Here is a 1,055,260-nt window from a genome sequence, read left to right on the forward strand (position 1 = left end):
GGGACCCAGCACATATTGGATACTACGTAAATGTGAACTACTCTAACAATAGTAACTGAGACAGATGAGAAACTCAAGGAAGCGAAGTCACCATTTTGAATTTAGCTTTTTATTGATGAGCTGAGTGATTTGGGAGCGACAATGTGGCTCCAGAGCTAAAGAGCCCACAGGGATTCAGAGGGCAAAGGTTTGCATCGCTGTCACAGCAGCGGCTCTGGTCACCCCAGGCAGGCAGCTTCCTTCCCCTGGACCTCAAATTCTCCCCGTATCTCGCTGGGATGTTAAGCCAAGGATGCCGTATGTGGTTGTACAGACTGTGCACTGCACAAAGGGGCAGCTGAGGAGGTAAGTGAGGGCTGAAATGTAGCTCATGCTCTGCTCATCAGTCTGTGCCCCCTGGTGATGGACAGTTCACCTGGAGAAAGGGACATTATTTCTAATTTGTATAAAGGAAATATATGGGCTAGTAGAGGCCCTGTGTGGAACAAGGTGATAGTGACAGGGCACAGAGCTTAGCACATAGAATGAATACATGTATTTGACACACAGTTATTGGACACCTACTATGTGCCAGACCCTAATCTAGGGGCTGAGGATATAAAGATGAACGTAAACAATTTCTGCCCTTAGGTCCTCTTGCCTTCACCAGCCCATCCTCCCCTAGCATTCAGTCATCAGCAAGTCCTGCAGACTCAGTTTGCAAAATATCTGTCAAATTTTGTCTCAGTGCCAGCACTTTGTTCTATGATTTCTTACCTAGATTACTACACCAAATGGGCTCCTACTTCTAATCTGGCCCTCCAAACAAAAGCAAGAGTGACTGTATAAAAATGTCAATCAGATAACATCACCGTCTTGTTTAAACCTTTTGGTGGCTATAATTTAATCCAGGGTCCTCACCGGGTCCTCTGAGTGCCCACCCCTCCTTGTTCTACTGTGACTCTAAGTGCCGTTGGCTCTTCACTCTGTTTGATCTCCCATAATTTCCAGGCTTAGAAGCACAGGGGCAGGGTCTGTAGGCCCCCTTTAATATTAAGGCAGCTTAGGAGGTGAGGAATGAGAGCAATAGGAACTTCTGTAAGTTACTCAAGGCTGTGCACACCCGGTTCTCATCATCTCACCATGTCATCTGGACACTCAACCCACAACCTCTCCAGCTGTATTAGTTAGGGGTTCTTCACAGAAACAGGAGCCAATAGGATATATATGTATCTCCTAAATATATGTATATAAGGGAGCCAATGGTGTAAATCCCAGTCCAAGGGCAAGTCCAACAGACCAACGTCCCAGCTCAAGCAGGCAGGCAAGAAAGGAATCCTCCCTTCCCCCACTTTCTATTCTATTCACACCCAGGATGGGTGATACTCAATTAGGGAGGGCAAATTAGCTACTTTACTGAGTCCACCAATTCAACATTAATCTGATCCAGAAACATCCTCATAGAGACTCTCAGAAATACTGTTTGACCTGGTCACCCCAGTCAAGTTGACACATAAAAATTAATTTTCACACCATCCCACAAAACTGACTGTTCTGTCTTTCCAACAGTCACACTTATTCTCTGTGTAGTCTCATCCCTTTGGCTGGAAGACTTCCCCTGGTTCTCCCCTTGACTATCTCTTTCTTATCCTTCAGTGCTCAGTGGAAAGGTCACCTCCTCAGAGAGGCCTTCCTGGACCACTTTGTTAAAGCAGTGGAGCATTCTACGTCCACCACCACTCATTGCCAGGATGTCCTACAACAAAGCAAGTCAGCTCAATTTGTAAAATACAGAGTTCTTTGTTTATATTGTCATATCTGCTAGGTTGTAAGCTCCGTAACAGTAGGGACCACGTTTGTTCATTCTCCACTGTAAATCCCTACAGCATCTTGCTAGTTTTGGATGCATAATAATAAATATTAATAAATATTTGCTAAACAAAGTCATTACAGTGTCTCTCATAGGGGAGTAATCACAAAACAATGTAGAGATGTATTGTGTGACAAAGGCAGTGATATGCTGGTAAACTAAAAAAAAACAAAAACAAAACAGCCCTGAGTTGTCATTTGCTGGTTTCCATGGTAGTGTAAATACTCCTACCACAGCTGATTTCAAGTTACCAATGGCTTAAAAATAGACCTGTAAAATTCCTGAATGTTTAACAGTTAGCTCTTCAAAGCTAGTATGAGCTGGCTCTAGCCTGTCACTGGAAGAAAGGTCGGCATGGGTGCAATGAGAACCAGGAGAGACCAGTAGTTTATCCTGGGGGAGCTCAGCAAAGGCTTCCTGCAGGAGATGACACTTGATCTGTATTTTGAAGGAAGGGTATGTTGGCTCAGGCCCTGTCCCTGTAAAGTGCTAACAGAGCCCTGCTCCTGGTTGCCCACACTCAACTGTCCTGGCTCCTCTACTGAGCTCATCTCTGCTTGCCTGGGAGTTAGTTATCACTTGACTCAGCTCAATCCTCAGAAAATCCTTCCATATGGCTGGTATTCTACTGCGTTTGCTTTGAATACAGCAGGGTAGAGTAAGGCAGGGTAGAAGTTAGTCAAGGAAGAAAAGGGAGAAAGGGAAGGGTTTTCCAAACAGAGGGACAATTTAAGCAATTCAGCAGTTCGGTAAATCTAGAAGTATATGGGAGGGAGTGGGAGGAGATTAGCTCCCGATAGCCTTTGTTTGATAGGCTGAGGAGCATATGCTGATTCACGCCATGGGCTAGGGTGGGTGGCAGAGGCAAAGGGAAAGGGATTGATTACTATTCCTGCATAATAATTCCTGCATAATTCACAGCTGGTATTGTGGCGTTTTGTTATTGTTAGTTTCATTTTTTGGTATGGAGTCATTTGATTAATATCTGTCTCTTCCAAGAGATGGTGAACTCCACAAAGGCAGGAGACTGTCTTGTTCACTATTATTTTCTCAGTACACAACACAATGCCAGGTATACACTGGGCAACAAAATAATCTTGTTGAATGACAGAATTACCTGGGGGAACGTTTAAAACATGCCTTCATCCACCTACCCTGAAATAAGACCAGCTATAAATCTCTCTTCTCTGAACCTCCCAACCACAACATGGGACAGGTGGGAGAATAAGTAGTGGGGCTGGAGTCCATATTTTGTAAAAACCGCCCAAGAGATTCACTTCCATTACTCTTCCCAAATCCAGTCAAGTGGGTCCTTTAAAAGATTTAACCCTAAGTGTGACATAATGAAATCTGCTGGTTGCATAGAGGGGCCTGATGGCAGTAGGGAGTATTTCTCAGAGTGCAGAAGTGCCGAGACCAGTAAGGAAGCTCATGCAGCAATCAGGTAAGAAATGAGGAGCGGGTGGCAGCGGCTGTGAAGAGGGAACAGATTCAAGAGATCCTCAGGACATAGAATCTACACCATTTGGTGGCAATTTGGACATGAGTGGGAGAAAAAGTGAGACAGAGGGAGGAATCTAGTTGAAGGCTGGAGTGAATCTTAGTGAATAGGGAGGACGGGAGAGTTCACTTTTGAAGTTGCTACATTTGAGATGCCTGTGGGACATGAATGGACACTTAAATATTTGTGTTCTCCAAGAACTCTGGAGGACACTAATACTTAAGAGGCAGGTTAGAAAAAGAATTCTTAGGGACTGAGAATGACCTGAGAAGAAGAAAGAAGAAGAAAACTTAAAGAGTGTCAGAAAATAAGTGATAATGTCCAACAGCCTCAAATGTTACCTAAAGCTTAAGTTAAACGACCTGAAAATGCCTCCAATGAGTTTGGAAACAAGGGCAGTGATGGCAACATGGCACTTTCTGTGGGGGTAGAAGATGCCATGCAGAGGACAAAGCAGTAAGTGGAGACAGCGAGTTTACCCTTTTCAAGGAAACCTGGCTGGGTAGGGAAGGGGAAGGATGGTACGACTAAGCAGGATGTGAGGAGACTGAAGCACGTTTATAGCTGAGAGGAAAGGGGAGGGTGGAGCAGGCAGAAGTGCAAACATCTCCCCGCCCGCGCCATTTTACCAACCCCGCCCCCAGGTGACTGCCCTCGTGGGCAGGGCCTCGCCGGGACTACAGCCCCCAGAAGGCCCCGCGGCGCCGGGGGGGTGGGGCGGAGCCGAGGCCTGGCTCGCGCCCCAGCGGCGCAAGCGGAAGAGCAAGATCTTCGAGGAGGCGGCGGAAGCGGAGAGCCACGGCGCCCTCGGTAACAAGCCGCCCCGTGACCCTGTCCTTCCCTCCCTCCCTCCGCACCTCAGGCTGGTGCTCATATTCTCTATTTCTCCCCTCACACTTGGGACAAGTTTCCTTTCCGTTTTGCTTGTTACCGGTATTTTTCTCCTCACGTGACGCGCGGGGCCGGTCCCAGCCTGGGGCGGAGGTTATTGGGAAGGTGCCGCCCTTCGACCCCTGCGGGCCCTGGGTTGCGGGGGACCCTATCAAGGCCTTTTTTCCCCTCCCAGGGATGCGTGCCCGCTTTGGGCCGTCGCTCCAAAAACTCCCTGCGGAGGGGCCGTCCCTTCCCTGTGTTTCAACAGGTACTGAGCGGGGACGTGGCGACCCACTTAGCTCTCAAGGGTACGAGGACTCTGGGCCACGGGGCCCGCCAGAGGCGACTCGGGGCTGCGGGCGGTCTGGGGCGCGAGCCTCTGGAGCGAGTGCGCTCCGCTGCTTGGGAGCCCCGGGCTATGGGCTGGGAGTGAGCAGTCTATACTGGAGGGTGTATTTCCTGGTTTTATTGCGCCGTCCTCGGGAAAACTCCAAGTCCAGTTATTAAAGTTTTCTTTATCAGTAAAGACGCCTCTCAGGGTTAAATAAAGGAAGAAGCCTGGAATTTGGAATCTGATTCCCTGAGAGGAGTTTCGCGTCACTTGCTGGACCTATGAGCTTTTGTAGCCCGTTTACTGTAGCCTCAGTTTCCCTATCTGAAAGATGGAGGTGATGGGAGGGCAGGAGGTAATTTGGCCTACCTGCCCTCCAGTGTTGTGGGGTCCAGCAAAAGCGATATATGTGAGAAAGCAGATTTCAAATATAACAACCTTACTATCTTTTTGTCTCCAGCTCAGGTCAGTTGAATTTTATAACACATTCGTGTCTTTATGAACTTGATCATAAACAGGGTTGTGATCTTTATGAAGGTCAAGTGAGTTAATAAGTAAGGGGAAAGTGTCTTTGGAGACGAATGTGAGCCATGCAAATGTTCTTAGGCTACATTCAGGGTGAAGAGGTGCCATTAGGTTCCTATCACCTGTGGAGTCAGTTTTAAACTTCGTCTACGTTTTAAGGTCCACCAGAATTTGGACGCTTCCCTCCTACCAGCAAACACACATAGGCTTGCTCCCCTCTTGCTTTGTTACAACCATCCTTTCTGCAGCACTACACAGGTACAAGTACGCCAGAAAACAATGTTCTTCGGATGTGGTGCAAAGCTAATGCCTGTCTCAAGCTGATCTCGTGTCTTTTTCAAAATCCTTTTTGAATTCTACTTACGCTAAACCTAGCTCTTATTCTAACACAGTCCCGCTAAGTTTGTGTGTATACTAGCTGAAATAAGAAATACTGGGGTTACTTTCACCTGTCCTAGGTATTTGAGGTAGGAGCCTGTGTTTCCTCATAGAATTCAGAGTATAAACAGCCAATATTCCAGTCTGCTTTCTATTCTGGCATTTCAACTCTGAGACTCAAAGCAGTTGGCTTTTTGTCTTATTTTTCACCTTGTAAAGAGTGGGGATTTCACAGTCAACTTTTTATGGGTTTGGAGGTGTAGTAATTAGGCAATCTTAACATGTATTCTGAAATCATTGGTTGACAAATACTTGACTGTGATTCTTATAGAGGATGGCAGTACAGTGATTTCGTTGAATGTACAAAGCTTAAGAAATCTGAGTTTAAATCCTAATGCTGCAGCATATAGTTTATGACTTCTGACAAACTGTTTGACCTCTCTAAGCCTGTTCACGAATTTCTAAAGTGGAGATAATAGCATTTACCTCACAAGGTGTCTACAAGGATTAAATGAGATGTGACTATAAAACAGTGCCTGGAGTGAGTACCTGCTCATTATTTTTTTGCTGGTGTAGTTGATGACTGATGATGGTAAAAAAATGATGATGATAATTTTATGTAAAGTATTTTCTTGAGATTCCATTTTGTTGTTGTTGTTTGTAAAATGAGAATACTTATCCTTAACCCATAAACTTAAAAACCAAACCTGTAAATAGAAGTGCTCAGATTGCGGGTCCTTTTTTTTTTTTTTTTTAAGCTATTGCATTTTATATAAAAGATTATATTAGGCTGTTTGTCACTTTTAGAGTTTTCTAAAATGCTCTTGTGAAAAGATTGTTGTTAGGGTGTGCTATTAGACTGGTGCTTCATTTCTATAACCTTTAGTAAGAGTGCAGTTTTCTCTCTGTACATTGTAGCTTGTAGCAGAACAATTATCTATGTTTATGAGTTAGATATTGACTATTGACTAGGGCAGAGTTTTATAGAGCATTTTTGTTAGTTCATCACCCTCCCTGCCTTTTTCTCTTTTCCTTCCTTCCTTCCTGTCTTCCTTCCTTCCTTCCTTTCTTTTCTTTCTTTCTCTTTCTTTCTTTCTTTTCTCTCTCTTTCTTTCCCAGACTGTTTAACCCTAAAAATTCAGTCTCATGGGTAGAGTCCAGAAGATTAGGAAACCCGCATATTTTTGAAAGTGGAAACTCTTAGTAAGACTGGTGCTGATGGCATTGGTGTGTGTGTATGTATCTGCAAGGAGTCGGAGTTTAGAGAAACCAGGAGGAAAACCTAATACAGAAAATTGATTTGTTGGTCAAAGCAAAGTCTTAGGGTTAAGAATTACATTTTTACTTAAAATTCTGTGTTGACTACAAGATGTCTGAAGATGCAGATGTTTAGGAAATGTTTCCTTTACTCTCTTTTTTTGATATGTTATCCCCTGGCTCCACTTTGCCAATTTCATCCTTACCTTTAGTTAAGAATCAGCAAGATAACTATTTTTTCACTACTGACTTGTGTATAAACTATGACAGTAGACATTTCCATTAGAATCTACTTTGTGTGTTATAATGTGTTATTTTTTCCTTTATGTTGTAAACATTTTTTTTTTCCTTGACTTGTTTTTTACTTAAAAGGAGTTGTTGGAAGGTAGACGCATTCTCAGCTATAGCATTAGAGTGTACATAGTGGATGCTTAGTTAGTAATGACTGTGCTGAATAGTTCTGAGTAGGAACATTTTGTTGATTGTCCTGTGTCCCTCAGGCATGCTCTGGAGAGACCATATGGTATTATGGGAATAACCTAAACTTTGGAGTCAGACAAAGGTTTGAATCCAGGCTCTGCTACTTAATAGTTTTGTGACTTTGGTTCGTATAATCATTCTGAGTTCATTTTCTCATTATCTTTAAAACAGATGATAATACCAACCCTGCATTTCTGAAAAGATTAGAGATTATTTGAATGAGGCATGTACTAGCCAGACTTAGTAAAGATAGGTGGTTTTATTATTATTATATTCAATTTTTATTATTATATGTTTCTGATAGTCATGAATATAAACATATATATTCATTCTCTAATGGTTTACATGATCAGTTTGTTTTTTTGGTAGCCAAGGTTAAGTTTGTTGACTGTGACCTTGGAACCCTGAAACACAGCAAAGCTAATTGGCGAATATGTTTGAATCTGTAACTCTGTTCTCATTAGCTTTGTAAGCTAACTGTTCACAAAATACCTCACCAGAATGAATGATTCGGCACTCTTGCAGTCATTAGACATAATAGAAGTAAATGAACTAGTGCCAGAAGTAAAAGTATAGATTTTTAATTATAAACCTATATAAAGACAAGGGTAGCCCTCACACTGTGTATGAAACTGGTGACCTGTAGGATGATCTTTGACAGTCACTAACCTGAACTGTAGTTTAGATGTTTCTTTTAGTTGTTGAATTGTATTCATTGCAGATTTCCCACTCACAGAAGTGAGAAGAAATGGGACTAGGCTATTCATGTCTTGAAAGAGAACCCTACTTCTACTATGCCACCCACTAGAAAATGTGCTCTTAGCTAGTAGGGAAAACATTTATAGAGTTCTCTGCTAATGAGCCCAGCAGGGTGGATGAAGCCTGGGTAACTCCTAAGAAACTACTGAATTACAGAGAAATTCCAGTTGGCAGAGGTTTAGATAGAAGAGAAGTTACAGGGTGTTGCTTTGCAGCGATAAGCCTGCATTTGGAGAGGATTTTCTTCTCCCAGTAAAACGTGGACCAGTTGTCCCAGTCTGTGGTGTGCATTTTTCAATCTCTTGCTGGCCCTCTGTATAGTTTTTCATTCTTCAAATTCACTCCTCAATTTCATGAATATTTGTTGTCCCTCTTGTAGCTTTTTAATTTTCTTAATGTCAAACATCGCTGGTTTCTGACTAAGGATAAAACAGAAGCACTGTTGGATACAGTAGGTTTTGATGTCTAGTATTCTGAGGTTCCCAGATAGCCTGTGCATATGATAATATGGATTTCTGGAATGGGAAAATGGCTGACAGTTCATGACTCTTTAACTTGGGGCAGTGACAAAAATACGGGCAAATGGTTTGTGGCACTCCTTAATATGAGATTTACCTCTTAGAAAAAAAAATGTGTAGTGTTAATACTGGCATGCATTTGGGCTGTTTCAAGTTCTTTGCCATGGACTACCAGAAGAGTATTAAAGATAGAAGGGAAGCACTTGGCTTTAAATCTTCACCACTCAGATTTATACCAGTAGTCCTGTTTGTGTTTTCTAATCATCTGTAAAAATAGGGTTAGTAATACCAACCCCTGCTTGTTTATAAAGTTTAGAGGGAAAAGTTAACAAGAATGTCTTGGAAATGGGGTAAGTAACTGTAGGGGAGAGACTGACAGAAAGGCAGAGTCCAAGAGAGGAAAACACACACATTGGGGTAGGTAACTAGGGGAAAGACAGAAAGAGGAATACATACACGAAGGGCGGAGAGTGAGGGTCAGTCAGAGACAGGGGATGTTGGCAATGCTAAGAGGGACAGTCAGACAAAGGCAGTCAGAGTTAGAAAGAAGGGTAATCAGAGATAGAGAGAAAAGGGCTGACTTAGAAATGACCGACAGATGCAGGGAAGGAGACAGAGAAACAGAGAGGGACCAGCCAGGAGAGCATGACCAAGAGATGGGGACCTTATTGAGTTAGTTTTTGTCTGTTATTTGGGGAGATCTTGTAAATATTTGTAATTAGCTAGGAAAGGGAAGAAAAGCAGATATTAATAGTAAATGTTTATTCCAGTTTTTATTACACTAAAATTTTCCCTTAAATACTAACCTTGTTTTGCTTATTCAACATACAAACACCAAGCCAACTTTTGTGTTACAGATCTTTTTAACTTACTTGACCCCCGTCATAGTGTAGTTTAAACACATTTTAGAAAATTAAATAAAATGATTATTTTCTATTTTAGAAATATTTTCTTCTCAAAAAATCTAATATATGCTTACTGTAGAAAACTTGGAAAATACAGAAGAATTTAAAGAACAGCAGACACTCATAATCTCACAAGCTAAGCAGCACATAACGAGGCCCACATTTATCATGTTTTCTTCGTCTTTTTTTGTTTTAAGGCATTTAAGCTCTTCTACTTTCCTGAAGGAACCAAAAAGCTGTTTATAGGTCCAAAATCATTTTTAACTTAACTCTTCGTGGTGGAGTAAACTTTATACACCTATCTTGGCACTTACATATTTCCAAAAACTACAGTATTTATATACCTATTTTTATTTCCTCCCTCCCTGGATTGGCTTAATATCCAGACTATATGTTATTCATCTCTGTGTTTTAGACTAACAAAGTGTCTTACATATAGTAAGTACTTAGAATATATTTGAGGTGAATTGTTAAGTTCCCTAAGTAGAAACTGTCTTATTTAAACAGGCCTGTCCAATTTCTCACTGGCAGATGGGATCTTTCTTAAAGTTGAAAAAAGCTTGATTTTAGGCCTTGTGTATATGTGTATGCTTAATGTGAAGTTACTGAAGTAGAAAAGGAGGGCTATTTCTGGTAAGCTTTTGTCATGTAGCAAGCCACTCTGAAACTTAGTGATGTTAAACAACCATTTTATTGTGCTGTGAATTCTGTCAGAATTCAGATAGGGCAGTGTGGAGATGACCTTACCTAGAAAGAAAACTGGTGGCGAATTTGTGGCTGGGAACTAGAATCTGGAGACTCCTTCACTTGATGTACTTCATGGTTGATGTTGGCTGTCCCCCAGAACACCTGCATACAGTCTCTCCACATAGACTGATTTGGAGTTCTTCACAGTGTGGTGGTGGCTGTTTTCTAAGAGTAAGCACCCCAGGAGAACCAAGTAGGAGCTCTGTTGCCTCTTGTGACCTAGCCTTGGAAGTCACTCTATGACACAATCTTGCCAGATTCAAAGAGAGAGCAGTGGTTACACTTCTCACAGGAGGAGTGTCAGAGTCACATTTTAAGAAAAGTATTACGGGTAGAGGAAGAGGAGATAGGTGCCATCTTTGGGAAAGACAGTTGGTCACAAGCAGTTATTAGACTGGGAAATAGTTCAAAAATGAGTTAATAAAACAGTGTCACTTTTTGAATGTCAGCAAATAAGTGTCCTATTGAATATTATTAATGCTAATGGTGTTTTTATTAATTTAGTTAAAAAATTATACCAAACTTATAAAGACTTTTAAACTCAAAGCCGTTTTAAGTTATTTTCTTGACTTTAATACTCTGAACAAGATCTTATGTCTCTTTTTAACCCAGTTTGCAAGTTGGTCAGTTTCTATACTTGGGCTTTGTTCTGTCCCTTTTTAAAATTCAACAGCCTTATTTTGCAAATAATCGGTTAAATGTTAGTAGTATGAAAATTTGGAAAATCAGGAAAGAAACAAAGTTCAGTTTGATGTAGTCTCATTTGTTTATTTTTGCTTTTGTTGCCCTTGCTCAAGGAGACAGATCCAAAAAAATATTGCTAACACTGATGTCAAAGAGCATACTGCCTATGTTTTCTTGGAGTTATGGTTTCAGGTGTAACATTCGAGTCTTTAATCCATTTTGAGTTTATTTTTGTATTTGGTGTAAGAAAGTGGTTTAGTAATGTTCTTTTGCATGTAGCTGTCCAGTTTTCCCAACACCATTTATTGAAGAGACTATCTTCTCTCCATTGTATATTCTTGTCTCCAATGTCATAAATTAATTGACCATATAAGTGTGGGTTTATTTCTGGGCTCTCTATTCTGTTACATAGTCTGGTCAATCTTTGTGATTCTTTTCATTCTACTACTAGATGAACTGTATTTTGAGGAATGCAAAATATAGCAGTATCTACATGAGGTTATTAAGGCGTCATGGAAGAGGAAGTGATAGAATGACAGATTTACTGGAGAGGACAGAAGAAAATTCAATAGAGTGATGAGAAGTTAGAAGCAAAAAAGTACAATATGTGAACTGAATGAGACAAAAAGGGTATTCTAACAATATTGCACAAATGGAAGGTATGATTTTACTGATGATGAGTAGTAAAGAGATGCGATTTGTTAGGTTTACGTGTCTATAGGGATGATGAAGAATTAATGGGAAGCTTTGAAGGCTAGGCTAAAGAACTTAGATTTGATCCTATAGGTGATAATATTTTTGTTGAAAGTGATATGATGAAAACAGCGTTTGAGGAAGGCTTTCCTGGCAGCTTTGTGGGATAACCTCAAGTTAGGGAGTGGCTTTCGGGTATTTCAGTAGGACAGTCATGGAATAATGTGGAAATAGAAAACATGATAGCTTTTGTGGAGTAAGAGCAGTGAGTATGGGGTTAGAAGAGCTGAAAGAGTCAGACTACCTCAAAGTTTTGAGCCTGGCAAATCAGGTGTATTGTGGTGTCTTGATAGTGACATTCGGAAAGGATCTCAGGTAGGTCTAGGGAGAAACATAATGAGTTCAACTACTAATATAAGTTTTAGTTATTAGATAATTTCAGTGGTAATTGAAAAAATCTGGTGCTTTAAAAATAAAGAACTTAATAATATAAATGAGTGCTGTCCCTTTTAAAGTAATCCATTTTTAAGACCAGGCAGTTACTCTAGCAAATAAATAGTCTTTGGAATTTGTCTTTTGGAACTGCTTTCAGAACCAATAGAGCCATACAAGAAAACCAATCTCATCACTTTACGGTCATATCTTTTGTGCCCAAGAGTATTATCTTTCTTGATCATTCATCTTATTTACCATGCTTATTTCTAAGTGCTGTTCAACAGTTCCTAAAAATTAATCTGCAGAGGCATAAAATATATTACCATGGTGGATATTTAAATAACTATCATGGTTGCTGAGGACAAACTTAAAAAGTCTTAAGCTGTGATAGCATCCTTAGAAAATGTGCTAGTGCACACTAGTTAAGAGAGTGGGTTCTGGAGCCTAGGTTGAATAATCTTTTAGTACATTAGTTCTATATCTTGAGCAAGTTACTCAACTTGTTTGGGTCTCAATTTCCTCATTTTTGAAATGAGGGTGGTGATAGTACTTCCTACTTCATAGGATTATTGTGAGGATTAGCTCTTAGAACAATGCCTGGCAAATATTAAGAACTCAGTAAATATTAGCTATTGCTATCACAACAACTATTACTATTGCTGCCACCACCACTTTGTTTATCTATTTTATTTTAAAAATCACTAATGTTCTTATTCAGTTATGTCTTGTACAAATGGAATTATAGACAGCTGGAGATAAACTTAGAGCTCAGATAAATGATCAGACATATAGAAATGAGGGTCTTTTTATTTTTTTTTTAATGAATGTTTGACCTAGAACTTAGTAGGAGAAGAGCAGAAAAGACCAAGGATGAAATATTGGGGAATACTTATAGTAAGGGAGGAGGAGGCAGAAAAGGAGCCAGCAAAGGAGCAGTGGAAGACTGTTTAGAGAAAGAAAGGAAAAAAAGAGTGTACATTAGTATAGAGGTTATGTTAATTAGGATTAGATTTGGTTGCAACCAAATAACAGAGACTTAAGCATGATGGAAGTTCATTTCTCTTGATGTCACGAATTCCAGTAGTCTAGGACTGTTACGGTTTATCATGGTGTCATGTTGTTGCTCCACTGTGCATGGACTTCATTCTTTTCCAGAGTCGCTGAATGGTCTATGATGACTACTGGAGCTTCAGCCTCTTCATCCACATTTGAACCAACAGACAGGAGGAAGAGAAGAACACATCTCCCTCCCTTAAAGGCTACTTCCTGAAAGTTATATGTACCACTTCTGCTCATATTCCATTGGTCACATAGCCACATCTTTCTGTAGGAGATGTTGGGAAATGTAGACTCTTTTGGATGGTCAGTGCCTGGGGAAAAAGGACAGGAACAATAAAGATAATCCAAGTGTTGCTACATGAAGAATATAGGGTAGATAACAGAGTTAATTGTCTGTAGGATAGTTTAATTCATTATTGGTAATCCTTGATAGAGTTTCTGAATTTATGAAACTATGAGTATGAAACTACTCTTATCAGATTGCATCAACAGTACTTTGTTTTTAGGGTGTAATCCCTTCATGAATCCCCATTTAAGTAGGATTGTCAGTCTCTTATAAGGAAAAAGATTATGGGTATGTATGTATATGTATGCACGTGTATGATATCTATATGTATATATACATTATGTATATATATCTCCTCGTTTGACATTAGTGATCAAAATTACTTCAGATGGCAACAGTGTGCAATAAAATTGGTAATTAATAAGCCTTGGATATCTTTCTGAAGTTTTTTTTAAGCTTCTCTTTTTACCTTCTATCCACTCTCCAATCTGGTTGTTTTGGGCCAATGCTTTTAATCTGTCTCTGTCCTTTTACGTTACTGCTCTCTCTCACTGCTGTTAATCATACTTCCCAAAGTAGATAAATGAGCAAATTTAATTAAATGTGTAATTTTCACTCTCCTGATCATTAATGGATTTGTAAGTAAGGTCAGACCTACAGTCTTCCTAGTATTATAGTGACTGAATTCTCTCTGTTCACTAAATTGGTAATTATTTGCTTTATAGTTTTTTTTTTTTAATTTTTAAAGCTTCTATGTTTTATATGATTATGTGCTTTCAGTGTTGGAAATACCAATGTCTTCTAACAAAAAAGGTGAATGTTTTCTCTAGGGTTTTTGTTCTTTTCAGTTGAAAATATTTTGTTTATTTTTGCATGATGAACAATATAACAAATATATAGTGAATAGTTCTTGTCCTACTCCTCCCCACTTTCTCTAGCCCTGTCCATAAAGGTAGTCACTTTTAATTCCTTAAGCTGTTTCTTCTGTTATTTACATATCTCCATGTTTTAAAATAATATGTGTATAATGCTGTCTTTTGATTCACCAATTTATTCATTATATGTTGAGTTTCTGTTATGATAGAGGAAGTTTTACTATTCTTAAACCACCATCACTACTGCTACTTCTCCCCTAGCCTCCCAATTTATGTTACGACATTTGATTAAATCATATATTTACTGTTTACGTTATTATGCCTGTGCAAATTTTATTTGCTGACAATGTCTTAAATAGTAGTCTCTAAGTGCAGTTTTCCACAAGGCCAGTCACAGTAATCTGTCAGTTCTTTGCATTTTAGAAAAATTCTTGGAAATTTCTCTTCTGGAGACTTCCCTTGTTCTCCTGTCTGAGCCTACTACTAGGCCTGCTGCATGGCTCTTTTTCCTGGGATAATTTCCTTTGTTGTCATCCTTAGATTTTTCTTTCCTTTTGGGTATGATTCTCAATATTGTTGGAACTTTTATCTTCTTCATTCTTCATTTACCCTCTTGCTTAAGTGGCGCACATCCTCTAGTAGTTGGGTTGTGTTAAAAAGATGGTACATGGCAGAGAGACTAGGGATGACTGCCTTCAGCATGCCTGTCTCTGCTGTAAAACTTTAATCTGGATTGGTTGCCTTCTGCTTCTGGTTCACAGTTAGCATCCTGGAATTCCCATTCAGCAGTATTCCTTCACTGCTCTCTTATGTTGAATATCCTGTTTTCCATATCCTATGTCTTTGCTTTGATTTATTTCCTAGTTTGGGGTCAAAGGATGTCACTAACCCTCTAGAATATCTGATCAGGCACAGTCTAAATAAAACAGATTGTTAATCTTATGGTGTTTGAGGGGAGGGTGGAGTTCAGGGAGTTTTTAAGAGGTGGGACTGGATTAACGTTATCTGTAGAAGCATAGTTACTTGAGTGACATTGTTGATTGATTGGTACTCAGGGGGTGTGTTTATTGGAATAAATCTGTCCCTGATTGGTTGGTTTATAAAAGAATGCCTGCTGATAAACTATCCTTATCAATTAAATAGATTTAAAACTGGTTCTTCTGGTAACTTTACCAAGGCTATGAACAATCAGTCTTTTCCTAAATTTGTGAGAACTTTAAATTCTCAATCCTTTAGTAATTTTCTAAGAAAGAATATGGGAGGTAATTTTTGAACCTTTCCATGTCAAAATGTCTTTTTTTTTTTTTTTTTTTTTGGCAGTACTGGGGATTAAACCCAGGACCTCGTGCATGCTAAGCATGCGCTCTACCACTGAGCTATACCCTCCTCTCTCTTTCTCCCTCTCTTTTTTTTTTGTCTTCATACTTTATTATAGTTTGGGCGAGTGTAAAATTCTAGATTGGAAATATTTTTCTTCATAATTTTGAAAGCATGGTTACTTTCTCCTTGTCCTCTGTTGCTATTTAGAAGTCCTTTGCTAACACGAATCTTTTGTGGATCTTCTCTTTGGAAGCTTGTTGGATCTCTTCTTTGTCCCCAGTACTCTGAAATTTCATGATGATGTGCTTTGGTGTGGGTCTGTGTCTGTTTTTATGCTGTGCTGGATATTTGTAGGTACTTGGAGGGCCCTTTCAGTCTAGAACAGTTCACATATTTCTGGGAGCTGGTGTGTGGGATGGGGTTGGGAGTGGGGATAATAGAGCATAGTGTTCAGTATGTTCACTTACTTTCCCAGTTTTAAAGACGTTTGCACTTCTTGTCAGTCCCCCAGACCAGAGATCATCTGTTTTACGTTATGCAGAAATAACCTCAAGTTTTTTTCAGGGAGAAGGGGGTCAAAGGCTGTAACTGCTTCTCAAACAGCTTTCATCCAGTGCTCCTTCCCCATTTCACTTCCAGTTCCAGAGGTGGTCCCAGCAGTTCCTTACCCTTGTCTGAATTTCTGGTTGTAAATTGGGTTGAGTCTCAGCTCTCTCTACTGCTGGGTTGGAATCTGGCTCTCAAGGAGTTGGTATACAGTTAGCATTCATTTGTATATGATCCAACTTCCAAAGTTTTGTTACTTTTTTTCTCCTCTACTGCTCTTTCCATTCTTGTTGATTTATGTCTTTAAAAAAAAAACTTTATTGTTACACAGTTTAAATATTAAAAACATCTAATAGCTACAATTTATTTGATTGCAGGCTATGTGTCAGGTACTGTGCTAACATGTTTTCTGTTTGTGTTCATATTATTTCAGACTACAGAAAAATTACAAGAATGTAGAAAAAATTCACTCAGATACCCAAATGTTCACACTGTACTATATTTCCTTTCTCTCCCTCTTCCCTCCATCCTCCAGTATTTATTTCTTGAACTATTTGAGAATAAGGTATAGACCTATTCCCCTGTATACCTAAATACTTCAGAGTGCGTTTTCTAAATACAAGGACATTCCTTTATGTAAGCACAGTACAGTTGTCAAAATCTGGGAATTAACATTGATTTAATATTATTATGTAGTCTACAGACTTTTTCAAATTCCACCCATTGTCCCAGAAATGTACTTTTTTTTATAGCAAAAGAAAATTCCAGCTCGTGGAATGTATTCAGTTGTCACGTCTCTTTAGTTTCCTTTAATCTGGAGCATTTCCTCAGTTTTTGCATGACATTGGCATGCTTGAAGAATACAGGCCAGTTATTTTGTAGGATGCCTCTAAGTTGGTTTTATCTGATGTTTTCTCATGATTGGATTCAGGTTATCCATTTCTAACAGGAGTACCACAGAAGTTATATTATGCTTCCCATGGCATCATGTCAAGGGGCACAGGATGTTGAAATATTAGTAATGTGATGTTGGATCATTTCATTAAGGTAGTATCTGCCAGGTTTTCCAGGGTAAAATTATAATTTTTTTCCTTTTATAATTTTTTTGATGGTAATATATGCATAACATAAAATGTATCATGTTAACCATTTTTAAGTGTGCGGTTCAGTGGGATTAAGTACATCCACATTTCATTTGTAATTTAGAGGTATCTTTGAAAAAATACTTTCGGACTTTATAAATATCCTGTTACTCCTTGAACTTTTACTTGCTAGTTTTAGTATCCATTTGTGATTTCTGCCTGAATCATTTTCATGATGGTTCCTAATCATTATTTTGACCCTGTTCCTGACTTGGCCAGAAGGAGCCCCCTTCAGGCTGATTCCTGTCTCCTTTTGCCTTGCTCACATTTCCGCACTTTTTACCATAAGTTGTTCTAGGCTTATCTTGGACTTTCCCAGCCTGAGTCCTGAAATGAGTTATTCCTTCAAAGAGCTCTGATTCTTTTTAGTATAGAATGACTTTACAAGCCAGGATCTGGGCTCTAGACATCCACATTGCTGCTGGGTGTCAGTGTCCTTGCTTCTAGGCCCTTTCAGTAGGCATCGAGGATGAGGTTTGTTTTTTATTCAGCCAGCCAGCTATCCATTCGGCGTATTCTTATTGAACATCCACCATATGCCATCCTAAGAGTTAGAACTATAGTAATGACTAGAAGCTGAACATCTTTTTTGTTTTGATCATTTGTGTTGTTTCTTATGTCTCTCTCTTTTTTGTTGGCAGTTAATAGGTGTTTCGGCCCCCTCAGACTAGTTCTCAGAGGACTGAGAACGAGGGAAAATGACATTTCCTTATTCTACTTTGTTGTTGAGCTTCTAAAAAGTATTTTTGTTTGTGTATATTTACTTTCATTTTACTTTCTATGGTAAATCACTGTGCTAAACTCTTAGTATTCATGAAATGAGATGATGAAAGTTAAGTACACAGACAGGTGTCAAAGAAAATTTTTTATAAAAATAACTTTTATTATTATTTTCCAGGTGAGGCTGCTGTCTCTCAGAAGGGAACTTTTTTACCATTTGCCTCACAGTCTGCGTGTTATAGAGCTTTATTATTCAAAAAATAAATGTCACTTATTTGGTAAGTTGGTTAACTATACTTATGCATATTTGGAAATATTGTTTATTTACTCTATTTGTTTGCTTATATTCTGTTTCTTTTAGTGTCATTTTATTTTGCACCTCTCATATGAAACAAGTTTGAAAGTGGCAGTATCCTGAAGGACTTTCAGGGTCTTTTGAAGATTCTCTTGCATCCATTCACTATCATTGTTAATTTTCTTTTTTGTTGTGGAGAGAACAAGGATTGGTTAAGTATTGGAATTAGTTCTCAAATTTGGATTACTAGCTTTGTTCTTTTTAGTCTCTTTCAACTGTAATAATTGAGAATTAATGCCCTTCCTGTCAAACTCTATCTTCCCTGTAATTCCTGTAAGGAGCAGCAAAGATGCAGTGTTGTAGGGATTTGGTGAACTGATTTGGGAAGAATAGATGGTCAGTTAAATCCTCAGTAAAGCATTGTAAAGCAGAATGGCTAATGCTACCAAAGGACTTAGAAGTGAAAAATATTTAGATAACCAGTGAAACTGATTTTAATTTTAAAAATATTGCTCGATAGGTGATTTTTTTAAACGCTTTTTATTGAGTTATAATTATTGTACAATGTTGTGTCAAATTCCAGTGTAAAGCACAATTTTTCAGTTATACTTGAACATATATATATTCATTGTCACATTTTTTTCTCTGTGAGCTGCCATAAGATCTTGTGTATATTTCCCTGTGCTATGCAGTATAATCTTGTTTATCTATTCTACAATTTTGAAATCCCATCTATCCCTTCCCACCCTCCGCCCCCTTGGCAACCACAAGTTTGTATTCTATGTCTATGAGTCTGTTTCTGTTTTGTATTTATGCTTTGTTTGTTTGTTTGTTTTAGATTCCACATATGAGCAATCTCATATGGTATTTTTCTTTCTCTTTCTGGCTTACTTCACTTAGAATGACATTCTCCAGGAGCATCCATGTTGCTGCAAACGGTGTTATGTTGTTGGTTTTTATGGTTGAGTAGTATTCCATTGTATAAATATACCACATCTTCTTTATCCAATCATCTGTTGATGGACATTTAGGCTGTTTTCATGTCTTGGCTATTGTAAATAGTGCTGCTGTGAACACTGGGGTGGAGGTGTCATTTTGAAGTAGGGTTCTTTCTGGATATATGCCTAGGAGCAGGATTCCTGGGTCTTTTGGTAAGTCTATTCCTAGTCTTTTGAGGAATCTCCATACTGTTTTCCACAGTGGTTGCACCAAACTGCATTCCCACCAGCAGTGTAGGAGGGTTCCCTTTTCTCCACAGCCTCTCCAGCATTTGTCATTTGTGGATTTTTGAATGATGGCCATTCTGACTGGTGTGAGGTGATACCTCATTGTAGTTTTGATTTGCATTTCTCTGATAATTAGTGATACTGAGCATTTTTTTCATGTTCCTATTGATCGTTTGTATGTCTTCCTTGGAGAATTGCTTATTTAGGTCTCTTGCCCATTTTTGGATTGGATTGTTTGGTTGTTTCTTATTAAGTTGTATGAGCTGCTTATATATTATGGAGATCAAGCCTTTGTTGATTTCATTTGCAAAAATTTTCTCCCATTCCTTAGGTTGTCTTTTTGTTTTACTTCTGGTTTCGTTTGCTGTGCAGAAGCTTGTAAGTTTCATTAGGTCCCATTTGTTTATTCTTGCTTTTATTTCTATTGCTTGAGTAGACTGTTCTAGGAGAATATTTTTGAGATGTATGTCAGATAATGTTTTGCCTATATTTTCTTCTAGGAAGTTTATTGTATCTTGTCTTATGTTTAAGTCTTTGATTGATTTTGAGTTGATTTTTGTGTATGATGTAAGGGAGTGTTCTACCTTCATTGCTTTACTTGCTGCTGTCCAGTTTTCCCAACACCATTTGCTGAAGAAACTATCTTTATTCCGTTGTATATTCTTGCCTCCTTTGTTGAAGATTAGTTGACCAAAAGTTTGTGGGTTCATTTCTGGGCTCTCTATTCTGTTCCATTGGTCTGTATGTCTGTTTTTGTACCAATACCATGCTGTCTTGATGACTGTAGCTCTATAGTATTGTCTGAAGTCTGGGAGAGTTATTCCTCTAGCCTCTTTCTTTCTCTTCAGTAATGCTTTGGCAATTCTAGGTCTTTGATGGTTCCATATGAATTTTATTATGATTTGTTCTAGTTCTGTGAAATATGTCCTGGGTAATTTGATAGGGATTGCATTAAATCTGTAGATTGCCTTGGGCAGTGTGACCATTTTAACAATATTGATTCTTCTAATCCAAGAGCATGGGATATCTTTCCACTTTTTAAAGTCTTCTTTAATTTCCTTCATCAATGGTTTATAGTTTTCTGTGTATAATTCTTTCACCTCCTTGATTAGATTTATTCCTATGTATTTTATTACTTTGGGTGCTGTTTTAAAGGGAATTGTTTCTTTACTTTTTCTGTTGATTCATCTTTAGTGTAAAGGAATGCAACTGATTTTTGAATGTTAATCTTGTAACCTGCTACCTTGCTGAATTCTTTGATCAGCTCTAGTAGTTTTTGTGTGGACCTTTTAGGGTTTTCTATATATAGTAACATGTCGTCGGCATATAGTGACACTTTTACCTCTTCTTTTCCAATTTGGATCCCTTTTATTTCTCTCTCTTGCCCGATTGCTGTGGCTAGGACTTCCAAGACTATGTTGAAGAGGAGTGATGATAGTGGGCATCCTTGTCTTGTCCCAGATTTTAGTGGGAAGCTTTTGAGTTTTTCACCATTGAGTACTATGCTGGCTGTAGGGTTGTCATATATAGCTTTTATTGTATTGAGATATGTTCCCTCTATACCCACTTTGGTGAGAGTTTTTATCATAAATGGCTGTTGAATTTTATCAAATGCTTTTTCTGCATCTATTGAGATGATCACGTGCTTTTTGTCCTTTCTCTTGTTGATGTGATGTATTACAGTGATTGATTTGCGTATGCTGAACCACCCTTGTGTCCCTGGGATGAACCCCACTTGGTCATGATGTATAATCTTTTTTATGTGCTGTTGGATTCTATTTGCTAATATTTTGGTCAGGATTTTGGCGTCTATGTTCAGCAGTGATATTGGCCTATAATTCTCTTTTTTTGTAGTGTCTTTGCCTGGTTTTGGTATCAGGGTGATGATGGCTTCATAGAATGAGTTTGGGAGTATTCCCTCCTTTTCAATCCTCTGGAAGAGTTTGAGAAGGACTGGTATGAGTTCTTTGTATATTTGGTAGAATTCCCCAGTGAAGCTGTCTGGTCCTGGACTTTTATTTGTAGGGAGGTTTTTTATTACTATTTCAATTTCATTTCTAGTGATCGGTTTGTTCAAGTGGTCAGTTTCTTCTTGATTCAGTCTTGGTGGACTGTATGTTTCCAGAAACTTGTCCATCTCCTCTAGGTTATACAGTTTGGTTCCATATAGTTTTTCATAATACTCTTCGTATGATATTCCGTATTTCTATTTTATTTGTTGTACTTTCTCCATTTTCCTTTCTTATTTTGCTAATTTGTGCTCTTTTTTCTTCTTTGTGAGTTTGGCCAGAGGTTTGTCGATTTTATTTACTTTTTCAAAAAACCAGCTTTTGGTTTGATTTATTTTTTCTTTGGCTTTTTTAATCTCCATTTTATTTCCTCCCTCCCTGATCTTTATAATTTCCTTTCTTCTGCTGCCTTTAGGGGTTTTTTGTTCTTTTTCTAGTTCTCTCAGCTGGTGGGTTAAATTGTTTATCTGAGATTGTTCTTTTTTGAGGAAGGCCTGTATCGCTATAAGCGTCCCTCTTAGCACTGCCTTTGCTGTGTCCCATAAATTTTGTGTGGTTGTGCTTTCATTTTCATTTGTCTCAAGGTATTTTTTAATTTCAGCTTTGATTTCCTCATTGACCCATTGGTTTTTTAATAGCATATTGTTTAATCTCCATGCTTTCCTTTTTTTCTCCTTTGTTTCTCTGTTGTTGATTTCTGGTTTCATGGCATTGTGGTCAATAAAGATGCTTGAGATAATTTCTATCTTCTTAAAATTGTTGAGGTTTCTTTTGTGCCCAAGTACATGATCAATCCTAGAGAATGTTCTATGTGCACTTGAAAAGAATGTATATCCTATTTTTGGGGAGTGTAATGCTCTGAAAATATCCACCAAATCTAATTTTTCTATTGTATTATTTAGTTTCTCTGTTGCCTTATTTATTTTCTGTCTGGAAGATCTGTCTAGTGATAATGCGGTGTTAAAATCTCCAACTATGATTGTCTTCCCATCAATATCCCCCTTTATCTCTGTTAGTAATTGTTCTATGTATTTAGGTGCTCCTATATTGGGTGCATATATATTAACGAGTGTAATATCATCATCTTGTATCACTCCTTTAATCAGTATAAAATGTCATTCTTTATCTTTCTTTATGGCCTTTATTTTAAAGTCTATTTTGTCTGAAATCAGTACTGCAATGCCTGCTTTTTTGGATTTTCCATTTGCATGGAATATCCTTTTCCATCCTTTCACTCTCAATCTATATGTGTCCTTCGCCCTAAAGTGGGTCTCTTTTATGCAGCATATTGAAGGTTCTTGCTTTATTATCCAGTCTGCCACTCTATGTCTTTTGACTGGAGCATTTAGTCCATTAACATTTACAGTAATTAATGATAGATGTGTGTTTATTGCCATTTTGAACTTATCTTTGCAGTTTATTTGGTATTTCCTCTTTGTTCCTTTCTTCTTCCTTTTGTGGTTTGGTAATTTTCATTTGTATTATCATGGATTTTATTTAGTTTTTGTGACTCCCTTGTAAGTTCTTGGCTTGTGGTTACCCTTTTCTGTAAGTCTGTTAGCCCATTACTATATCTCGAACCCATCCTACTGAAAACAAAAAATTTTAAAAAGAAAGAAAAAAATACTCCATATTTTTTTGCTCCCCTCTCCCACTGTTAATGATTTAGATATCTTCTTTTACAATTTCCTGTTTATTTTATTTGTAATTCATGAGTTATCACCTTTCCAGTTATGAGTTTCTCATATCTGTAGCATCCTGCTGCTTTTCTATTTAGAGTAGACCTGTCAATATTTCTTTTAGCATGGGTTTAGTGTTGCTAAACTCTTGTAGTTTTTGCTTGTCTGTGAAATTCTTTATCTCTCCTTCTATCCTAAAGGATAGCCTTGCTGGATAAAGTATCCTAGGCTGCATCTTTTTTTTCATTCAGGACTTTGAATATATCTTGCCACTCCCTTCTGGCCTGTAGTGTTTGTGTAGAGAAATCAGCTGAGAGCCTTATAGGGGTTCCCTTGTAACTCACTCTTTGCTTTTCTCTTGCTGCCTTTAGGATCATTTGTTTATCCTTGACTCTGGCCATCTTGATTATGATATGTCTTGGTGTGAGTCTGTTTGGGTTCTTCCTGTTTGGGACCATTTGAACTTCCTGTACTTGGATATCTGATTCCTTCTTTAAGTTTGGGAAGTTTTCAGTCATGATTTCTTCCAATACCTTTTCAATCCCCTTTGATCTTTCTTCATCCCTATTATGCGAAGATTGGCATGCTTTATATTATCCCATAGGTCCCTTATGTTGCTTTCATTTGTTTTTATTTGTTTATCTTGCAGTTGTTCTGATTGGGTGCTTTCTGTTGTCTTGTCTTCTAGGTCACTTATTCGTTCCTCTGCATTATCTAGTCTGCTTTGCACAGCCTTTAGATCCGTTCTCATCTCAGCCAGTGAGTTTACCAATTTTACTTGGCTTTTCTTTATAGATTCAATTTCATTTTTGACATATTTTATATCTCTAAGCAATATCTCTTTTAGTTCCTTCAATACTTTGATCACTCCTTTTTTGAAATCTTGATCTAGTAGGCTATCAATGTCTATTTTGTTGATTGTTCTTTCAGGGGATTTCTCTTGTTCTTTTAATTGGGAATGGTTTCTCTGCTTCTTCATCTTCCTGATATCTCTCTGGCACTGTGGCTTATGGAGTATCAGTTATCTGTTGTGGTCCTTAAAGGAGTTTATTTGTTTATCTATCTAATGCCTATGTAGGAATAAAACTTAAAAAAAAAAAAGGAGGGAGAAAGAGAATTTTAAAAGGAGGGAGAAAAAAAGGTTTGAAAACAGTGTATAATCAATTATAGAAGAGCAGTTTGAATCAGACTAGTATTTAAGCTGAGACGTCTTTTTTAAAAACCCTTAAAAAAAAAAAAGGAAAAAAGATGAAAAAACGATATTTGAAACCTATTTATAGTCAATAACAGGAGATCAAAACCAAAAGAAATGAAAATGAAATCAGGTGGGTTTTTAAAAAAAAATAATAATGTAACTACTTTAAAAGAAAAATTTAAAAAGGAATTAAAACTAGAAGCATATGTAATTGTTTAGAAAGAAAAATTTGAAAAGGAATTAAAACTAGAAGCATATACAGTTGTTTAGAAAGTAGAAATTAAAAAGGTAATAAAAAATAGAACAGATAAAGATATGATAAAGAGAATTTTGAAAAAGGGGAGGAAAAAAGGTTTGAAAACAGTGTATATTGAATAACTGAAGATCAAGTTGAAGCAGAATAGCAATCAGGTTGAGATGTCTCTTAAAAACCTTTAAAAAAGGAGAAAAGAGGAAAAAAATATATTTGAAACCTGTGTATAATCCATAACAGGAGATCAAAACCAAGAGATAAAAATGACATGACGTGGGTTTTTTAAAATAATAATATTATTTTAAAAGAAAAATTTAAAAGGGATTAAAACTGGGAGGATATATAATTGTTTAAAAAGTGAAAATTAAAAAGGTAATAGAAAATACAATGGTAAAAACAGTAAAAAAAGAAAAAAAAGGGTGGGGAGGGAGTGTTCTCCTGAAGACTGTGTGCTCATAATGAGAAGTCTTTCTGTCTTCAGCGTGTTTTGTGAACTCAGCTTGCTGTTTCCAGAGGCCCTCCGTTGGCACCCTCATCTATGCTGCTCCCAATGCCTGTCGGCTAGCAGATCGCGCCCCCTCCCAGCACAGAGTTCCTGCTGGAAAGGCAGGGGGCCACCCGCCGTCTCCTGGTGCCGGTCGCTCCCCGGCTCTGCGCCGCAGCGTGCTCTGCCCCAGGTCGGTGGTCCGCAGGCGGCCCCTGGGAAGACCGCGGAACAGCCCCGCCCCTGCTCCATGCCCAAACTCAGCTCCTTGTTTGTCCTGGCGGCGCAAACTTTGTGAGGCACCGGGGTGGAAGGATCCTATCTGACTGGGGCTGCAAATAAGTCACTGTCTGGCCTTTGAGGTGGCTGCGGAGCCCCCAGGCGTGGACTCGTTTCGCCCCCTCCCCCACCTGGGTGTCACCCGCTGAAGGATCTGGCGGCTGCGCCTGAGCCCCACCTCTCCTCGCAGAAAACCTTCCGTGGGTTTTCAGAGATGAGGGTATGCACCCTTCCCCCCAGGGCACATCAGCCATGCTGTTTTATGGAGGGCCCAGGTTGTTCTGCCCTGTGCACCCGCTCATCCACATTGCGCAGCACCCTGCAGTCCCCCGGGCAGCCGTCTCCATCTTCCGCCCTGCTCGGGCAGCCTGTCGCGGCCCCCAGCTCCCGGCTCTGGTCTCGGGCTGGGTGACGCAGGGACCCTCTGTGCCCATTTAACTTAGTTCTGTTGGTCAAGGGCTGCTCCGTACAGATCTGAGCCTCAGAGGCTCCCCCTCCGTCCAGCTGGCCTCTCCGTTGGAGGTGGGAGACCCAGCGAAGAGCGCCAGTCCTCCTTTGCCACTCTCTCCCTGTGGGACCCATCCCGCACTGTTTTGCCTTTTTGTCTTTCTTTTTTTCCTTTCTCCTACCAGATTTTTGGCGTCTTTTGTCTTTTGTAGAGGACAGTGTTCTGCTGGAGTTCCGCAGGTGCTCTGCTTGGCTGAGTGGGTCGTGGATGTGGGTCTTGGTGTATCTGTGGGAGAGGGTGAGCCATGAGCGTCCTACTACTCCGCCATCTTGACCTGTTCCTCTGTAGGTGATTATTTTTAATTAGTTTTTTTTCCTAAGAAGTCTTAGAAAGTTGATATGACCTGTTATGTTGTGAGAGGTTTTCTTTCCCACATCCTGTGATGACATTTTCAGTCTGTTCCAGCTTCTGACACTCATGTGTAGCCAGTGGCAACTGGGAAGCTGATATTTAGGGTGAAGCCTTTAGTGGTAACAAGAGGGTCAGGTCACAGCAGCTGTCAGAAGGTAATTGTACTTGTGTGCTGCTGAAGCACATGGCAAAAAATTGGATGGAAACTATAATGAAATGATACTGGTGATTTTCAGAATTTTCTTTTAAATGGTTTTGCACAGAAAGACATAGTGAGAAGTAAATGTTGATGTTAAGAGCTGAACTTAAAGTACTATCAAATAGAATTTAAGGATGAGGAGCCATAGGCACAGAAAAAAGTAGAAGGAAGATTCTCTTTTGATATGTATTTATTTTTTGGTAGTCTCTTTGCTTTTGTTAGCATCAGAAAGCTGACTTCAGACGTTCCTAGATGATGTGCATGGCTTGTGTGAGTCAAGGCATGGGATTTCATTGTGCATGACTCTGAAACGACCCAGATCTCAGAGCACACCAAAGTGAGTTTTAATCTTGGTTATTTAAAATCTCCTTGTACCTGTCTTATTAGGAGTATTTTTTTTTTTTTAAGAAGAAACTAATTTGCAACTGGCTATAAAGAGTGACATTGTGTCCGGGAAAATGCTGTAATAACACACTGTGCTGTCCCACAGGGGTACTTCTCAAGTCCCCAAACACAATGCTGACAATCTGTGACAGCCTGTGAATTGTTGGGCAGCAGTTGGGGAAGATGGACAACAGAGTGAGGTGGTTGTGTGTAAGTTACAGAGGAGTTGGGGAGGGGAAGAAATGAGAGAAGAGCAGAGTAACTCAGGTTCTGTGGGCAGTTTGAATGGAAACTATTCTTGTTAGCTCTGCTGATATGGCTGTGAAATAAACAGCTGGAGTTGGTTTTGGTGGGGTGGAAATAGTGGGTCTCATTTTTCCTTTCGAGTGTTATTGTTTCATTCTGTCATCAGAACTGTAAGGTTAGATGTTCTATTGATGAAAGAGTAGGGATTGACCGATTTAAAATTTTTGGAAAGAGTAGAAATACCACTTTGTGCTAGGAAATGAAACTACAGAAGTCAAGGTAGTGGGGATGGGTCTTATGTTTTGCAGGAACTATTATAATGGTAGTAAGGCCAGTTACCATATCTAGATCCAAAATGACAGGGCCTTTACCTCAGACAAATGTATATCCTGTTATTTATTTATTCTATTTTATGCACATATACATAGAGTACCAGCTGTTTGTTTCAAAAAAAGCCAGCTGTAGCAGTCTTCATCAGGTATGAAGGCATGACTTTCTGGATAATATTTGGATTGTGGAGAATTTAATGTGGGGCAAGCTTTGGTTTAGTTCTTTCTCTGATTATGAGAATGGTTATACAAAGTAAGTGTATTTGATTGCCCCCCTAGCTGTAATGTTTTTTTCTAAATAAGGGATTAGACTTGGGCCACATTGTTTTGGAGTCCATCCCTCCTGTTGATCTTGTTTCTGATTTTTAAAGTAAACAGTAAATATTACTGCTTGCTCATTGATACCATTTGGTTAAGCAAACATAAGACAGGTGCCAGTGTTAAGATTGCATGCTGTCTTGTCACCTCTGCGCTGATGATACATATTAAAAAAATGCCAAGGTAAATGAAAGGGCAAATGGTGTGAGGGAAGGTATGGAGACTTAGAGACACAGTAGAAGTGCCATTTCTCAGGAATTGTGTGTAGGATCTAGACTTGACTCTCCTTTGTCTGGGGTAATGAGTGTCTAAACCTAGTGTTGAAGGCCCTCCAGGCTGAAAATACTCTTTCTGGTAGAATATTCTACACTTTCCTATATTGAACTTTTGGCTCTAGTAGTTTCTATATCTGTGTCCAAATTAATGCTTTTTGATTTATTGCCTCTTCGTATTTATTATTCAGGCTATTCCTTCTACTTGAAATATCTCCCTTCAGTTCTGAGTCTACATACCGGCTTCTAAAGGCCTAGTTCCAGTTCCCCCTGCTTTATGATATCTTCTTCAATGATTCCAGGCCCTCAGTAATAGCTTTCTCCTCTGAGTTTTTAATCATTTACAGCTTTTCTCTTTATTTGGCAATTATGTATTACCTTAAAACAACTATAAAAAAATTTCTTGTCTTCCTAGTTAGTTAGAGACAACTTAAATGGGAGGCTACATTATTCATGTGGTTTAGACCATGTTCTTACCTGTGGTCCTAGTTTATAACCTCCACTGCCCCAGCATAGATTTTGGTACAGTATGTGCACTTAAATATTTGTTTGGCTGCAAGAAAAAGCCAATACCTGTTGTTAGCTTTGTACCAATCTTTAACATTTATCTTGCTTTTTGTATCATAAGAATAATAGATTAGAATACAGTTTGGTACCTGAGTCATGTTTGTTCAGTAGATTGTTCTACTTTGAAAGTGTCTTGTTGCATTCAGTACAGGCTTTCTGGTCCTTAAAGGAGCAGTTCTCTGAAGATATTATTGTATTCCAATGTAATTATTTGTTATTCTTGAAACTCTAATCAGTAGAATTTTAATCTGCATATAAGAAAAGCTCTTATTTATTAATAATCTATTTTCTTTGCCTGCTTTAAAGTGTAACTTTGCTTCTTTTGGTGTCTTGGTTTCTTATCAGCCACATTTGGCCTTCACACTTGCTAGCATAGCTACAAAGAGGGAGGAGATAGTTACAGAGTTGTAACTATATCTGTAACATGTGGACTCCACCTCCTTTATAATTATTCTCTTTAGTTACTATTGTACTTTAGTGTTTTTTTTTTTTTTCAAGAAGGCATGTATTCTAGTCTACTGTAGTAGTTAAGTGCAGGGACTTTGAAATCCTAACCAACGCTTAGAAGCTGTGTAATCTTAAATAACTTAAGCTTCAGATTTCTCATCTGTAAAATTGAGATAACAGCTACCTCTTAGTGTGTAGTTGGGAGCAAATGAGATAATATATATAAGACACTTAGATTAAGATTAGTGGCCTCTATTTTGAAAATTTACTCAGTGGTTTATTAGCTTTAGTTTGTGAATCCTAAAGGGGAAAAAAGATCAAGTTTAATGCATGCCAGGTTTGAGGCATAGCCCTGAAAAATCTTATTTGTTTCAATTCTTTTATTATCAAACTATAGGATATCAGTGCAACCCAAGATAGACTCAGGAGAGGAACTAATTTCAAATAAGTCTAGAAACACAGGCCAACCTCCAGATGTGTGGTGAGGGAAAGAAATTTTAGGAGGGAGTTCTTCTCTTTCCTCCCTACCACCAGGTATATACAGAGTAGAAAGCCGACTTTTCTCTTTGCCTTCCTATTATATATTATACTGCTATTGTTCAGTTATATTAAAGCTTTGATCTGAGTACCTTTTGAGGTGGTCAATAATAGATGCTAACATTAAACTTGGAACAGTTAAGTTGGTGAACCATGGGGTTACCACATCAGTGGAGTGTGAAAGAGACTAAGCTGTGGACTGTTTCCCAGCCTATAAAGCGTGAAATCAGTTGGTGCCGATGCATGGCGACTATAGCCAGTGGAGTGTAAAGTAAGTTGGGAGTATGAATTGTGTTATCTTGTGAGAAAAACCTTCTCATGCCATGGTTTGTTTACGTATTTTGGGGCCCTCAAGATCCTACTGGAATCATCTACCCTGTATCTTTCATTGTCTTAATGCTCAGATTTTTCATGAAATGTTTCTTCCAGTTATGCAAGCTATATTCTTTGTTCAGTTACATGCACGGAGGCAAAGGCTATAAATGTCTGAAGCAAACTAATATTAAAATACTATAATTATTATATTGTCTTTAAGGTTACATCTGAAAATACCATCTGCAGTAGGTATTTGATGTACAAGTGTCTTTTTAGATTCAGATTTGAAAGTGCACTCTACATTCTGCTTTGAAGCTTCCTCCAGTCTTGGAACCGTGTTATCAGTTTTACTGGTCATTGTTCCCATGTTCACATGTGCCTCTAGAGACAGGGGAGTATGTAGAGAAGGATAATGTTTTTAAATGGTTGGGGGAGTTGGTAGGAAGAAGTATAGAGATTATTCTTAAGGGGAATAGAAGAAAGGGAGTTCCTCTCCTGACACCTGGTGAGGTTCTTCACCATATGGCTTTGAGGGTGACGCAAGGTGAATGAGGAAGTTTCAAAGACAATAGTGAATTATTATTGTCAGCACTTTTAAGTCTGGAAGGTTATTGGAAATAGTCATACTATGAAAGCATTAAAGTTCTTTCATTCTTATCCTAGTTGGTTTTCTTGTTTTACTGCAGCAGTTTTTGAACTCTCTTTGATTGCTTTGCATTTATACCAATTCTAAACAAATTGTGAATATTTATGACATGAATAGGTGATTGTTGGAGATCATCCTACGGAGTATCAGGCAGTCTAGTGTAGTGGTTAAATGCAGGGGCTTTCACATCCTAACCAACACTTGAAAGCTGTGTGATCTTAAGTTATGCAAGCTTCAGATTTCTCATCTGTAAAATTGAGACAATAATGGCTACCTCGTAGTATTATAGTTGGAATCAAGTGAGAAAATATACATAAAGTATTTAGCACAGTCCCTGTCATAGTGTAAGCACTCATTGAATGGTTGCTGGTTATTTTTTTCTTTCTTCTTCTCTGCTACTGCTATTGGTATTACTCTACCACTGCTTCCACTTTTGCTTGTAGTGCCTAAACCTTAATGGAACAGAAAACATAATTAGACATGGTTCATAGCAGCAGATTTTGAAAAATATGTCCTTGTTCTCTTGCTTAATCTGTTGTTTAATAGAGCTTTCTTAATCACACAGAGACTCTATAAAAAGACTTTTTTAGTGAAAGGAAGGGATCTTTGTGTTGATTTGAGATATCCTTGCAAAAAAATTGATTATTCTAAAATGTAGTTGGTTAATGCAAATAAAACAGCTTTTTAAAATGAACTTAGGGAGTATATAGAAATAAAATAAGGGTTTAAAGAATTGTCGTTCCTTATTCACCTAGCACCAGTTATTTTTTCTGAGGAGGTGCCTTTTTTGGAATTCCTAGGAGAAATGTTTTATCTAGTGCTAAGAATAGTTGTAGCAGAGTTCTTGTCTGGTGTATGAGGACATTTTTGTGGGAATGGGATGGAAAATCATAGTGATCATTTATACCAATGGAGATGCGCATTAGTATGGATGATCTATTTGGTTTTGGTATGTATTATGTGATTATTTTTGTGGCACAATTAACTTTCTGATGAAACTTTACTCAGCTAGTAAGTATATCCTGAGTATATATACTTGCTGGAAAACTGGTTAAGGCAGCTATGATGGCAATAAAACTAGTAGGTTAGTTGATGGGAGATCTGGGTTCTGGTTTGTTCCCACTCAAATAGCTGTTAAGTCTTAAATTCCTCAACCATCTTCCTCACTTTTAAAACGAGGAGGTTATACGACATGTTTTTCTAAGGTCTTTTCCAGCTAGCTGTAAGGTTATAGAGGTGTGTATGGGGGTAGTTTGGCAGTCCGGAAGTGTAGCAGTGACACATTTTGGCCACCAGAGGGTGAAGTCCAGTCAGTCAACTTGTACTCTGTATTTGACCGGAGTGTGGTGTCCTTGGAAATGAAGAGGACACATTGCTTCTCTATCCATTTAATTTAACTTATGGAGCCTCTTGCTTTCTGATTCTACTTGCATTAGATATCTTTCTGCTTTTTTCTTTTCAACCTTCTAGATAGGACTGGGACAAGTACATAGAGAAGGGTGAAGAGAGGAGTTGAGATTTCTCGCTGTCAGGGATTCACTGAATTTTGTTCTCTAGGATAGTGAGCAACTCTCAGATGACGCATTGGCAACTTTGATGAGAAGTACAATAGTCAGAGTGGTCAAACTTAAATTATTTGTGGCCACCATCCATCCCCAAAACACACAGGCACACACACACAAATGACATTCAACCTTTATTACTCTTACTCCCTCTGAAATCCTAAGGATGAAAAAGGAGTGTCTGAAAAATATAATAAAATGAGCCCAACGCTTATAATTGAAAGCTAGGTTCCAGTCTTGCTTTGCTACTTAGTATCTATCTAACTATGCACATTACAACTTCAGATCCTGTTTCCTTATTTGAAAAATTAGGATGTTAAATTCTGACCTATACAGTCTCTTTCAATAATGTAACTCTAAGATTCTATAAAAATTCTTTAATGTTTATGTGAAAGGCTGTGTTATTCTTCATAAGACATTATAATTAAGTAATATCTTGTTAAAATAATGCATGATTCCTTTTGCTTGCTTGCTTGCTTTCCTCTTTCTTTCTTTCTTTCTTTCTTTCTTTCTTTCTTTCTTTCTTTCTTTCTTTCTTTCTTTCTTTCTTTCTTTCTTTCTCTCTTCTCTTCTCTTCTCTTCTCTTCCCTTCCCTTCTCTTCTCTTCTCTTCTCTTCTCTTCTCTTTTCCTAGGAACAGAGATATAGGTATTGTTAAGACATAAATATTAAAGTATAAAGGTAAACTGCCATTACGGCAAGAACGATAGTTGCTACTCCACTGAGACATTTTTCTAACCCCACAAACAAATACAAACATCTGAACAATGGCTGAGAGTGGCAACAAGTCAGTCAAGCCAGGCCAACCTGATTTAGGGTACAGTTGATAGTGAAGCATTTAGAGGAGATGTCGTTTGGGGGTGTGTGGACTTAGAAAAAAAGGGCATGTGGGTTCTAGGAATATATCACAGAGCTGGAGTCAGAGTCCATTTTCTTCAACCACATGAGTGGAAAAAGCTTTGATACAGAGTCCAGTTGTATGTGTCTGAGAAGATAACATGGAAGGAACAAAGAGGGCATGTAGTCCGAATAAACAAGCTGAGATGAGTGTCTAGACAGATGGATGCAGAAGAGTGCTTGTAAACACAGGCAAGGATTAGTACTTACGAATGCATATGTACACAGGAGAGTAGAAGCCAGCCAGGCAAACTAGATAGAAACAGTATTTTAGGATTATGTGCAAAAGACAAAATTTTAATCTGTCTGGTTTTAATCACCCTCCCTGGTGTTGATAGGCATGTCTACTTGGTATATCCAATGCTCCACGCATTTGAGGTTAGTGATTATATCATTGACAAACTCTACGTGGTTTGTATGCTTCTAATAGCATCACACTCCACTGCATGCACATATTCACAGACCTGCTCACTACTATGGCAGAGTTCATTTCACAGAACTGGCTAGTAAAAAATTTGGCAGGCAACTAGCTTTTCAAGTGCTCCTAGGAATGGAACCCAGCTGTTCCCTTTGGGCTTTGAGCTGTTGGAATTCATTGAATTAGCAGCTAGAAAGAATGGACTGTAACATTTCCAGTCTAGTTCATGACAGCAAAGCAGAGGTGTTAGAATTTCTGTTCTAGAGGTTTACACTGCAAGTAACTTAACCTGATTGTGTGTCTTAATATTACTGGGCTTCTGACCGCTGAAATATGGCTTGGATCGATGGTGGTTTGGAGAAAGTAGAAAGAGGGCTATCCATCATTCAGAGGCTCCATAGAAGCTCCTGATAATGCTGCTTTCACCAAGCAGCCATCTGTCCATCCATCCATCAGTAGGATGAAATGAGATTTAGCGGAACAGGCAGCCGTAACTCTGAGACACTTTCTAACCAACGATTGCAGCCCTGGCCTTAGTCTGACCACAAAGCACAGCACTGGGGTTTGGCGGGATGTGGCAGCAAGTGCAGTCTCATTCCCGTCACTGCCAGCCTAGAGTGTGTTCAATACGAGGCTGAAGCACAGCTGAATCTCCAGTACAAAATTTGACTAAACTTGGGGTGATGACCAAACAGTAGTTCTCTTTCAGTTCTCTATACTGTTTTACAAGTTGAGCAGACTCTTTTGATGGAGAATTTTTTATTTGACTTGGAGAAGAAATAGAATTAAGAGTTGATTTAATTTATGAAATCCTGTCATGCAGTTTAGCCTTTAACTTTATCTTATATTGGCAAAATGCTTTATAAATGCTAATAACTCTGGAAGACCACCTTTTTCTCAATTGTAAACACTGTGGTACTGCTGGCAATTCCCAGTTTGTCATGATTGTGAAGGATGAGGCTAAATTAAATTTAAAGGTAATTCAATGATTTTATTTTATACAAATTCTTTTTTCCTTTTAAATAGAAATTTTTACCTAGGTTGTTAGGTAGCAGAAATTGCTTATTTCTCTCTACTCTATATTAATGGTGCCAATATGAAAGGAAAGAAAGTGTGGACAGGAAAATGGGTGAAAGATTAGAAGCAAGAAGCTAGATTACCCCTAAAAAAGATAATCAGACTCTGAGTGTTGAATGTTAACAGTTATCTTCCTGGTTCCCTTGCTTTTCCAGAGCATTGAACCATCTAAGAGCCTCTCGGTCAGTATAACTCTGTGCTTATGTTGCCATCCTGGTACCTTTCCTCGCCATGGCGGGGTTCCTTGACTGTTTTCTTGCAGTGGTCACTTTAGACCTCAGCTCCTGTTCTTTGTTCTGCAGCCTTGCTTTTCATTTTAGATTGGGGGAGGGGTCGAGGGAGCCTAATGTACCGGAGATGTCTCGGAAATGAGAGCCTTGGATGAATTCCTGGGCCTATTGATCCACTGGCAGTTTATGCATCCTGACGTTCATAATCTCAGTAGACTGCTGATGTTCCTGATTAATGGGCCCAGGGGCTGTCCATCCGTCACTTCACATTAATTACTGAAGAGGTGTTTTTCCAGTGATTTACCTGACAGCGGGCTGTGATAAATACCCCTAAGCAGAGTGGGCAGTGATTTATCACAGCCCTACCCCCACCCCCACTTACCCTTCCCCTTAACCACAGGCCAGCACTGGGACTTGACCAAAGAGTGCCCCCTCCCCATAAGCTATCTATCTCTATAATTGCTTGTGGATGCATATTTATTGGGGCATGGGACCTGGCAGATAGCATTCTAGAATTTGTGCCAAAGATGATGAAAAATAAATCTTCCCAGTAGGAAGAGTAAAAAAGTATTATGTTTTTACATGGGGCAGAGAAGTATATATAAGCTGCCTTTCTGTTACGTTAAAAAAATCTGATAGAAATATTGCCTATCTATTGTGCGTGTACTGAACACTGTGATAATTGCTCTGTGAGCTTTAAAGAGAGTAGAAAGCACAGTTTTGTCTTTTTGGTATTTGTAGTCTTTTCAGGGAGAATCTGAAGAAATATGAGAAAGAGAAATTAGAGAACATTTCAAGGCACTAATATAATCTTGGGAGGATTGGGATAGAACTCCAGGGTTCCGTTTCTGTGAAGATGAATGTGATATAGCAGTGGATCTCAGGGAGGAAAGTCTAGTGCCCTTAGCTTTAGTTTCTCAAGCTATAAAATAAGCTTTTCCAGAAAGTTCTGTATGTATTTTAATTGACTTAAAATTAATTTGAAATTTAAAGTGATTTTAAATTAATTTAAAATTAACTTCCACATAAATTTTTTTTCTCTAAGTATTTATTGAGTATCTTTTGTATTCCTGAGGATGCAAGAAGTGTTTGAGAAACATCTGCCCTCGAGAAACTATACTATAAAGTATGAGATGACATTCATAAGTAAAACATTTAAACAGGAGTGCAAGGTTTATAATGACAAATGAATACCATAGGTAATGAGTGTACATGAATTCACAGAAGGGTGAAATCAGCGTGTCTTCAAATAGTTAAAGATATGATAAGCCTTTTGAATGAATAGCAACTAGGAGTGTTTAAACTGAGGTAATTCAAGGATGTCATTTCAGAATTTGGAATGAACAGACCATGAGGCCATATGGTACAGAATGGAGGATTTGTGTCTATGAGTGATAGAAATATGACTGGAACAGTAGATAGACACCAAATCATGGAGAACCTTGAATGCCAGGTAAGTTTAGTGACTCTCATGAGTCACTTAAGTTTTTGAGCAAGGAATTATGATAAAACAAGTGTCTCAGAAAAAATTATTTTTTAATGAATATTACCTTTATTATTTATAGACTTGGGTGGGAGAGGTAGTTAGGCTTATTTATTTATTTTAATGGCGGTACTGGGGATTAAACCCAGGACCTTGTGCATGCTAGGCATGTACTCTACCACTGAGCCATACCCTCCCCACTTAGAAAAAATTATTATATATTTATGTGCCCAATTGGAATTGCCAGGGTATCATAGAATACTTTCAGTGGCTTTTCTAAGGTTTTCCAGAATCAGACTATCCAGATTTATATATCTCCTTAATACAATACAAAAAAGTGTGTGGTTTGGTTATATTGGAGTAAATTGTAGAGCTGACAGTCAAAGGAGATTCAAGTTTTATAATCTTTACTCATGCAAAGGTGAGTAAGACAGTAGAGATTTTAAGTAATAACTGCAGAATTAAATTAAGAAAGACTATAGCCTCAAGTTTTAAGAGAGAAATTGATCTTTAGTCATGCTAATATAACTTCATTGAGACTGCTCTAATTACTCACTATAAAAAATGGGTGTATTTTAAAGCCAGGAATCAGAAATTTAAGAGTTGGTGTGGTCAGCTATATTTTGGTAGGAATTTCTAGGGAATATGATATTTTTGTTTGAAAAATTAAGGCATTTACATAAAGTAAAATTCACCTTTCTTAGAGGACATTCTGTGAATTTTGACAAAAGCATACAGTCATCTAAGTCCCATACAGTTAAGATACAAAACAGTTCCATCAATCCAAAAAATTCCTCTGTGTCCTTTTTGTAGTCAACCCCTTATCTGAACCTGTGCTACTGATATATTTTCTGTCCTTAAAATGTTGTGTTTTCTAGAATATCATATACATGGAATTGTATTTCCCTACTGATGAATGATGTTGAGCAGTTTTTGGTCTTTGTATCTTCTTTGGTGAAGTATTGTTCGAATTGTTGTTTGTTTTCAGATACTGGGTTTTGAGAGTTCAGTATGTATTCTGGGTAAAAGTTCTTTATCATATACACAGTTTGCAAATATTTTCTCCCGGTCTATGGTTTGCCTTTTCATTCACTTTTAACAGTGTCTTTGAAGAGCAGAAGGTCTTACTTTTCCTGAAGTCCAGTTTATTGATTAATTTTTTAATGTTTTGAATCATGCATACTGATTAATTTTTTTGATGTTAATGGATCATGCTTATCCTATTGTATTTAAGAAATCTTTACCCAACCCAAAGTCACAAAGATTTTCTCCTGTGTTTTCTTCTAATAGTGTTATAGTTTTAGGTTTTATATTTAGGTCTTTGATTCATTTTGAGCTAGTTACTGTATATGGCATGAGGTATGGATATAAATTATCTTTTTGATGTTGACACATATAAATTTGTAATTATCTCCATCATTTATTATGAGCCCCATGGCAGGCTCACCAGCCCAGAGTTCTGGCATTGGGAAGAGGAGGAGGCCTCAGAACATCTGATTTTGAAGGACAGTGGGGCTTAACTCAGGAGCCCCATGGGACTAGGGTAAACAGAGACCTCATTCTCTTAGGAAGCATAAGAGTGTGCCAGGTCCAGAGGCAGAGGCAGTGATTTCATAGGAACCTGGGCCAGACCTGCCTGCTGGTTTTGGAGGGTCTCCTGGGGAGGTAGGGCATGGCTTGGCTCATTCAGGGGACAGAAAAGCTGGTGGCAGACACTCTTGGAGTGTTCATCTACATAAGCTTTCCTGGAGGCTGACATCTTGATTGGATCATTAGTGCTAAGACCTAGCCCCACCCAACAGCCTATAGGCTTAAGGGCTGGGAAGCCTCAGACCAAACAGCATACTGATTGGGAACACAGCCCCACCCATCAGCAGACTTCCTGAGCCACACAGCCCTACCCACCAGAAGTCCAGGACCAAGCTTCATCCAGCAGTGGGCAGGCACTGACTCCTTCTACCAGGAAACCTATATAAACCTCTAGTCCAGTCTCATCCACTAAGGGGAAGAAACCAGAAATAAGAAAACAACAATCCCAAAGCCTGTGGAAGGAATCCACAAACACATGCCATAGTCTGCACTGGGACTAGCTGGACCCTGGCCCTTGGGTGACAAGAGAGGATATACTGAGTCTCCCACAGAGGACCACCTCTCCAAGGTCGAGAAATGTAACTAACCAACCTAAAAATACAAATAGACAGTATGAGGTGTCAGAGGATTATCTTCCAGGCCAAGGCACAAGATAAAATCCCAGAAGAAATAATTGATGAGGAGATAGGCAATTTATCCAAGAAAGAGTTTAGAGTAATGATGGCGAAGATGTTCAGAGAACTCAAGAGGAGTATAGATGCACAGAGCAAAGTTTTTAGCAAAGAATTGGGAAATATAAAGACTACCCAAACAGAGTTGAAGAACAGAAATGAATAACACACTAGAAGGAACCAAGAATAGACTAAATGAGGCAGAAAAACGAATCAGTGAGCTAGAACAGATTAGTGGAAATCACTACTGCAGAATGGAAAAAAGAAAAAAGAATGAAAAGAAATGAAGATAGTTTAGGAGAACTCTGGGACAACATGAAGCATACTAATATTTGCATTATAAGGGTCCCAGAAAGAGAAGAGAGAGAGAAAGGACCTGAGAAAAATTTTGAAGAGATAATAACCAAAAACTTCCATAACTTGGGAAAGGAAACAGTCACCCAAGTCCAGGAAGCACAGAGAGTTCCACACAGGATCAACCCAAAGAGGAGCACACCAGGGCACATAGTAATCAAATTGTCAAAAATTAAGGATAAGGGGAAAATATTAAAATCAGCAAGAGAAAAGCAACAATAACATACAAGGGAACTCCCATAAGGTTATTAGTTGATTTTTCAGCAGAAACTCTACAAGTCAGAAGGGAGTGGCACGATATACTTATAGTGATGAAAGGGAAAAGCTTACAACCAAGAATGCTCTATCCAACAAGGCTCTCTTTCAGATTTGATGGAGATATCAGAAACTTCACAGATAAACAAAAGCTAATAGAATTCAGCACCACCAAACCAACTTTACAACAAATGTTAAAGGACCTTCTCTAGTCATCAAACCACAAGAAAAGAGAACAAAAAGAAGAAAGAGAAAAAAAGACCTACAGAAGATTGCTTTGGCAATTCGGGGTCCTTTATGGTTCCATATAAGTTTTAGAATTATTTGTTCGAGTTCTGTGAAAAATGTCATGAATATTTTGACAAGGGTTATATTGGGTCCTAGATTGTTTTGGGTAGTATGGCCATTTTGGTAGTGTTGATTCTTCCAATCCTAGAGCACAAGATACCTTTCCCTTTCTTTGTATCATCTTCAATTTCCTTCATCAATGTTTTACAGTTTTCGGAGTATAGGTAACCTCCTTAGTTAAGTTTATTTCTAGGTATTTTGTTGTTTTTTATGCAATGGAAATGTTTATGCCGGTTATAAAATTCTGGTTTTTGAAATGCAAAAAAAAAAAAAAAGTGGGGGGGATGAAGGGCCACAAATGGCAAAATATCCTTTTTTTGTGGGTGAGTTGTGTTATATTGCATGAATGCACTATATCATCTTTGTCCTTTCATCTGTTGATGTGCACTTGGGATGCTTCCATATCTTGGCAACTATAAATAATGCTACTGTTAATAGTAGGGTGTGTGTATCTTTTTGAATTAATGTTTTTGTTTTTCTCGGATATATGCCCAGGGGTAGAATTGCTGGGTCATACAGTGGTTCTGTTTCTGGGTTTTTGAGAAACTTCCATATTGTTTTCCATGGTGGCTGCACCAGTTTGCATTCCCACCAACGGTGGACAGGGGTTCCCTTTTCTCCATATCCTTGCCAACATTTGTTATTTGTGTCCATGCTGGCAGGTGTGACATGATATCTCTTTGTGATTTTGATTTGCGCTTCTCTGATGCTGGCAATGTTGAGCAAATTTTCATGTTCCTGCTGGCCATCTGTATTTCCTTTTTTGGAGAGATGTCTATTCAGTTCCTCTGCCCATATTTTAAATGTGTTGTTTGTTTGCTTTTTAATTGAAGTACAGTTGATTTAAAATGTTGTATTAGTTTCTGGTGTACAGCATGGTTGGACTTGGAGGGCATTATGCTAAGTGAAATAAGACAGAGAAAGACAAATACTGTAAGATATCACTTAAACACGTGGAATCTAAAAAAAATACAAAAACTGGTGAATATAATAGAAAAGAAACAGACTCACAGATGTAGAGAAGGAACTAGTGGTTACCAGAGGGGAGTGGGGAGGGGGGAGGAGCGAGATGGAGGTGGAGGATTAAGAGGTACAAACTGTCAGGTATAAAATAAGCTACAAAGATGTATTATACATCATGGGGAATATAGCCAATATTTTATAATAACTACAAATGGAGTATAACCTTTAAAAATTGTGATTCATTATATTGTATACCTGTGACATATAATACTGTACATCAACTATACTTCAATTTAAATTAAAAACTCATTAAAAAAACCCATAGTGTTAAATAATTCATAATTCTTATGAAGAATGCACATACCGTTCATCTATAGTTAAGAAGAAATACACGTATTGATATTACTTCATGTTAGGAACTTTTTTTAACGTTTTTTTATTGAGCTATAGTCATTTTACAATGTTGTGTCAAATTCCAGTGTAGAGCACAATTTTTCAGTTATACATGAACATACATACATTCATTGTCACATTCTTTTTTTGCTGTGAGCTACCACAAGACCTTGTATATATTTCCCTGTGTTATACAATATAATCTTGTTTATCTATGCTGCATATGCCTGTCAGTATCTACAGATTTTGAAATCCCAGTCTATCCCTTCCCACTCCCCACCCCCTTGGCAGCCACAAGTTTGTATTCTATGTCTGTGAGTCTGTTTCTGTTTTGTATTTATGTTCTTTTTTTTTTTAGATTCCACATATGAGCGATCTCATGTGGTATTTTTCTTTCTCTTTTTGGCTTACTTCACTTAGAATGACAGTCTCCAGGAACATCCATGTTGCCGCAAATGGCGTTTTCATTTTTTATGGCTGAATAGTATTCCATTGTATAAATATAGTATTCCATTGTATAAATATACCACATCTTCTTTATCCAGTCATCTGTCGATGGACATTTAGGCTGTTTCCATGTCTTGGCTATTTATTGTAAATAGTGCTGCTATGAACATTGGGGTGCAGGTGTCTTTCTGAAGTAGGGTTCCTTCTGGATATATGCCCAGGAGTGGGATTCCTGAATCATATGGTAAGTCTATTCGTAGTCTTTTGAGGAATCTCCATACTGTTTTCCACAGTGGCTGCACCAAACAGGAACATTTACTTTTAATCCTCATTTTTTACCAAATATTTATTGATTGCCATCCATATGCCAGGAGTGGTGCTGGGCATTAGGATGTAACAATGATAAGGCATTTCTTGCTTTCAAGGAGCTCAAGGTATAATTGAAAGACAAGCTAACAGTTTGGTATGGCAGCAGGGAGTGGAAAATACCTAATTCACTTTTACTCAAAGAATATATACACACACACACACACACACACACACACACATATTATATATATATATATATATATATTTTGAAATCTATAACATGCAGCAGGCATTCAGAGATCATTTAAGGCTACATCTCAGAAGGAATAGTCCTAAACTGTCCTTGGCAAGTAGGTCTTCTAATGGCAATGGAGAGTCTTCGGTTTGGATTCATTATAGAACAGGCATAGTGTAATCCTAGACAAGGCTAGATCCCTGAAAACTTCTTGATCGGTTTTGTTGACCCACTAGTGTTCCTCTGTCTTTTCACTCCTTCCATGGCTCAACTATGTCTTTTGGAGAAGCTTTTGAAGAGAACAGAGTGTAGTTAGGACTTCTCACCTCCAAAACATCAGCTGATTGATGAAGTTATTCCTAATATTTGTCTTTCCTAGAGGATTGTCAAATATGTTAACACAGAGAGCATTAAACACTGGTATATTCATATTGCCATAAGGCAGTTATGAGCACAAACAGTGGAGTTAAATTATTAATTAGATTAGAATCAGGCATATTCTGGATCTTTGGCCTTCAACATACTATTTAACACCCCGTACCTCATTTTCTCATCTAGAATTAGACTGGCAATGATCCCACTTTGTAGCATTGTTGGAAGGCTTGAATGAAGGTGTTACTATTTTGAATGTCATCAAGTAAGCATCATAAGATCTGGTAAGTGGCCAAAATAGTATCATAAAGTTCAAATATTAAAGTTCATATGCTTTGCTCAAATAAGAAGCATCTCAGATCCTTACTTAGAAGCCCTTTTTATTCTTATTTTGTATAAATTTGCACACACTGGAATTTATAGTACCCATTAGATGCAAAGAAATAAAAATGCTTAGAGTGGCAAGAAGTGACCAGTGGTGAAGAGACAAACAATAAAAATCATGTACTTTGCCTAAAACTAGTTAAACTGAGGTTGTAATATAGTTGTGTTGTGTGTGGGGTGAGAGCAGCCTTTCACAATGTGTCACTTAATACATGGCCAGCTTAGCGGTTTGAATAGTATTCCATTGTATAAATATACCACATCTTCCTTATCCAGTCATCTGCTGATGGACATTTAGGCTGTTTCCATGTCTTGGCTATTGTAATAGTGCTACTATGAACATTGGGGTGCAGGTGTCTTATCTTTAATGAATCTGTTTCCTGCATACAAACCTTTGAGTAAGGGCCTCTAAATGAAAGTCTACCTAGTTTAAAACCTTTTCTCTCTTCAGTCCAGGAATGTTAAAGAGAAGGCTTACTCTCTTTGACTATAGATACTAATGTCACAAATTATTGTCTTTATTCTCTTAATTTAAATTACAGTGTATATTTTGTAAACCTGGTTTGAATAGAAGTAAGAATAAACCTCCAAGTGGATGTAGAAATTATGTTGTATTTTCAGGTGTGAAATATGTCATTGTATTAACTATTGCGAGTGCATTTACGGAAGGATGCATTAAGAAAACTACAGCAGAATCAGTTGTGGTTCATTAGCAGATTTTATAGTTTTTAAAATATGAAACCATTTCTCTGCTGTCCAAGTATTATTTTTCATGTTACATTATATCACACAGAAGTGCCTTTTTGTTGTATTTGGGTCAAGTTTGTTGCCATTTTTTTTTTTTAACTGAAGCTCTTTTGTAGAGGGAGGACATTTGTTAGTTTCATATTTGCAGAAATGTGCTTGATTGACACTGGGAGGAACTTGAAAGTATGGAAAGATTGAGTATATTCCTAATTTTATTGTTTTGCTAAAGAGTTTGGTCAGGTGTTACAGTCTTCTGATTTTTTACTCATGTTTTACTTATCCTTTTATCTTGTTCTACAACCAAAATTCCAAATCATTTGAAATAGAGATTATTTGCTATCCCTGCTGTGAAAATTTCTAACATTGAATATGCTTTTTTAGAACATTTTTTCAGTCAAGCAAGTAAAGCAACTTAGTGAATAAATTGACTTTAAATTATAAGAATCATAATTTTTTAATTAAAAAGAAATAGAATAGATTTTAAAAAATAAAAGTGCAGATAGTACGGGTAAGTAGGTATTTTATAGAACTTTTTTGAATCACATATATGTGTGTGGATCTATATGTACTGTGTCATGATGTGAAATGTTTTTAACTGTAGTGCAGAAAAAAATTTGAAAAGACTGTCTTAGAATGTCTTAATAGCAGTAATCTGTGCTTATAGCAGCTCAGTCTCATTCACAAAGCTTTTTAAAAAATATAAAAAGACCTAGAAGCATATACAGCAAAATGTTTATAGTGCTTGTCTCTGTAAGGTAAGAACACAGATTTTTTTTTTCATTTTTTAGGTTTATTGTATAATGCTTTTGTATTAAGGAAAAAAAAACCTTCCTTTTTTCAGTTAGTTTTATACCTCATTAAATTTTTTCCTAAAACTAGATTTCCCTTCAAATATAGGCCTTTGAGCCATCTATTATCCCATTTTTTTCTACTTGGAGACTTCAGCCTATAGTGACTAAGAAAAAGAACTTTGTAATCTAGTTTTGTCATCAGAACACTGCATATTCTCTAAAAGTTTATAAATGAATATTTCCTGCTACATTCACAAGATTTCCCAGTACTCCAAAATCTATGTATATATATACTTGGCTGTTGCTAAAGAAGCAAAATTTATTTGTTTGTGTTCCTTAGACTGAATTCAAATGACTGAAGAACTGGTTTTGTATAGGCTTGAAAGAATCCTGAACTTTGCTAAGGCAGAAATAACTTTAAAGAAAGATGTTGAATATGTGAACTCGATTTATATATAAAATATTGAGGCTGAAGGTGCATTAAATGCCCTGAGGTGAATAATTGAGCAATTCAGAATATCATATTCTAGGGGGGAGGGTATAGCTCAAGTGGTAGAGAGCACACTCAGCACACAAGAGGTCCTGGATTCAAGCCCTAGTACCTCCTCCAAACAGAAATTACCTAATTACCTCCCCTTCATTAGAAAAAAAAAAAACAGAATATCATATTCTATTTAATACTTTCTTTGTGTTTCTAATATGACAAAGCAGGTATTGATAGAATTTCTAATCTTATAATTGCTAACTTTTTGTTATAGGATTTAAAAACTATTGTAAATATGCTTTTTTTTTTTACAGTTAACCCCCCCATCCTCTAGTGCGTCATCAGTTTCTCCCTTCCTATTGGATCATTCTTCCTTACCTCATTCCAGTGAGGTATTTATCTCCCCAACTCCACTGAAAACATTCCAGTGTCACTAACAACCTCTATCCTGCCAAATCCAGTAGAAAATTTTCAGTTCTTACTACTTGACTTTTCAACATTTAATGCAAATGATTATGTTTGCCTTTTAAAAATATTTCCTCCACTTGGCTTCTGGGATACAGCATGCTTCTGTTTTCTTCCTATTTTCTTCCTCCATCTCCTTTGCTTGGCCACATCTCTTCTTGACCTCTAAAGTTGTAGTTCCCCCATGGCCCCAATTCCCCTGGCCTTCTCTGTCACTCCCTAAGTAGTGGTATTCCTGCTCCTTGGCTTGAATCTTTATGGTGATGACTTCAGATTTTTATCTCCGCTTCGTACACCTCCCCTGAGCTTCAGGCTTACATTTCCAGTTGCTTCTTTAACCACTGTACAATGTCCAACAGGCATTCAAATTTAAAATGTCCAAGTCACAACTCTTAATTCCTCTTTTCTTATTTCCTTCCCCAGTCTTTCCTACCTTAGTAAATTTAACTGTCATCAGCCAGGTTGATCAGACCAAAACTCTTAAAATGACTCCTCTCTTTCTGTCATATCCCATGGAACCACACCACCACATTTTTGTTAGCTATACCTTCACAGTATATCATTAATCCAACAATTTCTTGTAACCTCCTCTGTTACTACCCTACACATGCTGCATGTCTATTTTTAGACTTAAAACTTGTAGATTTTCCTCCTATTCTTACCACTTATTGTCAGTTCCTCACATTTTTACTAGAATGATCTTTAGCAAAGGTAAGTCAGATTATGTCATTCTCTTGATGAAACCTTCCAGTGATTTCCCAACACATTCAGAGACCTTGTCTTGGCCTGCAAGTCCCTATTTGTTCTGGCCCTTAGCTGTCTTGCTGACTTCTGTGCCCCTTTTTACTCTACTGCTACTACACTTGTTACTACTGGAACATTTCAAGCTTGTTTTGCCTCAGCTTTTGCACTTGCTCTTCTTTTTTCCCCTAGAATTCTGTTTTCTTCAGATGATTTATGTGACACACTGACTCAACTCAGGTTCATTGCTGTGTTCCCAGTGCCTAAGACGGACTTGGCACATACTGGGCATTCAATAAATGTGGAATGAATGGGGCCTCATATCTCAACTGGGGGTTGGGAGAGCTTCACCTATTGAGAAGTCTCACTAGAGATGATTTAATATTTATTTAGAGTCAAATGTAGTGCTATGAGACAAAAAGACACTACCCTAAACTGAGGGAACTTAACTGTTTAGCAGAGAGCTAGACATGCAAACACATAATGTAAAACAGTATGATAATGGTTTTAATAAAGATATTTTAAAGGTATATATAGTAGGAACTTATGGATAAGACCATATCGGGAAGTCAGGGATGAAGTTATAGAGGAGGTAACCTTTAAGGTGAGATTTGAAGGACAGATAGGAGACTGTCAGGCAGGCATCTGACTGAGAAAATAATATGTCTTAAATCACAGAGGTGTGAGAAGGCAGCTGGGCATGTTTCTAATACCAACAGAAGTTGGAATTGATGGACTGTAAGTCTGATATTAGGAGTGGCTAGAGATGAGACTGGGCAGATAGGCAGTTTTAGGGTGGCAGTAGAGCTAGATCATGTAGGGCCAAATCAGCTATGTAAGATACTTTAAAGTTTGTATGTGATTAAAGAGCCACTGAAGAATTTTGAACAAGGAAATGACCAAATCTGATTTGTATTTTAGAAAAATCAGTAGAAGCAGTGTAGAAGTAGAATGAAACAGAGCTTGGTAATTGATTGACATGTCAGAGATAATGACTAAGGTTTCTGGCTTGAACAACTGGGTTTAATTTTAAATTCACTAGTAGCCACTTTTAAAAATATAAAAATAAATGAGGTTAATTTTAATGTGTTTTATTTAACCCATTATATCCAAAATAGTATCACTTAACATGTGATCAATATAAAAATATTAATGAGACTTCTGCTTTTTATTTTCTATACCAAGTCCTTGAAATTCAGGGATATTTTCCAGACACAGCACATCTTAATTTAGACTGGCCACTTTTCAAGTGATCAGTAGCTACATGTGGTTAGTGACTAGTATATTGGACAACGTAGTTCTGGATTATTCTTAGGCCACAAAGTAGAGGTTACTCAGCATTCTGCACCATTTGTGAGGATATCTGTCCAACATCAAGTGATTTCTCTGCTGTTTTATTATCTTGTGAAATACATTAAAGCGGTTGCCTTTTTCTCAATTCATCATTTTCCTGCTTGTAGTAATTTTGCCCAATAAAGTTCTGTTTGTCAGTTTTCATTGCCTTTACTTTCTCCTACACCTGTTTACAGTAATGGCCTCTTAAACTAAAGCAATAGCATATCTTTAAATTTTAGTGATTTTGTTTTTAATTACAAATATAACTACATTTATTGTAACAAATTTAAAAAATACTGAGGTATATGTATAAAAAGATAGTAATTGTTAATTCTTTTCCCTCTTATTTTCTGCTCTCCCAGATGTAACCACTGTTAACAGTTTAGATAATAGCCTTTCTCCCCTTAAGAATATATATTTATGAGAAATTTTTATTAAGTGAGAAAATTGGTACTTTGAAAATATGTCTTAAAGTGGATCTATTTAAAATGGAGACTAAAGTTTCATAGTTATTAATGAAAAAAATTGTTAGGGACAATTTTCTAACATGAAAATGTTTATTTTTACCACATATTTAATAAAATTTGGGTTGTAATTACAGTTGTGCTAATTCTTAGAATTAACTAAGAATGATATAAGTACTTTCTTGGTATAATTTTTTCGCTAGAATTGTGTGATAATCTGATAGCGTTCTTTACTTTGTTTCATTTTCTTAGTATTTATCAAGTAGACAAGACTAAAGCTTCAATTTTACCAATACTCTTGAGAGCTTTAGCAATTTCTCAAGAGACTTTTCTTAATCCATTGACATTTTTTTTCTTGGTTCCTGTTCTGTCATCATCCTTGTTGGATTTTCCATTCTTCACTTGTTCACTGGTTTGATTCTGCCAGATCTTCATTCTCTAAGGGTTTTGCTGTAAGATGAGTACTTCCTTCAATATTATTTTCATAGACTTCATGAAATCCTGTATTCTTTTCAGGATTTGTATTTTCACTTTACAATTGAGCTGCATTGTGTTTATTAGATGTTTACAAAAATAGATTGTTGTGAGAGATTGATGGGCAAAGCCAGGGTACACAGTTGCAGTACATGTTAGTGACAAGAAGAAATGGATTTTCTAGGTGATCAAGGCACATTTTGAATATTGTTGTATCATAAGGACTTTTGATTCTCTGTGTAAACTTGTAACTTAAGGAAGTAAACTGCCTATTTAAATAATAACTGACTTTTATTGAGACTTTTAATATGACTGGCAAGTTTCTATCCATGCATCATTTAATTCATCTGTTCAGTGTGTCTATGAAATGTGTCTTTTGTCACCTTCATTTTATAATTTGAGTAATCTAAGGCTTAGAGTGGCAACTTTTGCCACGATAAAGTTAAGTAACTTGTCTAAGATAAGGGCTAGTCAAGTGTGGGACTGAGATTCTAACCTAGGAGCCACAGCCCATATTTGGTTGCAGACTTGTGCATACACGCGCACGCACACACACACACACACACACACTTTTGTGCAAAAAAAATGGATTGAATTCCAATTTTCTTTTTTCACTTAGTATTATGTTTTGGCTATCAACCCATTGTATGGGTAGACCATAATTTTAAGAAAGTTCCCCTATTTAGATTCTTTTTAGTTTTTGTTAATTTTTTGTTTTACTAATGTTGATGTTCTTGGTAACCAAGAGGCTTAGACTTTAATAGCCATGTGGAAAATAAGAGCAGAGGCATTGTACCTGAGAGAAATGAGTCAGAACTGAGTTCACCTCCTAATGCCCTACCTAAATCTTAAGGTGTTACACACTCATTCAAAGGGCAGATTAGGGAAAAAAAATTACTCAGTTACAGAAAGAAAATAAGGAAGGTTATCTGTTTCCACCTGGGTTCTTAGTGAAGGTGGAAAGTTTCCTGAGATTGTGTAGCTGCTGTTGCATTCTCATTTGCATTTGTGTTTTCATATTTATACTTACTGCATGGTTCAGAAAACTTCAAACTTAAAAATTAACATTCATACAGAACCACTCCATGAGGAACACTTGTATAGTCTGGCTGTGTGGAATTCCCATTGGTAAAGCCCCAACTGATGTTGAGAGCTCACTACCCAAAATTTTAAAAAAAAAAAAAAAAAAAAAAAGATTAACAAAAGTCAGCGACACAAGAGAATAAAATCCTCAGGAACTTCAGAAAGTAGAACTGTTAAATAATAAATATTTAATATGAATGGTAATAAAAATTAAAACTAATTATAAAATTAATTTAAAAGTAAATGCCACTATTGTAATTATAAGCAGTAAATAATAAAATAGAAATGTTAAAAATGGTTAAAGATAAAAGAAGATAACAAAATAAGAACAACAACAAAACTATTAAAAAACATAAGACCATGGACTTGAGAGGTAGGGTGGGGGATAAATAGGACTTCTATAATAAAACTTTAGTCATTAAAATTAAGAAACTGATTGGATAGGATAAAATGTAGAATACGCAAATGTGACGAGAAAGGTAATAATGTAGAAGATAGTTCTGAAGATACTGCCCTGAATAAATAGAACCAGTAAAATACTCATTCAAAAGCACAGTGTTGTCCTAGTAGAAATATAATACTAAATGCAAACTTAAACACTTAGTAGACACTTGAGAACAATGAAAGAGACAAAAACTAAGAGTATGGAAGGGATTGTGAAATAAAAGCTTTGTATAGTTGTCTAGGAGACAGATACAAATAATGATTAACTTAGATATTTAGACAAGTATTCATGTTAAGATGCTAAAAATAGGAATAGAATATAACTCTTTCTGAGCAGTAGGAAAATAACCAGGAAGAAATAAATCAACTTGGAAGAAAGCAGGAAAAGAAGAAAATTTCAAAAAGTAGGATAAATGGAAAGGAAGCACAAAATAAAAAAGGTAGAAATACTACTAGATGTATCCATAATCACAATAAATGTGAATGGACTAAACTTGACAGTTAAAAGACTGACATCGAAAGAATGAGGAAAGAATTCACAGTTTGGTTGTATACTGTTTGCAAGAGACACATTTGAAACACAATGACACAGAAAGGCTGAAAGTAAGAGGATAAGAAAAGATAACCTAACCAAATGAAAGTTGCTATAGCTATATTACTTGTAGACAAAATAGATTTTAGGGTCCTTCCCAAAAAAACTCATCAGTAAATGGGATCACCACACAATGGTAAAAGTAAGTTTACCAGGAAGATAGAACAGTCTTAAGTATAAGTATCTGATAACATTTCTTTGAAAAATTAATATATAAAATTGGAGAAATCAAGAAATCCACAAACACAGAAGGCATTTTACTGATACTTTTCAGTGATTAATTAAGCAGACAGTAAGTAGTATGATTTGAGCAAAATAAACTTGATTTAATGCATATATACACAGAACCTGAAAATTTAACTGCTATACATTGTTTTTAGGCACAGATGAGAGAGTTACTAAAATTGACCATTTATTAGACCATAAAACAAAATCGACAAATTTTGAAGAGTTCATCTCACTCAAACCACAGTGTAATTAAGTTGGAAATCAATTTAAAAATGAATTTAAAAATATGTATACATTTGGCAGACACGTCTAAATAACTTAGAGGTGAAAAAAGCAGGAAATAGAATTTATTACAGGAAAAACTTGTGAGATCTGAAAGGGATTAGACAGTGACCAACCAAGTAGCAGTGAATTCTTGTAGTGCCCATATTAAAATACTATTTTTCACTAAAATGAACTGGGGCTTCTTGAAAAAAGTGGCTGATTTTCCAGCTCTGGGTAAGTTCTAGTATGACAAGTTATCATACTAGAAAGCAGGAAACTATCAAAGACATCTTTGGCTTGTGTGAAAAGGACCTTGAAGGGACTGCCATTGGCTAACAGTAGTGTGAGCTTCAAGAATAATAATTATTGCAATGGATTGAAACAAAATAAGTGAAAATCTAGGAAGTTTTTTTGTTTTGTTAAAATCAGCAACGACAGAATGTTGGTCATAGAACCACTTCATTCAGAAACTGGTAAATGAATAATCAAATAATCCATCTTTTTGATATAAACTGAACCTCAGAATCACAGAATAGTTGATGGAAAGTTCACTATAAAAGAATTCCAGCTAATAGATGCACAGTGAATGCCTTAATTAGAATGTCATCATTGCAAACCCTGGTGAAGTAGTATATCTTGACAGTATTCATCAAAGGCCATCAAAGGCTACTAAAACCATTGGGTGAAAGACTGATAGGGAGCTTTCTAGTGGATGGTTCAGGCTGATAGACAATACCTGAACTGAACTGATCAATGTGTAACATTACAAAAAGGAGATAATTAGACATTATTGCTCTCTAATGTGATGTGGTAGGAAGTTCACAGCACCATATATGACATATTCTTGCTATAAAAAAATTAAACCCCAATTCTATCAAGTCTCTAGGACTACCACCACTTTTTAGGAAGTACAGAGATTATATATAAGAACTTATTAAAGCTACGAGAATACAATCAGCAAACTCCAGAATGTGAGAAATTCTATAGGACATATAATCCAGTCTCTTTAACAAATGATTGGCGAGATAGGAAAACAAAAACAAAAACAGTGTGACAGGCACCTTAATGGACCAATGCAGTGTGCTGATCTTTTTTTGGATCCTGATTTTAACAAAACAATGTTCAAAACAAAAATATAAGACAGTTGGCAAAATTTGAGCACTGGCTATGTGATGATATAAGGAATTATTTCCTTTTTTTTTTTTTTAAGGTATGTATTGGTGTTACAATTTTGTTAAAAAAAAAAAGTCTTAATCTTTTAAAGATATATACTGAGGTATTTAAGGATGAAATGAAATATATTTGAGACTTGCTTAAAAATAATCCAGTGCAGGGGTGGGGGGGGGGATGATTTGAAGCTGACTGATGGATATTGGGGAGTTCATTATAATCTTTTCTCTTTTTATAAAGGTTTGAAAAATTTTTAATACAGAAGTAAAGATGGCAACAACAAAAAACTTTGGAATATAGCTAATTCAGTCATCAAGTCAAGAAATTAATCAAAGAAAAATAGAATAATCCTGAAGAAAATTGAAGGAAGATAATAATAAAAAGATGAGAGCAGAAATTAATGAGACAGAAAAATAAAAAGTAGAGAAGATCTATAAAACCAAAATCTGGTCTTTTGAAGGATTCATAGGTATCTGGCAGGACCGATAAAGCTCAAAAAGAAAGCAAGCAGAAATAAACAATATTAATAACCAAGAAAGAAGAAAGACGTAATGACAACTGTAGCCAAGATGTTTAATAACAGGAAAGTACTGTGAACAACTTTTATCAAATACATTAAAGAAGTTGGATCAAAAGGCAAATTTTCTAGAGAAATATATTTGCCCAACTGACTCAAGAGAAAAGAAGAACTTCAATAGATCTTTAACATTGAAGAAACTCACTTTAAAAACACCCTCACCAAAAATTAGCCATTCCCAGGCAATGCTACAGATGATTTCAACCAAACATTGAGGAATCTTATATATAAATCTTTATGTATACCAGCCTTAAACATGAATCTTTAGCTTATATAATGTGTCTTATAGTAATTTTGGTAACCCAGTTTTGTAATTCTCAATACTAGAAAGGAATATCGTAGGCTGATCTTGCTCTAATATACATGCAAAACCCTCAGTAAAGTATTGGCAAGCCAGACAGTTGTACTGACATTGTATGTTCCATATTTTTCCATTGATTTGGAGGGCTACATTTGTTATATAGACATGGGTCCTTTTGGTGGTTGGGGTGACAATGTACTTGTGTGCTTTGACTGTCACGTTGAATTGAAAATCTAACTGTTGAATCTTGCATTCAGGATATTTACACTGGGCCTTTAATATATGCTTTACATAAATGTTTTCCTATTGCACAGTGTTTGGAAAGTGCTTGAAGGGGAATGTCAGGATCAGACCTCAAGATATACTTCATTTGAGACATTTCATTATTCTAAGGAATACTGCATAGTTCAGACAAATCTAAGTGGAAAATAGATATGAAATAAATACATTGTCTAAATATTTTCTTCAAAAAATGTTTTTGTCCTGTGCCTTCACATTTGTGTTTATTAACATATGTAAATTGATTGTGCCTTGCCTCTTTCCCAAAGGAATTTGAGATGGCTTTAAAAGGGTGAAGTAAATATTACCAGATATCTAGGATGAATTAATCATTGTGTTTGAACACTAAACTTAATTCTATGTTTTCTGGAAAAGAGAGGAAAGGGACTCATTATTCTATGTCTATTACAGGGACCATATAACTTTGAGAGAAGTGCTTTTTTCCCCTTCTTTTTATAAATGGGACATTGGATAAGATGATAGTTGCTTTCAACTTTGATTTGCAAAAGTTAGAAAGTGTTTTTCAGGTAGATGTTTCCTGTATCGACCAACTATGAAAGCTGAGATTTTAACATTGAATCTTAACATAGGGAATCTTAGCTTCTGTGGTGAGCTATCACACAGTTTAATTTTGCTCTCAGAAAATGCCAAAGATTGACTGAAAATGCCAAGGATTGACAGTAAATGTGAAAGGACTTGCAGAGCTGGAAAATCATCAGGTTTTGCAGCCAGCATAATACAGATTGCATCAGATTAGAATCATTAGTGGATGCAATCTAGGAGGAAATTTTGATGAGGAGCAGAATATTTGTGTGCTCTTAAAGTGTTGCTGCACAGATTGCTTAGTCGTTGCAAGGGAGAGAATACACAGTAACTACACAGCAGAGAAATTAGATAATACCTTGACCTGATGATCAAAGTTAAGATCACCATGGAAGGACAGATAAAAATCATGTGCCCTGAGAAGGACACATGACCACCTATGTACTGTTCTTACTGAAAATTTATCACCTCAGTCCAATCATGAGGAAACATCAGATTAACTCTTAAGTGAGGAATGTTCTGTTAAAAAATGGGTGGGAGGGAGAGTTAGTCTTTCAAAATGTCATTGTTATAAAAGACAATGAAAGGCTGTGGAAACGTTCTAGAATATAGGAGGCTAAAGAGTCATGATAAAACAAATGTATGACCTGTTTCTAAACTAGATCCAGTATTGGAGAGGGAAATGTGTTGTGAAGTACATTACTGGGTCAGCTGACAAATCTGGAATACTTATGTTAGATTTGATAAAAGTGTCAATGTTAAATTTACTGACATTGGTAACTGTTATAATTATGTAAGAGAATATGCCTATTTCCTGGATGTATGCTGTAAAGTATTTAGGGATTAAGGGCCGTGATGTCTGTAATTTGCCCTCAAGAGGTTCAGAAAAAGAATTGTGTGTGTGGAGAGAAAGAGAGGAGAGAGGGAACACACACATGATTGCAAAGGATACAGCAAATGGGGTGAAATGTTAACATAGTAGTTAAATGTAGGTCAAGGATTGTAAATTACTTTTAAATTTGAAATTATTTCCAAATAAAAAGTTAGGACAAAATGTATGGTTTGTTTATGATATTAAAGAGCTAACAAAGTGATAAAGCTTAGAGAATTTGTTTTTAGAAGAATGAGTAGTTACCATATCCGTTCAGCAGTTCCTCTATATCTGATGTCTCACGTGAACCTTTGGTAAATACTGGATTGGATTAATTCATGGTTGAATTATCCAGTGAGTACCTTAAGTGCCAGTATGCTGAATTGTTGATTGAACAAGGATCCATATGTTTTAGATACCAAATGTAGACAAACAGCATTGACACTGTTATGAAAATCTAAAAGCTTGATTTGTTTTGTGCTGTTCATTCACTCATGAAGATAGGTCAGAGAGATACTTCAAGGAAGTTATTAATATTTTCACTCAAATTTGAATTTGAAATTGTAGAAGCAGTTGGACAGGTGCTCATTTATGATCACAGTGTTAGTATAGAAAAAAATGATTTGGCCTAAAATATTTTAAGGGAGTATATTTGCAGTTAACTGCCCACTGTTGTAAAGGAAATTGAATTTTTATCCCCATTAGAAAAATGTAATTTTGAATAGAATTGCATTCTGATGGCCATTCCAGGATAAATTAGCTGCAAAATATACCCCAAATAACTGAATCTCTCTTCTACTTAAAATTGGACTGATTAAAGCACTTAGAACATTGTGAAAAAGTTAAAACTGTATTGAAAGAGAAAGAAAATATCAAGTGCTATTAGTAACTCCTGGGAGGGAAATTTTTAATCCAAGATACATTTTAAAAATTGCCTATGATAGGCATCCTTTTTCCAGTGTTAAAGGCCTTTCGTGCCTATAGTTGCAAAAGAAATTCATTAGAACACAAGGCTTTAAATTAAATTATCATTGTCTTGAAAGTCCACAGGATAGGGATGCTCCTCTTTTGTGTGTCCCTATGAGTTATGAAAGAACTGTCACAGTGGGTTGTAGTGTATTGGAGCATTTCCTACTAGTGTAAGAGCTGACTTAAGAGTTTAGGAATTTTGCAAACTGATTATTAAACATATCCATTACTAAAAATTAAATTATATAGCTCATTATTAAATAAATGATACTTATAAAAATAAATATTTTAAATTCATCACTTCCTAATTATTTTACTACATTTTACTATGATCTGTGCTCTTGAAGTTATTTATGTATAGTGTCCTTTATGGTTAAAACACTGTATCACTAGTATACTACTGTGTATCTTTTCTCAATCCTGTTCAGTGATAACTCACTGGTAGCTTGAAATTAACCACGGTAGGAATATTTACATCACAGAGATCAGCAAATGCCATAAATCAGGGTTTGATTTGTTGCTTACTGATTGTTAAGACTTAAAGTGATGGAGAAACACTAATGCAGACTTTAAAAAGTGCCATGTCTTTCGCTATTACATTGTGAAAAGCTAAAAAATATTTGAGGATATAGGATATATTCTTTCATTCAAAAATGATTATCCACTTGAGCAAAGAAGTTACTCACATTGGTGACATCATTGATGTAAATAAAAATACTAACCAGTACTACAAACTACACTTGGGAAGCTGGTTGCTAAACATTTACCAGCACAGTGCTGGTCATGACATAATTGAATTCACTGTTTTGATAGGAAATATATGGTAATATAAATTTATTTTACTGTTATTCAGCTTTTGAAATCACATCATGATAACATGTGGATATTAACTAAGGAAAAAAGAAAGGTTGAGTTTTAAAAATCATTGTAGCACAAAATAATTTTAAATTTGAACCCTTTGATATATGTCTATTGTGGATGACAAACAGAATCAGAATTAGAGTTTGAAGAACACTTAAAATTAATACAGACCAATCTACATTACAAATGGAAGTCATTTCTCCAGTGTATCAGTCCGTCATCTAGACTGTATTTAAATTATTCTAGAGACAGAGCTCATTTACCTGATAAGAACATTGGAGAACTCTAGAAGTAGAGTTGTTTTTTATATTGAGCTAAACTTTGTTTTCCTTTAGTTTCTACCAGTTGGTTCTGGTAACTGACTTCTGGAGAGATACAGAAGTAACCCACCCTGTAGAGCAACCAGCCCTTCAGGTATAAAGGTATCTGGGATGTTTCCATTTAGACCTTTTTGGGCAAGTTCCTTTAGTTCCTTTAACCATACCTTGTGTGGTATATTTTGTAGACTCTGTAATCTAAGATTGTGTTGCCTTTGTTAACATCCACATCATCAGCTTTTGGCTTTTATTGACTTTGTAGATGAAATAAAAGCCTTTAGATCTTTTTTTTTGGAGTGTGTGCAGATTATATGTTTTCATCTATGTTGTTTGTCTTTTTTAACCCAAAGCGGATCTTTGTATTTATTCATTCTTGATCTTCATATTGCTTTCAGCACAGCATTCCAGATTATAGAAATGAATTACATTGTAATTTCATCATTTTTGGTATTTAATCCTTTCAATTTTGTGTCAGATGCAGATTTGATAAATGCTCAATGTTTATTGTTTACATCCAAATTATTGTTTAAAATGTTGAATTTTAAAGGGCTGTGGGGACACAGTTCTCCTTTAAATAACCCTCTCTAAATTCACTTCTACCCAATATCATTACTTTTGGTAAGTCCACCTACCAGTTCTTAGTAGCCATATTTTACCATCTTAGAGTGCATCATGATGTATTGTGTCAGATGCTAACTGAGATCAAGATACACTATGTCTGTGACTCCCCCTCCAATGAAATATGCTTTACTAAAGTTCTATCTTTGAAAAGTAGGCATTTTTAAAGGATCCTGGCATGGCTAAATGTGAAGTCATATTCTTCCACAAATAGAAAGATAGAAAGAAAATCCATGAAGAATGGTATGCTCGATAATAATTAAGGCTTCCAAAGAGAAAAGGGACAAGTGCATCACTGGGGACACTTGATGATCAGGGCTATGGTATATACCTGGGCTGAAAAGAAAAATAGCCTATGCCATGAAAGTGGAGCTTCTTCACTGAGGAAGTATTCTGGTCAGCTGAAATTTTAGAGATCTGGAGAGTAGAATGAACAGAATTTGTTAGCCTTTCCCTCTTATTATCTTTTTCATTTGAAAGGTGTGTGGTGTAATATTAACAGTGGATGCGTCTGAGCATATATGGGTGTTTCTTTGCTATGTGTAGGACCTCCTTATTCTCTTTGCCCTGGGCAAACTAGTATCTACTTCACAGTATTATTCCGAAGATTTAAAGAATAACTCAGTGTGAAATTGTCTAGTACATTTCCCCGTATTTTGTAGACAGTAGATAAGGTTTTTTATCTTTGTTAGCTTTTTTCCCCTTTTTAAATTCCATTGACCAGCCATCGTAGAGCTTGTCAGAAAGTTACCAGCAAGTTGTCTCATCCTATTCCTTGGCTTCCACCTTCCTCTATCCTAACCTACCCAGACTAATTTTATTGCTACCAGAAGGAAGACAAATTTATAGTAGGTCACTTGATTAAATAGTGTTTGTAGAATGATGACTTTCTCTTTCCCACTACCTATTTCTTTCCTAAAAAATCGTAGTTCACAAGTAATGTCTTCTAGAAAGCAGTCCCTGACTAGTTGTCTCATTTTCTAGCCTACATTCAAGTTACTTCCATTCATACGTTACTTTAAAAAATCTTATTTATGTATATATATTTATGTTGAACAAATGTACTTCTGGAGGTCCTCCTTGAATATATTCTTCAATATAAAATCTGAGCTCCTGTGTTTTATGAGTACCTGATCGCTTGCAGTCACTTTTCTAATAATTGGTTTTATTTTAGTTGAAGAAAAGGCTAGTTGTTAAAAAAGTAGAGAGGACTTGGGAGGTAGAGGAAAGTAGCTATATGGATAAAATTCATGGGCTCTTGAGTTATTTTGGAATTTACTTTCCTTAGCTCCTTACCTAATTGCATTAATTATTTTATGGCAGGCTTTACTTTCTTTTAACTTGAGGGTTTTTATAGATGGATTAGTAGGCCCTCTACCTAGTCTTTAAAAAATCTCTTGGTTCAATACACTGTAATTAGTATTTGGTAATTGAATCACTCTCTTTTCTTGCAGATTGAGGTGGTGCCATGCAGCAAGAAGCAGAGAGATGCAGAGCTCGAGTCAGAAGACCTGACATGGCGCTTTATGTACCCAAAGCTCGAAGGGGTGTAGTACTGCTCAAATCAGGTGATGAGGGAAAAAGCTGTGGTCCACATAAGTCCGTGGTGAAAGAACAAAAAGAATCTGTCTCCCAAAAGGAGATCTTTAGAGACAAACCTGGTGCTCAAAGACTAAGTATTAATCCTGATAAAAAGGAGCACAATCGTAGGGAAGGAAAGAAATCTTCAACAAAATTGAAAAAAGACACATGCCTTCAAGAAAGAAATAAAGATGGAGTTTGCCCATCTAAGAGAACCACAGAATCCAAAGGAGTATTATCCCAAGGACATCAGCAAAGAGTTCCAAATCCTGGGATTATACCCAGTGTACCTTTACAAAGACATTTTAAACCAAAGAAGGTAGAGTGTTTGGAGATTGAAACCACAGACGTGACCGGACATGAGGGGTTGCTTTTATCTCAGTCTTGTTCAGAAATCAGCAAGGCTCAGGTTCTAAACAAACCATTCCAAAACATGGAATTCTGTGATTTCAGTAGGCATGAACTAAGTGGGGAAACATCTGAAGACAGAGATTTGGAAAGCAGAATTGGAACTGATGCTAAGGTTGTGGAGATACTATCCCAGTTTCCTGGAGTTTTTAGTACTGTGTTGAAACCTCAGAGTATGACTGCACCAGTAAAACTAAGCTCTGATTCTGGAATTGCACATGGCATCCAAACATCAGGTGGTATATTGAAGCTCAGCAATGGAGGCATCCCCACTGATTCTGTTCCTGGAAGTTCAGATGGTATCACTGATCAAACTTGTATAGACTTTGAAGCTGAGAATGTTGCTGATAGAGGCAACAATTCAGATTTCATCTTGGGTCAGAAAGGTATAGATTCCATTCCTGAGACTCTGGGTCACATTTCTCATCAGATGACTATAGTCAGCAAATCAGGGAGCGCAGATGGCAGTTTTGATCCAACAGTGATTAGAGAGTATGAGGAGAATGACAGCACTGCTGATGAGTTATTTGTGAAGCATGAACCTTCTGATACAGCTGTCCTTGCTCATGAAACATATTCAGATGATGGGTCTAAGAGTGTAGATGACATTACCAGTAAGGTATGTATGATGGACATTACACATACCATATCTGATCAAGTAACTGTAGGCAGCCCTTGTGTAGTTGCAGTTAGAGTAGCTGATGAGGCCTGTAGCGACACAAGTGTTTTTTCAAACTATTTAGAAATGAGTGCAGATACAGCCCCTCTTCATGTAGTTAAAAGTGAAAATGACACTGAAGATTCTAGCAACCTGACTGCTTGCTCAGATATTTATGCTGAGAGTATTTCATCTGGTTTCACAGAGTCAACAGGAAAGTCGATAGAGAGCTTGTCAGATTGTGCTTCCTCCTTACCTTTAAAGAAGATTGCTGGTAGTTATTGTAACACTTTTTTGGACTCTGAACAAAGTATGTTAAATGGGACAAAAGTACTCTCAGACGGTGCCTTGGGCAGTGATCTAGATAGTACTGGTGATATATTGGAGGCATTGCGTGAACTAAAAACTGCTGAAGAGTTCAAAACAGAAGAGGAAGATGACTCAGAGAATATAGAATTTGGTGTATCCTTTCCTGATATAGAATCAGTATCTATGGAAACATCCCTGGAACCAAAAACAGTTGAAACTTCTCACGAAGAGGGAAGTACCACTACTGAGGAGAGCTGGGAGTCTATGTTTAATGATGATGGTGACTGCCTGGATCCACGTCTTCTACAGGAGGTATGTTTACTAGGAATTGCTTGATGCTTAGATAATTTATAGATTCATAGAACCTGGGGTTTTGGGGAGTAATTTTGATAGACATTTACGTATATTCACTCATACTATATTCAAGGTAAGAGATTGCAACAAACTAATAGGATTATAGATTGAGAAAAGACTATCTGATAGATCTTTAAAAAATAAAACATAGCATTGATCTATATCTATAACAGCCAAATCCTGAGAGAGCTTAGTGAATTTAATAGATTTTGGCTATCTATAGAGAAAATACAGAGGGAAACTTCTTCCAAAGGGCTTTTCTGTGTTGACAAGATGTATTTTATACCAGCCTACTTGAGGGAAGGAAAATAAATTATTATTATTCATATTTATCTTATTTTTCCAGCAGATGTTGGAATGTTATATATTATAGAGGGAAGGAAATAAGGGGGGAAGGTAGAATAAAGGAAGGTATGATTATTTAAGGAGTATATGCTGAGTTGAAGAATAAATTATTGTTAAGTACAGAAGTATGCTGGCCAGTTAGAGTTCATAAATACAAAGTGTTGGGTTTGAAGGCATCTTAGAACTTAGTTTACTTTTTAGATTTTCTTAATTTAGACATTCTCTCTCTATCCAGCATTTAAATTCCATACCATAAATAAGAATCGTTGGTTTTAAATAGTAGAATCATTCCCCCTTTTATTCTTTATAATAAGTGAATTCATATAATCTTTGCCTAAAAGGGGAAAAAATGATTTCCTGTAAAATCTCCAGTTTTGTAAATGAGGAAATTGAAAGTTAATAGTTATATCTTTAGGAAAGGTACAACCAGAATTTCAGTCTACTTTTGTCTCAATCCAATGTTTATGTTCTTTCTACCAGACCACTTCCTCACTTATGAAGTAGTTTTGTTTGAGTGATTCTAAAGAGCCTTTAAATGATGAGTCTTGTTTCTGAGAATTGAACCGGAAGTACAGAAAAATGATCACAAGCATGTATAGAAGAGACACGTGAGACCGAAGAGGGCAGACCATTTGGACAGAACTGACTTTCCAGTGCCAAGCAATTAATTCCTCCTTACTCTTAGGAGGTGTTTGCACACACGTTTGTACCACAGTTAGTACTTCTTATGATCAAATCAGGAAATAATAGGTCTTAAACATTCCTTAGAAAGAAATACAGAGCAAGAAAGTATCTCCAAATTAACATCCACAAACCCCTTGAGATTGCAAAATTTTATACATATATGCAATTTTTAATAACTTTCATCAGATTCTCAAAGGTGATGATTTCCGAAGTATGGTCCCTGGGCCAGCAGCATGAGCATCACCTGGGAACTTGCTGGAAATACAAACTCTTTAGCCCAGCAGTCTGTATGTTTACAAGTTTTTCAAGTGGTTCTGATGCACATAAAGTGAGAACCACTGTTCAAAGGCAATACACAAACTTAAATGTGTATCAGAATGTGAGTATGGTAACTAGAGATGGCTGTCAGTCTATAGTTGGGGAGAAAAACACCATTCAGCAGAGGTTTTAGACCCAAATAAGTTAAGACATACTAATAATATGGGAGGTTAGGTGAATATAGAGAAGTTATTAAGAATCCAAGCATTGGGAGAAGGCCTTAGTCTAAGGAAGAAAACGGTGTTTGCAGGAGTTGGCAGAGGGACTGCCTGCGGGGGTCGGAGAGCACAGGTGTGTTCATGAGAGAACGAACTGCTTCCTACGAAAGAAGGGCATGGGATACAGAGCCTTTTATACAGGATAGAACTCAATAAATATTTATTGAATGGATGTAGGCAGTAGGGCAGGGTTGCTCTCTGCCTTTTTAGGGTAGCCTCCAGGGGCTTTCAGAACATCATTGCTGCTGGAACTTGGATTCTGTGTGGTAGCTTATGGGCTATGGCTTCTATATTCAGGGAAGGGAGGTTCAGGTGTGCAACTCTGTTTTTCAGATCTTAACATTGTTTAGAATAGGTGCAAAAGAATTTAGGCAACTAAGTCTTTTGAGGAGCATAGTAATATAGCCAAAGAGGACAGTAGCATGACCTAAAGCTGGGAACGGCAGGAAAACGGAGTAGGTAGTGTTTTAAGCTGAAGACAGCCAGTGCCTGGATGTTGTGTTTCATTATCTTTGGAGGTGCTTGGTAAGGTGTGGGGTCTATGTTGAGGCATGAGGACGGATGAGAGCAAGAAAGAAGGAGTTGAACTGAGAGTGAAGGTAGTGAATCCAACTCCAAAGTATGGTCTCCTGTGCTTTGGGTTTTTGAAAATGTAATAATGATAGTATTATTAAAAGATGTCATAAATCCAATAACATTAATAGCTCTTTGGTGACTATTACTCCTAATTTATTATTTATATTGTTTCAAACGTATTTTATTAAAGGCTCAACCAGAGTGTCTGCCTACCTTGAAAACTTTCCAACCAAAGATTTTTGGCTCTTTTCCCAGCTGGGCTGTTTCTTTGTTGACAATGCCTAGCCATGGAGGTATGCCTAATACTTCTGATAGGCAGGGAGGCATGCTGTAGAGGAAGGTGTGGTAGCCACTGGCATGTGAAGCAGTTTCCTGCAACATTTGAACATCTGAAACTGCTGGAGAGAGGAGTAGAGAACATAGGTAGGTCATTGTTGAGCTCCCAGAACTGCAACTCTTGATGAGTTTCCAAAGATCACACAATCTCCTAAAGCTGTGGTATGGGGTCCCCAAAGATTGAAGTTGATAATTGATAAAGAAAAGGATGTTGACGTGACTTCTTTTAACCCTGTGAGATCTTGGTATAAGAACAGGAATTACTGTTGTCTAGATAAAACTTCTCTTGCTGCCTCCTGTACTGATCAGCAAATCTATTGGTACAAGAGTTAGGAAGATACCAGCAACATAATACTGATGTTGATAGGCCCTTGCATCTGGTCCCTTCACTGGCCATTTCTGGCCTTGATTAGTGTTTTTGGATAGGGGTAAATATTTAGGTAGGAGTTTCTTTCTGTTCTAGAAGGTACTAACAATGTAGAACTATGGAAAAGAGAAAAAGGAATGCCGTTCATTCCCAGATCATCTTCCTTCTGTGTGTTCCTATTCACATTTGTACAATGTTATCTCTCCACCTAGTCTTTCTAGTTGTGCTGGGAAAAGGAGGAAATCCAGATATGTCTCCCTGCTTTCTCAGTCTTCCTCTTGACTATAATTTTAATATACTACACTGTTTGCACTGTTTAGTGGATGGGTTTAGCATCTTCCCAAAAATGCCAGCATCAGTCTGCCATATTAACCTTTCTGTACTGTCTGAATAGGAGCCACCTCCATGTTGGTTCAGGAAATTCGCTGTACCATTCATTACTAGGAAACTCAAGCTCTCAAATTTGTTGTCTGGCACTGGGGTCAGTAGGGGATCATCTGACCAATTGGTGGGGCACTGTACATGCCTCGTTATTATAGCTTTCTTTTTGTCTTATTTTCTTTTGTCCTTTTCCTTTTCTGCTTTCTTGTTCAGTTTCACACTTTCTACTCTTACTATGCCTTAATCCAAAGCTGTGGCCATGGATTTTTCTCACTGATGATAATCAGAGATATTGAGATGTTGTTGATACCTGTCTTAGAGAAGTCTTTAGATGGCACCTTGAATACCATTCTACACATTTCGTGTTATACATTTTATGAAGTCAAAAGTTGCATTCCTGGCCTTGGTTTCTTCATAAGGTCAGTGGAGCCATAGCCTAGATACATTAGATAATTTTACTTGCAGGTAGGGAACACCACTGAAGACATTATCTACTTGTACACTTAATGTATAAAATGTTAGAATTTAAAAGTCGGAATTTATCCTTCTACTGGTTTAAAGGACTTATGCCCAAAGCAGAATAGAAGAGGGTTGAAAGTTATAGAACATGCTGTATGTTATATACACTATAGTTTTATAATCTTTTTAGGGAACTCTTTTTGGATATATTTGAACTTAGATCATGAGAAATTTGAAAAGACTTGAAATACTTAAAAAAAAAAAGTGTTATTTCCCTATTTGCCAAAAATGGGAAGTTAAATGGGTAAAACATCTTTTTGTTGTTTATAGCTTAAGCCTGTTCTCCAAATCTTTTAATTTATCAAGGTTTATAGTTAATAATAAATTTTTGAATTTGTTTTCTTCAATAGAAGGTGAGTTAAGCAGTTACGTAGTGGAAGAGAAAAAAGAAACAAAGGGCTTGAATAACCTAACCTACATAATTGAGAATTGACTACATGGGTTAATTCTTTAAATAAGTATGTAAATAGACATGGTGACATTTGAAGCAACTGCAGTAACATCATACCACCAACTACTGGGCCAGTCTCTGTTGTCCACGTCCCTGTAACCTCCTGATGCCCCCAATACTTTAATTTGTTATAGCCACAACTATAGTCTAAAGTGGTTCATTATATTTAATTGTGTTACCTACAGAATTGTTCTTATTCCTACCTTCCAGGATCAGAGCCAAGATTATAACATAGCCCTTGAACAATAAGGACTAGAAACTAGAACTTTAACCTGTCTAAGAGTTAGAACTGTACACATCTTTTTTAAAAAGTGGAATGTTAGCATTGGAAAGGACCTGTAACATCATATAGTCTAGCCCTCTTGCTTTATAGGTAAGGTAATTAAGGCCCAGAAAGGATATTACTGACCTAGCTAAGGTTAGTGTTAGAGTTGTCACCAGAATCCAAGTCTCCTGGTTTCTGACCCTGGGCTCTTTCCATGACAGTAAGCCTTTGCCTCTACCTAAATGTCTTAGCCAGTCAACAGACTGTATAGCTATTCTGGCCCAGCTCTGATATTGGTGATGTGAGGTATAAAAAGAGAAGGATAATAATTAAGGAGTTCATAGTCTTCTGGAGCCAATGAGACTTACACTCAGAAATGAATAGAAAAAAAAATAAAGAAATATTTTATTTCATTGAATTGAAAATGCCACTGATTGTGAAATATATCATTACGTATCACTAAGAAAGAAATTAAGGGAGAGAGTGTAGCTCAATTGGTAAAGTGCATGCTTAGCATGCATGAGGTACTGTGTTCAATCCCTAGTACCTCCTCCAAAAATAAATAAACCTGATTACCTCCCCCACCCCTCAGCCAAAATAAAAAATAAATAATATGATGATAAATAAACAAAAAAAAGAAATTAAACATTCACACAATGCTTACCCTTTGGAATTTTTATTTTACACATATTGAATGAGTTCTTTTAGACTTAATTAGACATAAATTTTTATCACACATCATTTCTTACATAAAGAAAATGTAGGTGAAATAAATTGGTTAAGGTTTCCTAAAACTTCATGTTTATAGTCCAACTCTTTCTAATGATTTCTTGACTCAGTCGTTGATGACTTTCTATCTTGTTGTCATCAAGAACTTTGATGATACAGCATTTCTTAAGAATACATAAAAGAAGCAAAAATCATTGTTGCTGGATTCTTAAACCATCTTTGCACATATGTAGAGAGCTATTCTTATACCCAGATTTTCTTCCACACTACTGACCACCCTTTCTGTAGATTTAGATACTGGTGCTTTTGGTGCTTAGGCATGTGCAGGCAAGCAGTGACAATATGCATGGTTATAAGATGCATACTGATATTGGAGATGTTAACATGTGAAAATGTTCATCTTAGAATTGATGAAATATGGTATATATCCAACTGCCAAGTGTTATGATACAGTAGTATAGGGAAAGGAGAAACCATCAAAATAGAGTCAACAGGGAAAGCTTCAAGAGGAGATAAAGATTGAAGCTGGGTCTTAGAAGAAAGATCAGGAGCAGACAAGGCATCCCAGGCTGTGAGAGCAGCTTGTAAAAAATTATGAAATGTTCCCAGATTTAGGTCCTGAATTTGTCCTTATGAGAAGTTTAGATGATCTATTTTGAAATTTTGTTGTTGTTGTTTTCCTTTTATAATGTATTAAATTGGATTTTCTGCATGATTTATATATCCAGAGCAATTAAAGCTTATTGGGAAAGAAAAAGTGTCATTTTCCCCTCAAATTTCAGAATGCCATCCAGAATCATTTAAAAATTACATGTTACATAAATCAAATTCTTACTGAAGAGTTCTCTGTGTAGAATCAGTCCTGATAAGCATGCATTTGGACAAAGTAATTAACTTGAGGCATGTGCATTTTATTAATTCCACAAGTGTTTTTTGAATGCCTAGTTTATGCAAGCTAATGCGTGCAGCGGGGGGATTCAGGGATAAAGATGACATGTCCCTTGTAATTGCATTATAGAATCAGAATGTTGATGAAGAAACTGAAACTCCAGCCTCTTTCCAGTCTTACTCCCTGTATTAGTTTGCTAAGGCTTCCAGAGCACAGTACCACAGAAATTTGTTTTCTCAATTCTGGAGGCTAGAAGTCCAAGATCAAGGTGTCAGCAAGGGTCGGTTTCTTCTGAGGCATCTCTCCTTGGTTTGTAGATGGCCATCTTCTCCCTGTGTCTTCACATGGTCTTCCCTCTGTGTCTGTGTCCAGATTTCCTCTTATAAAAAGACATCACTCAGATGTCTACCCTATTTTAACTTAATTACTTCTTTAAAGACTTTATCTCTGAACAGTCATGTTCTAAGGTACTGGGGTTTATGGCTTTAACTCATGAATTTTGGGAGGATACAATTAAGCCCGTAGCACTCTCTGAAGTCCTCACATTGTTCAGTGTTCCCACACTGTACTGTTCAGTACACTCCTTGTGTGCCTTCGCAAACTTCTGCCTATGGTACTTTTTTTGTGTCTGTATAATTTCTTTACTTGAGACATGAAGAAGAGCAGTGAAGTAAGAGTTTACTCACGGGTAACACCTTCCTCATATGAGTTTATTACTTACTAAAATTCTTTGTTCAAATTCTTTTTCTTATGTGCGTTAAACATACATTAAATGTTTATTGGATGGGTGGTTAGGTAGTCAGGTTAAGGTTTGAGAAAGAGCCAGGTCTAACTGTAATATAAGGTGTTATGTAGCGAGTACTATAAAAGTAGTGCAGATGAGGTAAATGCTGTGAAAGTATAGAGGCGGAGTCAGATTATACCTGTGACCAAAAATAATGTGACCAAAAACAGTAGGCAGGAAGAAGCAAGATGTGTTTAGGATTAGTATTACTCTTTGGTTGGAATATAGTGTATTTTAACAGATGACATGACATAAAGCTATAAAGGTAGTATATATATTAGTATAATGTTACTGCTGTAATAAGTTACTACAAACTGGTGTCTTAAAACAACATAAATTTATTATCTTACAGTTCTGGAGGTCAGAAGTAAAAAATGGGTCCAGGGCTATGTTCCTTTCTGGGGACTCTGAGGAAGAATCTGTTTTCTTGCCTTTTTCAGCTTCTTTTAGAGGCTGCCCATATTCCTTGCCTCCTCTCCCACTTCTTCTGCCTTCAAAGCCAGCAATGACCAGTCGGGTCTTTCTCATGTTTTATCACTCTGACACACTGACTCTTCTGCTTCTGAAACAATTCTGCTTTTAAGGACCCTTATAGATATATATATTGGACACACCTAGATAATCCAGGATAATCTTTTTAAAGTCATCTGATTAGCAACTTTAATTCCACCTGCTACCTTAATTCTCCTTTGCCATGTATTATATTCCTTGGTTGAGAGAATTAGGACATGGACATCTTTGAGAGGCTGTCATTCTGCCTACTGTAGGTAGGGTATAGGAGCTTTAAATACAGCCATTGAAGATTTTGAAAAAGAAGAGCAAAGTAGGAAGACTCAAACTTCCTGATATGAAAACTTATTTTAAAACTACATTAATCAATGCAGTATAGCATTGGCGTAAGGATGGACTTGCAGGTGGTTGCAGACTCCCCTCCTCCCTGGGCCTCTGAATTATTCTAAACAGATACACCAGTACACTCTATGATTTTAACAATTTTTTAGATGTTTTAGCTGGTATCTTTTTGCCTGCTTGTGTGGTGGCCACTTCTTCCCCTGATCTACCAGAAGCAAAACAGTTTATGTGTTCTGTTTCTCTCAGGAGGCACCTGTCATCCTGTGGATTTCAGTTTCCTTGCATACTCAGTCTTGCATGCTCAGCTATCTGGTAAACTCAAGAAACATAATTTTATAGATCAGTCGGTCTTTTCTCATTGTTATGATATGAGAAATATTCTCTTCTTTTTTTCTATATCCTAAGCAGAGTGGAAATAATGTGGTGCTTGGCCTGTAATAGATTCGGCACCCAGTTAAAATTCGTTTTAAGTGGGTTGAATTTATTGAATAGTTAGGAACCAGTAGTGTGCTAAGTACTTACTGCATCACCTCATTTAATTCACACACCTATCTGTAAGATGTAGGTACTATTATTGTTATTCCCATTTTTTAAAAGATGTAGAACTGAAGCTTAGTGGAGAAAAGGAACTAGAGGCACAACAATAAATATATTTTTGTTGATTTTACCTAAATCACCTTCCTCCTTCCCTCCCTACCAAATAAAATTCTTAAATTTTCCGCTTCTCCAAGGAAGGGAGATACATCCTTGGGATTGCAAGTTCTCATTTCCTCATTGATGGGAAAAAGAGGCACAGGATATAAGAGAGAAGCTTGAAGGGCTCTGGTTGGGCTTGTGATTAAAAGAGAGAAGACACTTTTGAGTCTGAAGGCTTTAGGTGGTCATCACAAGCTTCTAGGTTTTATAACAGGTGAATGACCAAATGACTGTCATGCCTTTGTTGCCATTTTCCATTTTTCCCTTTTATTCTCTTACCTCTAATGTGAAATAGTTAATAGCTTTCAGTTTTTTTTTTCACCAAATAGTAGAATTTTAAGTACTTTTCATTGTTATTAATTTATTTATTAACCTGCTATGTGAGAATTCCTTTAGGTAGCTCTCATGCTAGGGAACTTAAGTATAATTACTTGTGCCACTTACATTTGTCTTAACAAATTTCTTTATAAGCTACAGTCAACAAAAGGTAAACCAACAAAGTGTTTTTTAATTTAAAAAAAATTTATTTGATTTTTGTTCACTTTCAGAGAAGAAACTGTGAGTCTGATCAGTAAGCTCAAATAAAACAAATGCTATTAATTCATCTCTTCAGCTGTTTTCTGAAATGCATTTTCTAAGATGTACCATTTGTAACTCACCACAGTAATCATTCTATGTTTTCTCACACACTGGTTGATAGATGCAAGTTAAGTTTCATGCATTGCCTGTCTTTGCTGGAATTTCAACACCTTTTCAAGTATTCCACAGGTATAATATAAACTGGGTGATAGACCCCTGATCGTTATTGTATTCATGAGCAGTATTAATAGACAATGCTAAAGGTTAAGGAATAGGAACATGGAGACAAAGAGGAGGACTGTTTATATAGGGGAGGATATTTTATACTGCTCTGGCTTGATGTAACAGTCATATGTATGTTTCCTCCTCCCTAGTTATCAGGGAGTATGAAGAATAGAGAAAGCATCCAGGAACCTAGATTTGATTATTACAACCATGAAGTTCCTGATACTGACCTCAGTGATTGTGAATTCCCACATGTCATTGAAATTTATGACTTCCCCCAAGAATTTCGTACTGAAGACCTGCTACGGGTTTTCTGCAATTATCAGTAAGTATTTGCAAACTATTGGAGATGTTAGGGAAGGTGGGATGAAGTTTTCTTAAAACGTTGTCTGAAAAATCATCTCTTGTTTTCCTATTCCCTGTCATGTTGACATCATGTTTGTTTACTGTCTTTTCTAAGCCCATTAGAAATCTCCTGTATCAAACAACTTTTCTTCTAAGTTCCTTAAAAATGCCAAATAGTCTTTCTAGACCCCATTTTAGCATTTAATAAGAATATCATCAGTAATGACTTATTCGTGGCGCATTTAGTCCATTTATATTTATTGTAATTATCGATATATCTGGATGTATGCCTGCCATCTTTTTTTGTGTGTTTACTTGTTCCATTTTTTTCTCTTCTTTCTTGCCTTCTTTTGGATTGATGAGGTATTTTTTCTCATTCCATATTTTTGGGAAATGATACAGTTTCTATTATTCGATGGTTACTTTAGAAATTACAAAATGCACGCTTAACTTATCAGTAGCTAAAGTTAATATTTTTACAGTCTTTACAATCTTAAGGATTTTTATTTCCATTCCCCAGTTCCATTCCAGTGTCTCCCAGACCCTCAACTAATATATGCGATTGTGATTTTAGTGTTTTCTTTTTTCTTTTTAAACTCCATTTGATGTTATTATTGTTTTATATATTCAGCATTCAGATTTATCCACTTTCTGTATTCTTCATTTATACCTCCTTGCATCTCATATCTTTCATCTGAAATCTTTTTGCATGGAACATATTCTTTAGTATTTAATTTAGTAACAATCTGCTGATAACACACTTAATTGGGTTTTGTTGGTGTTGTTTCTTAATGGCTTTATTTCAGCTTCATTCTTGAAAGACATTTTTGCTGAGTATAGAATTCTAGGTTGGCAGTTATTTTTCTCTCAGAAACTTGAAGATTTTATTCTGCTTTCTCCTTTCTTTATATAGAATGAGAATAAGCCAGTTGAAAGCCTACTGTTGCTTCTGAATGTAATCTGTCTTTTCTCTTTGGATGCTCTTAAGCTTCTCTGTCTTTGATATTGTGCATTTTCAGTATGATGTGGCTTTGTTGTTTCTTTTCTCTTTTTTTTTTATTCTTGAGATTATTTGGGATTCCTAAATCAGTGAATAAGTATTTTTCATTGGTTTTGGAGAACACTGGACATTACTTCAAATATTAGCTCAGTACCAGTCTCTCTTTCACATTCTCTAAGATGTCAGTTAAATATGTATTAGACCTTCTCACCTAATCCTCATATTGCCTTTCAGATTTTTCATTTCTTTGTCTCTGTTACATTCTGAGTAATTTCTTTAGTTCTATGTCCAAGTTCACTATTTTTTCTCTCAACTGTGTTTAATTTGTTGTTAAATCTGTTCATTGAATTTTTAAATTCCATTTTTTGTGTCTCATTTTTCGAAGTTCTCTATTTTTCAAATCTGCATGGCCATTTTTTAGTGTGCTTTTTTTTCTCCAAGTATTTTCAAGATTTTAAGTCTCTTTAAGTAGATTAAATACAGACCTTCTGTAGTCTGTTTGGTAATTACTTTACCTGAAGTCGTTTTAATTCTGTTTCTGTACAGATTCTCACTCATAGTGCCTTACTTTTTTTTTTGAAGTTTAGTTTTTTTGTGTGTGTGGTTTTTTGTTTATTTGTTTGTTTGTTTTTAACTGTAAAAAAAAAAGCTGACCATTTCTTTGGAATTTTAATTATGGGAATTGAGGCTTACAATAAAAGAGGATTTCTCCTGAGAGGATATATTTTCTTCTGCCAAGCACCAAGGGCCCTAATAAGTCCAAAAGGCACTGTAAGGTAAATATATTGATTTGGGGTTATTCTGACTACCGAGATAGAAATATTCAAGTGGAGAATGATTAAAAAATGAATGTTCTCTGTCTTAACCAACTTATTTTAACAATACATATAAATGTCCATTTACTTGCCAGGCTTTGATGTGATGCTAAGGCCTTTTTTTTTTTTAAGTTACTAGTCTACTGATTGAAGAGTTCTTATATGTCACCTTGATAACACCTATGACTTGCAGCAAGATCTTTTATGTACCTTTAGAATCGTCTGAGTGTAAATTCCTTATAGGTTAACTTGTTTTCTCTCTTTTTTAAAACTCTTTTTCACACTTACATTTCTTTCTTTTATTTTATTTAATTAAATTATGTAGTGAAAATATAAACTAAAACTGATATAAGTGGGTTTGAGAATAATTGCACTACCTCTTGTTATGTATGAATATAGTTTATATGTATATTGGGACGATAAAAGAGTCAGAAGTATATGACTGTATCTTTAGCTTATAAGAAAAAATAAGCTTTGAGAATAAAGAAATAATCTAGAAAGAAAGTTAAGAAAAAGAGTTTTAGGGTCTGGAAGAAAATAATACCAAGAAGGGATTATACTTCAATGCTCCAGTCCTGATATTAACAATGAACCAGGTCTGTTGTCTGATATTACAGATTTAAATCTAAAATTCAATTCATGTTTATCTTGAATTAGGTTTAGCTCCCAAATTTTTCTTATGGGTCAGATAGTAAATATTTTAGTCAACTCTGCCATCATTGCACAAAAGCAGCTATAGACAATACATAAACAGATGAGCATGGCTATATTCATTGAAACTTTATGTACAAAAATAAGCACTCTATTTTTCTGTAAAGTTCTAGAACAGATAAAACTAGTTAGCAGCCAGGTATTTTATTTTGTTGTGTGGTGGGTATACACTTAGAGTTATGTTAAGTTATCAGGGCCTGTTCCAGATAAAATGCATAACAGATTTTAAAAAGCAGCTAACGAGATTAAACCCCAAATTAGAACTACCTTGGATTGTCACTAATAATGATTATTTTTAAAACCAAGGGTCAGTTTTGTTGATGTCTGGAATTTACTGAAGGTTAACTAATTTTTAAGAATTATTAACTTCCCTTTATTTTGTTTCTTCCTAATCTTACCTGCAAGACCATTTTTCTATCTCTGAAAACATTTTCAAGAGAGGAGAAACATTTTAAAGGATTATGAAATTCCAAAGTCTAAAAGGCCCTCCAGAGCCCATGTAAGATTTTTTCTATCTTTTATCAACTATCTTATAATATAGACTTCTACAGTTGAACTTTTTCAGTCTCCAACCCCTGTGGTTACTTTATGCCATGATCAAACTTACCCTTACATTCAGGAAATTCTCTTACTAACCTTCAATGCCTCTTTATTCCTTTTTCCCTCAAAGGAAATTTTTTCTTGACTAGTTCTTAAAGAGAGAAATATTTTAGTGGTTGTCTGTTTTCTTTATGGTGCTTTATGAAAAAAGAGAACAGGTCATGGTGCAAACGCCTATAGTAACTAACACCTGTGAGTCAAATACCAGAGTCAACTTCTTCATCAATATTAATCATCTTCCTGATGAATGCTGCTATTAATAATAAAAAATAGTGGCCCCATTCATTTATTAAATGTCCACTAAGTGCTCAACACCATGCTCTTTGCCTTGTCATGGATGATCTCATTTCTATTTTCACAAGTCTGTTAGGAAGGAACTATGCCCATTTCTACAGATGAGCAGACCTAGCTTAAAGAGGGGTTAAAAATCTACCCATAGTCGCAAAGTGGCAGAACCTGAGTCCATTTATATCTGACCCACAAACCCCATCCTCTTTCCACAGAACTATACTGAGTCCATGAGCGGTTTTAAACTCCTAGCTGAAAAAATAATAACTGTCATGCTATCATCCTGATAGCCCTTATGCTCTCTATATAGCTCTGCTCTAAAATAAAGGGTTGTTTTTTTTTAAATACTTAATTTTTTTTATTCCTTCTAATCTGATCTGATATTTCTCTCATCTTAATTTCCTTTATTCTGAATTTTTCTGACTTGGCCATAATTCTTGCCCATATTCTCTTGTTTACTTCTCTTCTACAACTGGAAAGAGTAAGTCAGCCTTTCTGATTATAGTTGTCCTTTGTCTTCCTTTTATTATTATTGTTATTGTTGATGTTGTTGTTGTTGTTATTATTATTATTACTGCTTTGAATGAGTTGTCTCTCTCTCCCTCTCCACATGTCTCTATCCTTGAGCATTAAGTAGGTGACCTTCCTTGTCTACCTCCTCCTCTAATATTCTTCTGTCCTCCTTTGCTTCCTCTTTCCACATCTTCTTGTTCCATTCCCCCAAGAAAATCTCCTGTAAATAGTGTGATAAATATTTACTTCCCCAGGGAAAATGTGAAGATTAATTAGTTGATGCATATAAAATGGCTAGGAACGTAAAATACTCCCAGGTAGTTCTTTATGATGGTATTATTGCTTTTAAAATTCAGTGGCTTCTTCTGTCCTCCAAGTCATTTTGTGTGTCATTATCCCCATTCCACCTGTGCACTCATTGAGTATTCCTAGCTCATCATGAAATGCTTTATGAGACTCTATTTGAAACAGACTTCATAAAAGTAAATTTTACTTAATAAAATTGTCTTCTTTTTGCAGAAAGAAAGGATTTGATATTAAATGGGTGGATGATACACATGCCCTAGGAGTATTCTCCAGTCCAATTACAGGTATTCACCTAGTGGATTCATTGTTCTTATTGTCCATTTTTTCCTGCTACTTATCTTTATTTCCCTTTTATTCCAGTCACCTGGCATTCAGCCAATATAGATAATTGGAAGTTACATGTTTTTGAGGCATGTCACTTTGGTACCCACATACTCCCCCTCTCCCTTTTTACCCTAATCCAGTGGTATTTGGAGAGATAGCTCCTTCCAAGGTTAATTGCCTCATAATTGTCAGTTATGATTGTGCATAAACAGATTATAGATAGAGACTTAAGAGACCAGTGTGACTAAATCTTAAAATATTTGTGATTCCACTCCCCCTCTACCCAGACAAATGAATTTGAAGTGAGAATTGTAACACTTTCTGAATACATGATTTGACCTTTTCACTTATATCATTGGCCTCATGACAGATCTGATGCAGAGGCATTCAGAGAAATTAGAGATGTTGATTCTTGTCTGAATCACCTAAAATAGGGGTCTGCAAACTTATTCTGTAAAGGGCCAGATAGTAAATATTTTAGGGTATAAGGTTTCTGTCACATTTTAACTCTGCTGTTGTGGCAACATAATATATAAATGAACGAGCTTGGCTCTGCTTCAGTAAAATTTACAAAAACAGGTGGTTGACTGGGTTTGGTCACAAAGCCATAGTTTGCTGATCCCTGATCTAAAATAATCACTGCCAAGTTGTTCCTTACGGATTTTCTAGAGCTTACCATTTCTTTTGCTTACCATGAAAAATAAAGCATAACATCTAGGAAATACTTCCTAAGAACTAGCCTTAAGTTTTTTTTTTGCATCACTCTTCTACATGTCTTCTACTTCTTTATATTTATTCTTCTTTACAGCTCGTGATGCTCTGGGTAGTAAACATACCATGGTGAAGATCCGGCCCTTGTCACAGGCCACAAGAGCAGCCAAGGCCAAAGCTAGAGCTTATGCTGGTAAGCCTGTAGTCTCAGGAGCTTTTTCTTGTTGATAGTGGTGTTTTTTTCCAGCTCTTGTATAGCATCCAGAGTTCTAAAGAAATACCACTTTTTAGTGTTAAAGGAAAAAAATTTTTAAGGAAGAAAAGAAAAGAGAAAAGGGCTATGTTGGAAAAATTGCATCTGAGCAGCCACTTGGATAGAGTGGGAGATACTAACTGCAAGCAATGCAGCAGCCATTTTCTGATGACATCCTTATCTAGTCTACCTCTGTGTTTAGCTGTTTGATAGAGTCCCTGTAAGAAATTGTGTTAATACAGATAATGAAGGCAGGGTTGTTTGTGCTTTGCCATGTTAATTTCCTCTGATCTTCATCTATCAGGCTTGTGTTCATTTCTGCTGATGCAGCCCTTGTTAGTCTATTTTGTATGTTAATTACGGAGTTAAATCACTTGGAGCTAGAGTGCTTTCTCTTCCTTACTCCCTCCTACTCCCTCCCTTTCTCCCATTCAGAGTTCCTCCAGCCAGCAAAGGAGCGTCCTGAGACTTCAGCAGCCCTAGCCAGAAGGTTAGTCATCAGTGCCCTTGGGGTTCGAAGTAAGCAGAGCAAAATGGAACGGGAAGCAGAGCTCAAGAAACTGCAAGAAGCCCGAGGTAAGTTGAAGTGGTGGCATTCTTCTCTAGGGTCTTAAGAGATCACTATAAGGCATGTATTTAAAAAAAAAAATGAAGCCCATTCCATTTTGTTATTTCCATTTCCTAGAAGCTTTCCAAGTGTATTGAAATTGTTTTCATGCCTTATATTTAGGAAGTAGGCATTTCAGGATTTGTCTGCCTGTTTCACACACAAGGCATCCTAATCCGTGCTCCTGCTGTTGTTTTCCAAGAGACAGGTTCTGTCTTTGTGGCTCATCTATGGCTTTTTCTATAGTTCTTGCTCTGACTCTCAGAAAAATTTTCCTGTGAAGGCATAATAGTCTCCCAGGTGGAAAACATTATTTGCTGTGGTTTTACTGGGCCATGATGGCCATGATATTATCAAATGGTTTAGATCTTAGGTAGAAGACAGATTAAGGAAAAGCCAGCAAGTGACATTGATGATAATAACTGTAGGAGGGATTTTTTTCTCTAAAGACAGTCCTAAGTGGTTCCATTAGAGCACATCTAGATTAACCTAATCTTCTGATTATTTTCCAGTACTCAAGAGTTCTTAGAAAATCTTTTATCCAGGGTTTTTCTTTCCCTGTAGTTTGGAGTTGAGGTTAAATGCCTCTCTTCCCTTTATAGATTGAGTAGTATGTAAAGACCTGGGACTCCGGTTTTGCGCTTAAGTACTTTTTATCAACCTTCAGGCTTTAGACAGTCTCATTGCCTTAGCCCATGATCTGTGGAATCTCTGAAGGCAATTTATTCTGAAAATTCCACTTACCGAAAAGTAACTTCATTTTTCCATTAAACGAATTGAAGTTTCAAACACCTTGTTTATTGCTGGTCTAACAAGGCCATTAATACTTCCTGTCCACTTTGCTTTGGTGATAGCTGGCAGCTTACGGACTCTCAGCTGCATTGGCCAGATAACCAGTGACAGAGTGTGTCAATGGCAGGTGCTAGAGTTTCAGAGTTGAACCCAGCTAATTCTTGAAACCTTAATGATTGTAATGAGGTAGTTTTGATTTTTCCTAAGCATTGTTGACTCAAAGGCCTTTTATAGACTGTAGAAACAGGGGAGGATTCCTCTGATTTTTAAAGATGGCTCTAACAGCACTAAAGTAGACTAAAGGAAAATGTACAATGTCCTTAACCCTGTATTAATTGGTTATCTCTGAGGAAAATGATTTCTCTGTAATAACTGCAGTTATCTCAAAAGATCAGTAGAAGGTAGTAACAGTGGTATCTATAAAAGGAGATGTGGTTCTTTTTGCAGTGCAGCATGCAGCTCCACTTGAAGTACTTGTTTTAAATGCCCAGGTATACAAAGGACATTTCAGTGATACAATTAAAAATGAGACTGTTGGCTAAGTGGGTACCCTGTTACTTTTTAAAAGAAGGCCTGTATGTTGTGAATGGGGACCCATTATAAGTTCCTCCTAGCCATTGGTGCTGAGGCTGTACAGATTATAGAGAACTCTTCCTTCTTTATGCTTCAGAGTTCTCCCATTCTTCTTATCTGAGAAAATGTGTATGGAAAATTCCTGATATATCTCTTTCTGGTTTTATGCATTGAGCACATACTCTTACAATTGCCTGCATGGATCCTAAGACTTCTCACATAAAGATTTTTTTCTGTGGAAATTGAAAGTACTGTTTAGGTGTTAAACAGACCAGATATTTTTGTTCCAGATCTTCTTCCACTGTAGAGGAAGGGATCAGTACAACATAGGAAATAACATCATAGACTCTGGAATCAGACTGCCTGAGTCTTCATTTAAACTCTGCCATTGACTGGCTATGTCACCTTGGGCAAGTTACCTACTCTCTGGAGGCCTCTGTTTCCTCATCCATAAAATGGAAATCAAGCGAGATAATTCACAAAGATACTTAGTCATCTTTAAAACCCATAGGAATGCTTTCTCTCCAGTTTCTATAGGCCTGTCATAAGTATGTGATAAATGTTAGCTGCTGCTATTTTTAGTAATAGCAGCAATATTATTATATGGTGAGTCCAGCACAGATTCCAGTGCATATTTTTATTTGATTCTCTATCAACTACATTTGGCATTCACTGAGTACCTGCCGTGTGCAAAGCACTGTGCTCCCTAATTAGGAGAATTAGAGAAATGGCAAAATTTTGTTCCTCTCCTTAAGACTGGCAATCTAGTCAGGATATCTGCCTTCAGTAAGAAAGAAAATGTGAACCTGATAATTTAAGCAGTTGTTTCTTCCCTCCAATTCTGAAGATTTTATGATTAAAAGCCATGAAAAAGTTTTTGTGATTAAAAGGATTGGAAGGAAATTCCTGGCAATATAACATATTATGATAACTCTGTCATGAGGATGGTGTTATCTTCAGTTTAGAGCTGGCCCAGAAAAGTTAAGTAACTGACTTAAGATCACCCAGGTGGTAAATTGGGAGGAGGCACTTGAATCTAGGCCTCTTTAATTAAAACCCATGCTTCTTCTACAATTCTGTAATCCCTTTTGAAGGACTTTTGGGGTAATATTTTTTTCACAGAAAAAAATACATAAAAATTTATAAGGTCTTCAGAAAATGAAATATGACAAACTTCTTTTTAGTTATCTGTTCCAACAGTTAGAGCTTTCACTATCAGAAAATTCCTACTTAGGTCTAACTGAAGCCTGTATAGTATTTAAAACAGTTTCCTCTTCTCTTTTATTTAATAGAAATAGAGAACATCTGTTCTGACAGCCTTTAACTATAAAGATCAAGGGCAGAGCATTTAGGAAAGAGGGAATCTGGGCTGTAATGAAGTTTTTGTCGTTAACTAGCTGTGTGGCTGTGGGCAAGTCTCTCATACCTCTCTGTGCCCCAGTTTCCAACAAAGTGAGTGCCTGACTTACCTAACCATAGAGAATTTTTTGAGCAACATAAATTAACATGTATAAAAATGTTTAGAAAAGTGCTTTTATATAGAGTGCTATTATTTATGTAACTCTTGGGAAATTAGAATTCATTACAGTAATATAAGCCATTAATGACAAATGTGTACTGATTACTGTTGCTCCCCATTCATTATCCATGACAGACGGTACTATTCAGTCATGACACTCTTTCATGGTGAGTTTTGACTTGACCATTGCCAGCTGATCAGAATTAGCACAGAAATTGAAATCTGTGTGCCAGCCTGATATAGGTAGTTTTATTAATAAAACTATATAATAATCTCCTAGCCTTTCTTTAAGAGTCCTGCTGTCCAGCACAGTGTCTAGTTCATAAAAAGATACTCAAGTGTACATATTCATTGACTGAATATGTGAATGACATTAATTTTTCTTCACAAATCTAATTTTATTCATGATTCTACTCTGAATCCTTTCAAGTCCTCCGTGATTTCCTTTATAAAACACAAGAGTTGAACACTGTATATGGAACCCTTCTGATGGGTGAATTTGGGATTTGTGATTTTGAGGTTTAAATACTTTCTTGCCAAGTTCCACCCTACTTTGGTCTTCTTACCCTTTTATTGAGAAGTCTTTGTCTTAGTCCTTAAAAAGGAAATTCAAAATGTAAAGTTACTCTGGGAGGAATCGAGAAAAAGGAAGTACCCAAATCATTGTAAGCAAGTCATATTGTATATATCTGGAGGATAAGAGCTTCAAGTCTTTGAATGTGAGGAACAGATCTTTTAGTCTAACAGAATACATGACAGATCAGAACTGTACTAACAGTGGGAAATGAAAGCATAGATCATCCTTGAGTACTTTGTATTTGACTTAATCACATGTTTTAAACCAAGGATTTATATTAAATGATAAAACTACATTTTAAAGACCAGACTCAGGAATACATGTAAAATTTCCCTATGTTCTACTTACCAAAAGACTTGATTCCCACCTAAAGTTGGAGATAGACATTATTCTCAGAATAAGCTACCCTCTCATTTTCAAAGCCTGCCATAATTTTATTTCATAACTTCATTCCATTTTACTCTTGGGAGTAGGTGATTAATTGCCTGGTTCTAAAAGGCCATCTTTGGGGTCACAGGCCTGAGAGACAGAGTAAGTAAACAGTCATTTGATCCCCAGTTTGATTAATGAAATTGCTAAGATCTTTAAAGTAAAATCATCTCTATAGGATACTTAGTCAACTGTAATAAAAATGTAATCACAGTTGCTGTCTTCTGAAATCCTTATTAGGAATTCCCTGCCTTCGAGGACAGTGCTGCCCTGATGACTCATAATCCAGGTCTTATGGCATTTTCCTGGCGTCTTTTCTCCCCCAATGAGTATTTACCCATATTTTGGGTGTCACCTGCTTTTTAATAAACTTATGTCCTTGACCTAGATCAGAGATGAAGATGTTAACCCTGGGACTGACTGACCAGTTCACCAATTACTGCTAAGTAAATAGCACGTTATACTTAATATATTGATAACCAACTCTCCATAGTTAATGCTCCCTCAATACTTATGTGATCCAGACTCCATTTTCCCAGTATATTAATGATTATATACATACTTGGTAAACCTGAAATCTAAAACTTGCTAAAATTAAGAGGTTATTTATATTGCCTCTTCTTGATCTACAAGGTCTGTCAATCTATAAAAGAAGGCAATTAGATTAGTTTGACCAGACTTGTACGTCAAGTCTTCATGTTGATTATTACTCTGTAGGCGGCTACAAGTGGACTTTGTGATGATTTTTCTTCGTTATTTTCTTAGGTGTAGAAGTAAATTTTGAAGGTTTTAATTTACATCCCCTTTTCTTTATTTTTTTAAAGATGACACCAAACTGGCCTCTTTCTATCTTCAACACTTTTCATTCCCTTAGTGAGAACTCAACTCATTTAATATAATCATTTCTGCCAATTTATTTATTATACTGAGAAATGAAAGTCTTCAGGGTCAGCTTATGTGAGTGCTTTAGGTTAATCATTTCATATTGATTCTTCTGTTCTTCTTTAGTTCCTTGCCCTTATGGCTGCTGTTGGGCTTTCTCTTTACTTAGTTTACTTTTTTTAATTGGTGGAAGTAAAGTTAATCAGAGCCTTTTTAAAATACAGTCCATCAGTTATTATCTACTTTCTCTTCTCTTTAATGAAGGGACAACATAGTTTATTCTTTATCTTTCTGATGATACATTTTTTTCCTTTTCTGTGTACATATTTTTAGATCTTCTTTTCAGATGTCAGGATAGTGGAGAGTATGCTGGTTTAAGAATTGAAGATCTGGGTTCCAGCTTCAGGTTTTCACTGATTGTGTACTCTTAGGCAAAGGTACTTAACCCCCTCCAAGCTTCCATTTCTTTTTTAAAATGAAGAAAATTTTATTTTTTAGTTCTCATCTTAACCTAAATTCCTGTATTCTATTCATGTTCTGTATTTCTAAATTTAAGCTTCACATTTTCACTATTTCTTTGTGCTTCTCAGTTTGTCTCCCTACTCTTGCTGGTTTTATCATGGTTTATCACCAGAATTTCCTCTTATATTTATGTATATTTGGTAACAGATCTACAGTCTTCTATTAGAAAGTATTAGGTAGGAAATGTCTCAGAATTCTAAACTATTTCAGTTTTAGAATGATAATATGTTTATCTTAATACATGTTTCATACACCAAAACTGAACACATTAACATTAATATTTCTGTAGCAGAGTGTATGACTGACTATTCACACTAAATGGACTATATAAGACTATAAGCAGCCTCATGTCCTTTCAGGTTATATTTACCACCAAATGAGTTTTCACCTCAGACTTTTTAAAAAACGAAATTTTATTTTCAGAGCTACTTTGGGTTTGAAATGATGGATTGGGGGCCAGTCATTCTGTTTTTCTACCGCTCCTAGATTTCTCTTATCACTTCCACTTTGCCTTTCTGATACAAGTTTCTGAGCTTACTGAAAATATTGAGTTCTAATAACTGAGTTTTCTGATTTATTCACTTTTTCTTGGAATCCAGAGCCAGTTTTTGGTTGCTTTCATCCAAGGTTGCCTTTGCCTTTTGATCTCCTCCTATTTCCCTGTTTGTAAGAATCAGAATCACAGTCGGCCTTCCTAAGAAATTCCGGAATCCTTTAGACAAGCCTCTTATCCTTAGTGCTGACTCTCTGGAGAATCCCACCCCAATTCAAGCCCACCTTAAAACTGAGTCACAGGACACTAAATTAACTAGCCTTCAGTTTGGAATTTGCTGACCCCCATTTTTGGCCTCTTGTAACTTTGCTGCTATATTCAGATAATGCCACAAGATGGTGCCCAAATAGCAGCAGATTTCTCTTTCTCACATTTCCAAGTGCCAGTCAGCTTCCTGATCAAGTTCTTTGCCCTTAAAGTTGAGTCAAATATAATACAGGGATTTTGTAAGGGATTTTACTGATTTGGAAAGATATGTCAAAATAGCAAGTATTAACTCTAAACTCACCTTGATTTCTGTAATCCCCCTGGTTCATGACTTGAAAAATCTCTTGCGGACATTATCTGAAATAATTGTCCTTGGAAGGAAGCACTTGGGTTAATCACCTGCATTTTGTGGTGTCCAGATCAATGACTGACTGGCCATGAAATTAGAACTGGTATTGTGGCACCTAGTAAAGTGCTTGGGTCACCAAACCATGTATGGTCTGTATTGTGTCAGAAGTGTTACATGGAAACCAGGCTTCTGGGTTAAAATCTGAAGATGGATTGTCCAGATTTGTGCGTGTTTTTGTTTTTATTTAGAATGTTTAGCTTTTCTTCATTATATGTGGTCATTTTTCCATGTCAGAATTGGTATTCCACAAGATTTCTGGCTCCTGAAAGTGCTCTGAAATTATTGAAATTCGATTTTCTTGTGAAATATTCTTTTGGTAAGATTGTAGTAAGGAGATATGACTAAAGCCCAGTGGCTACTATTTCCATTTGAGCAAGAGGATGGAAGAAGAATACTGAAACATGTTCTTGATCCCTATTGAAATATTTGCAAAGACTGGGAATAACGGGCAGTCATGTTGAAGCACTAACACAGTTGAGAAATAGAACTAAAATAAGTACATTATCAGCAAGACTAGAATCTGGATCCTGGTAAGTTCAGACTTATTCCATATGCTTTTTATTTCTATTAGCCCCAGATCTTTCTCTTTTTATTATATAGTAATAGTAATGTTGGTTCCACTTACAAGCACTTGGAAAGTGAAAAATACTAACTCTTGGAATCAGGTAAGAGGAAAACCAGGGAATCCACCTATCTCGTGATGAAAATTTGTCTTCTAATTCATGTTAAGGGAAAGTCACTGATTATGTAAAGTATACTACCGTTTTTAACACTGCCCTTGTTTACAGAGAGAAAACGATTGGAAGCCAAGCAACGGGAAGATATCTGGGAAGGCAGAGACCAGTCTGCAGTTTGAACATCACTCATTGAAAGGGATAATTCCATGAATTCAGAAATATTTCCATAGTCTTCAGATACGAGGATTTTTCCAGAGCTCTGTATACATGCAAATGTGCATGTTAATGAAAGAAAGAGATAAAGTGATCAAGACAAGGGTTGACTGAGTATAGGAAGAAGATAGACTTCTGTCTGTCTTCACTCCTAAATGCAGTTCCTTGGAATTGCCTTACTGTGTTGGGCATGGAAAGGCGCCATCAGCTAGGAAGAAACTTGGAAGATGTGACTTCCAAGAGTCCCCTGGACAGGTCACGTCATGTTAGCACGGGTCACACTTCCAGGATGTTTTAACCAAATACAGAACAGAGGATTCAAACCTGCAATGATGGGAGATTTAGGCCCAGCAAAGGCAAAGTGTTCCTTAGTACCTCACAAGGCTGAGAACAGCAATATTGCCAGGAGCAGGAGTGGGTGGGAAGGGGAGGGAGCAGTTAACACAGAGAGATGGAAGGCTGTCTGCTGAACTTGGTATTCACAGACTCTACACTGCCAGTTCTAGAGCCCCAGAGTTGGTGGACTGCAGCAGATACAGGTGTCTGGACTCCAGGGTTTATACTGAGCTGAGTGCCTGGGGCTGCTCCAGCTGCAAGGCAGCCAGGGGCATGCCAGTCTCGTTCCTCATAGGAAGCCGGTCTTGGGAGCTGTGCACCAGTTCCAGTTTAAGCAGTACTGTCATGTTGTAAGAGGGAGACATTAAAGCCCATTTTATGACATATATCACTCTGCTGTTTGTCAGTTTTGTCATTCCCACAAAGAAATTGGGGAACAGCTCACCCCTATAATGCTCTGCATGGGTTCAGTGGATCCATTGGTTTTATTGAACCCCACTGAGAAGACTGCTGGTCATCTCTGTGCTCCAGAGTATCCTACAAAAATAGTTTCCAGGGATGGTATATGGCAGCTCCTCTCCCCTTCTTGTCATCCTTGCACATCCCCACCCCATCTTCTCGCCTTTTGCTATTTCTGTCAAATCTGACATCCTGCAGAAGGCATCTGGCACACAGCATGTTCTTAATATGATCTTCTCAGCCTGTGCCAGAGGCATTTGGCAAGCAGTACCACACGTCCATTACAGTGAAGAGTGTACAGAATAAAACAAACACCTCTGAGCAGTGAGAGATGTCCTAAAAGGCCCTGACGAGTCAGAGCCGTCAACTCAGATTTTATCCATCTCATATGTGCATTCTCAGTGTTTTGGGAAAGTAGGTCCTTCCTGAGGAAATAGTATGCTAGACCTTAGGATGCTGAGGTAACAAGAAATAGTGTCTCATCGTGCTTTCAACGAGGGCAGTAGCCTCATTTTTGTATGATTTAGAGCCTGTGACAATGATGGATTATTAGCATTGCCTAGAACATGGTGGAGTGAGGCTCTGTCCAGATGTTCCTCAAATGACACTGGCATTGGGTCTTAGTCCTGACCCAGCTGTCCCTGCTGCTGTTCTGGTCTCAGAGCCCTCATACAGTTCCTCAGCATTGTTTTTCCTCACTCTTGGTCTGTCCCTTGTTCGTGTTCAGTACCTCCATTCCAAGTCGGGGGGTTCATCACGTCCCGCTCTTGACCCTCTGCCTGTGCTGCTCTCTCTGACTGTGGTTGTGGCTGCACAACTCGTGCTCTTCACAGGACAGAGGCAGGTTTGTTTGAACAGTATGGCTGCATTTGAAAGGCAGTGCAGGGAACTGTAGCCAGGTTTCACACTGAGCAGTGCACCTCTGAGGTATATCTTCGCTCTGTTTTGATTCTTCAAGGCTGAGAATGGTCTTGGGCAGTAAAAAAAGATGATTGTTCCTGTCATTTGCCTTTGAGGGTGCTCTCCCTTTCTGGTGACAATTTTGGCTTTTAAGAGTGTTGTTAATGGTAACATAGCCCCGTGTTTATTACCCAGTTTTCTTGTAGTACTCATGATTTCAAGAAGTTACTTTTGTTCTCATCCTGTGAGAGATGCTGTGTAATGCTGTGTACTAGGTGGCTAGTAACTTAACACTTTTTTCAGGTAACAGTCAGCCACCTCTAACTTTCAGATTTATCTTGTAAGTAGACCCAGGGAAATAATTTTTTTAATCGGTACTGAACACTGTGGAGTCCTGCTGCTTCTACCATTAGTAGAGAATGTGCTTTTTAAGTTGTATTTTTCCAGTATTGCAATTGATGTATACTGGCTGGAGGTAAGAGGACATGCCCTGGCCCAGCACAGACTACACTGACTTTGTCCAGACGGGAACCAAATCCTTGGCTGTATCTAAACTGTGCCTTCACAAGCTGAGCTAGCTGGAGAGCTAGCTGTAGCTGCCACTGGCTCCTTTCTTAGATATTCGAGGAGACAGCTAATGCACTCTGCTGTGTATATATGTTGCTTCCTGTATGTCGGATATCTGAATCCCAGTATCACCTGGAATTTATAGTAGAAAGATACAATCCCCTTGAATTCCAGTATGCTCCTCATGGAGTGGAAGTCTGTGTGGAATAGAAATAAATAAGGCTTCTGCAAGGGAGACTGAGGTTCCCAGCACTTCAGTCTCTCTCAGACTACAGAACGCCAAGGTGAAAATCTTCTGACATTTTTGGTTCTGTCTGGAATTTGGTGGTTGGTATTCTGTTAACATTACTCATCTAGTTACAGGTCATGCCAGTCACATCTTTCCGTGTCCTTCCCTTTCAACTCAGAGGTATAACAGCACAGCCCTTGTAGAGCTTTTTCCAAGAATTAGAACTGGCTGCGCCTATCAAATGTGTGATGTGGGCAGCCAGACTGAGAACAGAGCCGGTGGCTGGCTGCCTGGCCTGCTTTTTCTGGCCCTCTTGGAAACTGGATCCCGCAAGAAGCTGTGGGTAACCTCCTCGCCTGAATCTAGTCATCAGTCACCACATGCTCCCCCACTAGCTACACATTCTTTCACAGACCATTAGCTGCATGTGCGAGTATAATGTTGTTACTGTTTGGGAGACATTTGCTGAATCCAACAGGAAATCAGTCCTTCCCTTGTTTACCTAAACCGCCATGCCAAAAGAGTATGTGCCCTCTGCCTAATGAGGGAGATGAGGGAGCCCAAAGGAGGGAAGGGAGAGGAGAAGGAGGAAGAAAGCACTTCTTTGTATTCACAGAGGATACCCCAGAACGGGTCCCTTTTTACTCCCTAAGGAAGGGTAGCTCTCATGATGGGGGGAGGGGAGTACTGTTGTAATTCTGCCCCATCCACCACCATTTACTTTGGCCGTTTAGCCTTGGTTATAAAAGTTTACAATCTTTGGACTTTTTCTTCTCTCCTCCTACTTTTTATACCTTAACCTTTCCAATCCATGTTTCACCATGGAGTCTGGGGAGGGAATTGGGAAGCAGGCTGTAAGCTACTATCAGAGAAATGTAGTGGGGCTGTTGTGGGTAGAATGTGTGCCCCGCACATCTTGATCACCAGGTCACCAGGGGTAAAAAGGGGTAGAGTTAGTGTGCTGGGAACTACAAAGAATCAGAGCCAGTCTTGTCTCTCTAGCAGTCCATAGTGAGCAACGTTTATTGGCATCAGGGTGTCAGACCTGTAAGGATCATCTCTCAAGTGTGTCTAAGTGGAGAAAGGATTAAGAATCATGTCCAAGAAGACCGTGGAATTTTGTATCACCTGAGCAAGGGCATTTCACAGCCACATCAAGTAGGGGTGGTGGCCTTTCCTAGGTTTAGTCCTTAACCAAATTAAATGTTCTCCCTTCTGACTTCTCTATGGTCTGCTCTCCCTCACCCTACCAGACCTGTCTTCTTTTTCCTGCAGAGATGAGTGGCTTGTTTGACCCATGTTCTTTCCATTGCAAAATTTTATTCAATGCAACATTCACTCCAGAAACTTGGGAGACCTGACATTTAGGCCAGTCCTGAGAAGCACAGTGATCTTGCCTGCCAGGTTTATGGCAAGTGTTTTTCCCTTTGCAGAGGCTGAGACAGTGGCTGGGGTCCATGTTACCCCAGCAGTCTTTCTGCCTGGCCTTCTCTTGCTGCTCTGCATGAAGGCCCTATCTGGCTACTTCTGTGACTCTAGCCCCTTCTCAAGCACTCAGTGACTGGTGGGTTTGGCCCATCAGGAGATAAGGGGATGCCTGAGGCCTAAGCTTCCAGGGATATCAGAAATACCCATACGTGCAGTAGGATAAAGGGAAGGACACTGAAGAACAGACTCTTAGAGAGTATGACAGCTGAGTTCTGAATGGGGACAGATCGAGCAAGGGACTGAATTCACCAGCTTCCCTGCCAGTTGTGACTTGGACACAAGTTGTGTCGCTTTGAGCTCCTAGCAGAGAGCTGACCCCTCCTGTGTATTTTGGTCCTCCTCCAAGAGATTCGCAAAGCACCATTTAGATGGGAAACTGGGCCGTAGTCCATCCCTAAGGAACTGATTGCTCCTGAAGCAGGAGCTCTGAGGCAAGACTAGGTCTCCTTATGGAAGAGGAGCTCAGCTAAATAAAACCTGGAAGCCATAGTCCAGAGACCAGGCCCTTAGGGGACAGGCCCAGGGCCATCCTGAGGGAGCAGTGCCATCCTGGTTTGGTGATCTTGCCATCAAAAGGCTTCCTGAGCGTGTTGCTGGTGCCCCTTGGCACCGGCCCCTTTCCCTCTGAGTTAGGGCTCTGTGAAGGGCATGGCTCCAATAAGCTGAGGTATCTGGTGTGTGGGCAGCAGCTAGGAGTGTGCGGTGACGGCTTCAGATGAGGTTGTTCCTGAGACGCTGCTCCTGCTCCAGGGAGAGCTCTGAGTTAGCCCGGTACGAATCCCCTGTGGAGCAAAGGAGGACAGGTAAGAGGCCAACCGGACCAGTCTCATCCTTCCCTGACAACTTCACAAACACACCAGTACATTCTGCCCCAGCCTGGCCTTTACATCAGGTTACTCATGGGCACAAACCACCCATTTTCTAGAAGTAGGTGCTGACAGATGTGTAGCTGCAGGGACACCAGGAAGAATAGGTGTACTGAGTGGGAAGGGTGGTGCTGGTTACTCTCCTTTGCCCCCCCCCCCATTCATTCTCCACCCTGCTCTGCTCTCCTGGAGACCTGGCCCCTAGACACTGCCTTGCCCTGACTCCCTCATCTTCTGGCTTCTGGTTGATTTAGGTCCATGGGAAGCAACAGCAGGAGATTAGAGGGTGGGAGGAGAGAGAGGTCGGGGTGTTTCTTCCCGTGTCTGCAGTGATGGTCTCCTGTGACTCTGTCTGGCCAGGCTCTCCCTGCCCCACAGCTCTAGCTGTCGCCTGGCTCCAGGACACCCTTTGCCTCTTCCAGCCTAAAGTGATAACATTCCACTCTTGCTTGTCTTGCTCGTCTCAACACCCCTCATCTTAGTCCTACTCACACCTCTGTATAGTCCTTTCATTCAATAACTTCACACTCTCACCTGAGTGTGCCCTCTGTGTTCTGCAAGGACCCTGGCAGGGGTCAGAGCTGCATGCTGCTGCTTCCCTTCTCACTGCCCTGGGCCCCGTGCCGCCGGCCCCCAGCATTGTGGGGGTTCTGCTTCCACACAGGCAGCCTTACGTTTCAACTCCTGTTATTTCTCTCCCGTTCCTGTCTCAATAGCAGCAGAATCTACTCAGTCACACAATTTCCAGTCCTTCAACTATTTCTTCTTCCTCTTCTCACTGTCTTCCATCTGTTGTCAGAGTTGTCTTTTGAAAACACAAATCTGATCTTTTTGCCTCCTTGACTGTCAGTGGTTCCCAGAAGGCCACAGGATGAAGTCCATCCTCTTAGAACCATCGTAAACCTCCCTGCAAAGGTCTCTAGTGGGTTTGAGTACATGGCCCTATTTTACAAAAGAGAAGACTTCTGAGCTGGAGATTTCCTCACTTATACTGCTAGAAGGTGGTGGGACTGGCTTTGGTACCCAGTGAAGCCCCTCTGAAGCCAAATCCTATGCTCTTTCTCCTACTCCTCCCTTCTCTGACTTGTGCCTCTCCTTTGAAACCCAGCTCAAATATCACTCCCTCTGGGAAACCTTGGCTAGCTTCCAGTCTGTTGCTTAGGGAGAATGCTGCTTGCTCAGCATTAGTTAATTGTGGTTTGGGGTACTCAGTAGGCTTGGGGTTATCCATTTTCATGTCTGCTTACCCTACTTGACTCGTAGCTCCACATTTTACTCCTATTTGTGTTCCTAGTACCTGGCACGGTGTTCAACACAGAAGGTCTTAATAAATGTTCATTGACTGAATGGTGGACAATCCTGCTCCACCCCATGTATGCAACGTGTGGGTGTGAACACATACACCCCACAGCAAATGCAAGCATTTGAAGCTTGAAGACAGAGGGATTGCGACCTTTCTTTACAGACAAGTGGGGCAACCACTTCCTTATTCTGTCCCCCACTGGATCGTTGCTTCTTTGATACTACCAATCCTGCAAGTGTCCTGTTCTCCACGGTCCCCTTCTTGTAAGCAGTAATCACAGCTGGAAATTGCAACACAGATCTGGGGGACTTCTACATTTTGAGGCAGTCAGCCTAGGATGTAGGCAACTAAGAAAGACCATATGAAAAGAAGGGGAGAAATAACACTGGGAAAGGGAAATCTGGACATAGCCTAAAGTAACAGGAAAGATTCCAGGACAGATGGGAGATGAGTTTACAATCCACACAGCCTTAAGGACAATGCGGGATATAGAAGAGGTGGTTACTCTTCTACAGAAGGCCATGAGGCTGATGGCAGTTTGCTCCAGAAATCTACCCGCTGTGAAGCTGTCAAAGGAAATTCATCTCTGTCCCATCCCTAGCCTTGTACGCACACACTGAAGTCACACACAGGTGCGTTTAGGGGCTTCCAGCTCTCCAAGCCCACACATGGCTGGTCTCACAGTGGCCCACAGTTACCTGTGTGGCAGTTGTGCAGCCAGACCCGTTGCCCGTCATACTTGCAGCGGCACCGCATCATGTTGTTAGAGAAATCTGACTCTGCCACCTCGTACTTGGGGTTCACAACCACCTGGAGTGAGAGCAGAGGACGGCTGAAAACAGGTGATCTGGCCTCTGGGTTGACTGTGGCTGTGGTAATCCCCTGCATTTCATGTAGCCTTACAAAGCGTGTTCGTATTCTTTGCTTCATTAATCCTTACAATCACCCCAGAAAGTGGGCATTAATGTCCTTATTTTATAGATGGGGACTGAACTGTGACTTGTCCATTGTTCAGTGAATCAGGACTCAAACCTAAGTCCTCTGGATCCTGATTCTTTCCCTAACAGTATAGCTCATTCAACTGCCAGACCTGCCAGAGACCTATTTATGAAGCTCTCTTTCTTCACTGGACCTCAGGGAAAATTTTGGAACATCTGAAAGAAATGGAGCTCCTGTGGGGAATCCCCAAGCCCACTTACCTGGAAGATATAATCCCCAGGGCTCACGTCTGTGATATCCACCCACTGGCAATCGATGTCGTGTCGGTAGGTGTCCCAGCATCCAACGGTCACTCCCTGTTCCCCAAAATTAGCACACGCATAGCGCCTCTGCATTCCTGCAAGGGAGCGTACTGACAGTTATTGAGGCACTGAATAGGTGCTCGGGACCAAGACTCTGCTAGGTCTTTCACATCCTTTATCGTTTAATCCTCACACCATCCTTGCCAGTTGAACGCCATCAGACTAGGGACCTGAGCTTCAACTAAATATCCTGCCAATTGGTGCTAGAATTCCTGCTAACCAGGAATCCAGCACTGTAGCAAAGCCCCTCTGTGACAGGTTATTTCTTTGGATGCTCTAGTGGAGATTCCTGTTGGCCTAGGAAATGTGGTTGCAAGGTTCCAGCCCTACTCTGTTAATTCACTTGTCCATCCATCCATCCAACCCTCTGAAGAGCCAGTGTTTTACCATGCCATTCCTAAGGGCTGGGGACTGTGGGTTTGCAAATAGGAATCACATTCCATGCCCTCAGAGAACTCAGTAGAAGTGAAACAGTTCTGCAACTATTATCCAAGAAAAAAAGTGTTAAGCATCTTAAAAGTGGTACAAGGTGTGCTGGGAATGCAGAGGAAGTAGAGAAGTTAAGAAATTGATCTGTTTGAATGGCCTCCAAAGCTTACTGTTGCCAGGCCAGTCTCCAGATGCCTGAGGCTGTTGAGCAGGACAGAGGCCATCCTGAACCCAAAGGGGCCAAGGAATATAACAAAGGAGGATAATGCTAACAGGAAACCACATACCTGTGGGGCAATTTGTGTCCTCTAGACAGAAGCTGGCCTTGTGCCCCTCAGCCACCTTGGAGCCATTGAGAGTGAGGAGGTCATAGTGGGTGAAGACCTCAATGCTGTGGTAGTGCCTGTAGAGGGGGCAGAGCTGTCAGCCTGCAGCAACAGGAGACGATCCTCACGGAGGAGCTGGCAGGGAAGACTGAGGCACTGGGCCCCATCATTACCCAGAGAGGAACATTATAATAGGGCAATGCCCTTCTCCCTCCCAAACCCAAGATTAGTGTGACCCATGCCCTACTTTGCTGGTACCCCTGCCAGGCAGCAAGACACAGATGCCCCATCACCTAGGGTCTCACCCCAGGTGAGGAGAGGTAAAAGCTCCAGGAGACTGTGCCCGGTGACAAGGCATGAACCCTGGGGGTGGAAGGAAGGGACACTTCTAGGGACCAGCCTCAGAGCAGAGCTGCTGAGAAGGGATGCTTACTCCGCTCCTTGCCAGCCTGGGTCCAAATTGCTACCATTGTCTCCAATCCAGTTCTAATGACAACTCTGTTCATGCTACAGGGAAAGGTGCTTATTAGCTCAGCAAGGCCAAGTCATGAAGTCACTGACCGTTCCTCTCAGCTTTCCCCACCCACGCCTGTGTCCTCAAGCAAAAACATCATTTTTCCATTCTGCCTTTGTTGCAGACATCGTCTCTCCTTCTGTCTGGGCTGGAGACTCCTGGTAGGAAAGAATGCTCATTGTCTCCTTTCAACGCCAGTGTCTGTGCTCCTCTTCAGGGGCCTGGCTTTGCTGCTGCAAAACCCAGCAAGCTTTTCCTGCAGAGCCAGCATCCTGGATGGGGTGGCTATTTTGGGTCTCGAGGTTTCTAGGAGTCTCCACTTCACCCGGCTTTTAAAGACGAGGCCTAAGCCCAACAAAGAAATTGTCCAATATCATTTTAACAGACCAGCTCTGCTGGCAGTGACTGCTCTGCTGGACACTGCTGTAGGAAACGGATAGTGGGCGTATCCAGGGCAGGCAAGAAAGTGATGGAGAGGGCAGACTGATGCCCCGGGATTCCTCACTGCCTCCTGGAGGCGAGGCCAGTAGGGCAACTAGGAAGGCTCTTTCCCAGAGCGCACACTCCTCCCAGGAAAGTTTGCCTGGGGCCAGGGAAAGACCAGACTGGCTTGGTCCCTGGATCATGCTTTTTGTCTCTCTAGAGCCAAGGCATGAGCAGGCACTAACCTGTGGCACTGGTGCCAAATCCAGCTGTGGCGTCCCGTCTTGGGACGGAAGTCGGCCCGGCCCAGGTTGTGGATCTGTGAGGAGAAGCGCAGAAGGCGCCGGTGTCCGTAGGGCCAGTTCATGTGGTCCGCAGACTGGGACAGGCAGTTCTCTTCGTGGGCACAGTACAGCTGGCTGAGCGGCCGGTCCTCCAGGTAGGCCGTCTCCTGCACCAGCTGGGCGTTCATCACGAGGTCCGGAGCACCTGGGCAGTGGAGGCGCAGAGGCTAGGCAGGCAGCCTTTTCTGCTCCCTGGCACAGGGGACAGGCCGCCCCCGGAATAAGCTCTTGGAGGGTCCCGGAAGAGTATGGTGGTTTAGGAGTCGGGAGATGCGAGTTCTAATAACAAAGGAAAGATCTAGCGCCTTGACCTGGGAGGCAGCTACAGTGTCACGGTGAAGCTTGCTGGCTTTGGAGCCAGGCCACCTGGGTTCCTGTCTTGGCTTAATTTCCGACTACACCATTAACTAGTTCTGTGACTTGCTTAAACTTTTTGTCTATTATTTTCCTCAACTGTAAGATGGAGATAATAATATTAATGTGATAATACCTACAACATGCTTAGATCGGCGTGTGGCCCATGGTCAGCACACAGCTGATGTAAGCTAGTATTTCTTCTGCAGGATACTGCCCAGCCTGTAAGTGCCTTTGTAGCCACGCTCATCTCACCCCTCAGGGAGCTCTGCTGATATCTGACCTGGTTACCTCAGCTCAGTCACTCTTTCTCTGGGCCTCAGCTCCTTCAGTGTCAGGCACAGAGGGGAGAGGGCTGGGAGCGAGAATTGGAAGAGATCGCCTCCGAGCCTGCTCCTGAGTTCTGCCTTTCTTTTCCATTCTGCTGCCGTTCCTAAGCCTGTGCTTCCTCCAAGGTTCCTGTTGTACCCTGACTGCTGTCATGGTGTTCACACCAGACTGTTCATCCTGTGCATCCTCCTTTGAGGCATTGTGGACATTCTGGTGCTTCTCTGTGCATGAAAGTCTAATGTGCTGGAGGCTGTGTCTCCCTCGGCTGCTCAGTGCCTCTCCCTTTCCCTTCTGTCACGGGGCTCTTACCCTCCTCGGAAGCCCCTGCCTCCTCTACCGCTGCTGTCCCTCACATGTGTCAGTCTAGAAATGTGGAGATCCACAGCATTAACCATGTGAAATCAAGAGAGAAAAGTTGCCTATTCTCAATGCTTATTCGTGCAAAAGCAGGGTTATAGTTGAGATCTGGGGCAGAGCCATCCTGTGGGTGAACCCGTGCGCCGACGATGCTGAGATGGGAACACGGGTTTACTGCAGTGGACAGGCACCGAGGGTGGGACTGAGGGTGTGGCTGGTTTGCTGTCTGATGTCTGTACTGTCACTAAATGTTACTGAAACTCCTTTGGTATATTTTGGAAAGAGCCAGGGTATGCCAAACCCTAGAGTTCTGACAAACCCTAGAGTTCCTGAGGGAAAGGTGTGCTTTTTCAGAGAGAATGAGAAGAGAGTAAAGACAAGAAAGAAGTGAGGAAAGTCACAGAGGAGAAATGGGGACGGCCATGGAGGTGGCAGGTCAGCTGTCTGTGCTCAGCCACTTTGAAGCATCAAATGCATTCAGGAGAGCTGCCACTCCAGGCAGTAGAACAGAGGGGAACAAGGTTCCCAGGAGAGGAGAGGGTGGGGAGCAGGCCCCCAGTGTGCTGGGAGTCTTGGTGCCGGGAAGGCCCTCTCTGAAGCCCCATCACCCTGCAGGCTGGTGTTCTTCCAGTGTGCGCTAGACAGAGAGGTGGCCCTAAAGCTCGCTGACAGAGGTTAAAGATGTCTTGGCTTTGAAGCTTCGCTGGGAAGAAGATCAAGTAACCACTCCGGCTGGTGGCAACCTGCAGCCTTTGGAATGGATATAGTTATCTGGGCCCAGACCTGGTTGGCAGATGTCAAGCAGATGCTGCTACCCCAAGAACCTGGGGGCGTGGGGCAGACCGATGCCTCAAAATGGTCTTGTCCTAAAGCCTTTTGGTTAAATCCCACAGCCCACTGTAGGCCCACGTTTCCTCACATTTCCATACCCTCTACAACAGCTTTTAAACTCTTTTCCTACTATACACCACAGTAAGAAATGTATTTTATGTTGTGACCTAGTACACATGTACATAATTCCAGGAGAAAAATACTACCCTTACTAAATATAACACATTCTGTTGTTTTTCTGTCCCGTTTCGGTTTAATTTATTGGTCATGACATGAAAGTTGAAAAACACTGTTGTGTATCCTTACGTTTTCACGTATTTTCTGTTTTAATTCTCATAGTAACTCCATGAGATGGGCAGGGCAGGGTCTGTATCCCATGTGGCAGGTGCCTTGGCCACACACAGCTGGTAAATGGCAGAGCTGATGCTCCACATCCAGCCCTCCTTCCACACCCCAACCCTGCCTGCGGTGGAGCTGGGACCAGCACTCGGGCCCTCCCTGAGATCAGGAGGTGCAGGCTTGCCAAATTGGGGAGCCCAGGCCTGACTGTCCCACTGGCCCCTCCTGTTACTCACTGTCTGTGCAGGAGACTCCGGCTGAAAAACGCCCGGTGCCATGGGAGCAGTGCACTGGCCCATGCCTTTGACACTGCTGCAGGGCCATCTCTGTGCCTGAGCAGCGCACCCCGCTCATCACCACTTCTCCAGCCCCTGGCGTCCCCTGCCAGTACCAGGTGTCCTAAGAAAACAGCCAGTGTCACCCAGTTAGGCCTGAGATGTGCTCTTGGAGTCATTTCCACAAACTCCCATCTGAGGCATGGACCCTGTCCGACCATCCCCACCGGGCGGGCTGTGCCCAGCCTTGGTCTGAAAATCTTTAGTTCCTCTTTGGACCCCTCTGGTATTAGAAATTTCTTCCATGTATTGAGACAAATATCCACCACTGGCCCTGCTCCCACCCCTCTCCCCGACTGCAGGCCTCAGCTATTTGAAGAGGGTAGCCCTGTTCCCTTCCTGCCCACTCAGGCCTGTCCCATTTCCCCAGCTGTTCTTTATACAGCCCCAGATGGTCGAGCCCAGTTCTCCAGGGCAAGATGTGCCTGCATTGCCCGGCAGGCAGCACGAGTGAAGGTGAAGAGGTTTCTCCATCACAGCAATGCCCCAAGCCTCTTGATTTTGTCTCCCTGATATCTTTTGAATCTATCCACTTGTTTCCCCCATGACTGCCACTAGCTCAGTCCAAGCCAGCATCACTTCTCAGCTGGGCTACTGCTACAGTGTGTTTCCCTGCATTCACGTGAATCTCCACCCCAATGGTTTGTCACACAGCAAGGAAGAAGCCTTTTACAAATCTGCGCTGCAGGCTTTGAATGGTCTTGCCCTTGCCTCCTCCCCAACCCTCGCACGTCACACCACTCGCTCTTGCCTCCACCCAGTCAAGCTGTCTCTGGCCACAAGGTCTTTGCTTGGGCTGTTTACTCCTCCTCCACCTCGTCTGGCTAACTTCTATTCATCTTCCCTGCAGACACAATTATGTGCCTGTTGTGTGAACATTTTATGAATGACTGCCTCCCTCACTTGACTGTACGGGATGACTGACTGCTCTGTGAGGCAGGACGCCTGTCTTGTTCACAGTATCCCCAGCACCCAGTTTCACCCAATAATTAATTGTTGAATGAATGAATGGAGGGTGAGCAGCTTTAGCACAGGAAGTTTTGGAGCACAATAGGGACCTACCTTGATGGCATGGTTGGCAAAACCCAGGCCAAGCTGTCGGCAGGCCACCATGGCTTCATTGAGGCCCCAATGGTCGCTGCACACAGCCCCCCAGCGTTGGACCCCGTTCACCTCCACCTGCACCTCCACCACACCTTCCTCAGGGCTGCGCCCGCCAGCCAAGCGCACCTGCAATGGTCAGGGTGTGTGAGGAGCAGGGCCACCTCAGGAGGGGAGAGCTTGGGGCTGCCAGCCTGGAGACCTGCCCAGGCCAGCTGCCGCGTGGCCCTGGACCCAAGGACATTTTATCAGATAGTCCCTAATGTCCCTGCCCACTTGAGGAATCTGACTTAAAGCGCCTGCACCTGGGCTCCTGCTCTGGTCCTTGCCTTCCTGCTACTTGAAATCCTACCATTAATGATGACCTGACAACTGCCAAGGGCTTCATATCTATATTGTCCCACTCACAATGACCCTATGAGACAGAAAACCCCATTTTACAGAAGAGAACCAAGATCAGAGACTCGTTCACAGTCCACATTAGCGTGACACTTGAACTCTGACCATCCCACGAAGCCTCTCAGTGCCACTCCCCAGCAGGATACCTGTGGCCCTCTGCCCTAGGCACCTTCTCTTGACTTCACAGGGACCTGAGAGGGTGTGGTGGGAGACCCATCCCCCCGAGGAGTCTGCATTGATATTCTGATATCTTGAGGCCAGAGCCTGGCCCTGAGGGAAAGTAGGCCAAGCCAGGGGAGACTCAGAGGAGAGGGCGTTCCAGGCAGGCTCCAAGGGCAGAAGGACTAGCTGCCTCCCGTGACCCCTCCCCACTGGCTCCATGTTGTGTCCTGGGGCTATGTCAGGGCTTCCCAGCACCGACCGGAGGCCAGGCCCAGACCCGAGCTCACCTGATTCTGGAAGCCCATGTTAGGGATGTTGCATCTCACTGCAGCATCGTTCTCATGTTGGCAGCCATTCTGGGACCCTTCCAGGGATGGGCACTCACTGAGGGTCTGCTCATATCCCCTGCAGCGCACCTCACTCAGGTGGATGGGCCCCAGCGCTGCAGAAGGGAGGGACAAGGTCTGTGGGGGACTCCATCTCTGCAGCCCCACACCTGTGGCCTCCCCTCCACAGAAGGGGAGCACTTATGGGCCCTGGCACCCTAGGGCCACCAAAGGGTGGACCAGTGGCCCATCCAGGCTCCCACCCCAACCCACCCCACCCCAGGCCTTCTTACTCACCTTGGCCCAGCTGGGCCCCAAAGAGGGCCTCCCGAGCAGAGCCAAAGCCGAGCTGACGGCACACGACGCTGGCGGAGATGAGGTTCCACCCGTGGTCACAGACCGTGCCCCACTGGCGGTTCATGAGCACCTCCACCCGGCCCTCGCCCACCTGGGCCCCGGAGCGGAGCCGAACCTTCATCTCCTGCTGGGAGAAACCCCGGCTTCAGGGAGGGCGGAGGAGGAGGCAGGGTAGGGGCTGCGCCACCACGGGAGCCCCTTCAGGCCAGGCAGAGCCAGAGACCTGAGTCCAGCCCCACCTCTGACTTCTGTGGCTGTTACCTTAAATAAGTCATTTTTCTCAACCCCCTTTTCTTCAGTGACAAAGAACCACCACACAAATACCAGCAAAAACAACTCCTAGCTCTCACAAAAGAGCCTTAGGAGCCGGGTCCCTGGGCGTCACAGCCTGCCCCCTGATCACGAGGCAAGCCCCTCCTCTCGCCCAGCTGCGGCTGTCCTTCGGGTTAAACTAGAGCAACGCCTCCCAGACAGATCTGCGAAGTGATTTTGGAGAGCTGCAGGGATGTGGTATTAATTAAACGCACTGTGGGGAGGTTGTTTCCGCTTTAATCCTCTCCCACCCCTTCCTAGTTCATCGAGGAGACCATCTCACACGGTGCTGCCGTGTCTGCAAGGCCTCTCCGGCACCTCTTCACTGCTTTTCGGAGCAAAGGGCCAGGCTCAGGTTCGATACCTTCGGCCCTCAGTGGGATGCAGCTACAAGGTAGTTACTGTTTTTACGGTTACCTTCTATTCATGGCCAGTGATGTTAGCTTTCCACTTACGGTAGGGTTATAAACGGTCCTTTTAAAATAAATCCCAAGGTTCTACCATTCTGTTATTTGCTCTCCTCCTGGTGGAAATCGATGCCTCCTTGATAGGGGTGGTTCGCCCCTTCTCCCCTTCCTGTCCTGGAGAGGCCCTCCCCATCAGGCAGGGTCCAGCGAGAGGGGGCTGTGCCTCCAGGCCTGCGTGTGAGCCTCTAGGGACTCACCTCTGCCCGGGACTCCTTGTGCCCGGGCTTCGCCTTCGGAGGGCGGAAGCGGGGCCCTGCCACACAGCTGACCACAGTGTGCATGCCACCTGGGCAGGCCGGCCGCAGCTTGCCCTGTGCTGGTGCCACCTGCACTTGGCAGTTGGCCATGTGGGGCTCTGTTCCCAGGCAGTTGACCCGGTGGATCCAGAAGGAATTCTTCTTCGTCAGGCTCTTCAGCCTGGAAGACAGGGGAGACTGAGGGTGAGGAAGGGGTTGAGGGACGGGCTCAGGACTCCAGGAGGCCTAGGCATGGGGGCGGGGAGGGGGGATTGGCGGGGAAGGGAGAGGAAAAAGGCCCTTGGTGCCACACCCCTTTCCATCCTCCCCCGAGGGTGCTGCTCCTCACCTCGACTTAGGATCCTCCATCTTCGAATTCCAGACTTTCCTGGGGGAGAGCAAACAGGCAGGGAGTGGAGTGTGTGCAGAAGTCCTACCCCCATTACCCTGGCTCCTCATGGTTGTTGCTGAGCTTGCACCAGACTTCACGGTTTGTAAACTCATCCACGAACCTTATTTCAATGCTTCACCACAGCCCTGAGGGGGTGGCCAGCCCACAGGTAATGACGTCTCTATTTTACAGGGAGGGAAAGCAGGGCCTAGCAAGGTCCCCCGACTAACCCCAAAGTGAGGTATCTCTGCACTGGGCTGCCCCTGGGGCAGGCAGCTCCAAGCACACCCTTTCTCCAGTCCAGACAAAGGGCAGCCTTTAGGAAGCAACCCAAGGGAAGGGGCCCAGGGGAAAGGCCCTCTTGGGGACAGGTGAAAGGCCTTTCTGGTAGGGACTGCCCACCCAGAGACACTGAGGCTATAATCAGGGCTGCCCTCCTCATGGGTGGTAGGCGCGTCAGCCAGGCGCAGATGTGCAATTACCAGTAGGGAGTCAGAGGCCCATATCCCAGTCATCCGCAAGGATAGAGCCACGTGGCTGGTCTTGGAGACCAGGGTCATCTAAGTCGGAGACACAGGACAGAGCAACTAAGTCTGACTGGGGATGGGCAAGGGTGGAAGACTTAAGACAGACTGTGGGAGATCCATCCCTTGATGAGAAACGTAAATAGTTTGCCCTGACAGAGCTGGTGGGGTGGTGACTGAGCATCGTTTACAGGCTGATGCAATCTCGTGACAGTGGTGTCACGTTTTTGACAGAATATTTTTGTCTCCTCTCCCAAGTGCCACGCCACCCTACGCCTGACTTACACGCAGCTCAGTCAAAGCCTGGCTTGGATCAGAGTTGAGGAAATTCACTAGGACAAAGTTGAGATAATTCCCTGCAGATTAGATGACTGAGGCCCAGATGCCTCACCGAGGCCCCACAGCTCGCTATCGGCAGAGCTCAGAGGCCAGGACTCAGGTCGTCTGCACTTGTGGGCAGCGCCGTATCTTTACTAGTTAAGTCTAAGTTTTAAATCAGGGACACAATTTTACATTTATTTACATTTCCTTTTGGGAGGATTCTGTGCTATACTCAATTCTTTTTATCTGATTGGCAAGTACAATGTTTATTTTCTGACTGTTTCTAGGAATTCCCCGGGGTCTGGAAGTTTATCTGCAATCTTGTCTTAATTATTCCAAAGGATCCCTAACCCAGGAAGTCCAGACACATTCCTCACTTGGGCCTGCTTCCCTCCCAATCCCAACACCCACTGAGTGTCCTCCCATAGACACCCACTCCTGCCAGCCTCATTGGACCCTGCAAGGTCCCACACGTGTCACACACATGCACACAGCCACTGCCCCACAGCCCTGCACGCCCACTCCCCGTGGCCCTCCGCCCAGCTGTCCTCCTACCTGTAGTAGTGGCTGTCGACAGGCGCCTCGCTGGGGAAGCCCAGCATCCCACACACCACCCTGCTGTTGTTCCTGGTCCAGCCCTGGTCACACACCTGCCGCCAGTGGCCCTCGTACTTCACCTCCACTGCTCCCTCAGTTACCGGGCTACGCCGCTTGGCACTGGCAAGGATGGGCTTGAGCCGCACCTCCTCCAGCCGCCGGCCCTGCGGGATGAGTGGTCACCATGAGCCCCAGGATTCCTGCCCCTGCCGAGGCTGCTGCAGGTCTTCACATGGGAAAGCTGGGGTTCACTGCACAGGCCAGGAAACGGAGGCCCAGAGATGGGGAGGCATTCACCAAAGGCCACACAGTGAGTGCAGGCAGAAGCTCGGTTTGTTTAGGGTCCTCTTCTCAACCCCAGGGAGAAGCAGGCAGATCTGTGCCCTCCCTGGGATCAGGATGGGAGCCCTTGGAGTCTGGGAAGCTTCCACTGGGTACCGGGGGACCTTCTTCCTGCCACCCTGGGGAGAGCTGGCGATTGGGCACAGGCCAGCTGCTTGAGACTGCCAGCGGGATCCTTTGGCCCACGAGACTCCCCCACCCAACCCTAGCCCTGGATGACTTAGATCAGTGTGGAGCCCCCACATTCAGTGGGCCAGGGCCAACTGTCCTCAGACTGAGGCTGCTTGGCAGCAAAGGGTAAGAGCCAGAGACCTGCCCTGCCTGCTCCTGTTGTTTGGTTTGGGCTGTTTTTAGCTCGGGGTTGTTTGTGCCAGGAAGAGGCAGCAATTGTGGCCAGGCCTTGTGGGTAAGGCAACCCCCTACCCCCTACTGCCTCTCTCATGGGTAGCAGCTTCAGTGATTCCCGGCAGGCCCAGCCTCTGATTCTCTGTCCGCCCTGCCTCAAGCTGTGGGCCTCTATCCATGCACCTGCTCCAGGCCACAAGCAAGCACTGGGTGCCAGGGATGCTTGTTAGCCCTCAGTCTGCTCCCTTCCCCTCCCTCCTCCTCCACGCTCGTCACCTGGAGGCCCTCTGTCCCCTGACCCAACCCTCAGCTCAGGCCAGGGCCTGAACAGCCTCCTCACCTGGGGCCCGAGGGCATTGGAGACCCTCTCAGAAAGATAGCCACGCTGGCGCTGGGGTTGGCACACCACCCCAACGTCCTCCGAGTGGCTGCAGTCACTGACGCCCCAGCCATTAGACCCGCACTGGTCCAGGGAGCTCTCTGTGCCCGCACAGCGCACATTGTCCAGCCAGATGGGTCCTGTGGGGGAGGGGATGGGGGGATGCTCAGGGACAAGCACAGAGAGGCAAGTCACGGGCTCTACCTCCTGGATAGGACCCAACAGTTATCAACTTTCTTCTTCCAATGGCTGAATACAAAATGGGGGTGGGGGAGAGGAGTTGGTTCTCCTGGGATCTTGGTATCTACAACCCAGCCTACTGCCTCCTCTTGGTATCAGGTCCTATAGAATCTGCTTTTGGAAAATGCCATGTAGGTCCAGTATTTAGATCTACGTGTTCACGCATTCATCCATCTAGCCATTCACTCAACAGCGTTTGCTGAGCACCTACTGTGTGTTGATTGCTATGTTCAGGGAATTTGAGTTGAGTGGCCGTAATGGCGGTGATGGTGGTGGCCTCACTGCCAGTGAGAATGGGAGGGTTGGACAGGGTCATCTGCAGCAGGAGCACTCAGGAAACATCTCACAGAAGAGGTCATTTGAGTTGGGTATTAAAGGACAGGTGGGAGTCTGACACATTCTGTTGGAGCCTCAGGGAGCCCAGCCCTGGGGAGGAGCCCACTACCATCTCCTTGTCATCCTGCCGGGTGGCACCTGTCACTCACCCTCCCCTGGGCCATACTTGGCGCTGTGGGCCCAGGTCAAGGCAGCCTCAAAGCCCAGCTGGCGGCAGGCCACCGTGGCCTCCTGAAGCGCGAAGTCATCATCACACACGGTGCCCCACTGGCCCTGGTGCAGCACCTCCAGGCGGCCCTCCTCCGGCTTGCTCTCTGGGCCCACCAGCCGTAGCTTCATGGTGCCCAGTGACTGCGGCCTGCTGGGAGGGGCCTGGCCCAGCAGCAGGAGCAGCAGGAGCAGCAGGAAGCTGGCTGGTAGGGACCACATTATGGTGACTTCGGGGGCAGCTGAGGTCAAGGCACCTGGGGAATGAGTAAACATGACAGTGATCACCAGCTCTACCCTGACCTCAGGCCTCTTCTGCTGCCAGAGACAAAGGATAGCACAGGTCCTTCCGTGTGTGTGTGTGTGTGTGTGTGTGTGTGTGTGTGTGTGTGTGTGTGTATGGTGGCACAGACTGAGTCTGGGCTCTGAGGTTAGTCGATCTGGTTCAAACCCACCATTCATTGGCCATGTGACCTTGAGGAAGTTGAAGCTTAGCCTTCCTGAGTCTCAGTCTCCTCATCTGCAAAGTGGGGACAGTAATCCTTATCTCCCAGTGTTGTGAGTGCTGAATAAAACGCTGTAAGTAAGTGCTTATCACAAGCCTACCACGTGGGAAGTGCTCAATTAACAGCTTTTCATGCAGTCTTATATGTAGAGGGGCTGGCCTTCCCTTTGAGTCATGGGGAGCCCCCAGGGGCTAGATGTCTGAGCTGGAGGAGATATTAATGATATCTGGTTCAATCTCCTCAATCTAGAAGTAAGGAATTAGGACCTAGAGAGCTTAAGAGACTTGCCCAAGCCACACAGCAGGTTCTAGATCTATGTCCATCTGCATGCATGATTCAAACATTGCTTCAACAAATGTTTTTGGAATACTTGCTTCAGGCCAATTATATTAGGCCAGGTGCTGGGACACAGAAATGAACACATCGTACACTACTCCCTGCTCTCAGGAAGCTCAGGGAAAACTTTCAAAGAAGGGACACTTAACCTGAGCCTTAGGTGAATGAGTTCTCCTGGGTGGGAAAGGAGGACTTCCAGGTAGAGAGAACAGGATGAGGAAAAGAGGAAAGAGGGAAGGAGGGAAGTATGTGCAAGAGCAGGAAATGCCCTCTCTTAACCTTGTACTGCAGTACTGGGGGCTTGGAGGGGACAGAGGTGGAGGGACAGGCTGGGACCAGATGGTCAAGGGCCATGTGCACCATGCAGAGGGTTTGCCCTTCATCCTGTAGGAAGTGAGGGGCACGGGAGGGTTTTAGGAAGTGACCATACACAGGGGAGGGCTCCCATCTCCAGGAGGCTGTCATCAGATTTAGGTCCTTACAGCAGATGAGCTGGGGGCTGGTCCTCCCCCTCATTCATTAGCAGCCTTGGTCCTGAGAGCAGGGTTGGGAAGAGCACAGAGGACAGTCATTGCCGGTTAGAGCTGTCAGAGTGGCCATAGCCATCAATACAGAAGCTCCTCCACGGCCAGCTCTACTGCTGATGGGGAGCTGAGCCCGGCCCGGAAGAGCGGATGGAGAAAGTTTGGGTCCTTGGCTCCCTGTTCAATGCTTGAGTCTTAAAAGGACTCATTCTAGGGAGACCCCTGCTTCCATGGCCACTGCTATTCTTGGGGGATCCCATAGCTGGTCAGTCTCAGTAGGGAGGGTCTTACAAGACCCCCTGCCACTCCATTCCCCATAGGCTGGTTTCTAGTTTGGAATTAGTCCTTATTTCTTCCCGCACCCAGGCCTATGCCCTTTAGCCACCAATCCTCCTGCTTTGGCGAGCCTGGGACTAGGGGAGTAGGCTCCTAGGAGTGCACCGAGATGGGCTCAGGAACGGAGCTCCATGGGAGCGGGGACTTTGTGTTGTGCCCCTGGTGCCCAGGAAAGTGCCAGGCATGTAGCTGGGTGGACATGAGGTGGCAAAACACAGTGCCTAAGCCTGCAGACTGGGAGTCAGGCTGCCTGAGTTCATGGCTCAGCTCCACCAGTTGGTTTCTGGGTGGTCTTAGGCAAGTGATTTAGTTTCTCAATGCAATAGTTACCCCTCTGTAAAATGGGGGTGGGATTCTTGTAAAGATTAAATGAATGAATACATGTTAAGCCCTTAGAAGAGCAAGCTCTCAGTTGACAGCTATTATTAACAGCAACTGAAACAGCTACTAGAGAACCATTGGTCCAGGGTGGTCCCAGCCCCCCTGGATAAGAAGGAATGGAGGCTGCATCCTAACTCAACAGCAAGTCCCTAGTACTGATACCCTTCTTTGCAACACTTCCTTCCCAGACTTAAGCACTGTTTTCCTCATGTCACTACCCAGTCGGGAGCCTGTGGGGGCTCCCTGCGGCTGTCACCACTTGCAGAGTGCTCTCTGCTTCTTGGGAGTTCCCCAGTCCCTCCCTCCTCCACGCACCCCTAAGGAGGAGGTGGACAGCTAGGGACTGAGCCAAACCGAAGTCACTGTGCGTAGGACCTTCCCCAGATGACCGGAGAGGATGGTAGGACTGGCCTCAGGGCCCTCCAACTGTTAGGACCCAGTGGTCATATTGGGTCTGGTCTGATGACCTAGTTCCCCGTCCCCAGGAGTCTGGGTGCTCCTCACTCTGCCACCAAATTATGTGACTCAAGTCAGGTGCTTTCCTCTCTCTGAGATGCAAGTGCAACATCTCTAAAATGATAGGGTGGCACTGGGAGTCCCCCATCTGTGACATGTTTTGATGAGCCAGGGGTGGGCTGAGCAAGTCTGTTGAGTGGCTGACGTCCCCAGAGTACTGTGGAGGTCTTATTAAAAGCTGTGGACAGTCCTGGGCCAGTAGGCTCCCTTCCTTCCAAGGGGCCGAGTCCTGTATAGGGAAAGCCCCTCTTCCCTGCCTTCCTGCCCACTGCAGGCCCCTCCACAGCTTCCGCTCCCATCAAATTTGTCTTCTTACATTCCCCAAACATTTCCTTCAATTCCCAGCCTCCAAGCCTTTGCTCTCATTCTTCCTTCTACTTGGAGTACCCTTTCCCTCTGTCTCAGACTATCACATTCCCACACACCTTTCCACACCTAGCTCAAATGCTATGCCCTCCACGAAGTCCCCCACCCAGACCACCCCCCCTTCCTAGCACTTGATGTCTTTACTTTCTGTGTCCACAATCCAGTGGAGTGTCTCCCCATAAATGTTCCCCCAGTGCTGAACACAGAGAAGAGAACCAGGCTGAGAAGCCTCCCTTAGAGAAGAAAATAGCCTCAAAAGCAGCAGTTCTTTTCCCAAATGAAGGAGAAAGGGACAGGGTAACGGGAAGGAAGGTTGAGGAGGAGGAGAGGTTAATAGTACATTTTAAAATATTTGTTGAATACTTATCTCCACTTTACAGATAAGAAGATGAAGTCCAGAGAAGATTAAGTAACTTGCGCAGCCAGGATTCACACCCAGGCAGAGGGAGTTGGACGTGGGAGGAGGAGGGGAAGAAGGAAGGGAAGCAGGGAGATGAATGAAATTCCACCCTGTTGCTGGTTGATTTATGACCCAGCCATGGTGTGAGGGCACTGGGGTGGGTGCCAGAGCTGAGTGCAACCAACTGACAGATTCAGGATCCTTCCAGCTTGAAGTAGACCGGCACCTGATCCAGGTGCTGCCAGGGGACTCTGGCACCTGGCCTGATCTGGTCCTGCTAGGGAGGCTGGAAATGCCCAAGGGTATTCAGGAGAGAGCTGGGGGTGCTGTCCTGGTGGGCACCAGCCTCAGGAATCCCTCGAAGCCTCTTCTCTCTGGGTTTTTGGGGAGGAAGTGGGGCTTCCCCTCTTAGCCCTGATATCCTGCCTGGGACCACTGATTGGGGTGACCTGAAACAGTGCCAGCCAGCAGCTGGGCCCTGAGCTCCACCTGTCCAGGCAGAAGACATGTAGAGGTTGGAGCCCTCTGGCCGTCCTCCATCCTCTGTCCCCCAATACCTCCCACCCCAGCATAATCAGTTCTGGTCTGATTCCTTGGAGTGCCTGACTCCACCCTGCCTCTTTGTCCCCCAAGTCACAGGAATGACATCTGATCCCACCTGCTGTTTCCCTTCTCCGCCCTCACCGCCCCTTCTCCCCCCACCCTCCGTGAGACGGCAAGAGAAACAGCTACACGCAACATGTTCACAAACAAGACACGCAGGCACCCCGAGGCCGAGACGCACCACCCTGAGCTGGCCTTAGGCCAAGCTCCCCAAGTTGGTCACTTTCATTAGAAGCAGATTGGTGCGCGACTAGGGGCTGGTCTAACTATTCTTGGGACCCCCATTCCTCCCATACCCAGCCTTCAGGAACCCTCAGAAACTTGCAGACCCTCAGAGAGACAGACGTCGGACTGACAGGACAGCAAAAGACAGACCTGGCCAGGGGCCAGGCAGGAGCTCACCAGCTGGAGCGCGACGGTGCGGGGCTGGGGCCGGGACTGGGCGGCGGAGCGGCGCTAACGGGCCTCCTGGGGCGCCCTGGGGCCTTTTTATCCGCCTGCGGCCCGCTGGCGGCCCCCCACCCCACCCCGCCCGCCGCGGAGGAGGCCCGCAGGCCCCGCCCCCGGGCGGACCTGGACTCGGCGGGCGCCCCGCCCGCCGGCTCCTCCGACGGCCGAGCGCCCCCACCCCACCCCCGACGCGGGCCAGGAGGCCCCCGGGGCCCACCCGCAGCCCTCCGGCCCGGGAAGTCCTGGGGTCGCTCAGTCGCGGGACTCCAGGGGGCAGCTGTTTTCCGTGGAGGGAACTGGCGCGCTGCAGCAGGAGGGACTGTGGGAGGATCGGAGTTCCCGGGAAAGGCTCAGCGCCAGCGGGCTGCGTTTGCCCAGAGTGCAGCTGTGGCCTCGTGAATTCCCGTTGCGGCGCAGTTTCCTTCTCTGCAAAACCGGGTGATCCACCTATCCCCAGAATTGACCCGGGGATTACATTCAGTGAGTCTCGAAGGTTCTCAGCGCCCTTCACGTGGGAGAGCCTCATTGACTTAGGGTCCGGATCCCATCAGCTTGGTTACTTAGGTCAACACAGACTCCCTTCTGCGGGGACGACGGCGGGCAGGGGCGGGCAGGGGGCCCAGAGGGCTTTGTTCAAATGAGGTTAGGATGGTGTGCTGTCTATAGAGTAACAGGCAGCCCTCTCCATTGCCCCTGTCCCTCGAAGTTTCTTGAGTACTGCGGGGGCGTGAGGCCTCTTTTCTGCCCATTGTACAGTTGGGAACACTGAGCCCCAAGATACATGACTGACTTGCTCTCCAACACAATAAACCATAACTGAGAACTTAAATCCTCCACTATAACCCCTTACAAAGTTGGATGGGGCAGTTCTGGTCCTTGACAGGCTAGTGGCGGGAGGGTGTAGAGGGTGGTGTGGGGGAAGACTGTGGAATAAGACAAAAGTAGGAGAGGCTGAGAGAGGGGAGCCACATCAGCTTCGTTGGGCACCCAGGCCTGGAGCCCAACCCCTTTCCGCTAAATTCTTTCCCCTAGTCCTGGTTCCTCCCAGTGACTCAGTGTCCCCGTCTGTACAATGGGAAGATATTCAGCCTCCCAGCTTCCTCCCTAGGCCCAGATAAGTACAGCCTGACCCCACCCTTCCCCCACCTTGCCTGAGTGTCGTTCCAAAGGCTCATTCATTCAGCAAACCTTTATTGATTTTCTCCGACTTGCTAGACAGGGGGCCAGGGTGCTAGACATTGCAGCAGAGTGGATGGGAGGGGCCTACCCGTCTGGTGGGGGAGGCAGACATGTAAACAAACACTACAGGGCAGAATGTGATAAGGGGTAGGATGGCAAGGTGGACCTTTTTTATTCCTGGGTGACAGCCAGGTCACACTGACCGGGCCACTGGAGGACTACTGTTCACCCCTGGCCGCCCATGTCCCAGATGTCCCCCCAGTGCCCCTGCCCCACCCCAGCTGGGCCCAAAGCATTCCCTGTGATGAATCAACAGGAAAGAATGCTCCCAGTCTTGGGTCAGTGGCAGCAGCAGTAGCGGCCCAGCCCCTCCCCTGGGGACAATGAGGCAGCTGTGGGCTGGGGTGCCAGGTATGATTTGGCCCCCTCCCCATGCCCAGCCACCTCTCATGCTGAGCCAGGAACAACACGGAAAGCTCAGAAAACATGTGCTCCATCTGCTGCCAATCACCCTCCCAGGCCTGGCCGCCCACGACTAAAAATACCCTGGAGGCCAGGGGCTGGCCTGGGCTAGAGCCCAGGGAATGAATGGATGTTGCCCGGAAGTCCTTTACCATGCAAGGCTCTGGGCAGAGGCTGAGGCTGAGGAGCAGTGGAAGGAGGGACTTCGAGGTGGGGGGGCATGGGGTAGGGGGGTACTGTGAGCCCCCTCCTTGAGAAGTGAGGGGCTCGGGTCCCCTGCCCAGCCCCTGACTTAATAGTGGTGAGATTTTCTCTGCTGAGCCATCATCTCCTCATCCTTAAATGCTATTGCTCTGGGGGTCAAATGGGACAGTTCAGTTCATCTCATTAAGCTCTGACTTGATGGAGACTGCCTGCTTCCTCCTTCACGCCTGACTGTGCTAACAGCCCCAGCCAGCGCCGAGACCCTCTGCTGCACTCTTGATCTACAAGTCTGTGTCCAGCTCGACTCTGGAGGCCCCTTGAGCTGCTTATTTGTCTCTAAACCCAGTTTCTATCGCAGGACTTAGCACCCAGAGCAAGTGCTCAGTAAGTGCTGGTGGATTGTCAGGCGCAGGACTTCTGGGCCTGCTTGTGTGAGTCCTTGAGCCAGAGATGGGGGAGAAGCAGACACCCGGATGTGATCCCTGTCCTCAAGAAATTTGCAGACTGTTGGGGAGACAGACCCATAGTCAACCAAAAGACAAGGCATCATCGTCATCATCATCACAGCTAGCAGGTGTGGAGCAGGTGTTTTAGGTGTCATCTCATTTAATCTTAAAATTAATTCCTATGAACAATACTTTCTTTCATCATCCTCCTTTGACAAATGACAAATTGGGGCCCAGAGAGGTTAAGTGAGTTGGCCAAAGACACACAGCTATTACTGGCAGAGGGTAGCAAGTGGTAGACTGGAGCCTAAGCACAGGCCTGTGAGGTTATAGAGGAGGAAGTCTGAGGATTGAAAGATTCATGGAAGAGCCTTGAAGGATGGATATGATTCACTAGGTAGAGAGGTGAGAAAGTGAGGTGGTTGACACCCCAGGGCCCCAGGTGTCAACATCACCATCTGCTCACCCGTCCCGGAGTGAGGAGCTGAGAAGTTAAACGGTACCTAACACAAATCCTTTCCCCATGGGGTGTTCCCAACCTGCCCAAATCAGAGCCTGTGCTTTCCTCCCAGGTGGGGAGGCCAACACCTCCTGCAGAAAGCCGTGACCTCGGACGAAAGCACCTGGGGAGGACCCGGCTAGAGTCCCCAGTGCCGTCCCTGCTGGGCAAACCTTCCTCCTCAGTGGTCTTCGAGACGGAGTCCAGCCCCACCTCTTTGGAGACTCAGTATGGAGGAAATTGTACGGCTTGGGAATGGGGGACCTGAGTTCTAGTTCTGCCTGACTGAACTGTCAGGCAAGCCATTTTGCTGAGCCCAATGTATGGCCTCCTGCATCCGTCTGTCCTGCCTTTGCCCTCTTGCCCTTCTGACATCCCAGGATCAAACTGCTCTCCCCTCCTCCCTACATCTCAGCGATCTCTGACTTCAGGAAATCCTGTGAGGACTGATCTTCCTAATGCCTTGCCATGCTCCAGCTCAAGAATCTTCAGTGGCTCCCTGTGGCCCACAGGATACGGAGACCACTGTTGCCACTCCCTCTACTGCTTTCCTCTCCTGATTTCATTTTCACCTTCCACCTGCCCTTAAGGCCCAAAGGATACGGAGACCACTGTTGCCACTCCCTCTACTGCTTTCCTCTCCTGATTTCATTTTCACCCTCCACCTGCCCTTCAGGCCCAACTCAGATTCCAACTCCTCTACGAATCCATCCGTGATACTTTGCATGGATGCTTTCAAAATATAAGGTGCTGGAAGAGTCATGGAGCTGAACCAGACACAATCTCTGCCCTCAAGTTGCTCACCGCCCAGTGGGAGAGATGACTCAAAGACACAGCCGTGATGGAGACTGATAACGCAAAGCAGAACAAATCGGGGGAAGAGACCATTCTGACCTAAGACAGGCTTTTCCTTTGCTGAGAGCTGTTTGTCAGGCACAGGACTTCTGTTCAGAGGCGGGATGGGAACTGAGGAGACCTTGAGAAGCCTTGAGGGTGGGGGAGCAAGGAGGTGGATCTAGCAAAGCTGGAGAGGCTGGCCAAGGAGATGGACCCAGGGGAGAAAGGGGAGATGAGCTGGCTGAGTAAGGAGAGGACATGTGAGGGAAGAGCTGGTTAAACGGATGTTTTATAGCAAGTTTTGCTTTGTGATATGTGATGTCATCTCCCCACCCCCTGCCTCCCTCCCTTTCCCCTTCAGAAAAATCTCTATTGCTCAATCACATTTGGAATTGGACAGGCCCACCCCACCAGGTGCAAAGCCTGGGATGAGTCAAAGGGCGCCTCATATCCAGGAGTTAAAAATCAAACTCTTTGTCAAATAAAACATGGTCTGTCCTCCTGCAAGGTGTATTGACAAATATACCTTCAGAAAGACCTGGAAGGCCAAGTTTGAATCCAGAACTTTCTGCTTCTTGGAGTTCTGTGTTGGACATGTTATTACAAGGAGTATCTACCCCTGGCCCTGAGCCCCAATGCAGCCCACCCGCCTCCTTCTCCCACCCTCTGCGCCACCCTACACAGCAAGGGGCCTTCCACTGTGACAGAAACACACACACCAGGGCCCTGTCCAGACCTCCACAACAGCGGCCCTTTGGCCACCTGAGCCTGGGTGGACAGCCTGGAGGTGTCATCTGTACTTAGAAGATAGAGCTGGGAGCAGACTTGGGCCTCTTGGGCCAGAATTCCTGGAGCCCGGGTATGGAAATGGGATGGGGGCTCCAGTGGGCACGTTCCCTTGGCCTTGTGAACTCCATGCCCTGTGGGGAGGGCGAGATTGGACAAGGTCACAGTGATGCCCCCTAAAGCAGGGAATCCTTGTGCAGTCTAAGGATGGGGATGGGGGTGGTGGGTGTGACATGGAGGTGGGAATGGGGCTTAGAGGTAAGCCCTGGGGGTGGGGTGGGGTATCATGTCTCTCAAGTTCTGTTTAGAGAACTGTGGGCTATCCAGTCCGAGACAGGTGGGCACTCCCCTCCACCTTACCTTGGCAGGTAGTGGGGGGCCACGGAAGCTTTCTGAGGAGGGCCGTGGGTGGGGGGTGGGTTTGATTAGAGCTGGGCTGCAGGAACCTTAATCTCTCCTGGTACCGTCTTGAGCTGTTATTTAACTCTTCACAGATTCATACCTTTTGCTGGGAGGGCGCAGGTCTGGGAAAGAGGGTGATCTGGTGGGGTAGGACAGAGAGGATCTTAATGACCTGTAAGCTGCCGAAAGGCAGAGAACCTGACAGAGACTCCCTGTTTCCACCTTCACCTCTGGGATCCCCAGCACAAAGGCCTTGAGTTCCCACAGATGTCTGGATGTTCAGTTTGATTTGATACCAATAGCTTTACCTCGTCTCTGCCCCGCAGACTTCTTTCTGCCACACCCCTCTCCAGGAGGAGACGTGCTCTTGCCTCATTAGCCCATTTCTCATATTTAAGTCCTCGCCCGAGGAAGGTTGTCTTCGTCTTCATCCTCCTCCTCCCCCCCATCATCATTCCCTCCTTCTCCCTCTAGACCATTCCCCACTCCCTGCTCCCCACTTTCCTTTTCTCTCACTGCCTCTTCCTTTAAGCCTCACACCCCTCTCTAAACTCTCCCCCAATTCTTCTCCAGTTCCGTTAAGAATATGTCCCCCTCCCATTCTCTTTCTTCCCCCCAGTTTCCCCTGTAAACCCTAGATCTCCCTTTCTCAGCAGCTAAGCATAGACACAGCGCCTGGACATGTTTCTACTCAGATAAATTAAAGTCATAAGTTCTGGGGGAAATAAGATGCAATGAAGACTCAGTGTCCCAGACCTGGAGCCCCCGAGGTCCCTTCAGAATCTCACATGTCTACACTGGCCTCACCCGCCAGTAATTGAACCCCTTTTTCCTCAAGTGACACCAGACAAGTTAAATTAAAAAACATTTCTTATTCCGTGCTGTTTTCCTGGATCTCTTAAAATGACTAATATAGTAACCACATTGCTTCTCCAGGTTTCCTGTGGCAGATGAGGTGAACGGGTCTTAGCGGGCGGGCTACCCGAGGAACCTTACACAGCCTGCACAACACCTCCCCGAGCCTAGGGTCTTGCCTCTTCTTGGCCCCTTTGGGAAGCTCATTAACTACTTGAGGGCAGAGCAAAACTGAGTGTGAAAGTATTAGGAGTTATTCACAGCCCCAGATCAACCATTTGTGAATTATCTTCGGAATTAATTGAGGCAGTCAGTGGGAAATCTGAGTTCAGGAACAGAGCTATTGATTAAAGAGAGGTCCAGGCGACCTAAACACAGTTTTGTATTCTCTTGAATTTGAGCCTGTTAATCTAGAGCTTTGCAAACATTTTTAAGGTTCTTTGTCAAGAACTGGTTTTATCTACCCAGCTATAATTCAGATCAAGGCTGGGACTGACAGATGCCAAAGGGTTAATTTTCCCTGCAGCTAGTCAGTGTCCTGCTTCCAGGAGCCAGGAGAGGGCAGCAAGGAGCTGTCCCAGTGGGGAAGTCCCCTGAGGCCAGCCACAGCGGGGAGGGTGGGACCTGCCACCGGAGAGGTCACGGGAAATCCCTGGATGCAGCAGGAACTGAGCCAAGACCAGAGCCCGAGAGCCAGAGGTGAGACGGAGAGCTGCTGGCATCAGGGCCATCAAAGGCCAAACCAGGAGTGAGGGTAGGGGTGCGGGGGTGAGAGATGAGCCTCACCAGAAGGCGGGCTAATCTGATGGGCCTGTTCAGACAACACCAGACATGACGAAAGGCAGGCTGGCAGTCTCAAGCCCCAGCCCAGCAGTTCTCTGAGTGTGGTCCCAGAACGACAGCATCAGCGTCACCTGGGTGCCTGTTAGCGATGCCAGTGGTCAGGCCCCACCCTAGACCCACTCAATCAGAACTTCCTGGATGGGACCCAAAATCTGGGTTTTAACAAGTCCTTCAGGTAATTCAAAGATCTGCTGACATTTGAGAACCACCTCTCTGGACCACACCCTTGGAAAATGTTTGCTCTGACAGAGTCTGGAGCCCTAGGAATCCACTTTCCTTGGAGTCTCAGGCCCATCTGGCAGGCTGAGCCCTCCCAGTGGCCCTCTTGCCTTATAAGGGGCCTCCTCCACGTATGATGGGCTGAGTCTCGGGGATCACAGTCTTCTATATCACAGTTATTCCCAAAAGGATTTCAGTCCCTTCCTTGTGGGGTGGGAGGGCCATATCATCTGTCCTACCTAGAGTTCTACAAGGACCTCCATGTCCCCAAGGAGTGCATCATTGGGGTGGTGGTGGGGTCCCTCAGGGGTCCCTACTTATGCTGGATTAGAAGTGGGAGGTCAGGCCAACATCTAGATCCCGGCAGAATCTTCCTCCACAACAGAAATTTCAGCACCTATCCACCACCACAAAAATCTATGCCACTGTGAACATCGGACTGAATGTCTGATGTTGGCCAACAGGGGTCATTGATGCCTACCAGATCCTTCCCCTCATTGCTGGTCCCGGCCTTCATATTCCACAGTGAATCCTGAGTTGCAGGAATCATTCTTAGTCTTGGACCATTGTGGATACACCAGTAGCCAAAGAAGAGTTAAATAGTTGCAAGGTTGTTGATTTGTTCACAAAGGAAACTGCCCAGAAAGGACAAGAAAAGCTTCATTTCCTAGCCATTAACTGAAAACCACTTTTCTTAGGACAGCTTGACCTCTAAGGGTTTGACTGAACTATCCACAAAAAATGTAGATAAATTTTGTCCCCTTTTAGCATCGAGTGCTAGTAAACAAGGTGGGAGAGAAGGAATTCTACCAAGGTACTGGCAGAAACTTAACTTCTCAGGGGAAATAATTTCCTCTCCTCATTACCAATTAATGAGCATAAGCTTCTGCCCAGCAGCACGCTTTGAATTACTGTCACTGTGGTGAGATGGTGTGACAGGAATCTCATGTTAATGCCTTATGTTTGTGGCGAGGCTTTGTAAACCGGGGCTGGTAGGTGAATGTTTCTCATTCAAGTTGGGGCATTATCCTGCACTAAACACTGGGCGTGGATCTGTCATATTTGTACAAAGAACACTTGGCTAGGTGCGGGCATGGTGTGGATATAAACGTGTAAAGACCCAGTCCCTGCCCTCAGTATAAGTCACATAAGTCATGAATTATATTTATATCCTTATATGAATTAAAGGAATTACGTCAGCTGGTGCAACCTGCTCGGATGGATTGTTCATTTACCTTATTTGTTCAGTGATGTTTACCTCTTTATGTAGCCACTTGGGGAAATCTAGGAAAGTAAATTTAACCCAAGTTTCCCAGGCTCCAGGGTACTGCTAGGGGCACATGACAGTAAAGGCCATATTTTCCAGGCTCTTCTCTCTATTATTCAGGTAGCACATCCAGCACCATCCCACGCCCTGCTCCGCACCCCCAATCAATCTCACTCAGCTTCTGTTTAGGAGTTTTCAGGGTGTGGTCAACATGTGCTCATAAATCAGGCTGAGAGGGTTAGAGTGCAGCATCTCCCATCATCTTCCAGCCAACTTTGCACCCCTCCCCCACCATTGATGTCCATTACCTGAGAAGCTTCTTGGAAATTTTGCAAATATTTGTGGCCAGTGCTCACAAGCCAAAAATGCTGAGATCCAAGCCAGAGGGGCTACCTGTTGATGCTTCTAAAGCTGCCATTTCTCAAGGCACAGAATGATGCTACTTGCCCTTAGACTGAGGAAGATGCATCTCCCTGACGGTGTCATGCTGCTTCCCCTGATCTTTTACCGTTTCACTGACCTGTGGTCTGTTTTTCACCAATACCGCACTGTGTTGATTATTACAGCTTTAGAGTCCTACATCAGACAGTGAGTCTTCCAACTTTGTTCTTTTTCAAAATTGTTTTGGTTGCTCTAATCCCTTTGTCTTTCCATATACATTTTAGCATCCATTTGTTAATTTCTACCCAAAAAAGCCTGCCAGAATTTTGATTGGTGTTCTGCTGGATTTATAAATCAGTAAAGAGAAGTGATAATTTAAGAAGACTGGGCCTTCTGATTCATGAACACAGTACAGTTCTCCATTTATCTTTCTTCTTTGATTTATTTAATCAGTGATTTGTAGTTTGGGGTATAAAGATCCCATATATAACATATATTTGTTAGATTTCTGCCTAAGCATTCCGTATTTTGGTAATACTGTAAATGGCACTTAAAATTTTTGAGATTTCCCATTGATCCTCGCTGGTATATAAAACTTTTTATATGCCTGTGAAATTGCTAAATTTCGTATAGCAGCTTATGTAGTTCTTGGAATTTTTTTTGTATAGAAAAGCATGTCATCTGTGAAGAAACAATTTTATTTCATCCTTTCTGATCTGTATGACTTTCTTTTATTTTTCTTGGTGGGATCTCCAGCATGAAGATGAAGAGAAAAGATAAGCGTGGACATTCTTGCCTTGTTTCCAATCTTAAGAGAAAAGTAGTCAGCCTTTCACCATTAAATATAATGTTACCTGTAGGTGCATTTCAACTAAGAGGTCAAATCTCTCTGTGCAGAGTTTTCTTATAGAGATTCTCTTATTATCCGTTTGATGTCTGTGGAGGATTTTTTTTTTTTTTTTTTTTTTTTGCTTGCTAGAGGATTATTTTTTTGCTAGAAGATTATCAGTTTTATTGATCTTTTCAAAGAATCAGCTTTTTGTTTCATTGATTTTCTCTATTATTTTTTGTTTTCAATTTCTACTCCTGTCTTTATTATTTCCTTGTTCTGATTTATGTTTATTTGTTCTTTTCCTATTCTTCAAGTGGGAAATTTAGATGACTGATTTGAGAATTTTCCTCTTTTCTGGTATAAGCATTTAGTGCTGTAAGATTTTCTCTTAGTATTGCTTTATCCTGTCCCACGAGTTTTGATATGTTGTACTTTCATTGTCATTCATTCAACATATGTTTTAATTGCCCTTGAGACTTCCTGCATGACCTATGTGTTAGAAGTATGTTGTTTAATTTCCAGCTGTTTGGAGATTTCCCAGTTATATTTCTGCTATGGATCTCTGTTCAATCTGTTGCGGTCAGATAACACACTCTGTATGATTTAAATTATTTTTAATTTGCTGAGGTCTGTTTTATGGTCCAGGATATGGTCTACCTTGGCCTACGTTGCAGGGATACTTGAAAAGAACATGTATTCTGCTGTTATTGCATGGAGTGTTCTACAAATGTCAATTAGACTCTGTTGGTTGATAGTGTTGTCAAATTCTTCTTTATCCTGCTGATTTTCTGTCTATCAATTGTTGAAAGAGGAATGTTGAAGTCTCCAACTATAATTGCAGGTTTTTTCCATTTTTCCTTTCAATTCTGTCAGTTTTTCCTTCCCATATTTGCAGCTCTGTTGTTTGTGAATACACAGTTAAGCTTGCTATGTCTTTTTAGTGGTCTGACCCTTTTGTTATAAGGTAATGCCCCTCTCTGTTTCTGGTTCTTATCTTTACTCTGATGTATACTTTATCTGATATTAATATGGCTACTCCTGATTTCTTTTGATTAATTCTTGAATGATATCTCTTTTTCTATCCTTTACTATCCAGCCTGCCTATATTGTCATATTTGAACTGAGTTTCTTGTAGAGAGAGTATAGTTGGGTCATCTTTTTTAATCCACTCTGCCAATCTCTGCCCTTTAATTGGTGTATTTAGACCATTTACATTGAATGCAATAATTGATCTATCATTGCTTAAATCTGTCATTCTATTTTCATTTGTTTCATTTTTGTTTCTCCCTTTTCTTTTTCCTGCCTTCTTGTGGATTACTTGATCATTTTTAAGAATTTCATTTTGATTAATCTATAGTGTTTTTGAGTGTGTCTCTTTGTGTAGTTTTTTTTGTTTTGTTTTGTTTTGTTTTTTGTTTTTGGTTTTGGTTTTGGTTTGTTTTTACAGTTGCCTTGGGTATTATATTTACCTAATTTTTCAGTCTACTGATATTGTCATTTCCCCATTTAGAGTGAACTGTAGAAACCATATCTCCCTTTATGTCTCTTTATCTGCTGTTATTTATAATATAGTTGTCTTAAACATTTCTTTTACATAAATTTATAACCACATCAGGCAGTGTTATAATTTTTTGCTTCAACTGCCAAACCTAATTTGATAACTCCAGAACAGAGGAATATGGGTATTTACCCATATTTATACTTCTCTCTTTTTCTATCCTTCCTCATGTTCAAAAATGCCTTCTTGTTATTGTTTCCTTCTGTTTAGAGAATTTCTGCTAGCCATTCTTTTATGGTAGATCTCCTTGCAACGAATTCTCTTAGTTTTCCTTCATCTCTGAATACCTTGATTACTCACTTCATTCCTGAAGGATGTGTGTGTGTGTGTGTGTGTGTGTGTGTGTGTGTGTGTGTGTGCGCGCTGGATATAGAATTTTAGCTTGACAGTTCTTTTCTTTCATTTGTTTTCTTTCTTGAAAATGTTATGCCATTTATTTCTGGCCTCCTTGGTTTCTGGTGATAAATTTACTCCCATTCAAATTATTTTTCCCTACAGGTAAGGTCATTTTTCTCTCTCTACTTTCAAAATTGTTCTTTGACTTTGGTTTTCAGAACTTTAACTATGTTGTGCCTTAGTATAGATTTGTTTGGATTCTCTTTTTGGGGTTGGCTTGTCTTCTTAAATTCATAGGTTTATGTATTTTACCAAATTTGGAAAAATTTCAGCATTATTTCTTTAAATGTTTTCTCAGTTCTGGCCTATTTCTTCTCTGCTTCCAGGACTCTAATGACATGTGTTATGACTATTACATCTCTTGTTATAGTCCCACAGTTCCCGGGAGCCTTGTTAATTCTTCTCTTCCCTCTCCTTCTCCTCTTCCTTTTTCTTCTTTGCTGTCATCTATTTTCTTTATGTTATTCATATTAGGTTATTTCTGTTTTTCTGTTTCTGAATCCACTGTTTCTTGCCTCTGGCCTCCCCATTCTGTTTTTGAGCTCATCCAATGAGATTTTAAATTTTGAGTATTGTATTTTTCTGTTCTAAAATTTCCTCTGGCTCTTCTTTATATATATATATATATTTTGAGAATTTCTATTTCTTTACTGAAACTCTTTATTTTTCCATTTCTTTCAACTGTGTTTGTACTTGTTTGTTAAAGTGTTTTTTATAATGACTGCTTTAAAATCTTTGTTAGATAATTCTAGTATTTCTGTCATGTTGATGTTGGTATTGTTTGATGGTCTTTTTCATTCAGTTCTAAAAGTTTATTATTCTCAGCCTGAGGAGTAATTTTTGACCAAAATCTGGGCATTTGGGGTATTATGACTCTGAATTTTGTTTGAAACTTTTGTTTTAACTGGCTTTTCCTGATACTACTCCAGCAGGGGACAAACAGACACCACCTATTACTGCTTGGTGGGGTGTAAGTCCAGGTTCCCCATCCATCTTCCCTTGATGCATGAGGGAGCTCTTAATTACAGCTGGGTGGGTGTGATTGATTGGCTCCCTGTGAGGCCTCCAGTGACACTTCCCTAGCTGACAGGAGTAAACGTGTCTTGTCATTGCCTCTCACATGGCCTGCACTCATACCACAGGGAGAGGGGTGACCTTGTTACCACTGGGTGGTGGTGGAAGTCCTGTCCACTGGGCCTCCCCTGGCACCATCTCAGTGGGGAGAGGAGCAGTGCCTTGTTTTTGTTGGGTAGTAATGGAAGTTCAGGCTCCACTGGCACTGTGGGCGGAGGGGTGTGGGGGGGCAGATGCTCATTGCCACGTGGTGGGGATGCAAACCTCAGCTCCCTACTCAACCCTTTATGATACCACCCTACATGGGGGCGGGGATTAGGTGTCTTTTTATAGGCTGGTAAGGGTGGAAATCCAGGCTGTCCACTCAGCTTTTGCTGGGGTGTGTGTGTATTTGTGTGTGTGTGTGTGTGTGAGAGTGTGTGTGTGTGAGTGTGTGTGGTGTGTGTGTGGTGTGTGTGTGTGTCTGTGTGAGTGTGTGTGTATGTGTGGTGTGTGTGTGGTGTGTGTGTGTGTGTGTGTATTCATCATGTTGGGGTGGGATGCTACTATGGTTTTTTTCCGTGGTGTTTGCTAGAGTAGAGCAGTTATTGTCCACAGTTTTCTGTCTCCATAGGCTTCCTGATCCTTTGGCTAGAGAGAGGAGGCTTTTGCTGGGCTTTTGTGGCCTGTGCCCATTGGTGCTGCCAGGTTACCAGCTTCTTCAGCAAGAAGTTGGACTACATGAGGCAAAAAAGAAAACCCAGGGAACTCACCAGCGTGTCCTTCCTTGGGTCCCTGGGCCCCTAGCTGTTCTGCCTTCTTCTCTCTACCTTTCAGAGTCTTCTCATGTTTGCTTCATACGCAATGCCCACGGTTCTCAGTTGTCCTTAAACTCCCACTTAGTGGGAGGGATAGGGAAAAATGTTTCTGTTTCATCTTCTCAGGAACAAAAGTCCATATTGCTCCCCTTTTATTTCTAAAGAATTTGTGTAGAATTGGTGTTATTTCTTCCTAAATATTTAGTCAAATTTTCCAGTGAAGCCATCTAAGCCTGAGGTTTTCTTTGTTGGAAGAGTTTTAAACTGTGTCTTTAGTATATCTAAGATAATTTGGATTATCCACTTCTCATTGAGTGAGTTTGACAGTTTGTGATTTTCAAGGAATTTGTTCATTGGATCTAAGTTGTCAAATTTATAGGCATATATATATATACACACACACACATATATACACACACACATATATGTATTTTAACATTCCCTCATTTCATTTCTAACATCTTCGGGTCTGTAGTGATATCTCTGCTTTCATTCATACTATTGGTAGTTTGTGTCTTCTTTCTTTTTCTCTTGGTCAGTCAGATCCTGAGCAGGACCAGCATCACCTTGTGAAGCATCCGCCTCAGCTGAGGTTCTGCCCGTCATCCCTTCAACGGGCTGAATTTCTCAATGAGGGTCTCTCTTCTCTAGTAAGGAGGGGGGGTGCTTCTGCCCACCCAGAGGGTTCAGGTAAGTCTGAGGGCTCATGGTTCTCATACACGTCCACCTGTACATCCCATCCTAGATCTCAGGGCCCTTTCTTCCCCTATCAGAGTCCTCACTTTAGCATGAGAAAGTGTTAAAACTGCATCCGCATCCTTTGCACTTTTGCGATTTTGTGATGAAATCCTGGGCCCGGCTTTCAGTGGCCTGCCTGCCGCAGGGCTGCTGCACACGAGGGCCCTTGAATGCTGCCCGGGGGACCTCCGGCTTCCACAGCACGTTCGGAGCTGTCAGTTGACTCAGCCTATTGCTCTCTTTCTTTAAGATTTCTAGGACAATAAAAAAAAAAGTCATCCAGTTCCATGATCTCCATTATTACCACTGCTCCCACAACATTCAAGTGCTGGAGTTCCTGCACCCATGTGTTATCCCAGCACACCACTGGCAAGCTACAGCACACCAAGGGGTCTTACCATCCCACCTACCATCACCATGTGGACCTTTTGCTCTGTAAGCTGATAAATGATCCAGTTCCAGAATCTCATCCTAAGGGTGTGCCGTCTAGGAGCACTTTTACCATCAAGGGAATTAGCTTGGGTTCCCCTAAAAGCAGTTGCTGAGAAAGGACTAGGGTGCATGTTGTTTGCCTGAGAGGTGATCGCAGAATGTAGAAGTAAAGGACAGGGAAGAATGACGTAAGCAAGGAAGAAAAACCAATTAGAGATGGCTTACTGAGCTGGTTACCATAATGAGTAGTTAAGACTGTCTGTTGGGACCCTTTTCGGAGGGATGTGTCTCAGAATTCCCTCCCAAAGGATGGAAGCCTGAGGCATTTATTTACCAACTCTTTCTCCAATTGTGTCCTCTGTTTTGGAGGTTGCCTCTGGGGCATTAACTACCCTGAGGTGGAGGTGGGTGTGGAATGGTGCATAAGAAGCATCTGCTACACCACCACGCAGTGAGCATTGACTTCAGATGCACTGACAGCCAGACCCATAGTCTTAGAGCTACAGTATATTTGACCTTGTGGCTAGCCCCTGACCATTGTATCTAGGTTTCTCCTAACCTGATTCTAACTCTGCTGGCTTCTTAGTCAACCAGGCTTTCTCTAGTGCTGGCTCCCTCCCAAGAGATGCAGCCTGCTTTTCTGGGGGTGGTGATGCTCTGATGGAGGGTGGGGATAAGCAGTGGTAGGGAGGGGCTGGATTCCATTCCTAGATATCAATTGCGGTGGGTTGAATAGTGGTCCCAAATAAGGTATGTCCCTGAATCCATAAAAGCAAACTTATTTGGAAAAAGGATCTTTGCAGATGCAATTAAGTTAAAGATCTAGAGATGAGCTCATCCTGGATTTAGGGTGGGCCCTAAATCCAATGACTGGTATCTTTACAAGAGAAAAGAGGGAGATTTGAGACACATAGGCACAGAGAAAATGGCCATGTGAAAATGAAATCAAAGATTGGAGTTACGCTTCCACAAGCCAGGGAAGGAGAACTACCAGAAGCCGGAAGAGGCAAGGAAGGGTTCCCCCCTGGAGCCTTTGGAGAGCGTGTAGCCCTGCCGACACCTCGATTCCAAATCTCTAGCCTCTAGACTGTGAGAGAATACATTTCTGTTGTTACAACCACCTAGTTTATAGTAATTTGTTATGGCAACCACAGGAAGCTAGCACACCAGCCACAGACTGGAACTTCTGCTTTAAGAACTAAGTACCCCAAAGAGGTAGCAGCTGCCCCATTGCTGGGTCACCTCTGGTTGCCAGGAAGCGGCCACTCCATGGTTTGCTGGCCTCATGGACCTCATTCCTGATATGGCTGAACTTGGCCATATCTGTGGTCTTTGTACCCACTCAGTATGGCCTTGACCTGCATGGTGCCTCCTCTTACGGTAACCCTGAAGTGGTTTAGTCGCCCAGGTCCTGCCCTGACAGAGACGTGGGATATAGACTCTTACCTGTCATCCCTCAGACCTTTCCTGGTAGGGTCTTTGAAACCATGGACACCAACTTTGGCTAATTTAAACAAAAATGGGACTCATTGGAAGGATACAGGAAAAGCTAAAACATGCAGGCTGGTAAAAAGCAGCCTAACAGCTCCGGGGAGCCTGGCTATCAGTGCAACTAAAGGGCAGTTGATTCAGGTTGCTGCACGTGGAATGGCCTCAGATCATCTCACTCAAGTTTAAATTCACCCAGAGAAGGTCTGTCTGGGGCGATGATGCTCAGCCAGAGCTCAGGGACAAGGGGATGGGGGTGGAGAGTGGGCACTTTGACAATGAAACCAAGACATCATGAAATCAGGGAGGCGGTTGTTCCTCTAAGGAAAAATTAAGTGCTGGTGCCACAAAGGGGAAAGGATGCTGGGCAGACGGAAACCCCAGCTGCCCAGGCAAGAGGTGAGAGCCAGCTTCCTGTTCCTTTTCCTGCCCTGTTTCCCCACCCCTGATCTCTACTTCTTCCTGCTCAGTTCCTCAGAAGGAGGAGGGAGAAGCCACAGGATATTTTTTTTATAACTTTAGTGGATACCTCAAGTCAGCGATAAGCGATAATTAGACTGTGATCGTTCTATTTAAGCACCTCACTTAATCAATGACAATTGCCTATGCTGTCTCCAGGTATTGATTATAGAGTCCTGCCTTCTGGAAATCTTAGAGCATCCTCCTGGGATGCTACCAACACTGGGGTTTCTTGTAGGCATGCCAACACCCAGTGCTGAAGCCGACCTTTTCATGTGGTTGCTTGAGACACTTTTTCATCTTAATTGTTTCTGATGACAGGACAGAATAGCAGCTCCTTCTCCTGCTAATCTGAATCTAAGTGGGAAGGAGCGGCCCAGTTAATGGGGCATACAGCTCTTCCCAGGTGGGAAGGATGGGGTTGGCTGCTCCAGACCCCCTCACAGGGAAGATACAGGACGCAGCCTAGAGATTGGCCGTGAACTCTTGTGAGGATGATAATTGAGAAGAGGTGACCCTGGACAGACACCAAGCCACCCCATCTCCCATAATCATCATGGCAGCAACAGAGGCTGAGGACTGTCCAGGGGCCTCACTGAGCAGAGGGCTTGGAGATGCCTCAGATGCAGACAGTGTATAAAGGGGAGGAAGGGCTAGGTCAAAGCAAGGAGGCAAGTGGCAGTGTTTCCACCTGGATGCACATTAAAAAAGACCTATGTCTCAGTCCTACCCCAGACTCATTGCATCAGAATCTCTATGGGGGTGGGGGTGGGGGTGGAGGGTGTTTCTGGGCATCTATATTTTTTAAATTCCCAGGTGACATTTTGTTGCACAGTGAGGGCTGAGAATCATTGAATTATTAGGTTCCTCAACCTGAGATGCGTGTGGGCTTTGGGGGCATCTGTGACGTCCCCTGAAAATGTATGCAAAATTGTCTGTATATAATCTTTTCTTGGAAGAGGAAGTCACTGCTTTCATCTGATTGTCAAAGTGGCCTGTGACCTTCCAAAGGACAAAAGCTCTTTAAAATAAAGGGAAGAGGGCTTGAGCCAGGGAAGAGGAGGGGGGATTCAAGCTATGGTGTTTCTGATGCCAGTGGTTCCTTGAAGCACTTCTGTCACCGTCCCACAAAACTGCCCTTCTGCCCTTAGCTCAACAGCCAGGTGGCCTGGCCCCCATCCCTGCTGGCTAACTTTTTCATCAACTGCTTGAAACCAGCTGCAAAAAGATAAGGACAAGATTTGGAGGCAGATGTGAAGTAACTAGGGATCTGCCCCAGGCTCCTCTGACCCAAAGTTAGGGCAGCTGGAATCAGTTCCAAACCCTGTAAGACAGCGGTTCTCAAAGTGTGGTCCCCAGACCGGCAGCTTCGGCATCACCTGGGCACTCAGTGAAAAGGTCAGTTATCAGGCCCCACCCTAGACCGTCTGAATCAGAGACTCTGGTGGGGGGCCCAGCAGTCTGTGTTGTGACAAACCCCAGGATGCATCCTGTGCACCTACAGTTGGGCACTACTGCCGTGGGGGAGTGAGCGTCTCCTCGATTGTTGATGGGTGAGCTGAGTGCCTGGGTAAGGCTGATCCAGCAGGTGGAGAGCCTTCCTTCCCCTCAGTGGAGACAGGCTGAGTGAAGACTGTGAGTGTTAATGCTTCAGAGGCCCGTCCTGGGTGGCAGGAGGGTGGGCAGCCATGCTCACTGGCTGAATCAGAGACCCCGGAGGCTGGGGCGCAGCGCAGGTTCTATGTCCTGTTTCAGGCACATGGAGACCTCTGTGTGGACAGGTCTAGCAGCCAGCTACACCATATGTCATCCTGACGTTGGGAGATGTAGGGCCGGAGATGCATTTACTCATCAGCAGGTAGGTTTAGGTCCCATGGGGGATGTAAGAAGGGGTGAAGGAGCTGAGTGCAGAATCTGAGTCCTTCAGAACCCACTCACCAGTTCCAGAGAAACTGCATTGCACTGAATTAGCCCTGATGTCCGCAGCACCAGCACAGTTCTCTCCCTCGAGGAGCTGCGTCCCTCCGGCTAGGAGGAGGAGACCTGCACACAGGGAGGACCCCTGCTTGGAGAGAAGGACGTCAGTGGAGGAGGGGACAGAGGAGTGTCTGGGGAACATGAAGGTTGGAGGGAAGGCTTGTACCAGAGACAGTGCTGGAGGGATTCCCATGGGGAATCCATGTGTGGGAGCTGAGGAGCGGGCTGGTACCCACAGGAAGACAAACTGGGTGGAAAGACATCCCCACAGCCTCCCATGAGGGCCTGAGAGCATAGAGCCTCCTGCCTATTGGAGCATCAGATCAGAGCAGGGGACCAAAGGGAGGAAAGGCTGGGAAGGAGGGTCCAGTGCTGGGCTGAGGGAGCGCTAGCAGCCCGGGGGTGGAGTCGGGCCCCTGCCTCCTGCTGCAGGTTTAGTGGGGGATGAAACAACCAAAGAAGAGCAATTTGGCAGCACAAGCTGGAGACACCTGGGTGGACAAATGGCTGGGATGTTACCCCAGGCAGGAAATGATGAGGACCCTCAGTGAAGGCGGGCGAGTCAGTGAGAGAAGCTAATGTTCCCCTAAGGGCCTGGTGATTGTTTGAAGGCTTTTCACTGAAGTGTGGAGCATCAACAATGGGGGCCATTGCGCCCTCCTCCCGGCCCCCAGCCCAGGGCTCAGGCCTGGGAAGTGACGCACTGTGAACAAACCCAAGGACCTGAGCAGAGAAATAGGGTTAGTAAAAGGAAAAGGCGGGCGGGTAGGAGGGGAGATGAAATAACCCACAGCGTAACCCAGGTGTGGAATATGGTGCAAGAGAAAAAGAACGAGGCGGATCTCCACACACTCCACAGTGGTTTCCCAGCACTTTGAAGAGTGAAACAGGCAAGGTCCACCCCACTGCCTGTGGAACGATACCATTGGTGCACATGGTAAGAACCTCACGTGGTATGTGAGGATGCAGGTGAACTTTAAAAAGGTCCGGAAAGATGCACAGCCCATGATTGACACGGTTGCCCCCAGGGAAGGGGGGATAGTGACAGCACAGTGTGAGGAGGGCCCTGGCGCTCCGTTTTGTTGTGGAGGCGAGGAACAGTGGTGACCCATCATACATGGCCAGCAGCGGGGTGAGATGAGAATGACCCTGCCTCAGAGATCCTCAAACCCTGGTGTGCACCAGAGTTGCCAGGGGGCAGGTTAAAATGCAGGTTCTTAGGTCCCATCCCAGCCATATTGAAGTAGGATGTCAGGGTGAGGCCTAGACATCTGCATTTTAACCAGTTTCCATTCATTCTGATGCCAGTGGTTCCTGGCAGCCCTCCCGGGGTAAGTCCATGAAACCGCCCTCCCTCCTGTAGCTCAGGTACTTGGCCACCACCCTTGCTGGGGAACTGGGCAAGGTGGCTTCCCCCTCAGAGGTGGAGAGGCTGCCGGAGGGCACCCGTTCCTTTGGGGACCTCATATATACTGAGGGACAAAGGTAACCACTCAAACTCCCCTGGGCAGTTTTTAAAAGCGATCTGAGCTACCCAAATCATCCCTCCCAATTCATTTGGAATTCAAAGCAAGTGGGGAAAACTTGCATTAATTAAATATTTAATTGATGTCCATTAAGGCTGGAATATGGGATTTAGTTCAAATTTATGACATAGTTGTATTTTTTATGGCTGCACATATATTGCATATAGGCCGTTGGTTCCCCTCATGTAATAAAGCGTTGGGTATATTTATGCCCATTTTATAGGATGTGGAGCATAAATGGAGTATTGCGAGTGATTATGGAGATGCACAGTATTTGCTTTTATGACGTTGGCAGTGGTATAAATTTGCTGTTCAGTCACTATTGATCAGACCAGTAACCACCCATTACCACCCTGGGCCTCTGGGAAAATGTGGGCTGCTTTACAACAATCCATTTTATTATGCAGTTTGGGGTACCTGTTGAGGCAAAATGTACTCCATTTACAATGTCGGGGGTGGTGGAATGTCCCCTCACCTCATGTGGCTGAAGCAAAACTCAGAAGTGAACTCTGTGACTTAAAACATGAGTTTTTGTTTTGTAAGGGGGGGAGATAATTAGGTTTCTTTATGTATTTTTTAATTAATTTTTTAATTTAATTTTACTTTTTAGTGGAGATACTGGGATTGAACCCAGGACCTTGTGCATGCTAAGCACACACTCTACCACTGAGCTATACCCTCCCCCTCCAAAACATGAGTTTGGAGACTGACAACAGAGGGGTTGTGAGTGATAGATGTATGTGGGGTGGTGGTGGGTGATAGGGACACACAGGTCCCCTTTTGCTCTTTTCTTCACCCTTCAGAAGCCCTTGACCTCTCTTTCCAGGAGGAGGAGGAACTGGAGAATTCCTGGTCTTCTACAGTCAACAAAACTGACGCTGAGTCAGTTTGGGTTCAGTGGTGAAAACTGGGTCAGAACTGGCCTGTCTCCTGGAACAACTCTTGTTTCCAGTAAATCGATTTTGCATAACTTGAAATTTCTAGGATGGCTGTAGTAGGTGCCAGTCTGTTTTAATTAACACAAGAGCTGGGAGAGAGTTTGGAGATCTGAGGTCCAACATCCTTCTTTGAAGTTTAAAAAACAACTATAACAAAACCAGGCAACAAACAAAACTGCCCTTTCCTGAGAACACACTGTGTGCCAGGCCCACCCTGACAGCGGCCCGGCCGTTGCCTCACTCGACTCTCGGAACAGCCCAAGACCTCATTTATAGCTGATAAAAATGAGGCCAGTGAAGCTGAGTGATTTGTCCACGGTCACCCAGCCAGAGAGAGGCTCAGCTTCGAACGAGGTCCCCCGGTTCAGAGCCCAAGCTCCTAGCCCTCTGCTTGGGGGACTCATTGTTGAGTGGAGGATGGAGGCTTAGGTTCTCAAGATCCAGACTTAGACAGACGAGGAAGGGCAGAGGCATGGGGTGGTCCAGAGAGAAAGTCCAGACTCAATCACCAGTGTACTCACCACTTGTGCCCAGTGGGTCTCCATCCTCTGCATCACGTTTGCTCCCTGGCCCCTGAGTCAGAAAAGTTCCCCCAGCACCAGAGACTTGTCAGTTGTGCAACACAGATTTTGCGTGGCTACAAGGTGACTTTTCCTCCTTATTTCAGGTGACGTCCTTTGCCCCAGCATGGCTTGAAGGCTGGCCACAGGTTGGGCTTAAGCCTTTATTTAGACTTTCTTCTGAAACTCAGCACAAAGCCTGGCCATGTCAAAATCGAAGCATCCTTATCAAACCTGCAAGAGTCAATCCCAGTAAACTGAGGTTCAGGAAGCCAAGAACAGGCCCAATCTCTCCCAATGTTCACGTCCCCCTGCATCCACCTGAAAGCTTCAACTTGAGGTATTTTCAGCCTTAAGCACACCTGGTGTTTAGGGAATCCAGATGGCTCACAATCACTCCGGCCGACCAAGTAATTCATTCTTAGACTTCGTTTTCATCTTGGTTTATTGGTTCCCCTCTCCCTACCCCGACCTTGGCAGGAGGTCAGTCGTTGCCGGGGCTTGTGGTGGGGAGAGTGTGATTACAAGGGCAGCACAGGTCTGGGGGATGGAACTGCCCTGTATTCCGATAGCAGTGGAGGGTGTGTGCATCTCCACATGTGCTAAAATTCATGGAACTCTACACCCAAAATACAATAAAATTAAAATGAAAATGGAAGGGATCCACTTCTGCTGGGAACGCATCCAGCTCTGAAGGTACTGGGAACTTGGACTGCACATGGAGGAGGGTGGTTCTGGGGCACTCCTCCTGGACCCTGCCTCTCTGCTTCCAAACCAGCACGACAGAGCCCTGCTTCCAGCTCCAACCCACACCGTGGCCCACCGGGCAGCACTTCCCTCAACTCTTGGAGAGGTGTCCACACTGCCGACTGCCCACCTCCTCCTCCACCACTCACGGAGTTGGGGTGCAGTGGGAGCGGCAGGCTCCAAGGCTTTCTCTGGATTGGCTGTGAGGCTTCAAGGCCCTTTATCCTTTGGGTGTTGGGGAGCAGCTGGGTGGCTGTGGGGGACAGAGGTGTAACCTACACATTGTGGTTCCTCTGAGTTCTGCTAGAGTTCTGCTGGAGTCCCGGAGAAAAGAAACCCCTGTACACCCCAAATCACATACATGCCCAGAGAGACCAACTTGCAGTCACTCTGCTCTGCTAATGGCAAAAGTCTTGCAGAATCAGATTAGCCTGAATTGGCCAGTCGAGCCAGGAGCCTGGGGCCTGCAGGCACGGATGTCCCGGGGATGCAGGGAAGGGCTCCTTGGGTGGTGACAGCTGAAATTGGCAGGGCCTCCAGTCCTGTCTGAGCTGGAGCTGGAGCTCTGTGAGTGACCCAGATACTGCAGGGCCATCTCAGGAGACACGAGGAGAAAGGCCAAGGTGCTAGCTTTAACCAGTTGTGGTACCCAGAGGGGGTTCTCCGAGTGGCAGCTTGTGGCCTGAGTGACAGGCGAGGCCTTGGCACAGAGCCGAGCGATCCCAGGAGGGACTGGGCTGCCAGCCTCAGCTGCCAGTACTTTTCCTCGCTTACTCATCAGACTCAAAAACAACTCCACCCACTTGTGGTGAACGCTGCCCTGCATTTTTTACCTTTGGGCTACCATTCTGTGGAAGAAATATCAGTCTGGGAGGAAAGTTCTGGCTAAGTTCAAAGGGAAGGGCTTGGGGGATGGACAGCCCTTTGAAACTTCACTTGGATTGACTGCCTGACCCAGATTTTCCCGTTTCAAAAGTATGCTCAGCGCTCAGAGGCCCAGGTGTCATGTAGATAGGGGCGTGACAGAGGCCCAGGGAAAACCCACCAACCGAGCACAGCTGCAGCCTCGCTCAGAGAAACCTCGAGCCTGAGGGTCAGGCCGGACTCGAAGGGGCAGCCTGGCTGTGGGCACTTCCTGTGGGGGCCTCTGGGGCCTCCTGCGGACGGGGAGGCTTCAGCCACAGCACTGTCTCTGGCTGGGTCCTTACCTGGGGCCACCTTCTGTCTGAACATGAGGCCCCTCTCCCTTCTCCCCATTTCCTGGTGTTTTAGATCCCCTGGCCCAGGATGCTGAGACCCTTGGAGGTGATCCCAGGAAACACTGCTACCGGAGTGGGAAGGGGACGTGGGAGGAAGGAGAGGATGGCCAAGTGGGTTACTACTGTGGGCATCTGGAGTTGGATTCTGCTGGGAAATAGCACAGACAGACAACTCCGGGTCAGCCCACCTGGGAGCAAGGGAACTGGGGTATTTATACCCATTGATTAGGTGCCACTAATTCTGTCACTGGGCAGGCTGTGGTGCCACGGTGGGGGATTGGGATGCCGGCTCAGAGCCGGTAGACCCTGAGGGACAGTGGCCCGGCATAGCACGGCTGCTCCACTGGGCTGCATTCCTGCACCTGGGCTACTCAGGCAGCTGCTTCCTAGACACACGACGCTTCTACAGGGACGCAGCTGGGGAAGATGGGCCATGGCTCCCTGACAGGTTGCCGACATCTCCAAGGCAAGAAAGAGAGCCCCTGTCCTCTCTCCTTCCAGCGCGGCCAAGGGGGTTGGCCCGGCAAGGACACTGCTGGCAGAGGCAGGCGATGCTGCCCTGGGGGTGCGGTGCAGGGGGAGATTTTCCTGGGGGTGGAGGTTGCTCTTCTCTCCTTGCATCTGCAAAGAGGAGTTAGCTCCTTACAGTTTGTTCCCCTTCCCCCATAGGAAGCAGGGAGAGGACCTGCTGAGAGTGAAAGCCATGAGCCTGGAAGCCAGCCTTCCCTTGGTTTCCTGTCTCCAGAGTGAGGTTGTCAGCCCTGAATTCTGGGGCGCCGGCTAGCCACCCGCTGCCATGTCTAGAGTCTCACCTCAAACCCACCTCTGGGGCCTTACTGGTCCACGGGTTCCCCCAGCATCCCCTCAAATCAGGCTTTAGCTTCATTTTCACACTGCACCCCTGGCTGCCTTAATTCTCCCCACCTGCCTTGGACCCCACGGCTGCCAAACAGACTGCCAGACGTGGTGGCTCAGCCTAACCCCGCTTTTCTAGGCTAGGCCCCTGCAAACCACACATTCCCTTTACCAAAGGGTCCCTGGTGGGTTCGGGGGATGGGGAGGCCAGAGGAGACAAGAGGCGGGAGGAGGAGGGAGCTGGGACTTGCCCCTCCTGGATTGGATTTGCTTCTTGTTCCTGTCACCCTCACCCTATCGGTGGTTCCTCAGCCAGACAACAGAAGTCAGTTCCAGTTTCCAGCTTTTCTGGCTCACTTCTAGAATCAGCCTTCTTGTACCCACTTGATGGCTGGGCAGCACCCCTCTGCACCCCACCTCAGAGGCTTCGGGCCCAGCTCCGCCCCCCGGCCCCTCTTCTGAGCTTCCACATCCTGACAGCCTGGACCCTTGTTCCTGCCCTGGGGGTAGTGGCTGCTTTTGCATTTATTCACTCTGTTCTCTCATGTGTCTCCCCTCCTTTTCCCCCTCCTTTTCAGCCATCCAATACCTGTTTACCCAATTCTCTAGATCAAGTTCTCTCTGTTAAAGTCGCTGCTATGGTCTCTGTTTTCCGGACCAGTCACTGACTGATGCAGACCCCATGACTGCCAACAGACTACACGAGGAAGTTGTAACTCACCATCTGTTTTTCATCCATCAGAGGCGTAGGTGGCCGCCAGCTTCCACAGTTACCACACAGCGATGAGGCTGTTCCAGCCCAAAGCAAAAAAAAAAAAAAAAAAAAATCCATTGCCTTGGTGAGCCTGTGTAACCAGGTCATAAGCAGAGTTCTGGTTTCCCCTCTGTCTTTAGGAGTAGTGAGGCTTCTTTGCAGGGTCCCTTGGGATCCTTGGGGTAGGAGGTTGTATGGGGGGAAGGAAGATCATGATGGGAGCGTTGATCTGGCCTTAGGTCTCCTAATTCTTGCAAACCTTTCTGCTCCCCAGATAGCGGTGACACCCTTTCAGGTTCCCGACATCCATGGCTCCCTCTCAGGTTGCCGCCCTCCCTCCCCCTAGCCAGTCATTAGGGATGGTCCCCTCAGGTCGGTAGAAGGGGCCCCACAGGGCCTGACTGGGGCTGATGGGGAGATTCCAGCACACACGGCAGCCTGGGTTGAGTTTTCCCCACCTGAGTGGTAGCATCAGCCACAGTCTCAGAGCTGGAAGAGACGCTAGAGATCAATCGCTCCCATCCTGCCCCTCTACTGATGGAGAAACCGTGACCCAGAGAGGTTAGGCAGCTTGCCCAAGGTCACACAGCTTGTTAGAGGCCCATCCATGGCTGAGGACAAATTCTCTGTCTCTGGGGAGTTCCCAGCTCTTCCCATGAGCTGCACTGAAATTACTCAGCCTGCAAATCTCTGCAGGCCAGCTGAGGTCAGCTTGTTTCTGCGCAGTATCCTTCTCTCCTGGGCTTCCTGAGAAGTTAGCATTTTCTATCTTGTTCTTTGCTTCCCCTGATTTAGCCTTCTGTTTCCTCTGAGCTCTCCTGTCCTCTCTAGCTCTTTCTTAGTCTCTACTTCTGGTCCAGCTTCCCTGATTCTCTGTTAGTCCTAAATTCCCTCCCCTCCCCCAGCCCCAGGCATCCCTGTTCCTCTTAAGTGGACTGGGGGCTCCCACTTTCCCATCCCCAATTAAACCTTAGCAATTAGTCTTGGCTGCTGGATTACGTAAATAGTGGCTCAACGTAGTGTTTAACCTTGTAATCATAGCAAGTCCCTGCCCCGCTGCCCCATAGGCATTGATTTAGCTGTCTTTCCTTAAAACACTGTTTTTCTCAAATTGCAGGCTTGTGGGTACCATTCTTCTGAAGGTTCTTGGGAAGATGGGGAGACATCCTTAAGAGGACAGATGCCATCATCCTGTGGATCAGCCTGTAGCGCTCCCCAAGGCCTTGTTTTCTGGCGAGCTTGCCAGTGCAGAATAAAGGAAAGTCATCATTTCCTTTGAGGACTGAAGCAGAGGCAGTTCTTAGAAATCACATCTAAAGCCTTTCCCCGCCGGGCACAGCACAATGGAGCCTCAACATATGTTTGTGCTGTGAGACGGTTTGTCCTTGTTCAGGGCTCTCAAGTCAGATGTAAATCCAAATCACTGGGGAAGCTATTTAAAAATAAGTTTCTGCACCACCCCCTTCCACTGCCACCATTGAGTTTTCAAAACAGTCCTTGGGAGGGGGCTTGGTCTAAGGATCTCTATATTTTAAAGACTCTCTAAATGATTCTGATGTTCAGCCAAGTTGAGAAGCATTGCCTAGACAGAGAACAGAGGCTGCTGCAAGGCTGTTAGGACACATGGGTAGGAAAAAGGAATGCTGAGAAGGGTTTGAAGAAGCTGGGGGATGAGGCTGTGCAGTTAGATCCTTTGAGGCTGAACATTTCTCCTAGAATAGGCTGGATGGGGTCCAACCCTGGCTCGGCTCTCCAGGCACGGCCAGCCCTTCTTGGTCAGAAGTGTCTCCTTTGGGGTCACACTGCCTCTGGTACACAGACTGAGAAAACAATCACTCTGACATTCTCCCTGCCAGGAACACAGGGTGACTCTGAAACTGCACACACCTCTGGGGACTTCTGTGAAGATAAAAGGTTGCAATGTTTCCCACCACGGTTATCAGACGGCATTGGTAAGTCCCACTTTGAGAAGACCATTAGTTTTTTATTCTGCATGAGTCTGAGGACAAGAAAATCACATTTCAAAAATACATGATTGAAGTACCTTTGCATCTATCACTTCTAAATTCCTATCTATCTATCTATCTATCTATCTATCTATCTATCTATCTATCATCATTATCTCTTTATCTATGGTGCTACAATTTAACAGCTTTATGCATCAGCTGGCATCTGAAAGTAGTTTGCATTGGAAATCCAAGTGATGCTATTGGGTGTGTGTTTGCCTCATCTCCCTTGGGAATGGCTTTCCCTGCCCAGTAGTCATCTTCCTATTGGGTGAACTGCCCCTACTCCAGCTTGTTTAGGTCAGGGTTCATTCCAAACTGACCCAATCAATTTTTTTCCCTCTAATAAACTGGAATTGGGACTGAGGAAATGGAGCCAGTCTGGTACAGTCTCTATTCTGGACCTATAAAGTGAATACTCATGAACAATGGGGGTGTATTCTGCCAAGTGGTTGGAAGAGCAGAGACAACCACCTACAGATGGAGTAAGGAGACACTGGAGAGGAGCAGAGATGGGAGATGATGGCGGGTCCTGGTGAGGCTGACATGTCAGGCTCTTGGCTTCTATCAGACACCACCATGTCCTTGTAATGGAACCCCCCCCCTTCTTTATTTTTACATAAGCCCATGCTTATTTTCTGTTCTTTGCCACCACTGAGTCCTAACTCATGAACAAGGAAAGGGGCCATCAGTCCAGGGACTGACAGTTTCCTAAGGCAGCCTAAGAACAGCATTGAAGCTAACTGGATAATAATGGTAGGCATTTGTTATCGAGCACCTACTGCATGCCAGACACAAGGTAAGTATTTTATATTCACCAACTTTTTAAAACAACCTGACTAAAAGGCAAATGTTATTATTTCATTTTACAAAAAAAGGAGGAGCTGGGGCTCAAGAAGAAGCGATAACATTCCCAACTCACACAATGAATGTAGAACTGAGATCCAAACCCATGTCTATCTGACTTGAAAATCTAGCCTCTTTTGACTACACCTCACTGCTATTTCATGTGGTGTAAGACCAAGGAAGATGCAGACACTGTCAAACTGTTCGTATTAGGTGTAGCTGGTATCTGGAGGGCAAAGCCAGGAAGGCAGAGGCAGTGAACCCAGCTCACGGTCTGAGGGTCCTCCAGGTCAGAGTTTTAGCAGAGACTGTCCAGGACCCTGGAGAGCTCTCAAGAAGCAACAGAGCCTAAACCCTCCTGCCTGGTAGCTCAGCCCCTGTCAGGGGCTGCTGAAGGCTGCTTACTGGCGTACACAGGGACGTTTTATTCCTTGAGACCCCAGGGCTTATCCTCAGCCATCCCCTGCTCTCCCCTTACCCACTTAAGTTTCTCTGCAACAGCTTTTGGGAGAGAATGCTGAATTAGGCTGCCCAAGTCTCCATGTTTAAAGGGTTGAAAATAACTTAAATAATCTCTTTCAAACTAACCCACCTTTTCATAGATGAAGTGACTGGCAAATGTGATCTGTTAATCACGCCAAGCCTCCTTTGGCAATGTAAAACCAAACTGGCTGCTTTGCATAATAAAAGGTTAAAATTATGAGCCGTACAGGGAACAAATAAAGCTTGATCACTCAGGCTCGAAATTTGTGACTGAATATCCTTGCACTTGCCTTTCACATTTGCTCTATCGTCACATGTCTGCCCTCAGCTATAGCTGTTTATTTTTAATCCACATTTTCCCAAAATAGATATTAACAATTTTCCTGCAGCTTTCTGGCAGCACCCTCTGCATCAACAATATTTCTTTGACCATATGCACTGGGGGTTTTCTTTGACACCGTAAATGGAGCCTTTACTTGGTATTTAAGTTGACTCTTTGTGGGAAGCATTGGCCAGTTCAAACTTCCTTAATAAGTTCTTCATGACTGCATCTGCGATGACGTTAATGAAGTCATTCTGAATATCAGTGGGCAGATAATGAGCCCAGAGGCAGTGACCAGGGTGAGGGCCCAGATGGAGGGAGGGGGGCTGGGGTGAGTGAGGGGGAGTGGGAGTGGGAGCAAAGCTGTCTTTCTGGCTCCTAGATGAAGGTGAAAATGAATTAACCCCCCTCCCAGGGTCTGATTTTTCTCTTCTCCTCCCAATTGGAGAGATTTGGTGGAGAGTATCCAAGAGTTTAATGCTCTGTCCTCAGCCTGTGTAGGAGAATGGGACCAAGGAGTCAGCTGTCCCAACCCTCCCCTCCCATGTTCTCCCTCTGCAGGGGAAGTCAGCTAGGGTTTTCCTTCCCCAGCTTAGGGAGAAGCCCTGGAGGCGGGGTCTCAATGCTGTCTGAGTGCATTTGGCTTTGTTCCTCTGTTTGTTGCACAGTTGCTCTTTCACGCTGTGCTGCCTCTCTATACCTACCACCCCTCTGGCACCCCCCAGCTACGCTGTCAGGGACAGCTCCTAGCCTCCTGCCCAGCTCTTCCCAGTCCAAGCAGATGTTGGTCTGGACTCCTGTCTCTGCCCTGCCTCTGGGCATTTCCTTCTGTTGGGGGGTGAGGTGGTTAGGGCCCCATCGATCTGCTCTCTGAATTTATGGGTCACCACAGACTGTCCACTCCAGGTTAAGGGAGTGGAAGGCGAGAACCAAAGATCTCAATGGGGCCATTTTGGAAGGATCTGAGATAAGAAGCAGAGCAGCACCATCAGCCCAGACCACCCCACTCCATTGTGCAGGGGATGCGTCACGCAACCGTGGAGGCCCCATTCATGTTGTATATATTGCAGATTTGTAGATGAATTATGATGGTTTCCTGGCAATCAGGTGTTTTGTACTGGCAAAATCAATATATTACAACAATTTCTCAACAGGTTGTAGAAGAGGAACCATTTTCTACTTTGCATAAAGATATTATGTAGGCTGGAATGGTCTCTATTTGGAAGCCCCATAAATTTTGAAAGACTTGCTGCATCAGACATAGAGTAAGTCTCACCCAACCAACTGTGCCTGGCCCTAGGAATGTGGCACTAAACTAGCTTCCAAACCTTCAATTCAGTGTAGGAAGTATGGGAGCCGTAGACAGGCTGCTCACTTGACTGGGCAAAACTCAGCTGCTCATCTTTAGACCGAGGTGGCTATGAAGCTCATTTACCACCCAGGGGCTTTGGGAGGTGCAGGCATGAAAATGATGCACTTACGCTTTGGAATCCGGGGTTTGGCGTTGTTTAAAAACTCTGATCCTGTAATACACAGAGCTGGAGCAGGGACCAGGTCACTCACCACCTCTGCAAACAGCAGTCCCATTTCATCCTTCTAGACATTCCACAGCTGCTGGAATAACAGTCTGCTCTTCAGAAGAGCCATTCAATAGCTGTGGCCCTGCCTGACCCCTCTGGCTCTTCCTATAGGAAGACAAACAGGAAGGCGACGCTGGCAGTAAGCAGAGTGGGACCAGGGGCCAACCAGGTGGTTGGAAAGGGGCGCCGGTCAAGCCAGGTGTGGAGCTGTTGCTCTAGGCAACAGACGACCTTGCTGAACAGCCCATCCAACTAATCCCCAGGGAGGTCACTACGAGGCCAGAAGCTGTGGCTGTGCCTCACTGAGGATGCAGAGAGGGGCTTTCCCCTCTGGGCCACAGGTCCCGAGCCGTTCAGTGGAGGGACTGGAAGAGATGACCTCTGAGGTCCCTGCCAACTCTAATAGGTGTGGTTCTGGGCAGCTCACTTCCCGACACAGAGTGTAGATGCCGGGTAAGGGGATGGCTCACATGTGGGTTTGTGTCCATCTTGGCCCAGTTCCTGGAGCCTGGAGCCCTCAGGCCACCCCCAGCCAGTTGGGTTGGAAGGAAACACATTCCTTTCCCATCTGAGGCCAGACATGTCTCAGCATAGCTGGGCGGCCCCAGCTCCTAGACAGCTGGTCCCCCAGCTGGAGCACAGAAAGGTGCCAGAGCAGCACTCATGCAATTGATTTTAGAGAGAGGCTTGGAGGTTATGTGTTTTTCTTACCCCTGGAAACACTGTTCCCTGCAGCCAAACATCTCAGCTCAGGGGAGCACAAAGCTGATAAAAATACACTTTAGCCAGAGCAGCACAAATGGGAGGAGGGGACATAGGCTCAGGGCCTCTCCTTCCTGGAAGTTCAGCACAGGGCATGTGCCTCCCCCGGGGGAAGGGACAGCTGGTTCCTGAAGCAGTAACTTCCTGCCATCTCCCATTTCCAGAGCAGTACGACAGTTCGTGGACCAGCGTCCTCACTCCGGGAGGGACAGCAGGGAGAAGGCGCTCATGTCAGGAAGAGGGCTCTTACCATCATTTAAAGGAATGGGAACTTGGTTGTCGAGCAAATCACCTCTGGCCGGGAATAATAACAGTAACCACGGTAATGGTAGCAATAGTAGCTACCATTTATTGAGGGCTGGCGATATGCTGGGAATTCTTAAATGTACCATTTCACTTAATCTTCATAGCAGAAGTATAGAATGTTATTATTAGCTCCATTTCCCAGGCAAGAAATGGAAGCTCAAAGAGAGTAACTTGCCTGCAGCTGCCCAGCTGGTCTGTCGTGATGCCAGGATTCTCAGTCAGGTCTGTTCAGCCATAAAGCCCACGTTTTCAGCCACAGGGCAGTGAGGGGAGCAGGCCTGCCTGTGGGGCTTGTGGATCCCAGGCTGCAGAGAAGGGAAGCTGAGCAACCAGGGACCATGGTGGGGAGGACACAGTGATGACAGGTGCTGGTGGCTCAGATGTCCAGCACTTGGAGGGATGTCCTGCAAGAAATAACTTGGGGGTATGGGTCTGGCAGGTTGGCCTCAGTTACTTGGAGTCTGGAGAGTTGGGGGAAGCCTGGGCAGGTGGTCCATGTTTGGCTGTCCAGCAAGGAGGGGTCAGCCCTGGGAGGGATGCCCGAAGAAGGAGCCCTTTCCTTTCAGCCAGGCACAAGTCACTATTGTTGGCAGGCTCACTAGAATCACATGACTAGAGAGGAGGAGGAGTTTGCCAAAGAAAGGAACAAGGTAAAGGGGTGCTGGGCAGATAAAAGAAGTTTACTAAAATACCTTATAATGGCTTCTATTTCTCTAGTGTCTATGCATTAGACTTGGCAGAAGATCTTTTTTAATAGACTATTTCTCATCCTTTTAACAGCCAGTCAAGGTGGGTATGGTGCACCCTATTTTTAAAGATGAAGAAAGTAAGTTCATTTTTATTTATTTTTTGGGGGGTAGGAAATTAATTTTATTTACTTATTTTTTAGTGGAGGTATGAGGCATTGAACTCAGGACCTCCTACGTGCTAAGCATGTGCTCTGTAACTTGAGCTACACCCTCCCTCCTGAGGAAAGTAAGTTCAGAGAAGTTAAATAACTTACCCAAGCCACAGAGCTGGTGAGCAGCTAGTCGAGGATTCAGACATAGGTGTTTTTCCCCACGGCCCAAGCTTGACCCATTGCATTATTTCTAGAGATAGAGATTATCTACTGAGGACTATCACTAGGAATAAAGTGATATGTAATTCCACATATTCCTACTTGGGAGTTGTATCAGTCAGGATAGGCTTGGTTAAGATACAATAACAAAAAAGCCCCAAATCTCAGTGGCTTAAAACAGTTTTTCTTTCTTGCTTGGTTAACATGTTCATTATGGGTCAACAGGATGCTGTGCTCATCCTGGTGGCTCAGGGAGCTGGACTGATGAAACAGCCACCAACTCAAATGTTGCCAGAGGGAAAAGGAGCTTTGGAAGTTCTAGAACCTTTCACTCTCAACTCATTGGCCAGACGTAGGCACATAACCTCATCTAATCACAGGAGGCCCGAAAAATGCAAATCTCCTGTGGGACCCAGGAAGAGAAAAACCAGAAAGATTTAGAGAGCAACACTAATGAATTTTTAAAAATATTTTGTGATTTTTCTGTGGTATGTAAGAGAGTGATTTTTAAATGTAATAATGTAATTTTAGATCAATGTATTATTCAAAGTTGTCTTATCGGGTTTATTTTAATCACTCTTTAATTATATCCATTATATTTAAAGCTGAATTTGGGTACTTTCTCCATTGAATAAGTGATAAATGCTGTTTTAATTTACTTCTGGTAAAAAGGTGATTTGTTGGCAAATTTTAATTTGATATATTATATGTTTCATTTGGAGACCAAATCTGTTTTCAAATGCAGGTTGTAATTATAAAGTTGCAGCATAAAAAATGTTTTTAGGCCCTCTTGTTTGGATTTATGGAAATTTTCGTGTTTTGAAAAATCAGCTAGTTTTTTTTTTAATGTAAAGAGTTTTCTTCCATTCGATATTGAGGGTAAAGAGAAAGTTTGAAAGTGCTGTTTGTAAGCGCTTTTCAAAACCACGTTACAGAAGTGGATCATCTTTATTCTTAATAAATAAAAAAGCCAAATTGACTATAATCACCACTGAATGTTTTCCATTTTTAGCACTGGTTTATGGAGTCCTAAGAAAATTTTGAGAATTATTCTGTTTTTTATGTTCCTCATTAACTTGATATTGTTTTTCCATCTCAGGGTTCCTTATGCTTCTTGTCTTAAACCAGTAGTCCATAGTGAGTATATTAAACTTAAGTATGACTAAACATAAAAAGAGTTTAATACCACGTGACGGTGAAAACTACGGGGATGATTCTCGGTGATCGGCTGAGCGATGAGCTAGAGACTGAGTCGTGGGCAGACCTACCTGATCTCAGCGTACCCTGGGGTATGCTGTCGTGGCACCCTTCAGAGCACTCACACCATCCCATTAAAAAAGCGAATATTTTATATTGATTTAGAAAAGAAAGGGGAACATTGTGTCATTGACTTTAAGCTCTTGGATCCCTTGCACCATCTCCACAAGCCCTTGGGATCACAACCAACCACTGGGAGGTGCTTCGTGCCATCTTCCACCAGACCGGAGGGCCTGGGGCACATCCTGGAACTCTGTCGTCTTTGCATGTTGCAGAAGACCCTCGTGATGTCAGCCCAGTGTATTTCTTGTAGGCTTAGATGCTTGATATTTATAGATTGGAGGGAGCAATGATAAAAAAGACAGAAAGATGAACGACCCCTCTATGAGTATATTCTGTTTCCCTGTTTGCAAGGGGGCCATCAGCATTGCCCATCCACACCTCCAGGGAATGAGAAGCAGCAGTTGGGTCAGAGAGATACTGGCGGGGCTGGAAAGAGAGGCAGACTTCCCCAATAACTAACGTGTGAACTCCCGGCCGTGCCCTCCCTGCCGTGAACAGTGGAGATAATGAAGATAGAACAAGTTCAGAGAAGGGCAGTAGAAGCAATCCAGGAGACATGACTTATGGGAGGAGAGTTTAATTGGTTTAGCCTAAAAAGCCCATTACGCTCTCCTGTGGACACGGTAATGCTATAAATATTGGCAAGGTGACAACAAGGGAGAGAGGATGGAATCTGTCTGGCTGGGCACTAATGTTAAGATGGGAGGCTTGGAGGGAGGGCAGAACCTGCTGAGGCGCTTGGATGCTTTCTTACTGTCAGAAAGAATCCTTTGTTCAAACAAAGGCATACATGGAATTCTACCTTGTGAACAGATTCTCTGCTGAGACTCTTGAGTGATGTGGAGGAGGGGCCCAGGGCCCCTCTCTGCCCCCACCCCTGCAGGCACCTCCCTAGACCCCCAGGGCTTAATTGGAAAACCTCCATCCCATGCTCAGGAGTGACAGTTTCCAGGCAGGAGCCAGGGAGTGGTTGCACAAAAAGATAAGGGTTGGGGTGCAGCACAAAACAGGGCCACTTGGGGGAGAGGGGTTTGGGATGAGATCTTGGTGAAACAGTCCCAAGCAACCCTTCTGAAGAGCTGAGCTCATTACATGGTGAGCTGTAGGTCATGGACAGTGGCAGTCTTGGGGGCAGGAATTGGGGATGGTGTGCACAGCCTTGTGCACATCCGTGGGCTTGTGGGATCTCACAGGGTCCGGAGAGGAGAGTAGGTTTCAGAGAGCCCCTCAGGGTGTGCAGGTGGTAGGGGGTTAGGAAGAAGGAGATGACTGGCATCCTCTGGGCTTTGGGGCTGCCCAGAGGAGGCAGAGTGGTGAGGGTTCCAGAGTGTGGACGTCTGAGCTGCAATCCCAGATCTCTGTAAATTGGCTGTGTGGCCTTGCAGTAGTTGGCTCTGTTTCCTTACCTGAAACATAAGATTGGGTAAGAACAGGGAGTGTCATAGAGGGATAAGCACTGGGCTCTCAGATCAGACAGCCAGGCTGTGGGTGCCAGCTGGGTGTTCCTGGAAAACCCGTTTCCTTCTCCACACCTTGGCTTCTTAATCTGTAAAATGGGACAGCAGCCTGATAGAACTATTGTTGAGGATTAAACAGAGTGGCCCCCTGTGAAGAGCTCAGTTGAGCACTGAGGGCATGGAAATGTTAGCTCTGGTTATTTTTATTACAGCCGTCAATTGGGTTCCAAGATTCTATGCAGCACAGTGCTGGGATAAGGATTCTCTAAGGAATGTGCTGCAGAAAAGAGCAGGGACTGGGACAGGGACAGGGACAGGGAAGACCTGCACTGTCCTTGGGCATTCCAGGGTGGAGGGTAGTCCTAGAAAGCCATGGCTTCTGTTTCATGTACCTCCTCTCACTTCATGTATACATTTGTTCATTCGTTCATTCAGCACATTTTTCTGGAGCATCTGGGGACCACAGGCCAGGTACTACTAAGGATTGTGGCTGCCACGATGCCGGCTTGGGTCCTGCTCTTGTGGAGCTTGTGACTGAGTTGGGGGATAGGTCACTAAAACCAGAGTGGTTGGTGCTTCGGTAGGGGGACAGAAGAAGCAGAGGCACAGGGTAGGGGCTCCTAACCAGGCCCTGAGGAGAGGGGAGAGGAGGGCTTCCCAGAGCATGTGGGGTTTAAGAAGAGAGGTGATGGATACCTAGGATCTAGCTTAAGAAAGTCAGGAGGAGTTGGGAAAAGGAGGGCTGGGGCTGAGAATTCTAAGAAAAGCAGCAGCATGTGCAAGGGTCCAGGGGCCAGAGAGAGAAGCAAACATTCATGAGCCTCAAGTCCTTAGGGAATACGGAAATGAGGCTGGCCAGTTGGAATAGATCTCAGGGGCCATGAGTAAGTAGTGTGGTTTTTATTCGGAGTAATGGGGAGCCACTGATGAGTACTAAGCAGAGGACTGACATGATCATACTGGTCTTTTTGAAAAACTTTCTGATATTCTTTTGAGAATGGATTGGAGGGGCAAAGTTGTGGACAGGGGACTGTTGGTTATCCAGACAAGAGAATGAGAGAGAACAAGACATATTTAAGAGGTATCTAAGGGGTAAAAAAGGCATGGCTGTGGTGGGGAGGCTTCAAGGGGCTGGGGAGAGAGGAGCCCAAGCTTCCAGCCTAGGTGGTCTTTGGCATTCCTGGAGACAGAGAACTCAAGGGAGGAGGGAATTGGGACCAAAGATACAGTCCTTCCTTTTAAGTCCTAGATGAGAAGCCTGGACTTCTAACAATAGGTCTGCAAGGGTTGAGGTTGTGTGGCCCCTTTAGAGCCCAGAAGGGAGGCTGCCCCCAAAGGAAAAGCCATTATGCTTCTGATCTGCACACGAGCACATCTGGTCCTTAAACAACGTCATAAAGCCATCACTCAAGTTATCATCACCACCATTTTACAGATGAGGAAACTGAGGCCACACTGATTTGCTTAAGGTTGCAGAGTCAGTTCTAGACCTGATCGGATTCCCAGGATGAGGGGAGCTAGCCTAGGAGCTGGTGAAGGGAACCTTGTCCAGGAGGGCTTGTGAGTGGCTGGCTGCTTCTGTTTATAAGATCTGGGGCGAGGGCAGGGGAGGACAGAGCCGCTGGTGCATATGCACGAGGCTCTGGGGAGCTAGTGGTCAGCAGTTGTCACCAGGTAATAGGAACATAATCCGATGACCTCTGCCCACAAATACATATTAAATGTGAACTGAGAGATGAGTCTCCTGTTAGGGGCTGGAAACCCAGTGGAGGGCGACGCAGGGTGGTCCCTGGGGAAGTCAGTGAGGGGGCTCCAGCACCCCTCTCCCTAACCCTGTAGTTTGTGGAACAAAATCCTAAAAGAACAAAGTAGGGAAGGGTAAGGGGCAGAGGAGGATAAAGCTGGGGCCTTGATTATCTCAGGCAGCTCCCTGGAGAGGCCTCCTTCTGGGGTCTGCGCTCAGAGACTGTGTGTGTGTGTGTGTGTGTGTGTGCACACGCATGTGCACATGTGCATATCCCATAGATTCTGGACTTACTCTTTTTGGAGAAGTGACACATGCAGGTTCTAGGTCACAGGTGGGGGCCTAAAGCTGAAGGGAACTCCTGGAGGGAACCCCACACCTGATGGCACATTCCAGCAGGTTGGAGGCTGGGTTCCCTGCAGCCAGGGGGTTAGGCGGGCAGATTGTTTCCTGGTGTTGCTTGGAAAAGTGATGGGGGTGGGAGTGAGAGAAGGAGTGAGAGGAGTATGGTTCAGCCGCAAAGAAAGTCTCCGGAGAGGCTGCAGGTGCCGGCGAGCGGCCCCCAGTGGGCTTTCTTTGGACTTTCTTCCAGTAAAGGTGAGAGAAGCTTCTGTCCCTGATACACTCGAACTGTAGCCCCTGCACATATATGTGGGACAGGCATTGGCCAGTGCACCATTAACAAAGGCTGTCTGACTTCCTTGTGTGTGAACATCTCACTACTAGCATCTCCCAATTTGCCAAAGAGGAAATGAGGCACAGAGAGGTCAGTTAACTCATCCAGTCTCACACAGCCAGGAAGCGGTTTAGCTGGGAACCCAGCCCAGGTCGGCCTGACATAGTCCAGTTCTCCTCATGGCGTTTGTCCCCAAAGGGCAGTGTTAGCCTTGCTCCTCCTCCCGTCCCTTCTCGTCCCCCACCCCAGCCCCATTCCAGTCCAGTGCTGGCTCCCAGGACCTCCTGCTGCAGGCCAGGCCAGGACACTAGCAGGGGCTGCGCCAGCCCATTACCAGCCCTCTCCTGCCCTCTTATGGCCGCCCCTGAACCAGCCTCGGCTACAGGGCTCCCTGGGGCTCACCAGTGACCCTGGCAAGTCTGTCGGGGCCCTGGCTCCTAGACAGAACAGAGGGCTCAAATCCACCCTCAGAGAGAGGAGCTGGGAGAGCTCTTTCCCCAAGGAACCATGTCAGGGACAATTGTACCCTCTTTCCACCAGGGAATAGAGGCAGCTCCAAGCGCCCCCTCCCCCACAACCCTAACACAGCTCTCTGCTGCCTGGAAATGAAAGACGACACCCAATGATGGGGGAGCCCTGCTGCATTCTGGCTCCCCCCCTACCCCGTCTCATTCCTCGCAATTTCCCTCCGCACACTCTGTGCTCCATTTAACCTTGCAGACTTGACAGTCCCCAGATCTCTGCTCAGTTGGTCCCTTTACTTGCAAATGATGATTCCTGCCCCAGAGCTGGTTCCCACCTCCAGTCCTGCCTGGGAAATGCCACTTCTACCGCACACCCTCCCCCTGAACAGTGGAGGTGTGCTGCCTGTCTCCCCTTTGACAAGACACAGCGAATTAAAGTTAAAATCAACCTGAAACCTCACTACTCACACCCAGATGTGTAACCTCTTAGCAGGAGCCACGGTGCACCCGGCATCTTGTTCTTGGTTTTTCATCATTATATAGCCGTTTTCTCCTGTAGCTACCTATCCCCTCTAACAATGGCTGCATGACTTGTCATTATATGGGCCTGGAATTCTCCGTCTGGGTCTAGGGGTGTCTAATGGGTGACCGCCCATTCAACCCTGGGAACTCTGCTTTTATCTTTCTACAGTCTCTTTATCATTCTTACTGTCATCGTAATACATTGGCACTCTGGGAAAGATTTTATTTAGGAAAAAATTTTGTGCTTTTAAATGCTTAAAAGCCACAGAGGTAAATTCAGAACTCTGTATATGACCAAATGCGTCATTTCAAAGAATGGCTTTGTGCCTGGAGGCTTTTCTCCTTTTAAAATTGTTCTGTCGGCATTTTTCTTCTCCTGCCTGGCATCGCGGCCCTCAGGCGAGTGCATGGGCCTTGTCCCTGCCTTCGGAACAGGGCTCCTGAGAGTCCGAGGCTGGGTCCTGGCCATCCCCAAGCCTGGCACACAGTAGGTGCTCACGTAACTTTTGTGGAACTGAAGGTGAAAGGGAAGGTTTCTTTGCGGGGGAACTGGGGATGTGCCCAGGTTGGATGGGCAAGAAGTTCATGTTCAGAATTTCTCTGCAAGTTGGGGAAAAACAGAGGTTCACCATGAGAGTCTTTGTTGACAGAGCAGAAAGCTACCTCTTTCTCTGTGGCTGAACTCTATGCAGTTTATAAAGTCCTTTCTTTCTGCTCTTGCTGATTTAACTTTATAAGAACACTCTCAGGAGGCAGACATGAAGATTCCTATTTAATAGATGAAGTGAGGACATCAGCTTGTCCCAAATCACACAGCTATTAGGTGGCCGAGTGGGGACCTGGGCTGGATGTGTCCCCCCCCCCCTTTTGCTTGGCCGTGAGCTGCGGACCACACCGTGTAAGCGGAAGTGCCCTGAATGGGAAGCCAAGTTTGGTGATGAAGGTTATGAATTATTTGCTAAAACCTCAGGGCAAGTACTAGGCATTCTGTGGCTTTGACAAAGTGTAAATGCCTTCCCTCGAATGGAGGGGAGCAGAGGGCCTCAGGAAGCCAGAGCTTCCTCTGCCAGGAATCCACGTCTGGGATTCAGAGACATGCATAACTGCTGTTTGTGGAGTCAACATTCCTGAGATCTTACTTGGCTGGTAATAATTGCCAGGTAAAGGTTTGCATTTTCCTCTCCACGAGGGTCCTCCCCAGACTTCGGGCTGAACTTGTCTCTGTAATTTACTCAGGCTTTTGGCGGTGTGACAAGGAAGGGCATCACTATTGAGGGAGGGCCCGCTCTGCGCACGGTACGTCACTTCCATTCTCTTGTTAAATCCTGCACGTGAACCTGGGAGATAATCAAGAGTGTGTTTCAGATGAGAAGTGAGTCTGAGACTTGCCCAGGCCACACACCAGGGGAGGGAGGAGCTGGGTCTTGAACTCGTGTGGGGCTGATTGCTTTTCTCTTGCCTCTCAGGGTGAGGGCTGGGTATCCCAGGGAAGAGTTCTCTGAAACCAGTAACATCCTGGGCAGGAATCTAAGCTGTATTTAATACAGGCAAAAGTGAAAATTCTTCCAAGAAATCAGGGACATTTGAGAGCATTAATATCTGTTTCTAGAATTCCAAGGACAGAGTCCTTAGAAAGCTGCTGACAAACAGGTTTAGAATTAAGGGGCTTTTGAATTCACTTTAATTCAGCAAGCTTTTATTACTGCTTCTACAGGCCAGGTGCTGGGCCGGGTGCTTTGGGGAAGCAAAGGTGAGTGAGGCAGGTCTCTGCCTTTAAGGAGTTCCTGAGGGTATGGGGCGCTTCTGGCACCACCGCATTGAATGGATCAGTCCTGCAGGGGTGGGAGAACAGGGTCCTTGGGTGACGGTCTTCAAACATGTTTAGAGGCCTCTTCTGGGCCCTTCTCTTGTAACTCATCCACATCAGCATTTTCAAAGACTTGAGAAGGAAGGACATTGGGGTTTAACCTTCAGTCCAGAGTTTCCCAAACTTACTTGACAATGGCCTCTTGTCTCTGGTGAATAATTTATTAAATTATTTATTAAAATCCTCGGAATACCATGAAACACATTTTTGGAATGCGGTGGGTGGCCTGGGGCAGCTCCATGGTGGGGCTGCGAGGCTGACGAACACATGCTCTTCTTTTAAAACAAACTAGACGTTTCTACTGTTCGGGGCTATTGGTGTTTCTCACTCTTTGCCCTCTTGGCAGAAGATGTATCTGCAGATGCCTGGGTGTAGCTTGGGCTGCTTTCTTAAAAGGGTATCTTTTGAAATTGAGGGGTTACTCAGGCCTTTGAGCCTTTTAGCTAAAGGGACCTCTCAGGTCAGCAAACAAGGGTTTGGGGAACATCAGTGCGGTCACAGGCTTCATAACGTATGCAAGAGTGCAGTTTCCAACAGGGGATGGACACAGCCTGCATTTTAATAGGGAGAACGTACTGGAAAACAGCCGAGGAGGGGGGTTCGTCAACAGGGCTCCGCTTTCATCTATCCTGAGGGCACTCTGCCCCTGGCCAGAATCCAGGCATTTATTTGCAGGGTGAAAATAGGTGGGCAAATGTTTCCGCAGGTCAACACCTTGTAACAGTGGCCTCTTCTCTGGGGTGACACATAGCAGAGCTGTTTACCCAGCAGAGTCAGTGCAAAGAAGTGACCTAGATGCCTAGGGCTGTAACAAAATGTAAATGCCTTCGTGGGTGTGGTGCCTTTTTTCCTTGGTTAGGAAATAGCCTGACACCGTGATTAAGAGAATGGTCTCTGGTGTCATCCAGGCTTGGCCCTGCCTGGGCCCTGCTGTGTGGTCTTTCTCAGCCTTGCGTTCTTCTGTCAAACAAGGATTTCTGCCTTGGAAAGTCTAGTGCTTAATGAGTTTGAAGCCCCCTCTTCCCAGATCTGCCATTATGATTGGATTTTCAAGAAGAGAGAATGTATGTGAAAATGTTCTATAAACTGTAAAGCACGGTACAGTAGAAAGAGTTACAGGTAAATACTGCCCAGTGCTCACTATTTGCCAGAGCCTGCTCTAAATGAGTTACATGCATTATCTAATTTAAGTCTCACCACAGCCCTATGAGATAGGACCCTATGTTTCTCTCCATTTTACAGATGAGGAAACTGAGACCCAGAGAGGTTATGTCACTAGCTTAAGGTTACAAGCAACAGAACTGGGATTCCCACTCAGGCCCCGGTTCCTGAATCTTTGCTGGGGCATTGCCTTTTGGGGGTTGGGGGCAGGAATCTGAATGTTCTCTTGAGGGGTGGGGCACAGGGTTCTAAGGGCTTCATATTCTTCCCTGTTTTTTGTTTTGGTCAGGTGCCCCAGAACGAGGAGTGGAGAAGGAGGTGGGGCCTTCTCACCCTGGCCCTGCAGGTGACAATACTTCCCTGTCTCCTGGTGACGAAGTGGGGTCATAATAAAGGCATTGCCACTTACACTGCTGGGAGGTTACTGGTTACAGGAACATTGACTACGCCCTTTGCCTCACTTCATCCTCACAACAGCTGTGAGGAAGGACGACTGAACTCCTTGTTTTATAGCTGGGAAGACTGAGGCACAGAGGAAAACTGTGCAAAGTGATGGAGCTCCGGAGCTTCAGAGCTGAGTCCAGGCCGCGATGCCCGCGCCAGGGCCTGTGCGCCTCCCACAGCTGTGTGGAAGGCTGCTGTTCCAGACCCACTGAAGGGCCAAAGGGGAAAACTCAGCCTGTTCCTAGCCAGGCCTGGAGAGAACCAGGTGGGCCCTTTACATATGGACATTTTATTAATCCACACGATTAAGATAGGTCTTACTGTCCTGCTCTTATAGATGACAAGAGTTGAAAGACTTGTCCAAGGCCATCCAGCTAGGAGGGAGCACCAGGTCAGTGTGTCTCCAAGGCTCCCTTTTCCCTCTACACCTTGGTCACACTCAGGAGCCCTCGGCTCTTTGAGGCTCTGAGTCCTCAAAATATCCAGGCACACTTCTCAGTGGGATGCCCAGGGGACCAGGTCTCTGCTCACATCTACTTTATGCCTCTTTCCCAGACCCAATAGCAGGTGATTAAAAAAATAATAACCATGAAAAGGAGAAATGTGTTGATGGGGTGAACCAAGTCACCTGCCTTCCACCTGTGAAGGCCACACCCACACGAGGGTCAGCAGAGAATTTAGGTTTCTTTTTCCTGTGTCCTCAGACATTTCACTGTGTGGAGCCATGGCCAGCTCTTCTTCCCCAGAATCACATGCTCTCGCTGGTACCTTGTAGCAGTACAGAAGGAGCCAGGCCCAGGTCTTTGCAGCAGAGATCAGGGTGCAGTTCTGAGGCATGGTTGGAAGAGCCAGGTGGCAGACCCTCCCTGCCCCGCTGGGCAGAGCTGATGATGTGGGAAAGGGGGATGCTTGCATAGGCTGATTCCTAGCAAACCAGTGGAAGCCAGGAGCAGACATTCATTCATTCATTTATTCACCCACTTGCTCCTTTCATCACACTGTATGACAGGCACGGTGGTTGGTGCTGCGGTAAAGAAACAGAGGCCCTGGAGCGCGTTGGGCTGAATTCAGATTCCAGCCCTGTTCCTGGGCCAGCCACTTAACCTCTTTGCATGTCAGCATCTTCATCTCCAAAATGGAGGCAGTGGCAGCGCCCAGCTCAGCGAGCTGCAGTGTGGATGAGATGAGGTTAGGTACATTGCATTCTTAGAACAGTGCGTGGCTCATAGGTAAGGGCTGAATAAATGGTGGCTATTAGTGCTATTATTAGCCCTGTCCTTGGGAGTTCACAGCCTGGAGAGACACGGACATTAAAAGAAACAGATAATTTCCTAATGACTCAGGTCAGGAAGTGATGCTGAGTTACACCAAGTAGTGGTGTCAGAATTTCCTGCCTCCCTACTCTCTTCAAAATGCACTGAGGTCATATTCTGTGCTTTGCTCTGGAGGTGGTTCTGTCTGCAAGCACCCTGAGCCCGTGGGGTGTGGGGGGATTCAAGACAGGGGCCCATACCCCTTTATTCTCGCTCAGTTTCACCTTCTAAAGGGAGAGAAAAACCACGTTGGAATTAGAAAGAGTTGTGGAGCCTCCTTTACAATTCTGCACTGCAGACAAGAGACAATGAGATGGAAAATCCAAATGGCCAAAATGAATATGCAAGAGCAAGAAGTTTAACAGCCTGGTGACAAGCAGCACACGAAATGAGAATCCTGTGGCAGAAGATAAGCATTTCGGAAGCTATAAAGCAGAAAGGGATTAGCGGGGTGAAGTTGGGGACCCTCACTGCTGGGTCCAGTGGAATTCCTCCAGGAAGGGGGGTCTGCTCAGCCACTACACTCGGCAGGGGGTTCGTCCTTCATTTTGCTCCGGCTGGAGGCATCACCCAGAGGTGGAACTCTGTTCTCAAGCATCACCTGCTTTATTATATTCATGATCTTAAGGGCAATATTTCCCCCAGGGCAGAGGGGACAAGACTTTCCAGTGGTCCCCAGAAATTCTCAGCTTTAATTCAACTTGTGAGAATCTCATTCTCTGATCCTAATTGTAGAAAGTAAACAATTTCAATTTTTCTCTTGAGTATTTGTCAACTTTGTACCCAAAAGATGGTCTCCAGAAGCTAGCTTTAAAAATTAACTTTTTAAAAATTATTATTTTGGAATAAATCACCATCTGTATGGAAAATCAACTTTCTTTTAGGAGGTCAGATGTGCTGGTCTTAGGATGAGCTGGGACTGAAGCTAAATGTGGTTCTTTGGTTTACCCACTGGTGGGACCGTTCTTTCCCTGAGGCAGCTACTGTAGTGTCCAGGCACCAGCTAGACCCTACGATATGGTTAAGCCGAGACCGTGGGCAAGCGTGGGCTGATGAAGCCAACTAGAGGGAAGGGAATCCTGGGGGTGAACCAGCATCGTGCCTGGCGATGAGATGTCCCACTAGGGTGATCTTGTCTCGGTGGGTGTGGGTTGAATGGTGTCCCCCAGATATATCCATGTCTTAAGCCCCAGAACCTATGAATGTGACCTTATTTGGAAAAAGGGTCTTTCAGGTGTGATCAAATTAAGGATCTTGAGGCGAAATCACCCTGGACTATCTGGGTGGGTCCGAAATCCTTATAAGAGACAGAGGCCACGTGAGGCAGAGGCTAGAGTCCCGTGACCACAAGCCGGGGAGCAGCGGGAACCACTAGCAGCTGGAAGGGGCCAGGATTCTCCCCTAGAGCCTTTGGAGGGAGGGCGGCCCTGCTGACACTTTGATTTTGACTGAAGGATGTTGATTTTGGAATTCTGGCCTCCAGAACTGTGATTCTGTTGTGGTTGTTTTAATTTCTGTTTTGTTTAATTTCTGTTTTGTTTTAAGATTCTGAGTGTGTAGTAATCCCGAGTGTGTGGTAATTTGTTACAGCAGTGGGTACAGAAGGGAGTGGTGAAATGCTGGTTGACGACTGGAACACAGGACAGCTGCGGCCCTCAAATAGGGAGCACCTTTAGAGGCAGGAGGCCCGGGCAGGTTGTTGAGGGAAAGAAGGCTCAGGCCAGGGGTGAGCTCTCCTGCATTTCTGGGCTGGGGCCTCCCCAGGGTCACATGCTTCTCTATCATTTCAGAAACATCTTCTTGGCTTGTCCTGGTCACAAGGACGAGATTTGCCCAGGTGACTTAGGTGACTTAGGATGCTGAGAGCATGAGGCAGCAGGATGTCATCTCAGCCGTAGCCGAGGACTCACGCTGGAATCTACTGCTTCAACCAGAGGCCTCAGCAGCTGTAGGGCTTAGGGATGGGCCTGGGGGCCACCTGGGCACTCCTGAGGTCAGAGCCCCATATCCAGGCAGCTAGGGTATTCCCATTCTGGTCCTTGATTCTTTCTGGTGGGAGTTTGGGGTGGGAGAGTAATGGAGGTACTGGGGATTGAACCCAGGACCTTGTGCATGCTAAGCATGTGCTTTGCCACTGAGCTATACCCTCCCCCCCCCTCGCCTTGATTGCTTTTTTTTCTTAAAGCTTTCATACTCACTGCTCAATTGCTGGGCAGCCTCAGGAAAAAACAGCATGAATGAACAAACAGGAAACAGATACAAAAGAGAAATCGCACACACAACCAATCTCCTGGAAGCTTATTGTATTTTTTTCTTCTAGGACACGTGTGTTTGTGGTTGTGTATTGCAATGCACACATTAATACAGTCATATTTTCTGCCAGTAAAATTGTTGCTGGCTCATATAATGGGATTAAATATGTCAGTATTTCATGGTGTTCCGCAAAGAGCCCCATAACTTCCAGGTGCTCAGCCACATGGGCAAGTTTGAGAACCACTGATCTATAATAAAGGGTAAAATCATTGAACACACAAGTGAGCAGGATGTTTGAAAGAAGCCATTTGTCACTAATCTATCAGCCTTCAGGGAGGTGGAACTGAGCACGGGTACAGGCAAACTGATAAATGTAAGTTATTTAAATTTTTCAAAGAGGATTTGATTAGACTTCATGTCTAATAGAATTGATATGAAAGCCTCTTGAAGACCTCTTTTGGCCTTCAGAGTCAAACCAGAAAGTCAGTCTCATTACTTCATGAGCCAAACGTAGCCTCATTACTTCCTGACCACACTTTGATTTGTTTCTCCCAGCCCGTCCATGCAAATAGAAGCTGTATGTCTAAAATCCACATCACAGAGGCTGGTCCCCAGGCCCCCGAGTCTATACACTGTACCTCTCAATCTGCTGATTTGGGAAGCCCCTCCGGAGAAGGGAATATCCTGGGATCAGGGGCATTATCTCCCTGACCTGAATTGTGTTCTACTGAGCTATCAGATAAAACCCAGAAAAGGGACCTGAGGCCAAGAAGCCTGGACTTTGGCTGACCTCCCACCAGAGAACAGTGTTCTCCCTCTGAACCCAGCAGTGGGCTGGCCACAGTGGGGTGTGCAACATGGTCACTGGATACCCCCACATCAGTCAGTTCAGGGGAGTTTCCAGAAGACCAATGGGGTGGTGATTTGGGATGAGAAGGCATAAGAATCAAAAGAATAATTAGATCATACAAATAGTAAAATTCTTTTAATAAATATTGTAATATCTTCAGGTGAGGAAGAAAAAGAAGAAAACGATTTGGAAAAATCAAGTAAACAAGGGATATGCTTTTGACCTAGAAAGGGTAACTTGAAATCAAATGAACAAAAAAAACTCCTTTGTAACCTGGAGTAGATAACAAGAAAGCATACACAGAAAACAGCTAAAGAAAACCAACAATAACCAAAACAGATTCAGCAAAATCCCACTTCAATGGATTCACAACTGGCTCTTAAAGAAAATGATGAGTTTAGGGGCATTTTGTTCAGTCGGTAATAATGTATTCAGTCCCTACCATGTGCCAGGTCCTGTGTGGGACCCTGGGGAAATAGCCGTGCAGAAGGCAGACACTGTCTTCCCTTTAAGGAATTGACTCCTTGGTGGGAATCCAGGAAGAAAGGTGATAATTACATCAGGTATAATGATGGGAAGGATCATGATGGGAAACTCAGCATCTGAACAAAGGAGGGGCCCTCCCCGGGCTGGGGGTAGGGCAGGGTGGATATCTCCGAGGTCACTGGTAGAGACAGAACCCGGCCTTACGCAGTCCTGGTTGGCGTTTCTCACACATCACACCCCTCGGAGAGGAGCTACCAGAAGCACAAATGGGTTTGAAAGCATTTTAATGATTGGGCCCATTCATAATGCAGCTGCTGGAGCCCCAGAAGCTCAGACAACGGGTAGCATGATGGAGTCTACTCTATTATAAATATTTGATCTTCTAAAACGGTATTACCATAAATATTATTTGCTGTCCTGAAAAGCTTCAAACTCACAGTTTTAATTTCCCACATTAGGAGTCTAATGAAGAGGATTTCAAAGCCCATTCTCCAGGGATAGAGTTTACTGGCAGGTCCAGGCTAGGCTCTAGGGGGAGATTAAATTCGGGAACAGGTGATGCCTGCTCTGGGCGAGAAAGACAGGCAGGCCAGGAGTGCTGAGGGCCCAAGGAGACAGACTCATCCTTGGTGTCCCGGGAAAGTAGGGGAGGCTGCATTTCACCCAGCCTCCCAGAGAGGAGGCAAAGCATCTCAGCAGAGCCAGCAGATACACTGAGTGGCCTCAGGCAAGGTACAACGTCACGTCCTGGGCACAATGCAGATAATAACCGCCCTACCTTCCAGGTTAACTTGCTGGAGATGGTGTGCCCGGAGCACAGTATCCTGCATATAATGAGTACTCAGGCGAGGCGGGCCGCCAATGTGTCTGCTCTCTCCTGGAGCACAAGTTAGCTCTGACAAGACAGGAGAGGCTGCTGATGGACACCTGTGAACTTCAGGTTAGACTCCAGCCCCCTGGGGCATGGCCCACGAGGTCCTCTGTGAGTGCACTCTCTCCTTTCCCACCCTGGCCTCCTTACTGCCAATGAGGCCCCCGCCAGACAGCTTGCAGCTGCTCCCCACCTTCCTGCCTTTCCTTCCCCGCTGCTCTCTAATTCACCTCCCGGAATCTTTGGCCTGGCTGAGCCCTTTGGGTCATCATGCTTTTACTGCTCTCGCCTCCTCCATGAAGCCTGCCTGACATGCAGGTGCTCCTGCTGCCTCTCCTCTGGCTCCCCTAGACCGTGTGCCTGTGAGCTTGTTGACTGCTTGCTTCTCCACATGGCTGTGAGCATCAGGCCAGGATGCAGGCTCACTCATCTTTCCATCTCTAGGGCCTGGCAGAGTGCTTGGTTTGTGATGTTCAGTAAATGTTTGTTGAACAAATGAATAAATTTTACAGAGATTTACAATTGCTAAAGGATTTTCATTTCTGATGCACCATTTGTTTCACCAAAGCCCCAAGGAGCATTATGATACCTCTTAGAGGTTCAGAGAGGTTAAGTGACTTGTCCAGAGTTACCCAGCAAGTTAGTAGCATGAAGCAGCCCGTCAGTGCTCTGAGCCGCAGGGCAACTCTGAGTGACTATAGAGTATTCCAAGGTCTGAGTCGTCTAAGATTGGAGCAGGACACCGCTTTCTGACTCTGGCCCCTTAAGAGTTGAGAGCTTTTACAGAAACTTGAATCCCAGGCCTCTGGTAATTCCATGTCATTCCAGGGTGAGATGGGAGTTGAGGGGCTCTGCCTGGCACTGGAAACCACCAAGAGCCCCCTGAGTCCCTGGATCCTCTAACAGCATACTTGAACTTCCTAAGGCATTCCCTTTGAAGTGCTTACAGCCCCATTTACAGAAGAGGAAACTGAGGCACAGAGAAGTTTTGTCACCTGCTCAAGGTCGCAGAGCTAATAAGTGGCAGAACTTGGCAAGCAACCCAAGCTCTTAACCACTGCACATTTCCTTCGGTCTTGGACACAGAGATCATGCCAGGGTCTAAAACAAATCTAGCCCCCAGGATGGCTGGTGCTGATGATTTAAAGGGCCCAGCAGTGCTTAATCTTCCTGCCGAACTCCCTCATTTTAGTAAATGTAGAGATTTAAGAGCTCATAAAACTGAGCTATAACAGTGCCCTGGCAACAGCTCTGCGCGGGGCTCTCTATCCTGGGCGGCACTCAGCCCGGCAGTCCCAGCCTTGTCCCAAGTCACCCTGGGAGAGCTCTGTGGCCGATGAAAGCTGCCAGCCATCCTGAGTCCTCAAGAGGCCCGTCAGGTTGTTTATGTCCTCGCCAGAGCTGGATTGACATGCGGTGTGGCAGAGTGCACATTGACGGACTGAATTCGTAAATTGTTCAGGATTCTGGCAGCAGCAGCAGCAAGGCTGGGTGGACATCAGGGTTCAGCCTGGTCACAAAAGCAAATGCAAATAGATGAATCAGCTGCACAGGGACCATCTTGCTGTGGCCACAGCAAGACAGAGGCAACTCATGCCTGCGGAAGCAACTCTGTGGCTACTGGTAGCCCTCCTCCCAATCTGCCTCTGTGGTGGTTTTCTTCCAAAGTCTAGGGTTCATGTTACCAAGATATGCATTCTCCAGCTGCACCTCCAATACCTGGGATGGTCCTGTCCTGTAGTCGGTGTCCAGTTAGTGGGTATTGGATGGATGGAGGGATGGATGGATGGAAGCAGGTAAGCCAGTAAGGATGGGATACACTGATGATTAAAATGTCCCCAGCTCTTCATGCTCCACTATATACACACTTGCAATGTGACTTTTTCCTCCCTGATCCCTTGAATCTGAGATGGCTTTTGGCTTTGGCCGATGGAATGCACTGGAAGTGACAAGCCAAGGACCAAAATATCTTCTGCACATCTGCTTTTTTCTCCTGGAACTCTGTTGAACCTCCAAGTGAATAAGCATGACTGGCTTTCTGGATGATGAGAGACACATGGCCCAGTTACCCCATCACCTCCGCCTATGGCCAGCCAACTGCTAGCACGTGTATGAGGGGCCTCCAGCTGACCCACCAGCTGATTGCAGATCCAAGATTGAGCCTAGTTGAGGTCAGCCAAACCTGGGTTAGATTTGCCCTGCTGACCCATGGTCTCACGAGCAGTAGTAAGTTCTTGTTGCTTTTAAGCCGATTAGTCACAGAGTGGCTAGTTATGTGTGCACAGCTGAGCCAGTGTGGACCCCTAGGGAAATGATGCCTTAAGATTCAGCATAGCTTCCACCACTCATCTTTCTTTCCCCCTTTTGTGCTACGCCCTCATCTCCTATCATGCCCTAGCCAGAGTCTTTTATCCCACATTTGGACTTTCTAAGTCTGTGTCTGAGGTGCAGGGCAAGACCTTCCTTTCAACTCAGCAGCCAACAGCTTCCGTGGAGCACCCACAGTGTAAAAGAGATCATTCTGGCTGCTACGGAGATGGAGAAAAACAGCCTCTGACTCTTGCCTTTGACAAGCTTCTAGCAGCCGTAAGAATAGCGATATTCACAATGACTGATGTCGGCACGGTACCCGAGGATATTCAGAGAGCTTTCACAAGCAGCACATATGTGAGCTTACACTCTGAGGGGTGACACGGCATGCTGGAGGCAGATTCAGCCATTACTGAGCGCCTACTGTGTACACAGTGCCAGGATAGATGCTGGTGAAAGAGAAACAGGTAGCACAGGGCCACTGCAATGATTCAGACTTCTCGAGGTGCTGGAGTGTTGAATCCACCCCATTTTCACATGCATCTCTGCTCTATTGAGGAAATGGAGATGCTGAGCTTAAGATCTCAAGGAACAAAGGTAAAATTCCACTTTTAGATTCAAAAGACCAGTGTTGCAAGCATAGATTATGGGAGTTATGGCTTAGCTTCAAGTCCTGGTGAGGAAGCTCTGAAGAGGCTTTGGTTATCAAAGCTACAACTGAAAAGCCAGTTCAAGTTTTAGATTTACAGAAGGAATCTAAATTCATTATGGTATTGTGGTTGGGGAGGAGAGAGCCACTGGACTGGTCCGACCACATGTAGAAGAAGGCGTCCCAGACCAGACGGTACCTTCCGAGGAGCACATTAACACGCCAAGGTGTGGTCAGAGGGAAATGGCCAGGGTGGAGAAGAGTCAGGACACTGTATCTGAGGGAATGTGAGCTATTTAGCCTGGAGAAGAAAAGGCTCAGGAAAGATGGGAGGGCAGATTCAAATGTTTGAAAAGCCTGTTGTGTTGAAAAGGTCTGGTCTTTTCCAATGTTGTCCAAGAGGTGCAGGGTGAGGAATTGTAAAGGGACAAATTTCAGTTCAACTTAAAAAACAACTATCATTGTGATCTGCCCTCCCATCAATAAAACAGGCTTTTCCTCTGTGGATCTGCAGTGTCCATGGACTAATGATTGCTGGAAAAGTGCTCCTGGCTGTGGTAGGAGTTTGGGTTTGATGACCACTAAGGCTCCCTCTACCTTGGAGTTCCCAGGAAGGGCTCTGCAAGTGGACACTTCTAAGCCCCCAAGATTCTGCAAAGCTCTTTTGTAAAGCTAGCTAAGAGAAAGGTCAGTATGGAGCAATGCTTCCATCAACATGCTGGCCATTGGTGGCTGCTGAGGACGTTTGAGGAACAATCTGTGCCAGGAGAATGTACATTAGCCTTTCTATATGGACCCACATAAATACTTCATCTATATAAAGGTTCATATATATATATACTATAAAAACATTGCCTATAATTTATATAACTATATGGCATCTATAGAAACGTGATGTGTAATTTACAATTCTGCTCTGAAGAGATGGCACTAAAAGCCTGGGCTCCTCTTTTGGTTATGACGAGTGGGCTTGCCTCTCCCAATTAAAGAGTGCAAGAAAATATGAAACCAGTGTGTTAACCAGAGGGAGCTGGAGAGGAAGACAGGCAACGGAGGGAACTAACAAGAAACACCAAGGCAAAGGAGTGGTCAGACTAACAACAGCGCGGAGACAGATCAGCTGGGTGAAGGGCTGTGAAGGGTGCAGCGTTCACTGGCTTTGGGCATGCTGCTTTGGGATGAGGATGTTGTTGATGATAATAGTAATAATAGTTAACATTAATTGAGCACTTACTATATGCCAGGGACTACACTTTACAAATATTTAAACCTGGCAACAATCCAATGTAATAGATGCTTTTGTTACTTTTATTTAAGAGAAAAACAATTATAGCACAGAGAGTTTCCGTAACTTATCCAAGGTCACACAACCAGGAAGTGGCAGAGCTTGCATTTGAACCTAGATTTTCTGACTAGAGCCTGCGCTTTTCACCTCTTCCCAGTCACATCTTATCTGTCTGTCTTGGTAGTGCTGAAGGAGGGCTGCCTGTCTGTCTTTCAATCACCTGCAGTCCCCAGGGTGTGATGGGGTGGTGTCTAGAATCATTTCAAGAGCACTGAGCAATCCCACCACCTCAATATATTGATTCTTCCTCCTGAATGAGACAGGCAAGAAAGATGAGTTCTGCCTAGTGGCATAAATTAGCTCTGTGCCCTTGGGGTTTTGTCCACTATGCCGCCTCCTTGCCGTGCAGGTAGGAGACCTGCCTGCAGCAGAGCCATGGCTTTAGAGAGATTCACGACTGGCACATGGCAAATGCCGGGACAACAGCTTCCACGTTGAGCCTGGACGAATGGCAGAGCAGAGCAGAGGGCAACGCAATTTACAAGGAATCTTAGCAACCAGGCAACCGGCAATAAACCAGAAAATCGCCGAGGAAACTCACTGGAGCAAGAGCTAAACGAATTGCAGGATTTGTGAACCAATTTACACCCATCGGAGGAGGGGTGAGAGAGGCACTGGGTGGCTCCGAAAGCCAGAGGACTTCGAGGCTGTCACCTCCCCAGATCTGTCGAAAGGCAGTGAGGTGTACACATGTCCCTGCTGAGGGACAGCTGGGGTGGTGACCTCTGGGGACTTTCCTGAGCAAATCTCGGCCTCCCTCTCTGAGAGGGATCTGGGGTAAGTCAGCAGCCCACTGTGAAGGGATGGATGGAGGTGCTGGGGGTAAAGAAGTGAATGGAGGAATTCTGTCTTCTCTTTGCTCCCAGGCAATCAACAAAGATAGATGAAGCATTCTCAACCAGCAACAGAGCCTACCTTTGGTCTCCATTGTGAGGAGTAAGTCTCTTAGGCAGCGACACCATCTCTCAGGTAAGACACCTCATCACCAGGTGGGAAGCAGACTCATGAAGATGTGGGAAATGAGCAAAAGTGGGGGGACCCCTTCCCTTCAGGATGACCTTGGCCCATGTCTGCTCAGAAACACAGTCCTGTGCTGAGAGACCTCTGGGAGGAGCAATCACCTGGCCCCCGGGTTTTCACGGTACAGTTATACCCACCTAGCTAAACAAAAGCTCTGCAAAACGTCTAAAGGAATGTACGCCACCTTCAGTGGTGCAGGGCTCGGAGAGTGTCTGGCATGTTCAGTCTCAGCTGAGTGAATCAGCATATTGATCGTACCAAGTGCACAAAATGCAGAATTAGGATTAAGGGATATAATCTTAAATTAAAGACAAAGGCTGTAATAAGCCTTAATAAGGGGCCCAGTGTGCTGCCCCTGCAGTGTAACTTTTGCTGCTGCTGCTGGAAAGTGAGGCATGGATGCTACATTGTAAAGAAATGGGCCTCAGCTTCCCCACCTGTAACCAAAGTTCTTGAGGGCCATACCCAGCTCTGCCCTGCTGTAGTTCAGTGGTTTTTGGCAGCAGTTGGTGGAGGGTGGGGGGGCCGGGCAGTGCTCAGGCATTGCCTTTGAAGAGCAAGAGTGATCCAAATTTCCTGCAAGTCACATGGAACTCCTCCCTGAAGCTTCTGGAAGGCCTCCCTGACTATCCATCATTCCCTTGCCTCTGAGTTCTCCAGCCTCCACTGGCCACAGAATGGCTCTCCAAGGCCTTGCTACCGCATGGCAGGACATGGCACAGGGGGGCTTATATGGGACTGTACAGGCTCCTGTCACAGTTCCTGTCTAGGAGGCCACCTGCTGTGGGGGGTGGGGTTGGTATGGGGGAAAGGAGCAACGGCAAAGGTGGCTACTTCTCAGAGCCAGGACCTGGCTCCTCCCCAGGCTTTCTGGCTCTGAGAACAGAGATGAGGGGAGAGCCCAGCATGACTGAGGCTTCTCTGTCTGCCAACCTAGTTGGTGGGGCACAGAGTGATTCACACAACTTAGGTAAATAAAAGGGCAACAGCATGGTGTGGACTCTGGAGTTGGACATCAGTTTAAGTTCTTTTTCTATGTGACTATGAGACGTTGGCAAGTTGTCTCTGAGCTCATCAGTTTCTTCACAAATACAGCAAAGACGATAACAAACCTGGTGGTATTGGAAATAACACCTTAGGTACTTAATGCAGGGCCTGGCAGGTTGTTAGCGTATGTTCAGCAAATGTTAACTGTTAACTGTTAAATATTTTTGGTGTCAAGAACTCAAATTCAAAATACTAAAATGCACACATTCAATGCCTACTCATTATTAGGACATCCTAGAGATTCCAGGCCTGGGGAAGAAGCAGGAGGCCCAAAACTCTTACCTGAGCTGGGATCCTAGGGACAGGCTGGGACACCACACAAAGAGATGAAGTCTAGTTTCCAGGAGACTTATGAATCAGTGGAACCATCTTAAGAATCAAGGCCAAAAGGATAAGGACAAGAGCAAGATCTAGATCTTCTGGGAAAGATCCATCACAGAGTGTATCAGTCAGCTTTTGCTGCATAACAAACAACCACAACAACTCAGTGGCATACAATAATAAGCATTTATTTTGCGCACAGATCTATGAGTCATCTGGGGAAACTCTGCTTCATATGGACCCCAGGCTGAAGGAGCAGCAGTTTCCAAGAAGATCTCGTGGCTGTGACAAAAGCACAGGGAACAAGTGGCAGCTCACCAAGTCTCTTGAGGCTTGCAACTGTCACTTCTGCCCCATTCTATTGACCAAAGAAAGTCACTGAGCCAAGCCTAAAGTCAAAGAGTGGGGATGTTCACTCCGCCTATGTTGAGTCCTTGGCAAGGGCGTAGTTGCAGAGAGGAATGAAGAACTGTGGTCTCTAACTTAATCTACCCCGTAAAGAATGGGTCCTGATGGTGGGGAGGAGTGGATTTGAGAGATAGAGATATTATCAAGGTGACATACACGACAGTGGGGAGACACACACCAAAGAAAGTCCATGATGGGGCTTCTGGGGGAAAGAAATGTAAATTACAGAACTGGCTCAGGCAGAAACAATATTGTCCCCTTCCTTGGGTCCCAGGACACTGCCAAGAAGCCCATCTCTCCATTCCACTTCATCAACTGCCAAATGGGCTGGGTAGAAGTGTTGTGGCTATCATCCTTGTGGGGCAATAATCTACTGTTATATCAGCTAGAGGCCATGCTCAATCAGAGACGATTACCAGGACTTTAGTTATATAGGGAGAGGACTAAGTGACACCAACATATAGCAATTCATTCCTAAAAAAATCCCATTCCTCTCAGCCAGGTCTGATATACCCAAGTGCATCTTATAATAGCTTTGGGTGCAGTTGCCTAGAAATACCAGGAAGGAACTTGGAATTAATGAAGGGAAATGATTAATTACTAAGGCAGATATGGCTTTAAAGAGATGGCTAAGGTGTCAAGATTACTGTTTATTTACTTATGATTTGTGTTGCTGCTAACTCCCAACCAAATTTGAGATCTCTGACACTTAAAAACTGAGGCCCCAGGACAGTGAAATTAAAAGTGAAATCTCCAAAGTCATCCGGATAAAGGGAGGAAATGATTAAACCAGAAACCTAGCAGAAGATAGTTACCACAATTGTACATTAAATTGAGCTAAAGCGAAAGGAGAAATGTGATGAGTTATTGGATAAAAAGAAGCAGAGCCATTTGTCAGGAGAGGCCAACTTTTCCCTGACATTCACTGTGAGCACAAATTTATCGCAAGATTCTCAATGTAAGGATGGTGAGGCACATGATAGGCGCTCCCTCCAAAGACTTCTGCAGATGATGCAGAAACATTCTTCAGATGGTCGTTTATTATATCGTCCCTGGATAATAAAAGCTGAGGTCTTAGGGGTGAACTCTTCTGGATTTAATATAGCCCCAGCTAATGGCTTATAGATTCTTGTAGAGGCAGGTCCAGTTAGGAGTGTTGAGAAGGCTGGAGCCAGAGAGATGTGTGGCTTCCCTCCTGGAGGCCAGGCTGAGAAAGCCCTCTCCTTGCCAGGCAAGCCACCTTGCCTGCGTCCCTCTGAAGGAGTTAGAGATGAGCAAGGCAGGGGAAGGTTGGGAAAGCCCTTGATATAGGACAAAACAAGACAAATAGGACTACAAAAATGGAAGGTATTATTCATTGACACATGTGTAAAGACAAAGGACTGAAAGTAAAAATCTCCCCAAATATTCCTAGTGCTAACTAGGCTTGTAGTCATTTGGAGGGTGTTTAGTGATCTTCTTTATTTTTCAAATCTTATAGATTGAGCTTGTGTAACTTTTATAAACAGAAAAAAGAAAGATAAAGAAAAAGTTTTCTTTTGTAAATCCTGATTTCTGAGGGTCTCTAAGTGGTGGAGAGAATCACCAGCAACAGCCCATGTTTTCTTGAACAGGTGCTTAAAGCACTCTCTTATTCCTGTTTCTGCTTCTCCAAAAGCTACTAAGCCTAACCCACCTTTCCAGACTGGGTAAATAAATCACATGTGTTAGTTTCACAATGAGGTAAAGAAAATAATGGAAGAAACTGGCTATGAACTCCTGAAAATAGGAATGTGTTATTTCATTGGTACAACTTCTCTGGCAGGAAAAGTGGATACGTGGCAAAAGTCTCAAAAATGTGCACAATATTGTTTACCTGTGGGAACTTATTTTAAGGCAATAATCATGGCAACATGTGAAGACTGCTCTAAAAATATTCCATATAACATTATCAAAATTGTAAAACGTGGGGAACAACCCAAATATTTACCATTAGAGATTTAGTTAAATAAACTGTGGTCCTAAGGAACACAATAGAACCATCATGAAGAGTAGTTTGGAAGGATTCTTAATGGCAAGTGACGATGTTTTGTGATTTTCTGTTAGATGAAAAATGCAGATTGCAGAAGATTACGTGTAGGATCATTCTAGTTTGGGAAAAAGGAAAAATGTATATATCGGTAGGATTATAGATGATTTTCCTTTCTCTTCCCTCCCCCTGTTTTTGGCTTATCTGTATTTACTAAGATTTCCAGTATGACTATGTATTTCTTTGGTAAGAAGCTAAAAGGAGAAGAAGGCTTTTTTTCCCCAAAGCAATACTATTTCATAGTTCTGTTTTTCTGGAGGAAAACTAGAGGAACATCCCCCATGTTGGGATGCTCTGTAAAAAGCACATTTGGAACAGGCTTCAGGACACGAAGTTGGAGCTGAAATAGAATCAGAGCATCTCTAGGCCGTTTATCTCCCCTGCTTTTTCCTTTTTGTCCTGCCAGGGCTTGAAGCTATTCATGTGAGAGCCTGAAAGCCCGGCGGGTCCATCCTTCTCTCCTCCCTCTCCCATCCCAACCAGCGTGATGGTGAAGGATTAGGTAAGAGATGATTATGAAGCTTGTCCTGAACCAGCAGCTTATGGGTGATGCACCCTACCGTACTGTACGTGAGAAATGATGGGAGGAAAGACCAGGAACAACTGCTGACTCTGGCATCAGGCTGCCTTTTAAAAGATGACATGTTCTTCTCAGGATAAACCAGCTTCTAAGAGCACTGCCCCTGTGTCTTGTGTATAGACTCCTTGAGATTTATTTGGCTTTTTGCTATTAAGTTCAGCCCTTCGAAAATTCATCTCAGTCCAATTTCTTGCCGTGTTGCTCCTCTTTGCAGACAGGCTAAGACAGACAAACATTTTTCCTCTTGGTTTCCTTAGCTTATTCGCCATGAGGAGTGAAGGGAAATGTCTTCAAGGGAAAAGAATAAGTTTGGTCATGTCAGAAGTGTTGTCTGAACTTTGTACCATGAGATGAAGGGCTATCGGGCTGAAATAAAGACAAGCAGAAAACATGTCATTAGAGTGAAGGTAAGAGATCACAGATTACAGCAGCCCTGGGCTTGGAAAGACACAAATGAAATGGGCCAAGTGCCTCATTGTCTGTTGGGATGATTTTTAAAGTATGGCCCAGGGATCTGGGTGGGCCTTGAAGGTTCCCCATGTCTTTCACAGAAAGCAAGGAAACAGGTATTTATTGAGGGTCTCCCAAGTGCAGGATGCTTTGCACACGGTATCTCATCAAGCCTCCCCACAGCCAGAGGAAGGAGCTGTTGTTACCCACACCCTGTAGGTGCAGAGACCAAGGTTCAGAAGGGTTGAGTAATTTGCCTAAAAACACACAGCTAGAAAGTGGAGGAGCTGAATTTGAACCCACGTGTGTCTGGCTCTCAAGCATGAGCTCTTTGTGCTCTGCCATGCAATTGCCTTTGGTGTCAATACTTATAATATGACAAAAGTAGATGAAAATACTGAGGAAAATGCTTTTGTCTTGTCCCCAATCAGCTCCAACCGTTTGCCAGAGGCACCTATTTTTGAAACTTTAAAGGCTTTCTACATCTGGCATGAATCAGTTGTTTGCTTTTGAGATTGTAAACAAAGGGTCATTTCATCGTATCTTACCAAAGCAGGACTGGCTTCCTATTTACTCTCGTGAGAGATGTAAAAATTAATTTTATTTTGCTTTGGCATTTTGCACTGGTCAGCAGAAGAGGGGGCTGGACTTGCTTCACTGGAGTGGATAATGGCTAGAGCTTTTTAAGAGGCTCTGTTCATTGCAGCGAAGACCTTCCTTCCCTTTGTCAAGGGTCTGGAGGGCATGGATAGCAATTGCAGGACCTGTTGTTTCATAGACAAATTTTTAGAATTGATTTTGAAGTATGTTAGAATGTACAGGGACGCTGCAGGAAGAGTACCAAAAATTCCCATCACCCTCTTACCCCGACTCCGCATTTGTTAACATGATACCTCATTATCTCCATTCCTTTCTCTGTGTGTGTGTGTGTGTGTGTGTGTGTGTGTTTGTGTTTGTGTGTGTATCCACCCACGGGTGGGTGGGTGGCAGGGGAGGCCGGTCTGCAGAGGGAGCTCAGGAGCACAGGAAACAGCTCCAGCTTGTTTGGAGCCTGAAGCTCGTACAACTTGGGGTCCTGTTTAAGGAGAAGAATATGGATGTGAGTAGATAAACTTGTGACCTCTAGATATTCCTTGCTCTTTCCATTACTATTTTAATTAAATGAGCCCAAATGGCTTTCTGCTTCTTGCACTAAGGAGCCAGAGCTCTGAGTATTGAAGCCTTGACGACGTGCAAACGTTAGCTATTTTTTCCTTCTTTTAATTTTGAAGGCAAGCTCAGCTCAACGTTTTTGTCCCTGAAACATGTTCCTCTTTAATGGGACCACTGAATTGCCAGTTTAGGTTTGGGATTTTGCAGCAGTAAATAAAGAAGAATCAGAAGTTATAGTTTTGGCATCGCTACCCCAGATTTTTAGTCGGGTTCAAGAAGATGCCTTCTAAATCAAGTGTCTGAGTGTCCTTCAGGATTACTGTTGATTCAGGGTTACTGGATGCTTTACATCCAATGCCAAGCAACACCAGAGTTCACATCAGAAGAAGTTTGCAGACTCACTAGCAGAAGATACTTGTAGAAGTAAAAATGAACTCCCTCTGCAGGAGGCAGTGGACACAGGCGAGCAGCCGCCGGCTGATTAGGGAAGCTCCTCACGTTGAGCTGACTTGCCAACAGGGGGCGGAGTACTACAGTGGGAGGGGTCCCTCCTGCCCACCCCCACCTTCAGTTCTTTGCCAACAGGGGGCAATGTAGCAGAGGAGGGGGATCCCTGCTGCCCACTCTCCTCTTCCTCCACCCCACCCCTCCCCCATACAATCCAAGAATTGTTAGTGATTTAAGGGACAATTTAGGAAGGATATTGCAAAGTTAACCTGGTTGGTGTCAAAAAGAAGAAAAAACCACCCAGTGCTAGAGCAGGAGGGGGCTTTTTCATCATCTAGGCAATTCCTGGCTCAAATTCTAGTGTACTCACTCACTGACCTTCCTGAACATTGGGGTCCCTCTTCTGTAAAATGAGTGTAAAATCAACACCCAAAGCTCTTTGCAAAGGGCAAAGTGAACAACAGCAACCCAACCACAGCTAACAGTTATGTACCATGTATGTGCCAAGGCTCTGTTCTGAGCACTTACATTATTTCATTTAGTCCTTACGACAAGCACACGACTAACCATATGAGATACAACAATTATTTTTATCCCCATTTTCCAGATGAGGCAAATAAGTTACAGAGAGGTTAGACGATTTGCCCAAGGTCATTTAAGTAATTAGTTGTTATTTTCATGACCTCTGAAGACACTGGTGCAGGGAAGACTGAAGTGACTTGCTCAGGACCATGGCATTGTTCTTATGAAGGGATTTTTTTTTTTTTAAATTTCAAGGGGAAATTAGCAGCAGGCTTTTTTCCCCACTAAGTGGGGAAGGCTGAGACTTGGAGACCACTGGGGACTTAGGAGGTATGGGCACAACAAGGCCGAGATCCAGTAGGAGAGAAAGAAAAGTTTCTAATCCCTTCTGCAGCTGTTTGGATCCACTGGGGTGTGGAGGAAGGCGGCAGGGCTCTAAGATTCTGGTACTTTCTTCTCTGGTGAGGAGAGGGGCAGCCCTTCTGTCTGTTGCCAGCATCAGCAGTGTCAACCTGTGGACAGCCTGTTACCTTGGCTGCCCCAGAGGGGCTCCCACTGAGCGGCTGGGCTGCCCAGGCACAAGGTCCCCACTGTCCTTAAAAACTGTAGGTAAGATGCACTTTTACATTTCAAGCATTCTGTCTTCTATATTCAACTTATAATCAAATGGCATCAGCTAATTTTTTATTAAAGAACCACAGGTTTTGACTAATTTGGGAGACAATTTGGTGACCCCCCCCCCCCCGCAAAGAAGAAAATCTTGTTATCAAGAGATATTGCTTGGAGGGTATTCAGGCCCCCAAAATGGTATTTGCCAAGGACCCTCCCAACTCAGTCCCATGGCTGTTTAGTGGCAGAGCCAGGACTAAATTCTTCACTGGACTTCAGAGCTGGGGCTGTGGAGTTGTTTTGATGTGGGTTCATTCCCAGCTCTACCACTTGCTCACTGGGGGAATCTGAGCAAACTGCTCGCTGTTTTGATACCTCCCTTCCCTCCTAGGCCTGTTGTGAGGATTAAATGAGAAAATTAGCACGGGTCTGGAGTGCTGTTGAAGATGAACTGTTAGTGTATATTCTATTTTTTTGTATGTTATTGTATTCTAATACTCTTCCTACGGCTCATGAATAATACTGTCATTCTCATTCTTTTGGAGAAGTCTTTTGTTCTCCTTCAATTTTTTTGGAGAATAACTGGCATACAATTAACTGCACAAACTTAAAGTGTATAATTTGATGAGTTCTGACATATGTATATGCCCATGAAACCATCACTGCAATCAAGATAATGAACATAGCTATTACCCCAAAAAGTTTCCTTGTACCCTTTGATGATCCGCCCTCCCCCTCCCTCCTTGTCTGTCCCTCAGTGAACACTGATCTGTCACTACAGATTAGCTTCCAGTTTCTAGAATTTTTATAAATGGAATCTTACCGTATACACTTGCTTTTTTGTCTGGCTCCTTTTACTCAGCATAATTATTTTGAGATTCATCCATCCTATCTATTATTGACTTGTTTTCGGGGGTTGTCCTTTTCTCCCGAGTGTGATGGACAAAGTATTTCCAAGTGAGAGACACAGACCAGCGGAGTGCTTCCTCAAGGTCCCGACTGGGGTTTCTAGGCGGACACTTGCAGCTGCCTGGGGTTCCTAATACTTGCATTCTTAGCACTCAGATGCCCCCTGTGTCCCAGCAGCATTCAAGTCCAGATGGCTCAAGAGCAGTAGGACTTCAAGGGCACAAACCAGGCAGCCTTTCCACATGACATGTACCTAGACCCCACCTCCAGGGGTTCACAGGTCTGAGGTGTGGCATGGTTAAAGACCGCTGTGCTCAAGTAATGCCACTAATTTCCAAAAGGCATCTGGGCAGTGAACACTAAAGCAAAAGGAAAGGCATTCAGGCAGCACCAAGAATCACATGTCATAGGGAAAAATGGAATGCTCTGTGGTGTCTGAAATACATTGTTAAGACATCCATGGGGCATCATGAGTGTGGTATCTACAGGTTTTATGACCACAAGTGAAGATGGGTCTGCTCCCTGGGCTCATTTCAGTATTGTAAACGTAAGCGACCAGTGAGCCACCGCGTGTTGTGTGGACCAGGAAATAAACAAGGGCGGTGCTGTCACCTGCTTCCACATGGGTTTCCAGAAAACCACGCTCAGGAGGGCATGGAAATCAATATCGAAAATGAGACACTCATGTTACCACAAAGAGCTATTTTTGCTCATTCTAAATTGCTCTGTTTCTCTAAGCAGCTATTTTCATGGCAATGCCAGCCTCTTCCTTGGCTATGTATAGAGACGACTCAGCAACTTAAAAACAAGTGGGAAGAGAAAAGAAATCTGCAAATAGGCTCACACGTCAGGGATAAACCTAGCGGCGACTCAAACCTAGGGGCGTGTGAGTTGGTTATTTTCCCAAATATCCGGCCTCTTCAAATTCCACCCTTGGGTTGGAAACCGTCGTGAACTAAATATACGTCCACGTTGGAGGGTCACTTTCTAGTAAGCGCTCAGTGTTAAAAATAGGAATTTAGAAGACTTCTCCTCCGCGTCTAGCGGTGGCGGTTCCCCGAGCTCTTGTTTGCTCCGTTATCCAGGGACCGGGTTTAGATGACAGGTGAGGGGAAGTGTGGGACTATTTTTAAAGGTGTCTGGTTTTCTGACTGTTGCCAGGGAGAAGGTGGACAAGAGAGGAGCACAGCAAAGAAAGGTCACCTCAAACATTGGTTCAGTGAGTCACTCAACCATTATTTACTGGGTCTACCACCCCAAACACGTTGGACCTGCCCACTTGGCTCCATCTCCTTTGCTGCCGTATTTGTCCAGGCGCCATTGTTTTTCACCTCAACTAAGAGGCTTCCTGTTTTGGCTGGTGGTTTGTCCAGTAGTCCATCCTCCACCCTGAGCCAGAAATTGCTTTTCAAACCTAGAAACTGGACCAAATCACACCCTTGATCAGTGGAAATTCAGAATAAGAGATCTGGAAGTGTACCTCCCAGTACTTACCAAACTGTTTGTAATAGGTGTCCCCAGGGAAGGGGTGCAGGGAGTCGTGAATGTTTTTGCTGTGTGGTTGGAGTTCTCTACCGTGAGCTGTATTTCTTTCATAGATTTAAAAGGATCTTGAATGTTTAATTTAGTCCCAATGTGCTAGGAGTTCTTAATCTTGCATTAGATTCCCAGACACTGAAAATTCCAGGAATTATGCTTGTTGCTTATGGTCCTGAGGGGCAGAAGCTATGATCACAGAGTGGAAGTGACTGGGGAAGTGAGCATTGAGAGCGTGCTAATACACAGAGCTGCCTGGAGATTGGTTGGGCAGCATGGGAGGTGATGCCCAGGGCAGGTGTTCGGGCTGAGGCTGGGTGCCCTTGCTCTGCTGGAAGTGGGGTCAGGGATTTGAGTATCACATGCCCTTAGGGTCCCTGTGGTTTTGTGAGTCTATGACTCTATGTGATGCCCCAGGAGGAAGTTTTTTTTTTGTTTTTTGTTTTTTATTTTTCAGCCTGACTGCTAAGGGGATATTCCCCAGGGGGCTTAGTCACTGTTTGCTTTCTTTCATTTCTACCTCCAATTTCTGTCCATCAAATACATTCCTAGAAGCCTTCAATTAATCTCTTAGTTTCATGGTCCAAGGAGATATGGATGATGGTTATCTCTGGGAGAAAAAAGGATGCATAAGATGCACATGGAGCCAAACTGGGCACAGAGAGTGGAAAGAAGAAGGGATCCTGGAAAAGCAGAGAAGGGGAAGCAGACAGCATCAGCCTTCCCAGTGAGCCTCTGCCTTCGACCCCGGAAGCCACTCCACTGTAGCCCATTCCTGGTGTCCAGGCCTTCCCTCGGGCACAGCACCACTGCTTGATGTAGCTCCTCGTTTGGCTTCTGGAACAGAAGTCATACTGCCGTCCAAAGGGCTGACATATCCTTCGACATGTCATTGTTCTTATTCTGGAGTAAACAGAGATATTAGTCTGATTGAACAAGCGCTCTGTGAAGCCTCACCTGTTCCCTGTACTCTCCCAGGTGTTTACAAATGGGTTGAACCATGTTTTTCTTTTCTTCACCACCCCAAGGCCATCCCATTTTTCTTTTTAATATACAGACCATGCCTTGCACAGAGTAGTGCTCAATAAATATTTGTTGAATTGATTTTCCTGTTTGGAGACTGGCACAAAGACCCTCTTGCTTTATGCGTGTAACCAGGGTGAGCCTCGGGGTCTGAGCTGAGGATTGCCTGGATCAACAAAGACAAATGCACCCTGAGGCTGAGGACGGATTGTGGTGGGGAAGGGAGCTCAGAGGTGGTAGAAAGAGAACAATCCCAGTCACATGTGGACGGGGACCCGAATAGGAGCCGTAGGCAGGAGTCAGGGTAAGAAGTTGAGAGCATGTGAGATGAGGAAGAGATGGAGGCATGGATGGAATGGGTTCAAGAGCCAGACAGTGAACGAGGGCGGCCAGGTCAGACACCCCGGCCTCGTGTACTGGTTCTGTGATGAGCATCCCTTAGAGAACTCATTCAGTTCCACCCACCGAGCCACACCATCATCAATGAAATGAGGTGGCCACAGTCTGTGTGAGGATTTAATACGGGAGCCAATACATGGGAAAACACTGTGCGCTGTAAAATGTGATGCAGAGAGAATGCAGATTAACAAGATTTGAAAGCATCTGGTGTCCTTGAAGACTTCTTTACAAGTATTCTTCCGCCTCCTCATCTCTCCTGCAGTTTGACTCCCAGGAACCCAGTATCTCAGGTGGAGGGATCTTGGCGTTCTCTGACCCATTCCTGTCCTGTTCTAGACTAGGAAACGGACTCAGAGAGATTCAGTTGTACGTAGCTAATTTAACAAATGAATCAAATTCCATCAAACTGATCAAAGGTTGTCAGCATTGGGCTTTTCTAATTTAAACATTTTCTTTGGTCTTTACTCCCCTACTTTACGTTTTACTTTCATTCCACATCATTTTTTTTAGAGGTTTGCTAGTTTTTAAAAAAATTTTTTTATTTTTATTTTTTTCTTTTTTGGAGGGGAGGTAATTAGGTCTATTTATTTAATTGCTTTTTAAATGGAGGTACTGAGATTGAACCCAGGACCTTGTGCATGCTAAGCATGCACTCTACCACTTGAGCTATACCCTCCCCATCTCCACACATCATTTTAGGGATATGCTGATCGCTACAGAAAAATGGGGTCTAACAATTGAATCCACAGCAGAGAAGCTCACTCAGCAGCTCCCGAGACCTCGTACCTTCCTAATATTAATTACCTCAGTGCAGACCCCTTGAGTCTTTGCTGCCCTGACTGGGCTATTTTGGAAAGGATGACCTTCTGCAGGGTCTGCACCCGACTGGTCAAGGCAGGAGGGAAAAATAAAAAGCCCCTCTGCCCTCGTGTCTGCAGCATCCCCACACTCCCTCTTGACCAAGTGCAAGTCTCCTCGGGCTCTACCTGGTTTCCTGGGTGGAGCCTGCTTCCCGACACCCCTCCATTTTATCTGATGTCTTTGACAGAGCTCGGCTCCCTCATGGCAAATCCACTTGAGCTTCCCTGTTCGGGCCCTGGTTCAGCTAATGGAACGTACCTGCAGACAGGAGGGAATGATCTGTAGCCGTGTGTGTGTATATCAGACAGATTTCATAGCAGAATGATTATAGAACCAATCAGGGAATGAATAAAACATGTCTTGTGTAGGTTTTTTTTTTTTTTAAGACTCATAATGAAAAACCTGAAGAAGATGAGCACGTTCTGTTTTCAGGTTGTCCTTTCTTGCGTGAGCAGAAGGAGGAAGTGCTGAGAGTCCTAGGAAGGCAGAGTGCGCAAGGAGGGAGCCAGAGCACTTTTTGCCACCTCATTTAGCAGCCTTCCAAATGCAGCCGCCTCCTTGATTGTTGGCAGGCATTGCTTTCTGCTCATCCCCGAGATCCCAACAACCTGCTGGACCAGCTCAGTGGTCCCTCTGCAGTTGTGTCCTGGGACCCACTTGCATGGGGCTCCTCACCAGCCCCTGAGTCCCGGCTGTCGAATGAGTGACCGCTTGACCTCCCCAGATGTCTCACCCTGCACTTCCTGACTCGGAAACCAGCATTCCTGCTCTGTGGTGATGTCTCTTAATCTGGCAAGCCTCTTCCTGGCTCCCCACATTGAAGCCCTCCTTACAAAGGCTGATTATGAAAGTGAGAGGCAAGATAGTTTTGCAAACCACCAAAGGCACTGCATTGCATAAATATATGAATGCATACATTTGTCAAAAAAAAATCTGGCATATGTTACTGCTAATGACTGAATCAGAGCTGGCTTGGAAGACACAGAGAAGCTATCAGCAAACTCATTAATTTAGTGGCAGTTAGACACTCTGAAGAGAGTGCTGGTGGCGGAGGGCTGCAAGTTCTCACACACTCGCTGGCTGTGTTGCTGATGGAGTAAGTCTCAGTTTCCTCATTTGCAAAATGGTCTTAATAATTAAAAAAAAAAAAACAATGACCATCCTATTTACTTTACAAGGTTCTTACGAGGCGCAAAGACCATATAGCTCTATGAAACCTATATATATAAAAAAGCTCTACTTGCATACAAAATTATTAGTTCTGTGATTAACAAAGTGCCTTGTTCAAAATAAGCCCTCACTAGGCTTTAGAACTGTAGTCTGATTGTGAAAGAAAATGCTATTACTTCGTGGCATTTCCTATCTGACATTCTTATTTGTTTGCCTGTTTATTACCTGTCTCCTCCATTAGACTCAAAGCTCTATGAGAGTAGAAATTCTGAGCATCTTAACTCAGAGCTGTAGTCCTCATGCCTTGGGTGGCCTTGGTGCATCGATAATGCTCATTAAGTAGTTTTTGAGGGGATAAATGGCAGCTTTCCGGCTCAGAGAAAAGCAACGGAGGGAGTAGTTAAAATGGGCTTAATTCTTATGAATGTTTACTCATTTAACTAGGGCTTGCTGCTGGTGTAGAAACAAAATATATCTTAGAAAGTGACCAGGTTATCTTAGAGTTGGAAACATGGATGGAAACACTGAGCATAAAGAACAGGTAAGGGAACTGTGAATTTTGAGTACAGAGGGAAGATTTGTTCTAAATGTCTTCTAAAGGGTTGACCAGAAGTTAGACTGGGACTTGCAGAGAGGTTTGTTTTAATTAAAGGTATCTGAAAATGGATTGGTCCAGGAGGTGGTAAGTTTCTTGTCAGGGGAGGTATTCAAGAAGAGGCTGGATGAATCTGTGGCACCACTGTTGTAGATAGATGAGTTCCTATGAAACTAGATGAGATATAAGATGGCATCCGTGGCTCCATTTAATCCTGCCTGTAAGGCTCTGGAGACAAAGTCCAAAATAAATAAGTAATATAAAGTAACAAGGAAAAGAGAAAGAAAGAGAAAGGGAGCAGGGAAAGGAGGGGAAGACACGGACATCTCTGCCGTTTTGCTGCTTTGAGAACCCTTCCCAGCTTCAACCCCAGGTCCCCCTTGGGGCCCCTCGGACACCACCCACACCCATCTCAGAACGACCTGTGGTTCATGTGCTCCTTCCCTCACCAGACCTGCGCCTCTCGCTGGGTCACAAGGCCTGGGTCTAGCCCTCAGCTCCAGTCACCCCAGTCCTCAGCCACCCTTCCCATCAGACCTTCCTAGGAGCTGCTGTCCCCCTGGGCTCCTCTAGTGTAAGCAGGACAGCTCCTCACTTCATAAGACGGGCTTTTCATGAATAACCTCAAAATATTGATACCAAGTGGGATCTGGTAGCCCTCTGGCATGGATTGTATATTTGTGTGCCCTGCCATGCCACTCCCCCAAATCCATATGTTGAAGCCCTAACCCCCAGTGTGGTTATGCTTAGAGATGGGGCCTCTAAAACCACAGGGGCTAATATTAAATGAGATCATAAGGGTGGAACCCTGATCCGGTAGGATTAGTGTTCCCATGGGAAGGAACACTGGAGTGCCCTCCCTCTGTCTCTCTGCCACGTGAGGACACAGCAAAAAAAAAAAAAGGTGGCCCTCTGCAAGCCAGGAAGAGGCCCCGCCGGACACTGAATCAGCCAGCACCTTGATCTTGTGCTTCCCACCTTCCAGAGCTGTGAGAAAATACATTCCTTTTGTTTAATCCGCCCAGTCTATGATATTTTGTTATAGCAGACCAGGCAGATTAATACACCCTCCTAGAGGTAGAGGAACCTCAAGTAAGAGGCATGATTTGAGCCTCAGTTCTGCCACCTCTAACTGAGGGGCTTTGGGGGCACTGTCTTTTCTCTCTGAGCCTCAGTGTATCATTGGTTAAATGTGGATCCCCACACCTGTCGCAGCAGCTATTGTGAGAATTAAGGGAGAAGTCTCATGTAGGGTGTATGGGACACAGTACAACTTCGTGTTAGAAAATATTAGCTTTAAAGGAAGATACCCTCATCTTAAGACAAGAACATCTCTTGGTATGATCGCTTGGAAGAAAAAAACAACAGCTGTAACATTAACCACCTGTCCCCAGTAAGGTTGCCTCCTCTGGACTTTGAACTTGAAGTTCCCACCTGTTTATCAGTTACCCTTCAGGTTGGTAGAAGAGCATGCATGTATCACCTGCCAACACCAGCCTCTCTGAGGTCTCTGACGTTCACACGCAAGAACTCCTTCATGTGTTCCTCTCCATAGAATTTTGGAATCACAGCTAAGTGAATCAACCGAGCTGCTGGAACATTTAAGTTCTCCTTCCCTCCTGAGACCTGCAGACCTAGGTAATTATTCCACATGCACAATTTCCAAGTAACGATCACAGCCCTGGGGCTGTAATTCATCCCCGAGGCCACCCTTTGAAGGACAGCTGGAGATACCCCACTGAGGAGCCAACCTACCCGCTCGTCCCATGAGCGTTGGCAGCTTGTTAGATCAAATCAGAGGCAGGGGGAGATTTATAGTTTATCTCAAAACACTCCGAATGGCAATGTCAATTCCAGACAAACGGCAGGGGAGGGTACTCGGTGCTAAATTACAGACCTCGCTTCTGAAAAGCAGCTGCCCTGAGTGTTCGCCTTGAACACTTCTCAGCATGCTGTCTCTTCAGAGTGCACACATCTGGACTCGCAACTCAGAGCAAGAGCTATACATTTTTCTTGCTGCTGAAGTATGGCTCCCTGGGGACCCAGCAGGTCTGGCCGACACAGACACTTCCCGCATCCTGACCTTAAACAAGCCCACATTCTCCAGGATAACAGAGGGAACACTTCCAAGTCTGCAAGCAGCTGTCAACCAAGAATTCAGGCATCCTTGCTTCGTGCTGAGAGGAAGCTCTTAAACAGATCACTGCCTGGGCTTAGTTGGAGAAGGAAGTAGAAAATGTGATTAACATGTAACTATCAAATGTTGCAGCCATAAAAAAAAAAAAAAAGAAGGGAAAGAAGTTACGCTTAAGTCATGGCTGTGTGACGGGCCACATCAAGTCACTTCCAAAAGCTCCATCTCACCAAAGAGCAGTCATCTTGCTTGACCAGTGGAAACCACCTTAAGGCATTTCAAAATCAGTGAGCCACACTCACTGCACAGAGATTCTGACCACAGTCAACTTGCTAGATTCTCCAACATCTTTGCATTCGACTTTAAAAAATATGATGCCTCCCAAACTGTATTGTCATAATCAGGTGTGTGTGTTACAACTCATTTGTTCCAAAGGAGAAGTAAAGAATTCATGCTGAGAAGAAAAAGAGAGAAAGCACATCTTAGATTCCTCTGTAATAAACATCATCGTCTCACTTGTATTTTGAACCTAAAATTCATATGTTGAAATCTAATCCCCAGTGTGATGGTGTTTGAAGGTGGGGCCTCTGGGAGGTAATTGAGTTAGGAGGGTGAAGCCCTCATGGATGGGATTCATGCCTTTGTAAGAGAGACCCCACAGAGCTCATTTAGCCCTTCTACCCTGTGATGATACAGTGAGAAGACGGCCGTCTTGAACCGGGAATTGTGCTCTCACCAAATCTAAACCTTGATCTCAGGTTACCCAGCCTCCAGAACTGGGAGATATAAGCTCCCTGGTCTATGGTAATTCCCTTATAGCAGCTGGAGAGGACCAAGAGCTGTTGTTGGTAGCCACCAGCTGTGGATTATGGGGACGGGCTGAGTACAGTTGAGCACAAGCCCAGATAGAGTCCGATCTCTGAAAGATGTGCTAGCTCCAACCACGGGATTCTGTTCCAGGGAGGATGAGAAAATGTCCTGTGTCTGTCACAATCAAGAAGGAATGTATCGACTACAAAGAATTTGAATCATCAACAAGTTCTATATTCAGTGACAAGGATTAGGTCTAGGGCCCAGAGAGTGAGGCAATCAGGAGAAATATACAAGCTCAGGACGGAGAGGGGAGGCGGACAGGCAGGGTAAGGGTACAGTTAGATCATGTCCAAAAACTCCATGGGAACCTGGTATAAAGTGTTTTAAAATGTTCAGAAAGGAAAAGGTAGACTCTGTGGCAGCTTGTAAAATGCAGGGGCTGATGCAGTCTGCGGAGAAGATGCCTCTGAATGTTGACAGGGTTGGAGGGATGGGGGAGAGCTGGCTGGACTGGAGAGGGGAGCTTTGGTTGCAGATGAGATATGAAGGGTCTCTAGCTTCCATTTTCTTCTCTGGTTTGTCTCCTACAAAGCAGAGAAGGCCTGGAGCCCAGGAACTTAAGACAAAGATGGGCAGGTACCACCCTGCTTTTACAGGAGTAACAAGCAGGCAGCCCAAAATCTACCCTTTCAAGGATGCCGAGCACGTGCAGAAGAGACACTGTCACACCTGGTGGTGGGGGTAGACGTGGAACAACATTTTTAGAATTCAGTTTGACAAATCCACACGTGCCCACAACATGGTCCTCATGGAGTAAGAGGGTATCTTACATTCCTGGGCTTTTGCTGGTGATAAGTAATGCAGGGAAAGGGGTGAACACTTCCACATTGCAGGCTCCTGCTTTGTGCTTGCTACAAAGCCTCCTTCCACCAGCAGTGCAACCTCCGATAGCCTCTGAACCTCAGTTTCCCCTGCTGTGAAATAGGCATAGGGTTGCTGGGAGGATTACCAGGGACAGCAAACAGGCTTTGAAAATTTTAACACAACCTCTCAAGTGTCAGGTTGATATCGCTATTACAACACATGAAGAAACAGAGTTTCTGGAGTTTAGGACCATTTTCCTGGGAGAAGGAACAGGTACAGAGGCTAGGAAGGTGGGTTCTGCACCAGATGCTGGAATTGCTGTATAGGAATTAACATTACAATAAAGGAACTAACTGAAAATACACACAGGACAAGCTCTGGACAGAGTAAGTTCAGAAGCCCCAGGGAGTGCTGCGAAAGTCTTCAAAGAGCGGAGAAAACAATGCAAGTGTGCCTGTCAAGCTACGGAGATCTGTGATTAAAGAAGAAACGCAAGAATGAAAACGAGAATTAAAGTTCTGCAGACAAGAAAAGGAGGAGGAGGAAACACTTCCAACCCTCTCGGGGAGGACATCCTTCATCGCCCCTGGGAAGGAGGATGGGGGCGGCGCAGAGCTTTGAAGGACAAAACGGGGCAAGTCAAAACCACGTCGTTCATGGGATAATGAGAGGTTAGTAAGAGCAATTTCCAGATCTGTCAGAGATTGTGGGCGTGACTAAGCCTGGAACACGATTTAGGGGTCCCCTCTAAGATGCTCCTGACAGAAGGGGAAGTGGGGGATTTTAGAATCAGAAACTTTGCCTGGGGACTCAGAAGCCCTGGAGGGGAAGGACCACTTCCTGAACAGGTAATAAAGAACTTTCTCCTAGCAATTCTCGCCTCATTGTTCAGAGAGGAGGGGAGATGGAGAGAGAGCACACACTGGCCAAGCCTGCAGTGGTAGGCATGACCCCACACTCAGCTCCTGGGGTCAACTTCCCTGCCTGCTCCCCTTCCAGCCTGTATGTCCGGTTCCCTGTCCATAGCATGTTATATTTGCAAGGATTTGTATTTAATGCCTGCTGGCATTTGAGCAGCATTACTATTAGTGGTGAGAGCTGAGGGAGTAATTAGAGGCATAGAATGTTCCCCGAAGAGGGCTGGAATCACATCACATGAAAGGCCATGACCACACATGGAAAATGATGGTATGACAGGCCCTGGGCTCTTAAGCAAGTCAGACCTGGCTTCTTATCCTAGTGCCCCTACCTGCTAACCTTGCCTCCTTGGAAAGGGACTTAACTACCCAGTTTACTTGCTGAGATTCAGTTTTCTCTGCCATAAAATGGGAATGACATTACATCCCCCAGAGGGTGACCATGAAGATCCCCTAAGATGACAGGGGCAGTGCCCAGGGCTACATCTCCCCCTCCTACTGTGCTCGAAGCGTTTCCTTTCCTGTGCATCCAGGGAAACCAAGGGGACTGAATGGGCGAATAGAATCATAGTTTGCAGCTGCCCGGACAATACCGAACACTGTCATTTAGCCATCGAGGCAAGCTCTCCTTTGTCCTGCTCCCATCTTTTCAAGCCCTGGGTTCCTTTCAAGAAACAGGAAAGGCTAAAATCTTTAAAAGAAATACCAAGTGCCAGGCAAATGCCGTGGCAGGCGGGTGGGAGGTCTTTTTAGTCTCTGGGATCCATCTTCTGGCCTCCTCTTTGGCCCTGTCTGTTCTCGATCGAGTCCTGGGATCACTCCTCTGGGGCCTGGGGACTCCTCTCCTAGTTTCAGCCACACTGTCTGCCCTAGACTGAACATTCTGCCATTGCTCCTGAATTTTCTCTGTCATTCTGCTTTTGCAGCCCTGAAAGCCTTGGGTCTAGGGCTGTCTCCTGAATGTGCAAAGTACCCCTTCTCACCTCGGCCTTGTAGATTGCACTCATTTACGCTGAGGGGTGAATGAGGCTGAACTCCGGAATATATTTGCAGCTCAGGAGTACAGGAGGTGTGAGGGAGGAGGGCTGCAAGTGGGGTGCAGAGAGGATGTGCAGTCACCAGCTCTGCAGGCTGGCAAACACCTTCAGGAGCAGTGTGATGGCCCTGGCCCCTTGCCCAAGAGGACCCCCTCCCCACTCCACAGACACATTCTCCCCAGGCTGTCAGGGGAGAGGAGGAAGCACCCAGTGTGGGACTCAGATTGGCTGCATCTTTGGGGGCCTTCACCTTTTAGCTGAGATCAAGGGCAGAGTCCCCACAGGCTGAGGCTGCCCCAGCCACTGGACCCAGCCAACCTCCCCACTTCCCCCCCCCCGCCCCCCTGGGGCACAGACACCTCGCCTGACAAATGTGACCAAGACTGGCCAGCGGTGAGATCAGCGTTTTATTCCCCTGCTCTGACAGGTCATATTTGAGCTGTAAGATCCCATTAGCTCTCCCCTGACCCTGGGGCTTTAAATTTTCCATTGAATTCATTTTAACCAACATTTATTGGCTATGTGCAAATCTCTAGGCTCAGCATAGAAAAGAGAACGGGGAATTGGCCCTGGGGAAGCTCGTGGTGTAACAGGAACAAACCTGTAAGCCCAGGCTTCTATTCCAGGCAGGGCAGGGCTTGGGGAACGGGCAGCCTGCTGGAAGGGAGGGCAGGGTGGACCGAGATTTCCTCCCTCAGGGTCAGGCTGGGCGGTGGGTGTGCTGCTGGTTAGGGACAGCTATAGAAGGGAGGGGAGACGATGTGGGCCTTCTCAGGAGAGAGCCTTCAGACAGAGGGGACCGCCTGAGCAGAGGCATGGAGGAGCGGGTGCTGCAGCTCCTGTGGCCGGTGGTGGAGAGAAGCTGGAGAGGTAGTGGGACCAGCCCACAAAGGGCACTGGTTAGTATTCAGACCTGACGGCCAGTGTGATCTCCCAAGTGTATGGAAATATCTGAGTGTGCATCCACTTTTTAAAAGGAGACTCTCTAAATTTTATCAGGGTTTTAATGAGATGTCTCACTGCTGGTCTAGACCATGGCAGACCCATCAGAATATTTTTTAAAAATTATTTATTATAGAGATTTCCCAAACATAACAAAAGTAGAGGGAATAATACAATGGATTCAAAATACCCCATATCCAGTGATGACCAACACACGGCCAGTCTTTTTTCACTATACCTTCACCTCTTCCCACCCTCCTGAATTCATCTGACGCTAATTCCAGACATCGTATTGTTTCGACTGTAAACATTCAGTGTGTGTCTTTTAAAAAAAAAAACCACACACACAATATTAAGTCATCTAAAATGTTTAACAGTATTTCCTTCATATCATCAAATATCCAGCCAGCTCTTCACATTCCCCTACCTTTTTTTTTAGCAGTTTGATCATTTGATTCAGTATCCATATAAAGCTCGTAAATTGCTATTTATTTATTTGCTTTTTTTATTCTTTTTTTTTTATTGAAGTGTAGTCAATTTACAATGTTTCAGGTGTACAGCAAAGTGATTCAGTTATACATATACATACATACATATGTACATATATATATACATACATACATATGTACATATATATATATATATATATGTATTTTCAGATTCTTTCCCATTACAGCTCATTTAAGAAACTGAATATAATCCCTGTGCTATATGGTAGGTCCTTGTTGTTTATCTATTTTATATATAATAATGTGTATCTATTAATCCCAAACTCCTAATCTATCCCTTCCCCTTTCCTGCATGGTAACCACAGTTTGTTTTCTATGTCTGTGAGTCTATTTCTGATTTGTAAGTAAATTTGTATCTTTTTTTTTAGATTCCAGATATAAGCAGCAAATACGGTATTTGTCTTTCTCTGTCTGACTTCACTTAATATGATAATCTCTAGGTCCATCCATGTTACTGCAAGTGGCATTATTTCATTCCTTTTTATGGTTGAGTAATATTCCATTATATATCTATACATAGTATCCATATAAATCTCATAAATTGCTCTTTAAAGTCTCTTTTTATTCATAGGTTCCCTTTTCATCACTTTCTCTTTTTTTCTTCCTCTTGCAATTATTTTGTTGAAGAAACCTGGTCATTTGTCCTGTAGAGTTTTTCACAGCCTGTATTTTGCAGGCTACATGCCCACAGCGTCATTTAACAGGTGCCTCTATCTGTGTACCTCCTGTAAATTTGGAGTTAGAGCTAGAGATGTCATCAGATTCAGGTTTGATTCTTTTTTCTTTCCCTGAGACTACTTCAGGAGGTTCATAAGGCTTGGTCTTCTCCCTTCCTGCCATCAGTGCGATTTTGAGCCAGGAAGAGGAACGCTGGGCATTACAGAAAGGGCTCTCTGAGGAGCAGAGTCTGGGCAGAGTTAGGGAGACCTGGAGGCAGGAAGGCCAGTTGGGAAGCTCCTGCAGTGGTCTCAGCCAGCTGCTGCCTCCCAGCCTCACAGACAAGGGATGCCTTCGTGTTTGCATCTCAGAAGGCCCACTGGAGCCACAGGCATCCCTCTGAAGCGACAGGCTTGTTTTTGTGAACTGGAAGAACTTGAGAGCCACCTGAGGGCCATGAAGCAACTAAATACAGCAAAATAAATGAGCCACTTTTCTGGATGTCTTTGCTTTTTCTGTGTTCACCTGAAGCTTTGCTGGGTGAATTAGATCGCCAATGTGCTGCTCCTCCCTAGGAACATAAAATCCCCAGGGGTTAGGAGGGGGATGGAAATGACTGGGGCACAAGGAGAACCACCGCCTGTGTGGTTTGCTGTGTGTGTTTTAAAGGAGAAAAACAGCAGCTTTTTTTTTTTTTAAACTGGAAAATGCTTAAACAGTGAAAAAGCCCCAAATTGCAATATCTCATCCTCCCAAAAAGGTTCAAGGAACTTAATGTTTGAAAATGGTTTTAAATTTCTTTAGGGGCCCCAAATATTCCTGTTGTCTGCATGCCTATCAGCTGGTCTCTAAAATGCTCCTTGAAATTCAGGAAAGAGAGAGAGAGAGAGAATGAGAGAAAGTCATATCGTTCCTTCTGCACATAAAAATACCCAGTAATGTAATTTTTGAATGTATAACTAGGCTTATTTTCTGATAGTCTTGAGTCATAAAATCAGGCATTAATTTTAGAAAACACTTTGATTCCAAGATGTAATAAAATCATGTTGGAGGCTGTGAAACATTTTAAAGGGTGCTTTGAAAGGAAAATAATACACTTTGGATAACGATTAAGGAGCTCAGTTATTCAAAATAAACTATCAAGTGCAAATAAAAATGTACTAAGATTACGTTTTGAATTTTGGCATGATACCCAGTACCTCTGCGATCTGCTGTCGTAACAAGAATGGCAGCTGAACTGAACAGAGCCCAAAGTGCCGAGCCCCACCGTAGCACCCCCTCCCCGAATCCTGCAGCTTGAGCAAATACAAACTAATGCTGAGGGCTTCTCAGTGACCGTGTCTGAGTGTTTCAAGGAGGCTGATTTTAAGATTGGCCAGGTTGGTGTGGTGTGGAGAAAGTAGAGAAGTGGGGGGCCCAGCCCCAGTGTGCACACCCAGGAGCCATTGGACAACAGTTGGAGGGGGTAAGGAAGGACTCTGAAGTCTGATGAGCCAAGGTTTTAGAACTTGACTGCCACTTCCCGGCTGGGTGACCTTGGACGTGTCATTTAACCTCTCCTTTGTTTCCTTCATCAATAAATGGGCAAACGAATCCCTTTTTTCTAATCCTGGTAATACGTGGGGACTAGAAATAACGTGGAAGAAACTTGGCTGTTCCAGGAACCAAGCAGTTGCTCAAGAAATGATAGATTTTATTATTACCAGGACACCCAGAGAATAAATTAATAATAGAGGAATAAATTAGCTATCATGCATAATATAACTTTGTTTTGTTATTCAGTAAAGTTAATATCAGAAGATTTCTCTGATTTAGAAATATTGAGAGTCTGTGTTAATGGTAACCAGATTCCAAGATCTGCCCAGTGACTCCTGGTCTTCATGACCAGAGAGGGACATGTAGTCTCTTTCCACATTGTAATAGGATTGGCCTGTGTGGTCAATAGAATATGGCAGAAATAACTGTAAGTCATTTCTGAGATTAGCTCATAAAATACATTTATCCCCATGCCAATGAATGAAGTTGGATCCTTATGTCACATCATATGCAAAGAATTTACTCAAAATGGATCAAAGACCTGAATGTAAGAGCTAGCACTATAAAACTTTTAGAAGAAAACTTAGGGAAAATCTGTATCTCCTTGGATTAAGCAATGGCTTCTTAGATATGACACCAAAAGCACAAAAGAACAAAAGAAAAAATAAACTGGACACTATCAAAATTAAAAACTTTTGTGCTTCCAGACCAAAGTCTTGATCAAGAAAGTGAAAAGAAAACCCACAGAATAGGAGAAAATTTTTGCAAATTATATTTGATAAGGGTTTTATATCTAGAACATACAAAGAACACTTGCGACTCAACAATAAAAAGATACATAACCCAACTAAACCAACAATAGACAAAGGATCTGAATAAACATTTCTCCAAAGAAGATATACACATGGTCAGTAAGCACACGAAAAGATGTTTGACATCACTGGCCATGAGGGAAATGTGGATCAAAACTGCAATGAAACACCACTTCACAACCCCTAGGATGGCTATAAGAAAAAAAAAAAAAAACAATAACAAGTGTTGGCGTGGACGTGAAGGAGTTGAAACACTTATATACTGCTGGTGGGAATGTAAAATGGTGCAGTTACTCTGAGAAACAGTCTGGCAGTTTCTCAAAATGTTAAAGAAAGAGTTACCATATGATCAAGCAATTCTACTCTGAGGTACATACCCAAGAGAAATAAAAAACATATGTTGACACAAAAACCTGTACATGAATATTCATAGCAGTATTATTCTAATAGTCAAAAAGTGGAAACAACCCAGATGTCTATCATTTGATAAATGGGAAAATAAAATGTGGTCAATTCATACAGTGGAATATTATTAAACACTGAAAAAAGAATGAAATACTGAAATATGCTACCATAGGATGATCTTTGAAAACATCATGCTAGGTGAAAGAAGCCAATCACAGAAGACCACATATTGCATGATTGCACTCACATGAAATGTCCTGAATAGGCAAATCCATACAGACAGAAAGTAGATTACTTATTGTCTAGGACCGGGAAGGCTTGGGGAGAAATGTGGGGTGACTGCTAATAGTTTATGGAGTTTCTCTAGGGGATGATGAAGATGTTCTAAAATTGATGGTGGTGATGGTTGCACAACTCTGAACATACTAAAAATATTCACATACCATACACCCAAGTTCTTACCAGCCAGATTAAAAAATAGAATCTTACCAAGAATATTACTCTTGTATGCACACCCTAGAGGAATTTACCCCCCACCAAAGGAAATTCTGAATTTTATGTTAATCGGCCCTTTACTTTTCTTTCCATCTATTGTTCTCTAAGGTTTCTGGTTGTTTGTTTGTTTGTTTGCCCAGCATGTTTGCAGTAGGGAGGATTCTAGACCAGACTAACCAATTCCTCAGGTTTCTGGGTGAAAAGTCCAGACAAGAAAAAATATAACACCCATCTTCTCTCTCCCATGACCACCCTAAGTAACATGGGCTCTGAGTGGCAGGGCTGTGTCTTAAAGCAAATGCCATTAGTCATGCCCATTAAAGATCAAAGGGACTTTAAATATCACCAAGGCCAAAGATAGTAAATAGACAGGATGCTGCCATGCTTGTGCTTGTGCAGACATCACTAATCAATCATGACATTCTTTCATACTGACCTGTCTTGATCCCAGGCCAAAAGGTTTCTTTGTTGTTACAGCCATTCCTCATGGTCTGATTCAAGGCTTTCTCCTCCAGAAATCTGTACAGAACAATGCAGTTCCACTTATTTCTCCATTATGGCTCTGAACTTACTTTTCTGGATCTGACTGGCATGGCTTCCAGGAGGTAGCTTGTAAGCCACTGGAGGGCAGAGGTCTTAGCCTGCTCTGGTATCCCTTAGCATGCCTAGTCCAACCTTGGGTATATAGTTGGTGCTTCATTGTTCACTGCTAATTGACTGCTCTGCTGAGATCACATTCAGTCAAGCCTTAGGGGGTCTCAAGTGATGTGAAAGTTAGAGATCAGCTGTTCCAGGCCCATGCAGCTGGAGAAGGCTCAGGCTTACTCACAGTATCTATTTTTCTTTTCCTAAAATCATTCACTATGATATTCTTGGCTCTTTACTTCCTAAGTGTTCCTGATTTTCCCAGCTGTGACTTTCTGGCGCCTCCTTCTGCTTCTGGCAGGCCTTGCCCTCTCAGCCCTGGCATAGCTGCTGGGATTGGACAACTGCCCCACTCAGCCCAGTCTAACCCGTGGGTTGGACCCCCACCGAGCCTGCCTGACATCAGGGCATTTTTCTCTCCATGGCCCATTTATTTGTTCTAGAGAGGAAATTTAGCTTAATTTCCAGAAAGTTTCCCTTCAAAACTTAAATTTTTCCATGATTTTTCAGACATCTGAGAAGCAAATCTACAGGATGCAAGACAAGTGAATAAAAGTTCAGATGTTAAGTCCATCATCTTGTTGGTTCAAAGGATTCTATCCTGAGACAAAGCTTTGGGACCAATAAGAGACTGGCCCTAAAATACTGCCCACTTGAGAGATCAATGACAATTTAAAGAAATTTGGCTAATATTTTGTCGATGTCAGCCGAGGTTGGCCGGCTGTCGACTGGATCACCTCAGTCTCCTCCTCATGGTCTCTAATCTTCCACCAGGCTAGCCCAGGCTTCCTCATGTAATGACAGGGTTCCAGGGGCAGCAAGAGGGCAAGCCCCCAAAGCAAGCACTTGTCAAGTCTCTGTGTCCAATTGGCCAAAGAAAGTCACAGGGCCAAACCCAGAGCCTGTGTGGGAAGACATTTCCAGAGGGAGTGGAGACAGGGAGTGAATGGTGGTGGTTACTACCATCAGCCAACCACAGGAAGGGAATTAACACTTATTAGACACCTACTATATGCCAGGGACTGTGCCAAATGCTTTCCTTTAATCATCACAAATCTCTAAGCACTATATCTCCTTTTAGGGATGAGGAAGCACCACTCAGAGATGGTGAGTCCCTTGTCCATGAAGTTGGCAGATTTCGTGAGCACAGATTCAAACTCGTGCAGCTGGGGAGCTGGGTGGAACCTGCCCCCTGAGAGAAATACATGTTAATCCTTGTGGAAAGATGCCACAAGGTCACACAGGAGTCCACTTCAATCAAACACCTGAATGGAGCTGCCAGGTAGCTCTTCTCCTTACCTACGAGGGCACAGCCGCTTTCTGTGGACATCAGTCAGCAGCAATGAGATCCATGGGTGCCCATGATTCTCTGTCCTTCATCACTGCAGATGGAGAGACAAAGCAGGGAGAAAGGAAGCAATGTGTCCTTTGGGACCAGCATCTCCGAGCAGACGGCCTCAGTGATGGGGTCATCCAAAGGAGACCTCTGCTTTCTCGCCCCTTCTAATGTCAGGCTTTGCTCTCTGAGGTCACACTGGTCACCCAAACTCTCTTCCACTCTTTCAGACACAGGTTTTTCACCATTTTGAAAGTGCTGGGTTAAAGACTCAACCCTATGGGGTGGGCTCAGTCAGCTCTCATCTGATAGAAAATCTTGGGAAGCCTACGGATGTGCCCACACTGTGGTGCTCACTTGGGTGCAGGCATCTGAACAGGACACAGATCACTTGATGGAAGAGCGATCAGACTGAATTCTGGTTCAGAACAAACGAGGGGCTGGTCGGGACACCCCGGTGGGACTTCATCATTCCGGCAGAAGAGGCTCCTGCCTGGAAGGCTGTTGGAAGCTATGCAGAGCTAAGTAAATGGTTAATTATCATCTAAGACTGAAAAAAAATTTTAATGCTGCTTTCAAGTTCAACAGAAAGGTGCTCAGATGAAAGGAGGCAGAGTGACAAGCATAGAGCAGGAACTGGCCACTGGCCACAGAAATGAGCATGACCGGACCCAACGCAGCCTTGGGCTTTGCCTCCACATTTCAGAAGCCTGAGTCAGGCCCTGATGTTTTAGCTGCCTGTTGACTTCCTGAAGCCTAATTACAGCCCGGGGCCCAACATGTCCCTCAGGGTAACGCATGGAGGCCTGCACACAGCTCTGATGACCCTTCTTTCCACGTGGGGCTTGAAACGGGAGACAGACGCACAACAGAAAAGGGCTGTCCGGCCCCAGACACACCTCCTGCCTTGGGGCCAGCTTGATGTCGCCGGAATTTCTGACTTCACCCTCAGTGAGCTCACCAACTCAGTGCCCTCTTTATCCCGAGTGAAAAGGGATGGTTGTCTCACTCGGTGCCCAGGGTCCCCAGCATGTTTACTCTTCTTTGTAGAGAACCTTTCTGAGCCTGTCCTCTTTTTTCCCAAAGCCTCCAGGACAAAGCTCCCCTTATGGATAGAGGAAGGGCTGTGGATCCTGACCCAGTTCCATCGTCTTTCCCCGGATAAACAGCTTTATCTTTGGCTTTATGAATTCCTTCCTTATTCTTACTTATCTTAAGAGCTAGTTTTAATTGACCCTGATGTTTCATGATCTGTCGATTAAAACACCACTAAAAGTGTCCCGTGCGCACGTAACTCACTGCTAATTTGCTGTTAAGTCGAGGCCTTGGCAGAGATGAGATTCAAGCTCAGATTTTTTACTTTCATTCTGTGGCTCCTTCCTTTATGCTATTCTGGCTTCTCTGAAGAGTGAGGTAGAGGAGAAAGAGGACATGAGAAATAGAAGGAAGGTGGAGTTGATCTCTGGTTGAAAGCAGCAGAAACTGATTCCAGCTAGCTTAGATGGAAAAGAGTTTTATTGGAGGGGCACCAGCTGGCTTTCAGAATCTAGTGGAAGGTAGGCAAACAGGGCTTCGAAAAGGACATAAACTGTAGTGTTCTAGGGTCTGGGCACGAGAAACTAATTAATAGCTGCCTTGGGTCTCTGCCTCTGGAATAAATTTGCTCCAACAATTTCCCTCTCACTCTGTGCGATTATCAAAATCCCGGGAGAGAGCCTGACTGGTTGTATGGGGACCACTTGTGTTCCCCAAGCCAGGAGAGAGAAGAGCCCTAAGATGGCACACGATGAGGAGAGAGATCGGACTCTCCACATGCTGTTAGCAAGTAAAGGAGAAATGGATGCTGAGTGCCCAAAAGACAAACGACTACTATGGCAGAACTTTCCAGGTGTCAGGACCTAAGATTCTGGCCACCCCAAACTGGATTAGGGTTGGGGAAGGGCCCTGCAGGTTGAGTCTTATTCATGCTTGGGATGGCCACCATCATTACCACCATCTTCTGTCTAGGAGAGATGGACTGGGTCCCCATCTCTTCCAAACCTGGATGCTGGGAGGGAACATTTCTTCTCTCAGGAATTAGTCCTCATCTGAAAACATAAGGTTCAACTGTAAAGCTGAAGACTGTGTAGACACACTGTCTTATAAGGACTACTCATAATGCAGTGGTCATTATAGTCAAATAACTGGAGTTGGAAGTCTAGCACCTCATCTACCAGCTATGAGACTCTGAGAAAATACCCAGCTACTCTCTGAGCCTCAGTCTGTCCTGCTGTAAAATGGGGAGATAATAACATGTACTCTGCCTCCTTCTCCCTGTTGTTCCATCAAATGAAATAAAGTTGGAAGTTTGTGAGCTGTGAGCTATATACAGATGCAAAGAGGGATTACTGTAATTTTCATTGTTGTCAAGTGACACTGCTTGGATAAGTGGCTGGAGGCAGGAAACACAGCTGGAAACCACAGTAATGGAGGGGAGGTTTGAGGAGTAGAGGATGGGGCTCTGGAAGACAATCATCTGGACCTTCAGATTCTTCTCAACTTCAAGCCTTGTGAGTGGATGAGGCTCCATTAGAGCCAGTGACACATCCCAAGGCCAAATGGCCTGAGGGTAGAGTTATAAATTCCACCAGTAATTTTGAAAGCTCTGATTTAAGCTTTATCTCCTTTACTGAGAACCCAACTGTTAAACCCTTCCTGGCAATTAAGCTCCTTGAGGCTGAGCATGAAAAAAGCTGGGTTGCCTCCAAAGCCCCTTCCTTGCCACCTTTCACAGGTTGGCACCGGGCAAGGATAGAAGCTGATGAAACGCTCCCTCCTCCATCGCCTGCCTCTGTCTCGCTGGCCGTCCTTCCTGCAGCTGTGCTCCAAGATGAGCATCTCAGTCATCATTCCCTAATAGCTTCGACTTCCCCGACTCCCGGGGGAAGCGAGTTCCTCCCCTCGCTCACATGCCCCACTTCAAGCCATCTGCATGCACTACAGGACACTTGCCACCTGACATCTTGATGTTTAAAACCATTCAGATCCTCTGGAATCTCACTACTTGTGCTATTTATGCCCCCAGAGCATGAAACAGAAAGACCAACCCTCTCATCTTTTTATTCTAAATGTTCTGTACAGGTTCCACGGACCTGGAGTGACACAAGGTGGGCTTGATCTTGATTCCTCGTTGTCTTCCGTATCATTGTCTCTTTGTGATTATTCTAGACTGTCTCTTCCTAAAACCCCATTCCCACTCACATCTTTATTGCCTATTTACTTTCTGGAGGCTTCCTGAGGTTATGGACTCTGTTTTATTTTCTGCGGTATCCCTAACACCCAGCGCAGTGGCTACCCTGTCTTAAGGGCTAAATATACGCTTGTGAAATGAAGGCATGCCTACATGGATAAGTCCTCTGATGTTGCTATAACATGTAATGCCCTGGTCAAAACTAAGGTTTATTAAAGCAGCATCTGGAAAGGGTTCTGTTAACCTGCTCATCTCACTTTGGGAATTGGAATCTCATTTAGACAGTCACTTGGATGGTGGGCGGAACCCCCCATTACAGATCTATAATTATAGTAATATCCAGTAAGGTTTTTAATGTAGGACTTCTAAAGGCAACAAAGGAATTGTTTGAGATGGTCTGAGTCTACACACTGGAATGAGAATCACAGACAGCTTACTGCAAAGTAAACTTAAGCATAATTACATACTGTGATCTACAGATACACAATGGGATTCTGATATTAATTTCCAATCACACCTCACCAAGGATCGGCGAAAGCCTTTAGCCGAGTGCGGTTAAGGAAATATCTCTGTTTTCACCTGGTTTGGATTTACAGTCTGTGTGCCACACACAGGTCCTCTTATTTCAGCTTCTAGGTTCCCACCCCACACCGTGGGGTCCTGGGAGGCTCCAGTCCGCCTACCAGGGTCCCTCACGTCAAGAATTGTGTCATTGCACAGACTTCTTATGTTCTGTTTCCAACCCTCCACAATTCAGATTTTAAACTAAAAATTAGGTCAAAGTGGAAAGATTTGGCCAGAAGTTCACAGAATATCAGTGTCAGAAGAGACCTGAAGCATTACTAAGTCCAAGCTTTCTGGTGCCATGCCAGCCAATGCTGGGTCCAGCCTTCACTGGAACAAATGTAGTGAGCATTTGGTGATTTGGCCACAGGCAAGGGATGAGGAGTGGCATATGTCATGTGCCTGTCTCCTTGCAAAGAGGCAGAGAGGTCATATGAGTGGAAGGAGGGCAAGATTCAAGTCAAAAATAGCCCTGGCATTTCAGGTAAATGAAATACCAGTATCTTTTCCTCATCTCCATTTATATTCAAAATCACTTTTATTCCAGCCAGACTAGTACCAAAGTGAAAAATAGTGGCATGAGTGTCTTGTCATGACCCCTCTGGTTTGGGGCAAAACAAGCTCTCATCCAAACTTCCGTCAGACAACCCAGGCTGCAGCTTGGCTGATTTCCATCCCGTGAGTGCGGCCGGGAGCACAGGGAGGTGGCAGACCAGCAAAGCCCCGCCTCCCTTGGTCCAGAGGCAGCCAGCTTCAGGGACCGGACATGTTAGGAAGATCTTGGCTGTAAACTGACTTTTGCAAAACCTCTCAACTTTAGCAGAAGGGAAGTTAGGTTGCCATCCCGTGAGGGAGGGCAAATCAAAGTTTACCCTAGGACATAAAATGCTAGAGATGTTTAAAAAGTAATTTACAGGAAAGGAGATAACACTCTGCTCTGATGAGACTTAAATAAACACATGCGTGTGGACCACAGAGAGTGACGAAGGAAATTACTGCTCATTGATAGGAACAAACCAATGGGATGAAAAGAGATAATACAACCTGTAAGGTCCCTGGCCCTCCGAAGTTTTGATGCTAGAAGTGAAATACAGAATTCCTAGTTTTAAAATTCCAAACCTAAAACTAAAATGTCCAATTATAGGGACTAAGTAAATGAAGGTTTATATAGTCAATGAACTATTATGTACCTATTAAATATTATGATGATTATGAATGAAGGGTTTAGAACAACACGGGGAGACCCTTGGGATGACTTGAAGTGGAACCACAGTTTTGTAAACATGGGATAATGTGTTTACAACTAGGAAAAATAGTGCTTCACTGGAAGAAGCCCTCTTTATTCCTTTCTAGATCAAGAAACGGTTAAGGTGACGTATTGTGCGTAGTTCGAGCGCTCTAGCTCTCTCCTGTTTTCACCTGTCCACCAGGCATCACAGTATTAGTGCTCAAGAGCTGGAACCATGGGTGGGCGTTTCCTTTTGTTAGTTTTATTATGTCATTCCTTCTAGTTTGTTGTAGCAATACTAGAAAAGGGATAAAAGCAAAATAAAAACATTCATAATTCTACCCTGGATAGATAACATTTTGGTGTTCTCTTTCCAGATATTTTCATACGCAGATAGATATGTAAGTACATTTATTTTTATAAAATTAGGATCATACTCTGGGTCTGATGAATATTTAGAACCACCGACCTTGCACTGGCTGGTGTCATCCTGGCCCTGGGGGCGCTTCCTCTCTCCTCTGGGTGGAAGTTCACGGGCAGTCAGATCACAGAGTAGTTTGTAACCCAACCATGTCCCTATGTTGCTTTATAAGATGTGAAACCTGAAAATGAAATAATGGGCAGCATTCTCAGTTTCCACAGAGGTAGCCCCTCCCCTGGTCATCTGATGAGCAATTTGCTTTTGTCCTAGAAAAAACCAGCAAAGGGCAGGACGGCCCATCAAATCTCACGCCCTTGCCAAATGGTGTGCGGACAGGACAATGTCAAGTGGCCCTGCTGGGAGCACGAGGCCAACAGCAGCACCCTCAGGAAGCAGGGGAGGGTGCCTCCCCACCCTCCTGGTGCCCAGACATCATGACAGCCTCTCCATGGCCTGAGCTTTTGCCCCCCACCCCCCAACAGAGGAGGGAGGCCCCAAAGCGTCCCGAGGCCGCTCTCACAGAGGCAGGAAAGACGCTGGTGAGGAACAGCCCCTTCCTCTGCTTCCCACAACATCCTGCTCTGGGGGCTCTGAGCCACTCAGAGGGCCTGTCGTTGTTTCCTGGAGCAGCCATGACCAAGTGCCACAAACTAGGTGGCTTAAAACAACAGACATTTATTCTCACAGTTCTGGAAGCCAGAAGTCTGAAATCAAGGTGTGAACAGGGCTGTACCCACTCTGAATCCTCTAGGGGAGAGTCCTTCCTTGCCTCTTCTGGCTTCTGGTACCCTAGGTGTTCTCTGGCTTGTGGTAGCATTACTTGGATGTCTGCCTCCATCCTCACATGGCCCTGTGTCTGTCTTCACATGGTGTTCTCGTGTGTGTGTGTGTGTGTGTGTGTGTGTGTGTGTGTGTGTCCCTCTACCTATAAGGACACCTGTCACACTGGGTTAGCACCCACCCTGATGGCTGCGTCTTAACTTGATTACATCTGCAAAGACCCTACTGTCCAATAAGACGGCATCCACAGACACTGGGGGTTAGAACTACAACATGTCTTTTGAGGGGCCAACTGAATCAGTCCTCTTTCACTATTTCAGATATATCTGGAGGCACTGACAAAATAGGACAGATTAAAAATCTGAAAATCCTACAACTCTGCTTCCTAACACCCCTGTAACACACAGGAAATCTTTTGGGGGGAATGTCCATGACAATTATATTTGGAAAAGTCATTTAATTTCTCTGGGCCTTAGTTTTCTCATTTATTAAATGAGCTAATGCAGTGATTTTGAAGGCATTGACCTTGACACTGGTGGGAGCTAGGTGTCATTTTGATGACTATGAATGACCCAAGAATGCCAGTCTTTCCCCTAGTTCTTGCAGGTAACTCACACACAAGCTCCTTCTCAGGTACAGTTAAAGGCTACTTGCCAATGACCTTCAAAGATGTGGAATTTATATGCTAAAATTAGAGTCTGCAGGGTTCACCAGGGACTCAAGTTTGTTATTCAACACTATGCTTAACGCAGGTGGCATTTCTCCAGTTTTTGGAAGGATGCTTTTTAGTTAGTTCTTTGGCACTTGTTTTGAGTTGTTGTGGTTTCAATAGCTCTTAGTCATACTTTTTATTTATAAATCACTATTGGTTTTGTGCCCTCATTATCCATTGTAGTCTGATGAGAGATTTGTGGTTTGTCCTAGGGTGGGTATTTGGGGGCTATAAAATAGTCCACTATTCAGATGTTATATATAAATGAATTACAGTTCAATAAGGAGTCCCACATATGTCCTGACTGCTAAAGAAGATAGACTCACGACCTCTCACAGTCTGCTGGTATGGTAGTGTGCCCAGCCTCCCAGGCTGCCCAGGACTGAGGGTTTTGCCAGGACGTGGAACACTCAGTGCTAAAACTGGGAAAATCTGGGAAACCTGGTGCTACTGGTCACCCTGTAGTGTAGGGACGCTTCCTTGGTTGCTGGCTTGCCTGTGGATTTATGCTATTCTCACAATTGAGGTTAGTGTAATAAAAGTATTAGGGTTATTTTTGAGACCGGAGGACATTGACTTAGATGATGTAAAATCCAATGTATGTCAGGCTCTTTCAACATAAACAGAAAGTGAATGTGATGTCACGTGTTCAGCAAGTTCAGGGCGACAAAACCACTGGGTTCCTTTGCAATTCTTACCTCCTTCCCAGAGAGGCATGGCATAGCTGGGACGTTGGTGTTCTTTGGAGCCACCCAACTGGGTATAGTTGAAAAAGTTTAGGAAGCCCTGGTTAAAGGACTCAGAAGACTGTTCCTCCCCACCCCCCAACCCCTGCAGCCGCAGGTTCTAAATCCACCTTGACCGAGCTCAAGGTTCTATACAAACGTGGGAGTGAGGATCACAGCCTGTGAAGCATCCCTGGAGGTCCTGACTGAGAATCACCTGACCTTCGGAAGATTTTGGTATTGACATACAGCCTCCTGGGAGAGTGTCCAGTGCGGATCCTCTTATTTGGCTCCACTGTTTTGGAGGAAGCCGGAAGCGGGGGGTGGGGAGGCGAGCTGCTGTTTATTTCTGTGTTCACCTTCAGCATGGCGGAACTCCGATTAGGGGCTCTTGGCTTCTGGCTGAATTTACTTGAGTCTTCACAACAATTCTGCGAAGTGTGACTGACCCTGCTTTGCAGATGAGGAATCTACCTGCCTGGCCTGATGTACCTCCAACCCTGGACAAGTCACGCCCTGCAGCCCCTGAGGTCCCAAGGAACCCAGCACTCCATTGGCCCAAGCAGAGATCGCTCTCAAACTGGGGAAGCAGCAGAAGCCTTAAAAAGCCCAAAGAAACAAACAAGAGGTTGACAATTTAAAAATAAAACCAACACATACTCAGCCTGGAATGGAAGCTTCTGATGAGTCCATTCTTAGAACTCACTGCCCCCGATTTACCTGAAGCCCTGGGCGACCCCTTCCTCACCATTTGGGCTGCATTTAAGGCTCCATTGGCTCGTGGGGTGTCACCGCCACTGTGAAAGGTGGCTGAACCACTGATGGGAGGCTGCTTCCCCCCATACACATTTTCTCTTCCCAATGTGGAATGTCTTTTCAAACACAAACATTTTTCTGCCTCGTTTTTCCAGAAGAGTTGTCCTTAAGAGTGAGCAAGCGACCGTGTTCTGACCTGATTCCTGCTTAGCCATGGGTTTTCCTTTCTCCTGGCAGGGGACAGACACTCAGCATTCCAGATGGGGTCAGTGGTGGGACTGCTATTTATTTAACTGCTAATCCCACTTATGTGAAATTAATTTACTCTGCTATTATAACTCACCTTGCTTCCTGCCCTGAAGGGCTCCTATAATTGACACCTGACTGCTCCACGGTGCTCCTGCTTCCTGGGCTAAGGGTGGGGAGCTGGGTCTTGGGGTGACTCATGTTAGAAGGTCGTTTACACGGAAGAGAGGTTTTCTCATTATAGACTGAGAAGGGTTACGGTAACAGCAGTGGTGGTGGTTTTTTCCTTCCTAATAATCGGTTTCCTTTTAGGCCACCCCTTTCCAAGGAAGTTTGTTTACTATTATTAAACTTCTTTCCAACTCCAAATCCGGGCTGCTCCAGTTTAGACAGCGTGCAGATGACTCTGCCTTCTCTGGTGGGAACCCAGCCCCTGGGTCCTCACTGCCTCCACTCTAGACAAAGTGGAGGTTGGCTGCACAGTCCCAAAGCAGGTGCTCATGGCCAAGGCATTTGCGCTGCTCTTGAGATAAAAATCTTGTGGGGTCATTACTTACCAGGTTTTACAAACATCTCTAAAAATCAGGGGCTGCTCACTAAAGCTTCCCAAATTCAGGTCCCCTGACCATGGTATCTCCTGTGGTGAGGGTGAGCAAGGAGCTGTTGGCACTGAGGCTGCTGGTGACAGGGTTCTTCTGCAGAGACCAGAAGGAGCTGTGCTGCCTTCCTGTGGACACCCCCACATCGAGCTTCTGGCCTGGGCAGGTGGTGGGAGTGATGGTCTGAATATTTGGTTCTAGCCTTCTGGAGACACTGTCCTATTTCTAATTCACTTCCATTTCTGAATAGCTTACTCGGGTGCCTTGGGAGAAATCAAGAGAGGGGGTGAGAGCAGCCCAAAAGCTAGCTTTGGAGGGTCTATGCCAACACTGTGAATGTGGCCACTTAAACAAGTGGAGGGACTGGTCCCCCTCCAACTTGGTACAATGCCCAATGTCTTCTCAGACTCCATGCTGGCTGTAGAACGAAGCCGCCTTCAGCCAGGCGCGTGTCCTTTGTTTTCCTTATTTCCCATCACTGCTTTTCACAAACCCTCTTCCCATCTAGTGATGTGCTCCTGAGCTCACTGCCTGTTCCCACCTCCCTGCCTTTGCCAAATGCTGCCCTGGAGGAACTAGAACGACCTCTTCCTCCTTTTCACTCTTCGAGTCTTTTCACCCAGCTGGTCTAGAGTGATGTCAACTCTAGCTCAGGTCCCTTCTGCTGAAAGAAATACTGCTTGACCCTACCTGCTCACAGGCAGCGCATCTCTCCATCAAATTCCACTAGTGCGCTCTGTACAGATTCATGTGGAGCTGGGGACGTACTAATCCTTACGTGCATGTCTCCTGCCTACGCCCACTAGACTGTAGGTGCTGTGAGAATAGGGGCCGTTGCTTCACATATGCATCATCTTACACGTTAGTAGGCCAACAATTAGTGGATTTGATGATACAACCAGTTATCTACTAACAAGTTGGATCCAGAGTGTAGCTTCTTGCTTTGAACTTGACTTTTGGTGTCAGAAAGACTTGATTTCTAAGCTTGACTGTGTCAACTCGCAGCTTTGTGACCTTAGGCAGGCTATTTAACTTCATTGGGCTTGTTTCCTCACCTGTGAAAACAGACACCCAGCGTAATTGGCTCCTGGGTCTGTTGTGGATCTAAGAGAAGTAGCACATATGAAATGTGTGGCTGGTGCATTGCCTGGCACCAAATCAGGTCTCAATAAACAGCAGCTGTTATTATTATCTGATTCTTTTTTGGGCTGGTGCCCAGGTATCTCTGCTACAGCAAGACTCAACAACTAGCAAATTAATAGAGATGTTGGTTTAGGGGAGGCATTGTAGAGAGAATGTTGAAATGAGGTTTGGATGTCCAACAAGGTAAGAAATCAGGGGTTAACTCAATTCTGTTCTCTCCCAACTTTTCAACAGCCTGCAGACAGACTAGTTCTTAGCTGATTCTCCAGATATTGCAGAGTTTTTCCCAGTGGGGGGTGAAGAGTGACTGTGTATGGCTCTAAAGACCTGTACTTGTCACCTGACCTTGAACATAACAAACAGCCCCTAAGGAAGGTAGCTCCAGTTACCGTCATAGAGTTGGATGAGTTCTTCCAAGGCAGATTGATTTATTGGACCAGAAATACAGCTCAACAGCCCACACACGGATTCTGCTTTTGGCAAACTGCCTGGCTTGCCTCCTTCTCTCTTGCCCTGTTATATCGATCTGTGTGTGAGAGTTGGTGCAGTTTACTGTAGAGGTAGCCGTGTATGCTGCTAATGGAAGCTCCCAGCTCAAGGGCTGTCTGTCTGAGGTATCTCCAACCCTGAAACTAAAAGGACTCTTGTTCCATTTCTTCGTGTGGTGGCTTGAATTTCATTCCTCTGCTGCAGGTGGGTCCAGAATGTTCCAGAGTACCTCTCATTCTGTCTAAAGCTTCTGTTTCTAAATGCAATAGCATGTCATTTTTTTTAAGGGAAGAAGAAAACTAACCTTCATGTGTGCCTTGTGCCAAGGGAAAAAAAAATCACTATCCGTGTTGATCAAAAGATATTGAGACTAAAAGGGTTAAGGAACTGTCCCAAGGTCAAACGCAGTAGAGCCAAGATCCATACCTGGGTGTGTCTGACTGATGACCTCAGTGACGGCTGACTCCAAGTTTAGCCCTGCTAAGGGACAGCTGGCCAGCCACTACAGGAAAGACATCCAGATTATAGGGTCACTAAAATGGAAATACTTTGAAATGTAGAGGCACAGCTTCCATTCATATTATCAGATATATTTTGTCACCATGTGCATGGCTTTTTGGCCTCCCTTGTGTTATCTTTTGCCTTGTAACAAATTACCACAAACTTAGCAGCTTAAAACAACACACATTTATTATCCTATAGTTCTTGTAGGTTAGGATTCCAGGCAGATTTAGCTGACTCCTCTGCTTAGGGTCTCAAGAGGCTGAAATGAAGGTGTCGCCCAGGGCTGCACTCTCATCTGGAGGCTCAGCTGGGGAAGGATCTGTTTCCCTGTTCACATGGCTGTTGGCAGCTTTCAGCTTCTTGAGGTTTAGGACTGAGAGCTTCAGTTGTTTGCTGTCAGTTGGTTGGAAGCTCCTCTCAGGTCCTAGAGGCCACTGTAGTTATTTGCCATGTGGGGATTCCCAGTGTGGCCACCTGCTTCCTCACAGCCACCAGGGAAAGAGAGAGACTCCTGCAAGCTGGGCACTACCATCTTCTGTGACATAATCACATAGATCCCATAACCTTTATCATATCCTGTGGGTAGGAAGCAAATCACAGGTCCTGTCCATCCTCAAAGGGAGAGAGTCACAAAAAGGCATGAACCTAGGAACTGGAAGACAAATTCAATGGCAGTGGGTGAGGGGGCGCCTTGGGGGCCTGGCTACCACATCCCTCTCATCCTTTCTCCTGTTCTTCTTTCTTTCCCTCTTCCTTCATTTCACCATCCTATCTAGACTCAGACCTAGGGCTTTGCCAGTAAATAAGAGTTTTACAGATATGATATTGACAAGGAATATCACTTTGTGCCAGGTACCAAGCTAGTTTTCTTTTCAATTTTTTATTAAAGTACAATATACATACAGAAATCTGCAACATCCAAAGTATAGATTTTGATGAATTTTTTGGAGACTGAACATATCCATGTAACCACCCCGCAGATCAGACAGCAGGCTATTACCAGCACCCCAAAGCCCTTTACGGCCCCCTTCCAGTCCCTATAGCCTCAAAGTGAGTCTCTGGCAGACAGGTCACTTTTGTGTGTTTTTGTACTTTGTATAAATGGAACCCACAGCCTGCATTGTTTTGTGTCTGGATTTCCTGACTGTACACAGTGCTGTGGCATGTGGTTCCAGGTTGTTCATTCTCATTGCTGAGCTGGGTTCCCATGTGTGAATAAACCCCAATCTGCTTATCTGTTCTCTTGTTGGTGGGTGCTGGGTAATCTCCAGTGTGGAGGTGTCACAGACCGTGCTGCTGTGAGCTGTCTAGTCTGCGTGTTTTGGTGAACACGTGTAAACACTTCTGTTGGCTACATACCTGGGAGTGGAGCCGCTGGGTCGCTGGGTGTGCCTGTTTCAGTGGGCCGTGTTTATGTGTATAATCCTCATGTCCTCACCATGAGGAAGGCGTCACCATCTCTTCATGCATGACAGCATTTGAGCCAGACCCTCACTTCCTCCAGAGCTCCTGAAAGACCAAACAGGAGGCAAGGCCAACAGGCACAGTGGAGAAAGTGTAGGTCTGGCTCTAATGCTTTCTCATTATTGACAACCCTTTTTATTACCTTTTCTTAAGAGACATGTTTTGGAAGATTTCTGCACACCAAGCTACCAAGAAAACGTCGTCTGCTCAATGCTATTGAATTCGTATACCAATTCTCTTAGTCAAAGGTGTATGTAACCAGCTGTGGCGTGGCTGACCCAGCCACATGCAGAATAGAACTGACGTAAATTCAGAAAAAATAAGTCCAGTTTTGGGTTCACCTCTGTGGCCTTCTTACAAGAACATGGGGTTTCTGCAAGGCTGTGGAACGCTGATAATCTGCTGTCCCTCCCCTTGTGATGTTAGGGAACTTTAGGTGATGGAGATCTCCACCCCCCCCCCCCAAGACCTAGACCCTGTCTGAAATCCTTCGATTTATGATCAATAAATATAATGAATGCATAAGTAATTCACAAATCATTTGGAACAGACCTAGATAATCATTTTAAACAAAGCTTCAAAGTCCTATCCATTGACTGTGGGCTTGTTCTTAAACGAAGATCAGTTACATGAAGGTAGTAAGGAACACTTTCCAAATGGCCACCAGGTGGCCAGAAAGCCTTCAGCCTGTTGCTCAAATTTGGGTGTACTTGTTCTTTCCCATCTGTCTGTTTCTGCTCTTCTCCATATCTGACACACGCGCGTGCACTCTCTCGTTTTCTGACTCTCTCTCTGTGTCTCTCTATATGAATATGTGTGATATATATACCATACGTGTATCTCCTATATTAGAGAGAGAGAGACATCTTTCTATCTCTATAAGCAAAATTAGGATCCCACTGTATCTTACTTTCTTATTAGCATTTTTTATGAAATTAAAAAAAAGTCATTTCAATGACATGATTTAAAAAACTGCTGTTTGATATTCCATCACATGCATTCGCCATGATTAATTTGACTAATTCTGTATGTGGGGATGTTTATTGTTTATGTTTATGTTTAAGCTGTTTCCAATATTTTGCCATTGCTAATGACACTGCAAGAATATGCTTGTACCCAAATCCTTGGGGACATCTTTAATTTTTTTGTTTTTTAGGCTAAGTGACAAGATGTTAAATAACCCACTAGATGAGTTGGCTTTTGAATCTCATTATCAAATTCAAATTTATGCTGCTGCCAATGGTGTACCAGAGTGTCTTTTCTGCCTACCTTGGTGATTTTCTATTACAATGATTTTTCTCTGTTTTATAGGTAAAACATGGTTGTTTGACTTTAATTGCATTTAATTGATTCCTGTCCAGATTTGCTGTCCATTTACGTTTCTCCTTATTTTGCATTTTGTGTTCCTTTTTATCTCATGTGCTTTCCCACTCCCCCACAGAATGCCACCCCATTCTTGGGCAAGCCTCTTTCCCTGCGGCATCTCTGCCTTTACCACGGGAGTAATACCAGTGTCCCACAGAAGAGTGCTTTGCAAAGAGAACATGGTCAAATGCTTTGCAAACAGAACGTGTCAGAAAAGTGCACACTCAGAAGGCCCGCAGGTGGCTTGGCCAGCCACATGTGTCATTCCTCTAGCTGGGATGCCCGAACTCCCTCTAGAGCTGTAAACCTCACATCTCACCCAGATTCCGGACCCCATCACCCAGGGGCCAGCAGAGCAGGAGGGGCCGGCCACGGTACCTAATGACTTAACCAGGTGAGGTTCACTTGCACGTCGGGTTTTTGCACGATTGTGCCTCAGAGGAAGTGTTCCCTACTGCTCTGGGAAACAGGGCAACCGTAAATCAGGTAACAATATGGCACTGACATTTATCCTTCTAAGAGTTTTACATTCTGAAGTCAGCAAGGGACCCATTGCCCAATCCACGGCCAATTTGCAGTCATCACTTTGGGAAAGCTAGACGCCCTTGCTCAGCTGGAAGGCATGCTGGGGGTGGGCACGAGCCCAGGCACCCCACAGGGCGGGGCCCGATCGTGTATCTCAGCCTGAACCAAATGTTATCTTCCAGGGTCGTGAGACAGAGACAGGAAGTCAGCAAACAGTGGGAAATTCTTCCTCTCACTGCTCATACTGCTCTTCGGCCTCCCCTGGCCTCCTCCTTCAGCGGGAACATTTGCCTGGACAGCGGCTGCACCCCCTGGGGGGGCGTGACAGTGAGTCATTCCAACAGAAGTGGACGTGAGAAAAGAGTAGCCCTCCGGCCTTCAGCTGGTGCTAATTAGCAATCAAGGCCAAGGCTGAAGTCAATGTCCCATAAAGTCATGGTATAGCTTATGAGAGAATATTAGGCAGGCATTAAAAATAATGTTTTCAAAGAATTTTTATGAGACTGAAAAATGCTCATGACATGAAATAAAAGGAAGGAAAGAAAGGTGTAAAACCCACAGATAGAACACAGACTAGGATTCCAATTATGTAAAGGACTAGCTGGAAATATTGTAAAATGGTGACTGTGATTAGCTTTGCAGGTGAGATTAGGTTTGAGTTTTATGTTCTTTCTCATTATATGTTAAAAATTTCCTACACTATGCATTTGTGACTTTGATTTACTCCCCAAAATTAATATTTTATAAGACCAAGTCTGACATGTGCTGCCCCGGCCCCTGGGGATTTCACAAGTGCTTATTTGGTGTTAATTTCTCTCTTTAGCAGAGTTAGGACTGGCTGTGCCTGCCCTCACCCCACATACTTGCTTTCTTGCCTGCTTCCTCCTTCTTCCCTCCCTCACTTCCTTCCTTCCTGACAAACATTTTCCCACCCTGAGCCCTGGGAAGTCTTTTGAGAAAAGCAAATCTTAAACCCAGACCAAGACCAAATTTGCAACAAGCTCAATGGGATAGGGGAGAGGGGACTGGTTTGGCAGCCCTCCTGGTGCAAAAAGGCTCGTGAACCCAAAAATGGCTCTGCATGCCCTAGTCACACTGCTCCTAGCAGGCTGCCTTCAGTTCTGGTGCCACGATCAAAAAAGAATGTTGAAATGCCTTCTGCTGATTCCAAAAATGCCAGTAACATCCCCACCAATAATATTAGCAGCAAGACCACCACCACGTACCGCATGCTTATCGTGTGCCAGACAGTGGATTAAACCATGATCTATTGTCTCATTTGATTTTTAAAACATCTCCTTTACAGATGAGAAATCTGAGTTTATCGAGGTGAAGTAATGAGGCGGGTACATGTTAATCTGTATAAATTTCCCTGGGGAAGGAGGGAGGCGAGTCTCAGGAAACCTCTGCCGTCTCTGCTGCTGGGGCCTCCCGCCCGCAGCCTTGGCTTCTGGGATTGGAGAAGCCGGCAGGAGAAGCGCATTTCCCCAGGGACAATTGTGTGACTCTTCCTGACCAAGAGTGACAACTCAACTCGTTTTAGAATAACATAGGTTTAAGTGGAAAGATTTTAGTGATGAGACAGGTATGGCTTGCTCATGGGAAGTAAGACGTTGAAGCTCCAGAATCAGGAAGATGGTTGCCCAGGTGTCCCTCAGCTGCATCCACCGTGCTCTCACCCCTGACTACTGTTTGCCTGACTTTGGCCATTTTGATGGCTTGAGAGGCCAAGCACTGCTCAGGCCCGTGGCTCCACTGGGTGACTTTGTGGGTCCCTGGGGAATCAGGTCCTTTCTCATACAGTTTGCCAGAAATGTGACAGCAGTAGACTGGGCCTCCTCAGGGCAGTCCCTCAGTCAGCTGGTAGGGGGCGCCCAGCAGTGAAAGGAGGATGCTCATTGGTCAAATGGACTGTTTGGAGCTGATGGGAGATTACTGAGTATCCCAGACAAGTATATCCCGCATGTAATCACCTAGTTATTGCATATTACCTACTCTACTAATGTATAGAAAAAAATGCAAACTGTCCATGTAAAACACGGCTTTAATAAAGCCAGTTTATTCATGAGGTCATGGGCACAAAGTTAACTTGGACCAAATGTAAATTGCATGTTTCTTCTAGAATAGCAGCTTGCTCCTTGAGGACTGACTGGCCTGCCTCAAGCCATTTCCTGGGAAGCTGATCCAATGGGGACTTAAAATCTCAATGGTGACCTCTTCCTGGGTCAGAGTTGGTTCGTGTTACATGCTCCTGAGGTCCCTGAAGACCACGTGCGCTGCATTGCGTCCAGCGGCTCCCATGACACCTCCTCCTGGAAGAGAGTTTCCCATGAACCAAAGTTGTGCTCATCCCCACTCCCCCTCTTCCTCCCACCCACCCACCCACACACACAGAGGCTGGGGCTTGCAGAGGCACCAGCAGAGCAGAGTGGGGATGCCTGAAGTGTGGTGCTGGGGCCGTGGCATCAGAAGCACCTGGGACGACTCTGAAGCCACAGCCTGGGCTCCCCTGCAGGCTGCCTGCCTCAGCGCTCCACAGAGGGGCCGGTGCACAGTCCAAGCAAGTGTCCTCCCCCACCCCAAGTCTGAGAGCTGATGGGCCAGATGGTGAGACTCTCTTCCCATGAAACTAGATTGAGGGGCTCGCTAAGGGCTTGGGGGGAAGACGTGGAAGTTCGGACCCTGTCTGGGAGACCAGGGCCCACATAGCTCAGAGGAAGCATCAATATGAAATGAGCATCTGTAGGGTTGGTTAGGCCTGGGATGGGGCAGGGAAATTTTTTTAAATTGAGAAACTGAACTTTGCTGATCATCCTCACTGGCCTAAAATATGGATGGGGAATTTAGGGACATGGGTCTCTCACAACCCATAATGGGAATTTGGAGAGATGGCTCCACTGGGACGTATCCCCAGACCTCACGAGGAGGAGGTATGAGCTAGCCTGTTTATCTCGGGGCACTGAGAATTCTCAGCTAGGGAAATGGCTTGTTCTCGTGGGAGCTCCTTGCCTCCCTCCTGCTCCCCTGCTCCCCTGTCTGCAAGCCTCTGACATCCCGCCAGCCCTCGCCACCCACACAGGTAGTAAGACCGAGGGTCACTCACCAGGATGGGCCCCACTTCCGCAGAGATACAGACCCTGGAGAGGGCTGCGGTAGCTGGAGTGCAGTGGCACAGGGCGGGCAAAGTACAGCTGGTCCAGGGCCATGGCACAGTGGAATACATTCTGCGGGAGGCAGGGCCACAGCCGTTAACACAGGAGTATTACAGTCCCCACCGCCTTCCCCTCCCCTGCTCTCCAAGGAAGGTTCTTCTTCTTCCAGGATGTTTTCTCGGGGTCTTATGACACAGAATGAGGAGGGGGAGAGACAGAGTAGGCACACGTCCTAGGGCTGGGGGTGAAGTTTCCTAGAGGCATTTTTCAAGAAGAAAGAAGGGTAGGGAGCATCTTCAGAGTGTGAGGAAACTGAATGGGGAAGAAAAGGGAGATTTTAAAGATTCTGCTGTGGACTATGAATCCCCCTCTCTCTGTTAGAAAACAGAGGAATTTGATTTATTTTGGCTGCTAGCAACATGCTTCTTTGGCCAAAATATCAATCTGAGCCTGGGCCCTGGGGGTCCAACCTCCTGCACGGTCACAGTAAATGGCAGACAAGGACACTGGGACTCGAGCTCAGTTCTGCTCCACTGGCCAGGGTCAGACCAGCCGAGGAGGGAGGCAGTGTGGGGTCAGGGGAAGGATGCACCTGAAGGGCAGGTCTGGACAAGGAGACCAACATCTGCTGGATGTCACCATGGGGATGGCCACTGGCTGCCCCTCATCATGTCCCAAACTGAGCTCGCCCTCTTCCCTCAAGTCTGCTCCTCTCCCGTCTTCCCTGCGTCTCCTCCCCATCCTCTGCCTCCAGGCAGTTGCTTTACATCACCTCCACCCGACCTCTGCACTCAGAGCATTACTGGGACCTCTCAGTCTGCTGCCCCAAGCTTCCTCCTCCATCCTTTCCCTTCACTTCCCACTGCCTGGCCTCCTCCCTCTCTATCTGGCCCAGTGGCTGCCCAATACAAATAAAACAGGAGCCACATAGTAATTTTAGATTTCCTAGTAACCACATTCAAACTTAAAAAGAAACTGGTGACATTAATGTCAATAATCTGTTGAATTTAACCCAGTAGATCCAAAATATTATCACTTCAACATGTGATCGGTATAAAAATTATTGGTGAGGCATGTTACATTTTTTTCATAGTCAGTCTTTGCCATCTGGGGTGCATTTTATACCTGAAGCACATCTCATCCCGGCCTGGCCGCAGTGAAACCATCAATAATCACACGAAGCTAGAGGCTGCTGTACTGGACTTGGCCCCCTCTCCTGTCCCCCTGCCTCCAGGCTCAGTGAGTTTTTGACAAGTCAGAGAGAAGTCGGAGGCCATGCTGCCTTAGGGAACAGGTCCCTCTGAAGAAAGCCAGATGGGAGAGGCTGACATGGACATTCAGGCAGAAGGGCCACAGTCCTGGCGGCCTGCTCAGCAGCGCTCCCTCTCCTGTCCGCGCCTCCTCACTCCCTTCCCCATTCCCTAGATCTGACCACTCCTCCACCCTCCCTGCTGTGGTCTCTGCCACTGTCCTCTCTTCCCCAGGAGGCTGGGTGTGACTAGATAAAGCCAAAGGGGTCTGCCAGGGAAGTGGTGCAGGGAAAAGGTAATGAGAGGCCCCCCCAGTCCTATACTCACCCCTCCAGGAAGCCCAAAGATTCTCTCCAAATCAGGGGGTGTGAGGACGTCTCTGCCCACCACGGAGCCCTTGAAGCCAGGGGCGTAGGCCTCGATGCAATCAAACACTGGGTGCCAAACACAGTGAAATGAGAGGATGTTCAGAGGAAGAAGAGGAGGCATTACAATTGTGCAGGTTGGCAAATTTATGAAAATTCATTAAACTCTACATTTAAAAGGGTTTTTTTCACATGCAAATTAATTCTCAATAAGCAAAACCCAGAAACAGTCCATAGCAAATTATTTATTTGCTACAAAGGCCTATGGATCTCAGGCTAGTCCAGCGTCCCACTCTTTCCCACCTTTTTACTCCAGCCCTAAACACAGACTTACCCTTGAATATGCAAAGATTTCTTCACCTCATTGCTCTGATCAAGTTATTTCTTTTGCTTGGAATGCCCTTTGCTGCCTGGCTGACTCCTATTCATCCTTTAAAACCCATCTTAAATTGTCCCCTCCTTTGGAAAGCTCTCCTTGTCTCTCTGGCTTCCTCCTTTGGTTCGCACAGTCCGTTGAACTGGAAGACTGGCTTATTAGTCTCCCCTATGGGACCTTGAGTAACTTGAGGGTAAGAATTGTGTCTTTTTGGCTTTCTTAGCCCAGTGCCTGATCCCCACAGGCACTCGTTACATTGACTGAGGTTTCCCGGGCATGCCTCTCCCCCTGGCACAGGTGTGAATCCTGAGTGGGGCAGTCAGGAGGAGAGGGGTCCACCTGGGCTGCACGGCCAGCTGTCACTGTGGAGACAGGACGGTTCAGCCCTCTTTACCTCTGTCTGCGTAAGCATTTCTCTCCAGCTCGTCCCAGGCCTTGCCTCCAGACAGTGTGTAGGGAGTGTATTGAGTGAAGAGGGAGATGACGTGGCAGCCGGGGGGAGCCAGGGTGGGGTCCAGCGAGGAAGGGATGCAGAGCTCAATTATAGGTCTGCATGCAACACGGGAGGGGAGAGGGTTGGGCCTGCTGGAGGAAGGGGCTAGGGAGCTGCTCCGAGATGAGAGGGCACCAGGGCTGGGCTGCTGATCTCTGTGAGGTGGCCTTTGCCTGCAAGGACTCAGGAACCACCAGGACCACCAGGACCATCCAGACCACCATGGGGTGTCCCTCATCCCTAGGCCCTCATCCCTGCCAGACCTCCAGGACCCGGCTCTCTCATCCCACCCCAGCCCCCCTGTGAATGTGCAGCTTGTCCCTGTTGCCCCCACCATACACCCTATGCTCCAACCAGGGGCTCCAATGTCTCCAGGGACCCCCACCTGTGTGAAGGCAGGCCATCCATGGCGTCTTCATAGGCCCGATGGAGAAGGAGGGTGTCCTCACAGTTGAGGTGGATGGTACACTGGTGATGGGGCAGTGGCTGGCCCCCGGGAGTATTGGGGGCTGCCAGGAAGTCAGGCAGCCTGTTAACAGCCACTGAGGGACCAAAGAGGAGGGTCAGGGCCCAAAGGCCTGTGTCCTCAGCCCCCCAGGATCCTCCTTCTCTACCTACCACCTGCTTACCCACGTGGTCGACTTGGAAGAAAAAGTACGAGAAAGTGTTTCACCTTCAAACTAGGGGGCAGGCTGGCGGTCAGGGACTAGAGCTGACGACGTAGGTGAGTCTTTCCCAGACCGGGAGATTTCTTACTCAGATAACACAGGGAGAGACTGCTCTGACATCTGTGAGTCTCCTACCGTTGATCTTGGTAACAGGTGACTGGATGTCCAGCTGGGAGATTCTCTGCACAAACTCCTCAGGAAGCCACTCCTAGAAGGAGAAGTTTCCATTCTGGGGTGGCCGAGGCCCCAAAGGAGCTGCCTTCCGCCTTTGCTGAGGCTGGTCCCTCTACTGCTGAAGATCCTCTCCCTCCCTCAGAGCTCAGCTAAACCACCTCCTCTGGGAAGCCCTCCTGGACCATTCCCACTCAGCGCTAACCATTCTATCCTTTACTCTCTGCCCGCAGTCCTGACTGTAAACAGCCCACTCCAGCTCCTGCTATGGATATGGCCAGTGGGCTGCAGCCCTTCTCCTCTGGTCTGCAAGCTCTTGGAAGTCTTGATGGTCTCAAAATTGTCTAAAGATTCTTTGAATTGATGTTTACTGAATTTTATTAATGGAATCACTTGGAAAAAGTGGTGCCTTGTCTCCAAGAATGACTGGGAGCTACTTGCCCATACACATATTGTCATATCTTTGGGGGACAGGGAAGGTGTGCTCAATTGCGAAATTGCCCCCAACCCCCGGCCCTCCCTGTATGCACACCCCTTTTTAATGTCCTTGCACTGTGACTCTGAGCTTGGCCATGAGACAGGGCTACTGCTGGCAAATGGGTTTCAAAGAGAAGCCTGGAAAGCACTTGCACGATTCAGTTTGCTCACTGTTGCCCTCCGCCAGACCCTGAGAACACGCTTGGACTAATGTGCTGGAGGACGAGAGACACAGGGAGCAGAGCTGTCAGCTTTAGACAGAGGTCCCCATCGTCCTGAGACCACCCTGGGCTCGTCATGGCCAGCAGAGCCCCAGGCACACACGCTAGGTCAGCCAAGGTCAGCAAGGCCCACTAGTGACCCACAGCTGACAGAAGATGCAGGTGAGTGAGCCCAGATCCCAGATCGGCCGAACTCAGCCAAGATCAACTAATTTACCCTACTTCGTGTGCTAACTCAGTATTTTTTGTTAGATGCCCAGAAGCTGTGTGGTTGTTATGCAACATTCATATGGCGATGGCTAATGGACACAAACGGTGAGAGTAGAGCTGGTTAGGAGGGAGAAGTCAGGGTGGTAGGAAAGTTGTAGAAATAACTCCGGTTGAAAGTCAGACTGGGGTTCTAGCTCTGGTTCTGCCAATCGCCAGCTGCCTGGCCTAAGTCACCTCACTTCCCTGGATCTTTCCCTTCACTTGTGAGGCGTCTTCCCTGTGGGCTACCTGCCTGTTAGGTAAGGAGAGAAGGACGGGCTTCTCACGTGCAGAGACCTGGCACCTGCACCTCCTACCCTGAAGCAGCCCCAGTTCCCTTGATCCCCCGAGTTCCAAGCCCCGCGTTGCAGACATTTTTCCCCCTCCCCAGGTCTCACCTGTGGCGTCAGCTTCAGGAAGGTGGTCTGCGGCGATGCGTTGGACAGCACCACTCTGCTCCTCACCTCCGAGCCGTCCTGCAGCACGACTCCTTGAACGCGCCCTCCATGGCTCACCTGCACCTTGGCCACTGTCTAGAGCCCATGGGAAAGAGGCCAGGACCACAGGAAGGGAAGTGCAGGTTGGTCTTGGAGGACTTCCGCTGTCTGTGTTTCTCCGACTCACAGCTTCCTCATCCCGAATCCCCCCAGCCGAGCTCTGCTGCCCTTTGGTGAAGCTTCAGCCCAGGTGTCAGGGGGTGACCACGAATTCAAAGGGGGTGGGCAGAAGAACTGGGAACTGGTTGACAGCTGCTTGGCCACTAACAGGCTGCAAAGCCAGAGACCTTTGATTCTAAGCCTGCCTTGACCATCAGTAAAACAAAGGACCCTCTGAATCCAAGATTCTGTTCTATTGTAGGATCATTGCCAAAAACAGGGTGAGGGTAGAGGGGCCATTCACCTTTTCGGTGAAGATACTCGCTCCATGCGCAGCGGCTGAGCTTGCGATGGCATCAGAGAGGGCACCCATGCCACCGTGGACATAGCCCCAGGCTCCCTGCATCCCCTCCAGACCCCCCATCACGTGATGGAGCAGCACATACCTGAGGACGAATCATCAGAATCAGTGGCTGCAGGATGGATTTACTCTCCCCTGAGTTCTAGGAGCAAATGTTCCCTCCCATCTGGTACCTTCAGTCTCTCCTTGCCCCACTCCGGCTATGTCCCACTAGCCTTTAAGTGAGCCCAAGACTCCTGTAAGAGCCCTTCACCTCCCATTCTACATCCTCTCCCCACGTAAACATCTAGGGGTTGGTTAGAGCTTTGGTTCCAACAATGTGGCGGCGACGCCTGAACTGGCATCTCCAGCTCTCTCCTGGCTTGAGCCTGTATGCCAGCTACCCACAGATATCTCCACTGGCATGGTTTTTGGCGGGCATCTTAAACCCATCCCGTTTCCCCGATTCCCTAACCTGTTTCTCCGTCAGTCTTCTCCACCCCAGTGAATGACACCTTCAGTTTCCAACAGAAACCTGGTGTCAGTCTTGCCTCCTGCTAGCCCCTCACTGCCTACATCCAATCAAGTGCCTCCCAAAGAACGTTCCCAGGCTCAGGTCCCTGCTGCCTCCTCCTTGGCCCAGGCCACTCTGTTCTCCTCCTTAAACTTCTATAGCAACATCCTCCTAACTGGACCACCTTCTCCCACTCTTTCTTCCCTGCCGACCTTTCTCCACATAGAACCCGGAGACCAGTCTCAAAACCCAGCTGTGCTCCTGTCACTTGGCTCCTTTCAAGCCTTCACTGGCTCTCCGATGCTCTGAGGGTGATGGCCAGTCTCCACAAATGGCCCCCAGGGCTCCTGCCAGCTCATCAGCCCCATCCCTCACCACGGCCCCCAGCCCCAGCACTCCTACCAAACCACACCTCTCTCCGTGCCTTGAATGGACCACACGGTCCACCCACAGCTCCTACATTTGCGCCGGCTGCTCCAGCAGCCTAGAAGCCCCTTCCTCCTTCACCCTTTGTTTAGCTAATTCTTCCTGTCCTTAGAATCTCAGATTACACATCTCTTCCTCATGGAAGCCTTCTCTGAGCCTGGACCACATGGTCCCCCTGCCTTATTTTCCCATCCTCACACTCACAGCCCTCCACTCCCACCGCTCGCTCTGTGCCTGCCTCTCCCAGCAGGACTTCAGCTCCATTCTCGACCGTCTCCCTAGCACCTGGCACAGATGAGTGCTCCACTAGTATTTATTGAAAGAATTAATGAAAAAACAAATGACTTAGAGGCCCATCTCACAAACTGGGCAGTAGCTAAGCCTTCCGGACACCCACAGAGAAAGGGACAGGAGGCCCCAGCTGGAAGATCCAGATTGGCTGTTTGATCACAAGAGCTTGGCCAAGGTGTCACAACGGCTGCCAACACCCCCTTTCCCTTTGCCCTGGGGAATCTGGGGCTGCTTAGTGTGGTTGAAAAACCACTTCCCAGGGTGTTCTTATCCCTTGAGAGTAAAGCCACACTGGCAGCTCCTAGATGCATCTTCCGGTGCACTGGAAACGGCCCAAGACCTGGCAGCATATTCTGTCCCCACAAACACACACACACACACACACACACACCCTCCATTTCTGCTCCTACAGGGGCTCATTAAATAGTCCCACAACGACAGCCTTCACTGTGTCTGACTGCCCCCTCTCGGATGAGGCTGTCAGCACACCCCCCACTCACAACAGGAAGGGCAGCTTCCCACCCACAAGAAGGTGTCTGTGTGTGCGGGTCCTGGAACTCGGGAAAGGATCTATGCAAGAGGGAGGGGCAACAGGGCCCCTGTGGGAAGGGAAGAGAAAGATAGATAGATAGATGATAGATAGATAGATAGATAGATAGATAGATAGAGTTGAGATGTCACAGTGGGAGGCAGGAGAGAGGCTCCTCTACTGAAGCACCAGGGAGGAGCGGCTAAGAAGGGAGAATATGGGGTGTCAGACAGCTCAGGCTGCAAATCAGCTCTGCCACTTACTAGCTGTGGGACTTCGGGGAGATAACTTCCCTTCTCCAAACCGCAACTCTCCGTGTTGCTTTGAGGCTTCAAGGAATCCTGGGTGAAGTGCCTGGCTCCTGCCTGACTCACTGGGTGAGCTCAATGGATGACAGCCATCGCTCTCGGCGGGGGATCTGCCCCACCTTGCCACCCACACTCACCCACTCCCCGGAATGCGGGGACTTGTCATGGCTCCAATCACGCCATCTGTTGCCAGAGTGGCTTTTAGCGGCTCGGACTCAAACCACTGATCCAGCACCTGGAGAGCAAAACGTCAAGGAGAAGGGCTTACCTTGGGAGGAGAGGCTGCCACACTGTGAGGTCCTGCCTGTGTCCGGGGAGCCCCTCACCTTGGCAATGGGAGCTGTGAGGACCTGGTAATACTGGGGCAGCCGGGCTCCCACTATGCGGCCTAAAAGAGGAGATCCACAAAACATAAACTGAGACAGGCAAGAAGGGAACACGCTGATCTGTAATGTATCTGCATCAGTTTCTTTATCTATAAAATGGGAATAATATTTTGTACCCTCAAGGGCTATTGTGAGGATTAAACAAGTTATATAAAACATTTGCAAGTCCACAGGCACTTTATACATTTTAGCTGTTAGAATTATTTGGGGGAAATTTTAAATTTGTATCTTGATCCCTTACTTTGAATTTTGTGAGGCCCCCTACCCTGGGATGCCATGGCTTGGCTAATCCATTCCTCTGATATAGATTCAAACTATCTCAGAGAGTAACTAGGCACTAGGACCTTGAAGGCAGGGATCGTGATCTCTAGGCATTGTAGCCCCAGTGCCTAGCTTAGTGTCCGGCACATAGCAGTTGCTCAATAAATGTTTACTACATGAATGTTTATTGCATGAAGCTCCTTGGACCGGTAATCTGAGAGGCAGTGCCTACTTTGGGCATTTGTGATAGATTCTACTGGCTCTGATCCTTCACCCATCCCCGTGTCTACACCCTTTGCCATGTAACTCTGCACTGCCTCCCACCCTAGCTGAGTTGACCTGCCCTGCTCCTTGATTCTGGGCTCATCCGTGTGATTTGCTTGGCCAGTAGAACATTTGCAACTGTGAAAAAGCTTGAAACTGGTCAGAAACTTGATACAGGCTGGCACCTTGGGTCTTGCCCTCTGTGCTTCTGCCACTGACGTAAGAAGGCCAGGGCAGGGGTAGCCTGCAGCTTCTGAGAAGAGGACGAGAGGCACCTGGAGAAGAGCTGCTCCAGCCACAAATACACGTGTGAGACCAGACCACATCAGCTGAGCCCAGCTGAACCATGCAGACACATGAGAAACAAATGGGTATTTTTAAGCCACTGGAGTTTTGTAGTTCGTTATGGAGCAATTTTGTGACCACAGCTAACTGATTCAGTATTTTTCTAGAATATAGAAGCTAAACTGGTCTTTGTCCCCTATAGGAGTGCTAGAAAATAATAGCAAGCTTGGTGAGGCTTTCCTTCTCATGCCAAGGGCAGACATCACTAATTCATCACAGATTTTTTTTTTCTTGCTGAGCCTAAATCTAGCATCCTTCTTGTATGGGGGCATCTCTCTAAACTCTCTGGCCACTATCTCTTATTCCAGCCATAGCTATGGTGACGAGCCCCATGCAGGCTTGGGTCAGTGTCACACAGCACAACCTGACAGCAGCTCACCTCCGACCTGGAAGATGCACCCCTTCATTTCTTCCCTGGGGCTTCTCTGGCACCATGACAGGACACCCACGGGAACCCATCTGGCCCCAGAGATGCACAACCCAGAAGTTAACGCCCATGCAGGAATTACTACCCTACAGGACAACCTCTGACCACTGGGGCACAGAACCCAATGGGTAAATGTTGCCTCTGTCTTCTATTGGGACCGCTTCTCACAGGCATTTTGTAAGTGGTGCCCTGCTTAGTAACACACCCTGGTGTTGACTTTCCCTCTTTCCAGATTCTCCTCCTTTCCCTGGGATCCCTCTTCAGAATGAACCACTTGTACAGAAGCCCTGGTCCCAGGCTCTATTCTTAGAGCACGCCAGGCTAAGACCTTCTCGCTTAAAGTGCTCCAGGCGGCCCCTATTAATTGATGGCAGTGGGCAGGCTGCCGTGAAGTCTCAGGCTTAGTCCAGCCATTGAGAAAATGGGCACAGCCACGTGAAGGCCCTCACATGCCCCAGTGCCTTCCCTGGGACTTACCCGCCTGCAACAGGGGCTTAAGGGTGGAGAGCGACTTGAGCCTCTGGAGCAGGGAGCCCCGCCAGAAGGCTTCCACATCCGCCGGGGCTGCATCCAGCAGAGGGTCAATGGCTAATGCCAAGCGACTCATGAATGCTTCATATTTGGGAAAGGCCTGGAAGAGAGCTCTGAGTCAGGGCCCTTCTGTCCCTGTGCTCTGCCCCCCATGCCGCCCCGTGTGGCCTGCTGCCTCTCAGCTGAGCCTTGATGGTTCCTCCGGCTTCAGGCTCACACGTGGCTCAGCCTGGCTGTGCTGAGTTACTCCCAGGTCTAGGTCCGTGCATGGATGTCCACCCTCAGGGAGGTCAGAGAGAGCGCGGGTGGGAGGGGAGCCACCAGGTGGTAGCAGGGACGAGGAGTTAATGCTGGTTGAGACTAGTCACCACGGAAAACCAGCTCGTATCCTAGGATGGGGCTGCCATAGTAAAACAAAAACCACTGAAAAGTTTCTTCTCTCTGTCTTGTCTTTCTATACATTCCTGGTAGAAGTAAGATCTCTTTCCCTGTATTCTAATACGTTGATGGTCCTTTCCTGGTCTGCAAGTCTCCCATGTCCTCCCGTCATCAGCAGAATCAGAAACTTGCCTACCTTCGCCCCTCAATCTCCCTCTAGAGAATCCATTTCAACACCCTGGTTACCACCCCACCCCCACCCCCACCCCTGGATGGCGACTAAGGACTAAGGAGCAGCGATGGACGCCTCTGCTACCTGAGGTCCTCCCTTAATTCTCAGCCCCAAGTTTTTAATGTTTGATTCATCTAGACTCATGGATATACTTGTGGAATTTTACCTGTTACATAAAGAAAAGTTCTGTATTAAGGTACACTGGAGAAGCCTTGATAAAAATGAAGTTAAACAGCTTTCTCTGCAGCAGGCCTTTAATGTGACACTGTGCAAAGATAAAACCAGAATTCAGGTTCCTTACTTTCCATGGGACATGGCCTCTGCCTCCTGTTCCTGTGGTCACAGCACGCATGGCCATAGCCACTGTCCTATAGGCCCAGGGACCTGACCTTGACCTAAATCCTCTCTGGTATGTCTGAGATGAATAGGATTGGGAGGAGAGGGTGTAGGCAGTGAACCCCAACCTACTGCAGGAAAGAATCACTTGAGAGGCACTTAAGAAAAAAACAAAGGCAAAGCTCCCCAAGTGGTCTGATCATCAGAGATGATGATCAGAGAGATGCTGTGTGCCTGGGGGTCTCTGGTTTTACCCAACACTAGATTAACACAACAAAAAGCAAAGCACGTGGATTGTATTAACCCAGGTTCTTCCTGTAAAATTGTCTCCATGAAGATATGAGTTAATGCTATGCCTTTAGCTTGTATCTAAGCTGGGTACAAAAATTGGCAACTCAAAAAATCTTTTTATATCTGCAAAACCAATCACATCAGCCCTGTTACATTCAATGACTCATCTAGACAATGCTACCCAACACATTCCTTCCAATGCGATTCCAAGAAAAAAAATGTGCCTTCTCCATCAGATGTGTGCACTTCCTTTCATGAGACCTGCACGCCTTTTTGGACACACTCTTGCCTTGGGCTGCCAGGGGATGATGCCAAAGGGAATGAGTATTATTACAACTCTCTTGCCCTAAATTCCTGATCCAGTCTATTTTATCCTTAATTGTCTCTGATCCTCCCTTCATCCTTTTTTGGCTTTCATGTGCTTTAATATTGATAACCACCTGGAATTCTGTCTGAAAGCAGGAGAGGTAGAAAGCACAGACAGTATAAGGACATGTCGGTGGATTCCCCCTTTGAAATTCAGCAGGTGGAGGCCACCGGAACAGTGGCCTCATATTGAACACACCCATGTTTGAAAGTCTCCAGTGCCCACTGGTCTCCATCACTGTCCTCCATCCCTTCCTGTTGGCAGTGCCCAAGATCAAAGGCTTGCACTGGCTGGGCCCTCCTAGGGTAAGTCGGGTGGCCTGTCCAAGCTCCTGTGGCCTCTGGACAACCGGCTCCAGGACAACTCCAACCAAAACCACCTCCTTTCCAGAGTGGCCTCCAGGCTGAGACAGAGGAGGAAATCAGTCTCCGGTCACTTTCCCTACCTCGGCATCCTTTCGGGAGAACTGGGCGATCTGCTTCTGGTTTTCTGCCATGTCTGTGCCCAGCAGAAGGGACCTGGGCACCTTGCTCCCGGCACTCTCTTCCAGCATTGGGGTGAAGGAGTGGGGGTTTCGAAGATGAAGCCTCAGCCCATGTTTCTGCAGAACAGACAGCACAGGTAACATTCGAAGGGATCTGCCCTTGACCCTTCTCTGCCTGTTTGTGTGAGCACTCAGGTACTGCAGACAGGTTCCCAAGGCATGTGGTCCTGGCTCCTATTTTTGACATAAGAGTATAACCCAGGCCCCCTACAGCAGAGCTTACCACACCGTGCGGTGCTACCCAGTGCTGGGACTGTACCAAGGTTTACAATGGTTACATCACAGCGGCTCTGTAAATACATCATCCTCATTGTGCAGATGCAACAACAGAAGCTCTGAGAAGTGAAATAATTTGTCCAAAGTCACATGGGGAAGTGGATCCTGGTTTCAAAGCCACATCCCTGCAACTCCAAAGCCCTGACCCTCAGTGCTAGTCTGTAACTGCCCTCATTTCAGAAGTAAATCATTAAAATTTAGAAAGACACAACAAAACCACAGTTATGTGAAAATCCAAACCTACAAGGCAGATGAATTATTCACCTCAAAAAAGTTTTATTTACTTTGCAGACTCATTTACTCCAGGGTCACTTTAAGTGGAAGTTCCGCTGAGGCATTTAAAACATGATTTGATTCACAAATACTTGACGAGGGCACCGCCTGTTCCAAGAGCACATCCACTTTGTCAAAGAAGGTGGAGATAAAACAAGAGGGGCCTGTGCTGCCCCCCAAGTAAGACTGGCTGTTCCCACTGGAGACTTTCTTTTTCTTAAACCACTTTATCAAGGCCTGACTGACATACAAAGTGCTGTGCGTGTTTAATGCATGCAACTTGATGTATTTGGCCTCTAAAGACTTCTTTCCCCAGACACCTGGCCCACTTCCTCACCTCTTTGAGGTCTTTGCTCAAATGTCGCCTGAGTAGCAAACGCCCTCCACACCCTCAGCTGCCTGTCCCCTCTCAAAAGCACTTTATTTCTGCTTTATTTCTCTCAAAAGCTCTTATCACCACCTGGCTCATTGCGAGCTTCGTTTTTCTCCATCTCCCCAGGTGGAATGTAAGCTCTACGCGCTCAGAAGCACAGTCTCCTTACTCAGCGCTGTATCCCCAACATCTAGAAATGGTACCCTCAGTGCCTAGTCTGTTGACTGCATAAATGAATGCCACGTCATAGACAAGATACCATCCCAGAGGACAGAAGTGAGATCTGTGAGCGGAAGTTTTAGGAAAACCTGAGAAAACCAAAAAAGACTTGTCCAGTAATTACAACAGAAGCTTCCCTGAACCACAGAAGTTCCTGATGGCAGGACCACCACGGCTGACTAGTCTGCGGAGGTGAGTCTGAATGCTGGTGGGGGCCGGGGCCAGGTCACCTGCAGGAGCGTCTCTAGCACTGAAAGGGGAAGTTTCTTTGATTCCAAATTAGAGGAATGTCAGCTCAGTTCCTCTTGACACAGTGAACTCTTTATCACCCGGGAGACATCCTCAGTTCCTCTTTGTCTCTCACCCTTGGCATCCCAACTGTCACCAAGCCTCAAAACTCAGCCTCCAGACCTTGTCCATGTCCCCTAATCTCCACTGCCCTGACTCAGCCCAAGCCACCATCTTGTCAACCACCCTGCGACCACAGCTGCTTCCACCACAGTCCACACCACCCAGCAGGTGGATTGACCTTATTAATTTCAAACTTTCAATTTAGGGCAACACTGGCGCTGAAGTGCCATCAGCTTTGTGTACAGCCAGCACAGAGGACCCTTTTCTCCGAGGGGTGGTGACAGAGGCCCCGAGCAGGTAAGCTGAGTGGGCTTCAGGAATGCGTGACTGCGTTGGCTGGTCAGAGAGGCAGTGAGGGGTGAAAGGGGACAGAGCAGGCAAGACTGGAGACCAAGGTGGAGCTAAGAGGAGTAGATGAGGGCAGACTGTGAGTTCACGGGATGCCCTCAAAGTGAACCAGGAGCCTGAAGACATGAAAGTCCCCGAGTCCGATTCCTGTTCAAGCTGCCAAGGACGGTGACAGGCTCTCAAGGGTAATGAGGGCAGAAATTGGGTTCTGGGTCCTGAGGCAGCTTTGTAAACCCAGATGCCTTAGGGTCCTGGCAGGTTTCCTATGGGGCCCAAAGAGGACCCCGGAAGTGATGGGGCAAGACAGAACTAGGACCCCGCCAACCCATATAAGGTGCCAGCCCGTGCAGGTGTGTGGGAACATGGGCCTGATGTTGACAACGCTTGTTCTTGGAGAAGTCTGATTTGTATGTGAAATTTCCCCATTTTTAAGACACTGGGTGCAGACAAAGGCAGTCTGTGAGCAGGCACCAAGGAGACCATGGGGAATAGACAAACCCTCCAAGGGGAGAACAGCAGCTGTCCGCCCTCCCAAGCCCCCAGACAATGGAGCAGGCGGACACACACACACACACACACACACACACACACACACACACTGAACCTTCAGCTCCAGCTCAGTGTAAATCTGCGGCCGCAGCAGGCTGAGGAGGTAGGATGCTCGGGAAAACTTAAATCCTGAAAACAAATGGAACAAAGACACTCAGCAGTGGTCACCAGTGGTCATCCCCCACGCCCCTCACCCCACCTCTCAGGCTCACCTGGGATTATCTCCTCGGTGACAGCCGCACCTCCGATCACGTGGCGTCTCTCGAACACAGCCGTGTTCACCCCCAGTCTCTGCAGGTAGGCCGCCTGGGGTGGGGGGCAGACAGGGCCCTCCCTTTATCCCTGGAGGCCGACCCGCCGCTCAGAGTCCTCACCACCGGGCTGGCACAGGCTGTTTCTGCCTCTGAGATGCTGTTCCCCTCCCTGCCCCATCAATTCCCACTGCCCCAGACCTCATCTAAGACCTGCATGACTGCTCCTGCCCCGCACCTCCCAGCTGAGGGTGACCTTCCCTCTTGCAAGGCCTGGTGCCTCTGTGAAGTCATGCCAAAGCCGTCTCCAGGGTTCGCCCTCCACACACGCCCGAGGCGGCCCCAGGAGCCAGCCTTGTGAGTGCTGAGCCCCACCTCCCGATTCTGCTCCCCTTCTCTCTTTCTGCTGGGGCGGCCCCAGGACCTAATCCATCCGGCCTCAGTTCCCGCATGTGTAAAAATGGTGCTGCCGCTGATAACCCTCACTATGCCTGCTTCTTGGGGCTGTTGTGGGGATGCTCTGAGCTGGTCCCTAGAAGGGGCTTACACAGGGCCCTTGGCACAGAGGACGTGCTCCATCAGTGGAGCTATGATTATAACACAGCTTTATTTGGGGGAACAAATGATGCAGGGGTTTTTATTCATTTTTCTCTAGCACTAGTGGGAAATCAATAAATACTTGTTGAACTGAAATCGTCCTGAGTCTACAGACCTAAAATGCTGGTCGTCCCACCACCATCACCAAGGTGACAGGTGGGATGGTGTAACTCAGAAGGAAGATTTTTTAAAAAGCTCATTTGGCGACTACTGTGTGCCAGACACTGTGCAGGCATCATCTCATACAGTCCACCCATCACCCTAGAGGAAGGCACAGTGAGTCTCCCCATTTCCTAGATGATGAAACCAAGGCTCAGTGAGGCTAACAGCTCAGGATCCCAGAGCTGATGAGTAGAGGTGTCAGGAACTGAACCCAGGCAGTCTGGGCCCAGAACCTACACTCCTGACACATCCTAGTAAGAAAGGAAAAAGAGCAGCCCTGACATGACATTTGGAAGCTGGCCTGGCCTTCAGAGGCAAGTCGTGTTTTTCCTATTAGATGTGAACAATCTCAGAATGACGACCTCAGACAAGGGCAGTCTGAGACCACGGCAAAATGAGGCACAGCAAGCCCACGTGCAATTTTGTCTAGACACAAATGAAGACACGGTCTCTGGGCTGCCACAAAATACCAAACGCCCCCTCTCTGGGCCGAGATGAGTGATGGCCACTCTGCACGGTGACCGCTGTCCTCGCGCACGGTTTACAGAGACGCCCAGTCACAGGGCTGCCCCCTCGGAGCGTATCCAATCTAGAGCAAAGCCCGACTTCCTCAGGCTCTCCCCGAACCGCCCAACCAGAGAGCACGTCCTAGAACGGGCTCTTCCTGACACCTTCCTATCCTGGGAGGCCCCGCAGTTCCCCATGGTGCGCACTCTCCCCACCCAGCTGGAGGAACGGCAGGGCTGTGCCTGGGTGTGCCCAGGACCTGGGACAACAGGTCACCCACTGTGTAAGGCTTTAGGAGCCAGGCCCTTGGGGCACATCACCTATCGACTCCCTTCACCACAGTTCTGTGAAGTGTGCAGTTTTATTCTCACTTTACTGTGGCTCAGAAAGATTAAATGAGTCGCCTTAACCTTCACAGAAGGAAAGCGGCAGAGCTGGGAGACAAACTCAGGTTTGTATTAATATAAAATCAATGTTTTAAATCATTGATCAGTTAAATAGTGTCCCCTGTGAAAGGTTCAAGTAACACTGATATGACAGGGAAGGTATTAAGACCCGACACAAGGCAGGGAGGGTATAGCTCAAGTGGTAGAGCGCGTGCTCAGCATCATGAGGTCCCGGGTTCAATCTCCAGTACCTCCTCTTAGTAAGTAAATAAGTAAACCTAATCACCTCCCCTCCCAAAAAGGAAAAAAGACCCAGCACAAGTCTCATGGCTCCCCCACAATGCTAAGTCACTGCACTCCTGTTCTAGAGCCACCCCTGCTTCAGGAAGATGTTCCCTGCTTGTCCTGTGGCCTGAACACCCTCTAGCACACACTACGGCCTCCTTCCTAGGAGTACGCGGACTCAGGTTTGAGAAGCACAGCCTGCGGGTAACCCTGGCCCAGCTCAGCTGTGCGGTCAGAGCACCCCCAGCTCCAGTTACCTGATCCCCAGGCTCCAACCTGCCTCCCAGGCTATGCCCATTACACGCTTTCCAAGCTATTTATCATCTCGCTTTTGAACGCTCCCTGACTCTCCCAAGGTCATGGGGGAAATCCATGAGCATTAAGGAGGAAAGGCCGGGGGCCCCTGTTTTCCCCCTTAATGACTGCAGAGTCCATTCGAGCCAGCACCAGGGTGAGAGGACTAGCTGGCTTTTCTTTCTCCCCTGTGGTCCTCATCCTGCTGGCTTCCTTACACTGCTGAGAGCCACACACCCAGGGGCCAGTGAAGTGGGTGGGAGGGGGAGGGACTCACAGCCACCAGCCCGTTGTGTCCTGCAACGAGACAGAGGGGAGGGGAGGAAAGCAACAGGGGTCAGTGGGCAGACACATTCCTTGAGGAGGGTGGCCATCCACCCCTGTCTCCATGCCCGTGAGGTCCTAGAGAGCAGGCAGAACTTGGGAACCCTCTTGCCTGTACCTGGATGTTGGAACAGAATCTAGCTCGATGCTGCAAGACACCCAATTTGTCGGGAATCAGAAAACACTGATTCTTGCCCTGGATTGAAAACAGCCCTGTCACCTTGGCTTGCCCAGTGGCTGGTGCTGGAGTAGGGACAAGGAGAAATCCACAGTCATCAGATGGAAGGTATCCCACGAAGCCTCCCATTGCTGGGCTTCCATCACTTCCCTTGGGGATGAGCAGGTGACTGTCAGAGGGCGGGTGACAGGGACGGGAAGGAGCATGGCCGGTATCTGGATGCTGGGCATTCCTGGCTGGCATGGAATTACCAGCTGTCTAGTGAGTGCTGGTCACGTGGACGGAGCTGCCGAGCATGGCTTGTTTTGCCCAAGTGTGGCTCCCATCAGTGCCCCAGAAAGCTTTAGTCACATGGGGCATCTCTGTCAGTTCCCAGTGTTCCCCAAATAAAACAGGAACAGTTCAAAGTGAATTAAACACACCCGGCTTCAGTGGGCACTAGAGTAGCCAGGTGTGCTTCAGAGGTGCCAGCTTATTGGGCAGATTTGTCTGTATTACAAAGTTTCTTTCCAAAAATTTTAGGTGGGCTGCCCGTGGGGTAGGAGCCCTGAACTTGGCTTGGGATCCGGTTTCACACCAAGCCCTCTGCTAGCAAGTGCCTCTCCAGCTCTGAGAAGCTTCAGGACCACCTGAGAACTCATGTAAATGCTGATTCTCAGACCCCGCCCCAGAATCTACTTAGCAGGTTCTGGGCAGGGACCTGGAACCGACTTCTCACAAGCTCCAGGTCATCCTGATGCAGGTGGTCTCAGACTCACAGGCCGAGCACATGGGCCCTTGGGTTGGGGCCGCCCCCCTTCCTTACTCTCAGGGTAAAAAGCAGCGGCTGGAGAAGCCCTTGTTTTCAGGGAGGGGGCCAGGCCTCGCCTGGGACACTTGGCACACGTTTCTCCTCGGTGACAGAGGGTCACTCTGAGTCGTCAAAGATGTCACAAGATATGTTTTCTGAGCGCCAACCTGAACCCAAATTGCCTTAAATAGAAGACTCAACCATTAATTTGACAAACATCCACAAACGAGAGGCGGCAATGACCCACGGGATGGATTTCTCATGGCTGAGCTGATTTTGTTTTCCGTTTTCCACATAGACTCCCAGAATTTTCGAGGTCATTGAGCCATTTTCTCATTCGTTAAAGGAATCTCTGAAATGGAGTGTTAAAAACCTCTTTGACCGTGATTGATCCACAGGAAGAAATGCATTTCACTCTGTAACCTGGCACCCAACCCCCCACCCCACCCCATATAAATGTGTTTCACAGAACAAAAGTTTCAAGAGCTAATATTAAGTTATCATGTGATAAACATGTGATAATCTATTTGATTACATACTTCACTGAAAATACTGGTTGCCACAGTACTATTTTTAGGTGCTTTTGAAAATTTTCTTAAGAAAGTTTTAAAAATAAGCGGGACAGGACTTATGAATGGACTGCAGCCTGAAGTTTGAAAAGCCCTGCTCCCAAACACATATGATAGATTAAAGGCAGATGGTCCTGGGCTCATCCTGGCTTCTGCATATGTAAAACACAGGGGCCGCTGGACCTGCACCGTTGCAGGGGGAGTAACCAGTAATACACGTAAAGTACCAATCCCTCAGCAGACCACAATACATGGCAGCTATTTGTCTTTTAATCAATGCTGATCATAAATCTTGGAAAACTAATAAAGGCTTCCAGGCAACGGGGTCCAGTTCAACGATCAGATATGAGCCCACAAATGAGCAAACAGACCTCAAATGACAAAGGGTGAGGATCCAACAGCCCAGGACACTTGACCATTTCCCACCCCCGGTCCCGGCTGAGCCCTCCTGTGGCCTCTGGTGACCTCTCCTTTCCCCCCCAAAAGAGTCCTAAACTGCGGGCTCGGCTAACTTCCGGGCCTGACTGCAGGGTTCCTTAGGCAGCAGGCACGTGGGGCTCTGGAAAGAAGCTGCTTTGTATGTGGGTTCCTGAATGTGTGGCCTGCTGCTCAAAGTGTTGGTTAGGTGTGCTGACCTCCTCTGAATCCCAGTCACCAGGGACGGGGCCCAGGAACTGTGTTTTAACAGGCTCCTTGGGTCATTCTTAGGCATATTCAAATGGCGAAATCACTGTCCTTTTCAAGGTGGCTTCCAGGTTACTGGTGTGACCTTAGGGAGTAGAGATAATTATTATCTTAGAAGATGCCAGCTGTCCTTCACGCAGGCCAGAAAAACCTTCAAACCAGGCTTCCTGTTATGGTTAGCAATTTGAGAAGCAATGTCGAGGAAGAACTCATGCCCGAGACACCTACTTGTGGGAAATTCACCCGGACGTGAAGCTTGTCACGTCCTGACTGTTTTACTGTGTTTCCCCGCAGTCTATGCTGTCGCGGTTATTTATGGCTATGTACCCTTATGGGGTCCGTGCTGTGTGTTTCTCTCCCAAATTCACGTTCAGTGACGTCATGTTGGTAACTTGAAAATGGCCACAGTTTCAAGTGGTAACTTGAAAATACATACGATGGAAATTCGCAAACATTACACACCAGGGCTTGATTTATTATTTTTTTTGGTTGTTACCCGTAAGGAAGTGATGGAGAAAATGCTAACAATGCAGATTAAGCTTAACAGCAGTTATGTCTTAGCTGCCAAATTGTGAAATAGTGCAAAAAGTTGAGGAACGTTTCTCCCAGCATTCTAAAAATATTTGATTGAGCGAAGCTTCCTGTCATTTAAGAAGTTCGGACATTAATCTTCGTTGTCTCACTTGCATTCTGCTCTTCAAAGTAAATGAAAATATCAAACAACATTCCTTTCGGAACTGTTCTCATTTGTCAATTGCAACCATAGGTTGGTTACTGAGTTTGGCAAAAATCACAGGAATTTGATAATGGATTGGCTAACTGGAATTCAGAGTATTGTATATTTTATCTGTAAATTTGTGTGCCACACTTATTTCAGTATTTACAATAACCTTATGCATGGATACATATGCACACATTTTACCCTGGAGAGGTGACTGGTAAACATTTACCAGCACACAACTGTTCTTGGTATGTGTAAAGATGAGGAAATGCCCAAACAGGGACGCAGCTTTAAAGTTGTGTGACGAGCATGTTCTTCCAGTCCTGTCATTGTCTCTCCATAAAAACCCAGTTGGAAAAAATGTCACAAGTTGGAATTTGGGGCCCTTGGGTGTGAATGCAAGGCCCCGAGGAAAGGCAGCCCGATCCCAGTCTGCAGCCTCACACGCTCGCGGGAGAGTCCGGGCCGCGCAGCCTGGCGCTCAGTAGTGGGTAGCGGCTCCCTGCAGCAGGTCCCCCATGCCCAGGTGTGCAGGACAATGGGGGGCTGTCACCCTCGGCGGACAAGCAGTAGGATCTCTGGGACTCATTTCTACTTTTTCCTAACTCCCTTTTATGTAACGACTGCAGAGTCTGTAGGGGCAGTCTCAGTGGTCAGGTGGTGGTGACCGGAACACAGGGCACCCGGGGCAGCTGGATTTCCCAGATCTGTTGTCCCAGGGCTCTTTCTTTCCAACCTTTCTGGACCATATGCTTTCCAAGAAAGTGGCGGCAACCAGCTAATTTCACAGGAGATACATGGAAACCCGAGCTCATCTAGTCCTTCCTGATCAATCTAGATGGGAAAATTCGAGCCCAGAGAGGGCAAAAATCTGCCCCAGGCCACACAGCAAGTCCACGGCAGAGCCAGCCCCAGAATGCCGGTGCCTGCTCACAAACACAGTGGGCTTTTCACATCAGCACCTGCTCTTGCCCCAACTCCTGGTCAGCTTGTGCCCAGAGCAGAGGAAGGGGAGGGGTGGGGGATGGGGCCCCTCCAGGCTTCTGAACAGGGCTGCCCTCCTGCCCCTCAGCCCTGGCCCAGCCTGCTTTACCTGCTCCTATCACCACTGCATCGTACTCAGGCTTCAGGCGTCCCCTGGTGTACGAGTGAGCTTGTCTCCAAGCCGAGAAGGGAGAGGCACCCATGGCCCTGCTGAGCCCTCGGCCACAGGCAGCCATTTCTGCCCCGGACCAGGCCTGGAATTTGTGCCTCTCCAGGCAGGGGGAGGAGCAGGGAGAAAGCAGGAAGTTACGGCCCAGCTGCCGTACTTGGCCTCCGGCCACGACTGAACAGAGGACACTGAGCTGCTGCCGTGCTGCCGCCTGGCCCAGTTTGCACCGGGCAGAGTCGTGGGACGTCGCCTGTTAACTGGGCAGAAATCATGCCGCCTCCAGGCCTCCGGAGAGTAATCACTGTGCTGGTGATTCTCCAGGGAGCCATGCTGCCCCTCACGAAGGCACTGAGGCTTGGAGAAGAGTGAGTGAGTGAGTGAGTGAGTGAGTGAGTGAGAGAGTGAGTGAGTGAGTGAGTGAGTGAGTGAGTGAGTGAGTGTGTGTGTGTGTGTGTGTGTGTGTGTGTGTTTTCGCGCGTGCATGCACACAGAGTGAGTGTTCCGAATTAAATGTCCAGGATGAGCTGGGGGTAGGAATCCAAGCAAAGAAGAGACAGAGTCAGACTCAGCTCCAACTCCCTGTCCTTCTGGTCTGGAGAGGGTAACTGCTCTAAACCCACAGCAGGCTCAGGGACCCACTGCCTGGAGGCCTGTGGGGCAACCCCTCAGCCCGGCTGTGCCGGAGCCTCAACAAAACTGCAGGGGTCCACACCTGCTGCTGGGGCCCCTTGAGCATCTCGCGTCCTCACCCAAAGGCTTTAAACACTGTCCACTTCACAGGCTGCTGCAAAGCCTGAAGGGTCTGGGGGCCAGTCCAGTCGCCTGTGACTCTTGGGGTTCACCATTTTCTTTTGAAGGCCCAAATATCTCTCTTCTGTCTTTTGGCATTTTTTCCATTTTCCAAGAATCCTCAAGGATTAAAGACAACATCTGTAAATACCCTCAGCTACGTGCTCACCGTCCTTGGCCTGTCCTGAATTAGAAGCTTCTTAGCTCCCTGCCCATTAGTTAGGCTGTTCGCCTTGTGGGAACAGAGCACCGTAGGGGTTGGGAATTCCTGTACTGCTCTGACATCTGTCAGTGTTCTAGAAACCTGCTATTAGAAATGCATCTCGAAATTAGCAGAATTTGTGGAAAAGTGCCCCTGGGTAAGAGGGATTCCTGGGGACCTTATTCTCGACTCAGACACCCCTCCACATGCCACAGAAGGTTTACGATGCGTGTGCCTCTGCTAAAATCCGATTCATGATCTTTCCCCAGTGTTATTTATAACACTGAAAAACTAGAGGGGTTGGTTAAACTAGATGTCATATCATGCAGCTGCTAAAAATTAGGGGAAAATATCAGGTGACAGAAGAGAGGACCCTGAACAGCGCTGGGCTCCTAGACTTAGATATTCCCCTTGGCTCTTCTGTATTTCCATTTCCATCTGTAAAGTCACCATATTAAGGGGGAAGGCAGTCCCGGTCACTATGACTGTCCCTCACTGCCACCGCCTGAGAACTTTAGCCCAAGTTGTGGTTCTAGCTCCTTTGGTACCTCTGTGCTCCAAGATGTTTACGTAACAGGAAAGAACAATCGTCTTTGCATGAATTTTAGCTCAAAACTGAAGGCCCTGCGGCCCAGCCTCTGTCTGTGCGTCACACGTGACCCAAGCGTTGCTGCACCGTGCTTACTTCTGCCACCGTCATCGCTTCTCTGTCCCCGCCGCGGCCCTTTGGAGTCCAGTGCTCTCGTGGGCACTTGTCCTTGTGTCTGTTCTGGTGGGCGTACTCCTAGGTTAGAGGAGGAGCTGTACCCGTTGGGTAGTGTTCTCAATCCAGGACTGTCTGGGAAGCTTTGAAAAACCTCAAAGCCTGGGATCCACTGGACTGAGTGACATGAACTTGTGGCAGAGCTGGGGCAGGACCCGACAACAGAGAAGGACACAGAGAGGCCAGGATTTGCCAGAGCTTATCAGCACCAAGGATGGCATGTGTGGCTTCAACAGTAACAGTAACAGTAACCAGCATTTATTGAGCACCTGCCCCATGTCTGGCAGCCCCATGACCACCCTGAGAGGGGGGTGCTGTCACTCTGAATGTGGGGAGACAGGTTTAGAGGTGAGGAAACCTGCCCAGAGCTGCAGAGAGGAAGTGGCAGCTGGATCAACCCAGCCAGGGGAGCACCTTCCATTTGGGGAGGGAACCGGCTTCTGGACGGAGCTTCTGCACTCCAAGAACAGTGGACACATGCAGGCACAGGGACCTCCTCTGCTGTTCTAAGGAGACCAAAGGAACCCTCTGGCCTCCCTCCTCCTCCAGAGCGAAGGATTTGGGGGTTTGCTTGTTACCCAGAATGGAGGCTGGTCTAAGTGGAGTTTCTTTAAGAAACCCTGGGGCTGTCATGGGGGCTGGTCCATCCTCAGAAGGCTGCTGTGGACAAGAGGAGGCTCCTGCCATGGGGATGTCTGCCAGCAGGGTGGGCCTGGAGCACCGGGGTGTGCAGGCAGACCGCACGGGGGACGCTCCGCCCTGGCCTAGAGCAGGGGGACATGGGAAGCCTCCCCCAGGCGTCGGGCCAGCTCGCCGGCCTGCTGCACCAGCATGTCCACGGGGATGACGGACAGGTGGAGGGCCAGCAGCTCGTGACACCTGACAGCCTCGGCCGGGTGGCCTTTGCTGTAGTAACGCAGGAGCTTCCTGGGGGAGGAGGGGGGGACAGGATTCAGGAGGGAGACACGGCGCTCCTCCCAAGGCCAGGGGTCTCTCCCAGCCCCACGCACGGGCCCTAGGTCACCTCATTAGGCCTTCCCTGCCCCTCCTGACCGGACCTTACGAGGCTCAGCCCCAGGCCGACACAACCACCCCTTTGGGTTCTCGGTCCTGGAGTGGGGTCTGCTGGACAGCAGTACCCAGCTTGGGGGCACCACAGAGCCGCAGGGAAGGTCTTCAGGAGGCCAGCACAGGCATTTGCAAACACTGCTGGCACGAGCCTGCCAGGAGGAAGCAGGGCAGGAGACCCGGGGACCCACCACTCTCTTCCTCTCACTAAATGCCCTCGCGAGTGGGGCCGGGGTGGAGGGCATTCCCGGGGGAGGAGCGCTCCCTCAGTGGGAACTGGCCCTTATCACCCACCACCCAGCCCCGGCCCCGGCACCACCTGTAGTAGTCTCCTCCCAGCATGCCCACGGGAGCCGCGTCGTCAGACAGGACAGGCACATCAATTATCTGGAGTTTGTAGCCCTGGGGGAGGAGGAGGAGCATCGTGAGTGGGGAGGCGGTGGGAGTGGCAGGAAGAACATGGACCCGAGTCAGAGGCGCCAGGTCCGAGCCCCACTTGGCGTGCGCTTGGTGCTGGGAAATACGTGCACCTCTTTTTAACTTGTCTCTCTCCTGTGAAGTGGAAGCAGCAATGATCTCCCAACGGACATCAGAAGTCTCGGATACAGCATTCCGAGCATAGTGCCTGGCACACGCTAGCTCTCATTCCCATCAACCAGTGGACCTGGGTCAGCAACGGGCCTGTGGGTGGGAGGGCAACCCGGGGAGGTGCCGTAAAGAGCAAAGGGTTACCAAGAGGCCATGTCTCTCTCTGAAAGCAACGGATTCCGAGGGTAGGATATGGCGGGGAAAGGACTCAAGCTCCGTGGGGCTCCCACCAGGCGCCAGGCCAGTCACGGGGCTCCTCGGCGCTGTGCTCACCGGGCACGGCGAGGCGCGCCCTGGCGGGGAGAGGAGGACTCGGCAGTGTCCAGTGGCTGCTCACGATGGCACAGGTGCAGCCAGACTTCATGCCTCATCTCCCTGCCCCACGGCTCTATTTCTATTACCTTTTACCCCATGGGGCCAACCACACACACGTAGCCCTGTTTCTCCCTAGAAACTAATGTGATGGTCACCCCCATATCCTGGGCGCCTCTGAGGAAGGCAGAGCCAGGAAGGGAGCCTGCAGGTCAGCAGAGCTGAGCCTGTGCTCTGACATCATCACTCAGGACCTCGGGGGCCCTGGCCACGGTATTTGAGCTCTAGGGCATCAGTGACTCCGGCTATGAGATGGGGTCAGTGACACAGGCTGCGTGGGCATGAGGCTGAGAGAATGGTGGTGAGAGACTGAACTGGCTACACGGCACCATGGAAAGGGACAGGCTGTGACCTCGGGCTGAGGGGAAGGAGGGCTCGCTGCCCAGAGCACAGAGGGGGCAGGGCATGAGCCGGGGAGGTGACAAGACAGGGACCAAGGGAATGTGACAGGGAGAAGTAATGGCCCTCAGAGAGCAGGAATAGGGGAAAACAAAGAGACACAGATAAGGAAAGCAGAGGAGAGAGGAGAGAGACAGAGAGAGTCATCGAGACAGAGGGACAGCGGGAAGGGCCGGGAGGATGCACACACACTCCCAGGACCTGTGCTCAGACTGTAGTGACAGGGTGGGAGGCAAGAGACCCAGGCCGTCCTGCCAGCTTCATGTTGGGCAGGTTGGCTAAGTGCTCTGAGCCTCGGTTTGTCCACCTCCAACATGGGAATAGGGAGCCTGGCTTTGTGAGCGAGGCTGATGATGCCGAAGCACCAGCAGGGAAAGTGGGCGGAGCAGCCCTCTCATATGGGGCCTGTGTCTGTCTGTTCACATGTTACCTGGACACCACTGGGAACCTGGGCATGAGGTGTTCACACAGCTGGGCGGAGGGGTCACAAAGCCCACATGCAAAAGGGACCTCTGAGCTCTGGGTCCCAACCAGCAGGGCTTACCTGTCAGCTCCACCAGAGACGAGAAGAGATGGAGAGACAGACTGAACAGAATCCAGGAGAAAGGGATCCAAGAGTTACAGGAAAGGAAAGCATTTCAGGGCCGTCCTGCAGGGGCCTGGCCACACGCACCATCTCATTCTCGAACCACAGGAAGTAGGAGCAGTAGAAGTCGCCCTCCCGGAACAGCAGCGTGGTGTAGCCCTTCTGCAGGTATCTGCGCGCCAGCCGGATCAGAGCCCAGACCTGGGGAGAGGGGGGAGTGCTCGTGTCCGGGGCCTGCAGGTCGGCCCGCTCAGAAACGGCAGGGTGGGCTCAGGCTCTCAAATCCAGAGGGAAGAAAAGCACTCAGAGGAGGGGCTCCTTGAAGGCAGGGGCCTCTCCTGCTCATCTTCCTTAACGCCTAAGCATGGCCTTGCTCAGAGCAGGAGCCTAATAGTAAGTAGATGTTGGATGGGTGGATGGCTGGATGGACGACCTACCCCTCCAGTTACCACGACAACAAAATATATGTAAAAACACCTTATGTACCTTTACTACACACACAAGCAGTGAAGCAGTAAATTCATCATTCAGGCCAGAAGACAGTCAGGGACACAAGAGGAGATGAGGGTGTGACCACCTGGAATCCCTCTAGCCACTTACGTGGCCCCCCAGGGCTGGGGAATCTCTGGCCCAGGCTCTAGGCCAGGAAAGTGCTGGGAAAGCGTTTCAATGTGCAGAGTACCCTGATCCAGGCACGTCCTCTGCTCTGGGCTGAGGTCTGATCTAGGGCTCACCAAGGGGAAGGACGGGCACACAGTGACCGAGGGACAACATGCCTCAGATCCCCTGTGTGATGTCCTCCTGCTTAATTCAAGGCCTTCTGTTGCTGCCATGAATGGCCCAAGGGAAGCTGGAGCTGGGATGGATCTGCTCCCCACCTCTCAGGGCTGGGAAAGGCCTGGTGAGCTCGCACCAAAACGCTTAGTGGAAGGCGTACACAGGCCATTCCAAACCTGACCACACGTAATGTCCAGTTAAAACTGCAAACAAATATGTAGGTTTGCTCTATTTTTCAGGAGAGCCATTTGACAACATGTATCAATAACCTTAAAAACATTCCTCCCACTGGACTTCGTAATTCCATTTCTGGGAATTCATATTGAGAAAAGAACCAGAGATGAGGACAAGGATGTATGTCCAAAGGTGTGTGCTGCAGAATTATTTATAACAGTGAAAGCTTGGCAACAATCTAAATGTTCAATGCAGGGAAAATGGCTGAGCAAATAACGCTACATTTGCATGATGGACTATCGTGGACCTGGTGAAAATTACGCTGATAAAGAATTAATGACATGAGGAAATGCACCCGATATAAGGTGAAGGGAAAATGTGATGAACACAACTGCATACACAGAATGATCTCAACCACAACCAACTGCACAGAAAAACAATGAACAGAAAGGTACCCAGGTGAACCTCAGCTGTCTCCGGAAAGAAGCGATGCTGGTGCGGGTGGTACCAGGCAATGCTCAACCAGCTGCAGCTGTATGCTGTGCCACACGCTGGGCTAAGGGTTTTACTTGTATCACACATGCACCTGGAACCTGTGCAATAATTCTGTGACGTCGGTAGTGTTCCTATCGTCTTTCATAGATGGGGAAACTGCAGCTTAGACTCAGCAATACCCTAGCCACAGAGTCAGTGAGGGGCAGAGCTGGGCCTCCAACACGGGCCTCTGTACATACAAAAATTACACTGCATGTATTACATGTGCAATATAACAACCCATAATTATATAACATAACATATATTATATATACAATAGAAGAGTATATATTTTAAACGTATATAAAATGTGCAGTTTTTTAGAAAGTGGCAGAGGTCCTCCCTCCTTCCCCTACAAAATTCTAGTTTGCCATGAAGAACCAAGCAGGATAAAAGAAACTTCAGACTGTTTCCTTGTAGAAACGACCTAGTTTTACATTCTACTACTCAAATCGATCAACCCGTGCTGCTTCTTTCTCGTTTAGTTAACAAATACTTATTGAGCATTCATTTACGCCAGGCACTGTGTTAGGCCCTGGCCACTCCCCGCCGACCTGCTGACCCAGGAAGGGGCCCGACATGGACTGAGGCCTGAGTGGCCCTGCATGCTGGCTGGGGCCCCAGGGTGACAAAGATGAGACACTATTCTTAGGAGCCTACATTGCAGGGCGCAGACATCAGGAAGAGTGTGCTAAGACTAAGGTGGGGGGTGCTCAGAGCCTCCTGGGAGCCCCGAAGGCAGGGGTCAGCACACCCCGTCTGATGCTCAGGGAGAGTGTCCCGCCGGGCAGAGGTTACCTTGGTTCTGACGAAGGTGGCCAGGGGCCCCCTGCCCAGCTCCGATGAGGTCCTCTCACTGCTGCTGAGGGAAGGGGCCACCATCTGGCCAGTTGTGCGGTCCACGTAGATGAAATGCACCAGGCCTGGGAAGTCTTCCAGGTAGGTGGGGGTCTGAGTTAAGGTGCTTGTAAAGCCAGAACCAGGGAGGGAGCTTCTCTGTCCTCAACCTAGGCTGCCGGTGAGGCTAAGCAGTGAGTCGGAGGCCAGGCCTGCCACACCTGCCCCTCCTCACAGGTTTCTATTTCAACCAACCCTCCAGGACCCCCTCTTTCCCAGATTTCTTTACCTCTGAATCCCCAACCCCGAGAAGATCTAAGATGCAAGTACAATGGATCCTTGGCACTGGCACATTTAATGCAGGGACTTGTGGTCCCAACAGGAACATTGTATGTTCATATTTTACCATTTTCACGAGGGATGAATTTAAGCTACATACACGGTGAGGCTAGTGTGAGAGGAGGGTTACAGAGCTCGTGAGTGAGCCTAGCTGACAGCCCAACTCACACACGTCACCTGCCTGGTGCACTGCTACCCTTCATCTTGAGAGGCTGGAAGGTTCCCACTTGAGACAGGACACACAGCCGTGGAAGGGCAGTGGCTGGTGGCTAATAAGGCCCTCTGCCATCCCTTTCACCTGCGCACTGGCAACTGAAGTTTTAGGAGACTGGAGGCCAGACCCTTTAGAGATTTTAATACAGAAAAAGCAACTTTATATAAAGTTCCAGGGAAAATCAGTATTTGATAAAACTAGCGGTCTGTAATAAAAGCTCTAAGTCTTAGAGACAGTTTTTTAAACAGAGGAAAATAAACCTATTTACTGCAGGCCTTCTCAGAGCCTTCACACTCCACCATATACTGTGACCCCTACAAAGGAGGACGTGGCCCCTCAAACCTACCCGACCTCAGGGCCCCGCCCCTTGTGGGATACCCGCTGCCACTTTGCTGGCTGGATGACACCGACATCAACGATGTCTGTGGCTTCTGGAAGTAACCTTGGGACAGCTGGAATTTCCAAAATTTCAGCCATGGAGGGTTCCTACTGATAAGACACCTTGGACACTATTTGCTATCATTTTTCTTCAGAGAAAGGAAACAGATGGTGAAATGCATGTTCTCTTTTCTCAAATCCACAGTCCTTCAAAGGAGTGGGTACAGGAGACAGGCAGCCTGAGGGGCTTTCCTGTGCCGGCTCCAGGCTGGGGAATCAGGATATGACACCATGGTGACGTTCCTCCTGCTCTTCACCAGCAAGAAGTCCTTCCAGTCGGTCAGCTTTTCTCTGCCAAGGAAGCAAGGGGAGCAGGTGAAGTGGGCCCCACACTCCTGCCCCGGCCACTGAGGAGCCACACCTGCACTTACTGCATGAGGGTCTGGACCCGGTCCTGCAGGTGCTGGGGCAGGTGGGGGCCTCCCCGGCCAGGAGCCGCGGCCAGGAAGCTCAGGCGGTAGATGGTGCAGAGCTGCCGCTTCACCCTCCTGCAAGCCTGGAGCAGCCTGGGCACAGGAGGTGCGATGTCACCGCAGGAAGGGCCCTAGGAGGGCGCTTATCCTGTGCAGTTGCCCCGCTCCTGGACTGAGGACACGCTGATGAAGCATACCCTCGCCCTCACTGAGCTGGGAGGCAGCTTCCCAGCTCTCCCTTAGCATAATGCTCTGAGTACCTGGAAGCTCGTCCAACCTTATGGTTTATTTTTCAGAGAAACGAGGGGCAGTGCCTTGCTCGGTTCTGTGCTGAAGCCGGCCCGGAAGCCAGGCCTCTGCCTGACATGGGGTCCTCAGGTCCCTGCTCCTCAACCTCCGTCCTCTCTGCCCAGCCTCCCCCCAGCATCCATGGGCTGGGCACACCCTCCGGGACCCCTCTGCCCTCAGAAGCTCCTTCCTGAGCATCCTCTCCCTCTGGGCCTGGAGGAAACTCACCCCCGTCCAATGATGCCCCCACCTCATCCTCAGAGCCCACCACTCACTCCCAGGACGATCCGGGCTCACTTCTGGAGAAGGCCTTGGTCTTGAACTCCAGCCAGGTGCTCTGTGAGGAGGACAGGTGACAGGCAGCTTCCCAACAACATTCCTACAGTGAGGTCTGGGAAGACCCCATGTCAGACCCTGAAAGGCCCCCTGCCTCCACGGCTTATTTAGGCCCAGCATTGCTCTGCTGTCCCTGGCCAAGCTGGGTCTCCGGCAGGTCCCCCCGCACCCTGTGCCCCGCCGCACACCACAGTCTATTCACTCAGCAGGTACTTATTGAAAGAGCGGTCTCTGTGTGCCAAGTTCTGGGCTCACTGCCGGGCTGGCAGACACCGCAGACCAGTGCTGTCAGAGGGACAGGTATGTGCCTCCCAGAAGGGGCGGGGCCGGCAAGGGCTGGAGTGCTGAGGAGGAGCCCCACGTGGTTCCCTTAAGGGGAACTCTGCATCCTAACGTGCTCACGGGGGCGCCCAGGCACCGCAGGTGCTGAGCGGCTGTGGACTGATCGGTCTGTCTGGGTCTGGCCTTCAGTCGCTTGGTCTGCCTTTTCTAATCCCTCTGCTCGTTTCCAGACCAACTCCAGCCGCGGTGAGTCTCAGTTCTTCAAACAGACCCATGCCCCGCCAGCTATGCGAGCGGCCCCAGATCTCAGCCCAGTTCTATCCTCCCGAGCTCCCTTCCAGACTCCCGCCCAGAGTGAGCCCTGTTTCCTACTGCTTATGTGCGCCCTTGTGTCTTGGCCTCTCTAAGCCCCCTCGGGTAGAGTGGCCTCGCTGTGTGCTGCACTTCTGTGAGACCAGCCATGTGGCAACGGGCCCCACAGGAAGGCTGCTGGCGGCCACTGAGTCCTAGGGTTGGGCTCTGGCTCCACTGCTCACCAGCCAAGCAAACTTGGCCGAGTCACCGTCTAGCTGAGCCCTGGTTTCCTCACCTACAACATGGAAGCCATAACTTATGCTCTGCCAAAGTTATGTAAGAATGCTTTAGAAACGTCAAGTGTCACCGTGGTAAGTTTTTGTTATGGTTTCCTAGTGGGGGAAACAAGGACCACAAACCTACGGTGGGGTGGGGGTAGGCAGCTCCCAGAGCCTTGGCCAGATCTGGTGCAGACAGAACAGGCCCTGCCTCCTCTCCCCCAGGTGGGGTGTCCAGGGCCCGCATCTCACCTGAAGCTCTTGTCCACCTCGACTCTTGATGAACTTGTCCATCCTCTGGCGCAGGTCCCCCATGAGGGGATGGGACCGCAGGGTGCTCCCCACCTCCTGCCCCTCCTTCAGCTTCTTCTCCAGGAGGGAAAATCCATCCAGCAGCTGGTACAGGACCAGGGCCAGGGGCGTGTTGGGACCCTAAGGGAAGGAGAGTGAGGCAAGGTGAACAGAGGCAGCCGTGGAGAAGGCATCAAGGCCCGGGTGTCGCTGGGGCAGGTGCAGGGCGCTCATACCTTTGTCAGGACCACCATGTTGATGCCCGGCCAAAGAGGCAGGCAGTACATGGTGTGGGGTACCATGGGGCAGTAGTTCTCCTTCACACTGGTGTCTAGGAAAATCCTTCTGGGGCTGGAAGGTCCTGGGGAGCGAGGGACCAGCGTCTGGAGGGTGTCCTCAGCCACCTGCAGACGAAGAGGAGCTGTCGCCGGGAGGGGGTAGGGCCGCTGTTGGCCTCCTCCTCATGCCTGGTCCACCCACGGCTGCCCGCTGGCTCCCCATGAACGAGGAATGAACTTTCCCAGCTCCAAGAATTCTCAGTTCCTAAGTTCCCACACTCCGCTGAGGCTGCCCTGGCAGCTCCCATTCTGCTGTCTGTCTCTCTCCAACATCTTCAGGGCCCCTCTGCCTGGAGTCAGGACTGGAGGGCACTCAGGTGGTGGTGGGTAAGAAGGGTCAGGAAAGGTGGGAAGAGCAGATGGGGCGGCTCCCCAACGACGTCACATACCTGAAGGCATTTAAAGTTGCTCAACATTCTGTCATTTCACCACCCTCAGGACATCCCCACAGCCATCCCAGGGGGTAAGTGAGGCACCATGTGACTAACTGAGCAAGACTCCGGCCTGATGAGGGCTCTGAGTAAGGAAAGTCTCAGCAGGCAAGAGTAGGGAATTAAGGAACTCGTTGGAGATGCCACAGAAACGCCTCTGTGAGGATGTCCTGGCAGTCATGATGACGGCAGAGACTGGACACAGTGCACTTAGTTGTTCCAGGAATTTGCTAAATAAATAATAGCATAGGCACAGGATGCACTCTGAACAGTTATTAAAAACCACACTCTTTAAGAATGCTGAGCCAATGGGAAAATGCTCAGAAAAAAAAGAATAATGAAGTACATTAGGATTTATATTTGGCAAGAAAAAAAATACATATGTTGTGTGTGTGTGTACACATAATGTACATAAAATCATAGGAAAGACTAGAAGGAAATACCCACCAAATCTTAATATTAGTTAATATCTGGGGTTGGGATTGAGAGTGATTTTTATTTCTTTTCTCGGGAGGGAAGGCTGGTGTCTGGGAGAGGAGGTCACCCTCACCCACCACTCTGCCAGCTCCTGCCTCTGGCTGAGCTCTGTGCCCTGCACTGGCCAGCGCTGAGATGGCACGAGGAAGGCCAGCGCTGGTGGAGAGAGCCCAGGAAAGCCCCTCAGAGTCCCCGGTGCTCACTGCAGCATCTCAGACCAGCTGGTGCGCTGGCAGAACACCCCAACCCCCAGGAGAAACTCACCTGGACCTGGGAAGCATCAGTGGGTGGGGTGCCCTCCTCCAGCCAGACGGTGCTACCTGCAGGCCACAGGTAATAACACAGCATAAATAATGGGGAAATGTAAACAGTGGCCCAACAGCCTGTGAGCAGGGGAGGGCGGAGCAGAGACAGCCTCGCCCCATCCGTGGCTCACAGCACCTGGTGGGGCAAGGGTGTTCCTGTGGGCTAGAGATCCCTCCCCTTCTCATCCTGCCCCAAGCTGGCAAGCACAGGGCCAGCTGTGCAGAACCAGAGCTCCAGCAGCCTGGGCTGGGGAGGAGGAGCGAGCCCTGAGGATGCACCTGGCAGCGGCGGGGTGCGTCCCTCAGCCCGCTCCTTAGCAACCCCGAACCCCTCCTTGTTCCTGCCTCGACTAGCCCTTGGGGCCCCTCCCTGACTAGAACGGTGCCTCTTCACTGGGAGGCAGCACACGTGGTGGGTCTACAGTTCTCTACTCATTGCGTCAATCAGCAAATTTGTACTGAGCACCTACTACGTGCTGGGAACTGAACTAGATTTCCGTTCTACGTACAGCTCACAAAACCCACCGAACCAACTGCATATTTGAAGTATTATAGGTTTGTGATAACACTGTTCTCTCATGTATTTCATTGCAAATAACTATCATTTATAATCATGTTTTTTCTGGGGATGCCTCTATGTTTCAAGCACCTGATTTACAAATGCATGAATGCAACACAAGCCATTTATAAGTGGTGAGTTCCGTGCCCTACGGAACAGTGTTACTCACAGCTCTGAGGCATAAAAAAACTAACCACTGAGAGAGAGGAGCCAAGAGGAGGAATGAGGAAGGAAGCAGTAAGCAGAAAAAGGAACTTCAGCCATTACCCCAAAGCAGTGCTTTCCAATGTGTTCTGGGCTCATGGAGCGCTCAGAGAACAGAGGCCCCAGAGAAATGTACAAGATGGAGGAGCCGGCACATGGTCTCGGGGCCCCAGGCTCCTCTTCTGTTAATAACAGTTTGAATATTTTTAGTTTCTCTTTATTGTTCACCCATACACTTAGGAAAAACAGATAAGGTATTAACTAGAGATTATTATTTATATTTTAAATCACTGCACTTGAAGTGATTATTACTTATTAGCTGATTACCCATTAGTTACAAAAAGAAAGAGGCAGAGGGTACACACACAAGAGATAAATTTTTAAATGAAATCAATTTGTCATAAAATGTTGTAGGGATCATTTAAGTGGCCTTAATAGTCCTTGAATTCAAGCTGGAGATGGCGGGGTAGACAGAGGGGCTGCTGCAGGCAGCGTCCTGGGTCTAGGAATCTAGGTGTCTGTGCCTGGGCCCGTACAAGGCATGAGGATCCCCTGAACCCTAAGACAGGTTCCAGGGGCTGCCAACTGGCACCTGCCTCCTCCCCTCCCCCCACTCCCCTCCAGGTCTCACCTGAACTCTGCTCCCCGGGGGAAGGAGCTGGTGTGAAGTACTCCTCAGCGGGGGAGAAGCTGTCTGTCTCCTGTGAGGGAGAAGGGGCAGCTGGACTGAGGACTCAGAGAGGCAACCCTAGCAGGCTCAACCCTGCTCCCTGCTCTCCCAGGAGAGGCCAAGCATCCCCTCTCCTCCATGTGGTACGCAGCACATACGGTCCCTGCAGAGCTCCTCCCGGTCGGGTCTGCAGAACAAGAGCTCCAGGCCTGCTGCACGGGGATGCTCTGGCTGCTCTGGGGCCTGCGTGGGGAGGGCTGTGACAGGCACAGAGATGCTAGTTAAAGCATTACTCCCCGCAGGTCCTCCGCCTCCCAGCACTTCACAGCACAGCCCTCAGAGCAGAGGACCACGTAGGGCCCTCCGACCCCTGCGCCCCGCTCCCTCACGCAGCCCTGGGCGTGTGTCCTCACTTTCCAGGGATGTTTCAGTTCTAGTCTTTCTCTGGAACCACTGAAATTCTACAAATTTCAACACTGGTATCCAGACCACTGCTACTCCACCACTGATGATGATGAGGACGGCGCGGTGACCGTGGCGGGAGCACTTACTGAGCGTCTGCTACGCCCCAGGCACTGCTGGGCTCTAGGTAAACTGTCTCCGCTTTTCCTCACAACCACCTTGAGAGGCAGATGCCATCACTGTCCCATTGCACAGATGAGGGAATTGGGGCTCCGATGGGGCAAATACTTGCATAGCAAACACAGCTAAGTGCTGAAGCTGGGACTATCTGACTCCAAAAATCTGCACTTTTAACCCTTATACCATGTGCCTTCTAGAATTCCCCTTACATTGAAAAGCAGCTGGAAAAAAGTAATGCCCAACCACACGCCCAGAATCGTGACTTGGAAACCACACAGTCCCCAGGCAGCCTGCCCAGCCCTCTTCAGACTGGTTTTCTGAGCCACCTTCCTGATGGCCTCCCGCTGCCCAGAGAGTTGCCCTGAGACCTGGGTGTCGTTGTCCTCAGCTGTGCTCTCGCTGGGGTATAGGTCCTGAACCAGAAGGATGAGGGCGAGGAGGTCGGCTGGGCGCAGGGAGCTAGCGCTGTGGCTGCAGAGAGAATAGGCAGCTTGTCAGCATGTCCCCGGGGCCCCCAGCCCACAGGTGGCAGTGCATGGGGGCAGGTAGGTTAAGGGAGCCTGGAGCACAGTCCCTGACCTCAAGGAGTTAAAAACATGCCAGCTGACTTCATCCTTTTTGGAGGAACACAAGGTGTACATAAAATTAGTTAACTCATCCATTTTTAAAATAAAAATTTGGTTGTGCTGAAAAAAAATTACCAGTGGGAAACCACCAGGGACCAGCAACAAGCCTATCAGGAAACTCTACATTCTGACTTTGACACAGCATTCTGGGAAGAAATAATTCAGAGAAGTGAGCAGAGACAGGATGAAGAGCTGAAGAATCTAAGAAGGCTTCACGGAAGAGGTGGGTCTGGAAGGTTTCCCTGGCTGGGGAGGTGATGCTTTCAGGTAAAGGAGTTTCAGAATGGGTGAGGGTGTGGGGCTGGGGGTCTCGGGCTCACCTGGAGTAGAAGGCCAGCAGCTTGGAGTGCACGAGCAGGAAGGCATGCAGGGCCTCCTCGCCGGCCCGCTTGGGGCTAGCGTTGATGGCTTGGATGACATGCCGCTCCAGAGCCTCTATGCACAGCTTGCAGAGCTGAGGGTGGATCAGCCGTTCCACAGCCTGGGCGTGACGGGCAGGGAGAGGAAGTCACGTCACCCCCACCATTCCTGCTCCAGCCCCGCGCTGGCTGGTACCTTCACTCAGGCCACACTGAGCACACACCATGTGCCAGATGCTTGGGAGTAGGGAGGCTCTGACCAGCACCATCCCTGCCTTCCTGGGGCCTACAGTCTGGCCACTAGACTCTAGTGGATGAGACAGACAACATGCAAGGAAGTAAAGGATGTGCTAATAAATGTGATGCGGGGAATACACAGTACTGGACTAGAGATAAAGAGCAGAGACCCATGTGGGTAGCGTGTTCAAAGAAAATGTCCCTGAGTAGGTGACCTGTAAGCTGATATTTAGAGAACAAGAAACACTGTCAGAGAAAGGTGGGGGGTGAACGCTGGAAGCCAAAGGAAAGAGCATGTGCAAGGGCCCTGAGGTGGAGAGAGTTTGGAGCAGTGGTGTCCAACTAATTAAATCCCTAAGCATAGTTTAAAATTCTCTAGTAACTACATTAAAAGAGTAAAAAGAAACAACAGAAATTAATTTTAATAACTTATTTTACCCGATGTATCTAAAATTGTATCATTTCAACATAAGGTGTAAAAGCATTATTAGTGGGATGTTTGGCATTCTTTTTGTGTACTAAGTCATCAAAATCCAGTGTGTATTTTACATGTATAGCATAACTGAATTTGAACTAACCACACTCCAAAGGTTCAATAGACACATGTAGCTAATGACGACAACGCTGGACAGAGTTAAGCGTAGGGTGCTCTTGAAATGGAAAGAAGTCCTAGGTGGCCAGTGCATGGTGAGTGAGGAGAGAGAGGCATCAGATGAGGCTGGGGCAAGACAGGCAGCGACAGATTAACACGGGGCCTGGTAGGCTTGGGAGGGACTTTGGATTGTATCTTAACTGCGGTAGGCCACCTCCTGTTTCAGGAAGCCTTTGCTGATACCTCAGAAAGAGCTGACCATGCCATCCTTTGTGCCACCGTGGATTCTGGTGAGAAACCCAACATGGCAGCACCCAGGATAGTTTATTGTATTTTTTAGTGTATGTGGATGCTGATTTCCCCTCAAGGGCAGGGACTGTGTCTTTATTCACCTCTGTATTCCCAGGGCCCAGCACATCTCTCAGCATATGGCAGGTACTATATGTTTATCAGAAGAGTGAGTGGGTGGGAGTGTGAAAATGAATTTCTTCAGACCCGTTTTCCAGTTCACTAATTCTCTTTCTAGCTATGTCTCACCTACTATTTAACCCATCCCTTGAGGTTTTCATTTTAACAATTATGTTTTCATTTCTCAAATATCCATATGGGCCTTTTCCTAGCTTCTTTGTCTTCAAATATTTCCTAGTTATTTTATGCTCTGTACCTAATAATTCCAGTATATCAAGCTCCTTGGGACCTATATCTCCTGGTGATTGACTCCTCTGACTCTCACTCATGGCAGATTATTTTCTTGTGCATCTGACTGTTAACTGTGAGCTCACATTTGTTTGCTCTTCATCTGTCCTTTAAATCAGTGGCTTTGGCTTTCAACATGTAGTTCCCAGACCAGCATCATCAGCATCACCTGGAAACTTGTTAGAAATGCAAGTTCTAGAGCCTCCAACCCCTGACCTCCCCACTGAATGAGAAAAGTGAGGCCCAGAAACCTGTACCTAACAAGTCCTCCAGGTGATCCTGGTGCACTCGGAGTGTAAGAACCAGTGACCTAGAGAGAATCCATGTGTCTCTACTGGGAGCTAGGGAGTGCTACTGATGACAGCCACCGCCTTAACTCCTCAGGTCTGGGCTCAGCTCCCCTGTGTCGCTGCTGGCCTCAGGCTTCGTTTTTTGGCTGCAGTGTTGGTACCATCACCTGCTCTCAGGCAATCTTGCCTTTAGTGCTGCTTATTTTTCCTCTACTTTCTACTCTAGTTATAGTAGCAATGAGATTCAATATAATTTGGGGTGGAGGGGATCAGAGTGGGAGGGAGCTATGTTTAGAAATTTCCGTAATTTACTATGAGCCCAAAAACTGCATTAAGAAGTCTGCTTTATCCAGGATCTAGCTATTTCACTGCAGGGAAGCCCATCAGAGTGCCTGTCTCACCCCGTGGCCAGAAAGAGCAGCTCTCTGAAATGTACGAGCTTGAGAGGCACTCCTTGGGTAGGGGAGTGTGAAAACGTGGTCTTAAGGCTGCTGGCCTCTCTGACCTGACACTTCTGTGGCCCGAGGACTCCCACACCCAGCAGTCACCTCCACAGCGAAACACTGCTCCTGCTCCCGCAGGCGGCCGTAGGTCCACAGCAGGCTCTGGAAGTGCTCCCAAACCTGCACCCGCTGCTCCAGGTCCGGGGGCCGCAGCCTGGGGGCAGAGCGGGAGGGGCCGTGAAAAAGCTGGCTGTCCTGGCTTCAGTCAAAGGAGCTCAGTCTGAGATCACTGTAAGAGCCAGGCGAGCTCACATGACAGGACCAAATACCGGAAGGGAGCCCACACAGTGCAGAGGGGGCGTGTCAGGCTGTGGCCCCCCCGGCGGAGTGGAGTGGGATGGGATGGGCACGGAACCAGGACGTGGGCACCTGAGCAAATCACTTCACTTCCCAGCCGCTTTCTTTCACACATACACAACAAAAGCCAGCTAGAGAGACCCAGGAAGGTGCCAGGCAGGAGTCAGGGCAGAGCGTGTCAGGCAGCATCACAGAGGCTGGGCACATGCTGCTGGGCCTCGAGACAGGGCTCAGCAGAGTTACCCAGAGACTCACTCTTTTCGAATGAGCTGGCCATCCACGGTAACCAGCCCGAAGTGCACCTCAAACAGGTACTTGAGCACACATAGCTTCTGCCGCAGGTCCCCCTCGCCCTCTGTGTGGTCTCCGTTGATGGCGATAAACAGGCATTCTCCAAACTGCAGGCACAGCGGGCTGACATCAGCCAACCCAGGGGATCCTCTGACCTGCCCTCATGGCTGAGGACAGAGAGAGGGGCTCAGGTCCCAGCTGTTAAGATGCAGCTCCTGCCTTCTGAAGTTCAAGTTGAGGGAGAGGCGTGCGGACTGTCCATGTTGCTGAGGGGATAGGAACACGGGCCCAGGGCTGCACACTCACCAGGTGGAGGACATACAGGTAGTTGCCATTTTCCGTTGAGAAGCAGGTGTATGTGTCTGAGAGCTTCTCCAGCATCGTCATGGAAGAGATGATGACGGGGGCCAGGAGGGTGCTGAGCTGGTCCTCCAGGGTGGGAAGCTGCTCGAGGGGATAGAAAATAACATTAGTTAGTGTGCCAGACACGGGACGAAGGAATGGACGAGGCTCAGGCCCTGCCATCAAGGGACTCCACAGTTTTGGATCCACCTGAGAGGCTCTCATTGTCCAGAAAGGGAGTGGGGCAAAAAGACAGTGCTCCAAACCTTGGGTGGAATCAGGAGGGCTGGGGAGCATCAGCCAGCTAATTGTGCTGTTCAGACTCTGATTCTAGAAGGAAACGTTGGGGAATTAGGCTGCACAGATGAATGTTCGGAACATTTAATGGAGACTGGCCAACTCTAAGAAAGAATGCAACGTGCACCCAAGTCCATGCCCCTGGCTGCAGTAAGTCTCCTTTGGGGAGCGTATCCTAAGGAGAATAATCAGATGGGGCAGATATGTGGGCACAGAAATGTTCACTAGAGCAGAATTTATAGGAGAAGCAACTGGAAAGAATGTAAATGTCCAGTACCAGGGAAAGAGTTAAATAAACAACAGTACATCTAAATGACAGAAGAATATACAGCACCTAAAATACTAGAGTGTTTCAGTGACATGGAAAATTCCTCTGATACAACGTAATGTTAAATAAAAATGGCTGTGAATGCTCTGTATTTTCAAATGCACAGAATAAACAAAGTATTTTTAAAAAGTTAAGAAAGTCAGCACTGTTACAGAACAGAAGGACCAGGAATGATTTCTCCCCCCACTTTTTACATCTTTCTGTACTTTCCCTTTTCAGTGACATAAGCTTTCATAAGCTCTTCCCCCATCCATTCTCTCAGCCTGCTAAATTAGGAACAAAGCAAATGGACAAAACCAAAAAGAAAGCGGACAAATTTGCTGAAGATCTGTGAATAAAAATTGGATAAAGCCAGGGGAATATTCACAACTCAAGTTCTCCACTGGAATGAAAAGACAGGAGGAAAACAGCTGACCTACCCGCCCCCCATGCTGATTTCAGGAATCTCAACTGAAATAAGGAAAAAGCAGAGTCCTAGTTTTAACTACCAGGAGCTGAGTGAGACCTGGCCTTGAAAAGAAAAATGGGCCCCACATGGCATTTAAAATATGTGGTGGCCATGGCATCGAGGAGCGTAGTTTCCTCCAACAGACTGGACAGTCAGGAACCAAGGTCTGTGTCCCGCTGCTGCAGGGGCTGGCAGTCACCATCCATGGGTCCCAGCTCAGACAGCTCCTCTCCTGACCACCCCGCCCAGGCACCCCCCATCCCCTACCCACCACTTTTAACTTTCCACCGCTCATCCCTTCCTGACTTGTGGTGTTTATTTGCTACCCGGGTCACTGTGGATTCAACCTCTTTCCACTCTTGGTTCCACGGGAGCCCCACCATGTTGCCGTGCTCACTGCTTTGCACACACTGGGCTCTCAAGTAATATTTGTTGAATGAATATCCCTCCATGTAGGCAAACGTTTGATGAATTACTCACATACCACAATTTTCTAGAACTGTCATGAACTGATTATATTAATAAAAAAGTCACTTGAAAATCTAGATTGTGTATAGCAACTCATTTTAAAAGCAGTATGTTATTCTGTAGGTGCACAGGTGTAGCAATAATGTTTTTAGTGGGGGGAAATGATGATAATATTTGGTGCAGGTAGAGTGTAAAGGGGCAGCCTTGTATATTGCTTGCTGGGATTATAAAGTGGTATAATATCTTTGAACGGCTTTTGCATTGATATTTCTATTTTTAGGAGTTTATCATAAAGAAATAATAAAATGTGGGATAAAATTCAAGGACAAATGTTACTCACGGCAATAGTTACAGCAAACTAGAAGTAATATACATGTCCAATACTGGGAAATGGTTAAATAAATGATGATACATTTATTCATACACTGGAATATAATGTTTCCATTAAGATTTATGCTTTTGAAAATATTTAACAAAACGGAATAATGCTTTTGATATAACAGCAAGTGAAAAAAACCAGGAAATAAAATTGTAAATGTGGTATAATCCCAACTAGATATAAAAGATAAAGACCCCAAGAAAATACCCTGAAGAGTTGCTAGCTTGGGGTTGTAGAATTATGGGTCATTTAAAAACTATTTCTCTGTTAATTCTTGTTATTTACAGGATCAGGCAAACAAGTGCAGTATACAAACTCTGAAGACTCTTTTCCTTTACATTAGCCATTTAGGAACTGAAAAATCAGGAGTTCGTTCCTTTATGAGGGTTTTAATAAAGAGGAATAGAACACTGTCAAATAGTTTGCTTCTTGAATTAACCAAGCTGATGCAGTGACTTAAGAATTAAAACACTCAAAAATTCTTAATTAAAAAAAGTTATACATAGACTGCTAAAAAATAAAAGAGCCTAACAGACCCGCTTTTTAGCGTAAATAAAGCCACTGAAACATCTATGCTCTCCGATACGCTGTTTTACTGCTACAGACTGTAACAGAGCGTCCGGGATGCTGAGGCGAATGAACTCGCCGAAGTGGAGCTGGTCCAACTGATGCTGAGGCCACGGTAGCAGGAAGGCACCACAAGGCAACCAGTCTGCGCTGCTGCGGAAATGCGAGGACTCTCTCCACAGCATCCCCGATAAAAAAGGTTTTAATCCAAAATTAATCTGGAAAAAATTTCAAAATAAATTACTTCCTTATAATGTAGAGTAGAAATTATCTAAGCAAAAATGACAACTCTCTCTGAGTGGTAACACTGAAGTGTTAAACTGGATATCCACTGGGAAACATAAATAAACCTTTAATCTATACTTTATACCATATACCAAAATTCCAAATGGATTATTAGACCTCCTATAAAACCTGAAACTATAAAACTTCCAAAAGAAAATATAGGGAAAACCCTTTGTGACCTTGGTTTGGGCAAAGATTTCTTAGATGTGACACCAAAAACATAATTCATAAAAGCAAAAAGTGGATAAAACAGAGATATCAAAATTAAAAACTTCTGTTCTTTGAAAGATTCTGTGAAGTGGATGTAAAGACAAGACACAGACTGGAAGAAAATATTTGCAAAACTTATATCTACTAAAGGAATTATATCCAAAATATGTAAGAAACTCTCAAACCTCAGTAAGAATAAGAAACAATCAACCCAATAAAAAATGGGCAAAAAATATGAATGGACACTTCTTTAAAGAAGATGTAAGAATGGCAAATAAGCATGTGAAAAGATGCTCAGAACCATTAGTCATTAAGGAAATGAAAATTAAACCAGAGAGTCTAGTACACACCTACTAGAATAGCTAAAATTAAAAAGACCAACTGTAGCAAGTGTTGGTGAGAACATGGAGGAAAAGTACACACACACGTACACTATTGGTGGAACAGGAAACGATACAACTTTTTTGGAAGAAGTCTGGCAGTTTCTTAGAAAGTTTACTGTATAACTATATGATTCAGCCTTGCTACCATGAGTATTTACCCATGAAGCGGGAAAGTCATGGTCACCCAAAGATCTGTATGTGAAAGTTCACAAGTGCTTTATTTGTTAGAGTGAAAACTAGAAACAACCCAGGTATGGTTACCAGGGATGACCCAACTGTGGTGCATGGACACTTGGATTACTTCTCAGCAATGACAAGGACCAAGCTAGCGACACAAATGCCACAACACAGATGAGTCTCAAAATGATGCTGAGTGAAAGAAGCTAGACCAAAACCACACTGAGCACACACTGCATGGTTTCACTTACATACAAGTCTGTAGAACACAGCTCACCTGTCGTGACAGAGAGCAGGCTGCTTGCAAGAGGGAGGTGAAGGAGGAGCACAAACTTTTGGGACAGTGGACACGTTCACTGTAGTGCTTGTGATGGAATCACAGGTATGTATACATGTTAAATTACATCAAATTGTACACTCTGAGTATTTCAGTTTACAACATGTCAGTTGTATCTTAATAAAGCTGTTATAAAAATGAATGGGTTAAGCTTATGCTAAATTTTTTAGGTAGGGAAACTGATGACATCAAATTTCTCTGTTGTGTGATTAAAATTCTACTTCCTCCTCCGGCCCCCATTTAGCCCAGTGAGCCCTGGGGGTGGGAGGTGGGGAGGTCACTGTGCTTGTGACCATCAAGGGCCGACTTTTGAGGATGCACAACTGGGTGTAAAGGACGCCGGCCACACACGCTGCTTTGTTAATCCCTCGAGCTGGGCCAGGAGGGGTGGACAGGCTCCCCTGCCTCCTGGTAGTTCTGCGCTGTCCCCTCCCGTCCATAGTCCGTCCCTCCAACCCCGCACTCACCCCTGCTCCCTCACACTCGGACTGCCCAAACTTCAGCCGCAGACTCTCTTCAAACTCCTTGTCCATCCAGTAGAAAAGGACTTCCGCGCCCTCCGTGGCCACCAAGACGCACTTCATCTGCCAGAGAGAAGCAAGTTCAAGGTCACCTCCAGTACCACATCCATACCCTCGGCCTGAGAAATGAGAAGGGTCATAATCCCAGCAAACACCTACTGGCCCTTACTGCGCGCCAGGCACCACCATGAGGGCCTTCCTGGTGTCACCTGCTGGCACTCTCGCAGCAACTGGATCAAGTAGGAATCTTCAGTTACTCCCTCTTCCAATTGGCAGAGCTCGGATCAAAACCCAAACCCAAACCTAATGCCAGGGCTCGGGCTCCTTCCTGTGTTATCCGGCCCCTCTCCCCACAGCATCGGCCCCGCCACCAGCCTACTGGACCCAAACATAAGAAAGGACCCAGCTCCTGATCTAGGCTCGAAGTTAACTGCACAAGGGCCAACAGGGCCCAGTCAGGGATGCAGAGGGGCTAGTGCCCCTCCCTCCAGGCACTGCAGAAAAAATGTGCTCCTCCTCAAGCCAGAAACAGCCCCAGGAGACAAGCTTCAAAGCCAACAGAGAGTGGGTTCAGCATTCCAGAAGTTTCCTCCACGAGCTGCTCCTGCTCTGGGGGAAACAGGCTGCACAACCTTGTCCATGGTTCACTCTCACCCTTGCTTAGCTGCTGCTTCCTCAGTCACATCCACATACATACATACCCTCTGTGCTACACATTACAATGTGCAGTTACACAAAACGTGTTTCATTATTCACCAACTGGTAGAATCTTAATCCAGAGCTCCCCATACTGGACCTTGGCCCCCTGAGGTGCAGCAAGACACGGATCTTCTCAACTCTCAGGGCAGCCTGAACACGCCTGGCGAGGCCAGGGCTCTCAGGCCAGCTCCCTGCCCCAGGCAGGGGCTTCAAAGCTTCTCCTTTACCTCCATGTACCACAGACAGGACCACTTGCACACATGCTAAGACATGACAGGGATGAGGAAGCTCTGCTCTGACTCTTCCACAGGTGGACGTCCACTTCCTCAACAGGATCATAGCATCTCAAGGTCTCTGACACAGTTACACTCTCCAGGATCCCCATGTGACCAGCTTAGTGGTACTTACTGAATTCCTCCCAAATCTCCAGTTGGTTTGTCAACTCTAACTCAGAGCACCTCACCTCACGGTGTTGCCAGCACAGGGGAAAACAAAGGATGTAGCCTATTCCCATGGAATTGCTCAACACAAGGCAGACACTGGGAGAACAATGGAGTGCGAAGAAAAGGTTGCTGGATGAGGGTAGGTGGGCCTGGAAGGGGCTGCTCTGGGACTCCCAGTGGAGTGTGGTGAAGCTGGGGACTCGAGGGGCTGGCCTGATGGGAAGGAACGGTATGGGTTGGAGAATGGTGGGCAGCAGAATGGAGGCTGAGAACAGCAGGGCCCCTGTAGGCTGGAAACGGGGTGTGGGTCATGGATGGGGGAGGTCAAGGTTATGGAGGCCCGCTGTCCTGGTGGGGGTAATGCGGGCCCACTCTTTGGCTGAGGTCAGGAGGGGAAGGGGCTGATTCGAGAAGTGCAGCTTAGAGACTTAGCAGGCCTTGATGACCACCTGGATGCAAGGGAAGAAGGAGAGAACAGGAAAACGTGACATCAGGATGCAGAGCTGGGGCAGCGGGTGGGGATGAGAGGGCTCTGCACAGCCCGCGAGAGCCCAGTCCACTGCCTGCCTCACTCTGTCCACCTCCCACGGCCCGAGCAGCCCCAGAAGGGGTGCTGCCTGCCTCCACCTGCCCCAGGTCAGGCAGGATCATCTACCTTGGCAAGGAGCACAGCAGAGCTTCCAGACAGCCAAAGGTTCAGGAAGGCCTGCAGCAGACAGACTCGGTGACTGGCTCATGGAGAGCAGCACAGCATCCGCGGTCCTGCAAATGCTTAAAACAGGGGGATCATGAGGGCAAGCAGAGGCTCTCGTTCCAACAGGTGCCGGTTCCCGGGGATGGACAAGTTGGTGAAGGGCTGAGTGGTCAAAGGTCTCTCTCTGGCCCTTAGGCAGTCTGCTCAGAACATACTATACTACCTGTGGCCAGGAAGTGTCCCAGTGCCATGTATGCCGACAACCCCACCTTCCCACAATGAATACGAAACTGGCCAACACAGTCCCTGGACATAGCAGGTGTCCACTAACATTAACCTCCACCTACTGTTTCCTTCTGAGCACTGTCATTTCCCCACGGGTCATTCCCAGACAAGGTATGGCAAGCAAACCCACCCTGAGCAGCCCCAGGGAGCTTGCTATGACTGTCAAGAGACAGAACAGCACATCCCAGGGAGACAGAGAAGCAGTCCCAGGGGAAGAGAGGAGGTATCCTAGGACGATGCAATGAATGGCAGTAAACCAACACAAAAGACACAGGGGATCTGGCTTTTAGTTCTGGTTTTGCCAAGGCACATAAACCTCTCTGGGCCTCAACCTCCTGCTTCACCCCCCACCAGTGCTGTAATGAGTCACGGATTCACCAGGCAGGTGCACCCTTAGCAAGGTGCTTTCTTACCTAGAGTTTGGGGGTAGTTATTCTATTTCCCAGCTCCCCTTCTTAAATAACAGGGTGAACTAAACAGGTTCCAGAATCACTCACATTTTGATGATAAAAGGCAGGAACAATAATAAAGCTTGAGCTTAATTAGGAAAACCAAACACTGTAAGCAAGTCAGAGGCAAGAAAGGGCTGTCAGGGGCTCAGCATCTCGTGCAGGGTAAAGGAGACTTTCTACATCACCCGTATGATTGACCTCAATGCCATGTTCCCAGAAAAATGGAATGCTTTTCAGTGGACATTAGGTTCTATGTTTTTTATTCCAAAAGTGTGCTGGAAAGAGAACCTCGCCAGTGTCATTTTGTGATTTCCCTGTTCTTCTCTCTATCCTACTCTAAAGAGGGAACACGGGACTCACTGGAGCTCCAGATGGCACTGGGTCAAACTGGGGAACTGCTCCCCCCGCCCCCCCCCCCATTTCACCACCCTCCCAGCAAACTGCTCCTACGGTCCCGGCTCCTGCCCGCCAGCAGCCCCGTGGGGGGGGGGGGGTGGCCCACTCCCTCACAGCTTGCCCCTGCTGGGCTGCAGGACCCAGGAGAGAGGCCCCGAAGGTTGCTCCGCCCAATGGCAGCCTTCCCGTCTGCCCCGCATTTTACACAGTTTATGCAACAGTTTCAACCCCAAGTCCCCCGAACCTCACAGCTACCGGGGGAAGAAGGCCCGGCTTGTGGCACTTCGCAGTTGTGCCCCACTTCGTAGATGCAGAAACTATGGCTCGGAGAAGTGAGGTGAATGACCCAAGGCCCCACGGCGCGTGAGTGAGGCTGGGGGCGGGACCGCTCCCCCGCTTCCGGGAAGGCGGCGCGGCGGTCCCGGAGGAAGCCCCGCCGCCCTCGGAGCGGGCAGCCCACGGCTGCACACAGACAGTGCTGGAGGCCCACGTACCGTATCGCGGCCAAACACCGCCCAGCCTGCCGGGACCCAACCGGCCCGCTTCCGGGTGGGGACACGTGACCGCCCACGTGACCGCCAGGGGCGGGGCTGGAGAGCTCGCCGCGCTCCTCAGGGTGGAGCCGCGCTCCTCAGGGTGGAGCCCCGCCCCTGCCTGGCTGCGCCTCCGCCCGCGGTGCGGTTTTCTCCCCCTGGGCATCCTGGCCCAGCCGGCCCTCATTGCCTGTGGGCCTTGGCCACATTTCTCCCGTCAAAAGGGGGCGCCGAGGCTCACAGGTCGCGGGCCTCGCCCGCAGCCGTCAAGGTCACCTGCTGCGTCCGGCACTGCTCTCGGCCCTGCCACTTACCTGAGCTCGCGGCACTCTCCGCTGGCATACTAGGAACGTCCGCGTTTTACAAAAGAGGAAACTGAGGCCCAGAGAAGAAAGAACTTGTGAGGGACCGAGTTAGGATCACAACGCAGGTCTTCTGGCTGGACTCTTTACAACCCTCTGGCTTTTCTTGCCAAACTGCAGTTCTGGGGCAAGAGCTGCCCATATGTGACTGTTTCTCTGGGCTCCTTGGAAGAAGACAGCCTGCAGAAGGACCCAGTTATCCCCGGAGTGCAAAGGCTGGAATTTCTTTATAAGGGATCTCAATTCATTTTGGTGGTGGGGGTGCACATTAGGGCCTTTGTTTTGAACGTGTGTTTGCTAAGTTCTCTTAAATTGTGTGTGTGTGTGTGTGTGTGTGTGTGTGTGTGTGTGTGTGTGTGTAGTGGCTGAAGGTTGGGAGAGTTGATGAAGACCGTGGAAAGGACTAAATTCCCACCCAAGCTACCCCTTAGTGCCCTGGTACCACCTGGGAGCTTTGAGCTGCAGCCCAGCAGAGGATGAGTTGGGGGGAACTGGCTGGGGTACAGCAGATTGAGCGTCCCCTGGGGTAAGGCAGGGGCCAAGAATTAATGCCTCCACCACTTGCAGACAAAGGGAGCATCACTCCCCTCCCCATTCACTGCCCACCCCCCCAGCGTCTCTTAAGCCCAAGACCTTCCAGTCCCCCATCTACAGCACAGATCCCCACCATACGCATTTCTCTCTGCAGCCCACAGGTGAGATCTTCTGGCTGAGCACTCTGTCCTGCTATTTTCACTCACCACAGTTCTGTGTCAACCCTTCATCAACATGAATTTCAGTGGTTGAATAAATTCTGTCAAATGGATATGCTACTGTTTACTTATTCATTCCCACTACTAGTAGTTTTCATTTCCCACCAACAACATATGAAGGTCCCAGTTTCTCCACATCTTCATCAACATTTGTTACTGTCTATTTAGCCATCCTAGTGGGTGAGAAGTGATATCTCATTGTGATTTTGATTTGATGCTGAGACTAGTGATGTTCAACGTCTTGTGTGCTTGTTTGGTCATTTGTATATCTTCTTTGAAGAAATGTTTATTCAAATCCCTTTGTCTGTTTTATAATTATTTTATTAGCATTGAGTTGTAAGTATTCTTTATATATTCTGCCCACAAGCCCCTTATTAGGTATATGATTTGCAAAACTTTTCTCCTATTACATGGTTTGTCTTTTCACTTTCTTAATGGTATCACTTGTGGCACAGAAGTTTTCAACTTTTATGTAATTCAGTTTATCTGTTTGTAATTATGTCCAGATTTTTGTGTCAACATAAATTTTTGTTTCACTTGGGTAAATACATAGGAGTGGGGTGGCTAGGCTGTATGGCAAGTGTATGTTTAAGTTTACATTAAACTGCTAAACTGTTTTCCAACGTGCATACACCATTTTACATCCCTTCCAGCAATACTGAGAGTTTTAGTTGCTTTGTAGCCTCCTTGGCACTTGATATTGGCCTTTGCTAACGTTAGCCATTCTAGTAGGTATACAGTGGTAGCTCACTGCAGTTTTAATTTCCATTTTCCTGGAAAATGGACTAATGATGTGGAACTTTTTTTTCATGTGCTTATATGCCATCTGTATCTCTTCTCTGGTAAAGCATTCAAATCATTTGTCCATTTTAAAGTTGGATTTTTTTCTTACTGTTATTTATATGACTTCTTTATATATTTAGATACAAAACCTTTATTAGATATCTGTGTTGCATGATTATCATTATTATTTTATTTACTTATTTTTGCCAGTCTGTGGCTTTGTCTTTTCATTTTCTTTACAGTGACTTTCGAAGAACAGAAATCTTTTTGCTTTTTTTGTGTGTTATCTAAAAAGTCTTTGCCTAAGCCAAGATCACAAAGATTTTTTCCTGTGTTTTCTTCTAGAAGTTTTATAGTTTTAGGTTTTGCCATTTAGGTCTGTGAGTCATTCATGAGGGCTCCACCCTTACGACCTAATCACTCCCCAGAGGCCCCACCCCCAAATACTATCACATTGGGGATTAGGTTTCAGCATATGAATTTGGGAGGGACATAGACATTCAATCTAATTTTTTTAATGTTTATTTTAAAAAATTGTTTTTGATTTTTTTGGGGGGAGGAGGTAATTAGGTTTACATATTTATTTATATTTAGAGGAGGTACTGGGGATTGAACCCAGGACCTCTTGCATGGTAAGCTTGCACTCTACCACTTGAGCTATACCCTCCCCAGATATTCTATCTACAGTAATGAAATATAATTTTTGTTGGGAAGTAGCTGTCCAGCCAGAGACTTCATTTCCTGGGCCCCCAACATTTGATGGGACCAAGTGACTGACTTATGGCCTAAGGAATTAAGTGGAAGGAATTTATGCCAGTTCCAGGTTAGGCCCCTAAAATACTCCCATATGACTTTGCATACTGTCTCTCCTTGTCTGCCAGCTGCAGGTTGTTGCCATAGCGTCCTTGGAAGCCAAGTACTGGAGATGGCAGAGAGCCTACATCAGTCTGGATCCCTAAAGGACTCCAGGGAGCAGAACCCCTGCCCACCTTAGCCCATTACCACCAACTTGCCTTTACATGATCTATTAGCAAGAAATAAACTTTGTGTTAAGGTTTTTACCTGTTATTGCAGCTAACAGTTACTTTAACATAGTCAATGACGTCTAATTTGAATAATACAATTTTATTTCCACGTGGAGTACTTGAAGCAATGCTTGTGGAGGAGTGGGTGGAGGGAGAGGGTAGCACACCACGAAATCAAAGATCCCCAGCATACGTTAGTTCATCAGGCAGTTGGTCTTAAGGTCGAGGTGTAGTATGAACGATAGTGGCCTCCCTCCCACCACAGAACACCCTGAGAACAGACAGTTAGAGTATCCACATTTTATTACTTACAAAACATTACCTCAAAATATAGCTACCTCAAGGACCCAAACTCTCTGCCATCACCAGGCTCATATAAACCTTAATATAATCTGTTCCCTGGAAGAAAATATTAACACCTGTTAAAATCCCCTGCACAGAGAACATTTCCCTGGGAGGTGTTCCTGCACTCATTTTGCCAACTTCCAGATGAATAAAACTAAGGTTTCTTTTTGCTTCTTCCAAAAATATAACTTATTACATAACATTTACAGCTTGAAAAAGAATCCTAGAATATTTTCATGACTAATAATTAGAAGAGTAATATGCACGATGTGGGCTGTAAAGAAGGGCCCCCTTTTCTCTGCTGGGTGCACAGGACAGGAGGATTTATTCTTGAATAGGTCAGGTGGAACTTGGTCAGCCCCTCCCACATGTTCCCTGGGCTCCGGGGGCTGCCCTGGTGTTTGGAAGGAAGTGGGTGCCAAAGCAGCTGCTTTGCTGTATTTTGGCTTTCTTGTTTTACAGTGATATTTACAAACACTACCCTAGGGCAATAGGTAATGGATTTATTATTTAGTCTAGGAAGGTGAAGAGAAACTTCCACACCTCTGGGTGTGGAGGGAGGGAGAGCAGTGCTCAGAGGCAGTGCCTGTTGGGGTGCCCACTGACTCTGCCACTTACCTCCGGGACTTAGAAACGTCAAGAACCATCAGCTGTGGTGCATGGGAGTGGAGGGAGTGGCCCTTTAAACTGTTCTCCAGAAAAACAGGGGAGAGGAGGGCCGCTGGTAGGCTGAGGTGAGCCCGAATGCAAAATTCTACGCCACAGCTGGCCACAGCTTGACTCACTACTCGCAGTTGCTCCGAGGCACTCCTCCAGGAGTAATGACACTGACCAAGCCTGTGTCATCAGAGCGGCTGGGCGGCACCCCCAAACCCCAAGATCAACTCTCCTGGGCGAGCGCACTGCTAGTACTCTCTGTAGACACAAGCAGGACTTAAGAAAGTTAGCTGTAGGCAACACAGAGGTGGGAAAATGTTGGCCACAGCCAATCAACAAGAGTGAGCACAGTGCAATGAGAGCAGGCTTTGGACACCTACAGATCTGGGTTCAAGTCCCAGTTATGCCGCTCTGGTCCTTCCAAGCACTCCAGCTAGTCACCACCCGAGACGGGCTTAGGAAAGCAGTTATAGAAACTGGAACTCAGAGCCAGGGACTCTTATGCTCTTGGGCCTTTTAATAGCTATTTCTCTTTGAGTACTCCTCACTATCTTATTTGCAATTCTGGTACATCCTTAGAAAAGATCGCAAACTTTTCAATCAAAACTTAACTCCCTTTCAGTGCAGCAGATTTCCCCGGGCTCTGGGCTGGGGACAGCATGGCTGGCAGAGGCGAGGCTGTGGAACTGCAGAGAAGTGAGTGGAAAAGAGCACTGGGCAGCGCTAAGGCTGGGGCAGAGGTGCTGAGGTTGGAGAGGGGGGCGTGTTTATGCCCCTCTTCCCTTGACTTCTCCAGGCCATATCTCTATTATTTTTGTTTGCTTTATTGATATTTCAAAATTTTAAAGTCCTTCTCTGTCCCAGTGTTTTATTGTCTGAGCCATCCACCTGGTTCACCTTGGCTTCTGCAGAGCTTAAACACTTCCCGTTTTGTTTTCAGAAGTAAAGCTGCTCTCACTGGATTTCCAAGGTGAATCCAGCAGCTGCCTCCATCCCAAACACAGGAACCCTGAGTGCACACCTGCAGATGCTGGGCCTGGCCCGGACCACGTGGCTGCTCAGCAGTTCCCAGTCCTGCTGGGTCCTCCCCACTGCAGAGGCTCCCCGGTGCTGAGAGCTAGGCGCCTCTCAGGCAGAATCTGCCATCGACCTCTGCCCTGTGGGAGAGAACAGGCCTGCGGCCCATCTGCCTCTGCCTCGGGGACTGCCCAACTGCTGGGGAGGGGCTGGGGCTACAGATGGCGAGTGGCCTTTGGGAATTGCTTTTCTGGGAATCCCAGGCCTTAGTCTCACTGTAGCCCAGGTCTGGTGTTTTCAAGCTTTTCACCAGTTGCAGATAATGCTAATATCCCCCAGTTGCAGCTTTTTCAGGGCACTAGAAGAATTGAGACTTACTCTTCAAATAACAATGAGAATTTGTTCTGAGTCTTCGCGATAGGAAAGGAGAAAGAAAATTATTCTTAGAGGCAGGAGGAGCAGAAAATTATCTCAACAAAAGGCACAAACTTCTCATCATACATTATTGTGCGTCCAGAGAAGCATTTCTGCAAGGTCATTCTTTCGTCTAAAATAAAGTGGCTCTTAAGTCTTTAGACTATCTTGGCCATATCTTGTTTTCAGAGGAAAAATCTGATCGGGGGAAGCTGACAGATAAGCTCTTTTGTCCTGGGGCCCAGCCTGGCGAGCTGCTCCCCTGACGTGCATCGTGATGCCGAGATTTGCCACAAGCTGTTTTTTGGGGGAGTGTGATATGTGAATTCCTTATAAGGAGCGATCTCTGCTGACTTAGTAATTACCCCTCACCCCAAAATGAGAAAGCCAGGACAGATGGCCTGTACTAAAATCCCTACAGAATGTGCAGTTATAGTGAGTTTCTTGGTGTCCTTTGAACAATACAAATACTTCTTCCATGAGGCAGTTGCAGTTAGAATCGCAGGACTCCAAAGACAAATTTCATTGATTCCTTTCTCCCTTTTTATTAACTAAAAAAGGAAAACCCCAAACCCAAAAGCCAAAAACCAAAACTTAAACCTCTTAGGAGCAGCATTTAATATACAAAAGACAAAAGAAGCAGGGACGGCCTGTATTCTGCAAGTTTCGAGATTTGGTGAAGAGTCAACCCTTATTCACAGAGCATGTGTCTGAACGGAGCGCTGGAGGTCCTGGCTGCACTGAATTAGCAGAACCTACGAAGCAGGGAAGGGGTGAGTCTGTGAGCTGGGCAGTCACTGAGCTGGGCAGTTAAATGAACTGGCTCTGGACTATTCCTAGCTCAGTAACCCACTCCCCTGGGGGACTCTGAGCGAATTTCAGACCCTCTCCACGCCTCAGAGGAAAAAAGAGGGTAAGAATAGTAACTCCCTGGGGGCTGCTGTGTATGTAAAGCAAACCAGCCCGGAGGCCACCCGGGGACCCCTGGTTACTCTTGTTAACGTGAGGGGCCCACAACCTGCACAGTATGTAGAAGAGACTTCGATATCCGCACAAAGCTTTAAAAGTGAGGGGAAACAACCTCATCGTCTCTCATTTCTCTTTTCCTTTCTCTTCTTCACTTTCCTTCACTGCTTCTTCCCTGTCTTTCCACCCGCAGTCTGGGCACTTCCCTTTCTCCCTCCTAGAGCTGAAGCTTTGGTGGAGGTGCCAGCTTCCGGGGAAGAGGGGCACCCCTGGGCAGCCTCGTGGGGAGGGGGACGTGCCAGGCTCTGCTCCTCTCTCTCCAGCTGACTCAGGCTGCGCCACTGCTGATGGGTCCAGCCAGGTCCTCGGTCTGCCCCTTCCCGCTCTGCAGGGCACACACCTCCTCTGTGCTGTGCCTCCTCTACCTCATAATAAGCTTGTCAAAACCGAGTCCGCTCTCCTCCCGACATGTAAAATGAGCTTATCAGCTCCCCGCTCCCAAGACCCCAGTTCTTCACGCTGAGAGTCTGCTCCCTCCTCTCTTGTCTAATCTTCCTAATCTTCCTTATCACTCACTCTGCAGACTTCGCCCTGCTTCTCAGCTCCTCCACAGGCAGTCTCCCTGGCCTCTGGCCTCGGCCGCCTTGCCGCCTGCCCCATTTCCATCCTTTCACATCACAGACGTTGTATCACTCTGCTGGAACCCTATGACACTGTCTAATAGCTCTTCCTGAAAAAAAAGCACCAGTCGTGTCATTTATCCTGCAAAAGAAAATCACGTCCACCGAAAAGAGTCACTTCAGTTGCCGCTTGTTTGCAAAGACCCACACAAATCTCCTGAGTCATACAGAAGGCCCTCATCGTGAACTTTAAACCACTCCATACCCCCTGCCCAATCTGGGGGCCTCCCACCTACCATTCCACACTTTCCCCATCAAACCTCAGTCTCCAGATCCCCCTGATCCCCCTCCTCCAACGTGGTGAACTGAACGCTTTGTTCTGTGCTCAAATTAGCTGGCCTGGGAGAGCCCGGACCTGGCCATCTTTCATGACTGCATTAGATTTCTGCTTAGTACAAGCCGTTCAGAGCACTCAGCTACTTGGGAAGAGGCAGAAAGGTTAGCTTCAGTTGTGTCTTACAGCTGTGATGACCTTTGATTTACACCCATTTAAAAAAATGGTTTTGGTCAACCAGACCATTAAGGGCCTACTAACAAGCTCTTAATATTCTCTCAAATTTGAGGCAGGTCTGATTGTTTGCTTTGTTCAGTTGTGGGGAGGGTGTGTTGTGTGTGTTTGGTGGTGGGTGAACTTTCTCTTTGTGCTGAAATTCTCTCCCTTGCAGCCACATGACAGATGATGATTGCTTTTTGTGGTGCCTAATACATTGCTCTCCACTCAAGGAATATTGTTACCTGACTCCCATTCCAACCCTGGGGGAATCTGGATTCACAGAGGAATAGAACCTTCTTACAAAACCTGGAGTATGATTGCAATTTTACTTTTGAAGCACCCGCTTCCCAGAGGAATAGCCAGTGATGGATGCCACTGTCAGAAACCCAGATGCACACACTCATACATCAGCCAGGAAATTACATAAACAGCTCGCCCAGCAGGCTAGCACTGACTCACCCACTTGCTCCCCTGTGGGAGGAGAGGTGATAGGAAACCCAGGGCAACAGCAGGGAACAGAAAAAGGAAAGGAGTCAGAAGAGGACTGGGCTTTTGAAGGGCCACTGGGTTTTTCCTCCCTCATCTGCTGAGAGCAGCCGCCACGGGCTAGGTCTGCAGGTACACTGCTGTGTGACCGGGGTCACGGGGAGCTGTTTCATTTGTCCTGGGCGTGCGCTGCCGGCTTGTTCCTCTGGTGCACGTCTGGGGGCACGTACAGCCCCACACTCGTACCTTTGTGCTCACGTAGGTACAGATGATGTCTACATTTCCCTTTGGGGTGAATATGACCTACCTAGACTAAGCTCACACTGGGATATTTGTCTCTTTGGAGAGCAAGTCAATGTTGATTCCAGCAGGATGGGGCAGCAGAGGCTGGTTTGTTGCTAAGAAGACGTCTGAAAAAAACTGATACCATTAAGGCGGAAGAGTGGAAAGCAGTCCAGCGGGCCCGCTGGGGACTTGGGAGTGTAAGGGGGTTTATCGGTAGCGGCAGGCCAAAGCGTTGACATTCTTGACCACATAGAAGCCCATGGTGACTGGAGGGATGACCAACGTCCGGCCGGCCCGCAGGGGGCGGGGCTTCAGTTCTGGGAGGGTCCCGTCGTCCACCATCACTAAGGGCTGGCCATTCAGCTGCACTGACCTGCAGGGAGGAACAACAGCACGGGGCTCCTTATTGCAGCAAAGGAAGCCACTGCAGCAAAGCCTGAGCAGCCCCAGGTCGGCCCGCTCTGTCTGGTACGTGCCCGGCTATCATTTACGGCACGTACTCTGCCCAGGCTCTCAGCTGGATGCTTTACTCTGTCAACACCCGCAAACACCCCAGCAACGCTCTGAGGAAGACACTGTCCTTATCCCATGCTATCGAGCGTGGTTAAATGACCTGCCCAAGGCTGTACAGCTTGGAGTTCTGGGAGCCTGGATCTGCACACCGGTAGTGTAGTTTCAGAAACACATCATTTATTTATTTAGACAAGTGAAACGTCTCTGGGATGCAGAAGCTGAAAAGTGTCCTTGCCTATTTTTTTTTTTTTTAATCATAAGAGCAGTTCAGTTTGACTCCTCTACCTAAAGAGTTTTTACCTGTGGAATGATGCATAGGCTTATGATGATTTCAGAAATCTCCTAATTAACATCTTGCATTAATTTTTTTTGCGAGATGAGAGAACTGACATCATGTCACTCGTCTGGGCTGTTCTGGAGGAGGACAGAGACACACAACAGCCCTCCTTCCTCTAATCTGAGGATGAGTTTTCATATCTAATATTTAATGGATGTTTCCACGTTAGGGGCACAATGCAGTAGGTGATAAAGCAGGCATCTGTGACCCCAGTTCACCTGTCCTGCTTGCTTTTATTCTTCCTGTGGCTCAGCCATTTTCGGCCAGAGAAGGACTTAGAGAGCAAAGGGAAACGGCTCATCGCCCATCCTTGGCCTGTGGTAAAAAATCCAGACAACCTCCCAGCTGCTCCTGATGGAGAGTGACTCCAACAGCTGTGTGTGGTGCCCAGACCAAAGCTCAGTTTTATGGGTCAGTAGAAAAGGCCAGAACCAGGCCACCAGCTGGAAATAAGGCTGTAAGTCACCTTCAGAAAATCAACATTATAGTGACGACGGTTTCTAGGCCCTGCCCCACCTCCAGCGTGATAATATTGCAGTGATGTATGTACAGAGAATGAACTGTCAGAACTAGATGCAGAGGTCTTGGTTCAGCGTTCCTTCTGTGCTGTGAATGACAGGCAGGTTCAGAGAGAGATCATCAGACCCCTTGCTCGACAGAGCCATGAACTTCCAGAGATAAGTGTGTGGAAATTGCTCCCAGGGGAGAGGTGGGCAGAGAGGGCAGCTCCAGGCCCGGCCCCACACAGATCAGTTTGGGCCGGGTCCAGATCTGACAGGCCAGGAGCAGCCCCACTCCTGTTGTAGGACTGAGGAGTGATGAGTGAGCGGGGCTCCTGTATGGAGAGTCAGGCCTGCCTCTGGAAGGTGCGGGTGTGAGACTGGAGATCTGAAGGTCAGTGCTGACCTCGTCAAATATGCAAGGACCTTCTGCTCCAAATGTAAGCCACCCTCTCTGATGAAGACAGCCTACTCACTGTAGTGAAAGGCAGGGTAAGGGGAGGGGGTTCGGTTGCCAAAGAAGCCAGGATAGGTCTTCACAGTATTTTTACAATTTGGCTCCAAGAAGTGTGAGTATCCAACAATCAGACATATGCACCATCAAATACAAGTTCAGAAATACGAATTAATCTTTCCAAAGCATGCTAAATTGACATCATTCCTCTCCTTGAAAACCTTCAGTGGTCCCTCCTATATGTGGAGTTAGGTGCCAGCCCTCCCCCGAGGAGTTAGGTGACAGCCTGTTAGATTCGGATGATCCTAGGGTATCACCATCTTTATGTTCTGGGAAGTCAAAACAACGTGTGAGAAGCAAGTCTTCATTTCCGTACTAATAACAAGTGGGTATCCTGGAACAGGCCCCACTCTGATTTCCTTATTGGTTGGTTAAAAAGCTGACTCAGGTGTGGGTGGAACCAGGGAGCATGATCACAATTCTGGACTGGGGTCTAATTCCGGGAGCCTGCCGCTAACTTCCTAGCCGGTTCTGGCACACCTCTTCACCTCACTTCCTGCCGTTTTTGTGTGTGTGGAAATATAGGTTATGTAGGCCGCAGTGCGAATGAAATGAAATAAAGGATGTGAAAGTGCTTTGAAAGCGTAATGAGCCATGTAAGTGGGAGACAGCATTTTGTTGCTATTGCTATTTTCATTGTCATTCTGGGTAGGAAAACTTTTTGGTCCTTGTACTGTGGCACTGACGAGTTTCACGGCTGCTTTCCGAAAGCTCTCTCTTCCAGGGCTCCCACGGTAGCAGTCTTTCCCTCTCTGTTTTCCTCCTTCAGTTCTGTGTGTTGTTTCCTTTTCAGAGGCACTGTTCCCTCTACCTGCTTCTCAGATGCTGAGGAGCCGGGTGCTTGGTCCTGGACCTCTTCTCTTCCCACACCACGTACTCCCCCTGGGTGCTATTACCCACACCCAGGGCTTTGCACATTGATGCTTCCCAAACCTGTATCCCAAGCCTGCATCCTTCTTCTATCTCTTCCTCCACCCTTCTTCTTCTGCATCCTTCTGCATCTTGTCTCCACTTAGCTGTCCCACAGGAACTTCGAAGTCACTGTGTCCAGAGTCAAAATCTCCTCCTCAAACCCTGTTGTTTCCTCTCCCTCTTTATCGTCACATTGGTACCACCATCTATCGGATTACCCACGCCAGGAAGCTGCGAGTCAAGGACTTCTCCCTCAGGTCCCACCCAGGTCTGGTCGCTAAATCCCGCCAATTCCACCTGGGAATATTTTTCACATCTGCTCATTTCTCTCCACTCACTGCTATTATTTTAGCCCAGAACATGCCTGTTGACCTGCCTCCTCGGCCCTGGCCTGGCCTCCCTCCCCCGTGCCTGCCGTGTTACTGACAGAGCCATCTGTTGCCGTGACCGCCTCAGACTCTCCACCAACGCCCATGCAGACAATTCATCCACTTTAACCTGGACGGTCTGGCCGAGCTCCAGCCACCTCCCCAGCCTCCAGTGCTAACGGTGCATCAGACCTCTAGGGGTGGGCTTGGGCTGGGTTGGCAGTTATTGTGAGGACGTCATCAGTATATGCATGAACAAAGATTGTTTCCAGTGAAAACTAGCTAAGTTTTGCACATAAATGAGGTAGATACTTCTCAAATGAAAATGTAAGTGGATACTGTTGGGAATAAAATACCCAAGTTCATTTAAAAGCATAGTAAATGTTTTTCAAATGTAAATGCCTGTAGAGACTGTTGGTATTAATAAGACACAAATTCATTTAGAACTGTTATAAAATTCTCCACAGAACTTTTGGGGGGAGGGGAGCATCACATGCTCTGTTCAAGCAAGAGATTTTAAAGGCACACTTCTATAAGGTGGGAGGGCCTGACATTTGTTGATATTACAAAGGAATCTTTGAACTTGAAGAGGCCAGCACACTCGCCCCTGCGGGACCAGATTAAATGACCTGCAGGTCTGCTTCTGGGTTCCTGTCTCTGGTGCTCCCTCCACCTGGGACACAGCCCGTCCTCCTCCTCCTCCTCCGTGGGACTAACAGCCTTGGGTCCCTGACGAGCCTGCTCGCGTGCGTGTTGCCCCACGGGGGATCCTTCTCTGATCTCCTGGGTTAGGAGCCCCCAAACTCACTTGTAACCACCCCACTGAATTGTACAGGCTTCCCCATCTTACCCGTCACTGGGCTGTGAGCTTGGTGCGGAAAGGGACCGTGCCTTTCACGTCTACATACTCGGTGCCTAACAAGGTGCTTGTACAGAGTTGGGACGGAATATCTTCTGAACAAGTGCGTGGACTTTTCAGGCTCTTTTGCATTATTTCTGATATTCTTGGACTGAGTTTCTCCGACTCTAAAGAGGCTCCCTGGAGGTTCGCTGAGTGTCTTTACAGATTTCATTAATGTACCAAGTACTCTTGCTCTCAGTGGCTCTGGAGATGTTAGATAAGGCTTGAATTATCGCTGACTCGCACAGTCACTCACTAGATACCTTATCCAGCCAGACAAGAGCCATTGATCATCGCTAGTGTTTTTCATCCCTTAAAAAGATCTATATGACCATCTCTTAGCTGAGCCAACAGGAGTTAATTTTGTGAAACCCTGAGCCCTCATATATCCTTATCTACAAAGTTCCTTCCTTATAATGAAGGACTGTGTGCTTTACCACCTCTATTCTAATTTTCCTGCTTACATTTTCTTTTAACATTTGTCTGTTACCCAGTTAAGTCATATCACACTAAATATTACAATAATCTTTCATTTTTATGCATTGAACAGCTTGTAAGTTTGCAAACATGTCATGTTAATGATAAAAATTACTGATTACTGCGCTGTCTATGCAAAAGGCACGATGCTATGATTTACTCCATCACCTTTAGTCCTTACAACTACCAACTAAGGCAGGTGTTAGCATTCCTACAGAGGAAGGTATCAAAGTTTAGGGGGGGGTCTAAGACTCACCTAAGTCACACCACCAGTCAGTGGAAGATTTGCACTGCAGCCCTTACCGTGGTCCTATCTGCCTCACTTGTGATTGCTAAAGAGCTCTGTGAGGTACATAGGCAAGTATTATCATTATTGTAACTTTACTATGGAGAAGAGCTCAGAGAGGTTAGGTATTCTGGGCAAGGGCACCCAGCTAATAGGCGGCTAAGCTAGGTCTTGGATTCAGGCCTCCTGACACCTCTTTCTACTGTTTGGAGTTGTTCTCCAGTTCCAGATGGCACTTGCCAGGATCATATTTCTTTCCTTGAAATCCTTTCCTATCACATTTTCATCACATTCTGGGACCTCCTTACTGGCCCATGACTTTTCAAATCAAATGCTAAATGACTCAGCCTATGTTGAACTATTTCTCTTAATTCCCTAGCTTCTGAGGGCTTTTAAATTATCCAAATATTAGGACAACTGTATTTTTATCGCCATCTGTTTTTTCAAAGTCTGAGTTGCTCTGCAATTCCTAAACTTATTTTCTTTACTTTGCATGCTATTTGAAATGGGATTCAATGTCTCAATTTAGAGTCAAGCCCTCTGCTCCCGAGGTCTCTGTGGGAGCCCCTCGCCCCCCACCCCCACCTGTCTACAATCTCTGGTCTTCATGTCTGATTATGGTTCTTGCTAAGCATGGATGTTAAAGCAAGCTTTCAGCTGTTCTGAGGTGTCAGGGAAGCAAGTCTAGTGAGCACACCCATTGCCAGTCTTGAAGATAATTTGCTGGTTTCTGGCTTGGCCCTGGGTGGACTTGTGTGGGGGTAGAGACAGAGGAAGCCTGTGCATTATGGGGAGCAGCCTGGGAAGCTGGTGACTGGTTTCTGCAGGTGTATCTTGAGCCTTGAGTGGGAGGTGAAGGGACTTAGAGATAACTGGTTCTGCCCTCAGCCACTTTGAGAAAGTGATTTGCTTTCTTTGAGCTTGGGCTTTTCCATCTGTAAGACAGACTAGACAAACCCTAGGATACCTTCTGGCTCCCACATTTTTCAGGAAGGTTGCCCACAGCCTAACAGCTAGCCTGAAGCAGAGTGGAATGTCAAATTCAGAGTGATCCTGCACAGACGGAAATCTGATCATGACATTCACCTGTCTAAATGTTAGGTAGTTCCCTGGTGATCTTAGAACGTTCTCCAAAGTCCTTACAAGACCCATTTACCTACTTCTCCAGCCCTTTAGAGGCTCCTCACCACCCCCCACCTCCTTCCATTCTGTGCTGCAGCTGCTCTACCCTTTGTCTACTCTCAGGGTTTTCCTACATGTCACTCTGCCTGGAACCTTCTCTGTACTCCCTCCCTCCTTCCAGCTTCCTTTCCCCAGTTAACTCCTGCCTGTCCTTCTGGTCAGGTGCCCCTCAAGATGCCCCCTTTCGCCTAGTACTTCTCTGGGCTCTGCACTCGTCACACGTATTGGGATTGCAGACTCCTGGTCAGTCTCTCCCCTAGACAGGAAGCCCAAGACCCTGTGCCTGCCCTGCTCATACTGCACTCTCCTGTCCAACTCCCACGGCAGATGCTCGGTAAAGAAGCCTTGGATATTTGTCTGTGGGTAGATGAACTATAGTCTGGAAGGGAAAGACACTGGGGTGGGAGACCTGAAACTCAAGTCCACACTCTAAGTATGACGTGAGCAGGCCTAGAAAATGTCACAGTTGGCTCTAGTCTGGGTTTCTGGATCGTTAAATGAGGAGAGAGAGGGAGGGAAAAAAGAAGCGGGGAGCAGGAGAGAGGGAGGAAGTGGGAGAGAAAGGAGAACGTACAAAACCTGAGCGGTGGGGAGCAGAGAGCATCTGCTTCCTTTGCTGCTCCAACAACCAGCACAACCTCCGGGTTCCGACTCTAGTTCCAGCGTGCTTCCCCAAGCGCCACCAGAGGGCACTGTTGCTCTACACAACCGCGGCGAGAGTCCCGTTCCGCGGCTGCCGGGAAGCGGGGCTCCTGCCTCTGCCCCTACAGCCCGCTCTACATTCCCGGGAAGGCCCGGAGACGTGCCCTGCGCTTGGCCTCCCGGAGGAACAAACCGCAGGATCAGTCCAATCCCGACAAAAACTTCGTTGCGGTCCGCTTGGCGCCTCCCACCCACGTCCCCGAATGTGGCTAATATTAAGGAACCATGCGAAGCCGGGTTGCGATTCCCGCCGGGGGTGCGGCTTCCCGGCTGGCGTGCAGGGAGGGGGTCCACGCAGGTGCCGGGCTGGCGGCGCCCGTGTGACCCGGCGCCTGGCTCTCCCGCCCGGGTCCCGGCGCCCCCGCCCTCCCGCCGTCCGCACCTGTGTGCGCTTTACAGGCCCTCGAGGCCGAGCTGCCCCCCGGAGGCCCCCTCGCTGAGTTAGGAAGCTGGTGTGTGCAGCTGCCCTGCCCTTCTCCAGGTCAGGGGCAGGTTAGAGCCCGGAGGGAGTGGCCGGGTTTGAGGACAGAGGGGCCTCGCTCCGTTCCCCTGCTCCGGGAGAGACTGTGCATCTGGGGTAGCTTAGGGAGGAGGTTCCTTTGAAATGGCTGGGAGTGATGCTACCCGCTGAGGAGGGCTGCTCAGGAGTGTCTCCTGGTCCCCACCGACTCAGCTGGAATAAAGGCCATAGGATGCTCATGACCCTCAGGGACGCTCCTACTCCTCAGGGGTCATGGAGAGGATTATTTCCTCCCAGGTGTGTCCTGAAGCTTTCTCCTCTGTGCTTTTTCTCTGCCTGGAATCTGATAGACTGTCAAAAAGCCTGCTCTTCCCGCCAGGCCCCTTTGGATGTGGCCTCCACTACCAGGACCTTTTTCTGAGAGCCGCATTTGGAAGAGAGGCACATTCTCCGCAGCTCCCTTTTAGTATGCAGCCTTCTCAGCTTTATCTGTGTGCTGGAGTCATTTTGCCTGTTCGACTAATTGTTTTCATTTCTAAATTTTTAGTTGCAATGGTTCAGTGCCTTCTCTCCAGTGATAGTAGTTCAAATGAACACTTGAGTTCCACTCAGTCAACCTCTCTAGGAGTTCTCATGTGGCTGGTTGGACACTCCAATCTTTTCTCTGCTGTTTTTAAAGATATAAGACTAAGAAAACACAGAGGTGAAAGCTTCCTGTTCCCCTTACCCCTCCAAAAGCCTGCATCACATATGAAGTTCCTGGTCACTGAGGCACTTTAAGGCTGATATCATCTGCCCTACATCCTACTCTTTGAGAGCATACTGAAATAATGAGGAGTTTCGGTCTAGCTTCTGTATCACTGACCAGAGAAAACACTAGGACTCCTTTATGCAAGTGGAGCTGGAGGTTTTATAGGCAAGTTGCTAGGGCTATAAGCCTTTCCTGCTTGCAGTTAGGTTTGGGGGTCATAATTTGGTCTGTGTTCTATCCAAGTCTGCATAATAATGGTATAAGCCACAATGGGATCCTACCATGTGCTTCTAATGGTTTAAAATAACTTCGCACACTTGGCAGACAAGATGAGAGCCCAGCTAAGGAACCTGGATTTATACTGATATTGTTAACTCCCAACAGATGAGGGAATCATCTGGGGGCACTTTGGGAAGACAGTTTGATTCTACAGCCATCTCAGAGCTCCTTGTCATACGCATATCACACTCAAACCACAGGATACAATAGGGACCAGCTATAAAAACCATGGAGATTTTACCATGTGGTTAAGTCTGTCCCTCCCGTTGGAAAGACCTGGTGCCGGGATCACTGACATTCACAAGTGGGGTGAAAGGGGCATCACTCATATTTCTACTGTTCTTTGTGTTGTACAGATTCAGTTATAACAGATGGAGTCCTTATCCACTGCAGCAGAAACCACAGAAATATGCAAATGTGGTCAGACACACTATAATTAACACATTACAATCAAACTTCTCGGCCTAGATTTCAAGGCCTTCTGTATTCTGGCCCTAATATATTTTTGTGGCCCTTCCCCTCACTCCATGAAGTATCCTATATTCCATTCATATGAGATGATGTGACATGCCCCCAAACAAAATGGCCCTTGAACTTTTGTACTTCCAAACCTTTAGTAAGCTCACCCCATTGCCTGGAATCACCTTCCCTCCAGCATTTCTTGATGTATGGCTCATCCTTACAGCTTCTGCTCGGTGGCCCTCAGCCCTGAGGATTTCCCAGACTCCCAGGTCAGAATTTCTCTCTCCCTTCCTTACACTCCTATTGTCCTGTATTTACCCTCTGTAGTCTGTCTGGTCTTAGAGATAAAGCATCCTTTGTGGGAAGGGACCAGGAGAGGGTCAGAAGCATTCCCTATATTACAGGCAGTCTGCAGGTGAGATAAAGAGAGTCAGGTAAGAGGGCAGGGGTGTGTGTGCGTGTGTGTGTGCGCACAGACAGGTTTTCTATATATAAGAGTAGGAGACAGAGTCTAAAAGCCATGTCCAAAATTAGTTCCATTACTATAAGTTCACAGCTTCCTGTATACCTATTCAAATATGTTAAACCAAAGGGATAAATATCTCAGTTTTATCAGATTTCGACAGTGTTCCCTAGAATATCACCAGTGTAGCCTCAGAAAGGCAAAATAAGACGTCCCAGGTGCACAGGTTCTGCTCCAGGGGCCACAGATGTCAGAGTGCAGAGTGCGGGGACTCTGTATCACTCTTGAGAAGGTGCGTGGGGAAGAGGTAGGCTGCCAAGTGATTGCTGGTGTTTGGCAGCTGGTCCACAGTTTGGTGCTCCAGCCCCTCGTCTGGAGTGAACCCTGTTCTGTTGTGGGCTCCTGATGCTTGAAAGCCAAAGAAATACAGGTTCAAGACCCAGGACCTGCTGCAGAGATGGGCTGGATAAGGACTTTCCAGTTCCCCGGGGCTTGTGTTTACCCACCACCTAAATCGCAGCCCCTGGAGGATGTGGAGAGAGAAGACGACAAGGGCCAATTCCTCTCTGCCCACCAGAACTGCCCAAACATTCTGCTTCTCTGCCCCTCAGTTTAGAAACAACTGCCTGGAAACATGTTAGCTTTACTCTAAAGTGCCCATTTACCGGGATTTCGTCTGGGTCCTCTGGAACAGAATGTAAATCTCTGCTTGCAACAAGGGTCCCCCAGTGAGTGGAAGCTGGGTGGGGAGACCACTGCCTTGATGGACAGCTATGTATAGAGATTCCAGCTGCTCGGAATGAGCTGGAAGAAATTGTTTTCTGGGGTCAAGAACAAACGAAAAACTCTTAGAAAATAACACTGAAAATGCTGGATTCCTAAACATTTTGGTTTAAGATGTCAAGTCACGGTAAAATATAAAAGCATTTTATAATCCTGTAATCTGCACAGCGATCTGTACATTACTAATCTGGGAGTTAAAACAAAACAAACAGTAAAACCCTTGGGAGCCGTACACATCCTTCCACTTAGTCATAGAGAACTCCCAGGGGCTCCTGGCATGGTCACACCTTTGGCAAAATGGCTTAGTGCCTGAATGAAGAATAGAATCTGGGTGAAATCAAAGATGCAAATCAGCTGGGATGCTGTTCCAGTGTTTTCAGAAGGACAATGGTTCTCAACTTTGGCCACATATTTGAATCACCTGGGGAGCTTTAAAAAATACTAGTGTCTGGGTCCCAGCCCAGAGACTTTGGTTTAATTGGTCTGGGGTGCAGCTTGGGCATTGGGGTTTTTAAAGCTCCCCAGGTAATTCAAAGCACAGCCATAGTTGAGCAGCAAAGGTTGAAGAAAGAGTGGGAGTATGTTTGCAGCTGGGAATGGAGGCAAATCAAATAGCTTCCTAACCATTACATTCTGAATTTATTTTGAATAAACAGATCTTTTCTTACTCTTACTGGAGCACCAGGTTAAGAGGCCACACTTTTTAATCTAAAAGAAAGATGTGAACTTTTCAAAGGCAAATTTTTTGTTGAATAGTCTGAAGTGAGCACTTCTGCTATTTATGCGGAGCTGCCGCATTTAATATTTCTCCTTGTCGTGTGTACTCTGGTGAGAGGAACGTAGTCCTCAGTACGTACCAGGAAAGTGTGTGTGAAGCACTTTACAGCAGGAATTCAGAACCAAAGCTGATGGAACATTTGCATGGATAACAAGTCCACATTTCTTTAGCACTGAAAAGCAAAACTTTGTGCTTTTTTGAAGGGCAAGGTCTCTAGCGTCATTTCGATTTCTCTTAGGTCCTGGGTGGTGTCACAGAGAGCTCCCCACAAAGACTGGTCAAGCTCTTTTCGGGCACAAGGAACTAAGGGGTTAAATATGTCATTCAGTACCCTTACTGTATTTTCTAGATATGTATATAATTATTTACTTAGATAATACTGTATATATTGCTTATAGCTACTATCTCGGTGAGCCTCCAAACACCCGCAGGTGAGCACAAGGGTTAAAAGAATCCAAACTCCTCTAAGTTTCAGTGAGTAAACTTACATTAAGTAAAATTTGAAAAGCTCATTTCCCTATATATTTATTTCTCTTTATTTTTTCTACAGACTGACTCTGAGCCTTAAGTATGAGTGGTCTTATAAGTACACAATACTCATATATATTTATATATATACTTTTGCAGTGTCTATTTCAGACCTTCTGAACTGGAACACTAATTTCAATGTCGCTGGTTGGAGTAAATACCACCTTCCTGTTCACTTGGACCGGCTCGTAAATCTCCTGGTCCAGGCACCTCTCTCACCATGCACTCTGCCCTCCCAGCCTCTGCGGCTCCTCTGTCTGCCTGAGGGGCTCTGAGTGGCCTTTCAAAAGGGCTGCAGGTGATGTGGTAGCATCTGCACCAGCAGGGCCGTTTCCTCCAGGTAAAAGAGGTCTCCATCCTAACACTTGCTTTTTATAAAAGGATCCTCTGTTTTTTCCTGACATTTTTAAACCAGCACCTGAAGCCCTGAAGAGGGGAACAGGTTTCCTCACACTCTCTCAGCTTAAACAGCACTAGTGATGCTTCTTACCTCTTACAGAACATCAAGGCAAATTCCAAACGTATTACAGAAATGAATATAAAAAGTGAAATAAAAAAGAAACAAGAAGAAAATAAAGGTATATTTATCTTATTTGAGGAATATGAATAGATACACATATAAATGGAATGGAGGAGACCACAAAGCAAAAGACAGATTTAACTGTATAAAAGGCAACACTTCTGTATGTCAAGATAATACACTAAGAATGAAATAGTTGGAAAAATAGCGAATAGAATACTGAAGAAAATATTTCAGTACATATGATAGGTAGCAAAGGGGAAACTGGCTTACATTAGAAAAAAACTTACAAATGATTAATAAAACGGATAACAGCCTAATAGAAAAATAAGCAAAGGATGTAGAAAATCCATAAAACCAATACAATACTAATAGACACATGAAAAATTTTCAACCTCACTAATACTCAAAGCATACAAATTAAAATAATATTATTATTCATTATGAAGTTGGAAAAGATTTTAAAATATTACCATTCTGTGATTCTGAGGTAAACTGTAAGCACAAAGTCTTCACATTGCCTACTCCTTCCCAGACCTCCATGACTAAGTTTGTCTGAGGTACGAAAATTGAACAGTTAATCACATGAGATAAGGTTCTATAACACAGTGGATTCCAAGGTGAACAGACAGTGAGCAATCAGGAAACCTGCTACCTGAGGAATAGGTGAAGAAGCTGAGACGGTTTAGCTTGGAGACTCGAACTCTAAGGGGAGATAGATTGGAAAATTGTTATAAAGATGGTACAGATTTACTCTGCTTAGTTTTTCTAAAGATAGGGTAGAAATGGGAAGAAAATGCCCTTTGGCCACAAGTAAGGAGGATCTTTCCTACAATCAGACCTGTCTAGTCCTTAAGTGGGCCAACTCACGAGACGAACAGTCTCATCAAACTGAAGCTGACAGGCTTTTTGTCAAGGATGTTATAGAAGAAACTTCTTGATCTCCAAGAGTACTTCCAAAATTTTCCTCTACAAAGCCATCTTTGAATAACTGCAGAACTTTTATAGGCTGCTTTGTTTTAAGAAGAAACTAATTTAAATGATCCCAGACAAATGAAGATAATGGAAACCTGCAGGGAATACATCTGGTCAATCAGAGTTCAGAAACTCCAGGTACCAACTAATACCAGCAGTATAGAACTTAAAAACTTAAAGATGTCTTGAGTCTGCTGAGATATGGAGTAATGGCCCTTTGGTTCCAGAAAACAAGTCTTCGGGTTTTGTTTCTGGGTGAGAAGTCTTGGTATTAAATTCTTAAGGTTAAGGTCTTCACACAGATCCTTCTGCCAGATCTGTCCATCTTCCAAAATAAATGTCATGCTTCCAGTCATCTGTGTTAGGTCAGGTGGTGGCCAGTTCAGCCCTCAGGACTTTTCGTACTGGCCAAGCTCTGAATCTGGAGATGAAATATCATAATGTGGTCTGTTCCAACAGGGACACAAAGATATTTTTAAAGTCTTAGCACCTGGGAGTTACTTGAGTATTTTCAGAACCACTCTGTTTGGCTAACATCAAATGACACCTCTCTAAAGGCATGCAGTTAGATGCCAATGTTTTCCTTTGATAGAGGATTTAATGAGGATGAAATCAAAGCAAAAGTTATATCCCAGAGAGATGGAAAAAATAAGCAGTATGTAGAAAAATAAAAAAAAAAAAGATGCTCATTTCTTTACAGAATAGGCAGTAAGATTTTTGGTTCATAGGAGCCTTGAAATTCTTTCAGCTAAAATCATGGCAGCTGAAGAAGAGGCTCATGCAGATATGAAATTTAACCATTTAATATGGAACCTATTAGCCCCAAAGCAGAAATATTCTGCACTTCTCTCATGGCACCACCCACAGTCTGCTTCCTGTTAGTTTTTTGTTTCTAATAATAAAGAGGAACTTTTTGAGGGCAGAGATCCTAGAATCCCCTCCCCTGACAAATATTCCTATTAAATAGCTCTTGAAGATCAGGTGATGATGTGGCCTGGCATTAAGATGATCAGGACATTCTGAGCTGAAACATCACATTAAACTTTACATTCAGATTTTTTCCATAATTTGTCTACCTGGGATTCTTGAGTTATTATTAGTTATGGGAACACAACTTATTAAGAATTTAGCCAGATTAAGTGCTGAAGAGGAACAGTTATGTTTGGCACAAAGTAGGATCTCAATCAAAGCTGATGAGTGGAAGAAGAAATACACTCTCCAATTTCCCTGGGAAGCCTCCCCGATAGCATCTTTCCCTCTGAGAGTGGGCTGCATTAGGTTTAGGGGAGCTGGCAGTGTCTGTGTGCATGGCGTCAGAATATAATATGCTGAGATTATTGGAGAATTTACATTAAACCAATTTACAGTCACTCCTGGGATTTAATAATACTTTTATTTGAGAAGAACATAGAAGAAACAGGGAATTCCTCTTTTCTTGAGGAAAAAAATTGTTTTCACTAAAATTCTGTGACTGGGAAATGAAATCTTAGAAGCAGCTCAGAGAAGAACTTTTAGGAAAGATCTGAAATTAAGACATGTGAAGAAAAGTTAATGGAAATGGGATGAGTTAGCCTAAAGGAGAGAACACTGCTCCGTCATCTAATACTTTTCAAATATATTCATAATGTATCATGAATACATAATACGTTATACTCATAAGCCCAAGCTGAAATTCACCCAGACAGGGTCACAACAGAGCTCAGTTATCTATTCTGTGTATTTGTCAATATCATTATAATTTTATATTATTGGACTCGGTGTAGCAGTGCTGAAGAAAGTGCAGTGGATTCAGGGCCAGGAGAACTGGATGCTTGGTACTTTCTAGCTCCATCACTTAATAGTTGTGTGACTCTTGAATAAGTCACTTAGGGTCCTAAGATTCAGTTTCTTCAACTCTAAAATGGGAGGAGGCAAGAAGTGTTCTACTTGCTTCATGGTGCTGCTCAGGAGGTTAAGTGAGATAATGGCTATTAAAGCTCTTTATCATCTGTGAAGTCCCAGCCACAGGCGCAGCGGGCCCCAGTGTTCTCATAAAGTTAAGTGTTCAGACAGGATTGAAACTGGGCACTCCTTCCCAGAGGTCTTTAAACACAGAACATCTTCTGGTCCAGATATCTTAGCCACAGACTGTCTGAGGGCAGGAGAATGAACCAGACCACCTGAAAATGTCGTTCCGCCCCAGGATTCCTAGCGTCTGCTGATTCCCCATCAGCTGTCAGGACAGAATAGCTAGTGTGATGAAAGTTGTTTCCTTCTTTTCCAGTTTTTGGATAGTTTTCCCTCCAAATGGAATTGAATGTGACACATAGGGAAGAATGCTGGGATCTGACCAAACACCTGCTCCTGGTTTGACTTTCCTCCTCCTGTTTTTTTTGTTTTTTTTTTTGTTTTTTTTTTTTTGATGTAGATTGACTTGTTTGGCCCAACTTTATTTTGCTTCTCTGTTTGCTGAAAGACATTGGAGCTATTTATGTCTTGAGTAGAATTGATTCCCTAGAGGACAATGTTTATTGATTTGTGATTGCATGAGGCACTGGGCAAATTCTCTTGGAGATGGCAGAGCTGCCCTTCTTGACTTATCTAGAAGGGGAACTGTTACTGTCTTGGGTGTGCATGGTTATTCTTTCCCCCAGAAAGATGAGAAGCCAGGGAATATGACAGGGGAGGGACCTGCAGCCAGAGATTTCTGGGAGAAATGTCTGGGTATTACCACCACTTTCTCTTGTAGCACCAGTTTCTTTGTGTGGCCTTTTAGTGGCTTGAAGAAGCTACTTTTCTTGTGACCAGAGAGACAACAGGCTCCCAAAGTGAAGTGAGAGTGGTGGACAGGAATGGAAGAGAATAATAGAACTTTAGAATTTGATAGGAAGCAGTAATCAACCTCCCACTGACTGAGGACTCTCCGAGCATCTCCGAGATGGCCGGCGTGGCTGCTCACTCTTTGATTAATAGGCTGCCTCCTAAGAAAGCCTGTCCTGTCCTCAGTCAAACCAAACAAGGCTTTGGAAAATGAGCTCGTTTTGTGGTGAACTCTTTCCCTTTTAAACTGCACTCCTGGTTTTGTATCATTTTAGAGGATTCTAGGCCAAATCTGTTTTCTTTAATTTAGCAGTCCTTTGAATATCTGAAGAAAGTCCTTATAATTTACCCTTTTCCTTCCTTAAATTAAATCTCCCCATTCCCTTCAGCCATCCTTGAAGAATATGTATTCCAGACACAGAATACCCTTCCCTGGTACACACTGCAGTTTTCTAAAAGTTTCCATTTTTCTATCCCACAGGGTACAGGGCACCCACCTTCTGTCTGGTTCCTTGACTGAGAACTGTCTCTTACATAAAGAGTCAAGACTTGAGTAGTGGGTCTTATGACTGGTTCTCTCACTGAGATAAGAAACAGGAACCTTCACTGTGGACCTGGACTGTGCCTGGTTAGTGGCCCCAGGGGTGCTTCCTGTGTGATACCTGATAGCCCTGAGTTCACTGAGTCCTGAGTTCACACGGAGCTACCCTTCAGAAATCTAAAATCTTTCCTTCCCTGATGGCAATTCTCAGAGAAGGCGAATTACCCTATGTTCTTCACCATTCAAAAAAGTTTTGCCGGCCTCTCCCTACTCCTGAAACTCTAAGCCAAAGTGCCCACTTGGTGGCTTGAATGGCACACTGACTCACTCTATATACTCTTCCTGGTTCCCCTAGACAGGAGCAATTACAGGTTCCCAGAGCTTTCCATCCTCTTCTGAACTAATATGGCTTCAGGCTATAGCAAGGAATTAGCAGACACAGAATACAGAATCTGGCTCTAGAGGCTTATAAAAGAGAGAAGGAGACACCAAAGGCTGAAATCACTTCCTAGCATTTCCTTTCATCCTTTCCTGCAGAGTCTGCCACACCAAAACCACACCCTTCCTGTGAGACCTCATCCCAGAACCACTGAGCGCTCTGGCTCTCGTTAGCAGTTACAGGAGTGCTGGCTGTGGCACTGACCATGCACCCGGCAGCCCCTATCTGGCAGCTTACAGTCCAAGATGGTGCAGCACCTTCTTTAGAACGACAGAGGTGTTAAGTTAGCAGTGGTTCATAGGAAGAGGAACAGGCTCAGAGGAGTGAATGGAGGGCCCAAAGTTCCACAGTGAAGTAGTGGCAAGATAAGGGCTGGAATCCAGTTCTGTTGACTTCTGATCTCAAACTGTCTTTAATACAATATATGTAGAGTCCTATGTGTATGTCTGCTATTCATATCTATGTATGTGTATGCGTGAGCGTGTCAAACTTTCATTTCTAGGAGGCATCGTTTCATCCATAAGGTTCTGAGTTGATTCTCACAATAACCCCATCTGGCAGGTAAGGGAGCTGAGATTTGACCACACAGGTAAATGGTAGCAACTGGATTCATATCCAGGCTTTCCGGTTCCAGCTCCTTCTTCTTCCAAATGCACAACATTGCTATTTGATCTTACTGGGTGTTACCACATTCCTCTTCAGGACTCCTGTGGAATGAAATTCTCTATTTCCTTGTCCCTCTCTGACATTCTCAACAAAGCCATAACATAGCTCCTCACCAATCTGGTGACAGGGTGAGGTGCAAGACCACAGAATTGAAAATACAGTGTGTTGGCAGCCAGTGAGAGTCACTTCAGTCACCTTTAAGGACAGGTATAGGCAGGACACGGGCCAAGGTGTGGCCAGCTTCCAACATCAGAGGAGCAATCCTGGAGGCCGGGACGTGGAGCAGGGTAAATAGGGTTAGATGCCTGTACCCTTGGTTGATGGAGAAACAAGCTCTTAAGTGATGCCGCTCTCGGACCATCATTTCCTCACATTTCATGGTTTTGCATTTATGCAGTTCTTATCATAATCTTAACAAATGTTTTAGCCACACATTATTTTAAAAGTCTGAGAAGACTACTTTTGAAGAGTGTTCTCAGAGCAGTTGTTTCCCTTTTCTTCCCCAGCCGGCTAGAGTTCTGAGTTGAGGAAAAGGCAGGCCGTGGGCATTTACTGAGCATTTACCATGTCAGGAACTTTACGTGGATAACTTCACTTACTCCTCTCCACATGCAAGGTTTTACAGATGAGGAGACAGAGGCTCACAGAGATTGTGTAACTTGCCTCAGGACCCACAGCCAGCAAGTGGCAGAGCAGGGGCTGACGCCTCAGCCTGATGGACCTGGCCTTTGGTGGTACGCCTGGTCTTCCTGACACTGGGCGGGCTCAGCTCCTAATCTCTTGGGTTCTGGAGGACCCTGAAATGTCACAGTCACTGCTGAGGAGTCAGCCCCTCTGCCAGACTTGACTTTGAGGGTCATTACTGAACGGCAGTGAGAGATTTACCCATAGTCATAGTCCTCAAAAAATTAGACCAGGATGAGAATTTTAGAGCTGGAAGGGGCCTTACCATATATATAGCAAGTCTTGAATTTTGCAGACGAGGAAACTGAGGCCTAGGGATTAGGACTTGCCCAGGTCGTCTGATTATTTAGTAAACCAGAACCCAGTCTCCTGCCTAGATTGAAGACCCAGAACTCAGCACACAAGTCGTGAACTACTGGGAAATGGAGAGAGGGATAAAATGCTGACGGGAGTCCTGCTGGTATAGCAAGACTGAGAGGAAAGAAAAGTGAGAGCAATGCACGTGTAGCCAGAATAAAGAGCCAGTATGTGAACCAAGACTGAAAGTACAGATCTAGGGTGGGCTAAAGAGACTCAGTAAGTGACTTTCCAGATTTTGTTTTGTTCCCATTGAACATACAGTTGGAAGCCAAATGCAAGCCACCAAGGTTGCAGTGAAATAGCGAACAATTACAGCGTAATAGTTGTGGGCAGCTGTGGGAGTATAGCCACCTGCTCCAAGTTTACAGCTTTGTTAAACTTGGTAAACATTAAAATGGAATGGGAATGCTCCCAGTCTGTACAGTGCCATCCCCTTCCTGGGAGGCCTTCCTCTGGGATCTGGGGTGGCCTTGCCCTTGACTAGGCCTTTCTCCCCGTGGCCTAGAGCTGCTTTCTGGTGGTAGTGGTCAGTGCTGACCATAGTCTCTAGATGAGACTGAGGGAGGTAGGGAGTATCACAGAATCGTGCATTTATAGAGTCTGAAGGAACCACAGAGTCCCCAAAATATAATTTCTCTCCTAATGTTCAGATAGAAAACTGAGTTCCAGAGAGATGATGTGCTCAAAGTTATAAATTTAGGGGCAGAACTGACTGTCTCTTATTTTTTTCTTACAGTGACTTGATTTGATTTGATTTGATTTTCTTCCCAAGTTTTTATTCACATTTCTTTTTTATTAAATTAAAAAATACTCCAAATTAACCCCAAATTAAATCTTTTAATTATATCCGAATTTTTAACTCAGTAGAACTGACTCCTGATCTCTGAACTTCTGATCCTTTGTCTAGTGCTCCTTGCTTTAAGCCCCATGAGGTTTGTAGATGACGACAAACAGGAGGTACAGCATTACAGAATGTTATAGCTGGAAGGAACGAGGTTCTTAACTACCAGTGGTTTTGGTTGTCACATGAGTGGGGGCGCTATTGGCATTTAGTGGGTAGAGACCAAGGATACTAAATAGCTTGAAATGTGATCATCCTGAAGAATGAAGAATCATCTAGTCAAGATAGATACCAAGAGCGCCCTTGTTGAGATATACTTTGTCCATCATTTGACTTTACTGTTGGCTGGGGACTCTAAACCCAGAGACAGGGAAGGGCTTGACCAGGGTCCTAAAGGGAGTAAGCAGTCCCTGAGTGAATTAGCAGCAACCTTGACCATCAGCAAAGGGGGACTCCAGCTCCCTCCACACCCAGGTCCGGCTCTTAAGCTATTTCCGGTCGGCACTTACTTGGACTTGAGGCCCTCCTGTCCATAGGGCTGCAGCAGGTACTGGTGCACGAGCTTGTCCCTGAGAGTCCCAGCCAGTTTGATTTTCTTTCTTGATCGGTGCAAGTTGATGATGAACAGTGTAATGGACCCACGAACATAGTTGTGGCTGGTATCCAGAGAGAGAGAGGGAAAGATGGAAACACACTAGTCTGTTAGAGGCTTCTAAATCATTTATAGGCTGCACAAAACAGGACTTCCCCAGGAAAGGGCATTAACTTTATGGCTCTCGGCCATCCTAGACCTTCAAAGATAGGAAGGCCTTGTTACTATGGTTTTGTGCAAAGAAGATGCTCACTTCCCACTATGCTTCTTTTATTTTTGTTTAAATATACTGCAGTGATTTTAGAAAACAAAATATCTTTCTCTGAGGAAGTAAAGCATGCTGATTGGGGAAGAAAGGGGAAAATACAGAGAAACACAAAGAAGAAAAAGAAAAATTCCCCATAATCCAACTATCTTAAGATATGATAACATTTTGGTAGACAGCCTTCCACTATTTTTTAGTTTATTAATTTGACAAATATCTACTGAGTACTTTGACACATTCAGACACATTTCTCAGTTTTTACATAATTGGGATCACATTATTCACACAGTTTTTTTCAGGTTTTTTTTTTTCTCATCAACAGCTTAAATGTGCTTCCATGTTACTGCTATTATATATTCTACTTATAAAAGAACACTAAATTCTTCAATGATAGAAATGTAATATTATTTAACTAATCCCCTCCTTTTGGAGCATGTTGTTTTTAATTTTTTGCCATTATAAATTATGTGATGAAGGGCTTCATTTACATAAACTTTTTGTACCTCATGATTATTTTTGATGGACAAAGTCCTGGAAGTTGGAAACATTAGGTCCAAGGGAAGGCAGTGAATGATTCCTCATGAAATCTTCTGGTTCATTCCCAAGTGGTGCCCCTTCCTGTGGGAAGATTTTTCTGTCCCTGCTCTGTTGAACCTTAGAGTGATCCCATGATTGGCTTTGGTCAATGTGATGTGGGTGGACATGTTAAAACCTCTGGGCAGTGGCTTTACTAGGCAGCCCACATTTTGCCATGTGTCTTTTACCCTCTGCTGTGAGGCTGACCGTGTTCTTGATAGAGGGTGCTCTACTGATCTGCATCCTGGAATGAGGATTATGAGGAGCAGAGCGATAGCCAAACCATGACAGACAAGTAGTGTGCAAGAGAAATACATCTTCTTTTTGGAAGCCATGGGGGGTTGGAGGTCCTTCACTATCAGAGCAGAACCTCGCCTATCCTGACTAATATACACATTTTGATAATATTGATATTAATTCTCTAGAAAGCGTGTATGAATTTGCTCTCATCACCTATGTATGAGAGTACCCATTTCCTCATACCCTTAAGAACATGGGATACTAATCTTAAAATATCTTTCTCAACCTGAGAGGTAATATTGAGACTTCAATGTTGTATTAATTTGTACTTTAAAAAAATTCACACTGAGGTGCAATATTTTTTTATTTGCCTGTTTGCTATTTCTTCTTTTGTAAACTGACTATTCACGTCCTTTGTGTATTTTTCTATTGATTTATAAAAACTATTTACTTATTAAAGATGATCCTTTGTCTGTATGTATATTGCAGTTTCCCTCAGCTTTCTTTGACTGCTTCAGTTTGTTTACATTGTTGTGTTCTGATGCATAAAAGTTACAAACTATTAAGTAGTCGAATTTCTTGACCTTTTTAATTTCTACTGTTTTTGCTTTACCTACCCCATGATTATAAAACTATTCACTGTTTTGGAATCCTTTTAAACAGCACAGGACGTTCAGAAGCCTGAGAGAACTACATGCCTACATGCAAGAGCCTTTTAGCATGTATCAACAAAACCATAATGATTTCCTTCTCTCTTGTAGGAAAAAAGGCTTTGCTTCTAAAGGGTCCCTTAGGGCCCCATCTGGATGGGTTAATGAGAAGAAACAGAAAAAATGACCTGGTCCTGCCTTCAAAGGAGGAGTTCAGAGAAACTCTAAGTCAACTGTGCCCAGAGGAAAATATCATTCTTTGCAGAAACAGCACCCCTCAGCCTCTGGGTCACTCATCTTTGCTTCTAAAAGTGCTAATTAAGAAGTGAGTGATGAAGGGCATGTCAATATGATCACTTGGATTTTTTAAAATACAGTTTCCAGGGCTCATCCTTGGAGATTTTTATTCAGTCCATTTGTGACTGGGGTCTGGGAATCGGTATTTAAAAAAAAAATCTTTCAGGATATTTGGCAGATGAGCTTGGTTTGGGAACCACTTGCCTAGAGCAATCCATGAAGGTTATGAGAAAAATTCCCCAAGTATATCCTTTTGGTATTGTGTCCCATGATTTTTCTTGCATCCGTAGGAGGGTACATTATTGCACTCAAGGCTTTTTGGATGCCTACGTTGATATTCTGGTAAATTATTAAATGATTCTTCTATCTAGTCGCTCTTCCTCTGGTCCATCTTCTCAATCTCCTGACACATGTGAACTAGCTTTTGGAGTCAGGAGGGAATGCCAATTTATTTGAGCAGATTTGTGTCACCAGAACTCTGAAAAAGATGCTGCTAGCCAATGTCAGTGTTTATCATCATCAAAGAACACCAACTATATGCCATTGGTGGGTTTTAAGTTTAGCTTAGCTGTGTGCCAAACTGAGGAAGACACCATTAACTCCAAGTTCTCTGGGCTTCAGAGTGTGAGCAAAAGTAGGCACGCATGGGTACCAATTTCCCAGGCTGCAGTAAACCCTTCTGCTAACTACCCTCAGACCACCTTCTCAAAGGCAGTGGAGGAGGAGAGAGCTTGCACTTAGGATTTTCTCCTCTGCAGAGCTGGGCAGGATGAGCCCTTGGAGTCTGCAGAGGGGAAGAGCGGGAGGTGGGGAAATGGTGGGTGGGAGGGAGACCTGAAACCACAGCATTGCTTCAGGAAAAGCTATCTTTTCAAGCTGCTTTCCAATGGTCTGATTTCCATTTACATAGTTCCCCTGGGGGAGACAAACCGGAGCTAAACGCCAGCCCGGAGACCAACTTGCCGAGGCTCTCACAGAACCCAGGGAGCCTCCTTAGGTAGGAACTGGCATTGGAGACTGCCTTGGCCTTCCCTCTCCCTTCTTGGCTGGTGGGCAGGGACATTAAGCAGAGGCCTTTTGGCTGTGAAGACACATTCTTGGCCGGGGACTGCAGCACCAACCTGAAAGTACTGTGTTGAGAATCCAGAGTTCTGAACAATGTACATTCTCTGCCCACAGAAAAAATAATCTTGGAGGAGTATCTGTTCCCTAAGAAAATGGAGTCTGGCTGAAGGTATGGCCTACAGGCAATTGCTGATCTTCTGATGCCGGCAAGTCCAGGTGGCTTTTGGTTCTCGTATTAATGCCCCTTTCTGTCTGGTAGGACACTTATCTTGCTCCATGTCTCAGTTATGGTGAGACTTTTTCACCAGCAGAGAATGCATGTATCTGGAGTTCATCTTTCTGGCTGTTCTTCTGCAGCCTGACATCTCTGTGTTGCCATGGGAGGAGGAGGAGGAAGTGAGTCAAGAGGAGGAAGTGAGTCAAGAGGGGGCTGGAATTGGAATATCGTGGATTCATGGTGCGGGTGTCATGTGGGGAGGTGCATCTTGACTTACAGATAAAAAACTTCTGTTCTAGAAATGTCTCCAATGAAGATGGGAGACTAGGGAAGGGAAGGGGGCTGATGCTGTGAAATCCACGGTCATTTCCAGTGAAAGTCAATGTGTTTGAGAACTGGGTTGGTCCATCGTCTCCAAATCTAATTCAACGTTTTTGGGTTCGGTAAAAGTCAGGCCATGTTTTGCCAAACATCTTTTCCCCTAATTTCAAAGCCCCTGTGTATTTTAAGGGAAATTTAATCCACATGTTTCTGATTCATTTACACTTAACTCATCAAAATATTGTTTTGTAAGAGCCATTTGATGTCCAAGAAGCCTCAGGAACCTTTTTTATGAGTCTTTTAAAAAAACTTCTTCTGAAAAACAGGAAGTCGTGTTTTGCCAATAATAAACGAACTTGAACCCCAAAAGGCTCAATTTTGCTTCAGTATCCACCAGACAATTCCAATTGGTTCTGAACTTGGCTAAAGACTTCAGCTCCTCCTCAGAAACATACATTGTGTTAGCAGAATAGTTTATAAAAAGAAGGTTCCTAGTCAAAACTTATTTGTTCTCTGAACAAGAGGACTTAGGGTGCGAACTGTCGTGCCGCCGGTGTCCTGATTTGCTGAATCTAGAACACAAAGCAGAAAAGCACCTGCTGGTTTGACCTTTTACCCTCAGTCAGTCAAAGAAGACAATGCTCTACGAGGTCAGAAATGGCCCACAATGCAAGAGATGCCATGAGAGGAGTGAGGTATTCACGTAGAGGTTCATGACTGCCAGAGAGATGTAAATGGAATTTCTGTGTTATACAGGACACTAGGCAAAAGACAGCTAAGGGTTCTTTCTAAATGTAAAATTCTTTGCATTATTAACGTTATTATTTGCATTTAGGCATGATACCACAGAACCTTCAGAATTCAATTTGACAATGTAAATGCAAATATCTGGCAAGATTCTTGGCACATAGCAAGGGGTCAATACACGCTGGATTGTAGGAGTTCTTTTAAGACACTTTCTTTGGGTTGTCCTACTGGTAAATTTATACTTTGTCACCCAATCCTTGTTTTGACCAAGGATATATATTTTCAGAGTACTGGTCAAGATTGAACAGCATGAAGTTAACATGCTCACTCTGGGACATTTCTGTGACCTTGGCCTCATTGGCTGCAAATAAACTGAGGGAATCAGGGAGGCTTCGTCATGACTATTGTGGAGGATGAGGGGGCACAGGGCACGTGTCTTCCCAAAGAGAAGGAGCAGAGGTACTTCTTCTCTCCTCGTGCCTACCTGTCTACCCACTGACATGGAGGACTCCAGCCCGCTCATCCTCAGCCAGCCCACTGACGTGGGCTTTCTTCTCTAATAGGAACAAAAAAGACTTCACCCCAACTATTATTAATGTCATCCGTGAAGTAGATTAGTAGAGCCTGCTCTTCCTTTTTTCAGTAAGGAGAAGGAGGGGTGGTGCTGACAGAGCACAGTGGCACTATTTCCCCAGAGAGGCTCTGGAGTGACTTCCCACAGAAAGTGGAGGACAGCGGGTGATGAGAGAGAGTACTGGATCCAGTGAATGAGTTCACGCTAGTAAATGGTAGCATTCTTGACCGCACCACACCCCATCCTTGTGGCTGATGTGCTGATGGCAAAGGGGAAGGGAGCTAGAACTGTAAATCACCAGTGATGTCTTGAAGCCTTCTTTCTGCCTTCATTCATTCACTCATTCATCACTCACTGAGACCTTCTTCAGGCCAGTCACTTTACTAGACACCAAGAAAACAAAGCTGAATGAGGCACTGGCCCTGAGTGCACATTATACTTAAAATATTAGTTACAACCTCCCACAAGAATGTCAAAGAATGGCAGGATGACCACTGGGATGAAGCTACATGAGGAGACCTCTGTGAGGAACCCCAAATCCTGCTAAGTCTGTGGCTTGGCAACTGACATTTTTCCCCTGGGTCCTCAGACCCCGAGTCCAAAGGGCACATACTGATGTGCTTCCCAATACAGACAAAAGGTGCCAAGAGTAATTTTTCTCTCTTGAAGCTGGGGGTCCACCTTTTGGGTGGTTACCTCAGGGACAGGGTGGAGACAAGGAATACAATGTGTCCTTGTGTGGTGATCAGATAACTCCAGCCAAGGCCATAAAGCAGTCACTCTCTGTCAGGTATTGGACTGAGCTTCCTGTTGAGCAAAAGGGACGTTGACAGCGTCTGGCCTCTGCCCAAAGCAGCCTCCTCTCATCCACAATAGGCACTTGTATCTACAGACAAGACAACTGGCCCCTGGCCCCTCTATGCTCAGAGCGATTCTTTGAAAAATCTTATCATGATAAGTTAACTGGCTTGGCTCCTCTCTCATCAAGGAAGGGGAAGGAGCGTCTGTGGTAACCTGACCACTCGGGCTCTTTGTGCTCTCCACCGCCCCGATCAGCCATGATCAGCTCTGATGAAGGTCTGGCTGGAGGCACTTGCTTCCTTCTCCCTCACTCCCACTCTCCTCAAGGCCTCTCTGCATTAAGAGAAAGAGTTCCTATTTCCAGAGCTGCCTATCCTGCTCCTTAAATAGGAAGTGATGTACGAAAGCTTATTTAGTCAGATGGGTTTCACTTTAGGTTCAGTTTTAAGTTTTTACCTTACGATCCTCACGTTTTAACATATTTTATCTGCCAAACTTTATTGATTGATTGATAATGGTTATGCCTATGTTTAAAGACAACTCTGACAACCAGAGCTTTAGATGAAAACCCCACATTACCATGCTGATTATTCAAAGTCTGGTCCCCTAAAAAAGGAAGCCTAGATTTTATTTAACCTCTTAATGTTTAGAATAGCTGAAAAGGTTTTTGAAATACTGAAAATGGCTCTCAAGCTGGCATGACTACATCTAGGCACCCCCAGCTTGGGACGCACTGGCATATGCCTAGGTTTCTGGTGTTACAGCTCTCCAACACGGGGAGACTTATTTCCGCAGGCTCGGCTGGTGTAACATAAGAGCAGATTTTATATCCCTAGTCTTGGTTCAGGCATAGGCACACAAATAAGCCTTCCGGGCATTACATCAGCTGGCTGAGGGAAAACGCTCAACAGAAATTTGTTGGATGAAGAAATAAATGAACAAATGGCAAGTATTTTTATGAACCCTTTATGAATAATTCCTCTAAGTGTGAGAAAGGGGGTTTCCTTGGAGAAAAAGCTGTTTATCAGTGATCATTTGAAACCTGCAAAGAGCAGGTATCGTGATTCCAGAAGCGGCTTTCAAAAGTCTTAAAGGGGTCCCACCTGGTATGAAATTCTCACAGGGGCCTGAAGCCCCTCGGGGTAGTTTTTTGTGCCATCTCTCTGAAGACTTACTTGTGGTGGTTTGTGCAGTGAGCATAAATCCTTAGTTTGTCCCGGATCACTCGGCCTGGCCGAGGCTTCCGCTGGAGCCCAGCCACATGCACGGCCAAGACTTTGGGGCCGATCAGGCGCTTGTAAAGGAGAGAGAGCCAGTAGTCCTGAGGGGAAGAGAGGCGGAGAGTCAGAGGAGGACACGCATTCAGGTGTTCTGCGTAAATGTACAAACACACAGGCCACTTCTTATCAGGAGTACAGTGAAACATGACCAGCGAGACATAACCGTGTAAGCATGGTCACCCCAGTGAAGCACTCATCTTCAGTTTACAATGAAGTGGCACTTCTAAAGTGGCCTTTTCAACTGATCAAATGAGGAATGTCAGTGGGGCGGGCCCAGAGTGGCACACAAAACAAATGAATCAAAGGTTTTCACATATAAAATAACTTCTTTTCTATGACTTTACTTTCATTCTAGTTTATGACTTCTGTTTAATTATAAAATGGAAGATTTTCAATCTTTAGGATTGTCACCAATATGAGAACCCAAAATGTCATCCTCCAAACCCTGTCATTGAAGACTATTAATGTGGTGGGAAGGAGAGAAGTGCCTCCAGGCAGGAGACCAGAGTCAAAAATGCAAACAAGAGTGTCTGCAAACCGTGGTGCTAATTTTTGGTCATTCTCAATAATTCTAAACTAAAAAGAGTAATTCTAAACTAGAAGGAATGTGATGCTGCTAACCATTCCAGGGTCTATTTGTAACTGATTAATAAATATCCAATCTGTATCCACACATGTACTTGAACTTACAAAAGTCTATTCCCCATCACCTTAATTTCTACTGTATTTTCTATTATCATGTTTTATTTTTATGTTTGATACAAAACATTTGGTACTTGTGTTGTATTTGCTCTTCTCTCCTTTGATGGGGTAATGAATTCAGTGTTTCTAACTTGCCATGTAAAACAGGGCCGCCTAATTCATTTAGGGGCTTCCCCCTCTCCACCAGTTCTAGTTTTCAGTGAACATCCCATTCATTGCATGCATGCTATTCAAGGTCTTAAAGACATCAACCGTATTTTCTCAGCCTTCATCTTTCTAGGCAGAAGCCTCTTAATGATCTGTGTTTTTCCCATGTGTGGTCATCTATATAACAGTAGCTGGTTTAAAATGTCCGGTGAATTGAATAAATCAGAACAAAGTCTCCAGCCACAAGAATAGCTCCACATCTGCCCTGAACTGTGAGCTCTAAGCTTTGCCCAAACATTCACTTTAATTAACTTTAGACTTAGGATGGCTGTTAAATATGGTTTCCTTACATTTAAAATGGCAAATATTTTGCCATTGTCAATCATATAAATGAAAAAACCCCTCAGTGGTTCAATTTTCTCTTATTTGACCACAATTTCTGTGTTTCTGATTTGAAGTAATCTTTGTGAAGTGATTACCACAGTCACCCATATTTCCAATGGGGCATACACCTTTTTCTTATTGATTTGTAACATATTAGTGATAGAAATATTTGGGATGTTTATGGAACAAATATTTTGGCCGTTTGTAGTCTGCTTTTTATCACTTTTTATGACATTTTTTGACATGGAAAATTTAAAAACTTTACAGAAAAATGTATCAGTCTTTTCCTTTTAATTTCTTTCTTTTTTTCATTCTTAGAAAGTCCTTCCTCACACAAGAATCAGAATAATCTACTAATTTTTAAAATATTATTTTTATTTTATCATTAAACAATTTAAGCTCTTAATATATTCATTCAAAAATATCTTGGTGTACGGTACTGACTTTATCATTGTCTAAATAATGTGCTAGTTGTTGTAGCATCGCATAGCATCATATCCTTAAATCCATCTCTATCACATACTAAATTATATACGTGTGAAATATAAATATTATATTGTATAATGTCATATATTGTAATGTATAGTATTATATACTATATTATACTGTGTATATAATATTGTATTATAATGTATATTGTATATCATTATATATTTTATAATGTATATTATATTGTGTATTATAATTCATATATACAACACGTATACATACATGTATATAATATATATATACACAATATTATACATTATAATATAAATAATATATAATTATACATAATATGTGTATTATATGATATATAATATCATGTTATATATATTTAAATATATTTAAATATATGCATATATAATATATAATATTTTATGATATATATCATGATACATATACTGATAAGAAATGTTATATATAATCCTGTGTCTGGATTTCCTATTTCTCCCACTGAGCTCTCCATTTAAAAAAATCAGTTTCATAAAATTTTCATTATTATAATTTACATTTTAATATCTAGAGATTCAAGTTCATTTCATTATAATTTTTCTTTCTTTGTTCAAACTTTCTTCAATTAGTCATATTCACTTATTTTTCCAAATAAACTCTGGAATCATTTTTTGTAGTGGTGGTTGTTGCAGAGAAGTTTTTGAAGGTAGCATGAATTTTACACTATGTTTGGCTAGCCTTTTTGTGTTCTGCCAGGATGCTTATAGGAGTCATGTTTTGTCCTCAATATTTGAACTTTTACCAGGAATGTGTTAATGTGAGTTTCTGCATTAATTTACCTGTATTTGGGGAAATACTTTTAATCAGAAAGACTAAGGCCCTTCTTCAACCTATGACAATTTTCTTTAAATGTACCTTCAAATTCTTTTCTGGTCTCTCCAATCTGTTTCAGGAGTCTGTCTGTTAAATCTTCATCCTTAGTTCTGCACATTCATCATCTCTTTTCTCATTGTTTGAAAATCTTTTTGTTTCCCTCTGCAAAGGGTAAGTTGTCCTCCACATTACATATCCACTTTCTACAGAATCACTGCTGTCATTTACTAAATCCAATGAGTACTACAATTTCAGTTTCTTTGTAACCTTTTCTTGCCAATTTAGCTTATCTGATTGACACTCATTTAAAAAATTTTGTTTCCATTTTCTGTGTGCTATGTATATGTTTTTCATATACAGGAGAATATATGTAACTTACATGACAGTTCTGAAGCATGAGGATCCACCATCCATTTTAAAAGCTACCAAAATACCACACTGTTGCGTCTAGTTATGTGATTCTTCCTTTTCCTGTTTTTGTGTTTTTCATTCCCTTGCTTCATAGTTTAGTTTTATCCATACATTTGCTTCTAAGCAATATATTATTTAATTTGTTAGCTTTATAAAAGTGGCATCATGCTGTATGTATTTTCTGTGACTTACTTCTTTCACTTAACATTATGCTTCGATGCTTCATCCAGGTAGTTACACGTACTTACAGTTCATTCATTTTTAATATTGTATGATACTGTATTGTGTGAACATACTACAATTTACTTACCCATTCTTCTGCTGAGAGATATTTGGATTGTGTTCAGATTTTTGCTATTATGAACAATGTGGCTGTGAATATTCTTGTTCCTGTTTCCTAAGACCCAGGTGAAGAAATCTGGAGAAGTATTACTCCAACTGTGATTGGAAACCAGCCGCAGCCTCATCACCTGGGTGCTTCTTAGAAATGCAAATTCATGGACTTCATCCCAGATGTACTGAATCAGAATCTCCAGGGATGAGGCCCCCAAATTATGTGGCACTCCAGGTGATTCAGATGCTTGCTAAAGTCAGAGAAGCACCGTTCTAGAATACATACCTAAGAGTGGAACTGCTGGGTCACACACAGGTATGCAAATATTCAAGTTTACAGGATAATGCCAAATTGTTTTCCAAAGTGATTCTAATTATTCCAACTTACACTTCCTCCAGTGATGTCTGTATGAGTTCCCTTTGATCCACATCCTTGCTAACACTTTTTATTTTTAGACTTAATTTTTGCCAATCTCATGGGCATAAAATGTGTATTTCTTTTTGTGTGTTGTTTAAGAAGTCCTTCCTAATATTTAGTTCATAAAGATATTTTATACTTTCTTTAAAACTTTTAAAGTTTTTTTTTTCATAGTTAAGTCTTTAATCAATGTAGAATATAGTTTCCCTTCAGGGGAATCTAGGATTTTAGTTGGTAAGTCAGTTTTGATGGTGGGTTAAAAGCCAAAGTCAATGTGAAATTTACACCTTTACTTAGCTCCATGTGCTGTTTTCAGACTCCTCCCTTATCCTAACTCTTCTATTAGTTCCCTATTTATCCTCTCTCTCTCTATTTTTTAGGACTACATCTTCCCTCCCTCACTGTCTTTATCTCTCCCTCATGTAAACCAGCTCTCAGCAGAATCAGATTTTATTTCCTTCCCTCCTCCCTTCTTTTATCCCTCCCTTTCTTCCTTTTCTTTTATTTTGCTATGAATATGTGTCATTTATATAATCACAAATAAAATTAAACAAATGGAATGCTTCCTGACTATCTCTTAAGGAAATGACATGAAAAGGCAGAAAAAAATTATCTTTATGAATAGAGCAGATAGAAAAAAAAGAATGTACATGTATATCGAGCAACAACAGACATTGTATGAAAGATGGAATATGAAGAGAAGTTTTCAAACAATAAGAATCATAAAGAAGGAAGGCAAATACCAAGGCTTTTCATGTCAATTAAAAAAAAAACCCCAAAGCAAGGAAGGCATTGCAATTTTCAAGATACAAAGAGAGACACAGACAGACATTCTTTAAGTATATCAGACAAGAGAAGAGGTTGAAGAAAAATAGTGTCCATTTATTAGCTGGAGAGGGAAAACTAATAACAGATGACACTAAAGAGACAGAGGTTTTAAATCTTTTCTTTTTCTTTAGTATTTGTCAAAAAGTCAATTGTGGTATGAAAGCTAGAAAATGCAGTATATAGAGTAAGTTGAACCAAAATAAATGGGAAAAAAGAAGGAAACTGACAGAGGGTTGCAGAGTTTACTGGATTAATCACTGAACCATGTGTTCTTCGAGGTCTAAGACTACTTATGCCTTCTTAAAGCCCATGCCTAGTAGAGTGCCTGGCTTATAGGAGGTGCTAGAATTAAGTTATGGAACGTGTACTATGTTTAAGGCTCTGTGCTAGGCATTAGATATAGTGGTGAATACAGCAAATATAGTTCTTGCCATCATGAAGTTTATAATTTAGCAAGGAAAAGAGTCCTTAAGCCAATGAGTTAGGCAATTAATTAATTTCAATAGCGCTAATGGTCATGGAGAAATCAGTAAGACCGTACTGTATCATAGCAGACGTGACTCAGGCTGGACAGGGGGTCCTGGTCAGGGAAGGAGTTTTGTTGCCAGAACCTGCACGGACCTCAGCCTGGCGTCTGGCTTCCAGGAGAGGAGTGTAGCTTTGGAGTGTGTACCATGAGGCTGGAAAGCTGGCAAAGGGCAGCTGCTGACGGAGGTGTGATCAGGGCTTGGGCTCGCAGCTTGGATTGTCTACACTGCACGACCCTGAAGCCTTTGATGATACGCTACAAAACGAGGAGTGGGAAGGGGGTGCTGGCCTGTGACCCTAGGCTCTGACCAACCAGGTGAGACCTATGGATACGTTCTTCCTCTGCAAGCATTTTCTGAGCACATGTTAGTGGCACATGTGTACTCTCTTCAACTCGAGGGATACCAGGATGAACAAGACATCTTCCTGTCCTCAAGGAACTTAGGGGCCAAGATACATGTAAACAATTCTCTGTAAAACAACTAAAGTAAACACCACATGAGCAGGAGGTGCTTGCAGTGCTTTGGGAATTCAGAAGAGGAAACAATTACTTATGACTGGGGGATTCTGGGAAGGCTTCACAAAAGACCAAAGGTGAAGTAATTTACTTGGAGTTGAAAGGTCTATATCAAATCCTGGGAAGTTATTTATTATCTCCAAAACTCAGTTTCCTCATAGGGGTTTAATGAGATCTGGAAACATTTATCATTAGTGTCTGAAATATCAAAGTACTTAATAAACCTTGCTAATTCTTCTCTATATTCCTTGAAAAAGTTTTTAGGCTCATGAAAATAGTTATATTCTAATATGTACACAGTTATGTTCCAAGTTGCCTTGAAAATATAAACATAAGTGAGGTGTGTGTGTGTGTGTGTGAGTGTGTGTGTGTGCCTGTGTGCATGTGCTGGGAAGGTTAAGGATGGTTGGAAGGAAGCTCCTTTAGATCAGGGCTTAACTCTGCATCCTCAGTGCCTGTGAATATAGACATCAGCACTCAATAAATACTTGGTTGAATGAATGACCAAATCAAGTTTACCTCCTGAAGCTGATAGAAGGTTTTTCCAGGGCCGAATGGGTGTGAAATGATAACTTTACAAGGGTCATAGGTCATGATTTTCTTAAGCACTTATAGGCTTTGCTGCAGGTGCCTAAACTCGTTTAATCTCAATATTTCCTACTTCCGGGACGTATACATGTGCTGAAGTGTGACAGCTAAATGACAAATACTTTTTCCATCACGGAGCCTCTTGTCTGACTTCCAAAGTCACAAAAACCTAGTTAGCTCTGGTGGGCACAAATGCTACTATCCCAGTAGCCACTTTTAATCTAGATATCTGACTCTAGGGAGCCAAGAAGAAGGGAAGTGGAATATCCCCATGGATCTGCACTCTAGATGTGGTGGTGGGTCAGAGCTCACATGTAAGGGAAAGAACCCTGCTGCTCAGACTTACTCCACAGAGAAGGAGCTGCCGGACAGATCCAGAAAGTTTCCATGTGACTAAAGCATCCTTAGAAATACTAAAAGCTATCACTTTCCCTGCTGCCCTCTTTAGAGGGAACAAAATCCCCTCCAATCTATTTTTTGACAACCTTACTTAAAACTGTCAAATGGTTCCCTGTTGCTTGCAGGCTCAAGACCAGTGACTAAAACCAGAGGTTTTACCCTGAATTGATCCCTTACCACCCTGCCTTTCTCTACCTGGCCTTTTATGCTCAAGGACATTGATTTTTTTTTTCTCCCTCCCACTACAGACAGGGCCTTCCTGTTTCTTTAATCATCTCCCACTCCCAACCCACACACCCCTCCCCAACATGCCAGCGCGCGCACACACACACACACACACACAATTTGTTAACTCTTAGCTCAGACGTTAACTCTAGGGCCACTTTTCCAGGGAAACCTTTCTGGACCACCCCCATCCCCTGCCTGAGTGAAGTCACCTTTCTATGTTATGTGTTCTTGTAGAACCATTTCTTTCTCTAAGGACACTTGATTCAGTTTGTATTTACACATTTATTGGTAGGATTTTCTGATTCATATGTCTCTTCCTTTCTAGACTATGAATTCAGTGATGATGGACTGCGTTTTCTCACAGCTGTACCCTCAGAGCCTAGCAGCATCTAGAACATAAAGGTGCTCAATAAATAGTTGGCAGTAGAAGGGCCTGGGGGGCGCCCATTTCCCCTTGGTCTGGCCCCCTGCCCCTTGCCTCTCTTACCCAGTCTTATCTACAACTGGACTTCAGGTAAGGTACCCCTAAACAAATACAGAGTTTTTCTGTACTCAGCCCCATCAATCTCAGACCTGAGGAAGGGTGGGAGGAAGCACTGGCTCAGCTGGGGCTCTGTGGTGCAGCCAGTGGCAGCAGTGAGGAATTTCTAGCCCAGTACAATGAGGATGATGCCCAAACCAGAGAACAGAGAACTGAGTGGAAGCGAGACCCAGGAATCCTCCAACCTAGAAATGCAGCCCAGAGGGTCATCACACAAGGGGCACCAGAAATACTGGGTATGAAATCAGAATTCCAGGCATGCTGCAAGTGAAGGCGATCATAAGCATGCACAAAGAATTATAAAGGCCTGCCTTCATCTGCTCATTGAGACAAGGTGGGTGACATTGCCTGCATTCAAAATGCCAGGGGCAAAACTGATAAGTTTGCTATAAAAATGCCAAGTTACAATGCTTTTAATGAGAGTCGCTTTTGGCAAAAAATGCATCTGAACTATTTTTGTTTCTCTTGGATAGTCAGATCATGAGGGTTTAGAATATCAATGAAACATTTTCTAGAGTTTATTATTGAGAATTATTGCCAAATGGTACAGCCATTGTGGAAACCAGTTTGACAGTTCCTCAAAAAGTTAAACACAGAATTACCCTAACACAGCAATTCCGCTCCTAGGTATACAGATATATATCCCAAAGAATTTAAAACAGGTACTCAAATAGATACTTGTATGTGAATGTTCATTACAGTGTTATTCAAAATAGCCAAAAGGTAGAAACAACCCAGGTGTTCCTCAGCAGATGAATGGATAAACAAAATACATATCCATATAATGGAATATTATTCAGTCATAAAAAGAATGAAGTTCTGACATGCTACAACATGGATGAACCTTGAAAACATTATGCTAAGTGAAACAAGCGAGATACAAAAGCACAAGTACTGTATGAGTCTACATATATGAAGTATCTAGAATACATAAATTCATATATACAAAAAGTAGAACAGAGGCTACCAGAATCTGGGGGGAAGTGAGATTGAAGAGCTATTGCTTACTGGGTTCAGAGTGATGAAAAATTTTGGAAATAGACATGAGAGATGGTTGTACCACATTGTAAATGTATTTAATGCAGCTGAATTGTATTCTTTAAAATGGTTAAGTGAGCAAATTTTATGTTATATATATTTTAGCACAACAAAAAAAGAAAAAAATTGTCAGAAATAATCTTTCTTGAGAATAACCTGGTAATATATATCAAAAGCCTCAATTACTGTATACTCTTTGACCCAACAATTCCACTTCTCATAATTTATTCCAAAGAAATAATCCTAGAAATGTGCAAAGACTTATCTGTAAGATGGTTGTAGTAGCCATTGTTGATTTTGTGCCCTAATATCAATTCTTCCTCCTTCTAATTACAGCATCTGGATTTTCTTTTGGGAAATGGTTTAGCTATGATTGTATACTGTTTATCAAGGTTCCTTCATCTCCCTTGAGGAGAGTAAGTGATCATATTAGGCCAGCTGGACATTCTCTCCAGGGAATCTAGAAACAATGGTTTGACAGCATATTGAGAGTGGCTGGAGCGAATTTATTCTATGCAGTGGCAACTTGAGGGGACTGACTGCTGCCCTGGATCCTATCCTTTCCAAGCTGGGTGCTTCGGCTTTTCAACCACCTCATTTCTTCTCTGCTTAAGTTCTCTAGATTCCCTCCCTTCCCTTTTTTCTTATGAGCAAAGAATTTTAATTGGTACAATGATCATCACAGCATTATTTTTAATAGGGGAAAAACCTGAAAACAAGTGTTCAATAAATAAATTACTAGATAAGCAAACTGTGGGAAATCTAACTGGATATTTTTTAAGCCACTAGAAATTCTATTTTAGAAGAATATTTAATGATGTCAATTATATATATATAAAATGATGTTCATTATGGTGCATAGAAAAAGAGCAGACTTTAAAAGAGGGTAATCCTATTTTTGAATGGAAATAAGTGTCTCTGTGCAATTTAACTTGGATATACACCTAAATGAAAATGGTAGTTATCTCTGAGTAGTACTACTTCTCCTTCTTTCAGTTCCTTGAAAGGCCCATTCTCCCACACCTCTGGGCCTTTAGAAAAGCCATTCCCTTTAGAGTTCTTCTCCCAGTGCCCTGCTGGCTATCTCCTTCTCAGTCTTTGGGTTTCTGCCTAAGTGGAACTTCCTCTTGGAAGCCTCTCTGAAGTCCCATGTCCAGGTTAGGGTTTCTCTTGTATATGATCCTGTGAACCCTGTGGTCTCCACCTCATAGCAGTCTTCACCGTGTATGCTAATTGCCTATTTACTTGTATGTATTCTTCACTAGACCCTGCAGTGACTTCAGGGTCCATGTTTGTGCTAACAATGTCAACGAACATTTGAGTGCTTAATATGTGCTTCATGTGTATTATCTCATTGAATCCACTACTAAATCCTATGAGGAAGCACAGTTCCTATTCCTCTTTATAGGTGAGGATACTGAGGCTTAGAGACAGATAAAAAGCAATGTACAGAATTGTAGCTCCATCACCCAGCATGGGGCCTAGGTGCATAGTAAGTGTCTTAGAAATATTTGTTGAATTAATGGATGAAAGTACTAAAGTTATGTAGATAAACCTCACTATTGCAGTTCTCTGAATTTATGATTAAAAAGTGTTGCTAGAGTTAAAAGTATGGACCTGATCAAATGAGTAAGATGTCAGTGCGCAGCCAAAGGGCAAAACATCTTATCTCATTGATTAGTGAATTCAGGCTGAAGCTTCCTTAAAAATTCAGAGCTAGTGTTGCCTGGAGATAAAAATCAGCCCCCATCCTCTCTCCTCTGAATTAGTAAAATAGAGGCCATACTTCACTGGCTGAATTAGGTACAGGTAAAGGCTGGAGGTAAACGCACTTGTCCTTGCTGAACTGCCACCCACAAGATGCCCTGTACTCCTATTTGCTGTACTTTGAGGACCAGAGCAGAGCCTGAGCAGACCCAGAAAGGGCCTGAAATGTCAAGAACTAACCTGGGACAAATGTGACCATCAGCTGAGCACTGCAGTGAAGAGAAAAGGGGCAGGCTGCCAAAATCTCAATTTAAGTTAGGATTCAGCAAACAGAAAAGTAAGTGATAAGAAATCTCTTGCTTTTCACTAGGATTGTCAAATTTCCTAAGTTCACTGAGTTCTTCCTGAGTCTCTGAGGATTCTCTGAAATAATAAGACATATATTATTGTTATTATCTACTCTCAGTCTCTACTCTCAGTTCCTGCTAATATCTGGTCTTTGACCCTGGTTCCCGACACACAGCTCCTAAGCCCCTTGGAATTTCCTGGGTGATTGGAGCATGATTTGTTCTAATGAGGCTACTCTTGTTGGGCTCCTGGATGGGGGCTGGTCACCAGAAAACCCAAGCGTAATAAAAGCTGGCAACTTTCAGCCATACTCCCCCATTCTCTGGAGAGGGGAGAGGAACTGGAAATTTAGTTAATAATTGATAGTATACATGATGTAGCCTTCATAAAATCCCCCAAAGAATGAGGTTCAGAGAGCTTCTGGATTGTTGAACACATCCCAATTCTACAGGGTCACAAGATCCCATGCACAGGACTCTTCTGGACCTTGCCCTATGTGTCTCTTCATCTGTATCCTTTGTCATATAATAAACCAGTAAACAGAAGGTATGTGTTTCCCTGGGTTCTGTGAGCTGTTCTAGCAAATTATCGACCCTGAGGAAGGAGTCATGGGAACCCTGATTTATAGCACTTGCTGAGCACCTGTGATGCACTGGACAAACAGAAATAACTAAGACACAGTTTCACACCTTGAAGAGCTCAGAGTTTAGTTGGCCAAAGCCACTGTGGTCTCTAAGCAGAGATTCTGAGCAAGCTCTGAGGTCTCATCTCTTCCTCTTTAATTGACTCATCCTCTGAGCATTGGTAGGCAGAGGGGCGCAAGCACCCATGCCTTGAGCAGATCTTTTCTTTCCCCAAACTTGTTCTCTTTTACACCAAAACTTTTCTGTCCCCAAAGTATTTGTATAAATTAGGAAAGTTAAGTGCATGTGACATGCTGAGAGAAGAGGCTTTATAATAACACACTGCCTTCTAGGTGGGCTACAGACGCTGAGCCAGTGGAGAGATTCCTGGTTCACTCCTTTGTCCAGGGTGGCAGGATGCTAGCACCTTTTTGACCACAAAGACTAGACTTAAGTTTGTGAAGTCAGCCACCACTCCCAACAGGCCAACGAAAAGGTCACCCTGCCCCAGAGGAGACATTTCTTGACAGCCACTCTGACAAGCTCAGGGGCCTCAGAACCCTAAAGTGAAGGTTGTCTCCACCCAGACAGCTCCAGGAAAGCCTGTGGAACATTGCATTGTCCACAATCTATTTTGCAGCTGCTTCAATTAAAGAATTAAACTGTGTCTGAGTAGCAGCAATATCCACGAGAGCCAAATTGGATTTCTCCTTGGAAAACAGGCTACAGACCACATCTTTATTGTGCAGACACTCATTAACAAATATGTACAAAAAATACCAGTCAGAGAAAGATGTTTTCCTGCTTTGGGGACTTATAAAAAAGCATTTAATTCAATCTGGCACGCATGGCTGAATCCGAAATGGCTACAGTGTGTAACTGGTGGGAAAGCATGACCAAAGCAGTTCTGTCCATCAGTGCACCCTCTGTAGGACAAATATACCCGCACATCGCTGGGGTTAGCAGAAGGCACTAGCTCCCTTCACTTTTTCTGAAAACTGGAGAAGGGTTTTCTATGCTTCAGGTGTGTCTGAGGGCAGGATCTTTCCTGAGGGAAAGAAATGCTGGCTGCAGGTAACTAGGGTAGCTCTCTGTCTCTCCCCTTGCTCCTGGGCAGAAGTTAAATTGCCAGGTGGGCCACAACTTATAGACCCTAGGACCATCTACAGAGGGATTTTAAAAATCACTTTTTAGGGAAGAGTTCCAAATAACCTCACATTTTACTGTTTCAAGTGTAGAATATGCTGTCTGTGCTTTTATGTGGTCCATTAAGGTTGTCTGGACTCCAGACCCTGCTCTACAAGGCTTGTACTCAAGTGGACCCAGGCCTCTCAGTGCAGTGGACTTCGAGGTACAAGGTAAGAGCCACCCTGCTAGGAGAAGCTATACCTGCTGGCTCATAGGGTATTTTCACTGATATCAGACTCCATGCGATTTGAAAAGAAGAGTTAGCTTTGCAATCACCAAAGTGTATTTTCTACCCTAAAACCAGGGCGTGAGTGTGGAAATATGAAACAGATAAAGAATCAAGTTGGGAAGGGACAGAGAGTCTTTGTTCCCCACCACTTCCTATGACAGAAGCTGGCAGGTACTTTGTTCTGTTTTTATGAAAAGCAAAGAGGTGTGTAAGGTGTTGAGGCTGTTCCAGGATGTGAGTAAATAGGTCCTGTGGGAATCTCGAGAGGAGGGGACCGAGGCAGTGGAGAGAGAAGGCATCTATGCTGTGCCTTGAGTATAATTCTCATTATGGTGACCATTTTTGTTGACATGAAGTGAAGAGGAGGACTGACAATTAACTGGCAAACCCATATTGTTAAACTGGATCATTCCCAACAGAAAATACACTAGAAACAAAATGAACCAAAGTGATTAATTCATACAGCAGAATTTTTCTGGATTGGGCTCTTTAAAAAAAAATTTAATACGGATGCCACCTTCTGACCAGGGACAACAAGCAGTCCTCCTGGTTGGGATGGCACAGAACCACTGGGGAAGGTTTTTATTTCCAGCCATTACCTCATCCTTAATATTCAGGGAGTGATTGAGGGTTAGTGACAGGAACACTCCGGAACAGGTACTTTGCCAATATGTATTCTTAATAAGTGCAAATGGGAAGCCATGGTACCAACTTTGATATTTCCCCACATATTGGAAATCAATCATTACAAACCTGACCAGCCTCATTTACAGTGTTTTGCAGACTTTGCATAAAGAAATATTAGTTGACGGAGAAGCTGGAAAGAACAGTGACCTTGGCACCGAAAGCCAGTATGAAATAGAATATGGACTCTTTGAAATGTGCAGAATTTTCAAAGTTCAAAAGAAAGTCCAATTCCAGAAAATTGCCAGCTGGAAAACAGCTTATTGAACCCTGAATGAAGACATTATTATAAATCTCATTACATAATTTGATAATTTTGACATTTGCAAAAGCACACTGACTTAAGTCTTGAATTGCACAAAGTCAAATTCGCCACATTAAAGAAGCTGGATGGAAAATTTTATTCTAATTTTGCTCTGGTCATCATTTCTTGGTTTTAAGTGATGGCAGTTGTTTAAAAGCATAAGTGGGACACTGAAATGCATTTAAAATTTCTCTTATAATTAAGAATTAAAGTCTGTGCTATCTCTCACTTTTACCTCAGTGAAGTTTCCTTGTCAACTTGGAATGAAAAAATTGGCAGAGTTCCCTCCTATCTTCTCTACCCACTTTGCCAAAGATATAAACAAATTTTCAGATGCTCTTGCGGAAACTGGACCAGAATATCCAATAGATTAGGAGCTTTTCGTAATAAGAGATTTCCTATGGCAGAGTCAAGGTCCTGTTCCACCTGCTCTCCCAACTACCTAATCCTAAACCCCTCTCTCAGTCCCCATGCTCAGAAAGGCCCTGGGTTCAAAAGAGCCCCACAGTTGGCTTAATGCTTTACAGATGCTCTACTGTTGCTGTTTTGAAATTCTTAATAATTCTGTCTTTCAATTTGTTTTGTAAATGAACCTAATGAGACAAGGGAGCATGCGCGTGAGCAGAGGAGATATGCCCAGTACATGTGTCTGTAGTCCTTTGCTATCCAATTAACGCATAGTGTCTGCAATGCCCCAGAAGCACGGTGGATCCACGATGGGTGGGAACTTGGTGAGACTTAAAGTGAGTGCAATGTGAGTGGTGTAAGTGGGGAGTGGAGGGGCTGACAGCTTTGAGAGGCCACACTTTCTGTTCACATCAGAACTTGTTTCAAACACAGGAAGAAGGCAACAGTATTCTATGAAACATAAAAGAACACTATCATATCTTTTCTTACTCTTATTACTTCCCTGTATTAGACAACAACTTCTGCTGGAAAAGAAAACAGAGGGAAAGGGAAAGGTTGGGCAACCCACTGTTCCTTTTCCTTTCAGTCCTTCCTTCCTTATCAATAATTTGAAGGTAGGGAATATCAATAGAATGTCTATATATCACAAAGTGAAATAAAAAATAGTTGAGTTGGTTTTGTGCAGTGTTTTCATTGTTCTTGTAAGAGCAAAGTACATATGCAGGTACAAGCTATGAAATACAAATTGTATAATTTTGGTAATTCACACACAACTTAAATGTTCTTATATTAGTATTTAAGTCTCACATGCACAATATAAAGATGAATGGCAAAATTCATGCTAGTTATTTAAACTTTTAGTATTTTTTTACTTAGAAAAACACTAAATATCAAATAAAAAAATACCATAAATTAAGAGAGAGACTGGCAGAAAGGAAAAAAAGCTTTGCATTTTAGTACCTTTAATGGCACTTAAGGAGGTGCCCCATTTTCATTTTGCATGGGGTCCTGCAAATATGTATGTGTCATGATGAGACCTCACTTTTCTTCACAATTCTTGGGCAGCATGAGGAAAGTAGCGTTTGGTCACTTCTAACACTCACTATCAATGTTTCAACTTAACATTTTTGATGTAACTCTCCAGTAAGAGTACCTATCTTGTAGGTTAATGCTCCCCAAGTGCAAGGCAAAATTACATGAAGAGTTGTCTAAGAATGCATTGTCTAAGATGTAATTTTCCAACATTAAATAGTCTGAACAAGGGTATCATGACTGCCTCAGGCGAAAAAGTCCACAGACTCAGAGGCTAGAGTTTCTGAGATTTCTAGCCTTCTAGCATGGTTAGATGTGGAAACAGTTATGTGTGCTACTTAAGGACCTGGAGGTAGGAGGAAGGTATAGGAAAGGACTAGGTTGAGCAAGGGAAATCCCAGCCTTGTGAGTAGAATGCTTAGAAGTAAGGTCTAGAGAGAATTTTGTCTTTTACTATGGGTTTGTGTTCACATGGGTGATAGAGAAAATTATTGACATTTTTTATGAGAAAGCTACAGCTTTACAGCTGTGGTGTGGCTGTGAAATAGAAATGGGTATAAGTCATTTACACAAACGTCATTTCTCGTAGTAACAATCACATTATTAGATGTATCAGATAAACTCTGATGTAAGTTTTATTTTGGTTTCAACACTAACTCCAGTATTAAATTAAACTCTATAGTATAAAGTTTAGCACTACGCATGGGGAACCAGTCTCATTCCAAAACCACATTTCCTTGCCTCATATTTCAGCGTCTGTGCTCCTACAGCAGGCCATCTGCTCATGACTTCAAACATAAATACAGAGAACATTGTTTCTAAAGGACCTGGAGGCTACAACACAGAACATGGTCGTCATTAAGTTTACAGATGACACTAATGGGAAGAAGGCTGGGTTAGGAATTCTAATAGGAATAAATGTAGGGTAGAGCCCTGGAGAGAAAATCTTAGCCATAAAACTGAATGATGGTGAAGGGCTGCCTTTGTGTGGCCATGACTAGATTAGGATCAGGGCTCATGGGGTTGGGAGATGGGGCTGGTATAAATTTCTGAGGCCTACCACTCGGGAAGAGGGGCCATCGTCCAACCGTGCTAATATCAGTTCAAGTCCCTTGCAAAGATTTCCAGCCAGTCCACCCTTGCTTGGGGAGGGGTGGAAACATGTTTCCAGGAGAGCTCAGACCCATTCTGGAGTTTGTACAGCATCAATGTGATTTAGGGTAATACTATCCTGGGGTTTGTATAAAGGAGGCAGAATGTGTAAAATGGTTCCTTACTCATTCCCATCCAATCCATCCGCGTGTCCTTTCATTTCTACCTCCTCCTCTCTCGTCTGTCCATTTCTGCCCTCTTCATTGCTGTAGCCCTGGTCTGAGTCATCACAGTTTCCATCTGGTCTGCAACAGCCCTCTATCTAGGCTCTCTGCCTCCACTCTTGACTGTTTACAATCCATTCTCCACAGAGCAGTTAAAGTCATCCTCCTAAAACGTACATCAGATCATATCAGTTCCTCGTTAACTCCCGCCTGTGTCTGCTCATTGCACTTAGACTAAAATCCACGCTCCTCATGGGGATCTTCACGCTCTTATCAGCTGCCTCCTGCTTCACTCTCCGACCATCTCCTATCTCACCGCATCCAGCTGCCTCTGTTCTATGAATCCCCGGACTTGCGGACTTGCTCCCTTCCATGGCCTGCACAAAAGTGCTTCTCCCAGCTCTTTTTGAAACCACCTCATTTCCATCCTTTATGTCTCTGCTTCAGTGTCCCTCTTCAGTGACCTATCTTTACCACCTTATCCAAAATAGTTCCTTCACCAAACCTTTATGGCATTTCTCACAATTTGTAGTAATTATCTTACTATGTCTCTCCCCTAGATAAACTCTGAGCTTTTTGAGAGCAGAAGGCCATGTCTGTTTCCTTCATAGGTATATTCCCAGAACCTAGCACAGTGTTAGCACAAAACTGGTATTTAATAAATATGTGTTGAATAACTAAACTTATCTTCTGTTACAAGGCCACTACAGTGCCCAGCATATTTTAAAACTGGATCTCTGAATCCTATGGTCATTTCTGGGGAAGGTATCTGCAGCCACAGAGCTGATGAACACACCTAGGCAGTAAAATTAACCTTATTTTCAGGCTCCCAAATGCTTATCTGAGGCCCTTCAAGGATGGGACAGGTGGTCTCTGAACCATGGTCTCAGGAAGCATGGTTAGGTGGTCAAGTGGTGGCAGCTTTGACTTTTTCTTTCTATACTTTCCACCAACACTTTCTATGCCTTGGAGACTACTTCTGAATTTAGTATCACCTACATACTCATTAAGGTGGCTTTAACATCTGCCTCCTACATTGCGAATGGTGACAAGAGAGGCAACAATTAAATGGTTCCTCATCCCTGACAGCCTCACAGCAGGCATCCCTCTGTTCAGCTCAGAGTCACTCATCACTCTCCAGTATTTGTCTTCCCCTAGCCAGCTTTTAGTTCATTTGACTGGCTTCGATTCAACACTCTTAAGTTTTGAAAGCTGAGCTTTATATAATTCTAGATGCTTGCATTCTCTAAGTCATGTCATTTTATCAAAAAAGCATATGATGCGGGTTTTAGAGGGCATTTCTGGCAGCAGAACTGGAATTAAAAAAAAAAGAGTCAGAGAGCAAGAGGATGGATAGTACTTTGATCAAGGTTCATTCCCCAGGCCACATGGTGATTCCATCAGTGGAGCAAAGTGTATGCAGATCAAACCATGAGAGCCAGTGGAACACAAACACCCAATTAGTTCTAATAACCTTTGACTGGTAAGTGAAAGGAGAGAACTATGAAACTATGGACACCCAGACAGAATTTTGGGACCAAATCACTGAGTTTCCCATCTGATGTGTCAGCTGGAAGTGCAGTTCCTCTGAGCACCGTACTGTGTATTCATTAGAACATGGGGAGCTAAGTGATTGGGAAGCAACGGCCCCAAATGAGCTTTACAGTTACTGGGAATGAAAAAGAAAGGCCCTATATTTTTAAGAGAAAAAGCTATATATATATATCTGACAGCTCCACCCTACTCATAGCAAATCCCAATCATCTTTAGCAAAACCACTCTATTATCCTGACACAGACGTGCACAGTGGGAAGGTGCTGTGAAAAATCAGTGATAATGACCACAACCCTTTATAGTACAGTCTGGGCTCAATTGTGATGTCTTTGAGTCCATTCAGGACAAGGTAGGTCACCTTCCATCTTCAAACACACACACACACGCACACACGCACACACACACACTCCCCAAACCCTTACTCAAGCAACAAACATACAGCAACAATCTTACACACATAAGATACACACAAGATGAATTATGCAAGGAAATTATTTTCTTCTTAAATTGCATTAAACTTTTCTGTCTTGAAACTTCTGAGTTATTAGTCTTTATAATACTATTATCTAGTTAGTGCTTTTGTTTTTGTTGTGTTGAGAGACTAATAGAGATGAAAATAATGTTTTTAAAAAATATTTCCAGTTAAGTCTGCAAATATACTGATTGATAGTGATATCTACCAATATTTAAAATGCACCCACCCTTTGATTAAGTAATTTTATTTCCAGGTGTTTCTACTACAAAATTATAGCAATACAGAAAGACATCCTTAACCACCCATCTTCTCCACTTTTGTACCCAAGCAGCTAAACATAGCTGGAGAAAAGCATATGATCAGACAGACAGGTTTCATCTTAAATGTGATCCCACGCCTCAAATGTGTTCCTTAGTGCTATCAGTAATCTTAGGATGTTTCTTTAGTTTTTTCAAGTTTGCTTTTCTAATCTCAGCGATGACTATTTTGTACATTTCCTCTCTATTCAAATCCCCTTCTCCACTCACTTTCCTTCCTCTCAGCCCATGACATTGCCTTATCTTCAAACAATACAAGAAATCATGATCTGGGGGCTCCTTCCTTCCCAACACCCAATCTATGCATGGTTGTCTCTGTACCCTACTCTTTCTTCCCATACAAGTCAGAAGTGCTGTTTCTCCTAGAGAAGGTTAGTCTCTATCTATTCTCTCTTCCTGTTTCTCTCCTGCACTGTCAATCCCCATACTTTCACCTGGCTTTAAATACACTGACAAATTTATACTTTTAGTCCAAACATCTTTGAGCTCCAGACAGGATTAATCTGCATACTCAACACTATATTGGATGTCTCCCAAGCATCTCAGACTTAACATGTTCAAAGTGGACCCTTGATTCATCCTTCCCCCACAAACTTACTCTCCCTCTAATCTTTCCCATGTAGTGAATGGCTCCACCACTCATTAGTTGTCCAGGTCTCTCTTCTTCAATCCCCACATCCATTCCTGCTATTCATGTCAGTTCTACCTTTTAAATATATCTTGAAAATGTCTATCTCTATTGCCACTAGCCTGGCCCAACCATCCATCACCATCTTGCCCATACTACTAAAAGAATTTCCTTCCTGGCTTCATCCTTGTCCCATTACAATCTGTTCACCACAGAATATCTAAGTAGTATTTTATATACTTATATCTTATATCCATCTCTATCTGATCACATTACTCCCCTGAATAAAATTCCCTATTGGCTTGCTACAACATTTCTGATAAAATCCATACTTCTTACCATGGCTTACAAGATACTTTGTGATTGATCTTTGTCTACCTTTCCAATGTTATTTCATGCCGCTCTCTCTCATCCATTATCTTTTAGCCACATTGGCCTCTTTTCAGTTCCTTGAAAATGCTAAGTTCCTTTCCATCTAGGGCTTTGCGAATAATGTTCCCTATGCCTGGAATGCTCTACCATCTTTGGGTCCCAATTTAAATATCAACTTCTCAAAAAGTCCTTCTCTGTCTCTGTGTTCAGGTAATTGTCCTAGCTAGTTCTACATTAGCACGCTTCATTTCTCTCATCGCACTTTTCATACTTTGTAATTACATATTTATACCTTCATTTATTCTATATATTTCTGCTGCTAGGTTATAAGATCCACAGGCAGGGAATATTATTCAGATCTGTAAACCTAGCTCTTCCCACAGTATGTCACACTCAAAGAGATCAATACCTATTGATGAATATTTGAGTAAATGAATTAATAAATACAGGAATCTTAGTTATAGCATTGGGATAATAGCAAAAATGTAAACAACTTAAATGTCTCTTAATAAGTGAAAGGTTATATAATTGATGGCATATCCTTATAATACTAAGAGGTGGAACTATTTGCACAGAGATAGAAAGATGTCAAGGATAAATTGGGTGAAAAAAGCAAACTGCAGAACATGGTATTTTAAAAGATTTAGGTCACACAAAAATATATTATTGCATAGCATGCAAAGTTCCTGAAACTAACATGAGAAACTGTTAACAGTGGATACTTCTGTTTACAAGGAGTCCTTAATGTCCTCACATACAGCTTGAATTTCTTACATAATTATGTGTTACATTTATAATTTGAAAAACCTCTTAAAATTAAAATATAAACATATATTAATGAACAAAAGCTTAGCCATGTATTGTGTTCTTGCTCCAAGGGGTACTAGGCCCTATTTGCTAGACGCTACTGTGGTAAAGGACACATTGTAAGTAATCATTTTTATTAATTAATGGAGATCTGCTCTGCCTTGTTCCAAAAAATTAACTCAAGGTGGCTACAAATAACTGTGTCAATGTGACAGAAAAAGTGGAGTAGTAGCCAGATCAGGGAGGACCCTGTATGCAGAGCAAGTGGTCTGCATTTAACTGGATAGGAACTAGGGGATCACGGAAGATTCTGAGCTTTAAAAAGTTCAATCTGGGCAGCCAGGAAGTAAATTTAACCTCTTTATAATGTTTTATGATTTAAAAACCACAAACCAGGTAACACTCCCTGCTAACAGTAATAATGTGAGGTTGCTTTTAGTTATAAATTGCTTAGATGATTAAATCATCCCTGATGCCTCTGGCACAGATCTCTGTGATCCTCACCAACTGCCAGCACTTTGTCTGATGTGAAAACTTGCAGACCACTTCAGTGCCCATTGGCTTCTTTTGGTTTCCTTCTGGCTGTACTCATAGACAGACTTAAAGGAGGGGTGTATGTATGTGGGGTTGGGGTAGGGTAAGGTACGTGGTCTCTCCCACTCAAGTTATTAAGCCTAGCCAGACTTACTTTGGTTTACTTGTGTGATCCATCTCTCAGTTGGAGGACTTTAAATCCTCTAGTGATTCTCAAACTTTAGGGTACATAAAGAATCACCTGGAGGACGTGTTAAAACTCAGATTCCTGGGCCCCACCCCCAGAGATTCTGATGCAGTAAGACTGGGGTAGGCCCAAGAATTTGTGTTTCTAATAAACTCTCAGGTGATGCTGATGGTCAGGTCCCCACTCTCAAACAGATTATACCCTGGTAGATGAGACAGACATCTAAGTAGTTACCACAGAAGATCAAAAGCAGTTAAGTGTTAAAATGCAAATCCGTGGAAGAACAGGGAGCACAGAAGTAGGAACAACTGCTTCTAACTGGAGAAATAAGACTTCAAAAAGAGGTTTGCATTTCAGCTGGCCACAGGAGGAGTATGGGAAGAGCAAGGAGTCTGTGCCTTGGGGAACAGAAGATGGGGAAACTGTATTTCCAAGCTCTTACTTAGTGCCCTCAAAAGCATCAGATCTTTCCAACTGCAGCTCTGCCCTCCAGGGGTGTCAGCTTCCTAAGTTTGCAGCTGCTGCTGTGATCTGTTTTACTCTGGGTCTAACAACTTCAGCGCACATGAAGATAAAAATGAGGTGGGGGAGCCCATGACTAATAGTCATAGTTTAAAACCCCAAAGAGGGTCTTTTCAGGGAAAGATGTCCAGTTTTGTAAATGTAGGACAAGCCCGGTATTACACATCTCATTTTCAAACATGTACCCACACTTCAGACATGTAGCCTTATTAGGCATGTGGGCTTTCTTTACCTAGAGCCTCAGTGACACAGGAAATAGTGTAGCTATTTTTCTGGATATCTAACTGAAAATGCAACACAGAAAACCTTCTGGGGTCTTTGAACATCTACTCTACTATCTAATTCCTAATCATGTAACCCTTAGCAAGTTATTTTATCTCTCTGTGCCTCAATTTTCCTCATCCATAAATGGGGATCATAATAACACCTAAACTCATAGGGATGTTACGAGAATTAAATGAATTAATAAGTATAAGCACTCAATAACTATTAGGTTTTTTTCTTTCTATTGACACTTGAGCCAAGCAAATGTATCTTTAGGTGAATTGGCCCTAGAAGTCCCTTAAAAAACTATAATTTCCACTTTTTTCAAATCTTTAATTCAGAACTCTATCTGGATTTCATAAGGGCCCTTCCTAAGACATGCCATGTGCAATATTTGCCTTTTCAACATGGAAGGCCCCTAATTCAGTTCTATGGCTGAGCAGTTCTTCATATATTTGAAAGCTTGGGAAAGAAAACTCTCCTCTTTTCTATATGTTGTCAGTCCCTATTACATTTTTAATACTTCCTCCAAATTATTTACAAGGTACAAAGTTAGAAGAAAATGGAGAAGGTACATCAGATCCTAAGAGATAACTTACAACACAATGATCAGCACAGAAGTCTTGAACTGCCTCTTTCTCCAAAGGGAGTATGGAATGGTAAGTTCACTGACTCTTGAGTCAGCATGGGTCTGGATCCTGCCTCGCTTTGTGATCCTGGACATGCACCTTAACTTCCCTTTGCCCAACTTTACTTATCTGAAAAAAAAAGATGATGAAAGTACCTACCCTCAAGAGGTTGTTGAGATGATTAAATAATATATTTTCGGTAAAGCATTATTGGCATAGTGCTTGGCACATAATAAGCACTCGATAGTATTATTTCTTGTAGCATAAAGGAAAGATTATACTGGAAGTTGAAGTAATAGATTTTTAGTCTGAGTGTGCCACTAATAATTTTTATGATATTGGACAATCTCTTGGGGCCTCACCTGTTTTTTTTTTTTTTAAATAAAATAAAGATCAGGAGAAGGTGGTCTCAAAGGATGTCTTCTCAAGTCTAATCAGCTGATTTTGGCCCATCATCTTACCTTTCAGAGGGCAGAACAATAGCCTTTTGGGATTTAGAGAACAGACTGCAGACCTTGGAAAAACCTCCCTTTGTTTGCCTATTTTGACCTTTGTTGCTTCTGACCTTACCGATTCTCAGGGATGAGGGCTGACCTGGCTCTTTGTCTTTCATGGGTCTGAGTCTGTTTCCATTTCTGCAGATGCTCTGAACTTACTCTGATCCCTCAGAATCTGATAATCACTGAGGACCTAGGTATGCCCCTTCGTGGAGCCTCAGTATTCTCAGTTGTAGGGACTGGATGATCTCTAAGATCCCTTCTAATTTCAATGTTTTATGAGTTTTCAGATCTTAACTGGTACCCTTTTCCAGTGGACATTTGGCTGTGACTGCTACAAAACTGGATGCATTCAAGGGTAGTATGGGTAACAAAGATTTCAGCCAATGGGCTAGATTGCAAATGAAGCAGCTGTGATGTCAAGAAGCATCATTGTAATTTGAGGCTCAAGTAGTGTAAAGCAGAATTTTATAGAAGAAGATAGATTTGGGGAAGTATTTATGGGAGTCACAGTGGGACATTCTGAAGATATAACAATGCCTTAATACAAAATTTCCTGGCTTTCTTTTGAATCACTGGAACACAGTGTTTATGTTTCGTAATGTTAATCACATGCAATTCTTCTAAATCTGGGACCTAATGAATGCAAAAATTGGTCCAAACGTCAATTTTAAACATATGTTTTTTATATTGCATAGACCTGTATGGTTCCAAACACCAGTTAACTCTTTGATGAAATTAGGGTCTGATTTTTTTCATAAGTGGTTCTGATTGGTGTTCAAGATGGGGAGAACTCCTCAGATCACTCCAGCAACAGGGTCAGCAGAGGAATTGGAAAGGTACTCCCTGGAGCAGAGCATGAAGGCCTGGGATAGCTCAGGGAATACTGCTCATTCTGAGGAATGGAGGGAGTTAGGAAGTTGTCCGACAGACTTTGGTAGGATCTGGAAATTTCAAAATTGGACAGAACAATGAAAGCCAATGTGTGAACCTTTTCATGGGGACTTTAAAAGCAGATGGAGAACATACTGATTTTGTTGGTCATTAATAGTCATTCTGAATTTCAAAATGACCATTTTCATTTTTTTCTAATGATGTGAAACAGTTTCACTCAGTCCTTAGAGAGCAATTAACCAGACTTTTCGTTGGTGTCCAACAACTGTGCTTGTTGTTTTGTCTAAAGAAAAGGAGGCTGGGAGATGACTTAGTTTTTCAGGACAAGAAGAAATTTATAGTTTAAAAAGTAACAGAAATAAGGGTTAGACATAAAGCTTTAAATGCCAGGACATCACAACTAGAAGAACTGGCAAAAACCATGATACTAAGGGATGGGTGGTATCTGCTCTGAAGGTCTGACGACTACCACCTGTTCTGTCCTACCAAGAGCCTGAGAACAATCTGATTCTTAAAGTTGGACACCAACTTGGTCACTTGGTGCTTCAAATAGCACTGCCATGACTCACAACCATTTGGATATTTAAATTGGAATTGCCTTTTGAGCCAGTAAAAGTCATGGAAGAAATCCACTTCATAGTCATAACCTGGGATTTTTTTTCAGCCCAAGTGAAATTTCTCAGCTAAATTATCAACTGTAGTCATTAGTTTGGCTTCAAATAACACTTAGCTATTTCAAAAAAAATCCAACCTACCACTATAGGCTAAAGATTATCCGTGGGTAAGATACTAAAGAATGTGCCATAACCTCAGGAAGCAATTCATAAAGAGATGTTCCACAGATATTTTGAGCAAAGGCAATGTCAGTAAAAGAACTGCAGAGCCTTCTAAAGTGACTCCTTTGGAAGAGAAATTCCTTCATTTGGGAATTTTATATTAGTTCTGGCCTTTTTGATAAAAAGTTAGCATGTTATCTGCTAAGCTTACTTCATACGTGAGGCACTTCCCTGCTCCCTCTCCCGCCCCATTAGACATCAGGAGAGCCAGTGGAATGGTGTACTGAAAGGGCTCAACTTGGTGGGTACCCACAGCAAGCAACTTTATGCTTTTTTTTTTAGCACTGCCTTTCAAACCCACTTTCCTATCCCTGAATGTCATCTCAAAGCTGATTTCTTAGCTTTTGGATAATAATAATTTCATTTTTCAGGAATTAAAAATACTAGCCTAATCTTATCTCACAACTTTAGTTTTTCATCCAACTCAATGTATAGCTTACCAGTTTAGGCTTGACATAAATAAGAAACTGTAGGGGAAGAAGGGGATACATATTTTTGTTTGTTTGTTTGTTTTTGATCTTCTTCTCCACCAATTCCTGGAGCAGAGGGAATGAAGAAAGGTCAAATGGGGGCAAAAATGCCTTGTAGTCCAGTATTATAGTAATGGGGCTTTGAGGGAGATGCCCAAGTCATGGATCCTCCTCTTGTGGGATATTTTTGAGGTTCTTCCAATACTTTCCTGCTGGGACCCTCCATGTCATACTGTTTTCTTATACAAGCAATAGGCTTTATGATTGACCCCTTAAAACTCCTTTAAGCTTCTACCCTGATGATATATTTTTCATAGCTTCTTTCTGCTGGACTGTGATTCTTTAAAGACAACTGAAGCTTGGCTATCTTCTGTGGTGTCCACTCTAGCCCAGACTCTCTCACTTCATTACATTGTTAAGGGTATCTCCAGCCAGTCTCTTCAATAGACCTTTCCAGGTGAGTTCCAGGACTGGACTCTGTGCCTAAGCTCCAGAGAACACATGTCAAGTCCTCCTAAGAATTCTCCTAGAACACGTCTGGGACCGAGGAGCCCTCTTTCTTGGCTTAGGGTAGAAAGGAAGAACCTTCCTGTTCCTACTCCCAAGCTGATAAAACTCTCTTCGGACACAAACACAGCCTTCTCTTTCATCAACCTCCCAGGCCCCTCTTCGATGCAGACAGGATCAGGAAATGAATCTCATCTAGTTCGGGTCTAGGGCGGGTCTGGGGCTACCCCGTAGGAGAACCTACGTGGGTGGTCTGCCTCTTGCCTCTCTTTAAGGTGTGGGCACTTTACACCCATTGACCTCAGCTCTGGGGCCTCATCTGAAAACAGAAACAGAAAAGTCCCATTTGTTACAAAAACAAAGGCTCAGTGAGAATCTGAGCCAAAGCAAACCTGAAAGGATATTTTCAGTTTATGATTAGGAAAATTACTTAAGACATAACTAATTCTTTATTGCTTTATTTTGGGTTAGTAGAGAACCCAAACAGAACTTCTAAAGAAGCAGGCCTGGAAACCTTTGAGGTGATCTTAGAAAGAGAGTACTTCTGATGTAAACAGTGAATACTAATGTCTTTCCTATTGAACTATTAAGGAAGAATTAAGTGGAGATGGATCTGGTTATCAGAGAGGGGGAAGAGAGAGAAAGGTCAGGGTTGGTGGTAAAACATGAGGAAGTGAGGTCAATAGCATAAGAGGCCGGAGTCAGGTTTGCTAAGCTGAGGCCAAGAAAAACAGAAATCAGAATCAGGTAGGGTAAGAGGAGCATTATATTCTGAAGCAATAGATTAGCACTGGTGAATTAGCCCATTATCAGGGAGGAGAACATTCTAAGGCTTTAAGTGCATGGAAACATATTCAGTTTCTCATACACACAAACCACAAATGCTCCTTGGGTGTTTGCTCTGTACCAGGTACTATGGGAGGCACTAGGATTGCAGCAGTGAACACAATAGGAAGTTTACCCAGAGATGAGAAAGAAATACCACGTTCAAGGAACTAAAAGAAATCCAGTTTGGTTGGAGCATACAGTGCAAGAAGAAGAATGGCACGAGATGGGGCTAAAGGTGTGGGCAGAGACCAAATCACATAGATTCCTGTGCGTCATTTTAATGAATCTAAATTTTATTCATAAGCAAGAGTTAACAGACATGTTTAGAGGATAGCTTTGGCTGCAGTATGGAAAATAGACTGAAGAGAGGCACAGCAAAAGGACAGAGACAAATTAACAAGACTTGGGGAGTAAGGTGAAGGGATAAGTCAAGGTTTCTAGCTCAGGCACTTGGGTGAATGGTGGTACCATTCCTTTAGACAGGGTACAGGAGGACACTCAAACTTATGGCAAAGAAGTGGAAGGGTAGGGGAATTGAGGTCTTGAGTTTACATTCAAAAATGCCTGCAAAGCATCCAATCAGATATAGCCAGTTGGAAGCTCAAGTCAGGAGAGAGAAAAGAATTAGATGTATGCATTTGTGAAGGACCAAAGAATAGATGATAACTGGAGCTATGTGAGTGGATGAGTCTACATAGGGTATATATATGTAGATAAGAAAAGAAGTAACACTAGGAAATGAACCCTAAAGAATACTGATATTTATAGGCTGAGCAGAAGAAGAGCTTGCAAAGGGAAATGAAGTGTTGCCAGAGAGGTAGGTGAGAAGCCGGGAAAGGATGGTGTCTAAAATCAGGCATCTACCATCAGCCTTTTCCTCCATTGGTCTTTCTTCGTCTTCCTGCAGGTCCTGACAGTCATGAACCTTCCTGAAACTTGGTTTACCTAATATGACTAGTAAACTTGGAAATGTATTTATTATTATTTTACATTCGTTTCTTCGGGCAGCTGGGAGCAAACAAGGCAGGTTATTTATTCTCTAGGTCTCTGTAACATCCTCCAGTATATCTCATTAGGAAAGCCCAGGTCAATGGTTCTGAATCTTGGCTGTACACTAGAATCATCTGGGGAGCTTTAAAAAAATACTGATAAATGGATCTTACTCCCCCAAACCCTAATTTAATTGGTCTAGAATGTTGCCTGGGAATTGGAATTTTTAAAAGCTCCCCAGGTGATTCTAAATGTGTAGCCAAGATTGAGAATAACTGACCTTAATTAAGATGGCTTCTAATCTTGCATCAGTGTTTCCTAATAAAGGACAGACATTTATCTCTAGAGAACTGCTTGATTTAGTTTAATGAAAGAAGTGAAAATTTTCAAAACAAGCTCTTGAAGAGTGCAAATGAAGGGAGTGAGCATGCCCATTTGTGGGGATAGTGAAGACATCGTGGGACCAAGCAGATGGTTTCTTATGCGTTCCCAAGTATCTTGAGATATCTTGTCTAAATTGTCCCTGTATGGGCAGTGGCTTAGGCTGGCTCTCTATTAGTAGCACCAAGGAGAGAATCAGAATTACTGACTCATTATGTAGGGAAAACAAAAGGCGATTACTTAATAGCCCTCTTTTGTCAAACCATTTTATCAACAAATCAACTCCACAGGATTTAACAGTCTGCTAAATGCAAGGTGTGATGCTTACCCATCCTTAAAAGGCTTGTTAAGAACGCCGTTTGTGTGATCCTATTTTAACATTGCGTGATGATATTATTAGAGAGTGTGGGTGACATTCTACTTCAGCAACATTTCCACCTACCTCTTTCTTGTCACCGCTGTATCTCCTTTCTTTGTTCCCAACTCTCACTGACCCATACCTCCCTTCTTCACTCTTCCCTCCACCTCCTTCTCTTTATTCCTCTGTCTCCCACACATCTGCTTCTTTCAGTTTCTTGGCCCTTTGCCCTAAGCTCTTTGCCTCTTCTTTCTCTTTGAACCTTCATATTCATTCCAGGTTTTACCTACGGTTAAGCACACATTTCCTAGCTCTGTCTTCCACAATTCTCTCTGGATCTTTGAACAGCCTTGCTACATCTTTAAGAGGAGGTGTTATGGCAGAAAAGCCCCTGAGTGAAGGAGTATGAAATCTGGATTTCAGGCTCCACCCTGACAGTTGTAATAACTGGAATAAGCTATGTTTTTAAACACTGATAAGCCTCAGTTTCCTCATCTGTAAATAAACCTTTTTTCTCAACTCTGACAGCATAGGGTAGAATCATCTGGAAAGCTTTTAAAAAAATTCCAATGTCAGAGTCCCATTCCAGATCAGTGAAATCAGAGTATGTGCTGACAGAACAATTGCCAGGTCTGCCTAGAGAGATACAAGGAAATTGCTCTCAGAATCTCCAAAATTCTGTCCCATCTTCTTTTGCCTATATCAATTCTGGCTCTGCTTTGGAGAAATTTTCCAATTTCATAGTTCCAAGGTTCTAGGTTTTTAAAACTCAGTGAAAATAAATGGGAATGAGCAAATAGCACTATGGAAGAAGTTAAAAAGGAGTCTGAAAGGATTGGCTGGAAGACACATTTAATTTAACCACATGACTTGTGGGAAGCAAAAGTCACACAAGGACTATAGAGACGTGCATGGAGAATTTCAATGAGAAGGCAAAGCACTAATCTAAGTGCCAATCAGAAATGTTAACAAGAATAAAAAGGCTTATATGTTAAATAAGAACGAAGAATTTCAATTTTATAGAACTACTGATACAGAGGCACTGGAAGAACTGTTGGGAATTTTCTAACTCAGTAGATTTCAAAGGGTGATCTGCAAATCCCAGGGGATCCCCGAAGCCCTTTCATGGAGTCAGTCTGTGAAGTTAAAACTGTTTTTCCCATACAAAGACATTATTTTCCTCATTCACTATGTTGCATTTGGATTAATGTGGGAAAAGCAATAGAGGGTAAAACTACTACAACCAGAGCTACTAGATAAAGGCAGTGCCACCAAACTGTACTAGCAGTCTTCACTCTCACACACTTGCAGTGAACAACAACAAAATCAATTTCACTTAAGGAATTTCTTGACGAAGAAGTAAAAAAAAAAAAAAAAAAAAAACTATTATTAAGTTTTGACCCTTGAGTGCGTATCTTTTTAATATTCCATGTGACAAATGAGAAGTATGCATAAAATTCTTTTACTGTGTACCAAAATGCAAGTTATCTCAAGGAGAAGCACTTATGTGATGGAGTTGTGAGCCAAACTGTCTTCTTCATGGAACATAATTTTTGCTTGAATGAATAACAAACTATTATTATTCAGACTTGGGTGTTCTAACAGGCGTTTTCTCCCAAATGAATGAAGTGAGTCTGCTACTTCAAGGAAAATGACTGACACTATTTGTTGCCAATAATAAAAATTTGAGCTTTCAAGGGAAAATCAGAATTTTAGAAAACTTGGATTTACCTCTGTGAGTGTGACAGCTTCCCACTAATTAAAGACTTTTCTGATGAGACTGGTAGAGATATCAACAGTGATTTTTTGACATTGTTTAATGAAATTATAAAATATTTGGAAGATCCATATATATAGCTCAGTGAACCATATTTTCACAAATGTCACAAAATCATGCATGACTAAAAGATCCATTTGAATGATAAGGCAGACCAATGGGTTTTAATGCAATGGAGTAGGAAAAGTTCATTAGGAGGGGTCTGGATTCCACATGCAATTAACCTTTGAAAATTCACTACTAATGAATGTAGTATGAAACAAGAATATCTGAATTATCTGAAAGGCCTATTAAATACCCCTCCTTTTCCATCTATATGTCTGTATAAGTACAGATTTTCTTCATATGGTTCAACCAAAAGGACATACTGCAAAAAAATTGAATGTAAAAGCAGATGAAAATTCAGCTATCTTCTGTTAAACTAGACATGAAAGGGATTTGTAAAAATGTAAAACAATGCCACTCCTCTCGATTACTTTTCTGTTTTGGAAAATAGAGCTATTTTTCATAAGATGTGTTATTGTGTTAATATATAATGAAGTTCATTATTATTTTTGAATGAAGTAATACATAAATATTTAAAAATTTTTCTCAGTTTTAATTTCTATAAGGTAAATATTGATAGATAGATATAACCCACATATCTTTGGATTCCTCAATTATTTTTAAGTGTATACAGGGAACCTGAGATCCACTAGTCTAATATGACAAGCTATTGGAGGACAGGGATGTGTCTGTTCTACTTCACATGTCACATCCAGCCTTATGGGCCTAGGACAGTATTATATATGAGCTTTATGATAGAGTGGGGATAAAACCCAGCACTGACAAACCAATCAGGCAACTCACTCATTCTTTGATTCAATAACGTGTTCACTGTTCTAGGCTCTAGGAATATAGCAGTGAAGAAAACAGTTGAAAATCCCTCTTCTGTGAAGCTTTTGTTCTGAGGGTGTTGGGTTTCAATCCTAATCCGGCCCCTAACTCATTGTGTAACTTAGGTGAATCTTCCTAGGGCTTAGTCTTCCCATATGTGAGATGAACAATTTGGAAAGAGCGAAATCTAAGGGCCCCCTGAATTCTATGATTCTACTGCTTTGACTTGGCTTTTCAAGGTGACCCTACTCATTCGCCTGGAATGGTGCTCTTCCTTGTCACCTAGCTAACTCCTCATCCATTAGGTCTTGTTTTAATATTTGCCCTGACCCTCAGGTTGGCATCCCTTATAATACCTGTTTGTACTCTCCCCTTTTATGATACTCACTGGACTGTAATAGCTTGTCCAACACCTACTGGTCTTACCTACTGGACTGTGAGCTCCCTGAAGGCAGGAACTGTGTCTGCTTTTTCACCATATGCATGGAACAGAGACGGTGCCCAATAGGTATTGGCAAAGATGCCACTCTATGTAAAATTTTACCTTTCTCACTAATACTTTCTAAACACCTTACTTGCTTAAAAAAATCCCTGGCATTTATCTCTATGTAACATGTTATGTATCTTACTTAGTTATCATGTTTATTATGGTGGGTGTGGGGGTCTACAGAAATTCCATGAGAGCTAGAATAGTCTCTTTTGTTCCCCTTGTATCTCCAGTAGCTAAAAGACTCCATGGAATATAGAAAGAAGTAAATAATTTTTGTTGAATAAATGAATAAATTTGTTGCTTGAATAGGCCATCAATAGTAGAGCAAATAATTCAGCCGTTTTTTTAGCAGTGGGTTAGATTTGGATTTATTCATACATATGTTTTCCCCTAGTTTCTCTTGTGCTTAAAAATATACATTTGTGTGAATTTTGAACGAGGTCAGGAGCAAGGTCTGTGATCTGTAAATGGTGCGACATAAACTGGCCCATGTGGTAAAGGGCTTGTGACCTTGAACATCACTGGACCATGAAGAGGACAAAGTACGCCAAATGCAATTATGGCTGGCTTGACCATTCTCTAAAACCATTTACAAGTGTGTCTTAAATACATTTTTGAGGAAATCAAGAGCATATGAAGAAAGCAAAAGATTTAAAAAAAATAGACTACATGAATAGAGAACAGAGTCCAAAGGATCTTGGAGCACTAAACCAACGATATATAAAACATAAACTCCTTTAAAAACACATAAATCACTTAAGTAGATAATGTTTGCTCTCTGAAAATATAGTTCACAAGATGGAGTGAAAGTTAAACAGCAAGAAAATTAAGTAAACAAAAGCAACTAAACCATAGCACATTAAGTCTTATAATCCAGTTAGGAAACGGCAGGTCTGAAATGCACAGCCATTTCAAACGCATCCACCATGATATAATTGGATTCTAGATGTAAAAAGGAAATATCAGGATAATTAAATTTAAGGTTGCATAGACTTAAGGACTGTAATATAAACTGTATCAAATTATACAGGAGAAGCAAGAACAACGTGAAGAAGAGGAATAGCTATTCTTTTAGAAACAATCCTTATTTACTATCAGATGACTCATTAGGTAGAGAACTTTTAATTTATTACCTTCATATAATTTAAAAATTGAGTTTTAATGTAATAATTTATTACGGCAGTTTAGAGTCACTATAGTTGGAAAATAGTTTTCTACTTTTTGGTTATAATTTTAAAAGCTTTAACATTAGGATATCCTTATACTGCTATATCAAGGTTTAACTGTTAAAATTTAATTTTTCAAAGTTGAACTTTACTCCCCTAAAATGTGCTGCATATGTCAAATTCTGAACCATATAGAAGCATTATATTTATTGAAACATTGCAACTGTCTCCACAGATTATTTAAATAAAAACTAAAGCCAGGATATTGAAATTGACTTGTCCGTGTCCAAGAATTCATTTAAACTCAGAATTATTGGAACTAGACACAATTTCCAATAAATTGGGAAGGAGGCCCTTCTCCCCTTCAATAATTCAATTTAAAGACTTATAATGCACTTATGGGAATCTAAGCACTGGAAATAGCTAGATATGGTAATCCCTGCCTTCCAAAGCTAATGATATCACACGGGGACAAAAAATTCCTACAAAAAAGTGTAATATAATGAAAGCTATATATTCCATAAGAGGACAAAGCATTAAGGCCACAGAGAAGGATATATTACTCACACCTAATAGCACTTACAAAACTTTCACCATCATGTTGATTCTCTGACTTAGTGAATGGTGTCAACAAAAAATATATTGTTGACAATGGGTGGACAAATCCCCTTTCCCTCTATCTTCCTGCATAAATTCAGAGATTTAGAGATGGATACTTACTATTTTCAACCTGCAGGTGAGAGGGTGTAAGAGCTCCTTTGCACACTGATATAGGCCTACCATTGTTTAGCACAGGGAAAAGCTGAGACATTAGGCCCATTCCCCCAACCTTAATTCTACAATCAAGTACTTTAGCATCTGGATACATCTTGGAAGGGTCAAGAAAAATAAGCACATTGATCTTCTTGTGATAATGATTCTCTCACTATGGTGGGTAAGAAGGATATGTGGCTTTCACCTCTTGATAGCCCCTCATTGAATTTCTTACAGCAGATTTCCAAATTATCCCTGTTCTCATAGAGGCCCCTAACCTTACCTTCTTTTGCTCACCTGCAGCAGGTAACCTAAAATTCTATTTGACTACAAAGTTTTAGGTTACCTGACACAAGTATCCTAAACTTCCATTCTAGCAACTTTAAAATCTTTATTATCATCCAGTGTACTGGTTTAGACTGGAGATTCTGGAATCAAGTTACCTGGAATTAAATCTTGTGTATACCACTTATTGGCTTTGAAACCTCAGAAAAGTGGTTTGAAACTCTGAGCCTCATTTCTTCATCTGTAAAATGAGGAAAATAATAGTGCTTACTCATAGAATTTTTGATAAGATTAAACACTCACAAACTACTTAGAATAGTTCTTGATACTTTGTGAAGTTCAAAATAATAAGACTGTTGTTGTTGTTGTTGTTGTTGTTGTTATTATTATTATTATTCCTCCATTACAGAGAATGAAGTGTCCAATTTGTTAAGGACCCCCCTTTCCTCTGTCCTCCTTCATAAGTCAACTCCTCTAGTTACCTGCATCTTACATCTTATTTCCGTCAAGTGAATTCTCTCACTACATCAAAATTCCATTTTAAAAACCTGTTTCCTCATTCCTGCTGCGGGACTGTGACTGTCCCTGGCAGCATGGACAAACTTCTTGAAAAAATATTTGCAACTCCTGTTTTCTTTTAAAATCACCTACCCACTACTTTCCATCTAAAGCAAGTGTTCTTTCTCTTCACCAGTGAGAGTCTCATTACCAATTTTGAGGGCTTTGCTTATTCATTCTTCTTCTCCACCACTGCATTTAACATTGTCAATTTAACACTGACCAACAACCTCCTCCTTCCTGAAATGCTCTTCTTTGCCTTCTGTGACCCTGCATGGTTTGAGTTCTCTTCCCACTTCAGATGAACCTCCTCTCCTATTTCTCTTAGATGTAGGCTTTTCTCAAGTTGTCCTTAGCAGTATCTATCCCCACAGTTCAGCTCTGCATCTGACTCTCAAGTCAATATCCCTGGCCCAGTATCTGCCAAAATCTTCACATTAGTGTTTCCAACTGAGTAGAGGATATTTGCACCTGCATTTCTTGTAGCACTTAAAAACTCAACTTGTCTAAGTTTAAATATTTTCCTTCCAAGGGAAATTTTATTTGACTTTCTTACCCCTGTTGCAGATTGTTGTGGACTGAATGTTTATGTCCCCCTCAAAAAATATGTTGAAGCCCCAACCCCCAAATGTGATGCTATTTGGAGGTGGAAGGTAATTAGGCTTAGATGAGATGGGGCCCCATGATGAGATTACTGTTCTTGTAAGAAGAGGAAGGGAGACCAAAGCTCTCTCTCTCTATGTGAGGACACAGGGCGAAGGCATCCATCTACAAGTCCAGAGGAGGGCTCTCAGCAGAAACTGATTCTGCTGGTTTCTGGATACTGGACTTCTCAGTCCCTAGAATTGTGAGAAATAAATATCTGTTGTTTAAGCCACCCAGTCTGTGGCATTCTTTTATAGCAGCCTGAGCTGACTAAGACAGTGATTTTTCCTGTCACCCCCTTTAAAACCTTCCTTCTCCCCTCAGCTTCCATCCCCACTCAGCTGACAAGTATTGTATATTCAAGTCCTATGGGTTTGCAACGTCTCTCATGTCCATCTCTTCTAGTTCTGCCACTTGCTAGCTGTATGATAAAATATAAAATATTTACAATGCTGCTCGGCACATGATAGGTCCCTCTACGTAAGTGTTAAATGAATAAAATAAAGTTGAAGATAAGGATCTCCATTTAGGGGGAGAAATTCTGGCAGGAGATGAAGATTTGTGAGTTATGGTCCTAGTGGGAGTGATTGAAGTCATGTGAATGATCAAAGAAAGTATGTAGTATATAAAAACCAGAAGAACCCCTGCTTAGTGGGCTGCTTCTCTTATTTCAACCTGTCAAAATTCTTCAATTACCACATTTCATCAATTCTAAAATTACCCTTTTCACATTTTTAATATCTCCTGAAAAGGAATGCCTCTTAAAATCAATGACATGTCATAGTTTAACTATCAAAGTTCTTTTTTTCTTAGTGGTACATAAAATAATGGTGCGTCTTTTAATTGACAGCATCTAGATTTGATGAGATATGAGAAGTGTGATCTCTCTTTGTTGAACCTTCAAGGTACCTTAAACAAGCATCCCCTATACCATTTATTTCAGTCTGCCTACATTAGAGATGTCTGTCAACTACTGGACTGTAAGATCCCCAAGGGTCAGAAAGCCCCCGATTCTCCTTTTTGTTTCTCCAGGACACACTAAAGAGTTCTGCCTGCAGAGGACAATAATAAAAAATTGCTTGAATTAAACTGGATTTCAAAGCAGGATACCAATTATTTTTAGAATTTCTGATATTTTGCAATTAGTCTCACACTGTTCCCTTAGTTCATTTGCCATGGATAAACACACTTGTTTGCAGATTACTAACATTACACCTGATTCATAGGTGAATGCCATCATAGGTAGTTATTACATGAACTATTTCAAGAAAATGTATTCCTGGAACACCTAGGAATTTAAAAGATAGGACCACAAAGTTATATTGAGAACAGAGAATAATATTCACACACATATTAATTATTAATTATGTAATTGCAGTTGATGCTTATTCTTTCTGAGTGAGCTCAATTTTCATTGTCTATTCTACCTGTTAATGAAGCTTTATTTCTTTCCTTTCTGGTATGTGGGACTTTGAGTGGCCCTCACCTGTGTGTTCAGTCTCCCAGGATCCTTAGGAGTTAACTACATGCTCAAACACACAATCTTATTGAAGTAAAGGGCTCACCTTTTCCCTAAGCCTACCCTTTGCACAGGGCATACTTCAAGCTTTGGCAATGGCCAGGTAAATTCTCATGGTGTATCCCAGCTGATCTTTCTACCAGCCTTCTCTCCACCACTTCTAGCCCTACTATCCCATTGCTCAAGCCCTGATTTCATCTTTTACCTTCTGGATCCTCAGATCACATGAAGTCATCAGCCTTCCTTGTTTTCCAAAGCTCTAGGTGAAGCCTCTCCAGTGTCACAATAGGAAAGAGGAACTTACTTGTCCTCACCAATGGTTGCTTTGTTTCTCTCTGTAGCTCTTCCTGTGCTGGTTGAGAAGTTGCTTTTCATCCCCACTGGGGCTCCTTTTGTCCAGGTGGACAGTCAACTGTGTTTCTGTCTAGTTGGTCTTCTAACTCCTGTTTCTTTTTATAGTGTAATCCAGCATCATGATCTTGTTCATAAATGCTCTCTCCTTCTCAGAACTCACCAAAAGTAACTTGGTTACTCTTAGTGTTAAGTCAATGAGGATATTTGTAATGGTCCCTATGAGAATATGTGACTCCTCAGTCCCACTGACCTTTTCTCATCATCTGGAAAGTAGAATTCAAATTTTTTGGCACTGCACCCAGAGCCCATCAAGACTGACTCATCCTGTCCTTCAAGCCGTACCTCTAGAACATCCCACACACTGACTCCTCTACACAGGCCTCCAGCCAGATCAGACTATTCACCATTATCCAAACTTACCATGTACTCTGGCACCTCTCAGCCTTTGTTCCTGCTGCTTACTTAAGACTGGAATTTTCTTCCTTCCTTTTTTCCCCTCTAATTCTTTTTTAATTCTAGGAGAATATATATAACATAAAATTTATTATCTTAACCATTTTTAGGTGTACAAATCAGTGGTACTAAATGCATTTAATTTGTGCAATCATCACCACAACCCATCTGCAGAAATTTTTGTTTTGTAAATGGAAATGTTATACCCATTAAAAAATAATTCCCCATTTAGCCATTCCTCCAGCCCCTGGCAACCACCATCTACTTTCTGTCTCTATGATTTTGATTTCTTGAAGTACCTCATATGAATGGATTCATACAGTATTTGTCTTTTTATGACTGGCTTATTTCACTTAGCATAATGTCCTGAACATCCATGTTGTAGCGTGTGTCAGAATTTCCTTTCTTCTTAAGGCTGGATAATAGTCCATAGTAGGCATACACCACATTTTGTTTATCTATTCATTTGTCAATGTACACTTGGGTTGCCTCCACTTTTTAGCTGTTATGAATAAGGCTGCTATGAATGTGGATGGGTATACAAACATATCTTTGAGATTCTCTCTGTCCCTTTTGCCCATGGAGATCCTACTCATTCACCCAAGCCTAACTTCAGCAGCACCTACTTAAGAAGTTTCTCAGTCTCCACTTGGAAATAATTGCCTCTTCTTCGGTTCTTCCACAATTCTTATGTTGCTGTGTCTATACTTACTTTACTGTGTCTTGAAAAATTATTTTTACTTAAACATCTAATTCCCCATAAAATTATACATTCTTTGTGGTCAGGAAACCCATCTTCTTATCCCAGTATTCCTTACATTATGCTTTGTAATGTTTATTCAGTGGATGACTACATAAAGGCAGAGAGTTTATTTGTAAGTATCATAAAGGTAAGTAGTAGACAGAAGGGTAAGTTGAATACCTAGAAACTTTTCCAATTTCGAATTCTCTTAACTAGGCAATCTTGTCAATTGCAAAAGAAAGCACACTGGTCTGGGAACTAAGAAACTTGGGTATTTGTCTAGGTTCTGCCTTGGGTGGGTCATGTCTCTTCTCCGGCTGAGTTTCTGCACAGTTGAGATGAGAGGAGTGCTCTAGATCAGTACTTCCTAAGCCTTCTTGATTTCTGCAATATTTCCACAATACCTGTGGTTTATTTGCTTAACAGTTTTCTTGAAATCAATCCTGGCCTAGCATTACCACCAACTTTAGCCTCATCCTAAATAAGAATATCTGAAATTGTGGTTTCATTTCATTAGCTATAATTTTTTTCTAAAACAAATTAAAATAAATACAAATATAAAAGTAAAAAAAAAAAAAAAACAAAAAACCTGTGTACCATTAAATAACTTCTTACGCCAGTAGTGGCACATGGATCATGCTTTGGGAGGTACTGGCCTCAACTCTCCCTGAGGTCCCTCCCAGCAATAACAGCTCTCCCTTCACTGGGGAAGTCATGCCCCTCTTGAACCATTTAGCAAAATGCATTAAATGAATCTTTTGGAAAGATTCGGCATTAGCCCCAGGGAATGGAATGTAATTTAATAAGCCTTCTAGCACCTCTAATGCCTGGGATTCCACCCTCTTTATGCCTCCCCTCTGAGCGGTGTTGTTTGCACATTCTGCCTTTTTGCAGCCTCCCCTTTCCTGCAAGGCCCTTGTCTGTGTTTGCCTGCCCAGATCTCCCTTCTGAGGGCTGTTTATGTTTGCACACTCGGCCTGTTCTGTGGACTTGTCTAACTAAACCCCCCTTTGAGGGCTGTGTATTTTGGCACAGTCTGGCTCTCTAGGGGGTTCTTTTGTCCATTAACACCTCCTGTCTTGCAGTTATACCGAAGTCTTTGCTGCTCTTGCCTCAGGCAGAGAAGTCCTCAGTATTCTATTCTTAATGATTCTTCTGTGTATTTCCATTTATTTTCTATCCTTTCCACAATGAGCTTGTATAAAGTCTATGATAAAAAACTATAAATTTTAGTTTTTAAAAATATGGAGGGGGAAAAATGTGAAGAGGACATCTGGTTGCAGATGATGTAATAAAGGCATTTAAATTCCATTCCCCTCCTTCAAAACCCATTGACAAAACAGAAAGAATGAAAAGCAACATTAAGAAGAAGGTCCACAATCAGTGTAACAAGGAAACAACCACAGTATACCACCATTTGCACCACACACCATAACTAGCTTCCTTACAAGTGTTAGGTTGGTTTGCTTGAGATAGAATAAAGAGTCACAGTTTTGAAAGTGTACTCTTGTTGGCACTAAGAAATCTAGGGGCACAGGTGGGCCACCAGAGAAGTGGAGACTGTTCTATTAGACTTAGCACCCTACCTAGAAAAGACTGAGTGAAGAATAAAGCATGCTATCTTCTCACTTTTATTGTTTACCTCATGCACTTCTAGTCAGAGGCTGATGATAATAATGGGAAGGTGAGCTCACTAGATAGTAACAGATTCTAGCTCTAAGGGACTTTACTGTGAGCTACACTCACCCTTGGATTCAGAGAACAGAAGGAAGGAAATATGAACTTGGCAGGAGGAGATATGAACAACACATCCCGATAAGAATAAGATCACCCCCATAACCATACTTCTTCAGCAAAAAGATGGCCCCAATCAAAGATGAGTAATGATTAGAATAAGAGAAATAAACTGTCATTATTTGCTGACAATTATTATCGTGTATGTAGAAAATCCAAAAGAATCTACAGACTATTGGAATTCAGTAAATTTATCAAGATTACTAGATACAAGATCAACATACAAAAATTAATTTGATTGCTATATACTAGCAACAACTACAGAGAAAATAATACTTTATAAAAGATATAACTTCAACAAATGTCAAATATCTAGGAATATATCTATGAAAAGTCAGTAAAATCTCTACCCTGAAAACCACAAAATATTATTGACGAGAACTGAGAAATCTAAATAAATGAAGAGATTTACCATATTCATGGAATGGAAGACACACCATAGAAAATATGTTAGTTCTTTCTAAATTAAACTATAGATTTAATGCAACTTCAAAATTTCAGCAGGTTCTTTTGCAGAAATTAACAAGCTGGTTTCAAAATTCATATGCAAAAAGGCAAATGCAAAAGGCCAAAAAAAATCCAATGTAATCTTGAAGAAGAAAAACAAAGCTGGAAAAGACTGATACCATCAGATATGAAGATTTACTATAAAGCTATAGTAATTAAGACCCTGAGGTTTTGGTGCAACAACAGACAAAGTAACAAATGAAATGTAATACAGAGTCCAGAAACAGACCCTCACATATACGATAACCAGATTTACGACAAAGGTGACATTACAGAGCATTGGGGAAAGAATGATCTTTTTCAGAAAATGGTGTTGAGATAATTGGATATCCATATGGAAAAATGTTTACTGACCCTACTTTATATCATACGATAAAACAATTCCAGATGGACTGCAGAGCTAAATTTGAAAGTTAAAACAATAAAGCTTTTAGAGGAAACATAGGGTAACATCTTTGTGAAAGTGTAGTTTGCTAGTATTTCTTAAACAAGACACAAACAATTCTGATCATAAAGAGAAAACTGATGAATTAGATGATAAAGTTAAGAACTTGTGTTTATCAAAAGACACAATTAAAGGAGTGAAAAGGGAGGCTATTGAGTGGGAAAGGATACTCATAGCACATGTATTTTGCAAAGGATTCACATCCAGAATATGTAAAGAAAAGGATAGACAACTCAATAGGAAAATGAGAAAATAACTTGGATAGTCACCTCATAAAAGAGGGTATCTAAATGGCCAATGAATGTAGGAAAAAGTGTTCAACTTCAATATTCATCAGGGCGATTAAATCAAAACCACAATGCAATACCACTACACATTTATGAGAATGGCTAAAATGAAAAAAAAAAATCACTGTTGACATGGTTGTGGAGAAACTGGAACTGTCATACATTGCTGGTGGGAATGAAAATCTATGTACTCTGGCAGTATCTATTAAAGTTTAACATATACCTATTTTATGACCTTGTTAATTCATTCCTAGGTATATACTCAGTAGAAATGTGAACATATGTTCACTGAAAGACATCTACTAGATGTTCCTAGCAGCACTGTGTGTAATAGTTAAAACACTGAAACTAAATGTCTTTCAGCAGCAGAATGGACATATGAATTGTGGTACACTCACATGATGGGGTATTATACAGCAATGAGAAAGAGCAATCCACAACTATATCCACAAACATAATGTTGAGTGAAAGAACTCAAACACACACACAAAAATGAAATACAACGTGATTCCATTTATATAGAGTATAAAACTGGCAAAATTATTCTGTGATATTAGAAGTCAAGATAGTGGTTACTACAGAGACAGTAAGGACTGTAAGGAAGTATATGAGGGGTGCTTCTGAATTGCTGCTAATATTCTGATACTTGATCAGGGTACTGGTTACATGGATATGTTTGGTTTGTGAAAATTCACATAGAGTACATTTCCGTATACATATACATATACTATATTTCAATAAAAAGTTTTAAAAACTCTACTTAGTTTCTAATATTTCACAAGTGGGAGATTTCATCAAAACATATGTATTTCCAGCTTCTCCTGAAAACATTTCAAGATCTATCCATGGTGGCTCACCTGCAAGAACCCACTGTGGCTGAGCAGAGGCTGTGCCCATCAGAGAAGGTTTGCATTGCTCCCCGCTCATCTCACTTATCCATGTTCTGTAGGACTCCTGTCTAGCCTCTGTAGGCATCAGAGTTAGTCCCTGAGAATAAAAGCTGATCCATTGATTCATTAGCTCAAGTCTGGTCCCTAGGATAGAGCCCCCTCTTAATGCCACATACTCCCTTCTCCTCTGCTCACTCCTGCTCCCCACCACCAGTCTCCACTCCCAGCTGATCGTACCTCAGCAAACCTCTAGTCTTGCCTTGAAGCCTCATCTTTTGGTCTGCACCTGCACTTATCTGATTATGCCCAGCCTCCCATGTCCCAACCCCCTTCTCACTCCCTTTATCCACAACTTTATTCCATTAACTGATTCAACAAATACTGACTGAATACCTATTATGTGCCAAACTCTATATTGGTGCCGGTGAATTAAGGGACAGTCTTTGCCCTTAAGAGGCCTACCCTCTGATGAGAAGTAAAGACAATCTGTGGTGTCATATGCAGGGAAAGCATTGTAAGTATCCCAGAAAGTCTGAGATTAATTTTGTCTGGGAAGGAGGATGTGGGGGTTCTGGAGAGTTCTTGTAGAAGAGATGGTTTGTAAGCTGGGCTTTGAAGAACTGGCAGTTATTTTGGCTACACAGAAACTAAAAGATAATTCCAGACAAAGGCTAGACTCTGGTTTCACTTGGGAGAGAATAAATACTTCAGTGTGGCTGGGTGAACTGAAGGGGATCAATGAGAAATGAGGTTGGGAAATTAAGCTGGGATCAGACCTTGGAGGGCATGGTTGCCTCACTAAGGACTTCATTTTATAGGTAGTACAGACTATTGAAAGGTTTTGAAAAATGGAGTGCAGAGCTGGGGTTATAAAGAATCTGTTTCATCCATGTTCATATCTCCCACTCTCTCTAAATATCTTGGCCACCTGCTGAAGCTCTATGCATCATCACTGCTATCGTATCCCCAAATCTCCTTGAAAATCTCCTCCCGCAACCATCACAGCAGTCCTAGGTATTGGGAATGATGGTCACAACTTGCTTCTTTCTCCCTAGTCCTTTGCTAGTGAAACTGCAGTCTCCTTAAAGTGTGGCTTCTTCTCCCAACAATAATTTGCTGAGATAATGGTGGAGGGAGGGGCGAAGTCATGCAGGACCTGTCTCTGCCCTGAGATGCACTTCAGGGGTGGTCCTGGGCCCTGCTTCATTCTTTGGGGTCTCCTGATAAACCCTGAGCAGCCTGAGACCAAAGCCTAGTCCTGTCCCCATGTAGGCTCCACCTTCCTCTTTGCTTCCCAGGCCTTTTCTTCTCCACTGAGTATTTTCTCGGTCGACCTCAGAAGGATTTTACCTCCCTGAGATCACTCCTACTACAACTCCTTCACAATAGAACAGCCATTCACAGTATACTAAACACTTGATCCTGTTGGAGCCTCACAGACACCTTTCAAGAGAGCTGGGAAAGACAGTGATTAGATCTTCTGACTTCAAATCCATTGGTCTTTTCTTTTTCTTTTTTTTTTTTTAACATTTTTTATTGATTTATAATCATTTTACAATGTTGTGTCAAATTCCAGTGTTCAGCACAATTTTTGTTATTCATGGACATATACACACTCATTGTCACATTTTTTTCTCTGTGAGTTATCATAACATTTTGTGTATATTTCCCTGTGCTATACAGTGTAGTCTATTCTACAATTTTGAAATCCCAGTCTATCCCTTCCCACCCTCCACCCCCCTGGTAACCACAAGTCTGTATTCTCTGTCTGTGAGTCTATTTCTGTCCTTTATTTACGCTTTGTTTTTGTTTGTTTGTTTGTTTTTGTTTTTGTTTTTTAGATTCCACATATGAGCGATCTCATATGGTATTTTTCTTTCTCTTTCTGGCTTACTTCACTTAGAATGACATTCTCCAGGAGCATCCATGTTGCTGCAAATGGCATTATGTTGTCGGTTTTTATGGCTAAGTAGTATTCCATTGTATAAATATACCACTTCTTTATCCAGTCACCTGTTGATGGACATTTAGGCTGTTTCCATGTCTTGGCTATTGTAAATAGTGCTGCTATGAACATTGGGGTGCAGGTGTCATCCTGAAGTAGATTTCCTTCTGGATACAAGCCCAGGAGTGGGATTCCTGGGTCACATGGTAAGTCTATTCCTAGTCTTTTGAGGAGTCTCCACACTGTTTTCCATAGTGGCTGCACCAAACTGCATTCCCACCAGCAGTGTAGGAGGGTTCCCCTTTCTCCACAGCCTCTCCAGCATTTGTCATTTGTGGATTTTTGAATGACGGCCATTCTGACTGGTGTGAGGTGATACCTCACTGTAGTTTTGATTTGCATTTCTCTGATAATTAGTGATATTGAGCATTTTTTCATGTGCTTTTTGATCATTTGTATGTCTTCCTTGGAGAATTGCTTGTTTAGGTCTTCTGCCCATTTTTGGATTGGGTTGTTTATTTTTTTCTTATTGAGTCGTATGAGCTGCTTATATATTCTGGAGATCAAGCCTTTGTCGGTTTCACTTGCAAAAATTTTCTCCCATTCCGTAGGTTTTCTTCTTGTTTTATTTCTGGTTTCCTTTGCTGTGCAGAAGCTTGTAAGTTTCATTAGGTCCCATTTGTTTATTCTTGCTTTTATTTCCTCTAGGAGAAAATTTTTGAGATGTATGTCAGATAATGTTTTGCCTATGTTTTCCTCTAGGAGGTTTATTGTATCTTGTCTTATGTTTAAGTCTTTAATCCATTTTGAGTTGATTTTTGTATATGGTGTAAGGGAGTGTTCTAGCTTCATTGTTTTACATGCTGCTGTCCAGTTTTCCCAACACCATTTGCTGAAGAGACTGTCTTTATTCCAATGTATATTCTTGCCTCCTTTGTCAAAGATGAGTTGACCAAAAGTTTGTGGGTTCATTTCTGGGCTCTCTATTCTGTTCCATTGGTCTATATGTCTGTTTTGGTACCAATACCATGCTGTCTTGATGACTGTAGCTCTATAGTATTGTCTGAAGTCTGGGAGAGTTATTCCTCCAGCCTCTTTCTTTTTCTTCAGTAATGCTTTGGCAATTCTAGGTCTTTGATGGTTCCATATGAATTTTATTATGATTTTTTCTAGTTCTGTGAAATATGTCCTGAGTAATTGGATAGGGATTGCATTAAATCTGTAGATTGCCTTGGGCAGTGTGACCATTTTAACAATATTGATTCTTCCAATCCAAGAGCATGGAATATCTTTCCATTTTTTAAAGTCTTCTTTAATTTCCTTCATCAATGGTTTATAGATTTCTGTGTATAATTCTTTCACCTCCTTGGTTAGATTTATTCCCAGATATTTTATTACTTTGGGTGCTATTTTAAAGGGGATTGTTTCTTTACTTTCTTCTTCTGTTGATTTATCGTTAGTGTAAAGAAATGCAGCTGATTTTTGAACGTTAATTTTGTAACCTGCTACCTTGCTGAATTCTTCAATCAGCTCTAGTAGCTTTTGTGTGGACCTTTTAGGGTTTTCTATATATAGTAACATGTCATCAGCATATAATGACACTTTTACCTCTTCTTTTCCAATTTGGATCCCATTTATTTCTTTCTCTTGCCTGACTGCTGTGGCTAGGACTTCCAGGACTATGTTGAATAGGAGTGGTGATAGTGGGCATCCTTGTCTTGTCCCAGATTTTAGTGGGAAGCTTTTGAGTTTTTCACCGTTGAGTACTATGCTGGCTGTAGGTTTGTCATATATAGCTTTTATTATGTTGAGATATGTTCCCTCTATACCCACTTTGGCGAGAGTTTTTATCATAAATGGGTGTTGAATTTTATCAAATGCTTTTTCTGCATCAATTGAGATGATCATGTGGTTTTTGTCCTTTCTCTTGTTGATGTGATGTATTACACTGATTGATTTGCGTATGTTGAACCAGCCTTGTGTCCCTGGGATGAACCCCACTTGGTCATGATGTATAATCTTTTTTATGTGTTGTTGGATTCTCATTGGTCTTTTCTTGCATATAAAAATCCTCAAAAATTATTTGTAATACGAACAAATTATTTAACGTACATTTCAATCTCTTGAGAATTAGTTTCTGATTTTTTATTCTATTTTTCTTTTTGTTATTTGATTTTATAAGACACTTGACATAGAACATCTAATTTTAAGATAATCTTCCATTATCCAACTCTCATATAAGTGGTTCCAGGGGTCTTGCCTTAAAAAATTACTTTTAAAAGGATACATGTGTTCCTCAAAAGTTTTATACATAGAGTTATACATATGACCCAGCAATTCCACCACTGGGTTTATACCTAAGAGAAGTGAAAACATATGTGCCCACAAAAACTTGTACATGAATGTTCACAATAGAAAAAATGGACACAACTCAAATATTCATCAACTAATGGGTGGATAAATACAATACAGTATATATAATGGAATACTATTTGGCAATAAAAGAAATAAGGTACAAATACATGTTACAAATTGATGAAACTTGAAAACATTATGCTAAATGAAAGAAGCAAACAACAAAAGGCCATACATTGTATGATTAAATCCATATAAAATGTCCAGAATAGGTACTTCTAAGAGATAAAGGAGATTAGTGGTTACTGGGGCTGAAAGGGTTGGAGTTGGGGGCAGCAGAGATTGACTGTTAATGATTATGAGGTTTCTTTTTTGGGTGATGAAAACTTTCTAGAAGTGTGTGGTGATGGGTGATAACCCTGTGAAAATACTAAAAACCATTGAGTTGTACACTTTAAATGGGTGAAGTATATGGCACAAAAATAATATCTCAAGCTAGTATTAAAAAGGGTGCATGTTCATTAAGCAAAACTTAGAAAATAAATATATACAGAAGAAACAAATTATCCATTATTCTACCCACAGATAACACTGTTGACATTTTGCTATACTTCCTTCTCACCCTTTTTCTGTGTATACACACACACACACAAACATACACACACACAGAGGGTTAGGGTCATTTTCTACGTTCAGGTTTGCAGCCTGTGTGTTTGGCTTAACAGTGATCAAAGGCACTTTCCACAGATACTCAGAGCAGGGGTTCTGGGCTCAGACAGGATTCCTGAGTCAGAGTCTTGCTTCTGCCCCTGACTTGCTAGACGCCTGGGCAAGCTCCTTAACCTGTCTAAGCCCTCACTTTCCTTAACTGTGAAATGTAAATGCTGATGCCTACTTTCCATGGATGTCACAAGGATGAAAGGTCTTGAGAATTAAATACAATTTTTCTTCATTTATTTCTCAGAGAGGACCAGTTTGTTTCCCTCTGTTGCAAGGCAGTCTGCTCTCACCAGTAACCAGCTCAGATACCAGAAAGTAACTGGTGCTATTGTTCCCACTTCATTTAAATGGAAGTGTTCTCTCTGAGGAGCGCGCAGCACAGTGGTGGAGAGCAGAGGCTCTGGATCCAAACCGCCTGGGATGAATCGTCACTCTGCCATTAACTTGAGCAAGTTCCTTATCTCTCTGTGACTCAGGTTTTTCATCTGTTACTATGTATAATAGTAGTACTAAATTCATGGGGTTTTTTGAGGATGAAATCTGTGAATATCTGTACAGTACCTGGCACACTGTTAACTATTATTACAATATTCTTACCCAAGTAGTAGTCTACATCCTTATTTCAAACATTCAGTTGTCCAAGAATTTGTTAACTTCCAAACCTACGGATATCTCTTTTCTACAATCTGAGGCAGACTCGAAGCTCATAATGGTTGCTCATTCTCATCCACTAGCCCACAGCACAAAGCAATTTTTGTTTGGCAAATTGAGTAGTTAAGAGTGTTGTTTCCATTAATTTTACTACCTGTGTATCTCCTGGAGGCAGGGTAAGGCAGTTTAGTTAAACCAAACCAAACAAAGCATTTTAGGGGTTTATAAATGAGTACTTATTTGCAGTTGTTCTAAATCATCCCAGCCAGATGGGCATGTTTTAAATATTTCCAAGGAAGAGATTTCACAAGCTCTGTTAGTAACCTGTCTTAATGTTTCCAACACACATTGAATGTCTTTTGAAAATCTAATGTCTGGGGCGACTCAACAATTATCATCCAAGCTGAGACATTCTAAAGGATATTAATAATTACCACAGGAACAATGTGGGGCAATCTAGGCAAACTGCTGGGACATTCAGTCACCTCACTAATGACAGTCCCTTCTGTTATGAGAACTGCCCACATCATTTTACTTAATACTCAGAGAAGAAGAACAACTGGTTCTCATGGTCTATGTAACAATCTTATATTCTTCAGCTTTTACTTTTTTGTCAATTTGTGGAATGGGAAAAAAGGAAGCAGAAACCCAAGTTGGCAAAACTTGAAGAATTTTTTTTCCTTGTCCTCTTCCCACTCGATGATGATGATGATGATACTTACAGAGCACTCAGTATACACCAGGCACTCTTGTGAGTGCTTCATATATATTATTTTATTTAATCTTCACAAAAACTTCTAATATCATCATCATCATTATCATCCTTGTTTTTGCAGGTGAAGAAATGGGCCACAGAGAGAGGGAATGTCTTGTCTAAGGGTATTAAGCAGGATCTGTCCCTAATAGGAGTCCAGAGGCTGGACTTTTAACCAAGATGCTCAGCTCCAGGCCTCCTGCTCCAGGCCTCCACCCCTGGCAGGTCAAAACCTTTTGCTTCAGTGTTCTATCCTGACTTGTTGTCTCAGTCCAGTGGGTGGACTCAGTTCTTTGCTTCTAAGGTGGGACTCAGAAGGGTCTAAGCTAGAGGCTCTCCCATGGAAGCAAGGAGACTTAGTCCCTGTGGCTCAAGAGAGAAGAGGAAAAATAGGAAGAAAAGTGGATGAGAATTAAAGGAGGTCAAATTCAGCCCAATGAAAGGGATCTTTCCCTTTAGTATAATCATCTTAGACTGGACTCAGCTGCCCAAGGAAGTGGTATATTCTTTCTACACGACAAAGTGTACTCAAATAGGTCACAAAAGAGGCTGCCATTCACAAACATCTCTTGGGGAGCTCATAAAATGCAGATTCTTAGGTCATGACCCTCCAATGATGATTCTCAGGAATCTGCATTTTTAAGAAGTTTCTCTCGCTGACTCTGACACAGGTAGCCAAGCAACACTGCTATAAAGAGATTCCTGTTTGGAGTGTGAGACGAGATGAGGTGGAAAGCAGGGGTGAGGGGGGAGAGTAGGGCTGATACACATCCCTTCTGAGCTGAACCATATGGTTTGGGTGAACTTTACTCTTCTAGTCTCTCTAATATTAATCTTCTTTTTGGATGTTTATTCCTTGGTTTCCTGACAGAGAATGCTTGAGTGACATATGAGGTGAGAGATCTGGGGTGTAATAATACCATGTCATGGAAACACTCATAAAGTCATGACCCCATGGCATATGAATTCTACGTGGGGTTTGCACAGGTATTAAATGTTCTGTGGTTGGCTTTTGGAAGGCTGTTCTATCCTGACACCAGGATTTCTAAGCTGGCCTGGAGGGAAGCAGGCCTGCAGCTTCCTGGTGTTCGGAGCAGATGGGAAAAGAGTCTGAAATATTCCTTGTCATCACCTCCAGCTGACAGACCACAGGCAAAGGAGGCAACAGGGAGAAGTCAGACCAGTTGATCTGGGAGAAAAGAGAAATCAATGGTGATGCCTTTTGAATGTTTCCTTCTTCGTGTTCCTCTCCAAATGGATGGTGTGTGTGTGTGTGTGTGTACATCCACGCGTTATGTATGTGTACAAAATTGTGTCGCACTTATCTCTGGCTGGAGACAGTAATAAATCAGGGGCTACACAACCACTGGCCACCTCCTGTAGGCCTTGTCAAAGAAACAAGCTTTCTAGAGCACAGCTGAAGTGGTAGAATCCCCAGTACTGTGGCCCCACCACATGGGATGAAAATCACACATCTGGGATCTAGCATGCCAGATGTGCAAAGGGCTAACACAGAAAAGATACTGCTGGGAAGACCACATCGCTCTCAAAAGCGTTAGTGAGGGGTTCAAAGATTTTTCTAACCTTAGTCAGCACAGTGCTTTTATCAGGCATGGGTAACAGACTTTTTCTTATGCCTTGGTTCTCTGCCCTGGGGAGTCAAGAGGGATGCAGAAGGATGTTGACCCCCCTGAAGCAGCAACAATAAAGATCTAGAAGCTAAAGGAGTCCTGGTTGGAGTCCTGGGTTTGAAATAAATTCTGGCACTTATCAGAGGGATGATCCTGAGCAAGTTACTTTAACTCTATGAGCTTTAGTTTGTTAAAGAGGGATGTCTTTATCTTACCATATCTACCTCCTAGGGCTGTCGGGGGGACAATGACCTCTGGGAGATAACACAGAGACAGTCCCTAGCTGGGGCCTGGAACTTAGCAGTACCATGGCAGAAAGGTGGAAATGAGCACATTCCACTCCTCCAGGGAGGAAGTGAGAGCCCTGCTCAGGTGAGACCTGGAGGGTTTGTGGGGAGAAAGCAGTTGCATGGTTGTCCGGTAAGATTCCTGCATTACTGGGGCTGCTGGGGAAGTGCTGCCTTGCTCTCTGCTCCACAACACTGACCCTGGTTGGTTTCTCCTTACCTCAGGCCCAACAGTTCCCTTTCTCTCCCCTGAGGTTGTCTTATGTGTCCCTTCTTTCCAGGCTGCAGTTCTCCAGGCCCTTGCTCCTCCATCCCTGCAGCCTGGTCATATCAGGCTGTTTTTCCCAAGAGCAGCAGTGACATGGGACTCAAAGATTAATGAGAGTCACTCAAGGTTTCTATTCAGCTAAGAAAGACAGAGAGTTCCTGGCAATCGGAGTTTCCATTCTTACTGTGTTTGTGAGTTTTAAATTAAAGTAGGTCAAACTACTGCTCATGGGTATGGCGTTTCTTTTTAGGGTGATGAAAATGTCCTAAAGTTAAAGAGTGATGATGGTTACACAACTCTGTGAATATACTAAAAACTACTGACTTGTACACTTTAAAAGGGTGAATTTTATGCTATGCAAATTATATCTCAATAAAACTGTTATACATAAAATAGGTCAGACTATCTGGTTAGCCTTCCATTCTTCTGTCCTTTTCTAGCTTTAAATGAAATCTAAATTATAATCTAATTATAAACTTAATTAGCAAATTTAAATAATAAAATATAAACTTATTTAAACTATAAAGAGACACAACATACCATATAGCATTTTGAACCAAAATTAAATACCACTTCTACTCTTGCAAATCCATATTCTTTCTCACCCTCCCTCTCTCTCCTCATCAAGTCCCACTGTACCCATCAAAATCCACTTCATCTTTCCCGATTTATCCCATGAAGCGTTTCCTGGTCTCCACCAGCAAGTCTCCTCTCTCTACTCACGTATCAAATCTGTGCTTAGTTACTCCTGTCTTTCCGCATGGGACCAGGCTCTGGGATGCAGAGATTAGGAGGTGAAGGAGGATATTAGCAGGACCACTCTTGGGAACGCCTCCACCCAGAACTCTTTCCCATTTACCTCTGCAACAATAGCTCCAGTCTTCAAATCAGACCAGGGCTGATGCCCAGAAGACTTTCCTGCCTCCTGGGTTCTCCTCCTCCACTGACTCCCAAAGAGCTGCCACAAAAGAAACTTCTTTACACGCCACTTCCATTTACTTTCCTCTCTAAATTAAGAACCCAACATGGTCCCGATTGCTACCTGAGTCGATCTAAGTGCTAAGAGGCCCACCCTCTCCGGACCAGCTGTTTGATACCTCCTGCCACTTCCCAACACACCCACTTGACTCTCAGAGGGATTCTCCTTGCAGGTGAGATCCTCTCTCCAAGCTGCCCCTTCCTTGTTCTTCACCTCTTTCCAAAGCCAGATCTGAGCGTTCCTTCTACTTGAAAGAAGTCTTCTCCTCAGGAGCCTTATTCAACACTTAGCTGATCTTTCTTTGTTCAGTTTGTGGTCCATTATTTCGCCCTCATTGGTCACGTCTACGTGGCACCCTTTTACACCCTCACTGCACAGTACAACATACGTGCCCAGCAATTACTCAAATGAATGCTTGCTGACTCGAATTTTCTTCTTTAAGAAATAAACCCTGATTGCTTTAGAGCTCGCTCTCTCTGGACTATGAGACTTTGTTTTGCTTTTAAAAATAAACTCTTAATTAATTAATTAACTCTTAATTGTCTGTGTGCTAGGAACAGGAAAACCAGCAGTTAGTGGTGACCTGGTAGTTGGGTTCATTGTTTTGTCTGCTCAGTCCCCATCTACCAATTCCCTTAACTTTTTCACTAAAGCAGAGTCATCAGATGGTTACCACATGAGCACACAGTGTGACCCTGTGGCCACAGATGAGGGGTACAGGGGTGCACAACTAACCAGTATAGGTCATCTGGAGTCCCTTCTTTCAAACCATACCTGTATCTTCTGATTCAAAGTTTGAGGCTTGAAATAATCTATCCTGCCCAATTTTAAAAATACTATTCCTTCCCAGATTCTGTTTTCAACTGTATAGCGTTAATTATTGTATGTTTAAAGTTCTTGGTACTGTACAGTGTAAAATCTCAAATGTATAAATCTAATGAAATATGCTTGTTGTGGCCTCACTGAGGGCAGCGGGACTATACAACTCTCTTTTTAAAATATAATTCAGGCAAATAAAGGTATTAAGTTATACTAGTGCAACGGAAGATTTATTATCTAAACTTGGAAAAGTCAGGAAATACCAGAGTCAGATTCCAGGAGAGATATGTCTAGAAAAGAAAGTAGAGGAGACCTAATGCATGTCAGTGCTTGGTCCATTTGCTGCCTGGTACAATAATCCTGTGGATTAAGCACGGGATCATGTTGCAGAGACTCGAGTCCTGTACCTTGCACAAAGGAGACCAATATTTAATGAATGATGGCTGAATGGGTTTCAAAGGAGTAAAATATTTTTACATTTTTAAAAAGTATTTATCCTGAAGTAACTGACCAATAAAACTACATTATCTCTCTTACAAAAGGAGACACTGAGGAACAATTAAGGAACTGACTCATGTCTCCTAACATGTCCATAGTAGACCTAGGACTGAATGCCAGAGTTACTTACTCCAGAAATTAGATTCCAATTTTGAAGCTACAATATTCATGGATCACTAATTTATCTCATGAGATGAAGAAATTGCCAGCAGAATAGACGGCATTCAAAAATGCCTTGAAAACAAAGTTCCATAAAAACCTCACACAAAATAATTGCTAGGCAAGGGAGGGTCTTCAAGCCCAGCCTGATTTATTCCAGCACTGGCAGTTAGGCTAGGTTTATTTTCATAACTGTCTGTCTCATGAGGACTTTTATCTATCTACTCTGGGCTCCAAGTCCTGGGGTTCTAATCCAGAGGAAGAGGATTCCTTTAATCCTTTTCCGTTCTTATCTGGCCTTACTTCTAATTTCAAAACAAAACTACTTTCCAAATATAGTATCTCCCTTCCATTGAGGCAAGATGCTATAGTTGATGATTTATTTTTTGTCTGGAGATAGCATCTGCATGCTCCAGAGGTCAGTTTTGTTTCTATGAACATGTAACCATATCTTAATGTTCATCATTCAGCTTTGGCCATGCTCTAATTTTCTCTCCTTCCTAATCTGATCCAAACATGCTCATGTGCATTAGGGATGACTGGGTTTGGTTTCTTTCTTCTGAAGGTATTTTGTTAACTCCTATACCTGTCATTTGTATCCTGCCAACTGCATCCTCCCCATCTCTCTACTTTTCTGCTTTCTCAAGAGTGAATTCACCTTCCATGACTAATGCAATCCGTAAGCAGCCTTCATGCTGATTCCACAGATTTTAATTTCCTAACATTTCCCTTTAGACTCTTCCTAACATCCTCTTTTTAAAAAGAAAATCCCCTTCTCGGAGTCAGTGAGAGGTTCCTCCTAGCCTCCTGTGTGAACCCGACAGAGAGCTCAGATGCCTCAGGTGATACATGGTCACACTCAGGCAAGACTTGCACAGACTAAGTAAAGCAGAAGGTTCTAAGACCGCATTTCCACCAACATGCATCAGGAACCAACTGTGTGCTGAGCACTCTGCAAAGGGTGGTGAATGAGACAGGGATTAATTGAATGAGGCCTCTGACTTCAAGTGTCCTCAGGCCCTTAGCATGATATAGTCAAGGCTAAAATACATACAAGTACCTAGAAGACAGTGTAATGTAATAGAAAGCGCAGACTTAGGGGCAGTAGATCTGCATGACCTCCAGCCGGTTATGTAACCGTATTTCCCCTTCTGGTGAAAGGTGATGATACCTTTGTCATAGATGTTCTTGTGAGAATTTACTAGTGTGAGTGGTGTATACTAGGCATTCAACAAATGGTGATTACTTATTCATTGTTTTCTAATATAATAACAGCATTTAGTATTAGGGTCCTAGAGTCAGCAATACAAAATCTGAAACCCACCCCTATTGTAAAAAAGCGTTCAGACAGAGGCCTTTAGTACAGAGAAGAAAGAAATTGCTCCAGCCTCCTTGCTGAGGCTGAGACTTGAGCCTGGCACTTAAAACATCTTGGTACTCCTAAGAAAAAGGCCCATTTTTACCATGAAGCAGTGAAGAAGAACTCTTTGGAGAGCCCACTCTGGGAACTGTTGTCTGTTGCTCAGACCCACAGCATGAAGAGGCAGACGTTGAGTCTGCTGCCTTCCATTCTAGACTCACAAGTGAGATGGGGTGAGAGCAAGTTTCCAGCTTGACTCCTGCGCTTAGGATAAATGATGGAAACCACCAGGAGCTCTGCATGGCCTGTGTCTACCTCTCCCCTCACTTCTTCACAAAGGTCACAGGTCACAAAGGTCATGGTTCAAATCTAAGAAAATTTTAACTACTAAGTAGACTAGACTTATCACAGAACATGCTACCTGTGTAGATGATGAGCTGAGGTTAAAAACCACCAGCACCAGTAAGCAGTCCCTAGAGATGGCCTCTGATTTAATCAGTCCTGATGAAGCACATCTGATGAGATTATTACTATATTTCTTTTTCTTTTGTTGAGATAGAATGCACACAATATACAGTTCATTCATTAACATGTACAATTTCATGGCTTTTACTACATTTACAGAGCTGTGCATCCATCACCACAATCAATTTTAGAATATTTTCATTACCCTAAAAAGAAACCTTGTACCCCTCAGCTATCACTCCCCAGCAGTGCTCTTCCTCTCACCCCCAGCCCAGGAAATCACTAATTTACTTTCTGTCTCTATAGATGTGCCTATTCTGGATATTTCATATAAATGGAATCATAATAATATGTGGTCCTTTGTGAATGGCTTCTTTCATTTAGCACTACTTGATTTCTTAAAGATACAGGTATCGTCATTGTCAAAAGGGGAAAATGCTAAATAAAGCACAGTGAAGCCATACTGTGGATTATTGTGGACTTAAATAATTAGCTGGAAGTACATATATTAATCAAGGTCTCCAATACATGCACATAAATATGAAATCTGGAAGGATACACAGCAAACTGTTAAAGGTGGAGACCTCCAAGGAAAAAGAGAGGGAGAAAAGACTGGGGATAGAATACAAGAATATTCTTCTTAATTGGAATATATTAACTTTTTCAAGGGTAGTTTATTCATGCATTACTTTTATAATTAAGAATTAATTAAAAAGAGAACATTAGATTTCCAGTTTTTGGTTCTACATGTAAGGAGCTTAGGGGTCACCACTCTATTGTAACAATAAGTAAAAAGCTGAACAAGCTGAAAAATCAGCTCTTCTTGGATCTATAAGAGAGGGGAGGACACAGTGCAAACTGCTGCTCCCAAGACTGGCCAGTCAGACAGGCAAACACAAGTCATGGCCGTTAACTGGAGCAGAGATTTGGGAGTTGGAACTGCCTTGGGAACCAGTGTCCTGGCAGGGAAACCTGAGCTGTGATTGGCTCTGAGAGTTAGATCCTCCAGGGGGACTCAGTCACGATGGCCCCACACAGTATTTACCTCCAGGAGCTTGACCAGGTTCTCACCATAAATATCAGAGAAAAATCCCCTCAGGCTTCTGGCAGGGGGAGGAGAAAAGGACCATGTGGAAATACGCCAGAGCACTCTGTTCCTCTTAACAAGGCTTACCCTCAGGGGAAACTAGTTAACCAGAGCCTCATCTACTCAGGTATTGTCAGAGCCTAAATGACCAGGGGAAGGGAAGTACCCAATTGGAACCCACTCTAGCCAACCTGTCCCGCCTAAGGAGAGGAGAAAAGAAGTTGAGAAACATTGTGGAGTTCACAGTCCAGAAGTACACATTCACTGCAAGACAGACCTAATCATGGGCCTGTAGAAAGTTTCCCTCCACCTGTTTCTTTTACCCAATACATCATGTTCAGCTATCAAGAAAAAAAATTACAAGGCATATCAAAAAGCAAAACAAAACAAAAACACACAATTTGAAGAGACCGCACAAGCATCAGAATCATACACGGCAGGGATGTTGGAAATTATTAGACTAGGAATTTAAAACAACTATGATCAACATACTAAGGGTTCTAACTGATAAAGTAGACAGTATGCAAGAAGTTAGACAATGTAAACAGAGAGATGGAAATCCTAAGAAAGTACCAAAAAGAAATGCTAGAGATCAAAAACATTGTAACAGAAATGAAGAACAACACTGATGGGCTTACTAGCAGACTGGACACAGCTGAGGAGAGAATCTCTGAGCTAGAGGATATCTCAATAGAATCCTTAACAATTGAAAAGCAAAGAGAACAAAAAACTGAAAAAGAGAATATTAGAAATGAGAGAGAGAGAAGCAGAAGCATTCCTTGGAAAGACCCAGAAGGAAGCTGGACAGGAAGTCCTAGGTGCCCTGACACCTCCTGAAGAACTTGGAACCATTCTGATATCACAGACCTGTCCAATTGACCTGATGTGCAGACAAACTCCTCGGATAGGATTCAGACCTAGAGCAAAGCTCAGGGAGGGATGCTCCCCTTTGAGCATGCGAGTCAGGAACAAGATCTACTTCAACCACAGGACAATCCCAAGTTGTCTTCAGTTTTCTACTAATTTAAAGGGAAGTGGGAGACTGGGGACTGAGAAATCCAGAAAATATAAGGGTGGCAGGAACTACATTGCCCAGCATGATTACACAGAGACCAGGATCCAATTTCTAGAACTTTGGGAACTATCTTGACCTCAGGAGTCCCCACAGAGATTAGTGGGGGTGGGGGTGGGAGTGGCTTTTAAAACAGAAAGAGAAAGGGGACTTTTCTCTTTCCTTCCTTCCTTCCTCTCTCTCTCTCTTTTTCTGTCTTTTTTTTTTTTTTTCCTGTTTTCTGGGATAGCAGGAAAGCAGATGGGCAGGCCAATTCTGCAGCCAGTAGGGGAGAACCCCTAAGAAAATAGGCTAAGCAGCCTTGACAAGGAAAAGACATCAGACAGGACTGGGTTTAAGCAGCTAATTATGGATTATAAGAATTTAGGCTCATTGTCAACAGATTTTGACGTTGCTTAAGACCTAAGCATAATGAATTTGCTTATGTAATAACATTAGAAGGGAGTCTGCTATCTCCCTACCCACGAGTAGAATACAAGTCACCACACAACTGTGGTGGTCCATAGTGGGTCTTAGGTAGAAGAGGGCCAAACTGCAGTGTCACATAAAAACAGAGATGAGAGAACTCATCCATTCTGACAGACATCCAAATAGGTAACGTCACTTGCCTGAAGCAGAACGGTGAACTTGTAGCAGCAGCGGTCACAGAAACATTGATGATGAATTATTAATTATATTTACATAAAATAATTTTAGTATTTAATAAATTTATTAAATGTAATATATAATACGGTTGACCCCAGAACAATGTGGGGGCTAGGGGCACCAACCCTCCGTGCAGTCAAAAATCCACGTATAACTTATGGCTGGCCCTTCCTATATGCAGTTTCTCAGCATCTGCGAGTCTGCATCTGCAGAGTCAACCAACTGCACGGTTAGCACTGCAGTACCTACTATTGAAAAACTCCAGTGAGTGGAACCACGCAGTTTACACTTGTGTTGTTCAAAGGTCACTGTGTATACAAATATATAATATAAATATCATTCATAATACATTATAAATATTATCCACATATAATAACATATACATATAGGTTAATATTTATCAGCCTTATGTGCCAAGCCCTATGCCAGCATTTCATATTCATTATTTCAATAGCTTTATGATGTAGATGTTATCATTATCCTCATTTCATGGATAAAGAAATAGATGCTCAGAGAGAGTAAGTAATTTGCTTAAAATAACACAGCCACTAAGAGCCTAGAACTACGCCTCATGACTTCGGATTCCAGTCTACTATTACTGCCTTGCCATGATGCCAATTCTTGACTTTCTTGTCCTGGGCCTCCTACAACCACTGAAATCTGTAATTCTTTATAAGCTTTCAAGGATGGCTACTTAGTCTTTTTTTTGTCATTTCTAATTGTATATTTGAGCTAATTTCATCTGATAAAGACAAAAGGTTATTTTAGTAAATAACTGCCTATTAGAATTTTGCTCATCCTATGTGAACCTCCAGTTAGTATTTTCATATGCTGACACTTATAATTCAGGTGATTATTATCACTATTTAACTAAAACTTGAAATTGACTTCTAAGTTTCTAAGTGAAATGAAACCTTGCTTCACTTTTTCCTGGAAAAATATATGTAAAGGTAAAAAATGAGTTTAGAAATAATTTGAATATTATATACTGTTACAAAGTGACCAACTTATGATCTCACAGATAAAACCTAGAGTAGATTAAAATAATCAAAGGTGTCATAGAAGAGTACAAATCATCAGGGAAACAATAAAAATTCTGGCATATGAGAAGGTGGATTACATTTACCAAAGGGAATAGTGCAGGCTGGGGGGCGGGGGAGGGGCGGGTCTTTGCCGACTACTCACCCACATAATGAAGTCAACTGAAGACCACGGAGAAATAAAAAGCAACTCAATTTGGTTTATTTTTTTTCGTGAGAAACAGAAAATGTTTAACTCATCTGCTTTTTCAATTATGAACAGGAAACATAAAACTATAGTCAATAAATACACCAAAAATTGTAATAAAAACTACTCCAGGCCCATGTTACAGTGAAAGAGGAAAAGAGAAGCAGAGAGGGAGGGGGTGCAGGGGAAAGAAAAGAGGACGGGAGCTGGGTCCAGCCACCTCTGCGTCTGTCACTGGCAGACCTCCTTCCCTCTCACAGTGCTGGCCTCAGGACTATCCTATTTCTTTGTTTCCTTGCTGCCTAAACTTCACAATCGCTTCCTTTGCTTCTGCTTTCTCTCCCTCCGCCTTGTTCCCCCAACACTTCCCCTTCACCACTCTAAGCAAACTTGGAAAAGATTATCAATGACCCCTTCTCTAACCAAAGTTCTTATTCCCTAGAGTCTTTCTACGAAACAATCAATTGCTAATTAGCCTTTCCTTCGTTATTATTGTTTTTTAATGACCAAAGTAATATATATACATGGTTAAAAAAACCCAAAGACTCATAATGAAGAGTACTGCCTCTCCCACCAAATATACCATGCTTTCTTAATGATCAATTTTGGAAAATCCCTGATTTTCTTGTACAAAAGATAATGATTTAGCTCTTTAAAAGCCTCCCTCCCCATTCCTCCTTTCTTTCTCCCAGTCAGATCAAATTTTATTTTCGTTTCCTCTACTGCTCATCTTTGTAACTTCAAACAACACATTTAAACAGATAATTCTTTTGTTAGCAACCACACACAGTTATACCTCACTGAGAAAGGAAACAAGCCACTGTTTTCATTATTTCACTGTCTTCATCAACAGGACCTGACTATTCCAGGAAGCTCTTGCCCAGGAAGATACAACCTGAAAATAAGTTTATCGTTTGTTTCAGGAACTTTCTGAAAACCCATTTAAAGGAACATCAGACTGCTCAAGTTTTCAACAGATACTATCAAATGCTTGTTTACTCTCCAAGACATTATGAAACCCTCACCTCAAAACCCTTGCTTTGCTGTATTCACCAATCCAAAAATAATGTCATGATACTTATCTGATCTTTAGCAAGCCCATGCATTGAAACACCTACTTTAAACCAGACTTCAAAGAACTCTTAAATGTCCTGACTTTATCCTCGCTCTTCTGAGATGCTACTAAGACTTGGTAAAGGTATTTTCTCTTATCATAGTAATCAATAAACTCAGTTTTGCCTTACCAACAGATTAATTTGGTGGTATTTTGGAGCCAGCATTGAATAATTTTGGCACTCTCACTGAAATTCAATTGAGACCTCTTCATCATCAGGACCCAAGGCTCTCAACTGAAAAATAGGGCTCCTTATAGCCCCTCAGCTTCCTGCTGGGGTCTCTCTGACATTGGCACTGAAGTTTATAAGTCCTGCAGTGGGCCTGGCTCTGATTTCTTTTTTATTTCATTTCTTTGATTTCCTCAAATGTTCAGTTTATTTTGTGTCCCAGGATTAAGAGACTCATTTTAGGAATCCTTTCATTATCTGATCAGACTGGGAAAACTTTTATCCTTGATGGAAATCTGTCTTATTAATAAAAACACTGCTATTTGTTTCTGACTGTCCTTCCAATTTCTTATTGTGCATCTTTAAGATGAAAATTCAAAAAGGACAAGACAAAGAATCAGAGTCTGTTCCTTAAGCTTGCCCCAAGGACTAAGAAGTTCAGATTTTGTTAAGGAGGAAACAATTATCCTCAACCCTCTTAAGATCCCTGGTTGGGTCTAAAAATTAAACTGGCAAAAGAGAGATTAACAGGAAAAAAGCAAACGAATATATTAATGTAAGATTTTGCATGACACAGGAACCTTCATAAAGATATGAAGACCCAAAGAAACATTTAAACTGAGTACTTTTATGCTAGGTCTGATGAAGAGCGATACTCATGGAGAAATGTGATCAATCAAAGAGTATGAGATAAGTGCAGAAAAGTGGGGAAATTTAGCAAGTCCTGTTTGGATTCTTCTTGGCATCCCCGCTTCAGTAAAGAAGGAGAGAAGGGGAAAGGTCAGAGTAACCTTTATGCTTCTGCTGTTTTCTCAAACTCCTTCAGCTTAAAATATTCAATATACGAAGGTGCCATACTTTCAATGTGTCCTGAACTCCAGCAGTTTCTTCTTGACCAGCATCCTTTGGGTAAACGCTGCTTCAAGTCAGTTTTCAAAACCTTATAAAACTTTTTTTCTCTCTCCTGCTATTTTGTGTATGAGACTCTGATTCTGGAAGAGATCTCTTCAAACTCTCTTTCCCATGGCAACTGGAAATTCAAGTTTCCCAATGGTGATGGCCCAGCCATTTGGATGGGGACCTAGGTCATGAGGTTCAATGACACTTATAACCAGCTGTTTCCAGCCTCTCATGGGGTTGTCTCAGTCTAAATCTAATGATTCAACCTTCCAGGCTCTACTACTGCTTCTTACATGTAGTTCTACAAAGTCCAAATTCATGAACTTTCTTTCTAAGTGGCATAATTTCAGCATGGATAACTTAGAATCATAGAATTTTTGATATGAACAAAAATGTGTTCTTTTGAGAAACACCTTAGAATGAAAAGGGAGTAAATATCCACCGGTCTGCATTTATTTATGAGTATGAAGAAGCATCCAGAAGAAATTCAAATTCCAAAATTGTTTCCGTAAGAGATTCCCTGGCCAAGACAAAGGAAAAAATGTGAAACACTTAAAACTATCTTTCTTTTAGAGCCCCCACAACTCACAACTTGAAACAAATGGCCTGCACCTTACTATTCCTCTTTGCCAATCCCATGTTCTTCCATTTCCCTCTGCTCCTATCTCTTCTTCACCCACTCTACTTCTCTCCTGGTTGGTCAGAAACCCTCAAAGCTCAGTTACCCTTGAAGTTAAACCCTTTTCTGAAGAGGGAAAATCCCTGTCTTTTAGTTCCTGGTCTCAACCTGAGCTGAGAGCCATTGAAAAAAGACTTTCCAAAGCCTGGACAAGACATAGTGAAATTTGCAGAGGAATTTAGAGTAGTTTTGCTTGTGCATAATCCATGGCTCCCAAATCCACATGCATTATTTAATTCATTTGTGGGAACCTCAGTTGTAAATGATCAGATGGAGAAGGCAGAATGGGAAGACCTTGAGGATGATTTAAAAGATCTAGAACAGCATCAGAAGCTCTGATTCAGCCCTATAGGTAAAGATAGGATAAGTCCGTCTGAGACTTCAGTGATAAGATTTTAACACCTTTAGACAGCATTCAGAAGTAGATCCCGAAGCAGAGGTGACTCTAGCTCTCTCCTCATTTTTTGTGAATGGCCTTAAGCCAGAAATAAGGGATTTAACATACAAGGAAAACCTAGAATGGAAAGGAGTCCTACTGAGAGACCATCAATATCTACTGTATATAAAAAGAGTCTGAGAACAAAAATAGAAATAGATTTGCCAAGGTAGTATTCTCCATTACTGCAGTAAGCAATACACTCATCTTTGCCACATCAACAGGTTATTTGGGTAGTATTTTTAGGACGCTCAACTTCATTTTGTAAAAGAAGGTCATTAGTTCTCCCATCTTTCCTTCTACCTCTCCTGTCACCTTCCACCTCCCAGCTTCTGTCAACTGTGCCTTTGCTTTTATATTTTTCCAAGGCTGACAATATTTATGGTCTTTTTTAATAATCATTGTTATCTTTCATTGCTTGTCTAATGGTGTATTCTAAACATTGAAAATCACCTGCTGAAAATGGTATCAACTTTTAGTTTGCTCGTATTTGAATCATGACTTTCTTACTTATTTCTCTCCTCTCTCCTCACTCATCCCCTCTAACTCAGAGTTTCCAAAAGGTCTTTCTTTAGTTTTTCCTAAAATCTTCAACATACTGCCTGTTTCATCAAATTGCAATTTTTTCCCCCTGAAACCTTCCTCCTGGGCCTCCATCTTCCTGCTCCAAACTGGACCATCTGTTCTGTAAATCTGCTACCCAGCTGGTGCTTTTTGGATTTTCATGTCTGAAAATTCCTGTATTTTATCCTCACATTTGACTGAAAGTTAGATGAGGTATAAATTTCTGAATTAAAAGCTAAGTTTACTTAGAATTTTGAAGGCATTGCTCCATTGTATTTTAGCCTCCCCATGTTGTAGTTTTTGAGAAACCTCCACACTGTTTTCCAAAGTGACTGTACCAATTTGTATTCCCACCAACAGTGCGTGAGGCTTCCCTTTCTCCACATCATTGCCAATACTTGTTATTTGTTGTCTTTTTGGTAATAGCCATTCTGACAAGTGTGAGGTGATACATCATTGTGGTTTTGATCTGCATTTCCCTGATGATTAGTGATGTTGAGCATCTTTTCATGTGCCTGTTGGCCATCTGTATGTCTTCTTTGCAAAGATGTCTATCAGGTCCTCTGTCCACTTCTTAATTGGAATGTTTGCTTTTTGATATTGAGCTGTATGAGTTCTTAATATATTTTGGATATTAACCCCTTATCAGATACAGCATTTGCAAATATTTTCTCCCTTTCAGTAGGTTGCCTTTTTATTTTGTTGATGGTTTCCTTCACTGTGCAAAAGCTTTTTAGTTTGATATAGTCCCACTTGTTTATTTTTACTTTTGTTGCCCTTGCCTGAGGAGACAGATCTAGAAATAAACCCACAAACTTTTGGTCAATTAATCTTTGACAAAGGAGGCAAGAACATACAATGGAGTAAAGACAGTGTCTTCAGCAAATGGTCTTGGGAAAATTGAACAGCTGCATGTAAATCAGTGAAGTCAGACTACTCCCTCACACCATACACAACAATAAACGCAAAATGGCTTTAAGACTTAAACATAAGACAAGATATTATAAACCTCTTGGAAGAAAACATAGGCAAAACATTATCTGACATAAATCTCAGCAATGTTCTCCTAGGGCAGTCTACACAGGCAACAGAAATAAAAGCAAAAATAAACAAATGGCACCTAATTAAACTTACAAGCTTTTGCATAGCAGAAGAAACCATAAGCAAAACAAAAAGATTACCTACAGAATGGGAGAAAATGTTTGCAAAAGATGAGACTGACAAGGGCTTAATTTCCAAAATATACAAACAGCTCATACAACTTAATAACAACAACAACAACAACAACAACAACAACAAAAAACCCAATCCAAAAATGGGCAGAAGACCTAAATAAGCAATTCTCCAGTGAAGACATACAAATGGCCAATAGGCGTATGAAAAAATGCTCAATATCACTAATTATCTGAGAAATGCAAATCAAAACTACAATGAGGTATCACTTCACACTAGTCAGAATGGCCATCATTAAAAAAGTCCACAAATGATAAATGCTGGAGAGGGTATGGAGAAAAGGGAACCCTCCTACACTGTTAGTGGGAATGTAGTTTGGTGCAGCCATTATGGAAAACAGCATAGAGATTCCTCAAAAGACTAAAAATAGACTTACCATATGATCCAGCAATCCCACTCCTGGGCATATATCAGGAGGAAACTCTAATTTGAAAAGATACATGCACCCCAATGTTCACAGCAGCACTATATACAATAGCTAATACACAGAAACAATCTAAATGTCTACCAACAGATGACTAGATAAAGAAGTTGTAGTATATTTACACAATGGAATACTTCTCAGCCATAAAAAAGAATAAAATATTGTCATTTGCAGCAACATGGATGGAACTGGAGATCATCATTCTAAGTGAAGTAAGCCAGAAAGATAAAGACAAATACCATATGATATCACTCATATGTGGAATCTAAAAAAAAAAAAAAAAAAAAGACAATGAACTTATTTACAAAACAGAGACAGACTTCTAGACATAGAAAACAAACTTATGGTTACCAGGGGGTCGGAAAGGATAAATTGGGAGTTGGAGATTTGAGGATACTAACTACTATATATAAAATAGATAAACAAGTTTATACTGTATAGCACAGGGGACTATATTCAATAACTTGTAGTAACCTATAGTGAAAAAGAATATGAAAAGGAATATGTGCATGTATATGCATGACTGAAACTTTATGCTGTACACCAGAAATTGACACAACACTGTCAAATGACTATACTTCAATTAAAAAAAAAAAAAGAATGCCTCAAGCAGAGAAGACAGGAGGGGCAGACAGGAAAAAGAGAAAAAAAGAAAAAAAAAGAGCACTGGAAATGGAATCAGAAGATCCAGTCCCGGAATCATCTTAATATGTGGCTTTAGGCAAGTCAAACTCTTTCTGAGACTCAGTTTCTTCACTTGTAAAATTCCTACTTGTCTGAAACGATTTTTAAGAGAGTGAGACAATAACTCAGTTAAAAGTATTTTATTTTGAAATTATTAGAGATCATTAGGAAATTGCAAAGACAGTACAGCTCAGTCTCATGTACCTTTCACCAAGTTTCCCCTAATGGTTACATCTTAATCCAATGACAATACAATATTAAAACTAGGAATATGACATGGGTATAATGTGTACAGCTATATGCCATTTTATCCCATGTGTACATGAGTGCAGACACCACCACAATCAAGAGACAGAAGTGATCCACCACAAAGATCTCCCTAATGCAACACCTTCATAGTCACACCCACCCCACAACCCCCCACCATCTCTAATCTCTGACAGCCATGAATCTGGTTTTCATTTCTAGAATTTTGTTATTTCAAGAATGTTATATAAATAGAATCATATATTATTTGATCCGTTGATATTGGCTTTTTTCACTCAGCATATCACCCTTGAAATCCATCCAAGTTGTTGGATGTGTCAGTAGATCATTTCTTTTTAACTGATGAGTAGTATTCCATTGTATGGCTGTACTATAGTTTAACCATTCACCTATTGGGAGATATTTTGGTTAACTATTTACTAATGAAGCTGCTATGATCAACAGTGTATATGTTTTTATGTGGACATAAGGTATCATTTCTCTGGTATAAATGCTTAGCAGTATAATTGCTGGGTTGCATGCAAAGTGCATATTTAGTTTTCAAGAAATTGTCAAGCTTTCTTTCCAGAGTGGCTGTACAATTTCATGGCAGTTTGTGAAAGATCCAGTTTCTCTGCATTCTCAGCCGTAGTATAAAGGATTTGAAACTGTAAAAGGTAAATAATTCTGAGGTAGGTTGTTAATATTCACAGAATTGCAGAAATGCCAATTTTCTCTCTCTTTGAAGCTTCTGAAAGTTCTACATATTGGTCCATTCTCTTAGGCTGACCAACAGGAAAAACAGAATGACAGGAGACTATCTGGTTATGTTGAAGCCAAGTGGATAATGGGATGACATGTCCTGCTGAGTAGAGCCAGGAAGTGGGAAGTAGAGAAGAGTGTCCAATTCAAATCCTGGGCTGATAGTTTGGCAGGCGGGGTGACCTTAAACCATTCACATTAAATTCCATTTGCAGCTTTCAGACTCCCAGCCACGATGAAAGCATCATAATCTCAGGAGGGGGTAGAATAGCTATACTCTTTTTTTTTTTTTTTTCCCCTTTCAGATGTGAACAGGGAAGGCATAAAGAAAAGAATTTAGGTGACATTTCCCATTATAGTGTGTCCTACTTAAATTAACCCAACACAAATCTGGAAGTATAAGGTTTGTCAGGGTAGATTTACACACTAGGCCATTTTAGCATATGGATTTATACGTTATTAGTATCTGGTTAATTTAGAAAATAAAATGTTAATAAAATAATAACAGGGACTCAAGCTGGGGACTAAAACTGTCTGGAGGCATTTCTGATCCCTTATCTGGTGGCTGCTGTTGACTGTTGGCTGGGACTTCAGATGGGTACTGCTTGGAACCCTTACTTGTGGCTTCTCCATGTGGTCTATCTATGTAGGCTAGTTTGGGCTTCCTCACAGCCTGGAGGCTGGGATACAAGAGTAAGTGTCTTCAGAGAACAAGGCAGGGTGCCAGGTATTTTAGTGATCTGGTCTTGTTAGTCACATAGCGTACCTTCTACGTAACTCTATTAGTCGAGGCAGTCACAGCGCATGCTCAAGGAGACGGAACACAGTGTCCTCTACTCTATGGGCAGACTGTCAAGGTCATAGTACAAGAAGAACATGTGGGATGGAAGATTTTGTGGTAGTCTGGAAGGCAATAAGGTGCAAGCTTACATCCCTTAGATGGGCCTAATGGTACTTCTTCTAACAAGGCTGAGCAGGCCCCTCACTCTAAAACAGCTTTCTGAGTAAAGGAATTCTCAGGGTCAAGTGTATTGGTTTCCTTAACCCTGCTCCCAAGGGAATCAACCAGGGTAAGCAGGTTTTGTACATCAGGTTATGGACTATTAGAATTAATAGAACCTCTGAAACCTGAAAGATGGAGATGGGGAAAAATTATAAAACAGGGCTTATCCCAAATTCACTTTTATGTATAGAGCTAAGTAGAAAGAAAAAGATTTTAGGGTAAGAATTGAAATTTGCGACGGTCCAATTCAAATGAGACTGACAACCTGTTCTACAAAATTAGTTAATGTCTTGCAAGCTGTCAATAATCCAGGAATTTCCCATTAATTGAGTGTTGCTCATATGAGGTGCTCAGTAAAATATTAATGATGAATTTGTTTTTAAATTACTTCAGTTTATAATTGAGAAACATGAGAAGAAAAAAGCAAAATAAGTCTTGAACTCTCTGTCGAATGTCTTCCTTCTGCTCCACCACCACCTCCAGCCCCACACGTGTACTCCACCACCTGGGGAACTCCTAAAGCCCTTAATGCTCAGTGTGATGTCACCTGCTATAAAGTTCCTCTCTGCCAACACAGAATTGGTTACCCCTTCCTTGGGGCTCCTGCAGCTCTCTCTGTACATTCTTACATTGCAGCACTAACCATACAGAATTATAACAAGCTTCTTATATGCCCATCTTTGCCCCCAGACTGAGAGATTTTTGAAGGCAGAAATGATAACATTCATCTTTGTGATTCCGTACTTAGCACAGTGCCTGGAAAATAAAAGGAACTGAATGAATCAAGAATTAATTTAAAAAAGGGGGGGGGGAGCAGAAAGGCAGGCAGGTAGGAAGGAAAGAGAACTGATGGATAGATTGATATTTTAGTTCTCCTAACAAACTTTAGACCTCTAACATATGAGTAAACTATATAAGAAGTCTCTAGAATTCTTAATGACTCAAATTATAGGGTCAACTGGCTTTGTTTTCCATATATATATATTTACCTTATATTTTATACCACCTTTCCATTTAAAAAGAGGTAAACCTAGACAATATGCCATTACTATGTCAAATGCTTTTATATAGTATAGTTATAATTAGTTGCTTATTATTTTCCTCTTTCCATATGCCAGCTATTTTTTATATTAAACATTTAAAAACAAAATGGGAGTTGGGTGCCTCAAGAGTTCGACATCTGCTTATAAGTAGTTTGTGAAAGTCAGTCTTCTTAATGAGCAAAACCAATTTTTACCTTGGGAAATCCATTTTAACTTACTACAACTTAGTGTGGGCCTTAGAACCACCATGAGCTCAGAGGTTTGATAAAATTTAACCATTTAGTTCCAGTGCTAGGCTTGTATAACAGGGGGCAAATTTAGATTTAAAGGATATAATTTTTTAGTCTTAGGTTTATATATTTTATTCACAGGAACTGAAGTTGTTAGAATATATAAACCATCTCTTTCCATGGGTACTATTATATCTACATAGACTTCTGCAACTTAACATCAGTGGTGTTCCACATGTAGTGTAGTCGGTGGGGGGCACTCTGCCCTGATACAGGCATCGAGGGGGTGCATTATGTGTAGAGATTTCAAAAACAGTAATAAAACCGACTAAAAGTCAGTCTGCTTTTTATTATCACCATGTGCCAACAATTCTAAACATTGCCAGTGATAAAATACTCCTCCCTGAATAAGTCTTTTGTTGGCCTAACTTTGAGACAACCACAACGGTTACTGTTGAGTTTTAATAACATATGTGCAAGCTTCAAATTAGCACATTTTAATAAGTTAACTGTTAGTAAACATTGTATTCTACATGGAAGTTAGTCTGAGAGCTCTGTTATTCAGCGGGTCCCCTACACACATGGAGTTGGCTACACATGTTCCTTTTGAATCAGTTTGTAACAGGCAAGCTGTTGGACTTGCACAAGCTCTCTTTCAGCCAGCACCTCACATCTCCAACCCTTGTGGTACTACATATTCCTAACATTTAAACCAGAGATTTTAAATAAACAGCGATTGCTTAGTGATCTTAAAGATGAAAACACAGAATTAGAGTTATTTCAATTCTGTTATTTATGTGACTACTTGAAGATTTTGTGTTTAAAATTTAAAATAAAACAGAATACAAGCTGCAAGGTATACTATTCCTCTTTGACAAATGCAAATTTTAATTTATACTAAAATCTTCTCTGAATTTGAAAAATCTCTTTAAATAGAAATATCTTTAAAATAGAAATATATTCACTCTTTTACATTGTCAACAGTTTAATATTAAAAAAGAATCAAGAAAATATTATTTCTGATTGTTACTATAAACAGCTGTCATATTGAACAATGAGGATTTGAAAAAATGATCCTCCTCTGGGTGCCAAAGCACACTGAGCACGCCCTGTCTGATTTAGCCGGCCTCTAGGGCAAGTCCAGGCTGTGTTTGAACCAGGAGAGGGCCACAGTGCTGGTTCATCAGCTCCACAAGCATTTCCTCTTTCATGCCCTGTTCCTTCCCAGTCCCCATCCCATTCTTCACCAAATCCAAGATTCTTTTTCTGAAATTTCACTCTCAGCACTCAGTTAATGTATTCTCTTATGTTATAACATGACTCTCACTAAAGAGCATTTACATCTTATGGAAATCTTTTTATTTAACAGTTTTACTGAGATATAAATCATATACGATACAATTCACCCATTTAAAATGTACAATCCAATGGTCCTTAGTATGTTCACAGGTTTGTGCAATCATCATCACAATTTTAATACATTTTCATCACCCAAAAAGGAAACCCCATGACCATTAGTAGTCAGTCCTCATTTCCCCCACTCATCCTCTCTCTCCCACCTGCCAGCCCCAGGCAATCACTACTCTGCTTTCTGTGTCTATACATTTACCCTTTCCGGACATTTCATATAAATGCAATCATACAATATGCAGTCTTTTGTGACGGGCTTCTTTCACTTAGCATAATATTTTCAAGTTTCATCCATGTTGTAGCATGTATAATAACTTGTTCCTTTTATTGCCAAATAATATTCCATTGCATGGACATATCACATTTTATGTACCTATTCATCAGCTGATGGGCATTTGAGTTGTTTCCACTTTTTTGCTATTGCGAATAATATTGCTATGGACTTTCACGTACAAGCTTTTGTATGGACATGCATTTTTAATTCTCTTCAGTAGATTCCTAGGAGTAGATTTGTTGGGTTGTACAGTAAATTTATTTTTATCTTTTTAAGGGACTACAAAAGTGTTTCCCAAAGTGGCTGCACCATTTTCCATTCCCATGAACAATATATGAACATTCCAGTTTCTCCACATCTTGACAGAAACCGTTGAAAGCAGGGAAACGGAAGAGAGGGTGAAGGAAACGAACACTTGCTGAGCGCTGGGCTATACAAAATACAGTAACTCCAAATCCTGAGCAATTTTCAGTGTGTTACCCTGAGGACAAAAAAGCCTTCACTGGAAAGAATCTTTAGCTGTGTAAGCCCAGAAATAAGCAATTGGTGGTTGAGTGGTAAGAATTGAAACTACCCTACACAGCTTACTGTCCACAGTAACGTGACTTCACCGTTCCACTGTCTTCATCAGTATAACTTTACAACATCAGGAAATTCTTGCTCAGGAATGATAGAAGTTGGAAATAATTTAATTGTGAATTCCAGGAACTTCCTGGAAGACCCATTGATCCTTCAACAGAAAGCAAACAACAGTTTATACCCCAAGACTTCTTTGAACTCCTCACCTGAAAATCTTCACCTGGCTATCCACCAATTCTGAACTGTATCACGATTCTTACTCAGTCCTAACCAAGCTCCCACATTGAAAGACCCACCCTAAGCCAGACTTTGGAAATCTCATAAATATCCTGACTTTGCCCTTCCCACTCTGAGATGCAGCCAAGATTCTCTTTAGGTAATGTTCTCCTTACTAGTATACCAAGACTCAGTTTGGGTAGTGTTTTCCTTACCAGCCAAAAAAACCTCAATTTTGTCTATTAACAGGATGCTCTGGAGATATTCTGGAAAGCTAGCATCCAACAGCAGATATTTGTGAAAGGAAGCCAGCAACCCCAAGTACATATATAGATATCGTCTTGCCTTCCTAGTGGAAAGGCCAGACCTACCTAGCAAAAGACTCCCGTATTACCAAGGAGAATATTAAAAATGTCACAAAATACTGCAGTAATAAAATGAGAATAGCAAACAGAGGAGACAAAATTTAAGTTAAATTATATTAAATCTAATACAAATTCTGATAGAAATGTCCAATAATTTAATGACTTAGTCACTCAAACCCCCTACCTTGCAGTTTGGTCTGTTGCATCGTGACAAAGCCATGACTAGAATGCCTTTAGGAACAGTTTGCCCTGTAATCTTGGGTTAGTTGCCACATGGAAAGTTATCATCAGTCAGAAAGATGTCAAATTATACCATAAGCACTTCTTTGCTTTAAAAGTTGCTCTTAAGATTTGACACAACATTGTAAAATGATTATAAATCAATAAAAAGTGTTAAAAAATAAAGATAAGGTCAAAAAAAGTTGCTCTGAAGTAGTGTTTTTAAAAAGGAATAATCACCTTCTTTTAGGAAAGAAGTGAAGATCCAGAGAAGCCGTTAGACTCAGAGGTTATATACCATTTATACCATCAGAGGTTATATACCATCTTAACAAAAGGTAATAGATTTATGGGGGAGGGGTAAGACTAAAGAAAAGAATATCGGGCTTCTAGGAGTGGTAAACTGTGGGGAGGTAAATACATAGGGGAAACCATATCCAACAGAAGATAAGGGTTATTTTAGTAAGGTTTCTTTGTGCTGACAAGGACTCAGTGCTGACTTTCTGTCTCCAGTGATAACCATTGTTTTCCCTCCTGGTATGGGAGGCGGGAGGGGGAAGATCTTCACAATGGAAAATTTTTGTCCTGCTTTTAGGCCAATAGAGGGAGGCAGACAGCTCTTTCTGCATGTGCTGTTTCTCAACTGCCTTTAGTCCAAAACAATTCTTATGCTAAAGTGGCATATTTTGGGGTGGCATATTCCGATTCCCTTCATCTCTTACCTACTGACATAGAATGAAGCTCTTCTAATTTTTAATCAGAGTTATGGCACCTTCTTATAAAAAAAGGAAAGAAGATTTTATAATAGACAACAAAAAAGACAAGGACACTATTTTGTATCAGTCACATCTCAATTGTGAAACTGTAAGGTAAAGGATTCATATGTAATAATAACATTGCCAGTTTCATGCCTCAATATCCACCATGTATATTTTAGCTTCCTGAATTGTTCACTGTTTCCAAATACATCATATTTTGATATACTTCTTATTTTATGAGTCATTACCTGTCCTTGGAGTGCTCTCGTCTTTTCACCACTAGCAGCTATTTCCCATAATCACTGCTTACCTAGCGAAATCCCATTCCATAAGGCACAGTGCCTTAGTGTCCCAAATGTCACTCCCATAGGCCACTATCACATAGTTGTCATCCATCTCCACTAGCATTTTCTCAATATTTAAAAACACGACTTGCTTTTTAATTTAAATAAGTGTATAAATTGGTAACTTCATATCAAATTATGTAAATTTTTAAAGCATCATTTTCCATAATTAGAAAGTAACCATAAAAATAAGTACTATGAAAAAATGCATTATTAAATTCTAATAGAAAGCTACCAAATGCTCTGAGCCTGAGGCTCTTTGTAAAATGAGAGGTTGGCAAGGTTAAAGAGCTACAAGGACATATTCTGTCAAACTGAAACTTCCTTCCAGACTTTAACAGAACAATGCAATGGGAATAATTCCCCTGCTGTGGGATTCAATGTTATGCAATGCTATGCCTTGTCTCTCCTAGTCTGGGTCACAGCACATCTAGATTTATCTCCCTTATCATCACTGGTGCCTGTGCCCCACTTTGGGAACACTGGTGCATTGAAAACAATGCTGGACTTTGGAGCCAGAGCATCCTGGGCTTGAATCTGAGCTCTGTCATAAATAAATTTGGCTTTACTGTTTTTAAGTCAGGTCACTAAACCTATGTAAGCTTCACTTTTCACTCCTTCTTAAGTATATAAGATCTATCTCAGTGGGTGCTATAGGGTGAATGTTTGTGTTCCCCCTCAAAATTCATGTGTTGAAATCCTAATCCTCAAACGTGATAGTATTTGGAGGTGGGGCATTTGGGAGGTTCAACCCTCATGAATGGGATCACTGTCCTTATAAAAGAGACCCCAGAGACACTCTCGTTCCTTCCTCTATGTGAGGACACAGCAAAAAGGGTATGAACCAGGAAGCAGGCCTCATCAGACATGGAATCTTCTGGTACCTTGATCTAGACTTCCCACCCTCTAGAACTGTAAGAAATTAATTTATGTTGCTTATATGATAGCTAGGTTATGGAATTTTTGTTATAGCAGCCCAAATGGATGAAGACAATGGAGTATTTTAAAGATCTGAGATAAAGCATATATAGAGTGACTAATACGTGAATGATCTAAATGAACAGTAGTTTATATTAATATTATTGTCTTTTTCATCATTATCACTACCATCCTTCAAGGTGTAAATCAAATGTCATTCCCTTTGTAAAAATGCCACTTTCTTCCTTGAAGTTCACAACACTTTGAATATTCATTCATTTTGATAGAATCATTTATTTATATCTGTCTCACTTGTTTGATGAGTTCCTCAGAGGCAGGGCCTCTTCTCAGCCCAGCAAAGCAAACACCGATTGAAAGCCTACTGTGTTCAAAGCTTTTTGAGCTATAGCAGTATTTGGAAAACTTATGCAAATTTGGTTATCAAAAGACAGAGTACTCAAGGTGGGTTATGGTCACATCGTTAGAACAGTTGCTCAGAAAACAGCCTTTTACATGCTAAACAGAGCAACTGGTATATTTTTCCATTTTGTAAATTGAGACAAATTTTAAGTCTTAAGTCCAGAGAATTTTCCACTATGGCTCTAGCGTGTCCTTGTCTCCCACAGCTGTTCCTCTCTACTCTTAATAAAATTCAAATTGCCCAAACAATGGCTGCTAACTCACAAGTGCAATTCCTCCCTCTTCTGAGAACTGTCTTTCTCCACCTATTCCCGAAACTAGCTGAACTTCGGCTAACCCCTCTTGCTAAGGCCCTATTGAAAACTTCTGCTCTTCTTCCCTAAGTTAGAAAGCTCCTTCAGAACACTTTCTGGCCTGGCATTTTCCAAAAGAACCTTATGCTAACGTGCTGTGGTTGATTTTCTTTACTACAGAAGGCAGTGAAGTCTAATGAGAATATTTTAAGATTAAATCAACATATTTAAATTTTTTATTATAAAATATTTCTTGAAACAGAAGAATACATAAAATAACCAATTTAGTTTTTATTCTCATTAATCAATTTTATCTTTCATTCTTTGTAAATCTTTATATACTGATTCAGTTCTTTACACAGTCAATCAAGGACATTCATGTTTATTGAGAAGGTCAGAAACCACTTAGAACAGCATGGTTAGTGCTCAACTTTGAGTTTCAGATTAGCCTAAAAAACTTCGTGAGGTAAAGTCTTGAAAAAAAGATTTAAAAATTTTTTTTCTCCCCTAAATTCTTAAAGCGTTTCTTAACAAGCAAAGCTCAGAGGTCTGAACATAAAGTTTCACCGGAGCTCTTCCTGTAAAGAGGATTGAGACTATGACATAGGGACAGTTCGGAGGCAATAAGACCAGGGGTAGAAGTTTCCTGGATCACAGAAAAGAGAGCCAGGGTTCATCCCCTATTTCTCAGGCCAAGAAAGAGAAACTGAAAGAAGAGCGTACACATGTTCCACTTCCCATATGGAGCTCTGGAGGGAGGCTTCACATATCAACATAGGTCAGCTACAGCAAAACAGAAATGTTGGCTTAGTGAGATTCTGCAAAGGGAAAGCCTGAGTCAGTTCCTCCTGCTGCCTCAGCCTCCAGTTGGCTGCAGGAGACGCACAAGTTCCCTTGTGCTCTGTGAGGCGACAGAGAACTGCTGAGGGGACTGGTGTCTGGAAGAATCTTAGTGACAGGACCAGGAAGTCCCAGAGTACGGGTAGCTCAGCATGGAGCAATGGTGATGCCCATGCTCAATAGCAGGTGCCAACATGAAGCCAACAAGACTTCACCCCTACACCTCAGTAAACACCAGTGTGTCATGTAATCCGGGGGAGTGATTAAGTAACCGGATGAACCATGTGGCCCCTCCCCATTACCAGCACAAGATTTCTGCATCCCTTGGTACCCAGAAGTCATCTAGAAGGAAGAAAAGAAGGAGTAAGAGATCGAAACTCTGAAAAATCTGCGAAATTATCAGGAAGAAAAGACTGAGCCACCTTTAACTGTCATGCATACGCTGTGGAGTATGAATTCAAGCCCTTCTGTTAAAATAATACAGTGATTAACACAGTGGTTAAGATGAAGTGCTCTGGGGTGAGACTTGGGCTTCAAATCCTGGCTCATCACTTCTAACAGGAGTTGAAATCTTCCTCCTTTTAGTTTCCACCTAGGGGTGCAGTTCTGTGCCTTATGAGAAATCTATGCCTTATTGAAGAAACCTAAACTCTCCTACATGACAGCCTTTCCGATGTTGGAAGACAACCTTCACATCACCTCTGTGTTTACCCTTGTCTCGCCTACTTTCCACAGGACCTTCCCTTCGCCCTCCAGATGGCTCTCCCTAGAAGCCTTTGCAAGTCGTCTGTATTCCCTTCACACTCATCCCACACTGCCACACGTCACTGCTTCCTAAGACTTTACTTTTATCCTCAGCCTTGATTGGAATGGTTCTTTTCATTCCCCCTGAATCCTCACCTTTGACTCAAACTCCTTATGGAATTGTTGCAGAATTTAGTCTGCCTATCAGGAAAAGGCCTCTGGCGGCTGGGACTCAAGTATCCAGATGTTCACAATTTTCCCTCCCCATCCCCATTAAGCTGGTAGATTTAAGCAAAGAGGAGCTGAACTGGAAGGTCAGCTGTTGGGTCCAAGTTCCCTGGTCACTACTTCACACAGCAAGAAGAGAAAAATAAGAGAGTAAGGCAGGGAGTCTGCACATCCCAACACCAACCCCGAAGGCTGTTCTCCTTTCTGCTAAACAAAAAAGAGAACTCAATTCTCTCCATTCCTCATTAAGAAGAAAGAGGGAACGATCCTACCAGTGGGAATCTCTGATTATGCTTCTAGGAGTCATATCTTTTAAATATTGTGCTATTTAAATATCACTCCTTCTTCTTACACTTTGGAATTCTCTTCAGCAGGATTCTACAGTCACAATACTGGCTGAGACTAGAGTTACATGTCTAGGTTGGAGTCATAATTTGTCATCTGATGATAGGCATGTCACATTAGCTTTTCTCCAGCACAGAAGAAACATGCAGTTAATTGAAATCTGTAGCTCAGGATTAGATACACCCAGAACTAGATGCCAACTTCATACTGATATGGCTTTCCCCTAACCAGGGAAATTGATACTTACAGTAAAGTGTTTCTAAATCCAGCACACTGTATTGCTTAGAGAGTGAGTCCTGGAGCCAGACTGCTTGTATTTGAATTCTAGCCCCTCCACTTACTAATCAGTGGGCATGTTACTTACTCCCTCTGTACCTGTTTCTTTATCTTTAAAATGAGGGTAATAATAAAGTCTACCTCACAGTATTATTGTGAGCATTAAATGAGTTAATAGTAAAATGCTTAGATCATTCAATTAATCTAATCAACAAAGGATTTGAATTACATAAAGAAAATTTCAACACACAATAGTAATCTTCTTCCCCATAGAGTTATACTGATAAGCTATGAAGTTATTTAGATACAGGAATAATGAATTAGGGGTCAGAAGAACCAGCTTTGAGTCTGTGACACTGCCACTAGCTAGCAAACTGTCATTTCTGTGCTTCAGTTTCTTGTCTGTAAAAATGAGATAGTAACATAGTCCGATAGTTACCAAGAAGATTATGGGACAGTTTGTAAGGAGCGCCACATAAACGGCAAAGCAGTGTACAAATGTGAAAGACTGCTCTTATCACTGATTGTTATTATTTTCTCACACTTCATTGGGTATCCAGAGACTTTTAAAAGATCAAGATATCCTGCCTCCCAGAAAGTAATATATTATTTTCTTCAACTCTCTTTTCTAGACTTGAAGAAAACCTCAACCTCTTCGCATTTCCTTGTCATTTGAACACTTGGTCTTCACGTCAATGTACCTGTATAACACTGCATGGCCTAGTTTCCAAAGGTCAGAACTTGCCTATAAAGACTGTACTTTAGTTTGGCCTATTCAGGTGTCTGATCTCTTCAAAAAATGTTTTCAGGCGCTTCTAGGAAGGTCTCCTGTTGATGGTCCACAATGTGTTTATGGCTTCAAACAGATTGTTCTTTCCTAGCAAACGTATCCTGTTTGAACTTGAACTTCAGTTTCTCTTGCTTTGGATCTCAGACTGCATCTTGCCTCTGGACTCTGCGCTCAAAGACTACAGTCTTGACTTTGGTCACTTATTTCCTTGAATTATCTGGAAAAGTCAGTCCAATTTTAGCCAAAACTTTCATCTTTCTTCCCCAGGTAAATCTTGATATAAGCAAAAGCAAAGGTTTGGTTTTTTTTTTTTCTTTTTCTTTTTCTTAACATTCTGTGGGCAATGAATACTGTTTCATATCCCGTAGTCCAAGGCCTTTTCTCTTGGATCCTCAGGAATAAGAATGACCTGCCTTCTATCACATAGGCCATGCCAACTAGAAATTACCCTGAATGTCTTTTAGTCGCCATAACTTTATTGGGTTCTCCCTCAAACAAAATTTCTCTGTTTCTGATTATTTTGCCCCAGATGTACCTGGAGCATACTTTCAAGCTGAATCTCATTTTCTTATTTCCTGTCCATATTTCTAACTTCCCCAGACCCCCTGGATAATTTATCTTTTTGCACTAATATTCACAGCTAAAGAAGTATAGACCTGTTCTTTCTTCATCTTTGGGCTCAGGAAATATCTCCAATCATTTTTCAATCATCTGTGGTCCACAGAGAGCCAAAACATGCCTTTTCTGGGGAAATTTAATCCACATGCTTATGATTAACTTACATGTAAGTCATTAAATTGGTGTTTCTCAGACATTTCATTTTGCAAGTTACCTTTCTCTTGCCCTTCAAACTCCCTCTCAAGTCTTATTTGAGCTGGTATAGAGTCACTGCACCCAGGTGCTTTTCAGAGCCAGCAAAACACTTAGAAAAGTAGTCCTAAATATATCTGAAATGCCATTCTGCCCATATTGTAGTTGATATACAACTGCCTGAATGGTTGGTGTCTTACAGTATAGAGAGTGAGTAAAGAATTTATAATCAGTGTCCCTTTAGATAGCAGCTGTAATTATTCCTCAAAATGAAGTGTGGTTTCTAATGGCTTAGTCATCCAAAATTCAAGCTCATTTCAATTTAATTCAGCCAATTTAGTAATCTTTCTATATGCACCTATTATGTGCTAGGCACAATAAATCATAATATTCCATGCCTTCAATTTGTCCATTGTCTAAAAGGAGAGACTGGCCTGTGTATTTATAACTATGATAGACAGCATTGGAGAACCAAATGTAACATAATCAAAGTGCTACTAGAGAACCAGAGTGAGAGATTCCTACTGGGGAGATTAGAGAAGGTGGCAGTGGGGATAGGCTTTGAAGCAAGGTATTGCGTATGCTGAAGGTAATAATAATTCCAGTGTGTGATATGTAATCTGGGGAGTAACTGGTTCAAAATAGGACTAGAAAGGCAGGGCAAGTCCTTGAATGCCATGCTTGAGAGTTGAGGGTCTTATGTATGCAATGGGACTCTAACAAAGATTTTTGAAGAATGTGGGTAACATGACTGTCTCTGACTGATACTGTGGAAGACACATTGGAAGCAGGAGAAATTACAGGCAGGGGAGCCATGAGAAGGCCACTGTAATGATCTAGACAAGAGCTAAACAGCGACCAAACAGTGACTGAGAGACTGGAGTAATGATAGTGGATGGCTTGACTTTGAGAAACATTGCTGAGATAGACTTCAATGGGCTTAGATATGAGCAAGATATGAAAATTATGTAGGCTGTGGATGATCTCTGGGTAAATTACCTAAAGTCTTTAGGGCTCCATTTCCTCATGTCATGTGGGTAATTAGCACGTTTGCAACAGTGACTCCCTACCCTGGTTTGAGCTCAATTCAGCATACAATTTTTGACTATTTACTAGAGGAGATGTAAGAATCAGTGTACCAAGTCCCTACTCTCAAGGAACTTACATTCTAGGGAGGGAAATATGACAAGTTTGTAAAAGACTATGAATATTTATAGACAATATCATATCTACTAAGTGCATAAAAAGATGCAGATAAAATGTTAATGAAGCTTAGAAGTAGGACAGATAACATTCACTTGGAAGAATTCAAGGAAAACTCTGAGAAAGAGTTGACCTGTGATATGGACCTTGAAAGATAGCTAGGCATTTCTGCTGGATGGAGATGATGGACAAGGCAACCACAGGCAGTAGAAGAACTCCAATCATGCACTCACACACTCAGTCCCTCACTCATTCAACAAACGTTTATAGAGTGCCTACTATGTTTAAGGAACACAGATTACACACATTATGGAGGACAATCTGCTTTACTCAAAGTCTACTCTAGAATAATGTTTGGCTAAATATTTAGGTACCATGGCCTAGCCAACATGACACATAAAATTAACCATCATACTGTAACAAATTGAAAAAATTTGGTCCCAGCCTCCATCAGTCACTTTAATCAGAGCGGCTGACAGAGTGGCACACTCAAATAAAAATTTGAATTCAGTCAAGAACACACAGGGCCAAGGAGGGGATTGTTAGGAGAGGGAGCCGGCCACCAGCCCTGATGGTCCCTGCATGCTCTTGGTGAGTGTGCCAGACTAAAAGGCTTATCTGTCTCCTGTTAAAGAGCAGTTTATGCAGCTACTTACACAGGTGACAAAATGGGTCAAAGTGACCACAGTATAACTACCATGCTTGCCTCCAGAGAGGGGGGAGACTGGCTTGTTAACTGCTTGCCACAGTGTTTGCTGGGCCCTTGATTCTGAATTCCTCAGCTGCAACTCCAAGCTGCTGTATTTGGGCCCACTGCATTCCCCCTTGGGACTTGGTGGCCAGCAGAACCAGTGTAATTATGGTAATGTTCATGATGCTTGCTGTGCATTAGTATTTAGGTCTTTTGTCCCCAACCCAGGAATCTTGTGTCTTCTGCTTATATTTATGAATCTGCAAAGGCTAACATATTAGATTGCAAGTAGGGTAAAATCTCAGGCCCTTCCCGGTTCTTAACAGCTAAGATGATGAGGATGGGGTGCTGACAGTGGCATGTCTTTCTGTAAGAGGAAGGACTAGGGCTTTGCAGGCCAGTTTCAGGGATATAAGAAGCTTTCCCAGGACCTAGTGGGGAATGCTCATATCCAAATAGTGGGTAAGGCTGGAGAGTAAGGGTCCCCCAGTGTCCTGCCTGTTAACGAACAAAAGTTGAGCTAATATTGAGAGGCTGAGCAGTGAGGGATATGATTGCAACAAGCCACCAAAATGGTAACTTGACTGTTGTCAACTCTCCCCAGATTGGTGAGGGAAAGGATATTATCATGACAATGGGGCAGTGAACCCTGTGACCCCAACCTAAAGTCAATGTGGCTGAGGTTACTGAGGCAAGGGGTTCCTAAAGCTGAAACAGATGATGTCAGTAATGATGATTTTGTCACCCAATATGGGGTTTTAGGCTGACTGAACATTGGAAGTTCATTTGGTTGAGCTATGCGCAACTGACACAACACTCAAAACTTAAAGTAGTTACTAAAACAATTTTGAAACTGAAGAACATTTTCTTTATGGGACTCATATTTCTCAATTTCAAAATTTACTACAAAGCTACAGTAATCAAGACAGTATGGTGCTGGCATAAACACAGACATTTAGATCAGTGGAACAGAATTGAGAGTACAGAAATAAACCCTTAGATTTACAGTCAACTGATTTTCAACAAGGGTGCCAACACCATGTAAAGAGGAAAAAAAAATAGTCTTCTCAACAGATGTAGCTGAAACAACTGTATCCACATGCAAAAGAGTGAAAGTGGATCCCTATCTCACATCATGTGCAAAAATTAGCTCAAAATGGATCACAGATCTACATGTAAGAGCTAACTATAAAACTCTCAGAAGAAAACATAGGAGTAAATTTTTGGCCTTGAATTAGACACTAAAAGCATAATGACAAAAGGAAAAACAAGTAAGTTGGATTTTATCAGAATTATAAACGCTTGTGCTTAAAAGACACTATCAAGAGAAGAAAAGGAGAATATATTTGAAAATCACATATCCAGTAAGGGATTAGTATTATAAAGACCTCTTACAACTCAACAATTAAAAATAAACAGACCTTCCCTTAAAGAATGGCAAAGAATTTGAACAGACGTTTCTCCAAGAAGATTCATAAATGGCCAGTAAGCACATTTTGAAAAGATGCTCAACATTATTAGTCATTAGGGAAGCACAAATTAAAACCATAATGAAACACCACTTCACATTCCCTGGAATGGCTATAATCAAAAGACAGACAATAACAAGTGTTGGTGAGGATGTGGAGAAATTGGAACCCTCATATAGAGCTATTGGGAATAAAAAATGGTGAAGTCACTTTGGAAAACAGCTTAGCAGTTCCTCAAAAAGTTAAACACATGACCCGGCAATTTCACTGCAAGGTTTATATCAAAGTAAAATGAAAAAATATGCTGCATAAAAACTAGTACACTAATGTTTAAAAGCAGCATTTTTCATAGTAGCCAAAATGTAGAAACAGTTCTAATGTCTATCAACTAGTAGATAAACAGAATGTGGTATATCCACACAACAGAATATTATTCAGCATTAGAGGGGAATGAAGTATTGATATGTATTACAACATGGATGAACCTTGAAAACATTATGCTAAGTGAAAGAAGCCAGTCACAAAAGGACACATATTGTATGATCCCATTTACATGAAATATCTAGAATAGGCAAATCTGCAGAGATAGAAAGTGGAAGAGTGGTTGCCAGAGGCTGGAAGAAAAGGAGAATGGGGAGTAGCTGCTAATAAGTATGGGGCTTCCTTTTTGAGCGATATTCTAAAGTAGATTTCCTTTTTGGGTGATATTTGGGTGGTTGCACAACTCTATGAATACACTAAAAACAACTGAACTGAACACTTTTAAAGGGTGAATTTTCTGGTAGATGAATTTTATCTCAATAAAGCTGTTATTTTTTAAAAGCATAAATTAATATAAATTCAAAGCCTTATTTACTGGTGTGGAGCTGCTTTCTTCCTCAGCACCTCTGATCCTTCCCTTCCTCTCTATCCCAGCTCTAGCTGTTTTAAGGAGAAAGATGACTAGAGGTAGGACTGAGGTCTCCCTTTCTCCATGTGGACCAAAGACCATATGCATCCATTCAAGTATGTTGGGAAACTCTGGGGAGGAAGGAACTCAAACTCTTATGGCTCTGTTACCCAAGTTACTATCCTACCCATTTTGTTGGGTAGAGGGCTCTGAATTCAATTAATTACGTTTGCGCAAGGTTCCTAATAGGGAAAATAAACCTCAAGTGACCTTGTGTGTGAAGCCCTTTGGACGGATTCAATATCTTATTGACGCGTTGATTTTTTACATGTTTGGGTTGTGAATGCTCATAATATCCAGAGGGGATTCTCCTGACCTAAAAGAGTCCCATATAAAGAAATAGTGAGACATGTAATGGGATGTTTACATGAAGTAGAAATATTCACATATAGTGGGAAAGGTAAATCACTCCCTAGTCCATCTTCCTACTCCATTTCAAGATGGTCCCAGGAGGAGAAAGGGAAATCATAGCCTTGATTAAGATCTAAAGGACTGACAGGTATATATAGAATAGATAAACAAGTTTATACTGTATAGCACAGGGAAATATATACAAGATCTTGTAGTAGCTCACGGTGAAAAAAAATGTGAAAATGAATATATGTATATTCATGTATGACTGAAAAATTGAAAGAAAAAAAAAGATCGAAAGGGCAGCAGGGATATCAAGAAATGTAGTATCTCAATACCACAGCCCCGTATGTCCAGAGAAATGGAAACTGGAGACTTAAGGTAGATTATCACCAACTAAATTAAGTTGTTACTCCTACAGCCCCTGCTATTCCAGACACTATAGCTGCAGCTGACTCCACTGCACAGACTGATGGCAGTTGGTATGCTGTCCCTGACACTAACAACACCTTTCCTTCATTTCCCCCCAAGGGGAAGGGTCCAGACCAGTTCGCATTCATGGCAAATCTTCAAATATATGTTTGCAGTACTTCCCAGGAGGTAAGGTTAATGAAGAGGCATTAATTATCTTTCATCTTTCAGAGCCAACCTGGAAATTTTCTCAGAAAAATGCACTGCTGTGGATCTCCCAATTTAACTGACTTCTGGAAGTGGATCTGCCATCCATCATCAGATGGCTAAACATTAGGGGATGGCTCAGCTCCTGCACTGGTGGAAAGGTTTTAAAGTAGTCCTACTTTCAAGGAGTAGACACATACATATACAATAATGAGGCAAAATGAGCTGTCGTAAGAGAGGAAGACTCTCCATAGTGCTCTGTGAATAGTCAATATAAGCAGTGAAACTAACCTGCTGCTGCATGAAATTGAAAATTTGTTCCTTTTTCCTTTTGTTCTTTCATTATTCAGTAAGAATGTAAATCTACAAGAGTCAGCCACAGTTAAATCCCAGGTTTTATTTCCTGAATCATTTTATTTTACCTTGAAGCCAGCTTTTTTACTTCCTCACTGCTGTTTCTATCTGCCTTGGCCGCTAGTGGATACGATTAACCTGAATTCTTGAATTGACAAAGCTGTGGCAATCAGAGTTGGGTAACCAATCAGAGTCGGGAGATGAAGGAGTAATGAAGAATCATAGAACTCAGAACCACTGGCTCTGTTCCTTTGCTGTGTTCCTTTGAGTAAGTTGCTGGACCTCTCTGGGCCTCAGTTTTCTTCTCTGCCAAACAGAATGGGTTTATCTATCCTATCTACCTGCCTTGTCAAGAAGCCTGAAAAGCCAGATGACTCAGTGAGTGGAAATAAGCTGTGGAAACTTATGATGGTACATAAAGAGTAAAGTCAAAGAAGATAAAATAGGAAAGTATTATTATATAGGTTTCTAAAGTATGAAATGAGATGTAGAAGATTTTGGAAATCCTAAACAATCTATATGTGCCAACTATCATTACTGTAATAACTAAAATGTTTCCTGTTGCTGAGCATCTGTATGTAAAACCTGCCTATGGTGACGACTGTTTCCAAGGTATTCCAATCTTTCCCAATATGTTAGAGTTTCATCCACTTCCAAGGAATAATTTTCTATACTTAGAAAATATTTATTGTTTAAGAACAGATAATAATGGTCACATTATTATATACTTACTAAATGTCAAGCATTGTCTTAAGCATTCACAAGAACCCTGTGATGTGTAGACTATTAGCATCCTTATTATACAGATGTTTGAAGATGAGGGAATCTGGCAAATGTCGTACAGCAAGTAGACAGTGGGGCTGGAATTCACATCCAGATCTGACTCTAGAGCCCAGCCTCTTAAGGACCATGTTAACTACCTCCCTGTTCACAGAGTGCATGCAACACCTAACAATGAAGCCTGCCTTCCATATTTCCATTACTGAGCAGTGCACTGCAGCCTCCAGATTCCCAGTCACTGAGCACCTTAGAATTCAGTAAGGATTGACTCTGAGCAGCGCACTGTGGGAAATATAAAGATATGAGAGATGGCTTCTGTTTTCAAGGCGCTTACAGGGAGAGGAAATTAGATGTATCCAAACAACTCTAATAACAAAAGAAAGTGATAACTGCTGTAAAAGGGCTAAAAGAGTCTTGAGAAAAGTAGAATTACCCCTGAATGATTTAAAAGTGAAATGATGAGGTTTAGTTTTATTTTAAAAGGTTTTATTAGTGTCAGTTCAGCTGGGAGGTTTGTCTGAAAATACTGGTATAGAAAGCTTGACAATAAAGCAGAAAACATCAGAGCTGAAGGGAACCTCAGATGGCCAAGTTCAACACTCACATTTAGGTTGCACCTAGGGCGCCCAGTGCCCCAGGATCAGTGAGTTGGTGGCCAAACTTGGAATCAGATCTAGAACTCCTGGTCTTCCTTCTGTCCTAAGGAACTCCTTCTTTCCTGCTGTCTTAGTAGAAGGTACTCTGAGGGCAAGAAGCTCTCTCAGGAACAGGTATTCTTTAGGTAATGAATATTGCAAATGCCCACTAATGGCATCTTGTTGCACAAGCCTTCCCTCCAGCCAGCAGTAACATCTCCTACTCAGAAGTCTGGCTCTGGAGATACTGAGTGAACAAGACAGACCTTAGTGCATCATCTATTAGCTCTCTCTCCAAGGCTCTATGTCACCCCCAAACAGTTTGTAAACATGGAGAGAAGGAATCTGACTTTATTTTTTATGTCCCAGAGCAATGAAAACAGCGCTTTGCTTCATTGTATGTCACAACACTCTAGCACAAGGACATTAAAAACAATCACTGAAATTTTAAAACATACACAAAAACAGAATAGTATGACAATCTCCCAAATGTTCATCACCAGCTTCCACAATATTGTTATTTTGCCATCCTTGTTTCAAAGCCTGCTGAGAGGTGACAGAGGGTGTACGTGGAGATGACCAGGTCAGTGACAGGGAAACACAGAAGGCTCAGTCAAGGACCCCAGACATAGGGGCCGGCAGTGGGATACACCACAAAGAGAGAGGAAGCCAAGCGGTTTGCCAAATGTTAGTGGCACAGGTAGGGCAGGGAATCAGGGGTGGAGAGCCTGAGATAAACTGTACTGAGCAGTTTGCTGGCTGACTCTGTGCCAGGCCATGGGTGGCCCACGCCCCACGGTAGTTGTATAGGCACTGCGCCACGTCTGATGTGCGACCGAGCCTCTCACCACTGCAGCCTTTGCAGATGCTGCTCCCTCTGAGAGAATCCTCTGCTCCTCCATCAGCTTCTCCAAAGGCTGCTTTCTCAGCAAAGACTTCCTTGGCCACACTTTCTAAAGAGGTATCCTCTCCTTATTATTTTTCAACTTCACAGCCTGTTTGCTTCCTACACACCATTTTGAATTTTATAGTTAATTATGTATTAGTTTACTTGTTCACTTTTAGTCTCCTCTGCTGGACTGTAATCTCTAATGTGGGCAGGGATTTTATCTTTCTCCTTCACCTCTATTTCCTCAGAAACTAGAACAATGTCTGGCACATAATAGATACTCAATAAATATTTGTCAGATGAGTTAATGATAGGTAGTATTAAAATTTAGTTAATACCTTGGTAGTTGAAGCAAAAGTTGGGTACAAAAGAGTACAGGAAAAGGAAAGGCTAACTCCCAGTTTAATCAGGGTAAATGGAACCCTGTAACTCAGTGGTTCTTAATTTGGGTTGCACATTAAAATAACTTGGAGAGATTTAAAAAATACAAACACCTAGGCTCCTCTACAGAGCAACTAAATCAGAATCCCTGAGGGTCGTTTCTAAGCATAGGTATTTTCTTAAAAGCCCTCTAGGTGACTATAATGTGCACAGGCTTGAGAATCACTGTTCTAATGAAGAAAGGCTGCAAGGATTTTGACATGAAGATGAGGGCAGTGAATTCTGGAGTAGAAGGCAAGTCTGCTCAAGTCAAGTTTAGATACAGTGAGTCAAAATGATGTGGTCTGTTCAATCCTTTCAATGCTGAAAACCACATCAGAGATGAAATACACAGTGTAAAAAAGTGAGGTATCTAAAGACTGATAGTTTTTTTTAAATTTGTAAATAGCATAGTGCATTTTAAAAAGAATGAAAATCTGTATTCTATTTCTATCTTTAAAGACTTCCGCTTTTATTTGAACAAACAAAAAACACTGAGTTATAAAAAATATAAGAAACATATTATGTTTGGCTCTCATGGTTCCTTCTATCAGAGGCCTATTTTGGTTCCTAAATGTCATAACCAGGCATCATTGTGCCCTTAGTGTTTGCAAATATAGTGTTTAAGATGAATTAACCTTAGGTTCGTCATATTGTGCCACTCACAAAAGATCATTCCAACCCACCAAAGGGCATTCCATTTTATCTCTTTTCTTTTTTCTTCCTCCCTCCCCACTGCTTCTAGTCAGATTATTTTTAGGTAATGTTCTAGTGCATTAGGTGAACTGATGAGGTTAGGTGAGGTGCAGCTTTTCTCACTTCCAGAGCTGGCCTTGCTCCTCCGTCATCTGGAGGGTGCTGTGAGCATGCCACACTATGCTCCTAAGCTCAAACACAGAGAGGCTGTAACTGCTGCTTCTCCCTCTCCCTAATTTATTTAGGTTGCCGCACAATTTGCTGTAGCTGTAATCCCTCAGTATTGCATCTGGGAACAATATAAATGGTTGATGGCAGAGTGAGATTTTCAATTGTTGCTTCTCAGTGATTCACATAATGTGCTGTCATTAGCACTTTGATGTGACACATCATGGTTTCCAGGGCTTACTGGGCCATTTATAAATATCAGATGAAGGTGTTAGAGCTAGTATTGCAGTGTGGTTACTGCCTTAATTGCCTTTCCCCAAGAAAGGCTGGCAGCATCTTCTCTGGAGGAAAATAAAATGTAATTTTTAGTTTGTTTTTAACCACTTGCAGTCAGTTCTTTTCAAGTATAGGAAGCAAAGCTTTCCTCTTTTGTTCTATTTTTCTAGTTACTTAATTTTACAAAAAAAATTTTCATTCTTTAGTTATCATTACTTGATTGATTTCCAGATATCTGTACCAATATTCAAATGTATATTATCTTGCCACAGTTATATTCAGGTTATTAATGATAATTATTACTGACTTACAGAATTTTACATTTTACAAAGTGACTTTATGAATAATAATAGCAGCTGACATTTGTTGAGTACTTACTATGACGTAAAAGATACATACGCACTGGCTCGTTCAAACCTTTCCGACTAAGCTCTGAGGTAGACACTATTAATGTCTCCATTTTATGATGGGAAACGGATGGTTGCTGAGGATGAGTAATCTGCCCAGGGATACTGTAGTAAATGGCAGAACTGGGTTTGAAACTCAGGTCAGTCTGATTCCAAAGCCAATACTTGTAAGCACTACATTCAAATACTCCCTACTCCCCAACCCCAGCACAGCTAGCCCCGTTTTACAAAGCAGGAAATGCAGACTCAGCAGCTGGAACATTGTGGTGCCGTACCGCCCCAGGGCCAACATCTTCTGATTCCAGGTGCAGAGCTCTTTCTACCGCCCGAGGCAGCTTCCACCAGGGCGAGCTCTTAAACTGCTGACATGTATCACTGACATCCCATGAGAACCACTCAGGTTGGTAAATAAGCAAAGGATGAGGGCCGGTAGTTAAAAATCAGAGGGGCTTCTCTTTAAAGCATTAGGGGCAAAAGAGCTACCTGCCTAGTCAGATAGTTCAGGTACAGACTCTGATTGGAGAGGCCAGTGTTTAAAGGCACAGAGGAGGAAAGAAGCAAGTCATGCCCACCGGGCATGCAGCCCAGGCCTTCAGCCACCGACACGGAGCCCAGTGATTGATCCTGCAGCTGAGGATGCCCTTCTCTCAGCAGCCGCGGGCTCCCACAAAGGAAGGCTGCACATGGAGAAGTCTTTGTCAGGGCCTCTAATGAGGGGATTGGGTTTCACATCACAGCTACCCCTAAACAGGTACTCTCTGCTTCTTTTATCTTCCTGATGGCTCCCACGGGAAAGAAAAGAAAGAGAAAGGAAGCTACACCAAGATACAGGTCACAGGCCGGTTTGGCGAGGTTTTGTACCACCCCTGCCCCACCACCTCCAGATTTGTAGCTCTGAAATTCCTTAACTTTCACACACCCTGTGTGGCCAACGGACAGCGATGGGAAAAGCTTTCCTAAGTCAGTTTTCATAATCCATCCACCATAACTGCCTGGAAAATTAATGTCTCTGACCCTTTGTACATGTTATTGCCTCCGTTTGGAAAATTCTCCCCAGACCCCAAACTCTTCTTCCTATGGCTAACCTGCCCTTCACCTTCAAGAGCCAGCTCAGGTACTGAATCCTCCAGAAAGCCTTCTTTGATGCCCCATGCCTGCCCTCCACCAGGCTGGCTTTGTTCCTCTCTGCCCTGTTAAAGCACTTCTGCTATGGCCCCTGCTGACTTATCTGTCTCCCATCCGACTGTAAGCTCCATGAAGCCAGGGACAGTGTCTCCAGTGTTCAGCACAGTATCTAGCACATAGCACAAGTGTAATAAAGCACTTAATTCTTTCAAAACATTCTACTTTAAAAAAAGCCTAAATTTTTTCAGGTTATGAAGGCAATAATACTGATTAAAACAATTTTGTATACAAAAAAATCCACAAAGAAGAAAATAAAAATTATCTGTAACCTCACCACCCAAAGAAAACCACTTTGAACACTTAGATGTAGTTCCCTCCAGTAATCTTCTACGTGTACGTGTATACATAAAATGATTCTTACTGTCATATTTAGTTTTCTAAAGGATTTAAACAATATCTTTTAGAGGCAGATAGAGGAGACATTTTTATTACAATTTTAGTGATGATAAAATTGGAACCCAAAGGTACACATCTAATTAATGGTAGGGCTAGGACTAGAACCTATGAATCTTGTCATAGCACCAAACTCCTGTCGCTCCCCAAGAGGTTTCCTAATTAGACAGTGCTCCTCTTGCAAGAAGAAACTGCAACGGCCAGCATCAATGGGACATGGGCTTATAACTGGATGTTCATCCTCAGGAAAGGGACAGATTTAAACTGATCCTCTGTCCACGTCATGGCTGTTCAGCAAAAAGGCACTGCCTAACATTTCAAAGGGAGATAAGGATGGAGTACCTAGGGTTTCACTCCTGTGATAGGCTAACAAATGAAGCTAGGCAGCCACCATTAAGACGCAGAGTTTCTTTGCAATAGCCAAACAACATTTGAACAGTGGTGGATTGGCTCTGAGTGTGTTTCTATGGGAACCACAGCCACAAGTTTGATCCCACTATAGACTAGTGAGTTGCATGCCAATCCATGACCACTGACTGTATTCGAGAACAATGTACACAACAAGTGTTCAGTAAGTGTGCATTGAGCTGAATTGAATGTTTATTATTATTCATCAGGGACAGTCAGCAAGAAAGAACGTTGACAGCAAATATAAATATCCCTACCACTATGCCCAGTGTAGAAAAGGCTATCCAATGTGAACTAGCTTTCTATTTGATTCTAAGTAGAGGACTACATTGTAATCCCTCAAACACAAACACACACCAGATTGTTAGCTCTACAGATGAGGGAACCAAATCTTATTTATCTGCATGTCCCCAATACCTAGCCTAGAGCCAGACACATTTGAAGTGTCAATGTTTTTTGAATTGAATTATATTTGCTAGACTGGTGTGGGAGTTAAGAAGATGTTGACTAGTAATTCACCATTCCTTTCCCTGAAAGCTCTGTAAATCAAGCTCTTAAAGAAAGCAGCAAGCTAAATTCCAAAACCCTCTCTTAGGAGAAATGCCCATGGCTGGTGGGGTCTGGACTATGTCCACTGAATGTGCAGACCTCTTCTGCACAAACATCCCTTATTCCCAAGGGAGACCACGACTGGCTGACAGGCTGTGGAGACTCACACGTTCCCACTTTCCCAATGGCAGGAGGTGGGGGTCAGGGGAAAGGGGTGGGAGTCAAGTAATGAAGAACTGCTGAACTCAATGTTCTCCTCTTCTCAGGAAAAGGAAAATCTCGCAATAGGAGGAGAGTTGGCACTTTTCTAGAGGAAAAGCCATAAAGAACATGGGATGTAGTTGAAAATGACCTTTTCTGAAGGCAAGTATCTTTTTTAAAGGGCTACCTTCATATTCTCTCTTGCCTTAGATTGGAGTGGCACTGCTGGAATGGCCTTGGCAGAGCTGGGCTGGAATCCTACAAACTGGGATCAAAGTTGACTGGGTGGGTAGAGGGCAAATGTGAGATATGGGTTGAGGAGCCATTAGGCTAAGACCCTCATAACAACATCAACAGGAAAAAAACAGTATTTGCCAATAAGATCCTTTCCTGAAATGCACTGAGCTGAATTTGAAGGAACAGGAATAGAAAATGGTGATTTTTCTGGGAAGCAGAAACACAATTCACTAATCCCCTAAACTCTTAATGAACGCTCTTAAAGATTTAATCACAAAGTAAAACCCACAGTTTTTTATTGGCAGTGGTTGGGTATCAACTGTATAACTCTCTGAGGTAGCAATCAGTATGATTCCAGGTCTGTCTCCATCACACATCCCAGCGTCTAGTGGTAAGGTCTGGAAGACTGGTGCCCTGATCTAGCCTAGTAAATTCTTTCCAGGAGACTTAGGACACACTCCCTCAGCTGCCAAGTTCTCTACTTATCAGGTGCAGAATTTATTAGCACAAAGAAAGATAAAAAGACAGCCTGCTATCTTTTTAAGTGTTTTTACATACAGTTTCTTTATTAGAGCTTGGTGTTTTTGGAGATACACCTGCCCACATCATTTGAGCCTTTGTGCTAAATCAGTAGGACTTGTTAGCTTCCCATGAACCTCGGTGTTGCTACCACCTACCCACCAAGGTGTCTTGTGCTACGCTTATGTTACATGCATTAACTGTCATTTGGGGAGAACAAAGCCATGAGAACTTGCATCTTTAACCCACACACAGCTGTGCAAAGGTACACAGAGAGTTGATACGGAATCCAGGTTTGTGCAGCTCTGGAAATCAAATCTTAGTCACCCAAAGACCATCTTTTTCTAGCCTAGGTTTCTTCTCTGCAGTTCCTCAAGATGCCTGCTTCCAACTCCACATCCAATTCTGAAACAAACAGTGGCCTCAGATCACAGCACAGATACCAAGGAGAGTACTGCAAGAAACAGTGTGGCACAATGAAAAGAAAATGACAGTTAGAACTGAAAACCTCTGAGAGTGCCAGCTCTTACCACTTGTCTGACCTTGGATAGGTCACTTCAAAGAACACTAGTTTCTCTTCAGCAAAGTAAGTATAAACAGTCATGCCTATCTCTCCAGGCTCTCCTCAGAGCAATTATGACAAAGTGCATTTATCTTATTTATGTGTTTATATACTTCCCATTTCTCAGTATGCTTCAACAGACTATAAGCTCCAGGAGTTCAAGGACCTTGTCTTTTTGGTTCGGCACAGTGGTTCACTGCCAGGAAGTGATCAGCACGTAGTGCATGAGCAAGAGGAGTGAATGAGATCTGAATGTGTGAAGGAAGGAACAAAGGAAGGAAGGAAAGACGGGAAAAAGGAAGGGCCGAGAGAAGAAAGGAGTGTTTGGAGTATTATTGATGTGTGGAAAATGAAAGTGGTCTGTAAATTATTATCCATATTATTAAAATATATATAACTAATATTTAATGCATTAATTATACCAGGGTGAGCTTTAAAAAATGTAAGGTAGATCATGTTACTTCGCTGCAGGAAACCTTCCAACGGCTTTTCATACTACTTACAATAAAAGTAAACTCTTTTCAGCGTTCAAAGCCCTGTGAGCTGACCCGGGCTGTCTCTTGTCCAAGCAGCCGCCCTCTTCCCTGCCAGGCCCCCAGCACTCTTGTGTTCTTGTGTTTCCTCAAACATGCCAAGTCTGTTCCTGCCTCGGAGCCTTTGTGCTAGCCCCTTCCCCTGCCTGAAAGCTCTTCTGCAAAATCTGCATGTCTGGTTTCTTCCTGTTACTGGGCTCTTGGCTCAAATATCACCTTCTCAGAGAAGCCTTCCCTGTACATGAGCTCTAAAGGAGCCCTGCTGACCCCCTCTTACAGTACTCCATTATCTGTGTATCCACTTAGCCACTACTTGTCTCCTCCCCAGTGCCTGGTGCTCAGTAAATATTTATATTGGTGTGACATTATATTTGTTCAGTGCTTACATTTCATAGATGCTTTTCTAATTATTATTTTGTTTTATCTCTACGAGTTTATGAGTTCAAATCAAACAACGAACAAACAAACAAAAACTCCTGTGGTTCCAAACTGAAAACCCCCTCTCCATCCCTCTGTACCCAAGCCCCACACACACGTGGAGAGAGAGGTCTCCTGGCCCTGTGAATAAAAGCAACTGTGCCAGTCAGCTTTAGTATTTGTGATTTAACTAGAGTCATGTATGATCGGGGATAAAATAATTGCTTAGTACTCTGAACTAGAGGGATTCTTTTGAGACATGGAAATGATGCTGTTGGGTGCCAAGCTGCTCTCTGTTCTGGGCTTGGAGGCCTCCTGGCTCAGGTCTGGGCTGGGGTGGGATGGTGAGAAGAACGGGGAGTGTGGTAGAAATGGGCAAAGGGAAGCAAATGGCAGGAACATCACTGGTTCCAGTTGGGTTTGTTTACTGTGGACCTCAGGGCAGCAGTAACTCTGTAGGAAGTGCACTGGACCAGGGCACAGGGACAGGTTCTAGTGCTGGCTCTACATGCTCCCTCCTCCCACCCCGGGCCATCAACCCCTCTGCCACATGAGGTGGAACTGAATCATCTCTAGCTCTGATACTATGAGTTAATGAGAGGACTCTGACCTTTTATCATGACCAAGAAAGACGTCTGTGAGAAGGATAAACTATTTCTGATAAGCACAGCTTTTCTGGACTAAGTGGGATTTCTTTGACTGGTTAGTAAAGTCACTGGACAAACCCAGATCTCTGCCTTTGCCATTCTTCTTTAGCCTTCCCTTCCCTTTGCTCTCCCAGAGAAGGGGATGCCCTGGGAAAATCCCCTCGTTGTCACAGAGGGATCAGCATCCACTTCAGCCACTCTCCAAGGGATGCGTTCCTACTGTATCCGATCTTGGCCAACACTCTCCCATCTGTTTTCAACATGTTGCATCTGACATTAACTAATGTCTCCTATTAGCATTAAAAGAAAACAATGCGGAAAAATTCTCTCTCAAGCAGAGTTCAAACAGGCCACAAGTAGATGTGGAATCTCAACTGCACAAGGTTAAAATAATAGAGGTAAATAAATATGTAAATATATAAATGTATATATGTGTATATGCATAAATGCATATGTTCATATGTGTGTGTATATACTGCGGTGTGTGTGGGAAGTGAAGCCAAAAGTCTGTAAAATGGGCCAAGAATGCTTCTGTTCAATTTATGAAATTAACTGGTAACAGAAGGAGAAGAAAACTTCTCCCAATGTGGAACAAGGCACAATCAAAAGAACTGAAGGACATGGAAAAGGAGTTGGGAATCTTTATCTTACACTTACTGGTAATGGGTTAAAATTCTGGTCCACGAGGTGATTATATCCATGGTCAAAAAATGAGTGTCGTATCACAACATCAATGCCCTGATTGGCCAGCATTCCTAAAGTGTTCAACCACCTAAAAAGCAGGGAAAGAAAGCTACATCAATACATTTTTTTAAATGGCATATAATGAGCTCTATAGAAATTGGCTCACATACACACCAACCCCCTACACCCACCAAATTTACCTAGTAATTTAAAGGAGAAGATCATTTTAAGCAATGAATGCACAGACAGAAGAGACTTTAGAGATGATCAAATCCAATGTCTTCATTTTATAAGAAAAGCAACAGATTCAGGGGAGTAAAATGAATTGTCTTTGGTCATTAGCTTGTTGTTAGTGACTTGTCTTTTATTCTTATAATACTAACACATAAATAAACACCCTAGCCATTTGTAAGCCTAAAGTCATCCCCTCTGACCACAAGACACAGAATCACAGAAGCACACACACTATATTTTCCATCACTCAAACACCCCTGCTTCACCTATTCACTGTACCTGTACCTTTCATGTGACTCTAACCCACATACTCCCATGACCAATGCAAGAGTGGTCCAGTCACTTGTATCCCTCACATATCACTGTCAGTATTCAGCGCAATAATAATTTCCTTGGCACTATAACTAACTGTACAGGGATCGGAGTATGCTACTCTCATACACATGCTGCACTGGAGGACCTGCATTGCTCACACACTTATCACATACCCCATCATGCCAAACACCCATTCTCCAGGGCATGCTAGCTTCAAAAATACTGCCCTTGTGATTCTTCCGACACCCACTGCTAACTCTGCCTTCATCATTTACACATTTAATTCAGTCATTCATTCATGAATTGATTTCCTTTCCTTTCTTTCTTTGTATTCTTCTGAAACTTAAGGAAACTTCTAATTGTAAAAATATATGTGTCAGAAATGTGACTTAGAGCTTCAATCATCTCAGTATAAAAGATAAGGCATTTCATAATCTTTCCTGAGCATATATTATCTAGCTTCACCTGTCACCTCTTCTCTCACCCTAAGTTTTATTCCCCAGGCTCTAAGCCACACAGAACTACTTTTGGCTGCCTAAACACACCATGCTTTCTCATACTTGCCTGAGTCTTTAGACATGTTTTAACTTCTCCTTAGGATTCCCTTCCTCTCTTCCACTAACCCACTTTACCTGGCAAATTTCTTCCCATCTGTTAACTTCCAACTCAAATGCCATCTCCTTCTAAACAATGCTGCCCCAGCCAACAGTAGTGCCTTCCCCTCTCTGTATTTCCCAGAACTCTTAGTCATACCCTCTACTGGCCCACTGAATGCTGATTACTTACTTCTCTGCCTTGCCCCAGTTGGTATGAGCTCAACAAAAACAGTCACATGTTTTAGCTTTGTACCCAAAACACCCGTCACAGTTCCTGGCACGCTGTAGGTGCTCATACTCTTTGTTAGGTTGAAATTGATCTGGATAAAACTAAATTCTAGGAACTCTGAGAATCACCATTCAGCATATGAGGGACAAATCCTGCATAGTTATGATTTCCCAAATCTGAAACCATATGGAGCTTCAAACCAGTGACCTCTCTGAAATACAAAGCGTTGCTAATTTTTATATTATGAATAAATATGATTAATATTTTCAAATCTTTTTCACATTAACAATTATATTTTATTCCCATAAAACTAACCAATATTTACTAATAATTAGGGTTACAAAAACAAAACAAAACAAAACACAGCAAAATATGAAAACAAAAGTTTTAAATCAAAAAGAAAATCTGACAATAATATAGTAGAACCATTTTGTTGTTGTTGTTCAGATTGGGACATTGTGATCCAGGGAACTGAAATTGCTTTTGGAATATCCCATGGCTAAGCTACTTGTCTTTATTATTTTTGTTCACTTAGCAACCCTGTGAAATCAGGAGAACAGGTTTGGCTTTTCCTTTAGCCACCGAGACACAGCATTAACTGACCTATGGTAGAAGTGTAACATGAATTCTGCCCGATGCCACCTAAGTCAGGGCTCTCTCCACTGCAATAGCACAAACACAGTAGGGTCTATCGTGTAACAAGTATTTAAGTGTACAAACAAGTTTGTCTTACTCACCCTTCTATCCATGCTTATTGCATGAATGAAGAAACAAAATGACGAGTAAATGTGTAATCACATACATGTGGACCCCTGCCTCTAGTGGCATCTGGATATCAATATATGGACTGTATTTTGATATTTAATATGTGGAAAGATCCCATTTGTTCATTCATTCATTATTCATTCAATAAAATTAATTAATCAAGCGTAAACGCCAGACCTCCTCCTCAGCATTGAGGAGAGGTACAAAGAAGCCCGTGTGACCGTGTAAGTCATTTGTAAAGCACTGGGCATGCAGATAACTCTGTTCTCATCTACAAAAACGGTATCAAATTCCTACTTGTGACCTCTAGAGTGCCTAGCACAGCGACCTGTAAAGAATATAAACTCAACAAGTAAATATTAATTAGTAAATCTGGTGGGCTGTTTGGCTAGTATATGGGAAGCTTTCAAAAGAACTCTAAAGTGAGAGGGAAGAATATGCATCCTCCTCTTCAAACCCACATACCATCTGCGTATCTGGGGTCTGGGGCATTCAAAAATGACCGTGACCAGAGCCCCTGCTTCCCCATGGCTTTTGAGAGTGAAATGGTTAGTTCTGGAGTTATTGCCATCTTCCTCCTGTAATAATAAACCTCCTGAGAAGGGGAAATAAATGGTGTTCCAGGCCTCCCCTTTATGCTCAAGTAGATAAAAGTGGCAAGATGACTGGTATGTCTCACCAAGGATGCCTCTGCAGCCATTATTTTCCACTGCACAAAAATTTATTGAATATCTACTATGTGGCAGACACTACAAGGTGCTGGGACATATCAGTATGTCAAGGGGTGTCTTTAGTGCATCAAAGAATCTCAAAGCCCTGACTGGGAAAACTACCCTTGAATACTTGGCAGTAGAGAATTCTAATTCGCACATGCATGTATTTGTGTCCTGGTAAGTTTAGAGTTAAGCCATATATTTCAAAAAGGGCTGAAAAATGCCTTCTTTCCAATTTCTTGTTAGCCTTAGGGAGTTTCCTAGAATGCTTTACCTTTTTTTCTCCCAGGAAGCAATTTATGCTTTTTGGAGAACTGGACTCATAGGGCATGTATCTGGGTACTGCCGGTGGAGTTAGGAGCAAATGAGTGACAAAGCAGTAAGAGAGGAGACCAGGAGCAGCAGGAGCTGGTTTTCACTGGATCTGTGTCAGTCAAGCATTGGATATCTGCACTACAACCGAAACCTAAACAACTGTGTTAATCTAGGTTGTAAAGTGACTGCAGAGACCTATGGATATTTGGCTGATGAGCTCAAGAAAAGGCAGGTCTCTCTCTAGCTCCCTTCATGAAAGTCTGTGGTATTTCTCACTTCACATCACTCCCTAAAGGGAAGCATGTTCACAAAAGCACTCAGCACAAGCAGGCTGTTTGCTGGGCCCTGCAGCAGAGTCCTGTCGCAGCTGAGCAAAGGCCTCTGCTGATCCAAGGGGCCCCCCCGGCAGTACTGACTGCCAATTTGGCATCTCGCAGTGAAACCCTGTGAGGAGTGTATTTTTGAAAGGAGACCCTTAGCAACACTGTATCGACTGCTGATCACTCCATTTCCTTCATTTGAACCAGTCTCTTTGAGCAACCTGTCTGTGCTGCTCCACGTGAGGACCCAGGGCTGGAAGACCCCAGGTATCACCATGTAGCACACTGACTCATTCTCTTCATCTGCGTTTGCCAGGATTCCACCTGTAAAGACAAGCTGCTTCACGGGCCTGATTTGTCCTTCGCAACTGTACTGAAGAAGCTGCCTTAATGAAGGGGAACTGCAGCCGTATAATTAGGAGCAGCCATTCGTAGTAAAACATGCAGCTGAGGGCAGAGCTTCAGTTCTTAGGAAGAACTTGCTCAGCCATAAAGCCAGGACCACAGACTACACTGAACCAGGTACAGGCCACCTGGCTAGTCTGTGGTCCTCAGGGGTCTGTCCCTGTCACATCACACTGGCAGGCCAGCCAGAGGCCCTTATGCTTCTGGCTTAAGTTGTTCTCCAGACTACTGCAGTAGCCTTCAAATAATTTTCCTACCTCTTGCCTCTCCAAACTCTTGCACATACTACCGCCAAAGCCAACGTTTTAAAACAGGTCAGATGGTATCTCTCTTCTGCTCCCTTCAATGACGTGCCGTTGAATATAGAACAAGGCCTAATTTCCCCTGCCTGGTTTTCAAGGCCTTCCAAGATTTGGTGGTAAAACCCATCCCTAATCTTAGCCCTCACTACGTCCCTGCAGATACAAGGCTTTCGTCACACCAGTCATTTTCCCTCCTCTGTGCCTTTGCCCATAAATGTTCCTTCAGCCTAGAATGCCCCCTAGTACTGTCAGCAGCACTCTCCACCTATAGAAATTAGAGAAATCTCTCTATGTCCCATTCAAATGCCTCTTCCTCCATAAAGCCCTTCCTGATCTTCCCTTACCTGATATCTTAGTATCTAGACAAGTCGCTAATCACTGTTTGTTGAATGGTTAAACACATTTACAAAGAAATAGATGAAGAATTTTTGATGGGAAACAAATCCCCACCCTCTTTCCTCAAAGCCCTTGGGGGTGAAACTGCAAGTGTTACTCACAAGAATCCTGCAGCATAGGAATCTGATAGATTGTTTGTGCCTCCAGCTGAAGTGGTCACCACACCTTCCAGCCAAATCTTCTTTCCTGGGGTGTATGTGTTAACCACCTGTTCACACAACAAAAGCAGACGGAGTTAATGAGATTTTAAAGAGCTGTTCCCAAATAAGAAGGGAACTTCCCTTTAGTAAGTTCCTCTGATCCCCAGCTCCCAGGTGGTCATGATCTGTGCTTTTGTTCATGTTGGTACACCATATACAGTGAGCTGGCATACACACACAAAAGCATTAACATTGGTACATGTCTACTCAAAGAAATGATCTTTTTTTACCCCCTAAGTAAACCCAAGTAACAATGTGACAGGAGAACAAGTACATATTTTAGGACATAAGTTGGCTACAACACCCTTCACTGGAAGATGTAGATCATACGATGCTTCCATACTAACAAGTATTGAGAAGCAAATTTTCTTAATTCTCTGTAGGGCACACCCATGGACGAGTGCACTGTCCATGCATCAGCAGTTGCGAATCTTAAGAGAGGGCAGAGATCAACGTTTGGGAGAGGTATTTTATAATTACCAAGGCATGTATGTATATTGCAACCACATTCTGAAAATAACTGCATTAAGTGTAAAAAGAAAAGTTACTGACACACAGGTGATAGATCCTCCACAGGGAGCAACCTTCCACGCAGAGACAAAGCCTCTTGTCAAAAGGTGACCCTCTGAAGTTTTGAAACGACCCAGTCTCTGATCCACAAGTTAAAAACTGGCCAGACTATCCATATCTGGGCTCAGATCCTCTGGAAAGCAATCTGGCAGTACTTAGGGATAATGTTGTGTGCTGGGTAACCTCTGAAAGCAGAGCCTGAGACAAAGGCTTGTCTATAGGTAGGTCATTTGGGAAGTAATAACAGGGAGAAGGAATGAGGAACTGGGAGACTGAAAAAGGGAAGAAGAGAAAAACAGTACAAGAATGAGTTTTCAAGTTGGCAACCACTGCTGGCAACTTGAACGCAATTCAACAAGGATCTTGGTAAGAGCCTTAAGAATTTGTCTCAGAACTGTCCCCACCGGGGGAAACCAGGGAAAGCATTTATCCCTTGGCTCCTATCCTCCAAAAGTCAAGGATAATCTTGTGACTGTCATCACTCTTTCATTGTGCAGGCACGAGTGCTGAGCAGGGTCCCTTCATTCCACACTTGCCTTAGAGAAGTCCCAGGGCAGGAAATGAGAGGTCCTACGGCACCACACCAGCACCAAGCTGGTTGCTGCCTGTGCCCCTGCCTAGCTCTGGTCTCAGAAGTGATGGCTAGAATAGGAGGTGGGACTGAGAGGGTGCCAGTTATGCAAAAGAGGATAAGAGGATAGTGTATTTTGGCCCTATGGCCCTTCCTCTCCTAGACATAAAGACCAAAGCAATTTCACCTTTGGTCTCTAAGGATACAAGGACAAGGATGTTCACTATGTCACTGTTTGTGGCAGGTGTCCATTGCTGCAGGAATGAAAAAGCAAAATGTGGTAGATACATACCATAAAATATTATGCAGCAGCTACAGCAAAACATTCCATGTAAATCCAGCAACATGAATAGGCTTTAGAGATTTAGTGGTAAGTTTTAAAAAATAGAAACAGAATGAGATTTATGGCACAATATTACTTATATAATTACTCATTCATACCTAATAACACAAAATAGTATATAAAGATACATCTCTCTTAGGGGCATGTAAATAAAGACACAAGAGAGGCATGCGTAAGAAGGAGATGAATGCAAGTGGGGATTAGAGACGAAGGTGAAAATTAAAACAAAAGGATGAACTGATGATAATAGTTTGCTGTAGCTGAGGAACATGATTTTAATTTAATTTTCTGCACCTCAGGTGCAAAAAAAGAGAAAACATACATGGGATGTAACACATATGCCAGAACTTTCCTTTTCCCAAACCTATGGACAGACGTCGGCAAGCAACCATATTCCTCTTTTCATGTCTCCTTAGGTATATCTCCCTGCCCTTTCTCCTCCATCTTCTAGAGACTGTGCATTATTTGAGACTTATTTTAAAATCAGGGTTGGAAAAGCATTTGACCCTTTCAGGAATAAAGTTGTATATATTTTTAAAATTTGAGATGTAAGAAAGAACTGTGATCAAGAAAGACCCTGAAAATTAATAGTGGAGGTCAAACTGGAATGTTGTTAAAGATTAAATTAGGATTCCTCCTTTCACCCAGAAAGAGTCACTGAGGACACCACAAGGTGATCCTCTCCCACTTCTTGTCACTGCTCAGAGTGCCCAACCCAAGGGGAGCTGGAAACAGTATAAATGAGAAAGCAAGAAAAACACCTTGAGTGATCAGAAGACAGAGCCATGTAGTGAAATTAAAGGATTACACTGATGATTTCCCTTAAAATATAGTACTAGAAAAATGTCTGTGCTTTTGATAGACTTTGTGCTTCTTTTAACACTGACTAGAACTGAGTAATATATTAGTGTTTTTCTTTTTTGCCTTTGGCTTCCAGGATATTCACAATTTAATTTCTGCTCAAAGACAGATATTGAAATGAGGCAATTAGAGAAAGCAGGTTTGGTTAAACATAACAGAATAAAACAAAACAAAAAGGTATGTACTATAAGATGATGAACATTGAAATAATTAAGCTAAGTGAAAGAAGCCAGACACAGAAGGTCATATATTATTCCATTTACATAAAATGTCTAGAATAGACAAATCCACTGGGACAGAAAGTAGATTAATGGTTTTCTAGGGTTGGAGAAAAGGAAGGAGAATGGGGGGAGGATAGGGAGTGACTACAAATAGGTATGGGGTTTCTTTGATGGGCAATGAACATGTTCTAAATTAAATAGTGGTGATGGTTTCACAATTCTGTGATTATACTTAAAATCACTGAATTTCACACTTTTAAAGGGTGAATCTTATGATACGTGAATTATATCTCATAGCTGTGTGTGTGTGTGTATAGCATTAGCAAAAAGAGAGGTGGACTCTAATAGGCAGGTAACTAATGTGGAAAGAGGAATGTGCCCTGGAAATCTGGGGTTCTACAGCATAATAGCTTGAGACTTTGGAATCATCATTATCTTGGATTTCAATTTCTTCACCAACACGTAAAGCCATAAATTTGGAGTAGATGAAATGTAAATCCTTTCCAAATACAAAATGTTAAAATGTATTAATTTTTTATAGTGTTTATGAAGGTCCTGTTAGCTCCTATCCCCCAAAGGTCAAGAGTCTCTTTGATTATGGAGCTTAAAATTACATAAACAACAAATATGGGAGGCAAAAAAAGTGAGAGCTAGTCAGAGCTGGTCATCTCAGAAACAAGATCTGGCCTAGAGGTAAACAGTGAGCGTGGTGGAAAAAGCCACAGGAGGAGGTGAAATTACCTAAGGGGAATGTATAAAAACAAGACTAACAAAGGGCTAAGGATGTCCATCCCAAAACATGAAGGCATTATCAAATGGATTTATTCATTCACTCTACAAATATTTATTGAGCACCTGCTATATGCCAAGCAGAGTTCTAGGGGCAGACAGTGAATGAAACAGAGGTCTCTACTCTCATTGGCTTATATTTTAGTCAAGGGGGGAGACTGATTATAAACATGTAAACATAATAAATGGTAAGTGCTAGGAGGAAAATGAAACAGAGTAATCTGACAGAAAGTGCCTTGGCAGGAGGGTAGGGTTGAGATTTTAGATAGTGGTCAAGGGAGGCCCCTCTAGCTCCTTTAAATGAGGACTTGATCCCAGAAAGCGGTTGGATTTATAAATTACTGTGTACACAGGCCTCTGCAAGGACACACATATGGTGTAAATAAAGTTCATCTGAATTCTCTTCTGACTTGCTGGAAGATTTGGAAGGAAACAATCTAAGACTTCTTGTTACTGGTGAAGGAGCATTGATCAGTGGTTAGGGGCATAGACTCTGCCCACAGATTGCCTGTGTTGGAGTCTTGGTTTTATCCTTGACTCACTGTGTGACTTCTCTGTGCCTTAATTCCCTGAACTGTAAAATTAGAATAATAATAAATCTATCTCAGAGCATTTTCTGATATTAAGTGACCTAATACTTGTAAAACACTTGGAAAGGTGTCTGGCAGATGGTAAGCTCTCAAAGTAAATAAAATGTTACCTAGACCATTCTCCTTGTCCAAAGCCCATGAGACTGCATTTGGAGCCATCTAACATTAGAGTTGGTTGCTTTCTTTTGAATGTTTATGGTGGTAGGTAATAGACCAGATGCATGCTAAGTAGAGGGTAAGGTCCATTTAGAATTTAAAATGCACATGGATAATTCATATTGACATAATTAGCATTCAGAGTAGTTCATTTATCCACTCAGCATAGGCGCAAGTCCTGTCCTTTTCTAGAGAAGCCACATGGACAAAAAACATAGGGAGGTAGCACTTTGATACAAAACCAAGCCAGTTATATGAAATGTTCGGTGAGGGAGAGAGTCCTACAAAGTATCAATGTTAAAGGTTCTGGGAGTAGTTGGCATGAATCAATAAGGATTTTCTGAACATTTACCACTTGAGACATGGAGAGAGGTTTGATGTACTGTGTGTCTACCATGAGCAGAGAAGACCATCACGGTGACGTGTTGGGGAGGTTCTGAAGCTGGGTGCTGGTTGGGACTGGACAGGAAAGCAGTATGGGCAGAAGAGAACAAAAAAAAATCAGGAAAAGCAGATGGAACCAGCTGCAAAATTCCCTTAGAAAGTGAAACTCTAAGAAACTAAGGGGTATGTAGTTCAACACTGTGGTTTTATGAATAAATATGATTCCCCCTGTGCTGGAAGACAGAAAATTGGAAGACTGGAGAGGTCAAGGGTACAGTTCTTGGTGAGAAATGATGTGCCAATGAAGGTTATTTTAGGAACATATTGTCCGGGGAGGGAGAAGTACAAGTGCTGAGATTACTGAAGTGAGGGGAGAGGCGAGGTGAGTGGTTGGCTCCCTTTCAGCAGTTCATTTGTCCCCAGTAGACTTCAGCCCTTGGACCTATGTGGACAAGGGAGCTTTGAGGCACCCCCAGAAGAGCTCAGCAAGTTGCCAGTGGCTGCTCAGAATCCTTCGGCCTGCTGGGGGCAGGGTAGTATGAAGGGAATCCCTCCAGCTCCCTTCTCTCATATTTCAGGGGTTGAGGACATCAGGATTGTTTCGTGTGGCTATATCAAGAGAGAGGAGGGCCAAAGAGAAAAACAGTACTGATTTGTTTTTTTGTTTTTTTTTCTTATTTTCCCTACCACTTTGAATTTTTTTAAAAAAAGAAAAACAGTAAAAATAGAGAAATAACCATTCTTGTGGCACATTTTCAGACCTGGGCTTCCTTTTCCTGTTTCTCCAAAACTGTGATCTCAGTCTTTAAAAAAGACTCCTGAGAGCCCGCTTTCAGCCACTGGCTGTGCAAGTGATGGTAGCCTTGTAGCAGCAGACATGTTGTTTATGGTTATCCAAACCCAACACCTTCCTTAATGAGAAAGGAAGCAATAAAACAGGAATAGTGGACAGGCCAGCTGGGCTAATCAGCCCTGGCAGGAGGCCCGCCCTCCCAAAGAAGCTGGAGTCCATTAATTCCAGCATCTCATCTACTTGGAAATCAACCATCCCCAGGACTTCAGGAAGAGCAGTAGCTCTTAAAGCAACCAGAACTGGTCTCCTATATTGCAGGTTAGAAGGAGCTAAAGGGCTTCAAGGAGTTTCTTAAACCTTACCTATGCACATAGTTCTCCTTGGGGGTGCCCTTGCCTCTTTGTTCTTTATTGTATTTATAAGACGTCCAATTTTTCTTTCCATTCTTTTTGTGTGTTTTTGACTCGAAGCTACCTACTATATTAAAAGAGAAGGGGATCATTTGGTTCTGCCCTTTCCTTTCTCATTGCCCCTTCTGGAGTTCTGAATCTTATCATTTCTCCCTTGGTCTTCTTGCCAAGTCCATCCTTCTCAAGACCACCCTCTACACTGCTGCCATTTGTTAACATGACAGTTTTCTCCCCAGCTTCATAACCTCAATGGCTCTCCATTACAGCATCAGAACTCAATCATGTGCTCAAAGAGGTTTATGTGATTAGTTGGCAGATGGGCTACAAGTGACTTCTTTCTGATAATACTGAAAGTAGTGATCTGGGGAATTTACTTTAAAAAAGTGGATTCAAAGTTATTACAATAGCATTCTTTTCATTCACCAGAATTATGAAATGTTTCCTTACCCTGGGGAAAAAAAGGTAAGGAGTCAGTAAATTACACACAGCCCATAGTCTATTTTATCCACTTGTCCATGGGAGTATGTTAAACATAGTGAAATGGTGGTGAGAACCACTGATCCATAGGATATGATGCCAACTGCTTTACTTAACTAGGCATCTAAGACCCTTCATAACCACCCCTTAGCTACCTCTCCTGCCCTCCCTCCCCACAAGACCTATGGTTCACCACACAAAATGAACTCACCCATGTTGTCTGATTTTTTTTTTCCTATGACTTATTTCAAATGTTACCTCCTCTATGATACTCTTCTCAAACCTTCAGAAAATTAATTCCCTTTCTGGCTTCCAAAGTTCTTTGAATCTATCTCTAACCTTGACCTTATACTGAGTTGTAATTTTCTGTTTGCTTATCCCTCCTACACTATAAGCAGCTTGACAAAGCCACATTTCTCTCCTTTTTGCATGCCCTACAGAATGCTTGACAGTTACTTTGCTTATTAAATATCTGTTAAATAATGACACAATGAAATAGTTTACTTGTTAATAAGTGAGAGAGGTAATATTTTACCAAAGGCTGAGTATCAGAGAAGGTTAACTAATAACTAATAATAACTAATAACCTCAGAACCAAGAGTAAACACCAAATCCTCATGGTTCTAGTTCTGTGCTCTGTTCAATTTTAATTGAATTTTTCTGTTTGAGGAGACCTAGAAGCTCTGGTTCACTAAACTGCCTCCATATTTAATACGTCCTTCTTAGGTTAGACAAGCCAGGCTATTCTGAGCTCAGCCATTCCAATATCTCATCACATTCTTCCCGATTTATTTCTTCTGTCTAATGTACTTCCTGTCAGTTTCATTAATTTTTTCTGTATAATTTCTTTTTATCATCTCCCTGTTCCAGAGTGCCATATTTGCTCATTTTCTTTTGGTATCAGATCAATTTTTAATTTGTGGCTTCTGTTTCTGTGTCATTTTTAGGATTTAAAATTGTATTCTCTGCTCTTTTTATCTCAAACCACAGAAAAGCAATTGAGTATAATTGCAACAAAACATAATATTAAAATAGGAACATACACAATAAAGAAAGTCACTAGGGAGGCAAGGAAATTACGAGCATATGCAAGAAAATGAGGAAGAAAGTTTCATAAAGTCCCAAAGCAATGACTACGCTCAAGGATAAGTGCTGGTGGAGGGAGAGATTGGACAGCAGCTACTTGCACATAAATCACTCCTCCTCCCTTCCACAGTCTTTTTCTATTACTAACACACGCCAGGCTTACTAGATGGTCTGCCTACTGACAAGTCATAGGTTCCACCAGGCTCAGAGGTAATTTCCTCTCACTCAGGACAAACCCTATGATCCCCGCATTTCCATGTAGAAATATTAGAAGGTCACCCCAAGCTGCCTTTTCCTCCTGAAGAAGACCTTTTCCCCAAGTAGCAATTTGTTCCCAGGGCCGTTCCCCCCATATGTCCTTCATGTTATCACTGCCTGCCACACAACAAGACCTCACTATACATTGGCTAAAAAGCCTGTGCACATGAAACATATGAATTGAGTCTGGTGAATGAATGCAAATCACTCCCTGAAAATCCTTGTCCTCTTCCTCTATATAATACTGTGGAAATATTAGATATTACCTAATATTATGGTACCCAGCTTTAACTTAGCCCTCACTTTTAGGATATCCACCCCAGGTTATATCAACTGATTGGGGGGATTAATTTAATGTTCTTCCATCAAGAACATTCAGTATTCTTCTTTTAAAAAAGGTTTCCTAATCCTGGGTGGTCAGGAATATAAATATCACACGGGTTACAAAATTAATGGTTAACAAGCATGGGAGATGCACAGCGGTGTACTGGATAGAGCATGGGCCCTGGAGTTAGGAGTTCTAATTTCACTACTTAGCAAGTGTGGTTTCTTCAAAGGGTTAGTAATATATGATGCATTCAATAAATGGCATCTGTAACCAGAAGGTAATACAATTACTCTATTTCTATAAGTTGATGAAGTATTTTTCACTTTTTAATGGTTTTGAAATCAGAATGTTTTTCATAATCAATATCAAAAGAAACTTGCCAGCTGTTTATTTCCCCCATCAGCTGTTATTAATCTGATGGTACATTTTATAGTTGTTTGTATTTAAGAATCAAGGAAATATGGTTCATGTAATGACAATGCCTTTTATGGTAAACATACCTTTCCAGCTAGATTCCCCTGTTTATCATCAGTGTCTTATATCTGAAAGAGAAGAGTCAAAGTTCCCTTGGGTCATATTCTCCCAGTTGCAGATGCACAGCCAAGTGGAGTCACAGAGGCTAATTTACTCAGGGAAACTCTTGAAGCTTAGAACTTCCAGCTCCCCACTTTCACAAGCCTCTACTTGTATCCTGGGAAGGGCCCTAGTAATGTATTCATATGGCCAGCTATATTTCTAAATCATGCAAATTTGTTTTGTTTTCTTTTTTCTTAAAGAGGTCCTCATTGTATTAAATTCCAGCCCCACACAACTTAGAATCATCTGGATGTCACCTAAGGTATTAGTGTGGCACAATTTGTATTTAGGGTCCTCTGCCTTTCTTGAGTACTCCTTGGCTCGTGTTTCTCTTCCCCTCCGTCAAAACCTGCTCTTGGGAAAGAACCATCTATTTGAATAGTAACACCTTAGTGTGACTTTAAACCAGTGTAGTTTACCTCTTCTCAGGTTATCTACATTCTGCATCCTCCTCCTAGTGTAAAATGAAAATTATTTTTCTAAAATGAAATATCTGGCATTAGCAAACTGACTGAAATGTTACTTTGAACCATAAATAGACCTTTTCCTTCGCCCCTAACCACATACCTAGAGGATATCTCCTACTATGTCTAGATGTAGGCATCAACTGTTTACGGTTGTCTAAATCAATTTCTGTTTATTCAACACTATACTGCAAAGTTAGTAGCAGATTAGATTCTTCTTCATGTGAACAGTGGAGATAGCATATCTAAATGTGAATGAGATGAAGATATTTCTTTGCTTCTTTTACACTTCTTCCACTATTTTACTCTGCTCATTCACCTTCCCCTCCCTAACTTCCTCCCTCTAACATTGACTGAGCACCTGCCAAGTGATAGGCACTATGGTAGGCACTGGCACACTGAAATAAGCATTCAACATTATTGAATAAATTAGTGAATGAATGAATGTATGAATCAATCAAAACCTGATTTTTTTCAGTGGTGATACTGTTCTTACCCTAGTAATGTGTTTTTATTTCCCAGTTTTCTTCATTAGAGAAAGTTAACATGATTATTATCCTCATTTTCCTTTAGTTGTATGTCCAGTTATTCTATTATCCTCAGGAGTAACTGTTATTCTTTTACCCTCTTCCCCTTTGATATACTTTGCTATAAGAAGTAGGTAAACCAAAAGGTTGGTTGAGAACATTTCTTTTTTAATCTATTAATTACTTCGAAAGAATTAAATATTCCTCTGCCTTACCTACTTCCATGATCCTGCAACTAAGATGTATTGGAAAAAGTGACATGATGTTAGTGAGTGTATTGAGATTTCAAAAGAGTTAATCTTTATTCAGTATTACAAGCAATCATAAGCAATGATGATATTAATAAAAGATCATGGTCATATTATAAACCACATAAATCATTCACCCCATCATACATATTTACAACCAAGAGTCCTCTGATCACATCCTAAGAAGAACTATGTAAATTAAAAGGTGTCTATCTTTTAGGTGTTATCCTAAATGTCATTTCCTCTGGGAAGGACTTCCCTGATTTCCTTTCCTTTACAAACCAAGGTAGATACATCCCACCATGGGCTCCCATAGCATCCTATATGTCCTGTTATAGGAGTCATCCCATCTTACTACCACTGCTTGCTTTGTTAACTGTTTTCCCACTAAACTATAAGGTCTATGAGGACAACCATCACATCCATTTTATCCCCAGGGATCTGGAAGATACTAAGAATGTTACAAACAGTTGATAAATGAAGGAAGAAAGGGAAGAAAGAAGGAGGGAGGAAGGAAGGAAAATTTCAACTATTAGGGAAGCCAATTGTTCAGTTTATTTAGTATTTAAAATGCAATCAAGAGGATAGTACTTTTGAAAATACTTTCCTTATGATTGGGATTTCACCAACTCCTTCCTGTGCTTATTGAGTTGCTGAAAATAATATCAACAAGTGTTATTTCCTCCTCTGACTCCTCTAGGAGATGAGACGCAAATCATAGGGTCTAAGTAACTTAAGCCAAAGTGGTTCTTCTTGGTTCTTATGTCATTGTTTTGGAGTCAGCCCAGCAATATACCATCTGCACTGTATCCTCAACATCTCTCACTTTCCCATCTGACTCTTGCCTGCATTGTGAGATTCTCAACTCTTTCCCTTGACTCATCTCCCAAAGTATAGACGATTATCCTCATTCTATGGAAGGAAGATTCTGTGTGGATCATCCAAAGGAGTGGGTTGCTCAAATAGTATCTCTGGCTTTCAAATGCATCATGCAGATTTTCATATAACCAGAATTCACCCACTGCTCAGAAAACTGAGAATTCCTCTTTAAGTGGCAGTCCAAATTTGGAAACCACAGCTGTTTTTAACAATTGAGTCATTGCCTTTCAGGTGCCAAGAATATCACCTATCATATTCTCCAGGGTTCAAAGAAAGAGGAAGGAGAAAAAAGCAAACAGCAAGTTGAGGGAAAGGTAACATGAAGCTTCTCGAGTCATATAAATTATTATTAAAAAACTGTAATAACTGAAACAACAATAATAATAGCAATTAACTAGTATTCACTAGCAATTAAAAAAACAGGACCTCATGTGACCTTCTTGATCTCCCTAAGGGAAAGAGGATCGTATAGGGCCCCTATCTGTTGAGTACTGGTTCCAAGAAGCGCTGTGGATATCAAAATCTGCAGATGCTTATACAAAATGGTGTGGTGTTTGTATATAACCTAGGTACATCCTTTCATGTACTTTAAATCATCTAGATTACTTATAATTCCTACTAATACAATGTAAATGCTATGTAAATAGTTGGAAATATAATGTAAATAGTTGCCAGTACATGGCAGATGCAAGTTTTGCTTTTTGGAACCTTCTGGAAGTTTTTTCTCGACTATTTTTGATCCTTTGTTGGTTGAATCCACAGATGCAGAACACATGGATGTGGATCCGGATGACTGACCATATTCTTAGCATCCTCATTTTACAGATGAAGAAACAAAATCAGAGAAGTTAAGTGAATGGCCCAAGGTCACACAACCCAAGTCACCAGACTTCAAATCCTCTATTCTATCTCTTGTTCAAACAGCCTCATCACTGATTTATCTAAACAATCTCACACAAATCTGTTTTTGTGGAAAATGTACCTTTTCCCATCACTGTGGACCTAAGGAGAGGTCATTAGGACTTCTCTGAACTCAGAAAAGAAATAAAGACTCCATTTCTAAGTTTTGGATGAGGGTTCCAGGTATATACATATTAAAATTTTACTTGGCCCTTCTCTGAACTGGTTTTGGGGGTTTGCAAGAAAGAAGTTTGATCTTTCTGCCCCAGTACAAATCTTGGAATCTAATTTCCCAAATTCCCTTCCCACCCTCAGGGGACATCAGGAACAGCCAAAGCAACTTTCAACTGGCAAAGCTCGGTGACCCCTCTCAGGTCTCCCAGGCTTCATCTCCCTAGGACAGGCCAGTACCTAGCATATCCTGGGCTGTGATGAGAGACCCTCATCCAGTAGACCTTAACAACTGGGTCTAGGCTGCTGCAGCCAATAGAAACTCTAGCCCATGAATCAAATCTCAAGGAATCTGTGATCCAGCAACACCTCCAGCAGATACCCATTTAAGGCAATATCTGGCAAGAGCTTTGTAAAAAGAGAGTTGGAAAAGAAAAACCAGTCAGAGAAAAGAAACAAGGAGGATGAAACTTTGGCAGACAGTATTTCCCAAAAATGACTGAAAAAATATTTCTGGTCTTATATGCCCTTCCAGAACCTTGTCACTCCCCCATCAAGAGGAGTTTATTTCTTCTCTCCTTGAATCTCTATGTGTCTTGGTGACTGTCTTGGTGAATAGACTATGGTTGAAGTGATGCCCTATGACTTCTGAGGGTAGGTAGAAAAGGTGACCCAGCTTCCACCTGGCTCTCTTGGACATCTGACTGTAGGACCCTGGGAGGAAGCCCAGGCTGCATGAAGAGTTCATATGTAGGTATTCCAGTTGTCAGCTCCACAAAGGTGCCAGTTGACAACTGACATCAACTAACCGCCAGACACGAGTGAATGAGCCTTCTGAGGATTCCAGTACCAGCCTTTGAATCACCCTAGACTTTGTGTCTTCCAGCTGAAGCTAATGGAACAAAGACAAGCCATCCCTATGGGAATTTCTGACCCATAGAATCCACAGTCATAATAAATGGTTGTTTCAAGCCACTACATTTGGGGGTAATTTGTTGAACAGAAAGTCATAACCAGAGCAGGAACCTAGGCCTAAGGAGACATGTGGGCTTGTTCTATTTGCAGTCATTGAAAGGTGACTCCAGGCCCTACTGCTAATTCTAGTCATCCCCTGCCAGGTGCCTTCTGCACATAGGTCATTTCTCCTGAAGGCTCAACTGTTCCGCCCTACAATTGCACTTGGCTATCCCCTTCCAAGTTCATCAGAAATGTTTTTAAAGGTCTGAATCTCAATTGTGTATAGGGTTTCGGCCCTTCTCCTTCAGTTTCTTTGGCCTTGCCTGGACAAATCATAAGTTTAGGCACTTACTTCAGATGGTGAAGGAGTATGCAGTGGTGGAGGGTGAGAGGTACTGGGGAGAAAGGGAAGAGTCTAACTCCCAATACCTTTGTCTTAGTTTTGATCTAGAGCTACCTATTCTACTTGAAGAATTACATGAGCAGAGTTAGAACCTTCACTCTCAGTGCCATGATACAATTGAATCATTTTACTTCAAATGATAACACTTTCATCAGGTCATTAGACTCAAAACCAGGAAAGCCAAAAATATAAGGACTTGTCTATCTTGTACACTGTTATAATGCAGACACTTAGAATAGTGCCTGGAACATAGTAAGTTCTCAATAAATATCTATCGAATGAACAAATGAATGAATGAATGAAATTTCTCCCCCTCTTTTTAGAGAGCAATAACTGATGTTGGATTAGCATAATATGTTTAGAAAACTGACAGGTATATATAGAATAGATAAACAAGTTTATATTGTATAGCACAGGGAAATATAGACAAGATCTTATAGTAGCTCATGGTGAAAAAGAATATGAAAATGAATGTATGTATATTCATGTATGACTGAAAAATTATGCTGTACACCAGAAATTGACACATGGTAAACTGACTGTAATTCAATAAAAATTTTTTTTAAAGTATGATATTGTAAAAAAAAAAAAAAGAAAATTATAGTGTTCAAAAGGTTGACGTTCTACTACATTAGGTAACGTTTTTCAACCTGTTCAAAGTATTAAACCTTGAAACTGTGAGTTCCTTGAGGGCAGAGACTGTGTCTTACTCCATTTTGAATCCTCAACACCTAACACTTGGCCTGGTACTTGCTAAGAGCTTGGTAAATATTAAACATTTAAATATTAAAAACTAAATGAATGTCAAACAAAGACTGGCAGATTTTTTAAAATTAAATTATAGACAGTTTACAATGTTGTGCTATTTCTGGTATACAGCAGAGTGATTTAGTTATACATTATGTATTCATTTTTATATTCTTTTTCATTATAGGCTATTATAAGGTATTGAATATAGTTCCCTATGCTATATAGTAGGACCTTGCTGTTTATCTATTTTATATATAGTAGTTAGTATCTGCAAATCCTGAACTCCTAGTTTATCCCTCCACACTCCCTCTTCCCCACTGGTAACCATAAGTTTGTTTTCTGTGTCTGTGTCTGCTTCTATTTTGTAAATAAGTTCATTTGTGTTTTTTTTTTTTTTTTAGATTGCACTGATAAGTGATATTATATGGTATTTTTCTTTCTCTTGCTTACTTCACTTAGTACGATGATCTCCAAGTCCATCCAGGTTGTTGCAAATGGCATTGGCATTATTTTACTCTTTTGTTATGGTTGAATAGTATTCCATTGTGTGTATGTATGTATATATTCACACATAATTTCTTTATCCAGTCATCTGTTGGTGGACATTTAGGTTGCTTTCATGGCTTGGCTATTGTAAATACTGCTGCTATGAACATTGGGGTGCATATATCTTTTTGAATTAGAGTTTCCTCCAGATATATGCCCAGGAGTGGGATTGCTGGATCATATAGTAAGTCTATTTTTAGTTTTTTGAGGAATCTCCATACTGTTTTCCATAATGGCTACATCAAACTACATTCCCGTCAACAGTGTAGGAGGGTTCCCTTTTCTCCATACTCTCTCCAGCATTTACTGTTTGTGGACTTTTTAATGATGTCTGTTCTGACTGGTGATACCTCACTGTAGTTTTGATTTGTATTTCTCTGTTAATTAGTGATATCAAACATTTTTTCATGTGCCTATTGGCCATTTGTATGTCTTCCTTGGAGAAATGTTTGTTTAGGTTTTCTGCCCATTTTTTGATTGGGTTGTTTATTTTTTTATTATTGAGTTGTATGAGCTGTTTGTATATTCTGGAATTTAAGTCCTTGCCAATCACATCATTTGTAAATATTTTCTCCTATTCTGTAGGTTGTCTTTTCATTCTGTTTATGGTTTCCTTTGCTGTGCAAAGCTTGTAAGTTTAATTTGGTCCCATTTGTTTATTTTTGCTTTTATTTCTATCACCCTGGTAGACTGCCCTAGAAGAACATTGCTAAGATTTATGTCAGAAAATGTTTTGCCTATGTTTTTTTCTAGGAGATTTATAGTGTCTTGTCTTATGTTTAAATATTTAAGCCACTTTAAGTTTATTTTTGTGTATGGTGTGAGGGAGTGTTCTAACTTCATTGATTTACATGTTGCTGTCCAACTTTTCCAACACCACTTGATCAAGAAGCTGTCTTTCCGCCATTGTACATTCTTGCCTACATCAAAGATTAATTGACCATAGGTATGTGGGTTTATTTCTGGGCTCTCTGTTCTGTTTCACTGGTCCATATGTTTGTTTTTTGTGCCAATACCAAGCTGTTTTGATTACTATAGGTCTCTAGTATTGTCTGAAGTCTGGGGGAGTTATTCCTCCAGCTTCATTCTTTTTCTTCAGTATTGCTTGTCAATTCTGGGTCTTTTGTGATTCCATATAAATATTAGGATCATTTGTTCTAGTTCTGTGAAAAATGTCCTAGGCAATTTGATAGGTATCTCATTAAATCAGTAGATTGCTCTGGGTAGTATGGCCATTTTAACAATATTGATTCTTCCAAACCAAGAGCATGGGATATCTTTCTGTTTCCTTACATCATCTTTAATTTCCTTAATCAGTGTTTTGTAATTCTCTGTGTATAAGTCTTTTACCTCCTTGGTCAGGTTTATTCCTAAGTATTTTATTTTTTTGATGTGATTTTAAAAAGGATTGTTTTTGTTTTTATTTTACTTTCCTTTTCTGATTTCATTGTTAGTGTAAAGAAATGCAACTGATTTCTGTATGTTAATTTTGTATCTTGTTACCTTGCTGAATTCATTTATCAGCTCTTGTAGTTTTTGTGTGGAGGCTTTAGGGTTTTCTATATACAGTATCATGTCATCTGCATATAGTGATAATTTTACCTCTTCTCTTCCAATTTGGATACCTTTTATTTCTTTTTCTTGCCTGATTGCTATGGTTAGGACTTCCAAAACTATGTTGAATAGAAGTGGTGAGAGTGGGTCCTTGTCTTGTTCCAAATTCTAGTGTGAAGGCTTTCAACTTTTCATTGTTGAGTATTATGTTGGCTGTGGGTTTATCATAAATAGCTTTTATTATGTCAAGTTATTTCCCTCTATACCCATCTTAGTAAAAGTTTTTATCATGAATGGATGTTGAATTTTATCAAATGCTTTTTCTGCATCTATTGGGGTGATCATGTGATTTTTCTCCTTTCTTTTGTTGATATAGTGTATCACATTGATTGATTTGCATATGTTGAACCATCCTTGTGTCCCTAGGATGAATCCAACTTGATCATAGTGTATAATCTTCTTTATGTATTGTTTAATTCAGTTTGCTAGTATTTTGCTGAGAATTTTTACATGGCAGAGATATTTCAAAAATCATTTAGTTCTCTTAGGCTTTGCCTAGTAGGAAATAATGACAGATAAGGGTGTGGTCAATGCACCTGATCCCTAGAGGGATCAGACTGGGATGCAGAAATGCAGAAGTCCTGAGGCCTCCCAGTCTCTAAAGACTCAAAAGGCTATTTGTAATCTGAGTATGATGTTGGTATGGATGCAAAAAGTGTACAGACCTCCACTTTAGCAATCAAAAGTGCTTTTCTCTGAGTGCTTCAGATAGGATTTTGTTTCACAGCTAATTTTATGATGAGACATTCATTTATTCATTCATCCCATACTGATGGGGGCTTACCTGTTTCTATTTTTCTTCAAAGGTTTGTTTAAACTGTTCAAGAGAAAGTTGAGTGTTCAAAAGGTTGTCATTCCTTGGAAAAGGACCTAACCAGGCAACTAAAGATGTGATATCACCATTTTGTAAAGGCAGATGGGAACTGTAGACATAAGATCCTCACAACTTAGATCAATTAAAAATGTGATCTGCATGGGGTGGAATCACTTGAAAAATGACTGTTAAGAATAGAGATGTCTGGGATCTACTCCAGACAAACTAAATCAGAATATCAGAAGTAAGACTGGAGACTTTAGGAGCAGCTTCTGGTGACTTTGTACTCAAGTTTGAATTATTACCACAGGTGTCATGCTAATAGGACCTACCTGTAATCACCTAATTTAATCTGGTTTTCCCCATATCTCTACAAAAATAAGATGTTACTTGGCTGATTTAAGATGCTGAGGCATAGTGCAAATGTGGCTCAGAATTGCCAATTCCTCAGACTAGAATGCCACTGAATGAATGTAATCATTTTATCCTTCAACGAACCCAAAATAAACCCCTGCAAAAAGAAAGTAACCTATTCTTTCCTTAAGAAACTCGCAATTTAGAAGCCAATTATTACAAAATATGTTTTTAAAATAGAGATGTTTTTATGGTTGGATATGGCATATTCAAACTCTTCTCAGTCTATAAAACAATAAACAACAACCATCAGCTGTGAGAGGTGGCTCTCAGCCATGCACATCTAGACTGTACTACTTTCTACTAACAATACCAACATCCAGCTGGAAGTCTGTGACCTTTTCCTTGCCTTAACCCCAAACTCCTCTTTTTCCCAGGAGACTTCTTACTCACTTTCTGAATTTTCCTAATCTGGTCAGAGAGTGTGTCTAACAGACGAGTTTTCAGGAAGTCCATCACCTTGACCACCCGGCCATCAATGTAGCAACTGGAATAAAAATAAAATAAGAATCAGATAAAATCTGGAGCAGGAGACTACAAGTACACTTCTTGAGCCAGAGGTCTCTGTTGCCTGAGGAAACAGCCCAGGGTTCACTTCGGCTTTTATATCCTAAAAAGATTTTACTCTGGGTACTTTTCAAACAAGTAATGTATTTTTTTACCTTCTTCATTTTCACCTACATTTGTGGGCTAATAGTGTGATTTTTTTTCAACCTTCTCACATGAAACTGCATTTACTGCTCTTTAGGGACTGAAAGGAACTGTATAACACAAATTGGGTAATGGGGAAAAGTTTACTTTCTTTCCCTCCTAGGGAAAGTCATTTAGCATCCCTCTCATACCATCCCTACTCCCACCTTAAAGTAATAAAGGTATGTGAGAAGTTTGAAAGAATACACAAAAATTTTGACAGGTTTCCACACCTTTAAATAAGAAAACAGCAATCACAAAAATCTGATTTAATGCAGTGAGTGGGTCTCAAAGGTTTCATCTCCAGCTCACTTCCCTGGGCAAAATACCTTATAGTCAACCTCCCTCCACCTCCAGAATAAATGAGTAAACCAATAATTAAGTTAGACAGATTCAAGTCCAGGTGTCCTCTCCAAAAAAGGCAACAAATTTGGCATTCATTAGTGTGGTGGTATTCCAGGTTTTGCTAGGTAGCTTAAGTGAAACATCAAATTATTGTTGTTAACATTTAACCAAAACAGGTCCATCCAGACTTGCAGGGACACTCTGCGTGAATCCTTTCTCTGAAGACTAAGCCCAGTGTGAGGTGACCTTCATTATCTCAAAACTCCCAGATCCCATCTTTGTAAAATTCTGAATTGAATCAGTTTAATTTAAATCAATGCTTATGACTCCTGGGTGCCTTCTCCAACCCATTCAGGTCTCCTTGGCTGATGGATAATGATAGATTATGTCATTTTTAGTAAGATGCAAACCTATCAGTATATATTATAGCTCTATGTGAAAATTCTTTTTAAATTCCCATACCAGTAGTGATAGATGTGGTGAAATAGATATAGTGAAATGGTTAAAATTCTTGTAAAATTGTAAAGCAGGTTCTCTGGTTGAAGTGAGGGTGGGAGATGAGTTCCTCCCACACAGCCTTCCCCTTGGCCTCCCATCACCACCTAACACGTTTCCATAGAATCCAATGTTTAAATCATTGCTATACTGGAAAGAGTTTGGGTTTTGGAGCTAGAGATACTTGAGTTCAAATTCCAAATCAGGCATTTACTACCTATATGATCTTGGGCAAGATGTTTGGCCTTTATGGGCCTCAGTTTTCTTATGCTTAAAAGAGAGGTAACATATCTACATCTTAGGGTTGATTGAAGATTAAGCAGATAAACCTAAAGTGTCTGGCACACGGTAGCCATTCAACAACTCTTAGTTCTTTTCTGATTTCTCTAATTTTCAGCTCACAAAGATGGGGTCATAAATGATAGGGAACTGACTAATGTGTGTGCACAAAATCCTAAAAGTGAAATTGTTGAGTCAAAGGGTACATGCTTTTGAAAATACTGGTAGTTAGTTATATTAGGGAATAAAATAAACCAATGATATGACTTTCACCTCATTTCTGGTACAGATGCTAGACTCAGATCCAATAAACATCTATCATGTGCAACACACACAGTTGGGCATGTCTGTGTCCATTACCTCACAATCTCTTCCTATTAGTGCTTCACTATTAGTAACTTTGATTTTTTTAAAGTTGTGATTAGACTGCATACTACCTGAAAGCTAGGAATATGAAAACACTGCAGTATTAAAATTAAAAATAATTCATGCAATGTTAATCAAATACACATTGAAGGACATGAATATTTGTTACTATATTGCAAGATATATGATAAAAATGTACTGTAATTAGTGGTTTTTTATATTTTAATCAAATATACTATAGTTTCTTCTTTTTTCTTTGTTAGCTCCTAGTAGCTATTTTAAACATCAGAGTTTATAAGTTTTGCTGGCAACACATATAGTTTAATGTTCATTGAGATAAAAATGCCACATATACTTTTTCAACATATAGGCTTCTCTGTGAACACGTTTCCTATCCCACACAATCCATAGCCCAGGCTTAAGGGGACTTCACTCTTCTCCTCTCTTTTGTCTCTTTTCTCAAGCACACAAAACTTGTAGTTAGAAAACCTTGGTTCAATCCCATCTCTGCCACTCATGACCTATATGATACTGGGTTTCCCCTTCTTTAAAACTTGTTAAAAAAGAACCTCCAAACTGATTGATACTATTTTCACAGCGTTACTGTACTAATAAAATCAGGAAAAATACTGGACATGGAACTCAGCACATAAAAGGTATTCAATAACCAAATCTACCCTCCAGGTGACTTAAGCACCCAAAGTGGCAGCAACCTAGACTAAAAAGCCATGGTATGGGGTAAGCAGGGGAACATCTGTCTGGAGGACAGTATGTTCATCTGCTGTAGGATTTGGAATGAGGGAAGCATGAAGCAGAAAGAACAGGCTCGATTCCCAGTAGGTGAGAGGCAGAGGGAGAGATGGAGAAGGCTGTGATTAAGCTGTAAAAGTTTAGAGTTTGAAAAGACCTCATGGTCACGTGATCTAAAGCATGTAAGCTTGCTACTACATCTCTGAGAGGTGATTATCTAGGACAGGGAACCCACTCTCATACATTCCTGATACTTTTCCATCATACCACAGCTCGAATCCAGGAAAGGCTCTTCTACTATGGGTCTAAAATTGGCTCCCTCTTACTGTCCACTCAGTGGCTGTTTTCTAGGACCCAGGAATAGTCCAATTCCTCCTTCATGTGATACATGGGAGAAGAATTCCAGTAAAAACTTTGGCTTAAGCTTTTTAAAGCCTATTCCTGGCCCCACTTTTAACCTAACAAGCTGGATTCAATCATTCTCAGTTGGTCTCAGGCTATTCCTGTGGGCTGTGAATTAGACTGGAAGGGGGAGAGCTCCAGGCAGGAAACCAGTGTGACAAGGTTATCTTATCTCAACAGTGCAGGCAAGAAGGAGTCTGGCTCTAAGTAAGGGAGGTCACGGAAAAAGTAAAAGTGAGACCTTGTGAAGAAAGAACTATTAAAATAAAGCTTCTGTAGAGTGTAAGAGAGATGGGAAGGGAGTCAATGATGACTATGAATTTATGAGAAAGAATGTCTCAGAGAACGTTGGTGTCAAGGACATGTAGGCTAGTCAGACTTGGTTTTAGGTTTGTCAAAGGAGAGAAAAGATTCTGTCCGAGGTATCAAAGACACATAGAATATCAAAGAGAGAATATATAATAGATAGTTGGAGATGTGAGAAGTAGGTACAGAGAAAAGTTGAGACAGAAAACGCTGACCTGGATATTTTCTTCAGTTTGTAAGTAATGGATGAAGCTATGGCTGTAGATGAGCTCTCTAAGAGGGTAAGAGAAGTTATCAAAGATACAAGATCCTCTAAAATGTTTCTCAGACATGGCTGTAGGCATTGTCTCTATCTTTGACCCTTCCTTCTCGAGGCTGACCATCACAGTGTCTTCTCAAAAATTTCAGTCTAAGTGAGACTCACATTTGGAGTCAGAGGAATCGTCATATTATACTGAGAAGTTTCAGCAACTTTCATTTGCAAACATAAACCCACATTTATATTGTACTATGGAAATAAGAACTTTGGCCCTCTACAATTTAGTATTCTTTTTAAGAGAGGGAATAATTTAACCATAGGTATGAGTTGATAGATACCTGAGCCTTTTTCTTGCATATCCCTGGACAATTAGTTTGCTGCACTTACCCTTCATAAAAGTGGAGCTTCTAAGAAAACATTCAATGTCAACAATCTGTGGTTATTTGACAAACTCCTGCCTGTTATAGAGCCTCAGTTCTCTGATAGTGGCTGTCCTTGTAAAAGGCTCAATATATCATTTAGATCTGGACATGATAGCCTGTGATGACCACTTTGTAAGACTGAATTGTTAAAAATGATAAAGATGGTGATTCTAACCAAGACTGGGTAAAAGAAGGTAGGACTGGATTCCAGCTGACAGTCCAGTGACTTGGGGGCAACTCTCTCTGCTTTCCTCCGTTATTCTCACTGGGAAGATGATTCTTTGCTACCATCCAATCTCCCCTCAAGAGTTAACTAGTTTAGTAATGGCTATAAAGGCATCAGAAGACCAAATGAATCAGAGGAAGGAAGGAAAAAGAAAAGAAGGAAATTCACCAATTAAAGGTACTTCTCAGCAACTTCCAAATAAATCCCGGCAGAATGGTTGGTTCTAGAAATACTTGGACTGATACTTTTAGGTAAATCATAGTCCTCCTCCAAGCTTTCTTGAATTTCAGCTTCTTTAGGATCACAGCATAAGTAGCTGAGTTCAACTAAAAGGTGAAGCCAGGAGAGGCTGTGCAGAAATAACCTCTCTGGGAACCCTTACTACAAATGCAATGAGCTTGAAACCTTTGTGTGTGGACAAACAGCCTGTCTGGCTCAGCACCAGCAACCATCATTCCTTCCTCTGCTGGCCTCTAGACTGCCAGGCCGTCTCACACGCACATCTGGGGAAGTGGCAAAGATGGCAGAACATACAAAGTAAGTGGAAATACTTACCAATTCATTCACCAACTCTTGCTCTCCTTAGTTTTAAATTTGACTTCTAGTTTAACATCTTTCATCTTATTTAAAATTTTGCCCTTTATCTGTTTATTATAAAAGGAATAAGTGCTCATTATAGGCAATTAGAAAATGCACATGAACAAAATTAAATTATGAAAATGAAAAATCACTGATAAACCCAATACCTAGGGAGATGCACTGCTAAAAGTTTGCCGTAGTCCCTTTCAGACTTTTCCATGGTAATTCCACATAAAATCTCCCATAATTAGTTATTTTAAAAACTTATTCCAGATCCTAGTCCACTAGAATATAAACTTAAAACTGTCCTAGCTGAGATTTTCAAGCCCATATCACAGCTACTGACAGAAATATTAGAGACCCCCAATGAAATCATCTTACTCTTATTTTAATTCTGGCCAGTTAGAAGCAGGTCCCATCTCCTTTCAGTCTCTGCCAGTCAGGTTTTAATCCTGATCCCCCTTCCCCTTTTCTCCAGACTAGATTTTGTACTACAATTAGCCACTTATGCCCATTAGCCTCTTAAAAAATTTAATGAGGAGAGTTTGTTGGCTCCAGAGGCAGCTGGTTTTGTTTACCTGGCTCTTTGCTTTAAAAGGAAAAACCTTTGCCCCTTATTATCTGACCCCTTCTTTTATTTCAGGTAATTGCATTAGTGCTGGCTTCCCAATGCTCAGGAATTTCCGGACCTATTTTGCTGCCTGCTGCTTCCAGGGAGGAGGGGCAGTCGGCTCAGAATTCTAACACCCACCCTGCTGACTGGGCAGGTAATTCCATAAAACTCGGGGCCTTCCCCACGGAATGGGGGAGAAGCCTGGATAATCATTAGAACAACCCTGTTGACCTATAAAACCTATTCTGACACCTTGAAGCCAAACACTGGAGCGGCTGACTGGAGTCTCTCCAAAGCTTTATAAATTGTATTTGCCGCCTCCCCTCCCTGCCCCCATCAAAAGGCCTCACTCTGGGTTCCCACTGAGCACATTCTTCTTCACACTTGACTTTAGGTTTTCTTTCTGCAGCTACATTAATCTTGATCTTTTTTGCTATGAATCAAACTTCCAATCTTGCGTTCAGAACTACTTTGAGCAGGTAAAGTTTGGATGAAATGAACACTGCTAGAAAAAAAAAAGGTCCTACAAAAAAATAGATGTTTCTTTGGCTTTCTTAAACCAGTTCCTGTATAATCCATACAGGAATCACCCAGCTGACTAAAGGGTTGTGGTTCAAGAATTTCAAAGAGTTTGTACTCTGAAAAAATGTTATCACTAAAAAATTATACAAGTAAAGGTCAGGGTTGTGGGCAATCCCTCAGGCACATAATGGGTGCTCAAAAAATATATTTAATGAAAGCATGAGTGCCTGTATAATCTAACCCACAATGAGCCAAAAGGGTGGCCAGAGGCTCAAGTAGTGTCCCAAGAGCCCCATTTTCTTGAACTTTTCTTTCTCCTAATTTCTTGCACACTTTGGGTCCTGAGCCTTCATTCTCCCCAGTGAAACAGAGTATGTGGAGAGACACTGTGTCTTGGCAGGAGCTCAAACAGCTGGTCCTTGATTCTAGCAGTGCTGAGGAGAGCTCTAGGGGAACAGGGAAGGAGAGGGATAGGAAATCCATCTGCAGCTCCAGTTATCAGAGTGAGCTCTGGGGAGGGCACCTCTGTGAATTTTCAGAGTAGCAGCAGTTGATGGCACCAAAAGTGTGGGCAGGAGTGGATCTGTGTGTTTAAGTTTGAAATGTTAACAGTTTGTGGGATCTTCTTTAAGAAAAAGAAATCAAAAGTACAAAATACAAAATCAGATACAAAAGTAAATATTTAGAATTATGAAATAAATCACAAGAAACTCCCAGAAACTTTTTCCAAGTCCCTTTTTTTCTGAGAGCTCTTTAGGCATTTACCAGAACTGTGTACACAGCAATGCTTCCCCTTCACCACTTAGAACATCCTACAATTCTCAGCAGTGCCCAGCACTCCTAGGAACCAATGCAAGTGAAGAGGTTGAAGCTAAGCCATTAGTTTCATGGTCAATCTAATTGTGGGTCATCAATAATAGGAATGGCAAGGTCTAAGTTACTGGAATCTAACCATCTATGTGTAATATTTATTTAAATTCAGTGTTTGCATCCTTTCCCTGACCTCTTTTCACATAATTGTCATTGTAGCAGAATAGCACAACTAACTTAACTATAATTACTAGGAGAACACAGAAAGGAGAAAGGGGAAGGGAAGAGCCATATATGTATTAAGTTTCTTCTTATTTGCTAGCTATTTTACATATGGTGTCTCATTTAACCCTCATGGACACTCCCTATTTTGCAGACTATAAACTGTGGCCCAAAGAGATATAGTAACTAGGAAACCAGAGACCAAGAAGGTACTAGGAGACAGACACCAAAAACTTCCCTCTGTACTCCACTTTGCCGAGTGTGAGAGCTACACAGACCACTGTGCTTATTTCATTTGTCCTATCATCAAGTACAACTGCTTTTCAACTTCCTTTAGTCTTGCCTACTTCAACTATCCTGACCACATAAACAATACTGAGCTAAACTCAAACTTCTCAAGAAAACAAAACTACAACAAAATAAAAACAAAACGAAAATAATAATAAAAGCAAAAACTTGGGGAGATAACTAAAGGAATGGAGGTGGTATAACTTAACCCTTTTTCTTGCAAAAATGTCTTTCAAAGTATTTTATCAGTAATTGTTATATGAAGAAAAGGGGCTACATGGTCAAATAGGTTTCAGAAATTCTGGGATAAAGTCAAGTGAAGTAGTACTTCCTATTCCAGCCATCATGGAATAGATCAGAATTACCTTCCTGTCATAGACGACTCAAAATCCAAGACATAAATATATATAAAAACTACTATTTGACGGAATCAACAACAGCCAATCTAGACTGCAATCCTTGATGGGGGTAGGTACATGAGGTATGCCCCATGTTCACCTGGGCTTGCTCCTCTGGACAGGGCAGAGACAGTTTACTGACCACCAAAATTTTGTGCTTGCTTTCCATAATGCAGAGATGTTGCCAAGAAGCAGCTGTCCAGCCGGAACCTATTATAATTCTGCCCCTGTCACATGGGGGGGGGGGCACGGATATTACTAAACAGGTCAAATCAATGTGAGCAGAAGTAACGTGTCCCCTTAGGGACACATTACTGGAGTATGTGTTGGAGATATGTATCACTTCCGAGCAGAAATTAGGAAGTCATATTTTTCCTTATAATCTCTTTCTCCATTGTTAAATGAATGAAAGAATCTCCAAGGAGAAGCCATAGGATGGAAAAACTAGTTTCCAGAATGCCTCATATAAGGTCAAGAGTACCAGAAACTAGCAAGACATTGTAAAGCAACTATACTTCAGTAAAAAATATTAAAAGTGATGATGGATACAGTTGGGGTTAATATTTACTATGTAAGTATTTTCTATTTCATGCATTTGTTCTTTGCTTTCTTTTTTTGTCTTCTTTTTTCCTTTTTCTCTGGTTTTAACTGAACATTATACATACATTTTATTTCCTTTCTTAGCAAGCAATTATATTTCCTCAGGATTTTTTTTTTTTTTTTTGGTCTGAGAAAATCTTTATTTCCCCTTCACATTTCAAGCATAATTTTGCTGGATATAAAACTCTACTTTGGTGAGTTTTTTTCTTTCAACTTTGTTTCACTTAATGCTCTTCATGCTTGCATGGTTTCTTATGAGATATCATATCTTTGTTTATTTTGCTTCGTATTACTGTACTTCATATCCTCATCCCCTATAAGTAGTGTTGTTTTCCCCTGGCTTCTTTCAAGGTTTTCTCTTTTTCTTTGGTTTTCTCTAGTTTGAATAAAATATTCCTAGGTGTAGTTTTCTTGGTATTTACCCTGCTTGGTATTCTCTGAGTTTCCGGGACCTTTGGTTTTGTGTGCATCACTAATTTTGGAAAGTTTTCAGCCAATATTACTTCAATACTTGAATTATTTCAAGCCATTATTATTTCATTATTCTTGTGCTCTATTCTCTCGTTCTCCTCCTTCAGGTGTATAATGATCGTGTGTATGTTACACACTTTGAAACTGTCCCACAGTTCTCACATATTCTGTTATTTTCATTCTTCCTTTCAGTTGGGGAATTTCTATTGACTTATCCATAAGCTCATTAATTCCTTTGATGTGTCCAGTATATTTGTGAGCCTGCCAAAGGCATTATTCACTTTTGTTATAGTATTTTTGGTTTTTAGTATTTCCTTTTGATTCTTTGGTAGAGTCCATCTCTCTGATTATTACTCACCTATTCTTGCATGTTGTATACTTTTTACATTAGAGCCCTTAACATATTAATCATAGTTTTAAAATCCCTATCTAATAATTCCAACATCTGTGTCATATCTGAATCTAATTTTGATGCTTGCTTTGTTTTTTCAGACTGTATTAACTGTATTTTTTCTTGCCTTTTGGTAAACTAATTTTGTTTTTTTGGGGGGGTGTAATTTGGGTTTTGGGGACTTTTTTTTTTTTTTTTTAATTTAACTAAGGCACTGGGGATTGAACCCAGGACCTTGTGCATGCTAAGCATGCACTCTACCACTGAGCTATACCCACCACTCTTTGTAAACTTTGTAATTTTTGCTGAAAACCAATATGCTGAATTGGGTGATGAAACTAAGATAAATATAACTTTGGTGTGAAGATTTGGGCTAGAAGTTGGGGTATGTTTCATGTTTGCTGTAGCTGTAGGTACCAGAGGCTTCATACTTCTCTAATGCCTTTGTTTTTGTGTCATCTCTTGACTTTAGGCTTCCCGAGTTACTCTTCTTCAGAGAGAGTCCATTGTCTTTTACCTCTTTCAGCTGCAATTCACCCTGTTGATGTGGTTCTTGGTTATAGAGGAAAGGAAGTGTTCCTTAACTTTATGATTAAATTTCAGTCTTTTAGTGGATCTGTATCTCTGGGTTATAAACTTCATAATTTTTCCTAGTGGTATAGCTTTTAACCCCCCAGGTGAGATAGGAAGGCTGAAGCAGGTCAGAGAGAGAGGAATGGCCTTCCCCAGATGGGATAAGACTCTGGTTATGTCTTTTCCCCTGGAGAGTTGGCCTTTGTTACAGAGAAGGCTCTAGTTGTATTTCACAATGATTACTCTAACCCTCTCCCTTCAAGAGCTACTAGGGGATTTTTCTTGAATTCTACAAAAGTGTATTGGTGGGGAGGGCCTAAGACTGTAGCCTCTAAGAGTTTCTCACTCTCAAGCTGGTCCACACTAAGTCTCTAGTAATTCAACAAAATTACAACTTAAATGTTCCTATCAGTTTATAGGTTCAATATTTTCTGTTCCAGATAAGCAAATTTTGGTTGTGACTCTCTGGATTCACCTATTTTTCCAGATTTCTAGATGGTGATTTGCCCTGAAATTTTAATTCTCTGATGAGTTCAAGAAAGGTCATTCATTTTCAAATTGTTTGGCTTTTTCTTGTAGAGTGAATGAGAGTAACAACTTCTAAGCTCTTTATATGTTGGGCCTAAAACCAGAAATCCAATAAGAGCTTTCTTATTGAGCATGCCAGCACTGATCTTTTGGTAGTACTTGCATTAAGGGCTATGTTGAGAAATGGCCTTATCTCTGATTTGTATTGTCAATCCATGTGTTAATGTGATCAATTAGTAATGTCTGCAATGATAATGAGAGTAAGAAGTGAAGGCACAAGTGCTAAACATTTGCCATTTTTGACCTTTGATTTTAAGGCCCTTTCCAGATCCAAGGCTCAAGGTCTCCTGTTTGACACAGAGTAGAATGATATCATTGGGTGTCCCCTCAATGTATAAGACTCCTATATTTCAGTTGGTATTAAAGAAATTGCATTTGCATACAATCTTGTCCAACAGAAACACACAGGAATATATTCAACATGTGAGGAAAGCAAAATAAAATGACTTGCCCAAAGGTCTCATGTAAGTTTCCTATTTCACTTTGTCCAAACTTTCATTTATTTACAAGATGGGAAATTACTGCTGTTTTGCTCTACTGCAGACCCTATAATGTGCCTTTCCTTTAATATGGGGTTTGTATCCACACTTTTCAAAGAATAGGCAGGTAAAAAGTGTCTGTACTACACATGTATGTATGTGTGTGTGTATATGTGAAACAGCATCCCTATTATCACATAAAAAGTCTTTTTATGAGGACCTACCAGAAACATTTATCTCAAAGTTTAGTATCAGGAAAATGATGTTTCTCGTGAAAAATTAGTTTAGTTTTTGACTTATGGACACTAAATTTTGTTTTTCACTCTGCTTCGGGTACTTGGAAGTGGAGAATCAAATTTGTAGCCTCTCTTTAGCAAGAGAATAAAACCAGCTGATATACATTTTAGAATACTTTCTTTCTCACTTTGTTATTCTTCTAACCCTATTTTCCATTTACTCTTACTTTCTCATTTATTTATTTTTATCATTTTGCTATTGGACAGAAAGGTGACCAGAGGAAAGCTGAGAGAAGCTGTGAAAAAAAAGTCACTCAATAATTCACAGACAATATATTTAGCCCTCCATATACACAAAGCAAAGACCCTTAGTCTTATTTCCTGATTTATTTTCTTTTCTTGAAAATCTATCTTTTATGTTATCAAATGTTTGGGAAAGCTTCAGGAAGCCTTATTCTCTTATCAGTTTTAAAAACACTCTTTTCTGGATACATGCATCCCAATGTTCATAGCAGCACTATTTACAATAGCCAAGACATGGAAACAACCTAAATGTCCATTGACAGATGACTGGATAAAGCAGTTGTGGTATATTTATACAATGGAATACTACTCAGCCATAAAAATAAGAAAATAATGCCATTTTCAGCAACATAGATGGACCTGGAGAATGTCATTCTAAGTGAAGTAGGCCAGAAAGAAAGAAAAATACCATATGATATTATTAATATGTGGAATCTAAAAAAAAAAAAAAAGACAAACTTATTTACAAAACAGAAACAGACTCACAGACATAGAAAACAAACTTATGGTTATGGTTGAGGGGCAGGGAGTGGGAGGGGATAAATTGGGAGTTCGAGATTTGCAGATACTAACTACTATATATAAAATAGATAAACAACAAGTTTACACGGTATAGCACAGGGAACTATATTTAATATCTTGTAGTAACTTATGGTTAAAAAGAATATGAAAACAAATATATGAATGTTCCTGTATGACTGTAGTGCTGTACACCAGAAATTGACACAACATTGTAAACTGACTATACGTCAATAAAAATATATTTTTTTAAAAAACACTCTTTTCTTTGTTATATGAAATGATTTATTTGATACAGTACCGTCTGAGGTTGAATCATGAATCTATTAACCTTTAGTTTGTTGTAAATGGACTTCCCCTTTTAAGACTTTTTAGACATTTTTATGTTTTCCTGGGACCAGAAGTGGCTCTTCTAAGTGGCACCAATAGTTGGTAAGGATTGAATTAATATAATGAGAGTTACCTGATATTTCCAGAACAGATTTTCCAAAGATCACAGAATACTTCACAGGTAAACTTAAAAGAATCTTTCTGAATAAGAATAGGGCAGTTTTACTTTCTTCTTCCACAATGAAGAAGATAGTCCAAGGCTCTACTGTGGACATTCAGTCAGGGTGTATATGTGTGTGCGCAAGTATGTATGTGTATGTATCTGGGTGTGTAGGGGTACTTGGGGTGGGGGAGGTAGAAAAGTGGAGGCAGCCTTGGGGTTATGGGGAGATTGACATGCCTCTACAGAATGGTTAAAGCCTATAGCTTTGCCCAGGGATCTGCACACTTCTTCAGCAAAGACACAGCTAAAAAGTAATTTAGGCCTTGGGGGCTATATGGTCTCTGCTGGAATTTCTTAACTCTGCATTTGCGATGCAAAAGCAGCCACAGACAATTCGTAAATTGATAAACATAGATATGTTCCAATAAAACTTTATTTATGGACACTAAAATTTGAATTTCATAGAATTTTCACATGTCACGAAGTATTATTCTTCTTTTGATTTTTTTTCAACCGTTTACAAATGCAAATAGCATTTTGTAAAACTTGGTGGCCAAACAAAAACTCATGACAGGCTGGATTTGGCCTGCAGGCCATATGTTACCAGTCCCTAATGCCCTAGACAATTAAAATTCTCCTCAGTTAGAAAACTGCCAATTATCCTCATGGATTAAAGCATTATCTGGCAGATTTCCCACAGCTGATATACAACCACCACTGGTTGGGTTAATGTACATATCTCTGGTACCTATCTGTAATGATTTTCACACTTGAATAAATGAATCACCATCATAAAAAGTACGTTAAATGTAGATTCCTTGGCCCTCGGTGGAGCTCTTGAATCTACACTTTTAATCAGCAACCCAGGTGATATGAACTGTGAATAGATCCAAAGTTTGAGAATCATTGGATCACTATAAATTATTAGATACTCTGTTTATATAAAGCAAACAAAACCCACCAGGTCCCTAGTGACAGAGGACAAGTGCTCAAAGTAAGGTCAACCAGAAAGGAAAGTGCTAAAAGTACACTGACTTGCCAACATCAGTTTCCAACGGTTGTATAAACCTTCAGATCCCTCTATTTCACTCTTACTACTCTAAATAGTTTCCTTCTCTGTGAAGTCTTTTAACTTACTGTGCCCACAATGATTTATAGTATTATAGTTATGAATCCAGAAACAATCCAGGCCATATTCTAATACCCACTCTAACTTAAACTGACTTCATAAAAATGGAATTTAGACTTCTAAGTAAACACACATGACTAAGTGGATGCTAGGATACCCCTTCAATCTTAAACATGTAGAAATGCTGCACAAATAAAACAAAGAATATTAGTTAAAGTTTCTGAGGTCAAGAAAAAAATCTCTAAATAGTAGAAATAAACAGAGATTCAAAATCAGAATGGTAACTGAGGAGAGTCAAGAGAAACTGGATCAAGCATAGACTGCAAGAGTGGGAAGAGGGGCTACAACTTATACCAGAAATCTCAGAGAGCTGTTCCATACACAAAACAGTACACTTTGTGAAGTGCCTGTTTGTGTCTTTTGCCCTTAAGATCAAATTCTCTGTCTTTTCTTATTGACTAGCAGGAATATTTTATATATCCTGGATGGAAACTTTTTGCTGTATACATATGGCCAATATCTTCTCTCAGTTTGTGACTTGCCTTTCCACTTTTGTATGGTGTCTTTTTCTTAATTTAATGAACAGACATTGTTCATTAAAAAAAGTTCAGTTAATCAATCTTTTTTTTTTTTTTTTCAGACTTAGTGATTTTTATGTCCTCTTTAAGAAATCTTTGCCTACTTCTAGGTCAAGGAGAATATGCTATGTTTTCTCTTGAAAATTTTTCATCTTTCTGTGATCTCTTTAATTACCATTTTTGTTTATGGTGTGAGATATGGATCAAGCAAAAATCTTAAAAGAAGCCCAAAACAAGACTTTACCTTCAAAAGACTTACATCTTATTCACATAATTACTTGCATACTTACATACATAAAATATTATTTACATCTGACTTAACACAAACTATGAAAGTTAGAAGATAATGGCTAATTTTGTTTTCTAGCAGTATGACTATGATTTATCTAGGTGTGGTTTTCTTTGTATGTATTCTTATTATAATTTGCTGAGCTGCTTCTATACATGTTCTGATATTTCAATTCTTAGTAAAAGTTGACTGTATCCCATGTGTTCTATGTACTCATTTTTCACCATTCTTTTTTTTTTTTTTCCTGTGCTTCATTTTGGATATTTCCTATCCCTGTCCACAAGTTAATTAATCCTATTTTCTTTCTTTTGCTATATCCTGTCTGTTGTTAAACATATCCAGAGTTCTTAATTTCAGATATTTTTTGCATTTATAGACTGTCCGCTTGATTTTTGTAAAATAGATTCCAATTCTCTGTTAAAATTCTCTATTTTTGAACTTTTATTCATATTTTCCTCTGCTTTCCTGAACATACGGATTAGAGTTATTTAAAATTCCTTGTCTGATAATTCCAACGCCAGAATCACATGAGTATGCTCATGCACACATGTGCATTTGTGTTTCTCCTCTCTTAGCCTCTGGCAACTTAGTTCTATTTTTTGTCATGCTTCATAATCTGTGACTGGATCCTGGACACTGTAAAAGAAAAATATAAAAGCTATGGATGATTTGCCATTCTCCAAAGACAGTTAATATTTTCTTCTAGAAAGAACAGAGAATACCAGCAGATCACCTTGATCCTATTAAAGTTTGGTTTAAGGCTTTGGTAAGTTTGGTCTTAGGCTTTGGTAAGTTTGGTCTTTTTCAGATTTGTGTTTACTCCTAAGACACTGTCCTTACTTCTAGTGCATGATCATTACTCCAAGGATATAAACCTCGAAGAGTCTCAACTGAACAGCAGGGGAGTTTATCACAGTCCCCACCATTGGCATGACTTGAGCTCAGATCTCTGTTTCTCTATTAACACATGGTTGCTGAAATCCATGTGCAGCACACCAGCCTCTCAGCTGCTGTTTTTTGCTTCATTTCTAAAGGTCTCATTACTTGCACATGTAGCTGAAGAGTTAGGCAGTTACTTGTGGGGAATTTGTATTTATATTTTTGGTCTCCTTCTCTGTGCTTTGGTTTCTTCTGAGATTTTGCCTTTTAATACACAGCCACTTTGGCAGCCCTGAATTCTGACTCTGCCTCCCTAGCCCAATAAGAATGCTGTTTCTGTTTAAATTCTATTCCCCTAGGCTATAACCAAAAAATGCCCTTAGGAAAAAATCCAGGGAAGATGATGATATGGGGTTTACTTCATAGATTTCCCTTCTTTCAAAGATCCTAGCCTCTCAAGTCTTGCTGTTTTAATTATACTCTGGCACCTTCAAAAAGTTATTTTATTATCTGACCAGCTTCTAGAGTTTTTTTTTTTTGGTGGGAGAGTCTGTCCAATACAAACTATTCCATCATGGCCAGATGAGAAGCTCTCTACAAAAGATTTAACAAAATCCTTAAAGAACAAATAATCCCTATATTAAATACATTGTTGCAAAGAATAAAGAACAAAAACTACTTAAATCATTTTATGATGAAGGTAGAACCCTGATTCCAAAGGCAGTATAGTATAAGAAAATAAAATAAATAGAATCATCTCCCTGATGAATATGGAAACTAAAATCTTAAAGTATTAGCAAATAGAATCCAGCAATGTATCAAAAATATTCCAATCTAGATAAGGTTTATCCTATAAATAAAATAATAGTCCAACGTCAAAAACTCTGTCCATGTAATATGCTATCTTAACATTCTAAAGGAGAAAAATCACACAATCATCTCAATAGATACAGAAACACTTTTCATTACATAAAAAAATAATAATAAAACAACTCTTTAATTGAACAGAAAGATACGAAGATCTTCTTAACTGGATAAAGGCTATCTACCAAAAACCCAGAGAAAATATCATACTTTATGGTGAAAATTCTCATTCATGTCAAGAACAAACAAGGATGCCTTCCATCATCCTTTCCTTTTAACACTGTACTCAAGGTCCTAACTATTTTTTTTAAAAAAGCACGTAAGTATTAGAAAGAATGAAACATTCTCGTTATTATCAAGCAATATGATGGTCTATAAAAAAGTTAAACTATAGAAGAATTTTGAAAACTTAAGAGAAAATTTATCGTGATAGTTACTTAAAAGATAAAAATACGAAATCTATAGTGTCCCCAGATACTAAAAACAACTAATTAGAAAACATATTCAAAATATGACATTCACAACAGTAGCAAATCTGTAAGATCTTTGGGAATAAATCTATCCAAACAGGAACTATATGAAGAAAACTACAAAATCAGATTTCTAATTTACATTCACAAGTAAAAATATATTCCAGATGGAATTAAGCCTAAGTATTAAAAAAAAAAAAACTTTAAAACTAAGAAAAAGGAGAATATCTTTATGATCTTAGGATAGGAAATGTTTTTTATGATACTGTATAGCAGAGAAAATAAAAGAAGTAAATTTTTTATATATAATGATATACATAGATCTCAAAAACATGTTGAGCAAAAAAAGCAATTTACAGAATATGTAGTGTTATCACTCTATATGTAATTTTATGCAATTTTCAATTATGTAATTTATGTAAATGTTTAAAGTATACAAAGCAGTACAATAGATAGTTTAAAGATTCTCATGGCCTTAGGAAAACTATAAAAATAAATAGACTGGAAGTATGCAACATAAAGTTACAAAAGTGATTATGATATCGAGCAGGACCCTATGGGGTCCTCCCTGTTACAAATCCTTTCTGTGTCCCCTATTTCTTATTTGAAGGAAATAGGCTTCATTCAGCTTCCTTGACCTTCCCTGAGTTCCAAAGGGCAGATTCAAACAGTTGCTAATTCAGGAAGGGAGGGAATGCAGAAAGAAGAGAGGAACAGTCAAGAAACAATAGTGCAGCCTTAGGGCAGGGTCCTGGTTCCTTTTCAAGGAATATACATAATAATACCTTTAAGTTCTACAGGAATTAAGGTCCCCTCAACCCCTGTCTCTTGTTTATAGAAAAGCTGAAGTCTCCCAGGCCTTAGATTTTTTGAGGGGTAGGGGGCAGGGGACACTGGGTCCACCAGATTGCTGGCATTCTGATTAAAAGCAACTTCCCTTTTTGTAACCAAGGCTGTTGCCCCAAGCATCATACCCCTGCCCCTCTCTTGAATAGAAACCAATTACTCTTATCAGAGTCTCAGGAGGCAGCTGCAAAGAGAAGAAACAAATTCTGGTTAGGACCTGTGAAGCCCAAGACCGCGGAGGATTTGACTTCCAGTGAAGTTGATCATTATATGCTCATTGTAATGTATTAGCATGCTAAAGGACACATCTGTCAGCGCCCTGACAGTTGATGATTGTCATGACAACAACCAGAAAAGCCTGTACAAGTATGGAAAAGAAAGGCAATTGGCTCCAACACACCCAGAATGAGGGCTTGATGGCAGAAGCCTCCCTTAAAGTCCACGTGGCCTGACCAGGCCAGAGCTGTCTCTACCAGGCAGCTTGGCTGTTAGCTCCCCGCTCAAGTGCGTTTCTTCCCATCTCCCTGCTTGAGCACTTTCTTTTCTTTTCCTCTTTTGAGAAATAAAGCAGCTTTTTTCACTTTGTCCCTCTGCCTTTGCTGTGAATTCTTTCACAGCTAGAGGCAAAGACCCACATTTTGGGGGGGCCTCCTAATTTAGGGGTCTCACTATCTGCTAACAGTTATCTCTGGGAAGTAATGGGACAAGGTAGGGGAACAGGTAGACTTCAATTTTATATCTGTGATACTTTGTTTTATATAAAAATATCATGTACAAAAACTTTAAAAATTTAAGACTTATTAATTATGAATGTGGATACTTGAATGTTTTCATATAATTCTTTCTGCCGCCATTTCTGATTTCTTCTAAAGTAAGTCAGAAAGAAGGTTCTGTGGATGGTTCTTTTGAAATCACTCTCCCTCAGGGAAAGAGTAAAGAGTTTCCTCTGAAAAAACTTCTACACAAAAAATTTTTAAAGATAAACAAAATTCAGGCCAAAGAGAAATTGAAACTTTACAGGGAAACAGATCCATTTCTAGAGGTGAAAAGGAGAACTGACAATAGATGGCAAGTGTTACCATCTTCCTCTCTGGGAGCTAGGTGTGGCCAACTTCATTGAGTACTTGTGAGGCTTTAATGGACTAAATACAGGAAAGTTGTGAGCCTTTGTTCAATTAAAATTTGGTTGCAGCATCATTAAAACTAAGCTGTTCTGCCTGCTACTAATTTCATTCTTGACTACTAGGCTGGTTATTTATTTGTTTGTCTGAATGAAGAGAGGAAGTGCTGCTGGTGTGGCAGATCAAATTAAAGTACACATGAGAGGGAAAGAATGGTCACGTGTTAATAAACAAGCGAGAGCTGACCCTGGAGCAATTCTCAAAACAACCTTCTCATTGCAAATTTATTTTCTAAATTTTATGACAATTTCAGCACAGAATTACACAAATGCCTGGGATTTCTGTTTTCCTTTTTCCAGCTGTACTGAGTAGTTTTCTTACTTTAGAATTGGAAGGGGCTACATGGTCCCAAGGATCTCCTCTTTTACAGACTTGGAAACTGAGACCCAGAAGGTCTTTGAAATCTTGGTCTTTGAAATCTTTGGTCCAAGATCATACAACTCATTACTGGGTCTCCTTCCAATGCCTCTGAAAATAATCCCATGTTCTACTTCTAAAATTATTCCATCTTTATTAAAAAAAAGGCAGCTTTTAAAAGGCAACCTTGACGCATCATAGCCTCTATTGGGCATAGGAAAGACCTATGGCAAAGGGCTAGCCAGTGAGCCTATTTGAACAGGAGAGGGAATTCCTGGTATCAGCTGGGTCCCTGGACTCCAGCTTCCCCATAACATCCCTTATATACTCAGGGTGAGGTTCCAGAGCTTGAAGAAGATATGGCTGCTTTCTGTTTTGTTTGTGACAGCTGGTGGTACAGCACCAGGAACAATACTGCTTTATGGTCATGTTAGTGGAAGCATCTGGAGCAATTTATTCTCCACAACAAATTCATCTTTTCCATATATATGGAACCCTTTGTGTTTTCCAAACACATTTTCATCTATAGTTTCATTTGAGCCTCAAAACACCCTGGGACACAAGTAAGTCAGGCCCCATATGCTGAATTGGCACCACAGGCCAAGGCTCACCCCAGGATTCCTACTCTGAATCTGGGCTGCTAGTCATTCCTTGGCCCCTCTTGCCCTACACAGCCTTTCTTCTGGGTTGTATTGAGCCTGGCAGATACAGAATCTGCACTGGTGCTCCCCTGAGAATCACAAGCCTGCATGAGAGCTGAGAATTTGTGGAGGCTTGAGAAAGGAGAGGGGCATGATTATCTTTTTCAAAAAGAATGCATAAGGAAAGTCACTGGAGATAGCATGATAAAACTTGAACCAATGAAATCTCGAAGGATTCTGATATAGGAGTCCAGTGGTTTCCAAATCCCTGCTTCATCAGAATCACCTGAGATTGCTTTTTATTTATTTAATTTTTGTTTTTGAATGGGTAATAGATTTGCAAGATTCAAAAATCCAAAGGAAAAAAGAGTAGTCAAAGTTTGCCTTTTCACCTCTATGTCCTAGTGACCCTATTCCCCTTGGAGGCAAAAAATGTTATTGATGACTTTAAGCATGTATAAGTAAAGCATATATTCCCCCTCCCCCAACATGCCATACACACACATTTTTACACAAAAGATAATATTCTATACACATTGTTCTTGATTTTCCCTGTTTCACCTAGATAATATATTTTAGAGATTGTGTTATATTAGTACACAAAGAGCTTCCTCTTTCTTTTTAAGCTGCATAGTATTCTTTCATGTGCATATAACAGGATTTTTATTTAACCAATTCCCTCTTAATAAAGCATTAAGTTGTTTTCAATCTTTTGCTATTACAAACAAAGCTGCAATAAATAATCTTGTGCAATGGATATCTAAGAAAACTGAGTTTTAGTCTAAACTCTAATACTTTGCAGCCTTGTGGCCTTGGGCAATTCAGTTAGGATTTTGACCTTTTAGAAGTGGAAAGAATCTTAATGACCATTTGGTCTAGCATTTACCCAAAGCATTATTTGAGGATTGGTCATTCTCAATCAGTTGATAAACACTGGATGATATATAGGGGTATTAGACAAGCTCTCAGCTCCCAAGAAATTTATAGTGTAGTTCTTATATCAAACTATAGTGAATGATATAAGAGGCACAAGATTAACCAATTGAATTCTAGTCCCAAAGGGTGCACACCCTGAAAATTAGTAGTTAGTACACATTCAAGTCTGAGAAGACCACAGTGAACAAACATTAATTATCCAGGGTTTCACAAAATTTATTTCAAACTAGGGCTTTTTTTTCAGAGACTGTGATAGTTAATTTTATGTATCCATGGAGAATAAGTTTGGATAAGATTAACATTTAAATCAGTGAACTTTGAAAAAGCAGACTGCCCTCTATAATGTGGGTGAGCCTCATCCAATCAGTTAAAGACTTGATAGAACAAAAAAGGCTAGCTTCTCCAAGTGAGAGGGACCAAGAGGCGGTCTAGAAAATGCCTTTGGACTTCATCTGCACCATCAGCTCTCCAGGGCCTGCCCACATTGCAGATTTGGACTTGCCAATCTCTATAATAACATAAACCAGTTCCTTATAATAAATCTCTTTTTGTATCTATACACATCCTGTTGGTTTTGTTTCTCTGAATAGCCCTGATTAATACAGGACCAACTGTTAACATGCTGTGGAATTAATAATATTCCTTAAAATACACTTTGAGAAAAGAGAATCTAGTCCAACTTCCTCTTAATTTATAGCTTCGAAATCAGAGAGGTTCAAGCTATACTGTTCAAGGCATCTACTTGAACACCTGCTTGAACAGTATAGCTCAGTAAATATTATTTGATTTATTTTAAACAGTGATCTGGCTAGGAAGATAATACAAACTTGTAAAATAAATTTTAAAAGATTTAAAGAACAGTAAAGAAGAACTTGAAGTGACTAAGAAGGGGTATAATAAGTTATCAAAAACTTGCCTCATGTTGAACATAGGAGTTTAGAAGTAGATGAATGTCACTTAAAATTTCTAGAGAAAGTGAGATTTAATATGGGTCACAAAGAATGAATAGATTCAATGGCAGAGGTGTGAGGGTTAGACATTCCAAGAATCAAGAAAACAGAGGCATGTTCTGGGCCTCCAGTCTTCACTAAGATGCCTGTAGTTCTTTCATTCAACAATTCATTATTGAGTACCTACTATGTACCAGGCACCATTCTAGATACTGGGGATATAACAGTAAATAAGACAATGCCTCTGCTCTCATGGAAATTACATTCTAGAAGGGGGAAAAAATAAATAAATAAACTAATAAATGTATCAGATTGGGGATAAATGCTACAAAGGAAAAAATAAAGCAGGAGAAAGGCGTTACAAGAGAAGGCCACTTTGGTTAGGGGACCCTGAAACAGAGTCCTGAAATGAGAGACTCATGCAGATTTCTGAGGAAAAGTATTCTAGGCAAAAGCAAAAGCAAATGAAAAGACCAAAGATGGGCATATGACTGTCATGTTCAAGAAACAGTGAGCAGGTGGGAGTAGAGTTGGATAGGGCGTAGGAGGAAGACAGCAGGAGATGAATTCAGGGACTCAGTTAATGGAGATCTTTATAGGCCAATGTCAGGGCTTTGGTTGAGCAGAGGAATGATAGTATCACTCTAGTTGCTTGTTGAAATAGGCTACAGGTAGGAGCAAAGAGATCAGTTAGGAGGCTATTACTGCAATAATCTGGGTAAGAAATAAAAATTGTTTTGAATTTTGATGGAAGTAGTTAAAATGGTTAGAAGGGTTTGGAATCTGAATATATTTTGAAGGTAGAACTAACAAAATTTGTTCCTGGATTGTCTGATAGTAGTGTAGGGCAAATAGTTATGCACAAGGAGGGAAAAATCCTGGGTTCTGGTCTCTCCTGCTACTATTTGGTCATGCAACTTTGAGCAAGCTACATAATCTCTTTGGTTCTTACTTACCTACCTGTAAAATGGGGTCATTAACTTCTTGCTTGGAGTTAGGGGGCCAAGTCAAATGGCTTCATAAAGTGAAAGATCTATAAATTTGGTTAATCTGTGCCTCAAAATTAGCACCTAATTATCTACTCTCATATCATTCACTATAGTTTGATATAAGAACTACACTATAAATTTCTTGGGAGCTGAGACCTTGTCTAATACCCCTATATATTATCCAGTGTTTATCAACTGATTGAGAATAACCGATCCTCAAATAATAAACCTAGGTGAATTGTAACCTGCATTCAGTTTGCTGATGGATTTTGTAATTCTTCATTCTCCACTTCTTTTACTTTTCTTGTGAATCTTTAAATTTAGTGTATAAGAACAAGTCCCATTTTCAAAGATCAAGAAAGGAAAAGCAATGAGGAAGGAAATTCCAATTCATTGCTTGCTATTTTGAGGTAGGTAGACTAGTTAAGAAAGTCTTAGTAAAGAAGTTGAAAGTTTGACATGGGAGATCAACTCTAAAGGAGAGGTAAGATTTTGTAAGACAGAAAAGGGAAAGAAAGGCATTCCAGGGTGAAGCAATAGCACTGACGTGAAAGTGCATGCTGTGGAAAAGAGCCATTGCCCCAGCTGGAACACAGCATGCCCAGGGGGGAGGAAGGTAGAAGAAAAGAGAAGAATACAGCTTAAACAATGAGTGGAATCCAGATTATGATAAACCCAGCGTGTTGTTCTAAAGTGTTGATATCACCAAGGAGAAAATGGGAAGTTATCCTTAGAATGTAGTCACCATGATGGCAAGTCCTATGCCTGTTTTGTTTTCCTTTGTATTCCTAGTGGCCGTTACATGCCTAGCACATAGGAGTTAAATAAATAGCACTGAATGAATAACTGTTTTTAAACAGGAGAATAATATAATTCAATGTGTGCTTTGGAAAAATAAGTGGTGACAGTGATGAGAAGGGATTGGGAAGTGAGATAGACAAGAGGCAGCGAGATCAGTTAATTAGCTGATTATTGACAGTCTAAGTGAGACTAAATAGGCCAGTATACAATGGTTTTTATTCTAATCAAGAGGCACCTTGTTGAATATAATTTAAATAACTGAATGCTAATAACAGCTATATTTTCTTTAAAAATATTAGCATACAGGGGTGTTCAATAAATATTTGTAAAATTAATGTAGAAAAGGCATTAATTAATTCCACAGTATCTAATCTGCTTTGTTTGCTGAGAGATCAATCAATATGCAATGATAATGATACTAAAATTGCTGTAACTGATCAGTTTACTTTAGAGAAGAATATTTTGTATGATGTACACAAAAATAGTTATTGGTTTCCTACAGTGATGGTTGGTTTACATAATTTTAAATTTTATTTTACAAGATAATATCAAAGTCATAAAATTGTAAAAGGCAAGAAGGCAAAGGGGTTATTTGTGAAAAGGTTAAAGATGGGAGGAATTTCTTTACAATGAAAGAGAATTTTCAATGAGACTAGAGAACAAGTGAGAAAGGGGAATCTAAGTCTGGAAGGAGTAAGAACCAAGGGAAAAAAGGAAGGAGAATATGTGAGCAGGTAGGAGAGGAGACAAAAAGAAATGCAAGAGATCAGGACTGAGAGATATTTAGAAAGGACTCAGATGGAACTAAACATTGGTCTTCAAGAAAAAAGGATCTTTGTGTAACTGGGGAACAGATGCTGGTGATGCAAATAAACAACTGAAAATTATACAGACCTAGCTTTAAATCCTAAGCAAATTAGTGAAGCCCTCTGAGCCCTGCCTTCCTCATCAATATACCTCAATGTATAACATCAGCCTTCCAGCTGTTGTGAGAATTAAATGAGATGATATGTACAAAGTATAAGGCACACACTTAGTGTGTGACACATATAGCTATTAGTTCCATCAGGGAGAAGGCAAAGGGCTAGTTCTCTAATAAAAAGGACTTAGGAAAGGTTAACCTGAGGTCATAGTCAAAAGGGGAATTTTAGTATTTGACATTTTGGAAGCAGAGCAGAATCACACTGAATAACGCTATTCATTTCTTCAGCCTTCATGCCCCTTACTGAACCAGGTTAGGTAGATATTTGATGATCTTCCCAACAAGGTTAAGCATTTTCATGAAAATTTTAATACAGAGCAAAAAAGCCTAGAAGTGTTTATGAGGAATCAGGACTAGCCACATAATTTGCAGGGTCCAGTGCTAAATAAAAATGCAAGTCCCCTTGTTAAAAAATAATTAAGAATCTCAAGACAGTGACAAAGAGCATTAAACCAAGTGCAATGTCCTTATGAGCCTGGAGCCCTATGTGACTGTACTTGTCACACAGCCATGAAGCCAGCCCTGTAAGGAATAAACCATGTTAGCATTCAGGTGGTAAAGGCTCTTAAAAGTACAAGCATGGGGTCCTTGGCAATGAGTATTCTAAGAACATGTCAGTCCACTGCGGAAGTTCTCAGGTCTTGAGACACATGGCACAGAGGAGCTAGTCACGGTGCCACCTGGCCCTGAAATGCTAGTTGATGGCCTACTGACATCAGAAGGGTTGGCACTGGCTGTTTTTCTGCCCCTTGATTTTTCATATTTTAGTTAATTAACTTATCACTTGAAGACAGAAAGTAACACATTGATTCCATTTTTTAAAAATCCTTCTAGGATATGTAAAACTTTAATTCTGAACCACCTGAGACAGGTGCATTTCCAACTAATTTGAGGTGGCAATTTCTCCCCAAATCCAACATCTCCTAATGTGAATACTAAAGGCAGGCACACCCCTGAGAGAACTGGCTACTTTGAAGGGATAAGTCTGTTTTCAGGATTTCCAGTTTTCTTCTCCCTTTAACAGTTCTCCTAGGGAATGTTGAAAAAAAGAAAAGCATCTTCTAAAAGGGAAAGCATCATAAATGGTCACTTTCCTATCTTTTTTTCTTCTTCCTGTTTCTCTTCTCCTTTATCTTCTTCCACTTTATCTCCTTATAGGCTTATATCCAATGTAAGTGTAATATCTGTTTGTTTGTTTGTTTGTTTTGAGGGGGGAGGTAATTAGGCTTATTTATTTTTTTAGAGGAGGTACTGGGGATTGAACCCAGGACCTTGTGTTGGCTAGGCATGTGCTCTAGTACTTGAGCTATACCCTCCCCCACTAATGTAAGTGTAGTATCTGATTACAAAGTACCACAATATGGATTAGACACTGGATCTTGTCTTCAATCTACTTATACATACTTAATTCACCTCTTTGGGCAGAAAATAAAAAAAGCAGCATCAGCATCATTAGTACAGAAGTATTTGACAATTATTTGTCTTGTTTCTATTAAGAACAGAACTGTATGTAGAAATAAAACTGAACCTTGAGATGATTCCACTGAAACACCTAATTTTATAGATTAGAAACAATGTAAGAGAGATAGACCTGCCAAGGGTGAATTCAGAGGCAGGTAGGGAGTAGGATTGGCAGTTCCAACCAATAAACCATACCATGGGACTCAACAGAAGGAGCACATAGTAGGTACTTAATAAATATGTGCCAGTTGAGTAAAAAAATGAAGCAAGACATGCGATTCTAGAAATCTAGGTTCTAGTAAAGGTTCTGCTATTAACTAAATATATTAATTATTTAATTATTATATTATAATAAAGATAGATTATTTAGCCTTTCTCAACCTCTTTTTCATCATCTACAAAATAGAATAATAATATTATTTTGACCAAAACCATAGTTTCAGGAACAATACTCTTAGTACATGTGCTATAACATAATTTTTATTAATTAAATTACAATATAACTTTGGCAAGACTGTTGAAAAGTTAAAAAGTACTGTATTTTAGATTATTCTATTTCCAGAGGACCTGAAAACTCTCCTGTTAATCTAACACTGTGGCCCTGAAACTTTTTGAATTTTATCCCCAGGGGAAAGTTGTGTTATACAATAGAGCTGCATTGCCTCCCCACAGCACTGTTAAGGGTGTTCTTCAGGAATCTTCACACGTGTTTTATGGCATGATCATGGAAGTTACCTGAAAAGCAACCTTGCAATCATTGTTCCACTTTCCCCAATTGAGACAGATTCAGATTCAACATTTATTGACTGTTTCCCATTTATAATGGTCTATGTTTGATACTAGTTGAACAACATGAAATTGTTTTTCTTGTGGGACAAAAAAAGTTGAATACTGGCGATTTCAAGTGGTTCAACCTGATACTTTAACATATATTATCTCTCTTTTCTCATTAAATTACTCTATGAGATAAATGATATTACCTTTATTTTACAGATGAAGAAATCAAGGCTCAGAAAGTAAAACTGACTTGCCTAAGGCCCTACAACTTGTCAATAGCAGATTATAGATGGAAGCTTAAGGTCTCTGGATTCCAAGTAGAATGGTGTTCCTTCCATACTACAAAACAATACATAAATTTAAAAGACACTGTTTAGTAATAAAAGTGAGTAGGCATTGAAAAGACTGAGTGAGTTGAAAAGGCTTAAGAAGCTCCAAAGAAGTTGAAAAGTAAGGAAGTGAAATAAAATGACAAAATTGCCTACAAAAATTACCTACAAAACTACCTACAAAAATATATCCGTTCCCTTCCTCCTGGAGACAGTAGAATTATAGCTTCAATTATGTGTGTGTCTTGGGCATGGAGCACGGAGGCAAGCACCAGCTGTCATGTGACTTGAGGGTTCCCAGGCAGCAGTAAGTGATCATAGTCCGAGTAAATGGAGGTAGAGAGCGCTGAATGGTGAGGAGAGGAAACAGTGAGACTGGGGCAGAGTCAAGAAGATTTTCCTGTCTATCTGCTAAATTCACACACAGTGTAGCTCTTGGAAAGCTGAAGCTGAACACAGAAGCAAGAGAGCAGAAAGCAATTGTTAATTATAGATTCTGCAAAATGATGCTGTGCCAGAATAATCAGGAGCTTTTTGCAGATTGTCCACTAAATGTCTGATACATAGGTTGTGCATTACTTTTTGTTAATTAAAATTCTTAGTACAATTGCAGTAAAAACGCTTCTCCTTACAGTTGTTCCCAGAAGTTCCAGGCAGGAAAATAAGCCACTCAGCAACATTCCGTGAATATAGAAACTGTATGGATCATGGTATTATACAAACATTTCACTGCCTTTTTTTCTCTCACACCCAAACTCTGGTAATTATCAATCCTGGGGAAAAAAAAAAACAAGATGAAATAAAATGTCTTCAGACATTCATGTGTGTCTTTTCTGCGTATCATCTCCATTTCTCTGTACAGTGATTTAATGAACACTAATCATACATCAAGTGAAGTACTGGAGGGGAGATTGAGAAAGATTTCTTTCTTCTGGTATCCACAACCCATTTCTGTCTCTTGTTACACAAGAATAAATTAATTTACATTAAGATTGTGCTACTTCAAAGGCATTTTAAAAGAGGTTTTGGGGGCATGGGAGTTAGTGTGGTGTGAGGGCTGTCTAATACCTAGTTCTTAACACAGGGTCTTTGAATTCTTTATGAGGTCCATGGATGGGCTTCAGAGGATCCATAGAAATCTTGAAATCACATGTAAAATCGTGCATGCATGTGTGTATTTTTGCATATATACATGCATTTTTCTAAGAAAATCAACAGTTTTCTTCAGAATTGTAAAATGATTGGTTACCTTAAAAAGTACCTTAAATCCAAAGAAATAGCATTGGAGATTTGGCTTCTATTGTAAAAGTGGATAAGGATCTGGGAAATCTCTTAACACCTGGTGGTCTTTTCTGGGATTTTGAGCCCTGCCAGCCCATAGTCTGCCCACTCAAGAGGCTGGTTTTCTCAAGCACTGAAAGATTGCTGCTGGTGGTGACACTACTGATTTTGCCCTGTCTGGAACAGAGGCTTGAAGCTCTCCTTATGGCAAAACTCAGCTTTTCATGAACTAAAAAAATCCCCCATGCCACAGGGAAATCACCATCTCTTTATGCAGCACTTGCCAAATACCCAGTAAGGAACGACATTTTCCAAACCCGGCTGGTCACCTTCCTCCTTGCCCTCCTCTCAGTCTGTTAGGCTAACCTCAAATCTACAAAATTACCCACACAGAACAGGAAATGCAAATGTTACAGTTCTCATAACGCTTGGCCACATTTTTCATGTGATTCACATTAAAGCATCTTATGTAAAAGTTGGACAAGTACTGAAAAAAATCATACTAATTACACACAATGTAAATGAATTTTTTCAAATGATAGAAAATCTGAATTCCTTGACACTTATAGGCCAAGTTTAGAACTTTACCAGAACTGTTTGTTGGTGGTGGTTCTTTTGTTACTCTCAACTTTGTTTCCTTTTATTTATATGAAATAAAGCAGGAAGAGAGGAAAAAAAAGGTGGGGGTTTGGGGGAAATGACAGGAAACAGCCATCCACCTCCACACTAAAATACCAGCAGAAAACCACAGTTATGCTGCCATCTAACAACAATATATTCTGTTTAGGAAACTCCCTGATCCCAGAAACAGCCATGTAACTCTAGACAATAATGAAATTAAATCCTGCACATGCTCAAAACCATCCTCCCTAGCTTCTGACAACATAAATTTTTTTTTTTTTGCTCTTTGCTTTCTTAAACTCTGTGAGATTTTTGTTCCTTAGAAAGGAGCCTAACTATAACTTTCAGAGAATTTGGTGACAGTGGTGATGGTGAGCACAGGCCTGGTAGTATAAGTTTATCAGAACCTCCTGTTTCAGCTGCCATAAGTTTGGGAGCTGGGATAAGAGTGCTTGACCATTTTTTATCAGAAAGGAGAAAGCAGCCACTTTTCTCAAGGAGAACAAACGTCTGTCAGGGTAAATGATCCACGCAAAAGAGCACTCAGCCCTTTCTTGTGTAGCAGTAGCTATGCTCACTCTCAATTTGCCATCGAGAGACTAGTTATTTCTAAACTTCTTAAGAGGAAAGATTTAAGCTGCTCTTGAAATCATACAAATGCATTCAATTTTACTTTGCAGACCTTCAAAGGGTGTCTCTTGCTTAATTTTTCAAAGAGTAAGTAAATACTAAAGTAACAGTAATAACAATAACTTTTGTACTGAGATCAAGTTTGCAAAGTGTTGCTCACAAGATCACTTGAGAGGAGAAAAGTAGAATTATTTATATTACCCAAAACTGAAGTTTGGAGATGACTGAATATTTGTATGATTTTCCCAGATGCTATCAGGTAGGTTTACCCCTGGAAATCAGAGTTCTGATGATGGTAAATATAACAATGGTTCTATGAGATCTTGGGATCCAGTCACCTGTGAGGTTGCCATGTTCTGTAATCCTAGAATCCAAACTCCCAAATGAATATAATTAACACTCTATGTAATCTGAGGAACACAATCAAACAGACGTGCTCGCTGCACAAAGTAAGTCTGAAAGTCAAACATCCACACTGAGGTAATACAGTTCTCAAAGGGATCAAATGACACCAGAGACAAATGTATCAAGTTGTTGTGGCAACTGATCCAAAGTGTGGTCCAGCTGTTCCCAGTCTGTTTTCCCAACATCAGAGGCGATTCACTCAAGGCAAACCATATAAATACCTCCTTACTCATAAAAAAAAGACATTCTCTGACTTGTACGCCAGATTGTTCATCTCCTCAGGCCATGGTCTGCCTTTCTCCATTTGCTCTTGTCTTCTGCTCATCACAGTAGGATTTGGGGAGAATCCTGCCAACAATTACACTTGGATTCCCTAATTCAACAGAAAGGCAGGTTACCTCAGAAGGGAGCATGTGATTCATCCACCACAGCCACACACAAACTCAAATTATCATCTTCTAGGCCTGCTTCTTTGGACCAGTTATTTATATTCAAACTGCCTGGGCAAATGCTTGCAAAGTAGGTTCAAATAGAAGCTGATCTATTTATTTTCTTTCTCTATAAAATAGATTATGAAATATACCCATTAAAAAGAACTCATGTGGGAAAAAGTGTAGTGGAAAGAGTCTGGACTCTGAACAGACCTCAGTTAAATCCTGGATCACCATTTACTTGCTGTGGGTATTTAGACAAGTGACCTGCTTTCTCTGATGCTTACTTTATTCATCTGAGGAAAACAGTGTTAAGATATCTGTCTTGTCAAGGCAGTCTTCTCTGACTTTAATATGCATGTGAAACACCTGGGGACCTTATTAGAACACAGATTCTGACTCAGCAACTGGTGTGGGGTGAGGCCCATAAGTCTGCATTTCTTTTTTTTTTACATTTTTTAATTGAGTAATAGTCATTCTACAATGTTGTGTCAAATTCCAATGTAGAGCACAATTTTTCAGTTATACATAAACATACATATATTCATTGTCACATTTTTTTTCGCTGTGAGCTACCACAAGATCTTATATGTATTTCCCTGTGCTATACAGTATAATCTTGTTTATCTATTCTACATTTTAAAATCCCAGTCTGTCCCTTCCCACCCCCTGCCCCATTGGCAACCACAAGTTCATATTCTATGTCTATGTCTATGAGGCTGTTTCTGTTTTGTATTTATGGTTTTTTGTTTGTTTGTTTGTTTTTTAGATTCCACATATGAGTGATCTCATATGGTATATTTCTTTCTCTTTCTGGCTTACTTCACTTAGAATGACATTCTCCAGGAACATCCATGTTGCTGCAAATGGCATTATGTTGTCGGATTTTGTGGCTGAATAGTATTCCATTGTATAAATACAGCACATCTTCTTTATCCAGTCATCTGTTGCTGGACATTTAGGCTGTTTCCATGTCTTGGCTATTGTAAATAGTGCTGCTATGAACATTGGGGTGCAGGTGTCATTTTGAAGTAGGGATCCTTCTGGATATATGCCCAGGAGTGGGATTCCTGGGTCATACGGTAAGTCTATTCCTAGTCTTTTGAGGAATCTCCATGCTGTTTTCCACAGTGGCTTTCCTTGCTTCCCTCTCCCATTCTTAATGATTTAGATGTCTTCATTTACAATTTTGTGTTTATTCTATTTGTGATTCATGGTAGTTATCACCTTTCCAGTTATGAGTTTCTCATTTTTGTAGCATCCTGCTTCTTTTCTACTTAGAGTAGACCTGTCGATATTTCTTTTAGCATTGGTTAAGTGTTGCTGAACTCTTTTAGCTTTTGCTTGTTTGTGAAGGTCTTTATCTCTCCTTCTATTTTAAAGGATAGCCTTGCTGGATAAAGTATCCTAGGCTGCATCTTTTTTTCATTCAGGTCTTTGAATATATCTTGCCACTCCCTTCTGGTCTGTAGTGTTTGTGTAGAGAAGTCAGCTTAGAGCCTTATGGGGGTTCCCTTGTAACTCACTCTTTGTTTTTCTCTTGCTGCCTTTAGGATCATTTCTTTATCCTTGACTCTGGCCATCTTGATTATGATATGTCTTGGTGTGAGTCTGTTTGGGTTCTTCCTGTTTGGGACCCTCTGAGCCTCCTGTACTTTGATATCTGATTCCTTCTTTAGGTTTGGGAAGTTTTCAGTCATGATTTCTTCCAATACCTTTTCAATCCCCTTTGATCTTTCTTCCTCTTCTGGAACCCCTATTATGTGTAGATTGGTACACCTTATATTATCCTATAAGTCCCTTATATTGTTTTCATTGTTTTTTATTTGTTTTTCTCTCAGCTGTTCTGATTGGGTGCTTTCTGTTGTTCTATCTTCTAGGTCACTTATTCGTTCCTCTGCATTATCTAGCCTGCTTTGTACAGCCTTTAGGTCAGCTCTCATCTCAGCAAATGAGTTTACTAATTCTACTTGGTTCTTCTTTATAGCCTCTACTTCACTTTTGACATATTTTATATCTCTAAACACTATTTCTTTTAGTTCCTTCAGTACTTTGATCAGTCCTTTTTTGAAATCTTGATCTAGTAGGCCTTCAATGTCTATTTCCTTGATCGTACTTTCAGGGGATTTCTCTTGCTATTTTAATTGGGAGTGGTTCCTCTGCTTCTTCATCTTGCTCATATCTCTCTGGCACTGTGGCTGGTGGGTGGGCGGGTCACTCCCCTTCCCTCTGCCACAGTCAGATGCTTCGCTCAGGCGAGTAGGTGGGTGGCTCGCGCCCCCTCCAGCACTGCAATCAGATGCTGCGTTCCTGCCAGGAAGGTGTGCAGTCACCCACCCTCTCCCAGTGCCAGTTGCTCCGCTGCTCTGTGCAGCTGCCCGCTCTGCCTCGGGTCGGTGCTCTGTAGGTCGGCTCGGGGAAGACCGCAGAACGGTCCCGCCCCTGCTCCATGCCGAATCTCACCTCCTTGTTTCTCTTGGCGGTGCGAGTTCTCTGAGGCGCCAGGGCAGAAAGATCCTATCTCCCTCAGGCTGTAAACAAGTCTCAGTCCTGCCTAGGAAGTTGCAGAGCCCCCAGGTGCGGATTCAGGTCTCCGCCCTGCCCCCGTCCGGACGCTGTGCACAGGAGGAGATGGCGGCTGTGGCTGCACCCTGCCTCTCTTCTCTTGAGAAGCACCAGTAATGGCACCATGGTCTGAGGACACAAAGGCTACGGCGCCCCTCCCCTCAGGGCACACCAGCCGTGTTGCTTTGCTTTTTTCCGCAATTTATGGGGGACTGAGGTTGTTCTGCTCCATATCCCCTCCCAGCCACTGCGCACAGCCCCCTGCAGTCCCTCGGGGCTGCCTCAGTGCAGCTGCCCCAGTCCTCTGCCCAGCTCAGGTGGCCTGTCTTGGCCCCATCTGCCATCTCGCCCTGTCTTGGGCTGGGTGTCGTGGGAACTCTTTATGCCCGTTTAACTTAGTTCTGTCGATCAAGGACTGCTGGGGGCAGATCTGAGCCTCCGAGTCCCCCATCCATCCCACTGGCCTCTCCGTTGAAGGGGGGAGACCCAGTGAACGAGCACCAGTCCTCCTTTGCTGCTCCCTCCCCGAAGGACCATCCCGCACTGTTTTGCTTTTTCTTCTTTCTTTTTTCCTTTTTTCCTACCAGATTTTTGGCGTCTTTGTCTTTCGAAGAGGGCAATGTTCTGTCAGAGTTCGGCAGCTGCTCTGGTTGGCTAAGTGGGTCCATAGATGTGAGTTTTGGTGTATTTGTGGGAGAGGGTGAGCTACAAGCGTCCTTCTACTCCACCATCTTGCTTCTCTCCCACAAAAGTCTGCATTTCTAACAACTCCCAGGTGATGCTGTTGCTGCTGGTCTGCACCACAGCTTGAGTAGCAAGGTAGTCAGGTCTTTCAAGGATTTAATTTTCTATAAAGCAGCTACAACATATCTGGCAGATGGAAGGCTTTCAGTTAGTGCTCTCCCCTTTTATTTTCATCACCCTCATCCCACACAATATATTACATAAAACACTATGTATACAGAGTTCCAATTCCTCTGAGGATTTTCAGTTTGAGACAGCCAAAATGGAATTCTAATAACATAAAATCTCCATTCTTTTCTTCTAAAATGAAAAGAAACATGGAAAGGAAAAATGGTTAAATTGGCTGGGACTATTGGAAAGTCCTCACTAGAAGATGCTTGTGCTTTTGACCATAGCAACCTTTCAAATAACAACCACTGAGAGATTGATAAAGCAACTGAATACATGCGAACAGTGATCACAGCTCCCATTTAGCTTCAAAATATTTTTAATATGATACAGCTTACACCTTTTCATGACTCTTGCCGTGGAAGTAAATTATTCAGGGATAATAAATATATTTTTTCATCTCAAAGTAGTATATATAAAAGTCAAGAATATGTACAGAGGAAAACAGCAATTTCAAAAAGGCACCATTCTATTCATATGCTATGTGGATCATTTTGAAAGATTCTACAACATAGTGAATGTTTAGAAATGTGACCTTCATAAAAATGATAAATAATAATCATAAACAAAACTTACTAAACACTCATGATTTTAAGTACTAAATAAAGGCTTTACATGCATCTTTCCATTTATCTTCAAAACAATCCTACGTGTAGGAACTAATATGACATCTAAGACCCACTCCCACCTTGGAGCCTTTGATTTAGCTGCTCCCTCTGCCTGGAACACACTTCTTCAGGGTATCAGCTTAGCTAACTCCCTCAACTCATTCACATCTTTGCTCAAATCTCACCTTCTCAAAGATTATTCTGTTTAACCCTGCAGTCTGCCCTCCTCCTTGCAGTACTTTCCTTATTCCAACTTTTGACCTTCTAACACACCATATAATTTGCTTGTTATATTCATTGTTTATTGTCTTTCTAACTACTCACCTCTTTCCCAACAACCCCCACTTTCTCTCCAGAATGTAAGCTCTATAAGGGCAGGGATTTTTGTCTGTTTCGATTACAAATCTATCGCAGATACTCGGAAGAGTGCTTAGTGCAGAGTAAACACTCTGTAAATATTGTTTTGAATGAATGGTTATTTTACAGATGCAAAAACTGAGACAGTGCAGTTAAATGACTTGTACAATATAAGTAAGCATTAGAGCCAGAATGCAAAACCAGACAGTCTTACTCCATACTAGTGCAACACTTGTTTAACAAAAGAATAAAGAAAGTGAAAACTGGTAACTTCTAAGACTAAGCTGGCATCCAGACCTTTTGAATTCCCATGCAGTTATAGAATGGATAGATATAACCAGCTGGCACCTCTCCAGGGTAAGCTCTAGGATGACTGAGACAAGGACAATTGGGACCTGGCACAAAGATAGAATGGTGATCTTAGAATTTCAAGCCTAGTAAGTCTCCAAAAGCAGCCCATTTAATATCTATACAGTTAGCAGATGCCCTTGATGTAATGCATAAAATGTGCTTGGGTAGCGATAATGAATGGCAGATGTTATTAGCCACGTGCAAGGCTGTGGACCAGCACTTCTCAAACTTTCCCTCCTTAGGCAGAGGAGACACACGTGGGAACCTGGAGATAATGCTAGCCTTCTTTGGAATTGTGTGTATATGTGTACACTCTGAAATGGAAAGGGAGCCCATTCTCTATTGCCCAAATCAACAGTAGACACTTGAGAGAGCTTCCCTAGGAGTGACTGAGGTAAAGGGAGCCACTAATGGAGACTATGCAGCTTTCAGAATTAGACTGAGAAGAAAGCTATAAGAAGCCCTTGGGCCAATGATAAGGAGACCACCACCTGGGTCACAGGTATTATTATGCCTCATTTACAAAATTGGGGCTCAATGAGGTGCTGAGCAACTTGTCCAAGGTCACGCAGACAGTAGGTGCTAAGGACCTGAACTCAAGTCTGTTAGACAGCAAAACCTATGCTCTGGATCACTTCTGTAAAGAACTTAGCACAGAGCTTGACTACAGAAGATGCTCAATTAAAATAAAATACACCCTTAGAGGTGTGTGTGTATAATCTTTACTTTCTCAGAACAAAGAACTCTTTGATTCTTCAATACTCTTTTAGAAAGTTCTTTTTCTCTCTTCCTTTTTCTCTAATTCTTTTGCAGCCAAGCTCCATATGTCATTTATGGCTTCCTTCCCTCCTTATCCATTTCTTTTTAAATCCTCTGCAGCAGATATTTGTCTAGGCATAGCTCTCTGTGGGGCCCACAAAGATTTTCTTCAATTGTCATCCTTACTTCCTCCACCATGAGCAACTCTCTCTTTCCACCTTCTCTCTCAGAAAAAGAATAGGCATGGCTTACAGAAGTGATCACTAGAAGGATAAACCCTTTGGTTAACTAGAAGTCCACTAAACAACCCGGGGAAAGAATCTTGTCTCTTTTTTCCCCCTCATGTATCTTTAACATCTAGCACAGTGCCTAATTTAGTAGGTGCTCAATAAATATCTCTTGAATGAATTAACAAATAAAACATAACAGGGTTACCCCACAGAAACACCCAGTTTCCTCCTTTGGCTGAAAATACCATAAGCAAAAGACATGAAGCATCTATGGAGTGCTATAAAAATGCTCAGTAATAGAATATGTGCTAAAATCTGTATTTTCTATAGTGAGACACTTTCATAAACAGAGAGATTGAGAGGGATCACAGAAATACAGACAGGGAAGGAAGACGGTAACTCATATTTTGTGAGGACTCAGTATGTTGTGTACACCATGCAAGTGCTTTTCATGCATTACTTCATTTAGTCTTCAGAATAGTTTTGTGAAGTAGACATTAACCTTACTTCATTGATGGGAAAACTGAGCTCTGAAGGATTTACTTTCTCCTCAAGGCCACAAACCTACTAAGGGTCAGAGAGATTCTGTCCAGGCCTGTTTGACTTCAAAGCCCTGGTTCTTTCTACCAAACCATAATGTGTACCTCTATCGGTTCTTCACTTCCAAAACAGTGTTTTAAATGTTTCAGTACTCTTGTGAATCACATTTTTAAGTCTTTTTTCAATTTTTTTTCTAAATAGGGTCCACATTTTGTTAGCACCCTTTTCTCTGAAATTGAGTATCTACGTGATGAATTCTTTCAGCTTTTTCTTTGAAGCAGAATCTTAGCTTAACAAGTTATTCTAATGTCCTATTACCCTGGGAATGTTCATGAATTTTCAATAGATGCCATTCTCAGAGTCATTTTTGCTCACATTTACTTATACTGTGGGCATATCCATAGTTGCTCTGGCAATGACTTTTTTAAAATGTTCATTTTTATGCTTTTAAATATAGCTAAAAATTTAAATTATAAAATTGATCTATGTACTAAGCTACAGCTGTAGTATACCCATCATATATCATTTTCCTGCAACAGCAGATGTGAGGAATAATGTACATAAGTGCAGACTAAGACCAAAGAGAGAAAAAATGCTGACTTTTATATAAGAGAAAAACTTATTGAAAATTAGATGACTTGAAGTTCTGACTCTGACTATAAGGGGCAGGAATTTTCTAAAGGCTAATTCCCAGGACAATTTTTCTTTCATCTTTTCTCCTATCCGTATGTCAGAAGAGAAGCTACTGAAGAAAGTTTTATGCCAAAAAATTCAGGATGAATGTATTCTTAGAAATCAGGAAGTTATCTTTTGTGGCTGTGGTTCTCAAACTTTAGAGCACATCAGATTGCCTGGAGAGCATATTAGAACACAGATTGTTGGGTCCTGGTTGGTGGGTCTGAGATGGGGCTTGAGAATTTGCATTTCCAGCAAGCTTCAGGGTGATGCTGCTGCTCCTGCTGCTGGTCTAAAAGCCATATGCTGAGTGTGCTCTCCAGAATTTAAGTGCCCAGAGGCTACTGATGCTCAGTCAGAAGGCTCCAGGGCAGTAGTTCCTAACCCTCACTAAATGGCAGAATCACCTAATGAACTTCTTCAAAATACTAATGTCTGGGGCACAGCCAGAGATTTTTTATTCTGTTCATCTCTTGTGAGGCCCAGGCATTGGGAACTTCTGGGTTTGCCTAACTTGATAAATATTAAAATCGATTTCATATTTTTAAAATTCATTTTTAAATTCTGCCTTATTAAAAATAATCCTAGAGGAACAAAAAAGCAGACAGCAGGATTACAGGTTAAACATGGTGGTTTAAAAACAAGCATTTACTAAGCTCCCTCTCAAAACCCCACTAAAACAATGGTAATGGGAAAAAAGAAAGAAAGAAAGAGAGAAATAAAGAAACAAAGAAAGAAAGAAAAACAAAGAAAGAAGCAAAAGAAGAAAAAAGGCATTAACCCAGAAGTCTAAGAGAATAGGACAGAAAAACACGATAAAAATGTTAATACGGGGAAACAGCAGGTAAAGTGATAACTGACCCAGCTGACCAGAGGAGGCTGAATTCTATACCTGTGAATCCTTTTAGGGAAACCTAAAAGCTGGCTGCTTCTTGCTGTGGAACCCCAGAAAGCCTCAGGAGATGGAAGCACCGGGTACCTTTGAGAGTGGGGGAGGTAGGAGGGTTGAAACAAGAGAATTGAGAAGCATCTAGGCCCCCTAGTAGAACCCTACCCTCACTCTATATCAGTGGTTATTAGAGTGTGGTCCAGGGACTCCTGGGAGTCCCCAAGACTGTTTCAGGAGTCCATGAGATCAAAGCTATTTTATTAATAACATTGAGATAATTACTTGCTATTTTCACTCTCATTTTCTCACAAATATACAGTTGGCTTTTCCAGAGTCTACATAACATGTAACAATGTCATTGCTCTGACAACTAATGGAATATATGCTTGTTTTCTAGACTGTTCTAAGGTATGAGTTTGGGGTATAAATATGGATGTTTTCAAAGGTTAACTCAGTTTGTTCTCAATACTTCTACTCTGTGCTACAAGTTATTTTCTATTATACCTGCAATGATCTGCGTAACCATATCCAATAAGTTATTTTGACATTCTAATTTTTTTCTTACACCTGTGTAAAAGTAAGAACATTTTGTTGTCTTATTTTGCAATACTATTTTAAAAGTATTTTGAAGACTTTCCTAGATTTAGAAGTCTTCAAAATAATTTTAAATTTAGAAAAGCACCTTAGCCTGCATTGGGTAGAAAGGTACACAAGGTAGCCGGTAGGTAGATAGATAGAGGGTTGTACAGCTGACATTGCTGAATGCCTGCTGGATGAAAAGTCAGTAAAAGTTATTAGTCAAAGAAATCACCCTAGTGCCACTTCCCAACAATACGGTAACTTGTTAAATTAAAGAGGTTTAGCTGCAAATACAAAGAGAAAGTTGATATCTCAGGATATTACTGTCTGGATAAATCAACTGACATAGCTTTTTTCTTTTATCTATCCAACATCAACACCAACTAATCACTGATAATGATCTTATGTGAATGGCACTAAAATACACTTGGTGTATTGGCACTAAACAGAAATGTTTGGCACTAAATACAAATGGTGATGAAATATATAAAGTGTTAAATAATTTATTTGACTCTCATGGTTTGTATTGGAAAAACTATTTGACATTTGGACCAATGGTACAAAAGTGGGCAAAAGAGCTGGCAGCTTAGCACAAATCAAGGCAGGAACGTAAAACTGTTCTAGAGGTCATTGTCATATACTTGAAATAAAACTAAATGTCAGTTTCACTTAATACTTTTCTTGATAAAGTAATAAAATTATAAATCTTATTGAATTTTAACTCCTAAGTATACGTTTTAAAAACATTCTATATGACTAAATGAGAAATATACATAAAAAAGATTTCCCCTCCACAGCAAAGTATGATGATGGTAGTCTTGAGGATAAACACTTATATGATTGTTAGAGTTGCAAATTGAATTGGTTATTTTTTTCATGGAACAACATTTTTACTTGAAAGAGTGACTGACAGACAAATTATGGTTATTCAGACTTGGGTACTTGGAAGATATTTTTCTCAAAAGTGAACCAAAAAAGCCTGTCACTTCAAGGCAAACAACTGATAGAACTTGTTGCTGATTATAAATTTTGAACTGTTAAATGAAAATTAAAATTTTAGGATATTTGTATCTCCCATCATGAGCTTGTCAACTTTCCAAAACTTAAGACTTTCTGATTAGGTCAGGGGTGATAATAAATGAGCTTTTTTGATGTTTCATAATAAAATGTGTCAACATTTGGAAGATCTGAATAACTCACAACTCAATAAAACAATATTTTTCAAATGATCAATGCATGATGTTAAAATGATGCATGGGTAAAAGAAACATTCAAAATGCAAGACCAATAGAATTTAATTCATCAGAGTATGAAAAGTTCATTGATAAGGCTCATATTCCACACTGCAACTAACCTTTAAGAAACTATCACTTACTGAATTTTGCTGTAGTATCTGAGAAGAATAGCCACGATAATCTGAATAAGGTTATTCAAATACTCCTCCCCTTTTTTAGCTGCGTATCTCTGTGAGGGCAAATTTTCTTTATATTCTTAAACTAAAACAATAATTGCCACAAAACATGGAAGAAGATATAGAATCCACATATCTTCAGTTAAGCTAGATATTAAAGAGATTTCCAAGAACACAAAATAATGCCACTCTTCTTGCTAACTTTCTTGGTTTTTTGGAAAACATAGTTATTTTATAAAAATACATTATTTGTGGTAAAACACAATGAATTCATTATTTTAAAATAAATATTTTTAAAATTTCTGTTTTAATTCTAATATAGTAATATCTATAAATATGACCTATTACCCTACATAGATGAGAAACTGCCCCACTTCCAAGACAGCAGAATACTCGAGGTTGAGCTTGAGTCAAGTCCACCAAACATAGTTGTGGAGGCAACTACAGTGAAAACAAAAAGATTAAGTGAAAGGCTACATACTAAACAATGAGATATCCAGTTCCTTTCTTAGATGTAAGGATGCTAGTAGATTTACACTTCCAAGCTGGCAGAAGAGAGAATTCTTCTCTGGAAAAACTAAATTGTGCAAGAGAAAAGACCAATAGATATGGATAGCTAGAGCCCTCTAATGTAATAACCTAGGCATATTATCCTACAAACACTCCCCACTAGTTGAGAAGAAATGTCCATGAACAAAAAGCATCCAATCAGCTTTTCATGCCTCTCTCTTAAATAGGAATAGAGACCTAAGAATCAATTGACATTTGAGGAAAATCTTTAATGTGAAGGTTATAAAACAAAATAAAGAAATGGGGGAAGGAGGGAAGAACAGAGAGGGAAAAGTTTAATGGAGAAACCATAAGAAAACCTTTGGAGAAAGAGTGAGGAAGGGATGGAAGAAGGAAGGAAGGGAGGAAGAAAAAAAGAGGGAGGGAAGAAAAAAAAGAAGAAATAAAATAAATAAATACAACTATAATTGATACCTTCAAAGAGAAAAAAGAAGATATTACATCCAGAAACATGAAAAGAAGCTATAAGAAGCCATGAAAAGGAAGTTTTGAGGAATAAAAGGAGTTTTTGGAAATTAGAAATATGATAACAGAAAAGAAAATTTCAACAGAAAATTTATATGATTAACGAGATTCATCAGAAAACAGAAGAAAAAAGGGAGAAAAATATGGAAAAATTAGACTACTATTTGAAGAGTTCTAATGTCTGACTAGTGGAAGTTCCAGAGAAAGAGAGAGAGAGAGAAAGAGAGAGCACACACGAAAATAAAAAGAAGAAAATCATCAAAGAAAAAGTTCGGAAAAATTTCCTTAAACGCAGGGCATGAACTTCAGATTGAGAGAATCCACCACATATTTAGTACACAGAATAACGAGTCATGTAAAGGATCACTGAGGACAAAAAGAAGATCTTAAAAGTACCAAGAGAGAAAAAACAGGGCAAATAAAAGGACCAGAAATTTAAAAAGCATTACATTTCTCAACAGTTACAAGGAAAGTTAGAAAAAAATGGAGCCAAAGCATCAAAATCCGAGGGAAATATGTATTCATCCAAAATATAAATCAAACTCTAATACAAGGTCTCAACATGTTTACCTCTCATTTATCTTTTCTCAGGAAGTTCTTGGGAAAAAATGTTCCACCAAAATGAGGGAGTAAACCTCAAAAAAAGGCATGGATCCAACAAATAAGAGAGTCAAAAAGAATCCCTAGGATGATGGTGAAGAGAAATCCCAGGACAACAGCTGTGCAGGAAGCACGGAGATCAACCAATCCAGATGGGACCCGAGGAGAGACTGCTCCAGGAGAGCATCTCCAAGGACAGGATGAAACTGATGGCTACCTGGGGTGTTTGCACAGAGAGAGAGATTTACTCTTCTGGTACAGCATTTGGGGATGAATTAGGGAAAGATTAATAGGAAACTAGACAAATGAAAAAGAGATAGGTATTAACTGCAGGAAAACAAAAAGTTGTGAAAGAAAGAAAATATAAACATTGTACACATTTTCTTCTCTGAATCATATTTACATAGTAATAAAAATGTGGAGTACTGAATTCTAATCTGGCCAATAGTTAAGATATAAAATATTGGAGAATGGGGAAAGATAAGTATGTTTCAGTGTGTGAAGAGTTACGGAGATATGAAAGGTAAATTCTCATCTTCCGTAGTAGGAAATAAATTGATAGTATTTGAATCGGAAAAAAAATTTAAAATAGCAACAGACTGTTATTTAGAAACAAATAAAAGAAACAACTAAAATTGTGATTATTGCTTCTGGAGAGGGGGAGTTAGGGGTGGGAAAGGTGGAGTTGGGTACTGATGGTTTCTATTACAAACAAAAATGCTTATTACAGAAAAATTGGAAACTACAGAAAAGTAAAAATGAGCACAAAAGCATCCCTATACTCCCTATAACTACATATTACACTATTAATGTATTAGTGCCTTTTCTTTGCATTTACATGCATTTTTATATTATTGAGGTATGAATTACATATTTTATTTTATTCACTTAACAAAAGCATCTTCCTCTTTATTAATATTTTATTATGAAAAATTTCAGAGACAAATGGAAAGAATTGTATAGTGAAAACCATAAATCCACCACCTAGGTTCTACAATTAACATTTTACTATATTTGCTCTATCACACATTTATCAATCTATCTATTGCCCTAACCATCCATTGATCCATTTTATGTTTTGAGGCGTTTCAAAGTAAGTTGCAGATTTTGGTACACTTCATCCTAAACACTTCATCAGTCATACCATTAACTAGGGTTCTATATCTGTTTGCTGTTCTTTTTCTTAAGTAAATTTTATATATAATGATATGCACAAAGCATGTGTATCATTTGATGAATTTTGACAAATGAATACATACCCCTGTGTAAGCGAAATGCCCATCAAAATGCAGAACATTACAATTACCCCAAAAAATTCCCTCTTGCGTCTTTCCCTCTCAATCCATATCTTTACTTTCTACACGCACAGAGGCAGTCAATTATCTAATTTTAAAAAACTATTCCAGAATGTCATATAATTAGAATAACACAAATGTGCTGTTTTATATAAGGGTTTTTTTCACTTAGCATAATGATTTTGAGATTCATCCATGCTGTGGAGTGTATAATTAGGTTGTTTTTTGATTGTGCTGAGTGTCATTCGTTTACATGAATATACAACAGTTTGTTTAAACTATTCTCTTGTTGATGGACACCTGGGCTGTTTCTAGTTTTTGACGATTATTAATAAAACTGCCATGAACATTCTCATAAAGTTTTTCTTGTGGCATACTTTCATTTCCTTTGGGTAAATACCTAGCAATGGAATTGCTTTGTCATAGAATAGGTATATATTTAGTTATATAAGAAATTGCCAGATTTTCCAAAATGAACCAGATATACCAAAAGGATATTAAGAATTTTTAACGTGTCATTTTTTGGTAAGTTGTGTTTTTCAAGGACTTTGTCTATTTCAATGTCAAATTTGTTGATAGAAAGTTGTTCATAATATTCCCTTACGATACTTCTAGTGTCTGCGTGATCTATAATGAGAATCCATCTTTCTTTTTTTAATTTTAATTTTTTTATTCAGGTATAGTCAATTTACAATATTGTGTTAATTTCAAGAATCCCTCTTTCATTCCTGATGCTAGCAATTTATGTTCTTTCTTTCACATTCTCTTTTAATTACTCTTAATTACTGAAAGAGATGCTTTTAAATCTCCAACTAGACAGCAGATTTGTCTATATTTCCCCCTTTGGTTCTGTTAGTTTTTTCTTTGTATATTTGGAATCTCTTTATTGGGTATTGTAGTAGTTTTCTATTGCTTCTATAAACAAATTATCACAAACAGTGGCTTAAAACAATCCAAGCTTATTATCTCATAGTTCTGTAGCTTAGCAATTAACATGGGTCTCATTGGGTTAAAATCAAAGTATTGGGAGGGCTGTCTTCCTTCTGGAAGTGCTAGGGAAGGACCCATTCCCTTGACTTTTCCAGCTTCTAAAGCTGCCCACATTCCTTGGTTTATGGCCTCCTTCTTACATCTTCAAATCCAATAATAGTGGGTCAAGTCCTACTCATTACCATACCACTCTGACTTCCTCTTCTGTGGTTAAATCTTTATATGCCTCCTCTTTTCTGACTCAGTCTTCCACTCTAATGGTAGGTTTGGTCCTTCTGGATAATCCATGATAACTTCCCTACTCTAGGTAAGCACTCTGAGTTCTACTTCCAATCTTAATTCTAGTAATACAATTTGTACCCTTACTTTTCACAGTCTTCTTAGAGTAAATATTGTATTATTTCACATAAAAAACAACAACAACAGTTTAATTCTATTTACAGCCTCTCCCTTCATCATCCTTTGTGGTACTATTGTCATATATTTTTGCATCTATATATGTTATAAACCCAAAATACAGTGTTATGTTTTTTGCATTAGAGTCAGGTTTTTAAAAGAAATTAAGAGAAAAAATATTCATCTATAAATTTACAGTTTCCAAAGCACTTCATTATTTTTTGAAATCCAATTTTCTTTCTGATGTTATTTCTATCTGAAGAACTTCCTTTAGTATTTCTTGTGGCATAGGTTTGCTGGCTTTCACTCATCAAAAAAATCTTTTTTTTCAAACTTTCATTTTAAAAGAATATTTTTCTATATAGAAAATTTTGAATTGACCTTTTTTTTTAGTACTTTAAAGATGCTGTTTCATTGTCTTCTGTCCTCCATTGTTTCTGATGTCAAGTTAGCCATCATTTGTATATTTGTTCTCTATGTGAAATGTCATTTTTATCTGAATACTTTTGAAGATTTTCTCCATGCTTTTTATTCTCAACAATTTCATTATTATGTCCAGGTATGATTTTCCTTGTATTTATCCTTCTTAGGGCTTGCCTGACTTCTTGGTTCTGTAAGTGACTTTTTCACCAAATTTGGGAGAATTTCAGCTTCAGTTTCTTCAAAAAAGCCTTTTGTTCCCTTTTCTCTCTCTTGTCCACTGGATTCTAACTGTACAGATATTACTTGATATCGGCAATGAGGTTGCTGAAACTGATAATTTTCTTCCCAATATTTTTTTTCTGTTCTTTAATTGTACAATTTCAAATGATCTGTATACAAGTTCACTAATCCTTTCTTCTGTAGTTTCCAGTTTATTACTAAGCCTATCCAGTGAGACTTTCAATTTAGTTATTCTTTTTTTTTTCACTTTATTTGGTTCTAATTCTAAGGAATTAGAATTTCATTTGGTTCTTTTAAAATGTAGATTGTTTCCATGTCACTGCTGATATTTCCCTATGTATTCACTGAATATGGACATTTCCCCTTAATTGTTTGAATATTTGCAATAGCTTCTTTAAAATCCTGGTCAGCTAATTTTATTATCTGAGTCATTTCAGGGTTTCTAGTTATTGCTCATTCTCTTGGCCAAGGGCCACACTTTCCTATTTATTTGTATGTCTAGTAATTTTTAAATTCTATACTGGAAAGTGTGGATGCTATGTTGTAGAGACAGAATAGTGTTGGTTTTGAATCTAGCTGGGAGTTGTGAATTATGAGTGGCTGACCTTGTTCTTGTGACAGCTGCAGTTTAGACTTTGTTAGGGTGAGTCTGTTTTGGTTACACATTAGACTTAAGGCAAATCTTCAGTCCTGGGATGTAGACTTTACTCCTGAGGCATAACTCTAAGTTTTTACTGGAAAGCACAAGATGTTTATCAAGCCCCTCTAAATTTGTGAGATTCAAATTCCAGTCTCTGTCCCTTATGTGGCAGAGAGCAGCTGAAATCTCTGTTCAAACTTTTCAGGCTTCCAGCTGTTGTTTCCTACCAGACTTCTTAGAGTCTCCCTTAAATATGCACATTTTAGGAATCACACAAAGACTTGAAAGGAAGTTTATATGCATATTTGAGGTTTTGCCCCATAACTCCTTCTTTCTGAGCTTTCCACCTTCTGACTCCTTTTTCCGATACCTCAAACCAGTATGACCATGTATTTCTTTTGAGTTTAAAGCCATCTCATACTGCATGGATTCTTATGTAACCACAAATATCACCAGTGTTAGTCACTTCTTTCAGATTGAAGAAGTTCCTCCAACTTTTGCTGCCTTTTGATCACTGTCGTGTGTGTGTGTGTGTATTTATTTATTGTCCAGATTTATCACTGATATCTGACACAAGCTACTCCATCATTCCTGCAATTGGACCTTCATATCACTGACTCTTTCCAGGTTTTCTGTACGGGTTGGTGAGCAGTACCAATCATCAAGTCATGTATCTCGGTCCTGAAAATCCAAGAGCATGAAAGTCCAAATCAAAATAGTCTAACTATGTAGATTTATTTATTTATGACTTCAGACTTGGAATTCTGGTTGTTCAAGCTTCAAGCTCAACATCCCAGTATTGAATCAATTCTTTTGGCTACCTACAGATAGACATATGTTGACAAATTCTATGCTCCTTTTTCTTCCTGACAATGACTCTTAATATCCTTTATATTATTAAGAAATTTTCACCTCAGCATTTCACAGGGTTAGAGAAACATGGCATTTGGCTTTAATTTTCACTGAGTCCTCCTGGCCAGGATTTCTTGGAATTGTTCCATGATTATTCCAAGTCTTGACTGAAAACTATGGCTTTAAGGAATAAATGGTAAATTCCAGGTGCTACTTGTTGTCCCCAAATGAATGCTGATCCTGGAGCCAAAGGAAACACAGCCCCCTGCCTGTTTTGGGGGTATTTTTAGAATAGTTACAAACACATGATATTTATCTTGAGAGATGGCCAATATTTTTAAAATAGCTATTAAACAAACTATTTACAAAAAAACCCTGTATTTCTCTCTTATAAAAAAAAATACTGTACTCATTTCATAGCATTTGTACTATGGCGAGTGCTTGAATAGAGGAGAAGAACTTTCTCTGATCCCTCCCTGTCAGCCATGATAATTGAGCAAGCCTTACATTCTTACCCATTAATTTTTGTACACTGATCTCATTATTTCTCCCTATAACCACTACAAATTCTTCACTCTTTAGTCTTTATGCTACATCATCCAGATAGCCTTTGGTGAGGGCACTGAAGAGGATTTGAATTTCCTCACTAGAATGTAATATTTTCAGTAAAGGATCACTGCCTTGTTACCAAAGCAGTAACAGTTAAGAGAAGCCCTTGGAATGAGACAGATCCAAGTTCAAGTCCAAAGTCTGCCACTTATTGTGTAATCTTTGGCTTTTATACAGCTTTCTCTAAGTTGCAGAAAAATAGAGATAAAAACAGTCCTGACCTAATTTGATTATTCTGAGGATCAGATAAGGTAACTCACATAAAGGTTCTTGCTACACTGTTATTATTATTGTTGTTGTTGTTATTTTCCCCCATAGTAAATGCCCAGTTGCCTAAATATGCACTTGTTGAACTAAATAAGTGCTGTTCTGGCAAAAGAGAAAACACACACAAATTACAAAAACAAGTGTGAAAAAAACAGTAATTGTAAGTTATGATAAAAATACTATGGAAAAATGAGCTAAGAAAGAAATTAAAAAGGGAATCTATTTTAGATAAGATAATTAGGGAAGGCCTCTTGAAGGAGGTAACATATAAGCTGAGTCTTAAGAGATGAGAAGGAGTCAAGTATACAAAAAATGAAGACAACAGCATTTCAGGCAGAGGAAATGGCAGGTACAAAGTTCCTGAGGCAGATATGCCTGTGAACTGTCTACAGACTGAAGGACCTCACCAGTGTGCTGTGATAGAGTAAGGGCAGGGTGTCACTAGATGCAATCACAAGGTAGCAGAGGCCAAACACAAAGGGCCTTATAAGCCAGAGCAGACAGTTTGGCTTTTGATCTATGTGCAAAGGGAAGGCATTGAGGGGTTTTAAGCAAGGGAATGACGAGATCCTTAGGCCCACGCAATCCATGACTCACAGAAACAAACTGAAGGAGGATAAGAATTTTTGGAAATATTTGGAACTTGTTTACAGAAACTAAAAGTATAAATGCAGAATAAAATATTTTCCACTAGGTTAAAGTTATTGATTGCCAACAACCAAAAATTCATTAGGAAAACTTAATAAAGATTTCATCCATTTCTCTTTCTTTCATAACTGTCATGAATCCCAAGGGAGTCTGAGAATCACTAAAAAATGAAAGATAGACAAGAGCAGTAAACGTGGTAGGCAGGCAGGGTGAGAATAATTGAGAAAGCTGGTCACAGTAGGTGGCTCTGAGGGCCCAAAGTGGAAGCGCATGTCTGAGCTGTTAATATCACATTAGATGAGAGCTGATTTGGAAGATGCTGTGGAATAGATTTCTAACAAAAAGGATGGGCAAGATAAGGTTGGTGAAATACTGTGAGATGCTGGGCATTTCAGCACAAATGCCACAAGGAGACAAAGAAAATTCAAATTTATATACTTGATGATTATTTCATAAGTCAAGCTACCATTAGAGTGGCAAGTCTTTGCCATTGTAAGACTTTTTTTCCTGGCAATTATTAGGGTTTTTATCCTCTCTTGAAACTTCTCTCTCTCTTTCTCTCTTTATCTCTATATGTGTGTGTGTGTGTATGTGTGTGTTTGTGTGCAGTTTTTTTACTTGCTTTGTATTAGTGACTCTCTTGGCACTAATTAAGACCACTGCCATAAATATAATGAAGTGTTTCTATTCCTGAATGATAGTAATTACAGCTATTTACTCTTTTAAGGAATGTTATTCCCAAAGAAAAGCTCAGGGGGAAGTGGAGGCATGCTCAAGTTCCCCTTACCTGTTCATTGATGACAGATTAGTTAAAAAGTATACATAATAGCTGAGCTTTCCAAAATGTGCCACTAGGTTGGTTTGTTTGTTTATTTGTTTCTGAAAAAGTAAAAGAAAATTTTATTATTATGAGGTAGCATGTATCATAAGGACAGCTTTGGAGTTAGTTTTAACTTTTTTCTTAGAGGATGAAGGATAGCTTATTAAATGTCAGCTGTAAACAGGACTACCTATCTTTCATTTCATAGCAACTGATAATAAGTAAGAGCAAAAATGGTGAATACCTACTGTTGCCAGGTAACTGCATCCACTGTGCTTCCTGCCACCTTCATGAATCTGTAAGAAATAGAAAATACAAAGATATTGCAACTCTAATTAAACCATATCCCCAGGGTTAAAATAAAATAAGCTGAACCATAGATCAGGCCAATCCCTGGGCATCAATCCTTTCTGAGAGGGTCCACAATGATGGCCTATCCATAGCTACTGGAAGTTAAAAGGTACAGAAGGTGAAGTGTAATCACACTTTCAGTTCTCCACACATCATTTGCCACTTGGAAATCAAGACCTCAAGATGGCATTATACCTATGTCTGTCTTTCCAATCCCATGCCTGATGGTGCCCACATTGCTTTCCCTGTAATCAAAACTTATCTGTTCCATTTCCTATTCTCTAAGGACTCTGAGATCCACTAGGGAACAAATGATAACATTTCCCAAGGATGACAGCACAACAGATGCCTTTGAAAAATCTCAGGTCTCCTTCTACAGAAAGCATATGAAAATCCAGTTTATTTATACACATATAAAACACTATCTAATGTGCCCCAATGATGGGCTGCCATATCTATCTGAGCGTAGAAACCTGAGCACCACATAGAGAAATCTAACCATTTCTGGAGCAGCTGACTAGAGAACTCCATGTCATCCGACAAGCATGCTCAGCTCAAAAGGGAAATTAGACATGTTTCCCTGCAAAGCACTCAGCAAAGCCTTGCTAGCAATTCTCCACCCTCTTGTGGCCCTGAGGGCTCCACCAGAAACTCAGGGCCAGAAGGCAGCATCTGAGGCCATACAGATGCCACAGGGCATCATAAATTGCAAGCCTGTGAATAACACAGTTACTTACCTGCCTCCTTCTCCTAGCCATCCATATATTCTGAGGCCATGTGCTGTCATGGCTATTGTTACTACTTGAGAGAGTTATCACTCAGACACAAGAAATCAAAAGGAATATCTCAGTTCTTTCTGGTAGTACTTTCAATTCTCTTTCCTGAGACCCTGGAAGGGAACTTTTCCTCAGACAGAAACAATCTTCAATCAGTACTTCATAAACAAAGAACTCTTCCACTGGAAAGGGGGGTGGTATTTTGTCAGGAAGACCCTATCCCTGCCCTACCCCAGCCTAGTCTTGCCAGGCGGATATGTGGGCAAAGGGCGTGCTTGTGCTGCCCAGACAGAGGCTCTGTCTTGCCCTGATGGTAAAAGAGGACTGAGTCCTTGCAGGACTGGGTGAGAGACAGAGGGAGGATACCAGGACTACCACTTAGCAGCAGAACGATGCTCATGAAGGAAGACAAAGAGGAAGGAGAGGAGGAAGACACTGGGGATGGAGGGGAGGACGAGGAAAAGGGAGAGGAACAGAATGAGGTGAAGGAGAGGAGAAAAGGAGATGAGGATGGGGAGGCAGCTTGGTTCTTGTATGTATAGTTTTGTCTTTTTTTTTTTTTTTCTCCAGTACTGCTCAGCAGTGCAGGAGCAAGAACATGGGAAATGGAGCATGGGGGTGATCACAGAATGGAATTGGTTTGCTGGGCAGAACCAAAACATAAATGGGGATTGGAGGGAATGTAACATTTACTGAGTACCTACTTAGTAGTACCAGCCATTCTTATGCATTTATTTTATATAATTCTCAAAATTGCTTTGCTTGGTGAGGTGAATATTATTGATCCCATTATACAGATTACTAACTTCCTTATTGGCTAGGGAAGCAGTATTTCTAGACAGCCCCAAAAGCCCATTTTTAATGGGGTCATGCCACGTCTCCCAGCAGCACTCCCTCTAATTTTGGAGTCCACGGATTTCTCTATCTTTTCTCCTCTCCTTTCTCCAGTCCAGGAAAATCTCTTGAATCTAGGGGGGTAGCTCCACTCTCCTCACTATTTCTAGCCCTGCCCAGGATTCCCCCTTTAAAATTCAACAGCCAGAAAGGCTTGTGCATTCTCCTCTCCATCCTGCCATGAGCTACCCCTAAGTCAATAAATATGCAACCAGCTACCTGCTTGAATGGAGAGGTGGAAAATAGAAAAGTCCAGGGAGAATGAAAACATATTAGTATCCAAAATACTATCCCTGCCACATATGCATTCTAAGCTGTGGAGCCCTGATGGTAAATTTAGAAGAAAGATGACCCAAAAATTAAGAGAGGGAGATGAAATTTTGCCCTCCTCCCCCAGGATATTTTAAAAATTAGAAAATGTAGTCAAACTTAGATACAAGTGTTATACACACACACATCTGTATATATATAAATTTACACAGGCTTTATACCTTCAAAATGATTTCTAAAAGCTCTGAAGTGTAAAACTGTCTTTATTTGCATATAAAAATAACCATATGAAAATAACACAACATTTACAGTGCTTTTTCATTAAAATGTTTTTTCAGCCTCCTGTGTGTATAATTTCACATAATCCTCAAAATAGCTCTGGTAGGTAGATATTCCTAATTCATAGTGAAGGTGGCTAAGTCTCATAAAGGTTATACGACTTGTTCAAATTCATGGAGATAGTGCAGACTAAACTCAGGTTCTCTGATTCCAAACCCTATGCTGCCTCCAAGCTGTTTCCAGTGAGGCCAAGAAGTACAGTACAACTCTTAAGATGCAGAAAATAAGCTGAATTTTCCCCTTGAGAAAATACTACTACCCTGTTTTTCAGAAAAAGCAAAAAGGCCCGAGCACCTTCTTTGCTTGTTGGCATCACAGACTTCAGCATTTCAGTGCTATTTGTAAAACAATGTGCTGGAGTAGATGTCCAAAGTTGACTGACTTAGGGCTTCTGTTACAAGACAACCAAGAAGACAGACAAAGACAATTAGCTATCAGAGTCTGTGTGTTACACTACTGGCACAAACTGCTGTGGGAAAGAAGTCAAGGAAATAGCTAGCTCTACCTTCCATGATATTAGAAGAGGATAAACACTGAGTAAAGATTCATATTGCACTTGATGTTGAAACTGGCATTGAAAGAAGAGTAGGATTTTGCCATGAAGAGCAGGTCAGGCATAGGAATAGCTTAAGTCAAGCAAGGAAGAGGCAAGGTGAATGTTTTCTCATGCATCCATGATATCTGGATATAAGGGGACAAGTAAGGGAGTGGTAGGAAGTCAGACTGGTCAGGTGCTAGCCTGTGATGCTAACATATCTGGCTTTTATCCCTTAACACCTTAGTACAAGTCCAGGTCTTATTTATCCTTGTATGACTAGTACTCAACGCAGTATTATAAAATACATCTAGCTCCTCCTGCATGTTGGATTTATTGTGTTTAAGCAAGGGAGGAAGTGTCAAGATCAGACTTCAGTATTAGGAAGATCACTCTTGCTACAGTAAAGGTGAAAGGTACTAGTGTGGAGAAACTGGCAGGAGATGACTGCAGAATGATGGGAGGCTTTGAAATGTCAGAATGAAAAAAAGCCACAACTGAAAAAACACTGTTGGAGAGCTCAAGAGGACTGGTGGATGACTTTAAGTGGGGAAAGGGTGTAAGAGAGAACCCCGAAGCTTTAATTGCAGTAATGCAATTGCCCAAGATGGGTAATCCAGGGATAGACTTTTGATGCTGATGTTGGTGAATGTATTCCAATCCTGAAAAATGTCTCGAAGAAATTGAAGTAAATTTTCATTGATGATAACAACTATGCAGTCACAAGAAAATTCAGAGAAAAAAAATCAATCAACAACTTGCTTGGCTAAAAGGCTCTGGACAGGCAATTAAAAACACATCTAATTTGGTGTCTTAGAAGTTGGGAACTTGTCCTTCATGAAACTGTAATCTGGAGATCTGGTGAAATGGATATCCTCATATGCATTGGATGGTTTGTTCTGCTACAGATTGATAATTAAAACTTTAAATAACCTTCCATTATCAAGAGTTACCTTATAAAAAGAATGAGAAAACTAGAGTTAGGAATATGTAAAGTAATGCTAATGTTAACTTCCCACACCTCTGCCCCACCCTCAAAGAAAATCTATAATTAAATATGAAATATACTGAACCCACATATATAGAATATTCTGTAGTTTACAGAGAAATATTTTTAATTGAATATAGGAAAAGACCTACCATGATCCTGGATAAGAAAATCAGCTATTCTTCCTAAACTAATTTACAGTTTAATGAAATTCTAATTAAAAAAAAATGTCAGCAGACATTTTTGAAACTTTACAAAATCACTCTAACATTCTGACAGAAGCCAAGAATGTTCTGAAAAAATTGGAATAATGAAGGGACATTTATTTGATCTACATACATTAAAACATACCATAAAACGTGCAGTTATTAAAACATTCCCTAGGAATTAGTAAGGAGATTTTAGGAACTAGTAAAGAAATAAAGAATTAGTAAAGAGATCTATGGAACAAAAGAGATTTTTAAAACTTATATATAAGAATTTATTACATGGAAAAGAATTTAGTATATGAAAAACTGAAGCATGTTTTTAAGGGTGCTATGTGATTTGTGGCTATCTGGGAAAAAAATTAAAGTCAGATCCTTACCTAAGATTTATTTTATATAAGAAATCAAAACAGTAAAATGTAATTTAGTTTCACTATAATATTTAAAAATATTTCAATCAATTTAATGTGTTTAGACAAATGATATTATTATCTTAACTTTAGAAGTATATTTAAGCAGTAGAAAAGTTGTTTTAGCTAACTGAGGAAGAAACATTATCAAATATGTGTTCACATAAAAGATGCTGTGCACTACATTCTTCCTTTTTCCCTCAGCAAAATGATAAGAACAACTTCAAGCATATGGAAGCATTTCTACACTTATCCTGAGGAGGAAAAATCTAATTCACAAATAATGTCAAACAAAATATGCACTTCCAAATACTAGCAGGATGACTTAATATACCCCTGTTTTTTGAGAAGTATATAAAACTCACCTAAAATGGGGCAAATGTTCTGTTTTCAGAAGTCTTTAAATGATTTAAAAAACCAGAAAAATAAAAAAAACAAGGACAAAAATAACACTTAAAGGAAACTTATTAAACAAAACTTCAAGGAATAGATATTATAGCCAATGAATTTGGTGAATTCTCCCCACCTGCATGCTCTCTCCCTGAAAATTAGGGCTCTCTGAATCTATCATGTATCTATATAATTTCCTTACTCTGTTTTTATATCTATATTGGCACTGGGGAGAAAAATAAGTTCAAAAAGAGCATAATTTTCTTTGTTCGAATCTAACATTGACAGATTCTTCTGCTCTCTGCTCCCTAGTTCTGCCTGTTTCTCAGAAACTGGCCCAAACCACATAAATGAGTAACTTCAACACAGCTGCAGAATGCTCAGCAACAGTAATATTAGAGGTGGAATAACATGCACACAGACTAGTGCTGTCAGAAGTGAAATACCATTGGGAAAGTGAAAAATTCTGTTTAGGGTCCGGTATTATCCAAGGATTTTCAACCATCTACTTCCATTCTAATCCCTAGATTTAGCTCTGTGAACTAACAAGTAAAAGATGACCCAGGATGTGAATAACAACAAGAAGGGAAGATCTTGGTTTTCCAAGATTGGATGTCTCCATACCTGACTCATGAAGACAGAAATCCTGGATGATTATTTCAGAGAGTAGGAGGTGTCTACCCTCATGCTGACATCCAGTCATGCAAAAAAGAATAAGAGAGGGAAGGGGCAGAGACTGGTACCTAAGGAAATTGGCTGGTGCCAGGAAGACCCTTCAGCATTGGGGGATCTTTCCCATTGGAGCAAATCTGCTGCTATGGAAAAGAACAAAATATCCCCTTTCATTGTGAGAGTTCCTTTCCTCCCTCAAGGGACCCCAAATCTGGGAGAATTTCTTTCCTTTGTTATCCACCTGCACGTATGACGTATCTGAAATATTGTTGAGCCTTCTCTCCCAGGGCATATCACAGCTCTCTCTCATAATAAGGCACATCTTTATTCATGGTCTTTGGGGTTTGATTTCTACTTCTGGACGGCAGAGTGCAACCCTAAAAACTGGTTTCCAAATTTTGCTCCCAGGAAAGAGGATAAATTCTTCATGAGGAAATGGATGTCTAAATGACTGTAAACTTCAGTAAGGGTGGGGTAGCCTGATTCTTCTTCACTTTGCCCACAAAGAGAATCGTCAGTTATGTAACTGACATGATTAAGATATGACAGCCATTTTACGCAAAAGCTAGGTAAAACTTGTGAAGAAACTATTCACTTTGAGTTATAGCAAACCAGGCATCTTCTACTTGGTCCAAAGCCACTTACATTTCCATGGCTAATTCTATATTAAGCCACAGAACAAATGAAATATTGATTTCTTTCTCTCCCTACCATCTCTCTTCTCTTTTTCTGTTTCTCTTTCCATCCCTCCAAGCCTTCCTCCCTCTCTTCCTCCCTCCTTTCCTTTCCTCCCCCCACCCCTATTTTCATATATAATATTACATTGGCAGTAGGCTGATAAACAGCATTGCTATATAGTCATTGACTTTAGTGGCTAGTGCAGCTCTCTATTTAGGTTTCCCTTCTAGTTTACAATTCCCTTAATTTGGTAGATTTATAGAGCTTTTAATATACGGGGACTTGAGATGGATGAGACTCTCCAATGAATCCCTCTTGCCAATAAAAGTTAAATCCATGAGGTTTAATTTACAGATGATTTTAATAAAGAAAGGAAAAAATAAGTTAGCTACCATTTACTGATTGACAGGCACTTGATAATCAGTTTATATAATGTACAACCCTATAAGGTTTGTATTATCACTTTCATTTTATAGACGAAGAAAACTGTGCTTAAGATCATCCAAGTAATAAGTTGCAGATCTGAGATTCAAGTCCAGTTCTGACTTTAAAGCCCTCAAGTTAATCATGCAGAGATGGCAAAGTTGTGATATGTATAGTGCTGCACCGTTTTTCTAAGACTATTGTAGACATTGGTAATATATCTCAATACCCTCTCACTAACCTCATAATTGGCCTAAGAATCTTCTCAAGACAAGGTGCCAGGCACTATTACCTGGAATTGGCCCCTGAGTTAAAGCCTATTTACTGCGAATGGAGGGGTGTGGTTGGGAGGAGGAAAGCTATAGGAAAATGTCTGGAATAAAATGGAGGCAGATGTGAGACAGTAATAGGAAGAATAGGTTTGCTTGCTTAGAATAAAGACAAATGGCAGGGGGATGAGCGATGATGAAAGATGTTGAAACAGGTCGGAAGGCTATGGCTGGAGTTGGAAGGTGCTGTTTAGGGGAATATTATGATAGACATATCTTGACAGTCTAAAATGCTGCTGAGGAAGTCATAAAGACTTCGACTGAGGCAAAGAAGGCTATAACTGACCTGATGTGATTTGCACTGGCTGTGGGGACTGGTGGGAAGAAAGGAAAATGCATCAAGATGTCACGATAAATTTCACATACGAAAACAAACTTTCCAAAAGCTCAAGACCTGGTATGAAGCTGAATCTATGAGAGTGAATACTGTGGAACTAAGATGGAGAGGATTATATGTCTTTTCCAGTATTCTAGACTATGTGGCTTCATTCCAAGATGAATATTCAGGAAAACAGCACCATACAGTAGAAAAAGCATGGACCTAGGAATCAGACAGATACATGATTTAAGACCTGGCTCCACAACATATTAGCCATGTGAACTTGAGTAAGTTGTTTAACCTCCCTGAACCATTTCAAATGGAGACAGTCTACTTCCCAAAGGCATTGTGAAGATGAACAAAATAACATACACGAAGGAACAAAGGTACTGCCAGGCACACTGCTGGCACTCAATAAATGTGAGCTTGGTAAATAATTTAGCATTTATGCACTTCTATTCCTTAATCTGTAAAATGAGATAATAACACCTGCTCTGCATATATTACAGGGCAGTAGTTCTCACACTTTGGGGTGCAAAGAAACCCTACAGTCCCTGCTCAAAATGCCAATTTTTAGGTTCCATCTTCACACATTCTGGTTCTGTAGGTCTGAGCTACAGCCTAAGAATCATGCTGCATTTTTAAGAAGCTCACCAGGTGTTTCCAATGCAGGGGACCATGGACCATACCTTTCACAGATTTTGATCTTGGTAGCACCTGTTAGCATTCTTGGAGAAAAAAGGAGGGGTCTAAGTGAAAGCAGAATAGGGAAGGGAGAAAAGCAATGGAAAAAAAGAAAGTGAGGAAGAATATTTCCAAAGACCATATGTGTCAAGTCTAAATCTATGTCCCAGGACTCCAGCCTCCTTCTCCAGTATTCTTTCTAACCCTCATCTGTCTTCTCTGACCATAGAAGAAGAGAGAAATATCCTTTATCATAATGGCAATAACTGATAACCTGGGGCTTGGGTCAGGAATTAGGCTGTTTCTTTAATCAGAAAAGAATTCAAGGGAAAAAAATAAAAATAAAAGAAAGTGAGTTTAGAAGTAAGTAGTTGTTAACACAACTCAGCCAGGGAGCAGACCATTGCAGTAGCCAGTACTTCCTTGTTAATGAGCACTGAACAGCTGCTGGGGAGGCTTTGTCTGTCTCTAGAGGTAGAGATGGAAACTTCCTTCTAGTGAACTAAGAGGAATAAATTGTTCTCTCCTCCTATAGTTTGATTAAGTCACATAATTCTTTCACAGTTGAAATAACACAGAACAATTATTAGGGGTAACATTGTAATAATTTCTCTGTGCACCAAATTGTCCCCAGCTGTGCATCTTCCCTCTCCAAACAAGAACGTAGTGTAAGCAGGTTTGTAGGCAGGAACTGTGATCACCCTCATTGTAATGACATGTTACTCTAGCTAATCTTTCTAGTTCTCATCTTCATTCAATTCTCTGAACTGCTTAGAAGGCTACATTGAGTCATATGCAAAAAATTAATTAGAAAATAACACTTTTCATCTTTTGAAATACACTTGTTCTTCTCAACAATAGTGGCTGGCATTTCTTTACGTGTCAACTGTGCCAGGAACTATGCTAAGCAGTTTAAATTCATTACCTCATTTAACTTCACAACAAGCCTAAGAAGTAGATAATATCATTAGCTGCATTTTACCAATGGGGAGACCTGGGTTTTAGAGAGATTCAATAATTCCTCGAGTGACGTAGCTAGAAGCTGATCTGTGTCTAATCTAGTTCCAAATGCATGCTCTTTACCATCCTCCTATTTTCCCCTCAGTTCTACTATATTGACTCACGACAGTAGAAAACAGAAAGCTATTGTTTTAATATGTCTTTATGAAAGAAAGGACCCATGAAGTCAAAAATGCCCAGGGCCCACAAAAGCCATAATGGGAGCCTGTGTATACACTGAACTTTCCACTCTTACCCACCCATACTGCCTTCACTGCTATCTATACTTTGAGTACAAGTGGGGTCTATAAATCAGCATTAGGCACTTAGCTAAGTACTGGTAATTAGACACAACTAAAGATAAAAATTCTGGATATAAAAAAGCAATTTTTCTGTTTCTGGTTTGTAGACCATTGAGCATACATCATGTGGTCTGCTGTGATGGAACAGACCATCATTTGCTTCCTAATTCTCTTCTGGTTTTATCTTCTTTACTCAAATTAGAATGCTTTCCATAGCTCTCTGGGCCACCATGGAGCTAAAGGCCCTGTCTCACTTTCTGTTCTAACACAGGTTCAGGTTAGAATATTCCACTAGTAACTCTGTAGAATTTTAGGATAACTTTCATTCTGCATTCAACAAATCTGAGCACCCACTATGTACTAGGCTGTTTGCCAGCCCTGCATATACATTAGTAAATAAAAAAGACATACTTCCTGCTCTTATGGAGTTTATAATCTATAGCCAATAAATAAACAATAAATGTGCAGTTATAAATTGTGATAAATGCCGCAAAGAGAACTAACAGAATGTGTTGCTAGGCTAACAGAATCACTTAGCTAGGCTTTTCAAGAAAGGACTCTGATGGATGAGGAGAAACCAGCCATGTGGCAAGCTGAGAGAATACTCTCGGTAGAAAGAAGAACATATGTGTAACCACCTCCCCTTTACCTCCACAAAAAGAGAAACTTAGAACATATCAGGCTAGTGAGGCCTGAGTGAAGTAAGAAAAGGGGAAATCTGGAGAAGATAAGAATGAAGAGTCGGGGAAAAAAAAAAAAAAAGAATGAAGAGTCGGGCAGCAGCCAGATTGTAGATTGTTCATTGTAGAGCCTTGTCAGGTGTGGTAAGAAGATTAAATTTTATTGTCAGAACAATGCAAGGTCACTAAACAGTCTTTAGCAAGTGACTGACATCATGTGAATTATGTTTGTAAAAGATTTTCTGGCAACTGAGTGGCGAATAAATTGGAGAGGACAAGAATGGAAGCAAATAGACCAGCAGTGGGGCTACTAAAGTGGTCCAGGTTCTGAGTTCTCCAAATTGTAATCCTTTTGTTAATGTCTGCTCTATGGCCATCCCTCATCTAGAGCAGGGCTCATATTCCAAGTCAGTGTGGTCCAAACATGTTAGAGGAACACCAGTTCCTCAAGACAGTCTCTGAAAGTAAGACTTGTCAAATTTTTAAAACTGTGTGCTAAGACACCTGCACCCCAATGTTCATAGCAGCACAATTTACAATAGCCAAGACATGGAAACAACCTAAGTGTCCATTGACAGATGACTGGATAAAGAAGTTGTGGTATATGTATACAATGGAATACTACTCAGCCATAAAAAATAATAAAATAATGCCATTTGCAGCAACATGGATGGCCCTGGAGGATGTCATTCTAAGTGAAGTAAGCCAGAAAGAAAGAAAAATACCATATGATATCACTCATGTGGAATGTAAAAAGAAAAAGACAAATGAACTTATTTATAAAACAGAAACAGACTCACAGACATAGAAGACAAACTTATGGTTACCAGAGGGGGAAGGGGGTCAGAAGGGATAAATTGGGAGTTCAAGATTTGCAAATACTGACTGGTATATATAAAATACAGAACAAGTTTATACCGTATAGCACAGGGAACTATATTTAATATCTTGTAGCTTATGGTGAAAAAATATGAATGAATATATGTATATTCATGTATGACTGAAGCATTGTGCTGTACACCAGAAACTGACACAACATTGTAAACTGACTATACTTCAATTTAAAAAAAGTTAAAAAAAAAGGAAAATTGTGTGCTAAATCCCCTTCTTGAAGACTCAGAATGTAAACTAATGTAATAAAGATGCTGAGAAGTGTCTTAGTACATTTGTTATCCCAGTATTTCTCAAACTTACTTGAAAATGGAAACTTTTATTTTTCCCCTAACCACATAATGTTAATATCCTGCAGAACTGATATTTTCCAAAATACTTTTAAGGAAATGCCTCCATAAGTCATTCTAACCAAGGGTTAACTCCATATGCATGGTATAAGGGGCTCCTCTTCTCAACATCTCAATTTATTACTTCAACGGCTTAGACTAGACAGTATTTTCTAACTCCATACATATTATATGAGGATATAAACTTTTCTAAGTCATATTTCTTCTTTTCATTTCTACAACCTATTTTCTGTCAAGTGTCTCCTTACTTGTACACTGTAAAGGTTGACAAGTTTTCATTCTTTTCTGTAAACATAATTTTCTTCCTTGCTTCTGGATCTGGATCTCCTATGAGACAGCTATTGGGGATCCTGAACTGATCCTTTGTATCAGTAAGATTTCATCTCAGTTTTTTTGTCTCTGTCTAAAGCTCTGTGTAGAGCTTTTCTTGATTTCCAAGAGATTTCCTTGATTTTATCTTCCAGCTTTTTATTGGACTCTTTCCTTTAACAGCTTTTTGGAGGTAAAATTTAATACCATATAATCCACCCATTTAAGTGTACCATTCAATAGTTTTTATTATATTTACAAAGTTGTGCAACCATCAACATAATCTAATTCTAGATATATTTAATTTCAAAAAGAAACCTTATACCCATGAGCAGTCACATTCCATTTCTTACAATCTCCACCAGTCTAGGCAACCCAATCTACTTTTTGTTTCTATACATTTGCCTATATTTCATAAAAAGAAAATCATACAATGTTTGCTCTTTTGTGACTGGCTTTTTTCAGTTAGCATAATGTTTTCAAGGTTCATCCATGGTGTGACATGAATTGGTACTTCATTTCTTTTTATTTTCAAGTAATATTCCATTGTATGGATATACCACATTTTATTTATCCATTCATCAGTTGATGGACATTTGGATTGTTTCTACTTTTTGGCTGTTATGAGTGATGTCATTATAAATAATTGTGTACAAGTTTTTGCATGGACATATGTTTTCATTTCTCTTGGGTATATACCTAGAAGCTGTCACATGGTAACAACTTTTTGAGTAATTACCAGGCTGTTTTCCAAAGTAGTTGCACCATATTACATTCCCACTCACATATTATATTCCCACATTCTCTCCAATATTTGTTTTTGTATGTCTTTTTGACTGTAGCCATACTAGTGGATGTGAAGTGGTATTGCACTGTGATTTTGATTTGCATATTCCTAAGGACTAATGATTTGAACATCTCTTCATGTACTTATCAGTCATTTGTATATCTTCTTTGGAGAAATGTCTATTCAGATACCTTCTGCTCATCTTTAAACAGGTTGTCATATTATTGTTGAGTTGTAAGATTTTTTTTCTACATATATTCTAGATATAAATCCCTTATCAGTTATATGATTTGCAAATATTTTCTCCTATTCTGTGTTCTGTTCACATTCTTTTTTATTTTTTATTTTTAAAATTTTTTGTGGGGGGAGGTAATTGGGGATTGTTTTTATTTTAATGGAAGTACCAGGGATTGAACCCAGGACTTGCATGCTAAGCACGCATGCTACCACTGAGCTATCCCTTCCTGCTTTGTTCACATTCTTGATGATGTCATTTGATGCACAGTTCTTAATTTTGGTGAGGTCCAATAAAGCAGTTTTCTTTTATCACTTACGCTTTTAGTGTTGCATCTAAGAGATCATTGCCTAACATTTATCAGACTTAATTTCAGCAATTATATGTTTAGTTTCAAAAAATATCTTTTTATTCTAATTGTAACTTTTTCTCACAGAAATGTGTTTTTACTGTATGAGTACAATATTTTACTGTATCTTTATAAGGATACTAATTACAGCATTTTATTTTGCAAGTTCTGATCCTGAATTATAATTCTTGGGTCAATTTTAAAATTTATTTGTCTTTAATATTACTGGTTTCCTTCTTATGTCTTGTGATCTCTGGCTATCTATACATATTTAAAAATTGGGGACTAAATAGATTTTTCTAGGTAGTTCTCAACTGTTGAATACATGAGCTTTTTAGATAAGTCTCTCCTTTTCCTGGGATCTCTACTTTGTGGGCAGAGCTTGTTGACCAACACAGGTCACTTAGAGAAGGGAGGGCACAGACAGACTTTGGGCTACAGTATCCCCTCCAGAGATACTATTTCCTGAGTATGAATATGTGTTGATTTTGGTGTAACTTCCTTTTGAAAACTTCCCTTTTCTATACGTGGATGGCTCTTGAAAGAGAGATGCTAACTGTTTAAAAGGTGGAAGTCATCCTTTATTAATTCTTCCTGTCTCTCACCCTCACCTTGCTGAAATATCCATCAACAAATCATGTCTACTCTAATTTCTCTCCATATCCTCTGCCATTACCTTAACCCAATTCAGCACACCTCGTAATCAAAAAGCCTCTTTTCTGAGCTCTTTGGATTCCTTACTTTTGCACCTTGAGATCTATTTGGCACACAATATGGAGTAGACTCTGGTACATATTGCTGCTCCCTATTTAAAAAATCCTGTAATGGCTTTCCATTGCTCATAGAATAAAATACACACACTTCTTTACCATAGTATACATGGTCCAGTAATGATACGGTCCTTTCCTGTCTATGTGTTCTCATCTGATACCATTCTCATTTTGCTCACTACACTGCCTATCCTTCTATTCGCCAAATATCTTAACCTTGTTTCTGATTCAGGACATTGACAAACATGACCTAGAATCTCTGTCTAGAAGTTTTTTCACTTCACCCTTTGAGCAATTGGCTCCTTCTCATTCTTTTGTCCTTAGCTAAAATAAATTGTTCCTCAGATAAGTCTTCTCCGATCTTCTTGTCCAAACAGATCCCCCCAACTCCAGGCATCCTGATCATTTCCTCACAAAATTGCACACAATTTATAATAATTTTTTAAAAATTTACTGTGGCTCTCTCTTGCTAAGCTCCAAAAGGGTAAGAATTACTTTGGCTTTATTCATCAATGTATACCTCCTATATACATCAGTATATACACTTAAGCTAGTATCAAACACAAAATAGGTGTTCAATACATATTTATTGAGAGAGAATTTGGTGCTCATCTCACTATGGTTTAAAAGCCTCAGTAAAGATGCTTTCAATGAATACCTGCTCTTCTTGACACTGCCACATCACCCAAAAATAGATTAGGTCCTTACTTTACAGTAGAAATAGCAATAAACTACAAATAAGTTAAAAGAGACTGACATTAAAACATTTTTAAAAGGCTAGATGAAAATGAAATAGTAACTTTATCCTAACTGTGTAAGGAAAGAAATAGAAAAGACTAGTAACAATAAAGTAGATAAGGACAATTACAATGAAAATTAGCTTCTGAAACAATAAAAACAGGCTTCAAAGTAATAAGAAAAGCAATAGGTTAAGATAAAATTGTCATTACATAGATAATGCATAAAAGTTTACAGAAGAAAAACAGGGAACTGATAAAACCCTAAAGAACAGTTCTTCATGCCTTTAGATAAAAATCAATGACTGGGAATAGTCAGTTCCTGAACGAGGAAATGAAAGTAATAAAACAAGCATTTTATTAACTACTTCCCATATTCCCGGCAATAGGCTAGTCCCTGAAGATTCAAAAATGAAGATTCTATCTCTGTTAGTTCATATCCTAACTGGAAAGATAGTTCTGTTTAATTCTGTAACTACCTAAGTAGTTTTAAGCTTTTTTAAGCTTGAAAATTAGTTTGGCTCCATAAAACTAAAGCTACTCGTTTTGATTTATATAAATCACAATAATTTATTTTAAATCACTATTTATACAATGATTTACATTGCTTCACAATCACATTTATGCATACCATTTCAGGTCAGATGAATTTACAGCCAATTGTTGAATAAGATAGTATTCATTCAATAAGCATTTATAACACATCTACAGTACTCCTAGATTCTGAAGGCTCCAGGATCAATAGAACATAGACTCGGTCCTGATCCTTGTCTGCAGTCTATTAGGGGAGGTAGATATGTAAGTGAATAAGTTATCAATTTGTTAAGTGCTAAAGCAGAAAAACAAGCGAAGTACTATATAAGGTCAGAGAAGGTGATAAGAAATCCTGCCAGAAGATGTCAGAGATGATCTACTGGAAACAAGGAAAATGAGGGGAGAGGGTAGTATTCCAAAAAAAGGACACAAAATAAAAAGTCACAAAGGTTAAAAAATATATGGCATCTTCTAAAATGGACATATACTCTGATGTACTAAGGGCAAGTTGTACAAGGGATTGTAGCTGCTGACTAGCTGAAAAGCAGTCAGGCACTGGACCCTAAAAACCTGAGGTGCAGGTGAAAGGGTTAGATTTCCAGCAAGAATAACTTGACCACATGTTGCATTTTTAAAAAACTACTCAGAAATCTATATGGAGAAATTAGAGTCTAAGACTAGATACAGAGAAATCGTTTAGGAGGAAAAACGATAAGGTTTAAAACAAAAATGAAAGGAAGATGGGATATGAGTGATAATAAGAGGTCAGAAATAACAGAATTTAGTAACTAACTAATGGAGTTTGTGAACAAAGGAGAGGAATGAATCTAAAATGGCCTCCTGGTCTGTGACTCAGGCAAAATGCTTATTGTATCATTAACCAAATATGAGATAAAGGAGACAGTATAAGGATTTGGAAAATGTTTGGTTCTTTTCACAGTTAACAGGATTCAGATATAAACACTCATGAATCACAATCAATCTTGCATTAATTAAAATATAGTACATTAATAAAAATAATACTCATTGCTGTGGGATATCGGGGAAGAAGATACACAATAATACATTGCTGCCCTGCAACCCTTGAAACTGTTCTGAAAAGAAATTTGGCAACAAATACAAGAGCCATAAAAATTATCATATACTTTGACCCAGAAACCTAACTTTTTGGAATATAGCCCAAGGATGTAATTCAAAAGAAATAAAAAACCTATTTGTATAAAGATGTTTATAGCTGTGCTATATTTTACAGACAAAAACTGGAAACAGTCCAAATGCCCAACAGTGGGGAAATGCTCAGGCAGACTTTGGTACACTAATGCAATAGAATATTTTATTGCTATTAAGAATGACAAATATGAGAACTATGTAGAAATAAGGAAAACACAACATAAGAGCAATGAGCAAAAAATGCAGAAATCAAAATGATGCATATACAATGATTATAACCATGTAAAATTATATATGTATAACCAGGAGGATTGGAAAAACTACAGAGATGATTATTTAGAGCGCTGACATTTTTGTTAGTGGTGGTTGAGTCGCTGGGAATGTTTATGTGTTTCAAGTTATATTTCACAGTGCATTTAGTACATATACATTAAGAAAGACAAATCTATTTTTTTTCTGGCACATTAAGAAAAAAATGTTCATCAGTACCTTTCCTTGCCTTATGTTATTTTCTCCAGCCTCTTGAATCCTATTAGTTTTTGGATGTATGAGGAAGTGGACCCCACCACTTGCCACCATGCCACTCAGTCACATGCTCATTTCTTTTGCCTGTATCTTACTATTGTGTCCAAGTTCTTGACTTATTCATAACAAACCAGCAACTATGTACTCACCACGTACAAAACCTGGGATGCCCTAACTACACCTTATGTTCTGGGTAGAAGTGTCTCCTCAGTATGATCTTTTAACCTCTGACAGAAAAATATTTGTTTCTTACTTTCTGTTACACTGGTGGAATTGTCCCTCCATTTAATGAAGACCAATTCCTCTGGATTCCACTTCATCTAGCCTTAAAGGACTTCTCACTTTGGTTATATCCTTCATCTCCTGTATCATCTAGTTCTTCTCCTGGATAAGTCTCATCAACATATAAACCTGTTCTGCTGTCTCCCACATTAAATTAAAGGGGGAAAATGACATCACCTTCCTTGACCCCACATCTCCCTTCAATTTTCTACTCTCCTTGATAGTAAAAATTCTCCTAAGAGTTGTTCTTCACTTTATTGTTTCTGATTTCTCACCTCCTCATTCACTCTTCAAACTATTGTGATCTGACTTCTGCTCCCATCACTCCCCTGAATTGTATTTCTTAAGGTCACCAACAACCTGCGTGTCGCCAAATTCAATGGTACTTTTCTGTCTTCCTGTTACTTGACCTTCTGGTCTCTTAGCAGCATTCTCTCTGTTCTTGGTCTCTATACCTTTCCTCTTACCTCCCTTTCCTCTTACCTCTGTAGCCATCAGTCTTTTCTCACATTTCTAAATGTGAGAGTTCCTCTGGGCTCTCTCCTAAGCCTCTGTTTCTTCTCTTTCCATGTTCTAACTGATCTCCTCCATGTTTGGCCTTATATCCCATTTGCCTGCTAATGACCACCAAAATTAATATCTCTACCAGAGACCTTGAACCCATGACTCATACTTAATGGTATACTTGACATCTCCTCTTAAACTCAAGCAGAATAAACATAACACGAAAACTAAAGTCATGATTTTTTTCCCCAGAACCAGTTATTTCCCCGGTGTTCCCTTCTTTGTAAATGACAATTCCATCCACCCAGTTATTTACGCATCTCTGTGTCACATCACCACAGATTTACCCAATATATTAAGTCCTATGATTTCTACCTCAAACAGTTTATTCCACTGCCACAACCCTAGTCATCCTTTGTACAAGTACAGCAGCCTTCTCACTGACTTCCCTGCCTCTTCTCCCAATCCATTTTCCACAGAGCAGACATAGCATACTTTTTGTATAACAAGTCAAATTATTTCTCTCCCAAGCTTAAAAACATTCAATGTCTTTCCCACTACACTTAGAAGAAATTCTAAGCCCTTCACTATACCTGTAAGCACCTATATAATATGACTCCAAATTATTTCTCCAGCTATACATTTCTTTAGCCAACCTGGCCCTCTTTTCATTCTAAGGGCCTTTGCACATTTTATTTCTTAGAAGAACACTGTTCCTGTTCACTTCTCATTTTGTCTAGTTGACACCTGCTCATCGTTTAAATTATACTTTATTTACTTATTTATTTTTAATGAATCTTTTTAAAATTGAAGTATAGGTAATTTAATATATTAGTTTCAGGTGTAAAACAGTGATTCAATATTTTTATAGATTATACTCCATTTAAATTTATTATTGACTATGGGCCCTGTGATATACAATATATCCTTGTTTTGTTTAGCTTATTTATTTTATACTTAGTAGTTTGTACCTGTTAATCTCAGACTTCTGTCTTGCCTCTCCCCTACTTCCTTCTCCCCATTGGTAACCACTATTTGTCCTCTATATCTGTGAGTCTGTTTCTGTTTTGTTCTATTTATTTGTGTGTTTATTTTTTAGATTCAGCATATAAGTAATAACATACAGTATTTGTCTCTCTCTGTCTGGTTTATTTTCCTAAGCATAATACCCTCCAGTTCTACCCATGTTGTTGCAAATGGCAAAATTTCATTCTTTTTAATGGATGATTAATGTTCAACTCCACATCTTTATCCATTCACCTGTTGATAGACACTTAGGTTGCTTCCATATCTTGGCTATCATAAATAATGCTGCTATGCTAAATGTCCATCAACAGATTAATGAATATATATTTTATATATATACATATATATAGTGTATAATCTTAAAATAATGAGACAAATGAACTTATTTATAAAACAAAAACAGACTCACAGACATAGAAAACAAACTTATGGTTACAGTGGGGGGCGGGGAAGGAAGGAGGATAAACTGGGAGTTTGTAGATACTAACTACTATATATAAAATAGATAAACAATAAGGTCCTACTGTATAGCACAGGGAATTATATTCAATACACTGTAATAGACTATAATGAAAAAGAATATGAAAAGGAATAGATATATGTATAACTGAATCACTATGCTGTGCACCAGAAATTAACACAACATTGTAAACCAACTATACTCCAACTAAAAAAGAAAGATAATGTAAAAAAAAGAATGTTGCTATGAATACTGGGGTGCATGTATCTTTTCGAATTAGTCTTTTCATTTTCTTTGGATATATGCCCATGAGTGGGATGGTAGTTTTATTTTTGGTTTTTTGAGGAACTTCTTTTTGGGGGGGGGGTAAATTAGGGTTTTGTTTTTTTTTAATTTACTTTTAGTGGAGGTACTGGGGATTAAAGCCAGGACCTCATGCATGCTAGGCAGGCACTCTACCACTGAGCTATACCCTCCTCCCAAGGAACTTCTATACTGTTTTCCAAAGTGGCTGCATTAATTTACATTCCCACCACCAGTCTACTAAGGTTCTTTTTTCTCTACATCCTCACCAATATTTGTTATTTGTGGTCTTTTGATGATAACCATTCTGACAGGTGTGAGGTGATATCTCATTATGGTTTTGAGTTGCATTTCTCTGATGATCAGCAATACTGATCATCTTTGCATGTGCTTGACCCTCTTATGTTTTTCTTTAGGGAACACTTCCATGACATCCTAACTTAGTCAAATCCCAGCCCTTATAGTCATTCACAACACCATATACCTCTTCTTGGTATTGTGTTAATTTTAAGATAAGTTGATTAATGTCTGTGTCTCCCCTACCATATTATATACTCCATGAAGGCAGAGACAGTTCTATTTTTGTTTATTACTATATTCTCGGTTCCTAACATAGTACCTGAAATATAGCAACTACTCAAGAAATATTTACAGAATGAATGTATGATTGATATAAGGTCATGCTACTAAGAAGACATTTGTCAGTCCCATGAAAATACATTAACCAAATCATTAAAGGAAAGGTATAATCTAAAAGAATAACTACATGGACTTAAGTGATAGTTATTGGCTTTGCTTGATTATGTATTATGAACTATGAAAATGTTCTACACATGTAATTGTTTCGTCTTGTTTTGTGGGGGGAGGTAATTAGGTTTATTTATTTATTTATTTAATGGAGGTACTAGGCATGCACTCTACTACTGAGCTATACCCTCCCTCCTACACATGTGATTCTTATTTCCTAATTGTAACATGTAAAATAAAACCAACCTTTCCGCCACCACCACCCCCCACCCCACCCTGCCAACAGTAATTTTGAAGTTCAGGAAATGTATGCAAAGGGAAGCCCAGAGCTACATTTGTGGGTAAGGGTCAAGGTCAGAAAATTGTTCTGCAGGAAAAAAGGGATGCTCCCACTGAGAGAGGACAGAAAAAAGAAGGGTGGGAAAAGGATAGGAGTTAAAGTGGGGCTTGGAGATTCTTTGTAAAGAGGAAAATGCCTAAAATTAAATTTCAAGTTGTTAATGTTGTTACAATGTAAGTCATTCCACCTTCCTAAACCTTCAATAATTTATGCTATATTAGCTCAAGACTAAGCTAAAAAAGGAAAGAGAGAGTGTTAAAAGAGCCAGTAAGTCACAAGGGCCATCTAGGAGGTTGGTCAGAGGTTTCTTTTTCCTAGAATATATCTGTTTATACTCGTATGGCATTGATCTAACCTCACTCGGGCTATATACTTCACTGGAAAACATCTTACTTGTCTTTGAAAGTATAGGAATAACCATACTCATCCCAAAATATGATAAGATGCTGCATAAAAGGTGTGCTTTAGTGCATTCTCTATGTGCTAGATGAATTCCTGACTATCACATCTTCCTTGTTCCCACCCTTCCTGCTCTAGTTGTATCTCCATTTTGTGCCTTGGATTCAATATATATCTTCATCCTTCCTCATGCTATTCCCTCAGACATTCCCTTCAACCCTGCATAAATGGACCCAACCTGCATAGATGTTCCACTTATTTAATCTGGGACTGGCCCACCAGCAGGACTGGGGCAAAGAGCATTTAACATAGTGCCCCAACCACAACCAATGCTTAAAAATGATTATTAGATTCAGTCAAAATTAAATATATCACTGATAGCAATTCTCTAGAATACCTACTAATAAATTTATCTATTAAGTTGTGCTTTAATGTACAAGTATTTTTAGCATTTCTCAATTTTTTAACCCAGCTCCACTGGACAGGATTTTGTCAAGCTTTACTTTCCGTAAGAAGTCACAAGAATAAGTAGATAATATTTTGCCTTTTTAAAAATATTAAATGATGCTATTCAATGCTGGAATATTTAATGTGCTTTTTAAAACACATTTAAATCATCCCTTCCAACCTGTTCTGGAGATTGTGATATCCCTCCTGAATCCCACCAACTTCTGCTGACTGTGAAAGGCCCAGAGAGATAAGAAGTTCTTCCACTGTTTGATGGAGAACCCCTGATTTACGATGGGAAATGTCACTATGAAAAAATTTCTCTGTCCCTCTTAAGACCAGAATTAACAAGGAAGAATACAAATACATTAATTCATTCCATTTAATGAACAGTGTTATAAAAACTGCTAAATAATCTGACCTACCCATCTAGGAGGGCGATGACGTTCTTCCTGGGCCGCCCAATATTGGGGCCATACAAACTGGCTCTGGAGTAAATCCGGATGGGCTGCAACAGGCTCTTCAGCTGGATGTAATCCTTTCCCAACTGGCTGCCATTTACTGCCCGGCCATGCATGGTCCGATAGTTATTTGGCTCTAGATTAAAAACAGATATGCAAGTCAGAGTTGAGAAGGGTGAGGTTCTGTCAACCCCTTCCTGTCCACAGATCTCTCTGCCTTTTTCTTAGCAATGTGAATAAAATAAAAAAAGGATGCAAAGTAGCTTAACTTGAGAAACCATCCCAACAAAAAAAAGTCAAGTACCATTCTACCATTGTTTTTATTTTCAAACTAACCTTCACAAAAAAATCACCTAATCAACAGTAGAGAGACCATACTGATTTTCAGGTCATACTTTATAATAAATATAAAGTACTGGGTTGAATAGTGTCCCCCAAAATTCTTGTCAAGATGGAACTTCAGAATGTGACCTTATTTGGAAACAGGGTCTTTGAAGATGTAATTATTTAAGATGAGGTCATATTGGACTTAGTGCTCTAAATCCAATGACTGGTGTTTTTATAGAGAAAGAAGAGGGAGATTCAAGTACATAGACACACAGAGAGAAAGGCCATGTGTTGATGGAGGCAAAGACGGAAAAGATGCTTCTATGCCAAGGCTTTATGGCAGCTATTAGAAGCTAGAGAGAGGCATGGAATAGATTCTCTCTTAGAGCCTCCAGAAGAAATCAACCCTGGCAATGCTTTGATTTCAGACTTCCTGAACTATGAGGGAACAAATTTCTGTTGTTTTATACCATGAAGCTTGTGGTAATTTATCATGACAGGCCTATGAAATTAATACAAACATTAAGAAAGGAAAGCTTCCTAAAGATGGTCATTGTACCAAAAAGTCAGAAAATCAATGAAAGCAAAAATTGGTTCTTTGAAAATATCAACAAAATTGACATAACCTTTGGCTAGACTGACCAAGAAAAAAAGAGAGAAGTCACAGATTACCAAAATTAGGAATGAAAGAGGAAACACCACTAAGAACTTCACAATGATTAAAAGGATAAGGGACTACTATGAATATCTTTATGCCAATACTTCACACAATTTAGGTGAAATGAAAAAAATTTTCAAGAAAGACACAAATTACTAAAACCAACTCAAAAAGAAATAGAAAATCTGACGAGGCCTATCATAACAAAAACACTTAATGAGTCATTAAAATTGTTTCAACAAAGAAAGCCCAGACTCATAAGGATTAACTGATGGATTCTATCAAGTATTTAAGGAAGAAATAATACATGATTTTTCACAAAATCTTCCAGAAAATGAAGGAAGAGTGAACAATTCCCAACTTATTTTATAAAGCCAATATTCCCCTGATACAAAGTCATAGACATCACAAGAAAACTACAGATAAATACCCCTCATAAAAATAGATTAAAAAATATCCAACAAAATACAAATTGAATCCAGCAATATGTAAAAACTATTATAATACGATAACTAAGTGGGATTTATACCAGGAATGCAAGGCTGATTTAGTATCAAAAGCCAACTAATGCAAAATACCATACTAATAGATTAAAAGACCAAAACCACATTATCACCTCAATAGATGAAAAAAACCCAAAAAACAGACTCTTTGACAAACATTCAACACTCACTCCTGATACATACTCAACAAACTATGAGTAGAAGGGAAATTCCTCAATCTGATAAATAGTATCTGAGGAAAACCTACATACTTACTGGTGAAAGAATGAACGCTGAAGGGTAAAGCATACTTAATTGAAATACAGAATGTTTCTCCCCTAAGATTAGGAACAAGGCAAAGATGTGTGCTCTCACCCTTATATTTAACATTTGCATTAGAGGTTCTAACTTGCGCAACCAGGCAAGGAAAAGAAACAAAAGGCATCTGAATTGGAAGGGGAAAAAAGTAAAATTGTCTTTATTCTCAGGCAATATATTCTGTATACAGAAAATCCTAAAGAATTCACACACATAGGGAAAAATATATAAGATCTAAAAGTCAAATTCAGCAAGATAAAAGATCAATATATAAAATCAATTATATTTCTAAATACTAGCAATGCACAATACAAAAATGAAATTAAGAAAATAATTCCATTCACAATTATATCAAAAAGAATAAAATACTTAAAGTTAACAAAATAAGTGTTAAACTTGTACACTGAAAACTATAGAACATTGCTGAGAGAAATTAAAAATTAAGTAAATGGGGACATAATCTATGTTCATGGATAGGAAGATGCAGTATTATTGGGATGGCAATTCTCCCTAACTGTTCTATAGAGTCATGCTCTCTATTAAAATTCCATCAGGCTTTACTGAGGAAATTAATAAGCTGACCCTAAAGCTTACATGGAAATGCAAACACCTAGAATAGCCAAAATAATTTTGAAAAGAAGAACAGAGTTGAAGGACTTACACTTCCCAATTTTCATTATAAAACTACTGTGAGCAAGACACTGTAGTCCTAGTACAGTAGTCCAAGGACAGACATTCAGAACAGTGGGAGAGAATTGAGCCCACAAATAAACCTATTTATGGTCGACTGATTTTTGACAAAAGTGTCAAAAGAATTCAGTAGGGAAAAGATGGGCTTTTAAATAAACAGTGCTAGGACAACTTGATAGCCACATGCAATAAGATGAATTTAGATTCTTGCTTCACGTCATACTCAAAAATTAACTCCTAATGGATCTTATCCCAAATGTAAGAGCAAAAACTATAAAGCTTTTAGAATAAAATATAGGAAGAACACTTCACGATCTTGGGTTAGGCAAAGATATGATACCCAAAGAACAATACACAAAATAAAAAATTGATAAATTGAACTTTATCAAAATTCAAAATCTCTACATCTCAAAAGATGCCATAAAGAAAACGATAAAATAAGCTATACACTGGGAGAAAATATTTGCAAATCATATGTTTGGTAAAGATCTTGCATCCAGAATATATTTAAAACTCTTACTACTGAATAATATGGTAACCGAATTAAAAGGACAAAAGATTTGAGGAAACATTTCACCAAAGAAGATGTAATGGCTGATAAGCACATGAAAAGATGCTCAATATCACTTGTCATTAGGGAAGTGCTAATTAAAACCATATTAAGATACTACTTCAAACCCAATAAAATGGCTGTAATCAAAAAGATAGACATTAACAAGTATTTCCAAAGATGCAGAAAAACTGTAGTCTTCATACATTGCTGGGGAAAATATTAATTGGTAAAGCGACTTTGGAAAATAGTTTGGTAGTTTGTTAAAAAAAAAAAAACATGAATTTATCTTACAAACTAGCAACTCCACTCCCCTCCCAGGTATCTTCCTAAGAGAAATGAAAGCATATATCTACACAAAGACTTGATGTGAATATTTATAGCAGCATTATTTATCATAGCCAAAAAAGTAGAAACAATCCAAATTGTTTCTGTCATCTGGTGAATGGAAAAGCAAAATGTGGTATACACACACACACACACACACACACACACACACACACACACACACACACACACGTATCATACATTGGAATACTATTCAGCAATCAAAAGGAATTTACTTTTACATGCTACAACATGGATACACCTCAAAAAGATGCTAAATGAAAGAAGTTAGATGCAAAAGACAACATATTGTGTGATTCCAGTTATATGAAATATCCATAAAAGATGAATCCATAAAGACAAAAAGCAGATTAATGTTCCCTGAGACTGGGAATGGTTACAGAGACCGACTGAAAACTAGCATGACGGATCTTTTTGGAGTTATGGAAATGTTCTAAAATTGAACTGTGGAGGTGGTTGTGCAAGTCTATAAATTTACTAAAAGCACAAGGGTATGTATGTAGGTGGAAGTCTGTGCAGAAAGAATAGAGATAAAGGTGATGAAGGTGAGAAGCAGGCAAGGAGAAGGAAAGGAGAAAAGTTACCAGGTAAAGAAACTCTGTATGTTTTCTCATCTTCCCTTCTCCTCCTCTTTTCCCCTCTTCTTCCTTAATCATCAAACTCTATTCTATGAAAATACAGTTCTCTACAGCTCTTGGCTATGATCTAGCCACATAAACAATTGGCAATGTGTTTGAAGAGGGTTGCTCAGTCCTGTGTTGGCCTTCACAAGGCTAGAACTGTTCTATATACAAAATATACACAATGAAAATGTATAAATGGCTATACATAAATACATCATGCATTTATCCACAAAAACAGACTAAAAACTTAATAAATATTGAGTTAATGAATGAATAAATAAAGCTGGGCTGCCAGAATCATCATCGCTAAGGGACTAAATTATGTAATTGTCAGAAATTTGATTTTATGAAATTTCTCAGTAGATATCAGGTTCCAGGGAACTGAGTCATATAACTAATATCATAAAGAGTAATTGGTGAATGTATGGGTCAAGTGTAGGTATGAATGTATGACACTGATTCAGTAATTAATTACAACCACTTTTATTTGTTCACAGAAGTGAGCAGATCTATTTGGGGAAACAATTTGGGGAGCCATTCATAATGTAGTGTTCAATTAGAGATGCTGCATTATCTTCAGAAAATTTCTGTTAAGGATAGCCATCTAAAGAATAAACACCATCTCCTTGGAACAGAATTGGACTAGAGTCAATTTACATTTCCAAGATTTGACTCCCATCTTCAAAATTCTCCCAGTTATTCCTTACTTTAGATTCATCAATGACTAATAGAATGCAAATAATTACAATCATCATCTAGCATTAATCAAATATAGTTTATAATTTATGACATTTAAGGAAACATTTTATATCTATAGAACATAGTTGTTAAAAATCTTGTATCAAGAAAGTCATTCTTTCATGAACTTTGACATCCTAAATTTTCTGAATCTTCTCCTCTTGCACTGGGTATACCTTGCTTTTGTACTCTGTAGCCCACATTATTCACTGATATCAAAGGAGGAAAATAAGTAAGTTAGTCACTTGAAGTTTAGCCACCCTAGGAGAAACAATCAAAGAAATGTCTATTTTAGTTTTTCCAATGCTAGATTTGCTCTAGAGATAAAGTACTTATTAACAGGATGTTGGTACATGAGAGGATGAGTGATGAGAGGACAAGTGATAAGAGAACTGACTCCCTGAATCTGGATAATGATCAAACTATTACATCTGTCCAAAAAGATAAGGTTACAAAGAAGAAAATGGATAAAAGATTAGAGAGACCCGTCCAGGCGAGGAGGATGACCAGATAATTTTTGAGGGGGAAGGGCCTGAATACCCAATACAGAATAGTTGTGAACAGAATACACCAGATATTTTAGGGGATATGATGCTAGGATGAGAAAACTATCAGTAGTTGTAAAATGAATTAGAAGAAGCAGCAAAATAAATCTTCTTCAAACCCTAAATGATGTGTTGAGTTGGGTAGACTATTAAGTCATATCAAAAAACAGAAACGCAGTTTTTAAAATAAAAGGAAGCGGGGAGGGAACAGATCAACTCTAATCTTCTTGACTACAGACTCAAAAATCATCTACCTCTACCTAGATAGAAATGCTCACAAGAACATTCCAGATACTTTTCATTTTAATGAATTTTTAAATTCATAGATTTGGCTATTTCCCTATAGATTCTTATCTATATCCCTACCTATTTTCTTATCTATGACTGTGCCTTTTCACCTCCTCAGAAATGATTCTTTGTTTTTGTTAAGCCCTGAAGAGACACTTAAAAAGATGAGAATCAAGTGCTATGTGGCTACGGTAACTAAACAACATTTAAAAATGTAATTAATTCCACCTCTAAACTGTTTAGCATAATTTGGGGGAAGGATGGAAAGTGGCAAACTCTCAGTTATTTGGAACAGACAGATGTAAACAGAAAGAAACAGAAACTCTATCCACCCACCCCCACCAACAAATCATTTCCATTATACCAATAAAAGATTTACCTAGTTGAATAAGCTCCCAAATTCAGAGATGACAAAAACCCTGGAGGAAGTATTCGCATCAACCACTTATAAGAAAGTTTTAATTGCTTTGAGCTTATCTACAATCAGCAGAGTGTTTTGTTTGTTTGTTTGTTTTCCAAATGAGTTTTATTTAGAAACATTTTAGGCAGAGCATACATTCTCCAGCTCACCAGAGGCTCTACCACCCATTCTCAACATAATACCTAATTGGTCCCTCATGACAGGCATAATGCCATTTGGGGAATGCATTGTTTGAAGAATATTTTGCTATGTTTGGGGAAGAGAGCTAAGCTGGGTGGAGTCTGATATTGTAGCAGAGTAAGGTTACATGAGGTGGCTATGGGTAGACAACATAAAATATCAAAGAATGTCAAGGAGCATGAAATAGAAACTGGGAGAGGGAGGGATCAGTAAAGGGCTTTGCCTACTACACAATAATTTTGCCTAGTTCCAAGCTGATTACACCACTCTTGCTTTTGTTCTAGAATGTATGACACCTAGGCTGGTTGGGAAGATGAAAATCTTAGGCTACCATACTTATGCCCACTATAGCCAAATTATCTTCTGTTCACTTTAGGTCTCCATTTGGTCCCTAACTTTCCCCCAATTTCCCCTACTCTAGGAAAAGAAAAGAGAGCTACATTCTGGTTAATGGCTATTGATAGAAAAAAGAACACTTGTTCTTATAAAATCCACATTCCTTGCTACCTTATGAGAACTTCAAATTCTAAACTGCATAAATACATACACACATACACTTCAATGATTAAACAGGACTGGCTACATAATTTGCAGGACCTCATGCAAAATGAATATCTGGGTCCCCTTGTTAAAAAATTAAGATGGTGATAGCCGAGCATTAAGCCAAGTATGAGTCTCTTCTAAGCATGGGATCCTATGTGACTGACTTCACAGACTGCACACCCCTGGAACGAACCCTGGTTAAATGATTTAAGAAATGCTGTGTTAAAAAATGTTATACAGATTTCATTGCAGCAGGACTTCTCAGAGCCTTTTATATGCTAATGTGCATTGTGAACCTTCAAGAGGTACATGCAGACCAGTCCCCAAATACACTTGACCAAACTCTTCTGAATTATTATAAAGGTAACTTTGTAGGACCACTGTTCCATAGAACATACATTGTAAAATGCAGCTCAGGCTATGAGGATAGGTTGTATCTGGTTTAACATCAATTTGTTAATCATAATCAATTTGGCATTTCCTCTATATTTGGAATGAAGTAACTAGAGATAACTACAGATCAAATGATGTGGATTGACTAAATCTATTGTTCAACTATTTGGTCTTTTACTATTTGGAAGGTAAACTCAGAAGTCAAACAATCCAGACGTTTTCTGGGCCACTGTATTAAAGATGTCTGAGACTATATCCTAGGCCAACTTATTTTTTACCCTTTATCTTGTCAGTTCAGAAGAAATAGCATCTTTACTTACCATTACCTAGTTCCCAAGAAATGTTGTACTTTTTGCTGGCACTGTACTTCAGCAGACTCAGGGCACTAGAACTGTTCCAGGAGTTATTGGGATTGCGACGTAGTGCATTTAGAGCAAATATCAGGTGGAGTCCAGAGCAATCAGCAAAGTTATAAAGTTTGTCTAGAGACCTGGCTGGGAAGAAGGAGAGAAAGGCTTGTAACTTTCAAATCAACATCCTCAAAAAGGAAAATATTAGCTACTACAAAAAGCATTTCTATGAGCTTCCTGCTAATAGGAATTGAACAGAGAGGCTTCCAAAAGGACTATTACCTTTTGGTTCAGAGTATATTTCAAGGTGATTTCAGAAAGCAGCACACACAATTTGAGATAAAGGTGGTAAACTGGCAACTAAGTCTAGTCCACAGAATATTTTGTTAACAACAACAAAAAAAACTGAAATGCTAACATTGAAAAATGAGAAGATATTACAAAAGTAGCTAGATTTCTAGCTTTTCTTGAAAAATCACACAATCTGGCACTGTTGGATCTGTATTTATGAAATGATAGGAACAGTGTCAGGAGATAAGGCCAGGAAAGATGACTGGCTGGGGAGTCTTAGAAAATAACTCAGTCTAACAGCACTCCCAAAAAAAATTTCACTCAATTCCACACTTCTATTATTTCTGAGAATGGAAATACCATAACCAATGATAGAAATATGTTCATTGTTAGGTTGATCCCAGGTACCATGAATGCTGTTCACCAAGTTCCATTCTACTCCTTCACGTTTATTTGCCACCATTCTGGCTCTGGCTCTCATCTCCACTTGCATAAATTATCACAACAATGTAATTGCCTCTCTATTTCTAGATTCTTCCCATCCTGCCAGATTCATCTTTCCCCAATCACTTCCATCAGTTTCATTTACCCCTCAAAACCTTAGTGGATTTTCAAGACCTTTACTTTCTTTATTTCAAGGCCTCTACAACTCAACTATAATTTTTCAGCCTATTCTATTATTGTCAATGAATTCTTTGTAGGTGTATCCAATTCTATTTGTTACAGAATCCCCTGCCCCACTGGGCCTTTGCTCTGATTATCCTCATTTGTCATGACTTTTTCTTCTCTTTTAAACATAACCAGATCTTACTTGTTTTTTTTAGACAGTGTTTCCCAAAGTACGGATGACATGACTTTAAGTGGTACACATATTGAAAAAAGTTTTAGGTTAATAATTATGTATAGGGGTTCACATTATCCTAGTATTCATTATCCAGGTTCGTAGAGCAGGATTTCTCAAAGGGAATATAGAACACCAGGTGGGGTTCCACAAGATGTCATTAGGGGGTTCTGCAAAAGATGATGCAAAGTGACAAAGGTACCCCATCAGCAGTAGGTCTTTTAGAACTATAAGGTAGGACTGTAATCATTTAATTGAATCCATTATCAGTTTTTGAAGTGGGATATAGGGTTTCTGCCATTTTCATCTTTGTATGTGCATAAGGAAGTGCTTTTTAAGCAGCATCAAGAAAAAGGACAGAAATTGTCTCATTTCAGTTGAAAAGAAAATCCATAGGAACTTATCTCATATTGAACCCAGAATCAAGTAACTAAGCAACAGAAAGAAAAGGCATAGGTTTCACATTAAAGAAATCAACTTATTTATTTTAGTTTCAAAATAGCAATTAAAATTAAAATGCATTTATAGGCCAATTAAAGTGATCATGAAACCAACACATGTGTATATTAATTTTGTAATTATCTACCTAAGCCTGACTATGCCACTCAGTCAGAAAATGGTTTTTTATAAACTCTTATAGAAAATGTCTTAGGCTACAATTTTATTCATATTGCTTTGATATATAATTTTAGTAAGCTTACTATTCAACACTGTTCATTTATTTCCATGTTGAAAACCACATTAAATTCATAAACTTTTAAAAAATAAACCTGACAAGCCTATCTTTAGAAGAATTATATCCCATTTTGGCTTAAACCAGTTACTTTAAAAAAACATATGTTTGCCTTGTAAGTTTCAAATTCATGAAAAGAAAAAAAAAAAGGATTAATCTCAAGAAAGAAAGTTAACTATGTGTTTTTTCCCCCCTTTTCTAGAAAGGCTGTCTAAAAAGTCATTTTTAGTTTTAAATAGGAGGGAAAAAAACCTGTTGCAACTTACCTTGTACTACATACCATACCTCAACAGCATTTATACGATAAAAATTTGTGATAATGCTTTTAGACCTACTTGGGTAAGGTACAAAAAAAATCTAGTAGGAAATTTTTCACAGGAAAAAGCGAAGTTTCTTCTATCTATACCACTGATCTACATTGAAGTTGGTATCCTTTGTGGGGAGGGGGAACCTACAAAAGAATAGGCTAAGATGTTGTCCAAACTAAACAGATTCTCAGGAAAATATCATGCTATTTGAAAGACATTGGATTATAATACTTACAACTAAATGATCACACTAACATACTATGAGCTTTAGATGTAAATTTTATCTAGAAGTTCCCTGAGATTTGAGAATATTTCAAATCTTTCTCTGATATAAAAAGTTTGAGAGGGCTGTCCTAGAGTTAAAGGATGCTTAGGAAAATAAAAGTAATCTTTACACCAAAATATTCACTGTTGAACCAAGACCTGACATAAAAATTCCTTCCTCTTGGCAATATCCTCACCAATCAATTCAATGATTCAATTTCTCCAATATAATGCAAACCCAGTATAAATCTTTTGGAAAGCTATGTTGCAAATCTGAGCAAAAGAGGCAGGGTTTAATGAGATCAATGAAAATAATGTATGATAATTGCTCAAATCACATGCAAATCCACTAACAAATAAGAATGTAGAATAATTAGATCAGTTACCTGAACAAAAGAAAACTCACAAGGGTGATAACAAAATAGGTTGCTCAGAAAATAATTTGAATATTAAAAGATCAAATGAGGTCTATTTTGATGTCTTTAATATTTATGATTGTGCTATAAAAGTTAAATTATTTTATCAGAAAAATACTCAGTATCCAATTAAATATCATTCTGTTCAATTTGTTCATAATTGTAGTAACAGTTTATAATTTGTTAAGTTTATAATGAAATATACTTACTTTCATAATTTTTAATTTTACTTATGAATCAAAACCCTAATCAAACTTTTGCATCAAAACTTCATACAAATGATATTCTCTTTAGGTAGATTGAGTCCCTTTAAAGTGGCCTTTTTCTAGATCTGATTATTTTCATATAGTGAGGATATCCTGTGTTTGCTTCATGTATATTGGAAAAACAAATATATATCAAACACAAAAGCAATCAAATCTGTGATTTCATGGATTTACTGGTTTAAGACAAGGCAAAAGGCATTTACAAAAGAAATGTCAGTATAATGAAAATGTGGAGAAATAACAATATAGATGGTTTGTTAACACAGCAGAAACTGAGAACTAGAGTGCTAGAAGTTTGAGAAATACTTTGTTAAGGATAAGTTTAAGAACTGCCTTCTCTGTGAAGCCATTCTTCTGTGAATACACCAATTTCCCTACAGTGACCTCAAATTAACCTTCTTTAAACTCAACATCTCTATCATTTGTTGGCATCTGAGTGCCTTGTGACATCTCCTGTGACATTGCCTTACCTTGGGATTTACCTCTTGATTTAGTCACTTGTCCAGAGTGAATGGTTTACTTCCCCAGTTAAACTGTCAACTTCCTTAAGGCAGGTACTGTATCTCATTATGTCTTTCAGAGCATCTATCAAGAACAATTTCCTGCCTCAAAATCATGCTGAGGAATTCTCACAGCCCAAATTCTGTTTGTTGTATTAAAATGGTCTAGTAAGAAACTGAAAGGTCCTAATGAGAGATCTGTGCAATAGCTATTATTGCTAGTTCAAGAAATGTACTCAGAGTTACCTGAAAATTATGTATATTTGAATACAGAGCATTTAGTAGATGCTCAACAAATGTAATCTTCCTCAGAATATCTGTAGTCAGGTGCCATCCAAGCAAGCAGATATTAAAAGACAACTTTCTACTCTCTCCACCAGAGGGTGCCAATGCCTCTATATCCTCTATTCAGGTTGCCTTGGCATCTCAGGAATATAATGCTAAGGAGCCTTGCCTAGCAGGCCGTTGAAAATGAGGAGCTGGGCCTGAGAGAGATGGAAGAGATAGGTTTTGGAGTCATCTATAAAGTGCTGATAGTAGATGCCATGAAAGTTCTTGAGAGTTCTAAAGTACAAAATGACTGAGGACAAAATCTTCAGAAATGTCCACATATAAAGATTGGGAAGGAGGGAAAAAAGGACAGAGAAGGAGAAGAGTCAGAAATGTATTCTTAAGGAACCCAAAATAAGACAGTTTCAAGGAGGTACTGGTCAATGCCAGTAGGTGTTGGTGAGAAATTGAGGAGAAAGGGAGAAAGAAGAAGAAAAGTATTATGGTTAATCAGAAAAATGAGGTTAGAGACTAGATTTAGGTTGAGGTGTGAAGTTAAAGAATGAGTGGTAGAGAAAAAATAATCAAATTTGGTACATTGAACTAACTTCTTGAAGTTCTGTGACAACAAAAGGAAGACAGAAACAAAAGAGAAACTAGAGTAGTACCAGAGTTAGGTTAAATTAAAAAAAAAAAAAATCAAGATCCAAGACCATGATCTGTCAAAAGTCATTTCTTCAACAAGGCTAATCTCAGCTTTATATTTCAAAAGGAGAAGATCAATGAATTCACTCTAAGATATAAATGATAGTCATTTTCTTTAGTTTCCTCAGGACATGACACTTTAAAAACAAAATAGATAAACAATCCAACATACAAAAAATAGGCCTCCTGCTAATCTAAGCAACTAGGTGGCTAGAATTTTGAGTAGGATTCATTCACTTATTCAACAAATATTTATTGAGTACCTGCTGTATGCCAGGCAACATCATAGTCTCTAGGGTTAAAGCCATGAACAAATCAGAAAATAGGTCCTTGCCCCATGAAGTTTACCTTTAATGTAGCTGCAGTGGGGGTCAGTGGGGTCCCTAAAACAGGGTAGGGGATAGTAGAACCAATGAAGGTGGTATGGTATTTTAAATAAGGCTCACTGATAATGTAACATTTGAACAGAGACCCCAGTGGAAGATAGGAAGCAAGTCAGAGGGTTATCTATGGAAAGAATTCCAGGCAGAGGGTATAGTAAAGGCAAAGGCCTGAGACAGGTATGACACTGATGATTGTAAAAAACAGCAGTGGGGCCGGTGTGGCTGCCTCAGGATGAATGAAAGGGAGAGCAGTAGAAGATGAGGTCAGAGAGACAGCAGGGCTGGATTGTGTAGGGCCTTACTGGTCTTTGTAAAGACTTTGGCTTTTATCTTGAATGACACAGGAAACCACTGAATGGTTTTGAAAGTGACCAGATTCATATTCTAAAATCATCACCCTGGATGAGCTAAAAAGAGACTGCAGGGGGAACAGAGGGCAAAGGTGAAAGCAAAGAAACTAGCAAGCTGCTATAATAGTAATTCAGGCTAAAGCTCATAGAGGCTTGGACCAGGGTGGTAGCAGTAGAGTGGTGGATGTGGTTGGGTTCCTGGGATGTTTAAATAATAGAACTGATTAAGATTTGCAAAGACTAGATATGGGGTATTAGGGGAAAAGAGTGAAGGAAAACTCAAGCTTTTGACTTGAGCAACAGAAAGATGAACTTGACATTTAAGAAGGAAATGTAGAAGATGGGGGGGGTGGAAGGCATAGCTCAGAATTTTGGTTTTGGATACATTAAGTTTGAGATACCTAATTGACATATAAGTAAAGACTTTGAGTGGTCAGACTATACAGACCAAGAATTAAGGGGAGAGATTTTGACTGAAGATATAAATCTTAACTAAACAAAATATTTTGAAAGGTTAAGAGAAGTACAAAGCTATAAAGGAGGGAGAATGGAAATGTCATAGGGATTTTCTGATTTACAGATAACCACTGTCTTCAAAGCAGCCTATACCAGCCCTTCCCCCTGCTCCCTTTTCTTTTGAGCACCCAAAGGTTTCTTGTTTCTCACCCTCCTTGTCTCCCTCTCTAGGATTAGCTTCTCTCTTTTTCATCCTGTTTTTATTTCCCAAAGTAACAGCTACCCTACCCCACCTCCAACTCTTTGACAGAAATAACTAATATTTATATAATAATTTATTTATATAATAATAAGATAATTTACATAATCTTATGTAAAGTGCTGTATAAATAAAACTCTTAGTTGGGGCCTCATCCCTCACCTTCCAAACTGATAGCCACCTCTAAACTCCTCTTCTGTAGAAATTATGGAGCCATAAGTGTCACCTGGGAATTAAATAGTGATTTGCTAAGTAATTTCGGCTTCCAATTGTGCTTCCCCAGAATTCTGTCAAGATGAGGCATTAACTCAATTCCTAGGAAGTCATCCCAGTATTAACCCTACCCCAAACAGGCCCCTGTCCATTAAGTGCTTTTTTTCTAGGGGGTGGGGAAGCAGGAGGCAGTTGCCTCAGAGGACATCAAAGTATCAACTGAGCTGTGTTCAAGTATGTCCCATAGTAGGTCAATCATACCTTAATACAGTTATTTAAAAATGTCTCCAGCTAATGTCATGCTTAATGTCAGAAACTAAACACTTTCTCCCTCCAGATAAGCTTTTTCAGAAGTGTATAAGGATCAAGAACAAGAATTTTGACTGAAATGTTGTTTACAGTAACAATAAATTAGAAACAACCCAAATGTCCATCAATGAGAACTGATAAGTAGTTTAAAGAAGATGAACCAGACGTACATGTATTAGAAGAGGAACATCTCAAAAAACATAATGTGGAGTAAAAAAAGTGAGATGCAGTATGATACTCTTTACACAAATTGTTAAAACACACAAAAAATATTATACATTCATTATGGAAATACACTATATGTTTATACAATATACTATAGAGACACATATGTGTCCTACGCATATAGTACAAAAGAAAAATGAGGAGAAATGTAAATTAAAAATACAGTGGTTAGTGGCTACCTCTATGTTGAGACGGAGGGCAATGGGATTAGAGAACATTCAGATGGGCTTTAATGATACCTGAAAAGTTGGCTTTCTTAAAAAAAAAAAAGGATTTGAAGCACGTATGTCCATATATACTCATTAATCTTAAAAAGTTATTAGTGGGTAGATGAGCATTTTTTCAGTATTCTCTATACTTTTTTGTCTAGTTTTTTGTTTTCTTCTTAATAAACGTACTAAAAAGAAAAAGGCTGTAACACATTTTAATGAGGAAGGTTGCCCCTGGGAAGAGGGGCTAGGATAGGCGGTGATGAGAGGAGAAGGAGCAGGAGACTACTGCTTCTCATCATAAGCTCCTCTGTACTATTTGATTTGTTACCTTGTCTATTTACAACTATAATAAAAAATATTATTTTTAATGATATTGATCTTATACTAGATAAGTTTGAGGACCACTTCACAGATTTTAAATTCTTTGATGTCTTGCTCTTATTTGTCCTGGTGTCCTTGAGTCTAGGTGCAGTGCCCAGCACACCATGCGGCTACGTATATATTTATTGTTTGCAGTATTTTACTTCCTGAAGATTATAGTTCATCCTGTTATCTCAGTTTTCTAATTATTGGTCACAAATTTACTTCTTAGACACATCATTTAACTCTATGGTACTTCAGATTCCTTAATTTTCAGGTATCAATAATAATACCTCTTTTGCCTACCTTCCAAGGCTATTTTAAATTTCAAATAAGAAAATGGATATAAATTTTCTTGAAAAGTATAAAGCATATATGAATTGAAGAAATGTAGATCACTGAAAGACTGGGAAGCATTCTCAAGAGATCATGTCATCACCTTAATGTCCACAGTCCATCTTTTTCCAGAACATGTCAGTAATAATAAAAAAACAAAAAGCTTACTTTCATACATGTGTGTTGAAGCCTCTGAATATGGCTTGTTGTTCTGGTGGGATGAAGGCAGAAGCGGCGATTGTCATATTTTGGTTTAGGGACAATGTGGAAACTGGCTTCTTTAGTCATAAAAACATTTTCTTAGGAAGATATTTCTTAAAATATCATGGTGACATACTAACTAGTTTTTTGGCAAAGGTCCCACTGAGCCAGTGATAAATCTTACTGTATGGCACTAAGAAGTAGAACACTTCCTGTTTTACTTAAAAACATTTTGGCTCTAGGATAGACCCAGCTCTCCCATGAGTGAGGGGATTGGGAGCTTAATAATGCAGAGAAGAGAAATGTTTACACACAGATATGGCACGTCTCTCCAAAGACTGTGATTCTAATGGGGAACAATAAAGAGCTGGACTGGGAAAGGAGGGACAGAGTTATGGAAAAAGGTCACCAAATACTTGTTGGTACTGAATTAATCATTTGGGTATTGAGCGTACCCAAAGATGAGGCATGGATCTTGCTTTCAAAGGAATTTATAGGCTGAGATACAGTAACTCAGATACAACCACATTATCAACACAGGATAGAAAAATGAGACAGGAACATATGCACTAGTCATGTTGATCACATAGAAAAGCCACACTTTTATACTATATTATTTCTCTTTTGGATGTGAAGGTGGAATGTAGTTGCCAAGCCTGAAGAGTCTTTGTCCAGAAAGGGCATAGAGAGAGAAGTCTCTTTGCTTAAGCCACTGAAACAGTGATTAGAGCACATACTTGCTGATTTCTATCTCAAAGTGCCCACGAGGCCAAGGGGCCTCTCATGGTTACAGGAGTTCTCAGTTTATAATGTTCTTGTGTCCCAAAGACTCATTTGTCAGTCAGTTACGGGAAACTTGGTACGTATTTCCACAAATAAAAACAAAGGCACAAATGGGAGTCACTTCTTTAGACTGGACAAGAATGGCTGTACAAACCCATTCTGAATAAAAAGCTATAATACTAATGGTATAACAAAGTCTGATCCCTATGTGTACTATCTGTATGTGTGTTTTGAATTTGAATTATAGATTCTAGAATCCCCTTTCCTGAATACATCCCTTCAGACACTCTCATCTGCTAGTATTGAACATGAATATTTACTGACTTTAAGCAATGACTCGGTGTGTATGTGAACCATGAAACATGCCACTCAGAAATCCTGCTACAGGAGGTATAACTGGTTATTGACTCCAGTTGCTCCCCTTTCTCATTCACCACTGTGTTCATGCTGAGGCCACACTTCCCATGAGCTGTTCCCAGTAACTGACTGAACATGATGGCCAAAGAGATTAAGGCAAGTCTATTCTAGCAGGTTGCAGGACTCCTGCAGACAAATTTGGCTTGAGGACTCTCCATCAGCCTGACAGAACCTTTTTCAGAACTGTGCTATATAGCTCAAGTCTCCTAACTTATTCTTCGTTTCTTCTCCCCACAAACATTAGACTAGCCTGGAAACTTTCTTTTCTTTGGCCAACTCCCCCAGCCCCCAATCAATTTCTGGCACATCTAATCCTATCTTTGTATCTGCTTCTTGGCATACTTGAACTACTGGAAATGACAGAATGGTCAAAGAAAGCAGGCAGTAATATGGGGATTTGGGACTAGCTCGCTAACTACCCATCTTGAGTGGTAGTAAAGATTTCAGTGGTGGTGAGTTAAGAAAACAATAGGTAGAGGGAGGCAGCTGCAATAATTTAACAGATGTGGGGGGTGGGGGGTGTCTACAAAGACTGCATAGTTATAGATTACTGCAAAATTGTACTGAGGCGCTGAAGAAAAATAATGAGAAACTGAGGGCTGTTAACAAGCAACAAATAGCTAAGTGTGAGAGCCAGAAAACTTCTGTGATAGAAGAACAGACATAGCTAAGCGGAAGACTGAAGATGTGATAGAGTTACAGAGCTTCAGAGACATTTGAACGCTCAGTCAAGACAGGTTTGTTGTGGTAATATCAGGGCTCTGGTTGGAAAACCCAAGCATCATGAAATTTGAGACGGGGGCATATGGATGGATGCCCCAGATGTTGGAGCTGAAAACCCCTCTGAACCCCCCAGAGCTTACAAGGTGGCCCACCCTAGTAATAGGTAGCACTTGCCCTGTGTTGGAAAATGCTTCAGAAGCCTCTCCTTGCAAGATATCAGGTGCCCCCTCAGGACCCGCCCTGCCCTCTCTTCTAGCTGCAAGGCTGATGACTAGGACTAAAGCCCAGCATTACCCAGTTAATGAAATGAGGAAACTATGCAGCCAAGGAATTGTGAGAATTCGCTAGTATGTATCAACAGGAGCTGAGGATGTACTTCTGAGACTGGATTTTGAAGATGCCTGATCAAGGGCCTTATTAATATATCCATTATAGCATGGTCACTTCCTTCTGTCTTTTGTTTCTCCCTGTACCAACAGCCAGGATAACTCAGGCATTTCTACTTTTTTCAACATGGCCATTACTTTTTTCTAGGCTTCTGAAGACATCTTGGCAGCAAGTTTGCCCCATCCCCTTGTATCCTTGCTGGGTGTTAAATCCCATGTCCCAGGAAAGAACCCCCCCAAGTCAATGAATTCTTGATTATTCAGCCTTACATCCTGGGCCCTTGCATCGTCTTTAATGACAACTGTCCCAATTATTCTGGTCTAGACACCTTTAGGATATACACTAATGAACTCTCTTGTAGTTTGTAATCCTCTGCTCTAAACCCCAATTTGTTTATACAAATTTCAGATCAGATAATCCTCATAAGACTTTAAAACCTCCTCTGGAAAGACACATTTTGGCAATATATATTAAAAGCTTTAAAAAAGTATATACCCTTTGAATCAAAAATGACTTCTAAACATTTCCTCTGAGGAAATACACAGAACTGCATACAAACTACGTAAGAATGTTCATCACAGCTTTGTTTAATGGCAGAGAAAGAGAGACAGAGAGAATCTGACTGTGACTTAGCTACATTTCCAACAAAAGGAGAGTGAATAAACAAGGTAAAATTCAAAAAAATGCATCACAGAAAAATATTTTTGACATGGGAAAAATATACTGCTAAGTGAAAAACAGCAGGCTGCAAAACAATAAATATAATACTGTTGTTGTTAAAAAAAAATCACCACAACAAACATTTCTGTGCTTTAAAAGTTTTCTGCATTGGCTGCAATTTGGGCTTTTGTCTTATTATAACCTTAATGGAGATCTTTTAGATTAAAATTAACATCAGGGAATTTGAATCATCTTTTGGGTAAACATACATATACCTATACATACATAAATGCATTTATTCTATTCTGGCCCTTAATTGTTCTCAGCTTTCACTGTAAATATTTGTGTGCACACATATGTATATGTGTATATGTGTACATAAAGGCAGAGAAGGCATTAAAGACCACAATAGAAAATAACAAAATATTTGAACATTGGTTTCCTGATCAACTTTTACAGTTCTCCTTGGAAAGGCCAATATATTTAAGAGAAAAAAATCCTGTCTTGCTCACATATAAAGCAGTGTTGTTGATTCAAGAAAGCAGAAGCTAGAGAGTCACAGCTATTAAATCAACACCACCAACAATCACCAAAACAAAATATAGAACGATGTGTAAATGACTGTGTCGGCTATCTCTCTCTCTTCTTGGCACTTGTCTATATTATTAGTGTGTGTTAGCGTGTGGGAGAAACCTCCTAGGTCAGCTGCACAATCAAATCAAGACTCTGATGGAGGCTCTCAAGAGGTTCCCACTCATCCCAACCCCCACTCACCCGATAACTGCATCCTCCTTTCTTTTAGCCCTGGTGAGGCGTGGGCCCCGGTCAGGGGAAAGCAGCAGGGCAGATGCTACAGTTTTAAGTGAAATCAGGTGTTGCCTTGCCTGAAGTGAGATCTGGAAAATGTCAGTCCTTAAGTAACAGTTATTGGCAGCTGGATGCTCAGCCTTCCCCACTGGGCTCAGCCTTCCCTTTCCCTGCAAGAATTATTTAGGCTTTTCCTTTTCCTCCCACATTGCCCCGATCGCCTTCATCTCCTCTTTAGAGATCACTGAATGAGAATTCCCATTTTGTAGATATTCACCTGACATGATTCTAAGTGTGCTGGGAATGGGAAGGTTTTTGGTAATAGAACATACAAGTGTCAATAAAACACTCTATGGTATTGTTGATGACTTAGACTTCTACCTGTGGAGGAAAGATAAAAGATTTCTTGGAGGAGTGGGGAGGAATGATTGAGTCCTGACTTTCTTTTCTCCATATGTTGAGAGCTACAGGCAGAAACATAGCACACAAGTTTGATAAAGTCAAAGCATCAAATGGAGCGGACAGAACATTCTTTGGGTTTCTTTTCTTTTTCTTCTGCTAGGTCAGTCTGGAACTACTCCATCAAAGAATTGCAATCCACACTGCAGAAACACACATGTGCACATGCACAGACAATATATGATCATCTTTATTTTATTTGGTTGATTTGCATAATACGTCTCAGCACTTTCTGGGGTTGAATCAAGTAACAATAGAGGAGGTCTGGCAATCTCATCTTAACTAGAGTGTGGCTCCTTTTGGGGAGACAGCCCGACACTTACTCAAGAGGACCTGGATTAAATGTGATCACTATGTGTACAGGGTCAGCACCAGTGATTCTCTAGCTGGGACAAATGCAGTCTGTGATGAGACTCAACAATTCTGAGTTTAGTTGGTGAGTTAAGACCAAATCAGAGGAATAGCCCCAGAACTTAAAATTCTGAAAAACTAAGCAACAATTCTACAAAAAGACTCCCTGGACTATGAGCCATGGATAAAACCAAAAAATGCTTTATCACCCCATCTCTCTTCACCTAATACTCTTTCAAGGTAATCTGATCCATCCCAATGGCTTTACATACCTATATGCTAATAATTCAGGCCCAAATTTAAATCTCCAATCCAGGGTTCATCTAAACTCCAGACTGTCATCTCTAATCTGAATGATCCACAGGCATTTCAAATGATACTTAAACTCATCAGCTACCCTGATAGACATTTCTTTTTTTATATTCCCTGAATTGATGAATGAATGAATGTCATAGTCATTTGTTAGTAATCCTGGAAATTATCCTAGGCTCCTCCTTTTCTATGATCAAGATGATCAAATTCATCTTCTAAACTTTCCCAGATTTTCCCTATCTCAGTCCAAATCACCTCTATCCTAATTCAGGCCACTGTATCATGTACACAAATAACTACCACAGCTACCCATTTAGCACCCTTGAACTCCATCTCCATACTACAGCCCAGAGAACTTTCTAAAGAGGAGATCTACACATCACCTATTCTTGTAGTAATATTCTTGCTGAACATATTTAAACAGAATCTAATCATAAGGAAACAATAAGACAAATTCAGATTTAAGTTCATTGTACAAGAAAACTGTCTGGACTCTTAAAAATGTAAATGTCACAAAAGACAAAACATAATTGGGAAACTAGTTCTGGATTAAAGAAGACTAAAGAGACAGGATAACTAAATATAAGCATGATTCTTGTTTAGATGCAGGATTGAGGGAGAGGGAGTGCTAATAGCTACTACCATGGACATTATTGGGAAAATTAGGAAAAATTAGGATATGAAATTATACATTAGATTATACTGAATCAATAAAATCAAGTTTCTTTGGTATTGTAATGGTATTGTGGTTATGCAGGAGAAAGCTCTTGTTCCTAGGAGATCTATGCTAAGGTATTTAGGGGGAAAATGTCATGATGTTTGCAACTCACTTTCAAACAATTCAGCAAAAGCTTACATAGACAGATGGATAGATGACAGAGAGAAAGAAAGCAAATGTGGCAAAATGTAAACAATTAATGAATCTAGTCTTTCAATTTTCCTTCAAATTTTAAATTTTTCAAAATAAAAAGTTATGGAGGGGAAAAAAAAAGAGTATTTCTAGTCACCACTGCCAAACTATTCTTCCAGTAATTATTTTCCATGTTTCTCAAATCCTTGAATTTCTTGGATATTAAAAAAAAAAATGGTATGGAGGTCATTAAGGTTGAGCTATCAAAGCCATTTACTCTCATCACCTGCACGTTGGGCAGGCTTAATTCCCAAGTACACTAATGCAAGTTAATAATTCAAGACTTAAAAGCTATACATAGAAGTGGTTAGGTAGTTCAACAGACAAAATGAATTCTAGCCAGCCATTTTTTTTTCACATCAAAGAATATAAGCAATACAGACAATTACAAGCAGACTCTCATTGAATACCCATAATAATCAAATGAGATACTTAGCTTCATTTTAGAGATGAGAAAACCAAGAGAAAACCAAACTGAAGTATATCCTTGACGTTTGTAACTGTTCAACATATGAAGTACATTATTATGTTTTATAAGAAGTTTTCAAAGAGTAAACATGTTAACCTTTTAAAACAAGATGTTTGAATCTTTTTTTATAGCATTATTAATTTCTATTTGTCATTTATATTATAGCTTTATTCTGCCTCACAACAAAAAACCCTGTTACAATCCTTGTTGCATTTAGGATAGCAGCCTGAAGGTTCTTTATGAAGGAGTCCCTGTCTCCCTATCCTTCCTCTTCCCTTGCACATCCCCTTTTTACTCTCTTTGCTACAGTCATACTTAAGTATTTGTACTTTCTTGAAACATAGGTTCTCTCATGCCACCAGATTTCCTGGTGGTGGTGGTTTAAATCAGGGGGAATACGATGTGGCTCTTCATACCACAGGTAAGCCTAATGTAAGCATATCAGGCACAAGAACACCCAAGACCAAATCTACACAAAGAGGGGGTCAGGAGATAAGGATTCTGCTTCCAGTATGAATCCTGAAACTCAACTCAACTTCCTTATCTTCACTGAGCTTCAATTTATTCATCTATAAAAGGAGGTGGTTAAACAAGATGATTGCCAATGTCCATATGCTCTTTGCTCTCAGTATCCATGAATCTATGAAGCTGCTCTAGAGAAAATACAAGGAAACAAGAAGTTGTGAAAGTCAAATAGAAGATAAAGTTCTAAATCACAGTCAGATTTAATGGACTGCACTGATGATATAACAGAAATCCAAAGGGTGTCATCTTTGAGATTATATCAAGTTACATATGAAAATCTAAATAATATGGTGAAACATATGTGAAGTGAGAGATTAATTTTAAGATTCAGTATGAGATTTAGCTCTACTTTGGTTACCAGGGTTCATCCTAGAAAGATAAAGATGGTTCAACATATATGCAAATCAATCAATGTGATACACCACATCAACATAAGAAAGGACAAAAATCACATGATCATCTCAGTAGATGCAGAAAAAGCATTCAACAAAATTCAACACACATTTATGATAAAAACTCTTACCAAAGTAGGTTGAGAGGGAACATATCTCAACATAAAAAAAGCTATTTATGACAAACCCACAGCCAAAATGATACTCAACAGTGAAGAGTTGAAAGCCTTCCCACTAAAATCTGGAAAAAGACAAGGATGCTCACTCTCACCATTTATATTCCGTATAGTATTGGAAGTCCCAGCTATAACAATTAGACAAGAAAAAGAAATAAAAGAGATCCAAATTGGAAAAGAAGAGGTAAAATTGTCACAATATGCAGATGACATGATATTATACACATAGAAAACCCTAAAGACTCCACACAAAAACTACTAGAGCAGATAAAAGAATTTGGCAAGGTAGTGGGATACAAGATTAACATACAGAAGTCTCCTTTCTTTACACTAACAATGAAATATCAGAAAAGAAAAGAAGCAATCCCTTTTAAAATTGCATCAAAAAAAGAAAATACCTAGGAATAAATCTGACCAAGGATTGAAAGGCTTATACACAGAGAACTACAAAGTATTAATTAAGGAAACTAGAGATGACTTAAAGAAATGGAAAGATATCCAATTCTCTTGGATTAGAAGAATCAATATTGTTATAATGGCCATACTACCCAAAGCAATGTACAGATTTAATGCAATCCATATCAAATTACCCAGAACATTTTCACAGAACGTTTATTAGATTATTAGAACAAATAATCCTGAAATTTACATAGAATCACAGAAGACCCAGAATTGCCAAAGCAATACTGAAGAAAAAGAATGAACCTGGAAGAACAACCTCCCAGACTTTAGATTATCCTACAGAACTACAGTAATCAAAACAGCATGGTATTGGTACAAAAACAGACATATGGATCAGAGGAACAGAACTGAGAACCCAAAAATAAACCCACACACCTAAGATCAATTAATCTTCAACAAAGGAGGCAAGAATATACAATGGAGAAAAGACAGTCTCTTCAACAAGTGGTGCTGGGAAAACTGGACAGCAGCATATTAATCAATGAAATTAGAACACTCCCTCACACCACACACAAAAAGTAAACTTAAAGTGGCTTAAAGGCTTAAACATAAGATGACACTATAAACTTCCTAGAAGAAAACATAGACAGAACATTTTCTGACATCAATGTTAGCAATGTTCTCTTAGGGCAGTCTACCCAGGCCATAGAAATAAAAGCAAAAACAACAACAACAACAACAACAACAACAACAACAACAAATGGGTCCTAGTTAAACTTATAAGCTTTTGCACATCAAAGGAAACCATAAGCATAACAAAAAGACAACGTACAGAATGGGAGAAAATATTTGCAAGTAATAGGACTGACAAGAACTTAATATTTCCAGAATATAGAAACAGCTCATACAACTTAATAACAAAAACACAAACAACCCAATCCAAAATGAGCAGAAGACGTAAACAAGCAATTCTCCAGTGAAGACATACAAATGGCCAATAGGCACATGAAAAAATGCTCAATATTGCTAATTATCAGAGAAATGCAAATCAAAACTACAGTGAGGTATTGTTACTTCACACCAGTCAGAATGTCCATCATTCAAAAGTCCACAAACAATAAATACTGGAGACGGTGTGGAGAAAAGGAAACCCTCCTACACTGTTGATGGGAATGTACTTTGGTGCAGCCATTATGGAAAACAGTATGGAGATTCCTCAAAAAATTAAAAATAGACTTACCATATGATCCAGCAATCCCATTCCTGGGCATATATCAGGAGGGAACTCTAATTCGAAAGGATATATGCACCCCAGTGCTCACAGCAGCGCTATTTATAATAGCCAAGACATGAAAGCAACCTAAATATCTATCAGATGCATGGATACAAATTGGCTTATATCAGTAAAAATAATTAAGGAAAGGCAGAAATTAACAGGCTTTTTTACTTTAGAACTTTCACTCTGAGTGTGGCAGGGAAGATGGATTTGGGGGCTGGAAAGCAGAGTAGGGCTAGAGAGAGAAATAGAATATATGAAATTATTGCAATACTATAGACAACAGTTAGACTTTTGATTGGTTAGATAGAGAAGATGGAAGAATAGAAGATGTTTCCAAGTTTTCAGTGAGAAAGGGGTTGTGACTGATAATACATTTGAAACAAACAAAATTTTTAAACTTCTCAGAAAATTCCTTCAGGTTATTCAAATGTCTCTTTTTCAGCGAAGCCATCTTTCGCAGGAATTAAAAATGGCATGATCAGTGCACCATTTTCTTTTCCTGGGCATACATGAGGACATTTGCTGGATTCCCTCGCAGCTAAGGGTGGGAGCATGTGACTTGATTTTGGCAAAAGTGAATATGAGCAAGAGTGATGTGTCACTTCCAAAACAAGTTACTTATTGGCTACTGATCCACCCTCCATCTCTCTCTGCCCCTAGACATTATATATCAATGTGGCAGCATCACAATGTGGAGGAAGCCTGGAATCCTGATCCCTGGATGGAGTGATGAATCACCTATATTAGACTCCCTCTGAACAAAAAGTAAACTTTTGTTGGGCTAAACCACTGATATCTGAACTTATTATCACAGCATATCATAAACTATCTTGATTAATACACCTTCCCTGACCACCATTTCTAAAATTTTCTCTGCTTCCCCATACACATACAAAAAATCCCTGAACACACACACACATACACTGACACACTTCCTATCTTGCTCTTTCTTCTCATTGGCAACTTGTCACTCTATAACCTACAATGCATTTTAAATATTTATCTTATTATCTGACTTCTTCAGTAGAATGTAAACTCTATGAGGGAAGGGATTGGTGTGTGTTTGGTTCATTATTATAACCTCAGTGATACAGTGTTTGGAATACGGTGGGCACTCAATAGATATTTGTTGAATGAATAACTAAAAAGATGGTAAGTTTAATTCTGTCTGGAAAACAGACCTTCAAGTGGAGAGGTAAGAAATCAAACTACAGTGTAGGCTAAAAATGCCTTGGCCAACTGATGGGGAACTCTGAAGCTGCCTGTCAGAGTTGCCTTGCATCAGACCGAAATGGTTCGGCCTTTATACTCCAACTCCATTTAGTCACTAATGTGAGCTGCCCTGAGAAGAGCTGACCTTGGGAGAGGCAGAGCCTGAAGGAACTGACAGCTGGAGGTTGCTGTTTGCTGACTTCATTCCCCACATCTGGGCAGCAAGTAATTCTTTGAAGGGAAATCTGAGCAATACATCTCTATATCTACTACAAATGAGGAAAGAAGAGAAGGCTAACAGCTAAGATCGTCAGATTTAGCAAATACAAATAATGCTATTGCATTAATGTAAGCATGTTCCATTAACATTTGGGACATATTTATGCTAAAATTGTTCAGTATTTATTTGAAATTCAAATTTAAATGAGGATCCTGTATTTTATCTGGCAGCTCTACTAAGGGCTGAGTCTCAAAGTAAAGCCACAGTTGTCAGGTGAGACGTAAGTGGAATTTTCAAGAAGATATAAGAGGAAGTCATAGAATGATCCAAGAACCAAGATGAAATAATTGCAGTAAGATCCAAGGAAGAAGGTGATTTTCAAAATAAGGTGATATAATATCAAAACTTGAAAAGTAAAGAAGATAGATAAGGGAAGATAAAGACTGAGAATTACTGCAGTGACTCAGAGGCTAGAGATATAAAAGCTTAAAAAAGGAATGGATTCTAATGTCAAATGACTGGCAGAGCATAGCTGAAATATTTGGAGGATGGGGGAAGAGGGGCGGTGAGGTATGTCGAATTAGCTGTGGTAGGGCATACCTTGCCACAAGATGGCACTCATAGTTCCTCTTTTTCTCAGTTTCTATCAATAAACATTTTGAATAAAATTTTATTGTCATAGAACAAAGAGAATACCTTATGTTAGACAACTTACATATAACCTTGTGTTTCATGTTCTATCATTTTCTCTCAGCTTATCATTGTTTTTCCCTTTAGAATATGAAGACACAACGAATGCTAGAATTGAGGAGAGGGGTGGAGGAAGGCATTAGAACCTGGAAGAAAGAGTAAATGTAATGCTACTGCAGACACTGAGTACAAAGCCTTAACAAAATGCATCTGGATTGGCCATCAGATGAAGATAGATAAGCTTCAAGAAAATTAATACAGGTGGAAATAGAAGCAGACTACTTAGTGTCAAGGACTCATAATGTACTGAGAAAGTATATAAACTGTGTGTTTAGCCCATCAGCTATGAAAGATAGGAAAGAAGATAGGTGGACTTTTTCCTTATAAGTAATTCCTTCCCAAAACATTTTGTTTGCTTTATTTGTAAATTTAAAATACTTTACCAAAAATATCTGTTAAATGGCAGCTGACTTCACATAACAAATATCTCTACAAAGCGAATATATTTGTGTTGCAGAGATACTTTTGCTTATCTAAACAATCCTGTTAGTTCCCCAATATTGTAGCATTTATTTCTTTTCATAATAATTTCATGTCTATTTGTCATATTATACTGCCCCTAGAGTGAATGTTTGAATGGAGATCGAGAGAGATCACAAGATTTGCCTAACATTACACGGCTAGACAGAAACAGAGCCAGGGACGTTTCTGATGCCTAATTCCATACTCCCTTCTACTGAAATTATTCTTCCTGTCACTTGATTTCTACTTCAAGTTTTCCACTTATCTACCTTTATTTTTCTGGCACACATAGAATGACAATGGTTCTTTGAAATTACCTTGTTTTGAATATTTTCCATGCTATATCAGATACGTAACAGTTAAAGATTACCTGTCTCCAGAACACTATGGGAAAAAATGCTCATTATCATCTCTGCTTTTTACAAAACTGAGTGTAACCTTGAGCTGAACTCAAAAGAAGAACTTACAGATTAATGTACCATTGAAGAGGTAAAATTCTGTGCCTGTTGTTTCAGGTGTAGAGATACTTCTGCTAGAGTACAGATTCACTAAACAATCCAAAACAGTTTTCCTTTCAGCCAATAAATCCAATCATTAGCTATTTGTTTTTATCTTTTTTCATTATCAAAGTGAAAACATTATTCGTATCTATGCCAATAATGATATTTGTGTGTGTGTGTGAGTCAATACGCTTGCACTTTATTTACATGGGGAGCACTTAAAATCCGTGATGCTTCCAAGGTTACATTTTCCACACCAAGCATTAAACCCTGTCCACTCTTCCCGAGTCCACCTCCTGCCACCACCTGGCCTTTGAACACACGGCACGCTCATTCCTGGCTTCCAAGCCCACGGTGCTGCCACGAGGACCGTGCCCCAGGTGTCCAGTTCCAACACTGCTAGGTTAAAGCTGCCGGCATTTAAAACCCCATGGTGCCCTCAGTGCCCAAGAGCAAAAGAAGGGGGACCCCGGGGGCCTGACTGGGAGCCCAGTCCTCAGCAATGGCTGTGGTGTTGCTCAGCATGCACACAGCTTGCTGTACTTTGGCCAGGTCTCCACCAGGTACCACGATGGGAGGCTGGTAATTAATGCCAACTTTAAAGCCAGTGGGGTACCAGTCTGCAAACTTGATGCTGCCCTTGGTCTTGATGGTGGCAATGGCAGCATTGACATCTTTGGGAACCACATCACCATGGTACAACAGGCAGCAAGCCATGCATTTACCTTGGCGAGGGTCACATATCACCACCTGGTTGGCTGGCTCAAAGCAAGCATTGGTGATCTCTGCTACAGAAAGCTGTTCATGGTAGGCTTTCTCAGCAGAGATGACAGGGGCATATGTGCCAGAGGGAAGTGGATGGGAGTATAGGGCACCAGGTTGGTGGAATTCTGTCAGATCAACATTCAGGGCTCCATCAAACCTCAGGGAAGCAGTGATGGAGGACATAATCTGGCAAATAAGGTGGTTAAGATTAGTGTAGGTTGGGCACTCATGTATGTGAGGATCCAGGTGGGTACCTTATATTCACATAAAAATCTGTTTGATCTCTTTAAGACATAAAGAAGAGTGAATGAAGACAATTTTTGCTTTGTTTCTCCCATTCACCTCCCCCACCTCAAACAGAAAAAAAATGAGTGGAGGGGATTCTATAGCTAGTTCACCAATAACTCCATATAAGCCAAACAAACAAACAAAAACTTCAAACTTGCTTTGTGGCTAGGCCTCCATGGGGGAACAGCCTTCTTACTGAGTTGGAAAGAATAAAGGGTATTTTTGAACTCACAAGTGTCTGAAAACATCATGTCTGAAAAGTGTGGTTGGCATTTTTATGCATTTAAAAGAGTCTAATGAAGCCCAGCTCCTTACAAATTCCTACAAAAAATGAAGAATAGGAAATGGTTCCTGCCACCCAGGGGTCAGAGTAGTGGTATTGCTCTAACCAACTGTACAAAGGGGACCTGTCATTTACAGATAGCTCTAAAGTCATGCATTAGCAAGAACACCATGAAGACTGGCCCTTGCCCAAAAAATTTACTCAGAGAGACATTTAATATGGATTAAGTACAGCCTCAAAGAGAATAGCTTTGAAGAAGGGCTTTGAAAAGGTCGTAAGAAGATGAAATGAGGAATGCTGTTACTTAGTGCCTTTATTAAACAAATGCTTGCCTTAGCTTTTCTCCAGCACGTCTCCAAATGTGGCAAAGTAATCATGACATGCTCACTACACAGATAAAAAACAACTTGGAATGTGAAATTTTTCATTAGGATGAGCCCTCAGGCCAATGGTTTACTCTCAAAGTGTGTGAACACTGTATTTCCATCGGCCTGGAGACCCTTCCTCTCTCATGGGCATACCTACTGTTTCATGAACAGCTCAGGATAGTTTGGATTTCAGATGGTCTCCCCTAACTGTCAAACCAGTTAAGTTCGGAAACCCCGTTTTCCCTAACCCTTATACCATGTCTCATCCCTTCAGGGCTTTGCTTTAGGAAGAAAGTAACCAATCACTGCTACCATTACAGCAGACAGCACTCAAGGTGTAAACTCTTTTGGAGTCACAGGCACTTTCTGTTATAAAATCAACTGGCTAGCGGTGTTCAATAATTTTTTTTTGTTATACATAACATCACTCCCTACAGTTGATTCTTTTCTGCTGCTATTCTTCTCTAATCTCTGTACATACAAATGCATTTTTCCATTTGACAAATATTTCTGAGTAACTGTTCTAGACAGTAGGTTTATGGCAATCATCAAGACAGACAAAATCCCTGCTTTCAGGGTACTATAAATAGGTAGGAAAGGAAGAGTGGCAGTGAGGGAGCTGATAGACAATAATAAATATGATCTATTCAGATAACGGTAAGTCTTAATGAAGACAAGAAATCAGGTTAGTGTCATAGAGACTGGGTGGAAAACTATTTTTGTTTGAGTAGTCAGAGACTGCTGCCCTGAGATGAAGTGCTGTGTCACATTTGAACCAGGGCCCGATAATGACGAGAAGCCAGCCATGCACAGATCTGGGAGGAGAGTGCTGTGAGCAGAGAAAAAAGCAAGTGAAAGGGTTTTGAGGGGGAACAAGCTTGGAATGCTTGAGGAACAAAAGAGAACAAGGTTGTTGAATCCTAGTGAGAGGGAGTGGGAGGTAGGACGTGAGTTCTGAGAGATTCAAGAGGCAGGCTGGGATTGTTAAATCATGAAATTATACATGAGGGATCTCAAGAATTATGAATTTTTAACTCCTAAATATTTTTGTGTGTTTTTCCCCAGATCATGGACAATTCTGAAGGTACAATTATTAAAATCTGGAAATTTTCACTAGCATAACCAGTATTTATCAAAATCAAAGAATAACATTAGTTAATAAGAAGTACATAATAACATTATTTTCTAATATACAGATCTTACTTAAATATTGCTAATGGCCTCAAACATATCCTTTACAGAAGTTTTATTGGTCTAACCCCGAATCATACATTTTATTTACTTTTCACACCTCTTTAGTTTCCTTTAATCTGGAACACTTCCTCATCAATGTCTTTCATGACATTGACTTTTTTTTAAAGTACTGTTCATTTGTTTTGTAGTATTAAATCTGAGTTTGTCTGATGTTTCCTTGAGATAAGATTTAGGTTATGCAGGTTATGAAAAGTTTGCCTTTTCAATGTAGAATATTAGTTGTTCCATTACTAATATGTAAGGAGAATGGGATGAAAAAAATTATCTATTGCTAGGGAGAGATCAATGTATGTTTATGCTTTAGATGACAACAAAAATATAATATCAATTCTAAAAATAAAAATATAATGTGGACAAATTCCTAAGAATTAAATGCAAATACAGGAATGCTTTCCTTACATGTTCAAAACCCTGAATAAAGGGGCTTTAGGAAAATCTCAAGAGTCACTAAAAAATTAAGGAAGAGATGGAAAACAGAAAGCGAGTTCTTTATAAGAACAAAGATATGTTTACAAACTTCCAACAAATAAAATAACTATGATTTTGAGTATAAATCTATACAATTTAAATAAAATAGACAAAATACTTAGTTAAACAAATAAGTGCTTGTACATAGGCAATGTGAAAAGGAATTGTTAAGCATTTATGAAATTGAAATCTGTGTGGATACCCAGTGGCAACTGCAAGGTCATCACTGTAGTGTGGGGTACAATTTCCCTCAGCTGTAGTGTAGTGTAGCTTATTTTGCCACAAATATTAGCTAAAAGCAAACAAACAAGAAACATGTGGTTGGATACTCCATCACTAGGAATAATGGAGAAGGAAAAGACTAGAAAATCCAAAGTTTGTACAGAAAATATAAGGAATGAGAGTGGTAGAGACTGAGTAAGAAGTTCCACAATATGAATTTAGGCAGAACACTGGATCATAAGGGTCTTGATGGCATGGACTATGGTTGTTCTCCAGTTACAGTTTTCTTTATCAATGTCTATCATAAAATATGGTATCCAGAAATCAAATTAAAAGTCTATATATGCCCTAGTACATACAATAGGACTGCTGCTTCCCTTTTTGTTTCTACTCCTCTACTAGTGCCTAAGTTACAATCAAACCTAATCTGCAGAATTCTAGAGATAAGAAGAACCAAGACTGTTATTTGTCTCCTCAGTTTTCAAATGAGAATGATGTGATTAAAGTTAACTGACTTGCCCAAAGCTACCCAACAGTAATACTACTAGTGAGCAGACCATTCAGGCTTGGAATTGCAGAAGACGTCATTAAGATGTCACCATCAAAATAACACCACCCAGGGAGCACGAGGGACAGAGCACTGGTCTTGGGGTCAGAAAAGTTTTATTTGAATCTTGCTCTGCCACTTACTTTCTATGAGACCATGGGCAATCACTGCAACTCTCTAAAAAGGGAACGATAAGACCTGCCACATAAAAATGTCATATATACTCAGTGCAAAAGTGCTTTGTAAAAAATATTAAATATTAAAACTATTAGGATGTATTATTACAATGATGACCTTATAGTCACAATTTGGTTAAATAATGTTTAATGTAATGTTTTTTAAGTCAGTAGATAATTACGTAGATGTTATATAACAGGTAGTTCATGTCTCTAATTCCTGTGCTTCAGAAAAGATGTTGCATACATTTAAATGTGACTTTAAAGAATCTTAATTTTTTAAACTTTTGATCATGGTAAACTTCAAACATATACAAAATGAATAGAATATAATGAATCCCCATGAATCTATTACCCAGCATCAATATCTTCAAAATTATGCCATTCCTTTTTTTTTTACTGTGGTAATATACACATGATACCAAATATACCATTTTAGCCAATTTTAAGTGTACAGTTCAGTGGCATTAAGTACATTCATGTTGTGTCTGTCATTCTTATGTCACCTAAACATTTGCCTATGCCCCACCTCCATGATTATGAGAATCTTACTTTTTAAATCAGACGTCTAACATCTCATTTTCTATCCTAATTCACATAAACTTTTTTGCTCTAATCCTCAGTTCCCTTTCATGAGTATCATAACACCTCTCTCTCTCAAAGTTCCTGTGAAGTTTAAAGAATGCACTGTAAAAATCACATAGTGGGCATTCAATAACTTAGTTCACTTGCCCACACTATTCACTCGGTATGACTGATAACTAGCAATGCTGTGCTGATAACAAAATGGATTCCATTTCACTGATGTGGTGACTCTTAAGTTTTATTTGGAATATTTTCTTGACATTTCTCCATTGTTCCCTCATACCCCATCTAGGTAGGACATATAAACCTAATTAAGTTTCCAATATGATAATGGTCTTTGTAGGAAATTAATGAAGAAGTGCTTTATATCTCAGTGATAGTATTTAATTATAAAAGTAATAAAATAAGCTCCAGTAGCCTAAGTAAGGAGTTTCTCAACTCCTTGCAGCCACTTATTCAAGTGTGTTGATGGGTAAATCAAAAACACCTTTGATTTCCCTTTAATGTTGAGTCACTTTGGAAGACACAGGAGAGCACTGACTCCCCTCTTATGGGTCACTGCTCTGACTAGGCACCCTCATCCCTGGCAGGCTCTTCTCAGCCTCACTTTATTTTTCTGCACACTAAATGGGGAGATATTCTAAGACCTACTCTTCCGTCTTGAGTTCTTTTACAAGCTTCATTCTTCCATTTTTTTAACCCCTATTTCCTATGCCCAATTCAATTCCAAAGAAGAGTAATTCTTCCTTAGAAATATCTTTTATTTGCTCCACACTTTCCCCAACACCACTAACTGGGGACATTACAAATTCATAACCTAATTAATGCAATAGCTCATGTGCTCAAATACAATTTCTGGCATATAATGCTTAATCAAGAAACCAGAATTCTGAACTCTTCTAGGAATTAAGTGAGTCATGCCTCAGCATCCCTTCAACTAACACTTAGGAGAGTTTAAAAAGACATAAATCCTTTTTTCTGAGCCAGATAAAACAAAGTTCTCTTTATTGGTAAAGCATGTTATTTTATAACTAGGTCTGAATAATGCAAACATCTGATAATCTTCAGAGAAATCACACTAAGAGAATCTGAGTGCAGTCTGGGCCCTCTCAAATATAGCTCAAATTTCCCTAATTTTACAGTCTCTATATAAAAACTTATATTCTCATTATTACACTTAGCCCTTCAAAGGTGCCATAAAGTTCCAGTCTTGATAATCTCCAATTAGTGTCCTAGCTACATAGCTCTGAAGTTCCAGTTTACTAGCTTAACATGCAAGCTAGAGCTTATCTTAACTGAAAACATTTATCTCTAATGACTGGTTTCCATTCCAAGCCCCAAGCTATACCAAACAGCTAACTTCCAGATTTTCGTTTTCTGCTTAGTTTTTCTCTTGCACTTTAGTATAGTCCAAACATCTACCTTCACAGGTGACTCTTCCATCAGAGAATATCCCAACTGACATTCACTTGCTGCAGTGCTCTGGGGAGCAAAGGTTTGATAATATGCATGCACAGATACATTTACAAATATATCCTCTATAGTCACATTAGTTTAGCAAAATTTTAGACATAACCTTAATGTGTACTCATAAGTGGGTAGGAGAGTGGGTGAATGTATAAATGAAACAAAATTGCTATGAATTGTTAACTGCTGAAGTTGAGATAGTGTCATTATACAATTCTCTCTGCTTTTTTGCATATGTTTAAATTTTTTTCCATAATTTTTTTTAATTTAGGTAGAAAACTACTATGAATATAATGTAACACTAGACAGAATATTAGTCAATCTTTACTCACAGAAATAGAATGAGTTGATAAACAATAAGTATAGTATGGCTCCTTTTATGGGTTTTGAAAGTTCTCTGTGTGTTTATGAGTATATATATTTGCATACCTGTAGACAAAGGTCTAATCAGAGACCTACCAAACTGAGAGCTAACTCTGGGAATTAGGAGGGATGAGACTGGATGATCATGTTTACTCTATATACTGCAATAAAGTTTAATTTTTAGTGGCATCTGTAAATTTGAAAAATAAAGAAAATAATAATATTAATGATTATATTAACAGTTAAAATCTTTAGTGCTACAGGGACCTAGAGGCTTATATTTTTGGGAGTATTAAATACTGAAGAATACTAAAGGTATACGTCTATACTTCAAAGTATGCTACATATTGAAGGTAAATTCATTTATCTGACCTACTGTCTCAAGGCATTGACTTTAATTAAGCACTTTCCCTATCAACCTTATCTGGGACTCCCTTCTGTTACTTCCTGGCAAGGTTTCACTTAATTCTTTGATCTTTCCTTGTTATAGGCAGAACAGATGGAGGAAAGCCGTAAAAGATTTTTTTGCCCGTTAGTCTGGTCCAAATTCATAATTTTCTTCAAAATCATGATCAGAGTTGATTTGTGTTCCCATGGCAACCAGTGGCTACCAACTTTCTGCTAGGCCTAAAGACCCTACTCCTCCTCCTGTATTTTTACTCGGGGATCTGCGCCTCTCTTTGCTTTTGTACCCACTAATTCTTATAAACTTCAAATCCTAGTCCCCCTGCCTTTCACTACCTATCCACCCATGTCCAGGTCTAGGGCATTCCTCCATCTATAGCACTTCTAATATTTATACTGAAATTGTTTACTTAACTGCATCCACTGTGGGACTGTAAGAGAGATGCAGCCAGGGGTGGATCCGGGTTTAGTGGGAACTGAAACTAATACAACTTAGGGAGCCTTCTTTAAGAGAAGAATACAAATTATAAATACAAAATTATGTATATTATTTAGAATGAAGAAAAGAAATCACAACACATTAAAGAGGCTTTAGGGTTTAAGATCCCTCTCTTCTGAGACTTTTTTATAGACAATTTACTAGAAATGCTTACATAGAAATGCATCCTGATTATAATCAGGCTTTCCTATCCCATTACTAGCATTCATACACTAGCAGGTGATGGGTCTTAAAAACTAAGCTTCTGCAGCTTCATCATAAATTTGTCTGGCTTCTTCATTGCTGAATTCTCAGCAATCAGCTTAGTTCCCTATACACAGTAGGTCTTCAAAATATAGCTGTGATGCATGAAAGCAGGGATAGATGGATTAATCCTCCTTTTACCAAAACCCTTTTCAAACCCTTTAATAGCTTCCCATTACTTTTTTTCTCTTTGATTTTCTTTTAATTGAAGTATAGTCAGTTTACAATGTTGTGTCAATTTCTGGTGTAGAGCATAATGTTTCAGTCATACATGTAGATACATATATTCCTTTTCATATTCTTTTTCATTATAGGTTACTATGAGATATTGAATATAATTCCCTGTGCTATATAGTATAAGCGTTTATCTAGTTTATATGTAGTAGTTAGCATCTGCAAATCTAGAACTCCCTATTTATCCTTTCCCATCTCCTTCCCTCCCTGGTAAATTTGTTTTCCGTCTGCGAGTCTGCTTCTGTTCTGTAAATAAGTTCATTTGTGTCTTTTTTTTTTTTTAAGATTCCACATATAAGTGATATCATATAGTATTTTTTTTTCTCTTTCTGGCTTACTTCACTTAGAATGATGATCTCCAGGTCCAACCATGTTTCTGCAATGACATTATTTTATTCTATTTTGCAGCTGAGTAGTATTCCATTGTATATATACACCACAACTTCTTTATCTGGTCATCTTTTGATGGACATTTAGGTTGTTTCCATGTCTTGGCTAGTGCTGCTATGAACATTGGGGTGCATGTATCTTTTTGAATTAGAGTCTCCTCCAGATATGTGCTCAGGAGTGGAATTGCTGGATCATATGTTAAGTCTATTTTTAGTTTTTTAAGGAATCTCCATACTGTTTTCCATAATGGCTTCATCAAACTACATTCCCACCAACAGTGTAGGAGTGTTCCCTTTGGGCTACTGTATAACCTAGCCCTTGCCTTCCTCTCCAATAGCCTCTTGAACCCCTCTCTTTACTTTATATACCCAGCTACACTGGCCTTCTCTTGCAGGCTCAGGATCTGTCCATTGGTGGTTCCCTCTGTGTAGGTCCTTCTTCCTATTCTTCTACCTCAGTTCAAATGATACTTTGTCGAGGAAGACTTCTAGCCTAGGCTAAATCTCCCAGTCATCTCACTTATAATACTCCTTCACTTCTTTAAAACACCGTTTAATTGCAGTTGTGTAAAAAGTAGTTTAATATCTATTTTGCTACTGGGATGAAAATTTCATGAGGGTAGGGGTTACAGTTTGCCTCTTTGTTGTTTCCCCAGATTACCACAATGCTGTGTACAGAGTAGGTGCTCAATAAATATTTGTAGAATGAATGAAGAAATGAATGAATGAAGATCAGTGTCTAAGAGAATACAACTCTCAGTATATATTAAAGGAAAAGTAGTGCCTAAGATCAAAGACATCCACTGGCCAAAGGGAGCAATGAAAAGATTTTTAATAATGGCTAATAATTATTGCTTTCTATATGCTAGACTTTGTAATAGACTCTTTATATGTAGTTATTTTATTGGATCCTCAGAACAACCTTATAAGCAAGTAAATATTAGATTCAGTTTGTTAATTTCTACAAAAAATCCTGCAGGATTTTGATTGGTATTGCATTGACTCTACAGATCACTCTAAAGACCAGACTGACATCTTAGCAATAATAAGTATTGCAAACCAGGAACACAGCAAATATCTCTATTTATTCAGGTATTCTTTGATTTATTTTAGCAGTGTTTTGTATTTTTCAGCATGCAAATCTTAAAACATATTTTACTAGAGTAATACCTAATAGTTACATTGTTTGGAGTGTCACTGTAAACCTTTTTTTTATTTTTAAAATTTTAAAAAATTTTTTAAATTTTAAAATTTTAATTTTTAAAATTTAAATTTCTGAATGTTCATTTTTAGAATATAGAAATACAAAAATTTTTACATCAACCTCGTATCCTGCTACCTTGCTAAACATACTTATCAGTTCCAGTGATGTTTTTGTAGAATCTTTGAAAGTTTCTATATAATCATGTTGTCTGTGAAGAGAGACAATTTTACTTATTCCTTTCCAATCTGGATGCCCTCTATTCCTTTTTCTTGCTTGCTGTACTGATGAATAGGAGTGGTTAAAATGATATCCTTGCTTTGTTTTTTATTCAAAGGAGAACCATTTAGTCTTCCACCATTAAGCATTATTAAAGCATTAAGCATTATAGTGAGTTTTGCAAAACTCTTTATCAGGGTGAGGAAATTTCCTTGTATTCCTAGTTTGTTAATAAAATTCATCATTAATGGATGTTGAATTTTGTCAAATGCTTTTTCTGCATCTATTGATGCATCTATTGGTTTTTCTTATTTAGTCTGAAGAATACTGATTTCTTTAAGATGTAGAACCAACAGGCATTCTCAGGATAAATGCCACTGGGTCTTTTTTACAGATTGTTGGATTCAACTTACTAATATTTTGTTAAGGATTTCTGATTCTATGTTCTTGAGGGACATTAATCTATAGTCTTCTTGTAATAACTTTGTCTGATTTGGGTAGCAGGGTAATACTAGTCTCATAAAATGAGTTAGGAAGTGTTTCCTCTTTTTCTATTTTCTTGAAGTGTTGGTATATAATTAATATTTTTTTTTCTTATATGCTTGATAGAATTTACCAATGCAGCAATACAGGCCCCAAGTTTTCTTGGTTGAAAGATTTTAGCCATTAATTGAATTTCTTTCTTTAGTAAACATAGTACTATTCAGATTACACCTATTTCTTCTTGAGTGAATTTTGGTAGTTCAGGTCTTCCACGAAATTTGTCTAATCTAAGTTCTCAAATTTGGGGGCATATAATTTGTGTCTTATCTCTTTTTTCCCTTGGTCAGTCTGGCTAGAGATTTGTCAACTTTATTGATTTCAAAGAACAGACTTTTGTTTCATTGATTTCCTCTGTTGTTATTCTGTTTTCATTTTCAATGATGTCTGTTCTTATCTTCACTATTTCCTTCCTCCCCATGCTTTAGGTTTAATTTTTTTTCTTTTTAATCAATATTGTTAAAATGGCCATACTGCCAAAGGCAATCTACAGATTTAATGTGATCCCTATCAAATTACCCATGACATTTTTCACAGAACTAGAACAAATAATCCTAAAATTTATATGGAACCACAGAAGACCCAGAATTGCCAAACCAAAACTGAAGAAAAAGAATGAAGCTGGAGGAATAACTCCCCCAGACTTCAGACAATACTATAGAGCTACAGTAATCAAAACAACATGGTACTGGCACAAAAACAAAACATACGGATCAATGGAACAGAATAGAGCCCAGAAATGAATGCGCACACCTACGGTCAATTAATCTTCAACAAAGGAGGCAAGCATATACAATGGAGAAAAGACAATCTCTTCAACAAGTGATGTTGGGAAAACAGGACAGCAGCATGTAAATCAATGAAGTTAGAACACTCCCTCACACCATACACAAAAATAAACTCAAAGTGGCTTAAAGACTTAACCATAAGACAAGACACTATAAATCTCCTATAAAAAAACATAGGCAAAACATTTTCTGAAACAAATCTTAGCGATGTTCTTCTAGGGCAGTCTACCAGGGTGATAGAAATAAAAGCAAAAGTAAACAAATGGGACCTAATTAAACTTATAAGTGTTTGCACAGCAAAGGAAACCATAAGCATAACAAAACAACAATCTACCGAATAAGGGAAAATATTTGCAAATGATGCGACTGACAACAGTTTAATTTTCAGAATATATAAACACCTCATACAACTTAATAACCAGAAAACAAACAACCTAACCCCAAAATGGGCAGAAGACCTAAATAAGCAATTCTCCAGTGAAGACATACAAATGGCCAATAGGCACATGAAAAAATTCTCAATACTGCTAATTATCAGAGGAATGCAAATCAAAACTACAATGCAGTATATTACCTTACACCAGTCAGAATGGCCATCTTTAAAAAGTTCACAAACGATAAATGCTGGAGAGGGTGTGGAGAAAAGGAAACCTTCCTACACTGTTGGTGGGAATGTAGTTTGGTGCAGCCAATATGGAAAACAGTATGGAGATTCCTCAAAGAACTAAAAATAGACTTACCATATGATCCAGTAATCCCACTCCTGGGCATATATCTGGGGGGAATTCTAATTTGAAAAGATATATGCACCCCAATATTCACAGCAGCACTATATACAATAGCCAAGACATGGAAGCAACCCAAATGTCCATTGACAGATGACTGGATAAAGAAGTTGTGATACATTTATACAATGGAACACTACACAGCTATAAAAAAGAATAAAATAATGCCTTTTGCAGCAACATGGATGAATTTGGAGATTGTCATTCTAAGTGAAGTAAGCCAGAAAGAGAAAGAAAAATACCATATGGTATCACTCATATGTGGAATCTGAAAAAAGGAAAAAGAAGACACCAAGGAACTCATCTACAAAACAGAAATAGACATAGTAAATAATCTTATGATTACCAAGGGAAAGGGGATGGGAAGGGACAAATTGGGAGTTCAAGATTTGCAAATATTAACTACTATATATGAAAATGTATAAAAAAATTTCTTCTGTATACCACAGGGACCTATATTCAATACCTTGTAATAATCTTTAATGGAAAAGACTATAAAAATGAATATACATATATATGTATGGCTAGGACATTATGCTGTACACCAGAAATTGACATGTAACTGACTATATGTCAATTAAAAAAATAAATTTAAAAAATAAACTTTTCTTCTTTTTGTAGTTCTGTAATATTGAAACTTAGACCATTAGTGCTTACATAAGCATTTAATGCTACAAATTTCCCTTAAAGCACTGCTTTAATTGCATCTCACAAATTTTAATGTAGTGCATCTTCAGACTTATTCTATTTAAGTATTTAAAAATTTCCTTTGTGACTTCCTCTTTGACCTGTGGGTTGTTTACATTTGTGTGGTTTAATTTACAAATATTTGAGGAATTTCAAAATATTTTGGGGAATTTTCCAGATATCTTACTCTTATTGGTTTCTTGTTTAATTCTGTTGTAGTCAGAGAATATACTTTGATTTCAGTCCTTTTAAATTTATTAAGATTTGGCCTAGGTTTATGGCCAAAATTTGGTCTATCTTGGTGAATGTTCTCTGTGCACTAGAAGAGAGTGTATTTTGCTGTTTGTGGATTGAGTCCTCTATAAATGTCAATCCATAAAGTTGGATGATAGTGTCAGGTTTCTATACACTTATTGATTTTCTGTCTATGTATCCTATCATATTGTAAAAAGTGCACTGAAGTCGCCAAGAGGAGATGTAAATTTGCCTATTTCCCCTTTCAATTCTATCCAGTTTTGCTTCATATGCTTTGAATATTTGTTGTTAAACATATACATATTTAGGATTGTTATGCCTTTTTGATGATTCAACTTCTTTACATCATGTAGTGTTCCTCTTGACCCCAGCAATATTCTTTATTCTGAAGTCTACTTTGTCTCATTTTAATAAAGATACTCTAGTTTTCATTTGATTGTTGTGATTCTTTCTCATAAACCTATTTAGCACTAGCCAAGGAAAATGCTACACTACTATCAGACAGGTTTCAACGACAGGACAATCTTCTTATGGGTAACTCTTGCTCGAACATCAATCCTCAAGGAATATTGTTCAGGGAGGATTATCCATGGATCAAGAATTACCCAATTGAGACTATCTGATGTTAATCCTGAATTGATTTGAATTTTTCTGACTCCTATGATTTGGAAACGGGAAAATCAGAAATAAAGGACTTCTCCAGGAGTTCTCAAACTTACTGTGCACAGGAATCAACTGTGAACACTTGTTAAAAATACAGATTTCTGAGGCCAACACTCAAAGATTCCTGTGCTAGTACCCAGGACTCTGCCGTTTTAACAAGCTGCCCCAGGTGAGTCTGATGCAGGTAGTCTATGACTATACTCAAGACCATACTTGTGCTCTTTAAAGCAACACTGTCCAAAAAACAAATGTCATACAAGTCACATGTGTAATTTAAAATTTTTTTAGGCTGGTTAAAAAACAGATTAAATTAATTTTAATAACACATCTTCTTTAGCCCAATATATCCAAAACATTATCATTTGACATGTGGTACTGGCCACATTTCAAGCACTCAATAGCCACATGTGGCCAGTAGCAAATGAATGCAATAGCACAGATGTAAAACACTTTTTCTCAACTTCTTTGAAGAGGACAGTCACCTAGAATTTTCCCTCCTTTTTTTGTCTTTGAATGGTTATTACATATGTATATAATGAAAAGCTTCTTCTCTGAAAATTCTACTTCAGTAGGTTTGGGTGCGTAACACCCCAAATTTGTGTCACTTAAGTTAATTCTTATTTTCAGAGGAGGTTGGGACTTAACAGCGCCAGAGCTTGGACCGCAGCTCATGTAGGCTCTTAGGCAAACATTCTCTTTGGGCTAGATGGAGCCAAACACATGATAAAGAGATTGCAGAACATGAAAGAATTGGTGGTCAGTCCTGGCTTTCTCCAGTCTCTCAATTCTGTTTACTTCTCCTTACGTAAAGGATATTTCTGTTACCTCAATGACCTTGCTTTTTTCCTGCAAGGAAAACTGCTTTCTGATCTATCATTCCTATCAGGAGATAAACAACTAATAATAAATGTCATTCATCATGAGACTTGAGCCATCTAAGCACAAACCTGGATCAAAGACTCATGAGCAGAATTTTAAAAGTTCTCTTCCTACACAAATCATAAAAAGGCCCATAAATTCCAGCATTTTCATCTCTAAATTGTATCATGCCCTAGATAGAGGCAGGGTATCTCTTTTTTAGGCAGTGTCCCAGTCATTAGCTCGAGTATGGTCACCTTTGAATATGGACCATATTCAAAGCTTTAATTCATCAGCTCCAAAGCACTGTGAAGTTGAAGAGGAGGAATTATTGATCTCAGAATCCTTAAAATCACTTCCTTCTCCATCTAGGTATAAATGTGGCCCTTCCCCCAAAGTGTCTAATAGTACTCGATGAATTAAATGAATGCTAAGCAAGAGTAACATATAATGGTCAAAGACACTGATTCTGGAATCAATCAGCATGGGACTGGGTCCCAACTCCACTGCTGACCAGCTAACATCCTAGGCTAGTTGCTTTATCGCTCTAAGCCTCATTTATACCAACTGGAAAATGCTTTGCAGGATTGTTGAGAGGTAAATTATACATGTATTTATATATAAATGTATTAATATGTATTTTACATAATTATACTCCTTAATATATCCTTTATATATATATATATAGAACTTGTTATATATTACATAATTATGTTATATAGCATATATATTTATATATAAAATATGTTATATATCATATATCATACACGTTACTGTATAGTATTATATAAATTACTTAAAATATATAAATCTATTTAAATAATGTATAAAATATAAAATATATGTTTATATAGTTATATAGTACATAATGATATAAATTATAGAGAGAATTATTAACTACTTAATTTATGATAAATTTAGTGAATTATTTACGTATTTATATAAATTATATATACACATACATAAATAAAACATATAATTATAGCTACTATGTTTTAAGGCTTTCACATGATCACTAGTCTAAAACAAATCAAATGATCTATTGGATGCAATGACCTACTGCAAGCTACCTTATTTCTGGTTATGTGCCCATGTTGAATTTCACAATCAGCTTTCCTGGCAATCAACTGCTAACTAAAAATATGTTGGGTAGTTTGGGACATATGCTTTTGCACTGAGCTGATACTCTATGGGTTTGACAGAGTTAACATTTATAAAAAACTATTATTTCTTTGAAGGAGTAATAGTTACCCTAAGATAATTAAGTAAATTTTATTAGATATTGTTATTAAAATAGAAAATCTTTACTTTATCTTGCGGGTTCCAAATCATTATCTCTTCATAAATAACCTTTGTCACTATCAGCATTTATAAGGCAGTGTTTTCTACGTGACAGTTTCCTGGCCTTTGTTTTGTGAATTAATTCATAAACAAGTGGTTATGTTCATTATATTTTCTAATGGTATTCTTTCTTCCAGTACGTTTTTGTTTTAATAAACCAACCAGCATCTGAAAGAGTTAAGATCACTAATTTGGCCACATTTGAAATAAAACATTTTAAATTCAGAGGTAGGGCACAGTTCCTATATTATTATGCAGAGAATACAGAGAACACTAACATTTACTAAGCACCTGCGATGTGCCATATATGCTGACTCATTTCAATCCCTTAAGGTAATTTTTACTATCCTAAATTCAAAAAAGGGGAAACTGAGGTCTAGAGAGGCTAAATACCTGTCTAATGATGCCTTGCTAGTAATTGGTGGAGGCAGTATTCGAATTTGTTTAATCTAAAAGGCCTTGTACATGTTAATGAAAATGTTTTATGTAAATTTACACCGATCTAATTTATCAAATTTATTACTAAGTACATTTTGTTTTGATGCTATTGAAAATGGTATTTTTAATTTTATTTTCCAGTTGTTTGTGGCCAGTACGTAGAAATATAATTGATTTTTGTATACTGACCGTATGGTCTACAATCTTGCTAAATTCACTTATAAGTCCTGCCAGTATTTTTGCAGATTATAGAGATTCAATCCATATAAACATAATTGTCTGTTTATCTCTCTGTGCCATGTCAAGTAAAAACGACCTCATGGATTTTCATCAAATTTGAAGGCCATGACTTGTGATTAGGCTAACAGTCTATCCAAGAATGACCAAAGGGAAAGGCCACACTTGTTAAAATACCAGGGACAGAGAAAACAGCCAGTTAAGGAACACATTAAGGGCAGACATGCTAAACTGCAATTTATGACCTGCTTTTCATTTGGGCAACTCTGTGGATTATGATGCTCTACAGTGAGAAGCAGCAGAGATTTATTTATTTAACTATTGTAAATAATTATCTTTGGCAATTGGGAAGTCAGCCAGTAAAATTACCATTATTTATTGTTTCTTAATGTTATCTCTGCCCCTTCCTATTTATAACCAAATACAACTTATCACATTATATACTTCTGGCCAATAAATTTAAAAATAACTCTGAGACTTCCATTCTTGATTCTGAAAAGTCATGCTGTATCAGACTATCCTTTCTGTTGCTAGAAAACTGGATTTTAAAAAATCAATTTGAAGGCATTGGAGAGTTACCAAGAAAGGACCTAGGAGGTAAATCTATGAAAAAAGGGCATCTTACTGATGTTAGCTGAATATTCTCTCATGGTATTCTTCTCAAAGCATTTGCTGATTCACATGAAAGCAGAGCCAAGAAACTGTATAGTCAAGGAGAAAGCAGCAGCTAGAGGTCTGAGACACTGAGCACAGTTTCAGCAGTCTCACAGTGCTGGGATATAACAGTTATTCCCAGATTTCCACTGGAATCCTGAAAGAATACATCCTAGTTGTAATAAGAAATAGAAATCTTCACAAAGACTGAAACAAGTTTCAAGTCAGTTCAGTCCCCAAATGGATTAAGGTAATTGGCTCCTACTCGGTCCAATAACAACAAAAGTAAATACTTTCTGGAGGAAAATGACAATCTGAGTGTGATGTTTATTTTGTGTTAACTTGGTTAAGTTGGGAACATTTCCCCAAATCTCCTTCGCCATATAGTTCTAGGTCAGAGTTGGCTACAAATGAATTAATGGAAGATTTGAAAGGCAGAAGGTAAGCAGTAGTCATTATACTCTAAAGGAATTTTTTATGGTCAAAAGTGGTTATTGACAGATGTAAAGGTGCCCATTGGGTTCCAACTTATGCCTACTCCCTTCTGGAAATGTGAGGCTCAAAATATACAAAGTAGTAAAGCACATGACAACAAGAGCACAAAAGATGGGACATATTTGAATGTATTTAAAGCATTTTGTAATCCTTGCATTGTCCAGAAAGTTACAAAAGTACTAATTTATATCATAAGTCAAGAATGTATGCTATAATTTTAGGGATAATTACCAAAAAGTTATAAAATAATGTTTATAAAACTAGCTAGCTGAGGGGAAATGAAAGAACAAAAGTTATGAATTTCAAAATTCGAGGAAAGAAAGGAGCATAGAAGAGACAAGATGATTAGAAAATGAATAGTAAAGTGTAGATGTAAACCCAAATATATAAGAAGCAACATATAAAGGAAATGGATTAAAAACTCCAATTAAAAGACAAACACCGTCAGCTGAGTAGGGAAAAAAAACCTCACTATACATTACTAAAAAGAGACAAGCTTTAAATATAAGAACAGGGAAAAGTTAAAAGTAATAGGATGAAAAGGAAATACCATGCAAACATTAACTAAAAGAAAGAAGGGGGGCAAATAAGTGAAGGGAATTAAAAGGTAAAAACCTCTAGTAATATAATAAACATCACAAGGGTATAATATACAGCATAAGGAATATGGTCAATAACATTGTAATAACTTTGTATGGAAACAGATGGTTACTACACTCATTATGGTGATCATTTCAAAACATATGCAAATGTCAAACCATTATGTAGTACAACTGAAACTAACATAATATTGCATATCAACTATATTTTTAAAAAAAAGTAATTAAAAAAGAAAGTTGTGTGTACCTGTGTATTTCTATCAGATAATGAAAACTTAAAAGTGATGTAGTAGGATGAATAATGGCTTCCCTTCCCTTGCTGAGATGGCCACATCCAATCCCAGGAACCTGTGAATGTTAGTTTATATGGCAAAAGGGATTCGGAAGATGTGATCAAGATGTGGATCCTGAAATGGGAAGATTATCCTGGTTTGTCCAGATAGGCCCGATTTAATCACAGGACTCGTGTAAAAGGGATGCAAGAGAAGTAAAACAGGAGGCAATGTGACAGTAGCAACAGAGGGACAGAAAGATTTGAATATGCTGTTGCTAGCTTTGAAGATAGAAGAAGGGAAGCACAAGGCAAAGGATGTAGGCAGCCTCTGAAAGCTGGAGAGGGCAAGGAAATAGATTCTCCCCTGGAGCGTCTAAAAAGAATGAGGGACCCATTTTAGACTTGGGGGACCCATTTTAGACTTCTCATTTCCAGAACTGCAAGATAATAACTTTGTGTTGCTTAAAGGTATTAAATTTGTGGTAATGTGTTACAGCAGCAATAGAAACTACTACGGATGGATTACTATAAATAAGAGAAATAATGATTAAGGGGTAAATCCACCAAGAAGATATAATAATTCTAATTTTGCATGCCTTTAGTAACATAGCCTCAATGTATAAAGCAAAAGTTAACAGACCTAACAACATACATAATCAAGTCCACAATCATAGTGGGAGATTTTAATAAATCTCTAATAGTAATCTTCAGAAGCAGATGAAAACTACTGACAAAGATATATAATATTTAAAAAGCAAAATCAACAGACTTTACATAGTAAATATTTATAGAACCCCAAGACAGAAAGCACATGCTTTTCAATGAATATTTACCAAAATAAAACATGCTGGGTCACAAAGTAAGTCTTAATAAATTTCAAAGGATTTAAGAATGTGTTCTCTAAAATAAAATAAAATAAAATAAAATAAAATAAAATAAAATAAAATAAAATAAAATAAAATAAAATAATATTTTACAAGATAACTAAAATAACATTGTTTTAATTAACCAGAGCAAATCAAGAAAGAGGTCAAAAGACAAGTCAGAAAACATTTTGATAAAACAAATAAACAACAAGTTTATACTGTATAGCACAGGGAACTATATTGAATATCTTGTAGTAACTTATGGTGAAAAGGAATATGAAAATGAATGTATGTATTTTCATGTACAACTGAAGCATTGTGCTATACACCAGAAATTGACACAATATTATAAACTGACTATACTTCAATAAATATATATAGATATGCAGAAAATAAAAAAGAAAACATTTTGAAGGATAATAAAAATAAAATATACAAAAACTCTAGGGATGTAGCTAAAGCAGTATACAGAGGGAATGGAAAAATTTTAGTCTGAAATATACACATGTATTAGAGAAGAAGACAGTCTAAAAGAAATTATTTAAGCATCCATCTCAAGAAGTTAGAAAAGGAATAGCAAATAGGACCCAAGGAAGTACAATGAAAGAAATAATAAATATAAAAGCAGAAAATAATGAATACAAAATAGAAAAAAATAGAATAAAATAAAAAATCAACAAGGTCAAAATTAATTTCTTTCAGAACATTAATAACATTGATGAACTCTTGGCAGGTTTGAACAATAAAAAAGAGAGAACAATCAACAAGAGAAAGGACAAAAACCACATGATCATCTCAATAGATGCCGAAAAAGTTTTTGATAAAATTCAACACCCATTTATGATAAAAACTCTCACCAAAGTGGGTATAGAAGGAACATATCTCAACATAATAAAAGCTATATATGACAAACCTATACCCAGCATAGTACTCAACAGTGAAACACTCTATAGCTTCCCACTAAAATCTGGGACAAGGCAAGGCTACCCACTATCATCACTCCTCTTCAACATAGTCTTGGAAGTCCTAGCCACAGCAATCAGGCAAGAGAGAGAAATAAAAGGGATCCAAATTGGAAAAGAAGAGGTAGAAGTGTCACTATATGCTGATGACATGTTACTATATATAGAAAACCCTAAAAGGTCCACACAAAAACTACTAGAGCTGATCAAAGAATTCAGCAAGGTAGCAGGTTACAAGATTAGTGTTCAAAAGTCAGTTGCATTTCTTTACACTAATGATGAATCAACAGAAAAAGAAAGTAAAGAAACAATCCCCTTTAAAATAGCACCCAAAGTAATAAAATACTTAGGTATAAATCTAACCAAGGAGGTGAAAGAATTATACACAGAAAACTATAAACCACTGATGAAGGAAGTTAAAGAAGACTTAAAAAAATGGAAAGATATCCCATGCTCCTGGATTGGAAGAATCAATATTGTTAAAATGGTCACACTGCCCAAGGAAATCTACAGATTTAATGCAATCCCAATCCAATTACCCAGGACATGTTTCACAGAACTAGAACAAATCATAATAAAATTTATATGGAACCACAAAAGACCTAGAATTGCCAAAGCATTACTGAAGAAAAAGAAAGAGGTTGGAGGAATAACTCTCCCAGACTTCAGACAATACTATAGAGCTACAGTCATCAAGACAGCATGGTATTGGCACAAAAACAGACATATGGACCAATGGAACAGAATAGAGAGCCCAGAAATGAACTCACAAACTTTTGGTCAACTAGTCTTCGACAAAGGAGGCAAGAATATACAATGGAATAAAGACAGTCTCTTCAGCAAATGGTGTTGGGACAGCAGCATGTAAAACAATGAAGCTAGAATACTCCCTTACACCATACACAAAAATAAACTCAAAATGGTCAAAGACCTAAACATAAGGCAAGATACAATAAATCTCCTAGAAGAAAATTAGGCAAAACATTATCTCACATACATCTCAAAAATGTTCTCTTAGAACAGTTTACCCAAGCAATAGGAATAAAAGCAAGAATAAACAAATGGGACCTAATGAAACTTACAAGCTTCTGCACAGCAAAGGAAACCAGAAGTAAAACAAAAAGACAACCTACAGAATGGGAGAAAATTTTTGCAAATGAAATCGGCAAAGGCTTGATCTCCAGAATATATAAGCAGCTCATACGACTTAATAAGAAAAAAACAAACAATCCAATCCAAAAATGGGCAGAAGACCTAAACAAGCAATTCTCCAAGGAAGACATACAAATGATCAATAGGTACATGAAAAAATGCTCAATATCACTCATTATCAGAGAAATGCAAATCAAAACTACAATGAGGTATCACCTCACACCAGTCAGAATGGCCATCATTCAAAATTCCACAAATGACAAATGCTGGAGAGGCTGTGGAGAAAGGGGAACCCTCCTACACTGCTGGTGGGAATGCAGTTTGGTGCAGCCACTGTGGAAAACAGTATGGAGATTCCTCAAAAGACTAGGAATAGACTTACCATAGGACCCGGGAATCCCACTCCTGGGCATATATCCAGAAGGAACCCTACTTCAAACAGACACCTGCACCCCAATGTTCATAGCAGCACTATTTACAATAGCCAAGACATGGAAACAGCCTAAATGTCCATCAACAGATGACTGGATAAAGAAGTAGCGGTATATTTCTACAATGGAATATTATTCAGCCAAAAAACCGACAACATAATACCATTTGCAGCAACATGGATGTTCCTGGAGAATGTCATTCTAAGTGAAGTAAGCCAGAAAGAGAAAGAAAAATACCATATGAGATCGCTTGTATGTGGAATCTAAAATAAATAATAAATAAATAAATACAAATCAGAAATAGACTCGTAGATTCAGAATACAAACATGTGGTTGCTAAGGGGGCGGGGGATGGGAAGGGACAGACTGGGATTTTAAAATGTAGAATAGATAAACAAAATTATACTGTATAGCACAGGGAAATATATACAAGATCTTGAGGTAGCTCACAGCGAAAAAATAAATGTGACAATGAATATATGTATGTTCATGTATAACTGAAAAATTGTGCTCTACACTGGAATTTGACACAACATTGTAAAATGACTATAACTCAATAAAAAAAAAGTTAAAAAAAAGAAAAGCTGAGAACTTAAAAAAAAGAGAGAACAGCCAAATAAAAACAATATCAGTAATAAATTTAGCACATCACTGTAGATACTCTATACATTAGTGACATATGAGGATAAAATAATAGGCAAACTTTTCCCAATGGATTTGAAACTATAGATGAAAAGGACAAATTCCTACAAAAATCAAATTACCAAAATTGACATAAAAGTAAACAGAATCAATGGAACAGTGCAGAGAGTCTAAGAGTAAACCCACACATATATGGTCAATTAATATATGACAAAGGAGCCAAGAATATATTATGGGGAAAGGAATGTCTCTTCAATAAATGGTGTTGGGATAAAGATTTGAACAAAAGACCCAAAACCATAAGATTCCTAGAAGAAAACAGGCAGTAAGCCCCTTCACATAGGTCTTGGCAATGATTTGTTTGAATCTAGCACCAAAAGCAGAAGCAACAAAATCAAAAAAAAAAAAAAAAAAAAAGCAAAAAGCAAAAACAAAAGCAGTGGGACTACATCAAACTAAAAAGCTTCTGCACAGCAAAGGAAACCACCAACAAAATGAAAAGACAACTACCGAATGGAAGAAATTATCTGCAAATCACATATCTCACTGTAAGAAAAAAATTTTTCTAACTATGTAAGGTCACAGATGTTAACTAGACTTATTGTTATGATCATTTCAGAATGATACAATACAAATATCAAATCATTATACACCTGAAACTAGTATAATGTTATATGTAAATTAAAATAGAGCTTCCAGCAATTCCACTTCTGGGTATTCATCTGCTAAGGAGTTAATATCCAAAATATATAAAGAACCCATACAACTCAATAGGAAAAAACTGAACAATCCAATTTAAAAACGGGCAGAAGGTAGGAATAGATTTTTTCCAAAGAAGACAGACAGATGGCCAACAGATACATGAAGAGATAGATGCTCAACATGACTAGTCACCTGAGAAATGCACATCAAAACACAATGAGATATCATGTCACGCTTGTCACAATGGCTATTATCAAAAAGACAAGAAATAAGAAGTGATGGTGATGATGTGGAGGAAAGGGAACCCTTGTGCATTCTTTGGTGGGAATGTAAATTGGTGCAGCCACTATGGAAAACAGTGTGAAGGTTCCTCTAAAACTTAAAAATAGAGCTACCAGCAATTCCACTTCTGGGTATTTATCTGAAGAAAACAAAAACCCTAACTTAAAAAGGTCTATGCCCCAAATGCTTATTGCAGCCCTATTTACAATAGCCAAGAAATGGAAAACAACCTAAGTATCCATCAATAGATGAATGGATAAAGAAGATGTGCATACATATAAAACAGAATATTATCCAGCCATAAAAAAGAATGAAATCTTGCCATTTGCGACAACATGGATAGGCCTCCAGGGCAGTGAAACAAGGCAGACAGAGAAGGACAAATACCATGTGATCTCACTTAAATGTGAGCCACAAGAGTAACAGATTAGTACTATCTCTGTTCCACCAATGTATGTATATAGTTTCCAAAGGACAAAAGTGGAACTATAAATCTGCCACATAGAAGTATCACCAAACTCCCAGTTCCTCAGAAGATACAGAAAAAGGACTGACACACATTCCTAAGTTGTTTTTACAGAAGGCAGATCCCCACCAGATGAAAACTGCTGACTTCAAGCACATAGACCACTGACCAGTTGATCCCAGAAGGTTGATGACATTTGAAAATGTTCACATCGATATCAACCAATCTGAGAATTGAGCACAAGCTGATTAGGCACCCTTCAGACCCCTCCCTCACATAGCCTTTAAAACCCCTTCCCTGAAAGTCCTCAGGGAGCTGGCACTTTTTTCGCACCTTCTCCCTTGTGCACAAGCTACTTCTTTTAATAAAAAGCTTTGCTTGCCTAAGAGTCTTGTGGAAGTAATATTCATTTCCATGGTATTGCTATGTAAGTGGGCCCAGGCACATTGGTAACCAGTCATCATTTCATGAGAAAGATAAGCAGCCCATGGAGAGATCCATGTGGAGAGGAATGAGGCCCCTAGCCCTCAGCACCAGCAGGCATTGTGCTAGCTCCATCTTACTGGCCATGTGAGTTAGCCACAGTGGAAGTGGATCCACCAGCCCCCAGGTTAAGGTGTCCAGTCCAGTTAAGCTAATACCAACTGGAGCAGAGATGAGCCCTCCCTGCCAAACACTGAATAAACTGAAAACCTGTGAGCTAAATAATTATTGTAAACCACTAGGTTTGGGAGTGGTTTGCTATGCAGCAACAGATAATTGCAACAGCCTTAAACAGAAAAGAGCAGAAAGATGTTTAGAGAAGAGCAGCTTAAATTTGGTTACAAAGGGGAAATAATGGTAGTTACGTATGGTTGTGAAGTACTGGGAAATGAAAGGGTGAATCAATTATATATTTTATCATGTGGCAAAAGTTCATAGTTAAAAGCTACTTTGAGATTGTTGGAGCAGAGATTCCACCAAGGAATTTACCTGCCCACTGTAACACCATGTGATGTTTAACTTCGTGTCAACTTTGCTGTGCCATAGTACCCAGATATTAGGCCAAACATTATTCTAGATGTTTCTGTGAAGGTATTTTCTTTACATGACATTAACATTTAAGTCAGTAGACTTTGAGTAAAACACTTTACCTTTCCATAATGTGGGTGGGCCTCATCCAATCAGTTGAAGGTCTTAATGGGAAAAAAGACTGACCTCCAAAGAGCAAAAGGGATCGTGCCAGTAGACTGCTTTGGATTTAAACAGCAACTCTTCCCTGGATCTCCAGCTTGCCACACAACCCTGAAGATTTTGGACTTGCCAGCCTCTACATTGTGAGAGCCTCTCTCTTTCTCATACGTGGGTGTACACACACACACACACACACACCCCATTGATTCTATTTTTCTGAAAACCCCTAACTAATATATGCTGCTTCTTCTTTGCATAAAGCTTTGTAGTTTTCAAAGACTATTCATGTATATTTTCTTATTGGATGCCCACAATCTTGGATGGTAGCAGGGTGAAAGTTTCAAGGATGCTGAAGCTTAGAAAGAATAAAGAATTCTTCCAAAGTCACAAGGCTGCTAAGTGGTACAGCCTGGGCTAGAACTCATGATCATCTGATTCTTGGTACAGATTGTTGGTGCTATATCATCCTGCCTTCTGTATGAATTTTGACATATTTTCAAGAAGAAAATTTCATATAACCCTAAAACTCAACCACAATAAAAAACAAACAACCCAATCCAAGAAAGGGCAAAAGACTTAAATAGACATTTCTCCAAAGAAGATAAACAAATGGTTAATAAGCACATGAAAAGATATTCAACATCACTAACATTAGGGAAATGCAACTCAAAATCACAATGAGATACCATTCCATACCCATTAGGATGACTATTATTAAAAAAAAAAAAAAGATAAGCAAGTGTTGGCAAGGAGTAGAGAAATCAGAATTTTTGTACATTGCTGGTGGGAATTTCAAACAGTACAGCCATTATGGAAAACAGTATGAAGGTTCCTCAAAAACTTAAAAATAGAATTATCATGTGATTCAGCAATTATACTTCTGGATATACACCCAAAAGAACTGAAGCAGGGTCATTAACAGATATTTGTATGCCCACATTAACAGCAGCATTATTCACAAGAGCTAAAAAGGTTGAAGCACCAATGTGTCCATTGACAGATTTATGGGTAAACAAAATGTGGTATACACATACAATGGAATATTATTCAGCCTGAAAAAGGAAGGGGATTCTGATGAATGCAACAACATGAATAAACTTTGAGGACATTATGCTAAGTGAAATAAGCCAGTCGCAAAGGACAAATACTGTCTGTGAGATACTTAAAGTAGTCAAATTCATAGAGACAGAAAGTAGAAAGGTGGTTGCCAGGGGCTAGGAGAAATGGAGGATGGAGTGTTATTTTCTAACAGGTACAGAGTTTCATTTTTGTAAGATGAAAAATTATCTGGAGACAGATGGTGGTAATGGTTGCACAACAATGTAAAGGTCAGTGCAATTGAACTGTACACTTAAAATGATTAAAATGATAAATTTTATGTTATGCATATTTACCACAATTAAAATAATTTTTAAAAAACATGAATGCCAAAAATCCTTAAAACAGAAAACCTCGAAAATCCCATCTAGCTTTTACTATAAGGGCTTAGACGGAATTTTCAAAGTGATTCTTCAATACCACCTTGACTTATGAAAATGTTACCTCTCACTATTCTCCAATACCACTGGGAATTTTTAAAGTCACTTGTTTCTTTTCTGGATGTTCTTATTCATTAATTTATTTAATCAGTCAGTCCTTCAGTTAGTCAATAAATATTATTGTCTGTTCTGTGCCAGGCACTGAGGAAACTGCAGTGAATGAGGCAGCTGCAGTCCCTGTCCTAATGGAGATTACATTCTAGTGAGGAAGACAGAAAACAATAATAAGAAGTTTAATGGTGAAGTAAGAGGAGGAAGAGGAGAAGGGGAATAAAGAGGAGGAGGGGAAGGTGAAAGAAAAGAAACAAGCAGGACAAGGAATAGGACTTAATGTGGAGGAAGGGACTATTTTAGATTAGCATCTAATCTTCCTCCAGTTCATAGGTAAAAGACACCTACGATTCAGAAAGGAAAGGCTTCAGTCTGAAAATAGTAGGTTCAATGACAGAACCCTGAGCCTCAGTGGTTACACCCTCCTGGGAAGAAGAAGAATTTGCAAGAATTATGCTTGACTCTCCCTGAATCTGATCCCATAGTAAAAGTGTTCATGTAGACACAAGAAAGGCTTATTAACAAAACTTTTAACCTTATGATAATTTTGCTTCACTTTAACCATGAAGATTAAAAAATAAACAGCCATCTTGTATGTGGGGAAAAGACTTAATGGTTTAGAAAGGTCTTTAACTTAATATTCCTTGGTTAAAAGCAAACACACACACATCAGCCCTAGAAAGCATGATTCTCCCCTCAGAATCAATGGGAAAGCAGGGCCATGCATTTTCAATAGTAGACATGAAATTCAATTTGATTCACAACAGTCCTTGCAGATTTTTCCCAAGTTATTTTTATATTAAGGCATGCTTAAAAAATTTCAACCCAGATTTAGGTTTAAGTTTCCCAGACTTAGTAAGTAACTGCTGCAGTAATGAGTTCTTATGTCTTAATTTGGTCTGCTCCAGATGTTAACATGTAGATTGTTTGTTTTTCATTCTTCACCCTTCTGCATTTCCTTACAAAATGGTACGTTTGTAAATGTTCTGTTTTTTTATATTGGGGGGAGTACAAGAAAGAGGGAAGAAGTAGGACAGGCAAGAACTAGGGTCTCACCTGCTATGCCAATTTGACCAGCTTACCTGCTAGAGAGAAGCTGGGGGAGGACCAGTTTTCACTTTCACAGAAGTTACACTGGCCTTTCTATATTTGCAGGATGGTGTGATCCTACGGAAATGCATTCAGGGCTGCTGGTGTGCTTCCCCCAAGGCAGGATACTCTATTGGTGGTCTGCTTTGAGTAAGAAATAAAATCCCTGTAGTGAAGTCGGCTGTGCTGTACCACAACTCAACTTACTTCCCTTCCCCCATATTTATTGAACCAGGGGAATGAGTCCCATCCTATAAACTAGCACAACTGAATAATAGGAAAAACTTGGCTTAGATATCCAAGCTAATAATGTACTGATAGAGTATATTAATAAGAACCTACATTTTAGAGCCAGCTGGTAAGCAGCTGGATGGCAGCTGGGAGATCTGGGATTGTTCTCCAAAAGATAAGGGAGACTTAGCTCAAAGGCAATGGTTCTCAAATTTTTGCATGGGAATCAGCTAGAGTGCTTGCTAAAAATGCAGATTCCATGGTCACAGTCTAAGAATTCTGAGCCAGAAGAACTTGGAGAGAACCCAGAAATCTGCCTTTTTATTAAGTAGTCTCAGGTGATTCTGATGCAGGTGGTGGGAAACCACATTTTGAGAAGTCCTGCTCCTCAGAGCTACTAATATCATCATTCAAAATCTTTAGCAGCTGAAAAAGATAAATAGGTTTTCAACCAATCTTTCTGCTTGGTTTTTGACAGCCGAGTCCAATCCACAGCTGGTAAAGAGGTTGGATAATGATCACAGATAGGTTTGATCCTTTGGGATAGAATGCTTAAAGTGGTTTGGGGACCTCTGTTTCTCCCCCATCAATAAGGGGGCTGGAAGGCAACCACAGACTGGGCTCGAAATCCAGCTGGCACAAAAGTTGGAAGAAAATCTTCAGTGAGGTCTGGGTTCAATATCCAACTGCTAAAGAGCTTGGCTGTCCACCTTCTGGTGTGCAGTCAATCTCCAATTGATATAATGCTTTAATAACATATGAATAGCAAGGGTTAAATCTAGAAACAGTAAAGAACTTTGGTAAAGGTCTCAAGACCTAAAGTTTGATCCCCAAATGGCATGGAGTATGAACAATATTTGAGAATGAATTTAATCCTCAAATGGTAAGAGTTTTGGACGTCAGGAATGAAGTCTGGGTTCAATCTCTTGTCATTAAAAAGCTTGGAAGACCAGCTTGGGGTCTGGTTTCAATCGTCAGATGGTAAAGAGTTCAAATGACAACAATAGTTTCTAGGTTCAAGTGAAAGCTGACAAACAGCTTGAAATAAACTGCAAGCTCTGGGTTCAATCTCAAAATGTTGAGGGTTTAGATAATTGTCATGAGAAATGAGTTCAGCTTGGAGGATTCTAAAAGTCTAGGTGAGTTAGCTAAGAATCTGCACCAGATGATTAGAGATAACTTGTGGTCATGGTCCATGTGGGAAAGCATTTAGATAGTGGCTACTCTTCAGATTATGAGAGAGAGAGGATCCCCAGATACCACAGATCTAGGGCTACATATTTAGCTAATGTAGAAAGAAGCTTGAATTCCAGTGATGGGGTAAGAAAATGTGTATACAAGTACTAGGTCATGGGCTAATTTTGCAAGAGAATATTATGGGACTTCTCTATGTCCATAACTATGGAGACATAGGCACCAGGCCTGGGAATGTGATTCCTGAAATAATGGTGCTCTTGTGCCAGGATTTTTGCTGACAGAATGACTGTTTTATATGGCTAAGAGAGCAGATGTCTGAAAAGCACTGAAATCTATGATGTGTATTCCTAAGTGGGATGACAGCTGGCACCACTGCAAAAAGTCTTGTTCCTACTTTTACAGTTTCACTAATACTCTTCTTACTGATTATTCCAATTTATCAACAAACAACAGTTTCTGGAAACTTTTTAAAGCATACTCAAATAGTCGAGAGGCAAACAGCTCTCCAAACACCTAACAATCCTTGAGGCTCTTAGAGAGACAAAAATGAAACCAGATCCTTTAGTTAGGGAAGAAGTAAGAATCAAGCCAAGACTACCAACTAGCTTTCTTCCTGGGGATCCTTATTCCTTGACCTGACAATTCAAGGTGAATTCAAAAAAGATGGCTTCATTAGGGGACTGGTTTAGAGCATAGATACACTGCCAAAACCGTCTGTACTTCTTGAATCTGAGCACAGAATTCTTGTTCTGAAGAATACCTTTTAAGGAATAACCATGCTCAGACTTCTGGAACATATTAGGCATTTAAGACATTGCTATTGAAATAATCGTTATTAATATGTAACTTTTACTGACACTTATTATATGTCAGATACTGAATGAAAATTTTCTGTACTAACCTATTTAATTGTTAACATAACCCTATAAAGTGAGTCTTGTTATCATCCTCATTTTATAGATAAGGAAACTGAGACACAGATGTTAAGCAAGTTACCTAACGTTACAGAGGCATTGCTGTATGCATCATAGCACTCTTTCCTAGGCACAGTGGAAGACCACGTTTCCCAGTATCCCTCACAATTAAGTTGCAACCATGTGACTACATTCAGCCAATGAGGAATGTGGGTAGAAGTGATATAGACTGCTTTTGAGCCTAGACCTTTAAAGCATCTGGTACAATTCTCACATATTGTATAACCCTGTCACAGTAAACTTAGAGGCTAGTGCTTCAGATGATATAAAAAGATGGATGTGCACTGCTTAACATGACTCAATCAGACTTTAAGTAAAAAATAAACTTAATTGTGTTAAGTGTTTCAACAATCTGAGATGCTGCTGATTGTATTATCCACTATTATTTTATATAACACAGAAAGAAAAAAACAATGTTGCCAAATAATCAATGACACCCAGCTAATTGTAAGAAATACCCTAATTTCAGAGATGTTGATTGTGAAAAAATGACAGAGCTTAGCTTCCTCACTATCAGGACTCAGGAGGTAATTTCAAGAGGCTCCAACTAGTTAAGATGGAGTAATATGAGCTTCAAAAAGGATAATAATTGCAATTGATTGGAACATACGCAATGTATCTAAGTCCACTAATCCACAGTGATGTTTTAAAAGCCAATTGGTCACTTTTGGAGGATGATAGAGAACCAATTAATTATCCTGAAAATTGGTAAATAAGGGAAAAGAATAATTTATTCTATCTTTCCTGTATTAACTGTACTACTAAATACCAGTAGATGTGGGAAACAGATTTTTATAAAAGTATTCCAACCAATAAATTTAAAATAAATGATAGAATATCATAATTTTGCAACCTCCAATGATTTAATGCACTTAGGCACTGAGTATAAGTAGCTGCTATCACCATAAAAGAGAGGGGAATCATGTCCCCTTTGATGAAAAAACTCAAAACCACCTACAGTCTTGCCCAGAGAGTCTCTAAAGACCCTGGAACACTTTCAGGGGATATGTGAGGTCCTTACTTTTCCAACAAATCTGTGTGAGGCCAGGTTTTCTTCATACACTTCAAATAAAACAATGTAATGCACAGATTTATTACAAAAGCAGATATGATAATCCAACTGTCTTCTATTAAGCCAGATATTAAAGAGATTTGCAAAAACTTAAAACAATGTCATTTTTCTCACTAGACATTTTTTTCATTTTGTAAAATGTAGTTATTTATGACTTAAAGTGTTATTTATGTTAACAGGTAATGGGTTTATTATTGTTATTTTTAAATGAAATATTACATACATATTTTAAAATCTCTCAGTTTTAATTTCTAATATAACAAATATTGATAAACACGACTCATACAAGCAAAAGCTTTTGGGGGGATCTTCAAATTTTTTAAGAAATAAAGGAATACTGAAATTCAAATGTTTGAATACTGAAATTTAAATGTCTTGCCAAAGAAATCTGACCAAGCCTATGGACCCAGTTGTCAAGTTGCAGGCAGTACAAAGGACAGAAGAACATACTGAACAGCAACATAAGTATGTAATCAGCACAAATCAGACTGTGGGGAACTCTACAGGTCAAATGCTCTGGATTCTTCCACAGACAAACTGTAAGGAACAGAGAAGGATGAAGGGAGAACTTATTTTAAAAGACTTCAAAAACATGAATTTTTTTTAATGGGCAAGGCTAAACTACAGTATTTAGGGATACATGCTTAGATGATAAAACATTTTTAAAATATAAGAAATGTTTTCTATAGTGGTTATTTTGGAGGGTGAGGAGGGGGTTAATTGTGATAGGGTATACAGAAGGGATTCCAAGTGACTGAAAAAGTTTTACTTCTTTACCTCAGTGGTGGTTTTATAAAGGTGTTCACATTACAATAACTTATCAAGCCCTAAAGAGTCCATCTTAGAATCAATAAGCTATGGCAAGTTCCTGTGCCATTCAGTCCTTTTCGGTGCAGGAATGAGTACAAAGCCTCTCAGCTTAATCATTATGCTATACTGATGGATGTGTAACAACTTGAAAAGACTACTCTTCAACTACATATTTAAAAGAAAATGGGATATTAGCTACATGCCTCTCAAGGTCTTTTGTCTGTAACTGTCTAACCATGGGTTCTCACACCTTGTCTTTGAAATCTAAAACCACCTTTGAAAATGAAATAATGTTTCACATGTTAAGTCAGTAACTCCTTCAGTCAGTTTAGTCAGTAACTCCTTAGTCAGCCTCCTTCAGGCCCTTAAAGTATCCCATGCAAATCTCTAGCACAGAACCTAGCATGCTTTGCTGTCTTTATCCATTTATGATCTATCTGCCTCCTTTTCAATAGATTGGCACAGTGAAGGTTCTCAGGAAACCAATTTCATAACAATCTGACAAATCTTAAAGCAGCTTTTGTTAAGAATTCACAGATTTCTGAGACAGATGCACAGAAATCCATGCCACCTATTCTGTTGCTCCAACTTTCATTTGGAGCCTATCTATTCTTTCTTGATGCATTTTTTTTTAAATACTTGCTTGTCTGGTTTATAAGCTTATAATATATTAGAACTGACATATTGGAAATGGAGAGGCATGGCTATAGGCCATTAACTCAGCAAACGTGTATTTTGTACCTGTTAAGTGCAATACACTATTAAATGATGGAAGATAAAAATAACAGTCTCAAAGTGAGAAGAGAGAGAAACAATTTTTGAATGATTTAATGATAATAACAATATATCTAATATTAAAAAAGTAAGGGAGGGTGGAAGGGAGGAAGGAAGGGAGGGAGAAAGGGAGGAAGGAAGGGAGGGAGGAAGAGAGGTAGGAAGAAAGAAAAGGGGCAAAGAAACAAAGAAATAGACACCTTACCAGAATTTTTTTCAATATAGTATACGTATCCAATCAGTTCAACCAGAGAAGTAGAACCAGTAGGAGATACATTAAGAGGTTTATTACAAGGTTTACGCTATTGTGGGGTCTGGCTAGCAAGTTTAATATGCATAGATAGGACAGGCCATCAGTAACGGCATGCTGAAACTCACAGGCACAGACTGAAGCTGATGTCTACAGGCAGAATTTCTGCTTCCCTGAGAAGTCCTAACCCTGATTTAAGGCCTTTCAACTGACTGAATCAGGCCCACCAGATTATCTCCCTTATATAAAGTCAACTGATTATGAACTTTAATCATGTCTACAAAATACCTTCACAGAAATACCTAGATTAGCATCTGATTAAATATCTGGAAACTTCAGCCTTGTCAAGTTGACACATCAAATATTACCACAGTGTAAGACAGCATCATCATCAATACTCATAATTTGACTCAGCAACATGAAGAAATGTCTGCATTATTTTCAGTCAGGGGTGATAAGAATTTTGGACTTGGAGTGGCTTAGAGGAAATAATTGGTTAGAATGGGAGGTTAAACAGCATCTGCACTGTACTTTACATAAGGTAGAGAAATGACAATTGTCCACCTCAAAGAATGGGGCAGGGACCAGAAAATGATGGGGGATGCTAAGGCTGCCATTCAACGTCACCCCTTGGCACTACTGTTTCTTATTTTTTATGCGTGAAAATAAAAAGGTTAAATTCAAATACCAAAATCAGGATAGTCATTACTTATGAGAGAGAAGAAATTGGATCTAGGAAGCATACAAAGACCTTTAAGTATATGTAAGATTTTAATTTAAAAAAAGATTCAAAGGAAATTTGATAAAATACTAATATATGACAAACATGGGTAGCAGATACATGGATATTCATTGTTATAATTCTGTACATAATTCTGTATGCTTGAACTATTTCATAATTTTAAAAAGACATCAGGAAATTATATTGTATATTTCAAACAAATTCCTATCAGAAATAGTTAAAATTGTCCTTAAAGCAGCAAGTTGGAAATATTTTTTCTTTCTAATCTCCTATATTAGTTAGCACCTATCACCTATGGTTCAAATCCTGCTGTAATTGACTTTCAAGTCAGACAGATACACTTCCTAAATCCCAGCTTCATAGCTTACTAGTTTGATGACTGTAGACTAATTACTTTATCCATCTGAGCCTCAGTTTTCTAACCTGTGAAGTGTAGACAATAGTGTGCATCCAACCCATTTATTAAAATGTAGCAATAATGTACATATAGCCTGGCACATAAGAGCTGAATGCATTGTATTCTTTTTGTCTACCTTGTAATATAATTATCTTTTTACATTTTTATCTTCTCTTTTAGAGAAGGATCCAGATCTGATTCATTTTTATATTCCTCAAAGCACTTAGCACATTGCTAGATGTTCAAATAATTATAAAAAATGTGGGAAAGTGTTCATTCCCCTTTTTATCCATGCTACTGGCCTCCTAATCCCTCAGCTGACCTCCTGTGAGGCAGAGCTCTCCTGACAATGCACACAGGGGCACATCTATGAATCCCATATATAGTTTTATCCAGCTACAGGAGTTTAGAAATTTATTATCTAGTCTATATTTAAAATTCGTAAACTGTCTAGAGAAGTTACTATAAAACTGTAATAGATCAGTTCTAGAAATAGGCCAGCGAAAAATATGTGATTCACATTTTACCACATTGTCTTTACCAATGTAGGTAATGACCCGTATAAAGAACATTCACTTCATTCATCTAGACATAATTAAAATACAGAAACTTTATAAATTAAAAGTCAAAACCAAAGCCATGCAACATTAAGACTAAAAATTTGAATGTAGAATTTAAGAGAGGTAGCTTTCTCTTATAACTGACATCTGGTAACTCAATTCACATAGCACTGCTATTACATTTGATATCAGTTATGAGGCTCTAAACTCTTACCAGATTCAAACCCTTCTTAAAACCTCACCAGTATTCTGTTCTTGAAAGATGGAGAAAAAAGAAACAGATTACAAAAAGGTGAAAAAAAATTTTGTAACCATAAATTCAAATTTATCATTCATCCATTAAGTATAGCAGAATATTTACAATGTTCAAGACATTATACTAAGTTCTAGGAGATAGACATAAAGATGAAACGATCTGGAACCCAGATCTCCAGATCCATAATGTATTAGGATAGTTAGGACACAAACATAAATCATTATAATGAAAGATATGCTGGTTAAGTGACCCAAGTAAAGTATAGTAAAAGTGCTACTGGGGTTCAAGAAAGGCAGGACTTACTTTTAGTTGGAGGAAGAAATGATGATGGTAAATGAAAATTTCCAAGACAGGCATTAATCATCTTTGAGGAGCAGAAATAGGAGGAAATGAATCACATTTTAAAATATTTCACAAAGCATTTAAAATATATGCATTTGCATTTTAAAATATATTCTTATTAAACCTTATGACAACCTTCAGTTGGATTTTATTTTTTGCAGATAAGGACATTGAGGCATGGAGAAATTCAGTGAGTTGTTCAAGATTCTACAGCTGGTGAACTTAAACTCAAGTTGTCAATATTTCATGTTCATTGTTCATTCCAGTAGACAAATGATCCTTTAATTAAGAAAACCTCCTAGTAGGATGGGCAGGAAATCATTTAGAAAGAAAAGTGAATTATTAGTTCAGCTGAGCTGGATTATACAATGGGTAAAAGGAGAAAAGTTAAAAAGATGGTTCAAAATAGGCAGGGGTAGTTGGTAGATCTGGAACAGCAAGCTATTGTGTTTGGATTTTATCCTTAAATGCTAAAAAGTTCTGAGCAGAGGCATGTCATGAAGTCTGAGAGTATGAAGGGAGAATAAATCTGACAGCAGCATGACAATGGATAGGAGAGGTGATAGGTTAGAGGCAGAGACAGCAACTGACAGTTATTTCAATATTTTAAGAGAGCAATACTAAAGGTTTGGGTGAGGATGAAGACAGTGGGAATAGAGAAGAGGAGGTCAGAAAAGACTGCACAGGGCTTGAAAACTGATTGGATTTGGGAGGAAACAAAAGAAAACATAGGATTCAGGGATGACTCCAAATTTTCAAGCCTGAATGGCTCACAGAAGGATAGTGAAATGCAGAAATAAGAAATGCAGAAGGAAAAACATGTTTGGAAAAAAGATGGTAAGTTGACTTTTAGTCATATTGAAATAAGTGAGAACAGTTGAAGAAATTAGCATGTTCAGCCTGGAACTAAGAAAATAAAAGGAAGTCAAGATAGACATGTTTAAGGGTCTGTCACTTAACTTTAAGAGGGGAAAAATTTTTTTAATCTACTGTATACAATATTGAATTAATCATAATTCTTGGTTCATGACACACCCTAATTGTTGTTTAGTCTACTAATTAACACTTATGAACTCAACACTCAACACAAGAAGTGTAATAATGATAATAACATGCACTTACCTATACATCCCTTTCCTACCCTTCCCTCTGCCTCGCTGACAGTATCTCTGTGTAGTTACTCAGAGGTAACTACTACCCCAAACTTTTGTTTACGATTCCCTTGGCCTTTTAAAATATATGGGTTGATAATACATATAATCTTACAAAGTGTATTTCTTAGTTTTGGTTGTAATTTAGCTTTATAAAAAGATATCATGACTTTTTATACTCATGCTTTAAGAAATCTTCTGGAACTTACTTTTTCACTCATGTTGCTAAGATTCTCCCTCACTTCTATGTAGCTACAATGCATCTGTGGAATCCTATTCAGTCTCGCCCTCAGAACTGTAGCTGTGAGTGAAATAGGGGCAGCAATTCCTCCCCTGAGCATATTCTCCATAAAGATTCCTTTTTCAGTAATTCTCATGTAATATGCTAACATCAGAGTTGTTAAGGATATGACAAAAAGTACACTGCCTTCCCCCAGTAGAATGTAAATTCCATGATTTTTGGCAGGGATTAGTCTTCTTTATTCCATGCTGTATTTTCTTGCCTGGTTCATAACAGATAACCAAGGAATATTTATTTATAGAGAGAGAGAGAGACAGTGGGAACTAGTATACAGAAACATTAGTGGTCTAAAGACAGAGTAGGTCATCAGAAGATACTGTCTTTTTATGCGCTTACCTAGGAGCAACAACCCAGTGTAGACTCCAAGTTTGTCATGGCTATGGTCTCTGCCTCCACAAGTCCACTCTTGTGAGGGACAGTGTCCAGTTGGATGAACTGATCCTGGCTGAGTCTGTCAAAAATTTGCCTCAGTATTTTATATACATGTCAATGTTGTGAGGTTGGGTTTATTGAGATTTAAATCCCTTCTAACTTAAAATTCTATATTGGGATATAAAAGAAATGGTTGATAATAGAAAGAAGAATCTAATACAGAATGTAGTACATTCTCAATTATGACAAAACTGGAGTGAAACTGGAGTTATGTAGCTAATTCAAAAGTTGTTTGTATTTGGCTTTAGGATTTGGGCACTTATGTTTGAATTTGGAGAGGTATTGGAACTATATAAAATTTCAATAATTAAATTAAACCATAAACATAAAGATCAATAAAAAGAAATGAAAAGTTCTTCAAATTCCCTAACCTACTCTCTGCTAACAGCTATTCCCATCCTCATTCTCACTGCGAAAGTAAACATAACATCACCTCTCATGAAAAACTAGCATTCTACAACAAATCTACAAATAATAAATATTCCCTGCTCTCTAAATATTTATATTTGTGTGTTACTCCTTCCCTGGGTTGGGGGGAAAGACATTCAAATGTTTTGTTTCTAAAGCTTCTCAGTGATGAGTTTACTGCCTGGTGCGCAAAGGTAAATAAAATCCTGAGTCTTCTGACTTAACTTTATATACACATATTTCTTCAATTTTTAGAAAATATCATTACCTCAATTGTAATTCTGGCTAAAGGCAGATTCTCTTTCACTCCTACGATGATAGTTTCATTAGAAGACAGAAATTCCTTAGTGCTTCTAAGGAGTTACCAGTTGCAAGGGCTCATTTAAATTAGGCATTAATTGACCTGGTTCTATTTTTGTTATGTGACCATAAGCAAGTCACTTTCCTTCTCTGGGCCTAAGTTTCTTAGTCTATAAACTGAAGATGTGGACTAGATGATTTCCGAGGTCTTTTCCAGCCCTGATACTCTCTGAGTTAGTAAGTACAAAAGGGAGAAGAGCTTCTTGGGACAGTATCTGCAAAGGTAAAGCTTCCAGTAAGAACAACTGTATAGAATGGTCAGTCTCTCAACTTCATTTAGAACTGTTTACATTTGGGACTGTGGGCTATTCTTGAATTTATGATATTAAGTTATTCATATTCTTATGTGAATTTGATAATTATTTAAATGATCGCAGTATATCCAAAAATAACTTCCTTAGAACTAGACAGTAGAGTGAATAATTTAGACCTCTGTCAGTTTTTGACCTGTGCACAGTAAAGTTTCAGAGACAAAGACAGATAAATATTAATGAAATGAAAAGCTCAGCACCTAGATTAGCAGTAAGCACAGATCTAACACACTCGAATCAGACTATACCAGGATACCAATCAGCCATGTGACCTTGGGAAAGTAACTTAGCCTCTGAGAACTTCAGCATCTACTTTTAATAATAGCTACCACATATTAAACATATACTACATTCTAGGCATTATGCAGATATATATTTACATTAAATATATATTCCTAATACTTAATTTTTACAACAAATTCTGAAAAGTCAGTACTACTATTCCCATGGTACAGATACAGAATCTGAAACTCAGAGTGGTGACATTACTTGAGGACACCAAGATTCTAACTCTCGCCTTCTGATAAAAAATTCCAACCTCCTTCTAGCAGCAAATTAGATCAAATCAGAACATTTATTTCTATTATGTGCAAGGTAAGGCAGTTGTTAAATGCCATTAATTTTTTTAACTTCCTGGCTGAAGGCATTAACAAGTGTGACCCAAATGAAATGGTGGTAACTCCTAAAGTTGTAACTGACAGTAGAAAGGTGGTAAGGTATTACTAAGAACAAGGGAGCTGACTCAGAGCTAGTCAGGGGTGAGGAAGACTTAGAGACCGGGAAATAAAAAGCAATCTGCCAAACTAAGTTGGGAGCATTGGGTCAGGGCAGGAGGGCTCATTACTTTATTCCTCTCAAATGAATGCTTCAGTGCTGAAGACTGGGTGAGTAGCCTAAAGATGATTTTCAACATCAGTTTCCCATCTCCTTTCACTGTTCCTAACAGTGGTAATAAAGGTATCTCTGGTGGTGTATATCTCCTGTGTAGACCTCTTTTCTGAGCACCAGATCTATATCACAAATCACAAAGTTTTTGGTTAAAAGACTGAGACGTTAATATTAAAGAAATGTACAAATTTTCTTGAGAAGATCATTATCTCAAAGGCTATTCTCAAGGAGACATTCTAAAAGTATTATAAATAATGGCAGAATTTTTTATTTTCCACGGTGACCACTTTGAGGAACAATCCTCAACTGAATGCACAAATCCTGTTCCTGGTCCAGCTGTTTTGTTTCTCAGTGAACCTCATTACTTTCTGCTCACACCTGGTGTGTGTCTGTGATGTGGCTGCTAGCAGCCTGGACAAGGGACTTCCCGTCTACTCTCCAGTGCGTCCTGGCCAGTGCACAGTGTGTCATGGACTAACGTAAAGTGGGGAACTGAGTCACTATTTGCAGGCTTAAGGCACCTGGAGTCCTTAGAGCACAAGCTTCTGCTGATTGCCTTGGGACTGTTCAGTAAAAGAATCAGAACTTTTAATTACCAGTAGCTGTGCTTCCCAACCAATAGGAATTCTTTTCCATTCCAAGTATTTCCCTCTTGAACAGATGCAGAATAAGGGGCCATGGGCCTAGCATGTGGTGTGGGATTTCTGTTTCCTATTAAGCAAGGTAACTTTATAGATTCTCCTTATAGCTAGAGTTTATTCACCATCAGATAGATGGGTTTTGTCATAGCTGATTTTCTGCAGAGAAATATATTATTATAGACTTACTGATAGAAAATTTTAATTTTGTTTCAAGACTTTAGAAGTGAAAGTCAGGACAGCCATTAGGCTCTTCCAAAGGGAAAGGAAAGAGGAGAACCAGAAAAGTTGACTCATTCTTCTTTCTCAATATATGGACAGATATAAAGAAGTGATAATTAGCAATAACTTAGCCCTATTTTAAAAGTAAAAACAAGGAAATATAAATTCAAAAATACTTGTTTTATGTTTGATATATATGAAGAAGTGAATTCAAATATACCAATATACCACTTTTGTATGAAGACTAGTTTTATACAAGCTAATGATAGAGAAGTTTTCTGATAGAAAAGGCCTCTCAGTAACATACAAATCAACCCACATGGAGTAGATGGCACATTCCATGTCTATTTGACATTGTTTAAAAACGTCCCAAACCCTTTTATAAATGAGAACTACAGCTTACAAGTCATGAGGAAGGATTAATAAAAATAGTTTCTATCTACTTTACAAGTAGCTATCTGAAAAAATTGGTAGTCCTTACTGGAATCTAGGTATTATGCTAAGAGTTAGAATTGTTACTTCAATCCTCCCAACAAGCTTACAAAGTGGATATAATTATTGTCATTTTATAGATAAAAAATCTCAGAGAGGTTGCATAACTGCCCTAGCCAAAACCAGGCTGATGCTGCTTTTCCCTTATCTTGTCTTCTAAGAGAGCTGGGAGAAACAGATGTTTAAGTAGCAGGTGAACCAGAAAGAGAACCTAGAAATGACTCTAAAAGTTAAGATTTATTATGAATCCTTGTCAAATTGAGTTGGCAATGTGACAAACTAAGTATCTGAAACTAACATAGTCTGTTTTTTGAGACTGTTCTGTGTGGTAATAACATGACTTAAACAGTCAATCACAGATGTCGAGTAGAGGTAAACTGGGAAGAGAAGAGGGACCTCAGGAGAGATATCCACATGATCCGGACCTTATAAAATCTTTGAAAGTGAAATCACAAAAAGTCTTGATGACAGAGGCAGGACGTTACCTGAAACTTAGGGAGCCTGGCTGAACAGAGGAAATATTGAATTTTAGTGATGCTGGGGTTGCTGCTATTTCTCTGGAATGCCTCAGTGAACCCCCACCTCCCCTCCCACCTGCCACATTCCCACTTGTCCTTAAACTCAGTGCTATACAGATTTTTACAAAGTGGAAAAGCTTTGTATTTTTGTTTGGCAGAAAGCCAGGAAGGTATTCCTCAAGAAAATATGTCCCATAACTAACTCATGTCTCTCTTGTAGCCTCTTCCAGGATCCCTCTGCTCTTCCTCTTTCTGAAAAGAGCAAGTGTTTCCCATACAGAACATCACTTTCTCTGTAGTTTCTCCCTGGCTTTTCACCACTTGGGTCTTATTTATCAGATTCCTTCACATTTTGAGGCATTCTTTCTTTAAAAAGTTCTCTAACCATACACTCATCCCCCTTAAAACCTTGCTAGAATGCTGGCTTCCTGAGGTCATTAAGATAAAGAGTAAACTAGTTTTGATTTTTATTGTGCTGCAAATAAGCTCACTTCTACCTCCAAGAAAGTTTCTATATTGGATAAGAACAATTATTTCTAGAATCCTTTTCTCTACAACCAAGTGTCCTAAGAAAACAGAATCACCTAGAATCACCTAGACAAAGACAGGCTGGTGATGCTTGTTCCTTACCTTGACTCCTAAGAGAGTTGGGAGATGCTGTAATTAGGAGGTAAACCAGAAAGGGATACTAAAAATGACTCTGAAAATGTAGGGTTTATCATGAATCTACCATGTCAGCAAGACTGTCCAGCTATGGTAGCCCCGCTTTCATTTACATTAAAAAAACTAATTCCCTTTAGATGAAGATTTCACAAATCTTATAACTTGCATCTTTTCTAACAAAGTACAAACTGAAGGAAGAAACTGAAGAAAGAAATTGGGAAATGCAAGATGAGCTTTTCTACCCATCTACCACTAGAGAGCTGCTGACTTCCTTGAACAAGAGCTGAATAGTTTCCTACATGCATATAACATTCATTGGCTCACTTATTTATTTGTTTGCACAGCTTCAAAGCCCTCTGCCATGCTATGTATTGTCTGGATGAGCTCCAAAACAAAAGTTTTACAATGTAAATTAAATACAAATAGCAAAAGCCACATATCCGAATAGTTACAAATGAAATTCACAGAGACATTTTCATAAATATCATTGTCATTAATCTTCTTTGAAAAACCTTATGAAATAGGCAATTTATGGAAGGTCAAGCCATTTTATTCTCACAGCTAAATGAGGAAGAGCAGAAAAACTTCCTCTAAAAGGTCTAAGCATTTGTGGAGGGCTTTTAAAGAAAACAAAGACAAAGGGGAGATGCTTTCCCTCTTATGTTTGCCATAAAGGCAAATGAGGCATGAGGCAATTTGTTCCTGCCCTCTCTAGAGAAGGCAGGTGCTTCAGCAAGCAAAGTTCCCCAAGATCTGAGTTCCAATCCAAGCTCTCCCACGCAGTGTTATTGCCTTTGATACTGACAGTAGATAGAAAGAAAAACAGAGCTCCCTATATTTATCTTTTTCTCATTCTCTTTGTCTCATTTCTGTATCACCTTTCCTTTCTTTTCATCTCCTTTCCTTTCCACATATATCATTAGGAAAAATGTCTTGGTATGGTGAGGTGGCATGGTTTAGAGTAAAATGGCTAAGAAAACCTGAAAGTGCTGTCTCCCCCAGGAGCCCCCCCTACCGACAGTAATCTCTTCCTTAGCACCAACTATCCCATACATTTGGAACTTTAACAAAGATATAAGAGAATCCTAACAAGAAAACAGCAGTTAGAAAGAGGCAATTTCTGATGCTAAACCAGAGGAGATGGTCCAACTCTACTGCTTACCAACTGCATGACTTTGGGCCACTCATGTATCTGCTCTGAGCTTCCGTTACTTTATCTGTAAAGTGGAACTAAAAGTCCTACCTCACACATAAGGTATTTGAAATTGCTTTGTAAAGTGTAAAGTGCTAGAAGAGTGAAAAGGACTACTATCAACTTCATCTTCTCTCTGGTCTTTTCTATAAGTAGGCTTATCAGAAAAATCAAGACAATAAGCAAAATGTATCTCAATAATTTTAAATTATATTAAGAAAAGCAATATGGAATAATATAACAAGAAAGTTTCCCCTTTTCCCCTTTCCTTTACTCTGGAAATTGAATATGTTAAAGGCAAGAATGAGACTTTAAAAGTGAAGTTTTCTTGAATGTTCTCTGCTCTTTCTCTTAATTTCCTCTAGACTGCTTTCCTTATATTGCACATTTCATGCACACTTCGTATTATAATGACTATTTTATGAGTTGATGATTCTTTTATGAGAAATGGTTTACTATGTAATCAAGCAGAGAGGGAATTGTCTCAAGGTTCACTTACAAGAAATTCAATTATGAAATGCTAAATGTACTGCTCACAAAGACAAAATTGAAACCTGTTTTTTGGGTTTTTTAAATGTATCATTAGGCATTAATGTCAGCATTTCTTTGCTTGTTGAGGCCAACTCATGACATTTCAACTTTCCATTCAGGGAATGAAATATCTCTAAAGACCCAGTAGTTGAGTGATCTACAATTGAGGGTAAATTTCATTACCTGGAATTTAGCAAACATGAATGAATCTAACCTTATACATAGGCAGCATGCTAGGGGGAGGTGGGGCAGGATAAATATGAATAGTAGATATAACTGCTGCCCTCAAGGAGCAGAAATTCTAGTAGGGAAAAAAGAGAAGGATATACAACATGTAAGGAGCATACTGAGAAATACACGAAAAGCAGGATCCATGGGCACTAAAGAGGGTGGGACACTTACTACTAGTGAGGGGCAAGAAAACCAAGATTCTGTACTTACACATTTAGTTTTATAGAAAGTTATTCTAAACCACTGAGGCTCATTAGATGTACCATTCACCTATAATAACCAATAAAGCTAATAAAAGGAGATAAATTAATCTATTCCACATCTTTAAAAATTCTGGTGTCAACTCACTGGACTTTTGATGACTTCTTAGAATATGGGAATCTTTGCTCCCACCCTAACGACAAGAGAAAGTCAGATAATCTACAAAATTATTTCTTGCAACAGTCAGAGACAGTTCAAAAATCTCAGGTAACCAACTATCTTGAAATCTAAGGAAAGACAGACACTTCCAAGGAGAGACAGGATGCCTGCACTTGTATACCTACGGCAGAGCATGGGAGCAGGAGATGCCAGACACCATTCAAGGTAGTAAGAAGAATGCAATTAAAAAGGTCAACAAATTGCAAAAGGCACAGTGTGAGCTAACACAAGAGTGTGTAATCCCTGGGGTCTGAGATACAAAGGGTTTTGCAACAACTTGCAGGGTCTTCTCTCTAGATCTCACTGAATAGCACAGTTGAAAACTCATTATAATTGAGGAACAGTAACAGAAAAAACTCATTACTCCTATGAATGAGGCAAGAAAACAGTCCTGGACTCAGACTGTTATAAATTCTCTATCACCCAGGATAAGGCAGAAACACTGATAAGAAAGCCCCACCTCTGAGACCCAGGGACACAGTGCCTATCTAAGAGTAAGACTGAACCAGGACAACACAGAATGAACCCCCTGCCCCTTGCCTTTCCCAACTAAGCTAGCAAGCATATAGTCATCCCAATGTAGCTATCCACTGTCTCCAGTAAAAATCAGAAACACGGTAATAGGTACTACTTTAGTATTATTCTGGGAGAACCCTAGTTATTCAAGGAAGCTCGTGATCAGCTGCATTCTGGCCAAAACTCAGTGACCTATTGGGTAGTCTAGCTTTTCCACAATGTAGATACTGCCTCCCTTCCTTCTCTATCACTTGCTCACACTCAGCTTCTCCTCAGCTAACCCTTAACCTCCAGGTCCAAGTCCTGATCACAAAATACAATTAGCAGAGTCACTCAGAGATATCATTTCTTAGGAGATATCAGACCAAATATGTGCCATTAGTTACCTTTTGGGGAATATGGGCTAATTTAAGGACCCTTACTCTTGGACCTTCTATTCCCCTAATTATGTTGATCAGTCCTTCCTATTTATTCCAGGATCATCTGTTGTACTTCCAGTCCCCTTTGAGTACCTTACTTACAAAGGTAGAGACGACCTCATACTGTGTTCTGTAGCCAGACATATATGTACTAAAAGAAATAAAACATGTTCATATGTCTGTGTAAGCTAGAAAATAGTTGATCACAATGTGAAGGCAATTCAGCTAATTACAAGGTGGAGTAAGAACACTGTGATCTTTTTGGAGCAAAAAATAACTCTTTATTGGCTGAGAACACTGAACATTGTTCATTCCCCAAAGAATATTAATGTAAATTTTTAGATCATTCTGCAAAGTATATTAATACAAGTACAACATTTACAACATAAACATTAGGTTTTGAAATACAGACTAGTAAACACACACACATTCATACTGCCAAACCTAGTTTCAAAGACATAAATCAATGTACAGTATGGATCTCAATGGAGTTGTGTCTTACTCCAGAAAGAGAATTATATTAATGATCAGAAGCAAAAATGAAAGTTTAATGTATATGACTTTTGATTAAAAAGTATTAATAATGGAGTTACCCAGGGATTTAAGACAGTTTTATTTATCAATTTTATGCATTACCTGAAACAGGGAATGCAGATAGAAAACTGCATTTGTGGAGTACAGAAACTTTACTAGGTTCTTAGATGTCAGAGATGAGCAGAAAATGTAATGTGACCTCACAAAACATTGTGAGTAGAAAAGAAATGTGAAGACTGAACTATCTGAGAAAAAGATAGTTTTATAAAGTGAAAACACTGGTCTTGGAGGCAAATAATAATAGCTATCAAATAATAATCATAGCTATCAATAACTATCAGTTACCACACATCATCTTATTGAATCCTTAACAATCCTTCACAATAACTATTTTTCCCCACCATCACCCTGATACCAAAACCAGGCAAACACTACCAAAAAAAGAGAATTACAGATCAATATCACTGATGAACATAGATGCAAAAATCCTTACCAAAATATTAGCAAATAGAATCCAACAGCACACAAAACAGATTATACATCATGACCAAGTGGGGCTCATCCCAGGGACACAAGGGTGGTTCAACATACGCAAATCAATCAATGTAATATATCACATCAACAAGAGAAAGGACAAAAACCACATGATCATCTCAATAGATGCCGAAAAAGTTTTTGATAAAATTCAACACCCATTTATGATAAAAACTCTCACCAAAGTGGGTATAGAAGGAACATATCTCAACATAATAAAAGCTATATATGACAAACCTATACCCAGCATAGTACTCAACAGTGAAACACTCTATAGCTTCCCACTAAAATCTGGGACAAGGCAAGGCTACCCACTATCATCACTCCTCTTCAACATAGTCTTGGAAGTCCTAGCCACAGCAATCAGGCAAGAGAGAGAAATAAAAGGGATCCAAATTGGAAAAGAAGAGGTAGAAGTGTCACTATATGCTGATGACATGTTACTATATATAGAAAACCCTAAAAGGTCCACACAAAAACTACTAGAGCTGATCAAAGAATTCAGCAAGGTAGCAGGTTACAAGATTAGTGTTCAAAAGTCAGTTGCATTTCTTTACACTAATGATGAATCAACAGAAAAAGAAAGTAAAGAAACAATCCCCTTTAAAATAGCACCCAAAGTAATAAAATACTTAGGTATAAATCTAACCAAGGAGGTGAAAGAATTATACACAGAAAACTATAAACCACTGATGAAGGAAGTTAAAGAAGACTTAAAAAAATGGAAAGATATCCCATGCTCCTGGATTGGAAGAATCAATATTGTTAAAATGGTCACACTGCCCAAGGAAATCTACAGATTTAATGCAATCCCAATCCAATTACCCAGGACATGTTTCACAGAACTAGAACAAATCATAATAAAATTTATATGGAACCACAAAAGACCTAGAATTGCCAAAGCATTACTGAAGAAAAAGAAAGAGGTTGGAGGAATAACTCTCCCAGACTTCAGACAATACTATAGAGCTACAGTCATCAAGACAGCATGGTATTGGCACAAAAACAGACATATGGACCAATGGAACAGAATAGAGAGCCCAGAAATGAACTCACAAACTTTTGGTCAACTAGTCTTCGACAAAGGAGGCAAGAATATACAATGGAATAAAGACAGTCTCTTCAGCAAATGGTGTTGGGACAGCAGCATGTAAAACAATGAAGCTAGAATACTCCCTTACACCATACACAAAAATAAACTCAAAATGGTCAAAGACCTAAACATAAGGCAAGATACAATAAATCTCCTAGAAGAAAATTAGGCAAAACATTATCTCACATACATCTCAAAAATGTTCTCTTAGAACAGTTTACCCAAGCAATAGGAATAAAAGCAAGAATAAACAAATGGGACCTAATGAAACTTACAAGCTTCTGCACAGCAAAGGAAACCAGAAGTAAAACAAAAAGACAACCTACAGAATGGGAGAAAATTTTTGCAAATGAAATCGGCAAAGGCTTGATCTCCAGAATATATAAGCAGCTCATACGACTTAATAAGAAAAAAACAAACAATCCAATCCAAAAATGGGCAGAAGACCTAAACAAGCAATTCTCCAAGGAAGACATACAAATGATCAATAGGTACACGAAAAAATGCTCAATATCACTCATTATCAGAGAAATGCAAATCAAAACTACAATGAGGTATCACCTCACACCAGCCAGAATGGCTGTCATTCAAAAGTCCACAAATGACAAATGCTGGAGAGGCTGTGGAGAAAAGGGAACCCTCCTACACTGCTGGTGGGAATGCAGTTTGGTGCAGCCACTGTGGAAAACAGTATGGAGATTCCTCAAAAGACTAGGAACAGACTTACCATAGGACCCAGGAATCCCACTCCTGGGCTTGTATCCAGAAGGAAATCTACTTCAGGATGACACCTGCACCCCAATGTTCACAGCAGCACTATTTACAATAGCCAAAACATGGAAACAGCCTAAATGTCCATTAACAGGTGACTGGATAAAGAAGCTGTGGTACATTTATACAATGGAATACTACTCAGCCATAAAAACCGACAACATAATGCCATTTGCAGCAACATGGATGTTCCTGGAGAATGTCATTCTAAGTGAAGTAAGCCAGAAAGAGAAAGAAAAATACCATATGAGATCGCTCATATGTGAAATCTAAAAAACAAAAACAAAAACAAACAAACAAACAAAAACAAAGCGTAAATACAGGACAGAAATAAGACTCACAGACAGAGAATACAGACTTGTGGTTACCAGGGGGGTGGAGGGTGGGAATGGATAGACTGGGATTTCAAAATTGTAGAATAGATAAACAAGATTACACTGTATAGCACAGGGAAATATTCACAAAATGTTATGATAACTCACAGAGAAAAAAATGTGACAATGAGTGTGTATATGTCCATGAATGACTGAAAAATTGTGCTGAACACTGGAATTTGACACAACATTGTAAAATGATTATAAATCAATAAAAAATGTTAAAAAAAAAGGAAGTAGTGGTATATTTATACAGTGGAATACTATTCAGCCATAAAAACCGACAACATAACGCCATTTGCAGCAATATGGATGTTCCTGGAGAATGTCATTCTAAGTGAAGTAAGCCAGAAAGAGAAAGAAAAATACCGTATGAGATCGCTCATATGTGGAAACTAAAAAAAACCAAAAAAACAAAAAAACACCATAAATACAAATCAGAAACAGACTCACAGACATAGAATACAAACTTGTCGTTCCCAAGGGGGCGGGGGTGGGAAGGGACAGATTGGGATTTCAAAATGTAGAATAGATAAACAAAATTATACTGTATAGCACAGGGAAATATATACAGGATCTTGTGGTAGCTCACAGAGAAAAAAATGTGACAATGAATATATGTATGTTCATGTATAACTGAAAAAGTGTGCTCTACACTGGAATTTGATACAATATTGTAAAATGATTATAACTCAATAAAAAATGTTTTTTAAAAAACCCTATTTTTCCTATTTTACAGACAAGCTGAGACTCAAAAAGCTTATGTAGCTTGCCCAATGCTACAACAATGGTTGTTGAATGCCTACATGTATGAATCTGTCTTAATCATCAAAATCCCTAGTTCTGGAGGCTGAAATTTAGTTTACACAAGGGTTGACTTAGAAATTGTAAATTCTGTCACTCTTGATCTGGATTGTCTGGAATAGAGTAAGTGCTGACAATTATCAACTTGTTAAAAACAAACAACCAACCAGAAAACTGAGGCATATTAAATTTTGATTTGTTGATAAGTTTAAAGATCTGTGATATTTGTCAGACTACTAATAGAAAAATCAAATTTGACAATAAAAATTTCACTCTTGTTCTTGGCAGGTTGACTTCTATGGTCTTAAAGCTACAACTTTTAGTAACAAATCAGCAGGAAGTTAGAAAAAAGTAATTTTGGAGAAGGAACAGTGGTCCATACCAGAGACTCAAAGCTGGATTAGAAAGTTGGTGAAAAATTCTTTGGAAATTGTGTGAAAGGATGCCAAAATCAATACTACTAATAAATGTGAGTTGGTATTATAAATTATTTGTAAGGAGAATTAATTCTTGAGAAATCTGTGTTCATGATGTTTGTGAATAAAATCAACCAACAGAGGGGGCTGTTAAAAGAACATAGAGGTTACCTAGCTCCATCTCACCAACAAGTTGTATTACAAAAATCTTGTTTCAAAGTCAGTTGTTCAGAATGCAGAATTCATTTCACCAAGGGAACAATGTTACAAATTGGGTGTTATTACTATGGTCTGCAGGCCAAATCCAGCCCACCACCGGTTTTTATATATGGCCCACGAGCTAAGAATGATTTTTACATTTTTAAATGGTTGAAAAAAATTAAAAGTTAACTAATATTTCATGACACATGAAAATTACATGAAATTCAAATTTCAGTGTTCATAAAGTTTTATTGGAATACAGCCACACTTATTTGTTTATGTATTGTCTATGGCAGCTTTCACATATAACAGCAGAGTTGTGACAAAGACCATATGGCTCACAAAGCCTCTAACACATGGACTCACACACTATCTGACCCTTTACAGTAAAACTTTGCTGGTCTTCATTATAAATGATAAGTACATTCCAAGATTGACTGGCAAAAAGTGGTATTTAAAGTCTGGTTGTACTGTGGTGTTAATAGCATCCCCAAGTTTATGCCTTGATCTCTTTTGAGAACTCTGACGGCATTCCAGCTGTGGAAGCACTGAATATTAGAACAAACTTTCAGAATCATATTTTGCTACCTTTATTTATGCTGTTCAGTCAACTTGAAATACCTCACCTCCCAAAATAAAATAGCTAACATTTATGATTTCATGAAACTGAGCATTTTCTATATGTTGAGTATTTTACATGCATTGCTTTATTTAATCCTCACAACAAATCAATAAAATATTTACTATTAATATTCCCACTTACAGATTATGAAATTGAGACCAAGAGAAGTTAAATAACTTGCTCTAAGTAACACTTTATTAAGTGCTAGATCCAGGATATAAACCCTGGCAATCCAGCACAATCTCAGATATTGTGCTATTATCCACTAACGATGAGGTTATACCGCCTTCTTCAACTTTTGAAAACTCTTTCAACTTTTAATACTTAATTCAAAAGTCAGCTTCTTCCTGAAGCCTTTCTCCCAAATTCCCTATGCCTACAAGTTCAAAATAATTGCATTAATTGCTTTATTAGCCCTCTTCATGTCTCTAAAAGCATGCAGTTCATTTTACTCTATCTTCTAATTTTTATGTCCGCACCTCACCCCAACAGGCATATACACTAACAAAGTATGGATTTTAGGCTCATTGAGGGCAGGGACCACACAGTCCACTATATCATACATAACAGGAGCTTCATAAATGCATTCTGATTGAGTGGATGACTGCAGAAGCAGCTGGCTTCTGATATTAAACAAAACATTCTAATAAGAAAATTCCTCAACTGGTAGAGATATTAAAATATTCTCATTATGAAAGGTAGGAGGCTTGTTTTCATTTGCTGTTCAAAGTGAGTCATAATCGAGACACTCTTCTCTAACCCACATAAACCATCTGAAGCAAGCCTTAAGCATAGCCAAATACAAGGCTCAAAGAAGCTCTTTTCTGCATATATTATCTAGTCAGAGAAATAGAAGCCCCAACAAGCATCCTCCTTTGGGGTTTAGGCAGTGCTCTTCTAGTATTTTTTATTCACTAAACAATTATTTAATGAAATCCTTCATGGAAGTCCAAATTACAAAATAGATGAAACTAAACCTCTTGTGACTGAAGCAGTGGAAGTTAGAGAGGTGCAGAAGGGAAGAATCTAGAATCCCTCCACCTCCAAGGGACCCCTGGAACACCACTATAGACCATCTAGGACACAGAGCACAATTTAGGTATTGAAAGAAATGTTAACTCACTCATGCATTTCCATCCATTATTACTTCATTACTTACTAGATCATCAGTTATCCCTAGAACAAGATGGGGCCTTGAAATAATCAGCATTCAATATATACCTGTTGACATAATGTGAAAGTAGATTTCAACAGATATGAGGTCAAGAAAAGATCTTGAGGAATCAAGAGAGAACAGACATAAGAGGGCAGCCATATCAGATGGCCTCAGACAAGCAAAAGATAATGACCTTGGAACCAAGAGGTGGATGCAGGAAAAAGGATTTAGAGGGTCACATCTCAACACTATGGCAGGCTGACCCTTGTGCCACCAGTGGTAAGGAATGTGCCCATAGTTACTTATGACTCAAAGATGTTTCATGATTTAAGTATCACTTGAAAGAGTTGAACCTTTAAAATACAGGCTTTTTAGTGTTCACAGGAATAACAAGTTGTCCAGTGTGATATCAAGGTGAAAATCCATGTCTCAACTGAAAGAAATTTAATTACATGTTCCAATTAAATATTGGTTAGCAGACAGCTCTAGAAATGAATCCATAACAGGAATACTGGCTGGGCTGGAGCCAAAGCTCAAATAGCTATACCACTGTGTGAAGCTAGGTGACATATTTAGTGCTGAGGAACCAGAGCCCCAAGAGTCCCGGAGATCAGGCCTTTATAAGCATGAGAGCCCAAGAAAAGAGGTAGCAAGCTGGCTTCCAAAGAGAGAAAAATAGAGAGAGAGAGGGAATTTAAGTGCTTTATCCATGATCTTCAAATTGGTAAGACCTGAAGGTCTCATGCACGCTAAACGTCAACTCTTAGAAATTTAGAGAGACCTCTGGTTTTGGGTTCAGAAAATCTGCTTTAATGTCTTGGCGCTGCCACTTACTAGACCTATGACTTATTATTTAACCTATCTGATCCGTCCAGTGGAACCAACAATATTTGTTCTATCTCATGGTATTGCTAACTTCACATTAAAATGTGGATGATAAATTTCAAAATATTCAGCCAACTTTAATGATACTATCAGATCATCCATTTAGAATCTACAGTTATTCTTTCCTATGCCTATGGGAGAATGAGAATAGGAGAATATAGTGGGGTTCAGAAAACAGAGCAGAGTCCCTATAAAAATTTTTGAAATAAAGCACTGCTTTGTGCATGAGTCCCAAAAGAGTAAAGCAGGCAAGAGGCAATTATCAAGGAAGCCTGATTAGCATTCCTGGGACCAAAGGTGGAAACAGTGCTATTTATAAGTAGGAAGGAAAAATCCTTGATTCCCTCGGGAATAAAACATGTGACAGCAGATGAAAAGAGAAGGAACAGAGGGAATCTTCTTTTTCCAAAAAAAGTCACAGGCAATGAGACCCAAGACTTGGAAAAAATATGAGAAAGGAAATAACAAAGTGGTTAATAGGGTCTAGGAAATTCCAGTGCCTCAAATCACTGACATAACTTCTGGGAGATCTTGTCTGTAACTCTAATGGCTAAGAAACAGGAATAAACCTGGCAAAAAAATAAACTATAAAAAAAATACTATAGAGATATATGTTTTTCCCCAATTTAGGAACACTTGCCCTGTCAACTACCTATATGCACACAGTTACTGCTTCTTAGCTTCTCCTACTCACTCTGTCCAGTACCACTAAAAGGTAGTCAGTAGAGGAAACCTACAGCCAGCCTCCACTTCTTCCATACCTTCCTACTTCAAGCTTAGAAGGTGCTTGTCTCAGGGTACTTGAGTCTACAATTGGTAAGACAGTTCGGTTACCCTATGGGTTAAAGAGTTCTTCAATTTTGGCCTAAAAAAACTGTTTATAAGTATGTTTACCAACCTTATACTAAGTATCAGGAGCATCTTCTAATAGAAAATATCTTTTTTCTATGGGCTCTCAAATGATGGTGGCTGGATTTTTAAACAATTTATTAGTTCAAAAACACATAATGAAGAAAGCTACTATGAAGTCAAAACTTTCAAATAAATTTCAGTTTTTATTAATCACCATAATGAATATGTATTTAAGAAGTCATATACATCATAACAATATGGACAGATATAGTATATGTATAAAATTGAGAAGTTATATGTACTATACAAAATATAAAATTTATCTATGGGTAATAATTGGTATGTAAATAGATTCAAAGACCCCTTCTAATTCTGAGGCTCCCAGAAATCTACAGTCCACATGTTGGGAACCATTGATTTATAATACTATTCTTGCACAGAAAATGCATTCTGGGTTCTAATCAATCAACCAAACTAATAAACTAATGATAATGGCTAAACAATGGTCTAAGGCAGTTATTCTCAACCTTTTCTATTGTCATCTCCCCCAAGAGCCCTTTTAGACATTTATTTTTCTTAATCACCCTTTCTCCCCCATGAAATTTTAATACCATACATATACTGTATATCTGTTTTATTACTGTAGCCCTTCAGAGGGGCATAAACCATTGTAATATCTAAGTTTTCTTCACACTTACTCCCCTAAGAATTTTTTTACCAACTTGAGTACTATACTGCACTACTAAGAATGCATACACTAAGGAATTATCTTATTTAATTCTTACATTAAGATGGTATTACTATTATTCCCATTTTTAGATGAAGATAGTGAGGCTGTGAGAAGTGAAACTAACTTACCCAGTTTGCCAGACTCACTAAGCCCACACGAGGACTATATGAAAACACTATACATGGCACATTTCCCAGGCCAGCCAATAAGATACTCACAAATACAAGAATGACAGTGTCAAAGCCATGCATTCTGCATCAGAAGTTTCTGTATAAATAGCCAGGTTTTTTCCCTCTGACATTCATTATTTAACTAAGCCTAGAAAGTCTTTGCTGGGCTGGTATTAGAATAATTTTTGAGCACTACTGATCAAATGTACATTACTTAACACCATTTTTAAATGTTTTGAAATTTTCATTTTCTAATCATCCAAAGAATTTAAAGAATTATGATCCTCAAACCATTTCCTTCTTCAACACCTTAGCAGATATATGACAGCAGGTTTTACCACTGGGTAATATTAGCAGGCAGTAATGATATCTAATTAGATCAAATTAAACATTTTTGTTAGCAAAACAATTTGTGACTATTGTCACAGGAGAATATATGCACAAAATGCTGGCATTAAAAAGATTCATAGAAGATAATCTCAGCTGAAGCCAAACAATCATACCTCTAGTTAGGAGAATAATTAAGATTTGAATTATAGTTGAGAACTTTCTCTGAAGAATTAATTTAATCTTAAGTGGTCATAAAAAGAAAATAAAACTACAGATTTAAGAAATAGAGGGTAAGTTGACTGATTCCTAAGATATTTTCAAGTTGGTAAGTCGCTAAATTTAGTTTAAAGGATAATGTGGGAGACTTCTGCTCCCAGCCAAAATGAAGTAACAAGGACCAAACTCAAAATGATGAATTTCAAGGCACTGAATATAAACAATAAAGGACAGTGAACTTTGAGAGATGTGAGACAAAAAGATGGGCACAATAATTACCCATCTTTCTGGCTTGAGAGGGTTTATAAGCCACAGCACAGGGAGGAAGTGAGAGAGGGCCTGGTAGACTCTTTGATTTGAGACGATGAAGATGAAAATCTGGGAGACCAAAGCACCTGGTTCAGAGTACCAGAGAGGAGAGAGATGCAAAGAGACATAACCCTTATATCCGTGGAAACTCATCCTCAGAGACTTTCAGCAGAGTACAGTTCAGCACATGGGTATAAAGAAACTATCTGAGGTCATGCAAGGAACCATCTGAAAGAATTCTAGGGAACAGTGCCTTAGTGATGCTGACCAAAACTGAGAATAGTATTAATTTCCACCAGCCAGACTGGGAATATTAACAATTCATGGTACATTGGATAAAGTACTCAGAAAGGCCTGAGTTGCCTCAGTTATGGAAAATATTAGCCTTAGACTGAACACTGTTCCAGATTTACCTATCAAATTATAAAAGCAAGCCAAAAGGATCAAACTACTTTCAAGTAACTTAGCTCTATCTCTAAACAAATCTCAAAACAAAGAATGAGAATGCAAAAATATACAGATCCTGACAAGGTAAAATTCATATCTGGCATTCAATCAAATATCATTTCATATGCAAAGAGGCAAGAAAACATGACCCATAACAATGAAAATAATCAGTTAATCAAAACCAAGCCAAACTGACAGGTGTGTTAGAAGTAGCAAAGAAGGACTTTAAAACAATTACTGTAATGGTATTCAATATGTTTAGAAAGTTAACTAGAGACATAAACGAAATTAAAAAAAGACCCAAAACAAAATTTTAGAGATAAAATATATAATGTGTGAGGTGAAAAATACACCAAATGGGATTAACCATTGATTAGACAATGCAAGAAATAATATTAGTGAATTTGAAAGATTCACATTAGAAGCTATCTAAAATGAAACACATACAGAAAAAAATTCAAAAAAAAATCAACAAGAGTGAGCTGTGGGACAACTTCAAATGGCCTATTATATAGATAATTAGACTCTCAGAAAAAAACAGAGAGAGAGTAGGATATAGAAAATATTTGAACAGAAACAGACTCACAGACATAAAAAACAAATGTATGGTTACTGGGGGGAAAGGGGAGATGGAAGGATAAATTGGGAGTTCAGGATTTGCAGATACTAACTACTATATAAAAATAGATAAACAACAAGGTTCTATTGTATAGCGCAGGAAACTATATTCAATATCTTGTAATAGATTATAATGAAAAAGAATATGAAAAGGGAGATATAGATATAGATATAGATATCTATATACATATGTCTGAATCACTATGCTGTACACCAGAAGTTAATACAACATCGTAAACTGGCAACACTTGAATTAAAAAAAAAAATAGTTGAAGAAACTATGGATGAAACTTCCAAATTTCAAATTTGATGAAAAACGAAAAAGCACAGATTGAAAAATGTCAAAGAATTCTAGGCACAAGAAATAAAAGAAACTACATCAAGTCACCTTATAATCAAATTGCTCAAACCAATGATAAAGAAAAAATATTAAAAGTAGTCAGAGGAAAAAATTATATGTTACACACAGAGGCGCAGTAAGTAAGACTTCTTATTTCTCATTGGAAACAATGAAGTGAGAAGACTGGAGTGGTATCTTTAAAGTAGTTAAAAATAATTTTGAAAACCTTGTCAAACTAGAATTCTATAGCTGGCAAAAATAGCTTTCAAAAAATAAAGGTAAAATAAAGTAATTTTCAGATATATAAAAAGCAAAATAATTAGTCATCACAAGACCTAAAATACAAGAAATGTTAAATAATACCCTTAAAGCAGAAGTAAACTATTAACAGAAGGAAATCTGGATCTACACAAAAGAATAAAGAGCACCAGAAATGGAAAATATAGGGATAAATACATTGTAAAAATTTCTGATGATTTAAATATCTTTAAAAGATAATTAGGTATCAAACAAAAATAACAGGAGCATATTGTGGAGCGTATAGCATATATAAAAGTAAAATATATAACAATGATACAAAGTCTGGGAGAAAACAAGTGAATGTATAATATTGTAAGCTCTTATACTATACATGAAGTGGTATAATATCACTTGGAGATATTCTGTGAGAAGTTACAGATGTATACTTTAAACCTGAAAGCAATCGCTAAAGTAATAAAACAAAGTTAAAGCTAATGAGTCAATGAAGGCAACAAAATGGAATCACAGAAAAGACAATTAATCCAAAAAAAGGCAGGAAAAGAGGGTAAAGCAAACAAAGATGTGACACACAGAAAACAAATAACATGAGAGATTCAAATCTAAACATACCAATAATCAATATAAATTTTCTAAATATTCTGATTAAAAAGCAAAAATTGTCAGACTGAGTGGAAAATGCAGTATCAACCATATGCTACCTACAAAAATTGCACTTTAAACATTAAGAAACAATAGGTTAAAAGCAAAAGGATGGGCAAAGTTTCACCATGCTAACACTAGTCAAAGAAAGAGTGATTATGTTTATATCACAAAAAGTAGACTTTAAAGCAAAGAATATTAACAGAGATAAAGGTCATTTCATAGTGATAAGGAGGTCAATAAATCAAAAGGAAATAATAATCCTAAACATTTATGCACCTAAAACAGAGCTTCAAAATACACAAAGCAAAAACTTACAGAAGGTCAAGGAGAAATAGACAAACCCACAATTATAGTTAGAGATTTCAATAACACTCTCTCAATACTTTATAGAAGAGCTAGCAGAAAATTAGCAAGCATAGAATAGACTTGAACAACGTTGTCAAATAATTTGAACTGATTGACATTGATAGAACATTCTATTCAACAGCAGAATAATCATTCTACTCAAGTACTCACAAAACATTTTACCAAAATAGATCATGTCTGACATTTGATAACGTATTTTATAGCAACAAATTCAAAAAATTCAAGTGATACAACTATGTTCTCTGACCACATGGAAATTAAATCAGAAATCAATAACAGAAAGACCTTTAGAAAAATCTTAAAAATTTGGAAACAAAATTAAACATTTCTTAGTAACATGCAACCCAGCAATTGCACGCCTTGGTATTTACCCAAATTAATTGAAAATTTAATTCCACACACAAATCTGCACATGGATGTTTATAGCAGCTTTACTAATAACTGCCTAAACTTGGATGCAACCAAGATGTCCTTCAATGGGTGAAGGGATAAATACACTGTGGTACACCCAGACAATGGAATATTATTTATCACTAAAGAGAAATGAGTTATCAAGTCACTTAAGACATGGAGGAACTTTAAATACATGTTACTAAGTGAAAGACAATCTGAAAAGATTATATACTGTATTATTCAAACCATATGACATCCTGGGAAAGGCAAAACTATGGGGACTGTAAAAAAAAAAATCAGTGATTGACAAGAGTTGGTGGGGGAGGGATGAATAGGTGGAAGCACAGCAGATTTTTAGGGTAGTGAAATGATTCTGTATGATATTATAATGGTGAATCCATGTCCTTATTCATTTGTCAAAACCCATAGAACGTTAAAAAGTGTTAACATTTGTATGGAAACACAAAAGACCTCGAATAACGAAAACTCGAAAAAGAATAACAGACCTGGGGGAAATTACACTCCCTGACTTCAGACTGTACTATAAAGCTATAGTAATCAAAACAGTATGGTACTGGCACAAAAACAGACACATAGATCAATGGAATTAGATAGAAAGTCCAGAAATAAACCCATGCACTTATGGTCAATTAATCTATGACAAAAGAGGCAGTAATATACAATGGAGAAAAGACAGTCTTTTCAATAAATGGTGCTGGGAAAATTGGACAGCTACATGTGAAAGAATTAAATTAGAACATTCTCTAACACCATATACAAAAATAAACTCAAATGGATCAAATACTTAAATGTAAGATCAGACACTATAAAACTCCTAGAGGAAAACATAGGCAGAACACTCTTAGACATAAAACACAGCAATATATTTTTTAAACCAGTTCCTGGGGTAATGGAAATAAAAACAAAAATAAACAAATGGAATCTAATTAAAATTAAAAGCTTTCACACAGCTAAGGATACCATCAACAAAACGAAAAAATCAACCTACAGAGTGAGAGAAAATATTTGCAAATGATGCGATTGACAAGGTACTAATTTCCAAAATATACAAACAGCTCATACACCTTACTATAAAAAAAACAAGCAACCCCCCCCCCAAAAAAAATGGACAGAAGACCTAAACAGACATCTCTCCAAAGAAGAAAGACAGATGGCCAACAAGCACACGAAAAGATGCTCAATATCACGAATTGTTAGAGAAATGCAAATCAAAACTACAGTGAGGTATCACCTCACACCAGCCAGAACGGTTGTCATTTAAAAGTGCACAAATGACAAATGCTGGAGAGGGAGTGGAGAAAAAGGAACCCTCTTACACTGTTAGTGGGAATGTAAACTGGTGCAGCCACTATGGAGGACAGTATGGAGGTTCCTTAAAAAACTAAAAACAGACTTACCATATGATCCAGAAATCCCACTCCTGGGCATTTACCAGGAGAAAAATATAATTCAAAAAAACACATGCACTTCAGTGTTCACAGCAGCACTGCTTACAATAGCCAAGACATGGAAACAACCCAAATGCCCATCAACAGATGACTGGATAAAGAAAATGCGGGGTGTGATACACATACATACACACACACACACACACACACACACACACACACACACACACACACACACACACACACACAGTGCAATTCTCTACTCAGCCATAAAAAAGAATAAAATAATGCCATTTGCAGAAATATGGATGGACCTGGAGATCATGATTTTAAGAGAAGTAAGCCAGAAAGAGAAAGAAAAATGCTTATATGTAGAATCTAAAAAAAAAGACACAAATGAACTACTTATTCTTTATAACTTAGATGATTGATTTCTTGAATATGTGTAAGCACATTTGACTGTCCTTTATGATTGGATTACTGCATTCTGTTGTTTCTTATTTTGTGGTTGGCTTTTTTCCTCTGATAACTATGTAAGTTTAAAAAGCTAAAGCTCTGAACTGTTCTTAGAAACAATGAACAGTAAATAAATGTAAATTTTAAAACGGGTTTATCTCTCAATGAGTTGCTCTTCCTAGAATAAACTTTGTTTACCCCACCAAAATAAAATCTGCTTCATTGCAAAAAAATAAAGTAAGTTTAAAAAAAACCCACAGAAATACAACACTAAGAGTGAACCCTAATGTAAATTACTGACTTCAGTTTAATAATGATCTGTCGATGTTGATTTACTTATTGTAACAAATGTACCACTCTGGTGTGAGAGTGATAATAGAGGACCCTGTGCTTGGGGGTAGTGGGGACAATATGGAAACTCTGTATTTTCCATTCAATTTTGCTGTGAACCAAGAAGTGCTCTAAAAAATAGTCAATGGTTGATAGGTAGATAGATAGATAGATAGATAGATAGATAGATAGATAGATAGGGAAATTAGAAAGTATTTTAAACTTAATGAAAATAACAACATAACATATCAGAATTTATGGGATACCACTAAAGCAGTACTTAGGAAGAAACTTATAGCATTAAATGCTAATATTAGATCTCATCTTCTCCCTTAAAAAACTAGAAAAAGCAAAGGAAATTAAAGAAAAAGAATCAGAAGAAAGAAAATAATAAAGATCACAGCAGAAATCAATGAAATGGAAAAATAATAGAAAATCAATGGAACTAAATGTTGGTTTTTTGAGAAGATCAGTAAAACATAAATTTCAAGCCACGCTAATCAGAAGAAAAAGAGAGAAAGACACAAATTGCTAGTAATAGGAATGAGAGAGAAATGTCACTGCAAATTCTATAGATAACATAATTAGGTAACATAAATAGCCTTATATCTATTAAATAAATTAAAACTGTAGTTAAAAAAATCCTGCCCCTAGAAAACTCCTGGTCTAGATAGCTTCACTGGCAAAAACTACCTACATTTAAAGAAGAAACAGTGCCAAATTATTCAAGAAAATAGAAAGGAGTGAGTACTTTCCAATTCTTTCTATGATGCCACCATTACCCTGATATCAAAATAAAGTCATCACAAGGAAAGTATGGACAATTATCTTTCATGAACATGATGCAAAAATTCTAAACACATTTTCAGCAAATTGAATTTAACAATATTTGAAATGGATAACATCATGTCCAGTAGGATTTATCCTAGGAATGCAGAGCTGGTTTAACATCTGAAGATCAATCAGTAACATTTACCATATTAGCAAACTTAAAAAAAAAAAATGATATTATTATCTCAATAGAAAAAGCATTTAACAGAATCCAACATTTATTCCAGATAAAAACTCTCAACAAACTAGAGCCTCAACCTGATAAAAGGCATCCCTGAAAAACCTAGCTAACAATACACTTAATGATGAAGGAATGAATGTATTTCTATCCCTACTGATCGTGAACAACTGGAAATTGAAATTTTAAAAATCATATTTAAAATGTTTTCAAAATATGAAATATTTAGGGATATATATTAGTCTGCTTTGGTTATCATAACAGAATACCATAGACTGGGTGGTTTAAACAATAGAAATTTATTTTCTCATCGTTCCGGAGGCTGAAGTCCAAGATCAAGGTACTAGTAGTGTTGGTTTTCGGTGAGAACTCTTTCTGGCTTGCAGACAGCCACCTTCTCACTATGTCCTCACATGATCTTTCCTCTGTGCATGCGCACATCTGGTGTCTCTTCCTCTGCTTATTAAGAACACCAGACCCTTTGGAGTAGGGCCCCACTCTTATGACCTCATTTAACCTTAATTACCACCTTAAATGCCGTCTCTCCAAATATAGTCACATTGGGAGTTAGAGCTTCAATATAGGGAGGATAATTCAGTCTATAACAGGATAAATCTCACAAAATATATGAATGAATTGTACACTGAAAACTATAATATATTGCTGAGAGAAATTATGGAAGACCTAAATAAAGGGAGAGACAATTCTCAAGCCAGAAAACTCACTATTATTAAGCTATCTAGATTCCACGAATTAATCTATATAACTCAACACAATCCCAATCGAAATCACAAGTTTTTTGTAGAAATAGATAAGCTGAATCTAAAATTCATATGGACCTAAATTAGCCAAAACAACTTTGAAAGAGGAGTACAAAGTTGGAGGGCTAACACAATCTGATCTCTTTCAGTGGTGATGAATATATTCTATATCTTGATTGTGGTGATGATTTTATGAGTGCATACATATGTCAAAAGTTATCAAATCAAACAGTTTACATATGTACAGTTTACTATATGCCAATTATACCTCAATAAAGCTGTTTTTAAAGAAGATCGTTCAGGATGAGATTTGTGTTTTCTTGAACAGGAATTGTCATTGACAGGAAGGTTTTTGTTTGCTTGCTATTATTTTTCAGCCTGGCTTCTATTCTAGAAAATGGGTCCCAAAAGGAGTCATTTTTAGGAATTATTTCACAAAGGTAAACATATGGCAGAGTTCACCCTATTTTAATTGGAATTCTATATAAATTGAATTTTGTATAGTAAAGTGTAACCAATTGGAATTTTAACCTGAAAAGCACAAAAAGGATAAATGTGGAACACATTTGTTACCTGTGCCATATTATAATATTTTGTTAAAAAGCAGGTCAATGTTTTATAAAAATAATTGCATAAAGCAATACTGCAAAACATTCTTAGTGAATAGCCACAGGCCACTGCAAAGGTTCATTAGGTCCATGGTTTCCAACAGGAAATCAGTAGTATAAGTTAAATGCCAATAAACAGAACTATGGGTACCACTGGGTGTTTACTGAGGATTAATTATGTGATTAAAAACAAGAATAGCTGACATGTTTGAAAATTTACTATAAATTGGGCTCTGTGATTAATATTTTGCACCTATTTTGTCACTCATAATCTGTCAGTGAGGCCATGAGGTAATATTATTCTCCTCATTTTACTGATAAGATATCTGAAGCTTAGGAAAGTTACAGAACTTAGCCAAGATCATGCAACTAGCAAATGGCAGAGCTAGGATCTAAACCTACTAAGACTTTAAATTCTGTCTCAGAGAAAACATCCTTCTTGCCGTTCTCTGAGACACTGACCAACCCATCCACAGCTGGCCATTCAGAGAAGCTTGTCTTAGCCTTGTCACTGGAGAACCCATGAGTTTTTAAGTGTTTGGCTACCTCCAGATAGTTGTCTAAGAGACCTAGGCACTTTTCAGCCCCCAAACCCAACTGTTGATTGAGAAACTGTGTAATAGTAAAAAGCCTCTCAGAATTCAGAATGCTCACAGCAATACATATATTCAAAACTTAATTCTCACATTTATATGAGAAGAATATTGTTTATTTAGTGCACAGACAATACTTAATGGCAATATGGATTTGAGGGTTCTTTGCAATCATGAGACTCAGGTCTCAAAAGAAAAATAACACTTGTAACACCCATTTCATGGAGATTCTGAGAGACCTGAATGAGGAAAGTATGAGAAGTGGGCTTTGCAAAGTGAAAAACTCTACATAAATGTAAGAACTCACAACTGAATTGCATTATTTCCTAGTAGTCTGCTGTGTCCCTAGGAAACAAGATTAAGGAAGTAAATGAATAAAGCCAACAGCCAGCAAAAGAAAACAGGTACCTAATGAATGAACTTAAGAAAGGAAATGGATTAAATCTAGAAAGAGATGCTGAATATTAAGAGTTGATGAGCAATGGTTACAATATATTAAGTGGGTATGATTACACTAAAATGGATATAAAGCAGAGATTCTGAGAAGACTACTGTACATGGCAAGATTGATTCATTGCTGGGAAACCTAGACCTTCTGTAAATGCATTCTAGGAAAGATAAATATGGAACCATGGAAGAGAAAAATATAATGTAAAAATGTGAAATAGTTATCAACAAGTTGTAGATAAGATGAAAAATATTTGATAAACTCAGATTTTTTTATTTTAAAAAATAACAGAGAACTGATAGAAGGTCCTATATGTCACATTGTTCTTAGTACACAATATTTAAAAGAAAAGGCTATCACAAAATGAATTTATTTATTCATTAAAAGAAAGCAGTATTGAGTCTCCTCAAAATCCGGCTCTACCCTCCAAGATCAGTGAATAAACGGAGTATGACTGCCTTTCTACAGTTAAAGAAGGGGGACAACAGTGTAAGGTAGTACTTACAAACATATACAAAGCTACAAAATAACAGTTAATAATATGTGTCAGACACTCTAGTGGGTGCTTTACAAACATTACTTCATTTAAGCTACCTATGAGCTTAAGCTCCATGAGAGCTGGGGCTTTATCTATTTTCCCAGTATGTAAGAGGTGCTCAGAAAGTCTTTTCTGAATGAATGAGAGCTATGTGGGAGATATCAAGCAACCAGGTTCTCTTCTTTGGATCCCAGCCTCCTCATCTAGGAAATGACAGCACAAATTAGCTGATCTCTGAGGTCCCTTGCAGCCCTCTGATGACATCTATATATGCTGGGGTCCACTACAATAAATTGCACAAGCTAGTTAAAAGTATTCTTTGGATTCTTTCTTTTTCTATCAAATCAAGAACAAATTTCTTAACGTAACATTCAAGACACTGTACATTATAGGCCCCAATAACTGTATAGCGTTCTTAATGGCATTCTCCTTGAGGAAAGCATATCCTAAGTCTGCCCAGCATTCAATCACTAAACAAGATCTGTACTTTCCCACTGCCATCTTTTGGCTCATGGTATTCCCTCCAAACCAATCCCCTTATCTGTCTAAATCTTATGGTATGCTTGTCAAAGATCATCTGAAATGTCACCTCCTTCAAATGTCACATCCTTAAGTGTTCTCATCTTAAATATTAGCTCCTTTATGTGATCTTTCATATGCCCACTAATTATTTGGTATCTCTCTTTCAAATCTTGCATGACATTTTGCACAAGATGGGAAGTATGATAAAATGAATAAAAGAGGAAGCTCTGAAATTCAACTGTTTGGATCCAAATCCTGGCCCTACACTAGCTGTGTAACTCAGGAAAAATAATTTAAACCTCTTTTGTTTAATTCCTCCACTGCAAAATGGAAATATCTGCCCCCAAAAGTTATAACTAAAAAAATTTAAAAAATAATTTAACATAAAATGCTTAGCCAAGTGCCTGGTACAGAGTGTGCATTCAGTAAGTGGAATAGATTATGATTTCGCTTGTAGCACTTAAAGAGAAAAGAGATAGACTTATAATGCTCTATCCCTCCTAATAGATTATATACTTTTTTGTGGGTAGAACCTGGGGCTTATTCATCTTTGAATTTTCAGTCATGATATATGTAAGTATATATAATAAGGGTTCCATTTTTAAGTTACCAAGTTAAACATTTCCATTTTTAAAAAATCTGAAAAAAATAACCTAACTCCAAGATGTAAATTAATATGTAACAGCACAATTGAGAAAGTGTTTGGAACCTAAACTAAACAGCATTCACGTTAGACCGAGCAGTAACTCCTCCCCACAATTTCTTTCTCATCTCTTTGCTATCCTTGCCATCCTTGCAAACATCCCCTACAAACATCCAAAAAGTGGCTAGGGCTAAAATTGCTATAGCAATTTATGGTTCCAGTGCCCTTTCTCTCTCAATGCAGTGTCTTCCTTGAAATGGAACATCTTCGTTGCCTTCGAAAGTACAGAATACTCTCAGCCACTACAAATATTTCTTCTGTTTTCCCCCTCTTCTCAGGCCAAATTTAGTTATACATATGTTAGATTGTTTGGTATATCCCACAGCTCTCAGAGGCTCTGTTCCATTTTTATTAACTTTTTTTTTCTCTTTGTGTTTCAGTTTGGGTAATTTCTATCAACATATCTTCAAGTTCACTGATTCTTTCCTTGGTGGTGTGGAATCTTCTGATGAGTCCATCAGAGGCATTCTTTACTTCTGTGGCATGTTTGTCTGTTTTTTAATTTCTAGAATTTAAAAAAAAATTCTAGAGTTTCCACTTAACTCTTATGGTTTCCATCTCTGCTAAAATTCCCCATACTATCTACCATTTCCAACCAAGACTTAGATATAATAGCTATAGTTATTTTAAATTTTCTGTCTGATAGTTGAAACATCTAAGTCATCTCTGCATCTGGTTCTGTTGATTGATTTGTCTTTTCACAGAGAGCTATTTGGTCCTTGCTTATGTGTGTATGCCTCATAATGTTTGACTGAATTCCAGACATTGTATGCAGAACTGCAGAGATTGAGGTAAACAGTATTTAGGCTTGCAAATGAGTGTTCCATTCTTTGCTAGGATATGGGTGGGTGGGGGGTGAGTCAATTTAGTAAGGAATTGAGTTGGAGCTGGGGTTTTGCTGTTGTTGTGCTGGTTCTCACAGGATGACACCAGCTTCAAATTACTCTAGCTTTACCCTGTGTTTAGGGTGGGACTGATCTGCTGGAGAATTTTTCTCATTGTTCCTGCTACACCCATGCCTTTAGGCTTTCTTTGTGCTCCTGTTCCTCAGAAAGAGTCTCTGGAAAGTTTCTAAAGTCAGTTTTAGAGATGTCCATTCCCACCCCCAATATATTGATATTGTCTTATTATTCAGTGCTTGTGGCCTTGGTGATGAGAGGCTGGGAGTAGGTTTCTTTGTTGTCCTTGTCCAGCTTCAGTCTTAGGCAAGCCCTGGATTCCTGAGTCTTGGAGGCAAAGATTTCTCAGTGATCCTTCCCGTCTCCCAGTGGTAGAAGACCTCTAGCAGTCTGGGCTGAACATAGTTTCTTTCCTACATCAGAAAGTAAAAATCTTTTTTCCTCTTCTCATTTCCAGCTACAATTAGCCTGTGTCCTGTGGCAATAAAGTGTGCTGCCCTTTCCCCTTAAGGCTCCTGTTCCTTAGGGGAAAAGGGTCCAACTGGGAATTTGTACCTTTCCTGCAGCATCTGCCACTCCCCTCCTTCATTCCATGTCATCACATGCCCAGTTTTTCTTGTGAGCACTCACTAGAGGTCCATGGAGAAGAGCCAGCAAGTGAGTCTGAACTCTCCTTATGTCTGAAGCTCCCAGAAATTCCATGCTCTCATCCTATCCCACATTCAGCACTTAACAATTTGCTAAGACTTTTACCTGAATTCATCTTATCCATGTCATGCTGGCTTCATCTTCTTCCTGTGCTCTACTGCACGTAGGCCAGTGCTCTCTTGGAGGCACCTTCCTTTCCTCAGATTTCAAGATAGATGGTTTCCTTGCAACCTCAACTCACTGATGGGTTCAAGAAAAGTCATCATTTTTAATATTATCTGCCCTTTTCTTGTTAGGGTAGAAGGAACCCTCTTTCCAGCTTTCTACATCATAGGTGGAAGATGCCCACATCACTGCCTCTATATCTTCATTTGAAAGATGGTGTTTATCAATATTTCATTTTATTTCAACAAAAAGTAACCAGTATGTTACAGGTAAGAGCTGTCCTTCATCTGAGTACAGTGATCAACTGAATCCACTTGTTGGTTGTAAAAACATAATTTCTGGGCTAGTCTCTCTGCAGGTATAAATGTGCTTACCTTCTACCTTAGATTGGAGTCTATCATGTGAAACATAGGGTAGAAAAGCTCTCTGATCCTGAAGCTCCCACAAGAAAGCTCATATCCCTTTTCTGCCTCTTAAGATCTTCCAGCAAAGAATCCCAACCTGACTACTGGATACATCCATTTAGGAGCAGCATGTGGGTGCAGTGCCATTGCATTTTAAATTATTTAAATCTGAAAAAGTTTGATATAGAAATAAAGCTTCAGTTTATTTGCAAACTTTGAAAAAAATTGTCAAGAAACACAATTTCAAAGCTGGCAGAGCAAGTGAATTATAAATAGTTCATAATTTGCTTCATAGTAGTGCCATGTAAGCTGGTAAACAGACCAGATGATGATGTCAGTAAGGTAAGAACTACACTGTTCATGTGCATTAAAACTTGGGTAAGATCTTTTGGTAACTATTGTGCTATTACTTTAACAGTGGCCATCTTTGCAATTTAAAATAATTTTTATTTATAATAAGACTATCCTATCACTTACTCAGTAGTGAAACTCATGTTAAAAAGATGTTCAAGAAAATTAAATCTGATAAAATGCCTTGAAGAATGTCAGACAACCAGAACAGGATGGCATGCTGCTAATTTAGGGGAGTGCAGTTTCTCCTGAGTTACTTCCATTGTGTTGAGATAAGGTGAAGAGGACACAAAGCATCATCAAAGCAAAAAATTTTCTGCAATGGTTACAAAGCTTTACCATATATTTCTATGGGAAATTATATCATTAATTTGTCATTTTAAATATATAGAGACTTCAGGAAGCTATCCCTCTTATAATTTGTTGTAACAAGTACATTTTTGTGATGGACCATGCCACTTAAGCACAGCAAGACACACCTGTTCAAAGAAATTGATATTTCTACTCTAACCAACACACTCAGCAGAAACAGAAGGTTCAAAATCATTACACAGTCTGGTCCCTTGACCTCTCTTCTGAAAAATATAAAGTGTAGGGCAGTGGCTTTTGTTGCCACCAAGCATTATTTTGTCTTGTGACATCCTCTGACTTTCAGCAGACAGCCTCTGTGACATGTATATGTAGAGAAGGCAATAGTTACATGGCATCAACCCAAAAGGACTTAGTACGTGACCTTGTCAACAAACTACATTGTATCACATCACAGAACATACTCCTGGGCAAGAATCCCATGAGAATTTGGATTTGCTATCAGTCACATATTTTAGCGTATTTTCTTGTTAAAAAGATGTTTTTTAAAACTTGAAGCAGTTAGTGAAACCATTAGATGCTATCTTTATTATGAGTTTTTAATCATCAACTTTAAAATTTTGAGTTTGTCACGAATCCAATGGAGAAGGAAAATAAGCTGAGGAAAAGAAAATGAGGAGAAAAGATAGATTTCTGTGTATTATCTAGAAAGACAGACAATCACATTTTGTTTTGCACACTTGAGGCCTGAGTATAGATGGTATTATTTTTTAAAAATAATAGTAATAGCGTAAATTTTGGGTGCATCAAATTACTTCTATTTTTAAAATAAGCAAACAATAAATCCTTAAATTCTTCATGTTTAATATATAGAATCAAGACTATCAGAAACAAGTTTAAAGTCTTAAAGAGTATCTAGCCTAATACCAACCATTTTACATAAGAGGAAACTGAGACACAGAGAAGGAAAAGGAAGTTAGTTCATGACTTCAAAGAATTGCCTTTATACCTCACTGTTATAAATAACCCACACCTAAGTTATCTGTTGCACACATCTGTAATATAATAGAATGGGGATAGCTGACTCAGACCATGCCATAAGATTCTGAATTATTAGCTAGATCTAAAAAATTTCTAGCCATTTTAAGCACTGGAAAACTCTGCTTTATTAGTACTGCTTTATTACAGTCTCAGTTTCTATTAACTGAGAATGAATACCTAATTTTAGAACAATTTACATTTTAATAGAATTACAGAATTTTTTTTTTTTTTGCTGGAAGGATCCTTAAAGTTTCAAGCCTCTCTCAAGTTAACCTGATTCTCCATATGACATTGAAATCCTCTTTATAACATCCATACCTAGTGGTCATCTAGGTATCTGCTTGAATACATTCCATCTTTGAGAACTTTTAACTGTTTAAAAGTTTTCTTTAATTGTGCCAAAATTTATATCCCTTTGATCTCTCTACCCCACTACCCCTACCAAGGGCACTACATTTTGATGACACATAAAACGTATCTTATCTCTCTCTTACATATGATAGCCCTTCAGAGCTAGGAGGATGGTGAACACATGGCTCATCTTCTCCAAGCAAAATAGCTCTGATTGCTTTAAACATTACTCACATGACATGTTTGGGAAGAGGTGAATTATAGTGGTAAAAAGTACAGTCTTTGGCATCACACTCCAAAGGTTCAAATCCCTAACCACAATCTATTGACTGTGTGATATTTGGATACTTAATAACCTCTCTGTATCTCAGTTTAACCCATGAGGAAAAGAGAAATAGTAACGGTATTGATACCATAGTTGTACCATAGTTACCACAGTTGTAAAGGTTAAAATAAATTACATGCAGAGCACTGGGATAGATTGGTCGATCACTGCTCCCAACTTTTCATACCCTCCCTGTGCTAGAAGTATATATACACATTCATCCTTTTTGCCATGCATGTAGGGCCTGCACTGTGGATGAAGCATGCTTACCTGTACCAGTGATTTTGGGTTTAGCCAAATGACTTGCTTTAGCCAATGTAATGTTAGCAAAAGTGACTTAATCAGAAACTTAAACATGCTAGCATGGTTTGCTTGCTTTCTTATGTTGTGATGATCTTCCATAAGAAAGTGGCCTGAGAGAGTCACTAGTCTGAGAAAAGCAAGAAAACACACAAGCAAACTTGAACTTAATCTGCAGAATGAAGATAAACCTAACCTATCTCAGCCAAGTCCAGTAGAGCCACAACTGATTCACGAACTTTCGAGAAAAAGTTTTTTGTTGTAAGCCACTGAGACTTTGAGGTTGCCTGTTATAATGTTGATCAACTAATGCCACAATAATGCTGCATAACAAACTACCTCCAAACTCAATAGCATACAACAACAAGCATTTATTTCTAGCTTTCTGTATATAGGTTGACTGGGGTTCAGATGACCTACATAGGTCTCGACTGTGATTTTCTCCAAAAGCTGCTGATTTGGTCTGGGTCACTCCAAATATGTCCCATCCTCCCTGGACCAGCAGCTACCCAAGGCATGTTCATATCATGAAAAAAGCAGGAGTGTAAGAGGGAAAAGTGAACTAAGAAAACACACAAAAAGCTGGGCTTTTGCCTGTCATATCTAATAGCTTACCACTGAACAAAGAAAGTCATGTGCCCAAGTCCAAAGTCAAGTAGAGAAAAAGTAAACTCTGCAGACCATGAGTCCAATGCAAGTCACATAGCCATGCTCAACATCACTAGAGTGGGAAAGTTTACTCTTCTAATGGATTTGGGGAGACGGAGTGAATATTTACTAAACAATAATCTAATCTATGACAGTTACGCAACAAAAACTAATACAAGCTCTTAAAAGAATGTTTGGTACATAGCAACTAGTAAACAAATGCTAAGTATCATAATTAAACATCATTACAATGACTCAGGTTCTTTTCCATTTTTGTTACTCTCCTATAAATGCAGTTTGTTACTATCCCCCTCAAAAGTAAGATGTTGGTATAGAAAGTAACAGTTTATTTATGATTTGAGTGGATGGGATTCTCATTGTTCTCATTCTAGGTATTCTTCTTATTTTAAAACAGCCTAAGCATTAACATTTTTGGTAGCCCATCACTTCATCTAAAATCATAATTCTCTTTCATACACACTGATGCTCAAACATCTCTTCCCATTAAGTGATAGAATATTTGGCTGTATGCATATTTAAGTCCATCTTACTATATCTAATTTAATTGCAGCCTCTTCATACACATACTCTCTGTCTTCACCCAAGTCAGTGAGAGAAATGTTATATTGACAACATAGGAGGGTAGGACTCAACTGGACCACATCCATCCAGGGAAGCTGTGGAATCCCTACCCATAAAAAAAGAGCTGACAGCTTCCTGCAAGAGTAGACCTCCTGACAACACTGGTGATTCTATGAGTTCATCATTCTTTCTGTGTTCTTCCTGAGCAGCTGCTTGCAGCCTGTGCTGAGGCCATGAGACTGTGGGGAGAAGAGGGTGGAGGCCCAAATCTGGAAGAAAACAAAGCAATGCTTCTGGGCAGAACTAGTGGGTCCTACAAGCTGTTCTCAAATAAAGGAGCAACACTATGGAACAGAGAGAGCAGCAACAGCAGTGGGTACAAGTCCTTTGCTGACACAGCAGACTTTCCTATTGACAGTGAAGAGGACTGACCAATCAGAACTGGGAAGGCAATCTTAGGAATATCTGAAAAGACTAATTTCAAGGATAGAAAATATTTCTCACAAATCACAAAATAGAGATTTTTATTCATATTGATTTTGCTCTGCTGTTTTTTAAAAAGTAATACTTGACCACGGAAAAGATTCAGTGATACAAAAGGATGTACATATAGTGAAAAACAAGTTTCCCTCTTACCTCTGGCCAACCTTTCGAGGCAATGATTGTCACTCAGATTTTGTAACAGCTAGGCAGTTGTTTTCATGTAATTATAAGAATATTCAGATAGACAGATTTAATAATCAAAAGGAAGCAGGGCATATAGTTATTTAATTTTGAATGTTCATTTTGTAGCTGGTAAAAGCATAACATCTCAGTTACACATATGATGCTTCTGAGGTTCACAAAGGCTGACTGGCTTGTCAAGATCATATACCTATAAGAAGAAAAGCCAGTATCTGATCTGAAAAGCTAGGCCTGGAGTAAGACCTAAACCTAAGACATGAGCAGACATAAAGGGAAAACACCCACCATATTATTTACGGAAGACTTTCCATATCTGTAAATAGCTTATAGTCATTTAAAGGGGCAAAATAGAGTTACTTAGTTGTGACCATGACCCAAATCCATGCCCTTAAAGGACTGACTGATGATTTTTTTTTTTTAACACTTTGTGAGTTGGGGATCTGGTATTTCTCAAAACCCCTAAAATATTCTAACTAAAAACTGTCCTAAGAAAAGGAAATGTTTCAATTTGAAATCCTTAATTAAAACCACATTCATAATTCTAAGTATTTAAAGAGAAAGTTAAAGAAGAAATTTACTTTTGCACATCACAGAGATCATAATAAACATAGAACCTTGCCAAAAGACATGCCTCCAGCTGCACTGAAGGAACATCAGAGTCGACCAACACTGCAGCTTCAGCAAGAGAAGGACTGAAGGCAAAGTAATGTACAGAAAGGCAAACAACCATAATGTAAAACTCATGTTCCTTGATGGAAGAGAATTCTGCAGAAATGCATCTTACCCCCCTCCCACACACACACATAGAGCCACAGTTGTTCCCCAGTATTAACTCAAAAATTTTCAGCTCTAAGTCTATTTTCTTGAGGTCCATCAAGGCCACAGATATTTGCTCCATAAAACCATTGCCAATTTGGGGGCAAGCTCAATCAACTTGTGCCTGAAAATGATTCACATGGGTCTTTACATTGCAGAGCTCATTACTTCAGGGATTTCCCAGAGCTCTACATTCCTGGCTGCCTGATCTAGTAAGAGAATGCATATTTATTCTGCCAGGATATACATCATGGTAAAAGAAACAAATCCTTCAAAATTCCTGTAATTCCTAAGATATCTGTTGCCTCAAATGTGGAATGATATACCTGTTAGACAGAAAAGTGGATCCTTACCAGTCACCAGTGAGAACAGCATTAATGCTTCCTGGTTTCTCTATCAAAAAATGTTTATGATGCATGAACTATGTATAGAAGTTTATATAAGAAGCTAGGAAGAAGTAGGAAGTACTCTAAAGGAAATCAAGCACTGAGAGCATCTCTTAACAACTAAGCATACAGAGAAGTAAAAAAACAAAACAAAACAGACACCCAATAGACGCTTAGGCATATTATTGGGAACAGGGCTACTTTTACCAGCATCCATGACTTCTATTACTGTCTAGGTACTGAAGTCTCCCATATCTTGCTGGTACTCTCATCTGAGCTCTAGACCTCTGTATTCATTATCTTGACAAGTCCACATGGATATTTCATAGGCATCTCAAATGCAATATGTGCAAAGTTGAACTTAATACTCCCCAAATGTATTCCTTCTTCAGAGTTTTCTCTTCCATAAAAAACATCATTCTCCCAATTGCTGAAGACAGAAACAGGGATGTCATCTCTCATCTCTCTCCCTCCCATTCCTCTCTCTCCAGACATTTAATCTAGCATCTAATCTATCCCACTCATCTACTTCTTTCCATTCTGCTGTCATACTGTAATATCGTCTCTATAACCACTCACTAGAGCATGTGCATTAGCCTGCTTCGTACATTCCAATTCACTCTTAACTTGGAGCCAGAGTGGTCTTTTAATAATTTTCAATTGACTCAATTTCCTCTTTGCTTAAAAAAAAAAATCAGTAGTTTCCTGGGCCTAGAACCCTTTGCAAGCTCTGATTTCTGCATCATTCTTTAGCTTCCGTGTAGCTCCTCACCTGACATCTATTTCCATTCTAATCAAACTAAACATTTAATTGCTTGTACATACTAGGACCTCTCTCACTTCTAGGTCATTGAAACTTCTTTCTTCAGTCTGAAACATTAGGTGGTTAGGTCACCACCAACCTCTTATTCATCAGCAAGAAATCAAGACTATGACAGTAAGTTACCTACCTTGTCTGTCTTGTTCAGCTCTGCCACTCTAGCACCTAGAACAATGCATACACATGACAGATGCTCAATAAATATTTGTTGAATGGATAATGAATCTTTTAGGTCTCCACATAAAATACCACTTCCTCAAGGAAGCCTTCTGTGACTCTCAGAAAAAAAATTATATCCCTTTACTATACATTCCTATAGCATCCTATACATGGGCTATGACCTAGAAACCACTTGCAGGCAATAAGTTGGAGATGTTTGTTTCTCTTTTCTCAGTGATAATCCTATGCTACCTGTTGTCTAAAATCTGAAACCTATCTATATTTTATCCAGCTTTTTAATTATTTAAGTCAAGAGCATAATTCTAGTTTCTGTTATTCCATCTTGGCTGGAAGTGGACATTCCAGGTCAGTTTTAAAGACTAGAACTCACATAGTTTCCTTTGAAATTACTATATATTAGCATTCTCTGTGATTTAAATTCTATTTCTGTCCCCTCCTGCCAACCCTCCCACCCTCAGAAGCTATCTTTCTTCCCTTGATATGCTCTTAAACCTAGATGCTAATTCCATTGGGCTAGGATTTTTTTTTTTTTAATTTCTAAATCCCCAGAGCCCAGAGCAACATGTGGAACATGGTAGACATTGAATAAACTAAAGTTGAATGTAAACTGCCCCAAAATATCTTCACTCATTGCCTATCTGCTACCCAACCTAAAGAAGGGCATAGGCTTTGGCAAATCACAATACTACAGATAACTGGTACATTGGTTTTGGAGTGAAAAAAATGTACATTTGATTTTTAACTATTTAAATTCTTTATCAGTTTACTCTTCATCATTAAATCCTACTTATTTATTTCATTGCATTTCCTACTTTTGAAAAACAGCATTTATTTTTTCTATTTTTTTGAATTGAAGGATAGTCAGTTTACAATGTGTTAATTTCTGGTGTACAGCATAATGATTCAGTTATACACACACACACACACACACACACACATACCTATATATTCCTTTTCATACTCTGTCTCATTACAGGCTATTACAAGGCATTGAATATAGTTCCCTATGCTATACAGTAGGATCTTCTTGTTTATCTATTTTAAATACAGTCATTAGTATCTGCAAATCCTGAACTCCTAATTTATCCCTCCACCTCTTGCCTTTCTTCCCTGGTACCACAATTTTGTTTTCTATGTCTGTGAGTCCGTTTCTGTTTTGTAAATAAGTTCATTTGTCTAATTTTTTTAGATTCTACATATAAGTGATATCATATGGTATTTTGGGGGATCTAACAATCACACCCCTGGGCATATATTTGCAGGAAACTCTAATTTGAGAAGATACATGCACCCAAATGTTTCTAGCAGCACTATTTACAATAGCCAAGACATGGAAGCAAACTAAATGTCTATTGACAGATGACTGGATAAAGAAGTTGTGCATATAGTTGTGCATATATATATAATGGGATAATACTCAGGTATAAAAAAGAATAAAATAATGCCATTTGCAGCAACATGGATGGACCTGGAGATTGTCATACTAATGAAGTAAGTCAGAAAGAGAAAGAAAAATAGATAGCATTTATTTTCAGTTATGATTTGCTAGGCACCATAATAAGCACTAACTGATTTAATCCTCTCAACAAACTTATGAGATAATGTCTATTATTATTCCCATTCAATTGGTGAGAAACTGAGCTACAGACCTGTTAGGTGAAACGTCAAGATAACACAGCTGGGACACAATATAGCCAAAATCTGGACACAGTTTAAGAATGCACAGTTTATCACTACCTAAACTGTCCCCTAGTACTTCCAACTCCCAAACAGGATTGTAGCTGGCTTACAGTAAAAGACATCTACAAAATATTTTATTAATACAGAAATTTAAAATAAAAGTCATAGTGACAGGAAGTATGTATTTCCTTTAAAATCTAGGCTAATGTATGTTACTGTAAAAAAAACCATTAATTTTAGTTTCAAGCTTCTCATCACTTAAGAGTAAAAGGGAAACTCAATGAGCCCAACAAATAAATTTTATTTTATAATAAAATGAACAATGCTAATTCATCTTCTAAAAGGAATTTTTACAGTAAGTTCTTATATAATAGATATTTCATAACAAAATAAACAATGTTTTTGAGGATGGTTTTATAAAATATTCAATAGCATTCCTGATAATAAAGCCATGTTCAATTAACTCCAGAGGCACAGTATTGAAACACTTAATGAACGCATATATGCAGGATAATAATAAGATTCAGTAAAATCTGTTAGTTTTGTCTGGTCTGAGAGAAGAACTTAAAATTTATAGAAAGGTAGACAGAACATATTCTTTAGCCCATTTTCTTCAACTCTTAATGATCTTAGCTAAGATTGTGGCAACAACTGTGTAAGTGACATTTCAGGACAAAGCTCTCTAGTAAGAGCCTGCAGTAAAGATATTCTGTTGTTGCTGCTGCTGCTGCTGCTGCTGCTGCAGCCTGCAAGAAAATCCATATGCTTTGAGTATTAATGTACAGCTGGCAAAGTTGTCATTTGATTATGAAAATAACTAGAAAAATCCACCCTAAGTTTGCTTAGATGAGTTACAAGATGGCTGAACAGACTTGACATATTCCTCATAAAGTAAAATAAAAAAGATGAGGTTTAGCCAAGGAAATTCTATTAGTCTATGTACCAGTTATCTGGATTCATTCATTACTCAACAAATATTTATAGTTCTTGCTTTCTATATGCCTGACTATGTGCTAAGTCCACTGATCACAAATAAACTTTGGCATAGTTCCATGGAACATTTGTCCCCACTGGGAGGCAACACCTCTTGATGGTTCTATCAGAACTGGTTAATTCACTTGTAATTAACCATCTAGCATACTACTTTCCAAAGTTTAGCCATCTACCTTCATGATTATAGCTATAACTTTCTACTGCCAATGCTAATATTTACTTAATATTTGTCTCTATGTTGACCATTTTTAAATTTTATTTTAAAATAAATTTAATTTCCTATTCTAATAGAAAACTATTATCATTTGCCAGAAATAAATACAACAGCTAACACTTACTGAGTATTTTCTAGTGCTTGGTACTATTTTAAGGGATTTATATGTATTAGCTCTTTTGATATTCACATGAACCCCATGAAGTGGGGTGACTGTTGGATCCATATACAGTTGAAAGTTTAGAAACATAGACAATTTAAGTAACCCACCCAAGACCTCACAGCAAGTAAATAGCATACCCTAATATTTTTAGTCCAGGATGAGAAACTTCAAAGCCAGTCTACCTAACCAATATAATTATATTGCCCTATAAACAAAGATACAAATGGAAAAAAATTCTATTAAATCTAGTTATATATCATTGCCTGCCTTTTGAAGTATTTGAGAGCTAATCAGCTAGTGCCAAACTAAGAAAATGAACTTGATGTAAACAGAATTAAAGGTGGCCTGAAACTAGAATAACTTCCTCACTGTGTGATTCAAATGTTATTTAATGTCATGTCCATGAACCATGTGAAATCAATTCATATACAACTTAAAATTTTATGTCCTATACTTTGGGGAAAAAATTCCAGCATTAAATGAGGTTAAATAGGGGGCCCTTTGACCATGGTGGCACTAAGAAAACTAAATGTGGTTGAGTTTAATGTTCTCTGATTAAGCTTAACAAAACAAGCAGATGCTGCATAGTATCCCTTCAATGAAAGCCACGTTCTGAAGTTCTCTGGGTAAAAGGAAAAGGAAGGATTTGTGTCTTCAATTATCTCTAAGCTCATCCATAAGAGTTTACTGGAAATCTATCGTGTACCAAAAACTGTTCTAGGAACTGAGTAATGATGAATGAGACAACTTCATATTCTAACATGGTAAGAAATAATATCTAAAACTTACTATAGTTTTCTTGGTGTATTTCAGATATCATTTTCTTAGATATTCCAGTAAGTAACGTCAAGGGACAGTAATGAGTTGAAATTACCACTGCTCAAAATGTTGGATGTGTGCCATGATGCTCACGAGATGATTCTGGGTGGTAAATAGGCAAACTTTTAAATTTTACTATAAATTTTAAAATATAACTAGCATATCAAACCTGAGATTTTACAGATATATTTACCTTAAGTGAGGTAAATATAGGTAAAAAGTGTAAGTTGATTTGAAGAAAAATGTTAAGCCAACAACTGAACAAATGGTGAGTAGATATGGCAAAAATCATGAAGGTGGTCTAAATGACTGAAGTTTGGGAAACTCTGGCTCAAGCTAATGCTGGGATTATATATCTCATGTTGACCACCAGAACTAAACCTAGTAATCTGTCCTGTACAGGAAGGAAAAGAGAACATTCATTCTATCCACAGGGCTAGAGACAGAGTGGAGAAAATTGTCCTCGTATGTCAGTACATTTAGAGGAACTTGATTATATTCCATCTCTTGGTGGGAGAAAAACAATTCTTCCTTGTCATCCAAGCTACATACTTTCTTCCTAACTAGTCGTTAATCCTAGTCCATAAGAAGGAACCTAAACAAAATGTCTAAATAGTTGATATAATGGTAGATAGAAAAGAAAAGGGTTCACTCTAGATTTTTTATTTTTATCTCCAGATATAGGTAGGGAAATAAACAAAGAAAGGGAAGCAGATTGATATATTTTTATTGTTTGGGCCACAAACATCTTTATTTTTTGTTTTTATTATTTTACATTTTCAATGAGTTCCTAATTTTTTCAGGTTTTCAACTTCTAAAGCTGAGACTATTTTCAAAATGGAATCCCCACAGTGAATCCTCACAAAGTTGTCAACTCTACCAAACATAGGCAACATTTTGCCTGCTTGTGTACAGTAGCCAGGTTTCTGGAATCCTTTGCTCAGGCTGTTTTTCTGTTTGGAATGACCTGCCCTATTAAATTTGTATGTCTAAATCCTTCCTTCAAGGTACCAATTAAATGCTACAGTATCAAGTTTTCAGCATGAATTCAGCAAATATTTGTTTAAGCAAGCAATAAATAATCTTTAATAAGAGTCCAATTATATAACATAATCAATTTTAAAATATTTGCTATTAAATGCCATTAAATTATAAATGACATTATATGCTATTAAATGATTCCAACATGCCTAAGAATCTAAGTTATTTTAGCTAAAAGGTACACAGGATTTTTTTAAAGACTAAGACCCAGGAATAACAACACTTTTGTGAATGTGGGAAACAAAAGTACCTAGTTGTGTCTGATACAAGAGGGTAAGGAATTTATTTGGGTGTTGCCCCTAACTGTGTTTTCCATATCAACAATGCTAGGATGTGGCCAAGAGGGCTAGATTTTACCTGTCTTTAAGCACTAGTGAGGATGCATAGGTCAGAATTACATTTTCATGAGTCATAAAGAATAATCAGGTACATAATCAAAACCCTATTTATTGAGCATCTGTGCTCTGCATACACTTTCTCATGACAACACCACTGCAAAGTAGGTAAAATTATTCCCAACAGGCAGATATAGAAGGTGAATTGAAAGAAGTGAGGTAACTTTCCTGAGGTCACTGAACTTAAGTGGCAAGGCCAGGATGTAAACCTAGATCATATCAAACTCTGAAGCCTGTACTTTTTCCGCTACTATACCCTGCTTCTGAGAGGTTCTCAGGGATGCTGTGGCTTCAACCCTGGCTGCTGCTAAACTGATATTCTAAGAGCCAGCTCCTATTTTTGTGTCTAAATACCCTTCTGACCTTCAGGCCATCTCAGGTGCCTTGGTTGCCAATCTAATTATATACTCATGAGTTTGGGTTCTGATCACTGAAAGGTAACGTAACAAAAAAAGGACAACATTGGATTCCTGAGTTCTACTTGAGTTTCACATTCACAATTAACAATTTATTCACTGGGTAGTTCATTCCTTTCTGACAGCCTTTTACATAATACAACACCAATTCTTAGCTATATACTTCAGATCTGCCTCTCAACAAAATGGCAATTGCAAGAACTATTTTTTCCATATTCAAAGAGCTAAAATTTAAATTATAGCATTAAAAAACAAGGAAGAGTATATAATAAAGTCATATTCCTGATAAACATTCATCTCTTCCCTGTCTTGAAGCTCTAACAAGTTACCAAAGTTATTGCTTTTCTATACTACTGATTCCCTACTGTGACCATTAAATGGTAGAGTCTGTCAGTACCCTCTCAATAAACTAAAAAAGAAAACTGAGGCCCAGAGGAAAAGAGAAATCATTTGTCCAAGATCACACAAGTATTTAGGAAATGATATATTTATTCCAAATTTGCCACCATTGGTACTCCTTGGACATTGCCTTCTGAGCTTGAGGCACATTATTTTAAACACTCTCACTGGTAATAAATCAAAAGCAATTTGGAGCCAAGTTAGTAAAGAAAGTTTGTGACTAAATGACCTAATTACATATGGAGTAAAAAAAAAAATCTTAATTACATTATAGTGAAATTGACTTTCTTCTGATGAAACGTTAACATAACTGCCTGAAGCTAATTCCCCTGGACAAAAATGCTCAGCATGGTAACAGTATTATTTTAGCATGTGTCTGACCTCTAATAAGAACTCCTTTAAAGGGATTAAAATTCATTTAGACATTAGAGTTCTAATATATTTGTTTTTAAAAGATTCTTGCATATTTTAGTTTGTATCTAATAAAATTTACAACAATTAAACAATGAACAAAAATAATAAGTAACAATAAGAATAACCAAACACTGCACTTAATACACGTCTTACCTAACATTCCTAATCAGAATTCCTCCACAACAGCTAGTACTTTGAACAAAATTCTACTATAGGCAGATTTTATATATCTTTCCTTTTCCAATGAATATGTTCCAAAATATTAATTTTAAGCCCCTCCAATGATATATTAGATGTAATAGTAATATAGAGCATTGTTCATTCTTTTAGCAAATGATAAAACAGCTTCTTTTGGGGAGTGCACAGAACTTTTTTTTTTTATTGAAGTATAGTCAATTTACAATGTGTCAACAGAAATGAATTGAAATAAATATTTTATATGCTTAAAGTTTGGAGCAAGAAGCCCTTAAGATTAAAAGATTATGCCTAAGAAACACAGATCCTACTACTAAGGGTCCCTTTTTTTTTTAGACTTGTGATGGATTTAGATATATAAATTGGCAGGTAGGAGCTAGAATGGACCTCAATAACTTTGCATAATAAAGTGATGAGGAACTGGGAATTCTTATGGAGATTCTGGTAGAGAAAGGCACCAAGAAAACTAAGTACTGTATGGAGAAAAATAAAGGAAGAAAATCCTTGATGGTAGCAAGGCTAAGGAGAGATTTTAAAGATTAGGAATATCTCATAGGGATTTTGAAGGTGTTGCCTGTGGAATGAATGATACAAACTCTCCCCTCTGCTCCTTTAGGAAATCTTCAATAAAGTCTATATTGTTTGCTGGTGCTCTAGAGTAAGTGAATTTAGGGAAGGTGGTGAGGAGGTTCCAATAGGTGCTAAATTCCATATCTATAACTATTCAAAGATATGCAAAGGAGGATAGTATTAGGAATTTAAAAAATAGTAAAATGTTGGCAAAGCAGTTGCAGAAATATATGTCCTGCTGCTTTGAAGTGCATAAAGGAAACTACAGAAAGCAAATCCAGGATTTACAACTATAGGCTCAATCTGTTAGAAGAAAAGACATTAAAATACATAGGATAGAGGACGAAAAAATATACTTTGGTATTGACAGCACTGAGGTCTAAGAGAATTGTGAACTGCCTACTCAGTTCTGCAGAGTATACTAAATTAAGGCTATCTGTAGTTTTTCATTATTGTTTTTGTGTCTCTATTCAAAGTATTTAAATTATTTTTAAACTTCTGGGACCAATGGTGATACTTGGAGACAGAGCATACAACCTGAAAGGTGTTAGATGAAAGACCAGCTATAGAACAATAAACTTCCTCATTTAAATATTCACATTATCTACTAAAAAAAGCGTAACCAATTTATGAGTATCTTGCTAAAACTTTAGGATGAAAAGAATATGAAAATTTTCTTTTGAGGTATTAATATTAAAATACACAAAATAAAGAATTCTATAACGATGCTTTTAGATGAGTTCTTAGTCTTCTTAAGACTTTTTTTGCCATAAGTTCTTATATTTCTCAATCATAAATCTCCTGCCATATGTTTTTTCACAAACAAGACTGGAGAAGAAACATTGTAAATATTCATATATTCTATATATATTCTACACATGAATTATATACATAGATACAGCCAAAACATATAAGGTAAAACCACATTCGTTTGGACTAAATAAAAGGTATGTCAATCTATTCTAGTAGAATATATTTAATAAAGATCTACTATTTTCACATTGCCCAACTCCACATAATTTTACAGAGCATCTATTATGTTTAATGCCTTAACACTAAAGCAACACATAATTTTAGTCAGAAGGAATTAAAAGTCTACTACAGGACAGAAGATGTGCATGCTAGTGACTCAAACACAAAGCTTACAAAGAGAACAGCACCATAGAGAAGTTCCTTCAGAGTTAAGAAGGTTCAGAGGAGAGGGATCAAAGGATTCATTAGAAGGAATAGTCAGAACATGAGTTTGTAATATGTTCCAGGCTTAGTGCTAAGTACTGGAATGGCTTGATGAATAAACATATCAGGACTGGAGATTAGGGAAGAGAAAAGAGTTGAGAGGATCAGAAAAGCACAAGAAAAGAAATGTGTATTTATGCACAGCCAGCAAGGTACGGCTCCTGGAGTACTCCCTTAGTTCAGCAGGGAATGGAGAGCCAGAATGCTATTTTTAAGGAGGCAAGTGATAGGATGAAATCATGAATTTTGAAGATGTAATAGTATAATTAACTGCCTAAAAAGAGTTTCCCAAATGGGTCTCATATGCAATTAGTCATATTCATATAAAGACAAATGATACGGTCAGATCCTTCTCAATCTTTTGCTTTCTAAAGAAGGTGAAGCAGAGACTTAAGTGTTTTGGTTCCTCTGTAAATTTATAGAGATAGCACAAAGGAATACCTCAGTGCTGGTTGTTAAAAAAAAGTCACAAATTTCAAATGATTAAGATCATAAGTTTTCAATGAGTTTTCCTGTATCACAAAATCTATATAATTACCTCTGATTAATGCTTTATAATATATAATATATAATAATATAATGCTATATAATCATACAGTATAAGTTTTGTTTTGTTTTTTTTTTTCAGGTCAAGGATAGGAATCGTAACATCAGCTTTAATCCTGCATGATTTCCAGGACTGGATCTCAGTTTACCTCAGTTTCCTCAAGTCATTAGCCCTCTCTGTTTCTGCAGTGGGAAAAAAATTGATAACTACCTACTCACTCTGTTGTGTGTAAAAGAACTAAATAACATTGATAAAGAGGTCTAAGGCATGGAAAGTGCTAAATTTAATTATTTATTATTAGCATCTCCTCCCCACGCAGATGTTTCTAGTTTAAGAAATGTGAACCATGTGGGACAACACAGGATCAGCGAGTCTTGTAAATGGGGAACAAGAAGGATAGACAGAGAGGCATTGTCACGGCCATTGGGTCGGGAAAGAAAGAGCATCTGAGGTGTGGCAAGAGTTCAAAAGTAAAATAAGATTAATCCAAGAAATATTCATAAGTTTTGAAGAAAAACAATTCAGCAGACCACAAACAGGAAAAGCAAAACGGGAGGAGGGGTAGAAATGATGCAATCTTGAAGATGTAAAGGGAGGACCTACCAAAGGGAAAGGAATAGAAGCTGCATGGGAAAGAGATGAAAAACAAGCACTTGCCAAACTTGGTGCAAATGTATCCTTTAGAAAACAGGAAATGTAAGCTCTGGTGAAAACAATATGACACAAGGAAATATAATAAAAGTAATTTTAAATCAGAGTGCGAACACACAAAAAGACCCATTGCAGAAATTAATGAATAGAGGCAGACCTTTAAACACTCATGCGTATTTAATTAAATTTGATACTTCTTTGAATCTGGAATTTCTTAAAAGATATGTGAAAACTACTCATTAGAGCCACATCCTCAGAATTAGTTATTTCATCAGTGATATCAGTGTTAGATCTATCATTTTCTCTTCTAAAACAACATGGATTTTTGTTTTAATTTTTTTCCTTCTCCAATAAAAATGAATTGGAAATGGAGTTGATTCAGTTACAGACTGGATTTGTTTTGGTTATTAAACTTTTATTCTTGGGCTTGCTCTGAACATTTATAGTTGGTAACTGTGGGCAAGTAAGTATCAAGTAAGCTTAAGAAACAGAACACAGAAGGAAGACACGAACAGCTGGATGGCAGCAAAGTACAATGCAAAAGGCACTAACCCAGGGAATCAAGGATCCCACGTTGGTCTTGGACAAGTTACTTCACTCTTCTGAACTTCAATTTATTAATCAGTAAGTTGCTAGTCCAGGTGTTCTCTTCCAGTCCCAAAATTCTAGATTAACTATGGGGTACCTTTTGCTTTTATTAAATAGCAAGACTAAGTGGAGAGTAGGATAGAGGGGACAGGAATGCACAAACTTTTCAAAGGTTCATTTTGGGTGGGCAGGTCAGGGTGAAGAATTACTACAAATAAATATAACTTTTTAGAAGACTAATGTGGTAAAATACATCTAGAACATGAGACTCTCATACTGGTTGCAAGTTGCAGTTTTGTAGTTTTCAAAGCGGCAGGATTTCAATGCCTATTTAGTTAAGTTGTTCAACATAGTTATCTCATCTGTAAAATAAAGGTAATAATGTGGCTATCTGAAGGGGGTTATTGTGAAGATTAAATTCAGGTAGAGGCTGGCTTCACTCACAAGCCAGCACATGGAAAGTACTAAAGACATATAAGTACTATTTTTTCATTATGTTTTGATCCAATAACCTCACTCCTTGGGATTTATACTTAAGAAATAATTGCAAGAAGAAATAAGGTAGTTGATGAGATAATCTATGGTATTATTGACTGTCAAAGGGAAAAAAACTGCAAAATATATAAATGTTCAACTATTGAAAAGTAGTAAAAAGCCTGACAGAGAATTAAGAAGCCACTGAAACTATTATTATAAGGGGTAGATATCATTGGAAAATATATATGATATAATGCTAAGTGATGAAAGCATAATCTGAATATTTATACATTATGATTTCAACTAAATAAAAATGTGCATACATGTATATAATGTGCATACGTGTAGAAAAGAACACAGAAAAATGAAATAAGTTGATATATTTGGATAAATTGAGGTATCCTGTTTTTTTTTCTAAAGTCTTTTTTCTATATTAGTGTGTATTATTATATAATGCACTTTAAAAATTAACTCAGTAGATAAAAACAAACAAATGAAATAAAACAAAAGAAAAAACTTTCCAGATAAAGGAAATTAATAAATGACAGTTTGGGCTCATCTGGGATTGTAAAAGGAGCACCAAGCCTAGGGCTTCGCAATACCTTACACATCTCTACACCGTGTGCATAGGGTGATTCAAGAGTATGCTTTTTTCACAGCTATTTTACTGACAGGAATAGATTTTAAACTCTTTTGGTCACTCCATTTACTCCAAATATCAACTGAACTTAGAAACAAACAAAAAAGAGGACCATGTTCAAATTAGCAATAGCCAATAAAAACCATTTGAGTAGCAGGTCATCAAAATTTCAAAGTGATCCAATAAGCATGGAAGGTTTAAGAATAAACTGAATAAATAATGCAAACCATACAGAATTAGTGTAGCTGAAACCCCACAGATGTGGAACATTCATTTCTAACTGATTCATGGAACGTAAGTAGTGGAATTAACAGTACATTCTTAAATGAAGAGTGTGGGAGAATTATTTATACATCCAGCATTTCATCACAAATCTTTCAGACACAAAACTAGGGATGCAGAACATTAAAAAAAAAATGAAGAAGTTGAAAGATATTCTTCTCAAAATTAAATAAAAGAAAAACTTAAAATAAATGTTATCACAAAATAATAGTGCCCTTTGGGTTAGTTGCCCTATATCCCTGTTGCATTATCCAAATCCTCAACTGTGCAAGGTCACAATCTAATATGACAACCAAGTCCCCATCACATTCCCAAATATCCTAACTGAGCTTTGGAATGGATATGGAATAAAAATTTTTCAATATCCTGACACTTCTAAGTCAATCTTTTACTTAATTCAACAAATATTATTAAGGGCTTATTATGTACAAGGAATGGGAGTAAGTACAGAAAATCTTCCAGAAATGAACAAATATGAACCCTTTTCCTCTGATCTCCCAATTTATGAACTTTCAGGCCTTTATTGACCAGAACTCTCTACTATCCTTTACAGATCAATTTAGGAAAAAGAAAGATACTCACAACTGGGCCAGTGCCTTTTCTGCTGAGTGGAGTTTAGTCCCAACTTCCAAATACCATAAACTAATTCATCAACCAGTTAACTGTCTGACATTGAAAATAAATTGCTTTATGGCAAGTCTCTTGTTTCCCTTGAATGATTTTAATTTTCCCTGTAGCCAAGAATTGTGACTAACTTCTGTCACAGAAGTGAGAAGTATATTGTTGAAAAAACCATTAACACTTTTATTTTTGGTGTTAAACCTTTGTAGAGCCATCCTCTCTACAGGTGCAGAGAGGAGTGGGTAGCTAACTTGAGTACTTACCAAATGCCATATACTGGTCTAAGTGTCTTTATGTACATTATCTCATATAATTCCTGTAAGTAATACTATGACATAGGTATCATTATCACCCTTATTTTTAGGATGAAGCTTAAAAAGGTTAAGTAACTGCTATACAGTCACAAAGCTAGCAATGATATCCTTTTTTCCTGAAAATGAAAAGTTAAGATTTCCCTGTAAATTTCTATTCATAGAGTCAAATTACAACAAGAAAGTCATGAGCAAGGATTCCAAAAAATTAAAAGAAAATACCTAAATTGCATTTCTGGTCAGACAGCAGTACATTGAAGTTACTTGACCTGCATAAAAAATAAACTTTGATAAAATATTAAAATATCTTATAAAATGAATTAACTGCTGAGTTGGCAAGAAGGTAAGAAAAATCAGAGAGTAGAAATTAGGGAATCCACAGGTTTGGAATCATACAGTATACAGTCTTTTCAGAATGGCTTCTTTCACTTAGCAATATGCATTTAAGAAACATCCATGTCTTTTGTGGCTTGATAACATTTCTTTTTATTGCTGAATAATATTCCATTATATGGATGTACCACTTTTATTTATACACCTATAGAAGGACATCTTTTATAGAAATATCCATATCCGTTCAGAAAATATCTGAGTGTGATTGCTGTACTTTATAATAAGACTATGTTTAGCTTTATAAGACAGTCTTTTAAAATGGCAGTACCATTTGCATTCCAGTTGCAAAATCCTAATAACAAATAATGTTGAGCATTTTGTTGTTGTTGTTTTTGGTTTTTGATCTTTATTATTTTGTGACCACTGCCCGATTTCCTTGGTGACAAAGCCTGATTTATTCAAGGGCTTGGAACTACGTCCCCCCCCCTTTTTTTTTAACATTTTTTATTGATTTATAATCATTTTACTATGTTGTGCCAAATTCCACTGTAGAGCACAATTTTTCAGTTATACTTGAACATATATATATTCATTGTCATAATTTTTTCTCTGTGAGCTACCATAAGATCTTGTGTATATTTCCCTGTGCTATACAGTATAATCCTGTTTATCTATTCTACAATTTTGAAATCCTGTCTATCCCTTCCCACCCTCCGCCCCCTTGGCAACCACAAGTTTGTATTCTATGTCTGTGAGTCTATTTCTGTTTTGTATTTATGCTTTGTTTTTATGCTTTGTTTTTGTGGGGTTTTTTTAGATTCCACGTATGAGAGATCTCATATGGTATTTTTCTTTCTCTTTCTGGCTTACTTCACTTAGAATGACATTCTCCAGGAGCATCCATGTTGCTGCAAATGGTGTTAAGTTGTCGGTTTTTATGGCTGAGTAGTATTCCACTGTATAAATATACCACTGCTTCTTTATCCAGTCATCTGTTGATGGACATTTAGGCTGTTTCCATATCCTGTCTATTGTAAATAATGCTGCTATAAACATTGGGGTGCAGGTGTCATTGTGAAGTAGGGTTCCTTCTGGATATATGCCCAGGAGTGGGATTCCTGGTCATATGGTAAGTCTATTCCTAGTCTTTTGAGGAATCTCCATACTGTTTTCCACAGTGGCTGCACCAAACTGCATTCACACCAGCAGTGTAGGAGGGTTCCCCATTCTCCACAGCCACTCCAGCATTTGTCATTTGTGGACTTTTGAATGATGGCCATTCTGACTGGTGTGAGGTGATACCTCATTGTAGTTTTGATTTGCATTTCTCTTATAATTAGTGATATTGAGCAGTTTTTCATGTGTCTATTGATCATTTGTGTGTCTTCCTTGGAGAATTGCTTGTTTAGGTCTTCTGCCCATTTTTGGATTGGGTTGTTGGTTTTTTTTCTTATTGAGTCATATGAGCTGCTTATATATTCTGCAGATCAAGCCTTTGTCAGTTTCACTACAAAAATTTTCTCCCATTCCTTAGGTTGCCTTTTTGTTTCACTTATGGTTTCCTTTGCTGTGCAGAAGCTTGTAAGTTTCATTAGGTCCCATTTGTTTATTCTTGCTTTTATTTCCTCTAGGAGAAAATTTTTGAGGTGTATGTCAGATAATGTTTTGCCTATATTTTCCTTTAGGAGGTTTATTGTATTTTGTCTTATGTTTAAGTCTTTTACCCATCTTGAGTTGATTTTTGTGTATGGTGTAAGGGAGTGTTCTAACTTCATTGATTTACATGCTGCTGTCCAGTTTTCCCAACACCATTTGCTGAAGAGACTGTCTTTATTCCATTGTATATTCTTGCCTCCTTAGTTGAAGATTAGTTGACCAAAAGTTTGTGGGTTCATTTCTGGGCTCTCTATTCTGTTCCATTGGTCTATATGTCTGTTTTTGTACCAATACCATGCTGTCTTGATGACTGTAGCTCTATAGTATTGTCTGAAGTCTGGGAGAGTTATTCCTCCAACCTCTTTCTTTTTCTTCAGTAATGCTTTGGCAATTCTAGGTCTTTTGTGGTTCCATATAAATTTTATTATAATTTGTTCTAGTTCCGTGAAATATGTCCTGGATAATTTGATAGGGATTGCGTTAAATCTATAGATTTCCTTGGGCAGTGTGACCATTTTAACAATATTGATTCTTCCAATCCAGGAGCATGGGATATCTTTCCATTTTTTTAAGTCTTCTTTAACTTCCTTCATCAGTGGTTTATAGTTTTCTGTGTATAATTGTTTCACCTCCTTGGTTAGATTTATTCCTATGTATTTTATTACTTTGGGTGCTATTTTAAAGGGGATTGTTTCTTTACTTTCTTTTTCTGTTGTTTCTTCATTAGTGTAAAGAAATGCCACTGATTTTTGAATGTTAACTCTTGTAACCTGCTACCTTGCTGAATTCTTCGATCAGCTGTAGTAGTTTTTGTGTGGACCTTTTTAGGGTTTTCTATATATAGTAACATGTCGTCAGCATATACTGACACTTCTACCTCTTCTTTTCCAATTTGGATCCCTTTTATTTCTCTCTCTTGCCTGATTGCTGTGGCTAGGAATTCCAAGACTGTGTTGAATAGAAGTGGTGATAGTGGGCATCCTTGTCTTGTCCCAGATTTTAGTGGGAAGCTTTTGAGTTATTCACCATTAAGTATTATGCTGGCTGTAGGTTTGTCATATATAGATTTTATTATGTTAAGATATGTTCCCTCTATACTCACTTTGGTGAGAGTTTTTATCATAAATGGGTGTTGAATTTTATCAAATGCTTTTTCTGCATCTATTGAGATGATCATGTGGTTTTTGTCCTTTCTCTTGTTGATGTGATGTGTTACATTGATTGATTTGCATATGTTGAACCACCCTTGTGTCCCTAGGTTGAATCCCACTTGGTCATGATGTATAATCTTTTTTATGTGCTGTTGGATTCTATTTGCTAATATTTAGGTGAGGATTTTGGCATCTATGTTCATCAGTGATATTGGCCTATAATTCTCTTTTTTGGTAGTGTCTTTGCCTGGTTTTGGTATCAGCGTGATGGTGGCTTCATAGAATGAGTTTGGGAGTATTCCCTTCTTTTCAATCTTCTGGAAGAATCTGAGAAGGACTGGTATGAGTTCTTCTTTGTATGTATCAGTGGAAATACTGGCTTAATTTGAATTGTACACATGTTAATTTCTTCATTTTAATCATTGTACTATGGTCATGTAAGATGTTAATATAAAAGGAAGCTAGGTGAGGGGTATTCAGCATTTTCTGTGTGATTTTTGTAGCTTTATTTGTGAGTCTAAAATTTGTTCAAAATTAAAAGTTAAAAAAAGGAAAATTAGTTGAGCATATTTATGTGAATCTACTTCTGAGTTATCTATTAATTCCCTTTGATCTATGTTATGTGTCTATCCCTCTGTAAAGAATACACATTCTTGATTACTGTAGTAATATAATTAATCTTGAAGTTAGGTACACTGATTTCCCTCAGCTTATTTTTCTTTTAAAAATTGTTTAGCTATTCTAGATTCTTTGCCTCCCCACAGAATTTAAAAAAAAAACTTGTCTATACCTACAAAAAAAATCTTGCTGGAATTTTGATAGTAATTGTGTTAAAACTGTATATCAGCAGTAACATAACATCTGGGAATTCCCCAAATACATGAAAATTAAGCAAAATATTTCTAAATAATACATAAGTAAAAGAAGAAAAAACAAAGGAAATCAGAAAATATTTTATATTGAATGGAAAAAAAACTAGAACATATCAAAATTTGTGGAATGCAGATAAGAAAGTCTTTAAGGGAAATTTATAGCCTTAAATGTTTTTATCAGAAAAAGAAGAAAGGTATAAAATCAATATATAATAATCTATCATAAGATGCTAAAAAGTAAAGAGCAAATAAAATCGTGAGTAGATAGATGGATAGATATCAAAATAAGAGTAGAGACAAATGAAATTTTTCAAAAGAGAGGAAAAAAGAAAAATATTAATTAAGTGAAAATCTGGTTCATTGAAAATATAGATAAATACAATTCTTAAATTAGACTGAATGTAAAAAAGAAAGAAGACACATGTTACCAATATCAGGAATAAAAGAGATTTAGATATATAGATTTAGATATATAGATATGTAGATTTAGATATATCAAAAGGGTAATAAAAGAATATTATGAATAATTTTATGTCAATCAATTTGAGAATTTAGATTAAATGAAAAATTCTTGGGAAACACAAACTGTCAAAAGCAACATAAGAAGTTGAAAATCTGAATAGCTGTATGTCTATCAAAGAAATTTATTTGTAATTTAAAACTTTCCCACAAGGAAAAATCCAGCAATAAAGCAATACATCCTGACCAGAAGAGGTATATCCCAGGAGTACAACGTTGTTTCAACACTTGAAAACCCAATCAATGTAACTAACCATTTTGACAGATCAAAAAGAAAAACCATAAAATCATCTCAATAAATGCAGAAAAACTTGACAAAATTCAACACCCATTCATGATAACATTCCTGCAAAATAGGAACAGAAGAAAACATTCTCAATTTAATAAGGGAATCTATAAATAATCTACAGCTAATGTCATGCAGAATGGTAAAAATATGAATGTCTTCCCCCAGGATTCAGAACAAGAAAACACTGCCCCATTCTTACAACTTCATTTAATATTGGACTGGAGGTCTCAGTGTAATATGCCAAGAAAAGAAGGTATCTAGATTGGAAAAAAAGGAACAAAACTCTTTTTTCTCAGATGACATAATTGTTTACATAGAAAATCCAACAAAATTTATCAAAAAGCTACTAGGTTGCAAGATATAAGATAAACATACAAACAATCAAATATTTCCACATATAAGCAATGTAAAATCAGAAATTAAAAATTTTAATACCATTTACAATGCCATCAAAATACTGAAGCACTAATAAATATGATAAAAGAAAAAGATTTGTATACTGAAAATTATAAAACATTACTGAGAATTACTAAAGGCCTAAATAGCTAGAGAATATAGCATGTTTATAGATTGGAAAACAATGTTGTAAAGATGTCAATAACCCCAATTCTGATCAATGAATTCAATTCTATTCCAATAAAAATTTCAACCAGCTTTTTTAAAAAAATAGAAATGAGTAAATGCAAAGGACCTACTATAGTTAAACATTTTTTAAAAGGAAGAACAAAGTGGAGGACTAATACTATGTGATTTCTATACTTATTATAAAGCTATTGGTGTAAAGATTGACAAATGCATAAGTGAAACATAATAGAGATTCCAGAAACAAATTTTAAAATATATGGAAAACTCATTTTGACAAAAGTATAAAAACAATTCAGTGGAGAAAAGATAGTCTTCTCAACAAATGTTTCTGGAACACATGTCCATGTACCAGATAACAAACTTTGATCCTTATCTCTACTCATTAAAAGCATCAATTCAAAATGTCTCACACACTTAAATGTAAAATCTAAAACTATAAAACTTGTACAAGAGAACACAGAAATAACTGTGTGCTGTAGGTTAGACAAATTTTTTGTGTGTAAAGGGCAAGAGAGTAAATATTTTAGACTTTTTGGACCATATGGTCATTGTTCCAACTATTCAACCCTGCTGTTATAACTAGCAGTCATAGACAGTATGTAAACAAGCAGTCATGTCTATGTGCATAAAGAATTTTATTGCCAAAAAAATAGGCAGCAGGCCAGATTTGGCCCATGGTCCTAGAAAACAACACCATCTGTTCAAAAAAAATAGACAAATTGGACTTCATCAAAATTAAAAACTTCCGCTTATTGAAAGATGCCATCAAGATAATGAAATACAAGTAACACATAGGGAGAAAAATACCTGCAAACCTGATAAAGGACTTATACCCAGGATATATAAAAAATAACTCTTAAAAACTCAGTAATAAGAAAACAAACAACTAAATTTTAAAGCAGGCAAAATATTTGAACAAACACTTCACCAAAGAAGATACATGAATGGCTAATTAGCATATAAAATGTTGAACATGATTAGTCACTAGGAAAATAAAATGGAAACCATAATGAAGTACCACTATACACCTATTAGAAAGGTTCAAAATAAAACACGGACTATACCAAATTTTGGTCAAGATGTAAAGGAACGGGAACTCTCCTACACAGGTGGTGGGAATGTAAAATGGTTCAATCATTTGGAAAACATTTTGGTAGTTTCTTAAAAAGTTAAGCATATGTTTACCATGTGATCCAGCCATTCTATTTCTAGGTATTTACCCCAAAGAAATAAAAGTGTATTTCCAAAGACTTTGTACAGGAATGTTTATAGTAGCTTTATTTATAATAGTCAGAAAGTAGGAAAAATCCAATGTCCACCAATAGATGAATGAATAAACAAACTGTGGTATAGCCATTCGATGGAATACCAGTAGCAATAAAAAGGAATACTACAACATGGATGAATTATCAAAATATTATACTGAGTGATTTAACATTCGTTACCTGATACAAACAGTAAATGGAAAAGGATTGGAAAAGAGATTTGGAATAAAGTTTTAGCAGAAGTAGTATTTGAATATGATTTTGTAGACTAGGAAGTATATAAATAAAAGCATGTTTGACTGAACAAAGAAGTGAGAATGTAACTTGTGATCTTGGTTAGACTTTCCAGAGTCTTACCTTTTTTTTTTTTTCATAAAGTGCTCTAAAAAGGAACTTTATTACTTGACATAGAAAGTCCTGCTTCATTTAAGCCTATACGATAAGCATGAGATTAAAGTCTAAGATTACTGCCATGTTACGGGGCTGTCTATGAATCATAGGAACCTCAATACCTGGATGACAGTGAGTCAAAGCATGCTAGACTGATGTTCTATTCCTCCCTTGATTTTGAACAAGTTATTTCCCTTCTCTGGACATCAGTTTTCTTACATGTAAAGTAGGAGGGGAGAGTCTAATGACCTCCAAGTTCCTTCTCAACTTGCAACTCTATAACCTGGTTTACAAATGTGTATGCATATGTTAAAACTCAGTGACTATCTCGTTATTTGTGCATTTCATTAGATGCAAATATTGTGAAAAATCTATATACAAATAATAAATTTTAGTTAATGATATGCATCCTAAAACATTTAGGAATAAAGTATCCTGATTTCTGCAATTTATGTTAAAGTGCAGCAAAAATAAGATGGATAAATGGATGGATACATGGATAGAAAGCTGATGAAGCAAGTATACAAAAATGTTAATGGTAGAATATATGTGATCAATATACAAGGATTCACTGTAAAATTCTGTCAACCTAGCTCTATGCTTGAATTTTTCATAATAAAATGTTCAAAACAGTTAAATCTTTTAAATAGCAGAAAAATCCTCTATAATCCTGATTTCTTCTTACATATTCAAGTAACATTGGTAATCCTTTATATTCCTAGCATATGGCAAGGTTCTCTTCCCTAATCTTTTCAGCACAATTCCTTACCCTGTTAAAAAAAATTAACAAAAAGACGACAATAACAAGTTTTGGCAAGGATATGAAGAAATTAGAATTCACATGCACTGCTGGTAGAAACATAAAATAGTGTAGTCACTGTGGAAAATAGCCTCACAATTCCTCAAATGGTTAAACACAGACTATGTGATCTGACAATTTCACTCTTAAGATACATACCCAAGAGAAATAAAAACACATGCTCATACAAAAACTTGAACATCATGTTCATAATAGTATTGTTCATAACAGCCAAAAGCCAACAACAGAGTATTATTCAGCCATAAAAGGGAATGAAGTATTAATACACACTATAACATGGATGAAACTTAAATGAATTATGCTAAGTGAATAAATACAGTCACAAAAGACCATTTATTGTATGATTCCATTTATATGAGATGTCCAGAATTAGTAAATCTATAGAGACAGAAAGCAGGTTAGTGATTCCCCAGGACTAGAGGAGATTGAGTATTTGACAGGTGATGGCTAATGAGTACAGGGTTTTGGTTGGGAGACAGTGACAGTGTTCTAAAATTGATGGTGGTGAGATGCATGCATCTGCAATCTTACTAAAAAGTCATTGAATTGTACAGTTTAAATAAGTGAATTCTATGGTATATAACTTATACCTCAACTAAGCTGTTAAAAAAATTAAAAATCATGATCATGCCCCAAAATTTATCTCGTCTCTCTCTAGTCTCTTCTTCATCCTTTGCCTCTTTAGCTGTATGATCAAGAAGTAGTCTCACCAACTCTTTCTCTTATTTTTTTGTCTTAGAGGCAATTAAATTTTTCTTATATATTCCTGGGAAACTGCTCCTCAGATTTTTCTTGGGGTTTTTATTTCACCTTTGTTCTTGGACTACAATAATTCATGAGGCCTTCCTGATTCTATTCATTCAACAAATTCATACAGTGATTATGTCATGTCAGACACTATATCAAGTGCCTAAGGTATACAATTAAACAAGACCTGGTGCCTGCCCTCAAAATGTTTGCAGTCTAGTAAGGGGTCATATATGTAAACACATAATTAAGATGTAAGTCAACATGCACCATAATTGAAGCAGGTAAAAGTACTAAGGGAGAACAGATTTTGCCATTAGACTTAAAAGCCAGAAAACTTGGGTTATAAGAAGTAGGCTTAATAGCTTTGTAATCTTAAACAAGTCACTTAATTACCCTGAGTCCTAGTTTTTTAATTGTAAAATGGAGAATATGCCATCCACCTCACCAGGTTATTGTAATAATTAAATGCAAACATGATATAAAAATATTCTGTAAACTATGTATCATAGTACACTGTGAATAACAATGTTTTAGAAATAATTGTTGCTTCATCTACTTTTTTTGTAAATTAGTGAAGATAAAGTTAGAAATATGCTCTAAGATCTGAGAAAAATTAATAAATACAATATTTTTCTTGTAACAGAGTAACAGTTGGAATTTTAATAGGTTCTGGAAGAAAAGGAAACAGCTTGAAATGTAACGATTTCAAGACTGACTGAGGAGATGAAGAATAACATGGACAAAAGGGTTACATCATAGTTGGAAGAGGCCAACTGGATTCCAAGCTTGAACTGAACCATAGGTGTAGAAAACATGGTATTGAAGGCAGAGCTTTTAAAGTGAGAAGGAATTCCAGTGAGAGATACCCTTATCAATCACATGCGTTTTCTTTTAAAATGTGAAAATGAGTTTATCTCAGTGAGGACAATGTCCTCTCCCAGAATAACTTTAGCACAAAGTTCTACTGTATTTCAAATCTCCCACAAAGATCTAAGCACAGGCATAAGAACAGTATGTTTTCTAGTTGATTTAATCTTTTTTATCTCTACAGTGTTGGCTTCGGGTAAAAAGTGTAGATTCTCTGCATATCTTCTACACCTCCCTTATCTTTAAAAAAACATTGAGGAAATTATAAGCTAAAGGACAAGTTAAACAATAAATCCATATAAAGTCAAGAAATTAAAAAAATAATGGTAAAAGTAAGATGGCTCTACAGATTGTCTATATTAAAGACAGACAAATAATTTAAATTATAATCTCAAATAATACTCAGAGTAATATAGCAGAGTTGATAGTACTGTTTGACATTTAATATTTCAATGTCCTGACTCTTATGTATGTATATTTTAATCTTAATGACATAAAAATGTAAGATACTTTCAAAAAAGTCTTCAACATTTAATACATTATTGCCAGTTCTCACTTATCTAGATATAATAAGAGAACAGGATAAAAAAAGAGACTACAAATTACATCAGTCATATATATGGACTAGATGTTTGCATTTATTCCTATATAAACATCATGATTACTAACAGGCACTTTTAATTAGAGCCCAGCAGCTGATAGATGAAAGGGTGTCGGGGGGAGGAACCTAAACTAAACTTACGAAAAGAAAAGTATTTTATTTACATAACCTAGATGTTATGTAAATGTTCAGGCCCCAATGATTCCTATTCATCTAGCCTATAGACATGGCGGTACAACTATCACCCATGACATTTTGGTGGCGCTCCCTCATAGATCAGCATTAGAAAACTAGTTAAAATATTTTTTTTAACCAGTGGCTATAAATAGCACCAACATGGTATTATTACTCAACAAAGACTGGAAAGGAGTAAGTTGAGAGTTACTGGCTCCAGATTTTTAGCCCTTTGTTATGTTCAGGTGCACTGTATAATTCCTGAGCCAAGACCAGAGGACACAACTGAAGAAAGAATTGGAAACTAAAAAATTGATATTCAGTAGAGACAACAGAAGATAATACCCTTCAGGGTTACAGGAAACAACTGCACAAAACTAGACAACGGAAGATAATACCCTTCAGGGTTACAGGAAAAAACTGCACAAAAGAACGCTATGTTTCACCTACCAAATCCTTCACCTGGATTAAAGGACTTATTTCCTTGGCTACTGGAAGTGCAGCCAGCTGATAACCCTCAGCTGACTGCCCTCTCCAGAAATTGGCCTTGGCTGAGAAGAGCTGTTTTCTTCCAAGGTCATACAGCCTGCATTCAATGATTGGTTGATGTGAGGATCTGAACGTCTGCCCCCTCACCTCGATTCTGAAAGACCATCCCAGCTCCAGAGCTTTTGCGGAGTTTGCTGATTCCTTGGTTGGTATGTATCACAGACCAACCTATCCCTCTGCCCAATTCTGCTTCCTTCCCTTCCCTCAAAAACATTGATCCTGACAGCACCTCTCAGAAAACTCCATAAATGCTAATCTCTATCTCTGAATCTGCTTTCTGGGAAACCCAACCAGCAAGCCAAGGAGATAATGAACCACTGCCATGCAATTTCACTGTGAATAAACTATGATATCAGAAATAAACTATAGTATTAGGAATATTAGGTAACTCAGCACACCAAGCAGTTGATCAAGCTCTTGCTCGTTTATGGTCTTCAGTTCAGAACTTGACAACTGAATATCAAGCTATGGAAAATCTGGAAAGGAGTCAGAGGTACCAAAGGAACATTAGTCAAAAAGTGAGAAGAACTGGAATTACTTGTTTCAAGACAACTGAAAGGGAGAAAACCGATAGTATAAGAATAGAAAATAGAATTTTAGTATAAGTTACATAGATTAGGCATAAGAACACTTTGCCAATAATCAATCAGAAGTGCTGGAATATTAGAACAACTTGGTAATGAAGTTAGTTTATTCACTTAATATCATTTAGAATAACAACAATTTGAATTTACTCTGTTAGGAGCTATGTTAAGCATGTCATATAGTGTGTTTAAATATTTAATCCTTAAAACAATGCTATGAGGAAGAACTTGTCTAAAGTTACATGGCTAGAAAATGATGAAGTAAGGATTCAAACCCAGGTCTTTCTGACTCAAACTCATGCTCTAAATTACTGCCACTATGTGTACATATACATACATATATGTATGGGAACACATATGTGCTGTGTTAGAATCTGAGAAGATGAAAAGACCTGCAAAATTTTCTCTAATCCGAGGGGAAAATGGCTAGTTGACATAGATTTTTGACAAATCATAGAATCTTTTGGAGCCTCTGTTGCTATTTGTGTCAAATAGAGATAACGATGCCTTTTTTGTTTAAAGGCATTCAGAAAAACAAATGATTGCTTGAGGCGCCTCTTATCAATAGAATCTAGAATTTTATCATTTTTCTTAAATAGAATAAAAATTTTCAGAATGTTATATGCCTTTAGGAAAATAAACAGTATTATTCACTCATAGGAAGCTGCTCTGAGTGAGTCATTTGGGAGAAATTGGTAGCAGAAATAATGCCTTTATATTCAGTCCCTTTAAAAGGCAAGTCTTACACTTCTGGAGAATAGAGAAGACCAAAAGAGTAGAAATTCTGGAAACAGAGTAAATTAGGATTAAGCAATGGGATACGAAAGTTCCCAAAAAGAAAGGTACTTTGAAGTAAACATGAAGGGCTGGTAGAATACGGCAGGTCATTCAAGCAAGACAGAAAAACATGAACAAGTATCAAGAATAAGCATGGCATGTGTGAGGAAATAAGACTTTGAAAAGAAGAATAACTCTCATCCGTATGGAATAACTTAACATCATCTTTTGATGAAGGCTGGGGAATAGCCTAGATCAGTGCTTCACAAAGCTTTTCATTTCAAGGCACAACTGCAAAGTTTCCATTTGTCATGGCACACACCTGGATGGTTAATAGACTATAGTGCTGCCATTATTAGAAATGAAATATGTTATGCACCAACAGGTTAGGATATCCACAATGTATTGTTGGGTTGGAAAAAACTGTAGATATTATATGTATATGCATGTGTATACATGTGTGTGCAAAAGGCTCGACAAGTTTAACCTAGATTTTTAAAGATACACATAAATACATCTATGTTCTATATTAATTTAAACATTTCTCTCACACACGGATTATTCATGTAATTTTAAAAGTTAAAAAAATACAAATGTTAGAATGTTAAAATAAAAGAAGAAGAAGAGGAACTTAAAGATCATATTAATTCACTTCCCTTTCTAAATCAGGAAACAGAAGAAGATTAGCCTGGGACTGGAAGCCAAGAGTCCACAGCCCAGGGCTAATGTTCACCCCATTGTCATATACCTCATTGTCTCTGTGAGGGTTTTTTTCATAGATTGATCTGCCAGAAATCAACTAGATCAAGGGTCAGAAAATCTTTTTTCTGTAAAAGGCTATGTAGTAAATATCTTTCATTGTCAAGATCTGTCTCTTCTTCCTTCTTTCTTCTCCTTCTCACTCCGTTTTTCTTCATCACTTTAAAATGTAAAAACTATTTGTAGCTCTTAGGACAGTGCAAAAACTGGCCACAGACCAGTTGATGCACAGACTGATAGAGATGAAGCAGAAGGAAAGAAGACCAGAGGCAAAAGAACAGAGGCCTGTTATAGGGCAATTACAGCAGTCCATTAGTGAAGTTACAGAGAGGAGAAAGAAACTTAAATGATAATTGTGCTCAAAATTCCCCAAATTTCTGTATTAATCCAGACTGAGTTTTAAATGGCCAGCAAGGTACCTAATTAAGATACAAAATTTTATTTTGTTTTTTATTGAAGTATAGTTGATTTACAGTGTTGTGTTAGTTTCTGGTGCACAGCATAGTAATTCAGTTGTGTATATATATATAATATATACATATATTATATATATACATATATATATTCTTTTTCATATTCTTTTTCATTATAGGTTATTACAAGCTAATGAATATAGTTCCCTGTGCTATATAGGAAGACCTTGTTGTTTATCTATTTCACATATAGCAGTTTTTATCTGCTAATCCCAAACTCCTAATATATCACACCCCACCTTTCCCCTTTTGTAAACTTAAGTTTATTTTCTATGTCTGTGAGTCTGTTTCTGTTTTGGAAATAAGTTCATCTGTGTCATTTTTTAGATTACAAATATAAGTGATATCATGTATTTGTCTTTCTCTGTCTGACTTACTTCACTTGGCATGATAATCTCTAGGTCCATCCAGACTACTGCAAATGGCATTATTTCATTCTTTTTTAATGGCTGAGTATTATTCCATTGTGTGTATGTATACACACACACACACACACACACACACACACACACACCTTCTTTATCCAATTATCTGTTGATGGACATTTAGGTTGCTTCCATATTTTGGCTATTGTAAATAGTGCTGCTATGAATAGGGTGCATGTATCTTTTCAAAATAGAGTTTCCTCCAAATATATGCCCAAAAGTGGGACTGCTGGGTCATATGGTAAGTCTATTTTTAGTTTTCAAGGGAATCTCCATACTGTTTTCCATAGTGACTACACCAAACAGTATTAAGAGGGGGTTCCCCTTTCTCCACACCCTCTGCATCATTTATCGTTTGTAGACTTTTAAATGATGTCATTCTAACTGGTATGAGGTGATACCTCATTGTAGTTTTGGTTTGCATTTCTCTAATAATAAGCAATGTTGAGCACCTTTTCATGTGCCTATTAGCCAACTGTTGTCTTCACTGGAAAAATGTCTGTTTAGGTCTCCTGCAAATTTTTTGATTGGGTTTTTTTTGTTGTTGTTGTTATTGAGTTATATAAGCTGTTTATATTCTGGAAGTTAAGCCCCTATCAGTCGCATCATTTGCAAATATTTTCTCCCAGTCCATAGGTTGTCATTTTCTTTTGTTTATGATTTCCGTTGCTCTGCAAAAGCTTAAAAGTTTAATTAGGTCACATTTGTTTATTTTTACTTTTATTTCTATAGGTTTGGTAGGCCAACCTAGGAAAACATTTCTACAATTTACGTCAGAGAATGTTTTGCCTATGTTCTCTTCTAGGAGATTTATGGTGTCCAGTTTTATGTTCAAGTCTTTAAGCCATTTTGAGTTTATTTTTGTGTATGGTGTGAGAGAATGTTCATTGATTTACATGCTGCTGTTCAACTTTCCCAGCACCACTTGTTGAAGAGACTGTCTTTTCTCCATTGTATATTCTTGCTTCTTTCGCCGAAGATTAATTGACCATAGGTGTGTGGGTTTATTTATGGACTCTCTATTCTGTTCCACTGATCCATATGTCTGTTTCTGTACCAATACCATGCTGTTTTTATTACTGTAGCTGTGTAGTATTGTCTGAAGTCTGGGAACGTTATTCCTCCACTTTTGTTCTTTTTCTTCAATATTGCTTTAGCAATTCTGGGTCTTTTGTGATTCCATATAAATGTTAGCATTATTTGTTCTATTTCTGTGAAAAATGTCCCGGGCAGTTTGATCTCTATCACATTAAATCTGTAGATTGATTTGGGTAGTATGGTCATTTTAACAATATTAATTCTTCCCATCTAAGAGTGTGTAATATCTTTACATTTCTTTAAGTCATCTTTAATTTCCTTTATCAACGTTTTATAGTTCTCAGCAGATAAATCTTTTACTTCCCTGGTCAGGATTGTTCCTAAGTATTTTATTTTTTTGATGTGATTTTAAAAGGTTGTTTTTTAAACTTCCCTTTTCTGATATTTCATTGTTAGTGTAAAGAAATGGAATAGATTTCTGTATGTTAATCTTGTAACCAGCTACCTTGCTGGATTCTTTATCAGCTTTAGTAGTTTTGGTGTGGAGTCTTTAGTTTTCTATATATGTCATGTCCTCTGCATATAGTGAGTTTTATCTCTTCCCTTCCAATTTGGATCCATTTTATTTCTTTTTATTGTCTTATTCCTGTGGCTAGGCTTCTAATACTATGTTGAATAGAAGTGGTGAGAGTGGGCATCCTTGTCTTTTTCCAGATGTTATAAGGAAGACTTTCCATTTTTCACCATTAAGCATTCTGTTGGCTCTGGGTTTGAAATAAATAGCTTTTATAATGTTAAGACATGTTCCCTCTATATCCATAACATATAACTCTTTGGTATGCATTTTTACTATGAATGGATGTTGAATTTTATCAAATGCCTTTTCTGCATCTATTGAGATGATTATGTGACTTTTGTCCTTTCTTTTTTGATATGGTATATCACAATGATTGATTTGCCTATGTTGAACTATCCTTGTGACTCTGGAATGAAACCGACTTGATCACAGTGTACAATCTTTTTTATGTGTTGTTGGATGAGTAGGAGACTTTAATACCCCACTGACATCAATGGACAGATCTTCCAGAGAGAAAATCAATAAGATAACAGAGAGCCTAAATGATACAATAGAACAGTTAGGCTTAATATTTTCAGGACATTACATCCCCCCCCAAACAGAATATACATTCTTTTCAAGTGCACATGGAACATTCTCTAGGATAGACCACATACTCAGACACAAAACAAGCCTTAGCAAATTTAAGAGGACAGAATTATTTCAACTATCTTTTCTGACCACAACAGCATGAAACTAGAAATCAACCACAGAAGATAAACTAGAAAAAACTATTACATGGAGACTAAACAACAAGCTATGAAAAAACAATTGTTCAATGATGAAATCAAAGAGAAAATTAAAAAATACCTTGAGACAAATGTCAATGAAAACACAACCATGTAAAATCTATGGGATGCAGCAAAAGCAATCCCAATCGTTCATAGGCCACCCTCAAAAAAACCAAGAAAAATCTCAAATAAACAACCTAACCTACCACCTAAAAGAATTAGAAAAAGAAGAACAAACAAAACCTAAAGTCAGCAGAAGGAAATAAATAATAAAGATCAGGGAGGAAATAAATAAAACAGAGATTAAAAAACAATAGAAAAAACTCAATAAAACCAAGAGTTGTTTTTTTTGAAAGAGTAGACAAAATCAGGAAATCTCTGGCCAGGCTCACCAAGAAGAAAAGAGAAAGGACTCAAATAAATAAAACAAGAAATGAAAGAGGAAGAATTACAAATGATACCACAGAAATACAAAAAAAAAACCACAAGAGAATACTATGAACAATTATATGCCAACAACTGGACAACCTAGAAGAAATGGACAAGTTTCTAGAAACATACAACCCACCAAAACTAAATCAAGAAGAAATAGATCATTTGAACAGGCCAATTACTAGAAGTGAAATAGAATATCTGTAATAAAAGAAAAAACTCCCTGCATTCAAAAGCTCAGGACCAGATGGCTTCCCTGGGGAATTCTAGAAAATATACAAAGAACTTACGCCGATCTTTTTCAAACTCTTCCAAAAGATTGAAGAGTAACACTCCCAGACTCATTCTATGAAACCACCATTACCCTGATACCAAAACCAGACAAAGACAGTATCAAAAAAAGAAAATTACAGGCCAATATCTTTGATGAATATAAATGCAAAAATTTTCAACATATAAAATTTTGAAGGGGAGTTGGATTTGTGTTTTGATATATATTCATAATTGAGGTCTCAGGGAAATATGGCCAAAACACCCAGAGTAAGGAGGTAAAATGTTCTACATTGTTTTTAATACTGGTATATTGTTTGGGTGTTTGTACACTAAAGTTAAAAGCTCTTTCTGGTTCTCAGTTGAAGAACTGTAAAGAAAAAAAAGAGGATAGAGAAGTAAAGAAGTAGCTCTCAACCTTAACGAACTTTCAGACACATTTCAGGTTTCTTTTTCAGGTCATTAACAATAGTCAGTGGAATTTCTCTGACACTGCCTGACCTAAAAATTGTACATTATTCCATAATAACATACCACAAGTACAACAGGAATCCTGGTGTAAATAGGAGGTATCCTGGAATAGTAAAGAGACTTTGATGTGAGACAGATCTGGTTTAAATTCTGATACTACTACTTACAAGTATTTGTGATCTTGAATTAACTACCTGAACATCACTTTCCTTATCTAATTAGTCTGGATAATAATACCTGCTTTACAGGGTTGTTGGGAGAATTACATCAGATATGGTATAAAAGTACATAACAGTGTCTGACATATGGTAGGTGTTCAACAAACTGTAATTTCCTTTCCCTCCCTGTATCCCCAACAACCATTCAGTATTAATTGAAAATCCCTTTCACCATTGTAGTTAAGCTTATTTGATTGAGATCACCCTATTTTGTGAATAAAAAATTACTTAAAAAGTGCTTAGAACACTCAATATCTAACACAGAAAGATGCAAAACATATCTAAGAAATTAAAGTAAAAGCCAAAGACTGATAGTTGACTTGGGGAGTTCTAGTCTCTTCATACATAATAATAATAGATAAAATTTACTGAGTAGTTACTCTATGCTTGGCAGTATTTTAAGCTCTTTACCTGCACTTAGTTGTTAAACAATCACAATAACCAGATAAGGTAGATAGGTGAAGAAACCAAGGCCCAAAGAGGCTAAGCAAGACATGAAACAATAAAGAACCACACCAGGCACTTTCACACAGTGCTGGTGCCACATTTTTTAAAAAACTATTTTTCATTACACATCAAGAGCTTAAAAAATATGCAAAGCTAGAATACTTAATAACATAAAAGTATTCCTAAGATATTAGGCAATAAATACTGGATATAAGATATATATGCAAAGTAATTGCTACTTTATTTAATATTTAGTATATTTATATAAAGATATTAAAAGGAAATATGTCAGCATGCTATCCTAGTCAATTTGGGCAGCTATAACAAAAAACCATAAACTGGATTGTTTATAAACAAAAGAAATTTATTTCTCACAATTCTGGAGGCTGATAGTCCAGAGTCAAGGTGTCAGTATGGTTGGGTTCTGGTGAAGGCTCTCTTCCAGGTTGCAGACTGCTGACTTCTTTTTGTATCCTTGCATGGTAGAAGGGGCAAGGGAACCCTCCAGGGTCTCTTTTATAAAAGCACTAATCCCATTCATGACCTATCACGTCACAAAGGCCCCACTTCCTAATGCTATCACGTTCGGCATTAGGTTTTCAACACATGAATTTTGGAGTGACATAATCAGACCATAGCACAGACTAACAGGGATTATTTCTAGGGGACAGGATTGTGAGTGATATGCTAAAAACAGTGCTGCATATTCTCCAAGGCATTTCATTTTCCTCCTGGCACAAAAAAGATGAATGCTTTTCCCTAAAAATCCTAAATACTGAAAGGTTACTTAAAATAAAAATAAAAATAAAAAAGAAAACCAACTTAAATGCCATTCATAAAGGAAGAGTTTAGTAAACTATATCCATATGACAATATTAGGCAACTGTTAATAGTATCTTAATGAAGAATTTTAATGACATGAGCAAACACTTATAATATCACATTAAATGAAAAAAAAAGCAAGATTAGAAGTTGTTCAGATATGGAAAAAAGTCAAGAAAAATGTAAGCTATCTCTGCATGATTATTTAATACTCTTATTTATACTTTATAGTATTTTCCAAGTTTCCTAAAAAGATACCACAATGTTTTTATAAGAAGAAAAATGTTTTTTTAAAAAATATCTAACTATGCTGGAAGAGAGAAAAACACCAGCAAGATCCTTTATTGCAACAGGGCTACTGGGAGGGGCACTTAGGGACTATCTGCTTACCCTCCCAAGGGTAGAGGAAAGAAGCCAACAGTTGTGAGGGAGGGAAGTAGTAGTCTGGTGCCCAAGGAAATCAGGAAAACACATGGGGTAGTGGGAAAGGAGAGGGCTTCTGAGAATGCCAGAAATATTCTGTTTCTTCTGTGACTACTTTGGGGTGACACAATGACGTTTCATGTATGACTACTTGTTAAACTCTACATATATGCTTTCTGTACTTTATAGTTTGCATACTATATTTAATAACAAAATGTAAAAGAAAAATAATACAGCAGAATTATCTTTCTAAATGAGAAGAAGGCTTTAGAGGAAGGAAGAGACAGTGTTCAATGTAGGCCTGAGGACATGCCCAGAGAAACAGTAATCACTCAATGTCAGCGTATTGCTTTGTAGCTTGCAAAGTGCTGCTACATCACATACCATATTTAAGACTCAGAATGACCCAAAACAGAGACCTTGAACCCAGATCAGCTGATCATACACAGTGATGTTTCCACTAGACCAAATTCAATGCAAAAATACATTTGTAGATTGAAAACTGTTAAAAGCCTTCAGGCATGAGTGTTCAGAGTCTTCCTTTAAGACCTCGCTTAACCAAAAGGTATTAAGGTTTTGCCGGCTCGACTTCATGTGGCTGCCCTCTAGGAACATAAATGCTCCAGTTGATACTAAATTATGTGGGATTAAGAAATTCACAGTATTTTTTGTTTTGTTTTACCTCTTATTTTTGTTGAAGGAATATAACCAGGTCTCTCATTTTCACCTACTATAATTTCATTTCCCTCAATGATTATATGGGAAAGAGAAAAATATTTATTAGTTGTTTGTCTCAATTTTTTGTGCATAAGTGTTTCCACCAGTCATTCTGAAGAAATTTCTATCTCCATGAGAAAATACTTTTCTAGTCTTTGTGATGCAGAATAAGAAGAATCAGAAAAGGAAGATAGAATTAAATCAGAAGAAAAGCAAGAATAGCTTAGCCAAGAAAGAGGAGAGGGAAACAAAGGAGAGTATCAGACAACAATGAGAAACAGTAAGTCTATTGGGTTTAGAAGAAGTGGTCTGGAAAGAGAGGAGTACCTCACCAAATGTTGCTCTAGTCTTGACCTGTATTTCATTGAGCAAGACATGATGTGGTTCCCAGGCAGCACATTAATTGATGCCCATTGCCAAATTGTTTGCTAGGAGCTACAGGAGACAGTACAAAGAATAAGACTTGGCTTCTGCTCTGAAGGAGTTCCCAGGCTTGTGAGGGAGTAAGAGACACATAAAGACACATTTAAGTCTCTTTCTTTAGTGCACAGTGAAAGAAAACCAGGGCCCAGTAATACTTGGAAAAAGAACTAGCCTCAGAAAAGACTGAACTATTCCTGGCTTTCGGTTTCCTTCTAAAATATCATAAAATATCTCTCTAAAGACATTTTATTTGTGAGAAAAATCAGTCTAAAACTTTCCAAAATGAGCAGTCCAAATGTCACTGACAAAGCCAGGGATATGGACAACTGACTGCTCACCATGGCTTGGAAATGCCTGAATCTGAACAAATAAAATGATATTAAAGCTCTCATTGGGGGAATCTGAGATGCATCTTCAAAATTTTTTAAACAGATTTCTTAAAAGGGAAGTATTTAAGAACTTAAAAAGAAGGGGATGATTTCTTAATAAAAGCCAGCAAAGTACCACACTGAATGACTGGTAGAGCCTCAAATCCACTAATAATTGAGGGGAATAAAGTAAACAGCTAATTTTTTTCCTCTTTCTCATAAGATCAGTGAGGGAAATGAAATTTTAGTAGGTGAAAATGGAGGACTTAAGTATTGTGAGATGTAGTGCTGTTTCTTCAACAAAAATAAGAAGAAAAGCAAACAAAACAAAAACACTATGATCTTCTCAAACCCACACAATTTAGTATCAGTTGGAGCGCTTATCTTCCGGGAAGGAATCATAAAATAAAAATTAAAATTGTTCCAATATGTTGCCTAAAGGCCAAATAGCAAACATTTCTTAATTCAGGGCAGCCACACTTAGTAACTTGCTGTAACATCAGATGTATGTCTGATCTAGTATCTTCTTACGTACAGAATGAATGTTTAATAACCAGGTCCTAAGAAAAAGCACCTTAGTGGAAGCTGAGAAATCTGAACTGTGGCAGCACTAAGATACCTGCCCCCTACACTCAAGGGTGAAGGAAGTAGAGCTTAGAAAATGGACATCCATCTGCTGCCAAACTAAAGCCAATTTTTATCACATTCCAGATGCCCTGCTAGCTAAACATTCAAAGAATAATGGAAGGGAGGTATGTGGTAGACTTCACCTCTTCATCAAAGATCAATTTAAGGAAAAACGATTATAAAACTTTCCAAGGTTAAAGCAATATCCAAAAGTGTATACACAATATAATTTCAACAGCATAGAAAATATTATATACTAATAAAGCAAACAAAAACATTGGAAGGAAATATTACAAAGCATTCATTGTTTTTACCTTTAATGATAAGATTATTTTTCTTCTATATACTTCTATATGCCTCAAAATAAACTTTGATAAAATTTTATACTTTTCTGAATTTTCCATATTTTCTACAATGAGAAAGCATTAGTTTTATAGTAAGAGAATAAATGTTAAAAGTTAAAAAAGAAAAAGAAAGAAAAAGAAAGAAAGAAAGAAAGAAAGAAAGAAAGAAAGAAAGAAAGAAAGAAAGAAAGAAAGAAAGAAAGAAAGAAAAAGAAAGAAAGAAAGAGGAAGGAAGATAGGGAAAGAAAGAAAGGAAGGAAGAAAGGAAGAAATATGAGAGGGAGTGAAAAACTTAGTTCCAAGGGGATAATTCTAGAATCTTCTTTAGAATGTCATCATCAGCTCTGGAAGTTAGCATCATCAAAGTCTGTGATTATGCTTTTCGTAATCAACAGCCTAATATTTCACAAACTCCAGTCACTAGTCTTTCTATGTTTGCTTTTTCTCTGTGCAAACTCGATAAAATGCTAACAATAATCGCAGTCCACAAAGAGTGTTTGAGTGAGAAGACAAAGAAAGGAAGCAATTTGCACTTAAGGAGAAGAAGAGTGTTTGGAAAGGGTGAGAAGAAAGACTGAAACTTTCAGAGAAATCTAAATGCATATAAAATTCCAAATGAGATACAATTGAGTGTGGCCTTACTGACAGGGAGGACAGTATAGAAAGACTATTAATGGACAGGAGAGAACAGAGAACAAAAGAAAGGATAGCAGGAAACATACAAACTTTGTATATGTGGGGTTTTTTTTCACATAGGATTCACAACATTCCTCAGAAAATTCAATTTAGTTGCCCTGTTCTAGCTTGCTAACCAGAACCAATTTAATTTTAAATCTACACACAGAGCCAAGGGGGACGAAATATTTTGCAATTACTTTTAGCTCCCTGTTGGAAGGCAAAATAAAATTTAACCAGTTCTGCTCTGGCTACAGAAACCATCCAGGTTTGTCAGAGGCCTAGATGGTATCCTTCGGTTGAAGATTAAAGAATAGAAAATTCTGTACTGCAATTACTTGCTTTGTTTAACAACTTAATGGGAGTGAATTTTTAAGAATGTGACAAACTGCTTTTGATTTATCTGCACAGGGCACGAAATACCAGTGCAGGAGAACAATTTGTTACACAGACAATGTCTACCCTTTGCTATAAATCTGCCCACTGTCACACTCTATTTGACATCCAGCTAGGTGATTTTTGAAGAACTAGTTTATTACTGCATTTAACAAAGAGCAGAAAACTGATATATGACTCTCTTGTTGCTTCTCAGCTACCAGGAACATGCTGCTCAGATATCAGTCTATACAAGCGTTTCTTGGTTTTATGTTCTATTGTGACAGATAGGTAAACAAGCTGATAAAATCAAGTGCATTCAAAAAGAAAAAGTTATCATATTCATGTATGCCCCTGGCTTGTCATGAACTTCAAACAGTTCTGGTTCTGCTTACCATCTGTACAGATTTATTTCAAATACCGTAACAAAGTTTGTTTCTTGATTTCTTTCAACATAAATACAACCATTAAGTTTTGGGAGTGTTTATATTCTAGGAGATCATCAGATCATCTATTCCAATTAGCCTTAACACATAGGCCTGGCCTCTGCCTCTACACAGAGCTCCACCCTTGCTCCCCTCCTCAGTTAGCACTTTCCACATTAGCCTTGCTATATCTCTGGGGCATCTATCCTCAGAACCATTCCTAGCCATGCCTCCTACTGGGAGGATATGAGGCTGCTATAGGTCTGACTGGAGGTCCCCTTGGGCTATATTGTGGTCTATCTTTATTAAAAGCAAAATAAAGGCCTCCCATGGGGACTTGGCAACCATCCCAGATTGTGCCAGGTTTCTCAATTCTTACTTTTTGGTGGGGGAAGTAGGGAAAGGGGAAATCATTTATAAATGTTACACACATACAGATCTACCCAAGAGTATTTTATCATTTTCAATTTAAATGCAGACACCTTCCCCACCACCCCAGTTTACCATTAGCTGGATGAAAACTGGGGGAAGTTGAGGGAGAATCACTAGCATTTTCAATAGAAACAATTCTTACAGGTAAAATAAGTGCTAAACTAAAAATGTTCTAATTATATACATTAGCTATTCAATAAATACAATGATTCAGAATTTAATTTTGTGTATTATCTAATTTAGAAGTTGGTATCATCAGATTACTGGATTGAGTAGGAAAAAACTCAGCAATATAAATTATGTAAGCAATCTCCAGATGAGTAGGTGGAAATGATTCTGAAATACATGATTCTGAAATCAGTCCTGGAATAGGGCTATTTCAAAGCACTATCCCCTGTCTTCAAATCCTAGCTCCACCACTTAACTTCTTTGAGCATCCAATTCTTCATCTTTAAAATGAAAATAATATTTTCTATCTCATAAAGCTGTTCTGGGGATTAAGTCACCTAGTTTGGTACCTGAATGAGCACTCAATAACCAGCAACTCTTCTCATTATTACTATTGTTTTTCCTCATGAATTGTTTTTACTTACTACTGTAGGCTGAAATATGAATGAATGAAATGAATAAAGGAAGGAACAAATATACATATATCAACACTTGTAAAAGAGAGACTCTGGTAAGCACCTAGCAAGGAAGTTTCATTCCCTTTTTGTTAGTTTTTCTGATAGCAACGCCCATAAATAATTTTAATGAAGAGCAGTCACACATTACTAGTGACATTTTGCTGCAGATACAACCCAATATTCAGGTACAGATTACATGAAAATGAAAACGATACTATGGCCATGACTGCCAGAAAACTCAGGCCCTAAATTCTTGCCTATTGCATCATCATATTTATATACACATATGTAATGCATTTATGAATGGTGTTGACCCCATAGTAGGGCAAGTTAGGCAACTACTCTCAAGTAATGAAAATGATGAAATGTAAAAATAATCAACAAGTCCAATTAATGAATACTGAAATTGAGGTTTCTTACGGTTCCTTAAGTACATTTTCATTTTATTCATTTACATCGCATTACACAAATATTTGTTCAAAGAGACTCTGTGGTAGACACTGTGGGCAATACAAAGAATGTAACTCAGTTTTGGTTCAGTTCACCAATATTTAATAAGCACTTCTTATGGTCTAAGTACTGTGCTAGGTGGAAGGGTTTTAAAGAAAAATAAGACACAACCTGTAACCTTGAGGAAAGGGTACAAATAATCATAATACAAAACATGGAGACTGGTAGGAGATTCAGCAGGAATACAAAAGATCAATTCTTGAAAGGAATCAGGAAAAGCTTCAAACAGACTGTGATACCTGACCAGATTTTTAGTAGCAGTGTGTCAAGTGAACACAAAAGAGTACAGTATAGACAAAGAAAAGAGTATATACACAGGCATGCGGTGTGCAGAAGTACACTGGAATAAAAAGCACATGGGGGAGAACAGAAAGTAATAAGGCTAGCAAGGTGAGCAGGGTTAACATGAAATGCCACACTAGTGAGCTTGGATTTTTTCCTCTTAATGCTGTTGAGCCATTTAAGTTTTCTAAAAGGGTCAAATTTGTGTTTTGTAGCTGTAGAGAAGGTGAACCAAACATGACAAGAGAGAGGCAGAGAGAATAGATGGAAAGCTACTAAAATAATCTAAGGAAATGAGGATGAGGGAGTGGAGCTAATCTAATAGCACACTGAATGGAGAGAAAGAAAAAATAAGTATATTCAAGGAGCAAAATTAGCATTGTATGTTAATCAATTTTATAGAAATGTGAAAATTGAAAGTATGTATATGAGTGTTCTTTCTACTTACATCAGAACATAAATTTGAAGAATTTAGAAAAATTATTAAATATCAAAATGGCATAGCTTTAATAGATTACAGAAAAAAATAAAACTAAAAGGCCAGATAATTCTATATGATATATAGAAAGAAAGAGAGTAAGAGATTTTTATAAACAACATACTCTTATGCCAGAGGATTTACTTTTAGGGGAAAATACCACTGAAATGGAAAGTCTACTTCTTGATTCACTTGACAGTTAGCAGTTAACTTCAGGAAAGTACTCCAGATTGGCAATGCAATATGTAGTTGTAGCAAACATGAAGATGCCCCATCAGCTCCCCATTGAAGAGAAACTGCTGCTAGAAGCATAGCTGTCTGACAGCCTCCAGCTGCCATATCTTTAAATCCAGGACAGCATTCACTCTGAGGTCACACTCTCCACCTTGCCCCCCAACCTTCTACTCCCAAGCAATGACTAAGCATAGAAGATGCAGCAGAGGTAGGCCCTCCCCTCAACAGAGATTTCTCTAACAGGGAACATTTGCCTAAAGACTCGCTTGGCCAAGACTCTCTCAGAAGTGCACTGGCGTCTGAAGCTCTTCCTGCCTTATTTTCTTTCCTTCTCCTGCTCCTTTCACAAGTGTCAGAGCTGCATCACTATCTAAAGGCTCTTCCAGCCTACTCCTGGTCCTTTCCCTTTACTCTTCATGGGTGTTTCTCCAAATAAAACTCTTATCTAATCTCTCTCTCGGTGTCTGCTTCTCAGAGGGCCTGAACTGAGATTGTTGTTTAAGTAAGTTTATTAAGAATAAGAACTATACCTGGGATTAACACAGTGTTGTAAGTCAATTATACTTCAATTCTTTTAAATTAGGAAACATGAGCATCTTTATGCCAATATATGTGAAAACTTAGATCAATGAACAATTTTCAAGAAAAATTTAAATTACCAAAATTAACTCAAGAAGAAATATAAAACCCCCAAAATCAATTACCATTAAAGAAATTGAACTACTAATGAAATTTCTACCTCCAAAAAGACACTAGACTCAAATGTTTTACAGAAACAGTCAAACTCTATCAAATGGTTTCAGAGCTCAGAAAGACAGAGAAAATAACACAATTCATTTATGAGGTTAAAATATCTTTGCTATAAAAACCAAATAAAGACACTATAAGAACAAAGAATAGGAATCACAAGAAAACATGAGGCCCTTCACAGAGAATCTCACACCTAAGATACCTCTGGGAGACAGAAATGTAGTTGGTTGTTAGGACTTTCCAGAGATGATACAACAGCCCAGTGTTTAACAGCCCTCACAGACACTTTATTCCTAATGACTTGCCCACCTCCCTTGGGTCATATGTTCCATTCTAACTTCCAGAACATCTTTTACTAACATTTCATATAATTGAATTAAATTAGATTAAACTTCCTATAAAAACCAGATTGAACTAAAAATAGTGAAAACTCTATCCATAAGAATTTTGTTTTGAACTGAGTAAATTCTCAACTTAAATAATCATAGTCTCTTATTTGAGCCCCAGGGGCATAAGCAATTCAGGCAGACAACAAAGCCTTCTCTGGAGTATAACATTCATTATACTTCTCAGGAGGATTTGCCTTTCCTGCTACAAGCAGCTTCATCCAGCTGCCAGGAGAATATTTGGATGACATTGCCTCAAAGTCAACACACAAGAATTCTGGTCAAGGGAGATAGTCTGGAATGATAGTTAAGTGTACAGGCTCTGTACTCCTACACACTTGACTCTAAATTCTGGCTTCACTAGGTGCTCAGACTGGATGACCTTAAGCAACATTTCCTTTTCCTCTCTGATCCTCAGTTCCCTTGTTTGTAAACTGTAATAATAGTCACTATCTTGTGTGTTTGTCGTGAGGATTAAATGAGCCAAGGCAGATACAGCATTTAGCATAGTTCCTAGCACATACTGAGTAATCAGTAACTGGAAATTACTATTATTTATGTCACTGTCGTCAGTGGGAACATCTGCTCTGGGAGTGGACAGCGTTGCTCTCACATTGGAGAGGCCATTGACCATATAAAGTGATCTGGCCTCATTTTTCACTGGAAAGCTGAGACGCTATGTAAGTGGCCACACATTAAGGCTCAGCCTTCACTTACAGCAGCAAAAGGGAAGCTGGCCTCTCTCTCAATAAGGGGCAGACAGCTGGAGAGGGCCAAAAGAGGGATTACCAGAAGATTACGATGGCCAGGGGAAAGCTGAAATAACTGTTTTAACAGACAATTTGTGTTCCAATTACCATCTAAATGTTCATGGTAAATAAGGATCCATAAAAACACATCTGTAAAACTCCAACTTTAGTGACTGGGGCTTTTCATGGTTCATTAGCACATACTCCTTTGCCCAACTGTGACATCACTTATCAGCACAGACCTTCTCTTTTCAAAGTCTATTCTCTAGTAGTTGGAGCTAGTGTCCTGCAAGGAAATTTTCTGAAATCAGTGCAGTCACACAGCTCCTCTCATAGGCACAGAAGAACATTATTAAGGAAATATTTTCCATGATGTTCTGTCACCTACCCTCGTGTTCCTCTTTTAAGGTAAGGGTTGGTAACTATAAGTCAGTAGGTGGATATTTGTGAGGAAAGACTTAATGCTAGATGCAAGTGATCAGTTGTAAGAAAAGGGCTAAATCTAGGACCTCTCTGGCATTCCCAGAGATTCTGTGGGCTACTTAATATCTTTAATAGATTCCCTTGATGCTTAAACTAGCCAGAAGTAGTTTCAACTATGAAATTTGATAAAGAAATCTGGAGAATGTCCTATCCAGATTTTAAACAATGATATTTGTTCAAGTTCCAGGTCTGCCATTACTGACCCTGTTACCCTGAACCAGCCACTCAGTCTCCCTGGATCTCCATTTCCTCATCAGTATATACAGGAACAATAACAATATCTTTCTTGTAGGGTAGTTGAAGATTAATAGAGATAATATGTGTCATGTTCTTACAATAGTGCTTGGTATATTTTTCCTGCTCATATAAAGTACACTCAACCATTATGATTATCAAAAATTATGGGATAGGGTTCTCTATCTACTTTGTAACCCACCCTCACTCTTTAGTGAAAGGTAGGGTGTCTCAGAGCCTAACAAATTGAAGTTAAGCTACAGAAGGCCATCAGGCTAAGCAAAAGAGTGTGTTGGCCTTTGCCTCAGATGTTCTGCTCTGAAACACAGGATGAATGGACACACAGGGAGATGATTCCCACAATCATCGTGCACAAACGTGGCAGCAACATGAAACAGACACCCATGAGAAGGAGTCAGAAAGAACAGAAGGGAAGACAGAAAACAAATGAGAGACTCCTGAGCACCTATCTGCATCTTATTCTATGAACTGAAACAAAAAATAAACGGAACAGAAATGGTTTGCACCCTCCTTACGGCTGTTAGTGCATCAGTGATTGATTGACAAAGAATAAGATTATTTGTGGTGATGAAATACGCCTGCACAACAACAAAGTTATATTGTAATCCTACTTGTTATATTATAAGCAAAATTCTAGGAAGAATACGAGAGTTGGATCTAAATAATGAAAAATAAAGTTAAGTTTAAGAACAGAATTAAGGAATTTATTCTATGTCTATGTGCCAGGCTAGGCATTGGAAACATTGATGCAAATAAGACAGACTTAGTCTTCAGGAAACTCAGATTCTAGGGGAAGACAATATATAAGAAGTTAATCATAAGTCCTCACAATCATGCTACTGATTACACTGGCTTTTCCTTCAGCTAAATGGTTTTTCTCCTAGATAGGCATATGATTAACGCCCCCAACTTACTCAATTCTTTGCTCCAATGTCATTCTCATTTAAGCATACACTGACTGCTCTAAAATGATACCTCCTCCCTGTAAATCTAGAATTCCCAGTCCCCCATACCCTACTCTACTTTGTTTTTCTATAGCATTAATTATTTTTATCGTCCAGTTTTATTGAGATATAATTGACATATAGCACTACCTTCATTTAAGGTGTACAGCATGATCTGATGTACATGAACATAACATCATGAATGATTATCACAAGAGATTTAGTAAATATCCATCATCTCATATAGACACAAAATTAAAGTAATAGAAAAAATATTTTTTATTGCGATGAGAACTTTTAGAATTTACTCTTAACAATTTTCACATATAACATATGAGAGTGTTAATTGTATCTATCATGTTGTAAATTGCACCCCTAGTACTTACTTATCTTATAACTGAAAGTTTGCATCCTTTGACTGCCTTCATCCAATTCCCCTTCCCCAACCTCTGCTTCTGGTAACCACAAATATAATCTCTTTTTTATGGGTTGGTTTGTTTGTTGTTTTTAAGGTATAATAAACCTATAACACTATGTTAGTTCCTGTTACACAATATAGTGATTCAATATTTCTATAAATTTCAAAATAATCACTATGATAAGTCTAGTTATGATCTGTCACCATACAATAATTATTACATAATTATTGACTTTATTCCTACTGTACTGTGACTTATTTATTTTATTTTTCAGCTGGGAATTTGTACCTCTTCATCTCCCTTACCCATTTCCCTCCTCCTCTAAACCTCCTCCCCTATGGTAACCACCTATTTGTTCTCTGTATCTATAACTATGTTCTCTGTTTTGTTATGTTTCTTCATTTGTTTTGTTTTCTTTGATTCCACATATATTAGTGAAATATGTCTTTGTCTTTCTCTGTCTGATTTACTTCACTTGCATAAAATCCTCTAGATCCACCCAGGTTGTGGCAAATAGCAAGATTTTATTCTTTCTATGTTAGTAATATTCCACTGTGTATATACTACATCTTCTTTACCCATTCACCTACTGATGAACACTTAATTTTCTTCCATATATTGGCTATTGTAAATAACACTGCAATGAACATGATGTACATAGATCTTTTGTAATTAGTGGGGTTTTTCTTCAGATGAATACCCAAGAGTGAAATTGCTGGATCATATGGTAATTCTGTTTTTAGTTTTTTGAGAATCTCCCAAACCATTTTCCATAGTGGTTGTATCAATTTACATTCCCACCAACAGTGCACAGAGGTTTCCTTTTTTCCATATCCCTGCCAGCATTTGTTATCTCTTGATAACACCTCACTGAGATATCACCTCTCTGAGATATCACCTCATTGTGATTTTAATTTGTACTTCCTTGAAGATTAATGATGTTGAGCATCTTTTCATGTGCCTGTTGGCCATCTGTATGTCTTCTGTGGAAAAATGTCTGTTCAAATGCTACACCCATATTTTAATCAGGTTGCTTGTTTTGTTTTGTTTTTGATGTGGAATTGTATGAGTTATTTGTATATTTTGGATATTAACCCCTTATCAGATATATTATTTGCAAACATCTTCTTCCACTCAGTAGGCAGCCTTTTCATTGCTATGCATGCTTTTTGTTTGATGTAGTCCCATTTACTTATTTTTGCTTTTGTTTCTTTTGCTTGAGGAAACATATCCAAAACAACACTGCCAAGACCCATGTCAAAAGGCATACTGCCTATGTTTTCTTCTAGAAGTTTTATGGTTTCAGGTCTTATATTTAGGACTCTAATCCATTTTAAATTTATTTTTGTGCATGGTGTGAGAGAGTAGTACAGTTTGATTCTTTTGCAAGTAGCTGTCCAGTTTTCCCAACACCATTCATTGAAGAGGCTGTCTTTTCCTCACTGTATATTCTTGCCCCTTTTGTTGTAGATTAATTCCCATATAAATGTGAGTTCATTCCTGCACTCTCTATTCTGTTGCATTCAAATTTTAGAATTATTTGTTCTAGTTCTGTGAAAAGTGACACTGGTATTCTGACAGGATTACATTGAATCTGTTGATTGCCTTGGGTAATACAGTCACTTTAACAATATTAATTCTTCCAATCCATGAGCACTATATATTTTTCCATCTGTTTATGCCATCTTCAAACACTTTCACCAGTGTCTTATAGTTTTCCAAGTATATCTTTTACCTCCTTAGATTTATTCCTAAGTATTTTATTCTTTTTGATGTAATTGTACAGTAATTGTTTTCTTAATTTCTATTTCTGATATTTTGTTGTTAGTGTATAAAAATGCAACAGATTTCTGTATATTAATCTTGTATCCTGCAACTTTACCACATTCATTGATGAGCTCTAGTAGTTTTTTGGTGGTGTTTTTTAGGACCTTCTATGTTTAGTATCATATCATCTGCAAACAGTAATAGTTTTACTTCTTCTTTTCCATTTGGATTCCTTTTATTTCTTTTTTGTGTCTAATTGACGTGGCTAGGACTTCCAATAATATGTTGAATAAAAATGGTGAGAGTGGGTATCCCTGTCTTGTTCCTGATCTTAGAGGAAATATTTTCAGCTTCTGACCACTGAGTATGATATTAGCTGTGTGCTTGTAATATATGGCCTTTATTATGTTGAGGTATTTTCCCTCTATACCCACCCTGTAAAGAGTTTTTATGATAAACTGAAGCTTTTTGTCAAAAGCTTTTTCCACATATATTGAGATGATCATATGAGTTTTATTTTTCAATTTGTTATTGTGGTGTATCACACTGTTGGATTTGTAGGTATTGAACTGTCCTTGCATCCCTGGGAAAATCCCACTTGATCATGGTAAATAATCCTTTTAATGTAGTGTTGAATTCAGTTTGCTGATATTTTGTTGAGGATTTTTGCATCTATGAAAAATTCATCAGTGATATTGACCTATAATTTTCTTTTTTGTGGTGTATTTTTGTCTGGGTTTGGTATTAGGGTGATGCTGGCCTTGCAGATTTCTTGCCTATAAAATGGATAAGGAGTAGGAACGTGGACAAGATGATATCCAAGGTCTCCTCTAGCCTTACTGATCCAAGTACTACAGTCTAAAAGTTTCCTCATTCTGAACAAAGGTCGGAGAGGCCTAGCTTTGTGAAGAAGTATGCATGTTGAATGACTGCTGAAGACCTAGGGTAGTTGCCAGAAAAATTTTCAACAACCAAAAACTGAGAGACTACAGATAAGAGGCTTGCTCCAGAGTGACCCAGAAGTATTTACTGTCTGTCCCTAATGAAGAAAAAAATAACACTATATATTCATATTTGCTTGTATTTGGATAAAGAAGGTGTAGAACACAGGTTGGCAAACTACTGCTAATAGTCCACATCAGCCTGTTTTAATACAACTCACAAGCTAAGAATTTTTTTTCATTTTTAATGACTGAAAGATATCTAAAGAAAAGTATTTTATAACACAGAAAAAAAAGTTTAAATTCAAATTTCAGTGTCCAAAAATAAATTTTTATTGGCACACAGCCATGAACTCTTATTTACTATTGTCTATTGGTGCTTTCATCTTACAATAGCAGTTTTACTAGTTACAACAGAGACTCTTTGGCCCATAAAGCCCAAAATATTTACTATCTGGCCCTTTATACAATTTTTCCCAACATATTTTCTAAATTAATATACAAGAAACTTTTAAAAAAATGTTTACCTATGGGAAGGGGCAAGGATAAGGGCAAGAATAGGAGACTTGTATTGAATATCTTTTTATATTATTTTGACTTTTGGACTACATGAATGTATTCTCATAAAAAATAGCTTTTAAAATAAATTTTAATTGCTTCTGGACTTTCTTACTAAGAGCACGCCTGTACTCTTGTGGTTGCCAGCTTCCAAGATAGACCTCAAAGATCCCTACCTATTGATATACACACTCTTGTGTAGTCCCCCTCCCCTTGCTGTGCCAGGAATGTCTGTATGACAAATAACATGTAGCAGATGGTATTTTACGTCCAATACTGGGTTATAAAAGACAATAGCTTTTCTCTCCATCTCTCTCTGTTTCTCTTTCTCTCTCTTTTAGCTCACCAGCTCTGGGTGAAACCAGTTGCCATGTCATGAGGACACTCAGGCAACTTATGAAAAGGTCCATGTGGAATGGAATTGAAGCCTGTGACCAACAGCCAATGAGGAACTTAGGTCTGTCAACACCATGTGAATAATTCTGTAATTGAGTTCTCCCCATGTCAAGCCTTTAGATGAGACTACAGCCTCAGCCAATATCTTGACTGAAACATCATGTGAGACCTTAAACGAGACCCACCCAGCTAATAAGCATCTCCAAGATTCCTTCCCCATAAAAACTGAGATAATAAATGTTTGTAGTTTAAGGCACTTAATTTGGGGGTAGTCTGTTATACAGCAATAGATAACTAATAAAATGACCATCTTTGGTTTTCTAAGAGAAAAATTAAGAATTAGAATAGTGTTGAGGACCAGAATTCAAGACTGGGAGCAGTGAGGGGTCCAGGGAAGGCCTCTCAGCAGGCCTCTACTAAGAGGTCAAATAGGCACAAGAATAAGAATGCAGACCAGTTTAGCAGGCAAAGGTTGGAGGTAGGGAATGAACTCAGGAGTGATGAACAAGAGTCCATTTATATCAAGTGCTCAGGTGGAAATGTTTTAGAAGATTTGCCTATGAAGCAGCTGAGGCAAATCAGCAGGGCAGGAAGGAGGCAGGGAAAGTTTTGCTAGACTAGGACCCAAGAGACAAGCTAATTAATTCCTAAATCAATTGTGTTTCTAATTACCTATGGAATCTTGGACAAGCCTCTTGGTCTCTTTGGGGATTTCGTTTCCCTATCTAAAAAGGAGAAATGGATAGGATGCCTATAATCTCTATCATTGGAGTATTCTCTTTGTACAATGCTAGAGGCAGTAGCACTGCCTTGGACAAATTATAATTTATGCTGTTTCAGTGGCCTTAAGAGACAGAGGTATTGGCAGGGCATTTTCCCAGCTTGGAAGGCAACCCTATCCATGTGTTTGCATTTATCACTTATTCAATAATTGTTTACTATTTCCTCTGTTCTAAGTATAGAGTGCTAGGCTTTAGGGGCAAGACTGGATTAAAATATTAACTACAATATTAAAATTAACTACAATATCACTCCTTAGGAAACCCATAATATATTCATTCTGCCTGGTCTGACACTATCATAATACATGCCTTTTGGCTTAAGTAGAAAGGTTCCTCTTCCCTTCATCCATCTCTAAAATTGTTAGTTAGTTTCCCATTTCTTCATTCCTGACCTTTTTAACCTTGCACATCTATTCTTTTATCTTCTCCACAGTGCTGACTTTGGAAGGAAAGGGCACCTGAAGAGGCAGGGACCTTCCTGAGCACTGTTCATTTTAATAACCAGGGGACTATTATTTCCATTTGTATGGACATTACATGTCTATTAATGGAGCCTAAGACTGCTTAGATGTTTTGCTGTCATACTATAATGATTGCTCAAATCAATTGAAAATTCACATAGGTGTAAATTCATCATTTAACTACAAGATGTATGACATGGAAGCCTTTGTAAACTGATTTTCTGAAATCAATATATACTTTGTGTATGGAATTATCCAATATATCAAGCCCCTAACTCCACCCAATAAGGAAGCAAATTTACTTTGGCAGTGTTTCTTCTTAACACAAGTTGGCTATTACTGACCACTAGTTTTCCTTCTAAATGTTCACAAAATACAAGTTTTATAATTTCTACATTGTTTTTACACATATTGGAACATATAAACCACTCTATTATTTCCAGAATTCACTCCTTTCCCTTAAAAAAATGACATGTTGCTCACATTTGATCTTCTGATAGCTTTCTTTACTTATCACATTTGTAGATGACTCAGAAAGATTCTCTTATTGCTTTCTTTCTTTACTCTCTTAGATATAAAACTCTATCGAACAAGCAAAGAACTCACAAAATGTCCTGCCTTAGGTAGACACTAGCTTCCAACAGCCATCAGGATAGTTAAATTGCTCACAATTACTATAGTTTGATCTTTGTAATCTGTTTTAGAAAAGCATTATCCATATCCACTCTTTAGTCAGACTGGCTATAAACAATCAACATCAGACAGTCAAATAATTTTTTATTTGAAAGTAATTTTAGAAATCCTCTAGAAACTGAGCCTCAGGAGAATAAAGGGTTTGCCCAAGGTCACATATCAGGTAGATGTAGAAGTCAAAGTTCTTGATACAGAAACCATCTTAATTGCAACACAAAATCTCTCCCTTACCACAATTTTGAAGAGCAAGTGTACATCACTTTCTCCTCAGCCAAATACTCTTTCCATGTTTAAGTCTACTTACTCCCATGAAATCCATTTTTTGACACATTCATTCATTCAATATTTACTTATTAAACAATTAGCCAGTATTATTATTGTCTATTTGTTAACAATGTTATGCTCATACAACCTATCTTTAATCCAGTACGCTACTAAGAATGTATAATGTGACGTTATCTATAACCGTCAAAATTAAATTAAATTGTAAAACTCAACCAGTAAAGAGATGTAAGAAGTGGGAGCTTCTGGTAGCCAAGTTTCCAGTCTTGTGAAAGAAGCCAGTATGAGGAGAAAATGAAGGTGACCAGAAAGTAGTAGAGTTTACAGGTGGAAAGGGACAGTTCGTAGGACTCTGTAGTCCTGGTTTCAGTAATCTCTGAGCCTCAACTGAACCTCTTTCTGAATTTACCTCAATCAATAATTTCTAAATTTCTACTGCTATTGTTTGCCTAAGTTAGTCTGAGTTAGGTTTCTATCACTTGAAATAAAAAGGTCATGCCTAATATAGCACACATTATTACTCCCAGTTTGCACACAGGAAATCTAAGTTTCAGAAAAATTAAGTAAGATTACAAAGTCAGTAAGCTTTGGCCTTGAAGCAGATTATCTTTTCTATAAAGATAAGTTGCACCCCACGGAACAAAAGAAAGCAGCTAAAAAAAAAAGCCATAAAAAGTGAAAACATAAAACAGAAAGGTAGAGGAGTATGGCAAATGGAGAAATATGCTGTAAAAATAACAGTTTAAAAATATATACGTATAAAACAGCATTTATGTCTACTTGAAACTGAAAAAAGATCAATTGTTTCTATATTAAGTTAGAAAGCAGAACTCTTGAGAATCTTTAGTAACAGCTGATTCCATCTTAGTGTTTCCTTTTTTCCTTTTCTATGTATATTTTATCCAGGAGGATCTTAACTGGATCTTCCGCCTCAAGGCTCTCTGGTGGGCCTCTCCATAGAGCGTACCACAACATGGCAGATTGCTTTACCAGAACAAACAAGCACAAAGGCAAAGAAAAAATGCCAGAAAGAGAGTCTCAGCAAGATTAAAGACATGGTCTTTTGTAACCTAGTCATGAAGTGACATCCCATATGTTCTCTTTCTATTCTTTAGAAGCAAGTCACTAGGTCTAGCCCACACTCAAGGATTACCCAAAGGCATGGATATTAGGAGGTGGGGGTCATTGAAAGCCAAACTGGATGCTACCTGCCACTCTAGTGGTACCTGAAATGATGATGTATCTTTTTCTTTTTTTTGAAGTATGACTTTATTCATTGTAATCATTGGGTTTTAGTTTATATCTTTCACAGATACCTAGAAATACACTATTTGTGTGAAATACTGATGATGCATCTTATAATAAAGTCTCTGATTCACTGAAGTATAGTGGGAGGAATTCAGTAAGTATTTATCAAATGGTTAAAAAGAATGAAGTAAAATGATACTGTCCTTTTTTTCATAGAATCAATTATAATTTTCCTGTGTGTTATCAATATTTCCAAATGCTTCTGACCTTCTCTGTGGCTTTACTGACTTCCCTAAAATTGATTTTCTAAAATCACAAAATCCAAGAAACAATATAATTAACCTGGCATTTTATTATGATGTCATATGATAATAGACTCTATCATCGCCCTTTTTTTTCAGTGCAGTATTGGCATGTGCTCAGTCAATAAATAAATCAACATTTCCATTTCAAATAACTCATTCAAGAGGATAAGCAATACAAATAAGTCATGAGCTGACAACATGCTCCCTCTTCCAAAAACTACATAGTATCATTGTGATTTTAGCCCATTGAGAAGTGGGTTAGCCTTTTTCCCCTTTACTTGCTCAAAGTACTGGCATCACTGTTTATACATGCACTGACCTCTGTCTAGCTTTTTGTGCCACCTTATGTCAGAGACTTGTAATGAAGGAAATTTCACATAAAGGCTATTTAAGCCAAGCCTCTAAGTACAAGTGACAATAATTGGTGGTTAGCCCCTTTCACATCCTACAAGGTTAAATATAGAAGGTAAAGGGGTGCAAAGTAAGCTAAAAGGTAAAAGAGCCATTTTATAAGCATGAGGAGATAAACACTGGGTCCTTTTCTTTTTCAAACCAAAAGCACACTGCAATAAGCCTGTCTGGACAACAACAGGGTGACTGCAGAAATACTGCAGCGTTTGCTCTAACATAGAAGAGAAGCAAAGTACTTTTATCCTAATTGGTACCAATAAGGTATGCTGATCATTCCTACAGAGCTGTTTTGTTTTGTTTATTTATTTTAAGATAATATACTATCTTTGTGAAGAAATGACAAAGTCAGCATATGTGATACGTGGAGCCTTTGGACTAGATGTTCTTCCAAGGAAGTCTCCCTTCTTTGCATGCAAGAAAAAGGTCTACTTTGGAGCAGCACCAGAGAAGTGACAAAAAATAATACATGAGGTATAATATTTGGCCACACTGTACATAGGGCTAGGAGTAAAGATGCAAAAAAGGCTAGTGTAACTGACTTCAAGAGGCTTTAGAAGGCATAAACTGAGTGTGCAGGAAAACATGACATTAGCTTTACTGGAAAACAGGAATTTTAAAGATGTTTTAAAAGGCTTGATGTCTTTGAGAGTCCCTTAATCTCGTGGGAATCCCACACATTGTTATCCACACTTGTAAGTTCCCTGCAGGCAGGAACAGAGCATTATTTCTCTGTGCATTTCCAAGCATAGTGTCCTTTACAGAAAGTGCTTAGTAAATAATAATAAAGCTAACATTTACTGACTACTAAGATAACCCGGTTCTCTGCTACAAGCTTAACTTTGACTATTCAACTAAATCCCCACAACCCTTTGAATAGTTGTTATAAACCCCATGTTATATAGATGAGGCAATGAAGGCTTGGAGAGGTAAAGTCTTATCCAAGTTCATATAGCTATAATCTGTGGAGCCAAGATTCAAACCGGAGTAACTGATTCCAAAGCCTAACCACTCTTAACCCTACATCAAATGATTGCTGACTTGAATTGCTGTTCTTAGTTATAGAGGGGGATGACGAGTGACCTCTTCCAGATTAGGTTTTACAGGATTTTGTTTTATATACGTCATGGACATAAAAGAACAATCTACTGTCAGAGGTGGACTCCCTTTCACAAGTGAGGTTCTAAGCAGATCATATCTTTTTCCAGTGTCCCACCACACCCATCTGTGTGAAAAGAGGATGGTCAAGAAGGCCAGGGACATTGAGGAAGGATTCTTCACTCAAAAGCATTAATGTGTGCGAGTGTGCGTGTGTGCGTGCGTGTGTGCATGTGTGTGTGTGTGTGTGTGTGTAGTTGGGCAAAATGGGCCAGGATTGGGGGTAAAGGGTGGAGAAGGAGTGAGAAAGGGGTTGAAACAAATCTTACTTTAAAATGGCAAATCCCTCCTCCCTCAGGTTAAACTTGTCAGTCACAACTCAGCGTGAATTATGTTGATCAATTTGCTTTCTGTTTACTGACTGAAAGAATTCCTGCTGCTCTGGCCAAACAAAATAACCAGCTTCTGAGAACAAAGGCTCTGATGACGAAGTAGTTGCATTCATCAGTTAGGGCTGCCATAACAAAATACCCATAGACTGAGTGGCTTACATAACAAATTAATTTTCTCTGGAGTTTGGAAGTCCAAGATCAGGGTGCCAGCTCTTTTCCTGGGTTGCAGACTGCCTCCTTCTCTCTGTTCTCACACGGTCTTTCCTCAGTGGGTATTCAGAGAGAAAGAGAGAGAGAGAGCTCTTCTCTCTTCCTTCTCTTATAAGGCCACCAATTCTATAGGATCCCACCTTTATGATTCCATTTAATCTTAATTATCTCTTAAAGACCTAACTTCAAATACAGTCACATTGGGGTTTGAGCTTCAACATATTACTGGGGAGGACACAATTCAGTCCTTAGCAGTGGTGGTAGTAACCTCTGACAAAGAATAAAGACTCATGATGCCTAACCCACACTTTCTCTCCCCTCACTTGTGCCAGAGCTTCACATAAGTTCAAGGGACTGATACGTAGTTGAAAAAAGATGCCAAAGGTTCCTGGTGGACAAGGGAATATTTCTTACACAAGGGAGTGGGGCTTCCTTCTGGTAGCAGGGTTGACTTGGCAGTTCTGGGATGCCCAGAAAAAGACTTCAGTTGTAAGATCTCAGTGGAAGCTAGAATTCATTTGGGGTCCTCCTTAGTGTAGGGACCTTGGGATAGGAGTCTTCCCGCATGACTGGAACCTTGCTGGCTTGGCCTTATCCCACATAGACATGTCTAATCCAGTTCTGCTACTGTAACTTATCGATACCGGTTTGGCCTTATCAATAGTGGTTACTTCTCCAGGCTTCTGTCGAATATAGCAGAGACCTGGTAGACTCAGCCATCTCACTGCACCAAACTTGCTCACATTGCCTTCTTCCTTCAACCTAGTTCTGTGCACTGTTGTATCCTGTATTATCCACCCAGCCCTGCTTGAAGTATGTGGGCCCATTTGGTTAAGAGCAAAAGGACACAGCTCCACTTTGAGGGAGTGGGAAGGATAGACCATTTTGAAGCTTAAGGGTAAGGCTTATCTGGATGACACATATCTGGATCATAGCTAGGGTGTGAAACAACAGACATCATGGAGGTAGTATAACATGGCCATATGATAGGGCAGCTGGTTAAGAACATAGGCTTTGAAGCCCAGTGGATCTGGGTCTTCATCTCAGCTCTGCCAGTTGGTGAAAACTTTACTTAATGCCTCTAAACGTCAGGTTTTCATCTGTAAACTGGGAATAAAATTCCCAAATTCATATGGCTTTTGCTAGGATTAAAAAGGTAATGTAAGCAAAGTGCTGAGTATAGTGTCAAATCTATAATTAACTCTCAATCAACAGTAGTTACTATCATTAAGAAGGGACATGGAGTGGAAAGTAAAAATCACTGAGTTTGGAAAGGACTTAGGCAGTGAAGTGAAAAGGCCCAAAAATCTTCTTTCCCTTTTCCCTTCTATTGCCCTAATGGTACCATATATGTAATTAAAATCTTAGGTGGGAAGGGATAAACTGGGAGTTCGAGATTTGCAGATACTGACTGGTATATATAAAATAGATAAACAAGTATATGCTGTATAGCCCAGGGAAATATATTCAATATCTTGTAGCAGCTCATGGTAAAAAAGAATATGAAAATGAATGTATATATATTCATGTATGACTGAAGAATTGTGCTGTACACCAGAAATTGACACAACATTATAAATTGCCTATACCCCAATCTTAAAAAAAGTTAAAAAAAAATAGGAAAAAAAAAGCATTATCACAGATTGGTTAGAAAATTGATCCTCCAAAAATATAAAGAAGTCAAGTAATGGTTCAAAACAACAACAACAAAATTTTATTAACTAAACTCTTGTGATAGTAAGGTATCAAGGTTTCCCAAAAAGTGACAACACTAACCTGTTAGGAAGAACACAATAAGCTCTAAGCTTTAGAAGTCATCAATTGGTTGAAATTAATTTCCAACATTTCTGAAGTTTCTTTACTTCCTATGCTTTTACTTTTCTGTAATAGAAAGAACATCTACAGATTGATTTTAATATAGATTATTTTTCTATGGCTTTTGTATGTAACTTTGGTGTAGAAATCCTACTGATTCATATGAAGGAATATGATGAAAGAGACTGCTTCTTTCATTTTGAAATGTGAGATAAGGTGTAACATTGATGGTGCCCACACAGAGGCGACAGGTTACACTTTCTATTCAATTCACCATTTGCTGAATGCCCCAAGTGGTAGCCCTGTGTGAATGCTCAGGGCACTGAAATAAAGGAGTCTTCTGGGGGAAACCTGTGCTCTTCAGCTCTGTACTTGAGGTAATATCCTCTTGCATTCTCTCTGCCTTTCCTTCTACTCTCATAATCCTCCTTGCCACCCCCTTCTCTCCAACAAAACCATGAAACCTCATCTTTCAAAATCTATCCTTACCATAATGTGTACAGAGGTCTCATTCTCACTTCTATGAGTATAGGGCATCATATTTTATCACCTCTTCTGAGAGGTTCCCTGTACACATTAATACCATTGGTCCTGGGTAATTTCTCATTTTCCTCCCTTAAAACATTGGAAATATTTCAAAGTTAACAAGTGTCCCTTGGTTTCCCACTACTTGCAAAGTATTCTAAACATTTTCTCATATCACCATTCGTTACTTTTGACTCATTTTTAGGGATGTATAGTGTGTTTTATGCATGAAGTCAAAAGAGACAGTAAGCAGAACACAAGTCAGCAACATGCAGCTGCTGGGATCCCAGGAGCACAATTATACAAAATACCAACCTTGTCCCATTTAGCCCAATAGTGAGAAATAAATGAAATAAAAACCCTTCATTCTCTTTGAGGCAACAGTTATAAGTATGAGGCAGATATAACATAAACTCATTTTTTTCTACCCTGTTTCTTCCTAATGTATGTATAGTTTAGGTTATATGGTAGTGAAACTAAGAATAACTCAAATTTGATCTTTTTTAAGTACTTCGAGATGAAAATGGATGCCCCCCCATCAAAAAAAGCTAGCAATGAATACTGAATTAAATAAATATTAAATACTTAATGGGGCAAAGCATCAATGATACACAGACATACCTGGAAGATATTGTGGGTTTGGTTCCAGACCACCACAATAAAGAGAATTACTGTAATAAAACAAGTCACATAAATCTTTTAGTTTCCCAGTGCATCTAAAAGTTATGTTTATACTATACTGTAGTCTATTAAGTGCATAATAGCAATATGTCTAAAAAAGTACATACATTAATTTAAAATACTTTATTCTTAAAAATGCTATCATCTGACAATGGAGGGTTGCCACAAATATTCAATGTGTAAAAACACAGTATCTGTGAAGCACAATAAAGTGAAGGACAATAAAATGAGGTATGACTGTATAGAACTCCAAGGCTAGAAAGAGCTATTTAGATATATTACTATATCCAAAGAAAGAAGGTGTGATTCACAAGACAGGTCAACCACAGAAACAGAACCGAAAAGACAAATGCAGATCTGAGCAGGAGGAATTTCAGCCTACAAATTTCATCCACTCAACAATTTTTTTGGAGCACCACTAGACATTTTTTAGCTCTGAGGACACCATGAATAAGAAAGATAAGGTCCCTCCCCCCAGACCGTACATTCTAGATGAGAGGGACAAACAATAAAGAAAAAAGAAATGAGAATTATCAGTTGTTAAAAAGTGCCAAGAAGAAGACAGGCCAGAGAATAATGGTTTATAGAGCATGGCATGTGCGGGCAGGAGAGGGATACTTTAAATTGGTTTTGTGTAGGTTTGACTGAATATGGAAAAGAACCAAAACCAGTAGTGGCTTAAATGAGATAAAGTTTATTTCTCTCTTACTTAAAAGAAAGCTGGAAGTAGACAACCCAGGGCTACTTTAGAGACTCACAAATTCAACAGGGACTTAAGCTTTCCAGATCTCTTCTCCAGCATACCTAGTGAATGTCCTCTTCCTCATGACCAAAGATGGCTGCTAGAGCCCAGTCACCACACCTGGTGTTTCAGGGAACAGAACTGAGATGGGAAGAAAGAAGGATGAATCTCCTTCTTTTTAAGTATTGTTTTCAAAGCACCACATTGCATTTTGGCTCATATTTCATTGGCCATAACAGAGCAACATCTAGCTGCAAGGGAGCATGGGTAATATAATTGGCTGTATGCCAATGTGCTTCACAAGGGAAGAAAGGGAGAAGGGATATTGGGTAGCAAAAAGCATTCTTGTCAAAGGTGGCCAGGGAAGGCCTTTCTGAGGAGCTAACACATAGCTCAAAGCCTCAGTGATGAGAAGAAGGCAGCTGTGAAAAGATTCAGAAGTAGAACATTTCAATAAGAGGGGAGGACAAGTGTAAAATCCCTGAAGCAGGAATCGACTGTGTATCTTTGAAATCAAAAGAAAGCTAGGGCACTGGTAAAAACTGAATAAGGGAAAGGGTGCTATAGCATGAAGTTAAAAGATTGGCATGTCAGACCTTATAAAAGTTCAAAGTAATAAGTTAAGACTAGAGTATTATCAGTCCTCTTGAAAGGGCCATCCTCACTGGGATAAGGATGAACAAGGTCATCTTAGTCTGAGGCCATTAATTATCTGATTTATCTAAGTTCCCTTGTCATGAGTAGTCTTCTAACTCTACACCCTCTATCAATAAAGTGACTTCTGATTCTTGAGTCTCATTCTTCCTCCCCCCATTTCCTTAGGAGCTTTTCCCAACATTGCATTGGAGTGCTTGGGCTTTAAGAAGGTCATGTAGGCATGTCATAAACAGAGATACAATTCGAGGTAGCTAAATCTTAAATTCCCTCAAAATAAAAATATCGGTCTAGTAAGCTTCATTCTTGGTTCCCAAGAAAAATATTCAGAAAAGACTATCTCAACCTTTATTTGCAATAAAATAAACAGCTCAACAGTTTCCCTTCTGCTTCTCCCACATTTCATACAGGGGTTTGTGGGAAGTGTTCACATCTGCAGAGAGGGGAAAGGGAGCAGCTGGAGAGGCTGTCTCTTCTTCCAGCATTTGCTCTCTGTAAGCTGTTTAAAGATGGATCCGGATTCCCAAGAGATCAGTAAGGTTGTTAACAAAATAATGTCCTAGAAGGTTCGTGTCTCAAAGGTCATGCATTATGTCTATACATATCACTCACAAATACACACACAGATATCCATATATATTTATATACATATACAATAGCTAAACCAGGGCAAGTAATTTACATATGACTTTTTTAACACATTTGTAGAATGTAGCTGAACATTGCAGAGAAAAAGTTTAAGTCAAGGATTAGTCAATCAGATAATAGAATTTTTATAAATATACATGTGAAAGGAAGTCACGCAAAGAACTATGGAACAAAACAGAAGCTGATGCAATAGAAAAAGTCAAACTTTGATTAAATAAATGAATAATGATCATGATTATTATTCATGCAATTACTGAGCATTTACTACATGCTAGGAAATGTGCTAAGCATTTAAATTATCTTATCTCATTTAATAATAATAACCTCAAGAGACAGGCACTATTATTACACCTGATTTATATTTAAAGAAACTGAGTACTAGAAAGATTAAATCTCTTGCCAAGTCTGAGAACTAGTAAGTGATAGTGCTGGACTCAAACCAGATCTGTCTCACTCTAAACCCTGTACTCTAACAGCTTCTTATACTTACATGATGCTTATATGCCAGAGGGGGTAAAAGGAGGAGAGAGAAAAATGTAAACTTAAGCTACATTAACATTAAAAGTTTATAATATTTTTACTGGATTATATTCCTATCACACCTCATCTGGAGTATCACGTCAAATTTAGGAGCCAAATTTAATGACACAGACTTATACAATTAGGAGGTACCAGCTCACACCACCTCTAGCTATATGACCTTGACCAGTTCCACAGGAACCTAAATTTCTCCATCTGAAAGTGGGAAAAATACCTACTTTACAGGGTTGACATAAAGATTAAAGATAATGGTGTGAAAACACAGTGTCTGGCATAGACTAAGCAGAAAAAGCACTAAAAATATGGCACCCAAATAAATTTACTATTATTATTCTGAAAGGAGAGTGACTAGGATATTCATCATATTTTCTGAACATTAGTGTGAGATGTGAATTCATATTTTCTAAGGAAGTGGCTTCATTATTACTTTGCATTCTGCTACAAATTATAATTCTTACCAAGCCTAAAGTTGGGCTTTTCTGATGCAAACAAGATAAATCTTATAAATCTAGTAATTTCACATTCTCCAGAGAACTGAGAGGAATTCTCTCCAGTCTCTTGTCAAAATTATCTCTGAAAAAAAAATGGCCAGTGGGAAAGAAGTCTCAGTGGCTGCTGATATGCTGCCAAGTCCAACACTCATATCTCTTCAAAGGTCTAGCCCATAAAGAAATACCACTTTCTGTCTTGACTGACAGCATTTATCTTGGATTTCAAAGAATCAGAACACTGTTGGTCCCCAAAATGTTTTGTAAAGTGATACCAATGTGTTCAATGATCTACATTTGAGAGGTTGTATTTCTGAAGCTGATAAGCTCCAGCAAACCCCACTAATGAAGTCCACTTTCAGTATATAAATGTCATCTGCATTTGAAAAGGCACCCATTATTCACATCTGCAAAGGCATTTACAGTCCAGAGCAGACTCAGAAAATTGGAAGTGGAGGTCTTCATCTAAATGAAGACACCTAAGAAGAAGGCACTAGAAATATAGGAAAGCTGGCATTCACCTCATCCTTACTTCTAGACCCAGATTGAATTCTAGTGGCTGAAAAATAAGACTGTAAAATAGAAGAAAATAGAAGTCTTCCTCCTCCTCCTTCTAGTGCCCCCATAGAAACCATTATGCTTCTGTGCAGTTTCCTCATGGGACTATCCTTGTCAACCAAAAGCCTCAAACACCATTTTTTCCATGAAATCCTCCTCTCTTCTACTAAGATCATATCCATCAGACCTAAAATCTGGACTGTTGATTCATCAAAGTACTTTTTGGAAGAGACTGGTAATGAATGGTAAGAGAAGCATTATATAGCATTGAATCATATACTGAGAAAGCCATTACACTTTCAATTATTTTTCTGATTTTCTGATTTGTTAAGAAGCAAGTCTCAGTGCCATGCTAATAGTCATTAGCATCTCTCCAACACTTGCTAAGCTTTCTTTTTTTAAGGACTTAGTCTCAGAGCCAAGGAACAGGCAACCCTATCTAGATAGAACTTAACAACACTATTTTGTTTATACCATTTTCATTTTTAGTTACTGTCTTTTCATGGCAAGTGAACTGGTTTTCCATTTATAGTACTAAGATGAAGTTTACTTTCTTAATTCATTTATTTGAATTTTTAAAGTTACAAAATGAATCAACTGTAAAAATGGTATGCAGATAAAAAGGAAATTAAGAAGGTGGGTTGAAAATGATGAAATTTGAGAGATACTAGTTATTATATAATCTTAAAACAGAACATTTAAAAATATATCCCTCCACTACCCCAAGGCAGAGACAATCTCTCCCTCACCTATATTTCCACAGATCTATTTATACCTCTAATGCAACATGAATCCATCTTCTTTGAATCGTAGTTAGTTATGGAGATTTCCCATTTTCTCTAAATGGAGTTAGGTCCTGGAAGTCTTACTCATCTTTGCAAATCTCTTCTATGTTATACAGAATACATTGTCTGTGAATGTTTGTTGAATTGGGAACCTGATCCCACCTACAGAATACTAGTAGTTACTTTAAGGATCCTCAGGGCTCATACAGCATAAAGTTTCTCTACACCACATGATTTTCATTACTTCACTTAAATATCAGCCAAGACAGAGTAAAGGTAGACTTACTAAACTTTTATCATGGACAGTGATGTCACGAAAATGGCGAATAGATTGTTTCTGATTTTGCTCCCCCTCACAAGAAGAACAACTAGCAACTAATCAAGAACAAGACACCACTGAAAGAATCCTAGGACACTGGAGTGAGACTAAAGCACCCTCCTGGACCACAGAGACCGAAACAGACTGTATTGGAAGGGTAGAAGAAGCGGCTACAGGTTGACTGCATTGCCCTTCCTCCAGACCAGTGCAGCACCACTGAGCCTCCAGTTCCTCCAGTGGGAAAAGAGAACCCCAGGATACAAGCCCTGCCCCCCGTACTATGGGTCACTTTGTGGGAGTACCTATTCCGATCTTGTGCCACAGGAATTGCAGGAGAATCTGTGGGGCTCAACCACTGGGAATATGGCTGTGATGATGAAGAGGGGAGAGGGGTGCAACAACCAGCACACAGATCTTGGCAGACCAAGTAATCCCAACCAGTTGCTTTGCTCATCTGCAGAACCAAGTCAGAGGTGCACTGTAACCTGGGAACTTGGTGGAATGCAGATGTGCCTGATTTGGATTCTCAAACAAGGAGTTTTGCCAGCCCTAGAGTTCAGTTTGCCCATGCACAGACATGGAGCTGAATCACAGCTCCATCCACTATGAAGAGTATCTTCCAGCCGCATATGACCAGGAAGGCTGGAGATGACTCCTGGAAGCAATGTAGCCCAGTGGCACTCAAGCCAAGAGGTGAGTGGGCAGAGCTGATTGCCCCCAGAGTGAAGCCAGTCTGGGCATGGAGTGTTCTCATGCTATGCACAGGCAGGGGGATTAATGCACAGCCAAGGCTGAGGATAGCTCCTAAGCTCCTTCCAACCAGAGAGCCTGTTGGTAAACTGAGAGTGCCTGGAACAGCCCCTCCCCCTCCTTCCCAAGCAAGGGAACTGACACAAAGCCACAACCACGGTGGAGAGTGTGGAGACATAGCTCCATCTGACCAGAAGGGTTAGAGACAACTGCTCAAAGCTGTGCAGTCTGGGGTACTCAAGCTGAGAGGCAGGCAGGCAACACTGACAATTTGCAGAGCAAAGTCAGTGGTGCTATCAGGAAACTTGGGCTGCAAGTCAGCTTGAGTTAAGACAACAAAGAGATTTACTGGCTTTAGCGCTGCTTCTCCCACTGTACTCGAACAGGGAATCTAATTTGTAGCCCCAGTCATTGCTGAATACAGCCTTCAGCTTGTCTGATCAGGGAACCTAACCAGATCACACAGAAAGCTGCACAGCCCATTCAATAGCCCGTGTACACTGGCACTTGAACAGAAAGCACTGCCCATGGATTCTTTCTGTCTGCTGAACACAATCAATGGCCTCACCTAACCAGGAAATTCAGTGCACACTTTGGCCTAATTTGAGTCCCCAAACAATAAGTGGTATAGGACCTGGGCCCCATCTTACTGCCCTGCCAGGGCAGGGAAGATAATCCACAGCCTCATCAACTACTGCAATATCTACTAGTACTGTCCTTACAATCTAGTAAACCTGGCCAGAGAATCCATGCAAATGCACAGCCCATTCTAGAGCCTGACTTGAGTAGAAGACTAAGCTAGCAGTCCTAACCAACTGTTCTCAGCCAGTAACAAACACCCCTATCTCCATCCTCAGAACTCAAACAGTTCACTCACCTCAAAACAGACCATAATGGCAGGCCCCATCTGCCAAGGACGTTACCAGAAAACACATTTGTAACCTCAAATGGAATTGACTGGTGAAGAACTGTCTCTGCCAAAGCAAACCTGTAAAATCTGGAAGAGGAGCCTGATTCCTCAAACATGCAGATACGAACACAAGGAATCAAGGATTATGAAAAAATCAGGTACGTATGACACCACCAAAGCAAACTAATAAAGATCCAATAACCAACCCTAAAAAAATGGAGATTTAGAAACTGTCAAAGAATTTCAAATAATCCTCTTAAAAAAGTTGAGTTATAAAAATCTCAATGCAGGTTGTTAATTTTCCTTTATTATGATAACTAACAAGTGAATATGTCTTGCGATTTGTGTTCCAAATAAAGTAAAATGTACAATTCAATTTTAAAAAGTTAACTACAAGAAAATACAGACAAACAACTAAACAACAGTAGGAAAACAATACATGAATGAAATGAGAAGTCTGACAAGGAAAGAGCAACCATCAAAAAAAAAAAAAAAGAGTCCTAGAATTGAAAAATACAGTAACAACTAAATAATTCAATAGAGAGTCACAAAAGTGATCTGAACCATGCAAAAGAAAGAATGAACAATCTGGAGATTAGGACATTGGAAATTACTCAGTCAGAGGAGCACAGAAAAAATGCAAAAGAGTAAAGAAAGGCTACAGGAATTAAAGAATTGAATAAAAAGAAACAATATTTGCATTATGGGAATTCCAGAAGAAAAGAAAGAGAAAGGGACAGCAAATATACTTAAAGCGATAATGACTGAAAACTTCCTGAACCTGGGGAAAGAAATGGGTATCCAGACCTATGTCCCCAAAAGATACCAAATAGGTGAAACCCAACAGGGGTACACCAAGATACATCATAATTAAACTGTCAAAAGTTAAAGACAGTTTTAAAAGCAGCAAAAGAATAGAGAAGTTACATACACGGGTACGTCATAAGACTATCAGCAGATTTCTCAACAAAAACATTCAGGCCAGGGGAGAATAGGATGACATATTAAAAATATAGAAAGAAAATAACTGTCAACCAAGAATTCTATACCACTCTCCCAAACATCCAATGGACCAAAGAAGAAATTAAAGGGGCAATAAAAAGTTTGCTTTAGACAAACAAAACTGGAAACACAATATACCAGAACTTGTGGGATACAGCAAAAGCTGTCCTAAAAGGAAAGTTCATAGCAATAAACTCATATATTAAGAAGTAAAAAAGATCCCAGATAAACAACCTAAATGTATACCTTAAGGAACTAGAAAAAGAACAAAATGAGCCTAAAGATAGCAGAAGAAGGAAATAAAGATTAGAGCAGAAATAAATGAAATAAAGGACAGAAAAAAAAACAATAGAAAAGATTAATCAAATTAGGAAATAGTTCTCTGTTGGGGAGGGGAGCATAGCTTGGTCCTGGCTTCAATCCTCAGTACCTCTATTAAATAAATAAATAAACCTAATTATCTCCCCTGCCCCTCCAAAAAAACCCCAAAGAAATAGTTCTCTGGAAAGATAAACAAAGTTGACAACCCTTAGCTATAGTAACCAAGGAAAAAAAGAGAAAGAACCCAAATTAACTAAAATATAAATGAAAAGGAGACATTACAACTGATGTCATAGAAATTCAAAGGATCATAAGAAGCTACTATGATTGACTATATGCCAAACTGGACAACCTAGAAGAAATGGAAAAATTCTGTGAAACATATGACTTGTCAAGACTGAATCAGGAATAAATAGTAAATCTGAATAGATCAATTACTACTAAGAAGAGTGTGAATCCATATCAAAAATCTCCCAATGAAAAAAAAATCCAGGGCCAGATGACTTCACCGGTGAATTATACCAAACATTTAAATACAAATTAACACCAATCCTTCTGAAACTCTTCCAAAAAAATCAAAGAGGAGGGAATACTTCCAAACTCATTTTACAAGGCCAGCATTATCCTACTACCAAACCCAGAAAAGGATACTACGAGAAAACTACAAGCCAACAGCCCTGATGAATATAGACACAAAAATTCTCAATAAAATACTAGCAGACAGAACTCAGCAGAACATTGAAAGCATCATTCACAAAGATTAAGCATATGCAACAAAATAAAAAATAAACAAGTGGGACTACATCAAATTTAAAAGCTTCTGCACAGCAAAAGAAACCATCAGCAAAGTGAAAAGACAACCTACAGAACAGGGACAAGTATTTAGCAAACCATATATTTGATAAGGGGCTAATATTCAAAATATATAATGAACTCCTATAACCCAACAGCAAAAAACCAAATAACCCAATTGAAAAATGGGCAAAGGACCTGAATAGATGTTTCTCCAAAGAAGATATAACAAGTATCAGCAGACATAAAGGAAGAAATTGCCAGGAATACAATAATTGTAGGAGACTAACACCCCACTGACATCAATGGACAGATCTTCCAGAGAGAAAATCAGTAAGGCAACAGAGTGCTTAAATGACACCATAGAACAGTTAGACTTAATTGATATTTTCAGGACATTACATCCAAAAAAAAAAAAAAAAAGAAGACACATTCTTTTCAAGATCACATGGAACATGCTCTATAATAGATCACAAACTAGGACACAAAATAAGCATAAACAAATTATTTCAAGTATCTTTTCTAATCACAATGGCATAAAATTTGAAATCAATCATAGAAAGATAAATGAGAAAACAATAATTACATGGAGACTAAATGGCATGATACTAATAAATCAATGACTCAAAGATGAAATCAAAGAGAAAAGTTAAAAATACCTTGAGACAAAAGATAATGAAAACACAACGATACAAAATCTATAGGATGCAGCAAAAGCAATCCTAAGAAGGAAGTTCATACAGCTATACAGGTCTTCCTCAGAAAACAAGAAAAATTTCAAATAAACAACCTAACACAACACCTAAAAGAATCAGAAAAAGAAGAACAAACAAAACCCAAAGTCAATGAAGGAAAAAAATAATAAAGATCAGAAAATAAATAAATAAAACATAGATTAAAAAATAGAAAAATCAATAAAACCAAGAGTTGGTTTTTTGAAAGGATAAACAAAATCAAAGAACCTCTGGCCAGCTTCACCAAGAAGAAAAGAGAAAGCATGCAAATAGACACAATAAGAAATGAAAGAGGAGACATAACAACCAATACTGCAGAAATACAAAAATATTAACAATTTATTTTGAATTTATTATGAACAATTATATGCCAACAAATTGGACAATCTAGAAGAAATGGACATATTTCTAGAAACATACAGCCCACAGAAACTGAATCAAGAAGAACTGAATTATTTGAATAGACCAATCACTACATATAGTCCATAAAAGAAAAATTCCCTGCAAACAAAAGTCCAAGACTGGATGGCCTCACTGGGAAATTCTACCAAACATATGAAGAACCTGTACAGATCATTCTCAAACTCTTCCAAAAGATTGAAAAGGAAGGAATGCTCCCAAAGTCATTCATAAAGCCACTATCAGCATGATACAAAAAGCAGACAAAGACATCAAAAAAACAAAACAAACAAAACAAAAAAACTGCAGGCCAGTATCTTTCATGAAGATAGATGCAAAAATCCTCAACAAAATACCAGCAACAAAAAACCAAATCCAACAACACATAAAAAGGATCATATACGATGATCAGGTTGGATTCATCTCTGGGTCACAAGGATGGTTCAACACATGCAAATAAATCAATGTTTTGATTGATTAAACAAATTAACATGATACACCGCATTCTCAGCAACAGAAAAGATGAAAACTACATGATCATCTCAATAGATGCAGAAAAAGCATTTGATAAAATTCAACATCCATTCATGATAAAAATTCTCATCAAAGTGGGTATACAGGGAACATATTTCAGCATAATAAAAGCTATTTGTGACAAATGCACAGCCAATATAATACTCAATGATGAAAAGCTGAAAGCCTTCCTGCTAAAATCTGGTAGAAGACAAGAAAGACCACTCCCACCACTGCTATTCAACATAGTATTGGAAGTCCTAGTCACAACAATCAGACAAAAAGAAATAAAAGGAATCCAAATTGGAAGGGAAGAGGTAAAATTCTCACTGTATGCAGATGACATGACACCCTATATAGAAAACCTTAAAGATTCCACACAAAAACTACTAGAACTGATAAATGAATTCAGCATGGTAGCCAGGAAACACGATTAACATACAGAAGTGAGCTGCATTTCTTTACATTAACAATAAAATGTCAGAAAGGTAGGTTTAAAAAAAAATCCCTTTTAAAATTGCACCCCCCCAAAAAAAAATTAAATACTTAGAAATAAACCTGACCAAAAAGGTGAGAGACTTATATGCTGAGAAATATAAAACAATGGTAAAGGAAATTAAAGATAACTTAAAGAAATGGAAAGATATCCCATGCTCTTGGATTGGAAGAACTAATTGTTAAAATGGCAATATAACCCAAAACAACCTATAGATTTAAAGTGATCCCTATCAAATTACCCAGGACATTTTTCACAGAACTAGAACACATAAATCCTAAAATTTATATAGAACCATGAAAGACCCAGGATTGCCAAAGGAATCCTAAGGAAAAAGAACAAAGCTAGAAGCATAACCTCCCAGACTTCAGACAATATTACAAAACTATAGTAATCAAAACAGCATGGTACTGGCACAAAAACAGACATATGGATCAATGCAACAGAACTCAGAGCCCAGAAATAAACCCACACACCTACAGTCAATTAATCTTCAACAAAAGAAGCAAGAATATACAATGGAGAAAAGACAGTCTTTTCAGTAAGTGGTGTGGGGAGAGCTGGACAGTCACATGTAAATCAATAAAGTCAGAACATCCCCTCACACCATACACAAAAATAAACTAAAAATGGCTTAAATATAAGACAGGACACCATAAAACTCCTAGAAGAGAACATAGGCAAATCATTCTCTGACATAAATCATAGCAGTGTTCTAGGGCATGTCCCAAAGCAAAAGAAATAAAAGCAAAAATAAGCAAATGAGATCTAATCAAATTTACAAGTTTTGCACAGCAAAGAAAACCATAAGCAAAATAAAAAGGCAACCTCTTTATTGGGAGGAAATATTCATAAATAATGCAACCAACAAGGGCTTAATTTCCAAAGTATACAAACAGTCCATAATAATGAGGTATCACTTCACACCAGTCAGAATGGTCATCATCAAAAAGTCTACAAATAATAAATGCTGGAGAGAGTGTGGAGAAAAGTGAACCCCCCTACACTGTTGGTGGGAATGTACTTTGGTGCAACCATTATGGAAAACGGTATGAAGGTTCCTTTAAAAACTAAAATAGAGTTACCATTTGATCCAGCAACCTCCCTTCTGGGCATACATCTGGAAAATATGAAAACTCTAATTCAAAAAGATACATGCACCCCAATGTCCACAGCAGCACTATTTACAACAGCCAGGACTAAATGTCCATTGACAGATGAATGGATAAAGAAAATATTGTGTGTGTGTGTGTGTGTGTGTGTGTGTGTGTGTGTGTGTAGTGGAATACTACTCAGTCATAAAAATAAATAATGCCATTTGCAGCAACATGGATGAGCCTAGAGTTTATCATACTAAGTAAAGTAAGTCAGAGAAAGACAAATGTCATATGATATCACTTATATGTGGAATCTAAAAAGTGACACAAATGAACTTACAAAACAGAAACAGACTCACATAGAAAACAATCGTGTGGTTATCAAAGAGGAAAGGGTGGGGAAGACAAATTAGGAGTTTGGGATTAACAGATACACACAACCATTATAAAGTAAACAACAAAGACCTACTGTATAGCACAGGGAACTATATTCAATATCTTATACTAACCTATAATGAAAAAGAATATATATAAAAAACTGAGTCACTTTGCTGTATATGTGAAATACAACATTGTAAATCAACATAAGTCAATTTAAGATTTTTTTAAAGCATTAAAGATCTTTTAGATACTATTGTCTAAAAAATAATGTCACATGAAGATCCTCTGCAATCTATTTCCAACTCAAGATTATTATTTTGGGACTGTCTGTAAGAAGCAGCAAAGGAAAGTAGAAAGAGAACTAAACTCTAAGTAAGGTGATAAAGAGTTAAATTCCAATTTCTGCCACTTGTTAATTGTATGATCTTGGACAAGTCACTTAACCCTTATGAATCTCAATTTCCTTATCTAGAATATAATGATAAGTAACAATGTCTTCATATAGCTGGGGTAATTACAAATTAAGTAAAACAAATATTAATATGCTTGACACATGGCAGGTTTTCAAAGTCATTTGAATCTGAATATGTCTTTTCTGTCTCTGAAGTTTAATGAGCTTCTTCCCCAATCAGTCTCTCCACTCCAGTCCAACTCTCATATTCACTTCTCCCAAACAGGAGTTCTTTCATTTTCTTGTGCCCCTCTTTTACACTTACACAAATATTAGCATCCTTTAAGTTCTTTTCAAAACCTACCTACTCTGTAAGGTCCGTAACAAAAGCCTCAGCTGAAAATGGTCACTGTCTCTTTTAAGCACTCAGGACTCAACTTATTAGCTGTCTTGTATCATAAAATTGTCATGTATTCAGAATGTACCATCCTAGCAATCTTACATGCTCCTTGAGAGAGTCTACTCTTCATTGTTCATTGTTTATCTCTCAGTAATTTTCAGTCATTCATGGAAAGTCCTCTTTGATGAGGACTGAACTACACTGAGTTCTAAAGAATGAGTAGAAGTTGACCAAAGAGAGGGAGAGGGAGCTTCAGGTAGAAGGAATAGCTTGTGTGAAGGTTCTGAGGCAGAAACAGCTTGATAAATTAAAGAAACTGAAAATAAGAAATGAACTGGAGAAACAGAAAGAGACCAGAATGAAACATAATAAAGTGGGAGAGAAGGGGTGCTTCACCTGAGCATATTTTATCAAAGTACATTTTAAAAAGTACTAGTAACACACAGAATTACAGCTGTTAATACTACAATGAAAAGACTTCAAAGGTTGCAATATGAAAGCAACCAGGGTGACAAAAAGAGAAGATAGTTAAATGGTGGTGCTTTTTTAAACTGTAGCTTTTCTACCAACCAACGGCCAGGCTCCCTTGGTCCACTCCCTCTCTAAGCCATTCCCAACCTCAGCCAAAATTTAAATCCTTCTAGGCTGGGGTTCCGATCATGTTGGGCTCTCCCAGGCTATGGAAAAAAGTTAAGGTTTTATGCAAGGGAGTGTATGATCTTGCTTGCATTCTAAGATCATCCTCTGCCATGTGAATCACGCTTTAGAGGAGAGAGCAATTATAAGAAAGTGGTAGATTCTAAACTGTTTTCTTCTGAATTTTAGCCAAGAATTTCCATGGAGGTTTAAGCTCAAAAAGATATGGATACTGGAGCTGTAATAGAAAAGAACAAACTGATTCAATATTAGATCTCTTCCTTTGTCTTTAACGCTGTGCTTCGGTTTCCTGTTTCCTACGCCTAGTCTTGCTGGTTCTGCACCTTTTGTAAAACAACATTGCCTATAACCTAAAATATACAGGAAGCCTATTCTCAAAGTTGTAACCTTTAAGAATATTAACACTTTTCCATTCATATAAAGATAACAGGTAGCAAAATAGAAAATAACGCTCATTTTGTTGAAGGTTTCAGGGACACCATGATCTGACCCACGTGGACAGCTACAAGAACAAAGGATTCCAAGAACAAAGAATCCATACACCAAGAAGTTTGCAACAACCAAGCTTACCTCCTCCCCTTTTTAGTATTAAAGAAGCCTGAATTCTGACTTGGGGAAGATGGTTCTCCAGGACATTAGTCTGCCATCTTCTTGGTCTGCTGGCTTTCCAAATAAAGTCACTATTCCTTGCCCCAACAACTCGTCTCCTGATTTATTGACCTGTTACGCAGCGAACAGGACAAGTCTGGACCTGGTAACAGAGCTGGTTGTAAACTAAAAGGCAACAGAATATCCCAGACTGCTTAGCACATACGACCATATTAGCTCCACCCCAGCCATGTCCCAAATGTGGTTCTATATTGGAATTTATAGACTACTATAACTACTATGAAGAAGGCATATTTTCTTCTCTCCACTTAAACCAGTGGAAGTCTTCTTTCTACAGGTTTCCCCTTATTCAACCCTTCAGCTATTGCAATATAAACTGTCTCCCAACCATCTGAGGTTGTAACTTCCCTGTGCTCTGTCTCAGAACAAATACAGACTCTTTCTGGGAAAGACTGAAGAAAGCTCACGAGATATTTGTATGTTTTATTTAGTTTTTCAAGTGGAAAAAATAATAGACATTTCCCTGTTTAAAAAGAAAAAGCAAATCTGTTGACTCTTACAAATAAATAACTCAAACCAGCTGACCTTTAAAATGTCAAACTTCACATATGGTCAAGCCTCAGACAGACTCTAAGCTAAGTTTGGGAAAAAATAATTTAAATAATGAACTGGTAAAGCAAACAAAGTAAAATATTTAGATGATGATTCAGTTGAGTAACCACTAGTGACCCCAAACCACCACTTGTTACGGATAGATGCCTCATAAGATTTTAACTTGGGAGAGTTCAGAAACAACCCAATTATGGTGGCTGACTTTCCAAATTGACCGGAGGCTAGAAGTAAGAGAAGAGGGGGTGTCCAACCAACTCAAGATAGAAATTCTGAGGCCTAAGGGAATATTAAAAGCAAGTCTATTATACACATGACTCATTCACTCCTGGCTTGAATAATGAATTTTTCAGATTAGGGACTAAGACCTTTATAGGACCAAAAAATTATGGACCTCCTCATTATATATCTCCCACCATGTAATTCAAAGTAAAAACAATGCTAACTTGTAAAAGAAAAAATAGTATAAGAAAGCCCAACATATTTCCGATTTTCCCCATGGTAGCCACTTTTACACTTATATATATATATATATATATATATATATATATATATATATATATATATATATATATATATATATATTAATTAATTTATTTATTTAATCTGGTGCACTTATTTTCACTAGCACCTTAAGTACATGTTTAATTTGCCTTTTGGGTAACCAGAACTGTCTGGTTCCCCACAACTACATTATTTACGTTTCTTACCATTAAAATTCCCTGACTTTCATAAATTTACTATTGGAAAACTCTTTGGCAAGTACTTTTTTGCATAAATCAGTCACTTTACATTACTAGACAACTGACTATCTGTAATTAAAAGGTGAGGGGAGAATATGACTTCCCAATGAGACTCCTGTAGGATCTTTTCATCACACAACAAACTACTCAAAGCTAAGCATGACATATATGTTTATGCACCATGAAAAATTTATCTTGGCTTGTGGAAAACTATAGAAAGCCAAGTTTACATCAGTCTTAGCAACCCAAGGACGTTCTATTCTAACCTTTCCTTTTTCCACCTGCTCTTCGGCATTAGCAAGAAAATATCTATTGTTCATTCTTAGTTCAGATAGTTAATAGTCTGAAGCCCAATGCCAACTTTATTTTTTCTTTTTTTGCCCAGACTTCTATCCATAGAAAGGAAAAATCTCATAAGTCTCAAGGTAGCAAATAGACAAGTCTGCACTTAAACTTTTTTTATGTTCGTTGCTTTATCTTTCTAGGTAAGTAAGTGTTCATGTTTAGTACTTACTTGAGGTTACTAAAAAGCAACATCATGTGGTGTCTAGAAAGTACCCTTGACTGAAGACAGAATACACTGTGACATTATGAAGACAGAATAATGTCCCCCTATTACCTTCAGTCTCTGACCAGTGATACGAGGTTTTGTATTAGAATGATCTCAAAGGCCCCTTGCAACTCTGACATTTTATAATCTTCTCTGGATCAATGAAGTCAAGGATAGGGTTGGATTAGTGTAAAATTAATGATTTGGTAACCCTGAACAAGAAGAAATCATGTGTATGATTAAGTTTTAAAAAGTCATTTTGGCCCTAAAAGCTTATATGGAGCCAATAAGGCATTTAATCATGGAAGTAATCAAAATTGTATCTTATAAAGAAGTCTCTGACTTAGTTAAACCAGTTTGTGATATGATGCACACAGCCACTGAAACAGAGAGGCTATATTTACTTCCCTGATACAGAGCACTTTAAAGCATGAAGGTAACAACTGTAAGGAACATAGGATCACTGAAAAATAGTTGTATTCACTCATCCATCCATTTTACTCATTTAATTAACAAAAATTTACTTAGTAATTACTATGTGCCAGGCACCAGAGTTATAAATACTAACAACAGCAACAAAATTCATTCTTTTAAACAATATAGAATTTGTAGAGAAATTACAGATAATTTTTTTTTTATTTTTAACTTCTATTATTGTTTTCATTCTTGTTTGTTTTATTTGTTATCTCAAGTTCAGAGGGTAGAATTAATTATACTCAGTTCAGGGTACATTACCATCATGGATATCTTATTGCATCAAGCCCCTCTCTTATTGCATTTATTTTTTTTTTATTTCTCTTTATAGGTATATAACATTCAGGTCCCCCTATCCTGAAGACAGACAACTATTTTAATGTATTTTATATATTTTTGCATGTGCTTTTATAACTGTAATTATCTTGTGAGCATGTATTTTTAATTCACGTAAGAGGTATTTTATTATATACCACTATTTCTTTCACATATTTTTATGGTCCATCCATGTTGCTATGTATAACAAATTAGTTGTTTTTAATTGTTGCATAATACTCTTTGTACTCATTTTCTCTGTACAATCTCCCAGTAATGAACACCCAGATTGCTCCAACTCTCTCCACCACAAATAAAGCTGCAATGAATATACCCTTGTACATGTCCCTTTATGGATCCATATGAGAATTTCAATGGGAATAACTACAGGACTGGACTTCCAAAATAAAAGAGTAAGGATACTCTTCCTTTGCTCTCCAGAATAGCTATCCCAGTCTAGATTTTCCACCAGCAGTACATGAGGGTTCCTGTAGCCCTATGCATCAACACTTCGTCAAACTTTCTAATGTTGCCAGTCTAACAGGTAGAAAGTAATATCTCATTGTTTTAAAAATGTGTCTTCAAAATTACAAATGATTTTGAGCCCATCATTGTTAGCTTTCAGGGTTTTCTCCCAAGCAAATTTTCTGTACCTTAAACTATTTTTCTCTTGTTGATTCCAGGAGTGTATCTCAAATATTGGTCCCTCGTTGATTATAGACATTGCCAATATATTTTCTCCTTCTGTTATCTGTCTTTCAATTTTACCCCTGGAGGGTTCACCGCACAAAATCCTAATTTTAGTTTATTAGTGTTTCCTTTTTGGATCATTTATTGAGCTCTTAAGTCACAAAGATACTCACTAATACTTTTTCTACTAACCTAATAATAGACTTATCTTTCATATACAGGCCCACTGATTTGAGATGCCACCTTGTCACATATAAGTAACACATACATTGATCTTTCTTTGAGATTTCTATTCTGCTCCATTATCTGACATAGCATCATTATTTATGCAATTAAAAAAAACAACTTTGCTACCATCGTTCCTTCTACCTCTCTTCTATTACTTAGCTCAAAGAATCCCCTAAACCCCCATTCCCAAAAGCCTAAGATTTCCAACAGAAGGAATACAACCATCCTAGTTCTATTTAATCAAGTCCTACCCCTAATCAGCAACACAGAAAATATTTTAGTTCCCAGAAATATAGTCCCATTTGATGCAGTTATCTCTTAATGTATTTATAAGATATGTATTTTGGGGAACAGCTCTGTGTGGGCATGTTCTTTGTTTAGAGGTGAAAAACACTTCTTTTTTACTTTTTTTATTGAGTTATAGTCATTTTACAATGTTGTGTCAAATTCCAGTGTAGAGCACAATTTTTCAGTTATACATGAACATACATATATTCATTATCACATTTTTTTTCACTGTGAGCTACCACAAGATCTTGTATATATTTCTCTGTGCTATACAGTATAATCATGTTTATCTATTCTACATTTTGAAATCCCAATCTGTCCCTTCCCAACACCCACCCCCTTGGCAACCACAAGTTTGTATTCTATGTTTATGAGTCTGTTTCTGTTTTGTCTTTATGTTCTTTTTTTTTTTTTTTTTTTAGATTCCACATATAAGCGATCTCATATGGTACTTTTCTTTCTCTTTCTGGCTTACTTCACTTAGAATGAGTCTCCAGGAACATCCATGTGCTGCAAATGGCATTATGTTGTCGGTTTTTATGGCTGAATAGTATTCCATTGTAGAAATATACTGCTACTTCTTTATCCAGTCATCTGTTGATGGACATTTAGGCTGTTTCCATGTCTTGGCTATTATAAATAGTGCTGCTATGAATGTTGGGGTGCAGGTATCTGTTTGAAGTAGCATTCCTTCTGGATATATACCCAGAAGCGGGATTCCTGGGTCACATGGTAAGTCTATTCCTAGTCTTTCGAGGAATCTCCATACTGTATTCCATAGTGGCTGTACCAAACTGCATTCCCACCAGCAGTGTAGGAGCATTCCCCGTTCTCCACAGCCTCTCCAGCATTTGTCATTTGTGGAATTTTGAATGATGGCCATTCTGACTGGTGTTAAGTGATACCTCATTGTAGTTTTGATTTGCATTTCTCTGATAATTAGTGATATTGAGCATTTTTTCATGTACCTATTGATCATTTGTATTTCTTCCTTGGAGAATTGCTTGTTTAGGGAAAAACACTTTTGATACAAATGATCATTTTTCTAAGATATTAAATTTATATATTAACTCCTAGGCCATGTAATAGCCACCATCATATTGTATATTCTAGATTTCACTAAGCAACCAAAATAAAAATATGAATTTTTTTCTTACAAGGACTACAGTGGCTTCCACTATTCAATATAATTTTGCAATGATTTGTACAAATCAAGTGAGAATAATAATAAACTACATTAATGAACTATAAATTTAAGAAAGCTTATTGTGCCTCCCATCAATCAGAGGCTGTAGTAATAACCCTTGCCAAGAACGACCTCAACAAAGTAGTAACACAAAATTGAGTATCTGTAATTTTCTACATTTGAGCTATATAATCATGATTACATGTCAAAATTACCTGAATAAGTAAGCAATCTTTCTTCTAGATCAACTGCAAGTCACAACTTTGATACAAAGAAAGAAATGTCTTTCAGAATAAAGCTGCCATCCAAGCTGATTCACTAATTTCAGAAAATCCCTCCAATGTTCAAAAAATTTCCTGCTCACAAATGTCTTTGTTTCTGAAGGTAGATTCTTCTGTATAGACACTGCCTCCAAAACACCCAGCCAAAACTTTAAAAAGTATCTGCTGTGTAAATAGTACATCTGTACTAGATGGTCTTGATGACCACATCTTAGTAATAACAAAAGGTAAATTTCAAAATTTGCCTTACCCAATGTGGACAATTTCTAAAAACAAGAATATACCATTTTTGCCAAGGGCAAAAAATAAGGGGCTTGTGCTTTTCCTTGGAATTTCCCAGAAGAATATTTGGGTCATGTCTTTAACCTTCCTTTCTATGTGTCTGTATTTTCAAATTACCTATAATAAGCAAATGGACAAAAATGAAATAATTTCTCAAAAAAACAAAAACAAAAACTGTACCCATCCTCATCTTCTTCCACATCCCCACTACCAACACTACCAAACATATACATAGTGACAAAAGAGAGGTTTAAAGTCCAGGGGAGCTTGAGTGAGCAAAGAGAATAATTTGAAATGCCAAATAAAATATCTTTAATGTGAGATTTTGAAAGCCTGCAACAAATTTATGGAGAAAAAAATTACCTAGTGATCACAGGAAGAGATCATGAAAAATTCTGAATTATGTAATTCATAGTAATTCAACTTTAGGCACCAATATATTCATTATAAAGTAAATAAAAGTCTTAATACCCTGTTCCCATTTACTATTAATAAATAGCTCTCCAGCTACAACCACTAACTAAAGATTGATTGCAAATGTACTATTTTAGAAGCAGGGAACTGATGCTGAATAAAGATAACATCAAACCTTTATTAATGGGAAAACTTTATGGTATTAGTTTTGTTATTCTGGTGTTCAGTATAGCAGATGAAATGTTAGATTTATCTTATTTGAATGAATAACAACTATATGAAGGCTGAACTATGAAAATAAAGTAAGAATGTTCTAATTTTGTTTTAATTTTATCTTCAACTTTATTTCCTAAGTGGATTCCACTTTCACTTTTGTTTGGGTTACTAATTTTAATAACATTTTATTAGATTTATCAGAGAAACTAGAACAGTTGCTAAGATAATAATGTTGATGTATCTGGCTGAATAAGTGTGTACTTTGCTGCATACTTACAAAGTAGAAAACTACTGTGAGATCACACTGTTTAAAGAAAAGAAACAACAGACACCTCTTTTCTCAAGACTTTTGCTCTTTCTTCTTGGCTATTTCCCTGTTTTCATCAGAGAAAGGGATTGGAAAGAGAATAAGTATTTACAGAAAAATGTAAGTGTGTATAATTTATTCAAGAAGTCCTCTCTCATATAGAGAGATTTAAGACCCAGCTCATGTGTTTCAAGAGCTTATGGGCAGAAGGGAGTGGGTGTATGGGTAGATTATTCAGCAAAGAATAATTCAGACGACAATAGAGGTTGGTACTAGGTTAGGTTTCTGGCACTCGGTTCACCCAAACAAATTGTTGGACCTGGAGGATTTCTTCAAAAATCAGAAGAGTCCAGATTGAGAAAACTTGAGATCTGGATGGAATCTTATAATTAATTCACCTTAGAGAAAAAGGCTAACCAAAGCTGGTTTTAGAAATAGAGTGGAACTAAGAAAGATAGTTTTTCCCTCTATAACAAGGTAAAGTTAAGTTGCTAAATCTTGGTCTATTTTACCATCAAAATTCTTCACATATCCTACCCTTCTACTCCATTCCCTATCACAGCACTGGTTCAGGCATCCTCATCTCACATGAGATTTACTATAACAACCTCTAATACAGACTCCTTAATTTTTGTCTCTCACCCTACAACTAGAAGTCAGCTATATTAGCCCTGTATTTTCCACAGGATTTTAGAGACATCAAGGAAAGTGACAATGTCTTACATTTCTCCTGTATCTCTAACAAAGGTATGTACAACAGTAGCTAACAATAGTTAATATTCATTAACTAAGTGCTTACTCTGTGTCAGGCACTATACTAAGTAATTTACATGTATTAACTCATTCAATCCTTTCAACAACCCAATGAGATAACTAATTATTATAATCCTCATTTCACAGGCAGGATTTACCAAAGGCCACATGACTAGTAAATGATGGGGGTAAGGCCAGGGATTTATAGCCAAGCAATCTGGTATCAGAGCCTGTATTCCACTATCCTTCCTAGGGGGGGTTGGGGATGGGGGAGCGCTTGTGAGGAAGGGAACAGCATATTAAATTTCTCAAAAAGAACTTAGCATGGGTGGCTGGGAAGATATTCAAAACTTAATATACTTTAAAAAGACAATTTTTAAGCATGACTGAGCTGTGTTTTGTACATACTGCCATCTCCCTGGTTGTAGTTGGCAACATAATCATTTCTCACACCTGAAGTAAGGAACTGTTTGTACCCTCATAAAAACAGACTTGACAGCTGTTGCTTGCTGTGGTAGGCTAAAAAATAGCCCCTCAAAATATCCATCTCAAAGCCCTGGAACCTGTGAACGTTACCTTATTTGAAAAAGGGGTTTTTGCAGATGTAATTAAGTTAAGGATTTGAGATGACATCATCCTGGAGTGTCTGGGTGGGCCCGAAGTCCAATGACAAGTGGATAAGAGACATGCAGAGAACAGACAGAAGAGGAGGAAGCAATTTTACCACAGAAACAAAGACTGGAGTGAAGCAGCCACAAACCAAGGAACACGTGGAGCCACCAGAAGCTGGAAGAGGCAAGAGACAGAATCTTCCCAAGGGCTTTCAAATGGAGCCTCCTTGATGTCACTTTGATTTTGGACTTCTGGCCTCCAGAACTGTGAAGGAATAAATTTCTATTGTTTTATGCCACTATGTTTGTGGTAGTTTGTTACTGCAACCACAGGAAAGTAATACACTATTCATCTGCTATCTGTAACATACTGCACTGCTCCTTGAATAGGAGCTGTGTTTGTGTATCTTTCTATTCTTTACTTTTTTAATCTAGGTTAATGCTTAAGAAGCATGGGTATAATGGCAGTAATATTGGGAAATAAGAATGTAAATGGAAAATAGGAGGTTGATTTACTCCTCCACAAATAAAAAATTGTGACCTTGACATGTAATCTATTCATTCAGTAGTCATACACTGGGGACATACTATGTGCCAGTCAATGGATTGGGCAACCAGGAAATCAACCATGAAGGCAACAAACATAATCCTTGCTCACATTTCATTTTGAGTGACTTACCACATTATCTTGTAACTAATACTCTAGCAGTGGAAAAACAGTGTTCACTATAATTTTATAGGAGGGACAACTACATAATGGTGGAGTCTAGAAAGCAAATTCCTTAACTTCTCTGAGACTTCATTATAAAACAAACAAATAACAAATAACAAAGGTGATACAAACACTGTGTTCTCATTTAAAATAGGTTCTTTGACAAGAGAGGGTCTAGCTCAGTAGTAGAGTGTGTGCTGAGCATTCACTAGGTCCTGGGTTCAACCCCCAGTACTTCCACTAAAAAAAAAAAAGTTCTTTGTAATAATAACGCATATTTCTTATAAAATGTTTTTATGTGTCTAGCAATGTGCTGTGCATTTTATACAAATTATCTCATTTACCTCTCATGGCAACCTAATGATTATTTATATATATGAATTATACATTAATTACTTATAGTATATATAAAACAACATATTATTTTTTGTTTGTTTTATTTTTTTACATTTTTTATTGATTTATAATCATTTTACAATGTTGTGTCAAATTCCAGTGTAGAGTACAATTTTTCAGTTATACATGAGCATATATATATTTATTGTCACATTTTTTTCTCTGTGAGCTACCATAAGATCTTGTATATATTTCCCTGTGCTATACAGTATAAACTTGTTTATCTATTCTACATTTTGAAATCCCATTCTATCCCTTCCCACCCCCCACCCTCTTGGCAACCACAAGTTTGTATTCTATAAAACAATATATTATTATTTCACCAGTTTTAGAAATGGAGAAATAGATTTAAGGATGATAGATATCATGCCCAAATCCATATAGCTAATAAAGGTAGAGCCAGCACTTGAACTAGACTTAGTTCCATAGCCTGAGATTTTAACCACCACATCATACTTTTTACACAAATGTTAAAAACTGTAAATATTGTTAGGTAAAGCCTTCAATAAACATTTGTTAAATAAACACATACCTTTGAGCAGGCATAAGAAATAAAGAAAAAAGACTATAGTCTCAAAGAAATCATTTTCCATCAGCAAGCTCTCAAAAAAAGAAAAAAAAAGTAAGAGGTGTTGGGTAGTACTAACAGAAGTAGGAGGGGAAAAAAACCCTGCCAGTTTGGTGCTGTTTTGCCACAGTTACTTTTTGACTAACCAGTAGCTTGTTTTGTGATTTTAAAACAATTGCTTTACTTCGGCTTCTGTTTGTCTAACAGTAACCTGATAATAAATTCAGCTCTTTTCTTTACAGGGCTACTCTGAGAAATACACAGTTAAAGCATGTGATAACTTTAAGATGTTACCTTATTTTTCCTAATTCATTAAAAACAGTATAAAAGTCTGAAAATTGTAATGCATAAATAACTGGTTTATAATAATCCAATTACAGTTTTGATGCTATTTTTGCTGATTCTGTATTTGCAAATTTGTCTACTTGCTAAAATGTATTTATAACCCTAAAGTCAGTACTCATGATGCTTTCGTGCTCATTTGCAGACATATGCAGAACAGCAAAAATTCAGACATCCCACTCTCATGTTCCCAACTGAGGTCAGACAAGGTGACAATCTGTCTTCTTGTTTCCGCTCTCAAACTGCAAACAAGCATGCTTTTCTCAGTCTATTTTTGTGCCACATTTTCTCATTTTTGTACTTTTTGTTAGTGATATCACTAACATGGCCTCCAAGCATAGTGCTAAAGTGCTCTCTATGATACCTAAGTGCAAGAAAGCTGTGACGTGTCTTCCAGAAGGACTGCATGTAGCGGATAAGCTTCCATCAGGCAGTAAGTTCTGGTTCTGTTGGCCTTAGAGTTCGATGTTAATGAATCAGTAACATAGTACCTCCAGAGAAAAGAGTCCACTCCAGATAGTGCTAAAATAACATCTATAGCGTGTGGTGAAGCTATGGAAAAGATGAAAAAGTGGGCAAATTTGTAGATTCATGAGATGATGACCAATTTTTTTAAAAAGTGTAGTGGTGAGGCTGAAAGCCAAAAAAAGTTAGTCACACTACCCAGGGTCAAGAGAATGTTACATTTTTCTTACCTAGTGTTTTATTATAAAAAACATAATACATACAATTGAAACTGAGCAGGACCCTTCAGAGACTTCCTAGATACAAAAGCTCTTCTGTGCCCCTCATTTCTTGTTTGTAGGAAAAAAAAGCTCTAGTCTCCTCAGCCTTCCCTGAGTTCCAAAGAGCAGGCACAAGTAGTTAACAATTTGAAACATGAGAGAATGCAGAAACTAAAAAATGTAGTCAATCAAGAAAAGTAATGATAGCTTAAACAATAGTCAGCAATAATACAGAGTCTAAGTTCTTCCTCAAGGGATATACAAAACAATATGATGCATATTTTTTAGCTGTTCTGCAGAAACTAAGACTAGACCCCCCCTCCCATCCAGGTGGAGGATGGTGACCACATGCTGACCACAAGCACGTAGACTCCCAACTGGTTGGAACCAGAAGGTTGACGATTAAAATTCTGGAAACACTGCCCTGTTACTGCACTGCCAACCAATCAGAAGAAAGTCTCTGCTAACCCTAACTAATCACACACCCTAAACACTCACCCTAAAGTTGCCTTTAAAAGTCCTTCCCTGAAAGCCATCAGGGTGTTCAGGTCTTTTGAGTGTTAGCTTCCCATTCTCCTTGTTTGATGCCCTGCAATAAATGCTGTACTTTCCTTCACTACAACTGGGTGTCAGGAGATTGGCTTTGTTGTACAGAGGAAAGCAGATCTGAGTTTAGTTTGGTAACATAATTATTTGTAGGAATTATTTGACGAAGTACTTATTAAATAAGATGTCTGTAAACAGCAACACATATAAAACAAGGTTATGTATTGATTGAAAATATGAGAAGAAACTCACAGGAGCTTGTATTTCCCCTAGGGGCAATTAGTATTCCCTAATTCCAGTGTTTCTGGCAACTTATTTAAATAGCAACTTCAGTAGCTTACTTTAAAAGAAACAATGAAAAGAAAAGAAAGAAATCTTTTCTTATTGATATATTCTTTTAAACAGCCTTCCTATTTTCCAAAAGGATATTTAAGCAACAAAAGCAAAAGTGTCTAGAGAAGGGGTTTGTAAGGCAAAGAAAGAGGGAATACTACATTAGATTGACCTCAGAATAAAGTTATTCTAAACTAACAGCCACATTAGGAAGGTACCTGCAGCAACAGAGGCAAGATATCCATTTCTGCATGGCTTAATTAAAATGTAAATAACATATTCCACATGAGATGAATACTGCAGGCAGGTAATTATTACTACAAATGTCTTCACTGTTAGAGTTCTCCACAAGGAATAAAACTAGTATACTGAAAGGCAGGGCATTTTCAGTCAGAGAGATCTCAATTACAATATGAACTCTGCTACTGTTCAACCTATATGCCCATGGACAACACTTAGCATTTCTTAGCCTCATCTCTAAAAGGAGGAAATAGCATCCATAGCACAGTTTACTCTGAAAATTAAATGAAATAGTCATGGTAAGCATTACTAAATCACAAGGATAAGTCCTTGTGATTTAGTAATGAGAATAAATTATTGCTCTTATTATTTTGTTATTCTTGTTAAAGATGGTGGAATATTGGCAATTCCATATGCTAAACCTAATATTGCACAGCCGACTTTTAATGTTAAACAGTTGAGATGATATCTTTGTGTAGTAGCTATATATTCTGGCTGACAAGTCAAAATGTTCTTCCTCTATGGTTCAAACTCTGCTGTGATCTGACTGCTAATTTGGAGTGTGATGGGATATTATAATTAGAACCCTTCCAAATTCTGACAATTTCAGTAGCTATCCCTCATGGAATCTTTAGCCAAAGGTGGGAATATGTTTATATTATGTATTGAGTATATGAAATACTGAAAGAAAATCTCAACCATACCAGCCACCAGACAATTGCAAAAAGATCTCAAATAGAATCAATTTCACATTGATATATCCTGGTTTGGGATAAATATTACTAGTCAAATAATCAGATTCTCACAGTGCCAAAGCAACTCCCTGTTTTCTTTCTTGGACAACTTAACTCTTTCATGCTCTCCAACCACCCCTCTCATCCCCAAATTGTTATCCTTGTATATTTTTTAATCCCTATCCCCAAAGTTCCTTTCCAGTTTTCCCCTCCCTAGGTGTCAGAATCAATGTTATATAAATGGGAAATGAGTGGACTTTGGAAACAAAATACTGACTTTAACCCCGGCTCTACCATGTGCTAACAAGTCCCTTCATGTCCTCATGTGGAAAAAGAGATTCATACATTCACAGGGTTCGTGTAAGAGTCACTGAACTAGCGTTTATGAAAGGTTAACATAGTAACTAACTTACTGATGGGCTAAAGAAATGTTCATTCCTCCTGTTTCTTCTCACTCTGGCTCCAGCAGGAGATCCAAACAGTCCTTAGGTAAAAGAACACTAGAGTACTGAAAGTTCAAAATTCTATTTCCAATATTGGCATCTCTTCTAATTCCTTGTCTAATATTATCACCAACTTGGTGGCTATTTCTACCTCTATGCTTGTCTCCCCCCCCCCCCAACACATCTAAAACCAGTTTGTCTTCCTAAATACCTTATGTCTACCGCTATTTTTATTTCTCCCTTACTACTCTTCAAAAACTCAATCCTACCCTTACAATTGCATAGTCTTTACTATTTCTCTGAAATCTCCTTAACACTAACACTTGAGCCCTGGATTAAACAACATCTTCCTTACTGGCCTTCTTCCCTCCAAATGTTCACGTAACTAGTCACTAACTCCATGCTAATCTTAAAAAGCCACTTCCAAATTATCACGGTGAGAAAATACCTCTTCTATTCCCCCTTTCCCCCCCCCCAGATTAGGTTTTGTTTCATCTTGGTCATGTATGTTTTAAAATATTTTAAAGGAAAAAAATTTTTTTAAATATACTTTAAAGGAAAAAAATTCACATAAAGAGACAAAAGGTCACCTGTCATAAAAAATGAAAATGTCTGCTGATCTGAATAGCATGTAAACCTCCCTTTCAACTGCTACAGGATACTCCCTCAGAAACATTGTCTTGTAAAGAATCTGGGGCAGTGAGAAGAGATATGGATGTCAAGCTGCTAATTTATAAGATATTTAAGTTAATCACAAAATAACAACAATAAAAACAGATGAAAGGGCTAGCGGTGGGTGGGGGGGACATCCTATGGAGTAAGTTTTCTCTATGAAATCAATAGATTTCCTAACACCTATAAGACTTTTCATACAGACAAATGGATTCCTGTCTCAGTTTTTAGGGTAAAGTCACTGAATGTGTGATATCTTAAAGCAAAGGAAATAAATTTCATTTCTTCTTGATAAAAAGAAATATAAGAAAATTAAGAATCAGAAGAAAAAAATTGTCAAGCACCTAGAAACAGATGTGGCATTCTAATGTACCCCCCAAGCAGAGGCCAAGATAAAATTATGGTAAAGAAAATTCACTCTGCATTCTACATAAGATTATAATCCTAATAAACAATCAACTAGAGATAAATAACTTGTGCTTAAAGTTCTATTCCATTCCATTTTAATTCAAGTATATTTCATTTAATTGTTTACCTCTAATACAATAAATATTGTTGTATTTTAATAGTTAATTATGTAAGGGGGAAAAAATCTAAGTCTAAAGTCTGGATTATGTGGTTAATCCCTTGAATCACTTACTGTAAAGAAACCATGAAGAACAGTTGCCAAAAGACTAGAGCTGGGAGCTACTCTGTTGGGCAACCTTAAGGTAAGTCACTCAGATTCTTTGGAATTTGATTCCACTCAACAACAGTGTTCATAAAATATTTACTGGCTCCTACTAAATAGCAGACAATGTGCTAAACAATGGTTCTTACCATGAAAGTATTTACAGCACCATGGTAGGAGTTTGAACAGTATGTCAAATGTATCTTCCAGCTCAAAAATGAAAATTAATTAAAATATGTTCATCTATATTCCAAAATAAGGCAAGCTTCTGGGACTCTGACAATGGGACACTGGACAGATCAAAGGGATGTGCCTAATGGATTCTGTCCCTGTGGCAGGGAAGACATTTCATATTTCTAAAACCTGTAATCACTTCACATTATATTTATATTCACATACAAATAAAACACCTTAGTTTGTTCTTTAGAACTTTTCACAATATACTCCACCATAACTTTCTAAACCTTGCCCTGCCATCTCCCAACTCAAACCCAATGCCCCAGCCATACTGGTCTACTCACTATCTCTACTATAGATCATGCATATTCCCACCTCTACTTTTTCCTGATACCATTTTCCTAACATGAAATGGCTTTCCTAGAATTCATCTTTCAAATGTCTACCCATCTTTCAAATATCTACTAGTTTATTCATCCATTCATTCAAAATTTAGTGTCTACAACATGCAGGCTCTGAGAATATAACACAAAATAAAACAAAGTCCTTTACATTTAAACAAGAAGTGACAGACACTAAATGGATAAAGAAATATATATATATATTGAACAAAGAATTATATATATATACATATATACATTATATTTATATATATAAATATATATATAAATGTGTGTGTGTGTGTGTGTATATATATATATATATATATATATATATATATATATATATATATATATATATAATAAAACATGGAAAGAAATAAAGCAGAGTAAGGAAGCCAGAGAGTACTGTGGTCAGAGTGGGGATAGTTATTCTATATAGGCAGTTGGAGAAAGCCTCTCTAACATTTGAACAGAGACTTGAAAAAAGTGAGAGACAAGCCACACAGGCATCTGAGGGAAGAAATTTCTAAGCAAAAGAATAGTTAATGCAAAAGTCCCTCTATAAGAGCATGCTCTGCATTTTCAAGGAAAAGAAAGGAGGCCAGTGATGGTAACAAATGAGAGAGGAATAGGAGAAAGTCATACAGTAAGCAGGCAGAAGTGGGTAGGGTGGAGAGTGGATGGTAGACCACAGAGCCTTGGAGCCCACTTTAAGAACTGCAGCACTACTCTGAGAAACAAGGAGAGCCACTGGGAGATTTTAGGCAGAAGAATCACATGGTCTGACTTAGGTTTAAAGGATCCATGTTTGTTACACCAATGAAAATTAGGTTTTAAGGAAAGAGAAAGTGAGAATAGGAGAGTGAATGGACAAGAAAAACACTAAGATTGCTGGGCATTACCAAGACTTATTTCAATTTAATAACTATGAAATTAAAGTAAGACTAGTTAGCAAGGTGGTGTGTTTTTCTCCAGCCATATAAAACTGTTTGGGAGCAGTTGTGAAACAGGTTATACCCAGATAACTCTACTCTCTCCAAAATCCTCTCTAACCATTCCAGGTTTCAATCACCTCTTCCATTTCATCAGTTACACAAATATTTTTCTAAAGACATATAGTACTGACTGCTTCCCACTCATGTAGAAATAAATCAATTGCATCTTTAATCAGTTGCATCTTTTAACTTTATCTAGTCCTCCCAATCAGATTTTAATTTCTTTAAAAAACAAAACAATATATTACTACATTATTCCTAAATATAGGATAAACTCATATGTAAGGCAAGGTTATTTTTTAAAAAATGTTAAAAGTGACAAAAATATAATTTACTGTATAAAATTTATTGTTCCCTGGGGCTTCAGAGGACTAGAATAGCCCATTTCCTTTTAACTTTCTGCCTTCTTTAGGACCAATTCTATAATTTAAATTGCTGTTTTTTCATAGTAACTATTTTTAATAGAACTTCTTTAGTAATAACTCTCTAAAAGAGCCAAAATAAGACATATTAAAATAGCAAATGCTAATGTATTCCAGAACACAGGCATGAGATTATGTTGTTGCCAATCACTTACTGGAGAGAGCTATAAGGAAGCTGAGGCAATGAGAGTTTTATTTTTAAGCTACAGCCCAGCCTCTATGTTCGATCACTGGAGCACAGCAAGATTTAATTCAATTCAATAAATTTTTCATTGAGCACCTATTACGTGCAAGGGACTATGCTAGATCTATGGACTAAGTAATAAAGATAAGGAAACTCTTGCACTCAAAGGCCTTATTAAACTAGAAAGTATATACAAGAAAGAGTAAAATGATGCCTGTCAAGGAGGCACAAAGCACTTAAGGAAAGGAGTAACATCCTTGTTCCCTACAATTATTCTTAATGGTAGCCAGGTGTGGAGTAAAGTAAACTGATACAGGAGTCAAAAAGTCTTCATGTTGTACTAATTAAAAGCATGGGATTTGAAGTTAGACAGCAATGAGTTCCAATCCTGGCTATACTTCTATGCAGCTGTTTGACCATGGACAAATATTTAACTTCTCCGAGCCTTAGTTCACAATGGGGATAGTAGTTGAGATGGGAATCACTACAATTAACCAATATCTAGTTTTCTAGTTCTGGATACATAGAAGGATTATACCTTTTTGCTCCTTCTTTGATCTCTTTGACCTCAAAACTTACCATCCAGTCATTTATCAGTAAAAATTTAGGTTGTAAGACTGCCTGAACACTGTAATTGGTGCTAAACAAATGAAATTACAAGAAGCACAGAGCAGGGAGTAACTAACTTCCTGGAAATGTTGGGCAAGACTTCACAAAAGAGGTGTCTTTAGAGCTGAGTCTTAAAGGATGAAGAGGGCTAGGGCATTTGAGTCAGAGTGTGCATATACAATAACAAAAATATAATGCTGTATTCTGGAAAAGACAGATTGTTCAGGCATACAGAATGTCGTAAAGTTTTACATTGAGATTTGTTAAATGTGAACACAGTTGTCCTCTGAGACATCAGCTTTAAAATCCTGTCACTTCTCTATCACAGCCTAGCTCCCCTAAATAATCCACGGAACTGCCATTCAATAAACCTTTCAATCCTTCCTCTGAATGTATTTTCACCCTTCACTATCTCTTCAGTTAACAAGTTCCATAAGTTGTGTAAAAGAGTTCTTACTTTTATTAAGATTTCATTCATGGAAGAAGCTTATGCGATAGTCCTGGGATCCAGTGCCTAAGGCCACGCTAATTTTATTGATACTCTGGATGCTTTTACATGTTGGTTATATTCCCCCTCAACCTCATATATCAGTTCCAATCTGCATAATTTGTTCTTGAACATCTCTATCACTACATTCTTCCTCTTCCTCTCGCTATTAATTTTAGTTGACCTTTCTGATTTCATCACTGAAGTTTTGAGTCCTAAAAAAATCATACATGGTGCTCTACGTAGAAGGGCACCTATTTTATCCAAGGATAAAATAGCGTTTTCCAAAAAATGATCAATATTCACCTTTTGTCACAGTAATAATATCAGGAAACAGTACACTTTCATTTCCATGTTCATAGTCACATACACTGAAGTTCAATGATTTTATTTCCTCCTGTCAGAATGGTACAGCACTTAAGCCTACAGATTCTAGAATCAGACTGCCTGAATTCATCATTTTCTAGCCTTAATTTACTATTATTATTTATTATTTAACTTCTTTAAGCTTTGGTATCCTTGCTTTAAATATGGATAATCATAAAATGAAATGTCTATAAAGCAATAAGCAAAAGGTCTACTACATAGTAAGTACCCAGTAGTTATTAGCAATTACTATTGCCATTGATCCCTATTATTATTATGAGACCCATTCCTGATATATCCCTGATATATCCCCCTACAGGATTACATCTCAGTGTGCAGACAAGCTTAGTTTAACCTACATCTTTGAAGAAGTCATTATAAGTTCTTCTCTCCAGATTAATTTTTAAAATATTAAATCTGAGTCTTTTTTCTGATCAATAAGAACTCTTATATTCTCCCTTCTTAAGATAAATACTCACTTCTACTCATCAAAAGACACAGACTGGAAAAAAACATTCGCAGCACATGTATCTGACAACAGACCCACATCCAGAACAAATAAAGAGTTATTTAAAATTCATGATAAAAAGGCAAATAATCACCCCTAATTTTTTTTTTTAAAATAAGACATCTGGTCAGGCCCTTTACAAAAAAAAATTTTACAAATGGACAATGAACACATAAAAAAAATGATCAACATTAGTCACCAGAAAAATTCAAATTAAAACCATAATGAAATTAAATGCAGTATAGTACCCTAGACTGGATCCTAGGACAACAACAAAATAACAATAACAGTGGAAAAACTGAGGAAATCCAAATAAAATCTGCAAGTTAGTTGACAGTATTGTAACAATGCTGACCTCTTTATTTTTACTGAAATGTAATTGATATAACATTATATTTTAATCTCTTAGTTTTGATCAAAGTACCAGAGAGATGCAAGATGTTAATGTTAAGGGAAGCTAGGTGAAGGGTTTATAGGAACTTTCAAATCCAAACTTACAGAAGTTTCAAAACTCCTGTAAATCCAAACTTATTTGAAAATAAAAAGTTTAAAAAAATAAGGTACCACTCTGCATCCACTAGAATTGGTAAATTAAAAAGAATTAATATTGGAGCAGATGTGGAATAACCAGAACTCTTGTACATTGTTGGTGGGAATGTAAAATGGTAGAACCTCTTTGGAAAACAGTTCAGCAGTTTCTTAAAGCGTGAAATAAACATCTATGCTATGACTACAGCTACCCTATGATTCAGCAATTCCACTCCTAGATATTTATATGAGAAAAATTAAAATGTATGTCTAAAAAAAGCCTTCCACAAGAACATTCATGGAAACTATTTAAAATAGCCAAAGACTGGAAATAATCCAGATATCCATCAACAGGATAATGGATAAACAAACTATTGTATATTCATATAATGGAACAGTACTCAGCAACAAAAGAAAGGGACAAATTACTAATACAAATAACAACATGGGTGAGTCTCAAAAACATTAGGCGGAGTGAAACAAGCCAGACACAAAAAAGTACATGCTGCTTAAGTCTATTTATATGGAGTCCTAGAAGAGTCAAACTCAATCTATGATGAGAGAAATCAGACCAATGGTTGTTCGAGGGTGGAAAAAGGTGAGCACTGACTGGAAAAGGGCATACAGAAACTGTGATGGGGTGATGGAAATTGCTGGGTGCTGACAGGGATGGGGTTACACAAGGGTATGCATTTGTGAAAACTGATCAAACGTCTCTCTTAAGACCTTTTCCTTCACTTCATGCTAATTATACCTCAATTAAACAATTTAAAATAAAATTAAGTATGCTTATTCCTTCCTTTTGTTTCCTGTTCCTAAATAAAGTCCCTACTTCAGTCAAAACAGACCCTTCCCACTCCCAAAATCCATGCAATGACTACATTTTAAAGGCCTTTGATTAGAAATCTTGTTACAGATTTTTGAACGTCTAATTGGATTATATCCACTTGTTTCCCTCAAAATAGCTGTCAACTTACCTTCACAATCAGGAGACTGAGGGACTACATTATTTTCACTCTTTGTATTTAATACTTCGGCACATTTTTCACACATAATTTAAGAGTATACAAATAGCCCTCTCATCTGAAGGAATTCTAAGTGTTTTACAAACCTTCAAAACAGATTTTTAAACAATTTAATATTTTATAGGAGGAACATTTCATACACACTAAAGTGCAGCGACATCTGGCCTGCAATATGGCAGCTGTTTAACAGCCATGACACCTCACAAAAGTTTAGGACAGGAAGTGAAGAATTCTACAGCCAACTGAGGTGAAGACGAAGAAGGCTGCAGAAGCAGAAGGCTGCAATGGCGTGGGCTGGAGCACAGCCAGCATGATGTGGTTAACACCTCTGTCATAATGAAAAGCACAAGTGTCATTAGTGGTCAGAGCCTCATCTCACAGAAGGCATGTCCCACAGCACAGTAACCTTTTCCTGCCATCAGGAGCACTGGTTTATTTCTAATACAACAAGGGAAAATGCTCCCACTAGCCATGTTCAAATCATTTCTATCTGAGTTCTCCTTTCCATGGTTGCCCACAAAGTTAACCATGTTGAAATGTGACAAAGTCTTTTATCCTGATGTCAGAAGGTCAAGCCAACACTTAGTTGGATATATTTCACCACAGGCAAATAGAACAGAGAAAGCTACAATTTGAGTTGAGGGAGTACAGACAAACACATTGCCATCCAAAGACTCTCTTTTTAGGAACTTTTTGAAAACTTTTTTTTTGTTTAGTTTTTGCCAAATTAAATGAGAAAAATTTGAGTGCTTTCCCCCTCCCTGTGATAGCATTCAAATATCTTCCTGATGGAAAGCTCAGCTAGTTTTTGTTGAACCAGGTAATTCTAGATGTAGAAGAGATGAAAGAAGACCACAGATTTCTTCATGAGCTTTTGGTCAGTACTATCTGCTTATGAAAGCTTCTTGTGAGGGCATGAACATGCCTGTAAATAATCATCACACCTTGGCCTCAGCTCCCTAGAAGCATAGATCCTCCTTCATTTAGGTCCAAACCCTCCAGGATGCTAGACTTCAAATCATTTTTTCCATACACAACAAGTGAACCAGATCACTCAGCAATTCCTCATCACTTCTGAGATATATATATACAGATTTGTGCTTTGAATTTCAGTGTGTTCCCCTTGATAGTCATGCATGCACTATTTGAAAGGCCTGATAAAGGTAACCCATTATCCAGAGTTCCATACTACAGTAAGAGGTCCACTCATATAAAAGATACGCTCTACCCTTTCACAATGCATATAAGGCTGCAGTGACAGCTCCTGGATACCAGAGGATAATAAAGAGACTCCAACCTTGTCAATTAATTCATCATTATTAAAGGATAAGTTCTTTCTCTCCTTCTAATATGCCCAAAGGGCAAGGCAAGTCAAAGACATAATTCTAATTGAGGCTGGAATTAGATTTATCCATTACTGCTTGGATCCAAGAACATGGGTTTATGTATATGGAGGTGGGATGTGGTGTTTGGTGGTGACTTAAGTTGGGGGAAAAGGAGAGAGATGGTTACAGTGAAATCCTGTGCCACCAGGTGAATTCAAATATAAGTCAATATTCACTATAACAATGGTCAATAGGCATGTGAAAAGATGCTCAATATTGCTAATTATCAGAGAAATGCAAATCAAGACTACAATGAAGTATCACCTAACGCCAATCAGAATGGCCAATAAAAAGTCCACAAACAATAAATGCTGGAGAGGGTGTGAAGAATAGGCAACCCTCCTACACTGTTGGTGGGAATGTAATTTGGTGCAATCACTGTGGAAATCAGTAAAGAGATGCCTTTAAGAAGCTAAAAATAGACTTACCCTATGATCCAGCAATCCCACTCCTGGGCATATAACCAGAGAAAAAACTAGTTTGAAAAGATACATGCACCCCAATGTTCACAGCAGCACTATTTACAATAGCCAAGACATGGAAGCAATCTAAATGTCCATCAACAGATGATTGGATAAAGAAGTGGATATATACAAGGAATACTACTCAGTCATAAAAAATAAAATAATGCTATTTGCAGCATTGATAGACCTAGAGATTATACTAAGTGAAGCAAGTCAGACAGAGAAAGACAACTATTACATGATATCACTTATATGTGGGATCTAAAAAAATGACACAAATGAACTTATTTACAAAATAGAAACAGACTCATAGACACAGGAAACAAACTTATGGTTACTAGAGGGGAAAGTGGGTGGGGAGGGATAAATTAGGCATTTGGTATTATATGATACAAACTACTATATACAAAATGGATAAAGAACAAGGTCCTACTGTATAGCACAGGGAACTATATTCAATATCTTGTAATAACCTATAGTGAAAAAGAATATGAGAAAGTATATATATGTATAACTGAATTGCTCTGCTACCAGAAACTAACACAACATTGTAAATCAAATACACTTCAATAAAAAAAAATTCACTGTACCAATGCTATGTCCCAGTATTCTGCTAGGTGGTGGGGTAGGGGGACTCTGTGTTTTGTGTGTGTGTGTGTACGTGTGTGTGTGTGTGTGTGTGTGTGTGTGTGTGTGTGTGTGTGTGTGTAGAGGAGAGAAAGAGACTACAAAGAGATAACTCACCATAGTAGGCAGCAAATATACAGATATCTTTTGAAAAACATGGGTTTGAACTATGCATGTCCACTTTTATGTTTATTTTTTTCAACAGTAAATTTTATAGTACTACACAATCTGAAGTTGTTGAATCTGTGCATACAGAGGGTCAACTATAAATTATACTCAGATTTTCAACTGTGCAGTGGATTGGCCCCCGTAACTCCTGCATTGTTCAATGGCCAACTGTATAGAGGAGAAAATGAGCTGTGCAAACAATGCTATTGCAATATGGCCTTGGGGACACAGATACAACAAACATTTGTGGGCCATTACTAGGAGCCAGATACCATGCCTGGAGAATTTACATACATCTTTTTCTTTAATCCTCTCAACATTCTTGTAAAGGTAACAGTATACTCTAACTTTTACAGATGAGGAAACAAAGGTTGGACTGGCAAAGCAATGTGTCCAAAGTTACCAAGATGGTGACAGGCAGAGATAAGTCTTCTATGTTCAAATCTCTTGTTTCTCCTTCTATATACCACACTGCCTTTTCATGCTGCCACTTTGTACTGACATAATCTTACTGGTAGTGAGACATGATTTGGCACTTGAAGGATGTGCAGATTTTGCTGTGAAATGGAATATGGAAGGCATATGAGCAGACTGTGACTACCATGATTTTCAAGAGGAAAAGCCGAAACAAAAGGTGAGTTTAGTGAATTATGAGGAAGCTTGCTTTGGAGGAAAGAGGATTTTATTTAGAATAGGGATATGACATTCCAAGGACAAGCCTGGATCAAATTGTGGAAGGATTCTACCATTAATCTTAGGAGTTTTACCTCATTCTGTTTACAGTGGGAAGCCACTATAGTTCTTTGAGTGACATCATGGAATTCACTTTTAAGAAATGTCATCTGGCATGGGGTGTCATAAATGGATTATGGAGAAAGAATAAACCAGAGAAGCCAATCTGAGGTGGTCATTGTAATAGTGCAGATGTGGAGTGGTAAACTAGAATAGGATGAAGAAAAAGAGAAAAATGAAAACAGACCCTGGCACATGGTGGACAGTACTCTTTAAATATTTACAGAAAGGAAGAGCTGGGGGAAAAGAAGAAAAAAAAAATAGGCAGTGCAAACAGAAAGTCATTAGAACTTGTTAACTCACTGACTATGGAGAACAAGAGAAAAGGTGTATCAAATGTCACTCTAATGTCAGGCCCAGACAATCCTGAGAATAGTGGGATTATTAACAGAAATAAGAAAATTAGGAGAAAGGAACCAAATTTTTAAAAGACACAACTGGAAACAAATCAAGATACCACATGAAAATGTTTGACGGGGATGATTACCCCAGAGAAAGATCAGGCTGGAGATTTAGATTTAACCATCATCTACCATAGACATAGAGCCAAAGAAGGGGAAAAAAATAACTGAGGAAAATTGCATAGAGTGACAAAAGCTAATGGCTAAGAACTAGACTTCAAAAACAAAACAAAACAAAGCAAAAACACCTATACACATACTCAGAGGTGCAAAATATTATCAAATGTCACATGCAAATCAAGGAAATTAAGGCTGGGAAAAGACAACTGGCACTGGCAATTAGGAAGTCATAGTCATCTTCAAGTGTTCTCATTCAGGCAAGTGATCAGAGAAAAAGGCAGATTCCAGAGAACTAATGTGAGTGTGGATTAAAAGTGAAGGCTACAAGACAGACCACATATTTGAAAAGATTGGAAGTGAAAGAAGAAAGAAATAGGACTTTACATTATGTGCTAAACTTAACGTGCCTGGGAGAACTGTAACTTTCTCAGTCTATTATTTTAATTTTTATTTTTATAGTAAAATTCTTTTATAAAGCACCACTATGCTATAATCTGAATCAGGTCATACCATGGGTAAATCCTGTCCCGTGTGCACGGCATTATATAGGATATCAGTCTCAAGACACCAGAGAAAGCATGTGAGTATTGACCACCTCACTCCTATCTGTGCTATTACAGAGTTGAAAAGTAGTCTGAATTTATAACACTAATGTTGTTTCATTGGGACTTTAATACACTTATTATTTGAAATAAATCACCTCATTTCTCTAATCATCTTTATTGACAATTTTACTAATTTTGTAAGATGATGATATTAGAGTGTGAAAACCATTTTGAAATAAGATTTATGTCTAAATCTGGATTTTTAGACATATCACACAACTATGAAGCCTGGTGATTTATTTTCTCTCACTATAGGTCAGAGCATATGACTTAGAGAACACTTAAGAGAAGTGAGCTAATGTACTCACATTTCACTATTGAAACCTTTGGTTCTAATTTGAGTAAATTTACCAATGAAATAAGCTTGATGGACTTGTACAAAACTCAACATTCTTCAATTCACATCAAATTCTCCACCTATATGCTAGTGCTATCAACAAGGAATTTCTCAAAGACACAGCCATTTAAACAACTCAGACTTTGGTTATATGAATTATTTTAGTCCAAGTTAGTGAAAGAAATAAAGACACAATAGACCTGATTTCAAATTTTTCCTTTCAATGAAAAAACTGCTGACAGAAAGGTACTTTGCAGCTAGTCAAGTACTTGGGTAAGGAAGCAATCACAGCCAAAGGAACATAGCTACCCAATCCCATGAGTGTTTAGTGAAGGCTTGTTGATGATACCATTAATGATTATACTTCAGGGTAAAGATCATGTTCTGAGTGGGAAAAAAATGGCATAAAGTTAAATCTGAAAATGTTGGAAATCATACTCCATCAAGTTACAGCTATAATGCATCACTGGAAGACAGAGAATGCTCTAAATCAGAGTCGGCAAACTTTTTTCTGTAAAGGGTCAGACAGTAAGTACTTCAGACTTTGCAAGCATAGGATCTTTGTTACAATGGCGTAACTGTGCCTTTTTTGTGCAAATGCAGCCATAGAGAATACGTCAAAGAAAAGCGTGGCTGTGCTCCATTAAAACTGTTTATAAAACAGGTGGCAAAAGGAAGTGCTCGACAACAACAATAACGACAACAAAAACTCAGTGATGGAATATGTCAAAGGAATATGGGAGTCAACTAACTGAAAGAGCTCCCAATGGCCAAAGCTGGAACAATTTGAGCAATGAAGTAAAGTAATACTGTATTATAACCAAAAGAATAAACTAATACCCATGAGCCCATACTGATATTAATAAATGACTGAATAAATAAATAAATGAGGAAGGAAAGATGAATCTCTTATTTAAAAGAATACAAATAATTTATGTAGATATTCCATCCTCAAGGAGATGGATTATAACTCCCTACTCCTTAGGTGTAGGCTGCACATAAGGACTTCCCTCCAAAAGGTACAATATGGAAAAGGGAGGAAAAAGAGTAACTTTATAGTGAAGAAACCTGACAAACACTGCTTCAGCTCGGTGACCAAGGTCCACATCAACAGTAATAAGTCATATGGACAAAATGTACTCTTGATATGCTGCAATGAGAATGGCATTTCATCTCTGTGGCTTTCTTCCCCAAACCTGTGGTCCCGGTCTAATCATAAGAAAAACATTAGCAAAGCCCAACAGAGAGGCATTCTACAAAATATCTGACAGTTCTCAAAATTGTCAAGGTCACCAAAACAAAGGGAAGTCTGAGAAACTGTCACAATCAAAGGACCCTAAAAGAGGCGTGATAACTAAATGTAATATGGTATCCTGGGTGAGATCCTGAACAGAAAAAGGACATATGTAAAAACTAAGGAAATCTGAATAAGGTATGGATTTTTTTAGTTAATTTTAAAAAATCATAATAATTGATGGAGATGGCACACCAGATCTGGTCTGGGCCAGCCTGGGTTAATTGCTGCTCTCACTATAGGTCATGGTGGTCTCCCAAAGCACAAAACAATACACAGAAATAGATGACAGAATGAGTGCAAGGTCTTTAAAGACAATCCAGTCTAGCCCTTTATTTTACAGCTGAGAAAACAGGAGCAGAGAGGTCAAGTATCTTACCCAAGGCCAGCCTGTAAATGGTGGACCTAAAACCGGGATTTGGGTGTCTACCATCCTGGCTAATGCTCTTTATGCTACACTGTGCTGCTGCCCTCTTCCCTTTCCCTACTTACATAATTGAAAATCACTGCAGAAACAAAGGAGCACTCTGGCAATTAGTCTGGTTTATGCTCCCCAATAAAGAAAATCCTACTATGCCTTCCTATTTTCTTCCCAGATAAAGATTTTTTTCCCCTAAGTTCCTGTAATTGAAAGCTAGAACTCACAAGCATCAGAGCCCAGAAAGACTGACTCCTCACCGTTTTCCATATCCTGATCTTGTTTACATGTGTTTGTCTGCAAAAGTTTTAATGGAATAAGAGAAGACGAGTGCTTTAATTTCCCAGTAAAATCTGTGCCACAGTATGAGTCATTGTTTTCTTTTTTTACACTAGCCAGGGTAAAGCCTTCTGGTTTTAATAACTAATACTGCTGAGTTCAATAAAAAGCACTTAATTTAATTTAATCCAAACCTTGATCAATGCCAGCTTCCCCTGGAATTTTATCTTTGTTTTAATTTGAGTCTCTATGTTCAGAAAATGAGAGGCCAGAAGGAAAGGAACAGAAGTCAATTAGCTTGTAGACTTGTTTATAGGCAAGGGACCTGAAAATACAAGATTGACAGGTAAACTCCAAGATTCAAATATTTCTGCCCTGCTGGACAAACTTTTCCTGGCAGAATTAATGTTTTCTTTTGTCCTGAGTAAAGAAACTGAACAATTCAAAGCCCCATTTGGAAAATGTTTTTTAAATAAAACATCCAAAAGCCAATTAGTATCAGATTTCTGAGCTAGAAATATATTGCCTTTAATGTGTTAATAATCAAGAGATATGCTACTGTAAAATTAGACACAGAAAGCCTCTTGAGTCACTCTGCTTAAAAACTAAAGCAGCCAGACTCAATGCTTTGGGGACTGGAATGGATATTAAGACTGAAATGGAAATAAAATGAAGCAATCCTGAAGACAGTTTGATAAGCTTTTCTTAAATGGTCCTTTTATTACTGCTATAGAATTCAGTCCTGTATCTGAAAACACATATCATTTTAGAAAAATCGCTACTTACTATTAACTGACACCACTCCCTTAACTTATGCCTATAAGTTGCCTGGTCAAGTGTGAACCAAAAACTTTTTGAGGTTATGGGGGGGGGGGCAGGATTATTGATATCTACATTTTGGTTCAATTATGTAGTTTTTCAGTGCAAAGCTTTCAGAGCTGTTCTGAGGGATCTTAAAAGAGGTCTGAGCATTAGGGCAAGCTTTCCATCTCCCTCCAGAGCAAGGTTACTGGCAGCCACATGTCCTTGCCACCATCCTTAAGTACTGATTCAACAGTAGACCACAGAGACAAAGGCAGCTAGTCTTTTGTAGAATTCCAAACTTCAGTTCCTGTAGCACTTGGGTTCTCCATAGGGGTTTCGTGTCCAAACCTGATCCAACTACAATTCACAGACTATAGAATGTTAACCCTGGGAGGAAACTTGGAGAGTATATGAGCCAGTGATTCATGTACATACAAATTTAATGGACCAAAAATATTTCAAAAAATAAATATTGAGGGCACCAAAATAGGATTGCCCATTTTTTGTAATCATTTGCTTTAACAAAATAAAGACATTAAAAACAGCAACTACCACTAATTATCAACACCATTTCATCATGTTATAAACATTTTAATACCAAAAATATGGGAAGAACATAAAATTGGAACTTAAAAATTAAATAACTTTAGCCTCATTAAAAACTAATCACATTTTTCTTTTTTTTTTTCTCATTTCATACTAAATTGCTGAAAACTTCATCACAGACTGACTGATACTCATCTATAGACCTTTGTTTGGGAAAGAACCAGCTAGTCCAACCCTTTTACTTTACTGATGAGAACACTGACTTCCTGAGAGATGAAGACTTGCTCAAAGAAATCAAATTGACCAATGGAAGAGATTAGACCAGAACCCAAATCTCTAATTTCTAAGTATGTTGCTTTTCCACTGATAGAAGATTATTTCATTTGCTCAATATATACTCCCTGATCCCTGACTACATTCTTATGGAGAAGTTAAAAAAAGATCTCTCCTTAAAAATTTACGTTCAGGGTAGAATAGGAAGGTAAGTGGAGGTTTAAAGAAAAGATAAGTAACAACTCTAATTTAGAGAAAATGTAATGTGTGAAGAGATGCAAATTGCTATGACAGTTTCAGAAAATGGAGGAACCACTCATAGTTGGGAACTTCCTGATGTCTTTATAGAAGAGGCCACATTTGAACTGGGCCTTAAGAAGAAAAAGTCAGTGAGGGAATTCATAGCCAAGTAAACGGTGTGAGCAAAAATTAGTAGAAAAATAAGTTAAGGATCTATGATGGACTACCAACTATTTGAATTTGGACAAAGCTTAAGAGTAGATAATAAGAAAAGAGCAAGAAAGGTTGTTTGGGTATTTCAGTAGATGTTGAATATCAATCTAAGAAGTTTACATCAATGTATCTCAACCTTTAGTGTGCATAAGAATCCCCTGAAAAGTTACCAGAACACAGATTTGGGGGACCAGAGATTCTGATCAATAAGTCTGGGTGAAACCTGGGAATTCATTTCCTATAAGCTGAGAGGTAATGTTAATGATGCACATCTGTGGATCACACTGTAACACTATGAACATTCAGTAAAATTGGGCTGTATATGGAAGGCATTCAAGACCAAGTGATACTTTTTGAGCAGAGAAGTGATATACTCTATCGTTATCTATTTAGTCACTTATTTTGGACTGAAAAATGGAATCACTCAAAGACTAAGTATTAATGGCAGACTTTTAGAATCTTCTCCTTTGTGACCATTGTTGTTCTCCCTAAAGAAATAATCCAAACCTCAGTTTTTGGGGGGGCTTGATTTTCAGGGGAATGAGATTTTAGAAAGCCAAAAGATTAGAACGGAAACTAAATGTGTTTATTAGCTACCACTTTGAAAATCTTTTAAGTACAAAATATTATAAAAGGTAAATAAAACATATCTCGGAAAGAAAATTACCATAGAGTCAGCCTGATTAGGACTCTTCATCTTCCCTTAAGAAGCATGACTAACACTGACAACACACCCTTCAAGCTTGGGGAAAAACAGACTCATGAATTACAGTCTCGTGGAAGAGGCATTAGACTTGTATCCTATGATTCTAGAGGTCAGAATCACCATCAATGGATAGAAATTTTATGGGATGCACAATATTGTTAAAGATAAGATCTTGTATTTAAAGGTTTAACTTTCTAATAAGTCTGTTCAAGGATGACTGGACCACCTCATGATATGAGGAGACACCCTATCTTGGAAATGCTTTAAGCAAAATCTGGCTAACAATTTGGCAGATTTATTGCTAAGGGAAATCAATAAAGGTTTTAGTAACAGATTGGCCTAGATGACCTCTAGGTTGACCCTTAGTGTTGGATGACTAAGAAGTCATCCAACACTAAGAATATAGGATTTCTTTCTCATCTCAACCCCTACCAACCAAGAATCAGCAAAAGATTAGTCAAATACTTCAGAATAGACACAAAACACTCATGAAGATAATGTTAACTGCTTAATTTCAGAATATTGACAACTCAGCAATCATCAGTCACACTTGGATGAGCTATTATTATGGTTGGAAATCTAGACTAATTAAAATGTTCTTTATTCAGCAGAATTATGCTTTTCTTTATATTAGAATCTTTGAAACCACTTTGATATATGCTTTCATATTTTTAAGTACCTACTTCATGCCAGGCACTGTGCTTAAGTGTCCTGAAATAAACACACTTAGATTTTATTGGCATAAAGCCTCTTTAATTTTAAAGAGTTGTACTCCCTAGCAGAGGAGGAGTTAGTGCTAATAAAGAGAAAAGTAGAAGGAATAGGCAGCTACTTGAAGAGCTTCCCTGTCCCCATCTGACAGTTCATGAAACTCCATTAATAAAAATAATTTCCCTTGGTTCTTGAAGATTTTGTATTAGAAGATTTCCATTAAAAACAAATACCTCCTGGGAAGAGAAATAACTTAAGACTCTAGCAGCTTAATAACTTACCCTCTTTGGACTTCAGTTTTCCTACCTGTAAAATAAGTAGTTTTGACCAGATGATGATCTCTGTGGTTTCCTCCAGCTATGAAAATCTAAGACTTATTAGGCCTACAGGCGAGAGAATGGGAGAAACTTATGGCTGGGTTTTCAAGGCTACCTAGAAATAAAGGCTAGAATCATAAGCAGCCCAAAGTACTTAAAATGATCAAAACTTCTCCTAAACCTGAAGTTATAGGAAAAGATTTAAACATGCCTCCAAAGCCTCATGGGCAACTCACTCCCTTAGAGCCGCTGGACAACCTTTGGCTAATAAAGATTAAACAAATAAATATAAAAAATGGTTCTATCCAGTATCCTGAGAGGCCAATTTGCTGTTAATGGTGGTGTTTAGGCCCTAAAAGGGTATTAACTTACAGAGTAGTTAAGTCTCCAAACACAGACCAGAGCTTTAAAAGATGTACAGGTGCCAAAATTAAGGGCCAAATTACCAATCTGTTTTAAATGATGGTCTGGGAATACTCAGTATGACAAGGAAAAATGTATGACAAATAATATCTTCAATACAAAGAAAAAGCTGCTTGAATTTATTAGAGGAAATGTGCTGCCTCTTGGGACTTCTTTTTTGCCCATTCCCCAAGAGGTGATTTTTCAAAATTGACTTGAAGACACAGCTAATGCAAAATGATCCTTTAAGCACAAAATAAGGCTCATTTTAAACTAAAAGTTTCCATGTCAGCATTTGCCAAAACCTTAGAGAACGTAGAAATCTCAAGGAAATGCATATTCAGTTAGTATCAAAACTAGGTGCTTCCATGATATGCTAAATGCCTATGCTACTCAACATGCACAAAAAGCTTTAGACCAGAGTAAAGACTGCTGCCTCTCTACTCACTAACAAGTTTAAACAATTGCATTGGCAGCCCTGCTGGATGACAGCAGAATGACTTCCTGTCAAGTAACCTCTATCCTCCAAGGTGACAGGAAATGGGTTTAAACACTGGTAATATCACTAATCAATTTGAGGGAGCACATGTTCCCAGCCAGCAATTGGAAGTTTGGTTGCAATGTGTTAGCTGCTTGCTAGGCATGTGATTCAGCATAATGACAGATGAAAGGAAAGGTCAGATTTACTAAGTGTTGAAGAAGTGTCATCAGAGTTGCATATTACTTCAAGATGTCCTTAGCATCAGAGGCATCTCACATATAAGGAGTCAATTTCTCCTACAAAATTCTTCAGTTTCACAATTATTCTTATGGTATCTCCCAAATTTATTTCAATACGTGAAGAATTGGACTTTCTCTTATTCCTGATTTAGACCAAACAGTCCAAGGTAATAACAGTCTAACGTTTATATGATCCTACCTTGGTCTTTAACATAAGTACATGCATGCATACACTTTCTAGCTTTGCCAAACTCACTCTTGTCAAGTTAAAATAGTCATATTCTCCTCAAACATTCTAATGCCCCCAGTTATCTTGATTCTTCAGGGACTGAGATGGTTCCCCCCCCCCCAAATAAAATGGCATTTATATTCTTTCTCAAAGAAGCACTATTCAGTTTTACACTAAGGAGGGCATCAGAAAATATAATTTTTCCTTTATTTATAGAACAGAAGGGAACTTAGGGATCCTCTTCCAGAGCCTATTCATATTATAGATTCATTTCTTCAGTCATAATTATTTTTTGACCATTTGTTCTAAGTCAGGAATTGTGCTAAGAGTTAAAATAATGACTGAATAATGATTGGAACCAGACATGGACCCTGATCTCCCGGAGGCACTTAATTAAATAATAAAACATTAATTAATTATTCAAATGAATACAGAATTCATATATTAAATATTCATAATTATTAAATAAGTTAATTCACTTAATGTATAGTTATTAACTGAGGACAAGTAAACAGACATCAAAAGGTAAAGTGACTTCCAAATGTCCCATAATAAGTCTTTTACAGAACACTGATCTCCTGGCTCCCAGCCTAGTTCTCTCTCAGACTGTACCCCAGTACCTGTCACTGTGCTTCTCCTGGACTGAAAGATGATCTGACATTCTATTTTCAACACAGTCTCACAGCAGCTTCTCTAGAGCAGGACTTTCCAAGCTTTTTATCTCTTACTACAACTATAAAATGTTTTGCTCTTTGCTGAGGCATATCCAGGGGCAAGGTGGGTGTATGTTTGTGTGTTGGGAGGCATGGCTGAGGGCATGGTACCCTAGAGATGACATCATGATAGAGGTCTCCTAAGCTGTTGTGAAGAACACCCAAGACTACACTAGTGAAAGAAGAAGACAGCAGTCTCTACATAGCTTTTTGGAGGGGACCCAGCTGACCTGCCCCAAGGAAAAAGAGGTATACTTGGGGATAGGTGAAGGGAGGCATTCTGAGTGATTTTCTAGAATAACCAAAAGCTTCGGTCTTAAATACTGGCTGAAAATGGTGACTCAGCTCAGATTAAAGGGCCAGGGAACAGAGGCCATGGATATGACTTGGCCAACTAGAATAACCAACTATGGCACAGAAGGATGCTTCCTGGCTAGGAGAATAGAGTAAGGACCCTCTGAAGCATTACCTCAAAAGTCAAGTTAGCAGAATCAGGTAGTCCAATTCCTCCTTCCCAGAGGAGGAGGAAAGGGCATGGAAGTGAAGAACTCTCAGCTATCTGATCCCTCCATTAGGAGCTTTAAAGTTTCCTATAAACTTTAAAACTTTCTCCCATAAATAAAACTCCTCTCACAGCTTAAACTTTTGTCTCCACAGGAGAGAAGCAAGCTGTCCTCAGCACTCAGCCTACAAACTGTGTGCCTAATCAGTATCTGCTGAATGCACAAATTCCATGGACAGTGGCATCAATCTGCATTTATAAACATTAATAAATAACAAAAATTTACTAAGCACTTAGTTTGTGATATATACTGTGTTAAGACTGGGAATGCATTATTTAATATAATCCTAATAACCCTGTAAGATAGCTAATAGTATTATCCCCATTTCATAGATGAGAAAACAAAGGAAGCTTAGAGAGGTTAGATTACTTACCCAAGGTTACTCACCTAATAATAGGCAAGATCCAGGATTTAAATGTGTCTAATACACTTGAAAGCCCATGCTCCTGGTCACCATATTATTACCTCCTTGAGTCAAGCCCAAGACAGGACAAGATCTCACTACAGGGTCCTACTTTCAATTAATTAGGACACTCTCATCAGCAAACAACAAGAGCAAAATAGTGTAACAATACACAAGTATAATACTACATAAAAAGAAGAGTCTTGAAGTGTGTTAGGGTTGATTAATTCAGGGGCTCAGTGATATCGTTAATCATGTAAATTAATTCAAAATTCATGCTCTGCAGTCCTTAGAGTGTTGGTTTTTGTCTTCAGGTATGTCCCTTGAAGGTAGCAAGATGGCTGCAGCAGCTACAGGCATTATCTCCTCACACAGTTGTGTCTGGAGGCAGAAAAGGGACTGTTTTTTTCAGGGCATGTCTTTTAAAAGTGAAGAAACCTTTCCCAGAAGTCTCCCAATAGACTTCAACTTTTATTTCATTGGCCATTTCCAAACCAATCACTGGTAAAGAGACAGAACTACCATGATTGACTTAAAGTAATTAAGATCCATCTACCTAAAGTTGAGAAGGAATCAGCTTCCCCTAAACATACAGCTTCCTAAACATAAGTGAGGTCCTTTTAGACAGGAAGAAGGGCAGGAATGGTTGTTGGGTAGGAAACTAATAGTAACAGCCACATACCCAAACTAAATGCTAAGTGAAACTAGAAGCTACATCAACTGAGGCATTTTCTAACCACTGCCAAATACTAGTTGACAAATGCTTTCAAATCGAGTTATGTTCAAAGGCCAAGTGTAATCAATTCCAACCTTCTAGGCTTTTGGAATGAGAGGAAACTGCAGAAGCAACCAAAATAATCAGTTTCCTACCCACCTGATGTCAAAGAAAGAAAACCATGGTCTCTCTCTAAGTCTAAAGTCCAGACTCCAGGCAAAGAGAAAGAAATATGTAGAAGCCATTCTTCCAATCTCCCTGCCCCTGACCAGAAGACAAAGGACTATTTGCTGCATCAAGGGCCCAATATGGCCCCTGAGTATATAATGACACATGTTTCAGAATTTCTTGTGTACTAAATCAGGTGGAAACTATTCCTGTCTATTCATTCCTAAACACTGTGAACCTGGGATTGCCATTTCATGCTTTGGATCCTTAATTTAGGGATGATAATCTCTACTTACATTAATAAGCAGTTCTGAAATAATACATGTAAAAGTTCTATGTGAATTTTAATTTGCTATGAAAGAGGCCTATTCAAAGTTCCAATTTTACCCAGGGGCATGATTTAATGGTGGAAATCAATGTAATGGGCCCCAAACTATTTGGCTTTTTGAAGAGCCTGTGCCAATGTTCTCAAAGCTTGTGGTTGACAGATTAGATAAATGTTGATAAATTTTCACTCACTCTCCTCTGCTTCCATGAGTCAAGTGTACTCCCCTACCTCTCCGTCCTAGGTTTGGTTGGACATGTGACTTTCTGTGGCCAACAGAATGAGGCCCATATGACAGTGACCTATTTCTGAATCTAGGCCTAAAAAAGTCTTGCATGTTTCCATCTGCTGTCTTGCACTCTACCATCACCATAAGAACATACTCAAATTATTTCACTAGTCTGAAGAGCAGAGACATTTGAGCCAAGCCAAGTCTAGATCAGCTAATCCCCAGGCAGCTGACCTTCAGACTTACGAACAATAATAAATGTTTGTTATTTAAAGCCACTGAATTTTGGAGCAGTTTTTTATATAATAGCAAATCAATACAGTGCTCAAAGTGTAGCTTTATCCGGCACACAAAGCATATGAATAAACAAATTGGGCAATCCCCCACAACAAAGGCCCCATGCACTTTGTCCTATTGCCTTCTATTACCAGTAAAAGTCAAGAGGGATTTCAGCTATTTTTCTTCTTTAGACCATGCTGCTGGGAGAACTTGTTCTCTCCCTGTCAGTTCTCAGTACTCCCCATCCAAAACTGATCACCTGCATTGCATTCTCATCTGCTCATTTAAGTAAGCTCCTGAAAAACATGGTTTTTGTGCTATATTGAGCATATCAAGATTAACAAAGTTACACAAAACATTACTTTACATGTAAGAAGTGCTCGATAAATGCCTGTTTAATTAAATTCTGATTCTATTTAATTACAGTGTCTTATAATCTAGAATAAATAATTTTCAAGTACAGAATCTCACTACCTAGGAGCTGGAGATCAAGATAGCAGAATAGAAGATCATGGAACTCATTTCCTCCCACAAATACCTCTAAAATACATCTATGTATGGAACAATTCTCACAGAACACCTACAGAATCTCACTACCTAAATCAGCCTGACAAAGATACAAGCACTAAGACATCATCTGTTGCTTCCTTTCCTAATTCCACCCTTGCTTCTACTGTCATCCCCAAGCCCAGGGAATACTCTACCTCATTGCTTTCATGACTGCTTAGGAATAGAGATCTTTTCTCTCTTATTCTTCTAAGATATATCTTTTAGTTTAGATCAGCTTGCACTGCTAGTGGTCTTAATTTCCATTCATGGAAACTTCTCTGGGTGAGTCTCTCTTCCAAGTCCTTTTTGTCTGTCTAAAGGTGTTCTTTATTTTTATCTTCCTTCCATTTTCAAGTGTTAAACAGATTTCCTACTACTAGAGTATATAATCTTTGTCTTCATCATGAAAATTTATTAATATTATTAGTTAATATGTCAATTGCTTACTCCACATCAGGTCTGACTTTAAATGATTTGTGTGTATGGTATCTTTTCATCCTCCAGAGAAGCCCTTTGAGGCAGACACTATTATCAACTCTATTTTATAGATGAGAAAACATCAACTTAGAATGACATATCGAAAGCTTACACGGAGAGTGTTTTCTAGCAAACCATCCATAGTAATGAGTTCACATTTCCCAGCAGTGTTTTCTCTCTAAATCTCTATACCTGACATAGTGCACATCAGAATGGACACACACAATGGCCTGTCCATTAACTCTACACATCCTGTCCTAAAGAGCTCTCTCACTGAGACCCAAGGTGTCTGGTTCAGTATTGTTTTCTCCCTGAATAATATTCTTAACACCAATATTGATTTTACAATTGCTTCTTCATCCCAAAGGAATTTGGGGAGTAGGGACAAGTGTTTGCCTTGAACTGAAAAAGCTCTGGGAAACTTGGAAGGGACCTCACCCTTCAAGGAAGAATGGAAACTTGGAAGGGACCTCATCCTTCAAGAGGAAAAGGATCATCTCTTGTTGATGTTGGTAGCATTAAGTTATCTTTAACCCAGCCAAAAAATTAAAAAAAAAAAAAAAAGCATTAGGTTAGCATTACATGCACTGAAATGTAAGTAGTTTTCTCCTTCATGAAATAAGGATAATGCCACTTACATCACTGAAATATTATATAGGAATCAATGAGATTATGTATGATAAAATGGTTTTCAAATTTCAGAATATTCATACAACTCTTAATTAGTTGTTAATATTCTATGACTACACAATTACTCTTTCCATAAATTATAATCTTCTGAATTGAAGACTTTTTCCTTTCTGCAGTGCTGGGAGGGGGCGCAATCCACAATCCTTTCTAGGACTCTTCTACAGTCCTAACGCTGGTCTGGGCCCCCTGTTTTACATTACTTTCTAATTTACAATGCCCTAAAGACAGCACCTATTACAAAGCCCTTTTACAAGTATTTAATGAACACAAATACAAGCACATATGACACCAACTCAAACTACAGATCATATCCCAGAGATATCATATCACACATTCAGACCATGAGCATACAACTACCAGCAATGTATGAAAATTCTAATTTCTTCATATCCTTGCCAACACTTATTTTCCATTTACAAATTATGACTATTATTAAGGCAATTCTAGGGAAGTAGTATTTCAATGGAATTTTTATTTGCATTTCCCTCCTGACTAATGATATTGAGCATCTTTTAATGTGCTTATGTTTTGGGCTTTTGTGAGGTTTTTTTTGTTCCTTCCAATAGGCCAAGCTTATAAATAACTGAAAGTTTTGTGACTTCAAGTTCCAAGACCTTAAAACAAAAAAATAATTTTTTAATCTGTCCTTCCCATACCTCTCCCCTTAGATTAGGTTCTCTTTTCTCAGCAGGAATGGTAAGATCAGATATTCCAAAACTTCCCTTAGTCCCTTAACTTTCTTTGATGTATGCCAAGAAAGGGTCTATGCAAAAGCGAAAGAGCTTGAAGTGATCAATACACTAAAGATCCAAAAAAGATAAATGGTAGATTTGGTAGATAAGAAGAGTAGGAATAGGGAGAAATATAGTCTATAAACTATGACTAACATGGAAGATTGGATCTGTTCCAGTCTATCTCTTTTAAGTGTCTGTAGAGCTTTATTGAGGCATAATCAATATATAATAAACAATATGTATTTAAAGTATGCAATTTCATAAATTTAAAATAGGTATATACACAAGAAACCATTACTACAATCAAGATAATGAACATATTCATCATCCCTGAAAGTTTCCTTGTGCCCCTTGGTAATCCAACTCTCTGTACCCAGGCAACCATTGAACTGATTTTTGTTGCTGTCAATTAGTCTACATTTTGTACAATTTTACATAAATAGAATCATGCTGAATGTAACTTATCTAAATAACAAGTTTACCCTAGTAATTTTTGCTCCATGTATGTTGAAGTTATTAGGTGCATGCAAATTTAGGATGGTCATATTTTCTCTGACCCTTTTATCATTATGTAATATCCTTCTTTATCCTTGGTAATTTTCTTTTGTCTTAAATCTACATTCTCTGATATTAATGTACCTCTGAAACTTTCTTTTTATTAGTGTTTTTACACTATACAGTCAGCCTTCTGTATCCAAGAGTTCTGCATCCACAGATTCAACCAACTGCATGCTGAAAACACTACACAATCGGCAGTTGGTTGAATTCACCAAATACAAAACCCACAGATTCAGAGGGCTAACTGTAAATGATTTGAGCATCTTTGGATTTTGATATCCATGTGCAGGTGGCCCTGGAACCAATCAGATACTAAAAATGACGATAACTTTTTCCATCAGTTTAAAGTTGTTTTTATTGTAGTAAAAAATGTATAACATAAAATTTATCATTTCCGTTGTTCTTCCCTCATTTCTAATCTTCTAAGTTTCCTTCTGGTGCCATTTCTCTTCTGTCTAAAGAAATCACTTCAGCAATTTTTAAAGACATTTCCTAGAAAGGAATTATTTTCATTAGTTTGAGACTGTCTTTATTTCACCTTTTTTCTGAAGGCTTTTTTCACCTGATACAGAGTTTGGAGTAGAGAATTCTTTTCTTTCAGCACTTTAAAAATGTTGTTCTATTTCTTCCTGGCCACCATGGTTTCTGATAAGAAATCTGCAATTATTTGAACTATAGTTCTTCTATAAATAATACATCATTTTTCCCTGTTTTTTTTTTTTGATACTTTTTTCTTTTTTTAAGTTTTCAGCAGATTGATTATGATATGTCCAGTGTAATTTCTTTGTGTTTATACTGTTCGGAGTTTTCTGAACTTCTTGAATCTGCAGGATTATGTCTATCATCAAATTTAATAAGTTTCAGACATTATTTATTTAAATATTTTTTCTGCACTGCACTTCTCCTCTCTGAGACTCTGATGACACAAATGTTAAACATTTTGGTACTGACTCTCAGATCCTTGAGGGTTAAATTATTTTTCAATCCTTTCATCTCTTTTATTCAGTTTGGATAGTTTCTGTTGATCCATTTTCACATTCACTGACACATTCATCTGTCATCTCCACTCTGCTATTAAGCCTCTGCAATGAGTTTTTTATTTCAGTTATTATATTTTTCAGTTCTAAATTTTCCATTTGCTTCTGCTTTATATTTTCCATCTCTTTACTGAGATAGTCTATATTTCCATTATTTTAAGAGTGTTCACCTTTCCTTCTTGGAGAATTATTACAATAGCTACCTTAGAGTCTTTCTAAAATGATTCCAACATCTGTGTCATCTTGTCATTTGCATCTGTTGATTTTTTTTAATGCAAGTTGAGATTTTTCTGGTTATCTGTATACCATATAATTTTGGATATACCTTGGAAATTTTGAACAGTGTGATATAAGACTCTGGGTCTTGTTCAGCTCTACAGAGAATGCTGGTATTTTTGTTTTAGTAGTCAGTAAACACAGGTGAGTTCAGGCCAGAAGTCCAAACCAGTCCTCCATGGGTTATGGTTTCAGAGAGAGTTCTGTTTTCAAAGCCTTCACAGTGCTATTAAATATATTCTGCATGTGTGCCTCCTCCACCCCCAACCTCTATGGCCAGTACAGTACTGGATCAGTGGTCTAGCTCTTAATTAAATTTGAATGTTTTTAATATGGTGTTCAGGATCAGATTCACGAATGCCCAGCTCAGCAACGAGCCTCTGAGCACATAAATAACTCATTTACTCTCCTGAACTCCTCCCTCCTGGAACCAGCTTAATTCTTTTGATGCCTGCTTTTTAGTTTTGTTAAGCAGGACCAGAGTAACCTTTAATCTAATACTGATTTTACCCCACCAATGAGGGAATATCCTTATGAGTAATTTATCTAATACCCCATTAATTATGAGGCTTTCACTAAGGCTGCTAAGAATAGTAACTATTCCCAAACCTGTGTAAACCCCACATATTGTTCCTTCTGCTTCTCTTGGGTAGACAGTCTCTGGCTTCTGACAGTTTCAACATATATTTGCTGGTCAGTAATAAGATGAAAACTTAATGGGGACCCTCTGCAGCTCTCTGTGTATAGATGTGAACTCTAGCCATCTTGGCCTTCCTGGACTCCCAGTTCAATCGTCTCATCTCAGGGAAACCAGGGAAAGAGGTTTCTTGCTCCTTCCACTGAAGACTGGAAACTCTCTGCAGGCAGTAAACTGGTGCAACTATAGAACTTATCTCATTTGTTTCCTTTTCTCAGAGATCACTGTCCTAAGCTATCTGATGTGTTATGTCCTCAAGGTTTTATTTCATATATTTTGCCAAGTACTGTAGATGTATCAGGTGAGGAAGTCCTGCCTCTATTACTCCCTCTTGTTCAGAAGCATAAGTCCCTAGTCTCTTTAGACAGCAAGCTCCAAGTTCTAACCATGAAAAACAGTGTTATGTAGATGAAGATCAAGAATGACAGTGAATTGAGGCCAAAGGGTTGGGCATCCAGATAACATCAGTTCTAAAGTGCAATATAATGGCAACAATATGGTGAAGTTACAAGGGAAGGCAGAAGTCCAATATGGTAACTGAAGTCAGCAAAGATTTGGAAAGAATAGGAAGATAAGAGAACATGTACTTTCAATGAGAAAATGTTGAATTCATGATCTAGAAAAGGTTCCCACAAAATTATTGCTCTATGAGGGCAAGGACTTTGTCTTAGTTACTGATATATGGGCTAAACACTGTTCTAGGTGCTCACTAAACATTTATGCTGAATGAATATTAGTTGAATGAATACAGTTGAGGCTAACCCTCCATTCTTTCCCCTTGAATAAATGGAAATGCGGGAATGAGAATTATGTGCAGAAGACCTATCCAGTTTCACTTGAAAGCTAGTTTTTATTTAATTTGGGAAGCTTAAGGGAGAAATAAGAATGTGTTTAGCAAGAAGGAATTTGCCCATAATAGGACAAGAATCATTGGAAGAATCTTCATTTTTCACCCCTCTTAGCCTCCTAAGCCTTAAGAGAGAATAATAATTTCTTGGGCATTCTTAGATTATAAGATAAGCTCAGAAATAATATAGTCAAATATTTCCCTTCTTTGTTCTAAATAAACATTACCAAGGAAACTAATATACTACTTACTCTTAAATAGTCTATTTCTTTGAAATTTCTTTATCAAATGCATGAAACCAGTGTGTTAGGAGTAAAAATACATTAATACAAAATAAAAGGCACACATATAAACACTGAAAATAAATTGCCAAAAGCTGGTTTTCAAGTGTGAAGAATTTTCTGTGTGCCTGTGCCCCTGTCAATTGTCCTAGTTTTCCTACGCCAACAGTTATTTCATATAATCTTAAGCAATATCTCCTAAAAACCTAAAATTTATTCTAGGGCCTAAAGAAATGGAAAAAAAAAACCAGAAAGTCCCTACCTTAATGAGTTTATAAATACTCAAATTTCAGTAATACATAGCACAATATTTTAACTTCTCTGTGACAAAATCCTTTCAAAAAGAAGAGGACACTTCATGTAAGTAGTACATGTAACTTCATGTAAATTCACTTCAAGAATTTCAGGTGGGACTTGAAAAATGCTTGAAACTTCTGTAGGCTAAGATGGAGGAAAGATGGGAGAGAATTCTCAGTAGAGGGAGGCTTAGAAAGGAAAAGATTCAACTAGCTGTAGGGACCAGAAAACAGTTTTGATAATACTTGGATTATTTATAGGGTACTACTGGGAGGACTGGGAGTCCTCAATTATAAGGATAAACAATTTGTAGTTAAGTCTGTATCCATCTCTAGGGTAAATGTGACATTGGTAATGAAATAGGAACAGGCTCAGTGCTTTTTAGGATTACATGGAGAATGCTAGAAGTTCAAATATGGCAAACTATTAGTCAGTGATTTTTGTTCCTGGGATTTCCACTACCTTATTAAGTATGAGAGCAATCACAACATTCACAAAATATGCATGAATCAACCTAGGCTTTTAGCCTTAGTTTGAATGTCTGCATCAATCACACCACATATATCTGGCTCAAGTATAAGCATGATAATCTTAATCTCCACTTGCCACATCATAAATAAGACATTTTAAAGGTGTTTTTCATAGATACTGCTGAATGTTTGGAGCACATCATAAGAAAGTGAGAAACAGCTGTTGTATCTAGATTCAACAGACACATATTTGCACATAGGGCAATGTTTAGAAAATGTCTTCAACCTGTTCCATTACTTCTTGAGATCATGAGGTCCCCCTTCCGTTCACCCACTGCTTGAAAAAAAGAGATCGAGAGGAAAAAACCATCAGCACATAAGAAACTTAGGGTCTACAAAAGCAGAAAAACATACCACTATTTAATCATTAAAAATCAATCTTCAAAGTGAATACTAAGAAATCCTAACACTGAAGTACTTCAGGATCTCCACATATTCTCCCTCCCGTTTATTTCAAATTCATGTTTGCCTATTATAACATTTATTCATGCCTTTGATTTTCTAAAGTTTTTAAAAATCCTATAGTGGATGAACACCTATTGATGTAGAATTATTTTGACAGTTAAATTAATTTTCTATTTCTGCTGTAACAAATTACCACAAATTAAGTGGCTTAAACAATGCAACTTATTATCTTATATTACTAGCAGTAAGAAGTATGAAATAGGTCTCAGTGGGCTAAAATTAAGGTGTTAGCAGAGCTGCATTCCTTTCTGGAAGCACTATGGAAGAATCCATTTCTTTTTTTTTTTTTTTTTTTCTAGCTTCTAGAGGCCACTCACATTCTGTGGTTCATAATCCCTTTCAAAACAAACAACAAGAGGTCACATCTAATCTCTCTAATTTACACTTCCACTTTGGTCTTCCATTTTTAAAGATCTTTATGACTACATTGAATCCACCCAGACAACTCAGAATAATTACCTTATCTTAAGGTCAACTGATTAGCAACCTTAATTCCATATACAACTTAAATTCCCCCTTGCCATATAAGATGACATATTCACAGTTGCAAGGGAACTCAACAATAAAATAAACAAACCATCCAATTAGAAAATGAACAAAAGACATGAAAGATCTATAGATGACAAACAAGAACATGAAAAGATATTCAACATCATTAGCCATTAGAAAAGTGAAAATTAAGACTGCATACCTTAGAATAGCTAAAATAAAAATAGTAACATTACTATAAGCTGGCAAGAATACAAAAAAAAATTGCTGGTAAGAGTATAAAATGGTACACTTTGAAAAACAGTTAGCAGTTTCTTTAAAAATTAAATGTAGGGGAATGATTAATCAAATCATTGTATATCCATGGTGGGGCAATGGAGTAGGTGTGGCTATAAAGGGTAACACCAGGGGATCTTTGTGGTGATAGAATAGTTATGTACTTTGATTGTGGTGTCAGTGACACAAATCTGCCCATGTGATAAGATGACATTGAACTATACACACACTTCACATCAATGTCCTTTTCCTACTTTTAATATTGTACTATAGTTATGCAAGATATAGCTAAGGGGGAAACTAAATGATGGGCACTCAGGACTTCTCTGTACTATCTTTGCAATTTCCTGTATATCATTAATCACCAAAATTTTCCCAAATAAAAAGTTTTTAAAAATCAAGTCACATTATAAATTCAATACCCTCTACCAACTGCTCCCATTTATTCAATCCCTTTTCTATGCTACAAGAAGATATTAGACTTGAAAATAAATCAACTAATCTAGGAGTTGCAAACTCCTAGCCCATGGTTTGGACTGCCAACAAATTTTAATTGGTGTTAACAGCATTACTTTTTTTTTTAATTACAAAGTCTTTGGAGGGAGCATATGAGCTCTAGTTCACTCGTTTCCACTCCTTTATAATCTTATACCCTGTGCTCCATTCTTTTAAATTCCTGTCTAATCCTTAAAGGGATTTAAGTTTTCACTCTAACTAATCTTCTAAAATAGTGTGAGGCAGAGGTCTGAAGTAGTAAAATGAAATGTTCAAAGCCATAGGCTTATGATTCCAGGCAATGTTCTACTCACTCTTCAGAGTTATTTCACCTCCTGAATTGGTCATGCTCTCATTCTAACAGAGTAACATCTAGGTCTCTGTTTCATTCCTTTACTCGCTGTCTCAAGTAAGACACCAATCATGTCAAGCCTCTTAAAATGGGAATACCTGTCTCTCCCAATTTATAGGACTATTGCAATAATCAAGTCAGATAGTGTATGTAAAATCAATATAAATGAACGACAGTAAAAATATATATATTTGCTACTTCCTCTCTGAAATGGTAGGTACTCTGGGCCATGATTCTGTGTTTGGCCTCTCCAAGTAGAGCATAGCTTCAGCAAGATTATCACATTGTAATGGGTTATAGAAGGTCCAAGCTAGGGATGGTAGCACAGAAATTACCAAATTTTTCTAAAGTGACTATTATTTCACATTCCCACTAGCAATATACAAGAGTTGCAGTTTTTCCTCTTGGTGTTGTAAATCTTTTAAATTATAGGCAGACCTTATTTTACTGCACTTTATTTTGCTTCACAGATATTGTGTTTTTCACAAATTGAAGGTTTATAGCAAATTTGTGTCAAGCAAGTTTACTGAAGCCATTTTACCAACAGCATTTACTCACTCTGTGTCTCTATGTCACATTTTAGTAATTCTTGCAATATTTCAAACTTTTTCATTATTATTATATTTGTTGTGGTGGTCTGTGATCAGTGATCTTTAATGTTACTATTGTAATTGTTTTGGGGTGCCATGAACTGCACCCATATAAGATGGCAAACCTAAATGATAAACATTTTGTGTGTTCTGACTGCTCCACTGACCAACTGTTTCCCCTCTCTTTCTCCTTCTTCTTGGGCCTCTCTGTTCTCTGAGACATACCTCATAGGAGTAATCAGGTAGCATAGCTACTTTTGTCTCCCACTTTCCCTTTAAAATATATTTTGTGGAGAAAGCATTTCTTATGCCCCTGAATGGAAACTCGTGCAGTTCTATGGTTTTTAATTCTCACTCAGGTAGCAAATGCTCTATGGTCACTTTAAGATATAATCACAGTCTCAAAATTTACAAAATATTTAATACCAGGTTATAATAAAAACTTTATACTATTTAACTCAAAATTACATCTACCTCCTCTCAAGGGTTCACACAAGGGTAAGGGAAAAGTAAGGGAAGCAAAAAAAAAACCTCTTATTTAATCAGCACTTTTACAATTTGCTTTCACGCTCTCTGAGTCTGGCAGAAGCTTAAAGCTACTCTTTCTCTTATAGGTACTTTCACAGTTTTTTCAAAACACCACACACACCCCCAAATGCTGGCAGTCTGTCACATTTATTTCCCTCAACTTGGAGGAATATACTCTATGTTGGCCATCATTTATCCTTTCCACAGGCTCTAGGGACACAGTAGTACACTTCTGCTTAGGACTGCTTGCCCTTCTATGAGGCCCATACTGGCCTTTGTTCATATGACCCCACATCTGACCCACTAGAAACACTCATGGATCCTTTCCCCCAAACACTTGAGAAGAGCAGTCCATTTCTAATACAGTAGCAATTCTTCTTTATCCCACCACAAAAGTAGTTAGGCAATCTATCTATCTTTTATTCCCTGAATTTCCTAAAAAGAAGTCAATTGACTGCATTCTTCCACACTCAGTGGTAGGAAATTCATATCACATGCCTCAGGCAGCCCTTATCTCTTATCCTTAGGTGAAGAAGAAAGTACTCTCACCCTATTCCTGGAAGAAATATAATTCCAAGAGTCCACTGGACAGGGTCTCTACTTAACCATCAGAATATGAAGCAACTATAAAAAAGAAGTTGGGAGCTCTAGTTCCCAGACTATTTGGATCTTCCTTTAACTATCTTCACTCATTCCCCCAAAAGCCAGTTGACCAGAGATAACCTGGTAATTAATTTAGTCATGAGGCAGTATTCTAGAGTTGGAATCTAGAGGTAATATGCCACATGCCTTTGTTGGTAGCAGTCTATGTTCTCCTTACCATTTCTGATGAAAGTCTTCCAGAACACCAAGCTCTTTAAGAACTCTTTACCCTAGCTCTACTTCTGATTTGAAAGAAAATATTTCATTGTTCTTAATCCCTGATGAGCCAAAATAATAATTTTGAAACTATATAACCTTATATCACCAGTTATCTGGCCAATTTTTTAAAAGTAATAAATTTTCTTCAATTCATTGAATTTAGAATTTCATGGAAATGATTCTTCTGAAAACACCAACTGCTTGTTTATTTTTAAATGGTAATTTTATACATTTCTTATTTAATGACACACATTGCAGTGGAGGAATTAGGAAAGTATGTGCAGCATCATGCTTAGTGAAAACTGGGAAGGGCTGCTTACAAACAGGTGCATCCAATTATCATGATGTAGACTTTATCTAAAAACAAATAAACGAATAAAACTTCCATATTCTTCACAAATTTTAAGACCTTGAAAACTCTCAAATAATGGGACGTCCCAGAGCTCTCTAGAAAGCGTTTTCTTATGCTCTGTTCCTGCTCAAACAGCTGCTCCTTTGCAGTGACAGGCAGTTGTGATTTCATTTGTAAAAATTAAAGTAAAATCTATCATTTTTGAAGAGAGGGAGAGGGCAAATCCTAGACTGCTCAAATGCTTTTACAGGCTGAATAATTTAGAAAGGTCAGAACACCAACCAATGTTAGAATATAGGGAATTATTTGACTTTCTACCAAACAATATGTAAAATAAGCTTTTTCTCAGCTTGATGATTGTTTCAGTTCTGTCTAATAAAGAATTGTTGCAAACATTTCTGGGATTACCCAAGGAGTGCATTTTTTAAACTTAAATTAGTAGCAATTTTCTTCAAGAATCATGCTTTGAAGATTCATAAAGAGCACTAACAAAGTCTCATTTGAGAAATCGATGTCAAGTTGACCCTAACACAATCTAGGTAGGATTTTAAAGTAAGATGGAAAACAGAGGGTGATGAGAGCTTTTTATTCCATTGGGAGTCTAGCGAGCCATTTCCAAAAGAAAGGGCTCTGAATCTTACATAGAGATAAGAACATTAGTGAATTTTGAGTTTTATCTTCCTAGAGTCACTGAAATTTTGATGGTGAATAGGCTAATTAAGTTACTTACTGTTCTTCTGGTATTTGTTAAAAGGTTTGTCTTAGGTGTCTTCTGAGGAAACAGCTTTCACATTGTTACTCATTTTTTGGATATCACATTTCTTTGGGTTAGACTTGAGTGTGTATTCCAAATTAGATGATCCATAAGGCATAAGGGCAACAATTCGCCCTGTGACTTCACTTCTCTGACAGATCTATGAAGAGTTGATTTTTCAGCTTGTTCAGCTTTTTATTTCCTGTTAGGTGAGAGGAAACATCCAAGATCCTTACATGCAGGATAGGAAACCAAAAGTCAAACTGTTCATTTTTAATTTTAATTGTTTGTCAAATTCTTCTCTATAAAACAAGGATGAATAACATCCCTTCCCACACATATGGGTTTTTATGATGATTATGCCAGATGACATATATAAAAGCCCCTTGCATAGTAGCTACTTTATATAGGCACTTAACCATTTGTTGAGTCTAAATTTGTTGACATGAACTTCTCCAATTTACAAACAGGTTGTTTTACAAATGTTCATAAATAGGCTGAATGTTTAGAACTTAACAAATTTACAATGAAACAATACATGTGATAGTTAAATTTCCAGATTTTCAAAAAAAAAGTATTCTTATTTAACCCATAGTACAGTAACACTATTTTGCCAAAAATCCCTACCAAGAGAGCCATGATTCTGAGATCACCAGCAATTGAGAATCTGAGAAAAGGAGGAAGAACAGGAAAATGGAGATAGATGTCAGAGTAACAAATACATCTTAACCAGGTGCCATCATTTCTCTTTCCTAAATCATTCTCCCCCAACCAGTCTGTGATACCCTCCAGGTCTCCTAATTTACAAACGTTATTTCAATAACACTAATGACATTTCCCCAAAGGTCAAGATATAGAACTGATATATCTGAAATAGGTATTGCTAGAGAAGGAACTTCCTGAGTCTCTTAATGTCCTGGGAGCAAAGTTGGAGACAAAGACTTGAACATATCTAAGAAAAGCAATGAACTTCCTGGCCAACTTTCAGTGTACACATATATGCATGCATGTGTGCAAACATATGAGTGCACACACACATACGCACACACCTGTTTCAAAGATCAAAACTATATTGCTGTAGGAAAATGAGGGTCTAGCCTCAAACTTACCTCCCCTAGGACTTTCTTCTCTAACAGCCATGCTTCGAATGATATATTAATAAAGTCCATTTGATGAAGAGTTTGGCCAATTTCTAACTGATATTTCTTAAAGATGCTACCAGGTTAAAAAACAAGCACCCAGTCTTGGGAAGCCAAAGTCATTATCATTTCATGATTCTGCCAAGGGCCACTCACTCTATTCAACATTCATTCAGTTTTCCAAGCCTGTGCAGAGGGTGCATGGTGAGCAAAACATCTTTCTTGCCTTAGGAGCTACTGGTCTAAGCTAAATAGAAATACCCTAAGGAGAATTCTATTTGGTCTTATTTATATCCTGGCCATACTCGAACCAATCACTATGGTAATTTTGGTAATTTTTCACCCATAAGGTGAGAAAGATGGGGTGTGGATCAGGAATACAGGCAAGGAGCTGAGCACAAGTTTGAAGCCTGAGTGTCTCACATAAATGACTTGAAGGTTCTCCAAAGGAGAAGTAGAATAGTAGGGAAAATGCTATAATCAGAAGGAAGAAAATAAAATATGTTGGGAAAACATATCAGAAACCCTTTCCCATTAATGATACAAATCGAAAGAAGATACATGTGAGGTTTCACAAAGTCATTTATCTCACCAGGTAAAGTATTTTTCCGCATTTATTACAACCAAACAGGAAGGGGAAATGCACATACTCTTCAGCAGAATTCTGTTAAAAACAAAAATAACCTGGTGATACAGGTTGTTCAATGACCCATAGCGACAAGATATTCCTAATTTGGCTACTAGTGAGATAGAGTGTGCCATTCTATCATTGCCAATCATTTCCCAGGCCAGCCACAGAAGAACCATATAAGCTCATCACCATGACAAAGCATCTATTGGCACAACAGTTCTTTTAATAAAACATTTTCCTTTTGTTCCATGCAACACTGATTCAGTCCATAAACAGAAAATGAAAGAGCATATACAGTAATTTACCCAATAATCTATTCAGGGCCTACTCTAGTCTGTGCACAATGGTGCAGAAACCCCCAGGGCACAGAGTTTAGGACTGGCAGAATCTGAATATTGAGATAGGAAGTGCAAGAGAAGAAAAGTCTACAGAAGAGGGAGCCCTCTAAACTAAGAATAGAATTCTAAGACTAAAATTGCAATCTAAGTATAAGATCTAAGTATAAACTGATCACTGAACTTTAAGACTCCAAAAAGTCTGTTAGAAAGCAACAGCTGGAAACCTGAAAAGGCTAGGCAGAGATTTCTGCTGCTGTCCACTGTAGGGAGAGTGTTTTGAGTCTAAATTCTGCCAAGATAGAGTCTAAATTCTGCCAAGAGAGAGGCTTGATAATCATCAGGATGCTCCAGTAAAACTGCAGAAAGGAGTAATGTCATAGGAGCAAAGACTAATGTCTTACCCAAAGATTAGAAGAAAAAGCAAAACAGAACTGCTCTATCAAAGTGTAAAACAGAGTCTACACTAATTCAAGGTAATGAGCCAGTAACTGTTCTATCTGCTTGAATTTAAAAAAAAAAAAAAAAAAGAACTCTTTAGAGAAAGAGAAAAAAATCCATATTCTATACAATGGTATCAAACATAATGTCCAGATACAATTCTAAAATTACTAAACATACAAATAGAAAAATGTGACTTGCAGTTAACAGAAAAAGCAGTCAACAGAAACCTCAAAATAATGCAGACGTTGGATTTAGCAGCCAAGTGTTTTAAAGCTGCTATTATTATATTATAAATTATATTATAAATATGAACAAGGACTAGAGGAAAAGATGATCACAATGAATGAAAAGATGAAACATCTAAGCAGGAAAATAGAGACTATAAAAAAGAACCAAATGAAAACTCTAAAAATGTAAAGTACAATATCTGAAATTTAAAAACTCATGAGATGGGCTTACCAAAAAATTGAAAGTATCCCCCCAAAAAGATAACAAACTTGAAAAACAGATTAATAGAAAACATTCTCTCCAAAGAACCAGAGAAGAAAAGATCAGACAAAATTAACAGAGTTTTCAGGGCTCTACATAGATCGAATAGTTGAATATATGTGTAGTAAGAATCTCAGAAGAAGAGCACAAAATTGTTGGGGGAAATTATGAAAATATAATGGATGAAAAAAATCCCCAAATCTGATGAAAAAACATTGACTTTTAAATCCAAGAAGTTCACCAAACCCAAATCATGAAAAATATAAAGAGAGCCACATTAGGTGCATCTTAGTAAAAGAGCAGAAAAACAGAGGTAGATTAAAAAATCTTGGGAGCAGCTACATTAAAAGGAAACAGTACATATAAATGAAGAGTAATACAAATGAAAGCTGGCCTTTAAACATAAAGAATGAAGGCCAGAAGAAAGTAGAAAAGCAGTTTTTAAAACCAAAATAACCAACAAAAACAAAAAAAAAAAAAATTTAATTTAAAAATTTAAAACTATCAACCCAGAATTCTATAGCTAGGTAAAGTATCCTTTAAATATGAAGGAGAACTAAAACTTTTTTCATATGATCAAAATTTGAGAGGATTAGTCTTCAACAGACATATACTTCAGAGTAATAGAAGTTCTCTGGCTAAAGAGAAATGCCAGATGAAAATTTAAACATACAAGGAGATATAAAACTTACTGGAAATGGTAAATATGTGAATAACTTTAACAGATAATTTCCATCTTCTACTAATTTTGTGAAAAACAAACTGTATATATGTAACACTACTGAACTATATATGCTTAACACTTAAAAATAGTTAAGACGATAAATTTTATATGTGTGTTTTTACCATAATAAAAAGAAAAATGACTACTTAATGGAAAATTATAATATTATATTGTGGAGATTATAATATACACACTTGTAAAATAAATAAGAACAATATTGCAAAGGATGAGGGTGTACATGGAATTGTATGTTACAGAACATATATTTTATTGGAAATAATACTATATTAATTCTAGGATATGACAAGTTAAAGATCTATATTGTAATCTCTAGTAAAACCATTTAAAAATAATACAGATTTATAGCTAGAGAATCATTTGAAGAATTAAAATGAAACATTTAAAACTTTGATTTACCTAAAAGAAAACAGGGAAGAAGAAAAAATGGAAGAGGAAAAAAGGGAGGACAAATAAGAAGCAAACAGCAAAATGGTGGACCTAAAATTCCACTTCCAACTACGTTGGATGGAGTAACTGGTACTAGATCAGCCCTCCTGACAAAACTGAAAAAACTGTTTGAGGCAACCTTTTTTAGGCAGTGGACAACAGATAGCACATGACTGCGACCCTTGAGAAAAAGGAAATTCATGAGGTGAGCCCCATGATCACCCTGCTCTCAAATTAGATATGATTTCCCAACTGCAATGCAGAGAGGTGAAGTCTGTACAGGTCAAGGTGATTGATTCCAATGACCTGAGAAGGCAGAAATCAGAGTTCAGGCTGGTAGAGAAAGCTGTAATCAGAAGGCAGAAATCAGAGTTCAGGCTGGTAGAGAAAGCTGTAATCTGTGAGGCAAGGTAACAGAGAAAAGGAGGCTCTGCAGAGAAGGAGACCCCAGGAGTCCATGTGGGAGATCCTATGTAAATCCCTGACTGAGAGTGAGACTGTACATGTTCAGAGTGAGACCATGCAAGTCTTACCAGGTAGAAATCACTATGGAGTTGAGAGGGAATAGAGATATTAGAGGACAAGCAATTCTGGAAGAAAGGCAGAGTTCCTGACCCCTTCAGAGTGGACAGATCCTGTTAATACTATGATAACATCCTTGGTATTCAGTTAAGACACCAGAAGGCCACTCCATAGGAGTAAGGACTAAACTTCAGTGTAAGACCTACTCTAGATCCGCCCTAATATAGCCTGAAACAAAGTCCTAATGAGATCCGCAAGGGAGACAGAGTCTGAAAGTCAAGTCCTGCCAAGCTAGAGGGACTTGAGAAATATCCTGGACTTTCCACAGATATGAATAAAGCATAAACAAAGTCTATAAAAGTTTAAGGTGACCAGCAAGTAACTGAACTTCCTGTTACAATAAGATCAATACTCTTCAGAAAACGGTAACAGAATCCAGATACTGCACTATTTTTTTTCGCAATATCAGTATTCAGTTAAAAATCACCAGATAAATAAAAGATTAAAAAAGTCATCCATAGTCAAAACAAATAAACAACAACAACAACAAGTAAAATGAGTCAATAGAAACCAGATCAGAAATAGCAGAAATGGTTGGACTTAGCAGACTAAAACTTTAAATCACCTATTATAAATATGTAAAGAGAATACAGTTTTAATAAGTTAACAGGTAAGGAACCTCAGCAGAGACATGGAAACTGCAAAAAAAAAAAAAATAACAAATAAATGAGAAATAAATAAAAAAAAATTTTAGAACTGAAATTTAAAATTCAGTAGATGAGCTTAAGAGCAGATTGTAGAAGAAAGGGCAGTGAACTTGAAAGCAGAGCAATAAAAATAATACAATTTAAAGAAGAGAGAAAAGAAATTATTGAAAAAATTTAATGGAGCCTTATGAATCTTTGGGACAATATGAAATTATCTAACATACATATAATTGAATCCTGGAGACTGAAGCAGATTAAATATCTAAAGAACAGCCCAAAATTTGACAATTTTAATGAAAAACACCAACTGTAAATCTAAAACCCAAAAAATTGAAAACTTACACAAAGTGTTATCTGACCAAAAAATTAAGGTAAACTAGAAATCAATAATAATGAGATATCTAGAAAATCTTCTAGTATTTAGGCATTAAATAACATATTCCTAAATAACCTATTAGTCAAGGAAGAAATCACTAGAAAAATTACAAAATACTTGAAACTGAAAAATAATGACATGTCAAAATTTGTGGAATGCAAGCAAAACAATGCTTGAAGGAGAATTTTACAGTTTTAAATTCATAAATTAGAATAAAGAGAAAGATTTAGTATCGATTATTTAAGCTTTCACCTTAAGGATCTAGAGAAAGAAGAGCAAATTAAATCCAAAGTAAGTAACGGGAAAAGAATAAAAAAGATTAGAGTAAAAATTGCAAACGATAGAGACAATTGGCAAAGCCAGAAGTTTTTTCTTTTAAGTGATAAACAAAGATAATAAATACCTAGTAACAATAACTAAGAAAAAAAAGAGGGAAAAAAACAAATTAACAATACAGGAAATGAAAAAGAAGCATCACTATAGGTCCTACAGATATTAAAAGGATAATAAGGTAATATTATGAACAACTTTATGCCAATAAATTTGGCAATTCAAATAAAATGAGCAAATTCCGTTAAAAAAAAAAACACACAACTTAACAAAAATGACTGAATGAGAAATAAAGAATTTGAATAGCCCTCTATGTATTAAACTAAATTTATAATAAAAATTTCACACAAAGAAAACTCCAGGACAAGCTGGGTTCACTGATAAATTCTACCCATTTTCAAGTAAGACTTAAATACCAATATTACACAAACTCAATAGAAGAGAAAAGACTGCTTCTGCCTTGTTTAAAAGTCAGTTTAACTCTGATATGAAAATCTGACAAGGACATTACAAAAAAAGAAATTAGCAGAACAACAGTCCAAATTCTTAAACGTATAATTAAGTGGGGAAAGGAAAGTGTTTTCAACAAATGCCACTGAAATAACTAGATAAATATATGGAAAAAATAAACATTAATCTCTCCCTGACACAATTAATTAATGTGAAATGGATTACAGACTCAGAGTAAAAGCTAAAGCTATAAAATGTCTGGAAGAAAACACGGGAGAAAAATCTGGTGGCCTTAGGAATAGACAAAGATTCTTGGATGGCTCACAGAGAACACCAACAATAAAAGGAAGTTTTCATAAATTGAACTTATCATAATTAAACTTTCTGCTCTATAAAGCTGAAAACAAGTTAGAAGTTCATTAACAGAATAAAACATAAATTGTGGGATATTCATACAATGGAAAACAACTCAGAAATTTTTTAAATGAACTAGTGATGCACACAATGTGGATGAATATTGGAAACATTATATTAAGCTTAAAAAGCTGAACACAAAAGAGTACTTATGAAGTTCAAGAACAAGCAAAACAATCTGTTGTGATAGAAATCAGAGAAGTGGTTGCCTTTGGGAGATAGGGACTGTCAGGAAATGGACAATAGGGAACTTTCTGGATGATGAAAATGTTCCAGATCTTGTTTGAGGTGGTGATTACACATATGTATACTTTTATCCAAATTAAGCAAATGGTACACTTAAGATCTTTGCAATCTGAGATATCATCTCACACTGGTCAGAATGGCCATCATTAAAAAGTCTACAAATAACAAATGCAGGAGAGAGTGTGGAGAAAAGGGAACCCTCCTACTTCACTGGTTGGAATATAAATTTGGTGCAGCCACTATAGAAAACAGTATGAAGGTTCCTTAAAAATCTAAAAATAGAGTTGCCTTATGATCCAGCAATCCCACTCTGGGGAATGTATCTGGAGAAAACTCTAATTTGAAAAGATATATGCACCACAATGTTCACAGCAGAACTATTTACAATAGCCAAGACATGGAAGCAACCTAAGTGTCCATCAACAGATGAATGAATAAAGAAGGTATGGGGTGTGTGTGTGTGTGTGTGTGTATTTATATTTATATTTATATATACAGTGGAATATTACTCAGCCACAAAACAGAAATAATGCCATTTTCAGCAACATGGGTGGACCTAGAGATTATCATACTAAATGAAGTAAGTCCAAAAGAGAAAGACAAATACCATATGATATCACTTATACGTAGAACCTAAAATATGATACAAATGAACTTATTTAGAAAACAGAAGCAGACTCACAGAGAAAATAAACTTATGGTTACCAAAGATAAAAGGGGGTGGGAGAGGGATAAATTAGGAGTTTGGGATTAGCAGATACAAACTACTATATATAAAATTAATAAACAACAAGGTCCTACTGTATAGCACAGGGAGCTATATTCAGTATCCTAAAATAAACCACAATGAAAAGAATATATATATATGTATATGTATTATATATATATGTGTGTATGTATAACTGAATCACTTTGTTGTACACCAGAAATTAACAGAACATTTTAAATCAACTATACTTCAATAAATAAATATATAAATCTTTGCATTTTGTGATATATAAACTTTACTTCAATTTTTAATGTGACAATATTAGAAAAGAAATTTCAGTTCTTGTTAATTTATGTAATCTTCCATCTAAATTTGAAAAGGTACCAAGCACCAAGTAAAATAAAACTCAAGTGACCCACGTACTTTACCTGAACTCAATTATCAACTATAACATGGCTAAAATAGAGGTTCCAAAATTTATTAATTTAATATTTTACAGATTAGGAAAGGCATATTCACTATAGAAAGACACAACAAGGGCAGCAGGTAGCCAAGAACATAGGGTTTCATTCGCTATCTGTTTCTTCCCTTTACCTCTCCACAGTGTTCAACTTCCAAGGAAAGCCCACCTAAAACCTCTGAAGCCCAAAAGATGCCCATAAGCTTTCAGTTCTTGTCACCATAAACCAGGAATAACTCCAGACAAAGCTTATCATCAGGACAATAGCCAGGGAACAATCCAGAAACAATCACTTCTTTGGTAGCCCCATCAAGGTCATTCAAGTCAGTGGGACTGACACCTCCCAACATTAACCCAGGATTCTAATCAAGCTGACGCGGAGATTAACTTATGTTGCCCAGCTAGCTACAAAAACACATGCATGAATTCTTTCTTGCTCACCCTCATGCTAGCCTTTCCCTCTGCTCTTCCTGTTTCTTTCTTTTTCACACATGCACAGTCATGTCATCATATGAGACAAGTGAACACTGAATCTTATGGGTAGAAAAAACAGATGTTTTCCAATTTTCCTCCACAAAACCATATTTTATATCAGGTTCTTCTATGGATTTATAGCCAATGAAGAGATGTTACTATATTAGCTCATGGAGGGGGATGACAAAAACTGGAAAGGGAGAGTCAGACAAAGCAAAGAGAAGCTATCCAGAAGGCTGCAATAGGAGAAGCATGACAAATGGGCAGCACAGTTTTAGAGGGTTCCGGCAGAAAGGCAGATTGCCTGACTGGGAGAGATTCTCCACAGCTGGAGCATCGCACACACCATCTGGAATTTTTTAAATCTGCTCTCCCCAGGTGATGTGATTCTCAGAGTGCCAGTGAAGATGAGAAAAGGAGTAATTGTATAGCTCAGAACAGTTCCAAATGCTCCCCAAATTAGTTAATGAAATCTTATTTGAATCAGTTTCAACTTTTCCTCTAAACTGAGCCCCTAGTTTTGTGATGTTGTTTCCCCACAAAGAATTAAATATAGGCATTTAACCCCTAAAGGTTTTCTGTACAGTGGAACAAAACAGGATTCCCAGCACGGTGATCAAAAATGGTGCTCCAACTATCGGATCTGGTCCAAATTTCCCAGTACAGGCCAACAAAGCTTCATTTTCAGTCTCACTCCTCTTGACTAGTCTTAGCACTACTTTCAGCTGTTGCCAAATGGAGAGCCTACACACTGAGGTCCCCAGTTGTCTTTCCCAGATGGTCCAAACTCCAGATGTATTTAGTAAAGGAAAATATAATTTAAAAAATTAAGAGCAACCGCAAACCCTTGTAATAACGAAGTACTTTGGTTTTCCTTCTTTTGTGAATACAGTGGTGGGGTGCATGGAGGAAGGGAAGATGAAAGAGAAAGAGAGATAGAGCTTGTGAAGGAACAGGAGGGGCAAGGGAAGGAATAAAAGGTAGAGGAAAGGGATTCTGCCTCTATCTTCTATCCTCATTCTGCCCCAACCAACTTTTGTTTTTAGTCTCCTATTCTATCTTGCTTTAAACCAGGACTATAAACTTTTTCTGTAAAAGGCCAGATAGAAATTATTGCAGGCTTTGTGGGCTGTGCGGGTTCTGTCACAACTATCCAACTCTGCCATTGTAAGAATAAAAACAGCCAAAGACAATACGTAAATGAATGAGTATGGTTTTGTTTCAATTTATGGATTCTGAAATTTGGATTTCATATACCTTTCACATGTCACAAAATATTATTCTTTTGATTTTTTTCCAACCATTTAAAAATATAAAAACTATTCTTAGCTTACAAACCATACAAAAACAGTGAGCCAAATTTGGCCCATAGACTATAGTTTGCCAATCCCTGTTTAATACCAATTAAGACCATTATTCCAGGTTCAGTTCCAGAACTGCACAATGATTACAGCAAAAGTCTCACATGATTCCTTACTCAGAGTAGTTTTTTTTTTTTGTTAATTGAAGTGTTCCATCTTACCATCAGGAACTACGGTGAAATTTTCATTCTCAGGATCAACATGCCAGAGGTCTAAATAAATGTATATCTAAAACAAATTCTTTCCCCATTTTTAAACTTTCAAGAATTTTTACTTTGCCTATTCTTCTTATGTATCTTCTTTCATTCTTGTTGGCATCAAGAAACAGTAGTCTCTTGATGATCAGAAACATTTTAAAGTATCTATTAGTGATTTTTTATGATAATAAAGGTTAATATAGATACCAGTACATTTCTTCTCTCTTCTCTCTCTCTCTTTTTTTTTAATGAAAACATTAACACATCCACCCAAATAAATTAGCATCTCTACTACTGACAGACTTATTTGCTGAGAATAACAAATTCATTTTGTAAGAGGAAAAATTGCTGGGTACAAAAAATAGGCAAGAAGAACAATTTATAATTTGTAACTGTAAGTTCTGGTAAAGCACTTTTCACAAAGTTTTCACTGAAGGGACCATTCCTAGATAAAGGTACCATGTCAGGCTTTGGAACTACAGATATGGTCCTGTGCTCAAAAAACTTTAAATTTTGTTGTGGAAGCATAAGAGCCACATAGAAAAGACATATAATAGCCATCATACTTCACAGAATTCAGTATATATGAAAATGTATAACAATATGGAATCCCACAAGATACAATAAAATGAAAGGTTAGAGAAATTACATGAGAAAAATACCACTCTCAAAATATATTGACAAATATTTCCTATCTAACAAGAATAAAATTTTTTAAGTGCCAGGAAAGGCAATAATGAAATGTAAACGCCGCTACACACCCACTCCAAAAAAAAGAAAAAAGAAAAACCACATTTAAAATGGAAGGATCATCCCAAAAGAAAAAGAGAACACATTACAAATATAGTAATTCATAAGAAATAAATCACAAAAGATAATAAAATAATAATATGGACAAAAATGAATGCCTTTACAGCATATATTGCTGGACATATTTTTATGTCTAAATTCAACCATGAATTTAAGTTTAAAGCTTGTGCTGTTTAAAATTCTAGAGAAAATACAAACATGGGTAATAATAAATACTTCAAGACAACTAAGTATCTGGTGACAGGAAGAGAGTACAGATGCCAAATAATCCAGGAACTCAGAGAAGGCTGAGGAGTCTAGTCTTACACATAGTGCCTGCAGAAAAGAAACCCAGATGTTGACAGGAAGGGTGGTGCATCAAAGAAAGGGTGATAATGGAAGGGAGCTTGGATAGGAAAGAAATTTGCCTGCCCGTGGCAAAGGTAGCCCTTCAGTTGGAAAATAACCCAAAGAAGATCCAGGCAGTATAACATCCAACTGGACAGTCAGGCAAAACCAAACTCTAAGGCAGTCTAATATCTCATCTTTACAATCTCTGTGTGGTAAAAATCAATGAATATTATAAAGATCCTTTGAGATTATCTAATCCTATGCATTAATTTTATAGATAAGTCTTCAAACCAGAGAGGTAAACTAACTTACATAAAGTCACATAATGAGTTGGTGGAGGGTCTAAGACTCCAACCCTAGTACCCTATCTCCCAGATGGTCCAGCATGCTGTCCATTGCACCACACTGCCTCCACACCAAGTCCTCAAGTGACAAGTTTCCATTCCTGTTACTGTCTCAGAAATTTCTGAGAGTTCTCTTTCGGTGTCTAAACTTATAATTGTAGGTTTGTAAGTTCAATACTTAGAAGACTAAATGTACCTGGAGTTTTTGATTTGTTTTTTATCAGTATAGAGAATAGTTAATATCATAGGTCCCAGCATCACACAGATCTAGGCTCAAATTCTGGCATTGACATTACTGATTGTATAGCCTTGAACAAGTTACTTTACCTCTCTAACTCAAGTTTTATATCTATATAACAGAGAAAATAATAGTGCCTCCCACAAAGGACTGTTGTGAAGATTAACATTTTACATGGTTTGCAGTATGTAGTAACATGCCCTAAAATATAATAAGCACTTCATAAGTTTAGCTATAATAAATGTTAGCTATTATTAAAGAAAACATTCACCCCTTCCCATATTTTCACCCATTACAGGCATGACAGCCTAGCAGTTAAGATGGTAAAGAGCACAGACTCTAGAGCTCCTGCTATACCACTTACTAGGTGTGAGCTTGGACAAATTTTCTTAAGCTCTCTGTGTGTCACACTCCTTATCTGTAAATAGGGTTGTTGTAAAACTTAAATAAGATATTGCATGTAAACAACATCTAAACAAATAGAAATATTTGTTACTAAAAATTAACTTACAAGATAGAAACTTTCACCAGCTGAAAAGTATTAGAAAGAAAATTTTGACTTTTCTCCACTGAAGGGTATGAGAGAGAGAGAGAGAGAGTGTATATGCTTATAGTAAGCTCATGGTAGTAGGGGGATGAAGAGAAGAAAAGGGAAGAAACTGCTCCAAGGCTTCTATAAATTTGCCACCAAGTTACCTATCAAGAAGTTTTTCTGCTTCAATGAGCCAGAGTTAGATTTTACTGCTTATGAGTTAGAATCCTAACTGATATTAATATTCTGAGGTGAGGTTTCATTTTATAATAGGGTTATACTATACACAATGTTCCATACTTTGCTTTTCTATTTGATAATAACTCACTTTACTTTATAGATTTCATATTGGCTAGGAGGTGCATGCCAGTTTCTTCTAGTCCCCCTGAGCCTCTCAAACACCAGGTGACAAAATAATTAAGGAGAATTTATATGACTTCAATCCATGCTGAGAGAGTAAACTGCCCATAACTAGTCCTTTACAGTCATAAAGAAGAATGAGATATACCACACTTCCAACCTACCCCCCCCACCTCCTCACTAATATTTAGTATCCAGTAGCTGAATTTTCTCATTAAGCATTTTTGAGGCCATTTTTAAACTAAGTATTTTCTGTTGCATTTCCCCCAACTCTCCATCTCTCTGTCATCCACTAATACAAAGATCTAAGAGCCCCATTATCACCACCATGGCCTGTAACCAGGGCCAAAATCCCAGATCTGGAACCAGGGGATCCACTGAGATTGCGGCCAGTAATCTGTCCATAGGCACAGCCAATGGTCAGAGCTAGAAGTTATGAAATAAGCAAAGTTAATATCCAAGATCTGAGCCAAGAGCCATAAAACAAAGTTGGCAGGGAAAGGTGAGCAAGGGAAATGGGTGTCAAATCTAAGCCAAAAGAGTTACAAACACCTCATATCACCATAACCACCTAAAGGCCATTGCAAAACTACTACTGCTGCTTTGGGCATAGTCTCCTTAAAGACTGCTGACCAATGGCTGGGTCCTGAAGAGCCATCAGTTCGTTCTGTGGCTCCTTCTTTGCCTTCCTTATTCAGTGGCTCCTTAGCCTATTCACCTGTTCTCCACAGTTTTCTTTGTAGTGTGCATTTCTAGCAGTACAGGCTTAGATATGTCCCTTCCTCATTAGGCCTGTCATCTAAGCTCTAGGAATCTTAGCTACCTCATGTGTACAGTGATGACCATACTTCTTACCTTCACAGACTTGTTTTAAGGAATGTATGAGAATACAGATGAATATCTTGAAGAACTGACAAATAAAAATGAATTATTTGTAAGACACACTATAAACAAAGTTAAAAGATCAATGTTAAAGTGAGAGAAAATATTCATTACATTTAACAAAAATTTAATGTCCTAATAATTTGGAAACTTCTACAAATCAATATTTTAAAAAATGACACATAAATAGAGAGAATGGCAAGGCATACATAGGCAATTCACAAAAGAAATACAAGATGTTCAACCTCACTAGGGATCAAAAAACTGCAAACAAAACAAAGCAACACCACTTTTCAGCTTGAAAAAAAGCAAAAGATTGATAATACCCACATCGGCAAGGGTGTGGGGAAAAGGATACTCACATACACAGCTGAAGGGAGTACAAAACTTTTAGGTAGGCCATTTGCCTGTAATATTTAAAATGTGAATAACCTTTACTCTGTCAATTGTACTGCCAATAAACCATCAATAAAAAATACTATCATAAATATATAAAAGTACATGTCCAAGATGTTCATTAAAATTACCAAATCAATTGTGAATAAATGTGTACCTATATGTAGATATTTTATTTTTATACCTTTGCTATATATGTTATATACACACACATACATATGTTTACAATGAATAGAAAAGGGTCTAGAAGTTTACACTGTTGATGGTATCAACTCCAGGGAAGTAAGATTGGAGAATATGGGGAGAAGACCCTACACTTCACATATATTTATACATAGGAGACCATACACTTCATATATATGCATACACATATTTACACACACACACACATATATATACATATATTCTATAATTTTCTCTAGCCAAATAAACTTCTTTCATAATTTGTAAAGGAAAAAATTAATTCTTTTGCAGCTTATAAAGCAAAGGCCATGTCTTACTGCTCTTGTTATTCTTTATCAACCAAAAAGAATTTAAGGTGACACATAAACACGTAGTGTTATTATTACTTACCAGAATTTCTTACTTAAAATTATTTTTGAGTCTAGAAAACAAAAGTTGTGTTAAGCCTTCCATATGTTTATACATGTGGTAATTCTAGGTTTAAAGTACAGAATTACAGTTCTCTTTAAAACGATATGATCAGAGAAAATGTCCTTGTAAATTTTAGCAATTCTTACCTTTTTTTAATATTATTCTCATACTTAAAGCATATTACAGACATTAATACTATTCCTAGAACATGACGCCATCTCTGACCTACTTGTCTCCTAAAGTAATTACCTCAAATTGAAATTTCCTTTTTTTTTAATATCTTCTCTTTTTCTCAGTTTGTCAGATCATTTTAAATTTGAACATATTTCTCTCAGGTACAACAAGATCACTAGGTCAATTTTGATAGATATGCAAATTAAACATATATACTTTCCATTTCATCATTGAAGGTAATATAAAAATGTTGTAATTGTATCACAAAATAAGAATTCCAGTAAACCATGTTAAGCTCAGAGGAAGGCAAATGGAGCCTTCAGTGTGCCACTTTATCCCCTTTTGTGCCCAGTTCTCCTTCCACGCTGCCTCCCTAGGCACCCTGAGCTCCCTCCCAACAAAGCTTGCTCTCAGGAAAGGATGTGAAAAACAAATTTACATTTGACGAGTAAAAAATATACAAAAGAATAAAGCTATAATTTAAAAATCAATTTTTAAAATTCAATATGAGTACCCAGTATTGCCAGGTACTGTACACAATGTGAACCAAGTTGATGGGCCCTGTTCTCAGAAAACATGAAGAACAAATAAACAAGTTGCTACACTAAAGTGTTGTAATTGCGATGACAGAATTAAAACACAGCGTTACAAAAGAGGTCTGATCAGGGAATTCTATAAGAAATATCTAACCCAAGGACTGAAAAGTGAATGGACATCAAACAGACAAAAATGGGTGGGAAGAAGAAATGAATGTATGAAGAACGCTTTCCCAACAACTCTGAAATCACATTACTCCATTCATCCAAAATAGATGTCTGATCCTGATGAGTAGTGAAGTTAGATAACAAAATCCAAGCCTTCTAATTTCAAGTTCCTTTCATCATTCAGAACACTATATCCCTCACTTCCTCTCCTCTCTTCAGCTTCAAATGATCATGGCAAACAACTGAACTAGTAAAATAAGAAGTTACAGAAAATCACAAATGCAGGGAATAAAATGAACAGGTATAGACAGACAGCTGAGGAAATGGTTTTGTAAGACTTCCTCTGGAGGACAAATGTTTAGGACAAAACAGAATTCCCAGCAACACTGTATATATATGCCCCTAAAGATTGTAGCTTTGGCAGAGCAGTAAATATGCATCCCCAATGTCCAAAGAGAACAAATATCTGGATAATCTTTGCCAAACCAAGATTAAAAACTCCTACTAAATCTTCTAAAATAAAAAATAGCCAGCAATAAATTTATCCATTTTCAGCTAAGCAATACTTAGTGGGAATTTATAACTTTAAATGCCTCTACTAAAAAAAAAAAATCTAAAATCAATAACATAAGCATCTACCTCAAGAAAATGTAAACTTAACCCAAAGCAAAGAAAGGAAGGGAAATAATAAAGTCTAGACGGCAAATCAGTAAGAAAATAGAAAAGCAACAGAGAAAATAAATAAAACCAAAAAAAATAAAAAATAAAACCGAAAATGCTTCTCATAAAAGATAAAAACTTTCAAACTTTTAGCAGGACCCATTATGAAAAAAAAATCAGGAATGAAAAAGGATACATCACCAATGATCCTACAGAAATCAAAAAGAATTATACAAGAGTATTATGAACAATTTTATGTCAACAAATCAGACAACTTAGACAAGGTGAACAAATTCCTTGAAATACACAAATTACCAAAGTTGACTCAAGAAGGAACAGAAAATCTGAATAGACCTATAAATAAGTAAGAATCCTAAATTAGTAATTAAATATTTTTGCTCAAAGAAAAGACCAGATCAAAATGGCTTTACTGGTAAATTCTATTACAGATTTAGGAAGAAATGATACCAATTCTTCACAAACTCTTCCAGAAAATGGAGGGGGCAGGAACATTTGCCAACTCATTTTATGAGGCCAGTCTTCCCCTGAGAGCACTCTCTAAACCTGGTCTGAACAAAACCCAGGATCACAAAACTCTGTTCATTCTGATACCTCTGGGTTTCAGATGGATCCTTAAGGACAGCTGAGAAGCTAAAAATTTCATCCAAGTACATCTTAAGAAAACTCTACAACCAACAAGTATCTCAAAAGTCTTTCAAATATTTAAGGCTATCTCATGGGGAAATTGAGAATAGCTACATAAAAAGGACAAAAGGGAACTTTTTTTCCTATATACCCCCTGAAAAATTAGTAACTGAAATATTTTGGCTGGTAGGGCAATACTGGGATCAAGGCACAAGGGCTAGACCTCCAGTTCTCAATCACCTTATAGATTTTAGACACCCTTGATGGTTTAGGTGACGCCTCATTTTTACTACATCTATGGAAAACAAGTTATTCTCCAGTTAAAAAAAAACTTATATTTAACAGCTTAAAAAAGAGCTTTTTCTTTCCTCTAACCCTCTTTCTTACACACTTACACTTATCACATGTACCAATACTTATTAACTTCACAGTTGTGAGACTGAAAAGTGTTTAGCTAAATCAGCATAAAATGGGTATGATAATGAGAGCCTTATGAATCATTTACTTAGTACTCAGGGCTATTATGTATTATCTCATCTAATGCTCACATTGTTCATGTTTGTTCTCATCTAAAGAGGCTTGTGTATACACTGCAACTACCATAAATGTAGCAGCTTCTTATTTAGTAAACTAGAAAAAGAAATCTATGTTTACTTGGACAAATAAGATTGGGATATTTCATCCATATCTAAGACAGGAAAAGTTGGGTAGAAGCAGAGAAACAAAAGAATCTAGAAGAATACAATCATTGTCGGAGATTTTAACACAACATTAACATCACTAGACGGAACTTCCAGACAGAAAATAGATAAGACAACAGAGAAACTAAAAGATACAATAGAAAAATCAGAGTTGGTGGATATTTTCAGAGCATTACACCCCCAAAAAATAGAACATACATTCTTTTCAAGTGCACATGGAAACATTTTCTAGGATTGATCATGTACTTGGGCACAAAATAAGCCTCAACAACTTTAAAAAGACAGAAATTATCTCAAGCATCTTTACTGACCACAATGCCATGAAACTAGAAATCAACTACAGAAAAACAAAGGAGAAAAAAATGAAAGCAAATGAAAAAAATTAAGAAGAAAATGACCACTTGAACAAACTGATCACTAGAAATGAAATCAAATTAGCAGTAAAAAAAAAAAAAAAAAAAACCTCCCTACAAATAAAAGCCCAGGACCAGATGGCTTCACCAGGGAATTCTAACAAACATACAAAGAAGAACTCATACCAGTCCTTCTCAAATTCTTCCAGAAGATTGAAAATAAGGGAATACTCCCAAACTCATTCTATGAAGCCACCATCACCCTGATACCAAAACCAGGCAAAGACACTACCAAAAAAGAGAATTACAGATCAGTATCACTGATGAACATAGATGCAAAAATCCTGACCGAAATATTAGCAAATAGAATCCAACAGCACATAAAAAAGATTATACATCATGACCAAGTGGGGTTCATCCCAGGGATACAAGGGTGGTTCAACATATGTAAATCAATGCAATACATCACATCAACAAGAGAAAGGACAAAAACCATATGATCACCTCAATAGATGCAGAAAAAGCATTTGATAAAATTCAACACCCATTTATGATAAAAACTCTAACCAAAGTGGGTATAGAGGAAACATATCTCAATATAATAAAAGCTATATATGACAAACCTACAGCCAGCATAGTACTCAACAGTAAAAAAAATTCTAAAGCTTCCCACTAAAATTTGGGACAAGACAAGGATGCCCACTATCACCGCTCTTATTCCACATAGTCTTGGAAGTCCTAGCCACAGCAATCAGGCAAGACAGAGAAATAAAAGGGATCCAAACTGGAAAAGAAGAGGTAGAAGTGTCACTATATGCAGATGTCATGATGCTATATATAGAAAACCCTAAAAGGTCCACACAAAAACTACTAGAACTAATCGAAGAATTCAGCAAGGTAGCAGGTTATAAGATTAATGTACAAAAATCAGTTGCATTTCTTTACACTAATGATGAATCAACAGAAAAAGAAAGTAAAGAAACAATCCCCTTTAAAATAGCACCCAAAGTAATAAAATACATAAATCTAACCAAGGAGGTGAAAGACTTACACATGGAGAACTATACAATATTGATGAAGGAAATTAAAGAAGACTTAAAAAAAATGGAAAGCTAGCCCATGCTCCTGGATTGGAAGAATCAATATTGTTAAAATGGTCACACTGCCCAAGGCAATCTACAGATTTAATGCAATCCCTACCAAATTACCCAGGACATATTTTACAGAACTAGAACAAATCATAATAAAATGCATATGGGACCACAAAAGACCTAGAATTGCCAAAGAATTACTGAAGAAAAAGAAAGAGGCTGGAGGAATAACTCTCCCAGACTTCAGACAATACTATAGAGCTACAGTAATCAAGACAGCATGGTATTGGTACAAAAACAGACATGTGGACCAATGGAACAGATAGAGAGCCCAGAAATGAACCCACAAACTTTTGGTCAACTAATCTTCAACTAAGGAGGCAAGAATGTACAATAGAATAAAGATAGTCTCTTCAGCAAATGGTGTTGGGAAAACTGGACAGCAGCATGTAAATCAGTGAAGCTAGAACACTCCCTTACACCATACACAAAAATAAACTCAAAATAGATCAAAGACTTACACATAAGACAAGATACAATAAACCTCCTAGAAGAAAACATAGGCAAAACATTATCTCACATACATCTCAAAAATGTTCTCCTAGGACAGTATACCCAAGCAATAGAAATAAAAGCAAGAATAAACAAATGGGACCTAATGAAACTTACAAGCTTCTGCACAGCAAAGGAAACCATAAGCAAAACAAAACGACAACCTACAGAATGGGAAAAAACTTTTGCAAAAGATGAAACTGACAAAGGCTTGATCTCCAGAATATATAAGCAGCTCATGACTTAATAAGAAAAACACAAACAACTCAATCCAAAAATGGGCAGAATACCTAAACAAGCAATTCTCCAAGGAAGAAATACAAATGATCAATAGACACATGAAAAAATGCTCAATATCACTCATTATCAGAGAAATGCAAATCAAAACTACAATGAGGTATCACCTCACACCAGTCAGAATGGCCATCATTCAAAAGTCCACAAACGACAAATGCTGGAGACGCTGTGGAGAAAAGGGAACCCTCCTACACTGCTGGTGGGAATGTACTTGAGTGCAGCCACTGTGGAAAACAGTACAGAGATTCCTCAAAAGACTAGGACTAGACTTACCATATGACCCAGTCATCCACCTTCTGGGCATATATCCAGAAGATATATGCCTACTTCAAACAGACACCTGCACCCCAATGTTCATAGCAGCACTATTTACAATAGCTAAGACATGGAAACAGCCTAAATGTCCATTGACAGATGACTGGATAAAGAAGAAGTGGTATATTTATACAATGGAATATTATTCAGCCTTAAAAAGGACAACATAACGCCATTTGCAACAACATCGATGTCCCTGGAGAATGTCATTCTAAGTGAAGTAAGCCAGAAAGAGAAAGAAAAATACCATATGAGATTGCTCATATGTGGAATCTAAAAAAAAAAAAAAAAAAAAAGAACATAAATACAAATCAGAAATAGATTCATACACATAAACAAACTTGTGGTTGTCATGGGGGAGGAGGGAGAAGGGAGGACAGACTGGGAGTACGAAATTTGTAAATACTTACAGGCATATGTAGAATAGATAAACAAGATTATACTGTATAGCACAGGGAAATATATACAAGATCTTGTGGTAGCTCACAGCAAAAAAGAATGTGACAATGAATATATGTATGTTCATGTATAACTGAAAACTTGTGCTCTACACTGGAATTTGACACAGCATTGTAAACTGACTATAACTCAATAAAAAAAAAAGTTAAAAAAAAGTTTGCCAAATATTGGTAGTGGTAATTTCTTCTGAAAAAATGATAAAATTGGAAAAAAATTAAATGTATGATTATAATATGAATTTATGTCTGAAACATTGGCTCTCTACTTCCCTACATTTTAAAAATTCATTTTAACTTTGTAATTTTCTTCATAATTAATCTGTGTTCTGGGATTAACTTTAATGTTTTATGTAAAATATAGACTTCTATCATAGTATTTAGAACCTTATTAAATTAGGAATAATATAAAGTGAAAAAAAAGAATCAACATATCCAGGTACTGGGGAGATTTGGGGAAAGCATAAGGGAAGGTTTTTCAGTACTTTTGTCAAGAGCAATTTAGAGAGAGATGTCTAAAGACTTTTTTTAAATGTTTTTCTGTGCATTAAGCATGTAACAAACACCAAAAGCATGACTCATGAAAGAAAAAAATGATAAATTGGACTTCATCAAAATCAAGAGTTTTTGCTCTTTGGATGACACCGTCTGCAAAATAAAAAGACAAGTCATAGACTGGGAGAATATACCTGCAAATCACATATCTGATAACAGACTTTTTATCTAGAATATATGAAAAACTATCAAAACTCAGCAATGAATAAACAATCCAATTTTTTTAAATGGGAAAAATATTTGAACACATATCTCTCCAAAGATATGTTGATGGCAAACAAGCATGTGAAATGAGGCTAAACACCATTTTTCATTAGGAAAATGCAAATTAAAACCACAGTAAAATACCACTACCTATCTATTAGAATGGCTAAAATTACAAGATTGATCAGACCAACTACTGACAAGGATTTGGGGCAGTTAGAACTTCCACACAATAATACTAGTGGAAAGTAATATGGATGAATCTCAAAATAATTATGTTGAGTGAAAGAAGCCAACAAAAAAACAGTACATGCTGTATGATTCCATTTATACAACAATTTTAAAACCACAATCTGATATATAATGACAGAAATCAAATTAGTGGTTGCCTAAGGATAGGGGAGCCAGAGTTGGGTGAAAAAAAAGTATTACAAACCAGTATGAGGAAACTTAGGGGAAACATAGATGTATTCATTATTTTGATTGTGGTGATGACTTCATGGGTGAATATAAATGTTAAAATTTATTAAATTTTATGCTTTAAATATGTGCAGTTAATTGTATATTAATTGTTTATTTATATCAATAAACCATTAAATTTTTTATTTTGTAAAATTTTTATTTTTATTTTAAAGACTAAGTATCTTAATTGCTTTCAGTTACAGTTTTCTGCTAAATTGCTGTGTCTTTGAATGAAACACTACACAGAGATTAGTCATGTGGGACTCGAGTTATATTTGGGTGTCAGTGTCATCCTCATTTTATAGATAAACAAACGGAAGACCAAAGTGGATAAGCAATTTGATTAAACCCATAGAGACTATAGACAGATGACAGAGAGCCAAGACTTGAATCCAGATCTGTCTGGCTCCAAAGCCCATGTTCTTCACCCTGATATAATCCGTGGGAAAAGTAAAACACAAAATAGTATGCATATGATATTATAATTATCTAAAAACAGCAAAAATGAAAATACTTGTCTTAGGTTGTTGAAATTAAAGATAATTTCTTATTGTAAAAAGATTTCATTTGGGGTTTTAAGTTGTTAGCCTAATGTTCCTTCTGTAACACAACCTTTAAGCACCTAGTTTGAACTATCTTGGCCAAAAAACAATAATCCAATATGAAATGCTTTTGTTGCTTCTTACTTATCTAGTAAACAATATAAATTTTGCCTATGGCATATAGAAAACAATGGCTTTAGGGACAAATACCATAATACATTTTCTTCTTAAAGCGATAAATTCTGTCAGAGGGAGGGTATCTTTGGCATTGACTTTGGAGAGCCTGGAACCAAGTACTCTTAGGTATGTGAGAAAATAATGTTTAGAGTTCATCACATTGTTTTACTTGGCATTATCCTGACACTGCTCAATCATTTCGTAAATCTGAGTGATGCCAAGTCTACATGTTTCTGATTTAGTTCCACTTAGCAAATCAAAGTGCTGTTTTATGAGTGCTGTTAGAGATTTAAGGCAATACCCAAGTAGTATCCTTTGAAATAAGGAGACTGAGTCAGAAGCCATCATTCAAGTGGCAGATGGGTTAAAGATGCTTTATACAAACCAGCTCTATCAGTTTCCACTGAAGTCCATGTTCTTGCCAAATGCATTCTCTTGGAATATACAATGAGATTTTTTTCACATTTATGGGCCAAAATTCCTCTTGCAGCCACATCTTGCTTCAGCTTACTTAGAATAAGTTTCTATCTCTTTCATATAATGCTGGTTATAGAATATTTGAAGCCATGTTGCTTGAATTCTAGAAGAGTCAAGAAATATAGTAGAGTTGATAGAGAAGTGAAGTACAGAGAACGAAAGACCAGGGATAGTACAAGTATTTATATTCAATGGCAAATAGATAAAAAATAAATGGTAAGAAATGGAAATGTGTATCATCACAGATTTTTCTCGAAATGAAGGTGGGACTGAAATGGAGTGAATGGAGATAACCCATGTGTCTGGAATTTTAAAATACTGTCAAATTCACATAGCTAAATAAAGAGATAAATGCTAATCCTACTTTCTCTCTTCCTCTCTCTTAGTTTCTCACCCACTTTATGCTTCTCTCCAACTTCCTAAATTTTTTCTTCTATTCAACAATGAGAGAAAATATGGTGCAATGTAAGTAAAAGAAAAAAAAGAAGTAAGAAGAGGAGAAATGAAGAGAAGATGGGAAGAAATGGAAACAGAGAGGAGAGAAAAAGAGAATATGAAAACACCTGAGCACCTGATAAATTTTAAGCACTGAAACAGTTTTAAAACATGATTCCAAATTTTTTGATACTCTTCCCATCAATTAGTGGACCCTGTGTCCCTCCCCCTTAAATCAGAGTAGTCTTTTGACTGCTTCTACCAATACAGTAAGAAGTAATATGTGATACCCAAGATTAGGTTATTAAAGGCCTAAAAATTTCCACCTGGTTCTTTTGGAATGTTTTTCTTTTGAAAGGTCCCTTTAATGACTCTACCACTTGGTACCCAACCACCATGTTGAGATAAACCCAATTCACATTGAGAAGACACATATGGGTGCTTCTAGACAACAGGCCCAGCTGAGTTCAACCTTTGAGTCATCTCATCCCAGGCATTAGAAATGTGAGTGAAGAAGCAAGGACCTGCTCCACAGGCATGCAACCTGTACAGTCACACAAGGGCCCACACTCAGAAGGGACTTATGGCTGGCTTAGTCTCTATTGTTGCCACCTTAAAATTCTTAATAATGTTATCTTTGAACTTGCATTTTGTAAGTGAAGTCCATGGGACAATGCAGCATGTGCATGAATAGAGGCAATATGTGCAATATGTGTATCCTCCCACCACGCTCACAACCTTCGCCATCCCTTGCCAACTCACGTATAGCCTTCATGTTGCTCTACAAGTATAGAACCCCAATGGACCCACAATATGTAAGAGTCCAGGGAGACTCAAAGTGAATACAGAATAAGAATGTTGCAAATACGATTAAGTAGAGGCACTAACAGCCTTGAGAAGCCACACTTTTCATTCAAACCAGAACCTACTTTAATGCACAAAGAAAGCAGTGGAATTTTTAAAAACTAGAACAAAGGAGTCTACCAAATCCTCTCTTACTCATATACCTTTCCGTATTAAACAACCACTTATAATGAAAATGATGACATGGAAAGAAAGGGAAAGAAGACAACATTTTCCTTTTCCTTTTGATTCTTCCTCATTCACCAGTAAGCCAAAGGTAGAAAATGCTGGTAGAATGTACGCATTATCAAAAAGTAAAGGAAAAACTGTTGAGATGGACTGCACAGCATTTCCACTGTTGCAGTAAGATCAAAATACATGTGCATGTAAGAGCTTTGGAATACAAATCATGTAATTTCTGTGGTTTTGCATATAAGTTAAGTGCTCTTGTATTTGCATTTAAAACTCATATTGTACAACATAAATATGAATAGTGGTCCACCTCTTCCTGCTGCTTCAATCTCTCTCTCTACAACATCACCATCTGCTATGTAGCCTAGATGCAGAATGGGGAACTCACAAACTCTCAAGTTCCTTATCTGTAAAAAAAAAAAAAAAAAAAAAAAAAAAGGACAATAATACTTCACCAGACAGTTTGAAGATTTAAAATAATGTCCTTAAAGCCCTTAGTACACTACTTGTACACATTAGTCACTCAATAAGTAGCTATTAGAGTACTATTCTACTTTAAAAAATAATGATGATGGTACTGCTGATGATGATACAATCTCCCAATGCTATCCATTCATTTTCAGACAGCTTTATTTCAAAGCCCTTCCATACAGTGAACTAAAACATCCTTGTAAATTATTCCATTTTTCATGAGACCTTAGACCCTGAAGGCCATGGTTAACCCTTCTCCCACAGTCCTTCAGATGACAGAAAACAGTAACAGGGCCTGTCAATATTGCAAACTAAAGAGTTACTACACAGCCCATTTGATGTCTTTGCTAAGACTGAACACTCCAGTTAAGTTCCTGAATATTGGGCAGTTGGTCAGATCACATTGCTTCCTCAAAAATTCACAGCTTTTCTGTCCTATATTCTATGTCATAGCTGAGTAGGTAATTTTGCTATCACCCACCTTACATATCTACTCTAAGCTACATTCCTAGCGTATATAAACTTCAACCAAAAAAGTTGGGAGTGAGAAATTACTAACTAGAATGTTGGTTTCAGGAGGGCAGAGAATTTTTCATCTTTGTTTACTGCTAAATTTCTAGTGTCTGGCACATACTAAATACACATTATTTGCTGAATAAATTTAAAAATGAATTCACAGGGAGCATTAACACCATTAGTTATGCCATTACTTCCACCCTATTTCTTAGAAACCTTGAAGTTCATTATTTACCCAGATCCTAAATTAAGGCCTTAACATGCAAAACAGAAAAATATCTGAATGTCAAAAACTACATTATGTCATTTGGTAGCAAAAAAAACAAATGTGATTGTTATACATAGAAACATAGAAAAGGAATAGCAGATAGACAAATTCATCTTCTAGCACCGATCATGCCTTTAATTAAAGATCTTTACTTTGTCGCTCTGCAATTAAAATAAGATTTGGGGAACTGAGAAGATTTCTGGAACAATAATTTTTTAAAAGAGTCACAATACAGAAAATCTAAAGAAACCAGATAATATGTCATCCAGAGAAAGTGGGCCTTCAAGAATTTAAAAGAATATTACATTAATAATGGTTAGTGGTTGTCTTGTTTCCACTGTAAGGGGACAAAAGGAACAGCTTTCAATCAGAGCAGAAGCTCCTCAGATTGAAGATAAGAATTCACATCTCAAGGGATGTGATGCACTGGCAATGGCTGCCAAAAGAGATAAAGATTTTCTACTCTACAGGCTTTGATGAAAGAGGATTCATCTTCCTAAGATTATTTAAGTGGATTTCTGGCCAAAGAAAAGTGTGAATCAGATAACTTCAAGGTCACTATTAGAATTTCTGAACCAAGCAACTGTGAAATATAGGGCATCTCCAAGTACCTAAAGTGAATCACGTAATAGGTCTAGGAGATTTTTTTAAATCCTCCACTTCATTTTTAATAAAATCTTACATTTAAATAGTATTTCACTTTCATTTATTTCACCTCTTTATTTGTATTATATTTGTATTATGACCTGGTATCTGAGATTTCCTGCCTAAGCTTGAAGAATAAAGAGGGGGAGGGGAACAGATCAGAAGTCTTAGTTTTAAGTAAGCCTAGATTTAGGAACTCGCAAAGGCCTCATACATGTTGGACAATGTAGTTTCACAGAGTATGAGGAGAACAAAGGAGAAGACTACAGAGATGCCTAGACCCAAGGCACAGAGAACACTAACCAGCCGTGAAGATCTTTTCTTCCTCAATCTAGACAACACTATTCCTGGGTGCACTGCGAGGAATCCAGAGGGCAGTGAAAAGTCCTCCATCCTTCCTCAACACTCTTGTCATTCATTTTTCTTGGAAAGAAATGTGTGTTGAGAGGGACCCAGAGTTTCTTTTTCTCCAACAAATATGTTTTTGAGGTCAATAATAATTTTTTTTCTTTTTCTTGAAGGAAAAAAAAATGAAAAGAAGGCAATGAGAATATTGCTAAAGGCTGAATATGCCTATGGTCCAGAAGGCATTGTTCATCTTCAAGTCTGAACCAAAGGTCTACAAAGCTGTATGGGATTGTAAAAAGGCTTTTTTTTTTTTTTTTTTTTTTTTTCAAATAACCGTTCAAGGCTTTCTTCCAACAGTCATTTCAGGCCTGGTCACTTCCTTTTCAGTCCAAAATAGAAGGTACAGCTATTGGGAAAAGGCTGCCATTCACAGCCAGGTCAGGAGTCAGAGTTGTCTGGCTTGTGCCCTTTGCAGAAAGAACCATAAAACTCAGTTCCTCCTCATCCTGAAATAAATGCCAAGCAGAGTAATGTTCCCAGAATGTCAACAGAATGACATGGAGAAGCATTTGTTTTTCTTGGTAACCAGTGCATTTAAGGGCACTTAAGTCCGTATTTTCAATTCCAGAGAACTAAGGACAATGACAATGATTTCCAGCTTTTTCCCTCCTATGGAAAATAATGGAGGAAATTAAGATACAAAGTGGCCTTTTTTTCTATGCACATATGTACTGTCCCCTTTCACTAGCAAATCATTTGGTGCCCATTAGTTCCCAGGTAGGTCAAAGTTCCTCACAGAAGAAGGATTCAAATGTTCTCAGGGCATGGGTTTTCCCTTATACTCAGGGGGTTAAAGTCAAATATTTCTGCAAACAAGCCAACACAGAGCCTCCCCTGGGAACCACTTTTGCTGGGCAGGTTGGCCCCATTGATTAGAAACTGATTTGAATGAAGCCAACCATCTGAATTTTATCTCTCAAGGACCAAAATTCTAAAAAGCAGAAACAAAAACAAAAACAACCCCAGAGATGGCACCTCTTTTAAATGCATGCCTTTGGTTGCCTGCAGAGTATATCTGAAGAAGTTAACAGAGTAGAACATGAAAAAACAAGCCAATGGGCCAACTCCCCCTACCCGTCTCCCGCCCCTTTCAATATTGCCTAACACACAGAAGGTACATAAAAAAGTAACATACTCAGCAGTGAGAAAAGTCAGCTTTGCCTATTTTGTAGTTTTCCCTCTCCTGGTCTAAATCCTTCATATCTCCAGCTCAAAGTACACTTTTACTACCAGCCTTCCTCTCTACCACTAGCAACTCTCATTCCCATCTCCTCCACCACCCTTAAAGGCCAGTAAGTATGAGGCAAGGGGAGGGAGCAGAGCAAGCCACAAGCCAGATTCAGGGATCTGTGAGTGCATCCAGAGTGAGATGCTAATGTGCCTCAGCATTGCCCAACAGCAGCAAAGAAAATTCCAAGAGGGGGTTCTCTCTTGCTAAGTGCAGCCTTGACTGCTCAACCATGGAAGAGGAAGGGATCCTGCAGCTTATTTATACCAACTCCTCATTTTCAAAATAAGAAACCTGAGGTCCATAGAAGTGGAGTAATTTCCCCAAGTATGTGTACTGGGGCTAACACAAAGGCCCAATATTATTTCCCTGCACTACAGTTTGCCAGGCTGGGGCTAGTCACATGCCTGTTCTAGAGAACCTGGACAGCTGTTTCTACTTCATGTGTCTCTTTTTCTCAACCAAAGATCTTCACATCACCATTTTTTAGTTTGAATCCCTTTTATGACATCAATTATCCTGGTTCATAAGCCTATTTATTCAATATTGAAACTTTCCTGAAAGGGTAGAGAATCACATTTATTAAAAGTCCTGAAAGAGAAAGTATAAACTGGACATGAGTTAAAGAGGCTTAGAGATAATACCTGAAACTATTTTATTAAGAGAATAACTGGAATTTTATCCTGATATGGACTGAGATTGGACTAAACATTAAGAAATGTGAAGTGCTTTCATAGCAAAATGCAAATTCCTCAACTTGGCATTCAGGGGCTGAATGTTGGTCCCAATTATTTTCTCTCCACTATAACTACTCAATACACCTATGTTCTAACCACACAAGATGCCTCACTGTTCCCCAATACCCATATCAAGCACTCATCTAATCCTTTTCTCAGGTTTATCATTCCACCTGGAACACTGTTCTCAATTTCCTACCCATACCTCTATCATTAGTCAAAACCACACTTATTTTCAAAGTGCATCACAGATGATCAGGGCTACTTGAGACCCTTCCAAAACAACAAATTTGAACTTTCCCCCTCTCACTTTACTCTCCCCCAGAATTTTGTTTCTATATCTATTATAGAACTTAACACATTTGTCTTCCATGCAGAGTATATTATGTCTGCCCCATCAACAGATGCTAAGTAGCTGGACAGCTGGGAACTGGGTTTTCAGTCCAGAGTTCCAGCCCTGAGACTAGACTAAAGGAGTCACACAATAAATGTTTCTTTAATTGAATTGAAGGCTTGGGGGAAAGGAATATTACTGATCAGCATTAAAAAGCCTAAATATGGTAATACTCAAGAGTACTTTCATCTGAAAAGTTTAAATGATGACTTCTGTACATATTTGAATTGGATTTCTTACAGAAAACAGATTATCCTAATCTCATCTTTCATTCAAAGAAAAAATGCATTTCCCACTTTTTGTGTCTATGTCACAAAATGAAGACTCTCTTCTATTTACTACTATGCAAAAAAAGAACGAACAATTTCTCTCCTTCTGAGAATTGACAAGAGCTCAACCTCCAACCAGCCCCCATATCAGAAGATCATGCAGAGTACCATTTTCCCATTTGTTGAATCCAAAAGACTCCTAGCAATTCTCAAACTTTAGACATCTTCATTATGGAAGATACATACACCAACAGATAAAATGTAGCACTAGTTTAGAGACCATTTAGTTTTCTCTGTATTAATCCAACTCTAAAATTATAGAATAAGAATGATTTTGGAATGTTTGGGTTTAGAATTTTAATTTCACTGCATTTAAAAGCATATAACAGGCAAAGGATGAAAACGTCACTAGAGCCATCTCTTGCATGTTTGAAAAACCATGTGTACTCTTGAAAACACAGCTGAATATCATAAATATTTGTAAACTTGAACAGTAATGGACTGGGCCCATATTTTGTATCCCTGGGCCATCTTAATCCATCAATGTTGACATTACCACAGAAAAACTTCCCTTTCATGATTTGTAGCTTGTCCCTCTCAGATCTGTGATACTTTCTGGCGTCCCACACAGGGAACTATTTAATTTAATTTCTAAAAGCCAGATCCTGCCCTTGAATACGTGTGAGCAATAATCACTGATGTCAATGGAAATTCTGGGTATGCATCTGAGAGCAGATTAGGGTCCTCTGCATATTCCTAACGTGACTACTGAAATTCTCTTTGTTAATAGTGGTTTGATTTTGGCTCCCTTTCTCTTAAATGTCACACAATACCAGAAGTGATGCATGAAAACTGTGATCAAATGAAGAGCTTCAGAGCCAGGTGGATTCCTCGGTGGCCTTTTGACCTAAGAAAAGAACTAGATTTTAAGTCTTCTATGTTCCCTGATGTGCTATTCCCCTGATGACCAGCCCAGAGCAAGATTTTTCATTTCCAGACCCATGTCTCAATTAAAGAGAAAAAAATTAAGATTCCAATTAATGTTGGTAATTTAAAAAACCGTTTTTTAAGTGTTTTAGAATGAAAGCTGCAGTCAATTCCAAAACTTGTCTTTAGCCACTGAATTGTTATTTTTTTCTTGTTTTTAATTTGTTGTTTTCCACAAACTCCACTGACTTTCACTGTAAACAGTAATAATTTCAGAATTTTTATGAATTTGGATACAAATAAAGACAAACTGGTACAGTGGCAATCTGGAACTACCTAGAAACCCAAGATTCATCCTATACTCCTTACTCTTTCTAGCCTGATCTCCACCCACCTTCCCCTGCACACACACACACAAACACAAATACATTCAGTCACCAAGACCTCTCAATTCTATCTCCTTAATAACTCTTGAGTCTCCCTTCTTCTTCAGGTCCACTATCTTTAGCCTGTTCATTCTTCCCCAGACAACTGCAATAGTCTCATTGTTCTGGTCTCCTGTCCCCCTATCTTAAATACTATCCATTCTCCCCACAGGTGCAGAATGATACTTTTAAACTCCAGATCTAAGAATGATACTGTCATTAATACAATCCAATGGCTTTCTACTAGCAATATGTACCAGTCCATCATTTGAAGTATCTCAAAATTACAAATTCAGTAAAATTACCTAGATCCCTCTACCAACCCATCTATCAAGTTCACAAGATTAAGGAACTCAGAATTAAGCTCTGATTTCTTTATAATTTTTTAAGTTCCAGACTTTAAAAAAAAAATGAGTGATCATAAGCATGCTATTTGGCAGGATGGGTACAATACATAATTGAAAAAACTAAAATATACACAACGTATTTCAGTTTAAAAAATTACTAAGGGAAAGACATCTTTTATCCAAAAGGCATGTTTTCATGGTTGTGTAGTCCTTAAATTAACTCAACTGAGGACACAAGAGTTCACATCAAGAATTGATTATCAAAACTTGACTGACCTGTAGCATTTATTATCAAAATCAACTTGTAAATAATTTCTTCTATAAATTTTTAACATGAGGATCTCAATCTCAAACACCATTTCTGACAAAATACTTCAGAAATGCAGCTCAACAAAATATTTATTAAATGCTTACTTTGAAGGCACTGGATTTTCAAAGAGAACTAAGATATTTTCCCTGCCCTTGAAAATTATTTTATCACAGTAATAATCTCATAGGACAAACCATATTTTTAAAACTCACTCAGAATGATGCTATGCTTTCTGATTATTTTAGGACCATCATTCTAACTTGAAAAATTCCCAAGACCATAAATTATCTGTCCCTTTCCATATCTTAATTCCCTAGCCTCCCTTCTCATTAATTCTCTGGATGGATCTCCCTGTTACTACACTCACTCCCCTTGCTCACACCTTTCCAACCACATGGGGTTCCTGGCTGTCCCCATGAGCAGATGCGCTCATGGCTCAGGGTCTTCGCCCATGATGCTGCATCAGCCTGGAACACTCTTCCCCTATTACCTATATGACTTGCTCTCCAATTATTTTAGGTCTTCCTCAAATGTCAGTTTCCCAGTGAGCTTTTCCCTCAACATTCTACTTAAAATGGAATACTTATCTCAGCACTCCTAGCTCCCTTTCTGCTTTAACTTTTCTCCATAGCACTTATCACTATCTAATAGATTAAGTTTATTTTCTCTTCCTTTCTAAAATGGTCATTATTACATTCTGCAGTAATAAAAGCAGTGCCTGGCACATACTGAATCCCTAATAAATATGTTATGAATAAGTGAAGGAACTTGCTCAAGGACCAGGAGAATTTGGGAAGTTTTACTGCAACAAGACTTCCCCAAAGCAGTAAATCATTATCAGAATAATCTCCTTTCATAAGTATAAATTTAAATATCTATAAATGCTAAACAAAATTTAAGTATACATGCTTAAATGAGAAATGCATAAACCAATAAATAAATGAGTAGCATAAGAAAAATATTTCAAAGAATTTAACATGGTGATCAAATATGTAAAAATATTAATAAAAATTTTAAAAACCATTCTTTCATCTGTACATCATTATTGTATATTTTTCCACTACTATTATGATAGTTTTATAAGAGTTGTAGCTCATTTTTTTCAGTGCAATCAAAGATCTACGTGCATAAAAAAATTTTAGGTGCTTATTGGTGAAAATAGAGTTTCCTTCCTCCACTCAAGAGTTCTGGGGCTGTGGTCTACAGATTTGCATTTATGTAGCAAGTTCCCCAACAGATTCTTAAGCTTACTTAAGTTTGAGAACTACTGCTTTAGTCTATCAGTCCTCAAAACCCACTGCAGCCATCTGTGTCTCAGCCTGCCTCCCAGAGGACTTTCCCTCAGCCCAGATAATCTTTTAATTTAAACACTTGGATTTCACCTTAACTAGGGATTAAAAAAAACTATATTTGATTCTTTTGATGATAATAATCCTTCAGAGATGTTATTTACAGATCAATATTTCTACCAGTGATAAAAATGCTCCTTTTAAACAATTAGTCTTTGGCCGCTTCTTATAATATCCCATAAAATAAAAAAAAATGAAACTGAAGTTGTAAAATATCCCAACCTTTCATGTACTCAAAGAGACACAGAGCTACAATTAAACTTATTAAGCTCCTGCTATGTAGCACAGAGAATCATATTCACTACATTGTTTAACCTGAACCTTGTGAAAGAAGGGTAAATAACATTATGTTATTTGTCCAAGAACCACTGAGCTGGTATCTGCAGAACAAAAACTGAACCCCAGACTCCACTATTATTTTATTTATCTATAAATAAAGAGTTCTTTAAAGGCACAGCCACTACTTGCTTATGATTTTGGCCCAATTCTCTGTTTCCTTAAAAACTGGAGTTGCTCTGATTTAAAATTTAAAAATGAAGGGTACAAAGTCTTCTACACATGTTCCTTTTGGTATTCTGTGCTCCATTCCCTATTGTGGTGTTTCTTGATAGGTTTGCCAGCATATTCTTCTGCCCTAGCTGCTTTTAATTTACCCTATTATGGGGGCATGAATGTCATTATTATGTCCCCTAATTCAAATGTTCTCTGTGTCGCAGTTCTGCCATTATCGTCTTTTCTTTCTAGTCCTTTTACCATATTTGTTTTCAATAAAGGACATGTTACTTTGTTCATTAACTTAAACAAAATTCACTATGGGTTTTTAATTCTCTATTAGCTTTCATTTTAGAGGTTCTTTAGCTCAAAAGTTGCTTTCGTATGTGTTACATGCATGAACTCAAATGCTAAGAATCCCGAGGTTTCCAAACAAATCCTTTGATATATTTTTGAAAGTATAGTCTTCACATCATCCATATCTCAAGACATGCAGAGGAAAGTGGGAAGGAAAGGAAGAGAATGGGTTATTGGTTAAATAAGGTTAGGGAAAACCATATTGTATTTCCCCTCATTGAAATTCATACGCATATAAGCATATCAAAGTCTCTGATAAGTTCTTCAGTTGCAAAATGATTTTAACTCAGTATTTCCCAAACCTGCTTGACCATGCAACCATTCCCCTGATTCAACACCTAAAATATCCCACAGAATTTTCTATATGGTAAACATTAGAAGATCCAATAAATACATAATTTCTACTAAGTAGTTAATGTTCAGTAAGTGATAACTATTATTATTGTTATCATTAATAAGCTGGTCAATAAATATCATGATTCAGCTAATCCATTACCCTAAATATGGTAAGTTGTGGTCCTAATATGCTCAAGTCCAAAGCACATCCATTGACCCTTAGGAATTAGGTCAGTTTACTATTTCCAATGGATAAGTCATATGGGTAAAATATTCACAAAACTCTCAGAAACCTAAGCATCATTAGTTCCAAATGCTACTACTTCAGAATATCTGAAAGCATAATCAACTAAAGTTGGGAGACAGCATGGTGTTAAGTGAAGGAGTCCATCTGACTTTTGTAGTCAAACATTCAAAGCCTGCTTGGGTCCTTTAGCCTTTCTGTGCCAGTTTCTTAAGATGTAAACTGAGGGTATCACCATCAATTTTTACAAGATTGCAATAGGAATTAGAATAACACACCTAGGATGTAGCAGGCACTCAAAAGATAAATTAACTGGTTTCATGGTTCCAGTGAGACTTGCTGACTTCTAAGAATCTTAAATTATATAATATAGATTTGGCATGCAAGCTAAATTACTCCATTCTCCAAAAAGGACATTTCTTTAAAAGTACAGCCCTTTCCCCTCCTCAAGAATTCTTCTCCCAGATCTATTAATTGGCTATTCATCATAGTTGTCTTCTTAAGAATTTTTACATAACAGTATTTTCCCAAAAAAACTAGTAACACCAACTTTTTAAATTTCTTTAGACTTTTGAATATATTCACATAGTTTAAGACACAAAACATAAAATGGCATATGAAAGTTTCCTTCTCAATCTTTTAGTCATCTCATGCCCCAAGATAATCACTTTTGTTTATGCTTCCTATTTGAATTTGAATTTCTTTATGCAAATACTATTATTTTTATTGTTATTACTTTATTGTGGTAAATACATACTATTATTAACGTGTACAAATATATTTTCATGTTTTGAATTTTCTAGAGTTAAGTATTTAGTACATTTATTTTCATTTTTTCTTTACTGATATATTTACTTAAGGCTCCAAATTTTCCTACAAGCACTGCTTTAGCTATATCCCATAGTTTTGGACACCTAGTATTTTCATTGCCATTGTTTTACAGAAATTTTATAACTTTATTTTGTTTCTATTTTCTGTTTGATTGAGAGATTGTTTATAAGAGATTTCTTGGTTTTTTATTTTTGTTTTTTAATTTCCACATTGGGGCAAGGGTTTTGTTGTTCTTACTAATCTCCATACACATTTCTATATCCATAAATTTTTTTGGTGTCTACATGATATATGTTGAGCTGGAAGTTGGTCATGAATGTTAATGTTTCTATTTTTTGTCTATCTCTTAAATCTCTTTTAACTCTTAAATTTCTGCTTTAGGAAACTGTTTTGGGTTATTTGGTACATAAATATTCACAACTGTCATTGCATTTTGTATTTATTAGCATGATAAAGTTTGTTTTGTCTCATTTAATGCTTTCTAGCCTAACATTCACTTTTTCTGATATTTCTATTGTGACTCCTACTTTTTGGATATTTGCCTAGTATACATTTTTAAACAGCTTTATTGAGATATATATAATAATTCACAAACAATATAATTCACACATTTAAACTGTATCATTCAGTGGCTTTTTAATATATTCATAGAACTGTGCAACCATGACCACACTCAAATTTAGAACATTTTCATTACCCCAAAAAGAAACTCTGTACTCATGAATAGTCACTCCACATTTTCTCCCAGGCCTCCAGCCCTAGTTGATCACTAATTTACTTTTTATTTCTATTGACTTGTCTATTCTGGACATTTCATATAAAGAGACTCACATAACAATGTAGCCATTTGCTACTAGCTTAGCATGATGTTTTCAAGGTCTATGATAACATTTTTTTAAATTGTCAAATAATATTCCATTATATGTATATACCACATTTTGTTTATCCATTCATCACTTGATGGACATTTGGGTTGTTTCTATTTTTTGACTATTATGACTAATGCTGCTATGAATATTTGTGTACAAGTTTCGTGTGGATATTCAAGTATACTTTTTGCACGCTTTTACTTTCAATCTTTCTGAATCACATTTTTAAGAACTTTTCTTATATACAACAGTGTAGTTTTGCCTTCTGGTGCAATGTGAAAATTTTTCCTTCATGGATGAGTAAAGTTCATAAGCAAAACCATAACGAAGAAAATTAAAATCACCCATAATGTACCACACATATATAAACAGTATTTTTATTTATCATCTTCAAATCTTTATAAAATTACACACATTCCTTTCTGAAACAAAATTAAGATCATTCAACAGTTGGTTTTATATGTAGTGTTTTTTTCCTTAGTATCATACCATAAATATTTTTTTCATAAAAACAAGCCCATGAATTTAATAACTGGGAAACAGTCCACTGAATAATTATACAGTAATATGTAATTTTAAATTTTAATTGTTCTTTTACCCAGCACTTTATTATATTTTCTCAACAATGAAAATAATACTATAAATAAAATTTAATGAGAATTTACCATGTATCAGGCATTCTTCTAAATGCTTTACTTGTTTATTTCTCACAACAATCCTATGGAATAGATAATATTTTGTTGCCTATTTTAGAAATGAGAAAATGAGGTCCAGGGCTGTTAAATAACTTTCCTGTTAAAACTAAGAATTTCTATAATATGTGGTCCCTTTCTACTTTATGAATTCATCCTTCTGTATAATCTAGATTTTTTTTTAGACTTCTTAGTGTATCTCTTCTGGGTTAACTGATCAAACTTTTGCATTTGGGGACAATCCATACTGTGACATTGACATATTTTGTAGGACTTGTTTTTTTCAAAATTGTGGAAATTGAGATAAAAGCCTTTTACCATAGGAAAGAAAAGCATCCTTCTTTTGATTAAAGAACTTTTATATCTCCTGAATCCCTACAAAGCAAATAAGCAAAGCCTACTTTACATTTTAAGAAGCATTTGGTTATTACAGTAATATTAGAAAATTTCATGTCTTTAATATGATTTTAGGTTTCTCTAAAAATTCTGGAAAATTACTGATCCATTCCAATTAGTTCTGTAGATTTCTTTTTGTAGTAAACTCTAGCATTCTTTTCTCACAATCTAATTATCTCCAAAAATATTTTTAAAGGTCAAAAAACTTTTATTTTGCTAAAAGTTTACAAACTTCTTTTTAATGTGGTAAGTAATTTGCGATAATAATTCCTGTAAACAATTCGATTTGCTTTAAAACACAACATAGTAACACTTACGAATATCTCTATATTATAATGCTGCCTCATAATTAAGGTTTTATAACTTGCAAAATAATTTCATGTACATTATCTCATTTAATCTTGAAAACAATCCTATGACAGAAATTAGTATCCTTATTTTACAGATAAGAAAATGGGTTCACAGGATTTAATTGACATCAAAATACTGGTAACTGGAAGAACTAGGACTGAACTCCAGGTCTTCTGCTTTCTAAAAACGCACATAGGAAAATTCACTGTCTCCTCATGAACTTGTCAAGATTCTGAAGTGGACAGGAAGTGGATGCATATAACTTATTCTTGGAGACTCTATTCCTAACACTGAGTCTGTCTTTCTTAGAGATCTATCTTTTCCATTTCCAAATTTAATCTATTCTTAGCCCTTTGTCATTAAATTCTGACACAAGACACTAGTGAGTAAAAACACACAAATTATATTTGAAGAGGACCTATATATTTTGTAAATATGCTGAATTTCAATTCCAATGATCTTTATCTTTCCTTTCACAGAGCTTGAATCTCTCCTATTATAATTTCTTTAAAATGATATAATAAATACTAAATGAGTGTTTCTTATGTGCCTCTTTTATTCTTAATTCCACCTTATTACCTGAATCATTAAAAAACGCAAAAATTATCTGCTGTACTGGTATTTATCTTTGTAAAAAACCTTAGTTCTTAAAAAGCTCTTAAAATAGTTAATCACTGCATTTATCAAATTTTAAAAATCTATTCTGAAATAATTATAAGAAAAAAACTCAAAAATCAGCTCCTTTTATAATAATTTTATTGATGTAGATTTTAACAGGATTTGGAGACAATCTGCAGACATGTTAATAACATTTTATCAATAATATTTCACCAATCATTTTTTATTGAAATATAGTTGACTCACAATATTATATTAGTTTGAGGTTTACAACATAATAACTTAATAATATTTTTATAGATTATACTCCATTTAAAGTTACCATAAAATATTGGCTATATTTCCTGTGCTGTATAATAAATATATCCTTGTGGCTTACTGATTTTATACATAGTAGTTTGTAGCTCTTAATCCCCATCCCTATCTTGTCCCTCACTGCTTCCCTCTCCCCACTGGTAATCACTAGTTTCTTATCTATATCTGTGAGTCTGTTTCTATTTTGTTATATTCGTTTCTTTGTTTCACTTTTTAAGATTTCACATATTAGTGATAATATACAGTGTTTGTCTTTCTCTGACATATTTCACTAAGCACACTACCCTCCAGGTCCATCCACCTTGTTGCAAATGGCAAGATTTCAGTTTTTATGACTGAGATAGATCGATCGATCTATCTCCAAATCCTGTTAGAATCTACATCAATAAAATGATTATTATAAGAGAAGCTGATTCTTAGGTGTGTATGTATATATATATCATCTTCTTTATCCATCTGTTGATGGACACTTAAGTTGTTCCCATATCTTGGCTACTGTAAACAATGCTGCTATGAACACTGAGGTGCATGTATCTTTTTGAATTAATGTTTTTGTTTCCTTTGGATATCTACCCAGGAGGAGAACTGCTAGATCACAGGTAGTTCTATATTTAGTTCTTTTTAGGATCCCCCATACTGTTTCCCATAGTGACTCAACAATTTACATTCCTACCAACAGTGTACCAGGTTTCCATTTTCTCAACATCCTCACCAACATTTGTTATTTGTGGTCTTTTTGATGACAGCCATTCTAAGTCTGAGGTGGTATCTCATTGTGATTTTCATTTGCATTTCTCTGAAGATTAGAGATGGTGAGCATCTTTCATGTGCCTGTTAGCTATATGTATGTCTCCTTGGAAAAATGTCTAGTCAGGGCTTCCACCCATTTTTTAATCATTTAATTTTTTTTTGATATAGAGTTGTATGAACTATTTATTTATTTTGAATATTAACCTCTTATCTGTCATATTATTTGCAAATATCTTCTCCCATTGAGTAGGTTGTCTTTTCATTTTGTCAATGTTTTCTTTTGTTGTGCAAAAGCTTTTAAGTATAATTAGGTCTCATGTGTTTATTTTTGCTTTCATTTCCTTTGCCTTAGAAGACAGATCCAAAAAAAAAAAAAAAACTGCTAAGAAAAAAACTGCTATGATTTATGTCAGAGTGTTCTGACTATGTTTTCTACTAGAAGTTCTGTGGTTTCTGCTTTTAAATTTAGGTCTTCAATCCATTTTGAGTTTACTTTTGTATATAATATGAAAAAAATGTTTTAATTTCATTCTATCACATCCAGCTGCCCACTTTTCCCAGCACCACTTATTGAAGAGACTGTCTTTTACCTATTGTATATTCTTGCCTTCTTTGTCATAGATTAATTGACCATAAGTGCATGGGTTTATTTCTGGGCTCTCCATTCTGTTCCATTGATCTACGTGTCTGTTTTTCTGCCAGTACCATGCTGTTTTGATTATTATAGCCTTGTACTATAGTCTGAAGTCAGGGAGCATGATACCTCCAGCTTTGTTCTTTTTTCTCAACATTGATTTGGTTATTCAGGGTCTTTTGAGGTTTCATATAAATTTTAGAATTACTTTTTCTAGTTCTGTGAAAAATGTCATGGGGATTAAAAATTAGACATTGGATTAAATTTGCAGATTGCTTGGGTAGTATAAACATTTTAACAATATAAATTCTTCTAATCCATGAACAAAGAATATCTATCCATCTGTTTGTGTTATCTTCAGTTTCCTTCATCACTGTCTTACAGTTTTCAGAGTAGGACTTTCACCTCCTTGGTTAAGTCTATCCCTAGGTATTTTAGTCCCTTTGATGTGATTTTAAATGGGATTGTTTTCCTGTTTCTGCTTTCTGATAATTCATTATTAATATATAGAAAAGTAACAGATTTCTGTATATTAATCTCATATCCAGCAACTTTACTGAATTTCTTTATTAGTTCTAAGTTTTTTGGTGGAGAATTTAGGGTTTTTTATACATAGTATCATGTCATCTGCAAATAGTGACAATATTACTTCTCCCCTTCTAATTTGGATATCTCTTATTTCTGTTCCTTGTCTGATTGCTGTGGCAAGGAGTTCCAATACTATGATAAATAGAAGTGGTGGGAGTGGGCATCCTTGTCTGTTGCATATGATGTTAGCTGTGGGTTTGTCATAAATGGCCTTTATTATGTTGCAATGTTTCCCTCTATATCAATTTTGATGAGAGTTATCATGAATGGATATTGAATTTTGTCAAATGCTTTTTCTGAATCTATAGATGTGATAATCTGATTTTTATCCTTCCTTTTGTTAATGTTTGCATCCCAGTAATAAATCCCACTTGATCATGTTGTATGATACTTTTGATACATTGTTGAATTCAGTTTGCTAACATTTTGTTGAGGATTTTTGCATATATATTCATCATAGATATTGGCCTGTAATGTTTTTTGTAGTATCTTTGTCTGGTTTTGGTATCAGGATAATAGTAGCCTCATACAGTGAACTAGGGAGTGTTCCCTCCTCTTCAATTTTTTAGAATAGTTTGAGAAGAATATGTATTAGCTCTTCTTTATATGTTTGGTAGAATTCTTCTGTGAGGCTATCTACTCCTGAACCTTTCTTTGCTGGGAGTTTTTTTATTACTAATTCAATTTCACTACTAGTGATTGATCTGTTCAGATGATCTGTTTCTTCCTGATTCAGTCTTGGAAGAATGTATGTTTTTAGAAACCTCCATTTCCTCTAAGCTATCCATTTTTAGCATATAACTGTATTCTCTTCTTCACTTTCTTATTTATTTGAGTCCTCTTTCTTTTTTTCTTGATGAGCCTGGTTAAAGGCTTATCAATTTTGTCTTTTCAAAAAATCCAGCTCTTGGTTTCATTGATCTTTTCTGTTGGTTTTTTGTTGTTGTTGTTCTATACTTTCTATATTTCCTCTCTGATCTGTATTATTTCCTTCCTTCTGCTGACTTTGAATTTTCTTTGTTCATCTTTTTCTAATTCCTTTAGATGGCAGGCTGGGTCATTTATTTGAGACTTTTCTTTTTCTTGAGGTTAGCCTATATTGCTAAAATTTCCCTCTTAGAACTGCTTTTGCAGCATCACATAGATTTTGGAAAGTGTGTTTTTATTTTCACTTGTCTTTGAGGTATTTTCTAATTTCCTCTTTGATTTCTTCATTGACCTATTGGTTTTTTAGTAGCATGTTATTTAGTCTCCACGTGTTTGTATTTTTCCCATTTTTATTTCTGTAATTGATTTCTAGTTTCACACCTTTGTGGTTGAGAAAAATGCTTGATATAATGTTTATCCTCTTTAATTTGTTAAGATTTGTTTTGTGGCCTAGTATGTGATCTATCCTGAAAAATGCTCCATATACACTTGAAAGGATGTGTATTCTGCTGTTTGTGGATGGATATCTATAAAGTCCAAGTGGTCTAATGTGTCATTTAACACCATTATTGGCTTTCTGTCTGGATGATCTGTCCATTGATGTAAGTGGGGTGTTAAAGTTCCCTATTATTATTGAATTATTGTCAATTTCTCTCTTTACATCTGTTAATATCTGCTTTATATATTTAGGTGCTCCCATATTGGGTACATATATGTTAACCAGGGTAGTATCCTCTTCGTGTATTGATCTCATTATTATTATACTGCCCTTCTTTGTCTTTTGTTATAGACTTTGTTTTAGAGTCTACTTTGTCTGATTTAAGTGTTGCATCCTCACTTTCTTGTCACTTCTATTTGCATGAAATATCTTTTTCGATCCCCTCACTTTCAACCTATGTGTGCCTTTAGCTCTGAAGTGAGTCTCTTATAAGCAACATATAGATGGGCTTTTTTTTTTAATCAGCCACTCTGTCTTTTGATTGGAGTATCATTAACATTTAAAGTGATTATTGATATATTCTGTGTTTTGTTGATATTCTTTAGTGTTATGCTTGTGCTCCTTTCCCTCTAGTTTTTGTGTATCGTAGGTTTTTGATTTGTGGATACTATGGGGTTCATATATGTGGACCTATATCTATATCTACTTGTTTTAAACTGATAGTCACTTAAGTACAGAAACCTGTTCCACTTCTTTACATTAATAATGAAATACCAGAAAAGGAAAGCAAAAAAAAAAAAAAAAAAAGTCTCTTTTAAAATTCTATTAAAAAGATAAAATACTTAGGAATAAATGTGACCAAGGAGGTGAAAGACTTATAAGCTGAGAACTATAAAACAGTGATAAAGGAAAATAAAGATGATTCAAAGAAATAAATACCCCATGCTCTTGGATTGGAAGAATTAATATTGTTAAAATGGCTATAGTACCCAAAGCAATCTACAGGTTTAATGAGATCCTTATCAAATTACCCAAATGCATTTTTGACCCTTTTCTCTCTCTCTTCTTCTGGGACCCTTAAAATGTAAATTTTACTACACATGATGTCTTAGAGGTCCCTTAAACTGTTCTTGTTTTTTTTTTTTTAATTTGTTTTTCTTTTTGTTGATATAATTGGGTGATTTCCATTATTCTGTCTTTCAGATCACATATATGTTCTTTGGTATCATATAGTCTGCTGTTAATTTCCTCAAGTCTGTTTTCCATTTCAGTTACTGTATTGTATTCAGTTACTGTATTGAACCAGCCCTAATTGGCTCTTTTTTATATTTTCTAATTCCTTGTGAAAACTCCCACTATCCTTTTCCCTAGTTCACTTAGCATTCTTATTACTTTGAACTCTTTATCCAGTAAATTATTTGTCTCTGCCTCATTAGCTCTTTTCTCAGGGTTTGTTTTTTTTTTTTTTTTTTCTTATTCTTTCATTTGAAACAAATTCCTATCTTGTAAGTTTGCTTAACTTTCTCTTCCTCTAATAAATTAGGTGAGACAGTTACCTATCCTGGTCTTACAGGCATGTCCTTGTGGAAGCATCCCTAATCAGTCTACATGTGCTCAGTGGCTTCTGAGGGAGAGCTAGATCTGAAGTGAGGATGGGTCATGTCTTCCTCCAAGGATGATGGCAGTTATCACTTTGATGGGAGGTGAGGCTGAAGATGGAGGGACTAGAGCCAAATCCAGGCATGAGCTGGGCTTGTCTTATGCCCCCTGGCCATTAAAATCATATCAGGGGTGGGGCCGGGTCCCAAGGTGCTGAAGCAGAGACATGAAGATGGAGCCTGAGCTGATTCTGTATCCTCTAAGTTGTACTATTCCCCCTCCCAGCAATGTATCTTCATCCCAGAGTGGAGCAGCACTGGAGCAAAAGAACCTGGCATGGGCATCTGGTGCAGGCTGGAGCACATGCTGTGGCAGTCCCAGCACAATAGTCAGAGCTCCAGATCACTCCCAATCTGCTGCCTCCATAAACAGCAGTAAGGAACACCCTCACCTGCTCAATTGCAGGGCTGGGTCAGAGCTGGCTCCATACCCCTCAATGGCACACTCTCCTCAGCAACAGTAGCCTTCACCCTAATGGGGAGCTGGGCTGGAGCTAGAGGGACCAGAGCAGGCATTTAGCATAGGCTGGAGCATGCCCTAGGGCAGTGGTGGGAAACCTTCCAGAATCCTGGACTGTTTCAATCTGCTTCCTCCACCTCGTTCCCAGAAGGCAAGCAAGTGCATGCTCTTTACCAGTCTAGGCTTCTTACAGCCTTCCTGTTAGTCCTACTGGCCTCCAACCTCATCTTCCCAGTGTCAGACCACATGGCTGCTGTGTTCAATATAGGGTTCAAACCATTCACTCCCCAGGGAGTTCTCCAAGCCCATGTAATCCCCTCATTTTCCATGTCCCCTCCTAGGGGTGCATGTCTCAATGTGACTGCTTCCCATTCCTGCCTACCCAACTCTGTGTGGATCTTTCTTTATAGCTTTGGTTATATAAGAGTTTGTCTACCAGTCTCCAGTTTGTTTAAAGCGAGAATCTCTCCACATGTAGATGTATTTTTGATGCATTTGTTGGGGGTGGTAAACTCAGCATCCTCCTACTCTACCACCTTGATTTCCTCTCTCACCAACCATTTTTTTTAACCTGTACCAGTTAACTAAAGTACTAAGGTTCTCATGAACTTGTATAAGAAGAGCAATTGTGATTTTAGTATAAGAGAAAACAGTGCAAAAGTTTTAAAATAATATTATTATATTTTAAACCCCCTCTATTTTTTCTAAGCTTTGGTTATATAATATTTATAATGGTTGCCATTTGCGTGAGAGCTTTACTATGAACTAGGCACTGTGCTAAGTCCTAAGTATATTTATTACTTAATCCTCAAAATACCCTCTGAAAGAAATACTATTATTATCCCCAATTATAGCTGAGGAAGCTGAGGCTTAAAGAATTTACTTTCCAAAGCCCCATTGTTGATGTTAATGCCAGAATTCTAGTCCTCTGGCCTTTCTGACTCCTACATATTAAGAATATGCTACTCTTCATTAATTGTTCTAGAACATGTCCTTTTCTCTGACATTAATCTGATAGTAGTCTAGGCATCTTCCAAAACAGAATATTTAAACTTTCCTTTAAACAGACCCACTAGTTCTGAAAGGTTAACTTTTATCTTTATATACTAATCAGTTTCTATACTGACATCGTAATTTTTAAAAATTTTTCTGCCAATGGTTTTCTAGCCCCTATCATTTCTCAGCTAAGTTAGAAAATGAGTTAATGCTCTCCCCATAAACTCCTTTCCCAAAAGAACCATGTCCTCCTGTACCTCAACAAATGCTAAGCATAAATTGTAACAATTTAATTTCACATTTCCTATTAACTTTGTCATTTTTAATGATATTTTTATATTGGCATTTATTCTTAGATCTATATTTGACATTTTGAATTAGCTACCCTGGAAATCAAGAATATATATTTAACTTCTTTTTCTCCATAGCTCCTAGAATTGCACCTTTTATACATTTGATTTTCAGTTAATAAATGACTGATAAAAAACTACTCAGAATCCCAACAGCATATTATTGGCATTGTAATGGAACTTCTGAATGAAAATTCAACATGTATCTCCCAGAGACTTGCATACTGAGCTTGTCTGGTTTTCTTGGAATCAGAAAGGGTAACAAAGTGAACACTAAGTATTTACTGGACTCATCTTAAGAGGGCATCTCACTAACCTTCAATAAATATTAATATTCCATCAAAGCAAGATAGAACTAACGATAAGGAGACCTCTTAGCAGCTTAAATTTATTTTGCTTTTTCAAAGAAGACATAAAATATAGATCTTACTCGTGTAAAATGAAAACAGGCTATATTCCTCTCTAGATGAATGATTAATTAATAGCTGAACTAGACAATAACATTCTATATCTCCTCTTTAAGAGACAGTTGAGAGCTACTGAAAAGTTAAAAGAAGATACTGTCATTTTGAGCTACAAGACAGGAAACACCTGAGAACAAGGAAATACAGTTAACACAAAACTAGGCAGTTGGAAAACAGACTTGTGCTAAGAGGATTGAGAGTCTGTTAAAAGTTTATTGTGTTCAGATTGATTAGCAAAAAAGTATTAACCACAGATTTTGTAACTTCAGACTAAAAGAGAGGGTATACTGAAAGTGATTTGTAGCAAGCTACAAGAAAAAGAGGAGACACTGTTTAAAGGGGAAAAAAAAGTTTATTTTAGTAACACAGTATGCCCCTATTTAGAAACCTCTTCTAATTTCTCTCTATATAATATTTCATGGCTAATTTATATTAGCACCTAGATAAACAATTATAATTTTTTTAAAAATACAAACATAAAACAGATTTTTTTCCTCCATTATCTATGACTAAAATCTAATCATTACATATTGGCAACTACCACCCAGCCACCAAAAATAAATGACCTAAAGAGAATTTGAAAGTCCCTCTTGGATTTATCCTGTAGCTTTAATCCTCTTAGTGTGAAGTGATTTCTTAAACTGGATGCTCTTGTAAGTGATGCCTTTACTACAGGGTCTTGGAAGCCTAAGTACACCACAAATGGCTAAATGGTGTCACATTTTCAATAAAATTAAACTGCACCCTCTCATGCATTTTCAATTCATATTATTCCTTCAAGACTCAGGTAAAATGAAGTATTTCCCTATTTCCCAGGCAATGGTACTCTGGATCACTCTGAGAGTGGAACACTTAACACTTAACCTCCTTGTGTTGCCACAGATTTCCCAATTGCACTAACAGACAGTTGGCTCATCTGTGGCTGAAACACTGACATATTTACCTCCATATTGCAAGTACCTGCCTCTACATTAGAGCAGCACCTCAGTAAAAATTTTGTATTACATATGTGAAACATTCTTTAATTGTGTCTTTTCCAATTAGACAGCATTTATTTAATTTCTGAGAGAGAAAGCATTTGAAGTGTAGTGGCAAGAGAAATGAACCTAAAAATCCAAAGCCTGGATTTTAGTCCCACCTAGGCAACTATGTAACCTTAATCAAGTAGCCTCAGTTTATCCACCTATAACATGCCAGGGTTGGATCTGATTCCTAATAATACTCCCAGCTGTAAACTTATATTTCATTTGGAAAAAATGCTTATCTGGATAGCTTTTTATGAGTTTCTTGGAATTCTTGCCTAGAGGACTAAATGCTGAAATGATGACTATAGCCAGGCAAACAAAAGAGTCATTCCCAACTGGCACAGGGTATAATGGATTATTTCACAGCTGAAAATGCAATGACTCCAACAATGGAATGATAAGGTTAAACAGGAAGTTCTTATGCCAGGGCCTGACTTTTATTGCCTCTTCTTCTCAAAAGAAAAATAAAAGTGGCAGCATTCAATATCCCCCAAATACTCCAGAATGTGTTTTGCCTCCATAACAAGTATGGGCTCTATTCTTCTCTTCCATTCACTTAATCTACAAAAAAGTCTGAAGATGACGTAAAAAAAATGTTTCCATACACTAGGCTGAGTATTGCCAGCACACGAAAAAGAAATGGAGTCATCACAGATAAGACAATTAAGTTAGAAAAAATAGAAGTAAACATCAGTACTGGATGAGACTGGTTGTGTATGGTCCTATGAAAATCAGGTTCTGTTAACATACTCACATGGAGGAAAAAGAATTCTGGAGAGAGTGATATGACAAGTACAGGGGGAAATGTAGATAAAAAATCTTTAATATAATCCAGCAATCCCACCCTTGGGTATTTATCTGAAGAAAAGAAAAACACTAATTTGAAAAGATATATATGCACCCTGATGTTCATAACAGCATTACTTACCATAGCTAAGATATGGAAGCAACCTAAGTGCCTATCAACAGATAAATGGATAAAGAAAGTGTGATATACCTACACAATGGAATATTATTCAGTCATTAAAAAAAAGAAATCTTGTCATTTTCAACAACATGGATGGACCTGGAGAGTATTATGCTTAGTGAAATAAGTCAGACAGAAAAGGCAAGTACTATATGTTATCACTTATATGTGGAATCTAAAAACAAAACCAAAAGAACAAATGCAACAAAACAGAAACAGACTCACAGATACAGAGAACAAACTAGTGGTTACTATAGGGCAGAGGGGCAGAGGGATGGGTGACATAGGTGAAGGAGATTAAGAGGTACAAACTAGTAGTTATAAAATGAGTAAGTCACAGGGATGTATTGTACAGTGCAGGGAGTACAGCCAATATTTTATAACAACTTTATATGATGTGTAACCTATAAAAATATAGAATCACTATGTTGTGAACTCTGACACTAATATAATATTGTAAGTCAACTATAATTCAATAAATAGTTTTAAAAATCTTTAAGAAAGGTAGACCAATTTGTTCTCCAGAAATCATATGGTAGCAAATGAGTTTGTGTCATAAGCAAACATCTCTTAAACATCATAAATAGAATTATCCAACTCAAAGACACAAGGATGTTAGTTTGGGGATTTTTCTCCTAAGAGAACATAATCTTGAAGATATTTTAAAAGAAAAAGGCATAGCATTAGCTTCCTGTACTGTTTTCTGTTTAGCACATATACTTTGAACTAGGACCACCTGAAAAGGAGATCGCATTCTCAGCTCCTGGTCAGCTCTTTAGTGCAAATTCCTCTCTGAAGAGAAGAGAGCAGCAGCCTCAGCACAAATGTGGTAATTGCTCCTCAGGGTGTGTACCTTTGACAGGTATACCATGTCCTCTTTGCTTTAGGAGCATGTAATAATTAGCATCCTCCCTCCTTCCAACATAAAGTATGACTTCAATGCATTGGAAAGGGGAAGATTTATGGAGGAGTAAGACTCATCTATACAAGAATGTATACAGTCCTATTTTCACAAAATGAATTGACAAAATAGTAATCTTGAGAAAATATGTTCAGGGCAAATAGAAATTGGCGATTGAAAATAAAGCTTTTACTGGATAAAATAAACATTTTACTTAAATTCTGATGACAAGAAAAGTTACATTTTTATTCCATTTTTCCTTTATTAATGGATTAGGAAGCCCAAAAATAATCTATTAAAATTACCAAAAAGATTCATAAAGCTTCATTCAAATCTTCACTATTAGTCATTTTCCCTTTCATAAAACAGAATTTTCTAATAATATCTTTGGAGGATCAGCAATTTCACTTTTGAAATACATACCACAGTGTATGCATAGAGAATGGGAAGGATAATTTTTTGACAAATCAAAAATAACATTTTATATTAGTCCTAATTAAAAATTAAGAATTCAGTGTATTTCTGAACTAATGTAGTCATTATCTTAACAGTATTTTTCAAAGAGAAGAAGTTTTTAATAAAGTACGACTTCCAATTTTTCATTTCATGGATCATGCTTTTAATGTTATAGCTGAAAACTCATCATCAAACCCAAGGTCACCTAGATTTTTTTTCTATGTTATCTTCTAGAAGTTTCATAGTTTAGTGTTTTAAGTTAGGTCTATGATTCACTTTGAGTTAACTTTTGTGAAAGGTGAAAGATCTGTTTCTATTTCTTTCTCTCTCTCTTTTTTTTTTTTTTATGGATGTCCAGTTTTTCCAGCACAACATGTTGAAAAGAACTGAAATGGAATTCAATTATCCATTGAATTGACTTTCCTCTTTGTCAATGATCAGCTGACTATATTTACATGGGTCTGTTTCTGGGCTGTCTATTCCATCTCATTATCTAATTCGTCTATTCTTTCACCAATACTACATTATCTTGATTACTGTAGCTTTACCGTACATCTTGAAGTTAGGTAATATCTATCCTCCAACTTTGTTCTTCCTCAGTATTATGTTGGTTATTCTGGGTCTCCTGCCTTTCCATATAAACTTTTGTGGGTGATTTGGAGTTTAAAATTTTGTATTATTTGCCTTTATAAGGCAAATTCTATAATTCTATAAGCTATAGATTCCACAAAATCAGTCTCACCTCTATTGACAGTTCAAGCCAGAAGGGTGGATTAAAACCTAAAGGAAGAAATCAGAGGGTGAGGCCTTAATGTATATCCTCATACAAGCAAAAGAAAGAGATGAGAAAAAACAAGGAATAAAAATTGAGATCTTCCAGGTTGCTCAACAATTCTAATTCCAAATGACCTCTGCAGGTACCTATCTATAATATCTCTAATCTTAGTGTACAAAAAAGGTAGGACTTATATGTAATTTTTTTTATTTGAAAGCATCAGAAGCTACCAACAAATCTGAAGAAAACTCCTCCTATATCTACCCTTTTTAGTTTGCCAAACAGTCCTTAATTTCTGAAACACATGCTAATCAGAATTTTAATGTAAGAATAGGAAACTTAAGAGATCATTAGCACCATTTACTTCATAAAGGCCTCTCTGATTCCCTTAAGTCAACTCAGACTCATTCTCCTAATATAGCCCTAAATACAGTGAGCTATAATTGTTTGCATTTTTATCTCCTTACTGGACTGTATTTTCATGGAAGGCAGGGATCAAATCAAGTCTTATCATCTACATATCCCTAGTGGTTAGCATAGTGCTATAGCATATGACAGGTTCTCAGATGTGAGCTGAAAGAATATTGACAAAAGGCAGATACTGTGATTCCAAATTTATGAATGAGGAAGCTGAAGCTTGCCCCAAGCAAATGGTAAAACTGAAATCCGGATCTCTCAACTCCAAACATTTCTCCCTAATATGTTAACCATCAATCACTGTAACACTGATATATTTTACATCATAAGCCACAGGAGAATCAAACGTCTTTTCAAATGAACAAAATTATTTTTCCCCACTGCATAGTAAAATTTATCACTTCCTACCATACTTTCCCACACTTACCAGATTATGTGTGAAGCTTTATCTGCAAATCTGAAACTTTTCTTCATACTAAGAAAAGGAACAGGTAACCTGTAACAGCTAAACCATTAAATTCAAAGGAAATGGGCCAAAGACTAAGGAAATTGTAGGACAGTCACATTTCTCCTCTTCAGAACCCTAACAGAGACAAGAGTTGCTCTGAGGGAGAAGTGTGGCAAGTGAGCAAGTGTGTTCATGTGCTCTTGCCCCTATAATCTCTACAATAAACTCTGCACTTTCTCCAAAGCCTAGACCCTTACACACACACATACACTCCCAAAACAGATGCATAGAATACTTTACTTCTGACAACAATCACGAAGTTTAAGGACTTAACTTCTTTAGTAATATAATTAGTTCTTTCTCACTTTGCATTGTGATAGTACCTGACACATGAGCTTATCTATGGAAGACTGCCAAGAGGACAATCTCTTTATTACTAATAATATAATAATTAAAACAATAACAACAAAAATAGCCAACATTCATTGAGTGTATATATGACTTTGTATTAAGCACTTCATAACATTAGTTAATCTAGTCCTCACAAACCATGCAATATATCCTCTATTTTACCAATGGGAATGAAATTAAGTAATTTGCTCTAGTCCACACAACTAGTACATGGTAAGTACAGGATCAAAACCTAGGTGTGTTAAACCCTAAAGTTCCTGCTCATATCTACTCTCCTATGCTGCTTTGAGGAACACAGGACTTCACAGGTTGCTGGTCTCTAAATTTTTTTGATTGCATATCAGTAAAATATTTTTAATTATAATTCATCCATATATAATATAAAATTAAATATATGTAACATATATTACACATGCATCTATTGCAGTAACATTTTAGTTACATTGTAAAACATAGGTCAAAGAAATTTTAAATTAATCAGCAATATTTTTAAATTGTATTTATTTTTTATAATAGTTCAAAAAACCTTTTGCTCCTATTTTAAAAATAGTATTAATAAGAATGTTTGGGTATTACAGAAACTTTCAAGAAGACACATTGCTAAAAATAACATATGTAAATTCAATTTTCAAATAGTCTTGATAATTCAGACTTTTTTGGACATCTTGTCGTATTATTTTTACTGCATTATGTAGCTGACAAAGATTGCATACTGAAAGATGAACTGTCAGTTTTTAAATCTTCTTGCTGGTCCTTTGTGCTGGCATTATTAGAACTATATTTAATCCAGTTTCTTTTCAAAAATCCCTTTAAATCCACTTAGCTGTGCACATGTGAACTGCAATATGTTAAAATACACTAAAACAATCTAACAGATGATGGTACACTGTCAGTTCCTCCCAATTATGAAAACACCCACCCTATTCTCAGATTAAATAAAAAATATACAAAACTAATCATCTTCTGACAAGATGACTGTGTAATTAATTACCAGCAAAACTCCTCCACTCAATGGATTTCCTTCCACATCTCCTAGAGTGCTTATATACCCTCTCCCACACCCACCTGGACCTTAGAGACCACTGACCTAAATACTCTAAAATCCACAGTTGGGTTCAACCAGACTTGCAGAGGGCTGTCTACACTCAATTCACTGCCTTTCATTGAGTTATGCTTTTATTCAGTTATGTTTTTATCTGATGCCATCAGCTTAAATGAAGAAACCTCTGAGAAACTGCATCTCATAGTGAGAAAACAAGAGAGCTAAGTTGAAATGAATTCAAAGAACTCCTTCCTATATCATCTTTTACAGAGTCTGGATGAAAAGCAAGACCCAATAATCATCTCCCCAGGTCTCCTAACACAAAGATTTCTAAAAACAAAGAAATTCATTCTGTGATTCATAAAGAGAAAAAGATTCCATCAACTTGGTACAGAAATCAATCAATCAACGCTCCCAAGTTTAATTTTGAGAGAAGCAGAACATGAGCACTATACTATTGCCAATGTAAGTGTTTAATGTACAAAATGAACAGCTTTTGCATTTATATCCTTTTCTCCTATGTTACTTTTTTCTGATCATATTTATCAAAATGTAATTTTATATCTGTTGAATATAATAATAAGAATTGAGTTTGTAAAAAATTTTTTCACTATGTGATGATGGCTCATAAAGGACTTACAGTTAACAGAGTGTGTATCTTTGTAGTTAAAACCATAAAGCAGTTGGAGAAAAGGGGAACAAAGGGAACTTCTAGACATGGGCTTTTAACCTCATGACTGTGCACTTGTGAATGGACACTGACTTTCATGCAGGCATTTCATTATTTTGATAATAGCATTGGAAGATACCTCTAATTTATGTTCTATTCAGCTTCAGAGCTTCATTTTAGGGTATTCAGGAAGAATTCTAATACCAACTAACATTCATCTACTAGGTATCACTCCTTCAAGGAACTCAAAATGCTTGAAAAAATTTTTTGAATAGTACTTCCCACATGACTTATTATCAGACCATTATTTTCCAGGGGACTTAGTGACTTGTACTTTATTTTACTAATTCTTACACACATCCTAGATAATTGCAAAATCTAAGGTTCAAAGTGATACGGAGATATATTATGAAATTAACACAAGTTAACAGCAGAGTTCAAAACTGTTTCTGATTGTTTTTATCTTACCACACTGGGTCAATTAAGGTTCTAAAGCAGAGAGATTTCAGTACCAAAAAAGAAACTGAGCTACCCAAGAGTAATATTTGCATTTGAAAGTAAGTAGGATTAATCACAATAATAAAATCTAATATTTATTGAATATTTACTGTGTGCCAGGCAGTGTGCTAAAGCATTACATACAAAACCTCATTTAAACCTCAAACAATTCTCTGACGTATGTAAGATATGATCACCTTAGGAAATTAAAGTTAGAGAGGAAAAAAACTTCCCAAGGTAAGAGAGCTAGTTAAGTGGCTGTTCTAGAGTCAAACTCAGACTGACTCCGAAACTCACATGTTGAATCAACACACTGGGTAGAATTAAAAGCTGACCAACCACTTGTACATTTCTGCATCAAGGATCCACTATGATTTTTTCATTTATAAAGAGATGAAACAAATCTCTTACAATGAAGTATTTTCACACCATTCTCTTATTATTCAAATACAAGAACATTATTCTTCTAGTTGTGACACACTCTGAGACAAGGATTCCCAAAAATAAACCAAGAGAAAAGCAATGCATATATTACTGCTCACCTATTGATGATGGGGACACTGAGGCTTAGAACATACTAATGCTTGATTACAAAGCTATAAAGTCTTAGCTAAGAGAGGTCTTCCCTGATTGTCATATCTAAAGGACCACGCACGAGGTCCTGGGTTCAATCCCCAGGACTTCCATTAAGAAGTAAAAATAAATAAACCTAATTATCTCCCTCCAAAAAACAAAACGAACAAAAACAAAAACACAGTTAAAAAATAAAAATAAATAAATAAATTTTTTAATTAAAAACTACAAATAAAGGAGTCTCCTGCTCCAAACCTGCCACCCTCATCACTGTCACAGTGGCAGCCAGTAGTTTGACTGGTAAGAGACAATGAAAAGTGCTCTGGGAGAGATGGAGGACCAGAGCCAGATTCACTAAATGGGGGGGAAAGAAAGACACAGTTGTCCTACTGCCAGAAGCAATAGTTGATGGGAAGTGGCAGGGAGAAGGGGTGAAAGGGATTACAAGACACTCAGAACTCAGGCAGGTTTTGTGCCCAGGGACTTGGATGTACAGCATCCTAAATATAAACATACAGCCGAATCAAACACCACTATAAAACCTGGTTCTGGAGTAGGGCAGGGTAGAGACAATCCCAGAGAGAGAGAAAAAAAAAACTTGAAAAATTACTAAACTACACATACAACAAAGACAAATTTTGAAAGCCCAAGAATATATTTTTTGGCAATATACATGACAAAAGATTACTATCCTTACTATATAAAATGACCTTATATTTCAATTAAAGATTGACTAATAACTCAATAAAATATAGGCTAAAGAAATGTACAATTCACAAAACAAACAAAAATGGCTAAGAATGTAAAAAAAATCATTAATCTCACTAGTAATCAAAGAAATATAATTAAAAACAATGCCATACCAATAACTACACTAACACAGATAAAAGAACAGAAAATAATTAGCATGAGCAAATGCTAAACGCATCAAAATTTTAAATGTGCATTCCTTTGACATAGCACTAACTTAAAGGAATTGCACAAAGATATATATGCAATGATATTCATCACAAAATTATTTATAATCATTAAAAATTAGAGACAACCATGATGCCTATCAGTAGATCAGTTAAACAATTATGATATATCCATACAATAACAGAATTCTAATGGAGCCATCAAAGAATATGAACCCATATTCTTTGATATAGAAAGGTGTCTACAAAATATTTTTTTAAAGGATGCTATGAAATAATAGGCATGTATACTGTATAAAATTTGTATAAAATTATGTGTTTCCTATACATTTATGACATGTATATGTGTATATGGATAGATGTCTAGAAGAATGTTGATAAAAATATTTTCCTCTATTATAATCATAAATAATAATAAAGTCACTTGCATTTTGCAAAAATATATTTTGACTTTCAAGGGATTAATTTTAGTGGATAATTAGATATTTATGCACGTGAAACAGCGAAGTCATTTTCATTAAAATCATGTGATAAGCAGCTATCACCACTGTTTTTCAATATTCTGGGGAGGTTTTTAGAAATTAAAAGGAAAATAATTGGAAAAAGTTTAGGAAAAGGACAAATCTACCTTTGTCTTTGATCAACAGCTTCTTTCTACACTGGAAATAAGTTCATAAAGAGAAAGAAATTCACTCTCAACATCAACAAAACATAACATATTAAAGAATAAATTTAAAAAGAAAGTATATAAAAATTATAAAATATTATCAAACAACATAAAACAAGAACTGAACAAGGAGAAAGATATACCATGTTCTTAAGTGGAAAACAACATCAGAAAAATATCAATCCTTCCCAAATTAGGATATAGAATGAATGTAATTCCAATCAAAATCCAATGATGAATTTTCTTTAATTAGAGAAAATGAAAGACCATTTCAAAAAGTAATTATATGAGAACAGCTGTAAAACCCCTGGAAAAGCAAAACGAAGATTAATAAGCCTTTTCATACAGGAAAACAGTATAGCATTGGCACAGAAATAAATAGAAAAATGACAGAAAGAAGAGTTCAGAAACAGGTACAAATATATGTGGGAGTATAATATGTAACATATATGATGTCTCAATTCAGTGGCAAAAGAATGTTTTATTTTTAAAAAACAGTGTACACAAAGCTGGCTAGCTACTTGGAAGAAAACAACGTTATACGCTTACATCACACTATATATAAATATAAATTCCAGTCATAGTAAAGGATTAAAGCTCTAAATTAAAAACAGAGTCAAAAAATAAATGACATCCAGGGAGGCAAACGGTTTGCAATACATATGACGAAGGATTAATGCTCCTGATTTCACAAAGAGCACTTACAAACTGATAAGAAACAGATTAACATCCAATTTTTTAAGGCAAAGAATATGAACAGGTTATTCACAAAACATAAAATGCAAATCACTAATAAATATGTGAAAGTATACTTGCCCTGATATGGTCAGAAAATTCCAACGAGATAATATTTTTCACCTGTTAAACTGGAAAAGCTTGAAAAGAGCACTAATACCCAGTGCTAATGAGAATGCTAGCAAATAACTGCTCTCAGACACAGCTAGTAGGAATGGAAATTTCCATAATCTTTTCTAAAAATTATCTGGCAAGATGCATTAAAATTTTAAATGCAAACCATAAAAGAAAAATTCATAAAGTGGACTTCATCAAAATTAAGTTTGGGGGTACTGTCTCTTTCTAAAAAAGAGTTAAAAAATAAAAAGACAAGTCAGAGAGGAAAAAATGTTTGCAAATCACATATCTAATAAAGGACTTATAGCCCAAAACATATACAAAACTCTCAAAACTTAACATCAAGAAAACAAAACTCATTAATTTTTTTTAAAATGGGCAAAAGTCTTGAACAGACACTTCACCAAAGAAGATATACAGATGGCAAATAAGCACATGAAGAGATGATCAGTGTCATTAGCCATGAGGTAAATTGCAAATATAAAAACCACAAGATACTACTACATATTCATTAGAAGAGCTAAAATTTAAAAGACAGACAACAGTAATTGGTGGCAAGAACACGGAGTATCTAGAACTCATATCCACTGTTGGTGGAATGCAAGATAGTACAATCACTTTGGAAAACAGTCTGACAGTTTCTTATAAAAGTTAAATGGGCACCATAAAATCAAGCAATCCCACTTCCAGGTACCTCCCTAACAGACATGAAAACATGTGTCAACACAAAGATCTGAAAACAAATGTTTACAGTGGCTTTATTCATAATCACCAAAAACTAGAAATAGACCAAACATCCAACAACAGATGAATGTATAAATAAATTGTAGGATATTCGTAACATGAAATATTACTCACCAATAAAAAGAAATCAACTGCTAATATACACAACAAGATGAAATCTCAAAAAAAAAGCTAAGTGAAAGAAATCAGACACACACAACCACTTTATTATTCCACTGATAAGACATTTAGGTACAAAAATCAGATCAGACACAGCTAAGGACTGGAGGTTTGGAAAGGAACTGCAAAGGGAGATGAGAATTTTTAGAGTGACAGAAATGTTCTGTATCTTGATGGCAATGATAGTTATATGACTCTATAGTATATTAATTTGTCAAAATTTATTTATATTATAATGTAAATCATACTTCAATAAACCTGAATTTATAAAATTTAAAAATACATACCTTTTGATCTAGACATCCCCTTTCAGAAATCTCTACTCTACAGAAATAAATGCATCAACATGTACATAAATTAATATACATTAATAGGTAAATGGTAAAATAAAGTATGTTACAGTCAATACTATAGAATAGAATGCAAATAATTAAACAGACCTGGATATAGTCCTCTGAGCATTAAGGTTTGTGAGAACTGAGAGAGCAGTTCTCATCCCACTGATTTGAGCCCTTTGCCCAACTGACGTTAGAAGAATTGGCCACAACAGGGAAATGAGCCTCTTTTGTTCAATTTATTTGCCACAGTAATAAAGTAAGCCAACCACAGGAATTCCAGTCTACTTTGGAATCCAATGACTGAAATAAGAGGTACAAAACCAAAAGTAACAGCCAATAAAATGACAAGAGTCCTCATGAAGGAATTTTGGAAAGCATCTTGAGTAATGCTGTCCATTTATAATGACCACAGTTCAGGTTGCCTGGAAATACAGAGTTGACTAGATGACTTCACAGCACAAATAAATTTTTTAAAAGTTGACTTCACTTCAGAATCATTCACTATGTTCTACGTACTGTGCAGAATGCTGCACAAATATGATATTCCTTGCCCTCCAGGAGTTTATGTTCTAAACAAAATCCTAGAAAATGTATTGTCCCTTAAGGCTAACTTTTAACTTTTTATTTTCTGTTTTTCATTTGATTATAGTACACGTATTTGCCACAAAACTTCAATATGTAATACCTCAAGGGGTGGAGGAGGTTTCATCAGGGGAGCAGAGAAAAATAAATTCGAAACTATAAAAAGTTATTTAATAGATGTCAAAATTAACCCTTAAAAAGTAGTCTTTGAGTGAATCCATTCATTGTGTACTCAGCAGAACATTTTCAACAAACGTATAGAGCATTATCACATTAAGACTCATGAGAGCACAAACATTTGGAAGACATGATCCCTGTTCTTTTTTTAAAGGCTCCTATCCAACTCCCTCTCATTTATCACTCCTTGAGCAACATGCACAGTGACATTTAACAGTCTCATAGTCAAGAAGCTACAGGACAGGATTACATGCACAGGCTGGTGAGTCAGTGTGGAAAAGTACAACATATTCAAAATAGTTCTATCATTGATGTTCTCCTGGAATTACTCCATCACCTTCCCATAACCTTAGACTTAACGTCAAAAACCAACTAGATTAGGTGAGGCTAACATTATTTCCAATATCACGTAAATCATTCACTTTAAAATATTAAGACATGTTTAATACCATGCAAAAATACAATCCACTTTTTTAAAAACTATGATATAATGAGGACTACTTCAATAAGATATATGCATTAAAGAATTATTAGTTTCCATTAACTGGGTTGTCATTAAGACTATAGAATTGGCTTCTTTTTTTATTAAATATTCAAACGACCCTCAAAGCTACAATTATCATTTGCCCTCATCTGAGGGATGGCTGTTTAAAGAGAGATCGTGAGCTGGACTGCAGAATATGCAGGCATGCCTCTCACCTCAATACTGACAGTCATATCACTAAAGATCTAAGAATGAGGGCTTGCTTGTGAGGTGGAGGGCAACAACCATCATTTTTAACATGCTTTTAATAGTTGCCATTTCAATCACTTTATTAATTTCTTACTATACTGACATTTCAATCACTTTTTAAATGTTTTCCTTTACTTGACCTTAGTTGTCTGATTTTAAAATAAAGACTATACCACTAACTGATCAGGAAACAATTATGATTCACTGCTACCCGTATATATGAAATTCTGTAAATAACTGGGGAGAAGGGTGAGAGGAGAGCAGAAGCATGAAAAAGTTATCTTTCTGAGATTTTGGAGACCCAGTTTCCTCCTCCTATTCCCACATAAATACTTTCATCGCAGATACTTCAAACATTATGCCAGAGTTACAAGAAATAAGTGGAACACCACCAAGCAGAAATCTGAGGGTAGGTGTTCTGAACATGTTGGTAAAGAAAGTCACTTCATTTGAGAGGTCTCTGCCCCTTCAACCTCACCCTCCTTACCAACATACATTCATCACTGAAAAGGGAAATATTTACAAAAGTTAGTTTAGTTATGTTTAAATATTATGTTTAGCTGTCTGGAGACCATGTTCTCAAAATTTATATAAGAAATCAAGGATTAAACTTCATAACAATTAGAAAACCACACTGTGTAAAATCAAAGACTTAGTTAAAGGATATTAAAATAGTTTTACTATTGGTGCTAAAATGAAATGACTCCTTCTCTTCCCAACACCTGGAACCAAAACCTTTTGAACTTTCATGTAAACAAACCAGGGCACACCAAATGCTCTGTCTGCAGTAAGGTACCACCTCTGCACAGGCATTTGGGTGAAAAATGTGGAAAATGCCTGAGGACTCTTTGAAGCAGTTTGGGAGAAGTGAGAGCAGGAAAGAGGCTCTTCTCTAGGGTAAGTTTGTTTAGTAGAAAGTAAGCAAGTTGTCAGGGTAAAAGTTGACAATGTTGATTCCAACAGTTTGAACTGCGAATAAACATCCAAAGGGATTATGTTACTGAGAATTAGAAAAGATTCCATTGAACTCAATAGAGCACTTGTGTTTTCAAAGATAATATGCCTTCAAGCCATACTCTGGATGCACAGTTTAGGGTTAGAATTACCCTAAGCCCTTTCTATGCCACATTAGAGAACACAGGTTCTGACCTTTCTATTACATGCCTTAAAATACTAGAATAAAAATAGTTTAAAATATTTCATTTCCAATAACTGAATTGTAAAATACCAAATACACATACATTTGTACATTTGAGACTTAAGAAATTTGGAGAAAAATTTGTTCTTCCCAAACATCTAAACTTCAACACAGTTTCACTAATCAATTTGGGATTTACTAGACATAAATCACTTTTAAGTTTTCCCTCCTTAATGACCTACCAGAGAACAAAAAATAGGGCCTATAAGGGGCCTATACTTATGAAATCCATAATCCTCTTCTCTGTTCACCAAAGCCACATTTAAATCTGGCTTTCATCTTATGCTGTTGGATCTTCTACCAGGTATGAGATGAAAAGTTGGAAGATTTGTGTTTTTTCAAAAGCAAAACAATCTGATTGCCACTCAGCAATTCCTGGTGAAATACCAGGAAGCCTGTAGAAAAAGTTAAAATTTTCCTAACTTGGAGTTTACAAAAATAAGTGTGAGATGTTCAAAACCTGTCAAACATTCCATCTCTTTTATTTTTTTAATATTCATAAACAAGGGTAAGTGCACACTTTTGATTTGTTAAGGTTTATTTGAATCAATATAATGCAGATCTGCCTTGCATGCCCTTAAGAAAATAGTTAACTTGGACTGTTCTTAGTTCATCTCAAGTTCTTCATGAGTCTTACATTAGAGTCTGCTATGAGACTCTTTTCCAAAACTTGACAAAAGCACACAACTTGCATGCCCTTTACCAGCAAAGTCTGCAGCAGCCCTGCAAAAAGTTGTTTCTCCTTTGAGCTCTCACATATATTCACTTCCCTTCTAAAACCAACAATGTCAGGGCATGTGGTTCAGTCTCATAGCCTCTTTGCTCTTAAAAAGAAAATCAAATTCCCTAGATATTTTCAAACTCCACCAAGAATAGAACATTCTCAGCTCTGCCTGTGGATCATTATCTCTTTTACATTTCATCTTTATATTCACTGGGTTCATAGAAAGGGCATACACAGAAAGAGGAAAATAGCTGCTTCTTAGACACCAAATTTAGTAATTCTCTCAACTCTACTGGCACACATCTAAAAAGTCATATTTTTACAAGGCTTCAATAGGTTTTCATTGGTTCTCTCTTATGAGAACACACATGCTGAATTGCCCATAACCTCAAGCCAAAATACATCTACAAAATATAATACATTTTTATATGAATACGAGTCATCACAATTTAAAAAGGGATATAGTGGGTAGAGACAGATAGATGTAGGCTCGTCTGAATCCCACTTTAGTGCCTCCTAAGCATCAAGTTGCTAACTGATGGAGACCATCAATCTACAGTGCTCTAAGATTCCAGCTGACTCCAACAGCCTTACCTGTTAATATGAGATTACTGTAAGTATTGGAGAATTGCTCCTTTAAAAGAACCAGATGCATCTGAGCTGCCTTCTCCCGTTGGAGTTCCAGCATAACATCAGGGTGCTGGGCAATCTTGCAGCCTTTCTGTTTATCCAAGGCAACATCACTTCGAACAATGTCTACAAAAAGAAAGAAAGAAGACAGGCAGCAAAAACAGAAACAAAACAAAAACCATATACACATCAAAGTCCTGTTTTACCGAATATGACAGTATTTTATAAACTACCAGCATTTTCATCAGAATAAAGAGATTGAGAAGTAATAAACCTGAAGGTGATACATCCTACACGTTTTTCTGGTCATTTCCAAATTCTCTGGAGACTTCTGTTTCTTAAGCTTTCTCTGACCTCATTTAAAATTCTCACTCCTCCACTCCCCTTCTCAGCTCACCTTCAGGACTTATTTACTTCCTGGTGCCTTTTCTTAACATCTTTTACCACGGGGGAAAATAATACAACTTTGCCTAATAACAGTGACTATGAAGGTCATTTCCTGTACTTCAGGCTGTAGGACTCGGTGATAGCTCCAGTGTGTGTATTCAGGACACTTGGCCAGGAAGTAAGCGGTAGATTTTCTGATTCTTAAATTAAAAATTGGAATGAAGTCAAGAATATATTCAAGTTTTTAAGAGCATCAATAGAAGGCAAGAGGACTAATAAGTCATTTACATTTATTTAAATTACACTCTATAAAATCTTTTCACACTGTATCATTGAATCCTTCCAATAATCTATGAAAGTTATGTGGCAGACATTATTAACTAGCTGACCCAAATCCTAAACACAATCTTTTCTACTTTGCCTTCTTCTACTATAGAGACTGAAAAGCTAAAATATACAATTCCTGAGTTTTTCTTGAAGTAAGAGGTGGCCATGTAACATAGTTCTGGTCAATACGCTGCAGACACACATCACTAGGGGTACTTCCCTGGCCAAATTAAAAGACAAAACTTCAGTAAGAGAAAAATTTCTTCCTTCAGCCTTTCAGTCCTTTCTATTCTTTATGCCTGAAACATAAACAACAACAACAAAAATCCAGCAAGAAATGGGCAGAAGACCTAAACAAACAATTCTCCATTGAAGACATACAAACGGCCAATAGGCACATGAAAAAATGCTCAATATCACTAATTACCAGAGAAATGCAAATCAAAACTACGATGAGGTATCACCTCACATCAGTCAGAATGGCCATCATTAAAAAGTCCACAAATGATAAATGCTGAAGAGGTTGTGGAGAAAAGGGAACCCTCCTTCACTTGGTGGGAATGTAGTCTGGTGTAGCCATTATGGAAAACAGAATGGGAGATTCCTCAAAAAACTAAAAATAGACTTACTATATGATCCAAAAATCCCACTCCTGGGCATATATCCAGAGGGGATCTTAATTCAGAAAGACACACACACCCCAATGTTCATAGCAGCACTATTTATAATAGCCAAGACATGGAAACAACCTAAATGTCCAATGACAGATGACTGGATAAAGAAATTGTGGTATAGTTATACAATGGAATACTACTCAGCCATAAAAAATAATCAAATAATGCCCTTTGCAGCAACATGGATGAACCTGGAGAATGGGAAGTAAGCCAGAAAGAGAAAGAAAAATACCATATTATATCACTTATACGTGGAATCTAAAAAAAAAAAAAAAAAAAAGACAAACAACCTTAGTTACAAAACAGAAATCGATTCATAGACATAGAAAACAAACTTATGGTTACCAGGGTGGGGGAAGAGGGTGGGAAGGGATAAATTAGGAGTTTGAGATTTGCAGATACTAATTAATATATATAAAATAGATAAACAATAAGTTTTACTGTATAACACGGGGAACCATATTCAATATCTTACACTAACCTATGGTGAAGAAGAATATGGGAACGAATGTGTGTATGTTCTTATGTGACTGAAGTATTGTGCTATACACTAGAAATTGATACAACATTGTAAACTGACTATAATAAAAATATATTTCAAAAAAATAATGAAAGGAAAAAGGAAAAGATGGGAGAGCACCCTGAAAGATACTATAATACTGAAAGGATCCAGGCTATACAGGTTTTAGCTAAAGCCTATCCATATGAAATAAGCACATGATGAAGTCATCTACTTCCATGGCACAGGCCAGTAAAATATCCTAAGATTCTAAAAACAAAACAAAACAAAACAAAACAAAAAACCTAGGTTCAAATTCTGGCACAGAGGTCACTTATTAGTTACAGAGGTGACAGACAAAAGCACCCCTGTAAGCCTTAATTTCTTCCTCTACTGTTATTGTAGAGATGTAAAAGACTTAGCACTCTATATGTCACATAAGACCTCTATAAAGGGTAGGTATTATTATTGTTATTAGTATACTACTTGTGGTATTATTTACTTCTAGCTGTAATAGTCTCAGCAGTATACTAATCATCTAGAGTGCAACCAAAGAAAACTACCAAGATGGTAAATAATTTTATTTTTTTAACAGCTGAAAAAAACTGAGAGTGTTGAACCTGGCAAAGAAAAAACTAACAAATACTCATTTTCATACATAGGAGACTTATTTCATACATGAGACATCTATAAGAAAGCCAAACATTATGGGAGTAACCAAAAGACATACAATCCAGTTACACATGAGTAAACTGTAACAATAGAAACTGTCCTATAAGGAAAAGAGCTTCTTGAGTATGGAGTGAGTTTCTTGTCTCTGGAAATATTCAAGAAGAGGCTGGATAATATATGCACAATAAAATGATTTCAGTATAGTCATTAAAGCCTGCCAAGTACAGGGTTAAGTATTTTCAGTGACATCACATGAGGCAATATAACAGATAGTTAAAGGCACAGACTTTGAATTAAAATAGATAAAATTTTGGATTCCTGCTCTACTACTTACTACCTGAGAGCTCTTGGACAAATCACTAAATCTCTCCTTTCTTAATTTTTAAAAATGAAAATACTAATAACATTTTTGTAGTGTGCTTATACTGCAATAGGGACATACTAGAAGTTCAACAAGTTCTGGTTGTTTTAGTGATTGTTAATAATTATAATAATATCAGAGAGTTAATATTGGAGGATAGTATTATTCTTTTAGGTCATTTTTAACTCAAGGATTTTATAGCTCTACAAAGATTATGCTTTTGTAGGTTCTTTGCCAGACATAATAGAAAGAAGTAAGATTCAAAGTCAGAAGACTTAAGTATGAATTTCAACTAATTTACCAAATAATCATGAAACTAGAGACTAAAAACTTTATATACTTGTGCACCAGTTTTTTTTTCAGGTCTACCAAACTGAGAAGTTAATAGAGCAGATGATCTCTAAATCTGTACTTTTCCTCTACTAGTTCTCCTCTTCTTATTGATATTCCTAGTTGTTATAAGCCTAATATCAAGATATTTATATGTCATCTCATCTCCCCCTATGATATTTACCATGACACAACATTCAAGAATGTCAAAAGACCCAATACATGCCCTCCCTGAAGGAGGAAACAAGGGAGAGAGCATCCTGCATGAAAGTTGATACACTAACATCAAGTTATTGCCCACCATTACTTCTGGATATACAAGAGTATGGCAGTGTTTGTATTTTTGTCCCTGCTTCTTTCTGCCATATGTATTTCTCCATCCTTCAACAAATTATAACCCACAATTCTGCTAGCCAAAGGTTATAGTTCCAACTGGGGCAAGTAGCAGACTGGCAAACCAGTCAAAAATTTTAAAGAGATCTTAGAACTTTGAAAGAAATAAAAATGAGCTCTTTATAAGCTTTCCACAAATCCTTGGCTAACTAGGAGGTTGTGTGCACATGCACAGGAGACTCAGCGTAAGGTTTTTCACACAAAACTGGCTGAGCAGAACCCCCAAGAGGCTGTGAGTAAAGTAAAAGGCGAGGCAGACTAAAATTTACCACAAAACTGAACATTTTTACCAATTTACACAGAAATTCATCAGCAGAGAGAGAAAATAGCCTTAAGGATTCATAGTGTCTTCCGATGAGGGATGTTGAGGTTAGGGAAGTATATATGTGTGGGTGGGAGGGCTATGTGAGAACTCTCTGTTGTATTTTCTGCTCAGTTCTATTGTGAACCTGAAACTGCTCTAAAAGAATAAAGTCTATCAAATTTTTTTAATTTTAAAAAAATAAAAATAAAAAAATTTTTATAAAGGATTCAAAGTGTTTTAAACACAACTTCTGAACAATCACTGGCTGATCACTAAGCTATAATACTCAGAGGCAAACCCTAGGAGGTCAATGTGAAAAAAATTAATTTTTAAAACTGAGAAGAAGCATCAGTACCATTATGAGATAGAAAGACTAAATCTAAATAACTTACTTTATAAAAAGGCAAAACAAAAGTAATTCTCATGGGAAAAAAAAAAGACTGCAGATTGGCTGTGATATATCTAAAATGTTCAATTTCCAACAAGAAATTACAAGTCATGCAAAAAACAGAAAAGTGTGACCAAGACTCAAGAACAAAAGCAGTCAATAGAATTAACTCTATATGTGCCCAGCAAAGACTTCAAAGAATAGATTATAAACATGTTTATAAAAATTAAAAGAAATCATGTTTAAATAATTTTTTAAAAACCTGATGACTCAATAAATAGCAGACTGAAATAAAGAAATATAAACTTTGAAAAAGAACCACATGGATATTCCAGAGTTTAAAAGTATAGGAACTGAAATGAAAAATGCACTAGATGAGCTTAACAGCAGATTTTGAGAAGGTAAGAGAAAGAATCAGAGTATGTGAATACAGATGAATAGAAACGACCCAACATGAAAAGTAGAGAGAAAAAATCAAGGAAAAATGAACAGAAACTCAGAGAACTATGGGACAAAATGAAGGAATCCAACAGATGGATGATGGGAGTGTAGTAACAAGAGGAGAAAGAGCAGAAAATTACTGGGAAAAAAACATCAAAAATTCTGAATTTGATGAAAATTATTAATCTACAGATTACAAGAACTACAACAAACAAAAAGGATCATTACAAAGGGATCTATACCTAGACATATCACAGTAAAGTTGCAGAAAGCCTGAGATAAAAAGAAAATTTTAAAAGCAGGAAAGAAAACTCAGCTCAAAAGGGGAGTCAGCAATACAAGTAATGGTTAACTTCTAATCTGAAACAATGGAAGACAGAAAGCAGTAGAATGACATAGTCAAACTGCTCAAAGAAAAAATTTCTGAACTGCTGGTGGGAATGTAGTCTGCTGCGGCCATTACAGAAAATAGTATCAAGATTCCACAAAAAACTAAAAATACACTTACCATATGATCCAACAATCCCACTCTTGGGCATATATCCAGAAGGAACACTAATTTAAAAAGATACATGCACCCCAATGTTCATAGCAGCACTATATACAATACCCAAGACATAGAAGCAATCTAAACGTTCATCAACAGATGACTAAATAAAGAAGTTGTGGTGTATATATATACAATGGAATACTACTCAGAGATAAAAAAGAATAAAATTATGCCATTTGCAGCAACATAGAAGGACCTGGAGACTGTCATTCTAACTGAAGTAAGCAAAAAATACCATATGATATCACTCATATGCAGAATCTTAAAAGAAAAAAGCGGACACTAATGAACTCATCTATAAAACAGAAACATAGTAAACAATTTTATGGTTACCAGGGAAAGGGGGTGGGAAGGGATAAATTTAGGAGTTTGAGATTTGCAAAGGTTAACCACTATATATAAAAATAGATAAAACAACAAATTTCTTCTGTACAGCACAGGGAACTATATTCAATATCTTGTAATAACCTTTAATGAAAAAGAATATGAAAACAAATATATGTGTATATATGCGTGACTGGGACATTATGCTGTATACCAGAAATTGACACACTGTAACTGAGAATACTTCAATTAAAAAATTTTTTTAATTTTTAAAAAAAGAAAAAAATTTCTGAAAACCAAGAATTCTGTATCAGAGTCAAAACTAACAAAACTATTCAAAAATAAAGGTAAAATAGAGATTTTTCATATAAAAGACAGTCTGAATTTGTTACCAGCAGAACTGCACCACCAGAAATATTAAAGGAAGTCCGTCTTTTGAAAGGATCTGAGTGAAAGAAAGGAAATGATACCAGGTAAGTGAAATACTCAAAAAGAAATGAAATACATTAGAAATGGTATATATGTAAGTAACTATAAAAGACCCTTTACGCTTTTAATTTCTTTAAAATGCATAAGATTATATAAAGAAGAAAATATGCTATAGTTACAACATCTATAGATGTAATTTAGAAAAATTAACACAAAACAAGAGATAGGAATATGAGTTGTATCAGAACAAAGGTGCTATAATTTATCAAAATTAAGTTAGTATTAACTTGATTCTGACTGTAATAAGTTAAGATGTATAGTGTAATCCCTGGAGCAACCACTGAAAAAATAACTGAACATAATACAATGTAAAAATCAACAGAGCAATTAAAATGAGTAATCTAAAAAATTAATTTTTAAAAATCTAGAAAATTTATTTAACAAAAAGAAGGCAGTAAGTGTAAAAAAACACAGAAAATCTCAAAATGGAAGACATAAATTTAATTATATCAATGTCTGCATTAAATGTAAATGGGCTAAACATGCTAATTAAAAACAAATAAATGGTCACATTGAGTTTAAAAGGCAAGATCTAAACAAATGCTGTTGAAAAGAGATACATTTTAGATTTAGAGAAAAACTGGTTGAAAATAATGGAAAAAAGATGTATCATGCAAACAACAAACAGAAGAAAATGAATTGATTATATTCATGACAAACCAAAAAAATTTTATGGGGGTTTGGAGTGGCATCCATTGTGTTACTACTTAATCATGCTTTTTTGGAGGGAGAGGATGAAAGAAAAAAATTTTCCTTTTTCTATCAACAATCATTCTCATTTCTACATTAAGGTGGTGGAAACTTGGTTCCTCCCTCACTCCCTTTGATCAAAGAGTCCATGGCTCTGATTAACAAAAGTAATTGATTTTATACTGTATAGCACAGGAAAATATATTCAAGATCTTGTAGTAGTTCACAGTGAAAAAGAATATGAAAATGAATATACGTATACTCATGTATGACTAAAAAACTGCTGTACACCAGAAATTGACACAAAATTGTAAACTGACTATAACTCAACAATAAATAAATAAATGTAATTGATTTTGACTTTGGGTTGCTCTTGTCTGTTTGTCCCTTCTTTCACACTACCTAACATATAGGTAGCTCTTTTGAGCCAACACTCTTTAGGGTGGGGGTAAGAAAGACAGCCCATTTAAGTTTTATTTTTCTTAAGCTTTGGTTAATCTGATTTTTTACTGAGGTATAATTGACATAACATTATATTTTCAGGGGTACAACACAATGAATTGATGTTTGTATATATGGTGAAATAATCACCACAATAAGTCTAGTTAACATATGCCACCATAGACAGTTACAAATCTTTCATCCTATAGTAAGAACTTTTAAGATTTACTCGTTTAGCAAACTTTCAAGTATGCAATACAGTACTGAGTATAGTCACCACGCTGTACATCATATTCCATGAGTTATTTATTTTATAAATGCAGGTTTATAGCTTCTTCACTCATTTTGTCCACTCCCTGTTTCTGGTAAACACTAATCTGTTCTCTGTATCTGTGAGTTTGGGATTTTTTTAAATTTATACTCCACATATAAGTGAGATCATACAGTATTTGTCTTTCTTTGTCTAACATAGTTCATTTGACATAATGTCCTCAAGGTCAATCCGTGTTGTCACAAATGGCAAGATTTCATTCTTTTCTATTGCTAAGTACTATTCCATTATATATGTATAGCACACCTTAACTATTCATCCATCAATAGACACACAGGTTGTTTCTATATCTCGACTAGTATAAATAATACTGCAATAACATGGAGTGCATGCATCTTTCCAAGTTCAAGTTTTCATTTTATTTGGATAAACACCCAGGAGTGAAATTGCTGGACTGTATAGTAGTTCTATTCTTTATTTCTTGAGGAAGCTCCATACTGTTTTCTACAGTGGCTGCACTAATTTACATTCCCATCAAAGTGCAGAGGTTCCCTTTTCTCCACTGTGCAGTATAAAGGTTCCCTTTTCTCCACACTCTCACCAACAGTGTTATTTCTTGTCTTTTTGATTACAGCTGTTCTGACAGACATGAGGTGATAACTCCTTGTGGTTTTGATCTGCAATTTCCTGATGATTAGTGATGTTGAGCATTTTTTCATGTACCTGTTGGCAATCTGTATGTTTTCTCTGGAAAAATGTCTATTCAGATATTCTGCCCATTTTCAATCAGTATTTTTTTTTTTTTTGCTTTTTGCTATTGAGGTATAAGAGTTCTTTATATATTTGGGATATTAACCCCCTTACAAATATTGTGTCCCATTCTATACATTACCTTTTCATTTTATTGATGATTTCCTTTAATGCACAAACAAAATTATTTTTAAGACAAGAAATATTATTGGAGACAAACAGGGACAGATCATGATGATAAAAGGGTCAATACATCAGAAAGATATAATAACCATAAACCATATGTATGTAATAAGTGAGTTCCAAATTATATGAAGTAAAGTCTGACTAAATTGAAAGTGGAATTTAACAATTATAGTTGAAGATTTCAGAATCGCACTCAGTATTTGATAGAACTAGAGAGAAAAGCAGTAAGAGTATTATCAAGAGTGTGAAAAATACTATCTACCAATATAACCTATTGACATCTATAGAACATAACAACATAACAAACAAAAGCAAAAGACACACATTTTCTAAGCACACAGGAAACAACCAGTATATTCCTGTGCAGGGACATAAAATAAGTCTCATAAATTTAAAAGGACGAAAGTCATACAAAGTATTTTCTCTGATAACACTGTAATTAAAATAGGAAACCATAACAGAAAGATCTCTAGAAAATCACAAAATATTTAGAAATTAAACAACATACTTCTAAATAATGTGTGGGTCAAAGAAGTCACAAGGGAAATTAGAAAATACTTTGAACTGAATGAAAATGGAAAGACAAAATATCAAAGTTTATAAACAGAGCTTAAATAATGCTGAGAGAAAAAATTACAGTTTTATACACCTATATTAGAAACAAAGAAAAATCTCAAATCAATAATCTAAGTTCCCACTTAGAAACTATAAAACTAAAAAAATTTTTTAAAGTAAGCAAAAGGAAGAAAATAATAAATACTTCTACTGATTTCTATTCTGATATAAATTGATGAAATAGAAAACAGAAACAACAGGAAACCACTCAGTCCTGGACTTTTCTGTGTAGGGAGTTTTTTTATTATTATTATTATTGATTCTATTTCACTTCTACTAATCAGTTTTATATACAGTAGTTCAACATCACTAAACATTAAAGACATGCAACTGAAAACGTCAGTGAGATATCATCTCACACCTGTCAGAATGTCAATCAACAAAAAGACTACAAATAACAAATGTCAGTGAGGATGTGGAGAAAATGGAACTCTAGTACACTGTTGGTAGGAATGTAAACTGTTGCAGCCACTATGGAAAACAGTATGGAGGCTTCTCAAAAAAACTAAAACTAGAACTACCATATGTTCAGCAATTCCAATTCTAGGTATATATCTGAAGAAAACAAAAACACTAATTTGAAAAGACACCTGAACTCAAATGTTCATAGCAGTGTTATTTACAATAGCCAAGACAGATAAGTAATCTAACTGTTCACCAACAGATGAATGGAAAAGAACATGTGCTATATATATATACAGTGAAATATTATTCAGCCATAAAAAATGAAATTTTGCCATTTGCAACAACAGGGATGGACCTGGAAGATATTATGCTCAGTGAAATAAGTAAGACAGAGAAAGACAAATATTCTATGTTATCACACATATGTGGAATAATCTAAAAAAATGAAACGAATGACTAAAACAAAACAGAAATAGACTTACAGAGATAGAAAACAAACTAGTGGTTACCAGTGTGTAGAGGGAAGAGGAGAAGGGTAAAATAAAATTAGGGGATTGAGAGGTACAAACTACTGTATATAAAATACAAAGCTACAAGGATATATTGTACAGCAAAGAAAATATAACCAATATTTTATAATAACTTAATATGGAGTATCATCTATAAAATACTGAAACCTCTGTGGTATACCTGAAACTAATATAATATTGTGAATCAACTATATTTCAATTGCAAAACTTTTTAAGAAAATAAAAGAAGACACAGTTGAGAGAAAAGAATTACATCTACAAACCAACTGAACTGCACAGAACACCTACTGAATTATGGCAGAGAGTCTCACATTTCGAAATACAAGAGGATTCTCACAAAATCCAATAAACAACAAGATAATACTGTATAGCACAAGGAACTATATTCAATATCTTGTAGTAACTTATGGTTAAAAAGAATATGAAAACAAATATATGTATGTTCCTATATGACTGAAGTATTGCACTGTACACCAGAAACTGACACACTGTAATCTAACTATACTTCAATAAAAATATTTTTTAAAAAATATTAGCAAACCAAATCCAATAACACATAAAAAACATCATACACCACCAAGTGGATTCATTCCAAGGACACAAGGATGGTTCAATATAAGCAAATCAATCAATTTGATAACCCACATCAAAAAAAAGAGACAAGACAAAAACCACATGGTCATCTCAATAGATGCAGAAAAAGCATTTGATAAAATTCAAAATACATGATAAAAACAAATACCAAAGTGAGTATTGAGAGAACATATCTCAACATCATAAAAGCTACTTATGACAAACCCACAGCCAACATAATACTCAATGGTGAGAAGTTGAAATCTTTCCCCCTAAAATCTGGAATAAGACAAGGATGACCACTCTCACCACTTCTATTCAACATCGTATTGGAAGTCCTAGCCATAGCAGTCAGACAAGAAAAAGAAATAAAAGGGGCCCAAATTGGAAGGGAAGAGGTAAAACTGTCACTATAGGCAGATGACATGATACTATATATGGAAAACCCTAAAGATTCCACACAAAAACTACTAGAAACGATAAATGAATTCAGCAAGGTAGCAGGATATAAGATTAACATACAGAAATCTGTTGCATTTCTTTACACTAACAATGAAATATTAGAAAAGGAAAGCAAAAAAAATCCCTTTTAAAATTGCATCAAAAAATAAAATAATTAGGAATAAACCTGACCAAAGAAATGAAACACTTATACACTGAAACTATAAAACATTGATAAAGGAAATGGAGGATGATTCAAAGAAATGGAAAGATATCCCATGGTCTTGGCTTGGAAGAATTAATACTGTTAGAATGATTATACTACCCAAAGGAATCTACAGATTTAATGTGATCCCTATCAAATTACCCAGGACATTTTTCACAGAACTAGAGCACATAATCCTAAAAGTTATATGGAATCACAAAAGAACCAGAATTGCCAAAGCAATCCTGATGAAAAAGAATGAAATTGGAGGCATAACCCTCCTAGTCTTCAGACTATACTAACAAAGCTACTGTAATCAAAACAGCATAGAATTGGCACAAAAAGAGACATATGGATCTATGGAACAGAATAGACAGCCCAGAAATAAACCCACACACCAATGGTCAATTAACCTTTGACAAAGGAGGTACAACTGTACAGTGGAGAAAGGACAGTCTCTTTGGCAAATGGTGTTGGGAAAGCTTGACAGAAGCATGTAAATCAGTGAAGTTAGAATACTCCCTCACACCATACACAAAAATAAACTCAAAATGGCTTAAAGACTTACATATAAGGCAGGACACCATAAACTCCTAGAAGAGAACATAGGCAAAATATTCTCTGACATACATCGCAGCAATGTTTTTTTAGGTCAGTATCCCAAGGCAACAGAAATAAAAGTAAAAATAAACAAATGGGACCTAATCAAACTTATAAGCTTAAAAAACAAAACCTATGGACTGGGAGAAAATATCTGCAAATGATGCAACCAAAAAGGGCTTAATTTCCAGAATGTACAAGCAGCTCATACAACTCAGTAACAACAACAAAAACTCAATTCAAAAAATGAGCAAAAGACCTGAATAGACATTTCTCCAAAGAAGGCATACAGATGGGCAATGCACACATGAAAAGATGCTCAGCATCACTAAATATCCTAGAAATGCAAATCAAAACTACAATGAGGTATCACTTCACACAGGTCAGATGGCTATCATTAAAAAGTCCACTAAAAAGTGACACAAATGAACTTATTCACAAAACAGAAACAGACTCACAAAGAAAACAAATGTATGGTTACCATGGAGGACAAGGGGAGTGGAGGAATAAATTGCGAGTATCAGTTTTGCAGATACTAACTACTATATACAAAATAGTTAAACAAGGTCCTACTGTATAGCACAGGGAACTATATTCAATACCTTGTAATAGCCTATAATGAAAAAGAATATGAAAAGGAATATATACATGTGTATAACTGAATCACTATGCTGTACACCAGAAATTAAGAAAACACTGTAAACCGACTACACTTCAATTAAAAATAAATAAATAAAAATTAAAAGTCCACAAACAATAAATGTGGAGAGGGTGCAGAGAAAAGTTCATCCTCCTACATTATTGGTGGAAATGTAAATTAGTGCAGCCACTGTGGAAAACAGTATGGATATTCCTTAAAAAATTAAAAATAGAATTACCATATTATCCAGCAATCCCACTCCTGGGCATAAATCCAGAGGAAAATATAATTCAAAAAGACACATGTACCCCAATGTTCACAGCAGCACTATTTATGATAACCAAAACATGGAAACAACCTAAATGTCCTTCAACAGATGACTGGATAAAGAAGATGTGGGAATATATATATATATATATATATATATATATATATATATATATATATATATATATATACACACACATGCAATGGAATACTACTCAGCCATATAAAAGAATAAAATAATGCCATTTGCAGCAATATGGATGGACCTGGGTATTGTCATTCTGACTGAAGTAAGTCAGAAAGAGAAATAAAAATACCATGTGATATCGTTTATATGTGGCATCTAAAAAAATGGACACAAATGACCTTATCTACAAAACAGAAACAGACTCATAAACATAGACAACAAACTTACGGTTACCAGGGGGGTAAAGGGGGTGGGAAGGGATAAATTGGGAATTTGAAATTTGCACCTCTTGGGGAGTGATGGAAATGTTAGCTATCTTGATCGCAGTGCTGGTTTCATTGGTGTATACATCTATCAATATTCATCAAATTGTACATCTGAAATATGTGTAGTTACTGTACAGGAATCATACCATAATAAAGGTGCTTTTAAAAAAACAAGATCTGGGCACAACATGTGTTCACTGCTATTGAGGTGTCACTACTTCTAGGTCCTCTCAGTAGACAGACAAAGGAAATGTATGTGTATACACTGATATATGTCTATCTGTGTCTATCTGTATAACCATTAAAAGCTGAAAAAGGAATAGTTCATACTGATGCCTCCAAATCCAGTCCAGTACTAAAGGGTTCATGCTAGCTTTCCCACGTGCTTGTCATTTCTTTCTCTAACAGTGAGAACCTGCTTGTCATCAACTATAATATATTTACTTATTTGTTCAACAGTAATAAAAATGCAATTCCAGAACTGCTATTGCATATCCCTATGAGAAACAAATTTACCAACTATAGTACAGTGTTTTTTGTTCAGTTCTTTTTTCATTAGTCTTGCAGAATCCAGTCAAAATAAAGTTAGTTAGGTCAGCTCTGCCTCTCCAAGCCTTCAGTGGGTGGTGTCATTCACTGTAATAGAGTTAGATTCACTTGTATATCTACATTCCATCTTCAGTTTCCTCACCATCCTGGTTGATTTTTTAACATGTAAGGATAGTAAAATTCCCTCTTGTGGTATAACATTTCTGTGAGTTGAAAATTGCATAGAATCGAGTATCCACTAGCACATCACCGAACAAAAGAGTTTTATTACACAAGAATCTCCCTCAGAGAGATCGTTCTCACCCCTGGCAAACTAATTTGTTGTTTTTCGGTTTTAGGTTTTTGTCCCCATAGCTTTGTTTTTTTCAGAATGTCATGTCAATGTAATCCTACAATATTTAGGCTTTGGGATATGGTTTCATTCACTTAGCAAAATGCATTTAGTATTCATCCATGTTTTTGTTCATTCTTCTTTATTGCTAAATAGCATTCCATTAAACTGATGTACCATTGTTTGTTTACCCATTCACTCACATACAGCTTTTTCTGTGAACATAAGTTTTCAACTAACTTGGGTAAATTTTTAAGAGCAAGACTAGAGAGTCATATGGTAAGTGTATTTTTAGCTTTATAGGAAACCACCAAACTCTTTTCCAGAGTGGCTGTACTAATTTGAATTCTCCAGCAATGTATGAGAGTTCTGATTGTTTCACATCCTCAACAGCATTTGGTATTGTCAGTTTTGTTTGTTAGATACTCTAATAGATTTGTAGTGATATCTCATTGTGGTTTTAATTTCCATCCCCTAATGATAATGATGTTGAACATTTCTTCATATACTTATTTTCCACCCAAATATCTTCTTTGGTGAGATAGATCTGATATCTTTTGTCTATTTTTAATTGTTTCTAATTTTTTTTAATTTTAAGAGTTCTATATAAGTTCTGGATACAAATCTTTTATCAGATTTATGATTTTTTTAAATATTTGCTTCCAGTCTGTGGCTTCATTTGTTCATTCACTTTATAGTCTTTCATTGAGCGAGTTTTTAATTTTGATAATGTCTAACTTAATCAATTTTTTCTTTTATGGATCATACTTTTAATATTGTATTTTAAAACTTTTCACTAATTCCTAGGTCACACAGATTTCTCCTACCTTTTCATCTAGAAGTTGTATAAGTTTTGTGTTTTATATTTAGGAATATGAAAAATCTTTAGTTAAATTTTTGTATACAGTATGAGGTATGAATCAAGGTTCTCCATGATAAATCTTTAGTTAACTTTTGTATAAAGTATGAGGTATGAATCAAGGTTCTCCTTTTCACATAAGAACTTCCTTCCAATTGTTCCAGTGTCATTTGTTGAAAAGACTTCCTTTCTCCTGAATTGTCTTTTGCATCTTGTCAAAAATCAGTTGACAATATTTGTGTGCATCTATTTATAAGCTCCCTATTCTGTTCCACAGATCTATGTGTTTTTTTCTTTATCAATACCACACTCCCTTGATTACTGTAGCTTTATAAAAAGTCTTGAAATCAGGTAATGTGAGTCTTTCAACTTTGTTCTTCTTCTTCAGAATTTCTTTTGCCTATTCTATTTTCTATGTGTATGTGTAGAATATATGTATGTGTGTGTGTGTATACTAAAACACACACACATACCTGTAGAAAAGTTTTCTTTGGTTTTGATTGGGATCGAGTTAAAAATATAGATCGCATATTAGTGAGAATTGGTATCTTAACAATATTGAGTCCCCTAATCCATGAACATGTTATATCTCTCTCTATTTGATTTCTCTCATCACTGTTTCATAATTTTCAGTGTCAATATTCTGCATACTTTTTGTCACATTTATACCTGTATGGTGCTATTATAAATGGTATTTTTAGAAATTTCATATTCCAATGTTCATTTTAAGTACACATATAGAAATAAGATTCACTTTTGTACACTAACATGCTATCCTGCAGCCTTGGTTAAAACATTGTTAGCTCTAGGAACTTTTTTATAGATTCTTTGAGTTGTTCTAATGTAGACTATCATGTTTCTGTAAATAGATTTTATGTCTACCCTTCCAAACTACATGGCTTTTACTTCTTTGTCTTGCCTTACTGCGCTATATGCAAGTATGATGTTGAATAGAAGCTGTGAGAGTGAAATCCTGCTTCTTAATCTTAGATGGATAATATTCAGTCTTTCACCATTAAGAATGATGTCACAGTAACATTTTTATAGATTTTTTTTATCAGATTAGGGAAGTTCCTTACTTTTCATAGTTTACCAAGAGCTTTTATCATGAATGAATGTTAAATTTTATTAAATGTTTTCTCTACATATATTGAGATGACCAATCTGTTAAGTAAGTTAGACACCACACATATGCACACACACACAAAGCTTGCAGAATTTTGAACTGCACTGAATTTATAAATTAATTTGGAGACAATTTCAACATATTTATTCTTCCTATCCATGACATTATGCATCTCCATGTAAACCTTCTCTTATATTTTTCAATAAAGTTTTACAATGTCTTCTATTAAAATGTGGTGCAACATTTCTTAGATATATTCAAAGGTATTATGATTTTTGCTGATTTTATAAATGTTATCATTTTTATAATACGTTCTAAATTTTGTCCCTATTTTATAAAAATGCTAATGGTTTTGTTAGATAGAGCTTGAATCTTGGTGAGCTCTCTTACTATTTCTTGCCATTTGTAACTAGAAGTTTATGAACTCACTAGGTAAATGATTACACATCAGCTAATAAAAACAAGCTTGTTTCTCCCTTCTTAATTCTTATGTATTTTATTTATTTATTTTTCTTGTTTGTTGAAAAACACAAATAAGACATTTCTGCCTACCATACAATCAGAGACACTGATTGCCTTTGTTCCAAGTTATCTTTTCAAAGATGTTTGTATATTGAACAATCTCAAAAGACAGATATATCAGAGACCAAGATGGCGGAGTAGAAGGACACTCGTAGCTCACACTCTCCCACAAATACACCAAAACTCACATCCACGGACCCACTCAGCCAACCAGACAACCTGCAGAACTCCGACATAACATTGCCCTCTTCAAAAGACAAAGACGCCAAAAATCTGGTAGGAGAAAAGGAAAAAAGAAAGAAGAAAAGGCAAAACAGTGCGGGACTGGTCCCACGTGGAGGGAGCGGCAAAGGAGGACTAGCCCTTGTTCGCTGGGTCTTCCCCTCTCCAATGCAAAGGCCAGCGGGACAGAGGGGGAGCCTCTGAGGCTCAGATCTGTACAGAGCACCCCTTGACCAACAGAACTAAGTTAAACGGGCACAGAGGGTCCCTGCGACAGGCTGCCCCAGCCAGGCAGAGGACTGGGGTGACTGCACTGAGGCAGCCCTGGGGGACTGCACGGTGCTGTGTGCAGTGGTTGAGTGGGTACACAGGGCAGAACAATCTGGGCCCCCCATAAAACAACATGGCTGATGTGCCCTGGGGGAAAGGGTGCATACCCCATCTCTGAAAACCCCCGGAAGGTTCCTCAGGGGAAGAGAGGCAGGGCTTAGGCACAGCCGCCATATCCTCCGGCGCTTAGCACCCAGGCGGGGGAGGGTTCCAAACCTGAATCCATACCTAAGGGCTTAGCAGCCTCAAAGGCCAGACAGAGACTTGTTTACAGCCAGAGGTAGAAAGGATCTTTCTGCCCTAGTACCTCAGACAACTCGTGCAACCAAGACAAACAAGGAGCTGAGTTTTGGCACAGAGCAGGGGCGGGGCTGTTCCACAGTCTTCCCGAAGCCTGCCTACAGAGCACGGACCCGAGGCGGAGCGGGCAGCGTCACAGAGCAGTGGAGCAACCGGCACCGGGAGAGGGCAGGTTACCACCCAGCTTCCTGGCAGGAACGCAGCACCTGACCACAGTGCTGGGAGGGGGCGCAATCCACCAGCCTACCTGGCCACTCTGCAACATCTGACTGCGACATCCGGACGGGGAGTGACCCGCCCGCCCACAGCTTAAGGAGAGCAGCACCTGACCCAGTGTCTGGAGACGGCACAATCTCCTTGCTGACAGGCACTAGGAACAGCACAGACAAGGGGGCCAAAGGAGGGCCTATGGAAACAGCAAGCTGAGTTTGCGAAACACAGTGAAGACAGAAAGGCTTCTCATTAAGAGTACAGTCTCCAGGAGTACACCTCCCTCTTTAATTATTAATCTATTTTTATCTTTTTTATTTTTACTTTTTAAACAATTATAAATGCTTCCACTTTTAATCCCGTTTAAATTTTTCTTTTAAAATTTTTTATTATTATTTTTAAAAATCCACCTCATTTCATTTTTATTTCTCTTGGTTTTGATCTCCTGTTATTGCTTTACACAGGTTTCAAATATTTTTCCTCTTTTCTCATTTTTTAAAGCTTTTTAAAAGACATCTGAACCCAACTGCTATTCTGTTTCAACTTGCTCTTCTATAATTCATTATATACTATTTTCAAACCTTTTTTTCTCCCTTCTTTTAAAATTCTCACTTTATTTTATCTGTTCTATTTTCTATTACCTTTTTAATTTCTACTTTCTAAACAATTGTATATGCTTCTAGTTTTAAACCCTTTTAAATTTTTCTTTTAAAGTATTTTTATTATTATTATTTTTAAAAATCCACCTGATTTCCTTTTGGTTTTGACCTCCTGTTATTGATTATACACAGGTTTCAAATATTGTTTTTGCTCTTTTTTCCTTTTTATAAGGGTTTTTAAAAAGATTTCTCAACTGGATTGCTAGTCTGATTCAAATTGCTCTTCTATTATACATTGTACACTGTTTTCAAACCTTTTTTTCTCCCTTCTTTTAAAATTCTCTTTATCTCGCTCTCTCCTTTTTTTAAAAGTTTTATTCCTGCATAGGCATTAGACAGATAAATAAATAAACTCCTTAAGGACCACAATAGATAACCGATACTCCAAAAGCCACAGTGCAAGAGAGATATTAGCAAGATGAAGAAGCAGAGGACCCATTCCCAATTAAAAGAGCAAAAGAAATCCCCTGAAAGAATGATCAGTGAAATAGACATCGATAGCCTACTATATCAAGATTTCAAAAAAGGAGTGATCAAAGTACTGAAGGAACTAAAAGAGATAATGTTTAGAGATATAAAATATGTCAAAAATGAAATCGAAGCTATAAAGAGCCAAGTAGACTTGGTAAACTCATTGGCTGAGATGAGAACGAATCTAAAGACTGTACAAAGGAGACAAGATAACGCAGAGGAATGAATAAGTGACCTAGAAGACAGGACAACAAAAAGCACACAATCAGAACAGCTAAGAGAAAAATAAATAAACACTAATGAAAACAACATAAGGGACCTATGGGGTAATATAAAGTGTGCCAATCTTCACATAATAGGGGTTCCAGAAGGGGAAGAAAGATCAAAGGGGATTGAAAAGGTATTGGAAGAATTCATGACTGAAAACTTCCCACACCTAAAGAAGGAATCAGATATCCAAGTACAGGAAGCTCAGAGGGCCCCAAACAAGAAGAACCCAAACAGACCCACACCAAGACATATCTTAATCGAGATGGCCAGAGTCAAGGATAAAGAAATGATCCTAAAGGCATTAGGAGAAGAACAAAGAGTGAGTTACAAGGGAACCCCCATAAGGCTCTCAGCTGACTTCTCTACACAAATACTACAGGCCAGAAGGGAGTGGCAAGATATATTCAAAGTCCTGAATGAAAAAAAGATGCAGCCTAGGATACTTTATCCAGCAAGGCTATCCTTTAGGACAGAAGGAGAGATAAAGAATTTCACGACAAGCATAAACTAAAAGAGTTTAGCAACACTAAACCCATGCTAAAAGAAATATTGAAAGCTCTACTCTAAATAGAAAAGAAGCAGGATGCTACAGAAATGAGAAACTTATAACTGGAAAAGTGATAACTCGTGAATAACAAATAAAATAAACATGAAATTGTAAAAGAAGACATCTAAATCATTAAGAGTGGGAGAGGGAAGCAAGAAAATACAGAATATTTTTTTCTTTCTTTTTTAAATTTTTTGTTCTCGGTAGGATGGGTTTGTGATTATTTTACTGTTTAATAAAAACAGTTATAGTAATGGGCTAATACACTTAAAAAAGGGTAACCATAAGCCAAAAACTTACAAGGGAGTCACAAAAATTAAATAAAATCCATGATAATACAAAGGAAGATTAACAAACCACAAAAGGAAGAAGAAAGGAACAAAGAGGAAATACCAAATCAACTGCAAAAATAAGTTCAAAATGGCAATAAACACACATCTATCATTAATTACTGTAAATGTTAATGGACTAAATGCTCCAGTCAAAAGACAGAGAGTGGCAGACTGGATAATAAAGCAAGAACCTTCAATATGCTGCATACAAGAGACCCACTTTAAGGAGAAGGACACATATAGATTGAGAGTGAAAGGATGGAAAAGGATATTCCATGCAAATGGAATAGCCAAAAAAGCAGGTGTTGCAGTACTTATTTCAGACAAAATAGACTTTAAAACAAAGGCCATAAAGAAAGATAAAGAAGGACATTTTATAATGATTAAAGGAGTAATACAAGGTGAGGATATTACACTTGTTAATAAATATGCACCCAATATAGGAGCACCTAAGTATATACAAGAATTACTAACAGAGATAAAGGAGGATATTGATGGGAATACAATTGTTGTCAGAGATTTTAACACCGCATTAACATCACTAGACAGATCTTCTAGACAGAAAATAAATAAGGCAACAGAGAAATTAAATAATACAATAGAAAAATTAGATTTGGTGGATATTTTCAGAGCATTACACCCCCCAAAAATAGGATATACATTCTTTTCAAGTGCACATGGAATATATTTTCCAGGATTGATCATGTACTTGGGCACAAAAGGAGCCTCAACAATTTTAAGAAGATAGAAATTATCTCAAGCATCTTTACTGACCACAATGCCGTGAAACTATAAATCAACTACAGAGAAACAAAGGAGAAAAAAAGGAAAGCATGGAGATTAAACACCATGCTATTAAAAAACCAGTGGGTCAATGATGAAATCAAAGTTGAAATTAAAAAATACCTTGAGACAAATGAAAACGAAAACACAACCACACAAAATTTATGTGACACAGCAAAGGCAGTGCTAACAGGGTAGTTTATAGATATCCAGGCTTTCCTCAAAACAGGAGAACAATCTCAAATAAACAATCTAACCCACCAGCTAAAAGAATTACAGAAAGAAGAGCAAAAAAACCCAAAAGGCAGCAGAAGGAGGGAAATAATAAAGATCAGGGAGGAAATAAATAAAACAGAAATTTTTAAAACCTTAGAAAAAAGTCAATCAAACCAAAAGCTGGTTTTTTGAAAAAGTAAATAAAATTCACAAACCTCTAGCCAAACTCACAAAGAAGAAAAAAGAGTGAGCACAAATAAGCAAAATAAGAAAGGAAAATGGAGAAATTATGACAAATAACATAGAAACAGAGAATATCACATGAGAATATTATTAAAAACTATATGGAACCAAACTGGATAACCTAGAGGAGATGGACAAAATTCTAGGAACATACAGTCCGCAAAGACTGAATCAAGAAGATACTGACCACTTGAACAAACCGATCACTAGAAATGAAACTGAATTAGCAATAAAAAACCGCCCTACAAATAAAAGCCCAGGACCGGACGGCTTCACCAGGGAATTCTAACAAAGATACAAAGAACTCATACCAGTCCTTCTCAAACTCTTCCAGAAGATAGAAAAGGAGGGAAAACTCTCAAACTCATTCTATGAAACCACCATCACCCTGATACCAAAACCAGGCAAAGACACTACCAAAAAAGAGAATTACAGATCAATATCACTGATGAACATAGATGCAAAAATCCTGACCAAAATATTAACAAATAGAATCCAACAGCACATAAAAAAGATTATACATCATGACCAAGTGGGGCTCATCACAGGGATACAAGGGTGGTTCAACATATGTAAATCAATCAATGTAATACATCACATCAACAAGAGAAAGAACAAAAACCACATGATCATCTCAATAGATGCAGAAAAAGTTTTTGATAAAATTCAACACCCATTTATGATAAAAACTCTCACCAAAGTGGGTATAGAGGAAACATATCTCAACATAATAAAAGCTATATATGACAAACCTACAGCCAGCATAGTACTTGATGGTGAAAAACTCTATAGCTTCCCACTAAAACCTGGGACAAGGCAAGGCTGCCCACTATCATCACTCCTATTCAACATAGTCTTGGAAGTCCTAGCCACAGCAATCAGGCAAGAGAGAGAAATAAAAGGGATCCAAATTGGAAAAGAAGAGGTAAATGTGTCAATATATGCTGATGACGTGTTACTATATATAGAAAACCCTAAAAGGTCCACACAAAAACTACTAGAGCTGATCGAAGAATTCAGCAAGGTAGCTGGTTACAAGAGTAACGTTCAAAGATCAGTTGCATTTCTTTACACTAATGATGAATCAACAGAAAAAGAAAGTAAAGAAACAATCCCCTTTAAAATAGCACCCAAAGTAATAAAATACATAAATCTAACCAAGGAGGTGAAAGACTTACACATGGAGAACTATACAATATTGATGAAGGAAATTAAAGAAGACTTTAAAATATGGAAAGATATCCCACGCTCCTGGATTGGAAGAATCAATATTGTTAAAATGGTCACACTGCCCAAGGCAATCTACAGATTTAATGCAATCCCTATCAAATTACCCAGGACATGTTTCACAGAACTAGAACAAATTATAATAAAATTTATATGGAACCACAAAAGACCTAGAATTGCCAAAGAATTACTGAAGAAAAAGAAAGAGGCTGGAAGAATAACTCTCCCAGACTTCAGACAATACTATAGAGCTACAGTCATCAAGACAGCATGGTATTGGTACAAAAACAGACATATAGACCAATGGAACAGAATAGAGAGCCCAGAAATGAATCCACGAACTTTTGGTCAACTAATCTTCGACAAAGGAGGCAAGAATATACAATGGAATAAAGACAGTCTCTTCAGCAAATGGTGTTGGGAAAACTGGACAGCAGCATGTAAAACAATGAAGCTAGAACACTCCGTTACACCATACACAAAAATAAACTCAAAATGGATCAAAGACTTACACATAAGACAAGATACAATAAACCTCCTAGAAGAAAACACAGGCAAAACATCATCTGACATACATCTCAAAAATGTTCTTCTAGGACAGTCCACCCAAGCAATAGAAATAAAAGTAAGAATACACAAATGGGACCTAAGTAAACTTACAAGCTTCTGCCCAGCAAAGGAAACCATAAGTAAAACAAAAAGACAACCTACAGAATGGGAAAAAATTTTTGCAAATGAAACCGACAAAGGCTTGATCTCCAGAATATATAAGCAGCTCATACAACTCGATAAGAAAAAAATAAACAACCCAATCCAAAAATGGGCAGAAGACCTCAACAAGCAATTCTCCAAGGAAGAAATACAAGTGATCAATAGACACATGAAAAAATGTTCAATATCACTAATTATCAGAGAAATGCAAATCAAACTACAATTAGGTATCACCTCACACGAGTCAGCATGGCCATCATTCAAAAATCCACATATGACAAATGCTGGAGAGGCTGTGGAGAAAAGGGAACCCTCCTACACTGCTGGTGGAAATGCAGTTTGGTGCAGTCACTGTGGAAAACAGTATGGAGATTCCTCAAAAGACTAGGAATAGACTTACCATATGACCCAGGAATCCTGCTCCTGGGCATATATCCAGAAGGAACCCTACTGCACGATGACACCTGCACCCCAATGTTCAGAGCAGCACTATTTACAATAGCCAAGACATGGAAACAGCCTAAATGTGCATTGACAGATCACTGGATAAAGAAGATGTGGCATATTTCTACAATGGAACACTATTCAGCCATAAAAAATGACAACATAATCCCATTTGCAACACATGGATGTTCCTGGAGAATGTTATTCTAAGTGAAGTAAGCCAGAAAGAGAAAGAAAAATACCATATGAGATCGCTCATACATGGAATCTAAAAAAAAAACATAAATACAAAACAGAAACAGACTCATCGACATAGAATACAAACTTGTGGTTGCCAAGGGGGCGGGGGTTGGGAAGGGACAGACTGGGATTTCAAAATGTAGAATAGATAAACAAGATTATACTGTATAGCATAGGGAAATATATACAAGATCTTATAGTAGCTCACAGAGAAAAAAATGTGACAATGAATATATATATGTTCATGTATAACTGAAAAATTGTACTCTACACTGGAATTTGACACAACATTGTAAAATGATTATAACTCAATAAAAAATGTTTAAAAAAAAAAAAAAGACAGAGACAGTGCCTCCCTCCAGAGCAAAGGGCAGGCATGCTTAATGTCCAATATAATAAAGATAGTATTTGCTCTGGAATAAAGGGCAGGCATATTTATTTCTCATTATAAACAATTCAGGTTCCCTAATCTCAGGGTTCTCCTACTGTTATACAACCTGTTGCATGTTCGAGTTAACACCTAGCACTGTTCCTGTTGCCCTAAGGGAAGTGGGTCTCAGGAAAACAATGCAAAACCTTTGCTGATATTCTGGCCACTGCTATTGCTATAAAAAGTAAATTTCTTTTGTCTGACACAGGAGTCTCATATCTTCTGCCAGCATCCATGAAGCTGGCAGGCCACCTTGTTAGCTTGCAAGTAAGGTAAAACCTCAGACCCTTCATGGTTCTTGATATTTTTCGGCTGGTTAGAACATTCAGTACAAAGGTGATCTGTGGGTATTGTTGTCTTCTTCCTGATTTTAAAGAGAATGCTTCTATCATTTTACCATTAAGCATAATAATTGATTTAGATTCTTGGTGGACACTCCTTTTTAGGTTATGGGAAGTGGTTTAAAAAATTCCTAACCCATTTAACACAGGAAGCTGTTGCTTTAGTGGCCTAATAGAGTTGATACAGATTTCAAAAGTAGGTCTCCTTAGAATCAAAGAGAAAAAGAATCCCTGGAAGGGAGCTACTGGAATTTCAGGTCAGACAGTTCTTCATTATGTCCTGCCCTGAAGGATATTTGACATTCTTGGCCCAACCAACCAGATACTAGTAGCATCCCTAGTCTCGATGACTAAACCACCTCCCTCCCAAAAAATTTTTTTTCAAATTTTCTCTACAGCAGAGGTTGGCAAACTTTTTCTATAACGAGCCAGACAACAAATATTTTAGGTTTTTTGGGCCATACAGCCTCTTTTGCAACTACTCAACTCTGCTATTGCAATGCAAAAGCAGCCACAGACAACACATAAATAAACTGGCATAACTGTGTTTCAAAAAAACTTAACAAAAACAAGTGGTGGGAAGATTTGGCCTGTAGGCTGTACTTTGCTGACTCCTGCTCTAGAGGGATGAGTAGAGAGTAGAATACCCTCAAATTTCACAGATAAGGAAAATGGGGCGAGGGATGAAGAGATTTGTCCAGCATTTTAATTGCATAGCACTTTGTACCAAGCAAAGATTAGAACCCAGGCCTCCTAACTGCTAGCGCTCTTCCCACTAGGTCACCCAGCAGAATAAATGAAACCCTGGCAGAACTTGCTTCAGTAAGTATTTTTATCCATATCTACTAAATGTATGCAAATATATATGGATACTTGGCAGATGTCCATGAACATTTAAGTCTCCATTCCAGCTCCCTCCTCTGCAGTCTGCAGTATTTCTCTAGTTCTGCATCATTCCCAGATGAAGACACCATTGTTCCATCTCAAGAATGTCCATGAAAACATGCAACAGTTAGGTTGGAGGCTGAACTCAAAATCAGAGACTTCCCACAATCAGCATAAATCATTCATCTGCTAAATATTTCTAAGGCCATCCTCACAGTATTGAACACAGCCATCAACCTGAAGCTTATTTTCAAGTGAGAGGTCCTGCAGAACTGGATCTAATACTAATTTATACAAAGTATAAGAATATATAACATCTACTTTTCTTTCATCTGCAATTGCTAAGATTCCATCGAGAAAGGTATTTTATTTGGCCTAATTCTTCACAAAAGTCCTAAATAAACTGCCTCATGGAAGAACTGTGTAATAATAAATAGCTGTTAGCAGTGATACACACAACTTGAAGAAAAACAGTAGTTCTTAGAAAAGGATTGGGCTCAGACAGGAAGAGCAGCATAATCAGCCTTGGCCAAAACCAAGACATTTGCTGGTTTATTCAATGTATCTGGGGCCATTTTTACCCACATTTGGTGAGACTCACACATTGGGTAGAAGACTGGACTATGTGAACTAAAGTTCTTCCGATTCTAAGGTTTAGTTAGTCTAAATTTAGGGGGGAAAATAGAGAATGTTACAGCCTAGAGAAAGCCTCACAGAAGATAAATTCAGCCATGAAAAACAGAATTTTTTTTTGATTAAAGTATAGTTGATATACAATGCTGTGTTAGTTTCTGGTGTACAGCATAGAGATTCAGTTATACATATATATTCTTTTTCATATTCTTTTTTTATTACAGGTTATTACAAGTTATTGAATATAGTTCCCTGTGCTATCCAGTAGGACCTTGTTGTTTATCTATTTTATATATAGTAGTTTGTATCTGTTAATCCCAAACTCCTAATTTATCCCTCCCCTCTGTTTCCCCTTTGGTAATCATAATTTTGTTTTCTATGTCTGTGAGTCTGTTTCTGTTTCATAGATAAGTTCATTTATGTCATTCTTTTAGATTCCACATATAAGTGATAATCATGTGATATTTGTCTTTCTCTGTCTGACTTACTTCACTTAGTATGATCACCTCTAGGTCCATCCATGTTGCTACAAATGGCATTATTTCATTCTTTTTATGGCTGAGTAGTATTTAATTGTGTGTGTGTATATATACACACACACACATCTTCTTTATCCGTTCATCTGTCAATGGACGTTTAGGTTGCTTCCATGTCTGACTATTGTAAACAGTGCTGCTACAAACATAGTGGTGCACATATCTTTTCAAATTAGAATTTCCTCCAAATATATGCCTAGGGATGGGGTTGCTGGATCATAAGGTAATTCTATTTTTAGTTTTTTAAGGAATCTGCATACTGTTTTCCATAGTTGGCTGTACCAAATTCCCACCAACAGTGTAGGAGGGTTCCCTTTTCTCCACACCCTCTCTAGCATTTATTGTTTGTGGACTTTTTAATGATAGCTCTTTTGACTGGTGTGAGGTGATACCTCCTTGTAGTTTTGATTTGCACTTCTCTGGTAATTAGTGATATTGAGCATCTTTTCATGAGCCTATTGGCCATCAAAAAGACAGGATTTAGATGTACAGGTACATGAAGAAATCAATGCAGTACTATATTAGTGGGCTCCTCTCTTCCTCCTCACATACAAACAATAAAACCCACTCAGAAGCTCTAGGGTTATCCCAATATCAAGAAGCTTCTAAAGAGATGACCTTCAAAGAAATGATATAGAATATACTTGCACCAAAGCAGCAGTCATGATGCTGATTAGAGCCAATGGCCTGGCATATCGGGTCACGAAGCAGTAATAATCTTAGATGGCAACTTCTGTTGGACTCTGACATATTCAAAACTTTTGGAGATAAATAAATGACAGGCAAGGACAGGAGCCAACAATTACACTTCATGCATGCTTTTTGATGAAGAAAAAAAGAAATATTTAGGCACTAGATTAGAGTCAGTAGCACTTTCCTTCACTCTGTGCCTGGAAAAACTAACTTAGCTTCTTTGAAAGCTGACTTCCCCCATGGTATGGATAGACTGGCTAGGATTAGAATGTTTATATCCTTGGCTTACATCATTTAGGTTCTCTAAGGGGTAATGTGTAATCCAAAGCTACTAAATACCAAAGCCAATCAGGAAACAAAACAGAATTCTAAAGAAATTAAGATAAAGGTTTAGACATCAGAACTTTTGATAAGGATTCATCAAGCATCATCAGTTCCTTACCTAACTTGGAAGCAAACCAAATTTCCTCATGTGGATGGTTTTGGAGCCTCCTAGTGGCAGCCTCAGGGGACCTACAGAACTAGGACCAGGCTTTCAAGAAAGAGTGTTAGGTATGCTGGTAATCAATTCAAACAACACATAAGCTCCTACAATATGCTCAACACATTATACTGAACACCAGGAATGCAAAGATAAATAAACGTCCCTACCCTCATTGAGCTCACAGCCTACTATACAAATAAGAACAGAAATAACTCTGAAACAACATAGTAAACACTTAAAATCTGCATAAATAGAGAAAGAGAATGAAGTCAGGAGTATGTGATAAAGGGGGTTGACTTACTTAGCCAAATCTTCACTAAAGGATAAGAAGTCTATCTGATGGAGAATCCAAGTATATATTTATTTTCATGCCTTTGCTAATTCTGCTTCCTGTTTGGAATAGTCCCCCCTTTTCCACGTATAATACTTAAAATACTAAGACCAGAGTACAGTAGGGTGGAAAGATACCTGGAGAAACAGGCTGGAATCAAACTTACAAGGACCTTTATGGTTCAAGCTTTATCTTCCAGGCTCTGAAGAGATGTCAGAAGCTCTGAATCAGAGAAGTGACCTATTGAAGGCTATTAATGAGAATAAATCCGACAGCAGTATGAAAAATGTATTAGGATTGCTAAAGAGCAGAGAGACCATTAATCTGTCATAATACTCCAAGGGAGGGGTGAGAAGTGCTAGTAGCACAGCAGGAGCAAGAAAAAGGATTCCAGAGTTAAAGACTACTATACCTAGTGGCCAAATGAGTATGGGAGGTTAGACACAAAATAATCAAAAATAGTTAAAGATTTTCCTTAAAGGACAAGGCAAACAGTGATGCCTTTAAACAAGGAGAAAACAGAAGTCAAGGGGATGAATAATAATGAGGAACTTTAGTAAATTTTATTTGGGGTACAAATTAGATCTAGGATTTGTTTCAGAAACTAGAAAGCATCTGCAAAACTCCTAACTCTAAACAAACTGTAAACAACTCAGAATAACCACAAGAGTTATAACCACTATTAAAACAGTAATTGTTTTTATCTCTTATTGATAAAGGAAAAGGAACAATCACTTCCATTTTCATAATAACATCCTGAAATTGATCTCTAGTCTCAGAAGGTTAAACTCTCATTAGACAATGAAAATTTTCTAACAAAGGTAAACATCTTATTCCCCCTACTTTTGTCCCCTTTGGCTTATCCAAAAATATCCATCCTTAAGGAACAACTTGAGTTCCATCTTTGCCACAAAGCCTTATTTTATTCCTTCAGACCTTATACGTTAATCTATTAGGTTAACATATCTGAACTCTCATAGCACTTAGCATAGATAATATTCTACTACATTGTTCTTTATGATTTTCTGGAGTTTTTAAGGAAATTTAGATGTATTTCTCTGACTATATTTAAGTTCCTCAAGGAGTAATGCACTGGCCTACTTCTGCTCTCAGCCAGAGGCCAACTAATCCCTTCCAACTAATCACCTAATCTACCTCCCTTATATTTAACAAATAAAAAACTGGGCCAGACAAGTTAAATAACTTGGCCAGGATTCACAAATAGTTCATGGCAGATCTCAGGACAGGTACCCGGAGTTCTATTTCCACGACATTTGTATGCTTTCAGATGCCACATAAATATTTAGTGAGCTACTTGTGCTGTTATGCTTCCTTTCCTATGGAGAATGTTTGCATCTTAATAAGATATTCAAAAACCAAAAGATCCAAATTAATGATTATTTAACGGTGGAATTATAAGCCTCCTAAAAGGCAGTAAGAAGACATCTGGGTACAAGGAGACATTATGGGAAACTCAAATTTATATCACAAACTTCAGCATCCAGTCATGCTGGAATAACAGAAACCATATTAACCCTTCTACCCTAAACAACTTTTTAAAAGGACCAAAATACATGAAAAAATGGCTTCAGAGATAAAAACAGAAAGCACAGGAAAGTGATTCCTGAAGAAGGAAAAAAAACAGTGAGCCCTATGATGCCCCATCTCACTACCTGGAGAGAGTTTTCAGACTGTAGTACAGAAGGGGGAACCCAAACAGAACTCCCACATTCTTACTGAGTTGAAGGGGCAGACTTCAGAGTTAGGCAAGGCTAAGACAACTAAAATTTACAGAACAGAGTACAGAATAGGGAGCTACACAAAGAGCATGAGCTCCAGATATCTGCAGCAGTCTCCTGACATCCCAGAGTATGTAAGAAAACTACCAAGGCAAGGAAGAAAACCACCAGGAAGAATTAAGTAAAACAATCACCACAGTACACAGAGGACCAAGAATAATTCATGTTCTAGTCAGCCAGACTAAAAAGACCCTCATAACACACATGGCATCAAGAAAAAAAGGGTATGGATGTAGAAAGGTACTGCCTCAGAAAGATATTGCCTCAATAGAGAAGTCAAATTAGCACAGACTACCCTAACAAAGCTTAAAGCCTTGAAAAAAATCAAATTGATTCCAAGGATCTTAACTCATCCCCCCAAAAGACAAAAAATATTTAAAGGAATATCAAAGCATCCAACATCCAACATCCAACAATGTAAAATTCAAAATGTCTGACATCCAGCTAAAAATTACCAGGCAAACAAAGAAACAAGAAAATATGACCCATAACAGGAGAAAAATAAATAAATATAAACAGACACAGAAATGACACACATGATGAAAATAGTAATCAAAGAGATGAAAAAACTATTAAAAATATATTCTGTATGTTCAAGATTAAAGAAAGCACAAGAGTGAAAATGAGAAATACAAAAGATATAAAAACAAATGTAAAATCTAGAAATAAAAAATATAATAACTGAAATAGAAGTTATTGTATTGTGTAATTCAACTGTATTGAATTATCAGCAACTTAGGCAGTGCAAAAAAAAGATCAATAAAGACACAGCAGTAGAAACTACCCAAAATGACATATATGAGGAAAGAAAAAGACTGAAAAAATTTTAATAGAGCATCACAGAACTATCAGACAATATTAAGCAGCCTAACATATGAGTAATTGATGCCAAAACAGGACAGGAGAAGAAAAGAAAAAATATTTGAAAAAATTATAGTCAAAACTTCTAAATTAAATGAAAACTATAAACCCAGAGAAACCCAAGAACAAGAAACAGGAAGAATACAACACCAAAGCATATCATAATCAACTGCTGAAACAATAGAGCAAAAAGATACTCTAGGTCCAGTAGACAATTTGTCAGAAACAATGCAAGCCAGCAAGAAAAGAAAAGTCAAGTAAAAATTATGAAAACGAAATGCAGAGAGAGAAAAAAGGTTAAAGAAAAAAGAACAATAGAGAATCCAAGAGCAAAGGAACAATATCAAATGGTATATTATACACATAATTGGAGTCCTAGAAGGCAAAAGAAAGGGCTGAAGAAAAATGGTTAAGAATTGTCCAAGCTTAGTGACAGACAATAACCAAGGCTTAGATACAACAAACTCAGGTAAACACTAAACAAGATAAATACCAATAACCAAACACACACACACAGACAGACACCTCTAGGCATATCAAAGTTAAAATGCTAAAAACCAAAGACAAAGAGAAAATCTTGAAAGCAGTCAGAGGAAAAAAAGATACACTGCCTACAGAGGACTAGAATAAGATTTATAGCAAACTTCTCATCAGAAATCATGGAAGAAAATGTAGCCAAATTTTTAAAGTGTTAAAAGAAAAAAAAATCAACCCGGAACTCTATGCTATGCAAAAATATCCTTCAAAAGTAAAGGAGAGATACTTTTCTCAGATAAACTCATTGTTGGCATACCTACTCTTTAAGAAATGTTAAAGTATTCAGGGAAAAGGAAAAAGAGAAAAATGGATGTAAAAAAACAGTTGAAGAGTATCAGAAAAGGAATAAATGAAGGTTAAAATTTTTTTTTATTTTTAAGAGATAGTTGAATGATTCAAGCAAAAATAGGAACAATGAATGTTGTGTATGGCATATGTTAAAATGAAATTATAATATTGATAGCATGAGGGATGGCAGGGAGAATATGGTACTTACACCATGCATGAAACTGTGTAGTATTAATTAAAAGTAGATTATGATCATTTAGAATGCATTTTGTAAACCGTATAACACAAAAAGCACAAATTAGCTTTTAAATGAGTGGGACTTCATCAAAATTAAAAACTTTTTTAATGCTTAGCACACTGTCTATCATGTAGTAAGCACTTAATAAATGTTACTATTATTACCAGGTGCAGTACAAGGCATGCTGAAAATACATACACAAACACAATCCAGCTCTTGCCCTCACAAAGCACATGGATCATACTAGAAAGTTAAGGAAAGGGTGGTGTACTAGATTTAGCAGTGAATTTGGCTCTGAGCTTCCTCTTGTCCGCAAGGCAAACATGGAACATTTAGTGATGCATAACTGTCCTCATCTAATTGAAGGATGCACAGGGTTGTTTTTTTTTTTACTATTATTTAATTAATTTATTTATTTTTACCCTTTGATCCCCCTTTTACCCTTTTTATTTTTCAAAAATGAAAAGGTAAACCAGATACAGGGGGAAAATATTTACAAAACAAATGTCTGACAAAGATTTGTGTCCAGAATTTATTAAAACTCTTACAACTTAATAATAAGGAAAACAACCCACTTAAAGATAAAAGAATTGAACAGAAATTTCACCAAAGAAAATATATAAGGCATATAAGCATATAAAACAATGTTCAATATCATTAGTCATTAGGGAAACACAAATAAAATCACAATGAGTTACCACTGTACATTACTAAACTAGTTCAAATTAAAAAATACTGACCATATCAAGCTTTGAGGAGGATATGGAGCAATTGGAACTGTTATACATTGGTGGTGGGAATGCAAAATGGTCCAATTGCTTTGGGGGAAGTTTGTCAATTTCCTAAAAAGTTAAACATACACTTAGCACACAATCCAACAATTCCACTCCCAGGTATTTATCCCAAAGAAATGAAACATATGTTCAAGCAAAGATATGAATTTTCATTGCCCTTTTATTCATATAGCCAAAAACTGGAAAGAGAGAATCAAAATTTCCATCAGGTGGTAAATGGATAAGCAAATAATACCATATCTGTTCAATGGAAACTTAACAATAAAAAGGAACAAACTATTGATATGCAGAACAGCATTGATGAAACTCCAAAAAAAGGGATAGGGTGGAGGTGGAGGAAGAGATTTTTTTTTTACAAAATCATTTGTAAAGGCTGTCACTTTTTCTACCCACTTACAAAGTAATTCCTCACCTAAATGTAATTAAGAGACTTGAAACATCAGCAAATAGCAAATACAATGGAAAAGACCATGGTTATTATCTCCTACTGCTTTAGAACTTCAGACAAGAAAAGGCTTATCAAAGCCACTGCAGCAAGAGAAAGTTTAGGAGTAAAGGTATAATTCAAATAGGACTTGGAAGGCAGAGCAAATTTGGGATAGAAAAAGAGCCTTTGAACAAGTGAAATAATTTGTTTAAGTATTTTTGGAGTATCAAAATGGAAATTCATTTGCAGAGATGAAAAGCTATTCTTGGAAAAAAGCCCCTGAATTCCTTACAGATTAATATGGACTAGTCTCTCCTCATGGCTTCCCAATCCTGAGAACTGGAAACTCCACACTTCTTTCTCTCTGCAAGAGTCCTGCTCCCCCACATGACTTTTCCTCCTTTTAACACAACAAGAAACATCTAATTAACTCTTCTGCCACATGCAACTGGCACCAAAGCAAACCAAGCTGTGGGGTGGCTGACCTAGAATTACTGATGAATGTTCAAAGTAAACATGTTTTCAGCCAATCTGGAATGGTGTATTTCTAAGAGGACAGAGAACTCAAAATTAATTAACTCATCTGGACAAACTGTCCATTCAATGGAAGTTTTTCAGTAATGAGTATCAGGCCAGATCTTCCTGCAGCTAAGATTGTTTATCATTCAAGGAGGCTGCTTCTGCATGTCTCATGGATAGCTTCACGATTTTTATTTTCACTGGCTTCTGGCTTCTTATATTTATATAAACAGGCCAAGAAAGCAAAACACACATGAGAGCAAGTTTAAATGGAAGATCCCACATTTCCCCAAAAGGCAGAGACACCTATCTTTCTCTCCTTTTCTGTATGTCAGAGAGACAATTGAGGAGAAAAAGACCCATGTTTGGGAGGAGAGGAGAGGTCCTTGTTTAAAAAGTATAACTCACTTAAGTTGTTTTGTCATTGTGTGAAAATTCTAATAAAGTGCTCTCTGCTGGAAACTCTGATGATTGCCTAATGGGGCTATACACAAAATGGTATCAGACCCACATGAATAGTGCAGCTTAACCCTAAGTTAATTAGTACCAAAGTTAGTGTCCTTAAAGAACTCACTTGTTTGATGGTATAGATAACCAATTCCATATCAAAAATGATTTTTTCTGTTGTTTTGATTGCCTGTTTATTTTTGTTTATGCAGAAAAATCTTCTGAAGGGGCTCTGACTGCAGCTCTAAAGGGAGGAGCATGTGGGTCCTTTTTGAGATAGAGAGAAACCCTTGAAATATCCTAAAATGTCTTGTCTTTCTCTTAATTAATCGACCACACTGCCTGCTGGGGAGTCCTTGCTGTTCTCTCAGTCACAAGAGGTCCAAGAGATGCTCTGGCCAGCTTAGGAACCCAAGAGAGTGCTTCCAACTCTCTGGGAACTAGCCTAGGTAGATGCTTCTGTTACCCCACATGAATCCCCCCCACTGCTTGCCTCTCTATGGATTTTTGTCTAAATTCATTTGGTACAGAGTCCTTCCTGACACAGATCACTTTACTTTATGGGGCAATCATGTAATGACTCACGTAAAAGAAGAAAGTAATCACCCTTTACTAATATCTACTATGCATTGGGCACTCTGTTAATATTTTACATATCATGCCATTTAATGTCATGACACATAATATCATGTCATTCTAAATTACATAATGTAGCAATACAGAGTAACAATTAAGATCACAGGTTCTAGAGTTAGACTATGTGAGTTAGACTTTTTTTACTTCACCATTCATAAACTGAGTAACCTTGGAGAACTTACATAATATCTTTATTTCATAGTTTTCATATCTATAAGTAGAGATAATGAGAGAATTTCTGTGAAGATTAAATGAAGTGCTCAATAAATGTTAGCCATTTATTATTCTTATTTTACAGATACACAAATTAAGACCTAGATAGATCAAATAACTTGCTCAAGATCACATAGCTAGAGTTCAAATATGGGTCTGACTCTAAAGTCAATGTCCTTAACTGCTATACCACATCTACTCCAAAAAAAAATTCTCAGACCCATGGTTTCTCAAAGCATGTTCTGTGGAACACTACTCTCAGGAAATACATACTTTATCCTTCTCTCAGAGATTTACACTGCATATTAGTATATTAAAAACTCTTTTAAAATATATTTAACTTGTTTTAACCTGATGTTTAACAAACATATTTGACAATTAAACTATATTTCCTAGATATTCAGGATCATGGGAACATCCTTTGCTAAAAAAAAAAAAAATGCAAGGAATTAACCCATCACAAATAAAAATGTGGGTACTGTTGACTAGAATTACGTTGAAATGTCCTGACTTCCACAATTAGTATATATAATAGTTATTACCTATATTCCTAGACTAACTCTATGGTACGAAAAAGCAAAGTTTAAACTTGTTTATAGGAAAAAAACAGCCTGTGAAATTCAAATTTTAAGAATAAATAGGGGTCCAGAAATAAATTACTCAGCAGCTCCACAGGAAATGGAGCCAGGAATAAAACCGAGTTTCTTCTGAATCTTTGTCTGTCTTCTATACCAGTAATCTCCAAATGGACTATGTGTGCACTGGGAATATGAGAAGAAAATAAAGTAACATCTATTTATTCATTTTAATAAGTTTTAATTTCTGTTTGTTGATATGCTATATTAGTATAGCATATATCTAACACAATGATTCAAATATATAATGTATAAATAAATAAACACACAAACAGAACATGTTGGTGTGCTCAAAAGTTTTTACTAACTGAACTACACCATCAAAAAAAGTTGGAAGTCCACTGTTCCAATCTCCAGACCCAGAGAGTGGCATGCTGCTTTAACAGAAAATAGAGTAGAATATCTACGGTGTTCCCTGGTAGCATCTTTCAGATACAGCCCTCCTCTTACAGATAAAGGGGGGGGGGGGGGAATTCTCATGGACCACTCCCCAAATTAAATTATTTTCATCATCATGCTTTTAAATATTCAAAAACATAAAAATCAGCTTTTGCCTACAGTTCTTAATAATTAATAAAAACAAATTAACAAAGAACAAATTTATAACAAAAATAGAAACAAACTCCCAAAAATCCATAAAACTTAAACTATCATGTCAATTTAACGTGATGGTGTCATTTTATTTAAATACCAAATCACCACTCATAACCTGACTATAGCTGACTTATGGCACAAGTTAAGCCTCAATTTCCCCATACAGAAAATGAGGAAGTAAAACTGCTTAGCCCATTGAGTTATTATAAGTTAATGAGCAAATACTTGTAAAGTGCACAGTACTTGGTACATAGTAAGCACCCCAAAATGTTAACTGTCACCAGAATCAGTATCATCATCCTTGTTACTGTCATTGTCATCATCATCATAGTCATCGTCTTAAATCTGATGTAGGCCCTAGGGATCATCCAATTGCCCCATGACCTTTCTCTATTTGAACTAGTTCTAAATTTTTAATCCCAGAGCCCTCTTTGACATGATTTTGCTTTCATTTGAGCTAATTACATCATTTATGTATTAAGTTTGCTCCTGATCTTTCCCTATAAACCTGAGACAATTGAAATAGTATATCCTGATACCAACACAATCCGAAAGATCAATAAATACAGAAAATAAAATCCTGCGACAGAAGTGTTCATCTAGGTGACTTATAATGTACCCGATCCTCATATATATTAGATTATTATTAAGATGAAACTTAAACTTTTTAATCCTGGTTAAGAATTCCTGAACATCTGAGAAGCTATTGACATACTCACACAACCCTCCAGAAGCTGTCAGATTCCACTTACAGAAATACTTTCCTACAGATATATAAGCAGAGAGAAGAATTTGTATACTGGCTGAAGATGACTTAGTTCTTTTTTTTTTTTTTTTAACTTTTTTTATTGAGTAATAGTCATTTTACAATGTGTCAAATTTCAGTGTAGAGCACAATTTTTCAGTTATACATGAACATACATATATTCATTGTCACATTTTTTTTCACTGCGAACTACCACAAGATCTTGTATATATTTCCCTGTGCTATACAGTATAATCTTGTTTATCTATTCTACATTTTGAAATCCCAGTCTGTCCCGAGATGACTTAGTTCTTAAATCCCAGTCTGTCCCGAGATGACTTAGTTCTTAACGTCTCTTTGCTAACACCAGACTTTGTATGTGTCTCCAGGTTAGCATTAACATTTTATTTCATATGCATTATGTGCATGTCTGTCTTTCCTACAGGAGGAGCTCCTTAAAAACAAGCATGTTATTTATCACCAAATAACCATCATTAGCAAGTCGCCTTTCCTCCAACTCCTACTGATTTTAATAGGCCACAGTAGGAAGAATACTAAACATGGAGTTCAAACTACAAAGTTAAAGTTCCAGTTCTGACCCATCAAATAGCTGTGTATACTTGGACAAGTCACCTAGTTTCCAAATCTATTTCTTTTTCATTGAAAAATAAGAGTACCCACCTAACAGAGTTCTTTAAAGATTAAATGACACCTATATGCCTAAGTGCTTAGTAAATAATAATATACCATGTAAATATAACACAGAAATACTAATGTAAAATATGAATCTGACAAAGGTGAAGACAGAGAGAATGTATTCTTTTCACAGATTCAAAACTACCTGGGCATAACACTAGTGAACTGTACACTTAAAAATGGTTAAGATGATAAATTCTTTCCAGTCACAGTAATTTATTACTAGCTAAACAGATACATTTCTGGAGTAAGAAAAAAACAATCAAAAACAACAATAACAAATATCAGGTTTCAAATCTTATTAACCATATCATCTCACACAAATCTCTATTTTTGAATCTCAGATGCCTCATCATTAAAAAGTGAGTAGTAATAACTCTCTCTCAAGATTCTGTAAATATTTAAATGAAACAAACTATATTAAACATTTAGCACAGTGCCTGACACACAGTAAATGTTCGAAAATACCAGTTTCCAACAGTTTGAATGTCTTTCATTTTCTTGTAATTAATAAATCTATCCATCAATCAAACTATTAACTATCTACTGTGTGGTTCTGCACCATTTTAAAAGCATGGGGTATGGAAGAAACAAAAGACATGGACTCCACTTTCACAGATCTTACAATTGAGTTAGCATGCCAAAAATAGTCACAGAGACACACTTTAAAACCCTAATATATTCATATAATAAACTTTAGGGTTTTATAATATTTTTACAATGGAAATATTTTTATTGTGGTAAGAACACTTAAAATAAAAGATAAAACTCCTTAAAATTTTAAGTGTACAATCTAGTGTTGTTACAGCAGGTATTACACAATGTTGTAAAGCAGACCTCTAGAACTTAATCACCTGTCAATAACTGAAACTTAAAACCCATTGAATAGCAACTCCTCATGTCCCTTCCCCAGTCCCTGACAATCACCATTCTATTCTGCTTCTACCTGTTTCATTATTTTAGATACCTCATATAAGTGGAATCATATAGTATTTGACATTCTGTGACTGGCTTATTTCACTTAGCATAATGTCCTCAACATTCATACATGCTGCTGCACATGGCCAGATTTCTTTCCTTTTTAAGGCTGAATAATATTCCACTGTATGTATACACCACATTTGCTTTATCCATTCATCTATCGATGGACATTTAGGTTGTTTCTATATCTAGGCTATCATGAATAATGCTGCAATGAACATGGGAGTGCAAGTATCTTTGAGATCCTGATTTCAATTCTTTTGGATAAATATCCAGAAATGGAATTGCTGGATTGTGTGGTAGTCCTATTTTTAATTTTTTTAGGAGACTCTATGTTGTTTTCCCGTGTGTAGTAGCTGGAGCATTTTACATTCCAAATCAACAGCACACAAGGTTCTAGTTCTTCTACATCCTCACCAACACTTTTTATCCTTTTTCTTTGAATAATAACAATCCTAATAGGTGTCACATGATATCTTATTGAGTTTTGATCTGCATTTCCCTAGTGATTAAAAATGTTGAGCATCTTTTCATATACCTATTAGCCATTTGTATATATTCTGCAGATTTGCATGTCTTCTGTGGAGAAATGTCTTCCCAAATCCTTTGCACAGTATTTAATCGGGTTATTTGGGTTTTTGGTATTGGGTAAAGGAGTTTATTGATATATTTTGAATACACCCCCTTATCAGACATATGTGGTTTGCAAATATCTTCATCCATTCTGTAGGTTACCTCTTTATTTTTTTTCCGGGCAGGGGATTCTTTTTCTTTTTTTTTTTCTTTTTTTTAATTGAAGTACTGTCGATTTCAATGTTGTGTTAGTTTCTGGTGTACAGCACAGGGATTCTGATGGAAAGGAAAGGAAAGGAAAGGAAAGGAAAGGAAAGGAAAGGAAAGGAAAGGAAAGGAAAGGAAAGGAAAGGAAAGGAAAGGAAAGGAAAGGAAAGGAAAGGAAAGGAAAGGAAAGGAAAGGAAAGGAAAGGGGAAGGAAGGAGAAGGAAAGGAAAGGAAAGGGGAAGGAAGGAGAAGGAAAGGAAAGGAAAGGGGAAGGAAGGAGAAGGAAGTAGAAGGAAGGAAGGAAGGAAGGAAGGAAGGAAGGAAGGAAGGAAGGAAGGAAGGAAGGAAGAAAGAAAGAAAGAAAGAAAGAAAGAAAGAAAGAAAGAAAGAAAGAAAGAAAGAAAGAAAGAAAGAAAGAAAGAAAGAAAGAAAATTGTTGTTTATCTATTTCAAATATAGTAGTTAGTATCTGCAAATACTGAAACTGCATCTTATCCCTCCCCATCCCCTTTCCCCCTGGGTAACCATAAGTTTGTTTTCTTTCTGTAAGTCTGTTTCTGTATTGTAAATACGATCATTTGTGTCATTCTTTTTTTCAGATTCCACATGTAAATGATATCATAAGGTATTTGTCTTTCTCTTTCTTACTTCACTTAGTATGATCATCTCTAGGTCCATCCATGTTGCTGCAAACGGCATTATTTCACTCTTTTTATGGCTGAGCAGTCTTCCATTGTATATATACATACCACCACTTCTTTATCCAGTCATCTGTCGACAGACATTTAGGTTGCTCCCATGTCTTTGCTATTGTAAATAGTGCTGCTATGAACACTGGGGTGCACGTATCTTTTAAAAACAGGGTTTCCTCAGATACATGCCCAGGAGTAGGATTGCTGGGTCTTATGGTAAGTCTATTTTTAGTTTTTTAAGGAATCTCCATGCTGTTTTTCATACTGGCGGCACCAAACTACATTCCTACCAACAGGGCAGGAGGTTTCCCTTTTCTCCATATCCTCTCCAGCATGTAGCTTTGTGGACTTTCTAATGATGGCCAGTCTGACTGGTGTGAGGTGATACCTCATTGTAGTTTTGATTTGCTTTTCTCAGATAATTAGTGATACTGAGCATTTTTTCATGTGCCTACTGGCTGTTTGTATGTCTTCATTGGAGGATTGTTTCTTTAGGTCTTCTACTCATTTTTGGCTGGGTATTTGTTGTTGTTCTTGAGTTGTATGAGCTGTTTGTATATTCTGGAAATTAAGCCCTTGTGGGTCACACTGCTTGCAAATAATTTTTCCCATTCCATTAAGTTGTCTTTTCATTTTGTTTATGGTTTCCTTTGCTGTGCAAAAACTTACAAGTTTAATTAGGTTCCATTTGCTTATCTTTGCTTTTATTTCTATTGCATTGGTAGACTGCTCAAGGAGAACATTGCTACAATTTATGTCAGAGTATGTCCTGCCTATGTTCTCTTCTAGGAGTTTATGGTGTCCTGCCTTATATGTAAGTCTTTAAGCCATTTTGAGTTTATTTTTGTGTATGGTGTGAGGGAGTGTTCTAACTTCATTGATTTACATGCTTCTGTCAAGCTTTCCCAACACCATTTGCCAAAGAGACTGTCCTTTCTCCACTGTACAGTCGTGCCTCCTTTGTCAAAGGTTAATTGACCATTGGTGTGTGGGTTTATTTCTGGGCTGTCTATTCTGTTTCATAGATCCATACGTCTCTTTTTGTGCCAATTCTATGCTGTTTTGATTAAAGTAGCTTTGTAGTATAGTCTGAAGACTAGGAGGGTTATGCCTCCAATTTCATTCTTTTTCATCAGGATTGCTTTGGCAATTCTGGTTCTTCTGTGATTCTAGTTCTATGAAAAATGTCCTGGGTAATTTAATAGGGATCACATTAAATCTGTAGATTCCTTTGGGTAGTATAATCATTCTAACAGTATTAATTCTTCCAAGCCAAGACCATGGGATATCTTTCCATTTCTTTGAATCATCCTCCATTTCCTTTATCAATGTTTTATAGTTTCAGTGTATAAGTGTTTCATTTCTTTGGTCAGGTTTATTCCTAATTATTTTATTTTTTGATGCAATTTTAAAAGGGATTTTTTTTTTGCTTTCCTTTTCTAATATTTCATTGTTAGTGTAAAGAAATGCAACAGATTTCTGTATGTTAATCTTATATCCTGCTACCTTGCTGAATTCATTTATCGTTTCTAGTAGTTTTTGTGTGGAATCTTTAGGGTTTTCCATATATAGTATCATGTCATCTGCATATAGTGACAGTTTTACATCTTCCCTTCCAATTTGGGCCCCTTTTATTTCTTTTTCTTGTCTGACTGCTATGGCTAGGACTTCCAATACGATGTTGAATAGAAGTGATGAGAGTGGTCATCCTTGTCTTATTCCAGATTTTAGGGGGAAAGATTTCAACTTCTCACCATTGAGTATTATGTTGGCTGTGGGTTTGTCATAAGTAGCTTTTATGATGTTGAGATATGTTCTCTCAATACTCACTTTGGTATTTGTTTTTATCATGTATTTTGAATTTTATCAAATGCTTTTTCTGCATCTATTGAGAAGATCATGTGATTTTTGTTCTTTTGTTGATGTGGTGTATCACATTGATTGATTTGTGTACATTGAACCATCTTTGTGTCCCTGGAATGGATCCAAGTTGATCGTGGTATATGATGTTTTTTATGTGTTGTTGGATTTGGTTTCCTAATATTTTGTTGAGAATTTTTGCATTTATATTCATCAGAGATAACTGGCCTGTAATTATTTTGGTAGTGTCTTTGTCTGGTTTTGGTATCAGGGTGATGGTGGCTTCATAGAATGAGTTTGGGAGTGTTTCCTCCTCTTCAATCTTTTGGAAGAGTTTGACAAGAATCGGTATAAGTTCTCTGTATGTTTAGTGAAGCTATCCAGTTCCAGACTTTTGTTTGTAGGGAGTATTTTTTATTTCTGATTCTATTTCATGTCTAGTGATCAGTCTACTCAAATTATCTATTTCTTCTTGATTCAGTTTTTGTGGCCTGTATGTTTCTAGAAACTTGTCTATTTTTTCTAGATTGTCTAGTTTGTTGCCATATAGTTGTCCATAGTATTCTCTTATGGTCTTTTGTATTACTGTGGTATTGGTTGCAATTTCCCCTCTTTCATTTCTTATTTTATTTATTTGAGTCCAGTGTCTGTTCTTCTTGGTGATCCTGGCCAGAGGCTTGTCAATTTTGTTTACTCTTTCAAAAAATCAGCTCTTTGTTTTATTTATTTTTACTACTGTTTTCTCAATCTCTATTTTATCTATTTTCTCTCAATTTTTATTATTTTCTTCCTTCCACTGACTTTTGGTTTTATTTGTTCTTCTTTTTCTAATTCTTTTAGGTGGTAGGTTAGGTTGTTTATTTGAGATTGCTCTTGTTTTTTTTGAGGAAGGTCTTTATCTGTATGAATTTCCCTATTAGAACTGCTTTTAGGGGAGAAGGTATGGCTCAAGCAGTAGAGTGTATGCTTAGCATGCACAAGGTCCTGGGTTCAATCACCAGTGCTTCTTCTAAAACATAAATAAATAAATAAACAAACCTAATTACCTCCACCCACATAAATAAATGCATTGATTGACTGAATTAATTAATTAATTAAAAAAATAAAGAACTGATTTTGCCACATCCCATAGATTTTTTGTAGTTGTGTTTTCATCATCATTTGTCTCAAGGTATTTTTTAATTTCCTCCTTGATTTCATTGTTGACTCATTGGTTTATTAGTAGCATGTTGTTTAGTCTCCATGCAATCATTTTTTTCTCATTTGTCTTTCTGTGGTGATTCCTAGTTTCATGCCATTGTGGTCAGAAAAGATGCTTGAAATAATTTCTTTCCTCTTAAATTTGTTGAGGCTTCTTTTGTGTCTGAGTGTGTGGTCTATCCCAGAGAATGTTCCATCTACACATGAAAAGAATGTATATTCTGTTTTGGGAGGATGTAATGTCCTGAAAATGTCAATTAAGTCTAACTGTTCTATTGTGTCATTTAGAATCTCTGTTGCCTTATTGATTTTCTGTTGGGACTATCTGTCCAATGATGAGATGTTAATGTCTCCTACTATTATTATGTTCCCATTAATTTCTTCCTTTATGTCTGTTAGTATTTGTTTTATATATTTAGGTGCTCCTATATTGGGAGCATATATGTTAATGAGTATAATATCCTCTTCTTTATTATTTATATAGTGTCCTTCTTATCTTACTTTATGGCCTTTATTTTAAAGTCTATTTTGTGTGATATGAGTAATGCTACCCCCACTTTCTTGTTATTTCCATTTGCAAGAAATATTTTTCCATCCCCTCACTTTCAATCTATGTGTGCACCTTTATCCTAATGTGGGTCTCTTACAGGTAGCATATTGTCGGCTCCTGTTTTACTATGCAATCTGCCACTCTGTGTCTTTTGATTGGGGCATTTAATCCATTGATATTAATGTAAATTATTAATAGATGTGTGTTTATTGCCATTTTAAACCTTGTTTTCCAGTTGATTTTGTATTTCTTCTTTGTTCTTCTCTTTTTGTTATTTTGTTTTTTGGGGAGGTTTTTTGTGTGTGTAGTTTGATGCTTTTCTTTTTCATTAGGCTTAATTCCTTTTCTTTTTTGGTTTTTGTGACTCTATTGTATGTTTTTCATTGGTGGTTACTATTTTCCAAGTATGTAACCCATTACTGTAATTACTTGCTTTAGATTAGTAACCATATACTAATCATATTCTAAAAAGACACATTTTCAAAAGAAAAACTTTACATGCCTCTTTACTGGGTTGTTTCCTTTGCTCTGCAGAAACATTTTAGTTTGATGTATTCTCACTTGTCTTTTTGTGTTTTTGTTGCCTGTGCTTTTGGTGTATATCCACAAAATCACTGCCAAGACCAATTTCTTGATGTTTTTCCCCCAGGTTTTCTTCTATAAGTTTTAGTGTTTTAGGTCTTACTTTGAAGTCTCTAACCCATTTTGAGTTTCTTTTACTCATGGTGTAAGTTAAGGATCCAATTTCATTCTTTTGCATTTGGACAGTGGATATTCCATTTTTCCCAACGCCATTTGCTGAAGAGACTATGCTTTCCTCATTGTGTATTCTTGGCACCCTTCTTGAGAATCAGTTGACTGTATATGCATGGATTTATTTTTGGGCTGTCTATTCTATGTCTGACTTTTTTCCAGTACCATACTGTTTTAATTACTGTAGCTCTGTAATATGTTTTGAAATCAGAAAGTGTGATGCTTCTACTTTGTTTTTCTTTCTCAAAATGGCTTTAGCTATACGGGGTCCCTTGTTGTTCCAAATGAATCTTAGGGCTGTTTTTTATACCTCTCTATAGAAATAGATGCCAAAGTGCCATTCGGATTGCATTCAATCTATAGATCACTTTGGGTAGTATGCACATTTCAACAATATCAAGTCTTCCAATTTATAAACACAGAATATGTTTCCATTTATGCGTGTCTTCTTTAATTTCTTTCATCAGTGTTTTGTACTTTTCAATGTACACATCTTTCACCTTTCCAGTTAAGTTTATTCCTAAGCTTTTTATTCTTTTTGATACTATTGTAAATGGGGTTGTTTTCTTAATTTTCTTTTTGGGTAGTTCAGTGTTAGTGTACAGAAATGCAACTGATTTTTATGTTTGCTTAGTATTCGGCAACTTTACTGAATTCATACACTAGTTCTAAGATGGTAAATAGTATATTACGTATTTTTTAACCACAATTAAAGAAAAAAATCCTACCTGGGCAGATAGTGACTCATTACTATTAGTCACTGACTTAATGAAATGTGTTCAGTATGCAGCAAAGTGATAGGCACTAAAAAAAAAAATGGTCTTAAGCATTCTGTAAATAATTTCTTGCCCCTATAACCAGATTTCTCTTTAGGAGATACAATAATTTTATGATGATGATTTTTAGGTCTAAAACTTGTTTCCCACATGTCTGCTGGAGATGTACTTGGAAATGTTTTACCATATATAATAGATCTTTGGGGTCAAAGCGATCTGTATTCCTATCCTAGCTCTCTGCCACTTACTAGCTCTGTTATTTAACATCTCTGAGCCTGAGTTTCCTCATCTGTGCCATAATAAAAATGTACCTACCTCATAAGATGGTTATGAAAATTAAATAAAATAGCAGGTATTATGTGGTTATAATGTCTGATTCATATTAAATATTCAACAAAAGTCATAAATGTAGTAATAAATCAAAATTTGTATAATATGTTAAAATTTAGTAATAAATTAGTAGTAAAGGTAGCTATCTCATGACAACAATAATGATAATAATGGTGATTAACTAGGCCATCCACTTACTCAGTCCCTATTTATAAGCAAGAACACATAACTATAAAACAAGGCACATTTAAGAGTATAGATTAGCTACAGGAAAGATTTTTTCCCCCTACATGTTAACTAAATTCATATATAAAGGTCACACAGATATATCAAAAATACCTGTAGAAGTTTGAAATACAAAAGTGTTTTCTGCCCATATACTGATACTAAGAAAATATTTTAAAACCCATCCTCAACTATCCAATTGTCTGGCCCTATTTGCCTTTTGGGAGAAAAATCAGCCAAAAAAAAAGGAAAAAACGAAGAAGAAGAAGAAAAAAGGGGCATTGTTTCCAGTTGAACTGACATAGTCAAAAATCTGCTCTGCACTGATTAACTTCTAAAAATTAAGTTTGGCTCATGCCAGTGCTACTAATCCCTCAGTTTATAAGTGTTGTTTGATCCCAGTGAATCTCTTTTAAAAAAAAAAAAAAAAGTGTCTCCCTTTCATGTTAGAACTGGAGCACGAAATATTTGCAAAGGATACTGTCCATATCAAATCAATTACCATGCCCTGTTGATTTTTCCTTTGTAATGACTCCCTAACTACTCCTTTCTTTCCCACTGCCACTTCACTATTGTAATCTGTCCTCATCTCACCCTGGTTATTTTCATTAGCTTCTCCTTGGTCCCGCTGCAGCTAGGAATCTATCATTGTTCTATTCTGTTCTGCGAGGAGCTATGAAATAAATCTGCCTAAAATATCACATATAATTTTCTTAGTCACAATCTCTCCTTGATTCTCTGTTATCTAAAGGATAAAATCCAAACCTCTTAACTCTCAAGTTAACCCTCAGACTATTTTCCAAAATCTGATCCCAAACTCCAATCTGAATTCATCTGTCAAGGAATGCCTTATGATTTGGAAATAGTATTGGCCCAATGGCACATAATCATTATCTTTAGTTCATGAATATCCAAACATTAAGCAGTTACAAACAAACTAACCAAAAAGATAAAAGAACAGCATCCATTCATTTCCAAATATTCTTGACCATGACTAAACACACCAGAAAAAGGATCAAAGGTTAATATAAATAAAACAAAAACCCACCCTATATTCCCTTATTCTCAAGAAAATTTTACTTCTCAGGACTATGCTCACAGTTATTTCCAGAATCCTTTCAACTTCCAATAAACCAAGACTGCCAGAAGATGAGCATGACAATGGTCTCTATGGTGATAATTCGTCAGCCTACCAATGTCATCAACGTTTCACAATGTTCACTTTCATGCCCTCACCACAGCCATCTCTTATACTAGAGTGAAGCAAATGAGACTACTAGGGGAGTAAGCCAAGGGCTGGAAGTAGCTAAGTAAATGAGCTGCCAGGCTGGGAACAGAATCCAGGAATTCTACTCCTTCCTCACATCCAATTACTAAGAGTTGTCCTTCACCTTTTGTCTGTTTTTAGTTTTTCCTTCTATTTTCTTTTCCTTCTGAATAAACAATCTTGTTCTAAGACAGCAAGACCCTCAAGGTGCGAGCACTCCTTCACATGCCAAGCTGAAACTCCTCAAGATCTCTATTTTCTGCATGTGAATATTTTACTACACTAGATTCATAGATTCTCTGTAGACTCTGGGGCTCTTTTGATTAGTGGTGATTGCAAACACACTTCCAGAAACAACCACTGGGAAGACAAATACCCTCAAGTTATGTGAATTAAAGACCTTTGTTTTCCATTTTGATGGATTCCAGACCATCACAACCTAACCCATTCATTATTCTTTCAACAAATATTGATGAAGCACCTACTATGTGCCAGGCTCTGTTCTTGGCAAGAGATATACAGTGATTCTGAAAAACACCACTACACATTCAAGGCCAGAGATACCAAGGACACAAGTATACTCTAAGATGAAGTGTGAAGTCAATCCTTAGGCATCATTATTTTATAATAACAGGATCATTAGCACCTCTCTGGCTTCTAAATGCTGTAAGGGTGTGTTAAAACAGGAATTCAATACAAGTAAGTAAGCATTTTTGACCACCCACTATGTACTCATCACTGAACTAGATATAATAAAATTCTAAAATGGACTGGAAGTAACCATGTATTGTTGAAAAAAAACAGATTTTAGAATCATGAGCTCTGACTCTGCCAAGTCCTAGTTATAAAGTAGGGACAAGTTACTTAACCTTCACGAATTTCAGTTTCCTCAACTTGAAGTGGTGGTATTTAGAAAATTTGCCTGGTAAGGTTGTTGTCAGGATTAAATACAATATAATATAAAGTGCCTTGCAGAGGTTAGGTGCTCAAGAACTGTTTACTGTTTTCCTCTCAAAGAAATTAGGGTACTGATACCAATTAGGAGATTACCATTTTAATAGATGGCCTAGAATAGGAGAGCAACAGTAAGACCAAAGGAAAAGTAAGAAATACCAACGGTAGTTAAACAAGCAGGAAGGAGATTTAGCATTGCATCAAAAAGGTTTCATTAAACTCATTAGCTAAAAGAAACATTCTCTTAGGAATAAACAAAATATAGTATATCCACATAGTGGAACATTACTTAGCAATAAAAAGAAATGAAGTACTGATACATGTTACAACAAGGATGAACCTTGAAAACATTGTGCTACGTTAAAGAAATCAATCCCAAAGAACCACTTACTATATAATTTCACTTACATGAAATACCCAAAATAGGCAAACCTATAGAGACAAAAGGTATAGTAACTGTTGCGGGAGATAACTAAGGGAAACAAGGTTTCCTTTTGGAGTGATGAAAATGTTCTAAAATTGTGGAACATACCTCAACATAATAAAGGCCATATATGACAAACCTACAGCTAACATCATACTTAAAGGGGAAAAGCTGAAAGCATTCCCTCTAAGATCAGGAACAAGACAAGGATGCCCACTCTTACCACTTTTATTCAACATAGTTTTGGAAGTCTTAGCCATAGTAATCAGAGAAGAAAAAGAAATAAAAGGAATCCAAATTGGAAACAAAGAAGTAAAACTGTCACTGTTTGCAGATGACATGATACTACACATAGAAAACCCTAAAGAAGCAACCAGAAAACTACTAGAACTCATCAATGAATATGGTAAAGTTGGAGGATACAAAATTAATATACAGAAATCAGCTGCATTTCTATACACTAACAGTGAAATAGCAGAAAGGGAAATTAAGGAAACGACACCATTTACCATCATGCCAAAAATAATAAAATACCTCGGAATAAACTTACCAAAGGAGGCAAAAGACCTGTATGCCGAAAACTGTAAGACACTGATGAAGCAAACTGAAGACGACATAAACAAGTGGAAAGATATACCATTTTCTCGGATTGGAAGAATCAATATTGTTAAAATGGCCATACCACCCAAGGCAATTTACAGATTCAATGCAATCCCTATCAAGTTACCAATGACATTCTTCACAGAGCTGAAACAAAAAATGTTAAAATTTGTAGGGAAACACAAAAGACCTCCAATAGGCAAAACAATCTTAAAAAGAAGAACGGAGCTGGGGGAATCATGCTCCTGGGCTTCAGACTATACTACAAAGCTACAGTAATCAAAACAATATGGTACTGGCACAAAAACAGACACATAGATCAATGGAACAGGATAGAAAGTCCAGAAATAAACCCATGCACGTATGCTCAATTAATCAATGACAAAGGAGGCAAGAATATACAATGGAGAAAAGACAGTCTCTTCAATAAGTGGTGCTGGGAAAACTGAGCAGCTACCTGTAAAAGACTAAAATTAGAACATTCCCTAACACCATGTACAAAAATAAACTCAAAATGGATTAAAGACCTAAATGTAAGACTACATACTATAAAATTCCTAGAGGAAAACATAGGCAGAACACTCATGGCCATACATTACAGCAATATATTTTTTGAACCAGCTCCTGGAGTATTCGAAATAAAAGCAGAAATAAACAAATGGGACCTAATTAAACTTAAAAGCTTTTGCACAGCTAAGGATATCATCAAAAAGATGAAAAGACAACCTACAGAATGGAAGAAAATATTTTCAAATGATTTGACTGACAAAGGACTAATTTCCAAAATATATAAACAGCTCATACACCTAAATATGAAAGAATCAACCCAATCCAAAAGTGGGAAGAAGACCTAAACAAGCAATTCTCCAATGAAGACATACAAATGGCTGAGAGCCACATGAAAAAATGCTCAGCATTGCTAATTGTAAGAGAAATGCAGATCAAAACTACAATGAGATATCACCTCACATCAGTCAGAATGGCCATCATTGAAAAGTCTACAAATGATAGATGCTGGAAAGGGTGTGGAGAAAAGGGAATCCTCTTACACTGTTGGTGGGAGTGTAGATTGGTGCAGTCACTATGGAGGACAACATGGAGGTTCCTTAAAAATCTGAAAATACACTTACCACATGATCCAGCAATCCCACTCCTGGGCATATATCTGGAGAAAAATAAAATTCAAAAAGACACATGCACCCCAGTGTTCATAGCAGCACTACTTACAATAGCCAAGACGTGGAAACAAGCCAAATGTCCATCAACAGATGACTGGATAAAGAAGATGTGGTAAATATATACAATGGAACACTACTCAGCCATGAAAAAAGAATAAAATAATGCCATTTGCAGCAATATGGACGGACCTGAAGATTATCATTCTAAGTGAAGTGCACCAGAAAGAGGAAGAAAAATGCCATGTGACATCATTTATATGAGGAATCGAAAAAATAATAACAATACTAATAAGGACACAAATGAACTAATTATTATTTTGATTTCCTGAATATGTATAAGCACATTTAACTGTCCTTTATGATTGGAATACCGCATTCTGTTGATTCTTATTTTGTAGTTGGCTTTATTCCTTTGATAACTATGTAAGTTTAAAAAGCTAAAGATCTAATCTGTTCTTAGAAACAATAATTAGTACATATATGTAAACAAAAAAATTTGCAGTATACTGTATATATGTATTTACATGCAATATAATGAGTATGTGCAAACTGTACTAATTCCAACTAATAAAACTGAAAAAGGAAAAAAAAGAAAAAAATGTTCTAAAATTGATTACAATGGTTACGTAACTCTGTGAATATACTAAAAGCCAATGGAGTGTATACTTTAAGTGGTATGTGAATTGTACTGAATGTGAATTATATATTAATAAAGCTATTGTTAAAGGTTAAATAATGCTTATAGGACCTTGGAAGTGCTCAATAAATGTAGGCTGACGATGTTACTGTTATTTTTGTTTCCAGAAGTAAATACATTTAACCTCAATTTTTTTATGCATGTAATTGATGAGAATCATCTGCACCCTTAATCTCGAAATTAAAAAACCATTCTGTAATACAGAGCAAACATTAAGAAACTTCAGCAATGGTCTAATAAGCTAAACTCCTATAAACATTTATACCAATCAGAAACAATAACAGTAATACCTATGAAGTTTTCCTCAACTACTTCAGGTAAAGTTTACTGCTTCTTCCTCTATAATTTGTCTATTCATATTTCTACCATATCATTATCTGTTGTACATTTCATTTTTTCCCACCAAAGTGTGAGTTCTATCAGAGCAAGTACTATGTCCCATTCATTTCTGTATCCTCTGGGAGAGCATATTGCAATGCTGATACATAGTAGGTGCTTAATACACATTTACTGAATAAGCATCTAACTGAAAATTTGCAGATTTTGTGTAACTCCTCATTTATCTGAAGTCTGTTTCAGTCTCCCTACAGAAGAGGAGGAGAGGATTTTAAAAGCTGATCAATTTAACAATTACAACTCACATCTCTACCTGACTAACAAATGAAAACACCTCAACGAGTGAAGTTTTAGTAGATTTGCCACAGTCTTGAATTTCCAAGGATCTCAGGAACAGGGAAATAATCTGAAACAGGTTATTCAGCCCTGGGAAAACCCTAGAAAGTTTATAATCAGCCGTGATCCCTGCCATCATCACTAAAGTACAATAGATGCGAAGCTCCTCCCAGTTCCCCAACTTGCTGCTGCCTTTCAATGAACATTTGCCCACTTCTGGCTACCATAGGTACAAATATTAGTAACCAGTAGCAAAGTCTTGCTCCTCCAAGTATGGTCCCTAGACCAGCAACATGGGTAAGACCTGAGAGGTTGTCAGAAATGTAGAATCTCATTTTTAACTAGAATCCCAGGTGATTCACATACACATTAAAGTTTAGGCTTTACTTCAGTAGAGTTGGCTGTGCCTTACCTCTAGATTCAGACTGTTTACACTTGAATTCTACAACAGATCCACTGGAGTACCTTGGGCAGAACACTTCACCCAGAGATTCTCACTCTGATGTACACTTTATAACCACCTGGAGAAATTCTTAAAAATCACAATGCCTTGGTTTCACCAGAGAATGATTTAATTAGCTTAGGACCCAATATTCTTTTAAAGTTCCCCTAGCTAGGAGAATGCAGCCAGAATTGAGAACCACTGACTAACCTCTCTGAGCTTCTATCAAATGGGACAGTTAATACTTGACTCGTAGTGTTGTGAGGAAAAAAATCTGATCACCTTTGAAGAGCTTTTGGCCCAGTACTTGGAATGTATAAGTGCTCAATAATGGGTAGTTATTATTATCAGACCTAGAAACACGGAAATGAATTGCCCTACAGCAGGGATAAAAAGAACATGCTCAAATGTACTAGCCTGGCCTCATCCTACAGGTAAGTACCTGCTAAACTCATGAGGTACAAAAGAAAGGACGAAATCAAAGAACACATTATCCCCAGGATGAGCTCTCCTAGAAGGCAACTTTTGATTGACGCTTCAAGGAAGCTTCAATGTGTCAGGTAAGGGGCACACCATCTTTGCAAGGTCAGAAAAGGCCACCATCTTGATTTGGAATGTACTGTCACGGAGCACTATTTCAGCAGTTTTGTAACACAGGAAATCCCCCTTACCGCACTTTCCTGATTTACACTGATTGTTGATACACACCACATGTGTCTTCAACACTCTTTTCCCCTCCCCCTAAATTTTCAATCATTCTGTTCCACACTTAGGCGATGAAAACTTAAAACCTGTGGTTATAACTTCTATGAGAAATTTCATTTTGAAAGCTTGCTAAATTTCAACTTTATTGCCACGAGGAAAACAGAAGAAACAAAAGACCTCAGTCATCCACTAACACAAAAACCTCTAGTGAAGACATTTAATAAGTGTAAGTTTTCTGCTGCAAGTTGTTGAAAATCCTGACCTTTGGATTGGGGTGCCATTCATTTGCTTCTACAAATGTTCTATGAAACAGCATTTATTTTTCTAATGGTTTCAGGTTACATGTTTACTTTCGTCTATGGATTTTAACTTGGCTAAGCCTGGCCTGTACTTCCTTTTGAATCTGCAGCTCACTGAATTTCACCTGAGTCTACTATTCCAAAGGGATTCATAATGGTCAGGAAAATAATTCCATAATCTAGTTTTTCAATAATTGCAAGGAAATAAACACCCCAATGAAAACAGTGTACCCATTTGGACACTGAGAGATATACAAAGATTTATTTCAATGGTGATTACAAACATTTTTTTAACTGTGCATGATTTAGTGACTATGTCACCAAAAGCTCATGTTCTATCTGCAGCTCCTCTGCTTACCCACTATGGGCCTCCTCTGTGGTTAAATGAAACAAACTCCTCCTCCCTTTCACAGGGTGCACTGTGATAGTTAATGAATGTCTATACTTAAAAGGCTTCTAAATTCTTTGGGAAGTCTCCTCAGTGATACTGGCATCCAAAGAGTGCTCTCAAAAGTCCCCTCTGTGCCAGTCTCTGGGTTGGTTCTAGTATCACCCTGGGGTTGGATCCCAGTCTCCAAGAAGTCTGAAATTCAAGGGTTAGATCTCAAAAAAAATGGCATCCTGAGGCTTGTTCAGAAGTTTGTCAATGAAGAACATTTCAAAAAGAATCTGGGACTAAACTAGACCTCTGCAAACCTGCAAGTAAGCACAGCCTCTCACAAAAACAATAAACTAATTCTAGTCTTCCTATTTCAGATTGGCCCAACTACCACAGAACACAAGTATTCAACCTAGTTCACCGAAGCTGAGTCACGGGATTATCATTAACTGTGTATACCTCATTTAAGGGCCTTAGGTTTGAAAATAGAGGTACTGAGTTCTAATCCCAGTTCTGCCACTTAAAAGTTATGTTACTTTGAGCAACTTCCTTGAGTCTGTTTTCTCATGTATAATATGTAAATGCAAAATTTTTAAATAAATTTAATATATACTGTGAGGATCAGAGGAGTTTTTATAATCTTTGAAGAACATTACAAATGTAAAGTAATTATTTTTCTCCTGCAGACAACTGATTAGGGAGCTATTCAAAAATTGCTATCTTCTGCCTTCTTTAGTCTGCTTCTAACAAAACATTATGCCAGGTCTTTATAAATATGTCTTCTTTGGCAGACCAGTATTCGTATTCACAGAGCAGCTTTAACAAGATGAATGACATTCAAAGAGAATCAAGAAATCCTCAGCTAGGATTTCTTTCAAATCACACAGCGATACATTACTTGAACAAAAAGTCAAAATATTTTCAGTGTCACTTTCCATCTGTATCCAAAACTTTACAAAGCACTTGTTTTACTAAAGAAAACCGCACTTTGATGCACAGGGTTAGTTTTGCTCTGGCTGTTTTCTTGACATTTGCTCAAAGAATATATTATAGCTAAAAGGATTAAAAAGGATAAGAGTGTTTAAAAAGATGTTAGGGGAAAATAAATAATTTGGATCAAGTTCTAATTTGTAGAAAGAAATATGATACTATAGCACTGCTTTGTTAGAAACTATAGACAAATAGCAAACAGAGAAGTTCTTGCAGAAAAGTACCAATGAAGAGTTAGAAACACTAGTTAAATTACAGCTCATCCACATATGGATTATTCTTTAGCCACTGAAAAACAGACCATAATTACTGACTACGAGGTTCTCAATGAGCAAGTTGTATAATATAATTCCACTTATATATTTAAAATTTTATATACATCTGTATGCATAGAAAAAGGTCTGAAAAAACATATGCCAGACTGTTATAATTGTTATATCTATGGAGTAGGATTAGGAGTTATTTGACACATGTATTATTAAATTTATATTAAAGAGCATGCATTTCATTGGTAATTAATAAAATAAAGAACATAAAACTGTATGCGTAAAAACATGAATAAACAAGTTAAGCTTTTATAGCACAGGGAAATATATACAAGATCTTATGGTAGCTCACAGAGAAAAAAGTGTGACAATAAATATATATATGTTCATGTATAACTGAAAAATTGTGCTCTACACTGGAATTTGACACATTGTAAAATGATTATAAATCAATAAAAAATGTTTTTAAAAAAGATACATACTTTAAAAAATTTAAAAATTAAAAAAAAGAAGTTAAGCTTTAACCAGAAATACCCTATAAGTTTTGTAAAAAGCCGAAACAATGAATGGAAGATACTCTCTCTTTTAGCATACTAAGCTACCAAGTAAATGGCAAATAATTGGTCAACAAGTATTTACTGAAGAACTACTAGGGAAAGGCATGCTACTAGAGGTTGTAGAAACAACAGAAATAATATGATCACTACTCTCACAGTAACCTACAATCTAGGGGTAGAGTCAACTCTACATGAACATACACAAAAAGATACCTGAGAACATAAGGCAGAATATGAAAAAAACCAATGTACTGATTTTATACAATAAATGCCTTAGAAATTAAGGCTCAACAAATATTTCATGAATGAATAAATGAGGAGGCAGTAAAGAATTCATAAAGAAGGAGGACAAATTTGATCAAGGTTTTGAAATGCAGGAAAAATTCTGAAGTGGGTACAAAATGGGCAGACAGATGATGGAGTGAGGGATCCAGAGGGCTAGAAATTAAGAGAACAGCAGACAGTAGGACCTCTATGACAAGAAGCTACACTATCTGCTTCTGAATAAAGTCAGGTAAAGGGGAGGGGGAGAAGCTAGCCAAGGAGGGTAGGCTGACTCTATAGGGCCTTGGAAAAGTGAAGGAGAATGAGGAGGACTTGAGTTAGCAGACAGAGGTTATCCCTGAAGGTTTTTAGCTAGGCAGTGATAGGAGAACATGGAGCTTCAAAAAATTAATCAGGCAGGAGGATAAAGACAGGCTAGAGAAAAGGAACCCTTAGAGAGAGGTGACAGAATAGATGGGAGGTGATGACTGCCCAAATCAGATGGAAACAGCCACAAGGTAAACAATAATAATTTTCATTTAGCCCCATTCTGAAACTTTCAAATCAGACTCAAGCTAATATAAACCCCTAGAAGAAAGGCCTTTGAAGTCGTCTGGGTAAAACAATGAAGAGCATTGTGCTATTATGCTATAATAGGGATGGTGAAAATCACCAACTTCAGAGTGAAACTGTCTTGTATCCAACCACAGCTTGGCCACTTACCAGTAAATATAACCTCTGAGACTTTGTACAGAATATATAGCCTCCTTGCTCCATAGTTTCTTCATTTTAAGTGGTTATGAAAGTGTTCTCTACTTGAGTTTAACAAACTCTCAGTTCAAAGAGAAAGATAACAGAGGGAGGTACAAAGGAAGGGTTTTCTTGAAACTTCAACCTTATCAGTTCCCTTTATCCTTCACAAAGGTTCTCTGGGCTTAGAATGTGAAAGAAAAATAATGTACAGTATGGTTCCAGTTTATAAATTAAAACAAAGTCATTCTAAAATCACCTAACAATATGATGGGAACTTTCCAACAACTTTTTCAAATATTATTTTTCTGCTTTTTTCCCTGCCATTTCCCTTACATCAATGACATTGTTGATTCATTTATAGTATTCTCTTCAATGTATCTGCTTCCAAAATAGACCTCCTCCCCAGATAAACTAATAAGCTCTATCCCATATTGGATCAGTTGTTCCATTCCTTCAACATGTCATAAAGTGTGACGATCATCTCTTTCAACTGTTCATGTGTCTCTCTGTGATTATTCTTTTCTTGTTTTCCCTAAGAACTATTTTATTTCCTAACCCACTAGACCTTTGAATACCCTCATAGGAGGGTCTATGGCACAATTTTTTTTTTTTTACTGCTCTACAATGCTTATTAGCACAGGGCTTTTGAGTGCCAGACAGATGAATGGATAAATAAATAAAATAGTAAATGAACTAAAGACTGGGTCCCTCTTATCTAAGTATGGTGAAGAGAGGACAAGACTGGGTTCTAATTCTGGTCATACTAACTTCACATCTTAGGACCCTGAACCAGTCACGTGATTTTTCTGAGTCTCTGTTCCTTCATACACACACATACACACATATACACACGTTTCTCATCAGACTAAGAATTAAATGAGATAACATATGTAAAACACAGTAAGAAGTCAACAAAAAGTAACTATTATTGGCATTATTATTATCTACTCTTAAGGCCAGGTCAAAATCCCTCCTCCTAGGCACCTGTCCTGACCACTCCAGCTCTTAACTTACCCCCCTTCTCTGAGCTCCTATGGCCCTCCTAACAGCCTGAGTATATCCTATCTTCTTCTCATTGCTATTATTTCCTGCATGCCTTGTGTGTGGGATCTTTAACTCACAGAATCTTAGAATTAGATGCTATAAGTAGAAAATGTAGTTGATTTTCTTCATTTTATGGATAGAAAAACAGACTAGTACCAAAGTCTTCTTGGGAAGTTCATAAACAGAGGCTCCACTTAAGCCTCCAGGTTTAATGAGTGATGTCATTGAGTCTCTGCTCCACAACTCATTAGCTGGGTGGTGTGGTCTTAGGCAAGTTATTTAACTACTCCACGCCTCAGTTTCCCCATTTGTCAGATGAAGAAAATACTACTTTCCTCATAGGTTTGATAAGAGGATTAAATGTTAATCTATGTAAATTGCTGAAAATAGTACTTGACACATAATAAGCACCCAACAATACTAGGTAATATTATTAAATTATTACTATTATTAAGCTGTAGGGGAAACCACCGTTATCCCACAGTATTTCAAAGATAACACGACAAATTAAGCTATTTATTTTTCCCAGCTTTCCAATCTCATCTTCCATCTTTCAAGGTGTTTTTGCAAGTGAAGACAAGGTACTGGTTAAATCCCCAAGTCACTCAATACAAACATATAGATACAAATATGTACTCCATCGTTTCCAAATATGCAGCATATATTTTTTTCACTCTTCATTCCTCACCACACAAAAAGCAAAACACATGAATTAAGATTTGTAAATAATGTAAGTACTTTGACTGACTTAATGTGTCTGTTCCACGCAGTGTGATGATGGTTATCTCTACATAGATTTTTATGTGTATGCCAATCCCAGTGTGTTTTGAGTATAAATTCCTAGAGACAAATATGATGTCTGCTTAAGTCAATCAAACATAAACTCTCGGGCACTTGGACTAAATTAGATCAAGTATTTAGAGCAGAATTTTAGAAAAATGTTGAGAATGAGGAAGGATTAATGAAAGAAGGGACTTGGGTGGAGCATTAAAGGACAAAAAAGTTTTAAATCCAGACAGAAAATGAGTGCTCAAGGTAAAGGGTATAGTATGAGCACAGTGTGGAGATTCAGCAAAGATTAGTCTGACTACAGTAGAGAGATGATACTGGAGACCATTGAGAGAGATGATACTGGAGACCAGAACACTAGAGAGAAGAGTTGACTTCATATTTTATTCCTCTTGGGTAGCCCTAAGCTAGCACTAAGCTTGATATATGGTTGATAATAACTATTTATTGAATTAAGCAAAATAACTGTTTTCTCTATACCAAAGTGAAGAAGACTGAACAGAACTGAACCCAACTCAATCAGATCATAAAACCAAAGAACAAAGGAGTTCAGCAAAGTATCTATACCTTCTACGGCACTAGCTACAAGTCTATGAACGTGTATTTAGTTTGCCTACATGACCATCCATGGACAAGTGCAAGAAATTAAACACACCAAACTTTCTCATGCTCACATATTCATATTCTCTCTCCCTCGACCCCCATCTCTTTCTGTCACACACACACACACACACACACACACTGCTCAGAGTTCCAATCCATTGCCTCATAGACAGACACAACTGAAAACTTAAGGTACTAAGAAGCACTGAAATTAAGAGTCTTAACATGTAATTCATTCTGATGAAGGATTCTCAGAAGAGGCTCCTGACTCTAGGAGGCCAGAGCATGTGACTGTAAGGCTGAACAGCCCAGGAAGTTTTAAAAGAAACTTCTTTTCTTCTATGAGGTACCCATCCCACCAGGAGGCCTTGGGAGAACAGGAGAGAGAATATAAATAAATATAGCAAGAGAAATAGTGATATTTTGTATGACAATAGCAGCACAATATGTATTGTACAGGAACACAAAACTCTTCATGGATTATCCTTGACCCCAAGAACCAGGTGATAAATTATACAAATGAGGTTATGACTGAAAGATCTATTTACTTCCTGATTCACTAAAATTAATTATGCCACCTCTACAAGGAGTAGACCACAGTTTCCCGATCTCTACCACTTCCAGCACTATATAGATCCACAATGACTAAACCGTGGCTAAATGACATGATAACTGTATCTTTGTGAGATATCACAAATTCACAGGGGTACAGTGATCTGCACCTAGCACTCAGGACCTGGGCACCAAATTTCAAATATTACAGAAAATGCATCTATTTTATTTTCAAAAAGGCAGAATAAAACATACACAAAACCTCAGGGGATTTCTGACACCCTTTAATACAATATTAAATTGTATAAAATCCTTCTAAAGTTGCTGGAAGACAAATCATGAAATGCCAAACAATGACCTTAGATTGGAGGCTTTTCTTGACGTAAAAAATCTCTAAAAATTGCCTTTGGTTGATGCTGTTGAAGTGATAAGAGGTCAGGAGTATGTAATTTGACAGCTGTACCTGGGCCTCATTCATCTTCCCAGCCTCAGTATCAAACAGGGGCCTGGAACTAGATGCCTTCTCAATAAGTAAATTCACAAGTGAATGAATATGATAAAATAGTAGCCTGTTTTTACTGTATAAAAGAAAGAAGAGTAACATAAAAATTATCAAGCAAATTCTAAAACCTTTATCTTATATATCCTATAATAACCAAATTAATACTTTAATTTTAAGTTACCTGTCCCTGAAACATACTTCATAACTCAAACCTCATCAAGTGCAGTTATAACACACTTTAGCTAGAGTATGTGAATATGTGCAATGATTTGGAAAATGAAAATGGGAGAGGGCAAGGGTCACTGTCCATGTTGAAAACATGTCCTTCCCCTCTCCACTGCAGTAAAAGAATTTATAATGGCCTCTATTTTCTAATAGGCCCAGTTCCATTTTACTATGACTAAAATTCAACATTCTCATCTTCTTATCTGGATTTACCCAACCCACCTTTACTCTCATACATGTCCTTTCTTCTTCTTCTTTTTTCATTACATAATTTGGAGCCAACAAAAATGCACTATAACTTCTTAAAACCCAAATTAGACATTCTAGAAATACAAGCTTTTCTTAAAATAATTTCTAACATGTACTTTTTATATATTTTTAAATTATAAACATTTCTGAATTAACAAAAAATGTGCAAATAGGCTTCTATAAAAAAGAATTTGATATGGTTCTAGCAACATGAACGAAAAGAATTTCTAATACGTACCTTCTATGTAGCCAGGGTGGTCTCCTTACTGCCAAACACATACTTAGGCTTTGCCTCATGCTCTTTCCCTTGAGTTAAATGTCCTCTCAACTTGCCTCTATGTCTCCAAAATCTACACATCTTTCACAAGGCCCAACATAACTCTCACCTATGCCTGGTCAGTATTCATATCTACTTTTCCTGTTACACCCTGGCAAACTATTATGTTCCATTTAGCACTTCATTCTATATTTTCTGTTATTCTGTGTTATTCTTCAGATTTAGCAGTATAAATGTTATCTCACTAACAAGCTATACGTTCACTGACAGCAGGGACAGTGTCTTTTGAAGGGGAAAGGTCAAGTGTTTTGTAGAGTATCCTTCAATTTGGGTTTGACTAGTGTCTTCTCATATTTACAAAGAGTTATGGATTTGGGGGAAGAATATCACAAGGGTGAAGTACCCTTCCCACCACGGGGAATACATGATATGAACATGACTTATCTGCTGATGTTAACCTTGATCACTTGGTTGAAATGATGGCTGACAGTTTCTCCACTGTAAAGTTACATTTTCCCCCTTCACAGACTCTCTTCTTTAGAAATGAGTTGTTAAATCCAGCCCATACTCAAGAGGAGAAAAGAAGCTCCATATCCTAGAAGTATCAAAGAATTGGTGGGAATATGCTAAAACTGTCATAATTAATTAATTACTATTATGGGAAAGATGCTTTGAGGCTATGCAAATATCTTGTTTGCCTTAAATTTCATCAACTTATTTTAACACTGATTAGTGGATCTTGCCGACAACAATAATTACTATTGTGTTCTAATGTTAATATGGAACCATATCTTTTATTTTTTGGAGAATCTGCCATTATTTGTCTGGCATGAAACTAAACACAGAGTAGGTAACAACAAATATTTGTTAAATGTAACTGAATTTTAAGAAACATTTATGTACAATAAAGTGAGACAGTGAAAGGTGGATGAGTTCAAGGCAAATATGTATTTTGGCAATGTGCTGTTCTTATGTCATATGTCTTGGTTAATGGAATGGGAATAGAAAGATAAAGAATTAACTACCTCACCTCTGCTAAAACTAGGAAAACTTCCTGGGGAAAGGAGAACAATAATAATAGTTGCATAGTGCCTTAGAGTTTACAAAGTGTACTCCACATTCATTATTTAGAATTTCAAAAGCTCTCAGAAGAGAAAAATTTTAAGAGATAGAGATTGAAAAAGTATTTAAATTTGTGAAAAGGTACTATTAAACTGGGAATTGGAAAATTAGGCATAGAAACTACATAAGGCTAACCAAGAAAAGCAAAAAGTAAAGACAAAGAAGACACAGATACAATAAAAAAATTCTATGGGTCCAGTCCAAGGCTTTAGATCAGGTGGTAAAGTTGACTTAATGCATGGTATAAAACCATACACTCAGACTACCAAAGATAGAGTCATGGTTAAAATAATGAAGTACGTCATTAAAATAAGTATTAAGAATGGACTTCAAGAGAATATTCATTGAAGGTGAAAAATGAATAGAAACTTCATGTATGTGTTTACTCATTTCTGCATTCATTACTTCTATTTTTAAAGTGCCTTTAAGAGGTTCTTAACCTAGTATGTACCCAAAAATATTTGCTGAAGTTCTACTATGTGTCATATATAATGCTAGACATTTTGGGATACACAATAATTAGATGTGGTCCCTTCCTGCAAAGAATTTGCATCCTAATTGGAAAGGTAAAATAAACAAGTATATATATGTGAAAAGTAAGAAAGCAAAACAAGGCAGAAGGGGCCAAAAGAATAACACAAAGGGAAAGAGCTTCAATACTCCAGAGAACGAAGAGATCACTATGGAATTACCTGTTCAGGAAAGACTTTGTGAAAACAAGGGGCATTTGCCATGGGTCTCCAAGAATTGGGTGGAGTGGAGGGTGAGATTTGAACAGAGCCAAGAAAAAGGCATTCAAAGCAGAGATAGGCTGGCTGAACAAAGGTATGGGGTTGAGATAAAGGTGTTTTAAGTGAAAATCAAGCACGGCTAGAATAAAAGGTATATGAAAACATAGGGTACAAAAGGTAAGCTGAGACTGAAAAAGGCTTTGAATGCCAAGTTGAGGAATTTGAACATTTTCTATAAGCAATACAAAAATAATCAAAGTTTTCCAGCAAAAGAGTGACATGATGAATAGGAAATTTTAGAAATATTAAGCTGGCTTTTGATGTGCATAATAAATAGCGTATATCTTGATTAAAGATATGGTTATGGCAGTAAAGAGACAGAAATACAAAGAAAGCACTCTGAATATAACAAAAAGGGGCAGACTGGAGCAAAATAAACTTGAGAACAAAAGATTAACCCAAGATTTCTTTGTTAGGAGCAAGAAAAGCATAACATCACATAGAACAGAGAGGAAGTTAGGCAAAGTGTAAGATTCTTAAGTATGAGGAACAATGTTATTTTTTAAATGTATTCCATCATCACCCTGTTTGTATGAAATTCAAGTTGCCTAAGCAAAGAGCGGAATAGGTAACTGTATTAAAGGACTAACTGGAGAAGTTCCCAAAGTGATACATAAATAGTGGCTTTAGAAAGAGAAACACAACTGCATTAGAATGCTTTAAAAGTATTTGGAAAATGGAAGCCACATGACTTGTTAATTACAGTATTAATTCAGGGGAAGAAGAAAAAAACTCACATCAAGGTCACAATATGAATGAATTAACCAAAAAAGTGTACTTTACCCAAGCTAGAACTATCAGTTCATTTTAATGTTGGTATATAACAAAACTAAAGATGTCTCTTCTCCCATTACCATACACACACATACAAAAAAAACAGCCACTCTATGTTCTCTACCTCTGTTCCTTAAAGACAATTATCCCTATAAATTCTCCCTACATTCTCTTAATCCTCTAAAACAATTCCCTAATTCTCCTTTCTTCTGTATAAAGTTCGGTATCACTGCATCTTAGTCACTCTTTATTTCCACCTTAAAATATTAAATGTATATATTAGAAATTTTCTGAAACTGCCTTTAATAAAAGAAATAATACTTAGCCTTCATATAATGCTTGCAGTTGACAAAATATTTTATACATATTACCGCTCAGAATCCTCACAGAAGCAATGCACAGCAAGTATTATCATATCTATCTATTACAGAGAATCAGCAAGCCCAGGGCCACATATTCATAAGTGATAGAGCCAGGTCTGAATACAGGCTTTCTGGATCCAAATTCCATATTCTCTTCCCTACATCACTCAGCTTCATAATGTGCCAGTAGATGTATCTTATTATTCAAAATGTATGTTATTATTCTGTATTATGTTTAAGTGAATACATCTTTTAAAAAAATAAGGTATTTACACCCAAGTGCCTATTACAGGGCCATTTACTAAGAAGATTTAATTATTTTAAGAAGCTCATTATGATGACAGTTATCACTGGATGAAAAGTTACAATTGAAGTATAATGTTTGCAAAATGGCTGAGACTATAGCAAAACCAGTTTTGCCTTTAATTCTGCAATGCAACATGCAACAACAAAGACAATATGGGTGATTTAAGGATATGTGAGCATCAAAGGGCAGAAACAGGGCATTCCTACTCTCTTTAACTCTGCTAAGGCCTCAAATACTGATATAGTTCAGAGCATCTTATTACCAGGGAGACATAAATCAAAAGGAGTTCAGCTAGGAGCAATAAAACAGATTAGTGTCTGGAAGGACTGACTTTAAAGAAAGTTTTAAAAGAATTAAATCCAGGTAGTCTAGATAAAACACAGCTACAGAGAAACCTTTTTTTAAGCTGACACTCACACCAAAGACAGAAATTATTTTAAAGGTAAGTGCCTAAAAAATATAAAGAGAAATAATCAAATATTTGGAGAATACAAAGGGAAAATTTTAGAGAAATTTACGGGCAAAAACCTATGGGATGGAATAACTCTCTCCCACAGGAGTGGTGAAAACTACTTCCTAGAGATATTTAATACCATGTTGGACAAAACAAGAAAAGGACTACATATGGAATGATCCTGGCTGGACTCGCCCCTGAGGTGGTGGGAGGATTAAAGATGACCTCTTAGATCTTTTCCATTTCTGATTTTTTTTTAATTCTATGAAGTATTATGGGGCACAGCCTTCTGCCTATTTCCCTTCTCCCCATGATGCCCACTTTCTCCTTTTACAAAGGGAAACAAATTGTACACTTCATTTTAAGCAGATCTTGTGTGTTCAATGAACAGGTAATATAATCCTAGGTACAGGAGAAAACAGCTAATTCCTAAACTTACAATAGTCTTTTTTTCCCCACAGTGGTTTCTGGGGCTCTTACAAGTTTTTCCACAAACTAAAGAGGAAGTAGTTCAAATAAGTTTGAAGAAGAGCTGCTTCATAAGGAAAACTATTAATGTTCTCCCTTCTTGTATCTGATCACAGAGTTGACAGTGACCCTGGGAGCTATAAAGCCCTGGGTCAAATTACCATCAGAGCTGCTGTTCAGGATTATCTTTTACCTTTCAGCATTTTATGCTGAGTGACAGCAAAATCTATTTGCAATCCATGTTTTTATGGCAATGACATTTACCTCTGAAAAGATGTAGCCTTAAACACCTATACACTTGGGCAAATGCTGTAAAAGATTCAAACCTAAGAAGCCTCAGTCTTACTCTCTTTCTCCAGTCTGAAACTTAAAAATAAAAAGTTTCTCAGCCAGCCTTGAAATAGATTCCAACTCTCCAGAATTCTCATTCAGTGAAAGCCCCAGAAAATATAACAGCATTTCTTCATTTTGCTGATTTATAAGGACAAGATATAGCAAAACCCAGGGAGCTCTGAGAACCTGTCCCTGTGCCCTTTAAAAGTAAAACTGTAGCTCTTTTATGAGAAGGGACAGCAGGGCAGAGATAGTCCTCCAATAATGAACCCTGATGCCACTTCTATCCAATCTAAACAACCTCAGTAGCTGAAGACCCATCAATTGCCACCTTGCCTATTTGAAAGACTCTTCGTCTACCCACACAGAAAGTTCAGAGATACTAACACCAAACTTTCCAAACAATTTTTAAATACCATTTTCACTTTTCCCTAGTAAAAATGAGACTGTTCAAACCTAAAAAGACTGGCCTCTTAAACTGGAATAGGATTTGGAGTTTTTAAAGCCCTTCCAACCCAACTCATCTGAACCTAGAAAGAAAGGCTGGCATTTATAATCTGATTTTTAAAGTGAGGAAAAAATGTGACTGAGATTAGGTAGTCTGAAGGAGAACCCACTGTGAAGATTTTCAAACCTTCCCCCAAAAGGGACCAATATAAAAGGGGTTATTCCAGAAAACTTTAGAGTGGGTTTCAAAAAAGGCTGAATTCCTACGTAGCCTCATCTCAGGACAGAAAGAAGAAAAACAAAAAGGCACTTTTTCTATAATCTGAGGAAGGAAATGTGACCCTGACCCTTTAGCAGCCTATGAACCTGACTAAATTTTCTCAAGAAACCCATTACATCTTCTCCCCACAGGTAGCCTGCCAAAAAGTTTTTGGCTACCACTTCTCAGCCTCCAAGCCTCAGCAGCCACGGGAAAGGCCGGCAGCCTGGACAAGGACAACCTGGCAGCCCCCTTTGCCTAATCATGTCAGGAGTCCCACACTCCAGTGTCCCTTCGCCGGAAGCTACCAGTTTTTCAGGTGAATCAGATTCTCCTCCAAATCTGCACTCCCCCCACCCTACATACACCGAGTACTCACTCCCACCCCCCACACTCCCCCACCTCGCAAGAGTGGGAAGCAAGTTTCTCACCATCCTCATAGTTTTTGAGATAGTAATCCGGGCCGGGACCCCCGCGGCTTTTCGCCGGATTCCTCAGGTTCTGGAACTGCAAGAAGTCGGTCCTTTTGCCCCCGAAGCGCAGAAAGGCGGGCGAAAGTCCCCGGGCCAGGGTCACCAGACGCTTGGAGCTGCAAGGGTAGAGAAGGAGAGAGGAAAGGATCCGGGGGACAGGCAAGGGCGTCGGGCACGAGCAAGGCCCTCTTCCCACTCTGCGGCGTTGCTCCAGGCGCCCCAGCCCGCCCAGCCTTGGGCCGTGGGGGTCCGGGGGCTGTCTCCTGCACCCAGTTGGCCGCAGCCCCCTCCCTTAGGCACCCGAACGACGCTTGCCAAAGGTAGTGCTTATTTGCAAAGGATTAGATTGTGTTTGTTTCAGTGTGTACATGGAGTGGGGGTGGGACACTTCCGCTGATAACAAGGGGCTAAGGCGCAGTTGCCGGGCCTCTGCCCCTGCCCGGAAAGCGCTCCTGGAGGAGATGCGCAGCGCACGGACTCTGGGCTCCGACTTTTGCCAAACTTCTCAGATGAAAGCCGGAATCTGCCTTCTTGGCTCCAGGAGCAGCGCAACCTCTGTGGAGAAGGTAAAACCTGCCTTCTTTCTCTCAGCCCAAGCACCTGAAGTCAAGTTGATTCTGACTTTTTTTTTTTTTTAATACCTGAGTTGGTTTTCCTTTTCCACTACCATATAACCACAGCGTGCATCTCACAAATTCCTGAGCAAGAGAGATTCCAGGGGTAAATCCTTGCCTTTCTGAGAACACTCCCCATCTCCGCTTTGCACAGTAAAAGCAATGTCTTTTTGGCCCCTGGAATTCAGCGGATCTCAGGAAAGGTAACATCCTCCTCTCCACGCTCCGAGTTGTGCTCCATCTTTTTCCCTTCCCACTTGGGCCCGTCTGGTAGCTCTGGGGAAAGTGAAGTTTGCCGAAAAGTGAAACCTGCGCGTTGTAAGAGATTCAGGGAGCTTCAGAACAATGACATTTACATCTACTTAGGTTCAGGATTTCCAAAAAATAGGTGTTTTAAAAAGTCAAACGCTGCTAATTTGGAAAGGAGTAAAAAAGGGGCAGCGCAGATGCTCTTAATGGGCATCAGCTGTTGAGTTCCGGATCTCTAAGTTATTTTTAACGCTTTGCTGGTTCAGATTCTGAAAATCAAAATCCAAATGGTACTAAAGAGTATCATAAAGGCGGTGGATAGAACAGGGGGAAAAAACCCGGAGACTCCAGTTTCGGAGTTTCTAATTAAGAGTTGTGGCCGCCGGGAGAAGTCCGGTGGCCGGCGGGAAGGGTCGTTTGGCCGAGAACTCCAGGACTGCGTTCCTGGGCGGGAGCAGACAGGCGTCGTGTGGGTCGGCGGCGGGCAGAAACGTTGGTGCGAGTCCGGCCCCATGGAAACGGCATTTCCAACAACTGTCCAGCCAGAAACCTGAACAGCCAATGCAAATACGCCCTGCTACAGCTTCTTATCCGAAAAGCCGCCTTCCACAATCTTTTCTACGGCAAGCAGCGCGAACATGAAGGGTTTTTTTTAAGGTCATGAAAAAAAAAACCCTGAAGGAGTGCGCGCAGGTGAAGAAATGCAATGCAAGTGGGGCGTGCAGTCGCCCCCCACCTTCGGACGAGCTCAAAGGCGCGCGCTGTTGCATGGAACAGCTTCCAAGGAGGAACCCGGACGGCGCAGGGGCTGCTTCTGCCCTCCCAGCGGAGGCAAGGGCAGGAACCGAAACGGCCTCGGAGGCAACAGCAACCACTCACTCCGCCCGCAACGCTCGTTCCACGTGGAAGGAGCACTCTACCCGGCGCCTCCGGCTACCTGCCGCGTCCCCTGACCCGGCCGAGGCCAGGGTAGACCCGGAGAGCTGAGGAGCGGACGCGTGCGAGAAGCAAACTCGAATTTCGCAACGAGTGAAAGATACTCACGAAAGACGCGCGGCGGACGCGGCCTCACGGTAGAGAAGTGAGACTGGGAGCGCTTGGGGCTCTTGGAGCCCACAGCTGAGGCTCCAATTTGGAGGGAATTTTTTAAAATTCAACACTTCGGTTCGACATTGCAGACAATTTTTTTTTTTTACAATGCAACTCTGTCCCTTTGGGGAAAGGATCGTGGTTGCCTAACTGCTGAACAGTGACAACCCCGGGAAAGGGTGAGCCCAATTAGACTCCAATCCCTAGGATGGAGAGTTCTTATTCTCAAACCTCCGGGTTTGCTAATCCTTCGGTGCGGGGTTTAGACCTTCGAGACATCCCCGGAGTATTTCTAGGACCCTTTCCGCTCTCCTTATATACGCTATGACTGGAGCGAGGATTTTTTTTTTTTCTTTAAAGAAAAACTGAACTATGCAGTTATCGCAGGAGATTTAAGGAGGAGGGACTGGGGGGCCATTCAGTCTATAAAAAGCGTTCTACAAAATCCTGAAGTCTGGAGACGACAGTGGAGGATATAAAATTAAAAATTAAAAATCCTATCCAACTTGCCCACTGCTCAAGCTTCTGCATAGATTCGTTTTCTGTCTGGGAGTGGGAGAGAACTAACGAAACGATCTTTCCGTGGAAAATTCCAGTTTCGTGCGATCCCCGCTTAAACATTCACACAGACACACGCAGACACGCACTCTAACACACACACAGCCATTCCTCTCGGGTCTTTGTTGCTGGAGACCTTTTCTTCGCTTTTGCAACTGCCCTGAACCTCTTGTTTCTTTTCAGAAGGAGACGGGGAGGCTAATTGTGGATATATGTAAGCCCAACATTTTTTCAGTCATAACTGATAAGTTTCTGAAATGCCTTCTGCATTGCAAACATGTGCATCTTAATAGAAAACATTGCTTTTCTCAATCACCAGTTACAGCCTACAGCAAATATTCCAGGAGGAAAACCTTTCTTCTCTTTGAGAGATCCACTTGACTTAGTTTCTTTTTCTTCTTCTTCTTCCCCCTTTGAAATGGGGGATAGGAAGGGGTGGGGGTTGTTACTTTAAAAAAAAAAAATGATCCATTGAAGCCCCTGCCTTACCTTAAGAAATCGAGCCAGCCATCATGAATGATGGACGGATCCAGCTGCAGAGAGAGGAAGTTTTCATTGACTGTCCTGACTGGGTTCTTGGTGCTCACATCAAGCAGAATCAGGGTCTTTTCCTTCAAACCTGGAGCTCTGTCTACAGGCAAGGGTCTCCTGTCTCCAGCTTGGGAGGAAAGGGAGAGATGGAGCAACAGAGCCAAGAAGAGAGCCACCGGGGCTAGGCACGCGGGGGGGCGGGAGTTGCTGGAGGGCATGGCTTCAGGGAAAGCACAGAGCACCCTCATTAAATCCCTCTGATTTAAACCTCTTTCCTACAGGGTCTCACTGGTGACTAATTGTCCTTATCTAAAGTGTGTGTCTGTCTGCCTCCCCCCCCCCTTTTTTTTTGGCCTTCCTCCCCCCCCCCCACCTCTCTCGCTCGCTTTTTTTTTTTTTCCTTCAGTGTTTTGGTGCTGGTGGAGCGAACTCACGCCCCTAGCCAGCCTTCTCAGCGACTCGTGCCAAGAGTACTCGTTCACCAGCACCGCCCCTTTAAGAGATTTCGACTGCAGACATTTTTTAACTTTTTAAAGGTAAGGGGGGGGGGAGGCGGGAAGGAGGAGGAAGGGTGGCGTTGTACCCTCCTGATTTAACCCTCTAGGATCGGGAAGCGGAGGGAGGGATCGAAACAGTACAGTTGTAACATTTCGGGTACGCGGCGGGACGTCTTGTTTTTACTTCCCTCCCAGCAAGACTTTGGGGAGGGCGGTTCTAGCTCCGATCTCGACGCGAAAGCCCCTGCGCCCAGTACCGGGAGCGCTGGAAGAGTCCGCACCAGTCACGCGCCTGTTTGTCCTGACAGTGTCAGGCATTTTGTCCACTCCAGGGCCCTTTTTTGCATTGAAGCAGTAAGAGCGAGGGTGGTTACGTTGCAAGAGGGGTCCTGCGGAGGAGTGTGATTGCTGCCAAAGCACAAAGAGCAGAGGGAGACTCCATGGACCCAAGTATGGACCTCTGCGACGCGCTAGGCTGCCACACAGAAGCCTCCTCTGACCTCGACAGGGCAAAGAAGAGTAGCCAAAAGGAATACACAGAGTGACCAGGTCAAAAGGCTTACCCGCCCGGAGGGGCAAAGGGCCCAGGCTGCGCGTGGCTCCGTTCTGCCCGCAAGTGTCTTGAGAGATTCAATATACGCTGACGTAGGCCAAGTCAAAGCAACCCGGTCTGCACTTGGCTAGGCTGGGTGGCGCTATGCCCATATGGCCACTGCTTGGCCACTCTACTCCACTGCAGCGACAGAGCTGCTCCTCCAGCATCGCCTCTAGGTCAACTTGGGCTTATCCCTCCCGTGGGGAAGTGCGCCTTTCTGGTGCCAGAGAGCAACAGAGTGACAGATGGGTTTTCAAATTTGGCCAGGAGTCAAGGCCAGAGTCGGCCTGCAGGTAGCTCCTGCATACGGGAGAAAGCCAGGAGCCACGCGGTGCCCCATACGCCCTAGCTCATAGAGTCCCGACCACAGCACCTCTCAGATCCATTCCTGGGTCCCCAACTAAAGGGCGGGAAAGAAGTCATGCCTAGTCTGCTGCAGTCACACCACTGAGCCTCACTTTCAGCTTCTTTCTGGAACAATATGGGCCTTCTACTTGGCAGATGCAGAGAACTATATGCAGTGAGTCCGAGGGCTTCCTGATATCAAACAGGCAAAACTCTCAAAATGCAGAGCAAAGGTTTTCCCTGAGGGTGCATGAGCAAAGGGCAGTATCACAGTCAACAAACACTGAAATGGCAACCTGTGTCCCTGTCCCTCCTCCCAGACAGGATTAAAGAATCTGAAAAGGGCTGGAGTAAATGACCTTAAACTAAGGTTCCCTGAGGAGCTTCTACCAAACTAAGCAACCAGGAGATACAGAGCTTAGGTTGGGTTAGACTGGGAAGTGCCATGAAGACCTTCTAGAAGTAGGACTACATAAAATGAGGCCAAAGGAGAAAGAAAACCCAAGGTATATTATTTAAAGATGATTTTTAAAACCAAGATGTTAATATATTGAAGAATTAGATGTGGGTTCTGGCCGTAAGGCCTGCTTCCTTCAGTTCCTGAAAATTTCTAACATACCTAGATCTTTTAAAATATGTGTATGTTTCTGTGTGTGGGTATGTGGTATGATATAAGTTCCAACAGAAATTATTGTAATTTTTAAATGTGAACTAAGCACTTCCTAGAGATGGTGACAGCCTGGTGAGCAAAGATTTTTATTTATCTTTGTATCTCCAGACCCAAGCACTTAGTAGGCACTCAATAAATGCCTGTGAGCTAAATTATGGTAAGTTAAATCACACTCAACACACTAAAATCATATACTGCTCTCAAGAAGAATGTGAAAATACATACTTTTATTTGTCACAGTAAACTTTGTTTTAGGTTTCTGTTTTAGTAATTTCTTCCCCAGTTACTAGCATTTTTCTCGTCACCCCCTTTAGAAAATACCTATTTTGCAAATTCAGAAACCATTAGTTCATTGCCGATATTCAGAATTAAAACTAATTGCATATTTTTAACACAGAGCCAGATTTTTCCAAAGACCTAAGCACCCCCCTGGATTACAAGTGAATGTACTCTTAAGAAGCCACATTAATTGGGACCAGAGAAGGACCACCTGAGTGAAATAAAGAAATCACTCACCTAATAGATATCTATAATTAATGTAACTTTCAAAAACACCTACTCAGGTGACTAAGGATGAACTTGGGTATAATGAGAATCTGTTTAATTATTAATCTTGTCCACAGTTTTTGCTTACTAACCGAACTATTCTGTAATTGTTTGGTGGCCTGGTTACTTTAACCAGTATTTAATGTTTTCATCAGAAACTATACGTAGTATAAAAATCAGACCCAGCAAAACAGTGCTCTTTCTTAATTCCTGATGAAAACCATGTCTCTAGTCTGGCCATTGAAATTCTATAGTCATGTCCAGCCGCAGGACGTTGAGGCAAAAAAAGCAATTCGATTAACATTTAAGGAGTTCCAGATAGCCTGGCTGACTCTGAGATGACCTGATTGGTACTTTGGTCTAGTTTGGGTATAGTTCTCCATAGGGCTACTCTTTCAAAATAGCACCCACTTCCAAATCATGATTTTTATGTTACCTCTCATCTAATCCTAAATTATATTATGTAAGTAGCTCATTATTAATCCATATATTAGACTGATGTTTCTATCCTATCTTCTGTGTGCCTAGTGACAACAATCTGTATCTCTGTTCTGCCTTAGTCTGTTATCTCCTAGGGGACAAGAATCAGGCCTCTGTATAAAATATGAATTCTTGGGAACCAGATGCATTGAAGTATCTTTGGAAATGCTCTGCCTGGTGTTACTAAATGGTCCTTATAGATAAATTCTTTTGCTATCTAGGAGTCCAGCTTCCCAGATTTGTAAGAAATCTTGAAGATTAACTGGCTCAGTGATTTCTAGACAATAGGGTTTCAAAAATAATATTAGTGTGGAAGAACATATATTTGCCAAATTTTTATTTTGTCTAGTAAGGACCTTAAAAAAAATCTATCAACTACTTATCACTATTTCTTCCCCAAAGAAAAGAACATTCTAATAGTCAAAAAAAGCTGAAATGATATGTCAAAATAAACAGTGAGTGTTTAAACTGAATAAATTTAGCTTCATGAAAAATCACTATGTTTTATCATTTCATCTCAGATCCATGGAAATATGCCAGTGACCAACATAGGTGCCATGACTGGTGACTGGGACTAATAAATAATATATCCCATGTTTATAAATAATATATTCCAGGTTCTATTTTGTAGCATATAGTGTGCATGCTTTTTAATGATGGCCATCTTGACTACAATAATTTCTTTACACTTTTCCTATGCTTTCTTCTCATTTTTAGCTTGTCACAAACTCGCTGACTCCCTTTGCTTCTATTAAACATTCAAAGCCATGGTTATTTCTATGCCCATTTTCCCCTTCTAAGAGAACTATACCTAAATCTCTAATAGCTAGAAAAAAAATCCTTCCACCACAACTGGGACTGGGAAGCATGAAGTTGTAACAGCCAGTCCACTGTGTCATCACTGCCTGTGTATCTGTCCATGATGACTACTATTTATTGAGATCTTATGGTCCAGGCATGGTGCTCAGGACCATTATCTTACTGATACTGGATAACTCTGAGAGGTAGATATAATTCATTATTATATCTAGTTTACATATGAGAAAATTGAAAGTCAAACTTGTTAAGCAACTTTCTCATGGTACACAGCTAATAAATGGCAGCAAGGATTGAAACCCAGGACCTCCTGACTCCCAAGCCTGTATCTGTGTTCTTAACCATTGCACTTTACTGCAAGTAGCTAAAATACTGCATTCCCTCTAACAACCTGTCAATGTATCATGGGAAAAACCTTGGAATAGGAATTAGAAGACCTGGGTTTAAGTCCTGACTTTGCAGATCCTATCTTTATGATCTTAGGTAATTTTTAACTATTCTAAGATATAACTGCCTACTCTGTAAAATTAATAACCTAAAGTAGAATAAGAATCAGCTAAATTTATGTATGAAGAAAGTGATTTCTCCCAAAATATTTATACAATTTGCTATTTCTTTCTTGTTATTTCTTATTCCCTCTCCCACACTTGCCACAAATATATTCCCTTAATTGACCACTGGGGCTAGAATAAAGTTATATGTAAATAACTTAGTCATAAACTTGAAACAAAAGGTCAACTCTATCTAATAAGATGCAGTAGTAAAATGAGTATGTACTGCATTTTAACCACACAGGCTCTTCTGCCTGTGATTAGCATCTGAAAAAGGAAGAAAAGTTAAGTAGGTTTTACATACCTCCTTCAATTTTCCACTGGGAGAGGGGAGACAGGAGTGGAAAATGGATAGTGCTGGGGAATAACAGAGACCGTGTCTCTGAGCTGCTTAAGGATAGCAACACTTTTTCCATATGGAAAGTTGAAAGGGAAAGGACTTTTTAACTCTATGATTATTCTTCCTATTATATAAGAAACTCTGGCCAGATGAGTTTTGTTCCCATTGTTGCCATTAAGCAGTAAACTTTTGTGGGGAAGATCATAACCATAATAGATACAGTTGACTTTAATGAGTTCAGTCTGAAATCCCTTAACATTCTTGGGGGTAGGGATGACTGATATTTGAGGAACTGCTATAGATGGGAAACCAAGTAATGGAAAAATAGATTAAAATTATTCAGAGTCCTTAGCACATTCATTGAAGAGATGTCCTGGCCCATTCTGCCTTTTGTACATTCAAAAGGCCCTGAAAAGCATTGTGTGATACTAGAAATGATATGGACTCTATAGAGTTCAAGACTTTGATTAAAACCCAACTCAATTTACAGTCTGCTCATGTGACCTTTGTTGAACAAGTTATATATTCTTGCTGTGCTCCAATTTACCCATCCATAAAATAGGCATAAGTATACTTCCCTCCATGCGTGTTGTGAGAATTAAATGAGGTATTAGTTCCTGGCACACAGTTACTACTCAACTATCATTGTCACTGGTTGGGTTTCATGGTGGAAATAAATGTAATTTGCATGGAGAAGGTAAGAAGAAATTTATATACCTACACCTGAAACCTAAGGTTTCAAAATAGTATAATAATAACTTACTTGTATCCTGTTCCATTTTATGACTATAGCATAGATAGGACAAGCTTTATCCTCATAATCCAGGTAAAGAAATCAAAGGTCAAAAAGTTCAAAATGCTATCTCTTGAAGAATCTTAAACTAAAGCCAGCTCTGGTGACTGAAAACTAGACTATCCTTTTGATATGTCTGTTACTGAAAATACTTGAGAACTTTTACATATAATGTCCCAGGACAAAAATTCAAATTGTCTTTCACATTATAGCTTCATTAACTACAAGTTTATATATAGCTTCAAACAACTGTAAGTTGTTTATAGTTTCCACTATACCACTTTCTCAGTGAGATAATTCTAAGTATTAATTAATGCTAAAGGTAATTTCTTAAAAAATATAAATATCATACATATTTATCTCAATATCTCCTATTTTTATCTCAACATTGAGAAAGCTGGATCCTATTTTTATCTCAACATTGAGAAAGTGATAAAACATTTGCCTGGATCACAACTGTGTCACAAAAGTGACTAGCTGTGACTATCTTTTGTTCCCTAGGCTGATGGCACAGTTTGACCTTTTTAAATACCTTAGTTCAAATAAGCTTAGTTCATAATAATGGGAGTTAAACAAATATTGACAATTTAAAAAGTCTACCACAGGTTCAATCCACTCCTCAATAATCAAAATCAGCTGATAGACTCTACTTGTACATACTTACTCAACTGAATGTTTTGCCTCTGCCTGAATTAACATCTAGATCCCTAATTCTTTGCAGTAGTTTTGTCCCCACATAAGCAGATCCAAGTCCTTCCTAGCTCAATGCCAGTTACTAAAATGTACCTACCTTAATGCTCAATGAATTTTCCAATTCTTCTTACTCCTTTTGGTCACCTATAGACACGGACATGCTGTGACTTTTAGAAACCATATTTCATTTCCATCAGACACTTAAATTTTAACTTCCTCTTTTGATTTTCTGAAGCCTAGCCATAATACTGTGTTTAAATACTTAAAAATGTTTTTCTATTTCAGGAAGAAACAAAACTCAGTTTGAGAGTCTAGGTCAGTGATTCTCAGCCGCAGCCACACATTAAAATCACCTGAGGAGCTTTTTAAAAATAACTATGGCCTGGGCCCACCCCAAGATATTCTGGTAATTGATTTGGAGTGGGGCCTCAGCATATCCTGATCCCTTGCTATACAACTCTAGTTTGTGTCTAGTTTCAGTGAGCAAATTTAAATGACAAGGGATACCACATTATTTGAATCTATTTGATTTCTAGTTTTTTCAGGTAATGAGGCAAAAGACTTCAAACACTAAGGGATAACTCAAAAAAACTTTTTGAGTCTATTCTGTTCCTAAGTTTAAACAATGAAAGTTCAGATATTGAGGGACCATCCTCAAAGGGGAAAATTATGCTGGTAAATACCATATATCCTAATAGCTTAGTGGATTCTGAACTGATTATTCCTTCATTCAATAACTGTTTTCACTTTACACTGTCGGATTCACCAAATGTGAATATTGGATAATTAATTGTGGATGTAAGGAGACGGGAGATTTCCTGCATGCTGATGAGAGTGTAAACTGGTTGAGCCATTCTGGAGAATGGTCTGGCAATATTTAGTGAAATTACATATGTGTATTCCCTAAAACCTACCAATCCCACTATGGGCGTACATCCGCAAGCAACTCACAAAAAGCTCATAAAAGGACTTGAATGAAGTTGGTAGTAAAGCACTGATTTTTAATACTAAGGAATTATAGGCACCCAGATGTCCAGCACAAGGGAAATGGACAGGTAAAATGAGGAAGGCAGCAGTTAGAAGCAATGAACTAAATGTACATACAACAACATGGATGGGTTTTAAATAGAATGATATATTAGAAATTTTAAAAAAAAAGGATAGCTATAGCATTATTACATTAGTGCAAATTAAACACACCCATATGAAATAATATATTTTACAAGGATACAAAAATATCAAAGGACAAAGATCAAACACAGTAGAGTTGATGCCTATAAGGTAATCACTCAAAGAGGGAAAAAAATTAAACAAAAGGCTTTGCATGGTCCAATGTTCATAAACATTATCTTGCATTCAAGCAATACTTATATTTTCTGAGGAATGAAAGTGAGAAATATTTATTGAATGCTGACTATAAGCTAGGTAGTGTGTCTGCCTCCCCACCTTGGGATCCAAAGAATATCCTTGCCCTTGGAAACCCCACAGTTCATCTGAGAAAATGAAGACGTTAACAAAAATTCATTTGACAAGTGCTATAATAGTTTGGTGAAAAGTGCTGCAGAGCACTGTAAGGGATTATGACTTAATATTGACTTGTGTTTATATAGGAGTCTATTACTTGATACATACATAATTTTCCATCACAATAATGACCGAAATACAACATACTTTAATGAGCTGGGTGTTCTGGGGTTTTGTTTTTTTTTTTTTTTTTCCCTTTCTTATTTGTTCCTAGTTTTGCCTAGTTTCTACTTTGGGTAATGGCTAAGACTTGCCTGCTGTAGAAATGTTGGAGTGCCATCTGCTGGTGGAAATGTTTTAAATTCCTCCAGCTATTTCACAATCCATTTTCAAAAACAAAAATATTATGTATATTGTATGATATTTGGCCTTGAAGGAATCTTAGAGATCATCTATTTCAGTCCCTTGGTTTAGAGATGAGGAAATATCTCCTTACAAGTGTGCATCTCATTTAAGGGAAATGTGTATGTGCATTTTCACACTTTCAACACAACTGTGAGCTTCACAGAACTGTATACAATAAAGACTCGCGAAGTTAAACTATCTTAATTTTCCCATATAGATAAATACATAAACTCCTTTAGAGAGGTCCATAAGACATGTTTAAATAGTTATATAAAGCCCATTTCCCAGGAAAACAATCTAAGGAAGGCAGCTTATTGCAGTGCCAAATGAGCTTTGAGGTCAGACCTAAGTTCATCTCAGCTTTACTAGTTACTAATAAGCCTTAGGGAAGTTATCCAACTTCCCTGGATCTCAATTTCTTTATATGTGAAATGAGAACAGTAATGTAATTTACAGGGATGTTGTAATAATAAATTGTGGGGGTACATGTAAAAATAAAATGTATAGCAATGTCAGAAAAATATTCAACAGCTAAACTAAACCTCTAATACTAATTTAAATGAGCTACTTAATCCACCCCTTAATAAAGCTAAAACCTGTACATGGCTCTTCCTCCAATTTATATTTTATATTTATATTTAATATAAATAATTTGCTGACCCTAAGATACTTCATATCATTAATTCTCATAAAAATGTAAACGGAAGGCAAAACGTGTTTTAATAGTTCACTGAATATCTGGGCAGATCATACTTCTGATTTAAGGCCTTGCTATTCAAAGTATGGTCCACAGATCCAGCAGCATTAGCATAACCTGGAAGCAGTTAAAAATGCAGAGTCTCAGGCTCTACTCCAAACCTACCAAATTACAATCTACATTTTAACAAGTTCCCCAAGTGATTAAAATTAATATTTAAAGTCTGAGAAGCATTATTTAAGAGGACAACAAATAGCACCTGAGCTCCATTATTTTACCAAGAGGAACTAGCTCTGCACTGTTCCTCTTGGCTAAATTTATCTATTTATTTAATATTTAAAACATGGATACTGATGGTGAATAAACAATTATAAAATATAGAATAGATCCATCAAAAACATCATGAAAATTATCCACAAAGATATGTCTATGCATCTTTGTGAGACTAATGATAGATGAAGCAGAAATTTCAAACTTAGCAACAGCCAGCACCAGCTACAGAAACAACCTCCAGTTGCTCAGAAGTCTGAACGTCCAGGTGGTGAAAAAGCATGAACTTTATGAAGAAAAAATTAGGCATGGCACACCTGAGCTTTAACCAAATTATCAAAATACAAGTAATATGCTACTCATTCTGTGATAACAAAAAAAGTTAAAGTTATAAAATATCTACCTAGTATTCACTATGTACAAGACATAATGGAATCGAAACAAAGTCATACAATTAAAGAGGAAGAGTAAGCACACAATACCATGCAGGCAGACAAGCAGGCAAAAACTGTTCTCGCCAAAGGAAGATTCAATATGAAAATAAAGTTGGTATCACTATAAGCCACTTCATCATCTCAGGTAAGAAATCCATCTACCCACTCATGCAGACAAATAGTAACACATAAAATAAGCAACTTTCTTGAGCACTTACCAAGTACGAGGCACTTGCAAAGTATTCTAACGCATTATCTTATTTAATCTTTACAATAACTGAGAATTGGGGAGATTAAGTAACTTGCTGGAAGTCAATACCAAGGAAGAAGTAGCTTGGGGATTCAAACCAAGCACAAAAGAATTACAACTATTTACAAAGCAACTACCTATGAGACTGACTTGAAGACTAGCAGAAAAGATTTTCCACAACTAAAGATATAAAGAAGGAACCATAATGAGATAGGTAGGAGGAGCAGAAACACAGTATAGTCAAAACCCACAACCCTGGGTAGACAAACCACAAATGGGAGAATTGAGGCAAAACTACTAGGTACAAAATTAATAAGATACAAGGATGTAATGTACAGCACAGAGAGTATAAGCAATATTTTATAATAATTTTAAATGAAGTATAATCTATAAAAATATGGAATCACCATGTAATACACCTGAAACTAAACACTGTAAATCAACTATACTTCAAATATGTATATATAAACCAGTCACAACATGATTCAGATAAAATGAAAGAAATCCAGAGTATATTTATAAGGGTAATTGAAAATCTGGTTATTTGATGATACTAATAACTTACTGTTAATTCTTTTATGTGATGTGGTTCTATAGGTGATATAACTATACAATTATAGTTATTTTTTAAAGACCTTATCTTTTAGGGATACACAATGAAATATTTACTTAAATATCCTCAATCTTTGGACCTGTGTTGGGAAGCCTTAGAAGAGCATCTGCTTACAAGTGAGATTAAATAATAATTGTGAAAAATCATGATATCAGGGGTAACCAGTTAGGGTTTGATTCACCTGATCACTTGTATCTAATTTTAAAAGAGTAATTTAAATTCACTTCAACAACAACTCTGACTTCACTGCTAGCCTCCTATGCCCCATATATACACCCCAAATTCCCCTTCATTCCTCCTTTATCATCTTCCCATTATGAAAGTTCCCTTTAAGCAAAAATTGGAACATCAAAGATGGAACAAAATTCAGGCTGTCATAGTAATGTTTAAAAAAAGAAAAAGTCCTTAGATTTAATGATGCATCCGAAGTATTTATTAGGAAAATTTCATGTTGGGATTTGCTTTAAAATACTCTAGGAAAAGAAGAGAAAGGGAAGATAATTGAAAATATTCTCAAAATGTTGTAATTATTGAATCTAAGTGATAGATACATAAAGTTCACTATATAATTCTATTCTGGGGGTCTTTGGGAACTCTCCTAAGGCTTTTTTAAGTAAAAATTTTAAAATGAAAATATGGCCTATTAAAATATGCAATGACCACAAGCAGGTTAAAGGTAAATGCTTAACCAATTACAGACAAAGAAAATAGAATCTAAGAAAATAGAATCCAAATCTAGGCATTAAAACCTGGGAAAATCAGGTCCAGTAGTTTCCAAGAGAAACAAAGGATACACATCTTCTCTCCCAGAGTTACTTGATACAGATCTTTAGGCAGGGAATATACAAAATGGGCAAATGAACAGGCGGTAAACGGATGGATGGATGGATGGATGGATGGATGGATGGACAAATGGATGGGGTGACAGATAAATGATCTAGTAACTGACAGACCCTCTAAAAAAAGAATGCTACAGAGAAAGGGAGTGACCATTAACAACAGCAGAGACAAAAAGGAAGCCACGATACTCTGGCCAGTGAGGATATATGAACTGTATCTAATGCCACGGACATGACTTCTAAGATCCAATCTGAAGCAAAGCCATATAGAAGCTAAAAGCAAAAAGATCATTAACCAATCTGAAGTCATATAACTTCTCCAATACCATTTGTATAAATAAAGTACAGCTAAATGCCTATTAACAGTATGAGGCAAGAAGTCCAAGGTGACAGGAACAGAAATTGCACTTGGAACTCCTGAGCTATTAATTTATCAACTAATGGACATGGAAACAGAAAGGAGGCTTTCAGCTCTTGCATCAGAACTGCCTTGGCAAGAGATAACATCTCTGGAGCAGCTGGATGTTTTCAGAGCTTCCCATTCTGTCTGAGATCACTTCTTAGGAGGCTAAAAGCAGGTAATGAAATTCTCTAACAAGGACAGCCCTTCAGCTGTCTGGAAAACATTTTTTTCTCAGTTTCCACAGCGCAAACTGGAGCAAGTCTTCATGTATCATAAAGTCAAACCACACAACACTGAGCTAGGAAATATTCTTTACCAACAGCAGACTTAGTGATATCACTTATGTGGATATAACTTTTTAAATTAGAACAAAATTGTGCAAGAAGAGGATTTTCCAGTTCACTTCTTGTGAAAAAATAATCATTTAATATTAGAACTTCAAGGGACCTAAGAAATAATTTAATTCAGTCCTTCATTTTACAGATGTGGAAACATAGGCTCTTGCAGGACCAAAAAGGAAAAGTCATATAGCAAGTTATTCACTGAGTTAGATCCACAATCAGTTCCTCCAAAACCCAGTATTATGGTTCTTAAAGAATTGGAGCACTTTTGCGTTCAGCTAATTTTTCCTATTGAGATGAAAACACACTGAAGTGAAATCTTTAAGTTTACCTTACTGTTTACTGTTTGCAGTTAACTTTTTTGGTTATCATTTCTCCTCAGTACATCCCTTTTCTATCTGTAGATGGTCATGTAGATGGCATGAGCCATGGGAACTTTCTTGACACCTACACCTTGGTGTCCTAAAGTTAGAATTACCATAATACAATTTATCATCCAATTTGGGACACTTCTGAGACCTAAGGGAATACTACTAATAAGTACAAAAGTACCAAGTTATAAACTGGTCTCTTCTGGACAAACTGGAATATATTATGGTCAACCTACTTAAGTTTTTAAAAAGACTGTTCTAGGCACATATTTTCTCTTTAAAAAAAAATGCCTGTTTAGATTCTAGACTTCAAAATGCCAAAGAGAACTGATTAAGTCGTCAAAATCACAAATTACAAAAACCATTATTTCTCTCCTAGGCATTGGGCTCATATAAATTCCCTGGATCTTCATTATTCATCATAAAAAAAATCTCATTTCAGAATAACAGAGTTGCAACTGTGGTTCTTTTTGACAAAGGACAGAACCAATTAGAAAGGAAAAGGTGACAGTACATTAATGAGCTATCTCAGAGAAATGCTATAAGCAAATTACATATTGAGAAGTAGGATGATGCTGGATTTTTGGACCAAGAACATCCATTCTGCTAAAGAACATGCTGGTACTGGAAAAACAGAAGTTAAAGAATTCATAGTTCTCAATAAGAATCAAGGCTTTTATTCTTTTAACTAAGGGAGTACACTTAGGAGAGATTCCTAAACTGTAAATAAAACCCAGGTTCCAATTTCTTACACTGTAACTAAAAGGCCAACTTTCCTTTGTCAAATACTGTGGTTCATCAGAATACGCAAGAAACCAATTTTTGAGTAGTATATTTTGGCAAGTTCTAAATTCAATACATGGAGGAACTTCATTATAAGTAAATATGAATGCCCAGCATACATAAGACAGAAGCATTTAATAGTCTCCAGCTTTGCCCCATATGGGGTTACCCAGGACTCTTTTCATTATGGGAAATCAGGCTATGACAAACAAAACCCATGGGAAACATGAAATGTGTTCTTCCCCTCTCAGAGACTGGCAAGTCACCAGAGGAGGCAGACTAAATAAATTCTATATTTGCATATTGCTGTCAGGGACTACACTGAGTAAATAAAACAGACGTGACTTTCTTGAAAAATCCCATACTCTGTATATGAAAATTCACACTGGCACATATTTTAAAGTTGATGTCAGAGGAGACCAAGAGGCCTCTCAGCATATCCTTTAGAGATTGCTCCTAGCAGCCCAAAAGTGAGGCAGAGTGGGGCTGTGCATAGAGCCTGTGACTGCAAGTGCAGGAGAACTGGGTCCTTGACTAGCTTTGCCATTAACTGTTGTATGATCCTGGCTGGACAAGTCTTTTCAGCTTTCTGGATCAGCTCTTCAAAGTCCTTTCCAACTCTAAAATGGTTAGTTTGCAAATATTCCAAATTTACCATAAGAGAGATTATAGTCTCCATTATGCAAGAGCTCACGGAAGGGAGAGTACAAGGTCTAATAGAGGGGCAGTGAATGAACCAGATCATCTGAAGAATGATTCAGTATGGGTAATTCATGGGAGAAAAGGTCAAAAAAAGTTTGGCAAAATCACGAAGGGCATTGAATTCCATCACATCTTTTAAAACACACCTGTATTTATTTAACATGTACAGTAGAGCCTCAAATGTCCCCAGTTACAGAGAAAAGGAACAAAATGGACATTTGAGATTCATACACTTTCCCAAAATCTCAACTATCTAGTAATTACTTCAACCTCTCTCTCACACCTTTCATCAGCAGTTAAACAATGACAAAACTTCCCTTTAACTTTTCCCATACTCTGAGGAACAGTGAAACAGCCATAATTTGAAGCATAAAAGCAAAGAACCCCTGACCAAATTTAGGTACCACTCCCATCATCACTGCTTAACACAGCCCTCTTTTCCTACCACCCTGTGTTATGGTTAACTGTGAGTATGCCAGTCTTATGTTGTAAACTAGGCAGTTGTTAAAATTCCAGCTATGGATTCAAATCCAGACTCCTATACTTAATAGCTCCATGACCTTGAACAAGACACTTAAATTCCGTGAGCCTCAATTCATCTGTTAAATAAGATTTCATTCACTCGTTCAACAAGTATTGATTAAATGCCTATATATGTGAGGTGTAATTCTAGATGCTGAGGGTGTTATAGTAAAAAAAATATACAAAGCCTTTGTGCTCATGGAGCTTTTATTACAATGGAGAGACAGGCAATAAAAAGATAAACAAATCCAGTGTTTTAGAGAAAATAAAACAGGGCAATGTGATACAGAGTAGGGAGAGAGCAACATTAGATAGGATGATGAGAGAAGGCACATTTTAAGGAAGTGACTTCTGAACCAAGACCTAAAATGTCAGGAAGTCAACAATTTTAAGTTAGGAGAAATGCATCTCAGGCAAAAATCACAGCAAGTGCAAAAGTTCCAAGGCAGTTCAAGCTTGGTGTGTTGAAAAGATGCAAAAGAAGGCCACTGTGCCAGAGGCTTAGTAAACCAGAGAGAGCTGTAAGAGATTAGGTTGGAGAATATTAAGGCAAAAAACTGCATGCCTCATATTCCATTTGTTCAATCCTACTCTTTTCTGTACCAACAGTTTTAAGATTCTCAATTATAAAAGGAATTTCAGTGCTTAGCCTTGAAGCTATGGTCCCTCAAAACTACTTGAGAAGTAAGTCTCAAAAAGACAGTAGTGTTCTCTCTTACCATACAGATACAAAAAAAGAACGCTATATAGTATAACAAAAAGCTATATAATTAACCTTTCTGTACCTCAATTCATCCTCTGTAAAATGATAAAAATAATAGTACCTCATGATTGTTGGAAGGATTAAGAGTTAATAAATATAAAGAAGTTAGAACAGTGCCTAGCATACGCTATAAGTAATACATGTTACTTATTGTTATTTCTATAATTACTATATTTAACAAGATTCTATAATGAGAACAGTCACAAAAATATCCAACTTACTTTGCTATCTACTGTGAGAACATAAGAAAATACATAGTATCATTTGTTTTCTGTTATTATAACAGTATCACTCATGAAAACGTAAGGAATCAGTCAATTGTTGCTTTGTTCTGTGAAAGTAATCTGTTTAAGTTCTAAAATTCTCCATTTCTGAGTCTTTCATTTAATAATTTATTGCCCTTGTAATAATATTTGAATTATTATTTGTTTTCAAAAAAGTATACTACTTGGGAAGTTATTCTTAAGTAAAAAACAAAAGCTTTCGAATTTTCTTTTTCTTTCCTTTATCATTAAAGGTTGTAAAAAATCTTGTGATTATGTTTGATTCCCAGTTAAAAAAGTCTGTCTCATTTAAACTAAGATTGATAAGCAAATTGTGTAAGATCCTGTAGATCATGGTGAAGAGTTTGGACTTTATTCTACATGTACCAGAAAGTCATTGAAGGGTTTTAAGTATAAGAATGGCATAACCTTATAGGCACTTATTAGAAGTTCATGATGGCTGCTGTGTGGTAAGAGGATCATAGGAAGGAGATAAGAATGCATGTAGGGAGATCAACAGATCACATGAGAAATTACTGAGCTTGGACTAGAGTAGCAGGAGCAAAGATGCCAAGAAGTGGACTGAAATGGAGCATATTTTGGAAGCAGAGCCAAGAAGACTGGTTGATGTACTGAGGGAACAAGAGAATAATAACACTACTAATGCCAAAGGGTTGTTGTAAGGATCAAATAAACTCACATTTTAAATGGCTTAACAATGGGCTTATCTTTGCTCAACAAATAGAAGTTGCCATTATTATTTTGTTTTATATCTCTACAGAGCCAAGCACTGTATTTTGTAAATATTAAGTGTTTAATAAATGGTTGTTTTGAAATGAACTCCTAAATAATTTCATCTCTTTCAAGAATGTTCTATTTCACTTAAAGACTATTTAACATTTGATAACTAGTTTCTCTCACCTTGGTACTGAATCATATAACGTATATACATTCAAAAGTACTTTTAAGTATAAAACCATGTTTCAGTTAGTGACAAAAAGAAAAAATAAATAAAGCTTGAGAAAGGAGCTGTAACAATATCTAGATGGAAGATAGGATTAATTAGGAGGCAAAACTAGAGAGAAGAGAAAAGGAAAAGAAAAAGAAAACCATGTGAAATATTTAAATGGGTGCTGAAAAATATGATTCTTTTGGTCAGATCATTTTTTACTAATTTTCTCATGTATTTATCAATGGTTGAATGTGCACATAAACAACAATTTTTTATCATATAATAAAATAATTTTTTACAATTAAAAAAATGATTCTTTCATTTCCTCCACAATTTGAGGCCTATGGAAAAATCAAGGAATGTAAAGTACATATGACACATAGAAAACACATAGCTAAATGGCAGAAGTAGGCTCTTCCTTATCAGTAATTACTTTAAATGTAAATGGATTAAACTCTTCAATTGAAAGACAGAAATTGGAAGAATGGATTTAAAAATACATGATCCATCTTTATATTGTCCATAAAACACTTACTTTAGATACAAGGACACAAAAGGTTTAAAGTAAAAGGATGGAAAAACTATATTCCATGCAAATAGTAACCAAAAGAGATCAAGAATGGCTATACTAAAATCAGCAAAAGAGGCTTTAAGTCAATAAAGGTTACAAGACACAAACAATATTATATATTAATAAAAGGTCCAATTCAGCAAGAAGATAAAACAATCATAAACATTTACACACCTAATGACAGACCATCAAAATATGTAAAGCAAAACTGACAGAATTGAAGGTAGAAATGGACAATTCTACAACAATAGCTGAAGACTTCAATACCCTACTCATAATAATGGGCTGAACAAACAAAAATAAGACAAGTAAGGAAACAGAGAATTAAATAACACAATAAACCACCAAATCTAACAGACATATACAGACTACTCTACTCAACAACAACAACAACATACGTATTCTTCTCAAGTACAGATGAGATATTTTCCAGTATAAACCATGTATTAGGCCACAAATTAAGTATCAATAGATTTAAAAATATAAATGTCATACAAAGTTTCTTCTCTGAAAACAACAGGATGAAGTTGGAAATCAATAACATAGAGAACACTGGAAAATACACAAAATTTTAAAAATTAAACATCACACTTTAAAACAATGGATCAAAGAAGAAATCACAAGGTAAATTAGAAAATATTTAAAGATGAATGAAATGAAAACACAATACACTAAAACTTACAAGACATAGCAAAAGGAGTGTTAAGAGGGAAATTTACAGCTACAAATCTTTTTAAAAAAGAAAGATTTCAAATCAATAACCTAACTTCACAACTTAAGGAACTAGTAAAAGAAGAAAAATCTAAACCCAAAGCTAGCAGAAAGAGGGAAATTATAAAAATTAGAGTAGAGATAAATGAAACAGAGAACAGAAAAACAAGAGAGGAAATCAATAAAACAAAAAGTTGATACTTTGAAAATATCAACAAAACTGACAAATCTTTATACTAAGAAAAAAGAGAAAAGATTGTATCTACTAAAATCAAAGTGGGGACACAGTATTAATTCTATAGAAATAAAAAGGATTATAAGAGAGTACTATGAACAACCATCTGCCAAAAAATTGGATAACCTAGATAAAATGGAAGAATTCTAGAAACACAAAACCTACAAAGACTAAATTATAAAGAAACAGATGATCTGAATAGACGTATAACTAGTAAGGAGAATGAATCAGTAATCAAAAATCTCCCAGCCACGTGATAGCTCAGTGGTAGAGTGAGTGCTTAGCATGCACGATGTCCTGGGTTCAATCCCAGTACCTCCACTTTAAATAAAAAGATAAACCTAATTACCTCCCATCCAAAAAAAAAAAAAAGAAATAATTTTTTAAAATCTCCCAACAAAGAAAAGTCCTGGAGCTGCTGGCTTCCATGGTGAATTCTACCAAACATTTAAAGAACTAATTACCAGTGGGGAGAATATAGCTCAATAGTAGAGTGCATACTTGGCATGCACAAGGTTCTGGGTTCAATCGCCAGTACCTCCATTAAAATAAATAAGTAAATAAAGAAGCCTAATTACCTCCCTCCCAAACAAAAATAAGTAAATAAAATACATTTTTTAAAAAGAAAGAAAGAACTAATACCAATCATTATCAAATTTTTCCAAAAAATTAAAAAGGAGAAAACACTTCCTAACTCATTCTATGAGGCCAACATAACCCTGATATCAAAGGCAGACAAAGACACTATAAGAAAAGAAAACTACAGACCCATTCAACTACAAACACAATTCAGCAACATATTTAAAGGATTATATACCATGACAATGTGGGATTAATTCCTGGCATGCAAGGATGATTCAATATATGAAAATCAATCAATGTCAACGAAATAAAAGGAAAAAAGACATAATCATCTCAATTAATGCAAAAAGAGCATCTGACAAAATTCAACACTTTTTCACAATAAAAACACTAAACAAAATAGGAATAGAAGGAAACTACTTCCACACAATAAAAGCCATATATGAAAAACCCACAGCAAACATAATACTCAGTAGTGAAAGACTGAAAGCTTTTCCTCTAAAGTCAGGAACAACAAAAAAAAAATGCCTACTTTAACCACTTCTAGTCAACAAAGTACTGGAAGCTCTAGTCAAAACAATTAAGCAAGAAAAAACAGGACAAAAGACAACCAAATTGGAAAGGAAGAAGTAAAAGTATCTATTTGCAGATAATACGATCTTATATGTAGAAAATTCTACAAACACCACAGAAAAGCTGTTAGAATAAATGAATTCAGTAAAGCAGCAGGATATAGAGTCAACAAACAAAAAACAGTTGCCCTTCCATACACAAACAATGAATAATCTGAAAAGGAAATTTAAAAAAACAATTCCATTTACAATAGCATCAAAAAGAATAAAATACTTAAGAATTAACTTAACCAAGGAAGTGAAAGTCTTGTACAATGTTTTGTAGTCAAAACATTGCTGAAAGAAATTAAAGAAGACATAAATAAATGGAAACACATCCCATGTTAATGGATTGGAAGACTGAATATTATTAAAACGTCAATATGGCCCAAAGCAATCTACAGATTCAATGCAATCCCTATCAAAATCCTAATGACATTTTTGCAAAACTTTAGGATAGAAAACTCCATCCTAAAATTCACCTGGAACTTCAAGGGACCCCAAATAGCCAAGACAATCTTGAAAAAGAAGAACAAAACTGGAGGACTCATACTTCCTGATTTCAAAACCTACTACAAAACAAGAATAATCAAAAAAGTGTGGTATTGGCATAAAGACCATATAGACCAATGGAATAGAATAGAGAGACTAGAAATAAACCCTTCCACATATTGTTGAATTATTTTTATAAGGGTGCCAAATCCATTCAATAGGAAAAGGACAGTCTTTTCAACAAATGGTGCTGGGAAAATTGAATATCCACAACCAAAATAATGAAGTTGGACCCTTTCTTAACACCATATACAAAAATTAACTCAAAATGGATCAAGGACCTAAATGTAAGACCTAAAACAATAAAACTCTTTGAAGAAAACACAGGATAAGACCTTCACAACATTGGATTTGGCAATGATTTCTTGGATATGACATAAAAGGCACAATCTACCAATGAAAATACAGACAAACTGGACTTCATAAAAATTTTAAAATGTTTTACATCAAGAGATACTAGCCACGGTAGTAGGATCACGAGCTCACTTCTCGCAACTACAACAAAATCACAACTGACTGCTATCAACCATCAAAAAGAAAAAAAAAAAACACTGGAACGTAGACTGGAAAAAAAAGATCTCCAACTGGAAACATAAAGAGGGAACCACAGAAAGATCATAGGAGGGGCATGCTCTTGATATAATAGGGCCCCACACTCCCCAGGTGGGCAACCCACAAGCTGAAGAATAATTAAGTCACAGAGGGCCTCCCACAAGAGTTAGAGTTCTAAAATCCATGTCAGTCTCCCAGCCTGGGGTTCTGGCATTGGGAGGAGGAGGAGACCCCAGGACATCTGGTTTTGAAGGCCAGTGGGGCTTAACTCCAGAAGCCCCATGGGACTGGGTAAATAGCAACTTCATTCTCTTGGGAAGTGTACACAGAATCTCATGTGTGACAGGTCCAAGGGCAGAAGCAGTGATTTCATAGGAACCTGGGCCAGACCTGTCTGCTGGTTTTGGAGGGTCTCCTGGGGAGGTAGGGGAAGGCTTCAGCTCACCCAGGGGACATAAAAGCTGGTGGTGGACACTCTTGGAATGTTCATCTACATGAGCCTTCCTGGAGGCTGACATCTAGATTGGATCATTAGCACCAAGATCTAGCCGCACCCAAAAGCCTGTAGGCTTTAAGGGCTGGGAAGCCTCAGACCAAACAATATACTGGGTGGGAACACAGCCCCACCCATCAGCAGACTTCCTGAGCCACAAATACCTCTAGACACAGCCCTATCCACGAGAGGTTGAGGACCAAGCTTCACTCAGCAGTGGGCGGGCACCAACTCCTCCTGCCAGGAAGCCTGCACAAGCCTCTAGTCCAACCTCATTCACTATGGGACAGATACTAGAAATAAGAAAACAACAATCCTAAAGCCTGTGGAAGGAATCCACAAACACAGGCCAGACTCTACACTGGAATCAGCTGGACCCTAGCCCTTTGGTGACAAGAGAGGAGCATACTGCTGGGGCACAGGATCTTGCCCACAAGAGGGCCACTTGTCCAAGGTCAAGAAATGTAACTAACCAACCTAAAAATACAAATAGAAAGATAGACAATATGAGATGGCAGAGGAATATCTTCCAGGCCAAGGCACAAGATAAAATCCCAGAAGAAGAAATAAGTGACGAGGAGATAGGCAATTTATCTGAGGAAGAGTTTAGAGTAATGATGGTGAAGATGTTCCGAGAACTCAAGAGAAGTACAGATGCACAAAGTGAAGTTTTTAGCAAAGAGTTGGAAAATATAAAGAATACCCAGAGTTGAAGAACAAAATCACTGAAATGAATAACACACTAGAAGGAAACAAGAATAGACTAAATAAGGCAGGAAAACGGATCAATGAGCTAGAAGGCAGATTAGTGGAAATCACTACTGCAGAACAGAAAAAAGAAAAAAGAATGAGAAGAAATGAGGGTAGTTTAAGAGAACTCTGGGACAACATGAAGCACACTAATACTCTCATTATAGGGGTACTAGAAAGAGAAGAGAGAGAGAAAGGACCTGAGAAAAATTTTAAAGAGATAATAACCGAAAACTTCCTCAACTTGGGAAAGGAAACAGTCACCCAAGTCCAAGAAGCACAGAGAGTTTCACACAGGATCAACCCAAAGAGGAACACACTAAGGCACATAGTCATCAAATTGATAAAAAATTAAGGATAAAGAGAAAATATTAAAATCAGCAAGAGAAAAGCAACAAATAACATACAAGGGAATTCCCATAAGGTTATCAGCTGATTTTTCAGCAGAAAATGAAAGGGGAAAACTTACAATCAAGAATACTCTATCCAGCAAGGCTCTCATTCAGATTTGATGGAAAAATCAAAAGCTTCACAGCTAAACAAAAGCTAAAAGAATTCAGCACCACCAAACTAGCTTTACAACAAATGTTAAAGGAACTTCTCTAGTCATCAAACCATAAGAAAAGAGAAGAAAAAGAAAAAAAAAAAAAAAGGACACTGAATTCATCTACAAAACAGAAACAGACTTGCAAACTTAGTAAACAGTCTTATGGGTACTAGGGTAAAGGGGTGGGAGGGGATAAATTTGGGAGTTTGAGATTTACAAATGTTAGCCACTATATATAAAAACAGATTTTTTTTTTAAAGTTTCTTTTGTATAGCACAGGAAACTATGTTCAGTATCTTGTAATAACCTTTAATGGAAAAAATATGAAAATGAATATATGTATGTATATGCATGACTGGGACATTGTGCTGTACACCAAAGATTGACACATTGTAATTGACTGTACTTTAAATAAATAAATAAATAAATAAATAAATAAATAAATAAATAAATAAATAAATAACCTACAAAGATTGCTTTGGCAATTCACGGTCTTTTATGGTTCCATACAAATTTTGGAATTGTTTGTTCTAGTTCTGCAAAATATGTCTTAAGTATTTTGGCAGGGGTTGCACTGGATCTGTAGATTGCTTTGGGTAGTATGGCCATCTTGATAATGTTGATTCTTTCAATCTAAGATCACAAGATATCTTTCCATTTCTTTGTATCATATTCAATTTCCTTCATCAATGTTTTACAGTTCTCAGAGTATAGGTAACTTCCTTGGTTAAGTTTATTTCTAGGTATTTTGTTGTTTTTGATGCAATCGAAATGTTTATGCCAGTTATAAAATTCTGGTTTTTGAAGTGAAAAAAAAAAAAGGTGAATGAAGGGCCACAAATGGCAAAATATCCATCCTTTTTTATGGGTGAGTTGTATTCCATTACATATATATGCTACATCTCCTATATCCATTCATCTATTGATGTGCACTTAGGATGCTTCCATATCTTGGCAATTATAAATAATGTTGTTATTAAGAGCAGGTTGTATCTATCTTTCTTACATAACAATATATGCCCAGGAGTGGAATTGCTGGGCAATATGGTGGTTCTATTTTTAGGTTTTTGATATACTTCCATATTGTTTTCCATAGTGGCTGCACCACTTTACATTCCCATCAACAGTGTACAAGGGTTCTCTTTTCTCCACATCCTTGCCAACATTTGTTATTTGTGTTCTTTTTGCTGATGGCCATTCTGACAGGTTTGAGATGATATCTCATTGTGATTTTGATTTTCATTTCCCTGATATTAGTGATGTTGAGCAACTTTTCATGTTCCTGTTGGCCATCTGCATTTCCTCTTTTGGAAAAATGTCTGTTCAATTCTTCTGCCCATATTTTAAATGGATTGTTTGGTTGGTTGCTTTCTAATTGAAGTACAGTTGATTTAAAATGTGGTACTAGTTTCTGGTATACAGTACGGATGGACTTGGAGGGCATTATGCTAAGTGAAATAAGTCAGAGAAAGACAAATACTGTAATATATCACTTACATGTGGAATCTAAAAATATACAACAAACTAGTGAATATAACGGAAAAGAAACAGACTCACAGATGTAGAGTAGAAACTAGTGGTTCTCGGTGGGGAGAGGGAAGGGGGAGGGGCAAGACAGAGGTGGAGGATTACGAGGTACAAACTATCAGGTATAAAATAAGCTACAAGGATGTATTGCACAACTTGGAGAATACAGCCAATATTTTATAACAACTATAAATGGAGTATAACCTTTAAAAATCCGTGAACCACTATATTGTACAACTGTAACATACAATATTATACATCAACTGTACCTCAATTTTAAAAATATATTGTAAAATAAATATATATATAATTTACATAACATAAAATTGACCATTTTAACCATTTTAACCATATGGTTCTGTAACACTCATACAATCACAATGCTGGCAACCATCACCACCATTCATCTCCAGCTAGAACTCTGTACCCATTAAACAGGGACTTTCAACTTTCCTCCTCGCCCTGCCACAGCACCTGGCAACCACCATTCTATTTTCTGTCTCTATGAATTTGACCATTCTAGGTATCTCATGTAAGTGGAATAATACAGTATTTGGGTTTTGTTTGGTTGGGGGGGGGGGTTGTAAGCTGGCTTATCTCACTTAGAATACTATCTTCAAAATTCATCCATGTCGTTGCATGTGTCAGAATTTCCTTCCTTTTTAAGACTGAATAATACTCCATTGTATGTGTATACTATCTTTTGTTTATTTGTTCATCTGTGGATGAACACTGGGTTGCTTTTACATTTTGACAATTGTGAATAATACTACAAACATGGGTGTAGAAATATCTTTAAAAAAAAAAAAGCGAGAGAGACACTAGCCACAGAGTAAAAAGGCAACACACAGAATGGGAGAAATATTTGCAATTCATGCATCTGAGAAGGGATTAATATCTAGAATATTTAGAGAACCTCTAAAATTCAGTAATGCAAAAAAGCAAACAATCTGATTCAAAAATGGGAAAAGGACTCGAACAGACATTTCTCCAAAGAAGTCATACAAACAGCCAATAAGCACATGAAAAGATACTCAGGATTAGGGAAATGCAAATCAAAACTACAATGAGATACTACCTCATACTAATTAGGATGGCAAATATTAAAAAACAAAACAAAACAGAAAATAGGTGTTGCTGAGGATGTGGAGAAATTGGAACCCTTGTTCACTGTAGTTGGGAATGTAACATGGTACAGCCACTATGGAAAACATTAAAACTGAAAAAACTAAAAATAAAATTACCATATGACTCAACAATCTCACTTCTGGGTATATACCCAAAAGAATTGAAAGCAGAGTCTCAAAGATACATTTGTACATCCATGTTCATAGTAACTCTATTCACAATAGCTAAAACATGGAAGCAATCCAAGAGTCCATCAACAAATAGATAAGCAAAATGTGTATAAAATGAAAATTATTCAGCCTTAAAAAAGGAAATTCTGCACTATACTTCAACATGAATAAACCTTGAAGACATTGTGCTAAGTAAAATAAGCTAGTCACAAAAAGACAAACACTGTATGATACCATTTATATGGGGGTACTTAATCAAAATCATCCAGACAGAAAGTATACTGATGGTTTCCAGGGGCTTGGGGGAGGGGATAATGGGGAGTTTATGAGATGGGAAGAACTATGGAATAGGATGGTGATGATGGCTGCACAACAATGTGAATATATTTAACACCACTGAACTATACACTTAAAATGGTTAATACAGAAAAACAATTATGTGTATTTTAACACAATTTTTAAAGAGAAAAAAAGCCATTGTTGAACAACCGTAAGTGATTAGAGCAAAAATGAATCCTAGAGAAGCTCCCGTCTTATGGGCATTCTATTTCGAGAAGTAATACTAGGGAGGAAAGAATAACAAGTAGATTACAGAGTAAGAGAGCTTACAACATTGATGTTAGAATAATATAGCACACAAGGTCACAAAAGGAAGGTCAATCAATGGAATTTCCAATCTGAATTCACAATGGTCTGATCTTCATTTGTTTCTCTTTCTGCTCTCTCTGGTTAGTAGTTAGAGCATCACTGAGTGTTAGTGTCAGAAGGGACCACAGAAATAATCCTATTTCCTTATTTTTTTCTAATGAAGATCTGAGACTCCAGGAGATTTCCCCAAAATTACATCCCTGGTAAGGATCAGGGCTGGCACCACCACCCAGATCTTCAGACTGTGTGTTTGTGCACTTTTTCTTCCTTGGCTCATATTCTCCCTTTTTCCCTCTCTTGTTCTCAGTCCCATTTAGTTATTTACTTATAAAAAATAATGGCCTATAGAGGGTTCCAGGCTGCCAAGTAAATCACACTGTAGTGAGCCCCACTGAGAAAGGCCTGTGCAGGATTCTGGGCAGGGAAAGAGGAAAGCTAAGATCTTCCTCTCAGCTCTTGGCAAGCTCCAGTGAACTCTAATTGAAATTTGCAAGGATGAACAAAATCTAGAAAGAGGAGAGGGCTGACTAAATGGGTTTTGAAGGAATAAACAAAAGGTAGTCAGGATCTACACACCATGTTGGTTTGAAGACATCCAAAAAAGAAGAGTTTACAGGGACAGGGAGAGGGGAAAGGAGAAGGAAGGGGAAAGGAGAGGAATGCAACGTGGCAAATAGCCAGATGTATCACATTGGAAATTTTGTAAAACCAACTGGGAACTAGCTAATAACAGAGGAAGTGAACATTTGGGAAGTTTCCATCAGAAAGCATTATTTTATTCATTCATCAATAATAAATATGTTCTGAATGCCTACTATGTGTATAATACTCTACTAGACCTATGGGGAGGAATTCAAAACATTAAAGTGCAGTCCTGAGTTGTCAGAAGCTTATAATACAGTTGGAGTGGAAGATAAATGATCAAACAAGCATTCAAGAAGTGCTTACCATGTGCTTGGTACTGTACTAGGTGCTAGGTATTACAGAGATGAATGAGACAGCCCCTGTACTCACAGAACTTGCATTCTAGAGCAGTGCTGCTCGATAAAAATATAATGAGAAGCACAAACATGAGTCACTTATATAATTTTCAGTTCTCCAGCAGTCATATTAAAAAAGGTAAAAAGAAACAGGTAAAATTAATTCTAATATTATATTTATCCCAACACATATAAAATATCACTTCAACATGTAATTAATATAAAAATTATTGATATTTTACATTTGACATTCTTTTATCATACTGCCTGAAATCCAGCGTTTACTTTAAACTTAACAGTACACCTCAATTCATACTAGCCCCATTTCAAAAACATTTCAAATGCTCAAAAGCCACATGTGGTTAGGAGCCACCTTATTGGAGGGTACAGTTCTAGAGCGATACTTCTTTTGTTAAACCTAAATATCTCACATACCTTTGAAGTTTCTGATATGCATCTTCGCTGCTCCTACCTCCCTCCAACCCTTGTTCAAGGAGGGATTCCCTCTCCATTTTCACTTCTCCCTTTCTATCTATCCCCACCCACTTGGTAATCTCTACTTTACTGGCTAAAGCAGGAGGCCAGAAGTTCTAAGCTTTTCTAAGATGTGATCCTCTTCATCTGTAAAGTCTGATAAGTACTACCATCCCCCACCACCACACACACATACAACAATACAACACCTATCTGAGAACCACCATTGAATCTAAAGGGCCGCAAATATAAAACAGTGCTACTATTATAGGAAGTAAATAGCCAAAAAAAAAAAAAAAAAAGAGGCAAACTGTGTAAACTATTTCACAAAGCAGTGCATGATTATATAGCAAATGTTGAGCTGGAACTGAGAAACACTGATTAGGCCAGAGCAGACAGGCAAGGCTTTATTGAAGGAATAGGACTTGAACTTCGTCTTGAAAACTGAATAATGCAAATTGAAATCAAATTTACAATACTTTGGCTTAGTCGTGTAAAACCAGGAACTTGAAAACTTAGCAAGCCATGACTTAAAATGTATTTCAAAAAAATTCTGAGGAAGTTGTGTACCCAGTTCTAGAATATGTTTTAGAGAAAGGGGTAGGAACATTTTGTTCTTCCTATAAAAACAGAGGCGAAGGTGGGTGCAGTCAATTAAGGGTCATATACAAGTGAAAAACAACTTTTGTTTTTTACAGCTGCCAGTTTTAAAATAAAACACAGATATTGGAAAAGTAATTTTTAATCTTTAAACAATTTGAAACCATATATAGCCAGAGAAGAATAATTTTAAAATTGATCAAGAAAACAGAACATTAGATTTTAATTAATAATATAATTATTATGATTTTTTTAAACCTCAGCTCAAGATTATAGCCAATTAGAGAAGAACAAAAGAAGAGGAAAATGTCGTCAGAGAAAGGTAAAAATGTCTCAATCTCTCAGTCCAAACGCTGGCTATCCCTGTGATTTTTCAAGTTCGCCAGCCAAAATGCTTGCCAATATGACTGGATAAATACTTGTCCAGGTCCACTGCCAATGGGCAAGGCTAACACCTTAAACTCCAAATGAGGTTCCAGGTTTCCTCTTTAATCTTCACCTCCCGGCAAAACTTTTTAGGGCAAGACTACCCCTAGGGATGTATCTCTCAGCTGAATGCAACAGTACTGTCTGATCAATGGATTATGTATTTAAAATTATATCCAATAAGAGTATACCTTGACTAACAACTTTCAATATTCAAAATGGAGTAGTGGTAAAGAATACAGACATAGGTACTACACTTGCAGTGTTTGAATCTCCACTCTGATGATTTTATTAGTTACTTAGCCTCTCAGAGATTCAGGCATGTATGTGTAAAACAATAATATTACCTTATAAATTGTTGTAGGCCTTGTGGAATTAAAGAAATCTCAACTAAAATTAAAGAAATCTCAACTAAAATTAAAGTCTGAACAGGCCTTAGGGGAAGCTCTCATGATCCTCATCAATTACTCTAAACAGGAGGAGAGGTACACTTAATCTCTGACAGAAGTTGTTGCTTACTTTACCATCCAGGAGGAAAAAGAAAACTACTTTCCACCAGAAGACAATTCAGCCAGAGATTGTAGCAGTCCAACCAATGAGAAGCCTCCATACTTTAGACTTCTAGCTTCTTCCAACGGATTCTTTGGTTATTACAGCTCCCCCCAAAACCCCCACTTTCCTACAAAAGCAAATTCCTCTTCCTTGTTCTCTGGATCTGCCAGTGGTCCACCATAGTTTACATATCCTGAAATGTAATCTGGCTATTCCCAAATAAACTCACTTTGGCTAGTAAAATAACTAGCTAGTATATTATTAAAGTTGACAGCCTTAAATAATACAATAGGTATAAATGGAGAAGTTGACATACCTAAATTAAATTGTCCAAGGTCATACAAACAGCTAAAAGGTGGTAGAACCAGGATTAAAACACAAATAATCCACAGTTTGTGTTCTTAACCATTATACTTATTGCCCCTAAGCAAAATGGAATTATGGTATATCTGCCCATTGGACTATCAGATAGCCATTAAAATCAAGTTATGAATGGTTTATTAAAATTTTGAAAATCCTTATGTTATAATTTTATCTTGCTTTTTCCATTTACTTCTTCCTCTATGTAAGCCCATTTTTACTTCTCTGGCTCAGTGGTCTCAAGGCCCAGGAAATATATCTCTCCCATATTCAGATAATCCACACCACATGGACCCTGAGAAGTGACCTGCACATCAGCCAAGCTGAGGTCGTATGGGTGTATTAGACACTACGGTTCCTCTGCTTCCTCCTTTTCAACCCTAACATAGTGTTGAGAGTACCATAATTCCCTTAGCCTTCTCTGTATCCAAGCTGACTTAGACAAAAGGTTGTTTTATCCCCATTAGAAATCAAGATATTTACCAAAAAAAAACCTTAATTACGGTTACTTTAAAATTTACAAACTCATTAGTTTGTTTTAAAGTCAAATACATTCTCCTACAGAAACAAATGGACAGTTAACACCTAGTTGATCCACACTGCTAAAATTGTATACAATTGCAATAGAAAGGTCAACAAATATAGGATGGTTTAAATCTATAGACAGTCTTCTCACCAAGTAGTTTCTGGGAACAGATCTCTGATAGTCCTGGTTGAGCCAGCCTATTCAATTTCATAAACTGAGAGCAGATCAAATTTTGATCTAAAGCAGTGAGAGATGCATTATAAACACTGAGCTGTGGAATAACAGAATAAGAGAAACTACAATGAAAGTACATCTGTTCCAAATGGGGTCTAAAATATTCTGGACTCCAACAGATCACTTTGAGCCTACTAAGGATACAAAGAAAAAGCCACCATTGTCCCTTAAGGAGTCCACTACCTTCTATGAACTGTTTTGCACTAGAAAAAATGCCAGGCTTTTACCTCACAAGATGAGTATAAAGTAAAAAAGTATACATGAAAATGCTTTATCAGTGTTGTGAGGTGACATGATTGTAAATACAGCTATTGTTCCTCTCTTTGATCTCTATGATGAAAGAGTAAAACTGAAAAGAGAAAGGAGTATAGAAGGGAGATTTGCAGCATCAAAGTTTCCAATGACTTAATAGTTTTACTTATGGCCATCCCAGTTAACTTGTAAGGATGGGAAGCTGAACGTAAGTACCTGAAGATACAGAAAAATGGACTAACAATCAAAACTTCCCAGGTACCATGTTCTACTTCATAGCTTCAAGGACTGTGAGAACACTTTTCACCCTCTTAGACTTCTGAAAGAAGCTGCATCCTCTCTGACACAGCAAAAGTCAGGTAAAGGACCTTAGCAAACCTTTCCTCTCCTCATCCCAGTGTCCTACAAAAGGGAACTACTCCACTGGGAAGTAAATTTCCTTTAGAATTATGCTACACTAGGCTGGTGGAATTAGAACCCAAAGTTGAATCCACTGGCATATCCAATTTGAAATGCACTATTTCCAATATAATATGCTGCCTACAAGAGACCCACTTTAGGGCGAAAGAAACATATAGATTTAAAGTGAGGGGATGGAAAAGATATTTCCTGCAAATGGAAATGACAAGAAAACAGGGGTAGCAATACACATATCAGGAAAAATAGACTTTAAAACAAAGGCTGTAAAGAAAGATAAGCAGGACACTATATAATAATAAACGGATAAATACAGGAAGAGGATATTACATTTGTTAACATATATATATACCCAATATAGGAGCACCTAAATATATAAAACAAATACTAACAGACAAGGGAGAAACTGCTAGGAATACAATAATAGTAGGGGACTTTAACACACCACTAACATCAATGGACAGATCTTCCAGACAGAAAATCAATAAGCCAAGAGAGATCCTAAATGATGCAAAAGAGTAGACTTAGTTGACATTTTTAGGACATTACATCCCCCCAAAACACAATATACATTCTTTTCATGTGCACACAGAGCCATCCTCTAGGGAAGACCACATACTCAGATACAAAAGAAGTCTCAACAAATTTAAGAGAATAGAAATTATTTCAAGCATCTTCTCTGACCACACAGCATGAAACCTGAAATCAACCACAGAAAGAGAAATAAGAAAAAAATGATTACATGGAGACTAAACAACATGCTACTAATAAACCAATAGGTCAACAATGAAATCAAAGAGGAAATTTTAAAATACCTTGAGACAAATGACAATGAAAATACAACCATACAAAATCTATAGGAGGCAGCAAAAGCAGTCCTGAGGGAAGTTCACAGCAATACACGCCTTACTCAGAAACACAAGAAAAACTGAAAATAAATAACATAACCTACTACCTAAAAGAATTAGAAAAAGAAGAACAAACAAAACCCAAAGTCAGTGGAAGGAAGGAAATAATAAAGATCAGAGGGGAAATAATAAAATAGAGATTAAGAAAAAAACAATAGAAAAAAATAAGTGAAACCAACAGCTGGTTTTTTAAAAAGATAAACAAAATTGACAAACTTCTGGCCAGGCTCACCAAGAAGAAAGGAGAAACAACCCAAAAAAATAAAACAAGAAATGAAAGATGAGAAATTACAATGAATAGCACAGAAATACAAAAACCATAACAGAATACTATGAACAATTATATGCCACCAAATTGGACAAATACACAAGTATATACACAAGAAGAAATACACAAGTTTCTAGAAACATACAGCCCACCAAAACTGAATTAAGAAGAAACAGATAATTTGAACAGATCGAACACTAAAAGTAAAATAGAATCTTAGTTAAAACAAAAAACTCCCTATAAACAAAAGTCAAGGACCAGATGGCTTCACTGGGGAATCCTATCAAATCCTTCTTTGTATGGATTTGATAGGATACAAAGAAGAACTTACAACAATCCTTCTCAAACTCTTCCAAAAGACTGAAGATGAAGAAACGCTCCCAAAGTCATTCTGTGAAGCCACCATCACCCTGATACCAAAATCAAACACACTACCAAAAAAGAAAATAACAGGCCAATTTTATCTTTGATGAATATAGATGCAAAAATCCTCAACAGAATATTAGTAAATTGAATCCAACAACATAAAAAGGATCATATACCATGGCCAACTTGGATTCATCCCAGTGACACAAGGACGGTTCAACATACACAAATCAATCAATGTAATACACCACATCAACAACAACAAAAAAAGACAAAAACCATATGATTACCTCAATAGATGCAGAAAAAGCATTTGATAAAATTCAACATCCATTCATGATAAAAACTCTCACCAAAGTGTGTAGAGAGGAAACATATCTTAGCATAATAAAAGCTATTCATGACAAACTCAAAGCCAACATAATACTCAACAGTGAAAATTTCAAAGCCTTCCTGTTAAAAACTGGAACATGACAAGGAGACCCATTCTCACCACTTCTATTCAACATAGTATTGGAAGTCTTAGCCACAGCAATCAGACAAGAAAGAGAAATAAAAGATATCCAAATTAGAAGAGAAGAGATAAAAGTGTCATTATACTCAGATGAGATTCCACACAAAAACTACTGAACTAATAAATGAACTCAGCAAGGTAGCAGGATACGAGATTAACATACAGAAATCAGCTGCACTTTTTTACATTAACAATGAAGTATCAGAAAAGGAAAGGAAAAAAATCCTTTTAAAATCTCATTAAAAAATTAAATACTTAGGAATAAACCTGACCATGCTGAGAATATAAAACATCGATAAAGAAAACTGAAGATGATTCAAAGAAATGGAAGGATATCCTGCACTCTTGGATTGGAAGAATTAATATTGTTTAAATGGGCACACTATCCAAAGCAATTTACAGATTTAAGGTGACCCCTATCAAATTACCCAGGACTTTTTCACAGAACTAAGAACAATAATCCTAAAATTTACAAAAGCTACAAAAGACCCAGAATTGCCAAAGGAATCCTGAGGAAAAAGAATAAAGCTGGAGGTATAACCCTCCTAGACTTCAGACAATACCACAAAAACTACAGTAATCAAAACAATGTGGTATTGGCACAAAAACAGATATATTGATCAATGTAACAGAACAGAGAGCCTAGAAATAAACCCACATACCTATGGTGAATTAATCTTCAACAAAGGAGGCAAGAATACAAAATGGAGAAGAGACAGTCTCTTCAGCAAGTAGTGCTGAGAAAGCTGGACAGCCACATGTAAATCAATGAAGTTAGAACACTCACACTATACACAAAAATAAACTCAAAAAATGTAAGACATGGCATCATAAAACTCCTAGAAGAGAACATAAGCAAAATATTCTCTGACATAAATCACAGCAATGTGTTTGTAGGTCAATCTCCCAAGGCAAAAGAAATAAAAGCAAAAATAAACAAGTGGGACCTAATCAAATTTAAAAGCTTTTACACAACAAAGGAAACCATAAACAAAATGAAATGACAACCTACGCACTAGGAGAAAATATTTGCAAATAATGCAACTGACAAGGGCTTAATTTCCAAAATATACAACAATTCATATAGCTCAATATCAAAAAAAAACCACAATCAAAAAATGGGCAAAAGATCTAAATAGACATTTCTCCAAAGAAGATATACAGATGGCCAACAGGCACATGAAAAGACGTTCAACATCAGTAATTATTAGAGAAATGCAAATCAAAACTACAATGAGGTATCACCTCACCAGTCAGAATGACTATCATCAAAAAGTCTACAAATAATACATGCTGGAGAGGGTATGGAGAAAGGGAACGTATACTGGTGCAGCCACTATGGAGCACAGTATGGAGGTTCCTTAAAAATCTAAAATAGCATTACCATAATCCTACTGAGTATATAATCCCACTCCTGAGTATATATCCAGGAAAGATGAAAGCTCTAATTCTAAAAGACACCTGCACCCCAATGTTCACAGCAGCACTATTTACAATAGCCAAGACATGGAAGCAACCAACCTAAGAGTCCTTCGACAGATGAATGGATAAAGATGTAGTGTGTGAGTGTGAGTGTGTGTGTGTGTGTGTGTGTGTACACAATGAAATACTACTCAGCCATAATAATGCTATTTGCAACAACATGGATGGACTAGAGATTATCATACTAAGTGAAGTATAAGTCAGACAAAGACTAATATCATATGATATCACTTACATATGGAATCTAAAAAAATGACACAAATGAACTTACTTTCAAAACAGAAACAGATTCACAGCCATAGAAGACAAACTTATGGTTATGGGGAGAAAGGGATATATTAGGAGTTTGGCATTAACAGATATACACCACTATATATAAAATAGATAAACAACAAGGACCTACTGTATAGCACAGGCAACTATATTTAATATCTTATAATAACTTATAACGGAAAAGAATCTGAAAAAGAATATATATGTACATATCCATATATTCTAAATCACTTTGCTGAACCCCAGAAACTAACACAATATTATAAATCAACAATACTTCAACGTAAAAATGGTGTACTATAAAATAAAAAAATAGTAAATATACTGTTTCCAAGAATCTAGCAACTAAATTTATGTGGGATAATAAAGATTTTAGGAAAGGTGAGTCAACTGTGAAGGGCAGATAGGAAGTGTGAAATGGGCACATCCAGACCTCAGAATGCCAGAAAGCATGGTATACAGTTTCCAAGTGCTCAGGACTGACTATCAGGAAAGTCTGAGGTATAGGCCAGATGCAGTCTGCTAACTAAGGTAAGAGATTATAAATATTTTCAAAAAATCTACCCTCAACTATGCCTGACTAACTCCTGCTCAACCTTTAGGTTATCATCCTAGACAACACTGCCTCCAGAAAGTGTCCCCTGACTCCCCAAATCTAGTTTATTTAACCCCAGTTTAGGTAGCACTTTCTTTCTTAAACATGCCAGAACACTTACCTCACTGCAGTATTGTCTGTTTAATAACTTTCTAGTTTAATGGTCTTCAAAAGTTTGTTCCATAGCCCTCCAAAAAACTTCATCTTTTAATATGGGCCTCTGAACACTTATGTTTCCATGCAGGATGAAACAGTCTGAAGCAGGTAAACATCACCCTTTAATAACAACTAAAATTTGGATAAATTATGAAAAGCATATATTTAAAGGCATCAAAAAGCTGCAAAGGCAATAAGGAATATCAGGAACAAAATTCCAGAAAGCAGAGAACCATTCATTTTAAATTAAAGTATAGTTGACTTACAAGGTTACCATTCTACCTTCTAAGAATCTTGCTTCTCTGGTAAAAGATTCCATTATCTGAAGCCTCTACAGTTGTTGTTGAGGGAGGGGGGTGCGCACACATGTGTGTATGTGTGTGTGTGTGTTTGTGTGTGTGTGTTTATATAAAACATCTGACATTAAATAAAAATTACTAGGTATATGAAGACAGAACCACTTGACTGATAACCAATAAAAGCAGACCCATAGGTGATTCAGATATTGGAGTTAGCAGACAAGGACTTTAAATGATTCATATATTAAATGAAAGAAAGAAAAAGATGGGCAATGAGATGAAAAGATACAAAATTTCAACACATAAGTGAAATTTATATAAAGAATCAAATAGATATTCTAAAACTGAAAGTAAAATATATGAAATTAAGAACTCAATGGATGTGTCTAAAATAGACTGACCTAGCCAAAGACAGGAAGTAAACTCAAAAAGATATCAATAGAAAATATCCAAACTGAAGCACAAAAAGAAAAAAGACTGCTGGGGAGTAGAGAGAACATGAAGACAAAGGGAGAGAATAAACGGAACACAGAAACATATGGGACACAGTCAAAAGATCTAACATATATGTAATCAGAGTTCTAGAAGAATAGGAGAGAGAAAATGGGGCAGTAGCAATATTTGAAGAGATAATGATGGAGGATTTTCTAAAACTGATCAAAGAGCCACTGGAAAAATAGTCTGACTCCATTTTTTGGCAGCTTAAACCTTACCCCTCCTGCTAACTTTCTTGCCCCACAAATGGGCAAGCCAATAAGAAAATCTGCATGCTCTCCACTTAGGCACTGGTAGGAAATTCCAAACCACACAAGCCCTGGCCTGTGTATAGCTACTCTCACCCCATCCACAACCTCTTTCCATAATAGAGCTAAAGCCAGTATCTCCTCCTCGCTCTCTCAATCTATTCTTGGACATGCTTGGGACCCTGCCCTGTTCTCTTCCAGAAAGCCTCATTACATGAATAATGAATCCTTTGTTATACTCTTGGTTCATGTGTGGTAAAATCAATCGCAACATCTGAATGAAATGTGTGGTGAAGGGGGTTGATCCTCCCTCCCACAGGGCAACTATAACACAATTGGTGCTATAAGTAGAATGTTCAGATGAAGATCACTGCCACTGAGGGAGTCTTTCTTCCCTTGCTAACTAGACCTGCTGACTGCTAATGTGCATGCACTTTAAACTGCTGTCTGCTAGCTAACAAACTCTTTGAGCTGTGCTGCTGCCTGCTTGAGAGCTTAGACTTGAAGCTATGTTGTTTTGTGTTGCATTTGCTGATTTCTATTAAGCTTCCATTAGAGATCTAACCTAAGTTGGGAGCTTCAATAACTGGCATTTAGAGACAGGACTATGAGAGCAGGTTTCTCCTTAAAGTGGCCCTGGGTCATATACCTTGACCAGAACCTATTTGTGTGTCTCCTATTGGATTGTGTCTCAACTCCAGCATAAGCCACGACTATCATTAGACTCAAGGAAATTACCCTGTAACCAATGCTTGTGTGTCTCAACCAGGTGTCAGTCCCTGTTCTATAGAACACTCAGGGAAAAGACTGATATATTATGCAATACAATGCCCAAGTCATCATTTGTGTGAAGGAAGACTAATCATTGTATAGTATGCTGAGGTCCACCCTCCTAAAAACATGGTTAACTAGGCTCTACGCCTTAAATACCACTTCTGTTGCCACTGCCAGTTAGGCCTTTGTTTCAAAAATAAAAAAGATCTTAATCCTTGGGTTTACAGGGGCACTCTGGCACAGTCATGGCACTCTGTGGCACAGTCAAGGAGTTATTTCAAACTTGAGTTAAACCCCAGATTCTTAAACCCAGTGAAACTACCATTGTCATGGAATAGGTCCATAATTCTGGTGATACAGATTTAAGAATCTCTAGAAGAAGAAAGTTCTAAATAGGAGCAGAGTGGAGAGCCACCAATCTGACCCCAAAATATATCTAGGAAACACACCCATTCACCGTTACAAAGGGAAGAAACAAAAATCTGGAACAGAGGTTCACAATCTAATCCAATGGGGAATTGAAAATTTACTAAAAGAATTTATACAACAAAAAGTTTTTCTTTTTGTTCTATGAATTGAGGTGCCAATTGGGTTTTGTGTCTCTACAACATAGATTCTGAATTAACATTAACATCTACTGAAATACACCAATTGGCAAATCTCCATGGCCTTAACTGAAACTGAGGCTCAAATTATAGTGATACATAGCAATCCCACTAAATTTAAACAAGATACTCCCTATAATCCTAGGGGATTTTAGAAATAATAAAATAGAGGACAAAGAGCAAATAGGTATGCCTCCTTCCCTACACTGTCAAGAAATAGCTATTAATCCTCTAAGCACTCACAATGTTAAACAAACCCAACATCTTTTAGGCCTTTTGGGGTTCTGGAAGCAACGTATTTCTCACTGACAAATTTGACTCAAGCTTATTTATGCTGTTGATCACAAATTGGCTTGTTTAGAATAAAACTCCCTACAACAAAAGGCTCTAAAATCTGTCCAAATTACAATATGATAGAGACGAATTCACTGTAGAGGTGTATTAGTGTTCTATTATGTTACTCTTGTAACAAAAGATCACAAATTTGGTGGCTTAAAACAACATAAATTTATTATCTTACAATTCTGCAAGTCAGAAGCCCAACATAGTTCTTACTAGGCTAAAATCAAGCAGTCAGTGGGGCTAAATTTCTTTCTGGAGGCTCTAGGGAAGTATCCATTTACTTGACTTTTACAGCTTCTGGAAACTGCCTACATTCCTTAGCCCATGGCCCTTTTCTCCAGCTTCAAAGCTAGCAACACTGCACCTCTCTGACCACTCTTTCACAATTAAATCGCCCTCTGATTACAGTCAGGAAAGTTCTCCTAGTCTTAAGGACGCCTATGATTAGGCTGGACCCAGCCAGATAATCCAGGATAATCTCCCCATACCAATTAAGTCTTCAACTTAATTACATCTGCAAAATCCCTTTGCCATGTAAGGTAACATATTCACAGGTTCCAGGGGTTTGAACATGGATATTTTGGGGGCCATTATTCTGTCTACCATAAGAGGATTTAATAACCTACCCTTAAAGATCCTAGAGCTCTGGACCACCCATAATGGCCATAAAATGTCCATGGGTTTTTTACACAAGAAACTGTTCTCAACCCCACATTTCATGGTATTAGGCAACTATTGGCTCATTGCTTGGCTTTCTTAGAAACAAAGCATCTTACAGACCCTGACCCAGTGATGCTCCAAACCTAGCTGCCCATTATCCATCAGGTCATGGAAGCAGCACCTACAAACTCAGCCTGGCCACTGGGGCCTTCATGCTTAAAAAGAAATAGTACCAACAAGATAGAACCAAACCTGGGCCCCCTGGCATACCCCATTTTCAGGAGGGGTGGCCTCACCTGTCTTCAGCCCCTTGACAGATGCCACAGCACTAGAGAAGTTCACTTATCTCTCAGTCAACAGCAAAGGGAATACAAATACTTCACAGACAGTAGTACCAGCATCACACATGATAGAATTCGTTGGAAAACTGCTGCTTTTCATCCCTTGATAGGACATTCTGATGAGGGATGGAACCCACAGGTCAGCAAAACTGGCCAAACTTTAGGAATTCAACTACAATTTAGCACTGGATGCCTCAGTCAACAAGTTTCCCATTTACAAATTTTTATAGACCCTTAGGTCATCGCAAATAGTAGAAATAATTATCATTGAAGGTTGCCCATTTAGAGGTAAAGAACGCTCAGAATCTTGTGCCTTACTGATAGCCAATATATATGACATGTTCACACACATCTCTGCACACACTAAAGATACACTACAAGGCACTTTTTACCACATTTGGTATTCCAAATATTATTTATAGTGCTCAAAGACACTCATTTCAATTATCAAAGTGTACAATAACGGGCTCTTGAACAAGGCATTCAATAGAACTTTAACTCCCTTAAAGCTCCAGGCCCCAGGCTGCAGGCCTCAAAAAAAGCTATATGGCTTAAAGAAGTTAAAATTCAACAGTATGAAACACTAAACATTTCAGTTGTCAAATATCAAAGTTGAATTGTAACAGTCTCACTCCCATCTTTGATATTCAAACACCATTAAGAAAGCTGATAACAATGCAGTGAGCTTCCTCCTTTGGTATAGGTGGGAATTAAAATACACAAGCCCTGGCCCACACAAGAGATCCCTCACTTCAGTCCAACCCCCTAACTGCAGTAAAAGCCAAAGAACAGTCACTTTTCCTCTCCTTGTTCTCACAAGTCATTTTTGGACCTAGTGGCAGTTTGCCCTGCTCTCCCTAGAAAGCTTTATTATGTAAATAATAATTCCTTTTATACCCTCTGGATCTTGTGTGCCATCATCAGTCTCAGCATCTGTGTTGTGGGTCCCTAAGACCACTTCCAAGTTGAAAGATTTGCATGAAGGACCAAACGACTGAACTTACAGTCATAATCATGGCAATAATTTATTACAGAAAAAGGATTCAAAACAAAATAAGCAAAGGGAAATGGTATCTGAGGCAAGTCCAGAGGAAACCAGGTGCAAGCTCCCAAGAGTCCCTTCTCCATGGAGTCACAAAAGACACACCTAATTCTTCCAGCAACAAGTTATGCCAACACATATGAAATGTTATTTACCAGAGATTCGAGCATTAGAAAAATGATAAAAGCAATAATTTGTTATACTATATTAAGTGAATATGTATGTTGTAATCTCTAGAATAACTGAAATTATAAAAAAAAATACAATCAACAAATTCAGACAGGAGAAAAATGAAATAAAAATACTTGGTTAGAGATTATTCATGTTTTTCAAGAAAGTTGTTTATTTTATCCAGATTTTCAGATTAATTGGAATCAAATTGTTTGTAATACGTATTTTCTTTTTAGTGTGTATAGATAGGATCCCAAAAACTTAAATACAGAATTATAATATGAACCAGCAATTCTACTCCTAGGTATATATCCAGAATAAACAAAAATATATTTCCACACAGAAACATGTACATGAGTGTTTTTAGAAGCATTATTTACAATAGCCAAAAAGTGAAACCCAAATGTCTATCAATAGATGACTGGATAAACAAAATGTGATATATCCATATAATGGAATTCAATTTTAAGAAAAAAAGTACTTATACATGCTACAACTTGGATGAACCTCAAAAACATAGTAAGTGAAGGAAGCCAGACACAAAAGGTCACATTTTGTATGATTCCTTTTATATGACACGTGCAGAATAGGAAAATCCATAGAGATAGAAAGTAGATTAGAGGTTATCAAGGGTTGGAACAAGAGAGGAAAATGGAGAATAATTATTTTAATGTGGACAGGGTATTTGTATGGAGTCATGAAAAGATTTTAAAACTGGAGAGAGTTGATGGTTGCACAACATTATGAATACACTAAGTATTACTGAATTGTACACTTTAAAATGATTAATTAGATGCTATGTGACTTTTACCACAAAAAATAAAATAAAATAAAAGTAAGCAAGACTCAATCAAGGTAATTTATGACATTAGTCAAATAAAATAAAGTCATATGATCACCTTGATAGTTGAAGAAAAAGATGTTGATAAAAAATGTAATACACATCCATAAGTAAAATCTGTTAGCAAATTACTAATAGAAAATAATTACCTTAATCTGATAAGAAGAATATACAAAAAAATTCATTATAGACATCATAGCTGATAGAAGCATGGAGAAAGAATCCCTTCTGAGATCAGGAATGAATAAGCATACCAGCTAGAAATATTCAACAGTGCCAATGCAATAAACTAAATTAATTAATTAGTTTTAAAAAGCAAAAGAATTGAAATTAATTAATTTGTTTTTAAGAGCAAAAGGATTGAAAAGCAAAAGCATTTAAATGATTAAGTTGTAATAGTCACCAAATGATTGTGATATACCAAATCTAAAGAAATTTGCAAGTAAAGTATTAGAATTAAAAACTAAATATAGCAAGGTGGCTGGGTACAAGTCAATTACCTTAAAAGTCAATTCTACCTCTATATGCCAGCAACAGCAAATAAAATATGAAATTCAAGAAACGATGCTATTTATAACAGCATCAAAAATGTCAAATACCTAGCAATAAGTTTTTTATAGACACACAAGTTTTTTTAAACATACATGCACCCCAGTGTTCACAGCAGCACTATTTACAATAGCCGAAACATGGAAGCAACACAAATGTCCACAGACAGATGAATGGATAAAGTTATAGACACACACACACACACACACACACACACACACACACACACACACAATGGAATATTACTCAGCCATAAAAAAGAATGGGATGGCTGGACCTAGAGATTTACCATATTAAGTGAAGTAATTCAGACAGAGAAAGACAAATATCTTATGATATCATTTTTATATGGAATTTTAAAAAATGATACAAATGAACTTATTTACAAAACACAAATAGACTCACAGACATAGAAAACAAAATTATGGTTATCAAAGAGGAAACAAGGTGGAGGGATAGATTAGGAGTTTGGGACTAACAGATTCACACAACTATATATAAAATAGATAAACAACAAGGACCTACTGTATAGCACAGGGAACTATATTCAATGTCTTGTAATAACCTATAATGGAAAAAAACCTGAAAAAGAATATATATATGTATATAACTGAATCACTTTGCTGTACACCTGAAACTAACACAATATTGTAAACCAACTACACTTCAATTAAAAAATTAAACAAGTGAAAAAAAGAAAAAATATGAAAGTGTTCTCTGTAGAATACTGTATAATAGAGAAACAGTGGAAATATCTGCCAATATATCTGTCAATATATCTGTAAATAGGAGAATAATTAAGTAAATTACATTATAAACATTCTATGAAACACTGTGAAGCTATTTAAGAAGCATGAGTTTGAGCTATATTTACTGGTAAAGAAAGATATTTATGATATACCAATAAGCAAAGAAAATCAAATTAGAAAAAAAAAAAACATGCAAGACTCTTACACCAAAATAGAGGGATATACCATATTCATAAATTGGAATTGTTAAAAATGTGAAATTGTCATTTCTCCCCAACCAGGTCTATAAATTCTATGCAATCCCAGTTAAAATTTGGCCAGGTGTTTTTGTTTGTTTTTTTGTTTTTTTTTTAACATTTTTTATTGATTTATAATAATTTTACAATGTTGTGTCAAATTCCAGTGTAGAGGCCAATTTTTCAATTATACATGAACATATATATATTCACTGTCACATTTTTTTCTCTGTGAGCTAACATAAGATCTTGTATGTATTTCCCTGTGTTTGTTTGGGGTTTTTTGCTTGTTTGTTTGTATAATAGACAAGCTGATTCTAAAATTTGTAGGAAAACACAAAGGACAAAATACAAATATAAAATAATAGTCAAGGCAATCTTGAAAAAGAATAAAATTAGAGAACTAGCAGATAACAAAGCCTATTATAAAACTCTGCGAATTAAGGCAGTGTAATATTTGTACAAGCATAAACAAAAACTAATATAATGATACATGCTACAATGCAGATAAAAGTACAAAACACTGAGCTACATGAAAGAAGCCAGACACAAAAAGTAACACTTTCTATAATTCAATTTATATGAAATATCCACAATGAATCCATAGAGTAAATCCATGGAGACAGAAATCATACTGATAGTTGTCAGAAGCAGAGGGTAAAGGAAAAATAGGGAGTATCTACTTAAAGGGTATTGACTTTTGTTTTCAAGTGATGAAAATGTTTTGGAAGGGGTAGTTGTTGCATAACACTGTAAATGCACTAAATGCCACTGGATCATTCACTTTAAAATGATTAATTTTATATTATGTCAGTTTCACCTTAATTTTTTAAATTATGACACACAGTTTTAAGCTGGGAAGGGTAGCCATGAAATAATACAGAAAGTGAACTCAACGTATAAAAAGTTAAAAAAATTTTTTTCAGTACTACTGGAACAAAACAGAGAGCCCAGAAACACACCCACATATGTGTGGCCACCTAATTCATGAATAAAAGATGACAGTCCAGTAAGGAAAAATCAAGTGGATATCCATATGGAACTAAAAGTAATTATGTCCTCACTCTGACACCTAAAAATCAATTCCAGGTGGATAACAGATCTAAATGTCAAAAGTAAAACAGTAAACCTTTCAGAAAAAAAACAACAGAGGATAATATCTTCATAACATTGGAGTAGACAAAGATTTCTTAAATAAGACAGAAAATGTGTTAACAATAAAGAAAAAAGGTTAACTGGGTTATATTAAAATTAGGAACTTTTGCTCATTAAAGGACATCATTAAGAGTGAAATAACACCAAGAGAAGATATAAAGAAATCCTACACACTATAAAGTTCTTAGAAGAAAATATAGGCAAAACATTATTTGACATAAATCTTTAGCAATTATCTCTTAGGGCAGTCTACCCAGGCAACAGAAATAAAAGCAAAAATAAACAAATGGGACCTAATTAAACTTAAAAGCTTTTGCACAGTAAAGGAAACCATAAGCAAAACAAAATGACAACCTACGAAATGGGAGAAAATATTTGCAAAAAAGATGAGATAGACAAGGTCTTAATTTCCAGAATATATAAACAGCTCATACAAATTAACAAGAAAAAAACAAACAACCCAATCCATAAATGGGCAGAAGACCTAAAGAAGCAATTCTCCAATGAAGACATACAAATGGCCAATAGGCACATGAAAAAATGCTCAATAGCACTAATTATCAGAGAAATGCAAATCAAAACTACAATGAAGTATCACCTCACACTAGTCAGAACGGCCATCATTTGAAATTCCACCAACGATAAATGCTGGAGAGGCTGTGGAGAAAAGGGAAGAGGAGGTGAAAGGTGAGAATGTAGTTTGGTAGACATTATAGAAAACAGTATGGAGAGTCATCAAAAGACTAAAAATAGACTTATCATATGATCAGCAATTCCATTCCTGGGCATATACCCAGAGGGAACCTTAATTCAAAAAGGTACATGCACCCAATTTCATAGCAGCACTATTAACCATAGCCAAGACACAGAAACAATCAAATGTCCAACAACAGATGACTGTATAAAGAAGCTATGGTATATTTATACAATGGAATACTACTCAGTCATAAAAATAATAAAATAATGTCATTTGCAGCAATATGGATGGACCTGGGGAATGTAATTCTAAGTGAAGTAAGCCAGAAAGAGAAAGAAAAATACCATATGATATCACTTTTATGTGGAATCTAAAAAAAAAAGACAAACTTATTTACAAAACAAGAAACAGACTCAGAGATATAGAAAGCAAACTTACGGTTATCGGTGGAAAAGGGGGTGGGAAGGGATAAATTGGGAATTTGAGATTTGCAGATAATAACTACTACCTATAAAATAGATAAACAAGTTTATACTGTATAGAACAGGGAACTGTATTCGATATCTTGTTGTAACTTATGGTTAAAAAGAATACGAACAAGGAATACATGTATGTTCCTATATGACTGAAATATTGTGCTGTACACCAGAAATTGACACAACATTACAAACTGACTATACGTCAATAAATATATATATATGTGTGTGTGTATGTGTATATATATATATATACACATACACACACACACACACGTACATAAGAAGACATGGAAAAAATAGGTTAAAAATTACAGTCAACAGGTATCATTATGTGACAGCCAACAGCAAAAACAGCAATACAAAACAATGTTTTTAAAACACCAGCAAAGATTAAAGAGCTCTAAAAGTTATTTTTAAAAATGGATCTTCTACTTCCTTTTACAATTTATTTTTATTAATTTTATGCAGTTTGGATAAGACTTATGAAAGCCATCACTTGTTGGAATTATGATACAGGTGTTTTAGATGTTCCTGACAAGTTGCATATAGTAATTCTCTATAATTTAGCTCTTTTTACTGTTTGGAGCAAATTCTTAAATAAAGCAAAGAATTTTTTTTCTTTTTATGACTCAAATAAAAAAAAAAAAGAAAATAAATCCAGCAAATATAAAAAAAACAAAATCCACAGAGAAACTCAATTTTTTTTGTTGTTGGCGTCTTTTTTTTTTTAAAGACTATTCTTTTAGAGCAGTTTCAGGTTCACAACAGAATTGAACAGAAAATACAGAGAGTTCACACACAGCCCTCCCCACCCACAGGTATATACTCCTCTACCCTCAACATCCCTCATCAGTGTGGTATATTTGGTACAATCGATGAACCAACATGGGCACATTATTATCAACCAAAGTCCACAGTTTACATTAGGGTTCACTCTTGATGTACATTCTATGGGTTTTAACAAATGCATAATGACATAGAGCCCCCACTATAGTATCATACAGAATAATTTCATTGCCTTAAAAATTGTGCTCCATCTATTCATTCTTCCCTCCCTGCCTCTCCCCAGAACCCTGGAAACCACGATCTTTTCATTGTTTCTGTAGTTGTGCCTTTTCCAGAATGTCATTTGGTTGGAATTGTATAGTTTGTAGCCTTTTCAGACTGGCTTCTTCCATTTAGTAATATATCTTTTAAGTGAGAAACTCAATTTTAAAATGAACAAAAAGTAACATATAAAAAAGATTACCAACATACGAAAATCAATTAAATAAAGCATATATAGAGAGAGAATAAAGGACAATGACCTTATGACCATCTCACTAGAAAACATCTGACAAATTCCAACACCCTTTCAAAATAAAAGAACTGAATAAACTAGGAATAGAAGGGAACTTCCTCAACATGATAGAGGGTATCTACATAAAACCCATAGCCAATATAATATTTAATGGTGATAGTCTGAAAAGTTTTTCCCTAACAAGATGTCTGCTCTCACCACTTCTATTCAACATTTTACTGGAGGTTTTAACCTAACCAGGACAATTAGGCAAGAAAAAGAATTAAAAAGCATCCAGGTTAGAAAGGACAAACTAAACCGATCTCTATACAGAGATGACATAATCTTATACATACAGAAAGTCTGAAGAAATTCATTAAAAAATTTGAACTAATAAACAAGTTCAGTAACATTGTAGGATACAAAATCAACACACAAAAATAGATTGTATTTGTATACACTTGGAATAAACACCTAAAAATGAAATTAAAACAACTCAATCCACAATAGCATTAACAAGAATAAAATACTGAGTAATATATTTAACAAAGTTCAAGAGTAATACACCGAAAACTACAAAACATTGTTAAAGGATAGTGTAAAAGTCCTAAATAAATGAAATGACATCCCCTGTTCTGATATTCATGGATTGAAAAACCTCATATTGTTGAGTTGGCGGTACTCTCCCTACTGATCTACAGATTCAATACAATCCCTATCAAAATCCCACCTGTCTTTTTTGCATTACCTGACAAGCAAGGGACCCAGAATAGCCAAAACAATCTTGAAAAAGAACAAAGTTGGAAGGACTGACACTTCCAGACATTAAAACTTACTACAATGCCACAATAATCAAGAGATGGTGGGTGCTGGCATAAGGACAGACGTATAAACCAATAGGACAGAATTGAGAATTCAAACACAAACCCTTACAAGTACAGTCAATGGATTTTCGAAGTGGTGCCAAGACCATTCAATGGGGAAACTTTTCAACAAATGTTGGGACAACTGGATATCCACATTCAGAAGAGTGAAGTTGGGCCATTACCTGACATCATATACAAAAAATAACTCAAAATGGATCAAACACCTAAATGTAAAAGCTGAAACTACAAATCTCTTAGAAGAAAACAGGTGGGAATCTTTGTAACTTTGGATTAGGCAATGGTTCTTAGACATAACACTAAAAGCCTATGTGACAAAAGAAAAAAAACAGATAAATCAGATTTCATCAAAATAAAAAAATTCTGTACTTCAAAGGACACCATCAAGATAAGTAAAAAAAAACCCACAGAACTGAAGAAAATACTGCAAATCACTTATAAGGTAAGGGACTTGTAGCTAAGTTCTTGTATAAGAAATCTGCCAACTCAACAATAAAATGATAGACAACTCAATTAAAAAGTGGTCAGAGAATATGAAAAGACCTTTCTCCAATATATACAACTGGCCAATAAACTCTGAAAAGAAACTCAACATCGTCAGTCATCAACAAAGCACAAATTAAAATCCCAATGAGATACCACTTCACACCCACTAAAATGGCTATAATAAAAAAAAGACAGACAAGAACAAGTGATGGTGAGGATATGAAGAAACTGAAACCCTTGGACACTGCTGGTGGAATTCTAAAATGATTCACCTATTTTGGAAAACTGTTGACCAGTTCCTCAAATGTTAAATAAAAAGTTATAATATGACCCAGCAATTCCACTCCTAGGATATACTCAAGAGAATTAAAAATATATGTCCAGGTTAATGAAAAAACTAAAAATAGAGTTTCCATATGACCCAGCAATTCTTGTCCTGGCCATAAACCCAGAAAAAAAAACTCTAATTTGGAAAGACTGTACATGCATCCCAATGTTCACAGCAGCACTATTTACAATAGGAACCTAAACACCCACAGACAGATGAATGGAAAAAGAAGATGTTGTATACATACACAATGGAATACTACTCAGAAATTAAAAAGAATAAGATAATGCCATTTGCAGCAACATGGATGGACCTAGAGATTTACCATATTAAGTGAAGTAAGTCACACAGAGAAAGACAAATATCATATGATATCACTTATATGTGGAATCTTAAAAAATGATACAAATGAACTTATTTACAAAACAGAGATAGACTCACAGACATAGAAAACAAAATTATAGTTACCAAAGGGGAAACGGAGGGAAGGGATAAATTAGGAATTGGGACTAACAGATTCACACAACTATATATAAAATAGGTAAACAACAAGGACCTACTGTATAGCACAGGAAACCACATTCAATATCTTATAACCTATAATGGAAAAAATTTTTAAAAGGATATATATATTTATATATGTATATAACTAAATCACTTTGCTGTACACCTGAAACTAATACAACATTGTAAAGCAACTATACTTCAATAAAATTAAATTTTAAAAAATGTCCACACAAAAACTTGTACATGAATGTTCACAGCAGCATTACTCATAATAGCCCAAACTGGAAACAATCCAAATGTCCACCAACTGATGGAATGGATAACAAAATGTGGTGAATCCACTACAATGGAATATTATCTGGACATAAAAAAGAATGAAGTACTGATACATGTTACAACATAGATGAACTTTGAAAATATTACGCTAAGTGAAAGAAGCTAGACACAAAAGATCGTATATTATATGACTCAACTTATATGAAATGTGCAGGATAAGAAAATCCACAGAGACAGAAAATAGATTAGTGGTTGCCAGGGGCTAGGAGTAGAAGGAATGGAAAGTAATTGTTTATGGGTATGGAGGGGTTTTTTTACCAGAGGATGATGAATATGCTGTGAAATTAGGTAGCAGTGATGGGAATACAACTTTGAATATACTAATGACCACTGAATTGTATATTTTTTAAAGGATTAATTTTATGGTATGTGGATTATACCTCAAACTCGCATTTTAAAAATGAGCAAAACACTTGGAACAGGCATTTCACAAAAGAGTACATCTAAATGGTCAACAACTGAAAAGATGATCAACTTCATTAGTCACCAGAGATGTGACTTAAAACCATAATGATATACCCCTACACACTACCAGAATGGCTAAAATGAAAAGGACAGAAAATACAAGTGATGGTAAAAATACAGAGCAAGGGTCATCAAGCTAAGAACCCCCACCACTTTATTTGTAAATACAATTATATTGAAAGACAGTCATGTTCATTCATTTATGTATTGTCTATAGCTTCTTTCATGTTACAGTGGCAGAGCTGAGTATCTGCTAAGTCCATATAGCCTATAAAACCTAAAATATTTATTATCCAGTTCTTCAATATCTAATGCCCAATCCTTGATGTAGAGCATCCAGAACTCTCACACACTGTTACAGGGAGTATAAATGGGTACAACCACTAGGGAAAACAATTTGGCAGTATCTACTAAAACTGAACAATTGCATACACTATAAATCCTGCTCTTAATTTCCCATGGCTTAAAACAAAACAAATGTATCCTCTCATAGTTCTGGAGACTCAAGAGTATTTAAAATTTTCTTCTGAATTACATTGTCATTACAATCAGTATTAGCACCCAATTGAGCAAAACAGCATAAACTTAATAAAATTTATATAAACTTTAACATTAGAAAAATTTTATTGACATCGTATCTCTTAGTGAGATGAATGTGGCTTTTGTGAATCTATGCTTTTACTGATAGTAATAGTCAATGTACAAAATCAATCCCTTTCCTATATTTATTTATTTTAAAATATAAATTCTTAGAAAGCTTGTTTACATAAGTAAGTAGCTAAGAATAATAACATTTCATTATGGCAACAATACATAATTCCTTCATCCTCCTCCAGAGTTACATGCCAAAAATCCTTCTGTGATCTATCTAAAAATTACTTTTAATTATCTATCATTTAACAACTACATCAGGCCCTCCTTCAATTTTGTTGAAGGAGAGAAGTAGAAACTACCTAAACTGGGAAAAGACTCAGAACTTGGGTCATTCATTCACTTTCTCAAAATCAGCACCACTTTTTCTTCTATACACCACAGCAAGACCAGGAATGGATAAGAAGTATGCAAAGGAAATGAATTATACTGCACTACAGTTGTCAAAATATTTTAAGTTAGTGATAAAGTATTAAATATGTTTCACCGTTAATGCATTGAATAAAAGATTAGGCGGCAAGTCAAATAAATCATAATTTAATAATAGGGGCAAATACCACCATGTGAATGACAACATCTGTGATTTCTCTGGAGCAAAGGTACATATTGTTAATACCACTTGATTTCTAAATGACAGTCATGGGTACTGCTAATACTACTGTGGTTTACGATTACTCTCCTAACCGGTGAAGATGCAAAAATATACTTAAATGTTAAATAAAAGGTGTGATTTTCTTTCCATCGTAGTTAACGGACCACAAGAATTCTAGGGTTAAGAACTCCTGTTTTAACGCAAGGACAGAGATAGTAACGAGGAGGAAACCAAGCAAGGGGAGGAGTGAAAAGTGAGGAAGGGAAGAAAGGAAGGAGGACAGGTAGGAGGAATGGAATGAGGGCGAGCAAGAAATAAATGCATCTACATCTCTGGACTCAGGCTAAGCAAATAAGCTTGGAGACTCGCTGCCAGTGCTGGAGTTACTTCTATGGCGATTCTATATCAGTATTTTATAACTAGTTTCATCAGCTGAGTTCTAACTGCTAATCTCTTCCTCAGTCCCATAAAGGGTCAACTGATTGTGTCGAGAGTAAATTCAAATATAACCAGTGTTTTCCGCGGCCTTCCAGAATGGTGAGAATAACTGATACCCTCAGGGCCATACCCCAAATCTTGTACTCTCAGTCCCCACCTCCTTAATCGGCAGAGAGTCCACACTTTCTCAGGATACCCCCTCCTCCGTTAGTCCCTCCAGGAGTCCTCAAAAGGGGGTGCTGCTCACCTGTCTGCTGAGCCGCCACCTGCTGCTCTCCGACCTCAGCTGAAGGTCCCTCAGTCCAGCGCAGGGCGTCGGGGCTCGCCGGCCTCCTCTGTCCGCCGACCCTGGGGCTCTTCACCATTGCTGGCCGGGAAAAATAATTGCCTTCTGGGTCCCTCTTGTTCGCTCCCCGACACTGGCTTTCCCTTTTGCCCGCCAGAGGGCACAGGTCCCAGCCTGGCCTGAGAGCGGCTGCTCGTGACCACTCCCGCGGGCTCAGGTGGCTCTTCCTCGCCCCAGGGATTCTTCCCCTCAGGGGCTCCAGACAGGCGACCACCATTCTTCCGCTGGCTCTGTCTGTTCCTGTCCGGTGTTCTGAGTCCCAGAGAAAGTCAAGCAGAGGCGAAACACGTGTTGGAAGGTCACGGCACATTCAACGACGCATGGAAAGATCCTGAACTTTCGACGACTCCTGGGAAGCTCCCAAACGCTACTGTTGGCCGCTGTGAGGTGGCTAGGTGCCGCTCTCAGGGGTGACGAGACACCGCGATATTTCCGGCTGTGAGGCGGATCCGGCTGATAGCCCCCTTCCCAGGGCTCACAGACGCCCTCTAGGGGCGGTGTGACGCCACCCCGCCAAAATACACATGCGCCAACAAGGAAGGGCCAAAGACGGAAAACCCTAGGAGCAAAGTGGCACCAACCTCAGTCATCCCAGATCTTTTTCTCTGTCTCCCCTGCCTCTGAGTTCTTTTTAGGTTGTGCTTTGAATTGCCCCCTCCCAAGAGATCCAAATAGGAAAACAATTATAGTATTCCCTTCCCAACCCCTAGTATTAGTTTCTAAAAACGTTGGAAATAGGAAGGTACACTAGCAAGGAATTTGAAATCTTCTGTACTTTTATACAACAAATACGTTCCCAGTGTCTGCTATATGGTAGGCACTGAGGATAAAATGATGTATAAGATAATCACTCCCTGAAATCACAGGATTCAAATACTTGTCAAAGAGGTAAATAAGTAAACGAGCAATTACAATATAATGACTAAGTTATATGTCAGGGCAAGAAAAAGGATTTGTAGGAATGTAGAACAGAGGCTTCTGACTCAGGCTTGGGGAATCATGTAAAGCTTCTTGGAGAAACTTTGAAGCTGAGATCTGAAAGATAAATAGGGGTTTTCCAAGCCAAGAGAGTGGACAGAAAATTTCAGGCAGAAGGAAAAGCTCGTAGTAAAGCCTAGAGACAAGAAAAAGCATAGATAGTTCATAGGAGACAATTAAATGAATTCAACATGGCTGACTGCTGGGACAATGCAGAGAAGCAATTAAGAATATTGCCTCTGAAAATCGATAATCTGGTTCAAATCCGAGCTCTGCCGCTTAACACCATTGAGAAGCAGAGTGCTGAAGCAGGGAGAAAGCAGTTTATGAAGGACTCTGACAAGCGGTGTCATGAGCAATAGGGAGCCACCAAAGCAGAGGATTGATGTAATCAGATTTCTGTTTTATAATATCGACTCTTCCCAAATAGAAGTGGAGAGAATTCATCACCACAGACCTTCTTTACTAGAACTGCTAAAGGGAGTTCTTTAAACTGAAATGAAAAGATACTAAGTAACCAGAAAACACATAAAAGTGTAAAATTAATTTGTAAAAGTAAATCTATAGTCAAATTTACAGTACTCTAATACTGTAATGATGGTGTATGTCACTTTTTGGGTTATGACACCCGAAGCACAAGCTACAAAAGCTGAAATAAACAAATGAGACTATATCAAACTAAAAGACTTCTACATAACAAAAGAAATAATCAATAAAATGAAAAGGCAATCTACATAATGGGAGAAAATAGTTGCAAACCATATATCTGATAAGAGGCTAACACCCAAAATATATAAGGAACTCATACGATCAATAGCAGAAAAACAATCCAATTTCAAAATGGGCAAAGAACCTGATAGACATTTTTCCAAAGAAGACATATAAATGTCCGATAATGACATGAGAAGGTGCTCAACATCACTAATCATCAAGAAAATGCAATCAAAACCAAAGCTATAACCTCATACCTGCTAGGACGGCTGTTAACAAAAAGACAAGTGATAAAAAATGTTGATGAGGATGTGGAGATAAGGGAAACCTTATACATTGTTGGTAAGTTTGTACAGCCATTATGGAAAACAGTATGAAGTTTTCTGAAAAAAGATAATAAAAATAGAACTATCATAAGATCAAGCAATCCCACTCCTGGCTATATATCCAAAGGAAACAAGATCAGTATCTTGAAGAGATATCTGCATTCTCATGCTCATTCCAACGTTATTCACAATAGCCAAGATATGGAAGCAACGTAAATGCCCATCAACAGATAAACAGAAAGAAAATATGGTATGTATATAATACAAAGGAATGTTATTCCACCTTAAAAAAAAGAAAAGAAAAGAACAAGGAAATCCTGCCATTTGCAACAGCATGGATGAACCTGGAGCACATTATGTTAAGTGAAATAAGCCAGATGGAGACAGACAAATGCTGTATGACCTCACTTAGATGTGGAATTTTTTTTTAAGTCAATCTCAAAGAAATAAAGAGTAGAATTGCGGTTGCCAGGAGCTGGGGGTAAGGGGAAATGGGGAGATGTAGATCAAAGGATACAGACTTTGAGTTATAAGATGGACAAGTTCTGAGGATCTAATGTATGATATGGTGACTATACTTAATAATATAGTATGGTATACTTGAAATTCGCTGACAGTAAATCTTAACTGTTCTCATGACCCATATGCAAAAAGAGTTAACTATTAGATGATGGACATATTAATTAACTTATTTCTGGTCATCATTTCACAATGCATATGAATATCAAATCATCACACTGTACAGTTTAAATATATTTAAAAATTGACAATTTTATTTGTCAGTTATCCCTCAGTAAAGCTGAAAAAATATATAAAGAACTCTTAAAACTTAAGAATAAGAAAGCAACCAGATTTTTACATATCAAAGACCTTAATGGATCCCTCATCAGAGAAAATACACCATTGCCACGTAAGCATATGAAAAGATGCTCCATATCATTTGTCATCAAAGAAATACAAATTAAAACAACAATGAGATACCACTACACACCTATCAGAATCTCCAAAATGCGGAAGGCTGACGACACCAAATGCTGGTGAGGATGTGGAGCAATAGGAAATCTCATTTATGGCGGGTGGGAATGCAACTTGGTATAGCCACTTTGAAAGACAGTTTGATGGTTTCTTACAAAACTAACTATACTCTTACCATACAGTCCAGCAATTGTATTCCTTGGTATTTATTCCTTGGTATGGAGCTGAAAACATGTCCACACAAAAACCTGCACATAGGTCTCCATAGCAGCTTTCTTTTTAATTACTAAAATTTGAAAGTAACAAAGATATCCTTCAGTAGGTGAATGGATAAGTAAACTGTATTACATCCAGGCAATGAATTGTTACTCTACGTTAAAAAGAAAAGAGCTACTTTCCACACTACCCAGACAAGGGTTCATAAGGCATTGTTCTGAGTTCCCATTGTAATTAAAATGGAAACTCTCACAATGTCTGGAGCCCTTGATGTCCTGCAAGTGAAGGAGGAGGATGTTGTCAAATTCCTTGCAGCAGGAACCCACTTAGGTGGCACCAAGCTTGACTTTAAATGGAACGATAAACCTACCAAAGGAAAAGTGATGGCATCTACATCATAGATTGGAAGAGAACCTGGGAGAAGCTTCTGTTGGCAGATCTGCCATTGCTGCCATTAAAAGCCCAGCTGATGTCAGTGTCATATCCTCCAGAAATACTGGTCAGCAAGCTTGCTGAAGTTTGCTGCTGCCACTGGAACCACACCTGTTGCTGGCCATTTCACTCCTGGAAACTTCACTAACTAGATCCAGGCAGCCTTTCAGGAGCCAAGACTTCTGGTGGTTACTAATCCCAGGCGTGACCACTAACGTCTCACAGAGGCATTTTATGTTAACCTGCCTACCATTGCTCTGTATAACAGACTCTCCTTTGTGCTATGTAGACATTGCCAGCCTGGGCAACAACAAGGGAACTCACTCAGTGGGTCTGATGTAGTAGATGCTCACCCAGGAAGTTCTGAGCATGCGTGGCACCATCTCCCGTGAACACCCATGGAGGGTCATGCCTGATTTCTACTTCAATGGAGATCCTGAAGAGATTGAAAAGGAAGAGCATGCTGCACCTGAAAAGGCTGTGACCAAAGAGGAATTTCAGGATGAATGGACCACTCCAGCTCCTGAGTTCACTGCTACTCAACCTGAGGTCACAAACTGGTCTGAAGGTATGCAGGTGCCCTCTGTGCTTATGCAGAAGTTTCCCATTGAAGATGGGAGTGCTCAGCCAGCCACTGAAATCTGGTCTGCAGCTCCTAGTGTCAGGTCACTGAGTGGGTCGGAACTACCACTGAATGATCTTAAGCTGTTCTTCCACAAACTCTTAAACTGGAAATAGGTTGATGGAAAATAAACAGTTGAAAGAAATGAGAGAGAGAGAGAGAAAAGAAAAGAAAAGAAAAGAAAGAAAGAAAGAAAGAAAGAAAGAAAGAAAGAAAGAAAGAAAGAAAGAAAGAAAGAAAGAAAGGAAGAAAAAGAAGGAAAAGAAGGAAAAGAAAAGAAAAGGAAGGAAAAGAAGGAAAAGAAAAGAAAAGGAAGGAAGAAGGAAGAAAGAAGGAAACTATCAAGACATGAAAAGACATGGAAGAACTTAAATGCATATCACTAAGTAAAAGAAGTCCATCTGAAAAGATAACAAACTATATTATTCCAACTCTATGACATTCTGAAAAAGACAAAATTATGAAGATGTTAAAAAAGATCAGTGGTCTCCAGGAGGTGGCAGGGAGGGATGACTAGTTAAAGCACAGAGGATTTTTAGGGCAGTGAAAATACTCTATCTGATACCATAATGATGATACATATCATTGTATCTTTCTAAACCCATAGAATGTACACTACCAATAGTGGACTATACCCTAAGCTATGGACTTTGGGTGATTATGTTGTATCAGTGTAGATTCAACAACTGTAACAAATGGACCACTCTGGTGGGGGAGGGTTGATAATAAAGGAGTTTATATATATGAGGAATGGGGACATATGGGAAATCTCTGTACCTTCCTCTTGACTTTGCTGTGAACCTAAAACTGCTCTCAAAAATAAAGCCCATTTTAAAAAGAAAGTTTTTAAAAGATCAGTCTCTACTTTGTGAAGAATGAATGAACAAAACAAGACGAGTGGAGTCAGGGAAAATAGAGTTGAAAAAACTAAGGCCATCATGAGTGAACCAATGAAAGCCATCATAGATATATTTTAATCCTTACTAATAAAACAGTTAAGGCAGTTAATGTTAACATTCACCTATGTGAATAATAGTAATATGTCCAAATAATCTCAATATATTACCCTATGCTTCTTAAAAACCTTTCAGTTTTGACAAGGTGCTTGGAAATTTTTTTTTTTTTTTTTTTTTTGGTTGCAGATAATCTGCAAATTAAGAAGATGTTGTCCCCATCGGCTCTTCTATACAAATCTGTCTTTCTGGTTTTATAACAAGGTTGTCACTGACTCCCCCATCCTTGGTCCCACAGGTTCACAGAGACTGAGTCACTTGGATGCTCAATACAAAAGTCCTTAGACACATTTTGTTTGGCCTGTTTGGCCTAGCTGAACAGGTATTTCTCAATCCTCTGTCTAAAATATGGGGTTATATAGGTCTTGTGTTAGCTCATAAAAAATAAGCTCATACCAAGGTACATACCCTCAATTCCTCTGATACCAGCCAATTCCCTGCCTCCTAATGGTCCAGAAAACATGTCCTTACTTTACTTCTTCTTAGCTTCCTTTGCCTTTCCCAAGACTGTATCACAAAAAAAGCTCAAATCTTGTTCCACCATATATTTAACCTCCTGTTTTTGCTCCTGTCCCCCTTCCTGAATTGTCTCTTTCCCTCATTATCCCCAGAAGAAATGACTCAAGATCACACATTCTCAAATATGGAGGCAAGTTCTCATTTACTAGAATTTCTTACAGGGGAAAAGATAATAATGTATAACCATCCAAGTAATTAATCCATTGCCTGTTCTCCAGGCAGATGAGCACCAGGCAGCCAAAAGCCCTAGGCTTGCTTTGAACATTCCATTAACTTCTCAGACCCTGGGCAAGTCATACTGCCAAGAATTCAAATCCTGGCCCTACCTATTACTTGCTGTAAAACCTTGGGCAAATTAGACTTAGCGTCTTTACCCTTCAATTTCCCCATTTGTAAGGTGGAGAGAATCATACTCCTGTCTCATAGGGTTGCTGTGAGGTTTAAATAAGCTGGTACATGCAAAACACTAAATGGGGTCAGAAATATAGTAAGAACTCAATGTATATTAGCTATTACTTCATGCAAGGCACTGAAAACACAGGAATGGGTGAGATAGAAAAAGTCCTTGCTCTCCTGGACTTTACATCCTAATGGGGTAAAAGATAGTAAACAAGTAAGTAAATTAAGATGATTACTGATTGTGATAACACTATAAACAGGAAGCTGGAGTGAGGATGGAGACTTTACATAACATGGCTATAGAAGAAAGAAAAGTGAGAAAGAATCAGTAATGCAAGGAGCTGGAGGAAAAAAATAGCAAATGCAATGACTAAGAGGCTGGAAAGATCGTGGAGAGATCTAGATTGGTGAGGTCAGGATAGAATGGGAAAAGCCAAGATTTAGGCAAAGGTCAGATCAGTAGAACAATGTGGACCCTGATAACAGGCTGTATTTCTTCCAAATGCCATGAGACTCCATTGGAGGGTTTTAATCAGAGTAACTTCAGATCTATGTGTTAAGATGACCCTTTCTAGATTTCTGTAGAATGCATAATCCAAGAGCAACCTGCTCAGCTAAAAATTTTACCACTGCCCAGGAATATGAAGCTCATCAAAATTCATCTCCAAAGTCCTTTCCTGAAACTGAAACAAAGATACTTTATTTCTTTGATTTAACAGCAACACAATCTAAGTATGGAGTTTCATTATTCTCCTTTCCCTCTGTGCCATTAGTTTTAAATGGTTGAGTCATGTCAAAGAAGTGCTTTTAATTGTTCTTGTTTCTTGCCTCCCAATTCCCAAATGCTGATCAACAATTCTCCACTAATGAGGTGTCCAAAACTAAAAACAGTATCCCAGGTGCTATCTCACTAGACCAAACACAAAGAGCTATTATCTCCCTGCTTTGTGACAAGAGGCCAGTGTCATATTTTTCTCACAATACTGTATAACAGACATGTATCTAATTTGCCATTTAGCATCACCCTTGGGCCTTTTACAGACATTACTATTTTCCAGGTGTTGCCCTCCCCACAAAAAATTTTCTTTCCAATTACTTTTCCCCAGATACTTCAACTTGAATTTTTTCCAAGTTGAGTGTCATTCTCTTTGCCATATTGCTAATGCTTTATATAACTTCTTTGGCTTTCCTGGTGTTTGGAGCATATACTCTTTTGGAATCATCTGCAAATTTCATTAGCATGCTTGTGGACAGGATGTAGCTGGAAGGGAATTGTTGAGGGATCCATCTTCTGTTCCTTTATTAGTTAGGAACTGGTTCTAGTAATGGAAAAGGAACGCCTTCATCAAAGTAGAAATCGCCTCTGCTCTTTTCTTGCACACACACATGCACATGCTTAAAAATCTTCTCAATTCTATGAGTCTCTCTCTTTAAAAAAATTTCCTTGCCATAATATAGAACAAAACCTCTATATCAGAGGTCCCTAACATAAGGATCACACATGACAGGAAGTCACTGGGGTGGCATGAAAGCCTGCACTTGTATTTACAACATATTCACATTATTGTGTCCTTGAGTACATGTGCAATTTTCTAGGGAAAATGCCCATAGCTTTCATTAGGTATTCACAGGTGTGTAAATTCGAAAAAAGATTATAACCCACTCTTTTGTATTATTGTTTCTCAGAAAGTGAACCAACAGTTAGCTGTATTGGAGCCACAAGAGATGCTTGTTAAAATGCAGATTCTTGGGTCCTATTCCATATCCACAGAATCAAAATGGAGATAGGAATGCGCACTTTAAAATTAAATGTAAATTGTTTTTGAATAGGGAATGTATGTTAATTGTACAAAATTTAAAAGATCAAAAGGGAAAAGTCTCTCTCCTATCCCTGTTTCCCAGCTACCAGTTTCTCTTCGTAGAGGCAACCAGTGTTAGCAGTTTCCTGTGTATCCTTCTAGAATCTGTTTAAAAACAAACAACCCTCCCAAGTGACTTTTATGATTTTTATGCATAAAAAATTTGAGAGTCATTACTCTACAAAGAAAAAAATGAATGTTTGTCTGCATTAAAGTCTGTCCTAATGAGACTGACTTTCTCTCCTGCCCATCTGAGAACCGGATTATCCAAGAAAACAATGCTCAAGCCAGTCGCATATGAATAACTTTCAATTCCCATCTCCTCTCAGTAAAGAAAACATCTTCAATTTTTTTTTTCAGTTTGACTGGAAGTTATTGTCTCTGCTTCCAGCTTTTTGGGACCCAGGCTGGTACCCACAACTGGAACACCTGATTCAGGTGTTGAATGATCTGGTTAGCTGGTGATCAAATTCAGACTGAACTTCTGACTGCCAAGATGCTGGGGATTAATCATTCTCAAAAAAAACTCTTGACCTTTTTTGGAAAAAAAAAATTCTCCCTGTCAGAGGCAGGAGCGTCTCTAACTAACTGATAGAAATACCTGTATCTGAGAAATGCTGTGCACACAATTAACTGCCTATTGTAGACATTAACAAGTCCAGCCTGCTTTACCCCTACTCTCAGGAAGCTCCATCTCCATGCTTCTGTCTGAGTTGGTCCAGGGCTTCAAGCCAAGTAAAGCATGGGTTAGTGTTTTCAGATATGAAGCACTGTTGAATGCACATCCCGTGAAAGAGCAGATGTACTTTAAATGCCATCCCCAAACTTTAGCCCCATTTCACTGAATTTCACACCTGAAAGGCTAAAAAATGCATGAGAGATGCTCAAAGTTGTTAAGAATCAGAGACATTCAAATTTTTAAAATGAGAAAACACTTCATGCTCATTGGCTTGGACAAATTAGGAAAGTGAATATACTAAGTATAGGCCAAGAAAACAGGAAACTTTAGGCACTACTGGTGGAGAGTAACCTGGCTGTACTGAGTGAAATTAAGTATATGTATACACTGTGACCCAGCAGTCCCACAGTGGGTCCATCCCAGAGGAAACCCCCAGTGGTCCAGTAAGGAATGATAAGAATGTCACTGTGGCTTTGTTGATAGCAGTGGGAAGGTGATGGTAATCTGTGTCCATCTCTAAGGGGATGGATAAAAACAGCGTTGTGGCCTTCCGCTATGGAAGCCCACCCAGCATTTAGAGGCATCAAGCCAGAATTACATTCAGCAACATGGACAAATTTTACAAATGTGGTATTGAGTGAAAATTTGATAAACAGAACAAGTTCTATAGCACTTCTAATGAAAATTCAAAGCACAGACAGAAGTAGATCAGTGGTTCCCAAAGGCTGGGTCGGGGAAGAGAAGTGTGCTAGTGGGTAAGGGTCTATTTTCGTGGTGCTGAAAATATTTTAGAATTAGATAGTGATATTGGTTGCACAACTTTATGAATATACTAAAAACCATTGAATTGCATTGTTTAAAACGGTGAATTTTATGATACGTGAATCATCGCAATAAAAGAAAAAATACACACAAACCAATACTGTGTATTTTACAAGGATACATACTTGTTTTAAGGACATCAAAATGTTGGAATGGCTGCCTGCTGGGGGAGGGGATTGGGATCGAGATTAGTTAGGGGGTGAAGGTGGCTTTTTCAAAGCCTGGGAATTGAGGAAATGATTAACATAATCCTCTATGCCTGTGATAAAACCAACAAATAAACAACAATAACAACAGAGTGGGGAGTGGGGAGGAAAAAAATGTTTATAAATAGTTTTAATGAGGGAAAATATGCTACAATGATGAATGAAAAGTAATAGGATACTACAATTGTTGGAACATTACATGTGCAACTATGTAAGATGATGTATGTAAGTGGGCAAAAATATGACAGTATTGAGTAAAATAGTGTGGTGTAGTGGCAGTGCTCCTGCCTCTGGTTACATAATCTTGGCCACCAAGGTACTTAATTTCTCTATAGCTAAGCTTCCTCATGTAAAGTTGATTTGATAATAGTAATACCTACTTCCAAAAGTTCTTATGAGAATTAAATGAGACAATTTATGCCTGATAAATAATAAACCTTATGTAAGGGTTAGCTGGTGTTATTATTTTCTCAACTTTTAAAACTATAGACTCTGGTCTCAGATTGTGTATCCAACTGGTCTCCACTACCCACAGATGACGTGACTTTTGCAAAGTTACCCAATTTAAGCCTCAGTTTTCTCATCTGTTCTGAGGATTAAAAGGCATAATGTACTTGGCACACAGTAAGTACTCAATAAATGTTAACAGGTTATATTATTAGGGATATTATTAATACATTGTCATAGTTTAAAAAGTATTACAAAAAAAGAATAGAAGATACAAAACATTCTTTCTGATGTATAAATTCTTCCATTTTCATTCCATTTCATTTTTGGATATAGTCTGCCCAGACCTTCCCTCGCTAGATGGGTCCCCAGATTACATACTTGCATGGCACTTTGAACATCTCTTTCATAGGAGTAATTAATCAATTAGGTAGGTAAGCAATTTCTGGTTCATGTCTGTCATCCTCAGTGTCATCTAAACTCCATGATGGCAAAGATGACATCCGTCTCTGCACGACATCCGTCTCTGCACATCTGGCACAGAGCCTGGCTCTTTGTTTACTAACAAATATTTATTGAATAATGAATGAGGAATGAAAGAAGCAAAAGCATTTTAATATGTACATTATGAAATAGCATAGTCATGAGATTAAAGGCAAGTATGGTTTCCTCCATCTCTATGGGAGGTGAGGAAATGCCCATTTTGTAAGCTAGGAAGCTAGTCAACATTCAGATTCTGGGGAGCTATTTTTGGCAACTCTTCCTCACTAGAATAACAGTGTCTGAACCTGTCCCCAGGAATCCTTTCAGCCTCCTTAAAGCTCTGGAAACCCAGTACTTTTCCAGAACTTCCTGGTCAGTAAAGGAAAAGTACTCAATCTCACTAGATTACCTTCACCCAGTGTACATTAGCCCTTACTCACTGACTTATGAAAGGACAGGGACCTTAAAACTGTTTTCATTTAACAGGTGAGGAAATGGGCCCAGAAATGTAGACTGACTTTCCTAAGCCTAACACTTGTTAATAATAGAGCTGGTGCAACTAGAAATAGTATCATTCTTACAATTCTCTCTCTCTCCATGCTATATATATATATATATATACACACACACACACACACATACAATAGTGTAATAATATTATTCATTAAAAACTATGTTTATAAAAGAATTTTAATTAAATTAGGGAAAATGTTCTTGATATGTTAAGTGACAGAAACAGACTAGAATTGTATGCATAATATGTATTTAATTATAAAATACACACATATATGAGGGTATATATGTGTGTGTGTGTATTTCTCAGTTATCTATGTAGAAAATTAAAAAGGAAATGTGTCAAAATATTAACAGTGTTTAACTCTGGTTGGTGGGGTTATAGGTTCTTTTTATTTAAGCTTCTCTGCATTAAAGCTTTATTTTCAATGGTAATGTAATACTTTATATAAGAAATTTAGGTTTTTAAATTCCTAATCAAATATTTTTGAAAGCTTCTATTTTAGTACAGGTCAGCACCGTGGAGTGAGGGAGCAGCAACCTAGAGTCGAAAGAAGTTTTGCCAGTCATTTCACCTGATCTGTAAAAAGGGTATCATTATGTATGCTTCACAGGGCTGTATGTGTGTGTATGAAATAATAGATATAAAACCCCTTCGTAACTCTAAAGCTTGATAAAGGTGTTAGGTGGTATTATAATGATGATAAAGTCCTGAGACCTAAAAGAGGTGAGAGAACCTTTAGGATAAGAGGTACCTAAGCTGAGGAGCTTAGGTAAGGAGAAGAGAGAGATCTAAATGTCAGGAGAAAAGTGAAAACATTTTTTGCTAACACTTAAGAGAAAAAAATCACACGCCTGACACTTCTTCACCCTTTCCCCTATATTTCCAATAAATGCCTCAATGTCCCCACTTCAGATTAAATCTTCCTTTGGTCTCTTAAGCAGTCCATGCAAGAGGCAACTTGTAGTGGACAGGATCTAGTGCATTTTAAGGCAATGGCAGGTTTGTTTCTCACTCCTTGCAGAATATGAAAGGCAGCCTATGTAGGAATGTGACCAGCAGCCTACTGAGGCCTATCTAGTCCCAAACTAGAAGCAGGCTATTTCCACTCTGGATGATTGATAAGAGTTTGTTATGAAAAGAAGGTAACTTTTAGCTGGGAAACATTTGTATTGAGCTTTATCTTTTACAAGGCTTTCTCAATCAATATCTTTAGAATTCTATGGAAAATAAGATTTTACATATGATTTTTAAAAATTAGTCAGAGCTGCCAAAGATAGAATGCCAAATTATTGCTGCTTTTATACTTTAAAAAGTAATACAGGTCTATGGTACATTTACCCAAGAGAAATGAAAACATATGTTCATACAAAAATCTGCACATATTGCCAAAAACTGGAAATAACTCAAATCTTCTTTAGCTAGTAAATGGCTAAACAAATTGTGATACATCCAGGTAATAGAATATTACCCAGCCATAAAAAGGAATGAACTATTGATAAACACAACAACATAGATGACTCTCAAAAGCATAATGCTAAGTAAGGGAAGCTAGATCCAAAAGTCTACATATTGTATTATACTGTTAATATTACATTCTGGAAAAGAAAAACTATAGGGGAAAACAAATCAGTAGCTGCCAGAGGATGAAATGGGAGGAGGGTTAACCACAAAAATACAGAGGGAATATTAGAGGATGCTGGCACTATTCTTGATTTGACAGTCACATGAATACACATTTGTCAAAATTCATAGAATGCTACACCAAAAAGTGAATGTTACTATATAAAAATTTTAAGTAAATGCATAAAAGTAAAAAAGTAACAGGCCCATGGTAAATTCAAACAATACAAGGAATTCAATTAAAAGTCTCCCTCCTAGATCTTTATGGTGATGATAGAATAGTTCTGCATTTTGATTGCAGCAATGGTTACAGAAATCTATATATGTGATAAAATATACACACACATTATACCACATCAATTTCCTGCTTTTGGTATTGTACTATAGGCCTGCTCCCTAGAGGTGAACACAATTACAAATTTCTTGTGTATCCTCTGCATATTAAACCAAGTATTTTATATACGTACATATAATCTTTTAATACAAACAGTAGCATATTATACACAGTGTTCTACACCTTGTTATTTTTCAACTATTACTTTGGAGATATTTCCATATCACAAACACATGGATCCACATCATTACTTTTTCCTTCTGTGTAGTATTCCATGGTACGGTAGTATCATAATTTATTTCAACAGTTCCTTATTAACGGACATTTGGATCTTAATAAGGAATTCAACCTCAGTAATTTGGAAATTTTTAAAACATGAAAGGTCAGCTGGAGTTGAGATCAAACACATAGATTCAAGACTTGTCTCCAGGGTATTTTTCTGACCAGAAGGGGGAACGCAAGAGGCAGGAGAGGCGAAATGCTGGGAAATTTCCCTGGCCAATGGTGAAACGGTAGGGCCGGCAGGGAATTATTGCCGGGTAGGAGTTCGCCGAGGGCGCCTTTCTGCTGGAGCTGGAGGCCGTGCTCCAAAACAAGCCTTCCCTAGGCTGCAAGTTTGATGCACCGAAGTGTGTCGGGGTTTCGCACAGTGCAGTGATGCGTGACTATCTCCAGCCTCCCGCCGGGACCCACGGCCCAGGCAGGGTCTGAGCCCCTACTTCCTACAGCTCACGCGCGCCGGGGGCGTACACGTGGTGACCTGCCTGGGGCCGGGTTCCCGGCTCCGGCTCCTCCTCCCTCTAGCTCTCGCTCCGCTTTCTGCAGTATCACGTGCAGCCGCGCCGGGAGCAGGATGGCGGCGGCAGCAGCAGCGGTGGGTGTCAGGCTCCGAGACTGCTGCAGCCGGGGCGCTGTACTCCTGCTCTTCTTCTCCCTGTCCCCTCAGCCCCCGGCTGCCGCCGCCTGGCTGCTAGGCCTGCGGCCCGAGGACACTGCTGGAGGCCGCGTGTCCCTGGAGGGGGGCACCCTGCGCGCCGCCGAAGGCACCAGCTTCCTCCTGCGCGTCTATTTCCAGCCCGGGCCCGAGGCACCCGCGGCGCCAGTGCCCGCACCCACCCTTTCCCCGGGGGAGAATGGCACCGTCGACTGGGCTCCGCGGCTCGTGTTTATCGAGGAGCCCCCGGGCGGGAGCAGCGTGGCGCCCAGCGCCGTCCCCACGCGCCCCCCGGGGCCGCAGCGCTGCCGCGAACAGAGTGACTGGGCATCGGACGTGGAGGTCCTGGGGCCCCTGCGCCCCGGAGGCGTGGCGGGCTCGGCTCTAGTCCAGGTGCGGGTGCGGGAGCTACGCAAGGGCGAGGCAGAGCGGGGCGGCGCGGGCGGTGGCGGGAAGCTCTTCTCGCTGTGCGCCTGGGACGGGCGCGCCTGGCACCACCACGGCGCCGCCGGTGGCTTCCTGCTGCGCGTCCGCCCGCGGCTGTATGGCCCGGGCGGGGACCTGCTGCCCCCCGCGTGGTTGCGGGCGCTCGGGGCGCTCCTGCTGCTCGCCCTGTCTGCCCTGTTCAGCGGCCTGCGCCTGAGCCTGCTCTCGCTGGACCCGGTGGAGTTAAGGGTGCTGCGGAACAGCGGCTCGGCCGCCGAGCAGGAGCAGGCGCGCCGAGTGCAGGCCGTGCGCGGCAGGGGGACCCATCTGCTCTGCACCCTGCTCCTGGGCCAAGCCGGAGCCAATGCGGCCCTGGCCGGCTGGCTGTACGCCTCCCTGCCGCCGGGCGTCGGGGGCACGGGGGAAGACTACAGCGAGGCGGGGATTCATTTCCCATGGCTGCCGGCGCTCGTGTGCACAGGCGCGGTTTTCCTGGGCGCCGAAATCTGCCCCTACTCGGTGTGTTCGCGGCACGGGCTGGCCATCGCCTCACACAGCGTGTGCCTGACCCGGCTTCTGATGGCGGCCGCCTTCCCCGTGTGCTACCCGCTGGGCCGCCTGCTGGACTGGGCGCTGCGCCAGGAGATCAGCACCTTCTACACGCGGGAGAAGTTGCTGGAGACGCTGCGGGCCGCGGACCCTTACAGTGACCTGGTGAAGGAGGAGCTCAACATCATCCAGGGCGCCCTGGAGCTGCGCACCAAGGTGGTGGAGGAGGTGCTGACCCCTCTCGGGGACTGCTTCATGCTGCGCTCCGACGCTGTGCTGGATTTCGCCACGGTCTCCGAGATCTTGCGCAGCGGCTACACTCGCATCCCCGTGTACGAGGGCGACCAGCGGCACAACATTGTGGACATTCTGTTTGTCAAGGACTTGGCCTTCGTGGACCCCGACGACTGCACGCCCCTTCTCACCGTCACCCGCTTCTACAACCGGCCCCTGCACTGCGTCTTCAATGATACCCGGCTGGACACAGTGCTGGAGGAGTTTAAGAAGGGTGAGCATGTGGTATATCTCCTCCCTCAACTCCTACCCCCTTCAAAAGTATTACCCTTTCATAAACATGTGAGGCTTCAGATACCCAAAGCAGCTTCTCTCCTATGGCACCAAAAACTCAAGGAAAGCCCTATCTCATGTCTCCCTGACTCTTTTCCTTTCACTTGTCCCTACATTTCTTGAAGCTGAGTCCCTGTCTCTTTCCCTTTACTTGGCTCACAAGATGCGCTGTATTCTTAATTCATATCGTTCCAGTATTTTTTCAGGGCCTACCAATTGCCAGGTATTGTGCAGATAGGACTCAGAGGATAGCCCTTGGAGGGCACTGCATGGCTTCCCATTACAGGAGAGAACTCTACGGGTTTCCATAACAAGCAGCCTTTGCTTTAGATTCCTCCCTGGGTGGGAAGCTCACCATTTCCATTTCCAAGGCAAACTAATTCCATTGCTGGACAGCTCCAGCTTCTGACAGTGTCTTTCTTACAAGGGGCAGAAATTTATGTCTCCAGAGCTTCTCTCTGGGTCCTAGTTCTAACCTTTGAATCATTACATAAACTAAGCCCCATACACCTTAGACGTTCTTCCCCTATGTTGAACTTTCCATCAGCTATGTCTCGGACACACATCAAGTACCCAGGTTGGAAATTTTAAAAAGTTGACTCAGGCATGAGGTCCTTGTACTTCTGGAAACTGTGGTCTCATGAAGTAATGTAGATCTAGACCTAAGGAAATATTCTGGTAAAGGGAACCACTAGAAAATTTGCATACACAAATGAATGAGGCTTCCTTCAAAGCAGTCACATACCCTGCCCTCGATGTCATGCCTATGACATGTTTACTACATACCTGGGGTTTGCCTTTGGAAACTGTCTTCTGAGGTTGAGTACGATTCACTCCAGAAAAATCAGCCTGGACACTTCAGGGTCAATCCTCTTGAAATTATAGTTTGACTAGTCCCCTGGTTAACCAGAGTTGACCCAGAAGGACCCTTGGTTGTTTTTGAAAATGAAATCTACCTTCAAGAGTTACCTTCAAGAGACCTTTCAGAAGACTATCTCACAGACCCTGAAGGCAATTCCAGAATTTGAGAACAGTGACATGGTTAGAATAAGTGTAGAACCTTCCAGAATGACTACTTTGAAGGAGGCATTCATCTGTACATATGAGTTGGCATGTTTATTCAAAACAAAACAAAGCAAAAAATTAATCCCCCCTGACTTTAGAGTTGGGTTTCAAATGTCATTTCCCTGTGGCTAGCAGGAATCTCATTTGATTGTGTGTTTTTGATACATATTTTTTGTTTGTCAGAATTTCAATCTCATTATCTTATTGGTATAGGTACTGTTTGTATATAAAGACTTTGCATACAAAGAGAAATCTGGGGTCTTCCTGCTACAATATTTTTAGACAAATGAAATCATGTTAAATATCAAAATGTAACCTGAGAAGGGGGGAAAAGTCAAAAAGCTACTTTCAGTCTCAAGATTTGTAGAGAGAACAGCCTTACACTTTATGTTGATATCATGAGAAGGGGAGGCAAATGTGTGTGTGTATATATATAGAGAGAGACAGACAGACAGACAGAGACAGAGAGGGAAAGGGCAGCTGTTTTAGCCCAATATGGGCTCTCTCACCCCCTTCTATTTGTCTCCCCTCAGTCCTTCCATGATTCATTCCCATTGCACCCTAAGGTTCATCCATCCACCCTAAGAATTTTTCTTACATTTTGTGTACCCTATAGAAGGGAGTCTTGGATCTGGGCATAAAAGCTATGAAAATCTGTATTAGTTTGCTAGGGCTGCCGTAACAAAATACAATAGACTGAGTGGCATAAATAACAAAAATTTAGTTTCTCACAGTTTTGGAAGCTGGAATTCCTCCATAGATCAAGATCAAGGTGTCAGCAGGTTTGGTTTCTTCTGAGGCCACTCTCCTTGGCTTACAGATGGCTGCCTTCTCAGTGTGTCCTTACATGGTTGTCCCTCAGTCTGTGTGTGTTCATCCCTGTAGTCTCCCTGTGTATTCTGATCTCTTCTTATACAGACACCATTCGGATTGGATTAGGGCTGACCCTATCAGCCCCTTTTTAGCTTAACCACCTTTTAGATGTGGTAGCTAAGATAATGTTTCATTGTCCTGCATTGCTAGATGATCTTTTTTTTTTTTCAACTGAGGTATACTTGATGTATAATATTATGTAAGTTTCAGGTGTACAACATAGTGATTCACAATTTTTAAAGGTTATATTCCATTTATAGTTATTGTAAAATATTGGCTGTATTCCCTGTGTTGTTGTAACTTATTTATTTTATACATAGGGGTTTGTACCTCTTAATACCTTACCCTTCTCTTACCCTTCTACCCTTCCATCTCCCTGCTGGTAAACACCAGTTTATTCTCTATATCTGTGAGTCCATTCACTAGTTTGTTCTATTTTTTAGATTCTACACGTAAGTGGTGTCAAACAGTGTCTTTCTCTGCCAGATGACATGTTTAATGAAACTCCTGGGAACTCATTCATTCATTCTTTCAGTATTTACTGAGCATCTATATAGATCTAGGCAACAGAGGAGACAATAAGACTGCCCTCAGAAAGTTAACAGTCTATAAGGTCAGACGGTGTTAGAATAAAGGCAGTCTTCTGAAGCATAAATTGTGTCTTAGTAACCTCTGTATCCCCAGCACCTTGCACAGTGTCTTGTACATAGTAGACTGCTCAAAAAAGTCAATATTGATTGGACATGAGTTCTGTTGCAGAATTTCTAACTCTGGTCTGAAAAAGGCTTGTTAGCATTCTATCACTAGTTAGTTTGTAACTGGGTAGGCTTGTTCAACTTTCCATAGCTAATAAGTGACTGAATTGTGATTTGAACCAGATCTGTAGGACCCCAAAACCTGTTCTTTTTTCCACCACACAGTCTTATTCCGTCCTCCATCCCCAAACTCCTGCCATCCAAAGGGTTCAAAGCTGGCCTTTCACCTCTGACTTGTGGCCCGTGACTGATTCGCCTTTAGTTTCTGCAGGTTGGAAATGTAGCTTTTATAATTACAATAATTGCTAACATGCATATTGAGTTTTACAAACATTTCTACCAACCTCGCTTATCTGATCCTTAAAACAACTATGCAGGTATAGGTGAGGACCCTAAGAACCAGAAGGATTACTTGTCCTACCTAAGATCATCACTCACCTGGTATATTCAGGTTCAAATCCAGGTCTTGTGACTCCAAATCTCTTATCCATATGGGATTTTCTCTGTATATTTCTTATAAACTCCAGATTTTTTGAAGTGAGGGGAAAAGAAAAATGGTCTTTCCAGCGAGCTTTAAAAAGAGGAACAATTTTTCTCTCCACCAGCTGTGAGCTCCTTGAGGGCAGAGAATGAGTCATTTATTTTGTACACTCAGGACAAATACAATAGCCATAATGGCTAGAGGATAAATAAACATTTATTGAATAAATGGTCTTAAAAACTAACTTCAATTATATTTCTGTGTTTGAGTGAGGTGAACCTTAAGTACAGAATAATTCGTGGTGTTCCACTGACCATAACCAATCTTTCCTCTTCTTCTTGCATTCTCTATCCCAATTAGTGGTACCACTGCCCTCCCCTGCTAAGTCTATCAAGCTAGAAACTTCTCCTTCACCTCCACCCTCATCCTAAGTAACCACCGTCTTTGTCTGCTCAGGCTGCCACAGCAAAATGCCATAGACTGGGGGGCTTAAACAACAGAAATTTATTTTCTCACAATTCCTGAGGCTGGAAGTCTAAGATCAAGGTTCTAGCCGATTTGGTTTCTGGTGAAAGCTCTCTTCCTGGCTTGCAGACAGCCACCTTCTCACTGTGTCCTCACGTGGCCTTTCTTAGTGCACATGCACAGAGTGACAGCTCTGGTCTCCTTATAAAAACACCAATCCTTTCGGATTAAGGCCCCATCTTTGTGATCTCATTTAACCTTAATTACTTCCTTAAAGGCTCCACTCCGGAGTTAGGCTTTAACATGAATTTGAGGAGGGGAAGGGACACAGACATTCAGTCCATAATAATCTCCAAAGTCTGCAAAAAATTTGCAATAGTGCATCCAAAATATTTCTTGTACCTGTACAAAACTTAGTGCCCTATTTCTTCCACTTAGGTTATTCGTTAATTTTATTCAACAACTAGTTATTGTATACTTGTTGCACAGGCACAGCGGAGAACACCACCAACATAGTCCCTGTCTGCATGGAGCTTTCATTCTAATGCAGGAGACAGAAATTAGACAAATGAGACAGGAATTAAGAGTATAAGCTTTGGTACCAGATTGCTCTGGTTGCATCCTGGCCTTGGGCAAGTTACTTAACGGTTTGTTTCATTAGCTGTAAAATAAGGATAATAATAGTATTTACTCATAGAGTTGTTTGAAATATTAAGACATTATTTGCATAATACTGCTTATTTAGTAACTGTCATATAATAAATGCTAAATAAATGTTAGCTCAGATTATTAGATGTAAACACAAATCTGTTACGTACTCATTTGTGCAACTACCTCCTAAGAAGTTGCACTTCCTCCAGTTTCTGCCACCCTCAGATCTGTCCTCTTCAGTGCTAGTAAATAATCTCTGTTGCCGTCATCCATGCTTCCAACCTTTCTGCACTCCCTACTCATGCAGGACAAAGTCTAAGCTGTGCCCCCATGACCTGCTCCCTGCCCTTGCCGCCAGACTCACAACTCACTACACCCGCAGCTTTATGCTCCAGCAACACCAAACTCTGTGGCCACACTGTGCTATTTCTCGCCTTCATCCCTTTTCTGATACGGTACTCTTTGTCAGGACTATGCATTGGGGAACTAATCCTTACTCCAGCACCTCCTTTAATACTCAGCACAAGGGCTCCCTCCTCTAGGAAGCTTCTCCTGTAAACCCATTTTAGCCAGCTTAATTATTCAATATGTCTATTATTGAACTAACAGGCTATTTTATTAGTATCTGTTTACAAATGCCGCTCACGCATATTATGAACATCAGGAAGGCAATGTCTGTCTTTGTAGCCATAGCACCTAGCAATGGCTATGACACATAGTAAGTTTTCAGTAAATCTTTGTTGAATGACTAAATGAATGTCTGAAGGAGTTAACTTTAATATAATGGAAGGGATCTGCAGAGCTCTGGTGAATGAATCATTATCTCCAGCCCAATCATTTTGGACCATGCAGCAGGACAAGGTCAAATTTTAAATGTTAGAAGAAAAGTGTTATGTATCACTGTTTCTTTGTTCTTTAGACAATTATTTAGTCCTTTTCAAAGCACTGTGCTAAGAGTTGGGTGTGTAAGATACAGTCCCTGCTCCCAAAGAGACTTCAGCCCAATGGGAGAGTAGCATTCCCCTTTGTAAAACTAGAAGGCAGGTTGAACTCACCTTTCCCCCCAATTTCCAACAACATTACAATTCACAAGTCATGGCTTTGCGTGTAAGTAGGTAGATAAGACAGACCTGCACATAAATCATTAAAACAAATGTGCAATAATAGAAATAATAAAATGCAGTCAGAACATAGGGAAGGGAATAATTATGATTGGATTATTTTGCTTTTATAACATTTTTACTGAAGTTTATAAGTTTCTATACTACATGTTCATTATAGAAAATTTAAAAATAGAATAGACAAAATATGAACATCACCTGAAAATAATCCTCCCACTGTCCTGAAATAATAACTTTTAGCATTTTGTCATATTAAAAATATATTGCAGGTAATAACAACCTTAATCAAATTCTTAAACAGAAAAAAAAAAAAGTGGAGTAACCCTATGGTCTTGCCTTCTTCCAGAAATCAAATATCCCAATCTAATCCCAAGAGTGATTTTTTGATGTGATGGTATTCTTTTCACAGTAAGTCTCCTTGAGATTGAGTTCTATAATTTGGGAAGACTGATTTATAAAATGCACCCTTAGAGATTTATTGAACTTACTTTCTTAAGTTTACCATTCTACTTATTGGGTTGTTTTTAGGAGAAAACCAACCTTGTATAGACAACAGGGAGAAGGAATAAAGTGTTGTGAAATCAAAGGCCTCTGGGCACTAAAGCTCTGGTATTCAATTTAGTTAAGCAGTTTAGCTTGCTGAGTTAGTAACACCATCTTCCTAAACAAAAGACAGTATAATCCATACAATGTTGGGTTACTCTATCCGTAGGCTGAAATAGCCATCTTAAATTATGTAAAATGGTCTGTTGCAGTTTTCATACTCAGCCTTTGCTCATTGATTCGTTCATTCATTTAGTAAATATTTACTGAATTCCTGCTTTAGGCCAGGCATTGAGGTGGGACCTGGGAATACAGCCGTGAACAAGAAAGACACTGAGCAGGCATTATGGAGCTGAAAGATACCCACTTCAATTTTGCTTCTAATGCATGTGGTTTGTTCCCTAAAGTACATCCAACCAGCCAGCAAGTGCTTCTGGCATAGACACACAGTATAACATTTTCTGAGGAATAATCTGGTTGAAAAGTCAGTGTTTTGCTTTATCACTCCAAATTCTGGCGTGAGCTATTTTAGCAAGAAGAATAATTATCCCATTGCTTAATTCTATAAAAAGCTGCCAAAACGTTCTTTGTCTTCCATGAAAGAAAATAAAAACTTGTTTTCACTCAAAGTTATGTTTGACAGGTATACTTGGATGTAATATGCTTTAAAATGTGTTAAACATTGTTAAATAATAATTCATAAATTTTAGAATAAGATGTTTATCTTCTAAACGGTAATTAGAGTAAACAGTAAACAAAGCATAGTCCCTCACGTACAGGAAAGAAGAACAAAAGGAAACAAGAAAAAGTGAAAATAATTAATTATATGAAGTGTTAAAATTGCTTGTTTATATTTTTTTTTACAATTTTTCATTATGATTGTTGGAATATTGTTATGCAGTAATTTTTTTTCTCAGCCTGGCAATGGAAATACCAGGTAGCAATAGAATCCAAGCTGGAAGGGACACTGAAAACCTGAGACAGAATCTAATTCACACTTTTCTTTTAGATTTAATTATCCTTTACAGAGCATAACAGCCTTCGTTGTCAGACTATCTTTAACCTAAATCCCACAGACTGCAATCAAATTCTGTTTCCGCTTTTTACCATGCTTTGTGAGCCCTCTTTCATTTGAAGAATATAGGAGCTCAACTAAATTCCATTTTTTAACAGACAAGTACATCTGGTTGTGTTTCTTGCTCCCTTAAAGCATCTGAGTATCTCAGAGCAGGGGGTCTGTGGAATGTCCTCGCAATCTCGTAAACTGGTTTGCCTCTAAGCGCACATCTGGCAACTGCTCGACCTTCAGTAATAACTCTCAATCCTCTCTTTATTTTCTAATGTCTGTTCTTTTCCAAATTGAGATTCTTGTTAATTCCTACTTCCCTCCCTCCTTCCCTTCATCCCCTCCTTCCTTCCAGTTGACAGTCAAGTAGAGACATATACACTAACCAATAAATAACTACACACGATTACAAGTGATTTGAAGAAAAAGTACAGGGAGCTAGGAGAGCATATAATAGGGGGCCCTGACCTAGTCTTGTAGGTTAGGATAGGCTCCCCTCTCCCCAAGTGGTCTTTGAGCTAAAGGTGGTAAGAAGGAATTCACCAGAAGAAGAGCTTTTCAGGAGAAGGGAACAGACGTGCCAAGGCTCTGAGGAAAGAAAGCTGTGTGGCTGGGTTCCTGAGCCACTTCGCACCCATTAGGGAAAGCGCCACGTCTGCCGCCTAACCTTCCCTCCACCCCCAGCGACTGTTGGCGATGTTATCTGAGCAACTGAGTTCAGTAACATTCGCTGAGTGCTGTGCTCCCAGGACTCTGGGAGCTGGATATGGATATAAATATGGGAAAGACCCTGCCCTCCAAAAGCATGAAAGGAGGAAGGGCCCTGATGGAAATGATGCAGAGCAGACTGGGGTACAGTCAAGGGCATCCAGAAAAAAATCTGTGGATGAAGGAGGAAGGGAGAAATAATTCCCTGGAAGGATCTGGGAAAACTTCTCTGAGAATGTGAATGGAGAGACTCTGATAAGCAGTTACGAAGGGAAAGGGCATTCCCGCTGAGGCAGGAGCTTGAGCTAGAAAAATAAAGGCAGAAAGGGAGCCAAGACCACATTCAAAAGCTGGTAACGCCATGATTATAATGTTGCTTCTCTTCCAGCCAAATGGGGAACTAGGCAGAATGAGGCATTTGTCAAACATAATTTATGTTCCTTCCAAGTGCCAACACTGTATATTTTAACCATTTTGGGGGACAATATTTCTAAAATGTTTTATACCCATTCCTCCCTTCCTTAACAAAGGATCCTAAATATAACTTAATCTTTTCTTGATGACGCAGGATCGTGGTCATGAGAATGTAGTTATTTTATGCTGTATTATAAAGCAGTTCTCTGTCTACTTTTTCATTTTTCTCTGTCCTCTGGCTGTCAGCTGCTAGTTCTCCTTGAGTCGGCCTGAAGCAAATCCCTGCCCCCACCTCAGTGATCACAAAACCTCTCTTTCTATGTCGATTTCAGAGCTTCTATTTAACTGAGAAACCAAGTAAATACACGTATTGGGAATCGTGTGCCTTATGTACAATAGGCTTCAATAAATATTTGTTGAATAAACTATTAATTAGGCTTTGCCTGGGAGCATAAGGTATGAGGTTGGTGTGCAGACCTGGGATAGTTCCTTCTGGGACCAGGTTCAAAGCCCTGCAAAGTCAGACCTCCAGATAATGGGTTGTGACTTTGCTATTTTTACAGTGTTGCTTAGCAAGCCAAACTGCCAACCAGCATAGAGTAGTGACTAACAGCTATTTTTTCATGCCTTGGTGATGCTGGTTACCATGGTGTTCTGGGTGACACGGCTGGCTGTTTTAATAATTGCCTTTTAGTGTCTCAAGAAATTTTTTGTGATAAATGCATTGATTACTTTTGATGAAGTAGAGCAGGATTACTACAAAGTACAGCCTTTTTTTTTTAAACTAGAGAAAGGGACTGTTTTTTCCAAAGCAGGGTGGTTGCTGCAGGACTGGTAGGGTAACATCTTTTGTGTTTCTCCTCCTGATTTGATAGAAAGTGATTTGATTTGATTGTGTAGTTAAAAAAAAAAACTAACATGTATAAAGGCAACTTTTCTCATCAATATTAAAATACAAACATTAGCGGGGAAGGGTATAAAGCTTAGCATACACAAGGTCCTGAGTTCAATCCCCAGTACTACCTCCAAAAATAAATAAATAAATAAACAAACCTAATTACCCCTCCACCCAAAAACTAATCAATCAATCAATCACCTAGAAAATGTAAAGAAAAAAATATTAAAATACAAACATTAGGAGTTCAAGCTCCTTTGTAAACTCAAGAGGCTGTAACTGATGATTCTGTTAAAATTCTAGTATGTCATAGATATCACCAAGAAACAGCCTGTCAAGCCAGACTGTTTTTTGTAGCACAGGACTTTTTAGCCCTAAAAAGTATAGAATTTTAGAGCCAGAGAAAACACCTTGGAGATCACATGATTCCCATCCTTTAATTTTAAGGTAGAGAAAACTGAGGCCCAGAAAAGACAAATTACAAAAATAGCGATGATAATCCCTTACAGTTTGCAAAGATCTTTCCAAAACAGTAACTCATTTTGTGCTCACGGTGCATGTGAAGCCATTTTGTATCTGAGGCACCTGGGATCTGGAGACACAAGTGTCGTGTTCCATGTTATTGACTGAGGCAGAGCCAGAAGCCACATCTGTGATCTGCCGCCTCAGGCTGTGGAGCCACAGACAGAGATAGTCAGAGATACCTATGCTCAGATCCCAGCTCCTCCGTTTATTCACTAGCTCTGTGACTGGGACAGGCTGGACCACTGTGAATGAGGCTTACCCTCCTTCTTCTTAAGATGGGAATATTGGTGCTACATTGTAAGTTTACTTCAAAGGCTAAACAATGATGCTCGTACAGCACTTAAGATACTCCACCATTTGCCTCTCACCTCACTGATCTAGTTAAATGAATTATATCTAGTTAGTCATTTTGTGTGAGAAGTGCTTTCTCTGATCCAGCCCACATAGAAGTCATTGCATTTAATAAGAAAACAAAAGTGAGAGCCGTTTACTTTGGATAGGGCCCAGGAAACCAAAATTGTGGAAATTTCTTACATTTCTTTTATCCTGTCATCAGTTAGGTTTCCTCCCACACAACTCTGCCCTTCCTCAGACATCCCAGGCAAATTAAAAAAAATTAAAAACATACAAATATCATAGCCCAATCAGTGAAACCCCTTAAAGCTGGATGCAGTCCACCAAGATGAAATATCAATCTAGACATGGGAAGAGTTGACCCTGAAGGCAGAAGTAGGGTGAGGTGCTGAGCATTCACTCTGCATACTTTCCTTCAGGCCTTGGCCATTTATAAAATAGGTTCCCATCACTCTTAACACATCTGAGACAGGAAACCTGAGATTTGGCTTGAAATGTGGAGTCTGTAAGGTGTGTTGGGGAAAGCCCAGACTGTGGGGGCAGATGGACCTCGGTTGTTTCCTGGCTTCATTGCGTACTAACTCTTGGCCTTGAGAAAGTCACTTTCTTTTTTTGAGTCTCAGTTTCCTCATCTTCATATTGGTAATAACAATCCCCATTTTGCAGAGAGTTGATGAAGACCAGAGGTGGCATGTGAACCCAGTCAATAATCAATACAGTAATCAACACTAGGGCAAAAACTGGAAAATGTTGACCTGTGCTCTGGGGAGTCAGCTTGGTTTAGATCAGAAACAGTGGAGAACACTGGAGTAGCTGCAGGCTGTCTTCTCCTGGAAGGAGAACCTTCACAATTGAGAGTCTTCAGGTTACGTCCGGTGTCTGGCTTACTTCAGATAGAGCTCTCTCCATCCCCCCAGCCACATCTCTCTCTTCTCCCAGAGACTAGCCAAGTGTGACCACAGCCCCTGGGCTGGCTGACTCAGAACTAATTGATCCGCCAGATGCCTAAGGCCAGTCATACTTGCCTTTCAGTGTACCATCCTCAGATATGAGGATGGTTTGTAGCCTGAGAATGACAGCACCTGCCAAAGCTCAGCCAAGTCACTCTGGGTGGTCATGGTGATTTTGAAGCAGGGGATTCTGATTATGTTTAGCCTGAACCTGGAGACAGTCAAGCTGGCCCCATGGGCCGCCTCCAAGACCAGTTCTGTGTCTAAGAGGACTGAGGTTAAAGTATCCAGTCTTGTTTAATTTATCTTGAAGGTTTCCACAAACCCTAGCTAGGGTAGGTCCTCTTCAGTTCCCTGAGTTCAAATTTTGGATGCACCATTTATTGACTGAGCGTCCTCGGACCAGTTATTTGTTGAATGGGGCATAAGCACAATACATTTTGATAGAATAATGGGAAAGAAGGCAAAGTATATACCAAAAACCATGGAAGCCTCTAGTGACAGGAAGAAAAGTTCAGAAATGATCCCCCCTGGTAATTGGTCCATGTTATTGAGATGGGGAATAATCTCATAAATTGTGTGTTTGGGGACAATCAATCTAATTTTAGTGGATAGAATGGATTAGAACTGGAAAAGCCAAAAGAAGGATTGGTTAAGATACTAGTACAATTGCCCAGGATACGATGAGCACATGGAAATTAAGGACCATACACTTGCAATTGGAAAGGGGAAAATCTGAGATTTTGTTACCTTCTGGATGCTCCTTCTCAGTCTCCTTTAACAATTCCTCCTATTTATATTCACTGATAAATCCTCAGCGCTTGGAACAGGACCTACCCATATCAGATGGTCAAATACTTGTTGCACAAATGTTGCATTTCTGTGCAAAATAGGGATTATTATTACTAATATGGTCCAGGCACTGGAATGATTAAAACCTCTTTAGGTGACTCTAAGGTGGGCAGTTGCAATTAGAACCTCTACTCTAGTCCTTGATCCTCTGCTCTTCTCTCTCCTCTCAATTAAAGATCCCAGTAGAGCCCATCACTTTAAATATCACCATCACCTGTTTCCTGAGAACTAAACTTATTTTTTTCTTAAATATACTTTATTTATAGAGCAGTTTGAGGTGAGGATAAAGCAAAGGTCTTCACAGTGGAAACAAAAATCAATCATAAGGGTGGAAAGAAAACGAGAGTAGTCTTGACCAGTTCTTCTGATACTCAAATGTGCATAAGAACCATGTGGAGATCTTGAGGAAATGCAGGTCCCGACTGAACTGCTAGGATGGTGAACAAACTTCTGCATCTCTCACAAGCTCCCAGATGATGCCAATTCTTCTGGTCCAAGGGCCACACTTTGAATAACAACTGTTTAGAGTAGTGCTTCTCAAACTCTAGTGTGCATAAGAATCACCTAGGATATCACTAATATGCCTGGACTCCACCTTAACCACCCAAGAATCTGATTCTGTAATGCAGGGGTAGGACCCAAGAACCTACATTTTGAACAAGTGCCCAGGTGATGTTCAATGCTGCTGGTCCAAGGGACATACTTCAAGTGGTAGAGGGTCACCATGACCAAGGGAAGAAAGAATAGGCACTCAACACTGCCTACCAAATGAATAAAAGATGCTGTAGGGACACCAGGGATAATAAGAATGTAGCAAAAGCCACTATACTTTACAAGTTGAAGGTCGTAAGTGAGGCAGACACCATAAAACCATAAAATGACTTGTGCTTTCCTAAATTCTCTATTTCCAAGCAACATGCTTTCGCCTTAGTGTCTATATTTTATCTTGGGAACAATTACCTTACCAAAGAACTGTAGCTATTTTTGAAAGAGAGAGAAAGAAATCAATTGTTTGTTCTTTTTTTTTTTTCAAAGCGTAGGAGGTATGCTAACAGGGTCCCTAGGAGCTCTTCTCTGTGGATGTGCCTAAACCATCTAAAGGCTGTATTTATTAAAGATCTTTGGAGAATATTTCAGCTTCTTCAAATGCCAAAATGCAATTGTGATGTTGCTGCCACTTCCTATCGTTCTGTCTCTTTAAAGCAAATGTCTCAGCACTATTGACATTCCTTGTTGTGGGGCTGTCCTGTAGGATGTTTTGCTGCATCCCTGACCTCTACCCACTAGATGCCAATAGCATTTTCTGCCCCAAGTTGTGACAACCCAGATTGTCTCCAGACATTGCCAAATGTTTCCTGGGGGGTAAATTGGGGCCCCAGTTGAGAACCACTGCTTCAAAAGCAATGTCTGAAAACCTAGTCACCTTCAAAGAAATTTGACTTACAGTTTGGCATGTTGATGCCAGATAGTGATGAGGTAGAGCACTACCAGTAACCAGTACTAGTAGTGTGCCCTTTGAATTCTTGGGGTAACAGAAAGACTAGTTGCACTTTCAGTCGTGGGAAATGTTATTGACCTCAGACACACCAGGAGTCTAACAGCTAGTGCAGTACCTCAAACTTGTCTCAGAGGTGGTTGGTACAAAAGCTATAAGAAACCCCTTTCCAAACTCAGCACTAACCAGTCAACAACTACTCTCTCCCTGTAACAAAATATCGTTATGGTGTACCACATCGTATGAGAGAAAGCATTCATCAGCTTGCCATACAAATACCCTTTGTTCTAGGAGGTTCTTCCCTGTCTTTTCACGAGCATCTTGTGACTTAAGCCACATCCATCAAAGGGACCAGGACTTTACTAGACACCTCAGTGCTTGTTTCTCTTCCTTTCTCTTCCTCATTAATAGGTCATCAGACAAATAGCCACAGTGCCATAGAGCTTACCCATCAGTGGTTTTCAAACTTTAACCTGCATCAGAACCAGCCATAAAGCTTATTAAACCACATTGGGCCATACCCCCTGAGATTCTGACTTGCTAAGTCTGGGATGGGGCCTAAGAATTTGCATTTCTAAGTAAGTTCCCCAGTGATGCTGATGCTGCTGGTTCAGGGACCTCACTATGAGAAGCACTACTTACTGTAAAACAAGTGATAGTTCTCAGACTTGGCTGAATGTTAGCATCATCTGGGGGAACATTTTTGACCATCGATGCCATGGCCTCATCCCAAACTGTTGAAATCAGAATCTCTGGGTGTGGGATCCAGTCTTTAGAGTGTATTTAGTTTCTTAGATGATTCTAATGTATGGCCAACGTTGAAAACCATTTAACAAGGGAAATGCATTCCAAAGCACTGGGGTGGAGGGTCTCGCTGGGTGGCCCTATTTAATGCAGGACTGTAATATGACTTTGTCCCAGAAAGGTATGACTCTGACCCCTTATGGTTTATTGAGGATTACTTCTCCATTTGGAACCAAAACCATCCTAACACCATCCAAATAAGGCTCAGATCATTGGTGCATATTCTCTACTTAGTGTCTCATCAGGGTGCAGGCAGCACTGGAGCTGGATTGTAAATCAGAGACTAGGAGAAACTAGTCCAGGCTGAAGAGAAGCAAATCAAGGCTTAAGGAATCCACAACTGCTAGAAGACAGGAAAGGCGTGTCGGCAGCCAAGCCATCAGACAGGGCTGGGGCTTCCGCTGAGGCTGGATACCAGGAACAAGGCAGGGATTCAAGCCAGAGGCCAGAGAGTCTGTAGTTACCAGTTCAGAAGTAGACACCAATGAACCCAGAATAAAATGTACTGTTTTCAACAGGGACAGATGTAGCCTTAATTCTTAGAAAGGTTATGGCCATAAAATCCACTGTTTCTTTATGTTCAGCTCAGCCCAGAAGATTCCCGTGTGTTGGTGTTTAGTGTGACGATAGTATGGTCAAAGGACATGTAAAAATACCTCATAAAGTAGTAGCATTCACGAGTTTTCTATTTAAAGAATTACCTTTTGCCTCATTATATCTTAATGAGATCCAATAGGCTTTTGGAATTAGCAAGCTTAACGTTTGTCACTTTGACTGTTGGAAGGGTGATTTTTCCAGGGACCCAATTGCTTTAGACTTGCCTGTGGGCTGAGAGTGTGCAGAGCAAAGCACTTAGCCGCCCCTCAACATCAGCGGTTCAGCTCAGCTTTGCTCTTCTTCATGTGCCATCTTGTTCAGAACACAAGGCTGAAACATTTTCTGGTGTCTATAAGAAGCTCACAGGCAAGGATGTTAATTTGGCGGGGAGAGGGGTATAGCTCAAGTGGTAGAGTGCATGCTTAACGTGCATAAGGTTCTGGGTTTATTCCCAGTATCTCCTCTAAAATAAACAAACAGATAAACAAACAAACCAAATTACCTGCCCCAAAGATGTTAATTTTAGATTCCCAGAGTTTCAGTTGTAAATGAAAATGACTAAGTAAAATATTATTCACCCCCCAAAAATGTAATGATCCTAAAGAAATAATCTTTTAAAATTCTTGCTTCATTTGGGGCTATGCCCAACACTTCAGGGGCCTAGGAAAAGGAGGGGTACCAGCAGATAGGTCTCTTAAAGGCCAGCCTTTTTGAGGGAAGGACCTTAGGCATGTGTGTCATGGGAACAGCTGGTTTTCTTGTCCCCTTGACTGTCAGCTCAGAACAGGGTTATGTGATTGCGGATTCCTGTTCCAGGCTATACCCAAGAAAGGGCGACTTCCTTCATTTGTTTGTAGATCTCTACAGGCACTTGTGGGAATCATAAAGGCTGACTGTGAATTATAAGATGCTTCTAAATAGATTACATAAGTACACTGTCTTGAACATTATATCATTAGGACTTAAAATCTCTATTCCCTAGTGATCATATAGTTTGTTCTCAAACTGACCTTATCAGGTGTAGACCAATGGTGGGTTTTCACTTAGAAGTCACTGTACTTTTTGTGAAACAACATAAAATGTTAATTCATTTAATCCCATTATATGAACTAATCTCTCAGTGGCAGGAAGTATGGCTGTATTATACATATTCTGGGCTCCATATAACAAAAATTATCCAATTATAGAAAATAATTTTAAGAAATCACTTTCCTAATTTTTTCCATTATGTAGTCATTTGTTTTGTCATCTGCTAGCACATGTTAGCAGAAAAGTGAGAACAGGTGCCAGAAGTTTAAGAACATGTGTTGAAAAAAACAACTTTAAATTGAGCACATTTTAACAATTAACATAATCTAATTTAAACTACAAAATACTTCAGTCCAGTTGGGCAGGATGTAGTTGTTTCAAAGGATAGTTTTAGAACCACTGATGTAGGGTTTAAATTTTAACTTAAACACATTGTATTTTTTTAAAAGGCTTTAGTGTCTGGTTTTAATATCATCTATTGTATCAGCTATGGATTTTTCTTCAATCTTAGTTCAGTTCATCAGGCACTTACTGACTACCTGTTATGGAAAGAATCCTAAGTATATGAGCCTTTGTCCTGAGGAAGCTTACGATCTTAGGAGAAAACATGATCCCATAAAGAACAAGCACATTACTAGTTACAAGAAACAGCAAATTGTGATGAATGCTCTGATGGAGTTATCAAGGGCCTAGAAACAGGCAAGGAGAGGTTGGTTCAGATTCAGGATGGCGCAAATACAGAGGGCTTTTCTGAGGAGTTGGCACCTGAGCTGGAACTTGAAGGGCCAAGGGAGACAGGGTGGGAGAAGGAAGCAGTGTGAGCGAAGACTTAGAAAGTGGACATGGACGAAGTTGAGGAGCTGGGGGCAACCTGGTGCACCTGGAGTCCGGGATGATTAGGGGACGTAGCAGAGTGCTCACTCAGAAAGCCAGGGAAGAGCCACATTTTACAGTCTTGATAATATCAAACTAATGAGTCTAGATTTGATTTGGTGCAAGCTAGGGAGCCATCGAGGATGTTTGAGCGGGGTAGTGGCATGATCAGATCACTTTGAGAGTAGGCTGAAGGATAGGTTGAAGGTGGAGAAGAAATTAGAGACCATTCTTGAGTGATACAAATGCTGTCTTTCCCATTAGAAATCCCAATAAGTAGCTATCTTTCGATTTGAGGTATTTGATACAGAAGTTCATGTGTTTAAATTTTAATGGTTAATTATGCCTCCAGCAAACTGACTGTTCCTCTTATCTGATATTTTTAGCAATGACCAAGCAAAAGCTTATAAAAGGCAACACTGATAAGGAATGAACTTCCTTTTTTTTTTTTTTTGGCAAGAATAACATCTGAGTCAGTATCCTAGATATTCTCCTTAAATGTCTCTTAGCCAAGAAGAAGTTTTGCATTTTAGAAAGAGGTCTGGGAAATATATCTATCAGCAGATAGAAACAAACCAAGGTGAAGCAGGACTGTTAAGTAAGACTCAGTCCCTAGGCTAGGACCGAATCCAGTTACCTAGGTTCACAATCCAGCTCTGTGTCTTACATGCTGTGTGACTTTAGGTATGTTACTTAACCAGTCTGTGCCTCAGTTGTTTCATCTGTAAAATGAGGGTAATAAAAGTACTTGTCTCAGGGGTCGTTATGAGGATTAAATGAATCTATATATGTGAAGTGCTCCAAGTAGTACCTGGCATATAGTTAGAGCTCAAGAAATGTTAACTATTGTTTTCAGTTGTCGGGCAATAAAAACTAACTAACTGCCTATGACATTTTATAGTTTACAAAGTGCTTTCGCACACCTGCTAGGTCATTTGAGCTCCACAGTCACCTTATGGATCCTGGTTGTCCTAGTTCCCTTTGCTGCTAACAAGCCACCCAAAACTTGGAAGCATGAAACAGCAGCCATTTTATTATGCTCACAAATTCTGAGTCAGGAATTCCTTATCCCTGCTTTGCTCTGAGTGTGCCCACAGTTGGAGAGGAGCTATGTGGCTGGGGAGGATGGCAGAGGGTGGGGCTGGATCCACCACTAAGGTGGCTTCCTCACTAACCTGTCTGGCACTTTGGGGGGATCGCTCAGAGGCCAGGCTCAGCTGGGGCTGTCACCTCAGCACCTACTTGGGTCTCTGGGTACCACGGTGGCCTCAGGGTAGTCATCAGACTTCTTAGAGTGTCTCTACGTGCCTTTTATGACCCAGCCTCAGAAGTCTCAGAGCAGATGCTTCCCTATTCTCTATTGGTTGAAGCAGTCACAAGCCTGCCCACACCCAAGGGAAGAGGAGTAGACAGTGGGAGGTGGGAGGTGTATCAAAGAATTGGGGGGCCATGTTTTAAAATTACCAGACTGGTATTACTCCCTAATTCTAGGTGAAGAGTTTGAGACTCAGTACAGGTTAAATAATTTGTCCAGGGTCAGTTGCACAGATATAACTGGACTAGATGGAGTAAGGGGGTCGGGGGGACAGGAAAGTTTGCAGGAGGGAAAAAGGCTTCTAACCTAATACTTCTGACTCCAAATTCTTATTCTTCCAATTTGATTATTCATCCTCCTTCAGCTTAGGTATACTTGCTAATATATGAAAATTAAAGAAAACAATTTTAATGGCTTTGTGTATATTGGGTAACTTTCCTAAAAAGAGACAGATTGAAAAGTATAAAGTTTGCATTTATAAGAGCTTGTACACAAACTTGATATTTTAAAGAGGTCCTGGGATAGGTTCAGTTCCAACATTGGTCAGAGAGCAACTTAGTATAATTTTCTCACAAGGAATTCTCTGAAAATGTCCCAGATTCTTAACTGTGACTTCCTTTGTCTCTAGGAAAATCTCACCTGGCCATTGTCCAGCGGGTGAATAATGAGGGAGAAGGGGACCCCTTCTATGAGGTGATGGGCATTGTCACACTGGAGGACATCATAGAGGAGATCATTAAGTCGGAGATCCTGGACGAAACTGATCTCTACAGTAAGTGCATGGCCTTGGCTGTTGTCCAAGATTCTCAGAGCGGGCTTAGTTTGGTAGACAGTGTGCAAGGGGGTCCAGATAAGCCCCAGGCGTTGCTGTGTGTCAGCCTCATCATGCCAGGGGCTGGCATGGCAAGATGCCCTGGCTTGAATCACCCTGAATCACTGACAGCATGCTTGCTAAATGTTTTATCAGGAGAGAACCTTCAGGAACGGAGCCAAGACTGTGAAAAGGAGACCTCCTGGTCTTTGGATGGGAAAGGAACTAAAGGAAACAAAGTGTGCCTTGGATGGCCTTTCTGCCGTTGTGTCTGTACCCTGTGTTGTTCTTGGTTTGTCTTTTCGTCCATCTAGATGCAGACCCCAGGAGCACGTGGGGTTCCACTCACAACGCATTCACCCAAAATGTCAGTGTGCAGTGGAAATTCATGAGTTCGCGCACCACAGCCTAAGCCAAACGTTCGGTAGCCCTTTTAGACGCTGCTCTTGTCCCTTGTGCGTTTTCAGCCCTACTGACTGATTTCTCCGTCTCCTTCCTTCCCAGCCCTGGCTCTGGTCCCTGCTCCCTCCTTTTGGGCCTCCTCACCCTCCTGCTCACTCCCTCCTCAGGAACAACACAGACTTCTCTGTGCAGAGAGTGACTCCTTTTGGTTACTGAGTCTTATCAAAACTTTGCTTGCAAATGTTACAAAGGCCTGCTTTTCTCTGGGATGGGAGTGTTATCTAAATCCATGGGAGTCCCTAGGCCAGGAAGGGTTTCCTCCTCCCAGTTTCATCGCCTGGGATAGCAGTCTCTTTTCCTCCCCTCAGATAACCCATTCCAGGCCCCTTAGTTTGCCAGAGGCAGCTGTTCAGAAACTAGCTCAGCAGAAAAAGCTTTGAGACTCTAAGGCAGCCAGTGGTGTAGAAAGAGTGTTTGTGCCCTTTGGAGTAAGAAGAGATGAGACCCGAAGTGTGGGCCAGGCCTTGACAAAACATAGTGAGTGTCACAGTGTCTGTTATTACTTGGTGCCCTGGCCCAGCCTGTCTTCTTGAAATAGGGGTTGACCTCTCTCTCCTGTTCTCTTCGCCCTTCTCCACCTCTGCCCCCTAACCTTGATTTAGAATTCTCAAGTATCTCAATAGATCTACTGGTGAAGACATTCACACTGAAGTGTTAGTGGCTGATAGTAGTGATGGTGGTCTAAATGGGTCAGCTCCTCCTAGGGCATCTGTTTGAACAGCCTTAATACTCTAAATACTCACTATTAAAATAGAAGGAATAAAGAGGGACTGATTCGCTCATGATGAAATAAATATTCAGTGGCTTCTGATGGAGGAGGGGGAAGGGATATTTAGACAAACATATCATGCAAATCAGAAGGTTGCTCATTAGTGGCAGCAAAAGAATTGGAGGAAACCCAAATCCCATTCCCTGTTCCCCGTAACCTGTGCTCAGGGCTGTCCCCACAGCTGACAAGGTTAAGATAGGCTAAAGTTTCAAAATTTTACTCAAAACTAAGGGAAAGCAAAAGAAACATGATCAAAGAAAACATTCTCCTAAACCCCCAAACATATTTTATTAAGACAAGCTTTTAAAAAGCAGGAAGAAAAAATTAATTGGAAAAAGCAAATTTTCTCAATCAATAATCACTATAATCCTGCCTGTGGCCCCCATGAAGGAACCAGGGATTATGGATTATAGAGCTATTCCCATTTTTTTCTCCTCTCTTCTTTCCTTTATTTCTCCCAATTCTCTCCCCATGGAGGGGCCAGAGTTGAAGCAGGAGAACTGTGAGTGGGAAAAGGGGGTGACTGTCCTCCTCCCTTGGGTGGCATGCCTCAGGGAGGGCCCAGAGTGTGATTTGAATAAGCAGGAAGAGACCAGGTGAGCCCATCTCTGGGGCCAGGAGAAGGGCAGAGGCAGAACCCCCCGGGCCCTGCCAAAGTCGTTGACGCTTAGAATGCAAGTCCCTTGTATTTGAACACCTTTTTGTAAGCATTTCACAGATAGGTTCTGGTTGGAGTCTCATAATAACTGCCCGAGAGGAGCAGAAGAGTTAGGATTAATCACTAACCTCATTCTATAGATTAAAACACACAAACACTCTGATGCTTAGAGAGGTTGCACAGTCCATAAGCAGGGGAGCCAGCCCTAGAAGCCTGAGCTTAGGAGCTCCAGGCTGGGCTTTCCCGTTTTCCACCGTCCACCACCTCAGTGCAGATAACACTGAGACATGGCAGTGTCTCCAACCTTCTGTCCCTTATCAACATCCTTCCCCTCCCTGGGAAGGAGATGCTGTGATGTCACCTACAGTTGACACTTTGCAGAAATCCCTGTGGTCCCAGAGGACCTATCTGTCTCAGATGACTCTGGAAAAACCTCCAAAAATCAACGGTGATTCTTTGATAGCTGCAATCTGGCCCCTGTCCCCACAGCTGACAATCGGAAAAAGCAGAGGGTCCCGCACCGAGAGAGGAAGCGGCATGATTTCTCCTTGTTTAAGCTTTCCGACTCAGAGATGAGGGTGAAGATCTCTCCACAGCTTCTGCTGGCCACGCACCGCTTCATGGCCACAGGTATGAATCTGCCCACTCGTGTCTCTGCCCCAGGCCAACAGAGCAGATCTAGGGGGTGGGACCCAGGCACCAAATCATTTTTGATACCTTGCAACCTAATTTCAATGCCGGGACTGAGAACTACTGTTCCAGGAGGGGAGGTTAGGTGGGGTGATAGGACTCCACATACTGTCATTTTCAGCCCCACGCCTGATCTTCTAGGGAGGAAGTGAGTACAACACAACTCCGCTTTTCTTTCTTCTTCTCCAGAAAAGAGCTGAGGAATCCACTGCTGCGCTTTTCCCTTCCTCAGCTTGCTTCCTGGCAGGAGTTGGGGTACCCCAGAGGGTTCATTGGGAGGGAAAGGCAATGTCCTGCCCAGCCACAAAGGCCCTGGGCCCCAGGACCCTCCAGGGGCCATGTAGGCCTATGAGCTATGAGTTCTTAAAATACAGATGTGGATTGTGAATCCTGGAATCTTTGGAAAGAAAAAAAAGTGAAAGGATCTAAAAATAAATTTCTCCTTGTAAAGAAGGTAGAATTTGTCTTTGAGCCCTCTAACCTTCTCATCCATGCCTAATTAACGTGCTGATCTAGAATCATCACGCATATTACTAAGTTCAATACTTAATTAATCCAACATATATTTATTGAGTATATAATGAGCGCTAATACTATTTCAGGTACTAAAAAATAGAAAATTTTAAATTGGAGCTTCTTTAGAGTTCTCAACATGTAACCTAGTTCTGAACACAGATTTCTTTTAACTACGGGCTATCTGATTTCCTAGAACAAATAAGCTGTATCTGTCCAATATAATGATATACTATAATACAATATAATAGTATATATAGTATAACATAACACAACAAAATAATATATAATTACATCTATTAACATGTGAATATGATGCAATGATGCTTCTCATTATTGAGAACTCACCACTTAAAAAATTAACTGTTTCTGTTAACTTTCATTTCATTCAATAGATATATATCATACAAATAAGTCAGATTAAATTCTCTGTATTTCATTTGATTATAGAATCAAAGCCTTCGTTGTTCACATGGCTTACTTATCCATCACCAACTTTTTTTTTTAAACTACTGTATTGAGGTATGATTGACACACGAAGAAATGGTACACGTTTAATGTATACAACTTGATGAGTTTGAAGATAAACATACACCCATGAAAATGTCATCACAATCTGTGCCATAAACAGAGCCATCACCTCCAAGAGTTTCCTCCCACCATCTTTATTATTATTATTATTATTATTATTATTATTATTATTATGTGGTTAACATAAGATCTACTGTCTTAACAAATTTTTAAGTATACAGTCTAGTATTGTTAACTGTAAGCACTATGCTGTGCAGTAGATCTCTGGAATTTATTCATCTGGTGTAACTGAAACTCTGTACCTTTTAACTAATACCTGCCCACCCCCTCCTCCCCGTAGCCCTGGGCAGTTCCACTCTCTGCTTCATGAGTTTGACTATTTTAGGTTTATCCTATAAGTGATGTCATGTGGTACTTGTCCCGCTGTGTCTGGCTATGTCAGTTAGCATAATATCCTCCGGGTTCATCCACGTTGTTACAAATGGCAAGACTGCCTTCTTTTTTAAGTGTATGCTCAACTTTCAATACAATCAAAGAGAAAATAACAAAACTGACATTGCCAAAATGATGACCAGTTTCTCCTGAGATGCCCATGCAGGGACACACATCCCCAGAGGGCATGGGGAAGGCCTTAGGCTTTAAGACCCCTCCCCTGCCAGACACATACATTGCGAGAAAATTGCAGGAACTCTGCTAGCTTTGTGCCTGGGAGTATGAATGGCCCTGGTTGTGCCCACCCTGAGTCCTCCCAGCTGCTGACTCCTCCTGCCTCTCACTCTCCCCTAGAAGTGGAGCCCTTCAAGTCTCTGTACCTCTCGGAGAAGATCCTGCTCCGGCTCCTGAAACATCCCAATGTGATCCAGGAGCTGAAGTTTGATGAGAAGAACAAGAAGGCCGCAGAACACTACCTCTACCAGCGCAACCGCCCTGTGGACTACTTTGTGCTGCTTCTGCAGGTGAGTGGGAAAGCCAGGGACCCTCTAAGGACAAGATAAGGGCATCTCTAGGCTGGAGAGGAATGGCCATGCCTCCTCCATGCCAGGTTCCAAGGCTTGGCTGGCTGCCTTGGAAACAAGGCCAGCTGGGGTGGGCATTTGTCCATGACCTGCAGAAAGGGACAGATGTAACTGGCTTGCATCCTGGAGTGGTGGATTCTTGTTGACTTTTATTCTGGTATCAGCGATGTTTGTGGTGGGGTGTGGTGAGTACCTCCCTGCAGAGGAGTTCTGCTTCTGATCTTCCAGAGCTGCTGCCCTACAAAATCCCTAACACCTCCTTGTCTCTGCTTGGCCACACCCAGGAGTGGAACTGTGCACTGCCTCCAAACTTCAGACATTTCTTATTTCAAACCCTTCTCTCTGTCAAGCTGAAATCTCACCACCTCTGATTTCCCACACTCGTCCTCACTCTGCTTTCTGGAGGCTCACAGAACACATCCACTCTCTGCCAGTGCTTCAGCCTTTGCAGTCCCTTGAATATTCTCCTCCTTAAAAGGGATCGGGAAGGGAATAAATGACCAAATGAAAGAGGTGCGGCATCTTCCCATACTCACATAAGTATGGTCACCACCTGCCCTGGGTGCCTGGATAGGCCTGTAAATAAGAGTCAGCAGGTTCCAGCTCTGGATAGTGCTAGTGTTCTGGCCTGGCTCACCATTAGCTCTGTCACTATTCCTCATCTCTTCCCAGCAGAATCTCATGAACCGTAGATACAGTGATTGTCTTAAAATCTTAATTAAACTCTCTTTGACTTAGAAGTGGCCACTCTTTGTGACAGTCCACCTGCAGCCTGTCTGCTCTCACCCAGCTTGCACACCTATCCTTCTAAGTAGCCTCAATAAAATGCCCTCTCTTCTCCAAACATGGAGTCGCAGTCTTTACTGTTTTTACTACAACTGTTGGAAATCAAGAAGGGTCCTGTTATATTGTTTATGTAACAAGATGAACACATAGAGTCTTACAGTTAATATAAACATAACTATTTTCAAATAAAACTTGGAGGATGTAAAATATAGTGGCAAGAGTGTAGGTTCAGAAATTGGAAAGATCTAGCTTTAAAATTCCAATGTTGCTACTTCCTAACTAACCTTGACCAAGTTATTTGGCCTCTCTCAGCTTCAGAATTGATTCATCTGTAAACTGGGGATAAAAATAGTACAGGCCTGGTAGGGTGTAGGACAGATTGACTGAGAATCCATGAAGTGCACATACAGTTCAGGCCCAAAGATGCACTCCCTGTGCTGCACATTAGCGATCATTATTAATGGCGATGAATTAAACAAGCTTCTCACAGAATCAGGCTTTATCTCAACCAGACTTAAGAGATGGTCTAATCTCGGACTAAACCAGTGGGGCAGTTGACGGGGTCCTTGGCTAGCTTGGTGCCTGGCCCTGCATCATGGAAGAGCTGTTACAGCGTGCAAGGAGAGCCTGGATGTTCATGACTGGATGCTGCTTTATTAAGCAGCAGTTAATTTACTGCAAAGGGCTCCTGAAGTTGGAGCTTCTGTTTCTGAAGCTCATCTGGACAGAATTCACATTCCCCTGTGATTTTAAGCCCACTTACTAACCAAGCAGAAGTGGATCGTAATCACTAATAAAGCTGGCAGTGCTCGTCCACACCCTTAGTACACTTCCTTCTTTCTCCAGGGTAAAGTGGAGGTGGAGGTTGGTAAGGAAGGCCTTCGCTTCGAGAACGGAGCCTTCACCTACTATGGTGTCCCAGCCATCATGACCAGTGCTTGCTCAGGTATTCCAGTTTCCAAGCCATAGCTTATTGGGGAAGCAGTGGGACTGTGTAGAAAATGCATCTGGGTTCAAGTCTTGACTCCTTTTATGGACCCTGGACAAACCTTTTAACTTCCGGGGCTTTAGAAGTAGAAGTATGTGGTAGACTGTGACATTATCAAGTGTTAGGGATAGATAGTGGTAATTTTCAATATGAAAAGGCAAGTTTATTTTACTTTTTGCACTTCTACCTGATTCCACCTATTTTTAAAGGGTTGATTAGTGCCATGGGTGGGGAGGAAGAGGGAGAATTCCTTTAAGAAGGTGTGTTTTCTGCATTGCCTCTGAAACACACTGCATCATTCTGTCCTTAGATAACGATGTGCGGAAGGTTGGAAGTCTGGCTGGATCCTCTGTCTTTCGTATGTATCTCTCAACCCCCTCCCTCGTCTCCCCTGCCATAGTCCTGCCTCAGCCCACTCTGGGGACCTAGACCCAGCACTATCAGCCTAGGCTGGGGCTAACACAAATGCTGGCAGCCTTTTTGTAAAGCTCTGCCAGGAACACTGCTTTCTGCCAGGTACCCACGGACCACGGGGGGCTTAGTTTCTGTGTGTCTGGAGTGTTTTCTGCTACTTCTCTGCTCATATGCAAGTGATGAATGGTGGGGTGGGGGGAGTTTGTGAGGGGAGGCACCATTTACTGTCACCTGCCAGGGAATGCAGGCAGGTGGTCTGTGTGCTCTGGTGAAGGTTCAGCTTTCCTCCTCTGCTGTGATAGTTCACCCACTGTCCTTTACTTGCAAGCCGTAATGTGTTATTACTGCGTCTGTTGGGGTTAGTAAGAAATGACTGCAGAATCTTAGGACATAAGTCCCAGGCTGTTGCATATGCTGCTTGCCTGCTTCTCTTTCCTCATTCACCACATCTCGGCTGGTGAAGAGTTTGCAGCTGGCCGTGCATGCTGATGGTGGGGACTGGCACAGGGCTGCTGGCGGGCGTGCCCTGCCCCTCTGTGCTCTACCTTCTCTCTGTTTCCTGCATAGTCATTGCACTTGTGTGTAGAGGGCATGGCATTTATTGTGATACACGTGTGATCCAGAAAGCCTTACTCCTCTAGATTTCTTTTTAGTTCACTGGTCTGAATTTTGCATTGCTTTCAGGTCTTAGTGTTTATAGTGGCTATTTCAATGCCAAATGGGTGTTTTTTTCCTCATCATAAAAAAAGATTTTACATAGTGCTTTATATTGGGATTTATCACAGGGTCCCACAGCTTGGTCTTATAATCCCTGGCACATGACAGATAGATACCGTTTTAATGCAGAGACACTAAAGAGATGACTTGCTCCAAATCACCTAGCAAGTTGGTGATTTACCTCGATGCATTCTGGTGTTCTGACTAGTTCACACAGCACAGTAAAATACAGATTTTTAGATCTATCATGTTCCAGAATGCACTTCCTAGGTGAGAATATTGGACCAATTTACAGTGCAACTTTACATCCTAGCCCAGCAGAGGCTGAAATGAAATTGAAGTTGCTGTCCATACCCAAGGGGTGGCCCAACATGAGTTGAAGGAGATCTGGAAAATAAAGAGCCCTGGTACATTAGGATACTTATAAAAGCCAACAAATCTCAGTTAAGGTTGATGAAGGAAGCATCGTTACCCAGAACAGGAAGTCTAGATGGGAGGGGATGGTCCACAGGACCAGGTAAACCTCAGTTTTCTAAAGGAGATTTCCACCATCCATCACATTGGGGATTGCTCAAGGCAGAGTAACACCTCGGATTCTAAATGTTACCTAGACAGGCTGGCCATGTTCAGGCTCTTCCACAAAGTCAAAAGAGGTGGGAGCTCTGGGGGGCTATCCCCCCTAATTTAGATGACTTTCTTTTAAAATTTAGATGACTTTTCTTTCTAAGTAGTAGGAAGATGTTATCTGGCTTCCTCTTTTCCTTCCTTCCTGACTCTAATTCTTTCTATAAGAATTCTTCCATTTTATCAGTGAGACAGTAAACTTGCAACACTAATCTCTCCTTCAAAACTGATTAAAAGAAAATATTAACTCTCTTTCCTTCCTCACACTTCTGAGCATCTTTACCAATCTTCAGGAGGAAAAAGAACTCATATTAGCCTGTAGGGGTATAGAGAATTTTCCTTTCTCCCCGCAAGGCCTCCCCACTTAGTGGAGTGGGTGTGAACTAACTGCAAAGACCACCACACCCCACACTTGTCCCAGGTGCACTCTCAGCCCAGGGCCAGCCACTCAGCATCTTTCACTGGCCAACAACCTCACCTGTAGATTGAGAGAGAGATTAAGGCTGAGCCACGAGGCAGTAAACTCTTGTAGGGTCTCAGGCTACCAAACTACCCCTGTCCTTGATGCCAGCCTATAGCTTTGTCCCCTTGAGGGTGATAAATGAGATGATGAATTTGCCAGAACAGTGGCCCTGTGATGCCTCAGAGTTGAACTTGAGGTTACAAGTGAGTCCTTCTGGTGTTCCTGTGCAATGTGAGGGGAACCCAGCTGGCTGTCTCCTTTATCTTGGTTCTGATTGCCAGGGAACCCAGGAGGACCATGGTGAGCCCGACATTCTGGAGGAATGGGGCCTGAGCTCAATGTGGCCAGAACAGATGCCCACAGGGGTATGCAGGCAGGAAGAGAACAAATCTCCTATCTGCTTAGCAGGGTGTACATTTAATTTGTGGTCCAGAAGTGCTAGGATTCTTCTTGAGACAATGGGGTTTCTTACTCCAGTGTGTCTTGCAACACTAGGAACCATTCAAATATTCTTTGACATCTCATGTCGAAGTGTATGATTAGCAGGTAGGTATAAAGCTCCCCCTCCCCACTCCCTTGCTCTAATGGGTAACTGCAGGACAATCGTTGGGTGCAGCAGCTAGGACTGCGGAAGCTGCTTATTTTGGTGCGCTGTCACTTGCAGACTGACTTCATTTAGCTCCTTGGAAGGGACCCTGGGAATGATCAGATAAGAGAGATAAAGACAGATACCAATACGGAAGCACTCGGTAATCAGGGTCAAGATTGGAGAAGGACTGGAGTATTGCTACACACTCCACCCCACCCCACCTAGGTTCCAAGTGATAGCCAGCACCATTTCATACTCTGTGGGGAAAGAGAAGGAAAGGGGAATAGGAAGAGAGGTGCTTTGGAGCACTTGTACTTGCTAAGAAGTGACTATGACTTAATTCATCAAGTTGATTCACAATAAGATTGTTAGAGATGCTGCCCTGCCCGTGTCCCAAGTCTCTAGCCATACCCAGTTCCTCCCCAGCACTGTGACCACAGAGGGAGCTCCTAAGAGTCTGAGACAGGAGACAGCTTCCTCGAAGATGGATGCCCCTAGCGGGAGTATGCACTTCTCTTTCAATCCTCCTGCAGGTGAGCAGGAGACCTGTGCAACTGGGAGACCCTGGTGGAGATGCAGTCCTGGGCTCCCAGTGTATTTGCTGGCTCAAAAAGGCAGCCACAGAGAGAACGCTACGTCCCTGCTGGGGCACTGCCTGTTCTTGTCATTGGCAGGTCTGATTCCCTCTAAGGTTATTGTGCATCTTTTTGGAAGATGTTCAGCAAAGTCTATTTTATTTTCTTCTTTCTGGAGAGTGGCTTTGTAAGAGGGTGTGATTTCCATGATTTCAGAGACAAGATTGCCTTTGTCAGAGAAATGTGATGTTGTGAAAATCAGGGAACAGACTGTCTCACCCACTTTGCTCTTTGTCTCTCTCCTTTTGTGTTTGTCTTCCCCTTTGCAACTCAAATCCTTGGCCCTTGACTCTTTAGTGCCTGTCTCTGTGTCTCGTACCTTCGCCTTCAGCAGAGGGGACTCTCTGGCAGGCTCCCCAGGTAAACATGCATGAGTGTCTCGGTCTCCGTAGATCTACGGGGTTTGCAAGAGGCCTTTGGTCTCTGTCACTGTCCCGCATGAAAACTAGTCTCTCCCAACAGGCACTCCCATGACTGAGGCATAGCATGTTGCACTGGTAACAGTCACTCGTACTCACTGCCCAGGTATTGCTGGTTCAATGGTCTCACTTGTGAACTTAGCTCCCAGGGATGTGTCTGTGTGCATAGATGGAGAAATGGTGGGGTGAGGGATGGTGTGAGTTTTTCCTTGTCATTTGTCTGACTGCAGAATGGAGGGATGAGTGCAACAGGAGAAAAACAGGAAGAAACAATATTTCTTTTCCTATTTTTTTCCCACCTTTTCTTCTCATCCTCATTTTCCTAGTAATGTTACTGTGTAGTGACCGTATTCTCTCTGGCTCTGCTCAAAGGATGCAATATGTAAAAATTTCAAAACAACTTTTCATTAGGTTTGACCTTTCTTGTTAATTAAATGAAAGTTATTGGGTTTCTTTTTAATTGAGTAAAGCAGCTCCTCATACAGCCACACAGTAATTCAAGCATTGAGTAGAATATAATAAATCTGAACAATCAATCAAGTGTTTGTTTTGTTTTCATCTCTAGAAGTTGATCTCTTAGGGTCACAAAGCAAGTAAGGACCAAACTAAGAATTTATTTGTTAAGTTACGCTGAAATTAGAACACAGACTAATTTCCCATACCTTCTACATTTTTCTTCCTTATCCCAAAGCTGTGGTAATGGTTCTGAGGCCTCACCATGTCTTGTCATCAAGAATCTAGTTTTGTTTTGCTATCTGTACAGTAGACCCTCAGCATTCAAAAAGGCTGTGTCCTGAGACCCCAAACCCCCGAATCTGCACCATCAGAAGTACTAATGTTGACTTCTCCTGTCTCCCAAATTGCATTTTTCCATCAAAAGCCATCTGGTTCCCATGTTTATCTGTACAAGATGAATTAACCACCTTCTCAAATTTCACCAAAGTTTTTTTGTCTTATTTGATAGTGATTTTCCAAGAAGAAATAAAAATTTTCCCCTCTTTGTGAGAGCTCATGCCTTCGTGATGACTACAGGAGCATGGTCAATGTGAGGTGCCAGTCTGGTGCCCTCACCAGCTAAGTGCATGCCAACAGAATTAGAAATGACCACATCATGGACCTTCAAGATCCTTCACATGTGGAATCTTGGTGAATGAAGAATGTGCTATGAAGTTTCGGCAGAAAGGGAAGATACACATTTTTTAAAGATTTCCAACCAAAAAGAGCAAAGCATTTTTTTTTTTTAAAAAAGGGATGAAAGCATGAGAGCAGGGCCATATTTTTCTTTTTAGTTAACCCTCAGTTAACGAGACAACCTAGTTAATTGTGACTTTCTAGTTAAAGGAAGATTACTTCTAGTTCATAGTAACCCTGTGTTAGGCAGAAATTAAGGTGACTACTTCTGCTGTGCAGTCCTCCTAGGAGGTACTGAGACTTCTGGCCCAACCCTGGCTGGTGCCATGTGCTCCTGAGAGCTCTTTTAACCCTCCCCCCAGTTTCCGTGACTGGGTGTTCAACCCAACAGGAAACAGGTGAGCAGGAGAGAGGGGAGAGCAAGGCCAGCTTCTCCCCACCCCTGGTTTAACTCTGCAGAGCTGGGCAGTGGCGGGTGCAGCAGGAGAAAATGAGAGGTGGGAGCACCTTGCTCCTCCTGAGGCCCTCTTCGCCCCACCTGCTGTTATCTGGTCTCTATAGCCCACCGTGATTGAGTGACATCCCCAGGACCTATATTTTGGTATTTCCACTGTCACTTTTACTTCCGTTCCATATCAGCAGAAGAAGAAGCTACAGTCATCACATTTTTGTAGAAAGCAGTCCTGGGCACATTCTGGCCCCATACTTAATTTATGACCTAGAAATATTTATTCATGTATATGATGTCTTAACTCCATCTTACATGGGGAAAAAGATAAACCCTGGAAATTAATAGGGCCTTTAAGTTTAAAAAGACCTTTGTTACTGTAGTTGATCCCTGCAACCACCTTAGGAGATGGGCAGGAATCATTGTCGGGAAACAACAGGTAAGGAAACAGCTCTGAGAAATTAAGCCATTGGGTCAGTGTTAGAGGTGTAGTAAGAAGGTGGAGGGCTGAGGACTGGAATCTAAGTCTCTTAGGCCCTGTTCTACTGCCCAGAACCTTGCTGCCCTCTGAATGTGGGCACGTTGCGCCCTCTAGAGGGCTGTGACTTGTTTGCATTTTGAAAGCAGCGGTGCTAATGAATTATGGTGCTCACATTGGATTGAGGCCAGTGGTCTCTGCGTCAAATATTGCCACCATTACCCACAGGGAGTTTCCTTCTATGTGTTAGTTTGAAATAAGAATAACGGAGTGGTCTGTGGATTACCTCCAGAGTGTGGTGTAATTAGTCAGCTTTGCAGGTGCTTTCATTTAAAAACCAAACTTCTGATCAACCCACTGAGAGTACATGGTCCCAGTACAGTTATCATTCCCTTTCCCCACATTCATTCTTTTCTTTCTTCTCCTGATGATGGAGATGATTTCAAGTTCCCCATGACAATCCTTCCAAATCCACAAAAGCACAGAGACAGGAGAGAGGTCTCGAGCAAGGGTCTTTTTTCAACGCTTGATTGTCCATCTGTAATATACTTTGAGATCAATGAGGACAGTTTTTTCCCAGAATATAAAGGGAGTACCTAAAAATAATCTTTTTACTTTGTGAAATGTGGTAAGTGGAAATATTCCTTTGGGCTGGCTCTTGCGTAGTAAACATTTGGGAACCATTAAAGCTCTGTGTAACGTGAGCAAGTTCATCTGGGCTCCTAACTTGGGCTGATTTGTGGAGTTCGCATTGCAGCTTTGACAGAGAGCTTTTGACATTTGGTTGTCTGATGTTGACTATTACCCCAGAACGATGAATTTTAATAATCCTAGTTTGTACTCGTATAAGCCTATGTAATTAAATTCCTCCATCCAGTTGGAGACCACAGATGGCCTGGGGCACAGTGACGATGACTGAAGTGAGCTGTTCCCCCTTGCCCCTCACTGATGCTCCAAAAGATGTAAGCGAGCAGCCCCTGAACCCTGCTTCCCCTCAACTCCCCAGGCTGAAAAGAGGAGGGGAGTGTTCTTCTGTATCCTGGGTCCCACTCCTGGGATAGGTTTGCAAAGGCTCTCCAGACATGGGTGTTACGAGGAAAGCAGCAGAGCTGCACAGAGGTTTTCAGGGCTCCTGTCTGTCAGTGCAGAATGAGGGGAGATTCCATCCAGCCCCAACTGCAGTGTGAAGTCCTCTTCCACCCCCTCTCCCACCCTGACCCAATTTTACCCCAGTGTCTTCTCCACCCAGTCTCAGTAACTCCAGCTTGCCATCCTGGGCAGATATCTCTTGCAGACTGACCACGCAGTCTGCAGGAATGAAGTCTGCCACACTTCCCCACAGTACCTGGGTGTCTAGAGCAGAAAACCCTTCCCTCTGCCACCCAGTCTCTCCAGGGCCAGCTTGAGGATATGAGGTATCCCTTGCCCAGGAGTGGGCAAGGGAAGTGTTGATGGCCTGGCCTGCCCCCTGTTGAGCGGTCCTTTGGTCAGTTTTAGGTGTCACTGATCTGTCCCCTCTTAGACCTCTTTGCACTGAGCTTGGGGTTTTCCTTCTCGCTTCACTTCCCCAAGCCGTGCCTCTGTGCTCTTAGGAAATGCCAAGGGGAATTAGACAACTTGAACTAGTTTGCCATGCTTCTGGGACACTCGTCTGTTACTGATTTCTCCTCTTTTTTTTTTTTTTTTTATTAAAAGCATTTCCATTTCCCTTGCTAGAAACCTATGAGTGTATGTGCACAATTACCAAAATGCCGAGTCATCAGCATCCCACCTATTGAGGAATGTCAGGCTCTGGGACACGAAAACATTGATCTCACACAACACTCAGAGAAGCTGGGACTTTCTTTGTCATGAAGTGAGGGTTCCTTTTTCACTTAAAAATTGCTTTTATAGACCCGACATTTGTAAGACTGTTGCATCTTTTGGTGTTGGGAAACCTTTGGGATTTTATGAATAACCTTCAATAGCATTATTTTTACTTAAAAAAAAAAGATGTCTTTCCTCCAAACACAACAGTGATGTCGCTTATGTTTGATGGGCTGTCCCTGTGAGTGACGACAGGTTGATAGGCCTGTGCTGGGTGCCAGTGAGGATGAGAGCTTTGTGGAGAAGAGGGATGAAGCTGTTGGAAGTGATTCAGGCAGAAGTTGTCTAGTGGATAAGATGGAGTTGTGTGTCCCTGTTGTCCTCTCTGAGCCTGTCTGGAATTGTGATGTAAGGGATGAGGGTGTAGAACAGCCGATGTGAGGTGTGTGAAGCACATGTCTCACCAGGCAAAGTGGAAGGTTATCAAGGTGCAGTGGTTATTTCTCAGGGTAACTGAGCCACAAGGCTCTGCTCACACTCTCTCCTTGTTCCAAACGAATTGAGGACAAGACCCACCAGGGCAAGGTGCAGTTTTCCAGACTCTCCTCACACCACAGAAGCTGCACTCCTGCAGGACTGCCTCCCCACCTTTTCCACAACAACCAGCCCCCAGGAAGCACCACCGACTTACTTAGTCCGCCACCACCTTAGAGCAGCCACAGGGGGGCTAGACAAGCCAGAACTCATCGGTTTGTTTTCAGAGGACCAAGGCTAGAAATGAAATGAGGATTTTTCTGCCTAATACCTTGGTGCTTCACTCTCTTCTCCGTGGCACCATCACTATCCCTTGTGGTTCCTGGTCACTCTGGTGTCACCCAGTGGATTAGTAGGGCCTTAGAGACCTGACTGTAGGACCCCCTTTTAACATTCTTTTATTAAACAGACAGACAGACAAACAGAAGGTCCTGATGCTCCTGCAGCCTCTTCCTCAAGTTACGGAGCCGAGTCCTGAGGCTTCTTGGTGCCCTTGGACTCTCACTGTATACTGTGTACTTTCTCCACTGCATTTCTGGAGTGTCCCTCTACCCACCCCTTACTTAGAGAAGTCAGCTTCCCCCGAGTGACTTAGGTTACAGGGGTAAGGCCTTCTGATTCCATGATGATTTGAGAGCCCTAAAACCTTTTTTAAAACAAAATTTAGATTCTAAGTAAAAACCCCTTCAGGGACTCTAAGGTGCTGATTTGTTCATTCTGTACTTTTTTTTTTTTTTAATAGAGTGCCTACTCTGGGCCAGGCAGTGTGCTAGGTCCTAGATGTACAGCAACGACCAGAAAAGACAGGTCTTTTGACCTAATGACTGAAAAGGAGGAGCAGGGGTGGGGGGATGAGATGAGAGGAGGTGGGGGGAGCAGGGGAAACGGCATCTGCTGAGGTGGGGGACGCTAGCATGATTGAGGATCCCCAAGGTGGCCAGTAGTTCAGAGCAGAAAAAGCAGGGAGGGAAAGGGAGCCCCACGATGAGATCAGACAGGAAAGCAGGGGTCAGGTCACCGGGGTGAGGAGGTAGGTTTTAGGGGTCACAGCAAGGAGTGTGGATTTTATTCAGATTTAACAGGAAGCTGATTTGTGTTTTTAAAATGTGCTTTTGACAGCTGAGGTGAGAACAGATTATAAGATTTTAAGTGGGGAGACCAGATTGTGGTCCAGGCGAAGGTGGTGGTAACTGGGACTTGAATGGAGACAGAGACAGAGGCAGATGAGTTTATGATGTCAGAAGTGGACTTGCTGTGGGGCTGACAGTTGGCAGCAGTCACGGTAGCTCCCAGGTTTCTGTTGTCAGTAACAGCATATATGTGAATGACACTCTCTGGGAAGGGGAGGGCTGGAAGTGGAACCCTTAATTCTATAATCCTATCAAGGCCGCGATTACTATGCTCTAATGAGAAAATGATTCAACCCATTGTCATTTTAATCTTTCTGATACATGGCTTGCCAGACAACAATAACATCTTGCCAGCTAAACTGATCGTCAGACCTCCAGAAATCACTCCAAAGAGATGCTAATCAAACATTTTGATTGATGGCAGCATTATCTTAAGAGGCAGAATTAAATTCCTAAGATTCTTCCCTGAAAGAACAAAGGAGCAGAATCTCTGAGGAATCAGACTCTTCATTTGCTCCCCTGAACTGAATCTGTGTTAGGAGAGGCTGAGAGCCTCGCATTTCTCTTTTTTGGGGAAGAAATGCAGAGCAGCATCAGTTGGGAAGCAGCGGGTGGGAGGGGCTCCACAGTCTCTCACTCAGGGGTTGTTCCGTGGTTGAGCCAATGCTGGGTCACCTGAAGCACTTCCCTTCTGTGGGCCCTGAGCGGGTAGCTCGCCTGGCCCACTCTGAAACCGAGTGATGTGGTCTTAATTGAACTTTCCCAAGAAGTGGTTCTTGAAAATGGAGAAAGAGGCAGACTCTGAACATTTAGGAGGCCTTTGACAAAAGGCCGGGAGGGTTACTCTAGTCTCCCGTCTTTGGGCTTCGAGAGAGCCTTGCCCTGGACCCACACTTCAGGGGGCCCACTTTGGTCCTCCTCAGTCCCAGCCCTCTCTGTGGGGTGAGGTGTTCACAGAGCCAAAGGGACATATCGCCCAGAGCTGAGTTCTTCTTTCTAGACCCCGCTTCAGGTACGGGAACCCTGAATTCCCCACCCCAACAGCTCTGGGAGACGGGGCCACGAAGCCCTACGACAAGGCTGCTTCTCCCAGTACAGCCCATTTTCTGGCACAAAACTCTTTAGGTCTGACCTGGCTTTCCAGGTTAAGGAGGTATATTTGTCAAGGACAAGGGAGACTACAATGTATTTTAACAGTTTATTGATGTGACTCAGGTACCTATCTATGTGGTTTGTGGGCCTCCAAGGGTCCCCGGCCCTGCCAGTGTTGGGGCGGGCCTGAGTTACCCCACAGTGAGGGCTGGTATCTGTGCTGTGACAGGTGGTTTTTAGGGCAAACCTAAGGCCTCCGCCTATCTAAAAGACGGTGTGTGAATGGAGTTTATATAAAATAACACCCTAGTAGAAGGTCTCATGGTCTGGGGTAGCAACCTTGACGCACGGCAGGGTCCTCATCTCCTGCGCTTATCCCAGAGCCAAGAGAGCCAGTGGGCCACCTCTGCCCTGCTCCTCGCTGATGGAGGTCGTGGGGAGCAGGAGGAGCCTGAGGTGAGTGGAGCCCTGAGGTCCTTAGGTATTTGCTGCTCGTAAATGATGCAGCCGAGCATCTTCCTGGGCTCTGATGGGAAGGGTGAGGGCCCGGTTCCACCACCCAGTGTTGCCATCACCTAAACGTTCTGTAGGACTTCTGTAAACACCACCTCTCTGTCTCTCTCTCCCTCTTTCTGTTCCCCTCTCTTTTCTCTCCACATTCCCTCTTTGCCTTTTCTCTCTCTCCTCTCTCTCACTGTCTGCAGTAAACCGGTCGCCTTCCCGCTGCAGTGGGTTGAACCGCTCTGAGTCTCCGAACCGTGAGCGCAGTGACTTTGGCGGGAGCAACACTCAGCTGTGCAGCAGCAGCAACAACCTCTACACGCCCGACTACTCCGTCCACATCCTCAGCGACGTGCAGTTTGTAAAGGTAACTCGCTGGCGGAGTTGGCTGGGGATGCGGACTCGGATGTGCATCCCGTTCCCCCTGTTCCAAGATAATGCCGCGTGGTAATTGTTCCCCGGCTTTCTCAAGGCCCTGGTCTCAGTTAGCTTTATTCTATTCACAGTTTGTCACCATTATTGTTCATTTGTTGGTTTGAACCATAATTTTTCATTAAGATTTCCTGATGCCCATTTTTCATGTGGGGAAACTGAGGCACAAAGCAATAGGGAATTAGCTTACCTGAGACAAGTTGCTGGCAGGACTGTTGCCTTTGGGTCCCCTGCCATTGACACCAGGTTGATTTTGTTTTTTCAAGATTACTAAACCAAATGTGTAAAAGAAATCATGCTATGATTTTACATATGTGTAAGATTTTACACCTTAATATTTAAAGTCTAAAACACAATCCAGCCTGTATTTTAGCTGAAAATCGTCTGTAGTAATTATTACACCCCCTTGACGTCACTGAGCTGTTTGAAGAGAACTGCCTTGCAAGTGTGGTGGAGAGAAGTAGCGATGCTTACTGGCCTGTAATTAAAGAGGAGAGCTGTTTCTTCATACCCTTCATGCGATTGGTATTGGACAGAAACACCCTAAGATTTCCTCCTTTGTCTTGCTTTGATAGGTTTTATTTTGTTTGTTTTGTTTACTAGCATTCTGCAAACCATTACACACTTGAGATCAGGAGGGAATCCCATTTACCCAAGTCTAACCAAACACACAACGAGTTCACTTGGTAACTGTTGTCCCTATTGCAGGCTGGACCCTCTGTGAGAGGCATATTGAAATCACAAAGGTGGAAAAAGGTCCTCTTCTTCTGCTGAGAACACTCACCCTGATTATTTGGGGGTGGTGTGTGCTGGCTGGCTTTCTGTATTCCAGAACTCTGCAGACACCTTGAGCTAAGACACATCGTTGATAAAAGTAACCATGGAAAGTTACCAGAGGGAGGGGCCGAACCTGGGGGGGGTGGGCTGGGATAATGACTGGTGGCGGAGGTGTGGGGGTTGCCACACACTCTAAGTCCTTGGTCTGCATTATTCACTCAGTCCCACAGCCACCGTAAAACATGGGTACTGTGTCATCCCCGATTTATCCTTGAGGAGTATAAGGTCACATGGCTGGTATGTGGCAGAACTAACCTCCAGACTGAGTCTGTCTGTCTGTCTCCAAAGTCCCAGCCCTCAAGTCTTTAGGACTTTAGGGAGAGTTTAGGGAAATCAGAGCTGACGGAGCCAGAGTGAAGTGACTTTAGGAACTAACCCAGCTTACACTCACAGTGTGTATGATTGCGGACACTTAACAAGTGACAATGAGGTTAAACCTCAGAAAACCGAAGCCCATGATTCTTCTCCCTCTTCTAGCCCTGAAGCCCTCTCCTTGCAGACCTTCCTCAGAAGTGGAGGTAGGAAAAAAATGGGAGAAACCCCATCTCCTCTTTTTTTTTTTAAACATGGAGATAGTTTTTGAGGAAACTAAAGGAGTGGTTTTTCTGGCAAAAGTCCCTGTGACTGGTGGCAAGGGCTTTTCCTGCCCAACTGACTGAAGTTCCAGAACTTTAAGTCCAGGAGTAATTTGCCTTCAGGAGAAGTGACAAAATTAGATGGAAAGGTGTATCTTAATGATTATCTGGGAAAGGTATTAAAGCTGTGATTAATAGGTAATAAGTTATAAAGGTACTAAAAAACCCTTATGAATTTTTTTGAAATGTGTTCTGTAAATGTCATTATTAAACTCAGAATATTTGACAGATGTCTTATAGCCTGGATTGTGTAACTGGCTAAGATGCCCCACCACCATCTGGTGGCAGAATCTCTAAATTACAGAATCGTGTTTTGAGGGATGAATAAACCACCTGAAAATTTAAAATGTAAGCAGAACATCATAAAATGATTGGAGACATAGCACTGGCTGAAAGATTAACTTCTGGACACATTGGCTGCTAAGTCAAAATGTCCCAAAGAGTACCCTTAACTTCTGTCAGTTTCAAAGTAAACAGATATCCATTTCCTTTGTAATTTAGAGGATGCTTGAATTCTTAGCTGGTCAGAGTATAAAGGAAGAAACAACCTGAACTCAAGCTATTGCGAAGAAATAGTTGTATGTACAGTAATGAACAGAGCATAAGAACATGTCTTTTGAACAGTGGTTTGATTCCCTCAGTGCCAATCAGTGTTTGTTGAGCAGTAATGATGGTTCTAGGCACCATGAGCCATCCTCAAGAAATATAACTGGGAAGAAGAAACGTAAATCAAATGAGTGACCGATGCAGGGTTGTATATAATTGATTACAAAATTGTATGGCACTTTGTTTTTAAGCACTATATTGGCTGGAGAACGTACTGGACCTTTAAGAATTAAGAAAGAATAAGAGAAGGGTACAGGTAATGGCATGAGGGGAGGATGATGATAAATAGGGCTATGGAGGGCAAGTAAATGTGATACATTCAAGGAACATGGCGGAGGAGCTGAGCTGGACCAGTGTTTCTTTGTTGGCAAGCAGTGGGCACACTATGGCCATGCAAGGCTGGATTATCAAAACTGGGCAGAGCCATTTATGTAATCTCCCAGACTGTTGCTGTTCGATACAGTAGCCAGTATGTTTTTCTTGGACAGTAGTTGCTGCGTAGAAAAGTCTTCCTAGGTGAACACGGGGAGGGAGCTGACAAAAAGTGATGCTTGAATCTGGAAATGCAGTTGGGGAGAGGTTGCTTCCCTGAATACATTTTCCAGAGTGGTGACTTCTCAGCAATTTCTTTTAAGGTGACACATTGACAGGTATTAGTTTGTGATTTTTTTTTAACTTGAAAAGAGGAGGCAGTAGGAATGCAAGGCTGTGAGACACATGGAGAAGCTATGCAATCACAAAGGCGGGAAAAGTAAAACACAACCACGCACCAGTGGTGCAGACCCTCCTCCAACATCTGCCCCACCCCTGTCCCTGGGCCAGCACCCCCCCTACACACACACACATGCACACACATACACACTACCATACTTCTTCCCTTTAATGCATGATCCTGACTGTAGCCATCCAAATCTTCTCTTTAGAGAACCACCATTGACAAGCAGTTGTTTACCATCTGTGTGCATGTCTCCAGTGACAGGGAGCTCAGTACCTTACAGAGAAGGAATACGTTTACTAGATATTGTTACCAGAGGTAGTACTTTACTCCCAGCTCATCCTTTCCTCCATAACAACACTTAAGGAGAGAGTTAGAGTTCCTGAATCCCTGATTCCAGGTTAGTGGAGGGGCAGATCACTGTTTCTTAAGAACAAAGAGAGAGTGGTACAGTCACTGAAGGTACAACCTGAACAGAACCTTTCCAGAAATAAATCAATTCATTGAATAAAGTAGAGCACTTGGCAACACTTCCAAGAGGCTTCTAGCTTGGGGACCACAGCAACTGATCAGAGCCCAAAGCTTACAGATCCATTCAAGGTCAAATCAGAACACAGCCCCTTCCTTCTCCCTTCCTCCTCTCTTTCCTTCACTCACTGTTTCTTTTCTTCTTCATCTTCCTTTTTCCTTGGTCCCTACTTAGAATCACCTTTCTTCCCCTACTTTCTCGTTGCTTTATTTTCTCGGTTAAGGGTTTACTCTCCCAAGACTTAGGCTTGCCTTCACTGCGTCTCCAGTCACACCTCTGAGCAGCGGGGACACTGCTTCTTCCGCCACCCCCACCTCCTGGTGTGCGTGGACCATTTATAGACAGAATGAGATGGTAAGGTTGACTCGGTTCTTTGAAATGTACGCCCATTATAGAGTCAAATTGTAAGAGATGGATATAGATGTGTTTAAAACAATCATTCCTAACACTTGTATAACACATTCACTCATATAATCTCCTTATTTCTGGGCCTGTTTTATAGGTTCAGAGAGGTAAATGATTTGGCCAAGGTCGGCCAGCTTGAAAGTGGCAAAACTGGGACTTGAACCTTTGTCTTGAGTAGGCAGTGTGTTCACATTGTGTTTTCTAAGCGAAGGGTCATTTGGTGTTCTTTAGCCAAAATGGAAGCCAAATCTAAACTAATTAGTTAAAAGAACCCAAACAGAGTAATATCAAGGCTGAGGTTGGTCTTATCAAGTGTCATGTAGGAAATTTTCCTGTCCTTTAAGCCAGGAGAACCCGCAAGACTCCAGAGAAAGCTTCACCTTCAGAAAACCCATGGGCACATTAGAAAATTGGGTTTTGGTGATGACCTTGGTTCAGATATGTGTCAGCTACTCTTTAGTCATCTGATGCCTATCGACCCCAAAATGACAGCAGCTATTGAAGAACCTCCCCAAAAGTTTTGTGAAAGGCAACCTCCCTTGGGCATGTGAAAGGCAATCTAATGCAGCCAGGGACGTTTGCAGAGCCAAGCTCAGACGATTTCCCCTGGAGAGCAAGAGTAAAGGCCCTTTAAACCAAAATGTCTAGATTACAAGGGGTGCCATTATTTATCTGTGGAGCTTCCCCGCTCAGAACTTGGACTTTCACATTCTCACCTCACCTTCCATCTCCCTGGCCCCAAATAATGAATAGCTCTTTCCAGGCAAAACACACACCACATGAGACAGTGCCCTGGCTAGGACTCTGAAGGCTTGCTAACTGTCAAACCTTAGGCAAGTCCCTCACCTTTCTGGACCTCACTTTCTTGTTTGTTAAATGGACATCAAAAGACTTCTCATGCCTACCCCATGTAGACACTGTGACCAGCAAAGGAGGTAACACATTTCTAAATGCTCCGTAAGCCATAATGCTCTGTGTGGCTGGAAGGTGCCATCCTCATATTCCAACCTCCATCTGCAAAAACAGGCTCTTCTGGGTAACACTAGCACCAGAGTTTTCACCAACATCTGAAAACCTAATGGTCAGTTCCGTCTCCTCAGGAATATGTGTAGCACTTCCAGGACTATGTGTGATTTCCAAAAGCAAATAAATAATCCAACGATGTTTTCAATAAAAAATGGAAATGGAATTGCAAATCAGTTTGGTGAAAAGGCTATCAGAAATGAGTTTTACTGCAAGTAAGTGGTAAATTTGTGACCTTCCTGATCATAAAAGCAAAAAAGGGAAACCTAGTGGATATTTGATTTCTCATCTGACGTAAGGAAGTATATAATTCACCTAGAGAAAGACGCTTCTTCCTGGCAGTAATTTCTTAAAGGACTTATCAAATGGATTCCTACGTGACTATGGAGGGCATCAGAAAAAAAGTAATACCTGCTGGCTTCATCTGTGGCTTTGCCAGAGTTTGTGATCTTCATATGTTTGTTTCTTCTTTCAGCCCTCTACACAAGCAGGGGGTCTTGTTCTTGCTGAGTCTCCACTGACTCTTAGGAAGAGGGCCCTTGACAATAGTATAAGCCTGTGTTTTCAATTTCCCCTTGGGCAGCCACCTATAATGGAAGATGCCCTCCATCCTCTCCTGAGTCTCAGAAGGTGCACTGATAAAAATGAACAGAGTGAACTCTGGTGGCAAATAAGCAAAGGGTTCCCTCATTGTCCCTTAACTGCTGGGCTGGTACAGCTTGGGGAAGGCCCAGATCGTGGATCCCGGGCCACAGAGACCAGGGGTTCCAAAGCACCCCAGTGGGGCTGCTTCTGAACTCAGAAAGCCAGGCCACATCCAGGGAGGGCTCTGCCCAGCTCCTCCTGAGCTTCCGCCCCCCTCTGCCTCTTCCTTCCAGATCACGCGGCAGCAGTACCAGAACGCGCTCACTGCCTGCCACATGGACAGCTCCCCCCAGTCCCCCGACATGGAGGCCTTCGCTGACGGGGACTCCACCAAGGCCCCCATGACCCGGGGCACACCTCAGACCCCCAAGGATGACCCTGCTGTCACCCTCCTGCACAACAGGAACAGCCTACCGTGTAAGTCAGTTGGGCAGGTGATGGGCTGGATTGCTGTTGGTAGGGATGGTCCTACCTTCCTCCTCAGCCCTGCCCAGAGCTGCCTTCTTGCCCTCATGGAGCCCCAGGTTTCCTCCAATGCAGAGAGATGATGCACTCACTGTCCTCCCCAGGCAGCCGCTCAGATGGGCTGAGAAGCCCCGGCGAAGTCGTGTACCTGAGGATGGAGGAGATGGCCTTCACCCAGGAGGAAATGACAGACCTCGAGGAGCAGAGCACACAGCAGCTCTCACTGTCTCCTGCAGCTGTTCCTATGAAAGCAGGTCAGGGAGGGAAACTGGGCCCCACAGGAGCAAGGTGGAGGTCAAGGCCACTGGGTGCTGGGTTGGCCCAGGGCGAGCTGGGTGAGGGAAATCTGGGACCCCAGCCCCCATGTAAAACTTCCACCTCCTTATGCCACCAGGAAAGGGAAACTAACACTGTGCACCTACCATGCATCAAATCCACCTTAACTCATTCCCCCAGGAAGACAGTGTGTGAGAACCATGTCAACTAGGTTTCCACCTGGATTCAGACCTGGCCTCTCCATTTAAGAACTGTGCAACTTGAGGCAGGTCACTTTAACCTAAGTCTTGGTTTCTTTATCTTAATAGATACGTTTCCTTATGCTAGTGGATATAAGTCATGGTGGCTAGCTCATGAGGTAGCTTTGAGCATAAATGAGCTAACATCTATAGGAGGGCACATCACAGTGCTCGGTACTATGCTCTCTAAACATTAGGTCCTTATTATTAGGCCTAATGTAAAGACTAGAAAACTGAGGTCAGCCATCACTCTTACTGACAGGGCTCCTTCCTTTGGGCCTAGAGACTAGCAGTGATCTGTAAGATCTGTCCTGAGGTCCGAGATCATATCACCTCCCTCGGAGACATTGACTGCTTGTCTTGAGAGTGGTGTTGCTCCGAGTTCCCAGTGTCCCACTGGTCCTGAGAGCCTTCTGTGCTTGCCTCACTGAGCTAGACTTCCCCAGGCACTCAGCTGCCCCCTACATCCACCCCCATGCCAGCACTCACCCTACCTGACCTTCCGGACCTGCCCCAGTCCATAATCTGAGACCCCTCAAGTCCAGAGCAATGACCTGACAAGTGTGTGTAGATTTTTGAAGTCAGTGGGACATGTTTGAACTTGTGGCTAACTCAGAAAATCTGGGACATGCATAATCACCATTTCAGGACTCAGATTTAGAACTGATGCTTTTTATCCTGCACATACTGATTTTTGTAGCTAAAGCATGTAGCAAGAAGTTGTATCAAATGAATGAAAATGGAGGAGATCATCTAGTCCATCCTCCCGTCTGACACGTGAGGACCCCAGGCCTGGAGAAGGAAAGTGACTTGCCAGGGTCACAGACCGCATTACAGGCGGGCTCAGCCTCATGGCTTCAGGTGCGGTGCAGTGTCCACCACCTGCTTTGCCTCCCTCCCCGGTGAGCTTCACAAGCACTGGCAATAAAAGCCCGGGTCCCTTCCCGGCTCTGAAACTTGGTGGCTCCCTAAATCCCCCCTGGATCTTGTGGGATAAGAGAGGACATGTGTGTAATTGTTACTGAGATCTGAGCCCTGTGATTTTCCAGGATCTCTGCATGTCGAGGAAGGAGACACCAGCCAACTGTCCCCAAAGATGCTTTTTGTCTGGCAGATACTGAGTGGAGATCTTCTTGTCCTCTCCTGCCAGTGTTTGGAGAGTTGGATTCCCACTCTTATTCTCTGTCTCTTTGTTCCTTTTGTGGCGCTAAGATGCCTCTTGTAACTAATTAGAGCCTTTGGCTTTGGCATCCCTCCCGTGTCACAGCCATCACTGCCTTGGCTCTGGTTTTGATCTTTCACCTGCTAAGGAACATCATCCAAAAACAGCCTACCTAGATCTCTGGGTGTGTAGGTGGAAAGGCTTGTCTTCTTTCTTTTCTCTCAGCATCAGATAGTGAATGTTGTCATATCAACCTGGACACAGAGACCAGCCCCTGCAGTAGTGACTTCGAGGAAACCATGGGCAAGAAGTTGCTGAGAACCTTGAGTGAGTAGCTTTTCACCCAGACGAAAGCCACCCACCAGCTGGTTAGTAAGAGAAACCATTGACTCCTTTGGGGAACGCTAATGAGGTACAGTCGTGGAAGTCTATAATAGGGCTTTGGCCGGAGCTGCACCCTTGATAGTCTGGGGATCTGTCCCATTCAGTTGGTGGTCATCTAGGACAAGAGTCTGCAAACCATGGCCATAGTCCAAATTCTGGCCACCCTCCCCTGCGTGTTCTTAGAAATAAAGACTCATTGGGTCATCGACCCCCTTGTTATCTGCAGCCACAACGGCAGTTGATTAGTTGCAACAGGGACCAAATGGCCTGCAAAACCTATAATATTTAGTCTCCAGGCCTTTAAAGAAGTAAGTTGTGTTCAGGAGACTCCATAAAAAAGAAATCAGTATCCTCCGTAGAAGGAAGTCAATGGCAGAGAGAAAAAAGTGGAAAATACTCCTCCCTAAAAACAACAGAGTCAGGAAGAGAGTGTGTTTCCATCCTTGAGAACAGTTATGTAATTACTTCCACGTGCCCCGATGCAGAAGGGAAGTTGCTTCCGATCTAGAGAATGTAGGTCCCTGGGGATGGCTCCCAGCTACTCCTAGCACCCCGGCTCAGGGACATCAAAGGCTGTGAGACCAGTACTCTCTCAGAGGGTGTCTGGCAGTCATTCCAGCCGGGCCTACAGGGGATGGGGAGGGATTATCCTGAGGCGTTAAGTGGGCCCCACGCATTCCTCTCAGGAAACTGCCACTCCATTGGCATTAGCCTGGGTGTGTGGCATTTTTGGAGATGTCATCTCAGGTAGAAGGTGCATTGTAATCTTTCAAGATGCAAATATGCTGATGTCAGCACCAGGAGACAACGCAGATTACTTCCTGCCAAACTATCAAGGGGTTTGTCCCCGTTTCTGCTTCTATTTTGAAGAGCACTTGGACCACTAAGAGTATGAATGTCCTCCCAGGCTTACAGAGTGATCCCTGCAAACTGTTTTTCAGGTGGTCGAAAAAGGAAGAGGTCACCAGATGGAGAGAGAACCTCTGAGGAAAACTCCAACTTAACGCCTCTCATCACATGACAGGCCGGGGTGCGTGAGATTCCAGCACTTTGGGGAGAACCCATCCTCCCATCATCTTCTTCTCCCCAAGGCCTGCCACAGGTGACAGAGTGTTCTGCTTTCCTCTTCACCCTTAGCTGTCAGTTTGGCAGGATTTTCCCCTCATTGCCTCCAGTTTGACGCAGAGCCTTGCCATGGCCGTAACGGAAGGAGGTGCCTCCAGTGGAACGTTGCTAGAAATGGTCTTGTCCACAGCACGGACAAATGACTGCCAGCTGATAAAACCACTCTGGGCCCCCTGATGTTCTTTTTGTTCTTTGGTGTCCCCTGGTGCCATAATTCATGCTTAGCTTATGTCAAAAGGTGCCACTGGCAGACAGGCACATAGGCGGCTGGAGCAGCAGATGGGAAGGTTAGTTCAGGAGAAGCACCAAAAATTCCTCCAGAACTTCCGAGCAGTGGGACTCAGCCATGCTGGCATGTGAAGCTACAGTACAGAAAACTGTCAGTGACCAGTTTCCTGTTAGATAAGGCTTCCAGCAGCCTGGGGGGTGTGTCTCAGCTGGAACAGAGAGAGCGTGAGGTGGAACCTCAGGTCACTGTATTTCCCAGGGACGTATCTGTTTTGGCTCCCAATCAGCAGTTATCAATCCATCAATAAATCTGCTCCGGAAGAGGAGGAACAGGGGGCAGAGAGACCCAAATGGGAGCCAGAGATGGAACTTCAGGTTCTAAGTTGAAAAGAAAAATTATGTGGAAAAGTTTTTAGCCATGACAAGCCAAAGAGTGCCCAAGTTGGCCAGGAGGATGCAAGCTCTCACGGGACTTCAGTGTGTGTTACACAGGAACGTTGAAGAATCACTCTTCTTTTTCATCTATTCCCCGCATCCCAACCCCACTCCTTACTCCATTCCAGCAAGTCAGCTAAGTGTACTTTATTCCAAAATCTTAGCAGATCTCTGGCTTTTCACCTGGATATTGGGGCAGATGCAATTCCAAGCGTAGCCACCAGATGGCAGGATGATTGCACATACTTACTTGAGTAAACTTTCTGATCTGGAACCACACAGCTAGCCTTAGGGAAAATGTGGAAGTAGGTAAAGGTTGTCTTTGGGACACCTGTCTCCCTTTCTGATGTATCTCCCATCCCTTGGGTTCCCTGGATCAGGAATCCAGTGATCCAGAGATGCCTGCTGAATCTCCAAACCATTCCCTCACTTTTCTCTGGGCATACCATCCAGGCTTCCCTCTCCTTCCTCCAAAATCATTACCTGTAAGTCCCCACATCCAGTCAATCAATAATCACATGGGGATCGGGGAGGCTGCTAATTCCTCTGGGTTGGTTGCGGCTCAAAGGAAAATGCTTACCCATGGGAACCTTTAACTCAGGGGTTCTTAATTTGGGGTCCATCGCTCCAGGGGGTCCATTGTTGGACTTCAGAGGGTCTAGGAAACCCCTAACTCTGTCAGAATTTAGTGTCTGTGTTCTTATGTGTGTTTTCCAGAGGGCTAAATCTTTCATGCGATTCTCAAAGGTCTCTGACCCACAAAGTGTTAAAACCCACTAATTTAACTAGTGGAACATTCAGCCCAAAGTTTCTGCAATGCAGAGTGAAGTGAATACTGGGTAGTTCAAGACAGATTTTATAAGTGGTCTTCTCAAGTGTCCATCAAATCGATGGGGGAAGGTGGCACCCACCAAGTGGAAGTTATCAGAAATTCATGGCACACCCTAGAGTACTGTACAACCTACACCCCATGTAACTTGGCCCCCCTTCCCCACCAAAACAGAGCAGGTGTTGCAGACAGGAGGGGCACAGCATGTGGAAATAGACTTTCTCGCTGGAGATGCCTTTTTTAGCAGTGTATTATTGACTTCACATCCCTTGCCTGGCTCTGCCTGAGGCTCAGCAGTGCATGACTTCTCTTAGACAACTCACAGCTACCACCCACCCCCAACACCTACTCTTGCCTGCTTAGAAACAGGCGAAGTGTCAGCCCTCGGTGCTGGGTGCCTCAGACTCAAACTGGTGGACGGTGAGTTTCAAGCAAGGACTGCCATCATGCAGTCTTCTTGCCCAGCTGGCCACTGGCCCAAGGGGGCCGGCCTGGCTCACCTTCCTTTAGGGGCTCACCTACCCCTTAGGCCATTGGACTCAGGCCACTGCTGTTGCGTTACATCCATCCCTTCACAAAATCCCTAAGGAGCTTTTCACCACTCCCCTCCCTATTCCCCTTCCCAACCTAAGATTTTCTTCAGGTTAAAAAAAGAGAGAAATTTAAAGCATTTATGAAGGCTCAAAAAATTGTAAATAATTTTTAAATAAAATAAAAATGCTTTTCCTGGAACATGGCTGTTTTCCTTGCCCTAGCATCTCAGAGTTCCGAAGTGGTTTCATTTAAGATGCAGGGCAGGTGGTGTACACGTTAACTGTCCCACCCAAGGCCCAGCTGCCTGAAGCGGCACACCTCTCGGGCCCAGGTGTGAGGTTGCAGGGAATGTTACAGGAAAGCCCTGGTGCTCTGCTTTGGATGTGAGGTAGGTAAGATTTTGCAGGTACGAATGCCAGAAATGGAAAGTAAAACCCAGATGAGAAGCCAGAGTGTGAATGAAGACAAGGAAGGAGCATGAGGATGACGTTGGACCCCTGTGATGTGCGAGGGCACCTTCCAAGTTCAAGGTCAGGGGTGCCAGACCCAGAACAGCCCCTGAGATAATGTGCTGGTCACACTGGCTCGCTTCTGCAGGCCCTCTGGAGAGGAGCCAAAGTGGCCCAATTCCAGTGATCTCCAACTAAAGGCTGGAAAAGGAATACAGGAGCAGGCAGGGTTTGTTTGTCAGTTTCAAACCAACGCAGGAGCGAGAGGCCAGCCAGATGGGTGGAAAGGGGTGTTGGGGCCTTTAATGTCTCTGTGGAAGGTTGGACTCTGACACCTACCAGTTTCTCTAACTAGCACACAGGACAGTTAGTGGCCTGCACCGAACGACTTAGAATTCTTCCCAGGAGCCTCCAGAGAGGCTGTTAACTTCATTAACAGTAATAATAAATGACAGTAACAAGTATTTTGCTGAGGGTTTTATGTGCCAAGTCTTGTGCTAATATCTATTAGTTCATTTCTTTCTCAAAACCACTCGGGGAAGGCGGCTTTACAGCCTGTCTTTGTTTTCCAGACTGTGAAATGGGCTGTGAACAGGGAGATGAACTGCCCAAGGTTCCTCAGCCAGGAAGTGGCTGTGAAGTTCACAGTGTGCGCCAGCCTCTGAGACGCACTGAGAAGTCCTGCAGTAAAGAAACCTTCGTAACTTGCTAGGCCCAGCTTTTCCCAGACTTGCCCAGATGCCCCTTTGCATGTGAACAGTCGTGGGAAAGTAGAAAACGCTGCGGGGAACACTGGCCAAAATATACGCAAGAAAGCCAGGTTCCCATTGAGATTGGGGCTTTTTTAAATTACTAAAAACATTTTAGCACTTTGGTAGGGATACTTTGGTCTAAGCAAGTGTTTTTGACCAGTTTTAATTAGCAATCCCCCTGAAGAGAAAAATTAAATTCAAATTCTGTCCAACAAGAGAAATTAAATACCCAGAAATAAGATTTTGTCAGGTAGGACTGTGCTTTGGAAGACAAGCCATTTTAATATTTTAATATCTGAGACCTTCTTTGCCCCCAAGAACCAACTGTTGCCCCTTGGAGGAACCATCACCCTTGCTGAGAATCCATGGTGTAAAGCTGTGCCTGGGGAGGACAGAAGGCGGAATCATTCGACGGCTGTTTTGCCTGTCTTCCCTTAGGAACGGCAAGCATCTTTAAATAGGAAGGAGAACAAATACTGGTAGAAAACTAGAGTGGAAGGTAAAGAAGCGATGAGTGTGAGGCCATCACATCACTTCACCTCCGCTCCCATCCACCAGGCTGTCACACACCTGCGCAGTGTTATCTGAAGGACTGCTGGGGATCCGGCTGGGAGAAGGATCTGGAAACCAAATCTGTGAGGAGACCCTGAAGGATGGGAGGAGGGAGGGGCTTCACATGGAAAAGCAAAAACAAGGAATAACAACTGCTGCTCTCAAATATTTGAAAGGCCATCAGTTAAAAGCGCCAGTAGACTTAGTGTCTGTGATTTAAAGGGAGGGGGGCGGGGGAGCAGGACAGATGGTGACTGAATTCTGGATCAAGGTAGAGGGTCTCTTTAAGGAAGGTGCTCCATCTGTAGAATGGGGTGCTTCACCAAGTATTGAAAGAACCACCCCCCACCCCCACCCCAGGTGAAAGTGATGAGTCAGGGACAACACAGAAGAGACTAGTCACTGGGGGAGAGAGGCTGGAGTTGCTGACTTCTAAGACCCCATCGTCCCTCAACTCTGTAGGATTTTATGACAACTCAGATCAGAGGCATCCTAGAATGGGGCAGATAAAAGGAATTATTTTTCACTATTTTAAAACTCCAAGTAGTAGCCCTCTTGTTTTAAGTAAGATTCAAGTTCTACAAAACTGTTATTTGGAAAATCCCTTGGACTCCTTGGAAAATGTGATCTATGTTTAAGTGGCTCTAATTATTTCAACAGACTAGGAGGTACTCCGACTGCAGCAGGAGGGGCTGTGTTCTAGAATCACCCTGAGTGATGTCAACCCTTCCATGAATCTGTGAAGTCCAGTTTCTTAAGCAGTGTAAGAAGACGGCTGGTCTCCGAAGGACAAGCCCACAAAGCTGACAAAGGGCTGTGGTACAGTGAGTTCACCAAAGGGAGGCGTGCTGCAAGAATACATTTTAGTTTTTCTTTGGCAACTGGTAAATCCCATTATAGCATTCGTTTTAAACCATGGGGCTACAACCCATTAGTGGATCACAAAATCAAGTCCATGGGTCTCAATCAGCACTTTTATTTCTTTAGTGAAATATAACATAACAGAATAGAATAGAAAGTGTCAGAATGCACTACACACAGCAAGGAGAAATACTGTTTTGTGAAACTCTCAGTTCAGTTAAATGTGTGGGTGAGATATAAATATATTTCTTACCTTGGTTGCCCTAAAGAATTAAGCTTAGGGCTAGGGACACAACCATGCGGAAAGAGGAAGACAGATGCGCTGGGTCAAGATGACGAGTTTTAATGACACAGCCAATACCCACAATCACACTTGGCTCTTTAGACAACTTGACCTTTGGGACTAGACTTTGTACAGAGTAAAGGCACACACAGAAGCACATGAGTGACATGGGCAAGACTCCAGCTTCTAGCGAGGGGGCAAGACATCTACATCTCATGATCAAAGTACCTCTTTATTCTTCTCAAATAAAAGCCTTAATTTGCTCTGGCCTCCAAAAGGGCTCTCATCCCAGGCCCCCATTTCTTTTTAAGAGATGTTCTCTTCCTGCAGGGCCAACTGAAACAGAAGCCATCTCACCAGAGCAGCCTTCTTCTGCCCCTCAGTTGTCTCTCATCTAGTTGTGATGTCTACAACCAGGTTTGTGCAGGCAGGGAACACATGAGACAGGGCCGCTTTGGTGGTGCTGGTTTGGGTGTTGTTTCTTCACTGGATTTTGGTGACTGCTTCATGGATGGAGGTGGCCACATAATCTAGATTTTTGGTGGTTAAGCCACACATGTTGATCCGACCACTTGGCAGAAGGTAGATGTGCTTTTCATTGACCAGATATTCAACCTGCTTGGCTGTTGAAAACCAAAAGAGATACATAATCAGGGCCATAGGAATCCTTTAAGCAATGGAGATTCAGAGATTCCATGACCATTACAGTTTCCTTCTTCCTCCAAGCACAGAGAGAAGCAAAAGAAAAGGGGCTATTTTGTCCAGTCGACACAATGGGAAATACATTCAATAGATTCTGGAAACTACTCTTTTGAGTTAACTCTCTAATCCCCAGAGCGTTAACACGCACGTCTCCTCTTGACGGGAATTTTCATCTGGGACTACCGCCCAACAACACCTTGCACGTTACATTCACCAGGACACCCTATCAACTCAACCAAAACAACCCATAGACTTACGCACATTCCCTCCATAGGAAAACCTGGTTACAAAGCGCTTCCTTTATCTCTTCCCGTCTTTGCTTAACCCTGAGCACCGAGAGCAACTTCCCTTTGACATCTCCTTTTCACAATACATTCTACGAGGCCCCAAGATGAGAGGTGCTGGATAAATGCTGTGTGTGTGAACCAACAGGGACCTCTCAGACCAGGCCCGCCTAAGGTCTCATCCACACGCTTGCAGGAGGGCTTTCCCGTGAGTCTGCAGAAACACTCATGTATGAAATGGGAAGGGCCTGCCTTCCTTTATGCCACAATCTCTAGAGCTTTTTTGCTCTATTGCAAAGCTGTGAGAGAACTTTCGCTGATATTTTTTTCTTTTTGGCCAAAGTAGTTAACACCCTTAAGACACCATCAATTTGAGGAAATGGCATAATAATAATTGTAATAGATTGAATGTCTGTGTCCCTCCAAAATTAATATGTTGAAACCCTAACCCTGACTGCGATAGTATCAGAAGGTGGAGCCTTTGGCAGGTAATTAGGTTTAGATGAGGTCATGAGGGTAAGCACGCACGACGGGAGTAGTGCCCTTTTTAGAGGAGAAAAGAGAGCTTGCATGAGCCCACACGTTCTGTCTGTCTCTCTTCCCCCCACCCTCCACCATGGAAAGATACAGCAAGAAGACAGCCATTTGCAAGCTAAGAAGAGAGCTTCCACCAGAACCTGATGATGCTGGTACCTTGATCTCAGACTTCCCAGCCTCTAGAACTGTGAGAAGTAAATTTGTGTTATTTAAGCCACCCAGTCTGTGGCATTTTGTTATAGCAGCGCAAGCAGACTAAGACGGTAATAAAATTATAATCATCAGAGGAGCAAACACTATGTGCTAGGCAGTGTTCTAAGCACTTTGTATTAGCTCAGTTAATCTTGACAATAATCTGATCATCCCTATTTTACAGATGTCAGTGGCCCTCCTAAGGTCGCACAGCTGGTCAGTGGTGGACCTGGGATTTTAAGGCAGGCAGAGGAACTCCTGAGTCTGAGCTCTTAGCCAGGGCTCTATGTTGCCTCTGTACGGAGGTGAAAAAAAACTCAGTGCTACCAGTGGCCCCTCCAAACAAAGCCACCTTCAGAAGCAGCCTTGACCAGCTTTAACTGTGTGAATTACAGCCATCGTGGAGCTAGCGCCTAACCTCGCACACCAACAAAGGCATGGGCACAGCACACTTGTAAATCCTGTGGCCCAGAGGCAGATGATGTGGTTACAGGACTCCCACGCTGTTTTTTTAAATAGAAATGAAACTTTTCTACTTTTCTCGGGAGGGGAGAATCACCATTGAGAAGCTAGTAAAAGTTAGGGACTTTTTCCCTAGGAAAAGGCCAATATACACACCCATAATTTCCAAAATATCATTTCAGGATGAAAGCCCCTGTTTTTATAGATAAAATGTAATAAAAGAAGTACTGTAACATGAGAATTGTAGAAACTAGGTGAGCACGTGGGGTTCACTGTACGATTCCTCCAACTTTTCTGTGCGTTTAAAATTTTTCCTAAATGTTGGGATGAAAAAAAATCTATTTTTAAAAAGGTAAACGGTGCCAAGTTCTAAAAATATAACTTTATGTTATAAACCCAGATCTATTCTCACCACTTTTCAATTCATAATAAAACTAATTTCCTACTCTGGAGAGGGGGACGATATGACTATTTTATGGGAAGATAGTCCCACCTTGTGAACTTTCAGAATATTACTACTAAACACCATTTCTATTATGTTTAATATCTTAAAAATTGTATAAGGTTGGCTTTCCTTAATCAAGTGACTAATTCCCTCTTCCAGAATCGGAGGACACCTATGGCTAACTGAGCTATCCCTTTCCTTTCTTGGGTAGCCTCATTTTACCCCACAGTATTTCAGTGGGTCTACAATACACAATCTCTACCACTTTTCTTATTTATATTTATTTCTTTTGGCTTTTTCTGAGCCCACTTCAGACAGGCACTCTGATAGCCCCGGTTTTAGTACCTCACAGCGCCTCTGATGTTCTACTTACTACCAAAAGGCACGCATTTGTCCCCAGAGCCACTCGGACACAAGCTCCACACACAAGCGAGTGGCCACATCTGCACCATGCGACCAGTGGCTTGGCTTGAGATGCTCAAGATTTACTTATTAAATAAATGAACCCCTATCAACAGAAGGGATAGCCAGTCACTGGTGCGCCTGGCCAAGATCATGCATGGCTGGCTGCCCGCTAGACTTTCATTCGGCTTTTAATTCCAACTACCAATCTAAGTTCTTATTTAGGAAATGAAGAGAGAATTTTGTAACCCCTTTTTGAAGGCAATGCTTGGAGACTAGGAAAGACTTATTAAGAAATAAGGTCCCTAGATAATAATCATATGTAGTATTTATACTTAAGATTAAAGAAAAGCCAAAAGGTACATTTATAAAAATGTTTCATAAATCAAGGCTCCAAGCTACAAATCCTGTTAACTTTCCAACTGGCTCAGTCAATTCCCAGCCCACAAAACTGAAAATATCTGAGTTATGGGTCAGGAGGGGAGACCACAACAAAGCTCTTCTGAGATTCACGGGGTCCAGGAGATGGATGGGACACACAGAGAACACCTAACTTGTTCTGTTCCTAAGTAAGAGCTGACCAACTGGGCGACAAGAACACTATCTGAGAGCAGTGCTGTGTCCGACGGTGAGCGTTTGAGGTGGTGGGGCCACTTACGGTTCAACCCGGTGAAGCTGAACATTCCAATCTGATCCGTGATGTGGTTCCAGGTTCCAGGGGTCCTGAGGGCTTCTAACCGTGCCCTGAGCTCAGATCTCATGGTCAGAATGCGTTCAGCCATTGTCTTCACATTACCTGTCCTGAGTGTGCAGCAATATGAATACCAATCCAGACAGGAGAAATGGTACATGAAAACATACAAAGTTTTAAAATGCAATTTAATCTATAAGCTGAAAACAGGATCACAACCTGCCTGTTATGGTATATGGATGGGTGGATAAGGAGACCAGAAGAGACAGACTTACCAGGCAGAAGGAAAGGGCTCTACGTACTGATGGAGTTTATAGCTAGTCTTAGGTATACTGGCTGTAATACCATTTATGTGTGTTGTTTGTTTTTAAGATTTTTTTTGGAGGGGGGTAGATAATTTAGGTTTATTTATTTTTTAACAGGGGTACTGGTGATTGAATCCAGGACCGTGTGCATGCTAAGTACATGCTCTACCACTGAGCTATACTCTGCCCCCTCCACTTATGTTTTAACTCAGACTTTACCTAGGTGCTGATCGAGAAAGGGTAATATATTTTATCAGGCCTAATTAAGTACAGAGTACAGATTTAGCTACTACACAAAAATTACTCTGCTTAAAAATAAGATATATATAAATTAGATAAGAATGAAGAGCCCCAAAATTGCTGCACTAACTTGAAGCTGGACAGTCTATTCTATGAGAAATTCCTCCCTGTATTTCCCAACTTTAAGGGGAGGAAGTCTGCGTGGCAGGAGAGTGGGGGAAACTCCCCTTCACTGATTCACTGAGTGCCTCCCTCCTATGTTCCCAGTGTCGTGTTACACACAGGTGAGTAGGTGGCAGCCCTATTTGACAGAAATATCTGACACAGAGATTCAAGCAATTTTGTCCTGCCTCCACCAAAATAAAGGAAGAGACAGTTCAATGTAGTGGGACAATCGCTGTTCTGCCTCCCCACCCGTCGTCCATTGGGCGTTGGGCCCCTTACCATTCCTTAAAGAGCTCAGGGTCAGAGAGGGTGCAGGCCACGATTCGCGCTCCCTGAGCGGGGGGATTGGACCACGTAACTCGCACGATCTTCTCCATCTGGGAAAGGATCCGCAGGATGCTATCCGGTTCTTTTGCAACCACGGTCAGATTCCCCACTCGTTCATCTAAAAAGAGGGATGAGAAATCAGCCTTGAGGCCGTGGTGGGGGCAGGGCTGGGGCGGCTGGGCTGTAACTCAGGAGAGCACTCACTGTAGAGCCCGAAGTTCTTGGAGAAGGACTGGGCACAGAAGAGCTCGAACCCTTCAGACACAAAATAGCGAATGGCCCAGGCGTCTTTCTCCAGGTTGCCAGATGCGAAGCCCTGATAGGCTGAGTCAAAGAAGGGGAACAGAAACCGGCGCTGCGAGGAAGGAGAGCGAGTCAGGGCAGGAAATCCTCCTGGAACCGACCTCAGACACCGGCCTTCCTTCCCCAACTGGCACCTGGAAGGAACTTCTCACACAGTTTATTCCTCCTACTTCTTTCCTTCCTGCATCCGTCTCCACTTTACACCTGCTTCTCGGTTCAACTAAATACCAACCAACAAATGTAACAACTTCAGTAAGCCTCTTTTTTTTTTAAGTATATTGTTCTAGAGTGTCACGATGCTGCTTCGCCAACAGGGCACATCTGATCACATCACTCATGACATCAGATTTCCAGGGGCTCCCCACTGCCCTCATAATAAAGTCGGATGCCTCGGCACAGGACCTGGCCCCCATTTACCTCTCCAGCCTCATCACTCACACTCCCCTCCTCCCCTGGAACTCTGGCCCATACCAAGAACTACCTTCACTTCCTTAAATGGACCGTGACCTCTGCTGTCGGCTTTTGACCATACTCTTCCCTCTGCAGCGAACATTCCTTCCCTGCCAGCTCCAGCCTGTCCTCATCCTTCAAGTCTCAATGTGGAAGCCACCTCTTTCAGGAGCAGAAGGCTTCATCTACTACCATACACACACACATATACACACACACACACACACACACACACACACACACTCCCCAAAGTCTGGGCTATGTGCCTCCCTATGACCCCATCAACACAGCTGTCTCACAGTACGTGGCTGTGTCCCCAAACAGGCTGTATGCTCTTTAAGGGCCAGACCACCTCTGCTCTGTTCACTATTGTATCACCGTGGCACCTGGCACATAATAGTTTCTTAAGAAGCATTCTTTAAACACGTTCATGAAGAACATACACACTTTGAGCTAGAAATTCCAAAGTAGAAAGTTATCCCAAAGAAATAATTAAAAGGATGTTTATTATATCATTGTTCACAGGAGTAAGAAATCTGAGCTCTAAATGGCCATCAATTGATTTAACCAAATTCCTAATGTGATATAATCCATGCACAGAAAACAACGAAACATTTAATGATACGTAAAGGAGTTCAAATCAAAGACAAAATATGTTACAAAACAGTATAGACAAAAAGATCCCATCTTTGTAAAATAAATATATGTGTATGTATAACTACGCTGAAAAAAAAAAGAAAGGAAAAAAAGGAGAGAAACCAACATTCTGTATGCTGAAATATTAATAGTGGCTTTCTTTGGGTAACAGAATTTACAGTTAGTATTTATTTTCTTCTTTGGGCTTTTCTCCATTTTCCAGATTCTTCAGTAAACAGATATTATTTCTGAATACATCAAACATTAATACACACTATGTTTAGGAGATGTGCTGAAAAGGCAGTTGTTACCTTCATGACGGAGGCGATCTGCTTCCACTGCTCTGGAGTTGGATCTGTCCCAGTTGGGTTGTGTGCACAGGCATGGAGGACAAAGATGGAGAACTCTGGAGCTTTCTGAGGAGGAGGAAGCTATGTCAGCTCTGCCAGCAGCAAGAATGGGGGACAGAGTCTGGGGTACACAGGGCAGGCATTCCCTCCTATGTGCCATTTCAGAAACCACCATCGATTTGGGTAGGATGTCCCAGACTTTCTCATTTATCAACTGATCCAAAGACCTTTCCCTGCTCCTCCTGACACCATAGCATTTCTTCTACTTTTTCTTCTAATCACCCACCTCCAGATCATTCAGGAAACCCTGGAGGTCGAGTCCTCTCTTCGCTGCATCCCAGTAGTGATAGGACCGAATGTCTTTAAATCCAGCGGCAGTAAAGACACCGTTATGATTCTCTGCAAGCAAAGGGATAAAACATTACATGTTGCACAAACACAAGGAGGCTTAATTAGAAAGGATGCAAATCACCTTCCAGGGTCCTCGCAGGCTCAAAGTCTACTGGGCGACACTGAGGTGAGGGGTTAAGGCTGAGAGGAAGGACTGTAACCAGGAACAAGTTCGATGAGTCACAGTCATGCTGCCTTACAGAGGGCCCTCCCTCCTCTGGGAAGGTTCAATATACACTAACATACACGTTCACCAAGAGTCCTGGGACAAAGGATCCCTAATCTGAAGGTAAGTGTCAGGTTACTCGTGTACTGCCATAATCCACTGCTCAAGCCATTCCCAAATGTCAGGTGATCCAGGGCTGGGTTACATTTTCAGTGTATGCAGTGAGAATCATGAGGATAATTCTCCCCGGCTTCTCTGTTTCTTCTCTTGCTACAGCTACAGGACTCACCCCAGGTTGGTGAGGATACGTAGACGGGCGTGTCCTTGTTGTTCGTTCCGTTGTACCATCGAGCTAAGAACTCGGCTCCGATTCGAAGTGCACCTGTTCCCCCCAAAGACTGCACACCTCCTACCTGCAAGAGAAGAAGCAGTGTCACTGCTTAATTAACGGTGAGGTCAGATATTAGGGGAAATACAGTAAGGATAAGCATTTCCTTCTTGTCTGCTCTGTGCTAAACCCTTTAAATGTATTATCCCAACAAAGTCTCAGAACTATACAAAGTATTATTTGCCCATGTTTACAAATGAGGAAGTGAAACACACTTCTCAAAGCTACCAGCTACTGAGCAGTAAGGCCAGGTCTTTCCCTAGGACATCTGGAAGTCCAACTTTTGAGGGAGCATCCCTTTGAAAACGGAGGTAGAGGACACCCCTAGACCACATGGCAGTGTGCCCTGCAGGGCAAACCCATCCGCTTGGCACCCATCCCTAGATGAAAACTGCCCTCCAACAGAAGCCCGTAATCTTGCTAGCTTGCCATCAACATCTGCGATGCCCCTTCTCATTGCTGTAACGCAGGCTTATTAATCCTTAGAAAAGTTCTAACAAAGGTGATATGCAAATACTTTCCTCTCCTGAAGCTTCTGCTTATCTTAAAATGGCCTCACCTGGGCAATAATAAAAGTCCTATGTTTTATCATTTACAAAATACCCCCGCACATTTTCTTATTTGACCCTCACACAGCCCTGTAAAGTCAGTTCTAGATCTGCAATTTATACATGAGGAAGTTGATTCAGAGAAGTGATTTCCCAAAGGATTCATAGCTGGTAAGCAGCAGAGCTGGGCATAAACCCGCATCTTCTCACTCTCAATGTGGTCACTAGGCTCTGCATCCGTCATTCTGCCTACATATCTTTGATTCTGCCCTTTCACAATCTAATTAGGTTTCAGCGTAACTCCTTCAGTAGAGAAATGTCAGAAATTACATGTTGCTTAATATGCCAAAAGGAGAAAGAAAGAAAAAGATCACATGAGAAAGTCTAAAAGGAAGTTCACATACCCATCTGATAACAGTGAGAACCTCTGGGGAGGGGCCTAGCAAGTGGGAATAGTGGTCAAAGGGACTTTGGCCTAATCTACAAGTTGTTTTATAAAAATATGAAGAATAAATTCAGGTATTATCTGAGATTTGCTGTAAAATAATTTAGCTTTGGCTACAGGATGGGGGAATATACAAGACTGACCAAATACAGATCAGTGCTGAAACTAAGTGATGGATACATGGGGTTTGTTCATTATACTGTTTTATCTTCTTTTGTACATATTTGACATTTTCCACAATAAAAAGGTTAAAAAAAAAAAAAACTTCCTAGATAAAGAAGAAAAGCTTCCAAAATCTCAAAAAAAAAAAACCAAAACCTAACATCAATGCTAAAAGATGACAAAGGAAAAAAAGGAAAGAGAGAGACCTCTTTCATGAATATTGATACTAACTTCCCAAATAAACATAAATGAACAGTACAAGTCCAACAGTACATTTAAAAATAACTCCTTGAGCGAGTGAGTCATCCAACAAATGAGTGATAAGAAATATGTAAGTGAATCAGTTCTCCTGGGTCTTCCCCATATACAAAGTGTTACTACACTTTGTTTGAGTTTCTCCTACTGAAAAAAAAAAAAAAAAAAAAAAAAAAAAATATATATATATATATATATATATATATATATATATATATATATAAAACTTGTCGTGTTGCTAGATAAAGAAAACAATCACCCAAATGCCAAATGATCATCATAACAGGTGAGAAAAGTATAGCCATTTCTGATATAAATGCTCAGTAAATGGAGACATCCTGAAAATAACTAAAAACAAAAACAAAAAAATTATTCATCCATGATGAATAAGTCAGCTTCTAGGTAAAAACTAAATCATGAGCAGAAATCCCCTTTAAGCTAGGAACAAGGCAATCATACCAACAATCACCACTTTTATTCCCCATTGTTCTATTTATATTCAGAGATCTAGGCATCTGTGAAAGAATGCCATCTGAAACGTGAATCAGAAACAAAGCTGACAGTCGGGGAGTGAGGAACTGAGCACGGCTGTCCACTGCAGAGGAGCCAAGGCAGGGGGTACTGGGGTGGAAAGGGTCGGTGGGTGTCAGATGTGGTTCTTCAGTGGTCAAAAGTTTTAAAGGTTTGGCCTTCACATTGTGATCTCCCTGGATTCTTTATGCAAATTGCTACCAAGGTGCTGTAACCCAAATGTGCATTTACCCTTCATGGATTTGTCCATGAACAAGGGGAATCCAGCAAGACTTGGCATGAAGCTATGCCAATAGACAAGCTGTACTCTCAACTTAGCCACACTGCCTGAAGGAATCCTTCCTGGGCTTTAAAGCACCTATCCGAGAACACAATTTGCTGATGTGGTGACTTCGGCGTGAGGAGGAGAGCTGGCTAGAAGCTGCTTGTAGCCAAGGCTATGACGCATTGATCTCAGTGCACCTTTCAATTTACATGGTATCTGGCACATGGTACTAAATAAACATGGGCTGAACTAAACAAAGAAAAAGACGTTTTAAAGGTGAGAGCCACAGAGAAAGCCCAAAATTCCCAGAGGCAACGGTCCAAGCAAGAAACTGGGACGCCATCTCATGGCCCACAAGCCCTCCTAGCTGCAATGGCTCAGTAATTTCAGAAGCTGAAATGTTACCAGGCAGAAGATGAAAATTGGACATTTGGTCTGGATCCTAAGGTCTGAAAATGCAAAAGCAATATGAGGCAATGATAAGTCTAGAAAATAGATCTCTTCAGAATGGTTGATGGTCCTGGCAATGTTAAATCTTGAGAAGAAAAAATCTAAGGGAAGACATGATTACTGTTCGTTTTCTTTTATTCATGCCTCACCCCTTCAAGTTTTGGCTCAAATGTCATTTCTATTTCTACAATGACCACCCTTGTTAAAACTGTATCCATGTTCACTCCCGCCCTCAGCACTCCTAACAGGCCTTCCCCAGCTCTATTTTTGTAGCATTTATCATCTTTTAATATATCATATCACGTTTCTGTTTATTATGTGTATAGTCAGTTTCTCCCCACAAAACTGTAAGCTGGGCAGAGGATTTGGGGTGTTTTGGTCACTGCTGTGCTCCAGCAACTAAAACAGTACCTACCCCTAGTGGTGAGCACTCATGTGTTGATTGAACGAGTAAGTGAATTCAAACATCTGAGAATCTCCCTGGTGCCAGGCTAGGAGCTAAATGCTTAAAAGTTTTGCAAGATAAATAAGGAAGCCATCATCCCTGCCCTGGAGGAAGCTATGGTCTTGTGGGAGACACGGGCTTAGGAAATTGGCCACTAGAGTAAACACAGTAAGCACTGCTATTTCAAAGCTATGCACAGTCCTGTGATGACTCAGAGGACTCGAATGACTAGCTCTGCCTGAGACAGCTCAGGATTCAGCATGGTAGTGACCCTCAGTCGGGCCTTGAAGGACTTGCAGTCGGGGAGTCACAGAAGTGAAGGAGGCATTCTGAGCAGAGGAAACAGCTGAGGCAAAGGTGCCACATCACGACAGGGTCTGGTGGGTCTAGAAAACAGCAGGTTCTTAGGATGGTAGGACCCGGGGGGATGGGGACAAGAGTAACTGAAGAACAGCATAAAGCGGGAAGACAGAGAAGATGGCGGAGTAGAAGGACGCTCGCAGGTCACCCTCTCCCACAAATACACCAAGACCCACATCTACAGACCCACTCAGCCAACCAGAGCACCTGTGGAACTCCGACAGAACATCGCCCTCTTCAAAAGATAAAGATGCCAAAAATCTGGTAGGAGAAAAGGAAAAAAGAAAGAACAAAAGGCAAAGCAGTGCGGGGCGGGTCCCGCGGGGAGGGAGCGGCAAAGGAGGACTGGAGCTCGCTCGCTGGGTCTCCCCTCTCCAACTGAGAGGCCAGCGGGACGGAGGGGGAGCCTCCGAGGCTCGGATCTGTACAGAGCAGCCCTTGACTAACAGAACTAAGTTAAACGGGCACAGAGCGTCCCCCCGACACCCAGCCTGAGACGCGGGCCGGCAGCGGTGGGCAGGGCCAGGCTGCACAAGCCGGGCGGAGGACGGAAGTGGCTGCACGGAGGCAGCCCCGGGCGAACGCAAGGGGCTGCGCGCCATGGCTGTGGGTGCACAGGGCAGAACAACCTCGGCCCTCCATAAAACAGCAAGGTTGATGTGCTCTCGGGGGAAGGGTGCACACCCCCATCTCTGAAAACCCGCGGAAAGTTTTCGGGGGAAGAGAGGCGGGGCTCAGGCAAAGTCTCCATATCCTCCGCGCTTAGCACCCAGGTGGGGGCGGGGGCGAAACCTGCATCCGCACCGAAGGGCTTAGCAGCCTCAAAGGCCAGACTGAGACGGGCCTGCAGCCCCGGGCAGATAGGATCCTTCCATCCTGGTCCCTCAGAGAACTTGCTCCACAAAGACAAACAAGGAGCTGGGTTTTGGCTCGGAGCAGGGACAGGGCTGTCCCTCGGTCTTCCCCGAGCCCACCCGCGGAGCGCCGACCAGGGCGGAGCGCGCAGCTGCACAGACAGCGGAACTACCAGCGGTGCAGGTAGAGGGAGAGCGGCCCCCCCCCCCCCCCGCCTTTCGGGCAGGAACACAGCCCCTGACCAAGGTGCTGGGAGGGGGCACGACCCGCCCTCCTACCTGGCCAGTCTGCAACATCTGACTGCGGCATCCGGAGGGGCAGCGACCCGCCTGCCCACAGCAGAGAGCTGCACCTGACCCAGTGTTAGGAGGAGGCATGATCTGCTTGCCGACAGGTGCTGAGAGCAGCACAGAAGAGGGCGCCAACAGAGGGCCTCTGAAAACAGCAAGCTGAGCTTCCAAAACAGGACGAAGACAGAAAGACTTCACAGTAAAAGCACACAGACTCCAGGAGAACACCGACAACCCCCCTCTTTTTTTTTTAAATCTGTTTTTACCTGTTCTATTTTCTATTACTCTCTTAATCTTTACTTCTTAATTCATTTCTATTTCTCTTGGGTTTTGATGTCCTGCTATTGATTAGACACAGGTTTCAAATACATCTATTCATCTCCCCCCCCCCTTTTTTTGTAAAGGTTTTAAAAGGACGTCTCAACCCGATTAATACTCTGCTTCAACTCACTCTTCTATTATTCATTATACACTGTTTTCAAACCCTCTTTCTCCCTTCTTTTAAAATTCTTTCTCTCTCTCTCTTATTTTTTTTTCTTTTTTTCCTAAGTTCTATTCCTAAATAGGCATCAGATAGATAAAATCCTTAAGGACCAAAATAAACAACTGATACTCCATAAACCACAGTGCCAAAGAGGTATGAGCAAGATGAAGAAGCAGAAAAACCTTTCCCAATTAAAAGAACAAGAGAAATCCCCTGAAAGAAAGATCAACGAAATAGACATCGATAGCCTACTAGATCAAGATTTCAAAAAAGGAGTGATCGAATTGCTGAAGGAATTAAAAGAGATAGTGTTTAGAGATATAAAATATGTTAAAAATGAAATTGAAGCTATAAAGAAGAGCCAAGTAGAATGGGTAAACTCATTGACAGAGATGAGGAATGATCTAATAGCTGTGCAAAGCCGACTAGATAATGCAGAGGAACGAATTAGTGATCTAGAAGACAGGGCAATAGAAAGCACCCATTCAGAAGAACTACAAGAGAAGCAAATAAAAAATAAAGAAAATAGCATAAGGGACCTATGGGATAATATAAAGCGTCCCAATCTTCGCATAATAGGGGTCCCAGAAGGAGAAGAAAGATCAAAGGGGATTGAAAAGGTTTTTGAAGAAATCATGACTGAAAACTTCCCAAACTTAAAGAAGGAATCAGATATCCAAGTACAGGAAGCTCAGAGGGTCCCAAACAGGAAGAACCCAAATAGACCCACACCAAGACATATCATAATCAAGATGGCCAGAGTCAAGGATAAAGAAATGATTCTAAAGGCAGCAAGAGAAAAGCAAAGAGTAAGTTACAAGGGAACCCCTATAAGGCTCTCAGCTGATTTCTCTACACAAACACTACAGGCCAGAAGGGAGTGGCAAGATATATTCAAAGCCCTGAATGAAAAAAGGATGCAGCCTAGGATCCTTTATCCAGCAAGGCTATCCTTGAGGATAGAAGGAGAAATAAAAAGTTTCACAGACAAAAAAAAGCTGCAGGAGTTTAGCAACACTAAACCCATGCTAAAAGAAATATTGAAAGGGCTATTCTAAATAGAAAAGCAGCAGGATGCTACAGAAATGAGAAACACACAACTGGAAAGGTGATAACTCATGAATTACAAATAAAGTAAACATGAAATTATAAAAGAAGACATACAAATCACTGAGAGTGGGAGAGGGAGGCAGGGAAATATAGAATTTTTTTTCTTTCTTTTTTAAATTTTTTTAACAGTAGGATGGGTTTGAGATCATGTTACTATCAGTTTAATAAAAACAGTTATAGTAATGGGTTGACAGATTTACAAAAAAGGGTAACCACAAGCCAAAAATTTACAAAGGAGTCACAAAAATTAAATAAAATCCATGATAATACAAAGGAAAATTACCAAACCACAAAAGGAAGAAGAAAGGAACAAAGAGGATATACCAATTCAACTGCAAAGATAAGTTCAAAATGGCAATAAACACACATCTATCATTAATTACTGTAAATGTTAATGGACTAAATGCTCCAGTCAAAAGACAGAGAGTGGCAGACTGGATAATAAAGCAAGAACCTTCAATATGCTGCATACAAGAGACCCACTTTAGGGAGAAGGACACATATAGATTGAGAGTGAAAGGATGGAAAAGGATATTCCATGCAAATGGAAAAGCCAAAAAAGCAGGTGTTGCAGTACTGATTTCAGACAAAATAGACTTTAAAACAAAGGCCATAAAGAAAGATAAAGAAGGACATTTTATAATGATTAAAGGAGTGATACAAGATGAGGATATTACACTCGTTAATATATATGCACCCAATATAGGAGCACCTAAGTACACACAAGAATTACTAACAGAGATAAAGGGGGATATTGATGGGCATACAATCATAGTTGGAGATTTTAACACTGCATTAACATCACTAGACAGATCTTCCAGACAGAAAATAAACAAGGCAACAGAGAAATTAAATACTACAATAGAAAAACTAGATTTGGTGGATATTTTCAGAGCATTACACCCCCAAAAAATAGGATATACATTCTTTTCAAGTGCACATGGAACATTTTCCAGGATCGATCATGTACTTGGGCACAAAAGAAACCTCAACAATTTTAAGAAGATAGAAATTATCTCAAGCGTCTTTACTGACCACAATGCCATGAAACTGGAAATCAACAACAGAGAAACAAAGGAGGAAAAAAGGAAAGCATGGAGATTAAACAATATGTTATTGAAAAAACAATGGATCAATGAGGAAATCAAAGCTGAAATTAAAAAATACCTTGAGACAAATGATAATGAAAGCACAACCACTCAAAACCTATGGGACACAGCAAAGGCAGTGCTAAGAGGGAAGTTTATAGCGATACAGGCCTTCCTCAAAAAAGAAGAACAATCTCAAATAAACAATTTAACCCACCACCTGAATGAATTAGAAAAAGAAGAACAAAAAGCCCCAAAAAGCAGCAGAAGGAAGGAAATAATAAAGATCAGAGGGGAATTAAATACAATAGAGATTAACAAGACCATAGAAAAAAATCAACAAAACCAAAAGCTGGTTTTTTGAAAAAGTAAATAAAATCGACAAACCTCTGGCCAAACTCACAAAGAAGAAAAAAGAGATAGCGCAAATTAGCAAAATAAGAAAGGAAAATGGAGAAATTACAACAAACAAAATAGAAATACAGAATACCATACGAGAATATTATGAAAAACTATATGGAACCAAACCGGATAACCTAGAGGAGATGGACAAGTTTCTGGAAACATACTGTCCACCAAAACTGAATCAAGAAGAATCTGAACACTTGAACAATCCGATCACTAGAAAGGAAATAGAAATAGCAATTAAAAACCTCCCTACAAATAAAAGTCCAGGCCCGGATGGCTTCACCGGGGAATTCTACCAAACATACAAAGAAGAACTCATACCAGTCCTTCTCAAACTCTTCCAGACGATTGAAAAGGAGGGAATACTCCCAAACTCATTCTATGAAGCCACCATCACCCTGATACCAAAACCAGGCAAAGACACTACAAAAAAAGAGAATTATAGGCCAATATCACTGATGAACATAGACGCCAAAATCCTCACCAAAATTTTAGCAAATAGAATCCAACAACACATAAAAAAGATTATACATCATGACCAAGTGGGGTTCATCCCAGGGACACAAGGCTGGTTCAACATGTGCAAATCAATCAGTGTAATACATCACATCAACAAGAGAAAGGACAAAAACCACATGATCATCTCAATCGACGCAGAAAAAGCATTTGATAAAATTCAACACCCATTTATGATAAAAACTCTCGCCAAAGTGGGTATAGAGGGAACATATCTCAACATAATAAAAGCTATATATGACAAACCTACAGCCAGCATAGTACTCAATGGTGAAAAACTCAAAAGCTTCCCACTAAAATCTGGGACAAGACAAGGATGCCCACTATCACCACTCCTATTCAACATAGTCCTGGAAGTCCTAGCCACAGCAGTCAGGCAAGAGAAAGAAATAAAAGGGATCCAAATTGGAAAAGAAGAGGTAAAAGTGTCATTATATGCTGATGACATGTTACTATATATAGAAAACCCTAAAAGGTCCACACAAAAGCTACTAGAGCTGATTGAAGAATTCAGCAAGGTAGCAGGTTACAAAATTAACGTTCAAAAATCAGCTGCATTTCTTTACACTAACGATAAATCAACAGAAGAAGAAAGTAAAGAAACAATCCCCTTTAAAATAGCACCCAAAGTAATAAAATATCTGGGAATAAATCTAACCAAGGAGGTGAAAGAATTATACACAGAAAACTATAAACCATTGATGAAGGAAATTAAAGAAGGCTTTAAAAAATGGAAAGATATTCCATGCTCTTGGATTGGAAGAATCAATATTGTTAAAATGGTCACACTGCCCAAGGCAATCTACAGATTTAATGCAATCCCTATCCAATTACCCAGGACATATTTCACAGAACTAGAAAAAATCATAATAAAATTCATATGGAACCATCAAAGACCTAGAATTGCCAAAGCATTACTGAAGAGAAAGAAAGAGGCTGGAGGAATAACTCTCCCAGACTTCAGACAATACTATAGAGCTACAGTCATCAAGACAGCATGGTATTGGTACCAAAACAGACATATAGACCAATGGAACAGAATAGAGAACCCAGAAATGAACCCACAAACTTTTGGTCAACTCATCTTTGACAAAGGAGGCAAGAATATACATTGGAATAAAGACAGTCTCTTCAGCAAATGGTGTTGGGAAAACTGGACAGCAGCATGTAAAACAATGAAGCTAGAACACTCCCTTACACCATATACAAAAATCAACTCAAAATGGATTAAAGACTTAAACATAAGACAAGATACAATAAACCTCCTAGAGGAAAACATAGGCAAAACATTATCTGACATACATCTCAAAAATTTTCTCCTAGAGGAAATAAAAGCAAGAATAAACAAATGGGACCTAATGAAACTTACAAGCTTCTGCACAGCAAAGGAAACCAGAAATAAAACAAGAAGAAAACCTACGGAATGGGAGAAAATTTTTGCAAGTGAAACCGACAAAGGCTTGATCTCCAGAATATATAAGCAGCTCATACGACTCAATAAGAAAAAAATAAACAACCCAATCCAAAAATGGGCAGAAGACCTAAACAAGCAATTCTCCAAGGAAGACATACAAATGATCAAAAAGCACATGAAAAACTGCTCAATATCACTAATTATAAGAGAAATACAAATCAAAACTACAGTGAGGTATCACCTCACACCAGTCAGAATGGCCGTCATTCAAAAATCCACAAATGACAAATGCTGGAGAGGCTGTGGAGAAAGGGGAACCCTCCTACACTGCTGGTGGGAATGCAGTTTGGTGCAGCCACTATGGAAAACAGTGTGGAGACTCCTCAAAAGACTAGGAATAGACTTACCATGTGACCCAGGAATCCCACTCCTGGGCTTGTATCCAGAAGGAAATCTACTTCAGGATGACACCTGCACCCCAATGTTCATAGCAGCACTATTTACAATAGCCAAGACATGGAAACAGCCTAAATGTCCATCAACAGGTGACTGGATAAAGAAGAAGTGGTATATTTATACAATGGAATACTACTCAGCCATAAAAACCGACAACATAATGCCATTTGCAGCAACATGGATGCTCCTGGAGAATGTCATTCTAAGTGAAGTAAGCCAGAAAGAGAAAGAAAAATACCATATGAGATCGCTCATATGTGGAATCTAAAAAACAAAAACAAACAAACAAACAAAAACAAAGCGTAAATAAAGGACAGAAATAGACTCACAGACAGAGAATACAGACTTGTGGTTACCAGGGGGGTGGAGGGTGGGAAGGGATAGACTGGGATTTCAAAATTGTAGAATAGACTACACTGTATAGCACAGGGAAATATACACAAAATGTTATGATAATTCACAGAGAAAAAAATGTGACAATGAGTGTGTATATGTCCATGAATGACTGAAAAATTGTGCTGAACACTGGAATTTGACACAACATTGTAAAATGATTATAAATCAATAAAAAATGTTAAAAAAAAAAAAAAAAAAAAAAGAACAGCATAAAGCCTGGCTACAAAATATGCTGCATGCCCAGGTCAAAGTCTGGATTTTACCCTGTAGATAATGGAGGAGCTACTGTGTGTGTGTGAGAGGGGAAGCAGGTGACATGATCAGCTTTTTTTTCCCTGAGGAAGATCATTCTAGCTGCACAGTGCAGAATGTACTAGAACGGGGAAGAGACTACAGGCAAGAGGCTGTTGTAAGAATTCAAATGAGATGATGGTGGGCTGAAATAAGACAGTAGCCTAGGGATGGTGAAGACATCCAGGGAGAGAAAAAGGGCTCAGAGCTCAGTATCAACTGGTACCTAAGGTGACGCAGATGCCAGGATAGTATCCATATAAACCACTACCAAAAAAAAAAAGTCTTCAAATATTTACGGACTGCCATGAAGACTGTCATTTAAATTTGTTCTATGATCAAAAACACAACACAGGATGAACTAGACTTAGAAGGAGGGCTCTGTTCCACAAGCAACAGCCCCACGTCTCAGTATTAAGTGATCAAAACAGGGACCACTGGGCAGAAGCACAAGAACCTACCTGCCCAACATAGTTAATAAGCACATAAGAAATGTACAGCCTTAAAGGAAGAAGCTCCCCAACACAGAATCTCTGTTTTCATTTGTCAACAATGGAATGCCAACTAATTTATCAACAGTGTCTCACATGATCACCCCTAGTCGCCAAAGTTTCCCACTTTCAAACTTCATCAGGACTCTCCTCTCCCTCTGTGGAAACACTGGATTTTCAGAGCAACTTCCCAATGCCCCCTATAATCTCTAAAGTCTACCACTTCTACCCACATTCCTTCAGTTCCTTGAGGCAAGTAAGTCACAGTCTCTCATATGAATCCAGACAAAACCCTAATCAAGTTAATTACTTACCTAATCATTGATCTGAGTTCCAAGACCTTTACCCAGAGCCTCCCTGTCTCCAGTCTCCTGATATACATTAAGAACGTGCCTGTGTGCAACCTCCAACTTACCCTGCCGTTCTGTTCATGAAGGCATCTGGGTAACAGCAAGTGGGGAACAAATCAATGATTCCAAGATGTGGTCCCTTCCATGCATGAAGGCTGCACTACGACTCTGGCCCAGGGAAGCAATCAGGGCAGTTGGATTAAGTTGCACAATACCTAACTGGACTATTGCAAAAACCTGAGCTCTTCCCCTTCCTGTTCATCCAGCCAGGTTTATCTTCTACACTCTTATTGGGTAACTCCTCTGCTCAAGCCATCAGGGGCCTTCCCCTGCCCTGGCTGCCAAAATCCGCCTGCCTGATCTATCCAGCATGTCCCCAGCTCTAATCAGGTATGTCTCTTTACAACCAAGACTTGCTCACTTCCTACCTCCGTCCCTGGACTCCTACAACTCCAGACAAACACCCCTCCTTTTCCTTCCTCTGTACTTTGTCCTTCTCAACCCTGGCTGTACTTTGGAATCACATGGGGAACTTTTAAAAATATACCCATTAAAGGAAGGGAACTGGGAAGGAAAGGTAGTGAAAGGGCAGGGAAGGGCGGTACCCTCTAAGATTCTGATTTAACAGGTCTGGCATGGGGTCCAGCCATCAGTATGTTTTCAAAAACTCCTGGGTGATACTAAAGTACAGCCAGAGTTGAGAACCAGTGTCCTGGCCTCATTCCCCAAGGTTCAGCTCAAGGCCCATGTTCAGTCTTTCCAGTCTCTCTGAATTCCTACAACACTAATGATCTGTTATCACACCACTTCCTGCCACACACAGCCTCTCCAAATGCGTTCTTCTTCCATGTGTCTCTAGTTATACATAGACTATGTACTAGGAAGCACTTAAATGAGAGAAGTTGAGATTAAGACTCGAAGAACCAAATATTAGAACTGGTAGGATCTTCAGAGAACCTCTAGTGGCTCTTGAACTTTTAGGGGTCACAAACTCCTTCAGAACTTCTGATAAAAGCTATAAACCTTCTCTCCAGAAATACGCATACACACAGAATTCTGCATTAAAATTTCAGGGGTTTCAGAGGCCCCTTAAATGATCCCCTACGCAAGTGCTTCTTATGGGACCATAAACCATAAACTAGTCTTTTCCTAACACGTAGATGAGATGTAGGGGTGAGAGGGGGCAAATGACTCGCCTTTGATCAAAAGCAGTGGCAGAGCTGGGTACAGACCCGGATCTCTTTATCATTCCATTAAATTCCCTTGGCTTGGCATTTCCACTGACTGCTTCACACCCAGCAGCTATATCTGATCATCTCTTGGGCAAAAGCGAACAACCAAAGAAGCCATGCTTTTGACTGGGACATTGTGCTATACACCAGAAATTGACACATTATAATTGACTGTACTTCAATCAATTAATTAATTAACTAATCAAGTTTTTATAAAAGAAGCCATGCTTTATACAAAAGCATGTTATTTGCACTATCAGGCTCCTGATGTCACACTACTCAAACCTTTCTTCACTGACCTTTGAATAAACATAATACCTAATACTTTAAAACAAAATTTTAACCTCTTTTTACCTTTGTAGTTTCTAAAGAGAAAATCGATTCTCACCCAAAACTCACCCGTTTCTCCTGTAGAGCCGGGCTGTCGTCCCCAAGGGCAAGGCGGGAAGCACAGGACCGGAACTCTGCCAGGCCCAGGATGGGCAGATACTCGTGATTTAGGCTGCTGTCATGAGCAATCTTCTGTTCCACCTTCCTCACGACTGGCAAAACCCAGGGCTGGCAATCATCCGTGCGATAAGCTGGGACACGGGAAAGACACGTACAACAGAGGAGTCTTAGGCTTTGTCCAAGGAAGAGTTTGGAACTTAGAACAGAGAGAGTTTTACCATCTTCCAATCAAAACAGAATTGCGAGGGAAATTAAAGTTCATTCACTTACTGACCCCTGCCTTGGTCCAGGCACTGGGCTAGATGTGAGGTGGACAGAAGGACAGACATGGTTCTCATCCTTATGGAAATTATAGCTCTTGTATATGTGACCTCCAAAAAATAGACTGCTAAAATAAAACTGGGACATCACAGAGACTGATCGAGTGAGAGAGTGCATGCAAAAGCACTCTGCAAATTAAAAATACCTTACAAATGCTATGTCAGTGTTACTAGGGCACTGATGTCTCTATAGCCACTGGCCCGGCCATCTCCTTCCTTCTGCATCTCCCCAGGAAAAAAGCGTGGTGCTGCTTCAGGTGAGCGCTCCGCCTTCAAACATAAACACGGAGAGAGAGGCAGGTGGAAGGAGGCCCACCTCCTCCTCCCGTTCTATAAGAACAGAACTGCGACAAATGGCGAGCAAACACGCTGTGACTGAAGATTCCAAAAACTGGTTACACAATCACCCAACAACCAATTTAAACACATCTTTGTCCTCTGTTGTTTTTTGACATCAGCCAGTGTTTACCATTTTGACCCTTACCACTCACTTCCTCTGCTTCACACTTTTATTGATCTAAGTTTACCTATTTCATAATAATTAATCTTGATTACAGCAAATTTCTAAGCATTTTTTCTATACTATAAGGATTTTTAGTACTCTGACTTGTCCTAGCACTGATCTTTTTTTCCTATACTACCCTATAATCATTTTGAGGATTATAGCTCAAGAGGGCAGCTGCTCTGGCTTGCCTCCAAGCCAATGACTTCTCTGAGTAGGATTCCTAACAGGGGTCATGTGCTCCTGCTGGAATGCTATACTTTGGCAAGTGATTGTGAAACTGAAAATTTTTAAGTCATTCTTTATCTTGTTGATTTCTAGCCAACATTAATCCTTGACTTTTTTTTAATCATTTTTTAGGGTAGTTGATATTGTTTACTGAACAACACATGTTGACTGTAGAAAATTTAGAAAAGCCCAGAAAGAAAATAATAAACATTATGATTAACATGTAATCCCAGCACTCAGAAATAAGGAATATGAAAATTTTGGTGTACAACCTTTGAGCTTTATTTTACATGAATACACTCTTTTATAAAATATGTATCATTTTGTATATAGAATTTTCAACATGCTTTTTCCCCCTTCTTAAATATATATTAGATAGCTAATGATGATGAAAGATACTCATATCTGTGCATAAGATCTTTGTTCTTTTTTTGGAGCTGCATAACTGATAAATGTAACCATAATTTTGCCAGTCTCCTGTTGATGGACATTTGAGTTGGTTCCAATCTTCAGCTATTAGAAAACAATACTTCAGTGAATCTTGTATATATATCATCTTACATGTACATAAATACAGCTGCAAGATGCAGAGTTGAAAATGAAGAGTGGGCTGAGAAGTGTGTGTATTTGTAGTATGTTGTTATTTTTGAGGGTATACATTAGTTTATCACTTAAAAAATTTTTTTTTCTTATTTTTTGCTTTTTATTTTCGGGGGAAGATAATTAGGTTTACTTATTTATTTATTCTTAGAGGAAGTACTGGGGATGGAACTCAGGACCTTGTGTATGCTAAGCATGCGCTCTACCACTGAGCTATACCCTCCCTCCTTAGTTTATTACTTTTAACTGATTTTCATTTAACAACATGTGGTTGTTCCACAAATATGGTTAAAACAACTGACTAGAAGAGTACTGGTGGCAATTAAGGAAAAGTTTAAAGAATGTGTTCCCTTTAAATGCAAATATATTATTTTTAAGCATACTTAGTGTATTTGTAGTTTTGACAGATATATCCACATTGGCTTTTTTTTAAACAGAGATTTTATCAGTTGACGTTCGTACCATCAATGTATAAGAGTGTCTGCTTCCCCACAGGCTCATCCACTGAGCAAATTTTTGCCAACTTGAGAGTGCAAATGCTATCTCAGGGTAGTATAAATTTACATTTCTCTTATGGTGGATGCAAATGGGTATTTTTCATATATATGAGCCATTTACAATATAATTTTAGTGGCTAGACACTATTCCTTTCTCTGCATAATTTATTAACTATTTGTGTTGCTTTTGATTATTTGCTAATATAAGCATTGTAATGAATGTTCTTATACCTTTACACATATTCACGAGTGCTTCCGTAGGAAAAACTTCTAGATGTAAAATTACTAAGTCAAAAGTTAGACAACAAATAAGGCTCTAAGATCATTTTGCATCTGTCTTCTATCAATTAACCACCCCTCAGGAATGTGTCATCTGCAAATCTGATAAGCATATCAAACTAGTAATAAAAATGTGGACAGACCTCCAGACTGACACAGCCACTAACCAACTACCAGTCTCTAGGTAGGTGAATCTGACTCACAAAACTGTGACACCATCAATTAGACCCCCTGGTCCACCAAACTAACTCCTATTTGGTGGTATTTGGTCTGGTTTTTCAAAGAGATACCAAAATAACTACTTTCAAGTAATCACTGTCGCTGAAGTAGATCACCCCATCTATGATCACAATGCTACCACTGTTCAAGACATTCTTGGAATTCTTCTCTTGGAATTGTTTTTAGAGGCAACATCTCATTATTTTTAATATCCTCAATGGTGCCAAATATCTGTCCTTTGAAAGTAAATTTAATTTTTGGAAATGGTACTTGCATCATGTCCATCAAAGTAGGTGGGTGAATGGACTGGATAATATTAATGCAGAACAATTATAAAAGGATGGTCTCCGGTGTGGGTCTAATATGCTTTGAAGGCCATTTCAAAAGAGGGTTTCCAGAAAGCTTTGAGCAATAGCAGTATATATATGTATACATATCAAACTACATGGAGGGGATACCATTTAGATGTACAAGAATATGCGCGTTCATAGAGAAACCAGTTCTTATGCTTCACATCTGTGTTTGGATATTGTACATATTATACAACTATGCTGTATATATTATATTTATATGTCATTTGTAAATCATGTACTATAAATAGAATATGCAAGATAAAGAAAAAGCCATAGTACCACTATTCTTACTAGTAATGTATACTCCATGCAACTCCAAAAAACCCTGTAATACAACTGGCAGCAGGGAAGCATTGTGTCTACACTGTGACAAAAGAGAAACTGGCGAATTTATGCCTTTGCTTCCTTCTTCACTGCCCAGTTTCCCTCACGTTCAGTTCTAGATTTACTCCCAATGCCTTGTCTAACTGCCCTGACGATGCAGAACTGTGGGCTCCTCTTGGGTGACTGAAGCACTGAGGTCAAGCATTATCAACAAGCACTATGCCTGCTCTCCTAGGGGATTTTATTCCTGTTTGTTGGACCCATGAGTTTCTCATTCATTCTTTCATTTTCTCACTCATTTGATAGTGACTTACTGAATCCACCACAAACCAGACACTGGCCAGAAGTAGCTACTCAGAGATGGATAAGATAAAACCAGATACCGTCTGCCTTCTCTCCAGGAAACACAGAGACATAGAGCCCTTCATTCTCCTGTGAGGTATCCATGAAGATTTTACAGAGGATGCAAGTATGAAACATAAAGATGAATTTAAAAGACAGACAAGGAAAGAAGGACATTCTAGGCAGAAGGAACACTTGTGCAAGGTCCCAGAGGTTTGGAGAGATGAGGTTTTTGAGGATCTGCATTTTCATGGCTCAGATGTAAAATCCAAGGAGGAACAGGAAGGAGTGGCCAGGGAGTCTTGGAGTCTCTTCTAAGAAACTTTGTTTCAATGGGGAAACCACTGAAAGCATTTAAGCAGGAGAGTGACGTGGACAGCTATGCAGGAGTGACAAGATGGAAAATAAACTGGAAGGAGGAGAAAGGCAGGCGATTAAGTAGGGAGGCTACTGCAGAAATCCACAAAGGAAATGACAAGGTCTTGAATTAAGGCAGCAACAGCAGCAATAAACAAAAGGGCAGATATTCAAAATAAATTTATGAGGTAAAACAGACAGAACCCAATGACCAATTAAATAGACGTGGGATCGATGAAAGAGTCACCAATGACTCCAAAGTCTCTCTCTAGTCTGTATGCAGATAACCAAGGTATAGAACATAAATGTCAGAAAAAAGAAAAGATTGAGGGGAGGGTGGAAATGGTGAGTTGTTTTAAACATGTTGAATTTGAGGTGATTGTACAATGTGTCCAACAAACTGTATCGTATGGGTCTGGTGTACAGGGAAGAAGTCCAGGACGGAAAGAAAGAGTTCATAATTATAGATACTGATGTAGCTGAAGTCAAGGGAATAACAAGGATTTACCGAATACTAAGTACATACAGGGCACTGTGCTAAATACTTTACATTTTCTTTTAACTCTCATTTAACTCTTAGAACAACTCAGAAAATAGATATTATGATCACTATTTTAGAGATCTGGAAACTGAAGACCAGAAAAATTTGCCCAAGATCACAAGGACCGTTAAGAGCTAGGCTGTCATACTGTTAAGTGTATGGACCCCTGAGCTTTTTCTAAAGAGCAAGGGATGTCTAGGGAAAGCCTGAAGCCAGTAGGCCGCAGAGGACTGGCTGTGTGAGAGGCCTTTCTGTCAGCACCCTCCCCAGCTCCATTCCCCACCACCCTTCTCCCTGAGGATGAGCTCTTTTAGAGGAGCCACACAGGTGTCAGGTAAGCCCAGCAGTCTTGATTTCCAGAAGAAAAGAAACAAAGAACATGGAGAATTAGATGATCAAACCATCACCCTCCTCCTCTTCCTCCTAAGATTTCTACTTCTCTCATCCCTTCTCACCCAAGAGCCAATGCAGGTATGCCTCAAGACCATTCTCCAACTTGGGCCCTGCGGAGGGGGCTGGGGGCACTCAGGAACACCTGACATGGCACATCTCTCCCACAATTTTATTTGAAGATGCTAGAAACCCAAATTAAAAACAACGAATATCAAAGCAAGTAATTTATCTGGAACAAAAGCAAGCTAAGTTTACATGATAAACAGACTGGAGTCCACAAAGAGATGTCTTGCTTCAGGCTTCATCAGGCTGCGCCCATGTCTCCCCTGCCCTTAGAGCCACTTGTCTGAAACTATGAGAAGCACTAAGTCAACTTGGAGAGTGTCATATTTAACAGTGGAAAATGTGATGCTCTGCTCTGTTTAACTATATGGAAATTACGCAAATAGTAACAGCAAGAAGAAACTCTCTGGGGAAACTATCTGCAAGTAGGAACTAGCTAACAAGATTATAGTTGCAGTTTATTCTAAATGTCCAGTATCATCAGAACTTGAGCTGGATAACTTCCATTAGGTTTTATCTTAACTGGGAAAAAGAAAAGAAGTATCTTTCTCAAAGTCAGAGACTAATTACATTTCCTTCACAAAGGATATAACCTAGGATGCGTATAAATAGAGCTAGGACATAGAAAAGCTGGAAAGAGACCTCTTATTCTATTATTCTTTTATGAGACCCTTAACGGAGCACCTGCCATCCACAAAAAAGATGGGTCACAGTGATCATCAAAAATAACATTTATATACAGAAAATAAATAAACAACAAGTTTCTACTGTATAGCACAGGGAACTATAATACTCAATATCTTGTAGTAACCTATAATGGAAAAGAATATGAAAAGGAATATATGTATGTATACATATGATTGAAACATTATGCTGTACACCAGAAATTGACACAACATTGTAAACTGACTACTTAAATAAAATAAATAACATATAACACTTTTCGTTTATAAGTTACACTTTACACATAATTTTTCATTTAATTCTCAGTCAATTGATGAGGCTAATAACATTATTATCCTATACCACAGTCATGTAATATGCTAGTGAATCTTAGAGTAGAATTACAGAGAGAGGTCATTCAGTCCCGGCTCCTCATTTAACAGACTAAGTCCAGGGATGTTAAATAACACTCCCAAGGTCACATCACTGAACCGCAGGCCTGGGCCTGTACTCCGGTCTCCTGGCTGTTCCCACTACAGTGCACTAGCTCCCTATGAGTACCTGAAGGTGCCCCAAATAGAGGAAGGGCAGAGACCCAGGGACGTGAGAGACATAGCCTGAATCCCAATCCCAACTCCACACACAGCCATATGACCTGGGCCAAAATGCTTCATCAATTTGGGCTTCAGCTTCCTTACCTCAAAAACAGTAATAGTAATAAACAACTCCATTTAATGCTTACAACGTTGTAAGCATTAAATGCAATTATATGCATAAATAATTTGCTCTTAGTAATGAGAGGGAGTTCCTAGGTTCCTGGATAACATCACAAAGGCACTGAGCTGCAGACTATGCTTCTGAGCCAATCACCTCTGGCCTGAGATGGCAGAGTGCTTTTTCTCTGCATGAGCAATTTACTTCTAACCAATGTCAGAAATTATTTCATCTTGTAGCTCTTGAGCTGAAAAATTTTATCCAACATCTTTTATGCAACATACCCAAAGAAATGCCAAAGCAACAACAGTAATGGCTGATACTTACATAACTCCTACTTATGTACCAGACATTGTTCTAAGCACTTTAAATACATTTAATCCTCATTAAAACCCTGTAAAATAGTTCAAAGGTAGCTGAGCCAATAAAGTATGAGGTTTTAAAAAGATGTATTTAGATTAAGATCAATATTAGTTCTTCATGATATATTGGCTCTAAAGAAATACTTCAGAGGTTTTGGATTGGATTTAAATTAAGAGCTTGAATAGTGCCCATTCCAATTCAATTTAGGGCACTCTTTCAATATTACTCCCACTCTGCTGCCTACTAAAAACATCACTTTTCCTCTGTGGGTGAAACTATATAAAATTGACTTTTTTAAAGATTTATTATGGGAAATTTCAAACAAAAGATATGAGAATAATATAACGGGTGTCCATGTACCCATGAATCTGCTTCAATAAACCATCACTTTTTAAATGGCTTTTTCTCACCCCTCCCCCATATTCCTTGGTGAAGACTTTTTTGAACAGGTCCTACGTACAGACACTGTCCTTGTGGGACACCTGATTCTCCTTCTCACCACTGCTTCTCCGCTACAAAACAGTTCAATTTTCTCTTTCCGGAATTTCTAGTCCTTTTGCTGGGAAATCTGTTCCCAGCAAAATCTGAACATCATCCTTATTCTCTTCTCCTTGGCTGGTCTTTGTATGTTGTCAAGTGTGTGTGGGGCTTCAAACATCCAAATGGCATTGATAGAAATAAAAAATTCACCGGGGAAGATTAAGATTAGAGTTAAAGTAAGTTCAGAGGCACTTCAGTCTAAATATATTTCTTGGCAGTAGAGGAAACTGAGGCCCATGCTCTGAACTGTCCAAGGTCCAAGAAACACAAGCAAGAAATGAAGACAAGGACGTGTGGAAAGTAAGCTTCTACTGTCCATATTCTTCCACTCTTTCACCATCTGTACGCATTCCCACATCTGAGGCCAGAGCATTCTTCCCAAATCCCTCCTGAGCATTAACCTGTCTCAGAAGCATTTTAGATCTCTATTATATAACACCAGCTGATTTTAATCTCCTTGGGGGCCAAAGCCACACCTCAGTCTTCCCCTCCAAGGCTTAGTAAAGTACCTGATTGAAACCTTTTAGTCACTCAAATATTTACTGACGCAGTCCAGAGCTCCCTAGGGCTAAGAGTTCTCCTTTATCCATTCTCCAGCAACCAGGACTCCAAGCCTGTCAGGCTTCCTATTTTCCTCCCTCTCCTTTCAATCCGTGGCCGCCCCATTTCTTAAGACGCGAAAGGATGCAGCATATAGAACACACAGTCAATCAGAAAAACTGAGTCTGTGTCTTTACTGCTACACCTATTCTGTGAGTACACAAATACATCTCCCTTTTCCAGGGACTGCATAAGCCCATCTGTAAAATGGGCAGGCTGAAAGTCCCGTAGATCTTGCCTCCTCTCCGCCAGAGCCAAGATGGGCCATGGGCCGCTCGTACAGTCCCCACAGCCCAGTGAGGTACGCTCCACTCCCAGACTGCTCACACTCTTGGGCACTGCATCCTTACCTCCCACTCCCAGGTTGACCTTGCGGGGGTCTGGATCCTCCCGGAAGTCAGCAGTGAGCTTAAAGACAAGGACGGGCTGGGCCTGAGGAACCTCAGCAAAGACTGATGGAGGCGCCATAGCGAGAGAGCAGGAGCCAGTCAAGAGCCTCCACCCTGTGCCTGAAGCCACTCGGTCCGGTCCAACCGCGGCGACTGGAGGAGACTCTCACCTTCACCTAGCCGGCGGGGCGGGCCGCGGCCTCCAATGGCCGAGCCGCGTCCGGAGCTTGGCAACGTGATTAACCAATCGCGAGCTTCTGACGCACAAAGGCCAGGAGGGAGGGGATGGTACTAGCCAATCAAAGAAGAGAATCTTATCTGAGGCCAGAAATGATGCAACCAATGCAATGTACGCCGGCTGAGATGGGGCGGGGCTACGGTTGATTGGCAGAACATGCTCCTATCGCTGAGGCCGTTGTTCTTTGGCCCTCCCGACGCTGAGGGGAGGAGCCGAGCGGCCGGCGTTCGCGAGAGGAAGCCTCCTCGACCTTCAAAGGCCGAGAGACCAGCGGGAGGTGAGTGGCGGGAATTCCGGAGGCCCGCCTTCCGATACCTGCGGAGCTTGCGTTCTCGCTGCCAGGCCCGGGAGTGCGCACGTGCCTGACCCAGCCTGGCCTGGCTCTGGCTGGCAGCCAGACCCGGCGTGTGCGCTCGGGACGTTAGTCCTTGGTCAGGACATGCAGCTCCGGAGCCCGCGCGCGTCCTTGACCATCTTGGCCGGCTGTTTTCCTCAGAAATGTGGGTGGGCCGCCCGCCTTGGTCTCAGACAGGGGTATCCTACTGAAAGAAGGAGCGTGCCGGAATCCCTTTCTGCCGCTTACAATTGGAAATTTTTGCTCGCCTTTCCTTACCGAGAGGGCTTGGTCCTCAAGGACCTTCCAGATCTGGGCGCCGCCTCCCCCTCCAGCTTTTCTCCCACACAGTCAGCCAGATCTTGCTGTCGTCAGCTGGCCGGTACCCAAACTATCTCTTCTTTTAGTCAGGCTGTTCCTTCCCCCTGATTATTCCTTCCTCCCCGGCCCCCCTCTTCACCTGTTGACCTTCAATATCCAGAGCAAGTGCCTCCTCCATAGAGCTTTGCTTTAACCCTCACTGTGGTCAAAATCCATCTTATTCCTGTGCTTCTGTACCTTGTTAGCAATGTCACAATTTTAGAAAATACCCAGTTGGGGAGGGGGTGATTTAAAAAAAAAAGAAAATACCCAGTTAAGAACCTAGCTCTGGGGCCAGACTGCCTAGGTTAGATTCTAGTTCTGCCACTTACTAACTTGGGTGGGTGTCAGCAAGTTGCTTAACCTCTGTTCCTGCTCCATTAAGTGGAGATAATACTACTTTCCTTCGGGTGGTTGTGGGGATTATGTGAGTTAATGCATACACAGTGTTAAGTTGCATACGGTAGGCACTCCCTAAATGTTAGCTATTGTCATCATTGCACATCTGCCACACCTCTTGTAGATGGTAAGCTGCTTTTGGCTAGAAATCTCACCCTGTATTAGTCTCCCTCAGTTTCTTGCACTTAGTATTCAGTAAATGGTAGAAGGAGGAGTCAATTCTCTTGGTTTTGCAGGAAAACAACAACAAAACAACAACACTACTTCAGCCTCTATTCATTGGATAATACAGCAAATCTCAAAATGAATTTTTCATTTGAAGTAATAAACATAAGCCAGAAGACCTTTGTGCAACACCTACCAACCTTTGTATCATCTGCTGCTTTTCAGAAACAGCCTCTGGTTTTAAAGATAACTGTCCACAGTGTTTCATTAACAACCCTTTCCTCTAAGATTGCCAGTTCAACACTGAAGGTGAAATGACAATGAACTTCCCATAAGCAGAGGCCAAGGGCAACTGCTGAGTGGGATGTTCTATAGTCCAGTCTTCCCAGAGTTTGATTATAAGTATGATTTTCACAGCGTTGGCCAACAATATCATGGTCACTCCTTACGTCATTCCCTGGAGGAAAAACAACCCTCGGTTACCTAAACATTATCAACTTAGCTAGGTCTAAATAAATATTTATTGGCAACCTAAGCAGCAACCAAGTGCTGACAGGGGCAAAAAAGTACCATATGCGGTTTTTCTTCATGTTTCCGTAATATCTTCTGAATTTTAGAAAAGAGTAAACATTTACTGGGTATTAAGAGAGGGGACTCTCTATTATGTGGGATCCAGGCCTCAAACTTTTTTCCTCTGGAATATAAGTTTCTCGGAGATTACTAAGTTCAGTCAGTGCCCTTTTGTCTTGAGCCCTGCAGGCCGCCCCTCTAAGCAAGTGCCTGTCTTGAAGTAAACAAAATGCTTTCCAGGCCACCGCTAATTTTAACGCTTTGACTTAGAGTGGACACAACACTGCCTCCTGTGCAATGGATGATTCAAGCAAAAGATTCTTGAGAGGCAAACATTACCCCCAAGTACTGCCCAGACAAGTAGGCAGCCAGTTAAAGTGAGTGTCCAGGGAAGGGCAGTGATGGTCAAAAGAAAGGGGCAAGTATTCCCCCTGCCTCCTGACTTCATCATGACTGTTCAAAGGACTTCTGTCCCTACCATCTCCCTTCTGCCTTTTTTTTCTTCTTTTTTCTTCAAGAGAATTGGAAGAGGGAAACTGGGAACCAAGCAGCAACAGCTTGACTGGGAATGAATTCCTTTAGAATAAACTCTTGGAAATCTGAAGCCTTCAGGGCTAGGCAGCCCTGCCCCACAGCATAAGAGGCAGACCAGGGCAGCAGTGGGGACTGTGTGAATCTCTAAGCAAATCCACACCTGCTTATTGTATTTAATCTTGCCCATGATACCCAGAAGGTCTACACTTAGCAACTAGTTAAGGGAAGGAGGAGTTTATCACCCTTTAAACTCAAGCGCAAAGTGCTTTGGAATGGTTGTATTTGAGCATATGCTATCACTAAGGGTAGGTTATTATTTGGAAGCTGAGTTGTGTGCTGAACAAATGTTTCTTTAAAAACCAAAGCTGTAAGAGGAAATCTATCAGGAGTCACTGTGTGGCTAAACAGTGGGCAGTAAGATAAGCGTAAAGCCCCTAAGATGGTGCTGTTCTCTCATTGTATTGAATTTACTCTTGCTAATCTGATCACTTACCAACCTCTCCCTTCAAATTTACTAGCTTGTTTCCTGGGTGTGCCTTGGTGGAACCATCTCCCCTTGCATCTCTGCCCTCACTTCTCTCCTATCTCCCTTATGTATGACTCCTCTCCACACCCACACACATGGACTGGACCAACTGAGGGTCTCTTGCTGTCTCCTATTTCATAGAAGGGCACGTCCAGTGAGGCCTCAGGCAGATAGGGTCTAATGTTTGTTCCAAACTGGGGACCCACAATGGGCAGAACTTTTTTTAAAGCTGCTAATACCTTTGTATAACAGAGATATCAACAGGACTGACAACTATTGATGGTTTCATCTACTTGTTAATGTAATTAAATTCCAGGGCACCATTTAGAAATTCTTGTGCTATATAATTTTTGTACTTCACTTAAGAAGCAGTAGGGGGAGGCTATAGCTCAGTGATAGAGTGCATGCCTAGCATACAGAAAGTCCTGGGTTCAATTCCCAGTACCTCTGTTTAAAAATAATTAATAAACCTAAAAATTGCCTCCTCCCATTTAAAAAAAGTATAGTATAATGATTAAAAGCATGGCCTCTGTATACCTCAGTTCCCTCACCTGTAACATGGAGATAATAATATTTCTACCTCGTCGGGTTGCTGCGAGGATTAAATGATTTAATGTAATTACATGATTGAATCTGAAATGTTTTGAATTACACTGGTTAGTAAGTACTCAGTATGTTAACTGTCATCACCAGTAGAACAAGGCATTGGTTTTCAATCAAATTCTAGTTTTGCCTCTTACTAGTTTTGAAAGTAAATTACTTAATATATCTGAGTTTTAGTATTCTTATCTGTAAATTGGGGAGAAGAGGTTTTTTTCTTTTTGGTGTTAATACGCACACGTGCATTTAACATAGCTTCAGAAATTATTACTCTTATCACAGAAATTACAATTTAGTCCTGGGTAGCTATAGGGTAATTGTTAGGCTAACTCTCTTTAAAGTCTGTCTGCTGTGTGGTCTTTTAGGGATGTGCATTCTGAAATTTTTTTGAATGGAAAAGAAAGCAGAGAACACAGTTCTTAATATCACCAGCCCTCCAAGAGGTCTTTGTAGAGATCTATAAAATCTCAAAGCAACTTCAAGGTAATAAGACAAGATATTTAATAATTAATTAAAATGTAACTATAGCAATAATAGCCCTTTGTATTTCTACATTATCTTTTTCTGAAGAATAGAAAGTGTTTTAGAGACACTATTCCACTCCTGTCTCAACATTCCCAGGTGACTGTCCTCCCCAGTCAAAGAAACATGGAGAAGGAAATGGATCACCTTAGCCAAAAGCAAATGAGGACACTCTAAATGACAGAAGACAGAAGCCTACAGACCTTAAAGTCAGAAGAAAATTTCCTCTCCTTGCCCTGTTTCTCCCTCAGTACATCACAAACACAGCCTCTTAACCTCTAAAGCAATGTCTTAAGCTTTTTGTCCCCAAGTTGTGATGTCCTTTTTTTGTTGGGTCATGTCCTAAAGTCCTACACTTTGGTACAAGATGAATGTAGATGAAGAGATAATGAAAGAAATAAATTTAATGTATTTGCCAAGAACAGGTTTCTTTTAAACAACTCCTAAAGGGACAGTCTAAAGCATTGTACTAGATTGTCTTACTCCATCCCAAGTGGCTAGCAGGGAGAGAAGTGTATTGTGACCATTTCAGCATCCTGCAGTAGAGGGCAGCACGGCCCTTCTTTTGCAAAATGTTGCGCACGCAGGAGAAGGAAAATCTAAAGCAAGTCTTGACCACTGTGTCTGTGTGTTTACTTTCACCTAATACTTCAAAAACGAAAAAATTAGAGTTATTTTCTTGTTTAGGTGATTATGTAGAAAGAACGTCAGAGCCTGTATTGCCTTGAAGTAATTGGTGAAAAACACAGGTTTTAGGATGTGGGTTCTGCTCAGGATATGGGTTGTGTCTGGCAAAGATAAACAGCAGCTTGACCCTGGGCAATCAGATAGGGTTATTGTATGAACAGACTTAATGCTCCTGCACTTTCTGGGTAGAAATCAATCCACTGAACTAGCAGGATGTGGTTTTAAAAATGTGTGTAACTCTTATGGTCTTAGCCTTGATAACTGCTTTTAAATTTGAATTCACAGACTTTATTTTACTGTCTGTGTTAGTTTTACTTTCTGTCGCACCTGGGTCAGATCAGACCTGTCTTAACTGTACCATATGTATTATGACTTTAAAGAGTGATGTCAGACGTGATGGGTAAGGAAAGCCTGTCATGGGACTGCAGTTGGCTAAATGGCTGTGTTAGCAGAGAAATTAAAGCCTTGCATGTTAGTCCTCCTGTTGAGTTTGATTTGAGTTTCCCTATCCAGTAAGTAACAAGAAAAAAATAATCTGTTATTTTGTGCTAAAAGTTACTTGATGCTCTTTGGCCAGATGACAGCAAGGAGAGGATAATCCTAATTCTAGCAAATACACAACCACAGTGTCCCTAGCACATTTGGATTCTGCTCCAACCCTCGTAACATTCTAGCAGCAAATCTTCAGTGCCAACTTAAATAAATGCCAGCAGGAGTAAGAGCTGGAAGACACTGAGTCTTGTTCCCAGCCCTGCCATGTGAACTTGGGCAAAGTTACAACCTCTGAGCTTTTGTTTCCTCATCTGTTAAACAGAGATAATGCCTCCTAGATCTAGTAAAACGGTCCATGTGGAAAATATATATTAAAGTGGGTTGAAAGCCATTTAAATACCTAACAAATATTTGTATCACTGTAGTCAGATTCCTGCTTTTTCTAAACTCCTATAAGAATTTGTCTCTTCTCCTTATATGGTATCATTATATTGCCCAAAATTATACATTTTCATGTCTTCTTAACTTTTTCCTCCAACTTGATTAGTTCCTTGAGAACTGACACCAGCAATTATATTTCCCAGTATCTCTGCCTCAACAAGATATTTGGTACCTAATAGGTACACAAATATTTGTTGATTGAGTAAAAACATACACTATAATGAAGAATTAACTTTTTATTTAATTATGGTGCGAACATATACAATTGATCATCTTAACTGTTTTAAAATGTGTAGTACAGTAGAGTTAGCTACATGCACATTGTTGTGCCACAGATCTTTTTCATCTGGAATTAATTCTTAATAACTTATCTTTTACATCACCTGCTTTCCAAGACACTTCTTTGTTGATTGGGCAAAAACAGGAAAAAAAATACAGGACTTTCACTCCATGGCTAGGGATGTGTAGAACAAGGTAATCAGAAGATTTCTACTCTGTTTTAAATTCTTGCTTCCCTCATAGAGATTCTGCCCTATTCTGTCACTCACCATTTTTCCAGTCATTTTCTATAAACACTGAAATATATTCCAGAAAAGAGAGGCACCTCTATAAAATGCTTTCGTGAGTCATTTATGTCTAGCATATAATTAGACATTTATATGAAGGAAATTATCACATTAACACATAAACTCATTTGCCAATTATTTGATTTTCAGAATGTCTAACCTGTTAATAACTGAAAATGAAACACTATTTTTAAATCATTACTGCTGTCACAGTAGCCTTTATTTTTTTTAGATTTAAGTATTTTTAAACTACAAACAAAATAGGGAACATAGTGGAGATTTTTGATACAGTATTGGGGTAGAATAGACTTTCCCAATCATGACACAATATCAAAAGCCATAAAGAAAAAAATTGATGTTAGACACCATAAATAAAAATATAATGACTTGGAAAAATATTTGCACCCTCCTTATCAGTCACATCTATTAGATACTTAGAGCGTCATTGTATTGATAGAAAAATGAATTAAGGATATAAAAATATCAATCAAGAAAGAATAAATACAAATGGCCAATAAACAACCCCAAAATCATCATCTTCATAAATTGAAACCATACCAATTTATCCATTTTTGCCCATCAGACTGATAAAAATATTTATAAATATTGATAAAATAGTACTGAGAATACGGGGGAAAGGCACTTTCATGCACTGTTGGTGAGAGTGTCAATTGATAAAATCTTTTCTTAGAGTGCATTTTGGTAATATCAGTCAAATTTAAAATGCACATATCATTTCACCAAGCAATTTCTCCTCTTAGGAATCTATTCTAAAGAAATTTATACAAGTTTACAAAGATAGACAGGTAAAGAGGTTTACAATTAGGCATCACAGTATTGCTTTAATAGAAAAATAATAATGATATTTTTCCAACAAATGTGGTATTTTATAACCTAAAAAATCAAGTTTTTATTGAAAAAAATAACAGATTTGAAAGAGACTTCCCAAGAATACAAAATTAAGATTGTCTCTAACAATGATAATTAAGTAGAACAGAGAGGGGGAAATAATTTTCTACAAAGCACTAGAAATGTAGTCATTTAAAACTTCAGAAGATATGAGAATCTATTTGTTAATAAAGATGAATGTATGTAGTATACTGCATTAGAGCTGATCTGGAAATCACGGGAACTAATGAAAATCACTTCTTAGTAAAGTCGTGATTTTTTTTTTTTAAACATAAATCCCAAGATGCTGTGTATCAGGACCTAAAACAGCTCCTGACATTTAGTGGACACTCAGTAAACATTGGCTGAAGGAATGAAGGAGAATATTATCTTGATCAGAGTTGTCATAAAAATTGGTGCAAAACTGACTACCGACACATAGCTTGAGACATAGCAGGTGTTCAGCAGGCACTAATTCACTACTTTCCTGGGAGCCTATTGGTGCTTAATACCTACCTGCACATTACAGGAGTTTATTTAAAACCATGTACATAGTGCTTACTGTATGCCAGGTGCTGTTCTAAGTGCTCAATAAAAACTAACTCATTCAAATCACAATAACAGTTGAGGTAGGTGGTCTTATTATTCCATTTAATAGATGAGGCAGTTGAGGCAAAAAACACTTGAGCAATTTGCCCAAAATGGCACAACCAGACAATGATGGGGATGTGAACACAGACAGTCTAGCTTCAAGGTCCCTGCTCCACTGTGCCATGTGGCCTCTGACAGGATAAAGTTTATGAAATGAAAGGGTGAATGAGATGTTCGGTTTTTAGAAATTATATTGTGCTTTTATTCCAGGGAGCTCAGAATATTTTATGTGAGTGATACTGAAAATCAATCCCACAACTTCTCTTTAAGGTGGAGCATATTTTTAATAACATTTTTAGTGTATGACTGGTTCATTAATTGAGTTTTAAAAGACCACAGGAGGTCCTTGTTCCTGGGACGAAGCCACTGTGTTTGCTTTCTGACATCATATTAACTTCCATACAAGAGTTCCAAGTTCTGAACAGAGAAACATCCTGCTCTAGAAATGGAAGAGGCACAGGGCTTACAAAGAAGAATGATACAACAATGTCAAAATTATTTGAAGGGGTAAGGTGTCATGCGTGAGTTTCAATCTTCCACATGACTAAAGCAGTGGGTCTCCAACTTTTCCAATCAGGAATCCTTCTTCCATAGCTAAGCTTTGTAGACTTAAGAGTTTTTTGCTTTGTTTTGTTTTAATTTTAGTATTAAACTTAGCTTCATCTCATAACTTAATACTAGTGTATCTTTTTCTTCATCACTTTCCCATTCACGTATTCATTCATTTTATCAGTATTTATTGACATTTACTGTATGTACCAGGCATTGCACTATGTGCTAAGGACAACACAGTGAACAAAAAGACAAAGTCCCTGTCCTCATGAATTCTCTAATCTAATGGGGAAGACAGACAATAAAAACAATGCACAAAAAAGTACTAAAATCACAGCCATGGTAAATGCTGTATGTCTTTTCATGCAAAAGGCACAGCAGTGTAATAAGGGGAATTCACCTAGTGGAGGCCAGTTCTTTCTCCCTCAGAATGCTCCCTCCAGCATGGACAGCATTCCCCTTCTAATTCCCACCCCACAGCACCCCTTAGACCCTGCAGTTGCACATACTGATCTTACATTTCTGGAATCTGTTTTGGCAGCCAATGTTTTCAAAACACAAAAACAGCATTTTTAAAAATCTAACTTCTGTTCTAAGTTAAAATATGTTTACCTTTGTAATTTAGTTGAGACATGTGGAACAAGTAAGAAATTTACTCTGAGTCACATAGATCTTTATTAATTTAAAGAAAGAAACAAATCTCAAGTGAAGGGAGAATCAGAAACATGTATTTATATGTTTATTATTCTTATCCTACATTGGACAAGAATCTCTAAAGGCTGGAAAGAAAACTGATGACAGCCCTGTCTTAGATGGCAAGTGGGTATCGCCAAGAGATTCGCCGTGTCTCCTTCATGTCTGATGGACCTAAGAGCCAGTCCTGGGCTGCAAAGTCTCCCCTGGAAGACCATTGACTCCAGAGAGTAAATGGTGGGCAGACACAGGTCAAGTTCGGAGTTGGGGCCTCCAGTTCCCCAGGGGAGGAGTGGGCTATAATGGAGGTAAAAGGCAGTGGGATAGCCATGGGTTACCATCAGGATCCCCCAGAGGGGAAGTTACAGTCAGAGATGAGACATAGTATTGGGCCAGTTCCCGGATTACAGATGGTGTGACAGTCAGTAGGCTTGGGGTGATTTTAGTGCCGTCTTCAGGATGTGCTCCTGTCTAGGGTACGGGATTCCAGAATGAAAAGCATCATTGTTTAGCTGATATAGAGGAAGAATTTCTTTGCCCTCCATCCTTCCCCACCCTACTTCTCCTTCTTCTGTCACTCTTTTGTTTGTCATTCCAAGTGTCCGTCATTTCCATGACACCTAGTTTCTTCTATTGGATTGGGTTCGCCATTGTATTTAGCTCGCTACCTTTCATCCAGGTGTTTACTCAGTATCATCGCCACCTACATGTTTGTTAGAAATAAAAATCTCAGGCTCTACTCCAGGCCAACTAAATTGGAATCTTCATTTTAAGAAGATTCCCTGATTTTTCCTAAACACATTAAAATTGAGAAGCATCATTTTAACCCCCTCTCCATCAGCTCCCAGGACTGTAAAATAGACAAGGCCATTTCTGGCCCACCTTGCTCACAGCTTTGAATTAAAGATATTGAGATTAAAAAAAAAAAAAAAGACAGTGTTTTCAAAGATAATAATGCTATGCACCTATTAAACATCAAATTTACTTTCACCTGGATAACTTGATTCACTAAAACTGTTTTCAGAATGAATGATTAAAGATTAATGACTACTTGACTGTCTCTGGTTGTTTCCATAATAATTGGTTGTACTATCTTAAAAGGCTCTAGAGAGTTCTGTTTTATTTTGTTAAATGTGTAGGTCAGTTATTCTCAATCCTTGCTGCACATTAGAATTTTCTGATTTTTTTCTGAAAAAAAATCCAAAGGTTAAGCCTTGGTCTCAAAGATTCAGGGGGCCTGGGGTGGAGGGGATACATCATTTTTTAAAGTTCTCAGGTGAATCCAATGTACTGCTGGTGCTGAGAACCTTTGATCGAGATGAACAGAGTGAGACACATGATGTAGGAAAGAAATGTAGAAATGGTAATGAAACAAAAGAATGACTTGAGCTTTGCCATTGATCCTGCAGCTCTGCTTCCAGGAATCTGTCCTATAAACGTGTACAAAGATGCATGTGCATAGAGGCTCACTGCGATATTGTTTGTAACAGCAGATGTATTGGAAACAATTTTAATGTCCACCAATTAGGGATTCCCTAAGTAGGGCACACATCCATATAATGCAATACTGTGCTAATGTGAAAATGAATGAGGAAAACTTGCATGCACTGCCATGAAAATCTCTCTCAGAAATAAACCTACCACTGTGAAGGAAAAGCTGGGCTGGTCCAACAAAATAACTCACAAGTCTAGGAATGTGAAGGAGAGGCTGGGCTGGGCTGACAAGATAACTCAGAAATCTAAGTATTGGAATACTGATCTGAGTTCTGCTAGACTAACTTGTAAATCTAGGTTAATTAGTGTTGGTTTGCTGTTCATGTTTTTTGCTAGCCAGCTGGGTTTTCAAAGATACATATCTGGCTTTGGAATGTTGGTTTGCTGCCTCCCCGCCTCCACTTTTGTGATGATAATGCTGCTAAAGCTGTTCCATGCCTACTGGCCGAATACCCCAAGCTTGTACTTTACCCTGTAAAACCTCATGCGCACATCTTGGAGGTGCTCAGAGCTTCGGAGCAGAAGCCCCTCTGAGCCCGCCGGCGTAATACATCTGAGTACTCCAACCCTCCGAGTGGTGCTTGTTTCTTGACTGGCCTGTCGTTTCCGTAACACCACCACATTTTTTTAAGTTACATAACAATGTGTGATACATGGTCTCACTTATGTGAAAAGATAAGCTTGCATGTACGCATACATGTGTATGTAAATGTTTAGAAAGATGACTGAAGGATACTTGCCAAACTGTTGACAGTGGTTACCTCTGGGAAGAGGAATGGGAGGGAAAGGGACTTTTTGCTGTGTAAACTTCTAAATATTTTACAACAAGAATGTATCCATGCACTGCTTGTGTGACTATTCTAAGCACATTCCAGGGTGATTGGCTGTCATACCATCTGAAATACTCGATTATAGACTATTTAAGCTAATTATTATTTTAATATTATAATCTTGAATGCATAATTTTATAATAAATAGCAGAGGGGCTACAAAAGTGAGCCCATAATTCCTACACAAAACAAAAACTGCCAGGGCACCCGGGGTTTTGTTATTAAAGCTGCCCCTTGTTGACTCTGGGGTTCCTGGAACCGAAGTCTGTGTTGCTCTGACTTCTTGAGATACCCTCCCATACAAAGTTACACGTGGCACTGACTCTTTCAACCTCTCTGGTTCCTCGGATGACTCACCCAGACAAACAGATCCCACTTCTAGAAGGATCTCTACATTAGCACTTTGTAAATTCTCCCTTGTTCCATCCCTAAAAAATCACTGGGGACAGAAGGCCACCTACAGCTCAGCCTTGCTGGGAGCCAGGTCTCCCGCATTTCAGGCACTTGAGAGAAGCACACTGACGAAGCTGTAGTGTGGGCACTGTGCACCCTGTCTAGGGCAAAATTCTCAGTCTGTCCTGAGAGCTCTTCCTCTTTGAAATGGTGATTAAGCACTGGAAGTGTATAATGAGGGAAATTACTTATGAATCTGTGCCTCTCAGCTCCAGGCCACTTCTCTTTCTCTGAAAGAAACTCAAGGATTTTTACCCTAATAGCACTGGAACAAAGTCAGGGCTGAGGCAGGCCGGTGGGGCCCTACTGACAGCTTGTTAGAAACTGTCCCTCTCCTGCTCTCCCCTTTTCATTTCTTCAGGTTACAAAGCCTGACAGAGTTTGATGAGAAAACCAAGGCGGTAACATCCCCTGCGGCAGCGAAGTCCCTGCTGATCTGTCTTTGACAGATAAGGAGAGTAGATGTCACCGACAAAACACTTAACTCACCGGAGCCAAGTGTGCCAGGACAGCGCTGTAGCCCTCGCAGGACCTACAGGAGGAACCCAGACAGTGCCCACCTCCCACAACTGAGCTCTCTATAGAACATCATTTTAACTAGACAGCTCCTGAAAACCAAATGCTCACTGTAGCTTTCCTCAGAAAAGTGTATAACATCTAATAACTCAAAGGAAGTTATGCTTTGATTTACAAAAGTCTTCCAGGTTATATCCTCCACCTGGTCTTCAAGGGCTGGTGACCATCTAAGATCTGAGAAGTCAGTCTGACGTTCCATGCAGGTGTCTGGGCCTCCAACTTCGTCAGATTGCCAGGAAAGTGAGTGTGACGAAGCAAAACAAAAACATCCCTCTGCTCTAGGTGCCGAGGCTGAGACACACCAGCCTCTTGCCAAAAGTTGCACAGCTGTTATGCAGTAGAGCTAAAATTTGAACTCAGAGCCCAGTTCTTATCCATTATATTACCTCTCTCATATTAATAACAACAGTGCTTTATTTAACAAATATCTATTGTAAGACTATTCAGTGCCAGTATTAGGCTTGTGTTGTAAATATACAGTGACAAACAAGACAAATAAGTCCCCCGCTTTCTGGGGCTCCTGATCTGTTGGTAGATCCAAATGTGTAAACAAGTCATTCAGTGTAGGGTGAGGAATGGAGTACCAGCAAACCATTGGGTAGGTGCTAGACACAGTAGCCTAGACCAGGAGGAGCAATAGCTATGAAAGCCCAGAGTGCAGGCTGCACATAACACGGTTAGTGAAAGAAATGAAAAATGGTCGGTATGACTGGAGCAGAGAGAGAAGAGGGAATGTGTGAGTGATGAGATTGGAAAGAGAAACTGGCCCCAGATTCTGAAGGACGTGTAAAGCATGTTAAAGAGTTTTAGCATGTGGGAAATGGGGCTCCATTAGAAGGCATCAGGCAGAGCACGTAGCTGAGAGAGGTTTGGCCTGATCCACTATGTCACGGGCGTGCAGCAGTAACTGAAGTCACAGGAAGATAATATTACCCAAGGAGGGGAGAAGAGGCCTCAGAGAGCAGCCTCGGGAACACCAGCATTTCAGGGCTGGAAAGCGAAGGAGGAGACCTTCCCAAAATGTTCAGAAGGAGGAGGAGGAAAAGAGTGAGGCGTGACGTACTTTACCCAAGATCACAAAGCGAATAAGCTGGCAAACTCAGAATTCAAAATGCCTCTATCAATTCCAAAGTCATGTTTATGACCTCAACATCTCTTAAATATTGTTTTCCCTTACTGCCTAAAATTATGGTTGATATAAACTGTTTATTTATACATGTTTTTTTCAGAAGTTCACTCATACAACAACAACAAAAAATTTGTCAAGGAATTTGTTCAGTGCATCCTTGAGTGGCCTTAAGGAAGCAAACTCAGGAAACATCCTCCCAGCTTCCTCCCCGTCACTCTCCCTGTGTGCCCTGCCGTATCTGTGGTTGGGCTATGCTCTCATTCTATGTAAGAATGCCCCCTAAGACAGAGCCATGCACAGTCCATTGGCAGATGCTTAGGATTTCGCTTCAGAATTCCTTCCACGTGGCACAAGGGCCACATACAAACCCAGGAACCATTCTGAGTATCCACTCTGAGTACATCCACTGAGTGCATGATGTACGACAGTTCAGAAGTTATAAAGTAAAAACAAATTATTAAATCCCCCATCCCATTGCCAAGAACCCATTCCCAGAAATACCATTGTTAACAATTTAGTATATAACTTTAAATGCATTTTTCTACACATATATAAATAAGTTTTGAAATGAAAAGAATCATATTATCTGTATCGTTCTGAGCCTTACTTCTTAAACTAGGTAGTGGCCATCTCTTCATGCCAGTGTGTATAGCTTTACCTACTGTCTTCTTTCTGCATACCTGTCCACCTTATGAAGGTGTCATTATTGTGCTAATCAGTCCTCTATTCATGGCCATTTCCATTGTTTCTGGGTTTGTTTTGTTTTTGTTTCGGGGCGGCTTTTATTCTACAGAGTGTAAGGGACCCAAAAGAATGTTGTCTGGGCTCAGTTTTGGACCGAACATTTTTTCTGAATTTGCCATTGTTTGTCCTTAACTTTCCTCCCTTTTTGAGCTTGTTGGGTGTTTCCCTCCTGCTGTTCCCTCTAATCTTGCTAATACTCAGCTCAAGGTATGTTTGTTGCCTTAAAGATCTTCTTACAGAGTCTAGGACTCTTTGGAGGAGGTAAGTTCGACAAATAAACAAACTATAGTCTTAACTTTACATTCTTATTGTAGAGGCTTTCAGAGACACTGGAAGAAATTCTCTTGTTATCTAGAAATCAGTTTTAAACCCTCAAGTTATGTCACTGAGCAAGCAAGTTTGAACTGTGCTTCTCATTTCCTTTTAAACAGCACCCTAGATAAAGATTGATTGAATATATTTAAATTTAAGGCATATCCTGTAACTTCAAAGAGTTTACTGGCTCCTGCAGTCAATTGGGAGGCAAAATTAGTGTAAGGGAAATAATTAGAGAGCAGTTGAGTATTAATTATGTGTTACAAGCCCCTGGGCAGCAGGAGTTCAGGGAGGAGAGCGCTGCAGTTCTCTGCCTCCAAAGGGAAGGTGGAACTTGAGCTGGCTTAGGAAGCAGTGGGTAGCATTCTGAGAATTCTAAGCAGATGGAAGGCTTTTCAAATATCGGATAACTTTTCATACCTTTTTATTATATGAAATTGTCTTTTTTTTTTTAGCTTAATTTTTTTTAATTGAAGTACAGTCAATAACAATGTGTCAATTTCCGGCGTACAGCACAAATGACCCAGTCATGCATATGTCTGCTTGTATGCCAACACCATGCTGTTTTGGTCTTTGTTTTTGTGTAGTGTCTGCTTACCTCCCTGAGAACATAAGCTTGATGAGGGCAAGGACTATTGTCTTATCACTGCTGAATCCCTGGTCCCTGGTACAGTGCCTGGCACATAGTGGATGGTCAAAAGATTTATGAATAAATGAACCATGGGGTGTGTGAAGAACAGTGAGAAGACTGGACTATTTGGAAAGAAGTGTCTTTCCTTGAGGAGTAGAGGATTTGCCAACTCTCCAGCAGACAGGCTGAGGAGTAGCTAAGTGGGCCTGCTTGACATTCAAAACACAGAGGCGAGAAGAACCAGCTGACCAGGGTGTGATGATGCCCAGGTGGACCCTATATAGGTTGCAGTAGGGCACTTGAATCTGAAATTGAATTAAAACACAAACAAAAGAAAATTGATCTGCATAACCTCCTAGACTCTGCCTGGTCAGCTGACAGTTATACTTAAAAAAAACTAAAACAAGATTTTTTCAGTCCTACCCTTCCCTTGCTAAGAATACAGTAAAATGTTAATGTCATCACAATACTTTTATTAACACTTACTATGATTGTATTCACTCTTTAAGCAGATAGGTTCGTTGTTGGCTCACATTCAATCAGTTGTTAACCAAAAGGTGTTTTGCTTATTTTGTTTTTATATAAACTGTTCTTTTGCAGGTCCTTCCATCCTATACTCATACAATTGATTATTGGACCTAAATGCAGTGCTTCCCATTCCTGACACATCCTATCTTATTGATTTTAGACCATCTTTCACCTTACAGAATTCATTTTAAACCTGGATCCTGTCATCAATCACTGTAGTTGCTCCTCTCAGCTTGAGGTCATCCATACATATGATCTGCAAATCCCCAAGAGTCTGGACACCTAGAGATCATTTGGAGAGTTCTAAGGGGCCAGGAGTGTTTACCAGCTGATACACCATCAGCCAGGTGTAAAAAAAAGAAGTGACACTTGGCTCCAGGAGGACATTAAGCTCACGGATACATGGGGCAAAACTCAAGGGTAGTTGGGAAAAGAGAAACTGTTGGAATTCCAGGTTGAAGCAAACCGAGGTCAGACTCTCCAGCTTAAGCAACCCAGAAAGGTCTCTTCTAGGAAGCAACATTTTAGACGTAAAAGGGGGGAAAGCAGCTTGACAAATTTTGAGGCAGGCAGAGGGTGGGGAAAGGGCATGTTGTGCAGGCAGCAGCAAAACTGGGGGTGACAAAAGGATGGCCAGCCAAGGTAGACTGTGAACCTCACTCCCTGGCAGGCAGATGTTAAATTCACTTAGAACCATGGACTGCTTGGAATAGCCTTCCCTTCCAGCTCTCAGGAATAACTCTTACTTCGGGGTACTAAGACGTTTCTCCTCCCTTAGCCACTCTCCCGGTTTTTCACTGGAATTCTGCATCATTGAGACTCCTCCGTACCTCTCCCTTCACTCTGCCTCTGTGGTAAAATCAATTACAATTGGCTTACATCTCCAGTTCTGGGTACATTTTCCATCTGCTCCAAACATGCACGCCCTCCGACTGCACCCCTCCCCACTCCTCCCACCTCCCCCACCCTCTTCCTGCTCCCCATTAACTTCATCTTCTTAAGCAGCTCAGGAACACAGATGTTTTCACCCTGTCGCTCCAGCACAAGGGTATTTTCCCAGTGTCTCTCTGTGTGTATGCTCCAGGCACCGTCTCTCTGGGGAGGGAGAGAGTAAATGTTTTCATTCCAAACCCTCAGGGTCAGGTCTTGTTTGTCTAAACTGTGTTTGTTGCCATAATTATCAGATTAGCTGATCTCTGGCAGCAAGTTGGGGGGCAGGGGAGGGGGGAGTATTAACCCTTTGTAAGGTGGTTGCTGTGCTTTGTCACGGGAATACTCTGGTGAGGAGCTGTCATTTCTCTTCTAACCTGGATTTGGCTAGAATTCTTTTCACCAACCCTTGCAGCCCTCAGTAATAGTCTGCTCTGAGTCAGTCAAGCCACCCAGTGGGCTCCGCTGCTGGGATCCGAAAGGCATTTAGCAGAGATGCAGGGTTGAAAGGGCATCTCTCCAGGGATCTGCTGGGGAAAGAAAGAAATGGAGCTTAAAGAGGATCTGGATAACTAACTCAACAAGGGGTATCAGTGTCTGTCAGGCTGAATAAGGAAACCAGGAGTATGCACTGGACTTCTTCAGCCTGCCCACCCCTCCTCCTCCTTAGCATAAAGGCAGTGAGACTACCAGGCCCCACTTAGGTTTGTTTGTTTGGGGATTTTCTGTTGTTACAAAGAATACTAAGATCATTTTCACCACTGCAGTTTTAACAATACCAAAGGTCTCCCCTTGTAAAGACATTCCCAAGCCTTTGTCATCAGACTCAAATGGCTGGGCTCTGCAAGATTTTCTCATCTTCCCTTGCCTCCCACCCACAGCACCACTGAGCTGCTGTCTGGTCTCCAAAGATACCAGAAATACAGTGATTGCTCTCTCCTCTCACATCCAAGAGTAACAACCCCTTTGCATTTTAATTCTCTCTTACAAATGAATAAATCTTGTCCCTTCAAAAGTATCGCAGGCTCTTGGAGGACAAGAATATCCTTAAGTCCCATCCATACATTGGTTAGCTGGTAGAGGACCTCAGCGTATAAACAGGAGGTGCTTAGTAAATGCTGTTGATAGCATTTTCCTCAACTTCTCTTTCCATTTCTCACCTCTGCTCTTTTTTGTTTTCTGTTTGATGTTTTTGTTTACTTTATTGTTTACAGAGAGCCTGTACTTCTGTAACAATCCTCCAACTCAGACCCATCAACTCTTCCTCATCTTCACTCAAATGCAGAGAGAGAGAAAGAAGAGGATACATTTACTGAGTGTCTATATACCTAACACTATGCAAACTTATTCCATGTACTTTTCAAATATCTTATTTGAAACCCAGATTGGCTTCTGAGGTAAGTGCTGTGACATGAAAGGAAGCGGAGGCTCAGAGAGTTAAGTCACATACACAAACTGCCACAATAGTAAGTGGTAGAATGAAGATTGAGCCCAAGATGTCTGTGACCCTAAAATCCACACAAATCCCATCTTTCTAGTTATGGAAAGGGAGAAAAAAATCAAGCAATTAGGGACCCCACACTACCACTAGTGGCTGTGTGACCTAAGGTAAGTCACATACCCTCTCTGTGACTTATCTGGAAAGTTGAGGATTGACTAGATGACATCTAGATTCCTTCTTCTCTTGATGTGCCATCAAATTCTGGGCCCCTGTAGGGAAGCATATAGGAAAAGTTGTTTAGAGAAATCATATTTACTCGATTTAGTATATGCAAAATGCTTAGAATAATGCCTGGCACATAGTAATTCTGCAAAAGTATTAGCTGTTATTGTACATGATAATGAGGCAAATGAGGATGGATCCATGTACTACAAACACGTTTTTACCTCCACATCTGTAAATTTTAAAAAGACAGTCCAGTATTCTGGTAACTTAAAAGCCGTTTCTCCTGCAAAGACATTACCAGAAGGGGAAGGACCTATGGCTACTGAAAGTTAAAAATAACTATCATTCATAGAAGGATAGTTTGCTAAGCAAACAACCACCAAGACCAAACATACAGATGTTTCATTGAAAATTCAGCTTTCTTGTTTGGTCATGGAATGTATTAGTCTGCCTTGGGAAGTAGTGAGTTTCCCTCCCCTGGATTCAGGGATGTAGATGTCAGGTGGCTGGATGGACTGCATTGACTTTGAACCACCCTTCTGCCCAAGTCTCTCTAATTCCAAAGCGAAGGCTATCCAGAATTACAAAGTGTCCCAGTGCCTATGGGCACTAGGGTAGCAGGCACTGGACTCCAGCAGGTTACTCAGCCCTGTAAAAGCACGATATCAGGAACAGCTTGCACCTTATATGGTGAAGCCGTGCCTTCTGAGCCTTTAGTTGAAAGGTGATTTGTGGAGCGCATTACTGAGCAGTATCCTGGGTCATTCTGTCTTTTCAATGCTGAGACTAAGAATTAAAAGCACCAGGAAATAACAGAATCACACAATAAGGGAAGGGCCAGAACCCAGAGCTCTTGTTTTTTCTCATTTTTCCTCCCTGTGAAGAGATAGAATTATCTTGGGCTGAAGATGTAGACCTGAATATGAGTAGAAAGTCATATGCAGTGTTAGATCAAGATGAATGGCAAGTAAGACAGAAAAGGAAATAAATAATCAAAAAGAACAGAAGGGCAAAAGGGCAGGAGATAGACAGTTGGAGAGGCAGAGGAAGAGAAAATAAGGACATGAAGGGGCTTTTCTTTAAAAAAAAATGTATACTTCGAATGAAAGAAGTAGAGAGACAACATTTAAAAAGGAAAGGGATTTCAAAGAAAGAAAGATGGTAACAGACATCAAGTACTACCAGAGCTAAGTGGACAAGAATAATTATGGTTGAAAAAAAAAGTCTATTATAATTTAACCTAGCTTATCTAATGAGAGTATCTATAAGAGGCAGTAGGTGCCTCTTTGCGACAGAGATCCGCAGCCAGAGACCTCAGGATCTGGGGAAGAGAACGCTTGTCTACTCCCCAGGGACCTCAGCCATCTGCTATAGCACAGATCAGCTGTTAACACTGGAGTTAGAAGCAAAGCTTCTGTTGAACCACCTTGGAACCTGTAACCTGCCTTTCCCTGGAGGGTTCCCTTCCTTCCTCCCTTCACTTCTCTCTGTTTTCTTCTTGACATCACTTTTACTTATTTGACTGTGGAGTGGTTGGTCTGGAGAAACTTCAGTGCCTTCCAACCCCCCAAGAAGACAGTTCTCTACCTCTGATTTCACATTCCTTTCTTCTTTCTGTGCTGTCTCTGTGGGATATGAGGTTCAGGGAATAATGTAAGGATATGCAACGGGAGCCGGGATGACTCACATGACAGCTTAACTCTGTTGCTATGGCTCAGCTGTCTCTTTTTCTGGTGGAAAAAAACCTGGAAGAGTTGATTCCAGGTCCACAGAGAGGTTGATTGGTATTAGGAATTAGTCACCATTGGAAGCATTGAATGTTGTTTTATTAACAACAATCATGATAATGAACAAAATAATTTGATGAGTACTAAAGATAAAACCATAGATCCTGCCCTTGAGGGGCTCTCAAACCAAAAGCTGCAGCCCTAGGTCCTTGCGGTTCAATAGTAATCATCACTGCCTGGTATCCAGCACTGAGGTGCTTAGGTGCTGGGTACAACGCTGAGCATGTGACATTCGTCAAGATGTTTAATCCTCATAACATCTCCGTGAGGCAGGTACTGTTGTTATCCCCACTTTACAGATGATGGAATGGATTAAATGATTTGCCAATATTGTTCAACCTGTGTGAGACTGGGATTCAGATATGCTTGGAGACACCTTATTAGACTGTCATCCATTTAATGATTCAAGACTGACTGCGGTGACTGAGTGAGGTCCCCAGATTCATCTCATTCCCATTTCAACACTATTTTGAGGATTCATGCTTGGGAGCCGCTCCCATAAGCCCTTTCCCACTGTGTCACATGTGATCCAACCTGCTTTAACCTGTCTGTTCTCCTACATGCCTGAACCTGCAGATGCCCCACGAGCGATCCTTGGCCCTGGGTTCTTCCTTCTAGTCCCCACTTTCCACCAATTCATCCACAACCCTAACAACATCAAGCCTTCCCAACAACAGTGATGTCACCCCCAACTAACTACATGTGCCCAGGACCTTTGGGTTTCCTACCTGTGCTGCTGGTCCCCTTCCTAAATCAAATGAGTGACTGAGCAAGAGCATAAACCCCCAAGACACGAAGTCCTACTCTCTGGAATCTTGTCCTTCTATCCAAGGCATGGTGTCTTCAAGTACTTTCTGCCCAAAGCAACGGTCCAATAAAAACCTTCACTTGGACTCTATACTAATTTGAAATTTAAAATGACTAGTTTGGGGAGATTATGCAAAGTATGCATGCAACCAAGATTTGGGCACAGAAGAGGACAGAAATGTTTTCACATAACAGCTACTAAATATGGTTCATACAAATCATATTATATTATCAGTTTTTACTTTCTCTGACAATACGTTTTTAACCCAGCTTGAGAATTCCAATTATCTGAAAATAATAAAATAATATTAAAATTTATAATTCAGATTTTTAGACTAACTTCCTCATTCCTCCAACCCCCCTACCCTGCCTTTCCCACTCCCTCCAGGCATCCAAAACGGCACAATCTGTATGAATAGGGCCAGGTAGCCTATGAATACTCAGTAAATATTAACTAACTGACTTGTCTAAATGAACTAATCTATTAGCCTCTGGTATAAGTAGTTTTCTGTCCCTCAAATTCAAATCATTTCCTCTCCTTTTACTAACATGGGCATTCATGCATTCAGTTCAAACCGTTGTTTACTTAGAGCTGTTCTGGCCCCCATAAATGCACAGCCTGGTAATGGTGCAAGACAGAATGAGAACAAGTGCTTGTGTGAGGACCGTAGCAGTGAGGAGGTAGAAAGAACATGCCTTGACTGCAGCAGACCTGGCTTCCAAGGCTGCCTCATCTGTAAAATGGGACTATGAGCTAGCTCATAGCGTCACTGATAACAGTGAACATTTTGGAAGGGATTGTTGAGTGCTGTGTGCATTTACCTCTTCAGCTGTCCCTGAAACTCTACATAGGAGGGAAATGGCACTTGGAGGGTGGAAAGATTTGCCCAGCCTGAGGTCTCATAACTAGTTAGAGATGGACACTGCTGGAACTTGAACACACTCTTAAGTCTTCCTTACAATACCTGTTTGTACAAGTGCCCTTGAGGATTAAACTCCTGTCATGTTCTTCTCACACTATGTGCTCAATACATTCCTTTCCTCTACCCCTCGACCAGAGAAGGACACTCAGTTCCAGGTATGGAAATAGGTCATAAGACTTCAAGGCTAGAGAGATGTGGAGGTTACCTTCTGTGGGGGGCAGGTCGGGGGAATGGTCCATTTGGCCTCCAGACCTATTGCTGGCCCAGGAAGGATGAAGGAACCTGGATTCTGCTCCCCAACGAGGGGATGTGGGCGTGCAGATGGGGAATGGAAAGTGCAGCCAGATGGCCCTTAGCCCCCTGGAAGGACGGCAGTTAATCATGGAGGAGTCTTCCCTCTGTCAGTATATCTACGCTGATGCTTTTGTCTTTTCCTGTTATGGTTTGGTTTGACTTCGTCTTACATTCGTAGTAAACGTTCCTTTATTTTTTGAAAAGTGCGATCCTTGTTTCTGCTCAAAAAAAGAGACAAAGGGGATTTGCTTCCACCCAGGTTGGCTCAAGGAGAGGATTAATGTGTCCTTGGGTTAGGTGTGGTGATGGCAGCTGGAGAACTGGGGGAACCTGGAGGAACTGGGTAGAGGGAGAGGGAGACGCTGGGAGGTAAGTAAGAAAGCTGTGATGACTCATCTCTTACTGAAGGATTCCAGCACCAGCTCTTCCTAGCAGGCTTTTTCAATACCCATTTCAGAAACAGAAATATCCTAATGCCTGGAATGGAAGGAAAAGTCTGGGTGGAGGCAGTGTAGTATAGAAAGAACAACATTACAAAGCTTTGTTGCCAAGGACACTAACTATGAGCTTTGAACAAGTTACTTAACATCTCTGGGTGTCCCCATGTATGATGGTGAACATATGCAGACCTCTCAGGGAAGCTGGGACAACCCAATGAAATCTTGTTCATAAAGGGCCTGGCAGAGGAGGTGACTGTTGAGTGTCTGGGAAAAGATGGGACACTCAGGCTGCAGCTCCAGTTAGTGGGAGAAGTTGGCTTTTGCTGAATCCTACCCAAAATGTGGTTGGGCTATTCTGATCCTCCCAAGAAAATATGTGATGATGGTAACTCTAATGCCACTAACATTAACTAAAGTTAGTCCACTGGGGAGAGGAAAAGGAGCTACATGCAAAAGAACTCCTTTATCAGGAAGGGTGAAAATAGAAGGGGATATTCTGGAAGAATATTGTAAATTAGAAAATCTAGAAAACATTGCAAATCTAGGGGGAAAAATCCAGAGTAGCTCAATAAAAGGTCTAAATTTAATCTTAAAAAAAAAAATACAGGTGCCTGAGGTGGGAAAAAATTTTGCTGACTGTTCAAGTAAGATGTTTATAATAAAAATAGAAGTTTTTTTTTAAATGATAGTAAAAGTAAGGTTTTAAAAAAGGAAATCCCACAAATTACTCTCAACATGTTTTAAATTGTAAAATACACATTAACATAAAAATTAACATGGTAATGATTTTTAAGTATACAGTTCAGTTGTACTAAGTACCTTCACTTTGTTATGCAACCATCACCACCCTCCATCTCCAGAACTCTTCATTTTACAAAACTGAAACTCTGAACCCATTACATCCCATTTGCCCCACCTCCAGTCCCTGGCAACCACCGTTCTACATCCTGTCTATATGAATTTGCTGTTCTGGGTACCACACATAAGTGGAATTATACAGTATTTGTCCTTTTGTGACTGGCTTATTTCACTTAGTGTAATAGATTCTTTATCTATCTATCTATCTATCTATCTATCTATCTATCTATCTGTGTTCCAAAGTCATTTGCAAAGTGATTTAAATAAAGCAAAGATTCAGGTCCCACCATGCTGGCATGATACAATGCCAATTTCCATATGGAAAAAGAATGAAGGTGACACTTCCCAGACCTGGAGGAGAACGTGGCTGCAGGTGAAGTGTGGACACAAGGAAACCCCAAGTGCGGGTTTTGGGGGTCAGGGACGTCTGACCCTTTCTTAAATTCCTTTGTGTTGCCTCAACATAAGAGTTCACAGGGGTGTTGACATTGGTATTCTCAGTTTTTCCCTTAATGTTTTCTGTAGGGTCCATCCCATTATTACCCATTCCCAGGGTGGTCACTATAGTTCCTAATAAACAGGCAGATGGTCAATTAGTTCATTTTTCTTACAACTTTCCATGTAGCTGACACACTCAACACTTTAAAGTAGATAGTTTTAAAGAGGAAATTGTAGTGGGCAACATAGTTACTTCCCATCATCTCTACTCTTTTCTTTCCCAGATTATGAAGCAACTGTGGAACTTGGATAGGTTGAACATTCCTTCAGCTCTTGAAATGAACTCTGATTGGTTTAAGTGAATCAGTAAAGCCCATCACACTGGCCATGGTGACTGGTTGGGGAATGAGTCCATGCCATGATTCCGACTAATGAGACATGTTTACTGGACATGAACTAGGAAGCACAAAGTCTCAGACATCCTACTTCAGCCTTAGTATAAAGGCAATGCTACCAGTCCTCAGAGTCCTTGATAATATTGTTCAGACTCTGGATCAGCCCACCCAAAGAGGTCAAGAGGACGGAGCCCCCATGATGGGATTAGTGCTCTTATAAGAAGAGACAGCAGAGAGCCTCTCTTGCTCACTCTGCCATGTGACGACATACATGGTGAGAAGGCAGCTGCCTGTAAGCCAGGAAGAGAGCCTCACCAGAACCCAACCATGACAGCTCCATGCCTCTGAAATGATGCACAAGCAAGCCACCCCTGGGGACTCTGAGGGTGGCAGAATCACCTAAATAAATGAAGAACAAGGAAGGGGAGGAGGGAGGTGAGAGGCAGCATGGTGAAGAGCAGTACTCTTCACTCATTTCCACCAGAACAGCAGAGAACAAGAAAGAGAAACAATTAACCCATCAGAAGACCTGGAGGCAAAGCCTGGAAAAAGATGCCAATATCTTTGAAATCTTGTTATTTTATTGTAAAAAGTCATGCAAATTCTGCATTCTACTTCATAATGTGCCTTTACACTCTTTGTATCAAAATGTTTACCTAAAATTTTTGAGAAGTGTCATTTTATACCAAATCTTTGAAATAACCTCCTGGCCCTGCCCTACCTATCCTGGCATGCTTCCACCCCGATGTGAATAGCACGAATGCATCAGAAGGAGTGCTGGATGCAGTTTTAAAATCTGGGTTCTTTTTCTCATTCCATCCCTTCCCAGCCATGTGACCTTGCAAAATCACTTATCGTCTTTAAGCTTCTCTTTCCTCACGAGTAAAAGCGAAGATGACATCTCTTCCGCCTTTCTCACAAGGCTGTCAAGCTCCAAGGAGTTAATTTGAGAGAGAGAGCTGGGAGACCAGGAAACTCTGACTCTATGGCCCTGTAGGGTGGTATCACTATTATTATTCCAAGACCATTTTGGAAGTTTCCCAGCCCAGACTGAGCCATTCTGGGACTAACCTTTTCTGTTCATTCCGATACCTTTTTGTCCAATCCTTGCACCTATTCTAGGAATAGAAGTACAGGAGGCAAAAAGAATGAGGAGCGGCTATTTATAATCAGCTGTCGAGAGGATGGGAGAGAAGTCAGATCTTACTCTCATGCGACTCCACGTCTCTTGGTTCCCCTCATTTCTACATCTTCCATCTTTAACATGGGATCTTAAGCTTCCCTACTCAGAGGAATCCTGAACCTGTATCCCCTGTACTTGCCTGATGCACTAATCACCTAAGATTCAGGGTCGAGCAGGAAAGACAAGTTGGTTTCATCTTCAGCACCAGCTCTGAATCACTGGTTGCGTGGGACACTGTATTAAGAAAACCACTCAGTGGGAGAGATTGTAGAGCTTGATTAAAGCTGTCTGCCACAGGCACAGAGGGCGAGAACAGCAGCATGTGTGCCACCACTGGCCACCCCTGGTTTAGAGGCTCTAAAAAATGCAGCAAATCTTGAGAGCTGGAAGGTTTTCAGAAGAACCTCAAATGTGAGGTTTTTCATCCTCTGGGACATTTAGGAAGTCAGTGATAATGGCTTGTGTCTTATTTTTAATAATATGAAGGGCCAACTCCTTATCTGTGATAGTATTGACGAGGTTAACTAAATGTCAAGTTTCTTTCCTTTTAGATAGAAGAATATCAACCCCATTCCCTGACCCTGAGTGTCTTATGCTAGCCACTATGACTTACATCTGTTGAAATCACAGAAAATTTTGGAATGTTATTGGGCATCCTGACACTCCAGCATTGAACCCATGAGCAATTGTGGACATGAATACAGAGTGAAGACCTAAGATGACTGACTGGCTGCAGGGAACTTTAAAAAAAAAAAAAGTCATGGTGATTAAGAGGTTGGGAATCACTGTTCTAATGAAATCTGTTGTCAGTCTTAATCTGACTGCTTCAAATCCTACCCCATATTTCTGAGAACTCTAAGGGTTTCAGATTTGGATGAACACTCCATGAGTTTATTTCAAAGTACTTATTTCTATTTTAGCATGTGTTACTTGAGACTTTTAAAAAAATAACAAAGAGCTTCCATTAAATAATTAAGTATCCTCTTGTTGTAGAATTCTAAAGGGTTCAGCGCTGTGTACATGCATAGCATTTAAGCTTTTAGGAATTTATTTTACCACTTTGGTGCTTTCACTTTGCTTGAAAGCAAACCCTTTTGGGTAAAAGGCCCAGTTGGGGTTTAAAAGCTTTCAATCTGCCTTCATCTGCTCTTTAGGCAACTAGACTTCCTGGCTGAGTAGAGTATGTTGTTTCATTTTGGTCATGTCTTACACTACAAGAAGCTACAGAACAGTAAAAAATACAGTGATTAAATATTTTGATATTTCTTACTGTATTTTTTCCACTGGGTTTCTCTGGGCGCCTACTGTTTATTACCATGTTCTGAGCTTCCCTTGCAAATGAATTCTTGCATGTTAAGGAACAGCCACTAAGGAAGGGGCTGCAAGATGGGTCACATTTCAGAGAAAACCAACTGTGGAGAGTGACAGGCTGGGGTTGAGGGGCCGGTCGGGGAGGTGAGCACAGAGGAGATTACATTGGGGAGGTGAGCACAGAGGAGATTACAGGCCCCTCGTCTGTCTTCACAGCAATAGGGAGGTGCTTTTAGTAATAAGAGGTCTTTCTTTTGGTACTTTTCAGCTCCCCACTTCCTTTTCTTCATTCTCTTAAATTTTTCTTCCCTCTCTTTGCCTCCCTTTCTCCTTTCCTTTCCCCTTTATGTTTCTCTCCTGTCCCATTTTTCTAATTTCCCTTCCATTCTCCTACTTTTTCTTGTCTCTTTCTTTCTCTCGTCCCCATCTCTTCATTTCTGACCTATCTCCCATTCTCTGCTTGTGCTTCCTTAGCTTAATATTGTTCGTTAGGTTACTTATTTATTCATTCTTAAAGGAGGTACTGGGGATTGAACCCAGGACCTGATGCATACTGAGCATGTGCTCTACCACTTAAGCTATACCCTCTCCCCTTGCTTGTGCTTCCTAAAGTGTGTTCCACCAAGCACCAGGTCCATGAGATGCTCTCTGAAAAATAAAAAAAGGTGGGGGTAGGGGGGTGAAGCTGGATATGTGGTTAAATTGCATACCATATCTCCCCTTTGGAGCACTTTATTAGCATTTTATAGGTTCTGAGAAATCCTACTGTGAAGAAACAACTCTAACCTGGCTATCCCACTATTCCCAAGACCTCCTTGACCTCAGTGTCTTTTCCCTCCAAATTAATGAATCTCACTGAGAATACATTTTGGGAAACGCCCATGGTAGAGTCTCTCCTCTTGCTTACCTTGGGTCTGCAGAGCACTGACTTCTTCCAGTCATACCTGATATCAAGGCATCTTCTCCCCTGTCTGAGCCTTTCTGAGGCCACCACAGCCACGTCTCCTCTTCTGTCTGTCCCCTTCACTGCCCAACACGGTGAAACACATGTTGCAAAAAAGTGCAAAAGTTCTACATTACTCAACTCTCGTGTTAAATGTTTAAGGTTGGTGGTTCTTTCTTCTTCTTCTTCTTTCACTTACCTAACAAATTGCCAAAGATTGTCTTTGAAAAATAATAGGCAGCATGGCAGAGGTTCCAGCAGGGGAACATTTTGATTCTTTGCTGGTGACAGTGTCAGCTGGTATAATCATTCTAGAGGGGAATTAGATGAATATGTAGCCAAAGTCTGAAAATGCTACTTTGGGGACTTTATCCTAAGAAAATAATTAAGGATTTAAGCAAAGACTTAGCTTCAAGGGTTTGTTTTTTTCTTTTTGCTTTGTTGTTGTTGCTGTTGTTTTTACTGGAGTGTTGTTTATGACAGAAAAAACTTGGAAACAACCTTAGTATCCAACAGTGGGAGGGAGACTGGCAAGTTGAGCGTACTGTTGCATAGTCATACGATGGGGTATGACTCAGCTCTTAGAAGGAAAGCTTTAGGGGAGTATTTACCAACATAAAGTAGATGCCCCAAATTAATTCTGTGTAAAAAAGCATACATATGGACAATGTGAGCCCATTTTTGTAAAATCAACATTCACCTACTGTGATACATAAATAAAAACATGTAAAAGCAGGAAAGAATATGCCCCCAAATTCAGCAGTAATTATCTCTTACTGGTACTAGGATTTCAGCAGCTTCTTGTTTATCTGTGCTTTGATTTTTATATAAAGAGCATGTGCCTTTTGTATATTGAAAGGAAACAATAAGTTAGAAAGATTAACAAAAATAGTTGGTGATCCCATACAAGTTTTGTTAGCATTTGAACTCCCAGCTTACTCCAAATATGGTCCCATCAACACCAACTGGGACTTTTCTGTCTCCTGGGGGGTAAGTGCTCTGTGAGGAAGGTCAAAGAGAATGTCAGCCTTCCTTCTGCTATCTGAGGAAATCTGGATACAAGAGCCGGCTTCTATGTTGTGATGCTGCAATTTACTGGGAAAAAAAAAAGATCAACACACCCCACCATCTATTTATTTAATATTAAAAATAATATTTCACTGAGTTTGGCTGGCGTCAGCTCGAGCAGTTACTCATACAGGAATTCAAACAAAAGCAGCACTGGCCCTGGGCCAGGGGGCTGGTGCTGGGTGGTCCATGTCCGTCCTTAGCTCAAGACTAACTCCTAGGCTGCTTTCCGACCTGCTTCGGGTTAAGAAGATGATGTATTCATTTATTTATTAGAAATGTTTTAACAGGAAATGCTAATAGTTTGCATTTAGGGAGAATTGCCCTGGAGACAGCTGGAGGAACCCAGCAGACGTGGTGGGGGAGGAGACTGCTGTTCTGAGCCTCGGAGTCGGGTCAGGGTCTGTTGTAAAAGTGCATTGAGACCCAACACACCAAGTTAGCCCAGAAGATCCTGGTTGCTTTGCTTCAGGACAGAAGTAGAAGGAGCACGGCCATTTCAGCTGCCCTGTTTCCCATCTCTGTTGCCGTTTGTTTCTTAGGGCCCTGAAGGGGTGTTTTTGATGTGGCCGTGAACACAGATGTTGGCTCTGTGAGGAATGAACAGGCCCTGTGTACACAAACCTCCAGGTAGGGGTGTGTGAGCCAAGACGTAAGCGAGCGCACATGTAACTCAAACCCACTTTTAGTGTGACTGTGGGCTGGTGGAGTCATGTGTGAGTTCAGGGTTATATGTGCCCGTCTTTTCAGCGTATGAGTCTGAATGAAAGACAAGTGTTTGCAGGGGATTTCAGGTGTGTCCTCAAGCTCCAGGGTGCATTCCAATGTTGGATCATATTCATGGGTAATTCTGAGGAGTCCAGAGAGAAAATGGAAGACAGGGGAGTATAAATCAAGCACAAATGTATATGTATGAGAAGAACATGAGCAGGTTTGTGTATCTTTAAAAATCCTCTTCCAGCCATTCTGGAAGACTACAGGACTTTACTCCCGGGGGCAGGGCGTGATTACAGTGCCGTGGGGAATGGGGTCCAGTGTCTAACCCAGTCTGGCACGACAATAGGGCTGTTCCTGTGTTTCCAGATAACAATAGAGGTGAAGCCTAACCCTGGAAACCAGTCAAGATTCCCAGAGATAAACTCTCAGGCAGCAAGAACTCTGTCAATGAAAAGAAACTGACCTTTCGCCTTCTGGAGTCACAGAATTCCCACAAATGCTATGCCTCATCAGCTCTGGCAGCCTCACCACCACAGCCCCAGACTTCGAAGCCAATTCATAAACAGCATGGAGGGGGCTGTGCTAGAAGTCGAGGCACCTCTAGCACCTCAAAATACAGGAAGCAACCCCCACCCCCCGCCACCGCCATTTTCTTCCAGAAGTTAACCTTCTCTCCAGGCTCACAAAGTTACGAGTGAGGCCCTTAAACGGCTTTCCTCTGACAGTGTGGCCTGCTTTGTTGCTGCTGAAGGGACCACAGGTGAGCTTTAACCTGAAATGTGTTCTAAAATCTGAACGGAGAGCCTCTGGAGAGCTTGCACAACCTTGGGAGTCTCAGGGCAGGGGGCGTGGAGGACTCGGGCTGGGGTGGGGAGGAGCGGGTCAGAGAAGACGAAGCGGAGGAGTCTGGTCTATGACAGTGAGAGGTTTTTAAGTCTGAGGCTGGAAGTTCATCAGATTTCTTGTTTTAAGATGATAAAATTAATTAATCTTTTTGAGCCCTAGGTTCCTCAGCAAAATGCGAATGGCAGAGTTTCTGATTTATAAATCAAATAAACTAGGACTTCATCACTTAACAACTGCCTTCCCACACAAGCCTGAAACCCATTTAGCATCATATAAGCCACGAGAACAATGGTTTTCAACCTTGGCTACACAGGAATCGCTGGGGAAGGTGTCGACAATGTTATTATTGCATGAATCCCACCTGCAGAGATTCTAACGGAATTCATCTGGGTGAGGCCTGGACACCAGGACTCTACTTTCCTGAATCTTCTCGTTAACTCCTATTCTGAAATGTAGGTATTTTCTAAAGTTCTGTGTATCTTTCTCTATATTTCCTCTGTATTTCTCTTCTCAATCATTCCCACATCTTCAACTATCACTTCTTTGGGGATGATGCCCAAATCCATTTAAATTCCCAATCTAGTTATCCAGCTTCTATTTGTCTACCTACCCTTGGAATGCTGCTATAGCCCCAGTACATGCTCATTCCAAATTCAATCTCTTGCCCCCAAAGATCTTCCATTCCTTGGTTTCCCTGTTTCTATAATGACATATCCCCCATTCCCCATCATCAAGGCTCAAAATGTTACTGTTATCTTTGATGATTTTAAAAAATGTATTAACGTAAGTGTTAATATATAAACTCTCTGCCACAATAAAGTCTCTCCACCACTCACCATGAAGAAAATATTGTCTTCGATAGTTTTGCTAAGCCTGTCCTCTAAGGAGAGTTCTGTCTTTTCCAGGATGGAAAAGACTTTGTGATTCAAAATAAAGAGACTGGATAAACAGAGACAAGACTGAAGGGGCAGAAGGAAAGGAGGAAGGGAACAAAAGAGAAAGGCTTCATGTCCATTTCAGGACAGAAGAAATGGAAAGCGAGGGGTTCAGAGAATGAGAAGCTCTGGAGCTAATGACAGGTGAGAATTAGGAGAGGAAAGGCAAGTTTGAGGACTGTTCCTAAAGCTTATGCTTTTTAATGTTCTTGGAGAATGGCAAGCAAAAATTTGAATTCGTTTTAAAATAGTTTTGGTTGCTAGACTGTTTTTCAGTTCATCATTGCTTTGAGTCTGAGACGTTTGGATGGCCAGCTTACATTTGGGTTACATGCTACACTGCTCCCTCATTGGCAACAGCTAAACAGTCACCAAACCCCATGACTTTTCCTGCTTTCAGCCTATCACTACTGCCTAACAACACCACACATGCCAACTAGACTTCCTCATAACTCAAACTTTTTTTTTTTTTGGACTTTGGCTCATTCTGTTTCCTACACCCCAAATCACTGCCCATTTCCATCATTATTAGTTCTTTCTAGGCTTCAAAGCCCAGCTCAGATTCCACCTTCTCAAGGAGACCTTCCCCGTTGATGCTTCACACATTCTTCATTCCTTCCTGCCCTGCACATGCAACTCTCCAAAACAACAGTAATAATAGTGATGATGATGGTACCAATGACTAACATTTATATTGATCTCATTGGGTCCAGGCACCACTTTGCATATTTTATTTCATTTAATGCTTGCAACAACCCTGTAAGGTAGTATTACTGTAGGAACTAAGACCAGAAGGGTAAGTGACTTCCTAAGGCTACACAGCTATAATGGCCACCAATAGGATTTGAATCTGGGCCCCAGAATTTGTATTGTTCCTATAGTGTACTTACACTTTAATACTTCAACACATGCCTGCATATACCCTTGTTATTCCACCGTGTCTACAGGCAGAGTCCATTTGTTACTGCTTCACATTTTGCACCTCCACTTATTCAACTCTCAAATAAATGCTTGTGCTTCACGATTGTCAGATTTACATAGTCACTTAACGATTCCCACTGGTATCCAAATAGAAGACATGAGCATGTGCACGGTCAGGTTTTTGACTTACAGAGATCCACTTTAGGTTGAAGTCTTCAGGGACACTTAATCTAAGAGCAGGGAGCACGTGTTTATAAATCTTACCTTTGAGCTTCATCTTCTTCCTCATAATGTCTTTGACATTGAGTCAGCTGTAAAGCAAACCACAGAATGGCCATACTTGAGTGAGGCGAAGATTTAGTGCTGCTGCTCTAGTTCAAGTGGCTGTACCTAGAACTACAGTTGTGTTTTGCCAGTCATTGTGAAATACACACACGGTGATTTAATGCAGCTTGGTTTATATTCAGATGCAGCGCTGTTCTAACATTTGGAGTGAGCAATGGGCTTGCTTTTAAAGCAAAGGGCAATTCACTTGGTCAGGAACAGTTTTCAGATGAAGAAAATTATAGTTTTAACTGAGAAATACATGAACCAATTATTTTTAATTCTGTAAAAGATATAAATAATTTTTAGGATAAAAACATGCTTTAAATTCTAAATTCCAACTTCCATTGAGCAGCCAAGATTAAAGACTGGTTTACTCTCCTTCCTGAAACAAACCCCCAAATTAACAAAATATCTAAAAACAGGTTGAAAGGCACTGGATATCAGGGAAGGAGGGATAGTATCCCTGAGAGTTGTGAAACAAATGAAGTAAGCAATACAATTGGCCCAGCTTACTGCCTTGAGTGCATTTCCAGGCCACACAGCACAGAGAGGGGCACCCAGACAGAGCCGGGAAAACTCAGTGAGTTGAGAATACAAAGCTGAGAGTCTGAGGAGATCAAGGCTGCTGGAGTTCTTAGGATAGAGTGTAAGAAAGAAGAGAACTGCACACAGAGAGGAAGTTCTTGAGGTCTGCAGAAGGTTCCCACTCGAGTATTCAGCTGAGGACTGATCAGCGTGTACATATAAGGGAACTATCTGAGGCCAGAGAAAGAATCATCTACAAAGATTAGAGGAAACTGACTGACTGGCACTTACACAGGGCAGAGAATAGTGTCTATTCTCACCAGCCAGATGTAAAAACCTCAAAATTCATGGTCAGGGGATGGGGAGGGGTGGTGGTAGAGTACTTGGAAGGATATTGCCTCTGTAGTAAAGACTAATTCATCCTAGGCCGAACACTGCTCCAGTCCTTACCTAATCTTAAAACCAAGACTCAAAAGCATTAGACTGTTCCCAAGTGATTTAACCAAACCCTAGAACAAAGCTCCAGAATATTTATAGGAATAGGGGAAGGACAGTGTAGTCTGAACTACTAGAACTAATAAATTTAGCAAGGTTGCATGATACAAGCTCAATATGCAAAAATTAATGGTAGTTCTACATACTGGAAATGAACAATCAGAAATCGAAATTAAGTTAAAAAAATACTATTTACAAGGGAACCAAAAAATATAAAATGCTTAGGTATAAATCTGATAATAGATACAAAACAACTATGCACTGCAAAGTACAGAGCAATGTTGAGAGACATTAAAGATGAAGGTTGTGTTTTTCAACAAATAATGATGAAAAAATTGTATATCTATATACAAAAAAAATGGATTATTGAGTTAAATGTAAGACCTAAAACTATAAAATTTCTAGAAGAAAACATAGGAGAAAACCTTTGTGACCCTGGGTTAGGTAAAGATTTCTTAGACACAGCCTCAAAAGCACATTCCATAAAAAACCAAACTGTTAAATTGGACTTCATCAAAATTTAAAAATTCTGCTCTTTGAAAGACATTACTGCTAACAGAATGAAAAGACAAGCTTTCAACAATTGAAAGGAAATATTTGCAAATCATGTATATGATAAAAGTCTTATATTTGAATAAAAAAACTCTTAAAACTTAATAAGAAAAAAACTCAGTAATAAACAGTTCGTCCAGTAAGAAAATGGTAAAAGATTTGTACAGACACTTCACCAAAGAGGACATACAGATGACAGATAAGCACACGAAAATATGCTCAGCTTCATTAGATATTAAGGAAATGCAAATTAAAACCACAATGAAATACTACCATGTACCTATTAGAATAGTTAAAATCAAAATACAGATGATACCAAGAACTGGTGAAGATATGGAGGAACTAGAACTTTCATCTAACTGTTGATGGGAACATAAAATGGCCCAACGACTTTGGAAAATAGTTTCATAATTTCTCTAAAAATAAAAAAAAAAAACCTCTCACATGATCTAGCAATTTCATTCCTACATATTTCCCCCAAAGAAATGAAAGCATATGTCCATACAAAACCTTGTACATGAATGGTCATAACAGCCTTATTTGTAATAGCCAAAGGTGTGGTTCCTGAGCAGGCACTATCAGCATCACCTGGGAACCTGTTACAAATGCAAATTCTCAGACCCCACCCAAGACCTACTGAGTGAGGTGTTTTGGGTTTACCATTTTCTCTTTGGACTGGGAATTGTCCCAGCAATATGAAATTAACAAGCCCTTCAGGTAATTCCGATGCAAGCTAAAGTATGAGAACCACAATCCCCCCCAACCCCACCCCATCCTTTACCTCAGATGATGCTGGCACCCCAACCACACTTTGAGAACAACTACTTCAGAACAATGCTTCCCAAACCTCAGTGTGCGTATGATCACCTGGAGCTCTACAAATACTGATTCTGATTCAGTAGGTTTGGGAGCATGGGGTTTAGGGATTCTGCATTTGCAGTAAGCTCCCCTCTAGTACTGATTCTGCTAGTCCTGGGAATTACGGTGAAGACCATCCTTGGAAAGTCCCTAATTTAAAAGCAGAGCTCATTTGACTACCTCAATTCTTCCCCTATGGAGAATTCATGAGTGTTAGGATAGAATCTAGCCTTTATTCTCTTCTGCTCCACTACCACACCATTTTGGAAGAAAACTCTCCAGCAGAAAGGGACTCTGTCCTAGAATGTTCTCTTAGCTGCCTTAGATTCTGACATTTCTTTAGAGCCTAGCCCAAAGGTTCCCAACATTAATTCACCTACAAAGCTTTTGAAAAATACTGATGCCTTGACCCCAGAGATTCTGGGAGTTTTTTGTTTGTTTTTTGAAGTATAGTCAGTTTACAATGTTGTGTTAACTTCTGGTGTATAGCATAGTGATTCAGTTATCTCTGAATCTATAGATATAGATACAGATACACACACACACATTCCTTTTCATATTCTATTTCATTACATTATAGGCTATTACAAGATATTGAATATAGTTCTTTGAGCTATACATTAGAGCCTTGTTTGTCTATTTTATATATAGCTATTAGCATCTACAAATCTTGAACTCCTAATATATGCCTCCACCCACCCCTTCTTCCCCTGGTAACCATGTTTGTTTTCTATGCCAGAGACTCTGTTTTGATTGGTCTGGTCTGGGGCCTAGGCATCACTGTTTTTAATGCTCCCCTGGTGATCGTACTGTGAGACAGAGCTTAGAATCACCCACTCACTTACCTGTACCACAAGACTGGCCTGTCTATTTCCCAGACTCTGAGCTACTATGCTGGGAATACCAAGATGAGTAAGCCATGGTCCCTGCCTTCAGGAAGTTAAAGTCTGGTGGAAGAGACAGAGAAGTCTACACAATTTTCATACCTACAATAACAGCTACAGCAGAGGCATTTCATTCAGCAGATAGATATTTATTGAGAATTTACAAGTTTTAGGCACTGGGAATGTTACAATGAGCAAGACAGACATAATCTCTACTTTCATGGAGCTGAAGCCCAATGGGAACCCCAAGTCACAAGAGACACAGAAGAAGGGCTCCTAATCCAAACTTAGAATGATCAGGAAAGTTCCCTCTAAGGTTCTGAATCTTCTGTTAAATCTTAAAATCTCATATCATGTAGGCCCAACAGAGGCCTAGAAAGCAGCGTGTAGGGATGAAAGAACATGACACAGTCAGAGAACTGGCAATTCCACAGCTGAGGCGGCTCCCCCCCAAGCCCAACCCTTGGGATTTGTCTAACAACTCCTTTTCCCCACCCCCATGCTTAAGGCAGTCTTCCCCCTTCCACTGAACAACACTCTTCGGGGTTGGGGCGGACATGCACAGTTCTCCTCCAGTTCACCCCATCAGCCCAGACGCCACAATTCGGACACCGTTTATGAGCGAGTCTCAGGCGAAAACCTTCCCCCTCTCCTGAGGCTCCGCGCCCAGTGCGCAGACACAGCCCGGTTCCGCTTCTCACTCCACCACCAGAAGGGGCCTCGAGGTGGAGCCCTCTCCCTCACTTCCACCATTGTCGGGCACACCCATTTTCCCACCTCATTTCCTCTGCACTGAATTTCCTCCCCACAAATACCAGGGCTGGAACTTTACTCTGAGGAAGAGGATCACAGGAAGCACGTTGGATACACAAACCAGTTGAGTTGTGCAGTTCGCGCCTGCCCCTTAGTTCCCGGAGCGCAGGGCTCATTCTTAGCTCTCTCCTGGCTGCAGCTTCCCTGGAAGCCCACTGCGCTCCCCGACACACCCCCAACTCCACCACCATCAGCTGGATGGTCCCCACTCCTCAGCGAAGGTTTCCCTTTTCACCCGGACAATGCACGCTCAAAGAATTTTTGCCAGAATAATTTGACATCTGGGCACGGAAGACGGTATATTTTAAAGGAAAAAAGTCAAGATTCAGCATGCCAATCCCCATCCTCTGCTCTTCAGCGAAGAGAGAACCAGTAGAATGTTTCCCTCACATAGAGGCTGCTGTCAAGAAGCAAGCTGCTGATTCCCTCAGGGAATAACGTGAACCTGTTTTAACCATCACAACTATCACGGCAGCTGCTTCCCCTGACCATTTCCCCTCCCTGCCATTTTTTCCAGTCCTACTGAACGCTGAAGCTGGAAAAAAAGGACCCCAGCAGAAAGATGGGGAGGAGTTGTTAACGTTCCTGAGAGCAGAAGCCAGACATAAATCATCTTGGTAACCTGTATAGTACCTAGCACAGGGCCTTATCTAGTCCAGGCGGATTACTCTGTAACAGACACAAAGATGGCAAAAAATAAGTGATGGATTCCAGCCTATTAGGAGAATGGAAGCTGCCAGTACAAGGCCAATTCCAGGGTTTGCTCCAAAGTCCACAGAGCTATTCTCTGCTTCCCTGTTTATTCCCACTTACTATGTGTGCATTGAAGTGATTCTACTTCTCTGTCAGGCAACATTTATTGAGCTTGTGCCGCCTACTGATGCTGTGAGCCTGTAACTGAATGAAAATTCTCCTGGGACCAACCAGACGTAAGGACTTACCCTATGAATGACATAAGTAATGCTTCTGATGAGCTCTTCCTTAGCATGCTTGTCTGGTCACTTGGGGCCAACCAAACTGCAGGGCAGTTGTCGTGGCTTAAAGATAGCCATCCTTTTTTTGCTCCCTCTCCTGTTGTGATGTGGAGGCTAATTCCTCTTTCCTTGAATCTGGCTGGCCTGAGTGCCTTGCTTGACCAATAGAATGTGATGGAAGTCAAGTTCTTCTGGGACTTTCAAGACTAGATTATAAGAAGCCTTGCAGTTTCTACCCAGATCTCTTGGAATAATTGCTCTGGAGTAAGCCAACCACCACATGTGAAATCTGATTATTTGGAGACCGCCCTGCTGTTCAGAAGCTGGAGCTAGGAAAGGCCATGTGGAGAGAGATGCCTTACCACCCCAGCTTCACATGAGCAAAGAAGCCTTCAGATGACTCTAGCCTCTGCTGTCACCTGATAGCCACTGAATGAAGGACCCCACGTGAGAACCACCCAAGTGAGCTAGCTCATAACCCCTAGAACCATCATAGATAGTAATAAAATGTTTGTTCTTAGATACTACTTTAAAACAAACAACTATGGTTTGTTAAGACATTATCATTGGGAGAAGCTGGGTGAAATGTACATAGGAAATCTCTGTACTATTTTGCAACTATTTGTGAGTTCTAAATAATTTTTTAAGTTATTAAGAAATAAAACACTAGTGCCCCTGATCCAGAGAAGATCTATTCTGAAAGAACTAAAGACAGCTGGAGATTTTCCCTGAGCCACATCCCAGATGCTTACAATGCCAGCCCTGGCTGCAACCAGCAGGTGTGTGTAGCTACAGCCCTAAGCACATTTGCTGGCTTTGAAACTCAGGGGGAGGCCCTCCCCATGCCAGTGACTCAGCCTCAGTCCTAATGTTTCAGTCATCACGGTCAGGTCTCCTCCTGGGGAAACACCCAACTCTTCCTTTTGTCTAGTGAGGAAGGAGACGGCTTTAGGTCTTCAATTTTCAAAGACTGACATAATGATATGAACAGGCATGAAATGTCACCCAGCCAAAGGAGAGAGATTTTTCTCTGCTAGTGTGTTTTTTTTTTAAATACCCCTTTTATTTGGTTCAAAAAAAAATCTCGTAACAAACAAGTGAATTCATGTCCTCGTTCTGCCGTGCCTTAGAGACATCCCCCTTCTCTAGCTCTCAGGGAGACCACGCCCCTCACAGATGACATCCCCAGAGGACAGACCCCCAGCCTCACCCCCCAGATGCAGCTTCCATCACAGATGATGTCTGGGAAGGGCAGATCTTCCCCCTCTGGTGCTTTGCAGACTTGTGGTTCATGACAAGTGGAAGCAGCCACTTTGAGTTGGGAGCAGGTGGGATATAGAAAGAAAGATGAAGATTTGACAGGGTCAGTAGAGCAATCTACAAGTAGTTACTGGAGTCTAATTTTTCTCAACTCTGAACTAGGCACTGTTGGCACATGGAAATGTGAGATAGAAACAAAAGACCGTAGTGGAAAAGCTTTGGACTTAAGGGCCTGGGCTGATGTCCCAGCTTGGCCATTTGCAGTATGGTCTTGGGATAGTTTTTCATTCTCTCTGACATGACAAGAAAATTCTCCTTACCAACATCAGGGGCTTGTGAAAATCTCAAGTGAGTGCAGTGCTTTGTCAACCAGTGGGCCAATGAAGGCTATTATTATCACATGCCATTGTGTAGTAGAAGGTCAGAGAAGGAAGAGGGAACTGGGCAGGAGCTGTCAGGGAGGACTTGATGGAGGATAGTGGTCTAAAGTGGACCTTGGAGGAAGGAAAGGATGGGGAAAGGCAGAAAAGGCATTCCTCCCAAGAGGAACTGAGGAAGGGATTTATATCCTGTGGGGGAGGGATGAAAGTAAGGAAGCTTGACCTAACCTGTGAGAGGTTTTGATTGAGGAACCATATGGAAAATAAGTTTAGGGAGATAAAAGATCCTCTGATTATGAAGGACCTAGAAAAATAAAGGTGTAGGAAAGGGTAAAGATACTGGGTGAAGGATGCTCACCAACTTCTTACCTGCACTGTACCACCAAATACATCCAATACTCCATTCTTGTGAAATCTTTATTGCTCTGATCTATACTGCAAAACCACCATAGGGAACCACACATTGGACAATGGAAATTATTACAATAGTAGTATAATCAAACAGTTACATTGATGGATGCTATACGTAGGGAGGAGGCCCTTTGTATTTGTATTCTTTATGCTCTTAGATAAAATGACGTTTATGCTGTTGGGTGTCTTCTAAAAGATCTAACAAAGAATCTTCCTAATCAGAAGTCTCTAGGAAAGGGAACACTGGACCTTTCTTTTCTCTCACACACTAATATACCCCAGGACGACATTAGCACACCGAGAAGCAAGGACAGCATGTGGCCTTTACCAAGCACTGTCCTTCACCAAGATTCAACGTGGCTAAAATCTCACAACTCCAGTCTGTAATACTCTCGGACCACGAACATCTTGCAACTGTTTTTGGATGGGGGTATTCCAAGACAGTAAATAACGAGTAGAGACTGTGAATCATGAAAGGATCTCCTTTTTTCTATTTTTGGTACAGTTGTTCTTAATGTTTCTTTGGCATCTTACTAGTTTTAAGGCCCCCCCACCTTTTTTTAACCTAAGCTTCCTCCTCATGATAATCATGAGAGTCTGGCTGAATGCTAGAGAAATGTAGGGCATGACAAATATAAGAGAAAATTCAGCCATAAGGTGGCTAAAGACCATTTGAAAAGAATCGTGTTTAGACCTTTAAAGCTGCTGTCTCTCCTGTTCTTGCAAGATTAACCCAACAATTTTTTTTTTACAAAATTATGGCTGTTCTTTCTATTCAAATTACTGCTTGCAAAACTACAAATCCAAAATAAATAAAATGCTTTAAAATGAGAAAAACGTAGTTGATGCCTCAAGACTTGAAGTCTGAGATGGTGTCTTGTTCTTTTTGTATTCCTATTACCTAGTGTAATAAATGTTTGTTGAACAAATAGATGAATACAATGAGTACAACCTAATGGTAATAGTAAATAATGTATCATGAAAATAAAAAAAAAGGGGGATAAACCTTTGGATCCAACACAAAAAAGCAAATTAAAATGACCAGTGAAGAAATCTTGTGTACCCAATGTGAGTGAAATTGTCATCACTGGGAACAAATATTAACTTCCTGAAATCTAAAAATAACTATGCTAGATTCTTGGTCTAGAGAGCAAAATATAGCCATAATTCCTATCTTGAGAGAGTTTACAAATTAATGGAGAAAACAATACACAAACGTATTCCACAAAAATATTTGAAAACAATTACCTACAGACGGGCGTGAGAAACATGGTGTGTCAGAAATTGTGCTGGCAAGTTGGAGACTAGAGGGGTTACTCAGGAAACGTGAAATTCCTTATCATCAGTAACCATTTATTGCGACTGAGTCTCCCTGATCATGCAGAGAAGATGAAGTTAAGAATGAGGTTGAAACTGAGATTAAAATTGAAGATGAAATGAAAACAAAGATGAATAGTGAGTGTGGAGGCTGAGGACGTGAAGTAGAGACTGAAGCTGAAGTTAAGGGATGACTAGGGCTCGGTCATCTCTACATTCTGGAATGTTCTTATTAAAGGGATTCCCCCGACCCCGATGGGTTCACTTGCTCTGTGGTGCTTCTGTGGGGAGAATTGCACATCAAGGGAATTTTCACTGAGCCCTTCAAACATTAAATTGCAATTACAGTTTGAGTGGAGGGACTCAGATGGTCCACAAGTATTATCAGGTGACCACAGAGATCATTGTACATATTCATATTATCGTAAAGATGAACAGAACCTCTCACTTCCAGGAGTTTGGAGGTGATTCCAAGTTGATAGAAGAGATAAGGCCACCAGTTGTCAGCATACACTCACACATGCACACAGACGTCACATTTAGAGATAAAGAAAGGGCCAGGCTTCTTTGCAGGTTGATAAACTGGTTTAAGACCCCAGGAAAAATCTCCTGTCACATACTCCAGGGGGAGGGGGATTAGACTGTAATGAACCTGGAATTCAGTTTCTGTCGTCTACCCCTAAACATGCTAAGAGCAAATAATGGTGTTGATTTTTTTCATGGAATAGGCTTTACACACACACACACACACACACACACACAAATATACATATGCATATACATATATATATATATACATTACATACATATATATATGCACACACACACAGTGCAGTGGTCTTCAGGGTTTTTTTTTTAACAACTATTATGCAATAAATTCATAGAGAATAGGTTCCAGCGCTCAGACCCCTTTCCACTGGTTCTCACAAGTGTGCATCTCTGAGTGCAGCAGGCTGGTGCTTCCGTTGAAGCCAAGTACCTCCCTCTTTGGCTCCCTTCCTTTTCTGATCATTTTCCTTCACATGTTTCAGGAAGCTATCTTGCCTCTCAGAGCACTTAATATGTGCAATGTGCACATTAATTCCCTCGACAAGAATCTTGCCCTTAACTTGTTTGTTAACAACAATGCCAACAACATGCTGGCTAACAGCCTAGACCCTTCCAGCTTTGCTGTGGGTAATTTGTGGCGCATTCCTTTTTAAACAGTGCCCATTCCCTTGATGTTGACAGTACCACCTTTCCTGTAGATCCACATGTATGCAGCCCGAGGAACAGCTCCATGTTTTCTACAGGGCTCTGAGGACATGTAATGGATATCTCTTCTCTTTCCCTTTCTGTTGGTCATTTGATAAATTACTAGAAGATGGTGTGTCTGACAGAAAAAAAAAAAGCAGATAGTTAAGTTTTAAACTCAGCTCAAAGAGTGACAACCATATACATGTAATAAAAACTCAGCTTTGGAAAGTCCTCAAATCAGCCATAAAATAGAATAGATGTGCCCAAACTCACATGCCTCTCTAAAGCCATGTTTGTAAATCAGCCCAGCCAGTTAAAGTATCTTTAAACACCAAGATCACACTCACTGCAGCAAATGCTTACATTATGACAGGCACATGGCAAATGAGACCAAATGAGCAAAGAGCAGAGTCACCTTTCCAGCCTCACTTTCTCCCTGGGTACGATCACCCGTACTAGCTGAGTCATTGCATTTTAAGTCCCAAATCTCTACTCTGGCAGATCCTATCTGCCTCTTTGCAGAAAGACAGCCTGTCTCAAAAAGTTGCCTTTTAAAAAAAATTGACTTTATTGATGTATAATCTACAAAGTACGTCCATCTCAAGGATATGGTTTGACAAGTTTGGCAAATATACACACCCGTGTGACCACCACCAACCACATTAATAAGATAGAACATTTCCATCACCCTAGAAAGTTCTGTTGTGCCTCTTTGCAGCAAATTCCCATCGCTGACACTAAGTGCCTATTGATACACTTCTCTTTTCTGCAGTCTTCTAGAATTTCATATAAATGGAATCATACAGTAATGTTCTTCTGTGAAAATGACCCATTTATGGAATAGAATAATTGCAGTAGGTGGTGAAGCCTTTGAATGTAACTTACAGGGAAGAAGGAACATAATGTGAAAATAAAGAAGGGAAGTTGCTCTAAATATGAGACAGACTGCTCAGTCCTTTAAGATAGGAGAATCAATTGATAATTAAGCTCAAGGGACCTCAGTAAGGGCTACTTCAGCAGAAGGATGTTTTGGGAGGAATCACTGTTGAAGATGAAAGCAGACAAAAACCATTACAAAGAACAAGGAAGTAGGAAGTAGAAGAAGCCTGGGAATGAGTGTCAGACTTTATTTTCAGTCATGATTTTGTCTCTTACAAACCGTCTGACCTTAGGCAATTCATTTGCCTGCTCTGATCCTGATTTCTTGTCTGAATATAAAGGCATTGGACTACAGAACGGTTTCCAACTAGCTACACGGTTAGACGTAAGTTTCATGAAGGCGGAGACCTTGTCTTTTACTGCTGTGACCCCAGCACCTTGCAAAATGCTAGCACTCAGTAAATATTTGTTGAATGAATTCTAAAGGGTATAAGGACAATACTGAATGCAAAGGAGTATACCCAGGCAATGAAAGAAACTGACATTTGGCCAGTTGAGCTTCTAGGTGAACCTCAGATCACAATACCACTTCCACCCTGTCAGTGGAATAAAGACAATAAAGAGCCAGGTAAACCCTCTACTGTGAAGTAAGGAGAACTAAGCTGAATTGGCAGAAAGTTTAGTAGCTATGTGCTTAGGTTCACATTCCAGTTTTGCTTCTTACTAGAAGATCTCAGGCAAATTATTTAACCTGTCTATGCCTCAGTTTTCCCTTCTGTAAGGTAGAGATAATATTAGTATCTGCCTCATAGGTTGCTGTAAGAATGAAAAGAATTAACAGATACACGCTACCATATATAAAATAGATAAACAACAAGGACCTACTGTACAGCACAGGGAACTATATTCAATTTCTTGTAATGAGCCATAATGGAAAAGAAATTGAAAAAATATCTGTGTATGTATGTATGTATATAATTGAATTGCTTTGCTGTACACCTGAAACTAACATTGCAAATCAACTACACTTCAATAGGAAATAAGAACTAAAAAAAAAGAATTTAAAAAGTTAATACATCTAAAGTCCAAGAAGAGAACGGGCATATACTAAGAATTCAGTGAGTGTTAGCTAGTATTGTCTGCAAATTGGAGGCCGTCCCTACTTCACAGAGGGGGAGAATTAGAAAAGTACCCACATCAAGGCACCTAGCACAGTACTCAGCACACAGTAAATGCTCGATAAACTCCTGTGGTTATTAAAGGTTGTGACAGGCTTTTACAACTACAACCCTCAAAAATACTCAGGTCCTAATCTCTGAAACCATACATGGGAAAAGAGACTTTGCAGGATTTTGGAAAGGGGAGATAATTCTGGATCCTAAATGTAATCACAAGTGTCCTATAAGAGAGAGGCAGAAACTCAACAAACACAAAAGTAAACAACTCAATTCAAACAAGAGCAAAGGATTTGAATAGACAGTTCTCTGAAGAAGACATACAAAGTCCAAAGGCACATGAAAAGATGCTCAACAGCATGATCATTAGGGAAATGCAAATCAAAACTACAAGACCCCACCTCACTCACGCCCATTAGGATAGCTACTGTCAAAATAACAGAAAGTCACAAGTGTTGACAATGATGTGGAAAAATTGGGAAAAGGCATGTTAAGTGGCACAGCTTCTGTAGAAAACAGTGTAGCAGTTCCTGAAAAAATGAAAAATAGAATTAACCATGTGATCCAGCAACTCCGCTTCTAGGTATATACTCCAAAAGAATTGAAAGCAGGGTCTCAAGGAGATATTTGCACACCCTTGTTCGCAGCATTATTTACAACAGGTAAAATGTGGAAGGAATCCAACTGTCCATTGACAGATGAATGGATAAGCAAAATATGGTATATAGATACAATGGAATATTACTAAGCCATAAGAAGGAAGGAAATGCTGACTTTTGCTACAACACAGATGAACCTTGAGGACATTATGCCAGTGACATATGTGAAGTAAGCTAGTCACAAAAAGATAAATATGGTATGATTCGACTTGTATGAAATACTCAGAGTGCACAAAATCATAGAAACAAAAAGTATAATGGTAGTTTCCAGGGCCTGGGGAGAGGAGAGAATAAGGACTTGTTTAATGAGTGTAGACTTTCAGTTTTACAAGATGAAAAGAGCTATGGAGATGGATGGGGGTGATGGTTGCAGCACCGCAATATGAATGCATTTAATACCACTGAACTATACACTTAAAAATGGTTATGATGGTAAACTATGTTAGTGTATTTTGCCACTATTTTTAAAATGTGAGAAAAAAAAATAAAAGAGGGAGGCAGAATGAGATTAGACTAGAGACGCAGAGGGAAACAGATGCAAAGAAAGAAGATGCTACACGTCTGGCTTTGAAGGTGAAAGAAGGGACTGAAAAGCCAAGAAATGCTGACATCCACTAGAGCTAGAAGAGGCAAGGAATGGATTCTTCTCTGGAGCTTCCAAAAGGAACCAGCCCTACTGGAATCTTGATTTTAGCCCTATAAGACTCAGTTCAGACTTCTGGTCTCCAGAAAGGTAAGAGAATAAATTTCAGTTGTTTGAAGCCACTAGGTTTGTAGTTTGTTGCAGCAGCCATAGGAAACTAACACAGAGAGCTCCTTTTCCCCAGTCACCTTTACAACCCAGCAGCATCTTTAGGGAAGTCAGAGCAACAAAAATCCTCAGAGATAAATAGAGATAGTAACACTCTTTGGGGGAAACACATTTTCAGACCTCTCTTGATCATTGAGGGAATTCCAGTTACTTTCTTGTGCTCTGGGTTTGGAAGGAAGCAAAGAGCTGATACTCCCAATCTATTTGCAGCAATGCAAGAACCAACGGCCAAAATTGTCTCGTTTTTTCCAGCATTTTAAAACAATAGAATGTTATTTCTTTCCTAAATGCATCAGCAGGGCCAGTGGAGAAGGTCTGGAAAGTGACAGCTAAGATTAGCCTCCAAGCTTCCCGCGGAGACCTTGAGTGGCTGTCAGCTCTGCAGGGAACAGCAGCAAAGCCTCACGCAAATGGCCTATAAAAAAGGCCTTGTCAGAGGCACCTTGACCTGCCCGGGCTTCTCTGGTACTCGGATTCCCAGCGGCCGTCCCAGGGTTACGCTCCCTCGCATGATGTATTTCCCCTGCCTTTTTTAGAGCTGCATTATGCTTGCTTCAGGAAACAGCCTCTTCCTTCTCATAAACACAGCCTTGGGTTCCTGACCAAGCGCCCTGCCACTCCGCAGCTCCTTGTCCATTCATCACAACTTGCTGTCACCCTGGCTGCGATTGTGGAGAACTGGTCCAATTCCAGAAGTGAACCCAGGGTGGGCAGAAGGAAGGGGAAAGCCCTGGGAGCAGCTGAGGGTCACACACACCCCAGTTACAGTTAATGAATTCCCTGGAAGCCGGCTAGCCTGCACAGTGAGTGAGCCTTTCCGATGACACAGCCAGTATGATGGAAAAGTCGTGATAAGGTCACCACCAGAGCTAGGCTTGGCGTCTCCATTCCCTCCACTGAGTGTGCAGTGCCCAGGGATAGGATGGAACAGAGACCCCATGGACAGACTGAGGAGAGGTAGGAACAAGCTCCTTGTAAGTAAGGTGGAAATGGCTAAGGGTGGGCTCTGAAGGGTCAACATGACCCACTCCCAAATACAAATAGGACAATGTGCCATTGGTCCTAGCAGCACAACTGGAATTCTCACCAATGGGAATTTCTCTTTCCCAGTGTCCAGTAAACTCCCAAATTCTTTTAGCTGTTCCTTTACAAAATCTCCCCCAATTGCTTTCTCCCCCAAGGCAGCCCCTCACATGCTCACCTCCAACTCTGGTAGAGCAAGCAGAGACTGGTCTTTGGAAAGGTAGTTCTTTTCCAAACTATCTTCCTCCAAAGTCCAGAATCCCACGCCACCTATTCATCACTGCGTGTAAAGCGTCATTGTCTCCTGCAGTCTTCTTTTAGGATGCAAAACTCCTGAAAGGAAGAATATTTAGTTTTAAAGTAAGAAGATGAGTTAGAATCCTCTCTCTCTCTTCATTAGTCTGTGTGGCCTTTAGCAAGTCCTTAACTTCATGGAACCTCAGTTTTCTTGTCTGTAAAATAAAGGTATTAATGTCCTTCCTAGCTACCTGGCAGCTAATGTTGCTTTAAGGATAAATTTTTAAATTATGTGCTCTTCAATATTTTTTTTTAAGTTCCCAACTTTGTCTGAATGATTTTCTTGGGTCCCTAGAAAAAGGACAAGGGTGCTGGGTCCCCCAGGATAAGAAGCTTGCCTGGTTCTACCATTTTGCCTCAGAGAAGTATTGTAATTCTATCATGTAATTGTATATACACATGAAATATATATGATATATATATCATCTCATAATTATACATATAACATCACATAATTATATATGCATGTATATATATGCATATATAAATACGTAAAATCACCAGTAATAATAACCAATTAAGGAGAGAACTGAAGAAGAGTGGTTTTACTAAAATCTAGAAAAATCTATCTAGGGTAAAATGTCATAATGGCCAGAAAGTATGTTCAAATACTCAGCAGAAAGAAAAAGAAATAAATGAAGTGAAGTGAGAAAATATTAATAATTTTAAAATCTGGGTAGTGTATATATAGATTTTATTATGATATTCTAATATTCTATCTACTTTTATGCATGTTTCAAATTTTTATAATAAAATTTTTATGTTTGACATAGAAGTAATCAATGTAGAAAATGTTCATCATATGCTATTAACTTTAAAAAGTGAGTTAAGAAATAATATACTAGTATGTTACCAAATTTGTATCAAAAAGGAGAAGAAGAGGAATGTAAATTATAGTGCGGGCTGTAAATGCCCCCCACGTTATAACTTGGTTGTTGCTGGATGGGATTATGGTTATTTTAAAAATCATTTTATTTTGCTTTTCTGTATTTTGTAAATTTTATCTAGCAATCATTTACCTTTTATATAATTAGATCATGGAAAATATTAAAACTAAACCAATAAAAACCTATCAGATGGATGACTATTTCAGAGATTGAGAACAACCTATACTGGTGAAGCTGTGAAAAAAAAGGGCATTTTTCTCTTTTATAAAAACAGCTTTACTGAGGATAAAAAAAAAAAACCTGCACATATTTATTATACAATTTGATGGGTTTGGACATATGCTTACACCTGTGAAATTATCACACAATCAGGGAAATAGACATATCCATCAATTTAAAAAATTCCCTTGTGTCCTTTTGTGTGTAAGTGTGTGTGTGTGTGTGTGTGTGTTGAGAACACAGTATGAGATCTACTCTCTTAACAAAATTTTAGTGCATAATACAGTACTGTTATCTATAGGTGCCATGTTGTACAATGTATCTCATTCATTTGCATAACTTAAATTTTATACCAATTGAATAACTCCCTATTTCCCCCTCCTTCAGCCTCTGGGAACCATAATTCTAGTCTCTGCTTCCATGAATCTGACTATTTTTCCTTCTATGACTGGCTTATGTCACTTAACATAATGGCTCATCCACATTGTCAAAAGGTGGCAGGATTTTCTTCTTTTTGAGGGTTGAATAACATCCCATTTTGCATATATTGTCTTGATCCATTCATCTGCTGACAAACCTTTGGCTTGTTACCACAGTTTGGCTGTTGTGGATAATGCAAAACAGGGAGTGTAAATTGCTATGCCCTTTCTAGTGTGTAACTTGGCAATACCTATTAAATTTATAAATGTTTAAAGCCTATTTTTTTAATAAAAAATTAAAATTTTAAAGAAGAGTGAGAGAAAAGACTAGGAAATCAAGTTCCTTCAAAAGAAAAAGAGATGGTAAATCAACTATACTCCAATAAAAAAAAAAGATGAAATAACACTAAAGTTCATCTCTAGTGTATTAGTGGAATATACTATGGTTCATTCATATGGTGGAATACTACACAGAGGTATATTAAAAAACAGCAACAAAAAGTACTATTTGGTGGGGAGACAGGTGCAGAAAACTACATACAGAATGCTACCATCTGTGCAAAAGGCAAAAAGGAAGGAAAAAGAGTATGTACTTATTTGCTTATACGTGCACAAAATGCTTCTGGAATATACGCTAAAATAATAGTTCTAGAGAAGAAAACTAGGGGCTGGGGCACGTGGGAAATAGGAGACTTGTACCTTTTGAGATTTGAAAAACATGAACTTAATACCTATTCAAACCCATAAATAAAATTGCAGTTAAACACAAAATATAATGAAATAAAAAAGAGAGGATGTGGAGCCAAGTCTGCAGTTTACTAGGTGAGGAAATTTATAAGAGAAAGAACAATCCGAATGATTTCTAACATCATTTTTAAAGCCTCTGACTCCTATTTTTCACTATGATTCTACTCCTGTTTTTCACTATGATTCTAGGCTTCTGGGAATAACAATACTTTGTATTGACTTACCCCATGGCACAGGATTTAATGATAGGTTTGGATATTGGTGTTCTAGTTTTGGACTGGCCCTGGTAGGGCAATGGGAGGTGAGGTGTTCCTCCATCGTTCTTGCTTATAATCACCCTATGACCCATCCCTCCAGGGCCAAGCCCTTCCCAAATGTTCAGACATTTATCAAAAGGGGCAAAACCTGATGAGGCAACTTGAAAACTCTGAAAGTTTTCTTTCCTTCGAGATCCAGACTTCTGGGCTCCCTCTGTTCCCTTGGGAAGTGTGTGCTCAAGGATCTTGGCTAGCTGTGTATTAGGCCAGGCAAACACAGAGCTCGGAGAATGACTTCTGGGGCAGATACAGGATGTCTGGGCTCATTTTCTGCACATGTCAGGCTTGAATTAGTTCCAAAATGTCTTTCAGTTCAGACATTCTGCTGTTGTGGGAATCCAAGATTCCCTTCATTTGCCCAGGTGATTAGAGAGTTAGCTGAAAGTCTAGGACATACATAATTTGCTTGATTCTTGCATTCTCTTACACAAGTCTGACTCGTTTCTGAAATAAAAATTAGGTGTTAGGATCCAGAATTTAAACTCACACCACAGTCCTATCTTTGTTTGTTCTTTAGTTTTTTTTTTTTTTCACTTCCCAGTTTTAAGAGTAGGGACGTGTAAAAGAATCAAGAAAACGAAATCCCAAGGTAGCAGTAGGAAAAGCTGAGACAATCCAATTCATAGACTCTTCAAAATCTCAGAACAGGCAGTACCAGGCAGGAGACTGGAGGATGCTTCCCTGAGAATTTGACAAGCCCAAGAGAAAAAAAGAAACACCTAAAGATCCTGACAGCAGGCATTCTGCAACAAACAGCTCACCCAAACCACCACACAGTAAAGCTCAAAGTCCAAAGCCTCTCTCCAGTTCTCAGAAGTTCTGTTCGTTTTAGGTGCTTATTTTGGGGGGTGAGGGTTGGAGGTAATCAGGTTTGTTTGTTTATTTATTTATTAATGAATGGAAGTACTGGAGATTGAATCCAGGACACACACTCTACCACTGAGCTAAACCGTTCCCCCTTAGGTACTTTTTCTTAATCATTAGCAGAATTCAAGTGTCATCAGATATCTGAGGAAATTTATTATCATAAAATGCAAGGATGAAAAAAGTAACTTGACAGAAACAACAATTATGCAGACAGAAGAAAACAAAACAAAACAAAATTATCAATATTACCTTCAAAGAAGCAAGAGAAGATATTGCAATCATGAAGCAAGAAACAGATGTGTGTTTCAACAAAGCAACATTCAGAGGACAAAATGAAAAGGATCTCTTGAGAATTAAAATGATGAAAGGAATAGTAAAGCTATTGAGTAGGAGGATACCATCAAGAAATCTCCCAGAAAGTTGAGAGAAAGAAGAAAACAGGGGGTTAAAATCAATGATATAATCCAAGGAAATTTCTCAAACTGATGGACATGAATCTGAACATGAGACTGAAAGGATCCACCAAGTGCTTAGGACAACGTAAGAAAGTAGACCGACTGTAAGGTATATTATTGTGGAATTTCATAACATTGGGGGAACAGAAAAGTTCCTATAAGATTCCACAGAGAAAACATAAGTGATTTAGAGGGAATTAGGACTTCTCAATATTAACATGGAAAGCTAGAAGACAATGGAGAAATTTTTCCAAACTCTGGGGAAAAAAATATTATCCAAGTAAGAATTTTAGATCCAGAAAATCAATCAAATATAAGGGTAGAATAAAAGTCATTTTAGATATTCGAGATCTCAAATTGTTGACCTCCCATGCACGCTTCCTTTTGCAAAAAGCTTTTGGAAGTAGTGCTCCTAGAAAATAAAGCAATAACCATAAAGAGAACATGTGATATAGGAAAGCAGTAAGCCAACTGAGGAGGGGTGAAGGGAATTCCTAAGAGAGCGATTGAGAATCCAAGAGAACAGTTTGCCCCTAGTGATGAGGACAGCCGGTTCAGACGGGAGCAGCATCCTCATAGACCGTCATCCTCAGGATCTCCTCCACCATCAGATCATATTTTTAACCTGAGGACAGAGTGCCCACATAAGCCTGGTCCAGATTCTCATGCATACTTGCTTGCCCTAACCATGTGTGTATCAAATGCTAGATCTCCCTTCCATGCCAGCTAAATGGGCCAGAGATGTCTTCTTTGATCTACTCTTAAGCTTTAGAAGGAATCTATCGGGACTTAGAAGTAAAACACAGAGCAGCCCACTCCCTCCGACCATATATCTACTGGACACCCTGTCTCTGTCCCACACAACAGCCCTGTTAGATTCTCTGGTTCCAGGGCCCTAGGCTTCAGGACTTATTCACAGTCTTGCCTACCGACATCTCCCAGCTGGTTCAGGTCAACTCTCAGGAAAGCTGTAGTAGGACTAAGGCTCAGATACTCTGTTCCTCTTCCCTCCTTCTGGGAGCCTTCATCTAATAGTAGCACTATTGTCCTTTTCTCACACAGCTAGATTTCAGTTTGACACTCAGTTTTTTCCCTGAAATTAAGCAATATGGTGTTTAGGGATATACACATAGGTTGAAAAACTCTAAGGAAATAATTAGCAATTCTATTTCAGGAAAAAGAATGCATACATACAACTGGGGAGGAGCACACAGGGGACTTCTAAGTACCAGCAATGTTTCTATGGTGAGTTCATAAATGTTTATATTATTGTTGTTGCTATTAAAACTGAACACATGTGTTTCATACATTCCCTTCTGGATATTTAGTACACACACACACATACATTACTGTACAGAAGGGAAAAAAATTCATAAACCCCACATCTAGATGCAACAGTGTTAGCATTTTTAAGTACTTCCTGTCATCTTTTTTCTGTGCGTTTTACATAAATGAAATCATACTGTGCATACATTTTGAGAGGATATTCAACATATAAGCATCTTTTGTTATTAAATTCTTTGCATATTTATCATTTTAAGAACCATTGTACTATTGCACAGAAACTCTTTCCTGTTTCAAAGAGCATAGCTCCTGGTAATAACAAGGAATGAATCTTTGCGCTGGTGGAAGCTTGAATCTGAAAATGCCTTTGGGGTGATCCAGAATCACCCGCCACCACATCACCCTTCAAGGCCCAACTCAAATCCCAGCTCCTCCATGAATTCTTCCTTGACTGTCCTCTGGGGAACCCTCCTTCTTTAACTTTCCAGTGTACTCGTTATCTATTCTGCCTCTTTTTTTTTTTTTTTTTTTTTTTTTTATCTATTTGGATTCATTTCATTTCTCCCCTGGTACACTATAAAATCTTGGGGACAGTGACCTGTCTCTAGAGGGTCTGGAAAATACTAAGTGCTCCATAAATAATTAGTAAATAAATTTGAAAGACTGCTTTTTTTATTCTTTGCTTTAATATCCTGCATTACCAATAGTGTTTGTCCATATAATTAAGTCATTCATGGGTTTTCACCCAAATTGATGGTTCACAAATGGAAACACATTCTGTTTGCCCATAATTGCCACATTCAGAAATCAGGAACATGACCACCCCTGCTGTCCCTAATAACAGATTTGATATCTGCTTTGAAGGCTGGATTAAGGAATATTTGAGCTCTAAAAATAACACTTTGTGTTTACTGAGGGTCTATTATGTGCCAGACATCAGCCAAAGTAGTTTGTATGCATCTGTGATGTAATTCTCACAGAAACACTATGAAATAAAAGCTATTTAATTTCCTCGTTTTACACTGGAAGAAACTGAATCACATGTATGTTGTACGTGTATGTGGAGGAGTTAGGACTCCACCCAGATCTACCTGACTCACATTCCTCACTTCCGGGCAAAGCTGCCTCCCCAGAAATAAAAGTATAAAATCTAAATATTGATCTCCACCTCTCAGTTCTGTACTGTTCTCCCTCCGCTAGTTCTCCGTCAAATGGCTAACACTTGTGAATATACATTTTTACTGATAAATACATAAGAACAGACAGTGTTTAAGAGAAGAATAAAAAAGAAAGCCATAATTTTACCACCTAGCAAATACTATCATTTTGGAGACTCTCTTCCAGACTTTTCCCATATGTGTACCTTGAAAAAGAAAAGACAAATCCTCGGACGGTTGTGTATGTTCTTTTAAGCAGTGGAATCTGCTTAGGGGTAAAGACAAGAGAGGCATCAAAGACAGACATCAGCTCTCACACAGCTCTGCCTGGGATTCATCTTGCATCAGATGGAAACCTGGAAATATGACAGAGATAAAGGGTAATCAACAAGGAGCTGACTTCCTGCATACTCAGAGATAGCCTGCAAGTAGCAAAGGACTCTTGGATGAGAAGAGGGGGCAGAAGTTAATAGCACTGGCTTGTGCTTTGAGTGTTATATGTTATGTCCACAGCTGCTGAATGTGCAGCAAAAAGTAGAATATAACTTACCAGAAAATGTTGAACTTTAGCTGCATTCTTAATTGTTCAGCTATTGGAAGTCCATTTTTCTGGGAAAGACACCAGGCAAATGTTTCTCTTCTCCTCCTCCCCCTGCCCTTGCTCTTTCCTCTCCTTCTCCTCTTCTTTTTCTTTCCTCTCCTGTCTCCTGTCTCTCTCTCTCTGGTAGGCAGAATAATGCTCTCTAAAGAAGCCCACATCCTAATCCCTAGAACCTGTGAATATGTTACCTTCCATGGCAAAACTGCACTGTGATTACGGGTATAGACCTTATTATAAGGAGATTTTCCTGGATCATCCAGGTGAACCCAACCTAACCACATGAATCCTCAATAGCAGAGAACCTTTCCCAAATGTGGTCAGAGAGAGACTTGACTGAGGAAGAAGGGTCAGAGAAAGAACCAGTGAGAATGCAGCTGAGAAGGACTTAGTTATTGCTGGCTTTGAAGATGGAGGAAAGGAGCTAGTAGCCAAGGAAGATGGGCAGCCTCTAGAAGCTGGAAAATGCAAAGAAATGGATTCTCCCCAAGAGCCTCCAGAAAGGGCAACATTTGATTTTAGCCCAGTGAGACCCATGTCAGATTTCTAACTTATAGAACAGTAAGATAATACATTTGTGCTGTTTTAAGTCACTGTCTGTGGTAATGTATTATGGCGGCAATAGAAAACTAATTCTTTCTCCCCTGTTCGCTCTCTCTCCCTCTCCCTCTCTCCCCTGACCCTGGCTTCTTTCTCCCTATGTAATTGTGTCCTTATTGACTAGTGTATGCGACTATGCTATGCTTGATTCTCCAGTCCTTTGTATATCCTCGAATTCCTCAAACAGAGACCACCTTCCCAGGCTCAGTCACTGCAGCTAGTTCCCTGGACTCCAACCTCCAGATTCTCAAATCCACTCACCTTAAAAAGAAAACAAAAAAAGGAACAGAAATTCTAGGTGTCAATCTTTGCACTGGCTAAAGGGACTGATGACAGAAATCTTGTCTGTTTTATTTATTGCTGAATCCCCAACACTTAGAACAGTTCTTGGTACATAGGAGTAGCTCAGTAAACATTTGTTGATTGATTGCTTTTGATTAATTTGATTTAGAAATGTGTGTCTTTCCCAAGCCATGTGCTGGAGCCATTTGCTGCTGACTCTCTGAGTCTTATCGTGACCCATTGTTCCTCCAGGGAGGGGGTGAAGGCAGTAGGTGCTACAGGCTCACTGGGATAAAACTGAGGTTGAAACTGACCCAGGAGTAGCTCTGCTTGGCCAGTGAGGACTTTGTTAAGCATAACTTATGCTATGTGCCTGGTGACACATATGCAAAGGTGACACTCCTTAATTACTAATTCAACCAAGATTAAGAGTCTGCCATGTGCAACACTCTCTGCCTTGTTCTAAGGATGCAAAGATAAATAGGGCACAGTCACAGCCATCCCAACATCGACAACCTAGGAATAGCTGTCAGCTGCCTTACGATGTGGTAGACACTTTTTTATGTACAATGGTCTCACTTAAATCTTAGAACAATGATTCAGAGAAAGATATTGTGAATCTCATTTTATGGTATAAGAAAACTTAGCCCAGAAAATTAAATAACTTATATACAGGGCAAGTAAGTAGTTCATTCCAGGCTTGGAATCCGGGTCCGCCTGGCTCCAAAAGCATATAATTACCTACCCACATTGTACAGTGACTTGTAGTTTACAAAGCACTTTTATCATACATTATCTTACTCCTCCCAATAAGTTTATGAAATAGGCATTGTTATAATCATTTTACCAAAGAGAAAATTCAAACTCAACTTATTTGCCCAAATCACAAAGCTCTTAAGTGACAGAAACAGAATGGGAACCAAAATCTTCTGACTCTAGACCCTTGTTTCTACTCTACCTTGTCTTTATTAAACTCTGAATTCCAGACACAGACCCACCTGCTATATATGAGAGTAGGAGCTAAAACCTGGATGAAGACACGTGTGAGAATACAAAGTGAGGCAAACAGTACTGCTATGGCTGAAGCTCATGCCAGGTGAAAATTTGTTAGAGCTGCGTTTATTCTGTGCTGTCAGTCATAATCATCATAAGCTTGATCTGGGGCAGCAATTTCATAACTATTCTCAAACGTCATGTTGGGTGTGTCTTACACTTTTCTTACATTTGGAATAAGCCCCACTTCGTTCAACACTTTACCATTATAATGGTGCTCATCAAAGCTCACAGTCTATCTAAGTTACCTTTTGCAAAAGAAAAGACAGGTGCCCAAGTAATCAATATACTACAAGCTCTTCCAGCCTTCCAGTGAGACTTCTTTGGTCTTCGGTGACTGTACAAACATCAAATCAGACCTGGCTCAAAAGAAGTTTGATGCTTATCAAGTTTATTTAAGATTGCTAGTGATGAAGTAAGCCAGAAAGAGAAAGAAAAACACCATATGAGATCACTCATATGTGGAATCTAAAAAAAAACAAAAAACAACAACAACAACAAAAAAAAACAGAAACAGACTCATGGACACATAGACATAGAATACAAACTTGTGGTGGCCAAGGGGGTGGGGGGTGGGAAGGGACAGACTGGGATTTCAAAATGTAGAATAGATAAACAAGATTATACTGTTTATACAAGATCTTATGGTAGCTCACAGAGAAAAAAATGTGACAATGAATATGCACATGTTCATGTATAACTGAAAAATTGTGCTCTACACTGGAATTTGACACAACGTTGTAAAATGATTATAACACAATAAAAAAATGTTAAAAAAAAAAAAAAGATTGCTAGTGATGAGAGAGGGTATCTGTGAAAGCACAGTGATCACCTGAAGCGTAGTGATTACCTCTTTACTAATTTCTGTATCTTTCATAGCATCTAGAACAAGGCCTGGGTCATGGCATTCATTGAGACAATGAATGAGTGAGAGAGTGAGTGAGTAAATGAATGAAAGCTCCAAAGGGAAGACTCTGTAAAGGAGCTAAAAACTCAAAGCACCTGAAAGCACAAAGGAAGCCAATGCAAGAGCAGATAGAGAAGTCTACACAGGGCCCCGGGGACATTACTTGCTACTGAACAAGTTCGTTTCTGAACTTCTTCCAAAGCCTCTGTCAGCACATTGGTACCCTTTACCAAAATGTCCCCTTCCAGCTTTTTTCCCTGGTATTCTCCCATGCCCCAGCTTGCTCTGCCCACCAAGTTCATGTGCACCACCTTAAATTAGTCTCTATGGAAGAGCCTCTGCCCAGAATCCCTGCTTTCCCACCCCACCCCTCAGCTCTCCAAGGGGATCTTCCTTTCAATACCCAAGCAGCCAACCGAAGTGCTGATGCTAACGGGTAAAGTCCAGAAGCAGTGACTCTCACACTTTGTGTGAAAACAGTCCTCTGAGAATTCAGTTTAAAACGCAGCTTTTGGGAAGAGTATAGCTCAAGTGGTAGAGTGCATGCTTAACATGCATGGGGTCCTAGGTTCAATTCCCAGTACCGCCATCAAATAAATAAACTTAGTTACCCCCTTGCAAATTAATTAATTAATTAATTAACTAAAATGCAGTTTTCTGGGTCCACCCACAGAATAGATCTTAAAAGGGGCCCTAGAATTTTCTAACAAACACCCCTACAAGATTCTGATGCAGGTGATCCAAAGACCACTCTTTGAGATGAAGTAATCTAGATTTTGACCCTAGACCAATGGTTCATAACCTGACAGTTTATAGATTCCCAAAGGACCTGAGAATAGAATTCAGGGGGTCCATGAAGTTAAAAGGGGAAAATATCTTTATTCTGATTAATTATAACTGTAATTTAGTATTTCCGTCACTTTTGAATGTAGGCAACAAACCCGGTAGTATTAGTGCCTGTGACTTTGTCACCAATAGAAACCACTGACATTGTCATAGCACCTTACTGCCACTGCAGATACCTTGACATTCCATTTACATTCATCACTACATTGAATTTATGGTTGTTAGACCTGCCACTAGATTTTGTTATTTAATGAACCAATAAAGCAGCACATATATTATTACTATATGCCTATTTTTTTTACAAGATTTTGATAACTGTATCTCAGTATCATTATATGTGTTTTATTTTATGTGTTCTATGCGTTTAAAAATATTATTCTGAGAGGGAGTCTATGGGCTTCACCAGACTGTCAAAAGTTATCAAAGCAGTCTTTGACACAGAAAAATAGTTAAAAAGTCCCTGCTCTAGAAAGAGCCAGTTACGCCAAAGGACCAAAACCAATTTCTGGCATCCTCCTGCTGCCTGTTTTTCCTCTATTGTTCCTTCCCCAAAGCCAACCCTTCAACTCTCACAAGAATGACTAAATTATTGGGGCTGAAGGAGCAACCTCCCAGAATGCACTGTGTTCTCAAAGTGATCTTGGCAAAGGTTAGGAGGGGTGGGGTTCTCCTGAAGCTTCCCTTGGCCTGGAGAACTTGTCCCTTTGTTTTCTCAATCAAACTGAGACACATTTCCTAGTTCAAAATCAACTGTTTTGTCAATATAAATATTGACTTGAGAAGTTGAGAAAACCACACTCTAGATGACCAGAAACTTCCTGGAACAGGTCATTAGATACTCATCAGAAATAGAAACTCAGAGAGGTGGAGAGCTAGGGCTGTCTACTCTGCTGTGTGCATCCTTACTTGATTTCATATATAGGCTGCCCCAAGAGTAAACAAGGTGGGCATTTCCTTTTGGAAAGAGAAGCAAAAGCAAGGCCATACAATGACAGCCCCAGGTCACAAGGTGTCTGGGCAGTGCTCACCAGTGACAAGTCTCCTGTGCTTTATAGACTCCTAAGTAGCTGCTGAAAGCACTATCCAGTTTACAAATGAGGAAGGAGCCTGGAACACAAGCATCCTGGACCCTGGCACCATCTCCACTGGTTGCTCTCTGCTAAGAGCTCCTGGGGAGCTGCAGAGTTTATCTATGCATCCACAACCGGAAAGGAACCAGCGTTCCTGGACTTGTAACTTAAAAGAAAATTAATGATTGGGCTAGACGCGTCTTGGGGACTCCCTACTTTCCAACCCCTAACACCCGGGATGAGATTTCTAGGCCGGGAGGAATGCCCCACCTCCTGGCTTTGGTCAAGACTGGGATTTCTTAGAAGGTTGAGGGGCCAATCAACGGCCATAAATCTTGGAGACCCTTCACCGTTTTACAAGGGAGTTCGCGGGGGCTGCTCTTCTCTCTCTCGAGTTCTATTTACAACGCCAAAATCTCCGTGTTAATGGACCTGGGATAATGGTGTTTACTTTACCGCGATAAAGCGCTCAGCTTCCTGGGGGAGCGGCTGTAAAATGTCCTGGAGGTAGGAGTGGAGGGGGGCGCCGTAAAAGCGGGCGCTGGGAGGGCCGGGGCACCAGGTTCTCTTCCAGGCAGGCCCCTGCCCTCCACCCACTAGGCCCGGCTGAGCAGCCCAGGCTGCGAGGGTGAGGACGGTTCCCACATAAATCACCAGCGCCAGAGTCTCGGGAAAAGGCACATTTTTCATTGCTGGCTGCAGGGCAACTCCCGACAGCGAACGAGAAACAGAAGTTGTCTTTAGATAAACCGTTTACCGGAGCGCGCGTCCTGGCAGCGCGGCCCACAGAGCACAGGGCAACCGGGTCCTGGCGCTGCGCCCCCGCCAGCCGAGGGGCCCCCAAGAAAAACCCAGATCCTCCAAAGGACTAGCACCACGCCCGCCCGCCCGCCAGAGGGGAGAAAGTGAGAGCTAAGAGGGAAGAGACAGAAAGGAGAACTTAGGGGTCTGGGGAGACTGGAGAAGTGGTGTGCATGAAGATTCTAGAATGCAAAGACCTGCGAGACCATCTCCACATTTACCAGCCGTGTGATCTCGAACAAGTGACTTTACCTCTCTGAGCTTCAGGAATGTTCAGTTATAAAACGATATAAAAAGTACTGTCTTATTGGGGGTAGGGTATAGCTCAGTGGTAGAGCGTGATTTTAGTATGCACGAGGTTCTGGGTTCAATCCCCAGTACCTCCATTAAAATAAACAAACAAATAAACAAACCGAATTACCTACCCCTCGAAACAAAATTTAAAACGTACTACCTTACTAATCTCTGTTCAAATCAACAAATTAAATCAAATGCGACTTGTATGACCTGTAAAGCCAAAGCTATTAATCAAAGGTCTGTGAAAGGGCCTAAGGGGTTCCGTGAAGTCCCTGGAATTACTGGCCAACGGTTACATTCTTCTGGGAGAGAGGGTCCATAGCTTACAGCAGGATTCCAAACTAGTGCACAATCTCGCGCTAGTTTTGTAACCTGACTGCACAGTTAGTGTCGTGGCTCTGACACTAGCTGTGAGACTGCGTAAATTACTGAACCCTCTTTTTTCCTCTCCTGTAAAATGGGATAATAGTTCCTAGGATTATTGTGGAGAGTAAAACTGCTTGATATGATGTCTGGCACATAGTAAATTCTAACTAAATGTTAGATAATTTTATGCATCAACCCTAGCCCTGTAGCAAAGACACTTGGCTCCAAAGCCTGTAATTCTAGGCCTAGCCTTTTCGAGCTGAGCTGAACGCTGCCAAGATCCCAGACACCTGCCCGCTGCAAGATGGCAGGCCTTCGCACTGCGTGGGGTTGGGTGGCCAGGCCGCGTTTTGCTCGGGACTGCTCAGGTGACTTGAAGGTGCGCACCTAGGGCTGGGTGTGGTGGGGCCTCTCCGATTTGGGCAGTTGCGCGCTCGCTGGGCGGCCGCCCTTTGAAGGGACCGCTAACCCCGCCAGCCGCCAGGAGCCTGGGGCTCAGCCATAATCCGGATTTAGAAGCCGAAGCATTAAACTGGTCGCCAGGGTGAATCAAAGCGGCCGCCATCCCGGTAGCTCCAGGTCTTGTTTACTTGTTGACGTGTACGCACCCAAGCGGGACGACCTCGAGTTTGGAGTCGGCCTTGAGGGAAGAGAGGTAGCCCCCCTCCCCACCCCGTCCCTGGAGCAGGCACCTCCAGCCTCCACCCCACCGGAGGCCGAGGCTTCCTATCGCGGGCAGACACGTTTCCTTCCCTCCCAGGGTCAGAGGTCGAGCCCAGGAGAGGCCTGCTCCCTCTTCCCTGGAGGCCCACCCTGCATGGCCGCCCGGAGCCCGGTTTCCAGCCGCGCCTCCTTCTCCCCTCCCATTTGGCCATCCATTAGTGTAATCCCCTATCCAAACACTGAGGCCAGGACGGCCAGACGTTGGTGTAAACAGACCCGGGGGTACAATTCTAACGATATAAATAAAATAACCATTAATAGCGCAAATTGTTCGATGAACCAGATGCCGAGCACCAGGGACTCCAGTCTCGCTGGGTTTGTGTACACAGCGTGGACACCACGCATCCGTCAGGTAAACCTAAGGCTCTTGTCTCCGCCGAAATCTAAATCGAGCGCAGGTGAGGTCCCCACAGACGCGTCAGCGGGGACCAGGCTCGTGACACGCACAGGCCTCGACACGCACGCGGCTCAGGACAGACAGGCGCACGCGCCGAGAACGCCGCGCGAGTTCACGTAAGCGCCGGAGCCCAGCCCCAAACGGCGCGCCGCCGGGTAAACCCCGCTCTTCTTCAGAGATTTGCGCGCCTAAGTGTCCAGCCTCGGTCGCCGGGCTCCTCCCGGCCGCGTCCGCAGCCTCGGGGCGCACAGGAACGCAGAGCTCACACCCAGAAGCAGAAAAGTCAGCCTCCACTAGTCCCCGAGTTAATAATAATAAACTAACATTCGTTGAGGGTTTATTGTGCCAGGCACCAAGTACTTAACAGAATTGATCTCCTTTAACACTCAGAGCGACCTGAGATGAGTACTTTGAGTATTCCCAGTTCTATAGACCAGAAAAGCGGAGCTCAGAAGTAAGGAATTCGCCCGGAGACAGGATTTGAACCCACCACTCTGCCCCAGGAAGCGCAGCGTGCACACCCGAGGTACAGGCACTTGCTCAAATTGCGACGGGCCGGGTTTCCAGGGGCTGGAGCCTGGCTCCAGCGTGTCCCCGGCCCCGCCGGGCTGCGGTGGTTTGCTTTCCAGTGGGAAGTTCCTTCTGCGGAGGGCGTGGGCAGAGTAGCCTGAGAGGTCGGAACAGAAGGGGGGGGGCACCTCGAAAAGCCCTGTAGCCTGTCCCCAGGGATCGGGAGTGGTGCCTCGCGACGCTCTCGGAGGCCTCGGTGGGCATCCGGCGGCCTGCTATGACGTTGGGGCTGCAGACGCGGCTCCCGGAGGGAAGACGCCAAGGCCCAGGAGGAGCCACTCCCAGACTGAGGTGTTCTGGCTAGCGGGTCACCTCAGGGCCCCACACGCTCTTTCGGGAAAGGTTTCCCTGAGGGCAAGTGGCCCTGGAGTGCTAGTTCCTGGAGTCGGGCTGGGGCAGAACGTTCTCTGCAGCCCCACCCCTACGCCCTAACCCAGGCGGTGGAGCGGCAGCGTCTAGCGCAAGGGTCTGGAAGTCTTGCATTCACCCCTTACCTGCTCTGTGACCTTGGACTAGTCATTTCATTTCTGCGGGCCTCGATTTCCATGGCTCTAAATTGAATGGGGGGAAGGACAAGAATATGTGTTTCATAGGGATGTTGTGACCATCAGGAGTGTGGAACGCTTTGTTTACCCGGTGGGAAGTTTATTATCACGATTAGTATTAACTCCATGGCAAGCGTCTCAAAAGGCAGAGAGGAGGGCCGGCAGCCCTTCTTTTTGGAGAGAAAGCAAAGACGGAGATGGTGAGAAAGGAAGCCGCTCAGAGAGGGCGCAGATGGGAGAGCAGGGGAGAGGGCTCCACCCGGCTCCGCCCCACCCCCAGCCGTGTTTATCTTTAAGGCAGCTTCCAGTCAATCCCACCACCCGGGCACATTCTTGGTCACTGCGGACTACTGCCTGGGCCCTGCAGGAACATCTGGGGAGGGGGGAGGGGGGAACTGTCGAGCACTGAGCAGGAATTCGCAAAAGCGGAGAGAACAGAGTCCGTGTGCGACACTCAGCCTAGTAACCCTGGGGCTGCCCAGGAAAGGGAGGAGGGCAGAGAGAGGGAGCTGAATGTGGAAGGCAAGGTACTTTACAACCTTTGGCAAGTTACCTAACCTCTTAGCCTCAGTTTCCTCCTCTGTAAAATGGTTACAGACACCAATAGACAAGAACGGTTGCGAGAAGCAGAAACAGTAGCAATTGTGGGCACTTAGGGGGCATTGACAAAATGCCTGGTGCTGTTCTCTGATCTTCATACCCATGAATCTCCCAGCCCTACCCAGGTCGCTTGCCCACAGTCTGACAGTTTATGTGGGAGTTGGGGAGTGAGGAGGCTCTTAATTACTGAGCCATACTGTGTGTTTATAAGAAAGCCATCCATGAACAGTAGCTAATGTTATCGATATGACCATTGCTGGTGATAGTGTTATTGTTGTAATCGTTACCAGCAGCGTTATTTCTATTATTATTGCTGCTCATTCCCAACTCTAAGTGGTAGTCACCACTAAAGCCTCTTTATGGAAAAGGAAACAGGCTCAGAGAGGGTAAGTGACTTGCCTGAAGTCACACAGCAGATCTGGAACGGAGCGAAGATATTAAAAACCATATGAATTCAAAGGCCAGACATTCTTGCTCACACCGAAAAGGAGAGGTAGAGTGCGGCGTTGCCTGGGGTGGGAGAGGGACACCCACCACCAGGGTAGGTCTGGGGCAGCTGATTTATTTACATTCCTGTGAGGACACTAATTGGCCAGATCTTTATCTAAACATGATAACAATGACATGAGACTTTGGAGATTTGTTTACTGCAGCTAAAAATGATGCATTTGTGGGAGCGAGAAGCTGGTCTGGGTGCAGGATTTGTTTGCTGTGATTCCAGAGGGTGGGAGTGGCAGAGAGAGAGGCTGTTGGTGGTTCTGAGAGTATATTCTAAAACTCCAGTTATTAAGAGAACTAGTCCCATTATTTGCAGACAAAAAAAAGGAGGGGGCATAAAATTTGATAGATGGTTAAATAGTACTTTTCCCCCCAAGTGATAAAAAGTAGCTCACCTGGGAATCCTGCTCTCTGATCGCTGCTCAGTGGAGGAGAGATTCAGAGTCTCCCTCCTGGAGCTTAATAACCACCCCTCACACCCACCTTCAGCCACCATCACAGGAACATTTATTACACATGAGGGCTCTGTAAGCGCTTTCCTTCCATCATTTCTTTAATCCTTCCTGCAGGCCTGTAAATTCTGCATCATTATTATCTCCTTTTATAGGTGAGAAAATCACTGCTTAGCAAGGTTGAAGGATTGCTTTAAGGTCACAAAACTACAAAAGCAGCAGGACCCGGCTCCAAACCTCTCTGGTGGATTCCAGGGTCAATGCTTTGGCCCAAGACAGAGGCATGAGATGTGATTATGATTTAAAGAAAAGCATGTCTTCCCTGGGCCCTACCCCAAATGCAGTCTTCTTACTCTATGGGCTCTCCTGGTCGAGGAGGGCATCATAGGTGCCAACTCTTACGCATGCATTCTTGTGAGGTTTGAGTACATCCGTTCACATACATGCTAATGGGCTTACGGTTGTGGTTGTGGGAAGTATAAAACATTCATAGTGCCAGCATCCATGTTCACTTACTTTATGTGTGTGGGCACAATTATGTACACACACATAACACAGGCCACCCTCTTTACTATACTAATGGGGGATGGATTTTTTAAAGTATAAATTGCAGAATAATTTCAATATGGTTTTTATTACTTTCAAGAACACACACCGTCATTACAACCCTGGTAATAAAATCTATTCCCTCTTCTCTTCAACTTAGACAGGTCCTTATGGGACCACTTTGTACAAGACTAATTGTAATGATCCTATAAATTGCCTGTATGGAAATAATGCATCTGATTATAGTGGAAGCTAGTTTTCATCTTGGATTGTATAAACATTTCTCTCCAAATTTCATGTCGCCACCAGTAATTCACATTATTGTGAGGAAAAAGGGAGGGAGGAGGATTCAGAATGAGTGTTAGCCCAGTCCTCCTGTTTCGATGACACTCTCTGAAAAAGGAGAGCACTAATGTGGAAGCTACATTTATAGGGAGTCCTGAGTGCCTTCTTCCCCATGCTTATCCACGTGTGCACACGCTGATGTGTTCACACAGGAAACCACCTTCCTTTTCATTCCATTCGAGGAGAAAGATAAATCCATAGAAACATATATGTCAGGTCTCTGTCCATCTGTTGGAAACACATATTTATCAAAGTGATGCAACCTCAGAAAAGTGGTTGCAGATGGGAGGTAAAAGGGTAAAGGTTGGCTGGCTGCCTACCTTGCAGCTGGGTAGCCCGACTCATAGGGGAGAAGGCCTCAGACCCTCTCTTTTCTCCAGAGGCCACTGACTCAGTTGCCCCATTAGTGAGTCCCATAGCAGCAAAGTGGGCCAGAAACATGTACAGAGTGCTCAGTCCTTGCCCCTGCTGGCTAGCGTGAGAACCAGGGATCCCACTGTCCTCTCAGATTTGGCCCCTGCATTTTAAAGCAGTCCCTGAAATGCTCCCCAGCTGGGGTGATCTCAAGAGTAAACAGCCCCCTAATCTAAAGCAGGGCTGGCAGGAAACAGAGAAGGGAAGGTTAGTTCAGTCTGTTCTGTCTGTATAGAGTGGGGGAGGGGGTCGGCCCTGGTCTAGGAGCCCCATCTGTGCTCTCAAGGGATGCCTGGGGCCCAGGCCTTATGGTCGCCTTCAGCTCCCCTGTGATCCTCTCCGGATTGCCACAATAGAAGGAAATGGAGGCTCTGCAGGATCTGCCTGGAGCGGGGATTTCCACGGGGAGGGTGGCCAAACCCGCCACCTGGAGCCCCACAGACCCGTCAAGGCTCATAACTGAGGCTGTTGGGAGTTGAGATGCTGGGAAGTGGGAAAGGTCCTACAGGCTGGAGCAGGGTACAGAGGAGTGTCCCTTTCACACACCCAAGGGTGCTTGAGCATTTTTATGAGCAGCTCTTGAGACAGAGTAAGCACAGGGGTGGAATGGGGGAGAGGGGTCTGGGGCAAGGAGTGGGGCCCTCCAGTGCAAGGCAGATGTGTTTGATTCCCTCCATATCAAACACCTGCTGGTTCCAGGGACAAAAAGCAGGAGAGTGATGGAGTGCAGGAGCCAGAAAGAAGAGCAAAGGGAATGAAATAAGATGGGGGAAGGGAGAGGGGAGTGAAAAAATAAGAAAGAGTGAAATGGGGGTGGGGGGTGGAGACTGGACAAGAAGGGAGTCCTGAGAGAGGGGGAGGACGTGAGGGAGAAAGGACATGGGGGAAGGGTGGTGAGGGAAAAGGGAGAGTGAGGAAGGGACGGAGTGGGGGAGTAAGATGGGCCCAGTGAAAGAGAAATGGTCCCGAAAGGGGGAACAGACTGGCTTCGAGGAGGAGGAGGAAGGCCACGGAAGTTCTGGGGTCCAGGACTCAGTGGATCTACAAGGTCTCCGAGTGTCGCGAGCCGCGAGAGGTAAGGAAGTCGTCCTCTCCGGTTGGTGGGAGTGCGGAGAGGTTGAGCGGAGTTTGGGAGCCTACAGGCAGGTTCAATGACAGAAGCTCTGCCCGCGTCTCCCCGGGACTCCTCGCTAGGGCCGCCGGGCTCTTGGCCGGCCGCCGAAGAAAAGATGCGCCGGGAGAAGCCGCGGACTCCCGGCCGCAACCAGCGCGAACCAAGTGCACGGGCTTGGAGACGCGGCGCTCTTGGCTGCAGGGCGGAGCAGGGCCCGGCGACTTGACGGTCCCCGGAGCCTCGAGGCCACTGAACTCTTGAACTCCGACCTGACTCACCTGCGTGTCCGCAGGGTGAGGCTGCCGAGTCCAGCGGCCTCGAGTTGCCGGCCGGGACCTGACTGCCCCAGCGCGTCACGCTTTCTATCCCTGTGGCTGTGCGCCCCAGTGCGCCACGGCCGCCTGGGGCCTCGGTCCTTGCCGGTCGGGTCCCTGGCGAGTTTTGAGCAAGGCCAGCAGCCCACGCTCTCCCACCCCCAACATCCCCGCAGGGTCAGGCAAGCCGGGACGGTCGCCAGGGCAGTGGTAGTTGTTCGGTGCTCCCGGAGCTTCAGGGAACCAAGGGCAAGTGGGCAGCTAGGCCCGCAGACACAGTCGCCCACTGACGGAGAGAAGGTCCTGCCGCACCTTTGGAATCGCTCTCCAGGTGCCGACCAAAGACCGGGAACTCCAGGCTGAACACAGCGAGAGCGGGATATAAATCGTTACTTACGCGACAAGACATCGGCGAACGTTTCTTTCCAAGTGAGAAAGGTCTTTTTCGTTCTTAAACGGTTTTAAGTTATTCGCTCGAACTTGACCCCCAGGGAGATTTGGGGAAAAGAGTTCTGCGTCCGAGGAGGCCAAGGTCCCTCGGTTTGTGGTTGAAAGCAGACAAGAGTTGAAAAGGTCGAGCTAGGAAGATTCATGAATCTCTGCTTCTTGGGCGATGCAACCACATCCCTCGCCGACTCTCAACCCGCAACTCTTGGTGCTTGGAACAGGCAGGCGCTCTGGTTTAAGTGAATTAATTCGCCAAAGTCTGCCGCCGTTCCTCTGAAGTCAGATTATATTTTAAAAGGTCTAAAGGCATTGAATTTTTGATACAGGAAGTTAAACTCACACTTTATTATTAAAAAAAAAAGGTAAAGAATGCAACCAGAATTCCAGTTTAATCCCCAAGTTAAAACTGCTCACAGCACTCCCCCAAAACACACGCAAATAATACAAATAAATGTCTGTGTATAGATGTCTTTTATTTAGGTGTTTTTGTTTGAAAATATATTGACTTTCATTCAACTAAGTTAGCTTTTCTGACCTGTGTGTTTTATTGGCAAAACAGAACTGCTTTTGGTGACGAAAGCTATATTTACATTGTTAACTTAAAGTTTTTTGGAGTTGGGCCGATACACATAGGTTTGAAAGGTCCTCTCCTTAAGAAATCGAAACTCACTTCCTCAGCAAGGGCCTGCAATTTACAAAGAACTACAGGGATTACAGAATTTGGACTGATTTTCTCCCAGAGAAAAGAAGTGGTGGGTTATTTAGAAAACTCAATTCCAAACACAATCTGGGAAAATCTGGCATTTATACAAATGCCATACAAGTACAAAAACAAGCTAAAATACTCAAAATGCCATTTTAAAATCTCTTACCAAATTTGTTAAATGAGGAAAAATTCCTCTCAAGGAATTAGATCAGTTTAATGTTTTCTGGGACTGATGTACCTAGTTGACATTTCTTTAAAAGTAGAAAATATGACCCTTCTCCCAAACACTAGCCTCTAGATTGCTGAAAAATTTGGATAACTTTCTAATATCTCTCAACTAAAAACCAAACTAAAATACATACACATATACATGCCAGCAGCAGCAGCAACAAAAGAACAAAAACCTATTTAGTGCTCCTGCAAAAGAGGATATTTTTTCTTTCTCGTCTTTTTTTTGTTTTTGTTTTTGTTTTTGGTAAGGTAACCAGAAATGAAATTTCTAAGAGAGCAGTGAAAGGACAGTAGGATAGAAAGAAAAAAAGAAAATTCAAAGAAAAACATTCACCTGAAATGTTATCACATAGTTTGGGCTAGCTGAGTTCATCTCAGTTTTTCATGCCTTAATAGAAAATCACTTCTGACTGTGCTACTACATTTAGATTAGAAAGTGACCATAACTGCCACAATAACTTTCAACTTTTTTGGGGGAGCCATGATTATATAATTAAATGGAAATTTAAGCAGATGAAGAGTACCAGCATAAGCAGTGGCATATATGATTAAAATGATCAACTATCTGCCTATATTTATACGTATATTAAGCAATTTTTGTGTCAAGAAGACTAATTTATGGGAACACTTTACAGTTTTCAAATATTCACTACATTTTTATTTGATAATATGTTTGTTGTAATGATTAGCATGTGGCTTTTCTCCTTAAAAGGTGTAAGTTTATATATAGCCTATGTATCTATATAGCACTTCTCTTTAGATAATTTGTCATCATTTTACTACTATCTTTAATCATACGTGGAAGGAGAAAGACGTATAAAATGTATAATGTGACAAAACCGAGTGTATGCAGATGCACTCGACTAAAATAAAACCAAACGCTTCCACGGATGCAAAGATATTTACTTTATCTGACAGTAATTAGCTAAACTGTCTGGAACGAAAACCTATTATTAGTCGAGCACAGCTCTGGGATTTCAAAGATCCTCTCTTCCGACAAGAGAATGCAAATACCCCTAGAACGCGGTAGTAACTGGATACGCGCTGGAACCAGATTCCACATTCAGATAAGTGACTCTCAAGAATCGACCGCTGCTGTTACGTGTAACTACTGCTCTGGCGTTTTCGTTCAGGACAGCGGCGCGCAGCTGGCGGCGCACTCGCTCTCGGTCGTCGTTGCTGCGGACCGAGGAAAGGCGGGCTCCCTAGATGTGACTGGCCTGGCTGGGATCCCTGCAGGGAAGCTCCGCTGCGGGGTGAAGCAGACAGACCAAAGGGAGCCTCCCGAGTCCCTGCTCAGAGCATATGGCCAAAATCAGCTCCAGGTAAACGGGTAGAAGTCTTCCGCCCGCCAGATCAGCAGAGTTGGAGGTGGAAAGAGAAAAAATGGACAGGGCATAGAAATTGACTGCTAGGCCCATTCCCCTGTGTTCCTCACACTCCGGCTCCTCACGGGCCTCCAGCTCTGCGGGCCTGAACTGCGTCCGGCGGACGCCTGCGGAGAAGCGATCTGGTCAGGAGCTTCAGGAGAGAACCATTCATGCCTGGGCCAAGGGTACCTGGCAGGGTAGTGGTGGCAGCGGGCTTGGAGGAGAGCGAACCGCGCGGGCCTGCAGGTGGGAGACAGCCTTCTGCGTGCTCAGGAAGGCAGCAACTCGGTGGACCCGGGAAGGCAGCAGCGGGCGTGTGGGCGTGTCTCCGTGTTCCCGGCACCCCAGGCCAAGGATTCTAAGATAGGGATTCTTGGGGATGAGCTTAGGGAAACCCTGGGAGCGAAGCACCGTGGAGAAGCAAGAGTGGTAGCAAGGAGAGATGCGGATTTCGGTTGGAAACTGGGGAGAGATATTTTCCGTAGCTTTTGCCTTTTTTTTTTCTTTTTCTGAATCTTGAAATCACTCAAGAAAATCAGCCACAGAGGCAAAAAAACATTGGGGGGACCAAGGGGGAAGCAGAAACATTCCCAACGACAGTCTAGCCATCGAAATAAGAGTGAAGAATGGGGCTAGAGGCAGCTTCCTTCTTTTATACTCCACATGCCACCGCGACGTACACACTCAAGGACCCCTACCCTGCAGTGCCCAGCACTCACCCCCACCTTCTCTCTGGATCTTTGCGCGGGAGCGCTCGCAATCCGCAGCAAAAGCAGGCGCATTCTTCTCTCTGCAGTTCCGCGGCCTGGTTTGGAGACGCCGGCTCCGCCTGAGGCGTCAGTAGTCTCAGAATTCAAAGTAGAAAGGCACCAGGCGCCCCTGCGACTGAGATGGTAGTCCTGACGCAAAGCCCAGCTCACCGAGGGCTGCAGGTCGCCGCCACCTATGTAGTCCCCGGCGCACGTGGCCTGAGACGAATCCCAGCTCCCCGGGCGGCCCCAGGGGCAGACTCCCCGCACCATTTCCGCTCCCTCTTGAACAGCCCCGCCTCTCCCCTCTCCCGACTGGCTGTTCTTTCTCTCCTCAGCCATGGGCACCCACTGCTCCCGCCGTTGCGGGCCCCCTCCCCCGCCGTCCCCATGACAGCTCTCCACTCTCGCTCCCCACTACCATCTCGTGTCTGCCTTGTGTCTGCCGCCGCTTGGAGGCGTTGTCCACAGTCCCTAAACCTTCCATCCGCCCCTTCAAGCTGAGGCCAGGGTTCCCCCAGCTCCAACATCTTGGCCACCTAGGCTGGATGAGGAGCAACAAGGTTTGGCCAGAACTTGTCCCTATTTTTTTTTAAGGCTAGCGCTGCGCACGGGTTTTTTGTGGGCTGCTGCTCCTCTCTGGGCTAGACGTGGTGGCCGGCGAATGCCTATTGTGCAGATGATCCCCACCATCGAGGAGTTCCCAGAATCTCAGGGGATCCCACAAAACAGATTCGCCCACAGAATAACCAGGGCCGCAGGAGGGGGTCAGAAGACATGCGGGTTGGGGAAGTTAGAAAGATGCCTCGGAGGGCCAAGGCCTAGACCCAGGCGCCCAATTTCAATAGGCGGAAAAGACGGCCTCCATGGTGGGTCACCTCCCTTGTGAAGACAGATCCTGCTCTCAAGACCGTATGAAACCGCCCAGTGTGTGTGGCACTCCAGACACGTCATCAATGCAGTCAACAAACACTGCCTGACCTCTGATGCAGAATAGCGGTAGTTGACACGTATTGAGCACTAACAAGCGCGGGCCATGCTCTAAACTCCTGGCATGTTTTGCCTCATTTATCCCTAGCAACAACCCTGAAAAAGGTATTACTGTCTTCTTTTTGTAGACAGAGAAACTGAGGCTTAGAAACGCCCAAGGCTATATATACACTCAGTAGGCCAGGATTCAAACCAACTTTATCAGACAACTAAGTTCAGTAATAACTCCATCTTCCTGTCTCTCACATACCTGCTTAGTTCAGCCGCTGGAAGGGCTACGAAAGCAAATGCAACCAGGAGCCTCGGGGGCTCATAGTTTACCCGGGGAGGCCAGGCAGGCAATATAGCAATAGTGATAAGCGGCACGAATGTCCTTTACTAACACGCGCTGCAAGTTCAGAAGCGAGAGAGATGACTTCCAGCTAGGCGATCAGGGAGCGATTCCTTCGAAGAGGTGGTATGTGAGCAGAGCTTCGGAGAACAGCTTTCGACTAATGGAGAAAAGGGCGGGGAAGACGTTCCGAGTGGAGGGAACAGCTTGAGCAAAGTCAACAAGGCGGGAACACACACGTCGCCCATCCATAGGTATATGAAACACTCCATCTCCTTGGGGATCCAGTGCCGGGTATTTACAAGCCAGGAGGTTTTCCTGTCCCGTAGCAGGTGGAAAAACCACGCTCCTGAGCTATCCTTCCTGGCAGTTTGTTCGCGGACAGGAAGCCTCCCAGAACTGGCCCTGGCCGGGAAGGCGCGGCCAGGCAGGGTGGGAATCGGTAGTTCGCGTTCCCAGGTCAGTGTAGCTTCGCCCGCAGCGACCTGGACTTCGCCGCTCTATACTAGTCCTTGTCTATTTCTTAAGGTAGCGCCACGGCACCCCGACTCAGTGGATGCAGGGGGGCGTGGTCCACATGAGCTGGAACCAATGGAGAGGGAGGCCTAGGCGAGAGCCCCGCCCCCGACGTGACGCACGACCCCCGGACTCAGGCTTCGCAGCCCCGGCCCCAGTCCCTGCAGTGGCTGTAACAAAACCCAGACCCCCAGGTCCGGGCCAATGGAGGCGATTTAGACTGAAGTGGGACCGCGTCTGTCAAAAGCCGTACTCGGCAGCAGCGGCGGAGTCCAGAAGGAGAACTGGAGCCGCCGCACTGCCTCCCCGCCCCCGCCGGGATTTATTGAGTATTTGGTCTGGACAATTAAGTGGCCCTGATGATGTTACCAAGCCCGGTCACCTCCACCCCTTTCTCAGTCAAAGACATTTTGAATCTGGAGCAGCAACAGCAACAGCACTTCCACGGCGCGCACTTGCAGACGGACTTGGAGCACCACTTTCACTCGGCGCCCTGCATGCTGGCCGCTGCTGAGGGGACGCAATTTTCAGACGGAGGGGAGGAGGACGAGGAAGAAGAGGGCGAGAAACTGTCCTATTTAAACTCATTAGCTACAGCCGACGGCCACGGGGATTCGGGACTGTGCCCTCAGAACTATGTCCACACGGTTCTGCGAGACTCGTGCAGCGGGCCTAAGGAACACGAAGAGGAGTCCGAAATCGTGAGGGACCGCAGCCAAAGTGAGTAGAGGGAGGGGGGCATGAAACGCATCACACATCTGGAGCAATGGCTGAGTGCCCGCAAACCTTGCTAGCTCTAATGCCCGCTCCTTTAATCTTTGCTTGGGTCATGCCTGGCTGTGGTCAACTACAGCTCTGCAAAGTGCAGGTGCCTGCAAGACGGAGGGAAAAGGACGAGGTGACTCTGCCAACTACTCCCCCAGAGGCCGGGGAAAGATGCAGCCCCCGAGGGAAGGGAAAGTAGTTATTGCTGCCCTGATGCTGATGAGCAACGTGATCAGCTGCTGGGTCCTAACAACACAGTAGTTTTGGTCTTCCCAACAGCCAGAGGGGCACGAGCCTGAACCATTCCCCCTTTCCCTCTAGCATGAGAGGAGTTTTCTGAGACCAGGGCAGCCACTCCCTCTTGCAAAAGACGGTTTAAGCAGATTGTGTCCCTAGCGTGCTCAGGGAGCAGGAACTTTGGTAGAGTCCAGCTGGGTTATTTCCTCAGTTCTTCGTTTGGAACTCAGCGTCCTCGCACCCAAGGCACCAGGCAGAGAGGGAGGGGATGGTGGGATGGAGCGTGGGAATACAGTCCATTCCGGGCGACCACAGCACTCATACCCCTAGGGCACCGGCCTTTTTTTAAAAATTGTTAATGTTTTGCTTTGTGTCCCAGGCTGTGGGGCTTTAGGCGGAGTGAAAAACAGGCGGAATTTAGTAAGAGCCCGGCAGTTCAAGTAGGACGGGAGGTGAATTGGATAGGGAAATAAGATAACTGAATAAAGACTCCTAGAAATGTTTGTTTCTGAGGGACGGAACCAAAGAATCTCTTTCCCCAAGAGGAAGTTTGTTGTGTCAGAAGACAAGGCCTGTGCTCTGACAACTCCCCTGGGCCTAAAATTGATACGAAACTGCATTAGTCAATCAAATTTCTTTTTCTAAGGTAACACAGATGTCATCACGCAGACATTTAGCTGTGTGAATGTAGGCTTTTAAATGCAAAAAAAATAGTCCCTGGACAATACACAAGAGTAATACTCAGATATTTCTGAGCAGAAAGATTTTCGCGCAACTCATGCACACCAACCTCCAAATACCGATATGTCTCACACCTTCAGCTATTCATGACGGAGTAGAAGGCAAACGAGTTTGCAAATACTGTTGTTAACTTTCATCCTGAAAATAGTCATTAGCACGCCGAGCCGCACATTTAATACAGGGTAATCTCTCGCAGATGCTTAAGTTCTAAATAAATGCGCACTACCCCTCCCCACGGAGTGTTGCCTCCGCCCGCCAAGGGCATTCTGAGGGCCCTTGGGCTGTCACAGGGTCCCACGGAGCCAGGAGCCACAAACTTTACCAAAAGTCCAGGCAGTTATTACCGCACGCCCCGCGCTGCCACCATAAAGGGCCACAGTGCTCTGAACCAGAGCTGCGATGAGGGCAGAAACAGCTAAGGGATTCTGTTGTTTTGCTTCTTCCGCAGAAAGCTGCCAGCTGAAGAAACCTCAGGAGGCGGCTGGAGACTGTAAGACGGCGGAGGACAGCGAAAGGCCGAAGCCACGAAGCCGCCGGAAGCCCCGGGTCCTCTTCTCGCAAGCCCAGGTCTTCGAGCTGGAACGCAGATTCAAGCAGCAGCGGTACCTGTCGGCTCCTGAGCGTGAGCACCTCGCCAGCAGCCTGAAGCTCACGTCCACGCAGGTGAAGATCTGGTTCCAGAATCGCAGGTACAAGTGCAAGAGACAACGGCAGGACAAGTCTCTGGAGCTGGGCGCCCACGCGCCCCCGCCGCCGCCGCGCCGCGTGGCCGTACCGGTGCTGGTGCGGGACGGCAAGCCGTGCGTCACTCCCGGCGCGCCAGCCTACGGCGCGCCCTACAGTGTGAGCGCGGGCGCCTACTCCTACAACAGCTTCCCCGCCTACGGTTATGGGAACTCGGCAGCCGCCGCCGCGGCCGCCGCTGCTGCAGCCGCCGCCGCCGCGGCCTATAGCGGCAGCTACGGCTGTGCGTACCCGGCGGGAGGTAGCGGTGGTGGCAGCAGCGGGGCCAGCGCGGCGGCTTCGGCCATGCAGCCTGCCTGCAGTGCGGCCGGAGGCGGCCCCTTTGTGAACGTGAACAACCTGGGAGGCTTTGGCGGCGGTGGCGGCACTCAGCCCTTGCATCAGGGTGCGGCGGCTGGGGCCGCGTGCGCTCAGGGCACCTTGCAGGGCATCCGGGCCTGGTAGGGACTGGTCAGGTCACGCGGCTGGCGCCCCTCCGCAGCCTGGCGCCGCGGGACTGAAGTGCGAGAAAGGCTGGATCCAAGGAAAGGCCAGGTCCCCTCGTTAAAAATATAAATGTATGTATACACACACACGTCTCGCTTCCCAGGGCCCCCCCGAAGCGCAGCTCACGCGACGCCTGGGGAACGGGGCTCAGGGGTGAAAATACCCGGTAGCTGTCGCGGAGACTGTCTATAAGGCAGAAACGCCGGCTGGGTGCCGAGAGGATGATGGCCCCGAGCCTGGCTCCGAAAGGAGTGCGAGAGGCTGGGACTCTGGCTGCCGCTCGGTTCTCCCAGAGCGAGAAGGGCTTTTCTCCCTCGGCCTTCCCGCGGCCTCCGCGAGGCACTGGCAGAGAACTCAAGGACGAAAAAAGCATGAAGGAGAGAAAAATGGGCGTAGTGGCTTGAGAAATCCCAGGCCCTACAGACCCTCTGCCCCCTTTGCGGGGTCGGAGCGCCACACCACAGTCCATTTTCCTTTTCGAATCGCCTGCCCTCCGCAAGGAATACCTTGGCCTGGATTTCTGGATTGTCAGGCGGGGTAGGACTCTGCGAGAAAAACCAGAGAAGCGAGATCAAAAGTTGGGGGCCGAACAAATCTGGGACCTGGTGGCCCACCGAAGGTGTTACTGGGTTTCCTTTCTGTTTCATATTCTGTATTCAACACATATAATATATATCTAACTATATCCACACACCATGTACACACCCGCTGCCATACACTACAGGAGTCAATAAACAAGGTGCAATATTTTCAAACCGTTGGCCGGCTACAGACTTTATTTAGTCAAAAAAAAAAAAGAGAGAGAGAGAGAGAGAGAGAGAGAGAGCGAGAGTAAGAGAGAGAGGATCCTTTAAACAGGGCGGGTGGGGAAAGCAAAGATGCGCCAGGGAAAGCAGTACCCCTTGGCGATCGCAGGCCTGGTCTCCCCCGCCCTAGCCCCCAGGCTTCAAGTCTGGTCTCCCCAAGGCTTTGTTCTTTAATTTCTCTTTACTCTTGTAAGGAAGACAGGTTGGAGACTCAAGGTCTTTTGAGGTCCTGGGCTTTGTAATCCCCCCAAGTTTCACCCAGATGCTTGGGCTAGTATCTGGGTCTGCGTTAGATCAAGACTTAGATTCTGTCCCATGTCGAGGGTCTCCAGGGAAAAGGAAACCTAGCTCCCAGGCCTAGCCTTAGGAGGCGAGAAGGCGGCTTCATCTACAGCCGCCGCCCCGGCTTCCAGCGCGCCCGGGGGCGCTACGCCCCGCGGCGGCCGAGTTCTCCCCCTCGGCCGCCCTCCCTTCTCCCCCGGCGGCCGCGGCTTTATGCGGCTCCTTGTCACTTGCGGAGAATGCCTGTGCGAGGGCTGTGCTGCCACACGGCCGATTGTGAGCGTGCCAAGGCGGGTGAATGGGGAGGCCTCAGAGCGCCGCGCCATTGTGGGGCCGGGCCTTGCTGAAAGGCGGCTCCGGGCCGGGAAGGTGCGGAAAGAATGGCTTTTTATTGGAGTCCCGAACAAAAGGTGTGGTAGGAAGGCGAAGTCCCCTGCGCGAACAAAAACCCCAGAGCGTCGGGATTGACGTCCCCCCCTCCCCGAGCTCCCCATTGCTTCTCAGAGCGGGGGCTTTGTGCAGCAGTCTGCTCAACAGAGGGACAGAGAAATGCGCGCGGGTTTTGTTCCCCACTTTTTGTGCGCTGGGGGAGGGGCGACAAGGGGGGACGGGGGCTGGGCGGGCAGCAGGGAGGGGCGCGCTGATTAGGCCCGGCCGGCCGGGGCGCGGAGACGTTCAGCGGGAGTCGGCGGCCTGAATGCAGGGTCATTATTGCTACAAGTTTAGCAATTTCGCCCTTACAGGAGGGGGCGGGGGCTGCTAGTTTGCTGCGGGGCCGCCGGGCTGGAGAGCTGCAGAGCCTCGGAGGATGAGGAAGAAAAAAGAGGGGAGGGAGGGAGGGAGGCAGGCAAAGGAATCCTCCAAAACCGACTGACCGCCCAGGATGAGGCTTGGACGCGTCCAAAAGGGCCTAGCGGGATGCTGGAAAGGCGGCGCCTGGGGGGCGAAGATACGCCCTCCCCTCGCCTCTCTTGATGCAGAAAGACCCCAGAGCCGGGCTAGAGTTAGTGCACCGGACTGCCGGTCCCTCAGCTCCTCGCTGCCAGTTCCTTCTTCTCTCAAGTCGCACTGGAGCTGGGACACCGCCTCCCACCATCACTTTCACCACCGTGGCGCCCCAAGTCCACTTCCAAATGAGCCTTCTCTTCTGGAGCTATTATATTCCCTTAAGTTGCTTAGGCTAAGGGCATGGAGGGAATTCTTGCTTCCTGACACGTTTCTCAATGCCTGCAGCCGCTAAGGACTCATTCATTCATTCCTTGATCTATTCAAAAGTATTCATTCATACTGATACTACTAATATAGGTGAACTCCCCCGTTCTGGCTATTGGGGACGGTGAAAAAAACCTGTTCCCTCAAGCTTAGGAAGTTTATTTGAAGGGGTGTGTGTGGTGGGGAGATAGACAACTAACAAATAAATGTAAAAACACGTAGTAGTTAAATTCTAAAAAAGAAATAGAACCAGGTACTGGAGGGAGGATTCTTTTCGAGTAGGTGGTCAGAGAAAGCCACGTTGAGGAGATTAAGCTGATGCATGAATGACAAAAAGGAAGCCAGCCTAAGCAGTGCTTTGCTGTTGGAGCCTCCCGTGCTTCTCTGCACATGCCACCCCCCACCCCCTTGTCTGAAATGCCCTAGTACCCTCATCTTTCTGGTGAGCTCTTTCTCCTCCTTCAAGGCCACACTTTTTTCCTGAGCCACCCAAGTGGAGGTAATCACCCTCGTAAGTGCCATCAGAGTCTTAGGTACTTTCCAATATCACAACATAGTGTCATGCAAAGATTTATTTGTCTCTCTCCCTCCACGTGAGGGCCTGAGGTTGTGGGGGGGGCAGGTTGGCATCTTTTCCCTCTGGGACAGATAACACGGGGTCAGTCTCCTTCAGCGCCACCTTCCCCAATGCGGATGTCCCCAGTGGTGTGGAACTTTGGCATTGGGTGCTAGCTGCAAAGGAGAGGCAGAGCTAAACTCTTAACCTACCTGGGCAGAGCCAGAAAACCTGAAGTGGTCGTGGGAGATGAGCCACCTAGCCCATTCCCAGAGAAAACTTCTGTCTTGGGTACCCCATGATGCTGCCTGGGGACATCGCTTCCCCAAGAGATCATCGTCCCTTGCCCAACAGCTCAAAACGTAGGAAAAGAGGCTGAGAACTTGGTGATGACCTTGATACGAGGATACAAAGTTTAGGGTTGGGGAAGACTCAGGGATAGGGAAGAAAGCGAGGACTCAGGTGGAGTGGGGTTGGAAACCTGGGATGTGTATGATAAATCTGGGACCTGCATCTAGGACCCAATTCAACTTCCCCTACATTCACTAGGTGAGGAGTATGATTAGTGATCAAGATGCTGCCCTGCACGGCGCGCTCACTTGCAAGACGGGATTTCGGCAAGTGCGCTAGGAACCCAAGTCTCTGGGAGCGGACTCCATTGCTCCGCTGGGGGTTTCCTAAGCAAGCAACTCCTTTTTCCCCATCCTTGTCTGTATCCTGCTGGGCCATGGCCTCAAAATGCTCCCTAGTGCCGGATCCCCACCTTCCTTGCCTGGCTTCCTCCTGGCCCGAATTAATCTTCCTTCACTCTGCATCCATCCCCTCCTGTTCTGGAAAAGAGGCATGTGACCCTCAAAGAGGAAACAGAGCTGGTTTTAAGGATTGGCTTCTGCGTAGTTTGCGTGTCTTGGGATACTTAAAGGCAGTCTGGACCAGCCCCCTTCCCGAGATCTACCCTTCCCAAGATCCTGCAATCTCCAAGTATAAATAGCTCACATCTCTTCGATGAAAGATTTCCGTACTGCTCAGTTACTGGGGTTCCAGTGCCTTGGCCATCAGAGGGTGAAAACCCTTGACTAACAGCTACCTCTTCCTTGACCTCCCTCTCCGAGGGAGAAAGAAACCCTCCCTGGCCCAAACTGCTGCTTCACTGATTGTCTTGTGAGCCAGGAGTAATTGTAAAATCCAGGCTGGCCTTCTAATGACCCATGAGACTTTGAGCAGATCAAGTAAGTGCCCCTCTGAGCTCTGGTTTCTGAGCTCTAAGACAGAGAGAAGGATAGACTATGATTTCAGACATCACTTCTGACTCAAACCCTCCTTGCTTCCCTGAATAAGTAGATCATCCCTCCCCATCCAAAGACTTGGGCTCAAGAAGTGGGTAGGCACTACTGGTGGAGTTGGTGGAATAGATTCTAGACGGCCAGCATCTTTTTTTTTTTCTCTCTTCCTCTACAGAGCCTAATCTTGAGGGCTTAAGAGGATGGACTCTGGAGTCAGGCTGCCTCCGTTCTAATCTCAGCACCACCACAATTAGCAGTAAAGATTTGGTATAAGTTAGGAGCATTCTGAACCTCAGTTTCCTCCTCTATAAAATGAGTATGCTTATAGCACCTCTTATGTAGGGTTTTTTTTTCTTACAGTAAAATGAGCAAGTATTAAGTGTACAACTCAATGAACGTTTATGTATGTAAACGCTCGCATACCAATCACCTTGGCTTTGAAAATTAGAGATGATCGGTATAAAAGCAGCTTTAGGGCAGTGTCTGATTTGCATCAAGCGTTGCACGCGTGTTATAGGCCAGGCCAGTGCTATAATTCAGAAGCCCAGGACTGTGTTGTGCCTTGGAGGCACTCCCAGGTGGCGGGGAGAGCCGGACAGGCCCGAGGACTCAGAATAGCAACACAGAGGTGGGTCAGAGCCATGGCTGGTTAGCCAGGGGCAGGAGGCACCAGGCGGGACTGGCAAGGGGGGCAAACTTTTCAGAGGCTTGCACCTTGGTTGGGTGCGGGGGATTCGACCGAAGGGGAAGTTGAAAGGGGAAGGTTCCAAGCAAAACCTCGAGTCTGCTCTAATCCATCGCTGCAGGGAGGAAAAGGTCTGAAGGAGAAACCCAGGCGCCCTCGGCAGGGCTTCTAGAGATCCCGCGCCTCGAGGTTCCCGGGCGCCGCCGGGCTGACCTGAGCCCTCACAGCTCGGCCGGGGTGGGGCCGGGTGGGCGGGCGCTTCGCTCGGGAACTGCGCGTGCAGGAGGCGGGCTGGTTCAAGGCCTCCACCGCAGCCGCCTCTTCCTTCGTTTATGGTCAGGGCCCAGAGGGGACGTCCTGGGCGCCTTCTCCCAACTCGAGGGGCCCGAGCCGGAGAAGAACGGCGGATTCTCCGTGACCACACTTCAGTGCTCCGCCTCCGCCTGCTCCGCGCCAGCGAGAAGGAGCCTCGGAAGCGCTGGGGGCGGCGCAGGTGCCGCGGGGTCGGGCGCCGCGTGTGAGGCAGGCCTGGGGCGGTCGGAGCCCGCCGGGCAGGGAGCGTACGGCGAGCGCCGGGAGAGCCTGGTCAGCCCCCGGGGTGAAACCTCAAACTGGAAGAGCCAGGCGTCCTGGCGGTCGCGACCCGGGCGCGGAGCCAGGCCCAGTCCGCAGCGCGGAGGTAGAACACTCTGCGGATCGTTTGGTGAGTCCATAAGGCCTCTGGGCCAAGTCCAGAGAGGCCTCGCGGCGGGGAGGGGCAATGAGTTCAAAACTACGTTTGCTCTGTTGAAAAGACGCTACCCCCAAACCTAGACTGTAGGTAACGTTAGTAGCAGCAAAATTTTCCAAGGGGACTTTTAAAATTTTTATTGAAGTATGAAACGCAGGCAGGAAAGACCTAAGTGTACACACAGCTCGCTGAATCTTCATAAACTGAACACTCCCTGTGAACAACACCCAGGTGAAGAAACAGAGCTATACCAGCCCCCACCCCCACCCCAAGTCCCCTCATGCTCCCTTCTTGTCACTACCGTTGCCGCCAAGGGTAACCACTATCCTGGCTTAGCAGCCAGTAGCCAGGATAGATTCGTTTTGCCTGGTCTGGAACGTTATACAAGTGGAATCGCAGAGCGTGTACTCTGTGTGCGTGGCTTCTTCCATTTGTGAGATTTACCTATGTTGCTGCGTGTCGTTGTAGCTCGTTCATTTTCATTACTTTAAAGTATTCCCCTGTGTGATGTGCCACAATTAATTCATCCGTTTTGCTATTGATGGACATTTGGGTAGTTTCTAGTTTTGAGCTGTTGTGATGAATGCTGCTACAAACATTCTAGAACAGAATCCTGTGGAACTTTCTGCAGTGATGAAAATGTTCTACATCTGTGCTGTCCAGTATGGCAGCCGCTACTCACATGTGGCTGTTGAGCAACTGAGCCATGACTGGTGTGACTGAGGAACTGGATTTTTAATTTTCTAAAATTATAGTTAATTTAAATGTAAAGAGTTATATGTGTTGGACAGCACAGTTCTAGTATGTCTTTGGGTGACTGTAATGCACATTTCTATTCTGTATATACCCAGGAGTGCAACTGTTGTGTGTTAAGAGTTGAATGTCAACTTTAGTAGATTCTGCCAAGCAGTTTTCTAAAGTTGATTGTACCAATTTATACTCCCGCCAGCAGCAGCACCACCACATGCTCCCCAATATTTAGTATTTTCATTCCATTTCTTTCATTTTAGCTATTCTGGTGAGTATGTAGTTAAAAGAAGTTTTTGTTCACTTTTTTTTTTGAAGAGGGAAGTAATTAAGTTTATTTATTTAGTTTTTCGATGGTGGTACTGGGGATGGAACCCAGGACCTCATAAATGCTAAGCATGTACTCTACCACTTTAGCTATACCCTCCTCCCACTTTTGTTCACTTTTAAATAAGATTATGAAAATTGCCACTGAACCATAGTGAAAATGATGATGATGATTGTTGGAGGATTTCTTGGGGACTGAGAGGTGTTATAAGGATGTAAAGCTCACCCTTTTACTACCCTACTTCTGTAGCTCAGCCTCCCACCCAATCAGCCTTCTCCCTTAGGAACTGGACCAGGATTAGCTGGCCATTAGGGAAGAGGCTACATGTTTGGAGGTGATCCATCTCCCACATCTCTTGTTACTTTTTGCCTTCCTAAAATCAGAGCCCCTCTTCCTTTACTATTATAATTGGAATATCCCACCAGAGGACAGAGTGAGACTGCCTGGCAGGCTGCAGCCATGGCAGAGAAGCTGGGTTTTGCACTGACTTCTGTTTTAGTTTGCAGTTTGGCTCTGCCTTGTATAAAAAGTCATTAACAGTCCTGGATGTGCTATGTCACTGGCTTGCTAAGAAGCGAAGTCAGCCCTGGGGAAGCAGCACAGGGACTCCTTACTGTGTCAGGCTCTGTGTGTGTGTGTGTGTGTGTGTGTGTGTGTGTGTGTGTGTGTGTCTTGCTTTGTAGATGTTCTCTCTAATCCTAAGAATAACCTTGTAAATTTACACATGTAGGAACTGACGCTCAGAGATGTTAAGTCATTCCCCTCAAGGCTGCACAGCTAGTAAACAGTGGCAGCAACACCAGTAGGACTTTCTACCAATGCCACTGAGAGCATTTCTGATGTTTTCTACATCCCTTCCCTGGGTAAACAGAGCCCTGGCTGGTGCAGATCTTGAAATTCTGGATCACATTAGATGTCTTCTGCTAAGCTTCCCTTTAGACAGACTCAAACCGATCACTGATGGCTTGTGTGTGGTCAAATAAGCAGAGGTGTTTGTCATATTGTGTTACTCGTGGAATTCACTTTGTGTGACACACGAGTTCTTGGACATTTGTGTGCAACAGAGCTTTTTACTTGTGGAAAGGGAGAAAAACTGAGTACATCTTAAGTTCATCTCTGGAATTTGTTGCTTAAAAGTATTCCAAAGTGAATTAATTTGTGAAGTGAAGGATTCTTTTAAAATATGAATAATAACCCAGCATTTGCATCATAAGTTTGGGTTTTCGAATAATAAACAAGGGTGGAGAGCAATTCAAAATTATATGCAGGATTCCACATATACTTCTTCTTTCATTGAGAAATGTTCTAATGAAAGTTTCACCTGGACCATCTTGACAATGAGTTCTCTGGGAGGTCTACAGATTTGTTCTCTATCCAGATGGTGAGTTGCTAGAATCCCAGTGCCCCAGCAGTTACTGGTGGATTCAGGCTTGACTTGGGTATGTTTTGTAGTCTGTGATCACACAGTGAGCCTCTCATAGATGGGGCTCAAGAGTCAAATGGCTTCTTAGATTAAAAGACCCTCCCAGCCTTGAGATTCTTTAAATTAAATTAAATTAAATTTACATGACTATAGATTCAGAGATTTCAGCTGTGCTGGTGGGAAGGGCCTTAAAAGTCACCGAAGTCTGGCTCTCTTCTGATGCTGAATCATGTGTGAAGAATTGTGGGCAAGAAACTGTCCCATGTCTCCTGGACACCACGCATGGGACAACCACTCACCTTTCCACTCCATAAGTATGAGAAAGTTCTGGCCAATGTTCACGTGGAATCTGCCTCCTGCAGTTTCCATCAGCTGTTCCTCTTGTTCCCACAGATGTCTACTCCTGCATGTCAGTTCTTCACATAGTTGAGGCCAGGCATCGAATCTCATGTAGCCCTTCTCTTCTCCAGGTGAAATAGCCTCGGTTTCTTTGGCTGTCCTCGACCCCCTCGTCATTCTTCAGTGGGTGTCCTCTAGCTCATCCTTTTCTTCTGTGCCTGGGCTGCTCTGGTGTGTTCCCCATAGGAAGCCCCCTTTCCTGAGCCTTCCTGGACTATTCTGAGAAGTCTGAGGCCCACGGGGAGTCTCTCCCTCATGGGTCCAATTCTCCTCAATTTATGTTTTATTCCTTAGTCTTCAGAGGGATATGTATCCATTCTCTCTCAAAGTAACACTTCCCCTTAAAGTCTAGAGCTATTTTCTTTCCTACTTCTAGAAACAGTGCCTCTTATTTTGAGTTCTGAGGTTCCCTCACCCTATGATTTAATATTTTCCACCTTCCTTCCTTTCACCCTCACACATGCAGCATCCTCTCCATATTATTGTCTCTGAACACTGGCGTCCCTTCCTCAAATATCTTTCCTCCCCCTCTAGGGTTAGATTTCTGAATATTTGTCTTGACAACTACTTCCCTTTCCCTCAGCCAGAACAACACTGACCTCCCACAGTGGTGACTACTGCTGCCCAGTTGGAAGTTACCTTTGTGGTCAGCTGGCTCGGGTCTTTCCCTGATGCCCAATGCCCTTCAGCAGCACTCCTGATGTGCTCAAGTCCTGCCACTCCTTCTAATTACCTGAGACTCATTCTTGGAGATCAGATGTCTTCTCCTCCAGCTTGTGCTTTATTACCTGTCTTCAGTGTTTGGCATATGACCTTTTTTTCTGGAAAGTCTGGGAAGTTTGACACCCTGTAACTATGCTGATCATTTTCTTTCTTAAAGAGTAGTTACTCCTCTTCTTTCTCCAGCCCCACTTAATGGAGCCCTACAAGTCTCAGTGCCTTTTCTACACTCTTGCTGTCCTAAAGCTTGTCATTGTACACACAGCGTCAACTGTCACTTTTATATTAAGGGTCCCTGAAGCTATACCTTTAGTTTGGTCTCCCTCAAATATCACATTTTCAAATGCCTCAGGGATCATTCTACTCGTACCTGTACCATTGTCACTTCAAGTTCATCACCACTCCGCCAGCCTACTCACACCTCAACTTCTGCCACCTTTTGTTGTCCTCTTCTCTCTGGCTGGAACCAATAGGTCAACACATGATTTCCCTGAGAGTCTCTCTTCACTTAGAGCAGAAGGAATGGGAGAACTAACAGTGTCTAATTAGGCACTGTGCTCTGCATACCCTGACCTGATTAACACTGGAACCATCTTGAAAAGTAAGTGCCATTATCTCAATTTTTAAGGGTTAAGAAATCAAATTTTGAGAACATGAGCATCTTACTCAAGGACCCTCAGCTCTTGAGTAATAGAATCCAGGGTTCAAATCAAGGTCTGTCTGATTCTAAAACCTAAGCCCTTTACTATAATGGCCTTCTAGCTTGTCACCTTGCCTTGGGCACATCACTATAAGCTCCATCCTCATACCGACACCAGATTCAGTTTTCCCCAAATGCCTCTCAAAGGTACCTACATTTTCTCAACCATACTCTGGCTCCTCACTGTATGTAGGCTCAACTATGCTCTCGAGACCACTAGTGAGCCCTCAGTACTGTGGCTAATCAACCAGATTTCTCATTATTTTTTAAGTGATTTATACAATCACCTGCCCATTCCTCTCCTTCCACCCCTCTATCTCCCATGATCATTCCTGGAGGAACATTTTAGCTCTTCCCAGTCACACCCCTGCTAACTTGTAAGTCTAATGCCTTCCATTAGTGAAGTCTTTTCTAGCTACCACAGCTCATGGTGGTCACATATCAC

General features: G+C 40.0%; 8 protein-coding genes, 1 long non-coding RNA gene and 2 pseudogenes across 30 annotated transcripts; 5 read left to right on the top strand and 6 right to left on the bottom strand.

Annotated features, from left to right (window-relative positions):
• The first annotated feature begins 4,065 nt into the window (after positions 1 to 4,065).
• Positions 4,066 to 84,104, top strand: R3HCC1L (R3H domain and coiled-coil containing 1 like). Of its 5 annotated transcripts, none has more exons than XM_064488318.1 (9): positions 4,066 to 4,160; positions 18,062 to 18,161; positions 23,781 to 23,851; positions 58,482 to 60,295; positions 69,701 to 69,876; positions 74,343 to 74,413; positions 75,262 to 75,357; positions 75,853 to 75,993; positions 83,276 to 84,104. In XM_064488318.1, the coding sequence occupies exons 4-9, from the start codon at positions 58,496 to 58,498 to the stop codon at positions 83,341 to 83,343; spliced, it is 2,352 nt and encodes a 783-aa protein (XP_064344388.1). In that variant the 5' UTR covers positions 4,066 to 4,160; positions 18,062 to 18,161; positions 23,781 to 23,851; positions 58,482 to 58,495; the 3' UTR covers positions 83,344 to 84,104. The 5 variants fall into 5 exon arrangements, with proteins under 5 accessions (XP_064344388.1, XP_010972705.2, XP_031317416.2 ...); XM_010974403.3 differs by lacking the exon at positions 23,781 to 23,851 and adding an exon at positions 35,937 to 36,058; XM_031461556.2 differs by lacking the exon at positions 23,781 to 23,851.
• A 2,754-nt stretch (positions 84,105 to 86,858) lies between these two features.
• On the bottom strand, positions 86,859 to 106,891 carry LOXL4 (lysyl oxidase like 4). Of its 3 annotated transcripts, XM_031461561.2 has the most exons (15): positions 106,821 to 106,891; positions 102,393 to 102,707; positions 101,629 to 101,807; positions 100,560 to 100,765; positions 99,118 to 99,156; positions 98,730 to 98,949; positions 97,694 to 97,877; positions 97,358 to 97,512; positions 96,471 to 96,638; positions 95,310 to 95,472; positions 92,764 to 93,007; positions 91,543 to 91,658; positions 90,725 to 90,861; positions 90,224 to 90,335; positions 86,859 to 88,138 (listed from the first exon to the last, which is right to left on the bottom strand). In XM_031461561.2, exons 2-15 carry the CDS (start codon positions 102,670 to 102,672, stop codon positions 88,068 to 88,070), a joined length of 2,274 nt encoding a protein of 757 aa, XP_031317421.1. In that variant the 5' UTR covers positions 102,673 to 102,707; positions 106,821 to 106,891; the 3' UTR covers positions 86,859 to 88,067. The 3 variants fall into 3 exon arrangements, with proteins under 3 accessions (XP_031317421.1, XP_064344390.1, XP_064344391.1); XM_064488320.1 differs by lacking the exon at positions 106,821 to 106,891 and having other exon boundaries at positions 102,393 to 102,820; XM_064488321.1 differs by lacking the exons at positions 98,730 to 98,949; positions 99,118 to 99,156; positions 100,560 to 100,765; ... (1 more) ...; positions 102,393 to 102,707; positions 106,821 to 106,891 and adding an exon at positions 98,015 to 98,175.
• A 96,839-nt stretch (positions 106,892 to 203,730) lies between these two features.
• PYROXD2 (pyridine nucleotide-disulphide oxidoreductase domain 2) lies at positions 203,731 to 226,472 on the bottom strand. Of its 2 annotated transcripts, XM_010974407.3 has the most exons (16): positions 225,723 to 226,469; positions 221,641 to 221,660; positions 219,094 to 219,187; positions 218,937 to 219,010; positions 216,394 to 216,549; positions 214,291 to 214,444; positions 212,457 to 212,518; positions 212,268 to 212,365; positions 210,027 to 210,168; positions 209,525 to 209,659; positions 208,144 to 208,216; positions 207,726 to 207,882; positions 207,242 to 207,396; positions 206,434 to 206,540; positions 204,808 to 204,928; positions 203,731 to 204,016 (listed from the first exon to the last, which is right to left on the bottom strand). In XM_010974407.3, exons 1-16 carry the CDS (start codon positions 225,847 to 225,849, stop codon positions 203,946 to 203,948), a joined length of 1,746 nt encoding a protein of 581 aa, XP_010972709.2. In that variant the 5' UTR covers positions 225,850 to 226,469; the 3' UTR covers positions 203,731 to 203,945. The 2 variants fall into 2 exon arrangements, with proteins under 2 accessions (XP_010972709.2, XP_031317434.1); XM_031461574.2 differs by lacking the exons at positions 207,242 to 207,396; positions 207,726 to 207,882 and having other exon boundaries at positions 225,723 to 226,472.
• Positions 226,473 to 227,772: 1,300 nt separating this feature from the next.
• On the bottom strand, positions 227,773 to 251,774 carry HPS1 (HPS1 biogenesis of lysosomal organelles complex 3 subunit 1). 9 transcript variants are annotated; one of them, XM_064488324.1, is made up of 22 exons: positions 251,707 to 251,774; positions 250,041 to 250,156; positions 249,351 to 249,834; positions 248,403 to 248,473; positions 248,190 to 248,306; positions 243,808 to 243,945; positions 243,466 to 243,608; positions 242,959 to 243,067; positions 240,557 to 240,717; positions 239,979 to 240,081; positions 239,187 to 239,285; positions 238,990 to 239,059; positions 237,555 to 237,610; positions 236,281 to 236,448; positions 236,006 to 236,185; positions 234,839 to 234,900; positions 234,234 to 234,368; positions 234,088 to 234,153; positions 232,833 to 232,977; positions 230,637 to 230,750; positions 228,924 to 229,006; positions 227,773 to 228,463 (listed from the first exon to the last, which is right to left on the bottom strand). In XM_064488324.1, the coding sequence occupies exons 5-22, from the start codon at positions 248,304 to 248,306 to the stop codon at positions 228,301 to 228,303; spliced, it is 2,112 nt and encodes a 703-aa protein (XP_064344394.1). In that variant the 5' UTR covers positions 248,403 to 248,473; positions 249,351 to 249,834; positions 250,041 to 250,156; positions 251,707 to 251,774; the 3' UTR covers positions 227,773 to 228,300. The 9 variants fall into 9 exon arrangements, with proteins under 9 accessions (XP_064344394.1, XP_064344393.1, XP_031317427.1 ...); XM_064488323.1 differs by having other exon boundaries at positions 248,399 to 249,834; XM_031461567.2 differs by lacking the exon at positions 251,707 to 251,774 and adding an exon at positions 251,468 to 251,699 and having other exon boundaries at positions 248,403 to 249,834.
• A 2,974-nt stretch (positions 251,775 to 254,748) lies between these two features.
• Positions 254,749 to 874,954, bottom strand: HPSE2 (heparanase 2 (inactive)). 4 transcript variants are annotated; one of them, XM_010974414.3, is made up of 12 exons: positions 823,706 to 824,046; positions 820,665 to 820,822; positions 754,486 to 754,647; positions 481,264 to 481,437; positions 473,804 to 473,975; positions 452,217 to 452,264; positions 403,219 to 403,312; positions 385,627 to 385,733; positions 380,909 to 381,023; positions 286,552 to 286,697; positions 279,541 to 279,687; positions 254,749 to 260,383 (listed from the first exon to the last, which is right to left on the bottom strand). In XM_010974414.3, exons 1-12 carry the CDS (start codon positions 823,993 to 823,995, stop codon positions 260,218 to 260,220), a joined length of 1,779 nt encoding a protein of 592 aa, XP_010972716.1. In that variant the 5' UTR covers positions 823,996 to 824,046; the 3' UTR covers positions 254,749 to 260,217. The 4 variants fall into 4 exon arrangements, with proteins under 4 accessions (XP_010972716.1, XP_064344395.1, XP_031317435.1 ...); XM_064488325.1 differs by lacking the exons at positions 820,665 to 820,822; positions 823,706 to 824,046 and adding an exon at positions 874,502 to 874,954; XM_031461575.2 differs by lacking the exon at positions 286,552 to 286,697.
• Positions 874,955 to 878,060: 3,106 nt separating this feature from the next.
• On the top strand, positions 878,061 to 878,936 carry LOC105084301 (small ribosomal subunit protein uS2-like; annotated as a pseudogene).
• A 9,654-nt stretch (positions 878,937 to 888,590) lies between these two features.
• On the top strand, positions 888,591 to 937,972 carry CNNM1 (cyclin and CBS domain divalent metal cation transport mediator 1). 3 transcript variants are annotated; one of them, XM_010974415.3, is made up of 12 exons: positions 888,591 to 890,175; positions 908,694 to 908,837; positions 911,255 to 911,395; positions 913,286 to 913,455; positions 915,148 to 915,247; positions 915,600 to 915,647; positions 919,029 to 919,091; positions 926,474 to 926,637; positions 932,331 to 932,514; positions 932,667 to 932,816; positions 934,465 to 934,566; positions 935,565 to 937,972. In XM_010974415.3, the coding sequence occupies exons 1-12, from the start codon at positions 888,612 to 888,614 to the stop codon at positions 935,642 to 935,644; spliced, it is 2,910 nt and encodes a 969-aa protein (XP_010972717.2). In that variant the 5' UTR covers positions 888,591 to 888,611; the 3' UTR covers positions 935,645 to 937,972. The 3 variants fall into 3 exon arrangements, with proteins under 3 accessions (XP_010972717.2, XP_031317439.1, XP_031317440.1); XM_031461579.2 differs by lacking the exon at positions 919,029 to 919,091; XM_031461580.2 differs by lacking the exons at positions 919,029 to 919,091; positions 934,465 to 934,566; positions 935,565 to 937,972 and having other exon boundaries at positions 932,671 to 932,777.
• A 2,515-nt stretch (positions 937,973 to 940,487) lies between these two features.
• GOT1 (glutamic-oxaloacetic transaminase 1) lies at positions 940,488 to 969,884 on the bottom strand. Its single transcript, XM_010974416.3, has 9 exons — positions 969,647 to 969,884; positions 961,348 to 961,529; positions 948,008 to 948,131; positions 947,449 to 947,561; positions 947,124 to 947,228; positions 945,628 to 945,778; positions 945,376 to 945,541; positions 944,354 to 944,496; positions 940,488 to 941,294 (listed from the first exon to the last, which is right to left on the bottom strand). The coding sequence occupies exons 1-9, from the start codon at positions 969,762 to 969,764 to the stop codon at positions 941,155 to 941,157; spliced, it is 1,242 nt and encodes a 413-aa protein (XP_010972718.1). The 5' UTR covers positions 969,765 to 969,884; the 3' UTR covers positions 940,488 to 941,154.
• A 257-nt stretch (positions 969,885 to 970,141) lies between these two features.
• Positions 970,142 to 1,001,630, top strand: LOC116155857 (uncharacterized). Of its 2 annotated transcripts, none has more exons than XR_004139751.2 (3): positions 970,142 to 970,200; positions 994,031 to 1,000,661; positions 1,001,115 to 1,001,630. It is a non-coding gene; the product is annotated as an uncharacterized LOC116155857 (long non-coding RNA). The 2 variants fall into 2 exon arrangements; XR_004139750.2 differs by lacking the exon at positions 1,001,115 to 1,001,630 and having other exon boundaries at positions 994,031 to 1,000,123; positions 1,000,369 to 1,001,033.
• A 10,096-nt stretch (positions 1,001,631 to 1,011,726) lies between these two features.
• On the bottom strand, positions 1,011,727 to 1,012,254 carry LOC116155855 (large ribosomal subunit protein eL21-like; annotated as a pseudogene).
• A 29,920-nt stretch (positions 1,012,255 to 1,042,174) lies between these two features.
• On the top strand, positions 1,042,175 to 1,045,699 carry NKX2-3 (NK2 homeobox 3). The gene is made up of 2 exons (XM_031461581.2): positions 1,042,175 to 1,042,691; positions 1,044,163 to 1,045,699. Exons 1-2 carry the CDS (start codon positions 1,042,331 to 1,042,333, stop codon positions 1,044,900 to 1,044,902), a joined length of 1,101 nt encoding a protein of 366 aa, XP_031317441.1. The 5' UTR covers positions 1,042,175 to 1,042,330; the 3' UTR covers positions 1,044,903 to 1,045,699.
• The last annotated feature ends 9,561 nt before the right edge of the window (positions 1,045,700 to 1,055,260 follow it).

This window comes from Camelus dromedarius, chromosome 8 (genome assembly GCF_036321535.1).
Source record: "Camelus dromedarius isolate mCamDro1 chromosome 8, mCamDro1.pat, whole genome shotgun sequence".
Lineage (NCBI taxonomy): Eukaryota > Metazoa > Chordata > Mammalia > Artiodactyla > Camelidae > Camelus > Camelus dromedarius.

Coding starts and splice junctions, on each gene's coding strand:
- PYROXD2 (XM_010974407.3), bottom strand. CDS start 225,849: ATGGCTGCCTGTGGCCGAGGGCTCAGCAGGGCCATGGGTGCCTCTCCC. Junction 210,169..212,267: donor CCCCGCATTCCGGGGAGTGG/GTGAGTGTGGGT, acceptor ATTCGTCCTCAG/GTATGTGCTGCTCCATCACG. Junction 209,660..210,026: donor CGAGTATCTTCACCGAAAAG/GTGAATGGCCCC, acceptor CATGGGCTCTAG/ACAGTGGCCAAGGTGCAGGT.
- GOT1 (XM_010974416.3), bottom strand. CDS start 969,764: ATGGCGCCTCCATCAGTCTTTGCTGAGGTTCCTCAGGCCCAGCCCGTC. Junction 945,779..947,123: donor AGATCGCCTCCGTCATGAAG/GTAACAACTGCC, acceptor CCTTCCTCGCAG/CGCCGGTTTCTGTTCCCCTT. Junction 945,542..945,627: donor CAAGAACTTCGGGCTCTACA/GTGAGTGCTCTC, acceptor CCCTCTTTTTAG/ATGAACGAGTGGGGAATCTG.
- HPSE2 (XM_010974414.3), bottom strand. CDS start 823,995: ATGAGGGTGCTCTGTGCTTTCCCTGAAGCCATGCCCTCCAGCAACTCC. Junction 481,438..754,485: donor CAGTAATCTCATATTAACAG/GTAAGGCTGTTG, acceptor CCTTCTTCCCAG/CCAGGTCTCTAGACAAACTT. Junction 452,265..473,803: donor GTCATCGCCCTCCTAGATGG/GTAGGTCAGATT, acceptor TATTTCTTACAG/ATTCATGAAGGTGGCAGGAA.
- NKX2-3 (XM_031461581.2), top strand. CDS start 1,042,331: ATGATGTTACCAAGCCCGGTCACCTCCACCCCTTTCTCAGTCAAAGAC. Junction 1,042,692..1,044,162: donor CGTGAGGGACCGCAGCCAAA/GTGAGTAGAGGG, acceptor CTTCTTCCGCAG/AAAGCTGCCAGCTGAAGAAA.
- CNNM1 (XM_010974415.3), top strand. CDS start 888,612: ATGGCGGCGGCAGCAGCAGCGGTGGGTGTCAGGCTCCGAGACTGCTGC. Junction 919,092..926,473: donor CTCTCTGGCAGGCTCCCCAG/GTAAACATGCAT, acceptor CACTGTCTGCAG/TAAACCGGTCGCCTTCCCGC. Junction 932,515..932,666: donor CAACAGGAACAGCCTACCGT/GTAAGTCAGTTG, acceptor TGTCCTCCCCAG/GCAGCCGCTCAGATGGGCTG.
- LOXL4 (XM_064488320.1), bottom strand. CDS start 102,726: ATGTTTACTCATTCCCCAGGTGCCTTGACCTCAGCTGCCCCCGAAGTC. Junction 101,808..102,392: donor CAAGTATGGCCCAGGGGAGG/GTGAGTGACAGG, acceptor CCTCCCCCACAG/GACCCATCTGGCTGGACAAT. Junction 90,336..90,724: donor CTGGGGATTATATCTTCCAG/GTAAGTGGGCTT, acceptor CTCTCACTCCAG/GTGGTTGTGAACCCCAAGTA.
- HPS1 (XM_031461569.2), bottom strand. CDS start 248,306: ATGAAGTGCGTCTTGGTGGCCACGGAGGGCGCGGAAGTCCTTTTCTAC. Junction 243,609..243,807: donor ACCTGTATGTCCTCCACCTG/GTGAGTGTGCAG, acceptor CTGTGCCTGCAG/TTTGGAGAATGCCTGTTTAT. Junction 228,464..228,923: donor CTGGGAGGAGACTACTACAG/GTGGTGCCGGGG, acceptor CTCCTCCCCCAG/GAAGCTCCTGCGTTACTACA.
- R3HCC1L (XM_064488318.1), top strand. CDS start 58,496: ATGCAGCAAGAAGCAGAGAGATGCAGAGCTCGAGTCAGAAGACCTGAC. Junction 69,877..74,342: donor CGGGTTTTCTGCAATTATCA/GTAAGTATTTGC, acceptor TTCTTTTTGCAG/AAAGAAAGGATTTGATATTA. Junction 74,414..75,261: donor ATTCTCCAGTCCAATTACAG/GTATTCACCTAG, acceptor TCTTCTTTACAG/CTCGTGATGCTCTGGGTAGT.